At 41.5% G+C, this 1153433-nt stretch overlaps 5 protein-coding genes, 1 long non-coding RNA gene, 2 other non-coding genes and 2 pseudogenes across 18 annotated transcripts; 2 read left to right on the top strand and 8 right to left on the bottom strand.

Moving 5' to 3' along the window:
- Positions 1-109887: 109887 nt before the first annotated feature.
- Positions 109888-109992, bottom strand: LOC138074660 (U6 spliceosomal RNA). Its single transcript, XR_011144489.1, has one exon. It is a non-coding gene; the product is annotated as a U6 spliceosomal RNA (small nuclear RNA).
- A 117310-nt stretch (positions 109993-227302) lies between these two features.
- On the bottom strand, positions 227303-264633 carry LOC138072420 (uncharacterized). Its single transcript, XR_011144315.1, has 3 exons — positions 264504-264633; positions 263718-263778; positions 227303-227385 (listed from the first exon to the last, which is right to left on the bottom strand). It is a non-coding gene; the product is annotated as an uncharacterized lncRNA (long non-coding RNA).
- Positions 264634-264799: 166 nt separating this feature from the next.
- FGGY (FGGY carbohydrate kinase domain containing) lies at positions 264800-767656 on the top strand. Of its 8 annotated transcripts, none has more exons than XM_068963998.1 (16): positions 264800-264876; positions 291992-292203; positions 304396-304507; positions 310594-310745; positions 342812-342900; positions 452303-452418; positions 519894-520022; positions 554416-554519; positions 608138-608245; positions 631431-631492; positions 646097-646244; positions 665311-665385; positions 671969-672089; positions 677397-677491; positions 761563-761624; positions 767458-767656. In XM_068963998.1, the coding sequence occupies exons 2-16, from the start codon at positions 292006-292008 to the stop codon at positions 767537-767539; spliced, it is 1653 nt and encodes a 550-aa protein (XP_068820099.1). In that variant the 5' UTR covers positions 264800-264876; positions 291992-292005; the 3' UTR covers positions 767540-767656. The 8 variants fall into 8 exon arrangements, 7 of the variants coding, with proteins under 7 accessions (XP_068820099.1, XP_068820100.1, XP_068820101.1 ...); XM_068963999.1 differs by lacking the exon at positions 264800-264876 and adding an exon at positions 264982-265104; XM_068964000.1 differs by lacking the exon at positions 264800-264876 and adding an exon at positions 270167-270227.
- On the bottom strand, positions 439818-439890 carry TRNAG-CCC (transfer RNA glycine (anticodon CCC)). Its single transcript has one exon. It is a non-coding gene; the product is annotated as a tRNA-Gly (tRNA).
- Positions 767657-790858: 23202 nt separating the features above from the next.
- Positions 790859-792064, bottom strand: LOC138070228 (isocitrate dehydrogenase [NADP] cytoplasmic pseudogene; annotated as a pseudogene).
- A 26042-nt stretch (positions 792065-818106) lies between these two features.
- On the top strand, positions 818107-885102 carry HOOK1 (hook microtubule tethering protein 1). Its single transcript, XM_068963895.1, has 22 exons — positions 818107-818174; positions 825250-825335; positions 830806-830878; positions 834048-834098; positions 835477-835609; positions 840991-841058; positions 842179-842241; positions 842954-843037; positions 851860-852026; positions 859364-859504; positions 860561-860762; positions 861802-861912; positions 870448-870535; positions 870620-870680; positions 872302-872442; positions 874723-874816; positions 876623-876657; positions 877277-877359; positions 877973-878073; positions 880777-880878; positions 882748-882816; positions 884927-885102. Exons 1-22 carry the CDS (start codon positions 818112-818114, stop codon positions 885095-885097), a joined length of 2187 nt encoding a protein of 728 aa, XP_068819996.1. The 5' UTR covers positions 818107-818111; the 3' UTR covers positions 885098-885102.
- An 11594-nt stretch (positions 885103-896696) lies between these two features.
- LOC138072881 (cytochrome P450 2J2-like) lies at positions 896697-927583 on the bottom strand. The gene is made up of 9 exons (XM_068964144.1): positions 927372-927583; positions 922523-922685; positions 919868-920017; positions 919319-919479; positions 917063-917239; positions 903923-904064; positions 903404-903591; positions 900614-900752; positions 896697-897170 (listed from the first exon to the last, which is right to left on the bottom strand). Exons 1-9 carry the CDS (start codon positions 927579-927581, stop codon positions 896992-896994), a joined length of 1509 nt encoding a protein of 502 aa, XP_068820245.1. The 5' UTR covers positions 927582-927583; the 3' UTR covers positions 896697-896991.
- A 15639-nt stretch (positions 927584-943222) lies between these two features.
- Positions 943223-970754, bottom strand: LOC138072866 (cytochrome P450 2J2-like). Of its 2 annotated transcripts, XM_068964119.1 has the most exons (9): positions 970545-970754; positions 964191-964353; positions 960649-960798; positions 960115-960275; positions 957407-957583; positions 955587-955728; positions 955068-955255; positions 952207-952345; positions 943223-943708 (listed from the first exon to the last, which is right to left on the bottom strand). In XM_068964119.1, the coding sequence occupies exons 1-9, from the start codon at positions 970752-970754 to the stop codon at positions 943530-943532; spliced, it is 1509 nt and encodes a 502-aa protein (XP_068820220.1). In that variant the 3' UTR covers positions 943223-943529. The 2 variants fall into 2 exon arrangements, with proteins under 2 accessions (XP_068820220.1, XP_068820221.1); XM_068964120.1 differs by lacking the exon at positions 952207-952345.
- Positions 970755-1010277: 39523 nt separating this feature from the next.
- Positions 1010278-1058956, bottom strand: LOC138070218 (cytochrome P450 2J2-like; annotated as a pseudogene).
- A 14768-nt stretch (positions 1058957-1073724) lies between these two features.
- Positions 1073725-1126947, bottom strand: LOC138072513 (cytochrome P450 2J2-like). 3 transcript variants are annotated; one of them, XM_068963541.1, is made up of 10 exons: positions 1126908-1126947; positions 1122799-1122986; positions 1104915-1105077; positions 1102162-1102311; positions 1101775-1101935; positions 1098869-1099045; positions 1094890-1095031; positions 1094355-1094542; positions 1083850-1083988; positions 1073727-1074235 (listed from the first exon to the last, which is right to left on the bottom strand). In XM_068963541.1, the coding sequence occupies exons 1-10, from the start codon at positions 1126930-1126932 to the stop codon at positions 1074057-1074059; spliced, it is 1512 nt and encodes a 503-aa protein (XP_068819642.1). In that variant the 5' UTR covers positions 1126933-1126947; the 3' UTR covers positions 1073727-1074056. The 3 variants fall into 3 exon arrangements, with proteins under 3 accessions (XP_068819655.1, XP_068819642.1, XP_068819650.1); XM_068963554.1 differs by lacking the exon at positions 1083850-1083988 and having other exon boundaries at positions 1073725-1074235; XM_068963549.1 differs by lacking the exons at positions 1122799-1122986; positions 1126908-1126947 and adding an exon at positions 1113589-1113831 and having other exon boundaries at positions 1073728-1074235.
- Between the last annotated feature and the right edge of the window lie 26486 nt (positions 1126948-1153433).

Below are 1153433 nucleotides of genomic sequence, written 5' to 3'. Positions count from 1 at the left end.
TGTAGAGACAAAAGCCTCGACTAGCCAACATGGAGAACAAAGCTGGAGGACTGAAACTATTCCACTTCAAGACTCACTATATAAAGTCATAGTAATCAACATGGTGCGGGATTGGTGAAAAAACAGACAATAGAGCAACGGGCAGAGCAGAGAGCCTGGAAGTCAACCCACATAAATATAGTCAACTGATCTTTGACAAAAGAACAAAGGCAATGCAATGGAGCAAATATAGTCATTTGTACAAATGGTGCTGGAACAACTGGACATACATGGGCAAAAAAAAAAAAAAAAGCAACCCCACAAATGTTGACAGAGACCTTATACCCTTCACAAAAGTTTACTCAAAATAGAATACAGACCTATATGTAAAACTTTAAAGTATGAGACTCTTAGAAGATAACAGGAAAGAATGATGCATAGATGTAGGTATGATGGTGCCTTTTTAGATATAATACATGATTCATGAAAGAAATAATCATTAAACTGATCTTCACTGAAATTAAAAACTTCTGCTCTGTGAAAGACAACACCAAGAGATGGAGAAGACATTCCATGGGCAGGAGGAAATATTTGCAGATGACATCTGATAAAGGACTGTTATCCAAAATATGTAAAGATCTCTTAAAATTCAGTGACAAGAACTCAAACAACTTGATTACAAGTTAGCTAAGAGCTTGACAGATATCTCACAAGGAAGATATACAAATGGCAAACAACCATATGAAAATATGCTCCATTTCATATGTCAAATCAACTTAAAGCAATGTTGATATACCACTACATATCTGTAAGAGTGGCCAAAATCCTGAATGCTGAGAACAACAAGTGCTGGCAAGAAAATGGAGCAACTGGAACTCTCCTCCATTGCTGGTAAAAATGCAAAATAGTACAGTCACTATGGAAGAGTTTGGCAATTTCTTACAAAGCTAAATATATTTCACCATTTGATCTGGAGATAATATTCATTGAAAATTTACGTCTAAAGAAAAACCTACACAAAGATGTTTATAGCAGCTTTACTTACAATTGCCAAAACTTGGAAGCCACAAAGATACCCTTCAGTAGGTGAATGGATAAATACACTGTGGTACATCTAGACAATGAACTACTATTCAGTCCTAAAAGTGATGAAAAGGAAACTGAAATGCATGATTTCTGAGTAAAGGAGTCAATCTGAAAAGGCTACATACTTTATGATTCCAACTATAGGACATTCTAGGAAAGGTAAGACTATGGAGGCAGAAAGATTAGTGAGTGCCAGAAGCTGGGAGGGGGCAGGGAGGATGAATAGGTAGAGCACAGAGGATTTTTAAGGCAGCAGAAGTACTTATGTATAATGTTATAATGATGGATGTATGTCATTATACATTTGTTCAGACCCATAGAGTGTACAGTACCAAGGGTGAAGTATGGATTTGGGGGTAATTATGGTGTGTGAAGGGGCTTCCATGTCGTTAGCAGTAGAGAATCTGTCTGCCAAGGCAGGAAGACACTAAGGTTTGATCTTTGCGTGGGGAAGATCCCCTGGAGGAGGGCATGGCAACTCACTCCATTATTCTTGCCTAGATAATCCCATGGACAGAGGTGTTTGGCAGGCTACAGCCCATAGGGTCACACAGAAGTCAGACACCATTGAAGCAACTTGGTACCCATGCATGATGTGTTAATGTAGGTTCATCAACTAAAACAAACATACTACTCTGGTGGGCAATGTTCATAATGAGGTAGGCTATGCATATATGGGGACAGGTGGTGCGTAAGACATCTTAGTACTGTCCCTCAATTTTGTCGTGAACCTTAAACTGCTCTAAGAAAAAAGAAATCTTCATGAAAACATTATACTTCTCATAGCAGGTCATTAGGGAACTCAGTGATATAAATCATATAGAAAAGTTAGCAAAATTCCTGGCTCAAAATAAGTGATCAGTGACTCTCAGCTGTGGTAATGAAGGTAATGATGATGGGGATATTCTGGTCTGGTTAATAGGTCAGCTTAGAGGATTTCAGTAAGAAAATATTCAGGAAAAAAAACTGGGACCCCCATCCTTCTCAACCAAGAAGGGTTTATTTTTGCTCTGTTCTAAATCTTTTTGAAATGAATTCCTTTAAGGAAATAACTATGACCTCTGCTTGGGGTCTAATCAGAATGCTTGTGTATATGTTAGTCGCTCAGTCCTGTCTGACTCTTTACAACCCCATAGACTGTATAGACCCCATACAGCCTGAGAGGCCCTTCTGTCCATGGAATTCTCCAGGCAACAATACTGGAGTGGGTAGCCATTTCCTTCTCCAGGGGATCTTCCCCTCCCAAGGGATTGAACCTGGGTCTCCTGCACTGCAGGCAGATTATTTATTGTCTGAGCAACCAAGGAAGCCCCATCAGTGTGCCTATAAATGTATATATTCAAGAACGTTCATACAAAACTCTTCAAAATACCTTTTACTTTGGGGATGCTGATGTGCATTTTATGTTAAGTCTTGGCTGTGCTCTAGGCAGCTGCTCTAATATTTCTGCTGAGGCAGGCGGGGTCCACCACCCAAATGCATTTCATCTAAGTGCGATTTGGTCTGGGACATCTTGGTAATCAGGGGAGACAAAGCAGATTGAAAGCATGTGAGCAGCCAGTTTCCCAATGAGATGAGACAGGCTCTGTTGATAAAAACCACTCCACACAGGGCATGGGTGGGATGTGGTGAGGAAGAGGGGGAAGCCCAGGGTCAGGTTGTGATGAGGAGGTAGGAGTTTGGTCAAGCTCAGGGCCTGTCTGGGATGCCAGCCATGAGAAAGCAAGCTTCGGCGCAGCTGTGTCAGATGTGGACTAACCCCACATATTTATATTTCAAAACCCATTTCCTGGGGCGGATTGGGGGACGGGTGGATTTTGGGAAATCACAACATGTTGTTAAAGTCAGAAAATCCTTGGGTCTTGGTATTCTCCCCAGACTCCACAACATTCAGTATGAGGAAAACCTGAGAAATGACCCACTCTGACTTGAGAATCTAATATGTGCTTTTCTTACTTTTCCTCTAATTATGCCAGAAGCAATTACTCAGGTTCAGAGAGGAGCAGTAATTAGTATTTGAAGACCTGAATGTCCTAGAAAGGCCCTGGGAATCTACTGGGGAGCAGAGAAGGAGGGAGACCACTGTTTATGTCACCTTCCAAGTTGTGAGCAGGGCACTGGAAACTCAGCCAGAGATGCGGGCAGCCAGTGAACAAGGCCTGTTCTAGGTCATTCTGGACTTCCCATTTGAGATGAGGGAGGAGCAGTCATTCCTATTCCCTTGAAAATGATTCAGCCAAGGCCATCATGTCAACCTTCTGGACCAGGGAGCAAAACAATAACAATACCCACTCAGTCTTCTAGAAGGAAGTTGCCATGACTTGCCCTTATGTTTGTTATATTGGAAGTACGTTTGTCATATAGAATACGGGATGCCTAGCTAAATCTGAATTTCAGACAAATAATGAAATTTTTTATATAAATATGTCACAAATGTTGCACGGGATAGACTTTAAAAATTATTTGCTTTTTACTGGAAATTTTAATTTAACCAGGTATCTTGTTGGAGAAGGCAATGGCACCCCGCTCCAGTACTCTTGCCTGGCAAATCCCATGGATGGAGAAGCCTGGTGGGCTGCCATCCATGGGGTCGTGAAGAGTCGGACACGACTGAGCGACTTCACTTTCACATTTCACTTTCATGCATTGGAGAAGGAAATGGCAACCCACTCCAGTGTTCTTGCCTGGAGAATTCCAGGGGCGGCGGAGCCTGGTGGGCTGCCGTCTATAGGGTCGCACACAACTGAAGCGACTCAGCAGCAGCAGCAGCAGGTATCTTGTATTTTTATTTGCCTAATTTGGAAATTCCTTCCACAAGTCACTAGATAACATCTTACAAGCATCCCTTTGCAGGAGATGGAGGGCAGTGTGACATAGCACAACTTTCTGTGAAGATGTGAGTGATGATGGGAGTGAGCCTCCCATCGCTGAGGCTTCACTTGGCAGTGCCCACCCCTCACTCTTCAGCTCCTAAGCCAACTTCTTGGGTTTGAACCCTGGTTCTATAAATAGTTAGCTCTATGACCTTATGTTAAGTAACACAACTTCTCTCTGTGTTACTAGTTTTCTAATTTACAAAACGGAAATAATAATAATAGTAGCCTTCAAAAGTATTTTTTAAAACATAAAAGTATACTTAGATCAGTGTTTGGCCCATAGAAAGAAATAAATGTTAATCTTTATCATTCTTCTTCTCCTTATTCCTCATAACTGTATATAAAAGGAGTTGGGCTAGTGAGAATCCTGTTGTCACATCAAAGCTAGGGCAGAATATTTTGTAGCTCTTTATTTTATATTGGAATGTAGCCAATTAACAATGTTGTAACTGTTTCAGGTGCACAGCAGAGAGACTAACCCATACATATACATGCATCCATTCTTCCCCAAACTCCCCTCTCATCCAGGCTGTGGGGCAGCATTTTGGATCACTGAAGCCTTTGTAGACCACTATAGTCCAGAGAAGATGAAGGCTTTGTGGACATTGAGTGCTATCCTGTTATTTTATAGGTGAAGAGAAAGCTTGAGGCAGAGAGGCCAAGTGGCTGGCTCTAAACTTCACAGGTGGTTGACGGTATGGTTTTGGAGTGAAAAGGCAGATATTCCTTTGAATTGAGTTAACTGTAGACAACCTTTTGCTAGAATCACAGAATTACACGATTACGGAGCCACAGGCTACAGCTATGGCAAAATTTGCACCAGGGTCAGATTAAGATGAGAGATACCGACCCAAGAATCCAGTGTTGATGAGTTCTCTTCTCAGTTCCGCCTTGATGTTTGCTACGTGTCTTTTGGCAAGTTCTCACCTTTTCTGGCCTTTGGTGTCTCATCTGTTCAACAGAGATAATCATCTTAGTTCTGTTCACTTCCTAGGGCTATTGCAAAACCTTTGGAAGGACTGACACTCTGGCCACCTCCCCAAAACTCACTACCCCACTTTGCCCTTTCGGCCTCTCCCCAGCTCATCAGAGCGCTGCCTTCCTTCACGTCCTTGGCTTCTGTCCCTCAGAGGCCTGGGATATCTGCGCCTCAGCTGACTGATGACCAGCAGATTCTAGCAGGTGGGGTGAGGGTGCAGATGGGCTCCTTCCTGCTGGTTCCTAGCCAGGCAAACACAGCCTCTGAACTCAGCTCCCAAGCAATACATCCTGAACTGAGCAGTGACTTTGCTAAAAAGCAAGTCTGATCTTGACACTTATCAACCTAACACAGATCTGGTACATACATGAGCTGTATTCTACCTGCTACCTACAAATTGTACATTTTATACATCTCCAGCTAGGACAAAAACAACTTGTGTTATAGGTGTTAAACTGGTCCCTTCCCACCCTGTTATATATTACCTTTCACCCAGTTACCTCTGCTCAAATCCATTGTTTACTTGGCCAGTGAGAGTTCTTTCTAAACTAAAACTTAATTCAGATAACTATCTGCTTAAAATCCATCATCCACTGCAGAGATCTGAGTTTGTTTGCGGGTTTTTAAAGTTGAGGGATAGCCTTCAGCAAATCTGTGAACATCCTGAAACGTACACCCTAGTTCTATTTGTGTGCACAGCAACTTTGTTCAGATTCTCGGAGGGGTCTGTGACATCTCTCACACCACATACTTCCCAGTCCCTCCTCCTCCTCAAATAGTTTCCAAACCTCTGATCCACAGAATCAAGTCCAAACTCTTTAATTTGTAAGGCATGCAAAGCCCTTCTTGATATACTGTCTTCATTTTGAAGTCTCTTGTTCAATTGCTCAAACAAATCTCACTATTCCTCACCTCCTTGCCTTTGCTCAAGGTTTGCCCTCTGATTTGAGCATCTTCTCCTTCCCATTTTTCCTGCTGATCTTTCTCACCTGGTTAACTCCTACTTAACTATTGTAACTGAATTCAAGAGTTCCCTCTTCCAGAAAGTTTCCTCTGATCCCCCTCTTCCACCCCAAACTGGTGGAGAGTTCCTTCCCTGGGCTATCAAAGTGCAGATGCCTCCACTTCTCTAGTCACACTGTGCTCCCATGAGATGAAGGTCTTTGAGGATAAGACTGTCTCACTCATCCTTTCCCTCTTCTCTCCCTAAAGCCAGTGGTCCTCGGGGATCAGCAGCATCCTCACCACCTGGGACCTTGCTAGAAGTACAAATTCTTAGGTGGGTCCCACCCCAGACCCACTGAATCAGAAACTGGGGGTGGGGCCAGCAAGCTGGGCTTTAACAGGCCTTCCAGGGGATTCTGATGCCCACTCAAGTCTGAGAAGCAGTGACCTCAAGAGATTCTCTTTTCTCTTGCCTGGTCCACTGGGACAGCTCCTCACTGAGCTTCCTCATCTGTTACTTTCCAATCTGTTTCCCACACTGCAGCCAGATTACTTTGTTGTAACATGGTGGCACAGTGGTAAATAATCTGCTTGCCAATGCAGGAGACATCAGAGATGCAGCTTCAACCCTTGGGTAAGGAAGATCCCCTGGAGTAGCAAATGGCAACCTGCTCCAGTATTCTTGCCTGGAAAAGTCCCTGGACAGAGGAGCCTGGTGGGCTACAGGCCATGGGATTGCAAAGAGTCAGACATAACTGAGTGATTGAGTACACACAGCACAACATGTAAGGACCCTGCTCAAAAGCCTTAAGTGGCTTCCTTTTTCCCTTAGAATTAAAGACAGATGCCTCACCATGGCCTACAGGATCCAGCCTTGGTTTTATCTCCAGCCTTGCCCTGTAGTTCCCTACCACTAACTCTCCACCACCAGACACACTGGCTTGCTCTCACACTTTTAACTTCTTAGAGCAGCAATCTCTTCCTGCCTCAGCCCTTGTGCTGGGACCAGGGAAAGGGCATAAACGAGTCACCTTCTCTGCCCTTGAGGAGGGGCAGTCAAGTAGGAGACACAGATATGGACGCAAATAAACAGGCAGATTACAGGAAGCAAAGGAACAGAGTTGGGCATGTGTAGACAGGCAGCCAAGATTAATTCCATCTGGGGATTTCCTTTCTGTGGCCATTTCCAACTGTTTCAAAGCTCTAAGGGGAAGATTTACCCATCTGAACATTCCAGCTCTAGTTATTCCATTGCCCTGAGCCTCAGTCCCCACATCTGTAAAATGGGGCAGGGGCAGGCCACATCAGGATGCATGTAGTACGCACTTGAGCATAGAGCGTGCCTGCTGCAGGGGCTCAGCAGGGCCATGGGTCTCCCTTGTTTCTGGAGCAGATCCAAGCTTAGATCTTGGGGACACCTGAGCCTCAACAGAAAATTGACTATGTCCTGAAAAAATGAGTTCAGCAGCAAGCTTGAGGTTAGGCCTAAAGAGAAAGGAAATTTCCCCTCCACATTAAGAAATCTCCCTCCTGTGGGTGTGGTAGTGAATGTGAAAGTGGAACCTCCCTCCTGGCCCCTGCACTTACCAGAAGGAGCACTGAGGCTTGCAAAGGCCTTACAGAAAGAGCAGCTGCTGAACAGGAACTGGGGCCACCGGTTCTGGGAAGCTGGAGGCTTCTGGGGCAGAGCCCAGAGGCCCAGTGTTTACAAAGCCCAGAAGCACCTGCACCCAAACCGTGTTAGACACAGACCAAATAATGGTGAGCTCTTGGCACATCCCCTAGAGAGAAAACCAGGATCACTTCTCCAGGGCTCAGAGCTCCCAGCTTCCCAAACAGTGCAGCTATGGCCACCAGGAGGAAGTGGGGGGATGCAGAACAGGCTGAGTAGGTTAGATAGTCATTTATTCATTCATTCACCCCTAAATTCTTCATCTGTCAGATGGGGAAAGGAAGTACTTTTGTTGTCTATTTGGAATACATATAGCGGGGAAGGATGGAAAAAGTGTTGTTAGAGAGAGCAATAGAGAGAACAAACTCAGTCTTTATTTCATATACCCTAACTAAGCACCTGGGCCTCTCAGGTGGGTCAGTTAAGAATCCACCTGCCAATTCAGGAGATGCAAGAGGTTCAGATTTGATCCCTGGGTCAGGAAGATCCCCTAGAGGAGGAAACGGCCACCCACTCCAGTATTCTTACCTGGAAAATCCCAGGGACAGAGGAACCTGCTGGCTACAGTCCCTGGGGTTGCAAAGAGTCAGACACCACTGAGCAACTGAGAATGGATGCATGCAACTAAGCACCAGCTATAATAAAAATAATAATGGATATTTACAGAGTGCTACTTTAATCCTTATAACCACTCTTCTGAAGGAGCTTCTATTATTTCAATTTACAGATGAGAAACTGAGGCTCAGAAAGATGAACTCACCCCGATTACATGGCTCGTCAGTGATGAAACTGGGATTTGAACACGAGCCCACTGTTAACTAGTCCTGTGCTCAGAGCCACAGACAGAGCCTACAGCATATCTCTGGCACTAGAGCGGGGGATCTTCAAGGTCAAGGATAATCATTTATTAACCTCTGAATCTGCTGTGCCTGGGCCAACAGCCCAGGGTGTAGAAGCTAATCACTAACTGTGGGTGGGCCACTTTAATATTTCTAAAGCAAGGTGAAACAAAGCAATCTGGTAGGGCAGACAGGGGAGCAAACAGAGCATTGTGAGTAACCGGTGATGTGTGTGTGTGTGTGTGTGTGTGTGTGTGTGTCTGACTCTTTGTGACCCTGTGAACTGTAGCCTACCTGGCTCCTCTGTCTATGGGATTTTCTAGACAAGAATACTGGAGTGAGTTGCCATTTCCTCCTCTATGGGATCTTCCCAGACCAGGGATCAAACCCATGTCTCCCATGTCTCCTGAGTCTCCCACGTCTCCGGCATTGCAGCCAGAATCTTTACCTGCTGAGCCATGGGGGAGACTGATGTAACAGGCAGGTGCCTACAAAGGATTCCCTGGGCTTGTGCTGCACCCATTAGGGTCTCAACCGCCAATCATTTCATCTGTGTTTAGAAGAGGGCTTATCTGCAAAGATGCAGAGGTAGAAGAATCACAGGGCGAGTGCAGGAGCTCAGTAGCTGCTGAACTTTTCCCACAAGGGAGGGAGCATCCTGCAGAGTTGATCACCTTAGGAGGAGCAGTGAGGGACATGCCAGCTCCAGTGTGCTTGCGGGGAGGAAGGCATTCCCTCCTTTCTTCTGAAGTTCCCAACCGGACAAGCACCCACTGATGCCATCCCCACAGATCAACTTCTTGGGCACAGCACAAATGGAGAAAGCTGGAGTGTGGATCTAAAAAGGGGGAAAAAAAGATACTCTGCAGAGATGGGAAGGAGGTGCAGGTGTTTACTGGAAAGCAAAACTGGATGGGACATTCCCCTTGAGGGAAAGGAAGTGCAGTCACCTTGTCCGGAAGGCTTGGAATACTTAAATATATCAGGACATTGGGAATGAGAGAGGGAGTGGTAGGAATCGAGATCAGAGAGACGGAGACTGGATCATGGGAAGGTAAAGCAGGGGTAAAGGTGAAGCGCCTGTTCTGCAGGCGCTGAGAAACACTGAAGGCATTTAAGCAAGGAAGTGACCAGCATCTGTATGTTTAACATGTTGTCATTAACTTTATGTCAAGAATTACGGTGCCCATTATAGATGCTTGGAAAATGGTGGCTAACTAAAGCGGCCATTCCCCAATGAGAAAGCAGAGTCTAAGAAATTAAGGAAGGTTGGGCCATATTGCAAAGGTCTGGCCTTGCCAGAGTTCAGCTGCAGTTCACTCTTGATTTCTGTGCTAGAGGATGATTGTCTGAATGAAAGTGAACTCTGTCTCTCTGCCCCACCATCAGATAAGCCCTGTGTAATCTAAATCCATTTTGATTTCAACAGAGATCTGTGTACACATGCACACACTTGGCAGCCATGGGCTGTGGACCTGGTGCTCTTGCTTGTGATATGAGCCATGTTATCAATACTTGTGAATGTAAACTTGGGAGATCAAAGCTATCCAGGTCAGAAAGGCTAATATTGAAATTCCAGGCTTGCAGGCACAGCTCTCAAATTCCATGGCTCAGAATCAAGTTCCCATACAATCAAATCAAACATTTGCTTGACAGAGTTGTAGGGCTCTGGAGTGTGGGTGGGGTTTGCATTTAGAAGAAATTGGGGGCACGCCCAGAATGGAATTCTGTGCAATTCCAGCTGAGGATGGTTTTTAGGTTAAAAGCTCTGTGTGACCCTAGTTGGAGCAAATGTATTTTCATGGCCCAGCTTTAATATCACAGAGGAGGTGTTTACAGTCTTTGGAAATAATACATTCTGCTGCTCTCAAGAGGAAAGACCTGGAGATACCACCCCTTACCCAGGAAGGTAATATGAAAACTAGATATAATGGGCAAAACCTTCTGAAACATAATAGGCTCCTAACACATGGGTCTGTTTTTATAACTGGCCCTGATATTGTTCCTTCACCACCGCAAACATGCAGACCAGAGATGATACTCACTAGCAATATTGAACCATCTTTATCTGCCTACCCCACTCACTTCAGTAAACCTTTGGGGAGTGCCTTTCATATGCTAGGTAAAATGTAAGGCTTCTTTTGAGTGCAAAGCTAAATAAGAGGAAGATGGTCCCTCAAGCAAATTAACCAGTCTTAGGCAGAAAATACACTTACTACTAGTTATAATACAATGTCTGTGACTTAGGGGTGGGATATACCCAAGTCTGTGGATTCACAGGTAACAGAAAGAGTCATTCATTTTTAAAAAATTTTTGTTTTTAGTTAAAGGATAATTACTTTATAATATTGTTATGGTTTCTGCCATTTATCAGCATGAATCGGCTGCAGGTGTACCTATGTCCCTGCCCTCTTGAACTTCCCTTCCCATCTCACCCCACTAGGTTGGCATAAAACACCAGCTTTGGGCTCCCTGCATCACACAGAAAATCTCCACTGGCTATCTATTTTACATACGGTAATATATTTTTTTCAGTGCTACTCTCTTAAATCATCACACCCTCTCCTTCTCTCACTGTGTCCAAAAGTCTGTTCTTTATATCTGCGTCACTTTTGCTGCCCTGCAAGTAGAATCATCAGTACCATCTTTCTAGATTGATATATATGCACTAATATACGATATTTGTCTTTCTCTTTCTTACCTCACTCTGCTCTAGGCTTAATTGCCTTCTTAGAACTGAGAATCTCTCATCTTAGTAGCAATGGATTAACTTTCGTGGAAGAGCTGGACCTCCAAGTCTTTCCTAATGTAGTGTAATAAATAGCACTGGATCCCAGAAACCGAGGTTCAAATCCTGGCCCTGCCACTATTTGAGCTGTGTTATCTGGAATGTATAACTTAATACAGTGTTGCCAGAGACACGTTAATACACTTTCTGTTACCCAGATGTTAATGACGGGAGTTGTTTCAATATTCACTTACATAACGAATCATTGGCCACAGGCATTAGTTTCTGCAAAAATCCCCTGGTCAATAATGTGTTAACCTCACTGAATCTCAATTTTCTTGTTTGCAGAATGGGGATAATTATAGGATCTACCTCATCGAAATGTTGAAAGAAATAATGAGCTATCCACGTAAGGCACGTAGCACTGTTGCTTGTAAAGATAACACCCAGTAGATCATTTAGATACCGTCATTTCAAAAAGGAACTTAACATTTCATCTTAAAAACAGCCCTTTTTAGTGTGCTGACATACAATCAAATCAATTATATCTTATATCCATGTAAACTGAAACATACACAATTGACAATATTTGACCAATTTTGACTTATAAAAATGGCAACCTCATAATAGCTTTTCAAAACACCTTTGGCAATATTTCATTTGATCTCTGCAACAATTTTGTGAGTGTGTTAGTGGCTATATGTTAAGTTGCTTCAGTCATATCCAACTGTTTGTGACCCCATGGACTATAGCCTGGAAGGCTCCACTGTCCATGGGATTCTCCATGCAAGGATGGAGAATACTGGAGTGGGTTGCCATTTCCTCTTCCAAGGATCTTCCCGATGCAGGGATTGAACCCATGTTTCTTATGTCTCCTGCATTGGCAAGCAGGTTCTTTACCACCATGATTTGGAGGAAATCCTCCCAGATTCCAAAAGCATCACCTCCCCCAATTCACATGGATGCTGAGACATTATCACATTCAACGGCTGCTGCTGTTTGCCAAGGGTAAGCATGCAGCCTTGTTGGACTAAAGAGTTTCTTTTCTAAAAATTTTTTTTTCCTTTTCTGACTAGAGATTTAGGTTTTGCTAGCCTTTCTCCAATAACTGAAGTTGCCCGGTATTAAACTCTGGAGCAGCTGGTGGCTATCTTTTCTAATTAGCATTCATTTATTTAATTAGCATTTTTTGAGCTAATCCTTCATCTATCTAATTAGCATTTATTGAGCACCTTCTATGCTCCAGGCACTGTGTTGGGGGCAAGGGATTACCGAATGGATAAGATCTTTTCCATCAGTGAACTTTATTGTACTTAAAGAGATTGAAACTAAGCAACAAAATGAATCAGTTATGGTAAAGTGTGATCAATGCTTTGCTGGAACTACAGGGAAAGAATTAGGTTACATAGAGAGAGAAGGATACAGTCAACACACTGATAGATGGAGAAAATGGTGGAGGGGGCAGTAGTGGGATATGAGTCCTTGGTTCCAGCAGCATCTGAGGCTCTGCTCTCTTGCTGTCCTCCTAACACCTCAGTTATTCAGCTTTCCTTGGATTTCATATTCTAGTTGAATTCAGCTAGGTTTCTATCAGCTGTAATCAGAAGCACCCATTGTAATACAGCAATCTAGAAGGGGGTGTGTGAAAATGAAACAAGGAAGGGAATGTTTGAAAAAGTGGATCAGAAACCTAAGCCACTCAAATCCTTTTCGGATATGTAGCTTAAGTACAAATCATAAATAACTAATGTAATCTGGGACACTGTGTGAGATTTAAGAAATAATTCATCAGCTTTCATCAAGTCATTGCTGTCATCACTATCTTTGACAGCTTTTTATGGTTACCAATATGAAAAGATCAATAGGATCAGAGTATCTGGAAGTTGGAAAGAACTTTAAAGGTCATGAAATCGGAACTCACTTTACAGATGTGGAGATTGGAGCCCAGAGTGATACATGACAAGTTCAAAGTCATGTAACTTGAAAACAGCCAGGTTACAGTTGAACACAGGACGCCTGACTCTCAGTCCATGTTCAGGCTACCATGGATTCATTCATTCACTCATTCAAGAAACATTTTGAGTGTCTATTATGCGTCAGGCCCTATTTTAGGTGCTGGGGTCACAGCGGTTTCTGTTCTCATTGTTTCATTCTAATTCAGGGAAGACATACAATAAAATATATATATCAATAGAAAATCTTGTGGTCCATGTTAGAAAGAACTTAAAACAATATGAGAAAGTATGTATATGGGAGAGGAGTCATGTTATTCTAAACTGAATGGCCAGAGAAGTCTTCTCTGAAGACATGCTGTTTAAATCAGGATTTGAGTGGCTGGAGGAATCACGTGAAGATTAGAAGGAAGAATATTCCAAGGAGAGGTGATTGACGGTGCAGAAGTCCTAAAACTGGAATGAGTTTACTTATTCAAAGAACAGAAAGAGGGTTAGTGTGGCTGAGGCACAATGAGAAAAGGGAATTAGGGATTGAGATGAACTGAAGTAGGAGAGGTCAGCAGGGGCTAGATTGTAGACGGTAAGGCCAAGGTAAAGAAAGGATAAGGTTCTGACCCTAAGTGTAACAGGAAGCCATTTGGACAGTTTTAAAGAAAGAAGCAACATGACCTAACTTCTCTTTTGAAACCTGATTCTAATCACTTGCTGGTCAGTGAAGAGTAGAAATAGAGAGCCGGTAAGGCAGGTAAGAATGCTGGGGATCTGGACGAGGGTGGAGTCACAGAGGTGGAGAGAATATGATGCTTTTCAGATATGCCAGGGGGTGTAGAGTTGGTAGGGCTTGACAGTGGCTTGGTATGGCGGAGATGATGGATCCAGTCTGGATCAGTAGCCAAGTCCTGAGATTTGGCCTTAAGAAACTGAACAGATGGTGTTGCCATCCACTGTGGGTCAATGGGGAAGGTGAAAGATTGAGAAAAAAAAAAAAATCAAGAGCTCTGTTTTACATATCATTCTGTACTCTTTCCTGGTGGCTCAGACTGTAAAGAGCCTCCTGCAATGTGGGAGACCTGGGTTTGATCCCTGGGTCGGGAAGATCCCCTGGAGAAGGGAATGGCAACACACTCCAGTATTCTTGCCTGGAGAATCCCATGGACAGAAGAGCCTGACTATAGGCTGACAGGCTACAGAACATGGGGTCGCAAAGAGTCAGACACAATGAGTGACTGACATACTCTGTACTCTTGTGCCACAAGAGGTCTATATCGAAGGTCAACAACTGACAAGTAAGCCTGAAAAAGAATCAGAAGAAAACTTTCGAGGGCAAAGACCACTGCTCAGTTGCTACACACCTGGTCATCTGATTCCCTTATTCCTCGTTGATTAATCCACATGGAGCAGCCTAATGAGTAATAATCATGATGGTAAGCTGCAGAGAGGTAGCCAGACACCGTCAAAGGTTTATCTCAGCATGAAAAGTCACCAGGTCAGACCCTACCAGGAGATACAGAGCTGGACTGGGAGGGGCATTCCAGGCAGAGGGGAAGTATGTGCTCCACAAGTTAGGAGATGCGGAGCATCACAGAGAGCTGAGAATAGAGAGCCCAGGCCCTCAGAGAGCATTTCAGTTCGTAGGTGAGAAGTAGGTATAAGTGAATATAACCATATGAACAAGCTAAGAAGGACAAACAGACTCACTCACTTATTCATTCATTCAAACAAATCCTTCTGAAGCCCAATTTTCATGTAAAACTCTTGCAGGTACAAGGACATAACAATGAACAGAAGAAAGACCCTGCCTGCGAGAAGGTTACATTCTAGTGGGGAACGATCCACAGAAAATTCAAAATGTAACCATATGTCAGGAGCAGGTTAAGTGCTGCAGAGAAAAATGAAACAGTGTGTATTTTGTCTGAGTGTTTTGTTCTCTGCCAGAGAAAACAGGTGAGAAATCCAGTCCTCACTTGACTCATCCAGCTTTGCCCAGTGGCTGGCTGCTTCTGCACCAAGGAAGCCTTCTTGCTCTTCTTGGCACCAATCACTGGGGCTGAATGTAGGAGGGCAAGGGAGGGGAGAGTGAGGTCAGCGAGGTAACAAGATGAGGTTGTGTAGAGCCTTGTAAGCCATGTCAGAACCTTGGGTTTTACTCTGAGTGTGAGAAAGACAGAGAGAGAGCAGTCCTATGTCTGTTCCCAAGCAGCACTTCTTCACTGACCTGTCCCTGCCCCTGCCCTGCAGGCAGATAAAGAAATCAGAAACTCTTTCTCTCTAGTGACATCCACCAAATCTCCAGTTCTTTTTTTGGTCCTTTTGCAGAAACCCCGCCAGGAATTTTGGGGTATGTTGGAGAGAGGAATGAACCTACTATTTCATTCAAACCTAATAACAACCAATTTAACCGACTCTATCCCTAAGGTTGTCATCTTGGTGGGAAGGCTCCTGGCCAAGGAACTTGGTCTTGGGTCTGCTGCTGTCTATCTGTGTCCCCTTGGTCAAATCAACTCCTCTCTCTGTGGGTCAAGGGAGATGAGTGCCTGTATAAAGGCTCAGACTTCATTCTCTGTAAACTTACTTCCTACTGCAGGATTTCTTGAACCCCCTCCCCCCCCCCCCATCATTCTTTTCCTTCTCAACATGTTCCTACTCTCAGGCTTTGAAATGTGTCCACTGTTGAAAACAAGGACTAGGAGGTTCAGGGTGGAGAAGGGAGTCAGGGCTGGGCAAGTGAAGGGCTCCACGGGCTGGCCCAACACTACGGAGGCTGGGCAGCCAGAGTGCGGGGTCCTTCTCAGTGACTCGGGGAAAGTACTAGCTCGCTGTGCAGTGGGGACTCTGACAGTCTAAACCCAAACCAGATGTGCAGCAGAGAGAGCAGGGCCTATTACAGAATGTTGTGAAACGGCCCAGGGGAGGTAAATAAGCAAAAACAGCCCAGTTGCCTAGCAGCGCGTACAACAAAACAAGCCAAGCTCCACTGGCTTTGGCTCTCTGCAGTGGGGAGAAAGGACAGGGAGGACTCGAGCCTGATGAGGACCCAGGGGCCCTGCTCCCCAGCGGCTTTGCCCACTCCCGACAGGCGGCTCCTGCTCTCAGGGGTGGCAGGGTCTGCCCTTGGCCTCTGGGGCTTTGCACCCAGTCAGCCCCACAGGGCTGGGGACCTGGGATGAGGAAGAGACTGCACCCACTGCCGAGAGCTCTGCTCTAGTCCATCCACCAGGCTGGGGAAGAGGCGGGCTGAGGCTATGAAGATCTGTTCAAGGTACACTGTGTGCCCACCTGTGCTCTGCACAGGACTCTGCCATTCATTCCTTCAGATGCCACGTATTTCTTGACTGCCTGGTTTGCCCCAGGCTCTGCGACTGACCCCAGGGAGAAACAGAAAGGAAAGGAGAGGCACACTCTGTTCTCCATCTATGGGAGGAGACCCGACCCTGAATGAGGAATCACAGAAGCAAACGCACGATTATAAATGGTGATAAGGACTCTGAAGGAAACGGAAGGGCAGCGGGAGACCATGAAAGAGGGGGCTGGGTTTGAACAGAGCATTCGGGGAAGGCCTCTCTTGGGAGGACAAGTTGAGACTTAAAGGATAAGTAGGTATTGTGTGCTGTGTGCCTAGTTGCTCAGCCGTGTCCAACTCAGGAATCGAACCGGGTCTCCTGCATTGCAGGTGGATTCTTTACCAGCTGAGCTACCAGGGAAGTCCAGGTGAAAAGAGGAGAAGGGGAGTCCCTGAGGGATGGAACAGCAGGTGAGAGGTCCCTAGCAGGAAGGAGTCTCTGCTTAGGTGATGGCAGAGGAGAGAGAGGGTCTGCAGAGAAGTCTGGAAAGGCAGGGGAGTGGAGAGGTAGGCAGGGGCCAGATCGCAGAGGCCCTTACATGATAAGGATGGGGGTTTTATTCTAAGTGCAATGAGAAATACTTGGCATTTATTTGTTGACAATATTGGGGGAGAAGCTCTAATGACCAGATTTATGCTTTTTAAGATTGTTCCTGGGAACAACATGGCAGTTCTGAAAGGGAACGAGAGAGGGACTAGCAGAGAAATTCAAGATACATTTTTCTATTGACTTTAACATTACAGGTTGTGCTGTGCTGTGCTTAGTTGCTCAGTTGTGTCCAACTCTTTGCCATCCCATGGACTATACAGTCCATGGAATTCTCCAGGCCAGAATATTGGAGTGGGTAGCCTTTCCCTTCTCCAGGGGATCTTCCGGACCCAGGGAACGAACCCAGGTCTCCCATATTGCAGGCAGATTCTTTACCAGCTGAGTCACAAGAGAAGCCCAACACTACAGTTTACGTATTATTATTTCATTTATAAATGCTGTGTAATTTGCCCAGGCTTCCCAGGTGGCACTAGTGGAAAAGAACCTGCCTGCCAATGCAGGAAATGTAAGAGATGTGGATTCAATCCCTGGGTCCGGAAGATCCGTTGAAGGAGGGCACGGCAACAATCTCCAGTATTCTTGCCTGGAGAATCCCATGGACAGAGGAGCCTGGTGGGCCATGGTCTACAGGGGCTCAAACAGTCGGATGTGATGAGCGACATAGCACACAATCTGCCCAGGTCACACAACTCCCTCGGAGGGGCAGTTCATAAAGAACAGACCTGGAATTGGAGCCCAGATCATCTAGGCTCCCAAGCCCTTGCTCGGTTCATAGTCCTGCACCAGCAAGGATGGTTTTCTTCCATGACCTACTAAGGATGCAGAGCTGAAGATGGTTGGCTCAGGAAAAGTGACCAGGGTAGAGTCGCAATAATATGGGAGGAGATGTGTGTATGGTGTGTGTGTGAGAGAGAGAAAGAGACAGAGAGAGAGAAGACTAAGAGAAGGAGAAGGAAGAAGAAAGGGCAGCATGCAGAATGCTTGCACAACTTCTCAAAGTATTTCTGCCTCCATGTGGCCACTTTACAAGGCAATTCTTGTTGTTATCATAATTAGCCCTTTCCAGGCCAGTGCTTGCTTACCCCCAGCAATGATGGAGACATATACCCCTCCTCCTGTGGGACAGTTAAGGTAGCTTCTGCAGCTCAGCAACAAGCAGGTCTGCAAGTCAGGAGTCGGCATTTAATGCACAGTTTCAGGCCTGCATCCCACCTTGGTCCCATCATGATTTGGGGCTAGTTTATGAACTTTTCCATTTTCAGTTTGCTACTCTGCAAGTCATACCTGTGTCATAGGGTTACCACGTTCAAGGAGATAGTGACACTTAATGCCTACCATTAAAGCTGCACTCAACAGAGTGTCCATTTTTATCCCAGCAGCTGAAGACCTTTGTCAAAATTAAGCACGGAGGTCTGTACTCCACAGGTACAGAGGACGTCTCCCATTCCTGCCATATTCTGCAGTTCAGAAGAGCACTGGTTTGGATGTTTGGAGACCTGAGCTCTACTTCTGGCTCTACTGCTGACTTGCTGTGTGACTTTGGGTGAGATTCTCCCCTCTCTGAGCTTCAGGTACTCTCCCCTACAAAATAAGGAGGTTGTACAGATGGAATTCTAACCCAGGGCATAGGAAGAAGACTCTGCTATTTACTTGGGGCTGCTCTAGTGATGGGAGGGAATGGAGAAGCAAGATGTAGAAGATGATCTCAGAGTAAATGCTTTTAATTAATTGGGGATTTTTCCCCCATGAAAGCTCTTTAATATTTCCGAAGAATCTCGAGTCTGGGCAAATCTCTCCTATTCAATAGGGTTGCCTGTAGCCCTCCAGATGGGTTCCCTGGTCTCCTGTTCTGCTTCATCTTTCTTCCATGCAGAGAGAGTTCATCATCCCTTAATATGTAGAATCTCTTTCCAACTTAAACAGCTCCTTTGTGCTTTTGAGGTACTTCTCTGGTAAGAGCGTCTGCCTATAATGCAGGAGACCCAGGTTCAATCCCTGGGTTGGGAAGATCCCCTGGAGAAGGAAATGGCAACCCACTCCAGTATTCTGGCCTGGAAAATCCCATGGACGGAGGAGCCTGGTAAGCTACAGTCCATGGAGTCGCAAAGAGTCAGACACAACTGAGTGAATTCACTTTCACTTTCATTTTTGTGCTTTCAATGTTGGAGAAAGAAACAACAAATAAGCAAAAGTGGAGTCCCAGGTTGGAGCTGGAGACATCATCATAACCCTCATTTAGTTTAATGAATATACACATGGGTAGAGATGCATGTATATGTAGATTAGAATAGATAGATACTGCCCACTGAAAGGGCCCAGAAGCAATGACATTCCAAGAGCAACAAGCACAACTTAAATGCCCAGGGCTTGGTTTTTATATACCATTCTCCAATAAAAGAAATTGGGATTCCTTGAAGACATACACGGTAAGCCTGGAGTATCATGCAGTGGTAAAAAAGTGTTCTAAACTATGCCAAAAATGGATGGAGAATGTCAAAAGGGCATAGGAATCAAACTGAAAAGAACTCTCAGTGCCCAAGGCTAGAATGATTTGAGGCACAACAACAACAAAATAGCAATTGTGTTGAATTGCACACAAAAAATAAACTCTATTGTATTGAACACAATAAAATAAATACCCATGAGTCCATACTGTGATAAATGATTGACTGAATAAATAAACAAGTTGGGCACTTTCTGGGTCAATTTTCTTTACAGACCATTTCCAATAATAAGTATAAAAGAAATGAGAGAAGCAGAAAATCACCATGAGAACAGCACAGGAATAATTGCCTCGGGCAAGATTCATTGATGAAGGCTAAAATTAATCGGTGAACCCTTAAGGAAAAAAAGATATTTCGCATAGGTTCAAACCACCTTCCCCTAATTATGTATTAATTGCCATGTTGGTTTTAACATATGTCCTAAACTCCTTGATACCCCTCTGTCCAGAAGTGAAACGTAATTCCCTGCTAACTCTTGAGTGTAGGTTAGACTTAGTGACTAATTCATTTCCAATGACTAGAGTATTGGGGTAAAAAAACAGCAACTTGCAATAGAGAAACTTGCCAGATACCACCTTATCTAAGTGTTCCAGGTTAGCATTACCGAGGATAAGTCATGTTGACACAATGTGCCCACTGATAGGGTGTGATGAGATGGCACATCGTTTATCTCTATCCTTTTCTCAAATCCATAGCCTCAGTCTAATCTTGAGAGAAACATCAGACAAACACAAACTGAAAAACATTCTGCAAAATACTCGATCAGTATCAAGATCAAAGTTAAGAAAGGCAAAGAAATAAAGAGGAACCATCACAGATTGGAGGAGACTAAGGAGTCTGCCTCATAGATTGAATCCTGGAGCAGGAAGAAGGACATAGGCTGGAAAACTGTAGAAATCTGAGTCACATCTATAGTCCAGTTAATAGTAATGGACCAGTGTTAATTTCTTAGGGCTGACAGATGTATTTTGGTTATGTAACATCAGGGGAAGCTAGGTGAAGGTTACGTGGGAATCTGTATCATGTTTGCAAGTCTTCTATAAACCTAAAATTGATCCATAACAAAAAGTAAAAACAAAAACAAAGATACCCACCCCCCAACAAAAACCCTTTAGAGTGTAAAGTCTTTCAGGAAAAAGGTTATAAAGTATGCTTTCTCTCTGTCTTCTCAGAGTTTCTGGCAGTGTGAAATATTCTCAAGGAATTCTTATGGAGAAAAGCTCTTTGGGAGCACGGTGTGTGGGTGTTAGTCACTCAGTCGTGTCTGATTCTTTGTGACCCCATAGCATGTAGCCCACCAGACTCCTCTGTCCATGGGATTCTCCAGGCCAGAATACTGGAGTGGGTTGCCATTTCCTTCTCCAGGGGATCTTCCTGACCTAGGGATTGAACCCAGGTCTCCTGCCTTGCAGGCAGATTATTTACCATCTGAGCTATAGGGAAGCCCCTAGTGTGTTCTAACCCCATGTGTATCCTCAGTGTTAACTAGTGGTGGCCATCAGAGATGAATGTGGCTCTGGGATCCTGGAGAATGGCGGGGCAGGTGAGCAATTCAGGCTTTGCAGGAATTGACCATGTATACCTTAGGAAGCTCACTTCGTCTCTGAGTCATATTCTCCATCTAGGAAATGGGAACAACAATACTGTTTGCCTTATTGGGTTATGAGGATTAAATGAGAAAATGTATTGTGGGGAAGAGCTTTATAAATTGCAAAGCCCTATGTAAATATTCATCATTATGTTGACACACAGATGCTGATCAATCAGAAGTTCCACCTGAAAGGATCGGTATTTTCCCAGCTCTCCACCTCTGACACACCACCTATGCACAGAGTCAGGGGTGCAGCCTTCCTTTCCAGTGCTCACCTAATTCAGCCACTTGTCCATACACATCCTGGATAAGTTAAGCAGGTTGAAAAGGTTCAGCCCTCTTTTCCTAATATGGCAAGTTCCATCTTTATTCTCTGCTTGCCTCTGTTCATGTGCTGGCAAAGAGAAATGGGAAAATCCTAATTTTTCCACAGCATCTAAGGCTTCTTTTCCTTAATACTATAAAACTCTATAAAGTTGCAATATGGTTAGATGATAATAACAATGTCAGCCATTCATTGTGGGGTTCTCAGTGTTATATGTGAATTAGTTCAATATTCCTAAGATTTTCACCATTTTCCACTGTTCTCCTATTTTCTTCCAGATAAGTATTATCTTCAGTCTGCTTTAATATAATTCCCTATAGATTCAGTGAGCTCTGTAAGTCTGTGTTAGTTTATTTTATTCTATACCCTGGGATGTCCTGCTGCCCTAAGCAGGATACCATACTCCAGGCAGCTATTTAATCAAGGGATCACACTTCAGAGACAGCATTTCAGTTATATTTCAGTCCATTTAATGTCAAAAGTTTTGTTAATGAGCACAATGGATGTTAGAAGTAGGTTTCAATGAATTATTTTAAAGATATGTGGGTTGGCTAAAATATTATGGAGAACACGGTCACCTCTTTATGAATAGTACACAGGAATCTAGTGGGCTTTTTACTCTCCACTCTTTGGAAATGTGGATGAGGCTTCATTCTACAATACTCTGAGTTCAGCTACTGATGCAGAGGGGCTTCCCAGGTGGTGAATGGGGTAAAGAATCTGCACAAGAGATGTGGGTACTATCCCTGGGTTGGGAAGATCCTCTGGAGTAGGAAATGGCAACCCACTCCAGTATTCCTGCCTGGAAAATTCGAAGGACAGGCTACAGTCCATGAGGTTGCAAAGAGCCAGACACAACGGAGAGGCTGAGCATGAGCATGAAACTGAGCTTCACAGAGCACCGACTGCATGAGCCTAAAAGCCCTCCTCACCCCTGGGCTCTGCAATCCTTTACTTGTATTAGCACCAGAGCCATGTTCCCAGCAGCTGCCTTCAGCCCATGACTGCCTGCACCAGGGTGCTGAGGTGCACACTAGGATAGGCTGGTTGAGAGCAGGAGACAGAGGACTCCTCTGATGAGCAGCACTGGCTCAGGACCCCCAACAACTCTGCCAACCTTCCCTTGGGACTGCTCTGAAGTCTAAGACACTTCCACCCAACTTTCCTTCCTTCCCATTTCTCTTCTTCATTCAGAGTCATACCAGCCTTCCCGGGATCCCCCAGCTCCTTCTTCATTTTGTCTCACGTGTTAAATTTCCCTAATAAATTTCTCACACATATAGATTTGTGTCGGCTTCTCAGAGGACCCAGAACAGTGTTCACGGCTCTGAGAGTGGTCCAAAGAAACAGACAGTAAAATGGGGAGTTGAAATTAGCCCGTCTCCCACACAGCCAAGGAGGGGGACACAGTCGTGGCTGACAGGTGAGGCACAGGTGGTCCCTGCACTCAGGTGGTGGCCTCACGGAGAGGATTTCACCAGTGGTGACCTGGGAAAATGTCCTGGTGATGGGAAATGCTGTGGCAGGTTCAATGATGTAAACATGTGAAAAATAGGGGGGGTTTTGTGCCTAAAAGACCAGGAAGTTGGCTGGTTACTTCTAAGTTGTATTAACACCCCAAAGAAAGATACTGAGAGACGGCATTTAATAAGCAGCTACTGTCCAAGTAGCAGGGTCATCAGCTTGTAGAGAGGCCTGTATCACCTCTGACCAAAGGGCAACCCCAGCTACAGGACATGCTGAAGCCCCACCTGTGACATCTGCAGAGCCCAGACATGTTTGAATGCCTAGTCAAGGAAGGGCTGTGATGTCGAGGACAGTGTCCTGGTGTGAAAACCTGGGACCCTGAAGTATGGGGCAGGGACGTCTGGGTGGGTCCCCCTAAATGTGTCGACTCTGCTCACTTCTAAGCCAGTACCTATGGTTAGATCTGCACACAACCCAGCTGGAGGTGTGTTGGCTTTAGTAAGAGAGGAAGGAGACCACACACTTGAAGAGTTGCAGGAATGAGCTGTTAAACACCAATAGGAGCCAAGAGACTACTGCTGGGATTAGATTTTGAGGACGCTTGATGAAGAAAGTAATAAACCAAGAATTCATTGACTCAGGGGAACATTTAGGGGACATGGGTCTTAACATTCCAGGAAGGACCTCAGGATGGGGCAAACTCACCATAGGGATGCCTGTTGCTGCTGCTGCTGCTGCTAAGTCGCTTCAGTTGTGTCTGACTCTGTGCGACCCCAGAGACGGCAGCCTACCAGACTCCCCCATCCCTGGGATTCTCCAGGCAAGAACACGGAATGGGTTGCCATTTCCTTTTCCAATGCATGAAAGTGAAAAGTGAAAGTGAAGTTGCTCAGTCGTGTCTGACTGTTTGCAACCCCATGGACTGCAGCCCACCAGGCTCCTCTGTCCATGGGATTTTGCAGGCAAGAGTACTAGAGTGAGGTGCCATTGCCTTCTCCAGGGATGGCTGTTAGAAGCCTGGAAAAACAGATGGGAAGCTGTCAGGGAAATGAAACTGCCTGAAGCGTCCCAGCAAATGGAAGAGGAAGTAGAGAGGCAGAGAGAGGAAACACACTATAATCTAATATATAAGGTCATAATGTCCACCTGAAGACACTCTGTTCCCCAAGGCCACCAGGAACACATTGGTGAGAGGAGCACAGGATTACTAAATTCAGAGGTGACCTCCTCTGCAGGCTGTAGATGATGGCCAGAGAGATCATCACAGAGATGGGCTCCTTAATCACCCTGGGGGATGGCGCCTCACCCACCCACCCACCCAAATAAAGGAGGTCAGGTGGTGGTGCTTAACCACCAGAAACCAGGAGACCACAATTGCTGTAATGACCAGCAAGGTCAGAGGGGCAACCAAGAGAGACTGACTCAGGGGAAGCTGAGGAGATGGTTAATAGCACATGATGTCCACAGGGGCAAAATTAATGGACATTTAACAAGGATGATGCTTAACATCTATTACAAAGAAAAACAAACATGGAGGGCTAGGAGGTTGAGGGCGATCCCCCTAATAAAAAGCCATGATCTTTGTTCAGTTTCATACCTGAGCCCTTTTTCAGATCCAGAGCTCATTGGTGCAGAGATGGCTGTAACCTTGGAAGAAAAACCCTGGAGGACCATGACAAACACATTCTGTGATGCTCTCCTCAGTCCCTTCTTAAATGGGCCTATGCCCATGCATATGGGTGACTATTCTGGGGAAAATGGGAATATCAGGATTTGTAGGATTACTGATTACAGGGTCTGAGTAACATCAGTATCCAGAGGTCCAAAGCACCATCACAGCCCCCTGTTATAGTGGGGGCTATATGGCCCCACCCATAGGTGAGGCCTCTCATACTGGCCATGTGACCAGCGTAGCCATACTCAAAAGGGCCTGCACACTCTGGGATTGCTGCTTTGACTCTCTTAATTTTATCTTTGATTTTGTTTTGTAAGCAATGTCTAATGACACAGGGGAAACCAGCATGACCCTCACCCACCACTGCCTTCCCAGGACAAGTTCTCTGTCACCTGCTGCTTGTCCTCCAGGGCCCACCCAGACTCCTTCTCCATGTCCTGCAGTCACTGCTCTCCTCCAGCCTGGGAGAGACCTGGACATGGGCAGAGGAAGGGTCAGCTCATAGCATCACAGAGCATCTCAGAGAAGGGCATGGAAGCAGCCATCACTGCCTTGGGCTGGCAATACCACAGTATACCTGATGGGTGACAGGCCAAAGGTGTGTCTTGCTCACCCCTGATCTTGGAACCAAGCATATTGCATGTCCTGGGGCAGAGGTATAAAGATCCTTGGAGGTGGCCTGTGTGCCATGAGCTGGGATGGTGGGTCTTGGGATGTGAAGACATCCAGCTCAGCATCCTCATGTGCTGTGCTGGGCTTAGTCATGTCTGACTCTTTGCAACCCCATGGACTATATTCCTCCAGGCTCCTCTGTTCATGGGATTCTCCAGGCAAGAATACTGGAATGGGTTGCCATGCCCTCCTCCAGGGGATCTTCCCAACTCAAGGATTGAATCCAGGTCTTCTGCATTGCAGGTGGATTCTCTACCAGCTGAGCTACCAGGGAAGCCCCAACCTTCTCATACTCTTCGTAATCAGACATGGTGCCTCAGTCCAGTGGCTGGTGAGAGGAGCCCTTGGAGACATCAGGCGAGTGTGCCCTACTTTGATGGCTGGCTTGCACTCACACTGCAAGTATCTCCATACCCACAAAGCTTGTATTGTCTGATTCTGTGTCTGCAGGGATCCTTTTTTCTCATTCTAACCTTCATGAGTCTGGCTTATATTTGTCTCTTGTAGCCATCTTGAAGCACCCTTAGGGACAAGCTATGAAATACAAATAAGTAGTTTTGGTGATTCTGTCTACAAGCTCACTCTGATATTTACATTGAAAGCTGGCACGATGGATGATACAATTAATGCCAATCATTTCAAATTTTTATTTATACCTTAAATAGCAAATAAAAACACCATAACAAATTGAGACAACATACAGAAGAAAGGAAGATCTTTATGTGTATCATGAATGACACTTTTTTTTTTTTTTTTGCTTTTTGAACAAGGGGCCCTGCATTTTCATTTTTACTGGGCTCTGCATATTATGTAGCCAGCCAGGTCTATAGGAGACAGGTAATAAATGAAATTCTGTCTAACATCTGACTCATAGTAAGCCCAGCGGGCCCCTGGACTGACCCAGTGGTCATTTTCTCAGTTCATGAGTATATAATTGTGTGTGCTCAGTTGCTCAGTTGTTTCCAACTTTTTGTGACCCTTTGGACAGTAGCCCACCAGGCTCTGTGGAATTTTCCAGGCAAGAATGCTGGAGCAGGTTGTCATTTCCACCCCCAGGGGATCTTTGCAGCCTAGGGGTTGGACCTGAGCCTCTTGTGACTCCTGCATTGGCAGGCAGATTCTTTACCACTGCACTGCCTGGGACGCCTGAGTATACAATTGGAATTTATATGTTCAGCAATTGGAATAATCCCACATCAGATCCCTGGATTGTGATCAAGAGCTCCCATGGCAGGAAGGCAAAAGGAATTACTCTGAAACTGCTCCCCACCTCAGCCAAGATAGTAAACCAAAAGCAATCACATCCTGGGGGAGTGGAGAATTAGTCTCCCCATTAAACCTTTAAAAATTGCAGAAGTGGTGGTCCTGTGTAATTCACCAGTTTATACCCTGCAGAACAGAACCCACAGAAAGCTGATCAATTCTGAAGAGTACTGCAGACTCCATAAGTAGCAGCCCTGAGAGCAGTAGCTATGCCAGACATGGCCTTCGGGCCAGAACTGACTGATAAGACCTCAGGAATACGGTATACCACCATAGATTTGGTGAAGGCATTTTTTCCTTTCAATTTAAAAAGAGAATCAGAAACAATCTGTATTCTCATGGGACAGCTAATAGTATTCATTTTTCTCAGGACTGTGTAAATTTCTCCTGTGCTTAGTCAGTTAGTCGTGTCCAACTCTACAGTCCAACCCCATGGACTATAGCCCACTAGGCTCCTCTGTCCATGGGATTCTCCAGGCAAGGATACTGGAGTGGGTGGCCATTTCTTTCTCCAGGGGATCTTCCTGACCCAGGAATCGAAGCTGCATCTCTGGCGTCTCCTGCATTGGCAGGTAGATTCTTTACCACTAGCACCCACCACATGGGAATTCTCCTGGCCTCCATTGTAATGTAACCCGAGAGATGGGACACTGATCCATTACAGCAATCCTATCATGTTGATTGGATATGATGGGTAAGCAGTGGCCAGTAGGCTAGAGACCTTGGTAAGACACATGTGCGTCAAAGGGGAGCAAATCAACCCTACCAAGATTCAGGGATCTGTTACTTACACTGAAGTTGAAAGACATCAACTTTGGATAGCCCCTCCAAAGTGAAAGACAAAGCGTTGCATTTTGTATCTAATACTACAACTGCTCAGGAGTGGTGGTGATGTCTAATTGACCCTTCATGTAGGCATCCTTCCCTCAAGACCTGAGGTCAAGGGCTGAAGCCTCTGATGCTGGTGAGTTGCTCATGGTCTCGGACAGAACTTCCCCATCAATAAGATATCTACTGGGTTGGGCAAAAAGTTTGTTCAGCTAGTTGAATATGTTCTTCCATAAAGTTCTTCATGAAAATGAAAAGTGAAACGAAAAAAACTTGAAACTGAAAGAAAGTTTTTGGACAGTATTTTGGTGATAGCAGGACCTGGGGTTTTCATTCATAAGCGGCAGCATCTAGGTTCTGACCCTCATCGTATTTAACCCAGGATTCTGACCTGCATGTACCACAGTGTGGGAGAGATGCTGGGAAACCCTGTTCTAGTCATCTCCTGAGGAAAAAGGAAAAACCTTTCTTTTTGGAGACAAAGTCATGCTCCTATCCCAATGTGAAAAGAACTCTCTGACATTAGACAGCTAAAAAAAAATGCCCACTCTTTTACTAAAGTGAAAGTGTTAGTTGCTCAGTCATGTCCAACTCTTTGTGACCCTATGGACTTGGAGCCCACCAGGCTCCTCTGTCCATGGGATTCTTCAGATGAGAATAGTTGAGTGGGTTGCCATCCCCTTCTCCAGGGGATCTTCCTCACCCAGGGATTGAACCTGGGTCTCCTGTATTGCAACTCGATTCTTTACTGCCTACTTTTATTTTTTTAAACACCTACTATGTGCTCACTGTTTGGTCTAAGTAAGCCAGGTCCCTCTGATTAATACATACTGGGGATGGTTAAACCATCTCCTGAAAAATTTGGACTATCGTGGGCATGATGTTTCTTGTTTGTGTCACTTCTGGTCATTTTCACTTTGCAGCTCATTTTTTTCAACTAAATTTAGGCTGATGGCTTATTTGTATAATTCCCTGTGCAGAGACATGGTCTTTTTTCAGAATCCCGGAACCTGCATGGTGCTTCTCCCTGCAAAATGCTGCAAGATTCCCAGTGAAGATTCTCCTAGACTGTTATCTCCAACATTATATCATCTGACAGAACATACGGGCCAAGGTGATTGTACCACAGCTCAGATCTCCTGAGAGCTTCTTAGGATGCAGTTGGGAGACAAAAGCACACCAGCTATGTTAACAGAGAGAACTTCATATAAGGAACTGTTAACTAGGTTTTAAGAAAAACTAAGACAGAAAGAAGAGCATAACAGGAGGTAAAGACTGCAGAAAGCAACTTCTACCTCCAGCACTGGGGAAATGAAGGAAGAAGTTGGGAATATCAAAACGTAGAAACTTGAATGTGGGGCTGAATGGGGACTGAAACACAAAGTGGGTGTTGCTCGGCTGGGACTGAGGTCTTGAGCTTGGAGGAGGAGTTCTGTGTTGCTGCAACCCAGACCTATGGGTGCCAGCAGCTAGTGCTGATGTTCCTGGGCGGATGCAGTGAGGCTAATTCTCCAAGAATTGGAAAACTCCCACCTGGCTTCAGCTGGAAGGAATTGCTGCTGCCCTGCCCAGAGACGGGGAGGAGAAGGGGAAAGGTAAGTGTTAACACTGGCAGGAACAGGAAGAAAACAGGAAGAAGCAAGTCTCTCCTTCCTCTGCCAGGCTTACAGTTAGAGTTAGGTTGGGGTTAGGGTTAGGGTTAGGATTCTCTCTAGGATCCCCTATACAATACTTTGCTGATAAAGGTCGGTATAGTCAAAGCTATGGTTTTTTCAGTAGTCATATATAGATGTGAGAGCTGAACCTTAAGGAAGGTTGAGCACTGAAGAATTGATGCTTTCAAACTATGGTGCTGGAGAAGACTCTTGAGAGTCCCTTGGACAACAAGGAGATCAAACTAGTCAATCCTAAAGGAAATCAATCCTGAATGTTCATTGGAAGGACTGATGCTGTAGCTGAAACTCCAATACTTTGGCCACCTGATACAAAGAGCTGAGTCACTTGAAAAGATCTGACTCATTGGAAAAGACCCTGATGCTGGGCAAGATTGAAAGCAGGGGAAGAATGGGGTCAACAGAGGATGAGATGATTGGATAGCATAACCGATTCACTGGACATAAGTTTGAGCAAACTCCGGGAGATGGTGAAGGACGGGAAAACCTAGTGCGCTACAGTCTGCAGGGTCACAAAGAGTCAGACATGACTGAGTGGTTGAACAGCAATTACTAGAATTCCGTATCGGCAGAGCCTAAAAAGTGAGCTGTTGGCAAAGGAGGCATTTGGTTTGGAGAGTGCCAATCCAGTGTCTCAGAACAGAGAACTGAAGTGTGGGGAGGGGGATGAGGGGTTGTAAACCAGATACAATACCTTCATGACTTATACACAGAGCCATCCCTAACACTGGTGACAATCATTTGGTATCATAAAGGATGTGTGTGTGTGTGTGTGTGTGTGTGTGCATGCTCAGTCATGTCCAACTCTTTGCAACACCATGGACTGCAGCCTGTCCATGGAATTTTCCAGGCAAGGATACGAGACTAGGTTGCCATTTCCTACTCCAGGGGATCTTCCCCACCCAGGGATCAAACCTGCATCTCTTGTGTCTCCTGCATTGGCAAGTGGATTCCTTACTACTAGTGCTACCTGTGAAGCCCATCATAAAGAATAAATTTTTAATTTTCTTAAATGTTCCATTATAATAGCTGATATTTGTATATATCACTGTAGTTTTTCATTTGTTTGTTTTTAATTGAGCCTAATATCTCATTTAATCTTTTGAAAATGATAGGAATCATACTTTCCCTGTGGAAGATAATGGTTCCCAGAAAAGCCAAGCACCAACCTAAAGATAAACAACATATAAAGACAGACTTGAGTCCCTATTATCTCTTGTCCAGCCTCTTACACTACACCATACTTTCTTCTAAAAATTTGGCCACAAAGCAAATGCATTAGTGACCATATCTTTATTAGAAAATCCTCAACCAAAAATTAATTCAGGTAAACGTATTAGTAATTATCATTTTAATTCTCCCTCTTGAGAAACCTGTATGCAGGTCAGAAAGCAACAGTTAGAATTGGATATAGAACAACAGACTGGTTCCAAATAGAAAAAAGACTATGTCAAGGCTGTATATTCTCACCCTGCTTATTTAACTTATGTGCAGAGTACATCGTGAGAAATGCTGGGCTGGAGGAAGAACAAGCTGGAATCAAGATTGCAGGGAGAAATGTCAATAACCTCAGATATGCAGATGACACCACCCTTATGCCAGAAAGTGAAGAAGAACTAAAGAGCCTCTTGATAAAAGTGAAAGAGGAGAGTGAAAAAGTTGGCTTAAAGCTCAACAGTCAGAAAACTAAGATCATGGCATCCAGTCCCACCACTTCATGGCAAATATATGGGGAAACAATGGCTGACTTTATTTTTGGGGGCTCCAAAATCATTGCAGATGGTGACTGCAGCCATGAAAATAAAAGATGCTTACTCCTTGGAAGGAAAGTTATGACCAACCTAGACAGCATATTAAAAAGCAGACACATTACTTTGCCAACAAAGGTCCGTCTAGTCAAGGCTATGGTTTTTCCAGTAGTCATGTATGGATGTGAGATTTGGGACTATTAAGAAAGCTGAGCACTGAAGAATTGATGCTTTTGAACTGTGGTGTTGGAGAAATGCTTGAGAGTCCTTTGGACTGCAAGGAGATCCAACCAGTCCATCCTAAAGGAGATCAGTCCTGGTTGTTCATTGGAAGGACTGATGTTGAAGCTGAAACTCCAATACTTTGGCCACCTGATGCAAAGAGCTGACTCATTGGAAAAGACCCTGATGCTGGGAAAGATTGAGGGCAGGAGGAGAAGGCGATGATAGAAGATGAGATGGTTGGATGACATCACTCAGTGGACATGAGTTTGGGTAGACTCCGGCGTTTGGTGATAGACAGGGAGGGCTAGCGTGCTGTGATTCATGGGGTAGCAAAGAGTTGGACAAGACTGAGTGACTGAACTGAACTGAACTGGGTAAGTTAAATTTCATCCATTCATTTAACAAATATTTGATGCTATAGGAGAAAAAACCTTAACTAGAATAGTGTATCTGTCCTCAAGGATTTTCAGTCTACCATGGGAGACAAAAAATTATAGTGTGTAGGAAGTGTTACTCTAGGCATGGTATAAGATGCCAGCAGAAAGAAGAGCCATCCTAGTTCATCAGGGGAAGGGAAAGGAGGGAAGGGAAGTTAGTGAGGGTTGTGGGAGGGGATGATAGGGCCAGCGGTGTGTTCCAGGAAGAGGGCACAACCTAGAAAAGTCCAGAAGCTAGAAAGAGCTGGGATCATTAAAGGAAACTGCTTTTGTAAGTGCATCAAGACTCCCTCATGAGAGGAAGAATGGGCAGAAGGGAAGGGATTGGAGAAGTAGAGACGTACCGAGCCATCTTGAATACTTTGAATGCAATCCTGAGGTTAACTGGGGAACCTGTTTTCTCAGGAGTGGCACTTAAACCAGCAGCAAAGCCAGAATTTGCCTCTGTCTGTCTCATCTGCATGCCTGCGGAGGCAGAAGTTAAAAACCTTCCTCTCTCGTGGATGCCCCTGGACCAAGAGAATTCTGCTCTAGACAGCTAGGACAAATTGGTCCTATGTTTACTACTGAAGAAAATTCTTATCTTCTTTGGGTTCCATGAGACCACTCTTTGATGTCACAGGGCATTTTTCAGGGAAAACATATGCCAAACTTTCCTCCCAATAACTGAGCAATGCCTCCACAGAGAAATTAAGGAGGAGAAAGTCCCTATTTAGAAAGACCCAGGTGACCAAATTTCTAGTTCTCTGTGTTTTCATTCTCCCTCCCTTATCTCTGTGAAGATCCCTTGCTGATGTCACCATGAACTCTAGATCCCTACCTGAGAAGACAACACCCAGAAACCTGCTCCTCCACATGAAGTGAAGTGAAGTCGCTCAGTAGTGTCCGACTCTTTGCGACCCCATGGACTGTAGCCCACCAGGATCCTCCATCCATGGGATTCTCCAGGCAAGAATACTGGAGTGGGTTGCCATTTCCTTCTCCAGGGGATCTTCCTGACCTAGGGATCGAACCGAGGTCTCCCACATTGCAGGCAGATGCTTTAACCTCTGAGCTACCAGGGAAGCTCCTCCACGTAATCAGCCCAAATGCATTACCTCGCCACCTACCACACTGAGTGGCTGCAATGACTTTGAGCTGAAGAAGAAACCAGATCCTTTCCCCAAAAGACTCCTGTTCATGATCAGGACAGCTGAGCATGACTTTTGGCAGGTGGTCAGATTCCTAAATAGTTTACATCATTAATAATGATTCTTTTTTGGGGGTCACTTACCAGGGCACTTCCACACCCTATGTTTTTATATTCTGTATTGTTTGAATTTTTAACCATCTGTATTACACATGTAATTTAACAAATGGTGTGTGTAAGGATATACCCAAAACACTCAGAAACATAATTCTTGTCACTCAAAAGAGTATGATGCTTGTAGAACATAGGAGGGAACTTCTGAAACAGATTCTCACTTCAACTATATTCCCGAGTCCATCAGCTTCACTAAAACTTTTGAGAAATGCAGTCTCAGACTAACCCTGGGCCTGCTGAACCAAATTCTGCACTTTAACAGATTCTGGGGTGATTCCTATGCATATTAACATCTGATCTAGTATAGCCAACCTTCAGGATTTCAACTGCTGAGGCAGCAGGAAGGACAGCAGAAACTATTTAAATTCACACAGCTCCTCAGCACCAGAACTAGGGCTTCAGTTCCTATCTTTAGACTCCCAGACCAGGGCTCTTTTCATGCCTTTAGGCTGCCTCTCCAGCATGTGGTCTTCCTAGAACCTCAACTTATTTTTGTATATTTTATAAGTGAAGGCATTCTAGGTCTCAGGGTAACAGAGAAAGTGAATATCTTAATACAACACAATACTTCTGGGTAAGATAAAGCACTGCAGTCTAGAAGTTGGGTCTAGCATCCCTGGATGGAACCCCAAATCATATTATAACAGTGTTTGAGAGAAGGCCCAAGTGGATTCAGGGACAAGCAAGGGTAGGAAAGGGCTTCCCAGGTGGCTCAGTGGTAAAGAATCCTCCTGCCAATGCAGGAGACACAGGAGATGTGGGTTCAGTCCCTGGTTCCAGAAGATCCCCTGGAGAAGGGCACAGCAACCCACTCCAGTATTCTTGCCTGGAGAATCCCATGGACAGAGAAGCCTTGTGGGCTACAGTCCATGGGTTTCCAAAGAGTCAGACCTGACTTAACAACTAAACAACAACAACAAAGGTAGGGAAACTAGCTGGGCCAGTGACATCAGGGCAACTCTGGAAACTCAGGGGCAGGGGAAATGTCCAGGAATCCCTTAGTTATTGGTTCTCATTTGTATAGGTGGTAGAATGAATCAAGTGCTGGCTGCTGTGTTACAAAGAAGGGAATCACCTCCAATTGAGTATTCAGTGCTTATATGGATACCATCACGGACTCGATGGACGTGAGCCTGAGTGAACTCCAGGAGATGGTGATGGACAGGGAGGCCTGGCATGCTGCAATTCATGGGGTCACAAAGAGTCAGACACGACTGAGCGACTGAACTGAACTGAACTGAACTGAACCAACTAAGCTGTTCCCAATTTGAGTTTAGCTTCCTGTGCACACTTACCCAGAGTAAATCATCTCAGGCTGTTGGCATGACTAAAGGAAGACAGACTGGGTCTACAGTGTTGGCTGCTCTTACGGATGTGAGGTCATCCTCAGAGTCGGGTATATCTGACTCAGGAAAAGTCTGAGTCCAGCTCCAACCAGCACAAGAGCCAGATCACAAGAGGGCCTCCCCAGGGCCACATGTCTGGAGGCAAGGAGTCCTTGCCTGAGACGGTGGGAGATACTTGGGAGGCTGAAGGTACAGGCTGAGCCAAAACTATACAAGAAAGGCAAAGTCCCATATGTCAGAAATACTGTTCAGAAATGGGCTCCAGTGGAGGGAGAAGCCAGTAGGAAAGAAGAATGGTATGGTTAGTAGCTAAGAGGTGAGTGATAGAGAAAGGGTCAATTCTGCCTCCAGCCATCTCTATTTGTGTGACTGTGGGTGAGTGCTTTCTTTTTTCAAAGGTATCATATATCAAATCATGTAATATTATTGCAAGTTAATATATCTTTTTCAAAATAAAGCACTAACTTCTACAAGGAGTTGAATATAAAGTCATTCCCTGCTATGGTCTGCATGTGTCCCTCCACCCCAAATTGATTTGTTGAAATTCTAATTCCAGTGGGATGGTATTAGGAAACTGGCCTTTTGGGGGTGGGGGCTTAGGTCATGAGGGTGGACCCCTTATGAATGGGATTAGTGCTCTTGGAAAAGAGACCCCACTAAGCTCACTAGCCCCTTATACTACATGAAGATACAAAGAGAAGTTTGCCACCTGGAAGAGAGCCCTCTTGTGACCACGCTTGTACTCTAATCTCAGACTTCCAGCCTCCAGGACTGTGGGATTATATTTCTGTTGTTTACAAGCTTGGAATTTTTGTTATAGAAACCCAAAGACTAAGACATTCCCTCTTTGCTGAGATCATTTTTGGGGGATAGGATAGGGTGAGGGAACAAGCTGTTTTTGTTGTTTAGTTGCTAAGTCACGTTCAACTCTTTGTGACCCCAAGGACTACAGCCCACCAGGCTCCTCTGTCCATGGGATTTCCCAGGGAAGAATACTGGAATAGATTGCCATTTCCTTCTCCAAGGGATCTTCCTAACCCAGGGATTGAACCCAAATCTCCTGAATTGGCAGGCAGATTCTTTCCTGCTGAGCTACCAGGGATGCCTTATATTTAGGCCTACAGGGGAACTTACTCAGGGTTTCAGTTAGTGAGTGGTCAAGTGGGATTCAATACAGTCTTATCCCAGAGTCTAAATCCTCAGTCAGAAAGCTGTGATGTTTCCTTCAGGATAAGGCTCCAGCATCATCTGCTTAAGCCCTCCCTGAGCAGTGTCCCCTTGTCTTTCCTTTACATGTAAGACCTGATTAAACAGCCCTGTTCTGCCTTCCCTCAGAACTCCAGGCTTTCCTCATAGAGCTTTGCACACTGTGCTATAAATTGTACAGGAAAATTCTTTGAGATTAAGGGCTGTATCATATTCAGCTATGACCACAGCATATAATGAACACTCAGGAGAGAATATCTGCTGAGTGACTCTCAGGATATTATAAATCTACTTTGCCAGATAGGGTGGGTTAGCACTCAAAGTCTGTCTCATCCTCATTCTAGAATACATCGCTATAATGTGGGGGCTAGAAAGACAAAAGGTATGTGTCCTAGACTCCCTTGCAGCTAAGCTCTGGGCGTGATTTAGGTTTGGCCAATCAGGTGCACAAACATGAACTCTGGAAAGCAGACATGAAAGGACTAGCTTCTGCTGCCTCTGCTGCTCCAGGGGCAAGCTTAGCTGTGAGGATGCTTGGTTTTTTGGTGGCATCCTTGGTGGAGCACTCTGTCCTGGGTTGCTTGTTTTGTGGGGATCAAGAGACAGGGCACCAGGGGTTCATTATGTTGATGGGGACTGTAGCAGGCATAAGCTGGCTCTTCCTGGTCTTCGTTGCCCTGGAGCAGCTTTGGAACCAAAGTTTCCATTCCATAAAAGGTCCAAGAAGAGATAGAAGGTCTCTGTCTTACCCAGGACTTTAGGCTCATTTTTAAAAGATTAACCTAAATTCTATTTATTCAGTCCTTCCCTGACCCAAGGATAGAACCCAGGTCTCCTGCATTGCAGGCAGATTCTTTACCATTGAGCCACCAGGGAAGGCCCTGCCAATAACTCCACTCCAAAGCCATCTAATACTAGAGGTTTCTAATTAGGACATTGCTTCAGCCATTTCACCAGGACAAATACAGTCTCTTAAACAAGGTAAAAAGCAGGCCAGTAAACTACAGTGCCTCTGCCCCTCAAGGTCATTCAAGGACTCAGTTTTATTTTTTGTTGGTGCCCAGTCAGCTCCCCAAGGTCATTCAAGGACTCAGTTTTCTTTTTTCTTGGTGCCCAGTCAGCTCCCTAGAATGCTGCCCTCATCCCATGGTTGTAGTTTTTTACCACAGCCATGCCATGTTCCAGTAAGTGGGAAGTAGGAAAGAAGAAAAGGAAGGGAAGCAGCTTCCTTTAAATGAAGTGAATGAAAACTTCACACATCCCTTCCACATACATTCCATTGGCCATAACTTAACCAGAGACTTCCCCTCATTGCAAGGGGACTGACAGTTAAGAGTGGATTAGCGGGGCCTGAGAGTGAAAATAGTTAGTTTCTGCAAGAGTCCAGGTCTTTGGATGCTTAATTTCAGATATTTTTCACCACACCACAATGTGTACTTTGAGGTGTTGGGGCTAAGCATTGGCAAACCGCATTTTAGGCTAGGCTAGCTAGTGACCCATTAAACTCTGCCAATAGGGGGTAAAAGAGGGAGCCTTGCACAGCTGGAGGGGTGAGAGGGGACTCCTTCCTGTTTACTTCCTGTCTCCCTTGGGCTCTTGTCTGTGTTACTGAGCAATACTTCTTTACCGTGGCAGCAGGAGTTCCTGTCAGGAGCAACCGTTGAACCCACTTTGTAGCAACACTCACAGAAGCAGCCTCACTGTCCCCCTCAGTGATAACAGGCAACCCAAGCCCCTTCCTCAGAGATCTGGGTCCCCAGCCAATAGGACCCCTCCTTCAAGCTCAGAAACACCATCATAAGGAATTACCCCTTCTCACAATCTAAGTTTCATCTCCATAAGCTCCCTCTCGTGCATTTCTAAGTTTTAATAATGCCAACCTCTTACCCAAACACAATGAAGGTCATATATGACAGCTGATGTGCTAATCAGTGGGGAAAAACTGAAATCATTCTTCTGAGATCTGGAGCAAGGCAAAGATGCCTACTCTCACCATTGCTATTCAACAGAGTACTGGAAGTCAATTAGGTAAGAAAAAGAAAGAAAAGGCACCAATCAGAAGGGAAGCAGTATACTTCTCTCAGTTTGCAAATGACATGATGATACATACATGCAAAACCCTAACAGTTCTACATACAAGCACCTGTCTCCCCCACAACACAAGGAACCTTGAGCAAGATGAACAAAGCTGGATGCATCATACTTCCTGACTTCAAGTTATATTACAAATTTATAGCAATCACAACAGTATGGTGCTGGAAGAAAAACAGACATGGAGACCAATGGAACAGAATAGAGAACCCAGAAATAAAGTCATGCATTTACTGTCAACTGATCCGCAGTGGGGAAAGGATAGAGCTTCTTCAACAAATGGTGGTAGGAAAACTGGATATCTACATGCAAAAGAAAGAAACTGGCCCCAACTTCGTACCATACTCATATATTCACTTAAAATGGATTAAATTCTTAAACATAGAACTTAAAACCTTAAATCTCCTAGAAGAAATCAAGGAGAAAAATATTACTGACCTTGATACTGGCAAAATTTAAAAAAATATGATACCGAAAGCACAGGCAACAAAGCAAAAAATAGAGAAGATCAAATTAAAAAGCCTCTGCACAGCAAAAGAGACAATCAATGACATGAAAAGGCAAACTATGTAATGTGACAAAATATTTGCAAGTCATATCCGATAAGGGTTAACATCCAAAATATATAAGGAACTCCTACAACTCTTTGCTAAGAATACAAACAGCCTGATTTTAAAACGGGCAAAGGGCCTAAATGCACTTCTTAAAAGAAACTCAAATGACAGAGGTATGTGAAAAGATGATCAATATTTCTAATTATCATTAAAACCTCCATAGGATATCACCTCATATCTGCCAGAACAGCTGATATAAAAGAGACAAAAAATAATAAGCATTGGGAAAGATGTGAAGAAAATGGAACCCTTGTGCCAGTGGGTGGGTATGGTAATTGGTGCAGTCATTATAGACAACATATGGCAATTTCTTAGAAAAGAAATAACAATAAAATTACCGTATGAACCTGCAATCCCACTTCTCGGTATATACCCAAAGAAATAAAAAGTAGGAACACGAAGAGATATCTGCATTATTCACAACAGCCAAGACATGGAAACAAACTAAATGTCCTTTGATAGATGAACAAATAAAGAAAATGAAGTGTGTGTGTATATACACAGTGGAATATTATTCAGCCTTCATAAAAGGAAATCTTGCCATGTGCAACAAAATGGTTGGAGCTGAAGGGCATTATACTAAGTGAAATAAGCAAGATACAGAAAGAAAAACACGACATGATCTTACATATAAAATCTAAAATAGTCACACTCAAAGAAGCAAGGAGTAGGTCAGTGGTTGCCAGGAGCTAGGGGACGAGGAAATGTGGTGATGTTGGTTAAAGGGTACAAAGTTTCTGTTATCTAAGATAAGTTCTAGAGATCTAACATGCACATGGTAATGAGAGTTAACAGCACTGTTGTTGCTCTTCAGTTAAGTCATGTCCAACTCTTTGCAACCCCGTGAACTGCAGCACGCCAGGCTTCCCTGTCCTTCACCATCTCCCCAAGTTTGCTCAAACTCATGTCCATTGAGTCAGTGATGCCATCCAACCATCTCATCCTCTGTCACCTCCGTCTCCTCTTGCCCTCAATCTTTCCCAGCATCAATCTTTTCCAATGAGTCAGCTCAATGCATCAGGTGGCCAAAAAATTGGCCCTTCAGCTTCAGCATCAGTCCTTCCAATGAATATTTAGGACTGATTTCCTTTAGGATTAACTGGTTTGATCTCCTTGCTGTCCAAGGAACTCAAGAGTCTTCCCTAGCACCACAGTTCAAAAGCATTCTTCAGCGCTCAGCTTTCTTTATGGTCCAACTCTCACATCCATACATGACTACTGGAAAAACCATAGCTTTGACTAGACAGACCTTTGTTGGCAAAGTGATGTCACTACTTTTTAATACACTGTCTAGGTTTGTCATAGCTATTCTTCCAAGGACCAAGCATCTTTTAATTTTGTGGCTGCAGTCACCATCCACATTGATTTTGGAGCCCAGGAAAATAAAATCTGACACTGCAGTGTGTACTTAAAATTGCTAAAAGCATAAATCAATAAATCTTAAATCTTCTTACACACAAATGGTAACTTTGTAGAAATAATAAATATGTTAGCTGTTTTGTGGTGATCATTCCACAATATATACACACACCAAAATACCCAGTTGTACATCTTAAATACATATATACTTTATATACGACAATACCATCTCAATAAAGCTGTTAAAATTGCCATCAGAAATACAACAGAGCTACATGATAGCAACGTGAGCACAGGTATGACTCTTAACCTCTGTGAATCCTAATTTCTACATCTGTAAAATAGGTACAGTAAACCTCTATTGAAGATAGTCATTGTGGAGAACAGCACATGCTGGAATGTCACAATTCGTGGCAGGTATTATTGTTAAAATATCTCCCACAGAGAGCGGTTGATTTCAGATGACTAACAAGTATTTTTAAAACATGTTCTGTAAATGTTAGTTTTATTTCGCTTTTTCTTTTCTTGCCAACCTTCAGATACCTCTGATTCTTGACTTCTGTCCTTCATGTTCCCCTCATTTCCCTACACATTCAACTTTTCCTCACTTCCTTTCTCTCCCTCTGAAACCATGACCTGGACAGCATCAGGAGGAAAGCACTCAGTACAATACATGATGTTGTCCACATTCAATAGGTCTTGGCTGTCTTCTGATCTCTGCTTGCTAACTGCTCACTCCCTGCTCTTCCTGGTTCTTCATGTCCTCCAAATACCTTTGCTTCCCATCCCTGCATGACTGGGCCCAAACATCCAGACGAAAAGACAGAGAAGAAGGTGAAAAGCGGACACTTTTCACCCACCCATGGCTTCCTCCTATTTTCAAGGCCAGTGACACTTTGACAACCCGCTTCCTTTTAATCATGGCCAGCTGGAGGCATATAGCCCTATCGGCCACCCGGGGCTGGCAGCTAATACTCATTAGCAGCTGATTAAGGAGTAATTAGTGGGCCCAATCAGGGCCATTAGCATTTCTAAGTTCCCATTTGTAAATCATATTAATAACTGGCTTGACTGAGGTGCGGAAGCAGTTGGTGTGGGGAGATTCAGCTACAGCTCCTGCTGTAGCACATATTAGGGACTCTTGGGGACCTCTGCAGGTCAGATGGTTTCTACCTCTCTGCCTAACCCCCATCCCACTACATGCACACACTATCCATAGGGGTAATAGTTACCAAGAACTCAAAACCTCTCCTGCAGTTCAGAAGCTCAAATATCTCCTTCTCCTAGTAAAAAAAAAAAGACTTGGTCACCCCAAAGAGAACAGAGATTTGGAGCTAGACCTGAGTTAGAAACCTGCACTTATCAGTTTGGTGACTTTGAACAAGTCATTTAACCTCTCTATCAGTTTCATTATTGAAAAACACTCTGTCTTTAGGCAAGACTTTTAAGGAAATTTTCTAGCAAATCAAAAGGGTATTTGATGGTAAAAGATCGCTGTTTGCCAGGGTTCCAGGCAAGAAAGGAGAGGTGAATAGGTGGAGCACAGGGGATTTTTAGGGCAGTAAAACTATTCTGTATAATACTGTAATGACCAATACATGACATTATGTATTTGTCAAAACCCATAGGGTGTACAAGGAGCGGTGGCTGCGCAGGCGCAGGAGGGCTGAGAGGAGCTACTCCACGTTTAAGGTCAGGAGGGGTGGCGATGAGAAGATACCCCTCGTCCAAGGTAAGGAGCAGCAGCTGTGCTTTGCTGGAGCAGCCGTGAAGGGATACCCCACATCCAAGGTAAGAGAAACCCAAGTAGGACGGTCGGTGTTGCAAGAGGGCATCAGAGGGCAGACACACTGAAACCACAATCACAGAAAACTAGCCAATCTGATCACATGGACCACAGCCTTGTCTAACTCAATGAAACCAAGCCATGCCGTGTGGGGCCACCCAAGATGGGTGGGTCATGGTGGAGAGGTCTGACAGAATGTGGTCCACTGGAGAAGGGAATGGCAAACCATTTCAGTATTCTTGCCTTGAGAATCCCTTGAAAAGTATGAAAAGACAAAATGATAGGATACTGAAAGAGGAACTCCCCAGGTCGGTAGGTGCCCAATATGCTACAGGAGGTCAGTGGAGAAATAACTCCAGAAAGAATGAAGGGATGGAGCAAAACAATACCCAGCTGTGGATGTGACTGTTGATAGAAGCAAGGTCCAATGCTGTCAAGAGCAATATTGCATAGGAACCTGGAATGTCAGGTCCATGAATCAAGGCAAATTGGAAGTGGTCAAACAGGAAATGGCAAGAGTGAACGTCAACATTCAGGAATCAGCGAACTAAAATGGGACTGGAATGGGTGAATTTAACTCAGGTGACCATTATATCTACTACTGTGGGCAGGAATCCCTCAGAAGAAATGGAGTAGCCATCATGGAAAACAAGAGAGTCTAAAATGCAGTACTTGGATGCAATCTCAAAAACGACAGAATGATCTCTGTTCATCTCCAAGGCAAACCATTCAATATAACAGTAATCCAAGTGTATGCCCCAACCAGTAATGCTGAAGAAGCTGAAGTAGAATGGTTCTATGAAGACCTACAAGACCTTTTAGAACTAATACCCAAAAAAGATGTCCTTTTCATTATAGGGGACTGGAATCCAAAAGTAGGAAGTCAAGAAACACCTGGGGTAACAGGCAAATTTGGCCTTGGAATGCGGAATGAAACAGGGCAAAGGCTAATAGAGTTTTGCCAAGAGAACGCACTGGTCATAGCAAACACCCTCTTCCAACAACACAAGAGAAGACTCTATACATGGACATCACCAGATGGTCAACACCAAAATCAGATTGATTATATTCTCTGCAGCAAAAGATGGAGAAGCTCTATACAGTCAGCAAAAACAAGACCAGGAGCTGACTGTGGCTTAGATCATGAACTCCTTATTGCCAAATTCAGACTTAAATTGAAGAAAGTAGGGAAAACCACTAGACCATTCAGGTATGACCTAAATCAAATCCCTTCTGATTATACAGTGGAAGTGAGAAATAGATTTAAGAGACTAGATCTGATAGAGTGCCTGATGAACTATGGAATGAGGTTCGTGACACTGTACAGGAGACAGGGATCAAGACCATCCCCAGGGAAAAGAAATTCAAAACAGCAAAATGGCTGTCTGGGGAGGCCTTACAAATAGCTGTGAAAAGAAGAGAAGTGAAAAGCAAAGGAGAAAAGGAAAGATACAAGCATCTGAATGCAGAGTTCCAAAGATTAGCAAGAATAGATAAGAAAGCCTTCCTCAGCAATCAATGCAAAGAAATAGAGGAAAACAACAGAATGGGAAAGACTAGAGGTCTCTTCAAGAAAATTAAAGACACCAAGGAAACATTTCAGGCAAAGATGGGCTCAATAAAGGACAGAAATGGTATGGACCTAACAGAAGCAGAAGATATTAAGAAGAGGTGGCAAGAATATATGGAAGAACTGTACAAAAAAGATCTTCATGACACAGATAATCACAATGGTGTGATCACTCATCTAGAGCCAGACATCCTGGAATGTGAAGTCAAGTGGGCCTTACAAAGCATCACTAGGAACAAAGCCAGTGGAGATGACGGCATTCCAGTTGAGCTATTTCAAATCATGAAAGATGATGCTGTGAAAGTGCTGCCCTCAATATGCCAGCACATTTGGAAAACTCAACAGTGGCCACAAGACTTGGAAAAGGTCAATTTTCATTCCAGTCCCAAAGAAAGGCAATGCCAAAGAATACTCAAACTATCGCACAATTGCACTCATCTCACACGCTAGTAAAGTAATGCTCAAAATTCTCCAAGCCAGGCTTCAGCAATATGTCAACCATGAATTTCCAGGTGTTCAAGCTGGTTTTAGAAAAGGCAGAGGAACCAGAGATCAAATTGCCAACATCCACTGGATCATGGAAAAAGCAAGAGACTTCCAGAAAAACATCTATTTCTGCTTTAGTGACTATGTCAAAGCCTTTGACTATGTGGATCACTATAAACTGTGGAAAGTTCTGAAAGTGATGGGAATACCAGACCACCTGACCTGTATCTTTAGAAACCTATATTCAGGTCACAAAGCAACAGTTAGAATTTGACATGGAACAACAGACTGGTTCCAAATAGGAAAAGGAGTACGTCAAGGCTGTATATTGTCACCCTGCTTATTTCACTTATATGCAGAGTACATCATGAGAAATGCTGGACTGGATGAAGCACAAGCTGGAATCAAGATTGCTGGGAGAAATATCAATAACCTCAGATATGCAGATGACACCACCCTTATGCCAGAAAGTGAAGAAGAATTAAAAAGCCTCTTGATGAAAGTGAAAGAGGAGAGTGAAAAAGTTGGCTTAAAGCTCAACATTCAGAAAAAGAAGATCATGGCATCTGGTCCCTTCAGTTCATGAGAAATAGATGGGGAAACAGTGGAAACAGTGTCAGACTTTATTTTTTGGGGCTCCAAAATCACTGCAGATGGTGACTGCAGCCATGAAATTTAAAGACGCTTACTCCTTGGAAGGAAATTATGACCAACCTAGATAGCATATTCAAAAGCAGAGACATTACTTTGCCAACAAAGGTCTGTCTAGTCAAGGCTATGGTTTTTCCTGTGGTCATGTATGGATGTGAGAGTTGGACTGTGAAGAAAGCTGAGCACCGAAGAATTGATGCTTTTGAACTGTGGTATTGGAGAAGACTCTTGAGAGTCCCTTGGACTGCAAGGAGATCCAACCAGTCCATTCTGAAGGAGATCAGTCCTGGGTGTTCTTTGGAAGGAATGATGCTAAAGCTGAAGCTCCAGTACTTTGGCCACCTCATGCGAAGAGTTGACTCATTGGAAAAGACTCTGATGCTGGGAGGGATTGGGGGCAGGAGGAGAAGGGGACGACAGAGGATGAGATGGCTGGATGGCATCACCGACTCGATGGACATGAGTTTGAGTGAATTCCAGGAGTTGGTGATGGACAGGGAGGCCTGGCGTGCTGCAATTCATGGGGTCGCAAACAGTCAGACACAACTGAGTGACTGAACTGAACTGATAGAGTGTACAACATAGAGTTAGCCCTAGTATAAATATGGACTTGGGTTTAAAATATTGTAATATTTGTTCATCAACTGTAACCAATGTACCACATTAATGGAAAGTGTCCATGTTAAAAGACAAACTAGGGCATGCTAAAATTTTTAAGTTTATTTGAGCAAACATCTATTCCAAAAGGGCAGCACCAAACTGGAAATGGTTTGGAGGGCTCCAGTAATAGGAGTGTGGGGATAGAGGGCTCCTAGACTTTAACAGTGGAGAAGACAATGGCACCCCACTCCAGTACTCTTGCCTGGAAAATCCCATGGGCGGAGGAGCCTGGTAGGCTGCCGTCTATGGGGTCGCACAGAGTCAGACACAACTGAAGCGACTTAGCAGCAGCAGCAGCAGCAGCAGCAGACTTTAACAGAAGAGACCTAGAAGCGAAGCAAAGGAACCATTTGATTGGCTACAGCTTTAGTGGTTGCCTTATTTGGAGAAACCTAGTTGGCCATTTGTGATCAGTGGTTTTCATGTTCCACATTCTTAGCCTTGAGGCATTTATAGGTTAGGTTTGGGTTTGCTCAAGTAGGCAGCAACAGCATTAGAAAACGACGTCCATCTTATGAGCTCTTTGTTTAATCAACTGAACAGCAATAATAGGTGAAAGTCAGTATAGAGATGAAGTATATAAGAACTCTACCCTCTGCTCTATTTTTCTGTAAACCTAAGACTTCTCTTTTAAAAATCTATTTTTATTATTTTTTTAAAAGGGAGTTTTTGACTAGGTATCCTTTAGCTGGAGTTGCCTCAGACAGTATTGTTGAATGTTCATGTATGAATGAATCACCTATAGGGACTCTGTCAGTCCAGAGTGGAGCCTGAGAACCTTCATTTATAATAAGCAGGGCTGTTCGTCCATGACCCTACTTGGAGGTGCAAGGCTCCAGACTGAGGTGATAACTAAGTAAAGGAACTGGGAAATAACAGGTGCTCAACAAAGTGGGACAAATATTAATGTTGTTCCCTACATTGCCATACATTAGGTCTGGAGAGGATCCAACAGGTGGCTACAAACTTCAGGGATTCAGCATTCAAATAACAACTGTGTGCAGGGAATTCCTTGGTGAAGCAGTAGTTAGTTTCACCAGTAGCTTTCACTACCTGGGGCCTGGGTGCAATCCCTGGTCAGGGAACTAAGATCTTGCAAGTCACTTAGTGTGGTCAAAAAAGAAAAGAAAAGAAAATACTGAGTCTATTTAGGAATAGAATTGTCAAATAAAATATAGAGCATCCAGTTATACTGGAATTTCAGGTAAAGTAACAATTTTTTATATAAATACACCCTGTGTAAGTATATTCCTGAAGAATCAGCTTCATCAGGAAAATGCTTCTCTCTGTCACTTTCTCATCCACTTATTGCTTGTGAGCCTGTGGTCAGCAATGATGAGTAGAGCTGAGTGTGTGTAGGTGTACCGACACGCATCTCTACCAAGTCGCTGCTAGCACAGTGCACCTGACTTGGCGTGTGTGCTCAGTTGCTCAGTCATGTGACTCTCTGTGACCCCATGAACTGTAGCCTGCCAGGCTCTTCTGTCCATGGGATTCCCCAAGCAAGAATACAAAGTGAGTTGCCATTTCCTCATCTAGGGGATCTTCTCTACCCAGGACCAAACCCATGTCTCCTGTATTAGCAGCCAGATTCTTTACCACTGAGCCACCAGGGAAGACCGCACCCAGTTTTACTAAACACATCCTTTAGCTCAGTGTTCCTCAGTAATGCACACACAGATCACCTGGGGTCTTGTGAAAACACAGGTTCTGATTCAATAGGTTTGAGGTTGTGCATGTCTAATAAGCACCAGGTGACGCTGATGCCCCTGGCCTGTGGACCGCACTTTTAAGTAACAAGGGTTTAGATCTCCTTTTTCTGGGATTCGATGACATGAGGAGAGAAAAGCAAATAATGCCAAAGAGTAGGTTGTATCATCCTCACTATATAGTTGAGGAACTAAAGCCTTCAGTGAAGTAGACATTCTCAGGGGTGGGGAGTGAGAGAGGGAGATGGGGAGAGAGGAGGAGGGAGAAAGAGAGAAAGAGCACCTCACCAGGATGGAGGTCCGGGTCTGCCATGCTGCGCTATGCCAGCTCTGCAGGAGGGAGAAGACCTGGGCATCCATCCCTCTTTGGTCTTTCATAGGCTGTATGATCTTGGGAAAGTAATCTGGCTTCTCTGCATTTCAGCTAAATCAACTATGAGAAGGGAGGGTGGTGACCACTGCCTTGCAGAGGTTCCCAAGAGAGGCAAAAGAGGGAGGCTCTGTGACAAAATCTTAGATTCTGTAACATGATACAAATGCTAGTTTTTATTTGTTCTAATTCCTGAGACAGCTTGTTAAAAGATTGTTAGGAGCGCTTCACATACATTAATTATTCATTCCTTACAATGGCCCTGAGAGGTAAGGAGGACCATTTTTAGCCCCCTTCTCAGTAAAGGAAACAATTGAGGCACAATGAGGTTAAGTAAACCGGCCAAGGCTGAGAACTACAGAGGCAGGGTTCAGGCCCTGGCCATCTAGCTTCACAGTCCATGCTCTTCATCTCTATATTGCTATATTGCTTCTCTGTAGGTAGAAACCCACCTCTTCCTCTGCTGGTTTCATAGATAGAAAATTGAGGTTCAGCAAAGTTAAGTGATTTTCCAGTGGTCACAGAGCAAGACTGTACACACATGAACCACACAGAGTCTTCACACTCTTTCCAAAGCAACTGTCTGGTCCCAAGTGGGCCCCACCTCTCTGTCTTACAGGAATCCATGGAAGCTTCTCAAAGTTGGGGTTGTCGTTATTCAGTTGCTCAGTTGTGTCTGACTCTTTATGACCCCATGGACTGCAGCACACCGGGACTCCCTGCCCTTCACCATCTCCCAGAGTTTGCTCAAAGTCATGTCCATAGAGTCGAAGATGCTATCCAACCATCTCATTCTCTGTCACCCACTTCTCCTCCTACCCAGCATCAGCAGGGTCTTTTCCAATGAGTTGGCTCTTTGCATCAGGTAGCCAAAGTATTAGAGCTTCAGCATCAGTCCTTCCAATGAATATTCGGGGTTGATTTCCTATAGGATTGACTGGTTTGATCTCCTTGCAGTCCAAGGGACTCTCAAGAGTCTTCTCTAGCACCACAATTTGAAAACATCAGGTCTTTGGTGTTTGGCCTTCTTTATGGTCCAACTCTCACATCTGTACATGACTACTGGCAAAATCATAACTTTGCCTGTATGGATCTTTGTTGGCCAAGTGATGTCTGCTTTTTAATACGCTGTCTAGGTTTGCCATGGCTTTCCTTCCAAGGATCAAGTGTCATTTAATTTCAAGTGGGGAAATAGTCCTAAACATTGTGTTCTGAGGAGGGGAGTGGAGGGACCAAAAGAATCTTTCAACTCCGTTCCAGTAAGGCCAAGTGAGTGAGGCCATGTCAGCCCCCTGACCCACTTCCTTATATTTCCAGGCCATTATCCTCCAGTGAGACCCTAGAACTTATCAGTGTTGGGCAGAGACATGCTAAGATGAAATGGCTTCTTGACCTGAAAGTGAGCAACATGCCGCTGCATAACAGACGTAGCCCAGAAGTCTAGGATCAAAGTCTGGCTGGCTACATGGACTCAACAGTGATAATTTAAAGACAGTTTGGTAGGAAGGGCTGCATGGGCCATGGAATTTGGAAACCAATTTCTGGTTCCACCATTTTCTGACTGACAATAGGCAAAATTCATCAGCTGAGGGAGTGTCAGTTTCCTCCTTTAGAAAATGAGGATGATAACAGTGTTGCTATGAGAACAGAAGTCAACATGGATGTGGAACCCTAATTGGCATGCTAAGGAGCTTTGCCCGGATAGAGGAGGCTGTGTTGAGAGGCCAGATCATAGACTCTGGAGACCCAGAGCAAGTACCTGCTGTGTGCTAGGCAGTGCTTGGGTGAAGAAGAGGCTATGATGGGTTAACAGCAAGGTTAGGGAGCAGAGGCAGGCTGGGTGAGGAGAAAAGGTTCTTTAAATCAGCTTGGCAAGTTTAGCATAGTCTTATTCGTCAGACAACCCTGCTGATGCTTTGGCAAAGGTCACCAGTGATTTCTGAATGAAGCTCTGAACATGCTTCTCAAGGCTGAGACAGCAGACTCCAGCAAGGAGGGACTAAACTCCTGAACACTCTTATGTGCCCAGCCTGGTCAGCTGAACATCTGGAGGATGGTCTCAGAAAGGGTCCTTGACCCTAATCATGCTGAAAGCAGGTTGGAATCAGACGGACCTCAGTTCTTCCTTTTTTTCTTTTCTATGTTTTGGTTTCCTCTCTGTAACATGGGGATGACCGTTATACCTATTCCACGGGATTATAGAAGATAAGTCACTTCTTACTGTTGTGAAAAGTGAAATAAGTTAGGAAAGCATTTAGCACAGTGCCTGGCACAGGGTAAGTGCTCAGTCAAAAGGGATTATGGGTAAGAAAACATAAATAAAAAACGTGTCTGCAGTAATGGGTCTGTAGGAGGAAGGAAGAAAACAAATGGATGAAACCCTTGAAATCCAGACCATCAGTAAAAGTGATTTGCCTATTCAAATCCACAAGTCTTAGAGTTGGTTAACTCATTTCCCTAAAGAGGGGATGCAAATGAGGTTCTCTGTCTGTGGGGAGTACATTTCTCTTTCCTTCCCCTTCTCCTTCCCCAAAGAAAACTGTTCTAGGGGAAGGAACCTCAAGTCTGCAGAGTAACTGCTATGTGCAGGGCCCTTTATGAAGATCTTTCTTTATATCTACCCAACGCCTCAGTTGGGATGTAAATTCTGTTTATTCTATGGAGGAGGAACCAAGACTCAGGTTGAGTGCTACAACCACATCTGCCCAATATCAGCTAACATGCCACGCTCATTCATGATGGATCTTAGATTCAGACCCACCTCCACTGAACCAACATCAAAGCTTTGATAGCTCCTTCAGATCACATGAGGCCCTCCCTGGGTCTGATCGGTACTCACCACCCAGCTTCTGCGATGACACCATTCAGCACCAGACAGCCTTGAAAGCATTTCACCATCGAGCACAGAATCATTTTCCCACAAGCTAGGTGGTTCAGTTGTAGTAGCTCCACTCCAGCCCTGAGAGGAAGCAACTGAGTTAATTATTTGAGCTGAGAGCCCCTGGGTTGTATCAGCTAAGATAATGATCACAGTGAGTAGCTGCCAGCCCCAAGCAGAGCTGAAACACTAGCACTCAATTGATTATTAACATGATTTGGAAAATTTCTCAACAGCCCTCCAGTAAAGCCGCTAAAGAAGAAAATTGTAAAAGCCCATCAGTTCAGGTGCCCAGCTACCCCCTTATTATTTCTTTCCCCAGTAGTAGAGAAATCCCATGGACAGAGGAACCTGGCAGGCTACAGTTCATGGGGTCATAACATGGACTTAGTTGCAACTTAGTGACTAAACAACGAGAAAGAGAGATCTGCATTGCACATCTGGCTGGGACAGTCACTTGGGTGATCCTTGCTGATAATGCCCCTTCCCTAGGCCTCCTGGTAAAATGAGATGGAATACCACATGTGATTCTTGAGTTGCTTCAAGGACTAAACTGATAAGGCCTGGGGCTTAGGTGGTGCTGATGAGGGAGGAAGGGAAGAAAGGAGGAAGGAGTTTATTGAGTGTCTGTTGGATGGCAGAAGGGCTTCACTGGAGCTTGGCTGGTAAAGACTTTGCCTTCAATGCAAGAGACCCTGGTTTGATTCCCGGGTTGGGAAGATCCCCTAGAGAAGGGAGAAGCTACTCACTCCAGTATTTGGGGGCTCCCCTGGTGGCTCAGCTGGTGAAGAATCTGCCCGCGCTGCAGGAGACCTGGGTTTGAGCCCTGCGTTGGAAATATCCCCTAGAGAAGGAAGCAGCTACCCGCTCCAGTATTCTGGCCTAGAGAATTCTTTGCAACTCTTTGAGTCACAAAGAGTCAGACACGATTGAGCGACTTTCGTTTTCACTGGGTGGCAGAAAATGCATAGACAAAATTTTATTTGATCCTCACAACAATCCTATGAGATAGTCTCATTTTACAGATGAGGAAACTGAGTCAGAGAGCTTTCTTTAAAGGTGAACAGCTGGTAAAAGCAGTGATTCAAGCCAAATCTGGGTGAGTGCAGAGCCTGGCCTGCCTGTCCCTCTCCCTTTCATTCTCTCTCTGTTTCTCTTTCGGTCTCCGTCTCACTCTGTTCCTGTCTCTCTCTGTTCCTCACTCTTTCTCTGTATCTCTGTCTTTCTGTCTCTCCCTGTGTCTCTCTCTCTTCATTCACTCCTTTTAACCTTCTCTGTTTCACTCTCACTTGCCCCCTCTTTGTCCTCTCTTTCATTCTTACTCTTTTTTTCTCACTCTTTTATTTTTGGTCTCTTTCGGACCATGCTACTTCTAGAAATAGGCAACTAAGGAAAAAACTGGACAAAGATAGGCAGCCAGAGCAATGATGAAAGGTCTGGGCCCAAGAAGGGAAATTTTGGAGAGTGATTTGGAAGGGTCAGGAAGGCAAAGAGACTTTCCTCTATGGATTTTCATATCGAGGGTCAAGGCCAAACCCAAGGCAAAATCCAGTCTCTAAAACACCTCTAGGAAGTGAGAAGGAGTGGGCTTCCCAGGTGGCTCAGTGATTAAAAAAAAGAAAAAAAATTCACCTGCCAATGCAGAAGAAGCAGGATACCTGGGTTCAATCCCCTGGGGGAGGAAATGGCAACCCATTCCAGTACTCTTGCCTGGAGAATCCCATGGACAGAGGAGGCTGGTGGGTTGCAGTCCATGGGGTCGCAGAGTCAGACATAACTGAGCATGCATGCACAAGTAAGAAGAAAAGGCACCACTTTCTTCCATCCCTGTTTCATAGGTTAGGTTCACATCTCACCTAGGGGCTGGGTTCCAATTTCCACTCCCACCATTTCAGCACTGAGACTTTGGATCAACGCTTCATCAACTCTTCAGATGCTCTGAGCCTCAGTGTCCTCATCTGTAAAATGGGCATCATAGAACCCTCCCTGCCTCCGAGATCTGGGTGAGGATTAGAGGCAGTGCTCCACACCCCACCAGGTACACAGCAGTGCTCAGCAGGATGAGCTTGGCTACTGTCAAAACCCAGAATAAACTATGTCCCTGGTTTCCTCCAAACTCTTTGCTCTGACACGTAGGTCTTTTGTAAATGTGAACTTTTCCCATGGTTCACTTTCTGCAGGCTTCCCATGGTGATCTGGCCCTTTTAACTACAGCGGTATCAAGGCATCTTTGTGAATCAGCCATCAAGTGTAGGCTGCTTGACATGACTGTGGGGTTAACTTACAAGTGACTAATTTTTGGAGGTGCTATTTTGTACCCTCCCACCCGTGGCACTGTGACTGGGTGTAATTAGTGCTGATGAGTTTACTGAGGGGCTCATTAACATGTCGGTATTAATATCCATATGAATACTTTCAACAAAACCTTTTGTTCTTGGAGGAGGGGGTGTGGGAGGTAGTTACAGGAACCATCCTGCTTTTCCAAATTTAATTGTCTAAATACAGTGCTGTCTCAGCAATTTAGGACATTTTTTTCACTCTCTTTCTCTCACAGGGCTCTGCCAAAAGCCTACTTTGGCAACAGGAATGATTAGTTTGTGTTTCAATAAACTTGCTCCCTCAGAGTCACTTTATCCCAGTAGGGCACAGGGAGTTGAAATGTGCTCTTCATAACCAGTTTGAACTGTTATTTATTAGAGATGAGTCCAGGGCAGGAGTTGTGGGAGTTTGGATGAAGAGGAGCTTAATAGTTCTCAGGTGAGTCATCTTTCTTTTAGTTGATACACTGGGTTCCCCACAAATGTCAGGGTCAGAGTCTCCCTAAAGACAGACCCACCCACCCCCTTTTCACCATCTGCTGAATTAACAATTGCTAACGTTGCTTTGAGAGGCACAGTGCAAAACTTTGCTAAGTTAATCTTCATAGTAATACAGAAGAAAGAACTATTGTCAGCAGTCTCGTTTTGCAGATGGGGAAACCAAGTCTCAGAAAAATGAAGTCATTTGCCCAAGTTCACACAGAAATCAAGTGACAGCGTCAGTATGGGAATCCGGGTTTGTCTGATTACAGAGCCTAAGGTCTTAACCACAGTCCTCAGCTGTTTACAGCAGTTTGAGGATTCCTGGCACCCTATTCTCAGGCTTGCACAGGGTCATACAATTTTATAACTGGGACATCTTGATTTGCCTGAGAATGTGGGAGCTCTTGTGACATGGGACATCCAGTTTTAAGACTGGGGCAGTCCCAGTCAAACCAAGATGAGTTGGTCATATCCTCAGACTGGAAGCTTGGCCAAACAGTCAGAGATAAAAGCACAAAAGCTTCAAGACTTACTTGAGGCACTCTTATTATCTCTTCCTCTTTAAGTGTGTAGATGAACAAAGCAAGGGAGAGGGAAAATAACTTACCCAAGTCACGCGGCTCCTTCGTAGACAGAGCAGGAACTGGAAAACAAATCTGGGGACTCTCCTGCCATTTTTTTTTTTCTTCCAATGAGTGAAGCTGTGAAATTTAAGTCTATGAGCATTTTATTGACCTCTTACTATGTGAGCAGCTGGGCTGTGGGTTAGCAAAAACCCAGGAGAAATGTCCAATAGAAGCTTCCATGATGGGGGAAATGCTTTAAATCTGTGCTATCCAATGTGGTAGTCACTAGCCATATGTGGCTAGTGTAACTAAGAAAGTGAATTTTTAACTTAATAGCCAGATATGGCAAGAGGCTACTGTGTAGTACAGGTCTAACAATATGATTAGTATTTCAGAGGCATTTTCTTTCTCTAAGAGAACAGATTCTATAGTGGGCTCACTCTTGAAGGTGAAAAAAAAATTTTTTTTAAATAGAAGGATTACTATATATAAAATAAACAACAGAGACCTACTATATAGAACAGGGAATTATATTCAGTATCTTATAATAATAACAACCTGTAATGAAAAATAATTTGAAAAAGAATAGATGTATATATGTAAATAATGAAACATTTTGCTCTATACCTCTAAAATGGAAAATCAACTACATTTTACTGAAAAATTAAAAGCTAAAAAAGGAGAGGGGGAGATGGGAACAGAAAGGAAGTACCATTTACAGGTGGTGTACTAGGTACTGGACTTCCCAAATGGTGCTAGTGTTAAAGAATCTGCCTGCCAATGCAGAAGATGCAAGAGACTCAAGTTCAGTTCCTGGGTCAGTAAGATCCCCTGGAGAAGGAAATGGCAACCCACTCCAGTATTCTTGCCTGGAAAATCCCATGGACAGAGGAGGCTGGGAGGCTACAGTCCATGGGATTGCAAAGAGGGGAACATGAATAAGCAACTGAGCACACACACACACTGGGTACCAGAACTAAAGTAAGCATTACCTCGCTTATTCTGGAGGTCTGTGCTCACAATTCTGCACATCTAACAAACTTCCAGGTGATTCTAATGCTACTGGTTCAGGGACCACACTTTGGGCAGCAAAACCCTGCCTCTCTTAAAAAAAAACAAAACTTCCTTCCTTCCTTCCACTGTCAAGAAATGCTTAGTAGATACCTACAGAGAGGAGGAGACATTACAAGTTATAAAAGAATTACAAAAGCTCTGAGAAAGAGTTTCCTTGACTTGAAAGAGGACATCCTCATCATGGAAGATTTGAGGGGCTCCTGCTCAGATGAGTTTCATCCAATAGCCAATTGGATTACATTTTTGGCAGATGGTACACGACCAACCAGGAAAAAGTTTTGAATGAGAAGGGGAGGGGCACAGGAATGCATGCTTTCGAATGAGGTTGATTTGGAGAGGGATTCCAATTCTGCTTCTGACCAGCAATGTGACCTATTGCAAACAGCCATCATTCACCTCTCTGAGCCTCCATTTTCACCCTTGCCCTGTTGCAGAAACCAGTACTCGAGAGACCAAGCACCACACTCGGAGAGTTGGAGAACTCAGGTTTATTACGCCAGTGGGCCCAGAGGAGTTAACACTCCAAGCTCAGAGCCCTGAACAAAGGGATTACAGAGTTTCTATAGACAGACTGTAGTGGGCAACACTAGCTGTTAATAGGCTGGTTTAAGCTAAGGGGTTTTGCATGCACGGGAACAATGGTCAAGATGGGGAAGTGGACACCTGACCTGGACAGGCATGATTAAGCAGGTTTGCAGGGGCTTGGTGATTGCAAAGAACAAGACAAGGGTGAGTGAGATAAACTCCAGTTCCTAGTATTGCAAGTCCTCACTTTCTGAGACTATGTGACCTACGTGATCTAGACTTTGTAAGGGGCAAGCTAACTTACAGAGGCAGAAGGAGGTTATGTAAAATTTTAACTTTTCCTTTTCAGCCCCTGGTGAAAAGGAGGTTGCAATTCATGGGAATAGAGATGGTATAAAAGAAATTGTGTGTAAAGTGCTTGATCAAGTACATACTTAACAAATGATGGTTTCCTCCTACCCTCTCTCCCTCTTTCTCAGCCGTCCTTTTTTCTTACCTCTTTTTGGGAAGGCTCTTCCGAAAGCAACTCTGAGCAGAAGAGACAATGATCAAGTTAGTCCATCTAGACTGTATCCCAGTAGGCTACTTTCAGCTCTGAGCTTGAGCCAGGCTGGGAGTTCCATAGGGAAAGCCAGGAACCTTGTTACTTCTGCTTTGTACCTGGGAACCACCAGAGAAATGTCCTCTTCCCCATCTTTTCTCTGCATAGCTGAATAGATTGGAAACACTGGAGAGAGAGAGAGAAACAAGCCTAATCACTAAAATGTGTCTGAGCTGAAATCCAAATAAATTTAGTTTAAAAAAATTAAGTATGTGATTTCCTTGACAGGAAGCAGAGTTCACACGAAGGGCCCATGTTTGAAACGACGGTGGTGATATCTTTGTTCTGTACCTCAGAAGAGTGTTAGAGGCAAGACTAGAATGTTAATCTGAGGTGAGTGCAACTTTCTTCAGCAACTGTGTCTGGGGAGGATTGCTGACCCAGCACTCACATCCAGCTGCTCATCTGCCTCACAAGCTTAGTGCTTAGGGCGAGGAGAGCCTCTTCACCAGGGTCCCTCAGACTCCTAGCCAGCTGACTTGCCCTGTGAGTCATTCTAACACTCTAGGTTATCTATTTCCTGTCAGAGCCACCTCCACGTACTGCACTCACTGGGAGCTTCTGGGTTAGCTGTGTACGAAGCTTTCTGGTGGCTCAGTGGTTAAGAATTCACCTGCCAATGCAAGAGACGCAGGTTCGATCCCTGGGTGGGGAAGATCCCCTGGAGGAGGAAATGGCAACCCACTCCAATATTCTCATGTGGGAAATCCCATGCACAGAGGAGCCTGGTGGGTTACAGTGCATGGGGTCACAAAAAAGTCAGACAGGACTTAGTGACTAAAGAGCAACACATCCCTAGCTGCATTTGAAATGTACTTAAATTTCAATAAACATTTGTTAAAATGTGTTGATTTGTTCATTGCTTTGGTAATCCCTATGGTGGTAGATTAGGCTTCCCAGGTGGCTCAAGAGGTAAAGAATTTGCTTACAAATACAGATTTGATCCTGGTTTGGAAAGACCCCCTGGGGGAGAAAACGGCAACCCACTCCAGTATTCTTGCGTGGAGAATCCCATGAACAGAGGAGCCTGGAGGGCTAGAGTCCAAGGGGTCACAAAGATTTGGATACAACTGATGAATAAGAGACACACGTGATGGCAGATTGCAGTACTGATTCCAATTCTTCAACCCACACCACCCTCTGTCTCTGCCATGGCTAAGTGTCTGCCATGTCCCTCCCCCACCCCCATCCCACCCAACACACACACACACACACACACACACACACACACACACAGAGTTTCCGATGCTGTAGGTCTGGGGTGACACCAGAAACATCTCAACTATAAAAAAGAGCTTAAGAAAAATCTCCAAATCATGCATTCTTCTTTTTAATAGCAAAGGAAAAAGGAAAGAAGACCTGTTCTGATAAGACTCCTATTTATTTTCCTTCTTTAAGTGTGCAAAGAAGACTAGATTAAGACGAAAGTTGTAAAGCGGCCACCCAGAAAGACAGCTGAGCTTTTAACCATCACTCAGCTTACATCTGATAAAGGATTGCCCTGTAGCCTGTGAGTAGAAATGGTTTCTCTTCTCAGGCCCTGTTGGACCCAGATGCTCCTGTGTCTTTTCAGGGTCCAGAGTCTGAAGGCTTTGAGATCCTGAGTTTCAGTGACTTTCCTCTCCTCCCTCCCTCCTTCCTTCCTTCTCTCCTGGCAGAGACTGTATCCTGTTGCTCTGAGCAAGCCCAAGAGAAAGGCCAGCGGCAAGTGACTGTGCTGGGAAGGAAGACAAATGAGTCCCTTTTCTGCAGGGCTCCTGGCATCCTGTGGGAGGAAGGGAAGGACAATGCTTTGAGGGAGCTGGCTCTACTGACCCCCTCCTGGCGGGCCCTCCCCTCCCCTTTCCGGTGCCTCGGGTTTGTCAGCCCCAAAGCTTGCACTTCCTGAGTAATCATTAGATGCACGCGTGAGGTATGTGGTTCCCCGGGCCCTGGGCAGATTCCTGGCCCAGCCTCAAGAAGCGTAGTGCAGACAATCCTGGGCTGGGACCCTGAAACACAAGCGTCTTGGCTGCTTTTCTCTCCCCGCCACCATGGCTACTGCCAGATCACTGCACATCCCTGGGCCTCCATTTGGCACGTTTAGAAGTGCCTTCTGTGTGCCTGAAATGGCCATCTGTATCAGCACTTCCTGAGCCTCGGGGGCACCAAAATCACGTGGGGGCTTTGGGGCCCGCCACCCTGAATGGGTCGATGCTGCAGCCTTGACACACAGAGCAGACCTGGCATCACTGGAAATGGTCTGGGGTGATGCCAGACTGCCTGGAATGAAAGGACCATCCCTCTCTCTCCCAGCTCCTACTCAGCACTTTTCGATCTCTTTCTGACAAGTTGGTAGATATGAGGTCAGTAGACACAGTGATAGGCTTCCCCAGTGGCCTGGATGGTAAAGAATCCACTTGCCCTGCAGAAGACCTGTGTTCAGTCCCTGGGTTGGGAAGATGCCCTGGAGAAGGGAATAGCAGCCCACTCCAGTATTCTTGCCTGGACAATCCGCATGGACAGAGGAGCCTGGTGGGCTATAATCCATAGGGTCACAAAGAGTCACACATGACTAAGCACAGGCATGGTGATAATAATAGAAGCAGTAGTAGTTATAGTAATAATAGTAGCAGTTAAGAGAGCTTCCTTCAGAGACAGATTCCCAGCAACCAACACACAAAGCCACCACCTGATCCACAGCCTTGGGAAGAACTTGTAACTGTTAGGTGCATCCCTTTATTCATCTACATAACAGAAACAATAATAACAAGAACAACTTCCTAGGACTATTGTGAGAGTTGAGTTGATATGTTCAAAGCCTTTAAAATAGTATGTGGCAAACTGTAAATACTGTATAGGTACTGTGCGTATGTGAGCACTCAGTCGTGCCTGACTCTTTGCAACCCCATAGACTGTAGTCTGTCAAGCTCCTCTGTCCATGGGATTTTTCAGGCAAGAATACTGGAGTGGGTTGCCATTTCCTTCTCCAGGGGATCTTCCTGACCCAGGGATCAAACACACATCTCCTAGGTCTCCTGCATTGCAGACAGATTCTTTACCGATGAAGCATCTGTAAGTGTTAACCAATAATATTATCCTAGAAGTTCACAAGTATATTCCTCCTTTATTGAACATATAATAAGGAGTATCTTTTCTGCACCTAACGTCAGGCCAACCTGTGGTGATTTAGGAATGAATAAAATGAGTTTCCTTGCCCTCGAGAAACTTTCAGGTTAATAAAGACATGTAAACTCATAAAGAGCTGACTATAATATAATTTTGTCCCAGGCTGAGTCCCCAAACAAGTAGACTCGGAAGGTGTTGAGCACACAGGATGTTTTTAGGGAGTGCCTTGGGATTAACACCCATGGAAGTGGGCAAGGTCAGAAGCAGGACTGGCAGAGTGAGAAGGCACTCCTACATTGTCCAAAGTTAGGTCCGGATGGCCAAAGCTTTTTACACCCCTGGGTTAATCAGTCATTGGATGTGGGCTACCCCAGAAATGGCTGTGACCTTTGGGGGAGGTGGCTCTCTCCATTGAAGCATCTCTGAGGGCTGTCTGCTAATAGCACTTCCAGCAGGTGGGGTCATTAATTACAAGTTCTTCATTGAAGGGGATCTGATTGGTCAACATAGCATCCACCCAGATATAGAAGGGTAATTCTGATGAGATAACAGAAAGTACAGATGAGTGCTTTAGAGGATGAGTATAATAATATATTTTAAGCCCCTCAGATTTCTATGGCATTTAATATTTTTCAAAGCGTCCTCCCATACCAAAGCTTACTCATGATTTTCATTCTGGGTTCTGCAGGCAGGCTAGGAAGATATGTACCAAGGGAAAAAGCAGTGGATTTGGAGGCAGAGAAGACACTGAATCCCAGCTCTGCCACGGCTTAGCTGGGAGTCCCTGAGCAAGCTGCTCATGTTTCTTGAGTCTAGTCTCTGGAAAGGAAACAATCATATACAATTCACTGAAAGGGTTCAATTAAGGGGTAGATGGAAAACAGTGTCTGGACATAGTTAGAACTCAAAAGAGTAACAATACCAGACACAACTTCAGAAAAAGCAACAGCAATAAAGATTAACTTCCCCATTTTATAAACAAAAGTATTGAGACCCTAAAGGTAAGATTCATCCCTAAGAACTCGCAGTGGAATCTGGGTGGATCCAAGACTATTCTACTCAGTATAAGCCTACTGAGTTCAGTGCTATGTAACACTATAGCTTTCATCTTACCGATAGAGCCTATAGAAGTAACACACCTTTGAAGAGTCAGTCCAGATGGTCTGTTTATAGTTAACATTAGAAGGAATCTTAGAAATTACTTTCTTGCCACACTGAGAAATTCAGGGCTCCATGTGGCCTAGCCTCTACATGGAGTAGACTATCAGTAACCCAAGCCCAGCAGTAACTAAGGACGAACTCCTATATATATGTATATATGTCTTGGGAACTTTAAGGAAGGCCAATTCTCAGCAATACTTCTGGAGAAATCTTTCCTCCCTGATTGGTTTGTACTATTGCTCTAAAACCACACATTCAGCAAATACACTGGCAATATCGCTCAGATTTTAGCCTTCAAGGTTTTTCTTTCTTTTCCAGTTCTCCTCTTCAGCTCTTTATTACACAGATCAGTCAGTTTCTCTTTCCTTCTGCCTTTCAATTTCTGTTTCTTCTACATTTCCTGGACTCAGCATCACATAATTCAAGGACCCGTATTAGCAAAGATAGAACTTCCCATGGGTGGACATGGGTCTGTGAAGGAGGAGAAGGAGGAGGGTGGGGAAAAGTGCAGTTTGCAAAACTGTTAACGGCTTACGCAGTCTAGAGACCCAGGGTCAGAATGCTTAGGTCAAAGACCTGGATTCAGGTCTGGGCAGCTCCCTGCTGTGCGATGGCAACAGGTTGCTGACTCAAGGGGAGGTGAGAGATGGTCCTGGGGGCTGTCTGGGATGGCCGAGGTAACCAAGGGAAGGGGTCAGGGCAGCAGCAGCTTATGAATGGATGGGGAAACATTTCAGTTGTTGCTATTTGAACAACGAATACAGTCTTACAAGTAAGTTGCAAACTGTGTATCTCCCAAGTCAAGACACATCTGTGTGGGACAGTCAGTGCATCTGACCACTTTCACCTTTGGCTCGCTGGTCTCCTGGTATCCTAGGAGCCTTTTGATCTTCAGGTACCTTCTTCATAGGGTTCTTAGGAGGATTAAATAAGTTAACATATAATAAAAATGCTTAAAGAAGTACCTGGCAATGGAAGTACCCTGTAAATATTATCCATCATTAGCAAGTAGAGTTTTATAGACGTTTCTCATTTAATTTCACAATAATATAAGGTGGGAACTATTATCCCCGTTTTACCAACACTAAAACTGAGGCTCAGAGTATTCAAGTAGTTTACTGAGGTTCACACCAAGAGTAAGTTATAGAGCATGAATTTAAGCCCCAGAGTGAGGGACTCCAGATTGATCATCATCACCTACTGTCTCTGACTCTGATTCCCAAAGTTTGTGGATTTAGGTAACTACATGCCCCAGGCTGTTCTACTACTGAAGGTTTAAGCATTCACGCAGAATCAATGCACACTATGGATCTCCTAAATTCCACTTCCCTCTGTATTCCAAGGGGCCAGAGGTCAAAACTGGCAAGTCCAACTCCTCTAACATCCCGTCTTCTGGAATGGATGTGAGCATGCAATGTTTAGTCTATTGTTTGTTTCCAGCAAGTCTTCATTTCAGGCTGCTTTACTAGAGGATTATGACTCAGGAATCCAAAACAAATGGCTTTTCCAAAGCACTCTTGATCACGTCTTTTGCATTTATTCACGTTGAGAAGTTTTATCATGTCACCTCTCTGATGCAACTAAAAATGTTCGATGTCCTGGTGGCTGGGATTAAGTGACAGGCTTAACTCAGAGGTGTGGTTTGCAAAGCACATGCAGCACCTTCCCAACCCCCCAAAATGTGTTTTGAAGTTGAAAACTGTTTGCAATGACTATACTGAACATTCAAAACTATTCATGACAGTTATGTTTATTGTACATTTATGGCTTTGGAGGTATGTTGCAACAGAGTCTGGGGCCTAGCCATTGACTCTTGGGAGATGACTCCCAGCTTCATTAATTACTAGATGTGTGACCTGAGGCAAATAGCTTCATCTGTTGAGGTCTCAGTCCCCTCATCTTTAAAAAGAAAATAATAATAATATTATTATATTTCATAGTGCTATTGTGAGGCTTAATAAGCAAGTGCATGTTACATGCTTCAACAAGGTTAGACGTGATATTAGCTCAGGGGCTCTGGTGGTAAAGAATCTGCCTGCCAGTTCAGAAGATGCGGATTTGATCTCTGGACTGGGAAGTTTCCCTGGAAAAGGAAATGGCAACCCTCTCCTGTATTCTTGCTTGGAAAATCCCCATGGACAGAGGGGCCTGGAGGGCTATAGTCCATGGGATCACCAAGAGCCAGACAAGATTTAGCAACTGAAGAACAGCCATTGACTCATAGCCAACAGCCCTGATTTTTCTAGAGATTTAACAAATTTGGGTAAAAGCAACTAGTATAATTCATGGCACATGTCTTAACAGGTCTTAGTAACTGCTTGAATGTTGAGCTGACACTCAGGTGACTGGGTGGATATTCATGCCATTCACAGGTACTGAGAATAGGAGCAGGAAAGAAGCAGGTCTCAGGAGGCAGCGCTGGGTTCGGATTGGGGCACACTGGAAGAGTGATGCCAGGGAACAATCACCAGGCAGAGATGCTGTCTTGGTTTAGACTGCTTTAGAAGCTACCATAGCATGAGTGACTTAAAAGCAAACATTTTTTTCTCAGAGTCCTGGAACCTAGGAAGTCCAAGATGAAGGAACCAGCAGATTCTGTGCCTCTGAGAGCCCATTTCCTCATTCATAGTTAGCTATTCTTTTCACTGTGTCCTTAAATGACAGGAAAAAACCCCCCAAAACAGAGATCTCTCTGGGGTCTCTTTTATAAGGGCATGAATCCCATTCATGAGGACTCCAGCCTCATGACCTAATCAAATCCCAAAGCCTAACTTACTCCTTCTATACCATCACAATGAAGGGAAATTTTTCAACTAATGCATCGAGAGGCAGAAATATTCAGTCCGTAACAGATGTCCAGTAATCCCCTGGAGTTATTCTGTGTCCTTATAGATAAGGATGTGAGAATCATTAGCAGGTAGGTATTTAGAACCAGAAATAGCTGAGGTTTCTCAAGAGGTTTGTGAGGTGTGGAGGCCTGTGGATAGAATCTTGGTGAGCCCTGATATTTATGGGGCCAGCAGGGACATGGTGCATATACAGGAGGCTGATAAGGAAGGAGCCACGAGTGAGGGGTAGAGAGAAAAATATAGCAACGAGTCCAGCTAAGGCCATGGCCTGGGGTATCTTAACAAGTAGCTTACTTGGGTATCTTGCTTGAGGCCAGGTTCTGCCACTTAAGAGCTCTGTGAGTTTGAACAACTCGCTGAAACCTCTGAGCTTCTCTTTCTGCTTCAGTGAAATGGAACAACAATAGCATCTAGCTCATAGGAATGCTGTGAAGATGGGATGCTGAGAGGATGCAAGTAAGGAGTGAGAGGAAGCATCCTTCACTTATTTGTTGTTGTTTAGTTACTAAGTTGTGTCCCCAAGCACTGTAGCCCACCAGGCTCCTCTGTTCATGGGATTTCCCAGGCAAGAATCCTGGAGTGGGCTGCCGTTTCCTTCTCCAGGAAATCTTCCCACTGCAGGGATCAAACCCATGTCTCCTGCATTGGCCACCAGGGAAGCCCCTCTTCACTTATTTGCCTGCTCTTATCTCTCATGGCTCCTCTGCAGGTCAGAACTCCATCAAACTCCTGACTACCTACCCAAATGTAAGCCCAACAGGAGCCTCACCCACTCTGGGTGCAGAGTGCCCAGCAGAGGGCCAGGCAGCGATCTCCCTGCTGGGACAGAAAAGTAAAGCAGTGGCCAAGCCTGGCTCTTGCGGGGTTTACTTGCTCGTGCAGGAGATGGACAACAAGCAGGAGCATCCAGACAGCGACAGAGGCTGTGAGGGCAGCCCGGGTGTGTAACGGGGCAGAGAGTGGGCTGGGCTTGGAGAGAAGCAGCAGATTTGGGTCAGCAAAGGTCTTGGGGAGGGGGTGGCTTTTCAGCTCAGAGAGGCAGCTATGTGAGGATCAGCACTTCCAGCCCTGAGACCCACAAGTACAAATGTGCCAAGATGGTAACAAATGTGGCCTGTGTGAGGAGAAGGAAGGTCTGTAGGGCTAGACTCAAGGAGGAGGAAGGGACACAGGAGATACAGTTACAGATTAAAAACAAAAAATAAAAAAAAATTAATAATTAGAAAAAGAACGCCTTTTGCAGCAACATGGATAAACCTAGAGATGATTGCAATAAGTGACGTAAATCATAAGAAGACAAATATCATATATCACCTACCTGTGGACTCTAAAGAAATGATGCAAATGAACTTATTTACAAAATAGAAACAAATTCATGGACACAGAAAAGAAACTTATAGTTATCAAAGGGGAAGGGAGGAAGGGATAAATTAGGAGTTTGGGGCTAACAGATACATACCACTGTATATAAAATACATAAACAATAAGGACCTACTGAACAGCACAGGGAACTATATTCAATATGTTGTAATAACCTACAAAGGAAAAAGAAGCTGGAAAAGTATATATATATATATCTGAATCACTTTGCTCTACACCTGACACTAATACAACTTTGTAAATCAACTATACTTCAAAAAAAAAAAAAGAGAGAGAGAGAGAGAGAGAGAGAAGATTGCAGAGAGAGGCAGGACCTTTTTTTAAAGTATTTATTTGGCTGTGCCAGCTCTTAGCTGTGGCACGAGGGATCTTTAGTTTTGGCTTGTGAACTCTTAGTTGTAGTTTGTGGGATTTACTTCCTTGACCAGGGATCAAACCCAGGCTCCTTGCATGGGGAGCGCAGAGTCTTAGCCACTGGACCACTGGTGCAATGGGTCCTCGATTTCTTCACCCATTGCCCCTCTTCTGATGGTCCACCCGCCCCGGGAGTGTCCTGAGGGCCACTGCCGCACACTGAGCCCTCTCCGCAGACTCGACCTCAAGTGCCCTTACAGTGGACAGGCTCTGTGGCTCTGTGCTAACAGCCATGGTGTCACCTCCTTGGCCCACAGGTTCTCTGGCATTAAGGACCCAGGTCTGTGACAGAGAGAGACATTGCCTTGTAGCTTTGCTTTGAAGTGTATTTCACTCTAAGAATAGAAGGAAGAAAAGAGACTTTTTTCCCCCAAGTTTTCATTTGGAAAATTTGAAATTTACAGAAAAGCTACCAGAATAATACAATAAGCATATGCCCTTCCAGTAGCCCCACCAAGTGTTCATAGTTGACAACATTCATTTTCTCTCTCCCTCTCTCTCTACTCTCTCTCCTTCTTTCCTATGTGTTTATCCATTTTAACTTCTTTTGCAGAACCGTTTGAATATTAGTTGCAGAAATTATCACTGTTGTTCAGTTGGCTCAGACATGTCCGACTCTTCTGTGACCCCATGGACTGTAGCCTGCCAGGCTCCTCTGTCCATGGGATTTCCCAGACAGTTTGATTCAAATACTTTAGCATAGATCTCCTAAGAAGAAGGAAATGGGACTATTCTCCTATACAACCACAATTTTCACACTCAGGTAACTTATATGATATGATACCATCGTATAATATAAAGTCATAATAACAATATAATATACAGTCATATCTAGGATCCAATCAAGGGTCACACATTTTAACCATCATGTTTTGTGGGAATCTCTTTCTATCTAGAATAATTTCCAAGTGTTTCTTTTTATTTTGGAGTGTTTTTTAAGGCTTTCATGCAAGTGAAAAATCTGAAGAGCCTAGGCCAGTCGGGCGAAATGTTTGTTTGGACTTGTCTGATTATTTCTTCTTAATTAGATTCAGGTCGATCAGTTTTGTCATTCATACTGAATCCCTCTAGGTGCCTCACATCAGGGGCCATGGGATGCCCTATCACTGGTGACCTTTCGTTGATCATCTGGTTAGTGGTCTCTCTCAACCTGTCCACTGTGAAGAAAGCTTTGTAGCTGATTAGTAACCTACTGTGTGGTACTTTCAGACTGTGAATACCTTGTTCCCCATTTTCTCACCAAGTGGTTTTAACCATTTAACCATCATTCCAGGATGATTCTCATTTGAGTCCAGTATTATCGTGGTTGAAAAATGATGATTTTCTTTATTTAGCTTTCCTGTTACATTTCTTAAATGTTAATCTTTGGTGAGGAAGAGGCTTTCTCACCACTCACCTCCAGGACTTATCCACTCCTGACATTCTTGGTGCTAGGGTTACGATGTCCAAGATTCAAATTTCATTCAAAAGTCTAGCTTTGGGAAAGGTGATGCAACTTAATAAATAATTCTACTAAGGCTGGGGGAGAGGTCATTACTCAAAGAAAACTTGGGGGTGATCATTAAAAGTGGGAAAAATGGAAGCCAGTCAGGCAAAAACAACAGCTACTCATATGGTGGGCTTCCCTTGTGACTCTGCAATAAAGAATCTGTCTGCCAGTGCAGGAGACGTGGGTTTGATCCCCGGGTTGGAAAGATCCCCTGGAGCAGGAAATGGCAACCTGCTCCAGTACTCTTGTCTAGGAAATCCTATGAACAGAGGAGCCCGTGGGCTACAGTCCATGGGATCATAAGGAGTCAGACATGACTTAGCAACTAAACAACAACAACTCATTATGGCAAAGAGTTAATACTGATAGGACTTCTTCCTGTGGGGACTCTGGGGATTACTAATCCTCAAAACAGCAGTGGATTAAAAAGAGAAAAAAATCTTAGGTCAACACATCAGTAAGCTATTCAGAATTGGTTGGGGCTCATACTGGCCCAGACTCCTATCCTATGCTTCACCAAGTGTGACCTTCATTCCCATGGTTTCCGCTGGGTTCCCAATATCTCCTCTAGCTTAAGTTTTCACCATTGTATCTCAACCAAAGGCATGAAAATAGTAGAAGGAAGTCATACTTTTACCCTTCAGGGATATTTCTCGGAAATTGGACATGTCATTTCTGCTGGCGTTCTGCTAGGCAGAGTTTACTCCTATGGCTCTGCCTTGCTAGAATGAAAACAGGGGAAGTGTGGTCTTGGGTCCAGACAGTCATTTGCTCTGTGAAGAGCTGGGGGTTCTATTGCAATAGAGGAAGGAGAAAACCAAACTAAAAACAATTAGCCTCTTCAACAGACCCCACAAGGTACATGCTCATTCTAAACAGGAGAAAAAACAAAGCTCATGGAAATGCAACAACCTGGTAAAGGTTGCTCAGACAATAAAGTATTGTGTGCTTGATGCCAAACACTATGCAATGACTCTGATTTTATTCCATTTGACTCACTTTCCAACTCTCTGTATTGGTATAGATTTGCTAAATTGCCTTCTTGGTGGAGTGAGTTGCAGCCTCACGACATAGTAACTCTAGTGATAGCAGGTCTTTCTTAGAAATGTGCTGTTCATTCCTGGCCAACGTTTCCTAGACGACCGGACCAGTGCGGAGAGCTGAAAACCTGATACCTACGTGGCAGTGACAAGAGATGCAGATGGAAAATAGAATGGCAGTGGGTGTGTGTTGGAAAATACCCCAGCCTGGGAGCCTGGATACCAAGTCTCAGCTCAGTCTCCAGTCTCAGCTCAGCCACTCATTAACTGTGTTATCCTGGTTCAATCATGACCCACTGTCCCCCAGCTTCCTCCTCCACGTGTTCCTTCTAGCTCTTTCTTTTATTTTAGGTAATATGTGTTTGCAGGATGACTCAAACTGGGATCTGAATTCTAAAACTAAAAAGCCTCTACTTCCCTATGTGGTGCAATTTTAGAATCTGTTGGATTGCAAGACCATGCTTGCTAATTGGGTTTGCATTTTGATTTTTAGAAAATCTCATAGGACTAATGGGAAATGCTCATTAACCAGAAGCTCTTTGAGAGCAGGAATCAAGTTTGATTTTTCTCACGGTTATATCCCCAGCAACTGTTAAAGCCCCTGGTAGATGGTGAGCTCTGCAATATTGATTGGCTTATTGACTGACCTAGACAATATCTTTGCTAGAAAGACACATGTGATCAATTATTCCCCTCCCCACTCCTCAAGAGCAAGCCTGAGCTTCAAGGGAAAGAGTATGGAAATTAGGATTTACACAGCATTTCACTTATTTTCAATTTACCTCATTTGCTTTTCACAATAACTCTTCAAGAAAGCTGTAATAATCCTTTTTTTCAGGGATGAGCAATCTGAGATTCCGAAGGATGAAGTGACTTCTTAAAAACAACTTAAATTTTGACAAGAAATGATCAGAAATTATACCAAGAAAACTATACAACATATCTGAAAGACACAAAAGTAGACTTCATCAGCATTTATGCCATCTGCTGTCACTCAAACAATTGACAAGGCCATCCCAAATTCAAGAGCAGAGAAAAGATACTCCACCTTTTGCTGAGAGAAGTATCATATAATTTATGGCCACGATAGCCTATCACAAACCTGCAGAGGTGAAAAAGAGTGCAGTACATCTCCATGGATGGATATGGAGTGACTTCCAGGGGAAAAGCAAAGTGCAAAAGTATATATTTTGCATAAGAAAAATGCAGAAATAGGGGAAACAGAAATGTATCGTTCTGCTTACTTTTGCAAAACGAAATAAAGGAGTAATAAAACAGAGAGCAATCAAGTTGTTTACCCACCAGGACTTGAGGGAGTGAGGTAAAAAGAATTAGGAGGAAGAACACATCTTTTGGTAGAGTTTTGTTTTAGAAAGCATGTTAATGTTTTCAATGTTCAAAAAGTAAAATTAAATCAAGAAGGAAAAATTTAAATCTGTATACAAATAGAAATAAATATACCAGTAATTATTTCAGTTCCTGGAGGGACAAAACTGCCATAAAAGACACTGAAAAAATTGAAATACAGACTGTATATAAACTTAGTATATTAATGTCAAAGTTCCAGAAACTAAACTGAGGTTACATTAGGAAGCTACCCTTCGGTGGTACACATGAAAGTCTTAAGAGGCATGATGTACACGGCAGGGTACATGTAATCTATTCTCAAGTGGCACCAAAAATAAATTCATGTTATTATATAATATCATAGTGTGTCCCCAAAATTTTAGTGCAGTTTTAAGCGGCAATAACTTTAGAAGTATAAATGCTAAAAACTTACAAGCAGTGGCACTTCAATGTTTACTTATATTTCTTTTACTTTTATTTACTTTTGTGAGTTTTGAACATTTTGCTTTAATTTTTTGGATTCAGAACATTTTTGCCTCTGAATGTAATTTTTTTGTGGCCGATGAGTGTTTGTCTTCTTCAACCAGGGAGGGATTAAAATAAAAAATTAAAAGAGAGGAAAAGAACAAGATAGAAAACGTGGCACAATGTTAAAAATTGCTGAGTCTGAGCAAAGACTTCCCTGTACCACTCTTGCAACTCCTCTGTAAGTTTGAAATTATTTCAAAATTTTAAAAACTTTAAAAAAAAAAGATTATACAGTTGGTAAGTGATGTATCCACTTTTCCTTCCTAGGGCTGTCCGATGTCAAAGCTCAAGTTCATTCTTCATGGCGCTGCCTTTCACAGTGAGTAGGAGGGATTTGCACTGACCTGTTTGCATTCTCTAATCACTGGGACCAAGCAGGACCATGGCTACCGCTGGCCAGGACTGGGCAGTCAGCCTGCAGCCATGGAGCAGAGGAGGGGAAGAGCTCCCACTGCCCTTGTCTTTGAAGGAATCACTCTCTAATCACCAGAGCTAACCAGCTCCAGACTTTTCCCTGCAGAGAACCATGTAATAAGCATGTAAAAGCAATGAAGGGAATTGCTTTGGAAACTTGTGTAAATAACTCTTTGGGCAGGAGAAAGATTGCCAACACCTGCTTTTTGTTTTCTGGTATTTATTAGAGCCACCCTGTGAGGGACCTCTAAGCTTCCTGGATCTTATTCATTTATCTGAGTTCATTCTTGGTTCAGGGTCAGCATTGTTGGGAGTGTAGAAAAAGTTGGCAAGGATCAGAGGAGGGTCACTGACTCTGAGCTTTCAGTAAGTGAACATGGTTCAGAAGTCCCCACATCGACAGTAACGGTCTTTGGGCCAAATCTGATTGTTCACCATGCTTCTCCTAACCTATTACTTCCTACTGCATTCCTCTCACAGTCATTTCTTAATGTATCCATTCATTCATGTACACATTCACTTATCCAATCATAAATAATTAGGCTCATATCATGATAGACATTGTCCTAGATGCTGAGACTACAGTGGTGAATCAGGCACGAGCCCTCAGGAAGAGAAAGGGACAGAGAATTTAGTGCATCAAGAGCAGTGCTGTGACAAATACAGGTAGAGCGTCCCTTACCCAGCCTGAGGCCAATCAGGAGTCGTCTCTGGAAATGAGTCTGGAAAATGGTGGGAATGATGAGTTAGGTGGAGGACAAGCATGAATAAAGGCAGGAGAACTTCACCTCTTGCTGCTCAAGTGTGGTCCATCAATCAGCTGAATCAGCATCACCTGGAGCTTATTAGAAATGTGGCCTCTTGGGTCCCACCCTAGATCTCCCGAATCAGATTCTGCATATTAACAAGGTCCTCAGGGAAGTCCTATGCACATTAATGTTTGTGAAGCACTGTTTAAACACCATTTCTTGTGGAAATTACCAGCGGTTGCTGGGCATCCACTAAGTCCATCTTAGTCCAGAATGCCCTAACTTACTTCAAACCCCAACGTCCTCAGCCATCTTATGGTTTCTGAGAAATGAGAAGTTCCTTTGCTGGAAGAGTTGCTATGTCTAGCTTTCTTCTAGCTATAACGCTGGCTGTACGTTTGGAATCAGTCACTCCACTCTGAGGACACTAGCCCAAAGGAAAAAAAATCCAAAAGAGAATCATCATTTATGCTCAGATGTAAAATGTTTACAGCCATGTCATCTTCAATCATAGACAATCAAAAGAGAAACAAACCAAATGCCTAGCAATGGCACAGGAGTTGGGGGTGGGGAGCTGGGTGTTTCCTAAACACATGTAGGGGTAGGCAGAGCTGCCTTTGGGGACACGTCAGGATGTCCTGGAATGTGTCTTGGGTTAAAAGTCAGGAAACCTGGGTCTACTTTTCCTTCTGCCCCTTTGAACTGGACCCCCCCTTGAGTAAGCCCATTCCCGACTGAGGGCTTCAGGTTCCTGGGCGATCTTTACACTGTGACATTCAATCTGTGCTCCTTGGTGCCCCACATCCTCCCTACCTGTCACCCAGGGAGGCGAGGCCAGATCACAGCTATGAGCGGAGCCAGCAAACACTGCAGGGAGAGAGAGAAAAGAACATGTGTTGAACTCCTAGTCTGAGTAGACTCTATGAAACCCATAAAGACTAATGTTTACTCCATGCTTGCTGTTCGCCAGACTCTGTTTTAAGTGCTTTACACGAACTAATTCACTTAATACTCATAACAACACAATAAAGTCAAAATGATTATCACCCCTATTTTCCAGGTTAAGATTTAGGAATGGCCTCAGGACACTCTCTTAGATGTAGCAGGGCCAGGAGTTGAACTAGTTGAGGTTTGTCTCAAGAGCTTACACACATAACCCCTGGCTCAGTGATGATCCCCAGATCAGCAGCATAAGCATCACTTGGCAGTATGCAGGAAATCAATATTATCCAGACCCATGGAATCAGAAACTGGGGGCCAGAGCCCAGAGATCTCAGTTTTAACAGGTTTCCCATTGACCTACGTGACTCAGATACAAGATACATTTCTCGAACCACTGCTCTAGCCATTTGCTGATTTTAGTATCCATAACAATCCCTAGAAATAGGTATAATGAGCTCCATTACATCACCATGGCAACTGAGGGTCACATGCTTATGGTCCACCAACCAGAAAACTGAAGAGTCAGGATTTGAGCCCAAGCCACTGATGCCTCAACACCAGCTCTTTCCACTATACCATGCAATGCCTTCAGTGCCTCTGCAAATATCAGTTTACCTAGAGGTAGCAAAGACCAAGGAAAAGCAGAGGAAGGCATTGGTTCTAATGGTGTGGGGGTGAGGCTGGGGTGGAGGGCAAGATTTCAGGAGAGCGGGGAAAGGGGATGTATGTGGGAAAATGAGCCAGACCTCCTCTCTTTGGCCACTGTGCCCCTGGGGGGCTGGTGGCTGTTTACTTCTGCCTGGTTGGCCAATCCTGTATGTGCCTGACTGCTGATTTTCCTGGGCCCCACGGCACAGGACCTATTTTTAGCTCAGCCCTGATGGGACACGTTTGCCCAGTGTTGCCAAATCACAAGAACAATCACACCCTGGTAGCAGGCAGGCTCGGCTTGGCTCACAGACCACACAGGGCTGCCTGGGCATGCTCCCAGCCTCCGCCCAGATGCTGCTTCCACCTGGACTAGCCCTAGGTGTGGAGAAAGGGATTCCAGGGGAATCCAGGCCATGGCACATCCTTTCTCCCATCCCAGGAGGCTGTTGCTGATGAGGATCTCAAAAATCAGAGGCCCAGAGGGGCACTGTGACTTATCCCCAGCTCCCCAACTAGTTGGCGGTGAGGTAAGAATTCAAAGCCAGCCTTCCTTACTCCTTTTCCCCCCACAATGTAGATAATCTTTGTGTTCTCCAACATGTTTGTGTATTTGTGTTCTATTTGCTTCTGCTAACAACCACAACCACAACAACAAATCAGCCCAAGGAATGCCAAAGCCCATCCTAACAGACGGAACATCCTAGGAGGCATTGTGGGAATAGAGAGAGCAAACCAGTGACCATAGGAAGCAGTTTTCTATGGACAGCAATAGCAATCCAGGGAAACAGCTCAAGGGACCAAATGTTGTGGCTCTTGGTCACAACTGAGGGAGGTATTTCTATGCAAATTTCCCCCCAAAATGCTAAGAGATTCTTCCTCTTTGTTATCTAGTGTCTCATCACAACTCACTGAAGAAGAGAAAAAAGCCAGAGATGCTTTTTATTATTAATCATCAAGATGTTTGCAATGATACTGACTGCTATATTTGGTGTCAGGCTCTCTGCTTTGCATTCATTAGCTCATTTAAACCTCACAATAACCTCATGAGCCTTATATTACAAATAGAGAAATGAAGTCTCAAATAGCATAAGTCAGTGGCTCCAGGTCCCATAGCTAGTAAGCATCAGAATATCAGAGCCAGCCCTAGAGACAGCCAAGCACGTCAGCTTCACCATATGGCACATGCACTCTAGAAAATTGGAGATTGGTTGGAAAAACAGAGGACAAACAGACATGAAAGTGCCTTCACATAGCAAATGGGCTATTCTGTAGCATGAGGAATAAGCAAGACTTATCTCCTAGCCGAATCAGTGCTCTTAGGCGAAAGGATTTGTTGTTTAGTCTCTAAGCTGTGTCTGACTCTCTGCAACTCCACGGACTGTAGCTCCCCGGGCTCCTCTATGCATGGAATTCTCCAGGCACGAACACTGGAGTGGGTTGTCATTTCCTTCTCTAGGAGATCTTCCCGACTCCGGAACTGAAACCTTGTCTCCTGCACTGCAGGCAGGTTCTGGGTTCTTTACCGCTGCACCACTGGGTGAAAGTTACCAGGATGCAAATATTATTAATGTAAGAAGGGAGCCCTGTGCCTCGTTGAGTAAGCAGCCTCAGAGGTAGCTCCTGAGTCTGGAGGTGTGCCAGTAGGAGCTGAAGATGGTGTGTATAGGACAGATTAGAAGAGAAGGCTAGAGTCAATCCCTCACAGCTCGGAGATTCCACACTGTGTGAACACACCAGCCTCTGCAAGGCAGATATCACAGTCAGTACTGTCCCCCTGATGACCCAGAACAGATCTGCTAGTTCAGTGTGAGGATGTGCGCTGGGGCATGGCATTACCAGAGATGCAGCCGATTTCCTTTGCATGGGCCTCAGAATGAGCCCTCAGCTCTCTCTTGGCTACACTAGCAGGTCTGGACTCTAGCAAATGGTGACCCCACGCAAAGTCCTCATTTCCCAGTGTCTCTGGCTCCTAAACATGGCAATATGGCCAAGGTCTGGTTAATCAAAAGTAAATGGAGCTGAAGCATGCAAATTTCAGGAAGTGTCTCTCCTGCCTGAAAAACAGATCTAATGACTCAGACTTGAGCAGCCTTCATGAATCACAAGGTGGATACTATGAACTGAGGATGGCGGCGCGGTAAGACAGCAAGAGCCTGGATCTGACAATCAGGGGGCGGCTGCTCATGCAACCAGAGAGAGAAAGAAAGTTTACGTTACTTCTGGGTTTCCCTTACTCCCTGCAGAATCCAATTCTAATTCTTACAAAGTTGAAAAAGTTCAAAATTCTAAAACAATCACACGAGGAGATGATTGTAAAATTAAGTCTGGAAGGGTTATTGTGATGCAAATAATCATAGAAGAGGAGAAAAGAAGACAAGAGAGTAAGAAAAAGAAGAAGGGGAAGAATAAGAAGGAGAAAGGAGGCGGGAGTGAGAGAGGAGGAGGAGGGGTGGAGAAGGAGGAGGAAGAAGAATGAAAGGGGAGGGGGATGAGTGGGGGAGAGCGGGGAGAAGAAGGCAACATCAGCAAAAATGACAGTGATGATAATGGCAGGAACGTGTCCTGTTTACAACCGGGCTACACTATTCTTGATGCCAAGATGGAAAGAACTCTATGTTCCAATGGCCATCATCCTAGTTCCTATGCCCATCGCATCTTAGATGATTCACTGATCAGCTCTGTGTTTAGCATCTGTCTCCAGTCTCTCTTTGACGCGCTTCCGTCCATCCTGCAGACTATTATCCTAGACATCAACATCACTCTCCTGCCTCCAGTCCTTCCAGACCTCCCTTTGTGTTTCAGACTATATATGAGCGCCTTAGCTTGACATGTGCCAAACGTCTACCACGCCAGCCTTATACCCCCTCCACACTCCATGCCCCTCCTCACCTTATATTTCAGGAAGGGGAAATTAGTCACTGTCCCCCAAATGTCCCTGCTAAATTCCTGCCTCTGTCTCTTTGCTTGCACTGGCTTCTCCACCTGGAATACCCTTTGCTCTCGTCTCTGAGGGCTGACATCTCATCTGTCCTTGTCCCTGGTCAAATGCCCCCTTCTCCATCAATAATCTGCAACTCTTTTTGCTCCAGCTGTGATCAGTCTCGAATGCTCATGCATTTTCTGCTACACAGGCTACCTCCTTCAACCACAGCCTGTCTATGGCAAGAGGACTCAACAACAGAAGGAAAAGGCGGAAGAGGAAGGGGAGGAGGGCAGGCATCTCTCTCTGGCATAATCTGGCATTTTCTGTCTCCTCATTCCTAAAACGTTCTAGGCCAGGTGAATTAAATGACACATCCTGAGATTCTCCACCTCTGACATTTTGTATTGCTGTGGCCTCCATTTGTAATCTCCTTTCCCCCATAAAGACCCTCTCATTTCTCAAGGCTCCACTCTAGTTTACTTCTCCAGGAGCCTTTCTGATGCTCTGAGTCATCTTTCCCTTTTCTGAACCACCTCCAAACTCAAACAACATCCATCACTCTCCTTCCTCCACTTTACAGATCTGAGTTCTTAAACTTGCTGGATAGAGCATGGAGCTTTGAAATTAGATCTGTCATTGGACAAGAAAGTAACCTTGTTCAGCCTCAGCTTCTCTCTCTATAAAAAAAATGTGGGTCCTAACTCCTGCCTCACAGAGTAGTTATACAGATTAAATAAGACAAACTGGCTCTAGAAGCAAGGTTAGCATCATCTGCCCCTGAGAACTCAGCATGGAAGCTGGGTGTCACTGTGATCTTGGCAACTCCTGAACAAGATGGGCTTGACTGTGGTGTAGGACAAACCCTGCATCTTCTAGAAGCAGAGAGACAACTTGACCTTGTGTCTAGAGAACCAGCTAACATCAGGCAAGAGGCATCTCAAGTGTCCACTTTGGGCCTTGAGACCAAAATTCTGGACACCCTGGGCTTCCTTGTCACCATGAAGCATAGGAGAGCAGCACAGACGTTCCCATTGACCTGGTGAGGCTGGTCCAACAGGAGAAGCTCTGATGGGAGATCTCAGAAGATCTCAATAGGTGCAGGCCAACTCTCCCTCCGGAGAAGGCAATGGCACCCCACTCCAGTACTCTTACCTGGAAAATGCTATGGATGGAGGAGCCTGGTAGGCTGCAGTCCATGGGGTCGCTAAGAGTCAGATAGGACTTAGTGACTTCACTTTCACTTTTCACTTTCATGCGTTGGAGAAGGAAATGGCAACCCACTCCAGTGTTCTTGCCTGGAGAACCCCAGGGACGGGGGAGCCTGGTGGGCTGCCGTCTATGGGGTCACACAGAGTCGGACACAACTGAAGTGACTTAGCATAACTCTCCCTCAGCACTCTCTTCTCGGCTGACCCCTCTCAAGGAGCTCGATTTATTCAGAGACCCGTTCTATCAGAGGGATTTGAATAAATGCAAGGTTTCAGAAGACAGGGGGCAGGGGGCAGCTGGAGGTTGGACAAGGACTCCCCCCTCACTGAATTCACTGACAAAGTCTTTGAGTTAAGATATCAAGTCTGAGGGAAGGAAGTTCAGCAGGCGTGGGTCCTGGTGTCCTGTATTTGATGGGCTGTCATGGGGACAGAAATGTGTGAAGTGGGCCAGATGCAGGAGAGGATGTAGTGTAAATATACTCCCAGGAAGCTGAGTGCAACTGATGATTTCAGAGCGGTGTGGGTCCAGATCCTCCAGCTTTTATAGAGAAGACATAAATCTGGGTTTTCTCGTGAAGTGTTACAATTTTCATTTTGGCAACTCATTCAGAAATTGTCATAGCTCCGCAGCAAATAACACTGCAGCCCAAACAAAAGACATCTCTGGAAAATAAAAGAGACCCTGATTTGATAGCTTGTAAGGAGAAGACTCTTGAGAGTCCCTTGGACTGCAAGGAGATCCAACCAGTCCATTCTGAAGGAGATCAGCCCTGGGATTTCTTTGGAAGGAATGATGCTAAAGCTGAAACTCCAGTACTTGGGCCACCTCATGCGAAGAGTTGACTCATTGGAAAAGACTCTGATGCTGGGAGGGATTGGGGGCAGGAGGAGAAGGGGACGACCGAGGATGAGATGGCTGGATGGCATCACTGACTTGATGGACGTGAGTCTGAGTGAACTCCGGGAGATGGTGATGGACAGGGAGGCCTGGCATGCTGCGATTCATGGGGTCACAAAGAGTCGGACACGACTGAGTGACTGAACTGAACTGAACTGAAGTGAATCTTCAAAAGAGATGATCTCTAGGGTGGCTTCTAGGTTGTACTCTGTGTTTATACAATAGTCCATAAATTTAGGATAGCTTGACTCAAATGGTGAGTGCTGGCATCATGTGTCTTAGGGAAACAGACTCGGTTATGTCTCTTCAGTCCCCACAATGATTGTTCCCATCAAGCAAAGAATGGTTAAGAGCACACAGGGGCTGGAGTCAGACAGACCTGGATTCAAATCCCACCTCTGCCACTTTGTAGTTTGTGAACTTGGGCAAGTGATTGAACTTCTGACCTCTGATTCTTCTGCTTGAAATAGTAGCTGAATTTGAGTTTACAAGTGCTTTATGTAGTCACTTACTTAGTTCTCTAAACAACCCTAGAAGGTGGGCGAAAGTACCATTATTTCCATTCCACAGATGAGAAGACTGAGGCAAAGAGAAAGGTTTCACAGCTGGTAAACAGGAAGCCAAGATGCAAACTCAGACACTCTCTCTCCAGAGTCTGTGCTCTTAACATTTTGCAATCCTGGACTGAATTTGAGAAATGGGGATGGTAGTGAGAGTGAACCCCAGGATTTTCATGAGAGTAAAAATGAGGATGTATGTAAGATAATTAGCCCAGTGCTTGCATATTCTAACAATACAATTACAGGCGCTTATTAAGTTTTTCCAATGTTCGTTCATTCTCACTATCCTCCTTGTGTCTGTCTTTTTCTCTGTCTCTTCTAATTATTAGAGTCAGGATTATTTCAACACCCACCTCTGGACAAAACCCTTTTCTATTTACCACTGCACCAGGGCTTATTCCTATTCACTTTTCTGTTCCCTTCGATCTCTCCCTAGTTCCTCCCTAACCTTTTTGTTTAATCCTAGGGATTATTTATCAGGTAAATCTATCATTAGGTAATGTTTTAATAACACGTTTCCCATCAGATAGTGGATATTACGTATTCCTTATAACCAACCATGCACTATGGTAAATATTATCCTCAAAAGGAAATTCGTGACTCACGAATAACCAAACAGCCAACTGGGAAGCCAGGGAGTTCTCACTTATGAAAATTATTATTGTTTGATTGATTTTAACCCACCCACTGCCTGAGGGTCCTTTGAGTCATGCTGTACCTATGCAGCACGCAAACCATCAAGGGCTGATTGGCTGGGGATGAAGTCAGGGTTATTTAATATCCTATATTTATAGTATCTACTTACAAGGGAAAAATCTCCTCTGTTTTATGCAATTACCTATAATCAGGAATTTGCTGGCGAGGAACAATTGCAAACACTGACAGCGGGTCCCATGCCTCACCTGCCCCAGCAGGCCAAGAGATGCTGCACAGTTCCTCTCCTCCATCCCAGGGCTGAGCTGCATGGAAGGCTCTCAGTTCGGGCAGTCACTCATGCCTGATATGAAGCCCAGCATGGCCACTGACTTGCTCTGTGACCTCAGACAAGTGGCACACTCTCTGAGCCTCAGTTTCCCCTCTTAGGAAGATCATTGTTCTTCAGTCACTCAGTTGTGTCTGACTCTTTGTGACCCCAGGGATTGAAGTACACTAGGTTTACCTGTCCTTCACCATCTCCTGGAGCTTCTCAAACTCATGTCCATCAAATCGGTGATGCCATCCAACCATCTTGTCCTCTGTTTTCCCCTTCTACTGCCTTCAATCTTTCTCAGAATCAGGGTCCTTTCTAATGAGTTGGCTCTTTGCATCAGGTGGCCAAAGTATTGGAGCCTCCCCATCTTGAACCCCCTCCCTAAAGTAATTATCTTCCAATTAAAATAAATAAATTTATATTAAAAAAAAAGTATTGGAGCTTCAACTTCAGCATCAGTCCTTCCAATGAATATTCAGGATTGATTTCCTTTTGAATTGACTGGGTTGATATCCTTGCAGTCCAAGGGACTCTCCAACACCATAGTTCAAAGGTATCAATTTGACATTGATTAGCCTTCTTTATAGTCCAACTCTCACATCCATACATGACCACTGGAAAAACCATAGCTTTGACTAGACAGCTTTGTCAGCAAAGTAGTGTCTCTGATTTTTAATATGCTGTTTGGGTTGTCAGAGCTTTCCTTCCAAGAAGCAAGTGTCTTTTAATTTCATGGCTGCAGTCCAAATCTGTATATTGTCACCCTGCTTTGGACTAATTTGGAACTAGTCCATTGTTCCATGTCTGGTTCTAATTTGCTTCTTGACTTGGATATAGGTTTCACAGGAGGCAGCTAAGGTGATCTGGTATTCCAATCTCTTTAAGAAGATTACCATGAAATCTCAGGAAGATTACCATGAAAGTTAAATCAGATAATGTTCAGTTTCAGTTCAGTCGCTCAGTCATGTCCAACTTTTTGAGACCTCCATGGACTGCAGCATGCAAGGCTTCCCTGTCCATCACCAACTCCTGGAGCTTGCTCAAACTCATGTCCATCGAGTTGGTGATCCCATCCAATCATCTCATCCTTTGTCGTCCCCTTCAGTTGACTGAAGCAACTTAGCATGCATGCATGCATTGGAGAAGGAAATGGAAACCCACTCTAGTATCCTCCTCTGGAGAATCCCATGGACAGAGGAGCCTGGCGGGCTACAGTCCACAGGATCATGAAGAGTCAGAGATAACTGACGCAAGTTAGCATGCACATCTAATAAAAAGAAGCAGTACAAAGAAGCCTCTAAAAAGGGCCTGATCAAATGTCCCTCCAGCAGAGTTTTGGAGTCCTTCAGGGATGGGCAAGTACTCACTCACTGAAAAAAAAAAAAAAGCCAATTACTCCCAGGCTCCCTAGTTACAAGGTGTGGAAACACAGATGAGCTGTTCCCCAGAGAGATTTACACATCAGTAAGCACTTTGTGTGCTTCTCAGACATAATTGATAGCTTAATAATCATATCCATATGCCCCAAGAAGAAAGCATGGGGCTTTTCTATTTGATTATGGGGGAATGAGACGTGTTTTAACAACAAATTGTCATTCTTCAACTATTCTGAGTCAGTGACATCTATTTTTCTCTAAATAAAATCAAGTACAGTTTGCGGTTACAGAGCTATGAGTGTGATGCCTATCAGATACATGAGATTAAAAAGAGAGAGAGAGAATATTCAGTGTTGGCAAGGGTGGGGTGAAATGGCCATTCTCAGAAACTGCTGAAGCTGATGGAAGTGTAAATCGTTACACCCTTTCTGAGGGGTATTTGGTAACATGTGTCAAGTACTTGAATGAATATTCATACCTTTCAACTGCATCATCCTCACTCTCTTCATGAAATAAACAAAGGCTTGGAAAAAGATTTATCAATCCCAACACTGGCCCTCATAAACAGCAGTAAGGCAGAAAAAGTTGAAACATTTCACCACAGAGACTGGTTATATAAACAGTCACAAGTTCCCAGGATAGAGGTGAAATACACTCTAAGCCCCTTGGAGGAAGCAGATCTTTGCACGGTGTAGTCAGGTATGAGAGCTTTGAAGATGCACCTCCTGGCCCTCACTCTGCAGTTGAGAATTTCACCTCACTGTCTCCTCTACAAAATGACGGTGAACATAAAATATTTTCTACAAGATTCTATTCAGATAGAAGGCCATAATGAACACAAAAGGTGGCATTAACATAGAAGCACAAAATAAATGGTATCTGTGCTGATGATCCACAGGAGTTCATAAGGGAACATCGCCTTGGTTAGTAAAAAGCAGCACCTCAAATACGTTCAATGAGACTCAACAGTTGCGACAGGAAAGTACAAACGGAGTTGCTGTTTTAGCTACCAAGTCATGTCTGACCTTTTTGCAACCCATTCTGTAGCCCGCCAAGCTCCTCTTGTCCATGGCATTTTTCCAGGCAAGAGTACTGGAGTGGGCTGCCATTTCCTTCTTCGGGGGATCTTCCTGACCCAAGGATCAAATGTGCGACTCCTGCATTGGTAGGCAGATTCTTTACCACTGAGACATCAGGGAAGTCCTACAAACGTGGTATTTATCCTTAAAAGATGAGAAGGAAGCTTACTTCTCATGTGGATCTCTGAACCACAAGGAACACCCTAATTTTTATGAGCAGAGAAACAATGTGCCCCTGAAAGGCTTACGATGAAAGACAGAGCTGAACACACATACGGTTCACTCTCTGCATTCACAGACCCTGAAGGGATCAAAGCAACTCAGCAGGATCTGGGGGCCAGGGGCTGGAGGAGCAGTGGGAAGCAGGGAATAGAATCATGCTGTTATCAGTTCTTGAAAAGGCAAATGCAGGGCTTTGAAAACTTCATTCACATCAAACCACATGTTCGCAGTTAAGACTTGATCTTTGCTTGCTGATAAGAGGTGCCCCAAATGAAACTTAGTTCTTGGCATACTTCTAGAATTGGTAGAGAAACATCTGAGAACTCAGGGAAGGTTCTGTCATTTGCTGTGTCAAGGTTTCCCCAAAGCACTTCTTGGCTCTAGACAGAGCACATGCCCAGATGGTTTTCCAGAACTTTGTCTAACACTTTCAACTAGATCTTGCCGATCTAAAGATCCTATTGGGTAATCCGTGTTTTCAGAAGCTACTCTAAAACTTCCTGGTGGCATGGGAAGCCCACAGTAATCTGTGGTTAAGAGCAGTGATATGGAGTGACTTTGTGATTTAAAGGAGCTACAGACAGAGTTTATATATGGACTTTTAAGATGTTTCCCAGGTCACCAGCCTTAAATACCATCAGGAACCTGAGGAAGGCCAATGACACAAAAACATTTTTGTGGTTCTACCCCCACCTCCATTGGACTGTTGGTCCAGAAGTGGGCTATGAAGATAGAAAATGGGAGAGAAACCATTCCTGCATGCGCAATTCAAGTATTAACTACTGAAATCAAGGCTGACCGACCCCTGACTGAAATCAACGGACATATTGAGAAGATTTATTCATCACAAAACAAGGGGAATTTTTTCTGTTTTAAACTGCCTTAAGAAATCAAAGCAGAGAGATCTGGGATGGTGCTGGTTAAAATGCAGATTCCCAGGTTTAGGCCAAGAAATTCCTATTTGGTGGATCTGCCTGGACACTGTTATCTGCATTTTTACTAATCATACCAGGTGAAACCCACAAATCTAGGAAAACTTCACGTTAGGAAATAAATTCTCATTTGCTTCAGAAATTAATTGGCTTTTGGGACTTGGCAAAGGCAGGTGCCACGACTCATCTTGATGAGAGAGGTTAAAAAAAACGAGATTTACATTTTCAAAAATTTTACAACAAAGTAGGACTTGGAGGTTTTCCTATTGTCAGCCCCTGTCAAAATCTTAGTGCTTGGACTTGGGAGAGAAAAGAACATGGCTGGCCCCATGGAAGGAGGCTGTAGCCAAGAGTGAGTCACTGCCTTCAAGGGACAGATGATGAATGCTGTCTGACATTTAGCTTTACTTGTCTCCTTTCTTGTGATGTGACTTCCTTACTTCATCACCAAATCTTTAGTAAAATGCTCTATACAAAATGGCTCTGTGTTGCTAGTGCATTGGGAAATGAGGAGAGAGGAGCGTGCTGGGGTTCTCCAATGAAATAACTAGAGAGAACTTGAATAGCCATGGGAAACGGAGCCTGAGAGTGAAAAGTGAGTGAGAACTGAGGTGGAGGGGAAATTCATAGAACAAAGAGGAAGGGCTTCACAGGGCAATCTGCAGAAACTTGAGGGGCCCTCCCTCTGGAAAGTTTGAGAAGACTGCTGGAAGCCTGGGATTTGTGGGATATCACTTGTTGTTGTTTAGTCACTAAGTCAGGTCTGATTCTTCGTGACCCCATGGATTGTAGCCCGCCAGGCTCCTCTGTGGGATTTCCCAGACAAGAATATTGGATCCTATTTCCTTCTCCAGGGGATCTTCTGGACGCAGCGACTGAACCCAAATCTTCTGCATCTCCTGAACTGCAGGTGGATTCTTTAACACTGAGCCACCAAGGGAAGCCCAGGGGATATTGTTTACATATAATAAAAGACTCCCACTGTATTTGTACTGCTTAATCAACTTTGACAACTGTATACAGCCAAGGTCTCTAATACCATCACCTAAAAAATTTCCTTCTGCTCATTCTATTAATAAACCCCCACATATCTCTGGAGGTAAGAAATGGTTAAACAAGTTTTTGTCACTGTAAATCAGTTTTGGCTCTTCTAGAATTTCATATGAATAGAATTATATAGTATAGACCCGTTTGTGTAGAGTGGTAGTTTAGGTTCCTCCATGTGGTTGCATTTTTCAGTAGACTGATTGGTTGATGGCTTGACTGTTGATGCATTCATCTGTTGGTGGTCATTTGGGTTGTTCCCAGTTTGGGGATAGTATCAAAAAAACTGTTATGACCATTTGTGTACAAGTCTTTGTGTGGACATACGTTTTGATTTTTCTAATGTGAACAACTTGAAGTGGAATTGCTATAGCGTCGGACTGTGAAGAAAGCTGAGCGCCGAAGAATTGATGCTTTTGAACTGTGGTGTTGGAGAAGACTCTTGAGAGTCCCTTAGACTGCAAGGAGATCCAACCAGTCCATTCTGAAGGAGATAAACCCTGGGATTTCTTTAGAAGGAATGATGCTAAAGCTGAAGCTCCAGTACTTTGGCCACCTCATGCGAAGAGTTGAATCATTGGAAAAGACTCTGATGCTGGGAGGGATTGGGGGCAGGAGGAGAAGGGGACGACCGAGGATGAGATGGCTGGATGGCATCACTGACTCGATGGATGTGAGTCTGAGTAAACTCGGAGATGGTGATGGACAGGGAGGCCTGGCGTGCTGTGATTCATGGGGTCGCAGGGAGTCGGACACGACTGAGCGACTGAACTGAACTGGGGGTAGCCATAGGGGCTTCCCAGGTGGTGCTAGTGGTACAGAACCCTTCTGCCAACACAGGAGACATGAGACACAAGTTCAGTCACTGGGTCAGAAAGATCCCCTGGAAGAAGGCATGGCAGCCCACTCCAGTATTCTTGCCTGGAGAATCCCATGGACAGAGAAGCCTGGTGGGCTACAGTCCATAGCATCACACAGAGTCAGACATGACTGAAGCAACTTAGCATGCACATAGGGTAGTCATAGAGGTATATGTTTATAAGAAAGTGTTTTTCCCCAGGGTGGTTGTGCTGGCTTTGTTACCATCAGCAACACAAAAAATTTTAGTTAATCCACATCCTGTCAATACTTGATATTACAGTCTAAGTTTTGGACATTTTAATGTCTTATTGTGATTTTATTTGATATTTCCCTAATGATTAATACTATTGAGCATCTCCTCATACTTATTGGCCACATTTATATCTTCTTTTGGAAAGTATGTGTTCTAGACTTTTACTCACTTAAAAATATTTTTTTGTCATGTTATATTTTAAGAATTGCTTATATACACTAAATACTTGTCCTTTGTCAGAATTAGCTATGAAATATATTTTCCCAGTCTATGGGGTAGCTTTTTAGTCTTTTGATGGTGTTTCTGGAATAGTAGCTTTAATTTTTCATGAAGTCTAGCTCATCTAATTGTCCTTATACTGTTTGTGTTCTGTCACAATATTTGCCAACAGAGAGGCTGAAAATATTTGCTCCATGTTTTCTTCTGCAAATGTGTAGTTTTAGCTTTTAAATTTAGATCTATGATCCATTTCAAGTAATTTTTTGATTTTCTGATTTAAGTTTGTGAGTTAATGGTCTTGATCTTACAATGCAAGTATTCTTTCACCTTTACATATATTAGTTGCAAGATTTTCATAGATGCTCTTATCAAGTTGTTGAGCAGGTTCCCTTCTATTCTTACGTTGAGAAGTATTTTCTTTCTTTTTCATAAAAATAATGAATGAATATAATTTTTCAAATGCTTTTTTCCACCCATTAAAATTTTTTTTTACTATCAATATGTTAAGTTATATTAACTGATTCTTATATGTTAAACCATCTCTGTATTCTTGGAATAAACCCCAACTGGATGCAGTATATTACCCTTTTTAAAGTATTCCTGGATTTTATCTGCTATTTTTTAAAAGGTTGTTTACATCAACCTCAGGAAAGGTATTAGTTTGTGTAGTTTATTCTTATAAAGTATTTGGTTTTGATTGCAGATAAGCCTAACCTTATAAAGTAAATTGTGAAGTGTTTCCTGAAACAATTTATGCAGGATTCATATTATTTCATATTTATTAGTATTGGAGCTGAAGCTCCAACTCTTCTGCCATCTGATGCAAACAGCCAACTCATCGGAAAAGACCCTGATGCTGGGAAAGATTGACGGCAGGAGAAGAGGGTGACAGAGGATAAGGGTAAGGGTGACAGAGGATAAGATGGTTGGATGGCACCACCGATGCAGTGGACATGAACTTGGGCAAGTTTTGGTAAACAGTGAGGGACAGGGAAGCCTGCTGCCGTCCACGGGGTCTTGAAGAGTCAGACACAGCTTGGTGACTGAAAAATATATTATTTCTCCCTTAAATGTTTGATATAATCTATCTTGGAAGTCTTTATTTTTATCAATGGAAAGGTTTTAATAACAGTTTCAAATTCTGTAGGTGATTTAGGGCATTATAGGTTTTCTCTTTTTTCTAGTATTATTTTGGCAATTTGAGTATTTCAAGAAACCAAGAAACTTTTGCATTTTATTTACATTGTCAAAGTTTTGGTATAAGATTGCTTAAAATATTACCCATTATTCTTTATATTTCTGTAGGATTTTAAATTTGTGATTATAACAATATTCCCTCATTTATCCCTATTATTGATCATTTATCCTTTCTTCATCTCTTATTTGATGAGTCTACTAGAGATTTGCCCACGTATTTATGTTTTAAGAAAGAACAGCTTTTAGATTCATTGATTTCCCTAAGATGATTGTTCTATTATATGTAATTGCCATTATTTTTTATTATTTCTTTACTTCTCCATATTTAGGTTTGAAGTTATTTTCTTTTTCTAGCTGATTTTGGATATCCCTAGTTTTCTAACATAAGCATGTAAAGCCATAAATTTCTCCCTTAACTGCATTCCACCAACTTTGACGTGTGTTGTCATTTTCATTCAATACAATATATTTTCTAGTATATGTTGTGATTATTTTCTGACCCATGAGTTATAGAGAACTGTCTTACTTAATTTCCAAATACTTGAGAATATTCCACACATGTCTGGTAATATGATTTCTAACATATTTTTATTTGGGTCAAAGAAAATACTTCATATGATTTCAATATTTTAAAAAGTATTATTTCTGGGCTTTCTTGGTGGCTCAGTGGTAAAGCATCTGCCTACCAAAGTAGGAGTCACAGGTTAGATCGCCGCTCTGGGAAGATTCCACCAGCGAGGAGCACCTAAGCCCGTGCACCACGACTGTTGAGCCTGTGTCCTAGAGCCCTGGAACCGCAGTGTCTGAGCCCATGGGCCGCAGCTGCTGAAACCCTTGCTCCCTAACGCCTGTGCTCGGCGACAGGATAAGCCACTGTGATGAGAAGCCTGAGCACTACAACTAGAGAGTAGGCCCTCCTCTCCACAGCTAGAGAAAAGCTTGCACAGCAATGAAGACTCAGCACATCCAGAAAAAAAAGAGAAGTATTATTTCCCTGCATATGGTGTGGTGGTTTCTCCATCACCAAGTCATGTCTGACTCTTGTAATCCCATGGACTATACCCTGCTAGGCTCCTTTGTCCATGGGATTCTCTAGGCAAGAATACTGGAGTGGGTTGCCATTTTCTTCTCCAGGGAATCTTCCTGACCCAGGGACTGAACCCAGGTCTCCTGCATTGCAGGCAGATTCGTTACCAACTCAGCCATGAGGAAAGCCCCTCTTTCCTATGGTAGATTTTGTTAAATGTTCCATGTGCACTTGAAAAGTAGGTGCATTCTGGGTAGAATGGTCCATAAATACCAATATCAAGTTGCTGATACCTTTTTTGAAGTCTGCTACATTTCTTTAACTTTTTATTCTGTTGTATTGGGATCTAGTCAATTAACAATGTTGTGATAGGTGAACAAGGAAGGAACTCAGCCATACATATACATGTATCCATTTCTTTATAACAAACAATCTGTGGAGTTGTCTATTTCCCCTTTTGGTTCTGTCAGTTTTTGCTTCCTGCATTTTGAAGATCTGGGAGAGGGATTTAAGATTATTGTGTCTTTCAGATGAATTGACCCTTCTGTCATGAACCATCTCACTACATCCCTGGTCATATTGTTTTTGCTGAAATCTACTTTGTCTGATATTATTACAGACAATCCAAATTTCTCAAGGCTGGTTTTTTCATGGTATTTTTTCCCCCCACTCTTTTACTCTATGTTTTTATACTTAAAGAGGTTTCTAATAGTCTATTGTTGAGACTTGCATTTTTGTTTTTGTTTTTGTTTTGGAAATCTAGTCTTGCAATATTTGCTTTCCAATTTAAGTATTTCCACTTCTTACATTTACTGTAATTAGCAAAATTGTGCTTCATTCTGTCATCTTGTTATTTGTTTTCTGTTTGTCCCATCTGTCCTTTGGCCATTCTTCACCTTTTTATGCCTTTCTTTGATTGATTATTCCACTTTCTCTCCATTATAAACTTATTTGTTAACCATTTTATTTTATTTTCAATGGTTGCTCTAGGCAGGGGTTAGCAAAATACAGCCTGTAGTCAAATCTGACCCACTATTTATTTCTACTGAAAAAATTTGATTGGAACACATTCTCACTTACTTTTGTATTGTCTATGTAGCTAGTGAGTTTTATGCTATAAATCAGAGTTAAGTAGTCATGACAGTGACTTTCTTACCCAGAAGACTAAACTATGTATTACCTGATCCTTTATAGAAAGAGTTTGCCAACTCCTGCTATAGTGTTTACTATGTTTCTGTAAATTATCACAATCTACCTTCAAATAATATTATACCACTTCACATATAAAAACTATAATACAATATACTTTCATTTTTCCCCTCCTGTTCTTCATCCTATATTTTATTTCTGCATATATTACAACCCCCAAATACATTTTATTGTTTTACTTTGAAGAGTCCAATATTTTTAAAGAAATTAAGAAATAAAAGGTATTTCATATTCACTCATACATTTACCATACTTTGCATTCTTCCCTTCTTTTCTACATCCAAGTTTCCAGCTGTTGAAAGTTTTCTTCTGTCTAAAGGACATCCTTCAGTATTATAGTTCAGCTCTTCTGGTAAGAAATGATCTCAGCTCGTATTTGACTGAAAGTCTTTATGTCATCTTCATTTCTGAAGACAGTTTTCATTGGCTATGAAATCTTAGGTCAACATTTGCTTTTTCATCTTCTATGATTCAGCACTTTAACTATAGTGTCCTGATGTCTTCTTACATAGTTTCAGATAAGAAGTCTATAATCTTTTTTTTTTTAATCTTTGTTCCTCTATACGTAATGTGTCTTTTTTTTCCTTTGGTTAGTTTGACGATTTTTCTCATTACCACTTATTTTCCAGAACTTGGTTATAATGTGCCCTGGTGAAGTTATCTTTGTTATCTTGATTGAGGCTCATTAAACTTATATTTTTGATCAAAGTTGGAAATTTTTAATTATTACATTTTAAAATATTCTTCTGCTTCCCTTTGCCCTAGCCTCTCCTTTTGTTATTCTCTTAAACCACTTCAAAGCTGTCTTAAATGTCACTAAGACACGGTTAGTTATGTTTTTCAATTATTTTCTTCTATGAGATTCATTTGTATACCTTCTACTACCATATCTTCAATTTATTAATATTTTCTTCTTCAGTATATAATACACTCCTAATCTTTCTAGAGAAGTTGTCGTTAGCATATACTTTTTTAATCTCTAGAAGTTTCATTTTGTCTTTTTAAAAGTCTTCCATTTCTCTTCTCACCAAATTCATGCTTACCTTTGAATAAGTCCATATAACTTAAGAGCTGTTTAAAGTCCTTCTCTGCAAGTCTATCATCTGTATAATTTGAGTCTGTTTCTATTGACTGTTTTTTTCCTGATTATAGATAACATCTGGCTACTTCTTGACATATCAAGAATTGACATATCCACATATTAGTGGATAATGACCATTGTGCTTTATGCTGAGTATCTGGATTTTGTGGTTATCCTTTAAAGAGTGTTGAGCTTTGTTCTAGCAGGGAAAATAACTTGCTGATCAGCCTGATCCCTTCCAGGCTTCTTTCCAAGATGTTTTAGAGCAAGTCTAGAGAAGTCTTAACTCTAGAGACAGTAACATTCTACTAAGGCATGACACCTCTCTGGTCTCTACTGAATGTCCCAGGTGATCTCTCTGCTTATAGTGGTTGGAGTCTCCTGACTCTGTGACTTCTGTGAACTGCTCAGCCTATAGCTCCCCAGTCATCTACTGCCTGGCCTCATGGAGTTATGCCTTAGGCATACATGTATGAGTATTTAGCAAAGACTCTGAAGTACTTTCTCTATGTTGCTCTCTTTTTTCTGAAAGTCTGCTCCACAATTTTGAGTCACCTCAACCTCCAAGCTCTTCGATATCTGTCCTCTCAACTTACTTAGACTGTGGTGCTCTGCTTAGGATTCCCTTTTCTGCAGTGAGATCCAGAATGTGATTCCAAGCAGAAAGTCAAGGGCTTACCTCACTTGTTTCCTTTTCTTGGGAATCATAATACATACTATCTGTTGTTCAATATCTGAAAACAGTTGTTTTGTATAATTGTTTCCAGTTTCCTTATTGTTTATAATGGGAAAATATGTCTGGACCCTATCACCCCACCATGGCCTGAAATGGAAGTTCAACTATTATACTTTTATTTGTACATTTAGAGAAAAGGGTAAACCTCAAGACTGGAAGCAGGGATAATCATGTTACAATAGCAAAATGAAACGTACCAAGAGTGATGTCTAAGATGTATTCATTAAAGGAAGTATGGTGTCTAAGACTGGGAAAGTGATAATCCAACTTAATTCCACTCCACACACAACTGGCCTTGCTCCTCCATTCATTTATTCCATAAATATGTTTTGAGCACAATCTTTGTCACTGTGCTAAGCCACTGTGTTAAGCTAACAGGATGAATGAGATATAGCCTTTGTCCTCATAGGCTAGGGAGAAATAGACAGCATGGAAATAACAATACATTATGATAAGTAATATAGGAGAGAGAATCCCAGGGGTTATGAGAACACAAAGGATGGAAAGCTGTCCAACTTGAGTGGGGGTGGGAGTATCAAGATGCACTGTCTATATCTTTGTGTCTTTGGACCCGTTGTGACACTTCCCATATTTGAGAGGTAACTTGAAGCTGTCAAGTCAAGACATTACATATACAAATCCATGCTATTTATTATGACCATTATTTCATAAAACTAAAGACATCTCATTCTTTAAAATAAAAGGATAAAGGACAATGTTTTCAATGGATTAAATTTTGACATATGGAAAATTAAAAAAAAAGATGGCTGTCTACAGGAGATAATGACTTAGGAGTAGAGTCTTGATGGATGAGTAAGAATGTGTCAGATGAAGAAAGTGGGAGGAATTAGGGTTAAAGCACACACATGCAAAACTATATTTAATTTCTTTAGGGAATTATATATATTTCAGAGTAGATGAAGTGTCACGTGGAAAGAATAAGAGCGGAGTGAGATGAAGCTAAAAAGAGATGTAGGAGCTGAGTAATATAAGGTATTATTTTAAAACTTAATTCTAGTCTAGGAGAACTGAGGAACTATTGAATAGTTTATCCAGGTGAATAACATGGTCTAATTTCTTTTTGAATATCATGGGCTGCAGTTTGGAAAACAGGGATATATGGAGGAAACAATAATCCATCAGGGATACTTAGCATTAATTTAGGCAAAAGATGCTTTGGACCTATGGACAGTCTATGGGGTCACACAGAGTTGGACACGACTGAAGTGACTTAGCAGCAGCAGCTTTGGACCTAAGCTGTTATTAGAAATGGGAACTGAGATAGTAGATGAGTGAGAGGTATTTATAAGCTGTAAACAACTGAGCCTGAAGACTGGCCAGATTTGGGGAGTAGGAAAGAGGCAGAAGCCATAGACAGTACTTGGAGTTTCGCTAGGATGACTCAAGTTTTCTATTAAGGGATAGCAGATTTCTTTGTTTCTGTCTGAATTGATATTGTTTTGCCACGTGTGTGATTCTAGCCTTCAGGTTACCTGGGCCTGTGTACTTCCTTTGGGTATTTGAAATTGTTTCCTGTCTGCTAAGCTGCCTTTCATCTCCTGCCTCTTCTAACAGAATCTGTGAGCCAGTACTCCTGGCTGCTCTCCTGGTTCTGCTTGGACTACCAGGCTGGGTAACTTATCGGGTCTATCTAATTTTTCTATGGGACTTCACATATTTATTTCTATGACTCATGGAAAATTATGACATGGAGCTGGCAAAATAATACTTGGAAGTCAGCAGTAGAAGGCAGTCAGGCACCATGTGGTACAATATGGCAATTTTGTCACCAAATAATTAAAAGCATAAATTTATCATTTCATTGATACATTCACTCAACATGTTTCGATTTTACTATCCTTCATAGGTCAAATATATTGATAACTTATTAATAATTATAACTCCCCCATGTATAGATATAGATATAGTCTTGCAAGATTGTATTGGGTAAGAAAGATGTTGATTTCCTTGCACTATGGAGATCAATACTGAAGGATGGAGGTTCAACCGTCCTGGGTGTTCATTGGAAGGACTGATGCTAAAGCTGAAACTCCAGTACTTTGGCCACCTCATGCAAAGAGTTGACTCATTGGAAAAGACCCTGATGCTGGGAGGGATTGGGGGCAGGAGGAGAAGGGGACGACTGAGGATGAGATGGCTGGATGGCATCACTGACTTGATGGACATGAGTTTTAGTGAACTCCAGGAGATGGTGATGGATAGGGAGGCCTGGCGTGCTGTGATTCATGAGGTCGCAAAGAGTCAGACATGACTGAGCGACTGAACTGAACTGAAGAACTGATCAAGAAAAACTGTTGGGACCATGGCAAAGACTGCTTGCTGTTTTGCTATATAGGTTCTCCTCTCCTATTTTGGTAATAGAACTGTTAATTTTTAGGTAAGTGCCTGTCCCATAATAAAAACCTTGTAGTTAGGTAGGTGTGTCAAAATCCCAACAGAAAACAGATGACATACTCAAAATGGGATAAGTCAAAGAGATTTTATTTTTAAAAGGCCTATTTACTAAGATTGGGTGTGGAGGAACTATAAGTATAATGCAGTAATCCAGTGCTCAGAGCAACTAGGCTGTTATCTCCCTCAGGGCCTAATGGGATGAACGGAGGGAGCAGTCACTAGAGACTAGAAAAAGAGAGAAACAGGTAAAATCCATCATTTTTCAAGGATAAGTAACCCTCAGTTAAAGAATAGAGCCCACCCAGTGCAACCTTGAAGGGAGGGATCCAGAGAAATAAATGCCTGATCTCATGTTTGTTTGTTTGTTTTTTTTGATCTCTTGCTACAGCCCTTGGAGAAGGAAATGACAACTGCTTCAGTATTCTTGCCTGGAAAATCCCATGGACAGAGGAGCCTAGCAGGTTACAGTCTGTGGGGTCACAAAGAGTTGGACCTAGCAACTCCATAACATAAGAGACCCTATTGTCTGAACTAGGGCCATGAAACCCAAGGATTCCCACCTCCCACTGATGAGGTGCCCACAGGCCACCCCTCACCCATGGCAGAGAGCAGATGAAGAGGAATAGGCAGTGGGCCTGGAGGATCAAATAGAGGGCATGTGGGAATTATGTAACTACACTTTGGCCAGTGGAACAGAATTAGAAATAGTGTGATCAGCTTTGAGGGGCACACCTTTAAAAGATGGGGCATGTCTTTCTCCTTCCTATATGCTGGACTGGTGACTGGAATCTGAGCAGCCATCTTGGTCATGAGATGAAAGCTCTATCCTGAGACTGGCAGAACATGAGAGAGGGAACTTGGATGATCAGGTAATTAGTTCTAGTTGCCTATGTTCATTTGAGAGAAAAACCAACTTGTAATCTTATATTTGGTTTTCTGTCACTTACATCTGATGCAAATCTTAACCAATTCAGAGACCAAACAGGAAACTCTTTTTTGGATCTGGACTGTAATGGTTCTGATTTTTTTAAACTTATAAGCATCTGAAATGGATTTTGTCTAGCTTAAGCTAAAGGGAAATTTATTGGAAGGATGCTGGGGGTGTCTCAGAGAATCAAAGGAAATGCTGAACTACCGAGATAGGAGAACCCAAGGCAGTTCTGGTGTCTCAGAATTCTTCATGGCCTTTCACCTTGGAGGACTGCCACAAATGTGACTCAGCTCCAACAACTCCCAGGCTCTTCAGCAACCCATTTCAAATTTCATATTTCTGTTAGAGAGAATCTGATTCAGCCCACTTGGGTCAAACTCTCACGTCTTTATTGGGAGGTAGAGTGTGGAGGGTCCCAATGCAAACAGTCACTGGGGTCCTCCAAGGCTCTTAGAACCACGGATGCATTGTGTGTTAACAGTCATCCCAATGACTGTGACAAAGGGACTGTTACCTCAATTTAAACCAATCACTTAAATACTAATAGCATGGGCAATGATAATGACTGGTCCATAGAAGGTACCATTTAAATTAGACTAATTTTCTTTCATTTACCTTCTCAGTACCTGATGTCATAAGCTCATTACGGGGGTAAGGATGGGCAACAACTCAAAGTCACAATTCTGTGTAAATTCAAAATTGTAACTAGTTCACAAAATTCTCAATATCTACTATAAGCCAGGAATTTTACTGAATACAACTGACAGGAAAAAAATGACTAAATGCCTTTAAGAAATCAGACTTCAGGGAAAAGAAGCATGTAGACAAGTGATCATAATAATAAATAGTGAGTCATATGCCATAGTAGAGTTAAGTATCAGATGCTTTAAGAGAACAATCAACTGAGGGAATTGGAAGAGGTGATGTTTGAGGAGGTGTGTGTGGATGAGGAGTCCTATAGCCAAAAATGGAGGGAAAGAATTCTGAATAAAAGAAATAGCAGGTGCAAAACTCCTGAAGCATGAAAATGCTCATCCATTTTCAGGGAAAAGCTAAGACCTCTATGTGAATAGACTCCTGGGCATTGACTGGAAACTCATTTATTCATTCAGTTATAATTCACTGAGTACTGCTCTGTGCAGGGTTACCAAGGAGTCAAAGGTAAATAAGATGCAAGCTTCCCCTTCAGAGGAGAAGGCAAACTCAGTGGCTACAATCAGATGAACCCTAAAGCAGAGGAGATGAAAACCCTATTGAGTGGAAGCTGGGGAAAGGACATTATCTAGGGACCCAGGAGGAGTCCAGATCTGTAGGCAGGAGTTAGGACCTTGAACACCATGTAATAACTGCTTGAGTTTCTTTACCCTGTAGGTCATGGGGCTCCTGAAGTTAAACTCACATGTGTTTGTTAAAGCTTTTCTAAAGTTTATTAAAGCTTGTCAGAGAAGATTCTGATTTGCTGAGGCTGCTTTAAAACATCTGACTCAAGACAGATAAATCCCATTTGTTGCGGGCATGTGTGCCAGGCACTGAGCTAGGGATTTTATATACGTTGTTTCATTTGAGCTGAGAAGGACCAGCAGGGGGAGCATCCCATGTGCCCAACTTTGGAGGTGAGCAAGGCAGAGAATGGAGGCAGGAACACTGTGTAGAGTGTGGGGAGTGGGATGACTCAGCAGGTTAATGCTATTTTAAGAATGAAGCACAGGAATTTAAATTCTTGCCTGCATTTCAGAGAAAAGTCCCTGCTCTAACCAAAAGACTGCCATTCATTTGGGTATGTGTGGGGTATCAAAGCCTAGATTATTCCATCAGTAAGGAATATGGACAGCTGCAACCTGATTAAGCTAGCCAGAGTGGATTTGTCTCAAGCAATAAGTCCAGGGAAAAGCAGCCCAACCAACAATCCTAGCAGAGGTACAAGCTCTTCCATCTCTCCAAGCTGGCTGCTGAATCTCCATTTTCCCCTCTATTCCTTGGAACGTAATTTCATCCCAAGAAGGAAGAAAGGGAGAAGGAAGGCTTTTGCAAAAAAGGTTTAATTTTCTTATTCAGGACCAGGTCCCCTTTCTATGTAAGACTCTTGCTTACATTTCATTGGCCAAAAGTATGTCACATGGCCACATCCAAGTGCAATGAAGACTGAGAAATAGAATATTTTACCTGGGTGTATTTGCTGCCCCCTCCACATCAGATTGGGCTTCCCTGGTGGCTCAGATGGTAAAGAATCTGCCTGCAAGGCAGGAGACCTGGGTTTGATCCCTGGGTTAGGAAGATCCCCTGGAGGAGGCCATGGCAACCCACTTCAGTATTCTTGCCTGGAGAATCCCCATTGACAGAGGAGCCTGGCGGGCTACTGTCCATGGGGTTGCAAAGAGTCAGACATGACTGAGCGACTAAGCACACCACATCAAACTGGACTTCCCTGGTGGCTCAGTGGTAAAGAATCTGGCTGCCGATTCAGAAGTCATGGATTCAGTCCCTGGGTCAGAAAAATCCCTGGGAGAAAGAAATGGCAACACACTCCAGCATTCCTGCCTGGGAAATCCTAAGGGCAGAGGAGATTGGTGGGCTTCTGTTCATGGGGTCGCAAAAGAGAGATTAAAGCATCAATAACCACATCAAATTAGTTTTGAGTCCTAAGGAAGGAGGACGTATATAGTGGGCAGTATATATTATCTCACTCCATGTTTCCAAAATTTCTATAAGATAGATAAAGTTATTGCCATTCTACATACAGGAAAATAGGCTCAGAGAGGAAAGTAAATTACCCAAAGTCATATGAAGTAGTGAGTATGGAATCACTACTTAATGGAATAAAGATTTTAAAATAAGCCTGTATCATTCCAAAAGCAAAAGATTTTTAATGATACATTTCTGTCTCCCTTAGCTGTGTGACCTTACGTGAGTCACTAAATATCCCTTAGCCTCCATTCCAAGATCTGTAAAATGAAGATAATTATCCCTGACTCAGCAGTTCTTGAAGTATCAAGTTAGATGGTGAATGTAACATGGCTGAAAAGAATAATGTGGATGGGGCCCTGCTTATTATCCACATATGTATCAGCTGAAGTGTCTCTCTCTTGGCTGACAGGAAGAAATGGTTCTTGGAGGAGCATGGTTCTGACACTGGTATCCAAGCCTGGCACCAGTAAAATCTCTTGAGTGGCACTTCCTATTTGGGCCCCATGACAGTTTCCCAGGAATTTCCACTGGCTGGGTTTCCTTTGTCCATTCCAGTAGCTAGCTGCCCATGTAGATGAATTATGAGCCACATTCCACAGCAGGTCAGACGAAAACTATATGTAAATCGTTCATCCATCTCTCTTGCCTTCTTCCTCTGGGGCTGCTCCTCCAAACTAGAACTAAATTCAGGCCACTCCTCGGCCTGTGATTCTTCTGCCTTATTTCAGGACTGAATAAAGTATCTGAGCACTGAGGGTCACATTCCAGCTTCAAACACAGCACAGCCCACCCTGTTTCAGGCCCTAGGCCTGGGTTCTGTGCACCTCTGCCTAGAAAGCTCTTCCCAAGACAAGCTCAGGCTAACTCCCAGAGCCTTCTCTTCTGTGTATCTTCTCCTGTGTTTCTGGAAAGATGTTTGTTTTACATTCTCTTCTGCATTAGCATGGAGTTTTGTCCATACTTTTATTATTGAACTAAACCTGTTCACAAGTCTGGCTTTGCCTTGCTAGGTACCAGAATCTTGTAAAAAAAAAAAAAAGACAAAGTAATCTTGATAACAAAAATGCATGTTTATTAGACTTATGGAAGAAAGAATAGAAGATAGGAAAGAATGAAGGAAGGAAGAAGGGAAGAAAGGAAACCACAGATATAAATGAGGGAGGAAAGTCTCATCCCCTTCCCATCCCTATTCCATATAATCACTTAGTTATGTATCTGGTGTGACACCCCCAGGGGCAAATCAGAAGAGAGTTGTAATTAGAAGATTGAGGGCTCCTGGGGAGACAGGTGTTCATTTTTTAGATTCTGGTCATCTTTCTATTCCTTTCTACGAATATACCATCATTTTAAAAACCATTTCCCTACTTGGGAAGCTTCTTTTTCTTCACTATTACAAATGATGCTGAAGTGAATATGCTTGAAAATATATTTGTGAGCACATGTATTGATATACCTATGTATTAGCGTCCTGGAAATTGAATTTTGGTGGAGACTCTATATTTAGACTCCCACTAACTGAATATAATCATACCCATTTTCTCAGAGCCTCACAGACCTTGAACATTGTTGATCTTTTTAACTTTTGCAAATCTTGGAAGAAAATCTCATTACTTAGTTTGAATTTCTTTGATGACTAGTGCAACTGAGCATCTTTCTATATGTTTACAGGATTTTTTTTTTCTTATTTTGTGCCATTGCTGTTAGCATCAGAATCTTGACTCCAGTGGGTCTCACTCAGTCTTGAGATCCAGTTCTAACACCCCATTAAGTTTTTAATTCAAGACCACATGACAGTGAGGCAAGAATTTGTTAAGAATGACAGAGACAACTCTCTGAAATTAGAGCTCCAAAAAGTTTTTGCTTTTGCCATCACTGTGTTTGTCAACCATGCACATCATTCACGGAGGTTCTGAGGGCAACTTTCAGGCCGTCCTCATGAAGCATCTATTGAGCGTCTTTAATTTGTGTGACTAACGAAAGAGTTTTGGTGGGAGGGGTTGTACTTGGGTCTTTTTCAGTTGACTCGTCTGCCCAGCTCTTGCCTTTGCTTTGTCTCAGTCTGGCCAAGCCCCTCCCGTGTGAGATGATGTCTAGCTCTGCAGCATCCTGACCTGGGAAGTCACTGTCTCAATTTTGATCCCTTGGTATTAAATACGCGTACTCTATTGCCTTTGGATGATGAGTCAGTTGCATTTCATTTCAAAGTCAAGGAGCACCTACTCTGTGCTAGACTTTGGGAATACAAAAATGGATAATACTCAGCCCCTATTTCAGGGGACCCTGAAGTCCAGGGGAGATAAAGCCAGGTAAATGGGATTACCATGGTCCCACAGTTAAATCAAGAAAGAGTGGAACCCTGGTGCTCTGGGAGACAGGTGAGCTCGCCTGCTTCTCACTGATGACATCTCAGATGGATGATGTATACTCTGTGTGCTTCAGTGTCTTCCTCTGTAAAATGCAGAATGTACCTATATTCTAATTTATAGGATTGTTATGAGGACTAAATGAGCCAATTCAAATATAAGGCTTAGAAGCTGTTGTGTAGTAAGTGATCCATAAATGGTGGTTTTTAGTGTTAGTATCATCACTGATTTTTCAAATTACTATCAATATTATTATAATAGCACAGCAAAGGGACCTAACCCAGTCTGGAGGCTACTAGAGTAGGTGATGGCAAGGTCGAATCTTGAATAGTAGAGAAAGGAGATGTAGTCTTGATCCAGAGATGAAAATATCCCATTATTATCATGGGCTGAGCAGTGACAATGGGTTGGACATTTAACCTATATGACCTTGGTTACAAATGAAGACATTCAGACACAGAGAAGTTATGTAACTTGCCCAAGGTTAAAGCAGCTAGTAATATATATTATTATATTATTATTAATATAATATATTATTAATATATTTAGTATTATATATATTTATATATAATAAAATACATTTTATTTCTTCTGTTTTATAGTCAAGAAAGGTGAAGAAGGGAGTGGTTTTAGGGGCATGATTTATGTTCATATCTCATGTTCTTCCCACTTGCCATATTGCCATCCAAGGGAGTATAAGCCTTGTGTCATTGGGACTTTTGAACAAGACGTGGGCTTCTTTACACTTTGATTTTCCTCTGTCTAAAGCAGGCATCTCCACACCTCTCCTCTCTGCACACAGCCCTTCTTTCAAGCTCCAGGAGAGTCTGTGACAAGGAGTGGGCTCCCTTTGCAAGACATCCTGATTCCTTTGAAGAAAGGCAGCCAGGAAATGTGAAGCATGGTGATGGTGGCCTTTTCAGGAGTGGGTGGTGAGTGGAAACTTCCTGACGTGTCAAGTGACAACATCGGAAAGGAAGTGGAATTTTCCTGAGGCACAGGCAGGAGTTCTCCCCAGCTATTGGTTTGGAGTGTGCATCTCGCATTTAACCCAGTGATTAGTTTGGAGGGAGGCAGCATGCATGCTGGGCTTTCATTTAGTGAGTTTAAAGGCATACAGCTTCTGATTTATTTTTCCTTTCTTCGTGCAGGGCTGTTTTATTACTAAGAGTTGAGTGACAGGCTTCCCAGCAGACTCGAAAGACAGGTAAAATTTTAAAAAGGAACATAAAATTTTTCAAGGCACTCTATTTACCTTTTGTAATTTATTAATCACACCTAGTGAAGGCTGGTTGCCCTCTGGGAACAGTTCAGCAAAGGAAAACTATTCTGAAGGCTCAGCTTTCCAATCCCCTTTCTTTCCTTATTCTTTTTTATGGAGAAGAGAACTAAGGATCCCAAATAGGAAGTAACTCATCCCAGTCATAACATAGGTTAGAAATCTAGTCCTGTCTGGCAACCTTAGGATCACTGAAACACAAGGAGTATGTGTAGAGCTCCATACATGTTCCCAACATCTTCAAAGTATTTGTTTTAACTGATGAATTAATATAAGTACCCCCTTGCCTATATCTCTTCAATACCACTGAAGGAAAAACTTCAGGGCAAGACTTACAAGATCCTTCAAGAGCTGGTCTCTGCTTAACAGGCAAAGTTCATCTCTTGTCTTTCCTTCTTTGAAATCATCCATTTATATGGGCTTCCCTAGTAGACACTAAAGAATCTGCCTCCAATGCAGGAGACCTGGTTTCAATCCCCAGATCAGGAAGATCCCCTGGAGAAGGGAATGACAACCTACTCTAGTATTCTTACCTGGAGAATTCCATGCACAGAGGGGCCTGGTGGGCTACAGTACATGGGGTCACAAAGAGTCGGACATGACTGAGTGACTAACACTTTCATTTATATGGAAAATCTTTATATTTCCCACATAGAACATCCTTCTTACTGCTGGGTTGATGAACATGCTATCCATCTGTCTGAAACCTTTCTCCCTGGATGGATAGATGAATGAATGAACAACCAGGACCTGAATTTATAGCTCATTTCATTAGAAGTCATTGCCTCATTGGGTTAGTGTTCATTCGATCAATTCAAATTACCTCTAACTCCCTAAAATTTTAATTTCCCTAGTTTGACTTTATCACTTGCTTGAGATTTTCCAATTGTAACCTTTGGGTCTGAAATAATTCCATTTAATTCAGGAAGTTGCCATACTTCCCTCAGTATAAGTCTTTCCTTTTAAAAACTCAAGAAATTCTCTCCATTTGATGCTATTGTAGGCAAATCCTCCTCATCTATAAGCATATAGATTCCAAGAAACCAAATAAAAATTTGATAAGTTCAGAGTGAAAAAAAAAAGAAAAAGCATTTGAATTATGTAAGTGAGCCACATTACTGGGAAGTTTGGTAGCTTCAAACTTCAAGCTCAAAAAGCGGGCATTTCCAAAATGGGGGATGTGCAAAATATGATATAAATGTGATGGGCTGCTGAGGGGCAGCTAGAGATCACAGGGTGGGATAGAGGGGTGAGCATGGAAAATATATCCTATGTCATTGGCATGATGGAAAAGGCAGAACCCTAAAATAAAGGGGTGAAGAGATGGCATGCTGGGAAAGTTGGGGGATAGGTCATTTCACTTCTTCAACAGCACATTTTATTAAGTAGCTACTATGTGCCAAGCCCTTATCTGGGACCTGGGTATTTGCAGAGAAAAACATGTGACAGAAAGAAAATTTGGAATTTGACATCATGGAAACCTGGATTTCAATTTCAGTTCTATCACACATTACCAGTTTGATCTTGGATGGTTTGTTTTGGTTGCCTTATTTGTAAAATGTGTGTGTACTTTCTTGTTTATCAATAGCTACTAATGTCATTTAGACACTGTGCTAGGCACTGGATACCCAAAAGTAAACAAGACAGGTAGGGCCCCCTCCTCCCAGAAGCTTATGGAGTAAGGGAAAAGTTTGACAAGTTATGAGAATAAAGTATTTGCTGTGGGAGGATTAGCAGGGCTGAGATACCACTTGACATACAGGATCATTAGGATTAAATGAGATGAAGTATTTGAGAACCTACTGTGATTTTGATAAGAGCACAGAACAGGACTGGAACCAGGCTCAGTTCAGTTCAGTTCAGTTGCTCAGTTGTGTCCGACTCTTTGCAACCCCATGAATCGCAGCATGCCAGGCCTCCCTGTCCATCACCATCTCCCAGAGTTCATGCAAACTCACGTCCATTGAGTCGGTGATGCCATCCAGCCATCTCATCCTCTGTCATCCCCTTCTCCTCCTGTCCCCAATCCCTCCCAGCATCAGAGTCTTTTCCAATGAGTCAACTCTTTGCATCAGGTGGCCAAAGTACTGGAGCTCCAGCTTTAGCATCATTCCTTTCAAAGAACACCCAGGACTGATCTCCTTTAGAATGGACTGGTTGGATCTCCTTGCAGTCCAAAGGACTCTCAAGAGTCTTCTCCAACACCACAGTTCAAAAGCATCAATTCTTCAGTGCTCAGCTTTCTTCACAGTCCAACTCTCACATCCATACATGACCACTGGAAAAACCATAGCCTTGACTAAACTGACCTTTGTTGGCAAAGTAATGTCTCTGCTTTGGAATATGCTGTCTAGGTTGGTCATAACTTTCCTTCCAAGGAGTCTTTTAATTTCATGGCTGCAGTCACCATCTGCAGTAATTTTGGAGCCCCAAAAGATAAAGTCTGACAGTTTTCATTGTTTCCCCATCTATTGCCATGAAGTGATGGGACCAGATGCCATGATCTTAGTTTTCTGAATGTCGAGCTTTAAGCCAACTTTTTCACTCTCTTCTTTCACTTTCATCAAGAGACTTTTTAGTTCCTCTTCACTTTCTGCCATAAGGGTGGTATCATCTGCATATCTGAGGTTATTGATATTTCTTCCAGCAATCTTTATTCCAGCTTGTGCTTCTTCCAGCCCAGCGTTTCTCATGATGTACTCTGCACATAAGTTAAATAAGCAGGGTGACAATATACAGCCTTGACGTACTCCTTTTCCTATTTGGAACCAGTCTGTTGTTCCGTGTCCAGTTCTAACTCTTGCCTCCTGACCTGCATATAGGTTTCTCAAGAGGCAGGTCAGGTGGTCTGGTATTCCCATCTCTTTCAGAATTTTCCACAGTTGATTGTGATCCACACAGTCAAAGGCTTTGGCATAGTCAATAAGCAGCCTCTGTTCAAATCCCAGTGTGGCCACATATTAATTGTATCACTTAAGGAATTACTAAACCAATTTCCTGATCTATAAAATGGGGATAATAATAGTAGTCAACTGATGAGGTTGTTAAGAAGATTAAATAAGTTAACATATGTAAAGGGTTTAGAATAGTGCCTGGCACACACTGAGTATACAGCTGATATTTACTAATTATTGCTGTTGCTGTTTTGTTTGCACATGGCCCATGTGGGTGCTCACAATCACCAGTTCCCTACCCCCCCTCCACTGCTCTTCTGAAAGCAGTAGTCCCAGCACTGAATAGCGGTCCATGTTCATGTTCCATCATATATCAAAGGCCCAGAAGGGTAACTGCAGAAAGCATTGTTCTCAGTATAATTTATAATTTATTTCTGTCCAAGCAATTTGCCTTGTTGAGCCTTTGAAGAGCACAAAGTTCTTTCCTGTACTTGGCTGGGCTGAGCACAAAAGGTCATGGTAAAATTAGAGCTACAGGGACGAGAGTGCCTGGAAAAGAACTTGGGCCTCAAATGGATGACAACTGACTCCTTCCCTGGGAGCCTCAGAGAAGAAAAGGTCACGTACTGATGTTCAGCCATACAGGGTCCAGGGGTCTCACAATCTTGTGAGCAATGCTTGGCTCTGCTGGTACAAGCCGTGCAATCTCCTGGGTCATGTCTACCTCTTAGGGTCACTGTGAGGATTATATGGAATAACTAATTTTCAAATGCCTGACAGCTGATGGAACTGTTGTCCAGCCTTGTAATCAAATGATGTTCATTAAATTCTAAGAGCAAGAAGAGCTTGCTTCTTCACAGCACTGAGTGATGCTCGCTGAGGGGTTATGGTTCTGATAGCTGAACAGCCAAACAGCTTTCCTCCTCCAGTGTTTGAAGGTCTGGTCTACACCCTCCCAGGAATGCAGCCATAGAATTAGGAGTCCAAACTTCAGGAAGGTAGGCACTGGTGAGTCTTGCTCCTTCTTGTGGTCCCAGATGCTCCCTGGCATGCAGCAGGGATGTGACGAATACTTGCTGAAAGGGTAAACTATAAGGACAGGCAGAGAAATGTAATGTGTCTGGAGGCATGGTGAAGGGACTCAAAGCCACACTGTATAAAGAACATGGGTGGAACTAAGGCTGAAAAGCTAGAGAAGGAAGACTGGGGCACAGAAGTCTTCTGTGATTGCATGAGGCAGACTCTAACTAGTATGAAAGACGGATGACTGAGATAGATAATAGATGATTGATAGATGATAGATTCATTAGTGGAAAGTTAATATAAAATAGACATATGTTAATTCATCATGTTGTACATCTAAAACCAATACAATGTTTTATGTCATTTATATCTCAGTTTTTTTCTAATCTTAAATAAATAAAAGTAAAGAAGCTGTTTCAAAACACTTAGGAAACTTAGGAAAGTTGCTGAGTCAATACCAAAAAGTTCATGTGCCTGATTTTTGTCTCTTTCTTGTTTGCTTTTATTAATACCACTCCAAAAAAAAATGAGGAATTTTATAATCCATACTGTTCCAGGAATGGCACAGGTTTGCTTTTTAACAGAATATCAACTATTTTAGGATAAAATCTTCTATACCTGAAAATCCCATTGATTGTTGTCTGAAAGCAAGAATAGCCAATCAAGGAGAAAGCAACTCAGTTTATTTGTAGATTTTCAAAATCCAGTCATGTTTCATATGTTCAATAAACTAAGGGCTTTTGGTTTTATGTATAGGAAGCATAGGGCTTCCTTGGTGGCTCGGTAAAGAATCTACCTGCAATGCAGGAGACCTGAGTTCGATTCCTAGGTTGGGAAGATCCCCTGGAGAATATAATGACCACCCATTCCAGTATTCTTGCCTGGAAAGTCCCATGGACAGAGGAGCCTGGTGGGCTACAGTCTATGAGGTCACAAGAGTTAGACAGGACTTAGCGATTAAACCACCATCACCACCACCATGATGGAAAGCATATTCAAACAAATTGAAGAACAGGCTTAAAATATTATAAACTCTGATGAAAACCTGTCATGTGGTGACTCATTTGTAGACTACCCTTCAAAATAAAACTTAACAAGAAATGGACTAAATATTCACATTTTCCGTATTAATAATAATTTTATATTATCTAACATTTAAAAAGATAAGTCTTTTAAAAGAAAATTTAGTAGTTTATGATTATTATTGTTATAATTGTTGCTAATTATCCTGTGTAACTGGGGGAGCTGGCTAAGCAAACAACATCCACAGGTAAGTGGTCAGGAAGGGAAGACCATAGGGAAGTGTGGGGTAATTGCAGACCCCTGCCGGCTATATGAACAAGGAGAGTCTTCCCAGGGGAGTTAACGTTGAAGTAGGGGACTTCAACAAAGATAAAGAGTCAAACAGATAAACAGGATGAGGAAGGCATTTCAGGTGGAGAACGCAGTGTGATGTAGAGGTCATAGGCTCTTGGTGTGTTCATGGGGTGCACAAACTGTGGGAGTGGGGAGACATCAGACTTAGTTCAACCCTGGGGGCCGCACTGAGCTGCTATCACACAGAAGCTGTGTGGTGTCTCTGAGCCTCAATTTCGTCCCTTGTGGACTGGATGTTACATTACCTGCTTTATCTGCTTCGCAGGGAAGAAGATTTGGACCCATTTGAAGAAAGAATGTCAGAGCAGGCAGGACTGGTTTCTGAGTCCCTGCTATGAACAGGTGTTCTGGAAGGGTGACCTGAAAACACCCCTCCCAGGCCCATGATTTTGAGATGCCATGAGTCAGGGGTACAGGCCTTGTTCTGACACTGCCCCTCACACACCAGCCTCATTCAAAGCCTCAGTCAACATTTGCTGCTGGCCTGCTGATCTGAGAGGCACTTAGATGAAACGACACTTGAATCACTTCAGCTTTAACGCCCAGTCAATCCCTTTCTAGGAGCTGAGAAGGTAGCACCGATATCCTTAAAATGACATCACAACAAAAAGAGAGTTAACACCACGTATGCCAAATGTGTGTGTGTGAGGGGGGAGGGGGTTGATCACCCAATTTGTGGATCATGTGGCCTCGAGCAAGAGCTTCGACCTCACCACTCAGCAAACACAGGTAGCTTCACTTTACTCGTCGGTTCCATGGTGAATCAAGACCTTGGAAATTCTTCATGAGGATATCAAATCTCTTCAAATTCCAAGAACAGTTAGGAAGCCTTTCACCCCTCGAAATCTTTGTACCTGCTATTGCGTCCTCTTCCTACAACCCTTACAGCCTGTTTCAGGTGTCTAATGCTGTGTTAGCAAAGCACCCCAAACATAATGCTTTATAATGAAACCACAAAAATCTCTATCTTGCCCCCAAATCTGCCATTTAGGCAGACTGAGAGGGAACGGCTCGACTCTGCTTCATTCAGTGTCAGCTGGGTGTCTCTAAGGCCGGGGGCTGAAATTAACCAAAGGTGGGGTCCCTGGGCATCTCCCTCCACTGCGCATGGCTTTTCCACGTGGTGTCTACCGCGTGTCAGTTTCAGGGTAGCCAGATGTCTTACCAGACAGCTCAGGCCTCCCGAGGCATATATCCCGAGACAGGGAGACAGAGAGAAAACCAAGCAAAATCTAGGTTGCCTTTCAGTGACCTAACCTCAGAAGTCACATGCATCGCTTCTCTGCCCTCTCTGGGAGGAAGCAGTCAAAAGCCGCCACCCAGATTCCTGAGCAGGGAACGCAGAGCCCCCTGCTTCTCCATATGAGGCAGGCCAGTCTCACTGTGAGAGGAGCATATGGGACGGGAGATACAGCTTGCTGCGTCCATTTCCAGAAGGTATAATCTGAATCCACTCTTTTCTGTCTGAAAAACCCTTCTTATGCTTCAAGACCCGGCTCAAACATCACCTTCTTTATAGAGCCCCCAAGTTCCTAAGAGCAGGTTACCTCCTTGATGAGGCCTAACTGCACTTTGTACCTCTGCTTTCAGAGCACGTAGCACCCTGAAATGACATCTGTCTCTTTCTGGAGTCTGTGAATGGCGAGTTCTTCAAGGTCTGAGGCTGTAACATGTATTCCATTGCTCCTAGCTTTTGGTACTGGGGAGCTGCTTAGAAAACAGATGTTGCTACAAGCTAGACCAGGGCTTCTCATACCCTGGGCTATGTGCAGCAGAATGCCTGGGTGCTCGTTCAAAATGCAGACTCCCAGATCTGCATCAAACCTGCTGCACTGACTCTTGTAAGAGGGGCTCTAGTTTAATCAATTGCCCAGGTGATTCCAGCGAGTATCAATCGTTGCAAGCTATCTTTGTGTTCCCAGTGCCTAGTACCATGCCTGGCACACAGTTACTACTCAGTAAATACCTGCTGAATGAATGAGTGAATAAGTGAGTGAATGAATGAATATTTTTAGACTGTTCCGGGTACACGAGAGTCAGTTTGCTCTTTTGGCTAATGGGACATCCAGGTCTGGCTCCAGAGTCAGATAAGCAGATATCCCTCGAGGTTAGGTCCAGGTGGGACTCAGTGCCCCCATTGCCCCTTAAGTGTGCTGGCTTTCTGGAGGAGGTGGCTGAGCCAGTAGAAGGGAGAGATTTGGCAGTTGTAAAGTTAGTGCCTTTTCTCCCCCTCTACCAGAAAGCTCCCTTCCCATCCCCACCTCCCACTCGTCTCCCTTCCCCCAAGCATCCTGTCACATCCCAGATCAGAATCATTCTGGAAGCAGGATTTGCTAGTTTGACATTTCAAAATAGCATCGAGGAGGCTAAAGATAGCTAGGTTACCAGGGAGGTTAACAGCTTGCCAAATGACGCTGAGCAAATTTGGTCTTCTCCGCGATGTCCGAAGAGTTCTTTGATGCTTTCCCTCTATTTGGAGGAGTAGAGCATTGGATGGAGGGAGGATACTGAGCCAAGAGCCAAAGGGCACAACCCCGGTGGCTGGGAATTCCGTGAATGGTAAAGGAGTGTGCGTTTCAGAGGTCAGCTTTCACCAGCTGTTCAGGACAGCAAGGCAGACACGGTAACAGCCTGCTTGCCCGGCTGCCTGTGTGTGGCCCTGTGTCTACCTACACATCCGGTTTCCACCGAGACCAGCACAACCATGAGGAAACAATTTGTCCATGTGAGATAGTAAAATTTTTAAAATGTCACTAGCCTTTTACTTCCTTTTCATTTCTTCCTGGTTCATCCCCATTTTAACTAAATTGCCCCAAGCCAGAACTATGTGACTATGGATGTGGAAGGTGGGGGCCAAGACCCTGGTGACTATGAGCAGACACTGTGTTCCCTGGGGATCAAGTACCTGCTCAGCATGTCCAAATAATAATACCTACCATTTACAGACCATTTGCTGTTCGCCAAGCTCTCTGCTAACCTTCTTACATCCTTTACCTCATTTATTCCCACAGGAGCTCTGTGCCTTAGGTATAGGATGGCCTCCTTCCCAGGTGGCACTAATGGTAAAGAACCCGCCTGCCAATGCCGGAGACATAGAGTAGAGGATCTGATCCCCGGGTCAGGAAGATCCCCTGAAGAAAGGCATGGTAAGCCACTCCAGTATTCTTGCCTGGAGAAGCCCATGGACAGAGGAGCCTGGCGGGCTACAGTCCTTAGGACTTCAAAGAGTCAGGGACTTCAAAGAGTCAGACACGACTGAAGCGACTTAGTATGCGTGACTTAGCACGCATACACCATATGAACGAAAGCCTGAGAGTCAGGGAAGCTAAGAACTTGCTTCTGGGACCGCAGCCAGTGCTGTAGAGTTGAGACTCCAAAGCAGGTGTGTCTGACTCCAAAGACAGCTCTCCTCCCAACCATGTTACATCGGCTCCTTTTACAGAAACAGACAAGGTCCATCTTCCCCCGCATGCCCTGCATTGAATCTATCCCAGGAATCAAACCACCTTCAAAGGGCAAACGGGTGCCCCTTGCGATGAGCAGGTTGCCAGGATGGACACTCACGCTCGGTGACTCAGCAGCACAGTCCACTTGTCTGACCTTTTCCCATGTCACAGATATCTAATGAAAGGGCTAGCCCTGCTCGCATCCTGCAGCCCTAGGGGCAACCTGAGTCACAAGAGACGGACTGAATGTCAGAGTTGAAGTGAGTGTCTCTGCCTCATCCTCTCTAAATGTGGCTGCAGCTGCCCATTCAGTGGTGGCTGAGCTGTCACGGCCAGCACAGGCTGGCAGAGAGGCAGGAGGGCTGCCTGCGGGGGCAGGATGCTGGTCATCTGGCTAAAAAAGGGGGGTGGGGTGGGGTGGGTGAGGCAGCCCAATTATGCCTGGCTTTGCTTCCAAGCTCTATAATCGGATTCAGGTGCTTCCAAAAGCTCCTGCCTCTTCCGAGCAAATTCAGTTAAGGGCAGGGGGAGGGCGTGCTAATGGTTTCCATATTGGGAGCCTCTGCAGAGAGGCCTCTCAAGCGTGGGGGCAAGGAATCTGACCTTGCCTCCAAGTAGAGCCGTGCTCGAAGGAATGCAAATGTGTTCATTAAGCACCTCTTACGAGTGAGGGTCTTAGGTCTTGTAGGCTGGACGCTGAGAATATGATAAACAAGCAATCACAGATGTAGCCTGCCCGGAGCTTGCTTACAGCTGGTGGGAGAGACAGAAAATGGACCAGAAAATTACGATACAGAGTGAAGAAGCCTGCAGGTCCTGTGGAGCACAGAGAAGACCACCTACCCAGATTTAGGGCTTCAGGGGAACGACTGGCTCCCTGTTGAGTGGCTGAAGAGGAGTTCACTGGGGAATCTGAGGGTTCTGGGGGCAGAAAAACAGTGCAGGAGAACATGAGTTGGGGGAGGTGTAGAGCTGGCCAGAGCATCGGTGGAATAGCACAGAGTGTAAAGAGCTAAGTTAAGAATGCGGAGAAGTTGGTAAAAACTTTTGGCCTTGTAACTCAGCAAGGAGAAGGCCAGAGGTCTAATACGATCCATTTAGAAAGCCAGTCTGACCCAGACGGGATAAACTGCGTAAAGGGAGGCCAGTGAGAAAGCAGCGGGAGTGGTTCAGGATCATGCCAGTGTGTCTCAGACTAGGGTGGTGGCTGAGCGGATGGTGAGGGACGGTGTATCTGGTTATAAGGCCAAATCAACAAATTACACGGTCCCTGCCTTCAAGGAGAAAACAGTTGAAAAAAATTTTCTCCCTTAATTCATTCCAGCCTTACATGACCAGAAGGGAGCTTAAGGGTCATTCACTTCAATCTCCTTTTTGCAAGAAGTCCAGTGGTTTTCAACCTGGGTTTGAACTCCTTCAGTGAGGGAAGGCAGTGGTGGCAGCCCGGAGAGAGTCTGGAAGGGCAGCTGGCCTGGACGCAAGCTTTCTTGAAGTTTCAGAACCCCCTGGACCTGAGTGATGGTATACCCTGCTGGTGGGTCCCCTGGTTCCAAGCACTGAGGCAGTTTTAAGGCGACATCTATTTTGCCAGCTATGATGGAGCAGGCTGCTGCCCACCCCTATTCCCCCAGCAGAGGGGGGGCCACAGAGGTTGGCTGGGGGCTGAGGGTACTTTTCTGTCAACAGACCCACCTATGAGTGCTTGCTAAATGTCTGCACTGTGCCAGCCTTGTTCCTGGAAACCGCTGTGATAACACTCCCTGGGTGAGAACCAACACTCACTGACCTTTTCCATGGGCAGAATCCGCAGGAAAAGGTTGTTGAAATTTTAATGACAGCAATTCCTGAGGCTTGTAAAATTCTTTTAACATTTCTCTAAGCACAGACAACAATAGGATCCTCTCTTAGCCTGAGCAGGGTTCTACAGCTCTAAAGCACTCACTCACTCAGGGTTACCCTTGATCCATAAACAAGCCTGGGGCAGGGGCAGAGCTCCTGGGTCCTAGAGCCCCAGTGACCTGGATTCAAATCCTCTGTGCCCCACATGACAGTGTGACTGTGGTCCTTGCTTTACCTCTCTGGGCTTCCTCTTCTGTAAAATAGGGATAATATGCCTATTTGAAAGGTTGTTGTAAGCGTTCAGTAAGAAGATTCTGCCTAGCCCGGTGCTTGGGGAAAGCTCATTTCCTTGGCCATATTTCTCTTTCATTCCTATATTCCAGATAAGAACATGTCTAAGTTTGCATAATTAGAAGAAGTGGTGCCTGGCATATAGAGCCTTAGTCAGCTCAGGCTACTATCACAATATGCCCAAGACTGGATGGCTTAAACAACAGACGTCTATTTCTCAAGGTACTGGAGGCTTGGAAGTCTGACATCGGGATGTCTGTCTACATGGTCAGGTCTGCTGAGGACCCTCTTCCTTGCTTGTAGATGGCTGTCTTCCTGCTGTATCCTCTCATGGCAGAGGGAGGAAGTTTTGATGTCTCCTCTCCTTTTTTTCCTTAAATTTATTAATTGGAAGATAATTGCTTTACAATGTTGTGCTGGCTTCTGCCATACAACGTGAATCAGCCATAACTATACGTATGTCTCCTCCCTCTTGAACCTCCCTCCACCCCCCACCATCCCATCCCTTTAGATTGTCACAGAAAAATATGGAACGCTTCACGAATTTATGTGTCAGCCTTGCGCAGGGGCCATGCTAATCCTCTCTGTATGCTTGCAATTTTAGTATACTACTGCCAAAGGAAGGACATCCTCATTTTTTTATAAGGTCACTAACCACTAATCCCATCGCAGTGGCTTTTCTGGTGGCTCAAACAGTAAAGAATCTGCCTGCAGTGCAAGAGACCAGAGCTTGATCTCTGGGTCAGAAAGATTCCCTGGAGAAGGGAATGGTTACTCACTCTAGTATTCTTGCTTAGAGAATTCCATGGACAGAGGAGCCTTGCGGGCTGCAGTCCATGGGGTCTCAAAAGAGCCAGACATAACTGAGTGACTAACACAACAATAACAATCCCATCATGGGGGCTCCACCCTCATTATCTCATCTAAACCTAATTTCCTCCCAAAGACCCTACCTCCTAATGACTAACCTTAGGGTTAGGGGTTTAACCTATGAATTTAAGGGGATACAAACATTCAGTTCATAATACAGTGGGCCTAAAATAAATGTTAGTCCCACTTTTGCTCCACCTCAAGGCCCTGAACTAGGGCTAGCTCTTCTTCACGCTTCTCCTTATGCAGCCTCTAGTGCTTCCTAGGGACCCTCTTCGAGAATGTCGTGAGAGCCATGGAGCCTCTTCCCTGAAAATGCACATGTATATAAACAGACACCATGCACACCTTGTCACCCACAGAATTCCAGATCCCTGAAGCTCATCTATGGACTCTAATAACCTGCCATAGCACCCATATGACACAAACTACCTTTGGCCACAAATTGTGGTTCCATTTTCTAATTTCCCCAGGTACGCTTTTAACTACATGAGATAGGAAACCAGCTCTTCTTGTTCAAGTCTGTATTCCATATAGTGACTGGAGAGCAGGGGGCAGGTATATAGTAACTGTTAATTGATCTGGTGGATAAATAGATGGATGAATAGAAGGATGGATGGACGGATGGTAAGTTGGTTGGCGGGTCTGTGGGTAGATGAGAAGATAGGTCAAGATGGATAAATAACAGATAGAAAGGTGATGAGTGGTAGGTGGGTGAGCAGATGTATGGGTGCTCTGGGTGAGAGGATAAGTGGGGGGACGGATAGGTGGATAGATGACTGGATGGTAAGATGGTGAGGTCTTTACCATGCTCAGAGAAGCACCCAAGCAAACCCTTCTTGAGAAGATAAATTCATGGTGTTGGGGACCCAAATACTGGAGGACCTGGAAAGCTCTGGCTAAAAACCTCTGAATTAATTCAGCAGAGAATACAAACTCCAGAAGGATCAGAAGCAGAGGCTGCATGGAGGGAACAATGTGTTGGCAGGCGGGGTCTGAAGAAGGGCTGTGGGCTCTGGTGGGAGAAGACGACACAGAGTCAGAAAAGCCAAGGAAGAAGCTGGGCAAGTGGAGGGGAAACCTCTGATGGAGAAGGCAGCACCAGTACTAAATGGAGAGCAGAAGCTACAAAGACCCACTTCTAAGGAAAACTGGAGGCAGGCAGCATCTGGTGGGGAGCAGAGATGACTGAATGGAGACACAAGAATTCATGACCTTGGGATTCTGAGCCACTCATTCAACAATCATTTGCTGAGCTCCTCCTGTGTGCCAGGGCTCATTGTAGGTACTGAGGAAAAGTCCCAGTCTGTGCCGTCAGAGAAGAAAGACAGAAACAGTAATGAAAGTTGAAATTTACACAGTACTTACTATGCACCAGCCACTATTCTGCTTAAGGTGACTCGCCTCAACAATAACCATATGAGGGAGGTATTATTATCATCCCTACTTGGCAGACAGGGAAACTAAGGCACAGAGAAGATAAGTTATACTTTACCCAGGTAACACAACTAATAAGTGTGAGAGTCAGGAACTCAGGTTCCAGAACCTATGTGCTTCATCATTGTTGCCATTAAATGAAAGGTTAAACAATAGTTGTAATGCAAGGTGATGGCAGTCTGAACCATTACAGTGGGTTACAAAGCAGGGACGAGATGACTGACTGGCTGCTTGGATCTAAGAGGATTTGAGAGAGGAGACCCTTGGGAGCTGGGTCTTGGAGAATGAGTCAGGTTTCTTAGGCATCCTGCAAGAGGTATGTAAGTTGAAGGATGAGGGGAAGGGCATACCAGACAGAGAAACTGAGTTGTGCAAAGATCACAGGCACTGGGGCATGAAACAGCAGACACCTGTGCAGGTGATGGCAAGTGGCTCTGTGTGACTGCTTGGCAGGGCTGAGAGCTGGGAAACGGGAGACAAGCTACACATTGGAAAAATGCCAGGGAGTGTTTCCTCATACTTATGTGAAGGTTTATGATTTTCAACACACTTCTCTATACCTTTAGGAAGACAGTATGTGGCAGACTGTATATAATATTTTTGTTCCCATTTTTTGGATGAGGAAACTAAAATTCAAAGTACAAAATCCATGAGGTCTATTAATGTGATCATAGCCAATATCCATCCTATGATTACTGTGTGCTAGCCACTGTGTTCAATGCTTGTATGCAATTTTTCATTTCATTTCTACAAATTTGCCATGAGATAGATGCTGCTGTCAAGCTCATTTTAAAATAAAGAAAATCAAAACTCAAAACCAGTTAAGGTCCTCCCACTAGGATGATCAATCAACCACCAAACAAAAGCCCTGCTCTTTGGTACCATGTAATACTGAGCTTCCCCAGTGGGTCAGCTGGTAAAGAATCTGCCTGCAAATGCAGGAGACGAAAGAGATGCAGGTTCAAGCCCCGGGTTAGGAAGATCCCATGGAGAAGGAAATGACAACTCGCTCCAGTATTCTTGCCTGGGAATTCCCACGGACAAAGGAGCCTGGTGCGATGGGGTCACAGTCAGATAAAACTGAGCAGGCATGCTTGCAAAACTGTCTTCACTGACTTTGGACTCTAGTCTAGCCCACCTAAAAGAAAGATAACATGCTTTGAACTTTGCATAAAACCTTTGTGGAAGCAGATACATTTAATGATGAAAAGTTTCTAACTCTTCTATTCTAAACTATCTCCTTTGTGGGTGAGCCAGACTGAAAATCCACTGGGTTCCAAGACTCCTAGGATATCCTGGTTTCTTCACAATCAGGACTAGAGATCACGACTTTCATTTCTTTGTGAAAGAAAGGGCTTAGACTGGCAGGAGCCAGGCATGAGATAGGCCTGGGCTGCAGGGTGACAGGTTCCTGGCCTGGGTGAAGAAGCCTCCATTTAGAGGGATAACAAAAGAACCGGGTAACATTCACTGGGTACTTACTTTGTGCTAAATACCCTTCCTACCCTTAGAAACCATTTACCCTGTCATCTGCCCAGCAAAGCAGTAACCATTAATAGCAATCTTTCAGATGATAAAATTGAGGCCCAGAAAGCTTAAGTGACTTGTCCAAGATCACGCAGCAAGTCAGTAGTGGAAGCAAATTTCCAGCCCAGCTAGTCTGGCTCCAGACCCTATGTGCTAACCTATATGTTATACCTGAAGGAGGCTTTTGTAGCCAAAGAGCCAAGCTCTACATTTTACCTTTAAGGAGGATCCAGAGAGATCATGAAACTTCATTAATAACACACAGCATGACCCAAACCTCAGTTCAGTATTCAAAAGTTTCCTCTCCAGAGCCATTCCACTCCTCCTTCCTCACCTCCATCTTCTTTGTGGTACCCTTGCCTCCAAGCTGGCCTTGAAGGTTAATGGGAACCAACTCGGGAGTCAGTCATACAGGGGGTTAAATCTTGGTCGTGTAGCTTTTCAGTTGTAGGTACTTGGACAAGGTGCATGGTCTCTCAGCCTCAGTTTTCATATCTATCAAATTATTATATAGTCTTATTCACCTGGAAGAGAGGTTGAAAGAGTTAAATGTGGCATTGTTTGGTCCCTCTGCATCATTGTTTTAATTTTTTCAGAAGAATACCACCTATTGGACAGAGCTCATTCTGAACAATCTCTAGCAAAGACTAAGTCTTCAATACATCATTGGATGCACACATGCATTTTCTCGAATAAATGAGTGTCTAGCACAAAGGTCAGACAAAGGTCGGACACGACTGAGTGACTTCCCTTTCACTTTTCACTTTCATGCATTGGAAAAGGATATGGCAACCCACTCCGGTGTTCTTGCCTAGAGAATCCCAGGGATGGCGGAGCCTGGTGGGCTTCCGTCTATGGGGTCGCACAGAGTCGGGCATGACTGAAGCGACTTAGCAGCAGTAGCAGCAGCAGATGACCTCAATAGGGTCCGACTGTCTGCATTAAGCTAATAAACTAATTTTGGTTGAGGCGTCCATAGCTGCTAACATTTGAAACTAGTGTCCTTGAAGGTAAGATTGCCATTTTAACTGCAACTTTATAATAGACAGAAGTAGGCTTTTTTTCCTACCATGGACCCAAAGAAAAGTTCCTTTAGATACAACCAGGAGAGGTAGAGGGAAGAACAGCTAGTGCTGAGAAGGCAGGGGAGAGCTGGGGTGCAGAGGGAGCAGAGGAAGGTGGGGAGAGATCGATTAGACCCAGTAAGCTCCTGGCCCACAGGTTTGCTTGTTTTCAGCGCTCACTGCCCAGAGCCTAGGACCACCCAGGGCACATCGTGGGCGCTTAGTATCTGTTAAAAAGAAAAAAAAGTATGAGAATGAAAAATAGAGGCAAGGAGAACAAATCTGGCAGGAAGAGAGAAAAATAGAGACAGGGCTCCAACAAAGAGAAGGCAGCCAGAGGGGCCTGAGGCGGCTGGCGGCCAGGGCAGAGGGAGGGACTCTGCTGGCTGAAGCCCAAGGGACTCGCAGGGGGGACCCCAGCGGGAGGGGCGGTGGCCTGGCAGCGGTGAAGAGAGCGCATCCCGAGCGCAGCGCCAGCGCCCAGGGCTCCAGACAGCCCAGCCTGGAGAGGGCCGTGGCCGTCAGAAGGTCACGGCCACGCCGCGGGACTTTCCTGGGGTGGGGGTGGAGGACCTGGGAACAACGCTGGCCTTTAACTTCCCAGGTCAGACCACCCCACGCTGCCTCCGGTGCAGGGAACCCACCCTGAGCTAGCCTGCCCGTGGGACCTGTCCTCTGGCCTGACTTTTTAAAGTCCCTCCCCTGCCTTCAAATCTCTGAGTCCTTCCTTTCCCCTAGCCAGAGGCTTCTCACACTTGAGTGCCTCAGAATCACCGCGAGGCTTTGTTCATTCATTTAATTGAACGATTTAATTAAGTCGATGATTTCATTATTGTTAAACCCCTCGTTGCCGCTCCACCCCACCCTCCTGTTTCTGACTGGTGGGTTTAGGTTGGAGCCATAGGCTATCCGTTTCTATTAAGTTCCCAGGTGATGTTGATACATCTGGTCCCCGGACCCAGCCTTGAAAACCACTGCCCAGTATGGGACAACTGTCTCCCTCCTTTTCCTCCTTGATCCACCAAGTACCTTGTTCAGCCTCCCAGAGTCCGGAACTCCTGACAGCTAAGGAAACAGGCAGGGAGAGAGGGGATCTGCGCTTGGGCAAAGCCAGGAGGGTACCAGGAATCCCAGCTCCCAGCCCCCAAAGCTGTCTGATAGCAGAAGCCGTTTCTCTACCCTTTCCGGGGTAGAACTGGGATCCAGAACAAGGCAGAACCCTGAGGAGTAAAAGCTGAGTGGAAAGCAGTGTTAATCAAGTCCACCTCCTCCAGGAAGGGGAGAAAAAAGTCCTTTTCTTCAGGAGAGGAGAGTGCATGGAGGATTCCTATTCAACAACTAGTAGTGTACTAATCAGGGCCACTGACACTTACTCCAAACCTGTTCATCCAGCAGCTACTCTATGCCAGATATCAGCTGGGTATTGGGGATAATGAGGGAAATAAAACTATGGAGAGGATGGTGGGAGGGGGGTTCAGGATTGGGAACTCATGTACCACCCGTGGCGGATTCATGTCAATGTATGGCAAAACCAATACAGTATTATAAAGTAAAAATAAATAAATAAATAAAATAAACACAAAAAAACTGGGGTCAATGTCTTAGGGAGAATACTTTCTAGTAGGCAGATTAACAATAAATTTAGGAAAGTAGTATGCTAGAAATAAATTATAAATCTGATGGGGGGAAAAAACCAAGTAAGGTAAGGGAGTGCCACTGAGTACAATTTTAAACAAGATGGTCAAGGTAGGCCTTGTTGGGAGGGGGGACATTTGAACCAAGAGTTAAGGTAGGCAACCGTGTGATAGCAGAGAGGAGAATTTTCAGGTAAGGGGAACAGCTGGAGCAAAAGTCCTGAGGTAGGGGCATGCTTAGCATATCTGAGGCCCCACGGAGAGATGAGTGTAACTGGGTGGGGCGGGGTATAGAAAGAGCTGAGTAGGAGATTGAGGACAGAGAGGTAAGGGGCAGGCAGGAAGATGTTACAGGGCTGGGGTGGAGGGCTTGACTTTTATCCTAAAATGTCCCTCCATTTTTCTTTACTTTTTTGTCCTCTTCTTGCCTCCTCCATCTACAATACGAAGTTTAAGAATAGTGTTAATCTGGCTCACAGCTGGAGCTGGTTCTGAGAGACAGTTTTCAGTAAGTTAGGCCAGCCATCTGAGATAGTTAATACAGGTTGTAATTACTTTTTCTAACCTGCAGGACAGACGGTGAGCTGTTTACATCTGTCTCAGCATCCTTCTTTCTCTTTTCCCATCATTCTCCATGCCTCCTCCAGGCTCTAGTTTCTGATGCCCCTGCTCCCTGACACACCCCAGGCTTCTACAGCAGCACTGTCCAATCAAAATGTAATATCAGCTGCACATGTTATTTAAAATTTTCTGGTGGCCACATTAAAACAAAAGTAAAAAGAAATAGGCAAAATTAGTTCTACTAATAGATTTGATTTAACCCATTATAGCCAAAATAGCATCTGTCAACATGTAATCAATACAAAAAGTAATGAGATATTTTACTTTATTTTTCCCTATACTGTCTTTGAAAACCAGAATGCATTTTACACTCATATCACACCTCAATTCAGCCTAGCCTCATTTAAAGTACTCTAAAGCTTCATGTGGCTAGTGAATACATGGACCTCACCTCCCTAGACTCAAACTCCTGATCTTCCTTCCCCTCCTCAACAAAAGTAACTCTTCCTGTTTCTAGAATAAGCAGACACTTCCTTCAGGAAGCCTTCGCTGATTTCTTCACTTCCCTCACTGGCATGTAAGAAATAAACGAGTAAAACTGTGTCAATATATGGTACTCAGAATAATCCCTGAGGGGATAGCTATCATTATTATAGTATTTACCGCCATTGTAATAAACTGATTGTTGTGTAATTCTTACACAAGAATTGTATATTTAATTTCCTTCTTTCCTCTCAGGCTACACTGAAAACTCCGTGAGAAGAAAATGTCTGACTTTTTCATTGCTCCACCCTCGGGACCTTGTGTCTGGGAAAAGTAGATGAATATTCAATATAAATGTATTAAGTGAATGAATAAGAAAGCATGCTTGGAGTTATGACTATTTTAATTCTAACATTATAGTAGATAATCATAATCCTGGAGGATATGATATCAGGTTCCATTTGTACAGAAGTTTAGACAGTAGATACTATAGAGAGATGAAATCTGGTCTCAGAAATGAAGAAGAGAAAAAAAAAAAAAGCAGGGTGGTGTGATAAAAGGGTCCACATGCTGAATTCAGACAGATTTGGGTCTGAGGTCCTGTTACTTTACTCATTACCAGTATGACCCTGGAGAGCTTAATTTCCCTGTATCTCAGTTTCCCCAACTGTAAAATGGGGATATGAGTATTTCTTAACATTATATTACATTCTGGGCTTCCCTGGCAGTTCAGATGGCAACCATCTGCCTGCAACGCAAGAGACCTGGGTTTGATTCCTGGGTTGGGACGTTCCCCTGAAGAAGGGAATGGCTACCTATTCCAGTATTCTTGCCTGGAGAATTCCATGGTTAGAGGAACCTGGCAGGCTACAGTCCATGGAGTCACAAAAAAATCAGACATGACTGACTGACTAGCACTTTCACTTTACATTATATACCTACATGCAAGATTAGTTTGTAAGTGGCAGGAACACAGGTCCTAATCTCAGCCCAGGTAGCTGCTTTATCCCTTTGTGTAACAAAATCTACCATGTGTATGTGTGTGTGTGTGTGTGTGTGTGTGTGTGTGCATGCATGTGCATGTTCTGTTAGTATTTAGTGAGGAATACTGTACATACAAAATTCTGATACACATTAGATGCCCACATTAGTATCTGTAGCTTTTCTTTCATTTCTATACAGCAGCATGGGATCTTTCTGTTCTCCTTCTCTTTTTATTCCTCAAACGAGAAAAGTTCAAGCAGTTTACTTACTATTTCAGGGAAATTTCACCATCCTGCCTAGCAGATAGAGTGAAACAGGTTCAAGTTAAGAAAAGACCCTTTGGCGAAACTGTAAAACTTAACACTTTAGTCTCCCTACCCTTTTGTCTCCTTCTTCAGCCTCCCTACTTTCAGAAAGTCCTTCTTTTGTACCATTTTGGTTCTTGGCATTTTCTTCTCTCTCTGGCTCCCAGAGACAAAATAATTCCCACCCACACTGAATTTTGTTGCATGTTAAAGAGGAATTCCAGACACCTAGAAATGGTTGCCACTCATTGTTCAGGGTTCTCAAAGCTTTCTCTGGCTCAGCTACAGTGCTTTCCCCATTACTTCCTAAATGTCTGTGAATGCATTTTCCCCCACCAGACCCCTGAATGGTATGTGCAGATACAGCCATGTCTCTCTGAATCTCAGCCCTTAGGAATCAACAAGACACATAGTAGGTGCTGGATGAACATAAGCTAAATGCATATGTGCATGTATGATGTCTGAGTGACTGTTTCTTAATACTTCCCCTCCAAAATGCCCAAAAGACTGACAGATGTGTGTGGTGAGAGCTGTAACAGGAGGAGGTTGGCTACCTTCTTAGAAATGAAACTGAACATGCCTTGAAGCTCAGCTCCACTGTCTGCTTCCCTCTGGTGTCCTCTGGGAATGACAGGGAGGAGGTTGGAGGTGGGGAGCCCAGGAGGGCTGACAAGGTGCCCTCTTCAGCACTGAGTCAGCAACACCCAGCCCCGTGGACACAGGAAGATCCAGCTTTCAGGGGCTGAGTCACATGAATAACTGGAACAGTTGTTTAGATCATAATGAATTCCCAGAACCTTTCCAAGCCAACCAGCAGGCACTTGCTCTCTCCCTACCCTAAGAGCTTTCTAGCTTTGTGACTTAGCAGAAAGGAGGAGCCAGGCCTGGGATTCTGGAGGAGAGGGGCCTCAGGGGAGCAGGGGCAAGCCTCCTTGCCATTCCCATCAGCCGGCACTGCAGGTTGTTTCTGGACATTTTCATGTTTCCCAGAAGATGTAAAAGCAGACTGGCATTGCAGGCAGCAATCCTGCACAGGCCACACAGCTGTTGTGTCAACCGGGCAAGGTGTGGTCCAGAGGTCCTGGCACCTCCCGGTGGAGCAGGGTGTCAGAAGACACTAGATGCTCTAGGAGGCTGGACAGGTTATCCTCTGCTGAAATGTCCTTAGAGGTCTGTGTTACCTTGGATGAAATAAGATACCTAATCTGCAGCCCTAGAAGTAACTGTATGGGGGAGGGGAGAGGATGGCAGCCCAGGCGCTGTGGGACTGGTGCACAGGCCCATGGTGTGTGTCTTCTCAGCTGCAAGTCCTGAGTCCTGTAGCTCCCAGAAATGCCTGCTCTGAGAGCCACAGAAGCCTGCAGGGAATGCCTCATCAAGATATTGGCAGAGTTCAAAGCTATGCCTCAGTGTTTCCTTCCTGAGAGAATCCAAAAAAGGATCTCAGGCTTCTAAGATTTTCCTCTATCTTCTTTGATCGTATACACTGTCAAAATCCCACTTAGGACAGTGAACCGTGTCTAATGCCGTATCACTCAAGTTTATGCCTGTGTTAAAGCAGTGTTTCCCAAACTTAAGCATATATCAGAAGCACCTTAAAGACTCATCAACAGATTTCTGGGCCCCACCCTCAAAATTTCTGGCTTGCTAGGTCTTAGGTGGGCCTGGGAATACACATTTCCTAAAAAGTGCCCTGGAGATGCTGATGCTGGTGGTCCAGGGATCACATTTTGAGAACCACTGATCTAAAGCACAGTTCTTAAATGGATTTTGGGGTCAAAAACCCATTTGAGAATCTCTGATAACCCATTTGATAAGTCTTGCCACCACTTCGCAGAAAAACAAGATACAAATGCTGAAAAATTTTGATTACAATTTCAGGGTTCATTAGACTCGCAGAAATTCATCCATGAACATCCAGGTTAAAAGAACTCCTGATTCAGGGTCCAAACCAGAATTAAGAAGTAAAATGCAGATTAATAAAGTACAGGAAGGCAGACTTTATGTCTAAAAGCAAAGGAGTTTCATAGTAAATTTGTTGAGTATTTGTTTTTTAAAAGTAGACAACCTGGTTTCAAACCAGGCTGTAACATTTGCCAGCTGTCATTCAGTTTTCTCATCTATGGATGGATAATTGAACCTATTTCATAGGGCTTTGTAGGGATTGAACGGGTTCATACACGTAAAATGTATAGAATAGAGCCTGGCACATAGGATACACGCAATAATTGTTCCCAATTATTTCAGCTCAGTCAAGCCCTATTGATTTTCAACTTCCTGACATATTTCAAACCCTCTCTTCTCCAGCCCAATATCCATAACCCTAATTTAGGTTCTAACCATGTCTTGTCTACCATGTTGCAGTATCCTGTCAACAGTATCCTCTCTATATTCCTGTTTTTTCTGCTTCTAAGTTAACTTCTACAGGATAGTCTTCAAGACTCGGCAGGAGGACTCTTTTCTCTGCCACTTTCCCTGAACCCCAAGTAGACTGATTTCTCTCTTCTTTGTGATTATATAACATGCTTCCTCTAACACTTTAGTGCATGTATACATTCATGAGTCCATGGGGAACACTGCTAATGATTCTCAGTCCCAGTTCTCATCTTCCAAAATAAAAGGCCATTTTCCAGACTTCCTTGTAGATAGGATTCTGAATGCAAATTAAGTTCTGCCAATAGATGTACATGAATGATATTTGAAAAGTAAAAGTGAAACAAAGGAAATTCTGCGCTCTTAGACATTTTCTGCTGGCAAGCACAGTTGTGGTGATATGAAGCTTTTCTGCATCGTATTCTAATAACTCATCAACAGTTTTATGATTTTCAAGAGTCAGTTTTAACAGCAGCAATAACAGCTTCTTGAAGCTTTTATCTGATTCCCTAGATAAAAATATGGGATTTGTTACAGATTCTAGAATCTAGAATTCATGATTGAATTTGAGTCCTCCTGATGTTCACCTTTCTGATGGAGCAGATGTAGCAGGTCTCTCTGGAAGTTATCATGGAGCCTACAGTCCCCTCCTCCAGCCCTTGCAATGATCCTATGAGCCTCTAATCTCCACACTGAAATCCTCTGTGCTTGAAATACCTAGAATGGCTTCTATTTCTTGAACACTGAATGATAGAGGTTGAGTGCTATTAGGCTAAGATCAAGTCTCATTCATCTTTGTATGCTTCATGTCCAAAATTGTCAAGAGAATTTTCTGGAAAATGAACCCCTTAAAGAAGTGAGTGGAGCCACTAACCAGAATTAAAGGAGGGGAGGTCATCTATCTGTATTCACCAAAAGAGCTTTGAAGTCAGAGTTGCTATCAGACCAACCAGTGAACAACACATTTTTGTTGTTGTTTAGTCCTTAGGTTGGGTCCAACTCTTTGAGACCCCATGGAGTGTCAAAGGAGTGTCAGAGGAGCCTGCCAGGCTCCTCTGTCTAGAGTGGGTTGCCATTTCCTTCTCCAGGGGATCTTCCCGACCCAGGGATTGAACTCACATTTCTTGAATTTCAGGTGGATTCTTTACTGTTGACCCACCAGGGAAGCCCAACATACTACCACCACCAAAATAACAAAAAATAAGAACTGAATGAATGGCTGGAACAGTAGTGCCAGCTTTGAAATAGAAAGATGCAGACCTTGGTCCTCACTGTGGGTCTCTCCTCACAGAAGCATTTGGCCTCTCAAGAGTCCAATGGAGAAGTTAGGAGAGAATGAAGGGGAAGAGACTGTGAGTAGTCTCAACAGCCTGGAAAACTGTGAAGAACAGAGAAAAGAATAAGTGGTGCTGGGATTTCTCTGGTGGTCCAGTAGTTAAGACTTCACCTTCCAATGTAGGGGGTGAGGGTTCAATCCCTGGTCAGGGAGCTAAGATACCACATGCCTTGTAGCCAAAAAAACCAAACAGAAAACAGAAGCAATATTATAACAAATTCAATGAAGACTTTTAAAATGGTCCACATTAAAAAATATATTAAAAAAAAAAAGAATAAGTACTGCTGGGCACAACCTCAAAAGTCAGAGGCACGACATGGCTAGAGACCAGAGGGTTTGGCTGTTTGACAGATAGGAGCATGAAATGAGAGACATGTTGCAAAAATCTAAAATACTTACAGTGGGAAACCCATGTGCTTTGGACATCAGACCTAGTCGTCATCAAATCCCAGGTCCATTGCTAATCTCTGTATGCATGTGTGCACGCTAAGTCACTTCGGTCGTGTCCAACTCATTGCAACCTCATGGACTATAGCCCACCAGGCTCTTCTGTCCATGGGATTTTCCAGGCAAGAACACCGGAGTATGTTGCCATGCTCTTCCCCAGGGGATCTTCCCAACCCAGGGATCGAACCCATGTCTCTTATGTCTCCTGTATTGGCAAGAGGGTTCTTTACCACTCACTCCATGAGCCTCTGTCCCTTCACTCCTAAAACTGATTACAGTCCTTATCCTAGAGGATAAGGACCCAGCACAGGGAGCTCAAGGAACAGAGCTCTCCCCAGGACCCCTGCAGATCCTCAATCTCTGCACATCCTTCAGATCCAGCCTGGTATTCTATCTAGTGGTAACTAACACTTTGCTCCATAAAAGAGCTGATGTAGTGTTTTGTTTTCTAATGATGGTGCTAGAAGGTAAAGCACTGAGATTTGTGTGAGGGGCAACTTCTCAATCCATTCATTTTGTCTGAAAATGCTTAAGGCAGGAAGTAAGATTCCCGGAAGTTTTTTTAAGTGCAGAGAGGCTGGGAGGTAGGAGGGAGCTGTTCCAGGAAGCCTGCTTCTGCCAGCTGGGGAGAGAGTGCACAACTTGGCCTTGCAGTCCCTCTGTAATCATGTTGTCCATGCTCATCAGTGGGGCTATTAGCATTTGAGTCTCAGCCAGTCTTCCTGCGGCATCCCGGAGGACATCCGCCTCCTTCCACGCACCCTTTGTAATCTACTGCAGGTTTATTGTGATGAATTTCTCCGCCAAAAAGACCAGAATGTTTCCACTTAGTTCAGATATCTCACCCACCTTTTCACCAAGATGTGTCCTATTGCCTTCGGGTCGAGAATAAGTGAAGTTCTTCAGGACAGGTCTAAGCCCTAACACACTGGGAGGGCTCTTTATCCCTTTAATGGGTCTGTGATCTTCCATGAGGGTTTTCCAGGTGGACTTAGTGGTAAAGAACCCGCCTGCCAATGCTGGAGACATAAGAGACGCGGGTTCAGTTTAGATCGCTGGGTTGGGAAGATTCCCTAGAGGAGGGCATAGCAACCCACTCCAGTATTCTTGCCTGGAGAATCCCATGGACAGAGGCGACTGTGGGCTACAGTCCATAGGGTCACACAGGGTCGGACTGAAGCAATTTAGCACACACGATCTTCCATGAGTCCCTTGGCATCTTTTATGAGGCTGGTTGTTGGGTTTGTCGACAGAAAACAACGCACAACGTAAATGTTGAGAATTCTGTTTTATATGGTGAACTAAACTGAGGACTTAAGCCCAGGACACAGCATCTCAGACAGCTCTGAGAAACTGCTATCTGAAAATATTTTTCAGGAGAAGGGAGAAACTAGGATATATAGCAGTTTTTGCAACAAAGACAAGGAAGTCAGGACATCAAAAGATTTCTGTTAATTCAAGAAAACCAGGGTTCTCAAGTTAAGGAACTTAGCGCTCCTCTGCACAAGGGAAGATGCGAGAGTCCGAGCTCACTGAAACCATTCCTTTGACACACACTCAGCTATCCAGGTGCAGTATCCTGTGCTTTCCTTTCCCAACCTGAGTCTCTTCAGGGTGCACCATTGTCGAGGGCGTGGCTGCAGGGGCTGAGGGCTTGGCAGTCCTCTTGATTCCATCCTGAGTTCTCTCAGGGCTCGCTGTCAGTCTGTAGTGGCTTGAGGGCTGCAACATCCTTGGTTAACTGACACAGCAGGCAATATTTTTTGATGGGCAGGTTCATCCAGGCCTGGTAGGACTAAAGGAAGGAACCTCACAGAAATTGAAGTGGTCTCCCGGAGTGAGGACACATATACAGAACCACAGTAACATTAACCACAGGGGAGCTTGGAGAGATGGCCCGGATTCCTTTTGGGGAGTAGAAATCAGAATTAGGAAGAAAACTACCATTACTGGGCACCCATTGTGTTCACAGCATGGTGGCAGAGGATTCTGAAGGTCTTGCAGACTGGGCACGAAACAGTTAAGCTGTCAAGTTCCGAGTTTAGGCAGCAGGAATATTTGATATTACTGCACAGGAAGCTTATCCTAGAGTGAATAATTCCTGCACAGCAGGGGAGCCTTTTTGCAGGTTGAACCCTGTCTGAAAGCTGCTCTTTTCCTGTCAAAGAGCCAGGGGCAATAGCTATCATCCTGTTAATCAGTTCCTGCCCCTCCCCCCACCAAGAAAGCCTTGCAGGCAGCTGAGGGCCCAGGGAGACATACTCAGAGGTCCAGGTAGAGGTCCACTGAGCTACCACTTGTGCCTTGTACCTTATGCACAATGGAAGACAATAAACCTCCTTATTGGCTGTTGATGACCACTTGTATCTTTAAGCCTCTGAAGACTGAGAGAGTAGGAATGCATTGTTGTTATTGTTGTTTCGTCGCTAAATGTCCAACCCTTTTGCAACCCCATGGACTGTTGCCCACCAGGCTCTTCTGACCATGGGGTTTCCCAGACAAGACTACTGGAGTGGGTTGCCATTTCCTTCTGCAGGGGATCTTTCCGATCCAGGAATCGAAGCCGTGTCTCCTGCATTGGCAGGCCGATTACCCATGTGGAAGTGACTATTGCTTTGTCTACCTAGGCAGGACATAGCCACGGAGGAACTCAAAAAGGGATGAAAACAGTGTAAAACCAGGATGACTAAGAAGAAGAGCCTCTAGATCAGAAGGCTCCCAGATCCCTGGTGAGGGACTAATACCACAGGATGTGCTAGGGTGGGATAATATCGGGATGTGTTAGATATGTGTGTGTGAGAAAATTCTTCAGCAAAGTAAGTATATTATATATACAGAAAGAAGAAAATATTAAACAATGAAATATCAAGCAATTATTCTTCATTAATATCTGGTATTGAGTATTCTAATAATTCTTATAATTAAAATTCTTAGAATTTTAATTTTAAGTCTTCATTTTAGGACTTGGCTTTAACAAGAGTTATTTCTCATTGTTTTATGCCACTTGTTTAAAATGAGTGTTTCTTTTATTCCTCATAGAAACACTGGGAAGTAGGTTCCCCACATCCATTTTACAGACAAGTGAACTAAGGTGCAGAGGCATGAACTGAGTTGCCCAAAGCAACATGATTTATCATGTAATAGAGCCAAGGTGCAAATCTAAATATATTAGGTTATTTCCAAACCTGTGCCCTAGCTACTAAACCATGCTCATCAACTCCATCTTTGTTCTAATCTCTGGAATGTCCTCTTAGAAAAAAAGGAAGCTGACTCCAGGGGGAAGAACTAGAACAAACAATTAAAAAAAAAATCAAACAATCCAAATAAAATAAAAGGGAAAAAATATTTGCCAAAATAAGCCTTTTAACAAAGAGATGTACATGGCAAATAAGCACACACTTAATATCATTAGTCATTAGTGAAACATCCGTTAAAACCACAATGAAATACCTCTCCTTGATAGCTAGAATGGCTAAAATTAAAAAGACTGATCATATCAAGTGCTGGTGAGGACACAAGCAACTGGAACTGTCAAACATTGCTGGTGAGAAGGTAAAATAGTACACTCATTTTGGAAAACTCTGAGATAGCGTCTTAAAAAGTTAAACATACACCTTCCATACAATCTAGCCATTTCACTCCTAGATATTTATTTAAATAAAAGTATATGTCCACACAGAGACTTGTACATGAATATTCATAGCAGTTATATCTGTGCTGATGTGCATACTGTTATACACAGCGGCATTCATACAATGAAACAAAAGAAATAAAAAAGAACACGGTATTGATATACTCTAAGTCATGGATCTCAAAATAATTATGCTGAGTGAATGAAGGAAGACAGAAAAATAATACATACTAGATGATTCCAGTTCTAGAAAATGCAAACAGATCTATAACGACAGGAAGCAGATCAGCGGTTACCAAGGGATGGGGGAGAGCTGGAGAAGAGCTAGACTACAAAGAGGCATGAGGAAGACTGGGAGAGGGGATGATGGATATGCTCCTTATTTGAACTGTAGTGATTTTTTATAAGTGTAAACATATGTCAGAACTCATCAATTTTTACTGGTTATTGCATGTCAACTGCATCTCAAAAAAATCAGCAGAGATAGGCTGCCAAGAAGATACAGCAGTAAGAGATAGAAGAAAATAAAAGCAACTATGAGCAAGGGAAGCAACCTAAAATAAATGTAACATAATAGTTAAGAAACCAAGCCATAGATTCAATTATCAGCTTAACTTTAAGCAAGGTAGTTAATTACTTCTATAAAATGCAGATGATAATAATATCTCCTTATAGGGGAGCTGGGATGATTAAATGGGTTATGCACACAAAGACCTGGATCAGTGCCTGGTACTTAATAATGATTCAATGAGCATTAGCTATTCTTATTGCAGAAATCATTGTTTTTCATCTGGTGTCAACCCTTTTCCATTGGAAAAATCTTGAAGTCCCATCCAGTTGATAAATCCAGAAGAGAAACCCGGGGCCAGTTTTTTCCAAGTTCAAGTTTTCTGATGAGTATCAATTCCTCCTCTTGAGCATGGCTTACTGTGGCTCCTTGATATTTTTCAAGTCAAGGGCTAAATAATGTACTTAAGAGCCCAATACACTCATTCTACAAGCATTGGGGAAATAAAAGATAACAAGACTCCCTATTGAGGGTGAGAGAAAGCAACAAGATACTTGGGTAGATACTTGAGTCACTTGGGTAGAGCATCACCTGGATTCTGTTGTACTGATCACTCTCATGGGTCTCTGTTTGTTCCTTGACCAGTTATTCTAGCTGCCCTAGGTTCTACCTACCAAGAGGGCTTTCTTTGGCCAGTGTTAGTCAGTACCAAACCTGATAGGAGAATTGAGGAGGGTTCCATCATAAGGGACTGTACAGTTTTGGTAGTTCATTTCTGTTTGAGTCATGAATATGCCCCAAGTGTTGCTTTCAGGGTTCAATAAGCACAGGTCTCTCTTTCCTAGGCTTGAGTCTTTCTTACAGCACAACTTTTTAAAATCTTTTCTTAGCCAAGCCTATTGATTTCACTGGGTTAGAGGAGGGAGGAGGCATGAGAGACCCAGTTTGCTGGCACCCAATACCAGAAATCTTGCCCAAATGTTATTTTTGACTTTGGGCCTCATATTTGTACCATAAGTTTCTTAATATCCATACTAGGGACTCTGCACATCTCCTCAGATCTTAGCTTATTGGCCTCTGCCTCAAAGTTTGAAGAGCAATGGGCTGGAGTAATGAGCAAAGGCTCAGTTTTCCTGCCATGTAGCTCCTGTCTCAACTTGGCTACCATCCAAATGTGTATTTCCAATGTTCCCAGGCAGGGATGCACAGGAGAGTTGCTCAGAAAGAATCTGATCACTAGGATTCCTAGATTCTGCAGCACCAAGTTTAAGAACAGATTTTTAAGGCACTTGTTTATCTGACTCAACAGATTCAAATTCCTCACTACAAGTAGAAATAAACAGGACTGTAAATCTGTCCAGCTATTCTCTTTATCTGCTATTAGGCCAAAATCAACAAGTTACTTGGAGAAGAACAAGTAGCAATCTTTTGACATTTCTCTACCAGGTTCCTAAAGTTCCTATTTTGTGGGCAGTGTTCTGAATTCTAGCAGACAACTGATAATTTTTTTTAACCTCAGATTAAGCAATAGTTTATTGGATATAATACAATAAGCATGAATGATAAGGGAAGAACATAAATTAGACTTCATCAAAATTTAAAACTTTTATGTGAAAAGAAAAAGTGAAAAGATAACCCATAGAATGGGAGAGAATATTTGCAAATTTTATATCTAAGGAATTTGTTTTCAGTATATATAAGGAACACTTACCGTTGTTCTTTATATACAACTTAGAACACTTATTGTATGTTCACAGATAATCTTTTAACCAAACTGATTTTCTACCTCCTAATAAGGATCACTAATATATCCACCCTGTAGGGCAGAGTCCTTGCAACTCCCTAATCTATCCCAATTTAGATTCCCCATCTCAGATGAGCTTGGACAAACTTATTGAAAGGATGTGAAACGTCCCATAATTGAAGGCGGAAAGGATCAGATTTCTGAGAGCAGTGATTTAGCCAGCTTTGGTCACTGCTCCAGGCCCAATGCCTGGAGTAGAACTTGTTGAATGTTAAGTGAATAAAGGCCCAAGCTTCAGTAAGGCCAGGGTTCTCACTTGGCCTTGCTAATAACTAACACCAGCCCTCCATGCCTCAGGAAGAGAGAGGAGATGGGACAATCCATCTCTTGTCAGAACTTCCCTGCTCCGTCATCTATATGGTGTCCAGGGACCAGCCAGAGGAAGTCAGAGTCATCCTCCGTGATCCTTTCTCCTGGTCAGAGTTGCCTAACATTGGCCACAAGACTGGAGTGTGGCCGAGTGATATCTGCTCTGCAAGAAGCTTTAACCGGGACCGAGATTCAGTCTCTTTTTTGGTGGTTGAATTGGTTACAACTAGATGTAGATACCAACGGAGGCTGTTGTTCAAAGTGAGAGAGAGGTTGGGGGGAGAAGGGGAAGAGGAGGAGGAAGGAGATGGAGAAAGAGCAGGGTGAGGAGTGGGAGGGGAGGAAGAGGTGAGAAGGGGGAGGGGAAAAAGAAGAGGCGGAAGGGAGTGGAAGGGTGAGAGGGCATGGCTGGGGACGGGAGAAGGAGGAAGAGAAAAGAAAACAGCAGATACTCTTGGGCAGAAACAGTGCCAAATGCTTTTGAGATCCTAGTTACATTCCACCACCAGGCTCAGCTGGATCTCTGTACTTGGGTTCCAAGAGATGCCTTTTATTATTAACGATTTCCTCACATTCATAGAAGCTGGCTCAGATTCTTTTCTGACACTTTCAACCAACAGATACCTCCCACCAATGAAAATACGGACACTGGGATTCGGAAGGATACAGATTTGGCTGTTTGTGAGAGAACAGGCAGTAAGCGCCGCGGTCTTTACTATTCTCTCACTACTGAAAAAAAAAAAAAAAAAAGATTTTGGCTGCAGATAACAAAACGGTACTAATAAAAGCTTAAGAAACAAATGCATTTTGTTACGAAACTTAGCTAGGAGGGGGGGAATCAGGCAATAGACAGATTTGTTGCAAGCCCCAGCAGTGTCCCCAGGCACCCAGCCACCCTCAACTTACTAGTTTTCTATCTTTGTGGTTTTGGTCATAGAAGGCTACCACAGAGTTGGGCATCTTGACCCAAATCCAGTAGCAATGGGAGGACAGTTTGGGGGAGAATGGATCCATGTATATGTATGGCTGAGTTACTTTGCTGTCCACCTGCAACTTTACAATATTGTTAATCAGCTATACTACAATATAAAATAAAAAGTTTTTTTTTAAAAAATCCAGTGGCAAACCCCAAGGGACTATGCTTGCCCCATTGTGTACAGGTCTGATATGTTCCTGGCATACCACCAGCCTCCTTCAGGGCCCATAGTATAAGCAGGTGTGATATTAACAGAAGAGTCCTTGATGGAGGTGAAACTCTGGCACTGAAATCTGGGTTCTGTTTTTTTTTTTTCTTCTCACTGTTTTACTTGGAAGAGTCATCAAAGCTTATTTCATATAGTTCCTCATATGTTTAAAAAAAGAAAATAGTTATCCTTGGTGATTGTGAAAAGTAAATGAGATAATACATACAAATATGCTTAGTTTAATACCTTGGAATTTACAACTTTCTTAAAGAATGAGATTTCCCTTCCTTTTTCATTCAGGCCTCCCAGTTCTGCTAGGGAAGGAAGCATGAGAGCCGGCTCAGAAAAAGAATAAACGTCAGAGTCAGATTTTTTATTTCAAGTCCTGGTTCTGTCATTTATTAGGTATTTGGATTTGACAAATTACTTCATCTTGCTCACTGGCAAATATTTACTGGGCACTTACTAGGTGACAAGCACTGTTCTGCCTGTTGAGGATACAAGAATGAACAAAAAGGACATACTCCTTGCTCTTTAAAGCCTATATTCTAGTTTGCTCATTTATTAAGATGAATAATATAGTAAACATATTATTGCTGTATGAACGAAACAGAAGAGCTCATGCAAAATACCTGTGAATAGCAGATGCTCAATATCTGAAAATTCTCTTCCCTGCTTCCCTTTCTCAGTCACTACTGGATGCTGGGAAAAGTACTGGGTTGGATGTTAGAACCCTGGCGTTCTAACCCTACCCCTGCTGTTCACTAGTTAGCTGTGTGATATCAGGCAAAGACCTCAATCTTTCTGGGTCTCAATTTCCTCTTCTGTAAAATAAGAGTGTTGTTTGAAATAATTTGTAAGACTCCTTTTGTTTGGTGAGATTCTGTATGTCCCAAAAGCAATCATTCTTCTTGACATATTATGGCAGAATGGGTATATCAAACTGCATGACAATTTAAGTCAAATTTATAACATTCATTGAGAACCTCCTAGGTCTAAGCATTGTGCCACATCCCTGCTTTTTATTTTAATCCCACGATGACAACTGTATAAGGCACGTATTATAACCTTCATTCTGTATGAGGAAATGGAGCTCAGAGAAGCGAATTTGGTCAACGTCATCCCACTAGTCAGAGGCAAAAGGGGCATTGATACCCATACCTGTCTGACTCTGAAGGCTTTAGCTTTGTCCCTCACTGCTACTGTATGGTTATTCTGAACTTGTCATAAAACCAAGTGGACAGAGTTAATGACTCCATAAATGAATCAGGATGTCACATCAGGAAGAATGTCCCCCTCATGATTCATCCAGGGGAATACACAGCAATAAGTGTGGGTCTTTCTGCATCCCAGGTGTTATTCCTGGTTTCTCTCTATAGCTGCCTCTCTGCCTCCATCTCTGTGGATGGGTCCATGTGATCAATGAGAAAACAAACAATAATGTTCAGGAATTATGTTTTTCAAATTGGACATCTGCTGCTTAGTTGGCTGGGAGTTTGGCAAGTGTTTCAGTCTGTTGTAGTGGTCAGACCTAGAGGAAGTGATTAGGTAGTCATGGCAACCAGCATCCCAAGAACACCATGGTGATGCCAAGGAGGGAGCACTGGATAGAGAGTCTAGTTGTCCACTCTGCCTTGAATGCTCTGGGCTTGGGTTCCATAGGGCCTCTGGAACTTTAGTTCTTAAAATCTCTCCATTAGGATAATTTAATATTTAATTTCATACTGAAAGAGATAGGTCCTGAGATCCAAAGAGCAGCTAAAGAGGTGGCATAAAAATCATATGAAGCTGAGAAAGACTAAAGAGGGGTGCAAAAATGCACATGTGAAATATCCACTATTGTCCCAGGAACAGTGCTCTATGTAATATACCATCGCCTTAGGCCTCAGTTCACTCTGATGATATCCTCTGTACACAGGAAGAAACTGAGCCTTGGAGAAGTGACATGACTTGCCTAAAATCACACAGGTAGGCAGTAATGGAATGAGAATTTGAAACCTCAGCTAGCTGATCCTAAAGCTTTTTTATAACACCTACACTTGGCTGCCATCAATACCTTTGCTAACATAGCTTCTGCTAGAGGTAGAATGGGGGCTGAGAAGAAATTCAGATGGTATCAGTCCTGAAGGCCCTGTCACTGGTTCCTGTACATAGTCCAACTTGGTGGGATTCTGCTCTCTGGCCTAGACCTAAACCTTTCCAGCATCGGCTGAAGGTCTTATCCTCACCCCAGGTTTTTAAATCCAGGTTCTCTCCAATGTATTGATATTTCTGTTGTGCCCTAGGCAGTATATTGAAGTTGAGTCTGAGCTCAATTCTCTCTCCTTCTTTGCCTCATTGGAAAAAAAGAAAAAGTGACAGAGTGTGCAAGATGCTCTCCCATCCCTGGATCATAGATCTTCCCTCTGACTCTGAAGTTAAATTGCTTATTGTCCTATTGGTATTTGAAAATTCTTGTTTCCCAGAAACAACTTCAGAAAAATCGCAGTCTTCCATGATTTTTCTTCCCCTTCCCACCTTCCTATAATTGTTTTAGAATCACATGAGACTATTATATACCCTTGACTCGGTGAGGGCAGGTTATCTGGCACTTCATACCTGGCAGGCTCCAGGAACAGAGGAAAACTCTGACATTCCCTAAAATGGAATCAGAGGATCTGCCTTTGAGCCCCCTTGCTGCCACCATCTAGCCTGTAACCTTGAAGAAGTCAGTGAACATTTTTGCATCAGCCAAATAAGAGGTCAGATGAAGCCCTCCTGAAAGTGTCATTCCATGCTAAGATTTGGTAATTCAAGCCATCCTTATAGTAAACAAAATTTTAGTGCTCATTTAAAATTTAAGATGGTTCAATCTGCTCCTTACTTCAGAATGGATAGGGTTACCTCTCAGATTGATACAAATTCAATGTCCTCACCTTGAGCTGTTGTTTTTTCCTACCTCACATTCGCCCTGAGTTCTGAGGCTGTGAACTATGAATCTTTAGAGACCTGTCTATCTCCTGATCTGATGGGTAGAATGCTGGATAAAGGGCACAGAGAAATGGTGGCAGTGCCAGTGAAGAAAGTAAACAAGTTAAATGATACCTTTAGAGAACTGAAGACAAGGGTTACCTGGGTCAGCCTGCCCTTGCTATTACTGTATTTCACTGTTTTTGGCCACAGTGGGTGATGGTATAAGAGGAAGGGCACAGTCTTTGGATTTGGTTCTGTCACTTAAATAGCTGTATGACCTTGGGCAAGTCATGCAACCCTTCTAAGCATCAGTATCTTTTCTGTTAAATGTGGATAATGGTACCTTGACGGTTGTTGTAAGGATTAGTGATAAGACAGATAAAATGGTGGGGCACTGAAGTTCGGAGATACACACTGACATATTTACAGATGAACTGACGTGTCTGCAATTTGCTTCAAAATAACAGGAGATGATGGTCAATTGATTTTCAAAAAGGGAACCAAGACAATTCAACAGTCTTTTGAATATTGTTTTCAACAAATGGTGCTGTAACACCTGGATATCCCCTTGCAAAAGAATGAAGTGAGACAGTATCTAATACCATGTATAAACATTAACTTGAATCAAACACCTAAATATAATGACTAAAGCTATAAAACTCTTACAAGAAAGCATAGATGTACATCTTCATGATCTTGAATTAAGCAACTGTTTATTAGATTTGACATCATAAATATAAGCAATAAAAGAAAAACAATAGGTAACCTGGACTCCATCAGAATCGAAAACTTTGGTGCTTTGAAGGACAACAAACAGAAAAAGATGATCCACAGAATAGCAGAAAAATATTTAAATTAATATTTAAAAATTACTTATTTGATAAGACAATTATATCTTGAATATATGAATAACTTTTACATCTTAATAATAGAAAGATGAATAACTCAATTAAAAATGGCCAAATGATCTGAATAGATATTTTTCTAAGTAGTCCCCCTTTATCCATTGGGAGTATGTTCCAAGACCCACATTGGAGGCCTGAAATTGCAGATTGTACTGAAACCTACATACTATGTTTTTTCTTACAAATATATAGCTATGAAAAAGTATAATTTATAAATTAGGCATGGTAAGAAATTAAACAATAAGTAATAATAAAATAGAACAATTGTAACAACATACTGTAATAAAAGTTATGTCAGTGTGGACCCCCTCTTTCTCTCTGACTCTCTTTCAAAATTATAGTACCATGCCTTTCTTTTTGTGATGATGTGAGATGATAAAATGTCTACATGATGAGATGAAGTGAGGTGAATGACATAGGCATTGTGATGTCACGCTAGGCTAATGTTGACCTTCTGATGATACATCAGAAGGAGGATCATCAGCTTCAGGTGATCCTGGATCATTGAGCTGTGATGATGTTGATGCTTGGATGTCAGAAACAGATGATATGGAAGGTTGGAGATCCTGGGTAGGCTGGAACAAGACTGCATGAATTTCATCCTGTTACTCAGAACAGTTCACAATTTTTAAATTTACGAATTATTTATTCCTGGAATTTTCCATTTAATATTTTCAGATCATGGTTGACTGTGGGTAACAGAAACCACAGAAAGTGAAATTGAGGAAAAGAAGGGAATACTGTACAAATGACCACTGAGCACATGAAAATGCTCAACATCATTAGCAATCAAGGAAATTCTAATAAAAACAAGGAAGCAGAATTATTATTAGGGTAGTCAAAATACTCTGAATGCTAGTATAATGACTGATATATATCATTATATATTTGTCCAAGCTCATAGAATACACAACACCAAATATGAATCCTATTGTAAACTGGAATTTGGGTGATTATTATGGATCAATATAGATTCTTCAATTGTAACAAATGTACCATTCTGGTGGAAGAAGTTAATAGGGAATGCTAAGCATATGTGGGGCGGGGACAGGGTGGGGGCAGTTCCCAGTTGGCTCAGCAGTAAAGAATATGCCTACCGATACAGGAGATGTGGGTTTGATCTCTGGGTCAGGAAGACCCCCTGGAGGAGGAAATGGCAACCCGCTCTAGTATTCTTGCCTAGAGAATTCCATGGACAGAAGAACTTGGTAGGCTAGAGTCCATGGGGTGGCAAAGAATCAGACACAACTGGGCACGCATGCACTCGATTCTGAGAACCTAAACCTGCTCTAAAAATAAAGTACTTACAAATATTAATTTAAAATTAACAACTTTACATAAATAAAAGCAACAAAAAGTGTGAGGAAGATGTGGAAAAATTAGAATTCTTATACACTGTTGGTAGGTATGTAAAATGGTATAGCCACTGTGGAAACCAGTCTGGTAGTTCCTTAAAAGGTTAAATATAAAGTTACTCTATGACACAGAATTATCTCTGCCAGAATACTGGAGTGGGTAGCCTATCCCTTCTCCAGCGGATCTTCCCGAACCAGGAATCGAACCAGGGTCTCCTGCATTGCAGCCAGATTCTTTACCAACTGAGCTATCAGGGAAGCCCCATAAAGTTACTCTATGACCCAGAAATGTCTCTCTTAAGTATATACTCAAGAGAAATGAAAATATATGTCCACTTGTATATGAATGTTCTTGTACACAAATGTTCTTAGTAAATTATTCATAAGAGCCAAAAATGGGAGCTCAATGTCCATCAACTGCTGGACGAATGTGTAAGATGTAGCCTATCCATACAATGGGGTATAATGTGGCAGAATAAAGAAATGAAGTGCTAATAGATTCTACAATATAGGTGAACCTTGAAAACATGATGCTAAGTGAAAGAAGATATTCACAAAAGACTATATACTGTATGATTCCATTTATATAAAATGTCCATCATAGGAAAATCTATAGTGACAGAAAGTAGATTAGTGGTTACTTAGGGCTGGAGGAAGAGGGATGTAGGAACAGGGAGCGACAGATAGAGTACGGAATTTCTTTTTGAGGTGATGAAATGTTCTGAAATTGATTGTGGTGATGGTTGCACAACTCTAAGAATATACTACAAACTATTTGCACTACACACTTTTAAATATGTGCATTGTATGGTATGTTAATTGTATCTTAGTGATAAAGCACAACCTGGAATCAAGATTGCCAGGAGAAATATCAGTAACCTCAGATATGCAGATGACACCACCCTTATGGCAGAGAGTGAAGAACTAAAGAGCCTCTTAATGAAAGTGAAAGAGAAGAGTGAAAAAGTTGGCTTAAAGTTCAACATTCAGAAAACTAAGATCATGGCATCTGGTCCCATTACTTCATGGCAAATAGATGGAGAAACAATGGAAACAGTGACCGACTTTATTTTGGGGGGGCTCCAAAATTACTGCAGATGGTCACTGCAGCCATGAAATTTAAAGACACTTGCTCCTTGGAAGAAAAGTTATGACCAACCAAGACAGCTTATTAAAAAGCAGAGACATTACTTTGCCAACAAAGGTCTGTCTAGTCAAAGCTATGATTTTTCCAGTGGTCATGTATAGATGTGAGAGTTGGATTATAAAGAAGCCTGAGCACCTAAGAATTGATGCTTTTGAACTATGGTGTTGGAGAAAACTCTTGAGAGTCCCTTGGTCTGCAAGGAGATCAAACCAGTCCATTCTAAAGGAAATCAGTCCTGAATATTCATTGGAAGGACTGATGCTGAAGCTGAAACTCCAATACTTAGGCCATCTGATAAGAGAAGCTGACTCGTTGGAAAAAACCCTGACGCTGGGAAAAACTGAAGGTGGGAGGAGAAGGGGACTACAGAGGATGAGATGGTTGGATGGCATCACTGACTCTATGGTCATGAGTTTGAGTAAACTCCGAGAGTTAGTGATGGACAGGGAGGCCTGGTGTGCTGCAGTCCATGGGGTTGCAAAGTCAGACATGACTGAGTGACTGAATTGTACTGAACTGATTGTTGTTATTCAAAAAATAAAACCTAAGTTGATGTTGATGGTGGAGAGTAAGTGAGAGACTAGAAGAAACAAGATTGATTGGCTGTGATTTGATCATGTAGAAGCTGGTTAATAGGTACCTTCAGGTTCATTATAATATTTTCCCTACTTCTATATATGTTTGAAATTTTCTATAATAAAAATAAATTTAAAGAAATAAAACAGCAAGACATAATAGGCTGACAATAAGTTCAACTACTACTACTACTATTATTACATCATAGAGCCAAGACTGAATTTGAGAATTTAAGCATATACCATTAAATAACTCATTACTAATACATCTGACAGGTTTCCTTTAACTTGCCTACATTCCTTTTGTAGGAAATAGCACTTTTCATCATGACCGCAGATGGGCAGGAGAACAACTGGTCACACACACAGAGATGGTGTGTAACCTCTGACTTGTCCCCTTCTTTGTCTCCCTATGGCCAGTCACCCACTTTTGCCAGTTTTCTTCCAGATGACTCCTCTTCAGCCGTCCTTCTTACCCATGCCACCTACCTAGACCAAGTCCTTGGCAAATTCTACCAAGGCTGCAGCAATAGCTGAGCTTCCCTCACAGCCTCTCATCAATCTCTCCCCTGAGTCTAGTGCTCATCTCTGCTACACATCATCAGTGGACTCTTTCCATGCATGTCCTTACATATTCCTATCCCCTACTCAAAGATTAACAGGTTCTACAGGGCTTATAGCATATACTCTTAATTTTTCTATCTGGATTCCTATCATCTGATGCCATCCTGTGAATCCAAACTTATTTCTGTTTCAAAATGTGTCCCTATTGCTTTGATTTAGCATTTCCATCCACTGTGTTCATTCAGGCATCCACATGCTTCAAATGAGGCAGATCTAAAATAGTTTTTATCCAATCATGTTATTCCATTTTCCTTCCCAGTGACTGGCTTGGTAATGAGGGTGTGATGAAATTCAGTACAGTAACACATGAGAGGAGGTCTTTGGGGGAAGAGTATACCTTGGGGGAAAAAAGGATTGCTCTTAAAAAGGACATGGGAGAAGAGACATGCCCTTTCTCCACTGATGTCTGGAATTGCTGCAGTCTTCTCGTGACCATGAAGAGAAAGTCAGGAGAATGGGAGATACTGTTGGGCTGGAGCCATAAGCCACTGAACTGCTGAATTAAATGAAATATGGAACTGAGCTACTTCTGCACATCTTATTACATGAAATAACAGATGTTCTTACAGTGCAAGGCAGTTTTATTTCAAATCCTAAATCTTTGTGAACCATCTCAATACAGAGTCTCCAAGACTCTGGTTTAGGAGACAGCTAGACTCTATTTTCAAACTTCTTCTTGTGACTTATTAGCTCTGGTAATTTGGCTAGTTACTCACTTTTTCTAGTCCAGTCCTTCTCAAATGTTAGTCTGCATCAGAATCACCAAGGGGCTTGTTAAAGTACAGATTCCTGAACACCACCCCACAGGGATTTGGTTTTAGGAGGTTTGTGATGTAGCTGAAGAACTTACATTTCTAACAAATTCTCTGGTAATCTGTTGTAGCTCCAAGGACCACTCTTTGAGTAACAGTGCCCTAGTCCTAAATTTCTTTGTCCACAAAACAGACATGAGAGTAATCCCAAGTAAGTTTTATGAGGATTAAACCTGATAATACAGACACACTGCTTGGCCTAGTGCCTGACACAGAAGTAGAGCTCAGACAACAGCGATTAATGTTAACTCGGGAAAATGTTAATCCTGCAGCTGAGGGCTCAGTTTGTGTGAATTCCAGATTCAGATTCATTTCTCTGGAGTTCTGGGGCCTCGCCTAGCAAGCATTCCCAGACAAAAGAGCCAAAAAGAAACCTGTTGACTGCTGATATTAACTAGGTGGCATGGGAGAATGACATGAGTGATTTGCTGGGATGATTGGAAATCATCTGAAATACAGCCTGGTTGAAAAGGAGCTGGGAGGAAAAATGGCCTTCACTTATCAGCTTCCCATTAAAATGGTTTGTAGTGTGTCCCAGGTTTATCCAAATGATTAAAGAGGTGAGACCTTGAAGAGGGGTAGGGGAGGGAACCAGACTTGCTGGCTGGTTTCAAAGACGGAAGGCAATAAAAGATTAGTTATTAAATAAATGAAATTCAGGAAATGATCCAATGTCTTGGGAGTGTTCAATCACAGAATACGAGAAGCTTCTAACCTTGTAGAGTCAAAGAAAATTGAGAGAAACAGGTTACCTCAGGCATGCCATTCTCTTGCAGTTTCTCAGGGTAAGGAAAAATTAAGAAGACTGAGAAATCTGGATTTTTAAAAAATTTTCACGGATTCAGATCCTAAAATTTTCAACAGATCTTACATTTTCTTTAATTCCAAGCAATAAAGGAAGGTTTCTATCATTGTTGTTGTTGGTATATAGCAGAAACACAGCCACTTATTGATTCCTTCCTATGTGCCAACACCATGCTAACATTTACCTGCATTATTTCATTTTAATTCCTTTAACAATTATAGGATGTAGGCTCTATTTATGTCTTTAGAGGTGAGTAAACAGGTTCAGAAAAATGAGTGGTTTCAACCATATGGTTTAGTAGAAGTGACTTTAACCTTGACCCAAATGGTATTTTAACTTTTCAAATAACATGTAACTCTATTTTGTCATTGTTCTCCCCAGAATGTTAGGTAGGTTTTAATACTCATGAGTTTTTAGATAGGGACCTGGAGATGTAGAGGATTTACATGCCCAAATTTCATCATGAGCTAGAACTCAAGAGCGCTCTCTCTACTGTATTACAGTGCTAACTCCGAATTGCTTTATAGAGGTAATTTGTATGACATACCTATTTATAATTCCTTTCCCATTAATAAATAAAACAAAAGAGCTTCCAAAATATCTTCTCACACTAGTTTCTTAGAAACAGTGTTCACCTTCATCTTGATTTTCCATCTCTCTATTTCCATTTCCTCCCATTTCCAGAGTAGGAATCACCTCTCATACTCTGGCATTGCTTAGATTTCCGTGTATCTCTGAGCCCTAGAGAGACAGAACGACTAAGTCAGAAATCATTCTTCTGTTTGTCCCTATTTCCTTTTAATTGGTCTTCACCACCTACGACTTGCAAAAGGTCGGATATTATTATCTGCATATTAGAGATAAGGAAATTGAGTCAACAGAAAGGTTAAAAATGTTTCCTAAAACAACCACATGGCTTTCGTCAGTGTTCTTTCTGATTTTAAAGTACTCTTTGTAAGGCTTTACTTTGAGTTGGCCAGAAATCTGATTTTGAGAAGAGTTCAGAATCTGCCCACAATCAGGTTAAGATCAGACTGATCTTGAGCAAATTTCTTATCTTCTCTGGTATCTGTTTCCTCTTTTGTAAAATGGAATTTCTGCAAAATTTGGAGGTAGTGTATAAAGTGCTTCTACTGTGCCTATAGTAAAAGATATTAACAAAAGCAAGTTATATGTATGTATATAAATATATACATACACATACATATATACATAAACTTCTAAAAATGTTATAATGTTAGCTTTTATGTTTAGCTTTGATCCATTTTGAGTTAATTTTTGTATATGGTATAAGGGTCCAACTTCTGTTTTTTTCACATGAATCTCCAGGTTTTCAAACACCATTTGTTGAAAATCTCCCCTTTCCCCCATTGAATGGTTTGGCATGCTGGTTGAAAATCATTTTACTGTATATGCAAGGGTTTATTTCTGGTTCTTATTTTGTTCCATTGGTCTATATGTGTATCTTTATGCTAGTACCTCACTTTTTTGATTACCAAAGCTTTTCAATAAGTTTTGAAATGAGGAAGTGTGAAACTTCTAACTATGTTCTTCTTTTTTCAAGGTTATTTTAGCTATTCTGGGTCCCTTGAAATTTGAAATTTCATATAAACTTGAGAATGCACTTTTCTATTTCTGAAAAAAAATCATTGGGAATTTAACAGGAATTGCATTGAATCTGTAAATAGCTTTTGGTTATACTAATATCTTAACAATATTAAGTCTTCCTGCCTGTGAACACAGGATGCCTTTCCATTATTTGTATTTAATTTCTTTCAGCATTATTTTGTAGTTCTCAGTGTCATTTGCTGTCTTGGTTAAGTTTACTCATTAATATTTTATTCTTTTTTGATGCTATTGTTTTCTTAATTTCCTTTTCAGATGGTTCATTGTTAGCATAGGCAGGTGCAACTGATATTTTGCTCATTGATTTTGAATTTTGAAAATTTGCTCATTTATTTATTAGTCCTAACATTTTTTTTTAATCTTTAAATTTTATTCATATAAGATCATGCCATCTGTGAACAGAAACAACTTTATACTTTCATTTCCAATTTGGATGGCTTTTATTTTTCTTGCCTAATTACTTTGGCTAGGACTTCCCTGGTGGCTCAGAGGTTAAAGCGTCGGCCTCCAATGCAGGAGACCCGGGTTTGATCCCTGGGTCGGGAAGATCCCCTGGAGAAGGAAATGGCAACCCACTCCAGTATTCTTGCCTGGAGAATCTCATGGATGGTAGGCTACAGTCCACGGGGTCACAAAGAGTCAGACGTGACTGAGCGACTTCACTTTCACTTTCACTTTCCATTATTATGTTTAATGCAAGTGGCAAAATCAGGCATTCTTGCCTGTCCTGCTCTTGGAGGAAAAGCTTTTAGTTTTCCACCGTTGAGTATGTTAGCTGTAGTTTTTTTCACACATGGTCTTTACTATGTTAAGGGAGCTCCCTTTGTTCCTAGTCTTTTGAGTACAGATTACATTTTTAAAGACACTTGGGCTACTCAGTGGAGAATAGACTGGGTGGGGATGATATGATAGAAGCTTTCTGGAAGCTGCTGTACTAGTTTGTTTGTCTGTTTATTTGTTTCAGCTGTACCATGTGGTTTGTGGGATCTTAGTTCCCAGACCAGAGATTGAACCTGGGCCATGGCAGCCAAAGTGCCATGTCCTAACAACTAGGCCACTAGGGGATTCCCTTTTGTACTAGTTGAAGCAATAGATAATGTCATTCTGAATTAGGAAATTGTCAGGAAGAATGAAGAGGCAAGAACAGTTATAAGAGACTTTTAGGAAATAATGTTAGTAGATCTTAGTGATTGATTTGATATGCTAGTGAGGGAAGGGTTACCAGTAAGGGAAGGATGGTTTGCAGTCTTCTTTACTTGGGAAACTGGATAAAGAGACCCCTTTTAGGGATAGTTTTGTGAGCAAATATGATGAATTAGTTGAAAACAAGGCACTCAAGGTCAGGAATTTAGATGAAGGGTCAGACGCTTGACAAGAAAAGGCACAAACTGGAGAAGTTTTGATGTATTTCCATCCAGGTGGTAGTCAAAACCATGTGTATGAATGAATCCAGCAAAGTTTACAAGAATGAATGCTTGGAGAGTTCAGGCAGGTAAAAATCACAGTGAATAGACCTGATGCAATACTGTAAGGGGCCACAGGGCCTGGGGCAAATGACCGCGCATGTCCTGCCCAAAGCCTTTCCAATGTAATCTGCCAGGCAGAGGATGCTGGCTTGCATGCAAGTCCTCTCCTGTTCCATCATTATCCCTTATAAGCCTAACAGAATAGGTTCCATCATCTTAATGGAATTTCAGGGAGCGTGGCTGACCAGTGGGGAGGTAATTAGAGTCAGGAGACACCCCTTGCCTTCCCCCCAGCACTCCTGACATCATTCCACAGAGGCAGATGTGGCTGCAGCTGCAATTGGCTCTGTTCTTAGAAGCATTACGCAGAGCAGTGGCTGCCGGGAGCTCAGTTTTGAGAGCCTGGGGGTCCTTAATATGAGAGAGCCAAGAGATCTCAAGGCCAAGGCCAGCAGACCTGGCTTCTGTTTCAGGGTCTGGAAGCACAGTTTTTCAAAACATCAACATATTAAATGACCCACTGAAGGCTTGGCTTCTTGTGCATGTGATATTTGCAAAGAAAAAAGCTATTTTTGTTGTTGTTTTTATATAAATAACACAATCTGACTTTTCAGCACTACAGAGAGGTCTAGGCAGCCAGGATGGAAGACCCCCCAACAAGAGGGACTTTCTGGAGCCAGTTCTTACACGAGCCTGAAGCTCTAAGGGGATCTGGGCCTGAGCAGCCAGAGGTCAGCATCTCTCTTCCTGTTTTTCCCATAAACGGCAGGCCAAGTGGGGCAGGAGATCCAGACAACCAGCCTACGTGGTTGAGGCTGTTTTTTGAAATGCCAGATTGAACAAACTTAGCAAGCCTGTGATTTTTTGCCTCTTTGATGGCTATCCAGACCAGGGAGGAGATTTTAGGAGGCTCTTTCCAGTGACAGAAATAATTAGGTCCATTAAGCAAGTAGCAAGCAAATATACTCATCTTTAAAATCCTGGCTCAGATGTCACCTTCTGCATCCAAACCTTTGTCTATATCATTCCTTTGGGGCCCCAGAACATTTACTTTTGTTTTGAGCCTAACTGGACCATGTTTTGGGCTTCTCAAAGGCAAAGAGAAATCATATTCTAACTCATCTCTTAAAAATTGGAGTATAGTTGCTTTTCAATGTTGTGTTAATTTCTGCTATACAGCAAAGTGAATCAGCTACACATATACATATATCCCCTCTTCTTTGGATTTCCTTCTAGGTCACCGCAGAGCACTGAGTAGAGTTTCCTGTGCTACACAGTCGGTTCTCATTAGTTATGTACTTTATACATAGTAGTGTATATATGCCAATCCCAGTCTCTCAGTCTATCCCACCCTCCTTTCCTCTCTTGGTATACATATGTTTGTTCTCTACATCTGGGTCTCTGTGTGTGCCTTGCGAATATGTTCATCTATACCGTTTTTCTAGATTCCACATATGTGTTAGTATATGATATTTGTTTTTCTTTCTGACTGACTTTACTCTGTATGACATTCTCTAGGTCCACCCACATCTCTGCAAATGGTACAGTTTTGTTCCCTTTTATGACTGAGTGATATTCTATTATATGGCTTATAAGGAATCTGCCTGCCAATGCAGGAGACATAGGTTTGATCCCTGGGTTGGGAAGATCTCCTAGAATAGGAAATGGCAACCCACTCCAGTGCTCTTGCCTGGAAGATTTCCTGGACAGAGGACCCTGAGGGTTAGTCCATGGAGTGGCAAAGGGTCGGACATGACTGAGCAACTGAGCACACACACAATATCATATTGTGTAAATGGACCACATCTTTTTCTAGTCCTCTGTTGCTGAATGTTCAGGTTGTTTCCGTGTCCTGGCTGTGATAAACAATGCTGCAATGAACACTGAGGTGCGTCTATCTTTTTGAATTGTGGTTTTCTAATTCTTCGTGTATCTGCTCCAGGACCAAGCGAAAGTTACGTCATACAGATTCAGTGTTTGAATGATAAATACATTGCTTTATTGTTTCACTAAGGCATTGTTCCTTCCTTCAAAGCGCCTACTTCCTATGGCTACCACGTAACCTTCTCTTTTAAGCTTATTTCTTCATGGAATTTTGGCTGCGCTTGCAGGCTTTTCTCTAGCTGCAGAGAGCAGGGGCTACTCTCCGGTTGTGGTGCGTGGGCTTCTCACTGCGATCGCTTCTCGTGGAGCACAGGCTCTAGCTGCACGGGTTTCAGTGGCTGCGGCTTGTGGGCTCAGTAGTTGCCGCTCCCAGGCGTTTGAGCACAGGCTCAGTAGTTACGGCACGCGGGCTTAGTTGCTCTGCAGTATGTTGGTCAAGGATTGGATCCATACCTCCTGCTTTGGCAGCCACATTCCTCACCCCTGAGCCAGCAGGGAAGCCCCCCTGACACACAACTTTTCCTTCTTCTAGTGATTGTATTAGTTTCCTAAAGCTTCCATAACAAACACTGCAAAGTGAGTGGCTTAAAGAACAGAAATGTATTGTTTCACAGTTCAGAAGGCTACGAGGCAAGTATCAAGGTGTCACAGGGTTAGTTCCTACTAAAGGAGGTTCCTGTGAGGGAGATTCTGTTCCATGCTTCTCTCTTCATTCCTAGCGGTTTGCTGGAAATCTGAGGTGTTCTTGCTTTGCAAATACACTGTCCTAATCTCTGTCTTCATGTTCACTTGCCATTTCTCCCTGTGTGCACACCTAAACCTCCCTTTAATAAGGACCCTAGTTATATTGTATTCAGGGCCCACTTTACCCTAATATGACCTCATCTTAATTAATTTCATTTGCACTCAGTCTGTTTCCAAATAAGGTCTGAAGTTCTGGAAGTTAGAACTTCTAATTATAAATTTGTGGAAGACACAGTTCAATTCCTAACACGTTTTTTACCTAGTGGTTTTCACAGCACTCTCTAATCTCATACCTTAACCCAGGTCAGGAATTATGTCTTGCTCTTTTCACAAGGCTGTGGTGAATTAGAAGGAGCTCTGCTCTAGAAGAACAGGTCACTCCTACTTCCTGGCCTTGGTTTTCTCATATGTAAATGGAAAAGTTAGAATAAATAATGCATAAGGCAACTTCCAGCTCTGAGATTCTTGTATTTCTCTGCTGGGAGGAGCAACCCAAGTCCAAAGAGCTGTGGCTGCACAGGCTCAGGAAGGCCTAGAGGAGCTACTCCATGTTCAAGGTCAGGAGGGGCGGTGGTGAGGAGATACCCCTTGTCAAAGGTAAGGAGCAGCGGCTGTGCTTTGCTGGAGCAGCCGTGAAGAGATACTCCCAGTCCAAGATAAGAAAAACCCAAGTAAGGTGGTAGGTGTTGCAAGGGAGCATCAGAGGGCAGACAGACTGAAACCATACTCACAGAAAACTAGTCAATCTGATCACACTAGGACCACAGCCTTGTCTAACTCAATGAAACTAAGCCATGCCCGTCAGGCCACCCAAACGGGTGGGTCATGGTGGAGAGGTCTGACAGAATGTGGTCCACTGGAAAAGGGAATGGCAAGCCACTTCAGTATTCTTGCCTTGAGAACCCGATGAACAGTATGAAAAGGCAAAATGATAAGATACTGAAAAGGGAACTCCCCAGGTCAGGAGGTGCCCGATATGCTACTGGAGATCAGTGGAGAAATAACTCCAGAAAGAATGAAGGGATGGAGACAAAGCAAAAAAAAATACCCAGTTGTGGATGTGACTGGTGATAGAAGCAAGGTCTGATGCTGTAAAGAGCAGTATTGCATAGGAACTTGGAATGTCAGGTCCATGAATCAAGCCAAATGGGAAGTGGTCAAACAGGAGATGGCAGAGTGAACATCGACATTCTAGGAATCAGCAAAATAAAATGGACTGGAATGCGTGAATTTAACTCAGATGACCATTACATCTACTACTGTGGGCAGGAATCCCTCAGAAGAAATGGAGTAGCCATCATGGTCAACAAAAGAGTCCGAAATGCAGTACTTGGATGCAATCTCAAAAATGACAGAATGATCTCTGTTCGTTTCCAAGGCAAACCATTCAATATTACAGTAATCCAAGTCTATGCCCCAACCAGTAATGCTGAAGAAGCTGAAGTTGAATGGTTCTATGAAGAACTTCAGACCTTTTAGAACTAATACCCAAAAAAGATGTCCTTTTCGCTATAAGGGACTGGAATGCAAAAGTAGGAAGTCAAGAAACACCTGGAGTAACAGGCAAATTTGGCCTTGGAATACGGAATGAAGCAGGGCAAAGACTAGTAGAGTTTTGCCAAGAAAATGCACTGGTCATAGCAAACACCCTCTTCCAACAACACAAGAGAAGACTCTACACATGGGCATCACCAGATGGTCAACACCAAAATCAGACTGATTATATTCTTTGCAGCCAAAGATGGAGAAGCTCTACACAGTTAACAAAAACAAGACCAGGAGCTGACTGTGGCTCAGATCATTTACTCCTTATTGCCAAATTCAGACTTAAATTGAAGAAAGTAGGGAAAACCACTAGACCATTCAGGTATGACCTAAATCAAATCCCTTATGATTATACAGTGGAAGTGAGAAATAGATTTAAGGGCCTAGATCTGATAGATAGAGTGCCTGATGAAATATGGCTGGAGGTTCGTGACATTGTACAGGAGACAGGGATCAAGACCATCCCCATGGAAAAGAAATGCAAAAAAGGCAAAATGGCTGTCTGGGGAGGCCTTACAAATAGCTGTGAAAAGAACAGAAGCGAAAAGCAAAGGAGAAAAGGAAAGATAGAAGCATCTGAATGCAGAGTTCCAAAGAATAGCAAGAAGAGATAAGAAAGCCTTCCTCAGCGATCAATGCAAAGAAACAGAGGAAAACAACAGAATGGGAAAGACTAGAGATCTCTTCAAGAAAATTAGAGATACCAAGGGAACATTTCATGCAAAGATGGGCTCGATAAAGGACAGAAATGGTATGGATCTAACAGAAGCAGAAGATATTAAGAAGAGGTGGCAAGAATACACGGAAGAACTATACAAAAAAGATCTTCACCACCCAGATAATCACGGCGGTGTGACCACTTACCTAGAGCCACTCATCCTGGAATGTGAAGTCAAGTGGGCCTTAGAAAGCATCACTACGAACAAAGCTAGTGGAGGTGATGGAATTCCAGTTGAGCTGTTTCAAATCCTGAAAGATGATGCTGTGAAAGTGCTGCACTCAGTATGCCACCAAATTTGGAAAACTCAGCAGTGGCCACAGGACTGAAAAAGGTCAGTTTTCATTCCAATCCCAAAGAAAGGCAATGCCAAAGAATACTCAAACTACTGCACACTTGCACTCATCTCCCATGCTAGTAAAGTAATGCTCAAAATTCTCCAAGCCAGGCTTCAGCAATACGTGAACTGTGAACTCCCTGATGTTCAAGCTGGTTTTAGAAAAGGCAGAGGAACCAGAGATCAAATTGCCAACATCCGCTGGATCATGGAAAAAGCAAGAGAGTTCCAGAAAAACATCTATTTCTGCTTTATTGACTAGGCCAAGACTTTGACTGTGTGGAGCACAATAATCTGTGGGAAAGAAATGGGAATACCAGACCACCTGACCTGCCTCTTGAGAAATCTGTATGCAGGTCAGGAAGCAACAGTTAGAATTGGACATGGAACAACAGACTGGTTCCAAATAGGAAAAGGAGTACGTCAAGGCTGTATATTGTCACCCTGCTTATTTAACTTATATGCAGAGTACATCATGAGAAATGCTGGGCTGGAAGAAGCACAAACTGGAATTAAGATTGCCAGGAGAAATATCAATAACCTTAGATATGCAGATGACACCACGCTTATGGCAGAAAGTGAAGAAGAACTAAAAAGCCTCTTGATGAAAGTGAAAGTGGAGAGTGAAAAAGTTGGCTTAAAGCTCAACATTCAGAAAATGAAGATCATGGCATCCGGGTCCATCCTTTCATGGCAAATAGATCAGGAAACAGTAGAAACAGTGTCAGACTTTATTTTGGGGGGCTCCAGAATCACTGCAGATGGTGATTGCAGCCATGAAATTAAAAGACGCTTACTCCTTGGAAGGAAAGTTATGACCAACCTAGATAGCATATTCAAAAGCAGAGACATTACTTTGCCGACTAAGGTCCGTCTAGTCAAGGCTATGGTTTTTCCAGTGATCATGTATGGACGTGAGAGTTGGACTGTGATGAAAGCTGAGTGCCAAAGAATTGATGCTTTTGAACTGTGGTGTTGGAGAAGACTCTTGAGAGTCCCTTGGACTGCAAGGAGATCCAACCAGTCCATTTTGAAGGAGATCAACCCTGGGATTTCTTTTGAAGGAATGTTGCTAAAGCTGAAATTCCAGTACTTTGGCTACCTCATGTGAAGAGCTGACTCATTGGAAAAGACTCTGATGCTGGGAGGGATTGGGAGCTGGAGGAGAAGGGGACGACAGAGGATGAGATGGCTGGATGGCATCACTGTCTTGATGGACGTGAGTCTGAGTGAACTCCGGGAGTTGGTGATAGACAGGGAGGCCTGGAGTGCTGCAATTCATGGGGTTGTAAAGAGTCGGACACGACTGAGCGACTAAACTGAACTGATCTGAACTGAACTGAACTAACTAGCCTCAGGGCCTGTTTTCTTTTCTAGCCATTCTACTCTTATCATTAACTAGCAGCAGACCTTATCATCAGTATGTGATTGCTTCTGATCAATGACATATCTCATTTTTTATTTAATAATTTGTATACTCTTATATAGTTTGTTAATCTATATATTTTTCTACTGGGTGTTAAGGTACACTCCTGATTTAATTTTAATAAACTTGAAGAAGATGTTATCCACACAATCTGAAAGGAGTTCACAATCGCTTATACAAATGATGATCTAGGCTTCTCTGATTTCCTGTTGCATTAATGAATAACTAGGTCTGGTATCTGCCTGGTATCTATGTGGCCCTAATACATATTGTTCACCTCTATCAACCGGTTCTCTCCTTTATGAGTATTTCTCTAGCCACATTATATGTGTAATTCTCTGTGCATCTTTGTGTATATCATCATTATTAATATTCATTCCTACCTTTATGTCTTTGTTTTAGATATTCTTTATTCCTTACATATGGCCTTCTCCCATCATCTCTTACTCATCAGTCAAGATCTAGCTGAAATTCTACCTCTTCCATCAAGTCTTCTCTTACCTTCCCAGGCCAAAGAATTCTCTCCATTCTCTGAGCTGCCATTGTATTATACATGTACTTTTCTTTCACGTTTAATCACTTTCTACTTTATATCTGCATAGGATTCAGTTTCACCACTTCTCAGCTCCAACTCTGAATAAATCAGTTAAAATTTCAAGTCTCAAGTTTAGCCATCTGCCAAGTGGGAACCATTATGCCCAACATATAGAGTAGTTATGGGAATTATTTAAAGCAATAAATATGAACGTATTGGAACACAGTAGGTGAATGATAAATGGTAGTTCCCTCTTCGTAATCACCCAAGTAAGGTTGGTGCATTTGTTCATTTCTGCGCCTGCACTGCCCTCTTGAATACAACCTGGTATTTGCTGTATGCTTAATAAGATATGGATACTTGAATGGATGGATGGGTGGTAAACTGAATAACCTGCGAGAAAAGTTGAGAATACTCATGGGCTACTGTTTTTATTTAAGCAATGCCAGAGCTGAGTCTTCATGATCCAAAACCATGATCTAATTAGTAATCAAAAAAAGGCATTTCTGGCACTTTATATATAGTCTCTCACCCCACCCCCTAGACTCAAACTCACATATTATTTATTTGTTCACTCCTACTCAGACACTCGAACTGCTAAAGCTGCCTCTTGGCTGCCTTTCTCCTTACTCTTGACTTGTTCTATGTATTCTTTCTTCTTTCTATTTGCCCATCAAAATGTACCTGCTCCCTCTGCTAATCACTTAGGGCTTCAATTATTACAGAAAAACGTCTTCAACTGGTGGAAAGAAGGGCTCCAAAACTGCCCCAAACGATCCTCAATTTATGATTTTCATGCCCTAGTAGAATGCCCTCCCATGCTGAATAAGGATGACTTGGGTGGTCAATAAAATCATGAGAAAGTGACTGTGTATGATGTCCAGGGCGAGGCCATAAAGCACACTGCTGCCTCTGCCTTGGGCTCTGGAACTGCTCACGTGGAGGAAGCCAGCCACCATGTGAGGACACTCAGCAGCCCTGTGGACAGACTCACGCGGATAGAAACTGAGGCTTTCTGCCAACAGTCGGTACCAACTTCCTAGTTATATATGAGAGAACCACCTTGAAAGTGGATCATCTTGCCCCAGTCAACTCTTTAGATGACTTTATCTAGCCCAGACCAACATCTGATTCAATCTCATTTGAGATTGAGTCTGAATGTTTGAATCAGCAGGCAAATCATTCCCCAATTCCTCACCCACCTAAAGAATGAGGCATAATAAATATGTATTTTTCATTTAGTTAGGCCACTTATTTGGAGGAGGTTGTGTGTGTGTGTGTGTGTAGCAATAGATAACTAGTACATTGAGTTACCCAAAGCTATTGATTTCTATACCCAAAGAGTAAGATTACAATTCATAAGTTCTAGGAAGTACAATGAGAGAGAGATTGTGAACAGACAGAACTATTAAAGCTTCTTGAGTTCCTACCAATTAAAAGCAGGGAACGTTCAGCTACTTTGTAAAACTGCATGATAGTATCTACAGAAGGTAAACATGTACAAATCCTAACGTTCAGATATTCCCCTCATAGATATGTACTCAACAGAAATGCATGAACTAAAGATATCCAAGGATTTTTACGGCAGCATTATTGATAATAGCCCAAACTCAGGAACCATCCAGATGCCCAACAACAGTAGAAGGAATCAGTGAATTGCAGTATATATACCGGACACTGTGCAGAATAAGAGTGATCAAGCAAGACACAGCTACACACAATATGAATGCTTGTCTCCAGTATCATGTAGAGTTAAAAAAATCCAGACTTAAGAACATCTATTTGTGATTCCATTTGTATAAAGTATAAAAAGGCAAAATTCATCTATAGTGTAAAGTTGTTATGTGTTTGGCGGTGTTTAGACATTAACTCATGTCTGACTCTTTTTGCGACCCCAAAGACTATAGCCTGCTAGGCTCCTCTGTCCATGGGATTTCCCAGGCAAGAATATTGGAGTGTGCTGTCATTTCCTTCTCCAAGGGATCTTCCTGACCCAGGAACCAAACTCGCGTCTCTTGCATCTCCTGAATTGGCAGGCAGTTTCTTTACCACTGAGCCACCAGGGAAACCCATAATGTAAACTGGTAGTTACCTTCAGAGATGGTAGTAAAGGGGCTGCTGGTGATGTTTTGGGTCTTGATTTGAACACTAATAACATGCGGCACATTCTCCATTTGGGAAACTCAGTGAGCTATACACTTATGACTTATGCATTTTTCTGTGTATTTACTTTAAAAAAACAATGTGCCTTCAAAAAAGGACTTAACCAATTTTTAAAAAGAAATAAGTATACTTGAGAGCAGGAAGGGATCTTGCTTTATATTAAGGAGGGAGATGGGAAATTCCTGGTCTGCCATTAATTTGCTCTGGGCCTCAATAGCCTAATAATAATAAAATAACTACCTAAAGTATTATGTCAAACAAATAAGTATGACATTGTAATTAACTGTAAAATATTTCAGGAGGGATAATAGTATACTCATTTTACAAATGTGGAAACATAAGTTAAGACAGATTGAGTAAATTGCCCAGAGTTACACTATGTATTGATGACATGGGTTGCAATTGAATCTAGATCTCTGGCTCCTTCAATTCAGTTTCAGTTCAGTCGCTCAGTCGTGTCCAACTCTTTGCGACCTCATGAACCACAGCACGCCAGGCCTCCTTGTCCATCACCAACCCCCGGAGTCCACCCAAACCCATGTCCATTGTGTTGGTGATGTCACCCAACCATCTCATCCTCTGTTGTCCCCTTTTCCTCCTGCCCTCAATCTTTCCCAGCATCAGGGTCTTTTCAAATGAGTCAGCTCCTCTCATGAGGTGGCCAAAGTATTGGAGTTTCAGCTTTAGCATCAGTCCTTCCAATGAACACCCAGGACTGATCTCCTTTGGAATGGACTGCTGGATCTCCTTGCAGTCCAAGGGACTCTTAAGAGTCTTCTCCAACACCACAGTTCAAAAGCATCAACTCTTCTGGCTCCCAAGACTGCTTTTTTCAGCAAAGCCACAGGACCACTGAAAAGAGGAAGGTAACTAGGTGTGATCTCTCCTCCTTTAGTAAAATATTAGGATCTATGCAAGTGCAAATCTATGTTGCATGTGTATGTATTCAATAGGTTTGTACACATACACCTATGTGTGGGGGTTATGTGGGTGTTCATGTACTGAGTTATGCGGCCAAAGCTCTGTCTGCCCAGTGCCAATATCTACAGGAAAACTGAAAAATATGAAGATTCACAGGGATGATTCCAAATATTTGATCTTTAGCATTGGGTCATGCTAAAGATGACCCATGCTAAAGTAAAGCAACTGACTAGCAACTGTCTCTGCTTTTCACCCAGGTATTTACTCAGTACAGATGCTGGCTCAGACTCAGTGACCTGATAGGTGAATTGATCTGTACAACTGTCCTTAGGTATCTGCAAGGGATTGGTTCTAGGACCACCAACCCTGACATCAAAATTCATGGATGTTTCAGTTCTTCATATAAAATGATATAGTACTTGCATATAACCATGCACATCCTCTTGTATAGTTTAAATTATCTCTAGAATATCTATAACACTGGGTGCAATGTAATTGGCGTGTAAATAGTAGACTGCACAGCAAATTCAAGTTTTGCTATTTGGAGCTTCCTAAAATTTTTTTCCAAATATTTTCTATCCTTGCTTGGTTGAATCCATGGATGTGGAATCTACAGGTATTGAGGGCTGAATATATTCATTTCCCTGATGTTTTTCTTGCTTCTGTTATTCCTGATCTTGAACTCAGAACAATAAAACTCTCAAATTGAAGCTGGGCACATGGTCACCAAGCTAGAGACTCCATCTGTCATCCTTCCTTGAAGTGGGACATGAATGAGGGTACACGATGCATACAACCTCTTTAAAGATAAAGTCCCTCCTTAAAGATAAAGTCCCTCATGCAGGACTTGCTTTTTCCCCCTCCCTGCATGCTGGAAGGCTGACAAGATAGGAACCCAGTTTCAACCAGAGAAAAGGATGACACTCTGAAGATGATACAAAGGATTTCCCTGGTGGTTCAATGGGTAAGACTCTGTGCTTCCACTGCAGAAGACATGGGTGCTATCCCTGGTAGGGGAACTAAGATTCTGCAAGCCACTCTGTGTGGCCAAAAAACTTAAAAAAAATAAAGATAACACTTCTTATTATTAAAAAGTTTTTAAAAGTCAATAAAGATGGTACAGAAATCAGCTGGAAGAAACCTGGGTGGCTTGTGGAGTACAGCCACTCCACTAACCCCACTGCTCTCCTTTGGTCTGTTAAAAGAGGAAGAAATCTGTTTTCTATCAGCCCAGTGTGGGGCTCCATGAAGCCTCCCTGACACCTGTGGCTTTACAGGAGGGGTTAATGCCCAGAGACCATGAAAGAGCACCTTGGCCAATGGCCAGCAGCTCAGCCCTCAGGGAGCAGACACTTGTGTCCCCAAGTGAGAGACCACACTGTGGAAGGCAGTCCCAGAGGAACAGATAATTTCTTTTTTGTGGCTGACAACAGTGTCCCATATGCACCTTTTTATTTGATCCCCATGACAAATATATGGGGCAGGAATTAACTTTACTCCCATTTTGCAGGAAAACCAAGTTTCAAAGAAGCGCCTTGGTTGTGTTAATAAGTGACAAGGAGCCAAAAGCTTTTCATCATTCCTCATCTCCCTGGAAAAAAGATTTACATGGAAACTTGAGGCTAAAGAAGGGGTTCCTGACAGATGCCTTTTCACCACTGCTATAGAGCCACACAATTCAGAGGGACAGTTCTGGCGTCTTCTGTAAGGTAAAAAAAAATGCAGGAATTTCAGGAATCTGACTTTAAATCAGCCTTGGCCTCTATGCTTTGCCAACATTAGCTACCAGCTGGAATAACTGGATAGCTTTATGACCATAACCTAGACTACAGCACACTCACTTTCATTGTAGTCACAAAATAAGCCTATAATTTTTAAAATTTATTTTTTATTGAAGAATAATTGTTTTACATAATTTTGTTGGATTCTGTCAAACCTCAACATGAATCAGCCATAAGTATTCATTTATCCCCTCCCATTTGAAACTTCCTCCCATCTCCCACCCCATCCTGCCCCTCTAGATTGATACAGAGCCCCTCTTTGAGTTTCCTGAGCCATACAGCAAATTCCCGTTGGGTATCTATTTTACATATGGTAATGTAAGTTTCCATGCTACTCTTTCCACACATCTCACCCTCTCCTCCCGTCTCCCTGTAAGTCTATTCTCTATGTCTGTTTCTCCATTGTTGCCCTGTAAATAAATTCTTCAGTACCATTTTTCTAGACTCTGTATATATGAGTTAGAATACGACATTTATCTTTCTCTTTCTGACTCACTTCACTCTGTATAATAGGTTTTAGGTTCATGCACTGCATTAGAACTGACTCAAATGCATTCCTTTTTACGGCTGAGTAATATTCCATTGTGAATCACAAATTCTTTATCCATTCATCTGTTGATGGATATCTAGGTTGCTTCCATGTTCTATCTATTGTAAAGAGTGCTGCAATGAACAATGGGATACATGTGTCTTCTTCAATTTTGGTTTCCTTAGGGTATATGCCTAAGAGTCAGATTACTGGGTCATAAGGTGGTTTTATTTCTTTTTTGAAGGAATCTCCATACCTTCTTCCATAGTGGCTGTAATCAATTTACATTCCCACCAACAGTACATGAGTGTTCCCTTTTCTCCACACCCTTTCCAGAATTTATTGTTTGTAGAATTTTTGTTGATGGCCATTCTGATCAGTGTGAGGTGATATCTCACTGTGGTTTTGATTTGCACTTCTCTAATACTGAGCCACCAGGGAAGCCCCAATAATGAGCGATGTTGAGCATCTTTTCATGTGTTTGTTAGCTATCTGTGTGTCTTCTTTAGAGAAATGTCTGTTTAGGCCTTTTCCCGACTTTTTGATTAGGTTGTTTGTTTTTCTGGCATTGAGTTGTATGAGCTGCTTGTATATTTTAGAAATTAATTCTTTGTCAATTGTTTCATTTGCTATTATTTTCTCCCATTCTGAGGGTTGTCTTTTCACCTTGCTTATAGTTTCCTTTGCTGTGCAAAAGCTTTTAAGTTTAATCAGGTCCCACTTGTTTGCTTTTATTTTTTATTTGCATTATTCTAGGAGGTGGGTCATAGAGGATCTTGTTTGATTTATGTCATTGAGTGTTCTGCCTATGTTTTCCTCTAAGAGTTTTATAGTTTCTGATCTTACATTTAGCTTTAATCAATTTTCAATTTATGTTTATGTATGGTGTTACGAAGTGTTCTAATCTCATTCTTTCACATGTAGCTGTCCAGTTTTCCCAGCACCATTTACTGAAGAGGCTGTCTTTGCCCCATTGTATATGCTCACCTCCTTCATCAAAAATAAGGTATCCATAGGTGCATTGGTTTATTTCTGGGGTTTCTATCTTCTTCCATTGGCCTATATATATATTTTTTTGTGCCAGTACTATACTGTCTTGATGACTATAACTCTGTAGTATAATCTGAAGTCAGGAAGGTTGATTCTTCCAGCTCAATTCTTCTTTCTCAAGACTGCTTTGGCTATTCGGGGACTTTTGTGTTTCCGTATGAATTGTGAAATGTTTGTTCTAGTTTTGTAAAAAATTACCATTGGTAATTCAATAGGGATCACACTGAATCCATAGATTGCATTTGGTAGTATAGTCATTCTCACAATATTGCTTCTTCGTACCCAGAAATATCACTTAGAAGAAATGGAGCAGCCGTCATAGTCAATAAGAGAGTCTGAAATGCAGTACTTGGATGAATATCAAAAACAACAGAATGATCTCTGTTTCCAAGGCAAACCATTCAATATCACGGTAATACAAGTCTATGGCCCAAACAGTAACACTAAAGAAGCTGAAGCTGAATGGTTCTATGAAGACCTAGAAGACCTTCTAGAACTAACACCCAAAAAAGATATCCTTTTCATTATAGGGGACTGGAATGCAAAAGTAGGAAGTCAAGAAACACCTGGAGGAACTAGATGAACTCACTATCAGAATTTCAGGAACTTCCCTGGTCATCTGGTGATTAAGACTTGCCTTCCAGTGCAAGGGGTGTGAGTTCAATCCCTGGTCATCCCTGGTTGGAAAGCTAAAATCCCGCATGCCTCCTGGCCAATAAACCAAAGCAGAAGCAACATTGTAACAAATTCAATAAAGAGTTTTTTTTTTAATGATCCAGATCAAAAAAAAACCTTAAAAAAAAAGGAGTTTCAAAATAAATGCTGATGGAATTAAAAAAAAAAAAGAAGAAACACCTGGAGTAACAGGCAAATTTAGCCTTTGAGTACAGAATGAAGCAGGGCAAAGGTTAATAGAGTTCTGCCAAGAGAACACACTGGTCATAGCAAACACCCTCTTCTAACAACACAAGAGAAGACTCTACACATGGACGTCACCAAATGGTCAACACCAAAATCAGATTGATTATATTCTTTGCAGCCAAAGATGGAGAAGCTCTATACAGTCAACAAAAACAAGACCGGGAGCTGACTGTGGATCAGATCATGAACTCCTTATTGCCAAATTCAGACTGAAATTGAAGAAAGTGGAGAAAACCACTAGACCATTCAGGTATAACTGAAATCAAATCCCTTATGATTATACAGTGGAAGTGAGAGATAGATTTAAGGGACTAGATCTGATAGACAGAGTGCCTGATGAACTATGGACGGAGGTTTGTGACTTTGTACAGGAGACAGGAATCAAGACCATCCCCATGAAAAAGAAATGCAAAAAAGCAAAATGGCTGTCTGGGGAGGCCTTACAAATAGCTGTGAAAAAAGGGAAGCAAAAAGCAAAGGAGAAAAGGAAAGATATACCCATTTGAATGCAGAGTTCCAAAGAATAGCAAGGAGAGATAAGAAAGCCTTCCTCAGCAATCAATGCAAAGAAATAGAGGAAGACAATAGAATGGGAAAGACTAGAGATCTCTTCGAGAAAATTAGAGATACCAAGGGAACATTTCATGCAAAGATGGGCAGCTCAATAAAGGACAGAAATGGTAGGGACCTAACAGAAGCAGAAGATGAGAAGAGGTGGCAAGAATACACAGAAGAACTGTACAAAAAAGATCTTCATGACCCAGATAATCATGATGGTATGATCACTAGCTAGAGCCAGACATCCTGGAATGTGAAGTCAAGTGGGCCTTAGGAAGCATCACTACAAAGCTAGTGGAGGTGATGAATTCCAGTTGAGCTATTTCAAATCCTGAAAGATGATGCTGTGAAAGTGCTGCACTCAATATGCCACCAAATTTGGAAAACTCAGCAGTGGCCACAGGACTGGAAAAGGTCAGTTTTCATTCCAGTCCCAAAGAAAGGCAATCACAAAGAATGCTCAAACTACTGCACAATTGTAGTCATCTCACACGCTAGTAAAGTAATGCTCAAAATTCTCCAAGCCAAGCTTCAGCAATATGTGAACCGTGAACTTCCAGATGTTCAAGCTGGTTTTAGAAAAGGCAGAGGAACCAGAGATAAAATTGCCAACATCCACTGGATCATGGAAAAGGCAAGAGACTTCCAGAAAAACATCTATTTCTGCTTTAGTGACTATGCCAAAGCCTTTGACTGTGGGTCACAATAAACTGTGGAAAATTCTGAAAGAGATGGGAATACCAGACCACCTGACCTGCCTCTTAAGAAACCTGTATGGAGGTCAGGAAGCAACAGTTAGAACTGGACATGGAACAACAGACTGGTTCCAAATAGGAAAAGGAGTACATCAAGGCTGTATATTGTCACCCTGCTTATTTCACTTCTATGCAGAGTACATCATGAGAAATGCTGGGCTGGAGGAAGCACAAGCTGGAATCAAGATTGCTGGGAGAAATGTCAATAACCTCAGATATGCAGATGACACCACACTTATGGCAGAAAGTGAAGAATTTAAGAGCCTCTTGATACAAGTGAAAGTGGAGAGTGAAAAAGTTGGCTTAAAGCTCAACATTCAGAAAATGAAGATCATGGCATCTGATCCTATCACTTCACGGGAAATAGATGGGGAAACAGTGGAAACAGGGGCTGACTTTATTTTTCTGGGCTCCAAAATCACTGCAGATGGTGATTGCAGCCATGAAAGTCAAAGATGTTTACTTCTTGGAAGGAAAGTTATGACCAACCTAGACAGCATATTGAAAAGCAGAGACATTACTTTGTCAACAAAGGTCCATCTAGTCAAGACTATGGTTTTTCCAGTGGTCATGTATGGGTGTGAGAGTTGGACTATAAAGAAGGCTGAGTGCTGAAGAATTGCTGATTTTGAACTGTGGTGTTGGAGAAAACTCTTGAGAGTCCCTTGGACTGCAAGGAGATCCAACCAGTCCATCCTAAAGGAGATCAGTCCTGGGTGTTCATTGGAAAGACTGATGCTAATGCTGAAACTCCAATACTTTGCCCACCTGATATGAAGAGCTGACTCATTTGAAAAGACCCTAATGCTGGGAAAGATTGAGGGCAGGCAGAAAAGGGGACAACAGAGGATGAGATGGTTGGATGGCATCAGTGTCTCAATGGACATGGGTTTGGGTGGACTCCGGAAGAGGGTGATGGACAGGGATAGGCCTGGCGTGCTGAGGTTCATGGGGTCACAAAGAGTCAGACATGACTGAGCGACTGAACTGAACTGATAGGTTTTGAGTTGTCATGTTTTCATTGTCACTTGTGTCTAGAAATTATTTGATTTCCCTTTTGATTTCTTCAGTAACCTATTGCTTACTTAGAAATGTGTTGTTTAATTTCCATGTGTTTGTGTTTCTTACAGTGTTTTTCTTGTAATTGATCTCTAATCTCATAGCATTGTGGGTGGAGAAGATGCTTGATATGGTTTCAATTTTCTTAAATTTACTGAGGTTTGATTTGTGACCCAAGATGTGGTCTATTCTGGAGAATGTTCCATGCGCACTGAGAAGAAGGTGTATTCTTCTGCATTCGGACGGAATAACTTGAGGATATCAATGAGATCTATCTCATGTAATATATCATTTAAGAATAAAACAAGCTTGTATTTTTATTTTTCCCATTTTTCACAGATGGAAAAATTGAGGCTCAGAGAGGTTAAGCAACTGACCCATGGCACCTCAGTGAATAAGTGAGATCCTTCACTTTGAACACTCAACTCTGTGTCAGGCTCTTCTGAAGTGTAAAATAAAATGTGAATTACTGTTTGGAAGGGCAGGTAATCACTTAAAGTGAAGTCTCCTGACTGCATCCTCTATTCCACTTGGCCTCTGTCCTGAAGCTTTCTCTCTCAGATCTCCCTGTCCCTGAGGCTGTCTTTGTAACATACTCAGTAATTATGATGGCATCACTGGCATGGCGCTTACTCTGTGTCAGAAACTGTTGTACACGCTTCCGCTTATTAACTGTGTCCATGCTCTCCAACCAAAGACCACCAGGAACAATCTGTAGTTAAACGCTGGATTGATGGACTCATTGTAACGAGGGAGAGTGCACATCACAGGGAACTATGGGGTGTTTCAGCAGAGGGTGTCCGGAAGGACTTACAGGATGTGTACTTATAGGAGCTGAAGTCAGGTGATCTTGGAGAGACTTCTAGGAAGTGGGGATTTGCTTCATATTGGGTGCTACCAAGGAGCAAGGATACGGCAAACTACTATATAGAGAATGGATAAGCAACAAGGTCCTACTGTATACCGTAAGGAACTATATACAATATCCTGTGGCAAACCATACTAGAAAAGGATTTGAAAGAGAAGTGTGTATGTATATACACACACACACACATTCTTTTCCATATGGTAAACTGAGGCACTTTGCTGCACAGAATAAATTATCACAATCTTGTCCATCAATTATACTTCAATAAAATTTAAAAGAGAAGCAAGTATAATTCTAATTTGATACCTTAGTGGATGTTATCAAGAAAGAGGGAAGAATAGACAGAGGCTAAAACAGTAATTTATAAAGAGGCAGCAGTCATTTATTCATATTAGCCAGGAAAGCAGGATGTCTGGTATTTTTGTGGTTTGCATGGCCACCCTGTCTCTGTAAATACTTGGAAAAAATATAAAATAGCCCTTTTTTGGTTCCATTTGTGAGATTATTTATGTTCAGCAGGAGAATTCTGCAGGACTCCCCTGGTGGTCCAGTGGCTGAGGCAGGAATCATGGGTTCGATCTCCAGTCAGGGAAGAATCCACCTGCTGCAGGGCAAGTAATTACTGAGCCCATGTGCTCCAGCTCCGGAGACTCACCCATCCTAGAGCCTGTGCGCCACAAAAGAAGCCACTGCAATGAGACATCCGCATATTGCAACTAGAGAGTAGCCCCCACTTGCTGCAACCAAAGAAAGCTTGCGTGCTGCTACTAAGATCCAGCACAGCCAAAGAATATATAAATAAGAGAACACTAGCCTGGCAGCAAGGATAAGACCAGCACCTAACAACCTAGCTTTTAGTGCTGGGCCAGTTTACAGATATCTGGCTGCTTTTCTCTTTCTAATCTATTTTATCTTTATAAGAATCCTATTTATGACTTAGATCCTGAATGCAAGATAGAAAAGATTTGAATAACTCACCAAGGTCCCACAGGTAACAGATGGAGGCACAAGGATGAGAATCTAGGCAGTGTGGCCTCAGAAATCTTCCCTCCTGATCAGCGGGTATAATATCCCACCTCTCCAGTCATCTCCCTGGGGCTTAATCCTATCAGTATTTGGGCAAACCCTCATGGAACACGCCTGCTGATTCCCCGACCCTATGCACTGGATTCTCTCCAATCCTATGGCTGGATTCCACAGCTCCTCACTCTGTGGGAACAGCTGCAACTGCTGACCTGAAAGCCTGCCTGGACCTTTCACTCATTCCCCATCCCGGACTCTGGAAACCTGCTCCGCCTGCTTCACAGGACAATGCTGCCATCACCTCCTATGGCTCCCTGATGTCCTCCCCACCCTGCTGATTGAGGCTTGTTTCTGGAGCGGCCAGACCTAGCGCCTGCCCAGCCCCGAGTGCCTGTTGTGACATCCTGAAAGAATCTGAAGCAGGCCCCCCAGGGTGTTGGATGCTGCCTGCAAGCTTGGAGGCGGGGTCGAACAGGAAGCACTAGCTGAACCTCTGTGGAACACAGCTCTGTCCTCTGGGCAAGTTACTTCACCTCTCTGATGTCCATCTGCTGTCAAGCTAAAGGCACTAGTGATCCCCTCAGAGTGCTGCAGGGAGGGTCAGATGAGAGTGCGTATTATTCTTTTGGTGGAAACTGAGGGAGGGATTCCGTTTTCTGTCTGGGTTGGCATGGAACAGACGAGAGAGCGCAAGCAAGGGAGGGTGCCACAAGTTAGACACCATCCTGTGAAGGGGAAGCCTTCTAGAAATACTTGTCTCCCCCTCCTCTTATAAGACAGAAGGAGCTGGGGACTCTACCCTGTAGGTGATGAGCATAGACACTGCCACCGGACTGCACGGTTCAAAGCCCTGCGCCGTCAGTGTGAGTGTGTGGCCTCAGGCAAGGTCCTTAGCCTCTCTGGGCTTTTCTCTCTTCACCTGTGACACAGGGAGTAACGTTGCTTGGCGCAGTGGTTGTGAAGGAGCAGCGCGGCATCTGTGGCATGCCTAGACCAGGACAGGCTTCTGCAGAGGGAGCTTCCCACCGTTCCTCCCACCCAGTGAGGGTGTCCGTATTTGAAAAGAGGCTGAAGGGGAAAGGACAGTGCCGAACTCCAAGGTCAGGAGGGCTGACACAGCCCTTTCGGGCTTGTTGTGGAGGGTTTCGGAGGCAGGTCAGGGAGGCCATCCCAACCCCATCAGGGGCTGACCAGCTACTGTGAACAGGCCAGTGCAGGTGAGGGCTGACTTCACCCGCCAAGGTGAGTGTCAGGGGAGAGTTTCAGTCTTTGATGGGCCTAGGAGTACAAGATGCTGACTGTAAGGGGTAAGTACTGGATTCAGCCTCAGAATGTCTCAGTCTTAGATCTGGTGGCACCATTTTCTGGGCTTGAGTGAGTCATTTCACCTCTATCTTTTTCTCCTCTTCCTCAAGAACAGACAGGATGTTCCTACAAACCCAGGTTAAGTACTTGACTTCTGTTTTTTTGGACTTCACTACTACTCTCTCTGAAGTCCAAAAAAAAAAAAAAAAACCCACTACTCTCTTCGGACTTCCCTGGTGGCTCAAACGGTAAAGCGTCTGCCTGCAATGCGGGAGACCTGGGTTCGATCCCTGGGTCAGGAAGATTCCCCTGGAGAAGGAAATGGCAACCCACTCCAGTATTCTTGCCTAGAAAATCCCATGGATGGAGCCTGGTAGGCTACAGTCCATGGGGTCGCAAAGAGTCGGACACGACTGAGCGACTTCACTTCACTTCACTACTCTCTGTAGTAGGTAATATCATTATGCCCATTTTACAGCAGAGGAAACACAGGCTCAGAGTGGTCAAAGAGCCCATCTAAAGACATACAGCCAACAATGGCTGGGGTGTGACCCAGGCAGCCAGACTCTAGAGTCTGCACTCATAGCCTCTCCCACAAGCACAAGCAGCATCTCAAGGTTTCCACTCTGTTATCTGAAACCCTGGGAGAAGAACTGCCCCCTGCTTTCTTCCAGGAAGCTCTGAGAATCAGATAGGCCAATAGACATGGTTGAGACGTGCTCTGTTGATTGGGGGAAGCAGGGCAGAAATGCAGGGGGTGTCCTGCTTGCTGCGGTTTTGGAGGACAGCATCAGCACAAAGGGGCTTCCCAGGGGGCACTAGTGGTGAGGAAGCCACCTGTCAATGCAGGAGATGTAAGAGACACAGGTTCGATCTCTGGATTGGGAAGATCCCCTGGAGGAGGGCATGGCAATCCACTCCAGTATTCGTGCCTGGAGAATCCCATGGACAGAGGAATCTGGTGGGCGATAGTCCACAGGGTGACAGAGAGTTGGGCACAACTGAAGTAAGTGTGCATGCAAGCAAGCTCATTAGCACAGAAGTTCACAGCACAGATGAGAAAAGAAGATTTCAGCTCCAGGTAAGGGTAGACTTTCTGAGGCAGGAGATAGATGGGCCCCAGGCTGGTCAGGTGGAGTTGGTTTCCTGGGGACAGACACTCCAAGATGAAGACAATAGCAGGAGGGAGAAGCTGGGCCATGCCCAGAGACAGACTTCATATTTCTCATTTCCGAGGTCAAGGACACCTTCCCAACTACACATGCACCGAAAGGCTCTTCAGAGGTCAAAGGATGGGGTACCACCCCTTAATAGGTGATGTCAACATAACCATAGGCCTCTTCACTAGAATCCATTCTGGCAAAGAGATGTGGTGTGTACACACACATTGAGATAAACCAAATACAGACTCAGAGTCAGGCAAAGCAAAGTGACTGGCCAAAAGAAACCCGGAAAAAATGCTCTATAATAAGTGATTCAAATTACCATGAGGGCATGGCACTCTCTCTCTCTGTCTGTGTGTGCCTATTCACATGTACTTTTTCCTCCTAATAAACACATTATTTGTTTCACTACATTCTGCGTCTTTATAAAAACTCATTTCTACAAAGGTCACGAGCCAGGGTCTTGCCATTGGTCCCTGGTGGTCTAGTGGCTAGGATTCTGCACTCTCACTGCCATGGCCTGACTTCAATCTCTGGCCGGGAACTGAAACCCTGCTTCAAGCCACCACAGTCCAAGGCCACCTGAGATCACTTCCACAGTGCATGCTCCTGAGGGAGTTGCGCTGCCTCTGAGGCAGACAGCCCTCCCAGCAAAAGAAGCACCTGCTGAGTAAGCAAGGGGGTTCGTCCAGCAGCTGAGATACATACTGGGAAGCTTCTAACACAGGGCTCTACACCATTTGGTGAGGCTTCCTGCCTCTTCCTCACTTCTTTTCACGTTAGATGCTCTCCGGCCACCATTTCCCCTCAGATTTGGTGAATTTTCCCATTTCCGTGAGGTTGCCAGGGCCCAACTAGATCTGGATGTCAATTGCCAACTTCCTCACAGCCTCTGGGGCAGGGGTGGGTCTGCGGGAAAACATTTTTCCTGAACTCTGGCTCCGACTCCTGCAACATCTGTGGAAAACAAGGGAGTTGACCACACGGCCCTCTCCCAATCACACTCTCATTTCATGCTTGGCTCCCCAGAGCGACCTTTCTCAAGAAAAATACCATTTAAAGCTCTTTCTCCATCTCCTTCCCTCTTTCTGAGAGAGGGAGTTCTGAGGCCAACTACGCAGAAAGAGTCTTTGGTTTCCCCCCCTGCAGATTGTTGTTCTAATACCCTGGGTCAAAGCAGGCAGAAGGGAATGCTGAGCATCCCCGCCGTGACCTCTGATGCTGCCTGGGTGGGGACAGAGCAGGGGCGGAGGAGAAGGGCTAACAAGGAAGCCGTGGTTTCTTGACAGCTTTCTCTGTCAACAGAGGACATGGGAGCCAGACTTCTCAGGAACACTGGGAGAAGAGGATGAGATGAAAATGATGTTGATGGGGGGTATTGTGGGGAGAGAGAGACAGAGACAGAGAGGCAGAAAGACAGAGAGAGGCAGTATGATGCCATCGGGAATTTTCCATCCCTTTGAGAGCTAGAGCCCTAGGACTCAAGGAGTAATGGGAAGACCACAATAGCACCACCATCACCCATGAGCTTGAGCCTGCTTGAAATGATTCACTCCAGACGGACTGAATCAAAACCTATATCTCATCAAGACCCTCAGGTGGTATGGAAACACACTGAAATTTAAGAAGCACTGTTCGACGTAAGATTCCATTCAAGCTCCTAGCTGTGTTACGTGGAAGTCCAAATCCCTAGTGTACATTCTATGGAAGTCCAAATGTGTGTTAGTGGCTCTTGGTGACCCTATGTTATGTAGCCTTCCAGGCTCCTCCATCCATGGGATTTTCCAGGTAAGAATACTGGAGTGGGGTGTCATTTCCTTCTCCAGGGATCGAACCCGGGTCTCCTGCATTGCAGGCAGACTCTTTACCATCTGAGCCACCAGGGAAGCGCAAAGTCCTCCCCAAATTGTCCGTGAATTTCCAGGGGGAGGCGGCCAAGAGGAGCAACCCCACGTCCAAGGAGCGGTGGCTGCACAGGTACAGGAGGGCCGAGATGAGCTACTCCATGTTCAAGGTCAAGAGGGGCAGCTGTGAGGAGATACTCCTCGTCCAAGGTAAGGAGCAGTGGCTGCGCTTTGCTGGAGCAGCCGTGAAGAGATACTCCATGTCCAAGATAAGAGAAACCCAAGTAAGACGGTAGGTGCTGCGAGAGGGCATCAGAGGGCAGACACACTGAAACCATAATCACAGAAAACTAGCCAATCTGATCACACAGACCACAGCTTTGTCTAACTCAATGAAACTAAGCCATGCCGTGTGGGGCCACCCAGGATGGGTGGATCATGGTGGAGAGGTCTGACAGAATGTGGTCCACTGGAGAAGGGAATGGCAAACCACTTCAGTATTCTTGCCTTGAGAACCCCATGAACAGTATGAAAGGGCAAAATGATAGGATACTGAAAGAGGAACGCCCCGGGTCAGTAGGTGCCCAATGTGCTACTGGAGATCAGTGGAGAAATAACTCCAGAGAGAATGAAGGGATGAAGCCAAATACCCAGAAAATACCCCAAAATACCCAGTTGTGGATGTGACTGGTGATAGAAGCAAAGTCTGATGCTGTAAAGAGCAATATTGCATAGGAACCTGGAATGTCAAGTCCATGAATCAAAGCAAATTGGAAGTGGTCAAACAGGAGATGGAAAGAGGGAACACAGACATTCTAGGAATCAGTAAACTAAGATGGATTGGAATGGGTGAATTTAACTCAGATGACCATTATATCTACGGCACTGTGGGCAGAAATCCTTAGAAGAAATGGAGTAGGCATTATGGTCAACAAGAGTCCAAAATGCAGTACTTGGATGCAATCTCAAAAATGACAGAATGATCTCTGTTTGTTTCCAAGGCAAACCATTCAATATCATGGTAATCCAAGTCTTTGCCCCGACCAGTAACACTGAAGAAGCTGAAGTTGAACAGTTCTATGAAGACCTACAAGACCTTTTAGAACTAACACCCAAAGAAGATGTCCTTTTCATTATAGCTGACTGGAATGCAAAAGTAGGAAGTCAAGAAACACCTGGAGTAACTGTTCAAATTTGGCCTTGGAGTACGGAATGATGCAGGGCAAAGGCTAATAGAATCCTGCCAAGAGAAAGCACTGGTCATAGCAAATACCCTCTTCTAACAACACAAGAGAAGACACTACACATGGACATCACCAGATGGTCAACACCAAAATCAGACTGATTATAATCTTTGCAGCCAAAGATGGAGAAGTTCTATACAGTCAGCAAAAACAAGACCGGGAGCTGACTGTGGTTCATATCATGAACTCCTTAATGCCAAATTCAGACTGAAATTGAAGAAAGTAGGGAAAACCACTAGAACATTCAGGTATGACCTAAATCAAATCCCTTGTGATTATACAGTGGAAGTGAGAAATAGATTTAAGGGCCTAGATCTGATAGACAGAGTGCCTGATGAAATATGGATGGAGGTTTGTGACATTGTACAGGAGACAGGGATCAAAACCATCCCCATGAAAAAGAAATGCAAAAAAGCAAAATGGCTGTCTGAGGAGGCCTTACATATAGCAGCAAAAAGAAGAGAAGCAAAAAGCAGAGGAGAAAAGGAAAGATACAAGCATCTGAATACAGAGTTCCAAAGAATAGCAAGGAGAGATAAGAAAGCCTTCCTCAGCGATCAGTGCAAAGAAATAGAGGAAAATAATAGAATGGGAAAGACTAGAGATCTCTTCAAGAAAATTACAGATACCAAAGGAACATTTCATGTGAAGATGGGCTTGATAAAGGACAGAAATGGTAGGGACCTAACAGAAGGAGAAGATATTAAGAAGTGGCAAGAATACACAGAACTGTACAAAAAGATCTTCATGACCCAGATAATCACGATGGTGTGATCACTCACCTAGAGCCACACATCCTGGAATGTGAAGTCAAGTGGGCCTTAGAAGCATCACTACGAACAAAGCTAGTGGAGGTGATGGAATTCCAGTCGAGCTATTTCAAATCCTGAAAGAAGATGCTGTGAAAGTGCCACACTCAGTATGCCAGCAAATTTGGAAAACTCAGCAGTGGCCACAGGACTGGAAAAGGTCAGTTTTCATTCCAGTCCCAAAGAAAGGCAATGCCAAAGAATGCTCAAACTACCGTACAATTGCACTCATCTCACACACTAGTAAAGTAATGCTCAAAATTCTCCAAGCCAAGTTTCAGCAATATGTCAACCATGAACTTCCAGATGTTCAAGCTGGTTTTAGAAAAGATAGAGGAACCAGAGATCAAATTGTCAACATCCACTGCTGGGTCATCAAAAAAGCAAGAGAGTTCCAGAAAAACATCTATTTCTGCTTTATTGACTATGCCAAAGCCTTTGACTGTGTAGATCACAAGAAACTGTGGAAAATTCTGGAAGAGATGGAAATATCAGACCATCTGACCTGCCTCTTGAGAAACCTATATGCAGGTCAGGAAGCAACAGTTAGAACTGGACATGGAATGACAGACTGGTTCCAAATAGGAAAAGGAGTGCATCAAGGCTGTATATTGTCACCCTGCTTATTTAACTTATATACAGAGTACATCATGAGAAATGCTGGGCTGGAAGAAGCACAAGCTGGAATCAAGATTGCCACAAGAAATATCAATAACCTCAGATATGCAGATGACACCACCCTTATGGCAGAAGGTGAAGAAGAACTAAAAAGCCTCTTGATGAAAGTGAAAAAGGAGAGTGAAAAAGCTGGCTTAAAGCTCAACATTCAGAAAACGAAGATCATGGCATCTGGTCCCACCACTTCATGGGAAATAGATGGGGAAACAGTGGAAACAGTGGCTGACTTTATTTTGGGGGGTTCCAAAATCACTGTAGATGGTGACTGCAGCCATGAAATTAAAAGACGCTTACTCCTTGGAAGGAAAGTTATGACCAACCTTGATAGCATATTGAAAAGCAGAGACATTACTTTGCCAACAAAGGTCTGTCTGGTCAAGGCTATGGTTTTTCCGGTGATCATGTATGGATGTGAGAGTTGGACTATGAAGAAAGCTGAGAGCAGAAGAATTGATGCTTTTGAACTGTGGTGTTGGAGAAGACTCTTGAGAGTCCCTTGAACTGCAAGGAGATCCAACCAGTCCATTCTGAAGGAGATCAGTCCTGGGTGTTCATTGGAAGGACTGATGCTAAAGCTGAAACTCCAATACTTTGGCCACCTCATGCGAAGAGTTGACTCATTGGAAAAGACCTGATGCTTGGAGGGATTGGGGGCAGGAGGAGAAGGGGATGACAGAGGATGAGATGGCTGTATGGCATCACCGACTTGATGGACATGAGTCTGGGTGAACTCCGGGAGTTGGTGATGGACAGGGAGGCCTGGCGTGCTGCGATTCATGGGGTCACAAAGAGTTGGACACGACCGATCGACTGAACTGAACTGAACTGAACCCTCTCAGAGTCATCTCTGCTAACTCTGGGAGAACTGTTCTCCTGCCTTGGACCATTGAAAGCCTGTTCTGTTCTCCTTTGCTCACGCACTCTGCCTGTTCCATATTCAACCAGACCGAAAACTTAATTTCTTTCTCAGTTTCCACCAAAAGCAACTTACACAGAACATGTGTGCTTATGTGTGTAGGAGATTTTCCCAAAATGTGTTAAGTAGTGGGGGTGGAGTAAAACAGTTACCGTAACCATTTCATCTGTAACTACATGTCTGGTCTTTGAACACAGACACTGGCCCCTCATTCCAGATGTTAGCTCCGTCACCTCATCTCCCTGGATCATCTCTTCCTACCTCTCCTGCCCGGCTCCAAACCTCTCTTCTCCCAACCCCTCTCAGGAGGTAAGCTCTGCTCATTTTTTCGTATGGAGCAGTAATGACATCCCTTCTGTTGTCTTCACACTATGTTCCTAGGATTCCCTTTCTGTCCGACATGTCTCAAAGCACCCATCTTCATAGCAGCTCTATGCACAATGCCAGGAGGAGAAGGCAACCCAAGGGGCCAAAGACAAATGAGCAGATTAGCAACATCTGCTATATGCACACAATGGAACATATTCAGTCTTAAAAAGGAAGGAAATGCCTATACACACTACAACATGGATGAGCCTTGAGGACATTATACTAGTAAAATAAACCAGTCTCAAAAAGATAAATACTGCATTAGTCCACTTATTGGTTGGCCAAGATGTTTGTTTGGGTTTTTCCATACAATCATGTGGCAAAAACCTGAATGAACTTTTTGGCCAAGCCAATACATGTACTATCTAGAGTAGTCAAAATCATAGAAATGGAAAGTAGAATAGTGGCTGCCAGAAGCTAGAGGGAGGGGAGAAATGGGGAGGGATTGATTAACGAGTACCAAGCCTGATTAAGAGGAAACATTCTGGATATGAGTTACAAAACAATGTGAATATACTTAACATCACTAACCTGCACAATTAAGATGGTCAATTGTATGCTATTTTTCCTCCCTAATTAAAAGTTAAAATTAAAAAACCCTCTGGGCAAGGAATGTATCCTTCTGAATCTTAGTTTCCTCACTGGTAATTAGGGATAAATATATATTCTGCTGCTGCTGCTAAGTCGCTTCAGTCATGTCTGACTCTGTGCAACCCCATAGATGGCAGCTGACCAGGCTCCCCCGTCCCTGGGATTCTCCAGGCAAAAACACTGGAGTGGGTTGCCATTTCCTTCTTCAGTGCATGAAAGTGAAAAGTGAAGGTGAAGTGGCTCAGTTGTGTCTGACTCTTCGAGACCCCATGGACTGCAGCCTACCAGGCTCCTCTGCCCATGGGATTTTCCAGGCAAGAGTACTGGAGTGGGTTGCCATTGCCTTCTTCAAAATATATATGTTCCCCTCTAAATACACCTCATGGGACTCTTTTGAAGCTCATATAAATTGACGGCTTTGAAAGAAAAAAAAGGCAATTCTTTTCCGAAGAGGAATTCAGATGCCAGTGGTTTAGTTCACTATCCCTTGTAGCATATATCTCTCCCATTTCCTCCACCTGCCTGCCTAGGCTCCACCCATCCCCTAACCCTGCTCCTCCTCATCTACCATTTCCACCAACATTGGTGTGCCTTAACATCATTTCCTTCCTTCTCTTATGTTTCTGTTTTTTTTTTTTTTTTTATTTCACTGACTTTCAAGGCTTCAGGTAGCTGTATGAGTCTCTCAGTCATGTCCAACTCTTTGCAACCCCATGGACTGTAGCCTACCAAGCTCCTTTGTTCATGGGATTTTCCAGGCAATAGTACTGGAGTGGATTGCCATTTCCTTCTCCAGAACAAACACCAACCCATAACTCTTGCTTGGTCTCCTTCCTATTACAGACGAATTAATCCTCCTGCATTTCCTACCCCGCCGCCCACCATGCACCTCAAATTGGCATGTTCAAAACCAAACAGATCACCATTCCCCACCAACCATCTCCTCCGAAGTTCTTGCTCTCAGTGAAAGGTCTAATAACCATCTCCCCTGATGGCAAAAAAAAAAAAAAAAAAAAAAATCACCCAGTTACTGCCTCCCTCTCCTTCCTACCTCACCCCTTTTAAAGGCCTACTCTCAAGAGAGAGTCTCAGATGAGTTATCTTTTAAAAGATCACTTCTCTCTTGGGTTATTGTCAGAGGCAAATGCAGGGTGGCAGTGCTCTGTTCTGTGTGTCTTTTTTATTCCAAGATCCAAACTAAAGGGACATGCCATTCTAATGGCAGAGGGAAAACAATCATGGCTGACATTTACAATGGCTCAATATTTCTGCTTGGTCTCAGTCTAAGTAACTCTCACTTAAGGTTCCATTGGATAAAGCAAATCATATGTTCGCAGTTTTGATACTAGTAATTCCTTCTCCAGGAAGACATTGCAAGTCACAGGGCAAATGATAGGAATATAGAATTCTCTTACCAGGAGAAAAAGTGAATAATATATGACACTGCTTGTGTATAAGGCTGGTTCCATCTGTAGAAAGACCACAATTAGAAAAGTACCCACATCTCCACCAGCCCGAACCCCAGGATTGCTGGTCTCTTGAAGGGAAGTAGATGAAGTCTTGTAGGAAAAGTGTTGATCTCTTGATAAAGAAACTCTAGAAGATAATCCTGCTTCAGTCAACCCAATGAGTAAAATGGAAGGAAATTTACTTCATGTTGTGGGCTCCTTCTGGAGTGTATTTCATGACCTTCCTGGGCTTCTCAGGTAGCACAGGTTATAAAGAACCTGCCTGCCAATGCAGGAGACATGAGACGCAGGTTCAATCCCTGGGTGGGAAAGGTCCCCTGGAGGAGGGCATGCAAGCCACTCCCATATTCTTTCTTGGAGAATCCCATAGACAGTGGAGCCTAGTGGGCTATAGTCCATAGGGTCACAAAGAATCAGACACAGTTGAAGGGACCTACAGGAGTGAGTGTCCAGCTGCAGTGTGTATACACCATGGTGCCACTCATGGACCAAGTTTGACCAGACCAGGGGAAAGCCCCAGACCCAAGCTGGTCCATCCAGGTCCCATCTGTGGTCATGTGGAATCCACGCAAAGAGGAGCCAGCAGGGCAATCTCCCCTATGGTTGGAGTGATAACTTGTGAATTTGGAAGTTGTGGGAGTACTTTGATTCGTCCAACCATTTGTTCTGAGCAGCTGAGAAAGCCCGTCTTCAGAGAAAATTACAGAGACAGCCCATGAGCAACAGAGAAAAGGAGCAAGAAAGAGAAGCAGCATTCCCCAAGTTCCCTGGAGCTTCCTTCTTCCCACGTCTTTTCATTCCTGGCTCTCTTCCATGTGGTTCACACATGAGATTGGGTTTCCTGAATCACCCCTGCATCTTGAGAGAAACTTCAGCTTAAGCTGGATTCAGCTGGTTTCTGCAGCTTGCTAAATAAGTTCTTTGATCAGTTTTCATTCACCTTTCCGAGCCTTAGTTTGTTCAGCTGAAGAAGAAACAAGATAATGATGCTGAGGCACTAACCTGTTAAAAGAATCAACTGGATGTAAAAAATGTTATAAAAAATGGGAAGGACAGGAGGGAAATATCATGGCTGAAGGAAAATGGCTTAGGAGGAATTTTTGCTTTCAATTTTTGAAATGTTGGTTAAAAAATAAGAAAAATAATAATCAGACATATATCAGAATATGCTAGACACTGTTCTAAGTATTGGAGACACATCATCTCCTTTCATCTTCATATCAACCTTATTTTCTATAGGTTTGGTTGTTTTATACCATTTTGCAGATGAGGAAACTAAGATATTCTAGAAGTTTAATAACTAGCCAAGGTGACATAATACTAGGTGGCCAAATATTATTATTGACTTTTATATCTGTTTCCTAATCCATAAAATGACACAAATGACAGATATTACAAGATTGTGTTTTGAGATTTAACTAAAAATATTCTCACAAAGTACATGACACATAGTAAGAACTGAGGTAATAATCCCTTTCATAAGAAGACTCATCATAAATCTTGCATTGCAAATGAAGAAAATAAGCTATGCAACTATGAGGAGGTGAATTTCAAATAAATAAAAGGCAATTCTGTTACCAAGGCAGGAGATAGACTTGTTAAACTCATTGACTGCAACCGGAAATAGGCCTGAAAATCTATCATGCTTTAGTAAAACCTGGCCTAAGGCAACTTCAGCCAAACAATTCTCAAGCCCTCTCATTATAAGAGAATCGTGATAACCCATAGTCTGCAGTGCTTATTGACATACAGTCTTTTAAAAAAAAATTATTGGAGTATAGCTGATTTACAATGTTGTGTTAATTTCAGATATATAGCAAAGTGAAATCAGTTATACATATACATATATCCACTCTTTTATAGATTCTTTTCCCATATAGGCCATTACAGAGTATTGAGTAGAGTTACCTGTGCTATATGGTAGGTCTTTGTTAGTCATCTTTTTAATATATAGCAATATTTTTAAAACTCTTCTCTGCTTTGAGAGTAGCATGTCTCACTTGTGTATGAAATGGAAGAGGACAAGGAAACTGAGAATGATGGTATGCTTCTATATCATGGGAGATCTACAGGCCTCATGTCATGTTATAGATGTAACATGGGAGATCCAGGAGGTAACATGACATGCCTTCACTCCAACAACCAGGAAACTGAAGAGTTGGTTTTCAAAATACAAGTCTTTCCAACCAACCTGAGTCCCTGCTTTCATCCTCATCCTTTGAAATGCCTTACCAAAATAGATAGCTTGTGTGTGTGTGTGTGTGTGTGCTCAGTCGTGTCCGACTCTTTGCAACCCCATGGACTGTAGCCCTTCAGGCTTCTCTGTCCATGGAATTTTCCAGGCAAGAATACTGGAGTGGGTTGTTTCCTCCTCCAGGGGGTCTTCCCTGGATCAAACCCAAGTCTCCTGCATTGCAGGCAGATTCTTTACCTCTACGCTATAGCAATTCCCACTATTAGTGCTGTGAGCTATTAGAGCCTAACAATGACCCAAAGTCAATAATTTGAAACAAGATGCACTTATTATCTCACAGTTTTTTGTGGGCCAGAAATTCAGGGCTGGCTTATCTTCTGACTGTGTCATGAAGAGACAGTCAAGATGTCAGCTGGAGGGACTTCCCTGGTGGTCCAGTGGCTAGGATGCCTTGCCGCCAATGCAGGGGGCCTGAGTTCAATCCCTGGCCAGGGAACTAGATCCCATGTGCTCCAACTAAAAGTTTGCATGCCACAACTAAAGATCACACATGCTATAACTAAGGCCCAGTAGTCAGTCAGTTCAGTCACTCAGTCATGTGCAACTCTTTGTGACCCCATAGATTGCAGCATGCCAGGTCTATCACCAATTCCCAGAGCTTTCTCAAACTCATGTCCATCGGGCTGGTGATGCCATCCAACCATCTCACGCTCTGTCATCCCCTTCTCCTCCCGCCTTCAATCTTTCCCAGCATCAGGGTCTTTTCCAATGAGTCAGTTCTTCATATCAGGTGGCCAAAGTATTGGAGTTTCAGCTTCAACATTAGTCCTTTCAATGAATATTCAGGACTGATTTCCTTTAGGATGGACTAGTTGAATCTCCTTGCTGTCCAAGGGACTCTCAAGAGTCTTCTCCAACACCACAGTTCAAAAGCATCCATTCTTCAGTGCTCAGCTTTCTTTATAGTCCAACTCTCACATCCATAACATGACTATTGGAAAAACCATAGCTTTGACTAGACAGACCTTTGTTGGCAAAGTAATGTCTCTGCTTTTTAATATGCTGTCTAGGTTGGTCATAGCTTTTCTTCCAAGGAGCAAGCATCTTTTAAATTCATGGCTGCAATCACCATCTGCAGTGATTTTGGAGCCCCCCAAAATAAAGTCTGTCACTGTTTCCATTGTTTCCCCATCTATTTGCCAGGAAGTGATGGGACCAGATGCCATGATCTTAGTTTTCTGAATGTTGAGTCCAGGCAACTAAATAAATAATTTTTCAAAAAGATGTCAGCTGGGGCTACAGTTATCTACAGGTTTGACTGGGACTGAAGGATCTGTTTCCAGCTGCGATGGCTGGCAATATGTTGAAGTTCCTCTCCAGGTAGACTTCACCATAGGTTGCTTGAGTGTCCTTACAGCATGGTGACTAACTTTCTCCAAAGCATGCAGTTTGGCAGAGAGAGCATGTCAGGGAAGCTCTCCTAGTTGCAGAAGCCTCACAGGATCACTTCTGTCACATTTTATCAGTTATTAATAGAATTAAGACTGCCTGCATTCAAGGGAAGGAAGTTAGGCAGAGGAGAATGATGGACGTATTTTTGACCACTACACTTAGCAAATGAAAGAATTTGCAGTTCTGGTGTGAATTGCCTAGCCTTTGTTTAAAATGAACCAAGGTTTCCAATACCTCTCTGTTTGAAATAAAAATCCTCAACATGACAGCAAGGCTAAGCCAGGCATACCCACACACTGCATGTCCCTAGCCTCAAACCAGGTCTCTCCCCTTTATGTTATATAGTCATAGCAGTGTTAGTCACTCAGTAGTGTCTGACTCTTTGTGACCCCATGGACTGTAGCCCGCCAGGCTCCTCTGTCCATGGAGATTCTCCAGGCAAGAATTCTGGAGTGGGTTGCCATTCTCTTCTCCAGGGGATCTGCCCAACCCAAGGATTGAACCCAGGTCTCCTGAATTGCAGGCAGATTCTTTACCATCCATACCTGGACTGTTTTCATTTCTTCTAAAATACTGCATTCCCAGCTGCCTAAAAGCCTCTCAGAGATATTCCCCTGGCTCTCTATGCCCTCCTCCAACCTCCTTTGCCTTATTAACATTCATGGGGTCCTGGTTCAAAGGATGCTTCTTCATCAAACTTTCCCTGATCCCTCAAACTACATCAGGTCTGGCCAGAAGCAGTTATGAATCCTTGAGTTTTTTCTGAGTGATGCTTTTCACTTGCAATTATGGATGGAAGTGATCACTTGATCACTTTCTGACCAATGTTTAGTCTGTATTGAGACTAATGTTTTACTCACTGTTGCATCCCACCACTTTGCACGGTGCCAGGGAAGTAATGCGTACTCAGTCACAAATATGTCGAATAATAAGTGTCCAGACAATGATCTCCTTGCAGCTGGAGGCATGCACACAGAGGTGGAATCATCTATTTATAAATGTGTTTCAGGGGAGGTTTGAACATCAGATCAGAGTTGACTGGATGACTTTTAAGGTTCTTTTCCTTCAGGGGAGTCTCTGAGATTCTATGAGTCTGTGATTCTAGGGTCCTCACTCACTGGTAGAAAACCCTGTCTACTTGCATGACTCACCTATGGCCCAGGTCTCAGGTCTCCTGGCTCCAAGGACACAACCCTCTCAAAAGGCAGCTAACTCCAGGCTCCTCTGGCAGCCTGCTACTCACATCAAGCACAGGGAGAAGCTATGTTGGAAACCTTGGGAGCAGCTGCCTGGGGGCTTTAGTGATTGGACCCTCTGTGGCTCCTTTAAGAAGTTTTACAAGGTTAAGGTTTGCTCTAAAAATAAGCTCATAAGGCTTTTTAAAAAGCTTCTAAAACCATATGTCCACAACAGCCATTTTTTGAAGGGCCAGTGAGCCTTTAAAAGCTTCAAAAGTCACTACTTGGCCTGCCTCCCACAGTGGAGAAAGTTCAATATGCAGTGTGTTTAAAAACAGACCTGCTTTTAAGTCTTCTAGAATCTGCACCTGCAGCACTCTGCTCCCTATCAAAGGGGTTCAAAATGGAGATCAGTTTGTGTGCGGCTTGTTACCCCAGAGACTAGGTTCTTTCCACACTAATCAAGTGCCCCAAATAACCACAAAATTTCCATTAGTTGCCTATAGAGAGATTAGTTCAGGTTTTTCTTTCCTGTTCCCTCTTTCCTCCTATAGGTCTCTTCATATTATGGGGTGTTGTGGATTATTCTGATAAGTGCATACACACATATTCACAGGAATCATGGTGTGTCCAAGAAAATATTCACCCAGATTGGGCGTCTATCAGATGACTGGTAGCAAACGAGAAAGGGCACTTATGTGTTAAATTGTCCTTAAATTCAATATGTGGTACATAATAGGTAGGCAGTTGTATATTTATAGATATAGAATACCTATATTTCAGGTGAGAAGGCAGGAGTTAGAGATGAATGGAAAACAATAGAAATGGTATCTCGATGAATCATAAATATGTTCTCCTCTAGCATGAAAATTCCTCAAAAAACTAAAAATCTACTTGCTATAAGATTCAGCAATGACACTTCTGGGCATGTATCTGGACAAAACTCTAGCAGCTCTTTTCACAATAGCCGAAACATGGGAACAACCTAAATGTCCATCAACAGATGACTGGATAAACAAGATACGGTCCATATATACAATGAAAAATTACTCAGCTGCCCCCAAAAGAAAGAATGAAATAATGTAATTTGTACCAACATGGATGTACCTAGAGATTATCATACTAAATGAAGTAAGTTAGAAAGAGAAATTCGAATGCCATATGACATCACTTATATATGGAATCTCAAATACGACACAAGTGAACTTATGTACAAAACAGTAACTCACAGACAGAGAACAAGCTTTTGGGTGATAAGGCGATGCGGGTGGGGGAGGGCTGGATTGGGAGCTTGGGACTAGCAGATGCACACTCACATATGGAACAGACAAACAACAGGGTTCTACTCTATAGCACAGGGGACTATATTCAACATCCTGTACTAAACCATTATGGAAAACAGTATGAAAAAGAACATATATGTATCTCTTTGCTATATACCAGAAACTAACACAGCATTCAAGAGCAATTATACTTCAACAAAAAAAGGAAAAGAAAAATAATATGTTCTCCCCAAAGACATTTTATAATTTGCAGGGGGGACTAGAGAGAAGCATGGGGTATGACGAACCATATTTCAAGCTCCTCGAATCCTTTAAGCCTCAGTAAGGAATTCCCTATTGACTCCTCTACATAATGAATAAATGGAGGCCCAGAGAAGTTAAGATGATCCCACAGGACCGCCACCCTCCATGCACCCAGGCTCCTCATATTGGTATAAAAGGGTAGTGTGATGGCTCTAGGCATAGAGTATTGAGGTCTGACTCCCGACTTCACTACTTCCTAACTGTAATTCTTTGGGCAATTTTCTCCATCTCACAGAAATTCAGTCCCTTTATCTATAAAACAAAGATAATATCTACCATGTCATGTCCTACTCTTTTGAGACCTCATGGACTGTAGCCCACCAGGCTCCTCTGTCCATGGGATTTCCCAGGGAAGAACACTGGAGTAGGTTGCCATTTCCTTCTCCAGGGATCTTCCTGACCCAGGGATTGAACTCACATCTCCTACATTGCGGGTGGATCTGCTACTGCTCAGCCACTGGGGAAACCCAAAATAGCTACCACAGAGGGTGACTAAAGAGAAAAATTGCAATAATCCATGTGAAACAAATCCATGTGAAACCCATGTGGTGCTGTTATCAGCATCCCTGGAATACAGTATGCTTATAGTATATGTTACCTCATATGAGATGAGTACTTTATCCTGGGTGATAAAGTATTTCTTCCCTGTTTTGAGAGCAGAAAGGAATGAACAAAGAGCTCATTTGGAAAGATTACAGCACTTAAAAGTATGAGACAGCTGCAGAACTGCAATCTCTCAGGTGCGTTCTGGATTACCATGGGGAGAAGAGATTCTCAGACTTGAGCATGTACCAGAATCTTCTGAAAGACTTGATAAATCACAGCATGCTGGGTCTACCCCCCAAAGTTTCTGATTTACTGGGTCTGGGTTATTTCTAACACATCCCCAGGTAAGGCTAATGCTGCTAGTCTAGAGACCACACTTTGAGAACCACTGTCCTAGAGATTAACCAGTGGTAAGTAACAAATTCACAATGATCCTGCTGAGTGCCATGCACATTCATTTTATGTCTCATCTCAAGAAGTACTCCCAGAAGAACTCATAGGTAACTACTTACTCGCTTCCTCTTTAGAAATAAAGAAATTAACACGTGAGTTTGAGTAAGTGGCCCTTTATGACATAGTCAGTGGCAGAGATGGGATGGAAATCCAAGTTCAATTGCTCCAAAGTCTGTTCATCTCCACTTAGCAAATGAATAAACCGAGGCACCAAGCAGTTAAATCTTGCCTAGATCGCCCATTTAAAGGTAGTTGAATTCATTTTCAAATCTAGATCTATCTGACCCCAAAGTCCAAGACCTTAACTCAAGCTTTGGTGCATAGCAGGTTATGTTAAAGGCTGTACTCATTCTAGCATGTAGCCCAGCCCCTCATCCCCAGTGCATGACTTCCCTTTGTCCTTTTCTTTTTGCTTGACTTCTCTGGGTAATTGCCTCCTTTATCCAGGCCCTTGATTGGGCAGGCACAGTCTTCGCGGGGATTGAATGACCACAGAAGGAAAATAACTTAGAACAGGCAGTTCTTCATTCTTCCTCAGCTGGTGTTTTTCCTTCAGAGCCTGGAAAGAAATGTGGCCTCTGCACACTTTAAATTGGACCATCAATTATTTGTGTCCTGAATATGCAGAGCTCATTAGGGCTACATTGGCCACAGTAGAGCACCTGGGCTGAGAAAAGTAAACTTTCCTCAGCTATTTCAATCCGTGCCGCCCCTCCGGAGTGGAGCTCAGTCTGGGACTGCCAGGCACTAATGCAACCAATTATTTCTGTCCTCAGTTACTAGGTCATAAATTCTGCCCTGGCACCAAGTCCCCAGTTTCTGGTGGAAGAAGGTTGGGTTTTAGGAACGACTCTACTTTCTTGCTGCAGAGTGGTGTGAAGCTGTGGTTAGGACTCTTGGACTTGAAGTCAGACTGTTGCTGGGACCTCATTATGGCCTGTCAGTAACCAGTTGCCATATGTCCATCCTACTCCTCAGCTATCAAATGGGTCCAGTGCGTCCCAAGTTTGTTCAAGTGCCACTGTGTTTGAGAAAAGAGGTCAGGCCTCTATACGGAGTCACTGGGAATATCTAGGTTTATCTGAAGGCCCTGGTGTGGTTTCCTAAAAGGAATGTTCAGGATCATTCCCAGGCTTCTTTCTGCTCAGGGGCCTTTGTACTCTTCAGAATGTTCTTCCTTCTGCTGTTTGCATACCTGGATTATTCTCACTCTTAGTTATCTCCTCAAACCTGCCATTTTCCAAAGGGGTTTTACCCAGCTCCTACCTCAAATCCCCCTTCCCTCTCTGGGCTCCAGTTACTCTCTGAAACATTACCCTCTTCTCAATCTCTTCAATCTGGAACACAAGTTACACTTACCTTGTTTATTTCTTTGATTGCATTGTTGTTAAGTAATGATCTCACATGCTGCCAAGTTAATTTGTCCTTGTGGACGTTTTGAATGAGAATTTGCCTGTCCCCTCTATGAACCCCACGCCCCTGAAATTAGAAAGCGCACCCTTTAAATATAGTATTGGAAACTTCTCACCAAAGCAATTGAGGTCTTTCAAACCAAACAACCAAAACCAAGTGCAGAAGAGTGCTGTGAGTGACACTGATTGAAAATGTCTGTATTCATTAATCTGCTGCTGCTGCTGCTGCTGCTAAGTTGCTTCAGTCATGTCCGATTCTGTGCGACCCCATAGATGGCAGCCTACCAGGCTCCCCGTCCCTGGGATTCTCCAGGCAAGAACACTGGAGTGGGTTGCCATTTCCTTCTCCAATGCATGAAAGTGAAAAGTGAAAGTGAAGTCACTCAGTCGTGTCTGACTCTTCGCGACCCCATGGACTGCAGCCCACCAGGCTCCTCCATCCATGGGATTTTCCAGGCAAGAGTACTGGAGTGGGTGCCATTGCCTCCTCCGATTCATTAATCTAGTTTTATTGTTTTTAGTGGTGGTCATTAGATGTTATTAATCTGATCTCTTTTTTAAAAGGCAGGGAAAACAAAACGGAAAAAAAGACAAAAGACAATCCCTGCTTCGAAGGAATGCAGTTAAAAGGACAGATACACAGAGTAGCAGACAATTGCATAGCCATTTGCTAAGTCTGCCAGTCAAGGTAACAAAACCTCATAGAGGCTTGTGAGGTGAAGAAGGGCAGGAAAAACAGCATGAATAAAGCCAGGGCTGAATAAAATAGGACAGCACATTCAGGGACTTAAACATAGCTCAGGGTATGTTGAACGTGAGCAGAGGAGAATGAAGGGCTCACAAACCTCTCAAGCACCTCTCCACTCCATCCTGACTCTGGGTTATGGATGTATGATTGTCTGTCTGTCTGTAATCTCAATCCCAGATTCCAAGTCCTCAGGATCAAGCATGGTGCCTTTCCAGAATCAACATTCACTTATCATCTCCTGAATGAGCTTTGAATAAAGGGCAGATTCTCAGGGCAATAGAGGTGGTAGGTGGCAGACATATCTGCACAGTTGAAGACAGGGCTGAGAAAACTTGGGAGAGACAAAGGGATCCCACACACTTTGACTCATATGTAGATATTTCACAAAGATTTGGACCAGCAATTTGGCCAAACTTTCACTGAAAATGTGGGAAGAATAATCCTAGTTTTATAAGCCATAAACACACGTCATTAAAATATAATTAATAGCCAATAAAGGAAAATTAGAGTTATTATTTTATAATTTTCCCCAAATCTTATTATATATATAGCAGTATCTAGGTTCAGTTTCTACTTCAACTTAATGGTTTTGTAAATAAATGGCTAAAGGGGAAAAAAAAAATCCTTTGGTAATGAAGTTTAAAATGCAGGATTTAAAACCAAATAGATTTCCTTTCTGAACAAAGGTTTGCCATGTTCCATATGACCTTAAACAATTAATTTAATCTCTGTGAAGTTCAGATGTCCTCCCCATAAAAAGGGCTAAAATCACGTCTTATTGTGGCAACTAAATCATGTGTTTCAGTTATCTACTGTTGCCTATCAAACCACCCCTAATTTAGTAGCTTCAAACAACAACTTACAATGGTCTCTCACAGTTCTCTTAGTTGTCTGGATTTGGCCAAGCAGTTTTTGCCTGCTGCCTCCCATGAATTGTAATCAGATATTTGCTGGGGCCAAAGTCACCTGAAGGTTCAACTGGACTAGATATCCAAGGTGGGGCGCTCATACGGCTAGCAGTTGATGTGACCTGGGAGCTCAACTAAGTTTCTGTTGACTGAAACACCTAACACGGACTTTCCACATGGCATGGAACAGAAACATACAATAACAACACAGCAATAGGGCTGGGTTCCAAGAAGGAGCATTCCTAGAACCAGTACTAACAAAGCTTCTTGCGACCTTGTCCTCCAGTCCCAGATAATCATTTCTGCAGATTCTGTTGGCCAAGTAAGTCACTGAAGCCAGACTAGATTCAAGGGGAAGATGGAACCGGACTTCAGCTCTTCATGGGAAGAGCAGAATGCAGGTACAGAGAGGGGAGTTTTGGGGGCAGCCACCTTAGAAGACTCACACAGTATATGACATATACATACATGGCATATCATAGACTTGGATAAACATCTGTTCTCTCCTCCCCATATTCACTGTGTCTTGTTACTTTTCCAAAGTTCTTTTGATACATACTTTAAGAAAATCAGAGCCAGGCAAAATGGCACTTTAAAGAGGATCTAAGAGATTCCTCTTTAATTTGACCTACAGGAAAAATGATGCCCAAAGGAAGGAAATACCAAACCCATGGCTTCTGTCCCTAGACTGCATCCCAGGTTCTTGACAAAACAGATCCTATGTAAGCCTTTCTTCATGAAGCAAGTGGCTCTCTGCATCATTTGACTGATTTTAAAGCATTGCCACATATACCCTCAAAAGCAAAGTAAGGCAGTGAAAAGTTACCAGATTTTGGAATAATTAGATCTGTGTTAGAATTCTACCTCTTCAACTCACTTTATGATTCTAGATGAATTGCTGATCTCCTCGGAGCTTCAGATTCCTTTAACTCTAAAAATAGTCTAATGAAGCATGGGTTTCCAAGACATTATGAGTGCTGAAGTCATTAATCAAATAGCTGATACAAATCAAGTATACAGTATTTGGCAATCATGTTGGTACCCTGTGAGGCAGGTAGTGAGAAATAGATTTAAGGGACTAGATCTGATAGATAGAGTGCCTGATGAACTATGGATGGAGGTTTGTGACATTGTACAGGAGACAGGGATCAAGACCATCCCCATGAAAAAGAAATGCAAAAAAGCAAAACGGCTGTCTAAAGAGGCCTTACAAATAGCTGTGAAAGAAGAGAAGTGAAAAGCAAAGGAGAAAAGGAAAGATATAAGCATCTGAATGTAGAGTTCCAAAGAATAGCAAAAAGAGATAAGAAAGGCTTCCTCAGCGATCACTGCAAAGAAACAGAGGAAAACAACAGAATGGGAAAGACTAGCAATCTCTTCAAGAAAATTAGAGATACCAAGGGAACATTTCATGCAAAGATAGGCTCAATAAAGGACAGAAATGGTATGGATCTAACAGAAGCAGAAGATATTAAGAAGAGGTGGCAAGAAGACACACAAGAACTGTACAAAAAAGATCTTCACGACTCAGATAATCATGATGGTGCGATCACTTACTAGAGCCAGACATCCTAGAATGTGACATCAAGTGGGCCTTAGAACGCATCACTACGAACAAAATTAGTGGAGGTGATGGAATTCCAGTCGAGCTATTTCAAATCCTGGAAGATGATGCTGTGAAAGTGCTGCACTCAATATGCCAGAAAATTTGGAAAACTCAGCAGTGGCCACAGGACTGGAAAAGGTCAGTTTTCATTCCAATCCCAAAGAAGGGCAATGCCAAAGAATGCTCAAACTACCACACAATTGCACACATCTCACACGCTAGTAAAGTAATGCTCAAAATTCTCCAAGCCAGGTTTCAACAATATGTGAACCGAGAACTTCCAGATGTTCTAGCTGGTTTTAGAAAAGGCAGAGGAACCAGAGATCAAATTGCCAGCATCCACTGCTGAGTCATCAAAGAAGTAAGAGAGTTCCAGAAAAACATCGATTTCTGCTTTATTGACTATGCCAAAGCCTTTGACTATGTGGATCACAATCAACTGTGGAAAATTCTGAAAGAGATGGGAATACCAGACCACCTGACCTGCCTCTTGAGAAACCTATATGCAAGTCAGGAAGCAACAGTTAGAATTGGACATGGAACAACAGACTGGTTCCAAGTAGGAAAAGGAGTACGTCAAGGCTGTATACTGTCACCCTGCCTATTTCACTTCTATGCAGAGTATATTATGAGAAACGCTGGGCTGGAGGAAGCACAAGCTGGAATCAAGATTACCGGGAGAAATAACCTCAGATATGCAGATGACACCACCCTTATGGCAGAAAGTGAAGAGGATCTAAAGAGCCTCTTGATGAAAGTGAAAGTGGAGAGTGAAAAAGTTGGCTTAAAGCTTAACATTCAGAAAACGAAGATCATGGCATCTGGTCCCATCACTTCATGGGAAATAGATGGGGAAACAGTGGAAACAGTGTCAGACTTTATTTTGGGGGGCTCCAAAATCACTGCAGGTGGTGATTGCAGCCATGAAATTAAAAGACGCTTACTCCTTGGAAGAAAACTTATGAGCAACCTAGATAGCATATTCAAAAGCAGAGACATTACTTTGCCGACTAAGGTCTGTCTAGTCAAGGCTATGGTTTTTCCAGTAGTCATGTATAGGTGTGTGAGTTGGACTGTGAAGAAAGCTGAGCACTGAAGAATTGATGGTTTTGAACTGTGGTGTTGGAGAAGACTCTTGAGAGTCCCTTGGACTGCAAGGAGATCCAACCAGTCCATTCTAAAGGAGACCAGTCCTGGATGTTCTTTGGAAGGAATGATGCTAAAGCTGAAACTCCAGTACTTTGGCCACCTCATGAGAAGAGTTGACTCATTGGAAAAGACTCTGATGCTGGGAGGGATTGGGGGCAGGAGGAGAAGGGGACGACCGAGGATGAGATGGCTGGATGGCATCACGGACTCGATGGACGTGAGTCTGGGTGGACTCCGGGAGTTGGTGACGGACAGGGAGGCCTGGTGTGCTGCAATTCATGGTGTCGCAAAGAGTTGGACACTACTGAGCGACTGAACTGAACTGAGGTAGGCATTGTAGTCCCATTTTACAGAACAGGAAACTGGACCTGGAAAAGAGTACGTGCTTTGCTTAGCACAAATAGCTAGCAAATGTCATCTCTGAGACTTGAAAATCATCTTTGATTCAACCTTGGAAGCATCACCCCCACCCTCACTGCCTGCATATTCACCCTTGGTATTCTACGCTAAGAAGCAGAGAGAAGATTCTGGGTAGTGACAGTTTGCTGAATTAATGATTACTTAGGATTGTTTTCCCACTAAGGGGAGAGAACTCTCCAAATCATAGTCTGTTCAATAATTTAGCACCTTTTGTAGCACTTTAGCATTTTTAAAGTTTCCATGTTTCTTTGATCTTCGATACCACATGGGAAGGGAAAGGCTAAGATTATCATGTCTATGACATAGATGAGAAAATCAAACCTTACTTTTAGCAAAATGCCCACGGCTTCTCTTCCTACTCTGGGGAGAATATGCTGATCACACTGTTTCTTATGAGGCAGAAAATAGAGGGAATAAGAAGATTCTGAGTATAGCTCTTTCATCCTCATTAAACTGGTGTCACATCACCTTTTAAAAGGCCAACCACAAACCTCATTGAAAACTGTGAGATTCCTGGAAGAGCACCATAAACAGAAGATAATCAGAACAAGAGTAAGACAAAAACCATGGGGCAAATGAAAGAAAACCATATATATCCAATGGACAGACTGGCTGACCTCTAAAGGAATCTTCACTTCCGAATCTGCTGGACAGAGCAGGAGTATAGCCCTGCCCATGACCCATCCACTCACTCACCCCCTTTAATTGTTGAGGACACTCTCTATACAGATGTTGATATTTGAATCAGAACTCAACAAGGGGCCAGACACCTGGAAGAGGGCTAAGCCCTTTATGCATGGCACATGTTTTTAAAAAGTTCTTTGAAAATGTGTGTTCTAGATCCCATGAGAGAGTGACTTGAGAGTAAAAGAATTATTGTATTGCTTTTTGGGTTGCTTTCTTCTCAAATCACCTTCTCTCCTACAACGAAGAAAACTCATTTGAGAAGCTTTCCTTTCCCTCTCCTTCACTCTCCTGAGCAAGAGCCAAATTGCCAACACACTCTGATTTCCAACAGATAACAAAGTGGAATGATGGCTGGGGAGGGGACTGTGGCCTGCGAGAAACCCAGCTTGTGTGCAGTGTTTCTGTTCCCTGTCACCAGGCAGGCAGACGACTCAGGGGACCAGCTCTACTCCTTTACTGGCGATTTGCAGGGGATACATGACATACTGTCTCTGAACTTCACTTTACTCAGCGGTAAAATGAGGACGCTCCCCAGAAGTGGGAAGACTCTTCTGTGATGCCAGGAAACATGCTTCATAAAATGTTCTCCATGTAAAGCTGTCACGGTGAACTTGGCAAGTTCACTCCTTTTCAACTTCATAGCTTTCTTTCTCCTCTTGCTGCCAAATTATACCCAGATATGCCCATGGAAGAAATGTACTGACCCAAAGACAATAACATCTTGAAAATGAACTCAAAGGGATAAACAGAGTGGAGAGAAAGCCTTTCAAATGACGGCAAGTGGGAAATCTTGAATTGCTTTTTCCTCTTTTTAAAATTACAGTTCACGTTGGGGTAACCTACTGGAAAGAATACTGTTCTGGAATCCCGGACAGTGAGCTCTGCTGGTACTCACTGTGTGACTTCAGGCAAGTCAGTCTGCTCTGTGAACCTCCCTATTCTACAAAGTGGGGTCCCTAATGGGGAGTGTTGCATAAGAGAACACACTCTAGACACAGACATACTTAGCTTCAAATCACTTCCTCTGGCTTATTAGCCATATAACCTTGACCTCTCTAAAGTTTCCTTGTTTACTAGGAAGATTTCCTTTGTTTACTAAACAAGGTTATTAAAAGTATCTATCTAATATGGTTATCCTGAGGATTAAACAAAATAAACCACATAATATATTTAGTAGCTTGCTTGGTGGACAGTCAGTACTGAAGAAAAGGAAGTTGCTATATTATTAGAACTATCATTATTATTATTAGTATTATTGTTACTCTAAAACTGTTAGGAGTTCAAGAAAGTAAAGGTCTACCAAACTATCATTATTAGTAGTAGTATTATTGGTACTCTAAAGCTGTTAGGAGTTCAAGAAAGTAAAGGTCTCTCCTTCAGTTCTTTGTACTCTCTGAGGTCAGTCTCAGCAGGGGTGTATGTTGAACGGCCCATTCTCCCCAGGACCCACAGAAACACCACAAAGAAAGGGTGTCCATCCTTTCTGGCACACAACTTGGGAAGGGAAATGAAGCCCTTCTGTGCCCTCTCTCTGGAGTCTCATGTTTTCTTCCTGGCCCTGCCTGGCCTGGCCCAGGTCTGATAGCTGGAGCTGCTGTGCTCTGGGCTCACAACAGTCAAGCAGCCAGGAGGGAGAGGAAACCAGAATAAACATGTTTTGCAAGAGCAGAGCCAGTTTAAGTGAAAGCAATTCTAAATAAGGACAATGCAGAGACTTGACTGCCTAATGGCAGCTTCCTCCACATAGGGGTTTGCCGTTGAAAACCAAAGGTCAGATTGATAAGCTGGGGGTGCCTGCAACCAGGCTTGCAGGAAGCTCATGGCAGGAACCCCTAATTCATAGTCAAGGGAGGTGGGTTCAGGGGAGGGGAATCCAAAGACCCAACCAGGATCCAAACTCAGCTACTCCATTGTGATGTAAGGTCTGTCCCTTCACCTTGTTGAACCTCAAATTCCCTATCAACATAACTTTTTTAAAAGATGTAAAATCTGCTCTGGGTGTCCATGAAAATTACACAAAAAAAGTTAAGTAAAGGTGGTTACACACTATAAAGTGGTTTGCAAAACTCAGAAGTTAATCAGTAGTAGGTTTTAATCCCAGCTCCACTGCCTGCTAGCCACATGACCCTGGGCAAATTAATCTGCTTGTTTGAAACAATTTCTACTGTTGCATGTTTCATACTTGTCCTGGCCTAGTGATCTCAGAGGTCATCAAAGCAGCAAAGTATGCAAAGTTGGCATATTAGTTTCTTGTGGCTTTTGTAACAAATTAATACAAATTGGGTGGTTTAAAACAAAAGACTTATCCTCTCCAGTTCTGGAGGCCAGAGGTCTGAAATCAGTTTCACTAGTCCAAAATTGGGATGTCTGTCTGGGGATTGCAGAGGAAAATCTATTCCTATCTCTTTCAGCTTCCTTGGCTTGTGGCCACATCAACCTAGTCTCAACCTCTATGGTTCACTTCACTTCAGTCGCTCAGTCCTGTCTGACTCTTTGCAACCCCATGGACTGCAGCACGCCAGGCCTCCCTGTCCATCACCAACTCCCGGAGTCCACCCAGACTCACGTCCATCGAGTCCGTGATGCCATCCAGCCATCTCATCCTCGGTCGTCCCCTTCTCCTCCTGCCCCCAATCCCTCCCAGCATCAGAGTCTTTTCCAATGAGTCAACTCTTCTCATGAGGTGGCCAAAGTACTGGAGTTTCAGCTTTAGCATCATTCCTTCCAAAGAACACCCAGGACTGGTCTCCTTTAGAATGGACTGGTTGGATCTCCTTGCAGTCCAAGGGACTCTCAAAAGTCTTCTCCAACACCACAGTTCAAAAGCATCAATTCTTTGGCGCTCAGCTTTCTTCACAGTCCAACTCTCACATCCATAGATGACTACTGGAAAAACCATAGCCTTGACTAGACAGACCTTAGTCAGCAAAGTAATGTCTCTGCTTTTGAATAGGCTATCTAGGTTGGTCATAACTTTTCTTCCAAGGAGTAAGCGTCTTTTAATTTCATGGCTGCAATCACCACCTGCAGTGGTTTTAGAGCCCCCAAAATAAAGTCTGACACTGTTTCCACTGTTTCCCCATCTATTTCCCATGAAGTGATGGGACTGGATGCCATGATCTTCGTTTTTTGAGTGTTGAGCTTTAGGCCAACTTTCTCACTCTCCTCTTTCACTTTCATCAAGAGGCTTTTTAGTTCCTCTTCACTTTCTGCCATAAGGGTGGTGTCATCTGCATATCTGAGGTTATTGATATTTCTCCCGGTAATCTTGATTCCAGCTTGCGTTTCTTCCAGCCCAGTGTTTCTCATGATGTACTCTGCATAGAAGTGAAATGAGCAGGGTGACAATATACAGCCTTGACATACTCCTTTTCCTATTTGGAACCAGTCTGTTGTTCCATGTCCAATTCTAACTGTTGCTTCCTGACCTGCATACAGATTTCTCAAGAGGCAGGTCAGGTGGTCTGGTATTCCCATCTCTTTCAGAATTGTCCACAGTTGATTGTGATCCACACAGTCAAAGGCTTTGGCATAGTCAATAAAGCAGAAATAGATGTTTTTCTGGAAGTCTCTTGCTTTTTCCATGATCCAGTGGATGCTGGCAATTTGATCTCTGGTTCCTCTGCCTTTTCTAAAACCAGCTTGAATATCAGGAAGTTCATGGTTCATGTATTGCTGAAGCCTGGCTTGGAGAATTTTGAGCATTACTTTACTAGCGTGTGAGATGTGTGCAATTGTGTGGTAGTTTGAGCATTCTTTGGCATTGCCTTTCTTTGGAATTGGAATGAAAACTGACCTTTTCCAGTCCTGTGGCCACTGCTGAGTTTTCCAAATTTTCTGGTATATTGAGTGCAGCACTTTCACAGCATCATCTTTCAGGATTTGAAATAGCTCAACTGGAATGCCATCACCTCCACTAGCTTTGTTCATATATGCTTTCCAAGGCCCACTTGACTTCACATTCCAGGATGTCTGGCTCTAGATTAGTGATCACACCATCATGATTATCTGGGTTGTGAAGATCTTTTTTGTACAGTTCTTCTGTGTATTCTTGCCACCTCTTCTTAATATCTTCTGCTTCTGTTAGGTCCAGACCATTTTACATTGCCTTAGAAAGCAGTGAAATCACTTTGTTAACAAAAGTTTACATAGGCAAAGCTATGGTTTTTCCAGTAGTCATGTATGGATGTGATAGTTGGACCATAAAGAAGGATGAGCACTGAAGAATTGATGCTTTTGTACTGTGGTGTTGGAGAAGACTCTTGAGAGTCTCTTGGACTGCAAGGAGATCAGTCCAGTCAATCTTAAAAGAAATCAGTCCTGAATTTTCATTGGAAGGATTGATGCTGAAGCTGAAGCTCCACTACTTTGGCCACCTAATGCAAAGAGCTGATTCATTTGAAAAGCCCCTGATGCTGGGAAGATTGAGGGCAAAAGAAGAGGGTGGCAGAGGATGAGATGGTTAAATAGCATCACCAATTGAATGGACAGGAATTTGAGCAAACTCCATGAGACAGTGGAGGACAGAGGAGCCTAGTGTGTTGTAGTCCATGGGGTCACAAAGAGTCAGACATGATGTAGAAACTGAACAAAAATGACAACTTCTGTGTGTATTTAAATCCCCCTCTGCCTCCCTCTTACAAGAACACTTGTGATTGCATTTAGGGCCCACCTGAATAACCCAAAATAGTCTCATCTCAAAATTTTTAATTTAATCACATCTACAATGTCTTTGCTACATAAAATAATATTTATAGGTCTTAGGGATTAGGACCTGATATCTTTTGAGTTCTATTATTCAGCTATACTTAAGAGATATTTAAGTGGTAGTTTGCATACCATGCTTATTATGTTCTTGTTTAGTCGCTAAGTCATGTCTGACTCTTTGTGACCCCATGAGCCCGCCAGGCTCCTCTGTCCATGGGATATCCCAGGCAAGAATACTGGAGTGGGTTGCCATTTACTTCTCTAGGGATCTTCCTGACCCAAGGATCCAACCCACATCTCCTGCTTGGCAGGCGGATTCTTTACTGCTGAGTCACCAGGGAATCCCACTTTATTATTAACTTAATTAAATAAAAATGGATGAATAGTTGTCTAAATACAAAACTTAGACCTAGAAGGACACATTAAATTGTAAACTGCTTGTGTTTATGGGTGACTTTGTCTTTTGCTTATGCTTTTTGGTTTCATACTATGCATATGCTAACTTTTAAGAAATGAATGTTGATTTTAAAACTCTTTAAAAAGTAGATATGGAGGGCTTCAGAAGGATTTCAACATTAAAAATACCTTGTGACTGAAGCTGAGGATTAGGGACTATTAGAGTGTACCAGAAATAATGTTGAATGTCTTCATATTTCCATGTTTTGCATAGATGTCCTGCTTAGTTACCTCTTTATCCTAAGCAAGTAGTTAAGCAGAGACACTCAGTACAAGCTTGATGAATGGAAAAAGGGATGCATGGAAATACTTATATAAATTCAAATTTTATTTGGGCATAGAAGAGTAGTTGTGTGTGGAGACTAACAACAGATGATCTGAGTGAAAACATGGTCCCCTTACTTATTAGCTATGAGATTTGGGGCAAGTTGCTTAGCTTGTCAAAAAACCTTCCGTGTTTTCAGATATAAAATAAAAATAATTAAAGTATCTACCACATAGAGTTTTGCAGGTAGTAACTGAGAGGATCCATATAAAGGAATTTTCATTATGTCTAGCATGTGATAAGTACTTGTATGATATGCACGTTAGCTATTATTAACTTTTTAAAGTTTCCAAGTTTAATTCATTTAACCTACCCTTGGTATATGCCAAGAATTGACTCGTTTGGGGGGCAGAAGGGAGAGGTAGTTAGTTTAGAGAGAAACAGGAATTAGAAGCATATCTTTAGACTTATACTAAAGAATTCTGCCTAATAGCTTTATTTACCATCTTCAACTTAGATTACCACAAGGACCAGGATTGCACTTTGCCTCTAGGTTTTGTTCCTTGGTAACAAACAAACAAAAACAAAACAGAAACTTTGATCAACTGAGGTCTTTCAGCCACTGAGAGTTTCACGGTCCAAGGCAACAGCCTAGGGTATGGCATGGCTCTAAGCTGTATCTGTGGCTCAAATGATCAGATGGAATTGAGGGGGGACAAGACTGGCATCGAAAAAACAATGTCTTTATCAAGGGGTACTGGAAGAGATACCAGAATATAGATACCAAGGCCCAAGAGATCAGAAGGCCAGGGGAATGACAAGGAGCTGGGAAACACCCAGAATAATGTTGTTTCTGTGCTTAGGTTTTACGTGTTCCTCTGTTTGGAAGAGCAGACCCCATTTAAATGACTTATTTTTCAAGGGCTATAGGCTCTACCAAGAAAACAGATATGTATACAACAAATTTAAGATAGACTGTGAAAAATGCAGCTTTAGAAATGTGACAGGGCAAGCAGATGAAAGCAAAAAATCCAGCTTACGGACAATAGAAGGGGATGAAATTGGGAAAGTGTTCCAAAGAAAACGACATGACATTTTAATGGGTTTCATGCAGTTTCCTGTAACCTCTAGCTCTTTCAAAACACACTTTGAAGAATTAAACACAAGAGACCAGGAGAGATTATCTGGCTTAGACCTCTGCTTTCAAGGGCCTGTTTATCCCCATTTTATAGATAAAATTGCTGAGGTCCAAAGAAACACAGGAAATGTTGGTGGAGAGAAAATGATAACACAGATCTTTCTGCTTCTTAATATTCTCTACTTCTAGACAGGATAAATAAGGAAGAAATAAGATTTTTAAAAATTGTAATTGCTAGATTCCATATATAAGCTTTCCAGGTGGTGCTAGTGGTAGAAGATTTTGTTTGCCAATACAGGAGATATAAGAGATGTGGGTTCGATCCCTGGGCTGGAAAGATCCCTTGGAGAAGGAAGTGGCAACCCACTCCAGTGTTGTTGCCTGGAAAATTCCATGGACAGAGGAGCCTAGCAGGCGACAGTCCATGGGGTTGCAAAGAGTCAGACACGACTGAGCAGTTGAGCATGTCACGCATTATAAAAGCTAAAATTATGACCAGTTGAGAATGACAAAACTCCAAACAAAAATGGGTTAGATAGGCAGAACCATACTCCTGTCTTGAGTAAAAGAAATTGAGAGATGCTTGTACACAAACATTCATAGAACATAGTCAAAAAGTGGAAATAACCCAAATGTCCATCAACAGGTGAAGAGATAAACAAAATGTGGTATAAACACATAAGGAACTATTATTTATTCATAGAAAGGAACAAAGTGCTGATACATAATCCATCTGATGTGCACGAATCTCAAAAACATTATCCTAAATGAAAGAAACCAGACACAAATGGTCACAGACACTACGATTCCATGTATATGAGATGTCCATAATAGGCAAATCCACAGAGACTGAAAGCAGACTCATGGTTTCTAACGACTGAGGAAAGGAGGGAATGGATAGTGACTGAAAAATGGGTAGGATGCTTCTTTCTGGGGGTGATTAATAGATCTTGGAACGAAACAGAGACGATTATTTCATAACCTAGTAAATATACTAAATGCCACTGAATTGTACACTTTAAAATGGTTAATGGCCAATTATGTTACATAAATTTTACCTCAATTAGAAAAAAACAAATCCAGAGGTGGAAATTTAAAACTGGTATGCATCTTTATGACAGCTTCAGGGATTCACACTCTTTCTATCTTGCAGTTCTGCCGTGTACAGCTTTAACCTTTACCACATGGTCCAAAATGGCTGCTCAAATCTCAGTAATCACAACTGCATTTCAGATATCAGGAAGGATAAAGGGGAAAAACAAAAAGAAGTGAAATAGGAAAGGACCCTGAGAATGACATAGATATATAAAAATTTGAAGAATATACAGGGATCAGCCAAAGGAAGAGTGATGAGGAGAGATTTCCAGGACTCAGAGGGTACAAATCTCAGGAAAACTGATGGGAAAATTCAGTACAACTGGGACCTGGGGAGTGAGGAGGAGAGTCCCAGAGGTAAGCATGGAGTAGATTTCCTAGCCCACCACAGACCCCTGTACGGTGCTGGAAATCTCTCTCTCCTCTCACTACTCCAGGTCTTGTTCGTTTTACCATACCATACTCCTGGGCCTTAAGGAAATTGATTTCATAAAAATAAATGAGAGAAAAGTCTAGAGATGGCCTTTAGTAAGCGTAAAAGCACACATTTTATCTTCCAGTCAAGGACTTTTTGAAGTTATTTACCTCTCAAAGACAGCTGCCAAGGACCCCATGACTCAAGGGTCCTCTCCCGCCTCCCGATGGCGTGTTTTACTGCTGCCCTCCTAGAGGTCTTCTCCATTGTCCCCTCCCTCTATGACCTCACTCACAATGCCAGTGAGAGCCAAGGCAAATCGTGCAGACTTACAGCCAGGGCCAGCTGCTGAGATGTGAACTGCTTATTTGTCTCCGCAAGCCCCAGGGGAGTGGCATTTGTTAGAACGAGGAGGAGGAAGCCTTAGGTCCCCAGTGCCCATGGTGTGTCCATTTGGCTTTGATAGGAGCTAGGCTTTCATGTGCCAAGAGGTGCAGGGGGACCAACCTGCCCTGGCTGAACCTCTCACACCTAAAGGGAGAGAAAGCAGGAGACTGCCACGCTCACACTGTGCTGTGCCCTGAAGATGCCAGTTTGTTGTGGTGACAAGAATGGCAGAGCTGGAGAATCTTAGTCTCCAATAGATGAGAGGATGTTCCTCCCCAAGGGCAGAATTTGGAGAGTTAACTTGCTCAGCTCAAAGGTTACAGGCTATCTCATTTAATGTCTTTTGGTGCTAACCCCAAACTGCTGGATTCTTGATCCAGAAAGATGAGGACAGAGAGTGAGAAGAAGACAAAGATTAATAGGAAATGAGAATGTTAATACTGTTGTATGTATGAGTGAACTCTTGAATAACAGCTGCCAGTTGATTCCTAACCAGGGGCTTAACTCTAAACACACTCATTACATGTTTAAACTCATTCTGTCACTGCTCTAGCGCTGTAAGGTAATATAGTTGTCTCCATTTCACAGGGGAGAAGCTGAGGCTCTAAGACATGCTATAACGTACCCAAAGGCACCCAGCTATTAAGAGACAGGAGCCAATGTTGAAACCCAGTTGTCTATGACCTTCTGGTCCAGGATCTTAGTCAATATCCTCCACTCTTTCTCTTTAAACACTGCTAACCAGCATTTCCCTGTTCAGGTAGATATGGTGTTTCCTAGCACAGGAAACCCACTCCAGTGTTCTTGCCTGGAGAATCCCAGGGACGGGGGACCCTGGTAGGTTGCTGTCCATGGGGTCGCACAGACTCAGACATGACTGAAGCGACTTGGCAGCAGCAGCAGCAGCAGCACAGGAAAAGATGTGGAGAAATCACCAAACTCTATTTGATCAAAAAACAGAAACAAGGTAGCTGAAGATGTGAGATGCCTGGCTGAAGGCTGGCCATGGACCGAGGGTGGAGGAGACACAGGCCTTCCACCTCCTGCCATCTTGCACTGGTCTGCAAAACTCCTGATATAATCTGGGTGGTTTCCATTCACCCCTGCAAATCCCCCTTCCACTTCAGTTTCTCAGGGCCCCAGAAGTATGGCCTCCATGGACCCCATCAACCCTCTAGTTTCCACTGGGTTCAACCAATGGGAGGCAACCTCAGGAGATTTGAGAGCAGAGTATTTATTCCACACTCCCTCCTCCGAGACCACAGGTTGGCAGCGCTTGTGCCTCTTTACCAAAGGCCTCGCTTCCCATTAGGTAGCTCTCTGCTGAAACCAAAGCATAGCTCCTGCTCTCTCTAAGGGCTTGGTCGCTCTTGTTTGTTTCCCTTAATTCCATTCATACCTTTTTAGCAGTCCCTTCATTACACTGTCCTCAATCACTCCACTCGAATAAGCCATCTGTTTCCTGTTAGGACCCAGGGCAATTCAGTATGAGAGTTTAGGGTCTGGAAGGCATGTTGAGAGTCTACTACTTCCATGGTTTTCTCTTTTTTTATTGTTACTTGCAGAGATCTAGTAAGAGCCATCATTACAAAACTGATAAAGTACTGGAAGGTCATGGAACCCTGCTTGCTCCTCATCACAGCCAAAAGTGCTCCTCTTCTCTCTCCCTTCAACTGCTCCTTGAAATCCAAGGGTTGTGGGCAGCACACTCTGGAACCAGCTGACCTAATCCAAACCCCTCACTCACACCAGAGGGGTGGTTGGCAAAGTTTCCAAAGTGTCCTTTGTTGGCCCGAGTGGGTCTGATTTATGCCCTGGGCCTTCATCAACAGTTTGTCTCAATATCTTCCAAAGTGTAAAGTCCCGTAAATCTTCCTGGGGAGCGACAACTCAACCGCCGGCCCGTGTTATGCAAACACACAGAAATGTCATTAAGGCAACAAACAGCCCCACTGGCTTTGGCAGAGGCCTGTTCTGCCAGGCTCAAGTTACTTAAAATCAATATTTGAACAAGGACGAAACCACATGTTTTCAAAACCAAATTAGAGGGGTCTAATACCAGGCCTAGCAATGTGGTTACATCATGTGCATTCCAGCGCCGTCCCCCCAACACACACCTTCCGTGGTGGGGGTGCGCCACCATTTGGTTTGACCCGGTCGTCCAGGCTCCTATCCCTTCGCAGTGACTGGACTTACTTGTCCTGAGTGTGTGACCTCACCAGACCGGTGACGCCAAGGGGCAGACTGAGCAAGAAACAGGAACTTTCAGAGACCCAGTTTTATAAAACAGAGGTTGGGTGTGTTCCTTCGTGCATGCCTCAAAGCAGCAATTCAGGAACTGTACCAGGCTTTCCCTGAAAGTCTGGGAGCCCAAGAGTGAGCAAAATCATGAGTCTCTGCCCTCACGGAACTCACTGCAGTATGGAAGGGAAAGCAGACAACAGGCCATTTCTTTTTTAAATTTGATTTACAATGTTGTGTTAATTTCTACTGTACAGGAAAGAGACTTGGTTACACATGTATACAATCTTTTTTATACTCTTTTCCATTATGGTTTATCACAGGATAGACAAACAGGTCAATTCTGGAGGACCAGTACCAGGGATGTAGGGAAGTTTAGGATGCTTTGCAGGCACACGGCAGGGACAGGTAACCCAGGAGTTGAATGAGGGCCTATCAGAGAAGACTTCCAATGGCAGATATCCTAACAGGTGCTCTATCTATCTAACCTACTATCCTGGCTTTATATGTGTAAGGCCATGTGGCACTAGTGGTAAAGAATCTTCCTGCCAACACAGGAGACATTAGAGATGCGGGTTTGGTCCCTGGGTGAGAAAGATCCCCTGGAGAAGGGCATGGCAAACCCACTCCAGTATTCTTACCTGGAAAACTCCATGGGCAGAGAAGCTATAGTTGGTTGCCAAGAGTCGGGCATGATTTAGTGACTAAAGAACAACAAGTTTGTGAGTACACAGGTGTACCTACAAATTCTCGGAGGGGTTCAAGCTGGTGTGTGGAACAATTAGACCATGAGAGATTGTGGTGCAGAGCAGGTTATAGTCTCTACTTAAAAACCCAGTAACAGGGCTTGGAACTTAGTAGATTCTTCATAAATAACTATTGATGGGTCTGTCTGCTCCGTGACTTCCTTGACAAGAAGGGGGTTACACTGACAAGTACATGGGTCTATGGATATGGAGATACTAGGAAGTCAGAAGCTTAGGAGGTACTGGGAAGACTGTTACAGTGATCAGTCTCAGGTAGGATTCTGCAATAATTGAATCCCGATCAGTATTTCTGCTCAGGGCCCTGGGATTCATGACAGCGACTGCACAGGGGAGCAAGCACAAGAAAGGTCAGGATTGCAGAACCAGGGGCCATGGCCAAACCAGGGCACTTCACTTATTTACTCATCTACACATCCTGCCCTTCATTTGTTCATCCATCCAACCCTCTGCCCATCTTTTTCTATATGAAATCTTTCCATAAAACTTAGCATTTGATTTCCCCCTCACTTCCTTCTTTCTCCTGCCACAAATACTTTGTGAGAAGTGCTTGTTAGTAAGACAGGATGAAGATAAAAAGGTTGTGTCTGCACAAAAATACATTGAAGGTTTACTAAGAAAGTCAAAATGCTGGTTTGGCTTTGAATGCTGCTATTCCACTCAGAAGAACTGAAAGATCCTAAAGCTTTATAGATTTACTGCTGCCCTTTGGATTGAACCTGAGTTTCTGGGCAGGGTAGGAGGACATATAGGCAGGAAGCAAGCAAAGAAAAAGAAGGGAATAGAAAATGGAGGAACAAAGTCCCTGGATCCCAAATGTGTATGTCAGTTGGACTCTGGCATGGGAGATGGCAAAGTAAGAAAATAAACATTTCAGATCATCCTTACATGTGCTCAGAAGTAAAAAGCATTTTCATTTTGATGATGAGAAATACCCAAAAGCTCTTTCTGATATTTTGTTCAAATGAGGACCAACCATTCTTAAGTGCTGGGCACACCAACACAGATTAAGATACAGCCCCTGCTCTGGAGTACCTCACATTCTAAGGGAGATGGCAGACATGAAAGAGAGCAATGTGATGGAGGAGAGTTGTATTGATAAGATGGGCCATCACACCTAGACTTGGACTTTCAAGAAGAATTCCCAAAAGTATAATGGCTGAAAGCTGAGTTTTGAAAGAAAGGCTGGAGTCATCCAAACAAAGAAGTACCAAGTGTTGTAGGGAGTAGGAGAAAAACCAGGGCATGGAACAGTGGTGGTGGTTTGTGCGGTTAGAGAAAAGGTATAAGCAAGAAGGAGATGGGTGTTAGGGGCAAGAACTAGGTCATGAAGGGTCTGGTATGCCTGGAGAAGACTTCAAACTTTATTCTGACTGCTATTAAGAGCCATTTGAGGAATATTCCACAGAACTAGGATCTTAAGTCACTGAGATGGAACTATTGGAATTTCTTGGATGCCTCCAACCATTTACCTCTGGGTCCTAGGCTCTGATGTCCAGCCTGAAACTCACGCAGCCTCTGGCTTCCTCCTGTGCCTTGGGAGCAAGGACTGACACCCCTGGCCCAGAGGATGGGCTCCTTTCCATGGTGCTGGGCCACTTGGGTGGAGCCTCGCTAGGCAGGGCCTTCCAGAAATGAGCTGCGTGCACATGATGTCAGAGGGGTGGTGCATGGGGAATGGAGTGGGGTGTAACCTCTGCTATCACTGTCCCCCCTCCTTCCTCCTGAGAAACTGCAAATCCCTCCCCAGGCTGCTGATCAAAGAGTCCTTGCACTTCTGGAGAAATTCAACCTTTTGTAAAACCCAAATTATTTCTGGAAATGATAGGGTTGTGAAAAGACCTCAAGCTTTGTAGTGAAGTTGATCTGAGTTTGGATCCTGGCTGTTACAAGCTGGGAGATCTTATGCAAATTAATTACTTTCTCTGAGTCTTAGGTCTTTAAGAACATGTATCTATATGAACATATATCTATATCTATATGGGGATAACAATGTCTCTCTCACAGGGTTATCAGGAGCACCACAGAAGAAAATATTAGTAATTATCTTTGGCAGTATATGGGGTCCCTGGTGGCTCAGATAGTAAAGAATCTGCCTGCAAAGAGGGAGACCCAGATTCAACCCCTGGGTCAAGAAAAAGCCCTGAAGAAGGAAACGGAAATCTACTCTAGTATCTTTCCTGGAGAACTCCATGGACAGAGGAGCCTGGCTGGCTACAGTCTATGGAGTCACAAAGAGTAGGACACAATTGAGCAACTAACACTTTTCTTTCGCAGCATATATTAGTTCTGCAAAAATTTTCTCCTTGTGGAGTTTCACTCATTTATTGGTCATCCACAGCTCACTCAGTTCAGTTGTTCTGCCCTAGAAAGAGATTTAGTAAAGCATTAGTTGACAATATATTAACATATATATATGTGGAATCTAGAAAAATGGTAAAGGTTAACCTATTTGCAGGGCAGGAACAGGGGACACATTAATTGAAAACATGGATGCCACTGACCAAACTGAAAATTTTGGTTCATCTTGAACTTGTTAGTACACTGTAATATGTCAGGAATCACAAATTTATGAACTTGGAATGTGAAGAGCTTAGGACTCCAAGTATAAGTCCTGAGCTCTTTGTCTATCCCCTTGGCCAAATCCCTTCTCTGGAAGATGAGGTCCCTTCTGGTCCTGTCCAGGTTTGATGTCTCTAAAACAAGCTAATAAAGGATGTTGAGACTCCAATAAGTCATGCTTATGGGGGGAACAGGAGATGAAGCACCAAAGGGTATCCCTCTTTCTTGTCTATATAAGTTCTGTGCATTTCCATGCAGCCCTGCAGCGAAGGAAGAAGAAATTCCTCCATGGGAAAAGAGTTAAGAAGGTCATGCTCCAAGGATGAATCATAAAATATTCCAAGAATGTCAGAGAGAAATATGACCTACCCCAGGGGGCCCCCGGGGGAGTGGGAGAGGTGAGTAGCTAAAGCTGCCACAGGCTGAGCCAGGTGCTTTCTCCAGTCTGATCGCAGAGAGTAACATGAGCCCATGTCAGGGTGGGACGTCTCTCCCCCTGTCTCCATCCCTGTCTTCTGGATACAGGAGTCCTTTCCAGGGCAAACCCACTGATGATGTATCCAACTTCTGATTAGTGGATAAAAGAACTACCTTTGGAATCAAACATCTGGATTCAACACCCAATTGTGCCACTGACAGTGATTTTGGCCAAGTGAATTCATCTTTCTGAGCTTCAGTTTCTTCACCTGTCCCCAAAGGATACACACATCTATTCCCTAAAAATTTTTTAAAGGACTGAATGAAATAATATAATAAGGCCTTAGGTCCAGCATCCTAGGAAGGACTCTATCAATAACAGTTAATATTTTAGGTAAAGGCAGCTGGGTGGAGTGGCCACGTGCCACACGCACAGTTCAGGCCCTCTCTGAATCACCTGGGTCCCCACAGATGAATACAAATTATGAGGCTGATTTGGTTTCCATTCACAGTTCCAGAGGTCTTGAAAGCATGGGGAGGGAAAGCAAAGACTAATCCAGCAACATAAAGGGAGAAACAGAACTTCCAAGATGCCGAGCAGCCAGAGGAGCAGGCCTGGCCATCTGCCTGAATGTGGACTTGCAGCTGGGCCAACACCGAGAGGGTGGGGTCTGAGGGGTGTGGTAAGCTCCATGGGATTCACTCAGCAATCATTCAACAACTCTCTGCTGGGCATCCCCTATGTGTCAGCCCCTGGTTCTGGAAACTAGAGACACGGAAGAGAATAAGTCATTGTCTTTGTCTTCTTGGAGTTAAAATGCTAATCGAGGAACAGAAGGGAAACAAAAATAAACTGGTATCTTTCAGGTAATATGTATTTCCCTGATTCAGACAAATCAACCTCAGCTTTCTAAAGGGAGGCAGAAGGCCTGGCAGGGGCCCACGGGTTGGCCACAGCCTCTGTCCTCAGGTAGGCAGTGTCCACAGATGTCAGCAGGAGTGATTTTCTGAGATTAAAAAACAGGCTCTGAAGTCAGACAGCCGAAGATGACACCTCATCCCACTAATTTAAAAATCTGGGCCTTGGGCACATTACTTAACCTCTGGGAGATTTATTCTACAGCTCTGTAAAAGAAATTAAAACACAATTTACCTCCAGGATTGCTATGAGTTTTAAATGAGATAATAGATACAAGGGCTTAGCAAAGCAACAATAAATTAATTGTTTTATCCTACTAATTAGCATGGCCAGAATGTATCAATATGAGTTCTTTGAACTGGGTTGTTATAAAAAAAAGTGATGGACCCCATGAATAGGGCAGGAACCAGTCCTGGATCCAGCAATGAGTGGGTATGAGCAGAGGGCACTCAGAGTGAGAGCAAAGGGGAAGAAAAGTGGGATTCCAGGGGTCAATACCTAGTATGAAACCTGGGCACATTTGGCAGAAGAGCAAAGAATTCGCAGACAACCTGAGGTACAAAGAGAAAGTCGGGACTCAAGCCAAAGAAAGAGTAGCTAATAATATCTCATCTTGACTGAATGCTTCCATGTACCAAGCCCTGTAAGTTTGATATACCTATTGCCATTTAATAATTCAGCAATTCTCTGTGGTAGGTTTTACTATCCTTCATTTTACAAATTAAGAAACTAAGACTCAAAGAGATTATAACTTAGCAAAAGTCAACCAGCCAGCAAATGTTCTTGAACCTGGATTTGAACCTAGAGGTATCTAATACCAAAGCCCAGGTTCTCAGACATAAGGCCATTCTGTTTTTCCCAAATCCAAATGGCCTCCTTTAATCAGGAGTTATTGAGGACTTCAGCACAGGTCAGTCCACGGCAAGTGGCCAGCACATATGTATGGTTCATTCAAGTGACAAATATTTATTAAGCATCCACCTTGTGCTGGCTACTTGCCATGGACTGAACTGTGCTGAAGTCCTCAATAACTCTTAGTAATGTATAAAGAAGGATGTACAATTGAAGGAGCCCTGCTTGGAAATCAGACAGACCTTTGTGACTAGCAGGGTGACACTGGGAAGTTTTTGACAGCCCAATTGCTCAAAACCTACCTCAAAGCCACCAAGTTCATGTTCTGGCACAATAAGTTGCACTGAAAATGGTGCTGCAGAATGAAGCTTGAGTCAGAAGACCTGGTTACAAGTCTTGGACACATCATCTAGTCTACGAGAACCTCAATGTCCTCCATTGCAAAATCAGATTTTAGGACTAGAAGCCTAAAAAGACCCCATTAGGATGCCAGAAGTATCTTAGGCTTTGAATCAAAATCTTTGAGCTCAACGGAGATTGGCCAAAATGACAGAATAGAAAAACCCTGGGCTCACCTCTTCTTATGAACACACCAAAATCATAACCATTTGTGGAACTATTTGATGAAAAATATTGGAACTTCCCATAAAAGATCTACAACTAAAGACATAAAGAAAGAACCACAGAGAAATGGGTAGGACGGGTGGACTCATGATACAGTCAAGTCCCATACTCCAAGATGGGCAAGTCACAAACTGCAGAAATATTATATTGCAGAGATTCTCCTACAGGAGAGAGAGCTATGAGCCCCACATAAGGCTCCAGGGGTCCTGTACTGGGAAGATGAGTCCCTAGAGGATCTGGCTTTGAGGGCCTGTGGGTCTTAGTTTCAGAAGACCCACAAGCCTGGGAGAAATAGAGACCTCACTCTTAAAAGACACATTCAAAATCTCACAGACTCTGGGACCCAGGGCCAAAGCAGTAGTTTGATAGGAACATGGGCCAAATAGCAGAGACATTACTTTGCTAACAAAAGTCTGTCTAGTCAAAGCTATGGTTTTTCCAGTGGTCATGTATGGATGCGAGAGTTGGACTATAAAGAAAGCTGAGTGCCAAAGAATGGATGCTTTTGAACTGTAGTATTGGAGAAGACTCTTGAGAGTCCCTTGGACTGCAAGGAGATCCAACCAGTCCATCCTAAAGGAGATCAGTCCTGAGTGTTCATTGGAAGGACTGATGTTGAAGCTGAAACTCCAATCCTTTGGGACTTGATGCGAAGAACTGACTCATTTGAAAAGACCCTGATGCTGGGAAAGATTGAAGGCGGGAGGAGAAGAGGATGACAGAAGATAAGATAGTTGGATGGCATCACCAGCTCAACGGACATGAGTTGAAGTAGGCTCCGGGAGTTGGTGATGGACAGGGAAGCCTGGTGTGCTGCAGTCCAAGGGTTGCAGAGAGTCTGACACGACTGAGCAACTGAACTGAACTGAGCTGATGGGCCAGCCCTTCCTGCTGGTCTTGGTCTTCTGTAGAGGCAGGGGTCAGCTATGGCTCACCCTGGGGACACAGACACTGGTACCAGCCATTCCTCAGAGCTCTTTCTGTCACGTGGATGATGGGGCTGGCAGGCACCATTGTAGACTCCTCCCTTAGATCATTGTGTGCCAAGGCTTTGCTCTACCCAATATCCTGTAAGTGCCAGTGCTACAATGCCTCAGGCCAAGCAACTAACTGGGCAGGAACACAGTCCCACCCATCAGCAGACACGCTGCCTCAAGACTTCCTGAGCCCACATTCCCCTCTGGTCATGGCCCTGCTCACCAGAGGGTTCAGGTCCGAGGTCTACCACCAATGGGCAGCCACCAGCTCCAGAATCCCCTGAGCCCTGGCCCTGCTCTACAGAAAGGCTGCCTGAGCCTCTGGACCAGCCTCACCCACCAGACAGCAGACACCAAATGCAAGAAAAACACAGTCTAGCAGCTTGCAGACCCTGGGTAGCAGCAGCAGGGTAGACCCTGCCTGGGAACTAGCTGGGCCACAGCACTGTACACTAGCAAGTCAATACAAACTCTGGGACACCCCAAGCCTCATACCCAACTGTGTCAAGAGACAGCCCCCTTGCCCCCACCAGATCTGATACCAGGGATCCCAGGGCCTCACAATCAAATCTAAGGCCTGGCTCTGCCTGCCAGTAGGTCCATCTGGCACTAACCCTAGGATCTAGACTAAACCACCAGTGGGTGGACAATAGCTCAGGAGTCTTCTGGACCCTGACTTCACTCACCAGTGAGCCAGCACTAGACTCAGGGCCTCCTGGGGTTCCGTAGTCAGCCACCTCGTGACCTGGACATGTCAACCAGCAGCTGGCAACATCTGCACAAGGCAAAGCCTGCTAACGAGCCACTCAAGACTACCAGACCACCTGCATAGTCAGCCCAACACAAGAAAAGGACCCATGAAACCCTAATGGGGAAATTCCTAGGGCACATAGCTTGGGTGATAAGAAGGGAGTACATTACTTGGATGTGTAGGATGTCTCCTATAGAAGGCCAACTCTCCAACTTTGGGAAATGTAATGAATTGACCAGGTACATAAAAATACACAGCAACTTAGGCAAAATGAGGTGACAGAAGAACATGTTCCAGATGAAGGAATAAGACAAAACCCCAGAGAAGAAGTAAGTGAACTGGACATAAGCAAACTACCCAAGAAAGAATTTAGGGTGGTGATCATAAAGATGGCCAAAAACTCAAGAAAAAAAAATAGATGAACAGAGTGAAAAGTCAGAAGTTTTAAACAAATAATTAGAACATATATATAAAAAAAACAAACAGAGATCAATGCAAAGAAATAGAGGAAAACAACAGAATGGGAAAGACTAGAAATCTCTTCAAGAAAATTAGAGATACCAAGGGAACATTTCATGCAAAGATAGACAGGATAGAAATGGTAGGGACCTAACAGAAGCAGAAGATATTAAGAAGAGGTGGCAAGAATACACAGAAGAACTGTACAAAAAAGATCTTCATGACCCAGATAATCATGATGGTGTGATCACTCACCTAGAGTCAGACATCCTGGAATGTGAAGTCAAGTGGGCCTTAGGAAGCATCACTACGAACAAAGCTAGTGGAGGTGATGGCATTCCAGTTGAGCTATTTCAAATCCTGGAAGATGATGCTGTGAAAGTGCTGCACTCAATATGCCAGCACATTTGGAAAACTCAGCAGTGGCCACAGGACTGGAAAAGGTCAGTTTTCATTCCAATTCCAAAGAAAGGCAATGCCAAAGAATGCTCAAACTACTGCACAATTGCACTCATCTCACATGCTACTAAACTAATGCTCAAAATTCTCTAAGCCAGGCTTCAGCAACACATGAACCGTGACTTCCAGATGTTCAAGCTGGTTTTAGAAAAGGCAGAGAAACCAGAGATCAAATTGCCAACATCCATTGGATCATGGAAAAAGCAAGAGACTTCCAGAAAAACATCTATTCTGCTTTATTGACTGTGCCAAAGCCTTTGACTATGTGGATCACAATCAACTGTGGAAAATTCTAAAAGAGATGGGAATACCAGACCACCTGACCTGCCTCTTGAGAAACTTATATGCAGGTCAGGAAGCAACAGTTAGAACTGGACATGGAACAACAGACTGGTTCCAAATAGGAAAAGGAGTATGTCAAGGCTGTATATTGTCACCCTGCTTATTCAACTTCTATGCAGAGTACATCATGGGATACGCTGGGCTGGACGAAGCACAAACTGGAATTAAGATTGCCAGGAGAAATATCAGTAACCTCATATATGCAGATGACACCACGCTTATGGCAGAAAGTGAAGAAGAACTAAAAAGCCTCTTGATGGAAGTGAAAGAGGAGAGTGAAAAAGTTGGCTTAAAGCTCAACATTCAGAAAACTAAGATCATGGCATCTGGTCCCATCACTTCATGGCAAATAGATGGGGAAACAGTGGAAACAGTGTCAGACTTTATTTTCCTGGGCTCCAAAATCACTGCAGATGGTGACTGCAGCCATGAAATTAAAAGACGCTTACTCCTTGGAAGAAAAGTTATGACCAACCTAGACAGCATATTAAAAAGCAGACACATTACTTTGTCAATAAAGTCTGTCTAGTCAAGGCTATGGTTTTGTGGTCATGTATGGATGTGAGTTGGACTGTGAAGAAAGCTGAGTGCCAAAGAATGGATGCTTTTGAACTGTGGTGTTGGAGAAGACTCTTGAGAGTCCCTTGGACTGCAAGGAGATCCAACCAGTCCATTCTAAAGGAGATCAGTCCTGGGTGTTCATTGGAAGGACTGATGTTAAATCTGAAATTCCAATACTTTGGCCACCTGATGTGAAGAGCTGACTCATTTGAAAAGACTCTGATGCTGGGAAAGATTGAGGGCAGGAGGAGAAGGGGCCGATAGAGGATGAGATGGTTGTATGGCAACACCAACTCAACTGACATGGGTTTGGGTGGACTCCAGGATTTGGTGATGCACAGGGAGGCCTGGCGTGCTGTGGTTCATGGGGTCGCAAAGAGTCGGACACGACTGAGCGACTGTACTGAACTGAACTGAACTGAAACAGAGATGATGAATACAATAACTTAAAGGAAAAATATACTAGAAGAAATCAACAGTAGACTAAATGATATAGAGGAATGGATCAGTGAGCTGGAAGACAGAGTAGTGGAAATCACTGTTGCTCTATCGAAAAAAAAGAAAATAAGAATGAAATGAAATGAAAACTCTTTAAGGCTATCAGCTGACTTTTCAGCAGAAATTGCAGGATGGAAGGGAGTGGCACAATAGATTTATAGTGAATAAAGGGAAAAACCTACTACCAAGACTACTCTACACAGCAAGACTCTTATTCAGATTTGATGGAGAGAGAGACCAAAGGCTTTACAGACAAGCAAAAGCTAAAAGAGTTCTGCACCACCAAACCAACTTTACATGAAATATTAAAGGAACCTTTTTAAGTGGAAAAAAAAACACCCCACAACTAGAAATGTGAAAATTACAATATGAACTTTGTAATTCATCAGTAAAGGCAATGATACAGTAATGATAGGAAATTGTCTACACACAAAGCAAGTATAGGAAGGTTAAAAGACAAAAGCAGTAAAAATAATCTATATCCACAATTATCAGTTAAGGAATATACCAAACAATTACATGTAAAATACAATATCAAAAGAAGTAATCATGAGGGGAAGAGAGTACAAATGCAATGTTTTAAAAATGCACTTGAAATTAAGAGATAAGCAACTGAAAACAATCACATATACATATAGATTGCTATATAAAAACCTCATGCTAACCACAAAGCAAAAATCTATAAAAGATATTTGCACAGAAAAGAAAAATGAATCCAGACACAACACTAAAGATAGTCATTAAATCACAAGAGAAGAGAACAAAATAAGTGGGGTTGGGGTGGGGGTGTGGGGTGTGAAACATTCTACAAAAACAACTTCAAAACAACAAAATGGCAATAAGGACATATACATATATAATTACTTCAAATGTAAATGGACTAAATGCTCCAATCAAAAGACACAGAGTGGCTGCATGGATACAGAAACAAGTCCTGTGTATATGCTGCCTACAGCAGAATCACTTTAGAGCTAAAGACACAGAGACTGAAAGTGAGGAGATGGGATTTTATGCAAATGGATATCAAAACAAAGTTGGAGTTGCAATACTCATATTAGACTAAATAGACTTTAAAATAGTGACTGTTACAAAAGACAAAGAAGGATACTACATAATGTTCAAGGAATCAATATAAGAAGATATATAATTGTAAATATATATGCACCCAACATAGGAACACCTCAATATATTAGGCAAATATTAACAGACATAGAGGGAGAAATTGACACTAACACAATAATAGCAGGGGACTTTAACATGCTACTTACATCAATGGACAGATCATACAGATAGAAAGTCATTAAGAAAACACTGATCTTAAATGACACATTAGATCAGACAGATTAATTAATATATACAGAATATTTCATCAAAAATACAGAATATACATTATTTTCAAGTGCATATAGAACATTCTCCAGAATAGATCACAAACAAAGCCACAAAACAAGTCTTGGTAAAATAAGAAAACTGAAATAAAATCAAACACCTCTCTGACAACAAGGCTCTGAGACCAGAATCAGTTACAAGAAAAAAATGCAAAAAATACAAACTCGTGGAGGCTTAACAATATGCTACTGAATAATCAATGGATTACTGAAGAAATAAAAGAGGGAATAAAAACTACCTGAAGACAAAGTAAAATGAAAACACAATAATCAGAAATCTGTGGAATGCATCAAAAGCAGTTCTAAGAGGGAAGTTTATAGAGATACAAGCTTACCTCAGAAAGCAAAAACCTCAGGTAACAACCTAAACTTACAACTAAAGGACCTAGAGAAAGAAGAAAAAACAAGACCCCAAATTAGTGGGAGAAAAGGAATCATAAAGATCAGAGCAGAAATAAGTGAAATAGAGACTTAAAAAATAGAAATGAATGAAACTAAATGAAAATCAATGAAACTAAAAGTTGGTTATTTGAAAAGATAAACAAAAGTGAGAAAACTGTAGCCAGACTCAAGAAGAAAAGGGAGAGAACCTAAATCAATAAAATCAGAAATGACAAAAGGCAAGCTACAATTCACATCAAAGAAATATAAAAGAACATGAGCAACTACTACGAACAACTCTATGCCAATAAAACGGACAACTTAGAAGACATGGACAAATTCTGAGAACTGTACACTCTAGAATATGAACAGACCAATTACCAGTAATAAAAGTGAATCTAATTTTAAAATTCCTGATAAATAGAAGTCCAGAACCAGAAGGTTTCACAGGTGAATTCTACCAAAATTTAGAGAACAGCTAACACTTATCCTTCTCACACTGTTTCCAAAAATTGCAATGGAAGGAACACTTTCAAACTCATTCTATGATGTCAGCATTGGCCTGATACCCAAACGAAAGATATCACACACAAAAACAAACTTATAGGTTAATATCACTGATGAACAAAGATGAAAAAATCCTCAACAAAACATTAGCAAATCAAATCCAACAATATGTTAAAATGATCACACACCATGATCAGGTGGGATTAATCCCAGGGATGCAAGGGTATTTCAATATCCACAAATTATTCAAAGTGCTAAAACAGACTTATGAATTGAAAAGTAAAAACCATATGATCACCTCAATAGATACAGAAAAAAAAACTTTTGACAAATTCAGCATCTATTTATAATGAAAATTCTCCAGAAATCAGGCATAGAGGGAACATACCTCCACATAACAAAGACTGTATATGAAAAACCCATGGCTAACATCATACTCAACGATAAAAAGCTGAAAGCATTTCCTCTAAAATCAGAAACAAGACAAGGATGCAGACTCACCACATTTATTAAACATAATATTGGAAGTTCTAGCCACAATCAGACAAGAAAAAGAAATATAAAGGAATCCAAATTGCAAAAGGAACATGTACCAAGAATATTTTTAAAAGAACTACAGCAAATAATTTTAAAATTTGTATGGAAACAAAAAAACTCTGAATAGACAAAAAATCTCGAGAAACAAGAACAGAACTGGAGGAATCCTGCTTCCTGACTTCAGACTACACTACAAAGCTACAGTCATCATAATAGTATTGTACTGGCGCAAAACCAGACACAAAGATCAACAGAACAGAAGAGAGAGCCCAGAAATAATTCTGCACACTGATGGTCAATTAATCTATGACAAAAGAGGCAAGGATATCAAATGAAAAAACAATCATCTCTTCAAGTGTGCTGATGAAACTGGACAGCTACATGTAAAAGAATGAAATCAGAACATTCTCTAACACCATATGCAAAAATAAACACAAGATGGATTAAAGACCTAAATATAAGACTGAAAACTATAAAAACTCCTAAAGGGAAACACAGGCAGAACAGTCTCTGAGAGAAATCATAGCAATGTTTTTCTGGATCTGTCTTTTAAAGCAAAGGAAATAAAAGAAAAATAAACAAATGGGGCCTAATCAAACTCAGTATATCAAAGGAAAAGTAGTTGCAAATGATATGACCAATAAGGGGTTAATATCCAAAATATATAACCAGCTAATACAACTCAATATAAAACAATCTGATTTAAAAATGTGCAGAAGACCCAAATAGACGTTTTTCCAAAGAGGACATGCAGATAGCCAATAAGCACATGAAAAGATGTTCAACATCACTAATTATCAGCGAAATGCAAATCAAAACTATGGTGAGATATCACCTCACACTTGTCAGAATGGCTATCATCAAAAACACAAATAACAAAAGTTTTTAAGAAAAGGGAACCCTTGTATACTGTTGGTGGGAATGTAAGTTGGTACAGTCACTGTGGAACACAATATGAAGACTTCTCAAAAATATAACTACCATATGACCCAGCAATTCCACCCCTGAGTTTATATCCAAAAATAACAAAAACACTAGTTGAAAAAGATACCTGTACCCCAATGTTCATGGCAGCATTATTTATAATTGTCAAGATACGGAAGCAATATATATATATATATATATATATATTCATAATATGCACACACACACATATACACAATGGAATACTATTCAGCCACAAAAATGAATGAGTTTTTGCCATTTGCAACAACATGGAAGAACCTGGATGGTATTTTTTAATAGTTTTGTTTATTTGTTTTTGGCTGTGCTGGTTCTTTGTTGTTGCATGGGCCTTTCTCTAGTTGTGGAGCGTGGGGACTACTTTCTTGCTGTGTTGTGCAGGCTTCTTATTGGGGTGGCTTCTCTTGTTGCAGAGCATGGGCTCCAGGGTGTGTGCGCTTTAGAACCTGTGGTGTATGGGTTCAGTAGCTGTTGTTCCTGGACTCCAGAGCACAGGCTCAGTAGTTGTAGTGCACAGGTTTTGTTGCTCTGTGGCATGTGGGATATTCCAAGACCAGGGACTGAACCAGTGTTTCTGGTTCAAGATTTCTCCTAGCAATCTTGATTCCAGCTTGTGATTTATCCAGCCCAGCATTTTGCATGATGTGCTCTACATAAAAGTTAAATACTGCTGCTAAGTCACTTCAGTTGTGTCCGACTCTGTGTGACCCCACAGATGGCAGCCCACCAGGCTCTGCCATCCCTGGGATTCTCCAGGCAAGAACACTGGAGTGGGTTGCCATTTCCTTCTTCAATGCATGAAAGTGAAAAGTGAAAGGGAAGTCGCTCAGTCGTGTCCAACTCTTGGCGACCCCATGGACTGCAGCCCACCAGGCTCCTCCGTCCATGGGATTTTTCAGGCAAGAATACTGGAGTGGGTTACCATTGCCTTCTCCATCAGTTAAATAAGCAGGGTGATAATATACAGCCTTGACATACTCCTTTCCCAATTGTGAACCAGTCCATTGTTCCATGTCTGGTTCTGTCACTTCTTAGTGTGCATGCAAGTTTTTCAGTCGACAGGTAACGTAGTCTGGTATTCCCATCTCTTTAAGAATTTTCCACAGTTTGTTGTGATCCACACAGTCAAAGGCTTTGGTATAGTCAATGAAGCAGAAGTAGGTGTTTCTCTGGAATCCCTTTGTTCTATGATCCAAGGGATGGTGGCAATTTGACTGATTAGGTGTCTTCCTTCTTACATTCAGCCCATGGCCCCTTCCCCCTCCAAAAATTCACCAGTTTGGAAGCTCATCAGACACCTGAGAGCTGGGAGAATGAGTGTATGATCTGGGGGTATAGTGCTACAGCTGTACCATTCAACTCTATGTGCTTTGAATAATAAGTTCAACTCAACTGAATAGCTCCTCTTGGAGTCTGTTTTGTTTTCCCAGGGAAACTTACAAGGGGAAAATTAGTAGAATGAGCTAGTCGCTGCCACTGCAGGTGGCCTCCTGGAGGCAACAGGTTTGCATCATTTCCCTCTCCTTACCCATCTGTATCCCTCACATTTTCTAGAGCTCCTGCTAATCTAAGGCTAGGTGGTTTATATGGGAAGATAGAGGGTAATCCAGATTCTCACCTATGAAGTCTGAGACTCTGTCATCGTGTTCTTCCTGTCCATTTACTCTCAAAATTGGTTACAGGAGTATCAAATGATGCCCCTGTGATTCCCCTGGGTGTCAAACTGACCCCTCCATGACCCTATCATATAATAGCAGCTCTACCTCCTGCTGATGATCAGAATCAATGAACTCGAAGGCGGTTCAGCTGGTTGACTGTTGTTGAGAATTCAATCTTCTCTAAAGACTATCGTTACAATTAAGTTCTGGGACTGAGACTCAGATTTTTTTTTTTCCTGCCCTCTGCTTGCTACACGGGAGTCTGTCTGTATGCTGCCAAGGAGGACCAACCGCTGACTTTCACATTTTGCCATAAATTGGTGATTAATCACCCCAGCCTTTCATACATCTTTCCAATGTGTTAATTACACTCAACCATCTGATTCCATTGTCTTTATAATTACTTTTTCCTTTAAACCTCTTAAATGGCTGAGATACAGCATAGCTAGTGCATTCCTTTCCACTGGTCTCTCATTCACCGCTAATTGAAGTGTTAACAGTTATACTGCGAGGGCTCTCAGGGCTCTACATATCGCCAGCAGTAGGGCCCTCATAGCCTGCCAGGATGCCCACTGAGTAAGCCCCCACTGACACAAGGGGTCAGGTCTTTGTAACTCTGCACTGGATGTGAACTGCCCCTAGACAGTAGGGGCAGAATGTGACCCAGGTAGCTCCTTTGTTGAGGAGCAGTTCCAGGGGAGAGGTGCAGGTGGGAGCCACCAGCAGCTTCCAGAAGCCAGGGAAATGAACACCTTGGTCCTGATGTGGCCCACACAATACAACATTCTCTACAATACTGTGAAATTATAGGAACATTCTTAGCGCCACCATTCACGCTGCCAGAGAACGTCAAATGCCATCTTATGAGTCAGGCCTCTCCCCCAGCACTTGCTGTTCCTCTCACTCTGTTTCATTTTTTTCCACTGGGTTTATTTCCATCTGAAACTCTTGTTTATTATTTATCTCTTACCATCAGACTCTATACTGCAGACTTGGGGTACCCATTACCCAGAAGAGGACCTGGCACAAGACAGGCTCTCAACAAACATAAATGAAATTCCAAATATGTATATAAACCTACTCTGTGCATTTCACTGGAGTTTCTGCGAGGACTAAAATCTCCTACATGTAAGAATACAGCTCACAGTAGACACTTAATCCAAAAAATTATATAAAAATATAAATGTTGGTAAAGAAATGTTTGTGTGTGTGTGTGTGTGTGTGTGTGTGTGTGCATCTTTATATAAGGCATTGGGATAAGGAAGTGGACCTTTTTTCTTTTCTTTTGAAATTTTCTGGCCATACCACTCAGGACATGGGATCTTAGGTCCCGACCAGGGACTGAACCCATGCCCCCTGCATTGGAAGCATCAGGTTTTATAACTGCTAGGGAAGTCCTTGGACCTTTTTTCTTGGAGGAAAGATACCACAATTTGAGCAATTCAGCAGCAGGGAACAGAGACAGAACTTCTTATCCAGGACTTAAGAGCAAGCCTTTGACTCTCTGTAAGGTAGGGAGATTTAAGACTAGCATTTATTTCTTCCAGCACCAGCATTTAATTCCAGACTTAACAGGTACTGAGACCTATAAAAGATTCACCTTGTTTCTCTGAATGTGTACATTATTTACCATACAGTTTATGAAATATTTACCCTTTTATCAACCGACTGTGCCCTGCTCAGCCTTAACTACCTTACTGCTGCTCAAAGCTGATCAAATGGGTGGCTGGCACCTCTCCAGAAACGAATGGAGTGAACAGCTGGAAGGGAACCATATTTTATGCATTTGTCAGAGCACATAGCAATCAAGGGTGTTGAAAGCCTTTCTGAATGTGCTGGGGAGGGGTGTGGGTCTTCACTCCCTTCCCACCTCTACCCACCTGGTCTAAAACAAAGCTGCCTTTGCCAGGCCCAGCTTACTCATCTATTCAAGATGCACTTACAGAGCAGTTATTGTGAGCAGGGGTCTTGGGGAAATGGATGAGAGGAAAGTACATTCCTATGTTCTTTTTGTGGAAAATGAGCCCAGTGATAATTACAGTGAAAACACCCAAGTATTAGACTCTCTCTCCATATGATCAGTGCATGCAAAGTACACAGCCTTATGAGTCAGATTTTTGGGTTGAAACTATATCTTACTCTATCATGAGTGTATGACTCTGGACAAGTTGCCTAACTTCTGGTTGCCTCAGTTTTCTCAGGATATTAATAGTCCCAATTTCATGATATTATTCATATTAAGTATATGGTGCCCAGCACATAGAAAGCATTCAATAAAGTTAAGAGATGTGGAGAAAGGGGAGGACAATCCTCAGGCCAGCTCTACAGGGTAAATATGTTATGATCCTCATTGTACAGATGAGAAACTGAGATTTAGGAAATGTAGCACTTTGCTAAAATTCACTTATAAGCCAGGATTCAAGATTATGAATGCCTTATAAAGACTCTACTTGTAATCACTGGTTACATACACACACACACACACACACACACACACACACACACACAGGGAAACATGGCATAACCATCATGTGTGCCTCTTCAGTGATGCTCCCAACCAACCTTCAATGAGATGACATTTTCTTATTTGCCCTTATAGCACCTCTTTCACTACAGTTATCATGACCGTAAAAATTTATCAATTGGATCCTTATTTGTGACAGGCTGGGTCTCCCCCTAAACTGTATGTAGACAAGGGCATGTGTTCATCACGTATTCTCAGTGTCTAGATGACTGTTTCACATACACTGTCATTAAATCTCCACAACAATGTTAAAAGTGATATTTATCTCCCATTTTATTGTTAATGAAACTGAAGCTCAAAAAAACCCAAATAACTCATAGAAGAACATACAGAAAAAAAAGATGGGAGAAGATTCTAACCCAGCTCAGTTGATTTCAGAGCCCATTCCCGTTCACTGGGTTACATTCTCTCCTTAAGAACGAAGGAACCAGAACACAAGGGTAGAGGAATGAAGTTTACATATCAAGGGCCTGCCACGTCGGGTATCAAGCTGAAATTCATTATCAATGGTATCTCTTTCACTCCTCAAGATAAATTTTTGTTCAAAACAAGAGTTTTGCTAAAACAAGTTTTTTCCAGATCCGGGTGCAAGCCCTGCTGAGATGAGCTAGTGAAGTGGGGAGAAGGCTGGCAGTGAGCATGAAGTGAATGGGAAAACTGACAAGCTTACAAAGCCCTTAAGTGTAGCCCTCTGCTCCAATCCTTCATAATTACAGAATAAGGCCAGTTCAGGCAGGGCTCAGGCAAAGGCCAAGGTCAGGAGCTCAGGCCTGGCGAGGCGGGGTGAGGGCGGGGATCAGGAGAGAAGTCCGGTGCTGTGATCCCATCATCTTGACTCTGCTTCATGCTGCATGAACGAAAGTGAAGCTGCTCAGTCATGTCTGACTCTTTGCGACCCTATGGACTGTAGTCCGCTAGGCTCCTCCATCCATGGGATTTTCCAGGCAAGAATATTGGAATGGGTTGCCATTTTCAAATTTTCAGCAGATCTTCCCAACGCAGGGATCAAACTCAGGTCTCTTGCACTGCAGGCAGACTCTTTACCCCGAGAGCCACCAGGGTATCCCATCATACTGGATGACCTCTCTGCTATACTAATGTCCTTTCTCCTTTGCTTTTAAAAAAGAAAACACAGATACCATTGATTTTCTCAGTCTTTTATGTTCAATTGTTGGTCGATTCTTTTTTTTTTAATTAAAGTATAATTGATTTATGCTGGTTAATTCTTAATGAACACCACTGGTAAAAATAACTAGCAAAAACACAGTTGATAATGATAAAACCACACATAGTATAACATTATTGGTTATCAGTTAACAGAAATATCAACTCTTCTTAAGTAAGAATAGATTTTCTTTTTTTTAAATATAAATTTATTTATTTTAAATGGAGGTTAATTACTTTACAATATTGTATTGGTTTTGCCATACATCAACATGAATCTGCCAGAGGTATACACGTGTTCCCCATCCTGAACCCCCCTCCCTCCTCCCTCCCCACACCATCCCTCTGGGTCGTCTCAGTGCACCAGCCCCAAGCATCCAGTATCATGCATCGAACCTGGTAAAAGAATAGATTTTCAAACTGAATTTTATAGAATTAATGTTTACAACAGAAAACTGGCAGCGCCAGAAGCTATTATCAGATCAATATGATATGGAAAAAAATGATGATTGGTTAGTATAATATTCAGTTTACAATTTACAAAGAAATATTTGATTCTAATAAAATGTAAATAGGACACTCAGAAATAGTGAATGGTGCTGTATAGAAATTCAATCAAAATTATAAACTGGCTCAATAAAATTTGCTCCAGAAAAGAAATTTTTGGACAAACAAGAGTACAATTTTGATGAAAATAGGTGTTTCATGTAGTAACAACATAACACCTTTCGGGTCCAACGCAAGGTCTCACAACATCTTATTACCTCACCAGGGTTCGGTGCTATGCTGGGGGCTATACTTAATGTTGTCTCTAATCCTTACAGCAACATTTTGTTATAGGAATGCAATTCCCCAAGTTTCAGATAAGGAAATAAATCAGAAAAGATATGTGATTTGCCCAGCATAACCCATGATTTAGTACCAGGGCCAGGATTATTTGTTGATTAAAACGGAACAGTCTAATCATGAAGCAAGATTTCAGGACATTTTACAAGGGGTGGGGGGGCACCTCTTTATTTCTTGGTCTCTCCAGAAAGGCAGGTGTGTCTGTGCCTCTTTCCAGGTGGAAATGTTGAGACCTCAGGAGAGAAATGCACTAGCCTAAGGTTTCAAATGATATGAAATGCCTGAGTTTTCCCTGATCCTCAATCCACCACTCTCTTCACTCAATGAAATGACCTGCATAAGGCTGTCTTTAACAGTAACTAGAGACAGGAAGCTCTCTGCTTCAAGAAGGGTAGAGTTTATGGAATGTAAAGTGATTCATTCATGGCTGATAGCATTCACGGAATTTTGCCTCCCCATCAACCCCCATCCCCCAAAGTAAAACTACTTGTCAGAGATACCCTAAGTAATACATCCTTCAAAGACAGCCTGCGGTCCCTGTGCTCTATATTCAACACTCAAGACAGTGAAGGGAAGGGGCCTAAATTGGTCCTCTGCAACATCATAATATCAATGTCTCCTATTATCACTGGTTTCTCCATGAAGCAGATGTCTCCTATCTGTTTAGTAGTTATCTAAACTGGGGGTTCATGAGGAAAAGAACAAGGCATATTTCAGGTCTCTAGGGAAATAAATATTTCTGTCATGATTTCCATTTGTTTAAATTCAAATCAATAAAATCATGCTGAACTTCATTTCACGTTCCTGGCACGACACTTAGTGTCTTGTGATGGGGGTACAATTTTATAGGATAACTTATGGGATCACCTGCCCTGGCTGCATCCTGGTTTTAGGATGCAAGATCTTTCAGTTTTAAAACTAAACAGTGTCAGGCAAGTCTGGATGGTTGATCATTTGTTCACTACTCTATTACTAGCAGCCTTGCTAGTCTAGTACCTGGTGTGTAATGAGTCTCTGCTAGTCTCACTAGAGTTTTCAACGCCTTGATTTCTTTCCCTTTAGAATGGGAACAAAGGGTGCTAATACTTGTCCTGTGTCACTCACAGGGTTATTATTCTATACAGTAATGTGGAGGTAGAATTATACTGTTGTTATTAGTATTATGTCTAGTAAAGTAAAAGAGAATTTTAAAAATCTCTGGAAAACCCTCTCCAGAGAGTCAATTTTTTGAGACTGGAACCATGTTATATTGTATTACCTCCTGAAGCACAGTGACTGGCAGAAAAGATGCTCAAAAACCTAGTTGAATGAAAAAATAATGAACAAATGGATAGTTAAATGAACACTCTGTGAATGAGAATAAAGGGATTAAATTAACTCATTTTGTAGAATTGTTTTTGGAGCCAGAAGTTTATTTAATCTAACCCCTGCATTTTTTAGAGCCCACATGAAAACTGAGTCATGTCAATATACTAAAATAAAGTAAAAATTCTTGATTAATTTTACTTATTTTCTCCAGTGATGTTTTTTCCCCAGCACAAGAAATGCCAATTCAGCCTGTAATTCATAGTTCTTCCAACAGAAGCTGAGGGTTGTCTAACAGCAGAGCATGGGGGCTTGAGTTCCACCTCACACCCATGCTCTGCTCTCACTGAGATATAGATAAGCTTCAGCAGTGGCTTCAGAGAAAGACCTGAGATGCTGGAGGGGGTTGTCTAAGAGCTTGGGGCATCGAAGGACATCACCACCAGCATCAAGAAATTGTAAGTATTACCAGAAGCCTGATCACAGAAAGCTAGAAGTCTTAACCTGCTTTCCTCCTTTCTTCTATGGTACCATTCCAAATCCAACCTCCTTCGAGGCCCCAGCCAAATGTCTCTTCTCAGCTCTTTGGCTTCATAGTTCAGTTCAGTTCAGTTCAGTCGCTCAGTCATGTCTGACTCTTTGCGACCCCATGAATCACAGCACGCCAGGCCTCCCTGTCCATCACCATCTCCCAGAGTTCACTCAGACTCACGTCCATCGAGTCCGTGATGCCATCCAGCCATCTCATCCTCTGTCATCCCCTTCTCCTCCTGACCCCAATCCCTCCAAGCATCAGAGTCTTTTCCAGTGAGTCAACTCTTCGCATGAGGTGGCCAAAGTACTGGAGTTTCACCTTTAGCATCATTCCTTCTAAAGAGCGCCCAGGGCTGATCTCCTTCAGAATGGACTGGTTGGATCTCCTTGCAGTCCAAGGGACTCTCAAGAGTCTTCTCCAACACCACAGTTCAAAAGCATCAATTCTTCGGCACTCAGCCTTCTTCACAGTCCAACTCTCACATCCATACATGACCACAGGAAAAACCATAGCCTTGACTAGACGGACCTTAGTCGGCAAAGTAATGTCTCTGCTTTTGAATATACTGTCTAGGTTGGTCATAACTCTTCTTCCAAGGAGTAAGCGTCTTTTAATTTCATGGCTGCAGTCACCATCTGCAGTGATTTTGGAGCCCCAAAAATAAAGTCTGACACTGTTTCCACTGTTTCTCCATCTATTTCCCATGAAGTGATGGGACTGGATGCCATGATCTTTGTTTTCTGAATGTTGAGCTTTAAGCCAACTTTTTCACTCTCTTTCACTTTCATCAAGAGGCTTTTTAGATCCTCTTCACTTTCTGCCAAAAGGGTGGTGTCATCTGCATATATGAGGTTACTGATATTTCTCCCAGTAATCTTGATTCCAGCTTGTGTTTCTTCCAGTCCAGCATTTCTCATGATGTACTCTGCATAGAAGTGAAATAAGCAGGGTGATAATATACAGCCTTGACGTACTCCTTTTCCTATTTGGAACCAGTCTGTTGTTCCATGTCCGGTTCTAACTGTTGCTTCCTGACCTGTATACAGATTTCTCAGGAGGCAGGTTAGGTGGTCTGGTATTCCCATCTCTTTCAGAATTGTCCACAGTTGATTGTGATCCACACAGTCAAAGGCTTTGGCATAGTCAATAAAGCAGAAATCGATGTTTTTCTGGAACTCTCTTGCTTTTTCCATGATCCAGCGGATGTTGGCAATTTGATCCATAAGACTCTGAGTAACTTGAGGACAAGGACCTACTTTATTCATCTCCAGATCCTAGCCCTAAGCCAAAGGCCTTGGGTAACATAGGAGTTCAAAAAATGTGAGAATGAATAAATGAATTTAGTGCCTAAAAGTTCCAGAAGTATATCCGAATTACAACATCTGTGCCTAGTTTGAAGTGTGGTTTCAACAGATATTGAATAAATGTGTGAAATAATGAATAAATGATTGATATGAATGACTACTATTAATGGACAATTGATTATGCACCAGACACTGGACAGGAACATTTTACATGTCATCTTATTTAATCTTTTCAACAACCCTGCTTCATCTTTTTCTCTGCAGTGCTTAGCACTATCTAACATCCCATGCATTTTATTTATCCACCTTGTCCATATTGGTCTCCTCCACTAGAATTTAGCCTCCACGAGGTCTGAATCTTTGACTGCTTTGTTCACTGTTGTTTCCCCTGTCTGGAAGAGTGTTGGTACCAAGTTTATATTCAGTAAATATCCATGGCATGAATATTGAATAAATATTATCCTTACCTGCATAGAAAAAGCTAAATTTAGTGATGCTAAGAAAAAAATTCCCGATCTTGTGTCAGATACTCCAAGTCTTCCACAATTTCACTGAAAACTGGTGACACATTGTGATGTAGGTAATATCATTATTCTAGTCGGATGGACACTGAGACTCAGAAAGATAGGGTCACCAGTTCGAATCACAGAGCAGTTCACTTAATAAAGTGGGTCATAATTCAAACCCTAGTGTGTGTGGCCTCAAAACTCTTGCTCTTGTCATGACCTCAATCTACCTTGCAATGAGAAATTGACCCATCCCTCAATTAAAATATTCACAGAAAGGTGTTGTTGCACACCTAGAAAAAATCGAGAGACTCCCATTACAATCCAAATCTATTTAGAAAACTCCCCATCAAACAAAGTGCATCCTTTTAACATTAACAATGCAATACTTGCTGAATACAGGAGATTAGAAAAACGTTATTAGGATGAGAAAGACATGCCAATGACTCAAAATGCCAATGACTTGAGCTTTTAATGAGATGCCCACTGTATCTAGGAGTAAGCAATTTCCCAAAGGATTATCTGATGTGAAAGGAATAGTAAGGAGCTCTTTAGTGGCACCCAGACACATCCTCTCATATACACACCTGCTCAGGGCTCAGTGAAGACAGTGCGTAAATGTCTGGAATATTACATAAAAGCTGTCTGCCCAACCAGTCAAAGCTATTAAAATCCATCTTGCTGAAACAAACCCTGAGAGCAGGTCAAACAAATCTAATTTTTATTGTTCCTTAAGGAGATGACTATGTCGGAGACAAAGGAGAGAGGCAGAAGGCCAGTTAGAAAGAAAAAAAAAAACCCTAAGAGGCCTTAAGAAATTAAATGTTCAGAAGAACCGTGGCAGGCAAGATAAATGATATATTACAGTGCCGGTTTAAACCTAATTGATGACTAATGTCGCAATGCATCTGAACCTACACTGATCTATTATCCGTCTGGTCCAGGATGAAGGGACACTGCAAGGAGAAAAATTGCTAACTGTTTTAACCTGATGGAACTTTTAAAAAAATAACCAGCCCAGTTACTTTAAAAGATAAATGGCTGGGTGGTGACCTCCTAATGTATATCAGGGTCTTGCAAGGCAAAATCAAATGTTAATTAAATAGAATCCAGTGCAAGAACGATGCAGAAAGAGCGTGGTTTAGAGTCCAAGAGGCCACAGGGAACTGTGTTGTCAGATTTCAAAGAAACTACCAATGGAGAGGCAGTAATGGCAGACCACATAGAAGTAACTGAAAAAACCAGATGTACACACAAACACCATCTAAATAATACTTACATACAAGGTATATGGAACAGCCTTTGGGCACAGCTAAATCACAATCCTTGGAAGGGCAGCGTTATCAACAGAGCCACTTAAATTCACGGGGGTGGATCAGAGACGTTTTATTTTTCTGATCTATATCAATATATTCTCAACACAACTCTCAGAAGGCAAAACAATGTAAGATGTAAGAATTTGTCAAAGGGATTCAAGAGCCAACTTGAAATGGCTCTAGATGGCCAAGTCTGGGATAATGTTAGCCACAAAATAGTGAATGTAATAGATGATAATCAAAGACTACAGTAAGAGTCAATGAGCTCATATTGATAATAATAATTGAATATATAAATGGAAAAAGGAATGAATGATGAGAGGGAAATTTCCTTGTTAGTGTGCATGCCTGTGTGTGTGCATGTTAAGTTGCTTCAGTCTTGTCCAACTTGTTATGATCTTATAGACTCTATCCTGCCAGGTTCTTCTGTCCATGGGATTCTCCAGGCAAGAATACTAGAGTGGGTTGCCATGCCTCGCTCCAGGGGATCTTCCCTACCCAAGGACTGAAGTCTGTCTCTTGGGGCTCCTGCATTCCAGGTGGATTCTTTACTGCTGAGCCACACACCAAGTATCAAGTCAAAGAATGACTCAGGAAGTATTTTATATTAAAGGAGATCATGTAGATATGGCAATAAAATTCAACCTGTTTGGACACTAGGCCAGAAAAACAGACATCTGTGGAACAACGGGAAACTTTTGCATTAAGTCCCTGAATTAGATACTAAACATTGATTAACGTTCCTCTCATAAATTTGACAGTTATAAAATGGCTATTTGGAAGATAGTTAACATTTGGGGAATTAGAGTAAAATTTAGATATTCTTTGTTCTAATTTTGAAACTTTTTTTATAAGTCTGAAATTATTTCAAAATGCAAAGTTAAAAGATTATACCCAGAATGCCATCATTGTACTTTCTCTGAAGGACTATATCGAGAATAAGCTGGTTTCCTCAGAGGTGGGAAGAGCTACCACCAAAGCCTACACGTCCTTGCTCAATTGGGAAAGGAAAGAACCAAAGGCAGAAAGAGGTGATCACTTTGATCAAGTTCAGAAATAGTCAGATACCTTCAAGACATGGGCAACCACAGAACAGCTTTGCCTGGCTTGCTCATGCCCAGGATGGCATCTGACCTTTTGGGTACAGGGGCAACAAATGAGTCCACTGAGAACAGCTCTGTACTGACAGTGACTTAGGAGAGGGAATCATTGTTAACAACTCTAATAATAATTACACCATTTATTCTGTACTTATTGAGTTAGTCTTTGTGTTACTGTCCTTAATATATTTATCTAATCTAAGAGGCAATACCTGAGGGAGGTATTGCCCACATTTTAGGAAATGGGAGGAGACATATTTGTTTTTGAAAACAGAACTGTTCCAATAAAAGGAAGATTTAGTAATACTGTTAAAATGACCATACTACCCAAGGCAATCTATTGATTTAATGCAATCCCTATGAAATTATTAATGGCATTTTCCACAGAACTAGAACAAATAATTTTTAAATTTGTATGGAACCACAAAAGACCCCGAATAGCTAAAGCAATTCTGAGAAAAGAAGAATTTCAGGCTATGCTACGAAGCTACAATCAACAAAATAGTACTGGCACAAAAATATATAGATAGAACAGCCCTCGAGAATACTGGAGTGGGTAACCATTCCCTTCTCCAGAGGATCTTCCTGACACAGCGATCAAACTCAAGTCTCCCGCATTGCAGGCAGATTCTTTACCATCTGAGCCACCAGGGAAGTCCTAAAAAATCAACTATACATCAATAAAAATTAAAAAAGTAAAAGAAAGATTTATCAATTTGGCCATGGATGGAAGTGATAACGTAGTGATAATCTATGCTTATTATTCTAAATCCTGGTGTGTTCTACAACCTCAGCAAGAGTGTAGAGCCCACCTACCAATGACTTTTAAAAAATTTAACTAGATTTGATCCATAGTTTGTGTAAAAATTTAAATGTGAAAAGGAAAATAAAAAAAAAACAAGGAATTTCTAGCCAAGTATACAAATATATAGGCAAGATTGTTGCAACATCATTTAATCTGCTTAGGAAACCTATGATTTCCAGCACTTGAGTAGAACTTCACTTATTTCACAGTAATCATCCATGTGCTAATTGCTAATGATCCTCATCTATTGAGTCAATAAGAATTTAGTGAATATCTTCTAGTGCAAAATACAGTGCTAGGCCTCAAAGGGACGGAAAGAAAAATTATCCACTTGAACCTACTGAGGGCAAGACCCATCATAGTGATATTCCTTCCTCTCCCCCCTCTCCCCATCCTTCCTCTTCTTCTCCATTTTCCCTCCCCCTCCCTGACCTTCTGCATCTTCTCTCCTCCTCTTCTCTTTCCTCTTCTCCTCCCCAATTCCCGTCTTTCTTATCCGCTCCCTCTCCTTTTCCTTTCAAACTATGGAAGCATAGAAAAGGGGGAATTCATTCTAACTGGAGGATTTAGGAAGACTTACGGAATATAAGCCCTGACTGAATAGGGTCATGAACAAGAGGCAAGACTTTAATACGCAGGGTGAGAGAAAAAACTTTCCAAGGGACTCATTGGATCAAAACTATCTTGGTGGGGAAATTCAAGGAAATAAGAAGTAGTGTGCGTGGTCAGAGCATATGTACATGAGATGATAAGGGTAAGGAGGAAAGAGCAAGGCGTAGGGAGTGGCAGAACTCCTGACGGAGGCTGGGGCTGACCCTGGAGAAGCCACTAGTTCCCTCAGGAGGGATCTGCATTTGACCTTCTGGACCAAAGAATGGTTACTTGTAGGAGGGGTAAGTGATGAACAAGCACATTCGTTGTCATCTGAAAGACCTGAATCCAATTCATCAAAGTTAGGCTCAGGTATCATCTGCATTTAAACAGTCCAGGATAGTCTCACAAACAACAAAATGACTCCACGAGACCTCCACCTGGGAACAGGTTGTTATTATTACATCCTTCCTAAAGAACAAATTATAGGTGCTCTTGTCCTTCAAGATTCTCTGTAATCCAAACTTTCTTGTAATATAAACTGTCTATTTCTCTGCTTCATAAGAGCTAGTAGAGTTTGCTCATAAGGGCTCATTTTTCCCAATATATTTTGATAGAAGTGGATGATATGAGTACCCAAAGTTAGGAAAATAAGAACAAACATTTTGGGAAGAGTTATTAGCTTTCCTATTAGTGCAGGAGCTAACAAACGAGCTTCCCTAAACAGAGGCACTGGCTACCTTCCAGGCTGGCCATGACCACTCAAGCTCCAGACCAATGGCTAGAAAAGTCAAAGTCATATTTTATGAAGCTCAGCTAGTTCAATGAAAACACTGTGTTGAAAAACCTCAAGCAGTCTGTAAATAGATTTCTAGGGTTTTCTTGAAAGGTTTATGAGAACACCATGGCTTAGCACTAAGTTATGTGAGTGAAAGGACCAGAATGCACCTTTGAAGGGATGTGTGTCTCTTTGTAAATCTGTGCTTAGTCAACCAGAGAAGAACACAAGTTCTGGGGTCAGGAAGACCTGGGTCCAAATCACAGTTCTCTCACTTACTACTTCTGTACAGGGGCAAGTTACTTAATTCCTCTGAACTTCAGTTTTCTTGGGGCTCTAGTGCCTAGTTCTTCAGGTTATTTTGAGGGCTGATCTCTTCCCCCAGATATCTATATGCCTCATGACAGCACCTCTTTGGGTCTTCACTCAATTGTCCTTCCCAGTGGAGACTTCCCCAAGCTTTATATTTAATGCTGAAGCCTCTTGATGAAAGTGAAAGAGGAGAGTGAAAAAGTTGGCTTAAAGCTCAACATTTAGAAAACGAAGATCATGGCATCTGGTCTAATCACTTCATGGCAAATAGATGGTGAAACAGTGGAAACAGTGTCAGATTTTAGTTTTGGGGGGCTCCAAAATCACTGCAGATGGTGACTGCAGCCATGAAGTTAAAAGGCACTCCTTGGAAGGAAAGTTATGATCAACCTAGATAGCATATTCAAAAGCAGAGACATTACTTTACCAACAAAGGTCTGTCTAGTCAAGGCTATGGTTTTTCCAGTAGTCATGTATGGATGTGAGAGTTGGATTGTGAAGAAAGTTGAGCGCCGAAGAATTGATACTTATGAACTGTGTGTTGGAGAAGACTCTTGAGAGTCCCTTGGACTGCAAGGAGATCCAACCAGTCCATTCTAAAGGAAATCAGCCCTGGGTGTTCTTTGGAAGGAATGATGCTAAAGGTGAAACTCCAATACTTTGGCCACCTCATGAGAAGAGTTGACTCATTGGAAAAGACTCTGATGCTGGGAGGGATTGGAGGCAGGAGGAGAAGGGGACGACAGAGGATGAGATGGCTGGATGGCATCACCAACTCGATGGATGTGAGTTTGAGTGAACTCTGGAGTTGGTGATGGACAGGGAGGCCTGGCGTGCTGCAATTCATGGGGTCGCGAAGAGTCAGACACGACTGAGCGACTGAACTGAACTGAACACCCCTACCTGCCCCCAGTACTTCTTATCCTCTTTCCATGCTTTTTCACTTTAGTACTTACTCACCACAATATATTACACTTCATATTTTACCATTTTTATCTTTAGTTTCTGTCTCCAATACTAACATTTTAACAACACAGAGCAGGAATTTTTGCTCATTTTCATCACTGCTATAACTTCTGTGCCTAGAATAGTATTTGAAACAAAATAAGTGCTTAATAAATACTTATTGAATGAATGGGTGGATGGTTAAATGGTTAGTCAATGGGAAGATTCCTGGGCCAGATTCCTGGTCAATATGGTTTGATGAGTTCATGCTTCCAGTGTCCTTGAGTGCCAAATACCCAAAAATGAGAGATCAACTACAAAAAGGAAAACAACATTAAAAACCTGTGTTATATGAGAGTTTAACATTAGGAGAAGCTGGTGGAAGTTATTCAGTTACTTTTTGTACTATTGCTGAAATTCTTCTGAGAGTCCAAAAGTATTTCAAAAGAAAAATTAGAAAAAAAAATAACTGTGGTTGAGAAAAAAAGATAATCATCTCTGTGGTCCAGAAATAGAACCAAAATACAGCAATAATCAGGGGCTAAAGGTGTGGCCTACTAGGCTCTTCACTGAGCCAGCCAACACTGAGTAGTTGAGCTTCTGAGGCAAGGAGAACCACATGTGGCAGGGAACCGAGTGAATCTCACAAGCTAAAATTTAGAGTCTCAGGCAGGACTGTCCAATCCATGAAGAAAGGCTTAAAGTCATACCATCCATTGTCCAGGGCTATAATTTGTATAATGCTCTATGAAAGAAACAGACAAATGTGCAACTAGGATTTGGGTCAAGTGATTTGTTACTGACTCTCTTCTAGACAAGGGTGGAGAAGCAGTATATGAAAAGATAATGGATGAGAATTTTTACAGCATGAATGATAGACCACTGGACTTTGAAACACAAGGAAGGCTAAAGATAAATAAAAATTGAACTGTATTTACACACAAAGGGCAGAACATTATGGATACGAAGAGAATATCCAAAATTACTAGAAAAAATGGACAGATTGTCTAACACAGAATGATAGAGAGGCAGATGGCAGGTTACTCAGCAGCAGCAATCTCTGCCAGAACTCAACAGATACCTACAAAGTGCTGATGGGGGAAAGATCTGACCTAGACTTCTATACCCTGTGTGACAATCAGCAAAGGTATATTAGTATATTGCTAGGGTTGCCACAATAAAATACCACACATTGACTTAAACAGTCAAAATTTATTTTCTCACAGTTTTGAAGGTTGGAGGTCCAAGATCTGGGTATCAGCAGATTTGATTTCTTCCGAGGCCTCTCTCCTTTGCTTGCAGATGGCTGTCTTCATGCTATGTCCTCACATGTCCTCACATGTCCTCCAGGCACATAAACTCCTGGTATCTCTTTTGCATGTCTACATTTTCTCTTCCTAGAGGGAAATCAGATTGCATAAGAGCTCAAGCTAATAGCCTCATTTTAACTTAACCATTTAAAGGTCCTATTGCCAAATATAGTCACATTCTGATGTAGTGGAGTTTAGGGCTTTATCATATGAATTGGGGGAGAGGATGCAATTCAATCTAACAAAGATTAAGAAAAAGACATATGCTGCTGCTGCTGCCAAGTCGCTTCAGTCGTGTCTGACTCTGTGTGACCCCATAGATGACAGCCCATGAGGCTCCCCCATCCCTGGGATTCTCCAGGCAAGAACATTGGAGTGGGTTGCCATTTCCGTCTCCAAGGCATGAAAGTGAAAAGTGAAAGTGAAGTCGCTCAGTTGTGTCTGACTCTTAGCGACCCCATGGACTGCCACCCACTAGGCTCTTCTGTCCATAGGATTTTCCAGGCAAGAGTGCTGGAGAGGGGTGCCATTGCCTTCTCCACCCACAAAAAACTAGACCATTTATTACCTATAGATACTTGCTTCAAGAATCACTAAAAGCTATTTATCACTAATGAGAAACGAAAATTACAAAAAAATGGTAGAAATATATACAAAAAGTAATAATAAAGTTGATTATAAGTGAATTAAATTCCTCTGCCGAAAGCTAGAGATTATCACATTGGATTTTTAAGACATCCTGTTAAATGCCTCATCAAAGAGACATAGCCAAAACACAATGGCCCTAATATCAAAACTAAGTGTATGAAACAAGAGTTAACAGTCACATATGAGTCAAATAAAGTGGGTACAATAATATTAGAATTACACCAAAAACAATTTAAGGAAAAAGGGATTAGTGAAGTAAAGAATACTAAATAATAATTAAAAGGAATACTGCCAAGAAGATGGAAAAATCATAAACCTGTATTTACCTAAAACCTAATGAAATATCTAAGACTTTATTTTTTTGGGCTCCAAAATCACTGCAGATGGTGACTGCAGCCATGAAATTAAAAGACGCTTACTTCTTGGAAGGAAAGTTATGACCAACCTAGACAGCGTATTCAAAAGCAGAATTACTTTGCCAACAAAGGTTTGACTTAGTCAAGGCTATGGTTTTTCCAGTGGTCATGTATGGATGTGAGAGTTGGACTATATAAAAGCTGAGCACAGAAGAATTGATGCTTTTGAACTGTGGTGTTGGAGAAGACTCTTGAGAGTCCCTTGAACTGCAAGGAGATCCAACCAGTCCATTCTAAAGGAGATCAGCCCTGGGTGTTCTTCGGAAGGACTGGATGCTAAAGCTGAAACTCCAATACTTTGGCCACCTCATGCGAAGAGTTGACTCATTGGAAAAGACTCTGATGCTGGAAGGGATTGGGGGCAGGAGGAGAAGGGGACGACAGAGGACGAGATGGCTGGATGGCATCACGGACTCGATGGACGTGAGTTTGAGTGAATTCTGGGAGTTGGTGATGGACAGGGAGGCCTGGCGTGCTGCAATTCATGGGGTCACAAAGAGTCGGACACGACTGAGTGAATGAACTGAACTGAACTGAATAAAATACATAGAATAAAAAGTGACACATCAGCAAATATATAATCATGATTGAAATATATTCAATCTTGAATATATATGCATTTGCACCCAGACAGACAGACAGACAGACACACACACAGATACATTTAAGCTTCTAACACAGAGAAAATATACATTCCCCTAGAATGTTCTGCCTTGTTAATCTGGCATATGGTTTTCAAACTTGAAGACTCAGTCTTACTTAGGTCTCTTAAGCAGAATTATTCATTACAACACTGGGGTCCCTTAAAATCACCCACATACATGGTATATAGTATTTGTAGAATGGTACCTATTTGTTTTCACTAGATGCTGAGTCCCTTGTTGGCACTGATGTGTTACCCATCTTTGTCATTCCTGGCACATAGTACATGGTTGAAAACTGCTTATTGGATGAATGAATCCATAGTCTCTGCCCCTGAGAAGCTCACAAAGCAGAGAAATAAGCAGCTAACATGCACTGAGAAAGTCTAAGTGCTGAACATGCTTGTAAGTGCCTTACAGGTGGTATTCCATTAGGCATCACAACATCCCTATAGGGTAAGTATTCAGATTATCTCCCATTAGAGATGAGAAAATTGAGATTACTGAGTTATTGTAACCTGTTCAAAGTCACAGAATTAATAAATAGCAGAATCAGGATTTGGCTCCAAATTCTCTGATCTCAGGGTCTGAGCCCTTCACCATCATATAATATTACTTATTTTGTATATGAAAACAGAATCACTAATAGAAAGCAGTTCTGGCCAAGCAATACATTCAGTGCTATTTTGCTAAAAAGACTAGTTGCACAAATTATATCTTAAAAAATCAATCTTTATTTTTTTGGCCATGCTATGCAGCATGTGGCATCTTAGTTCCCCAACCAGGGATCAAATTTGAGCCTTTTGCATTGGAAGCACAGAGTGTTTACCACTGGACTGCTAAGGAGGTCCCGCCTGAATTTGTATCTTGACAAACTGTAAAATGATTCCCACATCTTTCCCTTTCCCTCTTCCCTGGATAGCATTTCTCTCTCCCACTCCTCTGGAAGGTTGTGTTGGGTGGGAGATAAGGGAAGAAGTCATCTAGTCTCTTTCCTTGGAGTCCAGGTCCTCTCTGAGGTCATTCCAGAACCCTGTTGCCGCTGCTGCTGCTAAGTTGCTTCAGTCATGTCTGACTCTGCAACTCCACAGACAGTAGCCCATCAGGCTCCCCCGTCCCTGAGATTCTCCAGGCAAGAACACTGGAGTGGGTTGCCATTTCCTTCTCCCCACCCTACAACTCTATGGTCTTGGCAGGAATTGCAGAGTGGTGCTCTGTGACTCCAAATCCATCTGGCTCGGTGCTTCTCAGTACCCTTAATAGGGACAAGGAGTGATGAGTGGTCCAGCCCATGCAGACAACTGAGCATCTGCTTTGAATCGTCTATATTATCCAGAAAGTTTAGCTATAGGTCAATTGTTGGATTCTGAGAAAAACCTGGGGTGAAAAGGTGCAAGAAAACTATTTGCTTCTTAATCCTCATTATCATGAAAACATTATGAACTGTTTTATATTTTTGGTGCCTGAATCATATGGGTCATGAACTAACATATACACAAATCCAAGTATACTGACATATGCCATTGATAGCTTATTCTCAGTGAAGTAACAGTTAAGAAGAAAAACTGCTTTATTTGAGGAATATGTATCAACTTCTCTTGAGTTCTGGAAGCCCTCATGCTCCATCCAGTGTCACTGAGAAATTATTATACAGCTTACATTGTCTACTGTGTTGGTTTTATGGTACATTTGATCAGGGTTTATGAGACAATTTACCACTGGATAATTTCCCTCCAAATGTTGAAGCTGGAGACAGTTTAATTCATGTCTAACTTCAAAGCTGAAGCAATTGAGGGCTGCAGCTGAGCAGTGAACAGTTGGCAGGGTGAACACTGTAAAAAAGGCTTTGACTACAAAATTTAGAGTGAAAATTTCTGGCCAGTAATTTAACATCAATGGTCCATATTAAGAAATCATCTAAAAAAGCTCCTCTGGTTTTCAAGGTAGATCTTTTAAGGCTCCAAATTGGTGAGAGAGGTAATAATGAAAATAATAATACTCTGTTGTTTGGTTGAGAGTTTTAAAATATATTAATTTAATTTTAACATGGATTTTGTGGAGCCTTAATTCTACCCCACATGACAAACAAGAAAGATAAAGCTCCCAGGAAAGAAATGACTTATCTAAGCAAAATCGTATTGTTCTTGGAAGTAGCAGAGATAAGACTTAAAACTAGATTTTCTTGTCTAATACAACATCTTTCCCCCAAATCAAAGTTTGTTGTACTTTAATTTTTCATTATTTTTAACTGCCATCAGATGTGATCCTTTAGCTAAAGAGCTAGAATCTCTGCTGTGTTACACAAGGGAAGGACAGGCAGAAGATACTTGAGCTGAGAGGGACCTTAAAGAAAGTCATCTGGTTCCATATTTTTGCTTTAAGATGAGAAAATCAAGACCCAGAGAGACGGGGTTGTTGGATGATTTGAAACCAGAGTCAGAATCCATCTCGCCTCTTCATCAGCCTTTCTGCTACTTCCTGACACCTCACCAGAAATATTTCACCTCTCAACTCTTGAAATTGTGTTTATTTATTCAGTCTATATTTACTCATCTCTTTCTATGGGACAACTAATGGTTTAGTCCCAGAGAATACAAAAATTTACACTATGGGTCCTTTAGGGAAGACAGATACACTATGGGCACTCCTAGTCCTTTAGGGAAGACAGATACATAAACAGTTACAGTTACTATTGGAGGTTTGCAGAGATGAAGTGGATTAGCCAAAAGAAGTAATTAATTAGGCACACAAAACAAAGGGAAGACAACCAAGAAGTAAGAGGTGAGTTTTCAAGTAAGAGGAGAAGTTTGCTACCCAGACCATAGAGAAAGGGGTTTTGCATGAGAGAAAATGATTTGTGTAGTAAAGGATTTAGGGCTGTGAGAAATCACTGAGAGAAACATGCCAGTCTTTAGGTATGGGGAAGTCACCAAGACTCAGAGGACAGTGATAAGAAAAGAGAGCAGCAAGTACAGGGTGAGATGAAGGCTTCATATGTCATAGTAAGGAATATGGACTGCCTCCACAAGGAGATAGAAAGGGAAAGTGAAAATGAAAGTCGCTCAATCGTGTCCAACTCTTTGCAACTCCATGGATTATGTAGTCCATGGAATTCTCCAGGCCAGAATACTGGAGAGGGTAGCCAGTTCCCTTCTTCAGGGGATCTTCCTAACCCAGGGATCAAACCCAGGTCTCCTGCATTGCAGGCAGATTCTTTACCACCTGAGCCACCAGGGAAGCCACCACCACCACAGGGACATAAGGAGCTATTAAATCATGGAAAGCAGCAGATTTGATTTACAAATTGCCTTGTTAGGTGAGTGTTATTATCCCCGACTGTAGTGATGGAGGAACTATGGTTCACAGAATAAGTAACATACTCGTGTTTGTATGAGAGAGAGAGAGAGAGAATTAAAGAGCCTCAACCAAGACTCAGGTATTCTGAGTCCAATCCCAGGTTCTTTAGACATCACCCTGTGGCTCAGGCAGTAGAGAATCTGCCTGCAGTGCAGAGACCCAGGTTTGATCCCTGGGTCGTGAAGATTCCCTGGAGGAGATGGAAGCCCACTCCAGTATCCTTGCCTGGGAAATCCCATGGACAGAGGAGCCTGATGGGCTACAGTCCATGGAGCTGCAAAGAGTTGGACACGACTGAAGCTACTAACACACACACATAGTCACTCTGAGTGTAGGTGCTTTTGAAAGGGAGAGACTGAGTCCTAAGGTCCTGCCAGAGATGTACAGCATGGAGAGTGGAGAGACACCATATGACTCTATCCCTGATGGAACACCCACCTGGCCACTGCTTGCCTCCAGAGCCTGCTTTTCTGATGGTCTGTAGAGTTCAGTTTATCTTTCCCCAGCTTCTGAGAAACAAATAAACAAAACAACGACACTATGGGGTTTATGTTGACAGGATAGTTAAGATATAAGCAGAAAGACATAATGGGAAGAAGGCACTGCCCGTCTCTAGCTCAACACTCAGGAGAACTCAGCTGATGCAGAAAAAACACTCCAGACTCACATTCTCCCTCACAATCCCTTTTTCTGTAGTCCAGATTATTCTGTCTCTAGACTCCTTCCCAAGAATTAACACATCAAGCTTGCCCTTTCTACATGATTCCAAGATCCAAACAAATCAGGTTTATCCTTTCTGTTCAAAAAAATGCGTTTATTCTGTTTCATTTCCTATGTGATGCACTTTCTACTTATTGTGATTATAGACGTGAGAAACAAAGAAAATTATATCAGAAGAGTTTTAGCAGCAAGTCAGTCCAAGTGTAGCATCTTTTGTAGCTTTTGTATCCATAGCACCTAGCACAATCATTTGTGGCCAATTCATTGATAGCTTTGTACCTGGCCCACAGTAGACCCTCAATAATTTTTAAATTGCCCAAAGGTTTGATTCCCTCTCTAGCATCTTGGGTAAAAACTGGAAGAAAAAAATTATGATAGCCATCTATGCACAGCTGAGCAAATTTCTAAAAATGTAAAAGAATACCATTAAGAAAATAATAATTACCAGGTCAGTCATGGTCCAGTTAGAAAAACAGAAGCTAGGCCAAGTAATTCAATAGAGGAAATTTAATAGGAGAAACTCATTTTATGTGTCTTGGGAGAACTAAAGGTACAAACAGTGGATAGAGGAGTAACCCAGAAATTAGCAGAAACCCACTGTCACCCTTAAGGATAGCAGGACAAAGGAAAAAAATGGGATCAGACTGAGAAGCAGGGCCGCAGAGAGGGAGAGGTTGCCAGGGGGAGATGAAACAATCATGGAATCATTGCCACCTGGAAATTCTGCCTGAGACGGAGGAGGAGCAGAGAAATGCCCTGTCTTCTCTCTCCCTCCCACCCCCACCTCTGTCTGCTGCTAAGTCACTTCAGTCGTGTCTGACTCTGTGCGACCCCATTTACGGCAGCCCACCAGGCTCCCCCGTCCCTGGGATTCTCCAGGCAAGAACACTGGAGTGGGTTGCCATTTCCTTCTCCAATGCATGAAAGTGAAAAGTGAAAGTGAAGTCTCTCAGTCGTGTCCGACCCTCAGCGACCCCATGGACTGCAGCCTACCAGGCTTCTCCATCCATGGGATTTTCCAGGCAAGAGTACTGGAGTGGGGTGCCATTGCCTTCTCCACCACCTCTGTCTAGTGCCTTCCATTGGCCAATCCTAACAGAGTGACAGAAAGCAAGAATGTGTGATTATGAGAAATGTAGTCTGCAAGGCTTGGCTCTTTATACTACGATCAAGATTACAAAAGTGGTGAATGGTCTGAGATCAAACAAGAAAACAGAAACAGATATCTAAAACTTCACTTTGAAGAGACAGCCATGGTTTCCATGCTGGCCTATTTACTTTTCATCCTCTTTTAATGTATTTTCCATTTACATAATTGAGATCATATAGGTTTTCCAAGTTTATGTCCTTCTCTGTTGACTCAGTATTATTTCCTATGTGTTTTCCTACATCATTTAAAATTTTATAAACTTGACTTTTATGGATGCATACTACTGCATTTTTATAGGAGTGCTATAACTTATTTCTTTATTATTGGACATCAAAAAAATATATCAAAGTAATCTTTTTTAAAAAAGAACAAAGCTGAAGGATCTCAACATACTTCATGACTTATTATAAAACTACAGTAATTAAGCCAGCATAGCACTGGTGCTAAGTTAGAAAAGTAGATCAATGTAACAGAATATAGAATCTAGAAATAGATCCCCACATATAGGGGCACTTGATTTACAACCCTGAAGTTCAGTAGGAAAAAGGCAAGTTTTCCACAAGTGGTACAAGGCAAATTGAGTATCCTTACGGTTCATTTTTTGAACTTTGATCCTTGATTTCAACCTCAAAGGATGCACAGAAACTAATTCAAAGTGGATTAAAAATCTCAATGTAAAGGCTGAAAAAATCAGGCTTCTAGCATAAAATATAGAAGAATAATATCCTGACTTTAATACATATTAAAGGACACAAAATAAATAGGATGCAAAAGAACTTACTATAAAAATGATTAAATGGATTATACTAATGTTAAGAATTTCTGTTTATCAAAAAGTGAATAAGTAAGCCATAGTTTGACTGGAAGCTATCATTTATAACACAAACCCAACAAATAGAACACATTCTCACAATATATAAAGAACTTTCAAAAATGAATTAAAAAAACACAGACAACCTGATTTTTTGAAGGCAAAAATACTTGGAATACTGCACCAAAAATCCTATTCAAATAGCAAGAACATTAAGAAGTATTTGATTTCGTTAGTCATAAGGGAAGATAAAACCACAATGAGATGCCACCATAAAACCACCAAAATGGCTAAAGTTAATGACTAGCTATATCAAGGGTAATCAAGAATATGGAACAACTGGAACTCTCATACATTAATGGTATCATTGTAAACTAGTTTAGGCACTTGGAAAACTGGTTTTCAGTATCAATGAAAACCAAGATGCAGGATATGGATGAAAATACATATACACTAAGTGAAATGAAAGTCGCTCATTTGTGTTCGACTCTTTGCGACCCCATGAACTATACAGTCCATGGAATTCTCCAGGCCAGAATACTAAAGTGGGTAGCCTTTCCCTTCTCCAGGGGATCTTCCCAACCCAGGGATCAAAAGCAGGTCGCCCACATTGCAGGCAGATTCTTTCCCAGCTGAGCCACAAGGGAAGCCCAAGAATACTGGAGTGGGTAGCCTATCCCTTCTCCAGGGGATCTTCCGAACCCAGGAGTCGAACCGGGGTCTCCTGCATTACAGGCAGATTCTTTACCAACTGAGCTATGAGGGAAGCCCATGTATACACTAAAGACACGTACAAAAATATATAAAGAAACTTCATTCATAATGGACCCAAACTGGAAAAACAACATGACTGTCCATCAACAGGAGGATGGATGTGAAATATTGTGAAAAATGTGTACAATGTAATTGGAAACAGTAACAGGAAAAAAAGAAAGAAAGCGAAGTCACTCAGTCCTGTCCAACTCTTTGTGACCCCATAGACTGTAGCCTACCAGGCTCCTCCGTCTATGGAATTTTCCAGGCAAGAGTACTGGAGTGGGTTGCCATTTCCCATTTATATTCACAAAACTGGATGAACTTTACAAACATAAAGCATAATGAAAGAATCACAGAAGGCACTTACTATATGGTTCTATCTATATGAAGTTGTTGAATAGGCAAAATCAGTCTATGTACATGGAAGCTGGGTAGTGATTACCTCTGGTGATGGGTTATTAAAGAGGAAGAGGGAAGCAGGAGACCACTGGAATAGAGGAATGTTCTATAGCTTGATGTGAGTGGCAGACACACCATCTATGTTTGTATGAAAAAATGGACTGAACTAAACACTTAAGATTTTGCAATACTGTAAGTCAATTATATATTTAAAAAGTACCAAAATATTCCCTAGGATAAATAATATGCTACTGCATATTTCTGCATGTACATCTTAACCCATACACCTATCTACATAAATTGGAAAGGCCATGAAGCATGGTGCTAAGCATGCCCGCTCTGAAGTCAGACTGCCTCAGGTTAAACTGTTGCTCTGTAAATTACCAGATGTGCAAGGGCATGGTATATCTGCTCAATTTCCTTACCTTTTTCCTCACCAATAAGATAGCAATAATAATAGTATCTATCGCATACGGTTTAATGAGATGTAACTGTTCTACTATGTAATTCACTTAAAACATTGCCTGTACATACTAAGTATTTGATAATTGCATCTGAATTCTTCAGAGAAGCAGAACCAATAGAACACTGATTGACTTTTTTTTTTCATTTTCCTTTTTATTTTTTTTAAAGGAATTGGCTCATGCAATTATGGTAGCTGCCAACTCCAAGATCTGCAGTCAGCAAGCTGGAGCCCCAGGAGAGCCAATGGTGCCGTTCCAGCCTGAACACCAACAGGTCTGAGACCCAGTAAGAGCAGATGCTTCTTTAGTTTGAGTCCAAAGGCAGGAAAAATGCAAAGCCCCTGCTAACAGCAGTCAGGCAGGAAGTCCTCAGCCTTTTGTCCCATGCAGGCCTTCAACTGATTGAATGAGGCTCACTGCATTAGCAAGGAAAACCTACTTTACTTAATCTGTCAAGTTAAACATGAGCCTTATCCAAAAACATACTCACAGAAATACCCAGAATGCTTGTCCAAATATCTGGGCACCCTCTGGCCCAGTCAAACTGACACATAATATTAATGATTAATAATTACCTATTTGAGCTTCCCTGGTGGATCAGATGGTAAAGAATCTGTTTGTAATGTGGGAGACCTGGGTTCAACCCTTGGGTAGGGAAGAGCCCCTGGAGGAGGACATGGCAACCCACTTCAGCACTCTTGCCTGGAGAATTGCCATGGACAGAGGAGCCAGGGGGCACATAGAGTCAGACGTGACTGAGCAACAAAGCAAGTCACAATTACCTATTATCATTAGGGAAATCCCTGGATTAAAGAATATCGACATATGAAAGGTCTGCCATACACGTCACACAATTTCTTTGAAATGGTTGTACCAGTTTACATTCCATTCACCAGACTACAACAGGGCCTGTCACACCATTTAATGAAGAAAACTATGTTCAGGTGTCACAGCTGATTCAAAGGAAAGGACACAGCAGGGTGGTTAGGCAACAAGTACTGAGACTTGCAGCTATGAGTGAGTGAGTGGTTGAGTGAGTGAGTGAGTGAAGTTGCTTAGTTGTGTCCTACTCTTTGCAACCCCATGGACTTTAACCTATCAGGCTCCTCTGACCATGGGATTTTCCAGGCAAGGATACTGGAGTGGGTTGCCATTTCCTTCTCCAGGGGATCTTCCCAACCCAGGGATCCAACCCAGGACTCCTGCGTTGCAGGCAGACGCTTTATCGTCTGAGCCACCAGGGAAGCTAAGTGAGTACAAAACAACGCTGAAGAAGCTGACTGGATGTGGTGATCCGAAACTAACTTGCTCTCAGAAGCTCCATGTTTCCAAGATTCCATCTTGAAATTACCATCAACACTTTTGGTACTTGTTCTGCATTGCAAGTCCTCTTCCTGTTGAATTGCCTCCCCAGTCCTGCTCCAAATTGGCTACTGCCTGCTGGCCATCCTCTTGTCTTGCCCTGGCACTCTTGATATTCAGTTTCTGCAGCTGCTATCAAGCAGCTTTCTTCAAAAGATGGTGGAAAGAGGATTCTAGACACAGGAATTAGCACGAGAGAGAGAGAACTTGAGAACTTTTATTAAAAATGAAACATGTCTACTCCTGGGCTCAGCAATTCCAGTACCAGGTATTGACCATGTAAGAGATGAAAGCATAAGCACTAGTGGCAGTAAAAGGGCTGAAGGCCTTGAAATTCAGGGCGCATGGGACGAAAGGTATAACTCAGTCATCTCTAACCTGTCCCACCACTTCACCAACTTCCTCACTCATTGTCAATATTCCATCAGTAGAAATGACTTATTGTTCCTGGATTCTGCTCTGCTCTGTCTCTGAGCCTTTGGATATACTCTTCCCTCCACTTGAAACAACATTCTTAATTGTTATCAGTGAGTGGCTCCTACTGTCCTTAGGATTCATCTCTTGAGCATATCCGTGCCCATGTCCCCATAAGTTGGGATGGCCAACAGAAACATACATCCTGAGCGACCCTTCGAACGTGGAGAAAACCTAATTAAAGCTTTCAGATAATTCCTCATTGCCTTTAGGATCAAAATCTGGAAACATGTAGCCTCAAACAATCTGGTTGTGATCGTCACTTCAGTCTCATCTTTCAATACCTCATGCTCCAAGGTCCAAGAATGTCGAACGTCTTTCAGACCCTTGAACTTGATGCCCACTATTGCCTCTGGGCCTTTGCACTCTTTCCACAAGGAACACTCCTCTCTCTGGAACTCACTCCTCTAGGTGGCTGACTTCTATTCATCTCCAGATCTCAATCTAAAGGTCACTTTCTCAGGGGAATATTCTATGGGCCCAGATTTGATTAGCTACTTTCCCACTCATTATACTCCCAAAGCCCCCTGACCTCTCTTTAACATAATAGTCATTAAGCTTTATGAATTATTTATTTTGTCTTTTTTTTCACTAGATAGAAAGCCCGTAGGGTAAAATGGTATTTATTTAGTTTACCTTTTCATCTCCATAGTTAAGTAAACTGTCTTCAGCAGATTTTATCTCTATTATTTCATAGTAGGTACTTCAAATTATTTGCTAAATGAATGAATAATGCGTGTGTATGCACATGTGCAGATACATGGAAGAAACCTTGAATGCCAGATGTGCTGGTTAGTCTCAATTTACCCTCTCCCAGGACCTATTTTCTGCTCTACTTTGCCCTCCTCTATGCTTCAGGAGGCTGACTCTGTCAGGTTACATCACATTTGTGATCTGGCTTCCACTGGATTCAGACAATAGGAATCACCAATGGAAAATTAGGAAACTGAGCAGAGAGAGGCCGGGGCATTTTTTCCTGGCTTTGGTGCCTTTTCTCTGGCAGCTGTTGTGACTCTGTGGCTGAAGCCCCTGCTGAAAGGCTGCTCTCCAAGGGTCCAGTTCTTACCAGACTGTAATACACTATCTCTACCTCCTGTCCTCTGGCCCTGGAAGAGATGCTAGCTTCTCATTGAGTCTATTCTCCAGGTGCCCCCAAGTCCTTTGTTTGTTCTTGTCACTCTCTAAGACTATTCATTACAGTCTCCACATTTAAACTCTCTGAATGAATCCTGGCTCCTTATTTTCCTCTCCTCTCCCAACTGCCAGCCTCATTTGGGGGGCTCACTCGGTTGCCTGGCACTTACCTTGCTCTATTTACTGATCTCTTATCCCCACTGGATGCCGAGTGCCTTGAGGACAGAGAAAATATCTTATTTATCCTCCAACCTCAGGGTCTAAGATAGCACCTAGCCTATAATGAATAATTAATTGTTGGTCTCCATCTCATCTGTAAAATTGGGCTGAATGATCTCTAAAACCATTTTTAACTCTTCCTAAGCAAAAGGGACAAAGAAAACGTTCTTTTTAGATCTCCCCTATTGGAAGAGTTCTCCAGGAAGATGCAAATACATCTGTCTTTTCTGGGATGATGCTAAAGCCATCTCTAGTGGGGTAGATGCCTAAAGAAGCCCATCTTAAGCAATTTATGTTGAAGAGATTTACCACAAAATATCACAGTTCAGATCAGATTTAATAGACCAATAAATGGCTGCTTAACAAGGACATTTGGTTACTGTTACATTAAGTTTCCTAAGGGACTATGTTCTGTTCTACTAAAAGGCTGCAAAGGGCTATAAAAGTACAAGCCTTCCAAATTTAATTTTTTTTTAATCCAGTCCTTTTTGGAAATTGTTTTTCTTAAATGACAGTATGAAAACAAGCCTCAAACATTTTCTTTTCTAGGCACTTCCTTCATGTATTTTGGGGAAAGTCTGGCCTGACTTACAAGGAAACCCCTTAATTGTCCCTTAAAAGTAGAATTGCGTCATTGTGGATAAGACATGGTGTTCAAATAGCTCCCTGGGGGCCGGGCTCTTGGAAACTCAGCAGGATTTTAATTGTAAGCAGACAATTTGTTTTGGATTGTATGCAGAGCATGAAAATATAACTGCTATAGGATCTAACAACATATAAGAGGATTAAAGTCTAGTATTTCTCTCCTGCTTTACTTCTTGGTCCTAGGCAGCTTTGAAAGCCAGGAATTTACCATGTAAGGTTATTGTGAGTCCTTTTGAAAATCTGAATTGTATTAATTATTAGACCCCAGCATCCTGAGGGGCTATATCAGTCTTGTTCACTCATATCACCAGTGCCTAACATTATTGCTCATATCATCTGTGCACAATAAATATACTGCATTTCATCAATTCTAAGATGGATTTATTTTTATAATTTCAAAGTTTTAAAATCAGAATGCCTTATATCATCAATAGTATGTCACAGATTAACTGGGTTTTCCTTTTTCAGTGATACCCCAAATCATGATACCTACTACATCTGATACCATCTTTGACTCAGTGAAATGTGGAATGCCAAGTACCTACGCTGAACCAGATTCTATGTCAAGTCCTTTAATGCATTATTCATTACACCATGTGATAATAACTCTTTAATGTGGGTACTATTATCTTCATTTGACGAGGCTCAGAGTAGTGCAGTCAACTGTCTAGAGTAACAATTTCTACTAGTAAATATAGAGTTGGCCTCAAATCCAAGTCTGACTCCAAAGCACATAATCTTCCCATTATATCGTGCTCTCTCCCAGTGGAGACTTCAGATAAACATATTTTAGAAACTATATGTTAAAATATGAGACGCTTCATTGCAGTTTAACATTCTCTATCCTGGTTGTCCTGAATTCAAGCGATAAATCCCATCTCAGGGAGCTCTCAAAAGAGATCACGATGTATTAATTAGTTTATATTCTGGGTGACAAAATGAGAGAATTATTGGAAGTATCTTCCCAAGTGGTGCTAGTGTAAAGAACCCTTCTGTCCATGCAGGAGGCACAAGAGACATGTGTTAGATTCCCAGGTCAGGAAGATCTCCTGGAGGACGGCATGGCAACCCACTCCAGTATTCTTGCCTGGTGAATCTCATGGACAGAGAAGCCTGGTGGGCTATAGTCCATAGGTTCTCTAAGAGTCGGACATGACTGAAGCCATTTAACACGCAGCCATAGGTATCTCACAGCTCCAAGGCTAGGCAAATGTTGGATATAGTTGGAGCCCAGGAACTATTGGAACCAGAGACTCCAATACTGATGGGATATTATCTTGTCACTGTTTCTCTCTGTGTACACCTTCATTCTTCTTTTTTACTGGAAGCCTGTGATTTACACAAAGCAAAACCATAGCCCTTAAGAGCTCCAGAGTCATACATCTTGGCACTTCAGATAATGAGACAGGTTGAAAGAACTCTTTCTAAAAATCCCAAAGTAAGGTCCCATTGGCCCAGAGTTCAAGCATATGCCTTGCTCACCCCTAGAGCTAGAGTCTTGGGTAGATTTACACTCATGCCACATGGCAGGTCCCACAGTAACTATGTGACTGGAGCTAGAAGACAAGCAGAGCAAGTTCCAGAAAACAACTAGGAGTAGGCAAGAATTTCTCTGATGTCTGTTCTACAAAGCAATCAGAGATGTCCAGAAACCATATTTAGAGGTGATTAGAGAAGAAGCATCACTAAAAGCAAAGCTAGTGGAGGTGATGGAATTCCAGTTGAGCTGTTTCAAATCCTAAAAGATGATGCTGTGAAAGTACTGCATTCAATATGAAAATAAATTTGGAAAACTTGGCAGTGACCACAGGACTGGAAAAGGTCAGTTTTCATTCCAGTCCCAAAGAAAGCCAATGCCAAAGAAAGCTCAAACTACCGTACAATTGCACTCATCTCACACACTAGCAAAGTAATGCTCGAAATTCTTGAAGCCAGGCTTCAACAGTATGTGAACCGTGAACTTCCAGATGTTCAAGCTGTATTTAGAAAAGGCAGAGGAACTAGAGATCAAATTGCCAACATCCACTGGATCATCGAAAAAGCGAGAGTTCCAGAAAAACATCTATTTCTGCTTTATTGACTATGCCAAAGCCTTTGACTGTGTGGATCACAACAAACTATGAAAAATTCTGAAAGAGATGGGAATACCAGACCACCTGACCTGCCTCCTGAGAAATCTGTATGCAGGTCAAGAAGCAACAGTTAGAACTGGACATGGAACAATAGACTAATTCCAAATCAGGAAAGGAGTACATCAAGGCTGTATATTGCCACCCTCCTTATTCAACTTATATGCAGAGTACATCATGTGAAATGCCAGGCTGGATGAAGCACAAGCTGGAATCAAGATTGCTGGAAGAAATATCAATAACCTCAGATACGCAGATGATACCACCCTTATGGCAGAAAGTGAAGAAGAACTAAAGAGCCTCTTGATGAAAGTGAAAGAGGATAGTTGGCTTAAAGAAAGAAAAAGTTGGCTTAAAACTCAACATTCAGAAAACTAAGATCATGGCATTGAGTCCCATCACTTCACAGCAAATAGATGGGGAAACAATGGAAACAGTGACAGACTTTATTTTGGGCGGCTCCAAAACCACTGCAGATGGTGACTGTAGCCATGAAATTAAAAGACGCTTGCTCCTTGGAAGAAAAGCTATGACCAACCTAGGCAGAATATTAAAAAAGCAGAGACATTACTTTGTCAAAAAAACGCTGTCTAGTCAAAGCTATGATTTTTCCAGTAGTCATGTATGGATGTGAGTGTTGGACTATAAAGAAAGCTGAGTGCTAAAGAATGGATGCTTTTGAACTGTGGTGTTGGAGAAGACTTCTGAGAGTCCCTTGGACTGCAAGGAGATTCAACCAGTCCATCCTAAAGGAAATCAGTTCTGAATATTCACTGGAAGGACTGATGCTGAAGCTGAAACTCCAATCCTTTGGCCACCTGATGCGAAGAACTGACTCATTGGAAAAGACCCTGATGCTAGAAAAGATTGAAGGCAGGAGGAGTAGGGAACAACAGAGGATGAGATGGTTGCATGGCATCACCAGCTTGATGGACATGAGCTTGAGTAAGCTCTGGGAGTTGGTGATGGACAGGGAAGCTTGGCATGCTCCAGTTCATGGCGTTGCAAAGAGTTGGACACGACTCAGCAACTGAACTGAACTGAACTGAGAGAAGAAGGGTAGCAATATTTCCAGGTCGGGAGACTGGTGGGAAAGAGAATTCCAAATAGACCTGGAAGGATGGCTATGATTTGAGCATATGGAGATGGGAGGCCTTACCAGGTGGGGAAGCAATGTTCCAAATACATAGTCTAGTTAGGAGTTGGCTGTGTAATAACACAAAGACACAGCTGTAAATTAAATTTAGTGGCATGGAGGAAAATATATATGAAGATGTGATAAAGAAGACCTGACTTTGAGGAAGGAGGGACAGCTTCCTTTGAAAAGTGATGTTTCAGTTGTGCTCAGAAGGATGAGTAGACAAAAACAAGTGAAGACCTGGGATGATAGAGGGAACATTTCTAGATGGAAGGAAATGTATGCGAAGATCCTGTCATGGGGGAAGCAAGTCAGATTTGTGCAACTAGAACGACAGCTGCTTCTGATCTCTTTCTGGATCTTGGTTAAAGCCCACTGAGGTTATCTCTTTATGCAAACCTAACCAGGTCATTTACCTACCTAAAACTCTTATATTACTTCCCATTACCTAGAACAGAACTTTCCAACAGCATCAGGGCACATTGCTGTGTCACAAATGACTTACAGAGTCCCTCCATCCCAGGAGTAGGCATCCTCTTCCATTTACTCCATTGTGCCATAGGAAATCCCACTCCAGTACTCTTGCCTGGAAAATCCCACTGATGGAGGAACCTGGTAGGCTGCGGTCCATGGGGTCATGAAGAGTCGGACACGACGGAGTGACTTCACTTTCATACACTGGAGAAGGAAATGGCCACCCACTCCTGTGTTCTTGCCTGGAGAATCCCAGGGGCCGGGGAGCCTGGTGGGCTGACATCTATGGGGTTGCACAGAGTCAGACATGACTGGAGTGACTTAGCAGCAGCAGCAGCCATAGTAAATAAAATATACTCTAATTTTCTATGTGCACCATGATGAAACAAAAGCTGAAAAGCACCAATGAGAATAAAATTCCAATATCTAGCTTACAACTTAGTTCTCCTCTCTAATTTCACTGCCACGTACATCAGTCACAGTCTTTCAATTCACCTTCATGATAAAGACACAGATGAAACAGTAGGGAGCTGGGACAATGTAATTTCCTTCCACATTTCCTCCCTACTTGCTTTCAGAGTAGCCTTTGTAGATGCCTTCATGAAACTGATTCCTGAGGATTAGGTCCTCCTTTGCACTCTCTTCTTTTCTATAAACACGAGGCATATACAACTCATTAATATTTTCCCCCAGCCCTCCTCCTACCACACACCATCAAACAAAATGGTTTCACACTGCTGTCCCCTTTCACTTCCCCCCTCTTCCTGGAATGCCCTGATCCAAATCCCTTGGAGTCTAATAATGAGGGATAATAACGTGGTAATAGCTTAGTCGCTAAGTCACGTCCGACTCTTGCGACCCCATGGACTGTAAGCCGCCAGACTCCTTAGCCCATGGGATTTCCCAGGCAAGAATACTGGAGTGGGTTGCCATTTCCTTCTCCAGGGTTATTAATAAGTATTGCAAAAAAATATGATTGCATTTGTGAGCAAAGAAGATGAGGAAGCCCTGGCTAACCAGAGTTAAAGGGTGACTTCACCACAGGATTTCTCAGCATTTTCCACATGGTGAGTTGCACTGTGAATTTCTAGGAAGGATAGTTATTTGGGATCCTGAGTTTCCCAAAACTCCTTAACCACAGAGCCACTGTAGGTGGAACATCTGTGGGATGGAGAAATGTTCCCAAGGTCATATAGATGGGAACATGAAGAAATATGGGGTTTGTGTTTCGGATGCAGAGAAGTCAAGGAGGAGGAAGATGGTGAGACAGAGAAGGCAGATGAGAAAAAGGAGGAGGGGGGAGGAGACGCCTCTACAAGGATGAAGGCTCCCCTTCAAAACCTAGAGATTTATCAGATTGCCCCTATCTACACGGAATTAGTTTTTCCCTTGGCAGAATCCCCTAGAATTGGGCTTGTGTGGAGGGTAAAAAATTAAGTTAGACAAAGCCATCTCCCGCTGCTACTTGGGAATCTGGTTAATAACTATCCCTAGAGGGTGAGGAGCGTGCCTCTCCTTTTTCATCAAGGTCTCAGCCGTAAGGATGGTCACCACTTGCTGTGACGATGGCTTTTGCAGCAGCGTTTCCTTCTGTATCACAAACAATAGCTCTTCATGCCCTGGTCAGAGTTCACTTAAGGAAGGAGATTCTAATGACCGTGCTGATGACCGTGGCATCATTACTTAATATTCTACCAGGACTGTACATTCATAACTACTCTGACCAACAATATACTAGTATTAATAATAATGTTACTGATCACAGTTACCATACATCAGGAACAGTGCAAAACAGTGTGCATAATCAGTATTCAAAGCATGGCAGTAGGTCATTATAAATATGACTTTTTTGTCCTCATAACTGCATGAGTTGCTTAATAACCTGGGTTGCAATTAAGTCATATTTTAATGGTTAAACATTTTGATGAGCATGACTCTGGCTTCCCTCTTTCATTTTGCTTCTTCTCTTTGAATTGCTTTCCTCATCCAAAAACTCAGGCTATTTCTAATAACTCTCAAAGGAGGAAAAGGAAGCTTTAATCCGTGTTTGAGTGTCTCTGCTTTCTAGCTTCTGACACTATTGCATGGGGTCATCATCACAGTCTGGTCCTGCCTAGTCACCTTCGTGCTCACCTCCTGTCTAGTGCCATTCTTACTTTTTCAGACCCTTTCAAAGCTTCAGAGGTGTTTTTTTTTTTTTTTTAAGGAAGGACAACACTATTTTCTCAGTGCTATTCTTGGCCATGGTTGCTCCACATCTGTGCTTCCAACTATCCTCAAAGCATTTCCACCAGCAGAATCAGAGGCCACACAGTTGATTGAAATGATCTTCCCTTTGTACGCACAGTGGTAAAAAAAAGATATCTGCTTGTCAATGAGATGTAGGTTCGATCTGTGCATCGGGAAGATCCCCTGGAGAAGGAAATGGCCACTCACTCCAATATTCTTGCCTGAGAAATCCCATGGCAGAGGAGCCTGACAGGCTACACTACATGGGGTCGCAAAAGGGTTGGACAAGGCTTAGCAACTAAACAACAGTAACAATAATCAGTCAAGAAATTTCCTCATGGGATTTAAAAATTTTTATTTATTTACTTTAATTGGAGGCTAATTACAATATTGTGGTGGTTTTTGCCATACCTCGACATGAATCAGCCATGGGTGTACATGTGTCCTCCTCATCCTGAACCCCCCTCCCACCTCCCTCCCCATACCATCCCTCTGGGTTTTCCCAGAGGACTGGCTTTGAGTGCCCTGCTTTATGCATCAAACTTGCACTGGTCATCTGTTTCACATATGGTAATATACATGTTTCAATGCTATTCTCTCAAATTATCCCACCCTCGCCTTCTCCCACAGAGTCCAAAAGTCTGTCCTTTACCTCTGTGTCTCTTTTGCTGACTTGCATATAAGGTTATCATTACCATTTTCCTGAATTCCACACATATGCATTAATATACTGTATTGGGGTTTCTCTTTCTGACTGACTTCACTCTGTATAATAGGCTCCAGTTTCATCCACCTCCTTAGAACTGACTAAAATGCATTATTTTTGTAGCCGAGTAATATTCCATTGAGCATATGTGTCAGAACTTCCTTATCCATTCGTCTGCTGGTGGACATTTATGTCGCTTCCACGCCCTAGCTATCGTAAACAGTGCTGCAATGAACATTAGGGTACATGTGTCTCTTTCAATTCTGGTTTCCTCATATGGCAATTCTATTTCCAGTTTTTTAAGGAATCTCCACACTGTTCTCCATAGTGGCTGTACTAGTTTATATTCCCAGCAACAGTGTAAGAGGGTTCCCTTTTCTCCACACCCTCTCCAGCATTTACTGTTTGTAGACTTTTTGATGACAGCCATTCTGAGCATGAGATGGTACTTCACTGTGGTTTTGATCTGCATTTCTTTGATAATAAGTGATCTTGAGCATCTTTCCATGTGTTTGTTAGCCATCTGTATGTCTTCTTTGGAGAAATGTCCGTTTAGTTCTTTGGCTCACTTTTTGATTGGGTCGTTTATTTTTCTGGTTTTGAGCTGCATGAGCTCAAGCAGCTCACTTTTTTCTTTTTTAAAGGAACCCTCACTGTCCTTTTTGCCAGGAGACTTCAGCTGGGCTGTCTCTAGTCCATACTACAGCTGAATACCCAAAGGAAAGTTCTGGTCTCAATGCCTTGAGTCTCTATGCAAATATTTCTATAGCCATCCAAGAGATTTTCTTCAAATATGAAGGGAGAGCAGCCTCCCAAAGCCACAAATAAAAGACTTTATTACAGAATTCCCTTAGGCACTGCGTGCCCACTTGCCTTACGTATGTGCAACTAGAAAGGGCCATCATGTCAAGAGACACCTTCCAGATCAAAGAAAGATGACTCTCCTGGTGTCCAGGCTTTTTCCCTAGGCAGAGAGGCAATTTTAAAATGGCAGCTTACTTGAAAGAGTGTTTTGGACCCCACTCAGATATTCCACTACATTTACACCACTGTCCTTTCTCGATCCGGTTTGCGGGCTCCTTCTGTTTCTCCTATGCTCTAAACATGAGTTCATAATCCTCTGCTCTGCTTTGCTCTTTCTCTTGACATCTAAATTCCAGCTTCAGCAGCCACTATGTTGGTGACTCGACAATTTTCGTTTTCTCCCCAGAGCTCTGTTGGGTACCTACCTAGAGTCTGGCACTTACATGGTGCCCAATAAATTCCTTATCTCTGACTGCCAAAGGACATCATCAGTTATACAGCCCCTTTCATCAGAAGTTAAACGTGTCTAAAACTGAGCTTTTCTTCCCATAGAAATGGACCCTCTCCAAGTCTCCTACCCTTAGTCAGTGATGCCATCAGCTTCTCCATCAAACTTCAAGTCAGTAAGGTTATCTGAGTCAATTTCTCCCCACCACCTGCTCTCTCTTCTGGCCCATTTCTGCACTTGTCAAACAGGGATAATAATAGTGCCTCCCTCTTAGCACCCAGCATATAGAAGGCAATAAATGCTCAGCTTTATTAACTTTTAAATTCAGGAGCTATATTTTCTGTAACTGGAACCTTGTCATGGTTGTCTGAGGACAAAGGATGGACCCCTACTTAAATGGTGGTTCTTAGTGTGATGACATTGTTCACACAGTAAAAATGTTATTAAATATAAAAGGGGACATATAATTTATTACTCATATAATGAGACTTTCTGGGGAGACCAGAGTGGCTGCCAAGCACATCCAAAAATGGCTTGAGAGAGGGCAGGGGCAGGAAACTTGGTTGGGATTTTATGGTGGCTGTGGGGTGAGGATGGGATGAGGTTCCCATGCATGATTTAAACTTCCCACTGGTGCTAAAGGAGGGAGTACTGGACTTTCTTATCAGCGTGGCCAGATATGGCATTCAGGGAGAAGAAGAGGGTGAGGCTTAGAAGCATCAAAAAAGAAAAAAAAAAGAGTAAGATTCTTTACTATAAAGCTTATAGCGCAGATCTCAGCCAGTCAGCTACCACATCGTCTCAATTTTTAATTTGAATTCTCGCTAATATGTGCCTCTAGGGGCTTCCCAGGTAGTGCCAGTGGTAAAGAACATGCCTGCCAATGCAGGAGACATAACGAGATGAGGGTTCGATCCCTGGGTTGGAAAGATACCCTGGAAGAGGAAGTGGCAACCCACTCCAGTATTCTTGCCTGGAGAATCCCATGGACAGAGGAGCCTAATGGGCTACAGTCCATGAAGTCTCAGAGTCAGACATGACAGAAGCAACTCAGTTTGTACTCATGTGCTTTTCCCCTCCTCTATTATGGTCCTAAATGAATAAAGTTTCCAATCACTTTTTTAATTCAAGTAGCACAAAACCTGCTTTCTGGATTTCCTACCACTATTTCTCTGACCTCTTGTTCTCTTTGTCCACAACCATTTTTTTGCTACTGTAATAGCACAAATGTAAGCTTCCTTCTCACTATGAGGTTCAAAGAGGTTTCGCACGTGACTTTTTAAGACATAGTCCAAAAATTCCTTGACACTCTGCCTAAAAAGAGGTGGGGTCTATGTCCCCTTCCCTTGACTCATGAAGTACCACAGAAATGATGCTATCAACTTCCCAGAGTAGGTCAGTAAAGGCCATGTGGTTCTACCTGGTCTTCTCAGAATGCTTGCCCCAGGGAAGCCAGCCACCCTCTAAGAAGTCTGGATTCAAGCCAGCCATGCTACAGAGGCTATGGACAGGAGCTCCTGTGGACAGCTCCAGCTGAGCTCCTGGCCAGCACCCAGCAGCAACTGCAGCCTGAGAATGAGCCACCCTGGACACCCAGACCAACCAAGACTGTGGCCTACAGCCTCAGAAGACCCCTGACTCTAACCATATGAGAGATTCCAAACCAAAGCGTCTCAGTAAGCCCCTCCCAAAGGTCCAACCAACTATACTGTGACTAAATTATACGGTTGCTGTTTTATGTCACTAATTTTAGGATAATTTGTTATGTGGTAATAATGACTAGAAAACAATCATTTTTGCCATTAAATGTGGACTGTCAAAGAATAATTTTTTAAGAATATCAACAATTATATATGTGGAATCTAAAAAAGGGATACAAATGACATTACAAAACAGAAACAGAGTTATAGATGTAGAAAATAAACTATGGTAGCCAGGGGTAAGTGGGAGGATAAATTGAGAGATTGGGATTGACATATACACAGTATTATATACAAAATATATAACTTACAAGGATCTGCTATGTATCACAGGAAACTCTACTCAATATTCTGTAATGGCCTATATGGGAAAAGAATCTTAAGAAGAGTGAATATATGTATATATGTATAACTGATTCACTTTGCTATACACTTGAAATTAATACAACATTGTAAACCAAGTATTTGTAAATCTCAAATTTCTTTAAAAAAGAATATCAACAATTACGAAGTGAGCACAAGAGTAATCTAACTCATTAATCAAGGAGCCAGCAGATTACCAAGAGTCATTTGAAAAAACATATGAGACACGTTTTATGCCCTGAAGAGAGTACATTGGGATAAGACTAGTCAGTTAAACACAAAATTGGACAAAACCGGTTAACGTCCTACAGGGCAATGAAAGCATAATCTTTGGGGCTATTTTTCTTCCCAACAAAAGTCATTTGCATCTGTACTGGGAAACAAATCTATATTATGTTTCTCCACAGACTCTGGGCCTTAAACAATAGTAAATAATGTGCCAAACCTTAGAAAATTAATAACCCTACAGTAGGCCTGCCAGTACAGGTGATGCGGGAGACATGGGTTTGATCCCTGGGTTGTGAAGATCTCATGGAGTAGGAAATGGCAACCCACTCCAGTATTCCTGCCTGGAAAATTCCATGGGTAGAGGAATGTGGCGGGCTACAGTTCATGAGGTTGCAAAGAGTTGGACAAGGCCGAGTGATGGAGCACACACAGACACAGGCCCGTTAGACTCGCTCCAACACGATACCACCTAAAGAATACACAGTTACAGTTCAATCGAAGTTTTTGGTAGTTCTTTTCTTTAAAAAAAAACAAACAACTAGGATCTATACTAGATCTTGCCTTTTCCTAAAAAACTTTCTGAGGGTCAAAAACAACACAAGCGGAGGCACAAGTGGAGGAAAAGTGGAACTTCTGTCCCTGTGACAGACAGTGAAAAGAGATATTAAGGGGGACGATGTTCTAGCACCTTCAGACCACATCATATGTATTGTGACTATCATTTAGCAAATCTGTGGTTTTGCTAAAAGAGAATGAAAGCTGACTACTTTTCCTTTGGAAATAATGGCCCTCTTAGTAGTAAGGATGATGTTGGGAGAATGGCCTGAATATTGGGTTTTCGGAAAGTCTTCAGCATAGTGTGATATATTTAAGTAGAAGATATTTGTACAGAAAATCAGAACAGACCCTGGACGAGGTGTCCTTTTTTCAGTCTACCATTTACTACCTGATTTCCTGATCAGGAAAATGGGGCTAATAGAAATCATTTTCCTAATTCAGAGAGAGTGCTGGATCTCTTTACAAGAAAAAGATTGTTATTATCATTATTACCTAGTTGAGGACACAAATGGGGGAAAGAAGGAGATTCACTCTAGCAGGTTGCTGGGCCAGTGCAGCCCCACCCAAGTGGCTGGACCAGAAGCTCCTAGTGCAGCTGACTACTACCAGTGGAATTATCTGACTGAACAGGATGTTTTGATATATATTGACAGGGGCAGCTCAGGAAATCCCCTCTTCACCCCAGCAGTGACTCACAGGGACTCAGAGCAAAAGTGAGCTGGGGGAGTCTCCTGAGCCTGAAACACATTGGATCGAGAGGAGAACTGGTCCTCCAAGGAAGGGAGGAAGTGCCACTGCAGGCTTTGGAGTCACAGAGAACTGAATTAAACCCTGGCTCTGCCACTCTGTGGCCATGTGACAACAGAAAAGTTTCTAATGCTCTCTGAGTGTCAGTGGCCTCATACCTAAAGTGAAGATAATCATACCCAGCTCAAAGAGTTGGTGGGAGATTTGAAACTGGAGAAGGAAAAAAAAAAATCAGAGTTCTTCACAGGAGTAGGTAGTCAAGGAAAACCCCCAATACCCACTGACAGCACAATGTCTAAATCTATAGTGATACAGTCACACAATAGAAGACAGTAAAGGAAAAAAAGCAGCAAAAGGAATAAACTATAGCCATATGTGCCAGAGTGGTGAATCTCTGTAATATAATAAATGCAAGTGTGTGTGTGTGTGTGCATACTATATATTAAAAGTAAGGAATAAACACTGCGAGAGTCAATAGCGTTTGGGAAGGGTTAATTTGGCTGGGGGTAGGGAAAAGGAACGAAGAGGAATACATGGGCAAACACCGATGTTCTAGTTCTATTTGTTGAACTTGGTGGCAAGTTAAAGAATATTTTATTTTACTATTGATAATGATGATGGACATTTCCTCACTGCTAACATGATGAAAGTATACCATGAACTAAGGATTAGAATGAATTCAGTTTTGTGTAAAACAACACAGGACAAGCACTCAATAAATATACCTTCCTGTTTCCTTGTCTCCTCGCTAACCTTCTTCTTCCAGAAATTTTTTTTAAGAGCAAAGCATTTTCTTTAATGTATTTGTTTTCTTCACATTGCATATAGGGAGGGGCCTTTGTCCACACATCTTTAATTAAAGCTAAAAATTATGATATTGCTATGCTTAAGTTACTTCTATCTTTGGTAACTGTTTTAATTATACTGTTGTCTGTTTCTCTTCTCCATTATGTCTTTTCTAACTTCTATTTCTCACCCATATGTGTAATACAATAAGGGGGACATGCAGTAAGATATTCAAATAACTGAAAAGAAAATGCTAGTGCTGACAAGATAAAGCTGAGACCTCGGAGCCGACACATAAGGCCTTTCATAGTCTTGCACCAAACTCAAACCCATCCCTCAATACACCTCCCTTCCAGTCAAACCGAAAGTCTTGCTATTCCCCAGCATGTTGTGACTGTTTACACCTCTACACCGTACCCTTCTTGAATGCCTTCAGCACCCCCCTTTTTTTTTTCTTTCTCGGAAAATTCCTGCTCTTTTTTTCTGAACCACACTTAAATGTCACTTCCCCCACGAAGCCTTCCTGAGCAGCCCCAGGGAGGCTGTTGCTATCTCTTCTGGGCTCCTACATTACTTGAAAAATACCACTATTTTAGCCCCTAACACAGATATTGAAATTATTTCTTCACATGTGGTTCCCCCACCACTCTGAGGAAGGGTTATATCTTGTTCACCTCAGAAGTGTCTGGTGCATTACAGACAAGAAAATAAAGATGTGTAGGAGTGAGAGAGAAATTGTTACAACAAACATTTCATACCTCCTCTGCTCACAGGCAATTCTTCAACTGTAGTGTGGTGCTGACATGCGAGTGCTAATGGGACCAAATGTCCTGTCAGGGAGGTTTCTTGGAGAAGAGATTTAGTGGGAGCCTTGAAGGATCAGACATATGGAAAAGGGAGTATCTTCTCTGTGGACTCAATCAGTCCCTAGTTGCTGTCTTTCTGGTTCTACATCCAGAAGACCCTCCTCTGCCTGGAAACAGAGCTCCTGTGAGACCCAATAAGGGAGATTACTCTCTTGTGAGAGTTTCACAGCAAACACATAAAAAAGCACTTGTGGATAGAACTTTGGATGGCCTGGAAACAATTTCCAGAGGGGGAAAGCTGTAAGATATTTTTTATTACACCTACTTGGTGAAATATCTCCCATCTTCTGAAAGGGTCCACTGATGGAAAGAAAGTCAGTATAATTGAACTGAGACTACAAAACAGGTCAGACAGTGGACACTGTAGCAGCTTCTGGTAAGTGACAGAAGCGCACATGAGCAAGTACTACAGACTCTCAGGAAATAACAGTATGTTGCAGTGACTGGAGAACAGGATTTGGAATTAGATTTGGGCTCATGTTTCATCTATCTAGTTAAATATCCTTGAATAAGTTACTCAACTTTTTTGATTATTTAGCTCGTCACTAATGACACAGGCAGAAAATAACATTTTATCTCACTGGATTGTTGTAAGATTATATGATATGTAAAAGCCATGGTGGAAAAGCTATGACCAACGTAGACAGCATAATAAAAAGCAGAGACATTGCTTTGCCAACAAAGGTCTGTCTAGTCAAAGCTATGGCTTTTCCAGTAGTCATGTACGGATGCGAGAGTTGGACTATAAAGAGCACCAAGGAATGGATGCTTTTGAACTGTGGTGTTGGAGAAGACTCTTGAGAGTCCCTTGGACTGCAAGGAGATCCAACCAGTCCATCCTAAAGGAAATCAGTTCTGAATATTCATTGGAAGGACTGATGCTGAAGCTGAAACTCCAAAACTTTGGCCACCTGATGTGAAGAACTGACTCATTGGAAAAGACCCTGATGCTGGGAAAGATTGAAGGAGGGAGAAGAAGGGGACAACAGAGGATGAGATGGTTGGATGGCATCACTGACTCAATGGCCATGAGTTTGAGTAAGCTCCGGCAGTTGGTGATGGACAGGGAAGCCTGGCGTGCTGCAGTCTATGGGGTTGCAAAGAGTCGGACATGACTGAGCAACTGAACTAAACTGAAAAACAATGAGTATATCAGAAGTATTCAATAAATGGTAGCAATTACTATTAAACTCTCTGTTTGCTTCAAGAATGAAAAAAAAAGTAAGAGGCAGGCAATGTTACCTACCTCCCAGAAGGGTTAAATGAGGAAGCATTCAGTACAAATATTGAGAATAGTGTTCAGCACCGGGCTCAACATACAATGAATATCTGAATCAAGAAGAGAAGAAAGCTTGAAATGAGGAAGTTGATCTAAGATTTCTTGGGGACTTCCCTGGAGGTCCAGTGGTTAAGACTCTGAGATCCCAGTGCAGGAGGTGTAGGTTTGATCTCTGCTGGGGGAACTAGAATCCCACACGCCACAGTGTGGCAAAAAAAAAAAAAAAAAATTCCTAATATTTTTTTCCAGAGATGTAGGCAGATACCCTCTTAAAATCTTAAATAGCTATGAGTCATTTCACTAGGAAAAAAAAAAGTAATGTATGTATGTATTATTTTAAAATTCTAATAAAATTGTGGTGACCTCCTGAATTCTATCTAAAAAATAGAGTACTTGGACCGCCCCCCCCCCCCGCCCCGGCTTAAAATCCCTGGTCTAAATAAAGGTAAAAATATAGGTCAGAGGAAATGGCAACTACACCGTAGATTTTCTTTTCCTTGGTTTTAAATAAGTAGGTCTATTATTCATTTTCAAAACTGTTGTTAGCTGAAGTAGGCAGACTGTTAACTGTAAATTAATAAACTCTTTGGGTGGAAGAAACAGGAGCCAGTGGCAAATATTTAATCTTTTCAAAGTTGGAATGGTTTAGTCTCTGCTCTTTTTGTGCAAGCTATAGATTTTAATCCCCTTTTGGCCTCTTCCTTTGATTAGAGCTAATGGAATTGTTCGCCCCTTATGTCCTCATTTTCCATTCCTCAACCTGTCTGGACTTTTGCCTCCGAAGGTTAAGATCACTATGAAGTAATGTAATTCATCATTACGAGTTAGACAGATTTATTCAGAGTTCTCCCTCCTCAGCTGTCTGTAAGCATGGTGAATCTGACATCCGGATTGCCCACTGGGGTTGAATATTATATTTACTTTAAGCCCAAAGCTAAGAAGCAGAGAACCCTCAAAACCCCCACAACTTTAGTGAACTTAGTTTCAGTTAATTTGCCTTACTTTGGAATACTGAAGTTGGCCTTACTAACATTTACAGCTTGGATAAAACATGCAGATTCATAGATTCTAAACATCCCTGGGTCAGGAAGACTCCCTGGAGTAGGAAATAGCAACCCACTCCAGTACTCTTGCCTGGAAAATTCCATGGACAGAGGAGGCGAGTGGGCTACAGTCCACGCGGTTGCAGAGAGCCAGACACGACTGAGCAACTGAGCACGCACACACAAACGTTGAAGCTTAGAAGGCTGTCTAAGGGACAGCACTGTTTCTTACAGAGCCTCCCTCTGAAAAGCTTCCCAACAGAGGCCCAGATGGCTACTATCATTCAGATGGCTACTTAGGACCAGAGTCTTCTTTGCCATGTCTGATATTCTAAGGAATGTATTTGGGGAATATCCTTGTCATCATCTCCACACTGGAGCCCCTTTTTGGAAGGGGACCTCCTATTAGTCTTTCCCATCCCGGGGCCATAGAGCTTTTTATACCGAAGAGTCAAAATCTGTCTATCCCACTGGGACTGACCTTCTCCTTGGGGACAAAAAAACACATCTAATTCCTCTTCCACTTAACAGACATTCAGTGAACTGTTTAATTAATGCTCCATATACTATTTATTGAGCATTAATCATATCATATACACTGTGCCACACACATGGAGTATTTTGGTGAGCAGGACAGATTGGGCTCTTATAGAGCTTATGTCTCAGCAGGAAAGAGATTTGATGACCACTGTGACTCTTCTCATCTTCAGAGTGAGAAGTGCATGGGTGCATGAGATGGGTGCATGCAGCCCCATCACCATCCTGCTTAGCCTCCTCTAAGTCACTCTGAGTGGTCTAGGACCCTCTCAAAGGGTAGGGCTAGACTGAACACCAGGAAGAAGGCAGGGGAGAACTAAGCCTATCACTACTATCCTGGGTTACTTTTCCCTGTGAGTCTCTGAAGCTCTCATCATTATCAACCTTATCTGAGTCGCCCAGCTTCCCTATGGAGTAGGGGATGAGGGCAATACGTAGGCAACATGAGTGATTTGACAACATGAATTGAGACCATGGACTTTCAAATCAAAGAGGTCCAGGTATAAGTCAGCTCTGTCACTTACTAACTTAAGTAAGTTGGACCAACTTTATGGCTATGTGAAGTCATATCCTTGTAAAGGAAGGGGGTAGAGGAAGGGAGGGGGGCTCAAGCTCAGAAGGAATCTGAAGTTGGTTTAATGCTCTGCTGTCACCATCTTGAAATTCTTTAATAATTTCTCAGCATGGGGCCCTGTATTTCTATTTTGCACTAGACTCCACAAATTATTATCACTGTAAGCAAGTTATTTAACCCCTCTGAGCTTTAACATCCTCACCTAAGACAAGGTGTGATAAGGACATTTACTCCACAGATTTCTTCAATCTTTGGATGGGACAATGTGTGTACCACGCACACCCCATTGTAAGGGCTACCACCCAACCAATGTAAGTCAATGGCATTCTTACTCAAAATATCAGACATGAACTATTCTGAATTTATGATCTATGGTGCCAAAGTGAGCACTTCTAACCTCTATGTGCCATTAGTTATACTATTAACTCTTCTGTTCTTTTAACTCAGCAATTCTTGGGAAAGGAGAGTTAACTTTTCATCTTTAGTGGGCATCTGATATGTTTGCCTATGACAAACACTGATTCTTCATTGCTTATGCAAAAGGGAATTTTTGGAATGATAATGTGACCTAAAAACAAACAAAAATGATAGTAAGACTGGAGAATTAGGCTTGGAAGTGAGTTGGAACCAAGACATCTTTGCTCCCAGGCAGAAGAGTTTTGGCAAGGGTGGAATGCATGAGCTCCTACCATTTTTAGTCTCTGTATCATTCCGCTGAAGATTCAAATTCCAGAGAGAGTGTGGCCATGACCTACCTTGGTTCACATGCTCACCCACAGGCCAGGGAAGGGCAGGGCACCTGATTACAGAATGTACTATAGTGTGCTAAGTTGCTTCAGTCGTGTCCAACTCTTCACGACCCTATTGACTCCTCTGTCCATGGGATTCTTCAGGCAAGAATACTACAGTGGGTTGCTGGGCCCTTCTCCAGGGGATCTTCCCAACCCAGGGATCGAACCTGTGTCTCTTAGTTTCTCTTGCACTGGCAGGTGGGTTCTTTACTACTAGCGCCACGTGGGATGTCCCTAGATTGGGAGTGAGACTAAATATAAAAATAAAGTGCTAGTAGAAGAGGGAAATTGGTCCAGAAAAATAAAAACAAAATGATAAAATTTCCCCAGAGTGTTTGCTTTGTAGCCATCCAGCTGTTAGGGACTTTTGTATAGTATTCATTTTATATTACATACAGTGCCTAGCATGAGGTAAGTACTCTGCAGGTATTTGTTGAATGAGTGAATAATTGAGTGAACTTACTTAACGCTCACACAACTCTTGAATGTAGGTATCAACAGTTCCATTTACAGAAGAGGAAACTGAGGCTCTGACAACCAAGTCTGTGCAAAATCACACAATCTATATGTTACAGTTGAGGTTATAACCTGGTTCTGTTTGATTTCAAAGCTTATTTTTGTTCCACTGCATGTGCTGCCTGCCTTCCTCAGGGTGTATGTGACAGCTGTTCTAAACCTCTTGACCTCTTGCAGTGCTGTCCCATGACAAAGGAGTATATGTTTGAAATCTAGAAAAAGTGTATAGATGATCTTATTTGCAAAGCAGAAATAGAGATCCAGACATAAGAGATCAAGCATATAGATACCAAGGGGGAAAGGGGTGGGGTGGGATGAATTGGGAGATTGGGATTGCTACATATATATGCTACTATGTATAAAACAGATGGAGAACCTACTATATAGCACAGAGAGCTCTACTCAATGCTCTGTGGAAGAAAATTAAAAAAAAAAGTGGGCGTAGGTATATGTATATGTATGACTGATTCATTTTGCTGTATAGTAAAAACTAACACCACATTGTAAAGCAAATATACTCCAATAATTAATCTTTAAAAAAAGAGACAGGAGCTTGATGCATTATCGTTTATCTGGGCTGGGAAAAGTTCATTTTGTGATCCTCCACTAATTTCAGAAAGGAAGTGGTATAAACTGTTTAACCTCGGGCAAGATATCTCAGTCTCTTCAGTGTTAGAAGTGTATGATAATGGTGTCTCCTGCAGGGTTACTGCGAGACACTTGAGAGGATGTTTGCAAAGCCTTTAGCACAGTTTCTACACAGAATGTCCTCAGATATGACACCTTATCTACAAGCTAGACAATAAAGAAAGCGGAAGAAAGTCCTGGGGGAGGCATCAGGTTTCAGTATCTTATTTCATCAAAGTTAAGAGGCCACCAGCTGAATTCTTAATTTACATATGTCTTAGAAAGAAAAAGCATTGGCAATTAAGCCATGAGGATGCTTTCTACGTTTTTTAAACTTTTATTAATACTGAGAAAATCTCTTGTAGGTATAATTGACATGATTTAGATAATTTTGAATGAAAATCTCCTTTAGGTTTTTTCACATTTTTAATCATGTACTGCTTTTTAAAATAATCTTTAATTGAAGTATAGTTGATTTACAATGTTAATTTCTACTGTCCAGGAAAGTAATTCAGTTATACATATACACGTATATATTCTTTTCTACTATGGCTTATCACGGTATATTCTCTGTGATATTCAGTTGGACAATGTTATTTATCCATTTTATATATAATAGTTTGCATCAGCTAATCTCATACGCCTAATCCATTCCTCCCCACCTCTTCCCCTTGGCAACCACAAGTCTGTTCTTTAGGTCTGTGAGTCTGTTTCTGTTTCATAGATAAACTCACTTGTATCATGTTTTAGATTCCATATATGTGATATCGTATGGTATTTGTCTTTCTCTTTCTGACTTACTTCATTTGTTACAATAATCCCTAGATCCATCCATGTTGCTGTAAACATTACTTCATTCTTCTTAATGGCTAAGTAGTATTCCATGGTATGTACATACTACATCTTCATCCATTCATCTGTCAGTGAATACTTAGCTTGATTCAATGTTAGTCTATATATATATACATTGGGATATATACTGGATATATCTGGATATATATATATATATAGGATCTATCTACATGGATTCAGTTTCAGTTTTATATATATATATCCCTATATATATATAGCCTAATATATATATAAATCCATATATCTATATCTATCTATATATATATCTGTATGCTTATACATTGAATGTCTGTTTCGTGACTGTCAGTTCCATGATGACATGGACAATATCTGTTCTTCTCAACACCATCTCCATAAAGAACAGACTTCTCGACTCAGTGGGAGAGGGAGAGTGTGGGATGATTTGAGAGAATAGCATTGAAACATATACATTAGCATATGTGAAATAGATGACCAGTGGGAGTTTAATGTATGATGAAGGGCACCCAAAGCTGGTACTCTGACAAGCTGGAAGGATGGGACTGGGAATGAGGTGGAAGGGAGGTTCAGGACACAGGGGACACATGTATGCCTATGGCCGATTCATACTGATATATGGCAAATACCATAACAATACTGTAAAGTAACCATCCTCCAATTAAAATAAATATATGAATTTAAAAAACCAGTCTCTCAATCTCTGTTAGATGTGTGAATACATAAATGTCTGAATTCATGAATAAATGAATAACCATACCTATTTCTGTGCCATAACTCTAAGAATCTCAGGGAAAACATGTCTTTTCCATAGTGGGGAGGGGGTGGTTAATTAGAAAAAGCTTCCAGAGAGTGGAGTTGGAGCATCAGAGGGTCACCATGGATCACCCGGGGAGAGCACCAGGTCTCCTGTCTGCCTCCTGGTGTTGCACATAATAGGCTCTGAACAGGAAGGAAATTACACAAACTTCCAGTTCAGCTGGTTCCAGTTTCACAACCCAGCTCTTTCTGTCTCACTTAAATCTGATGTGCTGCGTCACTGAAGTGACTTTGTGACCTGTCTACTGGACGACTTTGCGTGATGCCCACACTGCCTGCCAATAACCTAGAGTGGACGTCAAGACGTTCCAATAACTGAGTCTTTTAATCCAATGTGACAGGATAATCCTTTATGCTTAGTGGAAATAAACAGATGCACTAATAACTACCAAGCATTTGATACATTCTAGTTCCATGATAGAGGTAAGGATAGGGAGCTGAAGGAGGCTATAATCACACCTAAAGTGGACCTGATGGAGGCTATAATCCCACCTAAAGTGAAGCAGTATACACATAATTGGATAACACTTGCAGCTTTCAAGTTATGGCTATGTATATCATCTTATCTCAGTCTTCCTTGTAGCCATGAAAAATGGGAAAGTACGGATAATATTTGTGTTATTTGATCCCAATATATAAGAAACTTAGGCAACTGGGGTTGGTTCAGGATATAGGTCTGGTTTCAGGGCAGATTTGAACTGAGGGTCCAGATCTCATGATTACCAATTTAGGGATCTTTCTTTCTTTTGTATCTCATTGTCACTCACTAGCTTTATACTGGTCAACAGTGTACAGGTGCCTGGAATGTCACAGTCCCCCTACACCCTGTAATATATTTCTGATGCACTCTTGTGATGGGACATCACAATCTAATAAATCAGGGGCTGGCAAGCTAAGGCACACTGGGTCACACTGGCCATTGTATGCCTTTGTAAAGTGGTTCTGAAATAGTCACACTCACTTATTTACTTTTATCTATGGTTGCTTTTGCCCTACAAAAGCAGAGTTGAGTAGTTGCAACAGAAACTAGATGACTCACAAAGTCCCCAAAATTCACTATTTGGCGCTTTATAGAAAAAGTTTGCCACCTCCCAGAATAAATGAATGGAGTGGAAGTACTGTAAGTCCCCTACATACAAACCTTCAAGTTGAAAAGTTTCAAAGATGTGAATGTGTCCCTGTAGGCCAGCTGTTGTATGGTACTACTGTACTTTTCAAGATACTTTACTATAAAACTAAAAATGTTTTATTTTTTGTTTTTTTTTAAAATGTGTTTGCTGTATGAAAAGTATTACAAACCTACTACAGTACAGTACTATATAGCCAACTGTGTTAGTTAGGTACCTAGTCTAACTTTGTTGGACTTAACGAATGTGCTCACAAAACAGAACTCATTCATATGTAGGGGACTTGTAGCAGATGAAAAAAAATAGATTTGTTCATGCACAATAGGCAGTGGGTCATAGTTGGAAAAGAAAATGAGAACGGGCCACAAAATTATGCCTCTATCACTTGGCTGGATGACACTGAACAAGTCATTTACACTCTCCAGGTCTGCTTCTGCATCTATCACAGAGTTGCTCCAGGATTTCTGTGATATAAAGTATACATATCAGTTATGATCATGTTTGGCCCCATGGACAGAAAACACAAAATTGCAGTGTCTTGCACAAGAAAGCAGTTTCTTTCTTGCAAGTGGAAGTGGGGAGTGGGTATTGGTCTGGTGCTGCTCGGTGTTAGAAACTCAAGCCCTTGCACCCTGGGGTGTTTGGCCTTCATCCTTGAAATCCTCTCCTGGTCCACGATGGCTGCTGGAGCTCCAGCCACTGCGCTATTGTTGCTATTACCACTGATGACAGCATGATGATAAGAGGAAAGAAACCCCAAATCAAATACAAATGCCTAGTAACAGAGACACCTACCAAGGCCAGGAAGAAAACTGACATTAATTCAAGTCTAGCCAAGATGAGATCTCCTGCCATAGTTCCTAAGGCAATCAGTATATTCATTTATTCTATTCCTGAGGTACAACTGAGGAAGGTTCAGAAGCCATCTTACATGTATTCAGCTTCTAACACTTCACCAAGTATTTCTATATTTATTCCCTTATTTACTCATCACAATACTCTGGAAAGGTAAGATGAACAGGTCTTAATAATATTATTCCTATTGTATTAATACATTATGATTCACACAGGTGCCAAGAACCAGATCCTAGTACTTCCCACACTGCCAAAGAGTCCATGGTTCAGGCTTTGGCTATTTGTTGGAAATGAAGGTGAACAGTCATGGTGCAGAAGAAAGAAAATGACCCTGTGGGGGTGGGTAGAGTTGCCACCCCAAAATGTCTCTTTGGCATGCAAATTATTTAGAGCTGAAAAAATTCAAAGCCCAAGACTCAGGAAAAAACTCTGATGTCCCCCCTTAGCTGCATAAAGAATGCAGACAGGGAACCTCTTCCAAGCAGCAATCATATATAAGCATAGTATGAACTAGGTATGGGAGACTGGGAGAAACCTGGGAAGGTTTTTTTTTTTTTCCTAATTCTGTTCTGTGTCCTATTGTCTCTGCGTATCCAGAAAACATTTGTTTACCAAACATTTTCTTTTCCATCTTCATGTAAACTGCCTTCCTCCCTTCTGAAAACTCAAACCACTACTCCCAACATCTTTGTCTTTTTTTTTTTTTAATCTTTAGTTAAGGATGGTTTTTCAGTTACTCAGTTTTACTGGGTCTTTCCGATGTACACATGTGATTAAACTTTCATTTGGTTTTCTCCCACTGATCTGTAAATTCAATTCTTAGACCAGCCAGAAGAACCTAGAGGGGTAGAAAAGAACGTCCTCCTGACAACAACAATCCAGGAGCCCTAGGAACTGATCACATGGCCTTAGCCTCACTGAGCCAGTATCCTCACCTGTAAGACCAAGAGAAGAACATGTATTTGGGGTAGTTACGAGGAGAGCAGAGTGACTATCACACACATGGCACACACTCCAATTCAGTGAAAGCACAGTGATTACCTAGGCTTACCTCTCACAGCTGGTGTGTCCTTCGACAATCACTTCCTTTTACTGTGACTTCGTCTCCTTTTCTAGGAAGATAAAGAATTTAGACTTGATAAATTACCTTCCAAATGCCAGTCCCATCAGCCTAGGAGCCTGACTTTTTAAAAGATATGGCTCAGGTTTAAGCCAAGTTTGTGGAATCTTCCCTCCTATTACTTACTGGGTGTCTCAAAACAAGCTAAAAAACCTTCCAGACTCCCTGCATCTGTAAACTAGGGACAACTAGGATCTAGCTAACTGGAAATGTAAGGATAGTGAAGACTGAATGAGATAGGTGTATCCAGGACCCACCAGACTAATTTCCTTAAAGGCTGGGACCCATCTGTAGATTTACAAACTGTGACACTTCTTCTCATGGTTGCTCACAAAATTAGATGAGTAAATTTAAATAAAGTATCAGGAATAGGATCTGGCACAAACTAAAAACATTTGAGAAATATTATTAGAAGGGCTTCCCTCTTAGCTCAGTCGGTAAAGAATCTGCCTGTAACGCAGGAGACCCAGGCTCGATTCCTGGGTCAGGAAGATGCCCTGGCGAAGGATATGGCAACCTACTCTAGTATTCTTGCCTGGGAGAATCCCATGGACAGAGGAGCCTGGCAGGCCACAGTCCATGGGGTCGCAAGAGTCGAACACGACTTAGCGACTAACTACCACCACTTTATTTTAGCAACTGTCTGCATGAGTCCTGGTGTTCAGCGCATTGTTGAAACGCAAAGTTACAGGATACACGCTGGACACATATACCCACCAACGGCTACGGAAAGTTTGCGTGGATAAACTCTGCTAGAAGAGCCTGCAGAGCAGGAAACTCGCGGCCTGAGAGGACAGAGCCCACTTCAGGCCTTAAGACCCCGAGACGGTGCAAGAACCTGTTGGAGACAGGTCCCCACGACTCGCCGGGCCGTAGGACCGCAGGAGCAGGCGGGGGCCAATCCCCAGCCCGGTTCGAAGGGCCAATCGCGGCACGCTTTACAAGGGCCCCGGCCGGAGGGGGCGGGGCCGCGCGCGGGGCGGGGCGGAGCCTCAGCTGCCCCCGTGGACCGCCCAGTCCAGGCCCGGTGGGGCTCCGCTCGGCAACCTGCAGAGCCCTGATAGCTAAAATGTAATTTCAGATTGGACAAGTAAGTGACCCTCCTCTCAGTCCCACGTGTGTACCAGGGCCTTTACAGAAACGCAGGCTCGCAGGGCGAACGTTCTCCAACCGGAGAGCGTATCTGGCCCAAGCCTCCCTCCCCTTTCCCACAGTCGCCACCTCCTCTTCCTCCTCTGACTGCCTGAGTCTTAAACGCCAACGCCAGCCGGGCTCTTCGCCTCCGAGATCTTGTTGAGTCCCCTGTGTACACTCCTGGGTGAGGCGTCCGGCCACTCAAGAGACGGGTGGGCTTTACTGCTTTCCCCCAAGCTGCCTAAGATGTCTGGAACCCTGGGTCCTCTGCAGTCACTATCCAGTTAATTATGTTAATTTCCTCGCTTTCCCTTCATCCCCCCAGGGTACTCTATCACCTTATTTCAGGATATTTCCTGGTTAAGAATCCGCCAGCAATGCGGGAGACTGAGGTTCGATCCCTGGGTTGGAAAGATCCCCTGGAGAAGGGAAAGGCTACTCACTCTCGTATTCTGGCCTGGAGAATTCCATGGACTATATAGTCCATGGGGTCGCAAAGAGTCGGACACGACTGAGCAGCTGTCACCTAGGCATTTTTGAGCCTTTTAATTTCAATCTGGCTACTGTAAGGCATTTAAGACCTGTGTTGCTTGTAGCTTTCAACGCTTTCAGCAACTTGGGATAATATTTGAAGCGCGGTTTAGATAGTATAATGCTCTTTGGCTACAGTTATCCTGGGTAGAAACGGCCTAGGAGTATCTTTCCATTTTTATTAATGACCTTTCATTTTAAGAACAAGATGCAAAATGGTGAAATTCCCTAATCCTTGACTATATTCCACCAAAGCACTTTTCATGTCTTAACATTTGTCTCTAAAGAGTCTCTGATTTTGTCTCTAAAGAGTCAAGTCATTTACAAAATATTGAAAAGCAGTCATCATTAGATTAATTTTTAAAATACAGTATTAGGGGAAGGAAGTGATGATGCTTTTGAATTGCTGAGCAGTGAGAAGGCAAGCTGCCTTTTTGTTTGTGGCTGGTGTATAGAGGGTAGAGTTCTGTTTTATTTTGCTTACTTTCCCCCTCTTCCCTGTAATCCACCAAATGTGCATCCTGAAGTTGTACTTCTTAAATTGCCAGCTGGGTCTTCCAGCCTTCTGACTGCCTCCTGGTCTTCTGGGAGTTTCCTGTTAATGAGGTCCTGTCCTTTGCTTTTGACCTTGTGACCACTGGCCTGACTCTTGGAGGGATCAGCTAAGGAGGACTTCCTGGTGGCAGGCTGAGAAAAGTCTTTATTAAGGATGATTGAAGGAACCCAGAGGGTAAGAAGGCCTGGAGATTGATTCTGAGGGGAAGGGAGTCTCCCTGCTGGATTTGGAAGTCAAAACATGTGTACTGGGAGAAGGAACTAACCCAGAGGGTGGAGATCTGTGTCTTTCTGGATAAAGTTAAGTTTACTGGGCAGAGACTGGACCTTCTTCCAGGCTGTGGTATCAATAATTGTTACTATCAATAATTGTCTTTTCCTGGAATCTGGTTCCCTTTCCCTAACCTACTTCACTTAGTTCAAATCACCACCTGTTATCAGCTGGTTCTGAAAACAGTTTCAGGTAGTGAATCTTCTCCACCCCCACCCCCACCTCCAAATATTTGAAATAATTATTTTACCAGAATGTACTACAGAGAGTGTTCAGCCTCTTACCTGCCCCTATTTTTATAAGGTGGAATTTAGAGTCTACTCAAGTTATGTAAGGGGAGGTCACCCAAACCAGCTCTTGCGTTCATTTGTTCACTGATTTGGGAATGTGCTCTGGGCCTGAGCACTGTGGTAGGCTCTGGGAAAGCAAGGATTGGTCTTTGCTTTCAAGCTTTCATCCATTCTGCTGCTGTCTGGTCTGGCAAAGGAGATTATGTGATGGTGAGATTGGTGTTGTAGCAAGGTATAAGAAGATTCTCCCCTATAATGGACTGTATGGGAAAAAGAATCTAAAAAAAAGAGTGGATATTGCTGATTGACTTTGCTGTACACCTGGCAACACAACATTGTTAACCAACTATATTCCAATAAAAATCAATTTTAAGATTCTCAGGAGTTGAGAGAAGTCCAAATGGGCCACTGTAGGCTCAGAGGAGATAATACCCAACTGGAGAGTTGCAAAGCCTCAGTATGACTGGGCTGGAGAAAGACATGCTGATTTGGGACAGCATGGGCAAAGATATACAAGGCTGGTGCACTGCTGATTATGGGCAGACAGGAGAGAGTGAAGTGGGAAATCGCCTAAAAGGGGGATGGGGAGAGTGCAAAGGCCAGCTCAGGGAGGGTCGGGTGAATCAGGTTAAGGAGGTTGAAATGTATCTCTAGCGCAAGCAGCAGCTATTGGAGTGACTGACACTCAGCGGTGTGTTTTAGAAAGTTAATTCTGGCTGCAAGGTGGCAAATGAATTGAAGTGGTGAGGACTGAAGAGACTAATTTAATGCAGGTGAGAGATGAGTTAGCATAGTTATGGGACTAGAACAGAGGGATTAGAATAGAATGCTTAAGAATTAATTACTGATTGAATGTAGGAGATAAGGAAAGAATATAGCAGTCAGAGTACCTTGGAAAAGAAAAGGCATTCACCATTGGAATATTTTTCAGCAGCTTTATTGAGGTATACCTGGCATAAAGTAAACTGTACATATATAAAATTTCTAATTTGAGAAGTTTTAATATTATCCATGACACTGTCATCACAATCAAGATAAAGAACATTTCTTATACCCCCGTTGATTTCTTGTGCCCTTTCCTAATTCCAAGAAGTGAGGTGCTTTCTGTCAGGATAGATTATTTAAACTTTTTTAGAATATTTATCAGTAGGGTCATACAGTATGTATCTTTTATGTATGGTGACTTTTCTTTAGCATGATCCTCTTGAGATTTGTCCAGGTGGTATATGCATATAAAATTTATGTTTTGTTTTTCTGAGTAGTATTCCATTGTACAACTATGCCATATTTAGTTTATCCATTAACCTGTTGATGGACATTTGAATTATTTGCTGCTTCTTGGCTACTACACATAAAGCTAATATGATTACTTGTATAAAGGTCTTTATGCAGGCTTTGTTTCTCTTGGTTAAATACTTAGAAGTGGAATGGCTAGTTTACACGGTAGGTGTGTATTTAACTTTTAAGATGCATCCAATCTGTATTTCAGAGTGATTCTAGTTTGCCCCAACTGCTGTGGTCACTTTTAAATTTTAGTTATTCTATTGATGTGGAATTCTCTCATGGGGTTTTAATATGTACTTCCCTAATGACTAATAATCTCAAGCTTCTTATCATGTGCTTATTTCTCCGTATGTATTTCATACATCTTGGTTGAAGTGTTTATTAAATCTTTTGTCCATTTTAAAAATGACCTATTTCTTTATTGATTTTTAAGAGGTTTTTATGTATATTCTCATTACGTTTGTTTTTTGTTTAAATCATAGTTGTGATTTGGAAAAATTTTCTCCCATTTTGTGGCTTATATTTTCATTTTCTTAACAGTGTCTTGAAAAGCAGAGTTCTTAATTTTGGTGAAGTTTAATTTATCAGTTTGTAATTTTAATGATGTCTGTTTTATCAGTTTATTCTTTTATGGATCATGGTTTTGGTATCTAAGAAGTTGAGCCTAGTCTGAGATCTCAGATAGTTTGTCCTATTTTTTTTAAGAAGCTTTATTTATTATTTTATATTACATCCAGGATCTATTTTATGTTAACCTGTAGAACAAGATAGGGACAAGCTTTATTTTTTGCATATGGTATCAGCTGTTCCAGTACCATTTGATAAAAAGCCTATCCTGTCTCTCATGAAGTGTCTTTGTACCTTTGAACAGAATCATTTTACCATATGTATATGTGGACCCATTTCTGCATGTTTTATTTCATTATATTGATATCTTTGTCTATTTTAATGCTATTACCGCTTAGTTTTGATGACTATAGCTTTGTAATAGATATTAAAGTCAGGTGGAATATCCTTCTACTTTTTTATTTTTAAAGTTGTTTTGGTTATTCTACACCTGTTACATTTCCATATTAATTTTACAGTCATTTCAAAATAAAGCCCTGTTTAGATTTTAATTGCAATTTAGTTTAATCTGTACATTAATTTGGGGAGAGAATTGATGTCTTAAATTTTGTTTTCTATCCTTGGACAGAATCTTATCTATTCATTTATTTAGGTCTTCCTTAATTTCTCTCAACAGTGTTTTTTTAGCTTTCAGTAGATGGATCTTTGTCAGATTATCTGTAGGTAGTTCACATTTTTTGATGCTATTGAAAATAATGTTGTCCTTTTGGGTTTCAGCTATCAGTTGTTTGTTGCTACTTGTATATTGACCATGTATCTTGCCATCTTGCTAAATTACTTGTTTAGTTCTAATAACTTTTTGCTGGTACCATCAGATTGTCTATCTGATCATGTTATCTGTGAAAAAAGACAATTTTACTTCTTCCTTTCAATGAGAATGTCTTAACTTTTCTTGCCATAGTACACTGGCTAGAATGTCCTGTGCTGAGAGGTTTCATTAATTTTTATAAATGAAGAATGGGTGTAATATTTTGTCAGTTGCTTTTTTCTGTAACTATTGAGATCATAATTTTTTCAAAGACTGTTAATATAGTCAGTTACATTCATTAATTTTTTTTTTGAATGTTAAATTAACCTTGTATTACTGAGGTAGATCCCACTTGGCCAGGACCTATTATCCTTTTTATATTTTGTTGGATTCTATTTGCTAAAATTTTAAGAATATTTGCATCTGTGTTAATGTTTGGTAATGATACAATTTTCTTTTCTTATATTGTCTCTTAAGTTTTGTTATCAAGATAATTCTGGCCTCATAGAATGAGCAGGGAAACATTTCTTTCTCTTCAGTTTTCTGTAAGGGTTCATATAGAATTGACATTGTTTCTTTCTCAGATGTTTGGTAGACTTCATCAGTGAAGCCATTTGAGTGTTTTTTTTTTTTTTTTTAATGGAGGAGACAGAAAAGTCAATTGACATAATAATAGAGGACTGTGCAGATTATCCAGAGAAGGCAGTGGCACCCCACTCCAGTACTCTTGGCTGGCAAATCCCATGGACAGAGGAGCCTGGTAGGTTGCAGTCCATGGGGTCGCTAAGAGTCGGACACGACTGAACGACTTCACTTTCACTTTTCCCTTTCATGCATTGGAGAAGGAAATGACAACCTACTCCAGTGTTCTTGCCTGGAGAATCCCAGGGATGGGGGAGCCTGGTGGGCTGTCGTCTATGGTGTCACACAGAGTCGGACACAACTGAAGCGACTTAGCAGCAGCAGCAGCAGTGCAGATTATTTGTTTCTTCTTGAGTGAGGTTTGTTTCTATTAATATATTTAAGTGAATCTGTACATATCATCTAAGGTGCTCATAATACTTTTATTATCATTTAAACATTTATAGAATCTGTTGTAATTTCATTTCCCTCATTCTGAATACTGGTTATTTGTCTCTTTTCTCTTTATTTTCTTGATCATTCTTGCCAGAAATTTATGAATATTATGGATCTTCTGAAAGAGTCAGCTTTTTGTTTTCATTTATTCTCTTTATTATTTTTTAATTTATTGATACTTACCCTAAATTTTATTTTCTTTCTTCTGCTAACTTTGGATCCCTCTTACCCTTTTTTTTCTAATGTATTAAGGTAGAAATTAAGGTCATTTACTCGAGACGTCTTTTCTAATATAGGCATTTGAGTCTGTAAATTTTTAAGTATGGCTTCAGCTGCATCCCACAAGTTTTGCTGTTTTTATTTGCATTCAGTGAATACATTTTCTAGTTTTTTAAAGTGTCTTTTTGACCTATGGTTTACAGAAGTGTGTCAGTCGGTCTCCAAATATTTGAGGATGTTCCACACATCTATCCATTGAAGTCACAGAAAGTAGTTTATATGATTTGAATTTTTTTAACTTTTTGAGACTTGTTTTATGGCCCAGAATGTGGTCTGTCTTTGTATTAGGTTGATACGAAAGTACTTGTGGTTTTACAGTGTTGAACTTTGCTGTTTGATACTGGAATACATTCTTAAATGTGGTTATCTTATATGTCATTTTAATGCACATTTCTCACTCTATTTTTATGTTAATGACTTACTACTTACTGTTTATTTTATATTTATTTTAGACTAGGGAAATGATGTTAGATAAAAAAAAGTGAATTCAAGTGATTTGCTTATTCGAATTTGCTTATTCAAAGTGAGTCATAAAGCAATGTAGGCAACTCACAGCATCAGCAACGCATCTGGCTCAGGAACTGCTAATGAGTGTACAAGAAGCATTCGTGTTTCAAGAAGTTTTGCAAAGGAAATGAGAACCTTGAAGATGAGGAGCATAGTGGCCAGCCATCGGGAAGCTGACAATGACTAGTTGAGAGGATCATCGAAGCTGATGCTCTTACAACTACATGAAAAGTTGCTCAAGATCTCAGTCTCGACCATCCTACATTCACTCGGTATTTGAAGCAAATTGGAAAGATGAAAAAGGTTGATAACTGTGTGCCTCATGAGCTGACCGAAATTCAAAAAAATTGTCATTTTGAAGTGTCATCTTCTCTTATTGTATGTAACAGCAATAAACCATTTCTTGATTGGACTGTGATGTGTGACGAAAACTGGATTTTATATGACAACCGGAGGTGACTAGCTCAGAGGTTGGACCAAGAAGAAACTTCAAAGCACTTAACAAAGCGAAACTCACACCAGAAAAAAAGGTCATGGTCACTGTTTGGTGGTCTGTTGCTGGTTTGATTTGCTTTCAGTTCAGTTCAGTTCAGTCACTCAGTCATGTCCGACTCTTTACAACCCCATGGACTGCAGCACGTCAGGCCTCCCTGTTCATCACCAACTCCCAGAGTTTACCCAACCTCATGTCCATTGAGTCCGTGATGCCATCCAACCATCTCATCCTCTGTCGACCCCTTCTCCTCCTGCCCTCAAACTTTCCCAGCATCAGGGACTTTTCAAATGAGCCAGCTCTTCACATCAGGTGGCCAAAGTATTGGAGTTTCAGCTTCAGCATCAGTTCTTCCAATGAATATTCAGGACTGATTTCCTTTAGGATTGACTAGTTGGATTTCCTTGCAGTCCAAGGGACTCTTAAGAGTCTTCTCTAACACCACAGTTCAAAAGCATCAATTCTTAGGAGCTCAGCTTTCTTTACAGTCCAACTGTCACATCCATACATGACCACTGGGAAAACCATAGCATTGACTAGACGGACCTTAGTCAGCAAAGTAATGTCTCTGCTTTTTAATATGCTGTCCTGGTTGGTCATAACTTTCCTTCCAAGGAGTAAGTGACTTTTAATTTCACGGTTGCAATCATCATCTGCAGTGAGTTTGGAGCCCCTAAAAAATAAAGTCTGTCACTGTTTCCACTGTTTCTCAATCTATTTCCCATGAAGTGATAGGACTAGATGCCATGATCTTCGTTTTCTGAATGTTGAGCTTTAAGCTAACTTTTTCACTCTCCTCATTCACTTTCATCAAGAGGCTCTTTAGTTCTTCTTCACTTTCTGCTGTCATCTGCCTACCTGAGGTTATTGATATTTCTCCCAGCAATCTTGATTTCAGCTTGTGCTTCCTCCAGCCCAGTGTTTCTCATGATGTACTCTGCATATAAGTTAAATAAGCAGGGTGACAATATACAGCCTTGAGGCACTCCTTTTCCTATTTGGAACCAGTCTGTTCCATGTCCAGCTCTAACTGTTGCTTCCTGACCTGCACACAGATTTCTCAGGAGGCAGTTGAGGTGGTCTGGTATTCCAATCTCTTCAAGAATTTTCCACAGTTTATTTGGATCCACACAGTCAAAGTCTTTGGCATAGTCAATAAAGCAGAAATAGATGTTTTTCTAGAACTCTTTTGCTTTTTCGATGATCCAGTGGATGTTGGCAATTTGAGCCCTGGTTCCTCTGCCTTTTCTAAAACCAGCTTGAACATCTGGAAGTTCAGGGTTCACGTATTGCTGAAGCCTGGCTTGGAGAATTTTGAGCATTACTTTACTAGCATGTGAGATGAGTGCAGTTGTGCAGTAGTTTGAGCATTCTTTGGCATTGCCTTTCTTTGGGATTGGAATGAAAACTGACCTTTTCCAGTCCTGTGGCCACTGCTGAGTTTTCTACATTTGCTGGCATATTGAGTGCAACACTTTTACAGCATCATCTTTCAGGATTTGAAATAGCTCAACTGGAATTTCATCACCTCCACTAGCTTTGTTCCTAGTGATGTTTTCTAAGGCCCACTTGACTTCACATTCCAGGATGTCTGGCTCTAGGTGAGTGATCACACCATCATGATTATCTGGGTCATGAAGATCTTTTTTGTACAGTTCTTCTGTGTATTCTTGCCGCCTGTTCTTAATATCCTCTGCTTCTGTTAGGTCCATACCATTTCTGTCCTTTATTGTGCTCATCTTTACATGAAAAGTTCCCTTGATAGCTCTAATTTTCTTGAAGAGATCTCTAGTCTTTCCCATTCTATTGTTTTCCTCTATTTATTTGCATCAGAAAAGGTAATGGCACCCCACTCCAGTACTCCTGCCTGGAAAATCCCATGGACGGAGGAGCCTGGAAGGCGGCAGTCCATGGGGTCGCTGAAGGTTGGACACAACTGAGCGACTTCACTTTCACTTTTCACTTTCATGCATTGGAGAAGGAAATGGCAACCCACTCCAGTGTTCTTGCGTGGAGAATCCCAGGGATGGGGGAGCCTGGTGGGCTGCTGTCTGTGGGGTCACACAGATTCGGACATGACTGAAGTGACTTAGCAATAGCAGTAGCATTTCTTTGCATTGATACCTGAGGAAGGCTTTCTTATGCTCCCCTTGCTATTCTTTGGAACTGTGCATTCAAATGGGTATATCTTTCCTTTTCTCCTTTGGTTTTCACTTCTTTTCACAGCTATTTGTAAGGCCTCCTCAGACAGCCATTTTGCTTTTTTGCATTTCTTTTTCTTGGAGATGTTCTTGATTCCTGTCTCCTGTACAATGTCATGAACCTCCATCCATAGTTCATCAGGCACTCTGTCTATCAGATCTAGTCCCTTAAATCTATTTCTCACTTCCACTATATAAGCGTAAGGGATTTGATTTCAGTTATACCTGAATGGTCTAGTGTTTTTTCACCACTTTCTTAAATTTCAGTCTGAATTTGGCAGTAAGGAGTTCATGATCTGAGCCATAGTCAGCTCCTGGTCTTGTTTTGCTGACTGTATAGAGCTTCTCCCTCTTTGGCCGCAAAGAATATAATCAATCTGATTTCGGTGTTGGCCGTCTGGTGATGTCCTTTAGCTTCCTGAATTCCAGTGAAACCATTACATCTGAGAAGTATGTGCAGCAGGTGGATGAGTTGCACCAAAGACTGCAATGCATGCAGCTGACACTGGTCAACAGAAAGGGCCCTCTTCTCCACAAGAACATCTGACCACGCTTCACACAGTCAGAACTTCAAAAGTTAAACAAACTGAATTATGAAGTTTTGCCTCATCTTCAGTGTTCACCTGACCTGTTGCCAACTGACCACTCTTCAAGCATCTAGAAAAATTTTTTCAGGGAAAATGTTTCCACAACCAGCAGGATGCAGAAAATACTTTCCAAGATTTTGTGAAATCCTAAAGCATAGATTTTTATGCTACAGGAATAAACAAACTTATTTCTCATTGGCAAAAATGTGGTGATTATAATGGTTCCTATCTAGATTAATAAAGATGTGTTTGAGCCTAGTTATAATTTAAAATTCCTAGTCCAAAACTACAGTTACGTTTGTACCAACCTAATAAGTATTCCATGTGCTCTTGAAAAGAAAAAATACAATCTACTATTGTTGGGAAAGTGCTTTTTACATGTCAGTTAGCTTTATTGACTATTGGTATGTATTATGTACTTCCTGATTTTCTGTCTACCTGTTCTACCAATTATTGAGAGTGGCAGATTTAAATCTCTCATGATAATTGTAGACATACATGTTTCTCCTTGCAGTTCTATCAGATTTTGCTTTAGGTATTCTGACACTCTGTTATTAGGTGGATTAATATTTGGGATTTTTAGGTCATATTGGTGAATCATCCACTTCATTATTTCATAATTTCTGATGCTATTTTTTCTTCAATATCTACTGAATCATTATTCCTGGTAATATTTATACTTTAAAATCTATTTAGTGTTATATGAATATATCAAAGTGTAGCTCTCTTTTGATTGTTCTTTTATGGTATATCTTTTTCCTGCTTTTCCTTTTTAACCTGTTTGTTTCCTTATATTTAAAACGGGCTTTTTATAGGCAGCTTAACAAGGCAAGACATAAAAAATCTCTGCCTTTTAATTAGGGTGTTTGGACTATATATAATGTAATTCTTATGGTTTGTTTTAAGCATGGCATGTTGTTTTTTTCTTTTCTATTTGTTCCATCTGTTTTTTGTTCTCTTTTCTCTTTCTCTGCTTTCTTTTGGATTAATTATTTTTTAATTCTATGTTTTTCCTCCTTTATTGGCTAATTAAGCATATCCTTTTTTCAGATATTATTTTAGTGGTTACTTTAAAGTTTATAGTATACATGTTTAATTTATCAGAGTAAACTTTCAAGTGGTATTATACCACTTCATATATAATATAAAACCATACGTAAAATTAGATAGCCAATGGAAGTTTGCTGTATGACACAGGAAGTTCAAATCCATTGCTCTGTGACAACCTAGAGGGGTGGGATAGGGGTGGGAGGTGGGATGGAGTTTCAAGAGGGAGGGGACATACATGTACCTATGGCTGATTCATATTGATATAGCAGAAACCAACACAATATTGTAAAGCAGTTATCCTCCAATTAAAAATAAATCAAAACGACCATACAACAATGTATTTCTAATTCTTGCCTCGTAGCTTTTGTACTACTGCTATTTATGTTATACAAGACATTTTGCTGCTGCTGCTAAGTCGCGTCAGTCGTGTCCGACTCTGTGCAACCCCATAGACGGCAGCCCACCAGGCTCCGCCATCCCTGGGATTCTCCAAGCAAGAACACTGGAGTGGGTTGCCATTGCCTTCTACAATACATTTTACTTCTGCATATATTGAAACCCCATAATACATGGACACTATTTTAGTTTTAAGCAGTCAATTATCTTTTTAAGACATTTCAGAACTTTTAAAAAAGTGTATATATACCCACATAGTTACTTTTATGCTCTTCCTTTTATTTTATGGATCCAGATTTCCATGAGATATTATTTTCTCCCACTTCTTGTGGTACAGTTCTGCTGCTGAGAAATTTTGATCTTTTTTCTTTTTTTGGGTCCACACCTTGAGGCATGTGGAACTTCCCCAACTAGAGATAGAGTCCACACCCTCTGCAGTGGAACAGCAGAGTCTTAACCACGGGACCACCAGGGAAGCCACAGATGTTTTGTTCTTTTTTTTTCCTCTGAAGATGAATTTTGGTATGACATCTTTGGTATGTCTCAAAAAAATCTTTATTTCAGCTTCAGTTTTAACAGATTTTTTTCCCCACAGTACAAAGAATTCTAGTATAAAGTTTTTTCTTCCAGTTCTTCAAATTTTGCTCTGCTGTCTCATAGCTTACATTATTTCTGTTGACATTCTCACATTTTTTTTCTTTTTTTGCATAATTTGCCATCTCCACCCCGACTGCTTTTAAGATTTCTGTTTACTATTGGTTTTGAACAATTTGGTTATGATGTTGCTTGGCTGAGTTTTCTTTATATTTCTTTTGCTTGGAGTTCATTTGTGTTCTTGAATATATGTTTTTATAGTTTTCATCAAATTTGGAAATTTATAACCATTATGTTTAATGTATTTCTCCTGATCCCTTCTTCGTTCTCTCCTTCAGGTATTCCCATTTCACATATATTAGGTCACTTAAGTTTTTCCATAGCTCATGATGCTCTATTTTTAAAAAATCTTTTTTCTCTTTGTTATATTTTTGATAGTTTCTATTATAATGTATTGAAGGTCACTAATCTTCTGTGTTATGTAATCTCATACAGTCAGCTTTGCATCTCAGATATTTTAGTTTTCATTTTTATAATTTCAACTTGATTCTTTTAAAAACCTTATATGTCTGAACTTTTAAATTCACTCTTTCCTTTAGCTTTTTGAACATAGGACTTTCATGTATAATAACTGGCTTAATAGCTGCATCAACTCATTCTGTCAGATAGGTCAGTTCTGGGTTGGAGTCCATTGATTTTGCTCGTTTTAAGTCGTATTTTCCTGCTTCTTTGCATGCTGCTAATTTTTGACTGAATACCAGACGTTATGTGTTTTACCTTGTTCAATGCTAGATATTTCCGTATTTCTATAAATACACTTGATCTTTGTTTTGCAGCATGTCTAAGTTATTTGGAAACAGTGTGATGCTCTTGCGTCCTGCTTAAGCTTTGTTGAGTGGGACTAATGCCTCTTCACTGCTGAGGTAAAGCCTGTCTGTGTACTCGCCCCCAAGCCCTGTTAGTTATGAGGTTTTCCTCACTGGCTGGTGTGAATCGCCACTACTCCTGGCCCTGCGTGACGTCCCCTGATTGTTCACTGTCATCCTTTGGAGGGCTTCTGGCTCAGTGTCTTCGCACGTGTACAGTGACTGCTACGGTCCTGGATAGTTGACGAGCACACCTTCGGGGCACCTTTCCTATCTCCTACTTTGCCCCAAGAATTCTAGCCTCCTTGTTCTGCACAGACTCCTAGCTCTCGCTCAGTTCAGGAAACTGCAGGCCTTGGCGTGGATTTTCTCTTCCTGTGTCCAGGTCCCAGGCATTCAGCTTAAACAATTTCAGGATACCTCTTTTTCTCCCCGTCTCTCTGACATCACTGTATTTTGTTGCCTGATGTCCAGTATCCTGAGAACCTTTGTTTCCTGTATTCGTTATTTTAGTTATTTAAGGTAGGAGGGTAAATATGGTGCCCTTTACTCCATCTTGGCTAGAAGTGGAGGCCTTCACCTGGAAGTTTTGAAGAAAATTTTAAAAGAGACTACTAGAGTTTCTGAGGAAGGGAATTCGAGTTATTCAGGCACTTTTACTGGTTGAGGACTGAAAGGGCACAGTGAAGGAATAAATCAGAAGGAAAGACACCCTTAGATTTGTATAATTTTAAGTACAGGAGCTATTTAGAAAGATGAGGGCAGCATGAATGCCTAGAGCTAATATTAGTGGTATTGTTATACTTTTCTACTTAAGCGGGCAAGGGATGGAGAACTCAAAAGGAGAAATCCCGTGGAGAAAGCTGCCTTGAGAGGATCTGATATCTTAAAGAAATGCAGCAGGTTCGAGGCAGCTCCAAAGGAAGGGAACCCGGACCTTACTTTCCTTCCTCCTTTAAGGTCTCTGCTAATGGCTCTCCATGGGCAAAACCAACTGGAAGATAAAAGGGTTAGAGAGCCTTAGAGGTCAGACTGCAATCCCCAGGACACAGGGTAGGCAGAAAAGGGTTGAGTGTGGAAGAGGTGGGTAAACAGAGAATAACCTGCGCAGGGAATCACTGATGCTTTTTAGATTGCCGGCTACAATGTCGGGGTGGTTGGTGGTGCCACTTGGTGGGAAAGAAGAGAAAAGGCACAGTATGTTCGGGCAGAAGTAGGTTTGACACAAGGAAAAACGATGAGATGGTTTTTCCTGGAAGTCCTACAACTATCGTTTTAAATTGTTTAGAAGGTCCTTATCAACATGGATGATGAAGCAGAGTTTATATAGCAAGTACATCTACAGTGATTTGTGTGGGGACTGGGTTTAGGAAGAGTGGGGAAAATAAAGGACAAGTCATTCAGCCTAAATTTATGTGTTGCCTGTCCCTTGGGCCATCTGGATTTTGGGCCAAATACACTGAAATCTGTTGCAGACCAGGCTGAGAGCTGAGTATCTTGAATTCTGCTAAAGTGGCTATGGGATGAAGAGATTTGGAAAGGACTCAGTTACTGAACACCTATAGGGGATAAACAGAGGAGGCAATGGCACCCCACTCCAGTACTCTTGTCTGGAAAATCCCATGGACGGAGGAGCCTGGTAGGCTGTAGTCCATGGGGTCGCTAAGAGTCAACTGAGTGACTTCACTTTCACTTTTCACTTTCATGCATTAGAGAAGGAAATGGCAACCCACTCCAGTGTTCTTGCCTGGGGAATCCCAGAGATGGGGGAGCCTGGTGGGCTGCCGTCTATGGGGTCGCACAGAGTCAGACATGACTGAGGTGACTTAGCAGCAGCATAGGGGATAAAAGTTGAGAAGACAGGTGATAAAATCAAGTGTTATTTAGATACACCAAACTCAGTATAATTTATCAGATTCTGGGATTATAGAATTATGTGGCCAACGTTGATATTAGTGTGGCTGTTTTAAATCATCATGCGACATAGTGGAAAGAGCATGGGTCGAATTCCCTCTCTTGTTTTTTACTGACTCTGTGACATTGGGCTGCTGCTGCTAAGTCACTTCGGTCGTGTCTGACTCTGTGCGACCCCATAGATGGCAGCCCACCAGGCTCCCCCATCACAGCTTTTCTTCCAGCGAGCAAGTGTCTTTTAATTTCATTGCTACAGTCACCATCTGCAGTGATTTTGGAGCCCCCCAAAATGAAACCTGTCACTGTTTCCATTGTTTCCCCATCTATTTGCCATGAAGTGATGAGACTAAGATGCCATGATCTTAGTTTTCTGAATGTTGAGTTTTAAGTCAACTTTTTCACTCTCTTCTTTCACTTTCATCAAGAGGCTCTTTAGTTCTGTTCTTCACTTCTGCCATAAGGGTGGTGTTATCTAAGGGATGCATATCCAAGGGCTGCTGCTGCCGCTAAGTCACTTCAGTCATGTCCAACTCTGTGCGACCCCATAGACGGCAGCCTACCAGGCTCCCCCGTCCCTGGGATTCTCCAAGCAAGAACACTGGAGTGGGCTGCCATTTCTTTCTCCAATGTGTGAAAGGGAAAAGTGAAGTCGCTTAGTCGAGTCTGACTCTTGGTGACCCCATGGACTGCAGCCTACCAGGCTCCTCTGTCCATGGGATTTTCCAGGCAAGAGTGCTGGAGTGGGGTGCCATTGCCTTCTCCAAGGGCTAGCTGACTTAAAAGAGGTTAGATGGTTTGGTTGATCCCATGGGATAAAAATGTGGACGAGAGGGTGGAAGCCACATAAAGTAGATTTCAACCCAGTACAAGAATCTTTCTTGGTATTACAATAGTAGCTGCCTATTGTGAAAATTCAAGCAGCACAGAGACGGGAGATTAAAAATTGCCCTCCATGCTTCCACTGTACCTCTTTCTCTAGATGTCACTGCGGTAAGCAGGCTTTTGCATATTCTTCCTGAAATTTTGTATGTTAGGTCTTTATACAGTTTAGTGGTTCTTAGACTCTAGTAGCATTCAGGGTAGCCTGAAGGGTTTTAACAGCATAGGCTGTGAACCATACTCCCTAAAGTTTCTGAATTAGTAGGTCTGGGCTGGAGCCTGAGAGTTTGCATTTCTAACACATTGCTTGGTGGTGCTGATGCTGCTTCTCTGAAGATCACAGTTTGAGAACAACTGATGTGCTTTCCTCTTTACAGAGTTCTTACAAATGCAGTCATATTGTAGTATCTAAGAATTTGCTCTTTTACTCAATAACATATAATTAGCAATTTCCTTTAGCTATGTCTCATTTTTAACAACTGCTTCTGTATCAGTTTTAGCAAGTCCCCTGTAAATGAATGGGGCTTTCCTAGTGGTTCAGCAGTAAAGAACCCAGATGCAGTGCAGGAGCTGCAGGAGATGTGGGTTTGATCCCTGGGTTGGGAAGATCCCCCGGAGGAGGGCATGACAACACCCTCCAGTATTCTTGCTTGGTGAATCCCTTGGATAGAGGAGCCTGGCGGGCTACAGTCCATGAGGTTGCAAAGAGTCAGACATGACTAAAGTGACTTAACATGCAGGCACTATAAATGAATATTGAATGTTTCCAAGGTTTTTGTGAGTGTGCCCTTGCCTTAAAAAGAAAAAAAGAGAAATGAGCATTTTTGTATATATCTTTTAGATGAACCAATCTTCAGTTCTTAGAAGGTAAATTCTTAGAAGTTACAACTCTTGGGTAAAGGGGTAGATTTGGAAAACAGATAGATATTGCCAAATTGTCCTAAAGGAGGATGAACCAATTATTCTCCTGTTAAAGGTATCTGAAACTGCTTGTGTCCCCAAGCTCTTGCCCAAAATGGATATTATCAGTGTTTTCATTTTCTGCCCATTTTTTTAAGTTTCTCAGTGTATCTCAGTGTTGTTTTGATTTGCATTTCCCTCCATTTTTTGTGAGCTTAAAGGGTCAATGTATGGATTGAATATCTTTTTCTATGAACTGCAAGTCTGTATTTTTTGCATCACATGAACAAAGGCAGCAAACTTTCATTTGAGGGATTGCTAGTAATGTTGTAAGGTTGGCATATTAGGAGTTGTGATTAGAGATGAGGTTGGGAAGTGGGGTTAGTGGTTCGGGCAGGAGCAGGAGCTTTGAGTTTCTTGTGGGCCAGATAAAGAACTTGGCCTTCACTTTGGGCAGAAGCAGCATTTCTGGTGTTGAAGCTTACACTGCTGCTCATGATAATTTTAACAGGGCCTGTTTCTGGAAAGGCACACTGTTCAGTAATCTTCAATAGCTCATTCTTTAGGCCTTTCACGTGAGGCCTTGAAGCCACCTAGCCATTCTTCATAAATAGGGTGTGTGGGGGAGTGGTAGGGCAGCCCAAGAGGGAAGGGACACAAGTATACTTCTAGCTGATTCATGTTGTTGTACAGCAAAAACTAACACAACATTGTAAAGCAGTTATCCTTCAATTAAAAAATGGTCAGTAATCGTTAGCAGTAAGTAAAAATAAATTACTATATATTAATAATATATAATATATACTATATAATAATATATAATAATAATATAAAAATGTTTATATTAGTAAAATAATAGAGAAAAATTCTTTAAAAAGGAAAAAAAAAAGCCAAAAGAGTAGGCCAGAGACCTCAGCCATCCTCAGTCTGGGCATTGTCTTTGAGGGCAGAGTTTTACAAGATGGTGCCTGGATTTTGTTGCTGTACCCAATACTTCTCTCCTCCATTGCTGTGTGTGCGGAAGTAGGCTGCAGGTCAAGGAGGAAGAATGCCCTGGGAAGGGGTGCAGTGCTTTATACAGAAGAGAGGCTTGTGGACGGTGCTTCTAGACCTCTCCAGGGATGGAGAGTTTTTAGAGGCTTTTTATTTTAAAAGGTATTCGACTATTTTATACGTTAATAATTTCCTCTTCCCTCCCAGCCCAAGAATTCCCCTATTACTGCAGGACACACGGCATGCTTCCCTCTCGGCAGAAGGAAGTAGAGGGCAGAACAATCTCAATATCTAAAGCTTCTCATAGTAGCCTGTATAGTGACATAGGGTTGTCATTAATCAGAGCATGGAGGGGGCGTTTCTAATGGTTGAGTGTCTGAGAAGTTTTCACAGGATGAACTGACTTGGAATTGTGTTCTGACTATGCTAAGGATGAAAGCAACTTGGTTGGGAGGTGGGAAAAGTCAAGTCATTTCAGGGATGGATAAGAGTCCTGTTCTGGCCTAGACAAACCTGAATTTGAATACAGCCTCCTTCATCTTCCAGCTTTGTGACCATCCACTGGATTTTGTTCCCCTCGGGATTTTAGTGTCTTCCCCCTGTAAGTGGGGGAAGGGTGGGTGTCATAAATGTGGGTTCCTCCACTCCCCGTCTCTGCAGAGAGAATAGCTTGGCAGGGCATTTTAAAGGGCTTGGAAGGCATTTTAACAAGTAGGGAGTTGCTTTATTGGACCACAAGGATTGAAGAGAAGGCAGTGTAAGTGAGGTTTTATAGGAGAGGACATGGGAGATCCAGAGTTTAATTTGCTCTCAGGCGATGTTTGGTTTGGGAGTTTGGGGATGTCATTTGACGCGTCAGATTTTCCACCCGTGATTTCGTCAGGACCTATACCGTGCATCTGGCCTCAACATGGCTGGGTTTTGTATTTTCTCTGCGTCAGCTGTTGAACGTTGCCTGGGTGGCTCTTGGAGGGTGGTGGGTTTTGGCCACGGCCCAGGACCGCCTCAGTGTTGATCCCTGTGGCCACCACATTGCAAGGCACGCACAAGGCTTCGTTAAGTTTGCCTGTTCTACCTGTTGGAATCCAACTTTGAATCTAAGACGACAGCCAGCTTTTCTTCCTTCTGATTTAATTCCACACCCCTCATCCAGTCACCTCAGATTTGTCTTTAAAGATGGGCTCAGTCCAAAGCATGTGGATCCTCAACGTCTTGAAACATACTGGGCTTTGATTTAGTGCTTGGAAGACGGATGAAGACAGTAAACTGGTACTTCTTTTATCAACTTCCATCTCCGTATTCTGCCAAGGAAGGGGGAGTTGGAACAAGACGCTTGGCTTCAAGAGTATAGCTGAGATTCCACTGGCGAATGGAGCCCCCTTACTGCCACGTGCAATATTACCAGGTGCATTAGTTGTGCTTCGAGTATGTAAACTAGGCACAACTTGATGCATCACTGTTTGACTTTACAAAATCTTACAAAAGTAAGATTCTTACACTAAACTGTCAACTATTTAAGATCAGAAATGATATATTTTTCAGCTTCCTATTCCTAGTGTCCTGACCCAGAGAAAGCACTTTACATTTGTTTACTGGAATTTGAGCTATTAGACATGGTGTGAATACCTAGGTATAGATCATGCATACTAAACATCCCTGCAGATGTTCAGGGATGATTTGGTTATGAAAGAAAAGGTTGGCATATCTTAATAGTCCTAATAATTGCTGCTGTTTACTGAGTGTGTGTGTGTGTGTGTGTGTGTGTGTGTGTGTGTGTGTGTGTGTTAGCCACTCAGTCAGGTCTGACTCTTTGTGACCCTATGACTGTAGCCTGCCAAGCTCCTCTGTCCATGGAATTCTCCAGGCAAGAATACTGGAGTGGGTGGCCATTCCCTTTGAGGGGATCTTCCCATCCTGGAATCTCCCATATTGTAGGCAGATTCTTTACCATCTGAGCCACTAGGGAAGCTGTTACTGAGCATACCGTATATTAATATCAGGCACTGTGCTGGGCACTCTGGTTATACAATCTTAGTTAATCGTTCAAAGAATACAGCAAGATTGGAGCTGCAGGAGACAGCCTTTTACTTTACGAGGAGAAGTACCTGTCAAGAAGCTGTACCTGTTCTCCCATGTATATTTTTGGTAAAGCCGATGGAGAACCAGGTATTATTTCCAGATTGGCTCTTTCCTTCCCATGCCAAATTTTCTCTCCATTTTAGAGCATGGGAGAACTGCTTAAAGTGGTATTTCATTCTTTCTGTTGAGGAGACTAAAGTGAAGCAGCATACTCATTGCTTATCTTTTTCTTCCCAAATCTCCCAACCCCCTGATTATATTATAACTAAAAAAAAAAATTATGTGTGACTTGTGTACCTGAATTCCCAGCCAAGACCAAAGATCAAAGTCAAGAGAGGATATTAAGCTCACTCCCAGGTCCCTGGGACGCGGTATCTGTAGACACTGTCCTCAAGTTAGTCCCGGAGGAGTGGCCCACTAAGAAGTAGAACTGCAGGTAAGCTTATCCACCCTGGAGGGTTGCAGTCTTAGGGAACAGTGTTCTGCTCTGCACTTGTTGAGTGCAACGCTCAATGGCTGACGCAGAGAAAATACAAAACCCAGCCGTGCTGAGGCCAGATGCACGGTATAGGTCATTTAGGGGAAAAGAAGGAAGCAAATAAAAGAGAACAACCCCACAGAGTGGCTTTCAGCACGATTATGTGTAGCATGGCCCCTTTTGAGAATTTTTGGGACAGTTATGCAGAGAACAGCCTCCATGTCCCTGACTCTGTCTCCTTTTCTCACACTGCCTTTGAGCAGCTTTCACGTTTGTTGAGGAATCAGCTGTGAAGCCTGTGGTTTCCTGTGGCACATTTCTAATAATATTTGTACAGGCTATTATTTAATGCACCAAATAAATATTTATCATAAGAGCAGTCTTTTGATCATGAACAGAGGCTAAAAACCAGTTCAGTCCGTGCTGGCAATTGGCTGGGAAGCTGTTCTGCCCTTTGGAGCCTCTTGTAGACTGAGAAGTTAGGTAAGGCCTGGGACACGTGTGCAGCCAGTTTGAATTTCTCCCTGTAGCTTTTCTTTCTCTTGCCCTCCACAGTCTATGCTCTTAGTTCTCTTGCCTGACCAGCCACCTCATATTCCCTATTAGTTATGTTTCTTTTTTAATGGGCTTCCCTGGTGGCTCAGATGGTAAAGAATCCGCCTGTAATGCAGAAGACCTGGGTTCGATACCTGGGTTGAGAAGATCCCCTGGAGGAGGCATGGCAACCCACTCCAGTATTCTTGCCTGGATTATCCCCATGGACAAAGCAGCTTGGAGGGCTACAGTCCATGAGGTCACAAAGAGTCGGATACCCCATATTCCTTATTAGTTGTCTTTCTTTTTAGAGAATTTACCTCTGCCTCAAATAAATGAAGTGGGATCAACTTTCTGACTCTCAGCATTCATCTATTGGGCTTTAAAGCCACACCATTGTGACCTGGACAAAAACCAGCTCCTCTGGTGGTGTGCTCTGTGACCTTAAACTGCTTTATTGCTGAGACCCTCAGTCTCTTTAACTGGAAAATGAGCTCGTGGTGGCAACCTCACGGGATTGTTACAAGTGAAATCACAAAATCAGGTGGGTGATTTGCAGAGCAGAGCTTAATAAGTGCCAGTTGTTGCTGCCTTTGTTGTTGATACTGTTGTTGAAGGATTCGGTTTTCACTTTTAGGTTGGAAAGAGCCCTAAAGTTGCCTTAAGAGGCCAGGGTTCAAATGCAGATGCTGCTGCTGTTTACTCTTTGTGTGACTTGGGGCAAATTTTCCTATCCCAACAAGGTATAAAATGGTGGTAGGTTTCCCAGCTTAAATGCATTTCAGTTGGAAGAGATGAACTTGTGAAAGTGCCAAGCATGCAGGAGGATCCTAATCTTTTTTTTTTTTTAAAGCAAATTATAAAAGGGAATAATGTTTTCCGTTTTGCAGTTAGTTTATTCTCTGAGGCCAAGAGGAACTGGAATATAGTTTGGAGTCTAGGACACATCAGAGAGTACTTATGACCCAGGAACAAAGGGCACAGAGGGGAGACGAGGAATCTTGAGTGCAGAAAATCCTCTGGCAGAGTTTTTATAACTCACAGGGTCAAGTTTCAGGGAAGCTGCCCTAGAGCTTGAACTTTTCAAGATCCAGGTGTGGAAACAATCATAAAAAGATCACTTAAAACTATAGTAATAGGAAACGTAGTGAACCTGAAATATTTAATTAGGATCTATTTCTTACAAAAACATGAACTGGGGTGTGTGTGTGAACAATGCAGAGAAGGGATGATGCCCTTGTTCCTGTGGGTTTGACTCTCTTTTGGACTCATGTCTCAGTCATACAGTCTAGAAATGGATAGTTTTACCAGAGGCCACCTGGTATTGGGGAAGGGACAGTCTCTGAAGGTGGGCAGCTTGAGTTCTGAGTAAGCCAGTTGTAGACAGAGTAGGCACATGGCTTCGAGCCCTAGGTTAGGAAGACCCCCTGGAGAAGGAAATCCACTTCAGTATTCTTGTCATGAACAGAGGAGCCTGGTGGGCTACATTTCACAGGGTCACAAAAGAGTCAGGTACAACTTAGCGACTAAACAACAATGTACAGAGTAGGCAGAGTCCTTGGCAAACATACATTAACTAAGTGGAGGGTATCCGGCAGCATGGGGCTTCCTAGGTGGCACTGGTGGTAAAGAACCCACCTGCCAGTGCAGGAGACATAGAGAGGTGGGTTCTCTCCCTGAGTTGGGAAGATCTCCTGGAGGAGGGCACGGCAACCCACTCTAGTATTCTCGCCTGGAGAGTCTCTATGGACAGAGGAGCCTGATGGGCTACATACAACCCATGGGGTCGCAGAGTCGGACATGACTGAAGCAACTTAGCATGCATGAACCTGTTAGCATGGCATTCTGAGATCGCTTAGGGATTTGGCAGCCAGAGGGACTGAGATTGCTCTCACCTCCATCACCTGCTATTTATATGACATACGGGAGCAAGTTACTTGACTAGTCTAGGACTTGTTTTTCCTCATCAGTAAAATGGGAATGGTCCTAGTAATTCTCTTCAAGGGTTGATATCAGGACAAAAAGTGGATTTAAAAATGTAAGCAAGCTGCTTAGTAAAGCATCAGATACACAGTAAATTTTTACCTTTTATTATTTCCCTAAAGGTGGGTTTTAAGAGTTTGCTCTGAGTCTCAGGGACGTGGTGAGTTTGTGCCATGTGCCAGACACTGGGCTGGCACTAGGGGTACCGCTGTGGTCCAGGCAGCCCTGGAGTTAACTCTCTAATGGCAAAGCTGCAGTCTCCATACAAGTCAGACGTGGAGGGGGAGGGTTCTCCGGAAGGATGGTCTCTTTCCTCTTTAGGCAAGAAATAGGTCCAAAACCCAGAGCCAGGGTAAGCCCCAAGTCAGCTACAGAGTGGAAATCTGCCTCTTTGGATTTTACTGGGAATAAATCAGGATGTCTGGGTGGTGGGTGGTGAGATGAGATATTCCATGCCGAAGAGGACAGTCGCAAGTGAGGGAGCCAGGCCTGAGGAGCTGGGCCAGCCCCCTGGGGGCCTCTTTCGTCACTGGCTCTGGTAGGAGAAGAGAGAAACTTGGGTGGCTGGCCAAGTCTGTGTAAGCCAGAATGTTTGCATAGACTCTTCATTTCCTATTTTCCCCCCTTGTTTCTCCCTGCAGTGTTTAGAATAGTTTTGAAAAGCTCTAGTCAAGGACAGAGTGTTGACTTGCCAGGATCAGTGTTGGAGAGCAGCGTCCTTGGGTCCTTCCAAGGGGCGATGGTGGGACACTAAGAGAGGGAGTCCTGAGTTCAGCAAGTGGAGGCCTGTGGTCATTTGGGGGCGGTGGAGCGGCTAGCCTAGCCAGTCTTCCTCCTCTGCAGATAAAGAAATCTGGGAAGATATAAGCCACGGCCCTGCCCTCTTCTGCCCTTCACTGTATCCTCAGTTCCTAGCAGGGTGTCTGACGGCTGGCACAGTCTGCATTTCTTCTAATGTCAGTCTCTGATTGCAGCATGCCTCATTATTTCTTATGTCACTAAGAAAGATGTTCCTGGTTGCCATTGGTTTTTAAGAGTCACTGATTTCAGAGAAGCTAAATGTGAAAAGAAATGGGTACTTTAGAATTAATAAAATGTGGTTGTACGCATCCAGTGAATATTTATTAATTGGATGAATGAAGCACACAGATATTAGAATCAAGGCAAAACACTACTGCAGATAAATACAAACCTAGGAATCTGAACTATTAAAGTGTTAAAGCATGAACCTGTTCATCCTTATTTTTGTTGTTGTTGTTGTTGATTCACTGATTTAGGTGTTCATTCCATAAGCACTTACTGAGAACTATTATGTACCAGACAGTGGACTGGTTTGGGGATACAGGCACTGTAGGAGCTGAGGATATAGAAATCAATCAGTTCCTTTCTTCATTTTCAGGCCAGTGAGGGAGGTGAACACAGAAGCAAAAAATTCGGTCAGAGTGATTTTTAAAAAGTTTAAAAGAAAGAAGAGACACTGTACTATGGTGGCACTGGGGCATGGAGAGAGGCAAGAGGTGATGGTTGGGATTCTCTGGTGGTGCAGTGATTAAGACTCTGTGCTTCCAGGGAAGGAGCCCAGGTCCGATCTCTGGTCTGGGAACTATATCCCACATGCCTCAGTGAAGATCCCACGCATGGCAGCAAAGATCCTACGTGCCACAGCTAAGACCCAGAGCAGCCAAACAAATTAAAAAAAAAAATGTTGGTTGAGCAAGATCTTAACATGAAAGTCAGTAGGCAGCATATTAAAAAGCAGAGATGCCAACAATGGTCCTTCTAGTCAAAGCTATGGTTTTTCCAGTAGTCATATATGGATTGAGAGTTGGAGTATAAAGAAAGCTGAGTGCCGAAGAATGGATGCTTTTGAACTGTGGTGGTGGAGAAGACTCTTGAGAGTCCCTTGGACTGCAAGGAGGTCCAACCAGTCCATCCTAGAGGAAATCAGTCCTGAATATTCATTGGAAGGACTGATGCTGAAGCTGAAACTCCAGTACTTTGGCCACCTGATGCAAAGTACTGACTCATCGGAAAAGACGCTGATTATTGAAAGGAAAGACTGAAGGCAGGAGGAGAAGGGGATGACAGAGGATGAAATGGTTGGATGGCATCACCGACTCCATGGACATGAGTTGAGTAAACTCCGTGAGTTGGTGATGGACAGGGAGGCCTGGCGTGCTACAGTCCATGAGGTTCCAAAGATTCAGACACGACTGAGTTGACTGAACTGAACTGAACTTGGGAGACAAGAGAGAAAGGAAGTTGGAAGGAAAGAGCAGTGTGAAATGGAGGCAGTCCTGTAGTGGTGTGGTACACCTGGGAACCTGTGAGGGTTCAGTGTGTCTGAAGCCTGATGTGAGAACAGGCAGGACTGTAGCAGATGTGGCTGGGTAGGAGGCAGAGGGCAGTTCCCGGAGGGCCTGGGATGCTGTACCAAGGGCCTCAGCCAATGGTTTTCAATCCTTAGGAGGAACTCAGCAGAGCCACTGTTGGGGGAGGGTTGAGGGCCAGGCAAGGATGATCTTTGCTTGACACAGCGCTGCTGTGCTTTGATCTATTTCAGTTTCCTTCGAGTAATGGCTTGAAGGAAAAATATCCCCATTGGATGTTTGAAGGAATGCATGGTTTGAAAACTGGTGCCACTGATCATGTGGGCGAGGAGATGAGAAAGCAGTTAGGCTGGAGCCTGGAAGTTGTTCTCTGAAGCTCAGAGGAGGGTAGCCCTTGTTCCTACTCCAGCTTCCACCTTCGCCTCTCCAGCTGCCCGTGAATCATAGAGGCCGCATGCTGTTGGGGGATCATTGTGAGCAAGTCAGAAGCCATCATGTTCAACAAAGCCATTTTTAACTGGGATAAATACCCAGGAAACCTTAACGGAACACCTGCTGGCTGACTTTGTTTTTGAATTCCCAAGTATGATCTTGTGGAGGAAACATTACCTCTTTGGAGTGAAAGGATGCAGAACACTGCTGTGGTTGAAATTAGACCCTGGGCGCTGAGGCCACCCTGAGCTCACCTAGGGGGCTGTAGCACGTTCTCCAGCATAAATGTCTTGGAGGCTTGTTCTTATTCTTTAAAACTCCAGTCTGGAAAATGAAAGCCTCTGTGAGATGTCTGCATCATGGGGGCTAATCTGAGCAAAGGGACCCAGAGCCGCAGTGAAGGCCAAGGAATTCCTTGAGTGTTTGCTGGGCAGTTTCCTTGTAACTCGCGAGGGGTCTGTAAAGAAAACAGATTGTCTAACAAGTTCCTGATCCTGTCTCCCTCGAGGCTCCTTCCCAGTCCCAGTCAGTTGACAACACGGCTGCAGTGTATCTGCCTCTTCTCCAGATGTGTGCTGTGAGCTGTTACGAAGGAAAAGAGAACGTGCAGGGGTGGGATTGTGGGTTCAGGCTGCTCTGCAGTCGTGCTGCCTCCTCTCTTAATTTCCGACACCTTTCTGCCCGTCAGTATAACATGCATGATTATCGCAACTTGCGTTTACTGTTCATCAGTGTGTGGACCTAGCGTTAAGAGAAAATTTACATATTCCTTGGAGTCTCATCTTAATCACCTATAAAATAAACACTCACCGTCAGGGTGAGGAGGGAATTGGATGAAAGCAGGCAAAAGGTACAAACTTCCATTTATAAGATAAATGAATAGTAGGAATATAATGTACAATGTGATAAATATAATTAACACTGCTGTATTTGTGTATGAAAGTTGTTAAGAGAGTAGACCCTACGAGACCTCATGACACAAATATTTTTCTGTTTTTCTTTTCAATCTGTATGAGATGATAGATATTTACTGGATGTATTGTGACAGTCATTTCTTAAGATATGTAAGCCATTATCATTATGCTGTGTACCGTGAACTTAAACAGTTCTGTATGTCAATTACACCTTAATAAAATTGGAATAAAAATGGTCTCACCTTGTAGCATCACAGTCAGTAGAGGGCCTCTATGCTAAAGCTGAAACTCCAGTACTTTGGCCACCTCATGTGAAGAGTTGACTCATTGGAAAAGACTCTGATGCTAGGAGGGATTGAGGGCAGGAGGAGAAGGGGATGACAGAGGATGAGATGGCTGGATGGCATCACCAACTCGATGGACATGAGTTTGAGTGAACTCCGGGAGTTGATGATGGACAGGGAGGCCTGGCATGCTGCAATTCATGGGGTCACCAAGAGTTGGGCACGACTGAGCAACTGAACTGAACTGAACTGAACTGAATGACTTCCCTGGTGGCTCAGATGGTAAAGCACCTGCCTACAGTGTGGGTGACCCAGGTTTGATCCCTGGGTCCGGAGGATCCCCTGGAGAAGGAAATGGCAACCCACTCCAGTACTCTTGCCTGGAAAATCCCATGGATGGAGGAGCCTGGTAGACTACAGTCCATGGGGTCGCAAAGAGTTGGACATGAGTGAGTGACTTCACTCACTCACTCATGTACATGTAAGAATTAAAGATTTTAAAATTAAAAAAAATAAAATAAAGTGCTTATTGGCACGTAATAGGTGCTCAGTAGATAGTTTTTTGAATGAATGGCTGACTGGGTAGGTGAGTTCCTTTTTAGCAGTGGCCATTGCCCTTTTAATTCAAATTTGGTGAGGAAAAAATGTATATCTGTTGCTTCCAGATTCTCAGTTCTACAACCCTTTGTTTATCCTCATTGCACGTTTCATCTGATATCACAACTTTGTTTGAATAATGGTGAAGCTTGTAAATGCTCATCATCTGAGTCCCTCCAAAGAACAGAAACTCCGTGTCTGAGGCCACGCCTGCCTGTTCACCCACCACCTACCTCAGTGCCTGCTTGCACACTGACAGCAATGAGCGTCTTTCTTGGATTAATGAATAATCATCCAGTTTGTCAGCTGTGACCCTTCCATTTCCACTTTCAAGATGTCCCGTGCTCGACTTTGCAGACCAGGTTTTTCTTCACGTGGTTTGGCCCTTGACCCCACAGGTGGAGGGATAGCAATGTCCAGTGGAGATGAACCCAGGAGCTACTATGTGGGCATGGACGTGGGGACTGGCAGCGTCCGAGCAGCCCTTGTGGACCAGAGGGGCACCCTCTTGGCTTTTGCAGACCAGCCCATCAATCAGTGGGAGCCTCAGTTCAACCACCATGAGCAGTCGTCCGAGGACATCTGGGCTGCGTGCTGCATTGTCTCAAAGGTATGGCCCTGACTCTGGCATTCTATCCTTGCATATGCTTCCTTCCCACCGCCCCCCTGCTGAGTGTCTCTTGTGTGTCCATCTGGTGCCAGGGACAACGTAAGGGTAACTTTAGACACTGGCTTTGCCTTTTGGGAGCTCAGGGTCTGTGATGGAGACCAACAGTCAGCAGGGATATGACATGAGAGGTGTGAGAACAAAGTGACTGTGGCTGGAGCTGAGGCTGGGGCCAACCCAGAGGGGCTCAGGGTAGACGGTAGAGGACTCGGAGCATGCAGTCAGAGGATTTGGTTGGGTGTGACTCTATGTGAAGATGTCACTGATAACCATAGCTCACCTCTACAGTGCCTTCAGGTGTGTCCAGTTCTGTGTAAAACAGGTTAACCTGCATCATAGAGGGGAATCCTTGCAATGGCTGTGTAGAGGCAGTGCTATTAACACCATCATTTCACTGAGGCAGAAACAGAGGCACAGAAAAATTAGATAACTTACCTATGCTTATGCAGTTAGTAATTATGAAAGGCAGGGCTGCAACCTAAGCAGTCTGATTCCATTGCTGCACCCTGAGTCACTGGACTGTCCTGCCTTCCAAGTGGACAAGTGAGGGGAACCTCTCTTGTTCAGAGGGAACAATATACGCAAAGGCAAGGTGGGCTCTGAGAAAGGAAGAAAGTCGGGCAAGACCAGTGCATCTCTGAGTTGTAGCAGGTAGGCATTTTTCTTGAGTGGCCTTTGTTTGCAGTCAGCTTGCTGACTTGGAAAAAAGTGACGCTGGGTGAGAATTGTTGCCTTTTAGTTTCGCTTGACTGGTTTTATATCCCAGTAATCAGGAACGACAGAGATGTTTTTGTCTTTTTTTTTTTCCCCCAGAGGGAAAAATAAAGACCTGGATTCTGTCTTCTCCCTGTTTCTAGTTTAGTTCCTTAAATATTCATGATGGGCTTGGTAATTTGCAGATGGACAATTCACCATTCTGTCCGTATCGATCAGTCTGTTTAAACTTTCATGAGCTCTGGGCTGCTGTTAGTGCCCCCAGAGAAGAAGGCAGGGAGAGGAGGCTGGGGGTGGGCAGCACTGGAGCATGATAGAGGAATAAAAGGGAGGCATGTCTTTTCTTCTGCCTGTTTAATTTTCTTCCTCCCTCCCCCTCCCAGCCCTTGCCTTGGTGAGAATCCTCTACTCTTTGCCCTTGGGTCTCCTTTGTCCTTCCAACATAGAGCCTTTCTTGCCATTAAGGAAATTGTCAAGAAGAAAATACAATCCCCTGATGAAAAGCTACTTTAAAACAGGTCTGCTCTAAGTACAGCTTGGTTTAATGCTGGATTTTTAATCATCTTACAGTGGCAGCCACTGCATTATCTGTTTGAGCCCCTTCAGCCATGTGAGTGCTCTGGGCATTTTTCCTTCTTGAGGCTGTGCTTCTAGCGTAAACCTGGATGACACTATTGGGTCCTAGGCCCTTCTTCTCACATGGGGCATGGCCATGGGGCCATGTGTCAGAAGCCGTGGGATAAGCATGACGCATCTGCTCATAGCTCATCGCTGTGTGAGGTTGAAGGAGGGAAGCATGTTTATATTGGAGAGTAACACACCAGAGAGCACAAATTCTAGAGCTGGACTGCCTGGATTGACATCCCAGTTCCAACATCTATTAGCTTGTCATCATGAAAAAATTACTTTTGGTTTCTTGCTTGAGTTTTATCATCTGTAAAATGGGAATGATGACTGTGCCTATCTGCTTTGGGTCGCTGTGAGGATTAAATGAGTTAATGCATACAAAATGTCATAACAGTGCCTGGAAATGAGCAAGCACTGTGATTCCTATGGCGATTGCACTGATGACCATGACAAAAATGAGTAGATGATGGAGGAGAATGAATTTTTAAGATAGAATGTTGAAAAGTCAAAGTCAGTAAGGGAGGTACCTCATGGGGAATATTCACTCTTTTTCTCGTTAGAGTTCTTTCTATGTAAGATTTTGAGAAGCAATGGTCTGGGGCAAAGGGTGACATAAAATACATCCTGACCTGTCTTGTTCTCAAAAACTTAAGGAGCTCAGGAGCTTGAGAGCGGTTGTATTGTTTCCTTTTCTCTAAGTTGCTCACGTTGCCTGAGATGGTTTTCCTTTAGTCAAATTAATAAAAACAACAAGAACAACAGCAGCAACAGTAATAATAGTTACCACTATTATTAGTAATAGTAATAATAACAGTTATCATGAATAATAATTAATAGTAATATTAACAGTAATAATAATGATGATGGCAACTAACATTTCTTGGGCACTAATTCTGTTCCAGGTATCAAGCTGAACACTTTATACCAATCACTCCTTGTTATCTACACAAAAATCTCTTTTTTAAAAAATTGAAGTATAGTTGATTTACAGTGTTATGTTTCACATGTACAGCAGAGTGATTCAGATATATATATATACACACACACACACACACACACACACATATATATATATTCTTTTTCAGACTCTTTTCCCTTGTTGTTTAGTACAAAATTATTGAGTATAGTTTCCTATGCTATAGGGTAGGTCCCTGTTTGTTAACTATTTTATATATAGTGAAAGTGAAGTCACTCAGTCATGTCCAGCTCTTTGGGACCCCATGGACTGTAGCCCACCAGGTTCCTCTGTCCATGGGGTTTTCCAGGCAGGAATACTGGAGTGTGTTGTCATTCCCTTCTCCAGGGGATCTTCCTGACCCAGGGATCAAACCCAGGCCTCCCGCATTACAGGCCAACTCTTTACTGTCTGAGCCACCAGGGAAGTAGTGTGTATATATTAATCCCAAACCCCTAATTTAACCCTCCCTCACTTTTCCTTTTGGTAACCATAAGTTTGTTTTCTGTGTTTGTAGGTCTATTTCTACTTTGTATCTAAGAACATTTGTATCTTTTTTTCAAGATTCCACATGTAAGCAATAATATAGGTGGAATCTTTTGTCCTTTCCTGCCTGGCATAGTTCACTTAGTAAGACAGTCTCTAGGTCCATCTTTATTGGTGCAAATGGCATTATTCATTCCTTTTTTTTTTTTTTTAACTGAGTAATATTCCATCGTATATATGAACCACGTCTTCTTTATTCATTTCTCTGTTGTTGGACATTTAGGTTGCTTCCATGTCTTGAGCTCTGTGTCATCGCCGATTTTAATGGCTTACGTTCCTTTTGGGGGGCTTCCTAGGGGCTCAGTGGTAAAGAATCTACCTACCAGTGCAGGAGATATGAGTTCCATCCCTGGCTCGGGAAGGTCCTCCGAAGGAGGAAATGGCTACCTACTCCAGTATTCTTGCCTGGAAAATCCCACAGACAGAGGAGCCTGGCAGGCTACAGTCCACAGGCTCACAAAAGGGTCAAACACAACTTAGTGACTAACCATTTCTGTTGGAGCCACAAATCTTAATCACCTCAACAAGGCAAGAACATTGCAAGTTTAGTGTATAGTAACAGATTCCATTAGGAAGAAGAAGATAAGCTGGAGGTGTCGTTTAGTCTGCAAATATTTATTGAGCACTACTGTGTGCTGTGCTCTTTGCTAAGAACTGGTATATATATGGCAGAGGGGGCTACAATGAGTTCTCTGCCTCTAAGGATAAAATAGTTAAGTTGCATGGGAAAAAAATATCCACAAAGTCAACAAAGTGCCATTTTCCCCCCGCTTAATTGTACCAGCTGTATGAGTAATATATACTTCAAGAGAGAGAGAGCAGAAGGAGGAGTCATACATGTGGGACTGAGCAATGATGTCACCCTCCTACCGTTCATAGAACCTGTATGATTTGCAAAGCATGTTCCTATCCACTTGATTGTCTTAGGAGGTGGGTAGGGGAGGGATTGTTCCTTCCATATTATAGTTGAAAAGAACAACTGGGATCCAGAGAGTGAAGTGAGTTTTCCTAAGTCACCCAGGAAGTGGATGATAAGCCTGAAGTCAGGTCATATCTCTGCATTCCCTCCGTCTCCAACACCCCATACCTTCATCTTTTGTTTAGATCGGCACTGGAATGTAACCTCCTCCTAAATGTCCTTCCCCTCTGTGATTTTTCTCCTTCTTGAGCTGGAATGACATTTTAATGCTAACTTGACAACTCTTCTATAGCCTCAAACTACTCTTAAGATAGAACTCAGAATTTGTAACATGGCCTCCAGGCCTTGCATGGTTTGGTTTTAGCCTGCTCTTCTGGTTTATCTCATGGTCCTTCTCTTAGCTCTTCCACCTACATTTTCCTTCTCTCCTGTCTTTACACATGCAATGCTTCCTCTCTTTCATACATATTCTCTCTTCTTCCTGTACCCTCTTCCTGCCTACAGCCAACGTATTTCACTCCCATACATCCTTAGATCCATAATGTCCAATATGGCAGTCACTAGCCACATGTCTTTTCATACTGTTCATGGGGTTCTCAAGGCAAAAATACTGAAGTGGTTTGCCATTCCCTTCTCCAGTGGACCACATTTTGTCAGAACTCTCCACCATGACCCATCCATCTTGGGTGGCCCTACACGGCATGGTTTAGTTTCATTGAGTTAGACAAGGCTGTGGTCCATGTGGTTAGATTGGCTAGTTTTCTGTGATTGTGGTTTCGGTCTATCTGCCCTCTGATGCCCTGTCTCAGCACCTACTGTCTTACTGGGGTTTCTCTTACCTTGGACATGGGGTATCTCTTCACGGCTGCTCCAGCAAAGCGTGGCTGCTATTCCTTACCTTGGAGGTGGGGTATCTCTTCATGGCCGCCACTCCTGACCTTGGATGTGGGTATCTCCTCTCAGCCACTTGCCCTCCAGTGCCATTAGTTTGCCAACAAATGTCCGTCTAGTCAAGGCTATGGTTTTTCCAGTAGTCATATATGGATGTGAGATTTGGACTGTAAAGAAAGCTGAGTGCCAAAGAATTGATGCTTTTGAGCTGTGGTGTTGGACAAGACTCTTGAGAGCCCCTTGGACTGCAAGGAGATCCAACCAGTCCATTCTAAAGGAGATTGGTCCTGGGTGTTCATTGGCAGGAGTGATGTTGAAGCTGAAACTCCAATGCTTTGGCCACCTGATGCAAAGAGCTGACTCATTTGAAAAGACCCTGATGCTGGGAAGGATTGAGGGCAGGAGAGGAAGGGGATGACAGAAGATGAGATGGCTGGATGGCATCACCAACTCGATGGAAGTGAGTTTGGGTGAACTCCAGGAGTTGGTGATGGACAGGGAAGCCTGGTGTGCTGCAGTCCATGGGGTCACAAAGAGTCAGACACAACTGAGCGACTAAACTGAGCCATGTGTCACCATTTACCTTTAGTTAAAATGAAGTGTAGGTCAAAATTCACTTCCTGGAAACACTTTTTTTTGCACAGGTTTCTACAAAGTCAGCTTCTCAGGTCCTTCGAGTGTTTCCTCAAATCTCACCTTTTTGGCAACTGTCTGCCTTCCCCGGCATTCCTGATTCCCCTGACATCACTTTCTAGTAAACTGTACATACACTATATAATTTTTTCAGTTTATGGCTGTTGTCTGTCCCTACAGTGTAACCTCCAAAAGGGTAAGGAATTAAAAACAATTTTTTTTCTTTCCGTTGCTTCCCGAATACCCAGAAGAGTGCATAGCATGACCTTAGAAGGGGCTTGACGGTATTGAATATTTACTGACTAATTGAATGAATGAGTAATTGAATTGTGTAGGCAATGGGGACTGATGGGCCTGAGGGAACTAGGGATTTCATAACCTCATGCATACCCCCAAAGCTGACAAAAGCATTCAAATCAAGAATTAAAATAATAGAGAACCAGCCACATGGAACTCTGTTGAAAGCTGAATTCTGTGAGGCCCCAGGCCTTGACCCTTGATTCAGATATAGCTAAAGATAAAACCAGGTATGCCTCTGACCCTCCAGTTCTCCGTTTGGAAGATTTCTGAGGAACGCTGTCTCCCCACCCAATATGGCAGAGCCTGCTGATTTAAAACACATGCAGGATTGAACTGGTTCCCACAGTCAGAACAAAGCGATGCACAATCCCTTCCCCAAATATTTGTTTGCTGCCCCATAGCTACGAGTTGACAGTTGCGAGACATGGACCAGGTTACAGAATGAAGTTGCAGAAATCTCCTTCTCTGGAAATTCTTTAGCAGAGCAATGTGCTTTCTCTCTAGCCGAGGAAATTCCCTTGATGCCAAGTTGTTGGGGTGAGTTTACTAGCCTGCTTTCTTCTTCCATTAATGAGAGTATAAAAAAAATCCTCAGGTCAGCAGGTCAAAGTCCCAGGGGCCTTCTGGGTAGTGTGACTCTGACAGCCATCTCTCTGAGATGGTTTAGCTGGGGGGTGGGGTGGAGGAGTTGTGGTGGGGGGTCTCAGTCATGATAAGCATGATCATAAGGTATTTCCATATAAGGCTGGGCAAATGACAGTGGCTGCCTAACCAAATCAGGTTTAAATGCATGTCACAGTTTTTTCTCCAGTTCTTTGTGATAGGTTTCCCTTTTAGAGATGGAGACGCTGAACCTTTGTTGCTGAAAAGCCATAATTAGAATATAGAACTCTGTAGGTCTTCAGAGGGGATTCATAAAATAGATTGAAGAGAATATTTTTTTTTGCTGCTACTGGAAGGTCACCTTCACCACAATTCTTAGGAGGATTCGAGTTTAATCTTTCAATCATTAATCCTGTGGTTTTTACATGTGATTACATGACACAGAGAGCATGCTATACTTCATACATAAGATTCCATAAACACAATTAATGAAGCATCAAGTGAATTTTTCCATCCTTCACGTTTCCTACAAAGGTTGATCGGTTCCAAAGCACTTTCAAACTAATTAACACTTTTGATTCTTACCTGTCTCTCTGTCAGGAACCTGAGGCTTGTAAAGGTGATGATATTAGTGCAAGATTACCTGAACTGGGTGTTGGGACCAGAAGCTGGTGCTTTTGATACCATAGCGTATGCTCCATTCTCCTGCAGAGCTGCCTTTTTGTATTGAGTTTTATTGCATTTTCTACCTGTTCTCCCCCACTTCCTCTCTTGACTAGAGATCTTTTGTAGGCCTGTGTAGGATGGGATTGCCTAAGTCAGGCATGCGCTCTCTGGGCACAGAGACCAATAGGGCTGCATGACAGGTAGAAGTTAGGGCTGGTTTATGCATTGACAGATTGAGGCTCCATGAGTTCAAAGACTGAATGCAATTAATTTACTCATATAATGGCAGCTACTTATTGTGCACTGATGTTGGGCTAATCATACCTTAGTTTGCTGAATTCTCCTAACATCATTCAGTTCAGTTCAGTTCAGTTCAGTAGCTCAGTCGTGTCCGACTCTTTGCGACCCATGAATTGCAGCACGCCAGGCCTCCCTGTCCATCACCAACTCCTGGAGTTCACCCAAACTCACGTCCATCGAGTTGGTGATGCCATCCAGCCATCTCATCCTCTGTCGTCCCCTTCTCCTCCTGCCCCCAATCCCTCCCAGCATCAGAGTCTTTTCCAATGAGTCAACTCTTTGCAGGAGGTGGCCAAAGTACTGGAGTTTCAGCTTTAGCATCATTCCTTCCAAAGAACACCCAGGACCAATCTCCTTTAGAATGGACTGGTTGGATCTCCTTGCAGTCCAAGGGACTCTCAAGAGTCTTCTCCAACACCACAGTTCAAAGGCATCAATTCTTCGGTGCTCAGCTTTCTTCACAGTCCAACTCTCACATCCATACATGACCACTGGAAAAACCATAGCCTTGACTAGACGGACCTTCGTTGGTAATGTCTCTGCTTTTGAATATGCTATCTAGGTTGGTCATAACTTTCCTTCCAAGGAGTAAACATCTCTGAATTTCATGGCTGCAATTACTATCTGCAGTGATGTTGGAGCCCAGAAAAATAAAGTCTGACACTGTTTCCACTGTTTCCCCATCTATTTCCCATGAAGTGATGGGACCAGATGCCATGATCTTAGTTTTATGTATGTTGAGCTTTAAGCCAACTTTTTCACTCTCCTCTTTAAGAGGCTTTTTAGTTCCTCTTCACTTTCTTCCACAAGGGTGGTGTCATCTGCATATCTGAGGTTATTGATATTTCTCCCAGAAATCTTGATTCTAGCTTGTGCTTCTTCCAGCCCTGTGTTTCTCATGATGTACTCTGCCCATAAGTTAAATAAGCGGGGTGACAATATACAGCCTTGATGTACTCCTTTTCCTATTTGGAACCAGTCAGTTGTTCCATGTCCATTTCTAACTGTTGCTTCCTGATCTGCATATAGTTTTCTCAAGAGGCAGGTCAGGTGATCTGGTATTCCAATCTCTTTCAGAATTTTCCACAGTTTATTTGGATCCACACAGTCAAAGGCTTTGGTATAGTCAATAAAGCAGAAATAGATGTTTTTCTGGAAGTCTCTTGCTTTTTCCATGATCCAGTGGATGTTGGCAATTTGATCTCTGGTTCCTCTCCCTTTTCTAAAACCAGCTTGGGCATCTGGAAGTTCATGGTTCATGTATTGCTGAAGCCTGGCTTGGATAATTTTGAGCATTACTTTACTAGCGTGTGAGATGAGTGCAATTATGCGGTAGTTTGGGCATTCTTTGGCATTGCCTTTCTTTGGGATTGGAATGAAAACTGACCTTTTCCAGTCCTGTGGCCACTGCTGAGTTATAGTCTAAGTAGTAGCTTTGCATAACCAAGGGAGCTGGCTTTTTGGCTTTCTAAAGTCACAAGAGTAGTCAGTGGTGGAGCCAGGTTTGAAGCTCAGGTAGTCTTCCCCAACACCATTGATATTAGCCACTACCTAGTGATTTCCAAGCCAACTTGGAAGGACATTCCAAGGCAGAATTGGCCATGCTTATAAATGCTGTAGATACGATCCAGCAAGACAAGGTGACTGGAAGGACTGAAATTGTGTAACCTGCCTTGGATCATGTAGCCAGAGTGACAGAGCTAGGATTTGAAACTAGGTCTTTGTGTCTCTTTGTCATGAATTTAAATGCTCCTCATGCTCTTCATTGGTAGGACTGATGTTGAAGGTGAAACTCCAACACTTTGACCACCTGATCCGAAGAGCTGACTCATTTGAAATGACCCTGATGCTGGGAAAGATTGAGGGCAGGAGGGGAAGGGGACGACAGAGGATGTGATGGTTGGATGGCATCACCCACTCGATGGACATGGGTTTGTTTGGACTCAGGGAGTTGGTGATGGACAGGGAAGCCTGGTGTGCTGCAGTTCATGGGTTGCAAAGAGTTGGACATGACTGAGCAACTGAACTGAACATGCTCTTCTAATTCTAGATGGATCAATGTAGTAAAGATTTACAGGGCGTTCACCTGGTACTGTTAGGCAAAGATGTTTCCTGGAGTCACAGGTGGGTCACTGGCAGTGTTCTTCTGAGGACGCATGCCCTGTCTGCAGGATAAGTCTCTCGGGCAGGCAGGCAGTGTGGTGGAGTAGGAAGAACCTAGCCATTGACTGGCTCTGAAACAGGATTACATTCAAGTTCTCAGTCTCTGGGATGTGCTTGCTCTTCCCTTCTCTCCCCAGTCTTCTATTTACTCTTTTTATGAAATGAAAATACTAAATGTTTCCTCAGTAGGCTTTGTAAGGATTAAATAAGGTGATGCTTGTAAAGTATCTTGCACACAGTAAGTGCTCAATACATGATGACATTTTATTATTTGTTGTTAGTATTTGAAAAAAATGCTTTTCCTTGTTGAAAATATGTAATAGTTGTGTGTAGCTCTTATTTAAGGAACACATTCAAAGTAAAAAATAGAGTCCTAAATGACAAGTCTGGCTTTCTATAACAGGGGAAAAGAAGAATTATACATTTTATCTCTTTAAATTTATTTAAAAATTTTTCTTTTTACTTTTTTAATGATGATGGACACATTTGAATTGATTTTTGTGGGGTTTAAAAGGTTATTATCTGTTTTAAGTTTCCGGAAAATGTTAACGAATATAATCACTTGTGCTTTTTCACAAAAGGAAACTGTAGAAATAAAAATAAAAAAATAGAATTAATAAATCTGTTATTCTACAACTTAAAAAATTACATGACAAAGTGAAAAGTCTCCCATCTCCTCCAGCTGTCGTTTCTGCTCTCAGAGGCAACCGTTAGTAACAGTTGTATATGCTTTTTCTTTTTTTTACCTTATTAATGTACCATGGATATATTTCCATTTTTTGTGTTTTATAGCTCAGTTTTTTCAAAAATATTTAACAGCTTGAGGTATAATTTACATACCATAAAATCATTAATTTAAATGTATAATTCAATGATTTTATTAAGTTTACACCTTTGTATAATCATCACCATAATTAAATTTTAGAACATTTCTTTCTATTTCTAAGTGAAATTCGCTCAGTCGTGTCCATCTCTTTGCTACCCCATGGGCTGTACAGTCCATGGAATTCTCCACGCCATAATACTGGAGTGGGTAGGTGAACCTTCTCCAGGGGTTCTTCCCAACCCAGAGATCAAACCCAGGTCTCCCACATTGCAGGCGCATTCTTTACCAGCTGAGCCACCAAGAATACAGGCGTGAGTAGCCTGTTCCTTCTCCAGCAGATCTTCCCAACCCAGGAATCGAACCAGGGTCTCCTGCATTGCAGGCGGATTATTTACCAACTGAGTGATCAGGGAAGCCCACAGTATTTCTGTTAAACCCCCAAAGTTCCTTATGCCTGTAGTTAGTCCTCAGCCCTCGATAGATAATTTTTTCTGTCTTTATAGTTGTTCTTTTCTAGAAAATTTACATAAATGGAATCATGCCACATATCTTCTTTTGTGTCTGACTTTTTTCACTTAGTATAACGTTTTTAAGGTTAATTGATGTGGTTACACATATCATTGTATGGATATACCACACTTGGTTTCACCATTTGGTTAAACCATGATGAATATTTGATTTGTTCCCAGTTTTAGGGTATTTTGAATATTGCTGCTGTGAATATTCACATACAAGTCTCTATGTTGATGTATGTTTTTATTTTTCCTGCTTGAATACCAAGGAGTGAAATTGCTGGATTGTGCGATAAATTTTATTGCACTTCGTGAAATAGCTGCATTGTCTATCTTCTTGTTATTGTGTTGTAAGTGTTCTTTATATATTTCATATGTGCTTATTATCAGATGTATGAATTACAAATATTTTCTTCTAATATTTAGCTTATCTTTTCACTATCTTGTTTCTTTTAAAGAGCAAAATTTTAATGAAGTCAAATTTATTATTTTTTTCTTTTATGAGTCTTGCTTTTTAATAAATCTTTGTCTAGCCCATGTCATAAAGGTTTTCTCTGCAAGGATTATAGTCTTAATTCTTAACATTTGGGGATATGATACATTTTACAGTTAATGTTTATGTATGGCATAAGATAAAAGTCTAAAAGTATGGGGTTTTTTTGTATATGTTTTGTGGGAATGTTTTAGGTGCAGTTTTATTTTTCAAGAAAGACTGCTTCTCAGTTTCTTATGTGACTTTGGTTAAGTTTTATTCCCCTCAAATAGTTGTTTTTGATTATTTTGTCCAGTTTTATGTTTTTATTTTGTTAAGCGGATTTGCCAACTTCTTCATACTCCCAAACCCAGAATATGCTTCTGTACTTCTTTTTTTTAATGGTGTAGAAAATTCTGTTTTATAGGTTTATTTAATAAAATAGTTTTCAGTAATTTTTATATTCATAAACAGTTAACATTGGTTTATATAATATTTTACTTACTTATGCTAATAATTCATTAAGATAGTTTCCTCGAAGTGGGATTTCTGGGTCAAAAGTTATATATGTTTTTAATTTTAATAAATACTATATTCTTCAAAATCTGTACTAAGTTATCACATTGTTAGAATATAAGGAAGGCCCACTTCTCACTGTGTTGCCACTGTTAATACTATATATTTTTAATTTTTACATTTTGCCAATAAGCAAGATGAAGAGTGGAGTATTTTTATTTGCATTTATTTAATTTTAGTGGAGTTGGGAATCGTTTTATATACTCTTTATATACTGTTTGTTTCTTTTATGAAGTGACGTCTCATGTCCTTTGCTTAATTTCCAATTAGATTGTCTTTTTTAGAATTAATATATAGAATATTGTGATATTGAGTTTTTAATCTGTGTTTTGTTGTAAGTACTTTATTCATTTCCTTCTAGTCATAACTGTTTTAAGTCTTTTAAAAGCCTGTATTGTAATTCGTATTTTTGTTTATTTGTTTTTAAAACAGAAAGTTGTTCAAGGGGTCAATTTACACCAAATCCGAGGGCTTGGGTTTGATGCCACATGTTCCCTGGTTGTTTTGGATGAGCAGTTTCGTCCTTTGCCAGTCAATCATGAAGGTAGGACCGTTTCTGTCTCTTTTTCTGGTAGTGGGAGACTGGCTGGGGCCCAGGGGGAGCATGAGATCAAGTGTCTGTTATCGCCATGAGTGAGACGCACGAGTGGAGCATGGGGACCAGAGATCATGTCCCTAGAGGACATGTTGGACAGCAGTTAGTAGGAGAGGGGTGACCTTAGAATTAGGTGGATTAGGAAGAGACTCTGCTCTCTAGGGCACAAGAGCAACAGCAGAAAGTTTGATGTAGGATGGACATGGAATCATTAGCTCAGAGTGTGTAGCCTTGAAACAGGTAAGTGGTCTGGGCCTTTCCAAGGAAGGCAGCCTGGAGTTGCTTATGCATATGAATTTCACCACCACGTTCATTTGAGTGGATGAGTCAAGTTAATTTAAAGGAAATAGAATAAGACAGGTAGAACCATATATCACACAGAAGAAGCTGGAAACAAATGGTCTCTATTTTCAATAGTCAGACCAAAGATGTTCCCATTGAATGATGTTGTTCTAATAGACACCTCATGAGTACTATAATAAGCTGTTTCAAATGTTTAAGTGCAACTTGCACCTACCATCAGAAAATTTTCATGGATGAGTATGTGCCCTTTTGGGATACTTTAGCCAGTAGTGCTAGCACTGAAGTTGCAACCCCAAAAGTCAGGTAGGTAATGGAAGTGAGTAAAGTGGGCCAAATTTGAGAAAAATAACAGCACATGTGCAGAGATAAATTTCAACTGATATTTATCCTTTTAATGGGTGGCAGACATTTGGGAGTGGTAGAGACTATGGTACATTGGAAATTGCATACTGCATCTAAAGGAGTGTGGCTCTCTGCATTTTCAGTTGGCTATTACCAGCATAGGTATCACAGCATGCTTTGGGCTGTGTTAAAAAATCCTTAGTAGTGGGCTCTGCGTAGTAGCACCTTTCTTAAATGGTGGCTATAGACACTGGGGTACTCTGAGATACTCTGAAATTGGAGTCAGACAGTTTCAGATCTTAACCCTGCTACTGCTGAGCTGTGACACCTTGAGTGAATCACTTAACCTCTGCATGACTTGGTTTCATCTCTGAAAGACTTGGAATAATGAAACAGCACTTTGCTGTGAGAATTAAGTGAGAGACTGATACCTGATTGTTTAGAAAAGCTTCTTCCATCCAATGATGAATTCTTTAACTTAGGAGAATGTGTTCCACTCATTCCTATGGACCTGATGCATGGAACGGTGATATTTATAAATGACATGCCCTGAAGAAGTATGCAAATGGGCGAATGATTAGAACACAAGTAGTAATGGTGACCATCTTTTATACACACACATTTTTTCTAATCATGTCACATTTACTAGCACTCCTTGTGTGCCAATCCCTGTCTTACTAAGTGTTAAGGCTTCAAAGATGAATACAAGTGGTCCTTGTTCTCAGTGGCCAACCACTAGCTCGGTTGGCATTGTTCTGGTCCAGGAGCGGCCCCTGTCTGGACCACTTCAGAGAGCAGAGACCCAGAGAATGGGACTGAACCTGCGCACTCAGCTCTGCAGCAGCAAGCCCTCTCCAGCCATGGAGCAGGCCGCCTGGGGAGGCTGCCGGGGCTTAAGGAGCGGTCAGGTGATGTTCTGTCAGGGATGTTGTGTGAGACATTCTCATTTTGTATGGAGCTTTAGATGCTAAGAGCCCTAAGTTCCAAGGACTCTATACCTCTAATCTGCTAAAATATATGGTTTTAAACTCTGGTTGCAAGTTAGAATTAACTGGAGATCTTTTTAAGATTATCAGTTCATGAGCCTCACCCAGAGTTGTTTTTATTCAGTTGGCTTGGGTGAACTTAGGCTGTTAGTGTTTTTATAAAGTCTTCTCAATAATTCTAGTATTTGGAGAATCACTGGGTACAGATGAATGAACAGCTAAAATATTAGGAACAAGAACATTTGAAATGGAGGAAGAGTTCTTTGTTAAATCTGCTTATACAAGCACCCTCAGATACCATCTTTTCTTCTCAGTGTAGGTAGAATTGCTTCCTATTAACAATTAAAAGGGTATGTAGGAAGCTACCCTAATTATAAGTGTTGAAAATATTGGGTAATTAGGTTGCAACCTATTAAAGAAAAGAGTAGCTAGGTTGCAACTGTAATTATAAGTGTTGAAAAAAATTGTTTTCCACCTAAAAGGTTAAAATGTGCCCATTCATCAAATGAACCTGGCTGCAGGTGCCCCTTACCAGTTTCTTGCCTTTCAGCAGGTTCTGTTAAAGTTAGATTTTATATGCAGTGGATTAGCCTGTGTTGGAAAGTGAAATTCAGATTTTAAGGATGAGTTAAAGGTTCTTTAATGACTTGTCCTTACCTAGCAATGACCCATTCTTAATTGGTCAATTGGAGTAATTGTGGAGTGGGATCAAAAAATTAGCTATAACTATTAAAACCAAGGGTTTCTGAGGTGGTGTGAGTGGTAAAGAATCCATCTGCTAATGCAGGAGACACAAGAAATGCAGGTTCAGTCCCTGGGTTGGGAAAATCCCCTGGTGTAGGAAATGGCGATCCAATCCAGTATTCTTGCCTGGAAAATTCCATGGACAGAGGAGCCTGGCGAGCTACAGTTCTTGGGGCCACCAAGAGTCAGACATGATTGAGTGCACACAGACATTAAAACCAAACCCCCAAGACTGGCAAAGTTTACCATCTTTGGATGGTAACCAAAAAAAAAAGGAGAAAAATTCCCAAGTAAACTAAGTTCAATAGTTTAAGGACACTGACCTGTGTGATAAAATCGTCTCATTGTTTGGTTTCTCTTCCTTTGAAGGTCAGTGCAGCTCTGGGTTGGACCATGGTGCCATTGCTCTGTGGTTCCTACCTCTGCAGCCCGCCTGGCTCAGACCATGACTCTGGGTGAACCATTCCAGCCACAGGAGCTCTTGGGAGGGAGAGGAATTGAGGGTGATAGTTTAGGGTCAGGGAGGAAGTTACTGCCTAGGCCACTCTGCAACAGAAACCTCATGTTTCGATGGTTTTCTGACCTAGTCATTTCCTTCAAGTATCCCTGGAACACCTGTGAGGCATTCACAGTATTAATTGAATGAGTACAGGGGTGAATAATTTGCCCAAGGGTAAACTGTGTAACCCTAATTCTTCTCTGTTAGATTGCTTCCAATTGTATTAAATATGATGCCGTCTTGGGTCTGTGCTCTGTTGGTCTCACATGCTGTCTCTGTTGTGTGGTCCCTCTTCCCTCACTCTTTCTTCACCTGCCTACCCAGTGACCAGTCATTTCCAGAATTAACCAAAAGCTTTCCTGCCTGTCGGAAGCCTCAGCTTTCGCTACCTGGGGCCTTCTCTGTGCCCCTCCTCTTCTGTGTACTGTGTCCAGGTCTTCTGTCCTGTCAGTCAGTACTACATACAGCCTGTTTTGTCCACTTACCCACCTGCTCCATATGGGCAGGGTCTGTGGCACACTCTTCTTGGTATCTCAGCACCCAGCACTGTGTCTGGCATGTAGCAAATGGTTAATAAAAGATGAAGTGAACTTTCAGTGGAGTCTACAAGCACTGGAAAGATTAACTTCCATGTTGTTGTCTATAATGAACATTATTAATTAAGAATCATAATAAATAGAATAAAGTAGCTGATTCTGCACAATCTTCATTTTGTCATTCTGAGCCTCTTCATGTAGAGCAGTAGTAGCTGACCAGTCTGTCTTTACAGTTAATAGTTTAGCAACAGGTGTTTTTGTCTTAAAGCAGCTGCAAATACACTCTATACAATATTGAAGATGAGATATTGATACCATCCTTTTCAACACCCACATACACATGTGTGCGTGCGCGTGTGTGTGTGTGCATGATATGTGTTCACACACCCACATTCTGATTCCATGATGATTTTTGAATAGGACCTGGACATTAGTATTTTTTAAAGCTATCCCTGGAGAAGACAATGGCATCCCACTCCAGTACTCTTGCCTGGCAAATCCCATGGACGGAGGAGCCTGGTAGGCTGCAGTCAGTGGGGCCGCTGGGAGTTGGACACAACTGAGTGACTTCACTTTCACTTTTCACTTTCATGCATTGCAGAAGGAAATGTCAACCCACTCCAGTGTTCTTGCCTGGAGAATCCCAGGGACAGGGAGCCTGGTGGGCTGCCGTTTCTGTGGTCGCACAGGGTCGGACACGACTGATGTGACTTAGCAGCAGCAGCAGTAGCAGCAGGAGTTTCTGATGTGCAACTAGGGTTGAGAACCAGAGCTGTAAGTGGTTTTGTTATGTAGTAGAATCCACTCAGCGCTTTATACAAAATCTTAGATGTGCCTATGGAAGGTTTCATGTACTTTCTTTTATTTTCAATGTGTTAATGTTGTTTGAGGAGCTTTTTGGGACCTGAAATCTCTCTGGTCAGGCAAATCAGTGATTGAAGCCTTGGCTTATATCAAAGATGACCTAATTTAGATATTTTCTCAGGTTGACTTTTTTGGTTATGTTTTAAAAATTCTTTTTCAAATATATGGAAGCATAAGGAAAATAAGATAACAGCCTCCTATGTATGTATGAGGATAAACAGATGAAGTTTTATCATATTTGCCACAATTTTTTTTTTTAAGAAAAAACCACTTTAGTCCATGCCCTCCTCCTCTCCTCTGTCCAGCAGGTGATGGTTCTGCTGTAGTTGGTGTTTACACTTTTCTTCTGTGCTTTTATCACAAGTGTGTATACCCACGACAACAAACAATATATATTGTGTTTAAAAATACCCCAACTGGTGTAGCTCAAGTTTAAACTTGTTTTACTAATGTATTTATCCATTCTCTGCACAGATCTACTTTCAAAACACATTTGTGCTTTTCTCAGCCATGAGAGAGCAGGCAGGTCTTCAAGCCTGAAGGCAGTTTGTCATTGAAAATGACCTAGATCTCAGAGTTGTTTTTAAGATTAAATGAGATAATGTATAAAAATGTTTAGCACAGGTCTGCCAACACACACACACACACACACACACACACACACACAGCTTTATAAACATTTGTTCTTAGCAAAATTATATAATAGCTGCAGTTATTTTGCCAATAAACAAAATAACACATGAAGTGCCTGGCTCAGGTCCTCTGGAGTCCTTTTTCTCTCTCCCGTTTATAATCTGCCAGGTATATTCATTGCTGTTCTCTGCATTTTGCCATTGGAGGAAGCAGAGGGCTGTGAAGAGTAGTGACTTGCCCATCACTGCAGTATGAATTAACAAGGCTGGGGGAGGGCCAGAGGAGCAACTAGTTCCTCTGTGGGCTACAGGGTGTCAGAGGCAGGAGGCGGGCTTCCTATGAAACATTCCTCTTGAGGGTCTGCTATGCGACAAGTATGTGCCATATCTTTATGCACATTATCTTTTGTTCAGTGAGTGAAAAATCTCAGTTAATCCATCCAGGCCTGGTTGTCCCCATTTTATAGAGAAGAACACAGGCTGAGAAAAATTCCACAACTTTTTCAGTATCTCTGTACTGAAAGAGCGTTCCATGTTAGGTCTGCTTGGTTCCCCAAATGGAAGGAAAATATTCCAGTGTTTCCCACGCCACAAAACCAACCATGTGAGGAAAAAGCACTTAAATTAACTAATTTTAATTAAAGTGACTAGAGGCAGTGAGACTGTAAGCAGATAATAGCCATTATGTAGATGTAGATGATAATTATACCTGAAATTATATGTCCTGATTTCCAGGAGGCATACCTTAAAAAACTGAAGTATTGTTTAGGCTTATTTCATTGGTTCTTTGCTTGAGCATATGTCCAGGAAAGTTTTTCTTAGATATAAGGGATAGGAGAGGGGGAAAAGTTGAGAGAATGAATGGCAATCCTGTATAATTAATCAGTGAATCATGACTAGGTTTTTGCGTAGACATTTAGCCTTGGAACTATATTCAAAGAGTACATCTCTTGAAGGGAGATTGGAGGTTTGGGTGGGATGTACTAGTCAGTGCTGGTGGTGTTCCCTGTTGATGTGTGGAATTACAGAAGTGATTGTGAAGATTTCTGCCCTTGGGAATCCACAAACACCCCCTTGAATTAGAACGACAAGGATGTAGCAGTGTCCTCACTTTCCTTGTTTTTGCTAGGGGATTCCCATCGAAACATCATCATGTGGCTGGATCACCGGGCGGTCAGTCAGGTCCACCGGATCAACGAGACGAAGCACAGCGTCCTGCAGTACGTGGGGGGCGTAATGTCTGTGGAGATGCAGGCCCCGAAGCTTCTGTGGCTAAAAGAGGTGAGTGCACAGGCTTGGGGAGAGATTGCTCATAATAGCAGAGGATTCCTTCTAGGGAATCTATCCGTACCAGGCACCCTGCTCAAGTCTGCTGTGTTGGATTTTTCCAGCAACTCTCAGAAGGTTGATCCCATTTTATTGATTCAGTAGCAGTTAAGTCATTCTGCTTAACTCATACAAGGCACTGTGATAAGTATTTGATGGGGATTATCTCTTTGAATCCTAACAGCAACCCTATAAAGTAGTTTTTTTTTCTTTTTTGCATGTGTTTTGTAAAAACTAAAACTAATAGAGATTCATCAGCTCACCCTAAGTGACTTAATCTTATTAGCAGCCACCCCCTAGTTTTCTTTTTCTTTTTTATGTGTTTTGTAAAAGCTAAAACTAAGAGAGATTCATCAGCTCACCCTAAGTGACTCAGGAAGCATGCAGCAGAGCCAGAATCTGAACCTAAAACCGACTCTGAAAGTGATTTTTCATAACAGCCAGTGCTCTACTGCAGTCCACAGGGGTTAATTACCATTCGAGTTAGAAAGTGGCAGAGCTGGGATTCAAGTCCTGATCTTCTAACGGGAACATTCTCGGCATACTTTGAGCCCCCAGTGATTAATGTTTGACCTTGGTGGCATTTTACGGAATGCCTTTCTCATCTCACCTGAACTTCAGTTTCCATGTCCTTATATGATAAGGTGATCTCTGGACAAAGCACTTGCAGGTGGTTCCCATTTCCAGATGTTAGGATCATTTATGAAGTGCAGAGAATGGTGATGTCAACTTAATGGTTCCTGGTAGATATGGATGCATGAGAAAGTTCAGGTCCTCTGGGAACTGTAAGGACTTGAAAACCCGTAGTGCTCTGGTGAGAAGAGAATTCATCTAAGGGTAAGACCTGCAGTGATTCATTTACTGGCTCTGGTGGGTTGGTTCTTCAATTACTCAAATGTGGGGTTGGGGGAGTTTCAGGGTACTGAGAAGGTGTCCTTGGATTGCCACCATGGGATAGAGAGAGATGAGCACAAAGGATATTGATAATTAAGGCAGGCTTGGGTTGTTGCTTGTTTAGTATATTGAGCTATTTTGTAAGTTTGAATTTGCAGAAAGATGTCTGTATTTGCTAGGAGTTTGAAAACACAATGTTTAAGGAGTCGGGGTTTCAGGATCCTAATTCTGACTCTACTAGCATCACACTGTGTGACTCTGAGCAAAGCATTTCTCATCCCAGGCTTCACTTTTTCCATCTAGAAGGTGAGTGAGTTGAACTGGGTCACTTTGAAAACTGGATACCAAAATATCCTGAAATACAAATCAGATTACTAAACTGCCCTGCACTGCCCCCACACTCTATTCTGTGTTTGATAGGCTTTAATTAATTTCATTCTAGCAACCTCTGCCTGCTTGATGGCATAAGAAACTGAGGCTGAGAGAGAGGGTTATATGACTTCCCCAAACAGATGATAGAGCCAGAATGTAAATCGGTGTCTCCTGGTCTCTAGCTCATCCCATTTGTCATGCAGTGCTGAAACCCTCTTTAAAGCTTGCCTGTCCAGGAAGTACCAGTAACAGGGGTGGTGGTGGTCTTTAAGCCAGCCTAAACATGGCACAAAGGAACAGATGGGTTGGCCCTGTCACCCTTGTTGGCCATAGGTGAGGAACAGCCATTCTAAATTAGGTGAGGAGAATGGGACAGGTGGCCATTGGTGCAATACCAGCACCTTCCTGACGCCTGGTTTGTAGCCAGCTTAGTGCTTTATATCCCAGGAGATCTTAATATACATGCAGTTATAAGCTTGTCTGGATATTTACCTATGTGCTTGAGATCAAAGTAAGCTAAATAAAACCCACTGAAAATAATATCTAGATTGCCTGGCTGTGATTATGACCTAAGACTGACCATCCATCTGTCCATTCATTTAGTCGATTCCATTTCAGAATTTTCTGAGTAAGGCTCTAAACCGTGCCTCACTGTGTATTCAACTACCTGAACATTGAGCTTCAAACCTGTGTTTCAGATTTTTTACTTTGATTTTTATTTTTTGGTAAGCATACCCAGGAATCCTTGCTGAGAATCCTTTGGTTTTACTGTGTTTGCAAATTCAAAATAAAAACAACTTCTAAAATCAGTTTTCGCATCTTCTCCTTAAAGCGTGTCAGTGGCTTTATAGCTTCTCAAACTTTAATGTGTAAATGAATCACCTACTGAACTGTGGATTCTGACTTAGTAACCCTGAGATGGGACCTGAGAATTTGGGTTTCTAACAAGCTCCCAGGTGGTGCTGATGTTACTGCCTGCAGATTCACAAAACCGCTTTTGGTTCTAAAGGCTTTTATACCCTTACATCCTGAAAAGCATCCGTGTATGGAGAAGTGGGAAGCAGTTTCTTCTTTTTATTGGGCCTATGGGGAACTGAGACATAGGGAAGTACTGCTTCCCAGGTGGCGCTAGTGGTAAAGAACCCAGCTGCCAATGCAAGAGATGTAAGAGACATGGGTTTGATCCCTGGGTCTGGTAGATCCCCTGGAGGAGGGAATAGTAACCCACTCCACTATTCTTGCCTGGAGAAATCCCGTGGACAGAGGAGCCTGGCAGGCTACAGTCCATAGGATCACGAAGAGTTGTACACAGCTGAAGCGACTTAGCATACATGCATACACATAGCTTCACTAACTGTTCAGCAGCACATTCAACATCAGAACATGAGACTGTGCAAGTTCACAGCGTTGCTAGGTGTTTACTCTTCATTCATTCCTTAATTTGTCAAATCTTACTTGTGGTCCTGCCATCAGCTGGCAGTATGGTAGGCACAGGGGCATGGGTACAAGGAGGACTCTTACCCTCGAGGGGCACAGTGTCCAGTGGAAACAGTGGTGGGGAAACATAAAGAGGGTAGAAACATGGACCCAGAGCTAGCAAAAGATGTGCTGAACACTGTGATACAGGAATATGAAAAGTGCTTTTGGGGCAAGTAATTTGCTTCCTGGACAAGGTACTTGAGATGAGCCTCAAGGTATAACTGGAGGTTTTGCCTAGTAGAGAAGAAAAGGATATTTTAGAGAGACTGTTTTTTGTTATTGTAAAGTACATAGGCCCAAGGACAGGAGCCTGGGATGCTTCCCTGAGAGTAGTAGGAAATGAGACCAGGCCTGTTTGGTGAGAGAGATTAGGGATGGTTGTTAGCCAAGGGAGGAAATATCCTAGATACCTTGGGCCCAGTGAAAAGATTGGATTAGGAGTAAGAAAATGTGTGTGTGGTGGGGAGTAAGAACTAGTTTTCTTCTTCTTCTTTTTTTTTTTTAAATTTATTTGTTGCCCATGCCACATAGCTTGTGGGATCTTAGTCCTCTACAGAGATCAAACCCAGGCCCTGGCAGTGAACGTGCCAAGTCCTAACCACTGGACTACCAGGGAATTCCCCAAGAATCAGTTTTCTTATTTTTCTGATTATAGCACTTCATTGGCCTTGCTTTGCCCTTAGGATAAGCTCCAGAATTTGTAATCTGGCTCAGAAGATGGTGTAGGACATCATTTTGACCTCCCCCCACTGCTTACTGTGTGTCCCTCACTTTGTTCTGTCCAGTCCATCCATAAGGATCCACTCAGAGTGCCTCAGTCACTCCAGGTCTTTGCCATCTCAGAGTCTTTAACGAGGGGTTGGCCATCTATGGCCATGGGCCAAATCTGGCCTGCTGCCTGCTTTTGGATGTCCTGGGAGCTGAGAATGGCTTTTACCTTTCAAATGTTGAAAAATAATTTAAAGAAGGGTCATGTTTTGTGACTGGTGAAAATGAGATGAAATTAAGACTTTGGTGGCCGTGAAGTTTTACTGGCAGCCAGCCTCATTATTTGTTTATGTACTGTCTGAGGTACTCTTGTACTTCAGTAGTAGATCTGAGTATCTGAGATGGAGATTGCATTTCCTGCAAAGCTGAAAATGTTTACTCTCGGGATCATTATAGAGAATGTTTGCTGATCCCTGGTCTTAAATGACGCTGTGCCTTCTGATTGAATATTCTTCCCTCTACTCACCATTGATTCTAACTCATCATGTGAATCTCAGTTTTACTGTCACATATTTAAAGAAGCCTTTTCTGACTCTCAAGTAAATCAGAGGTCTTTTGTCATTTTACTCTTTTTAAAAACATTAATTGATTTATTTTTGGCTGAGGTGGGTCTTGGTTGCTTCTTGCAGGCTTTCTCTAGTTGCAGTATTTGGGTTTCTCATTGCCTCTTCTGTTGTGGAGCAGGGCTCTAGAGCACTTGGGCTTCAGTAGCTGTGGTGCATGGGCTTAGCTGCCTTGAGGCATGTGGGATCTTCCCAGACTGAGGTTCAAACCCGTGTCTCCTGCTTTGGCAGGTGGATTCTTAACCACTGGACCACTAGGGAAACCCTGTCATTTTACTCTTAATTTTATTTCATTATATCTTTCATAAATTGTAATGACATGTCCATTTGTATAATGATTTGTATAAAGCTCACCCCTTCCAACCATTGTAATCCACAGGAAGATGGAGGTGATATCCATTTTGTTCCTTGCTGTGTCCCTATACTTAATCAAATGCCTGGCACATAATGGGTACTCAATAAATATATTTTGAATGACTTGAGTGGGACAATAAGGAGCTCTTACAGTTCTCCAGGTGAGAAGTGATGAGACCTGAATTAGGCACTGTGGGATGGAGAGGAGACAGGTTCCCAAAATTGTTAGGGATTAATGTCTGCAGGACATTGAGGCTGATTGGCCATGAATGGTGAGCTAGGTGGAGGAGTCACAGCTGACCACTCATTTCAGTATTACTGTCATTCATGTGCTCCTTGTACTTAGCCTGGAATCGAATATCAGAGACAGTTGGATAGAATTTGGAGTTCAGACTTCCCAGAAGACAGAAGTGATGTACTAGGACCACCATGGCTCATGGGCAAAGCCACTTGGGTCCTAGTTCTGCAATATGGAATTTTAATCGTGTCTTTTTCATTTAAGGTTTATGTGTTTTAGGTTGACGTATGTCTCCTTAATAAGAATTGTCAGATAAAAGGAAAAATGCCATTTGAATTTTTCATAACCCCCAGCAGTCTGGCTTCTCCATTTGGTCTCAATGATTCTGACTCTCATCTTAATGAAGGCCAAATGTAAATTAAGTTCTCTCAGGCTGGAACAGCTGGAGTCTCCTATCTTTATAAACATGAAACATTGTAGGGTAACGAGGTGCAGGCTGAGGAAGGTCAAGTAAGTTAACGGGCTGATGCCAATCCTGACAGCTCAGTGTTAATGGAAGATAATTAAGTGGCTTGTAGAGGATGCATGGAGATATTCCAACCCCTCTTTTAACTCATTTCCTCTTTTTGCCATTGTCAGCAGAGCAGAAAGCTAATCATTTTATAGTTTGCAGTTCTCGTTGTTCATTCCAAAAGTCTGGAAGCAACTGGCTAGAATGTCAGAGAATTTTGTTGATGGGTTTAGAACACGTATCTGTCCTTTTCATTTCCCTAGTCCATACCCTTCTGCTTCTGTTCTTTTGGTAACATATTGGGAAAATGAGTAATTGATGCTCTGATTGGTTCTAATATGCTTTTTCCTGTGTATGTAGGTTCTTGGGAGCAACCAGGGAGTCTGGATGCCCAGAGAGGTGGTTTGATAACTTCCTGCTAGCTGTGCAAGGTGTCAGTTGAATGCTTTGTAGTAGGGGGAACTATTAAAAAGAAAGCTGTTAGACTTCAGGAAAGCCTGATCATTGTCTCCTCTGTACAGTGAGAGGCTTGCACAATAAGTGCCTTGACCTGCCTTATTCTTCTATTCCTCTTGATTGTATAGTAAAATCTATTTTCTTTTGTTGAGGTTTCTTGTTTTGAAACTTTATGAAAGAGAAACAATGTCAGTTTCTTTCTTAAAAATGGAGCATTTCTTTTTTGTTGGCAATATAGTGGAAACTATAGTCTTCCTCTGTTAGTTACTCTGGCTTCAAATGCATGCATAGGTCTTGATATTATTTACCTACATTCATCAGGTCTTTGCAGTAGAGCTAATACAAGACAGGAACTTTGGGAAGTAGAACACAGTTGTGTAACAACAACAAGTACTGTATTTGAAGGCAAATGACACTTGCATTTAAATCTTTCTCCAGCATTTACCAGTTTTGCATGACCTTTGACTAAATCAATGTCTATGATTTTCAGCATGCGTAGCTGTCAAATGACTAACGACAATAATATCAGCCTTGTGGAATTAATTGGAATTTAGTCAGATATTTGTAAAATATACAGTAGATATTCAAATAGTAGTTTAATTCTCACTTCCACTGTGTTTTAAAATATTTGTCTCTACTGATGGATATGTCAGTAACATTCTATAGCCAATTGAGAGAATGTTAAACACTAGAATATCTTATTGCAAGTCACTGAGTGTAATGAGTTGCATGTTTCCCCTGTTTGAATAATAGCTAAAGAAAGCATCTAAAAATGACCACAAAATTGTCAGGCAAATCAACAGTCATAGAAAATAGTAGAAGAGTATAAAACATGTTTTTAGAGTCCTTCATTTATCTGAATCCTCCGTATCCTATGTATGATACCTGTACCAGGAGGCAGCCAGCTTTGAACTGCAAAGCAGAGTGACTCACTGAATATCTTGTACATGTTTCCCCTAAAATTCGCCAATGCTTACAGCCCCAGAGTTATTTTGTTCCACAGTGATTATTTAATTTTTATACTATCTTGTGGTTAGATTTATCGTTTTTTATAAATGAGGAAGATGCATGCGTGCTTAGTCACTTCAGTCGTGTCCGACTCTTTGTGACTTTGTGGGCTATAGCCTGCCAAGCTCCTCTGACCGTGGGATTCTCCAGGCAGGAATACTGGAGTGGGTTGCCATGCCCTCCTCTAGGGGAATTTCTCGACCCAGGGATCAAACTCACATCTCTTGAGTCTCCTAGCACTACAGGCAGATTCTTTACTGCTGAGCCACTGGGGAAGCCCATAGATGAGGAAACTGAGGCCCCCCCCCCCCCCAAAAAAGGTTAAATGTCTCACTCCTAGCCTCGTATCATGTAACTATATGTACATCAAAAACCATACAAACAGCTCCATCCTCTATTCCCTTCCTGTGGGGGCCTACCTTCACAAAAAAGTGATCTCTGCCTTCACAAAGTTATAGCCTTTTTGAACTAAGCAATAAGAACAGACAATGTATGGCAAAACCAATACAGTATTGTAAAGTAAAAAAATAAAATTTAAATTAAAAATAAATAAATAAAAAATAAATAAAAGCAAGTCAGGGCAAGAAAAAAAAATAAAGAAAGAAATAGATGTGGTTTTGGAGAAGACTCTTGAGAGTCCCTTGGACTGCAAGGAGATCAAACCAGTCAATCCTAAAGGAAATCAATCCTTAATATTCTTTGGAAGGACTGATGCTGAAGCTCCAATACTTTGGCCACCTGATGTGAAGAGCTGACTCATTAGAAAAGACCCTGATGCTGGGAAAGATTGAAGGCAGGAGGAGAAGGGGATGACAGAATGAGATGGTTGGATGGCATCACCGACTCAATGGGCATGAGTTTGAGCAAGCTCCAGGAAATGGTGAAGGACAGGAAAGTCTGGTGTGTTGCAGTCCAAGGAGTCACAAAGATTTGTACACAACTGAGCAACTGGACGTCAGCAACAGCAGAGGAAATAGATGAAATCAGTAGCTAAAATGTACATAGTGCTTCTTATATATCTAGCGCTTGTCTAAGCATTTCATCCCAGTTAAACTTATCTGATCTTCAACCACCCTAGAAAGTAAGTCTCATCTTTTACAGATGACAAAACAGCCTCAGAAATATTAAACAACTTGCCTGAGGTTATTCAGCTAATAAATGGCAAAGTTGGGGTTTGAACCTTGGCATTTCAGACCCACAGAATGGGCTTATCACCGTTTCACTCTACTGCTTCTTCAAATGTTTGCTTTCCAGGGTTTGGATAAACTAGTTCAGGGAAGAAACTTGGATGTGATACCTTCAGGATCATCTGAGGCTGGGAACAATGGGCACTGGGATCATTTTTTTTTTTTTCATTTGCAAAGTATTGGTTGAGTGTTTCCTGTGCGATGAGTATTGGGGATGCCAAGGTGAGCAAGATAGATGAGCGCCCTGCATAGGCTTCTGGGAACTTAGATTCTAGTGTAGAGAGACAGAAAGTAGAACAAATATATATGCAAAGTGATTTTGTTTCCTGGAAAATGCTATGAGGAAGAAACTCAGGTGAACAGATTTGCCATGGCTGGTGTGTTCTCTTGGGAGGTTTCTATTGACAGGAATGATGAGATTTTCAGGAAGCGGAGCAGCAGACTCAGGGGAGAGAAGCACCTATGAGATCCACCTAGGTCAGCAGGGCCAGGGGCAGGGTATGAGCAAGGCAGACAGGGGCAGAAGAGGGGTTAGAGAAGTGACCAAGGGCCAGACCCTACACAGCCTTGAGGTTATTGGCAGGAATTTGGATTTTATGCTAAGAGCAATGGGAAATGGTTGATGGATTTTAAACATGGGTGTGACATGATCTATGTTACAATTTTGGGAAAAAAAAAAAAAACTTCTGGCACATGTACTGGGTAGATAATAAATATTTGTATAGCAACAACAAAGTTTACACTGCAATGTTAAAGGGAAAAATTATGAGGCTCTACAGTCTTACAAATGCATTTGTTTTAAGAAATTTACAGTATAGGAAAAAATGGCTGCATATATTATTACAAAACACAATAATGAGATACTATCCATAGTTGGAATAGTTGACTACTGTTACAGCACAGTGCTCAGGCTTTTATTACTTCTTAGTACTTTTCCATTAAAAAATAAATCTTATAGTTCCAGGTATCCTTTCTGGTCGACAGCACTTCATTATTTAGCGTGGGATTCCCCCCACCCCCCCACCCACTGGGATTATTTCCTTAAACCATCTGCACAACAGACTGGTTCCAAATAGGAAAAGGAGTATGTCAAGGCTGTATATTGTCACCCTGCTTATTTAACTTCTATGCAGAGTACATCATGAGAAACGCTGGGCTGGAAGAAGCACAAGCTAGAATCAAGATTGCCAGGAGAAATATCAATAACCTCAGATATGCAGATGATACCACCCTTATGGCAGAAAGTGAAGAGGAACTAAAAAGCCTCTTGATGAAAGTGAAAGAGGAGAGCAAAAAAGTTGATCATTCAAAAGATCAACATTCAAAAAACTAAGATCATGGCATCCAGTCCTATCACTTCATGGGAAATAGATGGGGAAACAGTGGAAACAGTGTCAGACTTTATTTTTTGGGGCTCCAAAATTACTGCAGATGGTGACTGCAGCCATGAAATTAAAAGACACTTATTCCTTGGAAGGAAAGTTATGACCAACCTAGATGGCATATTCAAAAGCAGAGACATTACTTCGCCAACAAGGGTCTGTCTAGTCAAGGCCATGGTTTTTCCAGTGATCATGTATGGATGTGAGAGTTGGACTGTGAAGAAAGCTGAGCACTGAAGAATTGATGCTTTTGAACTGTGGTGTTGGAGAAGACTCTTGAGAGTCCCTTGGACTGCAAGGAGATCCAACCAGTCCATTCTAAAGGAGATTGGTCCTGGGTGTTCTTTGGAAGGACTGATGCTAAAGCTGAAACTCCAGTACTTTGGCCACCTCATGCGAAGAGTTGACTCATTGGAAAAGACTTTGATGCTGGGAGCGATTGGGGGCAGGAAGGGAAGGGGACGACAGAGGATGAGATGGCTGGGTGGCATCACCGACTCGTTGGACATGAATCTGAGTGAACTCCGGGAGTTGGTGATGGACAGGGAGGCCTGGCGTGCTGCGATTCATGGGGTCGCAAAGAGTCAGACACGACTGAGCAACTGAACTGACTATATGAAGGGATTTACATGCATTATTTCATCTAAGCTCCTCTGTGATAGGTATTATTATTCCATTATACAGATGAGGAAAACAAGACCCGGGGGCTTGAGTAGTTTCTTTAAAGCTACACAACAGTAAGTGGTGGAGCCAGGATTCTCACTAGGTCCAGACCACCTCCAACCTGGGCTCTATCCATTGGCCTGCAACTGCTTTGTGACTCATTTCTGCCCACGTGCAGGGTTATAGGCTAGCAGCCCACAAACTGAATCTGGTCCCCAGATGGGTTTTGTTGGACCCACCCTGTACTTGAAAAAAAAATTCCTTTTTGAATTAGTGTCCAACATTAAAAAAAAAAAAGAAATTTCTCATAAAAATCCAGATTTCTCTGTTTCTCTCAAAAAAATAATAAAAGGACTTGGCAGTCCTGGGTTCACATTCCCATGTGGGAGGAACTGGCCAGAGCTGCGCTGGGGCTGTCCCTCAAGAAGGGGCGAGTGTCCTGCATTTTACAGCATTCCCCACCCAGCCTGCTTCACCATTTCCTCTTCCAGCAACTAACCCTCTGGACGCTTGGAGCTGAGACCCAGGCCGCAAGAATTTGTTCAAGGACTCCATCATTACTTTTCCTATAACAGAATACTCAGAGAAATGGAAAGTCTTGCCAGATGGTGCATTTCTTGATCAGTGGATCTAAGGATACCTTACCCATGTTCTCTTACATCTCTGGATCTTTGCTGAGGTCTTCCTTCTGCATGGCAAACTTACAATGATTTCTTTTCACTTGGGGAAATTTATACCAATTCTTCAAGCTCCAAGAAGCTTTCCTTGACTGTCACCATGGAGTGTTGATTAGGGTCCAACCCTCTGCCCTGCCTATGGCATCTTCCTCTTACCCCCACCCTGGAATTTATTAAACTATTATTGCACCTCATTTATTTACACATCTGTGATGTCTGGGGCATTGCTTTGCTTTGTATCTAACACTGATAACTCTAAATATTTTAATGGATGGAATCATTTGTCATGCCATTTTTGGTTGCTGGGTGTGTCTGTTCAGATAGTTCTGTTCCAAAGTAAAGATCACTGCATGTCGAGCATATGTTACTTTTCTCTTCCCTGTTGTGGAAAAGGAAGTTTGGAGTATTACTGCTCCTTTCCACCCCAGAGCCACCCCTTGGCTGCAGCCTGTCATCTCAGGTCACTGCATATTTTGTGTTAAGTGAAGCCTCCAGATAGAGGCAGTAACTCCTCTGTGCTTATCTCCTTGTCTTTGTACTCTGAGAGGACTAACCCCTTTGTGTTGCTTCTTTCATCCCCAAGAAAATCCAAGACACATCATCTGAATCAAACAAGCTCTTTTTTAGAGTGTTTATACTAGGGCCATATTACGTTTGGACCAGATTTCTCCCAGCCTTTGAGCACGGCCGACCGTATTGTCAGCTGGTGTTAGGGCATCTGTTGTGGATTTTCTCTCCAGGGTGGTCTTCCCATAAACTGGGCTCGTAACTGAAATATATGGAGTGTTGAGGCTGATGGCCTGTCTTCATTTACCTGGACAGTGAATCTTTTCCTTATCCCTGCATTTGCATATTTGATTTATGCCAGCTATGTGCTGTATTCTCTTAGTTTTATAGTCCAACAAAGTGATTTTAAAAAGCAGACCAACTTTTTTTTAAAAAAGAAGGACTTGGCATGATACCTAATAACATTTAATAAACGTCAGCTATTGTTATGATACTATATTTTACAGCTTCTATGGCTTGAACCTGTGCTTTCTTTATTTGATTGATGACATGGCCCTGTGAGTTAAATATTGAATGTTTGCTGCATTTTATAGATAAACACAATAAGCCTCAAATAGACACAGTGCCTTGTCCACAGGTATCAGGCTTGAGTCTTCATGAAGGTGCTTCTGGCCCTAAATCCTGTCTTGTTCTTTTGTTTGTTTGTCATCTGGTGCATCATGTTCTTTTCTCATTTAGGTGGGTGGTTTCTGAGCTCCATAAAAGTAGGTACCAAATCTCTTTCCATACCTGACTGTTTCCTCCTCTTACCCAAACGTGGTGCTTGGTATTGAAAACATACTCAATAAATATTTTCCAAATGATTCCTTGTTTTCTGGTCTAAGGCAGACTTATGGCTGAAATAAATAGCAAAGCCCCTGTCCCCAGCTTCCTTGCTGCCAGCCAACCTGACAACTGTGTAGGGATGTCAGCTACTTCTAGGAATATACAGAGAAGCAAGAGAACAGTTGCTGTGTTCCACTGGCCTTATGCCTACATGGTATGATTTTCGATGCAAGACAGAGATTGAGCAAAATTCTTTTCTCACCAGATTAAAATGGAGGTCACATCTATTGGAGGAAAGAACTGTCTTTAGAAAATATGCTAAAAAAGACAGTGCATTTAATGCTTGTTGTGATATATAGGAACTCATTAGCATGATCAGCTTCACTGAGGTGAACTGTTCCGTTGGAAATCTGGAGGCCCAGGATAGGTGGATGTTAATAGGGAAAGGGAGGAGGCAGGCTGGAAGTCAGGAAAGATACAAGTCAGAGCATTCTTCTGAAGTAGTAAGTCTCATTTCTCTGAACATACAGGTTGGTTTTATTTTCTTTTGTTGTTGTCTTCAAAATGAGAATAACTGTTCTGCTATTATAGGACTATATTCATTTAATCAGCGAAACAATCATTCATCTAGTAAATACTGTGAGAAAGGCACTGTGCCTGGTGATGGGGAGGCAGAGTGGAAGCCAAGAGCATCCTTTATCACAAGGGGCTCACAAGTGTAGGATCAAGTGTAACAGGCTGTGAAAGCCATTTTTCCCCAATCCTTTATTGTCAAAATTGTCAGACATACAGAGACGTAGAAACAGTTTTATAATGAACACATAGAACTCTGACCTGGATTCTGTCGTTAATACTGTACTGTACTTGGCTTATCATGTGTATGTCCATCTATCTGTCCTTCTGTCCACCCAATCAGGCCATCTTAAGTTTTTGGAATAGGTTGAGTCACTGTTGGTCTTCCCAGATGATGCTAGTGGTAAAGAACCCGCCTGCCAATGCAGGAGACACAAGAGGCACTGATTCAATACCTGAGTCGAGACGATCCCCTAGAGGAGGGCATGGCAACCTACTCCAGTATTCTCCCTGGAGAATCCTGTGGACAGATGAACCTGGTGGGCTACAGTCCACAGGGCTGCAAAGAGTTGGACATGACTGAAGCAACTTGGCGTGCACACATAAGACATTATTACACTTGTGAAAGCATTTTGAAATATTAAAACCCTTTACTTTTTTGAGATGCATATCAATATTATTCAAGATATTGACCCTGTTTAATTGCTATCTGTGAATGTTATTGACACCTGCACTAGAATTTATTAAATATTCTACCATATGCTCTTAAGTCTGCTATCTCAGTTAATTCGTCTGAAAATCCTGTGAAATAGATGTTATCACTTACTTCGAAGATAAAGAAGCTGAAGATGGAGAGAGTTAGATGGATTACCACCTCCTGGCTCTATGACTTCTGGCAGTGCTAGAATGCAAAAACCTGGGTTTTCTAACTCTACGAAATGGATTTAAGAAGAAGTAAAGATTATTTGGTCAATTCCAGCCTCTATCAGGCAATGTGCTGGCCCCCCTCCCCCCAGCCCCATGTCTACGGATGAGATACCTAGGTAAAGAGAGCTAGTTCTCTTAGTTTAAGCTTCAAATTCCAGATAGCATTTTGTCTAACTCAAATTTTTAAGATAAATATGAACTCTAGAATAAAAAGTTCTCCTAATTTAGACATACGATTGAAGAATCATGCTTGAAACTGGGTGAAATCTGAGGTTTCCTCTACTACACAAGCTCCTACCCATTCCTCTTCTTTTCTCTGTGGTCCAGCACATGAAGTTAACTCCCTAAGGTCTGGCCTCTTCCTTCTCTTTGCATTCACCTGAAATGTTTGCAGTTGGAAAAAATGAATAAATGAGTCAACTACTTCCTTAACTGTTCTGAACCTGGGGGTCCTGGCAGTACTTCTGTAGCTAAGACCTCACCGGAGGCCAGTCTCTATGCATGAAGCTGTGAATGATAAAGGGATTCCAGGATCCACATGAAAGCCCACGTCTCTGAATCTTTCCTCTATGGAGAGGCTGGGGATTAGGTGAAACTTGGGCACGACCTCAGTGATAAAAGAAAGTCTGATCTCAGCTCTACAGCCTCATCAGTACTCCTACCCACACCCTCTCAAAAAGCTGCGTTAGTCTGGCTTCCAGGCTCTGTCTTCTCAACAGTCAGTGTCTTCTGGCTCAAAACCACAAGACTAGGGAATTAATGAATGAGGAAGTATATCTATATAGAAGACGAGGAAAGCCATATGTGGTCCAATTATGAGTGTTTAATGTATTTTTGCTATTAATACATTTCTAAAGTGCTCAATTCCAATATAAATCTATTTGGATGAATAGCATACAGAGATAAATACCTGGAAATCAATGTTCTGCATTATTTGAGAAGTGCTGACTGCTTATTGAAAATAAGATCTAATTGGTTATGTCTGGGAGTAATGATAGAGAAGGCAATGGCACCCCACTCCAGTACTCTTGCCTTGAAAATCCCATGGATGGAGGAGCCTGATAGGCTGCAGTCCAGGGGGTCGCAAAGAGTCGGTCAGGACTAAGCGACTTCACTTTTCACTTAGGGAGTGCCCAGGTAGTGGCTGGCCTGTTTGGTCTGTCTCTCATTCAGTCTTTGCTTAAAGATCGGAATAGTGGCACAGATCGATGTTTTTCTCCCAGTAATGTTGCGTGTATTGGAGCTTGCCCAAGAAAAGCAAAGTGAGCTACCAGGACATGAGATCTTTTTACCAATCAATTATTCATAGTATTAATAATAAGGACTTCATCGTCTCTGTTGGTATTATTCACCACTGGACCAGTCAAGGGCTAGCAGCAGTCAGGGTCTGGCATTTGGGAACAGCTGTTTTCCATGACCCCTGAAGTTCTCTTTCAGTGCTGGCGTTCTGTGAGCCTAAGATAGATAGCGAGAGAATCGGGACCAGAGTGAAGCCTACTGCAGTTGTCTTGGCGTGAGGCCATGTGGTCTGGCTTTGGCCAGGGGTCAGAGACCAGCCCATGGACCTGAGAAAGGGAGTGAATCACTGTGCAAATATTTATTGAGCACCTCCCATGTCCTGGGAGGCAGCAACTGGGGCAGCAAAGAAGAAATACTAGGTTTGGAGTTCAAGTGGCCAGGGTTTCACTTACTCGCTGCATGATCTTGGGAAATTCATTTCTCTTACGGGCCTTAGTTTCCTGTCCATAAAAGGTATTGACACCAATATTTTGTATCAGAAGGTATTTAGTAAGTTGTAGAGTGCTGGTGGTAGTAATGTATTTTCTGATGATGATTAGAACAGAAAAAGTTGATTTTTAGAAAAAAAAGAGGTTAATGAAGTCTATTTTCCATATGCCTATCTCTAAATGCAGTTAAGAAAGCTAAGCATGAAAGTAAAAATCCACATTTTCTTGAGGTAAGCACTGTTTTTTTTTTTTTCTTTAAGCTATGCTTAATCTTGCTGGACAGCTTAGGGAATGGGTGGTGTCATTTGTGTTTGAGCAAATGGGGACAGGCTGAGTGTGAGTGTTAGAGCAGGGCATCTAAATCAAGGCTAACTCAATCCTCTACCCTTCCTACAACAGCTTACAGTCCCAGGGAGAGAGAAAATCCATCCTCAGATGCCCCAAGCAGCTGCTTCCAGAGCAATTTCACTTGCACAGTTATGCATAGCTTTAGGGTACTGTCTTCAGCAAGCAACATTCTCACACCTATGGCTATAAGAGCGGGCCCCTGTTTCAGAGAAGTCTGAAAATGCTAGCATGGTGCCCATCACTTCCTTCCAGAGTTGACCAGGGACATTCATTCATTCAGCAAATATTTGCTGAAAATGTGTTTTATTCCAGGTATTTGGTTAAATGCAGTAAACCAGAGTCCCTGTCCTTAAGCAGCTCATAAAGGCACAGCGCTCTGTAAGCAGGATGGAGATACACCCATGTTAGGGGAGAGGAGTCAGGAGGAGATGACGTGTAGGCTAGGAGTTGATGGAAGCGGGCACTCGGCAGTGTGGAAGACTGGTGCGGGGAGGGGTCTGGCCGTCCAAGGAAAGCAGGCCTCCTTGGGGCTGCAGTGGGAGCATGGTGAGAGCCTCGAACGTGAGAAAGCAGTTCTGTGAGTCAGTCTAAAAGCACCTTTTGAGGCCCTTTTGCGAATTCGCTACTATTCATCATGAGAATTTCCTTTGTAAACATTATGGAATGGAGCCCTAGCCCCAGTCAGAGGAAAGTCAGAACTTTCTGTTCCACCTGTTCTAACCATCACAGCGCGGGGCCTGGACCAGTGGCGACAGGCTTGGCGGGCTCCTGTGGCTGCAGTGTCCTCCCTGGGCCCAGGGAGAACCCTGCTTATTTCAGTCCTCTCAGGACCAGACTAGACAGTGTCCCAGAGCACAAGGCAGGGAATGAGCCCCTGTTGTCTGGGAGGGTAGGATGGAACAGCGGGGGCTGCTCCACCTCCTTGGTGGGCGTGTGACTCAGAGGCAGTGACATCAGCCATGACTTCACTCCCTGAGAGGAGAGGCGGCTGCAGACCACGTGCGGGGCTCCGGCTCCTGCCCTTCCTTCTCCACCTCTGTCTCGTCCTGGGGACGTTGTCGTGATCCTGCTCCTGTTTTCCATGCATCTTTCACTTTGCTGCTTTTCTGTCTTCTCATTTTATTCACTTCTCATGTTTAACCTGTTCTTTCCCTTCACCTTAGCTTCCCCTTCTCGCTCTGTCTTTTGCTTTTGTCTTTTTCTTTTTCCTTCCTCTCTTCTACTTTCCTTTGTTTCACTTTCCTTCTCGCTCATCTTCTCTGCTCTTTTGCCTTCGTCTTCCTTCCTCTTCCTTTTCCTCTGCTCTTTCTCTTCCTTCTATGTCAGAGAAGTATATGGAAGCTGGTCCTCCTGCCCCTCCCTCCCCTCCGGACTTCCCTCCATGTTGCTATCCTCCCCTTCCTAACACTGGATCCTTAATCACCCACTGCTCAGGACTCAGGGTGGCCCCCATTGTCTTCTGACTTGAGCGTCTAATATGAATTTCCCTCTTCCTCCGCTTTGGCACACGTCTCTCAGCCTGACCTTCCCAGCATTCCTCTCCCATGACCATGGACAGTGTTGCTGCTTCTTCCTGCACTTTGCTCAAGCCATCACTGCAGCCAGACTGTTCTCCATCCCATCTTCCTTAGTCTCTGCCTTCTCTCCACACTGAGGTCAGATTCTCCCTCGCAGGTAATACCACCCCTCGGCTGCCTGCCCATAGCAGTGCCTTGCTTTCATGACCATGCCGCATCCTCAGTTTATAAATCAGATGTTTTCAAACTTAAGAATTCCTTTTTGCTACTTATCCATCCCTGCTGAGTGTTTCCTATGCAGACTCTTTGCTCCACCTAGCCAATAAGCAACCTAAGAATTAGGACCAGTATATTCCTGCCTTTCATCTGTGGTTACCTTCATGTGTAGCACACACCCAGCCACCAGCCAGGACTGATGGACAAACTGTTGCATGGTCAATAAGTATTTCATTTAAGAAATCATTATTTCATGTTATCTCAGGGACATAGGTGAGTAAATTATGATCTCTTCTTAAAAGGACCTAAGTGTCTAATAAGAGAGCTGGATTGGTCCCATATAATTTAAAAGTAAGGATTGTGAGGGAAACTAACATTTACTTGTGATTGTGCCAGGATGAACATTGTGACATGTATAACCTCATTAAATTGAGTCCCGTTAACAGTGCAAGTTAAACACTGCTGTAAGTGAACAAAGGGAGACCCAGAGATATTAGGTGACTACTGTGCAGAAGTAATGTAATTAGCAAGTAGGAGAACCTAGCTTTAAAAAATCTTTTTATTATTTTAAAAATGTATTTTATTCAAGTATAATTGATTTACAATGTGTTAATTTCTGCTGTACAGCAAAGTGATTCAGTTATATATATGTGTGTCTATCTATATGTTTACACATATATAAATATCCTTCTAAATGTTCTTTTTCGTTATGGTTTATCACAGGATGGCAAATACAATTCCCTGGGCTATACCATTCTATGTGTTTCCATTCTATGTGTAGTATTTTGCCTCTGCCAATCCCAAACTCAATTTATCTCTCTCCCACCTTCTTTCCCCCTTGGCAACCAAAAATCTGTTCTCTATGTCTAAGTTTGTTTCTGTTCTGTAGATAAGTTCATTTGTGTCATATTTTTAATCCTACATATGTGATACCATCTATTTGTCTTTCTTTGTCCAACTTCACTTAGTATACTAATCTCTAGTTACATCCATGTTCCTGCAAATGGCATTATTTTTGCCACAGGACTGGAAAAGGTCAGTTTTCATTCCAATCCCAAAGAAAGGCAATGCCAAAGAATGCTCAAACTACCGCACAATTGCACTCATCTCACACGCTAGTAGAGTAATGCTCAAAATTCTCCAAGCCAGGCTTCAGCAATACGTGAACCGTGAACTCCCTGATGTTCAAGCTGGTTGTAGTAAAGGCAGAGGAACCAGAGATCAAATTGCCAACATCTGCTGGATCATGGAAAAAGCAAGAGAGTTCCAGAAAAACATCTATTTCTGCTTTATTGACTATGCCAAAGCCTTTGACTGTGTGGATCACAATAAACTGTGGAAAATTCTGAAAGAGATGGGAATACCAGACCACCTGACCTGCCTCTTGAGAAATCTGTATGCAGGTCAGGAAGCAACAGTTCGAACTGGACATGGAACAACAGACTGGTTCCAAATAGGAAAAGGAGTACGTCAATGCTGTATATTGTCACCCTGCTTATTTAACTTTTATGCAGAGTACATCATGAGAAACACTGGACTGGAAGAAACATAAGCTGGAATCAAGATTGCTGGGAGAAATATCAATAACCTCAGATATGCAGATGACACCACCCTTATGGCAGAAAGTGAAGAGGAACTAAAGAGCCTCTTGATGAAAGTGAAAGAGGAGAGTGAAAAAGTTGGCTTAAAGCTCAACATTCAGAAAACGAAGATCATGTCATCCAGTCCCATCACTCCATGGGAAATAGATGGGGAAACAGTGGAAACCGTGTCAGACTTTATTTTTCTGGGCTCCAAAATCACTGCAGATGGTGACTGCAGCCATGAAATTCAAAGATGCTTACTCTTTGGAAGAAAAGTTATGACCAACCTAGATAGCATAATCAAAAGCAGAGACATTACTTTGCTGACTAAGGTCCGTCTAGTCAAGGCTATGGTTTTTCCAGTGGTCATGTATGGATGTGAGAATTGGACTGTGAAGAAGGCTGAGTGCCGAAGAATTGATGCTTTTGAACTGTGGTGTTGGAGAAGGCTCTTGAGAGTCCCTTGGACTGCAAGGAGATCCAACCAGTCCATTCTGAAGATCAACCCTGGGATTTCTTTGGAAGGGATGATGCTAAAGCTGAAACTCCAGTACTTTGGCCACCTCATGCGAAGAGTTGACTCATTGGAAAAGACTCTGATGCTGGGAGGGATTGGGGGCAGGAGAAGAAGGGGACAACAGAGGATGAGATGGCTGGATGGCATCACTGACTCGATGGACGTGAGTCTGAGTGAACTCCAGGAGTTGGTGATGGACAGGGAGGCTTGGTGTGCTGTGATTCATAGGGTCGCAAAGAGTCGGACACGGCTGAGTGACTGAACTGAACTGAACTGAGGAGTATTTCGTTGTATATATGTACCACATCTTCTTTATTCATCTGTCAATGGACGTTTGTATTGTTTCCTTGTCTTGGCTGCTGTCAACAGTGCTACAATGAACACTGGGGTGCGTGCATCGTTTGAATTTTAGTTTTGTCACTATATGCCCAGGAGTGGGATTGCTGGATCATATGGTACCTCTGGTTTTAGCTTTTTGAGGAACCTCCATGCTGTTTTCCATGGTGTCTGTACCAATTTACATTCCTACCAACAGTGTAGGAGGGTTCCCTTTGGACAAACAAGGTTTAAACTAAAGTGTGTCAGTCTCCAAAGCCCATTGTCCTTCCTGAAAATGGAAATGTGGTGTAAAGACCTTCTAACTAATACAGAAATCACTTAAGAAATGGTTACTCTGTGCCAGATGCTGTTCTGGACACTTGATATACACTTGCTCATTGCTCTCTCAATAGCTGTGTGGTCAAGGTGGTGCTGTGCCCTCTCTAGTCACCATAGACAGAGAGATTGAAGTGAAGGGTAGTTAAGTAGCTCTCCCAAGGCCGTGATGCATTAGGTCTGGAATTTTCACTCCTGCAGTCTGTCTGTGAAGAAGAGGCAGTGGAGAGTGCAAAGGCACCTCTGTGCAGAGTAGAACATTGTGTTACTAGAGCTACCATTGCATCAGTCGGTTTGAGGAATCAGGGACAGGGTGGGGAGGGGTGGTGTTGAAAGGCAAATGTATTGAGAGATGAGGCTAAAGGGAAGCCTGGGGCCAGGCCACAAAATCCTGATAGTGTCCAGTGCCCTCTGCAAGGACTCTTACAGAAGATGCAGAAGTGTTCCTTAGAAAGGATGTTTTGTGATGTTGGGCAGCTGTGCACCATCATAAGGGAGAGTTCATGAAGTTCTGATCTTCTGCTACTTGAGTAGTGAAGGGATTTCTCAGTTGTGAACCTTGTATGTGTATATATGATGTACATATATGTATATGTATGCATATGATATGCACCATGTCTTCTTTATCCATTTATCTGTCAGTGGAAATTTAGGTTTTCTCCACACACACACATACACACGCACACCCACCCACCCAGATAAGTCCCCCAGGAAGGGCCAAATGGAACCGTGAAGTACACACATCCTTAATGTGTTGGTATAAGTAACGTTTGGGTTGAAGGAAACTGGAGAAAAAAGAGGAAGGCCATCCCTGTGAGCCAGCCTGGATCTGCCACCAGGTTGTCCTCAGATGTCCCAGAGCACGTGACATCTGATGGAGCGCTTTTCCCGCTTCAGCCCCCTCTCCAGTGTGCTTGGCAGACATTCAGGGTAGTGCTGCACTGACCCAGGAGTCCCAGCCAGGAAGTGAATGAATCCATTTTCCAATTAAAATGAAACTTCTCCAAAGGACCTGCTCACCCTGAGAAGAGAAATTTATCTTCCTGGCAGTCTGGCTTGGCTAGGATATGTCTGTGCCCCTAAGAGAGACAGTGAAAAGCCATTAACTTGAATGAGAAAAGAGAAACTGGGACAGTCCTTATTCACAACCTCATTCATTTATCCATTCATTTATTTCCATTTCCATAAACTCCTATTTAGGTTGCACATCTATGCTCATTCATTTATTTGTTCATTCATTCAGCTAATGTTATTCATCATCTGTACATCAGATAGAATGCAAGGTCCTAGCAGCAGAGAGACTGAACGAAAACACAGTCCACGACTCTTAAGAATTTCCAGTGTAGCTAGGGAGGCAGACACATGAACAGACAAGGCGAAGTGTCATGGTGGGGCTAGCCACTGAGTGTTACGGAGGAGCATAGCACAGCAGCACCCCACTTGGTGTGGGGACTTACAGATGTCCTGGAGTGCATGAGTCTTAAATGATGATCGCATGTTGGCCAGGTGAGAGAGGGAGGGTATCCAGGTAAGCGACACTGTGGATAAAGACGTGATAATAATGGTGAGAAAAAGGTCAGTGTAGTGCAGTATCTCAGAGATGGAGAATATCAGAGAGGAAGCTGCCAAGTAAGACATGGTTTACTTGTAATGAATTTACATGTAAATAAATTTAATCATTTTTTTTTAAAGAAGACAGTGTCTTTTTTCGTTTGTTCTTATATGGACCATTTTTAAAGTCATCCTTGAATTTGCTACTATATTGCTTGTGTTTTACATTTTGTTTTTCTGACCGCAAGTCATGTGTGATCTTAGCTACCCATCAGGGATCAAACCTGCATCCCCCACACTGGAAGGCGAATCTTAACCACTGGACCTCCAGGGAACTCCCTAATCTTTAACTCCAAAGGTGGTAGAAAACTTTGAAAGCTTCTTGTGGGTGGAGCTGTGTCTGCTGTTTGCTCTCATTTTCCTAGCACTGAGCACAGAACCTGACATGTAGAGGATACCAAATGAAGAATGAATGAATGATTTACATAGTCAAATATACATTTTATGTAGGCCATTGTATTCTAATTGGCTGTGTAGAAGGTGGGAATTGAAGGGGGTTAAAGTTCGAAAGAATTTGGATGGTGGCTCAGATGGTAAAGCGTCTGTCTACAATGCAGGAGACCTAGGTTCGAGCCCTGGTTTGGGAAGATCCCCTGGAGAAGGAAATGGCAATCCACTCTAGTACTATTGCCTGGAAAATCCCATGGACAGAGGAGCCTGGTAGGCTACAGGCTATGGGGTCACAAAGAGTCGGACATGACTGAGTGACTTCACTTTCAAAGTTTGAAAGAGGCCATACAGGCTAGGGAGATAACAGACCACCTCAGCACTTAATAGAGTAAAAACTATTTATTTACCTTGTAATAACACAGGTTGCTGATTTGAGATAGTGATTGCAGCCATGAAATGAAAAGACACTTACTCCTTGGAAAGAAAGTTACGACCAACCTAGATAGCATATTCAAAAGCAGAGATATTACTTTGTCAACAAAGGTCCGTCTAGTCAAGGCTATGGTTTTTCCAGTGGTCATGTATGGATGTGAGAGTTGGACTGTGAAGAAGGCTGAGCGCCGAAGAATGGATGTATTTGAACTGTGGTGTTGGAGAAGACTGTTGAGAGTCCCTTGGACTGCAAGGAGATCCAACCAGTCCATCCTAAAGGAGATCAGTCCTGGGTGTTCATTGGAAGGACTAGTGCTGAAGCTGAAACTCCAGTACTTTGGCCACCTCATGTGAAGAGCTGACTCATTGGAAAAGACTCTGATGCTGGGAGGGATTGGGGGCAGGAGGAGAAGGGGACGACAGAGGATGAGATGGCTGGATGGCATGACCGACTCGATGGACATGAGTTTGAGTGAACTTCGGGAGATGGTGATAGACAGGGAGGCCTGGCGTGTTGTGATTCATGGGGTCGCAAAGAGTCGGACATGACTGAGTGACTGAACTGAACTAAACTAAAGGGAAATGGATTTTCTGGTCTCTGCTGAATGTGTTCAAGAGTCCCTGGAGGACTGCTGGCTTTCCTGATCTGGGGTCTTCTCATCTCTCTTGAAAGCATGGAGCCTTAGCTGAGATGGTTTGTTTTTGCTCCAAGGGTCCTCTCATCCAGGTTTCCGAGTTTCCTCATGCTGCAGCTCTGCACTGCAAGGAGGAAAAAAGCGAGGTCTTTGAGACCTCTGTCCAGGAGTATCACAGTGGTGCTTTTGCTTCACTGCATTGGTTAAACCAGGTGCTATGCCCATCCCCAGTGATCTCCATGTGGTGGAGAAACAGGTTCACCTTCTTATTTATTTATTTTTTTTAGATGAAGTATAGGTGAATCTACCATGTTATGTTCTGCTGTACAGCAAAGTGATTCGTTTATACATGTAAATGTAATTTTTTGGTATTTTTTTCCATTATGGTGTATCATAGGATATTAAATATAGTTCTCTGTGCTATACAGTAGGGTCTTGTTGTCTACCTGTTCTCTGTATAATGGTTTCCATCCGCTTACTGCAACCTTCCAGTCCATCTCTTCCCCAGCCCGCTCCCCCTTGGCAACCACAAGTCCAGTATTTATGTCCAGGAGTCTGTCTCTGTTTTGGAGGTAAGCTCATTTGTCTCCTATTTTAGATTCCACATGTAGGTGATATCATGTTTGTCTTTCTCCTTCTGACTTTGTATGATCATCTGTAGCTGTACCCGTGTTGCTGTAAATGGCATTACTGTGTTCCTTTTTGTGGCTGAGTAGTGCTCCATTGTATATGGAAACCACATCTTCTCTATCCATTCATCTGTTGATGAGGATTTAGGTTGTTTCCATGTCTTGGGTATTGTGAATAATGCTGCTGTGAACACTGGGGAGAATGTATCTTTTCTCTGGATATATGTCCAGGAGTGGGATTGCTGGATTGTATGGTGATTCTGGTTTTACTTTTTTGAGGAACCTCCATACCCTTTCCCATAGTGTCTGCACCAACTTACATTTCTATATTGATTCTTTTTCTTTGGCGAGCTCTGACTAATACAGGGGAATGAAGAAGTGGGGACTGCTTCATAGATTAATTGGGAATTTAAAGTAGAAGGATGATTGGATATAAGCCGTGAGAGAGAAGGAGATGACGACTTATTGGGTAGCTAGTCCACTGAGGAGGAGGGAAACATTTGGGGGAAATAATGGACTCTGTTATGGACCTGTCAAGTTAGAGGTTCAGTGAGGCAGTTTGAGATCATACATGTTATTTGACTTGTAGTTGGTTGGAACCTTGGAAATAATTCAGCTTGTTCAGGGAGCACATGAACAATGAGAAGAGCATTTAGATGAGACAAGAAAATTAGCATTTAAAGGGAAACTAAAGAAAGGAGCTCAGGAAGGAGATAGAAAAGCAATGATGAGAAGGGCATGAAGGAGTCGAGGAGAATGAAGTGATAAGCAAAATCCCACTCAACCTCTATTTGTCCAGATCTTCCACTTTATGTCATGTCTTTTCCAAGACCTTACCCAGTCCAAAGCCCTCCCTTTTGTTAGGATCCTCCCCTCCAGAGACAGTACCACCTACTTGAAACTGTGGTAACTAGGTCACTATAGCATCTTTCTCCTTTCTCCCGCTTCGCTTTATTGTGCTGTAGGGGAAGCAGACTCCTGACTAGCACGAGGCGGCATTAGGGATCTGTCAATGCATTTTAGTCAGTCTTTCCACTTACGTGTTGTGTGACCTTGGGACAGTTGTGATCCCTTTCTGGTTTTTAGTCAAGCTGCAAGGTGAAGTTTATAATTTCTTACCTTCCCCTTATTTGCCTTAAAGAATTAGGCCGATCAGATGAGATCATGCATGTCAAAGTGTTTTAAAACTCATGAAGCTCTGCAGCAGTAATTAGAGTAAGATCTATGGACTTATTAGGCACTCGTGTTATTTCACTTAACCCTCACAACGTCCTTTGAGGTCAGTGCTAGTCATGTGGCATTAGAGGAAACTGAGGCTTAGAGAAATTAATTTGCGTAAAGCTACACAGTTGGGAAGTGGCAAGGACAGTCATCAAACTCAGGTCTGCCTGACTCCAAAGTTCTTAGAGCTCACATACCAAAGCCTTGTTTCCCTAATGCCTGTGGTGGTATCACATTCCTGGGCAAGGTCAGCCTTGCAGAATATGATCAGTTTTCATACAAATGATAACATTTTTATGGTGAGGGAATCATTTCTAGTGTGGATTATAAATTCACCTCTCTGTATAATAGCAGGGCTTCAGGGAAGGTGTGGGGAGAGGATGCATGTATATATCTAGTTCTTGAAGATTAATTGAAATCTTCCAGTGGAATTATTTCATTTTATAAATAAATTCTGTGAAGGTGCAGTAAAACAAGTCCCTCTCTAAAAGGGATAATCTCCCTTGTCAGTTTATTTTATTTTTGAGGAAGATTCACTTTTATTTTATGTTTAAATTAATTTTCATTGGAATATAGTTACTTTACAGTGTCATGCTAGTTTCTGTTGAACAGCAAAGTGAATCTGCTATATGTATACACATATTGCCCTTTTTTTTGGATTTCCTTCCCATTTAGGTCATCACGCAGCACTGAGTAGAGTTCTCTGAGCTATATAGTAGGTTCTCATTAGTTATTTTATACACAGTATCAGTAGAGTATATATGTATCATTCCCAATCCCCCAGTTTATCCCACCTCTCTTAAACCCTTGGTGTCTGTACGTTTGTTTTTTGGGTGTCATTCTCCGCAGAAGCATAAATATTTTTTTCTACTTGATCTTCAGGCTTCAGCTCAAATCTCTCTGCCATGAAGTCTTTTTTAGCCACCTAGGCCCCAAAGCCCTTTCCCTTCTCTGAACAATGTCTATGATTAGTCATTAGAGGTAGATATATGGCCACACACAAAAAAATGAGTTATGAGGCTGACTCACCAAACCTTGCTATCAGGCTCATTACATGATCATCATACATCATCTTATTCATTACCGACTGTTTCCTTTGCACACATCTTTCTCCAGCTTCACTGTAATTTTACTTTAGAAGTGTTGGATCTTAAGTTTCTTTATACCTTCTGAAACCTTTTTCTTTTTTTTTTTTCTAGGAGTTAGCTGGCTTTTGCCCTCCAGGAGTTTGTCCTTTTGAGATGGACTTAGGTGTATGAGTATATAATAAGGACGCAGCAAGGGATGGAGAGATTCACTGAAAAGGTGACATTTGAGCTGCATTTGAATAAGGTAGACATTTGATCATGAGAGAAGATGGGAAAGTCAATCCCATAGTAGCGGCTTCAGCCTCGACAGAGACAGGGGAGTATGAAAGAGTACAGTGCATTTGGGGAAGGGAAAGAAATGAGGTGAGATCAGGGTGGGGAGTGGTGAAGAGAGAGGTGATGGGCAGTGAGCCCAGAAGGAGTCATACAAGTAATGGCCAAGTTGGAGCTAGGTTAAGTGTCCCGAGAGCCGTGCCAAGGAGATAAAATGTGATTCCAGGCCATGGGGAACTGTCGAACCATTTTAAACAGAGAAATGTCATGGTATGTTTTAAGTTTTTTAGAAAGATACCTCTGGTAGCACAAACCTCTCAGCGTATCTGTCTGTCTGACTTGACATATCTCCAGTGTTTGCTCTTTTTTCTCTGTAGATGGGAGTTTGAAGCACAGTTGTTTCATTCATTCTGCAAAGTTTCTAGTTGGGGATCATGACCCAGTCCATGTTTTTTGCATTTTTTTTTTTTTTAATAAGAATGACATTAAGGATTAAAATTTTTTCCTGAAACATCTCTCCTCTCTGGGCTATCAGCCTGTGCCCTACTTCTCAGTCCTAAACATAGAGTGAGGGTAAGTTTTTTCTTTGCAGAATGTCCTTGTGCTGGAAAACAACATGAGTATTGGAGGTGATCCAGCAGGATCCTTTACTGGGAGAGGAAGTAGGAAGCTCTGTTCCTCCCTTTCATTCAGTGTACACAACAGGAAGCCCAGATAAAATCCCTCTGCAAGTCATAACAAAATACTTCATGATCCCTTTTTAACTGGTCACCCCTACTTTCCACGCTGTTCCTGGACCCTGGCATCTCCCGACATACATTGCAACATCTGCTTCATTTTATCCCAAAGTTCCCTTGGCATCTAGAAGCCAGGAGAGGCCTCACTGCCTCCCTGGACCTGGCAGTGAGAAGGAAAGGGCGAAAGCTTCATCTCTAGGCCCCAGGCTGGTGGGATGGTTGCTGCCTGGCCTTGAACCTTGGGTTTACTACTCCACCTCCAGCCTCTGCTGAGACCCAAAGCTGTGTGTGCTTTGAGTGGTAGTCTCCTCCCAAGAAAGGCTGTGGTTTTAATGAAGTAATAGATGATTTTTATCTTTTTTTAAAGAGTTGTTCTCTTTGGTGGCTTTCAAGCCTGAGGGATTGCTTAGCTCAAAGGATTGCTATTGGAATGCAAAAGCCTTGATTGCCAAGTCACACACCCCAGTAACCGCTGATTTCTTCTTTTTTCTTGAAAAGACTACTTTTCGTAAGTTGCTTGGTAACTGTAGGAGAGACTTAACTCCTTCAGCACAGAGACCTCCTAGTTTGAGCTGGATTCAATGCCCAGATTATGAGATGCGTCTAAAGTTGTCTTTTGATAGGGACCTGCTCTGTGTTTACTCCAGCCCACGTACCATTTGTGTTTTATGAGGGTTTTGAGGTATATAGAAGTTAAGTGATTTGTCCAGGATTGAAAGTGAAATCTTTGAAATTTAGTGTTGTTCATTTTGCTGTTGTTGTTCAGTTACTGGATCACGTCTGACTCTGTGACCCAGTGAACTACAGCACGCCAGGCTTCCCCGTCCTTCACTATCTCCTGGAGTTAGCTCAAACTCATGTCCATTGAGTCAGTGATGCCATCCAACCGTCTCATTCTCTGTCACTCCCTTCTCCTCCTGCCATCAGTCTTTCCCAGCATCTGGGCCTTAGTTGGCTCTTCTCATCAGTTGGCTGAATTATTGGAACTTCAGCATCAGTCCTTCCAATAAATATTCAGGGTTGATTTCCTTTAGGATTGACTGGTTTGATCTCCTTGCTGTCCAAGGGACTCCCAAGAGTCTTCTCAAGCATCAGCTTTCTTTATGGTCCAAAATCCCTACATGACTACTGGAAAAACCATAGCTTTGACTATACAGACCTTTGTCAGCAATAGCTTCTATCATGATGCTTTCAAAAGGCCAAAACCTACAGCTCTGATAGATCAGGTAGCTTCAGGGTGGTGACTGTGGCCTGGTAGAAAAAAGGAACCCTCACTTTAGAGCAGGTTTGGGCCAAGTCTTGTCTGACTTTGGGCAAAGTATTATCACCTGAACCTCAGTTTCTGTATCCTTGACATGTGGACTACTGTGTATCACCTACAACCTCTGAACCATCCTGAGAATCCAATGAGACAAGGCACTGTCTTGAGACGCCGGCACTGTTGTAAGCTGTGGAAGAATCTAAGAGCACAGTCACTGTGTCTGATGCAGGCCCAGTGGTTCCAAAGGTAGAATTAATTCAGTAAGATTGAGGCCCAGGGCTGGGACTCTGCTGACTGGGGAGGGGCAGGGATGGAGAGATTTTCTCATAGAACTGGATTAAAAATCCATCCACAGGGGGTAATAGGCCCTTGGCCAGTCTGGCATGTAATGACTAAACACTTGTGAATCATGGAGCCCAACCTAAGAGCACCATGGGAGCCTGCTAAGCAGTGTCAATGTCTCCCAGTAAGGGATCGGGCTTTTGGAGCATCCCTTTCATCCAGGCACACGCTTGCCCCCTCTCCTTTTCTGGCTGAGTTGCAGACTCTGCCTTTGTGGAGAAGACAGGGAGTACCTACTGCTGTCTCCTCTCCCAAGAAGGGAGGCATTCTTAAGGATACTCCACACTCCTAATATTATACCATTTCTGATGTGTCATTCTGTGGAGAGTTTGAGCTGGGATCTCTGACTTTGCCTGGTGATACTGGCATGGTCTCAAGAGAAGATGACCCACCAGGCTGCCTTGCCCCTCCTGCCCCTGAAGTGTCTCTTTCTGGCCAGAGGCCTGAAGTTCTCTCTGAGATGTACTGCCTGGGTTCCATTGTGCACAGCAGCCTGTGTGCCTGGCTACAGGCTGAAAGCTGCGATTCTTCAGGTCTATAATGACTGTACACTAGACCTAACAGAAGCAGTTGTTTTCCCGGTTGAGGAAGACTGCTTGGCTTAGGCTGGTAGCACTGATTGTTGCTGCAGCAGTTTTCGTGGTTTTTTTCTGATTGGCCTTGAATTTCTGGAGTCTTTAGAAGGAGGCTGCCATTTCTCCCTGAGAATTGATCACTGAAACCACAGAGCATGTGGAAAGCAATGTGGGGGACTACCCAGAAGACATACTCGTAATTTGACTCATCATTTCAAAGGCTACCATTTCCTGACTGTGATCTATTAGTGTACAAAGGTACTGCTAGTTCAGAACTACATTTGATCTATTTAGTTAATTTTAAGTATTACTTTTTTTAACATTAAGATACATAGTTGTTCAAAGTTTAGCCCTTTCTATGTGTAAAGTGAAAATGTGTCCAACTCTGTGTGACCCCATGGGCTGTAGCCTGCCAGGCTCTTCTGTCCATGGACTTCTTCAGGCAAGAATACTGGAATGGGTAGCCATTCCCTTCTCCAGGGGATCTTCCTGACCCAGGCGTTGAAGCCAGGTCTCTTGCATTGCAGCCAGATTCTTCTGCCTGAGCCACCAGGGAAGACCCTTCTGCATGTAAGCGCTCACCCAAATGCTTAGGAATTTAAAACAACCAGCAGTAACAGAAAATGGGCTTAGTACTGCCTTTTACATCTGAGCCCTTTTGATGTTAGTGTTGTTTTAATGGGACGCTGTTCTGGGTTAATGCTCATTTTCTCTGCTGTGAGTAAGTGTCTGTGTTCTGAAAGTTGTGATGGGAAAGGAGAAAATAGGAAGAACTCATAGCAGTTGAGGGCAGTGTAGATGAAGGCCAGTGGTATGTCTGTAAAATACATATAACAGCACTTGGGAGTTTTGTATGCTACACGGTGCTTCCCTGGTGGCTCAGCAGTAAAGAATCTGCCTTACAATGCAGAAGATATGGGTTTGATCCCTGGTTCAGGAAGATCCTCTGGAGCAGGAAATGGCAACCCACTCCAGTGGTCTTATCTGGAAAATCCCATGGACAGAGAAGCCTGGCAGGCTGCAGTCTATGGGGTCGCAAAGAGTTGGACACAACTTAGCAACTAAACCAAAAGCGATGGAGATAACACACGTGAAAACCCTTTGTAAACTCTGAAGTGCCCCTCACCTGAGAAAGTTTGAAAGGTGAAAATGAGCAGTTTGCTTGTTCTGCTGCTGCTGCTAAGTTGCATCAGTCATGTCTGACTCTGTGTGACCCCATAGACGGCAGCCCACCAGGCTCCCTCCTCCCTGAGAGTCTCCAGGCAAGAACACTGGAGCGCGTTGCCATTTCCTTCTCCAATGCATGAAAGTGAAAAGTGAAAGTGAAGTTGCTCAGTCGTGTCTGACTCTTAGCGACCCCATGGACTGCAGTCCACCAGGCTCCTCTGTCCATGGGATTTTCCAGGCAAGAGTACTGGAGTGGGGTGCCACTGCCTTCTCCTTAGTTGTTCAACCCGTATCTATTGAGTGTCTGCTGTACCTCACCCGCTAGCCGATACTGGAATATGTCTCTCTTGGAGTTTCTGCCTTGTTGCCTCTGGGTTCCGAAAGATACCCTTGAGCTTTTGGTGCATTCAGTTTTGTTGTAGCCTCTTGGGGAGGGAATAAGTGAAACCAGGACACGGAGAGTTGCCTGGATGGTAGGAAACCTTTCTTGCTGCCACTTGTCTGCATTGCTCTTTTCTTTATGAAGTCCTACTTCTCCAGGTCCTTGGCAAAAAATGGCCACTTCACAGTTTCCAGCTTTATCTCACCTCCCGTTTCACTCGAAGGCAGAAGTTAAATGACTCTAATTGGATCCTGATTCTAAATTCCTGGGAGAAGGAATCAAATTGGCCCCACCAGGTCACATGTCTGTCCCTTGTCCAGTTAAGCGTGTTGTCTTCTACCCTTGGAGGAGACTCCAGACTGGGGCTGGAGTCATGTGATTTCCACCTCACAGCCAAGGGTCCAGTCCTGTGTAGAGGAGGAGAGAAGGCAATCGTGGGATATTACAGGACATGAAGCTGGAAAGGTCCTTGGCCTCATGGAGCTTACGGTCTAGCAGGAGAGGACATTATACAGATACTTGTGAGGTGATAGGGGTTGTGTGACAGCCAGATGCCCCCCCCCCCACCCCCGCCGCAAGATCGTGGATGGCCTCCCTAGGGAAGGGTGGATCTGTGGATCTGGTTAACCAAAAGGGGCAGGGCAGTGTGGACCCTGGGAGGGAACAGGGTGGTAAGTGAGGAAGGAGAGTTCCAGACACAGGTGGCAGACAAAAGAAAAAGCCCAGTGGTAAGGAAAAAAAAAAAAATCTGGCCAGATTGGCAATGTGGAAGAAACTGGAAGCAACAGATATTTTTAAAAGGTATAAGGATAGGTTGATTCAGTACCATTCTGTCCGGCTTAGATTGGAAGTTCGTTGTGGACAAGGGGCGATCATTCCTGTTGTTTTTGGAACCTGTTAGCGTGGGGAGACGTTTTCATGGCAGGACACATCACATTTCATCAGGAAGTTTCCTCGTGTGATTTTTCTCCCCAGTTCCCAGCTGTTCAGCTTTGAAGTCTTTTTATATGTCTTGAAATGTATCCCCTTGCCCTTCACTAGAAAGATGGATTGCGTACCGTTGCAAAGTGTACTTCTTCCCACTCCAGGTTGGCAAAGAGGAATAAAAGGGAAATTATAGTCATTTTTGGAAGGATCAATAATTGCCAGTTTTTCTTTCTTGTGTACTGCTTGTATACTCCCCTCCCCACCACCACTTCCCAGCCCCTGCACAGATGTTTTCTTGGGCATTGTTGGCTATGCTTTTGTTTTGAAAATTTTGAAACATTATTGAGAGGAGAGGAGGAGAAAAAATAGCCCGTAATTGATTCTAATATATATTTAATTTGGCAGAACTTGCGAGAGACTTGCTGGGATAAGGCGGGACATTTCTTTGATCTCCCAGACTTCTTATCGTGGAAGGCAACAGGTGTCACAGCACGGTATGTTAATTACAAGTTGGATTTTATTTGTGTTCATCCATTCTTGGGTGTCTGTATATATATTGCTTTCTTAACTCGCTTTGACTGGATGTACTGTTTGGACATCTGCATGTGATTTTGCATACTTGAAACATCTTGAATCCATCTTCCACCTCCACTGCACATGCCCAAACACCATTGTTTTTATGAGGCCTGGAATGTGTGTATCCAAGGTGAAGACCATTCATTAAAATTGGACACATTTAAGGGAGATGTGAATAGTCTGTTGTGAAATGTGACTATTTTTCCAAAGCCACTTTTTTACATGATGAAGAAAAGAAACATTTTAGGCCCCTAAAATTAAGGCAAGAGATACATTTTTTTAAGGAAGCTGATTTTAACTTTGACTAGATTGGTGTTAATGAAGCTATTTTGCTTTTTGTATCAATGTACCTGAATCATCCCAGAGGATAAAGGTATGTATGTTGAAATCAATAGTATATCTCAATAAATTTTGAATGTTATACATAAGTCATGTGCTATCTGGCACACACCTTACAATTAAAAAAAAATACTCAGTGTGTTGCAGCTGCTGCAGTAAACAGAGTGGATGTGTGCACGGATGTGCATATATTTGGACAGATAGGACATGAACTCTCAAAGCATGCAAACCTGTTGTCATCTTGACCTCAAATTTCAGGGGATGCACAAGGGCAGGAGTCTTCTTATCTTGGAAATGACTCATAATTGCATATAAGAAAGATCATTTCCCAGAGGACAGATAAACCTGCTTCAGTGTATGTATTTAGGTGTATCTTAAATTCCTCTCTTTTAAATCTTCTCCATTTTCCTTTTTATTTAACTAATGAGAAGCTGGGACGGGGAGTTTCATTTCCCTGTGCTCTTATCCGTTTGTCTCATTAGGTATGATGTGGAGTTTCCTAGTGGAGAGTTGATGGGAGTATAGTAGTTCATTCAGCAGCAGGGCCTTCCAGAAAGTAGAAGATATTTCTCACAAGCACTTTATTCATTTTGTTGATTGTTTTCCCCTCCTCTTCATGAAATGCTAGAGTAGAGGGGATTCACATGCATATAAAAATGGCCTTGGCAAACCTCAGGTACCCACCTTTCTCTGGGGAGAGGGCTCTGGAGGAGTGGTCTGAACTTGACCCCAGAATGTGCACTTAGTCACCGTCATCTTGTTACCATCAGTGAGGAGGGGGGTTTGGGTGAATGTCTCCTCTGGACCTTCCTCTTTTGTTGTGATATTGATTGTCCACAGTTATTTCAGGAAGGACCTTTCTCTAGTTTTTTTCCCCCTATTTTTGTGCAGTAGTGAAGGAAGTGTTTTGATTAATTTACCCAAATCGACCTAGAAGTCAAAGCAGTGCTAATAGGGTGGGTATCAGCAACAATCCGTTAGCCTGCAAGCCTTGAGGACTTAAAGGCGGAACTAAAGATGGCAGAGGACCTCAGTTTTCCTTTTCTTTCCTTGGGTGGTAATCAGTCCAGTATAGTGATGTCTTCCTGGGTTTTGTTGTTGTTATTGTTTTATTTAAGCTTTTTCATTTTGTATTGGAGTATAGCTGATTAATAATGTTGTGATAGTTTCAGGTGTATAACGGAGTGACTCAGCCATACATATACATGTATCCATTTTCTCCCAAACTCCCCTGCCATCCAGGCTACCACATGCCATTGAGCAGAATTTTCTCTGCTGTACACTAGGTCCTTGTTGATTATTTTAACTGTCAATTCCAAGCTCCCTAACTATCCCTTGTTTTTGTTTCTGATGGTGTTAGATTGTCCACACCCCCATTTCCAAGCATCTGATGTCGTGTTAAGACACCAGGAAGCTTGCTTTTGAAATTCGATCTGGCTCAGATAGATGTAAATGCTGTGGCATGCATACATGCTGTGGAGTTACAGTGTAACTTATCCTCAGTTCTGCCGCACAAGAGTTTGGTGACCTTGGGCGTGGCCTTCCCTTGTTTGTATCTCTCTTCCCTTATCTATAAAATGTACCTTGCGAGCCTATTGGCAAAGTCCTGTTAAAATAGTTCTTTCCAAACTACCCTGCTTATGGGAATCAGCTGGATCATTCAAAGCCCACATCTCCAGGACTTCCAGTTTTAAACCTGCTGAATCAGAATCTCCATGGGATACCTGAGAATATGTGTGATTAACAAGGGCCCCAGGTGGTTATATGGTCAGGTAAGTTGGGACAACAGTGCCTAGCGTACATGGAAGTAATATGTGATGGTAAATTGGTTCATTCCTGTGAGGGATTAGAAGTGTTTTAAAGAGTCAAATTAATTTGGTGAATTTAAAAATGGACAACTTCTGGTTGGCTTATCAGAACATGCTTGGGGGCTTCTGTTGCCCACCCGTGACGATCTGAAACCCTGAGGATGCAGAAAGATTAGTGCTCAGAAATGACTTACTGACTAGTCCAGTCATTCCTGCCATTTTTTTCTTGACTGAGACACTCATGACTCATTCTACTTAGTATGAATTTGCAGACCCCTCCCCTGGCCTTTGCCAGTACTTGCCAGCACCTTCAGAGGCCCCTCTTCCAGCTTCCCTCTCCTGAAAAGCTGAGCCGTGGACCTTGGACCCTAGGCATCACATTCCTCTTGTTAAGACAGTTGCCCTCTCCCTGGCACATGTCTATCTTATATCTGTCTTTACTATTGTTTCTTCAAACTCTTCTTTCTTTCTTTGCTATTTCAAGTTGCATGAGCAGGGTGAAACAGGAAACCACTGAGCTTTCTCAATTATAAACATAATTGGGGGAATGACAGTACTTACTCCATGGAGTTGTTGTATGGACTGACTGAATGAGGTGACAGAAAAACTTCTGACACAGCGCTGGGAAAGTTTTTGAAAGAATTAGCAATTTTATTTAGTTTTCTTTATCGATTTTGGCGGGGAATCTTTGCATTAAGTTTCTGGCTTAGCAGAAAGAGGGGACCCCTTGTAGTCAGGGGACCTGGGTTCAGTGTCTCTGCCACGTACTGTCTGTGAGAAACTGGAGGAAATTACTACTAATCCCCCCAACTCAAATTCAGGTCCTCATCTGGACATCCGATCAGAGTCAGAGGTACTGTGGCTAAAATGTGTAGCACGTAGGATTTAAAGAACTCACAGTTCTTGTAATGAAAATTCCCCATTGTCTGTCCATCTTCTAGAATAAGGAAGATGAGGATCTGTGTTTGAATATACCAATGCCAAACAAACTTTGGGCAGTGGAAAATGAACTTGGCACCCTCTGTGCCAATGAAAGTGTCAGATTTGGTGTTTATCTGGCTCTTATTGTGATTGTTTTGGGAGCTTTTGGGTAATTGGGTGCCAAAAAGGCTAGAGGGTGTTTTTTTTTTTTCTTTTATTTTTTATTATTCTAGTGGAGTCATAGCTAAAAAGTGATCAGATTTCACCTTGTCTTAAGCCTTCAGACTTGTTTTTGGCAGTGACTGTGTAAGAAGTCTTCTTCTTCCTCCTCTTATCTGTTTTTCTCTCTTCTCGTTTGCCCTTCACCCTTTATTTATTGATCTTATCCTCCAAAATATGGCAGCTACTCTTGTTTATCTGGGTCACTGAGAAAATCATCACTTTGGCCTTTGGTTAATTTGTAATTCAGTTCCAGTCTTTTCAGCATTGTTGTTCGGGTTGCTAAGTTGTGTCTCTTTTGCGACCCCATGGTCTGTAGCCTACCAGGCTCCTCTGTGCATGGAATTTTCTAATTCGAATACTGGATAGGTTGCCATTCACTTCTCCAGGGGATCGTCCCAACCCAGGTATCAAACCTGTGTCTCCTGCGCCTCCTGCATTGGCAAGTGGCTTCTTCACCACTGAGCCACCAGGGAAGCCCATTCTTTTCATTATATCAATGAAAATAATTATCGCTATTTCTATTAATAGTAATTTATATAACACAAGGGAAGACTCTACACACAGACATCACCAGATGATCAACACCAAAATCAGATTGATTATATTCTTTGCAGCCAAAGATGGAGCAGTGCTATACAGTCAGCACAAACAAGACCAGGAGCTGACTGTGGCTCAGATCATGAACTCCTTATTGCCAAATTCAGACTGAAATTGAAGAAAGTAGGGAAAACCACTAGACCATTCAGGTATGACCTAAATCAGATCTCTTATGATTATACAGTGGAAGTGAGAAATAGATTTAAGGGATTGGATCTCATAGAGTGCCTGATGAACTATGGAATGAGGTTTGTGACGTTGTACAGGAGACAGGGATCAAGACCATCCCCATGGAAAAGAAATGCGAAAAAGCAAAATGGCTGTCTGGGGAGGCCTTACAAACAGCTGTGAAAAGAAGAGAAGCAAAAAGCAAAGGAGAAAAGGAAAGATACAAGCATCTGAATGCAGAGTTCCAAAGAATAGCAAGAGATAAGAAAGCCTTCCTCGGCAATCAATGCAAAGAAATGGGAAAGACTAGAAATCTCTTCGAGAAAGTTAGAGATACCAAAGGAACATTTCATGCAAAGATGGGCTCGATATAGGACAGAAATGTTATGGACCTAAGAGAAGCCAAAGATATTAAGAAGAGGTAGCAAGAATACACAGAAAGAAGAACTTTACAAAAAAAGATCTTCACGACCCAGATAATCACGATGGTGTGATCACTCACCTAGAGTCAGACATCCTGGAATGTGAAGTCAAGTGGGCCTTAGAAAGCATCACTACGAACAAAGCTAGTGGAGGTGATGGAATTCCACTTGAGCTGTTTCAAATCCTAAATGATGATGCTGTGAAAGTGCTGCACTCAATATGCCAGCAAATTTGGAAAACTCAGCAGTGGCCACAAGACTGGAAAAGGTCAGTTTTCATTCCAATCCCAAAAAAAGGCAAGGCCAAAGAATGCTCAAACTACCGCACAATTGCACTCATCTCACATGCTAGTAAAGTAATGCTCAAAATTCTCCAAGCCAGGCTTCAGTAATATGTGAACCGAGAACTTCCAGATGTTCAAGCTGGTTTTAGAAAAGGCAGAGGAACCAGAGATCAAATTGCCAATATCTGCTGGATCATCAAAAGAGCAAGAGAGTTTCATAAAAACATCTATTTCTGCTTTATTGACTATGCCAAAGCCTTTGACTGTGTGGATCACAATAAACTGTGGAAAATTCTGGAAGAGATGGCAATACCAGACCACCTGACCTGCCTCTTGAGAAACCTATATGCAGGTCAGGAAGCAACAGTTAGAGCTGGACATGGAACAACAGACTGGTTCCAAAAAGGAAAAGGAGTATGTCAAGGCTGTATATTGTCACCCTACTTATTTAACTTATATGCAGAGTACATCATGAGAATCGCTTGGCTGGAAGAATCACAAGCTGGAATCAAGATTGCTGGGAGAAATATCAATAACCTCAGATATGCAGATGACACCACCCTTATGGCAGAAAGTGAAGAGGAACTAAAAAGCCTCTTGATGAAAGTGAAAGAGGAGAATGAAAAAGTTGGCTTAAAACTCAACATTCGGAAAACTAAGATCATGGCATCTGGTCCCATCACTTCATGGGAAATAGATGGAGAAAGAGTGGAAACAGGATCAGACTTTATTTTCCTGGGCTCCAAAATCACTGCAGATGGTGACTGCAGCCATGAAATTAAAAGATGCTTACTCCTTGGAAGGAAAGTTATGACCAACCTAGATGGCATATTAAAAAGCAGAGACATTACTTTGCCGACTAAGGTCCGTCTAGTCAAGGCTATGGTTTTTCCAGTGGTCATATATGGATGTGAGAGTTGAACTGTGAAAAAAGCTAAGCACCGAAGAATGATGTTTTTGAACTGTGGTTTTGGAGAAGACTCTTGAGAGTCCCTTGGACTGCAAGGATATCCAAGTAGTCCATTCTAAAGGAGATCAGTCGTGGGTGTTCACTGGAAGTACTGATGCTAAAGCTGAAACTCCAGTGCTTTGGCCACCTCATGCGAAGAGTTTACTCATTGGAAAAGGCGCTGATGCTAGGACAGATTAGGGGCAGGAGGAGAAGGGGACGACCGAGGATGAGATGGCTGGATGGCATCACTGACTCGATGAACGTGAGTTTGGGGGAACTCTGGGAGATGGTGATGCACAGGGAGGCCTGGCATGCTGTGTTCATGGGGTTGCAGAGTTGGACACGACTTAGGGACTGAACTGAAGTGACTGAATTTATATAGTCATCATCATCATTTACTGAGTGGATTCTCTGTATCTGAGCTAATATTTTAACAAGTGTGAACCCCATTAGTCTTCCTAAACATCAGGTAGAACAGGTTATGGTGTCACCATTTTACCATTCAAGAACTGAAGCTCCATGTTTTAGTAATTTGACACATCATAGTCTTTAGTACAGAGAAGGCACTGGCGACCGACACCAGTCCTCTTGCCTGGAAACTCCCATGGATGGAGGAGCCTGGTGGGCTGCAGTCCATGCGGTCGTTAAGAGTCGGACACGACTGAGCGACTTCACTTTCACTTTTCACTTTCATGCATTGGAGAAGGAAATGTCAACCCACTCCAGTGTTCTTGCCTGGAGAATCCCAGGGACAGAGGAGCCTGGTGGGCCTCCATTTTTGGGGTTACATAGAGTCGGTTGCTACTGAAGTGACTTAGCAGCAGCAGCAGCAGCCTTTAGTGGCTAATAGTCCAGCATTTTGGTAACATGAGAAATGGGAAGTCAGAAATTTGTATAATAAAATTTTGTGTAATCAGACAAAACCATATATACATATAAATATCCCTAATGAGATTTGAAGTGACTAGTAATAGAAGATGAAAACAGTGATAAAGATGTGAAAAATGGAATGAAATCACAATGGAGTGAAATATTAATAGACCAGAAAAACATCTATTTCTGCCTTATTGACTATGCCAAAGCCTTTGACTGTGTGGATCACAATAAACTGTGGAAAATTCTGAAAGAGATGAAAATACCAGACCACCTAACCTGCCTCTTGAGAAATCTGTATGCATGGTCAGGAAGCAACAGTTAGAACTGGACATGGAACAACAGACTGGTTCCAAAAAGGAAAAGGAGTATGTCAAGGCTGTATATTGTCACCCTGCTTATTTAACTTCTATGCAGAGTACATCATGAGAAACGCTGGACTGGAAGAAACACAAGCTGGAATCAAGATTGCTGGGAGAAATATCAATAACCCCAGATATGCAGATGACACCACTCTTATAGCAGAAAGTGAAAGTGAGAGAAAAGTGAAGTCACTCAATCGTGTCCGACTCTTAGAGACCCTGTGGACTGTAGCCCACCAGGCTCCTCCATCCATGGGATTTTCCAGGCAAGAATACTGGAGTGGGTTGCCATTTCCTTCTCCAGAGGATCTTCCTGATCCAGGGGTTAAACCCAAGTCTCCTGCATTGCAGGCAAACGCTTTAACCTCTGAGCCACCAGGGAAGCCCAAGAGGAGCTAAAAAGCCTCTTGATGAAAGTAAAAGAGAAGAGCGAAAAAGTTGACTTAAAGCTCAACATTCAGAAAACGAAGATCATGGCATCTGGTCCCATCACTTCATGGGAAATAGATGGGGAAACAGTAGAAACAGGGTCAGACTTTATTTTTTTTTTTGAGCTCCAAAATCACTGCAGATGGTGATTGCAGCCATGAAATTAAAAGATGCTTACTCCTTGGAAGAAAAGTTATGACCAACCTCAATAGTATATTCAAAAGCAGAGATATTACTTTGCCGACTAAGGTCCATCTAGTCAAGGCTATGGTTTTCCCAGTGGTCATGTATGGATGTGAGAGTTGGACTGTGAAGAAGGCCGAGCGCCGAAGAATGATGCTTTTGAACTGTGGTGTTGGAGAAGACTCTTGAGAGTCCCTTGGACTGCAAGTAGATCCAACCAGTCTATTCTGAAGGAGATCAACCCTGGAATTTCTTTGGAAGGACTGATGCTAAAGCTGAAGCTCCAGTACTTTGGCCACCTCATGAGAAGAGTTGACTCATTGGAAAAGACTCTGATGCTGGGAGGGATTGGGGGCAGGAGGAGAAGGGGACGACAGAGGATGAGATGGCTGGATGGCATCACGGACTCAATGGACGTGAGTCTGAGTGAACTCTGGGAGATGGTGATGAACAGGGAGGCCTGGCTTGCTGCGATTCATGGGGTCGCAAAGAGTCAGACACGACTGAGCGACTGAACTGAACATAAAGTTAAGAATGTCATAAGAACTATATGGTTCTTCTTAATTACCAACAGATATGTTTGCAAACTTCTTAGTCACCAAAGAAAAATTGAGAATATAATCAAGATGAACTGAGTGAACTGATGAGAACCCAGCTGCTGTTCAGGAGTAGAGCTGCTTCTAACACTGGGATCTGAGAGAAGTTCCTCCTGGATTATCAGGGATTAGAAATACTTATATACTGTCTAAAAGTATGTCCTTTTAAATCCGATTATAATTTTAAGTAGGCTTTATGTTAAACTAATTCTAGATTTACAGGAAATTTGTGAAGATAGTATGAGGGTTCCGATATACTTGACACCCAGTTTCCCTTATTATTAACATCGTATGTTAGTGTGATACATTCATAAACAGTTGATGAACCAGTGTTGCCATATTATTATTAACTAAATTCTGTACCTAGTCATATGTTTTAGCTTTTACCTAATGGGCTTTCTTCTTTTAATTCCAAGATCCGATTTTGGATACCACATACATGTAATCATATCTCCTTAATCTCTTCGTGACTTTGACAATTTCTCCACTTTCTCTGTTTTTGATGCCCTTGATGGTTTCCAAGAGTGGTTATATATAATATAGCATGTCCCTCTACTGTAATTTGTTTGATGTTTATCTCCTGATGAGACATGAGTAGTATGTTTTTGGAAGACTACAGTGCCATTTTCTGTTGAGTACTGTTATTATCATATCCTGTCATGTCATATCATATATCATATCACATCATATATCAAGGGTACGTACTGTTAGTATGATATCAGTGTTGATGTTGACCTTGATCTTGTGGTGAGGTATCGTTTGCCAGGTTTCTCCAATGTAAAGTTACTCCTTTCCTCTTCCTATCTTGTACTTTTTGGAAAGAAATCACCATTCACAGTTCACAGCAAGGAGTAGAAAGGAATTATGCTCAATTTTCTTAAGGATAGAGCTATCTACATAAATTACTTTGAATTTTCATAGGAGATTTATCCTCAATTCATTTGTTTTCATTGCTTAGGACTAAAAGAAATGATGACCAGGTTCCTTATGCACAAGAGACTGTTTGGTTAGTTTGCTTTAGAAGTTATATGTTAGAATTTCTGAGACTTTTCTATGGCATGTGGGAAACCAGGACTAAGCTTCTAGAATCTCAGGTTTATTTTTCCTTACATTTTGTATATGTTATAATTACTTCTCTCCCCTCTCAGTTCAGTTCAGATCAGTCGCTCAGTCATGTCCGACTCTTGCCTACTACAATGTAAAATTCTGTGAAGGTTGTCGGTAAATATTTTCTACTTTAAGAGATGAATTTATGTTCTTTAGAACTGTAATCTTTCTAAAATTGCATTTATTGTCTGGATTTGCATGGTTCTCTATGTTTGGGGTTGAGGGATATTAAATATTGTTATTTTCCTTATGGTTATTTGCTAATCTGTTAGGAGAAGATTCTGGCAGGTTATTGATCCACATCTATAGTCATTTTCCAACTATAATCTCCAAGATTTCAAAAATTTAGTAAAATTATTTAGACTGTTATTACTGTTTCATTTATTAAATTATAAATCTGCCTTGCACAATTTATTTTACTCATTATTGTATTTTCCATATCAATAGATATTATCTGAAAACATGTTTTTGATACCTGTTTAATATTCTATCCTATATCTATATGATATGTCTCTGTCAATATTTAACCTTAAAATGATTGCTTATTTTAATGTGTATTTATATTATTAAATGTATTTATTTTTCATATATTTATTAACTACTTATTCTATTAAGTTATGCCAATTAACATCAATAACTTAGTATTATAAGTATCAATTACCTATTTATGTCAACTACTAATATTAATATTGGATTTCAGTGTTTTCTTAAATATTGTTGAACATTCTTTTTTTTGTTTGTTTGTTTTAGTATTTCCCCAAGGTATTATTTTTGAAACAAATTTAAAGCTACAGAAAAGTTGAGAGAATGATATATGGAACACCATATCTTTACAATAAACTACATTCACCAGTTAATGTTTTTGTTACATTGTGCTCAAAAGTGCTCTGACATGCAAATATGTGTTTATTTTGCTAAGCCATTTATAAATGAATTCCAAATACCATATTTTTCTTCATAAATTCTGCGTGTGGTCCCCAAGAGTACTGTCCTCCTATCTAAACACAGTGCTGTTAATCACACTTAGGACAATTAGCATTAATCCTCACTATTTTGGGCCTTCCAGGTGGTGCTAGTGGTAAAGAACCTGCCTGCCAATGCTTCCCTAATGGCTCAGATGGTAATGAATCTGCCTGCAATGAAGGGGACCAGGGTTCCATCCCTGGGTTAGGAAGATCCCCTGGAGTAGGAAATGGCAACCCACTCTAGTAATCTTGCCTGGAGGATTCCTTACAGAGGAGCCTAGCAGGCTATAGTCCGTGGGGTCACAAGAGTCGGACACAACTGAGTGACTAACACTAACAGACTCACTATGTGCATTCCCAACAGGTACCCTTTGGTTGGGGCTTTTCTGGTGGCTCAGACAGTAAAGAATCTGCCTGTAATGTGGGAGACCCTGGTTTAATCTCCCAGTAGGGAAGATCCCCTGTAGAAGGGAATGGCAACCTACTCTCATTTCTTGTCTGGAGAATTCCATGGACAGAGGACCCTGGTGGGCTACAGTCCTTAGAGTCGTAAAGAGTCAGACATGATGGAGTAACTTACATGCACATACCTATTGGTTAAGTGTTCAAAGTACCACTCACCTTTCCTTACCGTTGGGGTTCTGACTGATAGAGACTACATAAAGAGCATATTAGCTAAATGAACAATGAACACCTACCTCGTAATTTTAGAAAATACTCATTAACTTCTAATATGTAGAGCTTCTAGTATACTGGATGGATAAAGCAACTCGGAAGTGAGGCTAAAGCAGCAACCACATATGCAGGTGTATGTGTACTTATATGGAGGAAGGCTGGCCTGGTATGCCAACCAATTGCCATCAAGTCAAGTAACTGAGTCAGCAACATGAATGCAGATGCTGCTCAGGTGTGCTTTCTTGAAGCCAAGGCACCCTGGTTGCACCTGGTCATAGACAGCAACGTTGTGGGCTCCATGTTATCTAAGAATGGCATCTTTAACGCAGTGACCCCTTAAAACATGGCTTAATATATTCCAGTATCACAACAGTCAGATGCATTTCCCTTACCCTCTTGGAGAAAATTAAGTTGGGGGCTGGGGTGCAAAGTCAGCTCTGCTTCTTCTGGTGTTGCTCTCAGTGTGGAGAGCCAGTGGGTAGCCATCGCATGCTCCCCAGGGTCCAAGACAGCAGTGTGGGAGGAAGGAGGGAGAGACTTCTATGATAATAGCTGCCTCTGGTGACGTGCCTGCTGTCCACATCCCTTCCTTAGTACTTCATGTCCTGATCAGCTCTCTCATTGCATATCTAAGATAAGATTTGATTAAAAAAAAACTGTATTGTGAAATACTGTACAAGTCACCCATTTATATAGGCCAGTGCTTTTGATAGATTATTTTATGAGTTATAATAGCTAAATATTTACAGCATACAATATACCATTTAAGCCATTTTAAGTATACAGTTCAATAGCATTAATTACATTCATGGTGTTGAACAGCTGTTACCACTATCTCCAGAACTTGTTACTCAAATACAAATTCTAACCATTAAGTAACAGCTCCCAGTTCATTCCTTCCCTCTCTCCTTGTTAATGTCCAACCTACTTTCTGTCTTTATGAATTTGCCTATTATAGAAATCTCATGTAAGTAGGATTTTCTATGTCTGGCTTATCAATAATGCTTTCAGTATTCATCCATGTTGTAATGTATAAGAATTTCCTTCCTTTTTATGGCTGAATGATATTCCATTATATACATGCACTGCATTTTGCTTTTCCATTAATCTGTTGGTGGACCCTTGATGGATAATTGGGTCGTTTCTTCCTTTTGGCTATAATGAATAATGCTACCAGGAATATTGGTATATATTTTTGAGTCTCTTCTTTCAGTTCCTTTTGGTATTTAACTAGGAGTTTAATTGCTGGGTCACATGGCAATCCCTTGTTTAGCTTTCTGAGGACCCACTGAACTTTTCCATAGCAATTGCATCATTCAGTATTCCTACCAGCAACGTATAAGGATTCTGATTTCTCTACATCTTCACCAACATTTGTTTTTGTGTTTTTTTTAATTATAGCTACTCTCATAAATGCGAAATGGATTCTCATTGTTGTTAATGACTTGATTTTTTTTTTTTTTGGTTAGCAATATATTGAATTAAAGGAAAACTTATTGGATTTAGGTCATTTTAGAGGTAACATTTTTTTGGCCATAACTTGGTTGAAACTTAACAAGGATTGTAGAGGTAGTATCATAAAATTAAAGAATTCTGGGGAAAATATCATTTATTTCTGATACGATTGATGCAAAAACTCCTTGATTTGCATTGTTTTATGGTTGTGTTCTCAGAACAACAGTATAAAACATTTCTTCTAGGTTCTATGAAAAATTATTCAGCCATCCTTTTGTATCAGCTTATTTTTCAGTATCTTTATAATAGTGCAGAGAAATGGCCTGTAAATATTAGATTTCCTTTATCCTTATTTTTTTGGGAAAAAAAAGAGTTCTCTCACTCTTACAGAGGAAACATGATCCTTATCTCTTCACTGATGAGTAATAGAAATAATAGAAAGTTTAAAATCACAGTGGTTTGAACACATAAGTGTTCATTCTCTTCTGTAAATATATCCAGATGTATAGTCTTGGGCTACTTTGAAAGTCCCATGAAATCATCAAGGACACTAACTGTTTTGGCATTTTTACTTCACTATTTTTGGGCCTGACTTCTGTCCTCAAAGACATCTCATGACTTTGAGACCTCAAAATGGCTGCTGGAGTAGAGACTTTTAAGCCCACATTTCATGTATCAGGAAGAAAGAAGGTTCAGTTCAGTTCAGTTCAGTTCAATCACTCAGTCATGTCCAACTCTTTGCGACCCCATGAATTGCAGCATGCCAGGCCTCCCTGTCCATCACCAACTCCTGGAATTCACTCAGATTCATGTACATTGAGTTGGTGATGCCATCCAGCCATCTCATCCTCGGTCGTCCCCTTCTCCTCCTGCCCCCAACCCCTCCCATCTTCAGAGTCTTTTCCAATGAGTCAACTCTTTGCATGAGGTGGCCAAAGTACTGGAGTTTCAGCTTTAGCATCATTCCTTCCGAAGAACACCCAGGATTGATCTCTTTTAGAATGGACTGGTTGGATCTCTTTGCAGTCCAAAGGACTCTCAAGAGTCTTCTCCAACACCACAGTTCAAAAGCATCAATTCTTCGGTGCTCAGCTTTCTTCACAGTCCAACTCTCACTTCCATACATGACCACAGGAAAAACCATAGCCTTGACTAGGCAGACCTTTGTTGCCAAAGTAATGTCTCTGCTTTTGAATATCCCATCTAGGTTGGTCATAACTTTCCTTCCAAGGAGAAAGCATCTTTTAATTTCATGGCTGCAGTCACTATCTGCAGTGATTTTGGAGCCCCCCAAAATAAAGTCTGACCCTGTTTTTACTGTTTCCCCATCTATTTCCCATGAAGTGATGGGACCAGATGCCATGATCTTAGTTTTCTGAATGTTGAGCTTTAAGCCAACTTTTTCACTCTCCTCTTTCACTTTCATCAAGAGGCTTTTTAGTTCCTCTTCACTTTCTGCCATAAGGGTGGTGTCATCTGCATATCTGAGGTTATTGATATTTCTCCCAGAAATCTTGGTTCCAGCTTGTGCTTCTTCTAGCCCAGAGTTTCTCATGATGTACTCTGCATATAAGTTAAATAAGGCGGCTGATAATACATAGCCTTGATGTACTCCTTTTCCTCTTTGGAACCGGTCTGTTGTTCCATGTCCAGTTCTAACTGTTGCTTCCTGACTTGCATATAGGTTTCTCAAGAGACAGGTCAGGTGATCTGGTATTGCCATCTCTTTCAGAATTTTCCACAGTTTATTGTGATCCACACAGTCAAAGTCTTTGGCATAGTCAACAAAGCAGAAATCGATGTTTTTCTGGAACTCCCTTACTTTTTCGATGATCCAGCGGATGTTGGCAATTTGATCTCTGGTTCCTTTGCCTTTTCTAAAACCAGCTTGAACATCTGGAAGTTCACGGTTCACGCATTGCTGAAAGAAGGTTGGAGGTGCATAAAAAGGATGTACACACCTGAGTCAGCCTTTTTAAAGAGCGTTCTTTGAAGATCTGCATAATACTTTTGCTTGCATATCATTGGTTTATGCTCGCATGCAGCTAGACTGGAGCCAGATAAAGTTGAATGCCTTGTGACAAGTGAAATTGTTTCTCTTACTACTAAAGAAAGAGGGAGAATTAATGCTGAGCAAGTAAAAAGATAATCACAAATTGTAATTTCTGCATAAATATTAATTGATATCCCAGATTCTGATTTATAAGCCTTCTATGATAGTGACAGAGAGAAGGGTCAGCATGGTAGAGGTCATAGAGGAGGTGATATAAGTCTGAAACAACCTTAGCTTACAATTTCCTTCATCTGTCCATTCATTCACTTATTTTTTTTGTATATATTAATAGACCACCTAAGAGGCCTTCTCTGTCTTGTCTAACAGTAGTAGGTAGGTACACATTTATTTAAACTGTACAAATTCATGTAAAGGCTGGAGCCAAATACTCCTTAGCTCTAAGTTTTGCTCTGCCATTGATCAGCTGGATGAACTTGGATAAGTTATGTAATTCTTCTTAGTCCCAGGTTCCCTTTTTGGTTGGTGCTGCTGCTGCTGCTGCTAAGTCATTTCAGTCGTGTCCGACTCCGTGTGACCCCATAGACGGCAGCCCACCAGGCTCCTCCGTCCACAGAACTCTCCAGGCAAGAATACTGGAGTGGGTTGCCAGCTCCTTCTCCTTTTTTGGTTAAAGAGGGACAAAAACTTCATGGCTTGTTTTAGGGAGAAAATGGAGCACTGTGGTGAAACCTGTACAGAAAGTGCACACAAGTTTCTACTTTCATTTTTCTTTCTCTTTAGTCTTTATTTTTGGTTTTAACTTTTCAGGTGAAGCTAAATTTAGTTAAACAGCTTCCAGGTGGGGTGTGGACAATGGGCCATTTAGAAACAATAATCTGTTGGGCAGCCTGTCTCCCCCCATTTGCAGCTTTTGTCTAGCCTTCCTATGGATGTGATCCAGGTGCCGTGAGTCAGGGAGTGTGAGAGCATCACCAAAGCTCTAGGAGCTATTGTGGGTGTGAAAAAATGAGCAGATGCCAGGAAACCACAGGCTGTCAGTGTTCAGAGGCTGCAAGTCCAGGGAGGGCAGGAGAGAATTGAATATACCCAGGCTTGTTGGAGCGGGAGGGGAATGCAGTGTTCCTATCATTGCTTCTCATCCACACCTACCAAAAGCATCAGAATTGAGATACAGACCCCCAGAGCCTGGGAGTCCTGCTGCTGCCTGCAGTATTTCTTAACTATGGGGTCAGTGACAGTCCTTCTTTATCTACTATGTTGAGTGAAATCCTGGGGAAGGATTTCTTCTTTCATTTGTCATCAGTAAAGCAAATCTCTGTAGAAAAGGTTAAGGGTCCCTACCTTTGTCCTTTGGGACAAAGGAGGTAAAAATATGTGACCTTGGGTGGTTATGATGTTCACCCTTCATTAAGAACCACTAATTTGAATTTACTTAGTTTCCATAACTTAAAAAAATAATAACAGCCAGTTTTTATTGAATACTTGCTGTGTGTCTAGATATCAAGGCACTGGTATCAGGTCTTTAAAAAAAAAAAAAAATATATATATATATATATATATATGTTTGTATGTATGGGGAGTGGGGGCTTCCCAGGTGGTGCTAGGGATAAAGAATCCACCTGCCAATGCAGGAGACATAAGAGACATGGGTTTGATCCCTGGGTCTGAAAAATCCTGTGGAGAAGGGCATGGTAACACACCCCAGTATTCTTGCCTGGAGAATCCCATGGACAGAGGGACCTGGCAGGCTACGGTCCATAGGTTTGCAAAGAGTCAGGCACGACTGAAGTGACGTATATATGTTGAAGTACAGTTGATTTACAATGTTCTTTCAGTTTCAGGTGTATACCACAGTGATTCAGACATATATATATATTCCCTTAGGTTATTACAGAATATTGAGTACAGTTCTTTGTACTGTACAGTAGGTTTTTGTTGGCTATCTATTTTCTGTATAGTAGTGTGTATATGTTAATCCCATATTTTATGGGATTAATAAATCCCATAAAAATCCTCTAATTTGTCCTTCTCCTTCCCCTTTCTCCTTTGGTAACCCTAAGTTTGTTTTCTATGTCTGTAGGTCTATTTCTGTTTTGTCAATAATTTCATTTGTATCTTTTTTCAGTGAAATTCCACATATAAGTGATATCATATGATATTTGTCTTTTTCTGTCTGGCTTATTTCACTTAGTATGATAATCTCTGGGTCTGTGTTGCTGCAAATGGCAGTATTTCATTCTTTCTTTGGCTGAGTAATAGTCCATCACACTCACACCCCTACACACACACACCCACACACACACACACACACACACCCACCCCTACACACACACACACGCACCCTATACACACACACCCCTATACACACACACACACCCCCCACACACCCACACACTCCTACACATACACACCCCTACACACACACACACACACCTCTACACACACACACCTCTACACACACACACACCTCTACACACATACCCCTACACACACACCCCTACACACACACACCCATACACACACACATACACACACCCCTACACATACACACCCCTACACACACACATACACACACCCCTACACACACACATACACACACCCCTACACATACACACCCCTACACACACACATACACACACCCCTACACATACACACCCCTACACACACACATACACACACCCCTACACATACACAGCCCTACATACACACCCCCCTACATACACACACACCCCTACACACACCCCACACCCCCCTACACACACACCCACACACCCCCTACACACACATCCCTACACACCCACACACCCCCTACACACACACACCCCTACACACCCACATCCCCCGTACACACACACCCACCCCTACACATACACACCCCTACACACATCCACACACACCCACACACCCCTATACACATACACACACACACACACCCCTACACATACCCCTACACACACACACACACACCCCTATACACACACACACATCCACACACCCCCTACACACACACACCCCTACACACACACACACACACACCCCTACACACACCCACACCCCTACACACACCCACACCCACACCCACACCCACACCCACACCCACACCCACACAGCCCTAGATGTGAGTGCTTACACCTGGAAGATAATGGCCAGTATCACTGTAAGTTTCCTAAATGCTCTGTAGCATTTCCTTTACTTAACAGTCTTCTCTGAGACCTAGTATCACTTTTAGAATACAGCAATCTTGGGATGGGATACCTCATTTAAAAACAGTATGATGGTATGTGCTGTGCTATGCTTAGTCGCTCAGTCATGTCCAACTCTTTGGGACCCCATGGACTGTAGCCTGCCAGGCTTCTTGGTCCATGGGGATTCTCAAGCAAGAATGCCCTTGCCATGCCCTCCTCCTCCAGGGGATCTTCCCAACCCAGGAATCGAACCAGATTCTCCTGCATTGCAGGCGGATTCTTTACCATCTGAGCCACCAGGAAAGCCCAAGAATACTGGAGTGGGTCACCTTTCCCTTCTCCAACGGGTCTTCCCAACCCAGGAATCGAACCAGATTCTCCTGCATTGCAGGCGGATTCTTTACCAGCTGGCTAGCAGGGAAGCCCTATGGTGGTATATTCTTTGCTAAACAATGTTTGGAACTATAAGAATGCTAATGAATAGAGACCTCATTTTCCAGGTACTAGGACAGAATTTCAGAAGCGTCTCACTCTGAGGGTGGAACTAGTACATTGTAGTTTGCTGTCCAGGGTGGCTGTCACTGTAGGTGGACTCCTATGAATCTCATTATTGGGCCTTCTGAGTATACTGTACCTGTGTGATTCTGGGTAGCCTCTAAATTTCTGTCAGTCTGATGAAGGTATGCATACTTGGTCTTGGAGTCCATGATACTGTAAGAGCTCTGAGACCTTGGCAATGGCCAGGACCCACATCATTAGGTACATAAGGTGTCATGGTTTGAAACTGGGAAGATGTGTCTGGTCCAATCAGATAACTTTGGGTCTCCTGGAACTCAGTTTGTCTGCAGAATTTGATGGTTGGCTCAGGTGATCCATTTAGCTTCTCCCTGGATTAAAACTCTTGAGCTGAGAGGTAATGGTATTGATCAAAGTCTTGCTTTGACTTCTTGCTTCACCTTTTTTAGAAAATGTATTATAAAAGTTGAGCATTAAATTCAACCCTTTGTGATGTCACTTAGTGTCAAACTCTTTCCTTTTTTCACCTCTTCTAGTTAGTTTATTATTTTTTAATTTATCTTCTTTTTTTCATTGTTTTCTTCACTTTTCTTCCCTCCCTCTATCTAAATTATTGTCAGGGAACTTTGAAGAGAATTCTTAAATGTTATTAAGAAATTGTAGTCAGGGAGCCCTTTGTTCCCAAGTCATTTAGAAGATTGCCTTTCCTTTTGTTGAATACAAAAAATTGTCAACCTGTATTGTGAAAATGTGCCAGAAACTGTGTTCACCAAAAAAAGTGTCAGCTCTCATTATTGCCCAGATATTATTCTTTTCAAAAGCTGAGTGCTGTCCCCAGGCTTTCTAAACAATATTCGGCTCATTCATCTTCCTGGTTTTGTTAAATTTTGAACCTCTCTGGGTCTATGTAGAGTGGCAGCATGTCTTTTAAAAATTAATGGGTTCCAAATGCCATTCAAACCTATTTCCGCCCTCAACCTCCTGCTCCCTTCTCCAGCCCTGCCTGTTAGGAGTCTTATATTCTGTATAAATATTGAGCTGGAGATAGTTTCTAAAGAGGTGTTTGGACTTTTAATTAACACTGACAGCCTGTCTGCTTGGGATTTTGCTCTGCTGTCTCCATGGAAAAGTCAGGCAGGTCAGTATGGAGAGGGGAGGGCGGCCCACAGTGGATATGTTCCTGGCGGCTGGCCCTAGAGACACTGAACTCTGAGCCAACCATGAAGTCATTTCGAATTTAAGGAGTCTTGCTAATCCAAGGCAATGTGTCTTAATTTGACAAAGTAAAGACTGCCCGATAAGCAACCCTAACTACAAGTTCTGTGAAACTGGGGGTGTTTGTAAGTTTAGATTGTGCTAGAGAAATGTGGTGATGTGGAAGAATGGGCTCATTTTCTTCTGTTTACTCCCTTTTCCAACCCCTCCCCCTCTCCGCTCGTCCTTTCTCCCCTCCCTTTCTCTTTCTCTCTCTCTCCCTTACTTACTTTGGCCCAATTCAGCCCGGCAGTCTGGCCTCTGCAGTGGCTTGATGTGAAATTTGAGAAACATATGTAGTTTTCTATTTCAGGAAAATGATCTCAGGGATTGAATGTGTCTTTTTTTGTTGTTGTTGTTGGCTGTTAAGCTCTGATCTTGCCCAGTGTGGTTTCTTGATGATGGGAAAGAGGCTTCGAAATGCTTTTTATCAGAATTTCATGTCATAAACCTGAAGGCTTGGTTTCTTTCGTTGGGCACCCCCCACCCCCTCCTGGGCCCACGACACAATGTCATCTATTCTGTCAGAAGTGGGAAGAAGTGCACATTGTTCATATTACAATCAGTTCATTGCTGCAGGCACGCACACACATGAAAATGGCTGCTGTGTCTGCCCTTCACAAAAGCTATTTTAAATGTAGTTCAGTGGAGGACCGGGGGTCTGCATACTGCTGCCCATAAAGGAAAAGGGATCCATGGGGGAGAAGTCAGCCTTTGTTTTGCCTGGGAAGGGCCAGTATTCTTCTTTGTTCTTGAGGTGAGAGCCAACAATGGACCCAGTGCCCTGTAAACCAAACTCCATTGATCCTGCCATGGGGGGGATGTGCAGACCAGCATCACTGGGGCCTGGTGAGAGCGGAGCTGAGGGGGCGGGGGAGGGGGCCAGGCGAGTAAGGCTGCTAGCAAAGGCGCTAACTGAGAGTTGGCGTGGTGGAAGGTGGTCTCACTTGTTTTCAGTTGGGTGCAATCTGCCTTATGTCCGAGGGTCTCCAGGGGAATGAGACATGGCCCCAGCCTCCAGGCAAAATGGCTCCCTGACCTGAACTTCTGGAACTAGAAGTGAACTTCTGGAAGACAATAGCTTGTCCATGTTTATCTCTGCATCCAGAGAGTACTTGCTGAATTACTAAGAGAGTGAAATACTCTAGTGGAGGCTCTACAGAGTATGCTGGGAGTACATAGAAGGGACCGGTCTGCCCACCCCAAACTTGGGGTGGGGTAAGGGTCAAAAAGGAGAAGGCTCAGGAAAGGCCCACCTAGAGGAAGGGAGCGGGCATTGCTGGGAAGTTTGTAAGTTATGCTATTTGATTCTTCCAGGGTCTCATTTTTACAGATGAGGAAACCGAGAGTGAAGAAACTCAAGAGGTCAAGGAACATGTTCAAGGTCACACAGCCACTGAGGAGCAGAGGCTGGGTCTGAGCCTAGGTTTGCATGGCTTCAAATTGGAGCCTTTTGCTGTGGCCAAGCTTTCTAGCAGGGAGAAGGGATGGGAACCTTATTGCTTCTCATGCTGCGTTTGTCTCTACCTCTTGGGTGGTCTGTAGTGAGCTGGCCATCTCCCTCTGACCCTCAGATCTGGCCTTTGTCAAAGGGTTTGGAAAATTTTGGTGGTGCTCATGGTAAAAGAACTGCATGGCAGTGCAGGAGATACAAAAGATGTGGGTTGGATCTGTGGGTTGAGAATATCCCAGGAGGGAGGAGGACATGGCAACCCACTCCAGATTTCTTGCCTGGAGGGTCCCATTGGACAGAGGAGACTGGCAGGCTACATTCCATAGGGTCGCACAGAGTGGGACATGACTGAAGGAACTTAGTAGGCACACACAAGGGACTTTTAAGTGGTAGTGGAGATGAGCTTCACCTCCACCATGAAATGAACACAATAGAGCTTAAACTTGAGGGACCCTTACTCACATGGGCCCCAAGAGTTCAGGTAGTTGTTGGGAGTTGTAGAATGTTCCAGATGGGGAGGGGTTACAATCAGGAAGCATTTCTATGTAGGCATTTCTGATCTAAGGAAAAGGAAACCTAAATCCTCGAGGCTCCAGTTATTTACTTTTTTCTTGTTGTAAATATTCAATATTGCACCTGATTTTATAGTCATAGTTTTGCATTCCTTTCTTTAAGAGCACCCCCTCCCCCATGTAAAAGCTTCAGGCCCTTCAAGATGTGGATTTGCCCAGGGAAGTGGTGTGAGAGCATCCTTCGTGGAGGGAGGAGTGGAACTCAAGGTAGCCGTTGAATTTGGGCTCTGGGGTACCGTGCCAGCCCTGGGACTCATCATGTGACCTAGAGCAAGCTTCTTACCTTTTCTTCCCTTCATTTACCTCTTCATACCTTGCGGGCTTGCCGTGGGGATTGTTAAGAGTTCACGTATGTGGAGCTTGTAGGACAGCATGTTTAGAAGTCAGTAGATTTGAGCAGCCCTCAGTGCCGTGGTTGCTGTTACTGGCATATGAGACCCACAGAGATGGAGCTGAATACCCGAGTTTGCCATTAGAACACTGACCTTCTGAGAGCAAGAGTGCCAGGATAGCTTCAGACTTACATTAAAAAGCCCACAGACTATCCCTTAATGCTCTGATTTCCTTATCGTCTTTGACAGTCATCCAAATGGCTTCAAATAAATTTCATTATGTGAAAAACTGGTGATATTTTCACAGAACCAAGACATGAGCTGTCTTCATCTCCTGCCACTCTTCATCACACACCAGCATTCCAGCTCCGTTAGATGTCTCACTGATCCCTAGGCCCTTGCGTGTCTTCTCACCTCGACGCAGACCGGTCCTCCAGAATATCACCTGCCTGCTCTTCTCCCTGCTGAGCTGTTGCTCATCCTTCAGGACCCACCTTAAACATCCTGTTGTTTGTGAAGCCCTTCAGATGCCCTGGGGCAGCTAGCCACTCCTTCTTCATTGTTACTCTAGTTTGCTAGCACTTCCCTCACCATACTGTAATTATTTCTCCACAAGTGTTCTTTTTTTCCTAGTAACTTAGGAACTCTTTGTATAAAGAAACCACAGTTTATCCACCTTTACAGTATGCACAATACATATTAGCTGCAGAGGAATTTAAGGGGATTGATGGTAAAGAGCTTTTCATTCTGTATCATTAGGGTGTCATTTTTACAGATGAGGTAACCAAGACTGAGGTCAAGGAACGTATTCAAGATCACACAGTTACTAAGGAGTGGAGGCTGGCTCTGAACCCAGGTTTGCGTGGCCCTTGCTGTGGCCCATCTTTCTAGCAGGGGAGAAAGAATGGAACATCTAGTGGCTCTCACACGGCGCTGTCTTCACGTCCTGTTTGGTCTGTAGTGAACTGACCACTTCTCTCTGGCCCTAAGACCTGGCCTTTGTTGAAGTGGTTTGCTGAGAACGTGACAGATATTAAGCACAGAGAAATTTGGGGGAGATTTGCTGAAAAGAATTTTTCTTCGTATTTCATTATATTTTAAAAGCCACAACAGTTTGTTTCAGAAAAGCTGTTATGGTATAATTACACAGAATCATGTTTTTCTGCCAGTTTTTATTCCACTTAAAGAAATGTTCTTAATGTCTGATTGATCTCCAATTTGAAATGACTTTGTAGAGTTTCCTCTTTGTTTCCCTGCTTTCAGCCCTCTGATGTAAGGATGTGCCTTGTAAACAACTACTTAAATAGGGTCTTCTTGCTCTAGACTGTAACTTAGTACAGAACATTGCATGTTTGGTCTATAGCTCTATCCCCAAGATCTAACACTGGCATTGACACAGGATAATAGTTCTAATAGTTCTAGAAAAACTATTACCTCTCCTAGTAGAAGAAAGCTATAATAATAATATTAGAAGTAGTTTATACTGATAACAGGGCTGCCCCAATGATTCAGCATGAATCAGCAAGTATCCGCCTGAAATGCAGGAGACACAGGAGCCGTGGGTTCAGTTCCTGGGTCAGGAAAATCCCCTGGAGAAGGAAATGGTGACCCGCTCCAGTATTCTTGCCTGGAAAATTCTATGGGCAGAGGAGCCTGGCACGCTACAGTCCACAGGGTCACAAAGAGTCAGACACCACTAAGCAACTAACAAAATAAAGCAAATACTAATAATAGTACTCAACATGTATAGGCACTGTTGTGAGCACTTTAGACATACAAGCCCCATCGGTCATCCCAATATGCATGTGTTTTATATATACTATAATTAGTGTGAATATTTTACAGATAAGAAAACCCGAGGTTCAAAGAGGCCAAGGACCTTGTGTGAAATCACACAGTTGGTGAGCAGCAGAGCTGGGATTTGAACCCAGGCAGTCTGAAAACAGCAACAAGAAGTCTGGCCCCAGAATGCAGACTTTTTACCACAATGGTGTACTGTCTCTGCTTAGTATTAACTAGCTCAACACTTGTTTGTTACCTGATTATTAAGGGAATCTCTTAGATACCTGTTTTTCTGAAGTGTTCATTTGTTAGGTGATTATTTACTCTAAACCAGTGGTTCTCAAAGCATGATCCCCAGGCCAGCAGTATGAACATCATCTGGACACACATTGGAAGCGCAGATTCTCTGGTTTCAGCCTACCTACTGAATTAGAAACTCAGGGGGCAGGACCCATTCATCTGTTTTGATCCCACAGAAGCTTCTGATGAGAACCATGGTCCAAGACTAAATCATTTTCTCTGGGATTTTCTTTCCCTTTCTCTTTTCACTTCTCCTTTCCTTTCCTGGGTAGAAAATAAGAACATTTAAATTTTTTTCCTAGTTTATTGAGATATAATTGACACATGCTGCTGCTGCTGCTGCTAAGTTGCTTCAGTCGTGTCCGACTCTGTGCAACCCCATAGGTGGCAGCCCACCAGGCTCCCCCGTCCCTGGGATTCTCCAAGCAAGAACACTGGAGTGGGTTGCCATTTCCTTCTCCAGTGCATGAAAGTGAAAAGTGAAAGTGAAGTTGCTCAGTCGTATTTGACTCTTAGTGACCCCATGGACTGCAGCCTATCAGACTCCTCTGCCCACGGGATTTTCCAGGCAAGAGTATTGGAGTGGGGTGCCATTGCCTTCTCTGATAATTGACATATGACATTACATAATTTTAAGGTGTACGTTGTGTTGATTTAATACAATTACATATTGCAAAATGATTACAAGGATTTCCCAGGTGGCTCAGTGCTAAAGAATACACCTGCCAATACAGGAGACATGGATTCAATTCCTGGGTCAGAAAGATCCCCTGAAGAAGGGAATGGCAACCCACTTCAGTATTCTTGCCTGGGAAATCCCATGGACAGAGCAGCCCGGTGGGTTTCAGTCCATGGGGTCCCAAAGAGTTGGACACAACTGAGCACTCATGCACACAGATGTGCCTTGTGTTGATCTGATACAACTACATATTGCAAAATGATTACCGTGGTAGTATTGAAGATCTACTCTCTTAACAGCTTTCTAGTATATAATAGAGTATAATCAACTATAATCACTGTGTTGTATATTAAACCCCCAAAACTTATTCATCTTATAACTGGAAATTTATATCCTTTCACCAACATCTCCCCATATTTCCTACCTTTAGCCTCTGGCAACCACTGTTCTCTTCTTTCTATGAACTTTGCTTTTCCAGGTCCCACACATAAGTGATATCATACAGTATTTGTCTTTTTCTGTCTCACTTGGCACCGTTCCCTCAGGGTTCACCCATGATGTTGTTAAGTGACAGAATTTCCAGGATTTCCTTATTTTGTCCTGGCTGAATAATATTTCATTGTATATATACATATATATATGTATATATATTTAAATACCATATCTTTATCCTTCTATCCATTCTTAGATCATTTCTACATTGTAAACAATGCTGCAGTGAACCTTGGAGAGAGGACAGCTCTTTTAGATCCTGTTTCTATTTCCTTTGGATCTAAACCCAGAAGTGAAATTGCTAGGTCATATTTTAGTTCTATTTTTAATTGTATCAGGAAACCTCCATGCTGTTTTCCATAGTGGCTGCACCAGTTTACATTCCCATCAGCAGTGCACAAGGGTTCCCTTTTCTTCACTTGCTTGTGAGCACTTGTTATCTTTTTCATGACACTTTGACTTTTTTTTTTTTTTTCCCATGGTACATTTGACTTTTCTTAAAACATACTTTTTGAGTATCTCACCACTATATAGCCCGGAGTTTTGTGGCATTTATGTGGGAGACTCACTGCTAGACTCTGTGAATATTTTTGCTGAGGTTCCTGAGAGGCTTTGAGATTTGGGGTGTGTCTATAGCTTGAGGCTTTTCTTTTTTCAGTACTGACAGATTCAGAATCTGGGAACTGAAAGAATACAAGACCTCCTCCATCCGGCCCTGCTCTCTCAGGTTCCCCTGACTGGAGGGTAAAGAAGTTGTCAGAGATGCAGGGATAATAGAAAAGGGGAGGTCACAGAATCAGTGGTTGGGGGAACCAGATATTCTTGCCATCACACTTCTCAGAGGGAGCCTCAACCCTATGGACTCCTGATTTATACACAGTAGCAAAAAGGAATACTGGACTTCAAATTGGACTTGGAATCCTGGTTCAGCCTCTTTGCATATGAGATTTTAGGGAAGTAACCTTGCTGAGCAGCAGTTTCTTCATCTGTAAAATGGGGATAATGTTACCTACTTAATAATGATTATATGAGGATTTTAAATACTCATAAACATTTAACCTGTAATAGTTGTTGTTGCTAATAAATTTAGTTGTCTGAGTTACAATCTGCAACTTGGAAAACAAAATAATGTATTGAAAAAAGTGGTAAGAGCTAGAGCTAGTCACTAGCATCTTTACCAGAGCATTTCCTAAGAAAATATTTGTAAGTTTTACAGGGTGGCAAGGACTCCACACAGCGGCTGATATTCCCAGAAATGGAGTTCTGGGATGTTCAGATCCAGAGAAAACCATGCCCCAGGTGAGATGCTTTATGTCTTAAATCTCCTAGTTTTCAAAAAGTGGTTTAACAACGTCAAGATTTAGTTTTAAAGGTGGTGGGGGCGGTGGGGGGGGCGGTGTTGGTGTGTGTCTGTGTGTGTCTGTGTGTGTGTGTTAAAGAGGCGATTGGTGCAAGTCAAGATCTAAGGACTGTAAAAATATTGATTCAACTGTCAGAGGTACATGGTATTTGACCTTCTATTAATAAAGACAAATTACCACATTTCTGTGATATTTGAGTCTGCAAGAACTTCACTTAATTCTGCTGATATCCATTCCACAGCTACTGGGGCCACAAGGACGAGCGACACAGGGCTGTGTTACTGATTTATGAGGTGGAACAGGAGTCTGATTTACCAAACTGAAAGTCAGAGAAGTTTCAGATAACAATAGAGTGAAATTTCCTGAGTGATAACAAACACAGCAGCAACTCAAGTATTTGGCACGACAGCAAGTTTGGCCAGAAATCGTCTGCAGAGCAAAATACAAGCGAGGGGGAATAACGAGTAGGTGGTTGTTGTTGAGTCACTAAGTGTCTGACTCTTTGTGATCCCATGGACTGTAGCCCTCCAGGCTCCCCTGTCCATGGGATTTCCCAGGTGTGGGTTGCCTTTTCCTTCTCCAGGGGATCTTCCTGACCCAGGCATTGAACTTGCGTCTCCTGCATTGGCAGGCAGATTCATTACAATTGTGCCACCTGGGAAGCTAATTAGTAGGTGAACATACGTAAATAGAGGGTGAGGCAAATACTGAGCTGATTAAACTGGAAGCAGAAGGACCTTGAGGAAGGTTTTTTTCATGGGCCTTTGCAAGATATAGGGAGTGGAATGTTCATGATAGCTGTTTGCTAATATCATTCCACCTTCAGGGACTGTTCTTTTTCACCCAGATTTTAACAGTGCGTCATGCCAGGATGGCAGGGTAGTGTACTCTGTATTACTTAAAGACATTTCAGCTTACACAGGGCAGCATTTTTACTTTTCACCCTCACCTTTGAAGAGAGCATTCCAGAATCAGCCCATCTAAGCCTCCAACTTCAAAGAGAGCTCATTCTTGTTTGACAACAGTCACATCCACTTTTGCCAGTTCTTTGACCTTTAGAACAACATGCACTCAGGAACAACATGCACTCTGTCAACTATCTAAAGAAATCCATGCAGATCAAGGACGTGGTATTTTCAAGAGCACATCTAAAGGACAGAGACCCTTCTAATTTTTTTCATCCAGGACTTGTTTTGGGAGAAACCAGCTGCTGCTTCTAGTCTTAATGAGATGTGACTTTAGACGGGTCAATTCTGGGGGGCCTCAACTTACATTATGGTCCTGTACCCTTTTATTACAAGCTACACATGGTGTTTTTAGCCACTCATGTCAGCATTTTTCTCCAGCTGCAGTCAATTTTATCTCATTCTTGTTGATCATGATCACTTGACTGTGAAAGTATATTAAAAAGGGGGGTTTTCAAAGGCCATTTGCCATGGGAAAATAGAATATGGTGACCTTTTCACTTATGTCCATTTGGGGTCTTTTGGGTCCAAAAGTCTGTTCACATGTGGCTTCTGGGACCATTCTTTGGTATGTTTCAGGCAGTCCAGAGATCTTGAAATTTTGCAGAATGAGAAAGGAAAATCAAAGAGTCTGACTCGACTCAACTAGAACCTTGTTTGCTAATTAGGGCAATAAAATTCCTGGTGCAACTTGTTTATGTCTGCAAAATAGTAATAATATTACTTTATGTTTGTATAGTTTCTATCTTAAATTCAAGCAGATTCCCTTTTTGTATGCCTTATGTTTCCAAAATATATCTGAGATATTGTTTGTGGTTTCAAAATGCAGGCACATCATCATGAAGGATAAATGAGTGTGGTGTTGGGAATAATATATTATTGGAAGTATCTAAAATCAGAACTGAAGAAGCCTGTCAAACTTCCAGTAGCTGTGAGGCACTTTTTAAAAGTCTCAATTTCTTTATATTGTGGGGATAATAGTAACTTTTTTGTAGGGTTGTTGAGACCTTTGATTGTGTTAATATAGTTAAAACTTTTACTTGGTAGTGCTGGCGCTTTGGGTGGTGCTAGTGGTAAGGAACCTGCCTGCCAATGCAGAAGCCATAAGAGACGCAGCTTCGATCCCTGGGTCAGGAAGATCCCCTGGAGAAGGAAATGGCATCCCACTCCAGTATTCTTGCCTGGAAAGTCCCGTGGACAGAAGGGCCTGGCGGACTGCTATCCATAGGGTCACACAGAGTTGGACATGACTGAAGCAACTTAGCAAGCAAGCAGTGCTGGCACATGATAAATTATCAGTAAGTACTATTGTTTGTGTTGGTTTTAGAATCAGTCAAATGTGAATTTAAATGCCCACTCTGTCACTCACAAGGCATATAGTCCTGGGCAGTACTGATAACGATCAACATAGCTGCCATTTATTGAATATAACTTATGCTGCCAAGCATAATATTAAGTACCTTATATTATTTCTCTCTCAAAACTTACTTTGGCTTTTCAAGGTATGTATGATTATACTCACTTTATAGATGAGTAAAGTCAGGTTTTAGAGATACTGAGAAACTTACCCAAGGTAACAGAGCTAGGTTAGTAGCAAAGCTGAGTTCTTATTTTCAGTTAACTTCTTAATTAGGTTTCTCCAAGCCATGGTTTTATTATTTCTGATAGGAATAGCAATAACCCTTCATCGGGATTAGATATTGTACATAAAGTACTTGGTAACTACTGGGCACTCTTGACATGATGCACTGTGATGGTATTATCACCTTTGATTACAGCTCCCATGCAATAGAATTTTTCTTTTTTCTATTCCTCATATTAGGTATACATCTGTAGGGATTAAAACAAAGTTCTTAAGGATGGATTCTTGCATTTCTGAGAACTTCAGAATCTCCTGTATGATTTGGGGTTATATTTGATGTCTGGGTGTTGGTGTATATGTGTTCTTGCATCCAGTCTAGAAGTAGATGGATGAGTACTAAATCCGAGTGCTATGTAAGGAAACTCACAAATGTTCAGGATTGTGGACTTGAACATGAAAACATCTTGGCCTCGACATTTTGCTTTTCTGTTTATTCTGGAAGTTGTTAAGAAAACTGGCTCAGCTGAAGCCAAGCATTTGGGAACCGAGTAAGTTTGGATGGGTTGGGTCGAGTCAGCATTATGCATACATATTTTGCATTCAGAAGCAACAGTAATCCTTCAGACTGGTATGTAAAAATGTAATGTGTTCCATGATGTTTTAGCTTATGTCGCCTGTCTTAGTAAGTCAAAACACTTTGTAAAATTGGACTGCAAACCACTGCCCTATTTCTCCCTTTCCTTCTGGCATCAGAACCTTTATATGAAGGATTCACACCCACTTCCTTCTTTTATTCAATTACCCATTCATTACTTAACCCCCTACAATATGGTTTCACCCTAACCACCCACCTTGGAGGACACTGGTAGTTCCTTTATTGTGAATTATGTCATAAACACCCATGCCAGACAGCTTCTCACCTGAATATCAGGACCCCTCTCCAGAGACACACTTTTAAGAAATTGTCCTCTTACCACTTACTTTAAAGTTTGTAATTTTGAAGATGTTAGTAGGAGCACAATATATTCTTGTACATAATTTTGAAATTTTTCTTTCTTATAAAATATGGAGATACTGAGGTTGACATTCTGCTTTTAATTAACCTTTAGAAGGTATGAAGCATTCCTAAGTAGAAGTACCCCCTTAAAAGGCTTTTGACATAAATGGAATCAAACCTTATATGTAGTTCTTTATTATTGTTTTGTGTTATGAATGTTAGGACCAAATAGCACCATAAAGATTAGAATTACATTCTTGTTAATAATATGTTGCTTTATATGATTTAACTTTATATGGCAGTGTTCAGTGTTCCCTGACAACTCAAGTTTCTAATGCTGTCTCACTTGACATATGATTTAACTGTCAATCTATTAATGTAAATTATATTTCTTAATTGTTGATTTGGTATATAATATTAGCAGTTTTCCAAATCATCATTAGTAGCATTTTTCTTTTGTAATAATACCTGTACATTTATATTTAAACTAACTGGTACATCTTCAGCATATAATGCCCATAAAGAGATTTTTTTTTTAACTCCAAATTTGATCTAAATTGCTTACCATATTTAGAAGTGATATTATGATAGTAATATTAAATCCCAAAGCTATCTCATGTTACTGACATGTTTACACTGTATAGAGGTGGTGGAGATCCTCACTGCGGTCATTATCATCGGTCACACATAGGTTAAGTGATGCTAGACCTGGTGTTGAAACAAGCAAGGTGAAGACTGAGGCCAAAGATGAAACTCACAATGACTTGAATTAAATACTGTCGTCATGCTAAACTTCGGTATATTCCTGATTTTTTCCCCACTTTAGAGATATGGAAAATGTTGTGGGACTGAGATGTTAAATAACCTGCCCAAGGTCACATGCTTGTAATTACTTGCCAGAATTTAAATAATAAAACTCAGACTCTTAACCACTACAGTCCTGCAAGACACTCAATAAATATTTGTCAATTAAAAAAATCAGTTCCCTCAATTCTAGAAATGAAGATAAATGATCATGTCATACATTATGATTCACTGTGAAAAATGTGACTGCAAAGTGTATAGTGTAGTAAGAAATGTGAGGAACAATGAATTATGGTGGGATTGGAGGCAGAATGGGGAGAACAGTGTCTCAGCGAGGAGGCACCAAGACTGGGTTCCAGGCCTTTCCTGTGAGCTACCAGGGCAGCCTGTGTTTCCCTTGCCATGGGACAGACATACTCTTTGGGGTGCTTGTGTGTTTACGCATCCTCACGTCCCACTGGACCGTAAGCTCTCTAAAGATGGGTTCTAAATCTTATATCTCCATCATTTTCTACAGGAACAGGTACCTAACAGGTATTTAATAAATACAGAATGGTGAATGAATGAGCTGCAGGAGTGAATACAGTCCTCAGGGGGAGATAGGACATTATGGCCAAAGGCTTGAACATGAATGAAGGTGTGAAAACTCATTGCATGTTCAGAGAAAAGTGGGTGCTATGGTGTGGACTCAATATGGCTGCACTCAATATGCCAGCAAATTGGGAAAACTCAGCAGTGGCCACAGGACTGGAAAAGGTCAGTTTTAATTCCAATTCCAAAGAAAGGAAATGCAAAAGAATGCTCAAACTACCGCACAATTGCACTCATCTCACATGCTAGTAAAGTAATGCTCAAAATTCTCCAAGCCAGGCTTCAACAATATGTGAACCGTGAACTCCCTGCTGTTCAAGCTGGTTTTAGAAAAGGCAGAGGAACCAGAGATCAAATTGCCAACATCCGCTGGATCATGGAAAAAGCAAGAGAGTTCCATAAGAACATCTATTTCTGCTTTATTGACTATACCAAAGCCTTTGACTGTGTGGATCACAATAAACTGTGGAAAATTCTGAAAGAGATGGGAATACCAGACCACCTAACCTGCCTCTTGAGAAACCTATATGCAGGTCAGGAAGCAACAGTTAGAACTGGACATGGAACAACAGACTGGTTCCAAATAGGAAAAGGAGTACATCAAGGCTGTATATTGTCACCCTGCTTATTTAACTTCTATGCAGAGTACATCATGAGAAACGCTGGGCTGGAAGAAACACAAGCTGAAATCAAGAATGCTGGGAGAAATATCAATAACCTCAGATATGCAGATGACACCACCCTTATGGCAGAAAGTGAAGAAGAGCTAAAAAGCCTCTTGATGAAAGTGAAAGAGGAGAGTGAAAAAGGTGGCTTAAAGCTCAACATTCAGAAAACGAAGATCATGGCATCTGGTCCCATCACTTCATGGGAAATAGATGGGGAAACAGTGGAAACAGTGTCAGACTTTATTTTTTGGGGCTCCAAAATCACTGCAGATGGTGATTGCAGCCATGAAATTAAAAGACACTTACTCCTTGGAAGAAAAGTTATGACCAACCTAGATGGGATATTCAAAAGCAGAGACATTACTTTGCCGACTAAGGTCCGTCTAGTCAAGGCTATGGTTTTTCCTGTGGTCATGTATGGATGTGAGAGTTGGACTGTGAAGAAGGCCAAGCGCCAAAGAATGATGCTTTTGAACTGTGGTGTTGGAGAAGACTCTTGAGAGTCCCTTGGACTGCAAGGAGATCCAACCAGTCCATTCTGAAGGAGATCAACCCTGGGATTTCTTTGGAGGGAATGATGCTGAAGCTGAAACTCCAGTACTTTGGCCACCTCACGCGAAGAGTTGACTCATTGGAAAAGACTCTGATGCTGGGAGAGATTGGGGGCAGAAGGAGAAGGGGACGACCCAGGATGAGATGGCTGGATGGCATCACGGACTCGGTGGACGTGAGTCTGAGTGATCTCCAGGAGATGGTGATAAACAGGGAGGCCTGGTGTGCTGCGATTCATGGGGTCGCAAAGAGTCGGACACGACTGAGCAACTGAACTGAACTGAATGGCGTGGACAGGGCATGCAAATATGAACTGGGGTCTTGTGAAGGGTTGGGCCAGTCATCTGTGCTTATGTATTCCATAATTAAGGGTGATATTCTTCAGTTTCTTGAGTGCACGCCTTTCTTCAGTACATCTTCATCTTTTCAAGAATAAAGACAGAAGACCAACAACTGGAATATATCATGGGAATGCAAAAGATCTCTTTTCATATCCCACTTCTGCTACTCATCATCTGTGTAACATTGGACATGTCACCTAGCTTTGTTGTCCTGCTTATTACAGAGTATGTATTCACTGAAGATTCGTTGAATGGACTAATTAGTATAATTATATCTTTTTGAAAGTAGGCTTTGAGGAATTTGAGATAGAACTACATAAAAGACCTAGTACTATGCCTGATATTTCTTCACTGAGTGGGAGACACAGCTTAGGAATTTCTAGGTGAGAGGGACTGGACATTTAGACATGGTAGCAGCTGTATGGTTCACAGTGGCCAATCTGCTTGGAACAGAACTAACCTAGTACTAGGGTCGGCTAGGGGTGCTCAAATCCTCAGCAAGATGGACTGTTTACTGAAAGGAAACGAGGTTTGTTGAGGCTCATCAGGTCAAGGAAAAGGCTCCAGTTTCAGTGGAACCCTGGAGGACAAATCAAGTAACAGCTGAGATGCTCAGATCTCAGCTGGTAAAGAAGCCACAGATCTAGGAAGCCTGAGAGTGGGGAGCCTGGTCTGCTGAGGCCTTGGACTCCAAGCTAGGACACGAGTAGCTCAGTCAAGTTCAAACAACCTTGTGTGGCAGAGCCTAAGCCTACTGTTTGCCCCCTGCTGTGGTCTGGCTAGGGCTCATCTTAAGGATTGTAGGATCACGGAAGAAAGGAACTTGATGGATTTTGATTGTCAGAAAACTGAAATAGGGTGTGCATTATCAGTGAACTGCATGCTTTGGGAAGTTTATAAGTGTTCTTAGATTTATAAAGCAAAATATGGTTTTTCTTTCCTTTCTCTCTATAAGTTGAACCAGAGAGTAACATTTTTCTCTATACTCATAATACTAGGCCATGTTGTGTATATGGCCAATGTACAGATTTCGAAAACTCTCAGTTTCTTCACTTGTCATGCATCTATCAAAGTCCTGCTGTGGGTCCTGCCTTTAAGGGACTCAGATGAAACCAAGCCTCAGTCACGCTGCAGTGCAGTTAGCACCGTAATGGAGGTCCTGTAGGTTCTAGATTCTGCAGTCGCAAAGAGGTGAGTGATAAGCTCTATCCAGAGAATCGGGACAGTCCTCATGAGATAGGAAAGGAATGAGCAAAAATTTACCAGGTGGGGTCATCAGGGACACCTGGCAAACAGACAGCATGAGCAAAGCCATAGGTATGAAAGACCCTGATGTTTCTGCCAAGGTGGGGCTTGTTGACATAACCAGAACATAGGGCGCATGTTAGGAGCATTTGGAAAGAAGACCAAGACGTCCCCATGTACTTTACTCAGGCTTTGGGCTTTGTGACACAGCCTCTGGAGCCAAACTTCATGGCTCTAAACCCTGGCCCCACTGCTGTGTGCCCCTGTGATCCTGGGCAGGCACCTTGATTTTTCTGTCCCTCCTTTTTTCATCTGATGAAATAATAGGACATGCATCATAGGGTGGATGTGAGAATTTGAGTAATAACGAGGAATTTTGAGTAATGTCTGGCATATTGATAATTATGATTATTGTATAAGATATAGAATCATATAATTAACAGTGATTTTTGTTTTTAAGGGCTTCCCAAGTGGTGCTAGTGGTAAAGAACCTGCCTGCCAGTGCAGGAGACATAAGAGATGCAGGTTCGATCCCTGGATTGGGAAGATCCCCTGGAGGAGGGCATGGGAACCCACTCCAGCATTCTTGCCTGGAGAATCTCATGGACAGAGGAGCCTGGTGGGCTGCAGTCCATAGGGTCACAAACAGTCGAACATGACTGAGGTGACTTAGCATGCACTGTTCTTAAATCGTAACCTGTAGTCAGAGTGGAACAATCTGATAAGAGTGATGCTAAAGAAAGGTCACTGTCAGCCCTGTGGAATGGAGTGTGAATTGGAACACAGGACCTGGGCTGGTGGTGGGCAAGTATAGCAATGTCATCAAGGGATGTTGGAGGTCTGACCTAACATGGTGGAAGTGGAGGTGGCTCTGGCAGATGCTAGAAAGGTAGACTTGCTCGAGTCTGGTGAGCCATTAGATGAGAAGGGTGAGAACCCTCTTTTCTCAGCATTCAGGAGTTGTGCTAGATAGATGCTGATGCCAGCGTGTTCATATTTCAAGGTACCACCATGGTTTTTATGAAAGCTCTGCCTCCTGCATTGCCACTTGAGCTCACATCCATATTGTGCATGCTGGGCAGCGTTCTCTTCATGATGTTTTCAGCCGACTTAAATGTAACCCTTGATGATGACCATATTTACATAATGTGTGGCTGGTGAAATCATGGAAGATTGGAATTTCCCATTTTAATTCCATTTTAAAGATGCTTGTTAAGCAAAAGGATATAATTCATTTTTCAAACTGCTGAAATGTTATTTTGGCCTCTTGAATCAAAGGCATTCCGCAAGTGTTTTCTTTATTACATGCCTTAAACTTTAATTAGAATTTAATTATAAGATCCTGACGGCATGAGTAAGAGGAGCAGATGGGACAGTAAAAGCAGCTTAGTGAAGGAGGATTAAAGATTAAAAGTTGCTCGTTAATGGCATAAGGAATGAACAGAGAGCTAAATTACTATGCTTTTCTGCTAGGCTAATGCTTTTCCAGTTCTGCAACTTAGTTTTATCCCTAGTTTGAAGCTTAAGAATCTCATAAATTTAAGTTTTTTATTTTATTTTTCAATCATTCGAGTAGGTTTATGCATCTAAAATAAGCTCAATAGACACTTGTTATTTGAATCTCCATTCTCAACCCAGAAGGGTCCTTTACTGCTGGTAAATATTTTTGAACACAAAGATAGAAAGCAGTACCAGAGTACAGACTTTTCTCCCTCTCTTGCTTTATAGGTTAAAGAAAGGCATGTTTCAGTGGATATGTGCACAGTTCTGCTTCTAGAACTTGGCTGGACTCGTGTCATTTTTATAACATGCACCCAGGGCTTCCCTGGTGGCTCAGATGGTAAAGAATCTGCCTGCAATGCAGGAGACCCAAGTTTGATTCCTAGGTCAGGAAGATCCCCTGGAGAAGGGAATGCCTACTCCAGTATTCTTGCCTGGATAATTCTACGGACAGAGGAGCCTGGCGAGCTACAGCCCATGGGGTCACAAAGAGTTGGACACAACTGGGTGACTAACACTGAGAGAGGCAGCCGCTGTGATACGGGGAAGGAACACTAGGCCTATGGTCAGAGCCAGCACTTCATAACATGCTCTTGGACAAATAACTTCACCTCTCTGATTCTCTTCCCTCACCTGTAGAAACTATTATTATTATTTTTTTTAGGTTTTTCTTTTTTTCATCTTTTTGTCACTCAGTGTGCTGCCATGAGAATGCCTCTACGTGGGCAGTAATTCTGAATGTTCTATTTGTTTTAATTATTTGGCTGCATCATGTAGCATTCAGGCTATCAGTTCCCCCAAAAGAGATCAAACCCCATGTCCTCTGCATTGAAAGTGCAGAGTCTTAACCACTGGACTGCCAGGGAAGTCCCTGTAAAAATTAATATCTAATTCCCACTTCAGTGTTCTGGAGGTTTAAGCTAAATGCAATAACTCTGCAGTGCTTACTAAGCCTACTTGGGCAGTGCCTCTCCTCAGGAAGCTAGCTCAGAGACTGAAAGGGAAAATGAACCAATAAATAAATTGAGATGATGTAAAATGTCATAGTAGAGGTATCCATACAGTGGCAGAGGGATCACTAATCACTAACACAGACATTTAGAGCCAGGAGATAATGGTGTTAGCAATAAGGATGTTAGCAATAGAAAGTGCTTTACAAATATAAGCCGTTTACCAGTATAAGATGATGAAGTTAGGGATCCAAACTTTTTGATTATTCTCAAATTAGGTAGAATATTATTTGCAAACAGATAAAACACAAAAGTGGTAGCTCAGATGGTAAAGAGTCTGTCTATAATGCAGGAGACCCAGATCCCATACCTGGGTGTGGAAGATCCCCTGGAGAAGGAAATGGCAACCCATTCCAGTATTCTTGCCTGGGAAATCCCATGGACAGGGGAGCCTGGCAGACTACAGTACATGGGGTTGCAAAGAGTTGGACCCAACTGAACGACAAACACACAAAACAAAGAGATAAAAACATGCAAAATGATGCTTAATTCTTCTGGCACCTTGTACAGAAATTTGTACATAGTTCAGATAGTTGGGGCTCAAATCATATTTGTTGAATTGATTTGAAAGAGGCTCACATTTTCTCATGAGTCAGCTTGAGCATAAGGAGATTTTGCTCAAGATGGATGAGGAGGGTGTGAGTCTGTGAAGCCCAGCGAGGTTGTCTGGGGAATGTTGTCCATTCATTCAGGAAGTCAGCTCATGTGGCCCCTCCTGTCCTCAGCCTGCCCCATGGTTGGCCTTTGCAGCCATCCTCCTCACCCCTTGGGTTGTTTGCTGAAGGAGTGGTAGAGATTTGGAGGGGCACCTTGGAACAGCCCTTCACATCACGCAGTGAGGATGACCCATTCTGCTGTTGGGGCCATATCTAGCATCACCTCCTGCTCAACTAAATGATTCTACTTCTCAATACTTTCGCTCCTAGTTTTTCTTTCTTTTTGAACTCTTAAATTTAGAATCTGTCTCCTCCTCTGCCCTCTACCACTAATTACAAGCTTAATGCATACTAGGCAACAGTTGAAAATAAAAAGAAGTAAAACTATAGAATGAAATAAAAAACATTTCATCTCCTACCATCTAGGGATAACTTCTTTTTCTTTAAATATCTTGATATATGCTTTGTTCTAATTGTTTGCAAATTCTGTATTTTAAAATTCACCTACTCAAGAAAATTTATTTGCAACTCCCAAATTAATATTGGTGGTGCTTCTGTGGTCATTGTCAGATAAGCATGGAGCAGCAAAAATTTTCTGAGTTGTGTGTGTATTCCCAGCAGAGTTTGTGCTAGGTGACACTCTGCCTTCTGGTTTCTGTTGTCATTCTATATGTGTCCTTTTGTGATCTATTAATACCCTATTTTTCTTATTTTTGTGCTTTTCATTGGTGATTTTACTGTTTAAATGACCCCTAGGCTTGGTATTGTCTGTATTTGTAAATATAGGAAGGCTCTGCTCTGACTTATAGAGAAACTGTGTTAGATAAACTTTGTTCAGACATGAGTTAAGTGCTATTGGCTCTTGCATTCACTGTTAATGAATCAACAGCATATATTAAATGGTGTGCTTTTAAACAGAAGCACAAAAAACAAGGTTATGTGTTCATAAGTTGGTGAAAACAGAACCAGAGGCTTGCAGGAACCTAACCCTGTGTTTCCCCTAGGAATGATGGAGCCATGTTTGTGGAGACTTCGTAGAACCTAAAAGACTCTGATGCTGGGAGGGATTGGGGGCAGGAGGAGAAGGGGACGACCCGGGATGAGATGGCTGGATGGCATCACGGACTCGATGGACGTGAGTCTGAGTGAACTCCGGGAGATGGTGATGGACAGGGAGGCCTGGCGTGCTGCGATTCATGGGGTCGCAAAGAGTCGGACACGACTGAGCGACTGAACTGAACCTAAACCTTGGTGGATAATGAGAACCGACAGTGTATCTTTCTACTCTTCTTGTTTTCTCTTCTGTCTCACAATGCCTCAGTCTCTGTTGTGTGCAGTGTGTGTATATTTGCTTAAATTGTATGTGCATGTGTTTAGCAACTGTAGTATCACACGACACACTGTTCTTTGACATATCTTAACTCATCAGTGGTCTGTGACATACCTTAACTCATCAATGGTGTTGGCCTTTGGCCCAGATCTATTTGTTGTCCTATCCTGCTCTATTCTGCATTCCAGATGGTTGACCCCTGCCCTCTGACAGTTCGACACCAGTGGGAGATGGGAGGATAGGAGAAAGGGAAGCCAAAATATATTGTCCTTCACTCTCTGCCTTGGACAGCATTTCTGGCAGTGGCCACATCCCCCTTGTGGCTCTCCCGCCCACAGGGCAGGCTCCATCTTCTGCTGAGTGACCCCAGCAACCACACCTCCTCCTTTTGTCCTTTCGGCCCAGGAGTGGGAGCAGCTTCCTGCTGTCACTAATCTTCCCTGTCCCCTGGGTAAAGCATCAGATTCAAGCACCAAAATAAGACCAAAAAGAGAGAGAGAGAGAGACTAGTAGCAAGGGTCCAGCACTGTATGAGAGAAACTGAGAAAGGAGTGGAGAGAGTCCTCGGCCTGAGGGCCATACGTGCTGAGTATGTGATGCTGGACTCTGCATGCACAGGTTAAGCGGCTGAGATGCCATCAGTGGTTGGAGAGTAGTCAGTGCCCTGTGACCTGGGCATGTTTGTCTGGAATATGATGCCCCTTAACCTGACTAGATCATCCACTGAGTGAGTGAAGTCGCTCAGTCGTGTCCGACTCTTTGCGAACCCGTGGACTGTAGCCCACCAAGCTCCTCTGTCCATGGGATTCTCCAGGCAAGAATACTGGAGTGGGTTGCCATTCCCTTCTCCAAGAATATATATATAGATGTATGTATTTTTCTCAAATATGTGTGTGTGTGTGTATATATATGTTTCTGGCCTCTTTTTATTCCCTTTTTCACATTAGGACCCTGTCTCCCTTAGAGTGTGTGGTCCCCTGTGGGTCTTATATTCCATTTTCAACCTTTCATGTTGGCACAGTCCTTATTAAAAATGTGTTTTTTCTGAGCCTTGGCCACACTGCTGAAATGTGGATTTACGAAAGGGCCTTCAGAGCTGAAAGACATTTTCGAAGACCCACTGTACCAAGTGACATTAAATATTTATCAGCTACCATGTGTAAGTTGTTCATCTGTTTGCTTTACCTCTTGGACCAAAAGATTTCTTGTCTCAGTTTTGCTAAAGTAGATATCACAGAAAAGTTGCCTTTTTACCTTCCACTCCTGCCTGTGTAGTTTTCTTGTCCCAGGAATATGGTACATTACTCTGCCTGTAACAGTACTTGGAAAGACTGCTACGGGCTTTGAGTATTTAATTGGGAAGAAATGCGGAATAATGATGGAAAAAGCCTTAGATTCTGGGGCAAGAATGGCTCTGCCGCTTGCGAACTGTGTAGTTTGAGTGGTTACATTTACCGTTGAAGGTGGTCACGTAGTTGAAATAGGACAGTATGGGAACAGTACTGAGCACAATTCCTGGCCCCTAGTGGGGCAGCCATAAAAGGCAGCTTTCTCGTCTCATTTTCTTAGTCCTCTATCTGGGACTTTCCAAACACATTTCTAAGCAACCTAGAATAAAATATGCTATTAATAATAACCAAAAGCACACAGTTTAATCTTATTAAATAAACCCGAAATGTTGCTCAGACACCCTTCACTATTTATGGAATACCTTTGTAGAACAACACTTTGGTTTTGTTATTAAAAATACCTACAACTTCTTAAAGGCTGGTTACAGCCTTTGTTATTCACACCTGAAAACATGCAGAAGTTTGGTTAATTTTGGCATATGCACGTACTTGCATATATATTTATATGTATATATTCTTTTTTCTCTTTCACTATGTTTGTATATATATGCAGGCACACATATAGCTCTTTAAGAAACACTCTTCTAGTGTTTTATTTTCTTAAAGTCTGTAGTTCACAGAATTTTTTCCCCCAAAACTGTTTATCCACACTCCAGACATGACCGTTGGAGAGGTGGCAGAAAAAACAAACGGCTGGTGTGTTTTGGGGCAGTCTGCATTCCTTTTAACTCTCTGAGCCCAGGCTTATGCTTGGGCTTTCAACCTATTTGTCCTGGGGCTCAACCCCTTTGATTCCTGCTTGAAAATTAGCTTGTTGTTCAAGCTCATGAGAGCCGCCCCGGAGCTCTCTTGGGTTCGCGAACTAGAGATCTATGAAGTGTTTGACTTTATTTGTAACTTTAACCACAGCAGCCTTAACCAGGCTTTTGTTTTCTTACTTAACTTTTATCCTTGTAACCTTAACCTAATTTTGTTTTTAAATCTCCATCCTCCCCCATCCCACAATTCCTAATCTCTCTTTTGTCCTCAGATTTTCCTCCAAAGTCAAGAGTATGACATTTAAGTCCATCCTTTAGAAAGTCTCTATAATCTTAACACACATACTGAATTAGGACTACCTTTTTTCTGGGTTGCTTAGGAAGATTAAATACAGGTTTTAGAATGTAGAGTTCAAAAAAGCACAGACAGAAGTTGTGGTGTGGCTTGGGAGTAGGGGTGTGGGTTTTAGAAAGTACCGTGATACTTCTCTTGGCCTTGGGGGGACTTTTATTTCCTCTGTGAGGGTCCAGGAGCCAGGGCTGTGGATGGTTTAGACAGAGAAGGATTTAAGGGATAACTACTTCCAGACCCTGAGCCTTGAATGCTAAATGATAGTTCAGGCTCTCAAGAAAGGGAGCAAGAGGCTGAAACAGGCTGGGGGAATCCCCATACAGCTTCCTGTAGCTCCAGTTCAGTTTAGTTGCTCGGTTGTGTCCGACTCTGTGACCCCACAGACTGCAGCACGCCAGGCTTCCCTGTCCTTCACTGTCTCCCAGAGCTTGTTCAAACTCACGTCCATCGAGTCAGTGATGCCATCCAGCCATCTTATCCTCTGTCATCCCCTTCTCCTCCTGCTGTCAATCTTTCCCAGCATCAGGGTCTTTTCCAGTGAGTCAGTTCTTCACATCAGGTGGCTAAAGTGTCAGAGCTTCAGCATCAGTCCTTCCAATGAATATTCAGGATTGATTTCCATTAGAATTGACTGGTTTGATATCCTTGTGGTCCAAGGGACTCTCAAGAGTCTTCTCTTAACACCACAGTTCAAAAGCATCAATTCTTTAGCGCTCAACTTTCTTTAACGTTCAACTCTCACATCCATGCATGACTATTGGAAAAACCATAGCTTTGACTAGATGGACCTTTGTCGGAAAAGGGATGTCTCTGCTTTTTAATATGCTGTCTAGGTTGATCATAGCTTTTCTTCCAAGGAGCAGGCGTCTTTTAATTTCATGGCTGAAGTCACCATCTGCAGTGATTTTGGAGCCCAAGAAAATAGTCTCTCACTGTTTCCACTGTTTCCCCATCTATTTGTCATAAAGTGATGGGACCAGATGCCATGATCTTAGTTTTTTGATTGTTGAGTTTTAAGCCAGCTTTTCACCATCCTCATTCACTTTCATCAAGAGGCTCTTTAGTTCCTCTTTGCTTTCTGCCATAAAGGTGGTGTCATTTGCATATCTGAGGCTATTGATATTTCTCCTGGCAATGTTGATTCCAGCTTTTGCATTATCCAGCCTGGCATTTTGCATGATGTACTCTGCATAGAAGTTAAATAAGCAGGGGTGACAGTATACAGCCTTGACATACTCCTCTCCCAATTTGGAACCAGTCTGTTGTTCCATGTCTGGTTCTAACTGTTGTTTCTTGACCTGCATATAGATTTCTCAGAAGGCAGGTAGGTTGGTCTGGTATTCCCATCTCTTTAATAATTTTCCAGTTTGTTGTGATCCACACAGTCAAAGGCTTTGGCCTAGTCAATGAAGCAGAAGTAGATGTTTTTCTGGAATTCTCTTGCTTTTTCTGTGATCCAGTGCATATTGGCAATTTGATCTCTGGTTCCTCTGCCTTTTCTAAATCCAGCTTGAACATCTGGAATTTCTCAGTTTGCATACTGTTGAAGCCTTGCTTGGAGAATTTTGAGCATTCTTTGCTAGTGTATAAGATGAGTGCAATTGTACCTTAGTTTGAACATTCTTTGAAATTGCCTTTTTTGGGGGTTGTAATGAAAACTGACTTTTTCTAGTCCTGTGGCCACTGCTGAGTTTTCCAAATGTGCTGGCATATTGAGTGCAGCACTTTAACAGCATCATCTTTTAGGATTTGAAACAGCTCAGCTGGAACTCCATCACCTCCACTAGCTCCCTGTAGCTCCAGCTGTGTATGTATTGATCTCCCAGCAGATCCATGGCCGCATGGGACATACTTCATCACCTCCACCAACCCTCACAGCCTTACAAAAGAGATGGTAGCAGTTTTCTTTTATAGAAGGGGGAAACTGAAGCTCTTTGAGGTGAAGGAAATTTAGGGTCTAACCAGGATTAGAGTGGGTCTGGATTAACCAGTTTGTGTATTGCCTTCTCTTCCCCAGTACTTTTCCTTCCTTGATTTCCATGGCCCTTCTTTGGAGCTTAGTTTCTTTTGATATTCTTCCAAAGGGAGAGACTGAGATCTTTGCAGTATCTAAAATGCATCAGGAACTGTTTTTTTTTTCTTTTATGTTTTCCTTTTAATTTTTAAAATTGAGGTATAGTTGATTTATGGTGTTAATTTCTGCTATCCAGCAAAGAGGTTCAGTTCTGCTATATGGATAAATATATTTGTTCATTGTTTTCCATACTTTTTTCCATCATAGTTTATCACAGGATATTGAATATACTTCCCAGTGCTGTACAGTTGGACCTTGTTGTTTATCCATCTTCTGTGTAGTTGTTTGCATCCGCTAATCCCAAAGTCCCAATCCTTCCCTCCCTCTTTGCAACCATAAGTCTGTTCTTTATGTCAGTGAGTCTGTTTCTGTTTTGTAGATATGTTCATTTGTGTTGTATTTTATATTGCACATTTAAGTGATACCATATGGTTTTTGTCTTTCTCTTCTGACTTCCTTTGCTTAGTATGATCTTAGGTCCATCCATGTTGCTACAAATGACATTATTTCACTCTTTTTTTTTTTTTAATAGCTTAGTATATATTCTTAGGGATTGGGGGCAGGAGGAGAAGGGGACGACAGAGGATGAGATGGCTGGATGGCATCACTGACTCGATGGATGTGAGTCTGAGTGAACTCCAGAAGTTGGTGATGAACAGCGAGGCCTGGCGTGCTGTGATTCATGGGGTTGCAAAGAGTCGGACACGACTGAGCGACTGGACTGAACTGAACTGAATATATTCTTTTTCAGGTTCTTTCCATTATAGCTTGTTACAAGATGTTGGATCTTGTTCCTTGTGCTTGTGGGTCCTTGTTTTTTTCTCTATTTTACAAATAGTAATATATATCTAGGGAGAGATAAATTAGGATTTGGGATTTAATAGATGCATCAGGCACTGTTTTTATACATTGATGCAGGGTACATTTTGATAGAAATCCTGTGAGAGGGTGGTGGTTTCCCCATTTTAAATAGGAAATCTCTGAAGCTTTGAGGGTTCAGTCATTTGTCCAAGGTCACATGGGACAAGGAGATGACTCTTTGGAGTCCAGCTGTGGCTGCAGAAACTTTGCCATGCCCACTATACCAGATCCTCATGTTAGGATGATGCCCCAATATTGGGGTGAAGATACTCAGAAGTGGTAGATATGTGGCCATCGGTGCAGACGTGGTATGTCATGCTCTATTGCAATATGATTTTATTTCTTGGGATTTATGGCAGAGGTAGGCTTGCTTTCTTAGTCTCAGTTGGAAATGAAGGAAAGACAGTAATGATGAGTATTGCTCACATGTGAATATCTATGTTTATATACCAGGCACAGTTACTTGGGTTTTTATTTATCATTTATTGTTTCAATTCAGCCATATAACAACTTCAGAGTTTTCTCTCATTTACAGATTTGGAAATACTCAGGGAAGTGAAGTCACTTCCCTGCTACACCTCACACTACTGGAAAGTGGAGGAATGGGGTTTGAACCTACATCAAAACTATTTCTTACACAAACAATATTCTCCTTCTAACTCAGCGTATGGACACACATCCCTGGGAACACATGTGGGGACCTCATGTGATACATAAGATGACTTATAGTAGTACAGGCCAGGGCTTATAAAACAGTGATTCACATAGTGAAGAAGTGACATGCCCCTTTTCAACTGTCTTATAGACCATTAGATTGCAGAAAGGAGAAAGTATTAGGAGCACAAATGTGTTTTATAGCTTTCTAATACTTTATCCTTTTTTTTTTTTTTTTAAAGAGAAAATAGAGCTTAGGCTCTGAGGCTTAGACAACAGAATCTAAAAGGACACAGCAACGTTTATTATACTTTGTATTTAAAATTTTTCTCCTCTTTAAAAAATCATAACATGTTTATACACACAGAATAATATAATGCATATATAAGGAATAAAGAATATTGTAGTGGACATCCATATACCTGTTACCTACTGAAAAATGACCCATCACTTTCAGGTACTGTTGGAACCTTCTGTGTATCTCTGCCCATCACATTTTTCTCCTCTCTCTCCCACTGACATCTTCCATGTTCATGTACAATGGTCAAAACCAGGTAATTGACATTCATACAGTGCTATTATCGGATGTATAGAACTTATACTCTTTCCTATTGTTCTACTGATGTCTCTTTTTTCTGGTCCAGAACATAATCTGGAATTACAGTGCATTTAATTGTGACATATTCTTTGTCCGCTTTAATCTGAAACTGTTCTTCAGCCTTGTTCTTTATGACCATGACCTTTTAAAGCATCCAGCCAGTTATTTTGTGTTGTGTCCCTCAACTTATCTGATGTTTCCTCAGGATTCCATTTACATTATGCATTTTTGGCAGGAAAACCAGAGAAATGATGTGCTCTTTAATAGTACATGATATCAGGAGACATGTGATGTCAATTGGCCCCATCACTGGTGAGGTCAACTTGTGATGTCTCTTGGTTAAGATTGTGTCTCCCAGGTTTTCCAGTATAAACTTACTACTTCTTCCTTTGTAATTAATATTACCTTGTGGGGAGATCCTTTGAGACTATGTACATATCATGCTTCCTGTAGTATCTTTGCCCAGTAGTTTTAGCATTCATTATTAATTCTTGCTTGAGACAGTTATTCCTTTAGTTTTGCCAGGTAGTGTTTTTCTATGTTTATCATTTCTTCTGTATTTATTAACTGGAACTCTCCTATTAGTGACTTTCCCCTTGTCTCTTCTTGTTTATTCTTTCAAATATTTATTTATTATTATCAATATGTGCTTCTGAATTCTTATTTTATTCTGTTGGTTATAATCCATTATTATCATTATTTTGTTGCCTAAACAGTCTTTGACTTAACCGTTGGGAACCCCTTCATGTCGGCTTCTGTGTCCTTCTGTGCCCCATTTTTTTTTTTTTTCTGAGTACATGTTTACTTCCAGGTGCCATAGGATGTCACTTGGTATTTGCCTTGTCCAGCCTTGGAATCAGCAGATTCTAGGCCACTGCATAGTTTCGGCAGGAGAGTGACATGATCCGATTTACATTTTAAGGAGCTGTTTCTAGCTGCTGTGTGGAGCAAGGATTGGAGGGAGATAAGAGTAGAAACAGGCAAGCAGCAGTTGAGTAATCCAAGTGAGAAATGACTGTGCTTTGGACCACAGTCATAAAGATGATGGAAAGTGTTTAGAGTGGGGATCTATATGAAGCTGATGCTGAAAAGACTTGCTGGTGTTGGGGAGGGGAGTTTCAGGCAAAGAGTGATCAAGAATGAATCAGTGACCCTTCTGTTCTCTTGACCTTGATGATAATTCGCATGCTTACACCTTTTTGACACTTCTGTCTATGTCCCATTCACAGGTTCCTCTTCTGGAGTCTCTTTATGTGAGTTTTCAGAGGCTCCTGACCTTGGTTCGTTTCTCTTTCTTTTCTGCCAGGAACTGTACCACAAAAGAAGCAAACTCACGTTTCTGTGGAATCCCAGAAGATAGCATAAGAGAAACACAGGCTGAGATAAGTGTACACGTCCACACCTTGTGAGTGGGGACAACTACAGTGAACTAACTGTGTCGCGTGAGCCTGGTCTCAGGGGGGCTTCCTGAAATGATCTCGAGAGGGGATGCTGGCCCCGAATTGCTAAGTCTTTTAGTTTTTCAAGACAAACCAGAAATCCAATTTTTAAAAGAGTTGCAATCTTAAGATTTTTGTATGTTGGCTGAAGCTTTTTTTAGAACTCTGTGGAGGCCAAACAAAACATGTCTGTGTTCCAGATGTGGTCCATGGGCCACTGGTTTGCAACTTCTGCTGAAATATTCTTTCTGGGGTAACTCAGTGTACATGGCTTGGTTTTCTTGTTAGTTTATGAACCCGTGACTTCCAAATCTGTATTTCCAGAACTCTTCTTCAAAATAGAAGTGGCCACAGGACATAGGTAACTTTCCACTGTTGTCTCCACCAGAAGGTCCCAGATTCACATTCCTCACCAACCTGCCTCTTATCTGCTTGCTTCATCCAAGTGATTCACTATCTTTCCTGAGGGATCCAGGCTGAAACCTGACTTCATTCGTGATGCCTGCCTTTCTGACAAATGTCGTATTCAGAAGTCCATCTCTGTGACTTGTTTGTGTTACTTTCCAAATGTTTTTCAATGTGCCTTCTTCTTTCCCTTTCTTCTACAACATTAATTTGGTCATTCAGGTAGCTTTGGAAGGAATATATCTAAGTTTCCATCATTACACCCATTTTATAGATGATGAAAACTGAGACTTGGAGAAAACTTGTCATTTGTCCAAATCACATAGTAGCAAGTGGCAAAGTGGCAGTTTGAACCCAGGTGATGTTAATTGCAGAATGTATATTCATTATCAGCATAAAATAATGAACTGTTCATCTATATTACAGGAGATACAAGTAACAAGTGTATGATCTTGATCATCATTGCACAGTGTATATATGTATGTCAAATCATGTTGTATACTTTAATATATGCACAGTTATATTTGTTAATTATTCCTCAATAAGAATGAGAAGAAAGAAAATATTTTAAAAATAGAAAATAAATGACAAATGGATAAGAAGTGGAAGTAATCAACTAGAATTACCTAGATTTGCTTATAGCAGACCTCTTCTAGTAAGTTGCTACCCATATGTAATTTTTTTTCCCCTCGGTTACAATATCATCTTTATATAAAATGGTGCTTGATAAGTACTCAATGGGTGTTTGAAAACACATCTTTCCCTTGCGGATTTTAGCTCCTTATTTTAGGTACATTTGCTTTATCCATGAAATCAACTGTCATCCCCTTCTTCTGCCTTCAGTGTTTCCCAGCATCAGGGTCTTTTGCAGTGAGTCAGTTCTTCACATCAGGTAGCCAAAGTATTGGAGCTTCAGAGGATAAGATGGTTGGATGGCATCACCAACTCGATGGACATAAGTTTGAACAAGCTCTGGGAGTTGGTGATGGACAGGGAAGCCCGGTGTGCTGCAGTCCATGGGGTTGGAAATAGTAGGAAATGACTGAACTGAACTGAAATCGGCTGAATCACCGGGAAGTTCATTACAAATTATGAAATTTCAGTGTTCACATTGAAGACACTTTAATGTCATTTACAAAATTTGACATATAAGGGAGTTCAGGTGTCTTAAAGTAAACAAAAATTTGCCCCCTATAACAGGGAACCTGTTGCCTACTGTCTCGGAGTCTAAATATCAGATGGGTTCTCTGTAGGTCATCTGGGTCTTCTGATAGCTTCACACAGCTGTCCCCAGCAGACAGGCCTGGCCTGGGCTAGCTCTGGAAGGAGATTCCCCCTGCCTCCCCCTCCATGGCATTTTCCAGACAGTTTTATTTTGTTTTTAATTGAGAGCTGCTGGCAACAGCATTATGCTGATGTGGCAATTCCCAGTTGGTGGTCAGTTCTCTGCTTACTTTAGAAAGTAGCTTTTATTTTGGACAAATTTTAGTCACCCACAAAGAGAACAAGCTTATTCCTTGGTATTCTGATGCTCTGGGTTCAAACACAACCAAAAGCCTTTGCAAAAAATCCTCAGGGATTTTTTCTATTAAAAAAAACCTAAAAACTGTGTTGAATAAGAGGTTGAACTTTGGATTCAGACATTCCTGGGTTTGAGCTCCAACTCCTTTCTCTGAACCTATTTTTAGTCTGTAAAGTGGGAATAATGATACTGCATAGGATCCTTCAGTTCAGTTCAGTTCAGTCGCTCAGTCCTGTCCAACCCTTGGCGACCCCATGAACTGCAGCACGCCAGGCCTCCCTGTCCGTCACCGACTCCCAGAGTTCACTCACACTCACCTCCGTCGAGTTGGTGATGCCATCCAGCCATCTCACCCTCTGTCGTCCCCTTTTCCTCCTGCCCCCAATCCCTCCCAGCATCAGAGTCTTTTCCAATGAGTCAGCTCTTCACATGAGGTCGCCAAAGTACTAGAGTTTCAGCTTTAGTATCATTCCTTCCAAAGAATACCCAGGACTGTTCTCCTTTAGAATGGACTGGTTGGATCTCCTTGCAGTCCAAGGGACTCTCAAGAGTCTTCTCCAACACCACGGTTCAAAACCATCAATTCTTCGGCGCTCAGCTTTCTTCACAGTCCAGCTCTCACATCCATACATGACCACTGGAAAAACCATAGCCTTGACTAGACGGACCTTTGTTGGCAAAGTAATGTCTCTGCTTTTGAATATGCTATCTAGGTTGGTCATAACTTTTCTTCCAAGGACTAAGCATCTTAATTTCATGGCTGCAATCACCACCTGCAGTGATTTTGGAGCCCCAAAAAATAAAGTCTAACACTGTTTCCACTGTTTCCCCATCTATTTCCCATGAAGTGATGGGACCAGATGCCATGATCTTTGTTTTTTGAATGTTGAGCTTTAAGCCAACTTTTTCACTCTCCTCTTTCACTTTCATCAAGAGGCTTTTTAGTTCCTCTTCACTTTCTGCCATAAGAGTAGTGTCATCTGCATATCTGAGGTTTTTGATATTTCTCCCAGCAGTCTTGATTCCAGCCTGTGCTTCTTCCAGCCCAGCATTTCTCATGATGTACTCTGGATATAAGTTAAATATGTGGGATGACAATATACAGCCTTGACATACTCCTTTTCCTATTTGGAACCAGTCTGTTGTTCCATGTCCAGTTCTAACTGTTGCTTCCTGATATATAGGTTTCTCAAGAGGCAGGTCAGGTGGTCTGGTATTCCCATCCCTCTCAGAATTTTCCACAGTTTATTGTGATCCACACAGTCAAAGTCTTTGGCATAGTCAATAGCGCACAAATAGATGTTTTTTTGGAACTCTCTTGTTTTTTCGATTATCCAGCAGATGTTGGCAATTTGATCTCTGGTTCTTCTGCCTTTTCTAAAACCAGCTTGAACATCTGGAAGTTCATGGTTCACGTATTGCTGAAGCCTGGCTTGGAGAATTTTGAGCATTACTTTACTGGCATGTGAGATGAGTGCAATTGTGCGGTAGTTTGAGCATTCTTTGGCATTGCCTTTTTTTGGGATTGGAATGAAAACTGACCTTTTTCAGTCTTGTGGCCACTGCTGAGTTTTCCAAATTTGCTGGCATGTTGAGTGCAGCACTTTCACAACATCATCTTTCAGGATTTGAAATAGCTCACCTGGAATTTCATCATCTCCACTAGCTTTGTTTGTAGTGATGTCCATTAAATTAGATAATGCTGGTGTACACTTAGTTAAGTACTTGGACTATAGTAAGCACTTAATAAATGTCACTTATTACTGTTATTACTGTATCAATTGAATAGTTCTTATATTAGATCAGGTAACATTTCCTCTACCAACTCCTATTATGTATTCCCGCAGCATATCTCTCATGTCTAAGGGACTGCTTAATTATTGTCAAGCTGTGCTTGATCAGCATTCCTTCCTGCCCAGTTTTTGAATGAATGAATGAATTAAACAGACACTTTTTGAGTATCCTCTAGGTGCCAAGAATTGCACTGAATACTGCCTGTTTAAGAGTGATATACTGTGAACTTTCACTCATTTTATTCCCTGTTTCAAGTTAGAACTGCATTGCTGTAGTTCCTCAAATATGCCATCTTTCTCCTATGTACACACCACGGCATAGACTGTTCGTGTTGCCTGGAACACTCTCACTTACCAAGGGGCATATTTCTGCCTTTGGCTCATATCTTATCTGAAGCCAGCTTGACTCAACCAGGGATAGTTCAGTGCTTTTTCTGTTGTCTGAGAGTTGTACTTTGAGTATGTGATTCCTTCATAATATTCTCATGAGTGTGTGTATTATAATCATTTGTCTATGTCTCTATTCACTGGCCTAGGAACACTTTGAGACCGGGGATCACGTCTCTTTGTTTTTGCCTTTTTAGCAGAGTGCTTATAGAAATGTGATTCTATCTATTGGTGAGTTGGATGGATGAGTGAACGAGTAGGTGGGAGAAAGAAGAAAAATGATATGTGAATTAAAACAGACAAATAAATAAATGAAACAGGGACCTGACCCTATGACCTTAAGATAGTGTCATGCTTATAGAGGAAACAGGAATGTAAACACTCTGAGTGTAGTGATAAATGCTTAGAGATCCTGAGAGTGTAAATGGCAAGTGATGGTCAACAGGTTTTGCCTGTAGATGTGTCTTGTTTCAGCCACTCCATGTTTGCTTATTTATTTAAAAAAATTTAGGTACCCCAATATAAAAATCCTTCAGCTTCCCACATTTGGCAATGCTGGGCCATTCTCTGCATGAAACAGTGTCCTAGAGCTGGAGAAACTGAGGGACAGGGGCTGCCTTTATGTGTGGGTGACAGTTCCACAGTCCTCTCAACTTTACTCATTTATGTTAACCATCCTGACCAGTCAGTCCTAAAGGAAATCACATATTCATTGGAAGGACTGTTGCTGAATCTGAAGCTCCAGTACTTTGGCCATCTGATGCAAAGAGCCAGCTCATTGGAAAAGACCCTGATCCTGGGAAAGATTGAAGGCAGAAGGAGAAGGGGATGGCAGAGGATGAGATGGCTAGATAGCATCACTGACTCAATGGACATGAATTTGAGGAAACACTGGGAGACAGTGGAGGACAGAGGAGCCTGGCATGCTGCAGTCCATGGAGTTGCAAAGAATCGGACACACTTAGCCGCTGAACTACAACAAACCTGACCTTGAATACGCTTGAGTTTGCAACCTCTATTGCAGAAAGCAGTTGAAAATTTCTCCAAGTGGGAAGTGAGAAAAGGGGACAGTTCAGTGTGGATAGAAGGAAGGAGGAAGTGGCAGTAAGAGGAAATGCCTGGAGATTTGAAAACTACATGGGATATTGGAAAACTGGCATACCTCCTGTCCACCCACGGTACACAGAGCTTGTAGGGGCTTGTAGAGAAGCCAGTGGGGGCCCAATCAGGGTGTCTTTTTATATTTTTTCTGAAGAGTTTAGATTTCAATGTAGAGTAAGGGGGCAGTAGTCAGGGGATGGTTTAAGCAGAGGAATGACATGGCTGTCCCTTATATGTGGATAAATTCCGAAGGCAGAAGAGCAGATGCAGGTGGACCTAATAGGAGCCTGTTACCCAAGTCAGTGGTTCTTAACCCAGGTGATTTTGCTTCTCAGGGGACACTTGGCAAAGTCTGTAGATATGAGGAGGGAGTGTGCTGTGGGCATCTTAGTAATAGAGGCTAGAGGTACTGCTAAACATCCTCTACTAACAAGACAGCCTCCCACAACAAAGAACTATCCAGCCCCAAATGGCAGCAGTGACAAGATTGAGAAGCCTTGCTCTGTCCAACTGAGCTATCAAGACAGCATGAACTCCTTAGTGACAGAGTGAAAGGGACACAGTCAGTGTATTTAGGACTTAAAATCAGTGGGCCTAAGTAACTGATTATTTGATTGTGTTCATTTGAGGAGAGAAAATGAGGATGAGCAAGTAGGGAGAAAGAGCTGAGCAAGGTTTATTTAGCAAATAAAGAAGAAGCCAGCCTTAAAAGGTGACTAGAGGTGCTACATTAACAACACCGTCAGTTATGCCTATTGATTGAACAGCATAAACAAGCATTCTCTCATCTTTTTTCGTCTTTAAGAAAAAGCTGATAATTTTATTGAGATCTAGCAAACTTAGTTTATGGGGGGAAAATATAAAAAGGTTTCCATTTATACTTCCGGGCATTTTTTTGGCACGAGTTTTACTTTTGGGTTTCAAGGTAAAGTCATAAAGCCAAGATCAGTTTAAGGGTCGTCCCAGGTCACTTCCTGATGTTTTTCTCTCTCCAGAAATTTCTTGATCCTTTAGTATGTATCCCTTACAAAAATCCATTGGAAAGACAAAAATTATAAAGATAATTCTATCCAAACGTGTTTGAATTTTTCTTCTAACATGACTATATTGACACTTGTTCTTACTAGTAAAGGGGAATTGGAACTTGGTTTCAACAGCACTTTACTTTCCTATGCTGAAATTAATTTAATCTATTCTGCTGGTGCAGAAAGTTCAGCTTTTGAAAGACCAGGAAGAGAACAGAGGGTAGGGGTGGAAAGCAGAAGTTGATTAATAGCAACCTGGCATCCTAAAGCTTTTTTTAAGTCCTAGATCTTCACCACAAATACTGCTTCATCCAGATTCTAGTTACCTGGCAACATCTTACATCCATTCAGGGTATACAGATCAGGCAGGATTCTGAGGAATGAGATGGATGGAATACTTAACCTCCATCTCCACATGTTCATAGCTCTTCTTTGTCTTCCCTTTCTGGAATCTGCTGTTATGAGAAGAGTGAGAAGCAGGGAGAAAGTTCCACTGGTATTCAGCCAGTCCCTTCTGGGACACCTGTGTCCATTCTGTTTTGTCAGAGCATCAGCCAGAGTCCCTGCAAGAAGCTGGTGGCATACTCCAGTGAGGTAGTTTGAGAAGAGTGGACAAGTGTGGGGTAACCACGAGGATAGCGTGCAAGAGCCCCAGGCTACCAAATGTGGAGCTTGTGTCAAGGGCAAGGGGCGGGTGTGTCACCAGCTCCCGGAGAGATTATGTATGGAGAGGCTCAGCAGTGTGACCTTTGGTAGAGAGCCATGTCCAGGCCACACTTCCCTCTTGCCTGCTGATACCCCTCAGTGGCCCCTCCCTCACCCCCACATTGGCCAAACCCAGGCCAGAGGGCAGAGAGCCTTTTGGTGTGATCCACACCAAATGCATCCTGATCAGAAAGCAGCGGGGAGAAGGTTAGAGAGTGAATCTGGAGAGGCAGATGGAAGATGCTGGGACATGGCGGTGTTCATTCAGACTGCTGCTGCTTGTGGTCAGATATTTGTGGAGGAGTCAGGTGGTGGTGGTGGGGTGCTGTGCTTTGGAGTCAGAGTCCGGTACAAAATCACATCTGCTCCACCTACTCACTGAGCGATTCTCAGTTCAGTTCAGTTCAGTTCAGTTCAGTTGCTCAGTCATGTCCGACTCCTTGCGACCCTGTGAACTGCAGGACGCCAGGCCTCCCTGTCCATCACCAACTCCCGGAGTCCACCCAAACCCATGTCCATAGCGTCGGTGATGCCATCCAGCCATCTCATCCTCTGTTGTCCCCTTCTCCTCCTGCCCTCAATCTTTCCCAGCATCAGGGTCTTTTCAAATGAGTCAGCTCTTCACATCAGGTGGCCAAAGTACTGGAGTTTCAGCTTCAACATCAGTCCTTCAGTTCTTTCAATTTCACCAAGCCCATATTTCCTCATCACATGATGGGAGCAAGGCTAATGCTACACCACAAAGTTTTGGAGAGGCTCAAAAAATAATATTTCAGTGTTGCTGACAGGGCCTTGGGAAAGGCTGGAAGAAGCTATAGTAAAATGACCAGTATACCTCAGTGAAGCTGTTTTTCTATATAAAACAGATATAACTGTGTTGTGAGATAATCCTTTTTTTTCACTATACTTTTTCTGTATTCCAGTTTCCCAGCCATCAACACAAACATCCATAAAGGCTATTAATAAATATGTTGGTGTGTTAGTCATTCAGTCATGTCCAACTCTTTAGGATCCCAGGGACTATAGCCTGCCAAGCTCCTGTGTTCATGGGATTCTCCAGGCAAGAACATTAACGTGGGTAGCCATTCCCTTCTCCAGGGCTTGTTCCCAACCCAGGGACTGAACCTATGTCTCCCACTTTGCAGGCAGGTTCTTTACCATCTCAGCCACCAGGGAAGCCCAGATATGTTGGTACCAGCCTCCACATTATTATTGTTGGCTAATATTGTGCTCTGTGCCTTACTGAGGTGTGGAGATTAGCAGCCACAGCAGCGCTGGCTTGACTGTGGACAGGCCATCTTATGTCATTTCCTGTGATGTGGCCATAGCCTTGGTTCTCTCAGTTCTCATCTCGTGGAAGCCTCTGGAATCCCCCCAGTGCTTCTCGTGGAGCTCCTGTAGCCCAAGGCTATTCCCAGCATTTAGCACATTGTGTTGCAGTTCCTTCCTCTACTAGCCTGGGACCTTCTTTGCTGCTGCTGCTGCTGCTGCTAAGTCACTTCAGTCGTGTCCGACTCTGTGCGACCCCGTAGATGGCAGCCCACCAGGCTCCGCCATACTTGGGATTCTCCAGGCAAGAACACTGGAGTAGGTTGCCATTTCCTTCTCCAATGCATGAAAGTAAAAAGTGAAAGTGAAGTCGCTCAGTCGTGTCAGACTCTTTGCGACCCCACGGACTGCAGCCTACCAGGCTCCTCTGCCCATGGGATTTTCCAGGCAAGAGTACTGGAGTGGGGTGCCATTACCTTCTCCAGGGACCTTCTTTAGGTCATGCTATTAAGTTTTATTCATCTTCTTATCACCAACCTTGTCTCCTGTTTGTAAATGCTGCCTCCATTCCTGTTGCCCAGCTTCCCCTACACCTCTGCAGGGGGTTCTCAGGCTCACATACTGTAGCTTCTACAATGGAGAACAACAAGTTCCAAAATCCCGGGGAAGAATTTTGATTATTTTCATATGTCAGGTCCACCCTCTTTATTGATTAAACTATACCCATGGACGTGAGATGTTATAATGGTCTCAGCTTTAGGCAAGTGTCGCTTCCCAGGGGAATCTGTCGTGGCCAGTGGCATGGAGTCTATACAATCATATCAACTCTTACTTAAATCCATGGGTTGCAGTGGAGGAGGATGAATCAATTAGGGATGCATTCAGCTTTGTAACAGTAAGCAGCTCTTATTTAAATCAGTGAGTTGCAGCGAGGAAGAAGCATGGATTAGGAATATATCTGCAGGAGTGCAAACATTGATTTTTGGAGGATGAAAAAACTCTCAGGCATTAAAATGGTTTGTGGCCTTCTAAAACTCAGCTGTACCTGACATTGTAAACAGATATGCAGGTGTTAAAACTTGATAGGAGCAGGGTTATAAAGGAATGTCTGAAAATTCTCTTTAGTGGGGTTGATGGTGAAAAACTGGTTGAGAAACACTGAGTTCTAATGACAACAATAATATCTAACAGTTATGCAGTACTTAGCAAATGCTAGGAATTTTTTTGGATGTTATATTAAATTGACTTGTTTAACAATATACCCATCAAGATACCATTTTACAGTGGCTTAAATGAGTAGGCTTGATTTCCTACTCTGCTTGATTTTTCTGCTCCTAAATGAAAATGCAAAGGTGGTGTGACCATGTCAAAACCAGCATATCTTTAGTTCTGTAGACTTTCCTTCATGCTAATTATCTCATAGTTACAGGATAATTACTGTAGCTCTAGACGTTACATCTACCTTTAATGGTAGAAGAATGGGGAAGAAATGAAGAAAGCAGTGTCTCCTTTTTTTTTCTTCTTTCTTTTTTTTTAAATGAGCAGAGTAAAAGCTTTTCCAAGAGCTCTCCTACTGGACTTCTGCTTAGATATCACTGGGTAGGATTAGGTTGCATCGTCACTTGTAGCTATAAGAGGGCAGGGAAAGGGGAGCACAAGATTATCATGGCTCACTTAGACCTACACAATTTAATATGATAGCCAGCTACGACTATTTAAAATTTTTCTTATTAAGATATGATTCATATACCATAATATTTGTCATATTAAGTGTACTTTTTCATGATTTTTAATATATTCACAAGATTGTGTACAAGCATCACTATCTAATTCCAGAACATTTTCATCATCCCCTGAAGAAATCTAATATCATTAGTGTTCACTCATTTCTCCTACCGCCAGGCCCTGGCAATCTATTTTCTGTCCCTACGGATTTGTCTGTTCTGGACATTTCATAAAAATGGAATTATACACTGTATGGCATTTTGTATCTGGGTTCCTTCAGTTAGCATAAGTTTCTCAAGTTTCAGTTAAGTTATAACATCTATCAGTGCTTCTGTGAAATCCATTCATTTTTATGACTTTGTAATAGTCAACTCATGAGCCGACTCATCAGAAAAGACCATGATGCTGGGAAAGATTGAAGGCAGGAGGAGAAGGGGACAACAGAGGATGAGATGGTTGGATGGCATCACTGACTCAATGGACATGAGTCTGAGAAAGCTCTGGGAGATGCTGAAGGACAGGGCAGCCTAGCATGTTGCAGTCCACGGTGTCGCAGAGTAGGACACGACTGAGCAACTGAACAACAATAGTCAGCTGCATGGATATGCCACGTCTGTTTATCCATTCACTTGTTGATGGACATTTAGGTCATTTCCACTTTTTAGTTGTCATAAATACTGCTATAAACATCCATATACAAGTTTTGTGTGAACGTGTTTTCAGTTCTGTTGGGTATATTCCTAGGAGGGAAATTACTAGATTATATGACAACTCTAAGCTTAACCCTTTGAAGAAATACCAGACTTCCTCCAAAGCAATGGCAAATCAATGGGGAAACAGTGGAAACAGTGGCTGACTTTATTTTTCTGGGCTCCAAAATCACCACAGATGGTGACTGCAGCCATGAAATTAAAAGATGCTTACTCCTCGGAAGGAAAGTTATGACCAACCTAGACAGCATATTCAAAAGTAGAGACATCACTTTGTCAACAAAGGTCTGTCTAGTCAAGGCTATGGTTTTTCCAGTGGTCATGTATGGATGTGAGATTTGGACTATAAAGAAAGCTGAGCACTGAAGAATTGATGCTTTTGAACTGTGGTATTGGAGAAGACTCTTGAGAGTCCCTTGGACTGCAAGGAGATCCAACCAGTCCATCCTAAAGGAGATCAGTCCTGGATGTTCATTGGAAGGACTGATGTTGAAGCTGAAACTCTGATACTTTGGCCACCTGATGCAGAGAGCTGACTCATTAGAAAAGACCCTGATGCTGGGAAAGATTGAGGGAAGGAGGAGAAGGGAACGACAGAGGATGAATGGTTGGATGGCATCACTGACTCAATGGACATGAGTTTGGATGAACTCTGGGAGATGGTGATGGACAGGGAGGCCTGGCATGCTGTGGTTCATGGGGTTGCAAAGAGTCAGACACGACTGAGCGACTGAACTGAACTGATAGATCTTGATAGAAATGAGAAAGAGTTTCAGGGACATTCTCACCAGCTTTTGTTTTCCATTCCTTGATTCTAGCCATCCTAGCAGATGTAAAGTCGTATATTATTGTGGTTTTGATTTGCATTTACAAAACAGCTACTCATGTTGAGTATCTTTTCATGTGCTTACTAGTTCTGTGTGTATGTTTTTTGGAAAAATGTCTGTTTTGATCTCTTGCTCCTTTTTTCAAATGAATTGTCTTTTTAATTGTTGAGTTATGATGACTTTTAATTTAGATCAGTTAAGAGCCTCTTGATGAAGGTGAAAGAGGAGAGTGAAAAAGTTGGCTTAAAGCTCAACATTCAGAAAACGAAGATCATGGCATCTGGTCCCATCACTTCATGGCAAATCGATGGGGAAACAGTGGAAACAGTGGCTGACTTTATTTTTCTGGGCTCCAAAATCACTGCAGCTGGTGATCGCAGCCATAATATTTAAAAATGCTTACTCCTTGGAAGGAAAGTTATGACCAACGTAGACAGCATATTTAAAAGCAGAGACATCACTTTGTTAACAAAGGTCTGTCTAGTCAAGGGTATGGTTTTTCCAGTAGTCATGCATGGATGTGAGAGTTGGACTATAACGAAAGCTGAGCACCAAAAATTGATGCTTTTGAACCATGGTGTTGGAGAAGACTCTTGAGAGTCCCTTGGACTGCAAGGAGATCCAACCAGTCCATTCTAAAGGAGATCAGTCCTGGGTCTTCTTTGGAAGGACTGATGCTAAAGCTGAAGCTCCAGTACTTTGGCCACCTCATGCGAAGAGTTGACTCGGAGGGATTGGGGGCAGGAGAAGAAGGGGACGACTGAGGATGAGATGGCTGGATGGCATCACTGACTTAATGGACGTGAGTTTGAGTGAACTTCAGGTGTTGGTGATGGACAAGGAGGCCTGGCGTGCTGCAATTCATGGGGTCGCAAAGAGTCAGACACGACTGAGCGACTGAACTGAACTGAATCCTAACCTGTGAATACACTACAGTTTTTGCAGACTGAGTGATAAGAACTCTACAGTAAGTGTTGCTAAGCTGTTGCTAGGTTGGTTTTCCTACTTGTAAGCATATTAGAGGTCTTCCCAGGTGGCCCAGTGGTAAAGAATCCACCTGCCAGTGCAGGAGACACAAGGTACACAGATTTGATCCCTGAGTTGGGAAGGTCCCCTGGAGTAGGAAATGGCAACATGCTCCAGTATTCTTGCCTGGAAAATTCCAGGGACAGAGTCTGGTAGGGACAGAGTCTGGTAGGCTGCAGCCCATGGTGGTCACAGAGTCAGACATGACTTAGCGAGTGAGCACACATGCATACTTGTCGAAAAAGGATTGTGGCTTGTTCACTAGTTAAATCCTCACTGATACCTAAATTATGAAATATAACTTAAAATATAAGAAGCAAATTTGGGCTCTTCACAAAGCTGAATTATACTTCACCTCAGGAATGAAAATGAATGAATAGCTTACACCCAGTTTTTTTGTGCTTTTTTTTTTTTTCCTCTCTCTCCAGATGTCCTGACTTCAAATACTATGAGCATCAGAAAATACCTCCTGAGCCTAATTTTAAGTAGTCAGACCTATGTCCAGTGAGAATCACGAGTATTTTCAAGGGTAGGGTGGATGGAGGTGATGGCATGAAAAACGGCTGGCCCTTTGGCCAGGCCTGCTTTGTGAGGGCATCTTTCCCAAGGTGGGCGTGGGTGGGTGTGTGCTCGTGCAGGCCCCTGTGGAAGCACGGGTCCGCTGCCTCTCCAGTCACTCTCCACAGGCAGAGGCCGGACTCTCACTGAATGGTAGTCTCTGACGTTCTGAGTCTAACACCCTTGAACAGAGGGACAGACTGAATCCAAGCATATGGCATTCACTGTTTGTCGACTTATTTTTCAGGCTTGGAGGGTTCAGGACTTCCCCAAATGTATTTTGCCAAGTGTTTGCATACTGGTGTCTACTAAGGGCCGTGCCTTCTGTATATTTCTGATTCATTTACTCCAGAATGATGAAAACACTATATTTTGGAGATGTGTGACATCCAGAAGAGTTCTTTAGAATTTTTAAATATCCTTTTTGCTTTTTAATGAGACTAACAGAAATGGGTGATCCCAGTGATGACAAAGAGGCCTAAATTTGCCCCCAGCTTCCTGGACACCAGGAAGCTTTGGACATGAGTATTTTCTGGGGTGTTTTTGCTACAGCAGTATTCTAGGACGTGTTTCTATATACCTGCTCAGCAATCAATTTTGAGTGAGTTTTCCAGCAATCATTAGCTTTTATTTTTTTTAATGAAGCTTCTGAAGTTATTTCTTAGAACAGGGAAATCTCTTTGTCACAAAGAATAAACTCTAGCATAAAAAGCTAGTTAGGTGACCTAGTTCTTTCAGCAAAACCAACAAAAAGGTGCCAGGAGAAGGAAGACTAGAGAGAGAGATGAGGAACTATGAAGAAAAGAGACATAAGAAGCATGTGGCCCACTTGTAATGTATGTCTTTATTTGAACCTTCATTCAAACAACAACTGTTAAAGAAGAAATTTAAGTATTAGGAGAAGTAGGAACACAACCTGGATAGTGGTGATAGTAAGGAATTATTTTTAAATATGATACTACTGCAATTATATTCTAAGGCATATCTTGTACTTTATAACTGCATGCTGTGCAGAAAAATAATACAAAGTCTAGAATTCTTTTAAAAGGAATCAGAGTGGGGTACAGATGAAACAAGATGGGCATGAATTGAAATTACGCATAGCTGTTGTAAGTACCTGAGAGTTCACTAACTATTCTTTTTAATTTTGAATATGTTTGTAATTTAACATACTAAAGAGTTTTTTTTTTTTTTTTTAATTAACAGTTTGGGATCTCTGAAAGTCTTGGGTTCCTAAAGGAATTTCTTTTGGTTGCATTTGCTTCTATTCCAGACCTCCCTAAATCCCAGTGGAGGGATGTTTTCTCCTTTAGTTGTGGCTGTTTCCCTGTCTGTCTCTCCCTCCTTCCCTCCCTGTATTCTATCCACTTGTCTTTCTGTTCCCACCCTCCTTAATCTGTCTTTCTGTTTTCCTGTCTTCATTTCTTCCTTTTCTGACCTTCACTGGGGTTGACAAGAAGAGAAAACATATGTTTTGTATCAAGTTGCTGATATACTTGGGACATATTATCAGGGCCACACAAGGGCTGGGCACCTTCTGGAGACTCTGATGAGTGTGGCAGGCTGCCTGGGCCTGCTTGACCACTAAATAGTCCTACTGGCTGAGGACAAAACTTGATTAGACCACCCTCCCACAACAGTCAGTTCCTGCAAGTTTTGCTGTGAGGTTGGTCTGATTTGATCATTGTCTGAGTAGACAGATTAGACTGTTGACTCCAAAACTAGCCTCAGAAAGTAAATCAGGGAGAGAATCACCTGTAGAGATTAAAAAAAAAACAAAAAAACTTTCAGTAGAGATACTTGGGCAGTTCACAGGGAATTCTGATTGAGATCTGAAGAGAAAAGCTGAAAATCCATAGTTCTGTTAGCCTTTCATGATTCTTATGATCATTAGACTGGGGAATCTTCCCCAGTGGTTCATATGGTAAAGAATCTGCCTGCAATTCAGGAGACCCAGGTTCAATTCCTGGGTCAGAACATGGGGTCTCAAAGAGTCAAACATGACTATGTGACCACTTGTGGTGGGTGGTTTAGTCACTCAGTCACGTCTGACTCTTGCAACTCCACAGACTGTAGCCCACCGAGCTCCTCTATCCATAGGATTTTCCAGGCAAGAATACTGGAATGGGTTGCTTTTTCCTTGGGGGTCTTCCCAATGTAGGAATCAAACCCAGGTCTCCTGCAGTGCAGGCAGATTTTTTACCAACTGAGCTATCAGGGAAGCCCAAGTGACTACTTACTGCTTCTCTTTTCTACTAGACTTAGTGGTTCTTTGATAGATTGGAGGGATTCTAGTTGCTCAAGGAGCAGATTTAGATTGTATTTCCATGCAGTTCTGCTTTATTACAATGGATATGGCAAATTTTCCACTGGTATCAGTTACTGTTTATAATTGTTTTTATGTAAGATGACATGTTCGTGAACAAGGTGTGGCATCTGATAGTTACTGTATAAGCATTCTCAGTGGGTAAAGAATCTGCCTGCCAGTGCAAGAGACACAGGAGATGTGGGCTCAATCCCTGGGTCGGGAAGATCCCCTGAAGGAGGAAATGGCAGCCCACTCCAGTATTCTTGCCTGAGAAATGCCATGTGCAGAAGAGCCTGGCGGGCTACAGTCCAAAGAGTCGCAAAAAGTCAGACATGACTGAGCACAGACATACATACAAGATAAACAAATGCTGAATACAGAAAAGAAAGTCAAGAAAAAGATAACGTACTTATCAAGTGCCTATCTTGACTCATCATTTATATTTTCTCCTTTAATTTTTGCCAGAGCTCTGGAGAGCAGTTATTACTGTCCATCTTTATACTTGATGGCACAGAAGCTCAGAGAAGTTCAATATTATACCCAAAGTCATACAGTGAACCTGTGACAGAAGGAGTATTGAAGCCAGATTTACCTGTCTTTTCTACCACAGCCTTGCCAAGCCCTGCTGCCCATTTCCCAGTCCTTTCGTAGCCTTAGAGGATTGTGTGCCACGAGGGGAAATCTGTTTAGAGGTCAGGAAACCTGACCAATGTGGCAGGCTGCCCGAGCTTCCTTTGCTGGGCTGTACCGGCATGTTTGTTTTTCTTGGTCCACAACTGGATAAAGGGTCCCGTTGAAAGCTTTGTTGCTGCTCAGAATACCAGGGTGTCATGGCGGGGAACTGTTGGGCAAAGGAACATGATATTTGAGGGACAGAGGCCTCTTCAGGATGGTTTGCCCATATCGGAATTTGTTTGTATAGGGAACCTGTCATAAGCCTGAAATGTGGGGAGTTTTGTGAGCACCGTCCAGTACCTTGGCCTTCTCTGATAGTGGGGAAGGTCAGAATGTGAGCTGGAAAGAAAAAACTCCCCCAGTGGATTCCAGGCTCTGCGTATGTCACTCAGCTGGTGTCTTGCACACTGGCCTTCCGTTCTGTGGTCTATTTTCCAAAATACTTTGCTCAAACAGGATTGTTGTAAAGATGCAGATCTGATTATGTTCCTCCCTAGTGAAATCCTTTCAGTGACTTCCCATCCCAAGAGCCCCCTGCACTGCAGTGAAGACCCTTCCTGGGCTGGCTGTGTCCCTCCTGCATGTTCTACCCTCCCTGCATCAGGAGCATCCAGAGTCCTCACACTTCATAGCTGTGCAGCCCGTCCTGGAAACAGAGTGGAAAAGAACCCCAAGAAAATATATAAAATTTAGTTCTGACTTGCATGGTGCCTGGCAGGATTTGATTTTTCCATGTGTTTGTTGCCTGTCTTTCCCACTGTTCTGTAAGCTCCCCGAGAGCATGGTCTTTAACTTGCCTCCTGTTGTATCATCAGTGTGGAACAATGCCTAGTGCATAGTAGGTGCTCACTTAAATGATTCAGGGAATAGCTGAATGGTTGTCACTATGCAGTGCTGTTCAAGGTCAAAAGAAAGCATGGTTATGGCCAAAGTGGTCAAGGAGGGCTTCACAGTGTACCTGTTGTGAAGGAATTAGGCTTTGAGGAATCAGAGGAACTGGTTGTGGTTTTAGTCTTAAGAGGATCAGAATTTTTGTAGGGCTCTTGGTATATTGGAAGGAAGATGGGTTTTATAACCAAAGAGATCTAGGTTCAAATTTGGACCTTTTCAGTTACCAGTTTTGTGACTTAAAGATCTCTGAGTTTCAGTTTCTTCATCCGTAAAATGAGATTGATATTACTGTTTTTATTCTTGTGAGGAATTAAAGCAATATCACATATGAAGCACATGCCATAATGCAGAGTACGTATTGGGCTCTCCATCAAGGGTAAGTAAAACCTTATACAGATATAGTGTGACTGAATGCCTGGGAAACGGATTATTTAGAGGAGGTAGTTAAATTTAATGAAAATGGCACAATTGTTCAACTGGCACAGAAGAATCAGAGTTACGGTAGACTGCACGGCACTGTAGCTGTTTTCATGCGCTGTGAGGATTTCTCTCTGTCTGCACTTTTTTAACTTTGGAAAATGGAGGTAGGGGGATGTGCCTCCATCTTACCCACCTGATATATAGATTCCCTCTGCCCTAATACTGGGGACCTGTTGCAAGGTAAGGCTTTTCTGGCAGGAGATCATGATGAGAAGAGGAGGAGGATGGAAATAAGCCTTTTTTTTTTTATGTAGAAAAATTAGAACTGCTCTTTCCATGACAAACATATGCCTGACTTTCCTTCTGCTGTGTGTGTGTGTGTGTGTGTGTGTGTGTGTCTGTGTGTGTGTGTGTGTGTTTCCCTGTAGACCTTGGCCTGAGAGTTTTCACTGTGGTCATGATCCTGACCTCTACCTAATTCTTCCCCTTTCTATTAGGATATCTCTCCCTTACTCCACCCACCTCTGCTTCTCTTGGACTCCTAGAAAACGCCAAGTTCTTTTCTGCCTTGGATTCTTTGAATCTGCCAATCCCTTTGACTGAAATTCTCCTCTGCCTCTTTCATTTTTCAGAAAATCAGCAGGCTCCTTTTCCTGTAGTGGTACTGGAGCAAAATAACAGTATTGGTTTTTCATTATTCATTTTACATGATGCCAAGATCTATTCCTTGGCATCATGGAATGTTTTTTTTTTTTTTTCCAGTATTCCCTGGTGCAAGAAATGGCAACCCACTCCAGTATTTTTGCCTGGGAAGTCATGGACAGAGGAGCCAGGTGGGCTACAGTCCATGAGGTCACAAAAGAGTTGGACACAACTTAGGGACTAAACTGCCACCACTTCTCTCCCTTGGGCTCCCTGTAGAGCTGCTGTCTCTTCATGGAGAGTTGTTGACAATAACCCCTGCACCCTTCCCCTCACCCTACTGAGCCTTCAGGCAGTTCCTCTGCTTTAGACTGTTGCAGGTGGTTTTGTCCCTCTCCCTATGAATCCAGCAGGCTTCCCTTGTGGCTCAGCTGGTAAAGAATCCGCCTGTAATGCGGGAGACATGGGTTCGATCCCTGGGTTGGGAAGATCCCCTGGAGAAGGGGAAGGCTACCCACTCCAGTATTCTGGCCTGGAGAATTCCATGGACTGTATAGTCCATGGGGTAGCAAAGAGTTGGACACAATTGAGCAACTTTGAATTTCAGTTTCTTTCTATGAATCCAGTAGATGGCCCTGCTGGGGACCCAGTTCACCCCCTTCCCCAGTAGAAGATGAGTCCCGGCAGAGAGGTTACCAGAGCTGAGTAGCAAAGAGGGGCCAGGAATACTTGTCATCAGGGTATCCAGGACAGGAAGGAGGGAGTGACTGGATGGTAGAGTCAAGGAGGAGAAAGTTGACGTGGAAATGACTCGGTTGTTCACTGAAAGATGAATGGATAAAGATGTGGTGCATAGATATGATGGAAGATTACTCAGCCATAAAAAAGAATGACATAATGTCATTTGTAGCAATATGGATGGACCTAGAGATGATCATACTAAGTGAAGTCACATCACTTATATGTGGAATCTGAAAAGTAGAACAAATGGGCTTATTACAAAGCAGAAGCAGACTCACAGATGTGGAAAACAAATGTGCGGGTGCCCAAGGGGAATGGTAGGGGAGAGGTAAATTAGAAGCTCGGGGTTAGCAGACAGACTCTGCTATATATAAAACAGATAAACAAAGAGGTCCTACTGTACAGTACAGGGAACTATATTCAATATCCTGTGATAAACCAGAATAGAAAAGAATATGAAAAAGTATTTTATATATATATGTATAACTGAATTACTCTACTGTATACCAGAAACTAACACAACACTGTAAATCATCTAAAGTCAATTGAAATCAACTGAAGTCAATTAAAAAAAGTCAGTTGCTGACTGATGTCTGAAATAACAGTATTATCTATATTAAAAAAAAGTAATTTAGGACTAAAAATAACCAACACAATATGGTTTAACACCAAAAGGTGGTGGCCTGTTCATAGTTCTCACCTTAGAAGTTATCCCCTCAGGGAGACCATCTCAAGTGGGCTGCTTCTACACTCCATGTTTAAGTCCCCATTGCACTTCCTACTCTCTAGAAATGCATTGTTTATTCTTTTGTGTTGTTTAGTTGTCTAAACGATATTTAATTGCCAGAGTCCCCTAAATGTCGTCTAAGCTCCATGAAGGCAGGGACCTGCCTGCTTGCTCCCCAGTGCCTCGAACCGTATCTGTAAATAAACAGTTTATTTTTTTTTGTTTTCTTTTAACTTTTTTCTTTTTTTCATTTTATTTTTACTGTATTTTACTTTACAATACTGTATTGGTTTTGCCATACATTAACATGAATCCGCCACGGATGTATACGAGCTCCCAATCCTGAATCCCCCTCCCACCTCCCACCCCATATCATCTCTCTGGATCATCCCTGTGCACCAGCCCCAAGCATCCTGTATCCTGTATCGAACATAGACTGGCACTTCGTTTCTTACATGATAGTATACATGTTTCAATGCCATTCTCCCAAATCATCCAACCCTCTCCCTGTCCCTCACAGTCCAATAGACAGTTTAAATCAGTATGTGTTGAATGAATGGACAGGAATGACTGTGGCAATCCAAGTTGCTTTTGGTGAGATTAATGTTGAAGCAATCCAAGTTGCTTTTGGTGAGATTAATGTTGTAGTGCAGTTGCCTACAGTTCTCTAAGGCAGGTCAGGCAATGCTGATACAGACTTGGTTATTATCATCACGATTATTACTTTGTTTCAAACCCTTTTGAGGATGCTAGGCATGTTGTGGACTCAGGGAAGTAAAAGCCTTGCAACAGATGGTACCACCTGCAAAAGAATTAAGTCTGATTTCTCTACCCCAGCCTCCACTCCTTATCACAGATATGAATAAACACACACCCAGTTGTTTTTAATGCTCTCTTTGGAGGGATGGCACATTTATATTCTGAGTCAGGCAAGAAAAGTCTCTAGCCACAGGACAGCTGGGAACTCAGGTCCGTGGAGAGCGCCCAGGATGGAGGTGAGGAGAAGGCGCCTCCTTGTCTGGTGACAGCAGCTGGGGCCTCCTCTGCCTCCCTCCCCACAAAAATCCCTTTGGAACCAGCTCATGCTGGGATCCTGCCTGCCAGACAGAAACAGATGGCCTCAGGCCACCGCCGATCCGGTGGCATGGACTGCATAGCTGCTGCTTTACTCACGGCCAGGGAGACAGAGATGGGGATGGTGGAGGTGAGGGGCCGTCACCTTGCGTTCCCTCCACAGCTGAGGTGACTCACTCTGCCTCAGCTGAAGTTTCACATCAGGTTCTGTGGGTTGCAGGCATTCTGTCTGCTCATGCCAGTGAGAAGCAGACTTGGCCGGGTGTATTTGCAAATGTGTACGCCTTCAATCAAAGCATTTGAAAAAGATACTTTATTTTTCCCCTTCCTCCTTCACCTGCCACAGAAGGGGTTGCTGGAGTTAGTTTAGCAGTTGTTCATGAAGTACAGCCTCCCGCTCTGGGCAGCCCTGAGGAGTGGCTTCTCCCATCTGCCTGAGATGGTGTGGGCTGCTTGAAAAGGTGGCGCAGCGATGGGGAGATGGATGGTTTCCTCTCTGGAGCCAAGATTGTCATCTGCTAGAGGTGGGACCCTTGGCAGGTCACTTAACCTCCATAACCTCCTGCTGTCTCATGAAGGTGGGACTGGATTGGGGACATCATATAGCTTAGCTCTCAGTCTGTTCTTATCAATTGGAAATTGCTGTTTGGAGCAGAGCAAGGGATGACAGATAAGTCAGTCTCAGCTAAACCAGAAAGAATATCCACCCTTTTTTTTTTTTGGCTGCACCCTGCAGTATGCCAGATCTTAGTTCCCCAACTAGGGATCAAACCTACATCTCCTGCAGTGGAAGTGCGGTCTTAACTGACCACCGGGGAAGTCCCAAGAAACAGCCACTCCTGATGTTCTCCAGGTGTATGGACGTGGGTAGTAGTTCACATGCTGTATATTACCTGACTTGATGGTAATATCTGCCCCCATTTTAGCTCCAGGAGTGGGTGGAGAGGGAAGCCTGGTGTGCTGCAGTTTATGGGGTCACGAAGAGTTGGACGTGACTGAGCGACCGAACTGAACTGAACTGATGTGTCCTTCAGGGATCATGTAACAGTTTCCTGTCTTAATCACTGCCTGAGAATAAACTTCGTTAATAAAGGTGAGGAACACACACACAGTCTGGCTTTTATTGAGAATTGGAGATTCCATCATTTACCCCTCCTCCTTATGCAGAGAGAATCTTTTAAATGACTTGCCTAAAGGCATTCAGCTAATACGCGATAGACCTTGAATTCAAACTCAGATCTGTCTTCAGAACCTAAGTTCTCCATTCCCACCTTGCACCCCTCTTCAGCTGAAGATTAACACTGAATGTCTGTGGGTAGGAAATTGGTTGCTAAGGAAACAGAGATCAGAAAGTTGCCCAAGAGATTTATTAACTGTTATCTGCTTGTCTCTTTTGAGTTTACGAAGTACTTTTGAAATACTATGGATACATACAGGATACTAAAAACAAGTACTTTTTTTTTTTTTAAACTGGATTATTTCATTCAAACTTTCAAAACTGTTACTCCTCTTTTTCAGGGAAGGTAAGGCTCGTAGAGTAAGGTAGCTTGCCTTTGGTGGCTGGTACTCAAGCCAAGGCCTGCCTGCTTCTGGAGTCTCTGATGTTACCTGTTGGTGCTGATGTATCCTGAGTGGACCCCTTGGCAACATTAGAGGTGCTTTTGAATATGAAAAGTGGGGTGAATATCCCCCTCCTGTAGGTCTCTTCTGTTCTCTAGAACGTGGGAAAATCCTGCCTTTACTTACCAGTGTGAGCAGGGAAGTTTCCCAGCTGCTCTTCCTGCCGATCACCAAGTGACTGACCTCATGCAGCAGGAAACTTTCTTCACCTTCATGAAAACTGAACACATGAGACCATCAGATGTGTGACTACACTGAATGCAAGAGGGTAAAGAGACCTTTAGAAAAGTGAATCTCCTGCTGAACCTGCTAATTTCAATGATTTTGGCCTTTTTAAAACTACTTTAGAAACGTAAAGGTTACAGAATAATACATACAGATACCTAAGTATATGTGTAGATACTTAAAATGCATGTGAAAATAGGGCCCGTTGGAGTCTAAATGAAATAATACTTCTGTGTTTCAGGAGTCTCCTTTTTTTGTTGTTGTTGGGAAACTTTCTGTCTTTCCAATCAGCTGAATTCATTTGGTGCTATTGCTTTCCTTTTATGAAAAAAAATTAATTCTGGGGATTTGATCAAAATAGACTTGAAAACACAAGCCTCAAATTGCAAATATCAGGCAATCTGGAATTTGGCTTTTTGAGGCTGAAGTCGTTTGCTAGTAAATTTGCTGTCTTGCCCCTGCCTGCACCCCACAACAAGAAGTCTCAGTTCTTTTCTAGGTGCCCCCTCCCAGTGTGTTTGTAGCAGACACGCACACAAACCCATGCACACACACATGTGCTTGCACATGGTTTTGACTTTGTGCTGATAGGTAAAAAAACGCCAGCATCAGCTAGGGTGGGCAGTAGGCCAATCTGGTTTAAATTGAAGCTGCCTGGGAGATCTGGGGTAATAAGTGAGTGACAACAGGTGCAGGTTTCGTTACGCCCTTCTGAGCTCAGCCCATGGTTCTTTCTTTGATTCTTTTCACCCAACACCCTTGCCTGAGTTGCATCCAATAAATTTTATAGCCCCATGATCTTGTTTCAGAGCGGAAGGGAGATTTTTCTCTCCACTTGGCTAAATGGTGCCTAAGTTAAAACCCAACTTCCTGCCCTCTCCTTAGTTCTTAAGAAGTAGGAATAAGGAGTAACCGCAGTGAGAAGCTGCTGCTAGGTCCAATATCTGTAGTCTGGCATGTGAAGAGCTAATTTTGGGGTCCTGTTTTAGAAAAGCCAAGAATTAACTTGCAGAGCGTGCATGTATGCTGTCGTTTCAGTCGTGTCCTACTCTTTGTGACCCTATGGACTGTAGCCGCCAGGCTCCTCTGTCCATGGGGGTTCTCCAGGCAAGAATACTGGAGTGGCTTGTCATTTCCTTCTCCAGGGGATCTTCCTGACCCAGGGGTTAAACCTGTGTCTCCTGCATTAGCAGGTGGATTCTTTACTGCTGATCTACCTGGAAAGCCCAGAGAAACTTGTGCAGAATTAACCATAATTAGAAAATAATTACTGGGCTTCTTCTGCTCTGTGATAACTGGAGCTACCAGCTAGTCAGAGAATTCTTTGTTCTCAATTCAGCTCAGTTGCCCAGTCGTATCTGACTCTTTGCAACCCCATGAACTGCAGCACGCCAGGCCTCCCTGTTCATCACCAACTCCCAGAATTTACTCACACTCAAGTCCTTTGAGTCAGTGATGCCATCCAACCAACTCATCCTCTGTCCCCTTCTCCTCCCACCTTCAGTCTTCCCAGCATCAGGATCTTTTCCAATGAGTCACTTCTTTGCATCAGGTGGCCAAAGTATTGGAGTTTCAGCTTTAAAATCAGTCCTTCCAATGAACATTCAGGACTGATTTCCTTTAAAATTGACTGGTTTGATCTCCTTGCAGTCAAGCGACTCTCAAGAGTCTTCTCCAACACCACAGTTCAAAAGCATCAATTCTTCTGTGCTCAGCTTTTTTTTTATAGTCCAGTTCTCATAACCATACATGACTTCCAGAAAAACCATAGCTTTGACTAGGCGGACCTTTGTTGGCAAAGTAACATGTCTACTTTTTAGTATGCTGTCTAGGTTGGTCATAACTTTTCTTCCAAAGAATAAACGTCTTTTAATTTCATGGCTGCAGTCACCATATGCAGTAATTTTGGAGCCCAAGAAAATAAAGTCTGCCATTGTTTCCATTGTTTCCCCATCTATTTCCCATGAAGTAATGGGACCCGATGCCATGATCTTAGTTTTCTGAATATTAAGCTGTAAGCCACCTTTTTCACTCTCCTTTTTCACTGTCATCAAGAGGCTCTTTAGTTCTTCACTTTCTGCCATAAGGGTACTGTCAGCTGCATATCTGAGGTAGTTGATATTTTTCCCAGGAATCTTGAGTTCAGTTTGTGCTTCATCCAGCCCAGCATTTCTCATGATGTACTATGCATATAAGTTAAAAAAGCAGGGTGACAGTATACAGCCTTGATGTACTCCTTTCCAGATTTGGAACCAGTCTGTTGTTCCACGTCTATTTCTAACTGTTGCTTCCTGACCTGCATACAGGTTTCTAAAGAGGCAGGTCAGGTGGTCTGGTATTCCCATCTCTTTAAGAGTTTTCCACAGATTTTTGTGATCCACACAGTCAAAGTCAATAAAGCAGAAGTATATGTTTTTCTGGAACTCTTGCTTTTTCAATGATCCAGCGGATGTTGGCAATTTGATCTCTGGTTCCTCTGCCTTTTCTAAAACCACCTTGAACATCTAGAAGTTCACGGTTCACGTACTGTTGAAGCCTAGCTTGGAGAATTTTGAGCATTACTTTACTAGCGTGTGAGGTGAGTGCAGTTGTGCAGTAGTTTGAATATTCTTTGGCTTTGCCTTTCTTTGGGATTGGAATGAAAACTGACCTTTTCCAGTCCTGTGGCCGCTGCTGAGTTTTCCAAATTTGCTGGCATATTGAGTGTAGCACTTTCACAGCATCATCTTTCAGGATTTGAAACAGCTCACCTGGAATTCCATCACCTCCACTAGCTTTGTTTATAGTGATCTTCCTAAGGCCCACTTGACTTCACATTCCAGGATGTCTGGCTCTAGGTGAGTGATCACACCAACGTGATTATCTGGGTCATGAAGATCTTTTTTGTACAGTTCTTCTGTGTATTCTTGCCACCTCTTCTTAATATCTTCTGCTTCTGTTAGATCCATACTGAGCCCACCTTTGCATGAAATGTTGCCTTGGTATCTCTGATTTTTTTGAAGAGATCTCTAGTCTTTCCCATTCTATTGTTTTCCTCTATTTCTTTGCATTAATCACTGAGGAAGGCTTTTTTTTTTATCTCTCCTTAGTCTTTCCCATTCTATTGTTTTCCTCTATTTCTTTGCATTAATCACTGAGGAAGGCTTTCTTATCTTTCCTTGCTATTCTTTGGAACTCTGCATTCAAATGGGTATATCTTTCCTTTTCTCCTTTGCCTTTCGTTTCTCTTCTTTTCACAGCTATTTGTAAGGCCTCCTCAGGCCACCATTTTGCCTTTTGCACTTCTTTTCTTGGCGATTGCCTTGATTCCTGCCTCCTTTACAATGTTACAAACTTCTGTCCATAGTTCTTCAGGCAGTCTGTCTATCTGATCTAATCCCTTGAATCTATTTGTCACTTCCACTGTATAATCATAATGAATTTGATTTAGGTCAGACCTGAATGGTCTAGTGTTTTTCCCCACTGTCTTCAATTTAAGTCTGAATTTGATAACAAGGAGTTCATGATCTGAGCCACAATCAGCTCACGGTCTTGTTTTTGCTGACTGTGTAGAGCTTCTCCATCTTTAGCTACAAAGAATGTAATCAATCTGATTTCGGTTTTGACCACCTGGTGATGTCCATGTGTAGAGTCTTCTCTTGTGTTGTTAGAAGAGGGTGTTTGCTGTGACCAATGGGTTCCCTTGGCAAAACTGTATTACCCTTTGCCCTGCCTCATTCTGTCCTCCAGAATCTTCATTCTTTGTTGTGCGGCTGTGCAGTTGTGTGTTGTTGAGTGTTTGGCACCATCCTTGGCATCCACAAACTAAATGCCAGTAGTACAGCTCTCTTACCCTCTGTCAGGGAGACCAACAATGTCCACAGACAACCAGCTGGCCCCTGGGAGGTGATATCCCCCTGGTTACGAACCACTGATTTAGATCAAGTGGCAGCTCAGGAGCCTTGAGTAGCGCTCATATCCAGAAAGGACATCTCAGGACTGGTAAGGCAGCTGAATCTCTCAAAGACGCTGATGTATTTTCCAGGCCTCTGTGTCTGGCGCGCAGAGAGGTGTCTTGCTCCACTCAGAGTGTGTCTGCAGAGGCAGCTGTGGTGATCTCCCTGTGTGTGCCAGGCCTTTTTGGGAAAGACTAGAGAGGGTCCCTCTGGAGGCAGAGCTCTCTGGGCCGTGCAGATCTGCTCTCTGGCCTGGCACCACCTGGCAAAATTGTCGTCTTACCCAAAAATATGCTTTTGTAACTCCTGGCAAAACAGGGGTCGTGTTCTGTTTCCTGACTTCTCTTTTCTGTTTCCAGATGTGTCACTGGTGACACGTGGAGCCCATGGAGAACTCTGTTGTAATCCAAGGCTCTCCTTATTCTCTGCCAGACCCCTTGTCATGACTTTTCCTGCCGTCTAAGCCAATCTACTTTGTGTCTCCACGTGATGGTCAGTGTCTGGGTATCACTTTCACCTTTATTTTTCTCAGGCCTGTACCATGTTGCAAGGAGAAAACTTTATATGTCTTTTCTATAAATGGAGTTAACACCTTCATGCTTGCATTGCCTTGATTGATGACAAGGGACAGGAATTCAAAATCTGCCCTTTATTGCCTGTGTCATTTGGGGCAGTATACTTAGCGTCCTTGGTCCTTCGTTTGTTTACAAATGAGAGTAACTTACCCCTGCAGAGTTATTATAAGAACAAAATAAGATAATCTGTGCAAAATGCTTAGACTCTCCAGTGTCATATACTATTATTATGCACCTCTCATATCCAAGAAGACTGCAGCCTCCTTGTCCGTGGGGACTGGTTTAAAGTTCAGTTGAGGTAGACTCTGTCTTTTTCTCCCAGTTCCCGGGACCTAGAAAGTACTCAGTAAATACCTGACGAATGACTGTATGAAGACACGTTGGAAAGTCAGACCCTGTGGCCCACTGACCCCTTGGGGGTTGGAGACAAGGGTAGAGAGTTACTCCATGGTTTATGTGTCACTTACATTTGTGAAAGAGATTCCAAACAGTCATATTTTTACGAGTTCACAGAGTGTTTATTAGGGTCCCAAACTTGAGTGCGTGGAGAGGCAGTCCTCATGTAAGACTCTGGCAAGTGTAAGACGAGACAGGTGGGGAGGGGCCCGGGAATCTGGGGAGAGCACCTGCAGCCTGCAGACATCCGTGGCCATGAATTTCGAAGTCTGTGCATCAGCCAAAGCAAACGTGTCTGTGGGCCCGTTTAAGTCTTCCTGCTGCCATTTGTGACTGCTGGTTAATTTACAGAGTACCTAGGATAAACGGTAGGACCGGTGCTGGGCAGATGGGGTGCTCAGAGTCCACTAGCAAAGATGGACGGAAATGAATAGTGAGGACCTGAGAGTGGCCGAGATGGACTGAGCCCGCAGCCAAGCACTGTTTTTACAAATAACAGCTTGGATTTAATCCTCACAGCAGTCCCATGTGAGGTAGGAGGTATTATTGCCCCTATAGAGGAGGATAGTTAAGATGCAGAGAGGTGGGGTGGCCTGTCCACGATTGTGCAGCCAGTCGCTGGCTGGGGACTCAGCGTGATGTGCCGTCGGCAGCAGAGCACGGCACACCGTCTGGGTCTCACTCCTTCCGCAGCCCTCCTGCTGTTTCTCCCCCACACCGCGGCCTGGGTGATATCACAGAGCCGCTGTGATCAGGCCGCTCACAGTCTCCCAGCTGCTCATGCAGCATCACCCGCACTCCAAGGAGGTCCTGTGCCGTGGGGATGCCCCTCCTCTGCCAGCTGTGCTCCTCACGCTCTGTGCTCAGCTCGACTTACTCGGCTGCATAGGCCCCGGGCTTTACGGTCACCCTCCCTTCTGCCAAAGTCTTCTTCTGGGGGACCAGGATCATTCCTTGGGCCTCAGATCCAGGGTCCTCTCTGCAGAGAACCACCCAGCCTGCCCCATCCAAAGGCAGCCTCCCACGTTACTCTCTTCCTCATCAGCCTGCTCGTTTCCTCTCTGGCACATGTGTTTTCCTGGCTGATGCTCCTTGCTGGGAAGTAAGCTCCAAGAATGTCAGGACCTGTCCTATTTCCTGTTGCATGCCATTGATGACACATGGTTGGCACAAAGTAGACACATGATGAAGACCTGTGTGTTGATCGAACAGGCAAGATGTGGGAGGAGGCTGTCTTCACCGGGCAGAATCAGAGGAATGGAAACCCAGCTGATGTTATATGGATAACCAAAGCACAGTTGGGATTTTCAAGTGCCTTGCTTGAAACCTGTCATTGCCTCCCCTCTGGTTGTCACATTAGCTCCCCAGCACTTGGCACTTGGTATGTGCCATAGACCTTCATGCTGCCCCTGCGTTGCCTCTAGCCTCACAGCCCCCAGTTCTCTGCACACCCTCCCCTCCTGCTCTAGCCTCAGTGACATCACCACTGCCCAGTCAGGCCACATTCTGGCAGGTCCAGCCCTTTCCATGTTCTCTTCCTGAAGCTTCCATTATCCTTCAAGTTTCAACTTAAATACTCCTTCCCCAGGAGTCTGTCCTCAAGCCCCTGGACCAGACCAGAGGCCTCTCAAGTACCCTTCGTTGCACTGATCACCACTGTCGTTACATAGTCATTTTTGTGATGTACTGTCTGACTCTGGCTGTTCTCCCCAGGCCTCCAGGAAGGGCAGCCAGTTCATCTAACTCATCTCTGTGCACCCAGGGTCAGCTGCTAGGCCTGTTAGATGGTACATGCTAAGGAAACTGAGTATGTTTCCTGAGTGTGTCCTTGTCAGGGGACTGAGTATGCAGATGGATGAGTGTCGAGTAAGTGGGTGAATGAAGAGCACCTGCATCTGCTATGACCACCCTCTTCTTTGAGAAGGCTCACTGATGAGATTCCATGGCCCAGGCTGGAGCTTGTCCTTTGCAGAAGTCTGCCTGTATCGGGTTAACCAGAGAAGATAAGGAGCTTTGTGTTTGTCTTGTCCCAGCACAGGAAAGGGAAGAGCTTCATCTCTGGATGTTACAACGAGAACTAAAATTAGCCCTTTGGGGGTGATCTTCATTCCCCATTGCCTAAGGCCACTGTTCTTGGAGAAAGGTTAAGGGAAACCAGACAGGAGGTGGGTGTTTACATGTCCTGTCCCAACTAGCCCCGGGTTCCCAGACCCTTGTCCCCCTGACCTTTGGTTAATTAGAGCTGAAGAGGCAACTCCAGACATGGATTTTGTCTTTGAAGAAGGATCCAGGGCCCAGGGTGACACCCTGAAGGCTTTGTTCTCCTCCCCCTCCATGCTCACTCTCTCACCAAGTCCTTGTGATTCCAGCTCCCCAGTAGCTTCTCTCCTTCCGCGGGAGGTTGAGCAGCAGCATAGGTTCAGAGCTCTGTTGTTGCCTGAGGAGCCTGTGTTTTAATTTGCGTTACACGTGACGATGTCTGGATGACCACCAGGTTGAGTGACGTTATTCTAGATTGGTGGTAGGAAGGCAGTTCTGGACAGAGATTCAATCTGCAGGGGAAAGTGTGAAGCAGAAATAACCCGCTCCCTTGCCGTCAGAATGATGATCCCCCAACCCACCCCATAGTGGAGCCTTCTCTGCAGGCCAGGCACTAGCTACACACCCAGGTCTACACCACCCTGGACTGGCCTGTTCTCAGTCACAGTAAGACCTGGACCTGGCTCATGAGCTCATCTCCAGGGCTTCTGTACCTATTCCTGACTAAGGAAAGCACACCAGCTCATGCTTTTTTAGTTAATGACAGTATTTGAGACCTAGAACTCCATTGGTTTCTACAACAACACAGCTACCTGGAGTATACACATCTCACTATACACATCCATAGGGTGTATAAAATGTCAGGCAACTGATATTTGCTGAAGAGGGTCTGAAAGAGAAATCACAGTTGCTAATATTAGTGACTGAACTGAACTGAACTGAATATTAGTGAGTAATTTTGGTTGTGCAACTTTGAGTCAGTTACTTAAATTCTGTTTCTTTTTCCTAGCACTATTAGGAGGCAAAAATCAGATGTGCCAAAGGTGCCCCACCATTTTCTCCTTCTATCAGCCAGGCTGTCCTCCTGGCTGGGACACTGCCCTCCCCATCACGCCTCAGTGCACAATGCTTGTTCACCCTGCCACTTCCCGAAGCAGTCCTACCCTGACACCCCCAAGCAAATTGGGCCTCTCATATTATAAGATTTCATGGTTCCCTGCACCTTTCCCACTTAAGAAGACTGTAAGTAGGTATGTAATTTTATGTTAAACACTGGGCTCTGCAGCCCTGCTTCCCTGGTGGCTCAGACGGTAAAGCGTCTGCCTGCAGTGCAGGAGACCTGGGTTCGATCCCTGGGTTGGGAAGATCCCCTGGAGAAGGAAATGGCAACCCACTCCAGTACTCTTGCCTGGAAAATTCCATGGACTTTCTTGCTGCAGGATGTTGATCTTATTTCCTTCAGTGACTGGCACAGAATTGTTCAAATTAACATTCCCTAAGGTCAGCATTAGACTCCATGTCTGTAAATCCTCTTTTACTTGATTCCTCTTTTCATTGTGGAAATTTTCAAAGGTACACAACAGTCAACAGAAAAGAAATTTCATATACCCATTAATATAGTGACTAAGAACATATTTGAGCATATTCCACCTTCATCCTAGTTCCTAAGCAGTGGGTCTCGTGACTGCCTTGGAGGAAGTGTTGGGGAAATACTTGGTACAAGTTAACACTGTGTTACTGATGTGCCAACATGTGGCTCGCCCTGGAGATTACGTCCATGCACACATATGCATGTCAGTGATTGTGCTCATGGACCAAGATGAGCACAGACATTTCACTGGAAATGTTCTCCTTTGGAGTTTTTATGTAAATGCCACTGAAAACATGAATGTTTCAGACCGTTTGTCAAGCTAGAGGATTATTAAGCTCAGGGGAACAGACTGACTGGATGGAATCTAAGCCAGTTTATGGACTGACAGGAGAATTGTGTGATGATGTAAAACCGACCCTTCCCATGTGGTCTCTGCACCAGTCAAGGAGAGATCTCAGGGTTTCAGAAGAACTTATTTAATTTATTGAAATTTTCCATAAGGTTTGACAGATAGATTTCAGGAGGCATATGTTATATGTGTGTGTGTGTGTGTGTGTGTGTGTGTGTGTGTGATGTGTGTGATGTATGTGAGTGTTTAAATGTGCCAAGTGAAGGTGAAGAATAAGGATTACTGTAATACTAGGTGTTGTTAATGAGGGCCTGCCTGGGTCAGTTGCTGCACCAGGAAGTCCTTTACAGTATATCTGTTCTTCACAATAAGGTTTCACATTCAATGTCATTACCCCACCTTAGAAGTGAGAAGACGGAGCGGTTCAGAGAGTTGCCCATGCCTAATCACACAGCAAGTGGCAGAACTAAAATTTCAATCCAGGCCTACCCATTTCCAAAACCTCTGCTTTTTCCATAAGATTACACAGCATCCTGAAACATTCTTGTGTTTTCTTGAGAGGTAACTGAACTGAAGTACCAGTTGGGAACTTATTCTCTTCTTTCTTTATTCATTAGAAACCCAGAATGTTTTGCAAATCCTGCAGAATTGGCCAGCTCTAAGGTTTAGGCATATCATAGTTTGTTTTTTGTTTTTCTTTCCCCAAATAGCTGACAGTGATGTTTCTCTGCTTCTAGTTGGAAAGATTGTTCAGAATCAGGTATCTACTGTGGTAATATTTTTAAACCCTTACTGAAAGTGCCACAGCCGTTCCATTAGCTGGTCCTCCACTAGGCAGTCCAATCCGTATGGGCTCCTTATGGATGCATTAAGTGGCTGGGAACCAAAGATTGTGTGTGTGTTTAACAGCTGTTTGTTAATTGTCTGAACTGTAACTTTGAATATCAGGAATTCTGTTTAAAAAAAATCATAATAAATTTGATCTGACTTCTTCCAGTTGAGGGGAAAATAATTAGGAAATGACTTTATTTTGACCTAAGGATAATGAATATCTCTAGCCTCACCTTCAGAGATTTACATACTGGGTCACTTCTATGACCCAAGCCCACTTTCAAGTTTTCTTTCTTATTACTTCCCAACAGCAACCTTTGTTCAGTTTAAACAACGCCATTCCCTGTTCCCAGGCATGATTCAGATATTCATACTTCTGTGTCTTTGTCTATAATATTTATAACATTTACCATCTTATGACTTTTTAACCAACTTCATAGGTTACTTCTTCCTCAAATTCTTCCCAGTGTTTGACAGCCCAACTGCATGTCTCCTTTCTGTTTTTCTTTTATTTTATTTTGTTGCCCTATGGTTTGGATTTCTGTCATGCTACTTATTAGTCTCACTTACATCACAGTAATTCATGGGCTCATTTTCTCTGCTTCATTGGGCTGAGGACTGAAACTCATGTTTTATCTCCATGCTCCTGACACTTCCCACAGAATTTGCACTTCATAGCCACTCAATATATTTTATTAAATTGCAATTTGAAAGGAAGCCTGTGTGCTTTTATTTAAATAAGCCCATAAATTCAGCACAACCATCTTCATGAATTCAAAATTCTCAGAAACGTTACCCTTCAGAATTGTTCTTTTGTTGAGATCCAAGAGGTTGGCTTTACAGTAAATAAAATGAATCACAGAATCTTGGGACCAGAATAACAGTAATAAGGATAGAAACTAGAAGTCATCTATGTGATCCATTCCCTTCTCTTCAGACAGTTCCTCAGCCACCTGAAACCGATATGGCTGTCCTTTTGCAAAGATCCCTTTAAAGGAGAATGTCATCTCATACCAACTCATCACGTCTTCTAGTCTTGTAAGTTAGGCAGTGTTCTCTCAGTTAATCTGAATCCTCCCTTACTGAAATTTATGCTCATTGCTTTCATAGAAATGGAAACCAGCTGCTTTCAACTGAAAATATTTCCCTTTCCAAAGATGGTTATTCCATCATTCCACATCCTTCTCTTCCCCTGGTGTAATTCTCCCTTCCATCTGACATTCCTTTCCGTTCTCCATTTCCAAACGATTGAATGCTACACTCTTAATTTATTGGTCTTTTGCCTAAAAACAAGCTTTAGGCTAGGTATGATTAGTAAGTGATCATTGATTTCAGATGTACCTGGAAATACGTCTCACACCATTAAAATCAGTGGATCCAGCCAGGTTGGTGAGTAACTGAAATACTGAGACTATGTGTGATATATGATGGTTTCTTTCTAAGCCTGCCATCAACCATTCTCATCTCAGATTCTCCAGTTGCTTAATTTACAAGACATGATTTGTTTGTCATAAACTGCTTTGCAAGGTTCAAAAGAAATAGAAATGATGCACATGGGAAACAGAGCAAATTTAGGCCATGGATTTTTTTCTTCAGATCTGGTTTATAAATAAGCCTTTCTCAATTAGAAAAACACATGATCATTTTAAAGGAGATTTTAAAAAGAACATGGTACACTGTAAGTGCCCTTTTACCTTTTTGTATGGTTTCTCTATTAAGAAACCCCATGAGCTCCTTTGTGCTAGTTATTAAAAAGAATAGCAAGCAAGCAACTTCCTTTCTGTATTTAGTTTATCAAGGATATGGACTTGTAATTGAGCAGAGGTCTCTGGGCCCCCTTTCATGGGTTGGTTGTTTTGTTTGTTTTTAGTTTGAATGCACTTAAAACCTCAACATATGGACTGAGTTGCAGTGGTAGAACTCCAGTTCAGCACTGGAGACTTCCAATACAGGAATGAAATGTGTATGTGTGCAGGCTAAAGACATCAGTGATAATATTGAATCAACAGACATTTACTCAATGTCTTCTGTGTGGACCAAAAAGTCCAAAAGACTGTGTATGTAGTTTGCAGTCGAGTGGGAAACAATTTAGCAGACAATCATAGTGCAGTACATGCTGGGATGGGGACAAGGGAAGCCCCATGGAGGAGTGAGTAACACACCCTTGGACAAACTCCCAAAAGATCAATATTGGTAGGTGATTAAGATTTACGAAGCGTCCGCAGGGTAAGGGTGTCTCAGACAAAGGGAACTCCATGTCACGCAGAGAAGTGAGTGGAAACAGGACCTATTCAGGGGACTGCAGCTTGTTTGAACCAGAGAATAGGCAACTTAGTAGTCCTCACTCTAGGTTCCCTGGGACATGTATCTCAGGCACATTTTTAATTTTTCTCATGTATTTTATCAAGGTTTCTAGAATATATACATGGTGTTAATTTTTCAAGGCTTCTGTGCTCTTCTAGAGCTTTCATATACACTCAGTAAAACCCTTCTTTCCTTGCTTTTTGCATTTCCCTTTATATGACTATGTTTCCTTCTTCTCTCTGAGCTGTTTGAGGGAGGAGATCTAGTACTTGCCTCTGTATCTCTGTGACACCATGCTTAGTGGTGGCAAAATTGTGTCTGGGAATGAATGAATTTCTCCAGAAATGCATGGAGTATTCTTACTGGTTTTGCCCCAACTTTGCTGAGGGGACATAGTTTGGGTCTGATATTGGTATGCCAGATATGGAATAAAAATTTGGTTTTTAACCCAATTGTATATTGAATTGAGCAAGAGTGAGCTGGGTTGCTTAGGTTATTATTTCATTTAGTTCAGTTAATGTTCATCAACATAGAGCTGAAAACCCAGCTTATTTCTCTGTAGTATTCTTAGTGTTGTCTCGAAGCAAGTTTTCATTTGAGTATTTCTTTTGTTAGTATTTTGTTGATAAGAGGTAGCTATGAGATGATGATGGTGGTAGTGGTAATGAAAACAACGAGAACATAAATGACTCCTGTTCATTGTTTACATGCTATGTACCAGGTGGTGTGCTACAAGCATTATGTGAATTAATTTATCAGATAACTACTACTGTTATTTGGCTCAAGGATAAAGAAAATGAAGTGCTGGGGAGCATCATCATGTCTGATCTAGACTTTGTACATGATCAGTAATCCCTTCCTCTTCAGTTCAGTTCAATTGCTCAGTTATGTCCAACTGTTTGCAACCTCATGAATTGCAGCACGCCGGGCCTCCCTGTCCATCACCAACCCCCAGAGTTTACTCAAACTCATGTCCATCGAGTTGGTGATGCCGTCCAGCCATCTCATCCTCTGTTGTCCCCTTCTCCTCCTGCCCCCAATCCCTCCCAGCATCAGGATCTTTTCCAATGAGTCAACACTTTCCATGAGGTGGCCAAAGATTTGGAGTTTCAGCTTTAGAATCAGTCCTTCCAGTGAACACCCAGGACTGATCTGCTTCAGAATGGACTGGTTGGATCTCCTTGCAATCCAAGGGACTCTCAACACCACAGTTCAAAAGCATCAATTCTTCGGCGCTCAGCTTTCTTCACAGTCCAACACTCATATCCATAAATGACCACTGGAAACACCATAGCCTTGACTAGACGGACCTTTGTTGGCAAAGTGATATCTGTGCTTTTGAATATGCTATCTAGGTTGGTCATAACTGTCCTTCCAAGGAGTTCAGTTCAGTTCAGTTGCTCAGTCATGTCCAACTCTTTGTAACCCTATGAATCGCAGCACGCCAGGCCTCCCTGTCCATCACCAACTCCTGGAGTTCACTCAGACTCATGTCCATCGAGTCAGTGATGCCATCCAGCCGTCTCATCCTCTTTCATCCTCTTCTTCTCCTGCCCCCAATCCCTCCCAGCATCAAAGTCTTTTCCAAAGAGTTAACTCTTCTCATGAGGTGGCCAAAGTACTGGAGTTTCAGCTTTAGCATCATTCCTTCCAAAGAAATCCCAGGGCTGATCTTCTTCAGAATGGACTGGTTGGATCTCCTTGCAGTCCAAGGGGCTCTCAAGAGTCTTCTCCAACACCACAGTTCAAAAGCATCAATTCTTCGGTGCTCAGCCTTCTTCACAGTCCAACTCTCATATCCATACATGACTACTGGAAAAACCATAGCCTTGACTAGATGGACCTTAGTCGGCCAAGTAATGTCTCTGCTTTTGAATATACTATTTAGGTTGGTTATAACTTTTCTTCCAAGGAGTAAGCGTCTTTTAATTTCATGGCTGCAATCACCATCTGCAGTGATTTTGGAGCCCAGAAAAATAAAGTCAGCCACTGTTTCCACTGTTTCTCTATCAGTTTTCCATGAAGTGATGGGACCAGATGCCATGATCTTCATTTTCTGAATGTTAAGCTTTAAGCCAACTTTTTCACCGTCCTCTTTCACTTTCAACAAGAGGCTGTTAGTTCCTCTTCACTTTCTGCCATAAGGATGGTATCACCTCCATATCTGAGGCTATTGATATTTCTCTCGGCAATCTTGATTCCAGCTTGTGCTTCTTCCAGCCCAGCGTTTCTCATGATGTACTCCATGTAGAAGTTAAATAAGCGGGTGACAGTATACAGCCTTGACATACTCCTTTTCCTATTTGGAACCAGTCTGTTGTTCCATGTCCAGTTCTAACTGTTGCTTCCTGACCTGCATACAGGTTTCTCAAGATGCAGGTCAGGTGGTCTGGTATTCCCATCTCTTTCAGAATTGTCCACAGTTGATTGTGATCCACACAGTCAAAGGCTTTGGCATAGTCAATAAAGCAGAAATAGGTGTTTTTCTGAAACTCTCTCACTTTTTCAATGATCCAGCGGATGTTGGTAATTTGATCTCTGGTTCCTCTGCCTTTTCTAAAACCAGCTTGAACATCTGGAAGTTCACGGTTCACTTATTGCTGAAACCTGGCTTGGAGAATTTTGAACATTACTTTACTAGCATGTGAGATGAGGGCAATTGTGCGGTAGTTTGAGCATTCTTTGGCATTGCCTTTCTTTGGGATTGGGATGAAAACTGACCTTTTCCAGTCCTGTGGCCACTGCTGAGTTTTCCAAATTTGCTGGCATATTGAGTGCAGCACTTTCACAGCATCATCTTTCAGGATTTAAAAGAGCTCAACTGGAATTCCATCACCTCCACTAGCTTTGTTGCTAGTGATGCTTTCTAAGGCCCACTTAACTTCACATTCCAGGATGTCTGGCTCTAGGTGAGTGATCACAATTATGGGTCGTGAAGATCTTTTTTGTACAGTTTTCTGTGTATTCTTGCCATCTCTTCTTAATGTCTTCTGCTTCTGTTAGGTCCATGGCATTTCTGTCCTTTATTGTGGCCATCTTTGCAGGAAATGTTCCCATGGTATCTCTAATTTTCTTGAAGAGATCTCTAGTCTTTCCCATTCTGTTCTTTTCCTCTATTTCTTTGCATTGATTGCTGAGGAAGGCTTTGTTATCTCTCCTTGCTATTCTTTGAAACTCTGCATTCAGATGCTTATATCTTTCCTTTTCTCCTTTGCTTTTCGCTTCTCTTCTTTCCACAGCTATTTGTAAGGCCTCCTCAGGCAGCCATTTTGCTTTTTTGCATTTCTTTTTCTTGGAGATGTTCTTGATTCCTGTCTCCTGTACACTGTCACGAACCTCCATACATAGTTCATCAGGCACTCTATCAGATCTAGTCCCTTAAATCTATTTGTCACTTCCACTGTATAAGCATAAGGAATTTGATTTAAGTCATACCTGAATGGTCTAGTGGTTTTCCCTACTTTCTTCAATTTAAGTCTGAATTTGGCAATCAGTGTTCATGATCTGAGCCACAGTCAGCTACCAGTCTTGTTTTTGCTGATTCTATATAGCTTCTGCATATTTGGCTGCAGAGAATATGATCAGTCTGATTTCAGTGTTGACCGTTTGATGATGTCCATTTGTAGAGTCTTGTGTTGTTGGAAGAGGGTGTTTGCTATGACCAGTGCATTTTCTTGGCAAAACTCTATTAGCTTTTGCCTTGCTTCATTCCATACTCCAAGGCCAAATTTGCCTGTTACCCCAGGTGTTTCTTGACTTCTACTTTTGCATTCCAGTCCCCTATAATGAAAAGGATGTCTTTTTTGGGTGTTAGTTCTAAAAGGTCTTGTAGGTCTTCATAGAACCATTCAACTTCAGCTTCTTCAGCGTTACTGGTTGGGGCATAGGCTTGGATTACTGTGATATTGAATGGTTTGCCTTGGAAATGAATAGAGATCATTCTGTCATTTTTGAGATTGTATCCAAGTACTGCATTTTGGAATCTTTTGTTGACCATGATAGCTAGTTGACCATTTCTTCTAAGGGATTCCTGCCCACAATAGTAGATATAATGGTCATCTGAGTTAAATTCACCCAATCTAGTCCACCTTAGTTCGCTGATTCCTAGAATGTTGACGTTCACTCTTGCCTTCTCCTATTTGACCACTTCCAATTTGCCTTGATTCATGGACCTGACATTTCAGGTTCCTATGCAATATTGCTCTTCACAGCATCAGATATTGTTTCTATCAGCAGTCACATCCACAACTGGGTATTGTTTTTGCTTTGGCTCCACCCCTTCATTCTTTCTGGAGTTATTTCTCCACTGATCTCCAGTACCATATTGGGCATTTGCCGACCTGGGGAGTTCCTCTTTCAGTATCCTATCATTTTGCCTTTTCATACTGTTCATGGGGTTCTCAAGGCAAGAATACTGAAGTGGTTTGCCATTCCCTTCTCCAGTGGACCACATTCTGTCAGACCAAAAAACTAGAGGAGCCCCGAGGAGGTCAGGTGTTCTGTCTCCCATCTAATGGCATGATCATGCTTGAACTGAATGCCTCAGTACCTTCACTCTGCCTGAAACATCTCTTCCACAGCCTCTGCCCCGCCGATGAAATCCTATTCACATTTCAGGGCTCACAGCTCAAACTCCTCCTCTGAGGAAAGTGTCCTTAAGAGCCCCAAGGAGGGTGTCTTCTTCTTTCCTCTGTTGTTCCTCTTCTATACCTTATATTTCACCTGTGAAATGCGCCCCTACCCCAGTCAGTGTCATGCAAATGGTATGTTCCCTAGAAGCAGTGTGTTTTGTTAAGGACATGGCTCTGAAGCTGTTGGGGTCCACTTTCTATCCTCATGTTAGCTGGGTGATCTTGGGATGTGCTGTTCCCCTGAGAGACTGTAAACTCCCTGAAGCTAGAGAGGTGCTATTTATAATATAAATGGCCTAAATGGCTAAGTCACAAAATTCCCATTTTCCTGACGTTAATAGCCAGTCTGTTTGTATCTTCCTTTTGAAGAGCTGACATGTGGGTTATGCCAGTCAGTTTCTTGATCTTGACCCCTGAAGAACATTGAGAACTGAAGTTGTTGTCATCATTGTTTTTAATAGGCTATTTTTTAGAGCAGTTGTTGGTATACAGAAAAAAACGATCAGAGGTACAAAGACTTCCATATACCCCTTTGCTAACACCTGCATATCGGCATTCCGCCATTAGAGTGGTACGTTTCTTGCAATTGATGAACTTATAGTGACACATTACAGTCACCCTATATCCATGACTAACATTAATATTCTCTTGGTGTTGCACATTTTATGAGTTTGAACAAATATAGATATGTGTCTGCATTTATAGAATTATATAGATACATGTCTACACTTTGGCCACCTGATGTGAAGAGCCAGCTCATTGGAAATGACGCTGATGCTGGGAAAGATTGAGGACAGAAAGAGAAGGGGAGGACAGAGGGTGAGATGGTTGAATGTCATCATTGACTCAATGGACATGAGATGGAGCAACCTCTGAGAGACACTGAAGGACTGGGAAGCCTGGCATGCTGCAGTCCATGGGGTCACAGAGTCAGACACAGCTGACGGATTGAACAACAATAACATTATAGAATCATACAGAGTAGCTTCAATGTCCTGAAAACCCTCTGTGTTCTGCCAGTTCATCCTTTGAGAACCTAGATTTAAGGGCACACTTTTGTTTGCTTCTTTTTCTTTTCCATTTCCATTTCATTTTCCCTTTTCTGTTCCTTTCCTTTCCTTCCTTTTTTTAGAAATGATAATATCTTGAAAGTTATGGAAACTTCAAGGCTATACTTATAGTTCACCAACTCTTTTTAAAAATTTTAATTTTATTGGATTATAGTTGATTTACAATGTTGTATTAGTTTCAGAGACAGCAAAGATATTCAGTTATGCATATGCATATAGTCACTACTTTTTAGGTTCTTTTCTCTTATAGGTCATCACAGAATACTGAGTAGAGGTCCCTGTGCTCTCCAGTAGGTCTTTGTTGGTTACCTGTCTGACATGTAGTGATGTGTATATGTTTATCCCAAGCTCCTGATTTGTCCCCCCATTCCATGTCTCTTTCCCCTTTGGTAACTGTAAGTTTGTTTACAATATTTACAAGTCTGTTTCTGTTCTGTAACCTCATTTGTATCACTTTTAATTCGGTTCCACATTAAAGTGATAGCATGTGCCATTTGTCTTTCTCTGTCTGACATCACTTAGTATGATATTTTCTAGGACCATCCATGTTCCTGCAAATGGCAGCATTTCTCGCTTCTTAATATTGTATAAATGTACCACATCTTCTTTATTCACTCCTCTGTGGATGGATATTTAGGTTACTTCCATGTCTTGACTATTGTAAATAGTGCTGCAGTAACATTGGCGAGATGCACGCATATATCTTTTTGGATTATAGATTTCTCCAGATATATGTCCAGGAATGGGATTGCTGGATCATATGATAACTCTTTTTTGATTTTTTAAGGCGCTTCCATACTGTTCTCCTTAGTAGCTGTACCAGTTTACATCCCCACCAACAGTTTGCAAGAGAGTTCCCTTTTCTTCACACTCTCTCCAGCATTGTTTCTGGATGCCATCTGTTTCTTTTAGTGTTTTCTCCTCTTTGTCTTGTTTGAAAAGTCTTAACCCGGCTCTCTCTTCTTTGTTCTAGAGAGCTACTACTTGATGTTAAAACTCTCAGCTCTGCAAGTAAGTAAGCAGGCAGCTCCTCAGTTGCTAGCACAGTTGACGTGATTGCTGAGAAGGGTACTAGCATCACCATGGTGACTTCCGCTTATCACTGTGGTCATCCTCATTTTGGCATCCTCAGTACCTGGAGTACAATGAGTCCTGGCAAAAGGAGAACAAAGAAAGAAGTCTCCAAACACTTGTGCATTTTGCACCATGGGAGAAGAGTAGCATCATTTCTAAAGACCAAACCAAACCTGATAGAGAAAGAAAACTAGAAGCAAAGATCTGCCATTTTCAGGACTGGACAGAAAAATCAAGTGTAGCACTTTGGAATGTTTATTGTAAAAGAAGACACTGTGGCTTTCAAAAGACACTATGTCTTGTCAGTGTCTCATAAAAGATAAAGTAAAACATGTTTGTTGAGTGCCTAGAGTATGGTAAGTACTATGTTAAACTATAGCATAGTATACTTGTTGTTATTACTAAGGGGATTTGCAAAGGTAATCCCGGCTTATCAAGGAAAGATTGTTTTTATAATTTGTTTATGCATTTATTTACATTGAAAAGTATTCTTGAGTTAAGATAAGGTTTGTTGGGTGTTCCAAAGGCCTACTAACCAAAAGGCCAAATGAAATAAAGGAATCCATGGGGCCACTTGGCAGGAGCCATTCGAATCTGCCTCTTTCTCATCCTCTGCCAGGAATCTTAAATTATCTTCACAGCAGAGCAGCCTTGAATAACCATATATTAATGTAACTCTCTTTTCCTTGCTTCCCTCCCTACCAAGGAGTTGCATTAGAATAGCTTTGCTCTTTTTCACGTATGTCTTGTCTGTAGCATTGGATTGCAGACTTACTGATGTGTGTGCTTTAGATAACTTTGGATCAGTCCAGTGCTCAGCTTAACAAATGGCACATTTGGGATGCCATTAGGACTGAGGAATGTTGAGAGATAAGGATTGTATAGACACCACTGTCTGTCTTCATTAATACACAGTGTGTTGTCCTGTAATAGGATAGGCTAAAATGAGTTAACCTTGGAAGAGATACTTTAGTATTGGAACTTATAAAACGTTTGGGAAAGGACTCCCTTCTGAGTCAGACTGCGATAGGTCTGTATGTCCTTACAGTCTCTTCCAAGTTATGCTAGGATACAGATATGATTGGAAATAGATCTTGGTATCAATAACCTCATATCCTTACTAGGATAGACCTTACGGAGGAAGCCAGCAGCAGAGTCTGGGACCTTGAAACCAAGAGGTTTGAAAGAGCTAGAAGGGGATTTGTTTTTTTGTCTCTAAGTTGTGTCTGACTCTTTTGCAACCCCATGGACTGTAGCCTACTGGGCTTCTCTGCCCATGAGATTTCCCAGCCAAAAATACTGAGTGAGTTGCCATTTCCTTCTCCAGGGAATCTTTCCAACCCAGGGATCAAACTTGCGTATCTTGCATTGGCAAGCAGATTCTTTACCACTGAGCCACCAGGGAAGCCCACTAGAACAGGAATCAGTGGTGAATCTTCAGATGACCAGAGCCTAAAGGCTGAGATCAAGTTTCATGCCCAAGAAATAAAATAGTTTTTCTTATTTGGCCAATCCAATGAAATTCCCCAAATCATAACAGTTTCTGTTCTTTTTTAAAAAAAATTATTTTTAATTAGAGGAAAATTGCTTTATAGTGTTGTATTTGTTTCTGCCATACAGCAACTCGAATCAGTCATAATTATACATGTATGCGACAGAGGATGAGATGGTTGGTTGGTATCATTGACTCAATGGACATGAGTTTGAGCAAATTCCAGTAGATAGTGAAGGACAGGGAAGCCTGGCATGCTGTAGTCCATCAGTTCAGTTCAGTTGCTCAGTCTTGTCTGACTCTTTGCAACCCCATGAACCACAGCAGGCCAGGCTTCCCTGTCCATCACCAACTCCTGGAGTTCACCCAAACCCATCGGTAATGCCATCCAACCATCTCATCCTCTGTCATCCCCTTCTCCTCCTGCCCTCAATCTTTCCCAGCATCAGGGTCTTTTCAAATGAATCAGCTCTTCACATCAGGTGGCCAAAGTATTGTAGTTTCAGCTTCAACATCAGTCCTTCCAGTGAACACGCAGGACTGATCTCCTTTAGGATGGACTGGTCCATGGGGTCACAAAAAGTCAGACACAACTGAACAATAGCTAAAATATATATATACACATATACATATCCCCATATCCCCTCTCTCTTAAACCTTCCTTACCACCCCCCCACCCACCCCTCCACCCCCCCATCCACCCCTCCACCCCCCCATCCACCCCTCTATGTCATCCTAGAGTGCCAGACTGGGTTTCCTGTGTTATAGAGCAGCTTTCCACTAACTCTCTGTTTTACACATGATAGTGTATATAGGTCAATGTAAGCCTGAAATGATTGAGTTAGAAACCCAGCATCACCAGAATGGAGAAGGCTTCAAGGCAATGGCAGAGGCAAACCAGAGGCAGGAGGAGAGGGAAAAATCTGAGGATGGTTCCATGAAAAGGAAGGCCCATTTTGATGCCCTTTAGCTCTAGGATCAGAGAAGGCAATGGCACCCCACTCCAGTGCTCTTGCCTGGAGAATCTCAGGGATGGGGGAGCCTGGTGGGCTATGGGGTCGCACAGAGTCGGACACGACTGAAGTGACTTAGCAGCAGCAGCTCTAGTATCCGCCAGTGGAAACCCTTGAGCCCAAGTCCTGCCCCTTTAATGGAAGAACCTGAGATAGGATATAAATTCTTGTTCTCCATGTCTTTCGATACCGTAAGCTCTATGTACACCCTGTAATCCTTCTTTATTTTACTGACCCTTCATAGGAAATGGTAACCCACTCCAGTGTTCTTGCCTGGAGAATCCCAGGGACGGGGGAGCCTGTGGGCTGCCGTCGCACAGAGTCAGACACGACTGAAGCAACTTAGCAGCAGCAGCAGCAGCATAGTATTTATTAGAAATTTGAGCCCCTCATGGATTTTTCCCTTTTGCTAGATTCTAAGCCCCATGAAGGAAGAGACAATATCTCTTTTTGGTATACATAAAGAGCTTACTAAATAATTGTTAGTGAATGCAGGACGGAGGGAGTGAATGGTCTTTTTGTTCCTTTTCCTATTTGGGGAAGCTGCTCAGCCCTTGACGTTTGCATGGAGAGACTGTCTGAGGTGTGCTTTGCGCTCTCCTGTTTCCCACTTTCAGCCTCTTGCAAATGTGGTTCTTTCTACCTGGAAATTTCCTCCCTCCCCCCGTTGACACTGATCTCTGCCTTTCCCTCTTCTGCTCCTGCCTCTTCCTCACTCATGCAGACCAGCCATCCATCTGACTGACATTTTTTCTTGACCATCATTATGCTGTCAGTCTGGTGACTGGGAGCCTTAAAGGTCCTGGAACCCATTTTGTCTTTTTAGGAAATTTTTGCAGATTTGGACTCCAATTCATCATGAATTAACATAACAGCTGAACTCTCAAAAGCAGTCTTAATTTCCCCATCTTGAGAGAGCATCTCATTGTTGGCCTTGTGTCCCTGCCTATGGTATGCATCTCCTTAACAGGGTGACTTTTATCAAACCATCCTCACAGGAAACATAAGGCAACAATCCATTTGCTCCCGGAGCTCTATGTTTCTTGAGCTCTTCACTTCTTTTTAGTCATCATCTAATTGTCATCATTCTTATTCTTTAGGGGAAAAATCCAAATCCCGGCACCCATGGGCTTTATCAGGATCTTGGAATGTTTTGGCCAGAACCCTAGGATCCTTAGGATCTTCAGTCTCGCTCTCTTGGGGCATGGGAAAGCTCCCTGCACTTGATCATGTATTCAGCTCTTTCATGCTTCCTGTATTGTCATGGCCACCTTCAAACTATATTATAGGCAAGCCTAACTGAAAAGGCAATTTAATATTGCCCTGCCTTGCCTCATGGCATATATTATTTCAGTCTGACCTGTCAGCAAGTCTTGATGAAGTGCAGAGCCAATAGTAACAAGCCTGGAGTCTGACAGCTCTTTAACAGGAGCAACTCTGATGGTGCAGTGGTATTTCTTCAGAAATAAGGCCCTCTTGGTCCCTTTGGTGATACAATTAGCAATCCCATTCAAGTCATATCTCCCCATGAGCTGTATCTTCAGTGCTAGTAACTTGGTCTCTTGTATGGCTTGGAAAAACAGAGCCTTCATAGGCCTGGGATGTACTGAATGCCGCAGCCAGGAACATCTTGGTAATTTATCCCTACCCTCAGCTCTAATTATTCTGTTATCCACTCGCTTGTTCTATTGAGACTCTCCAGGCCCTTCCTTCCCCAAGCAGAGAACAAAAGGTTTCCCTTGAAAGTGGGGGCCTGGCAGCGTCAATACAGTGAACCGCTTATAAATAATGCAGCATAGCCGACTTCATTTTTATAAAATCATGTTGGAGAAATATGTGATAATGATCAGACCCCTGGAACTCAGCAGGCATGTGCTTTTGATGTGTGCCTTGCTCTGGGTAAAAGCAAGAAAGTCAAAAGTTCTCCTTGTTCTGACTCAGACTGTTCATGGTCTCAGGAGTCTGGCCGGAATCTTGGTGATACTTTCTCTTTGTTTCTCCCAGAGTCTGGGGGCTTCTGCCAGCCTGGAAATACTCTGGTATGTCCGTAGTAAGCCCACAGTAATATTTTTTTAATTAATTTTTTTAATAGTGATGATAATTATAGAATTCCCACTATTGATCATGAAAAATGGTCTTTACTTACATTGTGTCATTTCAATCCTCTTAAGATCTGAGTCATCTGGCTGGCCTATCCTTTCTACACCCTCTGTCTTCCCAACTAACTTTAGGTTTTTTTCTTGTGTCAGGCTAGATTCCCCCAAAACGAATTTTCAGTGTATAAACCTGGCAGCCAGATCTCTGGGAGCTGAGTTGGGGAAAGGATCCTGAAGGCTCACCTGCACAAAGGCAGGGCCTTACTTCATCTCTGTTCTTGTCAGGATGCCCCCTGCTCTTATCTGGGCCTTGGGTGGACCTGAATCTTCTTCAGGGTATGGGGGAGATGGCATCCAGGTTGCTCATCATGAGGGCGCATGGCAGGGTGGGGTGGTTCTAGTTTCCTCTTACACAGCTCTCAACCATCCTGTTGATTTTGTGTGTATGCTTAGTCGTTCAGTCGTGTCCAACTCTGCTGCCCCATGCACTGTAGCCCGCCAGTCTCCTCTGTCCGTAGAATTTTCCACCAAGAATACCATGGGTCACCATCTCCTTCTGCAGGGAATCTTCCCAACCCAAGGAATGAACCTACATCTCTTGTATCCCCTTCATTGGCACACTAACTGTAAAGAATCCCATGTGCACCAGCTGGGAAGCCCTTTGATTTTAGCTCCACTTTATCCCCGCTTTTCAGAGGCACCTCGTACCACCATGTCCTGAACTTGTCTGAATCTCTTTAGGGTAATTGTACTTCTGGGTTTTTTCCACTGTTCCTTAATTTTTATATTTACAAGTCTACTGAGTGAGTTACTACTCATCCATCCATATTTTCTAGCTCTTGCTGCTGCTGCTGCTAAGTCACTTCAGTCATGTCCAACTCTGTGCAACCCCATAGATGGCAGCCCACCAGGCTCCCCCGTCCCTGGGATTCTCCAGGCAAGGACACTGGAGTGGGTTGCCATTTCCTTCTCCAGTGCATGAAAGTGAAAAGTGAAAGTGAAGTTGCTCAGTCGCGTCTGACTCTTAGCGACCCCACGGACTGTTGCCTACCAGGCTCCTCCATCCATGGGGTTTTCCAGGCAAGAGTGCTGGAGTGGGGTGCCAGTGCCTTCTCCTTCTAGCTCTTAGAGTTCTGCTACTGTCATCTTTTGTCCTGTCTTCTTTACATGGTAGAGTTTTGCCTTTTTGAAATTTTCTTCCACTGCCATTTTATTGAAATTTTTAAAGGGAGCATAAGTTGTGTCTAGTCAATCTGATGTCTTTCTCTGAAGGTCTCCTTGTTTTTCATTTATCAGAAAAGGAAAGTAGATGTATTTGAGATTTGGCATGTTTTTGTGTCTAGGGAAATAGGAGATGGGAGCTGTGTGAGGTAGGCACAGTGCATTTTCTTTCTTTTTCTTTTTTTTAAGGTTTTTAAGATAACATTTATTTCTTAGCATGTACATAATGAGAAACAAAAAACATAAGCAAAAAACAAAGTCATTCATAATCACAAGCAGTTTACCCTTTGATGTGTTCTTCTAGGTTTCATTTGTTTATTTTCACAACTAAGCATCGATTTTTATGTAATTAAGATCATGCAGTTACGTATCATGCTGTTTCACACATTTCAAAGTCCATTACCATTTCAGAGTCCCAAAGCTATGAGTATTTTGATAACCAAGAATACACTACACCAGCTCAATCTGGAAGGAAGGCACAATGCATTTTCAGAGCTGTCTGTGTTCTGTGGAGGGGGATGGTCTGTACAAGCAGCCCAGGAGTCTGCTACTGCCCTTGGACCCTCCAGGGATCTTACTTCTGTCTCCTTTAGGACCTGTATAGAAGGCAATAGCTAAAGATTTGGGCCTTAGAATACAAATAATTGAAAAGTGATTCAGTTCAGTTCAGTCACTCAGTCGTGTCCGACTCTTTGCGACCCCATGAATCGCAGCACGCCAGGCCTTCCTGTCCATCACCAACGCCTGGAGTTCACTCAGACTCACGTCCATCGAGTCAGTGATGCCATCCAGCCATCTCATCCTCTGTCGTCCCCTTCTCCTCCCGCCCCTAATCCCTCCCAGCATCAAAGTATTTTCCAATGAGTCAACTCTTCGCATGAGGTGGCCAAAGTACTGGAGTTTCAGCTTTAGAGTCAGTCCTTCCAGAGAAATCCCAGGGCTGATCTCCTTCAGAATGCATTGGTTAGATCTCTTTGCAGTCCAAGGAACCCTCAAGAGTCTTCTCCAACACCACAGTTCAAAAGCATCAATTCTTTGGCACTCAGCTTTCTTCACAGTCCAACTCTCATATCCATGCATGACTACTGGAAAAACCATAGCCTTGACTAGGCGGACCTTTGTTGGCAAAGTAATGTCTCTGCTTTTGAATATGCTATCTAGGTTGGTTATAACTTTCCTTCCAAGGAGTAAGCATCTTTTAATTTCATGGCTGCAGTCACCATCTGCAGTGATTTTGGAGCCCCAAAAAATAAAGTCTGACCCTGTTTCCACTGTTTCCCCATCTATTTCCCATGAAGTGATGGGACCAGATGCCATGATCTTAGTTTTCTGAATGTTGAGCTTTAAGCCAACTTTTTCACTCTCCTCTTTCACTTTCATCAAGAGGCTTTTTAGTTCCTCTTCACTTTCTGCCATAAGGGTGGTGTCATCTGCATATCTGAGGTTATTGATATTTCTCTCGGCAATCTTGATTCCAGCTTGTGTTTCTTCCAGTCCAGCGTTTCTCATGATGTACTCTGCATAAATGTTAAATAAGCAGGGTGACAATATACAGCCTTGACGTACTCCTTTTCCTATTTGGAACCAGTCTGTTTTTCCATGTCCAGTTCTAACTGTTGCTTCCTGACCTGCATACAGATTTCTCAAGAGGCAGGTCAGGTGGTCTGGTATTCCCATCTCTCTCAGAATTTTCCACAGTTGATTGTGATCCACACAGTCAAAGGCTTTGGCATAGTCAATAAAGCAGAAATCGATGTTTTTCTGGAACTCTCTTGCTTTTTTGATGATCCAGCGGATGTTGGCAATTTGATCTCTGGTTCCTCTGCCTTTTCTAAAACCAGCTTGAACATCAGGAAGTTCACGATTCACGTATTACTGAAGCCTGGCTTGGAGAATTTTGAGCATTACTTTACTAGCATGTGAGATGAGTGCAATTGTGTGGTAGTTTGAGCATTCTTTGTCATTACCTTTCAAAAGTGATTAGGAACCGCAAAATTTCCTTCTATAACTGACCTCCTAGAGTTCTCATTCATTCCCTAATAAGCATGCATTGAGCGCTCAAAGTTTGCCAGAGAGGCACTCTGCTTGGTGCTATGGAATGGCATGTCGGATGAGATAGATATGGCCCGTGCTGTGGGAGGTCATGGCCAGGCCTCATATACTGAAATTCCCCAGAAGAACAGATAGAACATCAGGAAATGAAACGAAATAAAATAATAATGTTCTGTTATGATTCAGAGGTAGATCCTTCAGAACCCCTGGCCTTACCCAATCATATACACTCTTGTCCAAAATACTGTAAAATGCAGCAAGCCCACAGTTCTGGATTTCTTCAGTCTCTCCGATTATTTAATTAGCACTGCCCACTGAAACCACTAAATTTCAGGCACGCCTGTATAAGAAACAAGGGCAACCCTGGGTGGTGGTGTTTAGTCTTTAAGTCATGTCCAACTCTTTTTCCACCCCATGGACTATAGCCCACCAGGTTTTTCTGTCCATGGGATTTCCCAGGTAAGAACCCTGGAGTGCGTTTCCATCTCCTTCTCCGGGGGATCTTCCTGACCCAGGGGTTGAACCTGCATTCTCCTGTATTGCAGACAGATTCTTTCTTTACCACTGAGCCACCAGGGAAGCCCCACCCTAGGTAACCACATCCAATTATACCACCATGAAGCCTTGATTTCACATGCGCTTTTGACACTGCTTGTTTGTTCTGAGCTAAATAAAGAAAAAAGAAACCTGACTTTACTTGCATTCAAGTTGCCATTCTACAGAAGTATCATTTCTTCTTTTAGTCACAAGTCTTCTTGACAGATTGGCCCTTTTATCACTATGTAATGTATCCCTTCTTCCCTGGTAATGTTTCTTGTTCTGACAAGTCTACTTTCTGATATTCGTATAGTTACTGATAATTCTTTTTTATTACTAACATTTGTATGATATATCTTTCTCTACCTTTTTACTCTTTAACCTATTTGTATGTTTATATTTAGAATGTTCCTTACAGACAGCATATAATTGAATTTTATGTTTCATTTTCAAATGTCCAGTTGATGATCTCTGTCCTTACATTGAAGTTTTTAGGCCATTTACATTTTTCAACATATTTTTAATCAGTCAGTTAATTTATTAATTTGACTGTGCTGGGTCTTAGCAGTGGCACGCTGGATCTTTAGTTGCTGCATGTGAAGTCTTAATTGCAGCATATGTGATCTAGTTCCCTGACCAGGGATCAAACATAGGCCCCCTGCATTGGGAGTGCAGAGTCCTAGCCACTGGACCATCAGGGAAGTCCCTAGGCCATTTACATTTAATGTTTGGATTTTAATCTACCATCTTGCTGTTTGCTTTTTATTTCTTCGATATAGTCTATGTTATTTTGCCTTTTTCTTGCCTTCTTCTAGATTTCTGTAGTATTTTTTAGTCTTCTGTTTTATCCCCCAAGTTTATTTGTTCATTTTATCTTTTTCACTGGTTCTTCAAAGATTTATAATATGCATTTTAGATAATCACAGCTTTTTTTTAAGGGAATAAAAGATCAAATTTATTTAGAATATTTTGCTTTTCATTTAATCTTTGTGTTCCTTCAGGACTAAATGGTCCTTAGTCTACAAATATTTTTACCTTTTTATTGGAATATAGTTGCTTTACAGTGGTGTGTTAGTTTCTGCGGTACAGCAAAGTGAATCATCTTCACGTATAGATGTATCCCCTAATCATTGAATTTCCTTCCCATTTAAGTCACCACAGACCACTGAGTAGGGTTCCCTGTGCCATGCAGTCGGTTCTCATTAGTTATCCATTTTATACACAGTAGTATACATATCTTAACCCCAATCTCCTGATCTGTCCCACACCGCTACCCCTCCTGATATCCATACATTTGTTTTCTACATCTGTGTCTCTGTTTCTGCTTTGCAAATAAATTCATTTATACCATTACCTTAAAATAATTTTATATCCCATCACATATATCTTCATAATATCTCATCATTTATGCTGCTATTGTTGTATGTTTTCTTTGTACATATAAATCCCTCAATGCATTGATTGTTTTCCCTAAATTATCTTTTAAAGATAAAGGTTTAAAGTCAATTATCCTTTAAATAAATTTTAAAATAAAAAGTTCCTTTGTATTTACCCATATATTTACTGACTGATATTTTAAATTCATATTTCTCTTTATTCTCATTTTCCTTCTACCGCAAGAACTTCCTTTAACATTTCTTACGTAGTGTAGGTTTCTTGGAAATGAATTTTCTCAGCTTTTGTTTGTCTGGAAAAGCCTATGTTCCACATTAATTGTTTGAAACTATTTTTGCTGAATATAGAATTCTATACTGATTTTTTTCCCTTTAAAATTTTTTCAGTGCTTTAAAGACATCATTCCATTTTCTTCTGGATTGTGTTGTTTCTGGCAAATAGTCTGAAGACATTTTTATCCTGTTCCTCTGTAATGTTTCTTTTTCTCTGACTACTTTGAAAGATTTTTCTTTTTTCACTTAAAAAACAATTTGGTTGTAATTGGTCTTGATGTGGTTTTGTGTTTATCTTGCCTTGGTTTCATTGAGCTTAAATCTGTGGATTGATAGCTTTTATTAAGTCGAGAAAAAATATGTGGCTATTGTTTCTTCAAATATTTTTTATTAGATGCTGACATCAATTTTATGTTGTTGAGTGTCTGGGTTTTGTTGGCTTCCTTTAAGGATTGTTGAGCTACTTTGCATAAGAAGCTATTAATAACCTTTTGGCTTAGTTTTATCCTTTGTAGTCTTCTTTTTAAACTTTGGTAACACAAGTAGTATAGTCACATTGCTAAGGCATACGTCTTTTGGGGTCTCCACTGAATGTCTCAAGTGATCAATGATGGTGTCCCATTCTTAATTCAAGTGATTCCCAGCTGTTTGTGAACTTGGAAACTGTTTTGATCACAGATTCCCATTCACTCTTTACCAGATCTCAAGAGTGTCAGCATGCATATCTGCATTGCGATAATCAGCAAAGATTTCACAGGACTCTTGTGCAAATTTCTGGGGCTCTCATTCTGCATTGCTACCTCCTCTTGGGAAGGCTGTGTTTCCAGCTACTTTAACTTCTCCAGATTCTTATCTCAGTTCCCTTAGCTTCATGAAGCTGCCATGTTTTCCTTGGCATCTCTTTCTGCTTTGTGGTCTGGCGTGTTCTCCCAGGCAGATAGCCAGCGCAATCTTAGGACTCATCCCGTTATTTCCTTCTCTCAGGGATTAGAGACCTGTGCTGCCTCTTGTTGAAGTCTGAAAACAGTTGTTTCATACATTTTCTTGGACTTCCCTACTTGTTTGGGGCAAGGTGGTAAAATCCAATCTCTGATACTCCCACATGCTTAGAAGCAGACACTTCTATTATTCCCACTTCAATGGGTTTCTATTTATGTGGCATTTAATTTTATCAGATACTTTCTATTATTAGATACCAGTTGATCATTTTCTTTCTCTTAATAAAATACTGTGGTAAAATACATCCACAGTTCTGTTATTAAATATTTCTTGAATATTGTTCTTGATGTATTTTTTCCCACATTTTTATATTAAATTTGGACATGTCTAACTCAGAATTTTTATGTTCTCATTCATAATGTGAGTGGACTCTGATTTTTGTTTATCTCTGTTTGCTCTTTGTAACATAGTTACCGTACCTTTATAAATAATTTAGGAAACATTTCTTCTCTTCTAGATTCTGAAATATATATTTTGGGGTACTCTGTTCCTTGAACATTTGTTAGAACTTTCCAGTACAACTATCTGGGCTTGAGGATTTATTTGAGGTGTGATTTTTAACTGCTGGATCAATTTATTTAATCTAGTAAATGTACTAAGATTTCCTGGTTGGTTTGTTTTTTTTTTGAGTCAGTTATGGTAAGTTCTGTTTTTTAAGTAAATTTTCTATTTCATCTAAATTTTCAAGTTTACTAACAAAATACTGTTCATGTAATTCTTTTTTATTCTTTTACTGTCTGCTTTATCAGTAGTTATCACTCCCATTTTCATTCATGGTATTTGTTATTTTTGCCTTGTCTTCTTTCTTCTTCCTCAGTTTTACCAGATGCTTTTTTGTTTAATTTGCCTTTTGATAGAACCATTGTTTGGCTCTGTTAATCCCCTGAATTTTATCTTGCTATTTTATGTCTTTCATCTGCTCTTATCTTTACTACTCCTTTTTGATCTTTCTTCCAGCTATTTACTGTTTTTCATTATTTCATAAGTTGGCTGCTTAGGTTATTAATTTTCAGACTTCTTTCTTTTCAAATAAAATGTTTTAAAACTTTAAATTTGCCCATGAAGTACCACTTTACCCATCTGGTCTCTGCTTGTATTGAATAATAAAACATTCTTCCTTTCTCCCCCCATATGAATTAAAAAGAATTGAGTTTGTTGACTGCATTTGAGTCTTTAACTCCTCAATAGTACTAGTAATTATTATTAATGTTTTGGTTTACCTGGTCCTTTAAATTACTAAAGAATAATAAAATCTTTAAATAAACTGTGTCTCTCTTAGAGTACTTGTTTTATCTAGGAGTGCTTATTTTATATATTTCACATTATGTTGTTTAGTTCATAAAATTTAACAAAGGGTAGTATTTTTCTTTGATTGAGCATTTAGTTATTGGAATCTTCCTCTTAGTCTTGCTAATGTTTTTGGTCTTGTATTATACTCTGAGATTTTTAAAATACGCATTTGTTATTTTTTTGTTGACTTTAAAAAAAAATAAAACCTCTTTAACACATTTAAAAAATTTTATATTATAAACAGTCTATCCCTTAATTTTAATCCCATGGTAGCTATTATTATCTTTCAACCAGTGGCAGAATTCAGCTCATTCACATATGTTGTAATAATTGAAATAGCTGATTTTATTCTTTCTATTTTATTTTTCTTTTCTGTATATATTACATTACTCCCTCTTATCTTTTAATTTTTCTTGGCTTAGTTTGATTTAATTTGTTAATTTGAGCATTCTGTTAAGCTGTTTCCATTAGTGATTGCCTTCTCATTTCTTACAACCAACATTAAACTGTGCATATACACATAAAACCCTTTTCTTATGAATGCTTTTTCAAGTGTCTGACTTTGATGTTTTGCTAAATTAATATTTCAGTTCCAGACTCTCATTTGGTTTTCCTTCTAAGATGGCATACTTGTTATGTTTCAACAAAACTTAATATTGCAAATTCCTGGCACATTATTATCATCTATTTAGATAAAATGTGTGTACACCTATATATACATGCGTGTATGCATATGTATTTACACACTGTCCCCTTCATGGATCACAACTTTGTCATGGTAAAGGGGCTTGCATAATTTAATGAAGCTATGAGCCATGCCATGCAGGGCCACCCAAGAAGGACCGATCATGAATCTGCAGGTGTACAAGCTGGGTTTCGAAGAGGAAGAGGAACCAGAGATCAAATTACCAGCATGCATTGGATCATGGAGAAACCAAGGGAGTTCCAGAAAAACATCTGCTTCTGTTTCATTGACTCCACTAAAGTCTTTGACTGTGTGGATCCCAACAAACTGTGGAAAATTCTTAAAGAGATGGGAGTACCATACCACCTTACCTGTCTCCTGAGAAACTTGTATGCAGGTCAAGAAGCAACAGTTAGGACCAGACATGGAGTAACTGACTAGTTCAAAATCAGGAAAGTAGTACAAAAAGGCTGCACATTGTCACCCTGCTTATTTTAACTTACATGCAGAGTACATCATGTGAAATACTGGGCTGGATGAATCATAATCTGGAGTCCAGATTACCAGGAAAAATATTAACAACCTCAGATAAGTAGATGATACCATTTTAATGGCAGAAAGTAAAGAGAAAGTGAATAGCCATTTAATGAGGGTAAAAGAAGAGAGTGAAAAAGCTGACTTGAAACTCAACATTAAAAAAAAAAACTAAGATCATAGCATCCAGTTCCATCACTTCATGGCAAACAGATGAGGAAAAAGTGGAAGCAGTGATACATTTTATTTTCTTAGACTGATGCTGAAGCTGAAGCTCCAGTACTTTGATGCGAAGAACAGACTCTTTGGAAAAGACCCTGCCGCTGGAAAAAATTGAAGACAAAAGGAAAAAGGGGCAGCAGAGGATGAGATGATTAGATAGCATCACTGACTCAATGGACATGAATTCGAACAAACTCTGGGAGATAGTGGAATACAGAGGAGCCTGGTGTGCTACAGTGCATGGGATCACAAAGAGTTGGACACTTAGCAACTGAATAACAACAGCAGCAATATTTATGCTATACACACACACACACATGCACACACACACACGTGTATATATACGTAGAGAGAAAATAGGAATATCAGGTTCCACCACCACTGCTTGCTCTAGTCTTTGGTTTCCACTGTGTTGATATAGCTCCTGAGACCCCACTGCTTTTCTGGTTATGTTCTTTCTCAAATGTTATCCTCAGAGAACATATATGGGAAGTTTACTTTTGAATACTTGCACTCTGAAAATGTTTTCCTTTCCCCTAACAGCTGAGTAATATTCTGTCTAGATATAGGATTCTTGGATCGTTTTTTTAATGGTCTGTACATTGTTCTTCCATCTTCTACATTCCAGAGTTGTAGATGAGAATTCCTGAGCTAGGCTTAATTTCTTGCCTTAATTTCTAACTTAATCTTTCTGTCTGGAAGTTTGTATAATTTTCTGTTTACACTTGAAATTCAAGTATTTCCTGGATTCACTTCCTGAACTTAATGAGACTTTTCATCTGCAGGCTTAAATCTTGTTTCAGTCAGTTTAAAAAGAAAAACAAAAACCTAGTACTGTATTTGTTTAATTAGAATATCTCCTTCAACTTTTCTTTCTTTTTTTTTCTTTTCTCCTTAAAAAAAAAAAAAAAAAAAAAATCCCTTCTGGAATTCCTTTTCTTTTTGTGTTAAGCTGCCAGGTCTGTCCTCCAAAAGGCCCCTTAGTTATTCCCTCATTATTTCTTCTTTTGTGTCTTTGTTACAAGTAGTAAGATATTTTGCTCACTTTGTCTTTTAGTTCATTAATTCAATTTTTAACAGTGCCAGTGTTTTATTTAGTTCTTCTAAGGAAATTTTTAATAAATTTTAAAACTCTGAGCTTTAGTTCAGAGTCTTTCTTGCTCCCTTCTGATTTCTCATTGCTTTCCTTGTTGATGTTCTCTTCCAGTTTTTTTTCATCATTTCTATGTCACTGAGACCTTTCTCTTAGAGGCCTTCTGTATGGATCTTCTCTTGGGTGAACTAGTCCCCTAAGTTAGGTATTATTCTCATTTTGCCTTCTCCTTCATTTATGTTCTTTCAACTGTCATGTAGGCTGTAGGCTTTTAGAGTGTCTTTGATGTTAAAAAACCTGAAAGCAGTGAAGGATACGGAAGTTTCTGCCATGGTATTCTGGCTGGCAAGGAACAAACAGTGAGGGACCCTTTTCCCTGGGCAGATGCAGCTCTGCTTTCCTGCCACTCTTGGAAACAATTCCCCCTGGTAGTGTAGCCCCTGTCATTTTCAGGTTCCTGTCTTTAATTCTAATCCTGCAAATCACTCCTCCCACCCATGCCTACACACACACGCACACACGCACACACACACACACACACACACACACACACACACACACTCAAGTTCCTGTCTTTAATTCTAATCCTACAAATCACTCCTCCCACCCATGCCTACGCACACACACACACTCAAGTTCCTGTCTTTAATTCTAATCCTACAAATCACTCCTCCCACCCATGCCTACACACACACACACACACACACACTGAGGTTCCTGTCTTTAATTCTAATCCTACAAATCACTCCTCCCACCCATGCCTACACAGACACACACACACACATGCATGCACGCACGCACGCGCACACACACACACACACATGCCGATAGGTCAGCTTGCCTGAAGCTTTCCTTAGATTGCAGGTTGTTCACTAAAATGCTTGAGGGAATGACAAAACGTGGTCTTAATAGAAGCCTCAGAGGGAGGCAGACCTTGTGTTCTACTTCTGGGATCTTGCCTTTACTTACTAACAAGATGAAGCCTTATATTTGCTGTCTCTCTCCTGGAGATTTCCAGAGAAGCTGTGGCCTCAGTTGTACTCTCTTGTTGTTGTTCAGTCTCTCAGCTGTGTTTGACTCTTTGCAACCCCACGTACTGCAGCACACCAGGCTTCTGTATCTTGCACTATCTCCTGGAGTTTGCTCACACTCACGTCCATTGAGTCTGATGCTATCTAACCATCTCATCCTCTGTCACTCCTCTAAATTTTTACCAGTTCTGCCACTTTCACACATCTATTTTATCCAAGAGCTGATTTAGAGACCCAAATGAGATAGACCCTCATCAGTTCAGTTCAGTTGCTCAGCCGTGGCCGACTCTTTGCGACCCTATGAATTGCAGCACGCCAGGCCCCCCTGTCCATCACCAACTCCTGGAGTTCACTCAGACTCACGTCCATCGAGTCAGTGATGCCATCCAGCCATCTCATCCTCTGTCGTCCCCTTTTCCTCCTGCCCCCAATCCCTCCCAGCATCAAAGTCTTTTCCAATGAGTCAACTCTTCACATGAGGTGGCCAAAGTACTGGAGTTTCAGCTTTAGCATCATTCCTTCCAAAGAAATCCCAGGGCTGATCTCCTTTAGAATGGACTGGTTGGATCTCCTTGCAGTCCAAGGGACTCTCAAGAGTCTTCTCCAACACCACAGTTCAAAAGCACCAATTATTTGGCACTCAGCTTTCTTCTTGCAGTCCAACTCTCACATCCATACATGACTACAGGAAAAACCATAGCCTTGACTAGGCGGACCTTTGTTGGCAAAGTAATGTCTCTGCTTTTGAATATGCTATCTAGGTTGGTCATAACTTTCCTTCCAAGGAGTAAGCGTCTTTGAATCTCATGGCTGCAATCACCATCTGCAGTGATTTTGGAGCCCCCAAAAATAAAGTCTGACCCTGTTTCCACTGTTTCCCCATCTGTTTCCCATGAAGTGATGGGACCATAGTGTTTGGATAAGCCTAATGGAGGATGTGGTGTTGGAGAAGACTCTTGAGAGTCCCTTGGACTGCAAGGAGATCTAACCAGTCCATTCTAAAGGAGATCAGCCCTGGCTGTTCTTTGGAAGGAATGATGCTAAAGCTGAAACTCCAGTACTTTGGCCACCTCATGCGAAGAGTTGACTCATAGGAAAAGACTCTGATGCTGGGAGGGATTGTGGGCAGGAGGAAGAGGAGACGACAGAGGATAAGATGGCTGGATGGCATGACCGACTCTATGGATGTGACTTTGAGTGAACTCCAGGAGATGGTGATGGACAGGGAGGCCTGGCATGCGGCGATTCATGGGGTGGGTCACACAGAGTCAGACACGGATGAGCAACTGAACTGAAGGATGAGCGACAAACTCCAAGGATGAGCAACTGAACTGAACTGAACTGAATGGAGGATGGAGTTACCAGAGGCACCTGGAGCTATAACAGTTCCTGCCTATTGGGCTCAGTCATCTTTACTCCAGTCACACTCTCTGGCCACTTATTCTAACTGGCTGTGAGATAGACATCCCTCTCCTTGCTCTTACTGGGGATCGCACAGACAGTCTGTGTGGGATTAGTTAGTTATGCTATAAACTGTTGAGTTGTTTAGCTGTTGCTCTGTTATGAATCACAGCCAGTGCTCAGTAGTTCAACACAATAATCATTTATCTGCCTCATGGATACAACATTTAGACTCTGTTCTGTAGGGTGGTTCTTCTGTTCTCAGCTGTACTCACTCCCTCAGGTCTTGGCTGCCTGGGGATGTGTGATCCAGACTGGACTTGGTGGTCATTCCTCTACCCACATACCTCTTGCCCTCCTCCTGGGACCAGTGAGCTAACCCTGCATGATCTTCTCATAGCAATACCAGAAGTGCAGTAGAGCAAGTTGAAATATATAATGCTGGTTTTTGCAGTTATTTCTGCCTCATTCTTTTGGCCAAATCCAGTTGTGTGACAATATCCAAAATCTTGAAGTAGGAAAGAAGGCTCTGCCCACTGTGGGGGTTGAGAGGAGGAGATGCAGCACTACAAATTAAGTGGCGAAGGGTGTGGATATTTAGAGATTCAAAGACGGGGGGCCATGAACTCAACCTATCTCAGCTATTAAGAAATACAGTGAAGTATTTCCAAGTTGTAATGCTACTTCTAAGGAGATAGCCATGAAGTTAGCTTGGAGGTAGTGAGGAAACTTGTGCAGAAGAGCTGGACCATGAGTAAGACATGGAATTTTCCAAGCAGACAAGGATGAGTGAATGGAGCAACACTGAGTTATTGATAGATGGGACAGAGTAGAGGCTAGTCCCAAAAGTCTGCAAATGAATGGAGCATTTGGGGCATGAAGAGTTGTCCTATATGGGTGGATCATAAGACACAATCCTTGCACACCATATTGTTTCATCACATTGCTCTTTCCAGTGAGTTATCATAGCTTCTAAAATGTCAAGATTTCAGGCATTGAGCCAGGAAGAGTTATCCTATTGCATATTCTTCAGAACATGCTTCACAGGTAGCAACTTTCTTGATACCTCAAAAAAGTATTTTGCTTAAGTCAGGTGAAGGGTTTCACACATACATATTGTTTCCAATGGGACTAGTGTTCCTTCAATATATCCGTGCCACTTAGCTTAGCTCAGTGTGTCCTGTCATCTGTGATGGTGGTGGTGTAGTTGCTAAGTCATGTCTGACTCTTACGACCCCATGGACTGTATCCTGCCAGTGTCCTCTGACCATGGGATTCTCCAGGCAAGAATACTGGAGTGGGTTGCCATTTCCTTCTCCAAGGGATCTTCCTGATCCTAGAATCTTCCATCTATGCCATATGCCACATGTGAAAAAAATAATAAGTAATGTTTGCTTTCAGAAGGCATTGAGGTCTCACAGAAGGTGAGCTCTTCTGTGAAGCCCTCCCTGACACTTTCTCCCGCTTTCTCCTGCCAGTTTCTCCTGCTAAAACTTTTCATTTCTTTTTCTACTTCCTTCAGAACTTTTTGTTAGGATGTGACTTTAGGTGTGATTATTTGATCACTGTCTCCTCAGTTATATTGTTAGCGTGTAGGAGAGCAGCAGGCCGACTGTTTTGCATATAACTGGTTCCCCAGCACCTAGCGTAGTGTCAGGGTCATAATGACTGAATACTAAATATTTATTAAGTGAATGAGTGAATCAGTTTAATGACTGAATCAGATAGGCCAAAACTGCTGGCTCTATGAAATAGATAGGTTTTGCTTTATTTATAAAACTGCAAGAACTCTCCAGGTTTATCACTTAGCTGGGGTAATGTGGACAGACCACATTTATTCTCCAGAGCTTCCATTTGATCAGTATTCACTGTGGCTTGAGCTCTGGCTGGATGTGAATACTGGTGATCTGGAGATGATTAAGGTAGGTTCTCCTCTGAAGTTATTGCTGGTTTAGTGGGAGAAATAGAGAAGGGGAGGGACAAGGACAATGACTGTGCTAAGTATTAAGATATGGGTATGAGAACGTTGAACTTGGAGAAGGATTTGGACTCAGCTGGACCTCCGTTGGGGCTTCATAAAAGGGGAGTCTGAACTGAGTCAGGAAGGCTAATCAGCAGTCAGACACATAACCAGGAAGAACATTTTGGGCAGAATGGAGCAGAGGTTCAAGGCACTGGGAAGTGAGCAATCAAGGCCCACTATGGAAAGCTTCAAATAATTCATTAGTGTAGAATGAAGAAAGCAAGGATAGGATAGACAAGAGAGGAAGCTGGAGGTCAACATGGTCATGTCACAAAGCGTCATTCAAGCCTAGCTGAGAAGTGGAATTTTTCCTGAAGGGAGTAAGGAGCAATTGAAGGGTTTTAATCAGGAGTTGGTACCATCAGATTTTACTTGAGATCGTTTTCTCTGGACACAATGGAGAATAGATTGGAAGTCTTGGGGCTGTTGGGAAGAAGATAAACAAAGAGCAGTAAATTACTCAGTGTGATAAGGTCTCTAATAGATTTGGTGCTTGCCCTGTGATGTCAGAGCAGGAACATCTAAACTAAAACTGAGGTCTCGGTCTAGACTAAAGGAAGTTCTCAGGCTGAAGAATTTTGCAAGCACACAGAAGTATGCAAGCACAGAAGTATGCAAGAATGTGATTTTTTCAGGGCACTCCAAAGGATTGTTTATTGCTGGAATATAGAACACTAAGAGGGAATTGTCTGCCCTCTGATGCCATTTTGCAACACCTACCGTCTTACTTGGGTTTCTCTTACCTTGGACGTGGGGTATCACTTCACGGCTACTCCAGCAAAGCACAACTGCTGCTCCTGACCTTGAACGAGGGATATCTCCTCACCACCATCCCTCCTGACCTTGAACATGGAGTAGCTCCTCTAGGCCCTCCTGCGCCCGCGTAGCCGCTGCTCCTTGGACGTGGAGTTGCTCCACCTCATGTGAAGAGTTGACTCATTGGAAAAGACTCTGATGCTGGGAGGGATTGGGGGCAGGAGGAAAAGGGGACGACAGAGGGTGAGATGGCTGGATGGCATCACCAACTCGATGGACGTGAGTTTGTATGAACTCTGGGAGTTGGTGATGGACAGGGAGGCCTGGCATGCTGTGATTCATGGGGTCGACAGAGTCGGACACGACTGAGCGACTGAACTGAACTGAACTGAACTGAAGAGGGAATTGATGAGACATGAAGCCAGAAAGGAAAAGGCCATCTAGCACTCAGTCTTCCTCCTATTGAATGTTGCTTTAGAGTGCAGTGATCGCATCTATACCAGGCACCTTTTTGGTTTTTTATTTTTTTTATCGCAGAGAATTTTGAACATGTACAGAATAGAGACGTTTAATGAACACCCATTTAACCACCCTCAGCACCACAGCTACCAACCCATGGCCAATTCTGCTCCATCTGCAATGTCATTCACTTCCCCTTCACTTGCTATTTTAGAGTAGATCCCAGATAATATATCATTTTATACAGCAGTGTTTCAATATGTATCAGTTAGCTAAGAAGCCTTTTTCAAAACATAACCAGAAGTATCAATTTCATACCTAACAGTTAATAATAATGCTCAGTATCATCAAATAGCTAGTCATTGTTTTAATTTCTGTTTATCTCAGGGCTTCCCTAGTAGCTCAGCTGGTAAAGAATCCACTTGCAATGCAGGAGACCCTGGTTCAATTCCTGGGTTGGGAAGATCCCCTGGAGAAGGGATAGGCTACCCACTCCAGTATTCTTGGGCTTCCCTGTTGGCTCAGATGGTAAAGAATCTGCCTGCAATGTGGAATACCTTGGATTCCATCCCTGGGTTGGGAAGATCCCTTGGCGGAGAGCGTGGCAACCCACTCCAGTATTCTTGCCTGGAGAATCCCAGGTAACTAGTCATTGTTGTAATTTCTAGTTATCTCATAAATGTCACATAAATATGAATAGAAATGTACATGCAAATATTTATATATACTGTTTAGTCAGATCTAAATAAAGGGCTGAAACCCTTTTGAAAGTGAAAGAAGATGTTCTCAATCATTAACAGATGTCACTGAGGACTTTTGATTTAATCAGGGGTGAATAATTACTTCAGTTTATTCTGTTTTTTCACTATTGCAGATATCTGAACAAGTGTTTGGCAAAATATAAAGGAAGCCTGACTCACATTATTGGTTCTACCTTGCTCCTATTTCCCTAGGTCTCTCTGCTCCCTGGTGTGCAAATGGACATACTCTGCAGAGAAAGGCTGGGACGACAGTTTCTGGAAGATGGTTGGTTTGGAAGACTTGGTTACAGATAATTACAGCAAAATAGGTAAAAAAATAATATATATTTTTCTGATTATGTGTACGTATACATGAAGATATTGGTGTTTGCTTTTTGTTTGTTTTTGTCTAAATTAAAATACAGGAACACATCCCTATTTTTCAAGGAAGCAAGTAATTTCTGATGGGTAGTCCATGACTAATAGGCCTTTGTATTGGGGCTTATAGTAACTGAACTATGATAATCTGCCTTTAAATGTAGACTTAGACGTGCCACTAGACTGGGGAAGATATTTGCATGGAGCAGCTGGAAATAGCATAATCAAAGGTATTTATGGATCATCCCAGTCAGACCTGGGAAAATGTGTTGTGATTTAGGTTCAAGGAACCGGGTAAGGCCGTGAACAGGAAAAAAACAAATAATTGAAGAGATCAGAAATTGGAAGGATCAGAAACAACGCATAAACTGGAATGTGAGCCAGTTGTTCCTGACTAAAGCCATAGGATCCCTGACTTCCAGTTTTATGTGGCGCTAATTAGGTAGTAAAGGAGGGGATGACTAGTAGGAATTTACCTGTAAAGTAATTCAGATACTAGGTATATATAACGATAGCTGATATGTTAAAGTTTCAAGATAAAGTTCATATTCATGTCACAGAAAGATGCTTATTTCATGTAGTTACTACCTACCTTTCTAGTAAGCTGTCATCAGGTAAGATATTACACCTGGTTAAAGAAAATACTTCTGTATTGTTTAGTGTGTGGGCTAGGAGGTTGGAACAAGGGAATTTTAAAGTACTGTGAATTAAACAGGATGGTAGAGTATTTCCCTTTTATGTATTAGGACTGAGGTAAGTGATTAGCAGGCAGCTCTGCCTTTCTTATAACATGATCTCCAAGTTTGGGTCCAAATTGCTCCTTCAGTTCTCATCAGTTCCCAGCTAGTGATTGGGAAGAAAGAAAAGGACCGGAAGAATCCATCCACATTCCTTTGGAGGAAGCATAACAGAAAAATGGACCACTTCATTTCTGATCACAGCCTGTACATCAGTGCTTCTTAACAAAGCCCCACTGGGCTGCAGGGGCAGCTGGGAAATGTAATTGGCCAAGCAGCCTTGTGGCCATCCACGTGACAGACCAGAAATTGAGAGCTATGCTGTGAAATATGGATGAAAACAGTAGTGTCTGCTTCAGTTTCAAACGCCATTGATAACTGAGTCACATAGTAGATTATTTCAGTCCAACTTTTCTCTGGCCAAGTCCTCATGACTACTGTTTTACATTTCGAGAATATAAGGAGAGAAATATGAAAGACCCAAGTAGCAATTGTACTGCTATGCTATAGACAGCATAGCTCAGCTGAGCATGGTCTGCTCAACTACTCATAGCTAGATCTAGGGAAAAAAGAACCCTTCTGGACTTTCTGTAGCTCAACTGAAACCACTGTAAGACTGGAGCTTGTGGAGAAGGGCAGGAGCTTGGGACCAGAGGAAGAGATGAAGAAAGCACACCAGCTTTGGAAAAACTGAGATTCAGTTCTTTCGTCTGCTCTTGTAGGGTCATTATTAGGACCGCAGTCTCTAACTCTATACTTTCCTACCAAAGCAGACGTCCTCCTTGGGCTATTGGAGACTTGAGGGGACTGATGTGGCTGTATAACTTACCTCCAGCAGGGTTAGGCACATTTCCAATATTTAGCATCTAAATCCAGTTTGAGCTTCATTGAAACAAACATCCATAGTCCATACTTAGATTAGAGTCTGAATGTGATAGACCCTCGACTGATGAGAGGATATAACTTCACAGGGTATAAAAAGTGTTAATACTTTAAAGCATATAGTACCTTAAAATTCTGGATAGTCACACCACTTGGAGCCAGGCAGCCAGACAGAAAAATGATACTAAACCAAAAGCTTCTGGAGGGCAGGGACTGTATCTGCCTTACCCTTGAGTATGTTGGCATAGAAGATGTTGATAAATATCTCCTGACAGAATGTGTACAATATAGGCCTAGTTGTTTGAATTGAGATGGACTGGGAAGTTCAGTTCAGTTTAGTTGCTCAGTCATGTCTGACTCTTTGTGACCCCATGGATTGCAGTACATCAGGCCTCCCTGTCCATCACCAACTCCTGAAGATTGCTCAAACTCATGTCCATTGAGTCAGTGATGCCATCCAACCATTTCATCTTCTTTTATCCCCTTATTCTCCTACCTTCAATCTTTTCCAACATCTGGGTCTTTTCCAATGAGTCAGTTCTTCACATTGGGTGGCCAAAGTATTGGAGCTTCAGCTTTAGCATCGGTCCCTCCAATGAATATTCAGGACTGATTTCTTTTAGGATTGACTGGTTTTTTCTCCTTTCAGTCCTAGGGACTCTCAAGAGCCTTCTCCAACACCACAGTTCAAAAGCATTCTTCGGCACTTAGCTTTCTTTCTGGTCCAACTCTCACATCCATACATGACTACTGGAAAAACCATAGCTTTGACTAGATGGACCTTTGTTGGCAAAGTAATGTCTCTGCTTTTTAATATGCTGTCTAGGTTGGTCATAACTCTTCTTCCAAAGAGCAAGGGTCTTTGAATTCCGTGGCTGCAGTCACCATCTGCAGTGATTTTGGAGCCCAAGAAAATAAAGTCTGTCACTGTTTCCATTGTTTCCCCATCTATCTGCCATGAAGTGATGGGATCAGATGCCATGATCTTAGTTTTTTAAATGTTGAGTTTTAAGCCAAAATTTTCACTCTCCTCTTTCACTTTCGTCAAGAGGCTCTTTAGTTCCTCTTCTCATTCTGCTCATAAGGGTGGTGTCATCTTCATATTTGAGGTTACTGATATTTCTTCCTGCAATCTTAATTCCAGCTGTGCTTCTTCCAGTCCGGCATTTCTCATGATGTACTCTTCATAGAAGTTAAATAAGCAGGGATACAATATACAGCCTTGACATACTCCTTTCCCAAGATCCAACCATGTCCTTGTCTGGTTCTAACTGATGATTCTTGACCTGCATACACATTTCTCAAGAGGCAGGTCAGGTGGTCTGGTATTCCCATCTCTTTCCGAATTGTCCACAGTTTGTTGTGATCCCCACAGTCAAAGGCTTTGGCATGGTCAATAAAGCAGAAATAGATGTTTTTGTGGATCTCTGTTGCTTTGTCGATGATTCAACGTATGTTGGCAATTTGATCTCTGGTTCCTCTGCCTTTTCTAAGTCCAACTTGAGCGTCTGGAAGTTCTTGATTCATGTACTGTTGAAGCCTTGCTTGGAGAATTTTGAGCATTACTTTGCTAGCATGTGAGAGGAGTACCTCCTTATCAGCTCTAATCTCCAAATGCAATCACATTGAAGGCTATACCTTTAACATATGAATCTTGGGTACACAATGTAGCCTACAACCCCAGGGTACTAGTTCATTAGTCATTGGCCCCAAAGCAGGGACCCTAAGTCCTAATTCTCCAGTCTGATGTTCTGGAGGTACCCCATAAGTTCCCTGCCTTGAAGAAGAATCATCAAGACTGGGTCCCACGGGCAGGACTATTGTCATCTAATTGAAGACTGCAGGAAAGTTGGATCTAAAACATGGAACTGGGAGCAAGGGTAGTTTTAGTTTTAGCATTAATTGTGTGAACTTAGCGGAGAAGGCAATGGCACCCCACCCCAGTACTCTTGCCTGGAAAATCCTATGGACAGAGGAGCCTGATAGGCTGCAGTCCATGGGGTTGCTAAGAGTTGGACACAACTGAGTGACTTCACTTTCACCTTTCACTTTCATGCACTGGAGAAGGAAATGGCAACCCACTCCAGTGTTCTTGCCTGGAGAATCCCAGGGACAGGGGAGCCTGGTGGGCTGCCGTCTATGGGGTCGCACAGAGTCAGACACGACTGAAGTGACTTAGCAGCAGCAGCAGTGTGAACTTAGACAAGTCTCATAATGCTTTTTTAAATCTCTATAGTCTTGTCTATGAAAGACATAGTTAATGGTAGAATTAAAAGTAATAGTGTATTGTTTCTGAGACGTGGTACTATTGCGTTACAACCATTATCTTTCAAAATTTTCATAACAGACTTATTTTTCGTTATCCTGTTCTACAGCTGAAGCAGCCAAGGTTCAGAAAAGAATGTCTAACCTATGTTTGCAGTTTGCAAATGGTAGAGGCAGAATTCAAACCTATGTTTGGAGGATTCCAAATCCTGCCTTAACCATGACACTGTATTGACTTCTAAATAATATTGATTGGGGTCTATAGTAGGCAATAAATAAATGCTAAACCTCCTTCCCCTTCTGTATTTCAAGCACATTTCTATGTGTTTTTAGGTACCTTGTTGCATGTAATTTTCACAACCAGTGACAAAAGTGTACTGTTACCTTGTTTTTAGATTAGAATCAGAGAGAGAAGGAGCTTTCTGTAACCACATGCAGAATCAATAAGTGATGTCCAGAATTAAAACTTTCCCTGTGGGATAACCTAAAAGAGCTAATACTTTACTGGAACACAAATTTCAACTTCAGTTGCTTCATTGTTTCAGTGATTTTTAAAATTTATTTGCCCACCCTTTCCCTCAGACTTAGTTGTTTGTTCCTGAGTATTCCCATCGTGTGTTGAATGCAGCTTTATTTTAGTATACATTGATTACCTGTTAGATATCTTGATTTTACTGTAGACTGTAAGCTTCTTGACCTGTGAATTTTCACTTGTTTACCTTCATATTATGGTCCCAGCACAAGACATGGCACATTTTAGCAGCTAAATTACTCTTTGATTAGTAAGTGGATAAGGATAAATGAATGACTTGGGTGGCTGGTACTGGGATATCCACAATTTTCACTTCTAAAAGCTCTAGCGTGCTTTACTAATTTTAGCAGGATTTTAGGTGGCTTGGGTCCAACCTCAACTGTGATTTTCTGATAATTTTCATCTTTTTGTGTTCCCCTCCCCGCTCCCAGCACAAGATCCATGTTTAATAAGTATATTAGCTCTGCTAATAGAGCAATACCTACAGGAAATATTCATTAAAAGTCTATAATGTTAACCTCACAGAAAGTTTCCAGAGTAACTTTATTAGATTTTGCCTGTTAAGTTAATGGATTTTTAATGGATGTCCTAAGGAGACATATCATTAACCAGAATATTGCCATACGTGAATTAAAACTTACCCATTCATCAAAATTAATTGTGTGATGTTTCCTTTGAGTTCCATTTCTGATGACTTGAGTTTGTAGTTTCAGTCTGAACCAGAAGTGGAAGATGTTAAAGAGATAAACATGGACTCCCAGTTGTGACTTTCAGAGATTCCTCTGGAAGTTACCTCCAGTCTGTCGCAATTCTTGGAACTATGAGAAATGTATCTTGGAAGCTTCCCTATGGTGTTAAACATTTCCGGTGGACTCATTGCCCATCAGACGTGGGCAATACAGTACAAAACCTTTTAACAGATTTGAACAGCACATCATGGATTTGACCATTAATATAATTACCATAATTCGTTCCGTGTGGAGCTTTTAGCCAAGTCTTTACCAGCCTTCCTGGGCTCATGCAGTAAATAAATGCTTTCCCCGAAAACTGAACACCTCAGCAGCTGATAGTCTTATGGAGGGATATTTTTCAAATAAATTATTTATGAAGTGTAAGTTAAGGATCAAATGCAATATTTATATGGTGCATTTCAAGGACAAGGGAAGAAATTTACAATGTTTTAAGTAACTACTTGCAAATTTCCAAAGATAAAATGTTACTACTTAATGCTTTCCTTTAGGGAGGTATTTGGGTGGTTTGCTTTGGGAACATTATACAAAATAAGGGAAAAAAACAGTTTTGTGAATCAGAAGAATATAGTAGACATTTTTTTGGACAGTTAAAACTATACTAGTTGATTTCATGTTCAGAATTGAGAGAGAAACCTCAAGCCCAGTATTTTGTAGGGAATTATATACCCATAGTCCAGCAGCAGCAGCAGTCCAATAAAATTATCTGTGTTAATAGATTTTGACCTTCCCTTCTGTGTGAACCATTGCCTTGTTACCTATCTGATTCTAAACATCTATCAAAAGCAAATAGGAAGGAAGAAATCAACAGGGAAGAAGGATCCTTAGGAAGAAAAGCAGCATCCTATCTGTTCTAATTGATTATCCAGGCTCTCTTTAAGCATGTCCCAGTTGCTTTTTATCTTCCTGGGAAAAGTGTTTCATTGTGTTATTGGGGCAGGCCATTTTATGACTGTGTACAGCATGGCTGAATTATAGAGTGACAATTTGCATTACAGAAAAAGCCTTGTAATGCCTGCAAGGGCATAGTATGTTAGCTTATAGATCACTTGTTTTCTGGGGTCAGGGAAGCCAGACAATGCAGAAACTTAAAGTCCAAGTAGAAGGAGTTATTAACTGTTACATGAGAGGCAGAAGTGATGATGAAGCAGATGTAAAGGGGACCATTCCTTAAGAAGAGGGAGGCTACATTTTTATTTTGTTTCCTCTCCCTTTATGAGACCATGTTTTAGGCATTGGACACTGTGGGCCCTTTATCTGGCACTTAGTACATACTGATGAAATATGTACTTGAATGAGCAAATATGTGTTTGAACAAAGGATTTGATAAATAAGCCCTTCTTTGGCTTCAATTGCTCCTGCTAGTTGGAAACAATTAACCTAACAGTTAATGGACTCTGTACCTCCTTTTGAATTAAATGATAGTATTAGATGATAGACCATGATTTTGTTTCATAAATCCGGTGTTCATAGTCCTTTTTTCACTAACCTGTTTGCCACTTAAGCAGGGACTCCTGTGGAAGACACACCCCCACGTGAATGAGAGTTCATTCCTACAGCAAGTCTGTCAGAGACTTTCCTAAAAGGAAATATTATCCTTCAGAAAAAAAAAAACCCAAAGCAACATGCACAACTTATTTTCAAGAGATTGAGAATGTCACTTTTTAAAAAAGTTTATTTATTTATTTATTTTTGGCTGTGGTGGGTTTTCATTGCTGCTCGGGCTTTTTCTCTAGTTATGACAAGTGGGGGCTCCTCTGTATTTGCAGTGCACAGGTTTCTCATTATGGTGGCTTCTCTTGTTGCAGAGACTGAGCTAGAGCACAGGGGTTTCAGTAGTTGTGCAAGCGTTCTCTAGAGCACAGGCTCAGTAGTTCGGCACACGGGCTCAGTTGCTCTGCAACATGTGGGATCTTCCTGGACCAGGGATTAAACCGATATCTCTTGCATTGCAAGACAAGTTCTTTACCACTGAGCCACCAGGGAATCCCTGAGAATACCACTTTTTTCATAGAGTAAAATAAATCCTGCAGTTAACTGAAGCTGCAGTTTAGATATTTTTGTCCTTTCGGCTTAAAAGTATAGCTTTAAGGATCTTGACTAATGACTAGTACGTGTTGGGAACATAGATCTGCTAGTATTCACCACTGTTCTGCCCCAGAGTCTAACCAGTTGAGAATATTTTACAGAGACACCTGAAGCAAAGTGTTGTTTTGATTTTGGTTAGACTAAGTTAAAGAACATGGAGGGAATCTTATCCTCTTTTCTGCTCCTGCCTGGGCCCTGGAAACTGCATGGCACTGACTTGATCCATTCATTGGCAGGCCAAGGAGCTGGGACAAAGAGACAAGACATCTGGCTGGGCTTGTTTCAGCACTTGATGTGCCGTTTCATCTGCTAAATTCAAACTCAGACTCCAAGAGCCCACTGGCCTGGAGGTGGTTCAAGAAGAGACATTCGTGCCACGCCTGCACTGACCCCTTTCAAGGCTGCGGCTCTACTTCCTCGTTAAAATGGCCCCATGGTGTTGGTTTTTTCCCCCAAGCCTCATGAATCAGTTAGGCAGTTCCTTTCCCTGGGATTAAATAAGAGTATAGCAGTAGGAAATGGGAGTACTTCTGCTAATTCTACCACATCCTGGGGGAAGGAAGAGGAAATTGCATTGTGGAAACATACCCAAGGAGTTTTCACCAGTAGTATTTATCAGGAATGATGTTGGGAGCCTGAGTCCAGCAATGACATCCATAGCTGTGGATATTATAAAGTCCTTGTATCTGTGAATACTCAATGTTCTGAATTTTCCCAATAAAACTAGACATGTTTATAAGGATTTATCCATTTGTTCCTTAGAATGTGAGACTTGCTTGTCATTTCAAGCTTTGCTGAACTGCTTGTTGCACCATCTTGGTATGACAAGATGTCAGTGCTGTTTTTGGTAATTTACACTGGGATGTCTGGAGGAACCATCAGCCACAGGTAATTGCAATATTTTCTAGGCTCTGTAGGGTCTGTTGTACTATCTCTTCCTTGTCCTGAGGGAGACCATCCCTGTGGATGCTGTGGACGAGGCTTTACCCTTGACCATGAATCTTTGGTCTTATCCTTTCTACTCTTATCATCTTTTTCTTTCTTGTCCAAGTGCCAGAACAAGGTCTTTCCAGGACTTGAGACAATAACATATCCTTTGAGTATCATAGTATCTTACTTTACCCTTTAAAATTAAACTTCTTCCTGATGGGAAATGACCTAGAGGTCTTCCTGTCAGTTAGTGACCTATCCAATCATGCATCCATCCCTTTAGCCATACTATTGAGTGTTTCCTATATGCTAGATGCTGGGCTAAGTACCAGGGATAGAAAAATTGCATTCATCATGGTCCATCCCTTCAGTATCTCACCTCTGTGGGCTGAGGAGTGGAGATAATTGAATTAACATTCTCAATGTTTTTTATGTTTTTCAATAATCTAGAGATGTACAAATTACCTGGGCAAGCAGAGTAGTAAGTCACCAATAACTAGAGTTTGTATCAAAGAAGTCTTTGCATGAGATGGCATTTGAGATGTGTCTGAAAGAATATGAGTAGTATTTCACCAAGAAAAAATGGAAAATGACTTGTGAGGCAGAAGAAACAGCACAGACAAAGGCATGAAGATACAGAAGAATGTCAGTGAATGGTTGGGTGTCGCTGGAGCAGTGGACTTGGCATGGGGTGGGGATGAGTGGCAGAGGATGGGATAGGAGAGGGGACTGGGTTTAACTTCTAATGACATTTCTATCCTTCCTTGAATATGGGGCCACTGGTAAGAGACTCAGTGTCAAAAAATTGGCTTCACTGCTCTCAAGAGATGGTTCCAATAATTATTCCTGCCAATGCTATAAATAAAGTAGATTAAAGTGAAGGAGTTGTAGGAGTTTTGTAGCTCCTATGAAACTGAGAAATTGTGTGTGTGTGTGTTTCCCAAGCCCATTTCTTTCCTTCAGTTACATATAGTACCCATTACCTACCTTCCCTTCCATAAAGTTTGTTGAGAAGCTTGAATGAGATATCAGATCAAAAGACAATGTGATTTACAAAACCTGTAGACATGTTGTCTGTTATCATTTGTAAGTGTGCCTTGGCAACTAGAGGAAAACAGTCTTCACTCCCTGGACACTTGTTTCCTATCAGTGGGCCTGAAAGAAGTAACCATGTTCCCTACTCTTCAGCGCCCTTAGATTCCCAGAAGTACTGTTTCAGCTGCTGGTGCTTCCAGGAACAGCCCTACAGAGCCAGAAGGATAAGGGAACAGTGATGACCACATCAGGCTGTAAGATAATGACTGTCAGAGGTTTTGCTCTATATAAGGTTTCATGGAACTGCTCCTCTTTTCAGCATGGCATCTGGAAAGTAATTGGGAACCTCCCAAAAGTGAGGTCAAACTCCAGCTTCTTCTCCTACCGCTGGACAGCCAGTGAGTACCAGAGCCAAAAGAAATCTTGAAGATTTTGCTCTAATGCCCTCGTTTTATAGATGAAAAACCAAAACTCGGGGAGTCAGGGTGAATTTCTTTCATCTTGCAGCTTCTTAGTGATAGAGCTGATATCAGAAACCAGATCTTCTTACCCCCAGTTCCATTTCACAACTCCTTGTCAACTTTCCTCTTTGACATTTTTCAGTAAATTTTGGTCATTTAGCCAATCTGGATACTACCACTTAAAAGGGAGTAAGCTCTAGAAGAATGTCACTGAGGGAAAGACCTACATAGGTGAACCCAACCATTGTCCAGTGTTCAATCTTGAAGATGCAAAAACTGCTGTGCCCAAGACAGCTGGAAATGGTTGGATCTTGGACCATATCAAGCAAGCTTTCAAGTGACTGATATAAATAAAATAAGTAATATATTAGTCATTGCCAATTTTAAAGTTTAAGGCCAGCATGCTTGGGGCTGGTGCATCGGGATCACCCACAGAGATGTTATGGGGAGGGAGGTGGGAGGGGGTTTCATGTTTGGGAACACATGTAAGAATTAAAGATTTTAAAATTTAATAAAAAAAAAAGGAAAAAAAAAACAATTTATGATGACAGATATTAAAAAAAAAATAAATAAATAAAGTTTAAGGCCTCCCTGGTGGCTCACTGGTAAAGAATCTGTGTGTCAGTGCAGGAGACAGGAGTTCAATCCCTGGTTCAGGAAGATCCCCAGAGAAGGAAATGGAAATCCCATGGACAAAGGAGCCTGGCAGGTTATAGTCCATGGGGTTACACTGAACAACTACAAATTTTAATGTTTAAAGATGCAGTCACCAGAGTCAGATGCCTAAGTTCAGTTCTGGCTCGGTCATATGTGATTTTGCATGAAGTGCTTGATTTTTCTGAGCCTTAATTGGTATATTATGAAGATTAAAGGAAATATTGCAGGTATAGTTCCTAACACATCCCATGTCCTCAGAAAACATCAGTTCTTGGTATCTTAACAGCTGTCTCTTCTGAACACAAACTCTTCTCTAAGTGACAGATCATGTCTTCCAAGACCCATTCCTCTTAAATGATCCCATATAATTATTACCAACTTATAAATTTGGGGAATATCTTTTTCTGAGCTTCACCTTTGGATTCCCACAGCTTTTTCCCCCCCAAAATTGGATATAATAGACTAAGCAGATGTCTGCTTCTAAATCATAATCACATTCTTAACTCTTTAAGAGGCTGTGTGTGTGTGTGTGTGTGTGTGTGTGTATGCGCATGTGCATGCTCAGCTGTGTCCAACTCTTTGTGACTCCATGGATGGTAGCATCTCAGGCTCCTCTGTCCATGGAATTTTCCAGGCAAGAACATTTGAGTGGGTTGCCATTTTCTACTCCAGGGGATCTTCCCAATCCAGGCATTGAACTCATGTCTCTTGCACCTCCTGCATTGACAGGCAGATTCTTTACCATTGTGCCAACTGTGAAGTCCCTTTAAGAGATTACCTTGATTTGAATTATAGGTTTTCCTTCAGTCCCATAACTGGCAACTTTTGTTTTTTGTTTTTTTTGATGAGCAAAACAGCACATGCTGCTGCTACTGCTAAGTCACTTCAGTTGTGTCTGACTCTGTGTGACCCCATAGACGGCAACCCACCAGGCTCCCCCGTCCCTGGGATTCTCCAGGCAAGAACACTGGAGTGGGTTGCCATTTCCTTCTCCAATGCATGAAAGTAAAAAGTGAAAGTGAAGTTGCTTAGTTGTGTCCAACTCTTAGTGATCCCATGGACTGCAGCCTACCAGGCTCCTCCGTCCATGGGATTTTCCAGGCAAGAGTACTGGAGTGGGGTGCCATTGCCTTCTCTGACAGCACATCAGTTCAGTTCAGTTCATTTGCTCAACTGTGTCCGACTCTTTGCAACCCCATGAATCGCAGCATGCCAGGCCTCGCTGTCCATCACCAACTCCCGGAGTTCACTCAGACTCCCGTCCATCGAGTCAGTGATGCCATCCAGCCATCTCATCCTCGGTCGTCCCCTTCTTCTCCTGCCCCCAATCCCTCCCAGCATCGAAGTCTTTTCCAACAAGTCAACTCTTCGCATGAGGTGGCCAAAGTACTGGAGTTTTAGCTTTAGCATCATTCCTTCCAAAGAAATCCCAGGGTTAGCCACAGGCAAATAAAAAAATACAGTGTGCATTGGTAATAATTAACTGGGAAACTCAGTGACTAATGTTCCTACAATGCTTTACAACTTTAGAAGAGTTTTTTTTTTATCATATACTATCATATTTATATTTCCCATCAGCTCTGAAAAAAAGAGTTTACATTTGGGAGAACCAGAAATCACAAGCTTTCAAATCAGAAGGACCAGGGATCAAATCCCAGAATTACCACTTGGCTGTGGAACCTTGGATATGTCACTCAAACTCTCTCAGACTCAGTTTCTTCATCTATTAAACATGTATAGGAATACCTGCCTTGCATTGTCCTTATGAGGGAGTGGGTTTGTATGTGTGTGTTGTGACTTCTGTTAAGACCCTGGCAAACAGTAACTAAGTTAACCAATGCAAGTTTCAGGACTCCATAAAATATCATAGTAGAACTAACAGTGGGCTGCCCTAATGCCAAATCCTATGAATAACTAAAAGGGACTTTTGGTAATTTTATTCAGGGGAAGGGAAAGTAAGAAGGTTGGGCTAATGGGATGCAAAAACATGGTAATAGGAATGACAGTGTAAAAAGAGAGGAAAGACTTTCATTTTTCTTCTTTGCTTTTGTTCGTCACATTAGCAGTACTAAGCATTGTGCTCTGTGCCGGAGAATAATGGTGAACCAAAGCCAACTAGACTTCTGTCTTCCTAGAGGGTTTAGAGTAGTGGAGAGAGCATTAACAACCCATCACAAAACTGCCACTGAGGTAAATGCTACAAAGAACGGGGAAAGGGGCTTCAAGAATATAAGAGAGAATATGAACTTGTCAGAGAAACGAGGAAATGTTTGAGAAAGTGATGTTTATGTGACTTAATGTGCATTAATGCTGTGAAGGGGCATGTGAACAGAGTTTCAGGCAGAGGTGACAGCATTTGAATAGCTCTGTGGCAGGAGGGAGCGTGGTGAAATGAGGCTACTGTGGCCTGAGCTGAGAAAGTTGGAAATCTATGGGATGCAAGATGCTGAAATCATTTTTCCAGAGAACTAGCTTCATTCAGACCGTGTGTGCCTGAGAAAATAAAACCTTAGACAGCATTTTGACCGTCTCAGTCAGTTTTATGTCCAGCTGGGTGTTCACAATGAAGAAAATAAGTTTTAGATGTGATCTTGGAGCCCCTGGGAATAAAACTGAATTGCTGCCTAGAGGTAGGAAATAGTCATACTTTATCCCAATTTTCCAAAAGTTTAGTCCCTCAAAACTATTGATCTGTGTCCTTTCTATAAATGATATAAGATATCTTGGTTTTGGTTGTTAAGCCTATAATTGTGAAAGAGAATGTCATTAGGAGGGAACCCGGGTTCACTGTGAATAAGTCCTGCTACCCTGACCTTGGGTGTTATCTGTTCTTGACATTCTTTTCTCAGTAACACTCTCCCTGTCTGGTAGTTGGTACATTAACCAAGCTCCAGTAGCACCTGGTACTTACATGTTGTCTGTCCGCCTTTATATCTTCTTGTAGACTCTCTTTTAAGACTCCTTGTCTCCTCTCTGTGACCTAGCATCACCACAAAATGAACGTTTAATAGGGGCATAGATGCATGGGGAAGATTAATTCCAACACAGAATTCTTAATTTGCTCACACAGCCCAGCCATACAACATGTTGTTCCTTTGGGTATCTCCATCTCAGTTAAAGGTACCACAGTTCTCCAGTTGGTCAGAACCCAAATCTACAAGTCATTCTTAATGCTTCTTTTTCACTCACACTTTACCTCAATTCATCAACAAGTCCTTTCTGTTTGACTCCAAAAGGAACCCAGAAGTAGGCTATTCTTACCCTTTTCCATTGTTACCCTCCCAGTTCATAGTACTTTTCATCTGTTGCTAGGTTAATGTCCCAGCCTCTTCATTGATTTCCTTATGTTCTTCCCTCTGATAATCTGTTTTCTACACGGCAGCCATAGTATTATTTTTAAAATGTAAATTAGATCATGTTACTCTCCTGCCTAAATTCTTCCCAGCCAGTGGCTTTTCATTACAGTAGGGGGGAAAAAAAAAAATCTAAATCTCTTGCCATGCTCTACAAGGTCACATGTGATATCTCCCTCTCTGTCATTTTTATTGCTTACCATGACTCCCATAGTCACCATTCAACCATGGTAACCTTTCTATCCTCAGAGATTTCCAGTATATATTTCCTTTTCATTATCTCTGACTTCTCTCTGGCTCGGTCTTTCTCAAAGTATCTTCATGGCCATCTCTTTCTTTTCGGGTCTGAGCTCAGATGTCATTAGAGAAGAGCCTTCCTTTCCCACCCACGCTGCCACCCCTGCTCTACCCATATTCTGTTTCTTGGTTGTATTTTCTTCTCAGCACTTGTCACTATATAAAATTACCTTGTTATTAAATATATTTATCTGTTTATTGACAGAATGCTCTTCATTAATTGTTATTGAATATATAAATGAGTTAATTATTTAGAATTTTGAGAACATGATAGATAGATCAATAAAATGGCATAGAAGAAAAGTATCCTGCATTCAACACATTTTTGAGAATTTTTTAAATTTCCTCATAATGAAAAGAGATATTTGAAGTAAATGTGTTCAAAAATGGATTCCCAAATGTACAAGGAAGTATCTCAAAGACTGTAATGGACCAAATCTCAACCTGTGTGTCCCTGCTGGTGTGACACACAGCATTGCATTCTGACTTGCCCTTGTCAGTATTTTCGATCAACAACTTAGATGAATACACAAGAGACTTGCTGAATAAAAATGCAAATGATAGAAAACAAAGAACCACAATTAATACACTGAAGAACATAATCCAAAAATGGTTTAAACATCAGTGGACTAGAAGGTAGCCTAAACTTAACAAGGTGAATTTTTATGAAGGGTTTATAGTCATGTCTTTTTATTAAAAAAATACAAGGAGAGAATGACAGAAGATACGAATCGATACTTTTTTCCCCAAAAAGACATACAGATGGCCAGTAGGTAAATGAATAGATGCTCAACATCTCTAATCATCAGCGAAATGCAGATCAAAACCACAATGAAATATTACCTCATACTCCTGAATGACTATTATCAAAATGACAATAAATAACTAAGTGTTGGTGAGGATATGGAGAGAGGAGAACATTTATGATGGTTGGTAGGACTCTGAGTTGGTACAGCCACTGTGGAAAACATTATGAAGGTTTCTCAAAAAATTAAAAATAGGACTACCACTTGATGCAACAATTCTACTTCTGGCTATCGGAAGAAAATGAAAACACTAACTTGAGAAGGTGTATGCATCTCTGTGTTCATTGCAGCATTATGTACAATATCCAAGATACTAAAGTAACCACCTCAGTGCTCACCAACAGATGAATGGGTAAAGATGGTATGGAATATATATACAATGAGATATTATTCAGCCATAAAAAGAATGAAATCTTAACATTTGTGACAATATAGAAGGACCTTGAAGGCGTTGTGCTAAGTGAAATAAGTCAGAGAAAGACAAATACCTTATGATCTCACTTATATGTAGAATTTTAAAAAATAATAAAACCAAGCTTATCGAAACAGGAAACAGATTGGTGGTTGCCAGAGGCTAATGGTGATGAAAGTTAGTTAGATTTATTGTGATGCTCATTTTTTAATATCTACAAATATTAAATCATGCTATTCACCTAAAACTAATGTAATGTTATATATAAATTATGCTGTAATAAAAAAATAAAAGGATGGAAAAATTATCTTTTCAGAGGTATAAATGTGAACTCAGTAGTAGCCTAAGTTTCTTAGAGAATCGTTGTAATAAACCAAGTAAATATTTGTTGAGTATTTATTACATACCAGTCACTTCTAGATACTTTACATCTATTAGCTTATTTAATTCCCTTAACCAATCTATGTAGATACTATTTTATACTTATTTTACTGATCAGTAAACTAAGGCACAGAGAAGTAAGTTGCTCAGAGTCACGCAGTAAGTAATGGAGCTAGAGATGGGTTTTCTCTAGGGCCGGCATATCTGACCATAAGGCTGCGGAGCCTCCTGGGGCTGGGCTGCATCTATACAGCTGCACTATTCAAAGCAAGATAGCAAGAGCCCTTCTGGTCAGATTATATCTGAAATCCTGTTTCCTATTCTAGGCCTATAAAGGCCGCTGACAAAAAAAAAAAAAAAAGGTTTATCTACAGGAAAATGACCCAGATAAAAATGATACTTTCGACTCAGTGAAAGGGAAACAGTTGAGTCTGGGGTTGTCTGATCTAATGAAATCACCTGCCCAAAGTCAAAATATTAATAAATCATGGAGCTAGATCCATGTCAAGATCTGCTGAACTCCAGAGCCCCTTCTTGTTGCTGACTCAAGGACATTGCTCAAGAAGATCACAGGAGATGCCTTCCATCTCAGAGGTTCCTTCTTCCCTTTCTCTGAAATAACATAGATAAAAGAGGCATAAGGATGTGGTTCTCAGATGATTAGAACTGTCTCAGTCCCTCTGAAATCCCAGAAGGACTAGACAGTATGACACATAGTGGCATGTATTTTAATCACATTAAAATGTACAGTTCCATTTTGGATTTCTTTTCCCTTGTTCTGAAAGGTATTAGCTTCTAGACCCTGGTTAGACACCTGAGCTCATGCCACGATTGTCGTCCATTCGGAGAACATTCCGTTCTGTGTTCTTGAAGGGCAGCCATTTCCGGTGGCTGCCGTTCTCGGCGGCACGTAGCGTGTCAGCTGCTGCCTCTTATACTTAGCTTCTCTCGGTCACGCAGCAGATGGGTGATGACCTTGGCCTCTGAGGTGGCCCTTCCCTCTGACAGCCTAGCTCTTCTGCTCTGCCCTTTACCCCAGTTCTGTAGAGTTTTGATGGTGAGATACCCACGACCTTTTCAGTTTCCCAGCATGGGCTAACCTTTCTGAGAATCCACATTAGAAGGCCACTGTGGTCAGGTTGGCAGGTCACTGGTTGACTAATGGCCTTCTCCAAGGTTTGCTGGCAGATACCGCCTTGCCTTGAACCCTATTGATCCCAGAAGTTTGCCTACTGCTCAGGCAGGCTCTGTGGGCAGGAGGAGATGGTGAGTCATGGCCCTGCCACCCCTGTCACCCATCTGTTCTCGTGGAGAGGAGAACGAAAATGATCTCTTTGTGGTATCATAAAACCTAGAAAGACATTAAAAATTCCGTTAAATTTTCATACCCTTTTAGCTGCTGAAATGTATGATCTATTAGGAGGGGGAAAAAAAACCTCCTGCAGGTTTTTTTTTTTTCCCCCATTGCCCTTACTTCAGAGGCTACTTAAGGGACCAGGTAATGATCTTACCATGTTTTATTAATACATCATATTCTTCCCTCCCCACAATTTTTTCTACCAAGGACTATGGATTTGTCTTTAAATTGAAAGCACAGAGCTGCCAGAGGATCTTCAAGATAGAGAGCTTTTGCGATATCATATGTTGCACTGTTATGGATGCTGTATGTAGACATCTGTTGTCTTAGAGATGCTGGGCGGGGAACGTTTTTAAAAAGATTTATTTGTTTATTTCTTTTTGGCCATGCTGTGCCTTCCTGGCTGCATGGAGCTGCTCCAGCTGCAGTGAACAGGGGCTGCTCTAGCTGCAGTGGCTTGGGTGTCTCATGGTGGTGCCTTCTTGCTGCGGAGCATGAGTAGGCACGCGGGCTCCAGTAGTTGTGGCTCTCAGGCTCTAGAGCACAGGCTCAGGAGCTGTGGTGCATGGGCTTAGCCGCTCCAAGGCATGTGGGATCTTCCCGGACCAGGGATCGAACCCACGTCTCCTGCACAGGCTGGAAGATTGCTAACTACCAGACCACCAGAAAAGCCCAGGGACATTTATTTTTAAAAGATACTTTGGGGTTATGTAAAGAACATGGGTTTGGTAGCTTATGTATATATGAGTTTAAAATCTTGGCCTTGCCATTCCCTAGCTGTGTGACTAGTATCAAGAAAGTTGTTAAACCTGAGTTCACCCACCTGGCACACTGAGAAGGTAATTCCTAAATAATACCTGGTGATTAGGATGACCTCACATAGAGACCTCGTAACGCAGGCCTCACAGAAAAAAAATCTTGTCTGATCTGAGTATGTAAGTTATTTTTAGTTTTTCTGAATAATTTTAGTTTCTCCTGCGTATCATCTTGAGTCACTGGCAAGATATTCCTCACCTGTTTACCTGCTTGATAATTTAAAGCAAATCTGAGACTCATTTTTAGTGGATTTTAAAGCCACTGGTATATGTGTTTAGGCCCATCCCAATTCATTTTGTTCCCATCTTTGAATTTAATCTTTAATTAATATTTATTCCATCTTTAATCCCACCCACCTTGTTTATCTTTGCTTACCAGTTATAAGTTCACTCAAATATTTTCTAAAACAATGTGTAGAAAAAAAACTCTGGAACATAGGTACTCAGTAGATATTTGGTAAATGAATGGATGTATTGTTAGAAGTGTTAGGAAATGCACAAAGACAGGCTTCAGAGGAGAGTTAAAACAAAGGAAAAAGGGTTAAGATCATGAGTCCTGCTTCTGAGATATCTAAATGAAGACAAGGAGTAGACAGTTGGGTCTATGCTGAAACAAGAGATAAGGTTAGAAGTAGAGATTTGGAAGCTGTCAGTGTAGGTGATGTTTGAAGCTGTAGATATGCGTGAGAGACTCTAACAGAAGAATAATGAATTTGGCTCAAAGGAATTACAGCACTAAAGACTAAGTAGAGGAGGATATGCCTGCAAAGCAGGGCTAAAGAGTAATGAACAAGAGCTAATCAGACCAGGAGAGCTGAAAATGGGAGGGAACAGCCTCCAAGGAGATTGGGAGAGGAAATGAGATTAGGACTGAAAACTGTCTATTTGATAAAGTGACTTTATTATACTACTGGGGGCTGATGATAAGGGTTGAGGAATAAATGATGATTAGTACAGCAGCTACAACTAATAATGACCGAATGCCAGACACCATGCCAAGTGCTTAAAATGGATTATTATATTGTAGCATGTAGTCATCTTATACCTCCCCCACCACTTTTTACAGAAGAGGTAAACTGAGTCTAAAGGAATTTAATCACCCAGAGTTGCACAGCTAGCTAGTGTGGATTCAAGCTACAGGCCAGCTAGGTAGTCAGGATTCAAGCCAAGGCACTCAGATGCCAGAATCAGAATGATAGCTGAGAAAACAGAGCCAGCACGTTTAGGCAATTCTTAAGAAATTTGGTTGGGAGGGAAAGAGAGAAATGGGGGCAGTTGCTAGTGGAGGAGTAACTGAAAGTGAATGGAGTTTTCTGTTTGGTTGGTCAGTTGATAATGGCAGAGGTTTGCTTGAGCAGCTCTACTTGCTGGTGGGAAGGTTCTAGCAGTGAGTGACAGGTTAGGGACATCAGAGAGAGAAGGGAGAATGAGCATGTAAGGTTTTGGAGAAGGCAGGAAGCAGTGACTTCTAGATAAGAGCAGGGATTTAACCCTACTATTGATATAAAAAAAAAGAGTGCAGACCTGGGGAAGTGTAAGCTCAGAATGGAAAGTTGAGGAAACTTTCTTCAGGTGACTTATATTTTCTCTGTGAAGCTGGAGGTGAGATGCTCATCTGTGAGTGTGGTAGAGAACTGGAGGAGTCAGAAGTTTGAGAAGAGTAGACCAGGTTTAAGTAGGGAGTAGGGGAGCAAAGTAATTAGAGAGAACCTGGAGGATTAATGAATAGTCCTGAGAGCCCGGGTGAAGGGCAGTCATGAATTTATTATTAATCTGCCCTGTGGTGTGATTTTCTCCAGCAGTGCTCTGTGTTGTGATTACCACCACACAGGGTGGGGATCATTCATTTGTTGTTTTGTTTTGCAAGCCCTTGACATCTCCTTTTCTTTGATTTCACATGTATAATCGATTACCAAGTGCTGTCAGTTTCATCCTCTGAGTATCTCTAATTCATGCACTCTCCACCTTAAATGCCACCAAGTTTATATTCCCATAATCTCCCTTGTGAGCTATTCAACAGGCTTCTGACACCTCTCACTGAGTGGAAACTTGCCTTCTTCAATCCATTCTGCATACTACAGCCAGCATGAACTTTCTATAATGAAAATCAAATCCTGTGACCTCATAGAATAAACCTTTTCGAGAATTCCGAATGCTCTTGGGGAAAAAAACAAAACCCCATCTTGGCCTCCCCTTCTGGCACCATTTCCCCCTCTGATGTCTGTCTTCTGGTTGACTGCCCTTTTTAAGTCCTCTACACATCGTACCCTTGTCCTCACCATGGAGCCTCATCTGATGGTCTTACTATCATTGCCTTCAGGGTCAAGTCCATGTTCTAGAAAGAAGAGCAAGACCAAGAGCAAAAGTGTTCATGTTCAGTGAGTCTGCTTCCAGTTTAGAATGTTACCGCTGACAGTTCATCCACCACTTCTGCTTACGTCTCATTGGCCAGAGTGGTTTTACACAATTACAACTAAGGGAAGCTGAAAAAAAGATAAATTTTTCGCTGGTTACATTCCAGCCGCCAATAAAAACAAGAGTTGTGTTATTAAGAAAGGGGAGGTTCTGTAACTAAGTAGGCAACTCATAGTTTCTGCCATAGATGAGAAGGTGTTTTCCAGGTGAAGAGGTATCCAGGTGAAGGGTATTGCTGATAGAAGTGACAGCATAAATAAAGATTCAAACTGAGTGATAGGGTATGTTCAGGGAAGAAATTGCTGGAACATTGAGTTAGAGGCCAGGAAAGAAAGGGGAGAGATGAAACTGGAAAAGTAAGCAGGAATCAGATTATAATGAATGACCTTTCTATGCACAATGAGTTGCTTAAACTTTATGCTGTATTTTCATGTTCTCTAAATGAGATTTTATACCTCAAATGATGTCAGCCACGATGGTCCACTGAGTATGGAAAGAAATTTAAAATTTCTGTTTACTTTTAATTTCATTATTTTTAAATTCCATTTTTATGTATGTTTCATAATGCACACATCATACAAAAATTCAATACCACAAATATGTAATTTATAAGTAATAAATATATACTGGGAACTGATACTAAAGACTTAGTGGCATGCACAAGCAAATGTTAAAAACTATTGCATTAGGCATCAAGGAACTATTGAAGCATTTTAAACAAGGAAATAATGGGGTTCATTTTGTCATTTCTTTCCTTAACAATATAAAGTTCTTTAAATTAAAAAAATATATTTTTAGAATGTTAGTACTTGAAGAGCATCTACTGGCTTTACAGGGAAAACAGCTGAAGCCCACAAAGGTGAAATAATTAGGGATAGTCTCTGAATTAGTTTGAGGCAGATTCTAGGCCTAAAGCCACATTCTGTTTCCTTTGTGCGTTTTAGCTACACAGTTCTTCTCTTTCTGATTCTCATGATCTTTCTTCAACAATTACTCTTCTCATCAGAACCATAGACCTGTGGGAGCCAGGAAGAGAGCAAAGGTGTGTATTTCCATTAAACATGAACACCAACAAAATAGAGTTTTTGTGAAAGTAAATTAGCCAGTTTAGCCTTCGATTCTATTGACTGTTTCACTTTCAACCTAGAAGTTAAAAGGCACAGGTTCCTCAGTTCAGTTCAGTTTAGTCGCTCAGTCGTCTCCGACTCTTTGTGACCCCATGAATCGCAGCATGCCAGGCCTCCCTGTCCATCACCAGAGTTCACTCAGACTCATGTCCATCAAGTCAGTGATGCCATCCAGCCATCTCATCCTCTGTCATCCCCTTCTCCTCCTGCCCCCAATCCCTCCCAGCATCAGAGTCTTTTCCAATGAGTCAGTTGTTCGCATGAGGTGGCCAAAGTACTGGAGTTTTCAGCTTCAGCATCATTCCCTCCAAAGAAATCCCAGGGCCGATCTTCCTCAGAATGGACTGGTTGGATCTCCTTGCAGTCCAAGGGACTCTCAAGAGTCTTCCAACACCACAGTTCAAAAGCATCAATTCTTTGGCGCTCAGCTTTCTTCACAGCCCAACTCTCACATCCATACATGACCGCAGGAAAAACCATAGCCTTGACTAGATGGTCCTTTGTTGGCAAAGTAATGTCTCTGCTTTTGAATTTGCTATCTAGGTTGTCCATAACTTTCCTTTCAAGGAGTAAGCGTCTTTTAATTTCATGGCTGCAGTCACCATCTGCAGTGATTTTGGAGCCCCCCAAAATAAAGTCTGACAGTTTCCACTGTTTCCCCATCTATTTCTCATGAAGTGATGGGACCAGTGCCATGATCTTCATTTTCTGAATGTTGAGCTTTAAGCCAACTTTTTCACTCTCCTCTTTCACTCTCATCAAGAGGCTTTTTAATTCCTCTTCACTTTCTGCCATAAGGGTGGTGTCATCTGCATATCTGAGGTTATTGATATTTCTCTCAGCAATTTTGATTCCAGCTTGTGCTTCTTCCAGGGCCTGTTTTTCCATTATGCTGAAATCATGTGAAGTTCAACTTATTGGAAAACTTTAGACATTGTATCAGCAAAGCTAAGGGGCTCAAGATTGAACTGAACAGCTTTCTGACTTGGAAAGACAGACTTCCCAAGAGGTGTGCTGTTCTGCTTTACGTTAGCTCTGTGCATATGAAGAAACACGTGTTCCTGTGGGAATGTGTCTGTGTTGGGTTATATTTCACAGAGAGTATCTTTGAAAACTGATAGGAAAAAAAAATTCTGATGTATAGAATCCTATTTCCTGATGCTGTGAATACTAGTTCAGTTCTATGTTAACTGCTTTTAGGCTAGGGTAATTGATTTATTTTCTTATGCCATCATCAGCTGAGCTCTGCAAGTAGGGGAAGAAGAGGGCTGATAACCAGATGGTGAACACAATCTGTGCTCTCTCATGTATGCTAAACTATTCAGAAACTTCAGTTTATAGGGGTATAGACCAAGGGTTAGATGTCTCTAGATGAATGTGTTTGTCAAGTTGATTATTGTGTTTACCAGGATCTTTTTATCACCAGCTGAGTCCTCTTTTAATGGCTTATGTCACCCTGGAATTATTTCGAAAACCAGACTGATGTTAGAACTCCTGTGGGCTTGCCAGACACAAATCTGAAGTGAAGTCTGTAGTTTTCATGGTAGCAAACTCCAACCTCAAGCTCAATTATATGAATCATGGGCAAATGTTTTCATATTTGAGCAAGTTCTCACCCTTGGAAAAATTACCGTTTATTTAAAAGAGAGAGGCTGCGTAAAAAACATTTAATAAGTTTGGAGATAAGAATCTTGACTACATTTCCCAAGGGGGAAATTTTGTGTCTATGTACATATGTGTGTATATTCTGTATAGAATCCTATTTCATATATATATAATATATATATAAAATTGTGTACTCTATACACACTTGTATGTGTGTACTCTACACACACTTGTATGTAGTTTTGGGACCAGAAAATAGTTTTTATTTATTTGACAACCCTGCATAGTCTGAGATTTAGTTTGTGAACTGAAATAATTGCCTTTGCCGGAACGTTCTAACCCCTTTAGGCACAGCAAGAAAGAATCCAGTATATATACCATACAATTTTATGGTTGTCTGTGGATGAACATATATATGACTAGAGTTTCTGATTTTTATTACTTAAAGTATAAACTATTGCTGTAATAAAATCTCAAATTAAAGTGGCTCGGGGAGGGAGGTGGGAGGGGGGTTCATGTTTGGGAACACATGTAAGAATTAAAGATTTTAAAATTAAAAAAAATAATAATAATAAAGATGATAGTGAAAAAAATAAAAATAAAAAAATTAAGTGGCTCAAAAAAAAAAAAAAAAAGGTTTTCTTTCTAATAGTTCAGGGCTGTACTGCACCTGAATGGATCCAAGGATACAGGCTTTTCCACTGGTGTTCTGTCATTCACGGGGCTTTGACCATATGTCTGAAGGAAGAACCATTCCAGCCCTCAGGAACAAAGAGGAGGGGGAACATATGGTTCTCTTCTCCAAGGTCATAAACAAGTACTTATACAGATCACTGTTACTCTCATCCCATTGACCAGAGCCTAGTCACAAGGCATTCTTTAGCTGATGGCCATGTTACCTTGCACCATAGAAGGGACAGAGGATGTATACTGGGGACCAGATGTTAGTCTCTGCCATACAAATTAAGTTGAATGTGAGTTTCCCAGCATCTTTTTCTCTACTTTTAGTAGAAATGAGTGTCAAATCCTACCCTAAAGCATGAGGTAACATGGTGATATGAGAACTTAACTTGGTTGAAAGTCTACCATATTCTATGTTTGTTATATAAAATATCATTTAGTTATTATAACCACCATGAGTAAGTATTATTCTTCCCAGTTTACGGGTAAGAGAACTAAAACTGAAGTGAAATAACCTCACAAAGCCAAGAAGTGGTAAATTTGGCACCATTAAACTTTCTGCTTATTACAGAAGTTGATTCTGGAGAAAAACAACTGATTTTCCCTTTCTGGGCTTCCATTTCCTCTCCTGTAAACTTAGGAGATTGGACTATAATCAGTTTTTCTCAAACTGAAGGACTTCTTAAAACACTGATTGCCAGGCCCCCCTGTGGCATTTCTGGTTCAAGGTATGGAGTGGGGCCTTTCTAGCAAGTTCCCAGGTGATGGTCTCCAGCCAGACTTTGAGACCCACTGAAGTAGATGATTGTTCAGATACTTTCCAGCCATTTCCTACCAGAGGGCCTGTGACCTGGCTAACTTCCTTCATCTCCTGCAGAGCAGAAATATTACTATTAATACTTCATGTGGTGACTTCCCAGTGGCTTTCGCCAAATTTGATGATGATCCAGGAAAAGTCTCAGTATGACTTGGAGAAAAATGCTGATCCAAATTACTCTTTCATGTATTCATTTATTAATTTGTTCAACCAAAGTTTATTGAGTATTTCCACGTGTCAAGCATTGTGCAAAATACTGGAGACAGTATGATGAAAACACACCTGGCCCCTGCCTGGGACGTGCACAGGGATGTGCATCCCCTGTGTGGGATCTGGAGAAAACAGATTATTCATTTACTGTTGTTACTGAAAAGGATATACAGGGCCATATAAAAATAAAGTAGTCTTCTCTGGAATTTTCAATGATATTTTCAAACTTTACCTAAACAGGTCTACTTTCTACTATGGTCTTAAGTCATAAATTGTCTGTTTGCTATATCTAGTATGACTTTTTTTCTTGACTTTTTGAGGTATTTCTGTTGTGCCAGCTCAGTAAGTGGCATTTTCTTTCAATTTTTGCCAACTTAAATGTTGTCTTCCTGTCCTAGATGAAACCTTGGCTTTGTTCAAATTTGCATTTTCATTTTTAGCAGATAGTGACAGTTTAAATCAACAGTAAGAGCAGAAACCGTTGTCTAAAGCAATTTCTGCACTGTTATTCCAGCTTCAATGAAATTAGAAGTCCTGGGGGGATGAATTCAAATAGTAATCTGCACTCCCACCCATACCTCCAGCAGTGTGGCTTTTTTTTTTTTTTTTAAGAATAGAAGTTTAAAGATGCAGGGTTTGTGACAGGAGGATGTCTAGTATAAACAGGAGGAAAGAGAGAACAAGATGGCAGAGGAGTAGGTGGATATGAAGTACATCTCAGTACATCTCTCTCCACGGATACATCAGGAATACACCTTCAGACACAGAAGTGCATGCAGAACACCAGCTGAGAGTGGACAGGAGTACCTGACCAGTGGAAAAGAATGTGTAGAACCACACAAAACTCTGTAGGATGAAGGAACGAGGGGGACAAACAGGAGTGTTAGTAGGACTGGACCTGCCCTCAGCAGGTGGAGGACCTGAAGCAAGGGTCCCATCCCCACATCGGGAAATTGTGTTAGACAGAAAAGAAACATTTAAGGCTAAGAGTGAAACAGCTGATCTGTGGCAGCCTAAATGGAATGAGAATCAGACAGTCCTTGATGCAGCCATACATACCCTGGACAGGGACGCAGGTCCCTTGGAAGGTGCAGGGGCTGGGAGCTGAAGTTTAGGGATTGTGGAGCAACCCCAGAGTGAGGGCTGCTATTGACTACAGAGAGATGGATCGAGGGGATGTGAGGGAGGAGATCATGCTGGGAAATATCTGTGGGGGAAAGCCAGGCAGCCGTGGAAGCAAGGCGATACTGCTGAGTCACGTGTAGGGTGTGGAGCCATCACCATAGCCTCTCTCTGCACACACCAGCATCGAGAGCTTAAGAACAGATAGGCTGGCCCATCAAACACCTGAAGCACTGAACTACAGAGTTGGACCCCACCCAGGGTGCCCCTTTAAGTGACTGGTGTGCCAATCTACAGAGTAGGATCCCAACCAGGGGGTCCCCTCTATGTACCTGATGAGCTGAACACAGAGAAGGACCCCAGGCAAGGGAGCCCTCTTAGTGCCTGAACAGGTGGAGCTACGGAGAAAGACCGGCCAAAGAGGCCTTCTGATCACCAGCTATAAGAGCCTCAAAAAAAGACTGCTAGGGCCATAAGTCCTGGGGTGGAGGCAGTCCGTGTCCCTTCACATTTTGTGCTTCCAGGGTCCCCAGGCCAAACAGCTGCACCACCTTCATGCTCAACTCTAACTAGGGCAAAGCTGCCACAGGCCATAAAAAAATCTTGTGCCTATGTGCACAGGGTCACTTCAGTCGTGTCCAACTCTGTCACTCTGTAGACTGTGGCCTGCCAGGCTTCTCTGAAAGGGAGGGGAGTTCTCCAGGCAAGAATACTGGAGCGTATTGGCCAATACTGGTTGCCATACCCTTCTAGAGCACTGTATTTCCTGCTGCCCTAACTGCCAACTTCCCTGAGTACCTGGTGCTATGAGAACCCTTGCGACCCAAGCAGCTGCACCACCTCCACACCTGGCCCTCAACAGGGGCAAACCCAAGTCCTCAGAAACACACCCCAGTGGCTGACCCACATGCAGAGGTGGAAATAAAACCACAATTGAAACCCAGGGGCAGTGTAGCTAAGGAAGAAGACCCAAAACCTTTCCACCAACTGTGTAAGCTGCAGATTAAATCCACACGATCAACTAGGCAGACTCTGTGTCTATGGAATATATTAAAAAAGTCACTGAGAGCTCCCACAGAAGAAAACACACTAGTTCTGATAGCTGTGGACATTGGAGGCAAGAACATATAGGAGTAGGACCAGATTAGAATTTGAGCCGCCCCCACAGCAGGTCCAGAGATCAGCACAGTGTTGGAGGGCATCCTAGGGAGGTGAGGTGGACTGTGACTCCCAGCGAGGGAGTGACTCAAGAAAAACATTTATTATTCTTATATGTTGACTTGTTCTGTAGATTCTTTTGGATTTTTTTTCCTTTTTTCTTTTCTCCCCACTCTGTTGTACTTGTTGATTTCATTGTCACTACGAAATCTAATTGAGCTTTTGAGCTTTTCTATTTTTCTCAGTCAATTTTTTATTGTTGTTATAAACCTCTGCCTCTCTGTTGGGCTTTGCAGTCCTGTGGAGATTGCCTTTTTCTTCTTCTTCTTTTCTCTTTTTTAAATTTTTTAAAGCTATTCTTATGTTTCTATATTTATTCCTTTGTTTGCTTTTCCTACTGTTCTTTTCCCCCATGCAGTTAATCTTTAATGTATACAAATTTTCTTTATCTACCTCTGTTTAACTTTGCATATCTATTCTTTCTTTCCTTTCCTCTCAACATATTTGGTAGTTTTATTTTCATTGCTTTATTCCACACTTAGCACCTTGCTTTCATTTTTTTTTTCTCAGTTTATGCTTTAGTTAGTTTTGTTCTTAACTGGTAGATATAATTTTTGGTTTTCTTTGTTCACTGGGTCAATCTACTGTACTTTCTTTTTGTTGCACTGCTTTGATTTTGCTTATGGATGTGTATGTATATGTGTATAGTGAGTCACTCTTTTTATTGTTGTTATAAACCTCTGCCTCTATGCTGGACTTCTGTAGTTCTGTGGAGTTTTCCTTTTTTTTTTTTTCTTTTTTTCTTTCTTCTTCCTTTTTTTTTTGGTCTTTTTTATAATTTTAATTTTTAGTTTTTTTAAACCTATTACTATTTTTTTCTACATTTATTCCTTTATTTGCCTATCCTACTGTTCTTTTCCCCTTGCAGTTAATCTTTAATGTATATAAGTCTTTGTCTGCCTCTGTTTAACTTTGCATATCTATTCTTTCTTTCTTTTCTTTCTTTCCTTCCCTCTCAATATATTTGTTCTTAACTGGTAAATATAATTTTTGATTTCCTTTGTTTTTCAGGTCAATCTACTGTACTTTATTTTAGTTAGACTGTTCTGACTTTGCTTATGGGTATATATGTATATGTGTATATTCCATTATTTTAATTATTATTTGCCTGACTTTGTAACTGCCATTTGTCTGAGGTTCATCTTCAGGTTTTGGTTTTTGGGTATTTATTTTAATGTCACCTAATGCATCGCGTCTTCCCTGGTGGCTCAGACAGTAAAGTGTCTGCAAACCATGCAGGACATCCGGGTTCAATCCCTAGGTCAGGAAGATCTCCTGGAGAAGGAAATGGCAACCCACTCCAGTATTCTTGCCTGGAAGATCCTATGGACAGAGGAACCTGGTAGGCTACAGTCCATGGGGTCGGACACAACTGAGCAGCTTCACTCACTAATGCCGTAACAAACCACTTGTGGAATTTCCACTCCTGACCAGAAATCAAGCCCTGAGCCTTTGGAGTAGGAGCACTGACTCCAAGACCCTAGACTACCAGAGAACTAACCCTAAGGAGTATCAAATAGAGAGAACTCACACAAAGAAAACCATTTGAGTACAAGATCTGGCATCACCCAACCACCAGTAGCACCCTGTTCAGGATGCCTCATCTAAACAAAAATCAAAACAGAAATACATATCCAGTCATCAGCAGACAGGATTACCACCTCACTCAGCCTTGCCCATTAGAGGAAAAACAGACAAAAAAACGAACAAAATTCAGCACAAATCTCACCCTATACGAAGCTTACACAAACCACTGGACCAACCTTGGAAGGGCAGAAACCAAAAGGAAGAATGAAAGCAGCCTTGAAGCCTGGGAAAAGGAGACCTCAAACACAATAAGTTAAAAAAAAAAAATCATGAAAAGGCAGGGAAATACTACACAAATGAAGGAACAAATTAGAAACACAAAAGTCCAAATAAATGATGAGGAAATAGGCAAACTACCTGAAAAAGAATTTAGAATGATGATAGTAAAGATGATCAAAACCCTTGAAAACAAAACGGAGAAAATGCAAGAGTCAATTAACAAAGAGCTAGAAGAATTAAAGAATAAACATATAGAGACAAACAACACATTTACTGAAATTAAGAATACTCAGGAAGGAATAAGTAGCAGAATATCTGAAGCAGAAGAATGAAACCGTGAGCAGGAAGATATAATGATGGAAATAAGATGGAGAAATATACCATGTTCATGGATCAGGAGAATCAATATAGTGAAAATGAGTATACTACCCAAAGCAATCTACAAATTCAATGCAATCCCTATCAAGCTACCAGCGATATTTTTCACAGAACTAGAACAAATAATTTCAAGATTTGTATGGAAATACAAAAAACCTCAAATAGCCAAAGCAATCTAGAGAAAGAAGAATGGAACTGGAGGAATCAACCTGCCTGACTTCAGGCTCTACTACAAAGCCACAGTCATCAAGACAGTATGGTACTGGCACAAAGGCAGAAATATAGATCAATGGAACAAAATAGAAAGCCCAGAGTTAAATCCACACACATATGGACACCTTATCTTTGACAAAGGAGGCAAGAATATACAATGGAGTAAAGACAATCTGTAACAAGTGGTGCTGGGAAAACTGGTCAACCACTTGTAAAAGAATGAAACTAGATCACTCTCTAACACTACACACAAAAATAAACTCAAAATGGATTAAAGATCTAAATGTAAGACCAGAAACTATAAAACTCCTAGAGGAGAACATAGGCAAAACACTCTCCAACATAAATCACAACAGGATCCTCTATGATCCACCCCCAGAATTCTGGAAATAAAAGCAAAAATAAACAAATGGGATCTAGTTAAAATTAAAAGCTTCTGCACAACAAAGGAAAATATAAGCAAGGTGAAAAGACAGCCTTCCAAATGGGAGAAAATAATAGCAAATGAAGCAACTGACAAACAACTAATCTCAAAAATATCCAAGCAACTTATGCAGCTCAATTCCAGAAACATAAATGACCCAATAAAAAATGGGCCAAAGAACTAAATAGACATTTCTCTAAAGAAGACATATGGATGGCTAACAAACACATGAAAAGATGCTCAACATCACTCATTATTAGAGAAATGCAAATCAAAACCACAATGAGGTACCACTTCTCACCAGTCAGAATGTCTGCGAGCCAAAAGTCTGCAAGCAATAAATGCTGGAGAGGGTGTGGAGAAAAGGGAACCCTCCTACACTGTTGGTGGGAATGCAAACTAGTACCGCCACTATGGAGAACAGTGTGGAGATTCCTTAAAATATTGCAAATAGAACTGCCATATGACCCAGCAATCCCACTGCTGGGCATACACACCGAGGAAACCAGAATTGAAAGAGACACATGTACACCAATGTTCATCGCAGCACTGTTTATAATAGCCAGGACATGGAAACAACCTAGATGTCCATCAGCAGATGAATGGATAAGAAAACTGTGGTACATGTGCACAATGGAGTATTACTTAGCCATTAAAAGAATACATTTGAATCAGTTCTAATGAGATGGATGAAACTGGAGCCGATTTTACAGAGTGAAGTAAGCCAGAAAGAAAAACACCAATACAGTATACTAACACATGTATATGGAATTTAGAAAGATGCAATGATGACCCTGTATGCAAGACAGCAAAAGAGACACAGCTGTGTAGAGCAGACTTTTGGACTCTGAGAGAGAGGGAGAGGGTGGGATGATTTGGGAGAATGGCATTGAAACATGTAAACTATCATGGAAGAAACGAATCGCCAGTCTATGTCCGATGCAGGATACAGGATGCTTGGGGCTGGTGCATGGGGATGACCCAGAGAGATGTTATGGGGAGGGAGGTGGGAGGGGGGTTCATGTTTGGGAACTCATGTACACCCGTGGCGGATTCATGTCAATGTATGGCAAAACCTATACCGTATTGTAAAGTAAAATAAAGTAAAAATAAAAATTAAAAAAAAAGCAGAGTAAAGTAAAAAGAATGAAAAGAACTGAGAATAGTCTCAGAGACCTCTGGAACAATATCCAGTGCACCAACATTCGAGTTATGGGGGTCCCAGAAGAAGAAGAGAAAAAGAAAGGGTATGAGAAAAGTTTTGAAGAGATTAGAGTTGAAAATTTCCCCAACATGGAAACGGAAATAGTCAATGAAGTCTTAGAGACACAAAGAGCCCCATTCAGGATAAACCCAAGGAGAAACACGCCAAGACACATACTAAAGTAACAAAGACTAAACACATAAAAAAGAATATTAAAAGCAGCAAGGGAGAAACAATAAGTAATATACAAGGAAAACCTCATACGTTCAACAGCTCATCTTTCAGCAGAAACTCTGAAGGCCAGAAGGGAATGTCAGGATATAGTTAAAATACTGAAAGGGGAAAATCTGCAACCAAGATTACTGGACCCAGCAAGGATCTCACTCAAAATTGATGGAGAAATAAAAAGCTTTTCAGACAAGCAAAAGGTAAGAGAATTCAGTACCACCAAACCAGCTTTACAGCAAATGTTAAAGGGACTTACATAGTCTACAAATACAAAAGAAGAAAAAGATCTACAAAATCAAACCCCAAACAATTAAGAAAATGGCAATAGGAACATATATATCAATAATTACTTTAAATGTAAACAGATTAAATACTTGAACCAAAAGACACAGACTGGCTGAATGGATACAAAAGCAAGACCCATATATATGCTATCTACAAGAAACCCACTTCAGACCTCAAGACACATATAGACTGAAAGTGAGAGGATGGAAAAGTATGCTCCATGCAAATGGAAAGCAAAAGAAAGATGGAGTATCAATCCTCATATAAGACAAAATAGACCTTAAAGAATATTACAAGAGATAAGGAAGCATACTACATAATGATCAAAAGGTCAATCCAAGAGGAAGACATAACAATTGTGAACATCTATGGACCCACAGAAGGAGCACCTCAATATCTAAGATAAACACTAACAAACATAAAAGAAGAAATTGACAGTAACACAATAATAGTAGGAGACTTTAACACCCCACTCACACCAATGGACAGATCATCAAACCAGAAAATAAGGAAGCACAAGTCTTAAGTGATACACTAGATGAGATGGATCTCATTGATATCTTCAGGACATTCCATCCAAATGCAGAAGAATACACCTTCTTCTCAAGTGCACATGGAACATTCTCCAGGATAGACCACATCTTGGGTCACAAAGCAAACCTCAGTAAATTTAAGAAAGTTGAAATCTTATCAAGCATCTTCTCTGACCACAATGCTATGAGACTAGATTACAAGAAAAAAACTAATAAACACAAACACCTGGCGATTAAGCAATACATGTCTAAATAACCAACAGGTTACTGAAGAAATCAAAAGGGAAATAAGAAATTTCTAGAAGCAAATGACAATGAAAACATGACAACTCAAAACTCGTGGAATTCAGTAAAAGCAGTTCCAAGAGGGAAATTTATAGCAATACAAGAATACAAGAATATAGCTACCTCAAGAAACAAGAAAATATCAAATAGACAACCTAACTTTACACCTAAAACAACTGGAAAAAGAACAAACGCTCCCCCCCCCAAAAAAAAAAATTGGTAGAAGGAAAGAAATCATAAAGTTCAGAGCAGAAATAATTGAAAAAGAAATGAAAGAAACAGTTCAGTTCAGTTCAGTTCAGTCCCTCAGTCGTGTTCGACTCTTTGCCACCCCATGAATCGCAGCACTCCAGGCCTCCCTGTCCATCACCAACTCCCGGAGTTCACTCAGACTCACGTCCATTGAGTTCGTGATGCCATCCAGCCATCTCATCCTCGGTCATCCCCTTCTCCTCCTGCCCCCAATCCCTCCCAGCATCAGAGTCTTTTCCAATGAGTCAGCTCTTCGCATGAGGTGGCCAAAGTACTGGAGCTTTAGCTTTAGCATCATTCCTTCCAAAGAAATCCCAGGGTTGATCTCCTTCAGAATGGACTGGTTGGATCTCCTTGCAGTCCAGGGACTCTCAAGAGTCTTCTCCAACACCACAGTTCAAAAGCATCAATTCTTTGGCGCTCAGCCTTCTTCACAGTCCAACTCTCACATCCATACATGACCACAGGAAAAACCATAGCCTTGACTAGACGGACCTTAGTCAGCAAAGTAATGTCTCTGCTTTTGAATATACTGTCTAGTTTGATCATAACTTTTCTTCCAAGGAGTAAGCGTCTTTAAATTTCATGGCTGCAGTCACCATCTGCAGTGATTTACATGTAAGACCAGAAACTATAAAACTCTTAGAGGAAAACATAGGCAGAACACTCAGTGACATAAATCAAAGCAAGATCGTCTGTGACCCACCTCCTAGAGTAATGGAAATAAAATCAGAAGTAAAAAACTGGGACCTGATTAAACTTAAAAGCTTTTGTACAGCAAAGGAAACTAGGTGAAAAGACATACCCTCCGAATGGGAGAAAATAGCAAATGAAACAACTGACAAAGGATTTATTTCCAAAATATACAAGCAGCTCATACAACTCAATGCCAGAAAAACAAACACCTCAATCAAAAAGTGGGGGAAAAAAATTCTAAACAGACATTTCTCCAGAGAAGACATACAGATGGCTAACAAACACATGAACATCGCTCAACATCGCTCATTATTAGAGAAATACAAATCAAACGACAATGAGCTATCACCTCACACCAGTCATAATGGCCATCATCAAAAAGTCTACAAATGATAAATGCTGGAGAAGTTGTGGAGAAAGGGAATCTTCTTGCATTGTTGGTGGGAATGTAAATTTATACGGCCACTTTGGAAGACATTATGGAGATTCCTTAAAAAACTAGAAATAAGCCCACCATATGACCCTGATGCTGGGAAAGATTGAGGGCAGGAGAAGAAGGGGATTGCAGAGGATGAGATGATTGGATGGCATCACCAACTCAATGGACATGAGTTTCAGTGAACTCCAGGAGTTGGTGATGGACTTGGAGGCCTGGTGTGCTGCGGTTCATGGAATCTCAAAGAGTTGGACACGACTGAGCAACTGAACTGAACTGACTGATGGCCCACCAATCCCACTCCTAAGCATATACCCTCAGGGAACCAAAACTGAGAAAGACACATGTATCCCATTGTTCACTGCAGCACTATTTACAATAGCTAGAACATGGAAACAACCTAGATGTCCACTGACAGATAAATGGATAAAGAAGTTGTGGTACATATACAGGATGGAATATTACTGAGCCATAAAACGGAATGAATTTAAGTCAGTTCTAATGAGGTGGATGAAGCTAGAACCTATTATACAGAGTGAAGTAAGTCAGAAAGAGAAATATAAATATCATATTCTTATGCATATATATAGAATCTAGAAAAATTGTACTGACGAACTTTCTTATAGGGCAGCACTGGAGAAACAAATGTAGAGAATAGATGTATGGACATGGAGAGAGGGGAGGAGAGGGTGAGATGTACGGAAAGAGTAACAGGGAAATTTACATCACCTTATGTAAAATAGATAGCTGACGGGAATTTGCTGTATGGCTAGTGAAACTCAAACAGGGACTCTGTATCATCCCAGAGGGGTGGGATGGGGAGGGAGATGGGAAGGAAGTTCAAAAGGGAGGGGATATATGTATTCGTCAGTTCAGTTCAGTTGCTCAGTCGTGTCTGGCTCTTTGCAACCCTGTGGACTACAGCACGCCAGGCCTCCCTGTCCATCACCAACTCCCGGAGTCCACCCAAACCCATGTCCATTGTGTTGATGATGCCGTCCAACCATCTCATCCTTTGTCGCCCCCTTCTCCTCCTGCCCTCAATCTTTCCCAGCATCAGAGTCTTTTCAAATGAGTCAACTCTTCGCATTAGGTGGCCAAAGTATTGGAGTTTCAGCTTCAACATCAGTCCTTCCAATGAACACCCAAGACTGATCTCCTTTAGGATGGACTGGTTGGATCTCCTTGCAGTCCAAGGGACTCTCAAGAGACTTCTCAACACCACACTTCAAAAGCATCAATTCTTCTGTGCTCAGGTTTCTTTATACTCCAGCTCTCACATCCATACATGACTACTGGAAAAACCATAGCCTTGACTAGATGGATCTTTGTTGACAAAGTAATGTCTCTGCTTTTTAATATGCTGTCTAGTTTGGTCATAAAGTTCCTTCCAACGAGTAAGCGTCTTTTAATTTCATGGCTGCAGTCACCATTTGCAGTGATTTTGGAGCCCAGAAAAATAAAGTCAGCCACTGGTTCCACTGTTTCCCCATTTATTTGCCATGAACTGATAGAACCAGGTGCCATGATCTTAGTTTTCTGAATGTTGAGCTTTAAGCCAACTTGTTCACTCTGTTTCATCAAGAGGCTCTTTAGCTCTTCTTCACTTTCTGCCATAAGGGTGGTGTCATCTGCATATCTGAGGTTATTGATATTTCTTCCAGCAATCTTGATTCCAGTTTGTGCTTCCTCCAGCCCAGCGTTTCTCATGATGTACTCTGCATATAAGTTAAATGAAGAAGTGAAGTTGCTCAGTTGTATCTGACTCTTTGTGACCTCATGGACTATAGCCTACCAGGCTCCTCTCTCCATGGGGTTTTCCAGGCAAGAGTTCTGGAGTGGTTAAGCAGGGTGAATATACAGCCTTGATGTACTCCTTTTTCTATTTGGAACCAGTCTGTTGTTCCATGTCCAGTTCTAACTGTTGCTTCCTGACCTGTATACAGGTTTCTCAAGAGGCAGGTCAGGTGGTCTGGTATTCCCATCTCTTTCAGAATTTTCCACAGTTTACTGTGATCCACATAGTCAAAGGCTTTGGCATGGTCAATAAAGCAGAAATAGATGTTTCTGGAACTCTTTTACTTTTTCGATGATCCAGCAGATGTTGGCAATTTGATCTCTGGTTCCTCTGCCTTTTCTACAACCAGCTTGAATATCTGACAGTTCACGGTTCACGTATTTCTGAAGCCTGGCTTGGAGAATTTTGAGCATTACTTTATTAGTGTGTGAGATGAGTGCAGTTGTGCGGTAGTTTGAGCATTCTTTGCATTGACTTTCTTTGGGATTGGAATGAAAATTGACCTGTGGCCACTGCTGAGTTTTCCAAATTTGCTGACATATTGAGTGCAGCACTTTCACAGCATCATCTTTTAAAATTTGAAATAGCTCAACTGGAATACCATTGCCTCCACTAACTTTGTTCATCGTGATGCTTCCTAAGGCCCTCCTGTCTTCACATTCCAGGATGTCTGGCTCTAGGTGAGTGTGAGTGATCACACCTTCATGATTATCTGGGTCATGAAGATCTTTTTTGTATCGTTCTTCTCTGTCTTCTTGCCACCTCTTCTTAACATCTTCTCCTCTGTTAGGTCCATACCATTTCTGTATGTATATGTATACATACAGATATATGTATACTATGGCTGATTCATGTTGAGGTTTGACAGAAAACAACAAAATTCTGTAAAGCAATTATCCTTCAATAAAAAAATAATTTAAAAAAAAAAGGAAGGAAAGGGAACAGTGTCCTGATAATGGTTATCATTTGTTGAATGTGTGTTATGTGCCAGGAACTGCTGCCAAGCATTTTATTTGAATTATCAAGTAAATTTTCTGACAGACCAATGAGGCACAGGTCCTATTTCTATCTCCTTTTACAGATATGAAAATCAAGGCTCACAGAGTTTACATAACTAGCAAAGTCTTCATAGCTATTTGGTGAAGGTGCAAGAATTCAAATCCAGGCCTGTATTACTCCAAAAGCTCATGCTTTTTACCAGTAAATTACATCCCCAATCATTTCATGCATTTTTCATGGGGATGGTGCTGAATCATTTGGCTTACTGGTTTTCTGACTCATCTCACTGTGAACAGGGCCAGATCCAGCGTGTTTTCTGCACTCTGTTTCTCCTTGCCCTTTTTTTCCAGCATAGTACACCTACTCTATCACCTTCTTTCTTTCCATTGGTCGTAAAACAGTAGCTTCTTATGGACTGTTCCTGTGATACAGTAGAAGTCTGGTAAGTTTGCCAGGGAGTAAAAGTGCATTTGTTCAGGGCTGTAATGTTTTTTGAAAGGGATATTCAATGACAGATCTGACTTCTTCATGAGCCTCATCTATATCCTTGTGATTGGAAAAATGCTTCAGTAAGTAATGCCTCCATGAAGTTTCACTAACACATGCATTTATTTTTAAAGATTTGGCAATAAAAAGTACTCAAATTATTGATAATACATAATTAATATAAAGTAAATAATATGTGTTTTAAAATAAAAAGTGATGAGAATGTGTTTTTTTTTTTGTAAGCCAAAGACTTATGATAGATGGATTATCCATCACTAAGGAATATGTAAACACATTAATCTGGGGACTTAGTTTTTCTCTTTTTATCAGGAAAAAAGACCTGATTCTCCTCTTCAGAAGAAAGAGTGGGTTTTTTTTTTTAAGCTCATTAAGATGGTTCCAAAAGTCTTGGCTAGCAAACACCTTTTTAAAAAATCAATTTTTCAATAATTTAGAGTGAATCAGACTCTTATAGTTACATTTCCCTTAAGAGAGATATGCTTTCACAATAATTAAAGTTGAGGCAGCTTTATAGATCTTCAGATAATGTGCTCAGAAAATGTCCTTTGATTTGCTGTGAACCCGAAAGCTTTGATAAAACTGAACAGGACTGGGATTAACTTCCCCCCTTCACTGCCAGCTAGTGGCACATGACCCAAAGATAGATGCCCACCTCATCTATGTTTTCTTACTCTTTTATTAACAAAATGCAGACTTTTAGCTGAATATAGGTATCTTTACATTTCCTGGCTTCCTTTGCAGCTACATATGTTCATCTGCGTTTTGGCCAACATGGCGTAAGCAGAAGTATTCTGTGGAATTCCGCAGAGACCTCCTTTAAGTGGGGAGAGGGGCATCTAAAAAGGCACCCTTCCTTCATAGCTGAATCTAGTAGACTGGCTGGAGTTCTTGCAGCCATTTTAGATAAGGAAGACAAGAGCCATACGTCAAGGATGGCAGAGTAGTGAGCATTTGTGGTGCTACAGTACCTGCTTTGAATTTGCTCTCTTGACTTCCTTTACAAGAGACATTTGTTTTTGTTTTTTATGTCAGTCTTTTGTGGGTTTGTAACTACATTTAATTATGACTAATAAAAATAGTAACTCAGCAGGTTTGAGGAAACAGCAAGAACATGAATATAATAAGTTTAGCTGTATTTATTGAGCCCCTTCTATGTGCCAGGAACTATTCTGAGAGCTTTATCTGTTATAGCTCATGTAACTCACTCAAAAGTCTTCTAAGAGACTATTATCCCCATTTTACAGGTGATGAAACAGAAGCATATAGAGGTTAAATCACTTACCCAGTTTCATACAACCAAGCCAGGAGCTAAAACCAATCTAGGTCTAGAACTTTCTCTAAACCACTATGGGGATGTGACTTGACAACATTTCAAAAACAAGTAAAAGCTAGATATTTGATAAAGTGTGTTTTATAGCTGTATGCTCAGTCACGTCGGATTCTTTGCAACCCCCTGGACTGTAGCGCACTAGGCTCCTTGGTCCATGGGATTTTTCCAGGCAAGAATGCTGGAGTAACTTGCCATTTCCTCCTCCAGGGGATCTTTCTGGCCCAGGGACTGAACCCCAGTCTCCTTCGTCTTCTGCACCGCAGGCAGATTCTAGTCACAGATTAGAAGAAAAAGCCAGACTCAGACTCCAGCTTTTCCCCACGTAGCAGATTTATCCCCTATCCCTGACTGTCACTATGTTGAGTGTCCCCTGGAACTTTGCCAAACTCTGCCTGTGCCGCGAACTTCCCAGGTGGCAGCACCTAACCCTGTGTGTTGGGCACCCACTCTGGGCCTGGCACTCTGCCAGGCACATAAATGCGAAAGGCTGCATGGGCTGTTCAGAGAGTTACTGAACCTTTGAGTAAAGCTGAGAAACAAGGGAGATAGAAAACAACATCACCACACCCAGGGAACCCATGAGTGTTTCCAAAACGGAAGTGACAGCCCATGATTAAGTGCTGTGTGAGCAGGAAGGAATCAATGTTGGGAATCAGAAGGAATGGAGATCTTTGGGATCCAAAGCTCTCAGGGAGTAAGTCTCTTACTAAGGGTAAATTCTGGGTTAATGTTGGTAAAATCAGTCAGTGAGGGGCTCTTGCAGAGATGGTAAGATTTGGCTTAGTAGTAGGTAAATTAGGCTGCCCTCTCCTTTCTGCCCTTTCTGTGTCACAAGTTTAGTTCCTTCAATTCCATGCTTACCTGCTTTGGTACCTAATCCTCTTCTCACTGCTGGCCATGCTTCCCAGCCTCTCTCCCTAGATAAGTTCTGCTCATCCTTCTGCTCTCCGTGACCTACCAGGAGGCTCTTCTTAGTAGACCAGATCTCTCTAATACACCCTCTGAATGTGGTAAAAACCCATCAAAATGGAAGATTTGGTTCTAAAGTCAGTACCTATTGTGAGAATTTTGTCAGCCAGAATTACCCTTGAAAACCCCATAGGCAGCAAGATCCACAGCGGAAACTGACAAAACAGCAGAAGTAAAAATTCTGTATTTAGTTTTGCTTCCTTTGAGATACTGGCCTATTTTAGGGTCTAAGTTAATGAAAGAATTATATCACATTCAGCTGAGCATCCCCAGGAGCTCAGGTAGGAGACCGTGATATAAATGGTGCCCTCTGAAGTTGTTCAGGGCCTGCAGAACTGTATATGAGGGCTTGTTAAGAATTATATGTAACAATAGGAGACACACTATGAGAAAATCAGAGCTGAAGCCAATACCCAGCAAAGAGCGGATTTACATCCTACTCTAGGTCTGGGTTCCCTGAGTGGGATGGTGAAATAAATCAATTGCGTTATTTATATTGCTCAATTTCTCCCTGCATCTTCATTTGCTTCCTGAATCTTGGGTGCAGTTGAATCTGTGTCATTTCTATGCAAACCACAAATCTTGTGCACTTCCTTTTATAACACTCATTATGTTTGAATTTTTCATGGATTGTTTGTAATTATGAGCTTAATGTTCATGGTCGATTACACATTCCATGAGGGCAGGGGCATGTCCACCTGCTGTAGCTCAGAACCAACACAGTACCTGACTCAGTTTTGCCAGGCAGTTCCTTGTCCAACACTGATGTGGCTTTCTAGTCTCTGGCCTTCAAGACAATCCACTGAGCAGCTTTCTCAGTTACTTAGGGCTGAAATCTAGAGCTGCTGAGGCACTCAGTTAAGCCTGCGGGGAGATAAAACCTGCCTGGGCTGGTGCTGCTCTAATGCTGCAGAAACTCCTGAAACTGATAATTATCCAGAGATACTTGATATATGAAAGGCCTTAGGAGCTTGGGACCACCTTGGCTCATTATCACCTCATTAAGCCCCCCACCTCTAAATCCTCTTCTCACCGTTCCCACTGCCAGCCCGAGGCCCCAGCCTGACTTTGACTGAGGCCTTTTCACAAGTGAACTTCACTGCAGCGTGATCTTGAGCATATGTCCGTGTTGCTTTCTGAAAAGGCAACCAGGTAACACCAGCATGATCTCCTCTCTCTTAATTTTTTCTTTTATTTTGCAAAAAGTAAAAGTAAAGGGAACTAATGAAAAGTCAAAACGTAAATGAAAGCAGAAAACAACCTCACCACTCAAATACCCCAATACAATTTTAATTAACTTTGCCTTTTTTCCCTGGACAATTTAACACAATTAAACCCCCTATTTTATACTAGTTTGTGACTTGCAGTCTTTAAAGTAACACTATTATGTATTCATATTTCTGTTTTTCATTATGGCCTTTATAAGCATAACTTTAATTACAAAGTGTAAAATTTTCTGAAAACATGAAAATAATTTTTTATCTAATGTTTCTCTTATAAAGTAATAATAGGCACTTACAGGTTGTCCTTATTAGATACAAAGAATCAGGCTGTGTCGTTTTCTCAGATCTTATCCTCCCAACTCTGGGATTCTGTAAAAAATTGGCTGAATACTCTCAGGATGTATAAAAGCAAAATATCATATTTCAACTCTCAGCTGTTTTAGAGCCAGTGGCTAAGTTAGTTCTACAACTCTACCCATCATTTTGATAATAACTATTGTTCATTTATTTTGCGTGGACTGTCCGGTCCCACACTGTAGTATATGCATCAAGAGAGATGTAATCTCTCTGCATAGTGTGATTCCTCTATTTCCTCCAAATTTTTATTATCTTTTGAATCTGCCTGCTTATTAGGGTGTCTGTCTTTTGTATGAAAGGTGGTCTTCAGATACTCAGGTGATTCTTGGCTGTTTATATTTGAGAATGGGGTACTAAATAGCTGATCGAAAATTCTGTTACAGGGCTTATCAGCACAGTGCTCCCTATAGGGGAAGCTGGATGGTTTACTTACTATGAGAATCTTTGAATTTCTTCTCTTGCTTTCACTGGAGTCCCCAGAAAAAAAAAAAATCTTCCTTTGGAAGGAATGATGCTAAAGCTAAAACTCCAGTACTTTGGCCACCTCATGCAAAGAGTTGACTCATTGGAAAAGACTCTGATGCTGGGAGGGATTGGGGGCAGGAGAAGAAGGGGACGACAGAGGATGAGATGGCTGGAGGGCATCACCAACTCGATGGACATGAGTCTGAGTAAACTCCGGGAGTTGGTGATGGACAGGGAGGCCTGGCGTGCTGCGATTCATGGGGTTGCAAAGAGTCGGACACGACTGAGCGACTGAACTGAACTGAACTGAACTGAGCAGGGATACAGGCCTGGCTTCTTGAGTTCAAGAGAGCAGGGTGGGGATGAGGTTGGATGTCTCTACACTCAGTATGAAATATTTTGCTCTTTCTTTCCCATTTGCACTTCAGCTCCCCTACTCTCACTTGCCTGGTATCCTTTATCCAGATCCAGTTTTGCTCTTTCCAGGGAATAAGTCTTCGGCCAGGTTGGGGAAAGGGATGGTCATGCCCATGTAATGTCAGTGTTAAGCTTACCTTTTCATTATATAGGCTTTCAAGCAGACCTCCTATTTTCAACCACAAATGTCACTTCCAGAGATAATGTGTACCACTAAATTCCTAAGCCTTTGGGGGTTCTGCAGGGCAGATGGTGTCGCTTCTTAACTTTCTGAACAACCAGTTTAGGATTCAGGTCACTTAGGGTTCATGGCTCTTTCCAATCTTCCAAAAGTTTGTTGCTACTATCACCTTTTACATTCTTTTTGGCCTTATTTCTTTTAAAAGATGGACCCTCGTACCTCACACTCACCAGGATGAGAGTGTTAGCAAGAATGTAGAGAGACTGAAAGTTCTGTGTATTGTTGATGGGAAGTAAAATGGTGTGTCCACTATGGAAAACAGAATGATGATTCCGCAAAAAATTAAAAATAGACTTATCGTGTGATCCAGCATTCCCTTCTTGGGTATATACCCAAGAGAATTGAAGACAGGACTTGAAGAGATATATGTGTACACCCCTGTTCAAAGCAGCACTATTGACAGTAGCTGTGTCCAGTGACAGGTGAAGAGATAAAATGTGGAATAGACATACAATGGAATATTATTCAGCCTACAAAAGGAAGGAAATTCTGACACTTTCAAAGATGAACCTTGGAAACATTAAGTGAAATAAGACAATCAGAGAAGGTCAAATACTATATGACTCCACTGATATAAGGTGCCTAGAGTAGTTAAATTCAGAAACAGAACGGTGGTTACCAGGGGCCAAGAGTAGGGGGAGAATGGGGATTTAATGTTTCATGCCTACAGAGCTACAGTTTTGCCAGATGAAAAGAGTTCTGGAGATGGATGATAGTGATAGTTACATAACAGTGTGAAGGCACTTAATTGCACGCTGAGCTAAAAAATGGTTAAGTGGTTAAGATTTTAAATTTTATATTATGTTTATTTTACTACAGTTAAAAAAAAAAAGGAATACCCCTTTACTTTTACTTCACTCCCAACTTGAGAGAGAGAAAACTAATTAATATGCTCAATCTGTTATATGAATAGAAGTCCATTATTTCCTATTTAATAGGACGCCTTCTGAAACTTAAATGACTTGCCCTGGACACAGAGCTAGTCATTGGTGGGTGAGGATTTGATCTCATTCTGGGAGGAAGTTTGGGGCTCTTAACTGCTGTGATGCATTGATTCACTCATTCATTCAGCAACCAGCAAACATTCTTTTAGCATCTTCTTTGTTCCATCATTCTTGATGGTAACAGTGAGCCCAAATGTTTAGCTTGTATTGCATTACAGTGAGAGGAGGGGATTCCATACAATAGCAAGAACATATACAGACCAGACAGTAGCAAATATTGATGTGTGTCATGATGGAAACAAAATACTGACTGCAGTGTGCTGGTGGGGAACACTTTTGAGTTGAGACCTTAAAGTGGAGATGGTTTCAGCAACGTGAACATGTGGGCATAGGAACAGCATGAGAAACAGCATGTGTTTAGGCCTCAGGAGGGGACTAAGACTGATTCTTTTAAGGAAGTCGAAAAGAACAATTTAGCAGAATGTAGTCAGAGAGGGGATTAGCAAGAGGCGGGATAAAAGATTTTTTAAATGTGGAGCCTCATGAGCCTTGAAGTAAGGCAGATGGAGTTTCCCTCAGGGTGATAAGAGAAAGCCCCTAGAGGGTTTTCAGAAGGGGAATGATGTGATGATTTTGCCTTTTAGCATGTGGTTGACTTTCACCAAGTGTCTACCATACAGCAAGTGCTTAGGTAGACACTAGAAATGCAGCAATGAGCAGACACTGTGGCCCACAAGGAAATTATAGTCTACTAAACTCCTTGGAAGGAAAGTTATGGCCAACCTAGACAGCATATTCAAAAGCAGAGACATTACTTTGCCGACTAAGGTCCGTCTAGTCAAGGCTATGGTTTTTCCTGTGGTCATGTATGGATGTGAGAGTTGGACTGTGAAGAAGGCTGAGCACTGAAGAATTGATGCTTTTGAATTGTGGTGTTGGAGGAGACTCTTGAGAGTCCCTTGGACTGCAAGGAGATCCAACCAGTCCATTCTGAAGGAGATCAGCCTTGGGATTTTCTTTGGAAGGAATGATGCTAAAGCTGAAACTCCGGTACTTTGGCTGCCTCATGTGAAGAGTTGACTCATTGGAAAAGACTCTGATGCTGGGAGGGATTGAGAGCAGGAGGAGAAGGGGACGACAGAGGATGAGATGGCTGGATGGCATCACTGACTCGATGGACGTGCATCTGAGTGAACTCCGGGAGTTGATGATGGACAGGGAGGCCTGGCGTGCTGTGGTTCATGGGGTCGCAAAGAGTCAGACACAACTGAGTGACTGAACTGAACTGAAGTGAAGGAAGAAAGAGCAGACAATGCCATGAAAATATAGCAGCCTAGCCCACAGGGTACACTCTGAGACTAAAGATGATTTTTAGGAAAAAATTTCCAGGATCAGTACAGAAATCCATCTGTAGTTCAGCTTGGCCTTTCCCAAATAAAACAACAAGAGCTTTATTTCTTCCCCAAATAAAACACCAAGAGTTTGTTTTAAATAACATCTTGTAACAGATTTTTGAACTCATGGGATGTGAAATACACCCTGGGAAACACTGAATTAAGGAAAGATGACAAGTTACATGCCAGGTGAGATGGCTACGCTGAGAGGAGAGCGAGCACAGTTCAGGGTACGGAAGAGGTAGGCATTCAGGGTGGCCTTCCAGGAGGAGCTGAGCCCTGAGTCGCTTCCTATGACGGAAAGAGAAGTTAGCTACGTAAAGAAGCAAGGAAAGGGATATTCCATAGAGAAAGAACAGCCTGAGTACAGACATCGAGACCCAAATAGCCACTTCATTATCCCAGGAAAATAGACGAACAGATTTTGAGCAGGACAGGATCCATTTGCATGTTTCACTCTGTAGTGGAAAGAGTTATTTTAGAATGGAGATAGTAGAATGTACTTTTCCTCATCTGGATTTTAATGTCAACTGCTGATTTCTGCTGTCCAGTCGGCACCTGTCCTCTGTTGCCTTTGTCAGCCTCTCTCACTTCCCCAGTATCGTTTCCACAGCCTTTTTTCACCTGCCTTGCACACACGGTGCAGCGCTGTCTTGGGAAGGACAGACAGAAGCCCCTAACCGTGAACTTCTTTCACCTGTGTCAGGTGGCTCCACCTTCCTGGAAACGTGGACTTCTGTGAGCACCTAAGCTCTGTAGCACCATCCTTTCTGTCTTTACGTCATTTCCACATTCTCTCACATTGCCTCCCGGTGTGGTGTTCCCTTCCACATCCTTCCAAGTTTATTTGCATCTCATTGGTGCAAGGCAGCATAGTGAGAGGATGTCATATTTCCCACAGGAGAGTCTCGCTCACAGCAGGACTGAAGGAGATGGAAAGGTACCTCGCAGATACCCAACAATCTCGCTTCTGTGTGCTCAGCCCCTTCTGTCTGATAGAATAGAGGTACTTTACGTGGATTATGCTTTCTTCATTGTTATTAGATGATTGAAAGAAATAGCTTCTGCTTATTTAGTACTTACAAGGTACCAGACACTGTGCCAAGCATTGTATATTGTCATTTAATTTTCACAACCCTAAGTATATGTTATTAATTCTTTTTAGTACATGCGGAGAAAGGGGCTGGGGAGTCATTTTCCCAAGGTCACTCAGCTGATCAGAAGAGAGGCCATTATTTAAACCAAGGGTGCATTTGCGAAGTTCACGCATCCAGTACGCAGTGTCACTAAATGATTTAATTGTAAACATCTATTTTCTGGAGATTCTGTGCTTACATCTGCTTATGCTTCAGGCTCACCAGGAGAACCTTAAAAGCAAGGATTCTCAGGCCCCACTTTAAAACCATTGAGCAAAAGTCAGATGGGGCCCGGAAAGTGCTGTTTTCGAAGGCCCTCTAGGTGATAATGCAGTTGTTGTTCAGTCGCTCAGTCATGTCTGATTCTTTGTGATCCTATGGACCGCAGCATGCCAGGTTTCACTGTCTTTCACCCATCTCCCGGAGTTTGCTCAAACTCATGTCCATTGAGTCAGTGACGCCATCCAGCCATCTCAGCAGTGGTTCTCATCATTTGGGCTGCACCCCAGAGCTTCTGCTCCGGGAGGTCTGGAGTGCAGCCCGAGAATGTGCCTTTCTAGTAGGTTCCCAGTTGCCGTTCATGCTGCCACTGGGGAACCTGCTTTGATTACACCAGGCTGATGCAGTAGGTGAAAATGAGGGAACAGAGCGAAGTGGAGAGAACAGGAGAGTTAGCACTCAGAAGGCAAATGCTAATGCAGTTTCCTTAAGTCTTTGAGGTTTTAATTGATTCTGACCAAATGTTTTAATTCAGAAATAGGAAGGGAGACATTGAAGTGGGTTTAAAGTCAGATAGCTGGCATCAGTTCCCAGCTTCACCACTTATGAAAGCTCTGGGCTCCAGTTTTTCCAGCTGAAAAATGGCACTGCTCATAACTGCCTCCCAGACATTTCACAAATGGAGTCTCAGTCTCCATCTCTTCCCTTTCCACTTACCTTAGGAAAGAATCATGAAATCCCAAAGACTTCACTTTTAGTCTTTAGTTCAGGAGGTTTCTTCAGGCAGTGGAAGCCAGCTCTAGTATGAATTCATTTTGTGAATTAGTTAGGCCTGATATAGTTGGTATCTCTTCTGACATGTTTTCCTGCTCCTTCATTGTCCCCAAGAGCATATGCAAGGTGGAAAAATGGTAGAATCCTGGAGCATCTATTGGATAGACCGCTAGCTCATGGCCTGGAGTGTTGGCTCTGGGGAGAAGGCAATATCAGCCTTCTTTTGGAGAGGGAGGCTAGGGTTACTAAGCAGAATCTTACTGAGGGAATTTGCAAGCACATTTGGAAGTCTGTCATTTTCCCAGAAAGGAAGAGTAGAGCTAATAGCAACATCCGGGCTTTGGGAAACAAAAAGAAATGAGTTTTACAACCAGAGCAACTAGATCTTAACTCCAACCCTGCTATTTATTTGAAGTGGAACTCAAACATGTTATAAGTCCATCCTATATCTTGGTTTCTTCATCTACAGTATGGGGATGACTTCTGCTCCCTCACAGGTTTAATAAAAGACTTTAAATGATATAAGAAGCATAAAGTATATTGTATCATGCTTGGATCACAGTTGGTACTTAATGCAATGTGGCCCCTTCCATTATTTGCTTCTATATAACTTCATGTCTGTGGGGAAAAAGAGGAAAATAAAATACTTAAGGAAAGTCAGTTAAGTGCCTTGCAGTATGCCAGGCTCTTTTATATTCATCATCTTACTCATTTCTGCATAGCATTCCTTTTGTGTACTGTTCTCTCCAGATTATATAACTTAACCACATAACCCAAATTTTTATAGCTGGTAAATGTTCAAGTGGATTTGAACGCTATTATGTCTAAATTCAACACCTGTGCTCCTTCCATCATATCTCACTGAGCAAGGAACCTGGGACAGCATGCATCTAAGGAAGGAGATGCAGGTGATTTGGGTGTGACCTTTCTGGCTGGAAAAAGTTTTAATACTTTTGTCTTGTTTTTCTAGTTCCTTAAGGATGTGAGCTGTTGGAAAATATTAGACATTTATTTATGGGTTCTCTTCGTAAGTAAGGGATAGCAGAGGTGCTATTCCTACACTCCTCAAGTAAGCCATGGTGCCATGTAGATGAGGATGAATTCAAAGATGTTCTCCACAGTATTATTTATAAAAAGAATGGTTAGAAATGACAGTGTTGAATTTTATCTGAGCCCTGTGCTCCTAGAAAGCTGGTTTACAAATGCCCCCAAGCTTTGTGTTCCAGGAAATGGCAGCTGCAGAGAATTGTCCTTCCCTATGTGACTTGGATAAGACTCATGGGTGGCTCCTTTGTTTACTTCCAACAAGGCCAGACACAGACCCTCCGCATTCCTATTCTTTGCTTTATGAATGATTAGCTGCACTGCATGTCCCCACTGATCATTTAGAACAAAGTACAGGTTTAACCATACATTGTGCTTCCTGAGGCCCCTGACCTTTGGCCCACCATCAGCCTGAACCAACCAATATACAGCCCTCCTTAAGAGTCTCATATAAGGGTTCTCCAGAGGAACAAATGAATAGGGTACATGTGGATAAGAGCATGTGCATTTTATAATGCAGTTGTAGAGATCTCTACAAATCTCAAGATCTTCAGTGTAAGTTGGCAAAGTGGAGACTCAGGAGAGCTGATGGTGTAGTTTCATTCTGAAGATGGCAAGTTGGAGACTCAGGAAGAGCTGGTGTTTCGTTTCAAGTCCAAAGGCAGGAAAAAAGCCTATGGCAAATTGAAAGGTTTTCAGGCAGAAAGGATTCTGTCTTAGTGGGGGTTGGAGGCAGGTCGAGGAATGCATCAGCCTTTTTGTTCAATTCAGGTCTTTAACTGATTAGATGAGGCCCACCCACATTAGGGAGTGCAGTCTGCTTTATTCAGTCTGCTAATTTAAATGTTCATCTCATCCAAAAACTCCTTCACAGACATACCTAGAAAAACATTTCATCAAATATCTGGGTACCCTGTGGCCTGGTCAAGGTAACATGGAAAATAAACTATCATGGGCCCCTCCCCAAAAATATACTGGCCTCAAGGTAAAACACTCTTTCTACCCTCTAATCACACCACTCTTTCTTGCCATTTCCGTATACTTTATTCTTTCTAGCCTTGTTTACTCTAGAAAAGACATACAATTTATGTGTAACTCTTGGGACACTTAACAGATTTTATGGTTGTAATATTCTCCTTATTGCAGTAAATTTTCCTCCCCTATTGCAAAAGCCCCTTTACCCCCTTACAATAATCCATACTAAGTCTCTCCTAGTGATCACCCACCTAGAGCCAGACATCCTGGAGAGCTAAGTCAAATGGGCCTTAGGAAGCATCACAATGAAAAAAGCTACTGGAGGTGATGGCATTCCAGCAAAGCTATTTTATATCCTAAAAGATGATGCTATTAAAGTGCTATACTAGGTATGCCAGAAAATTTGGAAAACTAAGCAGTGGCCACAGACTGGAAAAGGTCAGTTTTCATTCCAATCCCAAAGAAAGGCATTGCAAAAGAATGTTCAAACTACCATACAGTGGCACTCATCTCACACGCTAGTAAAGTAATGCTCAAAATTCTCCAAGTGAGGCTTCGACAGTATATGAACTGAGAACTTCCAGATCTTCAAGCTGGATTTAGAAAAGGCAGAGGAACCAGAGATCAAATTGCCAATATCCATTGGATCATAGAAAAAGCAAGAGAATTCCAGAAAAACATATACTTCTGCTTCACTGACTGCACTAAAGCTTTTGACTATGTGGATCGCAACAAACTGTGGAAAATTCTTCAAGAGATGGGAATACCAGACCACCTTACCTGCCTCCCAAGAAATCTGTATGCAGGTCAAGAAGCAACAGTTAGAACTGGACATGGAACAACAGACTGGTTCCAAACTGGGGAAGGAGTATGTCAAGGCTGTATATTGTCACCCTGCTTATTTAACTTACATGCAGAGAACATCATGTGAAATGCCAGGCAGGATGAAGCACAAGCTGTAATCAAGATTGCCAAGAGACATATCAATAACCTCAGATATGCAGATGACACCACCGTTATGAGAAAAAGCAAAGAGGAACTAAAGAGCCTCTTGATGAAAGTGAAAGAGGAGAGTGAAAAAGCTGACTTAAAACTCAGCATTCAAAAAACTATGATCATGGCATCTGGCCTCATCACTTCATGGCAAATAGATGGGGAAACAATGGAAATGGTGAGATAGTTTATTTTTGGGGGCTCCAAAATCACTACAGATGGTGATGGCAGCCATGAAATTACAAGACCCTTGCTGCCTGGAAGAAAAGCTATGACCAACCTAGACAGCATATTAAAAAGCAGAGACATTACTTTGCTGACATAGTCAAAGCTATGGTTTTTCCAGTAGTCATGTATGGATGTGAGAGTTGGTCTATAAAGAAAGCTGAGCACCGAAGAATTGATGCTTTTGAACTGTGTTGTTGGAGAAGACTCTTGAGAGTTCCTTGGACTGCAAGATCAAACCAGTGTATCCTAAAGTAAATCAATCCTGAATATTCACTGATGCTAAAGCTGAAGCTCTAATGCTTTGGCCTCCTGATGTGAAGAACTGACTCATTGGAACAGACCTTGATGCTGGGAAGGATTAAAGGCAGGAGGAGAAGGGGACAACAGAGGATGACCTGATGGGATGGCATCACTGACTCAATGGACGTGAGTTTGAGCAAGCTTTAGGAGTTGGTGATGGACAGGGAAGCCTGGCCTGCTTCAGTCAGAGTCGGACAAAATTGAGCGATTGAATTGAAGTGAAGCCTCTCCTAAGTAAATTTAGATCTGTTTTTAATTTGACAGAAACAAACTAAGTTTCTGAAACTAAGGGCTTAGTTAAATAATATGGCACATCCATATTACAGAATGATACATTTTGAAAAAGAATATACTCACTGATGAGTAAAGAGGTCTGTGACATACTGCTGAGTTAAAAAGGCAAACTATAAAATTGCATACTTGTAATATCCCTTGTACATAAAAGTAAACATGTATGTGCATGTTTGTTCAATTGTGTCTCTTTTCAAGACTGTGGACTTTAATATGCCAGGCTGCTCCGTTCATGGGATTTCCCAGGCAAGAATACTAGAGTGGGTTGCCATTTCCTCCTCCAACAGATCTTCCCAATCCAGGGATCAAACCTGTGTCTCCTGCATTAACAGGCAGATTCTTTACCATTGAACCACTGGTACCTTAATATATTGGTAGGGTATTCTCTATGAGTTTCAGGGGTAGTTATCTCTGGGAAAAGGAAATAAGTGGAAAATTTTTTCTGCTGTCTTTTTGTAGTCTTTGAACTGGCTGTAAGGAATTTGTATTATCTTTGTAAACTAGAGAGCGAAAAAAAGCACAGTATTTCTACATATTATATTTCTGCATAATAGCTTTGTGATCTTGATTTTTGTTTAAAAAATAGTCGACTCTGGCTATGCAAGCTAGGGCCTGGTGGATTAACCTCATAGACACCTCCCCACACCCACCTCATATATGTCCACCCTTGTTCACCTTCCAGAGGCTACACAATCCCAAAACTCTCCGCCAAAGGTAGAATCCTGCACAGTTTGTCTGTTTCTGTTCCCTACCCAAGGCACTGAAGCCTGTTCGAAATCTGGGCTGGCTCCCTCTGCACCCAGTTCCCGCTCTGGGAATCATCCCTGTGGGCCATTGTGAAAGGATGAGATGGCCAGTGACACCTCTGGGCTCTGAGCCAGCCTTCCTTTTGGGCATGGTCTGTTCAATCTCCCTGGTCCTGTGTCCAGAGAATGAGACTTTGAAATGGAGAAATTAGATTTTGTTTTATTTACAAAGCTTAAAGTTGCATCTTCTTATCACTTCAGCATTTTCCCCAAAATCTCCACAGGCCTTCTCCCTTCCCAACATACACACTGGATGAGCCAGATGGAGACTTAAAAGACATTAAGTTAGAGCATCATGTTTGGAAACCTTTCCTGCTAAATTCCCATGGTGACACGGTTGAGGGCTTCAAGGATTTTACTCTGACATTTGGCTCAGTGCCAACCTGGCATATTCCACTCCTGCTTGTGGGTCCTTCGGTGCCAGCATCTTTGCTCACTCAGAATGAGGTCACTGTCTCTGTGGTTGAATAGTGGACACTTTCTACTCTTCACTTTTTGTTCTACAGCACAGCCTTAGAGCTTGATGCTGGGCAGAGGGAAGGCAAAAGGAGAAAGGGGTGGCAGAGGATGAGATGGTTAGATAGCATCACCACCTCAATGGACGTGAATTTGAGCAACCTATGGGAGGTAGTAGAGGACAAAGAGCCTGGTCCATGAGGTTGCAAAGAGTCCGACATGACTTAGAGACCGAACAACAGCCTTACAGACCTACAGTTTTCCAGCCCCAGATTACCATCACTTCCCTGTAGAGTACCGTCCCATCACAGTTTCTCACTATAGATTAAGTTCGAGATTAGAACCCCTGAACCTCAGCCCCCAGATCTGGATGTCTCATAGATATCAGGGCTAGGACATCCAGCACTCTGGGGCATTTCCTCTCTAGTTAAACCAAATTAGATTTATGTGTTGATTCCATTTGGGGGAAAAAAAAAGTCCTGGTTTTTGGAAAAAAGTTTAAAAACCACAGCAACATTCTGTTTATTCATATATTTTAGATGTTTCTAAACTTTGATAATAAAAGAATCTAACTTCTTAGAACACAACAACAAACTCAGCCCTTTTTGCCTTTATGTGAAGTGTTTCTCTTTGTAGCTTGGCTATTGAAATAAAATAGCTATTCAACAGCTGTTAAATTGAGTTCTTCATAACAGCTTCCCCTTGCCCAGTTGAGTTCATCGTACATTCCCCTCTCCTTCTTTATATGTATATTTGTATGTCTGTATCTGTATTTATATTCCCTTGAAGGATCTCAAGACCCTGAGACCCTGGTCTTTTAATATTGTCTGAGTATTGTAGAATTTTGCTGTTAAACCTGACCAAAGGGACACGCTGTCATCTGCTTTCCATATTCTGTCTGGTAAATGGTTGGTTGTCAGGACAACAGCATAGAAGGTGGAGGGTCATTGATAACCACATGAATTCTTTAAACAAATGTGATGAGAGCAAATTCCAGGGTGTGCTTTAGAGCCATAAAAGAAGAGGAAAGGTTTCAGACAGGTCCTTCTTTTTACAGATTTGATACTCCCTTAAACATTAGCTTCACTTGGAGGTGAAAAACCCTGAATCAAGGCACTGCCCTTGTTGGACAGTATGCTTGTCCTTCCAGCATTTTAAACAGGGCTTAAACAGTACCCCAACTTGAGCACCTGTGCTCTTGACAGAAGCCCCAGGACAGCACTGGGGTTCCCTGTTGTGTCTCTGCAATACACTGAGTAAATGTCCAAGACATATTGTAGAAATGAATGATCTCAAGTCCTCCCAGTGTTGGTTTTATGATTTATATCTGCAAAGAAAATCAGAATCCAGAGACTTTATGTAGCTTTGTCCAAGGCCCTTAAAAGTCTGAGGGTGGGAATGGACACAGAACTAGAACCTGATTCATCCTAAGACCACTCTTTTCATTATAGCATACTGACTCACTGCAAAACTTACTAGCTAGCTAAATAAATAAGGAATAAACATCTTAAAATGACAGAACACTCCTAAGATATAGTACATGGTTTTCAAAACAGGAGTGGAAAACCTTTTTTTCAAGGTAAAATCATTGGGGGAAAAAAGGAATAATATGTAATTTACTATTCATTGAAAATAAGCAATTAATTCTGCCCTCCAGGGTGAATTTATGTCTCAGTTATTTGCACATGAAAATACAAGATTGGCTTCATTTATATGAAACTAAGACATCTGGTTGGGAAGTGAAAAATTTGGTCAATTACCTGAATCATGTTTGGTCTACATGATAGAAAAGCCCCAGATGTCTTCAGATCACCAGATGTTTGATGATGTGTGGTTAACACTGGACCCACCAACTAACTTCTTCACGTGAGAGCTTGCTGTTTGTTTTCCCCATTGTTAGAAGGCTGTTAGCATTTTGTAAACCAGCAGTTTGCTAACAGGAGTCTAGACTAGAGTCCGACTATGGCCCCTGGCAAGGTGTTCACTGGTGTGTGATAGGATGAGAAAATAAATCCTATAAAAGGAAATATATTTAATTTTAAGAGAATGTCCTTTATTTTGAGGTCATCCCCTTTCTCTTCTTTTCAGAGATAGAGCATTGTGACAAATGATCCCAATTCTAGGATTTTTTAAAAATAAAACCAGGAGACTAAATAAAAAATTGAGAAGCCTGTGTCAGTCCCCAGTTTTCTCTTTATATGATTTTTATTTTTTTACTGAATTATGCAAGGAGAAAATAAAACTTGCCAGACCACAGCACAGCTAATATCTTCAGCACAATGACAGCTAAAATAGTTTCATATGCTTCCTGAATTTGCCTTCCTCTAGCAATAGGGGAAGTCTCCACGGCAGAACTGTATGCCTGGGTTTTAAAATCATTGGTCATCTTAACAGTCAAGTGTTTCACTGACAATCATAATTTTTCCTTTTGAAGCAAACATTTGGTCCTTAAAATAACTCTGAGGGGAACACCTTCAGCGCTTTTAAAACATTTCACTCTGGAGACAGACATACCATGGAGACACAGCCGTGGAGAGACACTTTTTGTGCTGGAAAACTGGACTCCATTACTGTGAATATTTTAACAGATTTTCACAGTTTCTCTGGTTTGTTCTCATAAACCCCAAAGCATATATCTCCACATGCCCTAACACTGAGGCTCCCTCCCCAGCTTTATAATCTCAGCCAGAATGAACTGAGTAACCACTGTGTGTCAGGCAGTACCTATACACCAGCAATTCAGAGTCACAATAACCATGACATCTACATTTATTAAACATTTCCCATGTGGCAGACAGAATCCTGAAGTCCTTTTATATGTATCACCTTGTTTGACTCTCACAACCACTTTGGGAGAAAAATATTCAATAGCATGATTGTAGCCTTTTTAAAAATGAGGATATTGCAGCAGGGAAATTGAATCAGTTGCCCAGGTCACGAGCCCTGTGATTGGTAAAGCCAGGATCCTCACCCAAGCCTGCCCACCTCCTAACCTGACCTTCCGAGTGCTCTGCTAAGCCAAAAGAGCTCTGCCCTCAAGGTGGTTAGAATCTAAAATAGGAGAAGGAAGCAAAAGTGGGGGAAAAGCCATTATGTAGAACAGAATGATGTAATTCCAAGAAACATGCTGTGGGATTGTAGAGGAAAGACTGATTAATTATGATCTACCCAGGAAAGGCTCTTTGGAGGTGGCCTTAGGCTAGGTGAGGGCAAAATAGGGCATCAGCAATTATCTAGAGAATTAGGTCACTGTGGGTGTCAAAGTGGATGATTTCAAGCTAAAAAACTGCACTTTATGCTCTGAATAGTTTAGAATTGGCTGCCTACACTGCTGGAATCCACTGGACTTTTGCCAACTCTCCTGTTCTCCCTGTGACTTAGACCCTGGCTTAGGTGAGCTTCCTGCTTCAGTTAGGGTTGAAGCAGGATGGGAGTATGGAGAAGTGGAGGAAGCCTGTCTCTGGTTGGGAGCCCTAGGGTTCATTCCAGACTCTACTACCACAGAGAGTGACCCCAGGGAACCCACCTTCCTCCCTGATTCAGTGTTTTCTGCTGTAAGAGGAATATACTAAAGTTGATGGTCCCTAATGGCCATTTGAAGTTCTGAGTCTCTGTCTTTGGAATTTGCCTAGGAGAGAAAAGGAAGGATCTAGATGGATCAGCATGCTGGGATTTCATGTTCCTGGACATGACCCACTTGGGAGCCTCTTGTGAAATGAAGCTTCCTCCTGTTATATCCATGACAGTCAATATATTCTTGAGATCATCCTCTCTGGCTCTGTATCTCCCACCTTGAATCTATGTGGTATAGTAGGAAGATCTCTGACTTTGGAATCTGAGAATCTGGATTGAAACCCAGACCATGTCCCTCATCAGAGAGATGAGTTTCAACAAATGGTGTAACCTTTCAATTGTGTTTATTTCTACAATTGTAACATAGTGATTCTGGGCTTCCCTGGTGGCTCATATGGTAAAGAAGGGAAAGGCGAAGATATACCCATCTGAATGCAAGAGTTCCAAAAAATAACAAGGAGAGATAGGAAAGCCTTCTTAAGTGAGCAATGCAAAGAAATAGAGGAACACAGTAGAATGGATAAGACTAGAGATCTTATAAAGAAAATTGGAGATATCAAGGGAACATGTCATGCAAGGATGGGCATGCTAAAGTACAGAAATGGTAAGGACCTAACAGAAGCAGAAGAGATTAAGAGGAGGTGGCAAGAATACACAGGAGAACTATACAAAAAAAGATCTTCATGACCTGGATAGCCATGATGGTGTGGTCACTCACCTAGAGCCAGATATCCTAGAGTGTGAAGTCAAGTGGGCCTTAGGAAACATCACTCTGAATAAAACTAGTGAAGGTGATGGAATTCCAGCTGAGCTATTTCAAATCCTAAAAGATGATGCTGTTTAAGTGCTGCACTCAATATGCCAACAGATTTGAAAAAACTCAGCAGTGGCCATAGGACTGGAAAAGGTCAGGTTTCATTCCAATCCCAAAGAATGTTCAAATTACCACACAATTGTGCTCATTTCTCATGCTAGCAAGGTATGCTGAAAATCCTTCAAGCTAGACTTCAACAGTATATGAACTGAGAACTTCCAGATGTACAAGTTGGATTTAGAAAAGTCAGAGGAACCAGAGATCAAATTCACTGTATCATAGAGAAAGCAAGGGATTTTCAGAAAAATATCTACTTCTGCTTCATTGACTATACTAAAGCCTTTGACTGTGTGGATCACAGTAAACTGTGGAAAATTCTTCAAGAGATGGAAATACAAGACCACCTTACCAGTCTTCTGAGAAACCTGTATGCAGGTCAAGAAGCAACAGTTAGTACTGAACATGGAACAACAAACTGGTTCAAAATTTGAGAAAGGAGTACAGTACATTGTGCAAAGTGCCAGACTAGATGAATCACAAGGTGGAATCAAGATTGCCAGGAGAAATACCAGCAGCCTCAGATATGCAGATGATACCACTCTTCATGGCAGAAAACGAAGGGGAACTGAAGAGCCTCTTGATGACAGTGAAAGAGGAAGTGAAAAAGCTGGCTTAAAACTTAGCATTCATGGCACCTGGTCCTATCACTTGATGGCTGATAGAAAGGAAAAAAAGTAGAAGTAGTGACAGTTTTTTTCTTGGGCTCCAAAATCACAGCAGATGGTGACTGCAGCCATGAAATTAAAAGACATTTCCTCCTTGGAAGGAAAGCTATGACAAACCTAAACAATGTACTTTGGGGTTGCAAAGAGTTGGATATGACTGAGTGACTGAACTGAACTGAAACAATGTATTAAAAAGCAGAGTCATTGCTTTGCCAGCAAAGTTCTGTATAGTTAAAGCCATTGTTTTTCCAGTAGTCATGTACAGATGTGAGAGTTGGCCCATAAGGAAGGCTAAGTGCTGAAGAATTAATGCTCTCAAATTGTGGTGCTGGAGAAGACTCTTGAGAGTCCCTTGGACTGCAGAGAGATCAAACCAGTCAATCCTAAATGAAATCAACCCTGAATATTCATTGGAAGGACTGATGCTGAAACTCCAATACGTTGGCCACCTAATGTGAAGAGCCAACTCATTGGAAAAGACCCTGATGCTGGGAAAGATTGATGGCAAAAGGAGAAGGGCGAAACAGAAAATGAGATGTTTGAATAACATCACCAATTCAATGGACATGAATATGAGCAAATTCCATAAGATAGTGAAGGACAGGGAAGTCTGGCGTGCTGCAGTCCATGGGGTCACAAAGAGTCAGACGTAACTTAGCTGCTGAACAACAAACATGGTGATTCTAATACTAGCCTCACAGGTTTGTTGCTATTACTGAAGTGGATAGCAACTGAGCAATGCCAAGAACAGTAACTGAGAGTCCATCAGTTCAGTTCAGTTCAGTTCAGTTGCTCAGTCGTGTCCGACTCTTTGCGACCCCATGAATCACCGCACGCCAGGCCTCCCTGTTCATCACCATCTCCCGGAGTTCACCCAGACTCACGTCCATCTATTCCGTAATGCCATCCAGCCATCTCATCCTCAGTCGTCCCTTTCTCCTCCTGCCCCCAATCCCTCCCAGCATCAGAGTTTTTTCCAATGAGTCAACTCTTCTCATGAGGTGGCCAAAGTATTGGAGTTTCAGCTTTAGCATCATTCCCTCCAAAGAAATCCCAGGGTTGATCTCCTTCAGAATGGACTGGTTGGATCTCCTTGCAGTCCAAAGGACTCTCAAGAGTCTTCTCCAACACCACAGCTCAAAAGCATCAATTCTTCGGTGCTCAGCCTTCTTCACAGTCCAACTCTCACATCCATACATGACCACAGGAAAAAACATAGCCTGGACTAGACCCATAACTTTTCTTCCAAGGAGTAAGCGTCTTTTAATTTCATGGCTGCAGTCACCATCTGAAGTGATTCTGGAGGCCCCAAAAATAAAGTCTGACACTGTTTCCACTGTTTCCCCTTTGAAAAATAGGCATTATTATTATTAGGATATTTATCTTCCTATATGTAAGTCATATATGCCACTTCTTGGCTCATTGACCTACAGTGGCAGTTGCTTGTTAGAACAAGTCCAAACTCCTTGGCCTAGTGTCCATCCTGCCTTCCTCAGGCTAACTTAGCTGTAAGACCTGGGGCTTTCAACCTATAACTTGACCACCATCTACTTCTTGAATCTGACTTGACCAGGCAAGGAGAGTTTGAGAGCCTCTGTTTCATTCAGGATGTTATCCGCAATGACTTGTCACCATAGCATCACCGTACCTAGTGAGAGCCTTGGACCTGCTGGTCAATCATTTTCTGGGCACGTGCATACATCTTAATACATTACATTGTGCAAGAGTTAGATGAGAGTGTATTACTTGTGGGATTATATAAGGAAACATGTTCCTCATCTCAGTAGCATTGAAGAATTAACCTTCAATCCAGTCTCTGCTCTTGACTGTCCCAACTACTGATATTCAGCCTTGTGTGTGTGTATAATCTTTCTAAGTTAGTTGATCGCAACTTTATGTTCTTTCTAAAAGAAATCTATAAATTCAGTTGAATGAACATTCTTGAGAATGTGTGTTCTAGAAAACACTGCTGGCTGCTGCGGGGAGGCGAAATGAATGCAGAGATAAATACAGTTGTCTTTGAGCTGTTCTCTAATAGGAGGGAAGGAAAGAGAAACAGGGAAAAGACAAAACATAACGTAAGGGTTATTCAAAGCTTGATTTAAAATATACTGTGTGTTTATTGAGTAAACACCTACTATGAATCAGAATAGAATGGTAGGGATATAGCAATATGAAAAAGCGAGTCCAAATCTCAGGAGAGCTTACAGTATTGGAATAGTTACAAGATATTACTCAGAAGAGGTATTGGTTGTGAATAGTGTCTATGAGGGCAGAGATCCTCATCTCTCTTGTTCCTTAATGCATTTTTATCATGACAACAATGCTTGGCACATAGTAGGTATTCAGTAAACATTTCTTTAATGACCAATGAATGATGAGGCTATCATCAGAAAATTATTAAATCAGTAATTTAAAATACAGTTTAATTCCTAGTTGAAACACGGTTATTTTTAGCAGGGAAATGAACAACTTCTCATTTCAGAAGATGTCTTTCAACAGGTGGCAGGACATGTCACGTTTGAGTTTTTCATTACTTACTCTGAGTGAATAGTTGTAGGCATGTGTACTTCCCATTTGGGAGCAAGAATTACTGGAATGTTATTCAGTGAGTCTTGTATCAGTTTTGGTTCCAGGTCTAGAAAGCCCCCTGAACCAACCTGCCTAGGTGTGATCTCTGTAGGAGAATTTTGGTGCTAGATATGGCTGAAGCCCCTGATTCTGTCAGTTCTTTTAGAACTAAGTATCAATAGCCAATCTACGGGCAGCCTTAAGCATATAATGGTATTATGTTTTGATAACTTGAGGCCTCATGGTTCACATAACTTTGGAGCTCTACCAGAATTGGACCAGGTCTTTACAAATCTTTGGAACTATCCCAGCTCATAGCTTGCCCGTGTGAAACAACAAAGTCATAGAAACCAGCACACTCTTTTGAAGTAATTCCCAGCCTGTTGTTTGAGAGTTGCATGTTCCTGTGTTTTGTTCTCCCATCGCAAAACCAGATTGAAAGTGGATTCAATCTGAAAGTCCTCAGAGACCCACTCTGCAGGCAGGGCAGGATGTCACTTAGCACTGTCCTGGTTGATCCGGTTGGCCTGTTGACCTTGGCAAAAATGAGCAGGGAGGGGTCCAGTGCCAAGCACAGAGGAACCAGGGTCACATACCACCCACGCCCAAACCTCTCTCTGACATTTGCACGGGCTTTGAGCCAGCTCTCCCCTTGGGTTTCATCTCATGTTTGTAGGAATACAAAGGAACACTGAACCTTCCAGTTAATATGACACCCCGCCCGCACCTCCCCCTTCCTGGAGAGGATAACAGTTCTGTTGACCATTATAATGCATTTTCTGTCTCCCAGCAATCCACGCAGTCATTAATTTCTGCTGCTGACGTCAGGAAAGAGGATTATGTGTGTGTCTGAAACTGTTCCCAAAGTGCTCATTAGTCATAGATAATTGAAAAACTGGTAGAGGAAGATTTGGTGTAATAGTAGCCCCTGCCTATGCAGAGACTGTAACCACCAGCTAATTGTAGGCCCCAGTTTGTGACCCTCAAACCGACTCTGCCCATCAGAATGGGAATCAGTGGACAGAGGGGCTCAAGAGCCCTCAAAGTAATTGCTTTTTTACACCCCAAGGTGAGGGTGTGTTCACGGGGAAAGCAGCCAACCAGATCAAGAAAGTAAGTAAAATGGACTAAGGTTTCTCCCCTGCCTTCAAGCTGAGGAGTACTGTTTGGAAAAAGTGTGCAGAATCCTCCTTATTTTAATCTTGCTTTTATTTTAACTTAACCAGTTTGCTTTGATCACAGAAGAAGTTCAAGGCCAGGTACAGATGAAGCACAAGTGGCAGAAACAAGAGCCCACCCTGGATCCCAATCCCCACTGTAACAATATTCTGTGCTTTTTTTCTAGGACTTTTCTGAAGTGTACGTGCTTACATTTCTGTGTTCTTTAAGAGAATTCACAAGTGGGAGCATACTCTGAATTCCACTCTGCATCTTGCCATTTTCACTTGATTTATCTTCGACTCCCTTCCAAATTCATACCTTAATTCTTCCTCATTCATTTGAATGGTTATGAAGGATGCTGCTGAATGCATGTGCCCTAATTGACTCACCCTTCACAGATTTAAGGGGGAAACGCCTTCAAAAATATTACACAAGAAGCACATGTTCCAGGTAGAATAATTAGAAAGTATAGGTTAGTAAAAAGAAAAAAGTCATAATTTCTCTATCCAGAGAAAACCTGTTCTCTGTATTTTCCCCCAGGAATGTATTTCTACAAGTAAGTCCATCTACATCTTTGTTGATGTCCTTAACAAGAATTCATCTCTACGTAATGTTTCCCAGCCTGAAGTTCCTTTTCTAGTGTTTCTCACTGCAGATTTATCTTCTTAAGTAATAAATATAAGAGTTCAAAGTCACTGCTCATCAGGCCACATGGCCTTAGTTGGCCCCACCTGAAGTCCCCCACTGCCTTTCTTGTCCAGGCTGCCACTATTCTCTCCTCCCTGGTGCCCGTCTTGGCAACATGTGAAAGCCTCAAACACCCCGTGTGCCCCTCCAGGCTCCCCCCAGGGAGCTCGCTTTTCGCTCTAATGGCCTCCATCTCCCCAAGCACTGAAACCAGCAATCTGCCACCTGTCTTTCCAAACCAGGCTCAAATGTCACCTTCATCTTGATTTCCTGTTCTTTCCCGGGCCTCCCTCACTGTCCCTCCTCGGTGCTCTGGGACCAACATGCACATTCCACCTTGAAAGCGTTTTCTCTATGGTCTGGAGAGCCTTGTTTTGCTCAGACTACTGTGTGAGCCTTCTGAGGTCAGAAGCGCCTCATTGAATCTATCACTCATTCCCCAGCACCTAGATCTGGGCACAGGACAGTCGAAAATATCTCATCCTCATTATCTTTGTTCTTGAAATGTCTGCTAAAATGAGTGAATAAACAGTTGAGTGAAGAAGGGAAGAGACTGCAAATGCTGGGGCTGTGGAGTTCTCATTAAGTCTGGGAAAACCGATACGGGGATTAATTGAATTTTATGGTGAAAGAAGAGCGAAAGGAAGATTATTTTCGGAAAAGTTGTCAAGACACACTAAAGCCTACTCTGACAGCTCCTCTGGTTCCCAGTGTACCTCTGGCTGATAAAGTGTGATCTCCTGGGATGCCTTCTTAGAGGTCCCCACCTGTTTCTATCATCCCATCTTATACCAAGCTGTTTCTCTTTGGGCTCTAGCTAAACAAAGCTTCTTCCTGCTTGGGGTCCAGGGAAATGATTTCTGAAGGCTGTGGTTCCAGTTCACAAGAGGATGTTAATCTTCGTGCATATTTATTTTTGTTCTTAGACCACAGAATTGAGGAGAAAGCCTGGCTCACCGTGTTAGTTCAGGTTCTTTGGAAGCAGATGTTTAGATAGATTTGGGTGTATAAGATGGTTAATGGGAGTTGCCATCTGTGAAAGAAAGGGGATTGTAGTAGAATTGGGCAAAGAGTGAATTCAAATGTGATGAAGTCTGATGAGACCTTGGCTCACCGGGCAGAGCATCCTGTTCTGGAGTGAGTGGTGCACAACAGAGCCCTCTGCTCCCATTCTGTTGAGTCTCCAGTTGCGGCCATACTGGAAAAGTCATCACCTTATCTGATGACCTTGAGGAACTGGCAGTTGGAGGCTGTCTGCTGACCTGACTGCCCACTGGACAGCATGTCCATGCTTAATGGTAATCCAAATGGTGATGGCTCCCTATCTACCAGACTTCCCGCCGTTTCTCACTCCGCAAAATCTCTCATATCTGCTTCTGTTTCTGCATCTCATTTGCCAGTAACCTTAATGAACGCCCTTCTCTATTCTCTGGTTACTGAGAGAGCTTCACTACTGTTTTTCCTTACATCATTCTGTCTACTTCCAGAGAGATCTTTAAAAAGATGCAAATTCATATCTGTGAGTCTGGGTTGTTGTTTTTCAGTCACTGAGTCACATTCAGCTCTTTGCGACCCCATGGATTGCAGCACGCCTGGCTTCCCTGTCCTTCACTATCTCCCAGAGTTTGCTTAAACTCATGTCCATTGAGTCGGTGATGCTGTCCAACCATCTCATCCTTTGTTTCCCCTTTCTCTTCCTGCCCTCAATCGTTTCCAGCATCAGGGTCTTCTTCAATGAGTTGGCTCTTCACATCACATGGCCAAAGTATTGGAGCTTCAGCTTGGAGTCTGGGTACTATATTCAGTGTCTTGTTGTTGTTGTTGTTCAGTTGCTTAATCATGTCTGTCTCTTTGCAACCCCACGGACTACAGCATGCCAGGCTTTCCTATCACCAACTCGCGGAGCTTGCTCAAACTCATGTCCATTGAGTCGGTGATGCCACCCAACCATCTCATCCTCTGCTGTCCCCTTCTCCTTCTGCCTTCAATCTTTCCCAGCATCAGGATCTTTTCCAGTGAGTTGGCTCTTCACATCAGGTGGCCAAAGTATTGGAACTTTAGCATCAGTCCTTCCAATGAAAATTCAGGACTGATTTCCTTTAGGATTGACTGGTTGGATCTCCTTGTAGTCAAAGGGACTCTCAAGAGTCTTCTCCAACACCACAGTTCAAAAGCATCAATTTTTAGGCACTCAGCCTTCTTTATGACCCAATTCTCACATCCATACATGACTACTGGAAAAACCATAGCTTTGACTAGATGAACCTTTGTTGGCAAAGTAATGTTTCTGCTTTTTAATAGACTGTCTAGGTTTGTCATAGCTTTTTTTCCAAGGAGCAAGCATCTTTTAATTTTGTGGCTGCAGTAACCATCTGCAGTGATTTTGGAGCCCAAGATAATAAAGTCTCTCACTGTTTCCGTTGTCCCCATCTATTTACCATGAAGTGATGGGACCAGATGCCATGATCTTAGTTTTCTGAATGTTGAGTTTTAAGCCAGCTTTTTCACTCTCCTCTTTCACTTTCATCAACAGGCTCTTTAGTTCCTCTTTGCTTTCTGCCATAAGGGTGTTGTCATCTGCATATCAGAGGTTGTTGATATTTCTCCCTTCAGTGTTGATTCCAGCTTTTGCTTCATCCAGCCCGTCATTTTGCGTAATGTACTCTGCAAATAAGATAAATAAGCAGGGTGACAATATACAGCTTTGACGTACTCCTTTCCCAATTTTGAATCAGTTCATTGTTCCATGTCTGGTTCTAACTGTTGTTTTTTTGACCTGCCTACAGGTTTTGCAATATCTTGTAATAAACTATAATTAAAAAGAGTGGAAAAAAGAATATATGTATATATATATAAAACCAAATCACTTTGCTGTATACCTGAAACTGACACAATATTGTAAAACAATTATGCTTCACACACACATGCAAAAGCGAACATTCATTCACCTCACTCCCAGGCTTAGCTCTTTCAGAAACTTACAGCGATATTTGTGATAAATTGAGACACCATCATCTGGATTTCCGCATGTACCTCTCCAACCTCCTCCACCCACTTCTAGGCCCCACCCCAGCTTCTATACCAGCTTACTCAGCCCTGTTGGTGATCTCCTCTCTTTCTTGGCCTTAGCTCAAAATGCTGCCTCTACTGGGAAGTCTACTTGTACTCCTCCAGCATGTCAGTTGAATCCAGATCTTCTGACTGCAAGCCCAGGGCTCCCTCTGCATCTCATCAGCCAATGTTCCTTTCTAAATTACTGTACAAAAGGCTTGGAAATGTACCCCACCCAGCTAACCCTTTTTCTTTTCTGGACTTTTTTTTTTTCATTGAAAATTGCAGGCTTTGTGCTTATGGGGATTGAGGATGAATAGAAGTTCCCATTTTGACCCTTCTACAAAAATTCACCCTTTAAAAAGAAATCTGAATATAGTGCACATGATTTCTACATGGGCCGCTTTTTAAGCACATGTAATGTTTGTTCTACAAATGCTTCTCTTGATTCCTTCCTTCACCTAGAAGCTGCACTGAAATGTAAAGAACAGGAGCACAGGGTTAGTATCCATCAGACTGGAGTCCATGCCCGTGTTCCAACACTGTAAGTCGTGTGATTGTGGTAAATTTACTTTCCATTCATAAGTTTGATTTTCCCCATCTGTCTGCGCAATGAGGACAAATTAGAATAGTACTCACATAGGGAATGTTCCCACAGTAACATAGGGTTTCTGTGACAATGAAGTGAGAAAATGTGTGATATATCGTTAGGATGGTCCCCAGCATAGAAGTGCTCAGTGAATGGGAATGCTGTTTGGTATGTACTGGATACTAGACAGAGTGACATGATCTAGACAGTGTCCAGAGCCAGACTGTCCACACCCAAGGGTGTTACTTTCCTCCAAATTCCTGCTGGCTGTGCATTCAAAGCAGACTAGAGATTCTCTGGGCCCCCCACCCCATCATTTGAGTATCTGGACCTTATCCTCCAGTCCAGTGCTGTCCAATAGAAATATAATGTGAAAGTGAAGTCGCTCAGTCATGTCTGACTCTTTGTGATCCCTGGGCTATAGCCCACCAGGCTCCTCTGTCCATGGGATTCTCCAGGCAAGAGTACTGAAGTGGGTTGCCATTTCCTTCTCCAGGGGATCTTCCCAACCCAGGGATCGAACCAAGTCTCCTGCATTGCAAGCAGATGCTTTAACCTCTGAGCCACCAGGGAAGTGGAATATAATGTGAGCCACATATGAAATAAAAAATGTACATGTAATTTAAAAAATTAATACTTCTTATTATTTTTTACTTTGGGCTGAGCTGTGTCTTCATTGATGTGTGGGCTTTTCTCTAGTTGTGGCAAGTTGGGGCTACTCTCTCGCTGTGGCGCATGGACGTCTCATTGCAGTGACTTCTCCTGTTGAAGAGCATAGGCTCTAGGGCATGAGGGCTTTAGTAGTTGTAACACATGAGCTTAGTAGCTGCAGCACGCAGGCTCTAAGAGCACAGGCTCAACAGTTGTGGCACACGGACCTAGTTGCTCTGAGGCATATGGCATCCCCCCGATCAGGGATGGAACCCATGTCCCCTGCATTAGCAGGTGGATTCTTTACCACTGAGCCTCTAAGGAAGCCCTGAAATTTAACATTTTCCAATAGCCACTTTAAAGTAAAAAGACATAGGTGAGATTAATTTTAATAAGTTTTATTTTACCTACCATATCCAAAATATCATTTTAATATATAATTGATCTAAAAATTATTAACGAGATATTTTACATTCATTTCCTCATACAAAATCTTTGACATCTGATGTGTATTTTCTACTTAGTTCCTCCCAATTCAGACTCTAAATTTTCACTGTGAATACTTGATTTAGATTTCTTGAATTAATGTTGAAAAATCAATTTTGCTAGTTGTTCCAAAAGTACTTAAAAGTTTTTCAGTAATTGAATTGAGTATCAGTTTTGAAATTAAAATGGAAATTAATTCAGATGAAATTAATGTAGCACCTTAGTTACTCCAGCCACATTTCAGAAGTTCCACCCACATATGCCTGATGGCTCTCATACTGGACTGTGAAGCTGTAGAGGCCATGCAGTGGGTTCAGTCTTCTCCTGCTTTCTTTTCTTAGCTAAACTTTTTCCAAATTGGAGAAAATTTGAAAAATGGATACAAAATGGTATTGAAGAGGTGGTTTGTTTTTGGTTACAGGAGATTGGTGAACCATTCACCTTCTGCCTCCCTCTAATTCCCACTCTTACATCTGTCCCCAGGAGTCCTGAAGCGCCTCTGTTCATCCCTGGAACTCCATGAAACAGTTAACAAGTGGTGGGAATCTTAGCACTGAGCAAATGGCACCCATTCAGAATCTTAGAGCCTTGAAGCTCAGAAAGATCTAGCATATATAGAGGTCCAGCTCCAAACCCTCCTTATTTTACAGAAATAGTTACTATAAATTCTTTGGCAGAACAGGGGTTCTGGGAGGCAGGGGACACTCAGCCTCTGCTAAACACCTGGGAGCAGATGGATCACTTCATTCTCTCCTCCTTGCATGGTTGTGTGTGTCCTGATCTCTTCTCCCTAACTAGGTTGGGGGCAAGGACTGCCTTTTACTGTGCTGTGGCGCCCACACAAAGCAAGACAATCAATAAATTCTTAACTGAAGGCCTGGCTGACTGTAGGAATTCAAGGTCACTTGAAATATCAGGGTCAGTGCATTGCACAACTCCAAAGAACACCATTCAAACTGTATTCTGATTGTGCAAGTAGCAGCCTTGTGAAGTCTGCAAGGTTTAAGCTGGGCTCTCATTCCCAACCGAGATGAACTTCTAAGAAATTCTTTATTGGAACAAAATAATTTCCTTCCTTATCTTCTGACAGGAAGCAACTACATAAGTAAATTTTCTTAACTTCTTGGAAATATACATTAATCAGGGAGTATGTATGGATATGAGATTGTGTGGTGTGTGAATAACATATGCTGGTAGGGCTGCTATGTTACGAAGCACGTTTGGAACAGTTTGACCATTTCAACCTTGTCTCCAAGTGGCCACTGTATTTGTATCTTTTGAAATTTCCCATGAATGGAATCTTTCTCTGATTTGAAAGATGCCTTAGAGCTCTTGGCTTTGTAAAGCACTCTAGAGCGTGACCTTTGGGAACCAAGCTCATACACCTAAGTCACCAAATGAGCACAAGGACTCTTTGTAGCTGCATGGTTTCTATCTTCATGAAGTTGAGAAAAGGCAGAGGAGAGGGGAGGGGTCCAAGAGGTTCTCTTAAGAAAACTCTCTCTTTGCTTTTGTGTTTTTCAAGCTGACAGGTGTTTATTTTTTCTCCTGTCTACCCAGGAAACCAAGTGCTGCCTCCTGGAGCTTCTCTTGGAAGTGGGCTCACACCAGAGGCAGCAAAGGACCTTGGCCTTCCTCCTGGAATTGCAGTGGCAGCCTCACTAATTGATGCTCATGCAGGAGGACTAGGTAATGTCTTTCTCTGTGTCACCACTAGCACTACGTTCTGTCACTCTCTAGGATCAAACACACTGCTTTTCTATTTTTAAAGCAAAGATTGAGAGCTAGTGATTCTAGTTAGAGAAGAAAGCCTTTTTACACTTAAGCATATGTATAGAATTATAGAACTTTTCATCAACTGTAGAATTCATTTATAATTTTATCAGTTTACCCATACAAACTAATAGAAAAATGATATAAATAAATACCTGGATGGCTCTTTGGTTTACTGAAAACTTGATAAAGATATGTTAACTTCCAACTAGCATGTATGACAATGGTGTACTTAGCTGTACTCCTTTTTTCTACACATACTCCAAAGCCCTTGCAAGTCTAATTTTATTTTTGTAATATATTTGGCTTATATCCCATGTCCAGTTACTTGGGTATATTCCTGATTTAATCTTTTAAGTAAATCTACAACCTGGCATGCTTGTATTCATTTATTCATTCATCAAAGAACCAATGAACACTTGGTGTGTTCCAAGCATGGTGCTAGGAAACAATGAATTAAAAAAAAAACAAAACACAAGGTTTCATCTGCCAGTGGAAGGCAGACAGTGAGGCAAAGTTTACCATAAAGTGTGATGACTCTATCCTCTTCTTCATTCTCATTGCAGTTTTTTTTTTTTTTAGGGGGGAGTGGATTTTTCATAGTCTCAATATTTCTTACTTCAACTATAGACAAACTTTTTTTTTCCCTAGCCTTTCTTTCTAACCGTGTTTCTTTTTAAATTATGGTTCAAACTTCTTAAGATCAATTTAGGAGATCATGACCATTAGATTTTCAGAACAGAATGGACTGACCAGAGGAGAACGTTTTTTGTAGAACATACATTTCCACTGCAGTTTTATGTATCTGCATGTGTATACTGCTCCATAATGAAAGTGAATTTCTTACTATAGATTACCATTAAAAAACTTTGAAAAATATTTTAGTCCATACTTCATATTACAGTCAAATTTATCTATCAAATGCTTACATCAAACTGCACTCACAGACCTCTGTCTTTGCATTTTTATTTCCATGTCTTTGCACATGTGTTTCTCTGCCTGGGGATGACTCATCCTCCACTTTGCCACTAGCTAACTTCTACTCTAAGTTAAAGACCATCTTAGATGCTTTATCCTCTGTGTAGCCTTCCATGGACGACGCTTCCATTTATATCTAAATTCCCTAAGCTGTCTTTCTTTCATCGCTTTTACCTACCACTATGGAAGAAGTGATTGTGTTGTAATTGCTGTTTTATCTGCTTGTCTTTCCCACTAGACTGTAAACTCCTTGAAGGCATAGGCATTGTATTATTCATCCTGTATAACCTATGCTCAGCCCTGTTTCTGGTTCTCACTGGTGCTTGATAAATTTAATAAATGAATATAGTCCCATTAGGTCAAGAATAAGATAAAAATGGTCCTAAACTGTAGAGTGAAAGTTAATGTTTCCTTACACAGCAGATTATTAAGCAATGTCTAGTCTTCCACATGGTCTCTGGAGTTTCAGAGCAGAAGAGATATCTGCAAAAATGCCTGTTTTATTTATCTTTATGTGTTCAGCATTTAACACAGTGCCTAAGAAATAGTAACAAGCCAATAATACATGTGCATTGGACAATATTGATGATAGGCAAGGGTCTTTCCTTCCCTTTTTAATGTGGGCAGTGTGCTCTTTTGATTGGAATGTCATGATTTTGTTTTCTAAGAACAGACACAAAGAAAACTTGTGGTCTAGACAGACATGGAGTGTTCCTATATCCTGGTAATCCCTACCTCTCATGTCCTGCTTGAGGCAAGGGAAGCCTCCTTCATCAAGCTTTTTCAGCTATCTTGGGGCAACAGTCTCAGTCATCCACTTGCACCCCAGGAGACAAGGACTTGACTTGGACCACCACGTGCTGAAAGAAAAAGGGCTACACTTGGTAACATTCAGAACTCTGGTTCCCTTGTCAGTTTTCCAGACCTCTCTAAGGAACAAACCCAAACCTGCCTTCTCACTTCTGCCCAGGGTTCACTGTACCCTTTAGGAGAGGAGGCTGTGTCCTGTGTGGTACCTGGTACTTGAAGACACTCAAACAGTCTAAGTTGACCTGCACTGAGAGGATTCCAGGCCATGAAATGAGCACCCACACATTTTCCTAAACCAGAGATAGTCAGTGGCAGAAATTTTACCCTTAGAAGCTTTCATTTTGGTTGCTCAGTCATGTCTGACTCTTTGCAACCCCATGGACTGCAGAATACCAGGCCTCCCTGTCCATCACCAATGCCTGGAGCTTACTCAAATTCATGTCCTTCAAGTTGGTGGTGCCATCCAACCATCTCATCCTCTGTTATCCCCTTGCCCTCCTGCCTTCAATCTTTCCCAGCATCAAGGTCTTTTCAAATGAGTCAGTTCTTTGTATCAGGTGGCCATAGTTTTGGAGTTTCAGCTTCAACATGGTCCTTCCAATGAATATTCAGTCAGAACTGATTTCCTTTAAGATTGACTGGTTGGATCTCCCTGCCGTCCAAGGGACTCTCAAGAGTCTTCTCCAACACCGCAGTTCAAAAGCATCAGTTCTTCGGTGCTCAGATTTCTTTATAGTCTCTAAGACTAGACATTGCTTAATAATCTGCTGTGTAAGGAAACATTAACTTTCACTCTACAGTTTAGGACCATTTTTATCTTATTCTTGACCTAATGGGACTATATTCATTTAATAAATTTATCAAGCACCAGTGAGAACCAGAAACAGGGCTGAGCATAGGTTATACAGGATGAATAATACAATGTCCATTTATAGTCCCAACTCTCACATTTCACATCCATACTACTGGAAAAACCATAGCTGTGACTAGACAGATCTTTGTTGGCAAAGTAATGTCTCTGTTTTTTAATGTGCTGTCTAGGTTAGTCATCGCTTTTCATCCAGGGAGCAAGCATCTTTTAATTTTATGGCTGCAGTCACCATCTACAGTGATTCTTGAGCCCCCAAAAATAAAGTCTGTCACTATTTCCGTTGTTTCCCCATCTATTTGCCATGAAGTGATGGGACCAGATGCCATGATCTTCGTTTTCTGAATGTTGAGTTTTAAGCCAGCTTTTTCACTCCTCTCTTTCTCTTTCATCAAGAGGCTCTTTAGTTCTCCTTCACTTTCTGCTATAAGAGCGGTGTAATCTGCATATTTGACGTTGTTGATATTTCTCCTGGCAATCTTGTTTCCAGCTTGTGCTTCATTCAGCCCAGCATTTCGCATGATGTGCTCTGCATATAAGTTAAATAAGCAGGGTGACAACATACAGCCTTGACATACTCCTTTCCCAATTTGGAACCAGTCTGTTGTTCCATGTCCAGTTCTTACTGTTGCTTCTTACCTGCATACAGATTTCACAAGAGACAGGTCAGATGGTCTGGTATTCCCATCTCTTAAAGAATTTTCCTCAGTTTGTTGTGATCCACACAGTCAAAGGGTTTGGCATAGTCAATAAAGCAGAAGTATATGTTTTTCTGGAACTCTATTGCTTTTTCAATGATCCAATGGATGTTGGCAATTTGATCTCTGGTTCCTCTGCCTTTTCTAAAAGCAGCTTGAACATCTGAAGGTTCATGGTTCACGTACTGTTGAAACCTGGCTTGGAAAATTTTGAGCATGTGAGATGAGTGCAATCGTGTGGTAGTTGGACCATTCTTTGGCATTGCCTTTCTTTGGGATTGGAATGAAAACTGACCTTTTCCAGTCCTGTGGCCACTGCTGAGTTTTCCAAATCTGCTGTCATATTGAGTGCAGCACTTTCACAGCATCATCTTTTAGGATTCGAAATAGCTCAACTGAAATTCCATCACCTTCACTGGCTTTGTTCATAGTGATGCTTCCTAAGGCCCACTTGACTTCACATTCCAGGATGTCTGGCTCTAGGTGAGTGATCGTATCATCGTGGTTCTCAGGGTCATGAAGATCTTTTTTGTACAGTTCTTCTGTGTCTTCTTGCCACCTCTTCTTAATATCTTCTGCTTCTGTTAAGTCCATACCATTTCTGTCCTTTATTGTGGCCATCTTTGCATGAAATGTTCCCTTGGTATCTCTAATTTTCTTGAAGAGATCTGTAGTGTTTCCCATTCTATTTCTACTTCTTTGTATTGATCACTGAGGAAGGCATTCTTATCTGTGCTTGCTATTCTTTGGAACTCTATACTCAAATGTGTTTAAACTTTGCCTTTAGCTTCTCTTCTTTTCTCAGCTATTTATTTAGAAGCTTTGGCTCAATGTTTTTGTTGCTTTTAAAACACAAATGCACTTACATTAATGTTTCCCCCTTTCTTTTCCAAAAGTAAGTTTTTTAAGCAGAAAGAGAGGACAGGACCTTGGATTCCTAAAGGGTTAAGCTTAGGGGCCAGAAGTGGCTAAGGAGGGCCTAGGAAGGTGACGTATTTAGTTTTGACCAAGTTTTATCCTTCTTCTACCTCCATCTCTCCTCTTCACCTCATAGCCAGTTAAGAGTTAGAATGTCTCGGAAAGAAAGGAAGCCTGGGAGCAAATATTCCCTCTTGTTTCCCAGCCTGCTCCTTTCAGGATGGGAGGAGAAGAGAGGCTCAAACATCTGAAAAAGTCATTCACCCATTCAAGCATGTAGTTACTAAGGATATATATTGAAAGCTTGCAAACCTGGTACTTACTGGAGAAGGAAGTGGTGATGCACTCCTGTATTCTTGCCTAAAGAATTGCACGGATAGAGGAGCCTGTTGCGCTGCCATCCATGGGGTCGCAAAGAGTTGGACACAACTGCGTGACTGAACAATGGCTGGTCCAGGCACTGGAGATGACAGCAGTGAACCAAGCAGCCAATGTCCCAAACCTTTTAGTTATTCTCACCTGGCCTGCGTGTTTGTGACTTAACAGTATTGGTGTGAGACAACCATCCCCTGAGATGTATTGTGATACTGTAATCAGGGCTCTGAACATGGAGTTTGAAGATCTGGATTTAAATGTTTATATTCTCTCTACCTGTGTACCTTGGGTCAAATATCATACCTCTTCATGTTTCTGAATTTCCCTTCAGGCAGTAGGAGATAGCAATACTCTCCTCATGGATGTGTTAGGATGTACACAAGAAGAGCCTCTGGCTTAGCATCTGGCACATAGCAGGCATGCAGTAAGGAGGTATCTTCCTTTGATTTTTCTCACTCTGGAATCACAATGCCTGACACAAAGTAGGAGCCTTATTAAGGGAAGTTCTCTTAGTTATTATCCAGGAGAATTATCTTCCCTTTGCATAGGCAGTTGGAGAAGAACCCCACCCAGGCTTCTGGACGTCATCTGCCTTCCTTGAATCTCTACCCTATATTTCCTTCCCCAAAACTCTTTCATGGAATGCAGGGTTTCCTACTTTAAGATTCTGTTTAGGTTGAGGTCAGAAACAACCTCAAGATCTGATTAGATGAACTCCACGCTGAGAGATTGCCAAGAGTCAGGTTAAGAAGCTGGCTTTGGAATTGGATCTCATCCAGGCCTCACACAAGCCCCGAACAATTACGGTTCCTTCAAGTGCTGACCTGGTGTGACCTGCCGCAGATCCCACATTCTGGCTGGCAGAAGGAGTCAACATTCTGCTTTGGAGAAAGCCTCCTGGACTCTCAGTCTCCGGGGAAGCCTGGGAACAGGAGGATAAAGATCAAAGAAGCAAATGCCACTCAACTCCTGCTTTTTCCAGTTCTGGAAAAAGAGGAGGAAGGACTTGGTGGGAATAAAAATCAAAGATAAAGGGACATTTCGTATTTAAGGTGCTGGTTAGTAAGTACTCCAGCAGACAGCCAGAAGATAGGAGTGATTTTGTTTGCTCTTTGTGGGGGTGGTTCTGGCCAAGGCTCCTGCTGCTGATATTTTTCTAGCTTACAGAAATAGTATTAACTTGGTTCCAGGTCTATGCTTGGCTCTGGCAGCCCAGCTGTCCTGAAAGGCAATAACAACTTGATTCCTGTCTCTGGCCCTCTCCCCCTCAGTTTTCCTTCTCTACCAGTCCAACTTCTGATTGTCCTTCACATCTTGAAATCGGGCCATCTCCTCAGGGGGCCTTCCCTGGCTCCCCTAAGCTGACTTAAGGGGTCTTTTCTCTCAGTCCCATGATGTCTGAGACTTGCCTCCATTACTGTACACATCACCCAGGTTTGTGTGTGATGTCTCGTTTGTCTCATTTTTGAGTTTGTGGACTCTTTGAAAGTAAGCCCTGTGCCGTTTCATTCTTATATTCCAGCAACCAGCACAGTGCTTTGCATGTAGAGGATGGTTAGCAACGTGCATATTTAGTGATGAGTCGGGCACGACTGAGCGACTTCACTTTCACTTTTCACTTTCATGCATTGGAGAAGGAAATGGCAACCCACTCCAGTGTTCTTGCCTGGAAAATCCCAGGGACGGTGGAGCCTGCCATCTGTGGGGTTGCACAGAGTCATACACGACTTAAGCGACTTAGCAGAGTGAGTGAATGGCATCCCCTCCATGAGGGATGGATACTCAGCTGAGAAGTAGGGTAAGCTCCCATTACAGAGGAAACTGTCCCTGCACAGTAGGTGTACCTGGCTCAAGTCTGCACAAGGCAAAAGGGTTGTGTTGAGCACTCCCTGATCCGGTCTGGGATGTCTTGAAACTCGTGTCCTTTGTGCTCCCTCACATTAGCAGGTATTGTCCGGGAGCAAACATAGTGCCTTGGTTTGGCATCACTCTGATTCCAGATACTGGTTTCTTTGCCAGATATTGATTTGGTTTAAATTGCTCATCTGGGCCAGATGTTGAATTGGCTTAAATCTCTCGAGTTACAGAATCAAACCAAAATGAAAATTTTTCATTTCTCCCTCTCCTCCCATCCCTCCTCCTCTGCTTTCCACTTCCTTCCTTCCTGTCTTTTTGCAGAAGAATTGGTTTAGCCCATCTTGCGAAAAGAACTTCTGGTTCAGTGCTCTGTTAGAGAAAACCATGGTTTATTCCAGTGAGCAATAAAACTTGCAACTTTACATCTCACCATTGTCAGTACTCTAGAAGCCATACTGATTCTCAGAGCAGCTTTATACACGCTATTATTTTGTTTCCATTATTAAATAAAACAATGAAGCTCACAAAGACTACCTCATATACCTAAAGTCACATGGTTAACAAGTGGTAAATTCATGATTTAAACCCACGCTATTTGATTCCACACTTCTAATCACTGTGCCTTATGGAATGCATATTTGTTACAGTATGATCCAGCCTAGGCTTGCATTTGCCCTCAACTATACTCCAATATAAAACAAAAAGTTAAAAAATAGCACATGAGAAAGTAGCAAGTATCAAAAAAAGAAATTATTATGATAAATATTTATTGATGACTCTCTACTAGTTGATGGGGGTTTAAGGTAAATATGAGAGAGAATTAAACTTCTGGGTACTTGTATCTACTAGTAGTGAAAATAAACATTAAATACACAACACAATTATACATTCCAAGTATATAAGGCGTTGTGAAAAAATAGAATAGGCCCAAAATTGAGACTTGAAGAATTGTCAAAGGATTCTTAGAGCAAATGATGTCTGTAATGTCATTGCAACATTTCCTGCCCTATAATTTCTTCTCGGGCTTCCCAGGTGGAGCTAGTGATAAAGAACCTGCCTGTCAATTCAGGAGACATAAGAGATGCATGTTCAATCCTTGGGTCGGGAACATCCCCTGGAGAAGGAAATGGCAACCCACTCCAGTATTGTTGCCTGAAGAATCCCATGGACAGAGGAGCCAAGCAGGCTATAGTCCTTAGGTCGCTGAAGTGACTTAGGACACAATTGCTTCTTGATAAAATGGAATTTATTTCGTTGTTGAAACTTTCAGACTTCAATGAGGCTTTATTCCTAAAAACAACGACAACAACATCACTAGTAAAACAAGAACCACTGCTCTTATTGGTACCACTGTTACTGTGACTGTTTACTTGCCTTCCATGTGCCAAGTGCTGTGGCTAACACTTCACATACTGTATCTGTTGCTTCTCATGATGATCCTACAAGGCAGAATTTATTTCCCATTCTATACATGAGGAAGCTGAAAGCAGAAAGAGTAACATTTCCACCATCACAAAGCCAGTATCATGGCAAGAAGCGGACCTGAGACTGACTTCAAAGCTCATGATCTTTTTCTTTATTTCAGTGGTTCTCAACCAGGGGTGATTTAAGTCCTCAGCCCCACTCCCATGGGACATTTGGCCATATCTTGAGACATATTTTTGATTGTCATTTGGAAAAGAGGAACTGGTATGGCATGGTAGAGGCCAAGAATGCTGCCAAGTGCCCTTCAGCACTCAGGACAGCCCCACAACAGAAAGTTATCCAGCCTCAAATGTCAGTAGTGCTGGGGATGAGGAATCCTACTCTTAACTGAAACCCTCTGAATGATATTATTTCCCTTCATCAATTCAGGTGGTTTTTTGTTTGTTTCTTTGTAGAAACCAGGAAGCAGCCCCAATTAACTGTCTTAATGATATGTGAGTCCTTCGTCAAGATGTTCTTTCTGAAATTAACTCTTCAGTGAAACTAGTTGTGAGATAAGAAACTGAAGACTTCTGAATAGGGAGTATAAGATGATTCCTGCCCCTTCTGTCTTACCCAAAGTCTAACACTAGACCGCTTGTCCTCCTTCCAACACATCAGATACGCTCGCCCTCTGGCCTTTGCTTGCGCTGTGTGCTCAGTATGGGGTGCTCCCCTCCTCCCCACTTCCACAGTCCTACTCATACATGAGAAATCAGGCTAAATGTCACTTCCACAGCGGAGATGTCTCCAAAATTAACCTCATTCTTAGAAACTAAGAATCACTCCCTCCTTGTAGTTCTGCCGCACTTTCACCTTTTTCGCTTTTCACACCATATCATGTTTTTCTACCCATCAGTCAGCATAGAACCCACAGAAGCAGTCCTCCAGGTATCAGTGAGTTAATTAAGATAGTAAAAGCGAGAGGATTTTGAAAGATCCAAAGCAAGAATTGGTAAATCCAGGTACGGGAGCATTTTGAAAAATGTAGATACTTAATGGCCTGCCCACCAAGGATCCTGAGTCTGAGTGTATGAGGTGGGTCCAGAAAACCGATTATGGGATGGAAGGTGTCACCTGGGGCCCAGGGGAGAAGGCCTGCAGGACAGGTTAGCATCGAGTACACAGGTGAGAAGCAGAAAGGATGTGCAGCTTTCAGGTGGACAGATCCAACCAAAGCAGATTGGTGCTAAGAAGGAGCCAGGCCTAGACACGGATCAAGAGCTGGAGGCAGGAAGGAGTGTATCTGGCAAGAAAGCAAAGGTGGATCCAAAGAGGCAGACTTTCTGTGAGGAATGGAGGGGATTAGAAGAGCAGATAAAGTCTTGCTGGCTAATCTAGAAGGAGAAAAGCAGTGTCAGTACCCAAACAGATAGAGTGAGGGTGACTCTGGGAGTTACTGGACGTGAATCAGAAGCGGGAGGAGGAGTTTGTGTGTTTTTTAAGACTATTGTTTTAGGATGAGGTTTGGTTTAATGAGAACCACTGCTGCCTGATACCAGAGCAGCTGCGTGAGACTTAATGAGGGGCAGAGAGGGGAGAAGGGGGTGGGCAAGACAGCCTTGAGTTTCCTGCCCCCGAGGCCCCAGGGCTTTCCTGGAACACTGTGCTTCTCTGAATTGTAAGGGAAGGGCCATAGCTGAGAGACCAGTGTTTTCTGTGGCCAGAAATCTGGGAGGAATGTGGGCCCATGGGGCTGCAGCCAGCTCCCGTGCCCTACCCTTCTCTACTGCACAACCCAGGATATACAGCCATGAGCCTACCCTGAAAAGGTTGTTTCTTTATTTGATACACATGCTGCTGTTTGGATGAGTGATCATAGGCTTCAGAACTAAAAGTTTGCTCAAAGACTTTCTATATCAAATTCTTCAAATGAGAAAACCAAAGCCCAGAAAAACAGTGAATCATCAGGGTTGCCCCTCACATTACCATCAGAGTTGGAGTTAGAAACTGAGCCTCCTAATTCACTGGTCAGGGGCCCTGCCCCCATTCTACCACACTGTCTCCAAATTAGGAAGAGGAAATGGTTTGGGGTATCTGGGACACTTATCAGTTGTAGAAAATAGGAGGTGAGAAGCAGGTATACGCACACAGGTGCTTACATGAGTATATGTATATGCAGCTGTGTGCACTGCATGTACGTGTGTGTGCAGTAAGTCCCTGCATGTGCGTATACGTTGTTACTTCATTCTACACATCATATCCCGTTTAAAGACTATAATTAGGATCCTAGGTGGCCATCAAATAGGTAAACTAGTTGTTCTAAGCCACACATGAGCAAGTCTTTTCCATTTTGTTATCACAGTCTCCCTTAAAAGCTGATAGTAATAAAAGCACCTGGCATTCAGGGTCCTTCTGGGAAGCTCAAAGCAGTTATTTTTTGTTTCATTCTGTGCCCAACTTTGTGCTGGGCACTTAAATAGTCAGTGTCATCCACTCACGGCTATGCTGGGACATACCATTGTTTTCTGTATGTGACATACAAGGATATCAAGGTTTAAAAACTTGTTCAGCATGGCATTTCGATAAATGATAAAGTTGGGCCCTAGGTCCAAGTCTTTCTAACTCCAGAGTCTATAAGCTTTCTCTTGCTTGCCCTGCAAGAATATTTATGTCTGTCTAGATATATCTGTGCCTTTACTTACATTAGCCTGCAGTTACACAAACATATGTCTATATGTAAAGCAGAAGGTAGAGCTTCTATAATATTTAACATTCTTCCAGGTAGGTGTGTTTCTAAATCCATTTTACGGATGAGAGAATTGAGGCACAGAGTGGAGAAGGGACTTAATAAAATATAATTAAGCCAGCACAGATTTCTGGGTTCTCCCAGTTGTGGGGAATTAAGACCAGGCTTATTAACCAGGCTGGCTATTTTTTGACTGAATGCTGGAGAGATCAGTAATACTAAAGTTGATAAAATTTCATTGATTTTTTTTTTTTGATTAATACTGAAATGAATGTTGACACTAAACTTACTTGTGTAGTGACTTGCTATTCTAACCACCATCATGGTATTTTTTAAAATTTAAATTTATTTATTTTAATTGGAGGCTAATTACTTTACAATATTGTATTGGTTTTGCCATACATCAACATGACATCATGGTATTTTTACCTCCATAAATGGTTGAACAAACAGATACTTCAGCAGGTAAAGGAATTTGCTTAGGGATACAGGATTGTATTCAAGAATATGATACTGATCTCTCTCTTCGCTTGACTTTTTGTCTACTTTGGTGAGGACTTTTAATCAAACAATGGAGCAAGTGCTTCCTCCTAAATAGAGCGGAGTGTCTTGACTCAGTGTGAGTTCCTGGGTCTGCAGGCCATGATTTCAAGTAAATCTGTGACCAACTCATCAGCTTCAGAAATTTATCTGGTATCCAGAGGGAATTTTTAACCAGGAGGCTCTACTTATTCTCTCCTGTATTAATATGTGACTGAAAACATGAGCTGTTGTTTTCCTTTGCTGAACTTGGGAACAAAAATAAAGACACAGAATAACGCGGTGCTAGGTTCTGACACCGCCACCACCTGTTAGAAAGACTTCCCACTCCAAGTTCAAAAGGCAGAAAGCTGCTGGAAAAGTGTTTGTTTGGGGGCCTGAGGTCTAAGATTGCGCTTGCGTCACTGACTGTGTGAGTAGGCTTACCCTACAGGTCCACTGTTTTTCATGGCACAGAAACTCAACACATGATGCTTCACATCCATATAATATCCCCAAGTGCTAATGTTTACTTTGGGACTCACACATCCGCAGCTGTTGGTGGGAAAATGAACATCTCCAGTTATTGCTCAGTGGCGGCAGCCTCACATCTGAACTGCTGGCTGCTTCCTTATCATCTCTCCACGGGCCTGCTGAATTTCCTTGTTTTCAATTTTCTCTTAACTAAGCATTCAAATGAGTCATAATAAAAGGCAAAGAGGAAAGAAAAAATTTTTTCCTACACTGGGAATCTTGAGGATCACCTCCTGGTACCATGCAACCAGTATAGATGTCGACAGAAATTAAGGAAGAAATTTTTTTGCAATATGAAAAAATTGTATTAGTCTCTAGTAAGATCTTTTAGTAGCATCTCCCCCACCCACCTTGATAACTCTAATTTTATCATGTTATGTGCTTGATTCTGATGTAAGAATTTGATTTCTGAAGACAATGAAAATGAAAACTCTTGAGGTAACACAAGGCAGCAATTAAGAACACGTAACTGATTCAAATGAATCAGAAATGGTATGGACCTAACAGAAGCAGAAGATATTAAGAAGAGGTACCAAGAACACACAGAAGAACTGTACAAAACAGATCTTCACAACCCAGATAATCACAATGGTGTGATCACTCACCTAGAGCCAGACATCCTGGAATGCAAAGTCAAGTGGGCCTTAGAAAGCATCACTACCAACAAGGCTAGTAGAGGTGATGGAATTCCAGTTGAGCTATTTCAAATCCTGAAAGATGATGCTGTGAAAGTGCTGCACTCAATATGCCAGCAAATTTGGAAGACTCAGCAGTGGCCACAGGACTGGAAAAGGTCAGTTTTCATTCCAATCCCAAAGAAAGGCAATGCCAAAGAATGTTCAAACTACTGCACAACTGCACTCATCTCACACGCTAGGAGAGTAATGCTCAAAATTCTACAGGCCTGGCTTCAACAATACATGAATGGTGAACTTTCAGATGTTTAAGCTGGTTTTAGAAAAGGCAGAGGAACCAGAGATCAAATTGCCAACATCCGTTGGATTATCGAAAAAGCAAGAGAAACACATCTCTCTCTGCTTTATTGACTATGCCAAAGCCTTTGACTGTGTGGACCACAGTAAACTGTGGAAAATTCTTAAAGAGATGGGAATACCAGACAACCTTCCCTGCCTCCTGAGAAATCTGTATACAGGTCAGGAAGCAACAGTTAGAACTGGACATGGAACAACAGAGTCAATTTGAAACCAACTGGTTCTACCCTTATGGCAGAAAGTGAAGGAGAACTAAAGAGCCTTTTGATAAAAGTGAAAGAGGAGAGTGAAAAAGTTGGCTTAAAGCTCAACATTCAGAAAACTAAGATCATGGCATCTGGTCCCATCACTTCATGGCAGATAGATGGGGAAACAGTGGAAACAATGACGGACTGTTTTTTTGGGCTCCAAAATCACCGCAAATGGTGACTGCAGCCATGAAATTAAAAGACACTTACTCCTTTGAAGAAAAGTTATAACCAACCTAGACAGCATATTAAAAAACAGAGACATTACTTTGCCAACAAAGGTCCGTCTAGTCACAGATACTGCAGTCCTTGGGGTTGCAAAGAGTCAGACATGGTGAACGACTGAACTGAAAAGACTCAAAACCTGATTCTACTTGCTGTCTATGTGACTTTGGGAAGTCTCTTGACACTCCATCCTTCAGTTTTTCCTCCTGTAAAATGGGAATAAAAATCACACCCACCTCGTAGAGTTGTTTGAAGAATAAATGAGCTAGTATTTGTAAAGCACTCAGAACAGTATCTGTATATTTATGTGTGAGCAGTGGGATCTCAACAGATATACATTATGAATGATAGCAGTGGGCAAGAGAAATTCAAAGTTCCGTTCCTTTATTTTAATAAATACATGATGTCTTCCTTTTTGTGCCATGTGTTATTATAGGAGTGTTAGATATGGTATTGAAAAGAAACAAGTTCCTACTCTGTAGAGCTTCTATTTGCTGAGGGTGTTGTCTGTTGCTGGAAGTGTTCATATCCTCACATATGTGTATATATTTTATAGGCACTGAATGCATGCATGCACATGCACACACATGCACATGAATAGACATGTTCATGCATGTGCTTATGTGAGTCCAGATGTTTTCATTTGTTACACACTTCCATCTGCATATATGTATACATGTTGTGATTATGCATATGTATGTACCTGTATCTTCATGCTCTTAAATATGTATGTTTGGCAGAATGTTTGTATGTATGTTTGTGTGTGCCTATGTGTGTGCCAGTATACCCACACACATACACTTGAGTATAGTGTATGTGTGGGTTTATGTGTATATGTGTATATGCATTCATGTGTCTTTATCAAGTACTGCTAAGTGTTACGAAGATCAGGTCTTTGTAAAGCAATGCAGAGTGCCAGCAGTTGCTGCCAGTACAGAGAGTTCTGGAAAGTTTAATCGAGAGTGGTGACATTTGAGGAAACATACCTTAGTGGAGTGAGGGAACATTTTGTGGTTTAAGAAGCAAGTAGCAATTAATTCAGTCAGCAAATATGTGTTAGGCCCACACTTGGCCCTCAGATGCCATACAGGAAACTGGGGCTACCAGAGTGAAGATGACCCAGTCCTTTCTTAAGAGGAGCTTAGCAGCTAGTAGACAAGGCAGACCTGTCATCAGGAAAATCTCACTGGAAGCTGCATCCTGCTTTTCCCAGATGAAAGGAAAGTGTCACAAGAGTGCAGGGAATAGGTCAACCACCTCTGCCAGGACAAGTGAGAGAAGCATCACTTAGGAGGTGGAAATGGGATAAGCATTTCAAGAGGCCAGAACAGAATGTGAAAAATTTCTGAGTGTGATAAGGCCTGACTCCATCAAGGATCCTTTCAGCATGGCAAGCCTGCAGTTCATCTGTGAGGGGAACAGTGAGAGTCGGCCCAGAAAGCAGAAGCCATGTTCCATAGTATGGGTTCTGAGCTCCCAGCTTTGCCATTGGTTTTTAACAAGTTACGTAGCTGCTGTACGCCTCAGAGTTCTTTTCTATAAATGGAGATGATCCTCTGGAATTGTGTAGACACCTTCTTCTAACACATGATGAGCCCTTAAGTGTTAGCTCTTCCAGGTCAGAAGCTCAAATGTAAAAAGCCTTGAATTCCAAGTCTAGGAGACTGGATGCTAAAATTAAGTTGGATCAACTATATCTATTCAAGTAGCTTCCTCAGCACTGATTGTCATGTGACAACTATGTCAAGCATTCCACAGGAAGCATTTGCCTTGAGAGTACATCTATGGTTTGTAATACCAATGGATGATAGTCCCAACGAAATAGAGCAGTAAAAAAAAAAATAATAATATCTCAAGTTAAGCTTAAAACAAAAATTTACTTCAAGGGAATGAAGCAGATGTTTGTTCTCCCAGGCCCTGGAAATTCAGAAATAACCTGCTTTTTTCTGCCAGGGCTTTGCACTCTTCCTTTGCAGCATCACTTCCCAACCTGCAGAAATGTAGCTGGAAGGCGAAATGCATTTCCCCATCTCTGACTTCCATATCTCAGCATCATTGTTTCTCATCCATCAGGTCTGAGGGTGGCAGTGATACTTTTCACTCTCTCTTACCCACCCTGATCTTGGCCACTGTCTTTATGCGAGAAGTTTTATCTCTGGTCCTGTCATCTCTTTCTTCAAATCCAAACAGAGAATGTACCAAGTCTGCCTGTGCTCACTGTAGTCTGAGATGCTGAATGTTCTTCCAGAACCCTTAAGGCTTTCTATGCCCATACTTCTCAATATTCCATCTTCATTTTTATTGGTGGCAATACAAATGTTCCCACATAGCTGCCCTCCGTTCCCATTTTGTTTAGAAATTATTATTTACTAGAGACTGAAAATGGGAAATACACAGAGGAGCAATATGAGAAAATAAGTCATTTACATTATTTCCAATTCTCTGTAGTAAATTGAAATCATAATCCAGATAATCCAAAAAAAACCCAAATATTTTAATTTGAACATAGAATGACTTAAGTTTTCGTTTGTTTGTACATCTGATTCCTGATGTTATTTACTTATTGTAGTGGTTTGAATATGCAGAGTCAATCAAGGAATTTATTAAAATGCAGAGTACTAGGTTCCCACAACCACCACTACCATAAATACTGAACAGTAGGTTTGACTGTGGCCTAAACATCTGCCTTGTATCTTGTCCCCACATGATACTAATGGACTTCACCACTAGCACTTTAAAAGATGCACGAGGGATGGTCAGAACTCAAGTTGGTTCCAGTCAAAGTTATCTGTTTATAATCCAGAAAGAACAAAATTGAGTCCAGGCTAATTAAAGGACTGCTTTTAAAATTTCCTATTTGAACAGTAGAGCAATAAAGAGCTCTTCCAATCTGGTACACTTACCATAAGTTGGGCACTGCATAAGTGTTTACCTTGACACCACTTATAAGTCTGGCTATGTACGTTCTTCCCATGCCCATGTAAAGGTCAAAATGAGACTTACTTCGGTTCAGGCATGTGGGTGGGACGAGAGGAAAGCCTTGAAGGTCTATCTGACTCTGGGTCTCCTGTACTTACCATCAGGTAGCTTCACCCAAGCCTGTGTTAACTGAGGTAGCCTTAGACAATTTTTTTTTTTTTTAATGTTGAAAAAAGGAAAAACGTGGAAAACCTTTGAATCAAATGTTCAGGTCTAGGGAAGGCTGAGGTTCTTATATTCTGTTTAAAGAGATTGTGTTAGGCTATTGAGGTGTGTTATTACAGGTCCTTGGGCTGAATTTAGCCTAGTGAGTTAAAAGTGTACCAGCCTTGTGACTCACCACTGTGAAACTGAGGTGGGGAGGATGGGTGACTGTACCACCAGTATCAGTAACATGAGTGAAGACTCCACACACCTTTTATATTCGGGCCTCTCACCACTGAAACTTGTAAAGAAAAACCCACACAATTCGATTCTGTGAAACACATTAAATATTCTTGAATAATATGTGTCTTATTCACACATTGTCTGGTTTACTGTGGTATAACCCTATTGCCTAGCCTAATGCATGTGGGATAATAATTCTTTCCCCGTGTGCATATCTCTAAATGTAACACATAGAGAATAACATTTAGACATTTAAGTAGATGATTATATTACTGTCTCCCCTACTTAGACTATGAGCTTCTTATGGGCAATGAATCTGGTCATATTCATCTCCATAACTTCAGAGCCCAGCACTTAACCTAGTAAGTATAAACTTCAGTTAATGTTTTTGCCTATAAACATGCTAAGCAGTATGCTATTAATAGTTAGTGTGGCAAAACCAGTGATGTAAAGAAGTTCTTAGCCTGAGGACTAAGTTCTATAGGAATTTGGAAAAGGGAGAAGTCTCTTTCAGGAGAAACAGTAAGACAATGGAAAGACAAGATACTAAAATTCTTTGAATAACTTCAACATGGCAGAAATGTGCTAGGCAGTGTTCTTGCCTGGAGAATCCCAGGGACGGCGGAGCCTGGTGGGCTGCCGTCTATGGGGTCGCACAGAGTCTGTGCACCTGAGGCACACACTGAAGCGACTTAGCAGCCGCAGCAGCAGTCTACTTGTATGATCTTCATATCAACTCCAGCAGCTTACACAAGATCACACAACTAGTAAGAGAACCCTAGAATGTCAGCTGCCATAGTCTTTTAGGAAAGTGTGAGGGGTAGCCTTTGAACTGAACCCAGAGTAATAAGTATCTTCTCCATTGCAAGCAATGAAATATAAAGTAGTCTGGATGGAGAGAATAGCATTCATGAAGCCACTAGAATGGGGCTGAGAAATGGTAAGCGTTTCGATTTGGCCAAAGTCTGTAATATCTGTAAGAGATTCCTGGAAGACGGGTTATAAGGATCAAATAGGTGGGGAGAAAATGGCAGTACTTGAGCATCATGTTGAAAATCTGTGCACCCCTCCTCTTCTCAGGCATCGTTAAGCCACTGAAGGTGGTTTTAAACAAGATACTTATTCCAAGCAGACGTTTCTATATTTCCCAAAAGTTTGGGAAGAGGAAAGTGCAAAGGAGAAGGAGTAGCCTATAATAGTGTTGTAGCAAGGGACCTTGAAAGAAATACAGGGAGTTTGACAGTTTTTCCCCCTCCTCCCCCTCTCTGTACACCTCCTCCCGCTTCTTTCTCCTCTTCCACTTTCCTTCTTCTCCTTCTCCTTCTTTTCTAAATTCATTGATTATGCGAAAGTTACTGAAAATTTTGGATGCTCTTTATATTTCTCCTATTACTAACTGTATGAAAGTATCTTTTTGAATTTCAAATGAAGTTTCTCTCATAATTGGCAAAATATAATAAATAACTTCTTAACTTTAAAGTAGTCAGAATAATTTATTCAATTTTAAGCTGGGCTTTCATTAAAACTTATTTTATTTAATGGAGGTATCCACTTGACTTGAGGGGCCATGATCAAATGAGAAGCCCAGAGAATTTGGCTTGATATTTCTACCCTTTACACAAGATATTTGCTGATTTGAAATCTGCAGCTGAGATTCTAGCAAGCTAAGCACCAATTTGGTAACCTCCCCAGGATGGAAGGACAACAGCTTGAGTTCAGGGATCATTAAGGATGAAGGATACTGGTAAACACTCTAGACTTTTAGTTGGGACCATAAGAGTAAGCTGGAAAAGACAAACTTTACTGAAGCCTGGCTTTGAATCAAGTCAGCACCTAATTAAATGCAGTTAAATCTCTCCCTCTTCAGCTAACTGGAAGAAGCAAAACTGTATTTTTTCTGGAGGAAGACAACATAAGAGGTTCAACTTATACATAAAATTTTTCATTTACAGTTTCTCCACCAAAACAGTCTTAGGTATGCAAAATATAAGAATTTTCATAAAGCAAGAGAAAAACCAAACCCACAGATGGTTGAGATGTTGGAAGTATTATATTCAAGAAATTATAGGAAAAGATGAAGAATTCAGAGGACTGGGAAGTTTAAAAAGAACCAAATGGAAATTCTAGAGCTGAAAATGCAGTAACTGAAATTAACAGCAGATTCAATATAGCCTAAGAAAGAATTAATGAACTGGACAGTAGGTCGGGAAAATATCCATACTGCAGCATAGTACACAAAAGGTTGGAAAATACACAAGAGTATGAGATATGGGCATGGTAAAGGGGTCTAGCAGAGATATAATCAGAAGCCTAGAATGAGAGGAGATATATTATAAAACAGAAGCTATATTCAAAAAGATAATTTCTAAAAGTTTTCCAAAACTGGTAAAAGAATTCAGGCGAATCATTTTAACATTTGAAAAAAAAACTATTAATGCAGTTTCATATTTAAAAAAGAAGAAAATGATAGGATTATTTTAATAGCTGTTTAAAGAAAGACCTTTCATAAATAAAATGTAAGACAGATTCATGACTTAAAAAAAAAATCTTGGCAAATGTAGAACAGAAAGGAACTGTCTTTATTCTGATTAAGGATGCACACAGAACAAAACACTTAATTCAAACATCAGACTTAATGGTGAAATAGAACTTCCCCATTCTCACCACTTTTATTCCACACTTCAGTGTATGTCCTAGCCAGAGCAGTAAGTTAAGGAAAATATAAAGATTATGAGAAAGATGTACAATTGACATCATAAATGACATAAAACATAAATAACACACATATAGAAATTTTGATACTTTATAGATAAAGTATTAAAATCTATAAATAATTTAGCAATATTGTTATTCAAAAAGTCAGGACAGAAATAAATTTGATTTTCATAAATGAGAAGTATTTTCTTTAAAATATTAAAATTTTAAATAGCATAATTTACAGTAATATAAAAAAAATCCAATGCCTAGAAGTAAATTTAATGGCAGATGTTAAGGACATCTATGCACAAATCTATGAAATATTATTAAAAGAAACTGAAGAAGACACAAATGAATGGAGGGATATATGATGTTCATTGATTGGAAGACTCAGTATTATATTCTCCTTTTTTTGTTCTTTCCGGTTTCTTGTATGGACTCAATGAGTCCAGTTCAAAATTCTAGCAGATTTGTGTGTGAGGGGGTAGAAATTGATGGTCAAATTCTGAAACTTTATGTAAAGAGCCAATAATAAACAAGATAACTTTGGAGAAGAACAAAGTTGGGAGAATTTAATACTACCAGATATATATATATATACACACAAACTTGTTATAAAGTAATAAAGGCTGGTATTATGGCACAGGTAGACAAACCAGAGGAAAACAGATTAAGGAGTCTAGAAACAGACTTACTCATATATAAACAATTAATTTATTACAGGGTTAGTACTGCAGATCTGTGAGGTGTGTTAATTGGATATCAGTGTGGGAAAAATTGGATGTTGCCCCTTGCCTTATACTATGAAAGTGAAAGTGACTCAGTTGTGTCCAACCCTTTACGACCCCATGAAGTATATAGTTCATGGAATTCTCCAGGCCAGAATACTGGAGTGGGTAGCAGATGGCAGAACGTGGGGAGGCTGTGGATGATGACGAGGACTGGCCAGCTTTGGGGGACAGCATCCAGTGACAGCATAACAGGTGTGCCTGGACAGTGCAAGGTTGGAAGGCCTGGCAAGTGGAAGCTGCTTCACGTTGTCTGTTCAGTTGCTGCCTCTGGTCCACACTGCTGATGGCCTTGGGAGTTCTCTCTCCAAAGAGTGCCCAAAGAGATGCACTGACTTGGACATACTCCAGGTTTGCCCAGAGGTGCTTTGAAGTGATGGACTGGGTGTTATTTTTTTAAATCACTCAAGAATTCTTCCCATCGTAATAAAGAATTTAGAAGAAGTGAGAGCAAAGTCAGAGTGAAAAAAATAATGTGAACACACAGCATATATCCAACAGAAATAAGTACCTGTGTGCACCAAAAAACCCTGTCCAAGAATACCCACAGCTCCATTCCTACACTCTCAGGGCTGGAATAAAGCATGATTTCCAGAGCCAGACAGCCTGATTCTTATTCCACACATCACCTGCTCTCTGTGATCACTGGTCAGTTACTCACCCTGCTGGCTCACAGGTTGTTTCCCAGATGGGTCTCATAAGAGTAATTGTGTGGAGTCACTTCTATGATAATTTACAAAAAGCACCTAGAAGAGTTCCTGGAGCAGGTAAATACTACACAGGTGTTAGCTCTTACGATGATGGTGTTGTAGAGGAGACCTAAAGCTTTTCAGGTAGGCTGCAGCAAGACCTGGAGTGAGTGGCCACAGCCGAGGTAGAGGAGGCCTCTGATCACCAGGTCGAAGAGGAAGCAGGCCCTCAGTGGGGAAGCCTGTCTGGACCCACACATGTTGAGACCCTTCCTTCTGCTCGTCGCTTGCTATGCTCCTTTGGCACCCATGGTCAGGCTGCTGGGTACCCGCATCCTTGGCTCCCAGGAGATTGTGAGCCCTAGGAAGACAGTGATTATGTTTTTTTCAGGTACTGTTACCCCTGCAGTGCTGAGCATGCTGCCTCTTGGAGAGCTGTGCTCGCTCAGTAAACGTTTATCAAATTGGATCCTACCCAGTGGAGGAGAGAGAATATTATTCAGGGCCTAAGATGTGATCACAGCACTTTTCTTTCATAACAAGATTGCCTTTTACACGTTTACTTTGAAATCATCACTTCACTTTTACAGAGGAGGTATGAGAGGCTCAAGGAACTCAGCTCATTTGCTCAAAGTCATGTAGCTGGAAAGGTCTCTTTCTCCCTGAAGTCCAGGGCTCTTGCAGACCATCCTCCTTCCCCCCAGAGCCCAGGGCAGGCCCAGAGAAAGAAGAGGGGAGCCTGGCCAGGGCTAACTATCCCAAGAACGTGGATGTTGGGAGCAGGTGTGTAGGTAGAAAGGGAGGGCTGAATGTTGATCTCTTGTCGTTTCATCTGCAGTTTTTGAAAAATCCCAGTGTATTCCTTGTGGGATTTTCTATAATTCATTTTTGCTCTCGTCTTCCACACTATTTATTTACCTAAGCCTTTGTTCTCTTTGAAACTATTCGAGCCACATGTCATTCATTCGCTGTGTTAAAACCCTGGACCCTTTATCCTGCTCAGGTTTTGTTTTGTTTTTCCTCTCTCCAGCTGCTCTGCATAGCACTTAATTCTCAGATTCTCTGGCCTGACTCTCATCCAGTGATGGGTCGCCTTACACTCCTACCCCCACTCAGCCAGTAATAGGGACCAGGAACAGAGGATCCAGCTTCAAAAATCTATTTTTCTCTTTTGTCTCCTTGTTGTCTGAAGCGTGGTGCAAGGTTAGATCAAGCAGTCTAGGTGTAGTGAAGCCCTGTAACACTCTCTGGGGGAGATCCTAGCCCCATAGAAACTTGGCTGGTTTTGGCACTGGGAGGGAATTCCAGGCTTTGAAGAATCTGTCAATGTTCAACTAACCCCACAAAACCTCTGGACGTTTTTTGATGGAACCAAAACTCACACCAAGGGAGGAGGCGCTGAGTGTGGCCTCAGAGGCTAGGGAGAGAGAACTGGGGAGCCAACTATGATATTTTCCTCTGAAATTTCAGGCCTCTTTCCCAGGTTCAGGTGTCCAGAAGAATCTGTCTGAGCAAGTCCCATCTCCCCTTAGTGTTGTCCTGAATCAACTCACCAGTCTACTCTATGTCTTTCAGGGGACTGTCCAGGTGACTACTTCCTTTCTCACCTGCAGAGCACCTTCAGAGAATCTGATAAATGAGACCATTTGTCTAGGGCCAAGAAAAGATTACTATCTCCTGGGAGAAGTTGGACACTGATATTTATTTAGCAGTTTTTATATCCGAGGCACAGGCTGCTTGCCTTACGTGTAGGGTGACCATACATTACAACTTGCTCGGGACTTGGGATGGGGGCCTGCTTCCTGGGACACTGGGTGTACAGTGGTATTGTTGCTGTTGTTGTTCAGTCACTAAATCGTGTCCAGTTGTGACCCCATGAACTGCGGCACACTAGGCTTCCCTGTCCTTCACTGTCTCCTGGAGTTTGCTCAAGCTCATGTCCACTGAGTTCAGGATGCCTCATCCTCTGCCGCCCTGTCCTCTGGCCTTCACTCTTTCCCAGCATCAGAGTCTTCTCCAGTGAGTCAGCTCTCCTCATCAGGTGGTCAAGTAGATGCTGTTACTCCCACCTCCCACCTGAGAGAAAACTGAGGCCCAGAGAGGCGAGTTAGCTTATGCAGTGTGCTAAGTGCTTATGCTTACGCACTAGCTTATGCTGCATAGCACACATGTGGTGGACCTGGGAACCCAGTATAAATTGTCTTCTGATCCAACCATGTTCTTCAGAATACAGGGTTGCATCTTCTTCAGGTTCTGTTGGCCAGTAGTTCACATCCTCTCTTTCTCTCTCCTTTGTCTTATCTGTCTATCCCTAGGCTACTGGAAATGCTTCTCCTTTCCTATCCTCTCCCCCTGCTGACTGAGGAGACTCCTGCTTCCCCTCCTTCAGGAGGTCCTTCCTGACCATTCAGACTAGATCAGGGGTCCTGGCTCCATACTTTGATTAGACAGGTTCAGATCTGAGTCACTGGCTGTTCCTTATTTTCTTGTGTCTGCCCGTGTTCCTTTCCTCCCTTCTAGACCAGGACCCAGTAGTATAAAAGGAAACAATTTTCATCTTTAGCATTCTTGCTCTTCACAGTGCCTGGCATATAACTGGGAATCAATAAATAGCTGTCAAATTAACTAACTTATAAAACATCAGAAGGCAACTGTGTGATTTAGAGTCACAGTTTTAGGTCTATGTAAGGACTTATTCCAGAAGACAAATTTGTGATACTTGGACCAGTTCTCTTAATTTTATTTCTTTTACTTAGATGGTAAGTGATTTTTGTGACTTAACTTGGCTATTTGGATTGGATTTCAACTTGACCCTTTTCCATGTCTAATGCCTGTGAGTGAAAAATTGTTTTTTATGATGTCACAGTTGAGAATATCCAAGTAATCTAGAGGCTGTGTTGCAGTTACAAAGAAAGGAATTTCTGAAATCAAGCTTTTGCTTAGTCTTTACTGTGGATTTTGCCAGTGTTCTCTGAGTCTCAGATTTCCAAGCTATTACATATTACAGCCTACCTTTGAGATTTGATCTTTCTGGGTAGAAGGGAGAACAGAGGAGTGAGACCCAGATACAGTTATCTGAGGGTCTCTTCTTTGTTCTCTGACCTTCCCGAAGCTCTTGTATTGGCATCTGATGGGTGCAAGTCTCGGACAAGTGTGACATTTAGAATCGATGTTTGCCATCACCAAGTTGTACTATAGGATGAATGGTCCTACATGTTATTGTGGATTTTAGGAATATAAATAGCTTTTGGTTTATTATCAACAGTGTTTAAAATGTTAGCCTGAATTGTTCCTACTACCTGGTATCTCATTTTTGTGATTCCCCTGAGCCCCCAATTATTCTGTCATCAGTTGTCCAGATGGACACACAAGGACAGAAAACAAATGTTCTAGTCACTCTATGTAAGCCCAGATCCCTCTGGCAGAGCATGCAGCATGCTGAGAGGGAATGCCTGAACCGCTGTGCCAAGCCCTGCTTTAACACCGAAGACTGAGATGGGTCAATAGTAACAACAATAGCAGAAATATATGGAGCAAACTGTGATCCTGGTACCAGTCTGCTCACTTCATCTTCATAGTAGCACTCGGAGCTACATTCTTTTGTCATTCCAATTTCATAGGCGAGGGAACCGAGGCCCGAAAGGTTAAGTGACTTGACCAACCTGTAGACTTGAAGTCAGGCAGTCTGATTCTAGAGCACTTGTTCTTCACCATTATGCCCGAAATAGTGCAGATATCTTGTAAAGTCTGTTCACATGTCATTTAGCCAAATACCTTTCCTATTATCTTTCCAGTTCTGTGGATGGGGGCGTGGGCTGAGGGGAACAGAGATGGTGGCAGTATCAAGGTGTGCAAAATTTCTTTGTAGAATTTTTACCTAGGATTTTTTTTTTTAAAGATACACCTACTTTAGGATTTAGACTGGATGCATTCTAAGTGGCATTTCTTTCAAAGCCAAAGTGATGCTTCATCAAACACCAGGATCACAGAAATCTTTTCAGCTGTTTCACTCCCCTTCATTTGTTAGGCTTGAGATGAACCCTTTGGGCTTGCTGTGGTGGATTATGACAGTAAATCCTGAAAGAGATCTGAGTTCAGCTCTGCTGTCTGTGAATATTTGAAATTCTTGCCAGTGGTTGGAAAGGAAGGAACTAGTTTCTGTAGCTCCATGAGATTTAGCACTGGATGGATCTGTGTGTTGTTTTCCCCCACTCTGACTCTGAAGGACATTGGAAAAGTTCCTTGAATAACTTTTGGTTTCATTTTCTGAATTAGTAAAATGGTGTGATAACAGGTACCTCTCGAGATCATTTTAAGAATTTAATACAATAATACTTGTAAGGTCTGAGGCACATTTCAATGTTTCAATAATCAGAGAGTCTTAGGACCTTTATCTTTACCAGTGATTTTGACAGTTCAAAAGAAGGTGAGTTGTGAGGCTCCAATAAGATTTTCACCATCTCTTATAAACTGTCCTTCAAAACTCTTTATCTTTCACTGTCAGTCATATTTAAGATACAGCATATCTGCCCATGATTAAATCTGCTACTTTTATCTAGAAAACATCGTGTGTTTCACTAGTATTATATATACCTTGTGCAACATGTCGTCATTCATTTATCAAACAACAGCCAAAATTAGTGAGGCTTCCCTGGCCTCAGTCTGCTCACAGTCTGGTAGAGGGAGGCAGCTGTGCAAACAGGTACATTACAGATACAAGAGGCTTGACCAGTTCTCCCTGACTGCAGTGTTCAGGGGGATGGGGGAAGGCACAGTCTGGAAAAACTGCTGATGAAAGAGCTGGGTCTGCACCCTGGAGCCCATGTTCCTCTGGTAGATTGTTGGGGAATGGAGTGTACTAGGGGAAGGACATTCCTTGGAGAAGGAAGAGCATGAGGAAATGTTCAGTGGCTTGGCTGAGCAAGGAGCATTCAGGAATAAGTAGGAAATCTCTACATCTGTGCCAGGCACACCTGATGGTCCCATTTGTTGAGTACTAGTAGAGTCCACCTACATCTCACTTAATCCCCACCCACAGCAATTTTGGAAGGTAAACATTGTTATCCAGAATCTTTAGATTTGGAAGTTGAGGTTCTAGAGATCAAGGCATTTGCCTAAGAACATGTCAATGGGATTCAAGGCTAAGTCTGAAGACAGCAATAATAGCAACGATAATAAAAACAGCAAGCATTCATGTAGTCCTCAGCACACTCTAACTAATACAGCAGCCACTAGCCACATGTGCTACTGAAATTAATCAAAATGGAAAATTCCGTTCCTCAGTTGCACTAGCCACATTCTGAGGGCTCAGTTGCCATTTGTGTCTGGCAACTGCTGTATTAGAAAATGCAGATACAGAACATTTCTGTCATCTTAGAATGTTCTCCAGACAGAACTGGTGTAAGCACTTTACACATATTAACACATCTAATCCTTACAACTATCTGATGAGGAGGATACAATTATTCAAATTGTACAGATGTAGAAACTGATGCATAAAGGAGATGAGACACTTAACCAAGGGCCCCTGATGAACAAGTCCAGGTTTTTAAGCACTCTAGTGCCAAACCCATCCATTATTTTCTATATAAAATGAATGAATATTCATAAAAAGAACAGAATTCAGTATCTTCTTGTGTGGAAACTAGTGTCTGGTCCTCTGCAGAAAAAATTCTGGAAGCTTACAATTATTGAAAAATCTGTGGTTACACGAGGCTGGTGGTCTTCAAAGATCTTCTTCCTGAAGAACCTCTAAACCCCTTGGCTGGCTTAGTCAAACAGCTCATTTGATGAAATTTATCAGTCAGTTTATTCCTCCACATGGCCAATTCAAGAGTCTCAAGTTCATGCAGTCGTTGGTAATGTTCAAGTTCCTTCTCATCCTTTTTTCCTTCAGAAAGATATCTGGGTTGTTCTTTTAAGAGCATCATTTTCAAGAAGTAAATCCATCTAAAACAGACTTTTTATTTTTCAAACATAGGAAAAAAATCTTCAGACTAGGAGAGTTAAAGCTCCTAATTGAGTCCTGCTTCTGCCTCTAAGTAGCTAAATAAACTTGAGTAAGTTACTTTACCTCTCTTAAATTGTTTCTTCAACTGTGATCTCAAAATAACATATTACAGGATTTTTTAAAAAAGCTTCATGAAGGGTACAGTGTTTAAGGATGCTTTGCAAACTACAAAGTACTTTATATAGCTATAAAGTATGAGATAATTATAGCACAAATGCTAGAGCTTGGGATGTTTTTCTTCTATACAGCCCTTTAAAGTTTTCAAAGCCGTTGTGGCTTGATAAATTACAGGATAACCAACCCACTGTTAATCATAACATTTGCAAAGTCTCTTTTTTCTTTGACAGAAATAGAGTAGATATTCAATAAGTGTTTGGATGGAAGGATGGATGTTTGGTGGATGGGGCAGAGGGAGGGAAAGAGCACATAAGGGAAAATAAGAGTTGTTCATGGATTTTTAATTTTCCCTTTTTAATTCTGTGTTTTAAAAACACATTTCTTGATATGAACTAAAGGGGAAGAGTCATTAAATAAAAGGCCCTGAATTGATTCATTGACTCGGTAAGCTATTTGTTTTTCATTCAACAAAAAAAATGTTGTTAAGCAACTACCATCAGCTGAACATTGTGCAAGGTTCAAGGAAAACCCAGTTGAATCTCGCAAGTTTTTTGGTGCCTGTTTCTTCAGCTGCTAATTTTGCTCTTTAAACTTTCTGAGGAATGCTGAATTCACTGACACTTGCATAGTCATGTGAAGGGCCCCAGCAGTGCTGAGGGCTGTGCTTGTCAAAACCCCGTCTTAGGAATTGTTTCCTGATGTACACATGAGGCTCATGATCCCTCTATGGGTTGTGAAATGTGTTTATGCAGAAAAGAGAAGGCTCCTCCTCCCCCCGTTGCTTCCTGGACCTTGGACCTCTTTTCTCTGGTCGGCCCCTCCAAGCTCCATGTGGCCAAAGACAAAATGAGGGGTGGCAGGGCTGAGACTCACGTGGTCTCAGCAGCATCAGCCCTTGGATTGGATCTGTTAGGCAGAGTGCTCAGAACCTCTCTGAAGGGGAAACCAGGCAATACTTGCCTCTCTGGTGCTGTGCCAGCCTGGCCTGAGGTTTTCTACGTTCCCTTGGGACTTGAGAATATACCTTCTTGGGAGGGATTTCTTTCAATCCTCCTGTTTCCAGGCCAGTGACACTTTTTCAAAGAATCACTATTTTCAAAGAATCACGTATGTTATGTCCTGAAAATGGCTGAAAAAGAACCTCCATTTGTGATCAACTTCTCTCCTAGTGGATGTGCGGGAATAGTTTAGACTTTCGGGTGGTTCATGGCAGAACTGGGGCTCAAACTCAGATTTTCAAACTCGAAACCCATGGCTCTGAGTAAATGGTCCCTGGTGAACTGACACTTACAAATATATTTCCTTTGTATAAGATAATTATCACATTACACAGTGAGGGATTCTAGAAAGGACGTGGGTTTTAGGGTCAGACCAAATAAGTTCAAGGTGCCGCATCCTGGCACTGGTCTTATACCTCTGTGACCTTGGGCAAATCACTTTGCTGCTTCTGTATGTGTTGAAGGGAAGAAAGAATATATTTCACAAATGTGAAGATTGTGAGACAATATTGAAAGACATTAATGCAGTATCCAGCCTATCCTAGCCATCTGATCAATTTTCTAAAAATGTAGGAAGAATACAGCTGTCTCTTGAGAAGAGTTCAGAGGATACTGATGATGGTGCTGGATAGAGATGGTGGTGACACAGTGCCCATTAATCCAAGTTTTATTTTTAAGCATTACCTCTATATCAGAGCTAGCATGTGATATTGTCATTTTCTTCATGTTATAGCAGACCTTACTGTCTCCAAATCCCATTCTTTTTTTTTTTTCTAATTTTTATTGGAGTTTAGTTACTCCACAGTGTTGTGCTAACTTCCCACTGCACAAGCAAGGTGAATCAGCCATATGTATGCATATATCCCATCCCCTTTGGATTTCCCTCCCATCCGGGTCAGCACAGCGCACTGAACAGAGCTCCCTGCACCACACAGCAGTTCCTCATTAGTCATCCATTCCATACAGCAATGCATGTAAGTCAGTCCCAGCCCCCTAATTCATCCCATTCCCACCCTGACCCCGCCCCAGTGTCTACACATCTGTTTTCTATGCCTGGGTTTCTATCTCCACCCTGCAAATCGGTGTGGCTGCTATGAAGAACATTGTGGAGATTCATTCTTTTTTCATTGTAATACACTTATTCTCAGATTCTAAGCCTAGTAATATCAACAGTGAATCTGCTAATCAGGGAGGAAACAAGGAAATATTTTCCACAAATTTCTTTTCTTACCTTGCATAACTCCCTTTCAGGATTGAGGTACCCTGTAAGATAAACTTTGCCCAAGCTTTATATGTATGGGACCAATAAAAGCAGTCATCAGCAGGAATTCCTTGAACGTGCTTATAACACGATGGACCACCGATGGCCAACCCCTTTTCCAGCAAGGATCTCAGGATCAATATTGTAAGGCCCCAGTATTTTGAGATATACAGATGAGTAAACATTGACTACCTGGTTATCTGATTTTTATTTTGGAGAAAAACCTAAGACCCAGCAGTTTGAAATCAAGCTACCTGGATGGGATTCCCTGCCCTGCTTCTGGTGAGCTGTGTGACCTTGGTTCAGTTCTCATTTCTAAGCTTCAGTTTCTTCCTTTGTAAAAATGAGGATTTTAATAACACCCATCACACTCAGTGGCGGTAAGAATAAAATGAGACATGTACAGAGAGAGGGGACTTCCCTGGTGGTTCAGATGGTAAAGAATCTGCCTGCCAATGCAGGAGACCTGGGTTCAATCCCTGGGTCAGGAAGATCCCCTGGAGAAGGGAATAGCTACCCACTCCAGTATTCTGGCCTGGAGAATTCCATGGACAGAGGAGCCTGGTAGGCTATGATCCATGGGGTCAGAAAGAGTTGGACACAACTGAGTGACTAACACTTTCACAGAGAGAGAGACTACAAATATAACTCAAATAAAATGTTCTCCTATCTAGGGTTTCTTTCTGTCAAAAGTCTTTGTGCCCCGGTTGGGGAAATTTATCACCCAGGATTTCCCAGAAAAAATGTAAAGCACTCTTTTTCTTCTTCTAAGTCGCTTCAGTCGTGTCCGACTCTGTGCGACCCCATAGACGGCAGCCTGCCAGGCTCCCCCATCCCTGGGATTCTCCAGGCAAGAACACTGGAGTGGGTTACCATTTCCTTCTCCAATGCATGAAAGTGAAAAGTGAAAGCACTCTAAGTATACACAAAAAAACAGGAAATTTAATACATAAAAATGGAGACTTAGATTATGAAGGAGCTGTAAAGGGTTATATGCCCTGCAAAGCAAGTCAGGGAAACAGCAAAATGGAAGCCGTTGGCACCCCTTGCTGGAGGGACAAGGAGGAGGTGGTGTAACCAGAGGCATAGAGTGGTCAGCATGGGCCTAGTGGGAGTCTCGGCCCGGCTGGCACAGCTGAACTCATGAAATAGCAGCCCCTTGACACGGGGGGAATGGGGGAGACGCACTCTGGCTCTCCAGTGCCTCAAGCCTTCAGATCTCCTGGCAGGGCCCTGATTGGGTTGCCTGGTGTCTGGGAAACACGGGTCACAGGGGCAGCCACATGATGCTCAGGACTTAGTGAAAGCCCTCAGGCCCAGGACTGTTCCAGCCTTAGTCCCAGACTTCAATCACCTGGTTGCTGGGACCTAATTCTTGTGATAACACAAAACAGGCTGTGATAACCAACACAGAGAGTTACAAAGAGGCTTACTTCCTCCACCACTGGGCCTCTGCACAATAACTGAGGTTCCCAAGTTGCTGTGCCCAAGAAAGTAGAATTTGGAAAAAGCTTTAGAAAAAAACCTAGGAAGTTGTTGGCATGTAAGAGACCACATCATGGCCCACTAGATCCTGCTTTCTGGAAAAGCCTGCTGTTGAGCAGCCACAGCCTTCGGTAGCTAAGGATCTGTGGCTTGAGGATGCACTTTCACACTTTCACAGGCCTGACTCCTGCAGAACTCAGCATAGACCCCCTCTTTGGAAATCCCCTGAATCCCTGAAGGTGAGCTAAGCTGCTGTGCAGTTCTCGTCTGCCTTTCTTCTAGTTCTCTCTCTCCCATTTCTCCTCCTTTTTCTCCTTCTCTTTCTTCTTCTTTGATTATGTTCTTAAAATTTTGTAGAGTATAGCTGATTTACATTGTTGTGTTAGTTTCTGCTGTGCAGTGAAGTGAATGAATTACACATATATCCACTCTTTTTAGATGCTTTTCCCATAAGGGTCATTACAGATTATCAATTAGAGTTCTCTGTGCTATAGAGTAGGTCTCTGTAGTCAGTTCAGTTCAGTTCAGTCACTCAGTTGTGTCCGACTGTTTATGACCCCATGGACTGCAGCACAGCAGGTTTCCCTGTCCATTAGCAACTCCCAGAGTTTGCTTAAACTCATGTCCATCATAGTCAGTGATGCATTCCAACAATCTCATCCCCTGTTGTCCCCTTCTCCTGCTGCCTTTAATCTTTCCCAGCATCAAGGTATTTTCTAAGGAGTCAGTTCTTTGTATCAGGTGGCCAAAGTATTAGGGCTTCAACTTTAGCATCAGTCCTTCCAATGAATGTTCAGGACTGATTTCCTTTAGGATTGACTGGTTTGATCTCGCAATCCAAGGAACTCTCAAGTATCTTCTCCAACACCACATTTCAAAAGCATCAATTCTTCAGCGCTCAGCTTGCTTTATGATCCAACTCTCACATCCATACATGACTACTGGAAAAACCATAGCTTTGACTAGTTGGACTTTGCCAGCAAAGTAATATCTCGGCTTTCTAATAGGCTGTCTAGGTTTGTCATAGCTTTTCTTCCAAGAAGTAAATGTCTTATAATTTCATGGCTGTAGTCACCATCTGCAGTGATTTTGGAGCCCAAGAAAATAAGGTCTGTCACTGTTTCCATTGTTTTCCCATCTATTTTCCATGAAGTGATGGGACCAGTAGTCATGTATGGATATAAGAGTTAGACTATAAAGAAAGCTGAGCCCCGAAGAATTGATGCTTTTGAACTATGGTGTTGGAGAAGACTCTTGAGAGTCCCTTGGACCTCAAGGAGATCAAACCAGTCCATCCTAAAGGAAATCAACCCTGAATATTTATTGGAAGGACTGATACTAAAACTGAAGCTCTGATAGTTTGATCACCAGTTACAAGGAACTGACTCACTGGAAAAGACCCTGATGCTGGGAAAGATAGAAGGTAGGAAAGGAAAGGGATGGCAGAGGATGACATGGTTGGATGGCATCACTGACTCAATGTACGTGAGTTTGAGCAAGCTCCAGGAGATGGTAAAGGACTGGGAAGCCTGGTGTGCTGCAGTCCATGGTGTCGCAAAGAGTCTGACATGACTGAGTGACTGAATAACATATCAATCCCATTCTCCCAGTTTGTCCTCCTCCATCCCTGCTTTTCCCCTGGTAATCATGTGATTACATCCATGATTCTACTTCTATTTTGTAAATAAGTTGAATATGTGTGTTTTTTAGATTCCATACATAAGTGATATTATATGTTATTTGTCTTTCTCTGATTTATATCTAGGTCCATCCATGTTGCTGCAAATGGAATTATTTCCTTCTTTTTGTGACTGAGGAGTATTCCATTGTATACACAAATACACCATATCTTCCTTATCCATTCATTCTTGATGGACATTTAGGTGACTTCCATGTCTTGGCTGCTGTAAACAGTGCTGCAATGAACATCAGAGGCCTTGTATCCATTCAGATTGTACTTCTCTATGGATATATGCCCTGGAGTGGGATTTGTTGGATCATATTATAGTTCTGTTTTTAGTTTTTTAAGACACCTGCAGTTCTTCTTGTCCCATCTCATCCCTGCATTTAAATGCTCCATCTAGGCTTCTCCTTCCCTCCCTCCCACAGGACTGTGAGCAGCCCTAGGACAAGAGCTGTCGTCTTATCATCACACCCCCAGCATAGGTACTTTCACTTCCTACTGTGTACTAGCCCCTGTGGTCGGTGCTGGGGGTCTAAGCATGTGTGCAAGGCAGTGCGAGCTTCCAGCAGCTTTTATGATTACAAGAGAGACAGATAGTGTACAGTAATTCTGTAAATTACCAGTGTCTTGTGTGTTAGGGACGTCCAAGAAGGTGTGAGAACCATGATCAGGGAGCCGCATCTTTCCTGGAGGAGCAGAGAAGCCTTCCGAGGAAATAACATTTGAGTTAGGAAGGAATTGGAGTTCACCTGGCAGAGAGGTTGGGGAATGGCATTTCAGGCAGAGGGTGGAGTGGATGCAGAGGTCTAGAGGTGGGAAAGAGCACTGAGGATTAGAGATGGAGAGTGGGGCAGCATGGCCCGGAGTCCACGAGGCAGGAAGGAGCTGTCCTCTCCTGCATCCCGGCCGCTGTGCTGTCCTGACGCTCTCCACCTCCTGCCTGTCTCCTCACTGGGAATGTTTCCGTGTTTGCATCTCCCACCTATAAAACCCAGTGTGTTGTATTATGTGTTGAAGGTGCTCATTGAATGAATGATGGATGACTCAAGGCTCTAAACAGTCTAACTGCCCCCTTGCATTTGTAGCTTCACCTGCCCAGTATCAAGGAGCACAGTCCATGTGGAGGAGCAGCCTGAGCTTATACCATTTATGGGAAACTCTCTGCCACCTGGCGTTCTTTCAACAGAAACTTACTGTCAGTCACTCTACCCTTTACACTGAGAGTTCTGGAAAGAGTAGTACTAAGAATGGTGACCCAGAGATGCTGAGAAGATCCCATCATCAAATGACTCTATTGCCTTCTTTGAGATTGAAATGTGATGGGTTAAACTAGGTTCCCTTCAGCCCTGTTTCTTACTAGCAGTGTGATCTTGGACAGGTCACTTCACCCATGCGTAGGCCTTCCCTCTCTCACTGATGTGTGGTATTAATAGAATCAACTTGACAGGCTTCATGTAAAATGAGACTATACTTGTAACTACTCAGCACAGTGCCTGGCAGTTTGGGACCAAAACTCACTGATGACCGGTGCTTCTATTACTCTAGTTAAAGTCGCTATTATTATTCCAGTGTTTGAGACCATACACTGTGTGTGCTAGGTGTGTGCTAAGTCACTTCAGTTCATGTCCAACTCTTTGCAACCCTGTGGATCGTAGCCCTCCAGGCTCCTCTGTCCATGGGATTCTTCAGACAAGGATACTGGAGTGGTTCGCCATGCCCTCCTCCAGGGGATCTTCCCAACCCAGAGATCAAACCCAACCCAGATCTGTTACATCTCCTGCTTTGACAGGCAGGTTCTTTACCACTAGCGCCACCTGGAAGCCATACACTGACCAGAGAAAGGCAAAAATAGAACCAGCCTCTTAGTTCCCCTGGCAGGCTGATCCGCTCTTTTGCTTTCTAGTCGAGACTGGCCTACACATGGAATGCCTTCTCAGCGTTGTTCGGTGTTAAAAAATAAATAGATAAAAGAGTGTCTTGGGTGTGTTCTAGCTTTCTTTCTTTCTTTTTTAAGAGGATTCCATTTTGTTTTCTCACAGGAGTGATTGGAGCAGATGTGAAGGGGCACGGCCTCGCCTGTGAGGGACAGCCAGTGACGTCACGGCTGGCTGTCATCTGTGGAACATCTTCTTGTCACATGGGTGTGAGTCTGCCGAGTGGGTGAGGGCGGGGCCACCACACTGTGGGATGGACAGCCCAGCCAGGGAGGAGATCTGAGCTGCTGGGCCCTGGGCCCCCTCAGCAACTTCCCTTTCTGTCCCCTGTGCCGTGTCGAGCAGAAAGCACAGCGCTCCTTCCAATAGCTTTGCTTTGATTTGCCAGACCTTTTTACAGGGATCAGATTTGTAAAAAGTGTAAAAAGGCATGAACCTACCTTTGACATCACCCAGGCCAGAGAGCTGAGGAGCAAGGAGTGAAATCAGATCCAGAGATGGCAATGCCTCACTCCCAGACAATCTGTCCCTAATGGGTAGCCAAGTCTTCTCTGCACAGAGGTGTCTGTTTTCCTTGGCGGCCAGGCTTTCCATCAGTCAATATAAATCCATCTCCCTGGGAGCGGTCTGGTGATGTATAGAATTAGACTGCATATCATGACTTCAAAAGCACACTGATAAGCAATTTTCACTCTGTTAATTTTTCTCCATGAATTAGTGGAAAGGCTTTCTCCAAGATTACAGTTAAAATTTAGTGCCTGCCCTAAAATTTATATCTTCTTTAAATGCCTGAGTCTGAAAGCATTCCATTTCGATAAGTACCCATTTCTACCATATTTTTATTTAAAAGTCATTACTCTGTTAAAGTTAGATGGACGATCCTTGGATTTTTCCCAGATGAGTAAAATAGAGGGGAGCATGGGGGAGGAGGAGGAAGGCCTGGGGACAGGAGTAAGGGTTAGAGGGGTATCTGGGATACAGTCCAGGGCAGACACCCTACCACAGTAGAGGGACTCATGGGCCTTGAGAAACTGTGTTTAGTTACTGTTGGGACCAATGAGCCTGTTATACCATGTAATACTTTGGTTGAGTAAATATTGATACATTTACTTATCCACTGATCCTTTGCTCTTGTGCTAAACCCTGGGGACATAGGCATGATATGAGTCTTCCCATTGGTGAGATAGAATGATAACAGGTACTATGGTACAAGGCCCCTCAGTGTAGATTCTGATTGAACTTGAGATGCTGAGCATCTAGTATGCACCAGACATGGTGTCAGGGGTTCTCACACATTTCATAGAGATGATGGAGCCACCTGACTGGTTTCCAGTCTCAGTTCCTCCACTTCCTAATGATGGGCCCTTAGACAGCATTTAACCTCTCTGGACCCAAAATTCCTCATCTGTGAGATGTGAGAGTTATAGTACATGTCTCATAGTGCGGTGAGGATGAATCGAGGTGTGCGGTGAGGATGAATCGAGGTGTGCGTCACAGAGAGTAAGCACTTTGCCAGGGCTAGCTCCCCATCGCTAGCACTCGTGTGTTGGGCAGAAAGGATACAGTGCCTGCCTAGGAAGGGTCCAGGCTTAACGACAACTTCCTAAGAGGACAGTACACTGGACTTCTTAAACCTCCTCAAAAAAAATTTCCTTCTGCTTGTTTCTGTGGATACACTTTTGAATGGAACTTCTTGAAAAGTCCTGGCCTCTGTCTTCTCCTCAGCAGCCCTATTGTAAGGCTTGGCTGTTGCTGAAGGGAGAAATCTGTGGAGGCCTAAGGCTGCCATGAGCAGGAGGGCAGGAGGTGCCCACCAGGACACTCAGCCCTCATCTCCCGCTCTGTGAGTCTACACTCTCTAGCTTGTCATCACTGTTTTAAGCCTGTTTAAATCATCTCCCATTTTCACAGGGACACATCTAACTTGGTTTCTCCTATAAAGTCTAAGTATTGAATACTTTTACCCAACTCAGTTTGGATTTGTGAGCAACAGCAAATCTGTTCGAACATGAGTCTGTGACATCCCCATGTCTTAATTTCCTGGTGTCTTCATGAAAACAGTGCTGGCTTGTTGTATACCATCTATTTTACAAATTAAGCAACTAAAGCCTAAGAAAGACCAGACATTTTCCCAAGGTCACAAAACTGTTAAGCTGGAGCTGAGAACGCAGGTCCAACCTTCCAAGTGCATCCCTTCGGTGCCTTCCTGTGCTGTGTACAGTTTTAAAGGGCCAGTACTGGAGTGGAGTGAGCTTGGGCTTCAGAGTCAGACAGGTGTAGGTTTGGACATCTGCTCATGCACATTTTGACCCCATGACCTGAGGTGAGCTACTAAAGTTCTGTGAGCCACAGATTCTTGATCCATCACACTGGGGGTGAGGATGCCCATCTTAAAGGGTTGCTGGATAACATGAGTTATATACATACATCCCCCATGCATAATAGACACTCAGAAATGGTGGGGATTCTTATTACACTTCCCTAGTGATATAAAAGGCTCACATGAAGCATCTGTTGGGACTTTAACAAGTTTGATGGGCAGCTGCAGTTGGTTACAATGAATGAGGGCCATAAAATGCCGGTTTATTATGGTCTTGTTGTGCTGGAAATAAAGTCCCCACCCCCACCCTGCTTTGTACTTGGGAGTGGGAAGGGACCTCCTGGGCCAAGGGGATTAATCATCAGCTTTAATGTTATGTGGTGAGGGCGAGACTGTGGTCATGCTGGCATCGGAAAATGCCTTTGATCTGGCTCAGGTGCTGGGCGCCCAGCGAGCCAGCAACAATGACACCTTTGTGAGGTCTCGGAGAGGTGCAGGTCTGAGGAAACACTCTCCAGGAAGCTCAAGGACCCTCTTTGTTGTGGTTCTGGCAAATAAAACCACCAACTGTCAGGAAAAATTCTGCAAACAGAACACAGGGACTAGAGGGGTCTGTGGGATTCTCTTTCTTCCTGTCTGCTCACTGCTGATGTTCCTAATTCTAATTTTGATTGGGGCAAAACTCCGAGGAATATTTTGCGTTTGATCCAGGTTGCCTCTTTCTAGCTCACCCAGAGTGAATGAATGAAGGAATGTCCAAGTAACAAGTCCTTTAGAGTTGCCTTTCTTCACGTCCCTGTTACTTCCAGGAATCTAGAGAAAAAGCCTGAGGTTGAACATAAGCCTTACTAATCAGGCCTTTGATATTTTAGAAGATACAAGTGTGGGCTGCACATTTATCTTCCTTGTAGATGATTTAATTAACAAGGAAAAAGAATAGTGTTCTTTTTTTAACTGCATGAAAGCAGAGCTGCTTGTTCAGAGTTAATTACTACCAAGTCACCAAAACCCAAGATCATACACAGCAGGGGTGAGCCAGAGGTTGAAAAGTCATGGGGTCAGATGGAGCTGATCCCTGCCATCGCTCCCAGCACCCCTTTTCTCGAGCTGTCAGGTCAGGTCGTAACTTGGCAACTTGTCTTCAGTCAGCGTGACAGATGGGGAAAGGACCCTGGGGCAGGGGGTGGGGAAGCATTGAAGAGGTAAGGTTTGAGCAGAACAATAGTTGGTGAGACCTAGGGATTACATCTGCATCTTAAATCACTCAGAACTGAAGTTTTTCATTTTAGGTGAATGTAGACCTGGTGATTAGCTATCACACAGTGGGTGTAATTGCAAAGCAGGCTCTTACACTGACTTTACCACTCACTTAGGTGAGATACTTCATCTTTTCGTACCTCTGTGACTTCGTCTGTTTTAGGTGGGCAGTAGTATTTACGTAACATTGTTTTGAGGATTAAGTGAGGTAGTGTTTGTAAGCAGTTTGGCACTTCCTAGCACCATATACCAAATATGGCATTATTGTTAAAAGTGATTCAAGAGCCGACTCATTGGAAAATACCCTGATTCGGGGAAAGATTGAAGGCAGGAGGAGAAGCGGGTAACAGAGGATGAGATGGTTGGCTGGCATCACTGACACAATGGACATGAGTTTGAACAAACTCCTGGAGTTAGTTAACGACAGGGAAGCCTGGCATGCTGCAATTCATGGGGTCGCAGGGTCAGACACAACTTAGTGACTGAACAGCAGCAACAACAACAATGTTAGAATGATCCATGTGACAATGGATTCAAGTTAAAACATCAAATAAACTCATGTTGAGTTTATTGTAGATCTCAGATGGATATATATAGAGAAATATTTATAGCCATATGTAGGTATTCAGTTTAGTAAACCTACATGTATTTCCTAGCTGTGATAATGGAGGGGGCCTTGAAACAAGGACACTCTAGCAGCTAGTTGCTACAAGCACTCCTGGTGCCTATATCTTCATTTCTAATACTGATCTCCAATAAAAAGTATCAGGGCTTCTTGGAGAAATGGTTGATTTTAGGACCTCAGATATGCAGATGACACCACCCTTATGGCAGAAAGTGAAGAAGAACTAAAGAGCCTCTTGATAAAAGTGAAAGAGGAGAGTGAAAAAGTTGGCTTAAAGCTCAACATTCAGAAAACTAAGATCATGGCATCCGGTCCCATCACTTCATGGCAGATAGATGGGGAAACAGTGGAAACAATGACAAACTTTTTTTGGGCTCCAAAATCATTGCAAATGGTGACTGCAGCCATGAAATTAAAAGATGCTTGCTTCTTGAAAGGAAAGTTATGACCAACTTAATTCAATTCAGTTCAGTTGCTCAGTCGTGTCCGACTCTTTGCAACCCCATGAACCACAGCACACCAGGACTCCCTATCCATCACCAACTCCCAGAGTCCACCCAAACCCATGTCCATTGAGTCAGTGATGCCATCCAACCATCTCATCCTCTGTTGTCCCCTTCTTCTCCTGCCCTCAATCTTTCCCAGCATCAGGGTCTTTTCAAACGAGTCAGCTCTTCGCATCAGGTGGCCAAAGTATTGGAGTTTCAGCTTCATCATCAGTCCTTCCAATGAATATTCAGGACTGATTCCTTCAGGATGGACTGGTTGGATCTCCTTGCAGTTCAAGGAACTCTCAAGAGTCTTCTCCAACACCACAGTTCAAAAGCATCTATTCTTCTGCTCTTGTTATGCTCCGAGCCCGTATCTCTGAACCGACCGAGAGAGCAAGTCCACCACAGTATTGCAAACGCAAGAAGGGAGTTTGTTTATTCCTAGCGCGCTAGGGCCCAAGTCTCATCCCACACAAGGGAATCTGACAAGAGCCCCGAACAAAGGAGTATGGCGGCTTATATACAGGCAGTTCTTTGTCTCAGTTCCAGGAGTAGCTGGCGTTACATGATTGGCCAGGCAGGATGAGCGCATATCCTGTCTCTTTCTGGTAAACATGACTCAGGTCCTAGAGACCGTCGTTTGGTCCCTAACACTCTCAGCTTTCCCAACTCAACTCTCAGATCCACACATGACCACTGGAAAAACCATAGCCTTGACTAGATGGACCTTTGTTGACAAAGTAATGTCTCTGCTTTTGAATATGCTGTCTAGCTTGGTCATAACTTTCCTTCCAAGGAGTAAGAGTCTTTTAATTTCATGTCTGCAATCACCATCTACAGTGATTTTGGAGCCCAGAAAAATAAAGTCAGCCACTGTTTCCCCATCTGTTTTCCATGAAATGATGGGACCGGATGCCATGATCTTTGTTTTCTGAATGTTGAGCTTTAAGCCAACTTTTTCACTCTCCTCTTTCGCTTTTATCAAGAGGCTTTTTAGTTCCTCTTCACTTTCTGCCATAAGGGTGGTGTCATCTGCATATCTGAGATTATCGATATTTCTCCCAAACAACCTAGACAGCATATTAAAAAGCAGAGACATTACTTTGCCAGCAAAGGTCCATCTAGTCAAGGCTATCGTTTTTCCAGTAGTCATGTATGGATGTGAGAGTTGGGCTATAAAGAAAGCTGAGCGCCAAAGAATTGATGCTTTTGAACTGTGGTGTTGGAGAAGACTCTTGAGAGTTCCTTGAACTGCAAGGAGATCCAACCAGTCCATCCTGAAGGAATCAGTCCTGAATATTCATTTGAAGGACTGATGCTGAAGCTGAAACTCCAATACTTTGGCCACCTGATGCGAAGAGCTGACTTGTTTGAAAAGACCCTGATGCTGGGAAAGATTGAGGGCAGGAGGAGAAGGGGACAACAGAGGATGAGATGATTGGATGGCATCACCGACTCAATGGTCATGGGTTTGGGTGGACTCCAGGAGTTGGTGATGGACAGGGAGTCCTGGTGTGCTGTGATTCATGGGGTTGCAAAGAGTCTTGAGCGACTGAATTGAACTGAACTGGGGACTGAGGCAGGAAATAGGCAAGTTGATCCTAGAGTATCTAGTAGTAGCGCCAGAAAATAAAGAAGTGTTTAAAAAAAGCAAACACTGTAACAATTTGAGGGGGCCTCCTTGGTTGCTCAGATGGTAAAGAATCTGCCTGCAATGGCAGGAAACCATGGTTCAATTGTTTAGATCCCTGCGTCAGGAAGATCCCCTGGAAAAGGGAATGGCAACGCACTCCAGTATTCTTGCCTGGAGATATAAATAAAGTGTATTGGATTATAACCCAGAGTGTCACATAAATATTATGAATATGAGCCCATACTGATATAAATAAGTAAACAGAAGAGACAAATTTCTCAGGCAGGAGAATTCCAAATAATTCATGTAGATATATCGCCTCCCCCCCAAGGAGGTGGAGCATAACTTCCTACTCTTAAAGCATGAGCTACACATGGTAACTTTCTTTCAAAGAGGAAGAACAGTACAAAAAGGGGGAAAAAGAGTAATTTTGCAGTGGAGAAATCTGACCACTAACTTTAGCCAGGTGACCAAGGTCGGCACCAACAGTGATAAGTAATGTTGATAGTATGTACTATTGCCATGATGTGATGAGAATGGCTCTTTATCTCTGTTATCTTCCTCCCCCAAACCCATAACCACAGTCTAATTAATCATAAAAGAAACATCAGGCAAATTCCATTTGAGAGACATGCTACAAAATACCTGACCAGCACCGTCCAGGTCATCAAAAAACAAGGAAAGTCTGAGAAATTATCACAGTCAGGAGGAGTCTAAAGAGATGTAACAACTGTGTGGCATCCTGGATGGGATCCTAAAGCAGAAGAAAGATGTTAGATAAAAACTAAGGAAATCTGAATCAAGTAAGGTCTTTAGTTAATGATAATATATCATCATTTTTAAATTGTGACATATTAGCTTAATGTAAGATTTTAATGATAGACAAAACTAGCTGTCAAATCTATGAAACTCTGTACCATCTTCCCAACTCTTCTGTAATCTGAGCTGTTTTAAAATTAAAAGCTCATTAAAAAATATTTATTAAATCATTAACTCATTACCAAAATGTTTTCTTGTATTTGCCTGGCTAAATACTAAGGGTATTAAGATAAATAAGATATAGTGTCATGCCTGCCTTCATGGACAAAGACAGACAAGGAGGAGATGACCACAGCTCAGAATAGTAATTCTGATGGTAAATTTAAGACTGGAATGTAGAGGAGCGGGGGCTTCCCTGATGGCTCAGACAGTAAAGAATCTGCCTGCAATGCAGGAGACTGGGGTTCAATCCCTGGGTCGGTAAGATCTCCAGGAGAATGGCTACCCACTCCAGTCTTCTTGCCTGGCAAATCCCATGAACAGAGGAGCCTGGCGGACAATGGTCCATGGGGTTGCAAAGAGTTGAACACAACTGAGCGACTAACACTTTCACCTTCACATGGAGAATGGGACCAGTCACGTCTTCAGTAGACAGGGAAGCTTTCCTGTAGCATGTGGTACTTAAAGGATTATAGTTTTTCCCCCGCTGCATGGGGCTGCTGTTCCTACTCAGTTTCAGGCACCAGATCCCCCCTGTAGTCTCACCCTCCTACTCTTTGTCTTTTGTGTCTACAGCACCCACCACTGGGTTCCTCTGCTCCTGGATGGTTTGTAGGTATTACAGACCCCCTGGGATAGCACTGTAGGAAAGGAGAATGTCATAGCTAAGAGACAGTGGGCAGGTTTCTCTGCCTTAGTCTCTTTAGCAAGTGGCATCTGCAGAGGTCGCGAGAGAGGTGGAGAGGGAAGGGAGTCCATAGGCACAGATAGGTCCACAGTCACAACTCCCAGGGAAGGAGCCATGTTCCTGTGTGTGATTCACTAGGACCTGCAGTTGTCAGCCTTGAGGACCAGTGTTCTCAGGAGTTGGTCTCTCTGTACTGAGGCTCAGCCTGGGCCCCTCAACAACATGTTCGGAAAACAGACTGTATGCTAGGCATTGATTGGCAAGGAGGGCTTTGGCATGGTTCTAAGAGCAGTAAGGCAGCTCATGCAATCAGAAAACTCAGCATAGTGCTTCTCCTGTCATTTGAGGCAGGACAGTTCTACACTGCCCTGAATGGATATAGTTCAGCATCCCTGGTCCAGCCTCAGTCATTATTAGAAGACAGGCAATAGCATTAGCTGCTGCCATCTATTGAGCACCTACAGTGTACCAGGCACTGTGCTAAATTCTTTATGTCTTATCATCAGCTCAGCAGTCCTGTGAGCTGGGCACCATTACTCTCCCCATTTCAAAAGTGAGGATATGGAGGTAAAGAGCAGTTAAGTGGGTCACACCATGTGCAGGAAGTGGTGACTGACCCCTCTCTAGGAGACTGTGCCCAGAGTCCTTGCTCTTCCCTTTCAGGTCCATCAGTTCAGTTCAGTTCAGTTCAGTCGCTCAGTCGTGTCTGACTCTTTGTGACCCCATGAATCACATTACGCCAGGCCTCCCTGTCCATCACCAACTGCCGGAGTTCACTCAGACTTATGTCCATCGAGTCAGTGATGCCATCCAGCCATTTCATCCTCTGTCATCCCCTTCTCCTCCTGCCACCAATCCCTCCGAGCATCAGGGTCTTTTCCAATGAGTCAACTCTTCACATGAGGTGGCCAAAGTACTGGAGTTTCAGCTTTAGCATCATTCCTTCCAAAGAAATCCCAGGGCTGATCTCCTTCAGAATGGACTGGTTGGATCTCCTTGCAGTCCAAGGGACTCTCAAGAGTCTTCTCCAACACCACAGTTCAAAAGCATCAATTCTTCAGCGCTCAGCCTTCTTCACAGTCCAGCTCTCACATCCATACATGACCACAGGAAAAACCATAGCCTTGACTAGATGGACCTTAGTCAGCAAAGTAATGTCTCTGCTTTTGAATATGCTATCTAGGTTCTCTAGATAGAATAGCTTCTCTCAGTTCCCCAGGGGAGAGGGAGAGCAGACTCGATTGAAATAAGGGCCCGTGTTATTGCAGACATCTCATCAAAGAAAAGATTTGAATGACAAATACCTGGGAAGATGCTCATGTCCTTAGTCACTAGGGAAATGCCAACTCAAACCACCGTAAGATCCACTACATGCTTGTGAGAATGGCTGACGTTGTGATGAAGATGTGGGAAACCAGAACCTCACACGCTGCTGAGGGGAATGTGAAATGGTACAACCACTTTGGAAAATAGTTTAGCACTTTCTTACAAAGTCAGCGTACACCTACTGTGTGACCCCACTGTTCCACTCATGAAAGCATTGTGTCTACAGAAACTCAAGCAGGAAGAGTAGCAGTAGTTCATAGTGGTTCAAGTTCATAGCAGTTTCATTTGTAATAGCCCCAAACTGGAAACAACCCCAATGCCTGTCAACAGTGATTAGACAAACTATTGGTCCATTGTTAGAATGGAATACTACTAAGCAATAAAAGGGAATGAGCTGTTAATATAAGATACAACATGGATTCATCTCAAAGTATTAATTATGCTAAGTGAGAGAAGCCAAACAGAAAGAGTATAGACTATATGTAATTCCATTTATTAAAAATTATTAGGAAAATGCATTATATATATATTTATGTCTAATATATAATGACAGGAAGCATATCAGTGATTGCCTACAGTGGGGCAGTGGGCAGAATGAGGACCAGGAGGAAAGGATTATAGATGGGCACAAGGAAACTTTTGGGGGTGATGGATATACTTACCTTGATTATAATATTATCTTCATTGGTGGTTGTCTACTATGTCAAAATTTATCAAACCAGATATTTTAAATATGTGCAACTTAATGAATACCAATTATAGTTCAGTAAAGCTTTAAAAAAAAATACCAGAAAATAAGAACAATAATAATACTGCCTACAGTAACTTATATAGTGCTTACTATATTCCACGCACAGTATCTCTAAAAATGGTTTTGTGTTAGTTTAAAAAATAGTACACAGTAGATGATCAATAAATACTAGTTGTCACTTCTTTCCTTCTAACCCAAGTAAATTCTCTAGGTAGTCTGACATATTTTACTGTTTTGTTCTTTTGGTCCCTAGACTGATAAGATATGGTTATTTGTATTTTTTTAATGTTTTATCTTATATTAGAATATAGTTGATTAACAACATTTTGATAATTTCAGGTATACAGCAGAGTAATTCAGCCATACATATACATGTATCCATTCTCCCCCAAACACCCCTCCCATCCAGGCTGTCACATAACATTGAGCAGAGTTTCATGTGCTACACAGTAGGTCCTTGTTGGTTATCCATTTTAAATGTAACACGTTGATCCCAAACTCCTTGTATCCTCCTCCCATTCTCCCTCCCCACTCATGATTACCTTATTTGTGTTTTAATGGTGAGGCTTCCCTGGTGGCTCAGCCCGTAAAGAATCTGCCTACAATGCAGAAGACATAAGTTCAATCCCTGGGTCAGGAAGATCCCCTGGGGAAGGGAATGGCAACCCACTCCAGTATTTTTGCCTGGAGAATTCCATGGACAGAGGAGCCTGGTGGGCTACAGTCCATGGGGTCACAAAGAGTTGGACAAGACTCTCTTTAAGGATACCAGCTCATGTCTCAGAGGAAGCTGACTTGCTTATCAGGTCCACACTGGTGGGTCCATGTCTCTGTTTCCCCTCTCATCCCATCCTGTCCAGTTTAGAGCTGGTGTATAATATTCATAGATGCCTAGTGACTACATGGCTGGATTGCACCCCGCCCCCCGCCGCCGCCACCACCACCACCACTTCCCATGCTGAGGAGCATGCAAGTGCTTGAATCTTCCTGTCTCCTTTCATACCTTCCCACTGCAGTAGGGCCGTCTTTCATCATCTGTTTCTGCTGAGTGGGGAGCTGACCAGCTGGTAGAAGCACCCCCGTCCAGGGTGCTGTCAGTCTGTCTCCCACCCCACCATGCCGGTGATGCCTGGGAGCTCACTCGGCCTCTCTAGGAAGTGAGAGCCTCACTAGAGAGCTTTACTTCAGCAGGACCTGCTCTCTCTTCCTTTCCTCCACCTCACAGTCCTCCAGAGCTCTCCATTCCCATCCATCATGGGTCCCTGGAAGAGAACAGGGTCTCTTCCCAGCAGCTCTTCAGGATGCACTTTGGCCCAGAGTGGATCTGCAGCCTGATCTCTGTTCTGTTGGGAAACAAGGGCTCAGGAGTCCTAGAGTCCTGAGCTCTAACCAGAGAAAACCCCCCTCAGACCAGGCACGTCGTTGGAACTGTGCTCTTTGGGTGATGATTATAGCAGTGGAGTGCTCTACCCAGGTCCAAACTGAGGAACAGAGGGTGCCATACATGGTTCCTTACAAAGGAAATGCAAATTCAAACCACAGTGAGACCCACGACATGCTTGTTAGAAGGACTGAAGTTTGATGAGCATGTGGAACTGGAACCCTCACAGGCTCCTGCCAGGTACGTGAAATGGCACAACCACTTCGGAAAATAGTTGAGCAGTTTCTTATAAGAGACTCTCACATCTACTGTGTGATCCAGCCATTCCGCTCCCATAAAAGCTGGGCAGGGCCGTCTGGTCCTGTGTTTCTGGAAGCCCACCAGGAACACAGCAAAGCCAGGTAACACAAGACCTTTCATGAGGTCAGAACAAATAAGAGTGTGTCAGCTGGCGTGAGCCCAGTTTTCCACAAAAGACGGCAGCTCGCCTGGAAGAATGGTTGAAGCAGAGGAAAGAATCGAAATTAGCAGCAGTAACAACAGCAGCTAATATTTACTGCATGCTTATCATGGGGTAAGAAATGTGCATCTATCGTTGTATCTAAATCTCATAATAACCTTATGCAGTTACCAACGTTATCCTCCTGTTTTATAGGGACTGAAACTGGGTCTCAGAGAGGCAAAGTACTTACCCGAGTCCATAGCTAGTAAGTCCTGGAGAAGTTTCTAACCCAGGCTGTTTGATTCCAGAACTCACATTGTCAGCTCTTTGCAGAACAATGAGACAGGGGCCATGGGATGGTTGGTTGTGACGTGGGTGTTTTGTGGGAATGGGGTGAAGTGAATACAAGGCAGATCTTTTTCAAAGTCCGGTGATAACTGCACAGTGATGCCTGGGTGCAGTTCAACCACAATGTTCTCATTTTCCCTCCTTCCCAGTCTCTCAAATCACTGCCCTGCCAGGGGCCCCCAGACTAATGATAACAATAAAAATAAACAGCATCACTTGTCAACCATTGTCCCCTGGGCATTTGTGAGACTTCTTATTTATCATCTTGCCTGTTTCCCCACTGCTCTGTGGTCAAGTACTGAATTAGGCAATTTGAAGACATGTGACTAACTTCTCAAATCACGGAGATGTTTTTGTATTCATTTGGAAGAGCATGAAATGAAAACCACATTGATTTTTATTCCCCCTTTTTCTATTTCCCACTCATCTGCTGTAAGTGTGACTCTGATCCTGTGGTTGCTGAGGGTGACCTAGCAGTGATGGCAGTGTTAGTGCTTTCCAGCGAATGAGTGAGGATGTAAAGGAGTCTGAGACAGGCAGGGCAGAGCCCTCACTAAGTGTCAGCTTTTGTACTGTGGTTCTCAATACACATCGACTCCTCCACTTCTACATACATTCTGGGGTTTCAGAACTTCTGCCTTGTTGCTTCTGCCTTATTGTTTTCTGGGGTTTTTTAAATATTTTTTTTCATCTTTATTTATTTATTTGGCTGTGCCATTTCTTAGCTACAGCTTGTGGGCTGTAGTTCCTGACCGGGGATTGAACCCAGGCCCCCTGCATTGGGAGCATGAAGTCTTAGCCACTGGACCACCAGGGAAGTCCCGCTTCCCCCTTATTTTTCATCCTCATCTCCCACGTTCCTTGTGTGTGTGCTCCAAGGACCTCATTTTACACCTTAATTAAATTTTCCTATTTTTTTGAACTTCAGAGCCATCAGAAGTTTGGTGTAGTTTCTGTTCTTCCATTTTACCAGTGTGAGAACACCAGGAGAAATGACATGTAAGAGAACAAAGTCCCAGAAGAACCCATGAGAAATTTTTTGAGCAATCAGCGCTGAAGGGTTGAGGTTGAAAGTCCCTCCCTAATGAACATCAGGGGCTCCCTACTGCCAATAGGAAAAAAAAAAAAAAAAAGAGGTTCAGTGTGAAAACCCAGCGGAGAATTTGGCCATGTTGTTATAGATTTGGGATATGTTCAGTTTAAAAAGAATGAAAGTCTTAAATCTCAAGGAGGTGAAAGTTACTGCAGTGCTATGATGTATTATTTTTTAACATTTTGCTGAAAGATAATTCACATGCATAAAACTCACCCCTGTCGTGTATTTTTCAGAACTCTAGAGAACTGAGTTTAGTGATGTTTGAGAAAGAGAAAGATTTAGTGCCCATATTTCAGGTTATACTATGGAACGATACCAGCACGTGGTCTTTATTACTTACAGAGGTAACAGAAAGATAACACAGAACAGTAAATTTCCATTTCTGCTTGCACTTAGGATAGCACCTGACATATGAAGTGGGTGTAGTAAATATTGGATTGATAGGTAGAAGGACAAACAGAAATATGCTGGGTAGCAACCATCCAGGTTTTCTGAAGAACAAATCAGGCCATACCAGTTTGGCATCCTTTTCTTCGATGGGTTGACAGGCTACATGGCGAAAGAAGGAAGATCCAGCATGTCAGCTCTCTGGTCTTCTAGAAGACAGCAGGTTCTTTCCCTGATGACCTGATCCTTCTCACTTATTACAGCAGCATTGCTACATTCAGTCACAAAATTCCATCCACGTGAGAACTGGTTTATTTCACTGAATTATACTTTGAAGCAGGCCTTAAGCAAAAGCACAAAACTGATTGAAAAGTGTCCATATCATCCAATTGCCAGATTTGTGTTTGGGCCTTGTGTCGTTGATTTCAGCCTTATGTCGAGCCAGGCAGAGACAGCCTTGATTCTGTTGATTGAGGGGCTGTTTAGGTGGACGGTGTTTGTGAGTAATTGGTCAGCCATCCAGGAGCTGCTTGAGGTAGATGAGGCCATCCTGGCTTACCTACCTGCCATCTGCCTACCTGTTAAAATCTACTGATGCTTCCTCAGGTTTCCATGTAACTCTTCATTGAAAGACTAGCTATGATCTTGAAAGTCAGGACGGGTGTTCTCTGGAATTAGGGAAATGATCCATGAAAAAGAGGGAGCCCATGGAGAGAATGGACAGTTATATTAACACATGTACTCATTCTTCTGGGTTACGCAGGGCCCTAATTTCCATGGACCGACTTTGACAGACTCACAGTGGAGATGGTCCTGAATATCAAGTCTGATGGCTTCACTCTCCCAGTTAAAATCTCTCAGTGAGTCTCCTGAATCCTAGCAGGTCATAGAGGATCATGTGTGACCTGAGCCCTGCCTCCCCCTAGCCTCATCCCCTGCTATTCCTGACTTTTCATCCTATATTCTAATAACAGGTACATCCCATATCCTTTTGTGAATTCCATGGGCCAAAGATTTGTAGAATAGAGAATATCCAGATTTTTTAAAATTTATACTGTAAGTATACAGTGTATTACATACCAATGTTAGCAAGATCTAGGATAGTACCCATAATCAATCACATTTGTATTTCTACAGTAAAGCTTATGAATATTCACACCAGGGATGTTAAATAGTTTCTAAATAGTAAGCTATTTATTCATTTTGCCATCCCATGAAACATGAAAAAAGCATTTGGTATTTGGAATGCTTTAGATTGAAGAAGTATAGGCTCTTTTGAGCCTATACTTTCTCTTTTGCCCTTTAGGCATATTTTTTTTTAACTCTGGCTGGAATGGCCACAACTCTCTTCTACCTGGTGAGCCTCATCACCACTAGAATCATAATCATTCTTACAGTTCACATTCATTGAACATTTGCTATGTTATTTGATACTTCCAGTAAACTCTAGGATGACTCTCATTGTATTATGGTCCCAAGTGTTCAGATGAGGACACTGAGGCTTGGGGAGCTCACAATGGGAGGAGGAGGCAGAACACAGGAGCCAGAACCTGTGTTCTTAGTCACTACAGTATCCTTCAGTTCAGTTCAGTCGCTCAGTCGTGTCCGACTCTTTGCGACCCCATGAATCGCAGCACGCCAGGCCTGCCTGTCCATCACCAACTCCTGGAGTTTACTCAGACTCACATCCATCGAGTCGGTGATGCCCTCCAGCCGTCTCATCCTCGGTCGTCCCCTTCTCCTCCTGCCCCCAGTCCCTCCCAGCATCAGAGTCCTTTCCAATGAGTCAACTCTTTCTATGAGGTGGCCAAAGTACTGGAGTTTCAGCTTTAGGATCATTCCTTCCAAAGAAATCCCAGGGCTGATCTCCTGGACTGGTTGTATCTCCTTGCAGTCCAAGGGACTCGAAGAGTCTTCTCCAACACCACAGTTCAAAAGCATCAGTTCTTCTGCGCTCAGCTCTCTTCACAGTATCCTTAGTGCATGTCTTACATAAAGTTCCCCAAAGGTTCCATGTAGCTCTTGTCCCCTCCTCCAGCATGCTTGGTGAGTTGTGCTTCCTCTGGGCCCTCATAGCTCCCTAAGCCCAGCTCCAGAGCAGCACTTTGCACTCCTTGTCTTCCCTACATGCCTGAGCTCTTTGAGCAGTCAAGGAGAAGCCTCCTTCATGCTCTATCCCTAGGGCACACAGGAGGAATTCAGCATGCCACATGTTATCAACTCCACCCAAAGAGGTTTGCTAACTGACAGTAAATGATCTGTAATCCTGGTGAAGTTAGATAGTAACCACCACCACAATTTGAGGGATAAAAATTCGAATTTTAAAAAGAGAAGGAAATATTTACCAAACAAAAGACTATTCAAATTTATGTGTCGTATGTAAAGAAGAGGAATTTTCTGGGGACAACAGCTTAGGGATGAACAAGCAACGTGTTTATATTTAGGAATAACAATAGCTGGGATTTATTACATAATTGCTTTCTGCTAGTTCCTCTGTCTGGCAGCCTGTATATAGAGTATCTAATCCTCATAACAAATATGGGTGATTAACTTATAAAAGAGAAAGGTGTAGTAGGCATGTTTTAAGTCAGAATAAAGGGTAGTACTAGTACATTCACATTAAACAAAAGCAAATGTCCTTAAAGGGTAGCAACCTAACATGACCCAATAGAGCATATTTCTCTTTCTAAGAGATGATAGAATTGAGGTCAGAGAGATTACAGAGCTGAGATGAGGCAGAGGAAACCAGGTCTGACTGGTCTCCTGTCATTTATATTCATTCCTTGAAAAGTCCCTGTTAACATGGCACCAAGAGTATATCCCACTGTCCTACCCAGAACTGGGTCCACTTTCGAGTTCTGCTTCCGGAAAAAGCTGCTGGAACTTGGAAGGAAGCACATTCCTACAATATTTAGGAGTAAGTGGGAGCAAAGTTCAGGATGGTTCAGAGATGGGCTAGTTCTTTCTGCTTAAGAGAAACCTTATGGGTTGGCTTAATTTTCTTGTTTATGAAAGTTTTTGTGATCATAAAATGACTAGCTCGTTCTTGGTGCTTTAGAGTTTGTAAAATGCCTTGTGGAATGTGATACTCAGAATAACTAAGTGAGGTAGACAGAGCAGGTGTTGTTTTCTTTTTTTAAATGAGGTTCAAAGAAACTGAGTGATCTGTCCAAAGTCCGCTGGCTATTAATAGTAAGGGTTAGGTCCGAGAGTCAGATACATATGTGAGCAAACCGTAAGCCATTTCTGCTGCATGCTTAGTTGGTTCACCTTCATTTACTCAAATTGAAGGGTCCTGCAGTTGGGGGAAGTCTGATGTATCATAGAAAAGGCCCCTGATTCTGTCACTGCCCGCCCACTGCCAAGACGGTAAATTCTCCGCTGAGCTGCCAACCAGTGGTTCTCAATTACTGTGCATAAAATGTCCCTGAAGACTCCTGGCAAATGCAGTTCTTCAGGTGCCACTCCCACAGGGAGTGAGTCAGTGAGTCTTGCTGGGAAGGAGTAGACTGTCATTTTAACAGGTGGCCCAGTGATTCTAATCAGGGTCTTTCAGAAAAATGGCTTTAAGCTCCTTCAGAGTAGCAATTATACCTTCTCATCATGGTTTCCTCAGTGCGCAGCAGAGCACTTTGTACATAGAAGGGACTCTATACTTGATAAATGTGAAGAGTGAAGTAAATAAATGTAAAAGTAGTGTAAAATGTAGTAAATTAACTTGAATGGTCAGTGTGTCCCTGCTGGCTTGGGTCACACTTGGAGGTTCCATGAGTCTCCATCCTTTCAAAGGAAAATGTCTCTTGGTAGGCTTAGGTCCAGACAGATTGAGAAGTCAGGACTTGGAGAGAGTACCTCGTCGAATCTGCTAACAATTAGAGACTGTAGAATTCTTATTTTCTTATGAAAAGCAAGATGAAGTGAAACCGTGAAGGATCCCATTTGCTGCTCTGTGCAGACAACTCAGAAACCAAAGCACAGACACATCAGGATGCAACAGGAAACCGCAGGGGCCTAAGATCGTTCAGTGTAAATAGGAAGTCAGAGTTTACTTTTTGAACCCACAGTGCCAAGCTGAAGTGCAGTGTGTAATACAGCTCTCTGCCCAGCCTTTCCGTGAGCCCAGGCACAGATGAAAAGTGATGCCATCTGGGTAAAAGCATTTTCAAGTGTTGTTCTGATAGGGGCTTGGAGCAAGCTTCTTTTGTTTGTGCTGGTGAATAATTTGGGACACAGGTGCAGTTTGGACTTGAAAGCATTAATTGCGCTCCCTGGTTTTCCCTGTAGTGATATCTGAAACCCCTGTATTTGTATACAAAGTAATCTTAATCCACATACATTCATCAACCATTTGCTATTGACAGTCACCTTTCATATACCCCATCTGCAGACCTTTGAGTCCAGGTGCATAGTAGTGGAACATTGGTGGACACTTAATGGGTACTCCATGCTTATTGGAGTGACATCTGTAATCACATTTGATTGCTACCATTGCATTGGACTTCCCTTGTGGCTCAACTGGTAAAGAATCCGCCTGCAATGAAGGAGACCTGGGTTCGATCCCTGGGTGGGAAGATCCCATGGAGAAGAGAAAGGCTACCCACTCCAGTATTCTTGGGCTTTCCTTGTGGCTCATCTGGTAAAGAATCCGCCTGCAATGAGGGAGACCTGGGTTCAATCCCTGGGTGGGAAGATCCCCTGGAGAAGGGAAAGGCTACCCACTCCATTATTCTGGCCTGGAGAACTCCATGGACTGTAGAGTCCATGGGGTAGCAAAGAGTTGGACACGACTGAGCAGCTTTCACTTTCAGGGCTTCCCTGATAACTCGACAAAAAATCCACCTGCAATGTAGGAGACCCCAGTTCGATTCCTGGATCAGAAAGATCCTCTGGAGAGGGGATGGCTGCCCACTCCAGTATTCTTGGGCTTCCCTTGTGGCTCAGCTGGTAAAGACTCCACCTGCAATGTGGGAGACCTGCGTTCGATCCCTGGGTTGGGAAGATCCCTTGGAGAAGGGAAAGGCTGCCCACTCCATTATTCTGGGCTGGAGAATTCCATGGCCTATAGTCCATGGGGTCGCAAAGAGTCAGACACGACTGGGCGACTTTCACTTGCATTGCATTGGATACTAGTAAGTAGGATACAAATGATCATCACCATTTTCAGAGAAGGAAAATGTAAGTGATAGAAAAGACATGGGTTGTGAAGTTAGATAGATTTATGTTCACATCCAAAATACTTAAACTTTCTTAGCCAGAGTGCCTTCTTTTACTCAGCCAGTTGTTCTTGAGTTCCTGGTCTGTGCCAGGCACTGGAGGGAAATGGTAAGCACGAGTAGACACAGACCTTACAGTCTAATGGGGAAGACAGATACTAAGCAAACAATCACAAAAATATGTAGTTACAGATCTTGATAGGTGCTTTACATTCATACTCTGCTGTTGTTGTTCAGCTGCTCAGTCGTGTCCAACTCTTTGCGACCCCACAGCATGCCAGGCTTCCTTGTCCTTCACTGTCTCCCTGAGTTTGATCAAAATCTTGTCCATTGAGTCGGTGATGCCATCCAACCATCTCGTCCTCTGTTGTCCCCTTCTCCTCCTGCCCTTAATCTTCTCTAGCATCAGAGTCTTTTCCAGTGAGTCAGCTCTTCACATCAGATGGCTAAAATACTAGAGCTTCAGCTTCAGCTTCAGCATCAGTCCTTCCAATGATATTCAGGGTTGATTTCCTTTAGGACTGACTGGTTTGATACCCAGCTGATGAGAGTACAAATGGGTGTAATCAGTTGGGAAAACAGTGAAGCATTATATGAGTATGCACATATCTTGCACTCTACCAGTTTCATTCCTAGGTAAAAACTTGGAGAAACTATCATACCCTTGTACCAATATGGACCCAGAGATTAGTACAAAGAGTGTTCATAGCATTATTTTCATAGTAACTCCAAATTTGAATCAACCCAAGTTTCTCCTAATAATAGAATGAATATGTTAAATTGTATTGTAATCTTACAGTGGCATACATACTTCGATTGAAGGAATTACAGCTACCTATACATGTCAAACAATTTTAAGTGAAAGAAACAAGGCATGAAAGAAAATACAGAATTATTTTATTCAAATAAAATTCAAAGAGACAAGAGAGACAACACGTTTTAGGAATGTATGTATAAGTGATGAACCTTGAAAGATCAGCAAGAAATTCTGGGGCTATAAGTACAGAACACTTGGTTAATTACATGGCTGCGCCTGCTGATTATTGAGGTTAAAAAAATAATTAAAGATGCCTTCCAGGAGGGGCTTGTGACAAGTAGCATTCCGGGTGAAGGTTGGATGAGTCTTTGTATTATCAGTCTTTGAATTATACATATATGTGTCTGGTGTGTAAATGCTGTGAGGAAGAGGAGTGACAGAGGATAGGATGGTTGGATGGCATCACCAATTCAATGGACATGAGTTTGAACAAACTCTGGGAGATAGTGCAAGATAGCAAAGTCTGGCGTATTGCAGTCCATGGGGTCGCAAAGAGTCTGGCACAATTTAGTAACTGAACAACAATAACAAAGTGCTGTGAAGTGGAGGAAAAATCATGAGAGTGTAAAGCCAAGTGACTGATGACGTTTGGGTGATTGGCTTGTATAAGGCAGAGATGTTTGAGATGAAATACTTTGATTAGGTAACTAAGCAGAGTCTAGTAGGAAGCAGGGAGGGTTGAACATGGCAGTGGATGAGTCGTAGGTGATCCAGGAAGAGAACAGCAGGATGATAGGAGGGAAACTAGCAGATTGGGTTTGTTATGGGCATGATACAAGTTAAGCCTGGAGAAGCAAAAAGGGGCAGGACATGCTAGGTTTATAATCCTTGTGAAAGATGTTTGTCTTTTAAGAGAAACAAAGGTTTTAAGCGCAGTGGTAACATAAGTAGATTTACAAAGGATCAAAATAATTCCAATTTGAAGGACAGATTGGAGAGACCACAGCAGATGTGAGAAGACTAGATAGAAGGACCTTAGAAATCAGGTGAGATGGTATTGCAGTAGCTTGTCTCAGAGTATGGCAGGGGAGATGGAGAGGAGTGAATATATTTGAAAGACAGAAGATGAAATTGATGGTACTTTTGGCAGTGGAGAAATGGCAATCCACTCCAGTACTATTGCCTGGAAAATCCCATGGACAGAGGAGCCTGATAGGTTACAGTCCATGGGGTTGCAAAGAGTCGGACATGACTGAGCGATTTCACTTCACGTTGGCAGTGGAAATGCCAAGGTTGCAGGGTGGATGCAATCAAGGCTTCTCAGCAGAGGAGAAACCTTTCCGATTAACACAGATGTTAAGGAGACTAACATCTAAAGGCAGTGTATGATCCTAGATTGAGTCCTATACTAGAGAATTCTTTTTTACTTTTACTGTAAAAGATGTTTTGTAGCAATTGGTGAAATTTGAATAAGGCCTATAGATAAAATGGGCTTCCCTGGTGGCACAGAGGTTAAAGCGTCTGCCTGCAATGTGGGAGACCCAGGTTCGATCCCTGGGTCGGGAAGATCCCCTGGAGAAGGAAATGGCAACCCACTCCAGTACTCTTGCCTGGAGAATCCCATGGAGGGAGGAGCCTGGTAGGCTACAGTCCATGGGGTCGCAAAGAGTCGGACACGACTGAGTGACGAACAACTTATAGATAAAATAATAGAATTTTGTCCATTTGTATTTTCTGATACTATAATTGTATTAGGGCTGTATAAAAGAATAGCCTTTTAAAAATAAAATGTGCTTACATATTTAGGGGTAAATGGGTATTATATCTGCAACTTACTCACACTGGTTCAGAAAAACTTTTTTCACATACACACAATGTGTCTCGTGAGGGGAGTGGATGGATAAGTGGATAGAAAGAAAGAATGAAGAATGTCTATACAATATATTAAGAGACTCTGAATCTAATGAAGGGTATATAGAATTCTTTGTACTATTTTTGTAACTTTTCTCTAAGTCTGAAATTATTTTTAATTAAAAAAAGCTAAATGCAAAAATTAAAGAGTAATAGCCATATGAAAGTCATACCTCTGTTACTTTAACTATGCTGATAAGTTAATATGTTACTCACTATACCCTATATAAAGTTCCGCTGGAGAATTTGTTTTAGAATTTACTGGTTAAAAATGTTATTTAATCTGAACTTACATATCCTTCTTTCCAGTAATGCAATCTATACAACCAATCCCATTTTTCTTCTATCCCTGTAAACCAGGAAGCTTAGAGTTGAAATCTGACACTCAAGCTAAAATGGTTTATCATATTTGGTTTATCATATTTCCATTCTTCTTTTCATTAGTTTTATATTTATAGCTTTTGTTTATGAGTTATTATAACATCTGTGTGTGTGTGTGTGTGTGTGTGTGTGTGTGTGTGTGTGTTGAAGAGGGCTATATAAAATATCTAAAACCTGTTGAATTAGTTTTCAGTGGATGCTGTAACAAACTATTACGCACTGGGTGGCTTAAAACAATACACATTCATATTCTTAAAGTTCTGGAGACCAGACGTCCAAAATCAGGTTCAGTACACTGAGATCAGTGTGAACGGAGTCTTCCTCTCTCTGGAGGCACCAGGGAGAAGCTGTTCCTTGCCTCTTGCAACTTCCGGTGGCTGTGCGCATAGCTTGGCTTGAGGATACACGACTTCAGTGCTCTACAGTCACTTCAGGGCTCTCATCTGTGGTCAAATCTCCCTCTTCTCTCTCAGAAGGACACTTATGACTGCATTTAGAGCCCACCTAGATAGTCCAGGATTATATCCCCATCACCCCCCCGCTTTTTTTTTTTTTTTTTTGCCATATACAGTAGCATTCACAAGTTGCAAGGATTTGGACATGGCTGTCTTTGAGAGGATCATTATTCAGTGTACCACACCCTTTGTGAAAAGAGGTAACATCAAAATTACATTTTTTTAAAAGTAAATAAAGTTAAGATATAATCATTTCTTTAGGAAGTGTTAAGTACTTTTACATTTGTGTGTGTAGCAAAAGAGCACAGATAAAGCAAAAGAGTCAAATTTCTGTACAGTGACTTTTAATTACTTTAATGAATTTCATCTAGTTCTGTCTTATATTTCCTATTTAGTTACTGCTGAAATATATTTTATTTTTAAAAATTGGTCTTAGATCCACTAACCTTGCTGAATTCTCTTTATTAATTTTTTTCTTTTTTTTTTAATTTTAAAATCTTTAATTCTTACATGTGTTCCCAAACATGAACCCCCCTCCCACCTCCCTCCCCATAACATCTCAGTGGGTCATCCCCATGCACCAACCCCAAGCATGCTGTATCCTGCGTCAGACATAGACTGGCGATTCAATTCTGACATGATAGTATACATGATAGAATGCCATTCTCCAAAATCATCCCACCCTCTCCCTCTCCCTCTGAGTCCAAAAGTCCGTTATACACAGCTGTGTCTTTTTTCCTGTCTTGCATACAGGGTCGTCATTGCCATCTTTCTAAATTCCATATATATGTGTTAGTATACTGTATTGGTGTTTTTCTTTCTGGCTTACTTCACTCTGTATAATCGGCTCCAGTTTCATCCATCTCATCAGAACTGATTCAAATGAATTCTTTTTAATGGCTGAGTAATACTCCATTGTGTATATGTACCACAGCTTTCTTATCCATTCATCTGCTGATGGACATCTAGGTTGTTTCCATGTCCTGGCTATTATAAACAGTGCTGCGATGAACATTGGGGTACCTGTGTCTCTTTCAATTCTGGTTTCCTCGGTGTGTATGCCCAGCAGTGGGATTGCTGGGTCATAAGGTAGTTCTATTTGCAGTTTTTTAAGGAATCTCCACACTGTTCTCCATAGTGGTTGTACTAGTTTGCATTCCCACCAACAGTGTAGGAGGGTTCCCTTTTCTCCACATCCTCTCCAGCATTTATTGCTTGCAGATTTTTGGATCGCAGCCATTCTGACTGGTGTGAAGTGGTACCTCATTGTGGTTTTGATTTGCATTTCTCTAATAATGAGTGATGTTGAGCATCTTTTCATGTGTTTGTTAGCCATCTGTATGTCTTGTATGGAAATACAAAAAACCTCGAATTGCCAAAGCAATCTTGAGAAAGAAGAATGGAACTGGAGGAATCAACTTGCCTGACTTCAGGCTCTACTACAAAGCCACAGTCATCAAAACAGTATGGTACTGGCACAAAGACAGACATATAGATCAATGGAACAAAATAGAAAGCCCAGAGATAAATCCACACACATATGGACACCTTATCTTTGACAAAGGAGGCAAGAATATACAATGGAGTAAAGACAATCTCTTTAACAAGTGGTGCTGGGAAAACTGGTCAACCACTTGTGAAAGAATGAAACTAGATCACTTTCTAACACCGCACACAAAATAAACTCAAAATGGATTAAAGATCTAAATGTAAGACCAGAAACTATAAAACTCCTAGAGGAGAACATAGGCAAAACACTCTCAGACATAAATCACAGCAGGATCCTCTGTGATCCACCTCCCAGAATTCTGGAAATAAAAGCAAAAATAAACAAATGGGATCAAATTAAAATTAAAAGCTTCTGCACAACAAAGGAAACTATAAGCAAGGTGAAAAGACAGCCTTCTGAATGGGAGAAAATAATAGCAAATGAAGCAACTGACAACTAATCTCAAAAATATACAAGCAACTTATGCAGCTCAATTCCAGAAAAATAAATGACCCAATCATAAAATGGGCCAAAGAACTAAATAGACATTTCTCCAAAGAAGACATACAGATGGCTAACAAACACATGAAAAGATGCTCTTTATTAATTTTTTAATTGAAGTATGGTTGATTTACAGTGTTGTGTTTCTGGTGTATAGAAAAACAATACATATATAGATAGGTAGGTAAGTAGCTAGACAGATTTTTTTCATATTCTTTCCCATTATGTGCACTTCCCTGGTGGCTCAGAGGTTAAAGCATCTGCCTTTAGGGACGCTTAGGTTTCCATGCAGGAAACCTATGTTCAATCCCTGGGTTGGGAAGATCCCCTGGAGAAGGAAATGGCAACCCACTCCAATATTCTTGCCTGGAGAATCCCATGGACAGAGGAGCCTGGTGGGCTACAGTCCACGGGGTCGCAAAGAGTCGGACACGACTGAGTGACTTCACTTTCACTTCCCATTATAGGTTATTACATGATATCTAATATAGTCCCCTGTGCCATATAGTAGGACCTTGTTGTTTAATTTATATGTATTAGTTTGTATCTGCTAATCCCAAACTCCTAATTTATTTCTGCCTGCTCCTTTGGTAACCACAAATTTGTTTTCTATGTCTGTGAGTTTGCTTCTATTTTGTAAGTAAGTTCATTTGTATTATATTTTAGATTACACATGTAAGTAATAGCATTTGCTATTTGGATTTCTATGTCTGACTTATTTCACTTAGTATGATCATCTCTAGGTCCATCCATATTGCTGCAAATGGCATTATTTCATTCTTTTTTTATAGCTGAGTAGTATTCCATTACACACACACACACACACACACACACACACACACACACACCCCACATCTTCTTTATCCATTCATCTTTCAATGAACATTTAGGTTGCTTCCATGTGTTAGCTATTGTAAATATGCATTTTAGTAAATTTTTAAATGCTGGGTTAGAGGAAGCACAAGCTGGAATCAAGATTGCCAGGAGAAATATCAATAACCTCAGATATGCAGAGGACACCACCCTTATGGCAGAAAGTGAAGAAGAACTAAAGAGCCTCTTGATGAAAGTGAAAGAGGAGAGTGAAAAAGTTGGCCTAAAGCTCAACATTCAGAAAATGAAGATCATGGCATCCGGTCCCACCACTTCATGGGAAATAGATGGGGAAACAGTGGAAACAGTGACTGACTTTATTTTTCTGGGCTCCAAAATCACTGCAGATGGTGATTGCAACCATGAAATTAAAAGACACTTACTCCTTGGAAGGAAAGTTATGACCAACCTAGATAGCATATTCAAAAGCAGAGAGATTACTTTGTCAACGAAGATCCATCTAGTCAAGGCTATGGTTTTTCCAGTAGTCATGTATGGATATGAGAATTGGACTATAAAGAAAGCTGAGTGCAGCAGAATTGATGCTTTTGAACTGTGGTGTTGGAGAAGACTCTTGAGAGTCCCTTGGACTGCAAGGAGATCCAACCAGTCCATCCTAAAGGAGATCAGTCCTGGGTGTTCTTTGGAAGGACGGATGTTGAAACTGAAACTCCAATATTTTGGCCACCTGATGTGAAGAGCTGACTCATTTGAAAAGACCCTGACATTGGGAAAGATTGAAGGCAGGAGGAGGAGGGGATGACAGAGGATGAGATGGTTAGATGGTATCACTGACTCCATGGACATGAATTTGGGTAACCTCCGGGAGTTGGTGATGGACAGGGAGGCCTGGCGTGCTGCGGTTCATGGGTTCGCAAAGAGTTGGACACAAGTGAGCGACTGAACTGAACTGAACTGAACTGAACTGAAATTTTAAAATGTACATGTGTTAAACAATCTCTACATTCCTGATAGCTTTCACAGTAAGTTTTAAACCACAGAACCAGGTGATCTTATGTGGTTTGGATGGTCATGGAAGGCTTCTGTAAGGCCGTGATGTTGGAAGAGGTCTTAGCAGGATAAGTATGAACTTTATCTGGAAGATCATTATCACCTACAAAATTTCTTCTGTCTCTTCCCTTCTTTATACCTTTTGTTCTTGTTGTCAATTTTTGTATAATTGTGTTTATCAGGACCTCCAGTATTCTGTTAAACAGTTATGATTAAAAAGCAATCTCATCTTGTTCCTGACATTAGAGGGGCTGTGTCTGAAATTTCTCTAGTGAATGTGGTATTTACTGAAGATTTTTGAGATGTATAGATATATAAATATAGATATTCTTTTTGTGAAATTGAGAAAATGATCTCCCATAGCATTCAGGACAGTTGATCAGTAGCCTGTACTTGAATAACCACTAAAGGTGATTTTATTTGACAGTTCCATTCCAGGGCCAGGCAACTCCATCACTCTGAATTTCACAAAGGTAGGCACCATCAGCTCTTCATTGTATCCTCTGTGTCTGTTCTAGTATGGGGGACTCAGTTAGGCATTCAATATTTATTGAATGAAGAGTGGAAGATATTTAATAAGTATGTTTTGAATGAATGATTTAAAGTTAGCAAATTGTTTTCTTAAGGGGAACCAGACACCATGCTACATTCCACACCCCTCACACCAGGAGCTGAGTGTGTGGTGTTGCCGTTCTTCTGTCCTCTCAGCATGTGGCTCAGTCAGATGAGCACTGGACACAGAAAGGCAGAAATGAATGAATCAGTCAGAGAGTATTCTGTTGCTAGCTATTAGATTTTGTCCCTAATGATTCACTTTTATTGGAACTGGAGCCAGGTGGTTAAGATGATTTAATCAGGACAAACATAAAATACTTTCTTTAATGGAATAATTGCTAATTTCATTTTCTCCTTAAAGTTGGCCATTCATCTCATGCCTGTGTCTTTCAATCTGTATATGTCGCCAGGAGTATTTAAAGCGATTATTCTGAATTAAGACAAAAGGACTCACAAAGGAATTATCTTAGTATGTTAGTAGAGGGTTCAGAATTTCAGTATGAAATTGGAAAGGAGTTGGTAGAGTCGCAGGCTTACATCCAAAAAGATAGATTTGAATACCCTGGTAAGATTATATACAGATTTATTGGTGAATAACTGAGGGAGGCTGGTTATCATAAAGTAGGAAATTAGGTAAGAATATCTTAGTAGTTTTGAATTCTTTACAGTTCTTTATAATGCAATATGTACTTCTCATTTCAAGGGGGATTTCATTTAATAAGTTAGTTAAAGTTACACCCAGTATTAGAATGTCTGGTGTTCAGAAATTGATGACATTTTCCCGATTTGGGTCTCTCCTCGAAGTCTTTGATGACTCCTGTCCCCAGAAAGTCAGTCGACTTACTGAGCCCTGGCCAGCTCTGTGCACCTCCTTTCCCGCCATGCGTGCTCTGCTCCAGTGCCTCTAAGGAGACCTTCCAGTAGGGGCCTTCCTCTCCTCAGGCTTTTAGAAGAGGCCCCAGGGAGCAGACTGCCTACGTAGGGCTTCCTAAAAGTTTGTTAAACTAGTGTTAAAAACCACCCTGAGGATATAAAACAGAAGTAGAAGTCTGAGGAAAGAGGCCAGGGTTGACTGTTGTGTATGAGATACTAAGGCCAAAAGTGAGGGCTGCTCTGGGTATGGGCTATGAGTCTGCTGAAGACAAGGCAGAGCTGTGTGCATGGATCTGGCACAAGCAACCCAGCAGGGTATATCTTACAAGGTACCTTGTGCAGAAGGAATGAGTGAGGAGTAGTAGGGTTTACCACTGAGGGCCAAGAATGAAAGGGACTCCTGAGCAGAGCAGTGGAGAGGGAGGGAGGGAGAGCGAGAAGGCATGCTCCAGGCATACTACATTGGGGCCATGGGGAGTCCCCAGTGGGCTTGTCATGAATCAACAGAACCACATTGTGAGAGAGTCTGTTTGGGACATGCATCCTACCCTGAGGACATATTGGAGCCAGATCATGATCCTTTCAGTCCAGTAAGACCTCCCCAAGGTGCCTGCCTAGGCTGTGGAGTAGCCTGAGCAGCAGGTGGCTAGCCAGCAGAGGAAAGGGTGGAAGAAAAAAAAGACAGAAACAGCCTGAACCCCCACCCCCTGCCCCCATGTATGCTTCTAAGTCAGTTGTAGCCGTGGGAGACAGATGTTTTCAATTAGATGAGATGGGAGCTTTTTTTTTCCTTAATTTTAATTTTATCTTGGAATATAGTTGATTTGCAGTATTGTGTTGCTTTCAGGTGTACAGCAAAGTGTTCCAGTTATACACACACACACACACACACACACACACACACATTCTTTTTCTGACTCTTTTCCTATATAGGTAATTGCAGAGTATTGAGTACAGTTCCCTGTGCTATACAGTAAGTCCTTATTGATTATCTATTTTATATATACTAGTGTGTGTATGTTAATCCAAAACTCCTAATTTATCCCCCCCTTGTTTCCCCTTTGATAACCATAAAATTGTTTTCAAAGTGTATGAGTCTGTTTTGATTTTGCATGTCAGTTCATTTGTATCACTTTTGAAGATTTCACATACAAGTGTTATAGTATGATATTTATCTTTCTCTAACATACTTCACTTAGTATGTTGCTGCACACGTCAGTATTTCATTCTTTTTTATGGCTGAGTAATATTCTAGCACGTGTGTGTGTTTATTGATGTATATAGTATGTGACTATACAGACACACACTGTGCTTTCTTTATTCTGCTGATGGAGACTTAGCTTGCTTCTATATCTTGGCTATTGTCCAGTGTTCAGTGATTTTTGTTGTTGTTGGTGTATAGCTGCTTTACACTGCTGTATCAGTTTCTGCTGTATTGCCAAGTGAGTCACGATGGGAGTTTTAAACATTACAATGAAGTGTTCACATTAAATGTTGAAGGTCGATCAAACACTTTTTATTATTTCAGGGTGTATGAATACTATGGCCCACCCTGAAATCTCATTCCAGGATGAGGAAGAAGAGTTCACAGAACAAATTTTGTAAGGAGTAGAGAAGCAAATAAGGCTGCTTCCCTCCTGTACACTGCTGTAACTATGCAGGTCCTTCAGTAAATCAGAATGTACTCTAGGCTCGAGCAGTTCTCCCCCTCTCTCTTGCGCTGACAAATCTTGTTCTCTTTAACCATATAAGATGACAACAGACTGTAAGGAGTCTGGCTGTAAGGATGAGAATAGTCTGTAGGCTGTAAGGCCTACAGTCTATGGGGTTGCAAAGAGTCAAACAACTTAGCGACTCAGCAAGAAGAGCTGAAGAGAAGGGGAAAAACTTCTTGCAACCACGTATGGAACTCCCATACCTCCATGTATCTCCTGTCTTTGCTTTTCTGCCCTCATTTATGACTTTCCTCTTTGTTCACATCACTCCAGCTGCACTGATGTAAGATAGCTATTCATGTCAGATAGCAAGCACACCCCTGCCAGAGGGCCTTTGCACTTGCTCTTACCTCTCGGCCTGTATCATTCCTGACTCCATGCTTCCCTCCCTCATTCCCTTACAGTCTCAGCTTAAAGTAACCTCATCATAAAGGTCCAACCAGATCACCCTGTATTAAAATAACAGCATTTGCCATCACCACACTACTTACTTTCTCCTTTCTGCTTTATTTTTCTAAAAAGCCTTATCACTGCTGACTTATTATATATTTGAATACATATATTATATAAAATCTATATTATATGTATAGATTATATAAATTATATATTCCTTTATTTTGTTATCCCACATCCCATCAGACCATAAGTTCCATGAAGGCAGGACTTTGTTTTTTCCCAGCTGTATCCATAGCCCGCTGAACAGTGCCTTGAAAACTAGTGGAGGTAATAGAATTCCAGTTGAGCTATTGCAAATCCTAAAACATGATGCTGTGAAAGTGCTGCACTCAATGTGACAGCAAATTTGGAAAATTCAGCAGTGGCCACAGGACTAGAAAAGGTCAGTTTTCATTCGAATCCCAAAGAAAGCAATGCCAAAGAATGGTCCAACTACCACACAATTGCACTTATCTCACATGCCATCAAAGTAATGGTCAAAATTCTCCAAGCCAGGCTTCAACAGTATGTGAACCATGAACTTTCAGATGTTCAGTCTGGATTTAGAAAAGGCAGAGGAACCAGAGATCAAATTGCCAACATCCCTTGGATCATCAAAAAAGCAGGAGAGTTCCAGAAAAACATCTACTTCTGCTTTATTGACTATGCCAAAGCCTTTAACTGTGTGGATCACATAAACTGTGGAAAATTCTGAAAGAGATATGGGAATCCCAGACCACCTGACCTGCCTCCTGAGAAATCTGTTTGCAGGTAAAGAAAAAACAATTAGAACTGGACAAGGAACAACAGACTGGTTCCAAATCGGAAAAGGAGTACGTCAAGGCTGCATGTTGTCACTTGGCTTATTTAACTTATATGCAGAGCACATCATGTGAAATGCTGGGCTGGATGATGCACAAACTGGAATCAAGATTGCCAGGAGAAATATCAATAACCTCAGATATGCAGATGACACCACCTGCCGGGGGTCAGCGTGAGGAATCCCACCTGTGACAAGGTCATGTGGAAGGAAGCCTGACAAAACACAAGGACGTGATCAGGCTTCAGGGGTTCCCCCTGGAATTTCCTGAGCATCCACCCCCCAAGACCAGAGTCTGCCTGCTTTACTGTGTTATGCTTTCCACCTACTCTTCTGTCATTAACAGGGGGCTGTCCCCCACCACCTTTTTCTGGAAAAAATTAGAGCTTTTAGATAATTTCCTGGGCATAATATGAGTGTTTCAATCCAGAAACCCCTCTGATGGCTTTCTAGCCTGCCTGCAGGACTCGTACAGCTGCGCATGTGATTGTTTGAGGCCTCCTGACCACGGGAGGCACAGGAAGCTTAAAACATCCTACGAATGTAGGGGCTTCCGAGGAGTCAAAATTATTAGAATAGGACTGATTAAAGGTTTCATTTGTTGAGCCAATACTTGCTGCCAAGTTTTCATATCTTTTACTTGTTGATATAGTTGGTATATAGAAAAAACAAGTAGCAACATTAGATCTTTGAGTTAAGTACCTTTGTTATAACCCACTGCGCCTCTGTTCTATAGAGATGTAACTTTAGTGCTTTAAGGAGATGCAGATTAAAGAAAAACACTTCAGGGGAAATGAGATTAACATTCATTAAGGAAGAGAGCCAAAAAGTGTTAACAAGCCTCTTGACCAGAAGATAATGTAAATCACCTGAGACCTTTTGTATACAACAAGACATACAGAAAGAGTCTGGGCTGCTAACGCTGCATAATTTTGTATTACCCATTGATCTCTATGTACAATCAAAAAGGTATAAAAGGCTTTTCTAGACAATAGAGGCCGGGCCAGTCATTGGGAGGACTAGTTTCCCTCTTGTCTCCTCTTTACTCTAATTTCAGGCTGAATTCCCATCTGGGGCGTGGAGGCTCACCATGTCTACTTACTTGTCCCAGGTTCTAAGATCCGTAAGAGAGACAGCCCAAGGCGGGGCACTCTGCGATATTCAAATGGGCGCCAGCAGCCTAACGTAGAGGGTGCAAGCTCCTTGTCTGGAGCTTTATTGGTTTTCCATGTGAACCAAGTTAATCAGCCTCTTTTCTCCACTTAATTTTCCTACTACACTATTTCTTCCTAATCTAATCTTATATTAATAAATAAGTCTTTCCTCGCCAATGCTGTCCCCGCTTCGAATTCCCTGGATCCACTGGGGCTGGACCCCGGCAACCACCCTCATGGCAAAAAAGATGAAGAACTGAAGAGTCTCTTGATGAAAGTAAAAAAGGAGAGTGAAAAAGTTGGCTTAAAACTCAACATTCAGAAAACTAAGATCATGGCATCTGGTCCAGTCACTTCATGGCAAAAGGTGGGGAAACAATGGAAACAGTGATATACTTTATTCTGCAGAGTCACTGCAGATGGTGACTGCAACCATGAAATTAAAAGATGCTCGCTCCTTGGAAGAAAATCAGTGACCAATCTAGATAGCATATTAAAAAGCTGAGATATTGCTTTGTGAACAAAGGCCCATCTAGCCAAAACTATGGTTTTTCCAGTAGTCATCTATGGATGTGAGATTTGGATTATAAAGAAAGTTGAGCATCGAAGAATTGATGCTTTGGTACTGTGGTGTTGGAGAAGACTTTTGAGAGTCCCTTGGACTGCAAAGAGACACAACCAGTCCATCCTCAAGGAAATCAGTCCTGAATATTCATTGGGAGGACTGATGCTAAAGCTGAAACTCCAATACTTTGGCCACCTTATGCAAAGAACTGACTCATAGAAAAGACCCTGATGCTGGGAAGGATTGAAGGTGGGAGGAGAAGGGGCCGACAGAGGATGAGATGGTTGGATGGCATCACTGCCTTGATAAACATGAGTTTGAGTAAGTTCTGGGAGTTGGTGATGGACACGGAAGCCTGGCGTGCTGCAGTCCATGGGATCGCAAAGAGTCAGACACAGCTAAATTACTGAACTGAACTGACAGTTGCTTTACCACCAGGGAAGATCTTATAAGTTTTTACTTTATAGCAAAGTGAATCTGCTGTACATATATCTCCTCTCTTTTTTTTGGATTTCCTTCCCATTTAGTTCACCACAGAGCACTGAGTAAAGTTCACTGAGCTATATAGTCAAGATCAAGAGAAGTCGCTGAGTCATGTCTGACTCTTTGTGACCCCATGGACTGTAGCCTACCACGCTCCTCCATCCATGGGATTTTCTAGGCAAGAGTACTGGAGTGCGTTGCCATTTCTTTCTCCAGGGTATCTTCTGGACCCAGGAATCAAACCCAGGTCTCCTGCATTGCAGGCAGAAACTTTATTGTCTGAGCCACCTGGGAACCCGAGAGTGATATAGTGAAAGTGAAGTCACTCAGTCGTGTCCGACTCTTTGCGACCCCATGGACTGTAGCCCAGCAGGCTCCTCTGTCCATGGGATTCTCCAGGCAAGAATACTGGAGTGGGTTGCCATTTCCTTCTCCAGGGGGATCTTCCCAACCCAGGGATTGAACCCAGGTCTCCTGCATTGCAGGCAGACTCTTTAACCTCTGAGCCACCAGGGAACCCGAGAGCGGTATAGTAGGTTCTCATTATTTGTCTGTTTTATAAAAAGTATCAGTAGTGTGTATATGTCAGTCCCAATCTCTCAGTTCATCCCACGTCTCCTTTCCCATCTTGTCCACAGGTTTGTTCTCTATTTTTGTGTGTCTATTTCTGCTTTACAATAAATCATCTTATTATTTTTTCTAGAGTCCAGTCTCAGAAACAATTTTTTTTTTGTCTGTTTCGGTTTTTTTAAAGGAATGTTTCCTGACTTTCTCTGGCCTTTCCATATTCTGTTTCTTCAGGCGAAAAAATTTCTCTTTTCCTTCCTTTCTTTCTTCCTTTCTCCCACCCCAAATGAACCTGCTAAAATCTCGTGCATCCTTTGAGACCCTATTTCCATACCACCCTCTCTGTGCTGGTGCCCTAGTCAGATGTCATCACACTCTGCAGAACTCTAAGCTCTCAGTTATATTTCACTTTAATCAAGTTCAGGCTGTTTACCACTAAAAGAGCTTGTGTTCTTTCTCAGTGTTTAGATTTTAGAGATGACTCATTCAACAACCACAGGTCTTTCTCATGTTGTAGAATTGTAGATAGCTGTCTTTGAATTCCATACGGCAGGATAAATCCTAAATATAGACTTTCTAATCCCTCAGCTTTCTGCTTTCTCTTTCTCTTTTTCCTCTTCCCCCTCTTCCTCCTTATTTATTCTCTTCACTTCTTCATCATAAGAAAGTCCCAAGCACACGTTTTATGTCCATCATTTTTTTCAAGCTTCTTTCATTTACTAGTCAAGGAAAAAGCCCATCTCTTCCATTGACTGGCCTGCCCTGTGACCATGCTAAGTGAGGAATTTTTCTCTCACTTGGCCTATGGAACAGCTGAAATGCCCCCAACTGTGAGCCTCCAACCATTCATATTATAAAGCAAAATGATGTCTGTCAGTAATGACTTTGGTAAGCTTGTCATCTACTTTTTTTTTCAAGTAGACAATTTGCTTTTATTTAGAAACCCTATAAAAATGGAAGTTTAGAAACTTTAGTTTTTGTTAACTATTTTAATAATTTTAATTCACTGAGTAATTTTAAGACATACTAATTTGTGCATGGGGGAAATGACATTGGGTCATTGAGCACATGAAATCATTTTCTGTCTTCCCTGAAATGGTTTGGGAGATGAGGCTGGTCAATCACTTTAGCTCAGTGCCTCCCTAGTAAGATCCCACTAAGTTTTTGGCCAAGAAGATGGTAATATTTCATGATGAAACTGGAAGTTAAAAATTTACAGATGACTTATGCTTTTTCTCAGGTTTTTTTTTTTTTAACTTCCTCCCTGTTTTTATTTCCTGAGGTCATTTGCATGAGAAGGAATTTCATTAGAATCCCTTGTTGAGAACCTCTAGAATAGACAACATTAGACTTGGAGATAAATTCTCTCACAACCTCTATGGAATGAGATATGTTAAATAGTAGATTAAACAGCTTGTTTATCTACTATTGGTCACCAGCTCAACTAGTGCCTCATCTCTAATACCTGGGCCTCCTCCCATGATCCCAGGCAAAAGTTGTCACAAGTTTGTTTGTGTTGCCATAGCACTTTATTCTTATGACTATCATTGCATTCATTTTATTTTATGAAGTAGCACATGGCAACAGAGGCATGGATAAAGAAGATGTGGTGCATATATACAGTGGAATATTAGCCATTAAGAAGCGTGAAATGTTGCCATCTGCAGCAACAGGGATGGAGCTAGAGATTGTCATACTGAGTGAAGTAAGTCAGAGAAGAAGTATTGCATAACATCCTTTATAAGTGGAATCTAAAAAGAAATGATACAAGTGAGCTTACTTACAAAACAGAAACAAATTCACAGACTTAGAAAATGAACTTGTGGTCACCAGGGGAAAGAACGGTAGAGCGAGAGAGTTCGGGAGTTGGGGACGGACATGTACACACTGCTTTATTCAAAATGGAAGACCAACAAGGACCTACTCTATAACACAGGGAATTATGCTCAATGTTATGTGGCAGCCTAAATGAGAGAGGAGTTTGGGGGAGAATGGATACATGTATATATGGCTGAGTCCCTTTGTTGTTCACTTGAAACTGTCACGTTGTTGAACAGCTATATTCCAATACAAAATAAAAAGTTTTTTTTTTTTTTAAATATAGCAAATGGGTGTCTCTGCCACTAGCCCTTGAGCTCCCAAACCTAGTCCTTGAGCTCCCAAGGAACATGATGGTGGCTCATTCATCTCTGATGCTCAAGGTCTAGCATATACTGAGCTCCAGTCTGCCGTGTCCCATTAATAGTCAGTGGACATTTCTTGAGTAACTGCTATGTGCCAGGTATTTTGAAGTATTTGGTGTTCTTTATTCCTTGTAGTAACCCTCTAAAGCATTGCTGTCCCTCTTACAGATGGAAGTGATCATCAGTGTGAGTCATTTACCCAGTCATGCAGTCAGTCGGTAGCACAGGTGTCTGAGCTCAGGTCATCGAGAGCCAAATACTGTGTTCTTTCTCCCTTCCTTTGGAGCTTAAAAGATCTTTCAGGTGCCCATTAGTAAGATTTAGCTACCATCTCTATAACAGCGTGAAAAATATTTCTAGAACTGTGATCATCCATTCAGAGAAGAATCAGAATAAGGGACCCAGAAGGAACTTTAAAGATCATCCAGTTGAGTTCTCTCATTTAGAGATGGCAAAGTGGAGTCCCAGAGAGGACAGAGGTCTTGGCCACCATCTCCTTTACCAGCTGGAATCGTATGATCCTTCCCCTTCTGACCCCCCAACAGTCAGCACCCAAAGTTCTTGGCAAGTTCTGTGACCCTGTGCACGGAGAGGCCCATGTTGACCTCTCTGACCCCACATTACACAGCTTCTCCTTTCCCTTCTTCTCCTACAACCCTGCAGTACTGTACTCCCTGTTTCCCCTCCTTCCCCCTTTCAGCAGCCCTTTCCCACTCCTCCTGGTTAATTGCCACTTAGCTGTCATATCTTAGTTCAGACATCATCTCTTTCTGGAAGCTTTCAGACTCCACTAGGTGGGATATCTGCATGCCCCCATAGTACATACCTTCATCAGAGTGCTTGTTGTGTTGTTTGTTTGTTGTTAGTTGGGTATACCTCAGCTTTGCTCAGTGGTGTAAATTCCTCAAGGGCCAGTATTGCAGCCTGTTCATTTCTGTATCATGAGTGCCTGCTACAACCCTGACCCAAAGTTGGCTTTTGATGAATTTTTAATTAAACAGTTGTTCACTTAGGTTGGAAATGGGACTAGCCTTGGAGATATAGTGATGTTGAATGCTCATCTTGGCATCTTGAAGGTATTCCTGAGGGCTCTCCCAGTCTTGAGGATCCAAAGAAACCCACCATTCCATAATGCTACAGTGATTTCCTAGTGTCCCCTGTGCCTGGGTGCTGCACTAAGAACTTCTGGCATGGGAAGTGCAGCTTCCTCACCCAGATCTGATGGTCTCATAGTATCTGCTCTTTACTGCCACTAAGGGAAAAACTGCTTTCAGAGCAAGGAGAGCTGGGGAGGCCTTCTCAGCCAACATCGCCAAGAGCAGTCAGGATTTAGACTAAATTCAAAGGCCAGAACCTGGAGACCGGGTGTGTCATGAGTGAGAGATGGAGATGAAGGTCTTGGGCGAAATGTTCCTTAAATCAGGACAGAAGTAGGTCTGAAGGGCTGACAGCCCCCGTCCGTTTTGAGAGGTCCAAGGCTCACATTTATGTTTTGGGTTTTCTAGCTTGGACTGGTCAGGTGGTTTAAAGGTCCATGGTCAAAGTAGCAGGTCTGAAACATTTGAAGAATGGAGTGGCAGAAGGTGGTAAAGAGCACAGTTTGGGAAGAGTAGATGGATTAAATGAGGTGAAGGACTTTCTGGGGAAATGTGTTTGAGGCAACGCCTCTGTTCCCCTGCCTAGAGCTGTTGACTTAGCAAAGTAGAAGAAACCACACATCCTTACGCACCAGGAGGCCGATCCAGAGCTTGGAGACTCCTGAGACCAGGGAAGGCCGGGCTCTGTGTGGACACTTACGTAGACTGTGACCGCAGGAACTTTCGGACCACATAACAGACAATTATCATTCTTATGCATTCAGTTGTGAACCAAAACAAACCAAACGGAACCACTGTGCAAGTTTGGCCTCTGTTAATCCCGAATATGTTCTTGAGATGGGGAAGCAGTGGGCGTGTGGACTTCCAGCTGCAAAGTAACCAACACAGAAACTGGGGACAGATTTCCCCTATTGTCTGCAAGAAAAAACGTCTCTCCTCTTCAGCATGTCGTGAAAAGGCTCTCATCATCCGACCTCTGCCTGCTCTCCACTCATAGGTCTGACATTTAATATTTTCTTGTCCTCCTCCATGGCGGCCTGATGTTGGGCAAGTTATATAACCCTGCTGAGCCTCAGTTCCTTCATCTGTAAAATGGGAATACAGATAGATATCTTACAGGCCTGTAATAATAACTATGTGAGATACTGCAGATAAAGCCACTAACACAGTCTTTTGCTCACACCTTGTGCCAATTCAACATTTGTTTGATTTTTGTTATTATTACTATATAATCCACACTCTAGCCAAACCATAACAGCTTCTTCAAGCCATTATTATGCTAAGAACTTACACTTTTATTGAAAAGCTTATCAGAGTCTCTTGCCATTGGGGGATTAGCTGTTGGACACCATGACAACACTGAAAACTAGGACAAGAACAGAATTTTTTTCATCTTTATTTCTCCAGGGCCTGACACATAGTAGGTGCTCAATTAAATGTTTGCTGAAGCAGTGTGTGAAATGTCTCTGTTTCAGAGAATCTTGATTCCACAGAGGCCCCAGATGTTGCCTGAGCCCTCCTCTATTCCCCTGTCTTGGGGACCTGCTGGGTGTCAGAAACCACATGAGACGCTTTGCATGCACAGTCACAGCTCATAGCCCCAGCTCTAGAAGGCAGCTGCGGAAGCTCTTCACAGATGAGTGCAGAGCCTCAATTAACAGAAATGCCTCAAGTGTAAACATTAGTTGGTTTTTTTTTTTTTTTTTTTTACCATCAACCCATTAGGGACACAACTTGAGATCCAAGCCATCCTCAAGGTCTGGCTAAAAACAAATGAGACCCACATTCCTTCCACCCAAACCCTACTGTATCTCCAGCCATTCACACCCTCTGCCAGCATCTCAGTTATTTGCACCTGAGCGGGATTAACCAGGCTAGTCTGCTCTCTTCACTCAGAAAAATGTAGATTAAACATTGCCTGGCTTAACATTTCCTGGTTCAGGAAGTTAAATAATCAGCTATCACTTGTTGATTATTTACTGTGTGCAGGCACTATCTCAGGGTTTTCTCTCTGTTGCCTCTAATATTCCTGAACCTTCTGGAAGGTAAATATTCTTGTCTGTCACCGACATGGGAGAAACCAGGATTCACCAGAGTCTCATAACTTGGTAAAGAACCTGCGTGCAATGAGGAAGACCTGGGTTTGATTCCTGGGTCAGGAAGATCCCCTAGGAGAATGGCTACCTATTCCAGTATTCTTGTCTAAAAAATTCCATGGACAGAAGAGCCTGGTCATCACAGAGCCAGGGGGTCACAGAGTCAGACACAACTGAGCTACTAACACTTTTCACTTTAATAACTCATTGTACAAGTTTTAACTCCCTACCTGGCTCAACCGAAATCCTCTTCTTTATGGCACTGTTTGGCCCTGAGGAAGGAGTCTCACCAGCCTCAGACCCCATTGACCAGTGCTCCCCTCTCTGTATCCCCCAGAGGCCAGTGTGGAGGGTCAAGGAGTGTCTCCTCCCACCATGGCTGTGTGCTCAGTCACCACCCTCCAACAGCCTGCCAGTGAAGTGGAAAAATAGCTCTGACTCCTTACCCTGACATCTGTCCCTCAGGTGAGAGCCAGATTCTCAGATTGCTAGGCCAATGGCGAATAAGCCCACACCACACACAGAGGGTATCAACACACAGAGCGTTCTGCCGGAATTCGCACATCCTGGAAGCCAGGCTGGCCCTGGTGGCCAGTTTCATTTAATCTTATCTCTGATTGCTGCATGATGAGTGGAGAGAGGGAAGCAGGACCCTCGGGAAGCACACTGAGCTCCAGAACCCAGGCTTAGGTTTGCTCATTAAGGGAACCCTTAGGCAGTGCCCTTATCCTTGCAAGCACCAAGGGCCCTTCTCTGTAAACCCACAGCCCCGGCTCATACCCAGAATGGGAAGGGCTGCTTCCACTGGCCCTCTTATATCCATTTGACTTTTCTGGTTCCCAGACAGCCAAGAAGAAGCTAGCTATAGTAGGAAGAGCATGGCTTTTGGAGTTAGACAGACCCAGACCAATCCCCTTTCTGCCCCTTGGTACCTGTGTGGCTGTGAACAGGGCTTTGAATTTTGTGAGCTATGGTTTCTTCATCTGTAAATCAAAGTGAAGTCACTCAGTCATGTCGTACTCTTTGCAACCCCATGAACTGTAACCTACCAGGTTCCTCCATCCATGGGCTTTTCCAGGCAAGAGTACTGGAGGAGGTTGCCATTTCCTTCTCCAGGGGACCTTACCTACCCAGGGATCAAACCCTGGTCTCCCGCATTGTAGGCAGATGCTTTTACTGTCTGAGACACCAGGGAGGCCCTCTGTAAATCAAAGAAAATCTATAAATATGTAAAAACCATCAGACATAGTAACTGTTTGGCAAATGTTAGCCGTCTTCCCTTCCTTTTTCCCCTGTGTTTATTTGCAGTGCCTTTAAACATATATATATACACCATTGTATTGAGTTGGCCAATAATTTCATTTTTCCATAAAATGTAATGCAAAAACCGAACAAACTTCTTGGCCAACCCAGTAATTGTCTTTGTTACATTGTGAGCTAAATATGCTTTCCAGGTAGCTCAGTGGTAAAGACTCCATCCGCCAATCCAGGAGACACAGGTTCTATCCCTAGGTAAGGAAGATCCCTGAAGAAGGAAATAGCAACCCACTCCAGGATTCTTTGCTTGGAAAATCCCATGGACAGAGGAGCCTGGCAGACTACAGTCCATGGGGTCACAAAGAGTCAGACCCGACTTATCACAGGCTAAATACATGACTGATCTATAACACAGAAACTTTATTTAAACCACTCTTCCAGAACCGTAACCCTGACCTACATCAGGTCATTTATTTTATATTTTGCAGATACCTGCCTTTTTTCTCTTTTTCTACCCACTCCCCCATGCTTTTTTCCTAAGGAAATCCAGATGGGCCCTGATCCATTCTCGTACGCTAACTAGCCTATAACCTAGTTGAAATCTGGCCTGCCTCACATGCAGATGATCTGTGCATAACAAAAGCTGCCTCCTGGCCATTGCCCACAGCTGAACTTTGTTACTCTGCAGCCCTCCTTCATTTGTTTCTGATTGTTCTGCAGTGTTTACATATCGCCTGTATTAGCGTGGTCTTTTATAAGAGTACAGGCAGAGGGCACACCCCTTCAATCAACTTCCCCTCTGAGCATCCAGCATCTTTTCTTCTTTAGTTCCCTTGCCTCTGTGGTACAAGCCATTTCTCTTTTATAAGATCTCATTTAAATAGGAAAGCATTTTATTACGTAATTTCTTTTTATCTAAACATGAGACTCCTTTAATATTCTTAAAGAATTGCTATTGAGAATAGATCGGAGGCTTCCCTGGTGGCTCAGTAGTAAAGAGCCCGCCTGCAATGCAGGAGACGCTGGACGTGCAGGTTCGATCCCTGGGTGGGGAAGTTCCCCTGGAGGAGGAAATGGCAACCCACTCTAGCATTCTTGCCTTGAGAATCCCATGGACAGAGGAGCCTGGCGGGCTACAGTCCTTGGGGTCGCAAAGAGTCAAACACAACTGAGAACATAGAGAGGAGGAAAAAAATACTCTGGAATGTGTGGGTTCTCTCTCTCTCTTTTTTTTCTCTTTCTCTCCCCAATATAGGAAAATCTCATCATGCCTGTTGAATTTGCAAGGTATATATTCCATTCAAGGTCCAGAAGGCACCGGGCTTGCTCCAGACCAAATGTGGAAGAGAGGGCTCTCTGTCTACTGTGTTCTTAGAAGCTTTTTCCTCTAAAACAATGTCTCAGAAAAGTTAGGGACTCTTACATCCCATCTGAGTCTAAATCCTGATTCTGCCTTTTGGAAGCTGGGAACTTGAGTTAGCATCTCTAAAGCACAGCTCCCTTTCCCATCAGAATCACATACAGCACAGGCCATCCCAGTGTCTTGGGATATAGGTAAAAGTGCCCCCATCCCCATCAGATGACAGAGACCTTTCAGGGCACGTCACTGCATTTGAAGACAGTGACTCTTCAGCACCCTAGATGCCTGCTCCAGAAATGGTAGGACAGAGGGCCATGATCACTTGTCTGCTCCAGACATGCTGGTAGCCAGAGAAGGCTGGGTTTCACACCATTTCTCCCCATCTTCTTTCTCCTCACCTCCATCCAGCCGTCACTATGTTTTCATGTTCCCAGTCTCTGTTGTTACAGAGAAAATGTAAGGGGTAAACCCCTTCACCCTGAGTTTTGAATAAACTTCTCTGTTTATAATACTTTTGTAGTTACTCACTGAGGGAAGTGTCATATAAATATGGATAGTTTTTAGTTTCTCTTCTGGCTTTATCTTCTATGAGGCCATAAATGGAGAGAAAATTCTGCAGAGGAGGATTCTTCAGGTCTAGACTTGCATGGACATGGCTCAAGTTCCTGAGTATCCCCTGATTAGCAGGAGTGGGGTGTCTGGGGAGCGCTTCCAAAAGGCAATAACTGATGCATATGCACAGAAATTCTTTTATCAATAGAGGCTCCAATATAAGTCGGCCAAGGCTTTCTTTGCCTTTATATTATATGCTTTTACCAGGGTAAAGCCTCAATTGTGTTTAATCTGAGTGACAGATCTTGCCAATAGAACGACTCATCCAAGTGAGCGTTTGCTTCATATCTTATGTTCTCTTCTCTAGAGCCAGGGCAACTTCTGTACCCTACTTTAGCATCCTATTCAAGAGCATGTCAGATCGCACATTTTAAAATTAAACACCCATGTGTATGCCAGTCCATAAATAAGAAGTACACTTTGGCCAGTATGGAGGTGATGATATTAATACAGGCTTCATTTCCCTGGGTCACTGAATGTACCAGGCACGGCACCAATGCCTATAATAGACTGTGGCACATTTAATCTTTACAAATCTGTAAAAAGAGGTCCTCTGCACCCCATTTTTCAGATGACCACCCCCAAGGGGCTAGGTCACACAGCAAGTTAAGACAGAACATTGAATATTAAACCAGAAAAGCAGAGTCCATGGTCAGATTTATGAGATAGCTGAGGCCAGACCACGGTCTTAATAAGGGACATGCAGAAGAGATCAGGAGCAGGGTTGGGAGAGGAGTGTCCACAACTTAGCAGGCAGAGTCAGAGCACGTCTGATGGAGGCGCTGTGTCACAGGTGCCAAGGGTCTGTCACAAGGAAAAAGGCTGTGTCATCCCCCTTTGGACCTGCTGATTTGCTCAGCCTCAGCTATGAAACTACTCACTGGCATCATTTTAGACCCCTTGCTATAACTTTTTTTTTTCCTTTAAGCTTTTTATTTTATACTGGAGTATAGCCAATTAACAATGTTGTGATAGTTTCAGGTGGGTAGCCAAGGGACTCAGCCATACATATACATGTATCCATTCTCCCCCAAACTCCCCTCCCATCCAGACTGCCACATAAGATTGGGCGGAGTTCCTTGTGCTATACAGGAGGACCTAACTGGTTATCCATTTTAAATATAGCAGTGTGTACATGTCCGTCCCAAACTCCCTAATTATCCCTTCCCCCTATCCTTACTCCTGCAACCATAAGTTCATTCTCTAAGTCTGTGAGTCTGTCTGTTTTATAAGTAGGTTCATTTATATAATTTCTTTTTAGATTCTGCATATAAGAGATATCATATATTTCTGCTTCTCTGTTATGGGCACCTTTTTAAAGGGCACCTAAATTCTATACTTTGGCCACCTCATGCGAAGAGTTGACTCATTTGAAAAGACTCTGATGCTGGGAGGGATTGGGGGCAGGAGGAGAAGGGGACAACAGAGGATGAGATGGCTGGATGGCATCACCGACTCAATGGACATGAGTCTGAGTAAACTCTGGGAGTTGGTGATGGACAGGGAGGCCTGGTGTGCTGCAGTTCATGGGGTCACAAATAGTCGGACATGACTGAGCCACTGAACTGAACTGAACTGAAATTCTGTAAGGGGGAGCTGCTTTATGTAGCAGCTAATTTGGAATCAAAAGAGCATTGGTTGAACCGTATTTGAGAACTGCTTAATAGCACTGTGCTCATTCATGGGGGGTGTGACAAAAATAGAAAATACAGTTCTGATTCTGAGGGTCCAATTCACTATGTAACATCAGAGCAACAGAGCTAAGAATCTGTCTGATAAATACTGTGCACACAGAGCACCCCTCCTCCTCTTTAGCTCCCTCCCCCACTCCCCGGTGGCCCCTCCCCCATTACAGAAGAAACTGTGGTTTACCCACCACAGACTGTTTGGGCTGTGAAAAAGAGGCCAGATATGATTTTACATCTTTGGGGTCACACAGCTCTCAAAGCTTCCAAAGTTGAAGCCAGTCTGAGCTTCCTGGAGCACATCAGGCATTTGTACAGAGAAGGTCGAGTGTGGCTTCTGGTCTGCAGGGGAAAGGAAGCTGGGGCAACTTCAGGAGGACCCCCAAAGTCTTCTTGGCTATTCAGTCTCTCTTGCAGTCAACTTTGGAACTTCAGGAGGATCCCAAAGTCTTCTTGGCTATTCAGTCTCTCTTGCAGTCAACGTTGGGTGTGTTCAATGTGAGTGGATAAGAAGCAGATGAATGACATTGCTGTTGTGATCACATACCGGTTTCCAGATGATGAAGAAGGAGGGTCCAGAATCCTTTGCAAATAATTCAGGACATTCCAGGCAATATCTGGCAGCCTCCCTCCATCCCCAGATTGGGGACCATTTGGTTGGGGAACACACCGGCCCAGTGCCCTCCCCACCTGCCCTCTCAGACTACTAAGCCCCGGAAGACATCTGTGAACGGATTTTATGTGTTCTTGTTTTGCTCCAACTGAAATAAAGGGATTGAGTTTCTAGGAAAGGCAGACTTTATTGGAGGACTCTGAACCTTTCCAAAACCTCCAAATAGAGGAGAGGAAAACTTGGCAGGCCTGAGCTTTATTAGCCACAGGTCACTTACAGTGATTGGATATGTTTTTCATTCTATGGTTGTTCGTAATGCAGGTGAGATAATTAATAATAATTAATTATTAGTAAATTTATTAAAAGTATGAATAAATTAATAGTAATTTTAGCCATTTCTTGCATATGTGTGATGATTTCATTTACAAAGCATACTCTATAGATGTAAGTACATATTATGTGTGTATTTATAGACCTCAGTATACACATTTACACATGTAATGTTAGAATTGCCTACATCATGGAAGTACTGAGAGCTAAGGGAAGGTGCAAGGAGGCACATCCACCTGGGAACTAGGAGAAAATTCGGAGTTCAGAGAAGGTTTCCCGGAGCAGGTAAAGGTAATATGGAACAGTCTTACAAAAGGACATTTTAGAGTTAGTCAGGAAGGTGAGAGGGGCTGCCCTTTTTTCTTTTCTTTTCTTTTTTTTCTTTTTTAATGTGTATTTCAAATAAGCAGCGAGGTTTTCTTTTCTTTTCTTTTCTTTTTTTGGCCGTGCCCCACAGCCTTGGGATCTTAGTTCCCCAACCAGGGGTTGAATCAACACCTTGTGCATTGGAAGCACAGTCTCAAACACTGGACTCCTGGGAAGTCCTAGGGCTGCCTTTTAGAAAGAGAGAGGAGAATTGATGCAGATTCAGAGATGAGAAAGAAAATGGCTCACTTGTGGAATTTCTATGCTGTGATGAGCTTACTGCAGTAAAAAATAAAAATGATAGGGCAAAGAGTGGGGAAAATGACCACATGTACCAAAGGTCTATTTGGCCAAATCATACTTAGATCAGGTCAGAGAGGTGGGAACGTCTGATCGATGTCTAAAGGATGTAAATACAGGAAGTGATAGAATTATATTTGTCTATTAGAAAGACCACTGGGCTGCAGGTATGGAAGTTAGTCTCTGATGGGGCTTGCAGATTGCAGGGAGGAGGACAATATTTGAGGCAAATAAACCAGTTTAATTGCTGTTTCAAGAACCCAAGTAAGAAAAGGTAAGGGACTGACTAATGTAATGGCAGTGGGGAGAAACATAAAGGTTTCTGTTTGAAAATAGAGTTGACCGTACATGCGACCTAACGTGGAGCAATGAGTGGGATGAAGAAGTCAAGAATGATATTCTGCTGGTTGAGTAAATAGGGTACCATGTAGTAAGACAGAGACCCCAGAACAGGAGGAGCCCTAGGAGGAAGAATGACAAAGTCTATCTATATTGGACATTTGATTAGACATTTGGGTCAAATGTCCTATATGGAACTCAGGAGAGAGGTCTGCATTTGGAATAAAAATTTGAAACTCAGCAGCGTAAAAATTGTCATAACTACATGAGAGTGAGCTGACCCTGAGAGATGTGGTAAGTGAGACAAATCCAGGAGGAAGGAGGAAGAAGAGCCCACCAGAGAGATGGAGCTGATGAGGGATAGGATCTGGAATTATCCCCATCGGACACGACTGAGCGACTGAACTGAACTAAACTGTGCTGAACTGATAATTGAGGAAAGGGACTCAAAGGGATTCAGAGGTTCGTGGCTAGGAAGCAACCCAACCATAACTGACAGCCAGCTTTTGGTAAAGAATCTACCAGCAAGGCAGGAGACCTGGGTTCGATCCCTGGGTCAGAATTCCAGTATGCTTGCCTGAAGAATTTGGTGGACAGAGGAGCCTGGCAGGCTGCAGTCCCTGGGGTCACAAAGAGTCAGACACAACTGAGCATCTAACAACTCTTTTCCTGACTCCAAGGTCTATGCTGATATTACCAAACCATGTTTATTTACTACCTTCAAGATAACACATGGTTCCTCACCATGTTGTAGGAGAGGCTCATTGCAATTCAGCCTGAGAAGTGCAAAAATAGAGGTGAATGCTAAGAGCCCCCATTCATAAACAGAATTCTCTGTGCTCTTTTTTTGTACTGTGTAGTGAGCTGGGAGCTGGCTGGAATGTGTATAAATGGTTTTTTCTAGTAAGACGATAGCACAGTCCATTTGGAGGGAGAGATGAGCCACCACGGAAATACCCAGTCCCACACATGCCTGCGGCTACCCTCTTACATTCCCAACCTGGCTGGAGGCACTCAAAACAAAACCTCCTGTTCCCTCCCAGGACCACTGGCGCCTGCAGCCTGCCCCCTGCCCCTGCCAGAGGCTTAGGCCAAGCTTAAGATGATGGGATCGGGGAAGGCAGAGTGGACATTGCTGGGGCAGCTCCCTGCCCTGAACTCAGTCACTGCCCCCAGAAAGGTATGAGCAGGCTCCTGGGTTTTATCACCACAGGGAAACTCGGCTGACTGTAGCATAGCCATAGATGAAAAGTCAGCCAGTGGCATCCACTCCTGGAGCCAGCTCGGATACAGACATGAAAAGAGGCAGGAGCACATGGAGAGAGGCTTCTAATCCCAACTCCACCATTTCTGAGCCTTGTGATCCTGGGTAGTTCGATTACTGTCCCCATTCTTGTGTCTTCACCTGTAAAATGGACTGTGTGTGTTTGACTCCATGTATTAATAGGATTATTTTAAGTCTGAATGCAAATGTACATTCAGAAGTCACTTGATGCCTGAGTAACTACCCAGCTCATCCTGCTTTCCAGTGCCTACTAGATTGTAAACAGGGATTATGTCATTTACATGGCTCTCAACACCCATCTTTCTTTTTATATTTAAAACAGTAGTTTGAAGTCAGTGTGTATCCAGTAAGTAGTTGCTGAATATTTACCCAGCTAATGTAAGTTATTATAGATAATAGCCATTGAATATAATCCATGAAGTTGGCAGTCTGGAGAAGCCCCCAGTAATGTTGGCCATAGGTCAGAGAGTTGGTAGAGCAAAGTTGGGTACTTAGAGATACCCCAAGAAGCAACCCCAGACAACCCCATGAGTCCCAGGCCATGTGAGGGCAGAGTCTGTGTTGAAATATTAATAGTGTTCTGGAGAGTTCCGATTGGCCAGCTAAGGGAGAATGACTCAACTTTCAGGAATCAGAGAATCTCAAAGACAAAAGAGATATTAAACATCTCTAGTCCAGGCTATTTTATGGGTAAGGAAAATATAATCTGGAGAGAAAAATAAGTTGGTAGATCATAGCTTAGATCCTGCCTGGACCTTGCAATTACTCCTTTTGTATTTACGAGTTATTTGATCTCCTTCAGCTTAGATTTCCTCATTTGTGGAGTAAGTATAATAATAGTATCTATCTCATTGGGTTGTCATGAGTATTAAATGTGATAATGCCTGTAAAGTGCCTCGAAGAGTCTGGCGTGTAATAAACCCATGATAACTGTTAGCAATTGCTATTTTATTACTTACTATTATTATTTCTATATTATTATTTCTTCTTTCTGACTTTGAGGGTGGTTTCACTGAGGCTTTTTTCCCATCACCGGATTTTTAAAATGGAATCTTTAACAAGCAATAGGATATGTTGTTGCAAAAATATACCCATCCTTCAGACCTTGTGAACTTTTATGTAAAGTGGAGAACTTTAAGCCCTCGTAAAAATTGAGATGCTTGCACAGCTTCATGCCTCTGAGGCTTGTTACCTGGGATACCCTCCCTATCCCCCTAAGGAAGCACTTATTCATCCCTTAAGGCCTGGCTCCCATGTGGCCACCTCTGTGAAGTGCTCGCTCTTCTCCCAGGCAGTTTGGGCTCCTACCACACTCCTCACCCAACTCACTGTAGCACTTGGCATGTTTTGTTGTAATTTGTTAATTTCCACCTCTGTCTACCCAGTCTGACCAGGAGCACCTTGTGGAAAAGGGCTGTGGCTTATTGTTAATTCTTCTCCTTCTTCTCCTCTCTCCTCCCTTCTCTTTCCTCACTGTTCTTCTTCTATTGTTATTATTATTCTGCCTTATTATTTTATTAACCTTGTTGCTGATCTTAGTGCCTGGCATAGAGTGTGCAACCAAATATTTTGTTTTATTGTAGGTTTTTATAACTTTATTTCTATCACACATAATTAAACAATACATCAAAGGTTTCCATACAATTCATACTAAATCTAATGCTCATGTAACATCACCCATTAAAAGGAATATTCCAGAAGGGAATATTACCAGTACCTTTTAAGTGTAAAATTTTGACTTTACAATTTAATAAATGTTAACTATTTTCTAGTTGTATTTTGCTTAATGTTTGCTTAAAGTAAGTTTGAATCATAATTTGGACATGGCTCATGATAAGTAATCCTCCCAAGTTTATACCACCTGAAAATATGATAAACTTTGTTTCTATATCAGCTTCTGTGTGCTCTGCTGAGTCACTCAAACTCGTGTCCAGCTGTTCGTGACTCCATGGACTGTAGTCTGCCAGGCTCCTCTGTCCATGAGATTCTCCAGGCAAGAATACCACAGCAGGTTGCCATTTCCTTCTCCAGGGGATCTTCCTGACCCAGGGATTGAACCAGCATCCCCTGCGTCTCCTGCGTTGGTAGGCAAATTCTTTACCACTGAGCCACCTGGGAAGCCCATGTCATCTTCTACTTCATTATTAAGAATGTTGACTGAATGAAACCAAGAATGCATCTAGAGACTTCTTTAATGGTGGTGGTGGTGGTTTAGTTGCTAAGTCATGTCCTACTCTTGGGACCCCATGGACTATAGCCTGCCAAGCTCCTCTGTCTGTAGGATTTTCCAGGCAAGAATACTGGAGTGGGTTTCCATTTCCTTTTCCAGGGGATTTCCTGACCCACGGATTGAACCCAGGTCTCCTGCACTGCAGGCAGATTCTTTACCAACTGAGTTACCAGGATGTGTGCTTAATGGTAGCAGTTACTTTCGGCTATGGCCATTCGTCCCAGTCACCTGACTATCCCGTCATACCTTCCTCACTTCAAGAACTAATGTTTATGTGATATTTAACATATAATAAGCTGTTTATAGGTGACAGCTTATTTTATTTTCATGAAAGTCCTACCACATTTATATCATTCTTCCCATTTTGGAACTGAGGAAACTGAAGCTCAGAAATCAGATTCCCTTTCATAAGGTCACCTGGCGAAGAACATGGTAGTCATGATAGAGTGAAGACAGGCCTTTGACTCAATCCTTTCTTTCTCCTCTGCTCTTCACAAGTCTATAGGGGGAAACTTATCAAAAGCCTTTTGCACATGAAGATTCCCTGTCCTACGTGTCATCAAGGCCAGGAGGTTGGTTCTTCTGGCTCTAATGACCCTTGCTTTCTGCCCTTTAGCGGTAAATGAAGGACTCAAAGAAGCAATGGTAGCCTAAAATCAGGAAGAAATACAGAACAGGAACAAATACAGGACCTGTAGGGCCTGACTGCTTTGTGTTTTTATAACCTTGTGTACCTTGTGTGTGCCATTTAATGGGTTTCCCAGGTGGCTCAGTGGTAATCCACCTGCCAGTGTGGGAGACACTGGAGATGTGGGTTCAATCCCTGGGTCAGGAAGATCCTCTGGAGAAAATGGCAGTCCTCTCCAGTGTTCTTGTCTAGAAAAATCCCATGGACAGAGGGATCCCATGCAAATCCCATTGCAAAGAGTTGGACATGACTGAGCAACCGAGCATGAGCATGTATGCTGTTTAACAGTCTCTGCCTCGGTTTACATATCTGAACAATAGGAGTAATAATAGAATCGTCCCCTTAGGGTTATAGTGGGGATCAAGTGATTTAATTCCTGCAGTGTGCTTAGAATATGGTCTTTAATAAGTACCCAATCAGTTGTAGTGGTTGCTGTTGCCAATAGCACATTATTGCTGGAAAGTCAGTGTCCTGTATGGACACCCGTTATTAGTGGAGTAAAATGTGCTCCTTTCCTTTGAGTCCCAGAGCAGCCTTCAGGCCAAGATAGCCATCAACATGGAAAGGGCTTTCACAAAATTTTTCTAAAGTATTTAGGTTTACTGCAGAGGATTAAAGTATACATAAATACATGAATGTACACTCGGTCTAAACAAACTCTTACTTGTTTTCTCCCAGAGCTTGGGAGTAATTGGAGGTGCTCTGGGGAACATGTATCTGTTTCCTTGCCGTAGTCAGGATGTTCAATGAGAAGTGTGTGCCGTTCCAAATGAGTGAGCACAAGCAGGAATCAACTCAGAGTATTCTAGACAGTTAGACAGAGCCTTTACCTGCCATTTTGAGCAGCAGAGTCTAGTCTGCCAGTGGAGTTCGGCAAAAACTGATACAGAAACATCTTTAAATCATGGGGTTTGAGGTACAGGGATAGTTGGGGGTGGGGGTGGCAGGACTGATACAAAACCCTCCTAAGCAATTTATACAAATTTTGTTTCTTTTTAAAAAGCATATCCTAGAGTTTGAGGCCAGTATGTACCTGGGTTCGACTCCCACCTCAGCCACTTACAACCTTTGTGACTGTGGACAACATGCCGCCTCTCTGAAACTCATCTGTCGAATGGTGCTGGAAGAATTCTGGACGGGAAGGGGTGCAGGGCATGAAAACAGATGGCTTGACTTTGGTGGGTGTCCATCCACCCATCTAAACCCCGGGGCTTACGTGCTTATGGGCATGGGCTGTCTTATTCACCCCAATGTGGCTCAGGCATTGCAGAGTAGGGCAGTACTTTCTAGAGCTGGCATGTGATAAAATTTTCACTGACAAAGACAAAGTGATAAAAATGAATACCGTTTAGTGTGTGCTGCTTCTGTCTGGAACACTCTCTATATCATGTACCTATACAAACACACATATATATGTGCAAAATACAGATGTATATATGTTCACACCTAAATAATTTCTGTGTATGTTTTCACCTTAATTCAAATATCACTTTTTCAGAAAAGTCTGACCCCTAGGTTACATTAAGTACCTCACTTATGAGCCCTTATAATACCTTTTGATATTCTTTCATTCACTTATCACAGTTTGTATTTATACATTTGTGTGATACTCATCTTAGGGTGACCAGCTGTCCGTTTTGCCTAGTACTGAGAGTTTTCTAGAACATAGGAATTTTAATGCTAAAACTGAGAGAATCCTGGCCAAACCTGAATCTCAGCCCCCCTCGTCTACTTCCCTCTTAAGAGAGCAGTTCCATGAAGGTGGAGACTACACTCTTTTCTGTACGTTTACTTTCAGTGCCTGGATCACAACAGGAACTCAGGAAACATCTGCTGAACCCGTCAAGAAATGAGTGAATGTATCAAAGTTAAATGGTCTTTCCTTGCAGGGAAGAAAAACCAAAAAAGCTCTTTACCCCTGAAATTAGGTGTTAAATTTACCCTTTTTATAAACTATTTTTATTTGACAAAATTTAAAGTTTGTAACATTGTATAGTCTCCTGCCTTCCCTTACCCCCTTCCTTTTTGGGGATTGGAACTCCTACTGATTTGACTGATTTCAGTCATTTAATGAAAAGAGAACCAGAATAGTTAGAAGGTTTATCCATATGCTGAAGTTCTGTACTATAAACTCCATGAGGGCAGAAATTATAGATATATTCAGTTCACTTCTGTATCCCTAGGGCCTGGCATAGTAAGAGCTGAATAAATATTTGTAGAGTAAATGAATGCATACATTCTCTGCCCAGCTTCAGAACACTCAGGAGTAGACCCAGTGTACCTAACTCCATTTTCATCCTTACCTTCTCATACACCCTCCCACAACCACAATATCACTTCAGCATTCATCCCCACTGGGTGGATGAGAAGCTCATGCCTTTCCAGATCAGTAAACATGTGGTCCATCCCTGCCTATCCTGTCTCATCCCTTGATGTACTTTCCTAACACTTAATGGACTTCCATGGTCTGCTACAAAAAGACATTGTCATATCTTGAATACCAAGAGCATCTGTCTCACCTACATGGCTTTGTTCAAGCTATCCCCTTGACCTGGAATGCCTGTTCTCCTTTCATCTTGCTAAATCTTACTAGTCTAAGTATATGTCCCATTCTCTAAGAAGCCACAGTCTGGACCACTTCATTCCTTACCTGATGTGCCCCTCCACAGCATTCCATGCTTGGTCTTTACCATCCCATGGATCACACTTTTCTGTTTGACTGTTTACTTATCTAGCTCCCCCTAAATGAGGAGTTTCTTGCAGACTAGACCTCTTTCTCATTCATATCCGTGTCCCTAGTCAAGAGAGATAGTATGCTATTGCTGCTGCTGCTGCTAAGTTGCTTAAGTCGTGTCCGACTCTGTGCGACCCCATAGATGGCAGCCCACCAGGGTCCCCAGTCCCTGGGATTCTCCAGGCAAGAACAGTGGAGTGGGTTGCCATTTCCTTCTCCAGTGCATGAAAGTGAAAAGTGAAAGTGAAGTCGCTCAGTTGTGTCCGACTCTTCGCGACCCCTTGGACTGTAGCCCACCAGGCTCCTCCGTCCATGGGATTTTCCAGGCAAGAGTACTGGAGTGGGGTGCCATTGCCTTCTCCAAGTATGCTATTAGGTGTCTAATAAATGTTTGTAGAAGTAAGGGGATGTATCTCTTGCCTTAAATATGTTAGGTGGGAAACAAACATAAGATCCTCATGACACACAACAGGACGTGTATTTTTGTTCACAAGTCTTATCAGTTGGCTGAGTGATTCTGGTGATCCAGGCTTGCCAGCTGCTGGTTGACTAAAAGGATTTGCTGATCCGATTTTGGCTATCTCATGTATCTGAATCATCACGTGTGACAACTGGACTGACTCAGCTTTCTGCATATCTGTCCAGAAGGCTCACTGGGGCATGTACTTTGGCAGAGGGAGAGGAGGAAGAACAGGGGCACACAGTTCTTGAGGTTTTGGCCTGAAAGCTGGTGCACAGTGTCACTTCTGCTCCATTCTGTTGGCCAGACCAAGTGACAAAGTTGATCCAGACTCAAAGGATGGGGATCCCACCTCTCAATGACAGGGGCTACGAAGTCACATCGCAGAGCAGGTGGATGCAGAGAGGGCTAGAAAATGGGGACCACAACTGCAGTCAGTTCACTACAGAGAGGGAGCCAGCCAAAGACTGTCACATCAGTTTCTTTCCAAAATGATCTCTTTGGCTACCTTGACACCTGGATGAGTTTATCAGAAAGGTTCTTAAAGAAGAAGCCAGGCCCATCCTTTGGCAGGAGTGACTTCCCCACCATCAAAGTTATTTAGGGAGAAGCTGAATTCCATGGTCAGAGGGACCTCACATGGGAGGAAGATAAGACTGCTTCTAGCCTTGAAGGTCAATATTTTCACATACTTTGCCCCTTTCTTTCCAGATCAGCAAAAACCCAATCTTTGTACCAGGTGTCTGGGGCCCTTATTTCTCAGCCATGGTCCCTGGGTTCTGGCTGAATGAAGGTGGTCAGAGCGTTACTGGAAAACTGGTAAGTTGACACTTTCTTCCTATGGTCTTTAATGTTTTTCCACCCTTGACTAGTCCATTTTGTCATATTCTTTATACCCAGTATCTGAAAGATTTGCAGACTCTTAAATCAGAATTAACTTTTCCTTAGCATACAACCTCACATATGGAGCATATGCAGCCTGTGTTTGCCAAAGGAATAAATGTTGGTCCAGGCATTGATGACTAACCAATCTTCTCACCTAGCTTTCTTTTCACATAACAACCCATTTTTCTCATGGCAACAAGAGTGATATTCTACTGTGTGAAAAGGACTGTGTTCATCTCTAGCCAGCATCCTTCACTGGTTCCTCATAGCCCTGGGGGCATAGTTCAGATAGTTTTCTGGGCACATCATTCCCCTTGTGGTCTATCCCTTCCAGTCTGGCATGTGTACTTGTCACTACGGCTGGATTGCCCTACTCACAGCTTCCCCATGGCTCATGTTATTCGACTCCTCTGTGTCTTGGTATAAGCTCTGCTTGGAAAGTTCTTTGTCACTTGCTAGTTTTACTTAATCTTTAAGACATAACTTCAGTTCTTAGCAAATTCTGAGATAATCTGTCTTTTCCAGAAATCTAGGAGCTCTTTAAAGGCGTGGACCATATCATACATCTCGTTGTATCTGGCCCCATGCAATCCCTGGGTCAGGAAGATCCCCTGGAGAAGGGGCATGGCAACCCACTCCAGTATCATTGCCTGGAAAATCCCATGGACAGAGGAGCCTAGTGGCTACAGTCCATAGAGTTGCAAAGAGTCAGATATGACTGAAGTGACTTACATGCAGGAGCTCTTTAAAAGTATGGGCCATATTGTACTTTTTGTATCCAGCCCAGTGCCTGGTTCATAAAAGGTGCTTAGAGAAAATGTGTTGAATTCATGGGGTCATCTCATAGGGAAGACAGAAGATCAATAAAAATGAGATGTATACTATACCTGAAGTATAAGACACAGAGCTGGAACAAAGCTAGATTAAGAAATTCTTAACAGTGGAGACAGTATTTGTGCTGAGGTTTGATAATAAATAGGGACCAACCAGACAAAGAAAGGCAGGGATATTTTCTAGGTAGGAGAACTGGCATAGACACAGTTATCTGAGTGAAAAAATAACAAGGCATATTTGAGGATAATTGCAAACTTTCAGTTGTGGCATAAACTGTTCTTAGAAAAATGGCTTGCAGTAAAATTGGAAGAGCTGGTCAGGGACCCCACAGAAGAAGTCCCTGCAAAACATTCTAACGAGTTGGACTTTAGGTAGTAGACCAAGAGGAGCAGGTAAAAGATTGGAAGAGGGATGGATGTTGTCAGATCTCTGTTATAAAACTGGCTAGTAGCCATCAGGAAGAAGGCCTAGGCGTACATAGCCCAAAGAAAAGAGACTAGCTTCAATAGATTGACCCACTGACAAAAAGCCATGAGAGCTTGAATGGGGACAGTGGCAATAATGACTGAGAATTGAGGTCGAGAGATCAGCAGACCTTTGAGGGATTAACTGTGGAAAAGCAAGAGAAAATGAGACCCAGCCTTGGCTACCCAACCTCACATTTACTATGTTGTATTGAAATCGTCTGTTTATGGTCTGCTCCTCTCCAGCTCTTCTGAATGTTCAGGCAAATCACAAGCGGTCTGCTCCTAAGCTGCATGTGGGTACAAAGGACCATTAATTTCCATTTCTCGATGTGTTTGTATTTTATTCTTAGATGCCTTGTATTCTCTGTCAAAGCTGATGGAGGCATAGGTGAATGCCTAGATTCAAAGAGCCAGTTGTGTGCCTCCACTCTTGTGCCGGGCTCTAAAGATATATGAATTAGTCCCCTAACAGTCCCAGGTTTAAGGAGCTCATTGTCTGGTAGGGAAGTATAAATTAAATAACATTTGATTGTTCTCAATAGAAAAGTTGAGAAGAAGACATCACTCTGTGCCAAAGGTGCAGTGGGATTGGAACTTGACGATCTCCTATTTAAACGTAGTGTCGTGTATTTACACAACTTTTCAACTTAAATATCCACTTCCTTTCTGAGACACAAAGAAAACCCATTACTGAAACAAACACTTTACAAGCCCATATTATGGTATAATTACCTTGGAAGACTCAGAATTCATAGCAGACACAACCTAGAGACTTTTATAACAAAAATAGTGATTCATTCAACTAACTCTTTTTGCAGGATGCATTGTCCATGAAGCTGTCCATCAACAGGTTTTCAGAGATTTAGTATGACAGTTGAACATCTGTGTCAGTTAATAAATGCTTTTCCTAGTATTTGGCTTAGAGTTTGTTCCGTTGCTATGGATATAAGCCATCTTTGCCCAAACGTTATGACATCTTTTGGTGGACAAGAATTGGTTATGCCTACTTCCTGAGCCTGAAATTAAATATTAAAGAGTGACTCTTTTCTGACCATTAACAAAATCTTCATAAGAGTCCACTATGGTTTTTGAAAAGAATCATGGGAACTGTTGGCCTTTATCTAGTTAGTTGATTTTGCACCATCAATAAAGCTGCATATAGAGTTCTTCTTTGGATAATTCTATGTATATAGTTTCATTGGACCTCGGGATGGAGCATGATTGACCCATGTGTTACAGAAAGCAAAATCTAAGGAAGTCCAGAAGCTAGCAAAATGGAGCAAAATCTGAATCAAGAAAGAAACAGATTATCCAATAAAGCATCAGTTCAAAGAGGCCAAAGCAAATAGAAATATAGAGATATAAAGAAAATAGAGATACACAAGAAAATAGAGATATAAAAAGAATAGCAATGATGATGATAATAATAATAGCAACAATAATTGTGCCTTATTGAGTGCATTTTCCCATGGGAAAGATTTATATATAAATAATCTTGTTAATCCTTGAGTGATAGTCATAATAATCACAATGCCTAATATTTATTTTGAAGACTTATTTAGTCTCTATTCCAAGAGCCTTTCATGTACTATTTTATTTAATCCTCTTGGAACCCCTACAGGTTAGGTACAGTTATCCATATTTTACAGATGAGGAACTGAAACTCAGGGTCTCAAGCACAGCCTGGAGAGTTTCCTGATGCACTGTCAATGGCCTTTTTACTGATTCCTTTGCCACTTATCTTTCCTTTCTGTGTACTTATTCTGGTTCATGTTTTGTGAATTCTTATCACTGGTTTTTCAGCATATTGTCATTGTACAGATAACTATAAGAGGAAGTTACATCTCTTTTGTTCTGTGTTTCATAGGTACACCTCCTCTCATATACTTTGTCTATAAGAGTCTGCTCTATTATTACACTGTCCAGAATGCATTACAAACATACAGTCGTAAATATATCATATAAAGTGGAAGAGAAGAGACAGAAGAAGAAAAGGGAAGTAAAGGAGAGAGGGGGGAAAAAGAAATAAAATTTATCTGAACTCTAGATTTGGAAAAAAAAAGATATTTTGTCTTATTTTTGCAATTAAATACAGATCTTCCATCACAAAGCAAAATCTTTCATTCCAAGTATATGAATAGATTGGTACTTAAAAAAAAAAGTCTCCATCTGGTTAACTTCAGGATGAAGAAAAAAAAATAGGATAGGATCTTTTCTGGCTCTGGAGTCCTTGCAGTTTCATCTGCCTGAGATTTGGGCTTGTTTTCCACTCATTTCAAACTTGTGCAGCCGATATTTATTTCCTCTTAGAAGGGCACATACCCCGTTCCCATGGATGATTTATTTCAGCTCACCAAACACCCATCAAAGACGGTCTCGTGCTTGTCGATACTCTTTCCAGAATAGCTGTGCAAAACCATCGTTTTTTGCCCAGATTTTTTCCACAGAATACCAGCCCATGCAGTCACTGCGTCCAGATGCTGAAGCTTATTTCCAACTGGACCTCAGCCATCCTTCTCTCCAAGCTGTCTTCTCTATCTTACTTGAAGTCATTTTTATTGGGGCAGGTACTGGGTAAAAGAGACTAGGACAGATTCCTAAGCTGCCTCTGTGGTGCACTGGCTTTCTGGGACACTAGGGCTTGATGGGAGTTAACATTCAATTGATTGAAGTCAGAATTTAACTTTATAAACTTGAGCCACAGGGTTATGTGAGCTGCTGCTTGCTCTTAGAGTTTAGGATTTGTGCATTGTGAGTGCTTATCTGCTTCCTCCCTTATCACCAATGCCCTTCACCCTGGGGCTTGCCTCAGGGGCTCAGCCAGTCCTCCATAACTGGTGTGTACAGAGTACATCATGCAAAATGTTGGGCTGGGTGATTCACAAGCTGGAATCAAGATTGCCCAGAGAAATATCAACAACCTCAGATATGTAGATGATACCACTCTAATGGCAGAAAGTGAAGAGGAACATCATAAGAGCTTTTTGGTGAGGGTGAAAGAGGAGAGTGAAAAGGCTGACTTGTAATTCAGCATTAAAAAAGCTAAGATCTTGGCATCTGGTCCCATCACTTCATGGCAAATAGAAGGGGGAAAAGTGGAAGCAGTGACAGATTTGGTTTTCCTGGGTTCTGAAATCACCATGGATGGTGACTGAAACCATAAGATTAAAAAAACTTTGCCCCTTGGAAGGAAAGCTAGAGCAAACATAGATAGCGAATTAAAAAGCAGAGATATCACTTTGCCAACAACGATTCATATGGTCAAAGCTATGGTTAAGTATCACTACGAACAAAGCTAGTGGAGGTGATGGAATTCCAGTTGAACTGTTTCAAATCCTGAAAGATGATGCTGTGAAAGTGCTGCACTCAATAGGCCAGCAAATTTGGAAAACTCAGCAGTGGCCACAGGACTGGGAAAGGTCAGTTTTCATTCCAATCCCAAAGAAAGGCAATGCCAAAGAATGCTCAAACTACCGCACAATTGCACTCATCTCACATGCTAGTAAAGTAATACTCAAAATTCTCCAAGCCAGGCTTCAGAATACCTGAACCGTGAACTCCCTGATGTTCAAGCTGGTTTTAGAAAAGGCAGAGGAACCAGAGATCAAATTGCCAACATCTGCTGGATCATGGAAGAGAGTTCCAGAAAAACATCTATTTCTTCTTTATTGACTATGCCAAAGCCTTTGACTGTGTGGATAACAATAAACTGGAAAATTCTGAAAGAGATGGGAATACCAGACCACCTAACCTGCCTCCTGAGAAATCTGTATGCAGGTCAGGAAGCAACAGTTAGAACTGGACATGGAACAACAGACTGGTTCCAAATAGGAAAAGGAGTATGTCAAGGCTGTATATTGTCACCCTGCTTATTTACCTTCTATGCAGAGTACATCATGAGAAATGCTGGACTGGAGGAAGCACAAGCTGGGATCAAGATTGCCGGGAGAAATATCAATAACCTCAGATATACAGATGACACCACCCTTATTGCAGAAAGTGAAGAGGAACTAAAAAGCCTCTTGATTAAAGTGAGAGAGGAGAGTGAAAAAGTTGGCTTAAAGCTCAACATTCAGAAAACGAAGATCATGGCATCTGGTCCCATCACTTCATGGGAAATAGATGGGGAAACAGTGGAAACAGTATCAGTGTCAGACTTTATCTTTTTGGGCTCCAAAATCACTGCAGATGGTGATTGCAGCCATGAAATTAAAAGACGCTTACTCCTTGGAAGAAAAGTTATGACCAACCTAGATAGTATATTCCAAAGTAGAGACATTACTTTGCCCACTAAGGTCCGCCTAGTCAAGGCTATGGTTTTTCCTGTGGTCATGTATGGATATGAGAGTTGGACTGTGAAGAAGGCTGAGCACCGAAGAATTGATGCTTTGGAAGTGTGTTGTTGGAAAAGACTCTTGAGAGTCCCTTGGACTGCAAGGAGATCCAACCAGTCCATTCTGAAGGAATCAACCCTGGGATTTCTTTGGAAGGAATGATGCTAAAGTTGAAGCTCCAGTACTTTGGCCACCTCACGCGAAGAGTTGACTCATTGGAAAAGACTCTGATGCTGGAAGGGATTGGGGGCAGGAGGAGAAGGGGACGACCGAGGATGAGATGGCTGGATGGCATCACTGACTCGATGGATGTGAGTCTGAGTGAACTCCGGGAGTTGGTGATGGACAGGGAGGCCTGGCGTGCTGTGATTCATGGGGTTGCAGAGTTGGACACGACTGAGCGGCTGAACTCGACTGAACTGAATGGATGGTTTTCCAGTCGTCATGCACAGAAGTGAGAGCTGAGCCATAAAGAAGGCTCAGTGCCAAAGAACTGATGCTTTAAATGGTGGTGCTGGAGAAGATTCTTGAGAGTCCCTTGGACAGTATGGAGATCAAATCAGTCAATCCTAAAGGAAATCAACCATGAATATTCACTGGAAGTGTTAGGGGAGTGTGTAATTTCCTCAGTTCTGTCTCGTCCCAACAAAAATTTGAAGCAGCGGACCAGCATTACAGCCCTCGGACAGACCAGTGTTACAGCTGTCAGATGGACCAGCTCTGTGTTACAACTCAGCTTTATTTAGAAAATAAAGGAGAATACATCCTCGAGGCGTGAGGGCATGCCGACCCAAAAGACGTGAAGAGGAGAAAGACCTCCGGCCCTTTGGCTCCTCTTTCATATGTTTTTTTCTCCTCCGCCTGGGCCTGCCCTTTGTAAATTGAGCTAGCCAGGAGTGCTGTCTGTTCTACCTGAGGTCCTCACTCCCGTCCTCAGACCTTCCTTTGTTCTATTTTCGTGGGCTTCTCCCTTCCTTGTCTTTTAGCCACTGCCCTCCTGGACTCCCTTTTCCTATTCTAACTACCTAACAGAAGGATTTACACTGAAGCTGAAGCTCCAATACTTTGGCTACCTGATGTGAAGAACTGACACAATGGGAAAAGACCCTGATGCTGGGAAATAGTGAAGGCAAAAGGAGGAGCAGCGGAGGATGAGGTGGTTAAGTAGCATCGTTGACTCAATGGACATGAATTTGAATAAACTGCAAGAGATAGTGGAGGACAGAGGAGCCTGGTACACTGCAGTCCATGGGGTCACAAAGAGTCAGACAGGACTTAGCCACTGAACAACAGCAACATGAAGAGCTTAGAGTGTACACAGCTTACAGAGATAAGCTTACAGAGATAGTGATGTCACTAGCTGTGACTTCATTTAGTCACTCTTTCCTTCTTGTTACTGAGATTTCCTGAGAGATTACTCTGGCCCAGGCAAGGACATGGTCACATGATTCCTGTCCTCTAGTAGCTTATCATCTAATGGGAAAGTGGGATACAGAACTGGTAATTATAATTTATTGTAGCCCATAAAAGTAAATTGCACTACCCCTACAGCCGACTGGAAGAATCTGTTCTATGCTAAGCACATTCAGGCCCTCGTGAAGATTCAGGATTTTATCTGATCTTCACAGCGTATCTGTGTGATCAGTTTTATAATTTTTACTAGTGACAAAATAGGCTCAGAACAGTGAGGTAACTTGAACAAGGTCTAACAGCTGTAGGTGGGGACAGCCTTGATTCAAACCTAAGTCAGCTACTGGAAGCCCCAGATCTTTCCAGAAGTGGACTTGGCTTTTGCAGAGCTGCCTTTCTGAATTTTTCTTACAGTTCTCTTGTGTACTTCCTTGAGAAGCAATTATTTTATCGGCTAGTGTGACTTTTCTTTTCAAGTGTATTAAAACACATACAGTTAGTAGACTTCGTGAGGTCATGAAAGAGAAACGTGTATGAATCAGTGTTGGCAGGATCTAGGTATATAGAGGTAGGTGTGTATCATGCCAAGCATCTCACATTAGCTAATTAGAACGACTTCATGGATACAAAGACCAGCTCTGCATAAACAGATGCTTCTCTGTTCCCTCTTCCTGCCCAGGCCTTCACCTTTTTTTTTTTTTTTGTACATCCCTCTGGATCCTGCTCAGCTCCCTAATTACCTTCTCAGTTCTAATCTTTCCCCCTTTAACCCTTGTGTATTAGTTTGGGCTGCTATTAAAACAAAGTTCCACGGACCAAGTGGCTTATAAACAACAGAAATTTATTTCTCATAGTTCTGGACACTGGAAGCCCAAGATCAAGGTAGCAGCATGGTTGGGGTCTGGTGAGGGCCCTCTTCTGGGTTGCAGAAGGCTGTCTTTTCCTTGCATCTTCACCTGGTAGAAAAGGAGAACTCTGGTTTCTTCAGATCTTTATAAGGGCACTAATCCCATTCATTAGGCCTCTACCCTCATGACCTAACCACCTCCCAGAGGTCTCACCTCCCAATACCATGACATTGTGGTTAAGATTGCAAGTATGAATTGGGGGGCAGGGGTAGGGGGATACATTTAGTCACATTACCCTCGCTAAAGATTGCAGCTAAAACAATCTTTCTAAAGCATAGAGATGGCTCTGTCTCTCTTGTTATCTGTAAAGTCTAAACTTGAGTGATGTTTATTTATACAGTCAGTATTTATTGAGTGCCTACTGTTTTCAAGGCACTGTTATGAGTAAGAAAAAGGCAATAAGTAAAACAACCCCTTCTGCCCCTCCTCTGAAAATCTGTTCCCTTGTCAAGCTTACATTCTAACAACAGGAGACAGATAATACACAATAAAATGATAAGTAAGTTTTATTTTATGATATAAGTTGTAAAACATAGAGGAAGTCAACTTGTGAGTTGACTTTGCAGTTTTAAATAGGTGGTCAGGATAAGCCTCATTGAAGTGACATCTAACAAATATGGTTTGGAAGGGAGTTAGCTATTTGGTGGGTTCAATCCCTGGGTTGGGAAGATATCCTGGAGAAGGGAAAGGCTACTCACTCCAGTATTCTGGCCTAGAGAATTCCATGGACTGTGTAGTCCATGGGGTTGCAAAGAGTCGGACACAACTGAGCAACTTTCACTTTCACTTAGCCATTTGGAAACCTGGGAGAAGAACATATCAGGCCAAGGGGAAACCAGTGCAAAGATCCTGAGGGGGTTGCTTACCTGGAATAATATAGGAATAGCAAGAAGGCCACAGGAATGAGGCAGAGTGAACCAGAATGAGAACTGTAGAGAATACAGTCAGAGATGTAATGGAGGCTGTATTTTGGCCACTGTAAGGATTTTGGCTTTTACTTTGTAAAATGGGAAGTCATTGAAGAATGATGAACACAAGAGAGATGTGCTGTGACTTAGGTCTTTAAAGTATCATTCTGGCTGCCGCCTGCTATGTTGGGAATAAACTGTGGATGGGAGTAGGGGAAGTAGAAGCAGGAAGACCAGAAAGAAGCTCTTGGAGTAGGCCAAATGAGAGGTGAGAATGATTGCCGTGGGCTTAGTGAAAAGCGCCCAGATTTGGGATATGTTTTGAAGGTAGAAGCAAAAGTATTTCCTGCTGGATTGAAAGTGAAGTGTGAAGAAAGAGAAAGGAGAGGGGTTTTGAAGGATAATTTTTCTAATAATGGAGACAGTGGATTAAGTATCAAGGAGGTAGAGGGCAGAAGGAGTCAAGGATTAGTCCGTTTTCTGACTATAGTAACTGATAAACTCACTATGATCCTCCATTGTTTGTCTTCATCTTGGTAAAGTACACCATTGCTTATATCCTTATTAAAGCCAGAAAATTAGGATTTGTACTTACCTGTCTCTTTTCCCTCTCTGCCCACGGCCAATTCATCAGAAAACCTTCTTGTTTCTGCCTCCAAAATGTATATCACCAATCTGGCTGTTTTTCTTTACCTTCACTCCCAGCACCACCGGCCAAACCACCATTGTCTGAGTTCTGGACCATGTAAGGCACATCGTTTGTACACAGCATGTAATTAGGTCTTGCTTTCCTGTCTTGTTTTATAACCTCTGGTTTTTCTTGGCGTGTTTAAGCTATCAGCATTTAATGTAAAGATGGATATACTCAGATTTAGCCTTCTATTTTACTCTGCTTTCTGTGGTCACTTTAGTTTTTTGCTCTCTCCATCTCTCATTTTTGTCCTTTATTAGACTGAATATTTTCCAGTTTTGAAGGTTTCATTTTTCTACTGGTTTGTAGGCATTTTTCCATTCTTTTTAAATGCCTTTTTTAGGAATTATAGTAAACATTCTAAACTTTTCAGTCTACTTAGACTGCATACTGTATAACTTCGTGTAAAATTCAAAAAGCATTCAGCTCTGTAGTTCCATTTACTAGTTGCCCCAGCTCTTTATGTTGGAGTTGTGTGGTATCTACAAAGCTGTACACTCAACAGAACTGTAGTTGTTGTACTGTTCGCGTTAACCCAGTCTGCTTGGAATGCCATAACAAAAAGCACAGACACGGTGGCTTAAACAGTAGACATTCACTTTCTTACACTTATGTATCAAGGTGCTCTTTATGCTGGCAAGTTTGGTTTCTGGTGGGAACTCTTTTACTGGCCTGCACACGGCTGTATTTTCACTGTATCCCTCACATGGCCTTTGCTAGGTGTATGACATAGAGAGCAAGCTCTGGTGTCCCTAACTCCCTCTTCTTATAAGGACAGCAATACTATTAGATTAGAGCCCCACCCTTATGACCTCATTTAACTTTAATTACCTCCATAATGTCTCCATCTCTAAACACAGTCTTATTGGGGGTTGGACTTCAACATCTGAATTTTTAAAGGATACCATTTAGTCCATAACAGTCAGATGTATTTCAAAGAAATTCTGAGAAACAAAACATAATCTTTTGTGTTTACCTACATAGTTACAATTTCCATCATTTATTTTTAATTTCTTTATGAAAAAATTGAGCTTCCATCTGTATTTCCCTTCACTCTGAAGAACTCTCTTTAGTATTCCTTTGGTTCTTACAGGTCTATTGCTGAAACAACAACAAAAATACCTTCGTAGTTTTCTTCTTGTTTCTTCCTTTCACCAGTTAAATATGTCAATATATTGCATTCTGGCACCATTGTTTCTTATGAGAAGTCAACCATCATGTATTTTGTTCTTCCCCTTCATACAGTATATCCTTTTTCTCTAGCTACTTTTAAGATTTCCCTCCTGATCTTAGTTTTTATGATGGTGTGCACATATCTGGGGTTTGAGGAATTTATCCTTCTCCAAGATTTGCTATACTTCTTGAGTGTGTAAATTGCTGTCTTTTACCATGGGCTGGAAGAAGCACAAGCTGGAATCAAGATTGCCGAGAGAAATATCAATAACCTCAGATATGCAGATGACACCACCCTTATGGCAGAAAGTGAAGAGGAACTAAAAGGCCTCTTGATGAAAGTGAAAGAGGAGAGTGAAAAAGTTGGCTTAAAGCTCAACATTCAGAAAACGAAGATCATGGCATCTGGTCCCATCACTTCATGGGAAATAGATGGGGAAACAGTGGAAACAGTGTCAGACTTTATTTTTTGGGCTCCAAAATCACTGCAGATGGTGATTGCAGCCATGAAATTAAAAGACACTTACTCCTTGGAAGAAGTTATGGCCAACATAGACAACATATTCAAAAGCAGAGACATTACTTTGCCAACAAAGGTCTGTCTAGTCAAGGCTATGGTTTTTCCAGTGGTCATGTATGGATGTGAGAGTTGGACTGTGAAGAAAGATGCTGTTGCTCCTGCTGCTAAGTTGCTTCAGTCGTATCTGACTCTGTGCGACCCCATAGACAGCAGCCCACCAGGCTCCCCCGTGCCTGGGATTCTCCAGGCAAGAACACTGGAGTGGGTTGCCATTTCCTTCTCCAATGCATGAAAGTGAAAAGTGAAAGTGAAGTCATTCAGTTGTGTCCGACTCCTAGCGACCCCAGGGACTGCAGCCTACCAGGCTCCTCTGTCCATGGGATTTGCCAGTCAAGAGCACTGGAGTGGGTTGCCATTGCCTTCTCCGGTGAAGAAAGATGAGCGCTGAAGAATTGATCCTTTTGAACTGTGGTGTTGGAGAAGACTCTTAAGAGTCCCTTGGACTGCAAGGAGATCCAACCAGTCCATTCTAAAGCAGATCAGTCCTGGGATTTCTTTGGAAGGAATGATGCTAAAGCTGAAACCCCAGTACTTTGGCCACCTCATGTGAAGAGTTGACTCATTGGAAAAGACTCTGATGCTGGGAGGGATTGGGGGCAGGAGGAGAAGGGAACGACAAAGGATGAGATGGCTGGATGGCATCACCAACTCGATGCACATGAGTTTGAGTGAACTCCGGGAGTTGGTGATGGACAGGGAGGCCTGGCGTGCTGCAATTCATGGGGTCACAAAGAGTCGGACACGACTGAGTGACTGAACTGAACCAAGTTTGAGAAATCTTTAGCATTTACATATTTACATATCTTTTCTACCTATCTGCTCTTATTCCTCATACTGTGACTCCATTATACATATTGAAGACCTTTGGCTATTGTCTCATAGCCCCACCTGAGGGATTCTGTGGTTTTTCCCTCCCCCTAGTTTTTCTCTCTTTCTCCTCTTCTCTCTCAATTAGACACTCTCTATTGGTCTTTTATCAAGTTCACTGTCTCTTCTGTCTGCAGTTTCCAATCAGCTATCAGACCCATCCACTAAATATTTATTTCAGGTATTATATTTATCAATATTAGAATTTCTACTTTTTGTTATAATTGTTTCCATTTCTTTGCCATTTCTTATCTGTTTATTAGTTATGAGAATGTTATCATTTTATATCCTTGAGTATTGTTAAACTCCTGGCTTTAAAATTCTTGCCTTTTAATTTTGACATCTGTGTTATCTCAGGGCCATTGTCCATTAAATGGCCTTTCTCTTAAGTAAGGATTACATTTTCCTGTTTCTTCATGTGTCTAGTAATTTTGACTCATATCTTGAATTTTTTAATTGATGTAATATAGTGACACTGGCTTATACTTGTTTCTCTGAAGAGTACTTTTTTTTAAGCAAGTACTTCAATGGCTGAATGCAGACTCCAAGTTTTTTCTCTCCTATAATGGGCACCTACTGAAATCTTTGTTGAGTTCTTTAAGCCTTAGCTAGGCTGCATATTATGTAATTCATAGATCATCCTGAGACCAAGGTAACATTTATAGGCATAGTGTTGAACTCCCTTTTAATGTCTGTCTCCTTTCTGATATCTCCCTTATCTCTTACTTTCTAGTAGTTATGGTTGCCTTGAGCTCTAACCTCTCATTTCTTAGCTAGGAAGACTGTATTTCTATCTGATTATTAGCTGTCCTGAATGGCACTGATTGAGGTCTGCTCTCTGGCAAAAATCTATAAAATCAAGAAACACATATAATGCTGTTTTTTCCTCCCATGTGTCTATTCCTCTTCAGTTTCTACCTGGTTTGGTAACTTTCTAATATCTTCAGAGAATCATTTAATATAACTGATAAGCATTTATTATTGTTATATTGTTGTTTATAATTGTTTGCATAATATGAGCTATCTAGTCAACTTAAGAAGTAGAACTCTTAAATGATTTCTTTAAAAGCAAACAAGATTACATCTGTTTCCTGATTAAAACCCTTCTGTGGGCCATCTGCATGTCATCTGTATGGTCTTCTTTGGAAAAATGCCTATTTAGGTCTTCTGCCCATTTTTTGATTGAGTTGTTTATTTATATTGGGTTGTATGGGCTGTTTGTATAATTTAGATACACTCCCTTGTTGGTCTCATCATTTGCAAATATTTTTTCCCATTCTATAAGTTGTCTCTTCATTTTGTTGATGGTTTCCTTTGCTGTGCAGAAGCTTTTCAGTTTGATTGGGTCCTATTATTTAGTTTTGCTTTAATTTATTGTGCCTTGAGAGACTGATCTAAGAAATATATTGCTACAATTTATTTCAAAGAATACCTATGTTCTCTTCGAGAATTTCTATGGTGTCATGTCTTACATTTAGGTTTTTACACCATTTCAAGTTTATTTTTGTTTATGGTGTGGGGGAATGGTCTAATTTCATTGTGGTCAGAATGGCTATCATAAAAAAAATCTGCAAATAATAAATGATAGAAGGGGTATGGAGAAAAGGGAAGTCTCCTACAATGTTGGTGAGAGTGTAACTTGGTGCAGCCACTATGGAAAACAGTATGGAAGTTTCTTAAAAAGCTAAAGATAGAGCTACCATGTGAAAAGAAAAATAAAATTCTAATTCGGAAAGATACATGGACCCCAGTGCTCATAACACCACTACTTGTAATAGCTAAGACATGAAAGTGAAAGCAAAAGTGAAGTCGCTCAGTCGTGTCCAACTCTTTGAGACCCCATGGACTGTAGCCTACCAGGCTCCTCCATCCATGGGATTTTCCAGGCAGGAATATTGTAGTAGGTTGCCATTTCCTTCTCCAGGGGATCTTCCCAAGCCAGGGATTGAACCCGGGTCTCCCCCGTTGTAGGCAGACGCTTTACTGTCGGGAACCACCCAAATGCCCATCAACAGATGATTGGATTAAGAAGATTCCATTTACAATGGAATATTACTCAGCTATAAATATAATGAAATACCACCATTTGCAGCAATATGGAGGAACCTAAAAAATATTATACTAAGTGAAGTAAGTCAGAAGAGAAAAACAAATACTATATCATGTCACTTCTATGTAGAATCTAAAAAAATAACACAGATGAATCTATATACAAAATAGAAACAGACTCAGATATAGAAGACAAATTTATTGCTAGCAAGGTAGGGAGAGGATAAATTAGCAATATGGGATTAACAGATAAAAACTACTATATAAAATAGGTGAGCAGCAAAGATACACTGTACAGTACAGGATACTATATCCAATGTCATATAATAAATTGATAGTAATAATGTTAGTTGCTCAGTCCTGTCTGACTCTTAGACCCCCACAGACTGTAGCCCACCAGGCTCCTCTGTCCATGGGATTCTCCAGACAACAATACTAAAGTGGATTGCCATTTCCTTCTCCAGAGGATCTTCCCAACTCAGGAATCAAACCCAGGTCTCCTACATTGCAGGCAGATTCTTTACCATCTAAGCTACAGGGAAGTCCTGTATATATAATAACCTATGGTGGGATATAATTAGAAAAAATAACAATCACTTTGCTATATACCTGACACTAAATACTGTAAATCAGTTATACTTCAATTAAAAAAAAAAAAGCCTTCTATGTCCTCTGATTGTACTTAGAGTAAAATCTAAAGCCTTTGAGATGGCCTGCTTGATCCGCCCCACTTCCTACCTCTTTATCTTCATTTCATACAACTTTTCTGCTTCTTTGCTCTTCTGGACGCCTATCAGTTCCTAGGACATATGAAGCTCTTTCCTGCAATAGAATCTTTGTATTTGTCATTCTCTCTACTGGGAATTATTGGTTCTTATTTTTTGTTCATATCTTTGCTCAAATTTCACCTTCAGATCTCTCCATCTTTACTGAATCCTCTATCTGAAATCAGTGTTCCTTTTTTTTTCTCTCTCTCTCTCTTTAATTTTTGACCTGTCTGCACAGCTTGCAGGATCTTAGTTCCCCAACCAGGAATTGAACCTGGGGCCACAGCAGTGAAAGCACCAAGTCCTATCCCTGAACCACCAGGGAACTCCCCAAACCAGTGTTTTTATTACAGTGATTTATCTATTTCCTTCAAAGAACTAATCACAATCTTTAATTATTATATATATTTGTTGACTCTATATCTCAATAGAATATAATCTCCATGTGAAAAAGAAAATCTGCATGTGAACAGAAAGAATCCCTTGTGCTTATTGACTATGACCAAAACAGAGTGGGTGTGTGTGTGTTTGGGTGTGTGTGGGTGTGTGTGTTAGTCACTCAGTCATGCCCAGCTCTTTGCGACCCCATGGGGTGTAGCCCATCAGGGTCCTCCGTCCATGAGATTTTCCAGGCAAGAATCCTGGAGTGGGTTGCCATTTCCTTCTCCAGAGGATCTTCCTGACCCCAGGATCAAACTCGAGTTTCTTGCATTGCAGGCAGACTCTTTACCATGAGTCACAAGGGAAACCCTAATATTCATTGCATCTATGAAAAACCTTCTTTTCAGTTCAGTTCAGTTCAGTCACTCAGTTGTGTCTGACTCTTTGCAACCCCATGAACTGCAGCACGCCAGACCTCCCTGTCCATCACCAACACCCAGAGTCCACCCAAACCCATGTCCATTGTGTCGGTGATGCCATCCAACCATCTCATCCTCTCTCATCCCCTTCTCCTCCTGCCCTCAATCTTTCCCAGCATCAGGGTCTTTTCAAACGAGTCAGCTCTTCACATGAGGTGGCCAGAGTATTGGAGTTTCAGCTTCAACCTCAGTCCTTCCAATGAACACCCAGGACTGATCTCCTTTAGGATGGACTGGTTGGATCTCCTTGCAGTCCAAGGGACTCTCAAGAGTCTTCTCCAACACCACAGTTCAAAAGCATCAATTCTTCAGTGCTCAGCTTTCTTTATAGTCTAACTCTCACATCCATACATGACCACTGGAAAAACCATAGCTTTGACTAGACGGACCTTTGTTGGCAAAGTAATATCTCTGCTTTTCAATATGCTATCTAGGTTGGTCATAACTTTCCTTCCAAGGAGCAAGCGTCTTTTAATTTCATGGCTGAAGTCACCATCTGCAGTGATTTTAGAGCCCAGAAAAATTGTTTCCCCATCTGTTTGCCATGAGGTGATGGGACCTGATGCCATGATCTTAGTTTTCTGAATGTTGAGCTTAAAGCTCAACATTTTTCACTCTCCTCTTTCACTTTCATCAAGCGGCTCTTTAGTTCTACTTCACTTTCTGCCATAAGGGTGGTGTCATACGCATATCTGAGGTTATTGATGTTTCTCCCGGCAATCTTGATTCCAGCTTGTGCTTCCTCCAGCCCAGCGTTTCTCATGATGTACTCTGCATATAAATTAAATAAGCAGGGTGACAATATACAGCCTTGATGTACTCCTTTTCCTATCTGGAACCAGTCTGTTGTTCCATGTCCAGGCTAGACTATATTCAAATATTGGGATGCCCATTTATATTTTCTTTCAGGAATGTTTGTTGTTCCCAGGAACTGTTCAGTGTTGAAACTCACAATCAAAAAAATTTTTTTAAGTGGGCTTTCTTCTTTCATTAGATTTTCATGAGAATTTCAAAGCTGGGAAAAATCAGGCAAAACATTTTTGCTTTGAGCTAATATTAGTTAAATAAAGAGTTGAAATAGTGGACTTTCTGGATGACTCAGTGGTAAAGAGTCCATTTGTGAATTTAGAAAACATGGGTCCCAAATCAGACATCCCTGATCTGGGAAGATCTCACAGGCCACAGAGCAACTAAGCCTGTGTGCCACAGCTATTGATTGACCCTGGGCTCTAGAGCCCAGGAGCCCCAACTACTGAAGCCCACAAGCCCTAAAGCCCACTCTTCACAACAAGAAAAGGCTCCATAGTGAGAAGCCCTCCCACTGCAACTAATGAGTAGCCTCTGCTCACCACAGATAGACAAAGTTCCACACAGCAATGAAGACCTAGCACAGTCAAAACTAAATAAGTAAATAAAGAAATAAATAACCTTTTTCAAAAAGGGTTGAAATAGCTTAGATGAAAAAGTGACATTACAGGTAAATACAAATGGAAAAAAGATAGTTGTCCCAAGTGATGAACCTGAGCCTAATTGATTCCTTTCTGTAAAGAAGGAAAAAGACAGTCTCAAGATTAATACATAAAGCTGTTTTTAATAGAGAAAAGCCCATCATGCAATAAGACAGCTTTGACTTAGCAAAAACAATTATGGAACCTAAAATTCTTACATTTAAAATTTTTCTTTTGCTTGCCTATAAACTCTTTGCCAACAGTTTTGATATCTCAAATGGTGCAGTTCCCTGTAATTTTACAAGCTCTTGCCTACTTGTCATATTAACTTATTAAATGTTTTAGAGAGAAAATTAGAAATGGTCTTGTCCAAGGTCATGCCCTGAGCCAGAGCAGAGCTCAGATCTCAAGAGTCCTTGACTGTGCTCACTCTGCCATCAAAAACTCCAATGCTTAAAGTCAGACAGATAGCATAAATGAACAAACAGACCAGGCAAAGAGATATTTTTTACTTCTCCAGAGCAGTTTCTCTTTTCAGCTTACAGTACTCTTGGGCTGAATTCCATTTTCCCTCCTTTGACTGAGAGATGGGCATAGAGAAATAAATCTCTATTCCGAGTAAAGCATTAGTGCCATCATGATGTTAAATTGAGTGGTGGCGCCTCTCACAAAGTGGAGGGTGCAGGCCTGTCTGAGAGGATCAGTCCCCACTCAGCTCCAGCTGACTCTTACCATGGGGAATCTGGGTAACCCAGTGTTTTATATTCACCACTTCTTCAAGAGAACCCAAAATCTGGACTGAAAGCAACATCTCTCAATTTTAAAACATTGGCTCATTTTTAAAAACATTATATATCCCAAATAAAGTACATCTGTGGGCCAGATGCCACCTCATACTACACATGTATGATCTCTGTTTTCTATTGTATTGCATTTCTATTTTTCCTATATTCCACCTTTATAAGGAAATGCAAAAAAGGAACAAATATTCTACTTGTGTATTGTAAGATGGCCTTTTTCCTCTTGATCCTGACCTGAAAGCCATCCTGGAGATGTGACTCCAGTGACCCAGGCAGTGTAAGCTTCCTACCTCTCCAAATAGTTTGTAGTCTTTTCTGCCTACTCCTACAGCTGCCAGCTCTCAGAGCTGAAATCTGAGAAGATGGAAGAAACAAGAAAAGACTCATAGAGTTAGGGTAGTTCTGTCTATATATCTCTATGGCAACCACTTGGCAAATATAGTTATTGTGGTAAAACTGGTTATTTCATTGGGAAACAAATAACCACTAATGGGGCTCTGTGATCTTCTATACTGTGCTAAATGCTAGAGAATAGAACATATGTCAAAAGATCAACCCTTGGAACAGACACTCCAGACTTTTGAAATGAGTGCTCAGTTATCTGGCAAACTGGCTCCTTGTTTATTAATCAGGGTGGACCTTTACCATCAGATGCTGTGGAAAAACGAACCACAGCTGACCTTTTAAATCCTGTTCTTCCAGCCATTTTTACTGTTTGGGTGGTACCTCCTTCTTTTTAATAATAGGTGTTATGATCTGAAAACCATCTCTATATCACTCACCACAACCTTCCCTACAAAGCTAATTTTACTATCCACATTCTAGAGGTCCAAGAGAAGAGGCTCTATGAGGTCAAGTAACTTAGATAGCAGAGGATATAAGTATAGACCATGAGTTGGGCCTTTTCCCAAGGCCCATGTTTCAGCTGCTGCTTTAAAATATAGATTTTATTATTATTTAGGTATGATGAAGCCCGCACTGTGCGTGCGCATGCTCAATCGCTTCAGTTGGTCTTTGCAACTATGTAGTAGCTGGCCGGTTTCCTCTGCTTATGGGATTCTCCATGCAAGAATCCTGGAGTGGGTTTCCATGCCCTCCTCCAGGAGATCTTCCCATCCCAGGGATCAAACCTACATCTCTTATGTCTCCTGCAGGTGGGTTCTTTTCCACTAGTACCACCTGGAAAGCCCTGGAAGCCCACAGATCAGGAGACAATTACCATTAAAAGGATAACTTGTTATTCCCAGTTCTCAGAAAGACAGGGCTGGCCACACCATGCAGGGCCATACAGGAAGTGCTAGGGTTGTCCCGAGTTGTCTGGTTCCTGACTCTGGGGTGATTACAGCAGGAACATAGTGGCCCATAGAGGGGCTGCTGAGGAGGTGGGCTCTGGATCAGTTACTTTGCATATGAAAGACAATGCATACAGGCCAGTGAGTCCTTCACTATCCCTGGGAATTGGCTAACTGTGGAAGGAACGTCTCTCCAGGGTTACCAGGGCCCCAGATCCCAAAGCATCATAAATACAGAAAATAAAAAGACGTGATTACAATGACCACATTTCCTTTACTTAGACCCAAAAGTCCAAAGCATCTTTTCACTCTGATTTTCTTATATTCTGTAACGATTCAGTCACTTAGTTTGGTGGCTCAGATAGCAAAGTGTCTGCCTACAATGTGGGAGACCTGAGTTCGATCCCTGCGTTGGGAAGATCACCTGGAGAAGGAAATGACAACCCACTCGAATACTCTTGCCTAGAAAATCCCATGGACAGAGGAGCCTGATAGGCTACAGTCCATGGGGTTGCAAAGCAACACGACTAAGCAACTTCACTTTCTTTAGAGTTTATTTTATTTCCTTCAAAATGTATCTCATTCATCCATTCGAGATGCCAGGCATTATTGTAGGCACTGAAGAATGGGAAATTACAAGGCTTTTGATTTAAAAGCGCTCGGGTAAGGTAAGAGATAGACATATAAACTAACAATTGAGAAGAACTTGATTAACTTGATAAATGCTACAATAGAGCAAAGGCAGGGGATATTCATGCCTTGTATTCCCAACGTCGGCCTCTGAATCCTGTCTGTGTTTCCTACCCTGTTGTGCCTACCCTGCTAGGTTAATTGTCCTTAACTTGTCATTATTTTGCTTCATGAATCAAAATGTTTTCCTACAGCCTATAATTCAGTAAAACTAAAGTCACTTATCTGACTTTTAAGAACCACTGGCAGTCCACACCCTCCTCATGTCCCTGTATTTTTACCACTTCATTTATTCTCTAATTTAGTATACAGTTACTCTCTGACCATGTGTGCCCCACACAAACAGATACAAATATGAAGGGTGGTAAGTGTTCCCAAGAAGCACATGGTATTCTGTGAGCATGTGGTCCATTATGGTTCACACGCCCCACGTTTATTCATTGGATACTTACTGAGTGTCTACAATTGCCAGTCTCAAGGCTAGGCCAGTCTCCTGCTGTCTGTACCAGATTTTCTTTCCATCTTCATATCTCTGCTCATCACAGCCTACTTTCTGGCATCCCTTGCCTGCAACCCTTTATTCCTCCAAACTGCTTGTTCTTTACTTCTTGCCTTTTGCTACTATGCATTATACGTGTTTCTTTTTTCTACTCTATCCCAGAACCTAGTCATAGCACCTGGTGAGGTAGGCACTTGGCAAATACCAAATAACTGCATTCATGCACGTGGTTCACATGCTAGGTTCTGTGCTTCCTCTGAGAAGCTCATCTAAATCCCCTTTCTATGACCTCCTAAAGCACTTCCCATAGAAATTAGCATCAAATCAAGTAATGGCTTTAATTATCCATTATTGATGCCAGTGGATTCATTGTGATGTTCCTGCTGCTGCTGCTAAGTCGCTTCAGTCGTGTCCGACTCTGTGTAACCGTGTAGACGGCAGCCCACCAGGCTCCCCTGTCCTGGGGATTCTCCAGGCAAGAACACTGGAGTGGGCCGCCATCTCCTTCTCCAATGCATGAAAGTGAAAAGTGAAAGTGAAGTCGCTCAGTCGTGTCTGACTCTTCGAGACCCCATGAACTGCAGCCTACCAGACTCCTCCATCCTCGGAATTTTCCAGGCAAGAGTACTGGAGTGGGGGTGTCATTGAGTGTTCCTACTAGATGCAAACTCTTTAAGACTCAGATTATGCCTCATTACAGTAACCAAAAATTGAACCTTCAGGAAGTAAACATTAGAAACCTGAATGACTTTCTTTCCATTGAAATGACCAATTGCTTTGGTGTTATTTTAAAACATTTTTGCAGGTCTACACAAATGAAATTTAACACCTTATACCTAGAAGTTCAAGAGACAATGTGACATAGTGCTGAAGACCGGAGACTTTGAATAGAGACCTAGGTTTGAAACCTCGGAGAAGCCGATGGCACCCCACTCCAGTACTCTTGCCTGGAGAGTCCCGTGGGCAGAGGAGCCTGGTGGGCTGCAGTCCATGGGGTCGCGAAGAGTTGGACACAACTGAGAACTTTCACTTTTCACTTTCATGCATTGGAGAAGGAAATGGCAACCCACTCCAGTGTTCTTGCCTGGAGAATCCCAGGGACGGGGGAGCCTGGTGGGCTGTCATCTATGAGGTCGCACAGAGTCGGACACGACTGAAGCAACTTAGCAGCAGCAGCAGCAGGTTTGAAACCTAAATCTGCCACTTATTCCCTATGACCCTAGGCAAGTTACTTAATCTCTTCTAGTTTTTTCACCTCCATGGTGAATAATAGTATCTTCTTCACAGAAGTGTTGTAAGGATAAATGAGATAATGTATGTAAAATGCTTAGCTTAGTATTGGTATATAGTAAATGAGTCAATAAATTTTAGGTGATATCATTTATACTGTTGTTGGCATTATGGTAAGCACACTGTGTGTCCTAGAAACCCTGTTTTAAAAGGATACTAGGATGGGGAAAGAGGAAGAGGAGCTTACTGAGGCTCAGAGCAGTAAAATAACTTGCACAAAGTCACACAGCTAGTTCCTATCAGAGCCAGAACCCCAGACCCAGCCTAGGCAACTCCAGAATAAAGCTGCTTTCTCTTTACACAGTCCTGACTCTCCGGAGGCATGCTCACAGAGACTATCTCCATGAGGCCACAGTAACTGGTCTGTTCATAGTTTGAATGAAAATAAATAGGTCAGAATGGTTGTTTTGGAGACTCATGTAAACACTGAGAAAATACACAGATTAGGTTCAGGAACTCAAGCCGGGTGTTGGGTGTGTTTTAGCAAGCAAAGTCACAGCGTGGGGAAACACATCCCTTCCTGATACTTAGCACATATTATTTGTTTAGAGCCACCAAGTGGATTAAGGAATAAATCCTAGGCATGGAATTTCAAATGAGAAGACCATTGTCCGCAGAGCTCAGACATTTCTGTCCTTGGAAAGCTCTGCCCCACTTTCCCACAGGATAACTTCTCAGTCAGGAGAGGTTCACCTGACAGCTCTGGGGCAACTCTTTGGTGCTTTTTAAAATTCGGACTCCCTCCTCACAGTCTCTTTCACTCAGCTTTTCCATTAGTAAGATGCAGAGAATAATTCAAGGTCTGGCATGGCCCTGGGGTGATAGCATGGGGTAACAGGAGGAGGGGGAGATAATGTAACCCAGAGGTCAGTGTTTTAATACCCAGGTCCCCCTCCCCAATCCCAAACACTTACCCTGAGTTACTTGAGTTATACCTCCTTCTCACACCTCTGTCAATCCTCACTCCTAGATCTGACACTACCTGCTGCCACCAGTTCAGCCGTGGGAGTTTCATTTCCTACTGTTCTTCTCTTTAAACTTCTTTGTTTTATAAATCCAAGAAGCCAGCAGTTAGTTAAACAAAGCTAGATTTCTGGAAGAGCTGAGACACTCTTGCTGAGTTAGCTTTTTAGCATTCTTGGCTCCTCTGTAGACAAGGAATTGAAAGAAACAGACATTTTAATATATCTTCTTCTGGCTTAAACATAAGCTAGAGAAGCTATAAAACTGACCCCTCTCTCTTGTTTTTCAGATAGACCACATGGTGCAGGGCCATGCTGCCTTCCCTGAGCTACAAGCCAAGGCCACAGCCAGGTAACAGCTCTCTCTGTTCCCTACAACTTTCCACGCCCATCTGCACTGATGGCACTGACTTTAGGTGGCTGCACGATTTTCATATTCTGTAAGCCATGAAAATGCCTGGCAGTTCTTGGTTATAAGACAGTCATCTGGATGATTCAGAACATACATGTATTCATTTTCAAAACAGCCTACAAAAACTCACAAAGAATCTAGAGATCCCCATAGAATATTCTAGTGACCATGGTTGAGATGCTCTGATGTAGAAGAGGGTGCACGGATTTTGGAGTCAGAACTTCTTGGATTCAAATACAGTTTTTCTGCTTATTAACTGTGTGACCTTGGGTAAGTTATTCGATTTCTCTAAGCCTGTCTTTTCATCTATGAAATAGGATAGTAACCGATAGGAGTGGTTTCTAGAATATATTGTTAAGGGAAGAAAGCAGAGTATAAAGGAGTTTTGCAGCGTACTCTTTTTTATGTAGAAACACGGTGATATAAGAAAATATATGTGTATCTAGTCATTTATGCAAAAGAAGTATAGGAAAGTTAATCAGAAATGAATGAAGTTGGCAACTATAGGGGCGTGTGGGTAGGAATGCGATGGAAGTAGTGGGGAGTGGAAACAGGGTGGTAGGAGGGAAGAGCACTCCTCTGGTGTGCCTTCTGATACGGCTCTGACTCTTAGAATCATGATGACGCTTCATGCCCCTCTGAAAATAAAAGGGGGATGGATGGATGGATACTTGGATAGATGTGTGTGATGGGGGTGAAATGCAAATAGTAAAAAAAAAAAAAAAGGAACCTATTGTATTAATAATAACATGGTCATACTAACAGAGATTTGAGAAAGAAAAAAACTAACCTAAGTAACTCTGGGAAAGAATATTTTGAGGATATGCTATATGGCTAAATATAGAAATAACTACATAAATAATATACTGCTATTAATGAGTTTGGTTTTTTTATAGTGTCAGTCAGCTATTCTGAAAATCCTTTATGTATATACTATAGTTGAGCAGAAAAATAATTTTTTTTTTGCAGATGATGAGAGCCAGATTTCCCATAGACAAGAAAAGAAGGTTAGAATGAACAGTATAGTAATGGATGGAAATCAAAAGTATCAGTATCAACTTGTGGCTTTTTAGTTTATGTATTGCTGGATCTCAGTAGAAATAAATATAGATACATATATTCATGTGTGAGTGGGTGTGACATATTTATTTGTTCTCTAGCGATCTCTGCTGAGATGGCTTAGAAGTAATGACACCTTCGTAGCAATGTGTACACCTAGCACCCATGGTTGCCAAAAAGGAAAGTTGGGGAAGGATTCAATTAGGAGTTTGGTTAATAGATACAAACTACTATATATATATATAAACAAGGTCCTACTCATAGCACAAGGAACTGCATTCAATATCCTGTAATAAGCCATAGTGGAAAGGAATATGTGTATATGTGTAACTGAATCACTGTGCTGTATGCCTGAAACTAACACAACATTGTAAATCAACTGTATTTCAAGTAAATAAATAAAATTAGTGAGTGAGAGTCTGATACAAAGCAGGGTATCCACACAGGGGCTCTGTAACAGCCTAGAGGGGTGGAATGGGGAAAGAGGTGGGAGGGAGGTTCAGAAGGAAGGAGATATATGTATACCTATGGCTGATTCATGTTGAGGTTTGACAGAAAACAACAAAAGTCTGTAAAGCCTTCAGTAAAAAAATAAATAAAATTTTTTTAAAAACAGGGTATTTACATAGTCCCATAGTATTTCACTGTAAGATACTTATTAAAATAAAAGAAAAATAGTGAAGAAATCTTAACTTCACAGTGGAGAAATTTGGCAGGCAATACCTTATCCAAATGATCAAGACTAACAGTACTGGCAATAAGACATCAGCATCATGGACCTCATTTTATGATACACTGAGACGAATACAACATGATTTTTGTAATGTTTAACTGAAAATGCATCACTTCAGTGTAAACATGAGGAAACAGTATGCAAACCCAAATTGAGGGACATTCTACAAAATTATTAGCAAACATGCCTCAAAGATTATGAAATTTAAGGAATTACTAGAGAACTGAAGAGACTGAGCTGCTACCGCATCTGGAAACAATATATGATCATGGGTTGGTTTTGATCTTAGCCAGAAAAAGGCCATTAGTGGGGGAAAACTGTCAACATTCAAATAAGTATAGATATTAGTAATACTATAGTATTTGTGTTAATTTCTTAGATGATGAGTATCAGGGAAGTCTGCATGCTGTTTTTGCAATTTTTCTGTAAATCTAAAATTATTTTGAAAAAAAGCTTGAAGAACAATTATCAAATTAATTTCACGATATTAATGCTAGTTGTTGGGCTTTTTAACAAAAGTAAGGTATTTTATAATATTATCAGAGAAGTTCCATCAGTGTAGCTAGTATCTGGCTAAAGGGAGAAAGTCTAAGGTGAAGGTTATTATCGTAGATTCTGGAGCCAAATTGCCTGTCTCAGCTTCAGCCCTTAGAAGCTTGTTACCTTCACAACTTATTTAACCTCATTGTGCCTTCAGGCTTCACTCTACAGGAAAATAATAGTAAGCACCTCATTAGGATGTTGAGAAAATTAAATGAATCTGAATAGTGTCTGGGATACAGTGGCACTGCTGAGCTGTAATAGGTATACAGTAAATGACAGAGATAGTGATAAAAGGTGTTGCAGTCACTTGTGTTAGACATTTCCTTTCCACCAAGGGACATGCAGTCATGGCAAGGCACACCTGCACAGAGCAGAAGGAAGTGCATACTGACTAGAATATAAGCACTGTGTCATCAGGGTATAGAGGGGGTTTGACCCCGACCAAGAGTCTCAGAAAGGCTTCGTGTGTTTTTCCCTTCTAGGAATCTCCAGTACAAGGTCATTACCATTGTACTACAGGGATCACACCACTTAACCAATACTTAGCATTTTAGTTGGCTTCAGTTCAGTTCAGTCGCTCAGTCGTGTCCGACTCTTTGCGACCCCATGAATCGCAGCAGACCAGGCCTCCCTGTCCATCACCAACTCCCGGAGTTCATTCAGACTCGTGTCCATCAAGTCCGTGATGCCATCCAGCCATCTCATCCTCGGTCGTCCCCTTCTTCTCCTGCCCCCAATCCCTCCCAGCATCAGAGTCTTTTCCAATGAGTCAACTCTTCACGTGAGGTGGCCAAAGTACAGGAGTTTCAGCTTTAGCATCATTCCTTCCAAAGAAATCCCAGGGCTGATCTCCTTCAGAATGGACTGGTTGGATCTCCTTGCAGTCCAAGGGACTCTGAAGAGTCTTCTCCAACACCACAGTTCAAAAGCATCAATTCTTCGGTGCTCAGCCTTCTTCATAGTCCAACTCTCACATCCATACATGACCACTGGAAAAACCATAGCCTTGACTAGACGGACCTTAGTTGGCAAAGTAATGTCTCTGCTTTGGAATATGCTGTCTAGGTTGGTCATCACTTTTCTTCCAAGGAGTAAGCGTCTTTTAATTTCATGGCTGCAGTCACCATCTGCAGTGATTTTGGAGGCCTCAAAAATAAAGTCTGACACTGTTTCCACTGTTTCTCCATCTATTTCCCATGGAGTGATAGGACCGGATGCCATGATCTTCGTTTTCTGAATGTTGAGCTTTAAGCCAACTTTTTCGCTCTCCTCTTTTACTTTCATTAAGAGGCTTTTTAGTTCCTCTTCACTTTCTGCCATAAGGGTGGTGTCATCTGCATATCTGAGGTTATTGATATTTCTTCCAGCAATCTTGATCCCAGCTTGTGCTTCTTCCAGCCCAGCGTTTCTCATGATGTACTCTGCGTATAAGTTAAATAAGCAGGGCGACAATATACAGCCTTGACGTGCTCCTTTTCCTATTTGGAACCAGTCTGTTGTTCCATGTCCAGTTCTAACTGTTGCTTCCTGACCTGCATACGGATTTCTCAAGAGGCAGGTTAGGTGGTCTGGTATTCCCATCTCTCTCAGAATTTTCCACAGTTTATTGTGATCCACACAGTCAAAGGCTTTGGCATAGTCAACAAAGCAGAAATAGATGTTTTTCTGGAACTCTCTTGCTTTTTCCATGATCCAGCAGATGTTGGCAATTTGATCTCTGGTTCCTCTGCCTTTTCTAAAACCAGCTTGAACATCAGGAAGTTCACGGTTCACGTATTGCTGAAGCCTAGCTTGGAGAATTTTGAGCATTACTTTACTAGCATGTGAGATGAGTGCAATTGTGTGGTAGTTTGAGCATTCTTTTGCATTGCCTTTCTTTGGGATTGGAATGAAAACTGACCTTTTCCAGTCCTGTGGCCACTGCTGAGTTTTCCAACTTTGCTGGCATATTGAGTGCAGCACTTTCACAGCATCATCTTTCAGGATTTGAAATAGCTCAACTGGAATTCCATCACCTCCACTAGCTTTGCTCATAGTGATGCTTTCTAAGGCCCACTTGACTTCACATTCCAAAATGTCTGGCTCTAGATGAGTGATCACACCATCGTGATTATCCGGGTCATGAAGATCCTTTTTGTACAGTTCTTCTGTGTATTCTTGCCATCTCTTTTTAATATCTTCTGCTTCTGTTAGGTCCATTCCATTTCTGTGCTTTATTGAGCCCATCTTTGCATGAAATATTCCCTTGATATCTCTAATTTTCTTGAAGAGATCTCTAGTCTTTCCCATTCTGTTGTTTTCCTCTATTTCTTTGCATTGATTGCTGAAGAAGGCTTTCTTATCTCTTCTTGTTATTCTCTGGCACTCTGCATTCAGATGCTTATATCTTTCCTTTTCTCCTTTGCTTTTCGCTTCTCTTCTTTTTACAGCTATTTGTAAGGCCTCCCCAGACAGCCATTTTGCTTTTTTGCATTTCTTTTCCCTGGGGATGGTCTTGATCCCTGTCTCCTGTACAATGTCACGAACCTCCATCCATAGTTTATCAGGCACTCTATCTATCAGATCTAGTCCCTTAAATCTATTTCTCACTTCCACTGTATAATCGAGACCACATAACCTAGAGGAGGGATGCCTAACCTCAGATCATCAGTGAACTGCTAATTGTGTGCAGAGTTTTGTTGATTACATATTTATGTGTATATTTATGGAAAGAGGCCATAGCTTTTATCAGATTCTCGGAAAGATCCAGCATTTATAAACCTTTAACACACAAAAAAGAGCGCAGATACAGAGTTCCAAGATCTGGATTCAAATCCCAGCTCTCACATGCATTGTTGTGTGAACCTTAGTTTCCTTAACTGACATGGGATAGTAGACAGGAGAGAGCCAGCTGTGGGTAGCTCCAAGAATTTGAGTATTTGGAAAGCCTTCATAAACTACACAATGACAATGACAACCACCACTACCATAACTTCTACTGCTATTACAAATGATCATAAAAGAGGAGGATTTTTTTGGAGGGGATTGTTCTAGGGTTAAGCAGCAGATGTCCGTCATCCATCACTTGCCTGCCTTCTCAGGGAGCAGCAAGACCACTGGACTGGGAATCAGAGGTCTTGGCTTCTTGTACCGATTCTGCCATAAATCTCTTGATGACTCAGTTTCCTCACCCATAAAATTACAATATCACCCCGCTTAACTAGTTTTCCAAGTATTATGAGGATGAAAGTAGACCATGGAAACGCCAGTCTCTGAAGACCTTAAAGCTCAACACAAACCTAAGGGATAGTTTAGACTTTGCCATGAAATACTCAAAATTTCCAGAACTTTTTCTATAGCTGAACCTCATGTAAGTAGTTTTGACTGAAAATAGAAAGAATTTATGGCTTAGCATGCAAACTCAGAGAAACCACAGCATAGGGTGGTCCAGAAGCATAAATTTATGGAATTCACTGGTAAAGTCAGGCTAGGTTTAAAGCCCACATCTCTTCACGTGCCAGCTGACTTCAACCCCCTTTCCAACTGCCTCTCTGTATTTTTCCTTCTCTTTAGAGCTAAGTTGCCCCAAAGCATTGCGTGTACTCCTGGTCAGTTTCCTCACTCCTCCCTTGCCCACTCGAGTTTGAATTCTGTCATTATCAGCCCCTGAAACATTTAATATTCCAGTTTTCAGCAAACACAGGATGCCTTGCAGTCCCTTTCCTTGAGCTCCCAGCTGCATGCGGCACCGGTGATCACTCCTCTCTTTCCAGTACTCTCTTCCCTTGATTGTCTAGAACATCGTCTTCACCCAGTTTTGTTTCTGTATGTCTGACTTTTTCTTAATCTCCTTTTCAAGTTCATGGTCCGCTTCTTGATCACTGACATCAGAGTTCATCACTGCTACTTTCTTGGAGCTATTCTGTCTTTGTGGTCTTTTTCCATAACCCCATCTACAGCCTTGGCTTCTTTTAATTCTATATTTTATCTGTAGCCCATATATTTAGTAGGCATTCAGTGTTCATTTTCTTCCCTTTTAGTTTCCTTATGTTATCTTGCAAAAGAAAATGTGTCTCTGTTTATCGGATGTATAAATAGACTGTATCAGGACTATAGCACTCACTGTACTTCGGATCTTAGAACCAAATAAGAATAGTTGTTATTATGTGAAGTTGGTTATTTGGAAGGGACAACAAATCCCTTGGAATGAAAAGCTGTATGCCTCTTTTGGTGCGACTTGGGGCGCTCTGAAAACAGCAATGCAGGTCACCCCTATCTCAGAGCTTAGCATCAGCAAATCCTATTTGAAACCATAGAGACAAATGTTGATAAACAGACTTAGTATTTTATGCTCTCCACGGACTGTACCCCTAGAGTTCATCCTGAAGAGGACTGTTTTATGAGCTTATGAAGTGAGTAAACAGTAACTAGATGTACCAATGCATGTAAATGACAACCAGAGTCTCTTTCTATGTGGGGTCAAATATCCAGATATTTTACTGCTTTGCCAGAGATCACGTTCCATTGATATAACTTCAGCTCTTTCCCTCTAGACTGCCTATTACTTTCTTACTTCTCTTAAAGACTCTTTACCAGTGTTTCAGAATGAGGTTATGGTGATGGCAGGATTTGGTGGGAAGATAATAATCCACAAGTACTGGATTCAAGGTTGGCAGCAGAGCCAAGGTTAAAATTTGGGGCCTCTGACTGTCTGCTCAGTGTCTTATGAACACTTATAACAGTGAACAAAGAAATAAATAAGTCCCTGTTTTCATGGAAATTATGGGCATGCATATACATATACACATATGTGTATGCATATCTGCAGAGAGAGAAAGAGAACACAGACTCCAGGAATTGATCAGCATTCTAAAGAAAAATAGAGATGAGTAAGGAGACATAGAGTGAGAGGTGTTGAGGTGATGGATGGGAGCTATTTCAGGTGTGAGAGCCATCCTTCATTAGGTTGTACTCAAAGAGGACTCTGAATAAAGAGAGGGAACAAACCATGATTATGCAAAGAAGATCCCTTTGGATGAAAGGAACAACAAGTCCCATGGTCTGGAGGCAGAAGCCAGCTTGGCAAACTCAGTAGACATTGTAAAGGTCACTATGGCTGGACCAAAGTGGAAGAGAATGGGGGACAGATGAGAGCTGAAATTTAGCCAAGGGCCAAACCATGTGGGTCATTGTAGAAAGCTATTATTAAAGACTTTTGTTTAAAAAGATGACTTTAGGTGCTCTATAGAGAATAAACCATTGGTGGGAAGAGGGGTCAGTGGAATACAGAGATCCTGACCTCAGCAGGCTGATAATCTCCTGGAGGAGGAGGAGTGGAGACAGAGAAGCCCAGCCCCATTCTGAGCTGCTTTTGCAGCTCTCACTGCAGGCAGTGGTGTGATTTTGTTCACTTCCAGTCTTTCAGAGGTGCAAGGTTCCTGCTAATTCTCATCCTCTTGCTCAATCTGTGTTTCTTTTATCCCACCTCCCCTGGAGTTTTTTGTTATTCCTTTGAGGACAATCAATTTTTTTTAATCTGATTTCTTCTTCAAACTGCTTTTGTTTCTGTGATTTCCATAATCCCACTGAGGATCACTTTTAAAATGTACTGGTCCCCCATATGCCAAATTTCAGGGTGTATCTAAATCTTTCCATTAAAATCTGTATAAATTCCCCCTGGAGAAAGAAAGGCCAAGAACATTTTTTAAGAATTTGCAATGTGCCTAACACTGTGCTTAGTGATAATTATATATATATAATATATATATAGATTATATATATATGAAATCTCATTTAATTCTAGAGGAGGAAATGAGTACTACAGGGAGTCCACTTGTAAACATTGTCCTCACTGTCCATTCTTGTGTTTCCTTGGCCTGTATGGATTCTTCAACCTTGGTCCCTCATTCCAACAACTGGGACCATCAGTCTATCAACAAGTATTTACTTAGGCTCCCCTGAGCTCTGGCAATCATAGAGCCAGGGTGATGATATTAACACCTTTTATCCCCTAAGATGTGCCAGGATAATCAGTAAATTCTTGATGTCTCTTGGATGAGAAATGTTTTTTTAAATAGACATAAGCTGGATATTACAGTGCCTTTCTTTGGCTTCTGTTCTTCAGGCAAGTATAAGAAACTGCTCTTTAGGGTGCTAAGAAGACTGAGGGCTATGCTGACTTAGGAAATCAATTCTTTATTTTCTGCCTCTCAGCAGATTCACTGCAGCCCAACATAGTGCCTGGCACATGAGTAGAAGCAGAGGGGTGGATGTCACAAGATGATTATTCCTTTTCTCTGCCCTCTTCTGTGGGATACATCCATACTCCTGGAAGGCTGTATCCATGTGACTACAGAAATCTACTCTTCGGCAGCCCTGTGCTACAATGAGATGGAGAGCTTAAAAATAACCTCTAATGTTCCATGTGGGATCAATATTTATTCACTCTACACTTCAGTAACCGTGTTGAACACCTGATGGGATGAGTAAGATGTGACTGTTTCCCAGGAGTTCAGATTCCAGAGATGGATACAGATAACATTGAGACAGTTATATAGTGGCAGAAGGACCATTCATTTGATATATACTCTGGAGTGGTACTGTGTGCCAAGTTCTCTGCTAAATTCTGAATGTATACTGGTGATGGTCTGCCTTGATGAAGCTTAAAGTCCACAGGAGGCCACAGGCAGTTAATAAGTAAACAAACCCATGAATAAATATATGGTGACCAAGCCTGATATGAAAAAAACTGACAGAGTACAGTCATAGAATATCAGGGGAACCCCATTAAATGAGGTGGTCAGGGAAGCCCTAGCTGATGGGAACACAGTTAAGACAAGAAGGATAAAAATGAGATAACCATGTGAAGAACAGAAGGGAAAAACACCAAAGGTTACCAAATGGGAAAGGGGGTAAGGAGGGCTATATAAGGAGTTTTGGATACCAGATACAAACTACTGTATATAAAATAGATAAACAATAAGGTTCTACTGTGTAGCAGAGGGAACTATATTCTATACCTTATAATAAACTATAGAGAAAAATAATCTGAAAAAGAATATACATATATAATACCCATATATGTGTGTGTGTATATATGCATATATGTGTATGTATGTTTGTCTATGTGTGTGTATGTGTATATGTGTACTCAGTCACTTCAGTCGTGTCTGTCTCTGTGTGACCCTATGGACCGTAGCCTGCCAGGCTCTTCTGTCCGTGAGATTTCCTAGGCAAGAATACTGGAGTGGGTTGCCATGCCCTCCTCCAAGGGATCTTCCCAACCCTAGAATCAAACCTGCATCTCCTGCATTGCAGGTGAATTCTTTACCTGCTGAGCCACCAGGGAAGCCCAAGTTATTTATAAATAAACTGAATCACTTTGCTGTATACCAAGAACTAACACAGCACTGTAAACCAACGATACTTCAATGAAAAATAAAAAGAGTCTTGAACAATGATTACCATAGGCAGGTAAAGGAGGCAAGGAAGAGAATTCTAGGAGAGAAGGAGAACAGGCAAACATTCAGAGGTTAAGACCTGCATACTTTGAAAAATCCAAAGTAGTTTCGTGTCACTGGAGCATGATGTGTGCAGGGGTGAGGAGGGAAGAGGAATGGAAAACATGTCTGTGGTACAGAACAGTGTGACAAGGACTAAATAAGGAAGAACATCTATGTCAAACAAGGAAGCTTATGCTTTATCTTGAGGGCAATGGGAAAGAGCCACTAAAAGTTTTAGATAGGTATGGAGTCATAATCAGAGTTGCATTTTCAATGAACCACCCAGGAAGGAGTGCAGAAAACCCAGTTTGGAGAGGGCAAAATTTCAACAGGGGAGATAAGTTGAGGCCAAAGCTCTAATCTGGGCATTTAAGGAGGCATGCATAAAGAGTGGCAGTTGCACAAGAGAAAAGTATGCTGGTTAGAGGAATATTTAAAATAATAAATTAACAGATTCTGGTGGAAACTTAAATTTGGAAACTGAGGGAGAAGGAGAAGTCAAATATGATACCCGCTCTGATTCTGCCCCTAAAATTATTGAGCAACCACTGAAATGAGCTTGTTGTTGTTTAGTTGCTAAGTCTTGTCCAGCTCTTTTGTGACCCCATGGACTGTAGCCACCAGGGTCCTCTGTCCATGGGATTTCCCAGGCAAGAATACTGGAGTTGGTTGCCATTTCCTTCTCCAGGGGATCTTCCTTGCCTGGGGATCGAACTCATGTCTGCTATGTTGTGGGCAGATTCTTTACCACTGAGCCACCAGGGAAGTTAAGTGAGCTTGGCTTTGGTCAAACCAAGGAGCATAGAAGGAAGATTGAGTATGTCAGAAAAGACCATGTGTGTCCTAATAGGTATCTTTAGTTGAGATCCCTTTGGGCTTCCAGGGGAAAGCATTTGATGGGTGCTTGAATATTTGACATGGAACTCATCACAGAGAAAGAAGCTGGAGATAAGGGCATATATTGGAAGTCTTCAGCACTAGATAGTTAACTGGAGCCGTGAAAGGAAGATGGAATCATCCAAGGGTAGAGAAAAAATGAGAAGAGGACTGTGGACTGGACTCTGAGAGTCTTCATATACTTAGGGACAGAGGAAGAGAACCAGCTGGAGAGGAGATAGGAAACCAAAAGAGAACCGTGGCCTGGAAACAAGGGGATAAAACAAATGAGTAAGGAATGGTCATGCAGGACAAAATGCACAAGACAGTTCAAGTGAAATAAAGGTAAATCATGGTCCACTGGAGATAGCGGCAAAGAGGGGACTGATCTTTATGGTGGGACCAGTCTTAGTAGAACAGGGTGGGGGAAGGCAAAGGGGAAGTCCAAGCAGAATACCTTTTACAGTGGGTCAAGAAGTAGGAACTAGAAAGAGTGTGGAAGCTTCTTTTCCAAGACTCTCTTTCTCCTAGAAAGGGCACAGATTCTTCAGTTACACCATGTGTTCTGATTTGGGATATGAAAGGGTGGTAACCATACTTTAGGTTAGCCTGTGAATCCAAAGAATTAAATGATTTATGGAGAAGGAAAGGAGAGATTCCAGGGGTCCTGTCTGCATTGAAGATTGTGAACCATAAAGTCTGAAAAAAAAAATCTTCCGACTTTTATATTTTAAAAAAACTAGAAATGAATGTCCTGTGATAGAAGCAAGAGGGAACTATTTATCAATCATCTATCATTTTGTAGTACTCAGGACTCCATATCTGTTCTTCAGAGCAGCCTATAAGGTAGAAGTATTGGCCCTGATGGCAAAAAAGTAAACCGGGCTTGGAGAGGTTTAGTGTGTCTGGTCAGCCACCTGGCACACAGTGAAGTCGCTTTGTGATTGTTGAAACTGTATTTTCTTCATACGCACCAAGAGTAGGAGAGCAAGGATTTCTCTCTGTAAGAGAGGATATATAAGCCTGGAATATTCATGAGAAAGAGGGAGACAGATCCAGTAAGAACAGTTAATATATGATTCCCAAGCTGAAAGAGGGCAGACCGCCATTTGGGAAAGAATTGATAAAACATACAAACTGAAACAAAGTCAGAACCAAAAAAGGCACCAGGCAAGGTTAAAATTATGTGAATAATGATGTGCATTTGTTATTTTAATGTTTTCCAAGTGCATTTCATTTTGAATGATATACTCAGATAGCACACATGGTAAGGGATAATTGAAAAAATGTGCAGGAGAATGGCTGCATTCAAAGAATAAACATACAGCTGCAGGGAGGTTAGGAGTCAAAGGGGGTAAGCATAGGCCCCATCCCCCAGGGATCTCATTAGTGCATGAGTGACCATATATGTAGAAGCTAAATGAATCTCACTGTTTGCAAAGACCCACAGTAAATGAGACAATGACGAATCAATAGTAATTAGGCCAATAGATTCTTATTGACCCAGATGTCTGAAACCAAATTCCCTGCTCTGAGATTCCTTGAGAGACAAAAGATTTATAGACATGTGCTTTTTTTTTTTTTAAATCCCTTTACTCTAAGTGCAGTGATGTTTTTCTGAAGCTAGAATTAATGCAGACTCTTGACTTCTAGGTGGAAAGGATGTTCTTATGGCCATTGTTGACCGGGTGATTCTGTTGGACCAGGAGCAGAGAAGCTGGGAAATGTACAAGCAGGGTACAGTCGGATTCTCCCCAGATGTGTGGTTCTGGCCTGGTCATCTATGAAGACCTCAGAGGACCTTGCCTGACACTATCATGCGTGCACTATGCTCAGTCACTTTAGTCATGTCTGACTGTACAGACTGTTGCAAGCCTGTAGATTGTAGCCCGCCAGGCTCCTCTATCCATGGGATTCTCCAAACAAGAATAATGGAGTGGATTGCCATGCCCTTTTCCAGGGGATCTTCCCAACCCAGGGGTCAAGACCGAGTCTGCTGCAACTCCTACATTGCAGGAAGGTTCTTTACCCCTGAGCCACCAGGGAAGCCCAACAGTATCATAGAATCATTCTAAAACAGAACTTAAACTTGGGGCTTTGACAAATCATTCCTGGCCAGAGATACAGAAAGCACCTGGCTTCAGAATCACAGAGAGGGTTTAAGTTTGAACTTGGTCATCACATGTCTTCACTCCTTACACATTCCGTCTATAAGCGGTGTTACCAGTACCTGGCTCCCTGGGTTGTGGTTGAAGGCCAGAGGAAGAAGGAGCAGCAGTTAATGTTGTTGTGGTTAGTAAGCCTTTTCCCAACAAGATTTTCATTTTCTGATACAGGTTGAAAGATTTTTCCAAACGGGAATGAGATGTCAGGTCAAGGACCAAAGAGAGTGCCTAAGGAGGACTGCCTGCACCTCCACCCAGCACACATCTCACAAACACACACACGCACACATACATTCTCACAGACACATGCAAGTACTTACATAGATTAGTTTTGTTTTTCTATATTTTGTATCTTGGAGTTCTACATAAAATTTATATATTGTTAGAGTTTGAAAAATACCACTTGTTTGTTTCTTTATACCTAGTGTAAAAAATTTTCAGGAATTTCATAGGACCCAGAAAGGCATTCAGTTTCACAGAACTAGAACTAGGAATCGCTGAGCTGTACCCCTAAAGCATTTTAAATGTAAATAATAAATATGTTAGGTATCTTATGTATCAGCATCCCTTGGTCATTGATCTCTTACACTTTTTTTACTTGCCATTATTCAAGTTGTGTTTTTATACTTTAAAGCTATGGTTCCAAGGCCAACAGTGGGTGGTGGCATGGGATACTAGTCCACTTTCTTCTAGAATTGTCATTTCAAGAGAAGCAAGCACCTTTAAAGAGAGGAAGGCTAACCAACTTTAATCTTTGTGTCATGCAATGAGATTTCACCCAGTAAGGTGAAATTTCCTACTCATTATATGTATGGGAAACTGAGGTTCAGAGAGGTTAAGTCACTGGCTTATGTCACCCAGTGAGAACAGGTAGAACCAGGATCTCTATCCAGCATGGTCTTGGATACAGATCTTGGTTCTGCCTGCCCTAAGCCCATCCTCCCAAGCCCAACCTCTCTGTCTCTCTCTCAAGTAAATAGACTGAGACAATGAGAAAGGTCATCTCTTTCATTCTACATATGAAGAAACTAAGGCTTAAAAAGAACAAGAACTAATGCATTGTCATTAGGTAGGTTTGGGTTGGAAATCAAGTCTCCCAGCTGTTGATCCCAACTGCATCCAGCCCATCCTATCACTGCTTTCAGCAAACTCGCATCTTGAGTCTGGGAACTTACATTTGTCTCCATATGTCAAATTATTATTACAATTAGTAATACTGATTTTTAAAAATCCTTTACATACGTGTAGCACTATACAGTTTGCAGAATCGTGTATCTTCACCTACATAGTCTCCTTTGATCTTCACAATAATCCTATGAGGTCAGTTGGGCAGGAATTATAAAGGCTTTTTTTACAGATGCAAAAAGAGTGGTTCAGAAAGTTTGAATAACTTTTTCATGGTTACATACCTACTATGGAAAAAAGCCATTTTTGGATCTGGTCTTCCAAGTCCAGACCTTTCCACCTTCCACCAGGACGGGCTTCTTGTCCCTGGTGAGAGTACAATGTGATCTGAGAGTAAGGTTTGCTGATTTCTGTAAGTTGGGGGTGGTTTCTTTGCTGAAGGTTTTGGGACCCCACTTACATTCTGGATCTGATGTGAGAGTACAAACAGTTTCTTTCTGCAGAGCAGTTTGCTCCCTGACCCTACCCCCCCTTTTAAAAACAACATCCTCTTCTCTTCCAGACGCCAGAGTGTATATGCATATTTGAACAGTCACCTGGATCTGATTAAGAAGGCTCAGCCCGTGGGTTTCCTCACTGTTGATTTACATGTTTGGCCAGATTTCCATGGCAACCGGTCTCCCTTAGCAGATCTGACACTAAAGGGCATGGTAAGTAACAGTCAGTTCTTGCACGAAGGTGAAGGTGGGCCAAAGGGCTCCAGAGCTGGAAGAAGCAAAGTTGAGGAGAAAGGAAAAAGAGGAAATATAAACAAAGCCGGCCAACAGCCCACTGGCTTCTTGCAGATGTACTGCTGTTGAGAAGGTTCTTGCAACTACACAGGACGATCTGCTGAAAGTTCTCATTGTTTCTGAGCCAACTTTGAGAGTGTTAAAAGCAGGATTTCTTGCTTATAGCTACTGCTGCCTCTTTGTCCCATGGAGCGAATAGAAGTCGTGAGCCCCTGCCTATGCAATTTTCCTATTTACATGAGTTTGTGGAGTCATGTTTTCCATCTCTATCTCCAGGCTGCTGGGTAAATAAGTGGTAAATATTACCACCCATGGTCTAGCTTGCCACAGCCACACATCTGCCTAGGCTCTGAGTCAGGGATGTTTAGAGTGTAGGCTAACATTATTAGAATTTCAGATAAATATTGGTAAAAGTAAAATAAAATTAATAACTTATGTTAGTGGGTAAATTCAGCTGTAGTGACCTTTAGACTCACTTTAGGTTCAGAGATTTGGAGCTGGAGGTGCCAGCCTGACCTTGGTGAAAGTGCTCATAACTACCTAAGCTAAGGGATAATATCTCGATGGCCAAGCAAGATTGGGTGGCTAAGAGTAGCTTAGCACTAAGAATCGTGTTTGAGGATGGATGAAGCATGTGAAAACTAGGGAGAAAGAGATAAACTTCAGGTCCAAGAGGCCAGGAGAAACCACAAACAGGAAAAGATGAATTCAGAATCCAGCTGTCCCACTGAGAAGCAAAGTGTGAGGTGCATTAAGGCAGGGCTTTAGAATGGAAGCCCTGAGCAGTCCAAGCTTCATGCACCATGTGACAGTGGAGCAGGCCTGCTGGCTTGAGGAACTTCAAGACTTAGCAAGCTTTGGTTTCGTGGTTAATTCTATTAGGATTATTATAAATATTTTTGTGTAGCCAACAGAAAGACCCGGTCTTTACTTTCATTACCTATTTGACACAATCAACTTTTGTGTATAAAAGAGAGTCATGATAGAAAAGAAAATTGGACATAGCAAAAGCAATGTCTGTCTGGAGTCCGTGAAGCATGCCCATGCAAAAAAATAATGAACTTGGCCTCCTATTTGGCCCATGGAAACAGAAGAGGAATGTCCAGAGAGGTCCATGTGCCCTAGGCTACAGCTAGAAAGTCATACTTTCAAATGACTGACTTTCTGGGTACCAACAGAACTTAAGGGAAGGACACATTCTGTATAAGTACAAAAATCCATGTCTTAGACACAAATATCTAAAGCAAAATATAGGAGACACTTAAAATGTTAAAGAAGGGTCTTCCCTAGCTGTTCAGTGGTTAAGACTCCATGCTTCCACTGCAAGGGACCCAGGTTCAATCCCTGGTTGGGGAACTAAAATGCCACATGTCACATGACACAACCAAAAAGAAAAAAGAAATAGAATGAATGAAAAGCTGGAAACAAACAAATAAAAATTAAAACTTTTAAAAAATGTTAAAGAAGTTAAGAAGGATGACTGGTTCATAAAATGACACCCCCCCCCCAAGAAAAGCATGGTTGTATCATAAAATGATCGTGGCTCTGAAATCCAGGGCTTGGATCCAGAGTCCTTCCCTTGGGGTCCTTACCTTGAGACACCTGCTGTACCAGCTTCACTACCCAGCATGGCAAGTGCCATGGCTTCCCAAGGGCTTTGTCTGTTTCTTAAAACCAACCCTGACATCCAGAGACTTAAGAATTGCCATCATCAGGATTCCAATAAAGTTAGCTCAAACACAAAGTAGGATTCCAAACAAGCCAATGAGTGCTTTGAAGAGCATCTGTCTGATTAGATTAAGTACAAAATAGGTATGTACTCACCAAAGGAGATGTCTTGCATGGGGACATATGCCCAACTGTATTAAAAAATCCTGCTATATTTTAAAAAATATAATCTTTCTTTCTATTGAAGCAGTATGTGAATACAAGTTTGTTTCTTGATGTATTTAATGTCTTGGCCATGCAGTGCAGCATGTGGGGTATTAGTTCCTGACCTGAGATTGAACCTGCACCCCCTATAGTGGAAGCACAGTCTCAACCACTGGACCGTGAGGGAAGTCCCTGTATTTACTTCTTTAGAAATTTTACTGTTTTATAAACATACTTCATACATCACCTGATGTTTCTTAGCAGGGATTTCCCTTCACAATTGCCCTTGGGTTGGCCTTACGTTTGAATAGCTATCATGCTATGAATTTATCTCACAAACTGGAAGGAAAAGATGATCTTAGATAAGATACAAGAAAGGAAATCCTAGGCTAGAAATTTCTCCCCAAATCTCATTTTTAAAAAATTTTTATTTAATATTGGAGTATAGCTGATTTAAAATGCTGTGTTAGTTTCAGGTGTACAACAAAGCGATTCAGTTATACACATACATATATCTATTCTTTCTCAGATTCTTTTTCCATATAGGTTACTACAGAACGTTAAGTAGAGTTCTCTGTGCTATATAGTAGGTCTTTGTTGATTATTTTATATATAGTAGTATATATAATTCATCCCTCCCTAACACCTTTCCCCTTTGATAACCATAAGTTTGTTTGTGAAGCCTGTGAGTCTGTTTCTGTTTTACAAATAAATTCATTTGTATTATTTTTTTAGATTCCACATATAAGTAATGTCATTGATATTTGTCTTTCTCTGTCCAACTTATGTCACTTTTTTTAGCATGATAACCTCTAGGTCCATCCATGTTGTGCAGATGGCATTATTTCATTCTTTTGGATGACTGAGTAATATTCCATTTTATATATGTACCATATCTTCTTTGTCCATTCAGCATCTGTCAATGAACATTTAGGTTCCATGTCTTGGCTATTGTAAATAGTGCTGCAATGAATGTTGGGGTGCCTGTATCTTTTAAAATTATGGTTTTCTCCAAATATTTGCCCAGGAGTGAGATTGAAGTATCTGTTTTTAATTTTCTTAAGAAATCTCCATACTGTTCTCCATAGTGGCTGTACCAACTTACATGTCCACCAACAATGTAGTAGGGTTCCGTTTTCTCCACACCCTCTCTAGCATTTTTGTTTGCAGAGTTTTTGATTATGGCCATTCTGACTGATGAGGTGATGACCCATTGCATTTTGATTTGCATTTCTCTAATAATCACGAAGAATCAGACATGACTTGGCAACTGAACAACAACAACAAATAATTAGTAGTGTTGAGCATCTTTTCATGTGCTTTTTGGTCATCTGTATGTCTTTTTAGGGAAATATCTATTTAGATGTTTTGCCCATTTTTGATTAGGTTGTCTGTTTTTTTAGATTGAGATGCATGAACTGCTTGTGTATTTTGGAGGTTAATCCCTTGTCAGTTACCTCATTTGCAAATATTTTCTCCAATTCTTTGGGCTGTCTTTTTGTTTTATTTATGGTTTCCTTTTCTGTGAAAAAGCTTCTAAGTTTAATTAGGTCCCATTTGTTTATTTTTGTTTTAATTTTTATTAATCCTAAGAGATGGATCCAGAACGATATTGCTGTTATTTATGTCAAAGAGTGCTCTGTCTGTTTCCTTCTAAGCATTTTATAGTATCTGGTCTTATATTTAAGTCTTTAATCCATTTGAAGCTTATTTTTTGTATGGTATTGGAGAATGTTCTAATTTATTCTTTTACATATAGCTATCCAGTTTCCCCAGCACCACTTATTGAAAGACTGTCTTCTCTCCATTGTATATTCTTTCCTCTTTTGTCATAGAATAATTGAACATAGATGTGTGGGTTTATTTCTGAGCTTTCCATCCTGTTCCATTGACCTGTATTTCTTTTGGGCCAGTACTATACTGCTTTGATTACTGTAACTTTGTAATGTAGTTTGAGGTCAGGATGCATGATTCTTCCAGCTCTATTCTACTTCAAGATTCTTTTGGCTATTCAGAGTGTTCTGTGTTTCCATACACATTTTAAAATTTTGTTTATCTAGTTCTTTGAAAATTGCCAGTTTGATAGGGGATTCTGTAGATTGCTTTGGGTAATATAGTTATTTTGACAATATTAATTCTTCCAGTCCAAGAACATAGTATATCTTTTCATCTGTTTGTGTCATCTTCAGTTTTTTTCATCAGTGTCTAATAGCTTTCAGAGTACAGGTCTTTTGCCTCCTTAGGTAGATTTATTCCTAGTTATTTTATTATTTTTGATGTGATGGTAAATGGAATTGTTTCCTTAATTTTTCTTTCTGATCTTTCATTGTTAGTGTATAGAAATGCAACAGATTTTTGCATTTTCTTTTGTTTCTTTCAACTTTATAGAATTAACTGATGAGCTCTAGTAGTTTTCTGATAGCATCTTTAGGATTTTCTATGTACAGGATCATGTAATCTGCAAACAGTACCAGTTTTACTTCTTCTTTTCCAGTTTGGATTCCTTTTATTTCTTTTTTCTTCTCTGATTGCCATGGCTAGGATGTCTAAAATTATGTTGAGTAAAAGAGGCGAGAGTAGACATCCTTGTCTTGTTCCTAATCTTAGAGGAAATCCTTTTAGTTTTTCACCATTGAGTATGATGTTAGCTGTGGGTTTGTCATATATGGCCTTTATTACATTGAGATAGTTTTCTTTTATGCCCAGTTTCTGGAGAGTTTTTAATCATAAATAGGTGTTGAATTTTGTTGAAAGCTTTTTATGCAGCTATTGAGATGATCATATGGTTTTTATTCTTCAGTTTGTATCACATTTGTATCAGTTTTCAAAGCACTAGATTAATTTGTGTATATTGAAAAACCCTTGCATCCTGGGGATAACCCTTACTTGATCATGGTGTGTGGTCCTTTTGATGTGTTGTTGGATCCAGTTTGCTAGTATTTTCTTGAGGATTTTTGTATCTATGTTCAAATCTCTTTCCCTCAATCCAGTTTTGGATAACATCCAAGTAATCACCCAGAATCTATTTGTCATTTTATCCTTTTGCCAGAAACTACAGTGACTACTTTCTGCAACACTCATTCAGGAAAAATTTATTTGATGCCTACTGCTGCTGCTGAGTTGCTTCAGTCGTGTCCGACTCTGTGCGACCCCATAGATGGCAGCCCACCAGGCTCCCCTGTCCCTGGGATTCTCCAGGCAAGAACACTGGAGTGGGTACTTTGTGCCAAGTCCTACTAAGAAAATCCCAGTAGGGGATGAACAATATATGATTTATATAAACAGGCGATGGGGATGCAAGTTCAAGCTCCAGATGCCACTCACTGTCCAAGGCTCTATAGACATATAGAAAATGAGGGCCCACCATGGTCTCATCAGTCAAGAAAAGCTTCAGATAGGAGGTGACATTGACAAAAAGCTTCAGATAGGAGGTGACATTGACACTGAGTGAAATAGAAAACAGCGTTTATGAACAAGGGAATCATAGTATGTGCAGTGCTCTAGAGGGGAGGAGAGCATGGTGGGTGAATGTTTACAATTTTGGGGTCCATATGTCACTGTCTAACCAGTGATAGATTGCACTTAGCATTTTATCTAGGTAATAAAAAATCTCTCAGAGAACCAGTGGCCACTCACTGTTCTTCTGCTTCACCAACAGCACACTCTCCCAATTCTTTTTTCTCTCCATGGTTGGCTCTTTTCTCTTACCCTTTATTGATCACCTACTATGTGCAGGCCTAGGCTAAACTGAGGGGAAACAGACTTAGAAACTGTACCTGTTCCAAGTTCACATGATAATTGGGGGCATAGTGTGAGTGTGTGTGTATGTGTGTGAGTGTGTGTATATGTGTGTATGTACATACTGTAATACAGACATCTGTACAAGCCAAAGGAAAAGTGAAAGTGAAATCACTCAGTTGTGTCCGACTCTTTGCAACCCCATGGACTGTAGCCTACCAGGTTCCTCCATCCATGGGATTTTCCAGGCAAGAATACTGGAGTGGGTTGCCATTTCCTTCTCCAGGAGATCGTCTCAACCCAGGGATTGAACCCAGGTCTCCCGCATTGTAGGCAGACACGCTTTACTGTTTGAGCTACCAGGGAGTCCCACAAGCCAAAGGAGGTACTCAGTAAATGCCTGAGTTTGAATCTTTTAGGTGGCATTTGGGCAGCAAACCCTGATGCAGCCTTTCTCTGCTTCATTTGAAAATATCTGTGAAGATGCAAGAAAAAAGCGTAAGCTTGTGCTGACTTAAACAATTGAGATGACATTCAACTAGAAAAACTAGAATTGACACTCTCAGGGAGAATCTGGGAAGGTTTAACAGAATCAAAAAGATTAAATGTATTTAATGACTTGTTTGAGAAATATAATGTCTGACATATGAATAAAATAAACCATCAGACTTGCAAAAGTTGGGACCTCTCCACTTCAAATGCAAGGTTCCTTTAAGCCTAAAAACAGAGCAGTCATCCCTCTACTCTAATGCTGATGGTTAAGGTTTTTTGTTTTGTTTTGCTTTGCTTTTTGGAAGCAGCCAGTGCGCTTGGTTTCCCAGAACTCTTCCACAACCCGGACCTTATCTTCCCTTTGAGTTCAGTCCATTAAAAACTGCCAACCCAAGTAGCCAGCTGGGCTGGAAGGCTGATTTGGGATGTATGCTGATGGGCTGCAGTCTGAGGACCCTGAATCAAACTCTCTTAATGGGGCAGAGATAGGGAAACTCTGTGAATTTGACAGAGGTGGGTAGCTTTACATGTCTGTCATCTGCTCTAGGGTTAGAAAGCCAGGCAGTGGTCATCCCCCTTAGGCCAACAAAGCTACACAAAATAAAAACTGCTAGAATCTTGGAATTGGCAACTAGCTAAAGATCTGAAGAGGCAAACCCAAGTTACAGTGAGTGGAGCTGAGAGTAAATCATGTGTACAGTGTGCTGGGAAATACTGAATATGTATAGTGCCCTGGTAAAAGTGAATTAAAAAAATAATAAAGTGAGTCCCTTAGGAAAAACATGTTGTATATAAAGTAAAAGAAATACCATTTTGAATGCTTAAGGGAAAGGCCTCTTAAAAATTACTTACTACTGATACCAAAGAGAATATTTTAAAACTTCTTGGCATATTCAATAGGATTTTTTTTCAAAGCACATCGCTGTGAAGGAGGGCAGAAACTTACTAGAAAAAAGTAAGTTCAGATAGAGAGGCAATGGAATGAGAAAACAAAGGAAATAATAAAGACAACTGAAATATAGTAGCAAGATTAAAGCCTACATTGAAGATTTGAATGCAAAATTCATAATTTGTACTAAAAAATAAGATCAGAGCTGTCACAAAGCAACATGTGCTTTAAATGTATTAGAAAAAATTTTTGATTGTAAGGGCTATGGCTTATTTCATTTCTAATTTCAACAGTGCTTAGATCAAAGATGGGCACTGAATAATTGCCTTCTGGTTAAGCAATTATTTCAGCCTTCACTTGCCAAGGGAGGAAGGAACAGTGACCTGCCAAGGTCACAATAGCAAGAAGTAGCAGAGCTTAGATGAAAACAGGAATCCCAGCTTTTAGGATGCACACCCATGTGCTGTGTGCTATGCTTAGTCGCTCAGTCATGTCCAACTCTGCAACGCCATGGACACTGGCCCACCACGCTCCTCTGTCCATGGGGATTCTCCAGGCAAGAATACTGGAGTCGGTTGCCATGCCCTCCTCCAGGGGATCTTCCCAACCCAGAGATCAAACCCAGGTCTCCCACATTGCAGGAGGATTCTTTATTGTCTGAGCCTAAGGGAAGCCTATCAGGGAAGCCTGAGAATGCTGGAGTGGGTAACCTATCCCGAGGCTTCCTTAACTCATACCTCTGGACTTCATGGGATGCACTGACTGTAAAAAGGAGTCCCCACAGCTCTATCATGCATGATTTCACACTGAACCATACTCCGCAGCCCAGTCCCTGCTCCCCTTGTCTGACCACTAGCCTTCTTGCTTGTTCTCCCATTTTTCCCCTTACCCTGATTCTTGGATTTAAGCTCTAACCCTATCTTTTCTCAATAATGGTTCTATTTTTCTTTCCACCCTCACTGACTCAGATTTCAGAAGTAATCACCACTCCTGGTTTCACCTGGCTTTATTTATTTATTTATTTATTTATTATTTTTACTTTATTTTACTTTACAATACTGTATTGGTTTTGCCATGCATTGACATGAATCCACCATGGGTGTACATGCGATCCCAAACATGAACCCCCCTCCCACCTCCCTCCCCACAGCATCCCTCTGGGTCATCCCCATGCACCAGCCCCAAGCATGCTGTATCCTGCATCGGACATAGACTGGCGATTCGATTCTTACATGATAGTATACATGTTTCAATGCCATTCTCCCAAATCATCCCACCCTCTCCCTCTCCCTCTGAGTCCAAAAGTCCACTATACACATCTGTGTCTTTTTTGCTGTCTTGCATACAGGGTCATCAATGCCATCTTTCTAAATTCCATATATATGTGTTAGTATACTGTATTGGTGTTTTTCTTTCTGGCTTACTTCACTCTGTATAATCGGCTCCAGTTTCATCCATCTCATCAGAACTGATTCAAATGTATTCTTTTTAATGGCTGAGTAATACTCCATTGTGTATATGTACCACAGCTTTCTTATCCATTCATCTGCTGATGGACATCTAGGTTGTTTCCATGTCCTGGCTATTATAAACAGTGCTGCGATGAACATTGGGGTACCTGTGTCTCTTTCAATTCTGGTTTCCTCAGTGTGTATGCCCAGCAGTGGGATTGCTGGGTCATATGGCAGTTCTATTTGCAATTTTTTAAGGAATCTCCACACTGTTCTCCATAGTGGCTGTACTAGTTTGCATTCCCACCAACAGTGTAGGAGGGTTCCCTTTTCTCCACACCCTCTCCAGCATTTATTGCTTGCAGATTTTTGGATCACAGCCATTCTGACTGGTGTGAAGTGGTACCTCATTGTGGTTTTGATTTGCATTTCTCTAATAATGAGTGATGTTGAGCATCTTTTCATGTGTTTGTTAGCCACCCATGTGTCTTCTTTGGAGAAATGTCTATTTAGTTCTTTGGCCCATTTTTTGATTGGGTCGTTTATTTTTCTGGAATTGAGCTGCATAAGTTGCTTGTATATTTTTGAGATTAGTTGTTTGTCAGTTGCTTCATTTGCTATTATTTTCTCCCATTCAGAAGGCTGTCTTTTCACCTTGCTTATATTTTCCTTTGTTGTGCAGAAGCTTTTAATTTCAATTAGATCCCATTTGTTTATTTTTGCTTTTATTTCCAGAATTCTGGGATGTGGATCATAGAGGATCCTGCTGTGATTTATGTCTGAGAGTGTTTTGCCTATGTTTTCCGCTAGGAGTTTTATAGTTTCTGGTCTTACATTTAGATCTTTAATCCATTTTGAGTTTATTTTCGTGTGTGGTGTTAGAAAGTGATCTAGTTTCATTCTTTTACTAGTGGTTGACCAGTTAAACCCTTCCACTTTAGGTGCCTACCCTCTTAAATAGAACAGGGCAAACCTCGGTAATCCTTCCATGAGGCTTGATAGAATCACTTTCTTTTATTCTGGTAAGAGTTGGCTTCCTGCCATGTTACTAGCTGTTTCATTTCTCCTTCGGTGATGCAGGATTGACCTGTGGCACTGGACTCAAAAGAGTGATGGTTAGAGGGTGGGCAACTTGATAGTATGCTTGAACCAAGTAGCCACCTATGTAAATATTTCTCCTTGCCACTTGATAAATGAGGCATGGAGAGGTAAGGGGCATACATCTGATGTCTGAAAGGAGGCTGTGTAACAGCAATCAACATCAAAACGTTTAACACCAATGATTCTATGTTCTTTAAAAACAAAAACAATACTTTTTAAAGAAGTATGATGTGGTCATAGAGAGAGATGAAGCTAAATACCACCAATAATGGTTGGGTGTCTTAGATAGTGGATGTATGTGCAATTTTTATTTTGAATGATTGATTGGATAGCTTTTACTCAAGTGAAACAATAACGTGAGCACAGGATTTGAAGTCAGATGTAGCTTGAAAATGTGTCAGCTGTGTGTGACCTCTGAGGTTAGCTCTGTGAGGTCCGTCTGCTTGTCAGTAAGCAGGGGCAGCAGAGGCTTCCTTGCAAGGTCATTGTCAGAATCAAATGGAGAGACTGTCACATAGCAGACAGACAGCAATGACAGCTACTTTTGAATTGTAGGTCCTGCTTAGTGGCCCTTACTTGCATATTTACAAGATGGCCTTTGAATCCCAGGCAGCTGGTCACAAGCCATCCACCTTAGGCTCAGAACCAATGGTACCTACCAGCCACCAAGTCCTCCAGCCACAAACAATCAGCTAGAAAAACTAAACAATCACTTGGTCCATCATAGGAACCACGTTTCATACAAGTTTAGAGATTCGCCTTCTCTTTCCCAGGTTGCACTAGTGGTAAAGAATCCACTTGCCAATGCCAGAGACAGAAGAGACGTGGGTTCCATCCCTGAGATCTTCCCAAGGGATCCTGGAATGGCTACCCACTCCAGTATTCTTGCCTGAAAATCCCACGGGCTGAGGAGCCTGGTGGGCCACAGTCCATGGGGTCACAAAGATTCGGACACAACTGAGTGGCTGAGCACACTTCACATTTGAGTATTTAAATTATCAGCCCTCAGTTTCTTCATCAATATGGCCTGATAGGAAACTCCGCTTTGGTGTGCCTTACAAAACAGCTAGGGCTGTAGGAGTTGTAAAAGAGTCCTTGCCTCCTTGTGTACACAACCAGTATTTATTCTCAAATCAATATGACCTCTTTGTTATGGTGGGTTTTTAAAAATTCTTTTCCTGAAATGCCCACTCAGAGAAGTAAATTACCTCAGAGACATACCAGGAGGTGAGAACACACCATATTCAATTGGCTGAAACGCGTTTTCCCTGCTTCATTTTGCAAGTACAACACTACCCAGAACGGAAAGTTGTTTTCTGGTTCTTTGAAGAGCTGTGATTTCTAACATAAGGCCATATGCTGCTCAAACTGCTGGAGAAGTTGAGTGCTGTTCCAAGGGCTCTTCAAAGCAAGCACAGTGTAACGTGCGTGTGGAAAACTAGGAGGGAGTCAGGAAAGAAGCGCTATGAGATCTTAGCCAGTTCCCAGAGGACTGACTCCTAGCTATAGACGGACATTGCTAAACAGAGTCAGATGTGGGGGTGTAAGCAATTCTGGTGAGTGTGTGCAGAGAAGCCAGAGGCTGTAACCCTGTGGCTTCGCCTGATTGGGAGATAGATGATCGAGTTGGAAGCTCATGGACCAACTAAGCAGCATTTGAGTAATTTATTTGTAAGCCTTGGAAACATGTGGACTCTTTGACATGAGTTTATTGATTTTTTTTTGCTCTGATTTAATATTGTTTTATGTACCATTCTTTCACATATTGTTTTTGCCTATGAAAAATTGACTCCTATAATGAAGTTTAATATCCTCAGTATCATTTAACTGGTTTTCAGATCATGTTTTTTTTTTTTTTTTTAAAGCAACCAATTTACCAGCTAGTATGATGATTTGTAATAGGTGCTGGTTTTTTTCAGAAATCATGACCTACCAAGCACCATGATAGATGCCTTCCAAGCATCATCACCAGCTTTCTTTATAACCCTGCAAGACAGTATTATTACCGCCTTGAAAACAGTGGAGAAATTGAGGGTCAGAGAGTCTAAGTAATTCACTCAGGGAAGAAAAGACCAGAAGTAGTAGTAGAACCCAGTCAGTTCAAACTGAGGTCACTGACATTCTCAAATGAAAAATTAAATCTTTGTATTTTTGGCATTCCTTTTGCTCTGTTTTCAATATGTCTGAAATATTTCTCCCTCTGTTTAGTGATTTTTTTTTTAATTGCAGTATAGAATCAGTCTTCTCTTAGTGCTTTTTATCTTCCCTGTATACACCAAATGACAAATAAAACTGGGGTTAGGGGGCAGTGTGGATTGTGAACAGGATCCTTTCTCAAGATAGTGTATAATGATAAAAGATTGAGGAGTAAATCAGGTGGAAATCTGCCAGGAAGACCTAAGAGATGAATAATGGGAAATAATTAAGGCCAGAGGACCCAGGATGGGATCCAAGTTGTGTGTAAATCCAAGACAGGGTTATATGACAGGAAACGTGAACCGGCACTGGTGACCAAAACAGCCTTGTTTATACTGGTACAAGTGCATATTAAAACATATGATTATTTCAGATTTAGATTTTTTAGACTTAGGTTTAGCACATGAGAAGCAAGGCAGATGAAGGTGTGAAGTACCTGGTACATCTGTGCTGTGCTGTGCTAAGTCACTTCAGTCATGTCTGACTCTTTGCGGTCCTATGAACCGTAGCCTGCCAAGCTCCTCTGTGCATGGAATTCTCCAGGCCAGAATGCAGGAGTGGGTTGCCATTTCCTACTCCACCTGGTACCTCTGGGAAGCAGCAAATGGACCAGTGGTCCTGGTATAGAGTTCACCGACAGAACAGGCTGTGAAGGAGAGTGTCAGTCCGCTCTGCAGTTGCCACATGTGTGTCAGTTGTCCATTGCTTCTGTAGTACATTATCACAAGCTTAGTGGCTTAAATGTATTTTTTATAGTTATTTTTAAATGATTTATTTAGTCTTAGCTCTGCTGGGTCTTCGTTGCTATGCACACACTTTCTCGAGTTGTGGCGAGTGGGGGCTCCTCTTTGTTGTGGTGTTCAGGCTTCTCATGGTGGTAGCTTCTCTTGTTGAGGGTGCACAGGCCTCAGTGGTTGAGGTGCACAGGCTTAGTTGCTCCATGGTATGTGGAATCTTTCCAGACAACGTATCGAACTCTTGTCTCTTATGTTGGCAGGCAGATTCTTAACCACTGGTCCACAAGGGAAGTTCAAGGCTTAAATTTATTATCTCACAGTTATGTAGGTCAGAAGCCCAGCCTGGCCCAACTGGTTTCTCTGCTCCTGTTTTCACAAGACCAGAATGAAGGGAGGTTCTGGGAATAATCTGCTATCAAATCCTTCAAGTTGTTGGCCAAATTCAGCTCTGTGCAGCTGTAAGACAGAGGTGCCTGTTTCCAACTAGCTGTTAGCTAGGGATCCTCAGGTTCGAGAGGCCACATGAATGCCTTGGCTCATCGTCCTCTTTCTCCATCTTCAGAGCCAGCAATGGCAGATCAAGTCCTTCCCATGCTTTGAATCTCTAATTTCTACTTCTACCTCATCTCTCCTACATTATTCTACTATATCTCTTGACTGACTCTTCTGTCTTCCTCTTCTGCTTTTAATAGCTCACAGGATTACATTGGGCCCAAATGGATAATCCAGGGTAATCTCCCTATTTTAAGATCAACTGGCTAGTAACCAGTTCCATCTGCAAAGGCCCTTTATAGCAGTGCCCAAATTAGTGTTTGGTAGGGTAGTCAGGGGAGAAGGCAATGGCACCCCACTCCAGTACTCTTGCCTGGAAAAGTCCCATGGATGGAGGAGCCTGGTGGGCTGCAGTCCATGGGGTCACAAAGAGTCAGACACAACTGAACGACTTCACTTTCACTTTTCACTTTCATGCATTGGAGAAGAAAATGGCAACCCACTCCAGTGTTCTTGCCTGGAGAATCCCAGGGATGGGGGAGCCTGGTGGGCTGCCATCTATGGGGTCTCACAGGGTCAGACACGACTGAAGTGACTTAGCAGCAGCAGCAGGATAGTCAGGATGTTAACCTAAATTTGGCCTATCACATTGTGTTAATACATTTATATGCATTTCCCATTTCTGGGTGAGTTTTTGACAATGCCAAGTGTTAGTCTCCATCCTCGATACTGATAACCTATAAATATTTGGGGGAAATTTTATCTCCCTTTCTCTTCCAGGCTGCTGACTATCTGAGACCTATTCTCCAATCTCTGGCCTCTCTCCAGAGGTTTAACAGAAATCCTTCTCTGATCCTCCTTATTTCCTTGCTATACGCCCATCATCTCCTCCTTCATTATTGACTGAACAGCAGAGCGTTTCTTGTTCCTTTGTGTTCTGAAAAGCTTTCAGTCAATTCTCTTGAGCCTTGGATACTCCATCAAGCTCTGATGACCCTAGAAAATCTTATGACAGAGAATCCTGTTTTCTTGTCTTTCATAATCTTTAGAAACCCTTCGAGCTCTATTTCTAAGCATTTTTCTTACCAATATGCATAATCACTTAATTTTTTGAATGACTAAGAAGGGAAAAACTTAGCTAACTAAATTACTAATAGACCTTTGTTTATAATCTCAACTACTCCATGCCCTATGGACTTATAATTGGCATAACCAAGGTTTAGGGCAATTGTTCCTACAATTTATCATGCATTCAGGCCTTGCTAAAAATACAGATTGCTGGGCCCCCACCAACTAGAAGTTGGACCACAGGAAATCTGCGTTTAACTCAGATCTCGGGAAAGAGTTAAGAGATAAGCCCAAGTTCACACAGCTGCCTGGGGATACAGGATTCCAGCTGAAGTCCAGGGTGAAAATCATGTGTCTTTCCTTTCACAGAATGAATGGAAGTGTGTAGGTTGATAAGGACTAAGGCTTCTCCAAGAAGTCCTTGAAAGTGAGTCCTCCACTGTCCTATTGCTGGACGCTCATTAGGGGCACACTGCTCCTCCACACTCCTAGATGTCTCATATGATCCTGATGCTGACACCCAGCACTCTTTCTGCTCAGCCTTCCCCACCCTATACCACTACTGGTCTTCAGTCCCCATCGCTGATACCCTGGGAGTACCCACAGCATGTTGCAGGAGATCTTTTATTTCTATATCCCAATTAGTGAATGAGATTGAGCCCCTCATGTAATTCAGAAGAACAGAAGTGAACATTTATTAAGAGAAAAGGGAAGAGTATGAACATTTATTAAGCGTTATAAGTGTCTAGCTCTTGTCTATTTGGTACAGCTTGCATAAAAAGTTAGATGCTTTGCAAATGATAACTCATTTAATTATTAAATACCTTGAAGTATTATTATTCTTATTTTACAGATTTTTTAAAAACTGAGGCTCAGACAGGTAAAACTCACAATTGCCCTGCAGTCAATTAGAGAGAACATCTTACTCCAAAATGTATCATCTTTCTTTCACCTTTATAAATCCCAATAGTGCTTACATAAATGTTTTATAATCATACCTAGGAGGTTGAAATTATCCATTGCAGTACATGTCTCTTCAGCCACCATATGCCTCTAAATATTAATTATGAATGTTTTCTGTTATAGTCTTCATTTCACAATAGTCAAAATAAATAAAATATGCTTACCATTGGAACTCTCCATGGGGGCTTCCCCACTCATTTCGCTCTCTCCCAAGCATTTGAAACAGGTACATGTACATCTATAAACAGATTCCTTCCACTTACGCCTCCTTTTCATATCTTCTTATTGATGGAGCCATTCAGCCTTCAACCAAGAGTATCAGCTTCTCTGGCCTGTTCCAGCTTTCTGGCTGGTTGCAAAGCTGTACCTCCCCCAGGACATCCTGGCATCTCCAGGGCTCTGCCACCTCTTGCCATGATAGCTCCATGAGGGTCCTCTGTAGCCTCCTGAGTGGTCCACATGACAGACACACCTTAGAAAGTGTGTGATCCTCGGATTGGAAAGATCCCCTGGAGGAGGAAATGGCTATCCACATTAGTATTCTTGGGGCTTCCCAGGTGTCTCAGACAGTAAGGAATCTGTCTGCAATGAGGGTTCTGCCTGCAGAATCTTCCTGCAGACTGGGTTTGATTCCTGAGTCAGGAAGATCCCCTGGAGGAAGGAATGGTTACCCACTCAAGTGTTCTTGCCTGGAGAGTTCCAAAGGAGACTGGCAAGCTATAGTTCATGGGGTTTCAAAGAGTCAGACATGACTGAGCAACTTAACACTTAAACTGACTTTCTTTTACTGCAATCTCATAGAAATCACTTCTCTGATGAGGAAGAGAAAGTGTGGAGGTTGAAGGAGGGGGAAGAGCATGGAGTAAGCAACTATTAAGTGATGGTCCAGTATTTTCTTTCTTGGGGTGTGGAGAAAATATACCCACTCCACCTCTGTGAATTTATGAGAGGCTGAGGTAATAGATACTGTCTTTCCTGTTGGTTCAGACAGGAAAGAATCTTCCTGCAGTGCAAGAGACCAGGTTTGATACCTGGATTGGGAAGACCTCCTGGAGAAGGAAATGGCTACCCACTCCAGTATTCTCGCCTGGAGAATTCCACGGTCAGAGGAGCCTGGTGGGCTAAAGAGTCAGACACGACAGAGCAACTAACACTTTCACTTTTTTTTCACTTTTATAATTGCATATGACAGAGAGGAATAGTATGTTAGAAGAGAGAATGGCATTCATAAAGAAAAAGGAGCATTGAAGTGCCACACATTCAGCAAGTGTTAGTGCTGCTGTGTACCAGGCTCAGTGTCAGGCATGGGAGATACTGTGGTGAGTAACACAGAGTCTGTCAGAGCACCTAGGTTCTGGCTTCCATGAACCTCTGGATTATCTCTTAAGCAAACTGTTTTCTCCTCTGTGTCGTAAACCTCTACGGTATCAGTGTGGTTCATGTTCTCCTAGTTCCAACATTCTTACTGCATATTTAGGCCTCTGGAGAACTTTCCGAGAGATGTTCCTTCAGAGTTCTTGGCTGGAGAATATGTACCCAAGGGCTCCTTTCTGGTTTCTCCTTCAGACTTCCCATGCTCCTTTGTGTTCATATCAACACCACTACTATCATTGAGTGGCTTCATAATATGCCCCAAAAAATCCATCAGCAGGTAGCTCTGCTGAATTCAGAAATACCCACTTTAGCAGACTTAGATGAGTAATCAGAATAGCTGGGTGACTTCCCTGGTGGTCCAGTGGTTAAGACTCTGTGCTTCCACTGCAGGGGACGTGAGTTCAGTCCCTGGTCAGGGAACTAGATCCCACAGGCTATGCAGCCAAAAAGTTAAAATATAAATAAATAAATGTACATGAGCCGTGTGCTCAGTCGTGTCTCACTTTTTGCAATCCCACCAAGTGCAGCCTGCCAAGGCCCCTGTGTCCATGGGATTCTCCAGGCAGGCTCAATACTGTAGTGGGTTGCCATTTCCTACTCCAGGGAATCTTCCTTATCCAGGGATCCAACCCACACCTCCTGTATCTCCTGCATTGCAGGCGAATTCTTTACCCACTGAGCTATCAGCTCCCCCCGCATAAAAAACAAACAGCCAGAACACAGGATGTTAAGTGAGAACAGAAAAGATGAGACACTGGTGAAGAGAGGGGGACTGACCATGGGCAGAATCACTCATAGAAGACAAAAGGTGTTTCTGCTTCAGAATGAAGGCAGTGAGGGAAGAATTTTTCACATGATCAGTTTACTTTTGAGAATAAGCACTAGCTCCCTTGTAGAGAGGAGCAAGCCCCATTTGAAACAGGAAGATTTGATCAGGAGCTATTTCAGCAATCAGGAAGAATGTGCTGAAGGACCTGGATTAAGGAGGTGACTGACAGGATGAAGAGAGGGGATAGATTCAAAATAAATTTGGGGGCTCAAGTATACAAGACTTGGAGACTGATTAAACACAAGAAGGGAGAGAAAAGTCAGGGGAAAGTGCTCCCGGGTTTCTGGTTTGGGTAGTGGAGAGATATCTGTGCCCTGTAACAGGCCAAGGCTGACGCCTTAATCCTGGCCCGGGGTAGAATCTGGAGAAAGGGCTGGAGCGACTGAAGGACGGAGACCTGGGTAGATCACTAGGCTCCCCCGTTTTAGTACAGGCTGCATGTCACCACTTCATTGAACTCAGGAATGTAAATACCGTTGCTGCTGCTGCTGCTAAGTCACTTCAGTCATGTCCGACTCTGTGCGACCCCATAGATGGCAGCCCACCAGGCTCCCCCATCCCTGGGATTCTCCAGGCAAAAACACTGGAGTGGGTTGCCATTTCCCTCTCCAATGCATGAAAGTGAAAAGTGAAAGTGAAGTCGCTCAGTCGTGTCCGACTCTTAGCGACCCCATGGACTGCAGCCTACCAGGCTCCTCCGTCCATGGGATTTTCCAGGCAAGAGTACTGGACATAAATTAATTTGTCATGAAAATCTAAAGTGAACTGTGGCGCTGATGCCCACCAGCTTCAGACTAGACTTAAGAAACTGGCAGTCTTCACCCTCTAAATGTCCCAAGAGAACACCTTCACAAATGGGAGGCATGAAAGTGAGACCATGAGCAAGCCTTGAAACTACCCAAATCCAGGAACATGTTGTCCTGGAACCTCTCAGAGATTGACATGCTCCATACAAAAGCATGTGGTTTGGATTGACTTTAATGGAATTCCCTTGCAAACCACAGATTCTGAATTATCCCCTAGTAGGTATAACATTTGGAGAAGGCAATGGCACCCCACTCCAGTACTCTTGCCTGGAAAATCCCATGGACAGAGGAGCCTGGTCCATGGGATCGCAAAGGGTCAGACACGACTGAGCGACTTCACTTTCACTTTTCACTTTCATGCATTGGAGAAGGAAATGGCAACCCACTCCAGTGTTCTTGCCTGGAGAATCCCAGGGATGGGGGAGCCTGGTGGGCTGCCGTCTATGGGGTCGGGCAGAGTCGGACACAACTGAAGCAACTTAGCAGCAGCAGCAGCGGGTAAAACATTTATAGGAGACATGTTAGTTTACTCTGAATACCCCACTGATTTCTGACAGTAGCAGAACTCAGAATAAGATCATCTTTTACTAGAATGCCAGTGCTACATGTTGATTTCTGTAAGCCAAAGAAAATAGGTGTTGGTAATAAAAGAATAATGTTTTTAGATAAGAAGAAAAATATTTAATTCATTCCATCCTAATAAATACCAAACACAATCTCCTAAAAAAAACCACACACAATCTCCTTATACTATTTGGTTTGTTTTTCTCTAATCCAGGGCAAGGCATTTTCTTTGGGGGAAGAAAGAATACTTTTTCCAAGTCTGGAGATTAAACAATTTAGTAGTCGCTTCACGTTCAGCTTACAAAAAGGGGATTTGCATATGAACTTGCTTCGGCAAGAAAACACATCTGAGCATGTTTCATGGGAACTATCTCTAACCATGGCTCCATCTTTTCTTTTCTGCATCCCTATAGGTCACTGGATTGAAACTATCTCAGGACCTCGATGATCTTGCCATTCTCTACCTGGCCACAGTTCAAGCCATTGCTGTAAGACACTTGAATGCCACTTTTAAAGAGATTTAGGTCTATTGATAAAGTTGAGACTGCGTATCCCCCAGGACACATCATATGCTGTTGTGACAGAGATTCTAGGGAGCTTGCCAAAAATAGATGCTTGTCCAGAATGAAATTCTGAAGACCTTTACCTGCTTTACTAATAGCTTCACATAGCTGAGAACTAAAAGGAGTTAAAATCTTAGAACATCTTACCTACTATTTATCTAATTTGTCTTCTAAGTTCAATTAAATAGAAGCAAGCAAGCAGATGCCATGTTCTTGTGCATTAAGAAGAGCTGGCATTAAGAATGTCCAGATTTATAAAATACGTGATATTGTTCACTTTGCAAACGCATCCAGTCCGGGGTTCCTTTAAATAGTAAGCTTCCTTGGAACGTGAAAATGTTTGTTTTTATAATTAGTTGCTTAAATGAAAGCATTGGATGGTTAGGGAAGGAGAAAGGGGAGAATTCAGTGTTAGGAACTCCTAAACTGAAGATCAATCAGAAATGAAAACAAGTTTTTAGAAGCTCAAGCATCACTGTCTAAGGACTCATTCTCTAGAGGTGATCTGTGAGTGAGCTACAGGAGGGCTCTAAACCCTGAAATAACATATGAAAGATTGCATGTATGTGCATGTTAGAAAGTGCATTTGGTTTTTTTTTTTTTTGCCTTTTTTTTTTTTTGAATTTCCTTACCTTTTTTTTTTTTTTTTAATTTTAAAATCTTTAATTCTTACATGTGTTCCCAAACATGAACCCCCCTCCCACCTCCCTCCCCATAACATCTCTGTGGGTCATCCCCATGCACCAGCCCCAAGCATGCTGTATCCTGCGTCAGACATAGACTGGCGATTCAATTCTTACATGATAGTATACATGATAGAATGCCATTCTCCCAAAGGGAGTGAGTCATGGCCTTCAGGATCTCAGAGCTGGTAGGAACTCCAAAATAACAATAATCCAGTGAGGCTTAGTTGCTCTGCTCCAGAAAGGGAGTTGGGGACTAAAGGAAAGAAGAATCAGTTCACTGAATTCTGAGTCATAATTTATTTTTCAGAAATATACCTACTTAAGCAGAATACTTTCATTTATTTATGCTATATAGATATAGCTATATGCTATTCAATTACTCCATTCTCCACATACCACTTTCATATCCTGATTGGTTTAAAGAATAGAATTACATGCATATTTTTTATATATCCATATCATCAACTAAAGTACTTTCCTTATGTTTGGGTTTACCCAGGTACCACATACATACAATAAAAGAGCTGAGTTGGCCAACACAATTAAATAATCCTTTTTAGTTTATAAACAAGTTTATCTAGAAACAACTTATTGAAGCAACTGTCTTATTGATTTAAGAGCTTGTCTAGTCCAGTAATACCAGTCAGCCTGCTTTATTTATGGGAACTTGGTATAAAAAAAAAAAAAAAGGATAGTTCTGACATCTCTCAAAATGGCAAGAGTGACTAGTATGAAATGATGAAAAAATGGAGAATAGAAATATGCATCAGTAGTAAAGGTAGTTATTTAGTGATCTTGCTTTATATTAAAGATAATAATAATAAATGATATAGTTTTGAGATATTATGTACCAGGTAGTAAGCTAAATATTTTACATACATTATATGACTTTACCTTATGAGGGAGGAATTATAATCCCCATTCCAAAGATTAGAATCTAAGCCTAAGTGAGGTTAATTAACTTGCTCAGTTTCATACAGCTAGTAAGTGGCAGAACTGGGATTTGAACCCACAGTTTTGTAAAATAAAACTGGATATACCGTGTATTGAGGAGCTTTTATTTTCTGATGTCAATGTGTGGAAAGTCTTATAGTGGAATGAATCACAGGCATTAAAATGAATAATCCTGGAAAATATCAGAGCTGCATAAGGCTCATCCTTCTGAGTCCCTACTAAGAGGGAGACATGAAGAAGGAGGCTACCCAGAATGAGCCAAGGGTCACCACCATCTGATGACCATCACTGTTCCTTCTCACTGATGCCCACTGCCTGTGCCGGGCACCAAACAGGGTACCTTACCCACTGTGAGTAACCCTGTAAGTAGGTGAGCGTGTCTCATTTTACAGACAGGGAACACTGCTTGCCAAGGTCAGACAGCCAGTGCATGGCAGAGTCAGAATCTGAACCTCTGTCCTTCTGCTCCCTGGCTTTTGCTCTTTCATGTTACCATGCTACCATTGCTCTTGGATCAGTTTGTAAAAGCTACGTGATTGAAATAAGCCTTCAGGCATTCCCAAGAACAGTTTTGATTTGACACATCTTAGAAAACATCATTAATCTGGCCAGGATTGTCTCACGGAGTCCCCTTCCTGGTAAGAACAGTGTAGCAGAAATCCAAGAATGTATAATGCAGGCCAGGGGCGGGGGTAGGCTGGGGCAGGGGAAGCCAACTACATTTTCCCAAACACCACACACTTGGCAGATCACTTTTGTATGTAATAGATCGTACATGTATTAAAAGTTATCATATTTATTCTCTCCATTGTTTTAATAACCTTTATAGCACCACGAAGGAAAGGCAATTGAAGACAGATTTTTCAATAAGGCTATGTTGTACAGTCCATTGAACTGTGAGGAGTTCAGTCTGTTTGCAAAAGTATCTGGGTGTTCTGATCTTTTAGTTCATTTGTGCATTTTAATGTGTATTTTAATGAGCATTCTAATACCAGAGATTTTCCCATGATGTTCAAAAAAATGTGTTCACTGACTATGAATATTGCCCTTACGCCTATTGATTATAAAGTTAGTTAAGCACATTCCTCTGCATAGCAATATCTATGGTTGACATTTTCTAAGAACAGAATGAAATTAAAGAGATATTGTAGTGAAGTTAATTTGAGACTATGCAAAACCCTTCATGAAGTGAAATTCTCCTCTTGACCAAGCTTAATTGAAAGACCTGTCAAACACCCAGTTTACCCATAGCCTGTTCATCTATAGTTTTCTTTGCAGAATAGACCCTTTAAAAGTACTATTTGCATTTGAAGTCTCTCTATTTGCATTTGGTTCTGTACATTCCCAGTGGAACAGCCTAATTTTAATTTAAATTTCTCTGTGAAAACATTTTTTCCAGAAAGGTGAGCACAAAATCATTTTAGCACAAAGCTCTTTGGTGGGACGTTTAAGGAGGGTGGAGTGTTTCACAAAGAGTGGCGTTAAGTCGTCAAAAGGGAAGGCCCTGTTACTAACCAGCAGCCTGAGTGGGAATTTCCTGCTGACAATGCCACACGGAGGATAGACGGCCATCCCAGCCCCTCTGGAGGGAGCGCCTCTTGTTCTGATCGCTTCTTGCCTTTTCCCAGAAAATGTGCTTTGTGTTACTCTCCTCTCAGGCCTGCTAATCACATGAGCTCCCAGGTTTCTGGTTTTAGAAATATCAGAAATATCCATTTTGCACGGCATCTCCATGCATGTTAGGAGGCAGCTTCCCCTTCCCTGAAGCAGACTGCATGGCTTTAAGCAAATTATGGAAATCCTAAATGGGGATAATAATATGCAGCTTTTGATTTTTTTTCATAAAATTAGAAATGATGTTAAAGAGCATAGCAGAGTGCTTAGCCTATAGCTAATAACCAGAATAGCTCTCATTTCTAAATACCTTCCGTGTACTAGACACTCTTCTGTGAGCTTTACATATGCTGTCTACAGCAGCAGCTTTGCAAGGTAGATATTTCTGTATTTCATCAAGTCTAAGACCACATTTTAAATTTTCGTGGCATGTTAACATTTTAGACAGTCCATGGAGTTATCAAATGAAAAATATGATGTTTTATTCCCATTTTTAAAATGAGAATTGAGTCATGGAAAAGTTAGGTGTGAATTTGATTCTAAGAGTAGGTAAAATGCCTGAATGCCTTCCCAGGTTGGTTTTTTCTTTTAATTCAAAAGCCACACTCTTATTTCCTAGGTGCATATTCATGCTGCTAGAGTAGACTAGGGTTACCTGGAATCCACAGACACCAAATGATCCATGCCAGATGTAAGGGCATTTGTAGGGCTCCTAAAATTAATTATAATATTTTTATGTATGACTTTTTTCTGGGGAGGTCAGTAGGCTTTATCATATTCTCAAGAGGGGTCGTGACCGCCCCCAAAAGCGTAAGAAAGAACACCTGGGGGTAATCAGGCATTTTCAATAAGCAGGATCTGGTCTTATAGGGTACAACATGTTTTAATCTTCTCTTTAACACACTACATCTGTGGATGATCTTTGGAGGCCCAAGTTTTACCTAATCCATATTCTTACTAGGCTCGCTAATAGCTCCAACAAACCTGAAGACCTGTGGGCTGGAAATGCTTGGTTCTGCTCCTGAACTGCCCCTGCTATTGCAGGAAGGGGGACCTCTTCCAGGACTCAAAAAGAGGTCTAATACTCAGAAATGAATTGTCCAAGGAGACACACATGCTGTCAAAGCAAGAGACTTTATTGGGAAGGGGCACCCAGGCGGAGAGCAGCAGGTTAGGGAACCCAGGAGAACTGCTCTGCCATGTGGCTCACAGTTTCAGATTTTATGGTGATGGGATTAGTTTCCAGGTTGTCTCCGGCCAGTTATTCTGGCCAACGTCCTTCCTGGTGATACAAGCACTGCTCAATCAAGATGAATGTCAGCAAGAAGGATTCTGGGAAGTAGTAGGACATGTAGTGTCTCCTTTTGACCTTTCCTGAACTCTTCCAGTTGGTGATGGCTTGTTAGTTCCAGGTTCCTTGCTAGGACCTCCTGTCATAAAATAATTCACACAGTTACTGTGGTGCCTGGCCAAGGTGGGTGGTATCAGTCAGTGTGTTTTCCCTAAGACCATCCCTTATCATTTACTCCACCACAATCAGGATTTTCTGCATCCTGATGATTTCCTAAACCCTCTTCCCTTCCTTAGGTGAAGCTCAGATACTGCATGCCCTCAAGCTGAGCTGTTGTCTCCTTCCCTGTGCACTGGAATGCCATCTGACCAGAACCACTGTCTGCCTTCACTGAACCTGTGAAGCCCACACCCCACCTTCTTGGTGTTTGCACCATCTCTTACCTCCCAGATCCTTAACCTCCCTTTCTCCCTTGACCTTCTCCCTCCCCTTGACCTTTTCTTCCATCTGCTTCAGCTATTTCCTGTGTGCACACCTGGGACTTGGTCACTCCCCAAAGTAGCTCTCTCTGAACATTTCAAGGGCTATCATGACACCAAAATACCTTCTCCCTCATTTCTTCCCAGAGCCGCTTTCTCTAACACCACCATGCAGCTGCCTCCTAACATCATATCACAGTTCATCTTTTTGTTATTAATCCTCTCTCAAATAAATGATGATTTGGAGACTTCCAGTTTTTTAACTTTCTAGGGAATTATGGTTTTTAGCTACTCTAATACCCTAGCTAAAACTAATGACTTATGTATTAAGATTCACCTTGATGACCCTATGGTAGTATCTTCTTGTCAAGCATCAGTTTTTACTGAGTTTCATGAGCTGAACGAGGCAAGGATGAAACTAACACATTTTCAAAAGATAGGAAGACACAAGGGCTGAAATAAAAATATGCTGAAGCTTGAGCCAAACAGGGCATGTGGTTTCTGCATCATCTCAGATCACTAAGGACTGACGAGGAATGGGTTCTGGCACTGGAAACTGTCTCATTAGAACCACTACCTGGCTTCAGGTGATAACAAAGGTCCTTTTAGCCCTTTCCCAGCCTGAAGTCTTGTCGCTCACCTTCTTTGTGCAATGAGAGCCCTCTTTCCATGTTTCTGCTGCTGAGTTTGTTGGCGCCATTTCCAAGGAACTAACTTCTTTAGTTCCTCTTTAGGGAAGGAAAACTGACTTAGAGATCTCCAGCAGAGATCTTTTGAAGCCCAGTTTTTCGGAGCAGAGCTGCCAGTCACTCCATTCCCCATAACTCACAGAGCAGAGGTCCCCAGCCTGCCAGGTTGCACAGCAGGAGGTGAGTGGCAGGTGAGCTAGCGAAGCTTCACCTGTATTTACAGTTGCTCCCCATGGCTCATGTTACCAATTGAGCTCTCCTTCCTGTCAGATCAGCCACAGCATTAGATTCTTATAGGATCACGAATCTTGCTGTGAAGTGCACATGTGAGGGATCTAGGTTATGCGCTCCTTCTGAGAATCATCCAGAAACCACCAGCCCCACGCCAGTCCGTGGAAGAATTGTCTTTCACAAAACTAGCCCCTGGTGCCGAAAAGTTTATCGTAGAGGATCTGGGCCATAGTGGATACTCATCAAATATGTGTATTTGAATGAACTGTGTGAACGCTGTCAACTTGTTTGCTCAATGTTGTATGACTGCTGACAGAAGCAAATGGTATAATAATTCAGAAGGTTTTGGAATCAGGCAGACCCAGGTTGGAATTCCCACTCTGCAACTTCACGTAATGGCATTATCATGAGCAATGTAATCTCCTTGAGTCCTGACTTTCTAAGAGAGTATATATATGTCAGCCTCCAAGTGCAGAGTCTGCTGCTGGGTAAACACTCAGTAAATGTTCTATATCATTTCCCCTTGCTACCATGCTGATGCTTTCTTCTGTTTTTCCTTTTAAGTTCGGAACACGCCTCATTATAGAGGCCATGGAGTCAGCGGGGCACTCGATCAGCACCCTTTTCCTGTGTGGTGGCCTCAGCAAGAATCCCCTTTTTGTGCAAATGCACGCAGACATCACTGGTGAGTCTGAGGAGGAGGAGAAGAGGTCATCCTAGACTTGACAGCACATGACTGTGGCCAAGATCTAGACAGGGTAGAAAAAAGGAGGGTATAGGTGGGCTGCCATATTATTTGGAGCATTTCTGTTAAAATGATTTTTTTTTTTAAAGTTAACTGCTGTTGTCATACCAGGGAAAGTGACTTCTATGTGTATCCAACTACTGGATGATGGTAAGAAATAAGAGAAGTTGGCAAGGGCCAGATCTTAATTTTCAAATATTTACTTAACAGTCTTGAGTACCTCTTCTGACACCCCACTTTGGGTAGTATTGAAGATACAGAGATGAAAACATGATTCTTGCCCCCAGAGAGCTCAGGGTCTATGGAAGAAGGCAGACAGCAAACAGACACATCAAATCTAGTGTTGCAAGAGCTTTAAGTGAGAGAAGCACAGGCCGTTATGGAAATACCATGACCTTGCCCTGGTTTGGGTGTGTAACAGTGCAGGGCAAGAGACTGGAGGAAGTGATAAGCAAACTGTCTTGAAGAAAGATTGCAGAGCCTGGCTATGGTGGGAGCTGCGGGTGTCTGGCTGCTGGTCGGAATTTGAGCCCTGATTCAAATTTCAAGATCCTGTGATTCCTTCTCACCTCATCAGAACCAGAGATCATGACACAGATGAAGAGAATCCTGGGTCATGGGCTGATCCCCCTGTGATCTGAGCAGAAAAAGGCCCAGTTTATAACCATTTAATGATGAATCCCCCTTTCCTAAAGTGTCCAAAACCTATGGAAGTGGGCCATTTGGAGGCAGAGAAGAAGACGTAAAAAAGGAGCCCAGATTACCTTATAATTTTCCCTAAGAGAAAAGCCATAACTAGCTTGTTGAAATACAATTCATACTTCAGATCTGATCTGTGAGTGACTTTCCAACATCCAGCCTCCAAAGAGCCACCAAGACTTCCTACCTGGATCTAGGAAGAGAGATAAAATCAACCCTGGCTGACACATCACCCGAGGGAATAGGAAACAACGGCCCGAGAGCAGGGCAGCAGGCCCTGACTCTACACTGTGGCTCCAGCCTTTGGGAAAGTGAGTTCTTTTCCAGGCCTCACACCACTGAGCTGACTCAGAAGAAAGGGGTGCAGTGGCTTCATAGAAAGTTCTACTTTGGAAACTGTTCTGCTTTAGGCTGTCAAATGAAAAGGCTGTTAATTGTTATTTGGATTCCGATTGAAACTGGACCCTTTGTCTCTGACTGTGGACCAGTTACAGTTTTGAACAAAGGGATCTTTTCTTTGGCCTGAAATGCCTCTGCCTGGGGAAGCCTGTGATTGACAAGTGATGGCAAAGTGCATCTGCCTTGAAATGCTTTGGGTTCTGCCAGACTCATTAATGCATCAGATAAAATAGTTCACATTCCAGGCAAAGCTGCCTTCTTCCTCTCCTTCACCCAGCACTCTGTAAAAAGAACACATTTGCATGTGTTTCTGTAAAAGACGGGTACACAAGCTGTGGGTGTATAGGTAGAGTGTTTGATGCCTTTAAAATTGTAATTGCTCTAGTTTTCCTGCAAACAAAGCTATAGAAAGAACGTAGACCTGATACATGAGTCTCAGGAATACACGTGAAAACAATGGAATTTGGCAGATTCATTGGAGATAGTATGGAATAATGGAGGAGAGCACTAGCTCGGTGACTTTAGGCAAATTGCTTTACCACTCAGCCTCATTTCCCCTTTCTGAAAGGTAGAAATAATATTATTTCCCTCATAGAGAGCATGCCGAGGAATAAATACTCATGAGTTTGTGTGCACCAGTCTCTGTGCTTAGCTTAAGATAAGTGTTCAATGAATGTTAGTTCACTTCTTCCCTTCAGGCAGCCCCATGCCGAAAAGAAGGAGGTGCATTTTAGAAAAAAAAGAAGTTAAATATTTTGTAAGCAAATCTTTGCCATTTGGGGAACAGTCTGCTCCTGCCTGTTCCATGCAAGCAGGGAGAGCAGGATTTTGCCAACTTGAGAAATGTCCTCTACGTGAGGAAGAAGAATCTTGTTGTACCCTGGGCATATAGTTAACTGTGGTTTCAAGAAATACTTGGTGTGTACTGAGTAATTATAGGTTTCTCTCACTGACTCGGGACTAAATGTTCCTCCTAAATTTTGTTTTGAAAAATTCTGGCCATTTCAGTAGGGGTTTCCCTCTGCCTGTCTTATTCATTATTCAGTCATTTACTCTTTCATGTATTCATTGTCTGAGTTTGGCACAGGCATGTAAAGAACAATCCTGTCCCGCCAGGAGGGTCATTTCAAACAGAAAAAGTGTTCTTGTGCTCTGACTACTCTCCAGAGAGGATAGGGAGACCCAGAGGACGTTGGTGTCAGTATGAGTCAGACCCAAGCAGAGAACAGATGACACACTCACACTGGATTAACTGGAGAAGAGTCCAGTAAAGGGTCTGTTTACAGAGGCGAGGGCAGGGTTGAGGGAAACCCCAGCCACCAGGCAGTACCATGAGTCTACTCACAGTCTAACTACCCCGAGGCTTCCAGGGGCCGGGGCGGGAGGTAACCGACTTGAGGCCGAGGGGCTGCGTGAAGAGGGGCCGCCTGACTGCAGATGAGCTCAGTCAAGGATGTGATCAGAGGGCAGGGGGCTTACAGACATGGTCCATACAGGTCAGTGTCCCAGGACCCAGATCAGATAAACATGAAGAATTTGGGATTTTCCAGGCAAGAATACTGGAATGGGTTGCCGTGCCCTTCTCCAGGGGATCTTCCAAACCCAGGGATCAAACCCTCATCTCTTATGTCTCCTGCATTGGCAGCTGGGTTCTTTGCCACTAGCGCCACCTGGGAAGCTCAGTTTAGTGCTTTCTCTAAGCCACAAACTCTTTTAAGTGCCTTACTTACAATATCACTTTTTTTTTTTTTTTTTTAAGTAGGGTCAATTCTCTATGAGAATGTTCCGAAACAGTATTAAAAATGCTCAAATAAGCCTGTAAATTCTCACAACAACTCTGTGAGATCAGTGGAATTTCAACCTCATTTTGCAGCTGGGAAAACAGGCACAGAGAGGTTAAATAACTCACCTAAGCTAAGGCACACAGCTAAGACAGGGAGGAAGCCAAAATTCAAACCCTGGCAGCCTGATTCCAGAGTACTTTGGGCTGCAACTGGAGAGCTGACACGGGATCCACCCAGCTCCCTCTGGAGTCCCATTCCCGAGGACAGGGGCCATGAGCAGTTCTTTGCTCAGACCAGTGAGGCTTTAACAGGGAAAGCAAGGCTGGGAGGCAAGCAGCCTGTGGGGTGATGTCATGTGATAAGTCCAAAGCCCGTGGGATGATCAAGATCACATTCCCATCCCCACGATCCCCAGACTCTGCAAAGGCTTGTCCTGCTCTCTCCAGATGTGGCCCACACAGCCCTCCCATGTGGCCTGGCATCTCTCCTGTCTTCTGGACGACTGATGCGCATCTTCCCCATTCTTTCCCCGCTGGGCCGCTTTCCAGCCCAGGTGAAGTGCACCTAGAAGGCCTTCACCCCTCATTGAGATGCATCCTAACACCACCATTCTAAAAGGGGTTGTGTTGAGCCCTGCACGTACCCTTTCCCATTAAAATTCCAGCAAACCCGTTATTATCTCCATTTTACACAGGGGGAAACTGAGGCTAAAAGTGTATAAATGACTTGCTAAAGAACACAGGGCTAGTGGAACCAGGTTGAGCTTTTCCCAGAGACTCCACCCCACCTTATCAGCAAAGTCTCCAGCACTGCCCCTGTGGATGGGGCTGGTATTCCTAAGTACCCTGGGATGTGTGTGAGAATTCTGTCCCCTGTTCTCTTCATCAAGGGTAGCTGGGGAAGGGTTCCCAACCTTGGAGTGAGATGATGAGTTAGGAGATGGTGGGAGGGCAGAGGAGGCTATGTCCAGGAAGTCTTCCCCAGAAAAGACAGGAAGAAAAACAGTCTTTGGATAAACAATGTCTTGAGATTGATTGTCTTGAGATCTTACAGGTCTGGCCACAGAGCTTACCTCTGTGGAGTTTGCTGCCATCTCCTGATTATCAAAAATATTTATATTTCATGTATGTTTTTTTTCATATGCACACATAAAAAATACGAAGAATTCTAAATTATTCCTATTCATCTTAAGTCTGCTTTGAGCTAGGAGTGTTCCTCCCTACCTGGTGGACCCCTACTCATCCTTCGTATTCTTGTTGAATCCTGAGCTCCACTGCTCTGACCCCCTTCCCCATCTCAAAAGTTTATTCGTTCATCATATAAGCACTTACATATGCTCAATACCAGTCTCAATTCTAGGGATTCAGCAGTAGACAAAATAAAGCCTCTGCCCTCATGGAGCTTGTGTTCTAGCAGACAAGAGAGTAACCCAAGAAGTAATAATACAGTGTTGGAGGGCATTGAGGAAGTTAAGGGGGATAAGGGATGTTGTGGGTGAGTTGTCATTTTAGTTCGGATGGCCAGGAAAGCCACAATGGGAAGACATGTTTGCACAGACTTGCAGGAAGGAGTTGCCCCAGGGACATCCTGAAGGAAGTGACCCAGACAGGAGGAACAGCACAGGCAAGGCCTGAAGCTGATTCAGGGAAGAGCAAGGTGACCGGATCCTGTGGCCTGGAGGAGAGGAGGAGCCAGGCAGGGTGGGAGAAGTGGGCCTGTCCTGGAGTGCCTTGTCAGCCTTGGTAAGGGCTTTGGCTTGCTCTCTGAGAGATGTAGGAGGCCCCCTCAAAGGTTCATCACACCCTCCGTCACACTTCCCTTTTCTTAGTGCATCTCAGTTACAGACCCAGCCCCATACGAGGCCTCTATCTCTGTCTCATCCATCTCCCCTTTGAAACCTGAGTAGCAGAGAAGTCGGATTCATCTCTGTCTACCATAGGCTCAGTAGAGCGCTTCAGAAAAGTTTGTAGAAAACTACTCGAAATGGCAGGTAGCAGCTAGCAGAAGCCTAGAAACCCCAGGCAGAAAGGTCTCCTGAGTTGAGGGGGGCGGGGTGTGTGTGTGTGTGTGTGGGGGTGTGTGTGTGTGTGGGGGGTGTGTGTGTGGGTGTGTGTGTGTGTGTGTGTGTGTGTGTGTGTGTGTGTGTGTGTGTGTGTATTGGTTCCCAAGGGACCCTTGTCTACTGTACTGGCAGGCAGAGACAGGGAAATCCTTTAGAACCAAGTAATCCTAAAGAACTGGAAACTGCAGGGGGCAGGGAGGGAGCCCTGCCGCTGCCTTTACATCAGGTGTTTGTGCTGCCGGGGCTGCTGACTGGCTCCCCTGGCCCTGCTCCCTAACCAAGGTGTGGCCTTGTTCTGCGCAGGCATGCCTGTGGTCCTGTCGCAAGAGGTGGAGTCTGTTCTTGTGGGCGCTGCTGTTCTGGGGGCCTGTGCCTCGGGGGATTTCGCTTCTGTACAGGTATGTGAGGACCAAGGGGTGGGCCGTGGCCCCGCCCCTGTCTGGGGCTGTCCTTCCTCTTGACAGCAGCTCATGTCTTGCAAAACACACACAGGATATAATTAAGAAATGATAGGTTCCAGCCAGGGAAAGCACAAACACTTCTAGCCTCAGACATATTTATTGCAGTTTTCATTTGACTTGGGCTTCGTTACTGTCAGTCGTTCTGTTCTTCTGTTGGTTTTCTTTTTTTTTTCCCCTCCTTTAAAATAGCTCTTACATGATTTCATCTAAATTTTCCCATTTTTTTTCTTTTAGCAAGTGAAACAGGTAAGGTAGAAAACTTAAATTTTTCATGTGAATTTCTGATTTTTATTGGCTTCCTTCATCTCCATCCACCCACCACTTTTTAAATACCTCCAAGGCCTCTTTCAACAAGAGACACAAATGAAAACATTAGTAAAAGGGAATTAAAAGAAAAAATAAGGAACAGAGATACAGGAAGAAGGAAACAAGTTTCTGGTGATGATGGAGCACACGATTTGACTCGGAGCTTCCTGGCAGCCAAGACAAAAAAGAACACATGATAAGTTGCATAATTCTTCTTTTCAAAAAGAGGAAGCATATTAGTCTCTGTAGGAGACAAAGCTTTTCCTCCCACCAAATTGCAAAAGACATTTCACATGTGGGTTTTATGGAGAGATTTTGAGTTGTAAAATAATAAGGTTAACAATAGGTTTACAAAAAGGTAGAGAAACAGTATGGAGAAGGCAATGGCACCCCACTCCAGTACTCTTACCTGGAAAATCCCATGGATGGAGGAGCCTGGTGGGCTGTAGTCCATGGGGTCACTAAGAGTCAGACACGACTGAGCGACTTCACTTTCACTTTTTACTTTCATGCACTGGAGAAGGAAATGGCAACACACTCCAGTGTTCTTGCCTGGAGAATCCCAGGGACGGGGGAGCCTGGTGGGCTGCCGTCTATGGGGTCGCACAGAGTCGGACACGACTGAAGCGACTTAGCAGCAGCAGCAGCAGCAGAGAAACAGTATGGATTAGGACTCAGAGCACAAGCTCTGGAGTCAGCCCTTACTTGACTTCCTACAAGTTCTGTGATCTGCTCTCCACTCTGTTTATCTATGATAATAATCAGGAGCACATGAGTTCTTTCTCTGAATCAGGAATGTACATTCAGTCCCACAACAGCTCTATTATCCCCCTTTTATAGTTGATGAGTCTGAGGCAAGAGAAGTTAAATAACTTGGCTTATGTTGAAACAGCTAGTAAATGCCAAAACCAAGAAGTCTGGCTCCGAAGTTGTAACTGAAAGTTGAAGAAGTATTTGTTCAGCTGAGCATGAGAGAGATTAAGTGACTTGCCCACGGTCTCAAGGTTGGGACTAGAAGCCAGGTTTTCCATTAGTAGCTCAGTAATGAGAGCTTTATTTATTGTAACCTTCTTTTGTACCAAGAACTATGCTAGGTGCTTTTCATATAATCTTCCTGGTACCTCTCACAACCCTCATGGGCAACAGAGATCCAGAAAGATTACAGAATTTAAGGGTACATATTGGAAATGGTCACATGGAAGAGTCTCATTCCAACATTTTTGAAAGTGTAATGCCCTGCACCCTGTCCAAGCCTCTCAAGCTGATGCTTATGAAATATCTCTTCCAAAGAATTAAACTCATTCATGAATGCTTGTGGATTTTAACTGGAGTTTTTAAACAAAGATGGGAGAGTTGAATTTTCAACATTTTTCTGGATTTCCTGGTGAGTGTCAGAAACGTCACATAGAGGTATTTATTGTTGAAATGTCAGTGACTTATTTTAATGTGTTGATTGATGAAGATGTTCTCATAACTAGCTGCCTTGCCCTCCCTGGGATGAAGCATAATTGCTAAAACAAAGCAGTAGAGATGCTTACTAAGGTCCTGCATAGGTTAATTCATATTATGAACTGGAAGTTTCTTTTCCCTTAAAATTCAAATATTGACTCCCTAATCCTGCAGCATGATGATATTTAGAGATGTGGCCTCCAGGAGGTAATTTGGATTAGGTGAGGTCATGAGGGTGGGACCTCTATGGTGAGATTAGTGCCCTTCTAAGAAGAGATACCAGACCTTGCTTTCTCTCTGCTATGTGAGGACACAGCTGAAAGGTAGCCATCTGTAAACCAGAACCAACCCTGCTGGCACCTTGATATTGGTGCCTTGAGAAAATAGATTTATGTTGTTTAAACACTGAATCTGGTATTTTGTGATGTCAGCCTGAGCAAATGAAGATACCTCATTTAATCTTGACAGTCTCTAGGTAGGGCTTTTTATTCCTGTGTTATATATGAAGAAAACCAGGCTCAGAGATGTTTTAAGAAAGTTGCCCAAGGCTACAGTTAATAAGGGACAGAAGCAAAATTGAAATCAAGGTCTCTTGATTTCAGTATATATCCTCTGCCGATTTTCATTCTGTTTTTATTTATATTTTTCTTTTTTCTTGAAAAATATTTTTTGGCTTCTTAAACGTTCAAGGGTGAATTTTCTGAAAAGCAATGTCATTGGTCACAAGGAGATTGTCTGCAGCTGAAACAGAGTAGTATGACATGATCTGACTGTTCCGTGTGATTCTTCATACCACGACTTATAGCTCCTCATTGATATTTTAGTCATATTTGGAGTTTCTAACTCTGAGAAGATTCCACTCACATCTTCTCCTAGGTGAAAACTGAGCCTCATCCCACACTGACGTCTTCTTCACTACGTAATATTCTCCCTTAGTCTTCTGAAACAGTACCTAAGATAAGGTAGATTGAATGTTGGAATCAGTGACTTGAGTAGCAACTGCAAGGCTTACCACATTTTAAAGACAAGCTCCCATCCCCTGTTCAACCCACAGAATTGAGTGCCTCTCCTGATCCTTTTTAAGAGGCACTATAATCTAGTAAAGAAAGCCCGTGGGTGCAAGAGACCTGAACCTTGCCTGTCATCACATGCCAGAGAGAGCCCATGTGGTCTTGACTTCTGTGTGTGGTTGTTGTACATCCTCAAACAGTGTCACTTGACCTCTCCAGGTGCTTGTTTCATTTGTTTATTTCCTTTAAATAAAATGTTTAATTAAGAATTGCCACACCTGTGGAACTGCTGAGATAGCGCCTTTGAAAGCTTCAGTGACCTCCATGAAGTTCAGTTCAGTCACGTCCGACTCTTTTGCAACCCCATGGCCTGCTGCATGCCAGGCCTCCCTGTCCATTACCAACTCCCAGAGTTTACACAAACTCATGTCCATTGAGTCAGTGATGCCATCCAACCATCTCATCGTCTGTCATCCCCTTTTTCTCTTGCCTTCAATCTTTCCTAGCATCAAGGTGTTTTCAAATGAGTCAGTTCTTCACATCTGGTGACCAAAGTATTGGAGTTTCAGCTTCAGCATCAGTCTTTCCAATGAATCTTTAGGACTGATTTCCTTTAGGATTGACTGGTTGGCTCTCCTTGCAGTCCAATGGACTCTCAAGAGCCTTCTCCAACACCACAGTTCAAAAGCATCACTTCTTCGATGGTCAAATTTCTTTATAGTCTAACTCTCACTACCATACATGACTACTGGAAAAACCATAGCCTTGACTAGACGGACCTTTGTTGACAAGGTAATGTCTCTGCTTTTTAGTATGCTATCTAGGTTGGTCATAGCTTTTCTTCCAAACATCTTTTAATTTCATGGCTTCAGTTACCATCTGCAGTGATTTGGCAAGCCCCCAAAATAAAGTCTGTCACTGTTTCCATTGTTTTGCTGTTTGCCATGAAGTGATGGGACCAGATGCCATGATCTTGGTTTTCTGAATGTTGAGTTTTAAGCCAACTTTTTCACTCTCCTCTTTCACTTTCATTAAGAGGCTCTTTAGTTCTTTGCTTTCTGCCATAAGCATGGTGTCATCTGCATATCTGGTTATTGATATTTCTCCCAGCAATCTTGATTCCATGAACCTTCATGAAGCCCAGGTATAATTATCAACATTGTTATAATGATTATGTTTGGAAATGTAAATGCATGTACACCTGGATTCATTCATCTCTCTCTAAAGAAGACATGCAAACCTCTGTGCCCCAGGTCTGGGGACCAGATCAGGACTCTGGCAGGCTGAGGTAAAACAGAATAACTTCCTCCCTGTGATTCATATTCTTCAACCTGAACTTCAGACTTCAAACCTGAACTTCATAGATCCTAACTTGATCTTCAGGATGCCTGCTACCCCTTCCTTTAAGAAGGCTGGGCAAAGCTTGCCAGCAACTCAGTGATTCCCGTGGGCCATGTGTTTTGTCTTCTCATAGGCTACACATATGGTAGTTGGATAAAGAATTTCACTTCTTATCTAGATGGGCTGACTTTGGTATACTCTGCCAGTGGCATCTCCTTCAGATGAAGGAAAGGATAAGAAGACTCCAAAAGACCTAGGCTATGTGCCTGGGGAGACAGGATTTCCCAAATTCTTAGGCCCATGAATGGATGACATCAGCCGGGAATAGAGTGCTATGCCTTCCTTTGCCAGTACAAACAGATCAGAAGAACTTAGAGTTGTAAATTTTACTTATAGCTGTTGCACACTTCTATATATTTCAATTCTGGGGAAAGTGTATCAGCTGGAGGGAAAGGGACAGTGGATGGAATTTTCTGATGGGTTATTAATGAGAGAGATTACTCAAGTTACAAGGTCCATTGCTATACAAATTTTGCAGCCCACTGACAGTTCCTGCTTCCACCCTTTGTTTATTTATCCATTCATATTCTCATCCTCAGAGTCTCCGTTTCTTCCCCTGTCCTTTTCTGTGCTCCCTTTAGATAGCTAAAGTCTTCCTCAGTTCAGTTCAGTCACTCAGTTGTGTCCAACTCTTTACAACCCTGTGGACTGCAGCACGCCAGGCCTCCCTGTCCATCACCAACTCCTGGAGCTTGTTCAAACTCATGTCCATCGAGTCAATGATGCCATCCAACCATCTCATCCTCTGTGGTCCCCTTCTCCTCCTGGCTTCAGTCTTTGCCAGCATCAGGGTCTTTTCCAATGAGTCAGTTCTTCGCATCAGGTGGCCAAAGTATTGGAGCTTCAGCTTCAGCATCAGTCCAACCAATGAACATTCAGGGTTGATTTCCTTTAAGGTTGGCTGGTTTGATTTCATTATAGTCCAAGGGACTCTCAAGAGTCTTCTCCAGCACCACAGTTCGGAAGCATCAACTCTTCAGCAGTCTTCCTACTCTTCCCTTTTCAAATTAGGGTCTCACAAAGGGTATTGATACAGTCATCCAGCCACATTAAACAATAGAATAATATCTTAAAGCAGGGGTCCCCAACCCCCAGCCTACAAACCCCCAGCCTTCCTCCCTCCTTATAGTCATAAAAACATGGAATCCAGGCAGTCTTGGCATCTATGATCTTTCTGTCTGACCTCTCCCGCATCCCTAGAAGGTCACCCACTGCTCCTCTGTCCATCAGTGCACTTCAAAGTGATCCTCTCTAATTCTGAATGTCCTGGAATGCAAAGAATCATAATTAGAAGTTGGGAGCATCCCATAACAATTCTGTAAGCTCCTAGGTCCTGAAAAAGTAACAAACTGGAAAAAATAACTTTATAAGCTATCAGCATGCTTCCATTTTCTCAGCACAGACAAGAGAGAGGCTCTGAGAAACGCAAAGGACACATAAAACAAGAAACCGGGTTCACAATGCCATGAGAGAAAAACTCAGTCCAGTGGCAAAGAGGCAGAAATACAAAATGGCTTTCCACTTTCTGCTTCCTTCAGGCCTTCTGCAGAAGTCATTAGCTTCCTGTAATTTCTTATCTTATAAGGCAGCTTCCCCCCCCCCCAAGACTATTTATATAAAATAAGCTTTAATTCTCACAGTGCTAAATATCTTGACACCTGCCCTCCCCACCTCGGGGGAAGAGGGAAAGCAGTAGAGAGAAGCCTCTAAAGTAAAAATCAGCAAAATGAGACGGTGACAGGAGATCAGAATGAATTCAGCCATCTTTCAGGGTAAGGAAAACAAGCCCTTGGAATCAACCAATTAATCAAAACCTCTTTTCCTCCTATGGTGTGAGGGCTGCTGCCTCTGTAAACCATTGACTCCATGCGTTCCCACCATCAGCTTTCCTTGTCACGTTCCAGACAGACTTCTGTGTCTCGCAGACCAATATGTGTAAGTGGCCAGTGGAGAGCAGTGATTACTCACCCTTTCTGTAATGTGTGCCCACAGGATAAACTATCCACGCTGACCGCAGTGGTCTCCCCTCAAGGTCAGTCCTTGCAAACACCCTCACTTCTTAGCCAAGGCCTCTCCTTCTTTCTGTTCTTTTTTGCAAGGTTTTACTTCATTTGCAGCCAGTTTATATTCATCACCTATTATGTGCTTCAAAGCCTGTGGTTTTGTATGTGACACAATACGTCTCCAGTCTGTTTTATTTTGTGAGAGTCAACTTTCTGTGCTTTTTAGTTCTGTTTGGCTTTCTGTCACCATAAATACCAGTTTTACATTTTGCAAAGTAAAGTTGATTATCATGATCTTGCTTTCTGGAGGTTTGGAAGAACTGATATATTGATATAATGGATGTTCAGAAATATGAAACCATCCCATTTCTTGGTACATTCAGTCTTAATTTGCTGAGTTTTTTCCTTTTTCTGGAATACAAGTAATAATTCGTGTTCATTGGGAAAAATAAGAAAATTCAGTTAAGCTGAAAGAAAAGTATGAAAACACTGATATTGCTGTCCTAAAACTATCACTATATTATATTCTGGTTTCTATCCTTTTAATCCTTTGGTCCATATTTTTAAATTACTTTATACTTTTCTTGATTGCAGAAATGTATTCATACAATGCATATTGTTTTATAACCTTTCCCCCACCCCAAAATACACAATAAACATCTTTATTTATCATTTTTGTAGGCTGTATAATTTTCTGCCCCATAGAAAATGCCATCACTTTTTTTTTCCAGTCCTCTAGTTTTGAATATTTAGGTTGTCTCTGCTGCAATTCATGGGGTCGCAGAGTTGGACACGACTGAGCAACTGAACTGAACTGAACTGAACTGTTGTTTTAAGGAACGTTGCAACTAATAACATCTCTGTAGCTAAAATTTGCCCACACCCTAAATTATTTCCAGAAACTAAATTATGGAAGTATAGTTGTTTGGTCAAAGAGTTTGCCCAAGCTTTAGGATTTTGATACATATTAGCACTTTATACTCCCACCAATAGTGGGTGAAATTTCAGGGCTCACATTTCTTGTGTGTAAGGAGTCTTTTGCTGTGAATTTTAGTTTCATTTGGTTTTCATTCCCAGGCCTCTTAAAATCCTGTTCATTTCACATATGGTCCTGATACTGTCAGCTTTCTTTAGTAGCCTTTTGCCCTTTGCTGTATAAGCATATGCTTCAAGAGCTATGAGATTCTGGTTTCTTATTAAGTAGATTCAGGTCTCTGATTGGATTTTCGATGTCCTATTCCATATGGGAGTGACGCAGAAAATCAACAGAAAATCCTGGAATGGTAATTAATTTAAAGAAGGATTAAATTAAGAATGTGACATTACCCTTAACATTCTCTATACTTATTACCATACCTGGTTAACAGTACGTTCTTATATGTTTTGAAAATTGCTCCTACTCAAAAAAAACAAAAAACAACCAACAACAAATTCAGGTCCTGATTAATTACATTTCTCTTACTCTAATCCAGTTTGGAAAATGGCATCATGGGTATAAAAGTCAAAAATTAGGGACTTCCCCAGTGGTTAAGATTCTGTGCTTCCACTTCAGGGGGACATGGGTTCGATCCCTGGTTGGGAAACTAAGATCCCCTACTGAGTAAAAAAATAGATAACTAATGAAGACTTACTGTATAGCACAGGGACCTCTACTCAATGCTCTGTGGTGACCTAAATGGGAAGGAAATCTAAAATAGCATATATGTATACATATAACTGATTCAATTTGCTGTACGGCAGAAACTTTAACACAACATTGTAAAGTAACTATCAGTTCAGTTCAGTTCAGTCGCTCAGTCGTGTCCGACTCTTTGCGACCCCATGAATCGCAGCATGCCAGGCCTCCCTGTCCATCCCCAACTCCCGGAGTTCATTCAAACTCACGTCCATTGAGTCAGTGATGCCATCCAGCCATCTCATCCTCTGTCGTCCCCTTCTCCTCCTGCCCCCAATCCCTTCCAGCATCAGGGTGTTTTCCAATGAGTAAACTCTTCACATGAGGTGGCCAAAGTACTGGAGTTTCATTGAGGCATGGAGAGGTCATATAACCTTGTTCTTTTCGTTCCATCAAACCATGCTTTTCATATCTGTTGCCTGGAAAAAGCAGAGATCACAATGTGGCAGCTGAGCCGCCCTTCTAGGGTGGAAGGGATAATAGAATATATCAGCACCCATGTTTATCATTGCTACTTTGTTGATTATGACTTGTAGAAATAAAAAGAAGAAACATACCCTCTTTGGTTTGGAAGTTTTCTACTTCTTTTGTTTGGAGAAGGCTTCATACCATGTTCCCAGTAGTGTTTTATGTTTTTGTATTTAATCATAACCTGTCCATTTACTTTTTATAGAGTTAGATATAAAAAAAGCACTTAACTAATTAAGAACTTTAGTTAAAAGACAGTTTTTATAGTATTGTTATTAACACAGAGGTTTAGGCTAACAAACATTTTTTTCAAATATCTCCTTCCTCCTGCAGTTTTTACTCAGGAACTTAAGAATTGTGCCCTTATAAAAGCAAGCAATAGCCAAATATCTACTGAGTCCTTTAGTTTCTGAGGAGGATTTCAGGACTGTAATTCTTAAATAAAGTTTACCTACTTCTCTTTGACTTAATTTTGTTCAAGACAACATTTTATACTGGTACAAATCTGAAAAAATATGTTAGATTATTTTGTAGAAATGAATATCTATACATACTTAATTCCTCATTCTAATTATCATTTATGCTTTTACTTTTTATGGTGAATTTCCTTGTTGGGATAAATTAGAAATGAATAAGTTGGGTTTTTTTCTCTTTAGGATGTAAAGTTGGGTTTAGAAGATCTGTGCAATATAAACTTAATATTCAACACAGTAAATTAAGCTATGCTGCTGCTAAGTCGCTTCAGTCGTGTCTGACTCTGTGCGACCCCACAGATGGCAGCCCATCAGGCTCCCCCATCCCTGGGATTCTCCAGGTGAGAACACTGGAGTGGGTTGCCATTTCCTCCTCCAATGCATGAAAGTGAAAAGTGAAAGTGAAGTCGCTCAGTCATGTCCAACCCTCAGCGACCCCATGGACCTCAGCCCACCAGGCTCCTCCATCCATGGAATTTTCCAGGCAAGAGTACTGGAGTGGGTTGCCATTGCCTTCTCCAAATTAAGCTATAGAAGCAAGCAAATAAGACATGAGGAAAGGTAAGACCTTTAGTTAAATCAGGAATTGTCTGTAGTTGGGGAAATTTCTTAAAAATGCCTATTCATGCACACACATAAATGCACACATAGATACCACTGGACAAAGATTGATTCAGAGCCATGGAATATTTAGAGGTCTTTCTGAAATCTATGAAAGACTTCTGATTTCATCATTGAGGCAAATGATCAAGATGTATGTGAGAGAAAAATATCATTATTACAGTTACTTATTGGAAATATTTGATACTTTGCAGTGAGCCATAAAGTACTATGGGTACAGAAACTTGGATGTCATCTCTCTAATCATATACATATCAAAGAAAGTTGAACACCTAACAATTTAATATCATGTTAAAAGTTATTCATAAGGAAATTTCCTATACTAGTATCATCATAAATTTTACAAATGAAGAAACAGGGTAGAAGGTTTAAATGACTTGCCAAAGTCAAAGGCTAGAAATGGTGGGAGCCAGAAGCCAAGGCCTAGGCTAGAATTCCAAAGCTGAAGATTGTTCAGCTTAGTCATACTTGGAAGTAGACTCCTGTGGGGCTGAGTGTGATTACCATTGTTTTTTTTTTTTAATTTTTTAAAATGTATTTTATTGAAGTATAGCAGATTTACAGTATTGTGTTATTTTCTGCTGTGCAACAAAATGATTCAGTTATACTTATACCCTCTTTTTCATATTCTTTTCCATTATGGTTTATCACAGGATATTGAATATCATTTCCTCGGCTATCCAGGACCTTGTTGTTTATCCATCCTGTTTATTTTGCATCCTGTGTAGTTTGCATCTGCTAATCCCAAACTCCCAATCCATCCCTGCCTCACTCCCCCTCCCCCTTGGCAACCACAAATATGTTCTCTGTATCTGTGAATCTGCTTCCCTAGACAACTAGAATTTGAATATACATTAAAATGTCACTGTGTTAGTCAAAGTCTTCACAGAAGATACCCTCAAATGGATAGTTGTAGGGAGTTTAGTAGAGGGACTGTTTACAGACTGTAGACTGGCTCTGGAGAAATCACAAGGGACGATGTAGTACACTGGAACCTATAAGAGCTGGACCTTAGGAGCTGAAGTGGGGACACAGTTCCTAGAACATCTGAATCCCAGAAGAGAGGACTATATGGAGGCTACCAAGTCAGATGTCTTGCCAATGACCTTGGAAGTGAAGAGCTGGATTATTGACCCCTTTCTCTTCCCTCTCACTGATTGACTGTCAGGCTTCCATTGGGTGGAGTCAAAGTCAGAGGTCAAGGAAGCTCATTGATATGGTCCATACACATGAGCCTGGCTCAGCCCAGAGGAGGGTGGGAGAGAGTGTTCAGGAGCATGTACCGCCATCCAGACTGGGCTGGGCAGGTCTGTCTGCAGACCAGAGGCCAATCTGTGAATGGTTTGTTACAGATTTGCAATGAGATAAAGCACTTGCATCAGAATGTAACTCAATTATGACATTTTGTTCACAGCACAGTGTTCTCAATGAAAGAATCAGTGTGTTTGTTTACTTTCTGCTGCAACTCTTTTTGTCATTATGTCATGGACAGCCCCTTTAAGTAGCACTGATCAGATCTGCCAGCTCTGCAGATGACAGAGAGAACCTCCTTATATCTGCCTTTATTTTCCTCCCGTGCTGCTGCTTAGTCACTTCAGTCGTGTCCAACTCTGTGCGACCCCATAGATGGCAGCCTACCAGGCTCCCCCGTCCCTGGGATTCTCCAGGCAAGAACACTGGAGTGGGTTGCCATGTCCTTCTCCAATGCATGAAAGTGAAAAGTGAAAGTGAAGTCGTGTCCCACCCTCAGCGACCCCATGGACTGCAGCCTACCAGGCTCCTCCGTCCATGGGATTTTCCAGGCAGGAGTACTGGAGTGGGGTGCCATTGCCTTCTCCCTTTCCTCCCTTACCTTCCACTAAAGATAGGAAAACTGTCTGTGCTTCTTCTGAGATGGGCAGTGTGCTAAGGTACTGGGGATGACATTTATTTCTTGAAAGTAGGTGATTCACCTCACTGTTACAGATAGGAAACTGAGGCTCAGAAAGTTTAAATACATCATCCAACAAGTAAGCAGAGGTGGTGATCAAATCCAGAGCTGACTCCAGAACCTATGCTCTTCCTATGGGCTGCCCTAGGGCCATGCTTAAAATTATCTGACATTAATACTTAGGAAACAACGCAGAATTCTGGTGGGATTGCCTTGTTTGGAGGCCCAGAGCCGTGTTCTGGTGTCAGTAACAACCAAGTCATGGTTTCTGGGAATAGACACACCCCAACTCCCAAAAAATAGAACCATTTATGGATCCCATGTCACTCAGCTTTATAATGCCTTTCCCAGCCCAGCCAGCCAGATCAGAAGGTGAAGTCAGTTTGTTTCTAAGGACCTCTTGTCTGTTTCTATCTCTTTTTCAATCTGGGAGGTTGGAAAGAAGATGAGGAGAAAGAATTCATGAGAGGGATACATTTTCTTAGAAATGTTATTAATTGGCTGGGCAAAACAAGAGAAAGAAATAAAATAGCTGCTCCTTACTAAGTAAAGGCATCTCATTCCCTTATCTCATTAAAAATTAAAAGCACTCTTGGTTTAAGTAGGGCAAATTAGTAATTAAGTGCTATATAATCAACTTGTGTAAACATAATATTGAAGGGAAGGCCAAATTAATCACTCTGCTGGCTTGTTTTTGTCCCCATTAATGCACCTTTTACTTGGGTCCTTCCTGTGATGTCAGGATGCATTTTCTGCTCTCCCTCCACTGCTGGAGATAGGGTGGGCTGCGATAGCTGGGCTGACAGGTAACAGTGGGCTGGATCTGGAAGAGGCCTGTGTCTGGGCCTGATTCAACTAGGTACTGAGGCTCCCTGCTTTGTTGTTTGACCCAGAGCTCATCAGAGAAAGGCTGCCAGGTGTCAGGGACAGTCCTAGATGGTCGCAGGACAAAGAAGAATTAAACACATCTCAGGACCCATGGGGTTCCAACCTCGGAGGGAGAAGATAGACACAGGCAGATAGATACAGTTATGAAAAAGTCAGCACGAAGTGTAATGGCAAGGGTCAGTGGGCCTTGGCTTGGGCTCCAATCATAACTCTGCCCCTTACCTTGGGTGACTTACTTAATTTCTCTGTGCCTCAGAGCCCTCATCTGTAAGCCTAACCATACTATCTGCATCATGATCTCACAGTTTGTGTTGTAAGAGGCAAATGCATGAGTACCTGTAGGGTAGAACTGGCCTGGTCCAGGTGGCTCAGCGGTAAGGAATCCATCTGCCAAGGCAGGAGATGTGGGTTTGATCCCTGGGTTGGGAAGATCCCCTGGAGAAGGAAATGGCAACCCACTCCAGTATGCTTGCCTGGGAAATCCTATGGTCAGAGGAGCCTGGTGTGCTACCGTCCATGGAGTCACAGAAGAGTCAGTCACTACTTAGCAACTAAACAACAAACAACAAAGTAGAATCCTGTCTATTTAATGTTGGCCATTGCTTAACTACACTTGCTCTACAATGGCTAATGGAACACCACGGAAGGAGTGTCTCCCATTGCCTTAGGGCTGTGAGTGTCCTTCTGAGAAGGGGACATTTGAACCTGGCCATAGAGCATTAGTTACTCCAGAACTGGGACTCTGGAGGGGTGTGTGACACAGGCTGGCTTTTAATCTTTGCATTGGAGTCCCTTCTCTGGAAGCAGAGGAAGGAGCATATGCTTCAGACCTGCACAAATCTTGCCCCATTTCAATTCCACACAATAAATAGTAATAACTGATGGAGTTCAGTTGTGTTATGGCAACTGCCTGCCAAGTCTGGGAAGTGGAAGAGGGCAAATGAGCTACAGCTGTTGTGGGCAAGCTAAGAGGAAATCAAATGGGGCAGTAAAACGTTTAAGTCACCTTATTCCACTCAAGGTGATGGCATCTCCTTGACTTGCTAGCTGGGTGAACCATCCTGACGGGCAAGTTTCTCTCAGCCTCTGTGCCATATTAACTGACCCCACAGAATAACTGCAAATATTCTATGAATGAAAGCACATTTAGCACAATACTCAGCATACACAAAAGTACTGTTATTTCCTGTATTGATTTAATCTTTACCTAAAACCCAGTAAAGTAGGTAGTAACATCATCCCACTTTATAAAGCAGGAAATGGAGGCATCAAGATGCTGATGAGCTCCTAAGGTCACATGGATGGCTGGTACAGGGAAGAGAGTTCCTGTTTAGCTGTCTAACTCTAGGCTTACCCTCTGCATCTCCCTTGCTGCCCAGTGCTTCAGAGAGCACCTAGAGCTCAATTTACATATTATATGCTAGAAGTAGGGAAGATGTCACTTGATTATGTCCAGGCCCCTCACTTGCTAAGGAGGAAGAAATCTTTCCTCCTGCTTGAAGAAACAACAGGATTCCCTTTAACAGATGGGGCAGGCCAAAGAGACTCACCCGAAATGATCATCCCTTGGATGCAATGGATGCAGCTACTTACACTCATCTTGGCAGTTTTGCTTTGGGAAGAAAACAGTTTATTTATCATTCATACTCCTCTTCCAAAAAGGATTTGAGCAAGCTTATAATAAAGGGCTAAGCAGAATAAAACTAAGCAAAATAAAACACAAGTTAGAAGCTATGTAGAAAGAGAATACCCCAACTACTTAGACTAGGGGATCCTCAAATATATATACCTTCAGGTGCCAACTAGTCTGTATAAGCTTGGGACAATACCAGCAAAGGCCAGGATGATTTCTTATGCAGGTTGGAGAATGTATACTCTTGCCTAAGGACATTGACATTCAGGTTGTTTCAACCCTGCTTTGGTGAGTGCCAGACCAAGCAGATTTATGGGGCAGATTTGGCCTGTGGGTCTCTGACCCTGAGATAAGGGGATTACTTGGAGCTTCCCAGCAGCCAGCATAGAACTGGGAAATAGGTCAAGTCAGATAGTGTCCACTGAGTCAAGGAAGTATACACCCATTCTCCAAAAGAGACTGTGTCTTCCCTGCTATCAAATTCTAAAGTTGCCATTTCTTTAAAAACAAACTGAGAATTCCTTCTATGAAACTTTACAGAAGCAGCAGAAGAATTCATCCTATATTAAGTTGTTAAGAGTCCAGAGCAGAACATTGAAACTTGACTTGAACTTAAGAATTGCCCAGGTTTATAACTTTGTGGAGCTGTCGCTTGACCCAAGGGTAAAACTGAGAATACCCAGCATGGTAGATGGATGGCATGTCCCTTAGCCCTTTTCCCTGAATATTCCTTCCCTCAGCCAGCTTCACAAACAAAGCTGTGTCACTGACCTAGGAGTGTCTTAGAAGACCTCAGTACTAAAGCTTTTTACCAGCCTGGCATCAGGGACGTGCTAAAATGAAGCACCCATCAATCGAGAAGGGCAACAGATGTTGAAGCCTATCGGATGTCAGTAAACAGCAAGCCTACAGAGGCCAGTGAACTTGGCATCCTCCTAGCAAAATTACACTGTTGCCTTCAAGAGGGAACGCCATGGACTTTTATAGGCTGCATTAGGTGATATATTTTTTCTTAACCTCTATTTTTTTTTAAAGGGCAGATTTAATGTTCACAGAGTGTTCTAGGCTTTCAGCCCTAGAAGTGTAGGTCTTCAAAATATCCTCCCAGTAATTATGAGACGTTTCATGTTCAGCTTATCTTTTTACTAGTACCCTCCCTTTTACTGTTAGAAGTATGATTCATATTATAAGCAATAAATAGGACCATAGTTAAGAGCACAGACTCAGATGTCACAGAAGTCTGGGCTCCAGTCCTGAGTTCAGATGCTAAAGCTGTACGTTAGGTCAATCCCTTTACCTCTCCTGTCTAAACTGGTGTTCTTACGGTACAAATGAGACTGTTAAGAGCACCTGCCTCAATAAGAGTGCCGTGAAGATTAAATGAGATAATATGTAGAAAGTATTCAGCACAGTTACTGGTATGAATAAACTTTCAGTGAGAATTCTACAAAGTTAGAGAAATATTTATGATACCTGTCCTTATTAGCTGACTGTAAATTACACGTGGTTGTAGCTCTTTAGGTACATTATTAAAACACGGCTGGGCCACTCATTTACCTCCTGTTTACTCTCAGGTAGCTTTTTACTACCTGTGTGTTACATTTCCTGGACTCTCTTGCAACTGGCCATTAAGTAGTATTTAGCACTGTTTTGGGTTTAGTTTTAGTATTTGGTTAATGGGAGATACTGATAGAGATTGGTATACAGGAAACAGGGAGAAGTCAGGTCATTGCTCTCTTTTACTTCAGCAGCAGCAGCTCCATCTCCTTTGTGATTCCAGCTTCCAGTCTTCCCCTCAGGTCCCAGTGCTGAGCACTCAGCCCTTCGTTGGTTTCAGCTCCAGCCTGACATCCCCAGCCCCTATCTCTGGTCACACTCCTGCCTCCCATCACTGGGAGGAGTAGCAGCTCTCTGCCATCCCTGATCTCTGAGTTCCTTCGGCATCATCAGTTTGGCTTCTAAGTTTCTTCTGTCATCAGTGAAAACAATTTCTTGCACTCCTTTCTGTTAAATAACCTAGAGTGGCTTCGCGTCTCCTGACTGCACTCTAATGATACAGTTGCTTTTAAATATTAAAAGGGAAGTCAGCCCTTACGGTGAATCCACTTCCCCTTCTCTCTGCCTGTTGGAATGGGCTAGGCCTGTGGGAGGAGGGGTGGCTGGTTCTCATGAAGAACAGTTCACTTTGACGAAGTAACGCCAACAGACAAGAAATTGACCTTAGCAACTCTAGTGAATACCCAGCTCTGAATAATCGAACTCTGAGTCAGGCATTGAGGACAGTGGCTGTGCACAGCTTACCACTTCCATCAGGAGACACGGCTGGATTACAGGTCAGAACCAGGCGCAGGTCAAGGGAGTGTCTAGTCGAAAAGAATAGAAACTCCTCTTTCTTGAACCAGAACTCTGGACCATTCTAAGTGAGTCATTATATTACATGTGTGATTATTTTCATCACTCAAATGAGGAAATAGAGACTCAGAAAGGACAAGCAATTTGCCCAGCATCCTGTAGCTATTAAGTAATGGTGTTAGTTTAAGTCTGTATGTCTCGGAGCTCATGTTTATTGAGACATACCGTTTACTCAAGGTTTTCCAAACTTTCTTCCTGTTTCAAAGCAAATTATAAGAAAGCTACTTGCAAAACTCATATTTCTCTGGTCTTGTAGACATTCCCTTGCAGAATCAATAGTTAGCCTTTTCTCCCCTAATTCTCACAGTAGATTTATATGTAAATTTTCTTGCCTTCAGTTTTACAAATGAGAAAACAGAAAGCAAAAAGAACTTACCCAAGGTCACACCAGGTGTTAATATTCGAGCTGAAATTTGAATACAGATTTTCCTGTCCCCAAGCAAACACTGTTTCTACTGGTGACGTCAAAGCACCGGATTATGTGATAGAAGGCCAAATGTTTTACAGTTTTAAAAAAGAAAAAGGGGAAAAACAAGGCCAGGTTCCCCACCTTCAAGGAGCTGACAGGCTAGAAAAATAAAAATGAAGCAACCTGAAACCAGAGAGTGCTGTTACATAATCTACTCCCTGGTAACAGCTACAGGCAGGGAAGAGAAGTGTGACTTTGTATAAGAAGTAGGGCTTGAAATGGAAATGGTAACTTAGGAGGAGCAGAGAAGCAGGAGGAAGTGGACTTTTCAGACAGAGATGCTAGTGAAAGGAAAGGAACAACACAGACAATAGAGACATCAACTCAGCTCCTAGGAAAGCATCCCAGTTCATGAGGAACAAAAGAGAAAGCTCGATACATAAGGACCACACTTGACTGGGAACGGGAGTCATCAACTATGAACAAATTATTAGGAATTTGGTCAGGAGTCTTAGAAGCATGCTTTGCCCAACATCCCATAACTCTATCAGTTATTTTCTGTTTTGGTTTTTTTAATGTTTCAGGCTAATAGTCTCATTTTTCTTTTAAATCAACAACATCAAGTGCTTCTTAGATGATAATACTGTTTCCTGCTTAAAAAAAATAAAAACCAAAAACAAAAACCTATAAACTAATTCAACCTGAGAGTAACAACAAAGGTTTATTATTTATCTAACAGTTTTGAAGTCTTTAAATGCCCCTGGAAAATTATCCTATTTTGCAAGAGAACATTTGTGTATAGAGTGTTATAGCATATCATGTTTGAGAATTTCAGGATGAAGGTACCTTCTGAGACAAGGCCATTGAGATAATGGGAAGCAGGCAACCCACTTCACCCCACCTCAAGTCCTACCCCTTCCCCTCCCCATCTCAACTGACACCTTGGCCAGAGGAGCCTGTATGTTGGATGGAGTTGATCAGACTGAAATTCCTACCAAGTTGGCCATGTCAGTTTCACCTGTCAGCATCTCTGATGAGGAGGGATCCTGAGAGACCAGACTGGTTTAGGTAATTGGATTATAGCGGTTGTCTTCATCTTAGTAAGCTGATTAACCACTACTAACAGACATTTACAGAGGAAAAATTTATAGACAGCCCCAAAGTGGTGATTCAAGCAAGTGCTTAGACTACTGAGGAGGAGCAGGCATTGTGAGTCCAGCATGTTGTGACGTGGTGGGGAACTAGGAACCTGCTCTTCAAGGGGCTCCTGAAAGGATAACAGAGGGTATTCATATCACTTCACCAGTCATTGTGCATGTGACTTTGTGGATTAAATCACTTAATCCTTACAACAATTCCATTCAATTCTGATATTCCTAGTGCTTTGCCCATAAAGAGGTCTTTGCAGATAAGGAGGTCAAATCATAGAGAAATTAAGTACTTTCCCAAGGTCACAAAGCTGGTAAGATTACTTGGGTGATGTTCTGACCCTGTAGTCTGTCTACTGGAATGACACTGGAACCCATCTGTAAAATTGTCTTAGGACGTTTCCTCGGGGTCAGGCCCACCTCTACACTCCCCACCCAGGCCTGTGCTTATCTCTAGTATTGTCCTTAGGTGTTTCAGTGTCTGCTTACCCCACTTGGGTATGGGCTTCCAGGGAAGGATCCCAGGACTCCTCATCCTTAACCAATAGCGGGTGCTGCATAAACATGTGGTACCAAAGAGGAGGTGAAATTAACAGAAAAGGTACAGTCTCCCTTGATCTGGCTGAGCAGCCACTTGAAGCAGAAGTGCTGCTGTGGACAGATGTGGATTGAAAACCCTTAGCAGGTAAAATCTGACGCAAGACCACCTAGTTCTCAGCTCTGTCTCTGAAAATAGCTTTCCCCATTCTCACAGGCATTCACTCCAGACTGTTTCTTGTGATTCTCAGGTACTCTCTTTTTTCCAAAGATAAAGTCCCCATCCTCAAAATCAGTTTGGTTACTAGACAACTCAGTATATAACCTGGGACAAGAGGTCTACCACTTTAGGCCTCAGATTCCTCATCTTTATGATGAAAAAATCAGGTCCTGATTTTCAAACAGTTTAAAGTAGTGGACCACTTAGGAGGCCACTATGTAAAAAACACAGAAGCCAAGCCATGTCTCCTGTTCACCAAGGGTCCCAACTGAACATAAGAAGCCCAGCTCTCAATTGTTTCAGAGGCAATAACCCAAAATATATTAAGGTAATCAACACAAATACTTAATAGTACAGTAATTAAAATGAGTTCTGAATGGAAGATCCAGGCCATTGAAAAAAATGGGTTCAAAGGCTCCCAGCGAGACCCCTGTGCCTGCGTCTCTGTTGAAGGCTTCTCTGTGTGCTCCTGGAGGAAGAGGGTGTGTGGCTTGACTGTGTACAGTGGGTTGGGGAAGCTAAAGCCTCTGGGCCTATCCTCCTTGACTGAAGATAGACTGTGCTGTGGCACTGGTGAATTAGAAATTCTAGCCAGTGACTCTTAGAGGTTGATTTTCCTTCTGGGGATCTGACCTCTTGCTTCACCAGCCGAGGGGATCAGACTGTCCTGGGAGGAGCCATGAGCTAACCCTCTGAAAAGCCTTTCCTTTCTTTCTCTTTCTTTCTTTTTTTAACTGTATGTTTCAAGGGGAATTTCTGATTGGGGGCTTAGCACCATCAGTTTGAATCCCTCTTGGCATTTAGAGCTTTGAGAGATCCGTACCACCCTCTTCACTGGTGTTTTGTGCTAGAAGATCACTAGAGATTTAATTTCATTTATGTCACTGGATTTATTAAAAAAAAAAAAAAAAAAACCTTTTGGAGTCAGGGATGAATGCCCCATTCCTTTTTTTTTTTTTTTTTGGTCAATTTTCACTGATTCCTTATGTGAATACCTCAAGGGTAAGAATCTAGTTTTAGTTATTTAGTTATTTCCAAATCTCCTGTCCCTAACACAGAGACCGACCTGGACTGCTTAGTAAATATTTATATTTCATTCTACAAATACAACCTCCCCCGACCCCAACCACCCCCCCCTCCACCCCAGGTGCAGCAATGTGTAAAATAACCATTGTACCAGGTTTCATCCCATTTACAGTGGAGGGTAAGAGACCATTAAAAAAGTAAATCCAAATAAATACATAGTATATCTTATATACTATAAGATATAAAGAGAAAAGAACAGTTTCAATGGAAGGACAAATATGAATGATTGATGAATGAAAGGAAAATGACCCCAACTGCCAACTCAAAATCTGTCTCATCTCATCTCTTTGTAAATAATTATTATTGGTATTATTTTAACTATCACAACTGCTGCCATTTCTTGAGTATCCACCACATTCCAAGCTCTGTGCTAGTACCTTCCTATTTAGTGCATCAAATTCTCAAAAGAACCTTGCTGTTTAGGCCTTCTTATCCCTTAATGGCAACCCACTCCAGTGTTCTTGCCTGGAGAATCCCAGGGATGGGGGAGCCTGGTGGGCTGCCGTCTATGGGGTCGCACAGAGTTGGACACGACTGAAGTGACTTAGCAGCAGTAGCAGCAGCAGCCCTTATTCCAGATGAAAAAGGAAGGCCCAAGGAAAGTAATTAACTTGTCCATGATCAGAGTCAGTAAATGCGACAAATGCAAGTTGGTCTGACAGAGACTCTGCATTGAGCAAAAGGGAAAACATTCCAAAGATTATCATCAGGGATCCAACAGGGAGTCACTGACTGAGGAACACTATATCCTACCTTGTTGCAAATGACCAATTATGTTAGGGGAGAGGAAGGAAAAAAAGAGAAAAATCTGTGTTCAAGAGTGAGAGGGAAAGGGAGGAAGATAGTATTCTTGAATTGGTCATCTTATCAGCCTCACAATAATAAGCCATCACCATGGGAACAAGAACTCTAATTAATGACAGATGTTGAGTCACTTTATAAACCACACCATCTGAATGCCGAGCTGGTGCTGTAACCCTGTCTCCCCTTTCGCAGCTGGGAGCATGCTATGGTCTTGTTGGAGAGACCCATCTTCCATGGGTGGAGCAAACTCTGGACTTGGCATCAGAAGACTTGCATCTGAGCCTCAAATCTGCCCTTTCTGAGTTCTTTTGCCGTGAACAATAAGCTCACCAAAAGTGAGAGGTGGCTATCATTAATTTTGTCATTATTATTGCCACCACTAGTAGCAGCTTTCTGAGACTCTAGGTCTACAAAGTGCAATATAACATCATCTCATCAGTTACCACACTGACAGCAAATGTCTGGCACAGACAGTGTGCTGTGTTATTTAACCGTGGTGACGCTGATGCTGGAGAAGAAAAGAAGGAAAGGGAAAGAGGAAGAAAAGCAATTGCAGTGATGTGCAATGATGTACGTGTGTAGAACTATGAAAGCTCTGAGGTGTGATACAAATGAGGGCATTCTACTCATTGTCAAAATATTTTTGGTTAGTTCCTGGGCTGGTAGCCCATTCCTGTGTTCAGTTTTGTCAAAGGTTCTATTGTCTCTGTTCCCTTTCTGTCCAGCCCCGTGTTCATGTCTCTCCTCCTTCCGGCTGTGCTGTTTCACTGGGGGAAGGACAACCAAGACAAAGAATTCACAGAAATCATGAGAAAAATTTACTCAGAGCCCAAGTTCTCTATAGGCCAGGATTTCCCATAGACTGTTCTTTTGGACATTAGAAGATATTCCTGGAAATAATTCCTTTGGAGAACACTACATTCAAGTTAACTAGGTATCTTTATAGTAAGACTTTGCATAAGAGTTTAATATATTAACATGCCTTGTGAATCTCCTAGGTTGTGGAGGCATTTAGAATACAGACTTTCCTAAATTTACTTGACCAAAAAATTAGTTTTTCATAGAGCATTTTACTTTGCTAAAGGACCAAACATTGAAAAGTGCTGCTGTAAACCCAGAGTCAAGACCATCAAGTGTACAAGTAGTACCAGATAACAGGGTTGAAAAATCCCACCAACCTTCCCATCATTCATGTGTCCATTTTACAAATTAAAAGGGCACCAATCCTGTATGTCCTTCCCTAGTGAAGGACAGGGAAGCCTGTGTGCTGTAGTCCATGGAGTCACAAAGAGTCAGACACAACTGAGCAAGTGAATAACAATGCTGTATTTGGCAGTAACTTCATGCTGGATGGTAGAGAAGCGACAAGATCCATATATTTCCATTCTTACCATCTTGGAGCTCTTGTGAGCATTTTGGGGTGATAGAGAAATTGCCTGGCAATAGAAATGCAGGTGAAGGGTGGAAAGCAAGGGTGCTGTGGTAACAAGGACAGGGGCTTCTTATTCCTACTTCATACGTCAAGAGGAGTTTCCCAGAGGAAGGAACTTCTAACCTGAGATCCAAAGAACAGGAAGAACAATCGGTAATACATTGTCAATGCACTTTCCCAGGTGTTAGCAATCCTCTGGGTCAGACACAGTGAGAGTGGGGACAGGAAAGATGAGAGGAACGTGAACCAGCACATTGCTTTGGGTCTGTTGGTTCAAACTGGAATGAGTTATTAAACTCCATGGACTCAAGTGTCCAGGAGCCATAAATGGATACAAAATAGAATAACATGGCTTCTCCCCAAATGCACAGGTATTGGTAGCACCCAGGATTTTAGCTGGCTTGTGGACACTCTTTTTGTAATAGATATATATTTAATTTAACATATATTAGAAAAAGGTAACCAGAATCATACCTATGTTTTCATAGACATTTTTTTTGCCTAGAACAAGGCAATTTGAAAAATAAGAAAACAATTCATTCAGAATTTAGAAGAAAATATTATGCTAATATAATACTACACATGAAACTTGAACATGGAAACAATTATGAAGATGGTATGTGAATAACTAAAATTTGTGAAGCAATAAAGTAACATGTGTGAAAGTGTCTCATGCATAGAAAGTGAAAGAAGTGTTAGTTGCTCAGTCGTCTCCAACTCTTTGTGGCCCCATGAACTATAACCTGCCAGGCTCCTCTGTCCATGGAATTCTCCAGGCAAGAATACTGGAGTGGGTTGCCATTCCCTTCTCCAGGGCCTCTTCTGAACCCAGGCACTGAACCCAGGTCTCCTGCATTGCAGGCATATTCTTTACTGTCTGAGCCACCAGGGAAGCCTCATGCATAGAAGGCCCCAATAAATGCTTCCTTTCTTTCTGATTCGCTGGGCCAGCAAGTGGCAGACCCCAGGACTAAGCCAGAGCCTCAGACTCCCAGTCCAATACTCCTTCCAGGACACCTTTAACTGTGTCTGCCTCACTCAGCCACTCATCCCTCAGTAATAATGCAATGAGTGGGTATTTCAGAAGTAACTCATGACTTTGCAAAAATGTTCTGATGAATGTCAATAATAAATAACATGCATACTTACTAACATAGATAGTGTTAGCATTTTCAAAAACAGGAATTGGAATCTGAGAATTGAAAGGGCACTCAGAGATCATCTCACCCAATCCTGCCTTTTGTGGATGTGGAACTTGCGACCCAGAGAGGAGAAGTGCTTTGTTCAGAGCTCTTAGCTGATCAAACCAGGATGAGAATTCATATAAAACATGCAGATATAAAATGTTACACATAAGGACTTCCCTGGTGGTCCAGTGGTTAAGACTCTGTGCTTCCAATGCAGGAGGTGCAAGTTCAATCCCTGGTCAGGTAACTAAGATCCTACTTGCTGAGAGGTGTGGCCACAAAAAACAAAACAAAACAAAACAAAAAAAGTTACATGTGAAAAGAAAAAAAAAAAAAAAAACTGTCTCCTTTTTTCCAGAAAAGTAGCAGTGATATACCACAAAAGGACTTTTATTTTCACAAACTTAAAAATTTGGGAGGTCATGCTTTATCCTATGCCAAGCAGAACATTGTAAATGATTACTGGAGAAGGCATTCCTGGTTCTATTCATTTGTTTGTTTGTTTTAATTGTAAAATATACATAACAAAATTTACCATTTTTGCATAAATAATATAATAGTGTTAAGTATTATTCACATTATTGTGCAACCAAGATCCAGAACTCTTTTCATCTTGCAAAACTGAACTTTCTACCCACTAAACAACAGTTCCCCACCCCTCTCTCCTCCAGGTTCTAGCAACCATGATTTTACATTCTATCTTGGTGAATTTCACTTCTCTCAGTACATATATAAATGCAATCATACCTATTTGTCTTTTTTGTGACTAGCTGCTTTCATTTAGCATAATGTCCTCAAGAGCCAGACTCATGGTGGCATGTGTCAGAATTTCTCTCCTTCCTGGTTGTTTTCTTGATGTGACACAGGCTGTTCTCGGTGGTTCCTGATTATACCCATCATCACCGTGAAGACTTTGGCCTGCTTACTATTTTAGTGACTTTTCTCCAGTGGGGGAAATAGATAGCTCAGTTATGGACGACAGCAGCAGTGAAAATCAGTATCTAAGAGGAACTCAAGCCTTCGTCTTCCGATCTTTTCTAAGCAGGTGACAAGGGAGATAAATGAGATTGCTTGCTGTATCTCCAACCCTCACCCCCGGTTCCCTTCAGTGCTTCCACCTCAAGTCTTCCTTCAGCCACAAAGGAACCATGAGGTGGTGGTTAGTGATTTAAAAAGTGGATTTTCAAGTAAAATAGCCTTGGATTCCAGTCTAGCCTCTGTAACTTACTAAATCTAGGATCATGGGTAACATGATAAACTCTCAAAGCTATGCTTCTGTTATCTGTGGATGGATAGAACAATACTGGTATATAATTTTTTTTTTAAAAGCTTGTGGTTTTTTTTCTCCTTCTATGTGGTAAGATATTATTTCTGGACTTAGTTTCTCAAACTGAAAAATAATAATCAGTAATTTCTTCCACTGGATTGTTCAGAGATGGGATGTGATGTTATCTGACATTTTGGCCACTGAGATGTCTTGTTCCAGGCTGAGAGTTCTAGGAACCTCGTGATATTGGAAAGGAGAGAACGCTCATTTATTATGCAGCCTCTGTATGTCAGATATAGTACTTTTTCATCCAAAACTCTGAGTAGTGCTCTATTATGGCCCTTGGCCCTTTGCATCATTAGCATTTGAAGTCTCACTGGCTTGTTTTAACCAGATGCCCAGAAAACTACAGATCCTGCTCGCCCTGCTGCCATTTTTTAAAAACTGTTTCTTTAATGCATTGGGAATCACTCAACATGTGCCTGCATTTCTTTGGCCACTAATACATCCCCATATCTCAAGATATTCTCCCTCTTCCCACTCCAATATCCCCATGGCCTCATGGTAAAAGGTACCATTCATTTCACAAGGAAGCCTGCAGATGGAAACTGATTTGGGCTCCTCTCTCAGCACTCTCCTTGCTGACCACTCAGGATTTTTTCCCCCCTGGATTTGACCCTCCCATCTTCTTTCTTTTGATAAACAGGACAGCTGGCCCCAAGGGATGCATCCATTACATTTCACCAGAGTTGAGTTCACTTTCCATTGTGTGTTTCTGTTTAAAAAGAAAGCCTTTTAAGAGGGTTGAGCATACATTGAGTGTGTACTTAATTTTTAATATGTGTGTGTGTGCCCACAGAATAGAAGAGAAGCCTTAAATAACAATGAAACTGAATTGTATATGTGTGTTATGTGGCACTGATTCCTAAACATGTACATTCTTAGCAGCCAGGTATTATTTAATACATCCCCATTAGTCAAGATGCCAAATCTAAATGAAAACCATGTTTAAATATATTTAGTAATATTACGGCTTTTGGTTGACTTTCAAGCTGTATTAACATAACTTTATTTTTCCCCAGCCAGCCCTCAGTCACTGTCTTATATTTTTACTCTGAATGTTAGTCTAGTTCTTTTGGGTTATTAAGCCAATTTTGATCATAAACAATTTATACCACAGACTTTTAGCATCATTTGCACTGGGCCCTTAAATGTAAATGTTTTAGAAAGAGAATAACCCTGAGATTTTTTTTTTTTTTTTTTCTGGCTGAAAAATGAAATGTCTCTTCTTCATGGGGTGAGTCCCTGAATTTAAAAGGAAGTTAATAAGTGCCTTGGAGATGGTAAATTGTTTGTAGTTTCTGTAACGAATGGTGTCTGCCTTTTGAGTTGTTATTGCTTTTAGTGTTTTGTACTAAATGTACTGTGTTCATTTTCTCCCCCTTGTGATGATTCACACTTCTGTTAGTTTTGCAATAGCACCACCTACAGGCTATGGGGAACATTGCATGTGCTGCTAAAATGTTCTTAGTTCAGTTCAGTCGCTCAGTCGTGTCCGACTCTTTGCGACCCCATGAATCGCAGCACACCAGGCCTCCCTGTCCATCACCAACTCCCGGAGTTCACTCAGACTCGCATCCATCGAGTCAGTGATGCCACCCAGCCATCTCATCCTCTGTCGTCCCCTTTTCCCCCTGCCCCCAATCCCTCCCAGCATCGGAGTCTTTTCCAATGAGTCAACTCTTCGCATGAGGTGGCCAAAGTACTGGAGTTTCAGCTTTAGCATCATTCCTTTTAAAAAGCAGTTCCCCTGCTCTTCAGGATGTAATGACAAAAGGCTTGTGGGTCTTGGGACTGAAGAAGAGAGAAGGCAGTGGTAGCCTGATGAGGTAGGCTGCTATCTCCATCCACCAGGTTTCCAATCTGGTGACAAACCAAAAAGAGCTGTAACTAGAAAGCATTCCTTTTATAAAGAATTAGTTGCACTTGGAGTAAAATATTCTGTTCTAGCAGATTTTTTAAAAATTATTAATAAAACATCATTGTATTTATTTAACATGTTTCACTCTTGTTCTTGTGTCCAGCCATTTTCTTGCTGTTTTCATCCTTGTAACAGGCATTTTCCAACATGATTGCAGTGAAATGATTCTTGCATGTGGAGCTTCGATTTTGCTCTCTTATAGTAATTACTTGCCTCTCACATTTCCACATGCTCTCTTCTTTCTTCACTGTTCTCTGTATTAAGCCTTATAAAGTTTTATTTCAGCCTTCAGCCTGTTTATGCTTCCCATTAACGTTTCATTATTGTTTCTTCTTATTTCTGGAGTTCTTACATGGTTCTTTGTGTTTACATCTGAAAACGTTTTAAAACCTGATTAAAAGTATCACAAATGTGTTTATTAAAAAACACAATACAATTCTTTGATTATATTAGTGCTGATAAATAATGCTTACGAAACTGTTTTTTGCATCATATTAAATCCAAAATTTAACATGTGTTTAACTTTGTACGCTGTAGATGTTCTGTGGTTCACTTTAAAAAGAAAAATTAAATATAGTGCATAGCAGTACATAAAAGTCTTGTAAACAGATATTACTATCTATGTGCCATATCTCTGTAGATGATGATGGCAGTGATAATGATTTTAGGCATCGCTTGATGACTTCTACATGGCAAACACTGTTCAAATCAGTTTACATGAATTAGCATATTTAATCACCAAAACAATATCATGGGATAAGATCTAAAAGTATTCCCATTTTATACATGTTTACAGAATGTTTGTGTGTTCCCAAAAAGGAAACATCTGCAAGGTAATGTATGAGCCTGCCATAGCTAGTGTGCAATTGAAAGGTTAATATTATTGGCTCTTTCTTGGACTTTAAGAATTAGTTTGGGTCACTTTTCTTTGTCCCATTAACCAGCTGTCCCTTTGGGAGCTTATGCTTCCCTTCACCCTTTTATACCTGTCAACTTCTCACTGGGTGACTCCAGTGTTACCTCCTGAAAGAGCAATGTCTGCCCTCACAGAGCTTATACTCTCATTGGGAGGAGTCTCATACAAGTATTTCTGGAAACAAGTAGTCACAATAAATAATAGGATTTCAGGTAGCAAAAAAAAAAAAAAATGCTGTAAGAGGAAGTAAAGCAACATAAAGGAACAAAGAGAGGCCAGGCAGATTGGGCTGGTGGGGCTGCTGTGTGAGCAGCGTGGTAGAAGGGCCCTCCTGGGTTAGGATGTTTGAGATGAGACTGGTATGGCAGAGAGCACAGGGGGGTGCAAACGTCCTTGGGCGGGAAGGAACAGAACATGTCTAAAGAAGAACAGGAAAAAAAACAGGGAATGGGTCTCTTCTTTCTCTCCCTCCTCAGCTCTCAGACACTCCATTTTCTGCCTCAGACCCTGGTCTTGCTGAATTCAAAGAAATGATCTGGAATGACAGAATCCTGGGCTGATATTCATGGAAGTCAGGGGGCAGGGAGGGACACTGGCAAGAGGATCAGACTGGGAGAGCCTACACTCCGTGTGTCTGCCAGGTACACTCACATGTAATGTATGTCTGTTGTGTAAAGTCAGATTAAAGTGAGCATAAGGCAGAAGTGAGGTCCCAGCCCTTCCTGGCACAGTGAGTCATTCATCCTTCAGTGCTCCCGTAGTACAGAACAGACCGGGCACATATTCCTCCTCATATGTATGGCAACTCTTCCTCCCACCAGGCTAGAAGCTTACTGAGGGCAGAGTCTATGTCAGAATCATTCTTCAAGCCTTTTTCCCTCTTGCATTCATTTATCCAGCACTGTTTCTGAGTGCCAGCCACTTATGCTAGGTCTGTCTCTCTGTCCCTAGATGCAGGTCTAAACAAGAAAGACCCAGTCCTTGTTCTCAAGTTTCTTACAGTATTGCAGAGGAAAAATACAGTGAAGTAGACAGCCAGCCATACTGGAGTCTGCTCTCAGAGAAAACGTTCTGAAGGAATGACAGTTGCACCAAGACGTGTGTGTGTGTGTGTGTGTGTGTGTGTCTGTGTGTGTGTGTGTGTCTGTGTGTGTGTCTGTGGCTGAGATGGGGGAGGGTGTACAGAATTTTAGCTCTTGGGAACAAAGGATTCATGAACCTGAAGGTGAACTCAGTGTATGTATACTGGATGAAAAGATGAATTTGAGTAAATAAGCAAATGAACAAATTAATGCTTTGGTCTTGTAGGAGCAGCTCCTAACATGGAAGTAGAAAGCCGGAAGACATTTTGTTAATTTACCTTGATAAGTCACTCTTCCAAATGCTGCCTGTCCTGTGCCTGTGGGCAGACTCTCATGAAAACCTGTGTGATTATCAGAAGGCTGCTCGCCTCATAGATCATGCAGGGATTTGTTGGAAAAGTGAGTTAAGCAGTCATTTTTAACCTGGGGAATTCATCTATCCCAAGCCCAATGACCAGCGTTCCTATCTTTCCTGAACATTACTTAGATGACAACTGTGGGATGGATAAAGGGTTAAAAAATGAAGTCGGAATCTCAAGGCTGTACATAGAAGGCACAGTGGCTGTTAGAGAGTGTTTGAGATGCGAGAGGAAGAGTGCTGTCTTGAAAGAGGCAAGGACCTGGCTTCCGGTCTTTGCTCTGCTTGTGGTGTGGCATTGGTATCTACCCTGTGCAGTGGAGTGATGCCAGGCAATGGCTGAGATCCCTTTTAGCTCTGAAATTCTGTGATCATCTTAATTCCATCAGATGAAGAGAGGGAGGGAGTGGGTATGTATGGGTACCAGCCCTGCCCTGGGGTGCTTACTCCCCAAGAAGCCTGGGCATCTCCTGGTCCAGAGCACCCTAAGGAGCTATCCTGATCTGCCACACTCGTGGGTGGGTCTGACTGTCCTTCAGCTGTGTTCCTGCCACAGGAGGAGCCACGCAGGAGACTCTTTGAGACCCCATGGACTGCAGCCTACCAGGCTCCTCCGTCCATGGGATTTTCCAGGCAAGAGTACTGGAGTGGGTGGCCATTGCCTTCTCCACTTACTTTCTCTGGTGGATAGCATGACTTTGCTCCTGGTGGCCTTCTCCTCCCCGTGTCTGTTCTGCAGTGATGCAAGAGCTCAGCTACTCCTGATGTAGCCCTTCTTTAGAGTCCCCGCACTGAGCCTCTGGTCTGCTTATTTCCCCTCTTTCCTTCCTGCACTAAAGCCATATCACAAGTGTTCATATCCCAGCTCTTCCACTAACCACCTGTGTAGCCTTCGTCGGGTGTCTTAATCTCTCTGCTGCTGCTGCTGCTAAGTCGCTTCAGTCGTGTCTGACTCTGTGTGACGCCATAGACGGCAGCCCACCGGGCTCTCCCGTCCCTGGGATTCTCCAGGCAAGAACACTGGAGCAGGTTTCCATTTCCTTCTCCAATGCATGAAAGTGAAAAGTGAAAGTGAAGTCGCTCAGTCGTGTCCGACTCTTCGAGACCCCGTGGACTGCAGCCTACCAGGCTCCTCTGCCCATGGGGTTTTCCAGGCAAGAGTACTGGAGTGTGTGGCCATTGCCTTCTCCACTTACTCTCTCTGGTGGATAGCAAAGAAATGTGTAGAGTTGTTTGTAAAGAGGAATGAAATAATTCATATAAAGCAGTTAGAACGGTACCTGGTACACTGTAGGTACAATGTGCATTGCTGCTTTCCTTCCTCAAACATTTCCTGCTCTATTCTCAGCAAACAGGATGGATCGTGTAGTTGTAGGACACCTCTGCCCTGAGGAGTCCAGTCCAGTGCCTACTGTGAGGGGCATGCTTCACCTTGGCTACCTCACTGAGTCCCCACCTCGGTCCAGAGTGATACTTATTCTGAGAATCTTCTCAGGCCTCAGCCCAGAGACCAGAGGAGTCATGTAACATTCCCTGCAGGGTGCAATTTGTAAATGGAACAGTTGGAATCAGAGCTCAGATCTCAGATCTCTCAGATTCCAAATCCACTGCTCTTTTCCCCATCTCACCCAGGCTGGCACTGGCTTGTTTTGAAAGGAAAAAGAAGTTGTGCATCATGGGAATGATGCTATGGAGATCAACTCTCCTTCCCGGGTCACCCACTCCCAGCTTTCAGAAGAGCTGGGACTGCTAGGCTCCTGAGCCCAGCTCCCAGCAGCCCTTGCATCTGTCCATCTGAAAAGGATCGTCTTTAAAAGCAAGGAGCCAGAAAAAATAATTCACACTAAAAACAAACTCTGTCATGAGTCATTTGACTTTGCGTTCCCCCGAACACATAGTTTATGTCTTGGGTGAGCTAAGGCTAAAGGACCATCTGATATGTTTCAGGCTAGCAGAGCCATTATTTAAGGAGCTCTGCATCCAGTATGTGTCTGTTGAACCCCATGGTTTAAATCAAGGCTTGTGCTGAGGGAGCCGGACAATTTGTTATTGCTGTTGTGGTTCTTTCGGGATGTGAGTGTGTACGAGTTTTATCAAGGTGACGAGAATCTTTGGTCCACGATTCAGAAGCTCTCGGCTGTTGAACTGACCTATGCAGCAGCTATTCGGAGCGGATATGTGCCCAAGAGGAATGTATACAGTGTGCCTGTGTTGCGATGGGTGAGCCCTTCCGGAAATGAGAGGGAGAGAAGGTGGGGGAGGAGGGAGGCTTCCAAAGGAGCTGCTTTCCAGTCCCATCTGCAGAGGAGGGAGTCTCAGCCCTGGACCAGAGTACTGCTCAATCCTAGGTGAACAGGACATTACCCAGAACCCAAGACAAGTGTCTCCACTTCTGTGAATTGCTCCTCTTTAAATAACTGAAAAATGATGGAAATACATTTATATTGTAAAATCTCAAACAACATAGCAATGGGCTTCCCTGGTAGCTCAGCTGGTAAAGAATCCACCTGCAATGAGGGGAGACCTGGGTTCAATCCCTAGGTTGAGAAGATCCCCTGGAGAAGGGCATGGCAGCCCACTCCAGTATTCTTGCCTGGAGAATCCCATGGATGGAGGAGCCTGCTGGGCTACCGTCCCTGGGGTCATAAAGAGTCAGACATGACTGAGCAGCTAAGCACATAGAGTAAAAGGCAAAAGATTGAAATATCCCCTGATCAGAGGTAATCGTATTGTCCATTTTATTTGTCTTTTTAATCTCTTTAATAGATGGGGAAACAGTGGAAACAGTGTCAGACTTTATCTTTTTGGGCTCCAAAATCACTGCAGATAGTGACTGCAGCCATGAAATTAAAAGACGCTTACTCCTTGGAAGAAAAGTTATGACCAACCTAGATAGCATATTCAAAAGCAGAGACATTACTTTGCTGACTAAGGTCTGTCTAGTCAAGGCTATGATTTTTCCAGTGGTCATGTATGGATGCGAGAGTTGGACTGTGAAGAAGGCTGAGTGCCGAAGAATTGATGCTTTTGAACTGTGGTGTTGGAGAAGACTCTTAAGAGTCCCTTGGACTGCAAGATCCAACCAGTCCATTCTAAAGGAGATCAGCCCTGGGTGTTCTTTGGAAGGAATGATCCTAAAGCTGAAACTCCAGTACTTTGGCCACCTCATGCAAAGAGTTGACTCATTGGAAAAGATTCTGATGCTGGGAGGGATTGGGGGCAGGAGGAAAAGGGGATGACAGAGGATGAGATGGCTGGATGGCATCACCAACTCGGTGGACGTGAGTTTGGGTGAACTCCAGGAGATGGTGACGGACAGGGAGGCCTGGTGTGCTGCGATTCACGCAGAGTCAGACACGACTGAGCAACTGAACTGAACTGAATCTTTTTAATACAGTCACAGATATATGTATATATATATATATATACATACATACATACATACATACATACATATACACCCGTGCATGTATAGGGTCATGTAGTACAAACTGTTCTGCAAGGTTTTTTTCACTTATTAGCTATTTGGAATATGTCAGTGCATGTAGAGCCACCCCATGTCTGTTGCATATTGATAGAAATTCCAGAGCCAGAGCCTGCATACGTAAACGTTAGTTAACCAATGTCCTATTGACAGACATTTAGTTTGTTTCTAGTGTCTGGCTTTTGCAAACAGAGATAGAAGGATCATCCTGGGTATGGTTCTTTATACATAAATATGAACAGTTCTCTTGGAGAGATACCAAAGGTGGAATTTCTACTGGAAGGATTTGTGTGTTTGAAATCATGCTGCTGCTGCTGCTAAGTCGCTTGTCGTGTCCGACTCTGTGTGACCCCATAGACGGCAGCCCACCAGGCTCTGCCATCCCTGGGATTCTCCAGGCAAGAACACTGGAGTGGGTTGCCATTTCCTTTTCCAATGCATGAAAGTGAAAATTGTTAGCTGTGGCCAAAACTATCCTCTAAAGAGGCTGTCCCAGTTTGTCTCCCTGTGAGTGGTACCCTCGTGCCTTTGCCAACACTGCATATTGTTGATCATTTAACACTTTTGCCCATTTCTTAGGCAGAAAATGACAGCTCATTGTTCCTTTCCTTTGCCTCAGCCCTGTTGCTAGTGAGAATGAACATTTTCTTTATTTATCTTCAGTCACTTAATACTGTCCTCTGTTGTGCATGCTAAGTGGCTTCAGTCAGGTCCAACTCTTTGTGACCCTATAGACTGTAGCCAGCTAGGCTCCTCCGTCCATGTGATTCTCTAGGCAAGAATTCTGGAGTAGGTTGCTATGCCCTCCTCCAGGGGATCTTCCCAACCCAGGGATTGTATCCACGTCTCTTATGTCTCCTGCATTGGCAGGCAGGTTCTTTACCACTAGCAACACCTGGAAAGACCCTCTGTTTTCTGTGAATGGCCTATTACTATCCTCTCTTCATGTTCCCATAAGGTTGTTTGTCTTTCCCTCAGGGATCTGGAGGGGTTCTTCGTGTGCTCTGTACATCAATTCTTTGTCATATATATTAAAGACTTTCTTGTAATAAGACCCTCAATACCTACCTTTGCTTATAGTGTCTCATATAGGAGTTTTAAGTTTTCATGTGTTCACATCCATGAATCTCTTTCTTTATGGCTTCAAGATTTCTTGCAAGTTTTTCCTGTAAACTATTTCTTTTCCTGAAGCTGTGTTTTTCAGAATAATAACATTTTACACTACAACACACCAGGTTGGCAGAATGGCCTCTGTGTCTTTGCAGACATTCTTGGTTATTTCACCATTAAAAATGGGGAAATTCTGAAACCATATGGATCAGTCATAGGCAAATGAGAGGCCACAGGGAACTAGCTAGCAGGCAGCCTACAGTCATATATGTGGGCCTTGGACCATATCCCGGCTCCTGTACTTACCACTTGATTTCGGGACATCACTTTGCTGCTCTGAGCCTTAGTTTATTTCTCTGTAAAATTGGGCAAATCACAATTCCAATGGATTACTGTGAGGTTTAATGTCTCCAGTGTCCCAGCCCACTTAATGCATGTTTGTTTCTGCCTCTACTGATAAAAGTCTCTTTTTTTTCCCTCCCTGCACGTTTAAATGTAATTGGTCACTGAAAACTGTTGACTTCCATTTCTTCAGAGGATTTTGTAGCTGAATTGAACAGTTTACCCAAGAGTCTGAGGCAATTTCCTCATGATACATCTCTGTGGGCCTAAAGGAAGCAAAACACCTACACTGTTGCTCAATGCTGGAAAATTCTCCAGGGTGGCTGACACCTCTGGCAGACAGAAGCCAGGGTTCTGGGGGACACAGTCCATGTAAGCAGAGAGCTTTAGTAGTTCCTGGACTCAGGAACATGCACTCCGCTCTCCTTTGAAATCATTTCCTCTTCTCCATCCCTTGCCTGGCATCCTTTGCATCTTATAGCAACACAACGCTCAAAGTTAGGATCACAGACACTTGAGTTAAACTACCTGCGTATAAGATCCAGCCTGAAGCAAATGTCTTAATTGCTCTCTACCTCAGTTTCCCTTTCTGTAAATGGGAATACTAGTATTACCTAGTCCATAGGACTGTCATGAGAATTAATACTTATAAAGCCCTGGTACGTAGTACAGTGATCAAGGAGCTACAAAGAGATCATAGATGGTATCTGAATCCTGGATTCTCCTTTCACAGCTGGTTGACTTTGGATAATGTACTTATTCTGACCTCAGCTCTCTCATTGGTAAAATGGGTATGAAAATATCTACTTCATAGGATTTCTGGGAAAGTCAAATGGGATAATATATGTAATGAGTATTGTTATGTTGTTTGGTTGCTAAGTCATGTCCAACTCATGACCCCATGGACCACCAGGCTCCTCTGTCCATGGGATTCTCCAGGCAAGAATGCTGAAGTAGGTTGCCATTTCCTTCTCCAAGGGGTGTTCCTGACCCAGGGATCCCTGTCTCCTACACTGGCAGGAGGATTCTTTACCACTGAGCCAACAGGGAAGCCCTGTGATGAGTATAAGGCTTCAGTTATTGGTTGCTATTGTGGTGCTGATTATTGAAAAAGCCAGAAGTGAATATGCAGGGAGGATTCAACACTGAAAAACAGAGAGACTGGTGATTAAAAGAGAAGATTCTGTGGTCAGATACACTGGGTATCAGAACTCAGCCTCCACTACTCTTGACTCTGACCTTGGACCTAAACCTTTGTGACATTCAGTTACCTGATCTGTTGAATAGGATTGAGAGTGGTGCCTACCTCTAGGTTTGATATGAGGAGGAAATGATGATAAACCAGGAACATAGAAAGTGCATAATAAAATCAACTGTTATTGTTACTTATATCTCCATCAATGGAAAAACTCCTGCCTGCAGTCAGGAGTCCCTGGGCAAGTGGGACAGCAGCACAGCCAGAGCCCAGGCCCAGTCCATTCTGCTGGGTTTGGACCAGAAGATAGGAAAAAGGACCAAAACTCAAGAGGGGCATCTGAGCAAAAGCCTAGTTTTTACAGATCATCCAGAATGGTTTGCATAGAGAGAGAAACACAGTGAAGGATGTCTGGCAGGATTTAGTTCAGTGATGTATCTCCTTGTGATTCTTAAAATCGTTCTATTGGGTACGTCGTGTCATTTCCAGTTGAAACTGAAAACTGAGGGTCAGAGAGGTGAAAACTGAGGGTCAGAGAGGTTAGGTGACTTGCCTAAGATCACACGGCTAACAAGTGGAGGAACTGGGATTTGAGCCCAGGACTGTCCAGCTCCAAATCCCTAATGACAAGCTGTTAGTATATGTCCCGACTCTGTTGGGAATGACTCAGAGGCCCAGTGGGAGCAATGTGGAGTAGGGGCGTGACCCTGCTTTTCTGGGAGACCAGAGGAGGTGGAGGAAGGGGCAGCAGGTCTGGAGCTGACAGGCTACATGTAAAAATTTGGAAATTTTGCCCCAAAAGACAAGAAAGTGTTCTCAGCAGGGGCCATTTTCAACTGTACCCTGTGTACTAGGCCAAGGGTAAACCAAAACACAGCCAGAAATAGTACTGCACAGAATTCTCATCACAGCAGCCCACTGTGCTCCTTCTGTTTGGAGAGGACTGTCAAAACACTTCGCATGGAAATGTCTGAATCTGTTACTGTTCACCAAGTCAGTCACAGCCCATTTGCACGAGGTGCCCTGGGTGTGAGTAGAGACGCAAGAATCATCAGATGACCAGTCATTGTGAAGTCTCACCAAATGGCCTGCCCAAGAAACCAGCATCCTGGACTACAGCCAGTCCTTCCTAAAGCCACGGCTCTGAAGGGGTCCATCCCGGTTCAGTGGGCCTGCCCTAGCTGGTTATAGAATATGTTTTTATAGCTATCCTATCTCTAAAAATAAAGTATCAAAGATGAGATTGACTTAAATCATCTCGTCTAATGCATTTAATAGATGGAGACGTTTGTTTCCCAAGTGGGAAGTGACATTCCCAAGGTTATAGAGAGAAAATCTGAGACTGGAATCAGGGCTTCCTGATTCTTAGTCTAAAACACATCTCGTGCTGCCTCCTGAGCCTTCCCAGCACAAGCACAGAGTTCCCACCAGCCTCTCCAGAGGGCAGAGCTGAAAGACAGGAGAGGCAGGAGGAGGCTGTGCTTCTTGATGCGTTCTCCCTTCCCCTCCATGTCTGTCCCCGCATTTCAGTGTTTCCTCTCACCTGTCAAAACTAGTTCCGTGGGCCCAAATCTAGATCCTTGAGAAGCAGTTTCTCGGGTTTCTGGGGCTCGTTGCTGCTCCCCTGTCCAGTACTTCTTCCTGTTGTGGCAGTGCAACCTCTTGAACAATGGTTAGGTCCCCAGACCGGGAGGATGCCTGGCTCAGCACCTGGTGAGTGGGTTTCTCAGGTGAGACAAGGCCTCCCCAAGCATCATTTCTCATCTCCAGGGGAAAGCCAGGAAGAAGAAAGGATTGGATGCTAATTGATTGTCTGATAATATGCTGGATTATATAACCCCATTTAATCTTCAATTTAGGCTATGTGGAGGGTAGGTAGATACTGTCCTTTCCACTTACAAACGAGGAACAAGAAGCCACACAGCTAGAAAGTGAGACAGTTGGGACCTGAACCTAGATTGGTGCAAAATTCCAAAGTATAAGCTCTTTCAAGTTCACCAGGCTAGAGAAAATGAGATTAGTGTGTACTTTCTAAACTGTGAAGAGCCACCCACCCTTGAAGGACAGTGAGGATGACAATTAGCACTCAATCCAGGCCAAGCAGGAAATGACTCCCAACAGACAGGTGTTTAGCCCCTGGGGAAATGTGTCTTCCACAAGGACCTCTGGGTATCGAAGCCGCTGCTCAAAGAGCCTACTTACAAGAAGGGGAGTGTAGGGGCTCTTTAGGGGCCAGGGTCTCTCAGTGAGATGCATGCATGTGAAGTCGCTTTGTGTCAGACTCTTTGCGACCCTATGGACGGTAGCCCACCAGGCTCCCCTGTCCATAAGATTCTCCAGGCAAGAATATTGGAGTGGGTTTCCATGCCCTTCTCCAGGGGACCTTCCCGACCCAGGGACTGAACCCCCATCTCTTATGTCTCCTGCATTGGCAGGCAGGTTCTTTACCACTAGTGCCACCTGGGAAGCCCTTGGTTTTAATGGTGATGGTTAATTTCTTGACCCCACTCTCTGCTCCTCACAATTACTCCAATTGACCAGTCAGGAATGGGCCACTGTCGGATAAGCAGAAGTCGTTAAAGACCCTTTCATTCATCCTTAAAATGTGAAGTTCATTTTCTGCTGCTGCTGCTAAGTCACTTCAGTCGTGTCTGACTCTGTGCGACCCCATAGATGGCAGCCCACCAGGCTCCCCCGTCCCTGGGATTCTCCAGGCAAGAACACTGGAGTGGGTTGCCATTTCCTTCTCCAATGCATGAAAGTGAAAAGGGAAAGTGAAGTCGCTCAGTCGTGTCCGACCCTTAGCGACCCCATGGACTGCAGCCTACCAGGCTCCTCCGCCCATGGGATTTTCCAGGCAAGAGTACTGGAGTGGGGTGCCATTGCCTTCTCATTTGCTAGCACAGGCTAAGCCATTGCAGATAAAATCTAACCTTAACAGAACTTGTTGAAAGTCAAGAAACTGACAAGGGGCCCCTGCAGCTGGCTGAGAGGCCACCCACAGGGGTTTCCAGCTCCCCAGGCGTCTATGCAACACTCCATGGCAGTGGGGCATGGGGCGGGAAAGGCACTGCCCCTCTGGCCCTGAGACACCGCAGGCGGGCTCATGGCTTGGCCTGGCCCTCCCCACACCTGTGCTTGCCCCTGTACTGCACCCTCCCCATGCCACCCTGGGGGCACATGGTCAGCAGCGGGGAAATGGGGGTAACACGCCCAAAGGCAGGGAGCACACAGCCGAGAACTGATCCTGGAGAAGGAGAGGCAGCAGCAGGGCTTCCCCCACCCGCCCAGCATGTGCTCCATTGTCCCATCAGCCTTCATCTGCAAAGCACACATTCAAAGATAAAATCAAGAATTTCCAAACAAGGAGGGCCTGCGAATCACAGAACCCCAAGCTTGAGCCCTTCCTGGCACAGGGCCCTGGGCAACTGCGCAGGTGACATACCCATAAAACTGATCCTTATTGCAGCTCTTTAACAGAATGCCACTAGTAGAGGGGAGATGAAAAAGTGAGGGCAGTCTGTCAAGGTTTTACCAAAACTGTATGTGAACAACTTAAATGATTTCCCTATATTCTGAGATTATGATAACTGTTTTTCCCCCCTTTAGTGTTAAAATCTTTTTTTTTTCTTGGATTTATGTATTTATATTTTGGTGGTATATGGATTTACTTTTTACTTGACTTTTATTGGAGTATAGTTGCCTTATAACGTTGAGTTAGTTTCTGCTGTACAGCAAAGTGAATCAGCTATACGTATTTGCTAAGCCCTCTTGTTTGGTTTTCCTGCCCGTTTAAAACTCTTTTTCATTAGGACATGATGGCCAGAGTAAAAGTTGAGTAGGTTTTTTTTTTTTTCTCTAAGGTGCTTATATGGGCTTCCCATGTGGTGCTAATGGTAAAGAATCCATCTGCCAGTGCAGGAAAGTAAGAAACATGGGTTCAATCCCTGGGTCAGGAAGATCCCCTTAAGAAGGACATGGCTACCCACTCCAATATTCTTGCCTGGGAAATCCCATGGACAGAGGAGCCTGACGGACTACAGTCCATGGGATCAGAAAAAGTCAGACACAACTGAGCACTGACCGTCTGAGCACAAATGGCAAAGCAAAATAAGAAGCTGACAACTCTTTGTAGATCTCCAAAAGGTTTGGAGATGATATTGGTCCAGAGATTGGGAACTCCTGAGCTGGGGCTTCCAAGAAGATAGCGCTTCCTGATTGTTAAGAACAGAGCTTCCTCCCCAGCTGCCGGAATCAGAATGGCACACCTTTAGCAACTGTGTATTTCAGTAGTTTCTAGGTACATCTTTGCTTTTGTGAAGTCTAAAGTCTGGTGGAATCTGTGAGAAGAGGCAACACAGAATAAGGGCATCAAAATCAAAATTCAAAGGCTGAAACTTGCAGTATTCTGTGACCCTAGAGATCATTTCTCTTAATTTCCCAACCATCAAGAGGTCCGCAGAAGTAAAGTGGAAAATAATAACACACCCAGGACAAACCCAGCTTATGTCTGAGGTCCTAGTCTAATTATTAATAATTGATCATTAAATTATCCAGGACTCAAAAGAGAGTTTATCGGGTTAATAAACTATGGCTCCCTTTAGTAAAGGCCCCTTCATCTCTCCTGGGGCTTCCCTGGTGGCTCAGCTGGTAAAGCATCTGCGTGCAATGCAGGAGACCTGGGTTCAATCCCTGGGTTGGAAAGATCCCCTGGAGAACGGAACAGCTACCCACTCTAGTATTCTGGCCTGGAGGATTCCATGGACTGTATAGTCCATGGGGTTGCAGAGAGTCAGACATGACTGAGCGACTTTCACTTTCATCTCTCCTGAAGCAGCAGGACCCACTTGTGGGCAGCTGAAGGGTTGCATCTGTCCTGCCAGCCTGGAGCCTGGAAGATCCCCTTGTGGTGGTAAATCTCTGTGACTCCCAGCCCAGCGCCTCCCCACCATTGTATTGTTTTGTAGGAGCAATAAATCACTTTCCATCCTTTGATGAGGGAAAATACATCAACACAGTGGTCCACTGAACTCTGGATATAGACAACACACAGTGCCTTTTGGGGTCTGTAGCCTAAATAGTTTTACTCCCAAAGATGTGACATTAGACATAAAGCAGACAGCTGATTAGTGCTAAACCCACATGCTTAAAACCAACCATTATGGCCTCTTCTCAGTTATAGAACCAGAGAGGCTTTCCCTAGAACAGACATTGGCAGACTGGGCTTTGGGGTGAGAAGTGAGAGGGAGGAGGAAGGGGAGGAGGAGGGAAAAGAGAAATAACACGTTGCAGAGGTGTACAGTTTTGAATGTACAAGATCAGTTCCATTTAATTGGAATTACTTTTTCTTTTTATCCCATGTGTATTTCTTTTTATCCATATGGAAAGAAATCTTTGTCAATACCTGCTTCAGAGTCTCAGGTTTAAGAAGCTGATTGCTGACCCAAGAAAAGAGAGACATAAATCACTTTCAAGTTCTTCAGACAAAGAACAGCTCAAGGCAAGCTGGAGAGTTTGCAGGGCATTTTGGTGACATTTCTGGATGCCCTTTCTTTCCCCCCTTTCAAGAAAAGCCCTTTCTTTCCTTGCCTTCTCACATAACAGCTTGGGATTCTTGTCCCCCCTCCCCCTCCCCAGAAATGCATTTGAACTTGCTGTGTTTGTTAAGAGTCAGGGCATAAAGCATTTTTCCATGGTAGAAAATTCTGGCATTCCACAGCAGAACTAATGTGAGATTTGGGAAAGCTGCCCTATTTGTGCACTTAATTAGGGCTCCCCAAAGGCAGTTGATCCATCGGTGTCATAGGAAACCGACGCCAGAGCCAGCAAAGGCTGAGACTGTGAGCACCCAAGAGGGGGTGAACATGAATTCCACACCTGTTCCCCACTGACTTGGATCAAGACTCAAGGGAAATAAAGACAAGGGCTTGCCTACAGTGCTTATTTGGATCCCAGTCCTGATTTCATCATTCTGGGTATCACCAGTTTTTGAGTCAAGCCCCAAAACACTTGTAGATAAAGGGTCAGAGTTACAGGTCCTCTGCAGGTCTGTGAAATAAGGTCTTGGTTCTGATAAGATCTGTGAAGTTGACAAAATTACAGTGGAAAAATTATAGACTCTAAAGACCAACCAGCCTCTGCTCTGGGTCTGACTCTGCTCTATTAGACAGTATCAGATCTTGAAGAAGTTACCTGGTTATTTCTGGATTTAATTTTTTTCCCTAGGAAAGACCATCCTAACACCTCTTCCATGGGTTCATTATCATAACAACAGCGAACATTTGTTGAGCAATTTCAGTGTGTAAACACTGTTGTAAAAGCATGAACTGAACATGTATATTATCATATGTGAACAGATCACCAGCCCAGGTTTGATGCATGAGACAGGGTGCTCAGGGTTGGTATGACCCTGAGGGATGGGATGGGGAAGGATGTGGGAAGGGGGTTCAGGATGGGGAACACATGTACACCCATGGCTGATTCATGTCAATGTATGGCAAAAACCACTACAATATTGTAGTTAGCCTCCAATTAAAATACATTAATTTTTAAAAAATAAAAATAAAAGCATGAACAGTATTCTCTTCAATCCTCTAGAGACCCTATAAGGTAAAGTGTGTATTAGAGGTTGCAAACTACTCACCATGGGCAGTTCTTGCCCACTGCTTATTTGTGCAAATAATGTTTTATTGGAACATAGTTATGCACATCTGTTCATGTCTACTCTGTGGCTACTTTCATGCTATAGCTCCAGGGTTGAGAAGTTGCAACAGAAACTGTATGTCCAACCAAACCTGAAGAATTTGTTATCTGGCTTTCTACAGAAACAAATTTGCCAACCCTTGCTATAAATCATCCCAACTGAAAGATGAAGAAAATAAGCCATGGGTATCTTAAATAGCTTAACAGAGGTCATTAGTTAGTGACAGATAGAACTAGGAGTGGAACCCAGTGGCCTGATCCAGAACTTGTGATCTTCACCAGTATCCTACATGTAGTATATATGAATTGTTTAGTGCAATGCCTGACACATAGGAGATGCCTGATATCTGTTGCCTCAGCAATCCTTTGCATTCCTCCATGGTTCTCTTTTTCCTTCTGCCTCCCCTTGCAGGTTACTGGCAATTCCAATGGCTTTATCTTTCTCTTCTACCAGAGTGTGTTTTCAATTCAGCAGACTTCTGGGTGATTTTATACCCATTATCTCAATCCATCAAACAACCCTGTGAATGGGTAAATAGAGCAGGAACAAATTGTACAGGACTTTGAAGGCTGAGAGAGGGCTTTAGAATAATAATAGTGCTAATTATGGTAACACTTTGGCAAAGGGTTGCTGACCCAGGCACTCTAGATACATACTCTCCTTTAACCCTAACAACCCATCCATGATGCCCAATTAGTATTGTCCTATCTTGCAGATGAGAACATTGAGGCTTACACTGTAGCAATCAAATATTAATGGGAAGATCAGAAATATTCCACATGCCTAGTTCAACAGCACAGGGCTTTTGTGTTGTTCACTTCTTCTGTGGATACATGTGCTTTCAGTTGGGGTTTTAGATATGTCCATGCAGTATACTCTCAGGCTTTGCTGGTAAAATTGTCCTCGTTGCTCTGATCCTGTAATCCACTATTGGTTGCCCATGGACTCAGATGCAGAACACCAGAAATTACAGGCTCTATACCCGGACCACTATGATACCTCCCATCACAGGCAGTAGGGAGCCGTGGAATGCTTTGGTGCAGGAGATGCCATAATGAGGAAACTACTCTGCACACAAAGTCAAGCTGGGTGGGAGCTGGGAAAGTCAGTGATAGCTTATGGTGAATGGTGTCTGATTCATAATCTCTGAAGAACATTTAGCTTCTGCACCAGGAGCCAGGCTTGGTCACTCAAGAGCTTTTGTGTAGGAGAGTTTTGTTAAAGTGAAAAAGGGACAGAGAAAGCTTCTAAAATAGACATCAGAAGGGAGATGGGAGAGTGCCCCTCTCGAAAATCTAAGCAAGGAGGTTATACACTTTTTAATTGGTTATTACAATAAATCAAAAGAATGTCGCAAGGTTGTAAAAATTTTACCAGACCCACTCCCACAGTTTACATTTTAAGATAACAGGATTAAAATGAAGGATGAAGACCTACAAGACCTTCGAGAACTAACACCCCAAAAAGATGTCCTTTTCATTATAAGGGACTGGATGGAAAAGTAGGAAGTCAAGAAACACTGGGAGTAACAAGCAAATTTGGCCTTGGAATGCGGAATGAAGCAGGGCAAAGACTAATAGAGTTTTGCCAAGAAAATGCACTGGTCATAGCAAACACCCTCTTCCAACAACACAAGAGAAGACTCTATACATGGGCATCACCAGATGGTCAACACTGAAATCAGATTGATTATATTCTTTGCAGCCAAAGATGGAGAAGTTCTATACAGTCAACAAAAACAAGACCGGGAGCTGACTGTGGCTCAGATCATGAACTCTTTATTGCCAAATTCAGACTTAAATGGAAGAAAGTAGGGAAAACCACTAGACCAGTCAGGTATGACCTAAATCAAATTCCTTATGATTATATGGTGGAAGTGAGAAATAGATTTAAGGGCTTAGATCTGACAGATAGAGTGCCTGGTGAACTATGGAATGAGGTTTGTGACATTGTACAGGAGACAGGGATCAAGACCATCCCCATGGAAAAGAAATGCCAAAAAGCAAAATGGGTGTCTGGGGAGGCCTTATAAATAGCTGTGAAAAGAAGAGAGGCGAAAAGTAAAAGAGAAAAGGAAAGATATAAGCATCTGAATGCAGAGTTCCAAAGAATAGGAGAGATAAGAAAGCCTTCTTCAGCGATCAATGCAAAGAAATAGAGGAAAAGAACAGAATGGGAAAGACTAGAGATCTCTTCAAGAAAATTAGAGATACCAAGGGAACATTTCATGCAAAGATGAGCTTGATAAAGGACAGAAATGGTATGGACCCAACAGAAGCAGAAGATATTAAGAAGAGGTGCCAAGAATACACAGAAGAACTGTACAAAAAAGATTTTCACAACCCAGATAATCACAATGGTGTGATCACTCACCTAGAGCCAGACATCTTGGAATGTGAAGTCAAGTGGGCCTTAGAAAGCATCACTAGGAACAAAGCTAGTGGAGGTGATGGAATTCCAGTAGAGCTATTTCAAATCCTGAAAGATGATGCTATGAAAGTGCTGCACTCAATATGCCAGCAAATTTGGAAAACTCAGCAGTGGCCACAGGACTGGAAAAGGTCAGTTTTCATCCCAATCCCAAAGAAAGCCAACGCCAAAGAATGCTCAAACTACCGCACAATTGCATTCATCTCACATGCTAGTAAAGTAATGCTCAAAATTCTCCAAGCCAGGCTTCAGCAATACGTGAACCGTGAAATTCCAGATGTTCAAGCTGGTTTTAGAAAAGGCAGAGGAATGAAAGATCAAATTACCAACATCCGCTGGATCATGGAAAAAGCAAGAGAGTTGCAGAAAAACATCTGTTTCTGCTTTATTGACTATGCCAAAGCCTTTGACTGTGTGGATCACAATAAACTGTGGAAAATTCTGAAAGAGATGGGAATATCAGACCACCTAACCTGCCTCTTGAGAAATCTGTATGCAGGTCAGGAAGCAACAGTTAGAACTGGACATGGAAAAAACAGACTGGTTCCAAACAGGAAAAGGAGTACGTCAAGGCTGTATATTGTCACCCTGCTTATTTAACTTCTATGCAGAGTACATCATGAGAAATGCTGGACTGGAAGAAGCACAAGCTGGAATCAAGATTCGTAGGAGAAATATCAATAACCTCAGATATGCAGATGACACCACCCTTATGGCAGAAAGTGAAGAGGAGCTAAAAAGCCTCTTGATGAAAGTGAAGAGAGTGAAAAAGTTGGCTTAAAGCTCAACATTCAGAAAACAAAGATCATGGCATCTGGTCCCATCACTTCATGAGAAATAGATGGGGAAACAGTGGAAACAGTGTCAGACTTTATTTTGGGGGGCTCCAAAATCACTGCAGATGGTGACTGCAGCCATGAAATTAAAAGACACTTACTCCTTGGAAGAAAAGTTATGACCAATCTAGATAGCATATTCAAAAGCAGAGACATTACTTTGCTGACTAAGGTCCGTCTAGTTAAGGCTATGGTTTTTCCAGTAGTCATGTATGGATGTGAGAGTTGGACTGTGAAAAAGGCTGAGCACTGAAGAAATGATGCTTTTGAAGTGTGGTGTTGGAGAAGACTCTTGAGAGTCCCTTGGACTGCAAGGAGATCCAACCAATGCATTCTGAAGGAGATCAGTCCTGGGTGTTCTTTGGAAGGAATGATGCTAAAGCTGAAACTCCAGTACTTTGTCCACCTCATGAGAAGAGTTGACTCATTGGAAAAGACTCTGATGCTGGGAGGTATTGAGGGCAGGAGGAGAAGGGGACAACCGAGGATGAGATGGCTGGATGGCATCACGGACTCGATGGACATGAGTCTGAGTGAACTCTGGGAGTTGGTGATGGACAGGGAGGCCTGGCGTGCTGCGATTCATGGGGTCGCAAAGAGTCAGACACGACTGAGGGACTGAACTGAACTGATAGAGCTTAAACTGAGTTGTTTGTTGTGTAATCATCAGTTCTTGGCTTAAAGAGAAAAAAAAAAGTTTGTGTGACTACGGAATATAGAGGAAAAAAAAGACATTTGTCGTTTCTTCCTCCTTGAGAATTCCAACCCCCTATCTCCTCCTTGGGGACCCTGGACTTCTTATCAGCCTTCCTAGGAACTGACTCTCTCATCAGGAAGGAGGGAATATGAACCCACAAGTGTGATACGCAGTTGTAAGCCCTCCTTGGATTGAGCTGTAAGAGCTTAGGCTTGGGATGACTAAAGACGATCTGGCAAGAAAAGAGGGGCGTGTATATGTAGTCAGAGGGCCAAGACCAGCACTGCTTAGACCTTTCCACCAGACAGCCATGCCTGAGGTACGTAGGACTCGGAGCCTGAAGATTTAGGTTCAAGTCCTGGCTCTGCTGCTAAAGTTGCGCTTGTAAAGGAAGAGGGAAAGGGGAGGAATTTTATGCTGTTGGAGTTAGCATCTTACGTGTTTTCTCATCAACTTTTGGAGGTGGTAATAATAAGAACAATAGATAATATGTAAATACTCCTGGAACCAGCATTTTTCATGTTCTCTTCTAGCCATTTCTCTCTCTATATTTAATCTTCATAAAAACCCCATGAGATAGGGAGCATTCTCATCCCCTTTGGATAGGTGAGGAGACGGAGGCACAGAGAGGTTAATTAGCATGGTTGTGGTCACGCAGCTGCCAAATAGAGAAACTAAGCTTTGAGCCCAGGCAGTTTGGCACCAGAGTCCTTGCTCTTAGTCATTTTCACATGGTCTCTGAGGCACATTTACCTCAGAGACGGTTCTGGGGTTAAGGCTGTTCTGTCCCACCCCATCAGGGCTTTCGGTGATAAAGAACCTGCCTTCCAATGCAGGAGATGCAGGTTCGTTTCCTGGGTCAGGAAGGTGCCCTGGAGGAGGAAATGGCAACCCACTCCACTGTTCTTCCCTGAAAAAAATAAATAAAAGCATGGATAGAAGAGCCTGGCGGCAACAGTCCTTAGGGTCACAAAGAGTCAGACATGACTGAGCGGCTGAGCGCCCATACACACACATCCCACTCCGTAACCGGCACACTGGCAGCCCCGCCTCTACACCACAGGGTCAGGGGCCTCCCGCTGAGAAGACGCCTTGCCACAGCCTGGTACTTCTCACAGCCTGTCTGGAACAGTTCACTGCATCCTCCGCACCCCCGCCACCTCCCGGCTCCTGGCCATACCCAGTGCCCTTGGTTCTAGCTCCCCAATCCTGTAGCACTAGTGCCCAGTAACATACCTCCAGTTCCCCTTCTCTGAATAATTTGTTTTTGCCCCTGGGGCACTTTAACCTCTTTGTTCAGGGTAAGACCCTAGCACCCAGCTTCCTCCCTCCAGTGCCAGCCCACACGAGTGGCATCCCCATCACATTTGTACTGGATCCTGGAAACAGGACTGGACAGCTTGTTCAGCCATTTTCTCAAAGGCTGGTCCCTGACAGTGTTAGTAGTCCCACCTGTTCCTGGCCCGGTAGCTGCCAGTCCAACTAGATGAGGCTTTTCTGGGAGCTTCAAAGACTTATTCACACTAGTGGAGTCTTTAACAGAAGAAGTCAAAAGGCCTTTAATTGTAGTTTGGTTTGTTGTTGGTTTTTTTTTAATGTGAGTTAAAATTCTACCCAGAATGCTATAGCGGTTAAGTCATGGCCTCTGAAATCAGAAGCATAACGGTTCAAAATCCATTTCTGCTACTTGCTAGCTGTGTCATCCCAGGAAAATTGCTCCTTCTCTGTCCTTCATTTGTAAAGTGGAGGGGAAAAGGTCTGTCTTGTGGGGTAGTTGTGAGACTTTGGTGAAATGATGTATGCGAGCACGTGTCACACCATCTGACCAGCAGTAAGTTCTCAACAAGTGGTAGTTATTATCAGCATTATATTAAGTATCATTATATAAGTATCTTTCAAGACTCCCTGGAGATAGTTCATTCAGTTATTTACTCAACAGACATTTATCAGGAGGCTACTCTTTACCGAATCTATGCCAGGTACAAATATAGGATGTATGTTTACGAGAGGAAGCAATGCATGTTAATCACTTATTATAGTCCATACCCTATTCTAGGCATTTTTAGGGACATATATCATTATATCTATTTTTATGTATATATTCATTTTTATTTTTAACCTTGTAAAGCTTATTTTTAATTTATTCATATTTTTACAGTAGGTCCTTGTTTATCTTTTGATCCCTGGGTCAGGACAATCCCCTGGAGAAGGGAATGGTTACCGACTCCAGTATTCTTGCTTGAAGAATTCCCTGGACAGAGGAACCTGGTGGGCTACAGTCCATGGGGTCACAAAGATTCAGATACAACTGAGCGATTAACACTTTCACTTTGTTTATCTTATCTCATTTTAAAATTTACTTTTATAGGAATATATTTGCTTTACAATGTTGTGTTAATTTCTTCTGTACAGTGAAATGAGTCAGCTGTATATATACGTATATCCCCTCCCTCTTGGACCTCCCTCCAATCCCACCCCCATCCCACCCACCTATGTCATCACAGAGCACCAAGCTGAGCTTCCTATTCTTTATAGCAGGTTCCCACTAGCTATCTGTCAAGTCTAATCTCCCAACTCGTCCTCCGCTCCCCTTGCCTCCCTGTAACCACATGTCCATCTCTATATCTGCATCTCTGTTCCCACCCTGGAAATATGTTCATCTGTACTATTTTTTTAGATTCCACATATATGAGTTAACATAGCAGTGTGTCCATATCAATCCCAAACTCTCAATTTATCCCTCATTCCCACCTTTCCCCACTGACAGCCATAAATTCATTCTTTAAATCTGTGAGTCTGTTTCTGTTTTGTAAATAAGTTTCTTTAAAAAAAAAAAAGATGCAAATGAACTTACATTTCATCTTGATAAGAGCTTTTCAGGCAAAGATTAGAATTGTCATTTTATAGATGAAGAAACCAAGGTTCAGAAAGATTGGCTTCTCCAAAGACGTGTCCAGGGATTGAGTGTAGCCATAAATAAACCAAGATACTCTGAGATCAAGTCCCCACTATTGAGAGATTCACACTTTATTCTCATATTCATGCAATTGAATGCCTTTGTTTATGTACCTTTCTGGTAAAAAGAAAGTTCAAATAAAAGTATTTTTTATTTCAGCCTATTGGTACAAATCTCTGGAAGAGGTGAGAGTTCTGTGCCTATCTTAGCATGCTGTCCTCCAATGATTGGGGATTTTGTCATCCTGGAGGATAACTTCTCTCCTTATGTGGGACTGGAATTAGAGAGGGAAAAGGCAGTAGGTAGGGAGCTTATATTGGACTCACCCAAGGCATACTTTGCAAGTTATTTTGTTTTGTTTTTTAAATCAGTCTCAGTCATAAGCTTGCTTTTTGGATCAATGCCTTATGCCTCTAGCCATTGAAAGCCAAGTATGTCAGGGAAAAAAAGTTCCTTCAGTTAGTTGAGGTTTTATTCTGTTTCTACTTTGGTGGTTTGAAACTAATTACAGACTCTGGGTTGTGCCTACATGTCCAAAATGAAATGAGAGTTTGAGCCAATTGCTCTAATAACGAAGAGAGGAAAATCCACTTTTCTTTCCATTATCTAAAGATTTCAGGCATATGTAGGTTTTTTTTAAATTGAATTATGTGAAAAGTTGGCCTCAAGCCTTCATTTCACTTTGCCTGTCTAGAAACTAGACTGAAATTTAGTTTCAGGGAGGAGATGGCATGCCTTAGACTGCTTTGGTGGGTCTAGAGGGTCTTGCTAGAGCAATTAATGGCTAAGAGATTTTGTGTTCTTATGATAAAATATTTGCATATGCTTGGGGGAGGGAGGTGTATTACCAAGGATGTCTCTTTATTTAAACTTTTTTGAAAGACTGGAGTACCTAAAATAAATTTCAAAATGAACAGTTTCCATTCATCTCATTTATTGATTCATTTATTTGATCCTCACTGTGGCCTACAAGGCTGCCCACCTGGCACCCAGTCCTTTTCTGCCTTCATCTCCATCTCTTTGCCCCTTTCCCAGGTTGCATATCTGCCCTGGCCCCTTCACTCTCTGTCCATATACTAAGCACACTTCCACCTCTGGGCTTTCAGACATACAGTTCCCTCTGCATAGAATCCTCTTCCTTGGATATTTGCATGGTTCATCCTCTCATCCCTTTCAGATCTCTGCTCAAATATCGTTGTTTCAGAGCGATGCCATGCCTGCTCCCCTGTACAAACTGCCTTCTCTACTCCTGTGAGAATTCTTCATCCCCTTATCCTACTTGATTCTGTTTCCCTAGTACTCATCACCACCTAACATAATGTAAGTGTACGTGTACTTATTCATATATTATTTTAATAAACTCTTTTTTTGAACAATGTTGTATTTATAGAAAATTATATAAAATTATGTAATTATATCTCTGTAAAAATATAGAGTCTTCATAAACTGGGCATAAACCCCATGCCCAGTGTCCCTTATTATTAGCATCCTACATTGGTATAGTATGTTTGTTGCAATTAGTTAACCAATATTGACAGGTTATTATTAAAGTCCATGCTTTATTCAGATGTCCTTAATTTTAACATAACATCCTTTACTTGCTCCAGGATCCCATCTGGTGTATTAGGTTACACGTAAACATCTTGTGTCCTTAGGCTTCTCTGGTTTTTGATGACTCTGACAGTTTGGAGGAGTCTTACAGAATGTTCAGTTGGCATCCGTCTGATGCTTCTTTAATGATTAGACGGTGGTTGTAAGTTAGCGGGAGAAGGTCCACAGAGATGAAGCACCATTCTCATCACATCACATCAAAGGTACATACTGTCAACATGACTTGTCAGTGTTGATGCCAACTTTGATCACCTGGCTGAGGTAGTGTAGGCCAGGTTTCTCCACTATAAAATTACTTTTTCTACTTTATATGCTGTTCTCTTTGGGAGGAAGTCACTATGTCAATCCCACACTTAACAGCATGGAAATTATGCTCTATTTCCTGAAGGGTGGAATATTTACATAGACTTAGAATTCTCCTGTGTGGGAGATTCATCTCCTTATTCATTCATTCTTTCTGTATTTACTCAGTCATTTCTTTATGATAGTTTTGGTTCATAGATATCTATGGTATATTTTGGGTTATAATCTGATACTACTTACTCTGTTTCCCAATTCTTCCACTTTTGACCATTGCAAGCTCCTTAATTGCCTTCTTTATCTCCCTGATATAACCTCATAATTCTGTATGTATTTTTTTTAATTACTTCTTTAATTTTGGGCAGTATAAGATGTTCTAGGCTCATCTTTTATATTTCTTGCCCCAGACCTGGAATCAGCCACTTCTCCAAGGAATTCTGATTGTTTTTATTAGAGAATGATATTAGAAACCAAAATCCAGACATCGAGTGTGCTCCCTGCTACTGAACTGTTTTTGCTTCTAGGGAGGCCAGCTGACAGTGAAAGGAAATATATGTGCATATACTTATCTGTGTATATACCCATCTCTATAAATATTTCTCTATATAATCATCTCTGTCTACATTAATCTACACATTAGTTTATACTGATGTCTACAACTGTAGTCTGTTACCACATAAATCATTCTAACCTTCCTCTTTCGCTTATTTGTAAACTCTTACTCAAATAGTGAGAAACCTGGCTCCCACCATTCAACATCATTTTTTAATTGTTCAGTTCTAGTGTACCTGTATGGAAATTTCAGAATTGTTAACCCAGACTCTTATGGAGTATAGCTTCATCAACTAGAGCACAGAGTTTATGTACAGTTCCTTTTGCCTTTTGTTTTACAAACTCTGCCCATTTCCAAAATTACTTAGATCAGCACCTTAATCTCCCACAACCTACAGTGAGACTGTCTCATATCATACATTGTATTACAGTTAGATTGCTTGACACTTACTATATTATTCCGTCATAGGATTCCCCTCATCTCTGAAATTATTTTTTGAATTTTCATATCTCATGGTTCACTCTTTGTGCTATAACATTCAGTGGTTTTGACAAATGCACAATGTTGCATATACATGGTTACATTCCAGAATGTCACATAATTGGAATCATGAATATGTAACATTTTCAGACTCATTTCTCTCCCTTGGTAATATGCATTTAAGATGCATCCATGTGTTACTGAGGCTTGGTAGTTCATTTTTTTAAATTGTGTAATAATATTCAATTGGTATAGATGGTACAGATATACCAGTTTATTTATTCACTCACCTACTGAAGGACATCCTGGTTGTCTCCAGTTTTTGGAGACTATGAATAAATATTTGCATGTAGGTTTTTGTATGGACTTTAGTTTTTAAATGGGTCAGAATATAATTGCTAGGTTGCACAATAAGACTATATTCACATTTGTTATAAAAGAGCAAACTATCTTCCAAAGTAGCTATACTATTTTGCAGCTCCACCAGCAAAGATTGAGAGTTCCTGTTGCTCACCATTTATGTGAAAGTTTGATACTGCCAGTTTTGTGGATCTGGGCTATTTTGTAGTGATATACAGGTTTGTAGTGATATATCATTATTGTTTTAATTTTTAATTCGCTAATGCAAAATGATATTGAGCATCTTTTCGTATGATTATTTGCCATTAGCCTATTTTCTTTGGTTAAGTTCATATCTTTTGGTCATCTTTTTACTGGGTTGCTTCTTTTGTTATTGTTGAATTTTAAGTATTCTTTGTATATTTTTGATACAAATTCTCAACTATATGTTTTACAGATATGTTCTCCAAGTCTGTGGCTAGTCTATTCATTCCCTTGAAATTGTCTTATCACAGAGCAGTTTTTAAATGTTAATGATCCAACTAGTCAATTTTTTCTTTCATGGATTGTTCTTTTGATGTTGTATCTAAAAACTAATCATTAAACCCGAGTCCACCTTAATTTTCTCCTGTGTTATGTCCTAGAACTTTTATGGTTGTACATTTTACCTTTAGGTTTATGAACCATTTTAAGTTAGGTTTTGTGGGAGGTATAATGTCAGTGCATAGATTATTTTATTATTTTTTTGGCATGTGTGTCTCCAGTTGTTTCAGCATCATTTATTGAAAAGACTACCCTTTATCCTGTGAATTGACTTTGCTCCTTTGTCAAAGATCAGCTAATTGTGTTTGTGTGGGCCTATTTATGGACTGACTTCATTGATCTGTTTTCCTGTTCTTTGACCAGTACCACACTATTGTGATTATTATAGCTTTATGTAAGTCACGGGCTTCCCCTGGTAGCTCAGCCAATAAAGCAACTGCCTGCAATGCAGGAGACCCCAATTTGATTCCTGGGTCAGGAAGATTCCCTGGAGAAGGGATAGACTATTCTTGGACTTCCCTGGTGGCTCAGATAGTAAAGAATCTGCCTGCAGTGTGGGAGACCTGGGTTTGATCCCTGGGTTGAGAAGATCCCCTGGAGAAGGGAACAGCTACCCACTCCAGTGTTCTTGCATGGAGAATTCCATGGACAGAGGAGTCTGGCAGGCCCTAGTCAATGGGGTCACAGAGTCAGACATGACTGAACAACTTTCACTTCACATAGTGAGTCATGAAGTCTGACTTGGTTCTTCTTCTTTACTATTATGTTGACTAATCTATGTCTTTTGCCTTTCCATATAAACCTTAGAATCATTTTGTTGATGATTTACAAAATAGCTTTCTGAGTGTTCAATTGGGACTGTGTTGAATCTATTGATCAAGTTGGGAAAATTTGTCATCTTAACAATATTGAATCTTAAAATCCATGAATACAGAATATCTCTCTATTTACTTAGATCTTCTTTAATTTCTTTCATTAGAGTTATGTATTTTTCCATATATAGATTCTGTATATTTTATGTTAAACTTATGGCAAAATAAGGTTTTGCAGTATGCTAATATAAATTATTTCAACTTCAAATTTCAGGATTTCGTTGCTAGCAACTTGTGGGACATAATTATATATTACTTTAGGTCCTCTGATTTTACTGTGCTCTTTTATTAGTTCAAAAAGGTGTTTTGTTTGTTTGTTTTTATTATTTGGGGTTTAGTTACGTCATCTGAGAATGAAGACAGCTTTATTTCTTCCTTCCCAATCTGTATGCTTTTTGTTTCCTTTTCTTGTCTTATTGTGCCATCTAAGACCAATACAATCTTGAATAAGAATGGTAAGAAAGGACTTCCTTGCCTTGTTCCCAGTTTTAAAAGAGAAAACATCCAGTTTTTTCTCATTAAGTATGATGTTACCTGTAGAGGTTTTGGTAGATGTTCTTTATCAAATTGGATATGTTCCCATATTTTCCAAGTTTGCTGAGAGTTTTTAATCATGAATAGGTATTAAAGTGTATCAAATGTCTTTTCTGCATCTATTAATATGATTATTATTCTTTAACCTGTTGAGGTGGTGAATTACACTGATTGAATTTTGAGTGTTGAACCAGTCTTGCATAACTGGAATAATTTCTATTTGGTTGTGGTGTATATTTCTTTTTATACATTATTTAATTTGACATGCTAATATATTGATAATATTAAAGATTTTACATCTGTATTCATGACATGTATTTGTTTTTGGATTTCCTTTCTTGAAATGTCTTATCTGATTTTTGGTAGTAGAGTAATGCTGGCCTCAGAATGAGTCAGAATGTCTTTCCTCTGTTCCTCTTTTTTTTTTGGAGGAGATAATGAAGAACTGGTATCATTTATTTTTTAAGTGTTTGGTAGGGTTCACTAGTAAAACCATCTGAGCCTGGCGCTTTGTGGGCTTTTTTGAAGTTTGAATCTTTCATTGAATAGTCTGTTTCATCTAAGTTATAAAATTTATGGGCATAGAGTTGCCCATAGATTCTTTTTTTATCTGACAATGTCCATGGGATCAGTAATCATGATCTCTCTTTAATATCTGATATTAGTATTTTGTGTCCTTTCTCTATCTTGGTTAACCTGGTTAAAGGTTCATCTATTTAATTGATCTTTTCAAAGAACCAGACTTTAGTTTCATTGATTTTCTCTATTGTTTTCCTGTGTTAAGTTTCATTGATTTCTGCCTTTTATTATTTTTTTCTTGCTTTTTTTCTTCTTTCTTTCTTTGTTTGATGTAGGCTTAAATTGTTTCTCTGTCTTAGGGCTTCCCCAGGAACTCCTCCGTAAACAGAGCCTGCATCTTTCAGCTGTAATCCACTATTATTTTACTGGAGCACTTTTAGTGTGGTTTTAAGGGGTGGGAAAGGGAAAGCACTCTAGAATCTTTTGATTTAATCTTGAGCCTGTGTCCTTGGGTTGTGACCTTCACAAAGGTTTCCTACCTTTTTACCTCCCTTGTTAAGTGAGAAAGGGAGGTTAGAAGGGGCTAGGGTTCAGAAGATGTCCCTCCCCTGGATAGGATGAGGCTTTGGTTAAGCCTTTTATCCTTGAAAGTAGACCTTTGTTATAAAGAACTCTCCGGCATACTTCACAGTGTTTCTTCTCTTTCACTCCTGCTGGAACCAGTGGGGGATCATTCTTGCTTCTTTACAGTGAGTACTTGGTAGGGTTCCCAGAGGTAAAATTCATGAATGTGTGGGGCTCCCCCTAAAACTACAGCCCCTGAAATTTCTCAGTCTCATGCTAATACACACTCAGCCCCCAGCACTTCATCAAAATTGTCACTTAAATGTTTCTACCAGTTTGTGACTCCAGTGGCTTCTACTGTAGGTAAGGAGCTCTGGCCTGCAACTCTTTGGAATTCTCCTGTCTCTCCAGAACTCAGGCTGGTGGTTTTCCCCGTAACCTCATTTCTCCAAACAGTCTGAGTGGAAGTGAAAGTTGCTCAGTCATGTCTGACTCTTTGTGATCCCACGGACTCTCCATGGACTTCTCTAGGCCAGAATACTGGAATGGGTAGCCACTCCATTCTCCAGGGGATCTTCCCAGGGATTGAACCCAGGTCTCCCACATCACAGGCAGATTCTTTGCCAGCTGAGCCACAAGGAAAGCCCAAGAACACTGGAGTGGGTAGCCTATCCCTTTTAGAGTGGATCTTCCTGACCCAGGAATTGAACCACGGTCTCCTGCATTGCAGGCAAAAACAAGCTGAGCGCTGTCAGTAATTTTCCATTTGTTAGCTCTTTTCTTATTATAGGAATGGGAGTAATGACTTCTAACTTCTTTACACACTGGAGCTATAAAAGGAAGTCACTTTATATATTTCCTTAGTGTATTTTCTGATTCTCCTGCAAGACCATAAATTTATGAAAGCAAGGGCTGTGTCTGTTTTATTCACTAGTATATTTTCAATAGCTGAAATAGTACCTGACTCAAAGTAGCTGCTTAATAAATATTTGTTAGATACATTGACTAATCAGTTGACATTCACTGGGCACATCAGTACACTAAGGCACTGTGCTTGGTATGGAGACACAGCAGTGAAAAAGTTCCCACGTGTCTACGGCCACTACAGTGGTAGTAGGGGGCATGGTAGACATTCTATAAATGGAAATAACAATAAACTATGAATCAGGAGATAGGTAGGTATTGAAGCATGGAAGACACCTACCTAAACTAGCCTAAGCAATACGGAGGTAAAACATTGCCAGAGGAGGAAACCACCACGTGAATTGAGTTGTAAAGAACAAGTCACTTCTGGCTCATATAAGGGAGGGTGATACTGGCAGAGGAACCAGCATGGACCTGTTAAAGTTCATGTACGACAACATGTAAGGTGATTTTCTCACCACAACGCATGTAACATTTAGTGTGCCACACAAAGCAGGCACCATTAATCCATTTCACAGATCAGAGAGTTTAAGTGACTTGACAGAGTGTCACCAATGCTGAGCCATGGAGCAAGCCCCTTTGAGTCCAGAGTCCATTTTCCTCCTGCTGCAACGATGACTAACGCACGAGTCAGAGCCTGGCGGAGGAGCCAAACACGTAAACAGGTCTTTCTGGTGCCAATTGCTCCCTTTGAATTTGCTTCATTGTCGTTTTTCTTTAAGACTGCAGCCCTCGAAGTAGTGAGCTGCAAATCAGGGCTGCTTTGCAAATGCCCACAAACCACTGAGGGGAGTTTTGTCAAAGAAGGCGGGAAAGAAAAATAAACGTGGGCTTCTACTCTTTAAACCTCAGCCCAGTGAGGCGGACTTCCCGGAATACTTCAGGCCGCTTCAAAGGCCTATTGTGGGAAATCTCCAGATGTGCGTGGAAAACCTCACTGGGGAGCTTCCCAGTGAAGAGGCCTTTTAAGCTTGAACTGAGATGAAGGAAGTTGACGTGATGAGTCCTACCAGGTGGCCCGTTTTCTGAAGGCACCCAGATTCCACCATGACTTTGAGAAGGCGGGGGTGTTGGGGGGTGGAGATGTGCGGATTAGCCAGTTCAGATGCCTTTGCCCAGCAGTACATCTTCTTTGATTGTGGAGAGTGCGGGTTGTTTTTTGCTAGAGTCAGGGATGGGGGCATTCACCAAATGATTTATCTACTTTAAATGGTTGGTGACAGCCTGGTCATTCCTCCAGCCCATCTTGGGAGGCTTGGGAGGGATTTCAGGATTGGAAAAAGTCGAGGCCCTGAGCAATTCATGCCAGTTCTCACAAGGAGGCCTCTTGGCGTTCTGAGAGCCAGCATCCTCGGGATTCTTGCTCGGAGACTGCCCTGAATCTCCACTTAACCCATTTACCCAGTGCCTCACCTGGCCTCAGTTGGACATCTTCTTGCTAGACACGGTGGAATCAGACAGACCCAGGTTTAAATCCTGGCTCTCGGGTTCACTTTGCCATCTTGGAGAGAGCAACTTCAATTTGACCAGCTCTCAGCTGCCTCACGGAGACAGCAATGGCACCCCACTCCACTACTCTTGCCTGGAAAATCCCATAGACGGAGGAGCCTGGTGGGCTGCAGTCCATGGGGGTCGCTAAGGGTCAGACATGACTGAGCGACTTCACTTTCACTTTTCACTTTCATGCACTGGAGAAGGAAATGGCAACCCACTCCAGTGTTCTTGCCTGGGGAATCCCAGGGACAGGGGAGCCTGGTGGGCTGCCATCTATGGGGTCGCACAGAGTCAGACACGACTGAAGCGACTTAGCAGCAGCAGCTGCAGCAGGTTCCTCATCTGTAAAATGAGGGGACCTAGTCTGCACCATTACCCGTGTGGAGGAGATGAATGACTGAGTTGATGCACTCATGGGACCCAGCATATAGCCTGGCACAGAGTGAAGACCCACTCTGCTTTTATCCTTTTCCTCTCCCCACCAGTCGTAAAGGAGGGCAGGGACTGTCCCTTTTGGCCTTTGAATGCTTCTTCTGTAGCTCTTTAAATCCTCTCCCTGCCTAGTCCATATGGACTTAGCTAAGTATTTTGAGATCACAGTGTATTTAAGGGAAAGTCCTTTTGGCTACAGCTAAAATTAGGCCTCTCTTTTGCTCCTCTGTTTGCCGCCCCCCTTCCTCTTTTCACTAAGCAGAGGCACTGACACTGGAAACGCTTGAGAAAAGTTGGGAGAACAGCTGGGAGTTGTTCTAGACGCCGGCAGCTGCTCTCAGCACACAGGCACCGAAGAGGGTGCTCCTGATCCGAAGGGAGAAAGGGTGCCTGTGCTTGGCAAACCGCAGGGTCGGGGGTGGGGGTGGGGGCCCCGTTACCGTGTCCTCCACCTTGTGCTCAAAGAAAGAAAGAAGGGGTGGGCCGGGAGGCGGGGGCGGGAGGAGTGGCAGATCAGAGAGAACCGTGGAGATGGAGCGGAAGAGCTCAAGGGAAGGTGGTGCTTAAGAAGTTCAGCGAGGTGGCTAGTTATTTAGCTGCCTAGCTCATGCAAACAGCTGCTTCTCCCTCGGGACTACAATAGTAGAATTCTCCCACTGATCTGGTGCTCCGGGCTGCTCTCCCCCTGGAAAGTACAGTCTCACTCGGAGATGGCCTCTGAGCGCCTAGTGGAGGCCCGCGCCTCCGCCCCTGTTGTGGCCGCAGCTCAGCCCACCGCCTTTCCATCATCTCCCTCTCCAGGCCTGCCTTCCCTGCAGCCACATCACCTGAGTTTTATCCAGGTGTCTGCCTTCGAGCTATGTAACCTGGCTTGGGCAAGCTACTTCACAGCTTTGTGCCTCATTTTCCTTATCTGAAAAATGGGGACACGAATGGAGATTGTCTCAGAAAGTTGATGTAAAGATTAAATGAATAAATAGTTATCAGGGGCTTAGTATAGTGACTGGCGTGTACCTGCTCAATATTGCTTTCTATCGTCCTCATCCCTGTTATCATTGTTATCATTTCATTTATTCCCTTGGCTGTAATGCCGCCCCTCCCCCAACACACAGACTTTTTCTTGTGACCTAGGTCCTCCTGTTCCTTCCGTCATGAGTTTAAATGTCACTTCCTGAGAAAAGTATTTCCCAACACCCCCCAATCTAAACAAGTGTTCTTCGCATGATATCCTGTAGCCCAGTACTTCCGTTCCACAAGTGTAATGAATTGGTATAGATATTTTTGAGGATATTTGCTTGCTATTTGTGTCTGGTAAGTCTATCAAGGGTGAGAACTATGCCGATTTTATTTGTTTTTTAATTTATATATTTTAATTGGAGGCTAATTACTTTACAGTATTGTAGTGGTTTTTGCCATACATTGACATGAATGAACCATGGGTGTACGTGTGTTCCCCGTCCTGAACCCCCCTCCCACCTCCCTCCCCATCCCATCCCTCTGGGTCATCCCAGTGTACCAGCCCTGAGCATCCTGCCTCATGCATCGAACCTGGGCTGGCGATCTGTTTCACATATGATAATATACACGTTTGAATGCTATTCTCTCAAATCATCCCACCCCGCCTTATCCCACAGAGTCCAAAAGTCTGTTCTTTACATCTGTGTCTCTTTTGCTGTCTTGCATATAGGGTCATCATTACCATCTTTCTAAATTCCATATATATGCATTAGCATACTATATTGGTGTTTTTCTTTCTGACTTACTTCACTCTGTATAATAGGCTCCAGTTTCATCCACCTCATTAGAACTGATTCAAATGTATGCCAATTTTGTTTACCAGTAACTGCCAGAGCCTAAAACAGGGATTGTCACATAGTAGGTGCTCAATAAATGTATATAAATGGAGGGAGGAAAGAAAGAAGGTGGGAGAAAGGGAGAAAGGGGAAAAGAAGAGGGAGGGGGAGCAGGACAAGGGAAAAGGAAGTGAAGATTATTGGGACAAAAAGAAAAATTGCTTCTAGAGCTCACTCTCCGTGAGATCTGATTCTCTCATACTTCTCAGGACATCGAGGGCTACCTAGCCTCCTCTGCCCTCACTTCTCTTTCTTGTTTCCCACCCATCTAGGACTTGCTCTAGGCATCTCCATCATATTGCTATAACAAAGATACCTTCCAGCATATTGACTGTTTCACAAATCCCTTCTTATTAAACACAATGAAAAGGCAGACATTTGTCCTCTGAAGATACTATCTTAATTAAACTCTTGTAGGATCAAGACTCCAGGTAGTGAGCCGTGGAGATAAATAAGCAAGCTTTTGGTGTCACTTGGCCCCTGGGGACCTTACTTATAAAGGCCCTTCCTCCAACATCATAGAAATTTTCAAAGATATCATGGCAGAATTTGGGGGTCAGGAGACTTTTCATCTGACCTCAACTCTGCCTGACTCCATGTTAAATGCTGAGCCATTCCAATGGTTCCTGCCACTGGCCAGCTGTGACCCCAGAGTGTCTGTGCACCTGACCCCAGAGTGTTCGTTCCCTCCTGGCACAGTTCACACAGCCTCCCTCCTGGGTGTCCCAACACAAGGACTGACTTTGCTGTGACCCACCTGTCAGAGGAGACTTGGGAACTCTTCTCTTACAGGTAGACCACTCAGAAAGGCTGCCGGGAGCATCGTTTTATTTTTGGTGGAAAAAAAAATATTTTTAAAGGATGAAAAAGAGGACATGATACAGCATGATATCTAGAACAATTTATAAAGGATTACAGTCTCATTTAGCAAACAGGCTTGAAATGGCCTGTGAGGATGCCAGCTCTACTGCTTTAGCAAAACGTGTCTCAGTTTTAGTGAACTTATAAACCAACATGCTTCCGTTTTGGAGTAAAAACTACATCCCAGATCATAGGGTTGTCTGCAGAGGTGCATTTATCTAGCACCTGAGGAACATGCAGAAACAGAGTAGACTTCTCTAAGGAACACACTGGGATTTTTTTTCTTAATATCTAGATTCTGATCAAAGATTCAGCAGTCCTAAAGATAATCCAAAATCTGTGTCTCAGTATAAGTAGTTTCAGGCCTTAGATCCAGTCACTAGTAGTTCTCAAACATCAGTCTCAAAAAGGATGTCTTCTCTTCATGGAGAGGGTGATTCCATGAGGAGAAATGTTGGGGTTCAAAACTCAAAGCTACACTAAGACCCACGCTCATCTCACCTGGCAAAGAACTTTCTAGGCTGCCATGGAGGTAAAAGGGGCCCAGTCCAGCAACACAGCTTCTTCCAACATCACTCACTTCACTTTACTCTGAAAAACTGAGTCCTTCATTCCTTAAGGAAGACTTCCTGAAGGAGGTGGCATTTTGTGCTCAGACAGTCATGTCTGATTCTTTGCGACCCCATGGACTGTAGCCCGCCAGGTTCTTCTGTCCCTGGGATTCTCCTGGCAAGAATACTGGAGTGGACTGCCATTTCCTTCTTTGGGGGATCTTCTGACCTAAGGACTGAACCCACATCTCTTACATCTGCTGCATTGGCAGGCAGATTCTTTACCACTGAGCCGCCTGGGAAGCCAGTGGCATTTTAGGTTGACCATTTATTCACCATCCATTCATTCAGCAAATATTTACTGGATGAGCATCACCAGCAAGCTAATCTCTGTGCTTCAGTATGACCTGTATACATAGGTCCTACCCCCCTGGAGTTGTTGGCCCAATGACAAAGTCGGAGAATAAAGAAATAATTGTACCCATAACCAATATATTCATTATGAGAACTTAAAGGGAGGTACAGGGTGTGATGGGAGTGTTTAAATGCAATTTGAGATCTGTAAACGTGCCTAGTGATTGCTACCTTCTAGGGCACTTGTCTTATGAGAATGGGAAGTGTGCCCTGGAGGGGAGATTTACCCCCGACAAATTGCCAATGCCTGTGATAATAAAATCAGATGAACCTTTTAACCAGTCTTCTTATATTTTAATTCTCTACAGAGAGTGCAGCCCTCCCACCCACGCTGTCCACACTCAAGGTGAATAGCTCGTACCACCCTGCTCTTTGATATACCTCTGAGTTAAATAGATAGATTCTATTACCTGGGTTTGAATTATGGATTTATCATTTACTATCTGGGTAATTTTGAGCAAGTTACTTAACCTCTGTTTACCATTTTGCAATTTTAGTTTTTATTGGAATACAGTTGATTTACAATGTTGTGTTAGTTTTAGGTGTACAGTAACCTCTCTTCTCTCCCCTATAAAATAGAGTTAATAATTATAGCGCCCATCTTACTGGGTCACTGTGAATATTGATGAAATAAGGCATGTACACTCTTAACATGGTGCAAAATGCATATGACCCCAAATAATGTTAGCCGTGGTTACTATACGTGCTTAAGGAGTAGTGGTGATTCTTGTTTTCTTCTTTTCTACAAGGATGGAAGTAAGATCTGGCCCCTGAGCAGAAATCTGCTGGGGATGTGAGAGAGTAGGAGGCAGAAGGAAATTTCCTTCCAGTGTCTGATTTAAACGGGCCTCTCCGTGTCCATGGGCTTCCCAGGTAACGCTAGTGGTAAAGAGCCTGCCTACCAGTGCAGGAGACTTACGAGACACAAGTTCAATCCCTGGGTCGGGAAGATCCCCCACAGGAGGGCATGGCAACCCACTCCAGTATTCTTGCCAGGAAATCCCATAAATAGAGGAGCCTGGCGGGCTATGGGCCATAGGGTCGCAAAGAGCGACTTAGAACGCATGCTTCATGTCCATTCCAGCCTTGAAAAGCTCCCAAGTTCCCCATTGAATTCCCTATGCATGTCCTGTACACATTCACTCTGGGGTGGAGGCTCCCACCCCATGCATCCCCAGGTAAAGGCTCTGTGGTTCCAAGCAGCCACAGTTGCTTGCGCGAAGATGTCTGTGCATAAGTGCTCTAGTACTTTCCATGGCCTTGTGTCTTCTGTCCTGACACATTTTCCTGTCTTCCCATCTCCTCCTGACCACACTCAGGAAACCGGGAGATGCCTCTTTGGGAGGGTCTCAGCCACAGATACCCTGCTGAGTATCCAAAAGTTACACTTAAACTCCCAGGCTGTCCAGAGTTGCTGTTTTAAAAAAAAAGTGCCTTCACATGTCAGAAGTAGGTGCCAGATCTTGTAGCACTTACAAGGACAAATACATTTCTTACTGAGAAATGGAGCTTGAAACCCACATGACTGGCTGATGTAAGCTTTGGCCAGGTCTGTGAGGAACCTTTGCAACATTATTTCTGCTGATGTTCTTTTCTTATACCTGATGTCCTCTGAATAGGAAGAGGCAAGGCTGAGGCTTTGCTGCTCCATGGCTCTGAGTAGGCCCTTTCAGATCTAGAGAAGCAGGCTGTGTGCAGACATCCCTCAATCCCAATCCTCACTCTGTCTCCAACTAACCAGGCAGATGCCTAAGCCCAGATATCTATGAGTTCTTGAGCTGCTTCTGACAACTTTTGTTCCCTAACACCCACATCTGTTTGCTCCCTAACACCTCCATCACCAAAGCCTCCCAGTTCAGTTCAGTTCAGTCGCTCAGTCGTGTCCGACTCTTTGCGACCCCATGAATTGCAGCACGCCAGGCCTCCCTGTCCATCCCCAACTCCCGGAGTTCACTCAGACTCATGTTCATCGAGTCAGTGATGCCATCCAGCCATCTCATCCTCTGTCGTCCCCTTTTCCTCCTGCCCCCAATCCCTCCCAGCATCAGAGTCTTTTCCAGTAAGTCAACTCTTCGCATGAGGTGGCCAAAGTACTGGAGTTTCAGCTTTAGCATCAGTCCTTCCAAAGAACACCCAAGGCTGATCTCCTTCAGAATGGACTGGTTGGATCTCCTTGCAGTCCAGGGGACTCTCAAGAATCTTCTCCAACACCACAGTTCAAAAGCATCAATTCTTCGGCACTCAGCCTTCTTCACAGTCCAACTCTCACATCCATACATGACTACTGGAAAAGCCATAGCCTTGACTAGACGGACCTTAGTCAGCAAAGTAATGTCTCTGCTTTTGAATATGCTATCTAGGTTGGTCATAACTTTTCTTCCAAGGAGTAAGCATCTTTTAATTTCATGGCTGCAGTCACCATCTACAGTGATTTTAGAGCCCAGAAAAATAAAGTCTGACCCTGTTTCTACTGTTTCCCCATCTATTTCCCATGAAGTGATGGGACCAGATGCCATGATCTTTGTTTTCTGAATGTTGAGCTTTAAGCCAACTTTTTCACTCTCCTCTTTCTCTTTCATCAAGAGGCCTTTTAGTTTCTCTTCACTTTCTGCCATAAGAGTGGTGTCATCTGCATATCTGAGGTTATTGATATTTCTCCCAGCAATCTTGATTCCAGCTTGTGTTTCTTCCAGCCCAGCATTTCTCATGATGTACTCTGCATATAAGTGAAATAAGCAGGGTGACAATATACAGCCTTGATGTACTCCTTTTCCTATTTGGAACCAGTCTGTTGTTCCATGTCCAGTTCTAACTTGCTTCCTGACCTGCATACAGATTTCTCTGGTATTCCCATCTCTCTCAGAATTTTCCACAGTTGATTGTGATCCACACAGTCAAAGGCTTTGGCCTAGTCAATAAAGCACCTCTTATATCTGTATGCATCTCTCTTGTCCAGTAGCACTACACTGATTTCCCCCCAGACCCCTGCACCTGGCCCCTGCCAGGTTGAACACAGCAGAGCAGCCCAGTGGTGCGCCTCTGGCTTCCCTGTGCCCAGGGAAAGGAGACTGCAAGCAAGGGCTGTGCGGGCACTGCCTGCCTCTCAGCTGTGTGTCGTTCACCCTTGCCCTTGCTCTGTCTGCTCTGAACTTGCTGGCCTTCTCCTGCCTCAGATGTGTCATTTTCCCCTTCCTCCACATGGTCCTCTCCTCTGCTGGATGCATGCTTCCCCCGTCCTTCAGCCAGCTCATGCCAGCACATCTTTGAATGTCAGCCAAGCCATAACATATAGGGTGCATACACACATACATACCATATCATACATACATGCATGCCATGCCTCAGAGGCAGTGCGCCAGTCCCGGGGGGAAGAGTGAGGCCTCATCTCTGATTCAGCCGCTCCCTGACAGAGAGAGGAAGGATCTGAGGAGACAGCTGTCTGAACTAGCCGTGTCATGTCGCTCCTCCTCACGCTCCTGAGCAGACTGTCCAAGGGGAGGCTGTGGACATGATCATTTCTTCTCACCTTGTCTCTAACCTGGCAGATCATTCCTTGATTACCTGGCAGAGATTAATTTGACTTCTGCAAGCAAACTTGCAAAGATTTCCTGCCCAAACTATCAAACATAACCTCACCTATCTCTCTAGCCACATCCAAAACATTCATTCAAAGAATTTTTTTTTTTTCTTTTGGGCCACACTCTGGACTCACCTGATGGTTCAGTGGAAAAGAACCCACCTGCCAATGCAGGAGACATAGGTTTGATCCCTGGGCCAGGAAGATTCCCTGGAGAAGGAAATGGCAACCCACTCCAGTGTTCTTGTCTGAGAAATCCCATGGACGGGGGAGCCTGGTGGGCTCTAGTCCATGGGGTTGCAAAAGACTCAGACAGGACCTAGTGACTAAATGACAACAACAACTCCCAGCGCAGACTAGGCCAGAGTGGGAAGAGGAAGAGGAATGAGAAGGGAGTCGGGTGGGAGAGAACTGCCCAGACTGACTTGAGGACATTGATAAAAAGCACTCCACTTGCCCTCCTCCTCCCCCCATACAGATTCCTGGCCACACTGAGACTCTCTTCCACTCACCAGCCCTCTGGGGCAAGGCGTAGGCCACCTTCCTCCCTTTGCCTATGTCTTCTCCCCAATGTATCCCATCCAGTGCTCCATTCCCCCCAACCCCTCTTCAGTTCATGGGAAAGATCTTCAGCCCAGAATCCCAAGTTCTTGTCCTGGCTTTGACACCAGCTGATTCTATGATCTTCTCAGAGTATCATCAGTTTCCTTCTTTGAAGCTTTTTCAGCAGCGTGGATTTCACCCCTGAAACCACTGTGCACAGAGGCAACCAACATTTGTGAACACTTGCTTTATACAAAACGGCAGGCTACGAGAACTTCCAGATGTTCAAGCTGGATTGAGAAAATGGAGAGGAACCAGAGATCAAATTGCCAGCATCCGCTGGATCATAGAAAAAGCAGGAGAATTCCAGAAAGACATCTACTTCTGCTTCATTGACAAACCAAAGCCTTTGACTGGGTGGAACACAAAAAAGCTGTGGAAAATTCTGAAAGAGATGGGAATACCAGACCACCTGACCTGCCTCCTAAGAAATCTGTATGCAAGTCAGGAAGCAACAGTTAGAACCAGACATGGAACAACAGACTGGTTCCAAATTGGGAAAGGAGTACGCCAAAGCTGTATATTGTCACCTTGCTTGTTTAACTTATATGCAGAGTATATCATGTGAAATGCCAGGCTAGGTGAGCACAAGCTACCAGGAGAAATATCAATAATCTCAGATATGCAGATGACAACACCCGTATGGTAGAAAGGGAAGAGGAACTAAACAGCCTCTTGATGAAAGTAAAAGAGGAGACTGAAAAAAACTGGCTTAAAACTCAACATTCAGAAAACGAAGATCATGGCATCTGGTCCCATCACTTCATGGCAAATAGATGGGGGAACAATGGAAACAGTGAGAGACTTTATTTTCTGGATCTCCAAAATCACTGCGGACAGTGACTGCAGCCATGAAATTAAAAGACGCTAGCTCCTTGGAAGAAAAGCTATGACCAACCTAGATAGCATATTAAAACACAGAGACATTACTTTGCCAACAAAGGTCTGTCTAGTGAAAGTGATGGTTTTTCCAGTAGTCATATATGGATGTGAGAGCTGGACCATAAAGAAAGCTGAGCACCGAAAAATTGATGCTTTTGAATTGTGATGTTGGAGAGACTCTTGAGAGTTCTTTGGCCTGCAAGGAGATCAAACCAGCCCATCCTAAAGGAGATCAGTCCTGGGTGTTCATTGGAAGGACTGATGCTGAAGCTGAAACTCCAATACTTTGGCCACCTGATGTGAAGAACTGACTCATTGCAAAAGAGCCTGATGCTGAGAAATACTGAAGGCAGGAGAAGGGGATGACAGAGGATGAGATGGCTGGATGGCATCACTGACTCGATGGACATGAGTTTGAGCAAGCTCCGGGAGTTGTTGATAGACAGAGAAGCCTGGTATGCTGAAGTCCATGGGGTTGCAAAGAGTCGGACACAGCTGAGCGACTGAACTGAACTAACTTTCTACTCACAATCCCTATGAGGTAGATATTATTCCCATTTTACAGAGAAGAAAGATTAAGACTTAGGAATATTAAGAAAATTGCCCAGGTCCATAGGCTGGTGAAGATGGGTTTCAAACCTAGATCCGCTTTCACACGAAAGCTGAGTCCCAACCGTACTGCAGGGAAAGAAATAACAGTGACTTTTTACAAAACAAGAAATAGAGCTCATCCTCTTTCATTCATGCATTATGCAGGAGAGGAAATGCCTTTCTTGAATTCCCCCTCATACATACCTCTTCCTGGGAGCTAAGAAGAGGGAAAGCACACATTGGGACTTCACACGCTCGTCTGTAAGAGTCACAGACCCAGTACCAGAGGAAGAGGAAGAAACAGAGGAGGGAACATTGGGTGCTGTGAGGCTCTTAGGTGTCAGAGCAAACCCAACCTGAGCCTTTGGATGCATGACAAACAAACTGAGGACCAGAATGGTTATAAAACTTGTTTGAGTTCATGCCAGTTAGAGATGGAGAGCAGAGACTAGACCCCAGGCCTCCTGACTCCACAGAATTGCCAGTGTCAAATAGGCCTCCTCCAATCAAAAAGAACTTTCAAGAACACTGACTTTGTCCCCGTCTAAAAGCCATGCCGAGCTGTATGTATTGGGTAAGTAAGCCAAGGGTATTGGGCATTGCAAACATGTTCTCAGAGAGACTTCCAGCTGAACACACAAAGAAGGGAGTCTCCAAGGAACAGGGTAAGGATTGTCTGAAGGGATCTGTGCTGGTGAGATTACAAAAATCATAATATATGAATAAATGAACATATGGAAGAAATCAAGCAAAGCCCTTTCCTTCTTCCCATATGTAAACTCAGTCTTTGCCTCAAATCATTAAGCAAACACAGATGCAGCCAAACCAGGCACCAGATGGCAAATGAGAATTGGAAGAAAAGGTAAAGAAAGCTTTCGGTGTTTATTCAAAGATGGGGGAAAGCCGTGATCCGAAATGCCGTGGTTTCTACGGAATGGTCACCTGAGGCCACCAAGACCCCAAAGTGACCAAAACCAAACAAAACAAAACTAGAGTAATCTTGATTGGAAAGTTGTAGGCAAACCACCACTATCTTCTGTCAGTGGAATACAGCATCAGAAGAAAGTGATAATTCTGAGAAATGAAAGAAAGAGTTAAATAACAAAAGGACCAGAGACGGACAGGAAGGTGGGAAAAATGGACTTTAGCTGAGTTCTTGCATGAGGCAGGAGCTTTGCACCCTTGGTCTCCTTTAATCTTTACAACCACCCATTTAGGTATTGGCCAAATTTTATAAAGAAGGAGATTTTGTAAATGGACCGAGAGAGAGTACGTTCCAAGGTCACATCACAGGAATTCCAATCTAGCTATTTCCAGTGCTTTCTGTGTACCTCTCCCAATTAGAATTTGCAATTAAAGAATTCTCATTTCTTATCTTTTACCCTGTTGTCAGACCATGTAATATTTGACACAGAAATACGGCCCTGGAAAGGTTCCATTTACCCTATAATCACCAAGCGTTTGTCACAGGCCACACCCCTGGGAATATGCATGGGTTATAGTTGTGTACCAGACACACAGGGGGAATCATATGGCACTCTCTCGCCCCCTCTGCCCACCCCACTGGGTGTAAAGAAGAAGGGATCCTAGTCGGGTACTGCGTAGAGGGGAGACCAGAGCAGATGCAGACTGGAGGAAAGAGCCTGCCTGAGAGCGTAACACCACTTCTGTTTCATCACAGACCCCCTTGCACACTCCTTACCCGCCTCTTAGCTTGTCCCTTGGGAGTGAGCATCCGTAACAACAAACCAAAGGGCATCTTAGTTTTCCAGTGTGTGTGAGTTCATATATACAGGATAGGAAAATTCCAATAATGTTTTCGTTTCAGTGAAGAGCTTAAATGAACATGAAAGTGTACCCCCTCTCCCCAAATCAGTCAGATCACTCCTTAGCTTGTGGGTGGACCAGCAGTGCAGAAACTGCCTGCGCACTCGGCAGACCTGTCTCCTGACTCCTCCACTAACTAAGCGTACTTCTTAGGCAGGCCACTCTTTACCTCTAGTTCCTAGTCTCTAAAACAGAATTCACGTGTGCTTTGAAAGGCTGTTGTGGGACTTTCTTTCTTTCCCTCTTACCCCTCTTCTCTCCTTCCAGCTGGCCAATCTCCTTATGGCTATTTACTTTTTTCACTTTCCCATTTTGTTCTTCTTTTACCAAATCCGAATCCAGCTTTCGACCTTATGCCTGCCTGAAGGCCGCTGAACACTATAGGGAAACACTATACAGCAATAGGGGGCTTCCCTGGTGGCTCAGCGGTAAAGAATCCGCCTGCAGTGAAGGAGCTGCAGGAGACCTGGGTTCGATCCCTGGGTTGGGAACATCCCCTGGAGGAGGGCATGACAACCCACTCCAGTATTCTTGCCTGGAGAATCCCATGGACAGAAAATCCTGCCAGGCTTAGTCCGTAGTCACAAAGAGCTGGACACGACTGAAGCGGCTTAGCACTCACGCGTGCACACATACAACAATGAGGCCGACTTCTAACTTTATGTATGAATGATCCCCGGACAGCCCCCTCACCCTCTAGTTTCTAGCTGGATTTGGCCACTGGGCACCAGAGGAAGCCTGGAGGGTGGATGGAGCTATTTGTTTCCCCAGCTCCCTCCTTGCTGAATTGCCACGGTTTAGCTGATCCATCTACCATGTGTCTATACCATAGGCCACAATTCCACAGTTCCGGCATGTGGCCCTCTCCCTCTTCCCATCTTCTCTCCAGGTGATGGAAATCACTCCCTCCCCTTGCTGCTTCAGGCCAGGAGGCGGTAATGGTTCTCCACTGTTGCCAGTCTTTTCCTAAACCTTCTTTAAAACAAACCCTTTGTTAAGCTTTACTTCAGTTACCCAATGTGGGTGTCCATCTGTTTCCTCATAGAAACCAGACTAATACATCAGATAAGTCTCTAATTTTCTGCAACATGATATCAAATCTTCTCCATTCCCAGCCCTATCTTTCCTCTCACATTCAGGCATATGACCTATTTATTTTCAACCCCCAACTACCTCAAAAAGGAAATAAAGCCATTGGAAAGACACCTACTGTCAAACCTGTGTTTCTCATATCCAGTGATGTGCTGAAGCTGACTCTTGCCTGCTCCCAGGAGGCAACTGTGGGCATCTCTGCCTAGCTTCACTTTCAGTGACATCACATTTAGTTCAGTTCAGTCACTCAGTTGTGTCTGACTCTTTGTGATCCCATGGACTGCAGCATGCCAGTCTTCCCTGTCCATCACCAACTCCCAGAGCTTACTCAAATCATGTCCATACAGTCGGTGATGCCATCCAACCATCTCATCTTCTGTCATCCCCTTCTCCTCCTGCCTTCAGTCTTTCTCAGCCTCAGGGTCTTTTCCAATGAGTCAGCTCTTCACATCAGGTGGCCAAAGTATTGGAGTTTCAGCTTCAGCATCAGTCCTTCCAATGAATATTCAGGACTGATTTACTTTAGGATTGACTGGTTAGATCTCCCTGCAGTCCAAGACACTCTCAAGAGTCTTCTCCAACACCACAGTTCAAAAGCATCAATTCTTCAGCACTCAGCTTTCTTTATAGTTCAACTCTCACATCCATACATGACCACTGGAAAAACCATAGCTTTGACTAGATGGACCTTTGTTGGCAAAGTAATATCTCTGCTTTTTAATATGCTGTCTAGGTTGGTCATAGCTTTTCTTCCAAGGAGCAAGTGTCTTTTAATTCCACGCCTGCAGTCACCATCTGCAGTGATTTTGGAGCCCCCCAAAATAAAGTCTCTCACTGTTTCCATTGTTTTCCCATGAAATCAGCCATAGTGGAAGTCTTTACACCCCAGTGCTATGAATCAGAGCCTTTTATATATATATATATAGAACCAGTTGTTGAGCATTTGTCAGCATGCCACTGCTTACATCCAGATGCAGCCTTTTGCTCCTTTGCATTTGGTAGAGTGGAAGAGACACCCCACCTGTCATCAGAGGCTCCTCCACCTCCCACTACCTTTGATAATCCATTGGTGTCTTCCTCTGGCGTATTTAGCCTCTCCTTCCATACAAACTCCCCATCAATATTTAAAGCTGCTCTAAACTTGTGCTATTCCACACTGTAGCCACTCATCAGACATAGTTACTGAGCACTTGAAATGTGGCCAGAACAAACTGAAATGTGTAGAAGACATACCAGATTTTGAAGATGTAGTATGAATACAAGAACATAGACTGCTTCATTAATAATTTTTATCTTGTTGAAAAGATATTTGGGATATAATAGGGTAAATAAAAGACATCAAAATAAAGTTCAGCAATTTCTTTTCAGTTTTTAAAATGGCTTCTAGGAAAGTTAAAATTACTTACAGAATTCACATTATTTCTATTGGACAGTGCTACCACAAACTCTCATCTTAAAAATAAAATCTCTTCTTCTCCCTATCAGCCCCTCCAGTTACTGCCTCTCACAGTCAAAAATGCTTTAAAAAGTGGCCAGAGTCATTGTCGTGATTTTCTTTATTTTGCATCACTCTATTTGTTTATTTTTGGTAGTTCCGGGTCTTCCTTGCTGTGCGGGCTTTTCTCTAGTTGTGGTGGGTGGGGGCTACTCTCTAGCTGTTGTGCACCAGCTTCCCACTGGGGTGGCTTCTCTTGTTGCTGAGTGTGGGCTCTAGGCATGCGGGCTTCAGAAGTTGTGGTGTGTGGGCTCTAGAGCACAGGCTCAGTAGTTTTGACACAGGGGTTTAGTTGCTCTGTGGCATGTGGGATCTTCCCAGATCAGGGATCGAACCCATGTCTCCTGCATTGGCAGGAGAATTCCTTACCACTCAGCCACCAGGGAAGCCCTGTCATGATTTTATTACACACCACCTCCCTCCTCAACCAAACATGATCTGCCTTCCTCTTCCACAAATCGACCAGAATCATGATAGTTTAGGTCACTAATGCTAACCTAGGTCATTGCACACCACAAAGGACTGTCCGGGCCTTACCTTGCTTTACCCTGAGCAGCATTTTGCAATGTGGCGTACAAGCTTCATTGAAACACTTTTCTTTTTATTTTTTTAAACTTGATTAAAGTATAGTTGAGTTACAATATTGTGTTAATTTCTATTGGACAGCAAAGTAATTCCATTATTCATATATAAATATATATATATATATATGCATTCATTTTTGCATTCTTTTCCATTATGGTTTATCACAGGATACTGAATATATTTCGCTGTGCTATACAGTAGGACCTTGTTCCCTGCAAACTCCCAATCCATTTCCCCCCACTCACTCTCCCTCCTCTTGGCCAACACAAGTCTGTCCTCTCTGGCTGTGAGTCTGTTTCTGTTTCACAGATAAGTTCATTTGGAAACACTTTCCCATTGACAGCATACTTTCTTGATCTTCCTCCTACTGAGATGCTCTTAATGCTGTTGTCCAGATTCCTTGTCAGCTCCTGTCTCTCCTCTCTACCTATAACATCTTGTCCCTCTCATCCACTTCTAAGGATTCACTTTCTGTTGATATGCAAGCAGCTCTACATCTACACTTAAAGGCCTCACAGGCGTCTCAGTTTAAACAGGTTCAAACCTGAACTCAGCATCTCCACCTTTGCCTGCAGAACTGGCGCTAGCTTAGGACGTGGCACTAGAGGTGATGGTACCACATCTATTTAATCACTTCTGCCAGGACCTCAAGGACATTCGGAGCCCACCCTCTTCTTCTTCCTCCACTTTGGTCTCTCCTGGTCTCTTTCTAAACTACTCATTGTGTCTCTTTAATTCTCCACTTTGTCTTAATTGCACAGCCCCATCCTAGTCCAAGCCACCGTCAGCTCTCACCTGGACTTCTCAAGAGCCTCTTGAATGGGTTCCCTACCACCACTTCTACCACTCTAATCCATTCTCTACACATCTGCCAAAGTGATCTTTTACAAACTTAAATAGTATGCTTTAGCTTAAAAATCTTCAGTGTCTTCCCCTTGACTTTGGCATAATGGTGGAAACCTTTAACATGATTTTAAAAGGCCACCCCAAAACCTATTCGTGCCTTCATTTGTAGCTTTGTCTGTTTTCACTCTCCCTGCATTCTGTCTACAAACCACCGTGAACTTCTTTTAGTTCTTCGAATGTGCCATATTTTCTTGACTTGGGACCTGCAAATATGCCTTTTCTTCAGCCTGGGACCCTCTTCATCAATTTTCTTTAACTGTTTGCCCATGTCCTTGTGAACCTTCAGATAGTTCGCTAAGCCCCCAAACTAGTTTTGTCTCCATCTGGCGCTCTCACATAGCTCATGTGTTTTTCTAATAGACTCTAAACTCCATGAGGTCAAGGATCTGATTCACTTACGTATCCACAGTGCCTAGTACAATGTCTGGCACACAGTGGATCCTCAATAACTATTTGTTGAAAAGTAAAACATTATCTGGCTCAGACTTCTCGTTTTGGAGATGAGGAAACTAGTATCCAAAGAAAGGAAGCAGTTCATTCAAAATTACCGAGCCCAGACTGAGATTCATACAGGACCAGAGCTTCCTGATTTCCAGGTCAGTCTTCTTTCCAGTGCATCATGTGTTTGTCAATAATTTAGCAAACAGAGGGAAGTAGACTGAATTCCCTATGTTTTGAGAAAGCCAGTACAAGCTCATGTTCATAAGCACAGCTGACATAGTTGTTGTTTTCTTTGTTTTATGTAAAAGGCCTGGAAGTCCAACCCAAAAATAAACTCCGTATTTCTAAACCTACAAGCTCCTACAACTTTTATTGCCTAGAGGCCCCATTCTGCTCATTGTCCTTCTTCCTTCCCCGCATTAACCAGAGGCATCAGTTGACATTCAGGGTTGAGCAATGCCTTCATTCCATGCTCTTTATCAATCCCCTGCCCAGGCAGCATGTCACATGTAGCAGAAGATTAGGAAGTGCTGTCTTTAAATAGTAGTGCTCAAGAAAACAATATAAGATCCTGTATAGTGCTGGGATGGAGATAGTGGAGATTTTTATAAAAATAACAAATTTTTTAGCTCTCACTTGTGCCAGGCACTAAATTAGATGGTTTGCATGTATTTTCTCTTGTCTTACTAACTCTATGAGTGATTATATCTATCGTTTCTACTTTACAGATGAGTAAACTGAGGCATAAAGAGGTCATTAAATTGCCTAAGCCATTCAGTTAAAAGAGCCAAGGCTCTGATCTAGGCAGTCCAGAGCCCATGCTCTTAACTGTGTGATATCTGAAAGTGAAGAACAGGCTGACCTGACAGCAAATATCAGAAAGTACAGCTGAGGGAGATCCCAAAGTTGAATTATACAGATATCCCGTCCCTGATTCACTCATTCATTGATCTATCTACTCATTCGTTCTTTCACTCTCTCAACATTACTTATCGAAAAGTCACATTATATCAATCGTTGAGGATACTGGTAAAATTAATGGCCTCTCTCCTCTGAGCTCTCACTGTCTAGTGTAAGAAACATATAAGTAAACAGACATTTATCCTACTGCGTGCCAAGTGCTAAGATAGAGGGGGCTTTGGGAACACAAAAAAAGCTCATAAACCAACTTAAAAGGACACATATGATTTATCCGGGACCTGCCTGCCGTGCTTTTTCTATTCTGTGTACCTCAGCTCTCTCCTTCCTTCCCAGTTTCCCTCCAGGCTTTCTCATGCTTTTGGTGCTTTGCCAACGTCTTCGGCCTCCTCTACTCCTGGTTTCAGATGCAGTCTCTCTGCTTGTCTTTGTCCTCCTAATGTAGGTTTGAAATGCATTTTGGCATATCCAGAAGCATATCTGTACCATAAAGCAGTCTAACACCAACCCCAAAGGCTAGACCAGGATGTGCATGCCCCACTTCTATATGACTCTGATCTAGGAGAGTTGGAAACCTAAAACATGGAGCTTTAAGGAGTGTGGAGGACAAGATAGATGGAAAAATACCTGTGTCTTAGGAAATTTGGTTATTTACCAAGCTACACACAGAGAAATTGACTAGTGACTACCCAACATCCCTTGCAGCTCAGTCATCATGTCTTGCATGCCTTACACCACTTTTTCATGATCTTATAGGATATTGGCCTCTGTGCAATGGGGGAATTTTTGGTTTTACAACAGAGTATAATAAAATAAATACATCAGATTTGGAACATTAAAAAATGTTAATGCCATCACATTTTTATTTTCTGCTATCAATTATGGTGCCTGATCTATTGACCAAAAAATATCTTCACAATACAAAATTAGCTTTGAAACAGGAAGTGTAAATTTCCAAGGTGTTTGGACCCTGAGAACTTTCAGGATCCTGTATTTTCTCAAGTTGCAATCTCCCATCAGCCTACTCCTTCCTAAACTTTGTTTTTCTTCTAAGGTCATAAATGAAGCATATTCTAGCTAAGGAATGTCTGTGGATTAGATGTATCAATTGAATTTGACAAATAAAAGAGAATTAGTGGTGACGCTTATTGATCAGTGTTTGATTTAATGGACAGGGACTCACCCCTATATATGGAAGAAATAAGTCGGAAGAGGTATATAGACTGAAAAAAAGGGACTGAGATTCTGGCAATAACTGTCAGGTGGAGGAAGACATTTGATAGGAATGATGTGACAAACAAGATTAAATTATTGGGCAACTGAAGTCAGAAAGTGGCAATTATAATATTGAAAACACTTTGAAACCATAAGACTCAAACATTGGATGGGTCTTGTAGACAGACGCTGAAGTACATGATGATGACAAACCCCTGGATGGATAGATAGGGAGATGATATCTAAGCCTTAGGCTCATTTGACATCAGCAAGAGGCTAATGATGACAGCACGGAGATGCAGAGGAACTAAATATGATTGTATCTCTATCGTTAGATGGCATAAAACTCAGAGAAGAGGTTTTTGCTTGCAGATGGAGAAGTCATCCAGAAATGATGATAAGAAGCCATGAGACTGTTGACATCCACCACCTTCTCTAATCCACCCACCCCACCAACCTGAAACATATATCCAAGTATGAGTAATACATGTTAACTCTTACTTTTAATAAAGCTTCTGGGAAAATAAGGTTTGTTTCAGTTGATGAGTAAATAGTAGTAGTGATAATAACAATCACTATGCTTTTAATCATTTATTTCATAACAATATACCTATAAAATAGGTATTAAGATTCCCATTTTTAAAACTGAGACTCAAGAGTGTTAAATGGCAGAGCTAGGGTTTGAATTATGGTCTCTTTTATCACCAAAGCCTTTGTTCCGCAGTGAATGGTTAAGAATGCTGCTGCTGCTAAGTCGCTTCAGTCGTGTCCGACTCTGTGCAACCCCATAGACGGCAGCCCACCAGGCTCCCCCATCCCTGGGATTCTCTAGGCAAGAACACTGGAGTGGGTTGCCATTTCCTTCTCCAATGCATGAAAGTGAAAAGTCAAAGTGGAGTCTCTCAGTCGTGTCCGACTCTTAGCAACCCCATGGACTGCAGCCTACCAGACTCCTCTGTCCATGGGATTTTCCAGGCAAGAGTACTGGAGTGGGGTGCCATTGCCTTCTCCAGAATGGTTAAGAATAGAATCCCAAAACTGTCTGTCTTCTTATCTTTCAGTTGGGGATGTGAAGTAGGTAAAGTGTTTAATGGGGCTTCCCAAGTGGCGCAATGGTAAAGAATCCGCCTTCAATGCGGGAGACACAAGAGACATGAGTTCAATCCTTGGGTCATGAAGATCCCTTGGAGAGAGTAGGAAATGGCAACTGGCTCCAGTATTCTTGCCTGGAAAATTCCATAGGAGCCTGGCAAGCTACAGTCAGTGGAGTCACAAAGAATCATACACAACGTAGTGACTCAACAACAGCAACAAAAAAGTGTTTAATAGAGTATTGGGCCATTAGCTGCCATTATTATTTTTGTTGTTGAGTTATTGTTATTAGTATTATTTCTGTTACAGCTTACTGCAGTACTCAGCCAGAAATATCAGCAGGACCATTTCTTTTTCAGTCAATAAAAGATTATTAAATGGGTGATAGCTTGCAGTTTTGAGGTCTATAATTTGATGCTTTTAGCAAGAAGCTTGATACTTTGCCTTTGAGAAAACTCATAAGAGCCAAGTAAGTAGGATGAATAGTCACTCAGCTATTCATTTTAGGGCCCAACCCCTTTGCCACCAGGCCCTGTAGTAGGACCGCATCTCAAAATATCACAGTGGTAGGTATCCTTACCTATTATGGGAACTCTCCCCTCTACCATGATTGCATGGTTGACTTGGAATGAGGCTGTACCTTGTTGGAAAGCACGGTAGGTATATTCCCTCTTAGAGTGAACCTAGTTAAAAAAAAACAAAACCCTAATAAAATGTACCATTGAGAGTAACTGGTTCATTTGTCAACTGAGAGTTAATTAAAAAAAGACATGTACATGGAACCAACAGATTGCAAAGCTGGCAAAGATTTTAAAAATAATCTAATCCAATCCCTTTATTTTGCTGATAAGGAAAGTGAGTCCCAGGGAGGGCTAGAGCCTTACTCAGGGTCATACAGCTGGCAATAATTTTGTTTGTGTCAGAAATTAATATGAACAGTCTTTCCATACATCAATGAATCTTCCTGCCTTTGTGAGCACAATATCATAACTATAATTGAATTTGTCTTTGATGATGGAGAAAGCAAGCTTTTAGGGTTTTACAGGGCCTTAAAGTCATCAGAGCAAGATAAATTGTCTTGAACTAATGTTGGAGATGTATTAACTGTGAGCTTGTCAAGGAATAGGCCTGGTCTTATTCATGAGTGAAAGTAAGTTTCAAATCCCAGCTAATCCATCTACGAGCTTAGGAAAGTCACTTAACCGCTCTGAGCCTCTGTTTCCTCATTATAAATTTAGATAATAAGTCCTTCATTACAGAATGTTTGTGAGCATCAAATGAGGCAAGATATAGATATACAGTGCCTCACCAGAACAGACACTTAATTAGTGTATACTTTCAAATAACCTTCAGCGAACATCCTCCTAAAAGCTAAGGATACATCAGTGAATAAGAAAGCCACAGACCTGATTTCATAGAGCTTAGGTTCACAAGGAAGGAGTAGATGTGAAAGCCAAGGAAGAAATATACAGTAAGCAAGGATGCAGATAAATTGACAATATAATTTCACATACAGGTAGGTAGATTGATACTAAGTATTTAAAATTATAAATGAGGTGTGAGTCTTTATGTCATGATTAGTGATGAAGACTTACTTTCCTTTCTCTCATCCTTTCTTGCTTCTCAATTGTTGTCACAGAGGTTACACAGAATACCAGGTGCAGGTCAAAAGATGAGTGTGTCAAAATGAAAAACAAACAGAAGAACAACGAGCCATTTCTTAACACTTGCTGGAGTCAGACGTGACTTAGCAACTGCACACGCACACTTGCACCTAAACCTACCGACCTGGAACATGTAAGTGATGACGTGTGGCAAACCCCTGGAGACCGGGGCCACAGCACGGAGTGCCCTGCTGTCCTCTGTGGCGGGGCAGCACTCCTATCCTCCCTTTAGGAGGCCTCGCTCATCTTACTCATTCATGACTGATGTGTGCCCCAGCTTTTAGAACTGGTAACAATCTGCATGTTAAGGCTGAATTGATTTCCTCAGACTAAAAATCATATAAGTAGTACTCCCAGTATTTTCTTCTGAAATCTTTGGAGGTCGTCTCCAGCACTCCCTGGAGCACATGTATGCTATTTTAGAAACACCACTAGGTGATCTTCCATTACCTCTGGCATGAATGTCACCACCCTTTCATTCAGCAGCTCAGCCAACATGAGCCAAGCAACTATGCCCTTAGGTGCTAGGACCACGTTCAGCGTGAGACTTAGAGTGACATGGTTCCTGCCTTTCGGGAGTCACAGTTTAGCTCCCACCAGGCCAGGTTGTGGTTATTCTTCCCTGTAGACCATGGCTCGACACTGCCAAACTTGCACTGCACTTTGGTGCCTAAGTCTAGACTACCTGCCAGCCTTCCCAAAGTCTTAAGGTCATTGTCCCCCTTCTCCTGGGTGGGACAGGAAGTATCAAATCCCCTGCTCCCCAAATTGCCGACATTTCTGTCTGCCACTCTTGGAATCCCCCTCTCCTCCGTGGGTGCTGATGAGCGCCTTCCTTTCTTGAACCTAACTTCCCTGGGTACCTCTTCCAGTGTAGCCTACAGCTCTTCAGTGGCTCCCAAGCCAGTCTGGAACACGTGAGAACTGGGAGTTCCCTGGGCCTACACAGGCCTGGTGGCTGCCAGCGCTGCTCCCAGGGAAGTGGTGAGCTGTGTGTGCGGACTGGTATCTCGGCCTTGACACAGCAGGGAAGGGTCATTCCCCATGAATGCGGCCTTTCATGCCCCTGGTACAGGGCTCCTATTTTTTCTTACAGAAGTGACAATCAAATGTGAACTTTCATGGTTTATTTATAGCTCGGCCTTATAGAGAGAAAGAAAAGAAGTGATTAAAAGGCGATTTTACCAAATATTTTGTTTTCAAAAGCTCTCATTGTGTGGGCAAAAAGGAAAGAGAAAAGTCCCTGTCTTCGTTGTTTCTGTCTAGACTCCCCAACAAAGAGGGTAGCGTGCTACAAATCCAGATTGTCCGGCTCTTGCCTGCTGACAAAAAGAATGAATTTTGAGGCCAACTTCAAATAAACCCTTTTGAACAGAAATATATTGTGGGGGGTGACTATATTTAGCACGTGTCAGCATTTCCATAATAATTTCATATTGTTATGCTGTGGTAATTTCCAGATTTACTGCAGCCAGTGGGTTCATGAGGTTTCAGTTTTATGTTAATGATTTGGAAAAATGGGAAAACTCAGCAGTGCCATTTCTGATGATAGCACCAATCCTCTGGGTATTCTCCATATTGTGTCGAATACCCTTAATGAGCCCTGCCTCCCAGAAGAGAGGAGAATGACCACGAGTCATTTTGATTGCCTCTAGAAGCATCACTTTTTTTTTAGAGTGCAGTTTTGTTTTATTCTCCTTCAAATGATCAAATCCCTTTATGCCACTGTATCAAGTGAAGACAGAAAAAACAAGTGAACACTAAAAAACTAACCACCCATGCTCCTGAACCTGATTTTTTAATATATTTTCATCTATTGTTTATTATGCACATATACACAATTTTTGAGACTGAATTGAAAAACAACTGTATCTTTTACTCCCACTGTCCCTTTATATCTGTTCACTTTAGCTAGTTTCTCTTAGGCCTAGTTAAAAATTTTGGTAGTCCCATTACTTTCTTAAGTAAGCAGAAAGTCACTTAGATAATATGGGTTTTATGGTCCCTGTAAGTCATGAGACATAACCAAAATTCCAACATTAGAATACCAAGAAATGTATCCTGCTCATCACGTCAATGTTCATCTAAAGATAAGATAGCTCCTCATTCCTCCAGCCAGAACTGCTGGAGATATGAAGAGATGTCTGTGATTAGATTCTTCTTTTTTTCCTCATTCACTTTCTCTCCAAGAATATGTTAGCTTTCTTCTTGTTCTTCAGAGGTGGTTGGAAGCTGGAAAGGAAGAGAGTTAAGGGGTGTAGGAAAGTTCTTATCTTGAATGGCACTGTCATAGATGGACTTGGTGCTAAGTCAAAAATGTATTTACAGCTAGGCTCCATTGCAGATTTTTTAGGGAGACTCTCCACTTCTGTAGACATCTCATTGTATCTTGTCCTTGTCCTTCTCTATTCTAGTAGCTCTTTTAATTCCTTAAAAATCCAGTTGGTTGCCTCAAGCTTCTTTTTTCTCTCTCTTTTAATTGAAATATAATGCTTTACAATGTTGTGTTCATTTCTGCTGTACAGTGAGCTGAATCAGCTATTTGTACACATATACCCTCTATCTCTTGGACCTCCCTGCCATCCCACCCCCATCCCAACCATGGAGATCATCACAGAGCACTGAGCTGAGCTTTCTGTGCTTTTTAGCAGGTTCCCAGTGCAGGTTCCCTCTCCTCATTAGATAGCCATACTGGCCAGGATCTAAGACAACCCACAAAGCCCTCTCACCTGTGGCCACCTCGGGTCTGTGGAAAACAGTCATGCCTTTTGAAGTCTGACAGACACTGGCAGTACTGGCTGATCCCAGGGCAACCCTCCTTCACTTCTACACCAAAGCTGCCAGCCAGCACTTCTCCTCCAGACCGAAGGTATACTCAGCACACCCTGTCCCACAACCTCAGGGACATATGTCCAGATACCAGTTGATATCAGTGAAACCATGCTCTCACCCCCTCCCCTGGAAGGAGACCTGATGCTCAGTCCACACACAGCTCCCTCCTAACATTCCACCTCTTTTTCTGACCTTCCACATGGATGAAAGGTTTCAGAGTTGATTTATGGGTCCTCAGCTACCCTTTCAGGGTGGTCTGTTTCCAGCTCACTTTGGTATCTTATATCTGTCAACTTTAGCTCTCAGACAGAACTTCCATTTTAACATTCCTTCACGTGTATGGTCCTTAAGTTCATTCATCCCATAGACATTTGCTGGGCACGTATGATACACCAGGTGCTGAGTTTGGCAGTGGAAATAGTTAAAAGTTGCTGCTTAAGGAGCAGGAGTCTAGTTGGGGCAGCTATGTGTTAACAAAAACTTGTGGTACTGTGTCATGAATGCTATGATAGATGGAAGCACAAGTTTCTAGGGTAGCAGATAACTCATTCTAGGTGGGAGGCAGGCAGTGAGGATGAGTCAGGAAAGACCTTCTGTGGAATCAGTACCTGAGCTCAGCTTAATGTCTTAAATCTGTACTTTTGTGAGAAACAAAATAACCTCTTGTTAAACCTTTGAAATCTCTATTGCTTTTATTCCTCAAAAATTTATTTTAAAAATAAGCAAAAGTAACATGAAGACAGGAAGAAAGAATTTCTTGCTATCTGCCATGTGTCTACACATCCATTATGGTGGGAAGGGAAGTGACATTTATGATGCTTCTTGTATAATACAAGTTTCCTGGATCCCACCCATGAAGGCGGTCTTGGAATGTCGGCTCAAGTCTAAAGCCTAAGCCCAATGCCGTGGATTCCCCCAGGGTATTTTTAAGATTCAGAGCAGGCAGGTCTGCCCTAAAACGAGCAGAGCAGAACAGAGCACCGCTGTGAAGGAAGAAGCAAGCCCGAAACAGGGGACCTAGTGGCAAACTTGGTGAGGGGGATGACTGCCACCATCTCAGCAACACATGGGACCTGCTTTAAAGGAAATCAGAATTTAGTTTATGAAGGAGAACCTTCTGACATACATTGGGGTGAGCAGAGCTCTTTAAATATTCTTGCTAAGTGGAATAGCAGTGACCACACTAAGATACGGTTGCTCTTTTACAAAATGTCTCCAGACTGCCCTTTGTTGGTTCTTATCCTTTCACCTTGATTCCCTTTTCAATAATTTTTCATAATTTTTCAAACCTCCTCCTTAGTAAGCCTGCTGGGTTTTTTTTTTTCTTCTGTCAGTGGGCTTCTTACTCAGCATCGCTGACCTCCCAAACAGCACTTTTAAAACCACTGGACACTAGGAAGCCAGATAACTAGTCAGAATTTCCATGGCATCCTTGGGAAAGAGCAGGTAGAACATATTTGCCAGATTGGAAATATGGGTAAGTGATTAGCAGATGAAAAAGTGTCAAGTTTCTTAATCCTTGAATAACTATTGAAAAGAAGTTTATCTGCCTCTAGCATGTATTTATCACATTCTATTTTGATTGCAGTAAATGTCTTTTCCATTCCATGGTGAGCTCCTTGATGAAAGGACCACTTACTCTTCATCTCTGTTTTCCATATATATTGAATGCTGTGCTTGGCACATGGAAGGGGCTCAATATGTTTTATGAATATTCTAGGTACTGAGATTAAGCAGCAAATAGACATATCTCCCAGCCTATGTAGCTTACATTCTGGTTAGAACGAAGGATGAAGAGGCAGAGAAGGAATATAAACTAGTAAGTACATGACTTGCCACACCAGAATTAGTGATAAATAATAAATATAATGTTTATAGAATTGTATAAATACATATGCATGTGTATGTAAATAAATAACTCACTAGTAAAGTGGTAAGGATGTTCAAGGAAACACTTGCGCATGTTTTGAAGACACCCAGGCCTTTCACATTGTGTGTGGTAGCCAGATTCTTAGGTTTCTTTCCTCCTCTGCTAATATGTGAGTTTCTCTAGGCCATACAGCATGTCTTACACAAATCTGTATTCCTAGCACAGTGTCTGGTACATCGTAATTAATACATGTATAGAGTAAGAAGTTGTACATATGTGACCCCAGAATGGCTACATCCTTGACAATAAGAGTTCAATAGCTGTTCCCAAGACAGGACCTCTTCTGAGGAGCTTTGTCATGCTATTGCTTACAATCTCCCAAAGTCAGGACTTTGGACTCCACGAAGTATGGGTTCACTCGACTCCCCTAACTTTCCCACGGACTTAACAACATTGGGAGACCACCCAAGGAAACCTGACCTCTCCGTCCGTGCAATGGAGCCAATGCGATCTGTGGTTGGTCTTGCTGCTGTTCATTCCAACCATGTGCACCCAAGACACTACAACTTGCTTACTGCCCACCTGCCCCACTGTGAAGACAAGAATGTCCTGAGGTCAGGTCTGTTAGGCTTAGCCCAGAGGTCTCACATCTGTACTCACAGTTGCAGAGACTGCTGGGAAAAGGACTGAAAGTGAAATGAAGAGGTCTTAAATATTCTGACCTAAAGTTTGGGTGCAGAATGGCTTCTGTTCAGTTACTGTTGTGAGTTAAGTGGGCAACAGGCTCAGTGGCAGATTAAGTTGCCTTCTCAGGCCAACATGTCCAGTAGTTCTCTCCCATAGCCCCCTGCAAGCCATCACAAAAGTGCTTTGCCTTCCAGGTTGTTTATGCACTGGAGGTCTCAATAGGCAATCATTTATTATGCCCAAGCTTGTGGTGGTAGATGTAACTTTTAATATTCATTGGGTTTTAATCTTAACACCAGAGAAATTATGTTGAAAAAAAATGAACTCACTGAATCTCTTCAGGGGAAATAAATTCTCATTAGCATGTTTTTGCCTGTGATAGGCCTCACTTAGGTTTTAACTTTCCACCTTAGCTGTGTTCTGTTTTCTATTTGACAGGAGGCAATGGCAAAAATGAGCAAAGTTGGAAAAGTTGTGTTTCCTAGACATGAGGATAAAAAGTAAGTTTATATGTTTTCTGTCCACAATGCTGAGGAATGAAAACAACAGACACATGCAACTCTAGAGCTGGAATAAACCACAGGGGTCAGCAAGCCAGCCTTTTCATTTACTAGTTGATAAAACTGCGTCTCAGAAAGGTAAAGTCCTTTTCAATTCCCTAAGATCACAGAGCTAGGAAGGGCCAGACCTGGGGGTCAAATATTAACTTTTGAACTTTCAAATCAATGTTGTTTTCCTTAGATCATTAACAGCAAATCTGGTCTCATCTGTCCTAAAATGGAAATCTCATGTCTTCCCACACAGTAGCATCTATCTGTTTCTCCACCCTTTGCCTTTGCATTACGTGACCTTGAGGGTTACAACATGACTTTTTTTTTTTTAGTTGACGTATATTTGATTTACAATATCCTGTTAGTTTCAGGTATGCAGCACAGCAGTTCAGTTATATATATGCCTGCCTCTGTGTGTGTGTGTGTGTGTGTGTGTGTGTGTGTATGCCTGTGTGTGTGTGTGTGTGTCTTCTTTAGATTCTGTTCCTTTACAGTTATTACAATATTGAGTATAGTTCCCTGTGCCATGCAGTAGACCACCATCACTTTGATTAATGCTTTAACCCCAATTCACAAAACACTTATTTATTGAGTCCCTCCTATCTTTAAGCCATTATGCTCTTTGACATCTAGGCAGGACTTAGAAGAGAGTAAGACACAATCTTATTTATATAATAGATCACTTCAGGACAAACAGGTATGTTAGATAATAAAAGTATTACCAGGTGATAAAGTAACCCAAAGCAGAAGAAAATTTGACCCTGTAGGGGTAAGGGAAAGCTTTTGAGAGGAGGTTAAGTTTACCTGCCTTAAATGCTTAAAAGAAATTGTCAAACCAAAACCGAAAAGAACTTCGTCAGTAGGGGGAATAATAAAGGCAAAGTTATAAAGGTGGGTACAGCATCGTATATTCAGGAAACTCTAAACAACTCATAATCCTGAAATGCAAAGTATGAGATGGGAGATGACAGGAAATGGAACAGGGTGTAGGGGAACTCTCAGAGGAAGCTGAGAGAGAGCTTAGGACCTCAGGTTTCATCCTACCAGCAGAATGGAGATAGTGAATTTTAAGGAGTGGTGGGACCTGTCCAGATGCAGGTGTTAGAAAGCCTCTAAGGATGCACGAGAGGGCCTGAGGGTAGAAGCAGAGAGACACAGATGGAAAGCTTTTCAACAGTCCATTCGAGAGATGAAAAGAAGCTATACTGACTCACTGGTTGTCAGTTTAGAGATGAAGGAACAGTTGCGCCAGTGGCTTTTATCGTTTTAGGAAAGTATTTGCGGTTAAGACAAAAGCAAATTCTACCTTATGTAATGGACAGGAAAAGGTGCTGATCCCACCAAAGCATGATCAACGTTTAACAGAGTGGAATGGTCCATGGAAAAAGCCATCCACCTTTTATTTTCTTAGAAGATCTCCAAATGGGAGCTGTTAATCCCCTGAATATAAGCCCCTCTCTAAATACCGGGGTTGTAAAGCAGACGGGTGCCTGCAGGAGCTCAATGCCCGAACATGGAGAGATCTGAGTTCCCGGTGCAGGTGGGAGCCCTGGGCTAGCAACATCCCTCCTTTGTTGAAATTAGGAACAGATTCTTCTTTCCATCTCCTCACTGACCCTCCGAAGACTTTTGAGGAAAGTCTGGTTTTCCGTTCTGAGTGGATCCCACGTTGTTCTTTTGAGAAGAATCCTTGGTTCCTTGCAGTCTGCCGGGAGCGGGCCTCTGTGAGGGAGCCACACACGGTGCTCTGGCGCCATCTGCAGGTGGCCCGAAGATTTGCAAGTAGAAGCCGGTTCCCTTCTGGGCCCTTCTCCACGTCTCGACTCAAATCATGTATCTTGTCTGAACAGAACACTCAGGTCTGTGCCACACAGACCCAAGATGGAAGGATCGAGGATTATCTGATCAAGGATTAATATCTATATACAGATAACTCTTAAAACTCAACAACAAGAAAACCAACAACCCAAATCAAAAATGGGCAAAGGACTTGAATAGACATTTCTCCAAAAATAATATACAGTCAGTAAGCACAAGAAAAGATCAACATGACTCATCTTTAGGGAAATGCAAATCAAAGCCACAATGAGATACCAATTTACAGTCATTAGGATGGCTACTGTCAAAAAAGCAAAAAAATAGCTAGTATGGGCTTCCCTGGTGGCTCAGATGGTAAAGAATCCACCTGCAATGCAGGAGACCTGGGTTCAATCCCTGGGTCGGGAAGATCCCCTGGAGAAGGGAATGGCTACCCACTCCAGTGTTCTTGCCTGGAGAAGTCTGTAGACAGGGGAGCCTGCCGGGCAACAGTCCATAGGGTCACAAAGACTGAGCAACTAACACTTTCACTTTTCACTTTTATTTACAAGGGTGCAGAAAAACTGGGTCCCTTGCCCACTGCTAGTGGGAATGTAAAATGGTGCATCCTCTGTGGAAAATAATACAATGGTTCCTCAAAATTTAAAGATAGAATTATCATATAACCCAGAAATTCCACTTCTGAGTATTTAGGCACCCATGTTCATAGCAGCATTATTCACAGTAGCTGAATGAAGGCAACCTAGGTGTCCATTGACAGTTGAATACATGAAGAAAAAGTGGTATGTACATATGATAGAATATTACTCAGCCTTAAAAAAAACAGGATTCTGAAATATGCTGCAACATGGATGGGCCTTGAGGACATTATGTTAGTGAAAAGAGTCAGTCACAAAATGACAAATATCGTATGATTCCATTTACATGCAACTCCCTGGAGAAGGAAATGGCAAGCCGCTCCAGTATTCTTTCCTGGAGAATCCCATGGATAGAGGAGCCTGACGGGCTAAGTCCATAGGGTTGCACAGAGCCAAACACGACTGAAGCGACTTAGCGTAGCATGCCACTTACATGAGGGACCTAGAATAGCTGAATTCAGAGAGACAGAAAATAGAATGGTCGTGGCTGGAGACCAGGGAGGGGGAGGGAAAGGGAAGGTGCTGTTTAATGGGGAGAGCTTTAGTTTTGCAAGGCGGAAACAGTTCCGTGATGGATGGCTGTGATGACTGCACAGCAATATGAATGTGCTTAATACTACTAAATTGGGCAGTTTAAAATGTCTAGACGGTGGTATGTATGAAGTGAAGTGAAGTTGCTCAGTCGTGTCCGACTCTTTGCAACCCCATAGACTGTAGCCTACCAGGCTCCTCCGTCTATGGAATTTTCTAGGCAGGAGTACTGGAGTGGGTTGCCATTTCCTTCTCCAGGGGATCTTGCCAACACAGGGATCGAGCCCAGGTCTCCCACATTGCAGACAGACACTTTACCATCTGAGTCACCAGGGAACCCGTGGTATGTATATTTTACCACAATAAAAAAAAGATTGAAAAATAAAAAGCACAGGGAAAGAAGTGCCTTGGGACCTCAGCTTGCCATGTAAAAACAAGGGAAAATATAGTCTATCCATCTCTCTTTTTTTTTGTTAAAGTGTAGTTAATTTATAATGTGTTGTGCTATGTGTCAGGCATATAGCAAAGTGATTCAGTTATGCAGACATGTATATATGTGTGCATATGTGTGTGTGTGTATATATATATATATTCTTTTCTAGATTCTTTTCCATTATAGTTCGTTACAAGATATTAAGTATAGTTCCTTGTGCTAAACAGTAGGTTCTTGTTGCTTATTTATTTTATATATAGTAGTGTATATATTTTAATTCCAAGCTCCTAATTTATCCCTCCTTCCCTTTCTCTTCTGGTAACCATAAGTTTGTTTTCTATGTCAGTGAGTCTGTTTCTGTTTTGTAAGTAGTTAATTTGTATAGTTTTTTTTTGATTCCATGTATAAGTGATAGCATATGGTATTCTTCTCTTTCTGACTTTACTTAGTATGATAATCTCTAGGTCCATCCATGTGGTTGCAGATTTCATTAATTATTTCATTCTTTTTTATGCCTGAATAACAGTCTCTTGACATTTCAGAATACTAGAAGGATATGAGAACATTAGCTCACGTGTATAAGAGTTTGACAGCCTGCAGAGTACTTCATGTTCATTTTCATGTTTAAAGTTCAGTCACTCTATGACATTAGGTTCTGTTATCATCCCTCTAACAGCGGGGAAACTGAGACTCAGACCATTTAAAGAAGTTCCCCAAAATCACCTAGGCTTCTCTGCCTGAAAAGCCGATGCTTTTCCCACTGTACAAAGTTGCTGCAAAGGTTTCAGTATTAAAACTGGAAATCTTCAAGTGTATGAGAAGGAATACTGACCCAAGCTCCCTTCTAGAAGTGTCCCCAAAGTCAGAAAATCCATCTCATGTAGTGAAAAAAAATTCTTGACATTAGACTGTCAGAGAGCAACATTAAAAGAAGCAAATTGCTGTTACCCAAATCATTCTGTGGTTAATAAATTCGGAGGCTCATAGAGCAAGTTTTAGTAGAACCTACACATATAGTAAGATTGATGATAATCCTGGAACATTAATTTTTAAGGAGTAGCCATAGCCAGCATTGATATCACTTGCTATGATCCCAGTGCTGTTGTAAGAGCTTCTCAAATATTACCTCATTTAGTTCACATAACAGCTCTCTAGAGGTAGAGAGCTGTCTGAGGTTGAGAGCTGTCCCATTTACAAATAGGACGTTTAGGAACGAATAGATTAAGTAAAATATCCATGGTCACACAACTAGCAATGAGGCCAAGCTGAGATTCAAACCCAGGCCTCAAAGTCCACTTCTTAACCCTGTGTTTGGCCCCATCACAGCTCTTAAGTTACCAGAATTCTTAAAGTAGAAATGCTAGGGGTGGGGGCTGGGATGGGATTGGGGGGTTGTGTTCCTATTGATTCATTTAGCCCTGGGTGTTACAGGTAGAAGTCCCTGTGTGTAATCCAGGGTTACTCTTACACTCTCTCACTCCCAATTCCCAAGCTTGCCCCAAAGTTCCTTCATGAAGACTTCTTTTCAAAGAACCTCAGAATCTACCAAGACATGTTAGACAGGTTTCATTAACCCCTTACCTTTTCTCCCAGCCAAAAGGAATAAGGGCCAAGCTGCCCTCTGCAAGTATAACTGGTCTTAGCTACTATTGTCCTTTTGAAGATTGTGATGCCAAGGTAGCTTCAGCTGCTCTGCTGTCTGACTCATGGGCAACAATAGTTCTAACACGTCTCGTCTGAAGACTCAGCCCAAGAGTACAGGAAAGCAGGGTCCTCTGTGGGATGCCTGGGAGGCAGGGTGCAGCTCCAGGAGAGGCGTTAGTCATGTTTTCATGGGGTTTTACTCCCAGATAAAGCAGTCTGCAAAGGAAATACTGGTGCAGAATCTGCAAAGAGTGATTAAAACACTCAGTCTCATCTCTGGGCAGGCTATGACTTTAAACCAGTCACTAAACTGGAGTAGGGGTGGAGTAGTCATATATGAAACACTTATTGAAGCTGAGAATGCGAGAAGTCCTGTGTCAGCCCTGGGTTTTTCACTGTGTTATAGTGGAGGCTTTGAAAGCAGGTAGCCCTGAGTTTGAATTCCAGCTCTGCCCATTTTTAGTGATACTCTTTTAGATTTGTCTCCTTGAGCAACTCTCAGATGTAAAACCTTTAGCCCTAAAATGGAGATGTAGATTCACCCATGGAGGTTAAAGATAGTGGGTGTGAAACATGTGACCCAGGCTGTCGTCTGCCTCCAAAAAGTGGGAAGTGTCTGCAAAACCGTAACAGACACATTCCTGTTCTTCTAAACCTTGGGGGAAGCTGCACAACCGTTTTGTTGAGATCATTCAACATGATTATTTTTTTCCTACAGGTATTATGATAAGAAATATCAAGTATTCCTGAAGCTGGTTGAGCACCAGAAGGAGTATGCAGCCATCATGAAAGGGGACTGAGCAGGGCTTGCAGGGGCTGATGCCAGGTTTCACACCATTGCATCGGGGACCTCTGTCATTTCACCTTACATTCGAGACCCTTAGATATCATTTCATTCATTTCTGCATTGTCTGTTAATAAAGAAAACTGAGACATGTGCAACCAAAACTAGAGTCTTCCATTTCAAAATACCACCATTATTTGCTTGGTAGTTGCTACGGGCACCATCATGGAGACAGAAGTTTCACCAGGTATCATAGGATCTCCTATGGGACTGGAACTTGGGGATCATTCCATCCAGGAGAAATGGTCCTTGGTAATTGATTTGATGTCAGCCACTAAAGACTTACATCACTTCATGTGGGACATCCAATGTTTATTCTGCTACTGCTAAGTCGCTTCAGTCGTGTCCGACTCTGTGTGACCCCATAAATGGCAGCTCACCAGGCTCTGCCACCCCTGGGATTCTCCAGGCAAGAACACTGGAGTGGGTTGCCATTTTCTGTTTATTCTAGAGGTGGCTAAAAACTTGTTATTAATTTTTTATTTGGAAATAATTTCAAACTTACAGAAAAGTTGAAAGAATAGGAATAATAGGGGGAACACCCATTACCTTTGAATAATTATTCCATCCATGTGCTTTCTCATTTATATGTTCCCTCTATGTGTGTGTGCATGTGTGTGTGTATACTCATATATATCCATTCACATATGAATACGTATACACACAGATTTTTATGAATCACTTGAGAGCAAATTTCAGTAGCCTTAATTTCTATATAGTGCTTTTATTTAATCTTCCATTCATATTCTGATTTTGTCAATAATTCAATAATGTCTTCTATGGCAATTTTCCCTCCTGCATAGGATCCAATTTAGACTGAGACATTGCAAAGAGTTGGACACAATTTAATGATGAAACCACCACCACCACTCCTCTTAACTGCAGAAGAGTCATATTGCAAACATCATATTAAAGATAGGTACAGGCAGGAATCATCAGTGAATCCAGGAGGAAATTTTGATGAGTAACTGGATGTGTATGGTCTTAAAATGGCTCCTCATAGATTGTTTATCAGTTAAAAGAAGGAAAAAAAATGTTAACCACGCAGGGAAGACATAGGACATCATCTTGACTGGGTGATCAAAATTAACTTCAGATGCGTAAATAGACATCAGGGGCCTCCAGATGTGACAGCCTGAAAAGGACACAACATCATTCTGGCTGGGAACTCATAGCCTGCATCTGATCAGAAGGAAGCATGAGACAAAACCCAAATTGAGCAGCATTCTGTTCTTTTAATAGACTATATTCTTTAAAAGTATTTATCTCATGCAAAGTGTGTGGAAAAGAAGCATGGTGGCTTAAAGTTTTTGATGTAGACAAGTGTTTGAAAACACAACTACAGTTACGTTAGTTGATATCATAACACATACATACAAGCACAAATACACGCATATGTACATACACACACACACCATTTTGGACCCAAGAGTAACTGCTAGTGTTGATTCTAGAGCTGTCATCCTTCAGAGGAGTTTGGATAGAAAGCATATGGAACCTCAGCAACATAAGTCAGCAGGTAGTAAAGAAAAAACACTACCACTCAGTCAGCAAACCTCTTTTGGATTTCTTATTTCTTATTCTGTGCCAGGTATTGTGCTACACACTGGAGTACAGGGATGAAAAAAACACATGGTCCCTGCCGTCAGGGCTCTCCCAGTCTAGAGAAAGACAGAAATGAGTAAATTAATCACAGTACATTGTAAGAATTGCTGCATTGACAGAAGCCACCTGCTGCCACAGAGCATATCAAACAGCCAGGAAAGTGGGAGATTGACAGATTAGATGGAGCATTATGGTATAACGGCTGTGACCCTTGGCTTGGGATTCTCGGTCTGGTTTCACCTCTAACTTCCTGCATGACTTAAAGAAAGGTCCCCAATCTTCCCAAGCTTCAGTTTTTGAATGAAGATGTTCATAGTACCTACTTTACCAGATCATAACAAGGATTAAGTGAAATCATACCTGTAAAGCACTTAGCTCCATTGTCTGGACCACACCTGTATTTCTGCAGGACCTGTCACCTAGGAGATGCTCAGTGGCGGTTTAGTCGCTAAATTGTGGCTGACTCTTGTGACCCCATGGACTGTAGCCTGCTAGGCTTCTCTGTCCATGGGATTCTCCAGGCAAGAATACTGGAGTGGGTTGGCATTTCCTTCTCCAGGGAATCTCCCCAACCCAGGAATCGAACCCAGGTCTCCTGCATTGCAGGCTAGGCCTGGCTTCACGTCTAACTTCTGAGGAGATGCTCAGAACAATCACAATACAAATTATGAGTAGGATGATCATACCCAGTTGCAGAGGCCAGCATTCTATAGCATCTAAAGGATGTCAAGATCTTGGGCATGGACTAGGGTGTAAAGTGAGTGTGGCCATCTAATCCAGCAGGCTTTGGCAGCAGGAAGAAGACCAGTTCGTTCACCTAGACCCCAGACAGAACCTGAGCTGGGGATGAGAAAGACTGAGGAGAAGTCAGGTATAGCAGGATCTAGGCAAGATGTCAGGACCACAGTCTGAAAGGCCTAGGCTCCTAATGCTGATCAACACTGACTTAGAGACCAGGGCAGGCCTGGCCCCACTCGAGCAAACCAGTGATGAACACAGGAGCTGTGCCTCCAGGAACTGCAGAGGTAGGAGGGAAAATAATCAGCCACTGTTTGCCAAGTCCTTCCTGTAATCCTTACCATAGTGTGGAGAAGTATGTGGCATTAACTTCACATTGCAGTTAAGAAAGCTAAGGCTCAGAGAAGTTAAACAGCTTGCCCCGAGTCCCACAGGTGGTAGTAGAGATGGGATACGAATCCAGATCTGTGTTGGTGCAAAACTGCGAGTGTTTCCTTGTATTAATAACACCTACAAAGGACTCTGTCCCTGCTATCCATCTGCTCTTTGGTTAGAGTGCTTGTGATGTGGATGACTAGCAGAGCTACCGGTCATTCTCTGAGGCAACTCCTGTCCAAACCAAACCTGACCTAGTGTTCCCACTGCTTTATAGAGAAAGGAAAACTCACAAAAGAGGCAAGGAACATGGGAATCCTAGAAATGCTCTGGCATCTCAAGAGTAAGGAGCTGAAGTAAGTTAGAAGGGCTGAAAAGCCTTGGCAAGATACTTAACCTGTAAGCCTCAGTCTCTCTCTCTGTCAGTGCTTACCTGCCTGTTAGTTACCTCCTAATGTTGGTCATATAAGGATTCAGTGAAGAAAACATATAAAGGCCCTACCTCAGCGGGTAATAGGCACTCTGCAAGTATTGTTCCCACTGTGTTCTCTGGTGCCATCTGGCCAGATGGCTAATCCGTAAGAAAATAATTCTGGTTCCTACTATAATGCCAGTGTCTTAGGAAAATGTAGATGTCTATATGGCTTTCTTTAACCTTTGGTGGCTCAATAATAAAAATTTTAATGACTCCAGTACTCACCTTCTTGTATTGGTAAGGGGGGTTTTATTTAATGCACACCTGTAAAGTGTAAGTATATTTAGCTTTTATGAATAAGAATTACAGTGTGGCCAGAGTGGTTCTGGGGATTTTTGTTTGATCTGGTTGCCTACCGCAAGCTTTTCTTTCAAGTTGAAGCCAGCCTTGTTTCGCAAATCACTGTGCTAAGGAGCACGTTGCAGATTTTTTCTTTTGACCAAAAACACTTGCCATATGTGAAGAATGTAAATATGGCTTTCCAAAGAGCCTGGGAGAACAAAAGCCGGGAGAGGAGGGAAACAGGGAAGAAAAGACAGGGACAGCAGAATGTGTGATGTGGTGCAGAGCAGGGATAAACAACAGGACCTGACGCTAGCGTCCAAATGCAGCAGCTGAACACGATGCTCTCTCTCAGGGGGATCCCAGCTGGGCAGTTGGTCTTAATATCTGAGTGCAGTCTGTGTTGTTGCTGGTTGCACTAGCAGGCAGAAAGATAAGAGTGTGTTCCAGGGGGTGTGGTCACAATATTGTAGGGCATCCCTGGAAACCCCCAGCTTTGGGGAGGCACTAGATCAGCAGGTGAGGGTAACAAGCTGGAGCATTAACGTGATCCTCTGTTTCTCACAGGCTGGAGGATAAGCAGGTTATTCAGCTTGACTTATTTGTTCCCCTGCCACTGACCTGGTTGCTCTTGTGGAAACCAAGACCTGTGTTCTGTGCACCTAAATAGTTCCCAATGCATATGGGTGCTCAATATATATATATATGTAAGTAAATACACAAACATGAGACATTTTTCTGCACAAAGAAGACAGGTAAAACTAAAAAGCTCCAAAATGTCTCACTTTCAGGTCAATCTATGCTATGTGTTAACACACCTTAATTTAAGCAGCATCAAAAACTTCAAAATGTGACATGGTTATTAAGCCACTAAGAAAATCATGCCTTGTATCTAACGACTTGCTTTTAGTTTTTTATTGCACAAGTGCACACACACATACACATGCATAACCACACACCACACTTGGGGTTGTACTTCAAGCTCAGAAACCTTTTGTAAATTGTTGGTGTTGTTACAGGCCATTTCTGTATGATCTCTTATGGGAAACCAGTTACATCGTTGTCCAGAAATACCCATTGTTCATCAGGGCTGTGGTACACATGCTTTCAGAATTCAAGGGCATAGTTACAAATGACTACCACCATCAAAGGATTTAAAATGAAGCACATTGTTGCTAAACAAGAAACTAATGACCAAGCAGAGCTGTGTAATATAATTATACTTAAGAAGAGCCTTCTAATGAATTACAGAAGCATCTTTGTGCTGTCTCATGTCTCCAAAAATACACTTAACTGTTATTGACGGTTAATAGGAGGAAGTCTTGCGTATAAAAAATGGGTTTTTTCCTTTCCTAGTTTTCATAGAAAGAACTTAAAAAGCAGTACATTTTTAAAGGGATGTTTCTGCCTGTACTTCTAAATATTTGGCAATTATATAAAATTTATAAATCAAAAGTAACTTAAAGACTAATAAATTCAGGTTTCCTAATTTGTGATTAGCTCACTCATTAATCTTATGATCAATTTCTATTCTATACAGAAAATCATTTAAAATTACATATTAGAATAAATTGTTTTAAAGACCTAATTTTGTTTGCTTATGTCTGATGTCTTGATTATTAGAATAAATTGTTTTAAAGACCTAATTTTGCTTGCTTAAGTTATGTCTGATGTCTTGATTAGAAGTGTTTTCTCGTTAAAATCTAGGGTTAGCCTGGCTCCCTATTGTACAATTGTAACACATTTTAAGTGGAAAATATTTTACTTATAATGTCTGGTGGGCAAAGTCAATAATGATGCCTTCCATTTGAATATTTCTTTTCAGTATCCGTATTGATTGAACATATATAATCTCAGCTACTCCTTATAAATGGATTGGTAAAGGAACCCCTGACAAAGGGAGAGATCACATTTTATAGATACAGAAACCAGGGCTCCGAGAGGTAAATTAACTGGCCCACGACTGGATAGCAGAAACAGGGCCTTGCTTCTTCCTAAGTAAATTCAATTAGCTTATTTGTGCAACAGAGGATGATTCACTAGTTAGCTAATTGCTCTCTCCTCTGTGGTTCCCCTCTTTAGCAGATGTATAAATAATATCTAGGAGGCCCCTTCTGATGCTCACTGGTTGATCAAAGTACTGTGTTATTTCTGTTGTCTGCAGAGCGGTGAAGTGATAAAGCCTTGGGCTATGGAGTCCTGCCTTCAGAACACAGCTTCATTGCTTACTGATCCACACAGTGTGTAAACTCATGCAAGCTAATTAACCTATGAGCCTCTGGTCTTTGTTTATAAAGTGAAAGAAAAGAAAATCTGCCTCTTGACTAATGTGAGAAGTAAATGGGCTGATGTTTTAAAGTACCTGGCCCAGCGTGTATGTGAATGCTAAGTTGCTTCAGTCATGTCCGAATCTTTGTGACCCTCTGGACTATGGGCCACCAGGTTTCTCTGTCCATGGGATTCTCCAGGCAAGAATACTGGAGTGGGTTGCTGTATCCTCCTCCATCTCACATCTCCTGCACTGGCACGTGGGAAGTGCCACTTGGGAAGCCCCGCCTGGCCCAGTGCCTGATATAAAACAGAATTGCAACAAATAGCAGTTTTTCTCCTCGGTCAATCCAATTTTACATCATAAAGTTTCTAGAAGCATTGTTTCCAGTCAGGTTGGACAACTTTATATCCACTTTCTGTGGATAAAATTTCTATGTTCCATCCATAACAACCAACAATTAATGGGTTCTTACTAGGTCAAGAGTGCCAGAATAGTTCTTGTCCGTGCATCAAAGGGCCAGGTGCAAGTCACTGAGAAAGGGGACATACATAGAAAGAAATTTCAAATGCCCAGAAATCTCATTCTAGATGCCCAATGAGTGGTGTTGAGAGAAGTCCAAGGATGCCAGTAATGTAGGTCTGTCTTGAAAAGTCATCTGTAAGTGATGAAACATCCAGCCCTCCTTTTCAGCTCTGCTAAGCTCAGGTGCTGAAGGTCTTTCGCTGAAGATTCAGCTCTGCTCTATCAGCAAGGTACACCCAGGCTGTGTACACCCAGTTCAGACCAGCTGCAGCTCTTCCCCAGCCAGTGAGTCTGCAATTTGTCTTTCTGCCCTTAGGCCCAAGGCACCGGGAACCTCACTAAATCACAGGCTTCTCCCCTCAGGAACAAACATGTTTGTCCAGTCTGGCATGACCCCTCGAAATTGCGCAATTCTTCTTATGCTGGACACAAAGAAAGAAATGTTGAGTCCACTCACATGGTTCACTGCATTATTCCTAAGCTACTTGTCAAAGTCCATGCCTCACATTACATTGCGTTCCACATGTAATCCTCCTGAACTCGGGCTTTGTTGACTTATTCTCTTATTTCTGGCCTCACTAATCCCTTCAAATTTGACTTTTGAAACTATCTCCCTGAGTAGAACCTTGGCTCTCCTTCAACCATAAGTTGGTTAAATTCACCTTCCTGCTACTCTGACTTACAAATCCTCTCTCCCATGCCACCTGGCCTCAGAAATTCCTCTCAAATTAAACCATATAGAAGGTTTATCTACCTGAACTCAGCAAATAGAAACTTGTGGTAAACATCTAGGCCTCCAGTTTCCCTCCTGGGGCCAGAGTCCTGCTTGGATTTGGGTTGTCTGATAGAACCCTGACACACTGTCTAGTGCTTGTGAGCTCTCTCCCCCAAGGCCAAATGCAGTTCCCTGAAATCCTCCAGCCACCAACTCAGGCCTGGCTTTTGCTCAGACAGACCTCCCAGAGAGAATCCAAGGGACTCAAGCATTCTTTCTGGCTAGAATCTTCTGTTGCGGTGCCAGCCCCACTGCTGTGAGCCATAGCCGGTGAAGATGTTCTCTGAGTGCTTCCCGTTCCTGGCCTCTTTATGGTTGAGTGGAATCTTGTAACCAGTTCTGTTTAATGAGCTGTGAGAAATGATGGGTGTTATTTCTGGCCCAAGCCTTTGATTGTCAAGTGAGAATCCCCAGAGCTTTCTTTTCTCTTATACAACAACCAGCACTGGTCCAGATGAAGATTCTCCCTGCTCCTGGGCCCCAGAGTGAAGATGAGTCAGAGCGGAGACCCCAGTCAACCCACAGGACTTGCAGCTTGAATGAGACTTAAATTTTTAAGATTGTTTCTTCCCTCAGCATCATCTTCTTTTATGCTTACTGATGTTCTTCACAGCGAATAGCCCTCATACTATTAGCACCGTGCTGACTCATATGAAGCTAAGTTTGCCATGATCTGAACAGCAGGCTCAGTCTTGTTAAATTAATCCCCTTGGTCCCAGCCCTGAACAACCCTTCATGCTTCCTTCCCCAACTAGTGCGTATTGAGCACTCAATCTCACAGGAAATCAGCCAGACACCCTCTTAATTCCATTGCCCGAGAGAATGTTTGTAAGTTGGGATGGTTTGAGCTGCAAGTGACAATAATCACATTTGAGAGTAGCTTATATAAAATTTATATTTTCTTATTAAGAAATATGGAGACAGGTGCAGTCATCAAGTTGATTTTTGGATTCAACAATTTCATCAAAGATTCAAGTCCTTTTTATCCTTCTGTTCCTCCCACCTCAGCCAGAAGGCTTTTGACCTCAGGTTTTGTAACTTCCTGACTGTAAGAGGCTGTCACTTTTAGAGGCATCTTATTTTTCACAGAACAGTATCTGAAGGATAATAGGGTAATATGCCTGGCTCGCAATGCCACACTTTGTGATAAAGGAAGAATCTCTCAGGAGACTTCTCCTTAGGCCTCATTGGCCAGGTTCTGCATCACAGGTCTGCCACTAGGGATTCTCAAGACTGGCTTAGAGAACGCAAGATGCATTGGGACTGGGCTTATTGCTGTTCCAGTGAAATCATTGTTCTGTTAGAAAAGGGTAGGAGGGAAGAGCTGTTGTATAAGAAGCCAACAGGGTTTACCAGAATAAAGGTTTTCCTTGGGAAAATGATCCAGGAACAACTTTGGGAAACAGTTAAAATAGGCTTTGTTATTATAGGATATCTTAGAATAATTCAGACTGATGCTAAAGCCGAAGCTCCAATACTTTGGCTACCTGATGTGAAGAACGGACACGCTGGAAAAGACCCTGATGCTAGGAAAGATTGGAGGTGGGAAGAGAAGGGGATGACAGAGGATGAGATGGTTGGGTGGCATCACCAACTTGATGGACATGAGTTTGAGCAAGCTCCAGGAGTTGGTGATGGACAGGGAAGCCTGGCATGCTGCAGTCTGTGGGATCACAAAGAGTCAGACACGACTGAATGACTGAACTGAACTGAACTAGAATAATCTTATCCTATGTGCACTGTGAATCTCCTAGAGAGAGAGAGAAGTTGTGAGGCATCTTCCAGACGTATCTCATTTTTGTAGTGAAAATTTTATTGTACTCATATAGAACCACTACAGTAATTTGAACCAAACTGACCAAGAGTTTGAAATGTTTTAACTTGAGTTGTATGAATGTTTCTTTCACGTTATCTGTGAATATGAGGTTTATTCAGCGAATTAATAGCTATTAAATGAAATTTGGTTATTTTACCTAATTATAGAAACAAATTGCTTTACTCTATCAATGTACTATATTCACTAGTTTGCTACATCAAATATTACCTTACAAATGAGTATTAATTGTCAAGGTCTAAACTAGTCACTGGGGCTTCCCCTGTGGTTCAGCAGTAAAGAATCCATCTGCAAAGCTGGATACCCGTGTTCCATCCCTGGGTCAGGAAGATCCCCTGGAGGAAGGCATGGCTACCCACTCCTGTACTCTTGCCTGGAGAATCTCATGGGCAGAGGAGCCTGATGGGCTGCAGTCCATAGGTTCACAAAGAGTCTGACATGACTGAAATGACTGAGCGTGCACAAACTAGTCATTAAAAATAGGCTCAAAGAATGTGTTTATTTAGGAACACATTATAATAAATCTTTCAATTCAATCAAATTATCCTTTCAGTTAAATTTTAGCTCTTAGAGCAGCATAGATCAAATCATTAAGGTAGCAGCTTGTGTTAAATACAGCTGAAGATACAATCCTGCCTTTCTTGGTAATATTATCAAATTTAGTATTTCCATTTATTCCAACTTTAAGTCTTCCTGGAGAAGGCAATGGCACCCCACTCCAGTACTCTTGCCTGGAAAATCCCATGGATGGAGGAGCCTGAGAGGCTGCAGTCCATGGGGTCGCCAAGAGTCGGACACAACTGAGTGACTTCACTTTCACTTTTCACTTTCATGCATTGGAGAAGGAAATGGCAACCCACTCCAGTGTTCTTGCCTGGAGAATCCTAGGGATGGTGGAGCCTGGTGGGCTGTCGTCTATGGGGTCGCACAGAGTCGGACACGACTGAAGTGACTTAGCAGTAAGTCTTCCTCTGCTCTAGAGTATATTCCAGGTAAGAAACTCTCCAATCACACACAGCAGCCTGAGGACATCTCACTCTTACCTTACTTTCCTGTGCACACCCTACCCTAAACCATACCTACAACATGAACAACCTTAACACAGTGTTAGATCTTCAGCTAAAAAGAGTAGAACGCTCTTTCCCTGAGACCAACAAAATTTCAATGGAAAATATATCTGCCAATAGCTATTTTGTGACACATGGAGTTTCTGATACTACATTTTGTGAGTTGCATTAAAACTGGGTTGATTTAAATCTCAATGTTGCATAGAAATTTTAGTATCATCTCTTTGACAATAGACTTCTTAGATTTTTGGCTTATTATATGTTAATGGCTTTAGAAGAAGTTTTGACATATCTTAGATTTTTGAAAACTTGTTGCAATTAAAAAGGATTGAAGAAAACATACAGTTAAGTTGTGTTAATAGCAAACATGTGTTTATTTTTTTGTAAATATGCATTTTCCTTTTTGACATCTACATAGTAATTTTCAAAGTATAATTTCTGAAACATATGGTTTAGCTGTTCTACACAGGTGTTATACTGCACTGGAGAATGTATTGTGCTTCTATACATTCAAGCATATGTTTCAAACCTACTCTTCTTAAAACAAACACTTCATAGACTTCCTGCTATTTATGTCAGGAACATATACTTGGCCTTGGTATCACCTGCTCTTTTTAATACAAGGTATTACCAGGAAACTTCTGGGAGCTTATGAAATCTACCAGAAATATATACAATGTTGACTTTGTTATAAAGGTGATTGAGTTGGTGAGGAAGTGGTTAAGAAAAAAAACACCTTTATGATTGTAAATGTAGAATGAGATAACAATGTGTTACGCTTTTAAACCTTTCCTTATTATTTTACTCTCCTCACAAGCTTTTGTGTGTGTACTCAATTCAGTGTTCTAAAAATTATTGTTTCTCATACAATGCTTTAATCCCAGCTCTCATTTCAAGTATTTATAGTCTATGTACCAATAAAAATAACCAATAATGATAATATCTTACATTGGATAAGTATTATCAAAGACTGTTATTGGGTCATATTAAAATAACACTAGAGCCAACGTGAAGTGTCTCCACTGGCCAAATATGGCAATTATTGCATCAAAAAAAGAAATAACTATAATGGATATATAGGTATATATCAGTATATAAACATCCATGAGTAGTCCCTAAATATAAACATGACTTAATTTACATTTATCCACTGGATAACTCTGCAACATACTGCTAATCAAATCATATTTATGCAAATAGATTCAGCAAAATCCTTCTACCCTAGATCTGAATATAAGGTGATAGTAAACTGAAATTGTCTCTTTTAGGAAAATGAAGGTTCATATTCCTCATAAGAGAGGAAGAATACGTCTTCTCAAATCTGTAGAACACAAAGGATCATAAGACTGTTGTCTATATTAGAGTTCTCCAGAGAAACAGAATACAACTCTAATATAGACAACAGTCTTATGATATATATATACATATATATGTGTGTATATATATATATATATACACACACACACACACACACACTGTTGTTAGGTTGCTAAATTGTGTCTGACTCTTTTGTGACTCCATTGACTCTTTTGCCTGCCATGCTCCTTTGTCCATGGGATTTCCCAGACAAGGATACTGGAGTGGATTGCCATTTCCTCCTTGAGGGGAATCTTCCCAACCCAGGGATCGAACCTGTGTCTCCTGCACTGGCAGGTGGATTCTTTACCTCTGAGCCACCAGGGGAGCTGGGTATATATACTTTGTACTTTGTTATAAAGAATTGGATCACAAAATTATGGAAGCTAAGAAATCCCACAATCTGCTGTCTATAAGCTGGAGACCCAGGAGATCCAGTGGTATAGTCAAGTTCAAAGGCCAAAAAGACCAGAAAGAGCCAATGGTGTACATCCCAGTCCAAGGGCAGAAGGCAATGTCCCGGTTTATATAATTAGAATTCTCCCTCCAGCTTTTGGTTCTCTTCGCTTCCTGAAAAGACTGGATAATGCTCACCCACACTGGGGATGGTAATCTGCTTTCCTTAGTCTACTAGATTCAAATGCTAATCTTACCCAGAAACACCACCACAGACATGCATAGAACTAATGGTTAATCAGCTATCTGGACCACCCCCACTATGGCCTTGTCAAGTTGACACAAAATTAGCCATCACACCATCCAACTTCAGATCCATGGTGCCTCTAAGCTGGTGATTCTCATCCCCAATTGCATATTAGAAGAACCTGTTTGGATTTCACCTCCAGACATTCTGACTGAATTGTTCTGAGATGTGGCCTGGCATTGGTATATTTGAAAATCTCTGCCAAGTGATTATAAAGTGCAGCTGTCACTAAGAACCATTGGAGGGGACTTTCCTTGCATTCAAGTGGTTAATACTCTGAGCTTTCAATGTTGGGGTCATGGGTTCGATCCCTGGCAGGGAACTGACATCCCACATTCCACGCTGTGTGACTCCCCACCAAAAGAACCATTGCAATCTAATTTCATTTTATCTCTGGGAGAGGGCTCTATGGAACAGGAATGAGAGAGACTGTCCTTCAGGAAATACACTTAAAACACCATCACCAGCAATAACAAGCCACTAAATACCAGCTATGCTAGGTCCAGTACTATTACTCATTTAATCCTTGAAAAGGCACTATAAGGGATGCTTTATTATCCTGATTTTTGTGATAGAAAAATAATAAATGGTAAGTAAGCTGAAGCACAGGAAAGTTAAGTAAATTACCAATAGTCACACAGCCAGGAAATCGTGAAGCCAGTACTCAAAGTAGGTCTTCATCCATGCAAAACCCATATTGCTCACAATATCACACTCCAGATACATTGTCTTCCTGGATTCATAGCTGAAAATAAGTTGCTATCTAGGCCGAGCAGGTGACTTCTCAGCATCAGCCTGCGGTGACAAATGTTTTCATTATTTTTCATCAAGGAGTCACCTCTGGGGACATGAACACGTTCAGGCTTACCTTTTTAGGTGACGGGAAGAGGCATTAATGAGCCTGGCTTGCATGAGAGTACACGTGGTTGCACTCTGTAACTAAATCACTAACTAATGGTACTGTTTTCTAGATTTTAAGTGCCATGATCAATCTTTAATAGCCATAAAGTACCTCTCTCAGTAGAGAGCTGAGAATGTCTATATAGGAATTTCTTTGAGGACTCAGTTTGGTGGGAAGGAGGAACTAACAGGATTCTCATAGAACTGCTTTTGCAATACCCTTTCCATAGGAAGGAGAAACCGCCTCACCCCCAAAAACCCCACCTGTCACTGCTGCTGTCTCTCAGACAGGCAAGGATGTTTACAGAGCCATCCAACTGAGGCCAAAAGGAAAGGATTAGATACTCTGTAAGCTGTGTCTTTATTATTAAATATTATTACTATCATTATCTCTCTCTCTAAAGAAATCCCTTGGAGTTCCCATACATCTACACTTCTTCCACTCTCAGAGTCCAGGTTCTAGCTACATTTAACAGCTCCCTAGCTACCTGCTTGCCCCCATCTCTCTTCCCATTATTCTAACCTGACCATTGCTGCTAACCTCATCATCAACCCTCACACCCATCTTTCATTTGGTTTCCTATTTTTAATTGAAATGAAAGGAAGACCCCGGTGAGGTCCTAAGTGGGTGTATGGAAGGAGGGCCCTTCATCACTGTGGTGGGGTATGAGGAGCTGAGAGACAAATTCCAGAATGATGTCCTGGAAGAGACACCAAGGTCAAGGTAGGGCAGCCGGCCAAGCCAGGTTGCCCTTCGTAAGGGCAAAGTGAGGAATAAGTGTGAGAAATGGAGCCCAAACGAGGAGACAGAGAGCAAGAATGCATGTGAGAGGCTGTCTAAATGAATGCTGAAGACACAATGCTAACGATAGTAGCATCTTTGTGTATGAAATACCAGCATGGTAAGTCAGGTTTATTTAAAGCGCCTGGAATGGTATGGATGCCCCTTCTCTGACTCCAATACTCTAGCATACTTCTAATCAGGGGGGCTCTTTTGCCCATATAAACCCTGATGGCCCATCACTGGCTGTGTCCATCGGATGTTCCTTACCTGTCTGGGACTGTCTGGAAAGCTGTGGTGCTTCAGCAATCCTACACTGGCTCCCACAATACCTGAAGCCCAGGATACTTCACAGCACACTGACTGTCACAGATACTTCGGAAAACAAGCCGTGGAGCACTGGGAAACCTTGTCCCAGAGTTTCAGTCAGTCTGGAAAACAGGGAATTTCACCACTACCTTTGTTTTTGTCAGAATCTAACCAGGAAACAGAAACCACCTGAGCATTTATTAACAGCAATTTCAAAACTGGGAATAAGTTACATGGATAATGGAGGGACAGAGAGCCAAATAGAGGACAGGGAGGCAACCCAGAGAATAACTCACAGGAGGAGTTATTCTGTGAGAATACTCACAGAAGGAGGCCATTAAGACTCAAGTTACAGGGATAGAGGAGGTGGTGACATGACTGGCTCCTGGGCAAAAACTGAGGCCATGGCAGGACTGTTCATGGGCGAAATATCACTGCTGCTGGAGTCATTGCCCCAGCCAGGGACTCCAGTCTCCCACTCTGCAGCGTCTCAACATTGCCTCCTATTGACTGCGAAAGTGAAGTGAAAGTGACTCAGTCGTGTCCGACTCTGAGATCCCGTCGCTGATACAGTCCAGTCCAGTCCGTGGAATTCTCCAGGCCAGAATACTGGAGTGGGTAGCCTTTCCCTTCTCTAAGGCATCTTCCCAACACAGGGATCGAACCCAGGTTTCCCGCTTTGCAGGTGGATTCTTTACCAGCTGAGCCACAAGGGAAGCCCAAGAACACAAGCAAAGCCCAAGAATACTGGAGTGGGTAGCCTATCCCTTCTCCAGTGGATCTTCCCGACCCAAAAATTGAACTGGGGTCTCCTGCATTGCAGGCAGATTCTTTACCAACAGAGCTACCTGGGAAGCCCAATTGACCATATTGAGCTGGAAACCAGCAGAAATGGAAGGCTGAGAAATGCAGCCTGCAGGGAACAGCCTCCTGCAAATACAGAGCAGAGTGGGTTTCAAGTGAAGAACCTACCTAAGGCAGCATGCCCTAGAGAGACTACTCGCTCCTCACTGTTAATCAGAATTCAGGGCACTCAGACACACTTCCATATCAGTATTGCTCCTTGTTTCACTGCCCCACCCCCCTCCCCCACAATTTATTCTTATACTTGTGCCATCTTTATGCCAACCCCTCCACTGTGCCTCATGGAGCCTTCACGTTGTGCTCTCAGCTGCTTCTCCAAACTCTCTCTGACTTTAATTGAATCGCAACTACCTTTGAGCAAAAACCTTGCATCATTCATTCTTTAATCATTCAACAATGACATATTGAGTGGGAATTAAATCAATGATAACTAACCCTCCACTGTTGTTTGTGTTTTATACATATTAAACCCTGCCATTCTCATAGCTACCTATCTTCTGTTTTACAGACGAGAATATTGAAACATGAAATACTTAAGAAATTTGTTCATAACATAGCTCATGAGTGGCCAGGACAGGAATTAAATATACACCCAGGCTCTGGAAACCAAAGTCTTATCCAGCATATCTGGATAACAGCATTCTCTTCTAGGAATGGATACACTGCCGAGATGATTCCTGCTGATGGAGTTCTGTGGAAGATATTTTTAGCTTCTCATTTTGAAATGGTTTTACAGAACAGTTGCAAATAGTACAGAGAGTACCAGTATATGCTACCCCCATCTACCCTAATGCTAACATCTAACATAACCATAGAATGTTTATCACTAAGCGTTAACATTGGTGCAATACTCCTAACTGAACTACAGATTTTAGTAGACTTCACCATCTTTTAAAGCGTCTGCCTGTAATGAGGAAGACCCAGGTTCAATCCCTGGGTCGGGAAGATCCCCTGGAGAAGGAAATGGCAACCCACTCCAGTATTCTTGCCTGGAGAATTCCATAGATTGAGGAGCCTGGTAGGCTACAGTCCATGGGGTCACAAAGAGTCGGACACGACTGAGCGACTTCACTTTGCTTTGCTTTGCTTTACCAGCTTTTCCACTAATATTTTTGTTCCAGGATTCCACATAGGACAAAACATTGCATTTAGTCAGCAATGTCTTCCTACTCTCCTCCAATCTGTGCCAGTTTCTCAGACTTCCTTTTTTTTATGACCTTGAGACTCTTGAAAATTAAAGATTAGGTAGCTTGTATGAAATCCCCTAGTTTGGGTTTGTCTAATGTTTTCTCACAATAGACTGGAGTTATGGACTTTTTGGACAAATAATCTAAAGGTGCAGTGCCCTTCTCACATCATGTCAAGGATACATGTTATAAACATGATTTATCACCAGTGATGTTAACCTTGATCATTTAGTGAAGGTGGTGTATGTCATATTTCTCTACTGTAGAGTTACTATTTTTATAGTAACTATTTTCATATTCTATTAGTTAGAAGGGGAATGACTAAGTGTAGCCTACACTCAGGGTGAGAGGAATTAAGTTTTATCTCCAGGTGTGGGAGAGCAACTTCCCTTATTATTTGCAATTCTTCTGTAAGAAACATTTGTCTCTTATCCTTCAATTATTTATTTATTTGATCACATATATTAGTATGGCTTCATAGATGATTGTTTTACTCTTTAAATTATAACTCAACACTATCATTATTGCTATTTATCAATATTCTGTTGCAAAACTGTTCCGACTTTGGCCATTGGGAGCTCTTTGAGGTTGACTACTATGTCCTTTTCACATATCACCACTTTTAAAAGCACTTCATTGTTTTCTGTCACTATGAGATGCTACTCTAGGCTCAGATACATTCTCTCTGCCCCTAGAATCATCATTTGTCCAAGGATCCCTTACTCCTTATATTGAGAAAGATGTTAGAAACCAAGATGTGGGTGTTAGATGTGGTTCTAGGTTCTCTTGGTGCTAGATAATATACGTATGTATGTATACTACTCCATGCATATACACATAAGAAGAATTAAAGTAAATGAAAGCACAAATAGGTTGTTACACATAAGCTATGAAGAAAAATGCCACATCATATTTAAAGGAATTACAGGTGTTATTTACTATAAACGAGGCAAGGCAGTGGCCAGTGTGATCTTCTTTGTAGCAGGAATACAAAATGAATTAGTTTAGTTCAGTCGCTCAGTCATGTCCGACTCTTTGCGATCCCATGAATCGCAGCACGCCAGGCCTCCCTGTCCATCACCATCTCCCAGAGTTCACTCAGACTCACGTCCATCGAGTCCGTGATGCCATCCAGCCATCTCATCCTGGGCTGTCCCCTTCTCCTCCTCCCCCCAATCTCTCCCAGCATCAGAGTCTTTTCCAATGAGTCAAGTCTTCACATGAGGTGTCCAAAGTACTGGAGCTTCAGCTTTAGCCTCATTCCTTCCAAAGAAATCCCAGGTTTGATCTCCTTCAGAATGGACTGGTTGGATCTCCTTGCAGTCCAAGGAACCCTCAAGAGTCTTCTCCAACACCACAGTTCAAAAGCATCAATTCTTCAGCACTCAGCCTTCTTCATAGTCCAACTCTCACATCCATACATGACCACAGGAAAAACCATAGCCTTGACTAGACGGACCTTAGTCAGCAAAGTAATGTCTCTGCTTTTCAATATGCTATCTAGGTTGGTCATCACTTTTCTTCCAAGGAGTAAGCGTCTTTTAATTTCATGGCTGCAGTCACCATCTGCAGTGATTCTGGAGCCCAAAAAGATAAAGTCTGACACTGTTTCTACTGTTTCCCCATCTATTTCCCATGAAGTGATGGGACCAGATGGCATGATCTTCGTTTTCTGAATGTTGAGCTTTAAGCCAACTTTTTCACTCTCCTCTTTCACTTTCATCAAGAGGCTTTTTAGTTCCTCTTCACTTTCTGCCATAAGGGTGGTGTCATCTGCATATCTGAGGTTATTGATATTTCTCCCGGCAATCTTGATTCCAGCTGTGTTTCTTCCAGTCCAGCATTTCTCATGATGTACTCTGCATATAAGTTAAATAAGCAGGGTGACAATATACAGCCTTGACTTACTGCTTTTCCTATTTGGAACCAGTCTGTTGTTCCATGTCCAGTTCTAACTGTTGCTTCCTGACCTGCATACAGATTTCTCAAGAGGCAGGTCAGGGGGTCTGGTATTCCCATCTCTCTCAGAATGTTCCACAGTTGATTGTGATCCACATAGTCAAAGGCTTTGGCATAGTCAATAAAGCAGAAATAGATGTTTTTCTGGAACTCTCTTGCTTTTTCCATGATCCAGCGGATGTTGGCAATTTGATCTCTGGTTCCTCTGCCTTTTCTAAAACCAACTTGAACATCTGGGAGTTCACAGTTCACATATTGCTGAAGCCTGGCTTGGAGAATTTTGAGCATTACTTTACTAGCGTGTGAGATGAGTGCAATTGTGCGGTAGTTTGAGCATTCTTTGGCATTGCCTTTCTTTGGAATTGGAATGAAAACAGACAATTTCCAGTCCTGTGGCCACTGCTGAGTTTTCCAAAATTGAACAAGAATTAGCCAGGCAAAAAAGGCAAGGAGAGAGCATTTCAGGCAGAAGGAGCAGCCTCTGAAGAAATACTGTGTAGGAAGAGCTCTTGCATTTGCAAAAGTGGAAAGGATCTGTCATGGTGAGAGCAAAGAGATCCAAGGGAAATGTAACTGTACATGGGCAGAGGCTGAATCATGTATGGCCTCGAAGGCCATGATGAGAATTTCAGGTTTTGTCATGAATGCAATGGGTTATCTTTGAAGGGCTTCGAATAGGGAGGGAGTTGCATCCTGGTTCACACAGAAATGTATGCCTGTGTGAAGTGGGAACCACCCCCAATTGCCTCAGCTCTCCTTCCCCCCTCTCCTATAAGCTTGTTTCTGCTGGCACTCATCCCCAGGAAGCCATATCACTGTGGTCCATGCCACAGTCTTATCTTTCCAGTTTGCTTTGGATTTCACCAAGGCCATATCTATGAAATGCAGTCATATGAGGGATACCTGTATGCTTTTGTTGTAAAGTGTGCTCTCATTTACATTATTATGTAAAGTCTTTCCTATGAACAGACTTATATCCAATGCCTCACAGAACTCCAGGCTCTGCTGAATAGTAAGAGTAATGTTTCCTTCTGTTGCTCAGTTGCTATGAAGTTCAGGACCACCTATGATACACACTGAGTTGTATTTTCCTGTGAATTCTTGATAAAATAATTTCTCCTCTCCTGTTTTACTGATTGGTTGATTATAATGACTGTTCAGATAGTTTACTATATCTGTACTTTTACAAATTGAAGATACTTTTGGAAGTGAGGGCCGTTACAATATATATATATATATATATATATATATATATATATATATATATATATATATATATTTAATGAACAAAGAAATAAGAAGGCTATCCTACTACTCGAGCCTAGAATTTTCTCTCTGGCACCACTACGAGCCTCAGCCTGAGGATTTCATCAACACATCTCCTGACATTGCTCTGTTTCTCTGAACAGCTCTAATTACTGCAGAGTTGTTAATGTTTGTTGATTATTGGGCCAAATGAATTAACAATGGTCTGTTGTTTTTGTTAAATAATGGGGTACTGGTTATTTAAAATGTTCATTGTGCCTTATGTAAAAGTAAATGTTTACTAAGCTTAAAATACCTTAAGAAAGCAATTTGTTTATTAAAATCATAGATTTAAAAATGCATGGATCAAATGTAACTATTGAAATGAAAATAGTAGGTTTTATATCATCTATGGAGTAGAACTGCTGGAATGCAATAAAGACAAACAATTATCACCAGAAGAACACCATTACAGTCATTGCTTAATTACAGTTTATTTTTCCTTTCCTCTTGTGATAATTACTTAGTCCTTCAGACCAAGAGATGCTGACATTTCGCTAACAGCATGATTGTTTTCATTACACACACCTGTAGTTTCCTCCCATTTTAGTCCTAAGACAATGTGTTCAATTATTTGCAGATTCTAAATTTATTTTAATGGTGTCTGTGTGTATTTAGATTAATGAGTCTAATTTTTAAAAATTAGAACAATTTTATTTTGACATTTTACAAATATATGGAGTGCCAGTTGACTTGTTAAAGAATTGTCAGTCCTTACACCATATATAAACTTAAGTTTGAAGGTGAAGTCAGAAAAGCATCAGCACCAAATCGTGGATTTAAAAGACAGCTCTATTACATACCGGGTGTGAACTGAGACAAATCAATTAGCCCTTCTTTTATTTTTAAGATAGAGTTTGTAGTTATCCTTCTATCCAAACCACTAGGCTGTTATGAGGTTCCAAAAGCATAATTACTGAAAAATGTCCCACTTTCTACACCATAAATTTCTTGTCAAGGATCAGTCGTGGTGTATGTATTCATTCATTTCAAAAATGTTTGCTGAGTGCACACAGTGCAGCATCCCCAGTGCTAATGCCAGATATCTAGAGATGTTTGAATAGAAGATAATGAAAACAAGTTTCATAGCATTAAACATGTACATGGTATTTCTTAGATTACATCTATGTAACAACATCAGAACATTATCATGGAGTTATGATATTTCCTCTTGTTAACCCTTTAAAATTTGTTCTACTTATTTTGAAAGCAATACGTTTCTTCTAACTTTGTCATAGATATTATATACTGAGCATTACCAATTAATGAAACTGAAAATCTGGATTTGCAACTGTATGATTTATGATTCTACTATTTCTAGTAAAGAAAAAGTTAGAAACTGGTTAATTTTTTACTAAATTGGTGAATTTTATCAGGTTTTGAGGTTTTTATTTTCATTAGCACTGAATTTTAATTAAAATCGATAGTTTACATGAAGAACAGGACTAGAATAGTGTTTACAATCAGCTTCTGAAAAATCACATTTACATAAAGGAAATAAAAGAAGCCAGCAGAGGCCAAAAAAAAAAAAAAAAAGGTGCAGCTTGTATTATTGCACTTGGACGAAACATGCTGTTCAAGGTGGGATAATACTTAGGCCACACAAGGCCAGGAGGAGGACACAAACACAGAGGACAAACACCCCCTCCCCCCAGGTAGTATTACTTCTGGATTCTCCAAGGAACTCAAAAATATTTAGTATTTTTAGAATATTCAACTAGAGCTCTTTACAAAGATGAGTCTTCAACAGGTTTTAGTTACGGCCATGCTCTTCATTTCAAATCATGTGCAAGTCTAACATACAGCTTCTACTGCAACCAGTGAGATATCTGTCACATTAGAATGACCCAGGGCCCCAGACCATGGAAAGCAGGAAAGGGAATGAAACTCTACTTTATACAATTTCAGGGAATAATACTGCGGCTATAGTTTATCCTTTTGAGCACTGTTCATTTTGGTCATTGATCTCAGCACATAAGAAAAAGTGACAGTGAGTACAAGTGGACATGAAAAATAATTCCTTGTAGACTTTTGGATCGCAGCCATTCTGACTGGCGTGAAATGGTACCTCATTGTGGTTTTAATTTGCATTTCTCTGATAATCAGTGATGTTGAGCATCTTTTCATGTGTTTGTTAGCCATCTGTATGTCTTCTTTGGAGAAATGTCTATTTAGTTCTTTGGCCCATTTTTTGATTGGGTCGTTTATTTTTCTGGAATTGAGCTGCAGGAGTTGCTTGTATATTTTTGAGATTAGTTGTTTGTCAGTTGCTTCATTTGCTATTATTTTCTCCCATTCTGAAGGCTGTCTTTTCACCTTGCTTATAGTTTCCTTTGTTGTGCAGAAGCTTTTAATTTTAATTAGGTCCCATTTGTTTATTTTTGCTTTTACTTCCAGTATTCTGGGAGGTGGGTCATAGAGGATCCTGCTGTGATGTATGTCAGAGAGTGTTTTGCCTATGTTCTCCTCTAGGAGTTTTATAGTTTCTGGTCTTATGTTTAGATCTTTAGTCCATTTTGAGTTTATTTTTGTGTATGGTGTTAGAAAGTGATCTAGTTTCATCCTTTTACAAGTGGTTGACCAGTTTTCCCAGCACCACTTGTTAAAGAGATTGTCTTTAATCCATTGTATATTCTTGCCTCCTTTGTCAAAGATAAGGTGTCCATAGGTGCGTGTATTTATCTCTGGGCTTTCTATTTTGTTCCACTGATCTATATGTCTGTCTTTGTGCCAGTACCATACTGTCTTGATGACTGTGGCTTTGTAGTAGAGCCTGAAGTCAGGCAGGTTGACTCCTCCAGTTCCATTCTTCTTTCTCAAGATTGCTTTGGCTATTCGAGGTCTTTTGGTATTTCCATACAAATTGTGAAATTATTTATTCTAGCTCTGTGAATAAATGGTGGAGAGGGTGTGGAGAAAAGGGAACCCTCTTACACTGTTGGTGGGAATGCAAACTAGTACAGCCACTATGGAGAACAGTGTGGAGATTCCTTAAAAAACTGGAAATAGAACTGCCTTATGACCCAGCAATCCCACTGCTGGGCATACACACTGAGGAAACCAGAATTGAAAGAGACACGTGTGCCCCAATGTTCATCGCAGCACTGTTTATAATAGCCAGGACATGGAAGCAACCTAGATGTCCATCAGCAGATGAATGGATAAGAAAGCTGTGGCACATATACACAATGGAGTGTTACTCAGCCATTAAAAAGAATACATTTGAATCAGTTCTAATGAGGTGGATAAAGACTGAAGCCTATTCTACAGAGTGAAGCAAGCCAGAAACAAAAACACCAATACACTATACTAACACATATATATGGGATTTAGAAAGATGGTAATGATAACCCTGTATGTGAGACAGCAAAAGAGACACAGATGTATAGAACAGTCTTTTGGACTCTGTGGGAGAGGACGAGGGTGGGATGATTTGGGAGAATGGCATTGAAACATGTATAATATCATATATAAAACGAATCACCAGTCCAGGTTCGATGCATGATACTGGTTGCTTGGGGCTGGTGCACTGAGACACCCAGAGGGATGGTACAGGGAGGGAGGAGGGAGGGGGGTTCAGGATGGGGAACACGTGTGTACCTGTGATGGATTCATGTTGATGTATGGCAAAACCAATACAATATTGTAAAGTAATTAACTTCCAATTAAAATAAATAAATTTATATTTTAAAAATAAAATAATAAAAGAAAAAAAGAAAAAATAATAATTCCTACACTATTAGTAGAAAATAAATTTTTTTTAAAGTCCCTGGCCACGTTCACAAAGGTGGCATAACTGTATGCATAACAAAAAGACTGTAAACTTATAGAAAAGATAAACTCTGGCTTCTAAACAAATTACAAAATTGATTTTGCCTTTACCCATGAGAGTTATAGAGAAAAATGTAAACCAGTAGACCCTAGTTACCAGAAAAAAAAGAAATCCTCCAAAGACAAGAAATGACCTTAAAGTTTGGCCTGGACTAGTTTTAACTGCAGGTTCTGTCCGAGTTTATCCATGAACTCAGAAGTATGCAAGTAGTCAGAACGTTGCATGTTGGGTAAACCTTTAATACATGTAGCTAAGTCCTTGGTCATGAAGCCAGCCTCAATGATCTCAATACAGATTTCTTCCAAAGCCTTTGCTGAAAACCTGAGCTCTTTGTTATCAAGCTTAGCTCTGTGGGCTAAGTCTCTGGTTCAGGCAAAAATTGAAGCAATGGGATTGGTGGATGTCTCCTGTCCTTTCTGGTACATTCAGTAGTGACGGGTTACAGTCCCGTGGGCAGCCTCTTCTTCTACTGTCTTGCCATTTGGACAAATCAGCACACTGGTCATCACGCCAAAAGAGCCATAACCTTGGGCCATGGAGTCTGACTGCACGTCCCCATCATCGTTACACAGGCCCAAATGAAGCCCCCCTCCAACCTCATAGTTTGGGCCACCATGTCATCAATGAGCCTGTGCTCATACCAGATACTCTGAGCTTCGAACTCAGATTTGTACTGCTTGTCATATATCTCCTGAAAGATATCTTTAAAACCTCCATCGTATTTCTTCAGAATAGTGTTTTTGGTGCTCAGATACAAAGGCCAATTCTTAAACAAAGCCATCTGAAAAGAACTGTGTGCAAAATCTTCGACTGACTTATCTAAATTGTACATCCCCATGGCAACACCACCACTCTCTGTGAAATTATGTACTAAGTATACCATTTTGGGGGATCCATCGCTTGGCATGTAGGATATCTTTACTTTTCCAGGCCCCGGCACAACAAAATCGGTTGCTCTATGTTGATCCCTATAAGCATGACAACCTATAATAATGGGTTTTACCCATCTGCTCACAAGCTGGGGTATATTTTTCCAGATAATAGCTTCCCTGAAGACAGTGCCACCCAGGATATTTCAGATGGTGCCATTTGGAGATTTCCACATTTGTTTCAACTTGAACTCCTCCACTCTCTTCTCATCGGGGGTGATGGTGGCACACGACACCAACGTGGTACTTCTTTATAGCTTCTGCAGCATCCTTGGCGACCTGGTTATTGGTGGCATCATGATTCTCTATGCCTAAATCGTAGCTGTGCAGGTCCAGTTCCACGTAGGGAAAAATGAGTTTCTCTTTAATCAGCTCCCAAATGATTCATGTCATTTCATCTCTCTGCATCTCTACCACAGACCCGCCTCGGATTTTTTTGAGACATTTTGACTTCAATAAACCTCTTTACAATTTCTAATCACCCCAACTCCTCTCAATCTTTCAGACTCAGCTTATCTCCTGTAGGGGAGTTACGTTGGCGATGACCCGGGAGCACACAGTCACTTTGCTCACTCACTTCTGCTCAGTGTCCACTTTGGCAATCCCGGCTGGACCCCAACTGTTCCGGATTCTCACGGTGACTCAGCAGAAACCCCCAGGTTTTGTGTTTAGTTCTTAGTATTGTCCTGATCACTTCTTCTGGCCTGACAGTGGGCCCAAGCCAAGTAACATGACAAACTGTCACAGAAAAAGACTTTTGAGACCTTCTGTATCACCTGTTTTCTGGAGTTTATTTCAGAATCAGAAGCGGAAATGGCAGTAGGACTCCAAAGCAAGAGAAATGTGAGCTGTAGTTACAACAGGGCAGCAAGGAAGTGAAGTTACTGCAGGGACAGAAATACAGCAGTGACAGGAATGACAGCAGTGACGACAGAAATACAGCAGGTAATACAGACCTACCACTCAATTCATGAATTTTAGAGACATTAAGAAGAGTTAAGAAGAGTTAGGAAGAAACTTCTAGGCAGAAAAAGCAGCCCTTGGAAAGACCTGGAGGTCTTCCCTTACAAGTAAGTTACTCCTGGGGCTTGGAGGACATGTCCCAAAGTGTTGTGTGTATCTGTGTATTGCTCCCCATGTCTGGTATTGTGTGGGACACACAGAGATGAACAACAGATATTTTAAAATCAACAGTAAATGATGAACACCAATGATTATGGCACCATTGGCTCAGCTGACTCTCCCATACCTGATCTAGCTCTGAATGCCAGAGCATTAATATCTTCATTGGTAAAGTATGAACCTTGATATCCACTACACAGGGTGATATGGAAAAATAATGAGGTGTTACAAGAGAAAGCAATTTTTAAAATGTGAAAACATCATCAAATATCCGTTGTTCATCTTTGAAACAAATGGAGGAATAGTACGAACATGGAAAGAAGAACTACCAGGAAGATTCTACATTGGAAGGTGTCAGAATCCTGAACATTTTCTTAGTTTTAGTCCTCAAACATATCAAAGAACAGACTATCACTGAATCAGAAGTAGCTACATCTGTGTCAATGTCAAAGTTTCATTAACTGGACTTGGAGGAGAAAGAAAAAGTGCTCAGGCTTTCACTGGGGTAAAAGGATAATTATTTCTCATGATCAAAGCTCACAGGTCAGTGAACCTGTTTCACACAACAGAGTAGAAGGTGAATGGTTTGATTAAAAAACATATTAATGATTCTGATCAGTGAGTGTGGGTAGATTCTCCACAGACTTACACTCCTTTTTGTTTATACGTTTTTATACCTACAGTTAAATATGTGCGTTAGTATGAACCTTGTTAAAGCTCCATTTGGAGATTATGAGATAACATAGGTGAAAACACATTAAAATCTACCAGTACATATGGAACTCTAAGAAACTACTTTTGTTGTTTTTCATTCGCTAAGTCATGTCCAATTCCTTGCGACCTCATGAACTGCTGCATGCCAGGCTCCTCTGTCCTTCACCATCTCCCAGGGTTTGCTCAAATTCATGACCACTGAGTTGGTGATGCTATCTAACCATGAAACTGCTATTATCTGTAATATTTTGATTGTTATACTGTTCCAGTGCCATTACAAACTCATGGGCAAGGCTTCATAATAATAGTCCTTTGAAACTTTCACTAAATGCACTTGAATGAAATCCAAGTCTCAAATTGCTTAAATGAGTTCCACTCCTTTCTGAATAGTGTTGTCGTGCTGCTTCAGGATGTGAGATAATGTTTTTGTGACCTGGCAGCTTTAACAACGCTAACAAGGCCAAAGAGGCCTTTATCTAGGATGATAAAAAAAAAAGAAAACAAACAGCAAGCAACGTTTTAAAATAACCACTTGAGATATCATTGGAATAATGCCACATACTTGAGTCTAAAGAAGAAAAATGATTTGAAGAAGGAGTGCACTCATATATTACACATATTGCCTTTTACTAAAGTATTTGAAGCATGAGAAGCAGTCAGACTATAATGACATGCATCACATACAGTGAGCTTAAATAAAAGGCTCTCAGGATGTCTGCGATTAAACATAAAAGCCACTCTGTCAGTAGGGCATTTCCATATTAGAGGTCTTGAAGAACTGTTGGTTAATTTACTGGTCGTATTACACCAGGCATAGCAAATAGGTTTCAACTCCGCTGTCAATATTAATTGATGGGTAGTGGCTGCTAGGAATACTTTATTGGAAAAGGCTGTGATAATAAAGCCAACTCTACCACAAAGTTAACAGATGTGTGTGTTTGAGAATGGAGGTCAACGTTAGCAGTCCCTATATAGTGATGGTCTGTATTAGGGGAAAGGCTAATCAAGCACAGATCTCCAAGGTTATTCACATACTAGCTACTCATTTATTCATTTGTTTATCCTTCACCTCTTCAAAAAAGATATGTAATATAAAAACATTTTAAAAAGCAAGGCAAAAGGTAGGTAAGGCCACTGAGATATGCAAGCCACAAAATCCTGCACAATTAGCAATGGGGGCTTAATATTTGACTGAATTTCCTAACAACCAAATTAAATATGAAAGTCATAATCATTTAAAAGGCTCACAATGTCAAAAATATAAGGCTGGTCATGTAAGTAAAGTGTAAGGACAGAAGGACAAACATTTTAGTATAAAGAAATAGAAGTGGCACTAGAAGGCATGAGTTTAAATTTTAGGTCTTCCACTTAGTCCTGGGAGAGGAAATGGCAACCCACTCCAGTATTCTTGCCTGCAGAATCCCATGGACAGAGGAGCCTGGCAGGCTACCTAAGGTCCATAATGGTTGCAGAGTCGGACACGATTGAAGCGATGTAGCATGCACACACACACACAGGCTGCCACTTAGTAGCCATGTGACCTTCAGCAAGTTATTTAAACTTGACTGCCTCAGTGTCTTCATTTGTAAACTTTGGATAATAATGCTGCTTCCTTAATTATTCTGAAGTTAAACTGTGAAGTGAGCATATTCTTTATCTTCCCTTTGGTCACCTAGATCCATTCCCCTCACTTCTCTGCCCTGCAGGCTGCATCGCCTGGGCTCCCTTTGCCCTCAGGCTTCCTATTCCATTCAACCAACAAGGAGAAACCTCTCCCCACCTCTTCATTGCCGAGAGTCTTATGATAGCTGGTCCCTTTATAACTGTACCTCCTGATGGGCAGCTACCTTCCAGACCGCCAACTCTCACCAGGCTCCAAGACTGTGGCCTCCCCTTCCTTCTTTAGGCCAAAGGAGGTGACACCAACTTGACATTGCTATCACAGGGTATCTCGGGATCACTTGTTGGTTTCCCCAACTCCATTCATATTTCTGTAAGCAGTCCCTTCATTAAATTCTCACCAGAACCCAATGTGAGCATATCTTCTATTTCTGGTCAGGGCCCTGACTGAATAGAGTTGATTTTTGAGCAGCAACTATAGGCCAACCATAGACCAGTCAATACTTATAGCAGATATTCAATAAATGCTGATAAATCTGAAGTAAGGGGTATGAGAAGGATAAAGGAGAACAGATTTCACACACAAGAAGTTGAGGCATAGGACTCAGATCCTTTCCATCAGATGACCTCCTTTCCCCAGTATGGAATGTCAGCAGAAGAAAGAGGAATAAGCAGGATTAATCAGGCTGTTTAACCTGCACACCCACAACAAAATGCCAGCATTTATGAAGATGTAAACTATTGTTCTAGGTTTCAGAAAAAATTCAAAAAGAAATGATGCAGCAGAAAGCAAGTATGTGAATTTTCTTTGTGCCATTTCACATACCTGGGGCTGGGATAGGGGTGAGTGGACATAAACATAATTAATGGAATGCCTAGTGTGCTCATGCACTTTTCGATTTTGGAATGATTTATAATTTTCCGAGGATGTACAATCAGAAAGGAAGTACTTTATCTCCTTTTCAAATTAAAGATACTTTAAGAATCACAAACAAGAGAGACCATAACCAGAACTCATGAAGAGTGTTCCAGCACAGTGTCAACAAAAGGTTTGTGACCACACAGCAAATTCTGCTGTTGTCCCTAGAAAACACAAAAGGGACATAATTTCAAGTGCTTCCCTTTCTGAAATATCCTACATGTTACTCCCATCAGGAGAGACTCTCATCCTCAGGACCTCTTTATAGAAAGAGATTTATTTTTTTTTCTTTTCTCTGTTGATGCACATTTTAACAGGAGGGCAGAGATGTCTTAGATCTTTTGCCCAAAAGCTGTCCCTATAACCAAACAGACAGACCTTGTACAAAATAACCACAGGATAGGGGAGAGCTCACAAAGACAAAGACGCATAAAGTGAAATGCTTTGTTTTCTTTTTGCCACTTTCATCCTGTTTTGGTTTTTAACATGTGCAAATCGTTCTGTTGCTGTAAAACTTATTAAATGAAGTAAAAGAGCAAAGACCAAAAATGTAATAATGAAGTGAAGTTTTAATCCTTTACAGTTTTTTTGGCATCATCAGCTTGATTACATTTGATATACACTGAAGGGTTTTGAATTTCAGACGGAACTTTCTTAAAACTGTTCATGCGTCCCAGATGTGACCTAGTTTCGTTCTGGGAAATGGATGCTGAGTGTAGCACAGGCAAGTCAAACAGGCATGGCTATTTTAGGAGCCATTAATGTAGTATATTTACAGGAACCAAATATGTGATTCCAGCTGGCCAGTGAAAACCTTCATTGAGCGTGTACTATATACTGAGCTGCTGCTGCTGCTGCTAAATCGCTTCAGTTGTGTCCGACTGTGAAACCCCATAGACGGCAGCCCACCAGGCTCCCCTGTCCCTAGGATTCTCCAGAAAGAACACTGGAGTGGGTTGCCATGTCCTTCTCCGATGCATGAAAGTGAAAAGTGAAAGTGAAGTTGTTTAGTTGTGTCCGACTCTTCGTGACGCCACGGACTGCAGCCTACCGGGCTCCTCTGTCCATGGGATTTTCCAGGCAAGAGTACTGGAGTGGGGTGCCATTGCCTTCTCTAGTATGCTAAGCACAGACCTTTAAACACAAAGGACTGGTCCTGATCTTGAGGACCTCAGAAACCAGGCAACGAACATGTCACACTGTAAAAGAAAATACATGTAAGAAATAAAGCTAGGGGGTAAAATGTACAGGTATTAGAAGCTGGAAAAAGGTAGAAAAATGCTCCAAAATCTGTAAACAATTTTTTTTTTTGTCTTAGAAGAGTTAAGGGGGTGCTTCACAGAGGAGGTGGAATTGTGCAAATTCTAAAGTTTTAATTCCAGCTGGGAAATTCTCTTCAGTTAAGTCATGACCTATTTATGGACAAATGAATTTATGGTCCACTTGGATGGATGAGAAAACAAATGCAAAATGCCTAGGATAAGACTGGGAATAAGATAAGAATCATGAAATGCTTCCTCTCTCCTCCTGTATTTTCTTAATCGAAGTGAAATTCATGTAACAACACCCTGATTATCATTTTAAATTATACAGTTCAGTGGTGTTAGTACATTCACAATGTTTTTCAAGTATTATCACTATCTAATTCTAGAATATCCTCATCAGCCTACAAGGAAAGGCTGTGCCCATTGGGAAGTCACTAGTCATTCCCCTCCCCCTCCAGCACCTGGCAACCACTAATCTTCTATCTGTTCCTAAGGATTTGCCTGTTCCAGACATTTCTTATGAATATAATCATAGCATATGTGGCCTTTTGTGTCTGCTTTCTTTCACTTACCATAATGTTGTCAAGGTTCATCCAAACATTAACATGATTTGGTACTTCATTTCTTTTTATGGCTGAATAACACTTCATTGTACACAAAATACCGTGTTTTGTCTAACCATTCATCTGTGGGTAGATACTGGGTCATTACTACCTTTTGCCTATTGTGTATAGTGTTGGTATCAACATTCACATACAAGTTTTTATTTAAACACCTGTTTTCAATTTTTCTGCAGGATACATACCTAGGAGTGGAATTGCTGGGTCACATGCTAATGAGACAATTAACTTTTTGAGGAACGACTAAGCTGCATTTGTGGATGTACCATTTTATATCATTATCAGCAATGTATGAGTGTTTTAATTTCTTCACACCTCATTGATGCTTGTTATTTTCTGTTTTGTTTTGTTTTGGCTTGGTTTTGCTTGCAGCCATCCCAGTGGAAGTAAAGTGGCATCTCATTGTGGTTTTCATTTGTGTTTTCCTATTGACTGATGATTTTGAGCAACTTTATATGGGTTTATTGATGATTAAAATTTCTTTTTTGGAAAAAGTGTCTATTCAGATCATTTGTCCATTTAAAAATTGAATTGTTTGATCTTTTTGTTGTTGTATGGCAAGTTATTTATGTATTCTGCTTACAAGTCTCTTAAAAAATAGATGATATGCAAATATTTTCTCTCATACTATAGTTGTCTTTATTTAAAGGATAGTGTCCTTTGATGAACAAAAGTGCTGTTTTAAATTTTTATAAAGTCTAAATTATCAACTTTTTTCCTTTTATTGGTTGTGCTTTAGGTATCATGTTTAAGAAACTATTGCCTAATCCAAAGTCAGGAAGATTTACAACTATGTTTCTTTCCTAGAGCTGTAGCACTTTAGCACTCACATTTAGGTCTTTTGATTAATTTTGAATTATTTTTTTGTATATGGTAGAAGTAGATATCTAAGTTCATTCTTTTGTGTGGATATCCAGTTGTCCTGTTGTAGCCACGTGTTCCAGGAAACAAACTCACTCAGAAGGACAATGCAGACAGTGGAGTGCAGTTTATTACACCAGTGGGTCCAACGCAGAGTCTCCTCTTAGTCAAGGACCCTGACCAGTTTTTGTGAAAACCTTATATATACCAAAATCACTGCAGATGGTGATTGCAGCCATGAAATTAAAAGACGCTTACTCCTCGGAAGAAAAGTTCTGACCAACCTAGATAGCATATTGAAAAGCAGAGACATTACTTTGCCAACAAAGGTCCGCCTAGTCAAAGCTATGGTTTTTGCAGTGGTCGTGTATGGATGCGAGAGTTGGACTGTGAAGAAAGCCCAACACTGAAGAATTGATGGTTTTGAACTGTAGTGTTGGAGAAGACTCTTGAGAGTCCCTTGGACTGCAAGGAGATCCAACCAGTCCATTCTAAAGGAGATCAGCCCTGGGTGTTCTTTGGAAGGAATGATGCTAAAGCTGAAACTCCAGTACTTTGGCCACCTCCTGCGAAGAGCTGATTCACTGGAAAAGACTCTGATGCTGGGAGGGATTGGGGCAGGAGGAAAAGGGGACAACAGAGGATGAGATGGCTGGATGGCATCACCAACTCGATGGACGTGAGTTTGAGTGAACTCCGGAGATGGTGATGGACAGGGAGGCCTGGTGTGCTGCGATTCATGGGGTTGCAAAGAGTCGGACATGACTGAGCGACTGAACTGAACTATATACCCTTAGGGTACGTGCTCAAACCTACCTCCCCAAATTCTCTGAAACTAGTCTGAACAAAGGGAAAGAAAGATACAATCAAAGTTAACCCAAGACTCATGCCTTTAACCTAGGTAGTTAACAGTGGACAATTATCAATAGGTCTGTGGTCATACCCCAATAAGCATAATAGAATGTATGATTCTATTCAGTTTTACAGATAATTAAGGTATTCTTTTAGGCCAGGGAGAGTCTTGGTATGAGCCCTGAGGCTCTTCCTTCTGGGGGCCTGGTTTTCTAGTTGGTATGTCGTTTCCATAGATACTGGGCATATATCTCAAAGTCCACAGTCCGGCCCAAGATGGAGTCCTGCTTTCAAGATGGAGCCCGTTCTGTCTGTTTCCTCCTTCAGTCCCAGGACTGTAAGTTGAAAAGGCTATTCTTTCTCCCATTGAATGTTCTTGGTATCTTATAGATATCTGGGTTTACTTCTGGATTCTGAATTATATTCCATTGATCTATATGTCAGTCCTTACTTCAGCACAACAGTGTTTTGGTTACTGTAGCTTAGCAGTAAGTTTTGAAATAGAGAAATATGAAGAATTTTGTCCTTTTTCAAGATTTTGGATATTTGGCATCCTTTGCAATTACATGTGACTTTTATAATCAGCTTGTCCATTCTTCAAAAAGGCAGCTGGAATTTTGATAGAGATTACACTGAATCTGTACATCAACTTGAGGAATGTGAATGTTAGTTGCTCAGTCATGTCCAACGCTTTGCAACCCCATAGACTGTAACCCTCCAGGCTCCTCTCTCCATTGAATTCTCCAGACAAAAATACTGGAGTGGGTAGCCATTCCCTTCTCCAGAGGATCTTCCTAACCCAGGGATCAAACTTAGGTCTTCTGCATTGCAGGCGGATACTTTACCATCTGAACCAGGAAGGAATATTGCCTCTTAACTATATTAGGTCTTCCAATCTATGAATGTGGGGTGCCCTTCCATTTATTTAGGTCTTCTTCAATTTCTTTGAGCAATATTTTGTTGCCTTTGGTGTATGAGTCATACCTCCTTAGTTATACTAAGTTATTTTATTCATTTTGATCTTAAATGGAATCTTTTTTCTATTTCATTTATCTCTACTCAAATTTTCATTCTTTCTTTCTGTTTGCTTTGGATTTAGTTTGGTAGTTTGGATTTTTCTTTTCTAGTTTCTTAGAAGTTTAGATTATTGATAATAAGGTTTTTCTTTTTTTTGAATGTAAGCATTTTAGAACCACAAATTTTCTTCTATTGGAAGAGGAAACAAAACAGGTTCTATCTTGAAAGTAGGACTCCTTCTTGGGCCAGACTGTGGACTTTGAGCTATATTCCCAGTATCTAAGAAAACGACATACCAACTGGAAAACCAGGCCCCCAGAAGGAAGAGCCCAGGGCTCCTACCTAGACTCTCCCTGGCCTAAAAGAATACCCTAATTATCTGTGTAACCGAATAGAATCATATATTCTATTATGCTTATTAGGGTATGACCACAGGCCTATTGATAATTGTCCACTGTTAACTACCTAGGCTTAAGGCATATGAATCACAGGTTAACTTTGATTGTATCTTTCTTTTTCCTTTGTTCAGACTAGTTTCAGGGAATTTGGGGAGGGGGTTTGTGCACATACACTTAGGATATATAAGGTTTTCCCAAAAACTGGTTTGGGTCCTTGGCTAAGAGGAGACTCTGCCTGGGGCCCGCTGGTTTAATAAACTGCACTCCACCATCTGCATTGTCCTTCTGAGTGAGTTTGTTTCCCGGAACGCGTGGCTACAACACTACCAACTGCTTTAACTGCATCCCATTAGTTTTGGTGTGTTATGTTTTCTTTTTCATTCGTCTCACAGTATTTTCTAATTTCTTGTGATTTCATTTTTGACCCATTGGTTAGTGTGTTGTTTAATTTCCATGTATTTGTGAATTTGACACTTCTGTTTGTTATCTTCCTCCCTTATTCCCTTCTTTCCTTTGCACCTTTCTTTCTTTTTCTTCTATCTATCTTTTAAGAAGGGATTTTTGTGTGTTAACGCTAAACATCTATCTACTCTATTAATAAACTTTAAGTGCACAATACAGTATTATTATAGGTTAACTATAGGCAGAGTGTTGTACAGCAGATCTCTAGAAGTTTTTCAGGTGGCAACACTGAAACTTTATACCTGTTCAACTGTGCCGTCCCATTTTCCCCTCCCTCCAGCCCCTGGCAGCCATCATTGTATTCTCTGTTTCTATGAGGTCGGCAGTTTTAAATACCTCGTCTAACTGAAATCAGGCAGTATTTATCCCCTGTACTGGGTTGTTTCACTTAGCATAGTGTCCTCTAGGTTTATCTATACTGTCACATATGGCAGGATTTCCTTCTTTTTTAAGGTTGAACAATATTCCATTGTATGCATATATCACATTTTCTTTCATCTGTTGTTGGATATTTAGGTTGTTTCTATATCTTGGTTATTGTCAATAATGCAAAGAACTTTGGAATGCATATATCTTGTGGAGATCCTGAATCCAGTTTATTTTGATATATGATCCCCTGGTAAGTCTAATTTTAATTTTTTAAAGAAACTCTATACTGTTTTCCATAGAGGCTCACCCTTTTATATATCTTACATCTACCAAAAGTGTACAAGAGTTCCAATTTCTCCACCTCCTTACTAACACTCATTACCTTTGAAATATATTTATAATAGCTATCCTAACAAGTGTGCTGCTGCTAAGTCACTTCAGTCGTGTCCGACTCTGTGCAACCCCATAGACAGCAGCCCACGAGGCTCCCCGTCCCTGGAATTCTCCAGGCAAGAACACTGGAGTGGGTTGCCATTTCCTTCTCCAATGCATGAAAGTGAGAAGTGAAAGTGAAGTCGCTCAGTCGTGTCTGACCCTCAGCGACGCCATGGACTGCAGCCCACCAGGCTCCTCTGTCCATGGGATTTTCCAGGCAAGAGTACTGAAGTGTGAGTGATATCTAATTGTGACTTTGATTTGCATTTCCCTGGTGATTAATGATGCTGAGCATCTTTTCATATGCCTATTAACCAGTTGCCTATCTTTGGAGAAATGTTTATTCAAGTTCCTTGCCCATTTTTTAATCTTTTTTTTTTTTTTTTGGCTGTTGAGTTGTAGCAGTTCCTTGTATATTTTGGATACTAATCTCTTATCAGATATATGGTTTTAAAATATTTTTCCTTCTCTATATTCCGTCCTTTCACCCTGTTTCCTTCACTGTGCAGAAGATTTTTAGTGTGGTTACAACTGTATTTTTGCTTTTGTTGCTTGTGCTTTTGGCATGTTATGCAAGAATGAATCATTGCCAAACCCAATGTCATGAGCGTTTCTCCTATGTTTTCTTCTAGGACTTCTACACTAATTTCTCATTTTGTTCCATTGTGGTCAGGAAACATGTTTTGTGTGTTATTGGTCTTTTTAAATGTATTGAAATGTATTTTGTGGCCTAATATATGGTCTTTCCTGGAGAATGTTCCACAAGCTCCTGACAAGACAGTTTATTCTGCTGTTGTTGGGTGTTCTGTTCTGTATATGTCTCTTAGCTCTAGTTGGCTTATAACGTTGTTCAAGTCTTCTGTTTCCTTGATGATTTCTGTGTAGTTATTCCATCCATCATTGAAAGTGGGGTATATATGTGTTCTACTATTACTGTTTGGTGCTTTAATTGTTAGTTTTTGCTTCATATATTTTGTGGCTCGATTTATGTGTTTATACTTAATATGTCTTCTTAACCGATTGATCTTTTTATCACTATGCAATGGCCTTTTATCTTTTATAATAATATTTCTTAAACTCTATTTTGTCTGATATTAATATAGACAATCCAGCTGTGTTTTCATTAGTGTTTGCATGGAATATTTTTTCATATCTCTAAATTTTCAACCTTGCTTATCTTTGAATATAAGGTGAATCTCTTATAGATAGCATATGATTGGATCATGTTTTTAGAAACCATTCTGCCTTTTTTTTTTGAAGTTTTAATTTCATTTTCCTTCAGTGTAATTACAGATAAGGTAGGATTTCTATTTTGCATAGGTTCTCGACATGTCTTATATCTTTTCTTGTTCCTCAACTCCCTGCCTGCCTTGTTTCATGTTCAATATGTATATTTTAGTGAACCATTTTGGTTCCTTTCTCTTTTTTTCTACACATTTTAAAGTTATTTTCTTAGTGGTTTCCCTAGAGATTGCAAGTAGCATTTTGGTTCATAACAATCTAATTTGAATTAGTGTCAATTAAGCTTCAATTATGTAGAAAATGTTTGTTCCTCTACAATTTGATCCTCCCTTTATGTTATTGTCACGTTACCTTTTATGCATTGTATACCCATCAACATAGACTTACGATAATTATTTTATAGGAAAAACAAGGAGTTACAAAGTAAAAATACATTAATACTGACTTTTTAACCTATGTAGTTATCATTATTGCTCACCCTGTTTTTTCTTCTTTCCTTTCTCCCTTCCCTCTTCATTTGTTCCATTTTCCTTTCTTTCTTCTTTCCTTGTTTCTTACTTCATTTCTAAAACATTGGTTGAAAAAAAGAAAGTTGTATTTTATTATTATTTTAAATTGGTACATAATACTGTCCTTGGTAATTAATCATTTCCCTTGTCTTGGACACTCACATGCTGTGTTATAAATTTATTTGTTCCTTTTCATGTGCAAGTTCAGCATCCCCAGCTAGATGGCCAGCATAGTAAGAGTAGATACTCTGCCTTATAGTTCTCCACATTTTCAGTGTCAAAGAAAATGTTCAGAGATCAAATTGCCAACATCCATTGGATCATAGAAAAAGCAGTTGAATTCCAGCAAAACATCTACTTTAGGCTTCATTGACCATGCTGAAGCCTTTGACTGTGTGGGTGACAACAAACTGTGGAAAATTTAAAGAGATGGGAATATCAGACCATCTTACCTGCCTCCTGAGAAATCTGTATGCAGGTCAAGAAGCAACAGTTAGAACCTGACATGGAACAACAGACTGGTTCCAAATTGGGAAAGGAGTATGTCAAGGCTGTATATTGTCATCCTGCTTATTTAACTTATATGCAGAGTACATCATGCGAAATGCTGGACTGGATGAAGCACAAGCTGGAATCAAGATTGCCAGGAGAAATATCAATAACCTCATATATGCAGATGACACCACCCTTATTGCAGAAAGTGAAGAGAAAATAAAGAGCTCTTGATGAAAGTGGAAGAGCAGAGTGAAAAAGCTGGCTTAAAACTCAACATTCAAAAAACTAAGATCATGGCATCCAATTCCATCACTTCATGACAAATAAATGGGGAAATAATGGAAACAGTGATGGACTTTATTTTCTTGAGCTCCAAAATCACTGCAGATGTTGACTGCAGTCGTGAAATTCAAAGATGCTTGCTCCTTGGAAGAAAAGCTATAACAAATCTAGACAGCATATTATAAAGTGGAAACATTACTTTGCCAACAAAAGTCCGTCTAGTCAAGGCTATGGTTTTTCCAGTAGTCATGTATGGATGTAAAAGTGAAGTGAAGTGAAGTCACTCATTCGTTCCGACTCTTTGTGACCCCGTGGACTGTAGCCTACCAAGCTCCTCTGTCCATGGGATTCTCCAGGCAAGAATACTGGAGTGGGTTGCCATTTCCTTCTCCAGGGGATCTTCCCGACCCAGGGATCGAACCCAGGTTTCCTGCATTGGAGGCAGACGCTTTAACCTCTGAGCCACCAGGGAAGCTCATGGATGTGAGAGCTGGACCATAAAAAAAGCCGAGCACCAAAGAATGGATGCTTTTGAACTGTGGTGTTGGAGAAGACTCTTGAGAGTCCCTTGGACTGCAAGGAGATCCAACCAGTCCATCCTAAAGGAAATCAGTCCTGAATGTTCATTGGAAGGACTGATGCTGAAGCTGAAACTCCAATACTTTGGCCACCTGATGGGAAGAACTGACTCATTGGAAAAGACCCTGATGCTGGGAAAGATTGAGGGCAGGAGAAGGGGACAACTAGGATGAGATGGTTGGGTGGCATCACAGACTCAGTGGGTGTGAGTTTGAACAAGCTCCAGGAGTTGGTGACGGACAGGCAAGCCTGATGCTGTCGGTGGGGTGTCAAAGGGCCGGACACAACTGAGCGACTGAACTGAGCTGAACTGAATAGAAGATACTTACTGCATGGTTATTGATGTCCTAGGTATTCTGCCTCTTTCTTCAGGCAAGGAAGCTATTATCCCCATTTACAGTGAGAAAACTGAGAACCAAGAGAATTCGGGAGTTGACCAATGTATTAATAAGAAGGGGAGACAAGCATGTTCTTGTGGGCTTTGTTCCCAACCTTGTTTTTCAGGTAACTTGCCTCAGTTCTCTCTTACAAGCCTTCAACAAGCTTTCCCACCACTAGACAAACTTCTGGCAACAGTCAGGACTTGTAATAAATAATCCAACTGAGAAACATTCAATTTGAGATACCTATCTGTTCTTTTTGAATCAACAATGAAAGCAAATGAAATCGAATTGTTGCCCACAGACTTCCTGAGCACCGGAAAAACATCTGAACCTTATTCTCAACTGAAGGACAGTATTTGTGAGGGTGGCTATGCATGCAAGTCACAACAAACCACTTCAAGTGAAACAGGGTAAGCAGCTGGACCATAAATCACTCTGCTTCAAGCCTGAAGTAGGCGAAACTTGTCTTTTTAGCTCATCAACCTCCTTGCTTGCCTTGGGGAACAACTTAGGGTAATAGAAGGCACAGACGAGGCTTTTCCGGCCAAGCAAAAAGGGTTTTTAGTTCTAGACTATCTGGTATACATATTACAACTTTGAGGAAGTGACTTCCTCTTTTGTAAAAATAAGGATTGTTGTAAGGATTAATTTAAATAGTTTCCACAAAGGTTCCCAGAATAGAAGTAATTGATATTAGCTTTCCTTCTATCCGTGAACCTGTTTCACCTCTCCACCGCCCACAACCTCCTCCCTTCACATTGTCTGGTGTCCTCATTCTCTCTGTTTCCAATCTCATAAAATATACAAGCTGATAAATACTTTCACCCTGACATGTAAATGACTATTATGCTCCATATTTTAGTTTTTACAGGGATGTATTATTTCAACACAGAAAAATCGAATGTCAGAAAAACAAAATTATAAATAAGAAATGTAACCCACTTTGGTCACAGAAATTCAGCCCTACTAAATACCATTCCCCATAAAATGGAGCCAGGGTTTCTGTGAGAAATGACTGATGTCAAGATAGGGGCAGGAAAGTACAAAGGGAACTTGGAACTTCTTGTGTAGAGAAGTGCATGAAAACAGAAGAGGTATGCAGAAAGGACACAGAAGCCAACTTGAAGGGGCTCCTACTGGCTGAACTTGGGAAAGTTTGATGACTGAAAAATAGTGATGAGAATTAATTGTGTCATATTGAATGAAAACACATTTATGAGTCCATATTTATACTTTAAAAAGTTAAAAGTGGATATGGAAATAAGAGGAAGGGTCATTTTTAACAAAACAGTGTCAGCTAACAGATGTAAAAAGAATGATGGAAATGGAAAAGCACCATTTTGTGACCACCATGACAGTAATCAGTTCAGGCAATAACTAATAATAGATGCTAAAAGCACTGGGTGACAAACTTTTGGGGAACCATATATTCACACAGTGTTAAGTTACTAAGTAATTACAATGGAAAAAAAAATCTTTACAATGGAGAAATCTGGTGGATACTACCTAAATTATAAAATTTAACTTCTCCCATAATCAGATGATCCAATGTCACATTTCTGCCGATGCAACACACTCACTGAGTTCATATATAATCTCTGCTAAAAATGGTTAAACCAACTCTTGTCATGAAGAGACAACCTGACAAATGTTACTAGACTGGGCCGTTCAAAAATGTTGTTGTCGTGAAATCACACAGATACACATGCACACAGGCTAGGGTGCTGACCTAGATTAAAGAAGACTAAAGCAACTTGGAGACGCAGGAGACGTGGATTCAGTTCCTGGGTGGGGAAGATCTCTTGGAGGAGGAAATGGCAACCCACTCCTGTATTCTTGTCTAGGAAATCCCATGGACAGAGGAGCCTCGTGGGCTACAGTCCCTGGGGTCAATGAGGATTCCAGAGGAAGAAAAATAATTAAGGACGACTGAGCAACTTCACTTTCACTTTTCACTTTCATGCATTGGGGAAGGAAATGGCAACTCACTCCAGTGTTCTTTCCTGGAGAATCCCAGGGATGGGGGAGCCTGGTAGGCTGCCATCTATGGGGTCGCACAGAGTCGGACACAACTGAAGCGACTTAGCAGCAGCAGCAGCAGCAGCAGGTACATTTAAAGAGGGATTGTTGGTTGAATGGCTTCCCGGGTGGCAGAATCCACCTACCAATGCAGGAGCCTCAGGATCTGTGGGTTCTATCCCTGGATGGGGAAGATCCCCTGGAGGAGGAAATGGCAACCCACACCAGTATTCTTGCCTGGAAAGTTACATGGACAGAGGAACCTGGTGGGTTACTGTCAATGGGGTTGCAGAGAGCAATCGAGCACACATGATTGAATAGTAATACTGTATTAATGTTAAATTTCCCAAATGTGATGGTTATAGGTGGTTATATAAGTGTGTGTGTTAGTTGCTCAGTGTCTGACTCTTTGCCACCCAATGGACTATAGCCTGCCAGGCTCCTCTGTCCATGGGATTTTCCAGGCAACAATACTGAAGTGGGTTGCCATTTCCTTCTCCAGGGGGTCTTCCCCACCCAGAGATTAAACCTGGGTCTCCCACATTGCAGGCAGATTCTTTATCATCTGAGCTACCAGGGAAGCCAGCCAGGTTATGTAACGATTGTAGGTTGAAAGGCTTCCCAGTCAACCTAATAAGAATAATCATTCTTATTATTTGATGATTTAAGGAGAAAGGGTAATTATTTTGATTGCTATTGAAATATACATACAGAGAGAATGAACATGGTGACTATAATCAATAAAAACAATTTGAACATAAAAAATACACCCCCAATAGTAGACCAGTTATTCAGACCAAATAGCCTACTTAATTATTGCTGAGAAAAATCATGCAATGTTTATAAGAAAAATCATATTTTAAATAATAAGTCAGACTCATCTTCAGATAAAAAATGTCAAAAGCTTGATCCATTCAAGGTCTCTCAGTCACGTGTATAGTCACTAGCCTTCAGTCAGCAGACTCTCTAAAAGCAACAATTAATTTCACTCACCTGGATATGATGGCTTCACGTGCTTCACAGTGTTTAACAAAAAGAATCTTGACTGCCTGAAGACATATTTCAGAAGGAAGGGACAATACAAAAACAATAATGACTGAAGAACTGTATGTGCTATATTTTACTCTGGAATGGTTATCTTAAAAAAAAATCAGTTCTAACCACAAACCACACACAAACATCAAAGAACACAAGGAAATTTTTGGAGATGGTGGCTAGGTTTAGAACCTTGATTGCGCTGATGGCATGATGGGTATATGCAGATATTTAAACTGATCAATATGCATATGTTAAATGTGTATAAATGTTTGTATATCAATTACACTATAATAAAGCTTAAAAAACAGTGTTGATATCCCCTAGTAGAAGTCTCCTCTTCACATTTGGAAAGAGACTTTCTGACGTATGCAGCTTATTCATGATCAGTTTCTTCATCTGCAAAAGACTAAAAGTGTTACCTACCTTGTCAGTTTGTTAAAAATATTAATAAATGACTTGGCAAAGATGAAGCACTTTGAATAGTGCTTAGCACCTAATAACTATGCCATAAATTTTAGCTGCTATTACTATTGTTGCTATTGTAGGTCTTTATAGCCTCAGAACTAGATCTCTTCTTGGTTACCAATCATGTTCATACTAAACACTATTCAAGCATGAAGCCCCGTACTTTAATGAAATGTGTAGCTTCTCTCTTTACTGTATAAGAATAAGCCCTGATCAGTTTTTAAATTTATGTTTGTTTTGTTTTATTTTTAGGCTATCTGGAAAATATTTCCAAGTCACATTACAGAGTATTTATTTATTTGGTTAAATCATTTCAAAAATTTTATTAACCTTAATTGGACTTCTAGGTATTTCCTATAGTTGCTCATATTAACAAAGCCATCACACGTCTTTCCCGGCCTTTCTGTCTTTATTTTTACAGCCTGACTTGTTATGGCTCTTGATTAGATAACCCACCCTCTTCTTTTGTCCTTTATTTCCAGATAAATTTCTTCCTTCTAGCATTTTGGTATTTTAAGTCACAGTATTTAACACGTGGAGAATGAACAGGTATATCTCCTCAGGCAAAAATCACTTTCCTTATTTTCAATTGATATACATGTGGAGGTTTCAGAGTACCATGTTTAGGCATAATGGTTTCAAATATAGGTTTTTCAAGCTATAAAAAAATATAAGCAGTATTTCTAACACAGTGATCCCTGTCATCCTTAGAAACCATACTTTTATTATTTCTGTGAACCTTGTCTCGTGAATGTGATTTTATTCACTTTCCATTTATATGGTGTAAACTACAGAACTTATTTTTAAAATATTAATCTTCAATACCCTTGAAGACAATAAGAGGTACCTTGGATAGTTATACTGTAAAGTCAGATTTTGCTTGCTTTTTAGAGACAAACATCTGTGGATTAAGTGATTAGCCACTGTGTGTCTGTTTAGATTTTATTTTAAAAATCTGCTTACATGGATTAGAAGGATTTTTGTATAGAAGAAACAGGTCACCAACAGTATGAGGAGTGGGGATCAGCTCTTCTAACAGAGTGTAAAATGATGACATATCTTGTAACTCACTTAGGGAACCTGAGCCGGAAAGCAGACTTGTATGTTTAAAGTGATGCTTTAGGTTGGTTACATTATTATCAATACATTTTACTAAATATTTATTTTTGTTACCTGTTCCTTTCAGGTTTTTGAAATGTAGTTTTTGAAATATATACATTGCTATTAAATTTTTTTCTCATCTTTGTTCCGTGTGTGTGTCAGTCGCTCAATCATGTCTGAGTCTTTGTGGATCTATGGACTGTAGCCTGCCAGGCTTTTCTGTCCATGGAATTCTCCAGGCAAGAATACTGGAGTGGGTTGTCATTTCCTCCTCCAGGGGATCTTCCCAGTCCAGGGACTGAACCCAAGTCTCCTGCATTAAAAACAGATTCTTTACCACTGTGCCACCTTAGGGCAAGATAAAATAATCAGGTTCAGCTTTATTTGACTTAGCTTTGGAGTGTATTTAAATATGCTTAGTAAATAAATGGTGATATTCATTCTCACTCAATAAGTGACAAATTGATCATTCGTTCTCATCAGTTTAAAATACAATTGATAGTATCATCCTACATTGTGATTTATCTTTCGTAACTTTTATTTCCCCAGGCACTCCAGTTTTAAATTCTCCAAGGCAGTATTTGTTTAGTTATTTGACACCAAGTCTCTATATGAAATTATAACTGTTTCTATACTCTCTTTCCATTTTTGTGCCTTCTCAGTGCAAGAACGAAGGATGCCAGAGTTCTTCCTCTGGGACCATTTTAACTTTGTGGTTATGATACTATTGCTCCAGTTGGGGCCACTTGTCCAGGCTTTTCTGAACCAGGCTTTACCATTCTGAGTGATGGCACCCCCGCCTCCATCTACATGATTGCGGGCCTGACTACTGTTCAGAGGATTCTGTGATGTGATGCCCAGATCCCAACCTGGGGGAGTGCTGTTCACAGCCAGCCATCAGCCATTGTAAACTGCCTGGGCTGCCATGCCACCTTTCCAGGATAGCCCACATCCAAGGACTATGGAGGCATACGGATTAAACCCCTTTCATTCAAACTCAGAAAACTCAGAAGCATCATCCCGGCTTCAGAGCTCCACAGGGGTTGGTTGGGACTATCAACTGGACTCCATCTCAGCCTTCTTTCTCCCTCTACTCACTTCTGCTTCCTTTCCTTCCCTTCCACGGCTGTTATTCCCAAGAGCACTTCTTTTTTAAAGTAATAAATTAATTAATTTACTTATCGCCTGTACTGGGTAATATTGCAGCTCATGGGCTCTTTATTGCTGTGCATGGACTTTCTCCAGTTGCGGAGAACAGAGGCTATTTTCTAGTTGTGGTGCATGGTTTTCTCATTGTGGTGGCTTCTCTCGGTGCAGAGTGCAGGCTTTAGAACACACAGACTAAGTAGTTAGACTGTATGGGCTTAATTGCTCCAAGGTTCCTGGACTAGGGATCAAATCCCTGTCCCCTGCAGGCAGATTCTTATCCAATGGACTACCAGGGAAGACCTTCCAGAGCACTTCTTAACAAACCTCCTGAATGCTAATCTGCATCTCAGAATCACTTCGTGCAATTTTTTTCTTATAATATAAATTTAAAATCTTTCGTATTGTATCTGTATATTCATCAGTGACAGAGACGCCTTCACTCTTGATTTGAACATGAACATGAACCTCATCACTGAAATCTTAAAATAATCTCTTTTGGGGTAGCTCAACAGGTTGGTAATCATATTGATTTTAAATACTGAAATAAAATGCACTTAAAAGCAGTTTTATTAAGTGATATAAAATCTCTTAAGTCTATGAAAAGCCCCAGAAGCAATATTTTCAGTATCATGTAAGCCTCCAAATGATCATTATTTTCGTGGCCAAGGTGAAGTATTCCCTTTTACACCCAGTGGGAAGTAGTCCTCATCCCTGATCCATTTTCTCCAGTTTCTTTCTCAATAGTCACCAGGTCTGAAAATACCTGTGGGGATGACCCTCACTAAGTGCTCAAGTCAATTCTGTCCAAGGTTGTCTCATCAAAAAGCTAAAGCTCAGTTGTGGTTAGTGTTTGGGGTTGGTCTTGCAGTCTTGCTTTCTTAAAGCCAGTACAGTATTTAATAGAGCTAGGCACTTGCACTAACTCTGATCACAGGCCTAAGAACAAGATGTTGTTTTAAAATGTAGATTTTCATCATCATTTCTTTTCCCTGGGAGTCTACCTAGGGCTTGTAAACCCCCTTTCCCAGGGTGTGGACACTCTTATTCCAAAGTATCTCCCAGATTCTACAAATTGTCACAATCTAGAAATGTCTCCTGTTGTATTCAGCTGATTATAGATCTAGATGCTGATTGGATGTCGGATCTTGTGTGTAGGGGCCCAATAATTTGCTTCAGGAATGGATGCTTTGCTGGGGAGGTCCACTGGGTTGTTTGCTGCTGATATGGCCACTCTGCTAGAATGGCTGTTCTTTCTGAATGTCTAGATCTGTGCCTGTCAGGCCAGGGTTTTCTTCTATCTGGTGTCCACCCTTACCCACTCAGTGTTATCTACATATCAGCAGGGAAAATCTTAGACTTCTCTGTTTTTTCACTCCATAACTTGTATGGGCAAGGCACAGATACCTCTATCAGTAGAGCCATCTACAGTTCTTTTTAAGGTACCTAGTTAGGGCTTTTCTCCTTTTATCACATATCCATCCACTTAGAGGCCAATTTAGAGCTTAAAAATCTAATCCCTATCTCATCTTTCTCTTTTAGAATTTTTGGTTTTATTTTTAAAAAGTAATATTAGTTCATTTGGGTAAGAGAGGAAATTTTAAAAATTAATAATCACTGTGAATAACCTCTACCAAAATTTTAATGTTTCTTCTTTCACTGTTTTTATAATGACTGCAAACACACACACACACCTTAAGACATACATGCAGTGTAAATAATAGTTGTGCTAAAATAGATTTAGCAACTATCATGAGCTAGGAGTTCTGATAGGCATTTTATATGCATTTGGTATTCACAGCAACCGTATGAGTTTACATGGAGGGAATTGCTGGTTTTTGTTTTTGTCTGCAGGCATCCATATCCCCTACTCTATCCACATGGGGCAACCATTACATGATTTCACCTTGGGTTTACAGTCCTGGTAGGGCAGCCATTCTAGGTACTTTATCTTCTGGCAAAGGATTGGACAAATATGTCATGATAGACCCACTAGATGCTCTTTCTTCAACTTGAATCTTGAATAGAATAACTCAAAAAGACTTGAAACCATTTTTATCATATTCATCTGGGTGGCACTCTCCTGAAAAGACTTGTTATAATTTTTGCAACCTAGATCTGATGAGCTGCTCTGAGACCTGCCCTTTCCCATGTGGATTTCTTTAGATTTTTTCTCTGAATCCATGAGATTTTGTACCTTTGCAATAACATTTTAATAGTTACCAGGTTAAATTTCACTCACTTATCACCAAAAAACCCCTAATCAATGTAGAAATGCACAGTAATATATAAGTATTATTTGAGTTTACAGAGATTGAAATTGGAGATTACTGAAATTAAGTGACTTGCCCAAGATCATCCAGGCAATAAGTCATATCAGGTATCTAGAACACTAAAGTTTGAACTTAATTAAAAAAAAATTTATTGACATATAGTTGATTTATAGTGTTGTTAGTTTCAGGACACAGCCAAGTGAATCAGTTACACATATACATATATCCACTCTTTTAGAGTCTTTTCCCATATAACCTTTACAAAGTATTGAGTAGAGTTCCCTATGCTTTACAGCAGGTTCTTATTAGTTATCTGTTTTACATATAGTAGTGTGGCAATGGCACCCCACTCCAGTACTCTTGCCTGGAAAACCCCATGGACGGAGGAGCCTGGTGGGCTACAGTCCATGGGATTGCTGAGAGTCGGACACGACTGAGCAACTTCACTTTCACTTTTCACTTTCCTGCATTGGAGAAGGAAATGGCAACCCACTCTGGTGTTCTTGTCTCGAGAATCCCAGGGACGGTGGAGCCTGATGGGTTGCCATCTATGGGGTCGCACAGAGTCGGACACGACTGAAGCGACTTGGCAGCAGCAGCAGCAGTGTGTATATGTCAATCTCAATCTCCCAATTTACTGCCCCCACTTATTCCCTGGTAACCATAAATTTGTTTTCTACATGTGACTCTACTTCTGCTTTATAAATAAGTTCATTTGTATCCTATTGTTTTTAGATTCCACATATAATGATGTTTATCTTTCTGCATCTAACTTACTTCACTCAGTATGATAATCTCTAGGTCCATCCATGTTGTTGAAAATAGCATTATTTCATGCTTTTTATGGCTGAGTAATATTCCATTGTATGTATGTACCACATCTTTTTTATCCATTCTTCTGTTGATGGACATTAGGTTGCTTCCATGTCCTGACTATTATAAACAGTGCTGCAATGAACATTAGGGTGCATGAAGCTTTTCAGCTTATGCTTTTCTCCCAGTATATGCCCAGGAGTGGGATTGCTAGGTCATAGGCATAATTTTAATCAACTCTCAATCTCTCTCTGTTCAAACACCTAGGGGTGGGGTGTGTGTATGTGTGTTTGTTTGCATTCTTAAATATATTCTTCCAAAGTTGAGATCTAGCCATATTCAAAATTTTAATTATTTTCAGTTCTTTAGTTTGTTGTCAAGTACAAAGAGGTAAAACTTACCAATTATTCCAAAACCTGGATATTATCATTATATTACTATTCATCTCTCTCTCTCTCTCAAGAGAGCTACACTGTATGTACAGATTTGTATCATCACTTTTTAATTTTAATATTATTTTGTAAGCATTTTCCTGAGCAATTAAACTTCTTTAAAAATATTTTAAGAGCTACTATATATTTTATTGTATGGATATATCATAATGTAGTTAATCATTCGTCTTTCAGATATTTAATGGCTGTTTCTATTTTCTGCTTTGATAAATAGCACTGCAATCAACAACTTTGTTGGCATCTGATTATTTTCTTAGAATAGATTCTGGAAGTAAAATTGACTTAAAGGCTTGAACATTTTGAAGATTCTTGATATCCTCAAAAACTTTTCAGAAGAGTGTATCAATTTATACTTCCATTGCTAGTGCTTAAAAGTTGGTTTTATTCAATTCTCCAAATAATGAGTGCTGACTTTTAGAAATGAATGCCAACAGTTGGAAAATAACAGCCTACATTGTATTAGGCATTTCTCTTAACATCTTTTTTTCCTGGCCCAATGTAGTGGAAGATAATCTTATAATTAAAAACAGAAAAAATTTTCTAAAATGCTTGTTCCAGTTGTATATGAAAATGCACTTTACTCTTTTCAACATTATTTTGTATTCTTTTATTTCAAAGATTCATGTTTTACACTTTTCTAACTTTTCAAATTTGAAATATTTCTTTAAATTCACAATCATGTTCTCACATGTTAATATTTTCCTATTGAATCTAGTATCATGAAGAGAACTGGGCATCTATTCTCTGCTTGTATAGATCCCAGAAAGATAACTCAATTGCCCCTCAGTTGCCCCTTCTTAAGTATTTCCAGTAGTCACTAATGTGGCTCTTAGTGACATGTTCTTATACACTTCAAAGCATAGATGATTGTAGTAACTCATATTTGCAAAAGAGTTTTTCATTCATAAAAATCTTCCACATCCATTATCATTTTTGCCCTTATGAGGTACCCAGGGGAGGTTAGTGTCATTCTCATCATTTTAGGAAGGTGGAGGTTAGGTTCCACAGGAGAAAGCTGTCAACATTACCAGTGAAGAGTAAAATCAAGACCCAGACCAGGTCTTCAATTCCTAGATCTTTTACTTTTCATTAACTCATATTGTGGAGACCGACAATAACTAGTGTTGCCAGTGTACAGAAGTATAAAATAACTCCACACAGTGTAAGAACATCCTGGAATAATGTTAAGGGACTCAACAGCAAATGCATGTACTCTATTTTTAGAATGAGACTGATTTAAATTGGGGGGCTTTTAATTGCAGTGATCAGTTTTAAACATTCCATGTCGAAACATAAAAATGCAATGATGTAAATGAGCCAGCTGCATTTTTACACAGAGCATGAACTGATGAGTTTATGAATGAGTGATGAAAATCAAGCGAGAGTAATAATATTCTGCTGCTGGGGCTGCTCAGTCGCTTCAGTCGCATCCGACTCTGTGCGACCCCATAGACGGCAGCCCACCAAGCTCCGCCGGCAGCCCACCAGGCTCCGCCGTCCGTGAGATTCTCGAGGCAAGAACACTGGAGTGGCTTGCCATTTCCTTCTCCAAGGCATGAAAGTGAAAAGTGAGAGTGAAGTCGCTCAGTCGTGTCCGGGATTCTCGAGGCAAGAACACCGGAGTGGGTTGCCATTTCCTTCTCCAAGGCATGAAAATGAAAAGTGAGAGTGAAGTCGCTCAGTCGCATCCGACTCTCAGCGACCCCATGGACTGCAGCCTACCAGGCTCCTCCGTCCATGGGATATTCTAGCCCAATTCAATAGCCTAAGCTATATATCAGTCAGTACCTTAGTTTCCAATTTTACACCTCCCCCTCCTCCAGGAACATTTTGAGAAAAGACAGGTTTTTCAACCGCTCTAGAAACATAACAAGCATTGTACATTGATATCTTTCATATTTTTTTGAAAAGTAAAAGATCATTTCATTTTTCATTTTCCTACCTGAAAATGGCTTTCCCTTTTTGCCTCATTTAAAATAAAATTGTCCATGGTTTTGTGATCTTGTGAGAGCTTATTTGATTTAAGCAGCTTTATAGTATTCACTCCGGGAGTTGGTGATGCTGAGATTCATGGGGTCGCAAAGAGTCGGACACGACTGAGCGACTGAACTGAACTGAATAGTATTTTACCCCATAGGAAAAAATTTCTTTCCCATATCTGCAAATTAAAATATCCATTTCTAATGAGCGCCTAGAACATTAGCTTTCCCTCTCTGGATGGTTTTTATTCACTGGTAGGATCTATCTCTAAAGACGCTGTGGAAGCAGTCTGTCGGTCTCCACAGGTGTAGCCAGGAGCTACCCTACTCGCAAGGAGGCGGGAAGATGCCTGGAGTTTCTCCTACACATTCCTAGGCCCCCGTGGCCACTTCTGCCCTTAGGGCTACGCGATCTTCGGCCACACTAACGCCCCATCGCGCACGCGCACTCATTGCCCCCCGCCCTAACTGCACCTGCCAGGTCACAAACCCCTTCCCACCGGCTCCAGCTCTCACTAGAAGGCTCAGTCTTGTCTCACGTTGATTGGTCGAAGCCCAAGAGGGTGCGTCCAATCAGCAATCCCCCTTGCTCAACCAATTCCCGCTCTTCCCGCCCCCTCCCCGCCCCACCCGTCCCTCTCAGGCACCTATCTTCTTTGTGACTGGTGCGCGCCCAGGTCACTCAGTGCGGCAGGCAGAGGTGTGCCGGAGTGGGAAGGAGGGGCGGGAGGAGAGCGGGGAGGGGAAAGGGGAGGGGAGGGGAGGGGGCGGGGCTCAGGTGCCGTGCGGCGCAGTCCGGGCCAGGAGCGGGTGGGGGCGAACTGCGGAGCGGGGCGGGGGCAGCGGCGAGGAGGGCGTTACGCCGGCGACGTCGGCCGCGCGAGGCTTCGCGCGTGAGCGGCGAGGGCACTGGGCCTGGCTACCGAGCTTTCCTGGTGCGCGAGCAGGTCTTCGACGCCGGCTCCTGGGGGAGCGCGGGGAGGAGGGAGGTGTCGGTGTCAGCGGTGTAGTCGACGGCGGTCCTGGCCATGGAAGAGACGCAGCCGCTTCCGCAGTCCGAGCTGCCGCTGTGCGACAGCCTCATCATCTGGGTGAGTGCGAGGGGGCGAAGGGGGCCGAGGGGCCGCGGCGAGTTCCTGGGGCGGGGGGGGGGGGGTGCCTGGTTCTCGCAGGCTAGCCTGCGGAGGAGCGAGGGTCACCTGCGCCCCGGACGCTCCTCGCATTGCCCTCCGCGTCTCCAGTCGCCCTTGACCTCGAGAGTGCCACCTGCGGGTCGCGGGGCAGGTGTGCGTAGGTGAGTGAGTGTGCGTACGTGTGTTTCTGTCTTCGAGGGCGGGAGGGGGAAGGGTAAAAGGAGCTGGGGGTGGGGTGGGGGAGCGGGAAGGAGGACACTTGTCTTACCGCCCTGATCATGCTCCTGACAGCTGTGGCGGGAGCCTAGCGCCCATCCGTTTACTCCCCGCTGGGCCATTTGCTCCCCGCTGCTCTGCGCCCAGGCCCTAGACTTTCTGGACCACAGACATTCTTGCCTTCCGTCTGCAGAACAGCCTCCTCATAGAGACCTTTATGCTACTTGGGAGTGAAGACCCCCCTCTGAAACCTCCCTCCCACTGCAACCACCTAGCACTAATTTGGACGCAGGTGGCAAATAAGTGGTTTTAGTTCATGGGTCAGTGCTTCTCCCGGACCCCAGGACATCCGTTTTTGTAGAAGCCTCTTAAAAGAGATGTTTCCACGTATATATATCCTGCGTGGATCAGAAGATAATGTTTGGGGTGGGGCGCTCGTATTTTCTCTTTCTCACTGGTTCCCCTCCTCTTCCAATGGACAAGCATTTTCTTTAAAGAAAAAATACTTGGCATTTTCGTTTGCACTTTATCTGCACTTGGTAGTCCTATTAATTTGTGTTGGGTTTGGACAGACAGGATCTGTCCTCAGTATTGCGATCAACAAAAGTGGCTCACCTTCTGGAAGTGCTCAGCGACCGGAGAGAGCTGACATTTAGGTGTGGCTTCTAATCCATATTGGGCAGGTTTGACGCTCCATGGTCCACAAGGTGCAGTCAGTGATGCTCACCCCTAAAGCAGTTGTTTAGTTTTGTGTCGGGGAGTTTGTGTAGAATAGAATGTAAACAGACTAGATTAAGAGGCAGTAATTGATGAATTTCTCAATCTCTCAGTGCATGTAATTCAAAAGAAAGAAATCAGGGAATGTTTCTGGCAGTATGTGAATTCTCTTGTAAATAACCATAATGTAAAGCTACCTTCACACTTTGGAGGTAAATAGTTTTTGCTCTAAGTAAAATGCAAGCATCTGGAGTTTCTGAGTTAAAAGCAATTAGCTGACTGTTCACCCATATTTTCGCTTAAACTTAGTATGGGGTTTAAATGCCATATTTAAGGTTGTCATGAAACAAGGCAGTTACTTCTGCTGGTGTGGTTTAGTAAATGACTAATTAAAGGGTGTTTCCTAATCTGTTGCATTGTTGCTCTAAACATGTGACTTATATAGTAAAGTTAGTCTTCATGATGTCATTGACCTATATGAGGGTTGATGATGAAGTATAAGATTTTCATGAATTTTATTTAAAAATTTAAACTATTTCGTGACTATATCCATTCTTTTAATCAGTATTAATAGTGAAGTTCCTACTTTGTGTAAGACACTGGGGAAGAAAGATATCAAGAATAATCAAAGAATCTTCCATTTTAATTGGTGTGGTAGGTAGATCTGCGTATTTTTTGTAATGGAAGGCAAAATTCCTTAAAAACAGTAAAACTTTTATTTTATTTGTTTTCAGCCATGCCATTCAGCATACAGGGTCTTTGTTCCCCCACCAGGGATGGGATTGAACCCACGCCCCCTGCGTTGGGAGTGCAGAGTCTTAACCACTAGACCTTCAGGGAAGCCCCATGTAAAAAAATCATTTAAAACATAAGGAATGATAATAGATGACAGAGTATAATTGGTTGTTTGCTTCTCCAGTTCTCTCTCAGGCTGCTGAAACACTATGGAGAAAATGGAATTAATGTGCAGACTGTTGCCTCCCAAACGCTGCTATAGCCAAATCCTCCTGTTTCCATACCCAGCCCAGCTTTATTATTAAGATTAACCACACAGTTCCTCTCGTGTTTCTCTTTGCAAACCTTAATCAGTATCCTGTTTGAGTCCCAGCCCTTCTGCCCATCAGGAAAGTGACCTCCTGCTTATCTTTGGCTCTGGCTGTAGATCCACACCTTCCACGTTGTCTAAAACTGCTCTATCGTTTATCCCCTCTAGTATCTATTTTTTCCTTTCCATTAGCTCCTTCCTCACTACATGTAAACTTGCTCGAATCTTCCCTCTCCTAAAGAGAAAAAATAGAAAGCCATCACTGTCTACTGAACCACACTGTATCCCCCCACTTTCCTTCAGTCCTATTTCTTTCATTTTTAAATACTCATCCTTTATACTTTTTGAACTTTTATTTACACCTCAGCCCACTGCACTGGAGTTCTTTTCTCTAAGGCCTTCTCTTACTGGCTTTGGCAAACTGGAAACTTTTAGTATCCTTATGTTAATTGATGGTTCCTTTGTGAAATTATCTTCTGCCTTAGTTTCTTGGGTTCTTGCCTCTAGGCTTTTCTTTACTTCTTTGAATGATTCTCAGAGAACTTTGCTGATTGTCAGCCACTTCACTGTTAGTGTTAGCTTACCTCTCCAACTTTCCACAAACTGCCCTCATGCCATGCTTCTCTGTGCCCCCATGCTGCACTGACTTTCTTTAGGAAGATAAGCATTTGTGTGGGGTTTTATTTATAAATGCATCACAGCTTTTTAACTTCTCTACTTTGAAATATCCTTCTTCTAGTTCTTTCAGTGGCTGATTGACTTCTTACCATTTATTTATTGGGTCTAGTGTCATCTTTCAGAGACACTCTGTGACAGTGAGTGACCTACCTGTACCCTACTCATATCCCGTCGTAACCTGTTAACCCCTTTTTGTTGTGTCTGTAAACACTTAACATTCTCTGAAGTCATCTTATTTGCACTTTGGGGACAGAGCCCTTGCCTGACCTGTTTTCTGTTCTGTCACCAGGAACAAAAACTGACTAGGATCTCTAGTACAACATTGAATCAACGTGATGATAGTAAATATCCTAGTCTTGGTCCTGATCTTGAAGACTGATATTCCACCATTGATTATTACACCATTAAGTACCTGGGATACATTTTTTAACTGTTTCATAGAGGATTAATGAATTTCAACACGTTGAAATCAGGAGAAATGAGTTTTCAAGACACAGAGAAGAACCCTTACAAGTAATATAAATGGTCTTCTTTGATGATAGGGTGAAAGATGGTAATGGAAGGCACGTTTGTCATGATATCCCTGGACTCTTAATGTGTTCCCTGCCAATCTTAAGTAATGTTAACCTGTTGAGAGGAAGTTGTAGGAGATAGAAGTTAAAAAAAAAAAGTTATAACAGAGGAGAGAGCACAGCTGCTAGTAAACCGTGTTGCCTCAGTGCTGCACATTATTCTGGGACAATAGAACCATCCTTAACAGAGAAGTCACCAAGAAGAGTTAGTTAGGTGAAGAGATGCCTGTTCTGACAGTGTTTTAAAAGTTACGCTTTATGATTTGAAATACATCTTAAAATAACTAATTCTTCAAAATGTTATACTGCCACTTAGCAAAAAAATTCAGGACTGAAAGATAAATTTGGCATCATTTACATGGTGGAGAGAGTTCAAGGTATGTGTGTAAAGGTGAATTTAATTCTGCCTCTTGGCTCTGTGACATTTGAAATTTTAAAGTCTTTGGACTCGAATTTTACCAATAAAATTAAAGTGTTGGATATGCCCAAGTTACCAAAAAAAAAAAAAAAAGGCACGGTTGAATCGTTTTCATAAAGATCTTAGAACTCAAAGCAGTGATCCTGTTTCTGAAATGAGCAGCTGGAGGAAGAGAATTTGAGACCAGAGTTGATTCAAAGTTGAGTTTTTGTTGACTTACAGTTGTGAAATCCCCTTTTCTTTCTTGATTTCTTTGACATTTATATTGAAGCAGTTCAGGAACAGCATTTCCACATTTCTGATCATTTGCTTTATTTAAAAATAAAAAAGAAAGTAAGATGCTGTTTGCCAGAGGACTGTGTTTAGAGATGGATGCCTTGTCTGTCGTTTTGGGTCACTCACAGAGACTTCGGCTTCTTCACCTCTATGAAGAGTGTTCTGAAAGAATACATTTTCTTTTGTCCTGCTGCTTTGGGTATACTCCCCGTACTGGGCTTTATAATTTATTCACACTTCTTGGTTATAAAGTCTTTCAGTTTAGCCAAGTGAAATGACATTCTCTGTTACCTATTTTGTAACTAGTTTAAAAGCTTACAGGACATACTTTTCATGGCTGTAAAAAGGAGAAATTGATCTTAATTTGGGTGTGGTGGGCCTTGAGGCACTCAATGTATTTACTCCTTTTACATACATCTTTACTATTTTGTCTAATAGTCTGTGTCTCATGAAATTGTCTTTTTAAAATCACTAATCGCAACCATTTTATAGAAAGTTAATGGGGTAAAGTGTAAGGAGGAAGGGTTGAAAAATGGAAGCCACATTTTACCTGAAAGTACATGATTATCTTCCTTTGAAAAATGCCCTAAACCCTGGGGTTTTCCTTCCTTGTACACCCATTCAACTGCAAAATCCTTTTTACTTTGTGTTTTACATATTCCATGAATTCACGCTGTCCTCTCAGTCAGTATTATGGTAACTCATCTCAGCATCCCAGGTTATCACAAAGACCGTTGCTGGAGCCTTCTGACCGACACAGGTATAAAGCTCTTCTCTCCCATTCTCTGTGTCACTCTTACTGCCCTCCACAACATACTGAAGATGTCTCTCCCTTGTTGCTCTTCAGTGATTCATCACCCAGAGCAATAGTTCTAAAAAAATGAGGTGCCTAACAATCACTTGGGGATTTTCTGATTCTGATACATGTTGTCTTAGACTCCACACTTTGAGAAACCCTGACTCACAGCTAAATGTGCTAACAGCTGTTGAATTTGTGCCATGTGCTAGACACAGATCTAAGTACACTGTGTTTGCTAATTTATTTAATTCTCACAACCATCTTGTGAGGTAGAAACTATTCTGCTGTTTCCCCGTAATATGGATAATGCCCTGAAGGTTAATCCCAAGTTTCTCACCACGGCCCTTCCGAGCTCTAACCTATGCCCCTTGGTTGTCTCCCTTGGCACTGAAATGCGTAGAAATCCAGCAATACTGAACTATGCGTTACTTAAAAATACCATTTCTTTTCTTGTGTTTGTACTCTTTCCATGTTTCTATTTCCTAAAGCTTCCGTCTGCTGGTCCTTTGTAATACTCAGGACCATCCATTGGAATCGTCTCTAGTAAGTCTTTCCTAGTACACACCCTAGTTAGACTAGCTGGCTCTTGCACACTTGAGGACATTTTGTGCATGCTGCAGTCATGGGAGTAGAGTGGCATCTTCTAGAGATGATTCGTGTCTTTTTCTCCTCTCCTGAATTCTCAACTGAAGCTACTTAAATGTGGAAACCCGGTAATGTTCCCTTGTAATTCCGCCTTATACTGCAGTGCCCTACGTACAGTAGCAAGCTCAGGAAAGTATCTTTATCTTTGTGCTTTGAAAGTAATTGTGGCTTGATTTAATTTCTGTTAATCTTCCATGTTGTGTTAGGATAATAGAGACAGATTTCTAGAACCTCAAAATAAGCAGCAACCACTAAAGGTGTTTTATGGTGGTAAACTAAGGAATTAGAATTGAATAATTGAATAGTAAAGGAGATGAATAAATGTGGGAAAAGAGAATCATAGTGTATTTAATTTAAGATCTTCACAGATTGAGATTGGATTTCTAGAAAGTATATAATCCATTTTAGCTCTGCTGTAATTTGCTTTTATTTTTTTTTTTTTTTTTTTTTTTTTTTTTAGAAGACCTGGGTTTATTTATTTTTTTTTTTTAATTTTAATTTTTTATTTTTTTAATTTCAAAATCTTTAATTCTTACATGTGTTCCCAAACATGAAACCCCCTCCCACCTCCCTCCCCATAACATCTCTGTGGGTCATCCCCATGCACCAGCCCCAAGCATGCTGTATCCTGCGTCAGACATAGATTGGCGATTCAATTCTTACATGATAGTATACATGATAGAATGCCATTCTCCCAAATCATCCCGCCCTCTCCCTCTCTCTCTGAGTCCAAAAGTCCGTTATACACAGCTGTGTCTTTTTTCCTGTCTTGCATAGAGGGTCGTCATTGCCATCTTTCTAAATTCCATATATATGTGTTAGTATACTGTATTGGTGTTTTTCTTTCTGGCTTACTTCACTCTGTATAATCGGCTCCAGTTTCATCCATCTCGTCAGAACTGATTCAAATGAATTCTTTTTAACGGCTGAGTAATACTCCATTGTGTACATGTACCACAGCTTTCTTATCCATTCATCTGTGGATGGACATCTAGGTTGTTTCCATGTCCTGGCTATTATAATTTGCTTTTAAATAATTCTTCTATCTGGTATTTACCTATTAGAAAGAGCTGCCACCATTTCACTTTTCTTTTCAAAATATACGCGAATATTCAACAGATTTGGAAAGTTAGTAGTATCTAGCACCGAACTAGATAGAAACAACTTGATGTTGTAGGTGGGCCCTGGACTGTTCGTGCTCTAAGGATAACGGTTGGTAGCAGGCAGAAGTCTTGCCTAGAGCTCAGTGATAAACTAGGTAGTGTTAAACTTGACATTTGTAGCCTTTGTTTTCCTAGCAAGTGATATGAATGAAATTTTAACTTGCAGATATTAGGTTATTTTAAAGTTCTTTTTCTGATGTTATTCTCCTAAAAATTGACAAAACACAAAGTATGACTCTCTTAAGAGTTCTACATGTATTTTTCAGAAATTCTGAAGTACTTCATACATGACATTGATATATCTAAATATTTTAGGTATAATATTCAGTGGTTTTATGAAATGTTAAGTGTTTATTCTTATAAAAATACAACACAGCTATAGAAACTTATTAGTATAGTTTCCTTTGTTTGGCAGAGAGTGTTCTCTCTAGTGTTCATTCATGTATATAAATTCAGTGGAGTGAGGAGTATGGCATTAAAGTAACTTGCTTGATGTCATTTTAGCTGCAGACATTCAATACTGCTGCACCCTGTCAGGATGTCAAACAGCTGACTAGTGGAGTTGCCATGGCACAAGTTCTTCATCAAATGTAAGTACTGTTTCAGGTTCTTCCTAAAATAATTATATTGTAAGGCTACTGAAACTTGATCTTTTTTAGCGCTGACAGGCGTATGGTATCAAGGTATTCATCTAGGGGACAAAAAGTTTTACCATCTGATTATTTCTTGCTTATTCATAGAGATACATCTTAATTAAATTACCAATCAGGATTCTTATCTATTCAAGAGATGTTTAATTTTAAACTTGTTCTGGTCGTGTTCACAAGTTATAGTTACTAGGAAAGAAGCAGGTTAAATGAGTGATGTAATTTCTTACAAGGTTTTCTCCAGTTATACTATTGTCATTTTAAGGTATCAGTGTGTAGAGATTATTGTTTTTTAGATAATTCAAACGTGAAATACTGGTTTTAGAAAAAAATATTAAATTTAAAATTTATATTTGAATTAATAATAGCAATTGGATGAATCCACCAATTATGAAATGTTCTGAAAATGAAATTTTAGCTCACAAATGCTAGGGAACCTTACCCAGTAAAGAGATTCTGTTTGGGTTGGGCCCATTTTAAGTAATTATACAATATCAAAAGAGCCTTAATCCGTTATTTCACCATTTTGGCCAAGCATTGTAAGAGGATTTGGGTTATAATATCCACAGTATGAACTGTACTTTTAATAAGACAAAAGGGCCAATGCTATAGTCATAATTTATTGTCATATTGATTTTGTATTAGCTGACATTCGTGATAATATATCTTCAATGAATCCTATGTCTGCTACATGGCTTTAGATGTCAGAAATTGTTTAATTATTGCCATCATTTTTGTAAAGGTTCTTTTTTATGATTGACTCTGAAAAATGCTTTAGCAAAAAATGGGTTAGCAGAAATTCTTTACCATTCTTAAAAAAAACAACTTGAAACAATATTATAATCTTAGTTACTTTGAATCTTTAAAATGATCTAATTTGAATAGACAGATTTTATGGTTAACTCAAGATTAACACTTTAAAAGATAAATTTAGCATGTTAACATACTTTTTTTGGCAGTCATTCTGAAGTATGCCTTACTTCCCTGCTTTCTTAAAAATGTTTCTTAATTATTTTATTTTTACCCTGATTAGCTTTCAGTTCAGTTCAGTTCAGTTCAGTCGCTCAGTCATGTCCGACTCTTGAATGGCAGAGCAACCCCCCACCCCATGCCACCCCATGAATCACAGCGCACCAGGCCTCCCTGTCCATCACCAACTCCCAGAGTTTACCGGGAGTCCATCAAGTCGGTGGTACCATCCAGCCACCTCATCCTCTGTCGTCCCCTTCTTCTGCCCCCAATCCCTCCCAGCATCAGGGTCTTTCCCAACGGATGAACTCTTCGCATGAGGTGGCCAAAGTGTTGGAGTTTCAGCTTCAGCATCAGTCCTTCCAATGAACACCCAGGACTGATCTCCTTTAGGATGGACTGGTTGGATCTCCTTGCAGTCCAAGGGACTCTCAAGAGTCTTCTCTAACACCACAGTTCAAAAGCATCAATTCTTTGGTGCTCAGCTTTCTTCCCAGTCCAAATCTCACATCCATACATGACCACTGGAAAAACCATAGCCTTGACTAGACGGACCTTTGTTGACAAAGTAATGTCTCTGCTTTTGAATATGCTGTCTAGGTTGGTCATAACTTTCCTTCTAAGGAGTAAGCATCTTTTAATTTCATGGCTGCAATCACCATCTTCAGTGATTTTGGAGCCCAAAAAATAAAGTCTGACACTGTTTCCACTGTTTCCCTGTCTATTTGCCATGAAGTGATGGGACCAGATGCCATGATCTTAGTTTTCTGAATGTTGAGCTTTAAGCCAACTTTTTCACTCTCCTCTTTCACTTTCATCAAGAGGCTTTTTAGCTCCTCTTCACTTTCTGCCATAAGGGTGGTGTCATCTGCATATCTGAAGTTATTGATATTTCTCCCGGCAATCTTGATTCCAGCTTGTGTTTCTTCCAGTCCAGCAATTCTCATGATGTACTCTGCATATAAGTTAAATAAGCAGGGTGACGTTATACAGCCTTGACATACTCCTTTTCCTATTTGGAACCAGTCTGTTGTGCCATGTCCAGTTCTAACTGTTGTTTCCTGACTTGCATATAGATTGTCTTTAAAGTGATTTACTCGGTCCAAACTAAGAATTGGGCTTCCCAGGTGGTGCTAGTGGTAAAGAACCCACCTGCCAAAGCAGGATTAAGAGACACTGGTTCAGTCCTTGGGTCAGCAAGATCCCCTGAAGAAGGGAATGGCAACCCACTCCAGTATTCTTGCCTGTAGTATCCCATGGACACAGCAGCCTGGCAGGCTGCAGTCTACACGGTCAGAAAGAACTGGACACAACTGAAGCAACTTAGCATGCACACAAGAATTGTGAACATGGTCTTGTTGATTTGGGAAGTTCATCATTGTTTTAATGTATAGTCTGGCCTTTTCTCATTGTTGTGGGTGTTGGTATAGATATAGCTATCTTGTGATTGGCATAGATGTAAGGCTGATGAATGTTCACTTACTTTGATATCCAAAAATGTTATTTATATGTATTGAAGCATATTTCATAGCTTTACACCACAACATAGTAGATGAGAGCTGTTTTTACCACTATATGATGATATATATATGGCTCTTTGACTTCCTATATGCCAATACTATATCTGATGTTTAGAGTAGGGTCAGGTTAATTTTAGTTAAACTGTATCCTTTATCACCAACTCATTTTTACATAATGTGTTGGATTCTCTTGTTATTGCTGATCTTCTGTCTCTCTGATTTTTCTTTTTTTATTCTCTCTTTTGTCTCTTAGCATCTTCTAATAGCTTTTCTGCAGGAATAATATGAGTGAACCAATCAGAAAGCTTTCTTTCTTCATAAAACAAATGACAGTGACCTAAAATTGGCCCTAAACCTCTTGCTTCATTTACTTGTTTTTGCATGTACTTAGATGTGTAAACCTCCTTATCCTATAAGAGCCAGTTTAAATTTATTTTTCTTTTGAACTCCTTTCCATTTTTGTAAGCTTTTTAGAAGTCTGGTTCCAGACTGTGAAACTCACAGCATATGTTTTCCCTTAGTTGGGTTAGTGTATCATATTCCTGCTTTAAAAAAAAAAAAGAAGCAAATTTTATTTTATTTCTTTGAACACTTCAAAGCACTTTATATATGTTCCAATTTATTATGTATTTCTTTGATGGCTGTTGTGACTCACATCAAAGTTGTTACTGAAAATGAGATGGGAAAGTTTGCCTTTTTAAGGAAATAGCAAAATCTAGTGAATAATTCTTTCATTAGTTACCTGAGGCAGATACACTTCTAAATAATAGTCTTAAAAATCAATTCTCAAAGTATATGACTTAGACATGATGAGTCATGAAATTGTTGCTAGGATTCTACACTTCTTTGTTATCTTTAGTGCAAATACATAATATGTATCTCTTTTTTAAATGCAGAAACTGTTTCTATTTTAAAGACAAATGGGAGAAAACCTGTAACTACAACTGTATTCATTTCTTGGGATTTTCATAACAAAATGCAACAGATTATGTGGCTTAAAACAACAAAAATATCTTCTTTAGAGTTCAGGAGGTTACAAGTCCTATGTCAAGGTATTGACTGGACCATGCTCCCTTCAAAACCTCTAGGTCAGGATCCTACTGTGCTGTTTCTAGTCTCTGGGTCTCCAGGCATCCCTTAGTTTGAGGTTCAGTTCATTTCAGTCGTTCAGTCGTGTCTGACTCTTTGCAACCCCATGAACCACAGCACTCCAGGCCTCCTTGTCCATCACCAACTCCTGGAGTCCACCCAAACCCATGTCCATTGAGTCGGTGATGCCATCCAACCATCTCATCCTCTGTCATCCCCTTCTCCTGCCCTCGATCTTTCCCAGCATCAGGGTCTTTTCCAGTGAGTCAGCTCTTCGCATCAGGTGGCCAAAGTATTGGAGTTTCAGCTTCAGCATCAGTCCTTCCAATGAACACCCAGGACTGATCTCCTTTAGGATGGACTGGTTGGTTCTCCTTGCAGTCCAAGGGACTCTCAATAGTCTTCTCCAACACCATAGTTCAAAAGCATCAATTCTTTGGTACTCAGCTTTCTTCCCAGTCCAAATCTCACATCCATACATGACCACTGGAAAAACCATAGCCTTGACTAGACGGACCTTTGTTGACAAAGTAGTGTCTCTGCTTTTGAATATGCTGTCTAGGTTGGTCATAACTTTTCTTCCAAGGAGTAAGCGTCTTTTAATTTCATGGCTGCAATCACCATCTGCAGTGATTTTGGAGCCCAGAAAAATAAAGTCAGCCACTGTTTCCACTGTTTCCCTGTATATTTGCCATGAAATGATGGGACCAGATGCCGTAATCTTAGTTTTCTGAATGTTGTGCTTTAGGCCAACTTTTTCACTCTCCTCTTTCACTTTCATCAAGAGGCTCCTTAATTCTTCTTCACTTTTTGCCATAAAGGTGCTCTTTACTTTCTCCCTTTAGTAGCTATTCCTCTAAGAGGATAGTAAATTTTTCATCTTTGTGTTAATTTCACTCAATTTTTTACTCAGAGTAAGCCTCCAAATATTGTTTAGAGTATAATCTTTTATTATAGCTGACTATTTTTAATCAGGTTATTCTTCAAGGCCTTATTAAATACATAATCATTTGATATAGCAGCTCTTTGTCTTGGACTTCTATGTCAATTTAAGGCTTAACAAATATAATAGTAAACTTTGCTATGTACTAGTGTCACTTAAGAGAAGTAAATGGAAACCCACTCTATTATTCTTAGCTGGAGAATCCTGTGGACAGAGGAGCCTGGAGGGCTGCTGTCCATAGGGTCACACAGAGCTGGACATGGCTGAAGTGACTTAGCATGCATGCATAGGAGAAGGAAATGGCAACCCACTCCAGTATTCTTGCCTGGAGAATACCAGGGACAGAAGAGCCTGGTGGGCTGCCGTCTGTGGGATCGCACAGAGTCAGACATGACTGAAGTCACCTAGCAGCAGCAGCAGCAGCAGCAACAGCATTGTCACTTAGGGCAAATTACTATCTTATCCTGAGTTCACTAAAGGAATAAGATTGGGGATCATATACCCTTTACTAAGTTACTGTTATATTAAAATGATGTGATATGGAAAAACATTAGGTACAATGCTTTACATGTAGTATATACATTAAATTGTTTTCTTTTTTTTTCCCTTTAGGATTGGGATTTTTACATATACCTGCCACCAGGGTGCCTAGTATGAGTTATTTAGTAAATTTTATTAAATTGAAGATGTTAATGACTTAATTCATTTACTATGAGAAATTCCAAAAGAAACCCTTAGGAATAACAGAAAATTCAGTGGGTTCATTTTAAATAATATTTACTGTTCTTAATAAGGACAGCCTTTAAGATGGAAAGTAACTTTATCTATTGATTAGATTTGGTATTTTCATGTCATAAAAACATTTTAATGTTCATTTGTATTTTTGTTGTAGTGATGTAGCTTGGTTTGATGAATCTTGGTTAAGCCGAATTAAAGAAGATACTGGTGACAACTGGAGAATAAAGGTAAGCAGAATGAATGCTAGATATACATGATCCAAACAGTGGTTCTGAAATTAGCACTGCTGCTGCTGCTGCTGCTAAGTCGCTTCAGTTGTGTCCGACTCTGTGCGACCCCATAGACGGCAGCCCACCAGGCTCCCCTGTCCCTGGGATTCTCCAGGCAAGAACACTGGAGTGGGTTGCCATTTCCTTTTCCAAGCTCAACTAAATCTTCTTTTTTAAACTAACTGAAGGCTGTATTTTGTTGTGTATAGTTTCAGTTTTGATAGTTATATGTGTTCTTATACCATCATAATCAGACATAGAACATTTTCATTAACCAAAAACATGTATGTATTCCCCTTATTAGTTAATCCTCACTCCTAAGTTGGCCCTGGATGGCCACAGATCTGCTTTTAGTCACTGTAGGTTTAATTTCTAGAAAGTGAAAGTCGCTCAGTCTTGTCTGACGCTTTGCCACCTCATGAACTATATAGTCCATGTAATTCATCCAGCCCAGACTACTGGAGTGATTAGCCTTTCCTTTCTCTGGGGGATCTTCTCAACTCAGGGATGAACCCAGAGTCTCCCATATTGCAGGCGGATTATTTACCAGCTGAGCCACAAAGGAAGCCCAAGAATGCTGCAGTGGGTAGCCTGTCCCTTCTTCAGGGGATCTTCCTGACCCAGGAATTGAACTGGTGTGTCCTGCATTGCAGGTGGATTCTGTACCAACTGAGCTATCAGGGAAGCCCTTAATTTCTAGAGTTCAATATAAATGGAATTGGACATTATGAACTCTCTGGTATTCTTTTACTCAGTGTAATGTTTTATTTAGAGACTCATCAACGTTGCCTGTGTTAGTTTGTTTTTTGTTTTTTTTTGCTGACTAGTATTTCATTACACTGATTTACTACAATTTGCTTAGCCTGTTGATGAATCTTTGAACTGTTTTTAGTCTTTCTTCCTTAATACTGGTGATTTATGTCTTTTCTATTTTCTTTCTTGATAAATCTGGTTTGATTTTCCATTTTTGAATTTTTTTTTTCAAAAGAGCAGCTTTTGTTTTCTTTTTTGTTGATTTCCTTTCTGATCTTTATTATTTCCTTTCTTCTTTATGTCTGCACTTTTTTTGCTTCTTAAGATGAAAGCTTAATGTTTTAAGCACTTTTCCCTAATAGTAAGAATTGCCTTAGCCACAGCCACACATTTTAACATAGTGTTCTTATTTTCATTTCATTCAAAATACTTGATAATTTCCCTTGTGATTTTTCTTTTGACCCCTGAATAAGTATTAGAATAAGTATTTCAGCTTCTAAATATTTGAGAATTTTCTATGTATCTTTTATTTATTAATTTATAAATTAATTCCATTTTGGTTTGAGAACATACTCTGAATTCTTTTACATTTACTGAGACTTATTTTGTGACCTAATATATAGTCTGTCTTGGTGAATATTCCATGTACACTTGAAAATAACATACATTGTGCATTTCTACAAGTATAGATTATTTCACTTCTTCGATAGTACTGTTTACTTCTTTTATATCTCTATTGATTTTCTGTCTGATTATTCTGTCAGTTAAGGGAGGAAGAGTTTTCAAATCAGTAATGATGATTGTGGATTTTTCAGTTTCTCCTTTCAGATCTGCAAATATTTTAATCATGTAATTTGAATCTATGTTATACGGTTTACATACATTAGTTTTTTATGTCTTGTTGATGAATGAATCTACTTACATTATGAAATGACTTTCTTTATCCTGGTAATATTTTCTGTTTGAAAGTGTAATTTGTCCGATACTGATAGAACCACTTTTGTTATGATTTTTTTTGTCTGTTGTCTTTTTCTTTTCTTTAGTCTCTCTCTATTTATATTGAAAATGCTGTGGACACCTAATAGGTCTTGCTTTTTAAAAAATCCATTAATAGTCTCTTTATTTAGTTTTTTTAAAATTTTTTTTTTAAAAAATCATTAGCTTTCTTATATTCCTGCTGTTAAATCCTTGAACATTTTAAACTAGCAGTTTTAACTTTTGTTTTCTAATTCTTTCATCTCTCATTTTTGGGCTTCTTTCTATTGACTGTGGTTTCTCCTAATTATAGTTCACATATTCCTGCTTCTTCATGTGTGTAGTAATTTTTTTATTGGATGCTAGATAGTATGAATTTTATTATTGAGTGTTGGGGGTTTTTTGTATTTCTTTAAAGAGTGTTGGATTTTGTTCTCACAGGCAGTTAAGGTACTTGTGAGTCAGTTTGATTCTTTCATGGTTTGTGGAAATGTAAGGCAGATCTAGAGTTATTTTCTCCTCTTGGACTATTTAGATTCATTAAGTTGTGACCTTTTTGAGGTCTTTATTGAATGCTTATCTGTATGAACCTGGTCATGGTCTCTTCACTCTTACTGGTGAGAATTTCAGCTGTTTCTGGCCCTGTGCAATCTTCAGGAATTGTTCAGTTTATAGTTCCCTGGATTGTTGTTTCCTTGGAAATTATTTTTGTTTAATCTCGTGGAGTTTCACCCATGCATGTGCAAATTATTGTTCAGCCAAAGAGTCAAAGGAACTACTATGCAGATTTCTGGAGCTCTTTCTTTCCATAGCTCTCACCTCTTCATTTATCTACTCTGCAAATCCCAACTACCTTGACCTTCCTGAACTTCTGATGTCTGTCTTCTCAAATCCACTGGAATGTCAGGCTTTGTTTCGTTTCCACCTCCCTATGCCATGGTATGAAAATTACCTCTAGAGAGAAATCTTAGACTAGTATAGGGCTCACCTTTTTTTGTTTTTCTTCTCTTAGAAATTAGAGTTCTATATTATCTTTTGGCTAAGCTTGAAGATAATATTCCTGTTTTCTAGTTGTTACAGATGACTAAAGGTGGACATGCTCATAGCTAAATTTTCTAAGTTAGTACTTGAATTTTAACTTAGCCACAATTTAGTTGTGGCTCATTTTAAATAAAATCACTGTGGTTAAACTATGTAAGCAGTAAAACATTTTTTCTTTAATAAAACTCTGAATAAATCTTTGATGTTTAAAAATTACTGTGTACTTGTATTTGTAGAACTCCAATACGTATTTTTGTTGTCCTTTTTATTGGGAAGTTTTTATTTTCTTTCACCTTGACATGTATTTTCTTTCATTATTAATATTAAATTATTTAATTCTTATTTTTTCTTCTGTTAGGCTAGTAATTTAAAGAAGGTACTTCAAGGAATTATGAGTTACTACAATGAGGTATGAAAATCATTTGATTATTTAAATATAAACTACTCTGTGATAATTACATTGACAATGAAAAATGACTTGCTTTTATTTTATAACATTTTATGATGTATAATTCATAATTGAAAGATACTTTTTTCTCCATTTTTAGTACACTCAAATTTTGTGAACATAAAAGGGCTAAAGCTTAATATATTGATTTGTAAAATAATGTTTATATGTTGCTACTCTGATTATTTTCTCAAATAAAATTGCTTATATCTTTACATAATTTTATTTTATGCAATGCTATAAAGTAGATCTTATAATTAAATTGAAGTACTTTTCTGTTTAAAGTATTATTCTGTTTCTTTCCAGTATAAACAGCAGCAAAATACACTATGAAATTATGCTTGTGCAAGTTAATTGAAGAAGAATGCAAAATAAAAGTAGTATTAAAGTCACATTAGATATTACATTATTCAAGTACTTTGTTTTTCGTATTCAGCATTATAAGAAATTCTCTAGTAGGATTACTTGATATTAGAAGGTTAATTGCTTACTGTGTGAAAGCTTTTGGTCTGATTTTACCAGACCAAAATCTACAAAAATTTTAAAATTTTTGTACAATTAAACTTGTTTCTTCCAAGTAATTTTAGAACTAAAATTTTTCAATTCACTAATGCCTAAAACTCATTTTGAAGTTTTGTTTGTTTTTTGTCTTTTTATTATTTATTTATTTATTTGTTTGTTTTTTGTCTTTTTAATGCCAAGATTCCCTGGCAGCTCAGTGATAGAACTTGGCACTTTCACTCCCAGGGCACTGGTTCAGTCCCTGGTTGGGAAATTAAGATCACACAAGCCATGTGGCACAACAAAAAAATAGAATGAAAGTTGTTCCATCTCTGAGTTGTGTCCCACTCTGCGATCCCATGGACCCCATGCAGAAAAATTATAGAGCCAGCAAAGATTAATCGTTTAAATCTGTTATTCATTTGTCAAAGTGTGACAGTTTATTTTGTGTTTCTCTGTTCATCGAGACTATATCAAAATATTTTGAATATTCTTTGACTTAACATAAATCTGTTTATTTTTTATGGAAAGGCATAAGTTTTATCATAATAGATCAGGCCAGGGGCTTCTTAAACAATTCCTCTCTCTGACAGTGGAGCAAAATCATACTTGGTATGAAACCATGTTAGTTGCATTTGGTTGGCTCTCAAAATTTTAGGAGCTTGCTTGCACTTTGCTAACTGGTTTTAGTCAATAATTGTGGTTTTGTCATTTGTTAATTAATCTGAATCATTTCATGAACCTATTTATAGAATTTATCTTCCTTATAACAACTAAATGTAGTTAGTTCTCTGTAGCCTACATAAGTGAGTGATCTAATTTATTTTTAACACTGCAGTTTTTGGGGCAACAGATTTCTGAAGAACTTATCCCTGATTTAAACCAGATAACTGAATGTTCAGATTCTGTGGAGCTTGGGAGATTGCTCCAGCTTATTTTAGGTTGTGCTGTCAACTGTGAAAAGAAACAAGGTAAGTGAATTTCAATTTATTTGAAGATATCTACTTTCTAGAAACAACCTACATTGCTTATAAGAAATAGCATAATAATGTAATATTGAGGGTTGGCAGAAGGCCAGAGGTTCTGAATTCAAGCACAGCTCTGCCATTAAAAAGCTACAGATCTTCAGTATAATTGTATTTCTGGATTCTGAGATACATATTCAGTGGCTAAATAAAATGTACTTTAATTAAGCTTAATTTAATCAGTGTTTAGGACTTAGCAGATATTCAATAAAAATTGTCCTTATTCATTTGATAAGCTTTCTCTTTCACATACAGAACCTTATGTTGGTTCAGATTTTCATAAATGATTATGCAGCTGCTAAATTATAATCCAGGCTTCTTCAGGTGATATTCTGCTATTTTCAGAAGAATGCCTTCAGTGTGTCCTCGAGATAAGCAGTCTGATGATATAAATGGAATTGAGGACTTTATTAGTATATCTGAACACAGTAATCCATATTGAGCTGAGTACAAAAAGAGTGTTTTTGGTTGAAAGTAATGAGTAAAATGATGAACTGAACACACCAAGATCTACTTCTCTCAGGAGCGTGCATCAGTCTGGATGATGAGATTTTTGATCCTAATATTTTTTGCATGACTCATCCAAAACTGGCTTTAGGACATCACCTTTTTAAGAGGATGTTGGGTGCTGAAGTTTGTAAAATACTTTGTCAGAACCTTAGAAAATATTCAGTGTTATCTAACTAATGAAGAGAGCACATAAGACAAGAATTCATTCAGGAAGGAGAAAAATAAAATATATGAAATCAGCTATAGTTTATCAATAAATAAAGGGTTTGGGTATCAGAAAACTTTCATATTAGGCCATCTCTATTATTAACTGGCTGTTTTTTCTTGGGCAAGTGAGTACTTTGTATAGGTTTTTATTTCTCATAGCTATCCTTTGCTGTGCAAAAAACTTTTAAGTTTAACTAGGTCCTATTATTTATTTTTATTTTTACTACTCTAAGGAGGTGGACCCAAAAGGATATTGCAGCAGTTTATGTCAAAAAGTGTTCTGCCTATATTTTCCTTTGAGAGTTTTACAGTATATGGTCTTACATGTAGGTCTTTAATCCATTTTAAATTTATTTTTGTGTATGATGTTAGAGAATGTTAATTCATTCTTTTACATTTACCTATTCAGTTTTTCCAGTACCGCTTATTGAAGAGACTGTCTTTTCTCCATTTTATATTCTTGCCTCCTTTGTTAATAGATTAATTGACCATAGGTATGTGAGTTTATCTCTGGACTTTCTATCCTGTCCCATTGATCAACACCTCTGTTTTTGTGCCATTACCAAACTGTTTGATTACTGTAGCTTTTGATTATTGTATAGTCTGAGATCAGGGAGCCCGTTTCCTCTGGCTCTGTTTTTCTCTCTCAAGATTGCTTTAGCTATTCAGGGTCTTTTGTGTTTCCATACAAATTTTAAGATATTTTTGTTCTAGAGTGCAAAAAATGCCATTGGTAATTTGATAGGGATTGCACTGAATCTGTAGGTTACCTTTGGGCAGTGTAGTCATTTTGACAATATTGATTCTTCCAATCCAAGAACTTGGTATATCTTTACATTTGTTTGCGTCAGCCTAGACTGTTGGTGGGAATATAAATTGGTACAGCCACTATAGAGAATATAGATGTTAAAAACTAGAAATAGATTTGATTTACTCTTGGGCATATATCTGAAGGAAACTAATTAGCAAAGATACTTGCACCAGTGTTGATTGCAGCACTGTTTACAATAGCCAAGGCATGGAAGCAGCCTAAATGTCCATCAACAGATAATGGTTAGGAAGACGTGGTACATATACACAGTGGAAGATTATGCAGCCATAAAAAGGAATGAAATAATGCTATTTGCAGCAATATGGATGCAATTGGAGATTGTTACTAAGTGAAGTAAGTCAGACAGAGAAAGACGTATATCATATGATATACTAATATGTGAAATCTAAAAATTGTACAAGTGAGTTTATTTATAAAACAGAAACAGATTCACAGGCTTAGCAAACAAGCTTATGGTTGCCAAAGGGGAAAGGTGGGGAGGGCAGATAAACTAGGATATTGAGATTAACACATGCAAACTACCATATTCTACTCAATACTCTATAGTAACCTATATGGGAAAAGACTCTGAGAAAGACTGGATGTATATGTATAACTACTTTCCTGTATACCCAGAATGAACACAACATTGTAAATATACTATATTCCAATGTAAAATAAAAATTAAAAAGGTAAAGGAATGTTTGCCTTAGGGGAAAAAGAAAGAACATAGATGATTCATGGGAAGAGGTAAAAATTAACATTAAACTTCAGCATTAACAGGAGTTTGGAAAAAACTAATTTCAACTCTTGTACATGACTTAAGCAGTTAAGATCTTCCCTGGTAGCTCAGAGGTTAAAGTGCCTGCCTCCAATGCGGGAGACCTGGGTTTGATCCCTGGGTTGGGAAGATTCCCCTGGAGAAGGAAATGGCAACTCACTCCAGTATTCTTGCCTGGAGAATCCCATGGATGGAGAAGCCTGGTAGGCTACAGTCCTCAGGGTCGCAAAGAGTCAGACATGACTAAGTGACTTCACTTCACTTAAGCAGTTAAAGACTTCAATGGAGGGTTTAACTGCAGATGTAAAATAGCCAGAGAATTTGAATTAGAAGTGGAGCCTAAAGATATGACTAAATCTTATGAGAAAATGTTAATAGATGAGGTGGTTCTTATGGATGAACAAAGAAAATGGTTTCTTGAGATGGAATCTACTCCTGGCGAAGATGCCGTGAAGATTGCTGAAATGACAACAAAGAATTTAGAAATTACATACTTAGTTGATGAAGCAGTAGCAGGATTTGAGAGGATAGACTCTAGTTTTTAAAGAAGCTATACTGTGTGTAAAGTGATATCAAACAGCACTGCATGCTGTAGAGAAATTTGTGAAAGAAAGAGTCAGTTGATACAGCAGACTTCACTGGTGTCTTATTTTAAGAAATTGCCACAGACACCCCAGCTTTCACAAGCGCCCTCTTTGGTTTTTTCCTAGCAGCCGTCACCATCAAGATATCAATAAGATCCTCTATTAGTAAAAGGATTAGCACTTACTAAAGTCTCAGATGATGGTTAGGATTTTGTTAAAGCAATTTTTAATTTAGGTTTGTACACTTTTTTTTAGATATAATGCTATTGTCACATAATTGATTAGAGTAGTTTGTAAACAGAACTTTTATATGTACTGGGAAACTAAAAAATTCATGTGACTCACTTTATTGTGATTATTGCTTTATTGTCTGGAACTAAGACTAGAGATCTCTTCAAGAAAATTAGAGATACCAAGGGAACATTTCATGCAAAGATGGGCTTGATAAAGGACAGAAATTGTATGGACCTAACAGAAGCAGAAGATATTAACAAGAGGTGGCAAGAATACAAAGAACTGTACAAAAAAGATCTTCACGACCAAGATAATCATGATGGTGTGATCACTCACCTAGAGCCAGACATGCTGGAATGTGAAGTCAAGTGGGCCTTAGAAAGTATCACTATGAATGAAGCTAGTGGAGGTGATAGAATTCCAGTTGAGCTGTTTCAAATCCTGAAAGATGATGCTGTGAAAGTACTGCACTCAATATGCCAGCAAATTTGGAAAACTCAGCAGTGGCCACAGGACTGGAAAAGGTCAGTTTTCATTCCAATCCCAAAGAAAGGCAATGCCAAAGAATGCTCAAACTACTGCACAATTGCACTCATCTCACATGCTAGTAAAGTAATGCTCAAAATTCTCCAAGCCAGGCTTCAGCAATACGTGAACCGTGAACTTCCAGATGTTCAAGGTGGTTTTAGAAAAGGCAGAGGAACCAGAGATCAAATTGCCAACATCCGCTGGATCATGGAAAAAACAAGAGAGTTCCAGAAAAACACCTATTTCTGCTTTATTGACTATGCCAAAGCCTTTGACTGTGTGGATCACAACAAACTGGAAAATTGTGAAAGAGATGGGAATACCAGAACACCTAACCTGCTTCTTGAGAAACCTATATGCAGGTCAGGAAGCAACAGTTAGAACTGGACATGGAACAACAGACTGGTTCCAAATAGGAAAAGGAGTATGTCAAGGCTGTATATTGTCACCCTACTTATTTCACTTCTATGCAGAGTACATCATGAGAAACGCTGGGCTGGAAGAAGCACAAGCTGGAATCAAGATTGCCGGGAGAAAAATAAATAACCTCAGATATGCAGATGACACCAGTGAAGAGGATCTAAAAAGCCTCTGGATGAAAGTGAAAGAGGAGAGTGAAAAAGTTGGCTTAAAGCTCAACATTCAGAAAACAAAGATCATGGCATCTGGTCCCATCACTTCATGGCAAATAGATGGAGAAACAGTGGAAATAGTGTCAGACTTTATTTTTTGGGGCTTCAAAATCACTGCAGATGGTGACTGCAGCCATGAAATTAAAAGACGCTTACTCCTTTGAAGAAAAGTGATGACCAACCTAGATAGCATATTGAAAAGCAGAGACATTACTTTGTCAACAAAGGTCCATCTAGTCAAGGCTATGGTTTTTCCTGTGGTAAGGTATGCATGTGAGAGTTGGACTGTGAAGAAGGCTGGGCGCCGAGGAATTGATGCTTTTGAAGTGTGGTGTTGGAGAAGACTCTTGAGAGTCCCTTGGACTGCAAGGAGATCCAACCAGTCCATTCTAAAGGAGATCAGCCCTGGGATTTCTTTGGAGAGAATGATGCTGAAGCTGAAACTCCAGTACTTTGGCCACTTCATGCGAAGAGTTGACTCATTGGAAAAGAGTCTGATGCTGGGAGGGATTGGGGGCAGGAGGAGAAGGGGACAATAGAGGATGAGATGGCTGGATGGCGTCACGGACTCAAAGGACGTGAATCTGAGTGAACTCCGGGAGATGGTGATGGACAGGGAGGCCTGGCATGCTGCGGTTCATGGGGTCGCAAAGAATCAGACACGACTGAGCGACTGAACTGAACTGAACCTATAATATCTCTGTGCTATACCTGTGCATGTGAATTCATCCCATAATGTTGAATATTTAACAAGATAGGAGAAATTGTCATAGTTGTTATAAGATTAATTGCAATTTCTTCTCTTTTTCTTCCTTATAAGAAACTTAGAGATTTTCTTTAAAACATTTATAAATATTTATATGAATATTTTCAGTTATGCATATTTGTTTTCAGTGGACATATTTCTTGTGGAAAAAGTATTGTACTTGCACAAAGAATTATGTGTAGTGAATGAATTTTTATGTGGTTAATTGAATGGCTGAATTACTGTGGGTAAAGAGTAGAGTTTTTATCATCTGATTTTTTTTTTTAAATCATAGAACATATTCAGAATATAATGACGTTGGAAGAATCTGTTCAACACGTGGTCATGACTGCTATTCAAGAGGTAAGTTATATCATAATCACATATGTATAAAAATCTTAAACCAAATTGAATAAAACTGTTCATAAAAACTTTATGGATGTGTATTTCACTACTGTATAAAAGTGCCCTTTGCAGTAGGTTGACTTACGTTTGACTGTTGTGTCGTCCCTTCATTCTTTTTCCCCAAAATTTCTTATAAGGACTTCAAGCCCAATTTTAGTACCTCTGCATTTTAAAAGTTAAATTATTATTAAGTTCTTTTAAGTAACTTCAGCTAAGCAAGATAAACAGCATCTTCCCAGATAGGAATTTTTATACTTTCTCTTTTTTCTGCCAGATAGAATAATCATCTCTGAAATTTAAAGTGTGTGTGTATATGTATCTTATGTGCATTTTCAGAATGTTAGAACTGTGAGCACAGTGATAATTATATTTCAGAACCAGGTCATCTGGGTTCAATCCAGTCTGGTTATCTTAAGTTATGTCATAAAGATTCAGAATTCATTTGGGACTCATTCTTAAAGTCAGACCAGAAGGCTGAGATGAAGTCAAGTGAAGAGCAGGCCTGAGGGAAAATTGAGTGAAGGGTTAGTTTGGAAGAGTCATGACTTAAAGGGAGACAGCATATAGGACTTGAAAAATGGATATACCCTGAGTTTGCATTGCTAGTTTGAATTGAAAACATCGCTATGCATAAATATACATGTCTCGCATATGCAAAAGAAATTATTTTACAGTATCTTTTTTCTCATATAATTGTAGCTCCTACATTTAAAATGGCTTCTTGGATTAGGAATTTTGCCACATAACTCATTTATAGCTGAATTTTTAAAGTGCCAACTCATGTTACATAAGAATCATTCTTTAAAATTATTTAATGTGCTTGATTTTATGTAGAATTTGTATTATAATTTTTAGTACATTAGTATTTTAAATATATCTATTTACATATTTCAAGCACATACTACTTTTTGTCTTCACACATTGAGTTATTTAGCTTAAACTGCTATATATTTTTTATTTGAGTAAAATAAGGGTCATCATATTAAGGCAAGGAAAAAGTAAACATAAAACACCTTACTGTTATTTTTACTGTGTATGACTCAGTTTATTGTACTTAATTTTATTATTTTAATCCTAGTTGATGAGTAAAGAAATCGTGAGCTCTCCGACAAATGATGCTGTTGGAGAATTAGAACAACAGGTGAGTATTTCAGTATGTGAGGAAAATTTAACAGCAGTAGCGTTCCTCTGTCAGTTATTGGGTTAACTAAAAGGTTCATTCGGGTTTTCCATACATCTTAACAGAAAGACCCAAACAAACTTTCTGGCAAACCCAGTACTGTCTTAAAGGCTTACGTTGGAGAGCACATACAAGATATTATCCTCCATGAAATTTAGACAGTTTGTTCTCTTATAAGATCTTAAATATTATTATACATTCCTTCAGGAATGCAGGTAGTGTTGATTTCCACAGTTTTTAATGATGGTGTTTGAAGAGTCAAGTGGCATTTAACTGTCCTGATTTTTATTAATACATATGTAGCTCATGCTGTATAGTTACATAATTAAATAGCAGACAATTTAAAAAATTCTGCTAAATTCTAATTTATGTAATAAGGAAATGTGATTTTTATCACAGTTGCTTTCCTTTAATATTGAACCCTAATATTCTGTACTCAAGGCTCCTTTCCCTGGTTGTTTTACACAGTTGTTTTCCCTGGTGGAAAAGATAGTCTCTTTCTCTGTATAACCCAGCCTGGGTTGGAAGGGAAATGGTAAGAGAAGAGGCAAATGCATTTGTTAATTTTGAAACTGTTTCCACCATCAGTATATATGTGTGTTGTGATAAAAGTATATTTTTCAGTTTGTTTCAAAATATGATTTATTAAGAATTAGGACATTTTCTGTTTCAGCTTAAAAGGGCCCTAGAAGAACTTCAGGAAGCACTAGCAGAAAAAGAAGAACTGAGGCAAAGATGCCAAGAACTAGATATGCAGGTACGGATATGAAAGTAATTTCCTCTTTGAATTAATAAGCCTTTTTTAATTAATTAATTGGTAAAGTGTTTTGGAGATTGAGTTTTATTTCATGGAGGAACCATTGAAAGAGTTTGCTATAGACTTGAATATTGAAACATAAATTTGATCATTTTTCTTTTAGAGTTGAAAATTACTGGCGTAACTACTCCATTGAGAAGATCATTCAAATTGTAGAATTTCAACTGCTTAGATAGGGCTTAATTTTTTGTTCTGTAAAAAGGGGAAACTAAAGTATCTCCTTTACAAGGTATGAGTATTAAGTGGAGTCTTTTATGGAAATACTTAGAAGTGCTTGATCTCCAGTAAATGCAGGTGCAAAGTTTGTTTTGCTAACATATATGTGTATATGAACACGTATGTAATTCTCAGGTTCATAGGCACATACATGTTACCAAAATAAACTGGGAATGAGAAACAGTAGTTAAATAGTTAAAGGGGTGAATCGTCAGACCAGGCTTCCTGTATTCAGAACCTGATCATGTTACTGTTGTTGTTTAGTTGCTAAGTCATGTCCAGCTCTTTTGCAGTCCCATTAATGGTAGCCCACCAAGCTCATCTGTCCGTGAGATTTCCCAGGCAAGAATACTGGAGTAGGTTGCCAATTTCCTTCTCCAGGGGATCTTCCTGACCCAGGGAAGATCCTGAGTTGCAAGTGGATTTACAGCTGAGCCACCAGGGAAGTCCTGGTCATGTTACTAGCTAGTTGTGTCTGCTTGGGCACATTGCTTAGTTTCTCTATGCTTCATTTTTCTCTTTTGAGAAATGTTGTGATAATAGTATATATTTCCCTGAGTGATAGTGAAGATTAAGTGAATTAATATACTTGAAGCTCTTAAAGAGGACCAGGCACATAAGGGGTTATGTATGTGTTTGCATATATTGTTATTATTAGATGAAAGTGCAAATATGAAATTATGCAATAAGTCAAGGTTAAATATACCATCATAATATGCTTCGTGTGAATTGCACTTTTCTTTCAAATAATTAGCTACATAAATAATTGACTCTGAAAAGTATGAGGACAAGGAACAAGGCTTGTGGTAGCAACACCCTCGCTTAAATATCTAAAATTATAGGGCTAGGTGTATTTCTAACCTTCATGATTTGCAAATGAGATGAGAAGTGACTTGGTCAGGGTGATTCAGATGTGCAGGGCAGTGACAACCAGCACCAATCCAAATCTCCTAATTTCATCATTAAATATCCTCCCTCTATGTTTGAACAAAACCAGTGTTTATATTTGAACAAAACTAGTGTCTCACTATGTTTTTCCCTTTCTTCCTTCTTAACCACATGCACAGCATCTGAAATGTTTTATTTTCAAGTAAGATTATCTCCTTCTTCCAGAATACCTCATGTAAAGAGTAGAGGACTGACTCATTCAGGTGTTACCAGCCTTATGTAAGATCTCTCTATGTAAGTTTTCTGAGAAATTCTTTTTTAAAAAAGAACACAAAATTCAGTTAAAATGTTTCAGTATTTGTAATACGTGGTGAAGAGTACATGATGATCTGATTTTAGTTGAAAAGTATAGACATCCCAAGTTTTGGCATTTTAATTCCAATATCAAAATAGAGGCAACCCTCAACTATCTGCTACACATGTGAAATAAATGACTACTGCATATAATCAGAACAAAAAGTAATTGATTAATAATATGAATTTAACACAGGTGTATATGATGCATACCCTAATTTTATAAGAAAAATTATTTTTGAAAAATGTTTATTTTTAATCATATGTAACCAGACAGTAGGTACATTACTTCATGGCAAATAGAAGGGGAAAAGGTGGGAGTGGTGACAGATTTCTTCATCTTGGGCTCTAAAATCGCTGTGGATGATGACTGCAGCCATGAAATCAGAAGATGATAGCCTCTTGGCAGGAAAGCTATGACAAACCTAGACAGTGTGTTGAAAAGCAGAGACGTTTCTCTGCTGAGAAGAGTCCATATAATCAAGGCTATGGTCTTCCCAGTGGTCACATGCAGTCATGAGAGCTGGACCATAAAGAAGGCAGAGCACCAAAGAATTGATGCCTTCAAACTGTGGTGCTGGAGAAGACTCCTGGAAGTCCAATTAATAGCAAGGAGATCAAACCAGTCAATCATAAGGCAAATCAACCATGAATATTCATTGGAAGGACTGATGCTGAAGCTCCAGTACTTTGGTCATCTGATGAGAATAGCTACCTCAATGGAAAAGTCCCTGATGCTGGGAAAGATTGAGGGCAGGAGAAGAGGGCATCAGAGGATGAGATGGCTGGATGGCATCACTGATGCCTGAACTTGGATTGGACATGAACTTGGGCAGACTTTGGGAGATGGTGAGGGACTGGGAGGCCTGGTGTGCTGCAGTCCATGGTGTCACAGAGTCAGATGTGACTGGGCAACTGAACAACAACAACAAAACTGAAGAGTGATCTTTATATTTGGGGTAATTTTTTAAATAGCCAACCAAATGAACCACAAAAGAAAAACAGGTGGCAAATAAATTCACCAAGGGCAGGTAAGCAAGCAAAAGGGCTTAACCTAATAAATTAAAAAGTTTGGTGATCAAGGAAAGAAACAGGCATATGATATTGACAGAGGTGCTGCAGGGCAGGAACCTGCTGTTCTTTCTTCATTCCTTGTTCTTCCTGGGGAGTCAACAAAAATCTCGTGACTTCTCACAGTAATCTCAATCAGAAGGAAATCCAATCTTTGAGTTCTTCATTTTATTTACACTAGATATGAGTGGAAATAATGGCTAAGAAGAAACTAAGGGCCTGACTCGTTCTGATAGGAACAAAGGATATAGGGCCACACACTGAATTGGGGCTGCACTGATGCCCAAAGGGATTTCTCCACGGAAATGGAATACCATTCTCACTGTCCTTGTATGAGGTACTTAAGCCTCAGAAATGATAGCCTAGCCCATGTGTTATTAAAAAAGATTGCCCACTGGCTAAGCTGCGCTTCCCCACCCCCACAACTACTGCCTTCCCTCACCATTCACAAGGCTGTATAGAGTGGTGGAGAAAAAACAGTCCCAGCTATAACTTAGAGGGGAAAGGATACTGGGCCGTGGGGTACATTGGAGAGCATGTCCAAGAAGTCTTCAACATTGTCAAAACAAATAGGGTATCTTGACTGCCAGCAAAGCATGAACTAGATGAAAAGAATAAAAGCATAACATCTGTGTGAACATTATAGACTATGTAAAAGATAGTAGGCGAGCTTAAAGAGGGCTACCCAGGTGGCCTCGTGGTAAAGAATGCCTGCCAGTGCAGGAGACACAGGAGACACGGGTTTGATGCCTGGGTCAGGAAGTTCCCCTGGAGAAGGACGTGGCAACCTACTCCAGTATTCTTGCGTGGAGAATCCAATGGACAGAGGAGCTTGGCAGGCTACAGTCTATAGGGTCTCAAAGAGTTGGACATGACTGAAGCGACTTAGCACGCATGCACAAGCTTAGAGAACTTTTGCTTTATGTAGTATTACAGCTTCATAAGAACACTTCAGTAGAGTAGACTAGGTGGTAGGACACTGAAGTGAGATTTAAAAGGAAATTTCAGCTAGAAACAAATCAGTGAATAATTAACATCAAACCTCATCCTGGTTAAGCTCTCAGATTTCAGGAATAAAGGCAAAACAACTCTGTAACACAGGTAGAAAAGCCAAATCACCAACAAAGATAAGAAAATCAGGCTCCCCTACAACTTTGATGCCAGAAAATGGAGGAGCTATATCCCCAAAATGCTGAGGCAGGGAAGAGCATTAACTGAAGAAGCATTAACTGCATTAACTAAAGAAGAGCACAGATGCAAATTCATGAGCCCTTCTGGGGAGAAAACTGCTTGTTCGCACAGTCCAGTTAGCAAACATTTTAATCAGAATTAAAAAATGCAAGAACTCTGTAGTGAAAGATCTCATGGTGAGGCATAACCCATTTAAATAAAGATCTATGTGCATTCTGTGCAGAGGTTACAGACTCTGGAACAACTGAAACTCTGACTCACTAAGTCAGGAGGAAGCCTGATTATGTGTACTTTAAAAAGAAAAGAAAAAAACCCACATGAGAATTTGATGTAAGGTTTGAGAAACTCATGTAATCTTATAGTTTTTGTCCAGTGATTATGGGGCCTTTGGGCAAGTTAGGATGAGTTTATCAACAGCTCTTTCCTCTGCCTTACTCAACCATTAATCCTAATACCTGGCAGCCATCAGTAGCTCTCCTTCACTTACTGCAGTAACAGAGGCTGGTTATTCTTGCTTACAGTATGTTCAGTTCAGTTCAGGCGCTCAGTCGTGTCCAACTCTTTGCCACCCCATGAATCGCAGCATGCCGGGCCTCCCTGTCCATCACCAACTCTGGAGTTCACTCAGACTCACATCTGTCGAGTCAGTGATGCCATCCAGCCATCTCATCCTCTGTCGTCCCCTTCTCCTGCTGCCCCCAATCCCTCCCAGCATCAGTCTTTTCCAATGAGTCAACTCTTTGCAGGAGGTGGCCAAAAGTACTGGAGTTTCAGCTTCAGCGTCATTCCTTCCAAAGAAATCCCAGGGCTGATCTCCGTCAGAATGGACTGGTTGGATCTCCTTGCAGTCCAAGGGACTCTCAAGAGTCTTCTCCAACACCACAGTGAAAACACATCAATTCTTCGGTGCTCAGCCTTCTTCACAGTCCAACTCTCACATCCATACATGACCACAGGAAAAACCATAGCCTTGACTAGACAGACCTTAGTCAGCAAAGTAATGTCTCTGCTTTTGAATATACTATCTAGGTTGTTAGAAACATACTCCTACCCAGCATTGGGTCACATATAGTGAGGCAGTGATCTTCAAACCTAAAGGTGTCTGAAAATTATGTGTGAAACAGGACTCCAGCTATAGAAATTTATGTTTTAAGTTTTTAAATAAGCTAATATAAAAATATTAAATCTGAGTGGTGTCAGAAAAGAGCATTATTTTTTTTTTAGCATTTTGAACTTTCTTTTAAGTAGCTCAGAGAGAGAGACAGAAAAACTAGAGGAACAGAAAGGGACAGAGGCAGGTACAGAGTGAACAAACTATCACCATGGCATCTTGTTAAAAGATATCTAGAACCACCTCTGGACATTCTAAGCCACTCATCTGGGGTGGCTCTGGAACCACTATGTGAAATACATGGTTATGAACAAGGCTGGTTACCCACTAGATATTGAAAACTAAGTTTGCCCTTGCTCTTCTTCCTTCTTCAGGAGATTCTTATCCAGTTTGAAGACAAGGTATTGTTTCTGCTCTATCAGTCTTGTAACAGTCCCTCAGTTCACTTCAGTTCAGTCGCTCAGTTGTGTCCGACTCTTTGCGACCCCATGAATTGGAGCACGCCAGGCCTCCCTGTCCATCACCAACTCCCGGAGTTCACTCAGACTCAGCGTCCATCGAGTTGATGATGCCATCCAGCCATCTCATCCTCTGTCGTCCCCTTCTCCTCCTGCCCCCAATCCCTACCAGCATCAGGGTCTTTTCCAATGAGTCAACTCTTCGCATGAAGTGGCCAAAGTATTGGAGTTTCAGCTTTAGCATCAGTCCTTCCAAAGAACACCCAGGACTGATCTCCTTTAGCATGGACTGGTTGGATCTCCTTGCAGTCCAAGGGACTCTCAAGAGTCTTCTCCAACACCACACTTCAAAAGCATCAATTCTTTGGCACTCAGCTTTCTTCACAGTCCAACTCTCACATCCATACATGATCACTGGAAGAACCATAGCCTTGACTAGATGGACCTTTGTTGGCAAAGTAATGTCTCTGCTTTTGAATATGCTATCTAGGTTGGTCATAACTCTCCTTCCAAGGAGTAAGCATCTTTTAATTTCATGGCTGCAGTCAGCATCTGCAGTGATTTTGGAGCCCCCAAAAATAAAGTCTGACACTGTTTCCTCTGTTTCCCCATCTATTTCCCATGAAGTGGTGGGACCAGATGCCATGATCTTCGTTTTCTGAATGTTGAGCTTTAAGCCAACTTTTTCACTCTCCTCTTTCACTTTCATCCAGAGGTTCTTTAGTTCCTCTTCACTTTTTCCCATAAGGGTGGTGTCATCTGCATTATCTGAGGTTATTGATATTTTTCCCGGCAATCTTGATTCTAGCTTGTGCTTCTTCCAGCCCAGCGTTTCTAATGATGTACTCTGCACAGAAGTGAAATAAGCAGGGTGACAATATACAGCCTTGACGTACGTCTTTTCCTATTTGGAACCAGTCTGTTGTTCCATGTCCAGTTCTAACTGTTGCTTCCTGACCTGCGTTATAGGTTTCTCAAGAGGCAGGTCAGGTGGTCTGGTATTCCCATCTCTCTCAGAATTTTCCACAGTTTATTGTGATCCGCACAGTCAAAGGCTTTGGCATAGTCAATAAAGCAGAAATAGATGTTTTCTGGGACTCTCTTGCTTTTTATATGATCCAGCGGATGTTGGCAATTTGATCTCTGGTTCCTCTGCCTTTTCTAAAACCACCTTGAACATCTGGAAGTTCACGGTTCACGTATTGCTGAAGCCTGGCTTGGAGAATTTTGAGCATTACTTTACTAGCATGTGAGATGAGGGCAATTGTGCGGTAGTTTGAGCATTCTCTGGCATTGCCTTTCTTTGGGATTGGTATGAAAACCGACCTTTTCCAGTCCTGTGGCCACTGCTGAGTTTTCCAAATTTGCTGGCATATTGAGTGCAGCACTTTCACAGCATCATCTTTTAGGATTTGAAACAGCTCAACTGGAATTCCATCACCTCCACTAGCTTTGCTCGTAGTCATGCTTTCTAAGGCCCACTTGACTTCACATTCCAGGATGTCCGGCTTTAGGTAACAGCCCCTACCCTCAAGCTAATAAGAGATACTCTTTTCTCGTGCCCCCCAATAGCTTAATTTGTCAAAGCACCACATTTTCTGTCCTGTAATTGTGTACATTTCTTCTGTAAGGATCTTAAAGGGTGCAACCTCCATTGTTTTTTTTATCCGAATAACAGGATTGTATTACATGACAGATAATAGTCACTAAACTGCTTATGTGACAAGGATGGATGCATGCATTGTACTTAGGAAGAAAAACTCTTTCCTCTTTGTCTGGGAATGGTTTCTCAGACTTTGTGTTACTCATTTGGAGGACAGTGTTTGTAACTTGCCTACACTGTATTTAAGACTATATAATATAATTTGATTTTTTTAAAAAGATTTATTTATTTATTTATTTATTTTTGGCTGCTCTAGGTCTTTGTTACTGTGCATGGGCTTTCGCTTGTTCTGGTGATCAGGAGTTACTTTTTGTTGCAGTGAGAGGGCTTCTCACTGTGGTAGCTTCTCTTGTTGTGAAGCACAGGCTCAGTAATTGTGCTTCTTGGGCTTAGGTGCCCCGTGGCATGTGGAATCTTCCTGGATGAGGAATCAAACCCATGACCCTTGCATTCACAGGTGATTCTTAACCACCAGACCACCAGGGAAGTCCCTATAACTAGATTTTAATTTGCTTTTATTAGCTCGCTATGTTAATATGTAGTCCCATTTACGTAACTAGACTGCATTGATTACACCTTTTGAAACTATAAATAGAAAATTTGTGCAGTAATATGTTGTGAAAGGGAAAGTCGCTCAGTCATGTCTGACTCTTTGTGACCCCATGGAATTCTCTAAGCCAGAATACTGGAGTAGGTAGCCGTTCCCTTCTCCAGGGGATCTTCCCAATGCAGGGATCGAACCAAGGTCTCCCTCATTGCAGGCGGATTCTTTACCAGCTGAGCCTCTAGGGAAGCCCACTAACTTAAAAAGTATTGTAAGTTATGATCAGTCAGCCTTTTTCAAACTAATCTTAGTAAAATCCCATGTAGATGTCTGATGTTATTAAAGAAAGAAAAGAAAGAAAGATAGCGCTATTATGTCCAACTGTTGCGATCCCACAAACTGTAGCCCGCCAGGCTCCTCTGTCTATGGAATTCTCCAGGCAAGAATACTAGAGTGGGTTGTCATTTCCTTCTCCAGGGGGTCTTCCTGACCCAGGAATTGAACCCAGGTCTCCTGCATTGCAGGCAGATGCTTTACCGACTGTTACTCAGGAAGCATGTCTTATAAAGGGTTGCAGCCTTATCTCTAAATGTTTAAAGATATTTTTAAATGAAAAAGAAGTAGAACTAAGGGAGCAAATGATGCTTATTAACACAAATGTGTAAGTAGAATTAAAAATGTATCAAGTATTGGTATAGATGTCATTCTAAAGTTACATGTTTATATCCATTTAATATTAAGCAAATAGTTTCAGTGTGCAATTGGGTTCAGTTTTTTGCTGCTGATTCACTAACCAAATAATGTGGTTATCCCCTGAAGATACATGTGAATCTGATCATTTTCTACTATGAACCTAAAATGGTAATTTTGTGCATATTTGTTTGTACCTCAGTTTACTAGGTAACAGCATCCTGAAAATACATTTATACGTAAAAGGGAAACAAATTATTTTTTTGAAGTACATAGGTGTATAACATTTTTAGAGACTTAGAAACAGTTTCTTCTCTGACCTAAAGCAAGCAGGAAGTTTGGAAGATATTCTGCTTTATATGTATTAACTCTCTTTTCTCTGTATTAATAAAATTAATTTTATTTCTTCTGATCCAAACCTCCTAGACCCAGAATTCCAGAGCTAGAAGGATCCTTAAGAATTTATCTAGCCTGATTGACCAGGCTAGTTAATGGCTTGGTCAGATTTAGAATCTAGAACTCCACTCTAAACTCTTATTTGCTACTGATGCTTATGTTTGTGTTTTTGATTTTTAGGTGACAGCGCTTCAAGATGAAAAGAATTCACTAGTTTCTGAGAACAAAATGATGAATGAAAAACTTGACCAGTTGGATGGATCTTTTGATGATCCAAATACAATGGTTGCAAAAAAATATTTTCATGCACAGTTGCAACTAGAACAATTACAGGAAGAAAACTTCAGGTAGAATTTTTAGTAGAAATCATTCTATACAGTTTTATTAAACTAATAGCTAAAAATCATAATAGCAACAACTGACGATTAACCATTACAACTCATGTTTAGAATACTAAGTGGATGAAAATACTGTCTAGTATAAGTGGTTCCTGTCCTCGTAGGGCTAACAATCCAGTTAAGCAAGTGGGATACATATCTAAAAAGCAAAACAATTCAAAATAATGTGTGATGAGGGTCAAACAAAGGCCATAGGCAAGTCCACGAGGAATTTAAAAGAATGATTGCTGAAACCTGGGGAGAAGAGAATTTTTTGCATAGGACAGGGCACTTGATAATTGGAAGAAATATATAAATCTCACACTAAAAGGATGCTTTTCATATCAACTTTTATATTATTTTGGAAAAAAAAAGTGTACATCTAACCTTTGATAAACATTATCTTTTTGTGTGCTTACCCCTGAGCCCCGCAGTGTAAGGCCCTGGTAAACAGGTGCTCCAGTTGTACTGTGTGTGTTTCTTTGTTACTTTATTTTGGTATGATTTCAAATTTACTGACAAAAGTTGCAAGAATAGGATAGGGAGCTTCTGTATATTTCTCATTCAGATTCGACGTTTGTTTTACAGTTCTATTGATTTGCTTTAGCAGTCTCTTTACACAGTCACATGTGTATATATGTTTTGTTTTTTGAACCATTTGAGAGTAAACTGGAGACATACTGCTTTACCCCTATGTACTTCAATGTGTATTTCCTAAGAACAAAGATATTCTCTTATAAACCACAGCATAGTAATCAAAATTAGTGAACTGGTCTTTGAAACAAATCATTATCTAATCTATAGATCATATGCAAATTCTATCAGCTTTCTCAGTATCCTTAAAACTTAAGTTTTTTCTTGTTTCAGAATCTAATCCAGGATCGTGCTTTGCATTTAGAAATGGATTCTGACTCAATGGACTATAATTCCATTACTATTGTCATTTATTTTTATGTTTAAATTGTACCAGATTTGACCACTGAGAAGCCTTTCAATTAGCCATGTGTCTTTACGATATGTTTCTATCCTTTTTTGAGTATTTTCTTCTTTCTGGCACAACAAAATGTTTCAGACTCTAATTGTTCTTCCTCAACTCTAGAATCAACCATTTTTCCAAGAAGTCCTGATTCCTTTTAGTGGAGAATAATATTCTCCACTAGAAAGAGAGATCTATGGTCTAGATGAATTTTTCTGTCTAGATTTAGTCTCCACTAAAAACAAAGGTCTATGGTCTCAGTTCGGTTTAGTCACTCAGCCGTGTCTCTTTGCGACCCCACCGACTGCAGCACGCCAGGCTTCCCTGTCCATAACCAACTCCCGGAGCTTACTCAAACTCATGTCCATCGAGTCGGTGATGCTATCCAACCATCTCATCCTCTGTCATCCCCCTCTCCTCCTGCCTTCAGTCTTTTCCAGTGAGTCAGTCCTTCACATTAGTTGGCCAAAGTATTGGAGTTTCAGCTTCAGTATCAGTCCTTCCAGTGAATATTCAGGGAAGATTTCCTTTAGGATGGACTGGATCTCCTTGCAGTCCAAGGAACTCTCAAGAGTCTTCTCCAACACCACTGTTCAAAAGCATCAATTCTTTGGCACTCAGCTTTCTTTATAGTCCAACTCTCACATCCATACATGACTACTGGAAAAACCATAGCTTTGACTAGATGGACTTTTGTTGACAAAGTAATGTCTTTTTTTAATATGCTGTCTAAGTTGATCATGGCTTTTCTTCCAAGGATGGTCTAGATGAATTTTTCTGTCATTGCTTCTGGGCCACCTTGGTGTACAGAGCTAGGAAATACAGTTTTACGGGTTCATACCAGTCCCTGTTTGCACACGTGTCTATGCATATATCTGTTTATTTCATAGCTACAATTATGAACAGTGAATTCATATTATCATCTTCCATTTCAGTCCAGTGACTTCAGGGTGCATTCTGATTTTCTGTATTTTCGTATTTTAACTCCCTTCTCCAGCATTGAGAAACCTGACTTCCATTTTACTCAGCTGATTTATTCATTTACGCAATCCCAAAACACATTTGAAGTAAGAATCGCTAATGCATGCCTTCTATAAAAAGGTAATGCTACAGTGCAAACTAATGCTACACTTCAGTATGTTTACAGTTCTTTTTTTAAGATAACGTTTACATACTGTGAATTGAGTGAATAGCACTGTTTGGCATCTTTCATTAAAAGCATACATTTGTGTAACTCACATTTTTATCATTTGATAAATCATTTCTGTCAGTACAGAAAGTTCCCCATGTCCCTTCCCAGATAACCCCTATGTCCCAGAGTCTCTTCCGATTATTTTCCAGTATAGATGTGTTTTCTCTGGTTTAGAACTTCTTAGAAATTGTAATATGAATTCTTTGGTGACTGGCTTCTTTTGCTCAGCATATTTGTGAAATCTACTGATGTTGCTGAATATATCAGTTCTTTTTTTTTTTTTTTAATTGCTGAGTCATATTCTGCTAAATGGAATTATTGCACATTGTAACACATTTTGCTTATTCATTTTCCTTTAGATGGACTTTTGAGTTTCCAGATTTTGGCTAATATAAACAAAATGGATATGAACATTGGAATATAAAACTTTTGTGAACATATTTTTTCATTTCCCATTGGCAGTTACATGGAGTGGCATTGCTGAGTCACACATTTTGTTTGTGTTATATTTAAAAGATACCAGCAAACCATTTCCCAAAGTGGTCATATTGTTTTACACTCCCACCAGCAGTGCTTGCTGCTGGTTGCTCTAGTTACTCTGCCTGTATAACGTAAGTTGGCCTTATCAGTCTTCTTCATTTTAGTTATTCCAGGGAATGGGTTAAGGGTGTTGAATTGTGGCTTTAATATGCATTTTCCTGATAACTAATGATAATGGTGGTAAGTACCTTTTCATGCGCTTATTTGGACTATATTTTACTATGTGAATTGTCTCTCTACACTGTTAGCCTATTTTTAAATTGGGTTGTCTTTATTACTGAGTTGTAAGAGTTTAAAAAAATATATATTCTGGTTATAGAATCTTTGTCAGATATGCATGTAATAATATTTCATCTTTTCTGTAGCTCGCCACTTCATTTTCAAATGGTATCTATCAGAAATTAAAGTTCTTAGATGAAGTCTGATTTATCAGTATTTTTTAGATTAGTGCTTTTTATGTACTGTCCAAGAAATCTGTCTAGTCCCTAGTCATGAAAATACTCTAGTATTTCCTTCTAGAACCTTTCTAGTTTTATTTTTCACAGTTAGGTCTGTGATCCATCTTGAACTGACTTTTTTGAAAATAGTGTAATATATGGGTGTCAGACTTTACTTTTATTTCCCTTATGCGTATCCTGTTGTTCCAGTATCATCAGGTGAAAAGATTTTTATTTTACTCCATCAAATTGCTTTGGTACCTTTGTGAAAAATGATATAGCCATAAAATTTGGGTGATTTTCTGTATTCAGTTCCTTCGTACTGATGAATTTGTCTGTCCTTAGCCCATAAGACTTGATCTTGACTACTATAGCTCTAAAGTAAGTCATTTAAAATCAGGTAGTGTGAATATTCCCACTCTTTCTTCTCAAAATATGTTTTGACTCTTCTGTGTTTTGGTTTTTTGGTCAGTTTCTCTTAAAAACCTTTTGTGATTATGACTTCAAGTTGTATATGATTGATGCCTTAACCATATTGAGAATTTCTGTTTTATGAATTTAGTATCTTTGTCTATTTGTCTTTAATTTCTCTAGCAATGTTGTATTGTTTCCAGCATAGTATTGTGTGTATCTTCTGTTCATTTCATTCTCAAATATTTAAATTTTTGCTATTATAAACACAGTTACAAAAATTATTCTGAAAAGTTGCTGCTAATATATAGATACACAGTTGACTTTTATATGTTGAAACTTTTATATCTTGAATCTTAATGTCTTGCATTTGAAAACTTGTATGTTTTTCAAAGTTTCCTCTTTTTTTTGTTCAAACAACTTTATTTATTTACTTTTTTATTTTTTGGCCACACTGCTCAGCATGCAGGATCTTGGTTCTCTGACCAGGGTCCAGTCCCGTGCTCCTGCAGTGGAAGTGCAAAGTCTTAACCACTGGGCCACCAGGGAAGCCCTGCAAAGTTTCTTAATTCACTTACTGATTCTAGCAGTTTGTTTTAGTAAAAAATCCTAAAGAATCTGCAGTCATCTATTAATAGACCTTTACCTCTTCCTTTTATTATTTCTGCCTTGTCTTTATTTTCCTTGCTTTGAATGGGAGCAAACATCTTGCTGTGTTCTGGGTCTTGGGGAGAAAATGTCCAATTAAGTACAGTCAAGTATGAAGCTAGCTAAATAGTTTTTTTTAATATGCATTTGTTTATCTCTGGCTGTGCTGGGTCTTTGTTATTGTGTGGGCTTTCTCTAGTTGTGGAGAGTCGGCAGCACTCTCCAGTTGCGGCAGTTGTGGAGAGTGGTGGATACTCTCTAGCTGAGTGCCAGCTTCTCGTTGCAGTGTCTTATTTCGGAGCACGGGGTCTAGGCGCACGGATCAGTAGCTGCAGCACGTGGTCTCTAGAGCACAGGCCCAGCAGTCGTGGCGCATGGGCTTAGTTGGCTCTGCTGCATGTGGAATCTTCCTGGACCAGGAATCAAGCTTGTGTCCCCTGCATTGGCAGGCAGGTTCTCTACCACTGAGCCACCAGGGAAGCCTGCTGTAGAGTTTTTAAATTGGCTTTTTATCAGATTGAAAGAGTTCTCCGTTATTTCTGCCTTGCTAAGAGTTTTTATCATTTATCAGCGTTGATTTTTGTCTTAGGACTTCTGTGCATCTTGAGAAAAGATGATTTGGTTTTTCTTTTTTATTCTTTTAATATGATTAATTTTTGAATGTTAAAAAAATTTGTGTTCCAGAGAAAAACCACCTTGGTCATATTTTCTTATCTTATACGCATACGACTCGATTTGATTTGTTGATATTTTGCAAGTATTTTTGTGTCTTGTCTTTATAATAGATACTCGTCTATAACTTTTTTCTCTTGTAATGTCTTTCAGGTTTTGTTCTGCTAGTCTCATAGAATAATGGGGAAATACTCTCTCCTCTTTTTTCTGAAAGAGTTTATGTAAGAATGACATTATTTCTTCCTTCAATATTTGATAGAATTAATCAGTAAAACAATTGGATCTGTGGTTTTCTTTGTCAAAAGGCTTCTAATGACACATGTAATTTATTTAATGGTTCATAGGCTTTTCAGATCTTGTTTCATATTATGTCAATTTCATAAATTGTCTTTTTCAAGGTATATATTTATTTGATTTAAGTTGTTTAGTTTATTGGCATGAAGTTTTTCATAATATTCTATTTATGGTCCCTTTAATGATTGTAGGAGCTGTAACAGTGTTTCCTTTCTCATTCTTGATGTTGGTAATTTGTGTTTTCTTTCATTTTTCTTGGTCACCCTTGCTTGAGGTTCATCAATTTTATTAATCTTACACCCTTTATTAATTGAACAGCCTTTATTAGTTTCCCATAGTTTGAGTTTTAGATCTCTGTTCTTTATTCCTTTCCTTTTACTTACTTTGGATTTGATTTGCTCTTCTTTTTCTAGCCTCCTAAAGTTAGACGATTGATTTTAAGCATTTCTTTATTTCTATTATAAGCCTTTAAAACTGTAAATTTCTCTCTAAGCACTGATTTAGCTGTGTCCCTAAAATCTGATTTGATTGCGTTTCTGTTATTATTCAGTTCAAAATATCTTCTAATTTCCTCTCTGATTTCTTTTCTGACTCAGGAATCATTTAGAAATGTATTTTTAAATTTCCAAATATTTAAGGCTTTTCTCCAAACTTCTCATTGTGACTGATTCCTAATTTAATTTCCTCATGGTTAGAGAATATAATCCATAAGACTTCATTCTTTTTAATATTTATGATACCTATTGATCATCACATGTTTTATTGCAGTGAATATTCCATGTGTACTTGCAAAGGATGTGTATTTTTTTTTTTTTACTGACATGCTTCACAAATATTTATTATATCAAGCTGATTAGTACGGTTATTCAGATTTCTTCTGTATTTGACATTTTTGGTTAGTTCTTTCATTTATTGGGAGACTGATGTTAACATTCTTGACAATAATTATGGATTTGTAGATCTCTGATTCAGAGTTTTTGCTTCATCTGTTTTAAAATTTTGTTTTTAGTTGCATATAATTTTTTGATATGTCTTTCTGATGGCTTGACCCTGTGATAATTGTGAAATATCTATACCTTTGGTAATACTTTTTGTATTAAACCATTTTTTGATGTTAAGATAAATACCCCAGTTTTCTTTGCTTATTATTTGCATGATACTTATTTTCATCTTTTTACTTTTAACCTATTGTGTCTTGATATTTAAAATGTTTCTTATAACTAGTATATATTTGAGCCTTGCTTTTTTATCCAGTCTGATAGTCTCTGCCTTTTTAATTGGTGTGTTTAGTCCTTTTGCCCTTTACATAATTTTTGATATGGTTGTGCTTAGGGTCTATCAGTTTGCTATTTTTCATTTGTCATATCTGTTCTTGTGTTTATTCTTCTTTTCTGCATTATTGTCAGTTGATCAAGTAATTTTTAAATATTTTTATCACTATATAGTCATTTTAGTTTTTGTTGTTGCTCTTGGGTTCAAAGTATTTATTCTTTATCACAGACTATACTTAGAGTTCATATTTCACCACTTTACGTACTGTGTACATTTTTGGATAACTTTATATGGTTTCTCTTTTTCTTTTGAAATTAAAATTCCTGTTTGAACTAGAGAACCAGGCTCAGTGTTTCAAAGTGATAATGAAAATTCAGAACATTACTGGCTTATCAGTTCTTATAAGTAACCGCACTAATGCAAGATGTTAATAAGGGAGACTGGGGAATGAGACAACCATGAGAGAATATATAGGAACTTTGTACTTTCTGTTCAGTTTTTCTGGAAAAAAAAAAAAGTCTATTAATTTTTTTAAGTAAAAAAAATCATTTGACCATAAATGGTAAGAGTTTACTTTTGGACTTCTAATTGTCATTGATCCATATGTCTAGCTTTATGGTAGTATGACACTATCATGATTACTGTAGCTCTGTAGTAACTTTTAAAATTGGAAAGTGTGAGTTCTCCAACTTTTTTTTAAGCTATTGTTTTGAAACTAAGGACTAGAAAGTAGCTTATTCCTTTAGTTTTTCTTTTTTTGAATGTGGAATCAAACATTTTAAAAGTAAGTTTTGCTAAGCTCATATCTCAGTGAAAAAACAAATAATGGAAATTACATTATAAATACTTGTTTTCTTTATGCAAGGCTTGAAGCTGCAAAAGATGATTACCGTGTTCACTGTGAAGAACTTGAAAAGCAATTAATTGAATTTCAACATAGGAATGATGAATTGACTAGTCTTGCTGAGGAAACAAGAGCCCTGAAAGATGAAATAGATGTTCTTAGGTATGGCATGTCTAAATATAATTATGTCACTTTTGGTATTCTATATTTTAATTAAGGAATCTTACAGTTATACCTGTGTATCAAGTATTGATCAGTTTTTATCCAAGTTCCTAGTCTTTACTTCTTTTATGTTTGTTGATAGTTATGTGAAGTTTTAGGGTAATATTTGATTCCTGTTAGGACAGATTTTCATATTAGAACCATAAACCTTTTTCTTATTTCTGATTAAGCTGAGTTATTTTTAGATACATTTGACTTGACCTTCTTGTACTTACTAGTACATCTTGTGAAATTTTTGTGTAAGAAATGTATTCTCACAAACCATATTTTGACATTTGATAAAATTATAGATAAGAATCCTAGCATTTATTTCAAGATTATCCCAGGTTCTCTTATTGTCTTTGACAGTACAGAGTTTATAATGAGCTTTGGCTGTGAAATGTTAAGCAAAGAATCTGTTTAAATGATTTTTTATGTTAATTTTTCTTAATTAACCATTTCTTACACAGTTTTTAATGTTCATTTAAAACAAAATCTTTATAAGCATTAATTTTAACCTTCACGTGATATTGAAATGATTCTGTTTATTTATTCTCCATCCCATTTGTCAGGTGTGCACAACTCTAAAGGGAAGTGCTTTGCCAAACAAATTGTAAATTCAGTCAACTTACTGAATATATCAAATACTTAGAACAAACTACATTAGATTTATGCACAGAGCACAACTGGCGTGTAAATTAAAATGCAGCTCAGAATTGTTCAGCTGTATTTACAAAATCATTCTTTTTTTAATACATTGTTGTGATATATAGAATAGTTCGATAATACAGTGTGTCAAATTTCGAGCATTTTATTTTGATGACTTTATAACAGAAGGGTTGAACTTTCTGAGCCCATTTCCAGATTTCTCACAAAGTTAATGATCTCTTTTCTTTCCCTCTCATTTTTTTTAACCAGTTGATAGTTCATTTGGAAGACTCCTTTTCCAGCCAGAATAACACTGTTATGTGCATTTACTTGTTTTTATACAGTAATGTTTAATCTTTGTTATTATAGGGCTACCTCTGATAAAGCAAATAAACTGGAGTCTACAGTTGAGATATATCGTCAGAAGCTACAAGATCTGAATGACCTTCGCAAGCAGGTGAAAACTTTACAGGAAACAAACATGATGTACATGCATAATACAGTCAGCTTAGAGGAGGAATTAAAGAAGGCAAATGCTGCACGCACACAATTAGAAACATACAAGAGACAGGTAAGAAAATATCTAAAGTTTTTTAATCAATGAAATTGAAAGAGTATAACTTTTCACTCCTTAAGAAGGATGTAGCAGTGAATAAGCACTGTGCTGTGCTGTGCTGTGCTGTGCTTAGTTGCTCAGTCGTGTCCAACTCTCTGCAATCCCATGCACTGTGTAGCCCGCCAGGCTCCTCTGTCCATTGGGATTCTCCAGGCAAGAATACTGGAGCGGGTTGCTATGCCGTCCTTCAGGGGATCTTGCCAACCCAGGAATAGAACCCACGTCTCACACATTGCAGGTGGATTATTTACCATCTGAGCCACCAGGGAAGCCCAAAAATACTGGAGTGGGTAGTCTATTCCTTCTCCAGGGAAACTTCCCAACCCAGGAATAGAACTGGGGTCTCCTGCATTTCAGGTGGATTCTTTACCAGCTGAGCAACCCAGGAAGCCCCAGATAAACACTGCTTGTAGTCAGTTGTGTACTTCCTATTATCACATGTATCTTCTATCTGTAATTTTAATTCAAGAGTTGATCATTGAGTTTGTGTTTTCTAGGTCTTTTGGACTTCCCTGATAGCTTAGTTGGTAAAGAATCTGTCTGCAGTGCAGGAGACCTCGGTTTGATTCCTGGGTCAGGAAGATCTGCTGGAGAAGGGATAAACCACCCACTCCAGTATTATTGGGCTTCCCTTGTGGCATTTTTATTGGCTTCTGAGCTTTTGTATACTTTGGGGATATTTTGTTGTTTCATTAACCTTTCTGATAACCAGGGATAAATACCTAGAGAATGGAGTTATAACCTAAAATACTCTCTTTTGCTATTTGTCAAACACCCTAGAGAAACAGTAGAAGACTTATTTTTTTTGCTAAATTATTATTTGTGTATTTTAAAACTTATTTTAATTTTTTTTATTTATATGCCATTTCCACAAATATTTAAAATTAGACTGTAATCTTACTATAAATTTTATTTCCAGTTTTTCATTTATTGAGCTCTGAAATGCTATCAGTATTATATACTCTTTATTTTCTACTTTTGTTTCTGATAAAAGGTTCAGGATCTTCATGTTAAACTTTCCTCTGAATCCAAAAGGGCAGACACACTAGCATTTGAAATGAAGCGGCTTGAAGAAAAACACGAAGCTTTACTTAAGGAAAAAGAGGTAAACACAAATATAATTGATGTGAAATATGTATGTCCTGTTTTAGTTTTAATATTGTCCTTGATGTTTTAAGAATGGAAGTGATGTAACCATTTCTTCTTTCTCCAAATCGAAATTAGTGATGTAAAAGAAAGTCTTGTAGAAATTCTTTATGCAGTTTTGTAAGTTTTCTTGATATGATAAGATGAAGTCATATCTCAGTGCATGTGTTCCAGCTCTAGACTGTCAATTCCTTGAAAGCAAGGACCATAGATGCAATTTTTAAAAGCTTTATTAGGATATAATTTACATATCATAAATTTCACCTATTTAAAAGGTATAGTTCAATGGTGTTTAATGTATTCAGAGCTGGAAACCATCATCGTTTTAGAATTCTGTCATCATTCCAAAGAGACCCTGTGCCTGATAGCAGTTATTCTGCATCTGGTCCTCTTTTCCCCAGCCTTAGCAACCATTAATCTACTTGCTGTCTGTGAATTTGCCTGGTCTGTCCCGAATATATAACCATACACTTTATGACTTTTGTGACTGGGTTCCATCGTTTAGCATGATACTTTCAAGGTCCATCAGTGTTGTAGCATGTATCAGCACTGCATTCATTTTTATTGCTAAGTAGTAATCTGTCAGACTTTATTTTGGGGGCCTCCAAAATCACTGCAGATGGTGATTGCAGCCATGAAATTAAAAGACGCTTACTCCTTGGAAGAAAAGTGATGACCAACCTAGACAGCATATTCAAAAGCAGAGACATTGCTTTGCCAACAAAGGTCCATCTAGTCAAGGCTATGGTTTTTCCAGTGGTCATGTATGGATGTGAGAGTTGGACTGTGAAGAAAGCTGAGTGCCAAAGAATTGATGCTTTTGAACTGTGGTGTTAGAGAAGACTCTTGAGAGTCCCTTGGATTGCAAGGAGATCCAACCAGTCCATCCTAAAGGAGATCAGTCCTGGGTGTTCATTGGAAGGACTGATGCTGAAGCTGAAACTCCAATACTTTGGCCACCTCACGTGAAGAGTTGACTCATTGGAAAAGACCCTGATGCTGGGAGGAGTTGGGGGCAGGAGGAGAAGGGGACAACAGAGGATGAGATGGCTGGATGACATCACCAACTCGATGGACATGAGTTTGGGTAAACTGCTGGAGTTGGTGATGGACAGGGAGACCTGATGTGCTGCAATTCATGGGGTCACAAAGAGTTGGACACAACTGAGCGACTGAACTGAACTGAATTGAGTAATCTGTTATATGGATATACCACATTTTATTTATCTGTTCATCAGTGGAAACAAAGTCCAATTGGGTTGTTTCCACATTATCTATTAAATGAATAATGTGGCTATGAACATTTATGTACAAGTTTTTATGTGGACACATGTCTTCATTTCTTGAATAGGTGTTGAAGAATGGTATTGCTGGGTCATATGGTAGGTGTTTAACATTTTTAAGAATTACCAGACTTTTCTAAAGTGGATGAACCATTTTTCATTCTCACTAGCAGTTTGTAAAAGATTCCAAGTTCTCCCAACTCTTGTCAAATCATGTTGAATTTTAATTTTGGCTATCCTAGTAGGTATGAAGTATATCCTAGTAGGTATGAAGTGTTATATCATTGTGGTTTTGATTTGTATTTCCCTAATGACAAATGATGTTGAACATCTTTTCATGAACTTATTGACCATTTCTGATTTTATTTCTTTGAGAAATACCTCTTCAGATTCTTTAGACCATATTTTATTTGTTATTTGCTTTTTTATTTTTGAGTTCTAAGACTTCTTTATATATTCTAGATACAAATCTCTTGTCAGATGCATGGTTTGCAAATATTTTCTCCCATTCTGTGAGTCATCTTTGCACTTTTTAAATGGTGTGAGTGTGTGTGTGTCTATGTCTATGTCTGCGTGTATATTGCAGCAGAATAGTTTTTTATTTGATGAAAACAAAGTTATTACTTTTTCTTTTGTGTTTTTTTTGGTGGTGTTTCTGTGACACCATTGGGTAACCTTAAGGTTATAAAGGTTTATTCCTCTGTCTTCTTTTATATTTTTAGCTCTTATATTGACTCTGTGATCAGTATTGAATTCATTTTTATGTGGTGTGAGATAGGTTTCTTAACTTTCTTCCTCTGTGTTTAGATATTCATTTGTCTCAGCACCATTTGTTGACATGACTGTTCTTTCCCCCACTGAATATTCTTGATACTCTTGTTAAAAATCAGTTGACATGGTCCTGTAATGATGGATATGTTATACCTTTGTCAAAACTCATAGAAATGAAACAAAGCATGTACCCTAATGTAGACTTATGTCCTTTAGTTAAAAATAGTGTATCACTTTTGGCTTATCAGTTCTTAGAAGTAACCACACTAATGCAAGATGTTAATAATAAGGGAAACTGGGGAGTTGGTGGGGAGGATGACAGAATATATGGGAACTTTGTACTTTCTGTTCAGGGTTTTTAAAACCTATTAATTTTTTAAAAGTAAAAAGCATTTGGCCACAAATGTTAGAGTTTATTTCCAGATTTTTAACTGTCATTGATATATATGTCTAATTTTATGGTAATACCACACTGTCATGATTACTGAAGCTTTATACTAAGTTGAAATTGGAAAGTATACTCATTTGAAATAAGTTCTCCAACTTTTTCTTTGGAAAGCTGTTGTTTTGGTTATTCTTGGTCTCTAGCATTTCATATGAATCTAAGGGTCAGATTATTGTTCCTGCAAAATAGCCAGATTGAAATATTGATAGAAATTTCCTGAATCTGTTGATCAGTTTGGAAACCTGGCCACCTTAATAGCATTAAGTTTTCTGATCCATTAATATGTCATAACATTCCATATATTTAGGTCTTTAGTTTCTTTCAATAGTGTTTTGTAGTTTTCATAAGATTCACACCTTTTAAAACTGTTCGTGATTGTTTTATTCTTTCTAATGTCAGTGTTAACATATAGAAATACAATTTATTTTTTGACATCGATCTTGTATTTTATTTACATCCTTGTTGGATTCCCTTAGTATTTCTAATAGTTTTTAGTGAATTCTTTAGGATTTTTATATACAAAATCAGGACATCTGTAAATACAGATAGTTTTATTTCTTTTTTTACATTCTGAATGTCTTTTATTTCTTGTTAAATTGTCCTGTCTAGAACCTTCAGTACTTTGTTGAAGGAAATGGCAAGGTGAGAGTATCTTTCTCTTGTTTCCAATATTAGTAAGAAAGCATTCATTCTTTCACCATGATGTGTCTTATTTGTTGTGGATTTTATTTGTAGATTCCTTCTGTCAGGTTAAAGAAGTTTTAATTCCTAATTTGTTCCATGTTTTTATGCTGAAAGGGTTCTGGATTTTGTCAACTTCTATTTCTGGGTTGGTAGGATAACACATAGTTCTTGTCTTTTACTGTATTAATGTCATGTGTTACATTGATTTTTAAAATCTTAAACCAGTTTGTGTTCTTAAGGTAAATTCTACTTAGTCATAGGGTATAATCACTTTTGTATGTTGCTTGATTCAGTTTGCTAGTATTTTGTTGAGTGTTTTCCCATCCATATTATAAGAGATATTGGTTGGTAGTTTTCTTTTGATGTCATTGCCTGGTTTTGGTGTCAAGGTGATATGATATAAAATGCATTGAGAAAATGTTCCTGCATCTTTGGTCTTAGTTCACTTGAAGTCTTTGTCTAGTATGTCCACCCACTAGTGTCATCTCATTGACTCTTTCTGTTAACTGTTCATTTTTTTTTTTCCCCTGTGTAGGAATGTCTCTATTTCTTTGCATGTATTTTGTTGTTGTTGTTGAAAATATGACCTTTAAAATAATAATGTGTTTCAACTCTGGAAATCAGATTTCCTCCCAACCTCAGGGTTTTTTGTTTTTGGTGGTTTTTTAGTGACTCTTTTGGACTAATTCTATAAAGTTTTTTTTTTTTCTTTGTAATGTGCAGCCACTGCATTCTCTGCTCAGTAACCATTGAGATCAGTTAATAATTTGTCAACTATTTCTGTAGATCTCCCAGTCTTTGCCAAAGGACTCAATGTGTATTTAGTTAGGAAAACATCTTCAGTTCTTAGGAAGTTTAAAACTCTGCCTTTGCCTTTATTTCCTGTTTGCACAGGGCTTCAAGTTTATCCAGAGCTGAGACATTGGGGTCCTCTAAGGTTATTTCTGGGCATGCACACAGCTCTGTACATAGCTGACCTCCTAGATCTCCAGGAATATGTTAGGACTTTTTAACATCCTCTATGGATATCTTGTTTCTCAGCTCTTCCTTGTAAGTTTTTGGCAAGAGTCTTGTTTGCCTTAACTGGCATCATGCCTTCAGCAGCTATAATGAAAGCAGTTGCTGATGATTGTTTTTTATAGATGCCTAAGGAATATTTTCTGGCACAGCAAGCACCAAATTAGCTCAAATAATGAAAAGCATGATTGGGACTTCTCCAAGGTGCTGTTTGACGACCAAATAGTGATAGTTTTCTTTTTCTTTTTTTAAAAAATATATCTAGCCTGGAGGAGCTTTTAAAGAAGAGTTTCATAGCTAGTCAGCCTTTCCAGGTGGCTACTCTAGGCTATTCCATGGTTGGGGAGAAGGTGATATAGTAATCAGGATAGTTAAAAGAACAAAAAGCTCACTGTACTAAGGTTTAGCACAGTTTCTTTAATAAGTGCACCTCCGGTCATGGCAAACCTTTGGTTAATCTTCAGAATTTTTGAAAAGTTGATTTTGACAAATTGCAAGTATTCACATTGCATTTATGAAGGAACAGATTTATAGGGGTCCTGATGCCTGACTGTAGTTATAATTTACAGTGTTCAGAGATCCTTAGAACATCTGTACACACTGGCATAAGGACCCTTGGAATCAGTTACCAATTTACTGCTAAGTTGATATGAGCCGCATAATGGACATTATAGGGTTTTATTTATTGATTTGAAGTATCCAGTTCCAGTTCAGTCACTCAGTCATGTCCGACTCTTTACGACCCCATGAATTGCAGCACGCCAGGCCTCCCTGTCCATCACTGTCTCCTGAAGTTCACTCAGACTCACGTCCATCGAGACCGTGATGCCATCCAGCCATCTCATCCTCTGTTGTCCCCTTCTCCTCCTGCCCCCAATCCCTCCCAGCATCAGAGTCTTTTCCAATGAGTCAACTCTTCGCAGGAGGTGGCCAAAGTACTGGAGCTTCAGCTTTAGCATCATTCCTTCCAAAGAACACCCAGAGCTGATCTCCTTCAGAATGGACTGGTTGGATCTCCTTGCAGTCCAAGGGACTCTCAAGAGTCTTCTCCAACACAACAGTTCAAAAGCATCAATTCTTCAGTGCTCAGCTTTCTTCACAGTCCAACTCTCACATCCATACATGATCACTGGAAAAACCATAGCCCTGACTAGATGGACCTTAGTCGGCAAAGTAATGTCTCTGCTTTTGAAGATGCTATCTAGGTTGGTCATCACTTTTCTTCCAAGGAGTAAGCGTCTTTTAATTTCATGGCTGCAGTCACCATCTGCAGTGATTTTGGAGCCCGAAAAAATAAAGTCTGACACTGTTTCTACTGTTTCTCCATCTATTTCCCATGAAGTGATGGGACTGGATGCCATGATCTTTGTTTTCTGCATGTTGAGCTTTAAGCAAACTTTTTCACTCTCCTCTATTACTTTCATCAAGAGGCTTTTTAGCTCCTCTTCACTTTCTGCCATAAGGGTGGTGTCATCTGCATATCTGAGGTTATTGATATTTCTCCCGGCAATCTTGATTCCAGGTTGTGTTTCTTTCAGTCCAGCGTTTCTCATGATGTACTCTGCATATAAGTTAAATAAGCAGGGTGACAATATACAGCCTTGATGTACTCCTTTTCCTATTTGGAACCAGCCTGGTGTTCCATGTCCAGTTCTAACTGTTGCTTCCTGACCTGCATACAGATTTCTCAAGAGGCAGGTTAGGTGGTCTGGTATTCCCATCTCTTTCAGAATTTTCCATAGTTTATTGTGATCCACACAGTCAAAGGCTTTGGCATAGTCAATAAAGTGGAAATAGATGTTTTTCTGGAACTCTCTTGCTTTTTTCATGATCCAGTGGATGTTGGCAATTTGATCTCTGGTTCCTCTGCCTTTTATAAAACCAGCTTGAACATCTGGGAGTTCACAGTTCACGTATTACTGAAGCCTGGCTTGGAGAATTTTGAGCATTACTTTACTAGCATGTGAGATGAGTGCAATTGTGCGGTAGTTTGAGCATTCTTTGGCATTGGCTTTCTTTGGGATTGGGATGAAAATTGACCTTTTCCAGTCCTGTGGCCACTGCTGAGTTTTCCAAATTTGCTGGCATATTGAGTGCAGCACTTTCACAGCATCACCTTTCAGGATTTGAAACAGCTCAACTGGAATTCTATCACCTCCACTAGCTTTGTTCATAGTGATGCTTTCTAAGGCCCACTTGACTTCACATTCCAAAATGTCTGGCTCTGGATTAGTGATCACATCATCAGGATTATCTGGGTCATGAAGATCTTTTTTGTACAGTTCTTCTGTGTATTCTTGCCACCTTTTGTTAATATCTTCTGCTTCTGTTAGGTCCATACCATTTCTGTCCTTTATCGAGCCCATCTTTGCATGAAAATTTCCGTTGGTATCTCTAATTTTCTTGAAGAGATCTCTAGTCTTTCCCATTCTGTTCTTTTCCTCTCTTTCTTTGCATTGATCACTGAAGAAGGCGTTTTTATCTCTTCTTGCTATTCTTTGGAACTCTGCATTCAGATGTTATATCTTTCCTTTTCTCCTTTGCTTTTCGCCTCTCTTCTTTTCACAGCTATTTGTAAGGCCTCCCCAGACAGCCATTTTGCTTTTTTCTATTTCTTTTCCTTGGAGATGGTCTTGATCCCTGTCTCCTGTACAATGTCACGAACCTCATTCCATAGTTCATCAGGCACTCTATCAGATCTAGGCCCTTAAATCAACATTTAAAATACAATTTTATGTTACTTTTCAGGTTCTGGAAAAATCATTTAAACCTGAGCCTTTTTTTCAGAGGGTAGAAATTTGTCATTGACTGTCAGCTGTAAAATCGAGTTCAGTTCAGTGGCTCGGTCATGTACAACTTTTTGCAACCCCATGCACTGGAGCACACCAGGCTTCCCTGTCTGTCACCCATTTCTAGAGCTTGCTCAAACTTATGTCCATTGAGTTGGTGATGTCATCCAACCATTTCATCCTCTGTTGTCCCCTTCTCCTCCTGCCTTCAATATTTCTCAGGAACAGGGTCTTTTCCAGTGAGTCAGTTCTTCACATCAGGTGGCCATAGTATTGGAGCATCAGCTTCAGCATCAGTCCTTCCAATGAATATTCCAGCCTGATTTCCTTTAGGATGGACTGGTTGGATCTCCTTCCAGTCCAAGGGACTCTCAAGCGTTTTCTCCAACACTACAGTTCAAAAGCATCAATTCTTCAGTGCTCAGCCTTCTTTATGGTCCAACTCTCACAACCATATATGACTACTGAAAAAACCATAGCTTTGACTATATGGACCTTTGTCAGTAAAATAATTTCTCTGTTCTTTAATATGCTGTCTAGGTTTGTCATAGCTTTTCTTCCAAGGAGCAAGTGTCTTTTACTTTCATGGCTGCAGTTTCCATCTGCAGTGATTTTGGAGCCCAAAAATATAAAGTCTGACACTGTTTCCACTGTTTCCCCATCTATTTGAATGAAGTGATGGGACTGGATGCCAGAATCTTCTCTTTTTGAATGTTGAGCTTTAAGCCAGCTTTTTCATTCTCCTCTTTCACTTTCACGAAGAGGCTCTTTAGTTCCTCTTTACTTTCTGCCACAAGGGTGGTGTCATCTGCATATCTGAGGTTATTGATATTTCTCCCGGCAGTCTTGATTCCAGCTTGTGCTTCATCCAGTCCAGTAAAATAAAATAGTTAATGACATGAAGTCCTAACATACTATCCCTTGGAGATAGTGTTTTTTCACAGATTCATACTTGCAATACGCTGTTTATAGTAATAGAAGGAAATAACAAGTCTCACATCTCTTACACACTAGACTGTATTCTAGATATTAGACAAACTTCTCCTCATTCACTACTCAGAACACCTTTTAGGGGCTTATGAATCAGTATCTGTATTTTGATGATAAAGATCTAAAGCCAAAGAGTCAGTAGCTTGCCTTAAATAATACAACTGGAAATATATTGTAAAACTGAATTCAAGCCACGCTCTGTTTGACTCCAAAGTCCATATGCTTTTATTACTCTACAGTTACATTTTTGTACTCTGTTGTATAATTACATTCATTTGGTTCAAAGATAAGCTATCTAGTGGGAAAATCACAAGCTTTGTGTTGTATAAAGTCTTGTTATTTATGTGATTTATGCAAGAGAAAATTACCCCTTAGCACTAAAACTAAAACGTTATTTTTAATTAAGTAGGGAACAATTATCAGATTAACATATTAAGGTAAATTATCTTAAGTATAAAGTACGATGCTTTGGGGCAGAATTAATTATTTTGCTTATATAAATAATTCTTTTTTAGAGACTAATAGAACAGCGTGACACTCTGAAAGAAACAAATGAAGAGCTTCGATGTTCACAAGTACAACAGGATCACCTAAACCAAGCAGGTGGATTTTGTTGCATTTAGAAAAGGTTTTTTAATGGTGGATACTGAGACAGTAATCTATTTTTTTGTTGCTGATATTGTTTAGATGCATCTGCTACAAAAAGTTATGAGAATCTTGCTGCTGAGATTATGCCAGTGGAATATAGGTAAATTTGTTTTTATCAATTGACAACCCATACTTAATATTAGAAATGTGAATTCTTTTCATAATTTTCTAAGCCTTTATTTTTTCACTTCATGAGTCATAGAGCTTGAAAATACTTTGCCTCATCTGCTTATACTTCCTAAATCATATTGTTATTGCTACTATAGCAGTTTAAAAATTTACCAGAAATAAAATTTCACTTACTAGCTGAATAACATATTCTGGTTTTTTGTAACATGGCCTTTATTGTGTAGAACTTATTTTTCTATCCTTAAACTCTTTGATATCACTGTAAAATGACAGTTATTTAATGGAGGAATATTGGACAGTTATTTAGGAATTTCCTTTCCTAAACTCTTGAAAACCTTTTAAATACATAATTTTCAAATTCCCAGCAGTGAAACAAAGTAGGAGACAATCTGTCAATTGCAGGACGAGTAAGCCAGAGTTAAAATACACATTTTAGAGGTTCCTCTTGACCCAACTTTTATTTTGGTATTTTATTGCTGTCTTTACTTCTAGGTATTTGACTTACCTGGTGTTTTTATGGTCTTCTTTTCCTTTTTGTGGCAACAGTTTTACTTATTAATTACTTCACATCCTCCTTTTTTTTTATTATTGAGATAGAATTCACGCATTTACAAATATGCAGTCTGGTACGTTTTAGTAGTCACAAGTTGTGCAACCATCATTGCTATCTAATTCTAGAACATTTTCATCCTCCCCAAAAGATACCCATTCCTGCCTCCCCTCCATGCCAGCTCCAGGTAACCGGTAATCTACTCTTTATCTCTGTGGATTTGCTTATTACAGACATTTCATATTTGTGGAATCATACCATATTTGGCCTTTTGTAGTTGAATTCTTTCATTTTGCATAGTTTTTATAAGTTGTTGATTTTCAGTTTGTTCAGTTTTTTGCTGTTAAGATAGAGTTCCTTACAAACTGGGCTGGAAACTAACTTGCACTTTTTAGTTAGTAATATCCAGTGATATTAATCATTTAAAAATAGTCCTATGAGCCTATATTTTTAAAGTTATCATGCTAGCATTCAGAACAGAAATTGAGATTAATTGAAATTAGTTGCTTTTGGGTAATGGGATTTAGGAGGGCAGCAGGTAGTAGAGCATTATTTTTAATTTAACACCATTCCTATCATTTGCATTTTTTTTAAAAAAAATGTATATATATCTTTAATGTTTTCTAGAAACAGAATTCTAAAGACAGTCATTAGCATAAAAGGATATTTAAAAATTTTAGGCAGACTGTAATTTCTTAAATCTATTGCTTTTTCTTCATGTTTTTTAAGGATGTGCTGTATATTACTTTAATGTGAATAGTTTCTAAATTATCAAATAAAATAATTCATATTATATCTTAGAGAGTTGCATAATAAACATTTATTGATCTATAATCTTGTACCTTTAAACATTTACTATTTGTTTCTTGAGACATAGTATTAGAGTGTACATTTTTTTAAAAAGAAAACTTTTAGAAACTTTAGTAACATTTCAAAATGACAGCTGTTGAGTAGATAGAAATTTTCTTTTTTAAAAGCTAAAGAATTTTTTAAACTCTTATATTTAAAAAATTTAAAAAGAAATTTTGATTTTTAACATCAGGGAGGTGTTCATTCGACTGCAACATGAAAATAAGATGCTTCGATTACAGCAGGAAGGTACTGAGAATGAGCGTATTGAGGAACTTCAGGAGCAGCTGGAACAGAAGCACCGCAAGATGAATGAACTGGAAACCGAGCAGAGGTGACTGATGCTCCTTCCTGGTCGACAGTCATAGCCATTTCATTACCTGGCTGCAGAATCGTGACTCACACAGGCGGAAGATGTCATTGTAGTTCAGATATTAGGATTTGTGCAAGTTTCGGGTTTTGTTTTTTTATCTCTCACTACCCATTATTTTTAGCAGACTTTGTTAAGCAGTTTGCTTGTTCTTGAATTTCGTTCATCTGTCTTCACAAATGACAGAAAACTTAAAAGTGCAATCTGGTTTTCAACTGGAGTCCAGTGCACAGATGGTACATAGATTGTGGAATCAAATTTGAATGCCACCTTTACTTAACTGGGCATTTACTTAAATTCACACTTAGTATCCCAGATATAAATTGGAGATGGCACCTATTTGCAGGTTATAATGAAGATTACAGGTAATGTGTTTAAAACAAATGGTGTACTTATTTGATACCAGTGAGGTGCTTAAAATTTATAAATATTTTTTAAAAATTATGTTTAGGTGGTACTTGGGCTTTCCTGGTGGCTCATTGGTAAAGAACCCATCTGCCAGTGTGGGAGATGTGGATTTGAACCTTGGGTCAGGAAGATCTCTTGGAGAAGGAATGGCTACCCACTCCAGTATTCTTGACTGGGAAATCTCATGAACAGAGGAGCCTGGCAGGGCCACATTTCATGGGGTTACGAAGAGTCAGACACGACATAGTGACTATTACTACAACACCAACATGTGGTGCTTACTAGTGAGCTTCTAAGCTCTTTTTGATACTAACTCATGAAATTCTTACAATAACTCTATGAAGTAGTAACTATGATAATCTCACTTTATGAACAAGGAAACTGAGGGTGCAAGGACATTAAGAAACTTGCCCAAATCACACAGCTAGTGAGTTCTGGATCCTGCCTTTGAACCTTCTGTCAATCAGACATCAGAGTCTGTGCTGTTACCACTATTGCTATTGTGCCTCTTATAAATAGCATACTGGCAATGAAAGTATTTGGATTTGTTTGACATAGCTTTATTGGATCTGCAAGATCACTAGGAATTTTAGAGACTTGAACCTTGTCTGTCAACCTGTATGTGTACTATTATTTCAATTGTAGCTAAAAGAAAAATAGCATTTTAGCTTCTTGAAGAGACTGTTGAAAGTGAAATTCGCTCAGTCCTGTCCAACTTTTTGTGACCCCATGTGCTATATAGTCCATGGAATTCTCCAGGCCAGAATACTGGAGTGGGTAGCCTTTCCCTACTCCAGGGGATCTTCCCAACCCAGGGATCGAACCCAGGTCTCCTGCATTGCAGGCAGATTCTTTACCAGCTGAGCCATAAGAGAAACCCGAAGAGACCATTAAATATTGCTAATTTATATAATTCAGTATCAGCACTGGAGATGCTAAGTTTTAGCTTTTAATATAGGAAGGTAGACATGTGAATAGGATATTATTATATAATATATATAACAATGGAAATATATAGTATTACAGTGAGCAGGGGATGTTTTGTCGTATACATATATATGAAGAGATATATACTGACAGCAGATACTGTCTTGCTGGTAACTTCAGTAGAGGTAACGATTAAGCAGGGTTATAAAGAATGAGATTTTGCCAAGCTAAAAAGCTACACTCGTTGCTAGTGCCAGTCTCTTTAACGTTATGAAGAAATGATTGGAAAATGGTGGCCTTCCTTTTCTTGCAATACCCTAGGAAATCTGAAACAAACAGAAACCTAGTTTCCATTCATTAAAAATACAACTGAAGGAAAACTGAGCTAGTTTTCTAATTTTTATTCCAGTGAGTTCACTGCAGAAATGTTATGCTTTTTCCACTGACTCATTAAGGTACCTTAAACTTTTAAATGTGGGCATATATGCTTTTAGGATAAAAATATCTTTTAAAAGAATATTTCCTTGAAGGTAGTTTACTGTACCATATATTATATCTAGCCACAGGTAGTTGTTCAGCTTTGGTTGCTGCTATTAAATGCATACTCTCCGAGTTAAATTGCATAAATGCACCTGGCTTCCCTGGAGGCTCAGCATATAAAGAATCTGCCTGCAATGCAGGAGAAGTGGGATTGATCCCCTAGGTAGGGAAGATCACCTGGTGGGGAGCATGGCAACCCTCTCCAGTTTTTTTGCCTAGAGAATCCCAATGGACAGAGAAGCCTGGCAGACTGTAGTCCATAGGGTCACAAAGAGTTGGACATGATTGAAGCAATTTAGCACACATGTACGAATCCTTAACTGCTTTGACTTTCAGTACAAATAAACACATGTAACCCATCTTAAATAGGCTGAGCAAAGAGCGAATCCGAGAGTTGCAGCAGCAGATTGAGGACCTCCAGAAGTCTTTACAAGAACAAGGCTCCAAGTCTGAAGGTGAAAGTGTAAGTAACTTAAAAATTATGATACTTCTGTTGTGGATGCACTCTCTGTAATTGGTCCTGATGCCCAAATTAATCTTATATTTGAAAATGCTACCCTTATCACTGGGGGGTGCCCTTAAATACCGTATATATCTGCATAACAGATGCAGTGACTTTGCCAATTTGGAGCCTATAAGTCAGTAATATGGGTTGGAAAGTGATTAGTGTCTGCTCTTCTTCAACAGCTACCCCTTAGATTCATGTAATTCCTGATAGATAGCATGCTACAATTGAACCTTCACAGTAGTGCTGGGATCCCAACAGGACTGGCCTGAGAAAAACCCTAATAAGAGTAATTAGCAGTCAAAATTGAGGAAAAGAGAGAGCGAGGAAGTCTTTCTACCAAAAGAGCACTCAGGAAATAGTAGATCACACCAGTCTCCAAAGGACAGAAATCTTAAAGCAGTCTTGAAGTACATTGCCCCTTAATTCTTCCCTCCTTTCATACAGACTCATGGCCTTGCCATTTCTAATGGTTTTTATGGTCAGTGATTGTGAGGGTTTGAGATAAGAGAACCTAAAAGAGATCAAACAGTGTAAGTGAGTAGACATAGCAGTGTTTCCCTAGTTTGATTTCTGAGCGGAGAGAAAAAGAAGTGATAATTGAGGGAGAATGTATTTAACTAAAACAACAACAACAAAAAGGAAGGGTGTGTTAGATTTTGATTGGATAGAATGTTAGGTGACATACCTGTATTGATGGGAGAGAAAACTATGGAGTGAGAGTAAATAAGATGAAAAGGAAGATTGAAAGGGTTGAGTTTCCTTTCTGTCTTTTATATGCTTTATATGATTTTCTCTTTCTTCCCTGGGGGCTTGGAAAATAGAAATCGTCTCATGCATGGCAGCATCTCATATGTGCATATATATGGTATTGTACCTCTCTAATACAAATTTTGTTAAACCACAGTAGAGAATATTTTTAAAATGGGATCATTTTGGGGTAGTACATTTTGGATTGCAGTGTTTTAAAGATTTTAAATTTATCACTGTAAAAAATTTATTGGAGAGCTCTCCTGGTGGTCCCGTGGTTAAGACTCCATGTTTCCACTGCAAAGGGCATAGGTTCAGTTCCAGGTGAGGAAATTAAGACCCTGCATGCTGTGTGGTTCAGCCAAAAATAAACAAAAATTATTGGTATCAAAAATACATTTCAGTTATATATTTTAAACTTTTCAATCTATTTGGTAGATGATACAGAACTACTGTTGCCACTTAAATTCCTGTTCTTTTAAACAGAAAATTTTGTGTTAACAAAATTTTTTTTTAACAAAATCCAGTTGCTTCATTTTGATGTTATTATTAGAAGTGCTTGCATTTAATGGTAAGGTTTTATTATAGAGATGATATAGTTTTTTAAGTCTGTTCTTCAGTGAAGGTCTAAAATCTTAAATTTTATATTTTAGATGGATAATTCTTTAGATGCTTAAATGTTTGATACTCCTCAGTATATCACATTCAGCTTGCATTTGCTATTTTTCTTCAAGTTCAAATTTTACTTTCATTGTATTTAGAAATATGAAGCATTTTTCTTTCTACTCTTGTACTATTCCTAATTTAATTTTCTGTTCTCTTTCCTGTCTTCTTTGAAGTAAAAATATACCTAAAATTTTATGTTTTGAAAGTATGTTATTAGAAATAAAAGTTTTAAAAACATTATTATTTTATATAATCCATCTTCAAAAGGAAGTAAAGAGATTTTGATGTCTGGAAAACTTACCTTTGTCACAATAGTTATCTTACAGCAACTCTTTCTAATTTTTATAGTCCAGCAAACTAAAGCAGAAGTTGGAAGCTCATATGTAAGTAAAACTGATACTTCATTTCAAATGTGAGAGGAGAAGGATTTTGGTTTAAAAGGTTATTAATACCCTTTTCTGATTTTGTTTATAAAAAGTAAAAACCCTGATGCAATCGAATGTTTAGCACTGTCACCAAAATGTGAAAAGAAACACATGGTAAAAGATTCAACCTGCCTGCTTATGATCCCAAACTGCTATATTCTTCAATTGCTAGTGTCGTTTGAGAATGTACAAAATAGACAACTGTCATAACTAGATTATGTGGAAAGGAAAAGTGAAAGTGTTAGTCTCTCAGCCATGTCCAACTCTTTGCGACCCCATTATAGCCTGCCAGGCAGTGTGGGGTGTTTAACCTGTAAAATATTTAAGTTTCTTAGGAAAGTTAGGGTGGCTGGGGGGAAGAAAACTAAAATATTTGCCGTTCACCATGTGTCAGGCAGTTTACATCCTCACAACCAACCCTTAGAATACTTGCCAGGTATTATTACCATTTCACAGATAAGGAAATTATGAATCAGAAAGTGACTTGTCCATAGTCGACAAATGTTATATGGCAGAAAGCAGTTTTCATTCTTAGGTCTCTCTGGCTCCAAACCTCCATGCTCTTTGCATTACTTAGGGAAAAACTAACAGAGGTCCATGAAGAACTGCAGAAGAAACAAGAGCTCATTGAAGACCTCCAGCCAGATGTAAACCAGAATGGTGGGTATTTGTAAAAACCTGAATCAGACTTTATCTAAAGACTTGCCTTTTTAGTTGAAGGATGCAGGAATTGTGTATTTAAGTCTTTGGGCAATGCAAAGATAAATACGTTGCAAGTAAAAATCATTGATAATTTTCAATGATTTAAGTAATTAATAAATGATTATATCTTAAAGCAAAAAGTAAATCCATAAAGGAACTGAAGGATGTATAGGAGTATCAAACATTGTAAAATATAATAGAATTAGTAATATGGAAGTGTAAATAAAATTTGTAATCAGATTAAAATGAACTTCAGATATGTAGAAAGAACATTTTATTTTGTGATGGTTGTGCTTAAATTATAAGCTGTATTTGCTCATTAAAATACTTGCTAGAAAGGAGAAAAATAGGTTGGTAATGCAGATTATTGATATTTTTAAGAAAAAATAATACAAAATGAACAGGGATGTCTTAGGTATAGTTCAGAAGTTTTAGAGATTTACTATAAAGAAGGAATAAAAGGTTTTTCTTTTAAGTTTTCTTTATCAGTCTTTAGAAAATACATGTACTCTTTTTATGTGAGGAGGGAGTATTTCAAATTGGTCATGTCTCTCTTTTTTTTCAACAATAGTACAAAAGATCAATGAGCTTGAAGCTGCTCTTCAGAAGAAAGATGAAGATATGAAAGCAATGGAGGAAAGATACAAAATGTACTTAGAGAAAGCAAGAAATGTGAGTGCCTTGTCTTCCAGCATTTTAGTCTTTGTGACTCGGGTTCTAATGGGGTCCATACCCCCGCTTCATGGATCTTTGCCGCAGTGCTTTGCTCCTTACCACCCTGCCTGGCCAGTCAGGTCCCTATTTGCAAGGCAGACATATTAGCAGTATTTTAAGGCTCTGCATAAAATTCTCTTCTTTTATTCAGTAAATAGAAACAGGTGCAATAACTGCACATGACTTCACAGGGACAGTTTAAATGTTGTAGTAACCTCACTAGAGAAAATGACTACTGTAAGTAACGTAATCTTTAGCTCTTAAAATTAACATTTGCCTTTATGAAAATTGAGCTTTGAAAATATGTTTAACTTGTTTTAGCATTGTCTGTATTAGACAACTAAAGAGTAGTCTACTGTCTACCAGACTATTCTTTCCCTTATTTCATACTTTTTCTTAAATATTTGTAAGTACTATTTTCATAAAATCTTTTATTTCCTTGAATATATTTTCTTCATTAACTGTAAGTATTTTCAAAGAATGTTATTGTACCTGCAGCAACAGGTAAACCCCATGACCTCAAGGCTTAACAAGGTAGGAGTTTACTTCTTGACCAGTGTGGAAGGGGCTCTGCTCCGCGCAATCACGCAGAGTCCCAGGCTGACGGAGGTTCAGCCTTCTTGACTATGGAGTTCTCAGATTCACTTGACATTGTCCAACTGTGGATTGGGGAAGACAGCCAAGATTGCATGGGAGATACGCAGTGGATCAGGTGTAAACCACTTCCCTCTCATTTCACTGGGCAGAACTCAGGCATGTGGCTGCTCCCAACTTCGAGGGAGGCAGGCTTGTGAAACAGCCAGGCAGACTGCCACAGTTCACCGTCTCTGTTAGAAAAGTATAAACACTTTCGGTGAAAATACATTGTAAGGTTCCCAGAGACAACTGCTCTTAACCTTTTGGTATATTTTCTTAACAGTGCATATTTTTCAATGCTGTGATTGTTTACCATAATACAAACACACACTTGGTTTGTATGATCATATCACATATGATTTATGATCATATGATTTGTATTTGTAAACAAAATGTTCTCATGTTATATAGATATAACTTAATATTTAATGTTATGCTAAGTATTGGGAATGCAGCAGCAAAGAAGACACTTTGTATATGAAGCAGACTACAAAATAAAAGACTCGCTGGGTAGAATTCTTTCAGTTGAGTGGATATAGCATAGTTTACCTAGTCAACGTCCTGTTGTTGGAAAAATTTTGTTTCCATGTCTTTTTTTTTTTTTGCTCCTAAAAATAAGGCTACAGGCAGCATATTTATATAGAAAGTTTTTCCCCTTATTTTGGTTTATTGTCTTAATCTCATTCGTAGGTTTATCTATCAAATAAAATTTTTAGGTCAAAGTATAAGAACATTGTTAAGATGCTTGAAATGATATTCCAAAACTATTAGAACTACTTAGATGAAGCAATGACAATGAATCCCATGTTCTTGCCATCATCAAATATTGTCATTTAAAAAACAGCTGCTTTTTTGGTAAATATGATTTTATTTTTTACCCTTATGCTACTTCAGGGCAGAGATTAAAGTAGTACCATGTGTATATAATAGAAAACTCAGAAAATATAAAAAAGTCACAACCATACTTTTAGCACTTAGAGGCAACAAACTGTTATGTGTTCTTTGTAATTAAATTGTGATTTAAACACTAATATGTCTGCTTTTATAATGTGAACTTCTATGGGAGTGTCCCCTAACTCTGGTGAACTGTTGCAGTCCCATCTGCTGTAGTGCCTGCCACATTTAGTGCTCAGTAAATTGTTTTGAATGAACCACAGTAATTTTTAGGGATTATTACCTTCTAGTCTTTTTTTCCTTAACTTCTCTAAACATAGATGAAATTTTCTGAATTCATTAAATTTTCAGTTCAGTCGCTTAGTCGTGTCCAATTCTTTGCAACCCCGTGGACTGCAGCACACCAGGCTTCACTGTCTATCACCAACTCCTGGAGTTTGCTCAAACTCATGTCCATCAAGTCAGTGATGCCACCCAACCATCTCATCCTCTGTTGTCCCCTTCTCCTGCCTTCAGTCTTTCCCAGCGTCAGGGTCTTTTCCAGTGAGTCAGTTCTTCGCATCAGGTGGCCAAAGTATTGGAGTTTCAGTAAATTTTAAATCCTTTAAAATAGTTTTGTAATTAGATCAAACAAATGACCTTATCATTGGAAACTTGTTTTTTCTTGTAATTTGCACCTGATATTTCTGAGTTGGCTTTCCACCACAGTAGGAAAACACCTAGTAAACTAAGAAATTTCTATTACTCTTAACCGTGTATATTCAGCAGATTGTATAATTATTGAATTAATTTTAATTAAACTTAAAAAATTTTAATTTATCTGATATAAGTCAGATAAATGTTTAAAAGGGTTATTTCAAGGCTTCAGTGCTAAAGCTTTATAAAGCTGAGTAACTATTTCTGAGTACTGTGTCTTGAAGAAAGGAAATTTGATTTGGGGATGTGTATCTTCACATTTTTAATATTGAATTTCTTTAGAATGTTATTTTTATTATTCTACAGTTAACTCTTGGATCACTTTCTGGATAATGTTCCACTTTATTTACACTGATTTTATAGACTGTGTTCATATTTCAGTATTTGACAAAGTAAACATAAAAGATTTGTTTTGTTTTGTTTTCCTTTAAACAGGTAATAAAAACTTTAGATCCCAAATTAAATCCAGCATCAGCTGAAATAATGCTACTTAGAAAGCAGTTGGCAGAGAAAGAAAGAAGAATTGAGATTCTGGAGGTAAAATTTCCATATGCATGCATCCCCTCTTAATTCTGTATAATCCTGATAATTAACTGCTGTCAGCATTTTCCATTAATGATCAAGTTTCACAAGAACTTAGAAGAGTAGCACATTTTAGCACTCAGTATGGTTATGACAGAGTGTCTCACTAGCCCACAAGATGGGCCTTTCCAAGCTCATGTGCCACGCTGCATTGTATGTCTCTCTGTCTGTAACAGCCAGTCGTATAGCTAGTCCTTCTTTCTAGTAGAGTTCTGCTATCATGCTCCTTTTAAAATCAAAGCATGGATGAAAGTTCTTTTTTTAAAAAAAGAAACAAAGCTCATCTTTTTTAAAAGGTACTGTACTCAGTTAACCAGATTCTTCTTCCCTTTTCTTCTCCCTGTAAGTCAACTAGGAAGGTTATATTTTAGGGAAGTGTATTTATTTATCATTTTCTTCATATTATTTCTGAGCTAGATAGAGTGTGGTAAAAATATTTAAAGACTTGAAGACTTTAGTATCTAGCATGTATACCAGTGTTATGGTGGCAGTTGCTATAAATGCTTGTCCAGGCCATGTCAGGCATTGTAAAAAGCACTAGATAGAGGCATCTCTTGGGAGAAATACTATTCATTCTTCAGGATCCAGTTTCAATATCTCCTCTTTTATAAAGCTTTCCATATATATCTTAGGCACAGTTAGGGATCTCTCCTTAGTGACTCCATGTACTTTGAACTCATGAATTCATTCCATAATAGCATTTTTCTTTATGACATGTGTTAGAGTGTCTTGAGGACAGGGGATGTATCTTATATCTCTGTACCCGCAGCATTCAGTATCACATCAATCAGAGGCCAAGGTTACAGCTTTAGTGTTAATGTATGTTAAAGTTATCACCTTCCTCTCTAATCGTCAGTCTGTTCATCTGTAAAATAATGGGACTTGAACTGAATGATTGCTGAACTCTTAAGTTGCTCTCATTATTCACTTCCCAGTGAAAGCCCATGAGCTGAGTACACCAGTGTCATTGCCTGACATGCAGCTCCCTAACAGCTGTGATGATAAAACCATGCCTCTAATACAGGTCTCTGAGGAAATCTTCAGTTAAGACCCTGCATATGGACTTTTAATTTATGGCTGCATATCTATATACACACTGCAGAAGTACAGAGGAGAGAGCTAGTATTTATTGCAGAGGTTATTCTGTCTGCATTCTCCTTGGGCAGTCCTCCTCGAGCGCATGTGATCCAGAAGAGCATCTTACCGCCTTTGTTTCCTGTACGCTTTTTGTTTCATGAGCATCTGTAGGAACATTCAGACGTTTTAGATTATAACGTTTTATGTGAGTCAACTATATCTGGTGCTCAACAAGATTACAAAATCCACCATACTAGAATAATTAAGAAATGAATGGCAGTCTCTAGGGTGGCAGACAGATAGGGCCACAGCCAACCTAGTATACAGTCAGCAAGGACTGAGACAGAACAATTGATGCTGAAGCTATACAGGAAATTTTAAAAGACTTTTCGGGTTATTTTTCCCCACATCCCTTTTCTCCGTAGTTTTGACTCCTCCACAGGTGCAGCTCTGTTTTGTCACTGAAGCCAGTGGTTACTTTTTTCTCTAGACAGAATCGCTCAGTTTCTGTTGTTGTTCAGTATCTGTTCTCCCAGTAAAGTTCCTAGATTTATTAGTCAGTCTTACTCTTTGCTAAAGGGGTTGGGCATATACTCCCCATGATTCAGCTTTACATTTTGTCTGCTGTATGTGCCTCCCAGCACATTCTTCACATTCTCTTGATCATGAGCATAATGAAAAAGTATCCATTTTTAGCAGTTAGGGTTTATTTCTGGGATTTTAAATAGTCCTCATATCTTTTTCCAGAGTGAATGTAAAGTAGCAAAATTCCGTGATTATGAAGAAAAACTCATTGTTTCTGCCTGGTATAATAAGGTGAGTTGAAATTTAGCCAGTGATTAGCTGTCTTGAACCGTGCTTATCAAACATCTTGACCATGAACCATGGAAGGAATTAGTACAAATGAGAACGTGTATGAATTAGTTCATGCTCATGTTTATGCATAACTGAACAAAGTTAATCTGACTTTGTGGGTTGCACTTGGGTATTTTGTCTCTTTTATTTAAAAAAAAAACCAAAACTGGTCATAATCCAAATTTACTTCACATTTTATTTTCAACATCCTTAGTTGATTCTGACTTTTTCAAAACCACTAAATGGGTTTCATTACTCGCTAACCCTTAAATTAATGTACATGAAGCATTCGTGCAGTTCATAAACATTTAAAAAATTGCCTCATTTGAGCTAAAGCAGTTAATATGTTATTCATAAAGGGTTTCTGTGGAAATACAAATATCTGTATAATGCAAAATTAAGTGTTACTAGTGCTCAGCATTTAATATCCGTAAAGCCGATCTCAGTATGTCCTTTATTGTATTTATTTGTTTTCGTCCAGACACTGCTCTTAAGAATTGTCTGTCTGTCCTAACAAAGAAAACAGTATAAAATAATTTGAAACGCATTTTATTATCCTTAGTGGGATGTTTTCAAGAGTAGCATTTCTTGATGTATATGGTTCTTTTGGGTATTCTCCATGGATGGAGGAGCCTGGTAGGCTGCAGTCCATGGGATCGTGAAGAGTTGGACATGACTGAGTGACTTCACTTTCACTTTTCACTTTCATGCATTGGAGAAGGAAATGGCAACCCACTCCAGTGTCCTTGCCTGGAGAATCCCAGGGGCGAGGGAGCCTGGTGGGCTGCCGTCTATGGGGTCGCACAGAGTTGGACACGACTGAAGTGACTTAGCAGCAGCAGCAGCAGCATAGATAATAACACAGCCATTATCGACTTTAGCTACTGTGTATTTATTGATAGTATGAGAGAGTTTTGGACTCTGCACCTGTGAACCCTGTACTTCATCACGTGGAGCTGGCTCTCCTTCCTCAAACATGCCTTCTTCTTTCATGCCATCGTACTTTTTGTCTGTATTCTTTCCCTCCCTCCTCTGTTTGATAAAGTCTGCCTTAATTTAGCAAGACCCTGAAGGAAATTGTGTGAAATGTTCCCAGCACTTTCCCTCATGAGTTATCCATCCTAGTTAAGATCAGAGACGATTTATTATTTTCCTTGTTGCTCTGTGGCCTCTTGACACATAAATTAGCAAAGATACTAGAGCCAAATAATGCATTATTTAGTCATTTCTCAGCCTGTGTTTTTTGAGCATTTAAGTGGCAACCCACTCCAGTGTCCTTGCCTGGAAAATCTCATGGACAGAGAAGCCTGGTGGGCTGCAGTCCATGGAGTCTCAGAGAGTCGGGCACAACTGAGTGACTAACACTTACACTAACACTATGTACTAATTACTAGTGAAGCTGTAACTGTGGAATGTGGTCTAGTGAGAGAGGAGTAATGACTTTCCTTAGTAAGGAACGCAACAGCCCACAGCTACGGTAATTTGTTATGTACAGCTTTATAGCTAGACCATAGTAAATTTGAAGTATTCTGTGGTTCTCAAATTTCAGCATGCATCAGAAGACTTGTTAAAATACATTATTGGACTTGCCTGCAGAGGTTCTTAGTCAGTCAGTCTGGGTAGAATCCATAAGTATAATTTGCACTTTTAAATTCCCAGTGGTGCAGGTGTTAATCCACGGGCCACACTTCAAGAACCATTGATCTGAGCTATTCTCTTGTGCTGTGTCTGCTCATAGTGGCTGGAATATTGGCCTGACACGAATGTTTGCCTTGGAACTTTTGTTGTTGTTGTTATAATTAAGCTTAATTCTAGAACATTATTTTAAGCAATTGTTTTTAAAGATTTCAAATGTAATGGATTAAAATAGAGAAACTGGGTTTTATGCCCTGGTTTTTGCCTATCTTAATGGGTATTATCGTGTGCAGATTAGCTTCTGAACTCTTATTTTTCTCTATAAGAAGTGAGGAAAACATCAGCTTTAGAGGATTGTTTTGAGGATTAAATGACTTTGTATAGTGGAAAGCACTTTGCAGACAAATAGTCATGTTATTTGTTTATTTTTGTTCAGAGTCTAGCATTCCAGAAACTGGGGATGGAATCTAGACTTGTGAGCAGCAGTGGTGCTTGCAAAGACACGGGGGCCTGCGCTCCTGCCCGGTCTTTCCTAGCACAGCAGCGGCACATCACCAGCACCAGAAGAAGTCTCTCTGTTAAAGTTCCTGCTGCGACAACTGATTAAACTGCATAAGAACACATAAACAGAAGTGTCCTTAAAATGTTTTGCATCTTTCAACTAACTGCAAGGTTGAAAAGAAGTGTATGTTTCTGGATAGCAGCTTTTTTAAAATCAAAATATATGCAATTTTGCCAGATTAATATGGAAACAGAATTTGGAAGTAGCTATCTGGAGGAGCACGTGTGAGTAATTGGAAGATATAATAAGGTAAAATTTCAAACATTTGTCTTTGGAAAGTATTATATTATTTCAAATTGACTTTGTATATTTTAAAGTTCTCAGTTGTAGCAGTAATTAATTTGCAATGTGTAATCAGTTATATGCAATTTAAAACTACTGTTCTGGTCCATGTAAAAATAGTGAACAGGTAGGCACATGGAGAACTATACAAGAGTTATATTTTTTGACTAAAAATACACAGATATTACCTCTGACCTCTCATTCTGTCATTGAATGGGTATATTTTATCATGTAATGGAAAAATAACATTTGGAAGATTTGACTATATTGCAACGACTTCTCCATAGTAGAAGTGACTGTTTGGAAATGTTGCAGATTTAGACAAGGTCATAGTTCTCATATGTACCTACTGTAAACAAAGCCTTGTATATAACATGGTTGAAATGTTAAGGGAATGGACTTTTGACTTAAGAGATGGCTTTCTGACGGGAAGCAAGCTGAAAAGTATACTTGGTGTGAAATGTCCACACTATTTTTAATATAATTAATGAAGATTACAATTATTGCTTTTAAGCATAAAATTATTATTGTTTTTAAGCAAAAAATTAAGAGGGCTTCTACTAAAAAAAAAAAAAGGATGAGTTAGTAGCTTACCTCTTCACTGAAAAGAAAGTGTACAGTGAAGGGTCAATTTGGAATAAGTTTTACCTTGTTTACTAATGAAGAAACCTGTCTTGGGCTGAGTTTATGGTGTTCAGTTCATTTCTGCCCAAATCTCTTTTTCTCAAAGGTATTACTCCCTTATTTTTAGTCATTTTTAAGAGTCACACTTTGGAATTTTAGTTTGAGTAAAATCTGTGCTGTCCAATAATGTAACCAAAAGCCACGATATGGCAAATTGATTACAATTAAAGATTCAGGTCCTTGGTTGCACTAGCCGCATTTCAAGTGCTCAATAGCCACGTGTGGCTAGTGGCTACAGTATTGGACAGTGCAGATATAAAATGCAGAAACCTCCACTGGACAGTAGAAAACTTAATCTTTTTATAAAAACCTGGAAATACTCGATGTTAGAATACAAAAATGAAAAAAAAAAAAGAAAGAAAAATGTTAGGACAATATCAGATATGAAAAGTAATTGAATTGTGATGTAACCAGCATCTTACATTCCTTTCAATTGAATACCTTGTGTTGTGACATTCACAGTTAATTTTTCCAGAGCTGTTCAACAGTTACACTACCGATCAGCACATGTCTAGACCAGGGGTCAGCAAACTTTCCATAAAGGGACAGATAGTTGATATTTCAGTAAATGTTTTAGATTTTGTGGGCCATATGATCTATTGCAAATACTCATCTCAGCTGAAAGTATAAAAGCAGCCACCAGACACAATATGTAAATAAAATAAGTGTGGTTGTATTTCAGTAAAACTTCGCAGAAACCAGCAGTAGGCCAGACTTAGGCTTATAGACCTCTGTTAAAGATTTTATTCTTAGCCTCTTAGCCTTTATTTTTTTTTTTTGAAAATATGAGTATTGTTCCATTTACAGTATTACTCAGATACTTGGTTTTTAGATTCTATACCAGTAAATGTTTCTAATCACTGAAAATGTAAGAATTTAATATTCTATTTGGGTCTCTGAGATTAGGGAGCATCTGCCAGGATATTTTGTTTTATCAGGGTTACTTCTTTTGACTACCTCTTAGATTTTGGTGTTCTTTACTGGTGCAATTATGTTCTTTGGTTGCATTTTCCTATATTTTTATAGTCTCTGCTTGCCTGTGACTTTTAGTGAAATGAAACTATTTTAGCATGCTAATTAAAATTTTCCAAGTATTATAGCATTTTGGTACATTTGGTCAGTGTAAGACATCTGCTCCTTTAGTGTTTACTACTTGCTGTAACTGAAATTTCAGAAGCTCTTCAAGCTCCCTTTTAATGAAATTGGTTGTAAAACATCAATTTCAATAAATTAGAATTTTCACAGTCCAATTGCTTGTAATTTTCCAGTTATTATATTTGAAATTTCTAAATAATTCATGCAATTTCTAAATAAGGATGTGAGGCTAGATTCTTTTTCCTAAATAGAGAGAAAGCAAATTTTGTGATTTATCACTTTTCTAGTTGATAGAATTTAACATGCTCAATATGTGTTTATACTAATAAATTACTAACATAATTTAAAGTTCTATAATATTATGATTATCATATGGAAATTCAGGAACTGATCAGAAGTGAGAGTCTTTTCCACATCTGGTTAATATAGTGAGATTGACACCCTGTGGGTGGTAAAGCATTATAAATATTCATCTTGAACCATGATTTATACATGTTTGTGTTGTGAAGCTTGAGTGCATATTACCAGGGAAGAGAAATTCAGCATTTATCTATTTGATAAGCAACTGAATGTCCCAGTGACTATAAAGTAAAACCACTTTGGGAATGATCTTTAATTTTCAGCATTTTCTTTAAGATTAATAATTCCTGTATCTTTTTAAAATAAAAGTGTGTGTACATATGACAATGATGTTTATCCTCTGCTTAACTTAATGTAATACAAAATATTTCAAGTTCATTGTATTTTTTCAATGAAGAAGACTGTTGAACTAATGATTTAAGATACATTAAGAATTAATGTCTTGTCTAGAAACATTAAACTGAGAATCCCTTGCTAAGAGGTCATCATCTTTGATAACTGGAGTGCTAAGTTGAATGTCAAATAATACTTCTATACCTGTTTCTACACCTCTGGCCCTATGGAATGGCTTTTAGGCCACAATATTATCTGTGTTAGGTTCTCTGTATGTGTATTTAATAAATAACATTCCTATGTAAAAATGTATGCATGTGGTTTTATGCATACATTCATATTGTGAATCTGTACATTGCGAAGAAGTAAATTTGTAAAGCACAACCATAAAAGAAAAGTGTGCAGTTATTAAACTTGATGTATCTTAAATGTAATTTTTGGTTTATAAAAGGTTCTTTCTATTTTCTATGGCAAAGACTTTGACACTTAAAAAATAGAAGTGATACTGGATTTATTTTTGTAAGTATTTAGGATATTATTTTAAATAAATGATTGTCCAATATGATGGTTGTCAGATGTTTTAAGTAAATAAACTTTCTGATTCTGTGTCTGATATGTATTTTTAGTGGGTACAAGTGCACATTTATTTGCTGCTAAATAGAAACTTAAATATTTAGACTGGTAAAGAAAAAATAATTGCATTCATTCTAATTTTGTTTTTCATTTGAATTTTTTTGGTGAGTGAGAAGATGTGTAAAAGTGATTTTTGATGTATCATTTATGTCCCCAATTTGCATTATCATGGACTCTAGAATTTTCTTTTTTTGCAAAATCTGATACTGTCCTTTAATATTCATTCTTCTCTTCTTTCTTTAGTCACAGAACCCCATACTTTAGCTTGTTACATTTACCATAGGGGATGCATGGGAAGGAGGTATGGATTAACTACTTGCCAGATTCCTTTGTGGGGCTTTCCGTGTGGGGCAGAGGTAGAGAATCTGCCTGCTAATGCAGGAGTTCAGGTTCGATCCTGGATCGGGAAGATCTTCTGGAGAAGGAAATGGCAACCCACTCCAGTCTTCTTGCCTGGGAAATTCTATGGACAGAGGAGCCTGTGGAGGGCTGCAGTCTGTGAGGTCACAAAAGAGTCGGATGTGACTCAGCACAGCACAGCAGATTACTTTGTAAAACTGGGTGGGCCATTTAACTGCATTCTGGCCAAAGAGATGTGAATAATAGTGATGGGTACCTAGTAAAAGAAAGGGCAAGCTTTCCCTAGTTCTCCCCCCTCCACTCCTTATCTAGAATGCCATGTGCCTGAGGGACAGTGCAGATTAAGAACATTTCTGTTATCAAAGAAAATCCTATTGGACAGCTCTACTCTAGATATCTCTGGCTTTCCTGGTGGTTCAGAGGTTAAAGCGTCTGCCTGCAATGCGGGAGACCAGGGTTCGATCCCTGGGATGGGAAGATCCTCTGGAGAAGGAAATGACAACCCACTCCAGTATGGAGAATCCCATGGATGGAGGAGCCTGGTGGGCTACAGTCCACGGGGTTGCAAAGAGTCGGACACGACTGAGCGACTTCACTTCAGCTATCTTCACTCTAGATACCTAGGTTTGTGTACATACTCTACAGCTCTCTGAGGTTCCAGATTATAGGGGATAACAAAAATATAATGAAGTGAAACTTCCAGGCATCACCCTGCACACAGTGACATGTTCAGGTATAGAGCTATGGTTGGATCCTTAAACTGACTAGTTTTCATGGTGACGTGCTCCATTCCCTTACCCACCTAGGCTGCAACAACTTGTTATCAATAAGTGGTTAAAAGTTGTAAATTAGATCACTTGTCTCGTTTCAACTCAGAAATTCCAAGATAAAATGAGAGATCTATTTTTCCTATAACTTTCAAAGTCGTTTTCCTAGTGACCTTAATGCAGTCTACCTTTTTAAAAAAATGTGTCTGTTCTACTACACTAAGTTACTTGAGGTCTTTGGCCATATCTGGTTCATTTCTGTTTGCCCCACAACACTTGGCATAGTATTTTCCAGAGTCAGTAAATATGCACTAACTGAACTAGAATTGCTGATGCTGGACAGAATGTTTTCTTTAGAAATCCACTCTCAAGATGCTCTGAGGAGATCAGGGCAGGGTGTGTTGGAAGGAGTATCTGAATAGGCAAACAACCCTCCACCCGTAGATTCAATAAACTTCACAAAACTAGAGACTCCTACACACTGGGTGACTAAGAAAATACCTACATTGAAACAGGTGGAAATGGCTGAGCCACTCTTTCCATGAACTTCATCATCAATAGCATGCCATACAATTGGCATTTGGGAGGGAACTGTCAACCACCAGCTTCAACTTGAGTGAAGGGTTTGGACCACACATCTAGCATCCCAATTTTTATGGCTGCCACCTGAAGGACTGGCTTCTAATCCTCTGGGAGCTGTTGGGGTCTGGTCTTTGCTTGTTCACCAAGACCTCAAGGAACTATAAGGTAGTTTTAAACTTGTGCAGCACTTGCCCAGCTCCTTCCCCTTGGCTAGGTGCTGAGTGAGCAGGCAGTACTACTCAGGTCCCACCTGCATCCTGGAAGGGGTTTGACTGCTCATGTCACTGACTTTCCCAACTGCTGTCAGGATTTGCCTTCTAACCAGCCTGCATCTGGGAGCTAATGTTAAGTGTTAGTCGCTCAGTCATGTCCGACTCTTCGCAGCCTCATGGACGATACCCCACCATACTCCTCTGTCCATGGAATTCTCCAGGCAAGAATACTCGAGTGGGTAGCCATTCCCTTCTCCAGGGGATCTTCCAGGGATCGAATCCAGGTCTCCCACATTGCAGGCAGATTCTTGACTGAGCCACCAGGGAAGCCACCTGGTGCTAATGGGTATTATCTGGGGGATATTGGGGTAGGTAATTATGCTTCAGAGCTTAAAGCGGCATGTGGGCATTTCCTGTGGTTTCTCACTGGCTTGCTCCAGTGAATATCCAAGCCTCCAGCTTCTCCCCAGAAAGAGCTGAACTATACAGTCAATGTCCTCACTTTTCCAGCTGGCTATCTAAGGGTCTAACTTGCCTTTGGGAGGAGATGGGGCCTGACCTGCATTAGTCCCCCAGGGTTAACAGAAAAGGCAACAATTCTGAATGGCCCTGCATGCTTTTCCCATCGCACTCCTCAGCTCACTCCAAAAAACCCAGCTCTCAGCAACACTAGAGGGGTTAAACTGCATACTGGTGCTCTGACTTACGGTTGCTGCCCGAGGGTCTGATTTCTAAATTGCCTGTCTCTGAGAGCCCACAGGACAGGCAATGACCAGTCTACTGGGAGTTTAAACAGGGATGCAGGCACTTGCTGCAGCTCCTACCCTCCCTCCCCTGCCTGCAACAGTGATAAAATCAAACTCCCAGCTTCTCCCTAGAGGGAGTTGAACTTCACATCAAGACCCCTACTTTCCAGCTGCTACCCAAGGGACTGCTTTTAACCCACCTATGAAACCTAACATTATACAACATTTGCTAAGACCCTAGATAGTGTATTGAAAAGCAGAGGCATTACTTTGCCAACAAAGGTCCGTCTAGTCAAGGCTATGGTTTTTCCAGTGGTCATGTAAGGATGTGAGAGTTGGACTATGAAGAAAGCTGAGCACCGAAGAATTGATGCTTTTGAACTGTGGTGTTGGAGAAGACTCTTTGAGAGTCCCTTGGACTGCAAGGAGATCCAACCAGTCCATTCTAAAGATCAGCCCTGGGTGTTCTTTGAAAGGGATGATGCTAAAGCTGAAACTCCAATACTTTGGCCACTTCATGCGAAGAGTTGACTCATTGGAAAAGACTCTGATGCTGGGAGGGATTGGGGGCAGGAGGAAAAGGGGACGACAGAGGATGAGATGGCTGGATGGCATCACGGACTCGATGGACGTGAGTTTGAGTGAACTTCAGGAGTTGGTGATGAACAGGGAGGCCTGGCGTGCTGCGATTCAGAGGGTCGCAAAGAGTTGGACATGACTCAGTGACTGAACTGAAACTGAAGCTGAAACTGGGAGCAATACAGCAAAGCAACCATTTGAAAGAGTGGTTGGTCTGAATGAGGGTGCAGAAGTTTGCCACAGTTCTTCACCCAAGTTCATTGTAGGGCAAGTGAGTGATAAACTCCAGCTTCTGATGTCTCACTTAGAGAAGGACTTGGTTTACTCATTTAGTGCCCCTACTTTTCTAGCTGTTATTTGACCTACTGACTTGTCACCTTTTCTTGAGGCACTGAGGACTTGACATAGTTTATTTTCCTGGGGGGCTATAAGAACAAAGATGAAAGTTTGGACAAGCACAATAGTCTGAGAGGCAGTCAGAATCTCTGGCCAGAATAATTGGTGAGGTTTATCTCATACTATACACGGAAAGTCGATGAAGCCTGGGAGAGGTGGGTGTTTTATCTGATGTGCAGAAACCAACAGAGGGTCAAGAAAAGCAAGGAAGTATGTTCCAAATGAACAAGTTTCCAGAAACTAATCCAAATAAAATGGAGATTGGTGATTTACCTGGCAGGGAATTCAGAATAATGGTCACAAAGATGCTCACCAAGGACTGAAGAGGAATGCATGAACAAAGTGAGAATTTCACACAGAAAATTTTAAAAAGTACTAAGCAGAAATCACAGCAGTGAAGAATACAGTAGCTGAACTGAAAAACTTTAATGGGCTTTGAAACAATAAATCAAGCTGAAGAAAACATTGACAAATCAAAAAGACTGGCTGTTGGAAATCAGAGGAGGGTAAAAAGGGAAAAAAGATAGCTTAAAGGACTTACAGAAAGTTCAGAGAGTCCCAGGAGGAGGAGGGGACTTCCCTGGTATGTCAGTTGGCAAAGAATCTGCCTGCAATGCAGAAGACCCTGGTTCGATTACTGGGTCGGGAAGATCCACTGGAGGAGGGTATGGAAACCCACACCAGTGTTCTTGCCTGGAGAATCCCCATGGACAGAGGTGCCTGGTGGGCTACCGTCTGTGGGGTCATAACGAGTCTGACATGACTGAGCAACTAAACAGTGGAGCAGCACAGGAGGAGAAAGAAAGGGGAAGTTTATCCAAAGAAATAATAGCTGGAAACTTCACAAACCTGGGAAAAGAAACAGCCATTCAGGTCCATGAATCCTAAAGGATACCAAATAAAATAAGACCCACACCAAGACACATTATAATCAAATTACTAAAAGGTTAAACAGAATTTTGAAACAAAAGAGAAAGTGATTTGTTATGTACAAGGGAAGCCCCATAAAACTATAAGCAGATTTTTCATCTTGCCCTCTAGAAGGGAGCGTGATGATATATTTAAAATGCTGCAGAGGGAAAAAACCTGCTAGCCAAGAATACTATATCTGACAAAGCTGTCCTTCAAAAATGAAGAGGAAACAAAAGACTTTCACAGATAAAAGCTGACGGATATTAAACAACATAAGAGCATAAGAAATTAAAGAGACACATGTATCCCAATGTTCATCGCAGCACTGTTTATAATAGCCAGGACATGGAAACAACCTAGATGTCCATCAGCAGATGAATGGATAAGAAAGCTGTGGTACATATACACAATGGAGTATTACTCAGCCATTAAAAAGAATACATTTGAATCACTTCTAATGAGATGGATGAAACTGGAGCCGATTATACAGAGTGAAGTAAGCCAGAAAGAAAACCACCAATACAGTATACTAACACATATATATGGAATTTAGAAAGATGGCAATGATGACCCTGTATGCAAGACAGCAAAAAAGACACAGATGTGTATAGCGGACTTCTGGACTCAGAGAGAGAGGGAGAAGGTGGGATGATTTGGGAGAATGGCATTGAAACATGTATACTATCATGTAAGAATCGAATCACCAGTCTATGTCCGATGCAGGATACAGCATGCTTGGGGCTGGTGCACGGGGATGACCCAGAGGGATGCTGTGGGGAGGGAGGTGGGAGGGGGTTCATGTTTGGGATCGCATGTACACCCGTGGTGGATTCATGTCAATGTATGGCAAAACCAATACAGTATTGTAAAGTAAAATAAAGTAAAAATAAAAATTAAAAAGAAATTATGAAACTCATTGATAAATGTAGATATATAGACAAAATTCTGTATTACTATTATAGTGGTGGTAAATCATTTTTCATTCTAGTATAAAATATTGATTAATGGATACACAATATAAACAGATGTAAGTTGTGACATTACCAGATAATGGGGGAGGAGAGAAAGATTTGTTTGCAAGTGAAGTTATCATCTTAAATAGATAGACAGTTACAACTATATTTTATATAAGCCCCATGTTAACCACCATGTACACCACACCCTATCCTGGGACCAATTTGTCCCTGACCCTTGGGTGATGAGAGGGGAGGGCTCTGCTCAGATGCATAGGACATCTCTTACAGAGGGTCACATCTCCATGATTGAAAAGCATAACAAACCTACCACATACATATAAAAACTAATGTGGCGGCAGGGGAATACATATGGGACAAAAGAACAAGATAAAATCACATTAGAACTAAGTGATGTAGAGATAGGCAGTCTACCTGAAAAAAAGTTCAGAGTAATGAGCGTAAAGGTGATCAAAGAACTCGGGAAGAGAATGTATGCACAGTCTCACATTCAGAGTGAGAACTTAGAAGTTTAAAAAATACTTAGAAAATATAAAGAACAAAAAAGCAGAGTTGAAGAATATAATAACTGACATGAAAAATACACTACAAGGAATCAATAGTTGGCCAGACGATGCAAAAGAATGGATCAGTGAGCTGTACGACAGAGTGGTGCAAATCACTGCTATGGAACAGAACAAAGGGGGAAAAAATGAAATGAGAGCAGTTTAAGAGACCTCTGGGACAACATCAACTATAATATTCACATTACAGGGATCCCATAAGGATAACAGAAGAGAGAAAGACCCTCAGAAAATATCTGAAAGATAATAACTGAAAATAATCCCTAGCCTGGGAAAGCAAACAGTCAACAAATCCAGAAATTCCAGAGAGTCCTATACAGGATTAACTCAAGGAGGAACACAGACACATCAAAATCAAAATGAAAAAAAAAAAAAAAGATGAAAAGGGAATATTAAGAGCAACAAATAAAATACAAGGAAATTCCCATAAAATCATCAGATGATTTTCAGCAGAAACTGCAGGTCAGAAGGGAGTGGCATGTCATATTTAAGGTGATGAAAGGGGAAAACTTGCAACCAAGAATACTCAGAGAGGCTCATGTTCAGATTTAATGGAGAAATCGAAAGGAAAATTTAAAAGAATTCAGCACCAAACTAGTTTTATAACAAATCCTAAGGGAACTTCTGTAGGCAGAATAAAAAGACAACAAATAGAAACAATAAAGCATGGTAAAGGCAAACAGAGTAAAGGCAGGAGTCTATCCGATCCTGAACTAGTGAGCAGGTTAAAAGACGAAGGTAGTAGAAAACGTTCATAATGGGGCTTCCCTGGTAGCTCAGCTGGTAAAGAATCCAAAGGGTGAGACTTGCGTTCGATCCCTGGGTTGGGAAGATCCCCAGGAGAAAGGAAAGGCTACCCGCTCTGGTATTCTGGCCTGGAGAATTCCCTGGATTGTATAGTCCATGGGGTTGCAAAGAGCCGGACACTACCGAGGGACTTTCACAAGGTAGTAAAATCACTTGCATCCACAAAAAGCAGTGTAGAGATACACAAGCAATTAGATGTAAAATATGATATAAAACTGATCAGGAGGGGAAAAGAGTACAAATGCAGGGTGTTTAAAATGCATTTGGAATTAAGAGATCAGCAAGCAATATATATGACTGCTCTAAGTTGCTGGTCTACAGCTATGCAGATTGCTATACAAAAACTTTATGGTAATGTGTGTGTGTGTTAATCGCTCAGTCATGTCCGACTCTTTGCGACCCCACAGACTGTGCCTGCCAGGCTCCTCTGTCCATGGATGGCAATGGCAAAGCAAAAATTTATAATAGATATGCACATTTAAAAAAAGGTTCTTCCTATACACACTCTGCAAAATACTCATCAATTGTGTTAAGGCTGGGACCACTTGTCAATCAAAAGCTGACAATCAGTTTTCAAGAAAAGATCACACCCACCATTATCCCAAGATGGGGCTTGGGAATAAATGCCCAAGAGGGGATTTAAGGTAAAGAGGCACATAAAAGACAGAAAACATTTCCACATTTGTTCCCCAAACCTGCCTTCCTGCTGCTGCTAAGTCGCTTCAGTTGTGTCCGACTCTGTGCGAACCCATAGATGGCAGCCCACCAGGCTCCCCTGTCCCTGGGATTCTCCAGGCAGGAACACTGGAGTGCGTTGCCATTTCTTTCTCCAATGCATGAAAGTGAAAAGTGAAAGTGAAGTCACTCAGTCGTGCCCGACTCTAGTGACCCCATGGACTGCAGCCTACCAGGCTCCTCCATCCATGGGATTTTCCAGGCAAGAGTACCAGAGTGGGGTGCCATTGCCTTCTCTGAAACCTGCCTTCCAGGTTTAGTTTATTTTGGTCACATTCTTCTTAGCCCTGGTGTCCAAGGCCAAGGTAGTGTTTCCTTAAGTAAACCAGAGGAGTTGCTTCTCCACAGAACCCTATTTGTCAATCAGGAATTTACCTGCCCTGCTGACTTCCCAGGGACCAGTCTGAGGGAGAAGCAGGATAAGCTTGCTCAGTGCTACCAAGCCTGAGGGCCTTTCTGGCCTAGGTCAGTGGCTGCCCCAGGGCCCAACTTCTAACTCTTATCCACCATTTGGCACCACTTTGACCCAGGCCATCTCAACAGGCCAGAAGCAAGTCCTCGTCTAAGGAAGGACACAGAAGGAGGCAGATCAGAGCTATGACTTTAAGGATGTGCTTTATGATTTCCAAACCACTTAAAATCCATTCTTTCCTCTGATCTTTACAGCAATTTTTCCTTTAGAGAAGGAATCACTGTCCACTTTAAATCTTCTGGATGAAAATGGAATCACAATGTAACTGATTTCTTCAAGGTCCCACTGGAGACAGTAAAGCTTGAATGCGGTTTCCTCTTTGACCGGTTCCTATGATCTGTCCTAAAGGCACTGGATGCTGTTCCCTCACTTCTGAGCAGGCCCTGTGCCTTGAGCAGGGACAGGCCCATTCTTCCTGCTCTCCTTCACTCCCCCGCCCCAACAACTTCAGCCTCGGGGAACAGCACAGAGCCGGTGGCTGACTGGGGCAAGGGTCAAGCTAACTCTGAACTTCAGGCTCAACTTTTCATTCTCTGGTGGCCTGAAGGTAAATTTTTGCAGAAGTGAGGTAAAAAAAATAAACAACTCAGTCCTGGCCAACTGTTCTCCAAGGCACATCCGCTTTCCTGAAAGACAAAAATATGAGCTACCTGGTTAGGTGGTCTGTGTCAGCAAGGACGGAAATCTTCCACCACGTCTTGCAAAACCTGAGCAAAGCGCAGGCCTACCTGGCCCTGGGCCTTTATGTACTCAGCTTAGTTGATCACAGCCACCTGGGGTAACAGAAGCCCTCCAAGTTCATTCCACAATCACACATTCAGTGCCTTCAGGGGTCAGACAGGTGAGCAAAGGTGAAGGGACAGGGCACAGAAGAAACAAGCGAGGGCCAAGGTTGACCTATAAATGTGGTCGAGCCAAAAGTCTTAACAAAAATCCACTAGCAAAGGACAAAAGCAAAACTCTGTGTTTATCTCTTTCAATTTTCAAAAAAAAATTGTTGAAAAGTAAAAGAAAGTAAGTGTTAAAGCAAGGTTTCTCAAGCATGAGTCACCTTTTTCCTGTGTTGTTTCCCTCCTTCATGACTGGGAATCTCCCTGCCAGGGCTCCCCTTGCAGGGCTGACCCCATTTCATCCCAGCTGCGCATCACCTGCTTCAGGCTTCCCCTAGCTCTCCCCTTCCTGACGCCCTCTGCCCCCACTTGGGCTACAACACCCTACACTGGTCTCTACCATCATGTCTCTTGAGGGTGTTTTAATAACTTACTTTCTCCCTAAGTAATATATGTTTAACTGCAAAAATGAAAAAAAAAAAAAAGTATAAAGACATTAAAGATGTTTGTAATCCCCAAATCCAGAAAAAACCCTTGTTAAACTTTGACATAGTTCCTCACTATCTCTGTAAAGATTTTCTTGCACACTGTCACTGAGATGACCCTCTGTAGTTACAATACAATACAATATTATAAATCAACTATACTTCAACAAAAATTTTAAAAAAGAAACCAGAAACTTGAGTCTTCACCCATTTTACGCCGATTCCTTGGGCACATGACTTTGGATGAGAAAAAACCTTATCTTAATTCTTATTTCCTTTCACTGAGAAAGGAGCTACTAATTGCTTTCCTAACTGTTAATAACTGGGTTGCTGTAAGTATAAAATAAAATAATTCGCTTGCAAATGAAATCTGTAATTAAAAGGATGTGTTACAACTCTCAATAACAAAAGCAACAACAACAAAAAAACAGTGAAGCAAGAATAATTATAATAGTTAAAATAAAACAGCTGAAATTGTACCATGATAGGAAATATAAAGTTCTTGTAGACAGGAAGACTGGAAGGTTTTCCTACATCTCATGTCTGCTTTCATGTTAGAAAGTTACTTGTACAGTGTGAGCAAAGGTAGCACAGAACCAGAGGAAGAAAGACACAGAAGATCTAATCAGAGTCAGTTCAGATACACGCAGGACAGTGTCCTACAGCAGGAAAGCCTGGGCTGTGAATCACTCCTATATGGGTTCAAATTCCAGTCCCTCCCTTTCCGTGCCTTTGTGGCATGATCAGCAAAACTATACTGTCACGGAAAGTCAGTCTATATTTAATTTAACTTAATGATAAGGAGAAGGGAATGGCAGCTCACTCCAGCATTCTTGCCTGGAGAATCCCAGGGATGGAGGAGCCTGGTGGGTTGCCGTCTACGGGTCACACAGAGTCAGACAAGACTGAAGTGACTTAGCAGCAGCAGCAGCAATGATAAGAAAACTATTATGAATTTCAAGTGTCAACGTACTGTAGCATTTAGTTACTTTTGGGGGGAGACACTGCCAGGATGAGCACAGGCTTTAGTATTTGATAAACCTGGTTAACCCTGAGTTCTAGTTGTGCCCTGTGAGCTTTAAGACTGTAGATCCATAGTTGGCCCTGATAAGCTCCACTTTTGAGCCTTATCTTCAGTGTGGTGATTGGAATTTGAACCTTGTAACGTTAAACTAGAACACATGGTCCATGAGAGTGGCACTGGTCTTTTTTCTACCTAATCATTGTCATATTCACAGGGTTGCATAACTGAGACATAACAGGTGCTTGGGAAACATTTATAGATATAAGGACTTAGGAAACAATTTGAAATGATCTCAACAACATCAGTTCAGTTCAGTTCAGTCGCTCAGTCGTGTCCGACTCTTTGTGACCCCATGAATTGCAGCACGCCAGGCCTCCCTGTCCATCACCAACTCCCGGAGTTCACTCAGACTCACGTCCATCGAGTCAGTGACGCCATACAGCCATCTTATCCTCTGTGAACATAACTAACTCTTTATCTGGTATACAAAAAGAATTTTTCTTACTCATTTTACAATATTATGAGTAAAACACCCAACTGCACCCAACTGGCTGGCTGGGAAACAAGAAAGAGAGAGTTTGCTCTGCATTCTCATTCATATTTCACGTTATGCACCATATAAATGTAAAGGGTGGTTGTTGTTGTTCAGTCACTAAGTTGTGTCTGACTCTTTGCGACCCCACATACTGCGGTACACCAGGCTTCCCTGTCTTTCACTATCTCTGGGAGTTTGCTCAAACTCATGTTCCCTGAGTCGGTGATGCTTATCTAACCATCTCATTTAAAAAGGAAAAAGGACCTCTTCAGGAAGAACTTACAGAGTAGAATCTCATCTACTTAAGTCCATGGTACTTAGAATCACTTGTGATGCCCACAGTGCTAAGGAAGCAGCCTCCCCCATCCCTTTCTCAGCATTAACTTTACATTTTTGTGAGTGGGAGGCCCTAAAAAGATCTCAGAACATTTAAAGCTCAATAAAGATGGTTGGATGTGAGAGTTGGACTGTGAAGAAGGCTGAGCACTGAAGAATTGATGCTTTTGAACTGTGGTGTTGGAGAAGACTCCTGAGAGTCCCCTGGACTGCTAGGAGATCCAACCAGTCCATTCTGAAGGAGATCAACCCTGGGATTTCTTTGGAAGGACTGATGCTAAAGCTGAAGCTCCAGTACTTTGGCCACCTCATGCGAAGAGTTGACTCATTGGAAAAGACTGATGCTGGGAGGGATTGGGGGCAGGAGGAGAAGGGGACGACCGAGGATGAGATGGCTGGATGACATCACGGACTCGATGGATGTGAGTCTGAGTGAACTCCAGGAGATGGTGATGGACAAGGAGGCCTGGCATGCTGCGATTCATGGGGTCACAAAGAGTCGGACACGACTGAGTGACTGAACTGAAATGAACTGAACTGAACTGAAAGATGGTGAGTGTCCAATCTTCTTTGTGGTTAACAGGCAGAGGCTAAGCTCCTGTCCCTCAAGTTTCTAGGAGAGAACAACGTGAAGCTGAAATCTCCATCAGAGTCAAGCCAGGGCTTAGGAAGTAAGGGCATGAGTCTTGGTGATGCACAGCCTAGGGAACCTTGACGTGCAAACAACGGCAAGAGTGAGTCATGCTGGGCAGGGCTATCTGGAGACATTCCAACTAAAGCAAAGCATCACAAGGAGAAGAGCAGGGAAGGGCAGAGAGAGCAACTCTGGGTCCCCACACTCCTATTTCTTGTTACTCACCTATTGAAAAAGGCAGGAAAGATTCCCTTTTCTTAAACTGTCCATTCTCCAGAAAATGCTCTGGATTGAAGGTGTCAGGGGTGGCCCACTCTGTGGGGTCGTTGTGCAGCGCAGTCAGGTTGGTCATGACCACGGTGCCCTGGAGAAGGCAGAAGAGACTCAGGCAAGACATGACACACACGTGTGTGCAGAGCATGGCAGTGCCCTCGCTCCCAGAGCCTAGGCTCCAGGGCTGACAGCACCCTGACCTCCCTCCGTCTCCCCAGCTCACCACCTTCTGAGCCCAACCCCTAGCACCATGCTCTTTGCCATGGGACAGCTTACAATGGTGGACTGAAATTGTCTGCTGGGAATTTTATCAGGGAAGTGTGACTACTCGAGTGCAGAATGGATCTCTTCAGGGACTTGTCAGTGTAGAACCTGGGAGGGAAGGTGTGTGCATCAATAAGAGAATAATGTGACAGTGGGAAGGCAGTTCTGGACCAAAATCAACCCAGTTGCTCAGTGAAATGGCAGCTTCTCCAACATGAAAAATGTCTCATTCATCTAAGATTCTCTAACTCTCTTCCCTTCATCATCTAGCACATTCCACAGAAGAGTTAATGATAGAATCAGGTCGCCCAGTGAAAGAAATCACTGTCCTTCCCGGTACACAGCAAGAAACCCAGGAGTCCTCCTTAGTGTCTCCCTTTCCCTCATTCTGCTTTCATCCCATCCTTCACCAGGCTGGTCACTTTTCCTAGAAATTCCTCTCCATTCCATCACCTCCATGTTATGTCCTCCACTTCCTGGTCCAAGGTACTACCTTGGTTGTCCACACTCCTACAGGAGGCCTAACTACAACTCTATATCCTCTCCCCCCTCCAAAGTGCTTCACACACGGAAAGCAGAGCTAGCTCTGGACATGATTTGGTTGTCACTGCTGTCCATCCACTACATCCGGAACTTGATAGATGCACTCCAGTATTTCCCAGCACTCTTCTATTAAGGACACATCACCTGCCCTCTATCTGAGTCATGGTCCTTCTGCCTCCTCCCACTATATCAAGCCTCTTTCAGTTTCTCAATCATACCACTTGTTCCCATAACTTTCTACATGGTGGCCTGTGGGCATCCTCACTAAACCTGCTGGTGCCAGGGTCTTTGTCCCTGCCATGAGCCCCAGTCGCCCCCTGCCTCTGCAGGACACCTTCCCATATTAGTAGGTAGGTCTGGTCCGGTCTCTTATGAGGTCACTGCTATTTTCTCCTGAGTGCTGGTGTGCACATGACCCAAGAGGGGAGTTGATATTTCCTGTAGCCCTGTGGAATTCCTGCAATCAAAAGCTGCTGGCGTTCAAAGTCCTTGGAGCTCAGGGCTTTCACTCTTGTGGGCAGAATTTCTGTCTTGTAATCATTTCCCAGTTGCAAGTTCCCCACCCAGGGATTTGTTCTAGTCCTCACAGAATACTACATCAGAAAAAAAATCTTGTAGAACCAGTCTGTTGAGCTAGGATGGTTCTCTGGAGCTAACTAATTGCTACGAATATATGAAGATCACCTGTAATATCATTTAGACCTCAGAATTCACCCATAAAATGGTCAATCAGCAAGAAAATAGTAAATGCAATCACTGTGGGAATAGCTGCTTTTCCTAGGGCTGCAGGGACCGTGACCAAGATGAGCCCAAAGGGAAGTTCTTCCAGTTTTGCCTTGAGATCAACACGAGGTTCAATACACAAAGAGGGACTCAGATTGGATTGGTATCACAGAAATAGACCAAGGTGGTGAGGAAGCAAGGTACTGTATATGTGCAGTGTTCAGGTGAGACACTATGGGGCAGAGGAGAGCTGTTTGCTGACATCCTAGGAGTGATGGGCAGAGAGAGAGCAGAATTGCCTTTGTGAGGAGAGAGAATTTAATAGGGCCCTGCTGAGAACAATTGCAGGAAGACTCTTGAAAACAAGTCAAATGAAGCAACTCCAGAGTGAGAACATGGTGTCGTACAAAAAAGATGAACCTGGGCATCAGAACAATTCTATTTCTTTAACCCAACTCTTGTGACTTTGTAGCCAAGGGATCTTATACAAGATCAATCAGCTCTGAGCCTTGATGCAAATTTGTAAAATGAAGATAAGAGAATGATTGAGAATTAAGACATTTTGAAAGAATCTGTATAGTTCATAGTACATAACCGCTCCTTAAAAAGCATTAATTAATTCTCTCCTTTTGTGATATTTAATATGCACAAGCTTGGATTGATTCTCTTGTGAGGTAGTCCATCAACGGACTGTAAGTCAAGGCAATACCTGTGGGGATATTATGTTAGAAACACCAGTTTAATGCGATGGCCCAGGAGGTCTCAACTGTCCCTCATATTTTAACGTTCTATAGCCCCAGGATTGTGAAGCAGAATTTTCCAAAAATAAATCTGACAAGTCACTATCCTATCAGAAGCCCTCCCATGACAAAGAAGAGGACTTCATGACAAAGGCTGATGGAGAATTGCTGCCTGCACATCATGCAGTAAAAAGAATGAGAAATCTCACAGTAGAGAAAATTCAGCCTTTGCCTGAACATGCTTGACGCAGGAATTTCCGTTCTCCTTCAGAACATCAATTACCATTGACTTGATAATGTTCTGAAGATCCTACATGAAGAAAAATATCCAGTATTAGGTCAGTAATTATATATCTCTCTCCCCATTTAAGTGTTTCGCTAAGACAAGAAAACATGTCACTTGTCCAGGTGAGAATCCCACCACTTAAAATATGAGCTTGGGGTCCTGAGGCTACGAGTGGGGCCTTATTACCTTGGGCAAGTGGTATCCGGCCAGGGTGGTGTCCACTGCCACCTCCCGGGGCACGTTCAGAGGGATAACGTTCCCCATTCTCAGCACCTCGTGGATGACAGCGTTGGTGTAGGGCATGGACTCGCGAGTGGCCGTGCTTGGCTGTTGTGATTGGCCAAGCACCCTGTCAATCTCAGCTTGGACTTTTCCTGAAAAAAGCAGAGGTGGTTCTATAATTCTGTTTTTTTATAACTCTCCTTGAGCCTGGTTAAGTTAAGGAATGAAATAACCAGCATCAAAACGGCTATCTTAGGCTCTCCAGACTAGCTTCTCAGGGAGGTATGAGAGTGGGAAGTGGGCCCTGGTGTGAGACAAATTAGGTGGAAAACTCTTGCTCAACAACATTCCTGCTGCAAGTTCCTAAAGCTGTGTGAGCCTCAGGTTCCTCTTATTAGTGAGGGTGAACCAACACTCCCTATAGATGAACTAATTTATGGAAGCTTACTGACCTGGCCTAGGCCCATCCACTAATGAGCTCACCTTGGATTTCGGGGTTAAGGGCCATGTAGAGCAGCCCCCAGCGCAGGGCAGTTGAAGTTGTCTCTGTTCCAGCAAGGAAGAGGTCCAGGGTGTTGTAGATGAGATTTTCTTCACGGAAACTTGAAGCAGCATCGCCCTTATGCTAGAAAACACAGCGATTATTGGCTTATCCAGATGGTTCTTAGTTGCCACAACATAGGAGGCTTCCTTCACCCTAGAGAGAACATGGAAGGAGAGATTCCCCCAAGAGAAATGACTTTTCCTTTGATCATCTCAGCAGGAAGAGGCTTATTATTGCGGTATCATTAGCATCTTCCTGCTCCAAGTGCTGGAAGCTTTTGTCACCTTGGATAGACAAAAATTAAGAGAATCTTTTTACTTCCATATTTTGGGAGAATCTATTATTTATTATTATAACAGTATATTATTATATTGGAAATATAATAATATTTGGGTTACAATATTAGCCACACCATTCACTATGTGTATGACTTGACCAAATTACTAAACCTTTCAAACTATGTTCAATACTCATCCCTCAACTGGCATTATGAACTATGTGAGATGGAAAGGTCATATAAGAAATCCTCAACAAATGTTTGTACTGTTATAAAGAATAAAATGAATTTCTCTGAAGTACAACAATTTTTAAATTTCCCATTAACATCCTCCTTTTTAGGTTAAAATTCTCTGATTCCAATAGCCATTCCTCATGGCACTTCGGCATCTTCACCACTTTCCTACAGAAGCTTCAGAGTGTCAATGTTCCTCCGTGTGTGGTCACACACCTGCACACCTTATAACAAGTGAAATCTCATCCTCTCAGGAGAAATCAATGCTTCTATTAATGGTATAACAATAAAGTGAAATAGGAGACAGAGAAAAGTGCACAATTATTTCAACTGCAAGAGTTGAAAATGAGTAAAAAATTATGCCACTGTGGCAGTGATGAGTATTAACCAGAGGGCTTACTATGTTAAAGGACATACAACCTATTTGGCCTTTTCCATGCATCTTACAAATAACATTTGAAAGTGCATGAAACAGGAAGGAGGGAGGAAGGCAAAAGTCCTCCACTTGAGGCTAACCTTTGGCATCTGACTCATGTTCGCTTGTACTCTGCGCTGGGGAACTGGGAAAGGGGTAGTGGACTGGATATTGGTATGGCTATTAATAAAACAATGCTTCTTTTTCTTATTGGGTACAGGTCTTTGAGATATGGGCAGAGCATAGAGATTAGACTGGAAAGGCAGTATTTGGGCTTTCCAAAGACCTCAATTGAAGAAAGTAGGGTAAACCACTAGACCACCCAGGTATGACCTAAATCAAATACTTTACAATTATACAGTGGAAATGACATATAGATTCAAGGGATTAGATCTGATAGAGTGCCTGAAGAACTATGGATGAGGTTCATGACATTGTATAGGAGGCGGTGATCAAGAAAAAGAAATGCAAAAAGGCAAAATGGTTGTCTGAGGAGGCTTTACAAATAGCTGAGAAAAGAAGAGAGGCTAAAGGCAAAGGAGAAAAGGAAAGATATACCCATCTGAATATAGATTTCCAAAGAACAGCAAGGAGAGATAAGAAAGCCTTCCTAAGTGATCAGTGCAAAAAAAAACAGAGGAAAACAATAGAATGGGAAAGACTAGAGATCTCTTCAAGAAAATTAAAGATTCCGTGGGAACATTTCATGCAAAGATGGGTACAATAAAGGACAGAAACTGTATGGACCTAACAGAAGCAGAAGATATTATGAAGAGGTGGCAAGAATACGCACAAGAACTATACAAAAAAGATCTTAATGACCCATATAACCACAATGGTGTAATCACTCATGTAGAGCCAGACATCCTGGAATGTGAAATCAAGTGAACCTTAGGAAGCATCCCTATGAACAAAGCTAGTAGAGGGGATGGAATTCCAGTTGAGCCATATCAAATCCTTAAAGATGATGCTGTTAAAGTGCTGCACTCAATATGTCAGCAAATTTGGAAAACTCAGCCATGGTCATAGGACTGGAAAAGGTCAGTTCTCATTCCAATCCCCAAGAAAGGCCATGCCAAAGAATGTCAGACTACTGCACAATTGCACTCATCTCATACACTAGCAAAGTAATGCTCAAAATTCTCCAAGCAAGGCTTCAACAGTACGTGAACCAAGAACTTCCAGATGTTCAAGGTGGATTTAGAAAAACAGAGGAACCAGAGATCAAATTGCCAACATCTGTTGGATCATCAAAAAAGCAAGAGAGACCATTCACACTGACCGCTTCTCCTGAGCAGATCAGCAAGACCTGGGGTGCTTGCGAGGAGCTTGACGCAGCACCGTCCCACCCCAAGCCGGGAGCCAGCAGGGGACATCTGCGTGCTCCAATCCACAGGCAAAACGCTTTGAAGAGCTCACCACACGCACATTTATGGTTCTCTTTAAAGAAGCCTCATGGAAGCTTGAGGAGGAGAATAAGATGGCGGAGAAGTAGATGGACATGGAGTATATATCTCTCCACAGATACACCAGGAATACACCTTCAGACACAGATGTACATGCAGAACACCAGCTGAGAGTGGACAGGAGTACCTGACCAGCAGAAAAGAATATACGGAACCATGCAAAACTCAGTAGGATGAAGGAATGAGGGGGGAAAACAGGAGTGTTACTAGGACTGGACCTGCCCTCAGCCACTGGGGGAACTGAAAGAGGGGTCTGATCCCCACATTGGGGCAATTGTATGAGTCAGAGTAGAGACATTTACGGCTGAAAGTGAAACAGCTGATCTGTGGCAGCCTAAATGGAATGAGAGTGAGACAGTCCTTGCTGAAGCCATATGCACATTGGATAGGGACACAGGTCCCCTGGAAGGTGCAATGGCTGGGAGATGGAGTTTAGGGATTGTGGAGCAATCCCAGGGTGAGGGCTGCTGTTGATTACAGACAGACAGATTGAGGGGATGTGAACAAGAAGATTATGGTGGGAAATGCCTGTGGAGAAAACCTGGGCAGCCATGGAAGCAAAGCAATACTTCTGAGTCAAGCAGTAGTGGCTGGAGCCATCACCAAAGCCTCTCTCTCCCCACACACCAGCATCGGCAGCTGAACAATAGAGAGGCTGGCCCATCAAATGCCTGATGCACTGAACTCCAGAGTAGGACCTCACCCGGGGTGCCCCTTTAAGTGCCTGATATGCAGATCTACAGAGTAGGAGGCCAGCCAGGTGGGCCCCTCTGTGTGCCTGACATGCCCAACAACAGAAAAGGACCACAGGCAAGGGCCCTCTAAGTACCTGAATAAGCAGAGCTACAGAGAAAGGCTGGCCAAAGAGGCTTTCTGATCACCAGCTACAAGAGGCTTGAAAAGAGACTCTGAGAGGGCCATAACTCCTGCAATGGAGGCAGTCCACGTCCCCTCACTCTTCGTGCTGCCAGGGTCCCCGCAAGCCAAGAAGCTGTGCCACCTTCACGCTCAACTCTCAGTGGGGCAGGATCACTTCATTTGCGTCCAACTCTTTGTGACTCTGTAGACTGTGGCCTGCCAGGCTTCTCTGTCAGGGAGGGGGGTTCTCCAGGCAAGAGTACTGGAGCGTATTGGCCAATACTGGTTGCCATAGTCTTCTAGAGCACTATATTTCCTGCTGCCCTAGCTGCCAACTCCTCTGAGTACCTGGTGCTGCCAGAACCCCTGTGGCCCAAGCAGCTGGACCACTTCTGCCCTTGACCCTCACAAGGGCAAACCCAAGTCCTCCAGGGCAGCCTCAGAAGCAAACCCCAGTGAACAATGGATGACCCACATGCAGAGATGGAAATAAAACCTCAGTTGAAGCCCAGGGGCAGTGTGGCTAAGGAAGAAGACCCAAAATCTTCCCACCAGCTGTACAAGCTACAGATTAAACCCACATGATCAACTAGGCAGTCTCTGTGCCTATGGAATGTGTAAAAGGACACTGAGAGCTCGCACAAAAGAAAATGCACTGGTTTTGTTAGCTGTGGACATTGGAGGAAAGAACACACAGGAGTGGGACCAGATTAGAATCTGAGCTGCCCCCACAGCAGGTCCAGAGATCAGCACAGTGCATCCTAGAGAGGTGAGGTGGACTGTTACTCCCAGTGAGGGAAATGACTCTGACAGCAGTGATTCAGAAAAAAACATTTATTATTCTTATGTTTTGATTTGTTCTGTAGGTTCTTTTGGATTTTTTTCTTTTTTTTCCCCCCTCTTTCTGTTGTAGTTGTTGATTTTATTGGCACTATGAAATCTAATTAACTTTTTGATCTTTTTTTTCTCAGTCACATTTTTTATTGTTTTTATAAATTTCTGTCTCTATGTTGGGCTTTCACAGTTCTGTGGACTTTTCTCTTTTTCAATTTTAATTTTTGACTTTTTAAACCTATTATTATTTTTCTACATTTATTCCTTTGTTTTCTTTTCCTACTGTTCCTTTCCCCTTGCAGTTAATCTTTAGTGCATATAAATCTACCTCTATTTAACTACCTCTACCTCTATTCAACTTTGCATATCTATTCTTTCTGTCTTCATTTTCTTTCCTTTCCTCTCAACATATTTGTTAGTTTTATTTTCCTTGCTTTATTCCCCAATTGGCACCTTGCTTTTGTTTTGCTTTCCAGTTTGTGCTTTAGTTAGTTTTATTCTTAACTGGTAGATATAATTTTTGGTTTCTTTTGTTTGCCAGGTTAATCCATTCTACTTTATTTTTGTTGGACTGTTTTGATTTTGCTTATGGGTGTGTATATATATGTGTGTGTGTGTATGCGTATTCAGTGACACATTTTATTGTTGTTATAAACCTCTGCCTCTATATTGGGCTTTTGCAGTTCTGTGGAGTTTTCCTTTTTCTTTCTTTCTTCTTCCTTTTTTTAATCTTTTTTTTTCTTTTCTCTTTTTCATAATTTTAATTTTTTAAATCTACTATATATTTTTCTACATTTGGTACATTTTCTACTTGGTTTGCCTTTCCTACTATTCTTTTATTTTGAAGTTAATCTTTAGTGTATATAAATCTTCTGCATCCACGTCTATTTAACTTTGCACATCTATTCTTTCTTTCTTTCTTTCCTTTCCTCTCAACATATTCGTTCGTTTTGCTTTCATTGCTTTATTTGCACCTTGATTTAGTTTTGCTTTCCAGTTTGTGCTTTAGTTAGTTTTGTTCTTAACTGGTAAATATAATTTTTTATTTCCTTTGTTCACCTGGTCAATCTACTGTACTTTATTTTCATTGGACTGTTTTGACCTTACTTATGGGTATATATGTATATGTGTATATTCTGTTATTTTAATTATTATTTACCTGATTTTGTAACTGCCATTAGTCAGGGGTTCATCTTTGGTTTCTTGGTTTCAGGTATTTGTTTTAATCTCACTTAATACCATAGCAAACCACTTGTGGAATCTTTGTTCATGACCAGAGATCAAGCCCTGAGCCTTTGGAGTGAAAGCACTGACTCCAGGACCCTAGACTAGCAGAGAACTAACCCCAGGGAGTATCAAATAGTGAGAACTCACACAAAGGAAGCCACTTGAATACAAAATATGGCATCACTCACCCACAGGTAGCACCCTGTGCAGGATGCTTCATCTAAACAACAAACAAAACAATACAACCCAATCATCAGCAGACAGCATTACCACCTCACTCAGCCTTGCCCATCTGAGGAAAAACAAACAAATAAAAAAACTCAGCACAAATCCCATCCTAAGCTTACACAAACCACTGGACCAACCTTAGGAGGGCAGAAACCAAAAAGAAGAAATAATTCAACCTTGAAGTCTGGGAAAAGGAGACCTCAAACACAATAAGTTAAAAACAATAATGAAAAGGCAGAGAAACACTATGCAAATGAAGAAACAGACTAGAAACACAGAAGTCCAAATAAATGAAGAGGAAATAGGCAAACTACCTGAAAAAGAATTCAGAATAATGAAAGTAAAGATGATCAAAAACCTTGAAAACAAGATGGAGAAAATGCAAGAATCAATTAACAAAGACCTAGAAGAATTAAAGAATAAGCAAAGAGAGACAAACAACACAATTACTGAAATTAAAAATACTCTAGAACAAAATCAGTATCAGAATATCTGAAGCAGAAGAACAAATCAGTGAGCTGGGAGACAAAATTGTGGAAATAACTTCTAAAGAACAGAATAAAGTAAAAGAATGAAAAGAACTGAGGATAGTCTCAGAAACCTCTGAGACAATATCAAATGCCCCAATATTTGAATTATAGGGGTCCCAGAAGAAGAACAGAAAAAGAAAGGGTATGAGAAAATTTTTGAAGAGATTATAGTTGAAAATTTCCCCAACATGGAAGAGGAAATAGTCAAGTCCAAGAGGCACAAAGAGTCCTATTTATGATAAACCCAAGGAGAAACACACCAAGACATATACTAATCAAACTAACAAAGACTAAACACAAAGAAAAAATATTAAAAGCAGCAAGGGAAAAGCAACAAGTAACATACAAGGGAAACCCCATTTGCTGAGTAGCTGATCTTTCAGCAGAAACTGCAGGCCAGAAGGGAATGGCAGGATATATTTAAAGTACTGAAAGGGAAAAATCTACAACCAAGATTACTGTACTCAGCAAGGATCTCATTCAAAGTTAATGGAGAGATAAAAAGCCTTTCAGACAAGCAAAAGGTAAGAGAATTCAGTACCACCAAACCAGCTTTACAACAAATGTTAAAGGGACTTATATAGTTAAGAAATACAAGAGAAGAAAAGATCTACAAAATCAAACCCCAAACAATTAAGAAAATGGCAATAGGAACATATATATCAATAATTACTTTAAATGTACATGGATTAAATACTCCAACCAAAAGACACAGACTGGCTGAATGGATGCAGAAACAAGACCCATATATATGCTGTCTATAAGAAACCCACCTCAGATGTAAAGACATATATAGACTGAAAGTGAGAGGAAGGAAGAATATATTCCTTGCAAATGGGAGGCAAAAGAAAGCCAGAGCAGCAATCCTAATATCAGACAAAATAGACTTTAAAGAATATTACAAGAGATAAGGAAGGACACTACATAATGATCAAGGGAACAATCAAGAGGAAGGGATAACAATTGTAAATATCTATGCACCCAACATAAGAGCACCTAAATGCATAAGTCAAACACTAACAGAGAAAGGAGAAATTGACAGTAGCACAATAATAGTAGGCGATTTTAACACCCAGTCACACCAATGGACATATCATCAAAACAGAAAATTAATAAGGAAACACAAGTCTTAAGTGATACATTAGATGATATGGATGTCATTCATATCTTCAGGACATTCCATCCAAATGCAAAAGAATACACCTTCTCAGATACACATGGAACATTCGCCAGGATAGACCACATCTTGGGTCACAAATCAAACCTCAGTGAATTAAAGAAATTGAAAACATATCAAGCATCTTCTCTGACCACAATTCTATGAGACTAGATATCAACTACAAGAAAAAATTGTAAGAAACACAAACACTTGGAGATTAAACAACACATTTCTAAATAACCAACAGGTTACTGAAGAAATCAAAAGGGAAATCAAAAAATTTCTAGAAACAAATGGCAATGAAAACATGACAACTCAAAACCTATGTGATGCAGCGAAAGCAGTTCTAAGAGGGACGTTTATAGCAATACAATCCTACCTCAGGAAATAGGAAAACATCAAATAGACAACCTGACTTTACACCTAAAACAACTGGGAAAAGAAGAACAAAACAAAAAAAAAATCCAAAAATTAGTAGAAGGAAAGAAACCATAAAGATCCAAGCAGAAACAAATGAAAAGGAAATGAAAGAAACAATAGTAAAGATTAATAAAACTGAAAGCTGGTTCTTTGAGAAGATAAACAAAATTGACAAACCTTTATCCAGACTCTTCAAGAAAAAAGAGAAGAAGCAAATCAACAAAATTAGAAATGAAAAACAAGAGGTTACAACAGACAATGCAGAAATACAAAGGATCACAAGAGACTATCATGAACAGCTCTATGGCAATAAAATGGATAACCTGGAAGAAACGGACAGATTCTTAGAAAAGTTCCATCTTCTAACACTGAACCGGCAAGAAATAGAAATTATGAACAACCCAAATACAAGCACTGAAATTGAAGCTGTGATCAAAATTTTCCCCCAAAACAGAAGCCCAGGACCACATGGCTTCACAGGAGAGTTCTATCAAACTTTTAGAGAAGACCTAATGCCTGTCTTTCTAAAACTCTTTCAAAACCTTGCAGAAGAAGGAACACTTCCAAACTCATTCTATGAGGCCATCATCACCCTGATACCAAAACCATGCAAAGATAACACACAAAAAAGAAAACTACAGGCCAATATCACTGATGAAAATAGATGTAAAAATCCTCAACAAAATTTTAGCAAACAGAATTCAGCAACACATCAAAAAGCTCACACATCATGATCAAATTGGGTTTATTCCACGAATGCAAAGATTCTTCAATATACTCAAATCATTCAATGTAATATACCATATTAACAAATTGAAAGATAAAAACCATATCATTTCAATCGATGCAGGAAAAGAATTTGATAAAATACAGCACCCATTTGTGATTAAAATCCTTCAAAAAAAGGGCATAGAAGGAACCTACCTGGAAATAGTCAAGTCCATAAATGATAAGACTATAGCAAACATTATTCTCAAGGGTGAAAAACTCAAAGTATTCCCCCTAAGATCCGAAACAAGACAAAGGTGTCCACTTTCACCACTATTATTTAATATCATTCTGGAAGTCCTAGTTACAGCAATCAGAGAAGAAAAGGAAACAAAAGGAATCCAGATCAGAAAGGAAGAAGGAAAGCTCTGTTTGCAGATGACATGATACTGTACATAGAAAACCCGAAAGATAGTATCAGAAAATTACTAGAGCTAATCAGTGAATTTAGCAAAGTTGCAGGATACAAAATCAATACACAGAAACCACTTGCATTTCTATATACTAACAATGAAAACTCAGAAAGAGAAATTAAGGAATCAATCCCATTCACCACTGCAACAAAAAGAATTAAATATCAAGGAATAAACTTACCTAAGGAAACATAAGAACTGTACACAGAAAATTATAAGACAGTAATGAAAGAAATCAAAGACAACATATATAGATGCAGAGATATTTCATGTTCCTGGGTAGGAATAATCAATATTATGAAAATGACTATACTGCCAAATGCAATCTACAGATTCAATGTGATCCCTATCAAATTACCAGAGACATTTTTCACAGAACCAGAACAAATTCATATGGAAACACAAAAGACCCTGAATAGCCAAAGCAATCTTGAGAAGTAACAATGGAGCTGGAGGAATCAACCTTCCTGACTTCAGATTATACTACAAAGCTACAGTCATCGAGAAAAGATGGTACTGGCACAAAAAAGAAATATAGACCAATGGAACAAGATAGAAAGCCCAGAAATAAACCCATGCACCTATGGGTACCTTATTTTTAACAAAGGAGGCATGAATATACAATGGGGCAAAGACAGCTTCTTCAATAAGTGGTGCTGTGAAAAGTGGACAGCTACATGTAAAAGAATGAAATTAGAACACTTCCTAACATCATACAAAAAGATAAACTCAAAATGGATTAAAGACCTAAATGTGAGACCAGAAACTATAAAACTCTTAGAGGAAAACATAGGCAGAACACTCAATGACATAAATCAAAGCAAGATCCTCTAGGACCCACCTCCTAGAGTAACCAAAATAAAAACAAAAGTAAACAAGTGGGACCTGATTAAACTTTTGCACAGCAAAGGAAACTAGAAGCAAGGAGAAAAGACAACCCTCAGAATGGGAGAAAATGATAGCAAATGAAACAAATGACAAAGGATTAATTTTCATAATATACAAGCAGGTCATACAACTCAAGGCCAGAAAAACAAACAACCCAATCAAAAAGTGGGAAGAAGACCTAAACAGACATTTCTGCAAAGAAGACATACAGATGGCTAACAAACACATGAAAAGATGCTCAACATTGCTCATTATTAGAGAAATGCAAATCAAAACCACAATGAGATATCACTTCATACCAATCAGAATGGCCATCATCAAAAAGTCTACAAAGAATAAATGCTGGAGAGGGTATAGAGAAAAGGGAACACTCTTGCACTGTTGGTGGGAATGTAAATTGATACAGTTACTATGGAAGATGGTATGGAGATTCCTTAAAAAGCTAGGAATAAACTCACCATATGACCCAGCAATCCCACACCTAGGCATATACCCTAAAGACATATGTATCTCATTGTTTACTACAGCACTATTTACAATATTAGAACATGGAACAAACTAGATATCCATCTATAGACGAATGGATAAAGAAGTCATGTATATATACACAATGGAATATTACTCAGCCATAAAAAGGAATGCATTTGAGTCAGTTCTGATGAGGTGGATGAACCTAGAACCTATTATACGGAGTGAAGTAAGTCAGAAAGAGAAAGATAAATATCATATTCTAATGCATATATATGGAATCTAGAAAAATTGTTCTGAAGAATTTATTTACAGGGCAGCAATGGAGAAACAGACATAGAGAATAGACTTATGGACATAGGGAGAGGGGAGGAGAGGGTGAGATCTATGGAAAGAGTAATGTGGAAACTTACATTGCTGCTGCTGCTAAGTTGCTTCAGTCGTGTTCGACTCTGTGTGACCCCAGAGATGGCAGCCCACCAGGCTCCGCCGTCCCTGGAATTCTCCAAGCAAGAACACTGGAGTAGGTTGCCATTTCCTTCTCCAATGCATGAAAGTGAAAAGTGAAAGTGAAGTCGCTCAGCCGTATCCAACTCTTCGCGACCCCATGGACTGCAGCCTACCAGGCTCCTCCGTCCATGGGATTTTCCAGGCAAGAGTACTGGAGTGGGTTGCCAGTGCCTTCTCCGATTACCATATTTAAAATAGATAGCCAATAGGAATTTGCTATCTGGATCAGGAAACTCAAGGGGCTCTGTGTCAACCTAGAGGGGTGGGATGGGGAGGGAAATGGGAAGGAGGTTCAAAAGGGAAGGGATATATGTATAATTATGGTAGATTTATGTTGAGATTTGAAAGGAAACAACAAAATTCTGTAAAGCAATTATCCTTCAATAAAAAAAATTAATTAAAAAAAAAAGCAAGAGCGTTCCAGAAAAATATCTACTTCTGCTTTATTGACTCCGCCAAAGCCTTTGACTGTGCAGATCACAACAAACTGTTGAAAATTCTCACAGAGATTATAATACCAGACACCTTACCTGCCTCTTGAGAAATCTGTATGCAGATCAAGAAACAATAGTTAGAACGGGCATGGAACAACAGACTGTTTCCAAATTGGGAAAGGAGTATGTCAAGGCTGTATATTGTCACCCTGCTGATTTAAATTATATTCAGGTTACATTATGCAAAATGCTGGGCTGGATGAAGCACAAGCTGGAATCAAGATTGCTGGGGGAAATATCAATAACCTTAGATATGCAGATGATATCACTCCTATGGCAGAAAGCAAGAGGAATTGAAGAGCCTCTTGATGAAGGTAAAAAGGGGAGAGTGAAAAACCTGGTTTAAAACTCAACATTCAAAAAGTGAAGATTATGGCATCTGGTCCCATCACTTCATGGCAAATAGATGGCAAAACAATGGAAACAGTGACAGACTTTATTTCTTGGGGTTCCAAATCACTGCAGATGGTGACTGCAGCCATGAAAGTAAGACACTTGCTCCCTGGATGAAAAGCTGTGACCAACCTACACAACATATTAAAAAGCAGAGACATTACTTTGCCAACAAAGGTCTATCTAGTCAAAGCTATGGTTTTTCCAGCAGTCATGTATGGATGTGAGACTTGGACCATAAAGGAAGCTGAGTGCCAAAGAATTGATGCTGTTGAACTGTGGTGTTGGAGAAGACTCTTGAGAGTTCCTTGGACTGCAAGATCAAACCAGTCAATACTAAAGAAAATCAGTCCTGAATATTCATTGGAAGGACTGATGCTGAAGCTAAAGCTCCAATACTTTGGCCACCTGATGTGAAGAACTGACTCATTTGAAAATACCCTGATGCTGGGAAAGATTGAAGGCAGGAGCAGAAGGGGACAAAAGAGGATGAAGTGGTTGGATAGCATCACCGACTCAATGGATATGAGTTTGATTAAGCTACAGGAACTGTTGTTTTATAGGGAAGCTTGGCGTGCTGCAGTCCATGAGGTCACAAAGAGTCGGACACAACTCAGTGACTGAAATGAACTGAAAGACCTCAAGCCAAATACTCTTAAAGCAATATCTTTATTTTGAATGTATCTGTATTCTGAGTTTATGATATTCATACACTCTGAAATAGGGGAAGGAAATGGCACCCCACTCCAGTACTCTTGCCTGGAAAATCCCATGGACAGAGGAGCCTGGTGGGCTACAGTCCATGGTGTTGTGAAGAGTCAGACATGACTGAGCGACTTCACTTTCACTTTTCACTTTCATGCATTGGAGAAGGAAATGGCAACCCACTCCAGTGTTCTTGCTTGGAGAATCCCAGGGACGGGGGAGCCTGGTGGGCTGCCGTCTATGAGGTCACACAGAGTCGGACATGACTGAAATGACTTAGCAGCAGCAGCACCCTCTGAAATAGTGTCTCTATTTTTCCAACCCTCTGGTAGGCTGAATAATGAATCACAAAGATGCTCATGTTCTCATCTCTGGAACTAGTAAATAATTTTTGACTGAATTTTATAGATATGATGAAATTAATGATTTTGATATGGGCTATCCTAGTGAACCCATTATAATCAGAAGAGTCTCTGTAAGAGGGGGCAAGAAGCACATTGAGAGAATACGTAAGGATGGTGGAAGAGAAGAAGCTACATTGATGGCTCTGAAGATGGAGGAAAGGGGCATAAGTTCAGGGGTACAGGTAGCTTCTAGACTCTGGAAAATCCCATCAGTGGATTCTGCCCTAAAGCCTGGAAAGAGCCAGCCCTGCCCCAACCTTGACTTGATAAATGTTGGTTGTCTTAAGCACCAAGTTTGTGGTGATTTCTTACAGCAGCAATAAGATATCAGAATTGCCTCATTTGCCCTCTAAGAACACTAGTCAGGAAAACACTCAGGTTCCCTCACCTTTTCTATTTCCTGGAGATAAGCATCAATGAAGTCTCTTGCTTCAGCAGGATTCCAGTCTCTCTTGTGGTTTTCAATCATACGGGCAACAAACATCTTCAATTTCTCCATATTACTAAAGAGTGCTTGGTGCGGACCCGGAAGGAAATTCATTATCCTTGGAAACGTGTTGTAGAACTGATGGAGAAAACAAAACAGTCTTAGAGACAAGTGGGTACCAGATTTCTACTTTTGAAGACAAGGAAACCATTGCATCTCTGTATGTATTTTCTTTGCTAACACTCAACCCTTGGAATCACCCTTGTCTCATCTCTGTCACACCCCTCTTTTTTCCTCTCTGGCAAAGCATTTCAGCACTCCATCCAAAATAGAACCATTTTCAGACCACTTCTCAGTACTGTATGTGTTTTTCATTCTAGGACAAAGCCCCAACATTTCTTACCTAGGTGCTTTAAGGCCTCCCAACAATTTCCCTGATTTTCTCCTCAACTCCTATCCCAGTCTATTTTCCACTGAGCTGCCAGAGAGATCACTTAACAATTTAATCAGATCAATCAACTATTTATCTTTCAATCCTGCAAAGATTTTCCATGACATTTAGAGAAATTCTACATCATTCTCCTGGCCTGGAGCTCCACATGAGCTGGCCTCTTCCACGCCTGCCCCCTCTTCTGCTATCACTCGCTGCCGTCTTACTCGCTCTTAGTCTTTCTAGTCCAGCTCCATTCGTCTCTGTGACAACATCAAGAATGGCAATGTTTAGTCTTTTGGATTTGCTATTCCTTCAGTGAAGATTGGTCTTCCTCTGGAAATTGTATAACTCTAGCCTTTGTTTCATTCAGGTCGGTTCAAGTGTCACGTGCTTGGAGATATCTTACCTGATAATGCTATAATGCAGTACTTCTGGAACCTCTTCCCATCCCCCTATTTTCTTTTATTATTTTTTTCATGGCATTTTTCTCTACTATGTGTGTGTGTATCTTTGTGTGTGCATAAAACACCTCTTTCTAGCTAGGTAGCTAGTTACGTTCAACATAGATGCGTGTTTGACTATCTGTGCGTTACGATGTATTCTTCATGTGGATAAGACATTTTTAAAATTAAGTGGGTTTTGGATTTGGGAATAATAATGATATTAATGACAATAATGAAGATGATGATGTAATTCGAAGGACTTAGCGTAACCACTGCCATTGGGGCACCAGGGTTACTTTCCTTACTCAATTACATGAGATCTATTGCACAGTTAACAACAGTCAGTGGATCATCATTGGATTTGCTTAAGCATTCCCATATTTACTTGCACACATTAGGGTGCTCCATTTCATCTTTAAAGGATTGTTGTAAAAAACTGACTGAAATAAAGCATGTGAAATTGTCAGGTAAACTACCTGATCTATTTTGGGTCTCTAAAAAGTGCATATTACCCCCTGCCTCCTGACTCATCCAACCTTTCCAGGAATTTCTTTTCCTTGGGAATAGTCAATACGTGCTCACTGAGGTCCCAAACTTCCTGGATTCTGTCGTAATAGGACAGAAGAAAATGGAATTACTGAACAGGGGATGGGGTTTAGCATGATTAGAAGTGACAATAAGGAATGTTATTCAAAGGAAATACTGACAACAATAATCCTAGTAGCTCATATTCATTATGTTCCTTTAATGTGCCAGGAATCATGATAATTCTTTATCAGTTTGGGTGAGATGGGTCCATCAAACTCTAGGCAGTGTTGCTTGTTAAAAATGATTACAAGTAAATCTTCCATTAGGTATACAAGGATTTACCTCAACACTTGGGCTGATTTTCCCCTAGAAGTATCTTCCAAATAAAGAAAAGAGACTAAGAGACCAAGCAGATGAGCAGAGGTTTTGACAGACTTAAAACCCTAGCAGGACAAAAGGAGACAGCAGGGACTACCAAGGACGGGGGTGAGTGTTGAATGCCTTAAATCCATATCCTACAAATTTAGAAAACTGGTAATAAAAATGTGGATGGGTATGGCAATCGTGCAACAGGTGGAAATCTTTAAGGATTTTTACAAACAGATGAATACACAAGAGAAAGGAGTGGATGTGTCCACATGAACAGTAGACTAAGAATCAAAAACAAGTCAACAGATTGATTTCAAACAGGCTTGTGCTGAAGTCAATTTTAAAAGGTTACATTAGTTAAAAAGGAAAGAAAGACCCAATCTAATCTGTGATGGACATCAGCCTAATGTCTTTATGAAAGATAGCAAGTGATAACTGCCTCACCTGGCAGCACACTGATGTCTGCAGGTTTAAGACCTCATCCAGCATCCTCAGCAGTTCCTGGAACTGATCATCCTGGTAGTCAAACCGCTCCCCGAAGGTGATGGAGCAAATAATATTGGAAACAGCATTGTTAATTGTGAAGTGAGGGTCAAAAGGCTGTCCTGGAGGCAGGAGAAGAAATGGAGCCTTCAGATAGGATTGTTTCTATTTTACAGAGATTCTACTCTGTGTAACATATGACACACCAACTACAGAACCACCTCTGAGACTGTAACCCCAGGGTCTGACAACCTCAGGGTCTAATAAGTATTCAGTCAATGCCTGGGAAGTCTAACTGATGACCAGGATTTAAAACCAATAATGTGTTTAATACCAATCTTTTTCTTAATTCATGAGCCACATGAGGACAGGTCATGGTTAGCTGTTCCCTGTTATCCCCTCAGCACCCTACACAATACTGGGCTAGGGACAGACAGGTAGGCAGTGGTGAACATCTGGTTAGTGAACGTACGAGCCACAGTCCCTGCACGTGTCCTATGACATGCTCACCATTCTCCTCTCTTATCGTCTGGATGAGGTAGGAGGCCTCCTCCTGAATGCGTTCCTCTAAGCTCTTCTTTCCTAAACCAAAGTTCCTAAGAGTTGTCAGGGCAAACCTTCTTTGTTCCTTCCATAACTGGCCACTGGACATGATCAAGCCTGGGAAAAGAAAGCCAACATTATGAAAGAAAGCCAGCAAGACCCATGATGTATCAGATGAAAGGAAGAAAAAGGGCTGTAAGGTACTTGAAAACTAATCAGAGAAATAGTCCCTAAACAAGGATATAATGGCTTAAATTTACTGATTGTTTGCAGTGCTGTGCATATTAGCATTTTTAATGCATTCTGGGATTTAGTACTCACAGAAACTCTCTGATGAAATCATTAGTGTAAAACCAGACCCCCGTTTTTTGATGAGAAAAATGAGGCACAGGAGATAAAAGTACATTCTACAAGGTTACACAGTTGGAGCAGGTAAACAGGCATTTATTTTCAAGTCTGCCTGACTCTGATGCCCATGCTTTGATTACTTGTCACATACTATATTTAAGTATTTGTTATGGTACATACTAAGTATGCACTAATGTACTAGACTAAATCAAAACTCATAAGGAGAAAGAGTTTAAATATCTTAATAAAATAGATGAATCACCCAAGAAAACAAAGAGTTGTGAATGTGTGCAGAAAGAAAATCATAGGCAAAGGATAAAAAAATCCATCATGAGGTGTGCAGAGAACTTCATTTATTTTATAACACAGGTGAGACCACCACCCTCTCAATTCTTCATTCCAGTACACTTTTTCACTCCTTCTAATATCTCCCTTTCACATCCACCACCTTAGTGAAGTGGCCCTCCCTGCTGTTCAGTCCAGGATCCTTTTCAGCCTCACACTGAGGTGTCAACAGCATGAGATGCTTTTTTCTTGAAACACTCTTTTCCAGTGGTGCCCAGGACACCACACTCTCGAGGCTTTTCTGCTAATTCTCTGACTTCACAGAAATCATCATACCTTTAGTTACCTTATATCCTATCAAGTTTTGAAATGATGGGCCTTTTTGAGCTTGGGTCAAACCCTCCTCTCTCTTACCCTTATCCTCCGTTTCTGTGAAATCTCATCAGCTCCAAATATTTCAGATAACATCTACTGATGTGAACATCTATATCTGTGCCTCAGCTCCAGACACGTAACCAATTGTCTGCTTGACTCTCTTGGTTTTATACTCAGCATATTCATGATTTTATTCATGATTTGCTCCATACAACTCCCCACCCAGGCCAGCCAACACCTTGTCCTTCTCCATATCCTCCTTCTGTCCTTTACCTACTCATTTGGGTGTCTACCTCATTCTCCCTCTGTCTAGGTCATCATGTCCTGTTGGATATGCCTCCTGAATAGCTTAAATCCATGTATTTTCACAGTCAGTCTCCTGGTCTAACCTACTGAACTGCCATTTGTGACACCTGGCTAATCCAGGCCACCACCTCCTCTCACCTAAAATGCTACAGTAGTCTCCTTCTCCTTTTATCCCATTCTTGACATTATAGCTTAGAGAAGTCTTTAAAATGCAGCATGTAAATACGATGATTTCTTTGTCTGCTTAAACCATTCAGGAGCCTCTGTTGTTGCTAGGATAAAAGCAACATCCTTAAACATAAACTCTTTCTGGCCAAAGTTAGCATCTTCATCTTCATTTAATTATCTCCATTTAATCTCTGTTCTTCCCACATTGGATACCTTTCAATTCCTCAGTTCACTGTCCTTCTTCCCACCTCATAAACTTTTCATTCTGTTCCCTCTGCTGGACTGCTTGTTCGCTTTATTACTTGTCATTTACTTACAATAGCTTTTCCTGAGTCTCAGGACCAGATTCGATACCCATACTAAGTGAACCCTGCTTTTAACTTCATAACACTGAGGGCTTAAATTATTATCTTACTTGATACTGTTTTTCTTAATGGCATGTAGCTTACAGAAAAATCAAGAATTTTTTTCTGTTCTACTCACTACTCTGCCACTGGTGCCTGGTCTTACTAGGTTCACATGGCAGATAATATAGTAAATGAATGTAAAATAATGGGTGAACTATTTCAAAGCGGAATAGAGAAATACCTGAAAAAAAAAATGCTGTTTTGTTACAAGTATAGATTTAAGTTTTTCATTTAGATTTTTGAAAATGGAAGTTTATTTAGTACCCATTCTAAGTACTCATGCCAGACTCTTTTAACATAGACAGAAGGCTTGAGATACCTTTGGGGCACAGCCTTAATAATAGAGCATAAGGACCTGGAGGCAAGAAGGGATCACTTAATCAACAGGAACAAGCTGATCCACATCCGTTTTCTAGAGGAAGAGGTCTGAGTGGGAAAGCAGAAAGAGAGCCTGAGGACGCATTGCTTTTTCTCTGCTTAAACAACACATCACATCACTGAGTGATGAGCATACTTATTTATCAAAGCACCCAGAGTGAGTTCATGCAGGTCATGTCGCTTCTCCCAAATCCCTGACATTAGAGGTGACTCTGCCAGGTGCCCTGAGGGGGTGCCTTCAACAGGGAAATGCAGGCACTCAGGCTTCTTATGAGGAGCTTGGTCCCTGGGATTGTTGGAGATACTTTCACAGACCACAAGAATATCAAACACACTTACCAGTGTAACAGCTTACCTTTATTGTTTATCAAGCGCTCTTGGAGAGGCACTACAGGGCGGTTGGAGAAGTTTTGGCCTTGATTGACAAGTGCTTCTTTAATTAAGGGCAATCCAGTTAAAAGAATGGAAGGAAATGACCCCAAATCCAAGCTAAAAACGTTCCCATATTTCTTCATAAACTGAAAAATAGTAGAAGAGTCATAGTTACATATGCACATCTCTGTGGGTCCTGGAATGGAGGGTATGTATAGCTTTGGCAGCCTATATTAAGGGGAATTTGTGTGTGTTTGTGTGTGTGTGTGTGTGTGTGTGTATGAGTGTGCCTTGGGCTGTTGGAAATATTTCTGCCTGTTTCCATTTCTCTTGGTCTCAACTAGACTTCAGTTTAATCTACTACAGGACACAGGCATTCATTATAAATACTCATCCATATGTTCATTTTATTTGGATTGAGTGAGCATATGTATCCTGAGATTAAGGCATAAAGATACAATAAAATAAGCAAAGTCTCTAACCTCAAGCATCTTAGACTCTAGTGAAGGGAGAAAATTCAGCCCATGTGACTCACCAGAGGAGGCAGAGATGTGTTTAGTGAATGTCTGGGGTAGAAAGCATGGACTTCGTAGTAAATTATATCTGTTTAACCACAAGACAGTGTCACCTTCTTCAACAGGTTCTAGGTGGCAAAAAATTCATTACAGGGCTAGGCCCAGTCATAGACAAGAACACACTAGCTGGAGCCATGTTAACTCTACAGCTGGCTAGCTGTGAGATCTCAGGAAAGCTGTTTCATTCTTTTTGGAGCCTGTGCTCCCCACCTATAAGAGGGAAAAATATTGTTCCCTTACAGTTTCTGGGGTGGGGTAATTCCCTGGCTGTCCAGAGGTCAGGACTTGGACTTTAGTGCCATGGACACAGGCTTAATCCTGGACAGGGAACTAAAATCTCACAAGCAGGGCAATGTGCTCTCTACACTCCTGAAAAAAGGGAAAAAAAGTTTCTGTGAGGAAGAAAGAGGAGAACAATAGGAAAGACAGTTTGTTTTCTGATACTGGCAGACAGCCACTCTAGACTCTGGGGAATGAATGGACTCCGGAGCATAGGTGCACTCGTTCAAGGAGGCAGACAGGACAAGAGCAAAGGGAAGATGTACAGGGGAAAGGCACTGGTGGTCACAGCCAGCCACATCCACTGGGCGCCACGCTAACCACCTTTCACCTTTTGTCTCGTTTCCCTCACACCACCTTATGGCAGTAATGATATTAGTCATGTTTTAGTAAGGAAAGTGAGTCATGGAGAAGAAACTCAGCCAAAGTGCCAAAGATATATGGGACTGGAGGTATTTGTGAGATTTAAGGACAAAGACATAAAGCTGAAATAGCACTGGGAACTTAGAGTTTACTGGATGTGACAGCAATAAACTGAGAATGAGAGTAACGGGGCAGGGAGAGGAAGCGGGAGAAAGCATTAATAAAGGAGGAGTGTGGGGGATGTCACAGACAGCCAAGGGACCCCGGGCTAGGAGAGGTGCCTGGACAGACTACATCTCACTTGTGTAGGGAGCTGGGATACAGTGTCGGAAAGGTGCTAGAATTAGACCAAGAATGTCTTAACGTCAAAAGGTGAGTGTTTAAGAACCTGGATTTTGAAGGCAAACAAATTGCTTTGTATCCAGCTTCCACTGGTTACTTTCTATGTTATATTTGGTTAAGCTATATAACTTCCCTCTGTCTCAGTTTCCAAAGGTATAAAATGAGGGCTGTTACAAATCTCATCATTAGGATTATGCTGTTAGTAATCAAAACACTAAAATTAATAATAAAATTATATATTATTATTGATATATTTAGAGTATATTTTAGCAAATAACTCTTGTAAAATATTGACAAAGAAATAGAGGGAAAATGGCCAGAGAGTGATACCATTTCCCTATCATAGTCCAGTAAGATTTTTTTCTTAGTCACATAAATCATTCTATAATAAGCCAGACAGCTATGGTAGAAAATGTTTAGAAAATGGGGCATGGGAAATTAGGAAGGTTCTCATCATGCCAAACAGATCAGCCAGTTTCTTCACTGCCTTCTCACTTTGTTTCAGCTCATGTCACTTCTCCAATTTAAAAATCTCCTGTCCACTTTACTCCACACAACCATTCTGTTCAAGTTCACCCAAATTTATTTCAGCATTCTACAGAGGTTATCCCCAAGGTTTCCTATTCACAGTGAACCACTTAATGACATCTCACTTGGTTACTGAAAATGTATACCACACCTTTCATCACATACTCTCTTGTATTACGCTGTCATTTGATAAGTATGTCATAAATGCCTGTTGGATAAATGAAACCCTGAAAAATCAATTACCTGCTACCTATATCATGAAAAGTAGCATAAGTAAAGACCAGATGTAAGTTTCAAGTCCTTGTTTGGCTATTATCAATTTTGAATAACTTAGGCAAATCACTTAGTTTTTGACTCAATGGACATGAGTTTGAGCAAGCTCCGGGATTGGTGATGGACAGGGAAGCCTGGCATGCTGCAGTCCATGGGGTTGCAGAGTTAGACACGACTGAGTGACTGAACTGACTGACTGCATAGCATGTAAGGTTTACAGCAAGCACTTAAAGCACAATATAAAGAGATGTACTAAAAAAACCTATGGATAAATTAAAAAGGAATTCTTAAAAAATATTCGTGTGACCCACACGAGAAAGGAGAACCAGAGGAACAAAAAACAAAGTGCAAAATAGAAAATAAATAGTAAAATGGCAGACTTAAGTGTTTAGACAACAAAAATTACACTAAATACAAATGATCTAGATTCACCAATTAAAAGAGATATTGGTAGAATGAAACAATGAGCCACTTACATGTTACATATAAAAACTCATTTCAAGTATAATCATATAAGTACGTCAAAAGTGAAAAACTGGAGAAGCATGTGCTACACAAATACTAATCAAAAGAGAGCTGGCGTGGCTATATTATATCAAATAAAGTTCAGGCAAAGAAAATCATCAGGGATAAAGAATGACATTATGCAATAATTAAAGAGCCAGTTCACCAAGATAACAATTTTAATGTGCATGATCCAAATAAAAGAGCTGCCAAATAAATAAAGTAAAACTATCAGAACTGACCAAACACAGAAATAAACCTCTAATTATAGCTGGAAACTTAACATGCCTCTCCTAGTGATTGATAGAATGGGTAGATAAGAAGTCAGCAAGGGTATGGAAGCACTAAACAACACACTCATCTTTTCAAGCCTAACTGACATATGGTACAGAGCGCTCCACACAGCAGCAGCAGCAGAATTTTTTTTTTAAGTGTCTATCATGGGTCATAAAACCAACCTTTACACATTTGTTCAAAGTTGAAATAATATAGTATGTATCTTCTGACCCTGATGAACGCCAACTGTAAATCATTAACAGAAAGAAAAGAGAAAATCTTCCAATACTTGGAAATTAAAAAACACATTTCTTAAAGAAAGGTACAAGTTTAGGAGCCTAGCATTTTAGCTTTAAAATTCTATATTCTAATCATATCACTTAATGCTACTTAATGACATTTTTTAAATGAATACTTTAGTGAGAGTGGACTGTTTATGGAGGAGCCTGAAAGTGAGGGCCTCTGTCCTTGTGGGGATGGAAGCAATGTGGTTGAAAAATGGTGAGGATTTAGGTGGTGATTGCTCAGTAGGTAAAGAATCCACCTGTAGTGCAGGAGACACAGAAGACTCGGGCTCGATTCCTGGGTCTGAAAGATCCCCTGGAGAAGGAAATGGCAACCCACTTCACTTTTCTTGCTTGAAAAAATCCCATGGATAGAGGACCCTTGTGGGCTACCATTCATGGGGTCACAAAGAGAGAGGCAGGATTGAGCTATTAGGCACACGCACACACATCCTCATTTTACACTTAGAAAAGGGAACCTCCTTAAGGGGAAATATAGCATCCCTCCTCCCACTACCATGGATAAAATTATTAAAAAGACAAAATTATCATACTATAAATTGAATGTCCCAGTAATATGTAACAAGACACAACTATATGACTTACAAATGTATTATATCTGTCATCCTCAAGGCTCTAATAAAAGAAACTGAAGAGAAGACACAGACTCACCTAGCCAGTCAGAACCATCTACTGAGAATGCAGAGGGGATTCTGAGCTATACTCTATCCAGATACCCTAACAGGAGAGAAATTATGCAGATAACCAAGCTCCTGGAAGCATATGAGTCTTCAGATGAGTGCAACAGTACAATATTTACACTTCTTTCCATCAGCTAGATGGACTGAGAAGCAAGTTTTGCTTTGTGCATTAAGCCTGCAGCCCCTCCCTCCCCCAAAGCGCATGGAGTCGGGATTCTTAAATAGTAAACAGTAAACAATAGGCAATGGCACCCCACTCCAGTACTCTTGCCTGGAAAATCCCATGAATAGAGGAGCCTGGTGGGCTGCAGTCCATGGGGTCGCTAAGAGTCGGACACGACTGAGCGATTTCACTTTCACTTTTCACTTTCACGCACTGGAGAAGGAAATGGCAACCCACTCCAGTGTTCTTGCCTGGAGAACCCCAGGGACGGGGGAACCTGGTGGGCTGCCGTGTATGGGGTCGCACAGAGTCGGACACGACCGAAGCGACTTAGCAGCAGCAGTGGCAGCAATAGCTCACCCCTAGAAAGCACAGCTGGAATCATTCCAGTTGACGGTGAGGAAAGAGAAGCTCAACTTCGGGTGTACCCGGGTTTCCGATTTAACCTGAGAGCCCCCTCAGTCTCCTGTCTTTAGTACCCGGAAGGCCCTTGTCCTGCAGGTCAGGGTCAAGACGTGGCCCTGACACCTTCGCTCGCTCCTACCTCCTGAAGGACCAGGTGCCCCTTCTTAGGGTCAAGCTGGAGCAAATTGCCTACGAAGGGCAGGCGGGGGGGCCCCGGCGGGTAGTTCTTTGGATGCCGTCTTTTCATGAAATCAACAAAGAGGAGAAAGGCGAGTGTTCCCAGCAGGACGGTGCCAGGACGGAGAGCCGCCCAGAGGGCCGCCGCCAGGGAGCTCAGGGCCTCCAGCATCACTGCGATGTCTGGTTTCGCTTCTGTGAGGATCTGTGCGTCCGTGCTCTCAGCCGGGTTCCCAGGCCCCGCCCCATCCTACTGTCTCACCCCGCCCTTGCCTCCTCCCACCGCGGCTCTTCCTTCCCCCAGCGCTCAGCTAAGCCCCACCCCTGGCTCCCTGTGGCACCGGGTCCACCTTACCCCTCCTTGCCTTTCCTCAGGTCCTGCCTCCTCCTCCCCTCGCCCCAGCTTTTCCCCACCTGAGTCTGTTCTCTGGGCTGGAGCCCAGCCTGCCTGCTACCCACTAGACGTCAAGCATGGGATTCCCTGGAGAACCTGCCTGGATATCAGAAAAGGCCAGGCTGGGAGGTTTTTTATTTCTGTCTAAAAAATATTCACAGCCTTAACGTTGAGAGTTAAGTTTTATTCCATGAGAATTTTAGGACTTCAAGCCTGGGAGACAGCATCTCAACTAACCCTGAAAGAACTCAGAGGAGAGGGTATGATTTGGGTGGTGGGAATCCCTTGGACTGCAAGGAGATCCAACCAGTCCATTTTGAAGGAGATCAGCCCTGGGATTTCTTTGGAAGGAATGATGCTAAAGCTGAAACTCCAGTACTTTGGCCACCTCCTGCAAAGAGCTGACTCATTGGAAAAGCCTCTGATGCTGGGAGGGATTGGGGGCAGGAGGAGAAGGAGATGACAGAGGATGAGATGGCTGGATGGCATCACTGACTCAATGGACGTGAGTCTGAGTGAACTCCAGGAGTTGGTGATGGACAGGGAGGCCTGGCGTGCTGCGATTCATGGGGTCGCAAGGAGTTGGATACAACTGAGCGACTGAACTGAACTGAATGGCAACCCACTCCAGTATTCTTGCCTGAAGAAGAATCCCAGGGACAGAGGAGCCTGGTGGGCTGCTGTCTATGGGGTCGCAGAGAGTGGGACATGACTGAAGCGACTTAGCAGCAGCAGCAGTGTGGTGTGGGCAGGAACCAGATTATGCAGAAGTCTTGCAACAAAGGGCAGGTAGTCTGAATGGCAAAAGATTATTGTTAATTAAAGGAAAATCAGATATCTCAAGTTTAGGAATTTAGCCTTTTTCTATGTATGGGAAAATGCAAGAGTCTGGGCTCACTGAAATCATTCCTTTGATAGGCACCTCACCTATCTGGGGCCAGTATCCAGTGTCTTCACATCCTGAGTTTCCTCAGGGCTCAACACAGGGAGTGGCTGCAGTGTGATGGCTGCTAGGTGGCAGATATTCTTTCTTTCCTGAGTTCCGTCAAGGGTCATCAGCTCACCATCTGCAGTGGCTGCAATTGCTGATGACTTTGACTGACATCCTTTGTTTAGTGATACAGCAGGAAATAGTCCATTTCTCTTTAGTTGGTTTGATTTTTCTTTTGCTCTATTTAGAGAGCCTGTCATTCTGAGACCAAGGGGGCTCTAAGGTTATGGTTTTGTTATATTTCAGAGAAATCCGCAGGCACTTGAGCTTCCTATTTTTCTATCAACTTTTCACGAAAGGATTGGAACCTAGCCTGGTGAACCATCAGAAAAACAGCAACCTCTGATGCTTCTTGTGAGCTACTGTACAACAAGGCACTGAACTCTCCACACAAACTGCTTCAGTGAAAAAATATGCAGGTGAATTCTTTGTTCCATCTAGCAGTTAAGGAAAAGTAAACATCTTTTCAAACAAAGTTTGATGGAATTTGTTGCTAGTAGACCTGCCTTACAATAATGTTTAGGTCTTTAGGAAGACGGAAAGATATATAGGTCAGAAACACAGATCTAAATAAAGAACACTAGAGAAAAAATAAAGTTATATTTAAATCTTACTTTTTCTTAATAGAGTTGATAATAGTGTGTTAACAATAGAAATAGCAACAATGTATTTGGTGATTTTATCATATAGATAAGTGATATGAAAGATGCAATGTTGGCTGAGCAGAAGGAAGGGATTAGGAGGAACATTCCATTAAGGTCCTTGAACTTCGAATTAAGCAGTGTAGTACTATTTGAAGCTAGATTTGAATTAGTTGGAAATGTATACGGTGAACTATAAGTCAACAACTGAAGTTTTAGAAAAGAAATATAATCAATGTGCTAAGACAGAAGAGAAAATAGAGTTATACAAAATACTTAGTTAAAGCCAAAGAAGGGAGGAAAAAGAGTGAAAGACAAAAAAGAAACAAAAATTAAATGCAATGAATAGAAAACAGTAATGACTATGGTAGATAACCTGTATCAAGAACCACATTAAATATTAATATTCTGATCACATTAATTAAAAGAATGTTTATGAGTCCATTAAAATAAAGACCAAGACTCCTTGCAGATGCTTCATTATCAAAATACCAAAACACTATTTTTGTAGGTGTTGAATCCTGAGACTTTGCTGAATTCATTTATTATTTCTTACAGTTTTTATGTACGTGTAATCTTTAGGGTTTTCTAGATATTAATATGGGTTTCCCATTTGGTGCAGTGGTCAAGAATTGACTGCCAATGTAGGAGACACAAAGAGACTGTGTAATTGGGTCTGGAAGATCCCCTGGAGAAGGAAATGGCAACCCATTCCAGCATTCTTGCGTGAAAAATTCCATGGACAGAGGAGCACAGTCAGCTACAGTCTGTGGGGTCACAAACAGTCAGATGTGAGTGAGCACAAATACACACACACACACACACACACACACATATTAAAACAATGTCATCTGCACACAGAGATAGTATTAGCTCAGCATCAAAAAGAACAAGATACTTAGCAATAACTTAAGCAAGAAGGCAAAGGACTTATACACTGAAAATGTAAAATATTGCTCAGCAAAATTGAAGAAGCTTCAGATATGGAAAGATATCTCATGTTCAAAACTGAAGACTTAATATTATTAAATTGCTCATGTTAGTCAATACAATTCCTATCAAAAGCCTAAAGGCATTTTTTACAGAAATAGAAAATGTAATATCTATATGAAAGCACAAAGACTCTGAATAGTCAAAACAACCTTGGACACCTCACATTTTTGTCTATGAGCTGTCTATTAGATAACTGAGAGAAGTGAAATCATGGAATATTTGTCCTACTGTGGTTGGCTTATTTCACTTAGCATAAAGTTCTCAAGGTTCATCTATTTCTAGAATTTGAAAATATTTCTTTCTTCTTATTGGCAGAAGAATATTTCATTGTATGTATAGTCCACATTTTCATTATCCATTCATTCACTAATGTGCATTTAGCTTATATCCACCTCTTGGTTATTATGAATAATGGTGCTGTGAAATGAAAATATCTCTTCAAGATTCTGATTTCCATTCTTGTGGATAAATATCCAGTAATCACACTAGTGGATCATAGGGGAGATCTATTTTTAGTTTTAAAGAATCTCTATACTGTTTTCTGTAGTGGCTGTACCATTTTACATTCTTACCAATGGTGCACAAGTCTCCCAATTTGCCCACACTAGTGGTTTCCTGGGACTGGAGGAAGGGACAAAATGAAAATTTTCTGTTCCACGGGAAGAGAGTTCCAGCTATGTGAGATGGAAAATTTCTAGAGTTCACTGTGTGAAACACAGTGCTTAGCATTAACACTATTGTACTATACACTTGAAAGTGAAAATGTTAAGCCCTCACGTCCGGAGTCGTGTCCAGCTCTTTGCGACTCTGTGGACTGTAGCCCATCAGTCTCCTCTGTCCATGGAATTCTCCAGGCAAGATACTGGAGTGGGTTGCTATTTCCTCCTCGAGGGCATCTTCCTGACCCAGGGACTGAACGTGGGTCTCCTGCATTGTAGGCAGACTGTTTACCATCTGAGCCACCAGGGAAGCCGGGTTGCTGGATTCAGAGTCCAGAGCACTAATCATTACACCACGGGACCCCAGAGCTGGTGGTTTACTGTACACTTAAAATTTTATAAACCAGGTAGATCTCCCGTTATTTGTTTTTGATTACACACACACACACAAACTCAACTATACATTGTCTAGGACAGACTGACTTTAAATATGGAGACACAAATAGATTGAAATTAAAGGGTTGGAGGATGATATACCATGCTAATACCAATCAAAAGAAAACTGGAGTAACTGTATATTGCTGATATCAGAGCAAGGAAAATATTAATTAACTGCAAAAGTATAATGATAAAGGGTCAACTCTCCAAGAAGACATAGCAATTCTATAATGTGTATACACATTATATATAATGTGTATAATAATATATATATGTATAATGGAGCTTCAAAATACGTGCAGGCAAACTGATGGAACTGCAGGGAAAAATAGATGACTTTACCATTATAATTAGAGACTTGAATATCCCTCTACTATCAATGGACAGAACAAGAGGCAGAAAACAAATAAAAGCAAAGTTGAACCATGCAGCATTATCAATTACCTGGATCCAACTTATATACATAGAACTTTTCATCCAGCGAAAGCAGCATGCATATTCTTCTCAAGCTCATGTACAACATTCAACAAATAGGCCACATTCTAATATCCAACGTACTTTATTAAATATCAATATAGAAATCACACAAATTTTGCTTTCATAACCAAACAGAGTTAACTAGAAATCAATAAAGGAATAGGAGGTGGAAAACTTCAAACTACCTGACTATTGAATAACACACAGAAATAAACATTGCTCAAAGAAGAAATCTCCAAAAAATAAGAAAAAAATCTTTGAACAAATGAAAATAAAGCTTATCAATATGTGTGGATACAGTGAAAAGAGTGATTTGAGGAAAATTTATACCATTGAATGCATATATTGGAAAGAAGAGAAGACTAAAATAAACAATCTAACCTTCTAGATTCTAGAAAAAGAACAGAAAATTAAATCCAAAGAAAAGACAAGAAGATAAATAATAAAAATCAGTACCCCATTAAATCAAACTGAAAATGGGAAAACAATAGAAAAATGAACAAAAGCAAAAGTTAAAAAAATTTTGTTTTAATTGGCAAATGTCTAGCCAAGTTAACTAAGAAAAGAGGGTATTAATTATTATTGTAAATGAACAAGTGCCATCACTACTAATCTCATGGACATTATAAGAAAGAAAAGTTATGAATAACTCTGTGCCCACAAATTTGAAAACATAGATGAAGTGGGCCAACTCATTGGACACAGTCTACAAAAACTCGCATAAGGGGAACAAGAGATCTCAATAGCCTTGTATCTATTAAAGAAAAAAATAAATCATTAATAAATTACAAAAGTGAAAACACAGATCCAGAAACTTTCAAAGATATATTGTACTAAACTTTAAGAAGCAAATTACAGTAAGTTGCTACAATCTATTCTACAAAAGCAAAGCATAGAAAATGCTTTATAATTCAGTCCTTGAGACTAGCATTACACTAATTAAAAAAAAAAAACAGTCAAAGACATCAGGAGAAGGAAAATCAGTATTTCTTGTGAACACAGTTGCAAAAATCTTCACACTGGTATTGGTAAATCAAATCCAGAGATGTATACAAAGCAGTATACACCATGACCAAGAGGGATTTTCTGCTAGACATGCAAAGTGGACTCCATATTTGAAATTCAACTGATGTATCTCCATCACATCAACAGGCTAAAGAAAAATATATGATTCTATCAATAGATTCTATCGTTAGATGACACTACTATAATGGAAGAAAACTAAGAGGAACTAAAGAGTCTCTTGATGAAGGTGAAAGAGGAGAGTGAAAAAGCTGGCTTGAAACTCAACATTCGAAATTATGATCATGGCATCTGGTCCCATTACTTCATGGCAAATAGATGGGGAAAAATTGGAACAGTGACAGATTTTATTTTCTTGGGCTCCATATCACTGAGGGATGGTGACTGAAGCCAGGAAATTAAAAGATACTCCTTGGAAGAACAGCTTTGACAAACCTAGACAGTGTATGAAAAAGCAGAGACATCACTTTGCTGACAAAGGTCTGAATAGTCAGAGCTTTGAATTTTCCTGTAGCCATGTATGGATCTGTGAGTTGAACCATAAAGAAGACAGAGTGCCAAAGAATTGCTGCTTTTGAACTGTGGTGCTAGAGAAGACTCTTGAGAGTCCCTTGAAGAGCAAGGATATCAAACTGTCACTCCTAAAGGAAAGCAATCCTGAATATTCATTGGAAGGACTGATGTTGAAACAGAAGCTCCAATACTTTGGCTACCTGATGCAAAGAGCTGACTCACTGAAAAGTCCTGATGATGGGAAAGATTGAAGGCAAAAGGAAAAGGGGGCAGCAGAAGATGAGATGGTTGGATGGCATCACTGATTCAATGGACATGAGTTTGAGCAAACTCAGGGAGGTAGTGAAGCACAGGGAAGCCTAGCAAGCTACAGTTAATGGGGTCACAAAGAGTCAGACATGATTTAGTGACTGAACAACAAATCAATAAATGCAGAAAAAGTATTTGACAAATTTCAACATCCATTCACAATAAAAATTCTTAACTAATGAAGAATAGAGGGAAACGTCCTCAAGTTGAAAAATAATATCTACAAAAAACTCATGGCTAACACCATAGTCAAGGTTGAGAAACCGGATGCTTTCTCTATAAGATCAGTAAAAAGATAAATGTGGCCTCTTTGACCATCTTATTCAACATTGTACCGGTAGTCCTAGCTAATGCACTATGACAAAGACAAGGAAACAAAAGCTGTATTTAGATTATAAAGAAAAAAAAAACAAAATGTCTCTGTAAACAATCACAAAGAATTAACAAAAAGAATTAACAAAATGTCTCCTGGAACTAGTAAGCAATGATAACAAGGTTGGAGGATAGAGTCTTGGATTATACTACAGAAGCATTCATTTAAAAAAGGATTAACACAGAAAAGTTAATTTCTTTCTTAAGTACCAGAAATGAACAATTGTAGTTTGAAATTAAAAACTTACTCCCAATGCAAAATATTAATAATAGGAGAAAAATGTGTGAGGAATAAAGAATGGGTATAGGGGAACTCTACTTCTCACTCATATTTTTCTCTGTAAATCTGTAAAACAAAATTGACAATCTGATTCTAAAGTTTATATAGAAAGGCAAAAACCTAGAATAGTAAACACAAAATTGAAGGAGAAGAACAATTTTGGGGGACTGATACCACTGACTTCAAGATTTACTGCTGCTAAGTCGCTTCTGTCATGTCCAACTCTGTGCAACCCCATAGACGGCACCCCATCAGGCTATCCCGTCCCTGGGATTCTCGAGGCAAGAATACTAGAGTGGGTTGCCATTTCCTTCTCCAATGCATGAAACTGAAAAGTGAAAGTGAAGTCGTTCAGTCGTGTCTGACCCTCAGCGACCCCAGGGACTACAGCCTTCCAGACTCCTCCATCCATGGGATTTTCCAGGCAAGAGTACTGGAGTGGGGTGCAAGATTTACTATTAAGCTGCTGCATATATCAGGGCATGTGGTATTCGTGAAAGAAGACATAGAGGTCATTGTTGTTGTTGTTTAGTCACTCAGTCGTGTCCAACTCTTTGCGACCCCGTGAACTATAGCCCACCAGGGTCCATGGAATTCTTCAGGCAAGAATACTGGAGTGAGTTGCCATTTCCTTCTCCATATAGGTCATTAGAAAAGAATAAAGATCCCAGTAATAGAAAAATATAGTCCTTTGACCAAGGAGCAAATTTAGTTCAATGGGAAAAGGGGAATATTCATACAAGTGGTGCTGGAACACTGGACATCTCTATGCAAATGGGAATCTGGGCACAGGTCTTACATTTCTCACAAAAGTTGACTCAAAATGGATCACAGACCTACATGTAAAATTCAAAGCTAAAACTCCAAGAAGATAACATAGGAAAATGCTGAGATGACCTTCAGCTCTTGTGAATGATTTTTGATAAAAACCAAAAGCATGAGCTATGAAACAAAAAAAGTAATTTAGACTCATTAAATTTTTAAAATCCTACTTATCTGCAAGTGCACTTTTGAAAATTAGAGGAAGTGCATGCCGTATTTCTTTCAGAGAGTAACTGTTCAGGTAACTATTGTTAGGAACTTCCTCTTCCTGTAATCTATAGGAAGGACAGTAATTGCTCTGTGAACCCACTGAGGAAGAAATCGAATGGCCTAGGGAAAAAAAAAAAAAGAAATAACTAGAGGCTTTATCTGAGAAATCATAAAGCTTACAATTATACTTTAAAAATTTTTTATTTTTAATTAGAGCATAATTGCTTTACAATGTTGTGTTGGTTTCTGTCAGACAACAGCATGAATCAGCCATCAGCATGGTTCAGTTGTCACTCAGTCATGTCTGACTCTTTGCAACCCCATGGACTGCAGCACGCTAGGCTTCCCTGTCCATCACCAACTCCTGGAACTCCCTCAAACTCATGTCCATCGAGTCAGTGATGCCATCCAACCATCTCATCTTCTGTCGTTCCATTCTCTGCCTGCCTTCAATCTTTCCCAGCATCAGGATCTTTTCAAGTGAGTCAGTTCTTCACATCAGGTGGCCAAAGTATTGGAGCTTCAGCGTCAGCATCAGTCCTTCCAATGAATATTCAGGACTGATTTCCTTTAGGATTGACTCGCTTGATCTTGCAGTCCAAGGGACTCTCAAGAGTTTTCTCCAACACCACAGTTCAAAAGCATCAATATTTCGGCACTCAGCTTTCTTTATGGTCCTGCTCTCACATGTCTATATGTCTACAGTAGACATGTCCATACATGGTCTACTGGAAAACCATAGCTTTGACTAGACAGACCTTTGTTGACAAAGTAATGTCTCTGCTCTTTAATATGCTGTCTAGGTTGGTCATAGCTTTTCTTCCAAGGAGCAAGTGTCTTTTCCTTTCATGGCTGCAGTCACCATCTGCAGTGATTTTGAATCCCAAGAAAATAAAGTCTCTCACTGTTTCCATTGTTTCCCCATCTATCTGCCTTGGAATAATGGAACCGGATGCCATGATCTTAGTTTTTTAAAGTTGAGTTTTAAGTCAACTTTTTCACTCTCCTCTTTCACCTTCATTGAGAGGCTCCTCAGTTCCTCTTCACTATCTGTCATAAGGCTGGTGTCATCTGCATATCTGAGGTTATTGATATTTCTTCTGGCAATCTTGATTCCAGCTTGTGCTTCATCTAACCTGGCATTTCACATGGTGTACTCTGCATATAAGTTAAATAAGCAGGGTGAAAATATATAGTCTTGACATACTCCTTTCCCAATTTGGAAACAGTTCATTGTTCCATGTCCAGTTCTAACTGTTGCTTCTTGACCTGCATTCCGATTTCTCAGGAGGCATGTGAGGTGGTCTGGTAGCCCCATCTCTTGAAGAATTTTTCACAGATTGTTGTGACTCACACAACAGGGCTTTGGCGTAGTCAAAAGAGCAGAAGTAGATGTTTTTTTGGAACTCTCTTGCTTTTTTGCTGAATCACATATCGCTTCCCTCTTGAGTTCCCTGCCTCCACTTCTGGGTTGTCACAGAGCACTGGCTGTGCTCCTGGTGTTGTGCAGCAGCTTCCCACTAGATATTTATTTTATACATGGTAGGGTATTCATTTCAATACCACCCTCTCAATTTGTCCCACCCTTCCCTTCCTCAGCTGTGTCCACAAGTCCATTCTCTACATCTGTGTGTTTATCTGTGCTCTGCAAATAGGTTTATCAGTGTTGCTTTTATAGATTCCATATATATGCATGAATATAGAATATTTGTTTTTTTCTGACTTACTGCAGTCTGTATGACAGGCTTCAGGTTCATCCACCTCATTTCAGCTGAATCAAATTTATTCCTTTTTATGGCTGAGTAATATTCCATTGTATATGTGTACACCAACTTCTTTACCATTCATTTGTTGATGAACATCTAGATTGTTTCCTCATCCTGGCTATTGTAAATAGTGCTTCCATGAACACTAGGATACATATGTCTTTTTGAATTATGTTTTTTCAGGATATATGCCCATGAGTGGGATTGATGGGTCATTGTTGCTGTTCAGTTACTAAATCATGTCTGACTCTTTCTGACTCCATGGATTGCAGCACACCATACATCCCTGTCCTTCACTATCACCCAGAGTTTGCTCAAACTCATGTTCATAGAGTCAGTGATGCCATCCAAACTCTCATCTGTTCTCCTCTTCTCCCATCCTCAATCTTTCCCAGCATCAGGGTCTTTTCCAAAGAGTCAACTCTTCACTTCTGTTGGCCAAAGTATTGGACCTTCTGCTTCAGCATCAGTCCTTCCAGTGAATATTCTGGGTTGATTTCCTTTAGGATTGACTGATTTGATCTCTTTGCAGTCCAAGGGACTCTCAAGAGTCTGCAACACCACAGTTCAAAAGCATCAATTCTTCAGTATTCAGTATTCATTATGGTGCAAATCTCATATCCATACATGACTACTGGAAAAACCATAGCTTTGATAGCTTTGACTATACAGACTTTGTTGGTAAAATATCATCTCTGCTTTTTAATATGCTGTCAGGGTTTGTCATAGTTTTTCTTTTGAAGAGCAAGAGTCTTTAATTTCATGGCTGTAGTCAATGTCCACAGTAATTCTCAAGCCCAAGAAAATAAATATCACTCTTTCCATTTTTCCCCATCTTTTTGTCATGATGTGATGGGACCTGATGTCATGATCTTAGTTTTTTGAATGTTGAGTTTTAAGTCATATGGTAATTTTATTCCTAGTTTTGTAAGGAATTTCCATATTGTTCTCCTGGTGGTTGTATTAATTTACATTCCCACCAACAGTGGAAGAGAATTCACTTTTCTCCACATCCTCTCCAGCATTTATTTTTTTGTAGATTTTTTGATGATGGCCATTCTGACCAGTGTTAGGTGACACCTCATTGTACTTTTGATTTGCGTTTTTCTAATAATGAGCAATGTTGAGCATTTATTTCATGTGTTTATTTGCCATCCGTATGTCTTCTTTAGATAAATGTCTGTTTAAGTATTTTGCCCATTTTTTTTTTTGATTGGGTTGCTTGTTTTTCTGATATTGAGTTGCATGAGTTGATTGTATATTTTGGAGATTAAGCCTTTGTCAGTTGCTTCATTTCCAATCATTTCTCCCATTCTGAGGGTTGTCTTTTCATCTTGTTTATAATTTCCTTTGTTGTGCAAAAGCTTTTAAGTATGATTAGATTCCATTTCTATTTCCATCAGTCTATGAGATGGGTCAAAAAGGATCTTATTGCTATTTATGTCAACTCTTTGTTCTATCTAGCTTTTCCTCTAAAAATGTATAGTTTCTGGCCTTACATTTAGGTCTTTAATTCATTTGAGTTTATTTTTGTGTATGGTATTAGGAAGTGTCCTAGTTTCATTCTTTTATATGTAGCTGTCCAGTTTTCCTAGCACCACTTAGTGAAGAGTCTGTCTTTTCTCCATTGTATATTCTTGCCTCCTTTGTCAAAGTTAAGGTGCCCATAGTGGGTTTATCTCGGAGCTTTGTATCTTGTTTCATTGATCTATGTTTCTGTTTTTGTGCCATTCTATGATGATGACTGAGCTTTGTAGTGTAATCTGAAGTCAGGGAGCCTGATTCCTCCAGCTCATTTTTTCTTTCTTAAGATTGCTTTGGGTATTTCTAGTCTTTTGTGTTTCTACACAAATGGTAAAATTTTATTCTAGTTCTTTGAAAAATGATTGCATTGAATCTGTAGATTGCTTTGGGTAGTATAGTTGTTTTCACAATATTGATTCTTCCGATCCAAGAACATGCTATATATCTCCATCTGTTTATGTCATCTTTTATCTCTTTCATCAGTGTCTTATAATTTTCTGCAAACATGTCTTTTGTTTCCTTAGGTTTATTCTTAGGTATTTTATTCTTTTTGTTGCAATGGTGATTGGGATTGTTTCCTCAATTTCATTCTGATTTTTCATTGTTGGTCTATAGGTTTGAAAGGGATTTCTGTGTTTAATTTTATATCCTGTGATGTTACTAAATTCACAGATTAATTCTAGTAATTTTCTAATGGTGTCTTTAGGATTTTGTATAGTGTCATGTCACCTGCCACCCGTTAGAGTTTTACTTCTATCTGAATTCCTTTTATATCTTTTCCCCCCTTGCTTCCCATTGCTAGGACATCCAAAACTATACAGAATAACAGCAATGAGAGTGGGCACCATTGTCTTATTTCTGATCTAACAGGAAATGCTTTCAGTTTTTTTCCTCTGAGAATAATGTTTGTTGTGGGTTTGTTTGTCATGTATGGACTTTTTATGATGAGGTTGGTTGCTTCTATGCCCTGGAGAGTTTTTATCTGGAGAGTTTCTATCATAAATGGATGTTGAATTTTGTCAAAAGCTTTTTCCACATCTGTTGAAATTATATGGTTTTTATGTTTCAGATTTTTAATATGGTGTATCACATTGATTGGAGAATCCTTTCATCTCTGTGATAAACCCCTCTTGATTATGGTATATGATCCTTTTAATGTGCTGTTGGATTCTGTTTGCTGGTATTTTATTGAGGATATTTTACAACTATGTTTATCAGTGATATTGGCCTGTAATTTTCTTTTTTGGTGGTATCCTTGTCTTGTTTTGGTGCCAGGGTGATGGTGGCCTCATATTAATAGAATGAGTTGGGACTGTTTCTCCCTCTGCAATGTTTTTGGAAGAATTTGAGAAGGATATATGTCAGCTCTTCTCTAAACATTTGATAGAATTTGCCTGTGAAGCCATCCAGGCCTGGGTTTTCGTTTGTTATTAGATCACAGTTTCAATTTCAGTGCTTGTGACTGGCATGTGCATAATTTCTATTTCTTCCTGGTTCATTATTGGCAAGTTGTACTTTTTTAAGGCTACAGCTATACTTTAAGGTATTATATGCAAAGTAAACTGTTACTTGATTTAATATATATATTACATTTATATTTATTCACAATAAAATATGTTTATATACTATATAATGGACATCTAATTGATTATATATGAATATTTAATATATTAAAACAATATGTTAAATATGAACAATAAGTGGCTTCCTGGAGGCATTGACTTGAATCCCTTACAAGACGGAGGGGGTGGGAATTTGCAACATAGTAGTGTCATCTTGCTAGGAAGAGAAAATACATCGGAATTTGGGATGACTGACATGGACCAATGTCCCTGGGCACTCATCCTCGGTGCCCACCTCCTTCCATCTTGGTAGCTTAACAATAAGCAAGTTTAAGTTAGATCACAGGGAGAAGAGCTTGACATGGAGTAGGCTCTGGGGTTCCCAGGGCAAACACAGAAACTCACCTAGGACAGTGTCCTTGTTTCTTAGTCATCTGCCAGCTCCTGCCTCCTGTCTGTAAACACATAGGGGCATGGGAAGTGGTTCCTTTGCTAGAAGCCCTCCTTGGTGCATGTCCTCCAGTCATGCCTGATCTGAACACATTTCTACACAACTCAGGGTATCTTGAGTGCTCTGCTCCTCATCTACTTGTAACAGGCCAGCTTCTAACCTGACTTTAAATAACACAGCAGCCGGTGCATGTCAGTGTCTCTAAGGGAGGACGAGGGTGAAGGGAATATTCACAGCCTGGGTGCTTTCCAGTAAAATCTGTATCTCATCCATGATGTCACAGAACATGTCATATGCTGGCACACTATGTGTCAGATACAGACACAAAGGAGAAGGGAAAGATGACCTGGAGCTTCCAAAATAGATGAAGAATAAGAGAGTTACAAAAGGACAGAAAACAAAATCCTGTGTATTGCTTTTATAGTAGAGAATTCATATTTAAGGGTCTCTGAAATACGCGCTTTGAGGAAGAAAGGAGACATTTTGCAAGTTCAGAAATTCAGCTACTCCCAGCCCTGTGTCCTGTAGCTTTCTGGTTAATTGTGATCACATGCTACCTGGGTCTGGGTCCCACTGCATCTATTAGGGCAGGATGAGGGTCCAGGAGTTTTCCATTGATTCCACAGGGAGTAGGTAAATGCCTGCCCTACTGACTCTAGTAAATCATGGAAAATGCACAGCAGAGCATGAATGGACCTTGGAGATGATTCAACAGAGTTCATTTAACAGTTGAGGAGACTGAGTAGATAAGGGAAAGTATTTTGGCCAATTTGAAGTCTCCTATGAGGAGAAAACTGCAGAAAAACAGAGTGAATGACAAGGTCTCAGATACTCAGGAAGTTCAAAGTCTGGTTTAACTGGTTTCCTTTCAGAAATATCATTTAGGGTGTTTTCTAGAGATGCAACTTTTTAAGAGTTTACAAAGAAAGTGCACTCTGGTGGGCAGCTGGGGTTCTCATTTTCTACTCTAGTGCAAATCATTTCCCTGCCCTTCAGGACATGCAACCATTTCTCCCAGACTTATTCTTGACTCTGACATGCTCAGGCTAGCTCCAGCCAGACTCTCTCACTCCCTCTCTCTTGGCTTCTCTTCCTATTTCTGATTCCCTTTCTAATGGTTCCATGATTTAGCTTTTCTCTAAATCCCAAGCAACAGGGATGAAAAGGCCCATGTCCTCAAGTGCCTTTTTGTTCTGAGATATTTAAGTTTCTTAAATTCTAACACTTGAGAAAAATAACCTTCTATAAGGATAAGTCCATTTTATAGGTGTGCTGATATTTGTCTGCATGGGGTTGGCATCCAGACTCCAGGGACTCTCAGTGGCACCTGGCCTTTCCGTTGATACCATTTTCTCCCCTCAGTGACCACACACAGGAGAGCTAACAGGATGATGGCATTTCTGTTTCCTTCTATACTATACTTTACCAGGGCTCATCAGTTGTGTTTAGCCTGGGAATACTTGTCAATCAAAAGCTGACAAGCAATATATACAAAAAGATCACGACCACCAAGTTGTTGACACCAATCATGGGGCTGGGAGTAAATGCATGAGAGGATTTAAGGTAAGGAGGCACAGTGATGACAGAAAATATTTCCACATTTGTTTCCCCCTAACCTGTGAAGAAAGCTGAGTGCTGAAGAATTTATGCTTTTGAACTGTGGTGTTGGAGAAGACTCTCCTTGGACTGCAAGGAGATCCAACCAGTCCATTCTAAAGGAGATCAGTCCTGGGTGTTCTTTGGAAGGAATGATGCTAAAGCTGAAACTCCAATACTTTGGCCACCTCAAGTGAAGAGCTGATTTCTTGGAAAAGACCCTGATGCTAGGAGGGATTGGGGGCAGGAGGAGAAGGGGACGACAGAGGATGAGATGGCTGGATGGCATCACCAACTCGATGGACATGAGTTTGGGTAAACTCTGGGAGCTGGTGATGGACAGGGAGGCCTGGTGTGCTGCAATTCATGGGGTTGCAAAGAGTTGGACACAACTGAGCAGCTGAACTGAACTGAACTGAACCTGAGTTCCATGCTTGGTTATCATGGTGACATTCTTCTTGGGTCTGGTGTCCAAGGCCAAGGTAGTGTTTCCTTAGATAAACCAGAGCAACTCCTTCTCCTGCCTAAAAATCAGGAATCCACCTGCCCTGCTGTTTCCCAGGGGTCAGTCTGAGGGAGAAGCAGGATAAGCTTACCCAGGGCTACCAAGTGTGAGTGCCTTTCTGGCTGACCTCCACAGCTGCCCCAGGCCGAAATTCTAACTCTTATCCACCATTTGGCACCTCTTTGACCCAGGCCATCTCAACAGACCGGAAGCAAAACCAAGCTACGGAAGGAAGTAGGGAGGAGGCAGATCACAGCTATGACTTTTATGATGTGCTTTATGGTTTCCAAGCCACTTAAAGTCCATTATTTCCTCTGATTTTTACAGTAGACTTTCCTTTAGAGATGGAATCATTGTCCACTTTAAATCTTCTGGATGAAAACGAAATCACTTACAACGTAACTCATTTGCTCAAGGCCCCACTGGAGATGGCAAAACTGGAGTTTGGTTCCAGTTTCTTCTAAGTCCAGTTCCCGTGACATATCCTAGAGGCACTGGATGCTGTCCCCTCACTTCTGAGCAGATGCCCTGCCTTGGGGGGTGTGGGAAAGCTTATTCTTCCTGCTTTTCTTCACTCCCCCCACCCCAACAACTTCAGCCCCGAGGAACAGCACAGAGCCGGTGGCTGACTGGGGCAACGGTCAAGCTCACTCTGAACTTCAGGCTCAACTTCTCATTCTCTGGAGGCCTGAAGGTAAATTTTTGCAGAAGTGAAGTAAAGAAAATAAACAACTCAGTTCTGGCCAACTGTTCTCCAAGGCACATCCGCTTTCCTGAAAGACAAAAATATGAGTACCTCCTCAGGTGGTCCGTGACAGCAAGGACTGAAATCTTCCACCACATCTTGTAAAACCTGAGCAAACAGCTGGCTTGCCTGGCCCTGAGCCTTTACACACTCAGCTTATTTAATCACGACCACCTGGGGTAACCTAAGCCCGGTGAGGTCATTCCACAATCACACACTCCAGTGCCTTCAGGACTCAGATGGTCGAGCAATGGTGAAGATGCAGGCTGTGGATGAAACAAGTGAGCAGCCAAGGCTGACCTATGAATGTGGTTTAGCCAAAAGTCTTACAAAAATCCATTAGCAAACGGTAAGGACAAAAGCAAAACTCTGTGTTTACCTCTCTCAATTAAAAAAAAAAAATTGTTGAAAGTTAAAAGAAAGTAAATGTCAAAGCAAGGTTTTTCAAGTATGAGGCATCTTTTCCCTATGTCAAGTATCCCCCCATCATGACCAGGAATCTTGCTGCCAGGGTTCCCCATGCAGGGCCAACCTCATCTCATCCCACGTGTGTTTGCCTGCTCCAGGCTTTCCCCAGCCTCTCCTTTTCATGATGCCTTCTTCCCCAACTTGGGCAACAACACCCCACAATAGACTCTATCATCATCTCTCTTGTGGGTGTTTTAATAGCTCACTTTCTCCCTAATTAACATATGTTTGCAGCAAAAATGAAAAAAAAAAGTGTGAAAAGTATAAAAATATTAAAACATATTTTAATCCCCAAATCCAGAAAAACTCTTGTTAACATCTGACATAGTTCCTCACTATTTCAGTAAAGATTCTCCTGGACACCATCAGTGGGATTACCCTCTGAAGTTAATTCTGAGCATGACTTTTGCTACTTTTTGCTTCCCCATGTAATGAAATATTCTTGGAAAATGGTTAATGCAGCATGCCTCTATTTTGTACTACGCCTGTAACCAGTTGTTGAGAAAATAAAATTAGAGTTTCAGATAGACTGAAAACCACAATCAGAAAACTAACAAATCTGATCACATGGAACATAGTCTTGCTAACTCAATGAAACTACGAGCCATGTTGTGTAGGGCCACCCAAGACAGACAGGTCATGGTGGAGAGTTCTGACAAAATGTGGTCCACTGGAGAAGGGAATGGCAAACCACTTCAGTTTTCTTGCCTTGAGAACCCCATAAACACTATGAAGAAGCAAAAAGATAGGACATTGAAAGATGAACTCCCCAGGTCGGTATGTGCCCAATATGCTTCTGGATAAAGGTAGAGAAATAACTCCAGAAAGAATGAAGAGATGCAGTCAAAGCAAAAACAACACTCAGTTGTGGATATGAGTGGTGATAGAAGTAAAGTCCAATGCTGTAAAGAGCAATATTGCATAGGAACCTGGAATATTATGTCCACGAATCAAGGCAAATTGGAAGTGGTCAAACAGGAGATGGCAAGAGTGAATGTAAACATTTTAGGAATCAGCGAACTAAAATGGACTGGAATGGGTGAATTTAACTCAGATGACCATTACATCTACTACTGCGGGCAGGAACCCCTTAGAAGAAATGGAGTAGCCATGATGGTCAACAAGAGTCCTAAATACAGTACTTGGATGACAGAATGATCTCTGTTCGTTTCCAAGGCAACCCATTCAATATCACAGTAATCCAAGTCTATGCCCCAACCAGTAATGCTGAAGAAGCTGAATTTGAACGGTTCTATGCAGGCCTACAAGACCTTCTAAAACTAATACCCAAAAAAGATGTCCTTTTCATTATAGGGTAATGGAATGCAAAAGTAGGAAGTCAAGAAATATCTGGATTAACAGGCAAATTTGGCCTTGGAGTATGGAATGGAGCAGGGCAAAGGCAAGTTTTGCCAAGAGAACACTCTGGTCATAGCAAACACCCGCTTCTAACAACACAAGAGAAAACTCTACACATGGACATCACCAGATGGTCAATAACAGAATCAGACTGATTATAATCTTTGCAGCCAAAGATAGAGAAGCTCTATACAGTCAGCAAAAACAAGACCAGGAGCTGACTGTGGCTCAGATCATGAGCTCCTTATTGCCAAATTCAGACTTAAATTGAAAAAAGTTGGGAAAACCACTAGACCATTCAGGTATGACCTAAATCAAATCCCTTAAGATTATACAGTGCAAGTGACAAATAGATTCAAGGTATTAGATCTGATAGAGTGCCTGAGGAACTATAGATGGAGGTTTGTGACATTATACAGAAGGCAGGGATCAGGACCATCCTCAAGAAAAAGAAATGCAAAAAGACAAAACGGTTGTCTGAGGAGGCCTTACAAATAGCTGTGAAAAGAAGGGAAGCAAAAGGCAAAGGAGAAAAGGAAAGATATACCCATTTGAATGCAGAGTTCCAAAGAAGAGCAAGGAGAGAAAAGAAAGCCATCCTAAGTGATAAATGCAAAGAAATAGAGAAAAATAATAAAACGGGAAAGACTAGAGATCTCTTCAAGAAAATTAGAGATATTAAGGGAACATTTCTTGCAAAGATGGGCTCGATAAAGGACAGAAATGGTATGGACCTAACAGAAGCAGAAGATATTAAGAAGAGGTGCCAAGAATACACAGAAGAACTATACAAAAAAGATCTTTACAACCCAGATAATCACGATGGTATGATCACTCACCTAGAGCCAGACATCCTGTAATGCAAAGTCAAGTAGGCCTTAGGAAGCGTCACTATGAACAAAGCTAATGGAGGTGATGGAATTCCAGTTGAGCTCTTTCAAATCCTGAAAGGTGATGCTGTGAAAGTGCTGCACTCAATATGCCAGCAAATTTGGAAAACTCAGCAGTAGCCACAGGACTGGAAAAGGTCAGTTTTCATTCCAATTCCAAAGAAAGGCAATGCCAAAGAATGCTCAAACTACCACACAATTGCACTCATCTCACAAGCTAGTAAAGTAATGCTCAAAATTCTCCAAGCCCAGCTTCAACAGTACATGAACCGTGAACTTCCAGATGTTCAAGCTGGTTTTATAAAAGGCAGAGGAACCAGAGATCAAATTTCCAACATTACTGGATCATTGAAAAAGCAAGAGAGTTCCAGAAAAACATCTACTTTTGCTTTTTTGACTATGCCAAAGCCTTTGGCTGTGTGGATCACAACAAACTGGAAAGTTCTTCAAGAGATGGGAATTCCAGACCACCTGACCTGCCTCCTGAGAAATCTGTATGCAGATCAAGAAGAAACAGACATGATCTGGACATGAAGCTAGACATGGAATTACAGACTGGTTCCAAATAGGGAAAGGAGTACATCAAGGCTGTATATTGTCACCCTGCTTATTTAACTTCTATGCAGAGTACATCATGAGAAACGGTGGGCTGGATGAAGCACAAGCTGGAATCAAGATTGCTGGGAGAAATATCAATAACCTCAGATATGCAGATGACACCACCCTCATGGCAGAAAGCTTAGAAGAAATAATGAGCCTCTTGAAGAAAGTGAAAGAGGAGAGTGAAAAAGTTGGGTTAAAACTCAACATCCAGAAAACTAAGATCATGACATCCAGTCCCATCACTTCATGGCAAATAGATGGGTAAACAGTGGAAACAGTAACAGACTTTATTTTTGGGGGGCTCCAAAATCACTGCAGATGGTGACTGCAGCCATGAAATTAAAGATGCTTGCTCCTTGGAAGAAAAGTTACGGCCAACCTAGACAGCATATTAAAAAGCAGAAGCATTACTTTGCCAACAAAGGTCTATCTAGTCAAAGCTATGGTTTTTCCAGTAGTCATGTACGGATGTGAGACTTGGACTATAAAGAAAGCTGATGCCTGAAGTATTGATGCTTTTGAACTTGAGAGTCCCTTGGACTGCAAGGAGAGCCAACCAGTCCATCCTAAAGGAAATCAGTCCTGAATATTCATTGGAAGGACTGATGATGAAGTTGGAACTCTAATACTCTGGCCATCTGATGCAAAGAACTGACTCATTTGAAAAGATCCTGATGCTGGGAAAGTTTGAAGGTGGGAGGAGAGAGGACAACAAAAGATGAGATAGTTGGATGGCATCACCAACTCAATGGACATGAGTTTGAGTAAACTCCCAGAGCTGGTGATGGACAGGGAGGCCTGCTGTTCTGCAGTCCATGGGGTCACAAATTTCAGACACAACTTAGCAACTGAACTGGAAAAAAAAAAATGAAGAAATTGGCTTAAATTGCAGCAAATAGAAAAATTTGTTTTCGATGGTACCAGGTCAGTTGTATTATAAATACCCAAAATTCTCCTAGAAAAATCCATATATTGGGATAAAACTGGACCCTTAGAGTCAGGATCCAGGGTTACATTACTGGTTCCATCAGTCACCAGCTCTGGGCTCTGAGTAAATTGCTTATTTTCATCAACATATAAAATTTTCACTTGTCAAACTTGTGAAGTAATTGCTCTCCTAAGTACTATATATGGCTGATCAAGGATACCAGTAAAACAGGAGATTTGACTTGGGACTTCCCTGGTGGCTCAGATGGTAAAGCATCTGTCTACAATGTGGGAGACCCAGGTTCGAGCCCTGGGTTGGGAAGATCCCCTGGAGAAGGAAATGGCAATCCACTCCAGTACTATTGCCTGGAAAATCCCATGGACAGAGGAGCCTGGTAGGCTACAGGCTATGGGGTCACAAAGAGTCGGAAACGACTGAGCAACCTCACTTTCACTTTATAAGTCATGAAAAGGAGTGCTACCTTATTTCAAGGCTTCATCCAGGATTAAGGAAAACACAGATTTTCTTCTTGGTGCATGTACTAACTCGCCATCACTAACTAACCAGATCAGTTACTAGAAGTGAGAGAATTGACCTAGGGTGTTTGAGAGATCTTCCTAATCTTATCTCCATGATTCAGTGATATTTCTGAAAATTGAGGACTCAGACTCTTGCCTTTCATGAAGATATCTGCTGCTTTGTTGGATCAAAAGGGAAAACTTAAATGAAGAAAAGAAAATGTATGTTTGCATAATACCTTTGTAATCTCCCCAGCTGTGCATGTCTCCTAATTCCACACCTGACCTTCTTTCCAAGAGAAGGGAGGGTGCTTTTCACACCCCATTCCTTCAGGGAAGCTTTCTTTATAAAGTGCTGGATCAGGTATGAGGCAGAGCAACTGAGCCCTAAAGACGGGAGTCTGGTGGGAATAAACCTGACCGCAGTGTTGACACTTTAAGTCAGTGGATTTTTCCGGTTTCTATTTCCTGTTCTGTTTCACTAGTTCTCGCTTAGTCACACTGAGGGGATCCCCAAATTGCTAGCTTGGTCTGAATCACTCTTCTCGGGCAGAAAGAAAGATAGTGAGATCACCTGACTGCAATACTGGCTCCAATTTCCCCCCTCTCCCTGAACCCCCATCATTTGCAATGTGATTTCATAGCCCTTCCCATAAAATCTGTGCCATTTCCCCTTTCCCTTGAACTGGGGCTCACAGTGTGAGCTGCTTGGGCCCCGGAATGCAGTGGGAGTGATGGTCACCAGTTCCCAGCCTGGCCCTTGGGAGGCACTGTGTGCTCTCCTCCCTCCTGGGGTATTGTCTTCTACATGCACACCAGATGGGCTAGCTTGCTGGAGGAGGAAACTTGGAAAAGAGCCCTACTATCCCAGCTTATGTCATCCTAGATCAGCCTTCAGCCAGCTGACCTCCCTAATGGGCAAGAGAGCCCAGCTAAGAACAGTGGAGCTCTCAGTTCAACTGTAGCCTTGTGAGCAATAATAGACACATTGTTTTAAGCCATTGAGTTTGCCACCTTTGTAATGCAGCAATGTAACAATTGATACATATGATATGAATTTAGTGAATCTTAAAATGGAAGGGCCTTTAAGTAGGAAAATTGTAAATGCGTTAGGGAGAGCACTAGATTAGAACTGTATATATAACAAACAAGGACCTACTGTATAGCATAGGGAACTATACTCAATATTTTGTAATAACCAGTAAGGTGGAAACCTAGAAAGAAAAAGATATATATGTGTCTATAACTAAATCTTTACCATGTGAGCCAGTAGATCAGCTGGTAAAGAATCCGTCTGCAATGCAGGAGACCCTAGTTTGATCCTTGGATCAGGAAGATCCCCTGGAGAAGGGATAGGCTACCCACTCCAGTATTCTTGGGCTTCCCTGGTGGTTCAGTCGGTAGAGAATCTGTCTGCAAAGTGGGAGACCTGGGTTTGATCCGTGGGCTTGGGAAGACCCCCTGGCAGAGGGAGAGCATGGCAACCCACTCTCGTATTCTTGCCTGGAGAATCCCCATGGACAGAGGAGCCTGGTGGGCTGTAGTCCATGGGGTCACAAAGAGTTGGACATGATTGAGCAACTAAGCACATAGCTAAATCACTTTGCTGTACACCTGAAACTAATACAATATTGTAAATCAACTATACTTCAACAAAAATTTAAAAGAAACCAGAAACTTGAATCTTCGGCCCTTTTATGCCAATTCCTTGGGCACATGACCTTGGATAAGAAATAACTTTCTCTTAATCCTAATTTCCTTTCACTGAGAAAGGAGATACTAATTGTTTTCCTAACTGTTAATAATTGGGTTGCTGTAAGTATAAAATAAAATAATTTGCTTGCAAATGAAATCTGTAATAGGAAGGATGTGTTTCAACTCTAAATAACAAAAAATACAGTGAAGAAAGAAAAATTATAACACTTAAGATAAAATAACTGAAACTCTGTACTATAATAAGAAACATAAAGCTCTTGTAGGCAAGAAGTCTAGGCTTCCCAGGTGGCGCTAGTGGTAAGAATCCACCTGCCAATGCAGTAGACTTAGAAGATATGGGTTCAAACCCTGGGCTGGGAAGATTCCCTGGAGGAAGGCATGGCAATCCATCCAGTATTCTTGCCTGGAGAATCCCATGGACAGAGGAGCCTGGCAGGCTATAGCCCATAGGGTTGCAAAGAGTCAGACATGACTGAAGCGACTTAGCACTCACCAAGGCAGACAAGAAGTCTGGAAGGCTTTCCAACATCTTCATGTCTGCTTTCATATTAAAAAGTGACTTGTCCAAGTGAGCAAAGGTGGCAGAGAACCAGAGAAAGAAAGACAGAAGATCTAATTGGAATCAGTCCAGATACACGAAGGACAGTGCCCTATAGCAGAAAAGCCTGGGCTCTGTATCATGCCTACATGGGGTCAATTTCCAATCCCTCCCTTTCTGTGCCTTTGTGGCATGATCAATAAGATTATACTGTCACAGAAAATCAATGTATATTTAATTTAACTCAATGATAAGAAAATTGTTGCGAAATTCAGAGCATTCACTCACTGTAGCATTTAGTTACTTTCTTGGGAGACGTTTCTAGGAAGTGCATAGGCTTTATTTGGTAAAACCTGGTCAACACTGAGTTCAACCTCTGCTCTGTGAGCTTTGTGACTATAGATACCATAGTTGACCCTGTTCTGTAGTTTCCTCCCTTATCCCCAGTGTGGTGACTGGAATTTGGACCTTGTAACTTTAAGGTAGAATACATGGTCCATAAAAGTTGCACTGGTTTTTTCTTCTACCTAATCATTGTCATATTCTCAGGGCTGCATAATTGACACATAATAGGTGCTCAGAAAACATTTATAGAATTAAGGATTTGGGAAATTATTTAAAACGATCTCAGCAACATACTTAACTCATTACCTGGTAAATATAAGACTTTTCCTTCCTCATTTCACAAAGTTATGAGTAAAACACCCCTTTGGAACTGGCTGGCTGGGAAACATGAGAGAAAGAGTTTTCTCTGCATTCTCTTTCATATATTTTAAGCTATACACCATGTAAATGTATTCACTAGATTTGTAAAGGATTGCTGTTATTCAGTCATCAAGTTGTGCCTGACTCTTTGCGACCCCATGTACCACACTACACAGACTTCCCTGTACTTCACTATATCTCAGAATTTGCTCAAACTCATGTCCATAGAGTTGGTGATGCTATCAAACCATCTCATTTGAAAAAGTAAAAGGACCTCTTCAGGAAGAATGTAGTATAGACAGAATCTCATCTACTTAAGCCCATGGCATCTAGAGTACCTTGTAATGCCCATAATGATACGGAAGCAGCCCCTTTACTGGAACCTCCCCTACCCCTTTCTTAGCAATCAGCTTTATGTTTTTATGAGTGGGAAGCACTAAAAAGATCTTGGAACACTTTAAGTTCTATAAAGATGGCAAGTGCCCACCCTCCTTTTGAGGCTAAGTTCCTCTCCCCAAAGTTCCTGGGGACCGAACAATTTAAAGCTGAAATCTCCATCAGAGTCAAGCCAAGGCTTAGGACATAAGAGAATGAATCCTGGTGATGCTCAGCCCAGGGAAACCTGCAATGCACCCACAGCAAGAGTGAGTCATGCTAGGCAGGGCTATCTACAGACATGCCAACTAAAGCAAGGTATCACAAGAGGAGCAGGGCTGAGAGAGCAGAAGAAGGGCTGAGAGAACAGAAGAAGGGCTGAGAGAGGGACTCTGGGTTCCCACACTCCTATTTCCAGATACTCACCTATTGAAAAAGGCAGAAAGGATTCCCTTTTTTTAAACTGTCCATTTTCCAAGAAATGCTCTGGATTGAAGGTGTCAGGGGTGGCCCACTCTACAGGGTCCCTGTGCAGTGCAGTCAGGTTGGTCGCAACCAGGGTTCCCTGGAGAAGGCAGGGGACTCATGCAAGACATGACACACACCACAGATGTGTGCCGAGGGGCAGCAGCCCCCCGGGCTCCCACATCAGGGCTGATTGAACTTCTTCAGCCTCCCCAACCCTGTAACCTGCTGAGCTCAACCCCTAGAACCCTGCTCTTTGCCATGGGACAGCTTACAATGATGGACTGGAATTGTCTGCTGGGAATTTTATCAGCAAAATGTGGCTACTCTTAGTGCAGAATGGGAAGGTGTGTGCATCAGTGAGAGAATAATGTGACAGTGGGCAGGCAGTTCTGGACCAAAATCAACCCAGTTGCTCAGTGAAGTGGTAAATACGGCAGCCTCCCCAATATGAAAAATGTCTCATTCATCTGTTTCTCCCATTCTCTTCCCTCCATTATCTCACACAATCCAGAGAAGGCTTAATAATACAATCAGATCACCCAGTGGAAAGAACCACTATCCTTCCCAGCTTGCAGCAAGAAACCCAAGAGTCCTCCTTAACGGCCCCCTTTATTCATTCTGCCTTCATTCCATCCTTTTCCGGGCTGGTCAGTTTTCCTTGAAATTCCTCTTGATTCTTTCACCTCCATGTTATTTCCCCCCACTGCCTGGTCCAAGGTACTACCTTGGTTGTCCACACTCCTACAGGAGGCCTAACTACAACTCTAGCCTCTCCCCGCTTCAAAGTGCTTCACACACGGAAAGCAGAGTTAGCTCTGGACACGGTTTAGTTATGTCACTCCTAGCCACTCAACACTCCTGGAACTTGATAAAAACACTCCAAATAGTTCTCCTCACTCAGATTAAGGACGTGTCACCAGCCCTCTATCTGAGTCACAGTCCTTTTGCCTGCATTCCCACTGTATCAAGCCTTTTTCAGTTTCTCAATCATACCACTTGTTCCCATACCTTTTTGCATGGTGGCCTCTGGGCATCTTCATGCCAGTGACTACTCACTAGACCTGCCAGTGTCAGGGTCTTTGTCCCTGCTGTGAGCCCCAGCTGCCCCTGCCTCTGCAGACCTTCCAATATTAGTAGGTAGGTCTGGTCCAGACTCTTATGAGGTCACTGCTATTTTTCCATGGGTCTCAGTGTGCACATGACCCAAGAGTGGAGTTGATGCTTCCTTAGTCCAGTGGAATTCCTGTGATGAAAGGCTGCTGACATTCAAAGCCAGATTCTCGAGGGCTCCTCCTCCTGATGCCAGACCCTCAGACTGGGAAGATTGCCTTGGGGCTCAGGATTTTGCTCCTATGGCAGAACTTCTGTAGTATAATTGCTTCCAGTTTGCAAGTTGCCCACCCAGTGGGTAAGGGTCTTGTAGAACAGTACATCAGAAAAAAAAATAAATCTTACAAAACCAATCTCTTGAGCTAGGATGGTTCTCTGCAGCTAAGTGAATTGTTATGAATATGTGAAGATCACCTGTAATGTCATCTAGACCTCAGAATTCATCCATAAGATGGTCAATCAGCAAGAAAATAGTAAATGAAATCGCTGCAGGAATAGCTGCTTCTCCAAGGGCTGCAGGGGCCATGACCAAGGCGAGCCCAGAGCATAGGCTCTTCTGGTTTTATCTTGAAATCCACCCCAGGTTCGACACACAAAGAAGGACTCAGACAAACTGAAATGGATCCATGGAAATGGACTAAGGTGTTGAGAAAGCAAAACTGTGAATGTGCGGTGTGGAGAGAGGGCACTAGTGGGGACAGGAGAGCTGACTCCTGAGATCCTAAGAGTGATTGGCAGAGTGCAGAACTGCCTTTGTGAGGACAGGGAACTTATCAGGGTCCTACTGAGAACAATTTAAGGAGCTTCTTTTAAAGCAAAGTAAAGCAATTCCTGCGGAGAAAACATGGTATAGGACAAAAAAAGATGAGCCTGGGGCTCAGAACACATCTATTTCTTTAACCCAGCTCTTGTCACTTTGTACACCAGAGATTTTCTGCAAGATCAATCAGCTCTGAGCCTTCATTATGAATTTGTAAAAGGAAAAAAAAGATAGAATTATTCTGAGGACTGATTAAGTTGAAAGAACCTATATAGTCCATAGTACATGATCACTGCTTAAAAACCATTCGTTCTTTCACTCCTTTTGTGATATTCAATGTGCACAGGCTTGGATTGATTCCCTTGTGAGGTAGTCCCATCAAGGGACTGTAAGTCAAGGCTGGAAGCAATATCTGTGGGGATATTATGTTAGAAACATCAGTTTAATGTGATGTTGGCCCAGGAGGTCTTAACGAGTTCTCATATTTCAACATTCTAAACCCCCAGGATTTTGAAACAGAATTTTCCAAAATAAGTCTGGCAGGTCCCTATCCTGTGAAAAGCTCTCCCATGGCAAAGAAAAGGACCTCATGGCAAAGTCTGACTGAGAATTACTGCCTGCTGTTTCCCCACAAGAATTAACAATGCACGTCAGGTAGTAAAAAGAATGAGAAATCTCACAGTAGAGAAAAGCCAGCCTTTGTCTGAGCATGTTTGATGTAGGAATCCCCCTTCTCCTCTAGAACAACTATTAACATTTATTTGAACTAATATTCTAAAGACCCCATGTAAAGAAAAATATCTAGAATTACATCAGTGGTAATATATCTCCCTCTCCAATTAAGTGTTTCCCTAAGACAAGAAAACACATCACATTTGCCATTGAGATTTCCATCATTTACAAATATGAGCTTGGAGATCTGAGGCTGTTGGTGTGAGCCCCTAATTACCTTGGGCAGGTGGTATCCGGCCAGGGTGGTGTCCACTGCCACCTCCCGGGGCACGTTCAGAGGGATAATGTTCCCCATTCGCAGCACCTCATGGATGACAGCGTTGGTGTAGGGCATGGACTCTCGAGCGGCCGTGCTTGGCTGTTGTGATTGGCCAAGCACCCTGTCAATCTCAGCTTGGACTTTTTCTGAAAAAAGCAGAGGTGGTTCTATTATTCTGTTTTTCCATAACTCTCCTTGAGCCTGGTTTAGTTAAGGAATGAAATAACCAGCATCAAAACGGCTATCTTAGGCTCTCCAGACTAGCTTCTCAGGGAGGTATGAGAGTGGGAAGTGGGCCCTGGTGTGAGACAAATTAGGTGGAAAACTCTTGCTCAACAACATTCCTGCTGCAAGTTCCTAAAGCTGTGTGAGCCTCAGGTTCCTCTTATTAGTGAGGGTGAACCAACACTCCCTATAGATGAACTAATTTATGGAAGCATACTGATCTGGCCTAGGCCCATCCACTAATGAGCTCACCTTGGATTTCGGGGTTAAGGGCCATGTAGAGCAGCCCCCAGCGCAGGGTGGTTGAAGTTGTCTCTGTTCCAGCAAGGAAGAGGTCTAGGGTGCTGTAGATGAGGTTTTCTTCACGGAAACTTGAAGCAGCATCGCCCTTATGCTAGAAAACACAGTGATTATTGGCTTATCCAGATGGTTCTTAGTTGCCACAAATAGGAGGCTTCATTCTAGTGAGAACATGGGAGGAGAGATTCCCCCAAGAGAAATGACTTTTCCTTTGACCATCTCAGCAGGCAGAGGCTTATTATTGCAGTATCATTAGCATCTTCCTGCTCCAAGTGCTGGGAGATTTTGTCACCTTGGATGGATGAAAATTGAGAGAATCTTTTTACTTCCATATTTTGGGAGGATCTATTATTATATTGGAAATATAATAATATTTGCATTCCAATATTAGCCACACCTTTCACTATATGTACAACTTGACCAAGTTACTAAACCTCTCAAACACTTTGTGTTCAGTATTCACTCCTCAATTGGCATTATGAACTATGTGAGATGGAAATGTCATATAAGAAATCCTCAACAAATGTTTGCATTGATACCAGAAAGAATAAAATTAATTTCTCTAAAGTACAATTCTCGCAATTCCCCATTAACATCCTCCTGAGGTTAAACTTCTCTGATTCCAACAATCATTCCTCATGGCCCTCCAGCATCTTCAGCACTTTCCTACGGGAGCTTCAATGTGTCTGTGTCCCTCTGTGTGCCTGCACACCTTATAACAAGTGAAGTCTCCTCCTGTCAGGAGGAATCAATACTTCTATTAATGGTATAACAATAAGGTGAAATAAGAGAGGAGACAGAAAAAAATCCACCATTCTTTCAACTCTAAAAGTTGAAAATGAGTCAAAAACGATGACACTGATGCAGTGATGAGTATTAACCACAGGGCTTAATATGTTAAAGGACCTATATCCAATTTGGCCTTTTCCCCGCATCTCACAAACAACATTTGAAAGTGCATGAAAAAGGGAGGAGGGAGGAAGGCAAAAGTCCTCCACTTGAGACTAACTTTTGGTATCTGACTCAGCTTCACTTATACTCTGTGCTGGGGAACTGGGGAAGGGGTAGGGGACTGGACATTGGTAAAAGTAATATTGAAACAATGCTTCTTTTCCCTGTTGTGTATAGGTCTTGAAGATATGGGTAGAGGACAGAAATAGACTATCAAAAGGCAGTATATGTGGGTTTTCCAAAGACCTCAAGCTGAATACTCTTAAACCAGTATCTTTATTTTGAATGTTATCATCAATTCTGAGCTAATGATATTCCTATACTCTGAAACAGTTTCTCTATTTTTCCAACCTTGTGCTAGGCTGAATAATGACTCACAAAAATGTCCATGTCCTAATCTCTGGAAAGGGTAAATGTTTTTTGACAGATGGAACTTTGTAGATATCATGAAATTAAGGATCTTGATATGGATTATCCTAGCACGCCCATTGTAATCAGAAGAGTATAAGAGGAGACGGGGAGCAAATTAAGAGAAGATGCAAGGACAGTGGAAAAAAAGACATTACATCAATGGCTTTGAAGATAGAGGAAAGGGGCATGAGTTCAGGGGTATAGACAGCCTCTAGATGCTGGAAAAGTCCATCAATGGATTCTGCCCTAGAGCCTCAAAAAAGCCAGCCTGCCCCGACCTTGACTTGATAAATTTTGGTTGTTTTAAGCCACCAAGTTTATAGTGATCTCTTACAGCAGCAATAATATATTAGAATCACCTCATTTGCTCTCTAACAACACTACTCAGGAAAACACTCAGGTTCCCTCACCTTTTCTATTTCCTGGAGATAAGCATCAATGAAGTCTCTTGCTTCAGCAGGATTCCAGTCTCTCTTGTGGTTTTCAATCATTTTGGCAACAAACATTTTCAGTTTCTCCAAATTATTAAAGAGTGCTTGGTGTGGACCCGGAAGGAAATTCATTATCCTTGGAAAGATATTGTAGAGCTGATGGAGAAAACAAAACAGTCATGGAGACAAGGAGGTGCCCGTTTTCTACTTTTGAGGACAAAGAAACCATTGTATCTCTATATGTATTTTCTTTGCTTATATTAATGCTTGGAATCACCCTTGTCTCATCTTCTCTGTCACACCCCTTTTCTTTCCCCTCTGGCAAAGCATTTCAGCACTCCATCCAAAATAGAACCATTTTCAGACCACTTCTCAGTACTCCATGTGTTTGTCATTCTAGGACAAAGCCCCAACATTTCTTACCTAGATGCTTTAAGGCCTCCCAGCAATTTCCCTGATTCTCTCCTCAACCCCTTTCCCAGTCTGTTTTCCACTGAGCTGCCAGAGAGATCATTTAACAGTTTAATCAGATCATTTCATCTTTCAATCCTCCAATGACTTTCCATGACATTTAGAGAAATTTGACACAATTCTCCTGGCCTGGAGCTCCACATGAGCTGGCCTCTTCCACCCCTGTCCCCTCTTCTGCTATCACTCGCTGCCATCTTACTCACTCTTAGTCTTTCTAGTCCAGCTCCGTTGGTCTCTGTGACAACATCAAGAATGGCAATGTTTAGTCTTTTGGATTTGCTATTCCTTTAATGAAGATTGGTCTTCCTCTGGAAATTGTATAATGCTACCCTTTTATTTCACTCAGGTTGGCTCTTGCTCAGAGATATCTTATTTGATAATCCTATAATGCAGTACTTATGGAATCTCTTCCCATTCCCTTATTTATATTTTTTCATGACATTTTCCTCTAATATGTGTTATATATCTTTGTGCACGAAACACCTCTTTCTAGCTAGCTAGTTAGTTATGTTAAACATAGATATGTGTTTATCTATCTTACTATTATGATGTATTCTTCATGCAGATAAGACATTTTTAATAAAATTAAGTGTATTTTGGATATATTTTCCCTAAAAATATCTGGTAGAAAACAGATAGCCCAACATAATGGAAAATTGCCTAGACTTAAAATGAAACATACATGCCTTTGAATATTAGCTCTACCGCTTTCTAGCTATAAGGCTTCGGGAATAATAATAATGACAGTCATGAAGATGATGATGCAATTTGTCTGGGCTTAGTATAATCTGCTGCCATTGGGATCTCAATCACATGAGATCTATTCCACACTTAACACACAGCCAGTGGATCACTATGTGAATATGCTTAAGCATTCCCATATCTACTTGCCCATATTAGGATGCTCCATTTCATCTTTAAAGGGTTGTTGTAAAAATTGACTGAAATAAAGTATGACAAATGGAATTGTCAATCATACTGCCTGAGCTATTTTGGGCCTCTAAAAAACGCTTATTACCCCCTGACTCACTGCCTCATCCAACCTTCTCAGGAATTTCTTTTCCCTGGGAATAGTCAACACATGCTCACTGAGGTCCCAGACTTCCTCAGTTCTGTCTTAATAGGAAGAAAATGGAATTACTGAATGGAGGGGTTACCATGATTAGAAGTGACAATAAGAAATGTTGTTCAAAAATAATACTGACAATAATAATCATAGTAGCTCATATCCATTATGTCCGTTTTCTGTGCCAGGATTCATGCTAACTGCTTTATCAGGTTAGGTGAGATGGGTTCATAAATCTCCAGGCAATGTTACTTTTAAAAATGATTACAAGTAAATCCTCCTTTACATACACAAGGGTTTACCCCAACACTTCGGGCTGATTTTCCCGTAACAGTGCCTTCCAAATACACAAAAGGGGCTGAGAGGCCAAGCAGATGAGCAGAGCTTTTGACAGACTTACAATCCTAGCAGGACAAAAGGAGATGGCAGGGATTACCAAGGACAGGGTGAGGGTTGAATCCCTTAAATCCATATCCTAGAAATTTAGAAAACTGGTAGGAACAAGTGTGGATGTGCATGGAAATAGACCAATGGTGGAAACCATTAAGGATTTTTACACACAGGTGTATATGCAGGAGAGATGAGTGGATGTGTCCACATGAAAAATAAAACAGAAATGTTCATGGCAGCTTTATTCATAACTTCCTCAAATTAGAAATCCCTCATATGTTCAATAAATCTGCAAGCATTATTCAAAAGAATAACAATCAGTGGCACCTGCATGCAGAGGAAAACTACACAGAGTAAATTAGAAGACCCAATAAATAAATTTCAAAACAATGAGCTGAGTTAGAGCCAGGCACAGAAGCATACATCTGAAGATCACAGAGGTGTGGGACTAGGGAGGGACATGGACAGAAGGGACTCAAAAGTGATGGTAATATTCTGTTTTTTAAGGAAAAGAATGTAGTGTATACCTGTATGTCATGTAAAATACTGTACTTTATACAAATATTAGTAATGTTATTTATCAATAGTATATACAATATTATAAAAAACATTAAAGTCAACAGATTGATTTCAAATAAGTTTGCGCTGAAGTCAGTTTAAAAAAATTATCTTTTAGCTACAAAGGAAAAAAAGACCCCATCTAATCTGTGACAGACATTAACATATCTTTATGCAAGACAGGAAGTGACAACTGCCTCACCTGGCAGCACATTGATGTCTGCAGATTTAAGACCTCATCCAGCATCCTCAGCAGCTCCCGGAACTGATCATCCTGGTAGTCAAACCGCTCCCCGAAGGTAATGGAGCAAATAATATTGGAAACAGCATTGTTGATTGTAAAGTGAGGGTCAAAAGGCTTTCCTGGAGGAAGAAGAAGAGATGGAGCCTTCATAATGGATTGCTTCTATTTTACAGAGATCCTACTCTGTGTGACATATGACACACCGACTACAGAACCACCTCTGAAACTGTGACCCCAGGGTCTGACACTGGGCAAGTACTTAGTCAATGCATGGGAAGTCAAACTGATGACCAGGATTTAAACCAATATGTTTACTACCCATCTTTTTTAATTCATGAGCCCCATGAGGACAGGTCATGGTTAGCTGTTCCCTGTTATCCCCTCAGCACTCTACACAATTCTGGGCTCAGGAAAGGCAGGTAGGCACTGATGAACACCTGGTTAGTGAATGTATGAGCCACAGTCCCTGCACCTGTCCTAGGATATGCTCACCGTTCTCCTCTCTTATCGTCTGGATGAGGTAGGAGGCCTCCTCTTGAATGCGTTCCTCTAAGCTCTTCTTTCCTAAACCAAAGTTCCTAAGAGTTGTCAGGGCAAACCTTCTTTGTTCCTTCCATATGTGGCCACTGGACATGATTAAGCCTGGGAAAAGAAAGCCAACATTATGAAAAAAAGCCAACAAGACCCGTGATGTATCAGAAGGATGAAAAAGGGCTTTAAGGTGCTTGAAACTATTCAGAGAAGTAATTTCAAAGCAATTGATATAATGGATTGAATTTACTGATTGCTTACAATGCTGGAGACATTAGTGTTTTTAATGCATTCTGGGATTTAGTACTCACTCTCTGATATACTTCTATATATATATCACTATTGCCAAACTGCTGCTAAGTCGCTTCAGTCGTGTCCAACTCTGTGCAACCCCATAGATGGCAGCCTACCAGGCTCCCCCGTCCCTGGGATTCTCCAGGCAAGAACATTGGAGTGGGTTGCCATTTCCTTCTCCAATGCATGAAAGTGAAAAGTGAAAGTGAAGTTGCTCAGTCGTGCCCGACTCTAGCGACCCCATGGACTGCAGCCCACCAGGCTCCTCCATCCATGGGATTTTCCAGGCAAGAGTACTGGAGTGGGGTGCCACTACCAAACTACTACCCCAATTTTGCTGATGAGAAAATTGAGGCACAGGAGATAAAAGTACACTCTGCAAGGTCAGAGTTGGAGCAGCAGAACAGGCATTCATTTTCAAGTCTGCCTGACTCTGATGCCCATGCTTTGACTACTTGTCACACACTATATCTAAGTATTTGTTATGGTACATGCTAAGCATGCACTAATGGACTAGATAAAATCAAAATTTATAAGGAGAAAGTGCTCAAAGATCTTGAAAAGATGAATCACCCAAGTAAACAAAGAATTGTGAATGGTATGCAGAAAGAAAATCACAGGCAAAGGATAAAAAAATCCATCTGAGGTATGCAGAGAACTTCATTTATTTTATAACACAGGTGAGACCACTACCCTCTCAATTCTTCATTCCGGTACACTCTTCCACTCTTTCTAATATCTCCCTTTCACTTCCACCACCTTAGTGAAGTGGTCCTCCCTGCTGTTGAGTCCAGGATCGTTTTCAGCCTCATGCTGATGTGTCAACAGCATGAGATGCATTTTTCTTGAAACACTCTTTTCCAGTGGTGCTCAGGACACCACACTCTCCAGACTCTTCGGCTAATTCTCTGACTTCACAGAAATCATCATACCTTCGGTTAACTTTCAGTTCAGTTCAGTTCAGTTGTTCAGTCGTGTCCGACTCTTTGCGACCCCATGAATTGCAGCACGCCAGGCCTCCCTGACCATCACCATCTCCTGGAGTTCACTCAGACTCACGTCCATCGAGTCCGTGATGCCATCCAGCCATCTCATCCTCTGTCGCCCCCTTCTTCTCCTGCCCCCAATTCCTCCCAGCATCAAAGTCTTTTCCAATGAGTCAACTCTTCGCATGAGGTGGCCAAAGTACTGGAGTTTCAGCTTTAGCATCATTCCTTCCAAAGAAATCCCAGGGCTGATATCCTTCAGAATGGACTGGTTGGATCTCCTTGCAGTCCAAGGAACTCTCAACAGTCTTCTCCAACACCACAGTTCAGAAGCATCAATTCTTTGGCACTCAGCCTTCTTCACAGTCCAACTCCCACATCCATACATGACTACTGGAAAAACCATAGCCTTGACTAGTAGTCAAGCAAAGTAATGTCTCTGCTTTTGAATATGCTACCTAGGTTGGTCATAACTTTTCTTCCAAGGAGTAAGCATCTTTTAATTTCATGGCTGCAATCACCATCTGCAGTGATTTTGGAGCCCAAAAAAATAAAACCTGACACTGTTTCCACTGTTTCCCCATCTTTATCTCCTATCAAATTTTGAAATGATGAACCTTTTCAAGCTTGGATTAAAGCTTCTTCTCTTCTTACACTTATCCTCCATTTCTACTACATCTTATCAACTCCAAATATTTCATAAGACATCTACTGATGTGAACGTCTGTATCTGTGCCTCAGCTGCAGACATGCAACCAATTTTCTGCTTGACTCTCTTGGCTTCACACTCAGCATATTCATGACTGAGTTAATGATTTGCTCCATACAACTCGCCACCCAGGCCAATGAGCACCTTGTTCTCCTCCACATCTTCCTTTTTTCCTTTACCTACCCATTTGGGTGTCTACCTCTATCTCCCTCCATCTAGGTCATCATGTCCTATTGAATATGCCTCCCAAATAGCTTAAATCAACTTGTCTTCATAGTCACTCCCCTAGTGTAACCTACTGGACTGCCATTTCTTGCCACTTCCCTAGTTCAGGCCACCACCTCTTCTCCCTTAAAATTCTACAATAGTCTTTTGCTCCTTTTATTCCATTCTTGACATTGAAGCTTAGAGAAGTCTTTAAAACTTACCATGTAAGTATGTTGATTCCTTTTACTACTTAAACATTCAGAAGCCTGCATTGTTATTAGGATAAAAAGCAATATCCTTAAACATGAACTATTTCAGGTGAAACTTCACATCTTCATCTTCATTTAATTATCTCCATTTAAATTCTGTTCTTCTCACACTGGATACCTTTCAATTCCTCAGTTCACTGTCCTTTTACCCATCTTAGAAACTTTTCATATTCTATTCCCGCTAGTGGATTGCTTCTTCATTTTATTACTTGTTATTTACTTATAATAGCTTTTCCTGAGTCTCAGGAGCAGATTAGATACCTATACTAAGTGAACCCTGCTCTTATCTTCATAAAACCGAGGCATTAAATTTTAGCGTACTTGATACTGTCTCTCTTAATAACATGTAAATTACACAAAAATCAAGAATTTTTTCTGTTCTACTCACTACTCTGTCACTGGTGCCTCTAGTCCTCGGTTCTCATGGCAGATAATCGAGTGAATGGATGTAGGATAATGAGTGAAGTACTTCAAAGAGGGATTGAGAAATACCTGAAAAAATGGTGTTTTTGTAGAAGTATAAAGTTTTTCATTTAGAATTTTGAAAATGGAAGTTTATTTAGTGCTCATTCTAAGTACTCATGCCAGACTCTTTTAACATAGACAGAAGGCTTGAGATACCTTTGGGGCACAGCCTTAATAATAGAGCATAAGGACCTGGAGGCAAGAAGGGATCACTTAATCAACAGGAACAAGCTGATCCACATCCGTTTTCTAGCGGAAGAGGTCTGAGTGGGAAAGCAGAAAGAGAGCCTGAGGACACATTGCCTTTTCTCTGCTTAAACAACACATCACATCACTGAGTGAGGAGGATACTTATTTATCAAAGCACCCAGAGTGAGTTCATGCAGGTCATGTTGCTTCTCCCAAATCCCTGACATTAGAGCTGACTCTGCCAGGTGCCCTGAGGGGGTGCCTTCAACAGGGAAATGCGGGCACTCAGGCTCCTTATGAGGAGCTTGGTCCCTGGGATTGCTGGAGATACTTTCCGCAGACCATAACAATATCAAACATACACTAACCAATGTAAGAACTTACCTTTAGTGTTAAAGATACGCTCCTGGAGAGGCATTACAGGGCGGTTGGAAAAGTTTTCACCTTGGTGGACAAGCGCTTCTTTAATTAAGGGTAATCCAGTTATAAGAACAGAAGGAAATGTACCAAAATCCAAGCTAAAAACATTCCCATATTTCTTCACAAACTGAAAAATAGTAGAAGAGTCACAGTTATACATGCACATGTCTGTGTGTTCTGGAATGGAGGGTATGTAGAGCTGAGGGAGATTATATTGAGGGGAATCTGTGTGTCTGTGTGTGTATACCTTTGCTGTTGGAAATATTTATGCCTGTTTCCACTTCTCTTGCTGTCAACTTGACTTCAGTTTAATCCACTAGAGGATGTAGACATTCATTATAAATACTCATCTATATGTTCACCTTACTTGGATTGAGTGAGCATATGTATCCTAAGAAAAAGGCATAAGGATACAATAAAATAAGCAAGGTCTCTAACCTCAAGCATCTTAGAGTCTAGTTAAGTGAGAGAATTCAATCCATGTGACTCACCAGAGAAGGCAGAGATATGTTTAGTGAATGTCTGGGGTAGAAAGCATGGACTTCATAGAAAATCATATCTGTTTAACCACAAGACAGTGTCCCCTTCTTCAACAGGTTCTAGGTGACAAAAAATTCCTTACAGGGCTAGGCCCAGTCATAGACAAGAACACACTAGCTGGAGCCATGTAAACTCTATGCTTGGCTAGCTGTGAGATCTCAGGAAAGTTTTTTCACTTTTTTTTGAAGCCTCCACTCCCCCTGTATAAGAGGGAGAAAACGATTTTTCGTTTACAGTTTCTGGGAGGGGTAATTCCCTGGCTGTCCAGTGGTCAGGGCTTGGACTTTCAGTGCCATGGATACAGGTTTAACTCTGGACTGGGAACTAAAATCTCACAAGCAGGGCAGTGCGTTCTCTACAGCCCCGAAAAAGGGGAAAGAAAATTTCTGTGAGGAATAAAGAGAACAGCAATGGGAAAGACAGTTTGTTTTCAATACTGGCAGATAGCCACTCTAGACTCTGGGGAATGAATGGGCTCCGTGAGCAAAGAAGCATAGGTGCAGTTGCTCAAGGGGGCAGACAGGACAAGAGTAAAGAGCTGATGTACAGGGGAAAGGCACTGGTGGTCACAGACAGCCACATCCACTGGGCGCCACGCTAACTACCTTTCACCTTTTGTCTCATTTCCCTCACACCACCCTGTGATGGTGTGTACTCCCTACTAGGGAAGCTAGACCAAATTTATCATTGCACCACATTGCTGTGGGTCCTTAGTTCCCTGAATAGGGATCGAACTTGTGCCTCCTGCTGTGGAAGCGCATTTTCTTAACCACTCGTCCATCTACCCTATGGCAGTAATTATGTTGTTTTAGTAAGGAAAATGAGTCATGGAGAAGTAACTTAGCCAAAGTGCCAAAGATATTAAGGACTGGAGGTATTTGTAAGATTTAAAGACAAGACATAAAGCTGAAATAGCACTGGGAACTTAAGAGTTTACTGGATGTGACAGCAATAAACTGAGAATGAGAGTAACGGGGCAGGGAGAGGAGAGGAAGACTGCGAGTGAAATGAAGAGTGTCTGGGTGTGTCACACACACGTAAGGGTCCTGGGGCTGGGAAAGGTTCCTGGAAAGAATACCTCTCACCTGTGTAGGGAGATGGGATACAAGGCCAGAAAGGTACTATGAGCTAGACCAAGGAGGTCTCAATGTCAGGCAAAACACTTTATATCTTGTTTTGTTTGCAATTAAAAACTGAATAAGAGAGGTAAGGTGAGTGCTTAGTACTTAGATTTTGAAGGCATACAAATCCCTTTGTATCCAGCTTCCACTGGTTATTTTCTATGTGATACTTGGTCAAGTTACTTAGCTTCTCTCTGTCTCAGTTTCCAAGTATATAAAATGAGGGCTCTTACAAATTCTCATCTTTAGGATTCTGGGGTTAGTAATCATAATACTAAGGTTAATAATAAAATTATGTATTTTTATTGATATATTTGGGAGTGTATTTTAGCAAAAGATTTCTTGTAAGATACTGACAAAGAAATGGAGGGAAGTGGCCAGAGAGTGTATGAAGGGAGCCCTTGCAGCAATCAAGCCAGACAAGTGATGCCTCATTTGCAATCAAAAACTTTTTTGTTCTTGAATTGGTTACTATAAATGTTTAAAGAGAGGGGGAGGGAGGTAGATATATAAACTGAGCATCAACTGTATGCTAGGTACCCTGGCAGTAGGCTGATAATCCTAACTTGTTTCTTATAACAACTCTATAATGTATGCCCAATTTTCAGAAAAACAGGCACAGAGATATAGTGCATAGCTGATGGGCATAAAGTAGGACTGTTTCTAATTTGCTCTGTATGCCTCATCCTTAAAGAAAGCACGGACACATTCTCTCTCTCTTCTGCTGAGTGATGGAACTCCCTAAGGATTACCTGGTCACATTACTCCTCACTTAATTTCATGGGAATCCAATGGGACGGGAGTCGTGGTGACGTGTGCGTCTTCTGGGTCATGTTCTTAAAGGAAAGTTACTTCTCACCACCCCCCACTTTCTCCTTTTCATGGCACAGAACTCACACTTGACACTGTTGTAGGGCCAGAGCCCAAGACAGAAGCACTGTAGTTTCAGATGACCTTGTGGAGCAAAGCAGCCTTCCTATCCTGGTCTTCCTACCTACATCTCAACCTACTTGTGAGAGACAAATAAATTTCAATCTTTTTTACACCACTGTCTTTTGGAATCTTTTTGTTACAGCAATTCTATATAAACCCTTATAGTGGATTTAACCACCTTATCTACCATTTCCCCTTCTTAGTCCAATAAGAAATTTTTCTTATTTACATAAATGTTTCTATAATAAGCCAGACAGCTATGGTAAAGAATGTTGAGAAAATGGGGGAAAAACCATGCTAAGCAAATCAGCCAGTTTCTTCATTGCCTTCTTATTTTGTTTTAGCTCAAGTCGCTTCTCCAACTTAAAATCTCCTGTCCACTTTACTCCACAGAGCCACTTGCCTCTGTTCAAGTTCAGCCAAATTTATTTCAACATTCTAGGAGGGTATCCCCGTGGATTCCCATTCACAATGAACCCACTTAATGACATCTCATTTGGTTACCAAAAATTTATACCACACATTTCACCATATACTCTTCTTGTATTATACCTGTCATATGATAAGCACTTCTTAAGTGTCTACTGGATAAGTGAAACCCTGAACAAAATCAATTATCTGCTAACTATATCATGAAAAGTCAAGTAGCATAAGTAGAGACCAGATTAAGATTCAAGTCCTTCTTTGGCCATTTTCAGTGTTGAGTCACTTAGGCAAATCACTTCGTTTTCAGTTTCCTCAGCCTTAAAATGGAGAAACAACCTCAGATGATACAATAAGCTATGTATGCATATCACAGAAACTTTAGAGCAAATACTTAAGGTACCAAACAAAGAAACATACTAAAAACACTAAGAAAGGAATTCTTAAAAATGTTCAAGTGACCCACAAAAGACCAGAGAGAAGAAATAGAAGAACAAAAAACAGAGTGAAAAATAGAAAGTGAATAGTAAAATGGCATACTTAAGTGTTCACACATCAAAGTGAAAGTCTCTCAGTCCTGTCTGACTCTCTGTGACTCCATGGCCTATACAGTCCATGGAATTCTCCAGGCCAGAATACTGGAGTGGGTACCCTTTCCCTTCTCCAGGGGATCTTCCTGACCCAGGCATTGAATCAGGGTCTCTGGCATTGCAGGAGAATTCTTTATCAGCTGAGCTACCAGGGAATCCCTCAGACAGCAAAAGTTACCCTAAACACAAATGATCTAGATTCACCAATTAAAAGAGATATTGGCACAATGAAAAAATGACCCACCTATATGTTCTATATAAAAACTCATTTCAAGTATAATCATATAAGTAGGTTAAAAGTGAAAGAATGGAGAAGCATATAGTATGCAAATCCTAATTAAAAGAGAGCTGGTGTGGCTCTATTTTATCAGATAATATCCAGGCAAAGAAAATCATCAGGGATAAAGAAGAACATGTAATAACTAAAGAGCCAATTCACCAAGATAATGTAACAATTTTAATGTGCATGAGCCAAATAAAAAGAGCTTTACTTTATATATAGCAAATATATAAAGTAAAACTATCAGAACTGATCTGACACATAGATAAACTTCTAATTATAGTTGGAAACTTTAACATGCCTCTCCTAATAATTGACAGAATTAGTAGATAAAAAGTCAACAAGGGTACAGAAGCACTAAACAATGCACTCACTTCTTCAAGTCTGTCTGATATATAGCACAGAATGCTCCAACAGCAGCAGCAGAAGCCATTATTTCAAGCATGCATGGACTCCATCTTAGGTCATAAAACCAACCTGTACATATCTGTTCAAAGTTGAAATACAGTATATGTCCTCTGACCCTAATGAATGCTGACTGTAAATCATTAACAGAAAGAAATCAGGAAGATCTTCCAATACTTGGAAATTAAACAGCACAATTCTTAAAGAAAGGCACAGGTTTAGAATCTTAGCATCTTGGCCCTAAAATTCTATATACTCATCCTACCACTTAGTGCAACCAATTGGCTGTTTCTCCCAGAAAGTGATGAAGCCATCTCCATCTGAACTTGAGTTTGTAATACTGGCTTGTGTTGAAAGTGCTCCAGGAATTTCTAGGGAACTAGAACTATTCTTTTTTGAGCACCAACTATAAGCTATTTTAACACTGAACATTCCTTTTATTTAATCATCACAACCACTTACCACAGTGTTGTCGGTCAGGAAGGTGCCTGTGCTGAGAGGCAGGGAGGCAGTTGATTCTTGGGACAGTGTTGAGTGATGAAGGGAATTTTAAGGAATTCAGAATGGCCACAGTTAGGGAGCCTTGATGGGAGATGACTATAAAGTGGAAAGAGGCTACAAGAAGGGATCCATGTGGCTCCCTAAGGAATATGAACTCTAGGAAGCAGCAGAAAGCACTAAGAAAATCTAGGCAGAGGATGACATTTTTAAATGAATACTTTAGTGAGAGTGGATTGCAGATGGAGGAACCTGAAGCTGAGGAACTGTGTCCTTGTGTGGATGGAAGCAATGTAATTGAAAAGTCGTGAGGATTTAGGTAGGGATGGCTCAGTGGGTAGAGTCCACCTGCAGTGTAGGAGACAAAGGAGACTCGGGTTCGATCCCCAGTTCTGAAAGATCCCCTGAAGGGAATGGCAACCCACTCCAGTATTCCTGCCTGAAAAAACCCTCATGGACAGAGGACACTGGTGAGCTACAGTCTATGGGACTACAAAGAGTTGAATGTGACTAAGCGACTAAGCACACGCACATACATCCTCATTTTACAAATGGAAAACGGAGCCTCTAAGAGGGGAAGTATATAGCATTCACCCCTACCCCCCCACCAAGAATAAGATTATTGAAAAGAGAAGTGATCATACTATAAACAGAACGTCCCAGTAATATGTAACCAGACACCACGAAATGACTTTACTTTATTTTTCGAAATGACTTAAAAAAACACGTGTCTGTCACACTCCAGACTCTAGTAAAAGAAACGGAAGAGACAAAGAGTCACTTGATCAGTCGAAAAACATTCACTGAGCATATAGAGAGGATTCTGAACCATATTCAATCCAAGGATCCCTGACACGAGAGAAAATATGCAAATGTTAAAGCTCCTGGCAGTATGTGAGGCTTCAGATGAGAGCTACCGTTCAATATTTACACTTTTTCCATCAGCTATATGGACCAAGAAACACTTTCCGTTTTGTACATTAAACCTGCAGCCCCTACCTCCCCCAAAGCGGATCGTGTCGGGACACTTAAACAGTAAACAGTTAACAACAGTTCTGGAGAAGGCAATGGCACCACACTCCAGTACTCTTGCCTGGAAAAGCCCATGGACGGAGGAGCCTGGTGGGCTACAGTCCATGGGGTCGCTAAGAGTCGGACACGACTGAGCGACTTCTCTTTCACTTTTCACTTTCATGCACTGGAGAAGGAAATGGCAACCCACTCCAGTGTTCTTGCCTGGAGAATCCCAGGGACCGGGGAGCCTGGTGGGCTTCCGTCTATGGGGTCGCACAGAGTCGGACACGACTGAAGCGACTTAGCAGCAGCAGCAGCAACAACAGTTCACCCCTAGAAAGCACAGCTTGAATCATTCCAGGTGACGGCGAGGAAAGAGAAGCTCAAAGCAGGGTGTACCCGGTTCCCGACTGAATGCTTCAGAAGCTCCCATGCTCCGGCCCTAGGTACCCGGAAGGCCCTTGTCCTGCAGGTCAGGTCAGGACGCGGCTCTGACACCTTCGCCCGCTCCTACCTGCTGAAGCTTCAGGTGCGCCTTCTCAAGGTCCATCTGGAGCGAGTTGCCTACAAAGGGCAGGCCCGCGGGCCCTGGCGGGAAGTTCTTTGGACGCCGTCTTTTGAGGAAATCAGCAAAGAAGAGAAAAGCGACGGTCCCCAGCAGGACGGTGCCAGGACGGAGAGCCGCCCAGAGGGCCGCCGCCAGGGAGCTCAGGGCCTCCAGCATCACTGCGATGTCTGGTTTCGCTTCTGTGAGGATCTGTGCGTCCGTGCTCTCAGCCGGGTTCCCAGGCCCCGCCCCATCCTACTGTCTCACCCCGCCCTTGCCTCCTCCCACCGCGGCTCTCCCCTCACCCCCCTCCGCTCTCAGCTAAGCCCCACCCCTGGCTCCCTGTGGCGCCGGGTCCGCCTTACCCCTCCTTGCCTTTCCTCAGGCCCTGTCTCCTCCTCCCCTCGCCCCAGCTTTCCCCCACCTGAGTCTGTTCTCTGGGCTGGAGCCCAGCCTTCCTGCTACCCACTAGACGTCAGGCATGCGATTCCCTGGAGAACATTCTTGGATCTGAGAAAAGGCTAGGCTGGGAGGTTTTTTGTGTCCACTGAAAGAATATTCACAACCTAAACACTGAGGGTTGTTTTATTCCATAAGAAGTTTAGGACTTCAAGCTAGTTCAGTTCAGTTCAGTCGCTCAGTCATGTCCAACTCTGTGACCCTATGGACTGCAGCATGCCAGGCCTCCCTGTCCATCACCAGCTCCTGGAACTTGCTCATATCATGTCCATTGAGTAGGTGATGCCATCCAAGCATCTCATCCTCTGTCGTCCCCTTCTCTTCCTGCCCTTAATCTTTCCTAGCATCAGGGGCTTTTCCAAGGAGTCAGTTCTTCACATCAGGTGGCCAAAGTATTGGAGTTTCAGCTTCAGCATCAGTCCTTCCAATGAATATTCAGGACTGATTTCCTTTAGGATTGACTGGTTGGATCTCCTTGCAGTCCAAGGGACTCTCAAGTCTTCTCCAACATCACAGCAAAAGCATCAATTCTTCGGAGCTCAGCTTTCTTTATAGTCCAACTCTCACATCCATACATGACTACTGGAAAAACCATAGTCTTGACTAGACGGATCTTTGTCAGCAAAGTAATGTCTCTGCTTTTTAATATGCTGTCTAGGTTGGTCATAGCTTTTCTTCCAAGGAGCAAGCATCTTTTAATTTCATGGCTGCAGTCACCAGCTAGGGCAGCAGCATTTCAAGTAACAGAGAACTGCTCAGAGGAGTTGGTGGGGGGACAGGTAGTCTGAATGGCAAAAGACTATTATTAATTAAAGTAAAACCAGATATCTCAAGTTAAGGAATTTAGCGCTTTTCTATATACGGTAAGATGTAAGAGTCTGGGCTCACTGAAATCATTACTTTAATAGGCACCTCACCTATCTGGGGCCAGTATCCTGTGTCATCACAACCTGAGTTTTCTTGGGGCTCAACATAGGGAGTAGCTGCAGTCTGATGGCTCCTAGGTGGCAAGTATTCTTTCTTTCCTGAGTTCCCTCAAGGGTCATCAGCTCACCATTTGCAGTTACTGCAATCGCTGATGATTTTGACATACTTTGTTTACTAATACAACAGGAAATAGTCCATTTCTCACTTGTTGGTTTGTTTGTTTTGCTCTATTTAGAGAGCCTGTCCTTCTGAGACCAAGGGTGCCCTAAGGTTTACGGTTTCATTGCATCTCAGAGAGCTCCACAGACACTTGAGCTTTGTGTTTTTCAGTCACCTTCTCACCAAAGGATTGGAGCCCAACCTTTTGAACTTTGGAAAAACAACAGAACCGGACATTTCTTGTGAGGTACTCTGTAACAAGGGACTGAACTCTTCTCTTTATATAAATTACTTCAGTGACAAAATTATGAGGATGCAGTCTTTGTTCCATTTAGCAGTTAAGGAACAGTAAACATCTTTTCAAACAAAGTTTGAAGGAATTTGTTGCTAGTAGACCTGCCTTAAAGTTTGAGGTCTTCAGAAAGAAAGATATATAGGTCAGAAACACAAATATAAATAAAGAACATTAGAGAAACAAGTAAAGTATACTGAGTCTTACTTGCTTTTTCTTAATTGAGCTGATAATAAGGGTTTGTTCAAAAAAAATAGCAATACTGTATTTGGTGATTTTAGCATATAGATAGGTGATATGAAAGATGAAATGTTGGTTGGACAGAAGGAAGGGATTAGGAAAATTCTGTTATAAGGTACTTGAACTTCTAATTAAGCAGTGTAGTATTATTTGAAGGTGGATTTGAATTAGTTGGAATTGTATACTGTGAACTATAGAGCAACCACTGAAGTTTTAAAAAGAAATATAACTGTATGCTCAGACAGAAGAGAAAATGGATTTCTACAAAATACTCAGTTAAAACCAAAGGAGAGAGAAAAAGAGTGAAAGACAAAGAAGAAATACATATCAAAAGCAATGACTAGAAAAAAAATAATGACTAGGATAGATAATAATCTGTATCAATAACCACATTAAATATTTATATTCTGAACATACTTGTTAAAAGACTGCCAGAGTCCATTAAAAAAAAAAAAGAATCCTTTCAGATGGCTCATTATTAAGATACAGAAACATGACTGATTTTTGTAGGTTTTGGATCCTGAGACTTTGCTGAATTCATTTATTATTTTCAACAGTTTTTGTATGTGTGTAATCTTTAGAGTTTTCTAGATATTAAGATGGGCTTCCCAGGTGGCACAGTGGTAAAGAATCACCTGCCAAAGTAGGAGATGCAAAGAGACCCAGGTCAGTCTCAGGATCTGGAAGATCTCCTGGAGAAGGAAATGGCAACCCATTCCAGTATTCTTGCCTGGAAAATTCCATGGACAGGGGAGCCTGGTGGACTCACTCCATGGGGTCACAAAGAACTCGACATGAGTGAGCATGCACGCGCACACACACACATACACACACACATTAAAATAATGTCATCTACACACAGAAATCTGAGTTAAATTCACCCATTCCAGTCCATTTTAGTTCGCTGATTCCTAGAATGTTGACATTCACCCTTGTCATCTCTTGTTTAACCACTTCCAATTTGCCTTGATTCATGGACCTGACATTCCAGGTTCCTATGCAATATTGCTCTTTACAGCATCGGATCTTGCTTCTATCACCAGTCACATCCACAACTGGCTATTGTTTTTGCTTTGGCTTCATCCCTTCATTCTTTCTAAAGTTATTTCTCCACTGATCTCCAGTAGCATATTGGGCACCTAATGACCTGGGGAGTTCCTCTTTTGGTATCCTATCGTTTTGCCCTTTCATACTGTTCATGGGGTTCTCAAGGCAAGAATACTGAAGTGGCTTGCCATTCCCTTCTCCAGTGGACCACATTCTGTCAGACCTCTCCACCATGACCTGCCTGTCTTGGGTTGCCCCACAGGCATGGCTTGGTTTCATTGAGTTAGACAAGGCTGTGGTCCTAGTGTGATTAGATTGACTAGTTTTCTGTGAGTATGGTTTCAGTGTGTCTGCCTTCTGATACCCTCTTGCAACACCTACCATCTTACTTGGGTTTCTCTTACCTTGGGCGTGGGATATCTCTTCACGGCTGCTCCAGCAAAGCACAGGAGCTGCTCCTTACCTTGGACGAGGGGTATCTCCCTACCGCCGCCATTCCTGGCATTCAATGTGGGATAGCTCCTCTAGGCCCTCCTGCGCCTGTGCAGCCACTGCTCCTCGGGTTGCTCCTCCGGGCCGCTGGCCCTGGCCTCCAGCGAGGGGTGGCTCCTCCCAGTGCAGCCCCTGGCCTCGGGCTCGGGGTGGCTCCTCGGGGTCACCACCCCTGGCCTCGGCCGCAGGGTGACTTCTCCTGGCCGCCGCCCTGAACTCAGATGCAGGGTGTCTCCTCCCGGCCGCCACTGACCTCAGACGTGGGGTAGCTCCTCTCAGCCGCCACCTCTGACCTCGGACGCAGGATGTCTCCTCCCAGCAACCACCCCTGACCTTGGACACAGGGTAGCTCCTCTCGGCCGTTCCTGCGCCGTCGCAGCCTGGCACTCTAGGCTGCTGCCCCTGACCTCGGACGAGGGGTAGCTCCTCCCGGCTGCCACTGACCTGGGACACAGGGTAGCTCCTCTTGGCTGTTCCTGCGCCTTCGCAGCCTGGCACTCTAGGCTGCTGGCTATGATCTCGGACATGGGGTAGCTCCTCTTGGCTGTGCTTAGTGCTGCTTGTGCTTTGTGTGCTGCCCAGCTCTCGCAGCCGCCTGCGCTTAGTGACCATTATATCTACTACTGTGGGCAGGAATCCCTCAGAAGAAATGGAGTAGCCATCATGGTCAACAAAAGAGTCCGAAATGCGGTACTTGGATGCAGTCTCAAAAACGACAGAATGATCTCTGTTCGTCTCCAAGGCAAATCATTCAATATCACAGTTATCCAAGTCTATGCCCCAACCAGTAATGCTGAAGAAGGTGAAGTTTAATGGTTTTATGAAGACCTTCAAGACCTTTTAGAACTAACACCCAAAAAAGATGTCCTTTTCATTGTAGGGGACTGGAATGCTAAAGTAGGAAATCAAGAAACACCTGGAGTAACAGGCAAATTTGGCCTTGGAATGCGGAATGAAGCAGGGCAAAGACTAATAGAGTTTTGCCAAGAAAATGCACTGGTCATAGCAGACACCCTCTTCCAACAACACAAGAGAAGACTCTACACATGGACATCGCCAGATAGTCAACACTGAAATCAGATTGATTATATTTTATGCAGCCAAAGATGGAGAAGCTCTATACAGTCAACAAAAACAAGACCAGGAGCTGACTGTGGCTCAGATCATGAATGCCTTATTACCATATTCAGACTTAAATTGAAGAAAGTAGGGAAAACCGCTAGACCATTCAGGTATGACCTAAATCAAATCCCTTGTGATTATACAGTGAAAGTGAGAAATAGATTTAAGGGACTAGATCTGATAGAGTGCCTGATGAACTTTGGAATGAGGTTCATGACATTGTACAGGAGACAGGGATCAAGACCATCCCCAAGAAAAAGAAATGCAAAAAAGCAAAATGGCTGTCTGGGGAGGCCTTACAAATAGCTGTGAAAAGAAGAGAAGTGAAAAGCGAAGGAGAAAAGGAAAGATATACCCATTTGAATGCAGAGTTCCTAAGAAAAGCAAGGAGAGATTAAAAAAAAAAAGCCTTCCTCAGTGATCAATGAAAAGAAATAGAGGAAAACAACAGAATGGGAAAGAATAGAGATCTCTTCAAGAAAATTAGAGATACCAAGGGAACATTTCATGCAAAGATGGGCTCGATAAAGGACAGAAATGGTATGGACCTAACAGAAGCAGAAGATATTAACAAGAGGTGGCAAGAATACACAGAAGAACTGTACAAAAAAGATCTTCATGACCCAGATATTCATGATGATGTGATCACTAATCTAGAGCCAGACATCTTGGAATGTGAAGTCAAGTGGGCCTTAGAAAGCATCACTACGAACAAAGCTAGTGGAGGTGATGGAATTCCAGTTGAGCTATTTCAAATCCAAAAAGATGGTGTTGTGAAAGTGCTGCACTCAATATGCCAGCAAATTTGGAAAACTCAGCAGTGGCCACAGGGCTGGAAAAGGTCAGTTTTCATTCCAATGCCAAAGAATGCTCAAACTACCACACAATTGCAGTCATCTCACATGCTAGTAAAGTAATGCTCAAAATTCTCCAAGTCAGGCTTCAGCAATATGTGAACTGTGAACTCCCAGATGTTCAAGTTGGTTTTAGAAAAGGCAGAGGAACCAGAGATCAAATTGCCAACATCCGCTGGATCATCGAAGAAGCAAGAGAGTTCCAGAAAAACATCTATTTTTGCTTTATTGACTATGGCAAAGCCATTGACTTTGTGGATCACTATAAACTGTGGAAAATACTGAAAGAAATGGGAATACCAGACCACCTAATCTGTTTCTTGAGAAATCTGTATGCAGGTTAGGAAGCAACAGTTAGAACTGGACATGGAAACAGCAGACTGGTTCCAAATAGGAAAAGGAGTACGTCAAGGCTGTATATTGTCACCCTGCTTATTTCACTTATATGCAGAGTACATCATGAGAAACGCTGGACTGGAAGAAACACAAGCTGGAATCAAGATTGCCGGGAGAAATATCAATAACCTCAGATACGCAGATGACACCACCCTTATGGCAGAAAGTGAAGAGGAGCTAAGAAGCCTCTTGAGAAAGTGAAAGAAGAGAGTGAAAAAGTTGGCTTAAAGCTCAACATTCAGAAAACGAAGATCATGGCATCTGGTCCCATCACTTCGTGGGAAATAGACGGGGAAACAGTGGAAACAGTGTCAGACTTTATTTTTTTCGGCTCCAGAATCACTGCAGATGGTGACTGCAGCCATGAAATTGAAAGACGCTTACTCCTTGGAAGAAAAGTTATGACCAACCTAGATAGTATATTCAAAAGCAGAGACATTACTTTGCCGATTGAGGTCCGTCTACTCAAGGCTATGGTTTTTCCTGTGGTCATGTATGGATGTGAGAGTTGGACTGTGAAGAAGGCTGAGCGCCGAAGAATTGATGCTTTTGAACTGTGGTGTTGGAGAAGACTCTTGAGAGTCCCTTGGACTGCAAGGAGATCAGTCCTGGGTGTTCATTGGAAGGACTGATGCTGAAGCTGATACTCCAGTACTTTGGCCACCTCATGAGAAGAGTTGACTCCCTGGAAAAGACTGTGATGCTGGGAGGGATTGGGGGCAGAAGGAGAAGGGGACAACCGAGGATGAGACGGCTGGATGGCATCACGGACTTGATGGACGTGAGTCTGAGTGAATTCCAGGAGATGGTGATGGACAGGGAGGCCTGGCGTGCTGCGATTCATGGGGTCACAAAGAGTCGGACACGACTGAGTGACTGAACTGAACTGAACACACAGAAATAGTTTTAGCCCAGCATCAGAAAGAACAAGATACTTAGGAATAAAGTTAGCCAAGAAGGCAAAGGACTTTACATTGAAAATGTAAAATATTGCTGAGGAAAATTAAAGAAGATGCAGATAAATGGAAAGCTATCTCATGCTTGTGAACTAGAAGAGTTAATATGATTAAATTGCTCATGTTAGTCAATACAATTCCTGTAAAATCCCAAAGGCATTTTTTATAGAAATAGAAAATATAATCCTAATATCTATATGAAATCTTAAAGACTCTGAATAGTCAAAGCAACCTTGGACATCTCACACTTTTGTCTATGAGCTGTCTATTTTAGATAACTGAGAGAAGTAAAATCATGTAATATTTGTCCTTCAATGGCTAGCTTATTTCACTTAGTATAAAGTCCTCAATGGTCATCCATTTCTAGAATTGATAAGGTTTCTTTCTCCTTTATGACTGAAGATTATTTCCTTGCATATATAGTACACATTTTCATTACTCATTCATTCATTAAAGGACATTCGCATGCTAGTAAAGTAATGCTCAAAATTCTTCAAGCCAGGCTTCAGCAATACGTGAACCACGAACTCCCTGATGTTCAAGCTGGTTTTAGAAAAGGCAGAGGAACCAGAGATCAAATTGCCAACATCTGCTGGATCATGGAGAAAGCAAGAGAGTTCCAGAAAAACATCTATTTCTGCTTTATTACTGTGCCAAAGCCCTTGACTGTGTGGATCACAATAAACTGTCGAAATTTCTGAAAGAGATGGGAATACCAGACCTCCTGATCTGCCTCCTGAGAAATCTGTATGCAGATTAGGAAGCAACAGTTAGAACTGGACATGGAACAACGACTGGTTCCAAATAGGAAAAGGAGTATGTCAAGGCTGTATATTGTCACCCTGCTTATTTCACTTATATGCAGAGTACATCATGAGAAACGCTGGACTGGAAGAAACACAAGCTGGAATCAAGATTGCCGGGAGAAATATCAATAACCTCAGATATGCAGATGACACCACCATTATGGCAGAAAATGAAGAGGAGCTAAAAAGCCTCTTGATGAAAGTGAAAGAGTAGAGTGAAAAAGTTGGCTTAAAGCTCAACATTCAGAAAACGAAGATCATGGCATCTGGTCCCATCACTTCGTGGGAAATAGATGGGGAAACTGTAGAAACAGTGTCAGACTTTATTTTTGGGGGCTCCAAAATCACTGCAGATGGTGACTGCAGCCATGAAATTAAAAGATGCTTACTCCTTGGAAGAAAAGTTATGACCAATCTAGATAGTATATTCAAAAGCAGAGACATTACTTTGCCAACTAAGGTCCATTTAGTCAAGGCTATGGTTTTTCCTGTGGTCATGTATGGATGTGAGAATTGGACTGTGAAATAGGCTGAGCGCCGAAGAATTGATGCTTTTGAACTGTGGTGTTGGAGAAGACTCTTGAGAGTCCCTTGGACTGCAAGGAGATCCAAGCAGTCCATTCTGAAGGAGATCAACCCTGGGATTTCTTTGGAAGGAATGATGCTAAAGCTGAAGCTCCAGTACTTTGGCCACCTCATGTGAAGAGTTGACTCATTGGAAAAGACTCTGATGCTGGGAGGGATTGGGGGCAGGAGAAGGGGACAACCCAGGATGAGATGGCTGGATGGCATCATGGACTCGATGGACATGAGTCTGAGTGAACTCCGGGAGATGGTGATGGACAGGAAGGCTTGGCATGCTGCAATTCATGGGGTCGCAAAGAGTCAAACACGACTGAGCAACTGAACTGAACTGAACTGAGCTTGTTTCAACTCTTGGTTATTATGAATAATGGTGCTGTGAAATGAAAATCTCTCTCTTTAATTTTCTGATTTCTATTCTTGTGACTAAGTGCCCAGTAATAACACCAGTGGTTCATAGGGAAGATCTATTTTTAATTGTAACGAATCTCCATACTGTTTTCCATAGTGGCTGCACCACTTTACATTCTTAACCAATGGTGCATAAGTCTTCCAGTTTGCCCACACTAGTGGTTTCCAGGTACTGGAGGAAGGAGAAAATGAAAATTTTCTGTTCCATGGGAATAGAGTTTCAGCCATGTAAGATAGAAAATTTCTAGAGATCATGTGTAAAATGCTGTGGTTAGAGTTAATACTACTGTTTCACTTAGAAGTGAAAGTGTTAGTCACTGTTGTCTGACTCTTTGCGACTCTATGAACTATAGCCCACCTGGCTCCTCTGTCTATGGTATTCTCCAGGCAAGATACTGGAATGGGTTGCCATTTCCTCCTCCAGGGCATCCTCTTCTTCTTTTTTTTTTTTAATTTTTATTTTTACTTTATTTTACTTTACAATACGGTATTGGTTTTGCCATACATTGACATGAATCCACCACGGGTGTACATGTGTTCCCAAACATGAACCCCCCGCCCACCTCCCTCCCCACAACATCTCTCTGGGTCATCCCCGTGCACCAGCCCCAAGCATGCTGTATCCTGCATCGGACATAGACTGGCGATTTGATTCTTACATGATAGTATACATGTTTCAATGCCATTCTCCCAAATCATCCCACCCTCTCCCTCTCTCTCTGAGTCCAAAGTCTGCTATACACATCTGTGTCTTTTTTGCTGTCTTGCATACAGGGTTATTGTTACCATCTTTCTAAATTCCATATGTATGTGTTAGTATACTGTATTGGTGTTTTTCTTTCTGGCTTACTTCACTCTGTATAATTGGCTCCAGTTTCATCCATCTCATCAGAACTGATTCAAATGTATTCTTTTTAATGGCTGAGTAATACTCCATTGTGTATATGTACCACAGCTTTCTTATCCATTCATCTGCTGATGGACATCTAGGTTGTTTCCATGTCCTGGCTATTATAAACAGTGCTGCGATGAACATTGGGGTACATGTGTCTCTTTCGATTCTGGTTTCCTCAGTGTGTATGCCCAGCAGTGGGATTGCTGGGTCATAAGGGAGTTCTATTTGCAATTTTTAAAGGAATCTCCACACTGTTCTCCATAGTGGCTGAACTAGTTTGCATTCCCACCAACAGTGTAGGAGGGTTCCCTTTTCTCCACACCCTCTCCAGCATTTATTGCTTGCAGATTTTTGGATTGCAGACATTCTGACTGGTGTAAAGTGGTTACCTCATTGTGGTTTTGATTTGCATTTCTCTAATAATGAGTGTCTAATAATGAGCATCTTTTCATGTGTTTGTTAGCCATCCGTATGTCCTCTTTGGAGAAATGTCTATTTAGTTCTTTGGCCCATTTTTTAATTGGGTCATTTATTTTTCTGGAATTGAGCTGCATAAGTTGCTTGTATATTTCTGAGATTAGTTGTTTGTCAGTTGTTTCATTTGCTATTATTTTCTCCCATTCTGAAGGCTGTCTTTTCACCTTGCTTATATTTTCCTTTGTTGTGCAGAAGCTTTTAATTTTAATTAGATCCCATTTGTTTATTTTGCTTTTATTTCCAGAATTCTGGGAGGTGGATCATAGCATAGAGGATCCTGCTGTGATTTATGTCGGAGTGGGTTTTGCCTATGTTCTCCTCTAGGAGTTTATAGTGCCTGACTTCAGGCTCTACTACAAAGCCACAGTCATCAAGACAGTATGGTACTGGCACAAAGACAGAAATACAGATCAATGGAACAAAATAGAAAGCCCAGAGATAAATCCACACACATATGGACACCTTATGTTTGACAAGGGAGGCAAGAATATACAATGGAGTAAACACAATCTCTTTAACAAGTGGTGCTGGGAAAACTGGTCAACCACTTATAAAAGAATGAAACTAGATCACTTTCTAACACTGCACACAAAAATAAACTCAAAATGGATTAAAGATCTAAATGTAAGACCAGGGCATCTTCTTGACCCGCAGATTAAATCTGGGTCTCCTGCACTGCAGAGTGATTGTTTACCATCTAAGCACCAGGGAAGTTATGTCACTGGATTCAGAGTCCAGGGTGCTAACCATTACAATATGGAAACCCACAGCTGGTGATTTACTCATTTAAAATTTTATATATCAGGTAGATCTCCTGTTATTTGTTTTTGATCACACATACACAAACCCAACTATATGTTGCCTAGAACAGACTGATTTTAAATATGGAGACACAGATACATTGAAATTAAAGGGTTGGAGGAAGATATACCATGATAACACCAATCAAAGAAAACTGAAGTAGTTGTATTAATTGCTGATATCAGAACAAGGAAAACTTTCATAAACTGTAAAATTTATATCATTGAATGCATATAGTAGGAAAGAAGAAAAGACTAAAATAAACAATTTAATCTTCTAACTCATGATTCTAGAAAAAGAAGAGAAAATTAAATCCAAAGAAAGCAGTAGAAAATAAATAATAAAAATTAGAGCAGCAATGAATCAAAGGTCTATGTATAATGATAAAGGGTCAGTTCTCCAAGAGGACATAGCAATTCTATAATGTGTATATAACTAACAATGGAGTTTCAAAGTACTTGCAGGCAAAATGATGGAATTTCAAGGGAAAATAGATGAATTTACTATTATACTTAGAGACTTGAATATCCCTCTACCATCAATGGACAGAACCAAGATGCAGAAAACCAGTAAGAGCAAAGTTGAACCATGCAGCATTATCTATTACCTGGATTCAATTAACCTTTATAGAATTCATAATCCAACAAGACCAGCATGCATATTCTTCTCAGGCTCATGTAGGACATTCACCAAATAGGCCACATTCTAATATAAAATATATTTTATTAAATATCAATATAGAAGTCACACAAATTATGCTTTCATAATGAAACAAAGTTAACTAGATATCAGTAAAAGAATAGTAGATAGAAAACTGCAAACTACTTGGATATTGAACAACACACATAAATAAACATGACTCAAAGAAGGACTCTCCAAAAAATAAAAAATCTTGAATGAATGAAAATATAACCTATCAAAATGTGTGGATTCAGTAAAATCAGTGCTTTGAAGAAAATTTATACCATTGAAGGCGTATAGTAGGAAAGAATAAAAGACTAAACAATCTAATCTTCTATCTCATGATTCTAGAAAAAGAAGAGAAAATTAAATCCAAAGAAAGCACAAGAAAATAAATAATAAAAATTAGAGCAGTTATGAATCAAAATGAAGATAGGTGAACAACAGAAAACTGAACAAAAGCAAAAGTTTTGTTTTTTAATTTCTTAAAAATTGGCAAATGTCTAGACAAGTTAACTGAGAAAAGAGAGAAAGGATGTAAATTACTATAATAAATGAACAAACAGCATCACCACTAATCTAATGGATATTATAAAAAAGGAATATCATGAATAACTCTGTGCCCACACATTTGATAACCTACTTGACATGGGCCAATTCATTGAAAGACATAGTCTACAGAAACTCACATAAGAAGAAATAGAGATCTCAATAGGCCTATATCTATTAAAGAAAAAGTAAATCATTAATAAACTTTCAAAGGTGAAAATGCAGATCCAGAAGTTTTCAAAGATGTATTCTACTGAACTTTAAGAAGTAAATCATAATAAGTTACTACAATCTTTTCCACAAAATCAATACATAGAAAATATTAATTCAGCCCTTGAGACCAATGTTACACTAATTAAAAAACCAAACAAAGGTCTGAGGAGAAGGAAAAATAGCTCTCATGAACATTGGTGCAAAAATTTTGTCAAGTGTTAGTAAATCAAATTCAGAGATGTATACAAGGTGGTATACACCATGATCAAGAGGGATTTTCTGCTAGGTATGCAAAGTGGATTCCATATTTGAAATTCAACTGACGTAACTTCATCACATCAACAGGCTAAAGAAAAATATGTGATTCCATCAATAGATTCTATCATTAGATGATACCACTCTAATGGCAGAAATGGAAGAGGAACTAAACAGCATCTTGATGAATGTGAAAGTGGAGAGGGAAAAAGCTGGCTTGAAACTCAACATTCAAAAAACTAAGATCATGACATCCAGTCCCATCACTTCATGGAAGATGATTGGAGAAAAGCTGGGAACAGTGACAGATTTTATTTTCTTGGGCTCCAAAATTACTGAAAAATCAATGACTAATAGCCATGAACTTAAGAGATGCTTACTCCTTGGAAGAAAAGCTATGACAAACCTAGACAGGATATTTAAAAGCAGAGACATCACTTTGCCAACAGAGGTCCATATTGTCAAAGCTATAGTTTTTCCAGTAGTCATATATGGATGTGAGAATTGGACCAAAAAGAAGGCTGAGTGCCAAAGAATTGATGCTTTTGACCTGCGCTGTTTGAGCGTCCATTAGACAGCAAGGAGATTAAGCAGTCAATCCTAAAGGAAATCAACCCTGAATAGTCATTGGAAGGACTGATGCTGAAACTGAACCTCCAATAATTTGGCTACCTGATGCAAAAAGCTGACTCATTGGGCATGAATCTGAGCCAACTCTGGGTTATAGTGAAGGACAGGAAAGCCTGCAGTCCATGGTGGGGGGGGTGGGGGTGGTGGTGGTCACAAAGCATTGAACACTACTTATTGGCTGAAGAGCAAGTCAATCAGTTCAGTTCAGTTCAGTCGCTCAGTCATGTCTGACTCTTTGTGACCCCATGAATCGCAGCACTCCAGGCCTCCCTGTCCATCACCAACTCCCGGAGGCTAACGAAACCCATGTCCATTGTGTCGGTGAGCCATCCAACCAACTCATTCTCTGTCACCCTCTTCTCCTCCTACTCTCAATCTTTCCCAGCATCAGGGTCTTTTCAAATGAGTCAGCTCTCCACATCAGGTGACCAAGGTATTGGAGTTTCAGCTTCAACATCAGTCCCTCAAATGAACATGCAGGACTGATCTCCTTTAGGATAGACTTGTTGGATCTCCTTGCAGTACAAAGGACTCTCAAGAGTCTTCTCCAACACCACAGTTCAAAAGCATCAACTCTTTGGTGCTCAGCATTCTTTATAGTCCAACTCTCACATCCATATATGACCATTGGAAAAACCATAGCCTTGACCTGATGGATCTTTGTTGGCAAGTAATGTCTCTGCTTTTTAATATACTGCCTAGGTTGGTCATAAATTCCTTCCAAGGAGTAAGCATCTTTTAATTTCATGGCTGCAATCACCATCTGCAGTGATTTTGGAGCCCAGAAAAATAAAGTCAGCCACTGTTTCCACTCTTTCCCCATCTATTTCCCATGAAGTGATGGGACCAGATGCCATGATCTTCGTTTTCTGAATGTTGAGCTTAAAGCCAACTTTTTCACTCTCCTCTGTCACTTTCATCAAGAGGCTCTTTAGTTCTTCTTCACTTTCTGCTATAAGGATGGTGTCATCTGCATATCTGAGGTTATTGATATTTCTCCCAGCAATCTTGATTCCAGCTTGTGCTTCTTCCAGCCCAGCATTTCTCATGATGTACTCTGCATAGAAGTTAAATAAGCAGGGTGACAATATACAGCCTTGACATACTCCTTTTCCTATTTGGAACCAGTCTGTTGTTCCATGTCCAGTTCTAACTGTTGCTACCTGACCTGCATATAGGTTTCTCAAGAGGCAGGTCAGGTGTCTGGTATTCCCATCTCTTTCAGAATTTTCCACAGTTTATTGTGATCCACAGAGTCAAAGGCTTTGGTATAGTCAATAAAGCAGAAATAGTTGTTTTTCTGGAACTCTCTTGCTTTTTCCATGATCCAGCGGATGTTGGCAATTTGATCTCTGATTTCTCTGCCTTTTCTAAATCCAGCTTGAACATCTAGAATTTCACAGTTCACGTATTGCTGAATCCTGGCTTGGAGAATTTTGAGCATTACTTTACTAGCATGTGAGATGAGTGCAACTGTGTGGTAGTTTGAGCATTCTTTGGCATTGCCTTTCTTTGGGATTGGAATGAAAACTGACCTTTTTTAAATTTGCTGGCATATTGAGTACAGCACTTTCACAGCATCATCTTCTTGGATTTGAAAGAGCTCAACTGGAATTTCATCAACACTAGCTTTGTTCATAGTGATGCTTCCTAAGCCCACTTGACTTCACATTCCAGGATATCTGGCTCTAGGTGAGTGATCACATCATCGTGATTATCTTAGTCATGAAGATCTTTTTTGTACAGTTCTTCTGTGTATCCTTGCCGCCTCTTCTTAATATCTTCTGCTTCTGTTAGGTCCAAACCATTTCTGTCCTTTATTGAGCCCATTGTTGTATGAAATGTTCCCTTGGTATCTCTAATTTTCTTAAAGAGATCTCTAGTCTTTCCTATTGTATTGTTTTCCTCTATTTCTTTTCACTGATCACTGAGGAAGGCTTTTTTTTTTTTTTTAAATCTCTCCTTGCTATTCTTTGGAACTCTGCATTCAAATGGGTATATCTTTCATTTTCTCCTTAGCTTTTCACTTCTTTTCACAGCTATTTGTAAGGCCACCTCAGACAGCCATTTTGCTTTTTTGCATTTCTTTTTCTTGGGGATGGTCTTGATTCCTGTCTCCTATGCAGTGTCATGAACCTCCATCCATAGTTCATCAGGCACTCTATCAGATCTAGTCCCTTAAATCTATTTCTCACTTCCACTGTATAGTCATAAGGGATTTGATTTAGGTCATGCCTGAATGGTTTAGTGGTTTTCTCCATTTTCTTCAATTTCAGTCTGAATTTGGCAATAAGGAGTTCATGATCTGAGCCACAGTCAGCTCCTGGTCTTTTGTTTTTTTGCTGACTGTACAGAGCTTCTCCATCTTTGGCTGCAAAGAATATAATCAATCTGATTTCAGTGTTGACCATCTGGTGATGTCCATGTGTAGAGTTTTTTCTTGTGTTGTTGGAAGAGGGTGTTTGCTATGACCAGTGCGTTCTCTTGGCAGAACTCTATTAGCCTTTGCCCTGCTTCATTTTGTACTCCAAGGCCAAATTTGCCTGTTACTCTAGGTATTTCTTGACTTCTTACTCTTGCATTCCAGTCCCCTATAATGAAAAGGACATCATTTTTGGGTGTTAGTTCTAGAAGGTCTTGTCGGTCTTCATACTATACTATACTATACTATACTATACTAAGCCACTTCAGTCGTGTCCAACTCAGTGTGACCTCATAGATGGCAGCCCACCAGGCTCCCTCATCCCTGGGATTCTCCAGGCAAGAACACTGGAGTGGGTTACCATTTCCTTCTCCAATGCATGAAAGTGAAAAGTGACAGAGAAGTTGCTCAGTCGTGTCCAACTCTTTGCGACCCCATGGACTGCAGCCTACCAGACTCCTCTGTCCATGGGATTTTCCAGGCAAGAGGACTGGAGTGGGGTGCCATCACCTTCTCTGGTCTTCACAGAACTGTTCAACTTCAGCTTCTTCAGCGTTACTGGTCGGGCATAGACTTGGAATATCGTGATATTGAATGGTTTGCCTTGAAAACGAACAGAGATCATTCTGTCCCTTTTTGAGACTGCATCCAAGTACTGCATTTCGGACTCTTTTGTTGACTATGATGGCTACTCCATTTCTTCTAATGGATTCCTGCCCACAGTAGTAGATATAATGGTCATCTGAGTTAAATTCACCCATTCCAGTCCATCTTAGTTCACTGATTCCTAGAGTGTTGACGTTCACTCTTGCCTTCTCCTGTTTAACCACTTCCAATTTGCCTTGATTCGTGGACCTAACATTCCAGGTTCCTATGCAATATTGCTCTTTACAGCATTGAACCTTGCTTCTATCACCAGTCCCATTCACAACTGGGTGCTATTTTTGCTTTGGCTCCATCCCTTTATTTTTTCTGGAGTTATTTCTCCACTTTTCTCCAGTAGCATATTGGGCACCTACCGACCTGGGGAGTTCATCTTTCAGTGTCCTATCTTTTTGCCTTTTCATACTGTTCATGGGGTCAATAGATGCAGCAAGTCAATAGATGCAAGAAAACTATTTGACAAATTCCAACATACATTCATGATAAAACCCCTTAGCAAATGAAGACTAGAGGGAAACTTCCTCAACTTAGAAAAGAATATCTACAAAACACTCATGGTTAGATTCCTGTGTCAGGCCGACCATCTGGAGAAGGAAATGGCAAGCCACTCCAGTATTCCTGCCTGGAAAATTCCATGGACAGAGGAGCCTGGTGGGCTACAGTCCATGGAGTCACAAGACACAGCTTAGCGACTAAAGTACCACCACCACCATCATAGTCAAATCTGAGTAACCAGGTGTTTTCTCCATAAGATCAGTAAAAAGATATGATGGCCTCTTTCACCACCTTATTCAACATTGTACCTGTAGTCTTAGCTAATACACTACGACAAAGACAAGGAAACAAAAGCTATATTTAGATTACAAAGAAAGAAACACAATGTCTATGTAGAGAATTATGAAGAATTAACAAAATGTCTCCTGGAAATAGTGAGCAATGATAGCAAGGTTCTAAGACAGAATATTGGATTATACTATAAAAATATTAGTTATAAAAAGGATTAACAGAAAAGTTAATTTCTTTCTCAAGTATCAGCAATGAATAATTGGAGTTTGAAATTAAAAACTTACTATTCAATGCAAAATATTAAGAATAGGAGAAGAATGTATGAGAACTAGTGAAAGGGTATATGGGAACTTTTTACTTTTCACTTGTTTTTTTCTGTAAATTTGTAAAATAAAATTGAAAATCTGATTCTAAAGTTTATTTAGAAATGCAAAGACCCAGAATAGCAAACACAAAATTGAAGGAGAAGAACAACATTGGGGGAGTGACACCACCTAACTTCAAGACTTACTATAAAGCTGCATATGTCAGGGCATGTGGTACTGGTGGAAGAATGGACACATAGATCATTAGAAAAGAATAAAACCCCCAGAGGTAGACTCAGAAAAATATAGTCCTTTGACAAAGGAGCAAATGCAGTTCAATGGAAAAGGGGTAATATTCATAACAAGTGGTGCTGGAACAACTGGATGTGCCCATGAAAATGAATCTTGACACATACCTTACAGTTTTCACAAAAGTTGACTCAAAATGGATCACAGACTTATGTGTAAAGTTAAAAACAGAAACTCCTAGGAGATAACATAGGAAAATATTGAGGTGACATCCAGCACTTGTCAATGATTTTTAATAAATACAAAATGCATGTTCTGTGAAAAATAATTTAGACTTTATTAAGATTTAAAATATACTACTTATCTGCAAGTGCACTTTTGAATATTAAAGGAAGTGTATGCCATATTTCCTTCAGAGCATAACGTTTCAGATAACTGTAGTTAAGAACTCCATTTCCTGTGGTCTATAGGAAGGACAGTATTTGCTCTGTGAACCCAGTGAGGAAGAGATCAAATGACATAGAAAAAGGGTAGAGAAATAACTAGAGGCTAAGTCTGAGAAAGTATTCAGTTCAGTTCAGTCAGTTCAGTCGTTCTGTCGTGTCTGACTCTTTGCAACCCTATGAATCACAGCACGCCAGGCCTCTCCATCACCAACTCCCGGAGTTCACTCAAACTCACATCCATCAAGTTGGTGATGCCATCCAGCCATCTCATCCTCTGTCGTCCCCTTTTCCTCCTGCCCCCAATCCCTCCCAGCATCAGAGTTTTTTCCAGTGAGTCAACCCTTCACAGGAGGTGGCCAAAGTACTGGAGTTTCAGCTTTAGCATCATTCCTTCCAATGAACACCCAGGGCTGATCTCCTTTAGAATGGACTGGTTGGATCTCCTTGCAGTCCAAGGGACTCTCAAGAGTCTCCTCCAACACCACAGTTCAAAAGCATCAATTCTTCGGTGCTCAGCTTTCTTCACAGTCCATCTCTCACATCCATACATGACCACTGGAAAAACCATAGCCTTGACTAGACAGACCTTTGTTGGCAAAGTAATGTCTCTGCTTTTCAATATGCTATCTAGGTTGGTCATAACTTTCCTCCCAAGGAGTAAGCATCTTTTAATTTCATGGCTGCAGTCAGCATCTACAGTGATTTTGGAGCCCAGAAAAATAAAGTCAGCCACTGTTTCCACTCTTTCCCCATCTATTTCCCATGAAGTGATGGGACCAGATGCCATGATCTTCCTTTTCTGAATGTTGAGCTTTAAGCCAACTTTTTCACCCTCCTCTTTCACTTTCATCAGGAGGCTTTTTAGCTCCTCTTCACTTTCTGCCATAAGGGTGGTGTCATCTGCATATCTGAGGTTATTGATATTTCTCCCAGCAATCTTGATTCCAGCTTGTGTTTCTTCCAGCCCAGCATTTCTCATGATGTACTCTGCATATAAGTTAAATAAGCAGGGTGACAATATACAGCCCTGATGTACTCCTTTTCCTATTTGGAACCAGTCTGTTGTTCCATGTCCAGTTCTAACTGTTGCTTCCTGACCTGCATATAGGTTTCTCAAGAGGCAGGTCAGGTGGTCTGGTAGAAAGTATTACAGCATTATAATTACACTTTATTTACTTTTAAATTTTATATATTTATTTATTTTCCCTCCTCATCCCACCCTCTCCAGGTTGATGCAGAGCCCCTGTTTGAATTTTCTAAGTCATACAGCAAATTCCCATTGGCTATCTATTTTACATAATGTAATGTAAGTTTCCATGTTACTCTTTTCATACATCTCACCCTCTTCTCCCCTCTCCCCATGCCCATAAGTCTATTCTCTATGTCTGTTTCTCCATTACTGCCCTGTAAATATATTCTTCAGTACCATTTTTCTAGATTCCGTACATATGTGTTAGAATACGATATTTATCTTTCTCTTTCTGACTCACTTCACTCTGTATAATAGGTTCTAGGTTCATCCACCTCATCAGAACTGACTCAAATGTGTTCTTTTCTATGGCTGAGTAATATTCCATTGTGTATACGTACTACACTTTTTTATCCATTCATCTGTCAATGGACATCTAGGTGCTTCCATGTTCTAGCTATTGTAGACTATGCTGCAATGAACAATGGGATACAGGTGTCATTTTCACCTTTGATTTCCTCAAGGTATATGCCCAGGAGTAGGATTGCTGGGTCATGGTGGTTTTACTCCTAGTTTTTTTTAAAGGAATCTCCACATGGTCTTCCATAGTGGATATATCAATTTACATTTCCACCAACAATGCAAGAGTGTTCTCTTTTCTCCATACTCTCTTCAGCAACTATTGTTTGTAGACTTTGTTGATGGCCATTCTGACTGGTGTGAGGTGATATCTCATTGCGGTTTTGATTTGCATTTCTCTAATAATCAGCGATGTTGAGCATCTTTTCATGTGTTTGTTAGCCATCTGTATGTCTTCTTTGGAGAAATGTCTGTTTTGATCTTTTTCCTGCTTTTTGATTGGGTTGTTCATTTTTCTGGCTTTGAGTTATATGACCTGCTTGTATATTTTGGAAATTAATTCTTTGTCAGCTGCTTTATTTGCTATTATTTTCTCCCATTGTGAGGGTTGTCTTTTCACCTTGCTTTTAGTTTCCTTTGCTGTGCAAAAGTTTTAAATTTAATCAGGTCCCACTTGTTTACTTTTGTTTTTATTTCAGTTACTCTAGGAGGTGGGTCCTAGAGGATCTTGCTTTGATTTATGTCATTGAGTGCTCTGCCTATGTTTTCCTCTAAGAGTTTTATAGTTTCTGGTATTACATTTAGGTCTTTAATCCATTTTGAGTTTATCTTGGTGTATGGTGTTAGGAAGTGTTCTGATCTCATTCTTTTGCACGTAGCTGTCCAGTTTTCCCAGCACCATTTATTGAAGAGGCTGTCTTTGCCCCATTGTATATTCTTGGCTCCTTTGTCAAAAATAAGTTACCCATAGGTGCATGGGTTTATTTCTGGGCTTTTGGTCTTGTTCCATTGGTCTATATTTCTGTTTTTGTGCCAGTACCATACTGTCTTGATGACTGTAGATTTGTAGTATAATATGAAGTCAGGAAGGTTGATTCCTCCAGCTCCATTCTTCCTTCAGTCTTTCTCAAGAGTGCTTAGCTATTCAGGGTCTTTTGTGTTTCCATATGAATTGTGAAATTTTTTGTTCTAGTTCTGTGAAAAATGGCATCATTAATTTGATAGGGATCACATTGAATCTGTAGATTGTATTTGGTAGTATAGACATTTTCACAATATTGATTCTTCCTACCCAGGAAAATGGAATATCTCTCCATCTGCCTGTGTCATCTTTGATTTTTTTCATTAGTGTCTTATAATTTTCTGTGTACAGTCCTTTTGTCTCCTTAGGTAAGTTATTCCTAGATATTTACTTGTTTTTGTCGCAATGGTGAGTGGCATTGATTCCTTAATTTCTCTTTCTGATTTTTCATTGTTAGTATATAGAAATGCAAGTGATTTCTGTGTATTGGTTTTGTATCCTGCAACTTTGCTAAATTCACTGATTAGCTCTAGTAATTTTCTAATACTATCTTTAGGGGTTTCTATGTACAGTATCATGTCATCTGCAAACAGTGAGAGCTTGACTTCTTCTTTTCCAATCTGGATTCCTTTTATTTCTTCTTCTTCTCTTAATGGTGTAGCTAGGACTTCCAGAACTATGTTGATTAATAGTGGTGGAAGTGGACACAGTTGTCTTGTTCCTGATCTTAGGGGGACTGCTTTCGTTTTTTTCACCATTGAGAATAATGTTTGCTGTAAGCATATTATATATGGTCTTTACTATGTTGAGGTAGGTTCCTTCTATGCCCATTTTTTGAACAGTTTTAATCATAAATGGGTGCTGAATTTTGTCAAAGATTTTTTTCTGCATCTTTTGAGATGATCATATGACTTTTACCTTTCAATTTGTTAATATGGTGTATCACATCAATTGATTTGTGTATATTGAAGAATCTTTGCATTCCTGGAATAAACCCAACTTGATCATGATGCATGAGCTTTTTGATGTGTTGCTGAATTCTGTTTGCTAAAATTTTGTTGAGGATTTTTGCATCTATGTTCATCAGTGATATTGGATGCTAGTTTTCTTTTCTTGTGTTGTCTTTGTCTGGTTTTGGTATCAGGGTGATGGTGGCTTCATAGAATGAGTTTGGAAATGTTCTTTATTCTGCAATTTTTTTGAAAGAGTTTTAGAAGGACAGGTATTAGGTCTTTTCTAAATGTTTGATAGAATTCTCCTGTGAAGCCATCTGGTCCTGGGCTTCTGTTTTGGGGGAGATTTTTAATCACAGCTTCAATTTCAGTGCTTATAATTGGGTTGTTCATGATTTCTACTTCTTGCTGGTTTAGTCTTGGAAGATTGAACTTTTCTAAGAATCTGTCCATTTCTTCCAGGTTATCTATTTTATTGCCATAGAGTTGTTCATAATAGTCTCTTCTATTCTTTTGTATTTCTGTATTATCTGTTGTAACCTCTTCTTTTTCATTTCTAATTTTGCTGATTTGAGTCTTATTTTTCTTGATAAATCTGCCTAGAAGCTTGTCAATTTTGTTTATCTTCTCAAATAACCATTTTAGTTTTATTAATCTTTACTACTGTTTCTTTCATTTCTTTTTCATTTATTTCTGCTTGGATTTTTATGATTTCTTTCCTAAATTTATTTTTAACTAGATAATTGCTTTTCAATGTTGTGTTGGTTTATGTCAGACAACAACATGTATCAGCTATGATTATACATATATCCTCTCCCTCTTGAGCCTCGCTCCTGCACCCCTGCATCCCACCCTTCTAGGGTTGTAACAGAGCACTGGCTGAGCTCCCTGTGCTATACAGCATCTTCCCAGTAACTATCTATTTTACACATGGTGGTGTATATATATTAATGCTACTCTCAGTATGTTCTACTCTTCCCTTCCCCAACTGTGTCCACAAGTCCGTTCACTACATCTATGTCTCTATTCCTGTCCTGCAAATAGGTTTATCCACACCGTTTTTATAGATTCCATACATATGCATCAATATACAATATTTGTTTTTCTCTTTGTGATTTAATGCACTCTGTATAATAGCCTTCAGATTCATCCCCCTCATTTCAATGGAATCAAATTATTCCTTTTATGCCTGAGAAGAGGAACTAAAAAGCCTCTTGAAGAAAGTGAAAGAGGAGAGTGAAAAAGTTGGCTTAAAGCTCAACATTCAGAAAACGAAGATCATGGCATCTGGTCCCATCACTTCACGAGAAATAGATGGGGAAACGGTGGAAACAGTGGCTGACTTTATTTTTTCGGGCTCCAAAATCACTGCAGATGGTGACTTCGGCCATGAAATTAAAAGACGCTTACTCCTTGGGAGGAAAGTTATGACCAACCTAGATAGCATATTGCAAAGCAGAGACATTACTTTGCCAACTAAGGTCCGTCTAGTCAAGGCTATGGTTTTTCCAGTGGTCATGTATGGGTGTGAGAGATGGACTGTGAAGGAAGCTGAGCGCTGAAGAATTGATGCTTTTGAACTGTGGTGTTGGAGGAGACTCTTGAGAGTCCCTTGGACTGCAAGGAGATCCAACCAGTCCATTCTAAAGGAGATCAGCCCTGGGTGTTCATTGGAAGGAATGATGCTAAAGCTGAAACTCCAGTACTTTGGCCACCTCCTGTGAAGAGTTGACTCATTGGAAAAGACTGTGATGCTGGGAGGGATTGGGGGCAGGAGGAAAAGGGGACGACAGAGGATGAGATGGCTGGATGGCATCACCAACTTGATGGATGTGAGTTTGAGTGAACTCCGGGAGATGGTGATGGACAGGGAGGCCTGGCGTGCTGCAATTCATGGAGTCGCAAAGAGTCAGACACGACTGAGTGACTGAACTGAACTGAACTGAACTGAATATTCCATTGTATATATGTACTGAAACTTCCTTACCATTCATCTGTTGATGGACATCTAGATTGTTTCATGGCCTGGCTATTGTAAATAGTGTTGCAATGAACACTATGGTACAAGTATCTTACTGAATTACGTTTTTTTCAGGGTGTATGCCCAGGAGTGGGATTGCTGGATTATTGTTGCTGTTCAGTCGCTAAATCTTGCCTGATTCTTTGCAACCCCATGGACTGTAGCATACCAGGTTTTCCTGTCCTTTGCTATCTCCCAGAATTTTCTCAAACTCATGTCCATTGAGTCGATGATGCCATCCAGCCTTCTCATCCTCTGTCACCCCCTTCTCCTCCTGTCCACAATCTTGCCCACCATCACGGTCTTTCCAGTGAATCAGCTCTTCGCATCATGTGGCCAAAGTATTGGAGCTTCAGCTTCATGATCATTCCTTCCAATGAATAGTCAGGATTGATTTCCTTTAGGATGGACTAAAGGAAATCCTTTAATCAGACTAAAGGAGATCCTTTTTGATCTCCTTGCTGTCCAACGGGTTCGCAAGAGTCTTCTACAGCACTGCAGTCCTAAAGAATCAATTCTTCAGTGCTCAGCCTTTTTTATGGTCCAATTCTCAAATCCGTACATTACTACTGGAAAAAGCATAGCTTTGACTACATGAATATTTGTCGGCAAAATGATGTCTCTGCTTATTAATATACCATCTAGGTTTATCATAGCTTTTCTTCCCAGGAGCAAGCATCTTTTAATTTCATGGCTGCAGTCACCATCTTCAGTAATTTTGGAGCCCAAGAAAACGAAGTCTGTCACTGTTTCCAATTTTCCCCTTGTCTATTTGCCGTGAAGTGATGGAACTGGATGCCATGATCTTAGTGTTTCGAATGTTGAGTTTTAAGTCATAAGGTAGTTTTATTCCTAGTCCCCCCCCCCGACCCCCCCACCTAAAGAATCTCCATATTGTTCTCCTTAGTGGTTGTATTAATTTACATTCCTACCAGCAATGCCAGAGGGTTCCCTTTTCTCCACACCCTCTCCAGCATTTATTGTTTGTAGATTTTTTGATGATGGCCATTCTGACCTGTGTTAGTTGATACCTCTTTGTAGTTTTGATTTGCATTTCTCTAGTAATAAGCAATGTTGAGCATTATTTTCATGTGTTTATTTGCCATTTGTGTGTCTTCTCAGGAGAAATGTCTGCTTAGGTCTTCTGTCCATTTTTTGATTGGATTGTTTGTTTCCCTGATATTGGGTTGCCTGAGCTGCTTGTATATTTTGGAGATTAATCCTTTATCAGTTGCTTCATTTGTAATCATTTTCTCCCATTCTGAGGGTTGTCTTTCATCTTATTTATAACTTCTTTTATTGTGCAAAGGCTTTCAGGTTTAATTAGGTCCCATTTGTTATCTCCTGGGGAAGGAAATGGCAACCCACTCCAGTATTCTTGCTTGGAAAATCACGTGGACAAAGGAGCCTGGTAGGCTACAGTTCATGGGGTCACAAAGAGTTGGACACGACTGAGTGACTTCACTTTCACTTATTGTGCAGAGGCTTTCAGGTTTAATTAGGTCCCATTTGTTTACTTTTGTTTCTATTTCCATTACTCTATGAGGTAGGTCAAAGAGGATCTTGCTGCTCTTTATGTCAAAGAGTGTTCTATGTTTTCCTCTAGGAATTTCATAGTTTCTGTCCTTACATTTAGATCTTTAATTCACTTTGAATTTATTTTTGTGTATGGTGTTAGTACGTGTTCTACTTACATCATTTTACATGTAGCTGTGCAGTTTTACTAGCACCACTTACTGAAGCAGCTGCCTTTTCTCTATTGTATATTCTTGCCTCCTTTGTCAAAGATAAGTTCCCCATAGGTATGTGGGTTTGTCTCTGAGCATTCTATCCTGTTCACTGAGGTACATTTCTATTTTCATGCCATAGTATCTTGATGACTGTAGTTTTGTAGGATAGCCTAAAGTCATGGGACCTGATTCCTCCAGCTCAATTTTTCTTTCTCAAAATTGCTTTGGGTATTTGGAGTCTTCTATATTTCCACACAAATGGCAAAATTGTATTCTAGTTCTGTGGAAAATGCCATTGGTCATTTGATAGGGATTGCATTGAATCTGTAGATTGCTTTGGGTAGTATAGTCATTTTCACAATATTGATTCTTTCAACTCAAGAACGTGCTATATCTTTCCATCTGTTTATGTCATCATTGATTTCTTTCATCAATGTCTTATAATTTTCAGCATACAGGCTTTTTTCTCCTTAGGTTTATTCCTAGGTATTTTATTCTTTTTGTTGAAATGGTAATTGGGATTGTTTCCTCAATTTCTCTTTCTGATTTTTCATTGTTAGTGTTTAGGAATGCAAGGGATTTCTGTGTGTTAATTTTGCATCCTGCAGTGTTACTAAATTCATTGATTAGTTCTAGTAATTTTCTGATGGCATCTTTAGGGTTTTCTTTGTATAGCATCATGTCATCTGCAACCAGTTAGAGTTTTACTTCTTTTTCAATCAGTATTCATTGTATATCTTTTTCTTCTCTGATTCCTATGGCTAGAGCTTCAGAATCTATACTTAATAATAGTGGTGGGAGTGGGCACCCTTGTCTTATTCCTGATCTTAGAGAAAATGCTTTCAGTTTTTCACCTTTGAGAACAATGTTTGCTGTAGGTTTATCATATAGAGACTTTATTATGTTGAGGTAGGTTCCTTCTATGCCCATATTCTGGAGAGTTTTTATCATAAATGAATGCTGAATTTTGTCAAACGCTTTTTTCTGCATCTGGGGAAATTATTATATGGTTTTATCATTCAGTTTCTTAATATGGTGTATCACATTGATTGATTTTTATATTTTGAAGAATCCTTGCATCTCTGGGATAAATCCCACTTGATCACCGTACATGATCCTTTCAATGTGTTGTTAGAGTCTGTTTGCTAATATTTTATTAAGGAATTTTGACATGTTTATCAGTGATATTGGCCTGTAATTTTATTTTTTTTTTTTGGTGGTATCATTGTCTTATTTTGGTATCAGGGTGATCGTGGCCTCATATTAATTGAATGAGTTTGGGAGTATTCCTTCCTCTGCAATTTTTTGGAAGAGTTTGAGCAGAATACATGTTAGCTCTTCTCTAAACATTTGATAGAATTTGCCTGTGAAGCAATCCAGCCATGGGTTTTTGTTTTCTGGAAGATTTTTTTATTGCAGTTTCAATTCCAGTGCTTGTGATTGGTCTGTATATAATTTCTATTTCTTTCTGGTTCATACTTTTTGGGTTGTACATTTCTAAGACTACAACTACACTTTAGTGTATTATATGCAAAGGAAACTGTAACTTGATTTAATATAGATATATTACATATATATTTATACCACAAATGTATATATATTTATATAATATATAATTTAAATCTACTATATATTATATATAAATACTTAATATATTAAACAAAATATGTTAAATATGAACCATAAGGGGCTCCCTGGAAGACTGACTTGAATCCTTTACAAGAATGAGAGAATTTGCAACATAGTAGTGTTATCTTGCTAAGAAGAGAAAATACATTGGAATTTGGGATGACTGACATGGAACAATGTCCCTGGACACTCATCCTCAGTGCCCTTCTCCTTCCTTCTTGGTAGCTTAGCAATAAGTAAGTTTGAGTTAGATCACAGGGAGAAGAGCTTGTCATGGAGGTAGGCTCTGGTGTTCCCAGGGCAAAGATAGAAACACCTAGGACACTGTCCTTGTTTCTTAGTCATCTGCCAGCTCCTGCCTCCTGTCTGTAAACACATAGGGGCGTGGGAAGTGGTTCCTCTGCTAGAAGCCCTCCTTGGTGCATGTCCTCCAGTCATGCCTGACCTGAATATGTTTCTATACAACTCAGGATATCCTGAGTGCTCTGCTCCTCATCTACTTGTAAAAGGCCAGCCTCAAACGTGACTTTAAATAACACAGCAGCCTGTGCATGTCAGTGTCTCTAAGGGAGGACGAGGGTGAAGGGAATATTCACAGCCTGGGTGCTTTCCAGTAATATCTGCATCTCATCCACAATGTCACAGAACATGTCATGTGCTGGCATGATATGTGTCAGATACAGACACAAAGGAAGAGGGAAAGATGACCTGGAGCTTCCAAAATAGATGAGGAATAAGAGAGTTACAAAAGGACAGAAAACAAAATACTTGTGTAATGCTTTTACAGTAGAGAATTCATAGTTTAGAGTTTCCCTCGAAATATGAACTTTGAGGAAAAAGGGAAACATTTTGCAAGTTCAGAAATTCAGTTACTCCCAGCCCTGTGTCCTATAGCTTTCTGGTTAATTGTGATCACATGCTACTTGGGCCTGGGTCCCATTGCATCTATTAGAGCAGGATGAGGGTCCAGGACTTTTCCATTGATTCCACAGGGAGTAGGTAAATGCCTGCCCTACTGACTCTAGTAAACACAACTCTAGTAAATCATGGAAAATGCACAGCAGAGCATGAATGGACCTTGGAGATGATTCAACAGAGTTCATTTAACAGTTGAGACTGAGTAAATCAGGGAAAATATTTTGGCCAATTTGCAGTCTTCTATGAGGATGATCTGACTGCAGAAACACAGAATGAATGACAAGGTCTCAGATACTCAGGAAGTTCAAGGTCTGGCTTGATTGGTTTCATTTCAGAAATGTCATTTAAGGTGTTTTCTAGAGATGAAACTTTTCAAGAGGTTACAAAGAAAGTGCACTCTGGTGCGCAGCTGGGCTTCTCATTTTCTACTCTAGTGCAAATCATTTCCATGCACTTCAGGACACGCAACCATTTCACCCAGACTTACTCTTGACTCTGACAGGCTTAGGCTAGCTCCAGCCAGACTCTCTCACTCCTTCTCTCTTGCCTTTTCTTCCTGATTCCCTTTCTAGTGGTTCCATGATTTAGCTTTTCTCTAAATCCCAAGCAACAGGGATGAAAAGGCCCATGTCCTCAAGTGTCTTTTTGTTCTGAGATATTTATATTTTAAAATTCTACCCCTTGAGAAAGATAAACTACAAGGTTTAGTCCAGTTTACCAGGTTTGCTGGTGTTTGTCTGGATGGGGATTGGCATCAAAACCCCATGGACTCTCAGTGGGACCTGGCCTTCCTGTTGATGCCATTTTTGCCCCTCAGTGACCACACACAGGAGGGCTAACAGGATGATGGGATTTCTGTTTCCTTCTCTAGTATACTTTACCAGAGCTCATCAGTTGTGTTTAGGCTGGGAATATTTATCAGTCAAAAGCTGACAATCAATATATAAGAAAAGTTCACAGCTACCATGTTATTAATACCAATAAGAGGGGTGGGAAAAAATGCATGAGATGATTTAAGGTACAGAGGCACAATATAATGACAAAATATTTCCAAATTTGTTCCTCCATAAGTTGATTTCCATGTTTGTTTATATGTAATGATGGTTTTTTTGGCTCTAGTGTCCAAAGCCAAGGCAGTGTATTCTTAGTAAACCAGAGAAACTGCTTCTGCATAGAAACCTGCCTATAAATCAAGAATCTCCCTGCCCTACTGATTTCCCAGGGGCCAGTCTGAGGCAGAAGCAGGATAAGTTTGCCCAGTGCTACCAAGGGTGACGGCCTTTCTGATTGACCTGCATGGCTGCCCCAGGGCCCAACTTCTAACTCTTATCCATCATTTGGCACCTCTTTGACCCAGACCATCTCAACAGGCCAGAAGCAAATTTCCCTCTCAGGAAGGGCACAGAAAAGCAGATCACGATGATAAATTTTATGATGTGGTTTACAATTTACAAACCACTTAAAGTCCATTATTTTTCCTGAGCTGTTTTTTTAAAATGGAGCAAAATTGCTTTACAATGTCATGTTGGTTTCTGCTATACAACAATGTGAATCAGACATAAACACACACACACACACACACACACACACACACATGGCTTCCCTGGTGGCTCAGATGGTAAAGAATATGCCTGAAATGTAGGAGGCCTGGGTTTGATCCCTGGGCCAGGAAGATCCCCTAAAGAATGGAATGGCTACCCACTCCAGTATTCTTGCCCAGGAAGTCCTGTGGATACACATATATCCACTCCCTCTTGAGCCTCAATCCTCCCACCCCATCCCACCCCTCTAGGAGGTCATAGAGCACCAGCTGAGCTCCCTGTGTTATACAGCAGCTTCCCAATATCTATTTTTCACATGGTCATGTATATATGGCAATGCTACTTCCTCAATTAGTTCTGCCCTCTCTTTCCCCGCCTTTCTCCACAAGTCTGTTCTCTACTCCTCTGATCTTAACAGCAGTTTTTTGTTTAGCTAAGGAATTGCTGTCCACTTCAAATCTCCTAGTTGTTGTTATTCATTGTTCGGTCACTCAGCTGTGTCTGACTCTTTGAGACCCCATGGATTGCAGCACGCCAGACTTCCCTGTTGAAGGAAAGTTGCATGGCTCAAGGTAACCTGGAATTAAAACTCCTCTCCAGGTCCTCCCAACCATTCTAGGCAAAACAAAGAACTCTCTCACCAGAAGGAAAAATAGACATTAGGTTGATTATGCCCAGCTCCAAGCCAGCCCAGCCTCTGGCCGATCTCCAGAACTCCTTGCCCCAGCTGTTTAAGAGGTAACTACTCCCAGCAACCTTGGAGAAGAGAAGGTCCCCTTAAGACAGCAGCTTTCTACATACATGCCTATATATACTTACTCTTTTTTTAGATAAGTGCAGCAGCTTGCTAATCTGACTTCTGCCCCTTCTCACCTCATTAAAGGTGATCTGTTCCTGTAGAGTGCCAGTCTCATTTTTTTTCTGACCCTCGCCTACTCTAACTCCATACCTTACATTTTTGGTGCCTAAATCCGGGAGGTTGAGGTTCCTTCTCCTTCTTGGCCAGCTCTTCAGAGTGTGGAAGCCTGCTGAGCTCACTTTCCTGCCCGGGGTTTCAAGACCTCCTCAAGAGGACGCCCTGTGCCTTTGTGAGCAGTACAAATCCTGTGTAAGGGCTTTATTGGTTTTCCACATACCCCGAAGAATACTGGCCTCTCTCTCTCTCTCTTCCTGCTTTCTCTACACTCTCTTTTTCGTGAGACCGACCAACTCCAGGACAGAGGCCTTTTGGCATTTGACTGCTTTACATGCAATACTCCATTCAAGCTGGCCCCTAAATTAAGGTAAGATCCAATCCAGACAGTTTTCTAGAGGTGCCCTAAAACTTAGTCCTCTCTGGGTCCCAGGGACCGCCAGCCTAGGGCCATTCTGTAGGTGACAGTGGGGGACACTCCACCTCCACATAGAGCTCTCTTTTCATAACTCCTATTGCAAATACAGGTGATGACTCGAGCTCCCAACAGGAGCCTCTGCTTGCCTTTCAATTATGGGGTCTGGCCAATCTGTCCCAAAGGATTCCCCTCTGGCCTGTGTTCTCAAAAATCTCAAGCCACTCTCTCTCACTGAACTCAAAGCTAACTGCTTAAACCAACTCTGTATACAGATCTGGCCTCAATACCAATTAGACAGCCAAAACCACTGGCCCGAGTTCGGGACTTTCAATTTCAATATTTTATGAGATCTCACTAACTTCCTCAAATGGAATGGCAAAGGGTCGGAGGTACCCATATGCCCAAGCCTTTTGGGCCCTTCGGAGCAGGCCTTCCCCATGCAAGAACTGCTCCACCCATGAGGTCCTTCTATGCACCTTGCCTACCAAAAAAAAAGGCTTGTCTTCTTCAACTAACCGCTGGTCACGACCTTCCACACTCCCAGAATTTGACCCAGCAGACGAGCCCCCTCCCTTCACCCCACCAACCCTCTCCTCCCCCCTCATCCAATTCACCTACTGACCCCAAAACCTCTCCTGACTCCCCCTCCCCTCTTCCCTCCCCTCCTGCCACAGGGTCACGTACCCAACATATGTTTCCCCTGAGAAAGGTAGTGGGGCCAGAGGGCCCCACCCGAGTCCACGTGCCATTTTCATTGTCAGATATGAGCCAGATAGAAGAAAAGTTAGGATCATTTTCTGAAAATCCTACCAGATACAGAAAAGATTTCCTGAGACTCTCCCAGGCCTATAACCTCACATGGAGTGACATATATTATATCCTAAATGCCACTCTCACCCCAGATGAAAAAGACTGTATATGTCAAGTGGCAAAAGCCCATGCTGATCATTTACATAACCAAGACTGGGATAGCACAATTGCAGATGAGGCAGTGCCTCAATTAGATCCCCACTGGACTTACCAGCCCAATGCTCCAGGTATCAAGAGACTCAATCATATGATTATTTTCTTCTAGAAGGAATGCAGAAAAATACTCATATCCATGTCAATTATGATAAAATCAGAGAAATCACCCAAGGGGCAGACAAAAATCCAGCCTTATTCTTGGCACGCCTCATAGAGACAGTCCAAAGCTAGATATCACCACCCCTGCTAGGTTACTCTACCTTCATGTTCAATTCATCAGCCAGTCCGCCCCTGACATTAGACACAAGCTTCGACAACTAGAGAAGGGCCCTGATACCCCTCAAAGAGACCTTCTAGAAGTAGCCTTCAAGGTGTTCAATAATAGATAGGAAGAAGCTAAGAGAGAAAAAGACCATGAGAGAAAAGCTAAATATGCCCTTTTGGCGGCAGCAATTAAGGGAAGAGATCAGCCCGGCCCAAGTCATCCTAGACTGGGACTTAAGACCACCCCCCTCCCCCTGCCCCCAGACCCTGCTTCCATTGCAACCAGTCAGGACACTGGGCAAAGTTATGCCCAAACCCGTGGCCCCCCACAAAAACATGCCCGACCTGTGGCCAGTGGGGACACTGGAGTATGGACTGTCCCCAGGGATGCCCTGACACCCCTGGAGAGGTTGCCACCTCCCAGACTTGGATAATGGAATGTCCACAGAGATGCCCTGGCACTCCTGAGGAGATCCCCACTTCTCCCCAAAACCCCAGCCCAACACTGTGAGAGTTTGTTCAATAATGGGGCCCAAGTTCCAGGCCCCCAGCCTGTGTCCCAGACATGAGCTTGGAACCTAGGGTAGACGGGGTAGTGGCCGGAAAAAAGACCTCATTTAGGGTAGACGCTGGAGCCACTTTCTCTCTCCTAATTTCCTATTCTGGCCTAACTGAAGACTCAGAACTCACAATCAAGCGGGTCTCTGGAGTTCCCTTAAGGCCAAAAATCAGCCCTCCATTACTCCGTCAGTTTAGAAAATTGACCCTCATACACTCATTCCTCATAATGCCTAAGTGCTCAATGGCACTCCTGGGGAGAGATCTATTATCCAAATTGGGAGTCTTTATTACCATAACCCCCCTCAATACAGTCTCTATATTCTGCATGCAGATGACACCTGGACTGTCCCTTTCCCTAACCCCTGACCTTCCCTTGGATCCACCCGCCTTAGACCCCCAAGTCTGGGACACTGATCACCCATCCATAGCCAAACATCATCCCCCAGTCCACATTACCCTAAAAGACCCCTCGACTATAATCACCCAACAACAGTACTCTCTCACCTCGGAGGCCCACAAGGGACTTAAGCCTATCATAGACCATCTTCTTCAAGCCTCTATCTTAATTCCTATACATCCACCACATGACACCCCTATTCTGGCAGTAAGAAAGGGACCAAACTCTTGGAGACTGGTCCAGGACCTGAAAAAAATCAGTGAGGCTATTATGCCAACATTCCCAGTAGTCCCTAATCCTTACACCTTTCTATCTGCCATGCCCCAACTGCAAGCCACTTCACAGTATTAGATCTCAAAGACGCCTTTTTCATTATCCCCCTCCACCACTCTCCCCTTTTCACCTTTTCACCCCTTTTCACCTTTACCTGGCAAGACCCTGAGACTCATATTTCTCAACAACTAACATAGACATGTCTCCCCTAGGGGTTCAGAGACAGCCCCCACTTTTTTGGACAGGCTTTACAAAAGGATCTACAGACACTCGACCTAGCCCCAAGTCATCTCTGCCAATATATATATGACCTCCTCCTTTGTAGCCCAACCCAAAACTCTGTCTCCAACATACTGCTAAACTCCTCGGGGGCCCTGGGATCCTGGGGTTGTCACGTGTCCCAATCCAAGGCCCAAGTAGTACAGACAAACGTCACCTACCTGGTGCTCTCCATATCCCACCAACAAAGAACTATTCCCCCAGATAGAATCCAGGCCTTGATTAAATGTCCACTTCCAAAAACAAAAAGGGAACTCCTGTCTATACTTGGCCTCCTAAACTTTTTCTGTATCTGGATCCCTAACTTCTCCCTCCTTGCAAAGCTGCTCTATGAGGCTACTGAAGGATGTCCAGATGAGTCCCTCTTTAACCCCTCCTCGCTGGCCAATCCTATTCGCCAGCTCTCCCAGAGCCTCCTCTGAGTGCCAACTCTCCACCTGCCAGATCACACCAGATCATTCTTTCTCTTTGCCCATTCCAACCAAGAACAGGCCCTGGGACTTCTACGTCAGCAGGCTGGAGAGACCTGGTCTCCTATAGCCTATCTGTCAAAACAGCTTGACATGGTGACCAAGGGTGACCAAGGGTGGCCTCCCTGCATACAGGTCATGGCTGCTATTGCAGCCCTCATACCTGAAGCAAATAAACTCTCTAGACATGCCCCTTTAACAGTCTGTTCTCCACACACCTTCCGAGACTTACTATCACATCGGGCTTTCCTCTCCCTTCCCCCTTCCAGGGTGCAAGTCCTACATGCCTTTCTCCTCGACCCTCGGCTCTCATTCTCCCCCCGCTCTCCCCTTAACCCTGTCAGCTTATTACCCACATCCTCTACAACAGACCCTCTGCTACATAGCTGCAGCCTAACAGTAGATCTTATCCAAAACTCCTTTCAACATTTAACAGATCAGCCCATCCTAGACCCAGACACCCCACACTGGTTCATTGACGGCAGCTCTCAAAAATCCCCACCCTTCGCAGAAAGATATGCCATCATCCAGGGGGACCTTTGTCACAATCACGGAACCCAGACAATTGAAGCTTCACCTCTGCCACCTCACACCACCTCCCAACAGGCAGAACTGATAGCTCTCACCAGAGCTTTAACTCTGGCTAAAAATCTAAGGGTTAACATCCACACAGACTCCAAATATGCCTATAACATACTTCACTCAAACATCCTAATATGGAGAGAGAGAGGTTTCCTAACCCAAAAGGGATCCCCCATTAATTCAGACCTGATCTACAAACTTCTAGAGGCAGCACTCTTACCAAACAAAGCTACCATCCTCCACTGTAGGGGACATCAAAAGAGAAGTCACATATCAGCCTACAACAGTGCTGCAGACCAGAAGACAAAAGAGATAGCCTGTCCCATCCTTCCTTCCGTTCCCCTGTCATCTTGGCTCTGACTCCACCTGACCCTCCCACCACCAGAAAAATCCTCTCTTATCTACACTCACTCTTTCATTCCTCATCCAAGACACTGCAACATCTCCTCTGTAACCACTTCCCCATATCCACTGCTGACCAACAATATTTAGATAACCTTACCTGCTCCTGCCAAACATGTCAACATATTAATCTCAATTCCAACCTTAGACCTACCTCCTTTCCAACCCATCAAATGCGAGAGAGCCTCCCAGCGCAAGATTGGCAGATAGACTTTACTCATATGCCCCCGGTTCGGCGATTCAGATACCTCTTGGTCCTTGTGGACACTTTTTTGGGATGGGTAAAAACATTTCCCACTACAAACAAAAGAGCCCACAGTGTGGCCCAAATCCTCCTCACATAAATTATCCCCAGGTTTGGCCTGCCTTCATCCCTACAGCCTGATAAGGGCCTGAAATTTACATCCAAGGTCACACAACAACTTGTCCAATTCTTACAGATACCCTGGAAATTTCACATTCCATATCGTCCCCAGTCCTCAGGAAAGGTAGAAAGGATGAACAGAATAATCAAAGAAACTCTTACCAAATTAACCCTCGAGGTACATCTGGATTGGACTAAACTTTTGCAGATTGTTCTCCTCAGAGTGCAGGCTTTGCCCCAAAAGCCCCTGGGGCTGAGCCCCTTTGAGGTGATGTACAGAAGGCCCACGCTCCCTCCTGGACTCCCCGCTGAACCTCCTCCCATACCAAGCTTCCTATATTCCCCTCTGCTGGCAGAACTCCACAATGCCCTCTGGAAATTCATCAACCACAACCTGCCTGCCCCTGATCCCCAAGTCCCCTTGCCCCATTTACAAATTGGAGTCATGGTCTATCTGTCAGATAATCCCCAGGGTGACCTAAACCCAAAGTGACAGGGACCATTCAAAATCATCCTGCTTACCCCAACTGCAGCTAAACTCGAGAACGTCACCTCCTGAGTACACCTCTCTCAACTAAAATGGGTCACTTCTGATCCTGAGCTGCCCTCCTTAACTGAACCCTATCAGGTCTCCCTCACAGGACCTACCTCCTTAAAAGTCACCCGGCGACAACCTCTGTCGACCGTCCCAGAAGACACTGAATGACCTGGACTCTCTTCAACCTATAGCTGTTCCTGACCCAACAGCTCCAACCCTGATATAATAGAAACATGCCTAGGCAAAAGCCTGTAGTTAACTCTTATCACGCTATTGAAATAGACAACCCACTTTGCCTGAGATGTCAGCCTTAGACAGATTAGTACAACTTCAAGCCAAAAAAAAAAAAAAAAAAAAGAGGGCAAACAGATCTTTTAAATCTTTAAGCAGAAAACTGTGAGATCTCTGTCTGTCTGGATATATATGTATGTCTCAGTGTATGTCTTTGTCTCTGGATAATATTGCTGAGGTTAATTTATAAATGAGCTAAACAACAGTTCATGGTTTCTGAAAGAAAGTAAGATGCATATTTTTACTAAAAAAGGTATAAGAAATAGAATTATATTTTATTAAGAGAAAAAGGAAGTATGGCTTATAGATGGCTGTTCTATGAATGGATAAATAAAGTGATGAATACAGAAGGTGTGAAAAAGGTTTGTAGCAAGTAGAAGAGAGTTTTGTGGATGATACAAGTTTCTTAAGACATTAAACTGCCTTTGCCAAACAAACAAACAAAAAACCACATATTTCTATCCCATTAGCCACTGGAGTCACCACCTGGGTACACCTCTCGCGCCTAAAATGGGTCACCTCTGATCCTGCGCTGCCCTCCTTAACTGACCCCTATCAGGTCTCTCTCACTGGGCCTACCTCCTTAAAAATCACCTGGCAACAACCTCTGTCAACCATCCAAGAAGACACTGAATAATCTGGACACTCTTCAACCTACAGCTGTTCCTGACCCAGCTACTACAAGACCTCTGGACCAGCGCCCCAACAGGAACCTCCTTCAAAGGCCTGACTACACTGGTGTCTCAACTGTGACTTCAGGGAACCTTCTACAACCTGACTCCAGAAGAAACTGATTTCTTTACTCTCATTCTCTACATCATTCTACATCCTAATGAGCACTGTTCCTCCTCAGATTCAAGCAGCCACCAACTTGGGACCTTCTGCCCCTCGCCCTGACTGGTCTCTTCCCGTCTCTCTAACTATAACTGGACTCTGAATCTCAGTCCTTGCTATAGGCCTAATAACTGTCTCCCCTCAGGACTGGTCACTTATCCTTCATCTTTCTGTTGGTATTGCCTACGTTGTTAGCTGTGTTCTACTCCTCTGCACTGCCTAACTAACAGAATCATGGCTCCTTTGTTCCTTATCCTTGCTGTGCTCCCCAGCCTTCTGGCTAGTCCCTGCCCCTGCTCAGACATTTATTCCTATGTTCATTCCTCATGTTATAATACGGCTCCCAAGACCACGCACCATGAACCTCATGGGGAGAAAGTCCAAACACCTATTCACTGTTAAAGTACAAAAGAGAGGAAGTTTCGTGAGTATCTGCCATAAGCCAAATGGAAAAAAACATATGTTTCTATCCCATTACCCACTGGGGGTACTCAAATGGGGGTGGGATACTAGATCAAAAAAAAAAAAAATTAAAAAAAAAAAACAAGAACAAGTTATAAAGAACTTAATTTCCCAGTTACATGTGACCCCTGAGCCTTATAAATGCCTAGACCTCCTTTCCCAATTACAGCCTCCCCTAAAACCTCCCTCTGATAACCAACACCTTACCTGCCTTCTCAGCTCTTCTTTCCAATTCTTCCAGTACACACAACAAACATCCCAGTGTTGGATATACATATCACTATTTCCCTCACCACACATAGCAATTCCTTTACCTTGAACCTGGCTGTCACAGAACAACTATACCTCCCCTTCTCAACAAAAAACCACACAACTTATTGGGCCAGTCTCTGACAATGTCTTACTCTCAGCCTCTTTAAACCTAACCTGTATCAACTACTCTAGTCCCAACTACACTGGTCTTACAAACTCTGCTCCCTCCTTCTGTTCCACTTGGGTTCTCTGGAACAGCATAAATAATTGCACCAACCCAGGAATCTTCATTCTCTGTGGGACCTATGCTATTCATGTCTGCCCCTTGACCCCCCTGGCCCTTGCATCTTGGTCTTCCTGACCCCGGGTCTAACATTCCTCAAAGAAGAAGTAGAACAAATAGTCTATCCCCAAGGAAAACTTTCCCTTGGAAAAGACAAGCTGTCATAGCCCCCCTCCTGATTGGGACTGACATAGCAGCAGCCCTAGGCACTGGGATTGGAGGCATCTTGATCTTGGCCCATTTTTACTACAAACTGTCCCAAGAACATAATGAGGATATGGAGCAAGTAGCAGAGTCCTTCGTTTCAGTCCAAAGACAAATTAACTCATTGGCTTCTGTGGCCCTACAAAATAGGTGAGCCCTGGACCTTCTCACCACAGAAAAGGGAGGGACCTGCCTTTCTCTAGGGGAAGACTGCTGTTATTTTGTTAATGAAACAGGCATAGTCCAGGGCAGAGTCAAAGAATTTAGAGACAGAATTGAATGCCACAGAAAAGAGTTACAAAACCTTTACACTTCCCAAAACTTGTTCCAACAGGCCCTCCTTTGGTTACTCCCTTTCTTGGGACCACTGGTACTTATTTTATTTGGACCCTGTCTCTTCAATCTCTTTCAAAGGTTTCTCTGAGAACGGAATTGGGCCATCTTTCAAGACCAAGTCCAAACTGTTCTTTTGCTTGAAATCCTGACAGTGAGAATAAAAAATCAACACTACGGGCCTTAGACTTCCTTCCTCCCAGACTACAAACCCGTGACCCTCATTTATCAGCACGAAGAAGCCCTGAACATTAACGGTGCCCACATCTGTTTCTCTTTTTATATATATTCCTTAAAGTCTGGAATGAAGGAAAGTTGCATGGCTCAAGGTAACCTGGAATTAAAACTCCCTTCCAGGTCCTCCCAACCATTCTAGGCAAAAAAAGAACCTCTCACCAGAAGAAAAAATAGACATTAGGTTGATTACATCCAGCTCCAAGCCAGCCCAGCCTCTGGCCGATCTCCAGAACTCCTTGCCCCAGCTGTTTAAGAGGTAACTACTCCCAGCAACCTTGGAGAAGAACAGGCCCCCTTAAGACAGTAGCTTTCTACATACATGCCTATATATACTTACTCTTTTCTTAGATAAGTGCAGCAGCTTGCTAATCTGACTTCTGCCCCTTCTCACCTCATTAAAGGTGATCTGTTCCTGTAGAGTGCCAGTCTCATTCTTTTTCTGAACCTTGCCTACTCTAACTCCTTACCTTACACCTGTCCCTCACCATCTCCCAGAGTTTGCCCAAGTTCATGTCCATTGAATCAGTGATGCCATCCAACCATCTCATCCTCTGTCGCCCTCTTCTCCTCCTGCCCTGACTCTTTCCCAGCATCAGGGTCTTTTCTAATGAATCAGCCATTGGCATCAGGTGGCCAGAGTATTGGAGCTTCAGTTTCAGCATCAGTCCTTCCAAAGAGTGCTCAAGATTGATTAAATCTCCTAGATGAAATGGCAAATCACTCCCAAAGTAACTGATTTCCTAAGGCACCACTGAAGATGACAAAGCTGGGGTTTGGATCCAGTTCCTTCTGAGTCTAGCTACTGTGACCTGTCCTAGAGGCACTGGATGCACCTCCCTCACTTCTGAGCAGGCCCCCTGCCTTGCCCATTCTTCCTGCTTTCCTCCCTCTCCCTACAACATCACGCCCTAGGAACAGCACAGATGTGGTGGCTGACTGGGGAGAGGGTCATGCTCATTCTGAGCTTCAGGCTCAGCTTCTCATTCTCTGGAGGCCTGAAAGTAAATTTTTGCAGAAGTGAAGTAAAGAAAATCAACAATTCAGTCCTGGCCAACTGTTCTCCAAGGCACATCCGCTTTCCTAAAAGACAAAAATATAATGTGAGTTACCTCCTCAGATGGTATCTATGCCTCAAAAGGATGGAAATCATCTACCACATCTTGTAAAACCTGAGCAAAGTGAGGGCCTGCCTGGTCCTGGGCTTTTATGTACTGTTTATTTGATCACAACCACCTGGTAAAACCTAAGTCCAGTGAGCTCATTTCACAATCACACACTCCAGTGCCTTCAAGGGTCAGACTGGTGTTATGCCCAAGTCGCAAAATCTCCCAGTGACCACCAGGGAGCTGATATCCAATACAAAAGCAAGAGAAATTTTACTACCAAGCTGGAGCTGGGGCCCACCGATACCGATGCAGCAGCTATAGGGAGGAGCCCTGAGCTCTGGGTTACATTGCTTATATAGGGTATTATCGCACAAAAAATTCAAAAAACAGGAGTCTCCGGATCTGATTGGTCACCTTCAGGTGAAGGGTTAGGTGTTGAGTTCTGATTGTTCTCCTTTCCCGGGCTTGACTCGAATTTCCTGGGCTGGCCAAGGGTTCTGTTTGGTTCGCAGGTGGTGGGGTGAGGTCAGGGGGTTTCCAAAGGCACTTTTCCCAGAACCTTACAAAATGGAGTAGCTTTGATTCTTCACTGGTAAGGCACAGGATGAAGGTACAGGGTGTGGATGAAACAAGTGAGGGGTTGGGTCGACCTACAAATGTTGTCAAGTCAAAAGTTTTTAAAAAATCCATTAGCAAATGATAAGGACAAAAGCAGACAAAAGGAAAATTTTGCATTTTTTTTTCCAATTTTCCAAAGAAGACTGATGAAAAGTATAAGCAAATGAATGTCAAAGTTTCTCAAGCAGGGGCACCTTTTCCCTATGGCAGGTTTCCTGCCTTAATAACTGGGAATCTCACTGCCATAGGACCCTACCCCCACTGCCCATAGGACAGAAGACTCCATTTCATCCTGCCGGGAGCCAGCGTGAGGAATTCCACCTGTGACAAGGTCATGCGGCAGAGCTCTGATGGCAAGGCTAATCAGACCTCAGGTTTTCCCCCTGGAATTTCCTGAGCATCCACCCTCCAAAAATAACAATCTGCCTGCTTTTCCACTCTTCTGACATTCTCTGGAAAAAAGTCAATTCAGGGCTTTAGTCTTCTGCATTTGAAAGAGTGTTTCAATCCAAAAACCCCTCTGATGGCTTTCTAGCCTGCCTGCAGGACTGGTACAGCTGCGCCTGTGATTGTTTGAGGCCTCCTGACCGCAGGAGGCACAGGAAGCTTAAAACATCCTGGGAATGTAGGGGCTTCCGAGGAGTCAAAGTCATTAGAATAGGACTGATTAAAGGTTTCATTTGTTGAGCCAATACTTGCTGCCAAATTTTCATATCCTTTATTTTTAGATATAGTTGCTATATAGAAAAACAAGTAGTAGACCTGGTATTAGCAACATTAGATCTTTGAGTTAAGTACCTTCTTTGTTATAACCCACTGCACCTTTGTTCTATAGAGATGTAACTTTAATGCTTTAAGGAGATGCAGATTAAAGAAAAACACTCCAGGGGAAATGAAATTAACATTCATTAAGGAAAAGAGCCAAAAAGTGTTAACAAGCCTCTTGGCCAGAAGATAATGTAAATCACCTGAGACCTTTTGTATACAAAAAGATATACAGAAAGAGTCTGGGCTGCTAACGCTACATAATTTTGTATGTATAATCAAAAGTATAAAAGGCCTTGAAGGACAATAGAAGGAGAGCCAGTCGCTGGACTGGTTTTCCCCGTGTCTCCTCTTTACTCTAATTTCAGGCTGAATTCCCATCTGGGGCGTGGAGGCTCACTATGTCTACTTACTTGTCCTGGCTTTTAAGATTCATAAGAGAGAGAGCCCAAGGCGGGGCACTCTCCAATATTCAAACGGGCGCCTGCGGCCTGATGTAGATGGTGCAAGCTCCTTGTCTGGAACTTTATTGGTTTTCCACGTAACCCAAGTTAATCAGCGTCTTCTCTCCACTTAATCTTCCTACTACACTATTTCTTCCTAATCTAATCTTATATTAATAAATAAGTTTTCCTTGCCGACTCCGTCCACCCTTCGAATTCCCTGGATCCACTGGGGCTGGACCCTGGCATCATCCCACCTGTGTTCATCTGCTCCAGGCTTCTCTCACCCCCTCCCGTTCATAATGTTTTCCTCCCTGACTTGGGCTACAACACCCCACACAGGGTTCTACCACCATCTCTCTTGTGGGTGTTTTAATAACTTATTTTCTCCCTAAGTAATGCATATTTACTGCAAAAATGAAGAAAATGTGTGAAAAATATAAATAAAAGGTGTCTGTAATTCTATAATCCAGACAAAACCCTTGTTAACATTTTGACATATTGCCTAGCTGTCTTTGAAAAGATTCTGCTGTACCCCCTCACTGGCATTACTCTCTATAGTTAATTCTGGGTGCTGCTTTTTTGTGTTTCCCCAAGTAATGAAATATTCTTGGAAAGCAGTAATGTAGCATGCTTCCATTGTGTCCTCTGCCTGAAACCACTTGTTGAGGAAATAAAATTAGAGAGTAGCTGCAAAAGTGTTTAATAAATCGAAATATGCTTCAGAATAATGCCATTTTTATATAATTCTGTTTCTATGTTTCCCACCAGCACATGTCTAATCATTTCTGTTCCTCTCATTCTGATTTCTTTATCCATCACTAATGGAACAATGAAGAAATTGGTTCAAAAGATACCAAATCAGTTCTATTGTAAATACTCAAGATTTTCTTAGAAGAATTCAGATATTGTGACAAAATTGGACCCACAGAGTCAGGAACCAGTGTTACAGTACTGGTTCCATCAGTACCCAGCTCTGGGCTATGAGTAAATCATTTATTCTCACCGATATAAACAATTCTCACTTGTCAAACTTGTGAAGTAATCTTTCTCCTAACCACAGTATGTGGCTGGGAAAGGATACCGGTAAGACAGGAGACATGATTTATTAAATCATGAAAAGTAGGGCTACTTTACTTCAGGTCTTCATACTGGACTATGGGAAACATAGACCTTCTCCTTGGTGCTTCCACTAGCTGGCCATCACTAACCAGGTCAATTGCCTCACTAGGAATGAGAGAACTGGCCTAGTGCTTTTGAAAAAAGATCTTTCCAATCTTATCTCCCATGACCCAGTTATTTCTTTTTAAAAATGAGGATTCAGTCTCTTGCTCTTCAAGAAGTTGTTTGCTGTTTTGTTGGATCAAAGGGGAAAACCTTACATGAAGAAAAACAAGAAAACCTTACATGAAGAAAATACAAGTTTGCAATAATAGTTGGCTATACATACATCCTAATTCCACACCTGATCATCCTTCCAAGAGATGGGAAGGAGCTTTCCACATCCCATTCCTTCAAGGAAGTTTTCTTTACAAAGTGCTGGATCAAGAATGAGGCAAAGCAACAGTGCCCCGAAGATGGGAGTGTGGTGCGAAAAACCTGACAGCTGTGTTGACTTTTTGACTCAGTGCATTTTTCAGGTTTCCATATCCTGTTGTGTTCAGCTAGCCCTCATTCTGTAATACCTGAGAGTATCCCCAAAGTGCTTGTCTTTTCTGGATTTGACTCTTAGGCAGAAAGACAGCTTGTGAGAACTCTTGATTGCAACAGTGGCTCCAAGTTCTACCCTCTCCCAATACTGCCATCATTTGCAATGTGATTTCATAGCTCTTTCCCCAGAATTGTGCTGTTTTCCCTTTCCTTTGAACTGGGGCTATAAATCTGCACAGGCACCAGAAGGCAGTCGGGGTGATGGTCACTGGTTCCCAGCTAGGCCTTTTGGAGGCACTGCGTGCTTCTGTTCTCCCACCTGTGGTCATATATTCCACAAGTACACCAGCTGGGCTAACCTGCTGGAGGAAAAAACCTAGAAAAAGCCCTGTTGTCCCAGCCAGGGTCATCTTAGATCAGCCTTCAGCCAGTTGACCTCCCAAACAGGCAAGAAAGCCCAGCTAAGATCAGTCGAGCTCCTAGGCTCAATTGTAGACTTGGGAACAATAATACATATTATTTTAAGTAACTGAATTCTTGACTTTGTTATGTAGTAATATAATGATCAATACATACAAATGTGAACTCAGTGAATCTTAAAATGGAAGCTACTTTATGAAAATAAGTAATGTTTTAATTGTGTTAGCAAGATCATTAGATTAGAACTTAAATATAATCAACAAGGACCTACTGTATAGCGTAGGGAACTATACTCAATATTTTGTAATAACCAGTAAGGGGAAAAAAGTAGAAGAAAAAAGATATACATGTATGTATAATGGAACCACTTTGCTGTACACCTGAAACTAATACAATATTCTAAATCAACTATACATCAATAAAAATTTATAAAGAAACCAGAAACTTGAGTCTTTGGCCATTTTCTGCCAATTCCTTGGGCAGATGACCTTGGATGAGAAACAACTTTTCTGAATCCTTATTTCCTTACATTGAGAGTTAGATACTGATCCCTTTATGTTTAACTGCTAATAATTGGGTTTTTGTAAGTAGTAAATAAAACAATTTGCTTGCCAATGAAATCTATAATTAGAAGGGTGTGATACAACTTTGAATAAAAACAACAATAACAACAAAATTAGTGAGGCAAGAATAATTTTATACTTAAATAAAGCACCTAAAGCTTTGTACTATGATAGGAAATTGGAAGCTCTTGTAGATGGGAAGACTGAAAGGTTTTCCTGCATCTCACATCTGCTTTCATGTTAGAAAGTGACTTGTCAAAATGAGCAATGGTAGCACAGAATGAGAGTAAGAAAAATATAGAAAATCTAATCAGAATCATCTAGATACACACAGGGCAGGCTCCTACAGCAGGAAACCTGGGCTCTATGCCACGTCTATGTGGGTTCAAATTCCAGTCCCTCCCTTACTGTGCCTTTGTGTCATGATAAGCAAAATTATACGGTTGCAGATAATCAATCTATATTTAATTTAAATTAATGACTATGAATTTCAGAGTGTTAACTCACCAGCATTTAGTTACTTTTTAAAGAAGACACCGCTAGGAAGAGCACAGGCTTCAGTATTTGATAAACATGTTCAACACTGAGTTCTAGCTCTGCTTCTATGAGCTTTATTACTGTAGATACTACAGCTGGCCCTTCTAAGCTTCAGTTTCCTTCCTTATCCCCAATGTGGTGACAGGAATTTGAACCATGTAAGGTTACACGACAACATGTGGTCCATGAGAGTTGCATTGTTCCCCCCACCCCCACCCCCACCCCCACCTAATCATTGTCATATCCTCCGGGCTGAATGCTTGACACAAAATAGGTGCTTAGGAAACATTTATGGAATTAAGGATTTGGGAAATTATTTGAAATGATGTCAGCAGCATACTTAACTTGTTATCTGGTATATATGGAGAATTTTGTTACTCATTTCACATTGTTATGAGTTAAAACACCCTTTTTTAACAAGCAGGTTCAGAAATATGAAAGAAAGAGTTTTCTCTGCATTCTCTTTTGTACATTTCAAGTTGTGCACCATGTAAATGTATGAACTAGATTTTTAAAGGGTTATTAGAATTTAAAAAGGCAAAGGGACCTCATCAGAAAGCGGATAGAGTAGAACCTCATCTACTTAAGTCCATGGCAGCTAGAGTCACTTGTGATGCCCATAGTGATAAGGAAGCAGCCCCTTTACCGGAAGCTCCTCCACCTCTTTCTTAGAAAATAGCTTTATTTTTATGTGAGTGGGCAGCCCTAAAAGGATCATGGAACTTAAAGCTCTATGAAGATGGTGGGGTTCTAACCTTCTGTGTGGGTAACAGGCAGAGGCTAAGCTTCTGTCTCTCGTGTTCTGGGGACAGAACAACTTAATGCTGAAATCACCATCTGAGTCAAGCCAGGGCTTAGGAAGTAAGGGCATGAGTCCTGGTGATGTTCCACCCAGGGAATCCTGAGATGCAACTGCAGCAAGAGCAAGTCACGCTGGGCAGGGTGACATAGAGACATTCCAACTAAAGCAAAGCCTCACAAGGAGAAGAGTAGGGAAGGGTGTAGAGAGAGACTCTGGGTTCCCGCACTGCCGGGAGCCAGTGTGAGGAACCCCGCCCGTAGCAAAGGTCGTGAGGAAAGAGGCTCAGCATACGCAAAGGCAGGATCGAGCCTCAGGGGTCCCCCTGGAAATTCTCGAGCATCTACCCCCAAAACCAGAGTCTGCCTACCTTACTGCATTATGCTTTCACCAACTGCTCTGACATTAAGAGGGGGCTGTCCCCCCACCACATTTTTCTGGAAAAAGTTAATTTAGAGCTTTTACATAATAAGTCTCCTGGGCATAATAAGAGTGTTTCAATCCAAAAACCCCTCTGATGGCTTTCTAGCCTGACTGCCTGACTCTTACAGCTGCGCATGTGATTGTTTGCGGCCTCCCAACCGTGGGAGGCACAGGAAGCTTAAAACATCCTAGGAATGTAGGGGCTTCCGAGGAGTCAAAATCATTAGAATAGGACTGATTAAGGGTTTCATTTGTTGAGCCAATACTTGCTGCCAAGTTTTTATATCTTTTATTTGTTGATATAGTTGGTATGTAGAAAAAACAGGTGGTAGCCCTGGTATTAGTAACATTAGATCTTTGAGTTAAGTACTTTCTTTGTTATAACCCACTGCACCTTTGTTCTACAGGAATGTAACTTTATTTAGTATTTTGAGGGTGATGAAGAATAAGGAAAAAAACTTCAAGGGAAAAAGAGTTTTCTGGTTGATAGACATTTATCTAGGAAAAGAGCCATAAAAATGTTAACAGGCCCCCTGGCCAGAAGATTATGTAAAACCACCTGGGACCTTTTGTATACGGGAAGGTATGCAAGAGGAAAACCTGGTCTCAATAAGTGTCAGGACTGCTGCCCCTGCATAACTCTGCATATTCCATGATTTCTTTATGTACAACTTGGGGTATATAAGCTGCTTTTGAAAATAAAGTTGTGGGTCTGGCACCGATGCTTGGCTCCCCCATGTCGTTCTTTTCTCCCTTTTCTGGCTGAATTCCCATCTGGAGCGTGGAGGCTCACTGTATCTACTTCTTTGCCCTGGCTTCTAAGACCCACGCAAGAGGTAGCCCAAGGCAGGGCACCCTCTGCTATTCAAGCGGATGCCAGTGGCCTACGTAGATGGTGCAAGTTCCTTGTCTTGGAACTTTATTGGTTTTCCACGTAAACCAAGTTATTCAGCCTCTTTTCTCCACTAATTTTCCTACTACACTATTCTTTCCTAATCTCTCTTTATATTTCTAAATAAATAAGTTTTTCCTTGCCGACTCCGTCCCCGCTTCAAATTCCCTGGACCCACCGGTGCTGGACCCCGGCACCACACTCCTATTTTTTGCTACTCACCTATTGAAAAAGGCAGAAAGGATTCCCTTTTTTAAACTGTCCATTCTACAGAAAATGCTCTGGATTGAATGTGTCGGGGGTGGCCCACTCTGTGGGGTCCCTGTGCAGCCAGGTTCGTCGTGACCATGGTGCCCTGGAGAAGGCAGAAAAGACTCATGCAAGACATGACACACACAACACACATGTGGAATGGGGCAGCAGCCCCCCAGGCTCCTACATTAATGTTGGCAGCACCCCAAATTCAAATTCCCCAACCCAGTAACTTCAGAGCCTAACCCCTATGACTCAGCTCTTTGCCATGAGTCAGCTTAAAACTGTGACCTGGAATTGTCTGTTGGGAATTTGATCAAGGAAGTATGACTACTCTTAGTGCAGAATGCTTCTCTGCAGGGACCTTTCAGTGTTGATCTTGGGAGGGAGCACGTATGAATCAATGAACATATGATGAACAATGAACCATGAACATACAACAGGTATGAATCATGTGACAGTGGGCAGAAAGTTCTGGACCAAAATCAACCCAGATGCTCAGTGAAGTGGTAACTATGGCAGTTTGTATAACAAAAATGTCTCATTCATCTAAGTTTCTTCCTCCAGTCTCTTCCCTCCATTATCTAGACATTCTGCAGAAGGTTTAATGATAGATCAAGAAACCCAGGAGTCCTCCTTAGTGCCTCCCTTTTCCCCATTTTGCCTTCATCCAGTCCTTCAGGCAGGCTGGTCAATTTTACTTGAAATTTCTCTTGATTCTGTCACCTGCATTATGCCCACTGCCAGGTCCAAGGTACTACCTTGGTTGTCCACACATTCCTACAGTAGCTCTGACTACAACTCTATATCCTCTCTTCCCCTTCAATGTTCTCAACACAATGAAAGCAGAGTTAGCTATGGACACGATTTAATCATGTTAGTCCTGTCCACCCACCACACCTGGCACTTGGCAGACAGCCTTCAAGAGCTCCCATCACTCTTAGATTGAGGACACATCACCTGCCCCTGTTGGAGCCACTGTCCTTCTACCTGCATTCCCACTACATCAAGCCTCTTTCAATTTCTCAATCTGTCATTTGTCCCCACTCCTTTCCATGCCATTTTGCATGGCAGCCTCTCGGTATCTTCATGCCAATGAGTACTTGCTGGAGTCACCAGTGTGTTTGTCCCTGCTGTGAGCCACACTGCCCCCCGCCTTTCCAGGAGACCCTCCAATACTAGCAGGTAGGTCTAGCCCAGCCTCTTATGAGGTCACTGCTTTTTTCCCCTGGGTCCTGGTGTGCACACCACCTTGTGTGTGCCCTCCAAGAGTGGAGCTTCTGTTACCTCCAGTCCTGTGGAATTCCAGAAGTCAAACCCTGATGGTCTTCAAAGCTAGATTCTGTGGGGGTACTTCCTCCTGTTGTCAGATTCCCACACTGGGGGACTTGACATGGTGCTCAGGACTTCCACTTCTGTGGCAGAATTTCTGTGATGTGATTGGCTTCCTGTTTGCGCACCGCCCACCCAGTGAGTATGGGACTTGACTTTACCCTAATTGTGTCACTTCTGCCATTTTGCTGTGGCCTCTTCATCTTTGGATGTAGGGTATCTTTTCTGGTATGTTTCCTTTTTTTTTTTTTTTTTGGTCAGTGGTTGTTCAGAAGATATTTGTGGTTTTTGTGTTTGCATAAGAAGGTTAAGTTCAAGACCTTCGACTCCACCATCGTGAGCTAATCAACCAGGACCTAGCTTTCTGTGACCTAAGTTTTGCCCAATCTGAGGAGCATTCTCACTGTGTATCCTTCAGCAAGTACCTGCCTTTCCTCAGAACCCAATGCCCCATCTTCTTTTCCTCTGCATTTAGTCTAGTATCACTTGCTCAAAGAGGGTTGCATGCAGAGGCCTGGAAGCCAGCACTTGAGAACACCTCAGCTTGGGGCTGTATGGAGAAGCACTGCGCATGCCATCCCTCAGGGTAGTTATTCGAGCTTCTATTAAAAATCAGTTTTACTTGGCTCCCTGAGCCGGCAGAACACTACATCAGAAAAGAAAACTTGTTATAACCAGTCTGTTGACTTATAATGGTTATTGGGAACTAAATTAATTGCTATGAATATACAAAGATAACCTGTGAAGTCACTTAGACTTCAGATTTCACCAACAAAATGGTCAATCAGCAAGAAAATAGTAAACACAATCATTGCAGGAATAGCTGCTTTTCCCAGCTCTGCAGGATGGGGACAAAGGGAAACACAATGGGGAAGTTCCTACTGTTCTGCCTTGATATCAGCCCCAGGTTCCACACACAGAGAAACTCAGACAAACTGCAATGGATCCACAGAGATGGACCAAGGGGTGAGAACTGTGAATGTGCAGTGTGCAGAGAGGGCACTCGGGGGCACAGGAGAGCTGTCTGCTGAGATCCTAACAGTGGTGGGCAGAATGAGAGCAGAATTGCCTTTGTGAGGACAGGGCCCCACAGAGAATAATTGCAGGGAGACTTTTTTTAAAGGCAAAGTAAAGTAACCTCTGAGGAGAGAACTTAGTGTAGAGCAGAAAAAGATGAGCCTGGGAATCAGAAAAACTCTGTTTCTGGAACCCAACTGTGATAATTTTGTAGTTGAGACCTCTTTAAAAGACTAGTAACTCTCTCAGCCTGAAGTTCAAATTTGTAAATGAGGATAACAAAATTCACATTCTGAGGACCGATAAAGATATTTTGAGAGAACCTGAACAGTCAATGGCACATGGTGTATGTGTGTTAGCTGCTCAGTTGTGTCCAACTCTTTGCAACCCCCATGGACTGTAGCCTGCCAGGCTACTCTCTCCATGGAATTCTCCAGGCAAGAATACTGGAGTGGCTGTCATTCCCTTCTCCAGGGGATCTTCCTGATCCGGGGATCAAACCCGGGTTTCCTGCATTGCAGGCAGATTCTTTACAGTCTGAGCCACCAGGGAAGACCAATGCCACATAATTACTGCTTAAAAGGCATGCATTCCTTTCTCTCCTTTTCTGATATTTAGTACTACACGGACTTAGATTGTTTTCCCTTGTGATGTAGTCCCATCAAGAGGGTGTACATCAAAGCTTGAAAAATACATTTGGGTATATTATGTTAGAAACATCACTTTAATGTGATTTTGGTTCAGATGGTCTCAAATATTTATTCATATTTCAATATTCTAAACCACCAGGATTGTGAAGCAGAATTTTCCAACATACGTGTGACAGGTCCCTATTCTGTTAGAAGCTCTCCCAAGGCAAAGAAAAGGACCTCACAGCAAAGTCTGACTGAGAATTGCTGCCTGCTATCTCCCCACAGGGATTAATAATGCACATCACATATTAAAACACTGAGATATCTGAAATCTAAAACAGCAAGTCTTTGGCTAAACATGTTTGACCTAGGGATCCCCTTGCTTTCCCACAACACCTATTAACATTTCTTTGAACTAATATTCTAAAAACCCCACAGGGAAAAAAAATCTACTATTATATCAGCAATAATATTAATATATCTCTCTCCCTATTTAAGTGCTTCCCTAAGGCAAGAAAACACATCACATTTCCCATTGAGACTTCAACCATTTACAAATATGAACTTGGAGTCCTGAGGCTATGAGAGAGCCCCTAATTCCTTGGGCAGGTGGTATCCAGTCAGGGTGGTGTCCACTGCCACCTCCCGGGGCACGTTCAGAGGGATGATGTTCCCCTTCTCAGCACCTTGTGGATGACAGTGTTGGTGTAGGGCATGGACTCTCGAGCAACCGTGCTTGGTTTCTGAGATTGGCCAAGCACCCTATCAATCTCAGCTTGGACTTTTTCTGGAAAATAAAAGGAGGGTGAACCATGATCTCCCTGAGGTTCAAGCTGGTTTTAGAAAAGGCAGAGGAACCAGAGATCAAATTGCCAACATCCGCTGGAAAAAGCAAGAGAGATCCAGAAAACCATCTATTTCTGCTTAATTGACTATGCCAAAGCCTTTGACTGTGTGGATCACAATCAACTGTGGAAAATTCTGAAAGAGATGGGAATCCCAGACCACCTAAGCTGCCTCTTGAGAAATCTGTATGCAGGTCAGGAAGCAACAGTTAGAACTGGACATGGAACAACAGACTGGTTCCAAATAGGAAAAGGAGTACGTCAAGGCTGTATTATATTGTCACCCTGCTTATTTCACTTATATGCAGAGTACATCATGAGAAACGCTGGACTGGAAGAAACACAAGCTGGAATCAAGATTGCCGGGAGAAATATAAATAACCTCAGATATGCAGATGACACCACCCTTATGACAGAAAGTGAAGAGGAGCTAAAAAGCCTCTTGATGAAAGTGAAAGAGGAGAGCGAAAAAGTTCGCCTAAAGCTCAACATTCAGAAAAGGAAGATCATGGCATCTGGTCCCATCACTTCATGGGAAATAGATGGGGAAACAGTGGAAACAGTGTCAGACTTTATTTTTGGGGGCTCCAGAATCACTGTAGATGGTGACTGCAGCCATGAAATTAAAAGACGCTTACTCCTTAGAAGAAAAGTTATGGCCAATCTAGATAGCATATTCAAAAGCAGAGACATTACTTTGCTGACTAACGTCCATCTAGTCAAGGCTATGGTTTTTCCTGTGGTCATGTATGGATGTGAGAGTTGGATTGTGAAGAAGGCTGAGCGCCAAAGAATTGATACTTTTGAATTGTGGTGTTGGAGAAGACTCTTGAGAGTCCCTTGGACTGCAAGGAGATCCAACCAGTCCATTCTGAAGGAGATCAGCCCTGGGATTTCTTTGGAAGGAATGATGCTAAAGCTGAAACTCCAGTACTCTGGCCACCTCATGAGAAGAGTTGACTCATTGGAAAAGACTCTGATGCTGGGAGGAATTGGGGGCAGGAGGAGAAGGGGATGATCGAGGATGAGGTGGCTGGATGGCATCATGGACTCGATGGACGTAAGTCTGAGTGAACTCTGGGAGATGGTGATGGACAGGGAGGCCTGGCATGCTGCGATTCATGGGGTCGCAAAGAGTCGGACATGACTGAACAACTGTACTGAACTGAACTGTATTATTCTAGTATTCCATAATTTTTCTTAAGCCTGGTTAAGCTAAAGAATGGAATAACCAGGATCAAAATGGCTATTTTAGGTTCTCCAGACTAGCACCTCAGGGAGGTTGTGTGAGTAGGAAGTAGGTCCTGGTGTGAGATAAATCTGGTGGCAAATTCTTGCTGGACAACCTTCCTGCTGTGAGTTCCTGAAGCTCTTTAAGCCTCGGGTTCCTCTTCTTAATAGTGAGGATAAATCAAATAGCACCCTTTAGGAATACTGAGATTTACATGAACTAATTTAGGGAAGTATTCTGACCTGACCCAGTCCTATCCCCTGATGTGCTCACCTTGGATTTCAGGATACAAGGCCATATAGAGCAGTCTCCAGCACAAGGTGGTTGAAGTTGTCTTTGTTCCAGCAAGGAAGAGGTCCAGGGTATTGTAGATAAGGTTTTCTTCATGGAAAGATGAAGCAACATTGCCATTATGCTAGAAAGCACAGTGATTATTGGTTTATTGAGACGGTTCTTAGTTGCCACAAGACAGGGGGCTTCATCCTAGACAGAACATGGGAGGAGAGACCATTCCCTCCCCAGGAGAAATGGCTTTCCCTTTGGTCATCTCAGGAGGCAGAGACTTATTACTCCAGTTTAATTAGCATCCTCCTGCCCCAAGTGCTAGAATCTTCTGTTAGCTCTGGTGGATGAAAATTGAGACAATAAATTTATTTTACTTCCATAACTTGGGAGAATCTATTATTACACTGGAAAAACAGTCTTGAGTTCCAGTGTTAGCCACATCATTCACTATCTGTACACCTTGGCCAGGTTACTAAACCTAAAACTTATCAGCCTATGTTTCACTTTCCTGATTCATACAATAGAAATAGTAACACTCACCCCTGAAAGTTATATTGTAGATTATGTGAGTAGAAAGGGCACATAACAAATTTTCAACAAATGTTTGTATTGATTCCAGCAAGAATAAAATGCATTTCTCTAAAGTACAACAATTCTCACATCTCCCCAGTTAAACTTCTCTGATTCTAACAGTCATTCCTCATGGCACCCCAGCATCTTTACCACCATCCATCAGGAGCTTCAGTATGTCAGTGTGGCTCTGTGTGTGATCCCACACCTGCACACCTCATAGCAAGTGAAGTCTCTTTCTCTCAGGAAGAATCAATGCCTCTATTAATGTTGTAAGAGTAAGATGAAATAAGAGAGGAGATGGAGAAAAAAAAAAAAAAAGCACCATTCTTTCAACTCCAGGAGAAGGAATGAACAATCTAATGAGAAAAAAATGATAACACTGATGCACTGATGAGTATTACCCAGGTGGTTCACTATGTTAAATGATATACATCCAAACTGGCCTTTTTCTTGCTTCTATATAGTATTGGAAAGTGACAATATGAGGATGTGGGAAGAGGCACATGTCCCTCTGCATGAGGCTTAACTCTGGCCTCTGCCTCAGCTTCCCTTGTGTTCTGTACTGGGGAGCTAAAGAAAGAGGTAGGAGATTGGGCTTTGGCCCAAGTAAAATAGTGAAACAATGGTTCTCCATCCTTTTGTGCACAGGCACCTCAGACTCAGGGAGAGGAGAGACTGAACAATGAACAGGCAGTCTTTGGGCTTTTCAAGTCAATTACTCTTACACGAATATTGTTATTTCTAATTGTATCATCAATTCTGAACTAATGATATTTCTAAACTCTATATCCTTCCCCTGATATAACGTCCATTTTTGTGGGAAGATTATCCTGGATTATCCCAGTGTTTCAATTATAATCACAAGAGTCTCTATCAGAAGAGGCAAGAAGAACATAAGGAGACCACATGAAGATGGTGGCAGAGGAGAAGATATATCAATGGTTTGGGAGATGGAGGAAAGGGCCCTGAGTCATGGAGTACAAGCAGCCTCTAGACGCTGGAGAAGTCAGTCAGTACCTTCTGCCCGAGAGCCACTGAAGGAGCCAGCCCTGCCAACACCTTGCCTTGATAAATGTGGGTCTATTTAAGCCCCTAAGTTTGATTTGTCACAGCAGCATAAGAAACCAGAATCCTTTCACTTGTTCTTTAAGAACCCTACTCAGGGTAACACTCAGGTTCCCTCACCTTTTCTACTTCCTGGAGATAAGCATCAATGAAGTCTCTTGCTTCAGCAGGATTCCAGCCTCTCTTGTGGTTTTCAATCACACCAGCAATACACATTTTCAGTTTCTCCCATTTACTAAAGAGTGTTTGCTGGGGACCCGGAAGGAAATTCATTATCCTTGGAAAGACACTGTAGAGCTGACGGAGAAAACAAAAGTCATGAAGACAAGGGGGTGCCAGTTTTCCACTCTTGAAGACTAAGAAACTATTGTGTCTTTATAAACATTTCCTTTGCTTGCACTTAACCCTTGGAGCCACCTTTGATTCATCTCTGTCTCAATCCTCTTTTCTCTTGGCAAAGTATTTTAGCACGTCTTCCAAAATATAACCAATTTCAGACCATTTCTCACTACTCCGTGTATTTGTCATTCTAGTGCAAAGCACCAACATTTCTCACCTGGATGCTGTAAAGCCTCCATCATTTCCCTTGATTCTCTCCTTAACCCCCTTCCCAGGTGATTTTCCACTGAGGTGCCAGAGGGACCCTTTGACAGTTTAATAAATCATTTCACTGCTTATCCCTCAATACTTCACTGACTTTCCATGACATTTTGACAAATTCTACATTCTTTTCCTGATCTGGAGCTCCACATGAGCTGGCTTCTCACCCTCCTGTCCCCTCTTCTGCTATCACTTGCTACCATCTTATTCTCTCTCAGTCTTTCTAGTCCAGCCCCTTTGGTCTCTGTGATAACCTCAAGGATGATAATGTTTAGTCCTTTGCATTGGCTATTCATACAATCAGATTGGTCGGTCTTCCTCTGAAATCTGTGCAACACTAGCCTTTTACTTCTTTCACATCCACATAAGTGTCACTTATTTGGACATGTCTTACCTAGTATCCTCTGATTTAGCAGCACCCCTGGGACCCTCCTCCTAGTCCCTTATGTTGTTTTACTATTTGTTCATGGCAATTGTCTCGTGTGTGTGTGTGTGTGTGTGTGTACCTTTGCGTGTGCATAAAACAAGAATATTCATGGCAGCTTTATTCATAATATCCCTCAAATTAGAAATCTCTCTACTTAGAAATGTGTTTATCAATCCCCCAAGCCATTATTCAAGAGAATAACAATCAGTGTCACATTCATGAAGTAGAAAACTATGCAGAGTAAAATAAGAGGAACTAACAAATGAATGAAAACAATGTGCTGAGGGAGAGTCAGGCACAGAGACACACATCTGAGGATCATGGAGGTGTGGGGCTAGGGAGGAACGTGGAGAGGAGAGACTCAAAAGTGACGGCAATACTGTTTTTTAAGGAAAAGAATGTAAGTGCATATGTGTCTGTCATAACAAATTCTGTACTTTAAATGACTGCAAGAAATGTTTTCTATCGATAGTAAATGATTAATGTGTGTGTGTTAGTAGCTCAGTTGTGTCTGACCCTTCGCGACCCTTTGAACTGTAGGTCTTCAGGCTCCTCTGTACATGAATTCTCCAGGCAAGAATACTAGAGTGGGTTGCCATTCCCTTCTCCAGGGGATCTTCCCAACCCAGGGATGGAAACTAGGTCTTCCACATTGCAGGTAGATTTTTTACCATCTGGCCACCAGGGACAAAAACACTAAAGTCAACATTGATTTGAAACGTTTGTGGTGAAATCAATTTCAAAGGTTGCATTTTAGCCTAAAACAAAAGGAAGACCACCTCATCTGTATCTGAGACTAGCCCAATGTCTTTATCCAAGAGAGGAGGTGAGAAGGGGCTCATCTGGCAGCACACTGATGTCCTCAGATGCATCACCTCTTCAAACAGCCTCAGCATCTCCTGGAACTGATCATCCTGGTAGTCAAACCACTCCCCAAAGGTGATGGAGCAAATAATATTGGAAACTGCCTTGTTGATTGCAAAGTGAGGGTCGAAAGGTCGGAGGCAGGAGAAGAGATAGAGCCTTCAGATTGGTTTCTATTTTCCAGAGAACCTACTCTAGGTGACATATGACACACTGACTACAGAATCACATCTGAGATTGTGTCCACAGCCCCCTACACAGGGTCTGACACACAGCAAGTACTTAGTCAATGTCTGGGAAGTCAAAGTGATGACCAGGATTTAAAACCAATATTAAGTTTTAATACCCCTCTTCTTAATTCTTGACCCCCATGAGGGAAGGTCATGGTTAGCTGTTCACTGTCATTCCCTCAGTGTCCCACACAGTGCTGGGCAGAGGACAGGCTCATAGGCTCTAACTGAGCATCTGATTAGTGAATGAATAAACCATAGTCACTGCACCTGTCCTAGGACCTGATTACTGTTCTCCTCTCCTATTTCCTGGATGAGGTAGGCAGCCTCTTCCTGAATGTATTCCTCTAAGCTCTTCTTTCCTAAACCAAAGTTCCTCAGAGTTTTCAGGGCAAATCTTTGTTCTTTCCATACATGATCATTGGACATGATCAATCCTGGGAAAAGAAAGCTAACGTCAACAAAAGCTAACAAGACCCCACTAAGGATAATGTACCAGATGGAGGAAAGGAGAAGGGCTTTAAGGTGCTTGAAAACTATTCAGAGAAATAATTCTAAAGCAATAGGTATAATCACTTGAATTTACTGATTGCTTGTCATGATGGACATGCTAACATTTTTAATGCATTGTGTAATTTAGTGTTCACAGAAACTCTCAGAGGTAGGTACAATCAGTAGGCCAAACCAGCCGCCTAACTTTGATGATGAGAAAAATGAGGCACGGGAGATAAAAGGAAACTCTGCAAGGTCACAGAGTGAGTAAGCAGCTGAACAGGTATTCAAATTCAAGTCTGCTTGACTCCAAAGCCTGTCATTTGATTACTTGTCTCATAAGAATATTTAATTACTGGTTATGCTACAAACCAAATATGAACTTATGGATTAGAAGGAGTCAATACTCATAAGTAGAAAAGATCTTAAAGATCTTAAAAAGATAAATGAATCACTCTAGATAACAAACTGTGGATACTGTGCAGAAAGAAAACCACAGGCAAAGGAAAACAATCTGTATGGTGTGTGCAGTTGAACTTCAATGATTTTACAACACAGGAGAGGCCACCATCCTCCCATTTCTTCATTCTAGAGCACTCTTCAGCTCCTTCTAATGTCTCCTTTCACTTCCATCACTAGTGAAATGGCCCTCCCCGCTGTTCAATTCAGGATCCTTTTCAACCCCATCCTAATGAGTCAGCAGACGAAATCCTTTCTTTCTGAAACATTCTCTGCCAGTGGAGCCCAGGACACCACACTCTCCATAATTTTCTGGTAATTCTTTGACTTCAGAGAAATTATCATACCTTAGGGTAACTATCTTCTACTAGGTCTGAAGCTTCCTCTCTTTAGCCTATCTTCCATTTCTAGGAAATCTCAATTTCTAAAATTTCAAATCACATCTACTGACAGTAAACACCTATTTTCTGCCTCTCAGCTCCAGACAGATGTACAGTTCTCTGCTTGACTCTCTTGGCTTCACACTCAGCATGTTCATGACTGAATTCATGATTTGCTCTATACAACTCCCTACCCAGCCCAGCCAACACTTTGCCCTCCTCCACATTTCCCCTATTTCCTTTACCTACCCACTTGGGTGTGTACCTCAGCACCTCATTCTCCCTCTCTCTAGGTCATGATGTCCTATTGGAGTTGCCTCCTGAGTAGCTTAAGTTCATAGATCTTCACAGTCACTCTCCTGCTCTGACCTACTGGACTGACATTTCCTGCCACTCCCCTCTTCTAGGCCAGCACCTCTTCTAGTCTAAAAGGCTGCAATGGTCTCCTGCTTCCTTTATTCCATTCCTGACACTGCAGCTTAGAGAAGTCTTTAAAACGTACCATATAGATATGATGATTCCTTTCTCTAGTTAAACCATTCAGAACCTCCATTGTTATTAGGATAAAAAGCAACATCCTTAAAAAGAACTTGCCTGAACTATTTCTGGCCAAACTCAGCAGCTTCATCTTCATTTAATTATCTCCATTTAATCCCTGTGCTTCCCGCACTGGCCACCTTTTTATTTTATTTTTTCATTTTAGTAGTTTTAAAAGTAATTTTACATTTTTATTATGATGTACATCATGTTGGAGGGAATGGGACATTGAAAGTGTACTCCTTGGTGCATTTTCTGTGGCTCTTTTGTCTCATACTTTGCAGCTCAGATAATGTGGTAAGGCTTTGCCTTCCTTCTGATATTCTGAGTTCCCATTTCTTTTAAAGCTCTTTCCATCCATGCAACTTATTCAATTCCTCAGTTCACTGTCCATATTCCCATCTTGGAAACTTTTACATTTTATCCCCTCTGCTGCATTTTTTCATCACTTTATTAAATGTCATTTACTTACATAGTTTTCGCTGAGTCTCAGGATTAGATTCAGTTCAGTTCAGTCGCTCAGTCGTGTCCGACTCTTTGTGACCCCAAACTGCAGCACGCCAGGCCTCCCTGTCCATCACCAACTCCCAGAGTCTACCCAAACTCATGTTCATCAAGGCGGTGATACCATCCAGCCATCTCATTCTCTGTTGTCCCCTTCTCCTCCTGACCCCAATCCCTCTCAGCATCAGAGTCTTTTCCAATGAGTCAACTCTTTGCATCAGGTGGCCAAAGTACTGGAGTTTCAGCTTTAGCATCAGTCCTTTCAATGAACACCCAGGACTGATCTCCTTTAGAATGGACAGTTGGATCTCCCTGCAGTCCAAGGAGAGTCTTCTCCAACACCACAGTTCAAAAGCATCAATTCTTCAGCTCTCAGCTTTCTTCACAGTCCAACTCTCACATCCACACATGACCACTGGAAAAACCATAGCCTTGACTAGACAGACCTTTGTTGGCAAAGTAATGTCTCTGCTTTGGAATATACTATCTAGTTTGGTCCTAACTTTCTTTCCAAGGAGTAAGCATCTTTTAATTTCATGGCTGCAATCACCATCTGCAGTGATTTTGGAGGCCAGAAAAGTAAAGTCTGACACTGTTTCTACTGTTTCTCCATCTATTTGCCATGAAATGATGGGACCAGATGCCATGATCTTCCTTTTCTGAATGTTGAGCTTTAAGCCAACTTTTTCACTCTCCTCTTTCACTTTCATCAGGAGGCTTTTTAGTTCCTCTTCACTTTCTGCCATAAGGGTGGTGTCATCTGCATATCTGAGGTTATTGATATTTCTCCTGGCAGTCTTGATTCCAGCTTGTACTTCTTCCAGCCCAGTGTTTCTCATGATGTACTCTGTAAAGAAGTTAAATAAGCAGGGTGACAATATACAGCCTTGACGTACTCCTTTTCCTATTTGGAACCAGTCTGTTGTTCCATGTCCAGTTCTAACTGTTGCTTCCTGACCTGTATATAGGTTTCTCAAGAGGCAGGTCAGGTGGTCTGTTATTCCCATCTCTTTCAGAATTTTCCACAGTTCATTGCAATCCACACAGTCAAAGGCTTTGGCATAATCAATAATGCACAAATAGATGTTTTTCTGGAACTCTCTTGCTTTTTCAATGATCAAGTGGATGTTGGCAATTTGATCTCTGGTTCCTCTGCCTTTTCTAAAACCAGCTTGAACATCTGGAAGTTCACGGTTCATGTATTGCTGAAGCCTGGCTTGGAGAATATTGATCATTACTTTACTAGTGTGTGAGATGAGTGCAATTGTGGAGTAGTTTGAGCGTTCTTTGGCATTGCCTTTCTTTGGGATTGGAATGAAAACTGACTTTTTCCAGTCCCGTGGCCACTGCTGAGTTTTCCAAATTTGCTGGCCTATTGAGTGCAGCACTTTCACAGCACCATCTTTCAGGATTTGAAATAGCTCAACTGGAATTCCATCACCTCCACTAGCTTTGTTCGTAGTGATGCTTTCTAAGGCTCACTTGCCTTTACATTCCAGGATGTCTGGCTCTAGGTGAGTGACCACACCATCGTGATTATCTGGGTCATGAAGATCTTTCTTGTACAGTTCTTCTGTGTATTCTTGCCACCTCTTCTTAATATATTCTGCTTCTGTTAGGTCCATACCGTTTCTGTCCTTTATCAAGCCCATGAGATACCCGTAATGAGTGAACCCTGCTTTTATCTTCATAACACTGAGGCCTTAAATTATTAGTGTAATTTACAGTGTCTTTCTCAATAGTATGTAAGTTATAGAACAATCAAGGATTTTGTATGTTCTCGTCTCTGTTCTGTCATTGGTACCTAGTACTAGGTACATCTAGCTTTCATGGAGTGAATGGATGTAGAGTTAATAGATAAAATGTTTCAAAGTGAAATTGGGAAACATCTGAAAAAACATGGCTTCTCCCAAATCCCTGACATTAGGGCTGACCCTGACAGGCTTCCTGAGGGGGTATCTTCAAAAAAATTCGGGGACTCAGCTTCCTAGAGGGACAGGAATATGAAGAGCCTTGTCCTTGGGATTATGGGAGACCCTTTCATGGACCATAGGAATATCAAACATACATTGTTCAAGAAACTTACCTTTATTGTTAAAGATAGTTTTTCAATAGGGATCAAGGGGCGGTTGGCAAAGTTTTGGTTTTGGTGGACAAGGGCTTCTTTGATAAAGGGCAATCCAGTTATAAGAACAAGAGAAGGCAATGGCATCCCACTCCAGTACTTTTGCCTGGAGAATCCCATGGATGGAGGAGCCTGGTAGGCTATATATAGTCCATGGGGTCGCTAAGAGTCGGACATGACTGAGCGACTTCACTTTGACTTTTCACTTTCATGCATCGGAGAAGGAAATGGCAACCCACTCCAGTGTTCTTGCCTGGAGAATCCCAGGATGGAGGAGCCTGGTGGGCTGCCGTCTATGGGGTCGCACAGAGTCAGACAAGACTGATGCGACTTAGCAGCAGCAGCAGCAGTTATAAGAATGGAACGAAATGTACCAAAATTGATACTAAAATCATTTCCATATTTCTCACGAACTAAAAAATAGAAGAGCCACAGTTGAATATACATATGTCTCTGAATCCTGGAATGGAGGGTGTATGGAGCTGGCAGGAGGCTTGTATTGAGGGGAGTCTCTGTGTTTGTCTGTCTGTATACCTTGAGCTGTTGGAAATATGTTTCCATTTTTTTTCTGCTCTTAACTAGACTACACTATAGGACATAGACATTCATTATACACACTCATTCCTATGTTCAATGTACTTGAGTTGGGTGAGCACATGTGTCCTGAGAATAAGGCATAAAGATAAACAAGGTCTCTAACCTCAAGTGTCTTAGAGTCTAGTGAAAAGAGAGAATTCAGCCCATGTGACTCACCAGAGAAGGCAGAGGAATGTTTAGTGAATTCTAGGGTAGGGAACAGGGACTTCCTAGTAAATCAAATCTACTAAACTAGGAGAGAATGTCCCCTTACTCAGCAGGCTGTAGGTGACAGAAGTTTCATTAGAGGAATTATGGAGGGGAGTACACTAGCTGTGGAGACATGTGGAAATCTTAACTCTGTGGTTGACTAGCTGTGAGCACTTAGGAAAGCTACTTCATTTTTTCATGAGCCTCACCTTCCCAGCTATAAAAGGTAGAAAACTGTTCTTCCCTCAAAGTTTATGTAAGGGGGAATTCCCTGGTGGTTCAGTGGTCAGGACATCAGGACTCAGGCCTTCACTGCTGAGGACCCAGGTTCAATGCCTAGACAAGGAACAAAACTCCCACAAGCAGCGTTGTATGTTCCCTTCCCTCCAGAGAAGTTTCTGTGAGGAAGAATGAGAACAGCAATGTGAAAGTCACTTTGTTCCCGGGTCCCTGGCAGATGGCCACTGGAGCCTCCGTGGAATGAATGGACTCTGTGTGCAAAGGGATGTGGAAGCCCTTGTTCAAAGGGACAGATAGGACTTTTTTCTGTCTCTGTTTCCAAATAAATCAAATGAGAGCTATTACAAATTCCCATCTTTAGGATTCTGGTGATAGCAACCATAATACAAAGATTAATAAGAAAATTATTTATTTTTATTGATATATTTGGGAGTGCATTTCAGCAAAAAATTCTAATAAGGTATTGACAAAGAAATGGAGGGGAAGTGGCTAGATAGTGGATGAATGAAGTCCATGAGGCAATCAGGTCAGACAAGTGATGCCATATTTATAATCAACAATTGGTTTTTCCTTGAGTTGGTTACTATACATTTTTGAAGAAAAGAGGAGGAGGGTAGATATAGAAGTAAGCATTGGCTATGTGCTAGTTTACCCTGGGGTAAGCTGATATTCACAAACTTGTTTGGTTCCTATGACAACCTTATAATGTATTCCTAGTTTTCAGAAAATGAAGCACAGAGATTTAGTGCCTAGTTGGTGGGCATAAAGTAGAGCTCTAGCCCACTCTGTATGTCTCATCAAATGAAAGCATGGAGAAAGCATATTATCCCTCTTTTCTGGTGAGTGATGGAACTCCCTAAGGATAAACTGGCCACATTACTTTCCAATTAACTTCCAATGAGACGTGAGTAGTGGTGATGTGTGCATCTTCTGGGTCGTGTCCTTAAAGGAAAGCTGCTTCTCACCACCTCCCACTTTCCCCTTTTCATGGTACAGAACTCACACATGTTGAGGGGTGTGGGACCAGAGCAGCAAGATAGAAGCACTGAGTATTTGGATAACCTTGTTCTTCCCTGGTGGCTCAGACGGTAAAGACTCTGTCTACAATGTGGGAGACCCAGATTTGATCCCTGGGTTGGGAAGATCCCCTGGAGAAGGAAATGGCAATCCACTCCAGTACTATTGCCTGGAAAATCCCATGGACAGAGGAGCCTGGTAGGCTACAGTCTATGGGGTCACAAAGAGTCAGACACGACTGAGCAATTAGGACTAGGGCTTGTGGAGCAAAGTAGCCTTGCTATCCTGGTCTTCCTGCCTACATCTCAGCTTATTTGTTTAGAGAAATAAATTTCAATATTTTCACACCACTGTATTTTGGGATCTTTTTGTTACAAGCAGCCTAATTTATATCCTCATAATACATTTATCCTCCTTATCTATCACTTCCCATCCTTAGTCCAGTTAGATTTTTTTCCTTATTCACATATATGTTCCTATAATAAGCCATACAGTTATGGTAGAGAATGTTTCGGAAATGGGGGAAATAAGGAAGGTTCCACTTATGTCAAACAAATCAACCTTCACTGCCTTCTCACTTTATTTTAGCTCATGTTACCTCCCCATTTAAAAATCTACTGTCCACTTTACTCCATATAGCCACTTGCCTCACAGTTCTTTCAAGTTCAAGCAAATTCATTTTAACATTCTACAGAGATTATCCCCATGGCTTCTCATTCAGAGTGAACCCACCTAACACCTCATTTGGTTACCATAAATTTATACCACACATTTCATCATATACTCTCTTGTACTATGCCTGTCATATGATAAGCACCTCATAAATATCTATTGGATAAATGAAACTCTGAATAAATCAATTATCTGCTAACTATCTCAAGAAGTGTCAGGCAACATAAGTAGAGACTGGGGGTAGGAGTCAAGTCCTTGTTTGGCCATTACCAATTTTGAATAACTTAGGCAAATCACTTGACAATTTTCAGTCAGTTTTCTCAGCCCCAAATGGAAACAACACTAGACAACGTAACAAGCTATATATGCATAGCCTGTAAGCTTCACAGGAAGCACTTAAAGCAGAATGCAAAGAGATGTACTCAAAAACACTACAGATACATTAAAATGGGGTTCTTACAAAATATTTAAGTGACTCACAGAAAGACTAGAAATGAGAAATAGAAAACAAAGTGAAAAATAGAAAATAAATAATAAAATGTCAGACTTAACTGTTCACACATCAGAAATTGTGCTAAATATAAAGGATCTAAGTTCACCAATAAAAGAGAGATTGGCAGAATGAAAAAAATAACCCACCTATTTGTTATATATAAGAACTCATTTCAAATATAATCATATAAGTAGGTTAAAAATGAAAGACTGGAGAAGCATACGCTATGCAAATACTAATCAAAAGAGAGGTGCTTAGCTATACTGTATCAGGTAAAGTTCAGGCAAAGAAAATCATCAGGGATAAACAGGGAGGTTATGTAATAATTAAGAGCCAGTTCACCAAGATGACACAGCAATTTTAATATGCATGTGCCAAATAAAAGAGATGTCAAATATACAAAGTAAAATGACCCAAACTGACCAGACTGACCAGACTTATAAGCCACTCCTAGTAATTGATAGAATTAGTAGATAAGAAGTCAACAGGAGACAGAAACACTGAACGATACACTCATTTCTTAAGGTCTGACACAGTACAGAATACTCCAAACAACAATAGCAGAAGACATATTTTTCAAGTATCTGTCATGGGTCATAAAACCAGGCTTTACATATTTGTTCAAAGTTGAAAATCATACAATATATATTCTGTGACTCTAAATGAACTCCAACTATAAATCACTAACAGAAAGAAAACAAGAAAAGCTTCCAATACTTGGAAATTAAACAACACAGTTCTCAAAGAAAGGTACAGGTTTAGCATCTTAGCTATAAAATTCTATATACTAATCCATTAAGATGTACTAAGTCTATTATTTTATTTTTCTAAATGGATCTGATGGATAAGAGTTTATTCAAAATAGAAATAGCAATAATGTATTTAATGATTCTAGCTTAGAGATAAGTGATATGAATGATGCAGTGTTGGAAAGGACAGAAGGGAGGAATTAGGAAAATTCTGTTACAAGGTACTTGTACTACCAATCAGTGTAGTACTAGTTGAAGATGGGTATTTGAACCAGTTGGAAATGTATGCTGTAAGGCAACCACTGAAGGTTTAAAAAAGAAATATAATTTATATGCTAAGACAGAAGAGAAAATGGAATTATACAAAATACTCAGAACTAGGAGAGAGAGAAAAAGAGTGAAAGACAAAAAGAAACAAAAATTGAATAGAAAACAATAATGACTATGGTAGATAATTATCTGTATCAATAACCACATTAAATATTAATATTCTAAACAAACTAATTAAACTGGCAGAGTCCATAAAAACACCAAGACTCATTTCAGATGGCTGTTGTCAATGAACAGAAACACAAATGATTTTTGTAGGTTGATTTCATATCCTGCAACTTTTCAGAGTTCATTTATTATTACTAAGTTTGTGTGTGTGCGGCATCTTTAGGGTTTTCTACACTCAATATGCCAGCAAATTTGGAAAACTGAGCAATGGCCACAGGACTGGAAAAAGTCAGTTTTCATTCCAATTACAAAGAAAGGCAATGCCAAAGAATGCTCAAACTACCACACAATTGCACTCATCTCACACGTTAGTAAAGTAATGCTCAAAATTCTCCAAGCCAGACTTCAGTAATACATGAACCGTGAACTTCCAGATATTCAAGCTGGTTTTAGAAAAGGCAGAGGAACCAGAGATCAAATCGCCAACATCCACTGGATCATCAAAAAAGCAAGAGAGTTCCAGAAAAACATCTACTTCTGCTATATTGACTATGCAAAAGCCTTTGACTGTGTGGATCACAACAAACTGTGGAAAATTCTGAAAGAGATGGGAATACCAGACTACCTGACCTGCCTCTTGAGAAACCTACATGCAGGTCAGGAAGCAACAGTTAGAACTGGACATGGAACAACAGACTGGTTCCAAATCAGGAAAGGAGTACGTCAAGGCTATCTATTGTCACCCTGTTTATTTAACTTCTATGCAGAGTACATCATGAGAAACACTGGGCTGGGAGAAGCACAAGCTGGAATCAAGATTGCTGGGAGAAGTATCAATAACCTCAGATATGCAGATGATACCACCCTTATGGCAGAAAGTGAAGAATAACTAAAGAGCCTCTTGATAAAAGTGAAAGAGGAGAGTGAAAAAGTTGGCTCAGAAAACTAAGATCATGGCATTTGGTCCTGTCACTTCATGGCAAATAGATGGGAAAACAGTGGAAACAGTGGCTGACTTTATGTTTTTGAGCTCCAAAATCACTGCAGATGGTAATTGCAGCCATGAAATTAAAAGACACTTACTCCTTGGAAGGAAAGTTATGACCAACCTAGATAGCATGTTAAAAAGCAGTGACATTACTTTGTCAACAAAGGTCCGTCTAGTCAAGGCTATGTTTTTTCTAATAGTCGTGTATGGATGTGAGAGATGGACTATAAAGAAAGCTGAGCACTGAAGAATTGATGCGTTTGAACTGTTGTGTTGGAGAAGACTCTTGAGAGTCCTTGGATTGCAAAGAGATCCAACCAGTCCATCCTAAAGGAAATTAATCCTGAGTGTTCACTGGAAAGACTGACATTGAAGCTGAAATTCAGGTAATGGAACAAAATGGTGAATATGTTGTTTGATAAACTTCTTGGTGAAAATGAAAAACATGTCCTTTATTTTTACTTAAAACACAAAGGAACTTTTTGGCCAACTAATAATTAGAGACCGAAATATTGTTGTTCAGTCGCTAAGTTGTGCCTGACTCTTTGTGACCCCATGAACTGCAACAATTCATTCTTACATAAGTAATCCTCTGCCATTAAAGGACAGAACCAAGAGGAAGAAAATCAGCAAGGACAAGTTGAGCCATAGGCCATTATCTGGATCTAGTTGACATTTATAGAACTCCTCAGGCAACAAGAGCAGTATACACATTATTCTCAAGTTCATGAGAAACAGTTGTCAAGATGGACCACATTCTTATAAAACACTCTTTATCATATATTAATATAGAAATCACACAAATTATGCCTTCATAACAAAATGAAAGTGAAAGTGAAAGTCTCTCAGTCGTATCTGACTCTTTGCGACCTATAGAGTCCATGGAATTCTCCAGGCCAGAGTACTGGAGTGGGTAGCCGTTCCCTTTTGCAGGGTATCTTCCCAACACAGGGATCAAACCCAGGTCTCCCACATTGCAGGTGGATTCTTTACCAGTTGAGCCACAAGGGAAGCCCAAGTGAAAGTTAAAGCGGCTCAGTCGTGTCCCACTCTTTGTGACCCCATAGACTATACAGTTCATGGAATTCTCCAGGCCAAAATACTGGAGTGGGTAGCTTTTCTCTTCTCCAGGGGATCTTCCCAAGCCAGGAATTGAACTGGGATCTCCTGCATTGCAGGTGGATTCTTGACCAACTGAATTATCAGAAGCCCAATAACAAAATGGAGCTATAGAAATCAATAAAAGAATAGTAGGTAGGAAACTACAAGATCCTTGGATATTGAACAGCTCACTTATAAATAATCATGGCTCAAAGAAGAAATCTCAAAGAAAAAATAAAAACACCTGTAAACAAATGGAAATATAACTTGTCAAAATGTGTGGATGTAGTGAAATCAGTGCTTTTAAGAAGCACTTGGAATGTATACCATTGAATGCATATATTAGAAAAGAAGAAATGTTGAAAATGATAGGTAGAATATAGGTAAAAGCTTTTACCTCATGATTCTGGCAAAAGAAGAAAATATCAATTCTAAAGAAAGCACAAGAAGTAAATAATAAAAATTACAGCAGCAATGAGTGAAATTGAAAATAGGAAAACAATATAGGTAATGAACAAAACCAAAAGGTTTTTTGAAAAAAAGATTAAAAATATTGGCAAACATCTAAGCAAGTTAACTAAGAAAAAGAGAAAAACGGTGTAAATTACTATCATAAATGAACAAGCATCATCACTACTAATCTCATAGACGTTATAAGAAAGCAATATTATGAACAACTCTATGCCCACAAATTTGATAACCTAGATGAAATGGGCCAATTCATTGAAACACACAGTCTACAAGAACTCACACAAGGAGAAATAGGCCTGTATCTATTAAAGAAATAGTATAAATAGTTAGTAATGTTTCAAAAGAGAAAGCACCAGATCCAGAAGTTTTCACAGATGTATCCTACCAAACACATAACTTAAGAAGGAAATTATAGCGAGCCTCTACAATCTTTTCCAGAAAAATCAAAGCATGCAAAATACTTCCTAATTCAGCCCATGAAGCCAGCTGGAACAACTGGACATCCTGATGCAAAAAATCAGTCTAGACACAGAACTTACACTTTTCACAAAATGGATCACAGGCCTAAATGTAAAACTCAAACCTATAAAACTTCTAGACAATAACAGGAAAATATCTAGATGAACTTGAGCGCTTGTCACTGATTTTCAATACAACAAATGTATGTTCTATGAAACAAGAGTAAGTTAGAATTTTAAAAGTTCATTAAAATTAAGAAAAATTCATACTTACCTGAAAATGCACTTTTGAAAACTTGAGGAACTTCATGCCATATTTCTTTCAGAGTAGCTGTTCAGATAACTGTGGTTAAGAACTTCTACTGGAATGTGTCCAGAGGAGACTGATTAGCATGGATAAGATTCCCAACTTTTACTGAAAGCAAAGTAGATATCAGATAATATATTTCAGAACGTTTCCCTTAATCTAATTTAATTCTTACAACTCTCTCTATGAAGTGAAATTATTCTTTTACAGTTGGTCCAAAAGAGAGAAATGTTTTTGTCAAAGCTTACAAAGGCAGAATAAATGACACAGTCAAAATAGAAACCTGGGTCTTTTTACTCAAAGAACTTTGTTAATTATTTTCAACTATGACTTAAAAGAAAATGGTCTATCAGTTCAGTTCAGTTCAGTCACTCAGTCGTGTCCAACTCTTTGTAACCCCATAAATCTCAGCATGCCAGGCCTCCTTGTCCATCACCAACTCCCGGAGTTCATTCAGACTCACATCCATTGAGTTGGTGATGCCATCCAGCCATCTCATCCTCTGTCATCCCTCTTTCCTCCTGCCCCCAATCCCTCCCAGCATCAGCCTTTTCCAATGAGTCAACTCTTCACATCAGGTGGCCAAAGTACTGGAGTTTCAGCTTTAGCATCATTCCTTCCAAAGAAATCCCAGGGCTGATCTCCTTTAGAATGGACTGGTTGGATCTCCTTGCAGTCCAAGGGACTCTCAAGAGTCTTCTCCAACACCACAGTTCAAAAGCATCAATTCTTTGGCACTCAGCTTTCTTCACAGTCCAACTCTCACATCCATACATGACCACAGGAAAAACCATAGCCTTGACTAGACAGACTTTGTTGGCAAAGTAATGTCTCTGCTTTTGAATATACTATCTAGATTGGTCATAACTTTTCTTCCAAGGAGTAAGCGTCTTTTAATTTCATGGCTGCAGTCACCATCTGCAGTGAGTTTGGAGCCCCCCAAAATAAAGTCTGACACTGTTTCCACTGTTTCCCCATCTATTTCCCATGAAGTGATGGGACCAGATGCCATGATCTTCCTTTTCTGAATGTTGAGCTTTAAGCCAAATTTTTCACTCTCCTCTTTCACTTTCATCAAGAGGCTTTTGAGTTCCTCTTCACTTTTTGCCATAAGGGTGGTGTCATCTGCATATCTGAAGTTATTGATATTTCTCCCAGAAATCTTGATTCCAGCTTGTGCTTCTTCCAGCCCAGTGTTTCTCATGATGTACTCTGCATATAAGTGAAATAAGCAGGGTGACAATATAATACAGCCTTGACGTACTCCTTTTCCTATTTGGAACCAGTCTGTTTTTCCATGTCCAGTTCTAACTGTTGCTTCCTGACCTGTATACAGGTTTCTCAAGAGGCAGGTCAGGTAGTCTGGTATTCTCATCTCTTTCAGAATTTTCTACAGTTGATTGTGATCCACACAGTCAAAGGTTTTGGCATAGTCAATAAAGCAGAAGTGGATGTTTCTCTGGAACTGTCTCACTTTTTCAATGATCCAGCGGATGTTGGCAATTTGATCTCTGGTTCCTCTGCCTTTTCTAAAACCAGCTTGAACATCTGGAAGTTCACGGTTCATGTATTGCTGAAGCCTGGCTTGGAGAATTTTGAGCATTACTTTACTAGCATGTGAGATGAGTGCAATTGTGCAGTAGTTTGAGCATTCTTTTGCATTGTCTTTCTTTGGGATTGGAATGAAAATTGACCTTTTCCAGTCAGCAGCTATGAAATAGGTTACCAACTAGTGCTCAACATTGCTTATCATTAGGGAAATGCAAATGAAGATGACAATGAGCTATCCCTTCATTCTTGTTAGAATGGCTATTATCTAAAAGACAAAAGATATTAAGTATCAGAAGGTACGTGGAAAATAGGGAACCCTTGAACACTGTCAGTAGGTAAGCAAACTGGAAAACAGTATAGAGATTATTTAAAATTTTAAAATAGATCAACTGAGCAACTGAACTGAACTGAACTGAACTGAAAACCTCTGTGTGAATCACAACAAACTGTGGAAAATTCTTCAAGAGAAGGGAATACCAGACCACTTTACCTGCCTTCTGAGAAATCTGAATGCTGGTCAAGAAGCAACAGAACTGGACATGGAACAACACACTGGTTCCAAATCCGGAAGGAGTATGTTAAGGCTGTATATTGTCACCCTGCTTATTTAACTTATATGCAGAGGACATCATGAGAAACGCTGGGCTGGAGGAAGCACAAGCTGGAGTCAAGATTGCCAGGAGAAACATCAATAATCTCAGATATGCAGATGACACCATCCTTATTGCAGAAAGTGAAGAGGAAATAAAGAGCCTCTTGATTAAAGTGGAAGAGCAGAATGAAAATGCTGGCTTAAAAATCAACATTCAAAAGACAAAGATCATAGCATCTGACCCCATCATTTCATGGCAAATAGATGGGGAAACAATGGAAACAGTGACAGACTTTCTTTTTTGGGTTCCAAAATCACTGCAGATGGTGACTTCAGCCATGAAATTAAGAAACTTGCTCCTTGGAAGAAAAGCTATGACATACCTAGACAGCATATTAAAAAGAGGAGACATTATTTTGCCAATAGAGGTCTATATAATCAAAGCTATGATATTTCCAGTAGCCATGTATGGATGTGAAAGCTAGACCATAAAAAAAACTGAGCGCTGAAGAACTGATGCTTTTGAACTTTAGCATTCGAGAAGACGCTTTAGAGTCCCTTAGACTGCAAGGAGATCATACCAGTCAATCCTAAAGGAAATCAGTCCTGACTATTCATTGGAAGGACTGATGCTGAAGCTGAAGCTCTAATTTTTGGCCACCTTATATGAAGAGCTGACTCATTAGAAAAGACCCTGATGCTGAGAAAGATTGAAGACAGAAGAAGAAAGAGATGACAGAGGATGAGATGTTTGGATGGCATCACCAACTTGATGGGCATCTTTGGACAAGCTCTGGGAGTTGGTGATGGACAGAGAGGCCTGGCATGCTACTGTCCATGGGGTCACAAGGAGTCAGATATGACTGAGTGACTGAACTGAACTGATATGTATAAAAAGGGCTTCCTGGTTGGCTCAATGATGTAGAATCTGCCCGCCAATGCAGGAGACACAGGAAAGGCAGGTTTAACCCCTGGGTCAGCAAGACACCTTGGAGGAGGAAACGGCAAGTATACTGGAGTATACTCCAGTATTCTTGCCTGTAGAAACATATGGACAGAGAAGCCTGGCAGGCTACAGTCCATGAGGTTGCAAACTGTTGGACATGACTGAGCAGGTGAGCATGCAAGTACATATATATAAATATTTTATATATTAAGTAAAAATATATATACCTACTGCAAGCAATGACTTGACTCCCTTATAAGAAACAGGGGAAGAAATTTGAAACACAATAGTCTCATCTTCCTAAGAACAGAAAATATAGATTGGAATTTGGGATGATTGATATGGACCAATGTCCCTGGGCCCTCATCTTCAGTGCCCTGTCCTTCTTTCTTGGTAGCTTTGAATAAGCAGGCTTAAGTTAGATCACAGAGAGAAGATCTTGATGTGCAGGTAGACTCTGAGTTCCCAGGTCTAACATGGAAACATCCAGGAGGCCATCCTTGTTTCTTAGTCATCTGCCAGCTCCCACCTCCTGTCTGTAAAGACACAGGGGCCTGGGAAGTGGCTCCTCTACTGGACCCCTCCCTTGTGCACATCCTCCAGTCATGCCTGACTTGAACACATTTCTATACAACTCAGGTATCCTGAGTGCCCTGCTCCTCATTTACTTGTAAGAGGCTAACATCCAACCTAACTTTAAATAACACAGAAGCCCGTGCATGTTGGTGTCTCTAATGCTGATAGCAGTGAAGGAATATTCACAGCCCAGGGTGCTTTTCAGGAAAATATGTCTCATCCACATGTCACAGAACATGTCATATGCTGCCACAATATGTGTCAGACATAGACACAAAGAAATAGGGAAGGGACCTGGAGCTTCGAAAATAGATGAGGAATAAGGGAGTTACAAGAGTGCTGAAAACAAAACCCTTGTGTGATGCTTTTACAGGTTGAGAGTTCACATGTTACAGTCTCGTAATGAGCTTTGCACTAGATCTGATAGAGTGCCTGGTGAACTATGGATGGAGGTTCGTGACACTGTACAGGAGACAAGGATTAAGATCATCCCCATGGAAAAGAAATGCAAAAAAGCAAAATGGCTGTCTGAGGAGGGCTTACAAATAGCTGTGAAAAGAAGGGAATCAAAAAGCAAAGGAGAAAAGTAAAGATATTCACATCTGAATGCAGAGTTCCAAAGAATAGCAAAGGAGAGATTAAACAAACAACGCCTTCTTCAGTGATAAATGCAAAGATATAGAGGAAAACAACAGAATGGGAAAGACTAGAGATCTCTTCAAGAAAATTAGAGATACCAAGAGAACATTTCATGCAAAGATAGGTTCGATAAATGACAGAAATTGTAGGGACATAACAGAAGCAGAAGATATTAAGAAGAGGTGGCAAGAATACACAGAACTGTACAAAAAAGATCTTCATGACCCAGATAATCACGATGGTGTGATCACTCACCTAGAGCCAGACATCCTGGAATGTGAAGACAAGTGGGCCTTAGAAAGCATCACTACAAACAAAGCTAGTGGAGGTGATGGAATTCCAGTTGAGCTATTTCAAATCCTGAAAGATGATGCTGTGAAAGTGCTGCACTCAATATGCCAGCAAATTTGGAAAACTCAGCAGTGGCCACAGGACTGGAAAAGGTCAGTTTTCATTCCAATCCCAAAGAAAGGCAATGCCAAAAAACGCTCGAACTACCGCACAATTGCATCTCACACGCTAGTAAAGTAATGCTCAAAATTCTCCAAGCCAGGCTTCAGCAATACATGAACCGTGAACTTCCAGATGTTCAAGCTGGTTTTAGAAAAGGCAGAGAAACCAGAGATCAAATTGCCAACATCCGCTGGATCATGGAAAAAGCAAGAGAGTTCCAGAAAAGCATCTATTCCTGCTTTATTGACTATGCCAAAGCCTTTGACTGTGTGGATCACAATCAACTGTGGAAGATTCTGAAAGAGATGGGATTACCAGATCATCTGACCTGTCTCCTGAGAAACCCATATGCAGGTCAGGAAGCAACAGTTAGAACTGGACATGGAAAAACAGACTGGTTCCAAATAGGAAAAGGAGTACGTCAAGGCTGTATATTGTCACCCTGCTTATTTCACTTATATGCAGAGTACATCATGAGAAACACTGGGCTGGAAGAAGCACAAGCTGGAATCAAGATTTCTGGGAGAAATATCAATAACCTCAGATATGCAGATGACACCACCCTTATGGCAGAAAGTGAAGAGGAACTAAATAGCCTCCTGATGAAAGTGAAAGAGGAGAGTGAAAAAGTTGGCTTAAAGCTCAACATTCAGAAAACGAAGATCATGGCATCTGGTCCCATCACTTCATGGGAAATAGATGGGGAAACAGTGGAAACAGTGTCAGACTTTATTTTGGGGGGCTCCAAAATCACTGCAGATGGTGATTGCAGCCATGAAATTAAAAGATGTTTATTCCTTGGAAGGAATGTTATGACCAACCTGGATAGTATATTTAAAAGCAGAGACATTACTTTTCCAACAAAGGGTCCGTCTAGTCGAGGCTATGGTTTTTCCAGTAGTCAAGTATGGATTTGAGAGTTGGACTGTGAAGAAAGCTGAGTGCCAAAGAATTGATGCTTTTGAACTGTGGTATTGGAGAAGACTCTTGAGAGTCCCTTGGACTGCAAGGAGATCCAACCAGCCCATCCTCAAGGAGATCAGTCCTAGGTGTTCATTGGAAGGACTGATGCTGAAGCTGAAACTCCAATACTTTGGCCACCTCATGCGAAGAGTTGCTGCTGCTGCTGCTAAGTCGCTTCAGTTGTGTCTGACTCTGTGCGACCACATAGATGGCAGCCCACCAGGCTCTACCATCCTTCGGATTCTCCAGGCAAGAACACTGGAGTGGGTTGCCATTTCCTTCTCCAATGCATGAAAGTGAAAAGTGAAAGTGAAGTCGCTCAGTGGTGTCTGACTCTTAGCAACCCCATGGACTGCAGCCTACCAGGCTCCTCCATCCATTTATTTTCCAGGCAAGAGTACTGGAGTGGGTTGCCATTGCCTTCTCCAATGTGAAGAATTGACTCATTGGAAAAGACCCTAATGCTGGGAAGTATTGGGGGCAGGAGGAGAAGGGGATGACAGAGGATGAAATAGCTGGATGGCATCACCGACTCAATGGACATGGGTTTTCTTAGACTCTGGGAGTTGGTGATGGACAGGGTGGCCTGGCGGGCTCTGATTCATGGGGTCACCAAGTGTTGGATACGACTGAGTGACTGAACTGAACTGAATGAGCTTTGAAGACAATAGAGACATTTTGCATGCCCAGAAAGTTCAGCTGCACCCCATTTTGTGTCCCTAAGCTTCCTGGTAGTGGTCATACTCTATGTGGCTCAGAGGATAAAGCATCTGTCTACAATGTGGGAGACCTGGATTCGATCCCTGGGTTGGGAACATCCCCTAGAGAAAGAAATGGCAATCCACTCCAGTACTATTGCCTGGAAAATCCCATGGACAGAGGAGCCTGGTAGGCTACAGTCCATGGGGTCGCCAAGAGTCGGACACAACTGAGACTCTTCACTTTCTTTCTTTCTTTCTATTTGGGTCTGGGTCTCACTTCATCTATTCCACAGGATGACTGTCAATGGGTTTTCCACTGATTCCACAGGGAGTTGGTAAATGCTTGTCCTTCTAGACTCATGCAAAATGTGCAGCAGAACTGGAAGGGATCTCAGAGATGTCTCAACAAAATTATATATCTTCCAGTTTAGGAGACTGAGCACATGATGAAAAGCGTTTTAGGCAGTTCTCAGTCTGCTAGGGAGATGACCTGATTGGGGTAAACAAGAGTGGAATACAAGGTCTCACATGTTTGGTAAATTCAAGTTCTGTTTGATTCCTTTTGATCTCGAAGTCTCTTTTGTGGTGCTTTCCAGAGATGCAGCTCTCCAGGAGATTACAAAGAAAGTGCATTTGGGTAGCAGCTGGGGCTCTCACTTTCTGCTCTAGCACAAATCCTCCCTGTGCATTTTAGGAAGCACAACCATTCCTCCTGGACTTTCAATTGGCTCTGACAGACTCAGGTTACCTTCAGTCAGATTCTCTCCCTCTGTTTCTCTTGCTCTCCACCCCTCCTTCTGTCTCTCTTTCTAAGGTGCCCACTGTTTTAGCTTTTCTCTGAATCACAAGCAACAAAAATGAAAAGCCCCATGTCCTCATGGCCCCATTCATTCTGAGCTATTTAAATCCCTTAATTCTAACAGCCTTAGGAAAAAAGGCTTTCTATAAGGTTTAATGCAGTTTGTCAGGTTTCATTGTGTGTCTACTTGGGTTGGTATCCAAACCCCAGGGACTCTTGGTGGGAACTGGCCCTCTAGTTGGTGCCATTTTCTCCCCTCAGTGACCCCATGGGAGGGGTGAGCACGATTCCTGCATCTGTTTAATTCTATACTCTACCAATGCTCGTCAGTTGTGTTTAGGCTGAGAATAGTGTATGTGTGTGCATTAGTCACTTAGTTGTGTCCGACTCTTTGCGACCCCATGGGCTGGAGCCTACCAGCTTAATACTTGTCAATAAAAAACTGATAGTCAATTTTCAAGAAAAGATCACACCCACCATTTTGTTAGCATCAATATGGGGGTTGGGAATAAATTCATAAGAGAGGATTTAAGGTAAGAACTTAACTCAAAGACAAAAAATATTTCCACATCTGTTTCCCCCAAACTGGCTTTCCATGTTTGGTTAAATGTCGTGACATTCTTCTTGGCTGTGATATCTGAGGCCAAGGTAGTGTTTCCTTAGATAAACCAGAAAACCAATTCTCCATAAAACTGTGCCTATCAATCAGGAACCTACCTGCCCTACTGACTTCCCAGGGATCAGTCTGAGGCAGAAGCAGAATAAGCCTGCCTGTTGCTATCATGTGTGAGGGCCTTTCTGGGTGACCTCCCTGCTGCCCCAGGGCCCAACTAACTCTTATTCACTAATGGGCACCACTTTGTGGCCCAGTGGTAAAAAATCATCTTGACAGTACAGGAGATGCTGGTTTGAACCCTGGGTTGGAAAGATCCCCCGGAGAAGGAAATGGCAACCCACTCCAATATTCTTGCCTGGAAAATCCCAAGGACAGAAGAGCCTGGTGGCCTACAGTCCATGGAGTCACAAAGACACAATTAAGCACACAGGCAGGCAAGGTGACCCAGGCCATCACAACAGGCCAGAAGCAAATCCCCATGTAAGGAAGGAAGCAGGAAGGAGGCAGATCACAGCTGTGATTTTCATGATGTGCTTTATGACTTCCGAGCCACTTAAAGCCCATATTTCCTCTGATCTTTACAGCATTTTTCCCTTTAGAGATGGAATCATTGTCCACTTTAAATCCTCTGGATGAAAATGAAATCACTCACAATATAATTGATTTGTTCAAGGCCCCACTGGAGACGGTAAAGCTGGGGTTTGAATTCGGTTTCCTCTGAGTCCAGTTCCTATGACCTGTCCTAGAGGCACTGGATGCTGGTCCCTCACTTCTGAGCCTTGGCTGGGTGGGAGGGGGGAGGAACAGGCCCATCCTTCCTGCTTTCCTTCCCCTCCTCCTCCTGACGTCTCTGGCCCGAGGAACAGCACAGAGCTAGTGGCTGACTGGGGCGAGGGTCAGTTTCACTCTGAACTTCAGGCTCAGCTCCTTGTTGTCAGGCCAGTTCTGGTCAGTTGTTCTCCAAGCACACCCAGTTTCCTGAAAGACAAAAATATGAGTTACCTGTTCAGTTGGTGTCTGTAAAAGCAAGGAGTGAAACCTTCTACCTCTTCTTGCAAATCCTGAGCAAAGGGAGTGTCTGCCCAGCCCTGGGCCTTTATGTACTCAGCTTATTTGATCACAACCACCTGGGTTAACCTAAGCCCAGCGACCTAAATACACAATCACACGCTACATTGCTTCAGGGGTTAGGCTGCTGAGGCACAGGGTGAAGAAGGTACAGTCTGTGGATAGAACAAGAGAGGGGTTGGGTTGAGCTACAAATGACACCTAGCCTAAAGTCTCAAAAATCCATTAGCAAGCGATAATTATAAAAAGAGAGAAAAGAAGAATTCTGTTTTAATTTTTCTCAATCTTCATTTTTTTGGTAGTTATTATCATTATCTTTCTTTCTTTCTTTTTTTTTTTTTACTTTACAATATTGTATTGGTTTTGCCATACATCAACATGAATCCACCACGGGTGTACACGTGTTCCCAATCCTGAATCCCCCTCCACCTCCCTCCCCATACCATCCCTCTGGGTCATCCCAGTGCACCAGCCCCAAGCATCCTGTATCCTGCATCAAACCTAGACTGGCGATTCATTTCTTATATGATATTATACGCATTTCAGTGCCATTCTCCCAAATCATCCCACCCTCTCCCTCTCCCTCTGAGTCCAAAAGACTGTTCTATACATCTGTGTCTCTTTTGCTGTCTTGCATACAGGGTTATCATTACCATCTTTCTAAATTCCATATATATGCATTAGTATACTGTATTGGTGTTTTTCTTTCTGGCTTACTTCACTCTGTATAACCGGCTCCAGTTTCATCCATCTCATTACAACTGATTTAAATGTATTGTTTTTAATGGCTGAGTAATACTCCATTGTATATATGTACCACAGCTTTCTTATCCATTCATCTGCTGATGGACATCTAGGTTGCTTCCATGTCTTGGCTATTATAAACAGTGCTGCGATGAACATTGGGGTACACATGTCTCTTTCAATTCTGGTTTCCTCGGTGTGTATGCCCAGCAGTGGGATTGCTGGGTCATAAGGCAGTTCTATTTCCAGTTTTTTAAGGAATCTCCACACTGTTCTCCATAGTGGCTGTACTAGCTTACATTCCCACCAACAGTGTTAGAGGGTTCCCTTTTCTCCACATCCTCTCCAGCATTTATTGCTTGTAGACTTTTGGATCACAGCCATTCTGACTGGCGTGAAATGATACCTCATTGTGGTTTTGATTTGCATTTTTCTGATAATGAGTGATGTTGAGCATCTTTTCATGTGTTTGTTAGCCATGTATGTCTTCTTTGGAGAAATGTCTGTTTAGTTCGTTGGCCCATTTCTTGATTGGGTCATTTATTTTTCTGGAATTGAGCTGCATGAGTTGCTTGTATATTTTTGAGATTAGTTGTTTGTCAGTTGCTTCATTTGCTATTATTTTGTCCCATTCCGAAGGCTGTCTTTTCACCTTGCTTGTAGTTTCCTTTGTTGTGCAGAAGCTTTTAATTTTATTTAGTTCCCATTTGTTTATTTTTGCTTTTATTTCCAGTATTCTGGGAGGTGGGTCATAGAGGATCCTGCTGTGATGTATGTCAGAGAGTGTTTTGCCTATGTTCTCCTCTAGTAGTTTTATAGTTTCTGGTCTTACGTTTAGATCTTTAATCCATTTTGAGTCTATTTTTGTGTATGATGTTAGAAAGTGATCTAGTTTCATTCTTTTACAAGTGGTTGACCAGTTTTCCCAGCACCACTTGTTAAGGAGATTGTCTTTAATCCATTGTATATTCTTGCCTCCTTTTTCAAAGATAATTTTTCTCAATCTTTAAAAGAAAACTGTTGAGAAGTATAAGAAAGTGAACATCAGATCACAGTTTCTCAGGTACAAGGAATCTTCTCTGCATCACATTTCCCTCCTTCATGACTGGGAATCTCCCTGCCAGGGCGACCCATGCAGGGCTGACCCCATCTAATCCCACCGGTGAGTCACCTGCTCCAGGCTTCCCCAAACCCCTCCTCTTCAGGATGCCATCCTCCCCCACTTGGGCTACAACACCCCACACTGGGCTCTACCACCATCTCTTGTGGGTGTTCTATAATTACTTGGTTTCTCCCTAATTAATACATGTTCAAAGCAAAAGTGAAAAAAGTTGTGAAAATTATAAAGATAACAAAAGATACTTATAATCCACAAATACAGAGAAAACCTTTGTTAACATTTGACATATTTCCTCACTGTCTCTGTGAAGATTCTCCTACACACCATCACTGGGATTACTCTCTGTAATTAATTCTGGGAGCTGCTTTTGCTACTTTGTATTTCCCCATGTAATGACATATTTTTGAAAAATAGTTAATGTAGTCTGTCTCTATTTTGTCCTCTGTCTGTAACCAGTGTTGAGAAATAGAATTAAAGAGTATCTGTAAAAGTGTTTAATAAATTGAAATATGTTTCAGAATTATGCCATTTTTATATAATTCTATGCCTGTATTTCCCAGCAGCACAAGTCTAATTATCTCTGTTCCTCTCATTCTGACCTCTTTACCAGTTACTAATATAACACTGAGAAAATTGGTTGACATTGCAGCAAATGAGGAAATTTGTTCAAATGGCACCAAACCTGCTGCATTGGAAATACCCCCAATTCTAGGAGAGTCTAGATATTGTGACGAAACTGGGGTCACAGAGTCAGGAGCCAGTGTTGGAGTACTGGATCAGCTCTGGGCTATAACTAAATGGCTTATTCTCACCGAACAAAACCGTTCTCACTCATCAAACTGGAGAAATAATTTCTCTCCTAACTGTGTTATGTGGCTGGCAGGATACCAGTAAGACAGGAGATGAGAATTTGATCTTAAAATCATGAAAAGCAGGGATACCTTATTTCAAGGCTTCATGTTGGATTATATGAAACATGGAACTTCTCCTTGGTGTTTCCAGTAACTGGCCATCACTAGCAAACACATCAATTACCTCTCTAAGAATTAGAGAATTGACCGAGAGTTTTTTAAAAAAAGATCTTTCAAAGCTTGTTGCTATGATCCAGTGACTTAAAAAAAAAAAAAATGAGGACTCAACCTCTTGCCTTTCATGAAACTGTCTGCTGCTTTGTTGGATAAAAAGGGAAAAACTGAAATGAAGAAAGAAAATATAAGTGTGCAATAATACCTTTGTCATCTGCCCTGACTGTGCATATGTCCTAAGCCCCTACCTGACTGTTTTTTCTAAGGAAAGGGAAGGAGCTATATACATACCATTCTTTCAAGTAAGCTTTCTTTACAAAGTACTGGATCAGGAATGAAGGAAAGCAATTGTGCTCCAAAGATGGGAGTGTAGTAGGAATAAACCTGACAGGGGCGTTGACACTGTGACTCAGTGGAGTTTGGAGTTTCTATTTGCTGTTCTGTTTAGCTAGGCCTCATTCTGTTATGACTGATAGCATCCCCAAATTACTTTCCTTCTCTGAATTTCACTCAGGCAGAAAGACAGACAGTGAGATCACCTGATTTCAACACTGGCTCCAATTTCCCTCCTCTCCCTGAATCCACGTTGCCAGGGTCCAGCCCCGGTGGATCCAGGGTAATTCAAAGTGGGGACGGAGTCAGCGTCCTAGAAATTAATTGCTTAATTAAAGATATAGAGGGAGATTAGAAAGAAATAGTGTAGTAGGAAAATTAGTGGAGAAAAAGAGGCTGAATAACTTGGTTTACGTGGGATACCAATAAAGCTTCGAGACAAGAAGCTTGCACCACCTACGTAGGCCACCGGCGCCCACTTGAATATTGGAGGTTGCCCCTCCTTGGGCTCTCTCTCGTGTGGATCTTAAAAAGCCTGGGCAAAATTAGCAGGCTTGGCGAGCACCCACACTCCAGATGGGAATTCAGCCAGAAGGGGAAAGAAAGAATGACACGGGGGAATCAGTCTTTCCAGAAACTGATCCGATTTCTTTATTTTTTAGGTTTGCTTATATACATTTTGTTACACATAGAGACAAATGGAAATTTTAAAGTCACACGGGGGTCAGCAGTCCTGACCTTTATCAAAATCAGGTGCTTCACATAAATGTATAAAAAAAGGTCTTAGGGGTTTCACATCATCTTCTGGCCACGAGGCCTGCTGACATTTTATGACCCTTTCTTTCTGATAATGGTCAGTTAACCAGAAAACTTATTTTTCCCAAGGATGTTTTTTCTTAAACCAGGCGCCACCCTCTGAAGGTAGCAGATAAAGTTGCATTCTTATAGGGTGAGGGTGTAGTGGGTTACAACTAAGAAAGGAATTTATTTAACCTAAGGTTGACATGATTAATCTTAAAGGTTAATATTTATTTCTCCTATATGCTAGTTATATTCATTATAAGGGCAGAGAATATGGAGATTTAGCAGCAAACATCAGCCCAACAAATGAAAACCTTCACCAATGTTCCCCTTAAGATCTATTTAGTCTTAAGATAGTGATAAAGTTACATTTTTACATAGTAAGGACACAGTGATTTATAACAAAGTACAGTGATCTATAACAAAAGAGAAAATTCATTAACTGAAAATGTCTAGTATTGCTAACATCAAAAACTACTATATTTACTTTTCTATATTCCAAATACATTAATATATTCCCAGGTGCCTAAGGATATGGAGGCCTGGTGGCAATCATTGACTCAACAATGAGAAAAGCCCTATGCTAATTAAGATTTTCAAAATACTCCAAACTCTCTGTGCTGTTTACAGTTGAGAGGTGGTAAACAATCATGCGTCTAGTGGCAGGAGTGTGGATAATCCTGTCACACAAGCTAGTCTGCCAGCAGAGAGGTTTGACCTGAGACACCCTTGTCACGCCTAGGAATTTTTATTGACTGGAGCTGCAAGTTTACTCCTTCTCCGAGAGAACCAGTGGGGAAAAGCCCCCCATAAAGTCAGAGGTTGTAGGTGAGAGCATGAAACAGTAAAGTAGGTAGACTCTGGTTTTGGGGGTAGATGCTTGGGAACAGGGGGTTTCCTGAGGCTCGATCCCGCCTTTGCGTATGCGGAAGCCTCCTTCCTCATGACCTTTGCTATGGGCGGAGTTCCTCACACTGGCTCCCAGTACTACATCATTCACAATGTGATTTCATAGCTCTTCCCATAAAAATTGTGCTATTTTCCCTTTTCCTTGGACTGGAGCTCACAGTATGACCTGCATGGGCCCAGAAAGCAGTGGGAGTGCTGGTTACCTATTCCAAGCCTGACCCTTAGGAAGCACTGTGTGCTTTTCTTCCTCATGGGGTCTTATCTTCCAGATGTGCAACAGCTGGGCTATTTTCCTGGAGAGGAAACTTGGAAAAGAGCCCCATTGTCCCAGCTGAGGTCATCCTAGATCAGCCTCAGCCAACTGACTTTCCACACAAACGGAGCCCAGCTAAGATCAATGGAGCTCCCAGCTCAACTGTAGACTTGTGAGCAATCATGCACACCTATTATATTGCCACATTACAAGGGTGGAAACCTCAGTGACTTAAAATAATAATTGATACGTATGATACGAACTTGGAGAATAGCAAAATGGAGGGCTTTTGAATGGGAAAATGAATTACATTCTTATTGTTTTAGAATACTCGGTTAGAACTTGATACATAACCAACAAGGACCTACTGTATAGTACAGGGAGCTATACTCAATATTTTGTAATAACCTAGATAAAGGATATATATGTATGTATAACTGAATCACTTTTCTGTACATCCAAAATGAACATAACATTGTAAATCAACTACACTTCAATAAAAATTAAAACAAAAGAAAACTTTAGTATTAGGCCATTTGCTGCCAATTCCTTGGGCACATTACCTTGAATGAGAAATAACTTTCTTTTAACCCTAATTTCCTTACACTGAGAAAGGAGACTCTGATCCCTGTCCTCTTTAACTGTTAATAATTCAATTGCTCTAAGTCTTAAATAAGATAACTTGCTTGCAAATAAAATCTATAATTAGAACTATATGTAACACCTCTCAATAACCACCACAACAAAGAATGATTATAATACTTAAAACAACTGAAACTTTATACTGTAACAGGAAACATGAAGCTTTTATAGATGGGAAGACTGAAAGGTTTTCCTGCATCTCATATTGGCTTTCATGTTAGGAAGTGACTTGTCCAAATGAGCAAAGGTGGCAGAGAACCAGAGGAAGAAAGACACAGAAGATCTAATCAGAATCAGTCCAGATGCCTGCTAAACAGTGTCCTACTGCAGGAAAGCCTGGGCTCTGCATCATGTATACATGGGGTCAAATTCCAGTCCCTCCCTTTCTGTGCCTTTTTGGCATGATAAGCAAAATGATACTGTCACCAAAAAATCAATCTATATTTAATTTAATAAGAAAACTATTATGAATTTCAGAGTGCCAACTCACTGTGGCAAATAGTCATTATTTTGGGGAGATATTGCTAGGAAGGGCACACTTTTTGTTTTTGTACAAATTTTAAGTTAAAGGCAAAGCAAACTAAAATGAAATGAAAGCAATGATGCTGTAGCTGTTAATAGAGATCCTTTTAATTTAAAGTTGGAAACTGTTTCCTAAGGTTTATCTTAAATTACAGACTATACGGTAGACAATACAAACTGGACTGATGTAGAAAGGAAATAAGAGTAACATCACACATAGATTACTGTCTGTCCTTTTAGGAATATTCTTCAAAATGAAAGAGGTATGTATAGTCTTTCCATAGCACTTAACCTATACATTGTGTGGTCATCATTGCCATCATTGTTGATGGTAATTATGTACATAAATCTTACTTGTCTCCAATTTAACCTTCACCAGCACCAGTTATTTTCCTAAATTATGCATCTAATCATGTCACATTCCAAATTCAGGTTTTATATTTGATAAACCTGGTTAACATTGAGTTCTAACTCTGCCCCTGTGAGCTTTATGACTGTTGGTACCATTCTTGACCCTGCTAAGCTTCAGAGTCCTTCCTTATCCCCAGTGGTGACTGGAATTTGAACCTTGTAAGATTACACTACAATATATGGTCCATGGTGCCCTGGAGAAGGCGGAAGAGACTCACAAAGACTTGACACACACAACACATGTGTGCAAAGGTGCAGCAGTTCCTCAGGTTCCCACAGCAAGGCTGACAGCACCCTGAAGTCTCTCAGCATCCCCAACCCTCCACCTTCTGAGCCCAACCCTAGGAACTTGCTCTTTGCCATGGGAAAGCTTAAGATGATGGACTGGAATTAATCGCTGGGAATTTTATCAGGGGACTGTGATTACTTCTGAGTAAAGAATGGATCTCTGGAGGGACTTCGTGTAGATCTTGGGAGAGAACATGTATGTATCAATGAACATGTATGCAACATGTATGAATAATGTGACAGTGGGCAGGTAGTTCTGGACCAAAATCAACTGAGCTGCTCAGTGAAGAAGTAACTATGGGAGCTTCTACAACATGAAAAATATCTCATTCATCTAACTTTGTCCCATTAACTTCCATCCATTATCTAGCACACTCCATAGAAGGTTTAATAATAGAATCAGGTCACCCAGTGGAAGGAACCACTATCCTTCCTGGAATGCAGTAAGAAATCCAGGAGTCCTCCGTAGAGCCTCGCTTTCCCTCCTTCTGCCTTCATTCCATTCTTCACTGTGCTGGTCAGTTTCACTTGAGATTTCTCTTGATTCTATCACCGGCATTTTATGTCAACCACAACCTGGTCCAAGTTACTACCTTAGTTGCTCACACTCCTACAGTAGCCCATCCATGCCAATCTTCTCTTCCCCATCAATGTACTCAACACACTGAAAGCAGAGTTAGTTTTGGACATGATTTTATTATGCCACTTCTATCCACCCACTACACCTGGACCGTTATAGATACCCTTCGATAGTTCCCATCTCTCTTAGATGGACACGTCACCTGCCCCCTGTGTGAGCCACTGTCCTTCTGCCTGCACTCCCACTTCATCACATTTCTTTTAGTTTCTCAGTCATGCCATTTGTTCCCACTTGTTTCCATGCCTCTTTTCATGGCAGCCTCTGGGCATCCTCATGCCAGTGAGTACTGGCTGAAGCTGCCGCTGCCAGTGCCTTTATCCCTCATGTGAGCCAAAGCTGTCCCTGACTCCCTGCTTCTGCAGGGGATCCTCCAATACTAGCAGGTAGGTCTGGTCCAGTCTCCTATGAGGTTCCTGCCTTATTCCCTGGGTCCTGGTGTGCACACGATTTTGGGTGTGCCCTTCATATAATGAGTTTCTTTTCCCTGCACAGCCTTGTAGAGTTCCTGGGTTCAAAAGCTGCTGGTCTTCAAAGCTGCATTCTCTGGGGGCTCCTCCTCTTGTTACCAGACCCCCAGGCTGGGAAGCCTTACACTGTGCTCAGGACTTTCACACCTGTGACAGAACTTTGTTATTAATATAATTGCTTTCCAGTTTGCAGGTTGCCCACCTGATGGGGATGGGATTTGATTTTACTGCACTTGTGCCCTTCCTACCATCTTCCTGTGGTTCCTTCTTTGTCTTTGGATGTAATATATCTTTTTGGTAACTTTTGTTGTTGTTGTTAATGATTGTTCAGTTGATAATTGTGATTTTTATGTTTACATAAGAAGGGTTAAGCCCACAACCTCTTACCCTACCCTCCTGAGCTAACTGACGAGGCCCCAGGTTTGTGGGACCTAAACCTTACACAATTTGAGGAGCACGCTCACTGTGTATCCATGGGCAAGACTCTGGCTCACCTCAGTATCCACTTCCCCCTCTTTTTCCCTCTGCATTCAGTCTAGTTTCCATTGCTCCTCCGTTGCATGCAGAGGACTGGCACTCCTCAGCTTGGGGCTGTGTGGAGAAGCACTGCCCATGACACCGCCCAGGGTGATTATTCAAGTTGTTATTAAAAATCTCTGGACCTCACAGAACAATGCATTAGAAAAGAAAACCCCGTTAGAACCAGTCTGTTGAGATGGGATGGTTCCCTGGAGCTAAATCAATTGCTATGAATATGCACAGGTCATTTTGAACTCATTTAGCTCTCAGTGTCACCCACAAGATGGTCAATCAGCAAGAAAATAGTAAATGCACTCACTGCAGAAATAGCTGTTTTTCCTGGTTTGCAGCGATGGTGACCAAGGAAAACACAATGGGGAAGTTCCTCTGGTTTTGCTTTGAGAACAACCCCAGGTTCCATACACAAGCTGCTGCTGCTGCTGCTAAGTTGCTTCAGTCGTGTCTGACTCTGTGCAACCCCATAGACCGCAGTCCACCAGGCTCCTCCGTCCTTGGGATTCTCCAGGCAAGAACACTAGAGTGGGTTGCCATTTCCTTCTCCAATGTATGAAAGTGAAAAGTGGAAATGAAGTCGCTCAGTCGTGTCTGACCCTTAGCGACCCCATGGACTGCAGCCTACCAGCCTCCTCCGTCCATGGGAGTTTCCAGGCAAGAGTACTGGAGTGGGGTGCCGTTGCCACACACAAGAGGGACTCAGAAAAACTGCAGTGGGTCCTCAGAGATGGAACAAGGTGGTGTGCAGTGTGCAGAGAGGGCACTAGGGGGCATAGGAGAGCTGTCTGCTGAGATTGTTAAGAAGGGTGGGCAGAGTGAGAGCAGAATTGAGTTGGAGAGAACAGGAAATTTAACAGGGAATCACTGAGAACAATTGCCGGGAGACTCTTCCAAAGTCAAGGTAAAGCAGCTCCTGTGGAGAGAACATGTACATAGTAAGAAAAAGATGAGCCTGGAAATCAAAACAGGTTTGTTTCTGGAACCCAGCTCTGGTCACTTTGTAGTTGAGAATTCAAATGCAAAATTAATCATTCTCTGAGCCTGAATTTCAAATTTCTAAAAGGAGGATAACAGAATTATTCTGAAGACTGATAAAAACATTTTGAAAGAACCTTTATAGTCCATGGCACATAGTCATTGCTTAACAATTCTTTTCTGTTTTTAATACTTAATGCTACATAAGCTTGGATTCTTTTCCCTTGTGAGGTAATCTCATTAAGGGGCTCTAAATTAAAGCTGGAGAAATACCTTTGGGGATATTATGTTGGAAACACCAGTTTAATGTAATGTTGGTTCAGGTGATCTCAAATATGTATTCATATTTCAACATTCTATAGTCCCAGCATTGTGAAGGAGAATTTTCCAAAGTAAGTGCGGCAGATCCCTGTGAGAAGTTCTCCCAAGGCAAAGAAAAGGACCTCATAGCAAAGGCTGACTGAGAATTGCTGCCTGCTGTATCTCAACAAGTATTAACAATGCATGTGCTTGCATGTGTGCATGCTAAGTTGCTTGTCATGTCCAACTTTTTGCAATTCTAAGGACTGTAGCCCACCAGGCTCCTCTCTTCATGGGATTTCCCAGGCAAGAATGCTGGAGTGGGTTGCTGTGCCCTCCTCCAGGGGATCTTCCCAACCCAGAGATGGAACCTGAGTCTCCTGCTTTGCAGCAGACTAGCAAAGCAGTCTAGCACCACCTAGCACCACTTTAGCACTAGCACCACCAGGGAAGCTCTGACAATGCACATCACACAGTGAAAACACTGGGAAATTTCACAGCAAAGAAAAGCCAATCTTTGCCTGAACATATTTGACCTAGGAATCCGCCTTCTTCACCACAACACCTGTTAACATTTATTTGAACTAATTTTCTAAGGACACCAAATGAAGAAAAAAAATCTGGTATCACATCAACAGTAATACATCTCTCCTTCCATTTAAGTGTTTCCCTAAGACAAAAATACATGTGACTTTTCTAGTTAAGATTCTTACTATTTATAATAGGAGCTTGAAGACTTTGGCTGTTAGTGAACCTCTAATTACTTTGGGCAGGTGGTATCCAGCCAAAGTGGTGTCCAGTGCCACCTCCCGGGGCACGTTCATGGGGACGATGTTTTCCATTCTCAGCACCTCTTGGACGACAGCACTGGTGGAGGGCAGGGAGTCTGGAGCGGCTGAGTTTGGCTGTTGTGATGGGCCAAGCATGCTGTCAATCTCAGCTTGGACTTTTTCTGAAAAAAGCAGGGGAGCTTCTAGTTTCTATTTTCCCATAACTTTCATGCAGCCTGGTCAAACTAAAGAATGGAATAACCAGGATCATAACGGCTAAAGCTATAGTAGGCTCTCCAGACTAGCTCCTCAGGGAGGTATGTGAGTGGGAAGTGGGCCCTGGTGTGAGACAAATCTGGTGGCAAACTCTTGCTCCACAACATGTCTGCTGTGAGATCCTAAAGCTCTTTGAGCCTCAGTTTCTTCTCGTTATTAGTGACGGTGAATCCAATTTCCCTTTAGGAATATTGAGATTTATATGAACTGATTTATGGAAGCATATTGACCTGGGCCAGGTCCACCCACTGATGCACTGACCTTGGATTTTGGGGTTCGGGGCCATATAGAGAAGCCCCTAGCGCAGGGTGGTTGAAGTTGTGTCTGTCCAGAAAAGAAGAGGTCCGGGGTGTTGTAGATGAGATTTTCTTCATGCAAACTTGAATCAGCATTGCCCTTATGCTAGAAAGCACAGTGATTATTGGCTTATTCAGATGGTTCTTAGTTGCCACAACAAAGGTGGCTTCATCCTAAAGAGAACAAGGAAGGATATCCCTCCCCAGGAGAAATGACTTTCTCTTTGGCCATCTCAGGAGGCACAGGCTTAATTAGCATCCTCCTACCTAAATGCTGGAAGGTTTTGTTACCTTTGGTGGATGAAAATTGAGACAGTTATTTTTTTTAACTTCCATAATTTGGAAGAATCTATTATTATACTGGAATACAGCCTTTGGTTCCAATATTAGCCACACCATTCACTATGTGTACAACTTTATAGGAAGTGCTTAAAGCACAGTACAAAGAGACATACTCAAAAATACTACAGATAAATTAGAATGGAATTCTTACAGAGTGTTCAAGTGACCCATAGGAAGGCCAGAAAGGAGAAATAGAGGAATAAAAAAAGTGAAATAGAAAGTAAATAGTATAATGGCAGATGTATTTGTTCAGACCCCAAGAATTGTGCTAAGTGTAAATGATCTAGATTTATGAATTAAAAGAGAGAGTGGCAGAATGAAAACAATGACCCACCTATATGTTACATATAAAAACACATTCAAAATATAACCGTATAAGTAGGTTAAAAGTGAAAGAATGGAGAAGCATATGGTACGCAAATACTAATCAAAAGAGAGCTGCTGTGGCTAAATTATACTGGATAAACTTCAGGCAAAGAAAATCATCAGGGATGAAGAAGGACATTATGTAATAATTAAAGAGCCAGTTCACCAAGATAATGTAACAATTTTAATGTGCATGTGCCAAATAAAAGAGCTGTCAAAATAAAACTACCAGAACTACATAAAATAAAACTACCAGAACTGACTAGATACAGAAATAAGCCTCTAATTATAGTTAGAAACTTCAACACACCTCTCCTAGTAATTGATAGAATTAGTAGATAAGAAGTCAACAAGGGCATGGAAGCACTAAACAACACACTCATCTCTTCAGTCTAACTGACATATAGTACAGAATGCTCCACACAGCAACAGCAGAAGACAGATTTTTTCAAATATGCACGGACTCTATCTTGGGTCATAAAACCAACCTTTATATATTTGTTCAAAGTTGAAATCATATAGTTAAATGTCCTCTGACCCTAATGATCTCCAACTGTAAATCATTAACAGGTAAAGAAAACAAGAAAAGCTTCTAATACTTGGAAATTAAACAACATATTTCTCAAAGAAGGGTATACAGGTTTAGGATCTTAGCTTTAAAATTCTATATACTAATCCTGTCGCTTAGTGCTCCCAGTTGGGTATTTCTCCTAGAAAGTGATAAAGCCATCTCCTTCTGAACTTGAGTTTGTAAAACAGGCTTGTGTTGAAAGTGCTCCAGGCATTTCTATCGATCTAGAACTATTCTTTGCTGAGTACCAACAATAAGCTATGTTGCTACTGCTACTGCTAAGGCACTTCAGTCGTGTCCGACTCTGTGCAACCCCATAGAGGGAAGCCCAGGAGGCTCAATGAACATTCCTTTTATTTCATCATCACAACCACCTACCATGGTCCTATTTGTCAGGAAGATACCTGTGCTGAGAGGCAGGGAAGAAGCTGATGATTCTTGAGAGTGTTGGGTGTTGAAGGGAATTTTAAGGAATTCAGAGTGGCCACAGTAAGGGAACACTGAGGTAAGAAGACTATAATGTGGAAAGAGGCTACAAGAAGGGATCCATGTGGCTCCTTAAGGAATATGAACTCTGGGAAGCAGCAGGAAGCACGAATAAAACCTAGGCAGAGGAACATTTTAAAATGAATATTTTAGTGAGAGTGAATTGTAGATGGAGTAGCCCCTCCACCTCCTCCCCTCCCCACAACTGGCCCCTAATAGAGCCTTTCCCTTTCTGGGCTGTAGCCCAGCCTGCCTACTATCCACTAGCTGTCAGGCATGGGATTCCCTGGAGAACATGCTTAGATGTCAGAAAAAGGACAGGCTGGAAGATTTTTGTTTCATCAACTTATAGAATATTCACCACCTAAATATTTAAAGTTATGTTTTATTTGGTGGAGATTTTTAGGACTTCCCTAGTGGCTCAGATGGTAAAACTGTCTGCCTACAATGTGGTTCAATTCCTGGGCTGGAAGATCCCCTGAAGAAGGAAATGGAAACCCATTCCAGTACTCTTGCCTGGAAAATCCCATGGATGGATGGAGGAACCAGCTAGGAGTCCATGGGGTTGCAAAGAGTCTCACTTTCACTTTAGGACTTTATGTCCAGAAGGCAGCATCTCAAGTAACAGTGAGAGAACTGCTCAGAGGAGGTGAAGATGGGAGCCAGGTTATTTAGAAGTTTTGCAACAAAGATCAGGTAGTCTGAAAGGCAGAATGTTTTTGTTAATTAAAGGAAATCTAGATATCTCAAGCTAAGAAATTTAGCACTTTTCTACATATGGAAAGATGTAAGAGTCTGGGCTCACTGAAATCATTCCTTTGATAGGCACCTCACCTATCTGGGGCCAGTATCCTGTGTCTTCACATCCTGAGTTTCCTCCGGGCTCAACACAGGGAGTGGCTGCAGTCTGATGGCCGCTAGGTGGCAGCTATTCTTTTCTTCCTGAGTTCCCTCAAGGTTAATCAGCTCACTATCTCTGGTGACTGCAATCGCTGATGACTCTGACAGCCTTTGTTTACTGATACGGCAGGAAATATTCCATTTCTCATGTGTTGGTTTCTTTTCCATTGGTTTGTTGGCCTATCTAGAGAGTCTGTCATTCTCTGAGACCAAGGGGGCGCTAAGGTTTACGGCTTCATTGTTATCTCAGAGAACTCCACAGACACTTGAGCCTCTCAATTTTCAATCACCTTCTCACCAAAGGATGGAACCCAGCCTGGTGAAACATCAGAAAAACAGCAGCAGCTGACATTTTTTGTGAACTGCTTTATAACAAGGCACTGAACTCTCCGCTTTATATAAATTGCTTCAGTAAAAAAAATTATGTCTATGCATTTTTTGTTCCATCTAGCAGTTAAGGAAAAATAAATATCTTCTCAAAGTCTGAGGGAATTTGTTGTTAGTAGACCTGCCTGACAAGAAATGATTAAGTTCTTCAGAAAGACGGAAAGATATATAGAATACAAACACAGACCTAAATAAAGGACATTAAAAAAAAAATTAAAGTATTAGGTATTATTTGCTTTTACTTAATTGAGCTGATAAAAGTTTGTTCAAAATAAAAATAGCAACAATATACTTGGTGATTTCAGCAAATGCAAAGATGATAAAGATAAAATGTTGGAAGGGATAGAGTTAATTAGGAAAATTCTACTATAAGGTACTTGCACTACCAATCAAGTAGACTAGTTCTAGTTGAAAGTGGTTTTGAATTAGTTGGAAATATACTGTGAACTGTAGAGCCACCACTGAAGTTTTAAAAACGAAATATAATTGACATGCTAAGACAAAGAGAAAATGGAATTATACAAAATACTCAGTTTAAAGGAGAGGGAAAAAAGAGTGAAAAACAAAAAGAAACAAAAATCAAAAGCAATGAACAGAAAACAGCAATGAATATGGTAGATAATAGTCTGTATCAATAACCACACTAAATGTTAATATTCTAAACAGACTAATTAAAAGACTGTCTGTTAGATTCCATTAAAGAAAAAAACAAGACCTGTTTCAGATGGTTTTTTATTAATGTACAGAAACACAACTGAGTTTTGTAGGTTTTGGATCCTGCAAATTTGCTGAATTACTTTGTTATTTCTAACAGCTTTGTGTATGTGGTATCTTTAGTGTTTCCTACATATTAATATAAGGGCTTCCCTGGTGGCTCAGAGGTTAAACCGTCTGCCTCCAATGTGGGAGACTCGGGTTTGATCCCTGGGTCAGGGAGATCCCCTGGAGAAGGAAATGGTAATCCACTCCAGTATTCTTGCCTGGAGAATCCCATGGCTGGAGAAGCCTGGTAGGCTACAGTCCATGGGGTTGCAAAGATTCGGACACGACTGAGAGACTTCACTTCACTTCTTCACTTCACATATTAATATAGTATCATCTGCACACAGAGAAGGAGGAAAAACAGCCTCACTCTTTAACAGAAAATTGGATTAAAGATTTACTAAGCATGGCCCCTCCCATCAGTTCAGTTCAGTTTAGTCTCCCAGTTGTGTCCAAATCTTTGCAGCCCCATGCACTGCAGCACGCCAGGCTTCCCTGTCCATTAAAAACTCCTGGAGTTTACCCAAACTCACGTCCATTGAGTCGGTGATGCCATCCAACCATCTTATCCTCTGCCATCCCCTTCTCTTCCTGCCCTCAATCTTTCCCAACATCAGGGTCTTTCTAATGAGCCAGTTCTTCACATCAGGTGGCCAAAATATTGGTGCTTCAGCTGCAGCATCAGTGCTTCCAATGAATATTCAAGACTGATTTCCTTTAGGATGGACTGGTTTGACTCCTTGTTGTCCAAGGGACTCTCAAGAGTTTTCTCCAACACCACAGTTCAAAAGCATAGGTTCTTCAGTAATCAGCCTTCTTTATAGTCCAACTCTCATATCCATACCTGACTACTGGAAAAACCATAGCCTTGACTAGACAGACCTTGGTTGGCAAAGTAATGTCTCTGCTTTTTAATATGCTATCTAGATTGGTCTGAATGGTTTGCCTTGGAAACGAACAGAGATCATTCTGTTGTTTTTGAGATTGCATCCAAGTACTGCATTTCGGACTCTTTTGTTGACCATGATGGCTACTCCATTTCTTCTAAGGGATTTCTGCCCACAGTAGTAGATATAATGGTCATCTGAGTTAAGTTCACCCATTCCAGTCCATTTTAGTTCACTGATTCCTAGAATGTTGACGTTCACTCTTGCCATCTCCTGTTTGACCACTTCCAATTTGCCTTGATAGCATATTGGGTACCAACCAACCTGGGGAGTTTCTCTTTCAGTATGCTATCATTCTGCCTTTTCATACTGTTTATGGGGTTCTCAAGGCAAGAATATTGAAGTGGTTTGCCATTCCCTTCTCCAGTGGATCACATTCTGTCCTTTGAGAACTAACACCCCCAAAAGATGTCCTTTTCATTAAAGGGAACTGGAATGCAAAAGTAGGAAGTCAAGAAACACCTGGAGTAACAGGCAAGTTTGGCCTTGGAATATGGAATGAAGCAGGGCAAAGGCTAATAGAGATTTGCCAAGAAAACACAATGGTCATAGGAAACACCCTCTTCCAACAACACAAGAGAAGACTCTACACGTGGACATTACCAGATGGTCAACACCGAGATCAGATTGATTATATTCTTTGCAGACGAAGATGGAGAAGCTCTATACAGTCAGCAAAAACAAGACTGGGAGCTGACTGTGGCTCAGATCATAAACTCCTTATTGCCAAATTCAGATGTAAATTGAAGAAAGTAGGGACTAGATCATTCAGTTCAGTTCAGTTCAGTTGCTCAGTCGTGTCCAACTCTTTGCGACCCCATGAATCGCAACACACCAGTCCTCCCTGTCCATCCCCAACTCCCAGAGTTTACTCAGATTCACGTCCATCGAGTCAGTGATGCCATCTAGCCATCTCATCCTCTGTTGTCCCCTTCTCCTCCTGCCCCCAATCCCTCCCAGCATCAGAGACTTTTCCAATGAGTCAACTCTTTGCATGAGGTGGCCAAAGTACTGGAGTTTCAGTTTTAGCATCAGTCCTTCCAATGAACACCCTTTGAACACCAATGAACACCTGATCTCCTTTAGAATGAACTGGTTGGATCTCCTTGCAGTTCAAGGGACTCTCAAGAGTCTTCGCCAACACCACAGTTCAAAAGCATCAATTCTTCAGCCTCAGCTTTCTTCACGGTCCAACTGTCACATCCATACATGACTACTGGAAACCATAGCCTTGACTAGACGGACCTTTGTTGGCAAAGTAATGTCTCTGCTTTTGAATATGCTGTCTAGGTTGGTCATAACCTTCTTTCCAAGGAGTAAGTGTCTTTTAGTTTCATGGCTGGAATCACCATCTGCAGTGATTTGGGAGCCCCCAAAATTAAAGTCTGACACTGTTTCCACTGTTTCCCCATCTATTTCCCATGAAGTGATGGGACCAGATGCCATGATTTTAGTTTTCTGAATGTTGAGGTTTAAGCCAAATTTTTTACTCTCCTTTTCACTTTCATCAAAAGGCTTTTCAGTTCCTCTTCATTTTCTGCCATGAGGGTGGTATCATCTGCATATCTGAGGTTATTGATATTTCTCCCAGCAATCTTGATTCCAGCTTGTGCTTCTCCCAGTCCAGCATCTTATGATGTACTCTGCATAGAAGTTTAAAAAGCAGGGTGACAATATACAGCCTTGACGTACTCCTTTTCCTATTTGAAACCAGTCTGTTGTTCCATGTCCAGTTCTAACTGTTGCTTCCTGACTTGCATATAGGTTTCTCAAGAGGCAGGTCAGGTGGTCTGGTATGCCCATCTCTTTCAGAATTTTCCACAGTTTATTGTGATCCACATAGTCAAAGGCTTTGGCATAGTCAATAAAGCAGAAATAGATGTTTTTCTGGAACTCCCTCACTTTTTTGATGATCCAGCAGATGTTGGAAATTTGGTCTCTGGTTCCTCTGCCTTTTCTAAAACCAGCTTGAACATCTGGAAGTTCATGGTTCACGTATTGCTGAAGCCTGGCTTAGAGAATATTGATCATTACTAGCATGTGAGATGAGTGCAATTGTGCAGTAGTTCGAGCATTCTTTGGCATTTCCTTTCTTTGGGATTGGAATGAAAACTGACCTTTTCCAGTCCCGTGGCCACTGCTGAGTTTTCCAAATTTGCTGGCATATTGAATGTAGCACTTTCACAGCATCATCTTTCAGTATTTGAAATAGCTCAACTGGAATTCCATCACCTCCACTAGCTTTGTTCATAGTGATGCTTCCTAAGGCCCACTTGAATTCACATTCCAGGATGTCTGGCTCTAGATGTGTGATCACACCATCGGGATTATCTGGGCCAACCTAGACAGCATATTATTCCCTGGTGGCTCAAATGGTAAGGCATCTCTCTACAATGCGCGAGACCTGGGTTCAATCCCTGGGTCAGGAAGATCCCCTGAAGAAGGACATGGCAACCCACTCCAGTGTTCTTGTCTGGAGAATCCCAGGGACAGAGGAGCTGGAGGGCTGCCGTCTATGGGGTCGCACAGAGTTGGACACAAATGAAGTGACTTAGCAGCAGCAGCATGGTCCATGGGTTGCAAAGAGTTGGACACGACGGAGTAACATTCAATTCACTTCATTTACATATATATTTGTTTATACTTTGTATATTCACTCAATCCTTGAAAGAGGCTTATGATATTTCCATGTCTTGGCCCTTGTGAATAATACTACAGTGGACATAGTAGTACAGATGTCTCTTCATTAAATTAATTCTCTTTCTTTAGATATTTACCCAGAAGTAGGATTATTGGATCATAAGGTTGATCTATTCTCAATTTTTGAGTAGTCTTTATAATGTTTTCCATAATGGTTGTGCCAATTTACTTACTCATCGGCAGTGTGTACAAGGGTTTGTCCATGTACTTGCCAACACTTGATATCTTTTGATAATAGCCATTCTGACAAGTATGAGGGGATAGCTCATTGTCATTTTCATTTTCCTAATGATAAGTAATGTTGAGCACTCACTGGTAACTTATTTCATCACTATCACTGCTATAGTTAATTTGTTATAAGTCATATTTGAATATAATTGACAAAGGTGTTCGACTAAAAAAACCCAGGTTCTTATTTTGGCTGTGCATTCATTCTGCCTTGGTGAGCTTTGGCAAAACACTTCACTCTTTTGGGCCGTCTGTATAATGAGAATAATATTTTCACCTCATCCTGAGAGTTCTAAGAATTAAATCAGATTAAGGCAAAAGTTCTGAGATATCTGATATCTACTAGGTTTATAGTGAATTTGGGAATCTTATCCATCCTAATCAGTTTCCTGTGGATACAGTCCAGTAGAAGTTCTTAACCACAGTTACCTGAACAGCTACTATCTGAAATAAACATGGCTAATTTTCAAATTACACTTTTTGAAATTTTAATGAAGTCCAGCTTACTTTTTTGTTTCATAAATCATGCATTTGGTGTTGTATGGAAAATCATTGAGAAACTCTCAAGGTCATCTAGATAGCTTCCTTGTTAAATCCTAGAAGTTTAACAGTTTTGAGTTTTATATTTACATCTATGATCCATTTTGAGTCGACCTTTGTGAGAATTGTAACATCTGTGTCCAGGTTCATTTTTTCCATAGGGATGTCCAGTTATTCCAGCAACACTTTCAGAAGATATTATTTTTTCTCCATTGAATTGCATTTGCTCCTTTGTCAAAGGATTGTGTGTTTCTGAATCTATTTCTGGGGTCTTTATTCTGTTCTACTGATCTATGTGTCTATTCTCCACCAATACCACACATCCTAATATGCAGCTTTATAGTAAGTCTTGAAATCTGCTGGCGTCAGTCCTCCAAATTTGCTCTTCTCCTTCAATTTTGTGTTTATTATTCTGGATCTTTTGCCTTTCCATAAAAACTTTAGGAACAGATCGTCAACTTTGTATTATTAATTTACATAAAATGAGTGATAAGTAAAGAAAGTTCCCATATTAGCTTGCTTACAATACCAAGTTTTTAATTTCAAATTTTATTGTTCTTTGCTTGTATTTAAAGAAATTAAAATTTCTGTGTTAATCTTTTTTTTACTTACTACTTTGTAGCATAATCCAATGTTTTATCTTACTACATTGCTAACATTGCTTACTAGTTCCAGAAGGCATTTTGTTAATTTCTTGTGATTCTCTAATAGACATTTTGTTTCTTTCTTGGTAGTTTATATATATATATATATATATATATATATATATATACACACACACACACACACACACATATGTATATATCTTTTGTCTCATTTTCTTGTCATATTGCATTAGTTAGGACTTCTAGTACAATCTTGAATAAGATGGATACCTATATCTTTTTACTGATCTTCTGATGAGAGCGTCTAGCTTCTCGCCATTGACTATGATGTTAGTTAGCCATGAGTTCTCTGTAGATATTTTTTTTAATCAAGTTGAGGAGGTCCTTCTCTATTCTTCATTTGCTAAGAGTTTTTATTATTAGTGCATGTTGGAGTTTGTCAAATGCTCCTTCTGCCTCTGTTGATGAAATCATATGAATATTCTTCTTTAGCCTCTTGACGTGATGGAGCTTCATTAACTGAATTTCAAACCCACTTTGCACCATAGAAAAAATTCCACTTGATCATGATGTATAACTGTGTAATCTTTGAATTGGATTTACTAATACTTGTTTGAAGATTTTTGCACTTATATCAAGAGAGATTGATTTTTCCCTTTTTCTGATCTCTTTGGGGACTTTTTTGTTTGTTTGTTTGTTTGTTTGTTTTTAGTGCTGGTCTCAAGGGCTGAATTATGAAGTATTTTCTATGCTTTGATTTTCTGGAAGAGATTGTAGCAACTTGCTATAATTTTCATCTTAAAGTTTAGTAGAATAGGTATTTGGAAGTTTCTGGATCTGGTGCTTTCACTTTTCAAAGTTTATTAATTATTTAATTTCTTCAATGGATACAGGCCTATTGAGATACCTATTTCTCCTTGTGAGTTTTTCTAGACTGTGTTTCAGTGAATTGGCCCATTTATCAAATTTGTGGGCACAGAGCTGTTCATAATATTCCTTTCTTACAATGTCCATGAGATGAGTAGTGATGTTGCATGTTTATTTACAGTAGTAACTTAAAACATCTCTCTCTTTTTCTTAGTTAACTTGGCTAGATGTTTGCCAATTTAAAAAATAATTTTTTTAACTTTTGGTTTTGTTCATTTTCTCTATTTTCCTATCTTCAATTTCATTCACTTATGCTTTCATTTTTATTATTTTCTTATGCTTTCGATTTAATTTTCTCTCCCTTTTCTAGAACCATGAGGTGGAAGCATAGATTATTTTAAACCTTTCTTTATTCAATGGTATAAATTTTCCTCAAAGCACTGATCTCACTGCATCTACACATTTTGATACTTTATATTTTCATTGTTTAAAAATATTTTTTGGAGATTTCTTCTTTGATCCATGTTCATTTGTGTGTGTTGTTCAATATTCAAATAGTTCTAAGTTATTCATGTACTATTCTTTTATTGGTCTCTAGTTAACTCTATTTTGTTAAGAATGCATAATTTGTGTGATTTCCATGTGATATTTGATAAAGTGTGTTTTATACTTAGAATGTGGCCTATTTGGTGAATGTTCAACACGAGCTTGAGAAGGATATGTGTGCTACTCTAGTTAGATTATGAATTCTATAAATTGCAATTGGATCCAAATAAGTGGTAATATTGCATGATTCAACTTTGCCTTTACTGATTTTCTGACTCTTGGTTCTGTCCACTGATGGTAGAGGGATATTCAAGCATCTAACTATAATAAGAAATTCATCTATTTTGCCTTGAAGTTCCATCAGTTTGCAGGTGCATGCACATTATAGAATTGCTATGTCTTCGTGGAAAACTGATCCTTTTGTTATTTACTTCCCTTTTAAAGTTTATGATAATTTTCCTTGCTCTGATATCAGCACTTAGTACAGCTACTTCACTTTTCTTTAGATTGGTGTTAGGATGGTATATCTGCAGAGGGCATGGCAATCCACTCTAGTATTCTTGGCTGGAGAATCCCATGGGCAGAGGAATTTGGTGGGCTACAGTCCATGGGGTCGCAAAGAGTCATACATGACTGAGAGCTGAACACTTTCAACTTTCAGTTTTCAGGATGGTATATCTTCCTCCAACTTTTTTATTTCTTCAGGGTTTCCATATCTAAAGTGGGTCTGTTTGAGACCCATGCAAGACAGGGGTGAAAGGAATATTCATAACCTAGGTGCTTTTCAGGAAAATCAGTGCCTCATCCATGATGTCACAGAACACGTCTTATGCTGGCATGCTATGTGTCAGACACAGACACAAAGGAAGAGGGGGAGGGAACCTGGAGCTTCCAAAATAGATGAGGAATAAGAGAGTTATAAAAGGACAGAAAACAAAAATTATTTTGTAATGCTTTTACAGATCAAGAATTTATATTTTACAGTCTCTCAATGTGCTTTTGAGAAAAGAAAAGGGCAGAAAGTTCAACTACCCTCAGTCCTGTGTCCCCAAGTTTCTGGTTAATTGTGGTCACATGCTACTTGGGTCTGGGCCCCATTGCATCTATCAGGCCAGATGAGTGTCCAGGGGTTTTCCATTGATCCCATGGGAGTAGGTGAATGCCTGCCCTTATAGAGTTATGGAAATGCACAACGGAGTAGGAATGGACCTCAGAGATGACTATAAAAGCCCTATGTTTTATAATTTAGGAGCCTGAACACATAATGAAAAGTATTTTGGCCAATTCTAAGTCTCCAAAGAGGATGAACTGATGGGGGAATAAGGAGTGGAAGACAAGGTCTCAGATGTTTGGGTGTTCAAGCTCTGGTTTGACTCCTTTTTTCTTCTAGAAACATAATTTGCAGTGCTTTCCAGAGAGGCAGCTTTCCAAGAGGTTACAAGGAAAGAGCATTGGGGTGATGCAGCCGGGGCTCTCAGTGTCCTGCTGCTGTTGTTCAGTCACTCAGGTGTGTCCAGCTCTTTGTGATCCCATGGACTGCAGCACGCTAGGCTTCCCTGTCCATCACCAACTCCCGGAGCCTGCTCAAACTCATGTCCATCGAGTCGGTGATGCCATCCAGCCATCTCTGTTGCCCCCTTCTCCTCCTACCCTCAACCTTTCCCAGAATCAGGGTCTTTTCTAATGAGTCAGCTCTTTGCATCATGTGGCCAAAGTATTGGAGCTTCAGCTTCAGCATCAGTCTTTCCAATGAATATTCAGGGTTTATTTCCTTTAGGATTGACTAGTTTGATTTTCTTGCTGTCCAAGGGACTCTGAAGAGTCTTCTCCAGCACCACAATTTGAAAGAATCAATTCTTCAGCGCTCAATCTTCTTTATGGTTCAACTTTGACTTCTGTACATGACTAGTGGAAAATCATAGCTTTGAGTATACAGATCTTTATTGGAAAAATGATGTCTTTGCTTTTGAATGCTGTCTAGGTTGACTCGATGGATGTGAGTCTGAGTGAATTCTGGGAGTTGGTGATGGACAGGGAGGCCTGGCGTGCTGCGATTCATGGGGTCACAAAGAGTCGGACATGACTGAGCGACTCAACTGAACTGAACTGAACTGAGGGAGGCCTGGTGTGCTGTGATTCATGGGGTCACAGAGTCGGATGCAACTAAGCAACTGAACTGAACTGAACTGAGGTTTGTCATAGCTTTTCTTCCAAGGAGCAAGGGTCTTTGAATTTCATGGCTGCAGTCACCATCTGCAGTGATCTTGGAGCCCAAGAAAATAAAGCCTGCTAATGTTTCACTTTTTCCCTGTCTCTTTTCCATGAAGTGAGTTCTAGTCTAGCTCAACCCTCCCCATGCACTTTAGGAAACACAACCATTTCTCTTTGACTTCCAATTGGCTTTGACAGACTTAGGATAGATCCAGCCACACACTTTCTCTCTCCCTTCCTCCCTCCCTCCCTACTTCTATTTCCCTTTCTAATGGTGCTCACTGATTTAGCTTTTCTCTGAATCCCAGCAACAGGATTTAAGAGCCCCATGCCTTCATGGCCCTTTTTGCTCTGAGCTATTTAAATTTCTTAATTCTAACAGCTTTAGGAAAAAGGACCTTCTATAAGGTTTAATGCAGTTTACCAGGTGTCATTGTTTGTCTGCATGTGGGTTGACATCCAAATCCCATGGGCTCTCAGTGGAACTTGGCCTTCCAGTTGATGGCATTTTCTCTCCTTAGTGCCCACACAGGGGGGCTGAGCAGGATTCCTGCATTTCTGTCTCCTTCTATACTATACTTTGTCAATGCTCATCAGCTGTGTTTAGGCTGGGGATACATGTCAATCACAGTGACAATTTTTTTAAAATTTTAATTGGAGGCTAATTACTTAAGCCAAAGAACTAAATAGACATTTCTCCAAAGAAGACAATCATATGTTAAGAAAATATCTATCACAACCACCATGTTCTTAACAACAATAAGTGTGTTGGTAAATAATGCATGAGGGAGGTTTTAAGGTAAGAAGGCACCTTAAAGAGTCAGAAAGTATTTCCACATTTACTTCCCCCTAACCAACTTAGGAGAAGGGGACGACAGAAGATGAGATGGCTGGATGGCATCACCGACTTGATGGACGTGATTTTGAGTGAACTTCGGGAGTTGGTGATGGACAGGGAGGCCTGGCGTGCTGCAATTCATGGAGTCGCAAAGAGCTGGACATGACTGAGTGACTGAACTGAACTGAACCAACCTAGATAGCACATTAAAAAGCAGAGACATTACTTTGCCAGTAACGGTCCTTCTAGTCAAGGCTATGGTTTTTCCAGTGGTCATGTGTGGATGTGAGAGTTGGACTGTGAAGAAAGCTGAGTGCCCAAGAATTGATGCTTTTGAACTGTGGTGCTGGAGAAAACTCTTTAGAGTCCCTTGGACTGCAAGGAGATCCAACCAGTCCATCCTAAAAGAGATCAGTCCTGGGTGTTCATTGGAAGGACTGATGCTGAGGCTGAAACTCCAGTACTTTGGCTACCTCATGCAGAGTTGACTTATTGGAAAAGACCCTGATGCTGGAAGGGATTGGGGGCAGGAGGAGAAGGGAATGACAGAGGATGAGATGGCTGGATGGCATCACTGACTCAATGCACTTGAGTTTGGGTGAACTCCGGGAACTGGTGATGGACCGGGAGGCCTGGCGTGCTGTGATTCAAGGGGTCGCAAAGAGTTGGACACGAATAAGCGACTGAACTGAACTGAACTGAACTTGCTTTCCATGTTTGTTTAAATTTCGTGACATTCTATTTGGCTCTGGTGTCCAAGGCCAAGGTAGTGTTTTCTTAGGTAAACCAGAGAAACCGCTTTTCCATAGAACTGTGCTTATCAATCAGGATCTACCTGCCCTGTTGACTTCCCAGGTGCCAGTCTGAGGCAGAAGCAGGATAAGCTTGCCCAATGCTACCAAGTGTGAGGGCCTTTCTGGCTGACCTCTGTGATTGCCCCAGGGCCAAACTCCTAACTCTTACCCACCATTTGGCACCACTTTGATCCAGGCCATCTCAACAGGCCAGAAGCAAGTCCTCGTCTAAGGAAGGACACAGAGGGAGGCAGATCACAACTGTGAATTTTATGATGTGCTTTATAGTTTCCAAGCAATTTAAAGCCCTTTATTTCCTCTGATCTTTGCATTAGTTTTTCCTTTAGAGAAGAAATCATTGTCCACCTTATACTTCCCAGATGAAAATGAAATCACTCACAACATAACTGATTAGCCCAAGGCCCCACTGGAGATGGTAAAGCTGGGGTTTGGATCCAGTTTCCTCTGAGTCCGGTTCCTGTGAACTGTCCTAGAGGCACTGAATGCTGCTCCCTCACTTCTGAGCATGTGCTCTGTCTTAGGGGGAACAGGCCCACTGTCCTTGCTTTCCTTCCCCTCCTCCTCTCGACAATTTCAGGCCCGAGGAATAGCACAGAGGCGGTAGCTGACTGGGGAGTTGGTCAGGCTTGCTCTCAACTTTAGGCTCAGCTTCTCATTCTCTGGAGGCCTGAAGGTAAAATTTTGCAGAAGTGAAGTAAAGAAAATAAACAACTCAGTTCTGGCCAATTGTTCTCCAAGGCACATCCGCTTTCCTGAAAGACAAAAGTAGGACATGAGTTACCTGCTCAGGTGGTGACTGTCTCGCAAGGACTGAAATCCTGTACCACGTCTTAAAAAACCTGAGCAAAGTGAGAGCCTGATAGGCCCTGGCCTTTATGTAGCTGGCTTATTTCATGGCAACCACCTTGTAAACCTAAGCCCAGTTAAGTGAATCTACAATCACACAGCTCAGTGCTTTCAGGGGTCAGGATGGTAAGGCACAGTGTGCATGTGCAGGCTGTGGACAGAACAACAGAGGGGCTGGGTTGACCTACAAATGGCATCTAACCTAAAGTCTATCAAAAATCCATTTGGAAATGATGATGGCAAAAGCAGACAAAAAGCAAAATTCTGTTTTAATGTTTTTCAATCATTAAAAAAACAAAAACTGTTGAGAAGTATAAGAAAGTGAACATCACATCAAGGCTTCTCAAGTATGAGGCAGCTTCTTGATACGTCACGTTTCCCTCCACTGGGACTGGGAATCTCCTTGCCAGGGCTGCCCGTGCAGGGCCGACCCCATCTCTGCCCACCTCTGCACCATCTCTCCCAGGCTCCCCCAGCCCCTCCCTGCATGATGCCCTCCTCCCTACTTGGGCTACAACACCTTACTCGGGTCTCCATTATCCCTCTTGTGGGTGTTTTAATAACTTACTTTCTCACTAATTAATATATGTTCACTGCAAAAATGAAAAATAAATGTCTGAGAAGTATAAAGATATAAAAGATGTTGGTAATCCCATAATCCAGACAAAACCCTTGTTTTTGTAAATGTGTTACATTCTAATTGTGTTAGGGAGCACACTAGATTAGAACTTCATACATAACCAGTGAGGACCTACTGTATAGCTCAGGGAGGTATACCAATATTTTGTAGTAACTTGTAAGGGAAAAAAAAACTAAAACAACAAAAATAGGTGTGTGTGTGTGTGTGTGTGTGTGTGTGTATACATATATGTTATATATATACACACACACATATATATATATTTATAAATATTTATGTATAATTGAATCACTTTGCTCTACTACTGAAAGTTAACACAATATTGTAAATTAACTCTACTTTACAAAAAAAAAAAAATGAGTCTTAGGCTGTTTTCTGCCAATTCCTTAGGTACATGATCTTGGACAAGAAACAGCTTTATCTAAATTCTAATTTCTTTACATTGGGAAAAGAAATCCTGATTTCTTTCCTTTGAACTGTTAATAACTGGATTGCTGTACATATTAAATAAAATAATTTCCTGGAAAATAAAATCTGTAATTAGAAGGGTGTGTTACAACTCTCACAACAACAACAAAAACAAAAACTTAAGGAGAATAATTAGAACACTTAAAACAGCTAAAACTTTGTACTATAATAGGAAACCTGAAGTTCTTGTAGACAGGAAGACTAGAAGGTTTTCTTACATCTAAATTCTGCTTTGAGATTAGAAAGTGACTTGCTCGGAGGAGCATAAAGATGGCGGAGGAATAGGACGGGAAGACCATTTTCTCCCTCACAAATTCCTCAAAAGAACATTTCAACGCCGAGCAAACTCCACAAAACAACTTCTGTAGGCTGGCAGAGGACATCAGGCAACCAGAAAACAGACCATTGTCTTCAAAAACAGCGCGACTGAACTAGTGAGCCTAAAAAACCAGCAAACGGAAGAAGTTAAACAGAGGGAACCACCTTGGAAGTGATCCCACATGGCCCAAAACATCAGAGAAGGGCCAGATATATTTTTACTATTTTTAAAATCATTCCTTTTTTTTTTCTTTTTTCTTTTTTTTCTAACTTTTTTTTTTAATTGTTAAGTCATTTCTCCTCTAATTTTTATTACTATAACCTACTATTACTATTTAAAAAAAAAAGATTTTTTTTTTTTAAGGCAAACACAATATATAGCCTTTGGATGGTTGTTGGTGGTTTTTTGTTTTTTGGTTTTCTTTTTGTTTTGTTTTGTTTTGTTTGTTTGTTTGTTTTTTAATAATTCTTGTTTTTTTTTCTTTCTTTCTTTCCTCCTTTTTCCTTCTGCTTCTTTTCTTTAATATTGTATTTTTGAAAATTCAACCTCTACTCTAGATTTTTAATCTTTGCTCTTAGGGTTTTTGTTGTCAATTTTGTACATTTAAAAACACAAACTTCACTACCCAAGTTTACCTGAGAGCGAGATTACTGGCTTGACCACTCTCTTCTCCTTTGGACTCTCCTTTTTCTCCACCAGGTGGCCTCTGTCTCTTTTCTCCCCCATCTCTTCTCTATCCAACTCTGTGAATCTCTGTGTGTTCCAGATGGTGGAGAACACCTAAGGAACTGGTTACTAGCAGGATTTGTCTCTCTCCTTCTCATTCCTCTCTCTTATCCTCCTGGTCACCTCTGTCTACTTCCTCCCTCTCCTCTTCCCTGTATAACTCCGTAAATACCTCTGAGCGGTCCAGACTATAAAGCGCACATTAGGAACTGACTACTGGCTAGCTTGCTCTCTCCTCTTTTGATCTCACCACATCTCATTCCAGTTACCTCTAACTACCCCCTCCATCTTCTCTTCTCCTTGTAACTCAGTGAACCTCTCTGAGTGTCCCTCAATGCGGAGAAACTTTTCATCTTTAACCTAGATGTTTTATCATCGGTGCTGTATAGATGGAGAAATCTAGAGGCTACTGTAAAAATAAAACTGAAAACCAGAAGCAGGAGGCTTAAATCCAAAGCCTGAAAACATTAGAGAACTCTTGAATTCAGGGAACATTAAGCAATAGGAGCTCATCAAATGCCTTCATACCTACACTGAAACCAAGCTCCACCCAAGGGCCAACAAGTTCCAAAACAAGACATACCACTCATATTCTCCAGCAACACAGGAACACTCCCCTGAGCTTCAATATACAGGCAGCTCAAAATTATTCCAAAACCTTTGATGTCTCATAACCCATTACTGGTCACTCCACTGCACTCCAGAGAGAAGAAACCCAGCTCCACCCACCAGAACTCCAACACAAGCCTCCCTAACCAGGAAACCTTGACAAGCCACTGATAGAACCCCACCCACAGTGAGGAAGCTCCATAATAAAGGGAACTCCACAAATTACCAGAATATAAAAAGGCCACCCCAAACGCAGCAATATAACCAAGAGGAAAAGACAGAGGAATACTCAGCAGGTAAAGGAACAGGAGAGTTGGCCACCAAACCAAACAAAAGAGGAAGAAGTAGGGAATCTACCTGAGAAGGAATTCCAAATATTGATAGTGAAAATGATCCAAAATCTTGAAATCAAAATGTAATCACAGATAAATAGCCTAGAGACAAGGATTGAGAAGATGCAAGAAAGGTTTAACAAGGACCTAGAAGAAATAAAAAAGAGTCAAATTATAATGAATAACGCAATAAATGAGATCAGAAACACTCTGGAGGCAACAAATAGTAGAATAACGGAGGCAGAAGATAGGATTACTGAAATAGAAAATAGAATGGTAGAAATAAATGAATCAGAGAGGAAATAAGAAAAACGAATTAAAAGAAATGAGGACAATCTCAGAGACCTCCAGGACAATATGAAACACTCCAACATTCGAATTATAGGAGTCCCAGAAGAAGAAGACAGAAAGAAAGATCATGAGAAAATCCTTGAGGAGATAATAGTTGAAAACTTCCCTAAAATGGGGAAGGAAATAATCACCCAAGTCCAAGAATCACAGAGAGTTCCAAATAGGATAAACCCAAGGCGAAACACCCCAAGACACATATTAATCAAATTAACAAAGATCAAACACAAAGAACAAATATTAAAAGCAGCAAGGGAAAAACAACAAATAACACACAAGGGGATTCCCATAAGGATAACAGCTGATCTTTCAAAAGAAACTCTTCAGGCCAGGAGGGAATGGCAAGACATACTTAAAGTGATGAAAGAAAATAACCTACAGCCCAGATTACTGTACCCAGCAAGGATCTCATTCAAATACGAAGGAGAAATCAAAAGCTTTACTGACAAGCAAAAGCTGAGAGAATTCAGCACCACCAAACCAGCTCTCCAACAAATTCTAAAGGATATTCTCTAGACAGGAAACACGAAAAGGGTGTATAAACCCGAACCCAAAACAATAAAGTAAATGGTAACTGGATCATACTTATCAATAATTACCTTAAACGTAAATGGGTTGAACGCCCCAACCAAAAGGCAAAGACTGGCCGAATGGATACAAAAACAAGACCCCTCTATATGCTGCTTACAAGAGACCCACCTCAAAACAAGGGACACATACAGACTGAAAGTGAAGGGCTGGAAAAAGATATACCACGCAAATAGAGACCAAAAGAAAGCAGGAGTGGCAATACTCATATCCGATAAAATAGACTTTAAAACAAAGGCTGTGAAAAGAGACAAAGAAGGCCACTACATAATGATCAAAGGATCAATCCAAGAAGAAGATATAACAATTATAAATATATATGCACCCAATATAGGAGCACCACAATATGTAAGACAAATGCTAACAAGTATGAAAGGGGAAATCAACAATAACACAATAATAGTGGGAGACTTTAATACCCCACTCACACCTATGGACAGATCAACTAAACAGAAAATTAACAAAGAAACGCAAACTTTAAATGATACATTAGATCAGTTAGACCTAATTGATATCTATAGGACATTTCACCCCAAAACAATGAATTTCACCTTTTTTTCAAGTGCTCATGGAACCTTCTCCAGGATAGATCACATCCTGGGCCATAAATCTAAACTTGATAAATTCAAAAAAATCGAAATCATTCCAAGCATCTTTTCTGACCATAATGCATTAAGATTAGATCTCAATTACAGGAGAAAAACTACTAAAAATTCCAACATATGGAGGTTGAACAACACACTTCTGAATAACCAACAAATCACAGAAGAAATCAAAAAAGAAATCAAAATATGCATAGAAACTAATGAAAATGAAAACACAACAGCCCAAAATCTGTGGGACACTATAAAAGCAGTGCTAAGAGGAAAGTTCATAGCAATACAGGCATACCTCAAGAAACAAGAAAAAAGTCAAATAAATAACCTAACTCTACAACTAAAGCAACTAGAAAAGGAAGAACTGGAGAACCCCAGAGTTAGTAGAAGGAAAGAAATCTTAAAAATTAGGGCAGAAATAAATGCTAAAGAAACAAAAGAGACCATAGCAAAAATCAACAAAGCCAAAAGCTGGTTCTTTGAAAGGATAAATAAAATTGACAAACCACTAGCCAGACTCATCAAGAAGCAAAGAGAGAAAAATCAAATCAATAAAATTAGAAATGAAAATGGAGAGATCACAACAGACAACACAGAAATACAAAGGATCATAAGAGACTACTATCAGCAGTTGTATGCCAATAAAATGGACAACGTGGAAGAAATGGACAAATTCTTAGAAAAGTACAATTTTCCAAAACTGAACCAGGAAGAAATAGAAAATCTTAACAGACCCATCACAAGCACGGAAATTGAAACTGTAATCAGAAATCTTCCAGCAAACAAAAGCCCAGGTCCAGACGGCTTCACAGCTGAATTCTACCAAAAATTTAGAGAAGAGCTAACACCTATCCTACTCAAACTCTTCTAGAAAATTGCAGCGGAAGGTAAACTTCCAAATTCATTCTATGAGGCCACCATCACCCTAATATCAAAACCTGACAAAGATGCCACAAAAAAAGAAAACTACAGGCCAATATCACTGATGAACATAGATGCCAAAATCCCCAACAAAATTCTAGCAATCAGAATCCAACAACACATTAAAAAGATCATAAACCATGACCAAGTGGGCTTTATCCCAGGGATGCAAGGATTCTTCAATATCCGCAAATCAATCAATGTAATTCACCACATTAACAAATTGAAAAATAAAAACCATATGATTATCAGAGAAGGCCTTTGACAAAATTCAACATCCATTTATGATAAAAACTCTCCAGAAAGCAGGAATAGAGGGAACATACCTCAACATAATAAAAGCTATATATGACAAAGCCACAGCAAACATTATCCTCAATGGTGAAAAATTGAAAGCATTTCCCCTAAAGTCAGGATCAAGACAAGGGTGTCCACTTTCACCGCTACTATTCAACATAGTTCTGGAAGTTTTGGCCACAGCAATCAGAGCAGAAAAAGAAATAAAAGGAATGCAAATTGGAAAAGAAGAAGTAAAACTCTCACTGTTTGCAGACGACATGATCCTCTACATGGAAAACCCTAAAGACTCCACCAGAAAATTACTAGAGCTCATCAATGAATATAGTAAAGTTGCAGGATATAAAATCAACACACAGAAATCCCTTGCATTCCTATACACTAATAATGAGAAAGTAGAAAAAGAAATTAAGGAAACAATTCCATTCACCATTGCAATGAAAAGAATAAAATACTTAGGAATATATCTACCCAAAGAAACTAAAGACCTATATATAGAAAACTATAAAACACTGATGAAGGAAATCAAAGAGGACACTGATAGATGGAGAAATATACCATGTTCATGGATAGGAAGAACCAATATAGTGAAAATGAGTATACTACCCAAAGCAATTTACAAATTCAATGCAATCCCTATCAAGCTACCAGCCATATTTTTCACAGAACTAGAACAAATAATTTCAAGATTTGTATGGAAATACAAAAAACCTCGAATTGCCAAAGCAATCTTGAGAAAGAAGAATGGAACTGGAGGAATCAACTTGCCTGACTTCAGGCTCTACTACAAAGCCACAGTCATCAAAACAGTATGGTACTGGCACAAAGACAGACATATAGATCAATGGAACAAAATAGAAAGCCCAGAGATAAATCCACACACATATGGACACCTTATCTTTGACAAAGGAGGCAAGAATATACAATGGAGTAAAGACAATCTCTTTAACAAGTGGTGCTGGGAAAACTGGTCAACCACTTGTAAAAGAATGAAACTAGATCACTTTCTAACACCACACACAAAAATAAACTCAAAATGGATTAAAGATCTAAATGTAAGACCAGAAACTATAAAACTCCTAGAGGAGAACATAGGCAAAACACTCTCAGACATAAATCACAGCAGGATCCTCTATGATCCACCTCCCAGAATTCTGGAAATAAAAGCTAAAATAAACAAATGGGATCTAATTAAAATTAAAAGCTTCTGCACAACAAAGGAAACTATAAGCAAGGTGAAAAGACAGCCTTCAGAATGGGAGAAAATAATAGCAAATGAAGCAACTGACAAACAACTAATCTCAAAAATATACAAGCAACTTATGCAGCTCAATTCCAGAAAAATAAATGACCCAATCAAAAAATGGGCCAAAGAACTAAATAGACATTTTTCCAAAGAAGACATACAGATGGCTAACAAACACATGAAAAGATACTCAACATCACTCATTATCAGAGAAATGCAAATAAAAACCACAATGAGGTATCATTTCAGGCCAGTCAGAATGGCTGCGATCCAAAAATCTGCAAGCAATAAATGCTGGAGAGGGTGTGGAGAAAAGGGAACCCTCCTACACTGTTGGTGGGAATGCAAACTAGTACAGCCACTATGGAGAACAGTGTGGAGATTCCTTAAAAAATTGCAAATAGAACTACCTTATGACCCAGCAATCCCACTGCTGGGCATACACACCGAGGAAACCAGAATTGAAAGAAACACATGTACCCCAATGTTCATCGCAGCACTGTTTATAATAGCCAGGACATGGAAACAACCTAGATGTCCATCAGCAGATGAATGGATAAGAAAGCTGTGGTACATATACACAATGGAGTATTACTCAGCCATTAAAAAGAATACATTTGAATCAGTTCTGATGAGATGGATGAAACTGGAGCCAATTATACAGAGTGAAGTAAGCCAGAAAGAAAAACACCAATACAGTATACTAACACATATATATGGAATCTAGAAAGATGGCAATGACGACCCTGTATGCAAGACAGGAAAAAAGACACAGCTGTGTATAATGGACTTTTGGACTCAGAGGGAGAGGGAGAGGGTGGGATGATTTTGGAGAATGGCATTCTATCATGTATACTATCATGTAAGAATTGAATCGCCAGTCCATGTCTGACGCAGGATACAGCATGCTTGGGGTTGGTGCATGGGGATGACCCACTGAGATGTTATGGGAAGGGAGGTGGTAGGCGGGTTCATGTTTGGGAACACATGTAAGAATTAAAGATTTTAAAATATAAAAAATTAAATAAATAAAAATAAATAAATTAAAAAAAAATTAAAAAAAGAAAGAAAGTGACTTGCTCAATGTGAGCAAAGGTGGCACAGAACTGGAGAGGAAAGACACAGAAGATCTAATCGAACGAGTTCAGATACACTCAGGACAGTGTCCTACAGCAGGAAAGCCTGGGCTCTGGATCATGCCTAAGTTAAGCTAAGCATGGGGTCAAATTCCAGACCCTTCCTCTCTGTGCCTTTGTGGCATGATCAGCAAAATGATACTGTCACAGAAAATTAATCTGTATTTAATTTAACTTAATGGCAAGAAAACTACTATGAATTTCAGAATGTCAACTCAGTGTAGCATTTAGTTATTGTTTTAGGAGACACTGTTAGGAAGAGGTACGGGCATTCGTATTGGACAAACCTGAACAACACTCAGTTCTAAGACTGCCCCCATGACTTTTACGAGTGTATATTCCATAGCTGACCCTGCCAAACTTCAGTTACCTTCCTTATACCCAAAGTGGTGATTCAAATTTGAACCTTGGGAGGTTACAGGAGAACAAATGGTTCATGAGAGTTGCGTGGTATTTTTGTCTACTGAATCATTTTTCATATCCTCGGGACTGAATACTTTACACATAACAGATGCTCAGGAAACATTTATAGAATTAAGGATTTGGGAAATCATTTGAAATGATCTCAACAAAATACATAACTCATTATCTGGTACATATGAAGAATTTTATTCATTTCACAGTTATGAGTTAAAACATTTAGACCTTTGGAACTTTTGGAACTGGCTGCCTTGGAAACATGAGTTTCCCTGCATTCTCTTTCATACATTTCAGGTTGTGCACCATGTGAATGATGTAACTATATTTGTAAAGAGTTATTAGAATTTAAAAAGGCAAAATTTAAAAAGACCTCTTCAGAAAGATCTTAAAGAGTAGAATCTCATCTACTTAAGTCCATGGCACCAAGTCCCTTGTGATGCCCATAATGACAGACAAGCAGCTCCTTTACTGGACCCTCGCCCATCCCTTTCATAGTAATTCACTTTACATTTTTGTGAGTGGAGGGCCCTAAAAAGATCTTGGAACTCTTAAAACTCTACTCAGATGGCAAGGTTCCAAACTTCTTTGTGGGTAACAGGAGGAGGCTAAGCTTCTGTCCCCAGTGTTGGCAGGGACAGAACAATGTGAAGCTGAAATCTCCATCAGAGTCAAGCCAGGGCTTAGGAAGTAACAGCATGAGTCCTGGGGATGCTCAGCCTAGGGAATCTTGAGGTGCAACCACAGCAAGAGTGAGTCAAGCTGGGCAGGGCTATCCGGAGACATTCCAACTAAAGCAAAGCATCACAAGGAGAAGAGTAGGCAAGGGCAAAGAGAGGAGTCCTGGGTTCCCACACGCCTATTTCTTGCTACTCACCGATTGAGAAAGGCAGAAAGGATTCCCTTTTCTTAAACTGTCCATTTTCCAGAAAATGCTCTGGATTGAATGTGTCGGGGGTGGCCCACTCTGCGGGGTCCCTGTGCAGTGCAGTCAGGTTGGTCAGGACCATGGATCCCTGGAGAAGGCAGAAGAGACTCAGGCAAGACTTGACCCATGCAACATACATGTACAGATGGGTGGCAGTCCTCTGGCACTCCCACACCTGGGCTGACAGCACCCTGAACTCCCTCAGCCTCACCAACCCACTATCTTCTGAGCCCAATCCCTAGCACCATTTTTTTTTTGCCATGGGACAGCTTACACTGATGGACTGGGATTGTCTGCTGGGAATTTACCAGGGAAGTGTGACTGCTCTTAGTGCAGAATGGATCTCTGCAGGGACTTGTCAGTGTAGAACTTGGGAGGGAACACATATGCGTCAATGAACACATATGAAACATATATGAATAATGTGACAGTGGGCAGGCAGTTCTAGACCAAAACTGAACCAGCTGCTTACTCAAGTGGTAACTATGGCAGTTTGTCCAACATGAAAAATGTCTCATTTGCCTACATTTCTCACATTCTCTTCCCTCCATTATCTAGTAAATTCCACAGAAAGTTTAATAATAGAATAAGGTTATCAAGTGGAAGAAACCACTATCCTTCCTGGTATGCAGCAAGAAACTCAGGAGTCTTCCTGAATGCCTCCCTTTCCCTCATTCTGCCTTCATCCAGTCCTTCACTGGGCTGGTCAACTTTACTTGAGTTTTCTTTTGATTCTATCACCTCCATTTTAGGTCCATCACTGCCTGGTTCAAGTTACTACCTTGGTTTCCCACATTCCTACCTTAGTCCTAACTACATTCATATCCTTTCTTTCCCCTTCAGCTGGACACACTGAAAGCTGAGTTAGCTTTGGACATGATTTAATTATGTCACTCCTATCCACCCACCATATTTGGACCTCAATAGATACCCCTCAATGGCTTCCCTCTCTTTTAGATTATAGGCACATCACCTGCCACTCTGAGTCACCATCCTTCTGCCTGCATGCTTACTACAAGTCTCTTTCAGTTTCTCTGTCATTTGTTCCCAATATTTTCCAGGCCTCTTCGCATGGCAACCTCTGGGCATCCTCATGCCAATGAGTATCTGCTGGAGCTGCCGCTCTAAGTGTCTTTGCCCCTGCTGTGAGCTGTGCTGCCCCTGCCTCTGCAGGTGACCCTCCAGTACTAGCAGTAGGCCTGGTCCAGTCTCTTATGAGGTCACTGTTTTATTTGCCTGTGTGCTGGTGTGCACACAGTCCACAGTCTTATGTGTGCCCTCCAAGACTGTCCTTTTTCCATCCAGCCCTGTGGAATTCCTGAGATCACAATCTGCTCATCTTCATAGCTACATTCTCTGGGGGTTCCTCCTCCTGTTACCAGACCCCTAGGCTGGGATGCCTGCCTTGCAGCTCAGGATTTTCACTACTGTGGCAGAACTTCTGTAGTATAATTGTTTTCCAGTTGGCAGGTTGCCCACCTGGCAAGTAGGCTTCCCTGGTGGCTCAGACCGTAAAGAATCTACCTGCAATGTGGGAGACCGGGGTTTGATCCCAGGATTGGAAAGATCCCCTGGAGGAGGGCATGGAAGCCCACTCCAGTATTCTTGCCTAGAGAATCCCCATGGACAGAAGTTCCTGGCTGGTTACAGTCCTTGGGGTCACAAAGAGTGGACATGACTGAGCGATTAACCACAGCACCTGGTGTGTATGGGAGCTGATTTTGTTGCAGTTCCACCCCTCCTGATATCTTGTGGGGGCTTCTTCTTTGTCTTTGGATTTAGTGTATCTTTAAAAAAATTTGTTTATTTTTAATTTAAGGATAATTGCTTTACAATATTGTGTTGGGTTTCTGCCGTACCTCAACATGTATCAGCTATAGTATACATACGTCCCTGCCCTCTTGATCCTCCCTCCTACCCCATTCTACCCTTCTGTGTTGCTATAGAGCACCAGTTTGAGCTCCCTGAGTCATAGGGCAAATTCCCACTGGCTATCTATTTAGGGTGTCTTTTATATATATATAAATTTATTTATTTTAATTGGAGGCTAGTTACTTTAAAATATTGTAGTGGTTTTGCCATACATTGACATGAATCCGCCACGGGTGTACATGTGTTCCCCATCCTGAACGCCCCTCTCCCCTCCCTCCCCATCTCATCCCTCTGGGTCATCCCAATGCACCAGCCCCGAGCACCCTGTCTCATGTATCAAACCTGGACTGGCGATTTGTTTCACATATGATATTATACATGTTTCAATGCCATTCTCCCAAATCATCCCATCCTCACCCTCTCCAACAGAGGCCAAAAGACTGTTCTATATATTTGTGTCTCTTTTGCTGTCTCGCATATAGGGTTATCGTTACCATCTTTCTAAACTGCATATATATGTGTTAGTATACTGTATTGGTGTTTTTCTTTCTGGCCTACTTCACTCTGTATAATAGGCTCCAGAGTCATCCACCTCATTAGAACTGATTCAAATGTATTCTTTTTAATGGCTGAGTAACTATTTCTGTTTTATTGACTATGCCAAAGCCTTTGACTGTGTGGATCACAATAAACTGTGGAAAATTCTGAAAGAGATGGGAATACCAGACCACCTGACCTGCCTCTTGAGAAATCTGTATGCAGGTCAGGAAGCAACAGTTAGAACTGGACATGGAACAACAGACTGGTTCCAAACAGGGAAAGGAGTATGTCAAGGCTGTATATTGTCACCCTGCTTATTTAACTTTTATGCAGAGAACATCATGAGAAACGCTGGGCTGGAAGAAACACAAGCTGGAATCAAGATTGCTGGGAGAAATATCAATAACCTCAGATATGCAGATGACACCACCCTTATGGCAGAAAGTGAAGAGGAACTACAAAGCTTCTTGTTGAAAGTGAAAGAGGAGAGTGAAAAAGCTGGCTTAAAGCTCAACATTCAGAAAATGAAGATCATGGCATCCGGTGCCATCACTTCATGGGAAATAGATGGGGAAATAGTGGAAACAGTGTCAGACTTTATTTTGGGGGGCTCCAAACTCACTGCAGACGGTGACTGCAGCCATGAAATTAAAAGATGCTTACTCCTTGGAAGAAAAGTGATGACCAACCTAGATAGCATATTCAAAAGCAGAGACATTACTTTGCTGACCAAGGTCCGTCTAGTCAAGGCTACGGTTTTTCCAGTGGTCATGTATGGATGTGAGAGTTGGACTGTGAAAAAGGCTGAGCGCCAAAGAATTGATGCGTTTGAACTGTGGTGTTGGAGAAGACTCTTGAGAGTCCCTTGGACTGCAAGGAGATCCAACCAGTCCATTCTGAAGGAGATCAGCCCTGGGATTTCTTTGGAAGGAATGATGCTAAAGCTGAAACTCCAGTACTTTGGCCACCTCATGTGAAGAGTTGACTCACTGGAAAAATCTTTGATGCTGGGAGGGATTTGGGGCAGGAGGAAAAGGGGACGACAGAGGATGAGATGGCTGGATGGCATCACTGACTCAATGAACATGAATCTGAGTGAACTCCAGGAGTTGGTGATGGACAGGGAGGCCTGGCGTGCTGCAATTCATAGGGTCAAAGAGTCAGACACGACTGAGCGACTGAACTGAACTGAATATTCCATTGTGTATATGTACCACAGCTTTCTTATCCAAACACATGAAAAGATGTTCAACATCACTCATTATCAGGGAAATGCAAATCAAAACCACAATGAGGTACCATTGCATGCCAGTCAGAATGGCTGCTATCCAAAAGTCTGCAGGCAATAAATGCTCGAGACGGTGTGGAGAAAAGGGAACCCTCTTACACTGTTGGTGGGAATGCAAATTAGTACAGTCACTATGGAGAACAGTGTGGAGATTCCTTAAAAAACTGGAATTAGGGTGTCTTTTTTGACAAGTTTTAGCAGTTTTGTTAATGGTTATTCAGCAGATCCCTGGAGAAGGAAATGGCAATCCACTCCAGTAATCTTGCCTAGAAAATCCCATGGACAGAAAAGCCTAGTGGGGTACAGTCCATGGGGTCTTAAAGAGTTGGACATGACTGATCGACTGAGCACCCAGTAGATAATTGTGATTTTTGTGTTTACATAAGAAGAGTTAAGTTGATGTCCTTCTATTTCATCATCGTGAACTAATCAACAAGGCCAGCTTTGTGGGACCTAAATCTTACACAAATTGAGGATCGCTTTTATTCTGTATCCTTGGTCAAGTACCTGGCTTTCCTCAGCATCCATGACCTTATCTTCTTTTCTCTTGTTTTCAGTCAGTTTCACTTGCTAATAGAGGGGTGCATCCTGACCCTGGCAGCCAGTACTTCAGAGCTCCCATGTTGGGGCTTGTAGAGAAGCACTGCAAAGGACATCCTCCAGGGAGACTTTAGTTGCTACCAAAAGTCAGGGTAAGGAATCCCCACACTTCTCCATAGTGGCTGTATCAGTGTAAGATGGTTCCCTTGTCTCCACACCCTCTCCAGCATTTATTGTCTATAGAATTTTTAATGGTGGCCACTCTGACCGGTGTGAGATGATACCTCACTATGGTTTTGATTTGCATTTCTCTAAAAATGAGTGATGTTGAGCATTTTTTTCATGTGTTTATTAGCCATCTGTATGTCTTCTTTGGAGAAATGTCTGTTTAGTTCTTTGGCCTACTTTTTGATTGAGTTGTTTGTTTCTCTGTTATTGAGCTACATGAGCTGCTTGTATATTTTGGAGATGTATTCTTTGTCAGTTGTTTCATTTGCTATTATTTTCCCCCATTCTGAAGGCTGCTTTATTAACCTTGCTTATAGTTTCCTTCATTGTGCAAAAGCTTTTAAGTTTACTTAGGTCCCATTTGTTTATTTTTGTTTTTATTTCTATTACTCTGGGAAGTGGGTCATAGAGGATCTTGCTGTGATTTATGTCAGAGAGTGTTCTGCTTATGTTTTCCTCTAAGAGTTTCATAGTTTCTGGTCTTACATTTAGATCTTTAATTCATTTTGAGTTTATTTTTCTGTATGCTGTTAGAAAGTGTTCTAGTTTCATTCTTTTACAGGTGGTTCACCAGTTTTCCCAGCACCACCTGTTAAAGAGATAGTCTTTTCTCCCTTGTATATTTTTGCCTTCTCAAAGATAAGGGATCCATGGATTTATCCCTGGGCTTTTTATTTTGTTCTGTTGATCTATACTTCTGTCTTTGGCCAGTACCATACTGTCTTGATGATTGTAGCTTGGTAGTAATAGGCTGAAGTCAGGAAAGTTGATTCCTCCAGTTCCATTCTGCCGTATGACCCAGCAATGCCACTGCTCAGTTACATACAGAGGAAACCAGAATTGAAAGAGACAAATTTACTCCAATGTTCACTGCAGCACTGTTCACAATAGCTAGGACAAGGAAGCAACCTAGATGTCCATTGGCAGATGAATGGATAAGAAAGTTCTGGTACTATACACAATGGACTATTACTCAGCTATAAAGAAGAACACATTTGAGTCAGTTCTAATGAGGTGGATGGAACTGGAGCCTATTATACAAAGCGAAGTAAGTCAGAAAGGAAAACAGCAATACAGTATATGAATGCATATATGTGGAATTTAGAAAGATGGTAATGACCATCCTATATGCAAGGCAGCAAAAGAGACACAGACATAAAGAACAGATTATTGGACTCAGTGGGAAAGGTGAAGGTGGGATGATTGGAGAAAATAGCATTGAAACATGTATATTACCATATGTAAAACGCATGACCAGTATAAGTTCGATGCATGAAGCAGGACACTCAAAGCTGGTGTCCTGGGACAACCCTGAGGGATGGGGTGGGGAGGGAGGTGGGAGGGGGGCTCAGGATAGGGGGGACACATGTGCACCTGTGGCTGATCCATGTTGATGTATGGCAAAAACCACCACAATATTTTAAAGTAATTATGTTCAAATTAAAATAAATAAAATACAATAAAAATCAGATTCAGTTGGTTCGCTGGGTCTCATAGAACATTACATCAGAAAAAATCTGTTGGAATGAATCTTTTGAGTTAGGATAGTTCTTTGCAGTTAAGTATATTGCTGTGAATATGCAAAGATCACCTGTGAAAACCTTTAGACCTCATATTTCACACACAAGATGGTCAGTCAGCAAGAACATCGAAAACGCAGTTGCTGCAGGAATAGCTGAATTTACAGGCTCTGTAGGGACAGAGACCAAGGGGAGCCCACGGGAGATGCTCCTGTGTTCTTGCCTTGAGATCAACCCCAGGTTCCACACACAGAGGGACTAACACCAACTGCAATGTATCCCCAGAGATGGACCAAGGTGGTGAGAAAGCAGACTGTGAATGTGCAGTGTAGAGAGAGGACACTAGGGGGCACAGCAGAGCTGTCTGCTGAGATCCTAAGAGAGCCAGGCAGAGACAAAGCAGAATTTCCTCGGTGAACACAAGGAATTTAACAGAGAACCACTGTGAACAATTGCAGGGAGACTCTTCTAAAGTCAAACTCAATAAATAAATTTGACAAACCATTAGCCAGACTCATCAAGAAACAAAGGGAGAAAAATCAAATCAATACAATTAGAAATGAAAATGGGGAGATCACAACAGACAACACAGAAATACAAAGGATCATAAGAGACTACTATCAGCAATTATATGCCAATAAAATGGACAACTTGGAAGAAATGGACAAATTCTTAGAAAAGTACAACTTTCCAAAACGGAACCAGGAAGAAATAGAAAATCTTAACAGACCCATCACAAGCACGGAAATGAAACTGTAATCAGAAATCTTCCAGCAAACAAAAGCCCAGGGCCAGATGGCTTCACAGCTGAATTCTACCAAAAATTTAGAGAAGAGCTAACACCTATCCTACTCGAACTCTTCCAGAAAATTGCAGCGGAAAGTAAACTTCCAAACTCATTCTATGAGGCCACCATCACCCTAATACCAAAACCTGACAAAGATGCCACAAAAAAAGAAAACTACAGGCCAATATCACTGATGAACATAGATGCAAAAATCCTTAACAAAATTCTAGCCATCAGAATCCAACCACACATTAAAAAGATCATACACTGTGACCTAGTGGGCTTTATCCCAGGGATGCAAGGATTCTTCAATATCTGCAAGTCAATCAGTGTAATACACAACATTAAAACATTGTAAAATAAAAACCATGTGATTATCTCAATAGATGCAGAGAAAGCCTTTGACAAAATTCAACATCCATTTATGATAAAAACTCTCCAGAAAGCAGGAATAGAAGGAACATACCTCAACAAAATAATAAAAGCTATATATGACAAACCCACAGCTAACATTATCCTCAATGGTGAAAAATTGAAAGCATTTCCCCTAAAGTTAGGAACAAGACAAGGGTGCCCACTTTCACCATTACTATTCAATACAGTTTTGGAAGTTTGCGCCATAGCAATCAGAGCAGAAAAAGAAATAAAAGGAATGCAAATTGGAAAAGAAGTAAAACTCTCACTGTTTGCAGATGACATGGTCCTCTACATAGAAAACCCTAAAGACTCCACCAGAAAATTACTAGAGCTCATCAATGAATATAGTAAAGTTGCAGAATATAAAATCAACACACAGAAATCCCTTGCATTCCTATACACTAATAATGAGAAAATAGAAAGAGAAATTAAGGAAACAATTCCATTCACCATCACAACGAAAAGAATACTTAGGAATATATCTACCTAAAGAAACTAAAGACCTATATATAGAAAACTATAAAACACTGGTGAAAGAAATCAAAGACGACACTAATAGATGGAGAAATATACCATGTTCATGGATTGGAAGAATCAATATAGTGAAAATGAGTACACTATCCAAAGCAATTTATAGATTCAATGCAATCCCTATCAAGCTACCAACGGTATTTTTCACAGAGCTAGAACAAATAATTTCACAATTTGTATGGAAATACAAAAAGAATAGCCAAAGCAATCTTGAGAAAGAAGAATGGAACTGGAGGAATCAACCTGCCTCACTTCAGGCTCTACTACAAAGGCACAGTCATCAAGACAGTATGGTACTGGCACAAAGACAGAAATATAGATCAATGGAACAAAATAGAAAGCCTAGAGATAAATCCACATACCTATGGACACCTTATCTTTGACAAAGGAGGCAAGAATATACAATGGATTAAAGACAATCTCTTTAACAAGTGGTGCTGGGAAAACTGGTCAACCACTTGTAAAAGAATGAAACTAGAACACTTTCTAACATCATACACAAAAATAAACTCAAAATGGATTAAAGATCTAAATGTAAGACCAGAAACTATAAAACTCCTAGAGGAGAACATAGGCAAAACACTCTCCGACATACATCACAGCAGGATCCTCTATGACCCATCTCCCAGAATACTGAAAGTAAAAGCAAAAATAAACAAATGGGACCTAATTAAAATTAAAAGCTTCTGCACGACAAAGGAAACTATAAGCAAGGTGAAAAGACAGCCTTCAGAATGGGAGAAAATAATAGCAAATGAAGCAACTGATAAACAACTAATCTCAAAAATATACAATCAACTCCTACAGCTTAATTCTAGAAAAATAAATGACCCAATCAAGAAATGGGCCAAAGAACTAAATAGACATTTCTCCGAAGAAGACATACAGATGGCTAACAAACACATGAAAAGATACTCAACATCACTCATTATCAGAGAAATGCAAATAAAAACCACAATGAGGTATCATTTCAGGCCAGTCAGAATGGCTGCAATCCAAAAGTCTAAAGCAATAAATGCTGGAGAGGGTGTGGAGAAAAGGGAACCCTCTTACACTCTTGGTGGGAATGCAAGCTAGTACAGCCACTATGAAGAACAGTGTGTAGATTCCTTAAAAAACTGGAAATAGAACTGCCTTATGACCCAGCAATCCCACTGCTGGGCATACACACTAAGGAAACCAGAACTGAAAGAGACACGCGTACCCCATCGCAGCACTGTTTATAATAGCCAAGACATGGAAGCCACCTAGATATCCATCAGCAGATGAATGGATAAGAAAGCTGTGGTACTTATACACAATGGAGTATTACTCTGCCATTAAAAAGAATACATTTGAATCAGTTCTGATGAGGTGGATGAAACTGAGCCTCTTGTACAGAGTGAAGTAAGCCAGAAAGAAAAACACCAATACGGTGTACTAATGCATATATATGGAATTTAGAAAGATGGTAATGATAACCCTGTATGTGAGACAGCAAAAGAGACACAGATGTATAGAACAGTCTTTTGGACTCTGTGGGAGAGGGAGAGGGTGGGATGATTTGGAAGAATGGCATTGAAACATGTATAATATCATATATGGCATGAATCACCAGTCCAGGTTCGATGCATGATACTGGATGTTTGGGGCTGGTGCACTGAGATGACCAAGAGGGATGGTATAGGGAGGGAGGAGGGAGGGGGGTTCAGGATGGGGAACACATGTATACCTGTGGTGGATTCATGTTGATGTATGGCAAAACCAATACAATACTGTAAAGTAATTAACTTCCAATTAAAATAAATAAATTTAATATTTTAAAAAAATAATATAATAAAATAAAATCTATCTAATTAAAAAAAATAAAGTCAAAGTAAAGCAACTCTTATAGAGAGAACATGGTGTAGACAACAAAGATGAGCCTGGGACTCAGAACAAGTCTGTTTCTGGAACCCAACTCTTGTCACTTTGTAACTGAGAATTCTTAAACAAGATTAATCTCTCTCTGAGCCTGGATTTAAAATTTGTAAAATGAAGATAGCAGAAATATTCTGAGGGCTTAATCAGACATTTTGAAAGAATCTATATAGTCCCGACTGCTTTAGGAACCAAGGAAGCATTGGTTTCCTTCTCTTCTTTTCTGTTATTTAATACTACACAGGCTTGGATTTTTTTCCTTTTTGAGGTAGTCCCATCAAGGCGCTGTAAGTTAACGCTGGAAATAATACCTGTGGGGATATTATGTTAGAAACAGCAGTACTAATGTGATTTTGGTTCAAGTGGCCCCACATGTCCCTCATAAGTCAACATTTTCTGCCCCCAGGATTAAGAAGCAGAATTTTCCAACACAAGTCTGGCAGGTCCCTATCCTGTGAGAAGCTCTCCCAAGGCAAACAAAAGGACCTCTTAGCAAAGTCTGACTGAGAATTTCTGCAGCTATATCCCCAGAGATATTCACAATCACGGAGTAAGAACACTGAGCAATCTCGTAGCAAAGAAAACCCAGTCTTCATATAAACACATTTACCTAGGAATCCCCTTCCTCCTCCAGAACACTTATTAGCATATATTTGAAGTAAACTTCTAAATATCCCAAATGAAAGAAAAAATCTAGTATTCCACCAGCAAAAATACCTCTCCCCATAAGTGTTTCCCTAAGAGAAGAAAACATGTCACTTTTCAGTTGGGACTCACACCATTTAAAACTATAAGCTTGGAGATCTGAGGCTGTGAGTGAGCCTCTAATTACCTTGACCAGGTGGTATCCATTCAGGGTGGTGTCCTCTGTCACCTCCCTGGGCACATTCATGGGGATGATGTTTCCCATTCTCTGCACCTCGTGGATGACAGCGTTGGTGTAGGGCATGGACTCGCGGGCTGCTGTGCTCACCTTCTGTGATTGGCCGAGCACCCTGTCGATCTCAGCTTGGACTTTTTCTGGGAAATAAGAGGAGGCTATATTATTCTAATATTCCATAATTTTCCTTAAGCCTGGTTAAACTAAGGAATGGGATAACCAGGATAAAAATGGCTAAAGCTATAGTGAGCTCTCCAGGCTGCTCTTCAGGGCGGTGAGTGAGAAGTGGGCCCTGGTGTGAGACAAATCTGGTGCCAAACTCTCGCTTAACAACGTTTCTGCTGCGAGTTCCTGAAGCTTGTTGAAGCTTAGTTTCATCTTACTAGTGAGGATAAATCAACTTTCCTTTTAGGAACATTAAGATATGTAAGAACTGATTTACGGAAGCACTCTGACCTGGTCCAGGCACACACACTGATGTGCTCACCTTGGATTTCGGGGTACATGGCCATGAAAAGCAACCCCCAGCGCAGGGTGGTTGAAGTTGTCTCTGTTCCAGCCAAGAAGAGGTCCAGGGTGCTGTAGATGAGGTTTTCGTCATGGAAACTCGAAGTAGCATTGCCTTTATGCTAGAAAGCATAGTGATTATTGACTTTTTAGATGATTCTAATTTGCCACAGCACACAGGGCTTCACCCAAGAGAGAACAGGGAAGGAGACACCTCCTCCCCGCCAGGAGAAATGACTTTCCCTTTAGCCACCCCAGGATGCAGAGACTTATTACTGCAGTATCATTATCATCCTCCGGCTCAAGTGCTGGAAGCTTTTGTTAGTTTTGGTGGACAGAAATGGGTCAATTAATTTATTTTACTACCACAACTAGGGAGACTCTATTAATATCCTGGGTTTTGTGGTAAAAAATCTGCCTGCCAATGCAGGAGACAGCAGAGACACTGGATTGATCCCTAGGTTGGGAAGAGGCCCTGGAGTAGGAAATGGTAACCTGTTCCAGTATTCTTGCCTGCAAAATACCATAGACTGTAGCCCACCATACTCCAGAAAAATTCCTTGGACTGTATTCCACCAGACTCCTCTGTCTATGTAGCCTGGTGGGCTATATCCATGGGACCACAAGAGTTGGACAAGACTAAGTGACTGCACACACAAACACATACACACATGTTATTTCACTGGAAAAACAGCCTTCAGTTCCAACATTAGCCACAGCATTCACTATGTGTACAACTTGATCAAGTTCCTAAACCACTAACCCTATCTGTAACTGGGGTATAGCTCAGTGGTAGAGCTTGTGCTTAGCATGCACGAGGCCCTTGGTTCAACTCCCAGCTCCTCCAGGGCTTTCATCTCTGCCCTGAACTAAGGTCCACAACTTAGTTGGGCTTCCCTGGTGGTTCAGATAGTAAAGAATCTGACTGAAATGCAAGAGACCAGGCTTTGATCCCTGGGTCAGGAAGATCCCCTGGAGAAGGAAATGGCAACCCACTCCAGTATTCTTGCCTGGAAATTTTCATGGAAGAAGAGCCTGGCAGGCTACAGTCCAGGGGATTGCAGAGTCTGACACACCTGAGTGACTAACACACACACAAACTTGTCTATATTCAGTTGCTTTTTCCATAAAATATAAATAACAATATTCACCCATCAAGTGGAATTATGGATTATGTAAGTAGGAAATGGCATATAACAAATCCTCAACAAATGCTTTTACTGACACCAGAAAGAATAAAATGCACTGCTCTAAAGTACAATCCTCACGCCTCCCCAGTTAAACATCTCTGATCCCAACAGCCATTCTGAATGGCACTCCAGCATCTTTACCAGCTTCCTCCAGAAGATTCGATGAGTCAGTGTTGCCCTGTGTGCCGTCCAAAGCTGCACACCTCATAGCAAGTGAAGTCTCCTCCTTTCAGGAGCAATCAATGCTTCTATGAATGTTCTAACAATAAGGTGAAATAGAGGAGACAGAAAAAATGTGTCGTTCTTTCAACTCCAGGGGAGGAATAAACAATCTGCTGCTGCTGCTGCTAAGTCGCTTCAGTCATGTCTGACTGTGTCTGACCCCCATAGACGGCAGCCCACCAGGCTCCCCAGTCCATGGGATTTTCCAGGCAAGAGTACTGGAGTGGGGTGCCATTGCCTTCTCCGAATAAACTATCTAATGAGTCCAATATGCAATGGTGAACATTAACCAGGGGATTCACTATGTTAAAGGATAGACATCCAATTTGACCTTTTTCATGCTTTTTGCAAATAATACTGAAAAGTGGATGACATGGGAATGAGGGAGGAAGGCAAAAGTCCCTCCCACTTGAGGCTAAACCCTGGGCATCACACTCAATTTCACTTTTATGTTCTGTACTGGGGAGCTAATGCTCAAAATTCTCCAAGCCAGGCTTCAGCAATACATGAACCGTGAACTTCCAGATGTTCAAGCTGGTTTTAGAAAAGGCAGAGGAACCAGAGATCAAATTGCCAACATCCACTGGATCATCGAAAAAGCAAGCGAGTTCCAGAAAAACATCTCTTTCTGCTTTATTAACTATGTCAAAACCTTTGACTGTGTGGATCACAACAAACCGTGGAAAATTCTGAAAGAGATGGGAATACCAGACCACCTGACCTGCCTCTTGAGAAAGCTACATGCAGGTCAGGAAGCAACAGTTAGAACTAGACATGGAACAACAGATGGTTCCAAATAGGAAAAGGAGTATGTCAAGGCTGTATATTGCCACCCTGCTTATTTAACTTTTATGCAGAGTACATCATGAGAAACGCTGGACTGGAAGAAACACAAGCTGGAATCAAGATTGCCGGGAGAAATATCAATAACCTCAGGTATGCAGATGACACTACCCTTATGGCAGAAAGTGAAGAGGAACTAAAAAGCCTCTTGATGAAAGTGAAATGGAGAGTGAAAAAGTTGGCTTAAAGCTCAACATTCAGAAAACGAAGATCATGGCATCTGGTCCCACCACTTCATGGGAAATAGATGGGGAAACAGTGGAAACAGTGTCAGACTTTAGTTTTTTGGGCTCCAAAATCACTGCAGATGGTGACTGCAGCCATGAATTTCAAAGACGCTTACTCCTTGGAAGAAAAGTTATGACCAACCTAGATAGAATATTGAAAAGCAGGGACATTATTTTGCTAACAAAGGTCTGTCTAGTCAAGGTTATGGTTTTTCCAGTGGTCATGTATGGATGTGAGAGTTGGACTGTGAAGAAAGCTGAGCACCGAAGATTTGATGCGTTTGAACTGTGGTGTTGGAGAAGACTCTTGAGAGTACCTTGGACTGCAAGCAGAGTCAACCAGTCCATCCTAAAGGAGATCAGCCCTGGGATTTCTTTGGAGGGAATGATGCTGAAGCTGAAACTCCAGTACTTAGGCTATCTCATGTGAAGAGCTGACTCACTGGAAAAGACTCTGATGCTGGGAGGGATTGGGGGGCAGGAAGAGAAGGGGACGACAGAGGATGAGATGGCTGGATGGTATCACTGACTCGATGGACGTGAGTCTGAGTGAACTCCGGGAGTTGTTGATGGACAGGGAGGCCTGGTGTGCTGCGATTCATGGGGTCGCAGAAGAGTCGGACACAATTGAGTGAACTGAACTGAACTGAACTGAACTGGGGAGTTCGAGAAAAGTGTAAGAGACTGGGTATTGACAAGTAAGAATAAAACAATGCCTCATTTTCCTCTGTGTACAGCTCTTTCACATATGGGTAGAGAATAGCATAGACTACTAAAGGCAGTATTTGGCCTTTCCAAAGATTTCAAGTCAAATGGGCTTCCCAGGGAGAGAATCTGCCTGCAATGTAGGAGACATGAGGAGATCCCCTGGAGGTTGAAATGGCTACCCTCTCCAGCATTCTTGTTTGGGAAATTTCATGAACAGTAGAGCCTGGTAGCATACAGACCATGAGGTCACAAAGAGCTGGACATGACTTAGTGACTGAGCATGCACACAAGCCAAATACTCTTTAACAAATATCTTTATTTCTAATTGTATCATCAGTTCTGAGTGAATGATATTTGTACATACTATGAAATATTGCCTCTATTTTTTCTCTCCTGTGATAGACTGAATAATGACTCACAAACATATGAATGTCTTAATCTCTAGAATGGGTGAATACTTTTTGACAGATGGAGCTTTGCAGATATGATGAAGTTAAGGATCTTGATACGGGAGGATTATTCTAGATTATCCCAGTGTACCATTATAGTCACAAGAGTCTATAAGGGGAAGTAAGTAGAACATAAAGAGAAGATGTGAGGATAGGGGCAGAGAAGAAGCTACATCAATGGCTTCGAAGATGGAGGAAGGGGCCCTGGTTGTTTGCAGCCCCCAAGTTTGTGGTGACTTGTTACAGCAGCAATAAGAAACCAGAATCCCCCCATGTGCTCTCTAAGAACACTCCTCAGGTAAACACCCAGGTCCCCTCACCTTTTCTATTTCCTGGAGGTAAGCATCAATGAAGTCTCTTGCTGCAGCAGGATTCCAGTCTTTCCTGTGGTTTTCAATCACATTAGCAACAAACATTTTCAGTTTCTCCCATTTACGAAAGAGAGTTTGGTGGGATCCCGGAAGGAAATGCATTATTCTTGGAAAGGCATTGTAGAGCTGATGGAGAAAACAAAACAGTCAGTGGACAAGGGGGTGAGACAGTGTTCCACATTCTATGTCTCTTCCTTACTGCCACTTGACCCTTGGTGTCACCCTTGACTCGTCTTCTCTGCCTCAATCCTCTTCTTTCCCCTCTGGCCTCCATTCAAAATATAGCCAATTTTGAACCACTTCTCACTACTCTATGCATTTTTCAGTTTAGTAAAAATCACCACCATTTCTTACCTGGATTCTGTAAAGCCTCCAACACATTTCCTGATTCTCTCCTTAACCCCCTTCTCAGTCTTTCTTCTACTGAGCAGCCTGAGGGATCCTTTAACAGTTTAATAGAATGTTTCACTGTTTATTCCTCAATATTCTGGTGACTTTTGAAGATGTTTAGACAAATTCTACATCCTCCTCCTGGCCTGGAGCTGTACGTGTCCTGACCCCTCACCCTCGTGTCCCTTTCTCTGCTGCCTGTCACTCACTGCCATCTTAACTCTCTCTCAGTCTTTCTAGCCCATCCCCATTGGTCTCTGTGATAACGTCAAGGATGACAATATGTAGTCCTTTGCATTTGCTATTCTTCCAATCACAATTGATCTTCCTCTGGAATCTGTACAACACTAGCCTTTTATTTAATTCACCCTGATAATCCTCTAAGTAGCAGCATCTCTGGAGCCCTTTCTCCATTCCCTTTATTTTGCTTTATTTTTTTTTCATGGCAATTGTCTCTAGCATGTGTGTGTGTGTGTGTGTGTGTGTGTATGTAGAATACCGCTGTCTAGCTAGCTAGCCATCTGTGTTAAAAATAGGAATGTATTTGATTATCTGCCCGTTATGATGTATTGTAGACTACCACTGTCTAGCTAGCTAGCCATCTATGTTAAAAATAGAAATGTATTTGATTATCTGCCCATTATGATGTATTCTAAATAAAATAAAATAAAATTAAGTGACTTTTGGATATATTTTCTCTAATACTGTCTAGTATAAAATTGATAGCACAACATAATGGAAAATTTCCTTGACTTACAATGAAAGAGACGTGACTATTAGCTCTGCTGCTTTCACAAATTTGGGGGACAATAATAATGATGATAATGATGGTGATGTAATTTGTCATGACATTGGGGCACCAGGGTTATTTTCATGAACAATCACATGAGATCATTAGAGCACATAATGGAGAGTCAGTAGACCACTATGCAGTTTTGCTTACACATTCCCATATCTGCTTGTATATGTCAGGATACTTCATTTCATCCTTAAAGAATTGTTTAAATAATTAACTCAGATAAAGTGTGTGCAATTGTCCATCAAAGTTGCTGAACTACTCTGTGTTTCTAAAAATGCTAGTACCCCTGCCCTTACCCCTGACCTACTACCCCATCCAACCATCCCAGGAATTTCTTTTCAGTGGGAATACTCCACAAGGTACTCAGTGAGGTCTCAGACTTCCTAAAAGGGTAGAAAATGGAATTACTGAGATTAGAGATGAAAATACAGAATGTTTTTCAAAAATAACATTAACAATAAAAATTATAATAGCTCACATTCATTATACCTCTTTACCATACTAGGATTCATTTTTTTTTAGTCACTCAAGTCATGTCTGACTCTTGTGACCCCATGGACTGTAGCCCACCAGGCTCCCCTGTCCATGGGATTTCTCAGGCAAGAACACTGAGGTGGGTTGCCATTTCCTTCTCCAGGGGACCTTCTGACCCAGGAGTCGAACCCAAGTCTCCAGCGTCTCTTGCACTGCAGGCATATTCTATACTCCTTTACTGAGCTAGGATTCATGCTAACTTCTTATTCCACTTTGGTGAGATTCCATAAACTTCCAGGCAATGTTGTTTGTTAAAAATGAATGCAAGTAAATCCTACTCTAGATACTCAAGCATTTACTTGAACACTTGGATCTGATTTTCCCCTAGAAGTGTCTTCCAAACCGAGTAAGGGGGCTGAGGGGCCAATGAGTTGAGCAGGGGTTTGGACAGGCTCAAAACCCTAGCAGGATGAAAGGGGAGGCCAGGGACTACTAATGAAGGGGTGAGGTTTGAATCCCTTAAAGCCATATCTCACAAGTTTCGGAAACTGATAATATCATGTGTAGATAGGAATGTAAATTGTATAACCACTTGGACGGCTATAAACATTTTTATGTCCAGGGGTATATGCAAGAGAAAGGAGTAGGTGTGTCCACAGGAATGACTGAACAAGAATGTTCATGGCAGATTTATTCATAACATTCCCCAAGTGTTCATCAACCTCATAGTGTTTTTCAAGAGAATAAAAATCAGCGTCATGTTCATGCAGTGAAAACTATGCAGAGTAAAAGAAGAGCAACTAAGAAATGAATCTCAAAGCAATGGGCCAAGGAAGAGCCAGGCACAGAAGCACACATGTGAGGATCAGGCAGGTGTGGAAATAGGGAGGAAATGCATAGGAGAAACTCAAAAGTGATGGCAATGTTATGTTTTCCAAGGAAAAAAACACAAGTGCATACATGGTTTGTCCTGTAAAGTTTGGTACTTTATATGAATGTTGGAAATTTTCTTTGTCTAAAGTAAATATTAAACAATATTATCCCAAAACAGTAAAATTAAGAGATTGATTTCAAATAAGCTTGTGTTGAAAAAGATTAGATTTCAGCTAAAAAGGAAAGAGTGACTCCATCTCATTTGATTCTGACGTCAACCCAATATTTTTTTCATGACATGAAATGTGAACTGTTTTACCTGGCAGCACACTGATGCCTGTATACACAAGATCTCATCCAGCAGCCTCAGCAGCTCCTGGAACTGATCATCCTGGTAGTCAAACCGCTCCCCAAAGGTGATGGAGCAAATAATATTGGAAACGGCATTGTTGATTATGAAGTGAGGGTCAAAAGGCTGTCCTGGAGGCAGGAGAAGAGATGGAGCCTTCAGATAGGTTTCTTTTTCATTCCAATAAAAGTCTACTCTATATGATGTATGACATAAAGACGATAGAACCACCACCAAGACTACGACCCGAGTACCCTACAAAGTGCTGATATTAGGACAGACATGTAGGTATTGATGAGCTTCTGGTTAGTGAAAGCATGAACCACAGTCCCTGCATCTGTCCTACGACCCGCTCACCGTTCTCCTCTCCTATTGCCTGGATGAGGTAGGTGAGTTCTTCCTGAATGCGTTCCTCTAAGCTCTTCCTTCCTAAACCGAAGTTCCTCAGAGTTGTCAGGGTGAACCTTCTTTGCTCTTTCCATACCTGGCCATTGGACCTGATCAAGCCTGGGAAAATGAATACAATGTTATGAAAAGCAAGGCAACAAGGTCCATGGGTGATAACACATCAGAAGGAAGGAAGGAGAAGCACTTTAAGGCACTTGAAAATTATTCAGAGAAATAATCCCTAAGCAATGGACATAATGGCTTGAATTTACTGATTGCTTGCAATGCTGGGCACATTAGCATTTTTAATGCATTATGCAATTTAGTACTCATAGAATCTCTCTGATGTAAGTATAACCATTACTGACAAATCAGCCTCCCAATTTTGATCATGAGAAAAATGAGGCTCAAAGGATAAATCTACACTCTACAAAGTCATAGACTTAGTATGCACCTGAACATGCATTCAAATTCAAGTCTTCCTGACTCCAAAACCCACACTCTGATTACTTGTCACATAACCACATTTAAGAATTTGCTGTGCTACATACTAAGTACGAATTTATGGATTAGACAAAATCAACCCTCATAAGGAGAAAAGATCTTAAAAAGATAAATAAATCACCTAAGAAAACAAATAAATGTGAACACTGTGCAGAAAGAATACCACAGAAAAAGGAAAAAGAATACGTCTTAATATGCTGTCATATAACAGTATTTATTTTATAACACTGGTGAGGCCACTGTCCTCTTATTTCTTCATTTCATCTCACACCTCAACTCCTTCTAATATCTCCCTTGGGCTTCCACCATCTTAATGGAACAGCTTTTCTTACTGTTCAATCCAGGATCCTTTTCAGCCTCATCTTGATGTCTCAGCAGCATGAGATGCTTTCTTCTTGAAACACTCTCTGCCAATGGAGCCCATAACATCACACTCTCCAGATTTTTCTGCTAATTCTCTGACTTCAGAGAAATTATCATACCTTTGGTTAACTTATCTTCTTTGATTCAATTTTGAAATGATGGAGCTCTTCAAGATTAGGTCTGAAGCCTCTTCTTTTCTTACCCTGTCCTCCATTTCTAGGAAATCTCCACTCCAAAATTTCAAATGACATCTACTGAGAGTTAACATGTGCTACTGTCTCTCAGCTTCAGGTACATACACAATTCCCTGCTGCTTGTCTCTCCTGGCTTCACCCTCAGCACATCAATGGCTGAATTCATGGTTTGCTCCATATAACTCCCCACCCAGGCCAGCCGACATCTGTCCTCCTTCACATGTCCATTCTTTCCTATACCAACCCATTTGGGTGTCTACCTCGGCACCTCATTCTCCCTCTGTCTAGGTCATCATGTCCTGTTGGATTTGCCTCCCGAGTAGCTTAAATCCATGTATCTTCCCAGTCACCTTCCTGGTCTGACCTACTGTGCTATCATTTCTTGCCACCTCCCTCATCCAGGCCACCACCTTCTCTAACCTCCAAGACTCCATAGTTTCTTGAGCCTTTTATTCCGTTCTTGACATTGCAGCTTAGATAAGTCTCTAAAATATACAATGTAAATATGGTGATTCCTTTCTCTACTGAAACCATTCAGGAGCCTCCATTGTTATCAGGATAAAAACAACATCCTTAACAAGAATTTGCATGAACTGTTTCTGGCCAAACTCCCCAGCTTTACCTCCACTTAATTATCTCCATTTAATCCCTGTGTGTACTACACTGGCCCCCTTTCAATTCCTCAGTTCACTGTCCTTCTTCCCACTTGAGAGACTTTTCAGATTCTATTCCAGATTGCTTCATCACTGGATTTCTGGATTGCTTCTTCACTTTATTACTTGTCTTTAACTTCATTAGCTTTTCCTGAGTCTCAGGACTAGATTACATACCCGTAACAGATGAACCCTACTCTTCGTAACACTTCATAACACTCATAGCATTAAATTATTTGTGTAATTGATACCATCTTTTTTAATCACTTGTAAGTTATAGAAAACCAAGGATTCTGTCTGTTCTGCTCACTGTTTTATCACTAGAGCCAGCTACTAGGTTCACATTACAGACATAGAATAAATAGAGACATAGAGTTAATAGATGCAATATTTCAAAGAGGAATCGAGAAAGCCCTGGGGGAAAAAAAGAGTGCTTTGGTAGAAGAATAGATTTTAGCTTTCCATTCAGAGTTTTGAAAAGATAAGTTCATTTACCAAGTTTATTTTATGATCTTTTTAAGTATTCATGCCAAACTCTCCCACTGACAGAAAGCTCGAGATACTTTGTGAGGCACAGCTTTAATAACAGCGCACAAGGAATTAGAGGCAAGAAGGGATCACAAAGTCAGTAGGAGGAAGCTGATCTACATATTTTCCTAGGCGACAAGATTTGAAGATTTGAATGAGAAAATAGAAGAGAGACTGAGAACACAGCATTGCCTTTCTTCTTCTTAAAAAAACACATCACATCACTGAGTGATGAGGATACTTATTTATCAAAACATCCAGAGTGAATTCATGCAGGTGATGCCACTTCTCCCAAATCCCTGACATTAGAGCTGACCCGGCCAGGTTCCCTGAGGAGGTGACTTCAACAAGAAATGGGGCCACTCAGTTTCCTTGAGGGGCAGAGATTCTATGAGGGGCCTGGTCCTGGGAGTGTTGGAAACACTTTCAGAGGCCACAGGAATATCAAATATATGCTTCTTATTTTGGTCATGGAACTTACCTTTATTGTTAAAGATACGTTTCTGAATAGGTAACATGGGGCGGTTTACAAAGTTTTGTTCCTGGTAGACAAGGGCTTCTTTGATATAGGGCAATCCAGTTATAAGAATGGAATGAATTGCACCAAAATCCAGCCTAATAATACTCCCATATTTCTTCACAATCTGAAAAATAGAAGAGTCACAGTTGGGTATGTACTTGTCTATGTGTCCTGGATGGAGAATGTGCGGAGCTGCGACGGGGGTCCAGGGGAGTGCGGAGGGGAGGCTTGTAATGAGTGGAAGCTGTGTGTCTGAATGTGCATCTTGGGCTGCATCTAGACTTCCACTAAATCCACCAGAGGACATAGACATTCACGATAAAACCCATTCATATGTTCAACTTACTTAAATTGAGTGAGCTTATGTGACCTGCGAATAATGCATAAAAATATAATAAAGTAAACAAAGGTCTCTTATCTTAAGCATCTTAGAATTTAGTGAATGGAGAGAATTCAGCACATGTGACTCACCAGAGAAGTCAGAGATGTTTAGTTGAAGACTAACCTCTCAAGCATGGACTTCTTAGTGCATAGTATCTGTTTAATCACAAGAGAATGTCCCCTCTCTCAACAGGTTCTAGGTGATAAAAAAGTCACTCTGAGTCAGGGACTAGATATGGAGAAGTGAACACTAGTTCCGGAGTCATCTTAACTCTGTGATTGACAACTGAGATCTCAGAATAGTTGCTTTACTTGTCTTGGAGCCTAAGCTCCCCAGCTGTGAAAGGTAGAAAACTGTTCCTCCCTTGGAGTTTCGGTGAGGGGGAACTCCCTGGCACTTCAGTGATTAGGACTAGGCTTCCACTGCCATGGACCCAGGCATGATCCCTGGACAGGGAACAAAATCCCACAAGCAGAACAGCGTGCTGGGAAACCCCACACTCCAGAACCCAGATAGTTTCTGTGAGGAGGAATGAGAACAAAAATGTGAAACGCACTTTGTGCCCTGGGTCCTGTCAGACAGCCACTCTATAACGTGGGAATGAATGGTCTCTGTGTGCAAAGCGACATGCGTGCACTGGCTCAAGGGGACAGATGGGACAAGAGCACACGGATGATGTGCAGAAGAAAGGCAGTGTTCATAGACAACCACAGTTCCTGGGCGCCATGCAAACGACTTTCACCTTTTATCTCACTTCCTTCACACCACCCTGCAGTACTAATGATTTTATCCATGTTTTAGTAAGGAAAATGAGGCATAGAGAAGTAACTTAGCCAATGTGACAGAGCTGTTGGTGGCCGGAGGGAATGTGCCGGCATTATGTAAGATTTAAGGACAGAAACATGGACTTGAGATGGTGCTGGACCTTAGAGCTTTGTGGAGGTGACGGCATGAAACTGGGAATGAGAGTAATGGACCAAAGGGAAAGAAAGGGAAAGGGAGAGTGTGTGGCTGTGTCACAGACACATAAGGGACCCAGGGCTAGGATAGGTTCCCGGAAAAAACAGCTCTCACTGTGTAGAGAGATGGGATACAGGCTGGCAATGTACTGTGAGCTGGACCAAGGATGTCTTAATGTCAAGTGAAACACTTCAGACCTTGTTTTGCTTGTATGTAGAAACCTGAATAGATGAAGTAAGGTGAGTGCCTCAGAGACTGGATTTTGAAGTCATACAAATCCCTTTGTATTCAGCTTCCACTTGTTACTTTCTGTGTGAGATTTAGTCAAGCTTTTCAAATTCCCTCTGTCTCAATTTCAAAATGTATAAAATGACAGCGATTACAATTTAGGATTCTGGTGAGTGTTGCAATGAAAAGGGGAAAAAAAGAGGAATGAGTTTTCTTTCCCTTTCCTGAAAACAATGAAGATAAGACAACAGTGTGCAGACCTGAACATTCTGAGTACTTTTCACTTTGCATGGGTGTGTGCATGCATGCAAATCTGCTTCAGTCATGTTTGAGTCTGTGTAACTCTATGGACTGTAGCCTGCCAGGCTCCTCTATCCATGGGATTCTCCAGGTAAGAATACTGGAGTGAGTTGCCATGCCCTCCTCCAGGGGCTCTTTCTGACCCGGGGATTAAATCCATGTCTCATATCTCCTGTGCTGACAGGCAGTTTCTTTATCACTGAATGAATGAATAAAGTCACTCAGTCGTATCCAACTCTTTGCGACCCCATGGACTGTAGCCTACCAGACTCCTCTGTCCATGGGATTTTCCAGGCAACGGTACTGGAGTGGATTGCCATTTCCTTCTCCAGAGGATCTTCCCAACCCAGGGATCGAACCTGGGTCTCCCGCATTGTAGACAGACGCTTTACCGTCTGAGCCACCAGGGAAGTCTTCTTTATCACTAGCACCACCCAACTGTTCCTAAATCTGCATGTGCATAACTAAGTTTGTTTTTCTGCCCTCCTAATTCAACAACTGTAACCAAGTTTACTTTTCTGCCACCTAGCTCTCTGCAGGAGCTACATTTCAAACCTGTTTTCCTTTGACTCTATGCTAAATACATCCTCTGTCTGGTACTCATGCTTCCAGTGCTCTCCTCCCCTTGCAGTTCTTTTTTACATATCAGAAAGAAGGCCACAGGACCACCAAATTGCCAGACTCAATTACTGGGTCAGTGACCCCAGTCTATGACTGTTTTGGAAACAATGCAAAAAGAAAAAATAAAAAAATGCTAACACCTGTGTTCTTCATCATCAACTCATGACTGTGAACCTTTATCTTATATAAGCCCCTAGTCTCCTCAAGGAAAGATATAGCCATTTGAATACAGATCTCCAAAAAATATCAAGGAGAGATAAGAGCTTTCCTCAGTGATCAATGCAAAGAAATATAGGAAAACAAAGAATGGGAAAAATTAGAGATCTCTTCAAGCAAATTAGAGAAACCAAGAGAACATTTCACGCCTAGATGGGCACAATAAAGGACAGAAATGGTATGCACCTAACAGAAGAAGAAGATATTAAGAAAAGGTGGCAAGAATACACAGAGGAACTGTACAAAAAAGATCTTCACAACTCAGATAACCATGATGGTGTGATCACTCACACTTACCTAGAGCCAGGCATCCTGGAATGTGAAGGCAAGTGGGCCTTAGGAAGCATCACGATGGACAAAGCTAGTGGAGGTGATGGAATTCCAGTTGAGCTATTTCAAATCCTGAAAGATGATGCTGTGAAAGTGTTGCACTCAATACGCCAACAGATTTGGAAAACTCAGCAGTGACCCCAGGACTGGAAAAGGTCAGTTTTCATTCCAATCCCAAAGAAAGGCAATGCAAAAGAATGCTCAAACTACTGCACAATTATCTCACAAGCTAGTAAAGTAATGTTCCAATGCTGCAAGCCAGGCTTTAGTAATATGTGAACCGTGAACTTCCAGATGTTCAAGCTGGTTTTAGAAAAGGCAGAGGAACCAGAGAGCAAATTGCCAACGTCCGCTGGATCATCGGAAAAGCAAGAGAGTTCCAGAAAATCATCCCTTTCTGCTTTATTGACTATGCCAAAGCCTTTGACTGTGTGGATCACAATCAACTGTGGAAAATTCTGAAAGAGATGGGAATACCAGACCACCTGACCTGTCTCTTGAGAAAGCTACATGCAGGTCAGGAAGCAACAGTTAGAACAAGGACATGGAACAACAGACTGGTTCCAAATCGGGAAAGGAGTACATCAAGGTTGTATATTGCCACCCTGCTTATTTAACTTATTTGCAGAGTACATCATGAGAAACGCTGGGCTGGATGAAGCACAAGCTGGAATCAAGATTGCTGGGAGAAATATCAATAACCTCAGATATGCAGATGACACCACCCTTATGGCAGAAAGTGAAGAAGAATTAAAGAGCCTCTTGATGAAAGTGAAAGAGGTTAGTGAGAAAGTTGGCTTAAAGCTCAACATTCAGAAAATGAAGATCATGGCATCTGGTCCCATCACTTTATGGCAAATAGATAGGGAAACTGTGGGAACAGTGGCTGACTTAATATTTTTGGGGTGCTCCACAATCACTGCATATGGTGACTGTAGCCATGAAATTAAAAGACTCCTTGGAAGGAAAGTTATGAGCAACTTAGACAGCATATTAAAAAGCAAAGACATTACTTTGCCAACAAAGGTCTGTCTAGCCAAGGCTATGGTTTTTCTAGTAGTCATGTATGGATGTGAGAGTTGGACTATAAAGAAAGCTGAGTGCTGAAGAATTGGTGCTTTTGAACTGTGGTGTTGGAGAAGACTCTTGAGAGTCCCTTGGACTGCAAGGAGATCCAACCAGTCCATCCTAAGGGAAATCAGTCCTGAATATTCATTGGAAGGACTGATGCTGAAGCTGAAACTCCAATACTTTGGCCACCTGATGTGAAGAGCTGACTCATTGGAAAAGACTCTGATGATGGGAAAGATTGAGGGCAGGAGGAGAAGGGGACACAGAGGATGAGATGATTGGATAGTATCACGGACTCAATGGATATGGGTTTGGGTAGACTCAGGCAGTTGGTGATGGACAGAGAGGCCTGGCATGCTGCGGTTCATGGGGTTGCAAAGAGTTGGACATGGCTGAGTGACTGAACTGAAGACTCCTCATGGGGCAGAGGACGGGCACCCTTTTGGACGCTTGAGCCTACTGTGTTCCCCTCTCTGTTGGCTGAGAGTTAAGGCCAACTTTCTATATCCTCCTGTCTTTCTCTTTTATTTGGCTTCAGTGGAGAAAGAAAGTCAAGATTTCGGCCAGCAAAAATAGTGATCATAACACTAAAATTAATAATAAATTATTTATTGTTCTTGATCTATTTGGAAGTGTATTTTAGTGAAAGGATTTGGAAGAAGTGCCCAGAGACTGGATGATTGGAGCCCGTGCAGTGATCAGGCCAGACAAGTGATGCCTGGTATGCAACCAACAACTGGCTTTTCCTTGAATTTGTTACTATAAAGTTCTGAAAAATGGGAGAGGGTGGTAGATATAGAAATAAGCATCACCTATGTGCTCAGCATTCTGGCAGTTAAGTGATATTCATGAATTTTAATTCTTATAACAACCCTAGAATTTATTCCCAGCTTCCAGAAAAAGAGGCACAGAGATATAGAGCCTAATTAATGAGCATAAAGAAGGGCTCTCTCTAGCTTCCTCTATATGACTCATCCTTAAATGAAAGCATGGAGATACTCTCTGTTCTTCTGAGTGATGAATTCCCTAGGGTTAAGGGGCCACGTTACTTCTCTATCAATTTCACATGAGTCCAATGGGACGTGAGTAGCGGTGATGTGTGAATCTTCTAGGTCCTGTCCTTAAAAGAAAGTTGCTTCTCATCATCTCCTATTTTCCTCTTTCCTCTTTCCTACAGTACATGACACTGCTGCAGGACCAGAGCAGAAAGACAGAAGCATTGCAGTTTTCAGATGACCTTGTGGTACAAAGCAGCCTTGTTATACTGGTCTTCCTGCCTACATCTATTTCTACTTGTGAGAGACAAATACATTTCTACCTTTTTCCACTACTGTATTTTGAAATCTTTGTGTTATAAGCAGCCTGATGTATATCCTCATACTACAATTATCTACCTTATCTATCATTTCCCCACCATAGCCAATAAGATTTCTTCATATTTCCAGAATGTTCTCTCAATAAGCCACATAGCTATGACAGAGAGAGTTTAGAAAATGGGGGGAAAATAAGGAAGGTTCTCATCATGCCAAACAAATAGGCCTATTCTTCACTGCTCTGTCCCTTTGTTTTAGCTCATGTCACTTTTCCCTATTTAAAAATCTCCTGTCTACTTTATTCCACTTTATATAACCACTTGCATAACATGCCTTTCAAGTTCAGCCAAATGTATTTCAACATTCTACAGAGGTTATCCCACGGCTTCCCAATCACCGTGAACCTACCTAATGATATTTCATTTGGTTACCCAAATATGGGTTATACCACACATTATTTCATACGCTCTCTTGTACTATACCTGTCATATGATAAGCACTTCATAAATGTCTCTTGGATAAATGAACCTTAGAATAAATCAAGTATTCATTAACTATATCAAGAAAAGTCAGGTAGCCTAATAGAGATTGTGTGCAGGGTTCAAATAGTCTTAGGTGCAAGTCCTTGTTTGATCATTATTAATTTTGAATAACAGGCAAATAATTTGACAGATTTCAGTCAGTTTCTTCAGCCTTAAAATGGAAACAATATCAGATGAGGCAATAAGCTATGTATGCATAGCCTGTAAGCTTTACAGCAAGCACTTAAAGTGGGATACAAAGAGATGTACTCAAAAACACTACAGATACACTAAAATAGGGTTCTTGCAGAATGTTTAAGTGACTCACAGTAAGAGAAGAAAGGAGAAATAGAAGAATAGAAAGCAAAGTGAAAAACAAATAATAAAACAGTAGACTTTAGTGTTCACACATCAAAAAATACACTACATATATATGATCTAAATTCACCAATCAAAAGAGAGCGTGGTAGAATGAAATAATAATCCACCTACAAGTTATATACAAAAATTCATTTCAAATATAATCATATAAATATGCTAAAAGTGAAAGAATGGAAAAGCATATGCTATGCAAATATTAACCAAAGGAGAGCTGCTGTAGTGATATAGGATAAAGTTCAGGCAAAGACAGTCATCAGAGATAAAGAGAGACATTACGTAATAATTAAATAACCAATTTATCAAGATGACATAGCAGTTTTAATGTCTGTGTGTATGCCATAAAAGAGCTGCCAAATTCATTGGTGGCTCAGATGGTAAAGAATCTGGCCTGCAATGTGGAAGACATGACTGATCCCTCGGTCGAGAGGATACCCTGAAAGTGGAAGGGCAACCCACTTCAGTATTGCTGCCTGAAGAATTCCATGAACAGAGGAGCCTGGCAGACTACAGTCCAAGGGGCCACAAAGAGTCGGATATGACTGAGCGACTAACACATACAACACGACAACACACACACACCAGAAATGAATAAGCACATTGACAAACCTGTATTTTTCAGCTGCAGATATCAGGACTCTTATAGTAATTGCTAGAATTAGTAGATAAGAAATCAACAAGGGTACAGACGCACTTAAACAACACAAACTTCTAATAAGGTCTACCTGACACAGAGTACAGAACACTCCTCTGAACAATAGCATATTGTTTCAAGTATCTATCATGGGTCATAAAACCAACCTTTACATATTTGTTCAAGGTTGAAATCACACAGTGAATGCCCTCTGTCCTAATGGACTCTAGTTGGAAATTATTAACAGAAAGAAAACAAGAATATTTCGCAATACTTGAAAAACAACACATTTCTTAAAAAGGGCATCGGTCTAGGACTTTAATATTCTAAATACTAATCTTATCACTTAGTGATACCAATGGGGTGTTTCTTCCAGAAACTGGTAAAGTCATCTGCATCTGAACTTTGTAACATAGGCTTGCGTTTAAACTTTTCCAGGCATTCCTAGGGAACTAGACCTATTAATTGTTGAGTGCCAGCTATAAGCTATGTCAACACTGAACATTCCTTTTATTTCCTCATCACAACCACCTTCCACAGAGCTGCCTGTCATGAAGGTACCTGCCCTGAGAGGCAGGAAAAAAGAGAGAGTATTGGGAGAGGTTCTTGAGATAGTATAGGGTGTTGAAGGGAATTTTAAGGAATTCAGGGTGGCCACAGTTAGGGAGCCCTGAGGGGAGAAGACTATAAAGCGGAAAGAGGCTACAGGAAGGGATCCATGTGGCTTCCTAAGGAATATGAACTCTGGGAAGCAGCAGGAAGCACTAAGAAAACCTAGGCAGAGGATGACATTTTTAAATGAATACTTGGGAGTGACTGCATATGGAGGAGCCTGAAGGTCGGGGCTCTGTCTTGGTAGGGATGGGAACAATGTAGCTGAAAAGTGGTAAGGACTTAGGTAGCAGTATCACCATTTTACACATGCGAAACAGAAGCTCTAAGAGCGAAGGCTTAGCATTCCCCACTCCCCCCACCAGGGATAATAATATTAAAAAGACAAAGTGACTATGCTCTAAATAGAATGTCCCAGTAATCTGTAAAAAGACATAACTAAATGATTTAAAATACGTATCGTGTCTGTTACACTTGAGGCTCCAGTAAAAAACACAAAGAGACAAAGGGTCACTTGGTCAATCAAAAAGATTTACGGAGGATGCAGAGTGGGTTCTGAACCATACTCTATCCAAGGATCCCTGACATGCGAGAAAACATGCAGATGACTAAGCCCCAGTAGTCACGTACAGATGCGCGAGCTGGATGACAGAAAAGGCCGAATGCCAAAGAACTGATGTCTTTGAACTGTGGTGCTGGAGAAGACCAAACAGCAACAAAGTTCCTGGCAGCATGTGAGGCTTCGTTTGAGTGCTACAATTCAATATTCACACTTTGTCCATCACCTAGATGGACCAAGAAGCTCTTTTTGTTTTGTACAATAAACCTGCACCACCACCTTCCCCCCAAAGCATATCTTGTCTAGCACACTTAAATAGTAAACAGTTAACAATATTTCATCCCTACAAAGCACTGGTTGAATCATGCCAGTTGCTGGGGAGAAGAGAGAGGCAGGATGTACCTGGGTGACCACTTTAGCCTCAGAATCCCCATGTTCCCACCCTCAGTACCCAGAGTGGCCCTGGTCCTGCAGGTCAGGATGCACTTGGGCATTTTTGCCTGCTCCTACCTGCTGAGGAACCATGATTCCTTTCCCCAAGTCCAGGTGGAAGAAGTTGCCTATGAAGGGCAGGCGCAGGGGCCCTGGTGGGTAGTTCTTTGGGTGGTGCCTTTTGAGGAAATCAACAAAGAGGAGAAAGACAAAGGCCCCCAGTAGGACAGTGCCAGGACGGAGCGTGCTCCAGAGGGCAGCTGCCAGGGAGCCCAGCGCCTCCAGCATGGCTGTGCTGTCTGGTTCCTCTTCAGCAATCGGAGCCAAGGAAGGTCCTCGCACCTGTGAATTTGTAATCTCTGCACCATGTGTTCCTGCCCTGTGTCCAGCCCCCGCCCCGCCCTTCCTATCAGACCCTGCCCTCCCTCCTTTCCTCTTCTGTCCTTCCCTGCTCCCACCTCTACTCCTCCCTTCCCCCTCCACTCAAGTGAGCCCTGCTCCTTGCCTCCCTTGGCACCGGGTCCACTTTAGCCTTCCATGACCCGCCTTTTCCTCTCCTCTTGCCAATTAGTTGTTCAGTCCTTCAGTCCTGTCTGAATCTTTTCCACCCCATGGAGGCAGCACATCGGGCTTCCCTGAGCCATGAGTCAGCAGTGGCCTGCTGCAGGGGCAGAGCCTCTGGCAACAGCAGTGCTGGGAGGCAGTGTACGGCATAAGTCCTCTTGCAGATCACCATTAGCCCCACTATAGAGCTGCCAGGCGGACAGCTCACAAACTGGAGAGCAATTATACCAACGAAGTTCTCGCACCGCTGGGAAAGTTCTAGGCCCCATATCAGACTTCCCAACCTGAGGATCAGGAAAAGACAATGAGGATCCCCAGGGAATCTGACTTTGAAGGTCAGTGGGATTTGATTACTGAATTTCCACAGGACTGGGAAAACAGACTCTTGGAGGGGAGAAAGAAAACCTTGTGTGCACCAGGACCCAGGAGAAAGGAGAGGTGGCCCCACAAGAGACTGAGTCACACTTGCCTTGTGTGTTTGGAAGTCTCTGATGGAGGTCTGGGTCGACAGTGGCCTGCTGCGGAGTCAGGGGCACTGACTACAACAGTCCTGGGAGCCATGGCGTGCTTGCATAAGTCCTTTTGAAGGAGGTAGCCATTATCGCCATTACCCCTACTACCTGAGGCCAAATGACAGGGAGGGAGCACTGCCCCACCATCAGCAGTGATTGGATTAAGACTTACTGAGCATGGCCTTGCCCACCAGAACAAGACCCAGTTTTCCCCACAGCCAGTCCCTCCCAAAGAAGGTTCAAACTACTGCATAATTGCACTCATCTCACATACTAGCAAAGTAATGTTCAAAATCTTCCAAGCTAGGCTTTAACAGTTAGGTGAACCAAGAACTTCCAGATGTACAAGCTGGCATTAGAAAAGGCAGAGGAACCAGAGATCAAATTGTCAACATCCATTGGATCATAGAAAAAGTGAGAGAATTCCAGAAAAAAAACACCTACTTCTGCTTCATTGACTATGCTAAAGCCTTTGACTGTGTGGATCACAACATACTGTGGGAAATTCTTCAAGAGATGAGAATATCAGACTACCTTACCTGCCTCCTAAGAAATCTGTATGCAGATCAAAAAGCAACAGTTAAAACTGTACATGGAACAACAGACTGGTTCCAAATCAGGGAAGGAGTACATCAAGGCTGTATACTGTCACCCTACTTATTTAACTTATATTCAGAGTACACCATGCAAAATGCCAGGCTGGATGATGCACAAGCTGGAATCAAGATTGCCAGAAGAAGTATCAACAATATGCAGATGACACAAGCCTTATGGCAGAATGTGGAGTGGAACTAAAGAGCCTCTTGATAAAAATGAAAGAGGAGAGTGAAAATGCTGGATTAAAAGTCAACAGTCAAAAAAACTAAGATCATGGCATCTGGTCCCATTGCTTCATGGCAAATAGGTGGAGAAAAATGGAAAACAGTGACGGACTTTATTTTCTTGGGCTCCAAATTCACTGTGAATGGTGACTGTGGGCATGATATTAAAAGATGCTTGTTCCTTGGAAGAAAAGCTATGACAAACTTAGATGACATAGTAAAAATCAGAGACATTACTTTGCCGAAAAAGAACTGTATAGTCATAGCTCTGGTATTTCCAGTAGTCATGTATGGATGTGAGAGTTGGACCATAAGGAAGGCTGAGTGCTGAAGAGTTGATGCTTTTGAACTGTGGTGTGGAGAAGACTCTTGTGAGTCCCTTGGACTGCAAGGAGATCGTACCAGTGAATCCTAAAGGAAATCAACCCTGAATATTCATTGGAAGGACTCATGCTGAAGCTCCAGTACTTTGGCCATCTGATGGGAAGAGCTGACTCATTGGAAAAGACCCTGATGCTGGGAAAGATTGAGGGCAGGAGGAGAAGGGGATGACAGAAGACAAGGTGGTTGGATGGCATCACTGACTCTAGGGACATGAACTTAAGCAAGCTCCAGGAGATGGTGAAGGACAGGGAAGTCTTGCATGCTGCAGTCTAAAGGGTCGAAAAGAGTTGGACACAACCGAGCGACCGAACTAACGAACGAGTCCCTCCAATCAGAGAGCTTGCACAAGATTCTTATCCATCAGAGGACAGTTAAGTGAACTGAGAACTACCAGCTGTACAAGCTGGCTTTAGAATAGGCAGAGGAACCAGAGATCAAATTGCCAACATCCTGCCAACTGGCCCCCACCTCATCCTCTCCTCCTGCTTTTTTTGTTTTGTTCCATCTCCAAGTGAGTCATTCTCTGAGACCAATGGTGCTCTAAGGTTTGTGGTCACTGCATCTCAGAGTGTGCCAGAGACACCTGAGCTATGTGTTTTTCAATCAGCTTCTCACCAAAGGATTAAAACCCAGCCTCACGAACAATCAGAAAAACAGCTGCACCACATTTCTTGTGAGTCTTATATGCAAAGCACTGAATTCACCTGTTAACCTGGATTTCTTCAATGATAAAATTATGCAGATACAGTTCTTTGTTCCATCTAGCAGTTAAGGAAAAGGAAACGTTTTTTCAAACAATATTTGAGGAAATTTTTTGCTAGTAGAACTTCCTCATTAGAAATGTTAAAATAAGTTCTTCAGAGAAAAAAGAAAGATATGTAGGTCAGACACTCAGATCTAGATAAAATAAGAACATTAGAGAAAAAGTTAAGGTGCATTAAATCTCAATTCTTTATTGATCTGATGCATAAGATTTTGTTCAAAATAAAAATATTAACATTGTATTCAGTGAGTCTAGCTTAGAGATAGTGGTATGTATGATGTAGTTGGAAAGAACAGAAGGAAGGAATTAGGAAAATTTTATTATAAGGTACTTGCACTAACAGTCAAGCAGTGTAGTGAAGTTCAAAGTGGATTTCAATCAGTTGGAAATGTATACTGTGAACTGTAGGGCTATCACTGATATTTTAAAAAGAAATATGACTCACATGCTAAGACAGAAAAGAAAATGGAACTATACCAAATGCTCAGTTAAAACCAGACAAGAGAGAAGAAAAAGTGAAAGACAAAAACCCCCAAAAGCAATGAATACAAAATAATAATGACTACAGTAGTTAATAGTCTATATTGATAACCACATTAAATGTTAATATTCTAAATACACTAATTAAAAGACTGTTTCCCAGAGCCCCCTCCCCCCCACCACCCAATAAAGAACAAGACTTGTTTCAGATGATTGTTTTCAATGTTCAGAAACACAACTGATTTTTGTAGGTTGATTTTGTATCCTGAAACTTTGCTGAATTCATTTATTATTTCTGACAGGTTAGTGTGTGTGTGTGTGTCTGTAATCTTTAGGATTTTTTACATATTAAGAAAATGTCATTTGAACACAGAGATAGTTTTAGTTCAGCATCAAAAAGAACAGGATACTTAGGAATAAATATAACCAAGAAGGAAAAGGACTTATTCATTGCAAACTATAAAATATTGCTGAGGAAAATAAAAGAAAGCACAGATAAATGGAAATATATCTTATATTCATGAATTGGAAGGATTAATTTTATTAAATTGTTCATGTTAGTCAAAACAATTCTTATCAAAATCCTAAAGGCATGTTTTGTACAGAAATAGAAAATATAATCCTAAAATCCATGTGAAACCTCAAAACCGTAAATAGCCAAACAGCCTTGGAGACCTTACACTTTCATCTAAGAGTAGTCTATTGTAGATAATTGAGAGAAGCAACATCATATAATCATGGCCTTCCATGGCTGGCTTATTTCACTTAGCATAAAGTCCTCACAGCTTATCTATTTCTAGAATTTGATAGCATTCCCTCCTTCTTTACTCCTGAGGAATATTTCATTGTGTGTACAGTTCACACTTTCATTATCTCTTCATTCATTAATGGATATTTAACTTGTTTCCATATCTTTGCTATTCTGTATAATGCTGCATGAAATGAAAATCTCTCTTCAAGATTTTGATTTCTATTCTTTCTGATAAATGCCACATAATGGGATCAGTGGATCAAATGGGAGAACCTCCAAACTCTTTTCTGTGGTGACTGCACCATTTTATAGTCTCACCAACAGTGCCCAATGTCCCAATTTCCTCTACACTAGTAGTTTCCAGGGACTGGCAGGAGTGTGAGAGATTCGCTTCAGTCATGTCTGACTCTCTGAGACTCTATGGACTGTATCCCGCCAGGCTCCTCTGTCCCTGGGGCTTTCCAGGCAAGAATACTGGGGTGGGTTGCCATGCCTTCTTCCAGGGGATTTTCCTGACCCAAGGATTGAACCAACATATCTTATATCTCCTGCATTGGCAGGTGGGTTCCTTACCACTAGTGCCACCTGGAAGCCCCTGCGGAAGTAGGAAGTGGAAAATTTCTGTTCCATCAGTAGAGAGTTCCAGCCATGTGAGATGGAAAATTTCTAGAAGTCTTGTGCACGATACTGTCTTTAGAGTTAACAGTACTGTACTGTACACATAAATTTCATAAAGCAAGCAGCTGTTGTTCAGTTGCTAAGGCATGTCTCTTTTGGGACCCTATGAATTGTACCCCAACAGGCCCCACTGTCCATAGAATTTCCCAGGCAAGAATACTGGAGTGGGTTGTCATTTCCTCCTCCAGGATATCTTCCCTACCCAGGGATCAAACCCACGTCTCCTGTTTGGCAGGCAGATTATTTACCACTGAACCACAGGGAAGCTCTACAACAAGAGTGTTCATGCTAAGTCGCTTCAGTTGTATCCAACTCTTTGTTACCCTATGGACTGTAGCCCACCAGGCTTCTCTGTCCATGGGATTCTCCATGGACAGAGGCAAGAATACTGGGGTGGATGGTGGTGCCCTCTTCCAGGAGATCTTCCCAACCCAGGGATCGAACTGGGGTCTCTTGTCTCCTGCACTGGCAGGTGGGTTCTTTACCACTAGTCCCACCTGGGAAGCTCCTAAAGCAAGCAGATCTCCTATTAATTGGCTTTGATCACACACACACACACACACACACACACAGACCTAACTATATGCTGTCCAGAACAGACTTACTTTAATTATGGAGACATATATAGATTAAAATTAAAGGGTTAAAGGAAGATATACCATGCTAACACCAATCAAAGAAAACCGAGGTAACTAATTAATTGCTGATACCAGAGCAAAGAGAAGTATCATAAACTTTAAAAGGGCATTACATAATGAAACAAGGTCAGATTTCCAAGAAGACATAGCAATTGTATGCATGTACACCTAACAAGGGAGCTTCTAAATACATACAGGCAAACTGATGGAACTGCAAGGAAAAATAGATGTATTTACTATTATAGTTAGAGACTTGAATACCCCTCTACCATCAATGGACAGAATCAAGCGGCAGAAAACCAGTAAAAGCAAAGCTGAACTCTATGGCATTATCAATTACCTTGACCCAATAAACCATTATATCTAATATTGTGGGCAGGATCTCTTAGAAGAAATGGAGTAGCCATCATGGTCAACCAAAGAGTCCGAAATGCAGTACTTGGATGCAATCTCAAAAACGACAGAATGATCTCTATTCGTTTCCAAGGCAAACCATTCAATATCATAGTAATCCAAGCCTATGCCCCAACGAGTAATGCTGAAGAAGCTGAAGTTGAACAGTTCTATGAAGACCTACAAGACCTTTTAGAACTAACACCCAAAAATGATGTCCTTTTTATTATACAGGACTGGAATGCAAAAGAAGGAAGTCAAGTAACAGCTGGAGTAACAGGCAAGTTTGGCCTTGGAGTACAGAATGAAGCAGGGCAAAGGCTAAGAGAGTTTTTCCAAGAGAATGCACTGGTCATAGCAAACAACCTCTTCCAACAACACAAGAGAAGACTCTACACATGGACATCACCAGATGGTTAACACCAAAATCAGATTGATTATATTCTTTGCAGCCAAAGATGGAGAGCTCTATAGAGTCAACAAAAACAAGACCAGGAGCTGACTGTGGCTCAGATCATGAACTCCTTACTGCCAAATTCAGACTTAAATTGAAGAAAGTAGGGAAAACCACTAGACTATTCAGGTATGACCTAAATCAAATCCCTTATGATTATATAGTGGAAGTGAGAAATAGATTTAAGGGACTAGATCTGATAGACAGAGTGCCTGATGAACATGATGGAGGTTCATGACACTGTACAGAAAACAGGGATCAAGACCATCCCCATGGAAAAGAAATGCAAAAAAGCAAAATGGCTGTCTGGGGAGGGCTTACAAACAGCTCTGAAAAGAAGAGAAGCGAAAAGCAAAGGAGAAAAGGAGATATTCCCATTTGAATGCAGACTTCCAAAAAATAGCAAGGGGAGATAACAAAGCCTTCCTCAGTGATCAATGCAAAGAAAAGGAGGAAAACAACAGAATGGGAAGACTAGAGATCTCTTCAAGAAAATCAGAGATACCAAGGGAACATTTCATACAAAGATGGGCTGATAAAGGACAAAAATGGTATGGACCTAACAGAAGCAGAAGATATTAAAAAGAGGTGGCAAGAATACACAGAAGAATTGTACAAAAAAGATCTTCATGATCCAGATGATCACGATGGTGTGATCACTTACCTAGAGCCAAACATTCTGGAATGCAAAGTCAAGTGGGCCTTAGGAAGCATCACTATGAACAAAGCTAGTGGAGGTAATGGAATTCCACTTGAGCTGTTTCAAATCCTGAAAGTCGATGCTGTGAAAGTGCTACACTCAATATGCCAGCAAATTTTGAAAATTCAGCAGTGGCCACAGGACTAGAAAAGATCAGTTTTCATTCCAATCCCAAAGAAAGGCAATGCCAAAGAATGCTCAAACTACTGCACAATTGCACTCATCTCACACGCTAGTAAAGTAATGCCCCAAATTTTCTAAAACAGGCTTCAGCAATACGTGAACCATGAACTTCCAGATGTTCAAGCTGGTTTTAGAAAAGGCAGAGGAACCAGAGATCAAATTGTCAACATCTGCTGGATCATGGAAAAAGCAAGAGAGTTCCAGAAAATATTCTCTTTCTGCTTTATTGACTATGCCAAAGCCTTTGACTGTGTGGATCACAATAAACTGTGGAAAATTCTGAAAGAGATGGGAATACCAGACCACCTGACCTGCCTCTTGAGAAACCTACATGCAGGTCAGGAAGCAACAGTTAGAACTGGACATGGAACAACAGACTGGTTCCAAATAGGAAAAGGACTACATCAAGGCTGTATATTTTCACCCTGCTTATTTAAGTTCTATGCAGAGTACATCATGAGAAACACTGGGCTGGAAGAAGCACAGGCTGGAATCAAGATTGCTGGGAGAAATATCAATAACCTCAGATATGCAGATAATACCAGCCTTATGGCAGAAAGTGAAGAGGAACTAAAAAGCCCCTTGATGAAAGTGAAAGAGGAGAGTGAAAAGTTGGCTTAAAGCTCAACATTCAGAAAACGAAGATCATGGCATCTGGTCCCATCACTTCATGGGAAATAGAAGGGGAAACAGTGGAAACAGTGTCAGACTTTATTTTTTGGGGCTCCAAAATCACTGCTGATGGTGATTGCAGCCATGAAACTAAAAGATGTTTACTCCTTGGAAGGAAAGTTAGGACCAACCTAGATAGCATATTCAAAAGCAGAGCGATTACTTTGCCAACAAGGTTCCATCTAGTTAAGGCTATGGTTTTACCAGTGGTCATGTATGGACGTGAGAGTTGGACTGTGAAGAAACCTGAGCACTGAAGAATTGATGCTTTTGAACTGTGGTGTTGGAGAAGACTCTTGAGAGTCCCTTGGACTGCAAGGAGATCCAACCAATCCATCCTAAAGGAGATCAGTCCTGGGTGTTCTTTGGAAGGACAGATGCTGAAGCTGAAACTCCAATACTTTGGCCACCTCATGTGAAGAGTTCACTCATTGGAAAAGACTCTGATGCTCGGAGGGATTGCGGGCAGGAGGAGAAAGGGACGACAGAGGATGAGATGTTTGGATGGCATCACCAACTCGATGGACATGAGTTTGAGTGAACTCCAGGAGTTGTTGATGGACAGGGAGGCCTGGCGTGCTGTGATTCATGGGGTTGCAGAATTGGACATGACTGAGTGACTGAACTGAACTGAATCACTGCTTAAGAAGCATTGGTTCTTTCTCTCCCTTTATGACATTTAATACTGTACACACTTGGATTGCTTTCTCTTGTGGGACACTCCCATCTAGGGGCTTTAAGTCAAACCTGGAGAAATATCTGTGGGGATATTATGTAGGAAACACCAGCATTAATGTGACGTTGGCCCAGGAGGTCTCAAATACCCCTCATATTTCAACATTCTCTGCCTCCAAGATTATGAAGCAGAATTTTCCAATGTAAGTCTGACAGGTCCCTATCCTGTAAGAAGCTCTCCCAAGGCAAACAAAAGGACCTCGTGGCAAAGTCTGACTGAGAACTTCTACCTGCTGTATTCCCACAAAGATTTGCAATGCACATCACATAGTAAAGCACTGAGAAACCTCATAGCTCACAGAAAAGAAAAGCCAGACTTTATCTAAACACTGTGGATGTAGGAATCCCTCTTCTCCAGAATACCTATTGATAAATAGTCGAACTAATGTTCTAGAGACCACTCATGGAGAAAAACACTAATATTACATCAGGTATAATGTACCTCTCTCCCATTTAAGTAATTCTGTAAGACAAGGATACATGTCCCTTTCCCAGTTGGACTTCCCATCATTTATGAGCATGAGCTTGGAGATCTGAGGTTGCAATGAGGCCCTAATTACCTTGGGCAGATGGTATCCATTCAGGGTGGTGTTCACTGCCACCTCCCTGGGCACATTCAGAGGGACGATGTTCCCCATTTTCAGCACCTCGTGGATGACAGTGTTGGTGTAGGGAATGGACTCTCGAGCGGCTGTGCTCAACTTCTGTGATTGACTAAGCACCCTGTTGATCTCAGCCTGGGCTTTTTCTGGAAATAAGAGGAGGCTGCATTATTGTAATATTCTATAACTTTTACTGTGCCTGGTTAAGCTAAGGAATGGAATAATCAGAATCCAAATGGCTAAAACTATAGTAAGTTCTCCAGACTAGTTCCTCAGGGAGGTATGTGAGTAGGAAGTGGGCCCTGGTATGAGACAAATCTGGTGGCAAACTCTTGCTCAACAACATCCGTGTTGCGAGTTCCTAAAGCTCTTTGAGCCTCAGGCTCTTCTTCTTATTAGTGAGGATGAATCTATTTCCTCTTTAGGATGTTTTGAGATTTGCATGAAATGATTTAGGGAAGCATCCAACAAATGAAAAACAAACAAACAAAAAACCAAACAAACAAAACCCTGCTAGTTGGGCACCAATATGTTTTCCTCTTTTCCTATAAGGATAGATATTTTAGCTGGATACCTTGTTGCACAGCTAAAGACTACATCTCCCAGATTCCCTTCTGGCTACATTCTGACCAATAGAATGTAAGAAGAGGGGAAGTTTAATACTTGGAACACGCTCTCCTCCCCTTCCTATGGTGGAAAGGCAGCCTTAGAAGTGAGCCATATTTGAGAGTCCCAACAAGGCGCCATTCTAGATATAACAGCAACACACGGGAAGCAGCTTAGACCCCAAAGCGTTCGGCAGAGTCCAGCTTAGTTGCTCATTTGTGAGAGAAATAAATTTTTATTTATTTTTAAATAACTGTTAATTTTAAAAATTTTGGTAAAATGCACATAAAATTTATAATCTTAACCATTTTAAGTGTAACAGTTTAATAATGTGAAAAATTTTGCATTATTACAAGACCAATTTCCAGAATATTTTTATCTTGCAGAACTGAAACTCGACATCCATTAATGCACAGCTCCCTATTTCCCCTACTCCCTGTCTCTGACAACCACCACTTTTATGTTTCTATGCATTCAACCACCCCACCTACCTCCTACACATAGAATCATACCGTATATGTCTTTTTTATGACTGAACTATTTAACTGAGCATAATGTCCTCAAGGTTCATTCATGTTGTAGCATGTGTCAAAATGTATCCTTGTTAGACTGAATAATATCCCATTGAAGCTCAGGTTTTGTTTATCCATTCATCCATTGATAGACACTGGGCTTGCTTCCACCTCTTATGGCATTTTAAACCATTGACATTTTGGAGCCTCCATCATAGAAAACAAATCTATATACTAACTGCTGCCGCTAAGTTGCTTCAGTCATGTCCGACTCTGTGCGACTCTATAGACGGCAGCCCACCAGGCTGCCCCGTCCCTGGGATTCTCCAGGCAAGAACACTGGAGTGGGATGCCATTTCCTTCTCCAGTGCATGAAAGTGAAAAGTGAAAGTGAAGTTGCTCAGTTGTGCCCAACTCTTAGTGACCCCATGGACTGCAGCCCACCAGGCTCCTCCATCCTTGAGATTTCCCAGGCAAGAGAACTGGAGTGGGTTGCCATTGCCTTCTCCGATATACTGACTATGTGTTCTTAAATTAGAAAACAGCTATTCACAGGTAAAAACTAAATGTACATCATGACTCGGGACACACAGACAGAAATATAGACACATAGAAAGCATGTGCTGTGCTGTGTTTAGTTGCTCAGTCATGTCCAACTCTTTGTGATCCCATAGACTGTAGCCCACCAGGGTCCTCTGTCCAAGGGTCAGTCTTCAGACAAGAATACTGGAGTGGGTTGCCACTCCCTCCTACAGGGTATCTTCCCAATCCAGATATTAAACACCGGTTTCCCACATTGCAGGTAGATTCTTTACTGAGTCACCAGGGAAGCCCAAGAACACTGGAATGGTTGGCCTATCTCTTATCCAAGGGAACTTCTTGACCCAGGAATTCAACTGGGGTCTCCTGCATTGCAGGCGGATTCTTTACAAGCTGAGCTACCAGAGATGTCCCATATAAAGCTTACATTTATATTTAATACATACATGGTTATTTATAAGGAAGAAACAAAATTTCTTGATAAAAAGCTTATCCTCAGTACCACAGGAAGAAATTTTCTCTTTTCTAATCTATTTTTATGTTAGAAAAAGAAGTTGGCCTTGATTCACTAAATAGATATTATGTGTTGATAATAAACTGTTACCCACAGTTTGAGAGACTGCATCCTAGAAGTACTTCATGGGCTGAAACTGTTCTGGAACCTAGAGAAAGAACCATGATTGTAACAGTCATTGTCCTCCAAAGGCTACAGTCTGTGGGGAAGATATATAAATAATGTTGTTGTGGTTCTGTTGACTCTTTGTGACCCCACGGACTGCAGCATGCCAGGCTTCCCTGTATTTCACTGTCTCCCAGAGTTTGCTCAAACTTATGTCCATTGAGTCAGTGATACCATCCAACCATCTCATCCTCTGTCATTCCCTTCTCCTCCTGCCCTCAGTCTTTCCCAGCATCAGCGTCGTTTCCAAGGAGTTTGCTTTTAACATCAGGTAGCCAAAGTATCAGAGCTTCAGCGCCAGCACTTCCACTGAAAATTCAGGGTTGATTTCCTTTATGATTTATTGGTTTGATTTTCTTGCTGTCCAGGGGACTCTCAAGAGTCTGAAGCTATTTCTTTGTTCTTCTCTAGGAGCTTACTGCACACTTACCCACCTAGGGAGGGGGGCACCTCATCTTCAGGTGTCTTATATTTTTGCCTTTTCATACTGTCATGGGGTTCTCTAAGCAAGAATAACGAAGTGGTTTCCCATTCCCTTCTCCATAAATAATATGTGATAAGCAAATAAAAGTGCTTTAGTTCATCTCTTAAGTAAGAAAATGCTAGTATTTTCCTAGACATGTGGGGAGACACTTAGAGGAGATTGTGTTGAACAGGTTTTTCAAGAATAGCTAGGGGTTTACCATTGGGAGAAATTAGGGAAATACATTTTTGTATTATTCTTCCAGGGAAGAACAGATATGATGGTCCACAGGCACAAATCAGGACAGTGTAAAAGAAAATGATGGACAAATTAGTGAGGCCCCCATGCAAGGCGGGGAGAGTCAAGGCTGGACAGACAGAAAGAAGCACAGCAAAGGGCGTAATACACCAGACTAAGGAGTGTGAACACTGTCCACATGGCAATGGAAGATAGCACTTAAAAAGAGCAGGGTGACTGAGTCAGTTGTAGTGATGTAGTTGGACCTAGAGTCTGTCATACAGAGTGAAGTAAGTCAGAAAGAGAAAAACAAGTATCATACATCAACGCCTGTATCTGGAATCTAGAAAAACAGTCCTGATGAACCTATATGCAGAGAAAGAATGGAGATACATAGAGAACGGATTTGCTGACAGTGTGGGAAAGAGAGGGTAGGCCTGATCGAGAAAATAGCACTGACATACATACATTACCACGGTGTAAAAGAGAAAGCTAGTGGGAAGCTGCCATATAACACAGGAAGTCCAGCTGGGCACTCTATGAAGACTTAGAGTGGGTGGGAGCAGGGAAAGTGGGTGGGAGAGAGGCTCAATGGGAAGGGGAGATATGTAGTGTTAAGTCTGATTCCCTCTGCTGTATGGGAGAAACCAATACAACACTGTAAATCAATTATCCTCCAATTAAAAATAAATGAAAAAAAAAATGGAGGGAAGGCTGTGATAGATTTCCTACGTGAGTGGAATGGAGCTCTTTCCTGGAACTCACCACAGTGTCAGTGGGTTTCACTGTTTTCCTCACTGGACTGAGAGTCTTCTGAGGGCAGTGACTCTGTGACATTTGTGTTACATTGATTCATCCCAATTCCGAGAGAAAAACTGAACAAGATGCCTGTTCTCAAGTCTGCCTGGCCCACGACTGGCCTACCTATCTCTCCATCCAACCACACTCTCATTTGACCCGTTCGTGGGGGCAGTTTGTTCCAGGAAGCCTCGTTCTGACCCATCCCTGGCCCACTCACTAATGAGATCACCTTGGATTTGGGGGTTCAGGGCCATGCAGAGCAGCCTCCCAGCACAGGGTGGTCGAAGTTGTCTCTGATCCAGCAAAGAAGAGGTCTAGGGTGTTGTAGATGAAGTTTTCTTCATGGAAACTTGAATCAGCATTGCCCTTATGCTAGAAAGCACAGTGATTATTGGTTTGTCTAGTGGGTTCTAAGTCACCACAACATAGGGGGCTTCATCCTTAAGAAATCGTAGAAGGAAAGACCCCCTCCACCATGAGAAATGATTTTCCCTTTGGCCTTCTCAGGAGGCAGAGGCTTATCACTGCAGTGTCTTTGGTATGCTCCCTCCTTCAAGTGCTGGAAGCCTTTGTTAGCTTTGGTGGATGAAAATCAAGACTATTAATTTTTTTACTTCCATAATTAGGGAGAATCTATTACTACACTGGAAAACAGCCTTGAGCTCCAATATGAGACACACTGTTCACTCTCTGTATGACTTGACTGAGTAATAAACCTCTCAACCTCCGTGTGTTTAACTTTCCTCTTTCATAAGACAGAAATAACAATGTGTGTGTGTGTGTGTGTGTGTGTTCGCGTGCACACACATGCGTGCATGTGCTCAGTTGTGTCTGACTCTTTATAAGCCCATGGACTGTAGCCTGCCAGGCTATTCTGTCCATGGATTTTCCAGGCAAGAATACGTTGGGTTGCTATTTCCTACTCCAGAGGATCTTCCTAACTCAGGGATAAAACCAGAATCTCTTGTGTCCCCTGCATTGGCAGGTAGATTCTTTACCACCTAGCCACCTGGGAAGCAGGAATAACAATACTCACCCCTTAAGGTGGCATTATGAATTATGTGTGATACAAACGGCACATAGCAAATACTCAATAAATGTGTGCAATAACACCAGAGAGAATAAACTCAGTATCTATAAAGTACAACAGTTCTCATATCTTTCCATTAACCGTTCCCTTTTTAGGTTTGTTGTAGGAACTACTAGAAAAACCATAGCTTTGACTAGACAGCACTCTGTTGGCAAAGTAATGTCTCTGGTTTTTAACATGCTGTCTAGGTTAGTCATAGTTTTTGTTCCAAGGAGCAAGTGTCTTTTAATTACATGGCTGTAGCCACCATGTACAGTGATCTTGGAGCGCAAGAAAATAAAGTCTTCCATTGTTTCCCTATCTATTTGTCATGAAGTGATGAGACTGCATGCCATGATCTTAGCTTTCTGAATGTTGAGCTTTAAGCCAACTTTTTCACTCTTGTCTTTCACTTTCATCAAGAGACTCTTTACTTCTTCGCTTTCTGCCATAAGGGTGGTGTCATCTGCATATCTGAAGTTATTGATATTTCTCCCAGAAATCTTGATTCCAGCTTGTGCTTCATCCAGTCCAGCATTTCACATGATGTACCCTGCATATAAGTTAAATAAGTAGGGTGACAATATACAGCCTTGACATACTCCTTTTCCTATTTGGAACCAGTCTGTTGTTCCATGTCCAGTTCTAACTGTTGCTTCCTGACCTGCATACAGATTTCTAAGGAGGCAGGTCTTCCCATCTCTTTAAGAATTTTCCACAATTTGTTGTGATCCACATAGTCAAAGGCTTTGGCATAGTCAATAAGGCAGAATTAGATGTTTTTTCTGGAACTCTCTTGTTTTTTCAATTATCCAACAGATGTTAGCCATTTGATCTCTGGTTCCTCTGCTTTTCTAAATCCAGCTTGAACATCTGGAATTTCACAGTTCAGGTACTGCTGAAGCCTGGCTTGGAGGATTTTGAGCATTACTTTGCTAGCGTGTGAGATGAGTCCAATTGTGCAGTAGTTTGAACATTCTTTGGCGTTGCCTTTCTTAGATATTGGAATGAAAACTGACCTTTTCCAGTCCTGTGGCCACTGCTGAGTTTTCCAAATTTGCTGGCATATTGAGTGCAGCACTTTAATAGCATCATTTTTTAGGATTTGAAATAGCTTAACTGGAATTCCATCAGCTCCTCTAGCTTTGTTCATAGTGATGCTTCTTCAGGCTCACTTCACTTTACACTCCAAGACTTATGGCTCTAGGTAAGTGATCACATCATTGTGGTTATCTGGGTCATTAAGATCTTTTTTGTATAGTTCTCCTGTGCATTCTTGCCACTTTGTCTTAATATATTCTGCTTCTGTTAGGTCCATATCCATTTCTGTCCTTCACTGTGCTCATCTTTTTAGGTTAATTTAAACATGTCTGATTCCGACAGCCATTCCCCATGGCATTCCAGCATCTTTCCCACCTTCCTCCAGAAGCTTCAGTGTGCCAGCATTCCTCCCTGTGTGTGGTCCCACACCTGCACACTTATAGCATGTGAAGAATACTCCTCTGAGGAGATAGCAATTCTTCTATTAATGGTATGCCAACAAGGGGAAATAAGAGAGGAGTTGCAAAGAAATGTACCATTCTGCCAACTCGAGGAGAAGGTAGGAATAATCTATGGCAAAGATGATTCCACTATACAGTGATGTGTATTAACCAGAGGGGTTACTATGTTAAAGGACATACATACAATTTCACTTTTTTTCCTGCTTCTGGCCTATAATGCTGGAAAAGTGCATGACATGGGGATGAGGGAGGAAAGCAAAACTTCCTCATGCTTAAACTCTGGCATCTGACTAGCTTTACTTGTGTTCTGCACTGGGGAGCTGGGGGAAGGGGTAGGAGACTGAGCATTGATCCAACGAACCATGAAACAACACTTAGTTCTCCTTTTGTGTGTCTCTCCTTCAGATATGGGTAGAGAATAGAGAACAGACCTCAAAAAGGCAGTATTTGGGCTTTCCAAAGACTTCAAGTCAAATATCATTAAATCTCTATCTTTATTTTTACTTGTATCAACAATTCTGAATTATGTTATTCCTACACTCTATGAAATATTGCCTATATTTTTCCTCCCCTGTGGTAGGCTGAATAATGACCTACAAAGATGTCCATGTCTTAATCTTTGGAACCCATGAATGTTAAATGCCAGGCAGAACTTTGTAGATACAATTAACTTAAAGATCTTGATATGGCAAGATGATCCTGAATTATCCTGGTGGGCCCAATACAATCACAAGAGTCTCATAAGAGGGGTACAAGAAAGGCATAAAGGGAAGATGTGAGGATGGGGGCAGAGAAGATGCTATTTGGATGGCTTTGAAGATGGAGGAAGGGGCCCTGAGTCAAGGAATACAGGCAGCCTCTACAGGCTGGAAAAGTCCATCAATGGATTCTGCCCAAGCGCCTCCAGAAGTAGCAGCCCTGCTCCCACCTTGACTTCAGTCCAGAGAAACTGGCTTCAGCCTTCTGACCTCTGGAATTATAAGATAATAAATGTGTGCTTTTTTAAGATTCCAGATTTTTGGTGATTTGGTACAGCAGCATTAAGGAGCCAGAATCTCCTTATTTCTTTTTAAGAACAAAATTCAGGAGAAAACTCTGATTTCCCATCTTTTCCATTTCCTGGAGGGAAGCATCAATGAAGTCTCTTGCTTCCGCAGGATTCCAGTCTTTCTTGTGGTTTTCAATCACACTGGCAATAAACATGTTCAGTTTCTCCCATTTACTAAAGAGAGGTTGGTGGGATCTTGGAAGGAAATTCATTATTCTTGGAAAGAAATTGTAGAGCTGATGGAGAAAACAAAACAGTCATGGAGACAAGTTATTGTTATTGTTTAGTCGCTAAGTTGTGTCTGACTCTTTTGCAACCTCATAGACTGCAGCCCTCTAGGCTCCTCTGTCCATGGGATTTCCCAGGCAAGAATACTGGAGTGGGTTGCCATTTTCTTTTCCAGGGGATATTCCCAACCCAGGGATCAAAGCCGCATCTAAAAGCCACATCTCCTGCATTGACAAGTGGGTTCTTTACCAGGGAGCCATTGGGGATGACAGTTTTCCACTTTTGAAGACAAAGAAACCATCTTCTCTTTCCATCTCTTCTGTTTATTCATACTTAACCAGAAATGGTATGGACCTAACAGAAGCAGAAAATATTAACAAGAGGGGGCAAGAATACACAAAAGAACTATACAAAAAAGACTTTCGCAACCCAGATAATCACGATGGTGTGATCACTCATCCAGAGCCAGACATCCTGGAATGGGAAGTCAACTGGGCCTTAGGAAGCATCACTATGAACAAAGCTAGTGGAGGTGATGGAATTCCAGTTGAGCTATTTCAAATCCTGAAAGATGATGCTGTGAAAGTGCTGCACTCAATATGCCAGCAATTTTTTTTCCAAAATTTGGAAAACTCAGCAGTGGCCACAGGACTGGAAAAGGTCAGTTTTCATTCTAATCCCTAAGGAAGGCAATGCTAAAGAATGCTCAAACTACCGCACAATTGCACTCATCTCACACACTGGTAAAGTAATGCTCAGAATTATCCATGCCAGGCTTCAACAATACATGATCTATGAACTTCCAGATGTTCAGGCTGGTTTTAGACAAGGCAGAGGAACCAGAGATCAAATTGTCAACATCTGCTGGATCATCGAAAAAGCAAGAGAGTTCCAGAAAATCATCTATTTCTTCTTTATTGACTATGCCAAAGCCTTTGACTGTGTGGATCACAATAAACTGTGATCTTTCGATGCCGCCTTTTGAGGAGATTAGCAACGAAGAGAAAGGCGGCAGCCCCCATCAGGAGCACCCAGGACGGAGCGCGGTCCAGAATGCTGCGGTCCGGGCTCCGCCAGGGAGCCCAGTACCTCCAGCTTGGCTGCGAAGTCTGGCCCCTCTTTTGCAGTCCAAAACACCAGCGTTCCAGAGGGTTTCTTCCTCTTTGTTCTCAACACCGCCAGCCTTCGCTGCCCCGCCCCGTTGCCGCCCCCTTCCTGGCCCCCGGTTCCACTGCGCCCCTCCCCTGCCGCGCCTGGCCCCCAGAGTCAGCCTCCAGACCCGTCCTTCCTTAGGGTCCGCCTCTTGCTCCCCACATCCCCCTAAACCGGCCCCTACAGGCTCTGCTCCTTCCCTCTACCCCCCAGCCTGACTGCCGCTCACTAGATGTCTAGCTTGGGACTCCCGGGAGAACTTTCTTGGGTCTTGGAAAAGGCCAGGCTAGAAGCCTGGTTTTTTGGTTTTGGTTTTGCTAGAGAACCTCATTCTTTGAGGCCAAGGGTGCTCTAAAGCTTATAGTTTCATTGCCTGTCAGAGAGCACCACAGACGCTTAAGTTTGTGTTTTTCATTCACCTTCTCACCGAATGATTGGAACTGAGCCTCACGAACAATCAGAAAAACAACAGCACCTGATGTTTCTTGTCTCTTAAACAATATACCTGGCATCACATTAGCCACTTCACATAGATGGCTTCAACGACAAAGTTATGCATGGGCCGTTCTTGGTTCCATCTAGCAGTTAAGGAACACTAAAATTTTTCAAACCAAATTTGAGGGAATTTGTTGCTAATAGACCTGCCTTACAAGAAAAGTTAAAGTTCTTCAGAAAGTAGGAAAATATATAGGTCAGAAACACAGATCTAAGGAAAGAAAGACATTAGAGAAAAAATAAATTAGGGTTATTAAATCTCTTATTTTCTAATTCTTAATTGGTCTAAGAGTTTGTTCTAAATAAAAATAGTAATGATTTATTTATTATAGCTTACAGATAAGTGATATGAATGATGCAATGTTGGAAAGGACAGAAGAAAAGAATTAGGAAAATGCTGTTACAAGGTACTTGGAGTACCAACCAAGCAATTTAATGATATTTGAATGTATGTTTGAATCAGTTGGAAATGTATACTATGAACTGTAGGGCAATCACTTATGTTTTAAAAAAGATAAAGAATGGACATGCTAAGACAGAAGAGAAAATGTAACTATACAAAATAATTAAAATCAGAGAAGAGGGTAAAAGGATGAAAAACAGAAAAGAAATAAAAATCAATAGCAATAAATAGAAGGCAGTAATGAATATGATTGGGTTTTCTATATGTCATTGGCAGAGACAGTTTTAGTTCAGCATCAAAACAACAAAATACTTAGGAAAAAACTTAACCAAGAAGACAGATGACTTATACATTGAAAACTATAAACTACAGAAAACTCTCTACATACAAAGCTTCAAGTTGCAGACTTTCAAAGATGTGAACGTGGGTTCCAGCGTTGGGCGTGAGTGAAACTGCAGTTTGCCCTCTGTCTCCTATTGCTGATGATCCTTCAGCTCTACTATTTCCCACCTCCACTTGCTCCTCCTCTAGTCAATAACTGTTGTTACTTGTCAGTTCACCTGATGCCATCCCCTGCAAGCCAGCTGTTCTAATATACTACTGTACTTTTCAAGGAACTATAAGATTAAAAAGGTTTTCTTTATTTTTGTGTTTTCTAATGTATTATTTGTGTGAAAATTATTATAAACCTGTTACAGTACAGTACTATACAGCTGATTGTGTTAGTTGGGTACCTAGGCTAACTTAATTGGACTTATGAACAAAATTAGGCTTATGAATGTGCTCTCAAAATGGAATTCTTTAGTATGTAGGGGACATACTGCATTGTTGCACAAAATTAAAGAAGACACAAATAAATGGAAATATCTCATGTTGTGAACTGGAAAGCGGAACATTATAAAAATGTCCAGGTTAGATATACATCTAACATTCTTGAATTGTATTATAATAGTATGAAGTAAAAAAGGATTAATATAGAAAAGTTAATTTCTTACCTATTTACCTGTAGTGAACAACTGAAGTTTGAAATTAAAAACACAGTATCATTTACATGAGCACCAAAACAGAAACAAAAACAAAAGAATGATGATATACTTAGTTGTATATTAACAACAAGAGGAAAACTACAAAACCGTGATGAAAGAAACCAAAGGAAATACAAAAGAATGGAGAGATATTCTATGGACATAGATAGGAAGAATTATCAAGGTGTCAGTTCTTCCCAAATCTATACATAAATGAGAAAAATGTGTATATAATTTAATGAATTCCTAAAAAAAATTGATGCTTTTGAACTGTGGTGTTGGAGAAGGCTCTTGAGAGTCCCTTGGACTGCAAGGAGATCCACCCAGTCCATTTTAAAGGAACTCTGTCCTGAATATTCACTGGAGGGACTGATGCTGAAGCTGAAACTAATACTTTGGCCACCTGATGAGAAGAACTGACTCGTTGGAAAATACCCTAATGCTGGGAAAGACTGAAGGCAGGAGGAGTAGGGGACAACAGAGGATGAGATGGTTGGATGGCATCACCGACTTGATGGACATGAGTTTGAGCAAGCTCTGAGAGATGGTGATGGGAAGCCTGGGGTGCTGCGATCCATGGGGTTGCTGCGATCCATGGGGTTGCTGAGTCAGATACGACCGAGTGACAAAACCGAACTCAACTGAAAACAAAATTCCAGTGGGTTATTTAAATGTTATTGACATTGAAAATTGATTCTAAAAATTATGGAAAGATAAAAGGCCCTTGGAATGTACAACAGAAAGTATCAAGACTAATGTTTTTTCCTAAGTATTTTGTTGTTTTGATGCTGAACTAAAACTGTCTCTGCCAATGACATATAGAAAACCCAATCATATTCATTACTGCCTTCTATCTATTGCTATTGATTTTTATTTCTTTTCTGTTTTTCATCCTTTTACCCTCTTCTCTGATTTTAATTGAGTATTTTGTATAGTTACATTTTCTCTTCTGTCTTAGCATGTCCATTCTTTATCTTTTTTAAAACATAAGTGATTGCCCTACAGTTCATAGTATACATTTCCAACTGATTCAAACATACATTCAAATATCATTAAATTGCTTGGTTGGTACTCCAAGTACCTTGTAACAGCATTTTCCTAATTCTTTTCTTCTGTCCTTTCCAACATTGTATCATTCATATCACTTATCTGTAAGCTATAATAAATAAATCATTACTATTTTTATTTAGAACAAACTCTTAGACCAATTAAGAATTAGAAAATAAGAGATTTAATAACCCTAATTTATTTTTTCTCTAATGTCTTTCTTTCCTTAGATCTGTGTTTCTGACCTATATATTTTCCTACTTTCTGAAGAACTTTAACTTTTCTTGTAAGGCAAGTCTATTAGCAACAAATTCCCTCAAATTTGGTTTGAAAAATTTTAGTATTCCTTAACTGCTAGATGGAACCAAGAACGGCACATGCATAACTTTGTCGTTGAAGCCATCTGTGTGAAGTGGCTAATGTGATGCCAGGTATATTGTTTAAGAGACAAGAAACGTCAGGTGCTGTTGTTTTTCTGATTGTTCGTGAGGCTCAGTTCCAATCATTCGGTGAGAAGGTGAATGAAAAACACAAACTTAAGCGTCTGTGGTGCTCTCTGACAGGCAATGAAACTATAAACTTTAGAGCACCCTTGGCCTCAAAGAATGAGGTTCTCTAGCAAAACCAAAACCAAAACCAAAAAACCACGCTTCTAGCCTGGCCTTTTCCAAGACCCAAGAAAATTCTCCCGGGAGTCCCGGTATAGTTAGTAATAATATATCAATACTGACTCATCAATTATAACATGCAAGTTGTTAATCATATGAGAAAATGGGGGGTAGTGAATGAGTATATGGAACTGTATTCTCCACTCAAATTTTCTGTAAATCTGTAAAACAAAATCCACAAACTGATTCTAAAGTTTATATAGAAAGGTCAAAGACCTGGAGTAGCAAATACATTATAAAAGGAGAACGAATTTGGAGGATGGACACCCTCTTGTCTTCAAGACTAACTATAAAGTTGCATAATCAGAACATGTGGTATTGGTGAAAGAATATACAAAGAGATCATGAGAAAATAATAGAAACTCCAGAAAAAGAGTCACATCAATAGTCTACTGTTCCTTGACCAAGGAGCAAATGCTATTCAACGGAAAAAGGATAGTCTTTTGCAGAAGGCATGTGTAAGCAACTGGATTATCCACATATAAAAATGAACCTGGTCACCAATCCTACACTTTTCACAAAAGTTAACTGAAAATAAATTACAAATCCAAATGTAAAACTCACAACTATAAAACTCCTAGAAGACAACAAATTAAAATACCTAGATGACACTAGATGACAATGACTTTTTAGATAGAACACTAAACACTTGTTCATAAAAGAAAAAAAAATTTGAACTTAATTGAAATTAAAAGCTTCTTACTTATCTGAACGTTTACTTTGGGAATTAGGGGGAAAACATGCTGACTTTTGTTTCGAGAAGCATTCAGGCTCCTGTGGTTAACACTTTCCATTGACATGTGTCCAGAGGAGACTGATCAGAATAGGTAAGATTCCTTACTTACTGAAAATCTGGTAGATATCAGACATTTCAGAACTTCTGCCTGAATCTGATTTAATTTTTTAAAACTTCCCTATGAACTGAAATTATTATTCTCATTTTACAGATGGTCCAGCAAGTTCAGAGGAAAGTGTTTTGCCAAAACTCACAAAGGCAGAATAAGTGACATCATCAAAATAAGAACTCTAGCTTTTTATTCAAAGATCAGTGCTTATTATTTCAAATACGGCTTACAAGAAAATAGACTGTAGCAGCCTTGGAACAGGGTAGTAATGAGTCATCATTGGAGGCATTCAAAGAGAATTAGAATAGGATTGCTGTAGAGGAAATTTACATGTCATGAGGAATGCATAATTAGAAGGACATTAAGATTCTTCAAACTGAGAGTCTATGATTCCACAGGTCCCCAGCGAAAACACAGTGTTAGGTGAATAAAGATGGACCCATAATACATACCATTTAATAAACTGTTCTTTTTAAAAACATTTTATTGAAGTACAGTTGATTTATAATGCTGTGTTAATTTCTGCTGTATAGCAGAAGAAACAGTGAGAATGGACATGTTTGTCTTGTTCCAGATTTTAGTAGGAAGACTTCCTGCTTTTCACCTTTGAGTATTATATTAACTGTGACTTTGTCATAAATAGCTTTTATTACATTGAGATATGCTTCCTCTAACCCCACCTTGGTAAGAGTTTTTATCATGAATGAATGTTGAACTTTATCAAATACTTTTTTTGCATCTACTGACACGATCATGTGGTTTATCTTTTGCTGATGTGTTTTGCATTGATTGACTTGCCTTTGTTGAACCATCCTTATGAATCCAAATTGGTTGTGGTGTATAATCTTCTTTGATGTGTTGCTGTTTTACATTTGCTAATATTTTGTTGAGAATTTTTGCATCTATATTCATCAAAGATATTGATCTGCAATGTTCTTTTTGGGTAGTGTCTTTGGTTTTGGTATCAGGTTGATGGAATCTTCATAGAATGTCTTTGGCAGTGTTCCCTCCTCTTTAGCCTTTTGGAAGAGTTTTGGCAGTATGAGTGTATGTTCTTCTTTGTATGTTTGGTAGAATTGCCTGTGAAGCCATCAGGTCCTGGACTTTTGCTTGTAGGGAGGTTTTCGTTTGTTTAAACAGGTTCTATTTCATTTCTAGTGATTGGTCTGTTTGAATTATCTATTTATTCTTCTCCGATGGCTTAGATGGTAAAGAATCTGTCCACAATGTGGGAGACCCAGGTTCAATCCCTGGGTTGGGAAGATCCCCTGGAGTAGGAAATGGCAACCTACTCCAGTATGCTTGCCTGGAGAATTCTGTGGACAGAGGAGCCTGGCAGGCTAGAGTCCATGGGGTTGCAAAGAGTCAGACATGACTGAGGAGCTAACACTTTCACTTTCATTCTTGATTCAATTTTGGTGAGCTGTATGTTTTTAGAAACGTGTCCATTTTTTCTAGGTTTTTGAGCTTGTTAGCATAAAATCATTCATAGTATTCTCTGATGGTTTTTTGCACTTCTGTGTTAACAGTTGTTATTTCTTTTTTCTCACTTCTTACATTGTTTATTTGGGTCCTTTCTCTTTTCTTGGTGAGCCTGGCCAGATGTTTGTCAGTTTTGTTTACCCTTTCAAAGAAGCAACTCTTGGTTTTATTGATTTTTTTTCCCCTATTATGTTTTAATCTCTGTTTTTATTTTATCTCTGATCTTTATTATTTCCTTTCTTCTGGTGACTTTGGGTTTTGTTTGTGCTCTATTTTCTAATTCTTTTAGGTGGTGGGTTAAGTTGTTTAATCAAGATTTTCCTTGTTTCTTAAAGAAGGCTTGTATTGCTATGATCTTCCCTCTAAGAATTGATTTTGCTGCATCTCATAGAGTTTGTATGGTTGTGATGTCATTGTCATTTGTCTCAAGATATTTTTAAATTGAGAATTAAATCATCATTGATAAATTCATATTTAGTAGTATGTTTTTTAGTTTCCATGTAGTTGCTTTTTTCCCATTTCATTTTCTGTGAATGACTTCTAGTTGTATGCCACTATGGTCAGAAAATCCACTTGACATAATTTCTATACTCTTAAATTTGCTGAGGCTTATTTTGTTCCCTAGTATGTGGTCAGCCCCAGAGACTGAACCACGTATACTTGAAAAGAATGTGTATTCTGTTTTTTGGGGGAGGGTATAATATTGAATGTATCAATTAAGTCTAACTTTTATTGTATCATTTAGGACCTCTGTTGCCTTGTTGATTTTCTAACTAGAAGATCTGTGAGCAGGGTGTTTAAGTCTCACACTATTATTGTATTCCTGTCAATTTCTTCTTTTATGTCTATTAGTATTTATTTTATATATTTAGGTGCTCCAATGTGTGTTAAGTCGCTTCAGTCATGTCTGACTCTTTGTGACCTTATGGACTGCAGCCCACCAGGCTCCTCTGTTCTTGGGATTCACCAGGCAAGAATACTGGAGTGGATTGCCATGCCCTCCTCCAGGGACTCTTTCTGACCCAGGGATCGAACCTACATCTCCTGCAGCTCCTGCATTTGCAGGAGGGTTCTTTATTACTCTGCCGCCTGGGAAGCTAGGTGCTCTGTACTGGGTGCATAATACTGACAAGGATATTGATCCTTTCATCAGTATATAATGTCCTTTGTCTCTCTTTATAGTCTTTGTTTTAAACTCTAGTTTGTCTGATATATCGACTCCAGTATTCTTACCTGGAGAATGACATGGACAGAGGAGCCTGGCAGGCTACAGTCTCTGGGGTCGCAAAGAGTTAGATACGACTGAGCAACTAACATTTTCACCACTTTTCACTTCTCAAACCTTGTTTTCCAGTTGATATTTGCATTTCTTACTTGATCCTTTCACTTTCTTTTTTTTTGCTTGTTTTTCTTTTTGTGGTTTGACAATTTTCATTCATGTTATGCTTGTGTTTCCCTGTTTTGGTTTTTGTAAGTCTATTGCATATTTTGATTTGTGGTTAGCTTGTTTTTCAAATATGTTAACCCCCTCCTATATATACTTGCTTTAGACTGAAATTCATGGAGGTTCAAACATATTCTTAAAATTAACTCTACATTTTCTTACCCTCCTTCCCTCATTTTACGATTTTGCTGTCTTCTTTTACATCTTCATGTTTATCCGTTCATTGTGCTTATTATTGCCCTCACAAAAAATTTTTTAACTGTATACTGGGTTATTTAAGTGATTTACTTTCCAATTGTGATTTTCTTTTTTCTTTAGATTCTTACTTCTTTTATATTTAAAGACTTCTCCATATTTCCTTTAGGATTGATTTAGTATTTCTACATTCTTTTACCTTTTGCTTTCCTGAGAGTTTATCTTTCCTTCTATTCTTTTTTTTCTTTTTTTGAGATTTTTCTTTTTTTTATTTTTTATTTTTTCTTTACAATACTGTATTGGTTTTGCCATATATTGACATGAATCCACCATGGGTTCTTGGGTAGAGCATGCTAGGTTTTTCCCCTTTTAAGACTTTGACTGTTTCATCACTTTCTTCTGGACTGCAACATGTCTTTGGTTCCCTTACAATTAACTCTTGGTTTTTCTCTTGCTGTCTTTAGAGTCCTCTCTTTATCTTTAGCTTTTGCCATTTTAATTATAATACATCTTGGTGGAGGTTTGTTTGGATTCACCTTGTTTGCAACCATCTGTGGTTCCTGTACTTGGACACCTCTTTCGTTTTTAGGTTTGGGAAGTTTTCAGTCTTAATTACTTCTTATACATTTTAAATCTCCTTTTCTCTTTCTTCTTCTTCTGGAATCCCTATTATGCACTGATTGGCACACTTTCTACTATCCCATATGTCTCTCAGATTGCTTCTTTGTTTGTTTGTTGTTGTTTGTTTTTAATTTGACTTTCTGTCTGCTGTTCTGATTAGGGGGTTTCTATTATTCTGTCTTTGAGATCATTTACTTTTCTGCATTATTCAATCTGTTATTCATTGCCTTTAGCTCAGCTTTCACCTTGGCAAATGTGTTCTCATTTTTCTTGCTCCTCCCTTTAGGTTCTATTTTTTTTTAATCTGTATTTTTATCAATAACCTTTCTTAAATCCTTTAATATTTTCATCATCTACTTTTTGAATTTGTTACCTAATAGACCAGAAGTGATCTGTTTCATTGTTTGTTCTTTTAGGGGACTTCCCTTGAAAATTGAAAGATTGGGAGTGGGTCCTGTGTTTCTCATTTTACTTTTAGTTTTCTTACTCTATGAGTTTAGGAGAAGCAACTACCGTGTTCTTGGTGAGATATCTTTATGTGAGATCATCTCTGTATAGCCTGCATGGGTTTAATATGTTTGGTGTGAGGATTATTTTTAGTATGGAGGCATGCTGCCTCTTTTCTCAGTGTATGCTGGCCATTATCCCCTTGACAGGAGATGTGACTGGTGTTCAGTTACCAGAGCCTGCATGGATGTTGAATGGGGCTTTCCTTTTTTGTGTGGTTGTCATACACCTGTAGGGGCAAGGTCTGCTCCCTAGTTGTTGGAATGGAAACCCCCAGATCCATTTCTGAGCTGCAGTGTGAGTGGATGGGATTGGAGCACTCCCACTGGGAGAGGAACCACTGAGCATTCCTCCACTGGAGCGGTCTACAGGGGCATGTGCTCTGTTGTATTGCCTGGTACCCACTATGGGGTTCACAAAATACACTGCTGTTGGCACTGCCCTTGGCCCTGCTTCAACCATCGGTATGCTGGAAATCAGCCCTGGTGATCTCAGGTGGTGTTTTCACAAAGCCACCAGTACAGATCCACCAAAATTAGGTACCAGAACCACTGTAGTTGCACTCCGGGACCTACCATGGGGCTATGGAGGCAGCCTAGACCCTGGCCCAGCGTAGCCTGCATGGGCATATGCCTACAAAGCCCACAAAGCCAGACTCATCCCAGCTGTGGGGGCACCCAATGTCCACTTGGTTGTTCTGCAGGTGCTGAGTTTATAAAGCTGGCTGCAGTGGTGTAAGTCTATGGATTTCACAGCCATGGGGCTTTGCTCTGATTTCAACCCTACCTATGTGTCAGCAACTATACCTCCAGAACTTTCAGAGGCAGTGCTGTGGGGCTGAGACAGCACAGGCTGCTATGGCAGGCCCTGCCCCTTCTTTGAATGCCCTTTAACAATGGTGCTTTACTTCTATGCTGTACCACACTCAAGCCTCTTTAGGCTGTTTCCATGCAGCTGCCAATCCAAGTCCTTTCCCTGGTCTTGTCCTTTAAAGCCTGAGTTTCAGTACCCAGCATGTGCCTGCACCAGTGGGTGTGTGTCTTAGACTGAGAAGTTGAGGGCAGTTGGACAAATCATCTGTGAAGTCTCTTTCCATTCTGCCTGCCACAAAACTGTTATAGAACTCTCCCTCCTGAGCTTCTGAAGCTCCCTTTCTGTCCTGGCTAATTTCCCAGCAAATGAGGGGGTTTCCCAGGGTGTGGTAACCGTTCCTGTTTCACAGCTCCCTCCCTGAGGCACAGGTGTTGTCCATTTTTTTTCCCTTTCATCCTACCCAGTTAGGTGGAGATCTTTCTTTCATTTCCAGATTTCAATTTCAGCTCAGAATTGTTTCACATGTAAATGTGTCTTTTATGTATTTGTGGGAAGAGGTGAGCTCCAGGGTCTTTTGACTCTGCAGTTTTAATTAGAGCCAATAAATTGTTATTTTCCTTTCTTTGCAAATAATAAGTAGCTATAATTTCATTAAAGATCCAGTTATCCAACATTACATGTGCTTAGTCACTCAGTAGTGTCCAGCTTTGTGTGACCCCATGGACTGTAGCCCGCCAGCCTCCTCTGTCCATGGGGATTCTCCAGGTAAGAATACTGGAGTGGGTTGCCATGGCCTCCTCCAGAGGATATTCACAACCCAAGGACTGAACCCAGATCTCCAACATTGCAGACAGATTCTTTACCAACATCATCTGAGCTACCAGGGAAGCCCAATATTACATGATGTCCTTAATTTTCCTACTATTCTCTAATGGATTCAAGATGAATTCTTTTTTTATTCCAGAAAAACCTGATCTTTGTTTCTACAGCAAAGGCACAGTAAAATATATGCACATGATTGACCAGGAGACCCTTTTACCTGTGATTACAGTGTAAAACTTTCATACAAAGATGGGTACTATAAAGGACAGAAACAGTATGAACCTAACAGAAGCAGAAGATATTAAGAAAAGGTGGCAAGAATACACAGAAGAACTATACAAAAAAGATCTTAATGACCCAGATAACCACGATGGTGTGATCACTCACCTAGAGCCAGACATCCTGTAGTGTGAAGTCAAGTGGGTCTTAGGAAGCATCACTACGAACAAAGCTAGTGGAGGTGATGAAATTCCAGCTGAGCTATAACAGATCCCAAAAGATGATGCTGTTAGTGTTGCACTCAATATTCCAGCAAATTTGAAAAATTCAGCAGTGGCCACAGGACTGGAAAAGGTCAGTTTTCATTCCAACCCCAAAGAAAGGCAATGCCAAAAATGTTCAAACTGCCACACAATTGCACTCATCTCACATGGTAGCAAAGTAATTTTCAAAATTCTCCAAACAAGGCTTCAACAGTACATAAACCGAGAATTTCCAGATGTTCAAGCCAGACTTAGAAAAGGCAGAGGAACCAGAGATCAAACTACCAACATGCAATGGATCACAGAAAAAGCAAGAGTTCCAGAAAAACATCTACTTCTGCTTTATTGACTACGCCAAAGACTTTGACTGTGGGTCACAGCAAACTGTGGAAAATTCTCACAGAGATGAGAATACCAGACACATTACCTGCCTTCTGAGAAATCTGTAAGCAGGTCAAGAAGCAACAGTTAGAACCAGACATGGAAGAATGGATTGGTTCCAAATCGGGAAAGGAGTACATCAAGGCTGTATATTGTCACCCTGCTTATTTAACTTCTATGCAGAGTACATCATGTGAAATGCTGGGCTGAATGAAGCACAAGCTGGAATCAAGATTTCTGGGAGAAATATCAATAATCTCATATACACAGATGACACCAGCCTTATGGAAGAAAGCAAAGAGGAACTGAGGAGCCTCTTAATGAAAGTGAAAGAGGAGAGTAAAAAAGCTGGCTTAAAACACAACATTCAAAAAACTAAGATCATGGCACCTGGTCCCACTACTTCATGGCAAAGAGATGGGGATACAACAAAAACTGTGACAGACTTTATATTCTTGGGCTCCAAAATCATTGCAGATGGTGACTGCAGCCATGAAATTAAAAGACGCTTGCTCCTTGGAAGAAAAGCTAACAACCTAGACAGCAGAGATATTACTTTGCCTTAAGTCAAAGCTATGGTTTTTCCAGTAGTCATGTATGGAGGTGAGAGTTGGATTCCAAAGAAAGCTGAATGCCAAAGAATTGATTCCTTTGAACTGTGGTGTTGGAGAAGACTCTTGAAGACTCTTGAGAAGACTCTTGAGAATCCCTTGGACTCCAAGGAGATGCAACCAGTTAATCCTAAAGGAAATCAGTCCTGAATATTCATTGGAAGGCCTGATGTTGAAGCTGAAGCTCCAATATTCTGGCCACCTGATACGAAGAACTGACTCATTGGAAATGACCCTGATGCTGGGAAAGATTGAAGGCAGGAGGAGAAGGGAATGACAGAGGATGAGATGGTTGGAAGGCATCACTGACTTGATGGACATGAGTTTGAGTAAGCCCTGGGAGTTGGTGATGGATGGGGAAGCCTGGCATGCTGCAGTCCATGGAGTCATGAAGAGTCGGACAAAACTAAGTGACTGAATTGACCTTGGAAGAAAAGCTATGACCAACCTAGACAGCATATTAAAAAGCAGAGACATTATTTTGCCAACAAAGGTCCATCTAGTCAAAGCTATGGTTTTTTCAGTAGTCATGTATGGATGTGACAGTTGGACCATAAAGAAAGCAGAGTGCTGAAGAATTGATGCTTCTGAACTGTGGTGTTGGAGAAGACTCTTGAGAGTCCCTTGGACAGCAAGGAGATCAAATCAATCAAAAAATCAGTCAGGAAATCAGTCCTGAATATTCACTGGAAGGACTGATGCTGAAGTTCCAATACTTTTGCTAACTTATGTGTAGAACTGACTCATTGGAAAAGACCCTGATGCTGGGAAAGATTGAAGGCAGGAGGAGAAGGGAAGACAGAGGATGAGATGGTTGGATGGCATCACCGACTCAATGGACATGAATTTGAGCAAGCTTTGGGAGTTGATGATGGACAGGGAAACCTGGCGTGCTGCAGTCCATGGGGTCACAAAGGGTCAGACACAACTGAGTGACTGAACTGAATTGAACTACAGTACAAGAAGGTTTTAAAAATACTTATCGAAGTATTTCATACATGCACAGAAGTGGATATATTGTGAGAACACAGCTCAGTAAATTTTCCTACATTCAACATATCCTTTATAACTCATGCAATGAACAGAAAATAGAATATTGTCAGTAACCTGCATTGTTCCTTTTTCCAGGCACTGCCCTTCGCCCAGGATTAAAGCTCTACCTTGATTTATAAAAAACATCACGATTTTGAATCAAGCTGAATCCTTTTTGCCCTCACTCAGGAACCACAGTTCCTAGAAAGATTTAGATGTTTTCAGGGTTTTAGATCTTGTTTTTTTTTTTTTTTTCATACATTTAATCATTTTGTTGTCCTTATCATCTCCAATGTCTGTCCTCTTGTCAGCTCTAACATAATTTATTTAGATTCTGGTTGGTCACATAGGCTCCTTCACTTCTCACTTGGAAGGTATGAGCTAAAGTTTGAGAACGATAAACACTTTTGCAAAAGAAACTTGGTGACTCCAATCTTGGGAGTGGGCCTCAAAGCTGCACCATGCACTTGAATTCTCAGCTGTTCAGTGGGAGAAACTTCTTTTCTACACAGAATAAAATATTTTTTTTAACCTGAGTATAAGAATTTAAATCCTTTTGTTTTCTAACTGTCATTATTATTGGAACATTCTACATTTATTATTTCACTTCATCCTTCTAACAATATTGAAACGTAGGTACTATTGTCCCTATTTTTCAAATAAGGAAACTGCAGATGTGAAACCACTTGGTTCAAGTTCAAAGTGACAGTGAGTTTAGGAAAAAAAAAAAAAAATCAGACATTGCTCTGCTCATGAGCAGAATTAGTACTTTTCCCCTCAACCTTAAATTATTTATTTTTTCCTTGTCGCTTGTGAACAACTCTGCTTAGTTTCTAAAGCCTCCAAAATTTATGCCAGCCTCCTTCCTTCCCAAACTAATTTATCTGATTGAATCTCTATTTTTAAGAGTGCAGCCTGCCTCTCGGCAAGTCTGACCCTGCACCTTCCTCTGAATAAATTATATTTATTTTCACCTTTGGAGATATTTGTTTCATCATCTTCCAGGAGTGCCCAGTTGGCCCTATAATTATCGTAGACAGTTTCTCAAGACCCAGTCTAAGGCCTACCTTCTCCATGACTCCGTATTTTTGTACTTTGCTCTATCTTCTTAGTTGTGATTTTTTCTCTGCTCCTTCTGTCTGGAATATATACTGTTAATAAAATACTGTCCAAATATCAAAGGTCAATTCAAAAGACTGGGTGTTTGAGGACTGGGGTCAATTTTTCCCTGGTGGAGTGATGTCTAGAACCAATCTTCAAAGTGTTTATCAGCTGACTAGATGGTGCCTGCAGCCATGAAGTTAAAAGACGCTCACTCCTTGGAAGAAAAGTGATGACCAACCTAGAGAGCATATTCAAAAGCAGAGACATTACTTTGCCAACATAGGTCCGTCTAGTCAAGGCTATGGTTTTTCCAGTGGTCATGTATGCATGTGAGAGCTGGACTGTGAAGAAGGCTGAGCACCGAAGAATTGATGCTTTTGAACTGTGGTGTTGGATAAGACTCTTGAGAGTCCCTTGGACTGCAAGCAGATCCAATCAGTCCATTCTGAAGATCAGCCCTGGGATTTCTTTGGAGGGAATGATGCTAAAGCTGAAACTCCAGTACTTTGGCCACCTCATGCGAAGAGTTGACTCATTGGAAAAGACTCTCATGCTGGGAGGGATTGGGGGCAGGAGGAGAAGAGGATGACAGAGGATGAGATGGCTGGATGGCATCACTGACTCGATGGACGTGAGTCTGAGTGGACTCTGGGAGTTGGTGATGGACAGGGAGGCCTGGCGTGCTGCAATTCATGGGGTCGCAAAGAGTCGGGCACGACTGAGCGACTGAACTGAACGGAACTGAACTGAATAAGTAATAAGCTAATTAAAGTCTAACTTTGTGACTATATGACCAGTTATCAATCTTATAATAAAGTTAAAAATTAACCACCAATAGATTTCTATTAGTAGGTATAAATGTCTACATAAGAAGAAAATAAGAAAGATCTCAAAAAATCTAATTTTACACCTCAAGGAACTAAAACAAAACAAAAATAAAAAACAACAACTGAGAAAAAGAAAAAAAACTGCTTTCTAAGTTGGCTAAAATATTAGAAGGGAAATATATCAAATATAGAAAAATGACAGGAAAAAAAATCAACAAAACTAAGAATTTTTTTTTAAATAAAGATGAACAAAATTGGAAAAACCTTTGATGGACTACTGAGAAAAAAGGAAGATGACATAAATGAAATCAGAAATGAAAAAGAAGACATCATAATAAAAGCTTCAGAAATAAAAAGGATACAAAGGATTATTATTAATGATTAAATGCCTACAAACTGATAGCAAAAAGTAGACACATTTCTAGAAAAGTTTCAAGAAAATATAGAAGCATAAAGAGACCTAATAAAATAAGTAATTGAAGTAGTAATCATAAACTTCCCCACAAAGAAAATACCAGGGCAAGATGGCTTCATTGGTACATTCTACCAAACATACATAAAGAATTAATACCAATTCTTCATGAAAACAGAAATGGCCAAATGTCTGAATTCATTTGATGAGGCCAAAATCATCTTGATTCCAAAGTAAAACAGACATCATAAGAAAATAAAACAATAGACCAATATCTCTAATAAGCAGAGAATCAAATATCTTCAGTGAAATATTAGTAAATCAAATTTCCACAGCACATTTAAAGGATAATAGACTATGACCAAGTGGGACTTATCCCCAGGTCACAGGATGGTTCAACATAAACAAATCAATCAATGTGATTCATCTCATCAATTGAATGAAGCATAAAGGCTACACAATCTTCTCAGTAGATATAGAAAAAGCATTTGATAGAATTAAACATCTAATCAAGATAAAAACTCTCAAAAAATAGGTGTAGATGGAACGGACCTTAAAGACTTTATATTAAAAGCCTATAGGTAACAATCAGTGGGGGGAAACAGAAAGTTTTTCTTCTAAGAACTGGTACAAGACAAAGATGCCCATTCTTACCACTTCTATTCAACACAGTTGTGGAAGTCCAAGCCAGAGCAATTAGAGAAATAAAAGAAATGAGGCATTCAGATTGGAAGAAAGAAGTAAAATTATACTGTTTTGCAGATTATATGGACATATATGTAGAAAACACTAAAGACTCAAACAAAAGTTTTTGTTTAAAAACTGACCTAATAAACAATGTCAGTAAAGTTGCAGGATAAAAATTGACATACAAAAATCAGAGAAGACTTAATACTTATCCTTTTGAAACTGTTCCCCCCCAAAATGCAGAGGAACGAAAACTACCAAATTCATTCTATGAGGCCACCATTACCTTGATTCGAACACCAGGCCAAGATACTACAAAAAATTACAGGTGAGGATCACTGATGAACAAAGATACAAAAGACCTCAACAAATCTAACAATACATTATCATATACTATGATCAAGTGGGATTTAGCCCAGTTATGTTTTTCAATATCTGCAAATCAATTAGTGTGATACACATATTAACAAACTGAAGAGTTAAAAGCCATATGATTATCTCAAAATATGCAGAAAAGTCTTTCAACAAAATGCAACATTCATTTATGGTAAAAACTCTCCAGAAAGTGGGCAAAAAGGGAACATATTTCAACATAATAAAGGCCATGTACAACAAACCTAAAGCTGAAAGTATTTCATCTAAGACCAGGAACAAGACAAGAATATTCACTCTCACCATTTTTATGCAACTTTGTTTTGGAAATCCTAGCCACAGCAATCAGAGAAGAAAAAGAAATAAAAGTAAATCAAATTGGAAAAGAAGTCAAACTGTCACTGTTTGCAGATAACATGATACTATACATAGAAAATCCTAAAGACACTACTAGAAAACCATAGAGCTCATCAGTGAATTTAGTAAAGTTGCAGGCTACAAAATTAATATTCAGAAATCTGTTGCATCTCTATACACTGACAATGAATGAAAGATTAGAAAGAGAAATTCAAGAAACAATCCCATTTACATTGCATCAGAAAGAATAAAATACTTAGGAATAAACCTGTCTAAGGAGACCTCTAAGATGCTGATGAAAGAAATCAAAGACAACACAAACAGATGGAAATATATACCACATTCTTAGATTGACTACACTGACCAAGGCAGTCTACAGATTGGATACAACCCCTATCAAATTATCAGTGGTATTTTTCATAAAACTAGAACAAAATAATCTTAAAATTTGTATAGAGACACAAAAAACCCTGAATAGCCAAAGCAATCATTAAAAAGAACAGAGCCAGAGAAATTAGGCTCTTTGACTTCATACTGTACTACAAAGCTATAGTCATCAAAACAGTATGTACTGGCACAAAAATAGAAATGTAGACCAATGCAACTGGATAGAAAGCCCAGAAATAAACCCATGCATCTATGGTGAATTCATCCATGACAAAGGAGGCAAGGCTATACAATGGGGAAAGACAATCTGTTTAATAATGGTGCTAAGAAATCTGGACAGCTATATATAAAAAACTAAATTAGAACATTATTTAGCATCATACATAAAAATAAGCTCAAAGTGGATTAAAGGCCTAAATGTGAAACTGGACAATATAAAACTCTTAGAGGAAAACATAGGCAGAACAATCTCCAGCATAAATCACAGCAATATCTTCTCTGATATATCTCCCAGAGCAATGGAATTGAAACAAAAATAAACAAATGGGACCTATTTAAACTCAAAAACTTCAGCACAGCAAAGGAAACCATAAGCAAAATGAAAAGGTAATCCATCGATTGGGAGAAAATATTTGCAAATGATGTGATCAATAAAGGATTAGTCTTCAAAATTTACAAATAGTTCATGTGGTGAACCCCATCAAAAAATGGGTGAAATATCTAAATAAACATTTCTTCACAGAAGACATACAGATGGCCAAGAGGTACATAAAACGATGTTCAACACTGCTAATTATTAGAGTAAGGCAAGTCAAAACTACAATGAGCTATCACCTCACACCACTCAAAATCTCTATCATCAAAAAATCGACAATAAACTCTGTAGAAGGTGTGGAGAGAAGAGAATCCTCCTACACTGTTGGTGAGAATGTAAATTGGTACTACTACTGTGGAGAACAGTATGCGAGTTCCTTATAAAACTAAAAACAGAGCTACCACATGTTCCTGTAATCCCACTCCTGGGCATACACCTGGAGAAAAACATAGTCCAAAAGGATACATGCACCCCAATGTTCATTGCAGCACTGTTTACAATAGCCAAGACATGAAAGCAACCTAGATATCCATTGATAGAGGAATGCACAAAGAGAATGTGGTAATCATATACGATGGAATATTACTTAGTCATTAAAAAGAATGAAATAATGCCATTTGCAGCAATGCAGATGGACCTAGAGATTGTCATACTGAGTGAAGTAAGTCAGACAGAGAAAGAGAAATATCGTAAGATTTTGCTTATATGTGGAATTTAATAAGAAATGATACAACTGAACTTATTTACAAAACAGAAACAGCCTCACAGACTCAGACAAAGAACTATGGTTACTAGGGTAGAAGGGTCAGGGAAAGGGGTAATTAGGGATTTGGGATTGAGATGTACATATTGCTATATTTAAAATTAATTATCAACAAGGACCCACTGAATAGCATAAGGTAATCTGCTTGGTGTTATGTGACAACCTAAATAGGAGGGAAATTTGAGGGGGAATAGATCCATGTATGTGTGTGACTGGGTTCCTTTGCTGTATGCCTGAAGCTATCACAGCATTATTGGTGAACCATATAACTCCAATATAAAATAAAAAGTTTAGAAAAAAATCAGTGTTTGTATACACTAACAATGGACTATCCAGAAAGGAAAGTAAGAAAACAATCTCATTTACAACAGCAACATAAAGACTGAAAATACTTATGAATAGTTAATCAGGTGAAAGACTTGTACATTGAAAATTATAAAATATAGCAAATTAAAGAAGACCTGGATACATGCAAAGACTTCCCATTTTCATGGATTGAAAGAATTCATATTGTAAAAATACTACCTAAAGTCATCTACATATTGAATGTAAACCTTATCAAAATCCTAATGGCATTCTTCTCAGAAATAGGAAAAACATAAAATGCATATGGAAGCAGAAAAAAACTCTGAACAGCTAGAGTAATCTCGAACAAGAGGAACAAAGCTGTAAGCATCACAGTTTTGATTTTAAAATATGTTGCAAAGCTATAGTATTGCAAACAGACATATAGACCAATGGAACAGAATATTGAGCCCAGAAATAAACCCACACATTACGGTCAACTGCTCTTCAACCACAGATCTAAGAACACACAATGGGAAAAGGCAGTATTGGGAGAACTGGATGTCCATATGTAGGAGAATGAAACAGAAACCTTACCTCACACAGTACACAAAAATCAACTTCAAATGGATTGAAGACTTAAAGGTAAGAGTCAAAACTCCAAAAATATAGGGGGAGAAGTTCTTGACATTGGCTTTAATAGCAATTTTTTGGTCATAATACCAAAAGCACAGACAACTAAAGCCTAAAGAAACAAGTGAGAACATATCAAACTCAAGAGCTTTTGAACAGCAAAGGAAACAACCAAAAGAGTGAAAAGGCAACCTGTGGAAGGGGAGAAAATATCTGCAAAGTAAGTATGGAGATATATATACACATAGATATATGCATATATATATGAAGTCAAGTTACTCAGTCATGTCTGACTCTTTGCGACCCTATGGACTGTAGCCCGCTGGTCTCCTATGTCCATGGGATTCTCTAAGCAAGAATACTGGAGTGGGTTGCCATTTCCTACTCCAGGGGATATATATAATATATACACTATATATATATATATATATACACACTATATATAATATATACACTATATATATACTATATATAATATATACACTATATATACTATATATAATATATACACTATATATAATATATATTATATATAATATACACTATATTTGCAAATATATATATATATACACAGGCATTATATATTAGGCATTAACATACAGTATATATAAAGAACTCATAAAACTCAATAGCAAAAAATCCAAATAACTCAAACAAAAACTTGAATAGATATTTCTCAAAAGAAGACATGCACATGGCCAAAAAATTAGAGCTCAACGTTACTTACTAGTAGTGAAATGCAAATGAAGGCCACGGAGATGTCACCTCACAATTTTTAAAATGGCTAGCATCAAAAAAAAAAAAAAACAAGTCTTGGAGAGTATGTGGACAGAAGGGAATCCTTATACACTATTGATGGGGAAGTAAATTGGTACAGCCATTATGGAAAACTGTAGAGAGGATCCTCAAAATTTTTAAAAATATGTACTGTATGATCCAGTCATCCCACTTCTGGGAAAATATCCAAAGAAAGGAAATTAGTATACTGAAGAGAGAGCTGCACTCCCAAATCCACTGCAGCATTATTCATAAAAGCCAAGATACAGAAACAAGCTAAGTGTCTGTCACTGGAGAATGAATAAAGAAAATACAAAGTGCACATATGGGCTTCCCAGGTGGCTCAGTAGTAAAGAATCTGCCTACAAATCTGCAAGAGCCACAGGAGTTGCAGGCTCCATGCCTGGGTCAGGATGATCCCCTGGAGGAGAAAATGGCAACCCACTCCAGTATTCTTGCCTGGGAAATCCCATGGACAGAGGAGTCTGGCAGCCTACAGTCCATGGGGTTGCAAAGAGTTGGACACAACTGAGTGACTGAGTTGTGACACACACAAAGTGTGTGTATATATACATACACACACACACACACACATACACACACACACACACCAGAATTTTTTAAGCCTTAAAAGAAAGGAAATTCTGCCATTTGCAAATAAAGTAAACCCGGAGTACATTATGCCAAGAAAGATAAAGTCATGCGAGAAAAAGCAGCACTATACTATCTCACTTAAATGCTGAATCTAAAAAAGTCAAACTCATAAAAGCAGAAGGTTGAACCATGGCTACCAGTGGCTGAAGGGTGTGGGATGTGGGGAGATATTCATCAATGGATACTAGGGTTCAGTTTGTGGGTTAAGTTCTGGAGATCTAATGTAGCATATGATGATAACATACTTGAAATTTTCTAAAAGCATAGATCTTAGATGAAATATCACACACACACACATACACACATGGGTAACTAGAGATGATACATAAGTTATTTAGCTTGATTGTGGTGAATTTTCACATTGTGTACTTAATATATACAAATATCAAGTATACCCCTTGAAAGTGTAGTTGCTCAGTCGTGTCAGACTCTTTGCGACCCCACAGACTGTAGCCTACCAGGCTTCTCTGTCCATGGGATTTTCCAGGCGATAGTACTGGAGTGGGTTGCCATTTCCTTCTCCAAAGTATGCCCCTTAAACGTATACAAATATATCTTAAAAGTCTTTTGATGGTGGTGGTGGTTTAGTCGCTACGTTGTGTCTGACTCTTGCGATCCCATGGACTGTAGCCTGCTAGGCTCCTGTGTCCATGGGATTCTCCAGGCAAGAATACTGGAGTAGGTCACCATTTCCTTCTCCAGGGGATCTTCCCGACCCAGGAATTGAACCCAGGTCTCCTGCATTGCAGGCAGATGATTTACCAACTGAGCTACTAGGGAACCAATTTAAATCTTAATTAAAATATATTAATAATTAAAGTTGTTAAAATTGCTCATTTGAAGTGTTTAGTAATTCCAATGTCTGGGTTTTTCAGGGATAGTTTCTAATTGCTTTTTGCTGAGTATTTGGGCTACAGTTTCTTATTTCTTTACATAGTTATAATTTTTGTTTAGAATTTGACCTTTTAAATGATACAGTGAGGAAACTCTGGACCACCATGAGTCTGTTATTGTGATTTTCACTGTTTTT

Source organism: Capricornis sumatraensis, chromosome 2 (assembly GCF_032405125.1).
Source record: "Capricornis sumatraensis isolate serow.1 chromosome 2, serow.2, whole genome shotgun sequence".
In the NCBI taxonomy this organism is placed as follows: domain Eukaryota; kingdom Metazoa; phylum Chordata; class Mammalia; order Artiodactyla; family Bovidae; genus Capricornis; species Capricornis sumatraensis.
Note: the sequence above shows the minus strand (reverse complement) of the source record. Positions and strands in the feature narration are given on the sequence as shown.

Excerpts from the sequence above, each read along its gene's own strand:
- FGGY (XM_068963998.1), top strand. The coding sequence starts at position 292,006 with ATGTCCAGTGGAGATGAACCCAGGAGCTACTATGTGGGCATGGACGTG. Across the intron at positions 310,746-342,811 it reads AGCTTCTGTGGCTAAAAGAG|AACTTGCGAGAGACTTGCTG; the intron begins GTGAGTGCACAG and ends TTAATTTGGCAG. Across the intron at positions 677,492-761,562 it reads GGGATTTCGCTTCTGTACAG|GAGGCAATGGCAAAAATGAG; the intron begins GTATGTGAGGAC and ends TCTATTTGACAG.
- HOOK1 (XM_068963895.1), top strand. The coding sequence starts at position 818,112 with ATGGAAGAGACGCAGCCGCTTCCGCAGTCCGAGCTGCCGCTGTGCGAC. Across the intron at positions 852,027-859,363 it reads TTACAGGAAGAAAACTTCAG|GCTTGAAGCTGCAAAAGATG; the intron begins GTAGAATTTTTA and ends TCTTTATGCAAG. Across the intron at positions 877,360-877,972 it reads GCCAGATGTAAACCAGAATG|TACAAAAGATCAATGAGCTT; the intron begins GTGGGTATTTGT and ends TTTCAACAATAG.
- LOC138072881 (XM_068964144.1), bottom strand. The coding sequence starts at position 927,581 with ATGCTGGAGGCCCTGAGCTCCCTGGCGGCGGCCCTCTGGGCGGCTCTC. Across the intron at positions 903,592-903,922 it reads CCTTAACCCCGAAATCCAAG|GAAAAGTCCAAGCTGAGATT; the intron begins GTGAGCTCATTA and ends TGCTTTTTTCAG. Across the intron at positions 897,171-900,613 it reads TTTCCTGCCTTTTTCAATAG|GAAAGCGGATGTGCCTTGGA; the intron begins GTGAGTAACAAG and ends TTTGTCTTTCAG.
- LOC138072866 (XM_068964119.1), bottom strand. The coding sequence starts at position 970,754 with ATGCTGGAGGCCCTGAGCTCCCTGGCGGCGGCCCTCTGGGCGGCTCTC. Across the intron at positions 955,729-957,406 it reads ATCTCCAGGAAATAGAAAAG|CATAAGGGCGATGCTGCTTC; the intron begins GTGAGGGAACCT and ends TGTGTTTTCTAG. Across the intron at positions 952,346-955,067 it reads CCGGATACCACCTGCCCAAG|GGAACCCTGGTTGCGACCAA; the intron begins GTAATTAGGGGC and ends TGCCTTCTCCAG.
- LOC138072513 (XM_068963541.1), bottom strand. The coding sequence starts at position 1,126,932 with ATGGCCCTGAACCCCCAAATCCAAG. Across the intron at positions 1,099,046-1,101,774 it reads AGGCATCAGTGTGCTGCCAG|CTCTACAATGCCTTTCCAAG; the intron begins GTAAAACAGTTC and ends TTTCTCCATCAG. Across the intron at positions 1,083,989-1,094,354 it reads ATGGATACCACCTGGTCAAG|GGATCCATGGTCCTGACCAA; the intron begins GTAATTAGAGGC and ends TGCCTTCTCCAG.